Genomic DNA, 1,153,433 nt, shown 5'->3' with positions numbered 1-1,153,433 from the left:
TTGCCTGGAGATTACATTAGAGAGGAAGGACATGGGACAGGAGGGAAGGCAGGACATGGAGAGGAACAGGTGGAACAGAAACGCGGTTGCAAAGGGCTTTCTCTGATCCCACAGATTCCGAAGCTGGAGGGCCCTTCTAGGTCATCCCACCTTGGGCCAAGGCCTTGCTAGCCCCACACTGACCAGGCACTGGAGCTGGCTGACTCTAAGGTCCAGGTAGGACTGACATAGGTGGCTCTCCTCAGCAGAGGACCATTCCCAGAGAGGGGTTCACTGACAGCCTTCAGCCACCAAGTAGCAGTTCTGCAGCGGAGGGATGTGGGCAGCCATTCTGAGGGGTGGGGGCCTGGGCAGTGCACCCAGCAATCCCTGCAGAGACTACTCCAGTTGAGTCATAAACACTGTTGAGTTTTTGAACTATTTTGAAGGTAGAGCAAAAAACATTTGCTGATAAATTATATATTGATGTGAGAGGAAGAGGCTGCTCGAAAGACAGATATTTGGCCAAGCAGTTAGAGGATCAAGGAGCCTCTGACTGAGATGGAGAAGACCATGACAGTGCCTGAAGCTGTCAGGTGGAGTCTCCGCACTTGGATTTAAGATGTATTCCATAGGCAGCACCAAGTCGATGTCCAAGGACAGGCTGAACAGACAGGTGAATATCCAGGGTAGGTTTCAGATAAGTCCAACTGCAGGTATGAGTGTGGGGTGGGGGGAGATTGGAAGATGGACAGTATTCCTAAAACAAGACTGAACACCATCAAGGAAAGACCCGAGAGAAGAGGCCCAAGTCCTGGGAGTCCAGCTCAGAGGTGGGGAAATTCAGCACAGGTGAGAAAAGGCAGAGAATGCAGTACGCTGTCCACTCTGTCCCTTTGCCTTTCCAACTCTAATGTGATCTGCAAGGCTGTCCTCCTGTGTCCACCCCAGTCCTCCTTGCCCACAGCGCTTAGCCAATCCCTCCCACCTCTGCCTCCAACTGTCAACTAGGTGTGGGCAGCAACATCCCCCCCCCACCAGCCCCTTGGGTCTAGGAGAGCTAGCAGCTCCAGGCCAGTTTTTCTCTGGACACATCAATATCTCTACCCTATTACCCTTCTCTAAATTGCCCATTTCTTGCAATGTCTCTTTAAAAATTCCCTGCTCAGAATTTCATCTGTATCTGCCAAGACCCTGACTAATGTATGTGATGTCCTGGAAGAAAAGTTAAAAAATAAAATAAAATAAAAAGGAACAGTTGGAAATGGAACAAAATCAGTTATTTCAAGAGCTGCTTGCAGTTTAAGAAGTGGACTGAAAAATGACCATGGGATTTCACAGCATGGAAACTGGTAGAGTTTATCAAGAGCAATTTCCTTAGAGAGTGGTAGCAAATGGATGCTCAGGATGTGTCTAAGAAAGAAAAGGAAGAAAAGAATTGGAAAAAAATCAAGAGTAGGCCACTGTTTTAAGGAGTTTTGCTGTAACCAGGAATAAAAAGCAGAGCAGTTTGGGGCGGGGAGAGTGAACTCCACCAGGGCTTTCCAGGGGAGGAATATTAGCATGTTCCCAGGTGTACTGGGAATGATCTAGAACAGTGGGGAACAATGCAGTGAGCAGAGTGGTCAATCACCATGGCCATGTCCTTGACGAGGGGAGAGTGGGCGCCTCGCTGTGCAAGAAGCAGGGGCTGGCCCGGCTGCCTGAGAGCTGCTCAGAGGACGTCCCTGTTTCCCGCAGGAGGTGGAAGGCACAGGTGCAGGTGCTGCTAGCATGGAGGCTGGGAGGGAATACTGCGAGGGGTGGGGTCCCTGCTATTCTGCCCAGAAGGATCACCTGAGAGGGGGAGGGCAACTTCCTTGGGAGCTGGGGGGAGGCAGTGTGCAACTGATCAGGGAGCGGGAGCGCCAGGAGCCGGCGGGAGGTACGGCGGCCCTGGGACTACACCGAGGGAGGTCATCAGAGCCACCCCTCAATGTCAGGCCGCTGTTGCTGATCCGTCTGCTCTCTCCTGCCATATGTAGCCAGCTGGGTGGAAGTGCCGTGGAAATCACAAGGAAGATGCTTTCCTGCAGGCTCGGAGTTTTTCCAAGAGGTTGCTACAAAATGAGAAGGGACGAGGAGCCAGGAGGGTGTGCAGCGAGAGCCCTGGTGAGGCCCAGGGATCCGTGTGCTGAGGAGGGTGTGGACCACGGTGTCCCAGCGTGATGTTGAGTCCTAGAAGAGACCGTCTCAAACGTCATGGCATGTCATGGGTATCGAGCTCCAGCCAAGACTCAGTGAAGGACAGGAAAGAGATTTTATGCATCCTACTACCAACAGGGTCACCTCTGATGGGCGGGAGTGCAGTTCTCAGGGTGCAGAAGAGTCACTAGTTTTCTTTGCAAACTACCCGAGTGCAGGGAGCTTTGCTTGCCATTTCTAATTTGAGACACTTCAAAGAAGCAAAGGGAGGTATGTCATTGCTCCATTTCACAGAGGAGGAACCTCGAGCTTGACAAATGGCCTTGCATTGCCATGATGACTCTGCCAAGTGCAGCTCAGACTGCTCTAACAGAACACCACAGACGGGGCAGCAACAACAACAGGCAGTTCCGGAGACTTGAAGTCCAAGGTCAAGGTGCTGCGGATCTTCTTCCTGGTTAGGACTTCCTACCCTGCTTGTAGATGGCCACCTTCTTGTTATGTCCTCACCTGGCAGAGATTGTGCTCACTCTGTCTCTCTCCCCCCCCTCTTGTAAGGACATCAATCCTATCAGATTAAGACCCTTACAATTTAATTTCCCCTTAATCACCTCCTAAAATCCCTATCGCCAAATAGTCACATTGGGTGTTAGAGCTTCAGCATATGAATTTGTGGTGGGGCACAACTCAGTCTTCCAATTCCAAAATCCCTTGCTCTTACCATCTGGCCTCTGATAGATAAACTTAAAAAAAATATTTCTAGATGAAATCACAAACAAATTCACTGTTCATGCATTTTTATGCTGACCTCAAGGCACTTAGAGCGGTCCCTTTATGTGACAGAGGCTATATGTAGTATATTCAAACTCAAGCTTCATAAAAAATGACAGTAATAGACTGACAAGTTTGACTAGCAATGTCCCTGCTATGGTAAGTGAAACAACAACAACAAAAGTTTCAAATTGTTCCCCTCATGGAAGCAAGAAATGGAGTGATGCTCTCCAGGCCAGGGAGAGTGGAGTGTGGAGTTGTTGGATAGGCATGAAATTATGCTCACACAGATGAGGAAGTTCTGGAGATGTGCTCTGTCTGCAGTTGACAGTGCTGCATTGTACCTAAAACATAAGAGGGTCAATCACATATTAAGTGTTCTTGTCACAAAACAAAAAACCCACAAAGGGGCAAAAGGAGACTTTTGAAGGCAATGGATATGTCTGCTGCCTTGATTGTGGTGGTGACATTGTGGGTGTCATGATACACATTTTCTGTATTTCAATTATACCTCAATAAAGTGGTTTTTAAAAAGCAAGCTCAAAACACAGTGTGGAATAGTACCATTTGTTTTCAAAGGATATTGTGTTTTAGTTTGCTAGTGCTGCCATAACTAAGTCCCCATACTAGATGACTTATTCAACAGAGATTTATTCTATTACCACTCTGGAGGTTGGAAGTCTGAGACCAAAAACTCAGCAGGACTGGTTCCTCCTGAGGCCTCTCTCCTGCACTGCAGGTAATCTGTTCACCCTGTGTCTTCACATGGTCTTCACTCTGTGTATGTTTTTTCCAATGTCCTCTTCTTCTGAAGAGGACAGATCTGAATAGAGCTACCTCTAATGACTCATTTCACCTAAATGCCTCCTTAAAGAGCTATCTGAAAATATGTCACTCTCTAAAGCACTGGCGTTAGGACTGCAACATATGAATTCAAGGAGTCACAGTTCCAGCCATAAGAGTGTCCGTGAGTGTGAGCATTTTTGTGTGTAAAACATGCAGGTGTGTTTGTTGATATACAAAGTAGCATTGGGAAAAGTTCACAGACACAAAGAGCCTCTTGCTTGGGGGACTGGAATCTGAGATCAGGAAAACAGGGCATCTTCACTTTGGGCTCGACCTAGGTCTTCATTCTTGATTCATTTTACAATGAAAAACTATTGAAAGAATAAATTGTTTTCAAACAATAATAGGGCCATTTGGCACTTCATTATGTAAATAAGGCCATATGAACTCAGAACTTACCCACTCTAGTGCCAAGCCCAGAAGGCTGTGGTTGGGCTTACAGGTAGATCACAACAAGCAACAAACTCTGAGAGGGCCCCGACTTCCCATCTCTGGACCTCGTGCTTTGACCTGTAGAGCAGAGTGGGGCGTGTGTTGATGGGCAAGGCCTTCTCCAGTCTACATTCCATGGCCCATGCAAGTGGGATGAGGAAATGGGTAAAGAACGTTGGGTAGCCAGAGATGGGAGCTCTCCTCCTCAGGGCGATGCCTGCACTGCTGTGGGCATTTGAGAAATTCACTTTCCCTCTCTCGGGAATCATTAGGAAAGGAAGAAACGCGGGCTAGACCAGTGGTTCCTAACTAAACTCTGGATTTGCTGGCCAGGAGTAACTTCACAGGTGAATTACAGGGCAGCAGGAGGGATCTCTCTTTCCCTGCCCTTGCTTTCTCTTTTCTTAGTGAGAAGGCAAGTCTGGAGGGATAAAGGGAAGAGGGTAATGCTGGTATAGAAAGGATAGGGACATGGGGATGAGGAGGAGGGAGGAACAAAGGTGACTCAGGTGTGAAGAAGAGGGCATAAATCCCCAAGAACAATATGTGGCCATTTGTCTTCGGTGGTCCACCAGCTTGGTCTCAGACAGACGCAGTTCTCAATCTGGGCCTCTCTGCTTCCCTCTCCAGGCCTTGGGAAGTCACTCCACCTTCTGAGCCCCAAGTTCCATACATATAAAGTGGAAACACCAGTCCATGCTCTGTGGGTTTGCTGAGGGGATGAATGGAATCCAACAGGAGCCAGCATGGCACGGCACGGCACGGCACGGCACGGCACTGCACATTGCAGGGCCAGGGCCAGCAGCGAGCCTCTCACCAGGTGGTCCTGCAATGCTCATCTGCTTCACACCCACCTTCAGCCTCCTTCTGAGGGTGAGGCAGTGGCCCTGGTTGGACTTGAAAATGCAGAAGAAAGCTGGAAGAGGTTTTGGTTGCCAGGAGGCTGTAAACTCCAGGAAGAGCTTCATTCATTTTTTAGCAGCTTTTAACCCTAAAGTATTTTCCACACTTCGGCAATAAAACCAAATTCGAAACCAACATAAATCGTGTGAGGTGAGGGCTACTCTTCTGTTTCTTCTTTTCTTTTTTCAATGCAACTCTGGTAATTAAACACGGATCTTGAATAATGCAAACCTATAATTCATGCAAATTGATCCCTAATGAGATGGAAACAAGCCAGGTTTTAATTTGTCAAACTTGTGGGAGATACTATAATGAGTTGGAAAGAACAGATGCAAAAATGTGTCCTTTTTCACCTAAAATGAGCTAGACATTTCATTTCTGTGCTCAGTCTCATAAGCTTTTAATGCCTTCGATATGATTTTAAATCATAAGGAACTGATTCCACATCCCAGGTGCACTTAGCTACCTTCATGGGAATGTTACAGTTTTCCCAGATCTCCAGAGTTGACCTCACTTCCTAAGACATCTATGCCCTGGAAGAGAACTTGATCCATTAGTGGCATGGAACCAACAAATGCTCTACATGCAACCTTAACTGAAGCCTTGAGATTTTTTTTTTTTTTTTTTTTTTTTTTTTTTTTTTTTTTGTAAATGGCTGGTAATTGCTTCTAAATATGGGGGAAAGAGTAAGGCACTGACAGACTCCACTCTGGTGGTAATGCTAGACTCAAAGCCAACAGAAAGAAGCATTTCAAGCAGAAAAACCATGTAAGCAAAAATATGGACACGTTAATATGCATGACTTGTTTAGCACACAGTGACTAGGCAGAGACAGTTCTGCTCTCTTTATCTCTTTATCTGTATCTCACAGGTACACAGGAGATCAGACACCTCAAACTTCTCCAGGTGCCCTTCTTCAGCTGTTCACGTCTTCTCCACAGTAAATAGTGTCATCTACTCTGAACAAAATAAGGAAGAAACCAGTATGGCTGGAGTAGGCCAATTCATTTCTGAATTCGTCCAACCCATATTACCTTCCTATTGCTCAATCCATGTTGATCTTTGATACATTATGTACTGTAAAGCCATGTCAGTTGATAAGGATTTATGCATGTTAAGTTCTTCCTAAGGCCAGTCAGAGTAGAGGCAGACCTTAGACATACTGCAGATTTGGTTCCAGATCACTACAATCAAGTAAATATCACAATAAAACCAGTCACAAAAATGTTTGGTTCCCTGGTACATATAAAAGTTATGTTTATAATATACTGTAATCTGTTAAGTGTGCAACAGCCTATAACACAATCTATATGCCTTAATTTTAAAAAATATATTATTGATAAAAAATTCTAAAGATCATCTGAGCCATTGCACAAATGGTTGCTGCAAGCTTTCAAGATGTGAAGAGCACATGTGCAAAGCACAATCAAGTGAAGTGCAATGAAATGAGGAAGGCGTGTGGCAGTCCCTCCTTCTCAGTGGTTCTGCTTTCTGCAGTTTCAGTTATCCACAGTCAACCTTGGTCTGAAAATATTAAACGGAAAATTCTAGAAATAAACAATTCATAAATTTTAAATTGCACACCAGTATTATGACAAAATCTTGCACCAAGATGTGATTTTCCATTTATGCAGTATATCCACTCTGTATATGCCACCTGCCTGTTGGTCCCTCAGTAGCTATCTCAGTTACCAGACCAACTGTTACAAAGCTGGTGTGTTTGTGTTCAAGTTACCCTTATTTTACTTAATAATGGCCCCAAAGTGCAAGAGTAGTGATGCTGGCAAATATTTCTTATAAATAAAAACATCAAAGTAAAAGACATTTTGAGATAGAGAAAGACCATATACACATAACTTTTATTACAGTGTGTGGTCACAAATACTTTATTACTTATTGTTGCTAATATTGTACTCTGCCTAATTTATAAATTAAACTTTATCATAAGTATGTATGCATAGGAAAATACAGGAAATGTAGGGTTTGGTACTGTCCAAGACTTTAGGCATCCACTGGGGTCTTCGAACACATCCTTGAAACATGGATAAAGTGACACAGAGCCAGGCACAGAGTTTAGAGATATGCTGGTCATATATGGAGAAATCATCAGGGAATTCTCCTGGGGCACTCAAACTAGAGCAGGTAAGGAAAGATCTTAAAGACTTAACAGAGGTTTTCATTTCTTACAAGAAATGAAGCCTGTGTTCAATGGTACTTTTAGCATCAAAACTCAGGCAGATTTTTCCACAATTCAGGTTGTACATAAAATACTGTAGCCCCTAACCCTCTGAGGTTAATAGCCTGGGTCCAGCAAAGAGGTTATTTTAAGATTAAACCAAAGAAAAATGGCCTGAGATCTTCCAAAGCTTGAATCTATTTTTTTCCAATGACTTGACCACCGTTGACTATTAATAATCATCTAAGCTGAGAATAATTAAAATGTTGGGTCTATTCACCCCACCTCATCATTGGAAAAGGATAGATTCTAAAAATACTGGTATTCAGAGTAGGTAGAATAGACATGGAGTCCTTATTGCATGGATCCAGGGGCAGGGAGACCCCAGTTGAAAAGTGGACCATGCATTAACAATCACCCTCCAGTAGGTAAATTTACAAGTAGGCTGGGGGCAGGGTGTAGCTCAGTGGTAGAGCACTTGTCTTGTACGTGCGAGGCCCTGGGGTCAATCTCTAACACCCCCTTCCCACAAAATGCAAGTTAACAAGATGCCTAAATTTTAGAAGTATTGTTGATAAGGATGAAGGAGGTACTAGTAGACCTTCTTATCTGGTAAGAAGATGCAGCTTTGATGGTTCAGTAAAGGATATTTTGTTAACTTCAAGACACAGTCTGAATAAATGCCAGCAAATGTTCAAAGTGAAAGAGACACAGGAACCAGACTAATCTGTGCTTTATCAAAGGTATAAGCAGATGCTAAATAAAAGTGCTTAGAGGGAGATTTGCTTGCTTAGAGCTTTGCAGTGCGGTCATATACATATTTCAACAAAAGCTCAACCCACAAACACAGGCAAAGGCACATCGCTTACCAACAACCTGACTCTGTTCCTTCAAAGAACGTGAGGGCCAAAAGTCATTGCACTGATTCCCAAATCCCTTCCCCTGTGTAGACCATGAGGAACGTGATCCTAGTTCATCATGCAGTGACAACACTGAGAACATTTTTACAAAATTACAAAAAAACAAAATCAATGTTATGCAACTAAGAATAATGGCAGATGTCATAACTCCTCTGGGCCTCAGTTTATTCATTTGTGAAATGCAGATGATAACAGTGATGTTACCATATAGTTTTGTTTTAAGGACTAATAAAATGAATAAAGATAATTGTCTATTCCTAGATGTCTATAAACAGATAATTTATTACAAAAACTTGTGAGGCAGCTAGAACAGTACCTGGCACGTGATAAGTATGCACTAGTCAGCCTTATATCACTGTGTCCAAAATACCTGACAAGTGCAACCTAGGAGGAGGAAAAGTTTATTTGGGTTCATGGTTTCAGAGGTTCAGTCTGTGATTGGCTGACTCCATCACTCTGGGTCCAAGTGAGGCAGAACATCATGGCAGAAGGGTATGGTGGAGGGAAACTTCTCATCTCATGGCAGCCAGGAAGCAGAGAGAGGAGGCAGAACCAGAGGGACAAAATATAATCCCCAAGGGCAGGCCCCAGTGACCTACTTCTCTAGTCACACCCATCTGCCTACAGTTACCCCCGGTACAGCAGTGCTCCTGAATTATTAATCCATCAAATGGGTTAATCCACTGACTGGGTTACAGCTCTCATAATCTAATCACTTCACTTCGGAACATTCCCACATTGTCTATCACATGAGCTTGTTGGGGGACACCTCATACTTAAACCATAAAGAAGGGCTACACAAATTGTTAAATAAATAAAAATTCATTTAATCTTCAATTGTGTTCCCACTGACTTTCTGGGGTTTGTAATCTCTTCTGAAATGCTACTTTTAATAAATCAAACGAACTTTGCGTTGATTTGGATTGGATATTCTCATCTGACTGAATACAAAACTGGTGCCCAATTCAATGGTGGTTCTATACCCTCCCCATACTTTTTTTTTCAAGTCTCACTGAAATCTCCAATTTTGAAAAATACAGATTTGAGTCAAGTTCCCCATTTATCAGCAGAAAAGCTGATATCTGTGAACATCAGGCAAGTCCCCCTGCTCTCTCCATCCCAAGGTCTAGGCTCCTACCCACCATGTCCTTCCTGGCCAGCACGCTGCTTCCTGCTCACATCTTCCAACTACCCTGGCCTGGCTTTTCTTCCTCACCCATTCCAAGCTCATTACTGATTCAGAACCGACTTTGTTACTTTGGAGGAGAGTTAGACATTACCCATTTATCTTCCTGCCAGCACAGCCAATTTTTTAGGTTAAGTTTTCATAAGAAAATCTGTTTCAGTGTGAATGATTTTAATAGAATGTACATGGAATTAAAATTACAACAGCTATGAAACCATGAGACCTTGTCTGATCCACTCCTCCTGTGAGGCTCTGTGAGGTCCCTGCAGTTCATGGAGCTTGGGATCATCCCACCAGAGGAGCAACTGGTGAGAGTGGGGAATTGTGGGGGAGGCCAAAATTCATTTTTATAACCTCTGCAATTTTTAAAAGTCTTTAAAAATAAATAAGTGCTTACTTCAAACATTACATATTTTAACTTACATTAATTACACAGCAAATGTGAAGTACAAAATTAAAAACGTTAGCAAAGATTTCTTACTTCAAAAGGAAGTCACAGGAGTCATAAAAGCAGCATTTTACAACCAACAATATAATAAAAACAAGCCTCTTATTTTCTTTTTCCTCCCAAAATAATAACATGGCTAAATATAATCTGGATACCAATAGATGCATGCTAAAAAATGTCCCCAGATAACACATCCCAACTCAATTGAGCGCCTGTGCAGTCTATTGACTGTGCACTCTGACACTGGATGTATTATAGCCAGCCTGAGGTGGAAACAAGTCATTAATCTCTCCCAGCAAAGTAAAAATTGTTTCAGAGATTTTATTAAGTTTGGAATGGTGATACAATCTGAGCTATCTGTGATAACTCAAGTAAGTCTTAAACAAGAATTCTGGTGTTTTAGGTTGTGGGGGGATGAGTCAGTAAGGATATATTCTCAGCAATGTTTCCTGGAGCTACATCTCTATAAAGTACAAACTCTGGCATGTCCAAGAGTCCCTAAGTGGAACAAAGGTATCAATGGTCCTGGTCTCATTCCACAAGATGGAGCCAGTTGCAGATCTATAATCTGGATCTGCAGTCAAGAATCTGTTTCACTTGTATAATAGAAAAGCAATCCCATTTTTCTTATTTTTAGTGACTAACAGTGGATTATAATAATAGAATGATCTGCTTCATTTATCAGTCTAAAGGGGAGTTTGTTATGCACATCAGTAGCTTGTGTTTCCAAAGAAAAGTTATCAGGAATGTCACCAGTGGGAGAGTTGGTGGCAGGAATCCCACCATAGGTCAACACAGGCGTTCAGAGCACGCAACAGCACTAAGCTCTTGGTTGTGTTAGCAGGACATCAGACACAGGTAACCTCAGGACACAGCAGCCTGTAGCCTGCTCTCCCAAAATGCTCTGGCATTGTTCAAAAGACCAAGATTCTGGGGCTATTTATCACTTAGGGACTTGGATGACTTAGAAAATAAAGCAACTTCTTCTTTCTGCCAAAGCCCCACAATCACTGAGAAAATGGGCCTGGGGACTGCAGTGAAGACGTCTCCAGCACCAGCGCTAGGCCTAGGCCTTCCCGTGCCCTCCAGGCAGTCTGCTCTGCTCTGACTCTCTCCTCTGAAGTTCTACAGCAGGATATGTGCCCATACCACAGAATTGGACCTATACTTTAGCTGCTTTAGCGCTAACTAGAATACTTATTCCCTGGACAGTTAGGATCTGACCAACTACAAGAACACTGTGCCTTCAGGAGTCTTGGGAGGCTTTACCTATTGTGACCTTGGCATAACAGCACTGTCCACCAAGCTGTCTGCTCCCTGTGCTAAAGCCTCTGAGCCCTCACTTACGTCCTCCCTGCACCACGCACTGCCATGCCAAAGCCACCTCTGAGCAGATGGAAGCAGTCGCAGTGATGCCCCGCGCTACTCGCCCGAGAAGACATACCTGCACACCAGGTAAAGCACACGTTAGCCTGGCTCACCCAAACCCAGCCCTTCCCCAGTCCAGAAGCTAGGCGGGTGCAGGTCCAAAAGGCAATGGGTGTATGCAATTTTCATCATGGTGGAAAGACCCTGAGTTCGTGGAGTCAAGGTGAATTCTTTCTCAATGGAATCCCTCCAATCCTTACCGTCTGGCGTCAGTATGGCCTTGGAGTCAGAGACACTGTGTCCAGGTCCCAATTTGTCTCATTCTAGCTTCCTCTCCTTGAGCAGTCACTTTACTTTTTTCAACTTTGGTTTTCTCTTGATGCCACTCTTGAGGCTGTTTGTCCTCAGGCCCTCCTTCCCCTGCTCTTCTTCTGTGGCTGTTGTCCAAATGCAGTGTCTTTGAATCACATTTGGCACATGTGACTATTCACCAAAGAACACAAAATCAGGGGACAACCTCAATCAGGTAGACCAGATGACTCACGCTGTGATGCCATTCAGCATCTTTCCCCACTGTTGTACTTTCCCAGAGTGGCCCTGGTGGCAGAGATAGAGGTCATGCATGGGTTCAAAACCAGGGACATGGGCTTAGACAGGTTGCTACCCAAGTTATGGATCCACTTTGCTAATAATCCAAGCCACAGTGTGGATGATTTCCCAGAGAGAGCAACTAGTCACCTAGTAGCAGGCTGAACACATTGAACTCAGTTCATCATGGCAGACGCAGTGATTTGCCATCTTGGGAAAGCATGCATATTCTGGTCAGGATGTTCCTTTCCTGTACACCGTGCTTCTGCTGACCCTCTGCCTGTGGACTTGCACAAGTCTTCATTCATTCCCATAGTGTAGCATGTTAGGACTTAGAATTTCACTTTATCACCAAAGAATCCAAGAATGGGCTCATGCCCATTGTATTTCCTGGTATACCTAAACCCACAGCAGCTACATCCAGCTAGACAGGTACAATGTCTTACTAAAGCCTGAAAAATGGCACTAACTAGGATAAAACCTTACAAAGTTAGGACCCTGTATGGGATATATTTTTGAGCTAGTAAGCAAAATATAATGTTGTTTCTTCCAGAGCCACATACACAGATCCAGAAAATGAAGGATAAAAGCAGGAGAGCCCATCACTGTAACACCTAATAATCCCCTGCAAATTTGTGCTTCCTATCTCAAAACTTCGGGTGTTGATGAGTTAGAGCTTTTAGGTCCCAGGGGATGAACTATTTCATCATGGGACACAAAATTGGCCTCATTAAATCAGAAACTGAAATCACCACCTGGCTATGTTTGGCTCCTCAAGTCATAAAACACCAGGCAGAGACGGGATTTCCATTTCGACTAGGGTGATTGATTCAAACCCCATGGGGAAATGGCCAGCTGCTGCAGAACAGGGCAGGGAGGATGAGGGGGCATCCGGGGGTCAGGGGCACTCATGGTGGTGTGTGTGCTCCATAGTAAGTACCGTGAGAGCTTCTAGCAAGCCACCCAAAGTCAGGACCACCAAGGACTCAGACTTCAGGAATATGTGTCTGACCACACTGGTAGAAAGAAATGGTGTGTTTAAATATCAGTGTTGGTACTGTTAATACCATTTCCCCATCACAAGACCCTGGTTGAGGGTCTGGATCAGGATTAAAGTAACAGAAAATGATGGAAGAAGGAAGTAATACCTACCAGGGCCTCATCACCAGTACATATAATGGAACTGGAGAGCCATGCACGTCTGGGTGTGAACAACTGGCTTTTTTTTTTTTTATGGTAATGGAGACTTTATTGATTCTGAACAATGCATCTACTGTGTTTTTCAATGCTTACGCCCATGTTGTGTGACATTGTCACAACTCTGTCAATACCAGCATCAGCCTCATTTTATGGATGAGAACACTGAGGCACTGAGAGTGATTTGATCTAAGTCACAGAGCCAGGAAGGGTGGACCGGAGGCTCAGAACCCTGTGCTCTGGCTTCTGATGGCGTTCAGACCAATGCCCAAGCCACCGCACTGCCTGGCCTGCTCCTGCCCCAGCCTGGCCACCACACAGCCCCACATTCCCTCCCACCTCACTTCCTGCTCACGTTCCTCAGCCCACCTTCGTCCCCTGCAGCCCTGCTTTGTCTGCGTGCAGGTTCTCCGACACTTGCCTGTGCAGGAGATGTTCACCAAGACTCCCGGTGGGCAACACGTGGAGCTTCTTGACATCGCGTACCACCAAACCCTCTCTTCCTCCTCTTGCAAAGTTTTATTTATTTTATTTTATTTGTTCTAATTAGTTGTACATGACAGTGGAAGGCATTTATACATTTATACATATACACATAAGTGGAGTGTAAAAACTCATTTTTCTGATTGTGCATACTATAGGATCCCAAGGGTCATGCAGTCACACATGTACATGAGGTAAGAATGTCTGCTTCACTGTAGAGTATCCTTCCTCCCCCATACCCCTGCCCCTCCTTCACTTCCCTTTACCTAATATAAAGTAACTCTATTCTTCCCTATCCCCTCCCTTACTGTGAATTAACTTCCACATATCAGAGAAAACATTTGGCCTTTGGTTTTGGGCGACAAATGACTTCTTTTAATAATTCTGTGCCTCCGCTCCCCATGAAGAGCACTGTTGATGCTTCACCTCGTGATTTAGTTCATAGATGAAGAAAAGCTTTCAAAGGGGAGGACCACTTATCAGCTACAGATCCTTGATGTCTACATCATTAACCTGCGATATTTCCCATTTCCCATCAATGGGTAGGTGGCAGAATAACTTCGTTGACACTCTACGTCCTTGCCTTGCTAGGCAGACGCATACAAGTGTCTCGGGGGTTATAAATGGGTAGAAGTAAGAGAATGCCCGACATAATGGACTATGGCTGTCCTGGGTTTGAGTCCACTCACATCTGTTCCTTGCTTTCCCGTCTGGCTTTATCGCAGGGGCTGCCTGCAGGAGGCTGGCTTTGACCCGTGCTCACCCAGGGAGAAGTACTCATCAAGGTTACGGGACGGAATGCAAGGAGGACCATGTACTGCTCTTCCTGTGGCCAGGCAGTGTCTCCATGGCAGCTCCATACCTCACACAGCAACCCTACCTCTGGGGGCGTGGGGGTCTTTGGTGGTTCTCACTCTCATCAAGGAACACTGGCCCCCAGTCCAATAATAGTACCTCTTTGTTTTGTCTCTCCAGAACAATGAAGGTAGATTTCTAGTGTCACTAAATCTGGGCTGGCTGATCATACCTTATTGATTTACCAGCTTTTCTAATCACCTCTGTAAACCCTACGTTAAATTCTCTTTCTGAAATACTTGGGAAAAGGACCAGGGATGTAGCTCTTGTCTACCATGCACAGGCCCTGGTTTAATCCCAAGCACCACCCAAAGGGAAAGAAGTTTATTGAAATACTCGGAATGACATCTGCTTTTCAGGTTTTGTCCCAACTGATTCACTGCCTTTCTGAGTTGCTATAAAACACCATCATTAATATATGAATATACCTAATCCAAGGCCAGGCATCTAGACAGTGTCCACTAAATGGCAACTAAGATAGATCGCTTGTGATGAGGACCGGTCTGCACCCTCCTGAAACCTGGCTCTATCACTTACCACACAGTTGGCCATACTGAACAATCTCCTTAAAAGTTCTGGGCTTCATTTTCCAAATCTGCAAAATCAGGATAACAGTGACACCAACTAAAGGGGTGTCGCCTTAACTGGATCCATCCCAGGTCAAAATGGACCCAATAGACGTGAGTTCTGTTCACTAGCTATAATTTCTAAAAAGTCAGTTGATACAATTTCAGTGGAATAGGGAAAGAGAAATTAAAGTCTTTGAGGACCTGGTTTGTGCTGGCTGGAATCGCAGGATTCCAGAAACAAAACACTTCTTTTTCAAATTAGTTCAAGAGGTAAGACGCATCACCTTGCATAAACTGATGTTCTCAAGACTGCATTCTCCCATCCCGTGGAGAAGCACAGAAATGGTGGCAGTGGGTGTGTATATGTGCACCTGCACGTCTCCAGCGCCCAGCGTCAGCTGGGAGGTGCCTGTCAGACTGGTCCTCACTTGGCTCACCATCACTTTAGTGGACAGCTTAGAACTGAGTCAGGAGCTGGCAGACTGGGTGCATAGTTCTGGCCCTCAGGTGTTGAGAACAGGTTAAAAACACTCTGAATTTAATTGCCTTACCTATAAATAGGCAATATACCTGCTGACAGTTTGTCATATAGTGAAATGGAATTTTTGCTTATTATAAGGTATCTACGAATTATGAAAGGAATTTCAGGTGTTCACCAGTAAAAAGCAGAGGTGGAGGAACAGTCCAAAAAACTTGGGAAACACGGATCTAGCTCCCTCAATGTTCAGAATAATCCTGTAGCTTGGCTTCATTTTATTTAAACCCTCTGGATGAGGAAACAGATTCACAGAGGACTTCACTAACTTGTCCAAGACTGTCAGTAAGTTGCAGAGGCTGAATTTGAACCAGTGCTCAGGTTAGCAGCCATTTCAGCAGATGGGGTGGTGGGGCTAGACTGCTGTTGTCAGGGGCCTGCCTGGGACAGGAACATGGCCACAAGGAGCGAGAAGCACTGCAAAGGCAGCTCGGGTTGGGCAGGGAGTCAGGGAGGTGAAAAATTCCTGCTGGTGCCTCAAGTTCATTCGCAGTAGATTTTCAGGCTACAGGAGAGTTTTCAACAAAGCAACTCCTGAGTGAAATGCAATTTATTGAGAAAAATGGTAAAGGTCTGGAGTCTATACCAACACATGTGGGGTCAGTGAGTAGACCCACAGACACTTGCAGGTATGCACAAAGAAGACCACGTAAAGCAATGATAGGGTGTGACCGTCATGCGGGGAGGGTACCGAGGCAACCTAAGCTCTGATGTTGGAGATTCAGGCATTTGGGGAGCCAGGTCCCAAAATTGTTCAAGGAGAAATTGCAGCAGTGTAGGAATTACCATGCCCTCGGATGCAGGCGTCTTGGGGCGGGCTCATCCATCTCTGTGCACAGGTTCTTCATCTATAATCTGGGCACACTCCTGTTGTGTTTGTGCCAGATGTTTATGAGCACACAACAGGTGGAATCATAGTGGTGGATCCTTATATACATGGGCTTGCAAAATGTTTCCAAATACATCTTTCCAGTTGGATCTTAAATCAATTTGACATTATTAATAAAAACTGAAAATTTTACAATGAACCAGGCAGAATAGTAGAAAGCATTTTTATCTGCTTTTTCTCATTTAATCCTCAAAACACCATTTGACAGATGAGGAAACCAAGGCAAACCAGAGACTGACTAACTTGTCTAAGGCCTCCCACCTAATACCAGTAGGGCACAGATCCAGAATGAGCTTCCAGGAGGCCCTGATGGGTGGGGACAAGGCAGGTACAAAATTCCTAGCCCTTGATTAAAAGAGGGACTCTAAAGCTTGGGTGGCTGATGAGTGACTTTGAGAAGTGTTGAGTGTTTGCCAAAGCAGTTCCGTGATGCCAACACAGACTCCGTTGCCAGTGACCAACATCAGACTTGAGAGGCAAGGTTTCTTCTGCAGCACCTGGCCACCTTGCAGCCCTCCTGGAGCTACGTCTGCAGCTGGCTGCCTCGCCTGACAAGTGCCACGCTGGAGCCTCCTCAGCTCTGCCCACCCCACCCTGTACTGACCAAATGGCCTCTGCTTAGTCATTTGCATTTCAAGTGTAGGGTAGCCTACTTCTCTCTGAATATTTTATATTGGTCAGAGCAGGAAAGATGGCCGTTGTTTAATTTATACCCAAGTGTTCAGCCTGTAAGCCCTGATGGCTGTCTAAAGATGGAGCTGGCATTTGAACAGAGTCTAGGGATGGGCTCCTGAAGAACTGAGTCCAGCACTGTCCGTCTTATGGCACTGTTATGAGACTAGATCCAGATGAGTGTGCAGGTAGGTGGTGGGACCCACTGCCACAGTCCAGGGGGAGGGTGCAGCCGACCACTAGTAGGCCCTGCGTGCCTCTCAGCTCATCTGGACTCTCCCTGTCCTGGGCTGTCCCTGATCCAATGGAGTGAGCCATGCTTCCAAATGCAGGTAAAAAGAAAGCTGGGAGAACCTCTCCACTCCCTGCCGGAACCCCCTTTTCAGTACTGTTGCTTCTGTCCCTGCACAAGGTGTTCGGAAGCCACCCAGCCCAGGAGAAGTCCTCTTTCTCATTCACTCCATCCTGATGCTCTTGCATCTGGGTTAGCACAGGTGTCCGTGGTTCTTCTAGAAAGGACAACCCAGAAAGACCCCTGTGATGACAGCCTGGGCCACACCTTGCACCCCCAAGCCAATTAATACATTTTAACAAGCCAGCAAGGTCTTTGGGCCAGATGACCGGTAGGGGCAGGCTTCCTGCCACAGCCTTGTACCATTAGAAACCCACCCACCCACATAGGAGGGCTGAGGTGGGATGCTCCAACTGCAGAGGGAGTAGATACAGAGTCCAGGGCCGTGTTGCTGCTCTTGCTAATACTTTTCATTAAAAAGGCAATGGGGACAGCTGTGAGTTGAAACAGGATGCTGGTATAATTGACACTAGCCCGAATGGGTAGGGAAACAGGTCCTTCATCACCCAAGCTATGAACAACACAAGAACCACATTTGCCTCAACCACGTTTCCAAATAGCGTCAGCAAGATGCCTTGAATATAAATGCTTCTTTATGACGTATCTGCTGTCTTTGTTTCATAAAGGCCAACAGAACACCAAGAAGAGCATTTAAATCTGGGCTGAGAATGAGGTTGCCTTTGAGCCTCATGAATACACTAATGGGATCATAACTTTCCTAGCCTGGGAAGAGCCTGGGAAGGGGCGGGAGCTGACCCTGGCAATGGGTGACGGGGTGGCAAGTGGTCCATGGTGAGGAAGCCCAGGCTGAGAAAGAGGGAGGAGGCCTGGGAAGGGTTTTGCTGGGCCCCCAGGACACTCCCTAGGAAGTTTAAATTTGATTCCCAAGGGAACGCAGATTCCTGCAGGGGTGAGAGCAAATGGCTCCATTAGAATAGGATTCAAAGAAAATGCTAACAGCCTTTGTGCTTTTCATTAGGGGAAGAGGGAGCGAGGCAGCAAACAACTAGCGGGCCAGCAGAGCTCACTGCTCACTGCTGGGCTGTGCACCCTTGTTATCTGCCCCTTCTGAGGCAGATGGGCTGGAGCTCGTGAATAACAGACGAGGATGGAGACGAGAATGAGCACTTTCACAACGTGCTCAAATGAACATTTCATGACCGAGTGTCATTGGAGCCTGAGCGGAGGCCTCGGCTGGTTTCCCCGAGTGATGTCTAGCGCCAGTGGCAGTAGCAGTGTAGGGGAGGGAGATGGGCTCTCTAATGATGCTGCTGGCAGTGGGATCATGATGTCTGGGGGTCCCAGAGGGGAGACCTGAGGAAAAGCAGTCTCTGCCACAACAGTGCAGATCTGAAGACAAAGCGTGTCTCAACATCCCTGCTATACCTACTTCTGGCAAAAAATAATCCTAATTAATCGAAGGATCTTTGGGTCCCTTCAGTTAGAATCTGCATATTTGCACTCTCTTTCCCATTTCTGAGGGTCTAACAGCACACTCTCCTCAAAAAGGAAGAGTCCCGTAAGTAATGAAGGCCCCATTGAGCTCCGCAGCTTTCTCCCTGTGTGATAGCCAGTCTTGCGACTCTGGAAAGCAAACCACCAAGGTGTGACAGCTGACTCAGACCTAAGCCTGGGTCGAGAACTGAGACCTTGGAAATTCACACAGTAAACTTGAAATCCAACCAGTTGTCCTCAACATGGAAACCACGGTGCTGGTATTTGCTGAGCACTTCTGAGTGCGAGGTTCTGGGCTGATGATTCCCACTGCCAGCTCCCTGAGCTCTTAGGACCACCACCGAGGTAGATTCCCTCTCCCCACCTTAGCCCCCAAGGACACTAAGGTGAGAAGGTGTTGACCTGTTCACCAATAATGAGCAGCCAGCTCGGGGGGCGGGTGGTTTTGGTTCTTTCTCAACCCGGAAGGCCTTGCAGATATGTACCGTGTCCCAGGCCTAACAGAACTTTCACAATTTGTGGTGGTATTGTTTTCCTTTTTCAAGACAACACAAGGATGTTACTATTAATAGTCTCTCCTTGCAGCCAAAGTAATTGAGGCTCAGAGAGCCTAAAGTGACTCACTGAAAAGTCCTACAGTTTGAAAGTGGTTTGTCAGGGATTTGCAAGAAGGTCCCCTGACTCCAAGGCATATGGTCAGTCCGGCTCACAGCCCATCGTCTTCCTGCCCTGATGCTGCCTCTCCTCCTTCCTTACTACATCATCAAAACCACAACTGTCCTTGACCCCTCCCCAGCTTGTCTTCATTTCTGCACTTCGCCATCCTCCTCTCTGCTTCCACCTCCCTGACTTATGCAAAGCCCCCACCTCTACCAGTCCACTGGCCTTCCTCAGGAGCCTCTACTTGACCAGTGGCTCTCCAGCTTCAGCAGGAGTGAGGTGCCCAAGGGCTTTCCAGACACGGAGCCTGAGCCCCACCACTCACCAGTCGCAGACTCTGGCTCAGAAGATGCAAGAGCTGGAATATGGCTGGACCCCTCTGAAACACATGTTGAAACTTAAACCCATTGTGAGAGATCAGGAGGCGGGAACTTTGGGAGGCGAGTGGGGCTCTACCCTCATGAAAGAACGATCCCACTCATGCTATTCCTGAATTCTTGAGTTAATGGATTTTCTTAACCCCTTAGAGTGTGTCTGCACTAACAGCCAATTGGTTAAGTTACTTTTTGCTCCCTGTCTCTCACCATCTCATGCCCGTACCACCAGGGGAAAAAACTCACCACCTTTGCCCATCACAGATGCAGTTTCTCAACCTGGGCCTGGAAGTGTGAGCCTAAATAATTCCCTTTCTTTATGACTTATTCTGTCTGCGGCACCATGTTATTAGCCACCGAAAACAGACTATGGTGGGTCTGGATGAGACCCATAAATTCACATCTCTAACAAGTTCCCAGAAACGCCACTACTGCAGGCCCGTGACCCTCACTTGGAGAGTGGCCACCCTACACCACAGCCACCAAAACAATCACTTCTCTTCTGTATATATAAACTCTCCACAACTCCTCAGGGTAAAGGACAGACGGATGTCCAGCATTTTATCAACTTTAGTCCATAAGAGCCCAGGTAGAGTCATCGCAGATCCAAAATCTAACAGGAAAAAGAACCGAGAGCCACTCGTACTGATGGTGCTGGTGAATGTATATGGATCTTCCTTGGCCCAGAGAGAAACAAGAACCTGAGGAAAAAAGTGTTCAGATGACCGGGTCGGGGGGGCTGACCTTTGTTAAAGAATCTTTGCCAAATATGATTCTACTTTTTTGTTTGATCATTCACTTACTATTCTAAGCAATGGACCAGCATTAAGGCCAGATGCTCCCAGGAGATAATCAGTGACTTAAAACCCCTGCTGAGAAAACTATTGCCCGGGCTATAATTCATCAGTCAACATAGTCTATTAATAAAATTTTTAAAATCAGATGATCATCACACTAAATGCAGAGAAACATATGATAAAACTCAACATCATTTCATGACAAAAAGTCAGCTAACTAGGAATAAAAGAAAACTTCAGCCTAATGAAGTCCATCATGAAGAACCCACAGCTAATGTCACCCTTGGCCACATGACACTGTTTTGCCCCTCAGCAGGCATAGAGCGAGGAGGCCTGACAGCACCCCTTCCTTCAATGTTTTAATGCAGATTCCAGCCAGCATTCTTAGGCCAAAAATTACGTGAAAGTCATGGAAAGTAAAACTTAAAGTAAAATTTTGTATTTGCAGATGAAATGATCTTGGATCCAGAATATAAAGAAATCCACTAAAAAACTGTAAACTATAAAAACTAATGAACAAGTTCACCAATGTTGCAGACATAAGATCCACATACAAAATCAGTTCTATTTCTACACCTGCAACCAAGAACCCATTAAGAAAGCAATTTCATCTACAAGAGCACCAAAAGGCACAAAAGAATGACCCATTTAGCAGCAAAAGAGTGATGCTTGTACACTGACCATTACAAGATAGTATTGACAGAAATTAAAGAGCTAAATAAATGTAATGAAAATCCCATCTTCATGGATCAGCAGATTTAATTTTGCTAAATGACAATAATCCCCAACTTGTACAGAGTCTATGCGTTCCTTTTCAAATGCTCAGCTGGCTTTTTTGCACAAGTTGATAGGATGATTCTAAAATACTTTAAATAGTGCCAGGGGCCCCCAAATAGCCCAAATAAGATTGAACAGGAGCAAGGTTTGAGGTTTACACTTCCTGGTTTTAAGACGACTAGAGAGGTATAGCAATAGAGACAGTATATCACTGCCCAGAAGGGCAGACTTATAAATTGATGGCACAGAGTTGAAAGTAAAGAAATAAACCCTGACATTTATGGTAATTGATTTTGCCAAGGATGCCAGAATAATTCAATGGAGAAAATAGTATTGTCAACAAATAACACTAGGAAAACAGGATATTCACATACAAAATGGTGACGTGGGACCCCCCGCAAACACGCACACACTCATAGAAATCTAACTCAAAGTGGACCAGAGATCTAAATATAAAAACCAAACTATGCTTGTATAATTTTATCAAAATGGATTTTACTGTCATGTAAGACCTAAGAACCAATAAAACAAAATTTAAATTAAAAAAAAACATAAAACCTTTACAAGAAAAGAAACACATAAATCCTTCTGGCTTTAGATTAGGCAATGATTTCTTAAGTACAACACAAAAGAAAAACACCAAAAGAAAAATTAGGTAAACTGGGCTTCAATGGAATTGTTAAAAACATACTGAAATTCAATGATCAAAAAGTGAAAAGACAATCCACAGAATGAGAGAAAATGCTTGCATATCATGTATCTGATAAGGGACCTTTATCCAGAACATGTATTTTTTAAAAAAGAGAAAAAGCTTTTGTGATGATAAAAAGAGAAAAAAACATTTAATGGGGAAAGGATGTGGATAGACATTTCTCCAAAGAGGACAGGAAGAACCAATGGCCACATGAAGAGCTGTTCAACTTCATTAGTCATTAGAGACAAGCAAACAAAACCGTGGTATGATACCACTTCACACCCACTCAGAGAGCCATGACCAATTAAAGATAGACAATAGTAAGTGTTGTCAGGAACTGGGGACATTGCAACCCCCACACATTGTTGGTGGGAGCATGAGATAATGCCTCCATTCTGGAGAACAGTTTGTCAGAGCCTCAGGAAGTTCAACTGAATTCCCAATGACCCAGCAATCCCACTCCGAGGTATACACCCGAGAACAGTAAAAAGGTGTCCACATAAAAACTTCGTACATGAGTGTTCATGGCAACCTGTTCCTAACACAGTAGAAAGAATCCAAATGTCTATTGACAGAAACAGAATGTGGTGCTTCCTTCCAGTGGATCGTTACCCCATCATGAGGAGGATAAGGCAGCAATTCATCAGAGGAACCTTGAAGAGCAGATGCCGAGTCAGAGAAGCCCAACATAAAGTCATATATTGTATGATTGTATCTGTCTGAAACGTCCAGAATAAGCAACTCTACACAGACAGAAAGTTGATCCGGCCCAGCCTAGGACTGAGGCGGTGGGAGGGATGGAGGTGACTAATGGGACCAGGGGTTTCTTTTGACATGATAAAAATGTTCCAAATTAAATTACAGTGATAGTTATGCAACTCTATGAATATGAAATTTAAAAATATCAGTGTGCACATTTTAAGTGGGTAAAATACATGGTATGTGAATCATATTTTTTATAAAATGATCTTTTTAAAACCACACTAGGATACTCTTTGTGTTTTTTTTTTTTTGACACATAGTAATTGTACAAATTTATGGGTTACAGCATGATGTTTCCACACACGCATCCATTAGGTCATCAGCATATCTGCCGCCTCAGACATTTATCATTTCTTTGTGGTGAAGCTTTCAAAATCCTCTCTCCTGGCTGTTAAAACATACAGCACCTTATCACTAAGTGGAGTTGCCTACTCTTCAGGAGAACACCAGAAATCATTCCTCCTGTCTAACTGACTTTATACCTATTGCTCAAACTCTCGGGTCCCCACCTGCGCCCTGGCCCAGCCACCGCTAAGCACCCTGCTACAGTTCCTGTGAGAAAGCCTTTTCTAAAGCTTCCACGGGAGGGCGACCCCACGGCCTCCCGTCTCTGCACCTGGCTCGCTTCTCTCAGTGCCCGCCTTGGTCCCCCACCGTGCCACAGAGGACAGGACCTCAGCTTGTTCTGGCTGCACAACATTCCACGGTGCTTATGTACATTTCCTTCATCCACCCAGAGACACTCGGATGACCTCACAGTGTGGACACCGAGCCGTGCTGTGATGACCTCGGAGTGCAGGGGTCTCTGCAGCACCTTCCTTTCCTCTGGGCACGTAGTCTTGCCTGGATCCGGCAGAGGAGACAGTGCGCAGGAAGGCAGCGCTGATGAAATCACCGAGGAGGCAATACACAGCGATAAAGAAATGAAAAAGGAAATGAAAAACCTGGCGCGAGGCAGGCGAGATCAGGAACCTCCAACAGCTGCGTAATGAAAGTGCCAGAAGAAGGAGATAAGTGGGTGTCGACAAAGGAGATAATAGCGAAGAATGTTCCAGAAGTGAAGGGCTTTAAAAAAGGCACAGGTTCTCACTTCAGAAGATTCTCTGAGTTCTAGGCAATAGGCATAGATGTTGGAAGACTTTATAACACAAAGAAAGATGAGAAGGCCTAAAGACCTTCCAGAGAGAATAGATCACCTACAATGGAATCTGAGAGCAGATTTCTCATCAGCGAGGAAACAGTTGCAGATTAAATGAAATAACATCTTCCAAGGGCTAAAGGGAAATTACTGTCAACCCAAAATTCTAATCATAATAGGTCATAATTTATATGAGATGTAAAGTATGACTGAATGCGTAACTCTGAAGCCAGACCACATGCATATTTAACCCAGCTCTATCAGGTATGCGTCCTGAGCAGAGTTTACCTCCACATTCTGAGTGGTAACAAAGATGACCGCCCTGTGAAGAGTTATGAAAGTTAAATGAATTTGTGTGTGTGATGGTACTCAGTACACAAGAACATCATTTAAGGTTCAGTTACTAATTCAGGAAATGGAATTTAACAAGGAATACAGAAAACAACCTGGTTATAGTCAGATCCAAGACCGTTACTTAGTCATGTTTAGTATCAGACCAAAAAGAACCCAAAGAAAAAAATATTAAAAGAATAAAAGGATCAACCCAACAAAAGGATAAAAGGAAGTGGAAGGGGACCAAGGGACCAGGGTCCAGCAGGAGGGAGAAGAGGGAAAGGAGAAGCCCCAGGGAATGAAACGGACTGAGTTATCCAGTGTGCACGTATGAACAGGTCACAGGGAGCCCACTGCCATGCACAGTTTCAATGCACGAGGAAAGCACATCACACAAGACCTTGTCTATACCTTCGTGCACAAAATATGACCTCAAGGTATACAAATCAAAGAAAATGTTGATGGGTCCACTATTAAAATGGTATGTAGTGGTTTAGAACAGAAGTAATACAACCGAGCAAGTAAATAGACACACATTCTCCCTCCCACAAATCTGAGATATTTAGTGAATTGATAAGCAATTCACCATCTTTTGCCACACCATCATTAGAAACCAACATTAAAAGAATAAAACAAAAAACAAAAAAAGTGTACACTGAAATTACAGAAGAAAAAAAATTGTATATATATATAATTGTATATATATATAATTATATACATATATATACATATATGTATATACATATATATATGGGCTAAGTGTTTAACAATGCAGAAAAAAGTAGGGTAAATGAATGGAGCAAATAACAAACCTGTTGAAAATTCAGAATTCAGGGTTCACTAATATTTGATTCTTAGATCCCCTTCCTAGTTTCTTTCATTTGTAAAATATCACAATGTTTATTTTTGCCCATAAAATTGTGATTCTAATCCCATAAACAGTGTGTCTATGAGTGTTTATAATGCTTCTCAGACACTATAAATTCCAGAAGGAGATAGATTATTTATTTACTACCATATTTCCACTCCATATACTGGTGTCCGACATCAAGACTAAAAAATACTTATTGAATATTATAGTTGAGGGTGAGGATATAGCTCAGTTGGTAGAGTGCTTGCCTGTCAAGTGCAAGGCCCTGGGTTTAATCCCCAGCACAGTATTAAAAAAAAAGAAAAAAAGAAAGAAAGAATACACATGAATATTATAGTTGAATTTAAAGTAAAATGAGTTGAAAGTTAACCATGAGAGAATTTTTCAAAGCCAAGCAGAACTTCATTATAATCCTGGTTCTGAGACATTGTGGTTAAAATCTGGAAAAGTTCAACATCTCTCAGCAACAAGTTTCTATGATACAAAGTGGAAATGGCACTTGTAGGACTAGACAGATGTCATGTCAGATAAGAAATCACAATCACATACCCTGACTCCCCACCCACCCAGCTATACTCTGTTCCATGGTGCTAGACTGACCACAGACCACATTCCTCTTGGCCAGCAGGTTCCACATAAGCTGAGAGCAGAGGCAGCACAGTGGAGCTGCGAGGTGGAGGTGCGAGAAGGGGCTGGTTCCTTCCTGTGCACTCCCTGGTGCTGCCCACTGACCTCCTGTCCCTGTGAGCATCGCCCTGCAACACTACCTGGAACTGACTGTCCCTTCCCTCAGAGCTGCTGAATACAGCTTGCAGCTCTCAGAACCAGCTTTCTCAGGGCCCTCTGACACATGAGCACCACTGGGCAGGCCTACCTCCAGAAAGTTCCATGACCCATTCTAGCCTTTTCTCTTGTGTTCCCTGAGTCATGTTTAAGTCCTACCTCTGTGATACATAGAGCGCCTCTTGGTTAGTAAGTCAATTTTGCACCTAGTTAACAATTCTTTTTATTAAATTCTTTCTGTCAAATAACTGGTATGGTTTCTCTATCCCAATAGGCCCCATATTAATAATAATGAAAAAAAATGTAAAGCCCTTAACATGGTTATCTTCATTCTCGAAGCATGTTTGCACACAGTGTCACATAGGATCCTCAGAACAGTGCTGGGGAGAAATCCTACTGTTAGTTCTCCATTATACAGACGCAAATGATAAGATTTACAGAACTTGAATTTCTCAAGGTAACACTCTAATGAGTGACTGAGCTGGAAAAAAATCCAAGTTATTTTCAAGATGCTAACCCGAGCATTGTTAGATATCCTTATTCTAAAATGTATTGGTCACTGTTTTGTTTTAAAGATAATAATCTAAACTGTTACTCTTCATTGATTTACTTCAATAGAGTGCTAAATTGGATCAAAAAAATCTTTTTAGTCTTTTGAAATATTTTCCCTTAAAGTAATGCTCAAAACATCACCATGTGGTAAACTGCAAATATTTGATGTATAAGCAAACAACACAGGCTGTATTTCACTTGGTTAATTAACATTAGTCTTTGGAATCTGGAAAGCCTGGACTTGAATCTAACCCCCACTAGTGATTAGCCATGTGAACTTGTAAAAGATACTTGTGCTCTGTACTTATATTTCACATGTAAAATGGTCAATGCCTTGTTGGACTTTGTGCAGATTAAATGGTTTCTGGACAATTCTTAGTACATAAACTTTCTCAAAAGAAAATTGTATATCATAGGGTACAGAATTTGGTTCTATCCTTAAAGTGAAACAAAACACTGTCTTTGAAATTTTCACAAAATAAACTTGGATAAGGTCCACAGATCCCCAGATCCAAAGAATAAGTTCTTTTCCAACTTTTGCATCCCTAAAAGGGAAGTGGCACTCAATCCCTGGTTTTGATTTACATCTCTTGCACCTCAATGCTTCTGGGTCCTTTAGGGGCTGCCAGGAAGGTCAACAGAGGTAGCAGGAGACAAGAGACCAATGGAGGGATTCAAACCCCTCAGGAGGATTGTGGCTGCTGGTAAAGGGATCAATCCCTAGTCAAAACAGCATAAAAATAAGAACTTCATCAACACATAGAATATTAAATCCAGAGGCAAAACAGGCTTCATTCCTTAAAGCTTCCACAAGGACCAAGGTTGAACTTTTGTTGGGTCCTTTGGCTTTTGGTTTTGTTTTCTTTTCTTTGTTATTCTCAGCCTCGGTTTTACCATAACTCCAGGAGGAGGATTGCTTACAATCTTACAAGCTCCACTTATGACCCGGTAATACCTCCTGGAACCCAGTTCTCCACTAATATCAAAGACTACCTTCCAGGAGGCTCAGACTTCACCCGATCACTCTTCAACCATGCTTCTTCATGAGAAAAAATGTTTGTCCTCAAGGGGAATGGGGTCAGCTTTCCCTGAGGCCCACTGCTTCTCAGAAGAAGGACGCATCCTCAGGATAAAAGATGCAGGTTTCCATTAGAAAGGAAGAAGCATGACTTGAAAAAGAGATCTCATTGCAAATAAATATCAGGAGATCGCTGGCATCAATGATATCAAGAGTTCTTGGTTATTCCCGCTCCTACCGGTAGGGCTTTGTGCCCTCTAGCTCTTGTAACAAGTTATACCTGGGTAACTGCAAACCACAGAAATTTATTCTCTTACAGTTCTGGAGACTAGAATTAGAAATCAAGGTGTTGGCAGGGCCACATCATCTCTGAAGGCTCTCGGGAAGGTCCTGTTCCCTGCCTCCTCCAGCTTCTGACAGCCCCAAGTGTTCCTGGCTGAGGCTGCATCCCTCCAATCTCTGCCTTGTGGACCCCATTGTCTACACCTTTTCTCTATGTGTCAAATCTCCCTCTGCCTCATTCTAATGAGAAGGTTTGTCATTGAATATAGGGCCCACCCAGATAGTCTAGGAGGATCTTATCCCAAGAGCCTTCTCTTCAGTATATCTGCAAAGGCTCTTTTCCCAATCACCAAAACACTCCGAGGTTCTGGGGAGCAGTATGTGGATGTATCTCTTTGGGGGCTGTGGCTGGTGCACCCTTCTCTACCCTCTACCACCAGGCAGGGGGAAGGCAGGGTATTTCAAAGCCACAGTGAAAGCCTGGCACCCAGTAGACAAGTGATGAGTACGGGCTGAGTCTAAATCCACTTCCCCATCTTCGCAGCCTCCGCTGGCATTTCACTCACTTCCTATGCCATTACTTCTGGGGTTCTTGGCAAAAGACAGCACTCCCTTGGCCTGAACGAGAAGAATGTGAGCCAGGAGGACAAAGGGTGCGACTGTGGGGTGGAGAGTCAGAAGGGTGACCCAGATGGCAGGGTGAAGGGACAGGGTGACCCTCACAGCAGGAGCGGGAGTGGGGAGGTATCAGGACAAAGCGAAGTGCATAACACATGCAGAATTTCTGGCCACTCTGTCTCAGTGCCTTTCCTCCTCTTGGCGTGGGCTATAAATAACTTATATGCCTCCTGTCAAGCAACAGCCCCAGGAGTATGTAACTTCTTCCTCTTGAAAAATTCACAATTTCATAAAGGTACTCTTTACAGATCCTATATCCAAGCTTATTTTTCTTCTGAGCAAACACATCAATCTTCCCAATCCCTCATTTTTCAAATAATGAGCCAAAGCTGTTTTCTCATTACTGTGTTTTCTATTTTTCAAAGAAAGGTGATGTTGAAATTTCATACTCAAATTTCTTGCTCACAGAACTTCCCAGCTGGAATGAAGGGACCACAGGACTCTCGGGCCTGTTCCTGCATCTTACAGGAGGGAATCAGGCTGGGAGGCGTTCCTTTACTCGCCCGAGGTCAAAGTCAGCAGCTGAAAGGAAAGTAGGCACCACCTGAAGGAATGGCGGGAGCCAAGCCAGGTGAGAGGCAGGTCCTGGAAATGCAGGTGTCAGCATCCCTGAAAGGGGGAATGACAAGAGGGGACAAGTGTATCACCTCTGGGTCACCAGCTCCCGTCAAAACGTCTGTTTTGGCCCTTAAATTATCCCTAATACTCTTTATGCAATCTCATTTGCCAAGTAAAGGTTAGCCCCTTAAACTGTAAAAGGATCATTATTCATGTTCTGGAGCCTCTGAGCAAGTGAAGTGAATCTAAAGTATGAAATAATAAGATCCATAACTTTGCCATCGATTGTATTAAATGTACCATTCATCACAGTCCATTGACATGCAGTTACCCCCCTCAAACTAGTCCCTATTACACTCACCTTTTTAAGAATACGTTTGCTCATTGCTTTGGCAAAAACACCAAAAGTCAAAATGACATGATGAATGAAGAGGTCATTGGACAAAAAGACGACCTTGAACTATGCAGGTGAAATCACAAAACTGCATTCTCCCCAACCTCTGCTCACTTGTGGGCTCTGACAGATGTCCTGAAGCCCAGGGGAATGACAGGCTCTGGGACCTTCCAGGGAACAGTTCTCCAACCTTCTCATTCTGCCCAGAAGGAAAGACAGACCCAGGCAACCTAAGGGTCTCTCCCATGATTGCACATCAAGTGGGCACAAATGGAGGGCAGGGAGCTTGCTGTTGGATTTCTGTTGGTTTCCACAACGCCACCTTGTTAAACCAGCAACTGAAGTTGCATCTTTGCCTAAAATAAAGGTGTCACCCACAGCATCAGGCAAGTTTCAATCAGAACCAACAGGTGAGATGGATGTCTGTGTGGAGAGCTGGGAGCCAGAGACGGACAGATTGCAAGGGACTGGACTTGGCAATCGTGGTCTGGCCAAGCAAGTTCCAAGTCCATAGGAAGGTCACAGGAAGGAAAGATCGCTAGCAGTTGGAAACCACTAGGTGTGCTGTCCCGCCACAAAAGCATGTCTCTCCAGGAAAATCCTATGCCTTCTCTTAAGGAATTTAAACTGAGTCAGGTGGTCCCCTAATTTAAAGTCAGCTGACTATGAACTTGACATCTTCCAAATGATCAGTGGCATTTAGGTCAGTGTTTTCCTGAGTACCTGGTAACTGTCACTCAACCTAGCCAAGCTAACACACCGAGAAATTCTCGTGACAATCAGAGTGAATTTCCAGAGGGGGTGGAGTGGAAAGTCAGGAATGGAATGAGGTAATTGTTTGTAAGGAAGCACTTGAAGTCCCTGGCTTTCAAATTTTGTTGATGAAAGAGCCGTTCAGGACACACCACAGTGAGAAGTGTGTTCTCATACACAAGTGGCTATATTCAGTTTGTTGATCAGTACTAAGGTTTGGCATCTATTTCCAGGAGATGCAACCATCTCTAATTTTCCTTTCTCACAATGCCTTCCTCAGGTTTCAGTGTCAAGATCTTGCTGTTAAGAGACAGGATGGTGGTCAGAGACTGTAAGGAAACACAGGGACTTTTCAGGACTGGAAATGTTCTTCTCAATCTGTCTGTGGCTAACATGGGTGTGTTCAAATTGTGAAAATTCATTGGTCTGTATGCCAATGAAACATGCTTTTCCATATATAGGCATGACCCTCCACGTCCTTTAAGAAGCAGATACTAAAAGAAATTAAGCATGCAGAAGATTCATTGAGGGAAAAGTCTAAAGAAAACAGAGGGAGGGGGCTGAGTAGGTGTGGTGTGGAGGGACTTTCTGGTCTGACATTTATGAAGGGAGAGGGGAGGAAGAGGCCTCAGTGCAGCCCTGAGAACGTCTCATTCAGGCCAATGAGTGCCCAGAGCACAGACTCCTCCATGGCAGAGTCCACACTGGGCTAAAACACCCAGCTGATATCCTCGCTGTGCTCAACCATCAGCTGGAGCAGCTGGGAGCAAGCATGGGCCCAAGAATGACGGCTGATCCCAGAGGTGCAGAAGCTGGAGGCTGACACACCCTTCGAGGTAGGTTCTCTCTTGAAGGAGGACCTGAGCCCCATGCCCCGCACCCCAATCCTGGTTCACACATGAGAACACTGGCTTGGACAAGTTCAGCGCTTGCAGGGCCCCAGCTCGAGTCTCGAGTATGCAAACTCTTGCCCAGACCCTCTCCTCTCCATCACACTGTCCTGTTGATTCCTCCTCCTTGGGGTCTCTGAACCTGGGTCCTTTGTCGTGCTGTCAGGTCATGCTGAGGAGACAAGCCCCTTCCTTGAGCATTGTAGAGCTGCAGGACACTCAAGGGCACCACGTGTCGGTGAGAGTAAAGCTGTCCTGCATTATTGTTAGACAAGGTTTCTCAGAAATTGGTGAGAATCAGTATTCTGGGTGCTTTCTAAAGGATGAACTCTTCTAAGGGAATGGCTTCATCTTGGCAGTCTCCAAAGCAGAAATAACCCGTCCAGCTTAAGGAAGGGCCAAACAGCCACCCAAGGTATTCACAGAAAAATTTAAACCAGCCCATTGAGATAGCACAGCGGACCAGTCCCCAGAGGAAGGCAAGGCGCCATTCCCTGGAAAGTCTGGGGTAGGTTCTGGACCAGGCAAGGACTGCTGACCATCCTCATGCCCGGCAGGAGCAGACTTGAGAGCAAGAGCCACAGAGTCAGACCTCGGGGAAGCCTCTGGGCACAGGCAGGGGCCAGAGTCCCTGTCCCAAGTCTGCACCCTCCCTTCCTTCTTCTGCACCCGGAGATGGATCCACCCTGAGTCTGCTCCCCGCACCAGGTCCTAGCCCCACTGTAAGGAACCCCGCCAAACCCACGCAAACACTATGCAAATCTCTTCTCTTTGAGCTCCATAGGACATGCCATCTGAGGGGTTCACATGGAGGCTCCTGCCCTCTTGCTCCGTCCCTCTCCCTCCCTCCTCCAGCTCATCCTATCCTTCAACCACTGCCACTTTGGACCAGGTGTTGGTGGTGGTCACCCGGCATGAGTGAGTGTGAGCCTATGTGAGTGCATGTGTTTGAGGGTTTGTGGGGGTGGGAAGCATCCTGGGCTGTAAAATGGTGTTTATAGACTTCAATAAGGAGTTGAAAATTGATTTCCTTTACAACACGGCAAAGATGACTTTCTTGCCTTCTAGCACAGTAACCCACAACCCACTTCTTCAGTTTACTCCTGTGTGGCTCCTAGCTCCTCCTCAGTCTCTTGATCAGGGAGCAACTCAGGACTTCTACAGGTTCACTCTCTCCATGATTCTGCTGGGGTGATGGTGACCTCCAACATGGTTCTGATCACCATCTGTACACCTAAAGTCCCCAGGGTTATCTGGGGCATCAGAGCAGCATATCCATTTGATTCCCCCAACACACCTACTTGGACATCTGAAAGACATTTGCAATTTATCATGCAAAAGCCAAAGTCTGGCTCTTTCCCCAAGAAACCTGCTCCTCTTCTCTCCACCTCATTAACTGCACCATCCTCAACTCCCTTCTCTCTCATCTCATCCAAACTCACTAGCAAATCTAGTTGACTGAATCAGACCTACCCCTAACCCAGCCCCTCCACTGCTACCACCATATCCAAACCTCTAGGTTTTTGCAGTAAAATGTCAGCTTATCTCCCTTAAGGATCTATTCTCAAAACACCTAAGTGACTCTCTGCCTTTTGCAAGGTCCCCTGGAAGCAGAGAAGCTGATGGAGACTTTTGGTGCACATGATTTACTGCAGGAGTTCCCTTGGGGAAAATAATCAGGAAGGGTTTGAGGCAAGGAGAAAAAGATGAACAAGGAGGAGGGTCTTGGCTTGGTCAGCGGGAGGGGTGTGCGGAGTGGCTCTGAGGTTCAGATGGTGCATGAGTTCTCCGTCCTTGAGGGAGGTCCAACTTTTTGTAATCCCCATCAGTCATTAGCCATGACCAGTGGTGGTTCTAGTTGACTGGGGGCAGTTGTCTGGAGAAGGGGCAGCTTAGAGCCATCAAGAGTCAACACGCACAGAAGAGGGGCAAGCTTGGCAGGGTGCATCCTCCGACATACCACCCCGGCTGAGGGGAAGCCCCTGGGTCTGACGCTGACAGCTTCTAAAACAGTGGTTCTCAAAGCTCAGTGTGCATCAGAATCACCTGGAGGCTTAGCAAGGGAAAACAGGAACGCCCAGCTCAACTTGAATTTCAGATCAACAATGAATAATTTTTAATATGAATACTCAATATTGCATGAGCCACACTTATGCTAAAAATTTACTCATTGTTGATCTGAAATTCAAATTGAAATGAGGGTCTTATAATTTGTCTTTCCTCCAGAGGACTTGTTGAAACAGATTGCTACTGTTTCTGACTCATTAGGCCCAGGGTGGGTCCAGGAATGTGCCTCTCTTACAAGTTCCCTGGCTTAACTGGTTCAGGAACCACATACATATTGAAAACCACTGTTGTAGCTTTTTTTTTTTTTTTAATAATCATGTCAGATTGTATTGTTCAAAATTGTCCAGGGTCTTCTAAGTACCTTCCAGGACAATCCAAAGTCCTATTAAAGGCCTCTGGGCCTGGAGTCCCCTCATCTCATTCCCTCATCCCCTCCCTCCACACTGTCAAGAGAGAAAGGCTATATAGCCGTTTCTGGAACCAAGCACAAGTCAACCCAAGGAGCTTTGCACAAATGGTCCCCAGATTAAATTATTCTCCCTAAACAGACCGGGGTCAGCTCCTCAATCCTTCAGCCTTCACTCAATGCCACCTTTTCGCCGTCTTTTAAATTGCACCCCACGCACATCCCAAGCCCCATCAGTCTGCTGTTGTTTATCTCTACAGTCCTGTCTTCATCTGACAAGCAAGAAAACATATCATTTGCTTATTATCTACTTCCTCCTGAAATGTAAGCTCTGTGAACAGAGATTTGTGTTCATTACACTCGCTGCTACTCACAGCAGCGATATGGTCTTCCCATACACAGGAGGTGCTTGACAAATGTGTGAAATAGATGTTTAAAGACAAGGAGATGCCCTGATCTGAGACTGCCAGCCTGACATTCACTCATTCTTGATCACTGGCATGAAGCCATCCCATGAACAAGGCATAAAGAACCAACTGCAGAAAATCTCCTTTGTGCAAATGGGTGAGCCCAGGTCATCCAAGACAGGGGAAAGGCATTCGGACTGCAAAAAGTGCCATGGCAAAATTACTTAGGGCAGTTTGGACCATTCAGCAATTGCTGGTTTCTTGTGTTGCTAATGTTTAGGTGTTTAAAATCCAAAGTCAGGCCATGTGGGCAGGTAGAAGGTGAATCTGGTCCCCACAATCCTATCATCAGATTGTTCAACAAAGACTTGGAGCCCATTCCATTTTCCTCTGGCTTTATTGAAATGCAGAGGACAGATAAAAATCAAATACATTCTCCATGTACAATGTGATGTTTTGATATATGTCTATACTGCAAAATAGTCACATAGACCATCACAACAGGTTCTAACAAAATGCAGAATCATCCACGAGCCATCAGGCCCCAGTCACATACCCTATTTTAAGCTCACAGACACCTCTGCAGTCTGCCCGCAGGCACTCCAAAACTAAGGTGGAACTTTCACTCACAGGTGGATTAACGACATCCTCACAGTAGTACCCGCCCCACCTCCTCAGGACCAGAGAACTCTGGGGTGGAGGAACCTGACTGATGGATGGGTCTACACAATCTCTCACACCAGTCACCTGGCTCATTGTACTAAAAAGAAATCACATCCAACGTCCCTTAGGAACAGGTGATGCCATTCCAAGTGTTTAGTGGTCTCTTCTAGTTCAGCATCTCATTAAGTTATTTTGAATGTTAACTAAAGGTACTCAAACGTGTTTGCACATGTAAATTGCACAAAAAGGTAAAACATGTCCTTCTCTGTTAAGTTTGAAGTTCGTTGGCTAAAATCATCAGCCCATGTGCCAATCACCATGAAACTTTTCAAATGGAATGCAGTTCCAGAAGCTTTGACACGAAGTTGAACGGAAACAAAAACTGTATTACTTAATCAAGCTCACTGCATTTCAGTCCTGAGGACAAACAAAATGAAACAAACCCACACATTTTGCATAGTTAATCTAATTCTAAACTCTAGCCATTTACATTCTGTTTGCAGGATCAACTCTTGTTTATGCCTGCAGAATTCTAACACTAAAAATTTGACATTTAACTCCTCAACTGGCATATAATCATACTTCTAAAAAATAATCTCTGTGGAAACAATTGGTGAATTTTTTTCATAACAAATGCGCAAAGGTATTTGTTTAACAAATATCATAAAAACTTTAGCCTTCCTATCAAAAATTAAAATAATTTGAATTGCGGTAATAGGAAATGCTTGCTATCTAAACAAACTGAATTAGGGCCTATTTAAGGCTAAGAGGTTTAGAAAAACTGCCACAGAATGTTTTCCAGCTGCTGCCTGTCCCGACCAACTCCACCTACTGTGGGTCGGTCCAGGGCCATGAGCCCACTCTCACTGCCCTGTCCTTCTCTGCTGGGTGACCCACCTCCCAGTTCACCTGAACTTATGCAGAAGTTTTGGTACTAATGCCAGGACCTGTGGGCACAAATTGGTCACCCTATCTGAATCCTCAAGTCCCTCTTGCAGAATAACCTCCCAGCTGGCTAACCCTAATGCTCTAATGGCAAGGGTCTCTGGTGAGTATCTCCTCTGGAGTTAGCTGCTGAGCCTCCAAGAGTGGTGTGCAGCCCTCACCCTAATCCTGTTTGGCCACCAACACAGCTGCTGTCCCCCATCAACCCAGAAACCCCAACAGGATGCTCACAGAGGTAGACAGAAAGACACTACAGGCCCAGGTGCTTGTGGTTCCTGCTAACTGGGTGGGTGGGGAGGAAGAAGTATAAATAGGGAGCTACAGTCACACCTTCTCTCGGTCAACCTAGCCAGCGTGAGCCGCCCTGGGGGGTTCCAGGGAGAGTAGACCCTGCAGCCCTGAAGTGGGCCAGGCTCTGGTTGTTCTATCGGGCTGCTGTGGAGGATTGGGGGGTGGGTTGTCCCATGCTTGCTCTGAAGCTTTCAAGTTCTGCTCTCTTCCTCTGTCTTGTTCTTCCTGAAGGTTCTCAGCTCTTTGACTCTCAAAACCTGAGACTACAGCCAAAATAACTGCCAAAAAAACCCCTACTTGGTGCAACTCCTGAACAAATTGAGTTTTCCACTTTTCCCTGCACTGTCGGAGGCTCCCTCTCCCCAAGGAACTCTACTTGTCCTCCACAGCTTCCTTTCCCTCCCGTAAAGAGGCTTTAGAACATCTCGCCCTCAGTTCAGGGAACCGAGGTAAGGCTTCCGTTACTCTAACCAAAAAATCAGGTCAGGAAGGAGCTGGTGAGGGCCTTGACGCCTTGGCCTGGGGGAGGACGCTAGAACAGAGCCACCCGGCCAAGAGAAGCCATGTTTGGGGGTGTGGGCAGGTAGCTCCGAAGCTGGGAAGCAGAGGTGAGGGTTTGGGTAGAGGAGTCCTGCAGGAAGGCTGCTTAAAGACCGTGAGCCTCTGAGCTTCGGGAGGTCAAAGGCAAAGCGACCGGTGTTACGGAGCTCAACCTGAGACCCTAGAGCCCGCGGGACAGCGAGGCGAGCAGTTGCCACACTAGGGCCCCTGCAGCATTTTCTCCACGCTGTTTCACTGGACAGGCCTTGGGGATCCTCGGGAGCCATCTACCTTGGGTCGACCGGACACCCAGTCCAGTCATCCCAAGTCGGCCGTTTTAATCGCCTGACTTCTGCAACCTCAGCAAGACGTGTCCCTGACAAACTGAGATCTGCAAGGATCTGGCCAGAGTCTTTACCTGAAGTTTAAGACTCTGGTTCCTTCTCTGGCCAGTAAACAGGTGTCTTGTTTTTGTTTTAAACTTGTTCTAATTAGCTATACGTGACAATGCATTTATGCATTTTGATAAGTCACCTATAAGTGGAGTATAATTCCTCATTTTTCTGATTATACATATTGCAGGATCACATGGGTCAGTCACACACGTACATGATTTCACTCCATCCTCCTACCCCGCTACCCCACCCCCTCCCCTTTCTTCGCTCCCCTGTCTAAAGTAACTCCTCTTCCTAGTGCCTCTCCTGCTCTGAGTCTGGATCAAATGCTTCTGGCAGGAAGAGCTAAGGAGTGGTGGGCTATTTGGGGCTGTACCTGACCATAGCAGGTCTCCCAATTTGTGAAGCACAGCCAGTGCTGTGTGCCGTCACTACCTGGGTACCAGACTTGGCTGAGGACCTCCAGTAGTTCTGAAAGCTTAGTAAGCTCAGACTTCAAGGCTCGGCACAGGGCAGAATGCCAGGGCCTTCTGACCCAGCGGGGATTCAATGTTCCTTTCCAATCCTGGGTGCTACAGTGGTCTGCATTTTTGCCTCTGAGAGGTGACCCCCCAATGTCCTGGTGTTCCACGGAGACATTTCATTCTTCCATCTCATTCTTTTGTACATAGGTCAGTAGCACCCAATTCTACCTTTAGAGGAAAAAAATCAAGCTGGAACTTCAAGGCAATAACTAGTGACAGGAGGAAGAGCTTTAGTTCCACTTCTATTCAGTCTGCTGATTCATGGTCCCTGAGCTGAGTGAACTTGATTTGGCTTGGCTTTTCCTAGCCATATAACCTGGGCTTATTACCTGCATTGATGCTAAGTTGCCTTCATCTGAGAAACTGAGAGAGTCGATCATTCCTGAGGCTTTCTTGGTCTGCCTCAGCGTGCCTAATTTTAGGACACCAGCTGAATGACTCCTGTGGGTGCAGGAATGGGCGTCCAGCTGGAAACGAGATGCTAACGAGATTGCCAGAGACGGCCCTCCATGCTGCTGCAAACAGCCAGCAGGTGCAGCTTGCTTCAGATGCAGATGACGTCCCAGCTTCTTGTGAAGAACAGGGAAGAGCAGAGGGCTAGGAAAGGACTGAGTGCGCTTCCTGGAGAGCGAGCTACCACAGGGTGCAGCCTGCTATAACTGAAGTATCCCAAAGTTACCTTCTGGTGCAGAAAACAATGCAGTCCAACTCACGTGCTTAGAGGAAGCCACTAAAAAAACATCCCTGTTGGTTGCAGCCTGGCTTTCTGCTCTGACTTCTGCATCCTGTCACAGCTTCTGTCCTCTACACTGAAGGGCTTGTTAGTCTTTGCAATCAGTCGTTCCCAGACAACAGTCTGAGAACCTAGTCACTGGGAGACAGTTTCTAATCGTCAATGAAGCAACAATTTAAAGACTACGATGAAGCTTTGAGCCATCCCATTTTAGCTTGGCATTAGCATTGGCTTACACAGTGCTAGGTTGATGGTGTTCTTATTCACACATTAGTCCATAATCTTACATGGCTCTCGGCCACCCCACACCCACCACACTTAATACAGTCAAATGCTGTGTGAAGTGTTAATGCGGAGGCCATTTGTCAAGTGGTGGCATGTGCCTGGGAGGCTAACATCCCTGGTAAGATGCCATGTTTTGAAATGCATGGGGGTCTTGTGGGTGCTATCCTGCAAGAGGCTGGTGGGCTCCTCATTTGAATTGGGTGTGGCTAAGGCCCCAGAGAATGGATTTGCTACCCCTACAGGGAAATGAAGCTTGTAACAGCTAGTTCAGAAACCTGCGTGTACTGGCTCTGTCGTTTGTGACTGCCATTGGAAAATGAGTCGTGTGTGTGATCCTATTGAGGGGACTCCTAAGGTTTTAAGAATTAAGAGCAAAAAAAAATCTAAAACTTGAACATCAGGTCTTATCAGCTAAAAAGTACTTAGACTATCACAACTGTAGGCTCTGCAGAGTCTCATACTAAGGACCAGAGCTTGTGGGTTCCCATAGGGCAGGTAAAGGACAGGCCTGTTCTCCACCCTGACTTGTGTCCACAGTACTAAGGGTTGGCCCCTGCTTTCAAATTGGGAGTCTCATCTGATCTCAGGTGTTGGGACAATTCTAGGCCACACGTCTTAATGTCAGATGCCTCAAGTCCAGAACCCAAAAAAACCCTAAGTAGGCTGAATGAGTTGCACCAAGGTGGGCCCCTTGGAACTGGCTCCAATTTCCATGGCCTTGAATTTCTCTGGACCTCATTCAGGCCCATCTCCTTACCTTTCTCTCCACCAGTCCAGGTCATGCCTGGACTTGGTGCTTAAAAACATTGAAAGCCTAGGCTAAGACATTCATGGACCCTTCAGAATTGTGTTCCCTGTGATTGACAATCCTGGACTTGGATCGTGTCCAGCAACTTCATAGATACCAGTTGGAAAAGGCCTATATTGAATGCAAGTGGTAAGTTATTGATTCTTGAAACAGATATTGTACTAAATTTTGGCCCCATACTGTAAAGGAGTACTTAATGCAAAGTAGCAGTTGATCCTCAGACAGGTTGTAACTGCCCGCTTAGATGAGTCCTATAAGAAAGGAACCAATCCCAAAAAACCAAAGGACGAATGTTTTCCCTGATAAATGATTATATAATGGGGGCGGGGGGTGGCATGGAGGTGAGAGAAGAATGGAGGAACTTTAGATTACATAGAGGGAATTGAGAGGGAGGGGATATGAAATGGTGGAATGAGACATCATTACTCTATGGATGTGTATGATTACACGAATGGTATGAATCTACATACATGGTGCACAACCATAGAAACGAAATGTTACTCATTCGTGTACCATGAATCAAGATGTGGTCTAAAAATTAAAGTGCTGGTTCTAACCTACTTGGGGAAAAATTAATCTTCCCTAGAAGCTAACAATAAAATTCTCTAGTACCCCCCCCCCAAAAAAAAAACCCTCCAACGGGGATCCCAGCCTGTGGAGAAGCCCCCGGATAGGGGCATCCTTGCTCTTGACCTCTGCATTGGCAGCTAAGAGGGAAGCCAAATGCAGGGCACTGAACTTGGAGCTACAGGGTTCCTCCTTGCTGACCCTAAACTCCACTTGGCAAGCCACGGGAGTTTGGGGTACCTGTCCACCGACGTGTCATCAGATTCTGCTTCAGTCTGGCTCCTGTCTAACGAGGTTGAGGGGATCAATGGCAATGCTGCCGAGAGTGGGCTCACCCCCCACATCTGAGGGCCCCCAGTGGGGGCAGAATCTTTCCTATTTGACTAGGGGAAGACTGACTCCCAAATGAACCCAACTACATAGGACACTGGCGTGAAGCTGCAGGTTTGGGCCATACATTCCAGGCAGTGCCCACTTCTCATTCAGAACGAGAACCCTGAATCCTGGGTGCTGCCTCACTGGGCTAGACTGGATGCCAAGGTCACTAGACCTAAATGAGTGGCCCCTCTTCTAGCCATAGCACACAATCCTGATGTTAGGCAGGTGGTCTGGAAAATCAGGCCACAAGTGTTTGTGCCAGCTGTCTCTGAAGATGGGTACATCTAGCCAAGCTGTGTACAGGGTGACATGGTGACCTATCATCCAGCAGTGTTCCTGTGGCTGGATGGACACCTCATTTCCTTCATGGTGGGATGCCCAGGTGCTGCCCAAATGGGAGGTATCCTTGTGTGTGGACACAAGGGCTGGTCCACAGTACGGCAGGAGGCCCAGAACTCGGGTGGCACTTTCTCCCTTCCAGCATCAGCCTAGCAGACTTAGCCAATCTAGCATGGGATGGCTGACAGCAAGAACTCCAGAATTTCACTCATGTTCAAAAGCAAAGATGACTGTGACAGACCTAGTGATATGAACTTGTCTATCAAATTGGTGCTGTGATGCACCCAAGGGTAGGGGTCACTAAAGCACTGGCCCCTACTCCTGGCTTCTAGAGATGGACCTCTGGTCCTGGGGGCCTATTAAGTGGGATAGCTCATCTCTATCCTACTTGCCACTTACCGGTTGCCAAAAGACCTTGCCACCTCTTTACCTGTGTTTGAAGAACCATGTCTCTTGATCTTTCACTGAGCAGGAAGCATCCCTATGTCACCTGAGGTGGCACTTTGCCACTGAACTGCCTGGTGACGATCATTCATCTGGGAACCTTATACCCTCTTCAGAACTTATTTTCAAGGTATCGGAATGGATCACCTGCCTGGTAGACTTCTGGAGAAATGGTAGACTAGCTGTGGAAAATAAGACTTCTGTGAGCCTGGTGCCATCCCAAGGGTATGGTGCCCCTCTGGCAAGGGCTGCAGGTGAGACTTCTTTGAAAGGACAACATGATCCTTTAGTCCCCAGTTCTCCCAGGGTCCTGACTTCAGGAGTCTCTAAATGAGAGCTGTTCATTGGCACTAAAGTACACAACTTAAACAAAACCAGGCTGCCTGTCACTAGATGTTTAGGGGATAAATGTTCATAGCACTAATCTGCTTTTACTCCTGCAAACGAGTCAGGGTAGAGCCCAGTGCAAGAGCAACTTCCCAGGGAAGTGTTCTGACTGGCCTGTACTGTCTCCAGAGCTTAGTGCCACAGAGAAGTCCCGATAATGGGAGGCAAGGGTGAGGTCAAGATCATGAAGCAACTACTGAAAAGAAAGTGGGTCCACCGACTTTAATTCCTCCAGTGTGACTGGCAAAAACACAAGGCTTTCTATAAGGGACCACAGGTGGCTTTGGGGTTTTTAAGGGCAGGAGAAGATAACACTTCTGTTTATGTGAAATGCTATATAAATTGAAGATACCAAAGTGGTCGTACACCAGCCTGCCCTTCTCAGATCTCCCTCACGGGCTTCAAACACTGGCTCTGAATTCATCGACTCTAAGCCAAGAGAGTGGATGGCCATCTAGCTCTGGTGCTGTTTGGAAACTGTAAATATTCCTTTCCATTTGTTTACCAACATTCCATTGATCTTGTTGTCTCAGGTTAAAACTGTGATACCATGGCTAATAGCCAAATAAAGGATATGTTCCCTTCATCAATGGGGCATTGATGCCACAGCCATGGGTTCTGCGCAGATGCAATATCTGCCCCTATGGGGCAACTAATCCTCTGCCCCCTTCTCCACTACTGTCAAAGGTCAAAAGTCGAAGCCTAACCAAGGACCCTGGGAACAGGGGCAGCACCCTGAGGGGTCTGGTGAAGGCTTACCTCTGTAGAAACGAACGTAGGGGCAACTGAAAGGAATGGGTTCCAAGGTGTCTGCCTCTGAACCTCCACCCATGCCAGAGAGGGTGATGGGTCAAGAGTGCAGTGCACATACGAACTGCTGTAACTAGCATCAGATGAGCAAGTCTAGCCAGTGACTTAAAAAAAAAAAAATTTCCTTGATTCTAATGCATTCTTACATGCTGTGGGTACAGAGGCACTATAGAAATGTGAGGCTGAGTGAAAGCTGAGACTTTTGCAGGATTGGGAAAGGCCTATGTTGGTGTCTCTATGTACACACATGAGCCCCCATGATCACAAAACAGCTGCTGCTGGTGGCCAGAGGCTGTGCAACTGAATCTCCCACGATGGTCTTCCGGGCAGATCTTGGAGCCCCAGGAATTCCGACTCTGGAAGCAAGCCAAGCCCGAGTCGCATCCTTGAGAGTGAGGTCTGCAATTGAGTCTTACAGACTGATGTGGAAAGACCCTCAATCCCTGGAAATGGGGTAACAGCACTGAGGGGCAGACTCACCAAGTTGGTAGTGCTTAAATCCACCATTGAGTCTACTTGGCCTTTTTGTGACCTCATTAAGCGAGACTGGGAACATTTGAAGGGACACAATGGGGAAGATGTGGAGTTCTACCAGCAGCCCCCACATCCCCATTCACTGCCCCCAGATGTAGAATTGATACCAACAGACAGAGGGCTTGCATCTTAGCATGCAGGGCTCTGGCTACAGGCCGTGCCCTTGTCTGACCTAGCCATGCTGTAGGACGCAGTACTTGCTCCTGATGCCAACCTGTGCTTTACTTCGTAGGCATGCTCTGGTTAGCCCCTTCTGGCACTGCTCTGTTGCGTGTGTGCTGTGCAGTAAAAACCTAAGTTTCTAACTTTTGGTGTCACCCCAGTCATACAAAAGGATGTGCTTGTTACTGCTGTGACGGTTGCCAGTGTGTAGTAATGTTTGTTGACTTCAGGCCACCTTGTGGCTCTTAGCAGTGCTAGTGTCTAGGTCTAGAATGTCTCGAGATTTACTCCATTGTAAGTAGCCACTGGGTAGCCAAGACACGTGAGGTCGTGTCCATACATGCACAACGCCTTGCGGATCGACAACTTGCCATTCTGCCAGGTTGGTGGATTGGTCGTTATGGCGGCAAACTGGATGTGTTTACTAGGCTGCAGTGAGTGGAGGATGGGGATACCAGCCCAAGTTGAGTCTCTTCCTTTCTCTGGGCTCCTGTCTCACTGTGGGTTCAGATCAAAATGGCCCTTGCTCTCACTTGGATCTCAGAAATGACTTCTGGTTACGTAAAAACCGTGGTTGATGGGTCATGAGCTGCTTTCCTTCCAGCTTCTGCCTGGAGGTCATGTGCTCAGAGTAGCTTTGGTCAGCTTGATGCTAACAACCACCTGGGTTGGAGGCCTTGCTCCTTTGTTTTCCAGCATGCAGGTGCCTAAGAAAACTTGATCTTTCCTGAATTGATCTCTAACTTATTTGGATGGAAGAAAAGTTGCTGAGAATCCTAGAGCCACATAAGGGGACACTAACAGTTTCAGGAATTGTGTGGGACTTAGTTCTTACACTGCTGCTGCTGGTCTTGGCCATGCCACCTGTTTCCAGGTGAACTTTTTGCTAAAGGTAATGGCAGGACATCTGCCTGAGATGCCAGCCATGACTATAGAGGACAGAGATGGTTCCGTCATCTATTTCAACTTAAGTGAAATCCAGTGGTTTACTCCGAACACCTGGGGAACCTACTCCCTCACCTATCCTATACCTTGCCTACAAATGGAGGTTTTCATTTGGATACTTATACTCTGTGACAAGAAAATCCAAGAGCCTGCTCAGACAATATGGCTGTGGCTAAGTTCTCAAAATCTAAGCAGGAAGGTTCAAGGCAGCCAGTTCTTCCATGGGATCTCGCCATCATGAGGTTAAGTCACTGAAGAATCTCCAGGTTCTTGGTAGGATACATTTTTGTCCCAGATTAACACTGTTTATACAAAGCCTCTCAATAGACTGTAACTAAAATACCACCTTTTTTTTTTTTTTTTTTTTTTGTAATGTTGAGGAACACTGTCAACTCATAGCAAAAATAACCACGCATTCAGACTCTCTGGCTTCAAAAAAAGAGGCACTTTTGACTACTGTGGCACTTACCTATAATCCCAGCTACCTGAGGGGCCAAGGTAGGAGGATCACAACTTTAAGGCAAGCCTTAGCAACTTGGTAAGACCTTATCTCAATAATTTTTTTTAAAGGTGCTAGGGATGTAGCTCACAATGTTCCTGGGTTTAATCTCCAGCACTGTCCCCCCACAATCAAACCCTTACAAGTCTGTATATCTCAATAAAAAGCAAGCTGGTCCCAATTTGAAACCCCTAACCCTCATTCAAATCCTATGCAATAGCCCCTGAGTTCAAAGATCATTTAACCTTCATCTTTATCTTTATGTCCCCTGACCTCATCCATTCAATATTCTTGAATTTAAGACTGATCTTATAGATGTCTTAAGATCACTTAAGTATAGTTCAACTCTTTTGGTCTGAGTAGCTTTATGGTGAGAGTGGGTTATTGAAGTCATCCACTGCATTGGGGTCTATCTTCACCTTTTTATGTCCAGTAATGTTTTGAAAATTTGGGTGCTCTTGCCACTTAGAGAATATTTTTTCATGGTTTCCTTGATATGTAGGGACTTTGTTTTTCTAACCAGTTTCAGTATAAGTCCACCTGATCATTTATCAGTATAGCTACTCCTTCTTGCTTTCAGGTTTTATTTGCTTGGAAATATCACTTTCCATTCTTTCAGTCCCTCTTTCCAGGGGAGGTGTTTGTTTTGTTGTTTTTAAGCCAGCATGTTGTTGGGTCTTGTTTTTGTAACTAACCAGTTTTAATATCACTTACACTTGTTAATGTAGTTCCTATAATTTTTTTCCCTCTGGGTTTTTCTTTAAGTATTGCATGTTCATTTGTCTTCTAGACACTTGATAGCTAACTACATTGAAAGCATGGCTCATAGTTCTCATTTACCTCTCTACTAGTGAGATTTGTTCTTTCCTGTGTTCTTGTAATTGTGCTGATCTTTCTTCCCTCTTTGAGGATGGGATTCCTTTAAATATCTTGTGTATTCCTAGTGGTCATGAATCTTAGTTCATGCTGATCTTGAAAGATTATTTCTCCTTCTGAAGGATAATGCTGCTGGGTATAATACTCCTGGTGAGAACTTTTCTTTCAGGACTTGAAATATAGCATTCCATGCTCCCCTGACCTTTTAGAGTTTGTGAGAATCTTTAATCTGAGGTTTGACTTTAACCTGGCACTTCTGGGTGGTTTGTGGTTTTGCTTTTTTTTAAACTGGGGATTGAAGCTAGAGGTGCTTAACCACTGAACCACATCTCCAGCCAGTTTTCTTAAGTTATTTTGAGACAGTCTCACTAAGTTGAAGCTGTCTTTCAACTCATGATTCTCCTGCCTGACTCCCAAGCTGCCGGGATTACAGGTGTGCACCACACCTAGCATTCTCTTGCAACTTCTAATATTCATTCTTGGCAACTAAACTACAATATAATGGAGAGGTTCTTCTTTGGTCACGTATATTTGGGGTTCTAAATGACCCTTGAGCCTGGATGTTGATGTCTTTCCCAACATTTGGGAAATTTTCAGCTATTTCACGTAAGTCTTCTTATGCCCTCAGTGTGTAGCTCTTCATCTGTTAATAATTCAGATGCTTGATCTTTAAATGGTATGCTAGAGATCTTAAATGTTCATTGCTATATGAATGTACTATTTGGGTAGAGTTCTCAAGTTCTGATTTTTTTTTTTTTTTTCTTGATCTAGTCTGAAGCTTTTTAGCTGAGTTTATCTGACTTAGTAACTCAATCTATACAAAGCTATTTGGTTATTAGTCTCTAATGAACTCATTTTACATACTTTATTGTCTTAATTCAACTTTTTGTCATGTTTCATTGAGCTTTTCAGAAGTCATTTTTTCATAATCACTTGTCCAGCATTTTAACCACTTTGTCTTTGGGATCTCTTTCTAGAGTTATGAACTTCTAGGAGGTATATTGCCCTGTTTCAGTTCTCGTTTCTATGTTGATCTGTACATCTGTTGTGGATGCCTCTTCCATTTTCATGTGAGAGCATTCTTAGCAATCTTCTCTTGACTGTCTTGGGATTTTTTTTTTTTTTTTTTTTTTTTTTTTTTTTTTTTTTTTTTTTTTTTTTTTGAAGTGTTGAGTTTAATTCTAATTGGACTTTGTAGTATAGTTTCCCTGTGGGTTCTTTGGCTGTGACTAGTGGGTTTTGACACAATGTGTGCAATGACAGATTCCAAGGGACCTGCTTTCTCTATGGGCCTCACAAGAACTGGTCCTTCAGGTAGTTCAGGCAGGTGTGGTATAGACAGCAAAGACACAGGTACACACTATGTAAACCCTTCTGAAAATGGAAGCCTCAATTGGGTATTGGGGGCTTCAAAGGCTCCATAGCTACTGTCATTTGAATGCATGTTTGCTACTAGATGTTCCAGTCATGGTAATAGACCTGGAGCTTCCATCATCTGTTTAGATAAGGGTTCTTAGATACAGGTGTTCTGTGGGGAAGGGCAGGCACCAGAGTCACAGGTCACACTCTGTAGCACTTCCTTCCAGTTTTATCAGCAATATGTGATCTGATGGAGACTAGCAGTGACAGATGGGTTTCCTCATAGCTGTTGTGGGCACCATATCTGTTCTTTGCTGTTGCTATGGGAGTAATCGTCCAGGAGTCGAGCTGCCAATACCCCCTGGCTGTGCCTATTTGGTATCTGGGGGCTTTTACCTCCCCTATTCCTTGAGGGACATGTTTACCAAGGTTTAGGCAGGGCTGTGCTGTGGCTTGAAGTAAGGTGTGATCCTTCTCAGTGGGGCTGAGTGTACCTCCATGGCAGAGCACCTGCCCCACCTCATCAATGTGCTGGACTTCATAGCCAGTACTGCAAAGCAGGGAGAGGATCAAAATAACAAACGATGACACCATCAACAAATAAAAAGGGGGGAATAATCTAGAACAAAACTCAATTAATAGAAAAAGTAGAGGTGATAAAAGGGGGATAAAATTAGAGGAATGAAAACAGAAAATGGCAGCAATATTTGCCTCAACTGAGGCATAAAATTTTGGCCTCTGTCACTGCCTGTCTTCTAAGGCTGTGTCCCTTGAACAGCCACAGCTGAGGCTACTGACTACTCTTTTCCCCTCAATGACGGCTATCAGATTACAGTAGGAGTGACTTTGGGTGGAGTCCATGGAAATAGCTCTGGGCAGCTTTGCTTGCTGGACAGCTGGCTGAACATGGGGTTCCCTCTATAGAGTCCCTGGTACTACTTGGATTGTGGACTCTGGGAGCAGGGTAAACACAAACCATGTCATGTCAAGGAACTAGAGAATTGGAATTATCTGGCACATTTATGCTAAACACTCAAGACAGAGTCCACACTAGCTGTGGCATGACCCTTATGCCCCCACCATCAAACAAGCCATGACTCAATCTGAGCTGGTGGGTGACCCCCTGCATGGATCCTGTGCACCATCATACAGGAATACTCACTTCCCCAGACCGGCAACTGGCCTGGCAAACCAGACTCCAGAGGGCAGCGCCTTCCTTCTCCCAGAGCAGTAAGTTCAGAATAAACGCTTCTTGAGATGGCTCCTAGTTAGTGCCATGAGGATAGTCTGGGAAGGGCCCAGAACTCCCCCAGAGCCAGCGCTCTATGGAGATCCGTCTGTCCAGACGGTTTCTCCAGGGTAGGGCGACCCTCCCCACTCCCCACTCCCTCAGGGTGCACTCCCACCCTCTTTCACCATGCAGTCCCTGCCCACTGCACTGCAGCACTGTCCCCTGGTACCTCAAGGAGCAGCTCCATCAAAGTGCCTCTAGTTCTCTCAGAAGCAACCAAGTGCTGGGTGCCCCTGCTCTGCCATCCTGGGACATAGCCCACTTCCCTTGTATCCAGTCTCATCTGAAGAACTAAAAAGGTCTGTTGAAGCGCTGGTTCCTGGAATGCTCCCTGCGTGAGAATCGTTGAGAATCGGGTGTGACATGCTCAGATAGGGCACGGGCTGGAGCACAGCAGCACTGAAAGTTCAAGCAGGAATGGGGCCCTTGTGAGGAGGGGTAGAGGGGAGCTGAGACCCCAAGACTCGGCCTTCCTGAGGACTACTGTAACCCAGAGCTGAATGCAGACCTGTGGGTGAGCCGCAGGCGAGGTCTCACTTTCCGAAAGCTCTCGTGGGCTCAGTACAGAGGATGTGGCTGGCAGACTGAGAGGCTTGGACAGACACCAAGGCCGGGCCGAGTCTCCATGGGGGTAGGGTGGGGGTTGTCAACCCTCAGCACACCTTGAGGGAAGATCGACAGCCTGTGCTTGAGGGCGGGGACCTGTGGGGAAGTCGCAGGAGAAAGCCGGGAGCCAGGCCTACCTAGCGCATCTGGAGTGGGTGTTGAAGGTAAGTTGCTATTGACACGTCTTCAGCTCTACTTCAAACTACCCTCACTCTTCAGAGTGCCGACGGATTTTCACGTCGGTTACACCGAGGGAGATGGCAGCAGTGTTGGTCGTGAGACTAGTCAACTACACTGAACTGGGAAGGGGAAAGTGTTCCCAGTGAAGAACCCTTGTCCCGTGGCTGTCCCTTCAGTGAACAGATGGTTATCAGGGTAAGCAGCACAGAATGACAATGTCACAATAGGACAGGTCAAAACTGGAGACATTTTCTCTGGAGGTCAAAGTGGCTTCCATAGGCAGCCGGGAGATTGCCTCTAGGGGGATGGAGATGGGCATGCTCACAGGGTCAGCCTTCTCGAGGAATGAGGAGTCGCTCACAGGATCTCTAAGCAGGAAGCTGGACAGAAATAAGTTTAAAAGTTGTGAGGGGGAAATACTGGAGAAACTTGACGTCTCTCTTTAATCGCCATAATAAAGATCCAGGAAGAATAAGGCTTCTGTAATACTCATGGGCAGGTGAGAGGCAACAAGTTTGCCCCCCCAAATCGATGAGGACCCATGAGAGTTTGGGACTCCTGTCTTCCTTGAGCAGAGGTGCCTACCACAAAGGATCCTGAAACCTTCCAGGCCACGCCCAGCAGCTGTATCACGAGTGAATGAGAATCCAGGCAATCGGTGACAAAACTCGGGCATCTCCGCCTTATCCCTTTGTCCTACAGCATTCTTTCCTGAGCCTTTCCGGAGCTCTAGAGCATGAAGTTCATCCAGATACCTTCCCTTACTCAAGCTGCTCTTCCTCATGAGGAATGTCAGTGACCTTCTGTTACCTGTTCTTTAATCATTCCACCGGCCTGAACACTGGTTCCCCAGTTGACACTAGGTGCCAAGGATGAAAACCTAGAAAGGCGCATCTGCTCTGCAGAGTGCAGGTGTGAGCATCCCTGCTCCGATTGGTCCACAGTGTCATCCTCTCCTCGCCTCACAGCTGCATAGTCTAAGTCCTGTTGGTAACACCACCCTCCTCAACTTCAAAAAAAGGAAAAGAGCTGGCACAGTGGCACATGCCTGTAATCCCAGTGGCTCAAGAGGCTGAGGCACGAGGATCGTGAGTTCAAAGTCGGCCTTAGCACTTGACAAGACCCTGCCTGTAAATAAAACATCAAAAAAGCTGAGATGTGACTTAGTGGTCAAGAGCCCCCCTAGGTTCAATCCCTAATACACGTGTGTGTGTGTGTGTGTGTGTATGTGTGTGTAACTGATCAAAATAGCTTACAAGTGGGGTCAGATCAAACACCAAGGTTGTCCAGGGTTTTAATCTAAACAAAATATAAAATTAAACAAGCCACTTGGAGGATTGAGCTCAGTCAAACCTCATGAGTCTGGTCTGGGCCCTTCTCTGGACCAAGAGTGTTGCATTTGGCCTCTGTACCTCCTCTGGCCTTGAGGGTTTCATTGCAAACCTGACCATATCCTAACTTAAGTCTTCATTTCCTCCAAGAACATTTGCATTGATAGAAAAGTCAAAGGGATTTCTAAAACCTCATGCTGTCCTTAAGGGGCAAAAAGCAGAATAAAGACCTTGGTGTTCCTCAACAGGAAAGATCTTGTTCAACAATTTCTGTAAGTGTATATGTGCCAAAAAATCATTCTCAAGGGAACTAAGGAAAGGGAACAGTTGTTAGGGAGTACAGAATCAGACGGGTGGCACTGGCAAGCAGTGGGGATGCTGAGCCGCCTGAGAAGCAGCAGACAGCCAGCCAGGCCCCAAAGAATGAGATTCCACCATGAACCTGTCAATGGTGGATCTGATGTCAGATCAAGGTGTTGTCCATGGTTCTGAGGCACAAATGGCAGTAGGAAGTTGGGCAGATGTACCTGCTTGAGGGCTGGCAACAACAGAACAAATCAAGCTGGGGCCTATAGCATCTAGCTGGCCTGGGCTTTTCCCTTTAGAAGGAGTTAGACACTGGAGCACCAGCTTCCTGCAGCTTCCATGAGGGTGGGCCTCCCAGGGCCCCACCTGCTAGTGCAGAGATGTGTCTCTAAAAGCACAGGATGGATGCTCACTATGGGCATAGCTGAGGAGTATGAGGACTTGGTGATGCCGAGGGTACCGGCTTCTCTAAAACAACTGGCTGCTGGAAACTTCCCTCAGACCCATCTCATCAGACAGGAAGATTCCATTTGCCTTCTGGCATGTCTCCATCCTTTCCACACGCCTTTCCCATTGACCATAATCCCCAAGAAATAGTGACCTCAGTATATCAAAGATCTTCTCCAGCTGGCTGAGTACCTGATAAAGGTTGCTATAACTCAAGACAGGCATCTCTAGGATTCTTCCAGAATTTATCTCCCAACTCCCCAACTCGAACAGGGCTCCTATTGTCTCTGGCCTCAGACTGCTAAACTGACTCTCCGAGTTCCTCAGCTTCGGTGACTTGAACTTGCTGGTAATGGGTATTACTGACCCCATCGCATCCTCCTAAAGCAGAAGACCTGATGGCCTGGCAGCCTGTTCGACACCAGCTCTCCAGGAGATTCTGATGCTTGTTGAACACCTGGTCTGAATGACACTCAGTGACGTTTCCTGAGTCCCCTCTGGTCCCACTTCTCCATGCAGATCCTCACTCTGGAGTCCCTCCCAAGCCCCTGAGCTCAGAAAGCCCTGTTTCCTGTGTGGATCCTGATGCCTTGGTAACACCATGGGGCTTCGGTTGCATTTTTGGCAGTTGTTCACCATTTGGTCATTGATAATTTTAACCTCAGAAACTGAGATCCAAATTTGGAATTACCAGTAGAATTTCAGGTAGGTGTTTTCACCCAAGACTCACAGCACACATTACTTGGGTAATCCCTATTCTCTCCTTTCTATGGGTTGTGCCCAATGACCAAGTCACCCATAGGACTTCTAACCAAGTTTCCCTTCCAGACTTCAAATTTGATGCTACAAACCCACCCACCTGGGCCTTAAGCAGTGGGGCTCACTCAAACACATTAAGCAAGGTGGTAGAACAGCTGAGTGACCTCTCATTGGAACATGCAAAAGCATTGTCTTGGCCTTCCCCCAAGATTGTGGGATCAGAATCTGCCTCTGGGAATTTCCTGTGGATCCAACTGTCCTTACCACACTTACTGCCACTGAGACCAAATCCTTGTGGCATCGTAGCTTATATCATAGTCTAGATAGGAGGCAAAGCTTCTCTTGTCCTGTGTCCCACTCAATGGGAACTCCAAGAATGACCTGTTCATTGCATCTGAGCAGCAACCCCATGTGTCATATCATCCAGCACTCCAAAGGCCTACCAAGATGTTTTGGTCAGTTTTTCATTGCTCTGACAAACTGAGGAAAAATGTATTTGGGCTCAGTTTCCGAGGTTCAGTCCATGGTCTGTCAATTCCATCACTCTGGATCTGAGGTGAGGGAGAACATGATGGAAGGACCTGACAAAATCATTCCTCAGCTCATAGCAGCTGAAAAGCAGAGTGTGAGGTGACAGGGACAAAACCAACTCCAAGGCATGCTGACAGTGACCTACTTCCTCCAGCCACACTCCACCTGCCTACAATTACACCCAATGATTCATTCAAATGACTAATCCATCAAGTGAATTAATCCACTGATAAGGTTACAGCTCTCATCTAACCATTCAGCTCTGAACCTTGTTCCTTTGCCTAACATGAGCTTTTTAGGGGGACACCTCATCCAACTTCTACAACAAACAAGGTCTCTCTATTGGGTAGAGCAAAGGCAGCCACTTGCTCCTCCCTTGTCTGCCTCTTGGATAAGAGGGCCCAGATCTTTGTACCCAGCAGTGACTGAGGTACCTTCTCCCTAGAGAACCTGCATTGCATGTGCCTCAAGCACAGCCTGGTTCTTGGCCCTTCTAACCACTCTAAGTCTTTGTCCGTGTTGAGACCCAGGAGAACAAAGCCCTGACTAGAGAAGACAACATGCTTTCAATAATGGTGTATTCAGCTTCACACAGTCACAATGACCTGAGGTCACAGCTGCTCAAGAACCCAGGACCTCCAGCCCCACAGTCGGGAACTGCTTGGGGAAAGCACCTGCCCTGAGGTGTATCTGGGATGCTTCAGGGGCAGTGGGGAGGGCCTCCTTCCTACCCTCCAAGCCTCAAGGAGGTAGTTATTCAGCTTCACACTGCTCCATAAACCTACAGACTAGAAGCAGGTGCTAAGAAGACTAAGAGCTTGTCCTCAGGCCTCGATTGGTGACATGGGATGGCACGGCTCTGCCGATGTTCTGCCCAACATGACTGCTCCCAATGCACTGGTCCAGATTCACCTGAAAACTCATAAACTCCCCTGGAGGGACACTTCTCACTGGTCTAGAATATTTGGGGAGACCAGAACTGTATGTGGAAATGCTAGAACAGAATGGAACAGATCTGGGTTGTCCAAGTCCCTACCCACAACTGGAATGGGATTACCTCAGTAATCTAAATGTGGGTCTTGGCTACACAGACCCACTTGACTTTTTTATTAATATACTCTGGATTTGATCACTTCTACTGATCTGCAAATTCATGAGGTATTTCCATTCTGATTTTACTCATCCAGTGAGTTTAAACTTTTTCATATCCTTCAGTACTCAAATTTCCATTTGTTTCCTCCTCATCTCCTATTAGATTCTTTATCTGTTTCAAGGTGGTCTCATTGTCCAGTAGAGTATTTAACACTCCTTCCTGATGTTCATTCTGACATCTTTTCAGTGTTCAAGTCTGGTGTGTCCTTGTTCCAGCTGCAACATGCCTGACTTTTGGAATACCAAGTAGCTTTAGTCTATCCAGGACTAATTCCTCGATTCTCCATTTTTGGCATGTTCAACTCATTAATTCAGTGGAAACTTGACCCCTGACCTGTGGCAATGTCTCGTCCTGAATATAATCTTCCTGTGGTCCTCTCCTAGCCAATCCCATCATTTTCCAGATGACCAGGCTCTGCCCAATCTCTTCTGAGCTCCAAACTGCATGATGGGATGGGTCACTACTGCTAATGGAAGGCAGTTCTATTCTGCAGAAGAGAGGGGCAATCCCTCGTTACTGCAGGAGGACCGGAAGGGTCTCCATGAGCTCCACAGCTGCAGTGTCCACAGGAGGAACTTGCTTTAAAAGCAAAGTAGCTCCACAACAGTTGAATGACCCCTCCATGACTGCTGAGGGGTGACTTAGTTTGCTGTGTAGCTACAGTTGAACTTTCAAGGGGAGGCAGGGGTGATTGGTGTTGTGAAATGTTAGACACTCTGAACATAAGCAGTGTTTGTCTCTGCCGCTCACTTGGGATTAAGATTCCTGTGACAGTGAATGGAAAGACTGGACCACAGGGTCCAAATAGAAATGTTAGACCTTCTTCCTCTTCCCCAAGTTGACCCCCCCCCCACATCCTAATACACCCTGAACACATCTCTTAACTCTTTTCCAGGAGAGATGACTAGAAACCTAATCAGAAATAAGATCAGGAAGGTGAAGCAGTCCTTGGTCCAAGATGACCTGACAGTGATTTGGGGTGAAATTGTAGAAGACAGTTGTCACTTTGTGCTGAATCCTGGAGTCTTGCTTTCTGTATCTGAAACTGAGCCCATGTAGGCCAGTCCTGCTAGATATTTACTAAAAAGTCTTAAAATTGTAAGTGGGTGTCTGTTACATCTCAGGAGCATCTCAAAGACCTGAGCTATTCCCGAGAACATAATCATCAAAGGGGTCTCTAGGACTCCATAGGAGGGCAGAGTCCTGACTTTGATGCAGCTGGCCTCATCTTGGGCACACCCACCAACTCCACTTCCTCTGATGGTAGTGTGTCCTGTACACCTTCTAAGATGCACAAATCAAAATGCTCGGTTTTTTTCTCCTAGGAATTCAATTTCTCATTCTAAACTGCTGTGTGAAATGTTCTTCAGAACCTGTCTTGACAGACACCTTAAGGTCTGGCCTAAAGGATGACCACAACTTGTATGCACTAGAAGTTTCAAGCCAATGGGAACTTGGTTTCAGGACTGGGAGCTACACCAACCAAGATCAAGGGTACGACCAGGAAACTTAGAGGAACAAAACACAAAAAAAACCTAACTGCATCCAACCAACACAAACATATCGGACCCATCAATTTCAAAGCCCTTAAACTTCACTGGCCAATCAGGGAGACAGATTTGAACTTGCCTCCTATCACTATCGGTTAACCTTGAATAACATGTAAAAGCTGGTGCTGTGGCACTGGCGTCTGTGCACACAGGATAGCAAGCCCTTGGCTGGTATCACGTCTTTCAGAGTTCTAACTCAATCTTTCCTCCTTACCCAAATTTGTGCTCACTCATGGTGAGGAATGTCTGCTCACTGGATAAATGTATTCCATAAAATTAGTGACTTCTGACTCAATGTGGTAAACATGGCTGCAAGGATGAGTCTAGAAAAGTTGATTTTTCTCTGAAAGAGGAGCTTTGCCTCCAGGGGAGCCTGGCGTTCTTCCCTAGTGCACCTGCAGTAGAAACCTTGCTGGCCCAGGGCAGTCTGGAAGGACAATGGTTCTTGACTAAATTAGCCAAGTTGAACTGGCTGTGGGATCAGGGGAGCACCTCGTGGTTTTGAAGACAGTATACACGTGAAGTGGAGATGGGCATGGTCATGAGTTTCAAGCTAAAATCTTGTGGCAGGTGCCAAGATGCTTAAAGTTGGTGAGTTCCCCCACCCTTTGGAGACCAGGCCAGGGTGTCAGATCCTGAGCATAGTGAGAATGTGAGGGCACCCTGGTCAGCAAGAGCAGCAGATTAGAATAAGAACACTTCACAGAAAAGTAATGGCAGGTCTCCTCCCAATCACTTGGACTAGAGTGAGGTGCAAAACCTCAAAGGCACTGAAGGTCCAGGGGCCATTGCCCATGCCCTAATACACACAGTAAAGATAGTTGAAGTGCTAGCCTTCTGTCACTGCTAAAGGGACCTAAGTCCAGGCAGTCTCTTGACTGTCTCATGAGAACCCTGATCCCCATGTACCCTATGGGCAAAGATGATGCACAATTGGCTGAGAACTTGGGGGGCCCCATGTCCTTTAGGAAAACCAAGGCAGAACTTACCAGCTGTATTTAGAGCTGAAGGCAACTTGGGCCTCAGTAGGTGTCTTCAGGAAGAGGATGTGAAGTCCACAGACAGTACAGCCAGGACAGGTCACACTCAGCCTAGAAAACAATGCCTGCAGGAGAGGGGACCAAGACCCTGGCTCCAGGCCCACACCAGCTCAAGTCTGCTAGTGAGTCAGGCCCAGGAGGTGTCCATGTTGAAGAATCCCATCTCCTAAGCTGGAAGCCCACCCTGTGCTGAAAAGCAAGTCCTCACATGTCCTGGGTGGCAGCCCTGGGGCTCCTGGAAGCCTGATACGAACCGACTCCCCAAGGCCATCACTGGGCAGCAGGCGCCACGGGAGGGGTGCCTTACCTACTCAGCTGGGCTACTCAGCTGTCGTGGGCCCTGGGGCGACTTGCTGCCCCTATAGCCACACGGGGGAGGGGATTAACAGAACAGCATGGTACTCATCAAGCAGCCAAGTTAAAGCCACCAGTGTCACCCAGGGGTCATCTGCCCTCTTGAATTTACTCCCTTCATCTTGATGGTATGCCGAGCCATGATAACCCTTAGTAACATAAGAACATGCCCTGAGGGAGGAATGGGATGACCTAGATCAGAGTCTAACTCCAGGACTGCATGCCTGTGCATGCAGTGGCCAGGAGAACAGCCCTGCCAGCCAGGAGCTGGGGCCTGTGAGGAAAGACAGACCAACGCACATGCAGCTGAGGGCGCAAGTCAGGGCAGGGACAGCACAAGGCCTCACTTGGAGTAAGATGTGGGCGTGCTGCTGGGCTTGGAGGGCTGTGGCTTCTTCTCACTGGCTGTACATGGCAATCATGTGGTAGGGGAGACCGCATTCAGGAACATCATGTAGCCATCAAGGAGAAGGGGCTGGCTTAGCCTAGGCAGGCTCTAGCAGAGAGAGCTGATGGAATATTGGCATATTGTGAGGGAAGAGCTGACGAATTCTAGGTGCTCAACTAGGAAACCTGTGGGGAAAGAGTTGGAGAGAGCTGGGAGCTGGGCATGGCAAGGTTGAGATGCAGGAAAATCGAGAGCAGATAAGAACCAACTGCCACTGACAATATCGGACTCCCTCAAGCTCCAGTGTACTCCAAGGACAATGTAGAGAATATTGACGACAGTTAAAGGGAGAGACTGTCCATAAGAAAAATGGTTTGGGAATGGATCACCTGCCCTGAGCTGGAGAGAAGGGAAGTTGTGTTCCGAGGGATAGGTCATTACTACATAGGTAGACGTGAAATGCCAATGGCTCTGCTCCTACCATGGGCCTTGCTGGGGGCCCCAGAGAAAGTCACTGGGAATGAGTGTCACGGTAAGACTACATAAAGAACCTAGAGGTCATATGAAGGTCAAATGACGTTTTCAGGTAACTATGATTAACTTTTTCTGGGATAGAAAAGGTCCTTGGAAGTGGAGTCGGATAGAGGTCACATTCCTTGGCACTCTGGATAGGCATCAAAATGACAGACATGTGATTGGGAGTGCGGAAGTGGGGACAGAGGTGGTAACACAACGTGAGGGAGACACCAGGGGTCAGAATACATGTGCAGATGGTACTATAAAGGACAGAAAAGTGACTGACGTTGTGAAGTTTGGAAGAACACAATTTCTTTGAGTGGGCTTAGAAATGCTTCTCGCATCCTATAGTGCTAGGGATGTGGAAGAAACAGTGTGCTCTGAATCTGTGGGAAAAGTGCTACTATGGAGGGCATCCCGGTTTTGCACCAAGTCAAGGAAGCCTGAGGTCGTCCTTGGGCAGAGCTGTTCCTCGGGAATCCAGTAAGACTTCTATTAAGAAGTAACAGAACAGGCAGGAAGTTGCCACCACCTGGTGTCTTGGCCTCCTGCCTACTTTCCTGCTTGAGCATTTGAGAAAACATCCTCCAATCTTCACTGGTCTTTGCCTTCTTCATTTCAACCTTGCACGTCATTGGAGAAGTCAGAGGCTCCAGATCCATCCTTCTGGTCTATCTGGTGGGAACTGAAGCTGCCTGGACCCCAGAACCACAGCAAAGAGGCTCAACACATGTCATTGCACAGCAAGGCATCTGGGCCTAGGACAGGATGGAACACCAGACACCCCCTTCAGCTGAGGGACATTGATGGGGCCTCCCCAGGTGGCTGATTCCAGCACTACCTGTCCAGCAGCAAGATCTTCATATTCTCCTTGTGACCCAAGTCTAGCTTCCCAAGCCCCAGTGCCCAGCCACGAACGGGGCAGAAACTTTGCTCTCCATGCAGAGGGATCGGTTCAGACACTGTCAAGTAGGCAAGGTTCTAAGACTCCCATCCGCAGGGTCACGAAATTGACGTAACTTGAGGTCACACGTGCAGGGGTTGCCTTGCTTTTCCTTTAGCTCAATCTACCACAAATGTGAACTTGAATGAATTTGGGGTGCTGAGGGACAATCCAGAAGCCCCACACACATCATGAAAGAAGTATCAACATATTGAAATCCACATTTGGAAACCCCTGGTATCCATCGAAGTTCACATTGAGAACAAGCTGGACACTTGGAAATGAGAGGCACTTCATACACCCTGGTGATTGTCACCTGGACAGGTGACTAAGTACCACCTTTGGGGCCATGTATTGACCTGTCCTCAGCAACCTAAAATTGTGAGATCAGAGTTTGCCTCTTTTGAGTAGAGATCATGCATTTAAAAAGATGAAGATACTGTCAGGGTCCCCCTGACCCCCATGGGTCATAGGTAGGAGATGAAAATGAAACTCCATACAAAGAGCAGGCACCATGACCTCTAAAGTTCTGCTAGATCTTCACCTGTGCCTTCCAGTCCTGAATTTTACCATCTGCTAAGTAGTATCCTACAGAGGATGTAGTACAACTCCATAACTTAATTGGCTTATAGCCAGTTCATTACTGCACAGCCATGCTTAGTTTTCATCACTGATCAAAAGACCTGTAAAGGCATTTATTTGGCACTCATGGCTTCAGAGGTTTTGTTCACAGATGGCTGACTCCAGTCATTGTTCTGGACCCAAGGTGAGGCAGAACATCATGGTGGGTGTGACAAAAGAAAGCAGCCCAGGATGAGGCAACAAGGATGCAGAGCTCCGCTCACCAAGGACAAAATAGAAAATCTAAAGGCATGTCTCCACTGACCTATCTCCTCCAGCCTCACCCTACCCATCTACAGTTACTACCCAGTGGATCCATAAAAGAGGACTGATGCACTTATTAGGTTGAAACTCTCATAACCCAATCATTTCGCCTCTGAGCTTTCTTGTGTTGTCTTGCACATAAGCTTCTGGGGGTTATCTTGTATCCAGAGCATAAGAGTCACTGAGAATTCCCAGGCTTTTGATGATCATCTTTCAGCATTTATGGCTACCAATGACAACTTTTAAGTGGAGAATATTTGCTGGTAGAGGTGGGCATCGCCCTTCTCCAGAATCCTGTGGTGTGAACATCCAGCAAGGGTTTAGATGGCAACTGTATATCCACTGAGACAGCCCATGTGGTATGGCAGCTGATGGCATAGGCTGGACATGAAGCAAGGCCTTCCCCAGCTCTGTCCAACTTGGTAATGGTAATAGTTTGCTCGGCCCCTCTGAGCAGCACCCCTAATGTGTTGTATGCCTTCTAATTCTTAAGTCTACCAAGCAGTGTTTGTTTCTTACTGTTGGGCAGAGCAAGCATCACTTGCCCCTGGTTCTTGGGAGGCTGTTCTGAGGTCCAGACCCTGCTCAGCAGTGTTCTGGTGCACTCTCCTTCCTATTGAAACTTCACTGTGTGCTGCACACTGTTCTTAATCTTTGACTCCTGGAATCAGGTTCTTTGGGCTTCTTGGCATGGGCAATGCAGAGCTCTGGCTATAGATGACAACCTGAACCCAAAGATGTGTCTAGACCCACTGAGCCATGCTCTCACCTGAGGTCAGAGCTGTTCTCGCCACCCAGAATCCTGATGAGTAGGAGATTCTTATAAAAAGCACCTGCCCTGAGATGTGCTGGTGATCAGGGCTGCCTAGGGAGGGCCCTCCACCAGTTTCTCTCAGATGTACCTGTTCTGCCTCTCCACACTCCCTCGGGAGAGACAGTAATGGGCTTAAGAGATCATGTGCTTATTTCAGGACTTTTGAGGACTATAACACGGGATGCCACAGTTTCATGAAGCTCTACCCAACAAGACCAGTCCCCCTGAACTTGGGCCCTCTTGACACAGGCAGTTTTAGAAAAGCCTGAGGGAACATCTCCAGTCAAACCCCATAAATATTTTGGAGATCTATGTTTGGTGTAGAAATGGTAGTGAGAGCAGAACCTAGAAGCTCAAGGTTGATCCAAGTTCCTACCTATTATAAAGTGAGAGTATGTCAATTGTTTGTAGGTTCAGCTTGCAACAACCCACTTGGTTTTATTTTTGCAGATTTTCATTTCTTTTACTATCATTGGCTTGTCTGTCTCCATCCTGTTTGTCCAGACTGTCGGTTCTAAAATTTACATTATAAACCTCAGTTCTAGAACTGAGGTTTCCAGTTGGTTCCCATGAGGTCTCACATTTCTTTCAGATCTTGTTTCAAGTGTGTTCATAACTGTTCTTCAGAGTATTTTTAAAATCACTTTCTAATGATCCCAATATTATGTCTCGATGTTCACATTTCTTGATCTCCACATCTCTTGATTTCAAGTTGAAATGTCCCTTGGACCCTGGTATGAAATCATCCTAGACTATACCTTGGGCTTTTGATCCAAGATTCCCCTTCCTACTGAAATCTATTTTGGCAAATTCAGCCTGTTAAGCCGAGGAACTCTTGGTCCACCACCTGTCAAAGTATTATGCATTCAGGGTGTGAAGTCCCTCTGTAGCCCCATCCTGGCCCTTCACAAGTGTCTCCCAGATGCAGAGACCCTACCAGTCTCCTCAGCTGCAGTCTGCAGGGGGGCAGGAGGGATTGCCTGTGACCAGCAGGAGAGCAGTGTGGTGCAAGACGGCGTCCTTTCCACCAGCTGGAGGACGGGGCAGTCTTGCCTGCTGCTGGGGGTGAGAAAGCTCTTCATCAGCTCTGCTGCTGCCATGCTTATGGAGGTGGGAGGGGTTGGCCTTCCTCACTTAAGACGGGTGTGGAGACTGCCATCAGTGGCCTTTTCCAGGTTTTCCTGTGGCCATTCATGTCTGTTCTGTTGTCATTTCCCTGTGTCGAACCCCACCCAACTCACTGCCAAGGTCCCCACCACCATGTCCTCTTGTGTCCACCTTGCAGTGGCTTCTCATGGTGACTTCTGCAGAATAGACGGCTCTAGGCCACATTCAGTGGAGATGGCAGAGAACAGCCTGCAACCCAGGATGATGAAACCCGAGCTGTGACCTTCCAGAGCTGGCACTGCCCTTTCTGTTGGCTGCTATTGTATTTTGATGCTACCTAGTGACCCACTAAACAATCTCTGCTTCATCCTTTAAGTCACCATGGTCCTCTCTGGACACTGAAAGAGGAGCAACAAGACTGTCCTTGGATAGCAGCTGTGTTGTGCACTTGACCGATGCTATGTCGCCACCTCCCACTGAGGAAGAGATTCTGCCCCAGGGCTACGATGGTACAGAGAGGCGAGAGCCACAGGCTGCCTCGAACACCATGAGCCAGCTGCTGACTCAAGTCACCCATCAGGGCCACACAGGACTTTGGCTTGGGAACAGTGACAAACCAGGGGCCTCAGGAAGTGGGCTGTGCAGTGACACCAGGGGAAGGTGCCCCCTAGTGTCTATGGGAAGTTGGCAGTGGCTCATCCAGATAATGCCCTGGGCTGGCAGGAACCGAAACCAATTCTTGGAGGAGTTGAGCTTGAGCCCATGATCGGGAGGGCTGGCTGGCTAGAAGACCTTATCCATAGGAGTAGTGGGGGGGAACCTGAATAAGCCATTGCTGGCCTTCCCAGTGGAGCCCGATGCCAAGACAGCACTTGGTAGTGGGCATTAACCCCGGCCCTTGATCCCCCTCAACCCTGCAGACCAACTTTTACAGCTCTTCCTCGGATCACTTCAGAAGGGATATTTTGTTCCACAGATTCCATCTGGCACTTGAATTCTCCTGTCATTAATCCCAATCCCCAATTTTATAACAATTGAGACCACTGAGTTCATACTAACTCTAATGGCAAAACCCAGCCCATCAGACACATACTAGGGGCTATGTTTGCTATAATAGTTCTATTTAGAAATACTTATTTGCTTTGTAAGAGCTTAATTTGTTCAAAATCGTCCCATCTAAAAAACTGATTAATCCTCATACACCCCAGACAGTGCATGTCCAACTCAAGAACTAACTTATGTAGGCGCCAAGCTTACATTTGGGCTATTCCCTCCCCCAGCATACTGACTTACCCTGTGTGTTGGCATCATTGTTAGACCTCAAGATGGCCCAACACCTCCCCTCTGGACCATGCTTCCCTGAGGATGCACAAAATGAGGCAAGCCCGAGCTGCCGGTGAGTCCCAGACAGTAGCTCACTCGTGTGCAAGCTTAGATTCCCATAGGAGCGCTGGCATATGGAAAAGTCAGTGCTTTTCCTTACCCCAAAGGTCCCTCTTCATCTCTGGGGACCCAAAAATCTAGTTTAAATTGGTTTTTCTCAGCTAGGCAAAGAAACATGTGGGCTAGCACAAACGCTTCTAGCTGGAACTCCATAGGTAACAGCCAGTCAAGGGCAATGGTTAAGTAAGCTAAAGATCACTTGGTTCTCTACAACACTGTCTTTTTGTTTCCAATTTCCTCTATTCCCAAGTTGTGCCCCGAGTCTTAAAATCTGTAACTGTTAAGTGTGACTACAACTTACCTGATAAAAGGTGTGTACGATGAGCTAATGGCAGACCTGGATCTCCCATTGGAATAGGCACAAGGGTGAGGATGCCAGTGGCCTGACTTAGGCTGCCCTTGATCTAGGTGATGCGGGGAGGGCATCCAGACTGTTCTGGCCCTACAAGGCTTTACAGAGCCCACTAGATTCCATGCTCGGGTCATCTGTGCAGTGGCGAGATGGTGCAGCAGTGAGACTGCTCCATTGTCTGAACACAGAACAGATGCAAAAGGCATCTCCTCACTACCCAGAGTGGGTTTTGATTCTTGAATGTCATCTTCATACGTCACAGGCTGCGTTCTCTATAAGTAGACGTTGAGAAACAGTCTAATAAGGAGGAGTGCAGTAGGCTTAGAAACTGGGGGAAAAGGGAGGGAGGGAGAAAGTGGGATTGGGCAGTGGGAAATACTGAGGGTCACAGGTCCAAAGCCTTTGGTAAAAATGGCCAGATCCTCACACAGCCCCAACCATTAGCATGCAGTGGATGTTGGACTCCTGAGGAAGGTGTGACTTGGGAAAGTGACTCAAGGACAAGACAGCTGACGCCTGGAAGCGGCCTGTTAACGTCAGTTCCCCCAGCTGACCACAAGACCTTGGAGGAGATGGAGATGCACAGGAATGTTGGATGGTGGAGTTCGCCCAAGAGGAGAGGGATGCTAGCGTAGAATGGTTAGTAACATCAGCTGAGTTTGAGATGAATCTACCTCAGACCAAACAAATCTTAAGTTTCCATGTCACGTAGATCTGCTAATTCTTTCAAAATGCCACCATAAAGAGGCCTGGGCTGGATTGGGAAGTGTAGGTCAGCATGAGTTAGTACAATGTGCCAAGACCAAAGAAACTAGGGTAGCTGGTTGCAGAGGTGCACACCTCTAATCCCAGCTACTCGGGAGGCTAAGGCAGGATCCTGAGTTCAAGCCAACCTCAGCAATTTAATAAGACCCTAAGCAACTTATTGAGACCCTGTCTCAAACTAAAAATGGCTGGGGATGTAACTCGGTAATAAAGCATCCCTAGGTTCAATCCCTAATGCAAAAACATCATCAGGGTATAGGTCTTCTAATACATTCCCTCAGTGGAGAGTTGCCACACATTGGAATAATCTATTATATTAGGCTGGAGGATTGGTTAGTGAGTCCATTGGCAGAGAGCATTACCTAGGAGAAAGAGATGTTGGCTGACATGATTGGGGGGGGGGGGGAGTAGAATTTAAATTCTCAGTCCTGAGTCCTTCAGGTCCTGGTGAGTGGGAGACAGAAGGCAGTGAGCAAAGCCAACTAGGTTTCCATCTTGTGTAGAGATCGTGATCCATGGGACAAGGGAGTCAAGAAGCACTAGGAGTTAGACTGGCCTGAGCTTGCCCTGATTCCAACAGGACACTGAAGATCAAGGGTAGGTGATCTGAAACGGTTGGTTGGGGAATATAGAGCCAGTGTGAAGAGGACACATCTAGAATTCTGCTAATCATTGATTCACTATGCAGGCTTATATGAGCACCTGAAGCATATGGACCTACGATCAGCCAGCCACGTGGCATTATGTAGGAAGTACAGTGGGTTTTACTTTCTTTAGAGCAGCAGGTTCATAAAATGCTGTGATCTCTACCACCTCACAGCTAAAAAGTGGCCAGAGGGTAAGCCCATTTGTAGGAGACTTGGATAATTCACATCAGTCCAAACAGTGACCCCTTTGGGAATAAGGGCAACCTTAGCAAGGCTATAAATGCAAGAACTCTTTCATCCATCCTGCAGGAGAATTAAGATAAGGGTTCTCCCCATGGTGACATGGGAAGATCTGAGACCTGCATGTTTCCTGACTTGAGTTCCACATACTCAGAAGGGTGCCCATCACCCCCCTGAATTCTCAAAAGGAGTGTCCTGTCCACCTGTGTGGATTCTAACCAATGGACTAACTCGAGTGCCATCGGGACTAATGGCTTGAGGTACATGACAAGCTGTCTGCTCCAGTATCCCAGAAGCTGACTTCTTAAAACTTAGCTTCCCCTCATCACAAAGTTCCCAAGCTATAGACTCGGATGCAGTTCTCTATTCTCTTCAAAAAAAAAAAAAAAAAAAAAAAAAAACATGGACAGTAGACTTCCAGGGATATGCTTCTAATATACTTGCAGAAGTAGACAAAAGGACTTCTCTAGGAAAGGTCAAAAGAAATCTCACAATATGAGCTACCTGGATATCCATAAACTTTAAGTCATCTTTCAGAAGTCCCTCGCTAAGACATACAGGTGCAAAAAGTGGGCTTGTCCCAGTGCTAGGGTGCTGCTCCTAACCCTCCTGCTCGGCTTCACACAGTAGCCCTTCTACCTCGCCATGAGAAGATCATCTAGAGCTAAGCAAACTGTTCCATGGCTTGAAAGACTCAGGGTTTAAGCAATGGGGGTGGTAAATTGTATGCCAAAAGGCAGTCATGTTTGTGACTAAAGCTAAAAAGAACATGAGAAAACTTACAATCTCTATGCAAAATCTGTGTTTTCTACAGGGGTAACATTGAAATTAATAGAAAAGTAACACTTCATGTTGAACAAATTGTTTAGTTCTTTTTTCCTCTTAAAAGTAGCTCTTTTGCCCTTACAGTAGGAATAAGATACTAAAACTTTCTGTGCTCTTTTTTTTCTCCTTCTCCCTCTAATGCATTTCCTAAATAGAATTAAAGGGGAAAGGTTTTTTTAGAGATGCAAGAGGGGATAAATGGAAGAAATTTCAGGAGACAGAGTCAAATTCATGGATGTGACTCAAGAGGAGGAGCCTTTTCTTGAGCTGTACCTTTTCTGTGTTTATAACATGCCCAAGGGATGAAATTGGTACAAGTAAAATAGACTTGGCCCATACCGGGTGCTGTTCACCTTACTTCAAAAGTGACCAAGAGTCATTGATCAGAAAATACCACTTTTCTAATCAAATCACTCTTGCATTGATCTCAGATACATGACCTATGTGTTTCAGAATGACTAACCATAAATCGCTCAGGAAGACCATGAGGCTGAGGAAAGGAGACTGTTATTTGGAAGCTCAAAGAATGAGGTCCCCAGATTAATCTTGGAAAGGTATCTTTCTTGCTCAAAGTTCTAAATTGTCGGATCTCTAGGTAGCTGAGTGAGTCTTTACCTTGAGAGTCTGGTCAACACTTTGGACCCTGAGATGCTAGTAGAGGTGAATGCTGAGGATGAGATCCTCCAATTTGCTGAGTCTTTGATATAGGTACCCTATCGAGACACCCACTCTGCCAAAATGCTGCACGCGTCCAAATGGGCTCATACCTGAGAAACCGCACGGGATGATTACCGCGGTTGTTTCTGCACTTTCCTAATTGCAGTGACTACAGATGAATACCCCTGAAGCCAGGCAGGGGGTCTAGATCCAGGAAGAGTGCCTGGGCCACATGTGATGAACCAAGGCACTTGGCTCTTAGAGAAAAAAATTGCCTCTCAGTTTAGAGCTGTTGTATGTGAATTCGGGTCCAATGTTGCTAGGTTATTTGCTTTTTAAATAAAAGCCAAAATTTTTGAATTTCTAGATAAAATCTCTGGGTTTATTAAAAAAAACTGCAATTTTTATACAAAAGGGTGTATGTTGAGCAACTTCATTTATATGAAGTTCCAGAACATGCAGAACCAGTCTATAGTGGGTAGGGCATCCCAACAGTGGTCACCTATAAGGGAATAAAGTGGGTTTGCCACAGTCACTAGGCAAATTTCTGGGATAGTGGTGACTGTTGGTATGGAGGTCCAGATGACTGGGGGGTGTGGTTAAGAAACCCATCAAATGGTATGAGGTCTGAGCATTTCAGTGTAATTCTTTTTTTTTTTTTTTTTTTTTTTTTTTTTTTTTTTTTTTTTTTTTTTTTACCTCAAAGCTTTAACTAAAATACTTAGAGGCTAAAGAGTTAACATAACTCACTGTGAAATGTATCAAATTACTGGATAGAAATAAAACATGTAGAAACATTTTAATTATAGTAACTGGTATATTACTACACAATTGCCAATTTTTCCATATGTTAAATTTTTCATAATATTAAAGGGGAAAACAAACCAAAGCACAAAGTACCTGGAAGTCAAAGCTAATAGCTTAACACCTTATACTTCAGCATTTATTAACTTTATAGAAAAATGCTAAATTCCATGGTTCTTTTCCACCTGATTGTATAAAGTCATAAATCATTACCATGTTGCTGGAAATGAGGAACTGCAGTTTATGTAGAAATAAATTATAATCATCAATCACCATAGGCTCTATGGATAATACTGAAGTGAAAATACAAGTCATTTAATTGGTCAGTACTTCACCCCTGTCTTAATTCTTTTCAACAGACTCCATAGGCAGTTACTCTCAAAATCCACTTAACTCATGTGGAAACTTGGGCATAACTAATTTCACTCTTAAGTAAATGAAGAAACTGGAGTCTCAAACATCAGTTTTCAGGATTCATTTTACTGGGCAAGTCTGGAGCCAGGTGCAATCTGTCTTGACATGAGACTTTAATTTTAAAAACATTTTTCCCAGGAAAAACTAACTTATCACAACAATCTATGCAGATTCAAATAACTCCAAATTATTGTGAAAGAGTGTGAACATACAGGCTCATTATGGCCAGCATGTGGGAAGTCCCTGTAGGTTAATATTGACCACTTTTGTATAAATAGTTCATCAGATGTAATGATCATGTTAACTGGTAGCAAAGGGGAACTTGGTACAAAACAAATAGCTTAGTTATATGCAGATCGCCCTGGAATGCACACACAAGGCAGTTAAGTTAAACTCTCAATTGCCAAAAGGACAAAGCGAAGCAGCAAGTCGCCCTGCAGAAGGAAGCTGTGGGTGAGTGGCCTGGGGTGTGGCCAGGACATGCCCTGCAGGCACTGGGTACAAGGACCCAGGAAGCTCAGATGCTGAGGTGTCGGCTCTGCTGCTGTGGCTGCAGCTGACTCAGGTGCTCCTACCTATGTTCCTAAGCATAATAGGGCCCCTGGGTCTGTGGGCTTTTCTCTGCTGTTCCTGGTGTTAAGAGAAATCGGCCTCACGTGAGGTGTGGTTTTGCTTGAGCCCCTCTGGTGGGCTGTCCCTCCATCACTGAGGGATACCTCCACAGGGTCACAGCTAATGAAATAGGTAGGTCAGGACTATTCATGTCCAAGTCCATGTTCAGTGCTGAATAATCCTAGGGGTTTCTGAAATGCATACCCACACCATATGCCTGCTAAAGACTAGGGCCAGGAAATATGAGGTAAGAGCATTTCATTGGTTCTATGGCATATGGCAAGTCTGAATATCCAGACACTATTGAGAATAGGAAATGGGCTTCTGGGCAGAGTCGAGGGCCCACTGGTGAGACTGAGCCCAAAGCTCAGGGAGGTGAGATGAGGGTGCACCAACCCCTGGCCCAGACAGGAAAGGGAACAGCATAAAGGGCCAGTCTGGCTCACCCTGTGCCCATACCCACATCAGTTGGCTGCTTATGGTTGCAGAGAGCCAAGTCCCTTATGCTAAGAAAGCCAATACCATGTTCATAGGGCTCCCTACTGTCTAGGGTTCTTCCCAGGAGATTCCTTCCCGCACTGATGGGACAGACCCAAGGGTCCTAAATTCTTGGTCATCCAGCTGTGCATAGCAAGGTTAAGGCCAGCATCCCTTAAACTCTGCAGGCTTCCTGGAGCATAGCCCTGGTGCACACCTGCCCTGCTCTGAAGGCAGGATACTCTACAGCCTTGGGGCAAAGCCACGGGTTATCACCAAGCAGCTCACCCTTCTGCAGTGGCACTGAGTCCTGTGGCATGTGGCCACGGGACAACCAGGCAAGGGAATCGGAGAAGGTCTCTGCAAAAACCAGACAACCAATGGTGGCTGGAGGCCGGGCAGCATGCAGGGTACCATGCACACAGGCTGGTGTGCGAGGAAGCCTGCTCAGGGGGTCTGGGATTGAACTGAGACAAGGTCTTGGACACCTCACTTTCTTGGAATGCAAGACTTGATGCTCCAGAACAGACCCCATGGGATGATGCAAATTCACTGCCAGGTGGCACTAAATGCCTGGGGAAACCCATCCTGAGCCAGTGGAAGTGTCGGAGTTGCTGAGCAGACCACAGAGGGATGGAGGGGCTGGGGTTAGGTATGCTGCAACAGAACAGAAGATGAATGAAGGTGTGTTCCAGAGGCTGTGGGGAGGTCATGGCATTGCCCAGAAGTGCAGTGGCAGCTCGTGGGCAGGCCAATGCTAGAGATGCCCACAGAGTGGGGCTCGCTGACAGCCATGTCCTTGCCCCTACCCCAGCCACACAGCAGAGGTCGGGCCCAGCACCTCTTGCCTGATGGCAGGCAAGGTGCCCAGGTAGGCCATGACCTGCAAAGATGGGGAGATGATAGATCTGCTAAGCAGAATGGTTGGCCAACTTTGCCACATGCATGTGAGTAAAAGAAAGAATGAAGATGAGGAAGCTAGGTGCTGACCACAGCAGTCTTGATCTCTCTCCTAATCCCAGAACCCCAGAGGGTTTTTGGACCCAGAGCTCATTGACTGAAAAAGTGTGAGGCGCCCAGAGACTCTGCAACACCACCGTGTGGAGTCTCGGTCTGGTCAACATTCCCCGAGAGGCTTATAAGAAAGTAAGGGCAAAACACACCTATTTGAGGGAGTTTTTAAAGACAAACGTGAACTTCTCCCTCTCCACTATCCTTTTGCTCCCTAGTGAGTGGAAGCATGTAAGGGTCAGTTTAAGTGGTCACTTGGACAAGGTGAGCTCCCAGTGGATCCACTACCCCTGCAGACATACCCAGTGGTCACTTTTCTGGTCCCTTAATATGACTGAAGATGACACACTTGAGTAGCAGTGACCCTCACATTGGGCCTTTGGCCTGCGGGTGAGAGATGTCATTGTAGACAAGGTGGAGTAGGAGGTACTTGAACTGTCCCCTTCCCCAAGATAACACACCCCAAATGACACTGCACACAGAGGCGCTGTGAAGACTGCTCTTCAAGAGACTAAGGGTATGGAGGTGGGTGTCTCTACCACATCTCCAGTTTGCTCACCTGCCTTCCCTCAGATGGAAGGATCTGAACAACAGGACCACTATGAGCTCAGCAAGGTAGAAGACCTGCATCATTGCTGGGACAGCACCTGTGCACCCTTTACTTGTAAAATGTGTTACTTTGTACCCAAGAGTGGGGAGAGGGTGAGAATTATGTGCATTTACAGAAAGTGCAACAATGAGCATGGTTTTGTTACACAACTGTGTGTACCTCCCTGCTGTCCCCTCGTCTTGCAGACTGAATTGATCACCCTGCAGAGCTTCGTAGTAACCTAGCAGACCACCAGGGCCACACTGATCATGAGAGAGAGGGACTAGCCCATAGACAGCCTTGGTGGAACACTGCATCTTGGAGGGTGAGGAGAACTCTAGGAGGATACTAGAAACCTGCTTCCACAAAGATCTTAGAACTCAAGAGATTAAGGGCAGATGGCAGAAGAATGGATTGTAGCATCTTGCCCCTATGACCACATAAAAGCACAATGCCTGGCAGGTCTCTAAGATTCTAGAGCCCCTTCCCCAAGCACAGGAGTACTGTTCACCTGTATACTGAGTGATCCAAGACTTCCAGCTTTGGGTATGGTCAAGAGCAGGAAAGGGCTTTGCAGCAGGCAAAGGGCCCTGGCTCTTGGGCCATACAATCAAGCAGACCCTAAGGATTTAGTTGTCAATGGTGGAAAAGGGAAATCATGGAGTTGACGGTAGACCCCAGGGGGAATATCTCTGCAGGGTCCCTGAGACTCTAATGCAAGCCATGCAGTGAGTCCTCAGCTCTGCACATGGCAGCCCTGAGGAAGGGGGGTAATTATCACATGTGCAGCCGAAGCACCAGCACAGAGGCAGTACTGAAGACGGGTACCAGCCTCCTGGGCACAGAATTTACACCAAATTGGAGAGTTCTGCATGGCCTTGAACCTAAAAGGAAAAGCACTGAGTTTAGAAACCAAGGCATGGAAGCAGGCATGGTCCCTGTTGTTCCCAGGTGCTTATGGAGACTGCTTACCATCCCAAACTCTGGCCTCTACAGAATTGGAGGCCCTAATCCCTGGGCCACGGGTTGCCCAGGGAGAATATACCTTCCTCTCAGATATGGAGAGGAGCCCTGAAATGTGTCTGGCAGTCCCTGGCTCTCAGGGCTATTGTCCTTGAGGGAAGAGCCAAGGCAAACCCTTCCATGTCCACCACAGCCCGTCATTCATGCCCCATGGCCACGTCTCCGTGTGTGCTAAAGGGCTTCCTAACCTCTGGTGGGCTTTTTCTGGGGGAGACTTAGGAGTTGGAAGAATTAAATGACAGCTTGTTTGCCCCAGTTCTCTCACTGCCATGTTTTGGTTGGCTTTTTCCTTACTGTGACCAAAAGACCTAATAAGGACAATTTTGGAGGAGGAAAAATTTATCTGGAGCTCCCAGTTTCAGAGGTCTTGGTCTACAGACTGCCAACTCCATAGCTCTGAGCCCAAGGTGAAGCAGAACATCATGGTGGAAAGGTGTAGAAGAGGAAAACAACTCGGGACATGGGAGCAGAAAGCAGAGAACTTGGCTCACCAGGGGCAAAATACATACCACAAAAGTGTGTGGCCAACAAACTACTTCAACCATGCCCTACGTACCTACCTAATGGTTACCACCCACTTAATCCATATAAATGGATTCATGCACTGATGAGGTTCAGGCTCTTGTAGCCCAATCATTTCACCTCCTAAATTTCAATTGTTTCACATGAGCTTTTGGGGGACACCTCATCTAAACCATAACACATGATGTAATGAATTCATCACCTCTTAAAGCTCCTGACTCTTAACACTTATGTGAAGGATCATGTTTCCAACATGTAAACGCTGGAGAACATTCAAACCACAGCACCATCAGCTTATCCCCCAAACACCACTTGACAGATGGTAGTCTGCTGTGTATGCCTGTCCTGGACATCACATACAAGTGGAACCACACAGCACATGAGGCCTCTTGTCTTCATTCTCAGGTAGCATAATGCTGTCAAGTTCCATCCTGTGACATAGGCCAAACATGAAGGCCATGTCCCCCCCATGCCCCAACTTAAGCATCTGGATTCCATGGCGGCCTTAGAGTTTTTTTTGTGTCACATGACAGAAGCACCAAAGTCTTGCTGAGCTGGATTCTTTCTCACTCAGTTGGAAGCCAGTCTGTGACCTCAGCAGACTTCAGGTGTCCAAGGACAAAACGGCACCATGACAGAAACTTGATTTATTCAAGGCAATTAATGGCACTTAATCTTCCATTGCTAGTTGTGTCCAGAGATGGAGAGGCCACAGGCTTTTGGAGTTTCCAATCAAAGGTCTTTGTACCACAGGCTGAAGGAGTCCATCTGAGGTCACGAACAGTAGCAAGCATCCTCGGGGAGGTCCAGCCTCCACATCATGTGTGCTTAGGAGAGGTGCACTCAGTTCTTTCTCTGCCCTGCCCAACCTCCTGTGCTGTGTCTGATTTGAGCCGGGCAGGAAGGCGGCCTGGGGTCTCCAGCTGTGAAAAGCACTTGTCTTGCAATCAGCCACAAATGGTTTTGTGAGGCTAGGAGCAGCTCCCCTGACTCCAATCAAGGCTGGACCTAAGTTTCCTTTCAGAATGAAGAAATCATTGACCTGGAAGTTGGCAAGGAGACCATGGGGAAGAAGTGCCAGGCTGTACTGGCTGGCTGAGGCTGCAGTGTGTACTGGAGAGTTCGTACACAGCCAGTATAGAAGCCCAGGGATGCTGGTGCCCAGGGCAGAAGTCTACCCAAGGGGGTGGCTGCTGACTCCTGAACCAGTGGACGTCTGCACCAGTGTGCCTTTACACAGCCCTTGGCCACTTCCAGGACTTCTGCATGAGTTTTTATCCAAGTCAAACAGCACAGGGCATCCTGAATTGATCACCTGAGAACCTGAGAGGCAGGGCAGTTGGGCCCTCGAGATGAAGCAAACAGGCTGCCATCCAAGGAACAGTGTGGTTTAGCAAGGGCGGCCTCTCCAGAGGGGCAAGCCCTGAACTGACCTACTGTGCACGTTCCAGCAGAGCGCAGAGCTCTGTGACAGCTGCTCTGGAACACTCCTCGCAGATCTCTGGCCTGGAGCTGGGCTAGATGGGCAGCCTGGAGTGGGGGAAGGCTCTTAGTGCACACTTGACACTGGGCCTAGGTGACAGACCCCTTGTTCACACCAACCTGACCTCTTGTCATCAGGCTCATGTGCGCTCTGCGCGGGGGTAAGATGGGGAGGACATCCCAGGTGCTTTCGGTCTTGCTGAGGCTGGTTGCTTTTCCTATATGCCCTTGAATTTGGTGATGCTAATTATCTTCTATGATAGAAGCTGAAGGGGAAAATGACTTTAAAAGACTCAATAAAAGACCAGGGCATGGTTTTTTCAATCCCATCCCACCTGCTTTCAGTTCTGATGAATTCCTTTGTGCTAAGCAGGCATAGGAAAGGAGTGTATCCTTTATAATAGAAAATACTAAAGTGATAGCCATTTATGTAAAAATAGTGTCTTCTTGAAATGGATATGGAGAGTTTGATAGGGTATAAGAACTCTCATTTCAAATATATACTTCCTGTATAAAACACTAAAATGCTCCCCGTACTCTGACTAACCCTTTAGTGAACCCCCAGTGGAACATGGCAGATTGGAAGCACCATCTCCCAGCTACAGCAGATACATCTTGCTTCTCACCCCACTGTCTATACTCTGCTTCTCTTCCCGTCCCCAATGTCCACGGTGAGCTTGGAGTGGGGAGGTAGGATTTTCCTGTGGAGGAGTCACCTTGGTTCAAGCCAGTCCCTTCTAGGAGAAAGGGACAGAAGCCTGTGAAGATGCTGGCGGGGCAGGGCATGTCCTGGGAACACAGAAGAGCTTGTTTGAGGCTCTAGAAGTGAGGCAGTGGCCCCTTCTCTTCAGAATGCCACAAATCCAGTTCACTCCTTACAAACAACTAGATGCAGGTCAATGGTCCGGAGTGACGTGCCGGAGGTCTGACTCCGGCATTGCAGTGGTTTAACTAGGCTGAGCCACGGGGATAGCCAACTAACCCCAGTCCAGCTGTTATACACAGCACCTGCCTGGTTGGATCCCAGTCTAGTGATGCTCCAGAAACCTGAGGAACCCAGAACTCCAGACTGGTCCTCTCAGGCCTCTGTGGGGAGTGTTGGAGGAAGCAGCTTCTTGGTTGCTTGCAGAAGAATCTAGTTCAAGACCAGGGAAAGACTTAGGTTGTGCCTAAGAAATGAAAGTGAAGTTCTCTGCCTTGTTCCAGGTCGGGTACTGCAGACAGCTCTCACTGAGTCCCTTGGGCTGCAGTAGAGGATGCGTTACACCATAGCCTACTGATAGGTAGCAGGTTGTCCCCTGGAACAGACTGTAACTAGTGCAGCCTGAGGCCAGATCCAGAGGGTCGTGGAAGATATCCCATGTGTGCTCTGTTTAATTCAGACTATTTACATTTAACATAATTATCAGTAATATCACGTTGCATACTCTAATCCATAAACTAATTTCCAATCCTCTCCCTTTACTGCTCTTAATTAGGTTAACTTTCACTTTTCCTTATTTCCCCTCCAAGCATTAGATCTTCTGATAGTCGTGCTGGGGATTTATAACATCGACATCAAAGTCTAATATGAGAACTTCAGATGACTGGCAACATCCTACTCAGGCTTCCAGTGTCACTTCATGTATGCTATTTAACTCGTCCCTGTGTACTTGAGCCCCTAATGTTGCTTTAGTCAGTATCCACCTAGTTCCAGAAGCATGAGACTGCAGCGTTCAGAGCTGCTGCCTCTACCTTTCCTTGGGGAGCTGGTCTCCCCAGCCCCCTCCCTCCCTCGCCAAACTTCTTTCCCAGCCTCCGTGTTGCCCAACCTCGGGAGTCTACTAGCATGGTGGCTCTTTTCTGGTGAGACCCAGGAGGAGCCCACAGGAAGTCCTACCACAGGCACCTGCAGACCAAGAGCCCTTCTTCACTGTGTGTCCTTTGCTGTCCCTTTCTGAAAGGGAACTCAGCAGCCCCAGTTCAGAAAGGCAGGGTGAAGCTTGGATTACTGACTAAAAATCATAAAGCAGGGCAGAGGTGGCCCAAGCCAGGCCAAAGGCAGCCCGGGGGTTCCACGTGGTGGAAGCCAGGGCAAGGCAGGAGCTTCATTGGTGTGCAGGGAGTGTAGCAAAGTACTAGAGATGGAACCTGGTGCCCTCGCAGGAGAGCGGAAGCGACGCATTTCCTGACGTCCTCTACCTACTTCTTCACCCTTGTTAATTTCCATCCAACCTGGCAATTGTTAGGGACCGATGACCTTGTGGGGTTCTCTGTTCAACATAAGCTGTGTGATCCCTAAACTGGAAGAACACTGTTCAACTGGGGACTCTGCTGCTTCCCCTGCATAAGGAAGAAAGGAGCTATGTGGTGGTACCCGTGTCCTCTGCGTGTGACTTCATTCAATGACTCTTGGGGGTTTGGGGATGTTATCAGTGAAGGGGTATCGTCACCACTGGTTGATCAGCAGCCAGCTTTGGAAAGTGTCCATGTGTCCCTTGCTTGACTCAAATGAAACAACAGGGTGGCAGACATCGAGGGCAACTATAAGGGTGAGGATGCCTACCACAGGGCATGGCCTGCACTTCCCAGGGCCGGTTCTTCAGGCAGTAAACTAAAAGCAGTGAAGCCATCGCCACTGTAGCCCTTGTAGACATGCAACCACACTAGCATGGCCTGAGCCGAGAAGGGCAGGAACCACTGCAGGAACACAGGAGATGAGTAGCCTTGGCTGCCCCCAAGCAACTTGCCAGCGAGCTCCCTCAGTTCAGGAGGTAAGGACAGGACAACCATGGTGCTGTAAGAAAATGGAATAGCCATAGAGCATGAGCTTGCTCCTGTAACTCAGGTAAACACTGTGGATCTGTGAAGACTCAATTCGACGTCAACTAAATTCTGGTTAATCTTTTCCTTATCCGGGCAGAACCTCTTTCATAACTCCCAGTTTCCATGGCTTGTCACTGCCTACGTGGCAACATGAATCTATGACCCCAGACCACCATGGTTGGGAACATGGAGAGGAGGGAGTGAGGTGACAGGCTTCCATGAGGTTGACCAAAGCCAGCGTCCCCATTTCAGAACTGGGAGATGCACTTACTGCTCGGCTTCCTTGAAGCAATACAACTAGTTAGTTACCTGGGTAGAAGCAATGGAGTCCCAGGTCTGACTAGAAGGGAACACACTTACTTGTTGCTGGGATTCAGGGGAATGGAACTCAGTCCAGGTTTACCACAACCCCCGAGACTTCCTGCTGGGGTCCTAAGTGGCATGGTACTGAGCTTCCCATATCTGCACACCTGGGGGCTCCTGGGGTAATGGGACCTGCTCCCAGGCAGGATCTACTGGGAAGGGAGCGAGCTACCTTGAGAGATGGTCACGAGCTGGGCATCCATTGGCTGGGTCCCATGTTCCATATTGAAGAAATGGAGGAAGTCTAAAAAATGGCTGAGTCCAGGTCTTGGGGCTAGGTCAGGGTGGTTTTCCTTGGTTGCTCTTACAGAGCAGATGGTACAGCTGCCTGGAAAAGCCCTCACATGGAACAGAAATACCACACTCCAAGTCCTTTTCTGTGGCTTCATGCGAGGGCTTTTCCAGAGCCCATCCCAGGACGGCCACAGCCTAGTTCTTCTGGCTTCTCTCTCTAGCAAACACATTAGAACTGTCAGTCCACGAGGGTGAGGCTGAAGAGGATTTTTGCTGTTGAAAAGATGATTCTCAAACAGCACATGCTTCTCTACCAGCATAAACAATCTCACTCATGTTCTTCAAAAATCAAAAAAATAGGGCAAATGCTGTGACTCACAAGTTGCACAATCTTTAATTCTATGTTTTTGGCATTCTTCTGAAACAATGTTGACTAGATCAGTTTTGGTCTTGCCAAAATAAAATCTATAACCTGATCTCATCTTGAACTTCAGAAGTTTTATCCTCAAAATCTTGGGTCTGTGGCCATTTGCTCACAGGGCATATGTGCTTCTGGAAGTTCAAATTTGCTAATAACATCCACATTTTCCTATGGAATCAGAGTCCAGCATAGGTAGGACCTTGCAGGGTTAATGGGGTCAACTGACTACTAGAACTGGTATGTGGATGAGCATAGAACCAGTACCTCTCAGGGAGGGGTGCTCAGTCCCTGGCAGATTGTCACCAAGGTCCAAAGCACTAAACAGGCTCACTTACAGAATGCACTGGGAAGTGGAGGTGGCAGTGACACTGGTAGCAGGAATACCCAAGGTGGAATGAGAGTCTGTGTATACTCTTCAGTAGAGCTCAGGTGGCTGCCAGATGGAGTCTCACTGGAGACACTGGGACTTCCTGGTCTTTGCATCTAATGGAAAATGAGCCATCCCAGACGTGAACATTACCCCATGTTAAGGAACAGGTCTCCTGTGGAGACCAGCTTACACTGGGGCCATTCAGTCTGAAGGCTTAAGGACCCCAAGACTTCATATACTTAACATTGCATGTGTGGTGAGAAGGGTTGGCATTAGTCACTGTCTGTGCTAAATGTTCACAGCAAAGCAGGCATGGATCAAAATAAGGACTTTCCTACCAGCTAGAGATGGGACGAGTTAACGAGTCCAATAGCCACTTTGATACACTAATGGCTCAGTAAGGGGGTTGATCACATGGTAGATGCCCAGAGTGGGTGAATAGACTTGGAGAGTGTCTGAAAACCAGCACAAACATGGGCTGGGGATGTGGCACAGTAGTAGAGTGCTTGCCTAGCACGCACAGGGCCCTGGGTTCGATTTCTAGAACCACCAAAAAAGGCACAAATGTGATGCTGAAGGCTCCAGTCCCTCTGGTCCCTGCACGTCATGAGCTGAAGGTTTCAGCACTGTCTTCCTGCCGCTGGGCAGCCATGTGGTCATAAGCCACACTGCCACCTGCTTGTTTGAGGTCATGCTTTCTCCCAGGACATAAGGGGGCCTCTGCAAGCAGTACTTCACGGGCTAACAGACGACACAGGCTGAGTGGGGGAAGGTTCTTATTGACTGAATGCAAGTGCCTGCTACACTCCAGGCCCTGTTCCATGCACAGGGACACGTGTAGGAGAGACTAATGGAGGCTGTAGAAAAGCCGGAGCTCCTGGGTGGAGGGGGCCTCCGTCAACTGCACCCCTCTTCTCCTGACTTCAGGTCCCTTTCACCTCCCCTGTGTCAACTTAGAAAGCCCAATAATCAAGCTGTGGTTCAGACGAGCCTCTGCCTTCTTCCTTCTCCAAGTTTTCTTCCCTTAGAGCCGTGACCAGCACCATTCCCACCTCTTCCTGTCTGACCTGGGTAGGGACGATTTTCCTATCTGCCATGACACTTGGCTTTTGAGAGGAGTTGGGGGAAAAAAATATTCCTTAGGCAAATCGGTGCCAGGACCAAATCTTCAGTCATGGTTTCTGGGGTTTGTGGTGCTGGGGATCAAACCCAGGCCCTTGCACATGGTAGAAAGGTGTTCTTCCACCGAGCTACACCCCAGCCAGGCCTTAATGAAATTGTCCAATTCTCTTACTGGATTTCCCCAAAAGTAGACCCCAAGACGAGGGTTTACTTGAAATGCAGCCAGACTGTCAGAGTGAGAGATGCTATGAGGGCAGCCCGTGAGAGTTGTCCTAATGAGCCAGCCACCACACAAGTGAGAGGGTCCCTTCAGGGAGGCCTGAGGAATTTGTGTGAAACACTTGGAATGCCCCTTTGTTGGGAGAGCTGGGTTATGTACATACCCCTGACACGTACCACTGTCAACTGGTATGTGCCTCCGGGGTGGGGTGTTTGTTCCAAAGCACTTCAGCCCACTGTGCATGCAGACAAAGTGGTCTGTGGGCAGCCCTCCTAAGATGCAGGTGTCGCCCTGGGAAGTCAACCTGATAAATGGTCATAAGGAGACCCAAGGTGCATGGGTAGAGAGCTGACAATGTGTTCCACTGGGCTTGTGTATCAGGCCTTAGAGATGATTCACTTTTCCTTTGTCTATAATGTACAGTAGGCACCTGTTGGTGCAATATCAGCCTGAACATGAAGGTGGATTTTCTTTTGCATTGAAATAGTTTTTCAAAAATACTAACATCTATCCAAGTGCATTGGGTTGTCATTGTGTTAGATTCTTTTCATGAATCTCATACCTTTAAATATAACTCATCATCCAAGAACTTGATTCTTCTCTATAAGGCAAGGGCCTTGTGCTATCTTGAATCAAGCCCTTCATGGAATTCTCTTGATAGACTCAATCCATTCTTGGCTCTGTGGAACCCATAGGTAACATTTGGGTCTTAGAGATCACTGGCAGTGTCTTTGCTCAAAACAGGCAAGTCAAGGAGATAGTCATCCCCCCCACCCAACAAAACTGCACAGTGTCCCTCTCCCTGACCCCCTGACTCTTGTTACTGTTCAGGATCCTCCAGCTCTCGGGAAGCGGAACAATTTCAAGCTATGCTTTTGGATACTGAGTTTGCCACCCAGCACTGTCAGTGATGGCTGTGGGCTCTTTAGGTAGAGAGATACAGGACCCTTTGTAGTCCTACAGGAGATCTTGCCTAGCTGCCTCTTAGTAGTTATCCAAACAGTTGCTGAACACACAGCCTGTAAGAGAATGGAAGATGTCTTACAGTGGAAGAGTGTCAGATATTAAAGATTGGAAGATTTCCAAGCAAAGAATGTGGTATTGGTAGGAAACAAAATGTACAACCCCAGTTATACACTTGTAAAAGCTGGGTCCTTTGCTCACTAGAATCTGGTCAGCAGTTAAAATGTGGACGGTCACTGCAGGTGATGTGGTGGGGAACTCTATAGCTTCATCCTTCCACCAAGGCGACCAATATGCTGGTAAAAGCTAGCAGAAGGAATATTTGAACTCTAGAATGGAATGAAACTTATAACAGGACAACTTAATGTTGGAGTTTGATAAGAGCACTGTGGCATTTTTAACCTCTGTGCTTACTGCCTTCTCACTCCCCAACTTGACAGCAACCCACGTCCCTGAAAGAAGAACATGGACTTTATTCTCAAAGAACTGTGATTGTGTGTATCTACAGTGGACTTCAGCTCTAGGGCTCATCCTGGTCTTGCCTACTGCAGAGTTTACCTGATGAAGTGGGTGACATTTGTCAAAAGTACTTGAAGGCTAGAGTGAAACAGACATTATTAACTCATGTCCAAATGACTGCATGACCAACATGATCCTATAACATGCACAATCAGAAGATGAAAAATTATACTCCATTTTGTATGATTTATCAATGCATAAATGCACTGTCATGTATAACTAATTAAAACAAATAAAAAACTAAAGCACTAGAAAGCATGTTAGCCACAGGTATTTGGATAACGGGTAATGAATAACAGATAAGAAATAGATGTCTCAGTCTGAGGAGATATTTAATAGAATACAAGGCTTTGGAAAGCTCACAGGTATAGTGGAGTCCAGAATGACATACGCATGTCAAGGACAGGACTTGTGTTCAGAAAATACCTGAGAAGACCCTACACTTGGCCTCTGGATGATCTTTAGACCTGTGCAAGCAGGAGATGAAAGCTAAAGCAGCTGTAAATGGCTTAAGTGTAAACGGAACGCCCTAACGGAGCCAGTTGGCAAAAACTAAGGAGAAGCATTTCTTATTTTTTGGTCTTGGGCTTTTTGGCCAGAGGCATTTAAGGAAATCTCTAAGTCCCTAACAGAACTAAGGTATTTCAGTCAGTTTCTGCATTGCTGTGACCAAAACACTTAACAGCCTAGATGGGGAAAGTCCATTTGCAGCTCACAGTTCGAGGTCTCTACCCACGCCATTGCTCTGGACCCAAGTGGAGGCAGAACATCGGCCGAAGGGCATGGCAGAGTACGGCCGCTCTCGTGGTGGCATCAACAAGGGCGGAAGGAGCCACAGGAAGAGCCACACTTCCAGGGACACCTTCAGTGACCCACTTCCTCCAGTCACATCCCACCACCTGCAGTCACCACCAAGTCCATTCAAGCAATGAAGGACTAATTGGGTCGTAGCTTTCGCCATCCAATCATTTCACCCCAGAAAATTCCTGCATGCAACACAGGAGCTTCGGGGACACCTCATGTCCAAATCACAGCATTAAGGTAAAGGAATGGGGACTTCAGCAGCCACACATGACAGAAGAATGGTGGGCAGGAAGAATATTTGAAGAATATAACCAGAAAAATGAGAAACTATATTTCACTATATTTGATGTATCAAAAAGGCAGTCTGTTTAACCAATTAACCAAAAAATTAAAGGCCACAAATTCCCAAATTTGAAATATAGGAATCTACACATCCAAGAAGCCCAACAAATACAAAGTAGGATAAACTTGGATCTTTACCAGAGCATTATCAAATTGTCAAGACAAAGGATCCTGAAATCAAGAGAAGCACTTCATTTGATACAAGGGATCCACAAAAAATTAACCAATGTCTCATTGGACCATAAAAGCTAGAAGACAGCAAGACAAACTACCGCACACAACGTTTGCTCTTCACTTTAAGTGCTGTATGCCATTATGATCACACTGTCCAGGTCCATCCCCTCTCCAGGATACGAATCGTCCCTCTGTCCATACACACACTGTCCATGCCGCCCGCCCGTTCATCACCCCGGATCCAGGGGTTGTCGGGGGAAGACGCATGGTGTCACATCCCTGGTGTCTGGGGACGCTGGCGTGGTAACTGTCACGATGGCTGTCATTCACCTCACTTTCTCTCACAGGCTTTGTATTGCCCTACGTCACAAGGGTGAGTGTGAGATCCACATTGTCCTGAGAACGTGAAGGGCCACACTCACACACACTCCAGTACAGCATGTTGCAATCGTTGTTTCTTTAGGTTCTTGTTGGTGTCTCACCCTGCCCAACCTATAAATTAAATGTAGTCAGTACGTACAGAGACCCAGCACTACCCTGCGCCTGCCGTCTCTGTTCTGGGCGTCCACTAGGGGTCTTGCAAAGTCTCCCGTGTGGGTAATTGGGACTACTATATTTAGCAAAACTGTCCACCAAAAGTGAAGGAAAATGAAGACAGATCCATAAAAACAAAGGGACGTGGCTATATCACTGTAGTATTTTAAGTCCTTTTTGGGTATAAACCAAGTAAAATAAGTGAAACCACCCCAAAAAAAGACAATGTTTTCTCTGATAGGTGAATGCTAATTTACAATAAGGGGAGGGGGGAATAGGGAAGAATAGTTACTTTGTATTAGGTAGAGGGGAGTGAAGGGAGGGGAGGGGGTATGGGGGAAGGAATAGTAGAGTGAGACACATTATTACCTCATGTGCATATATGGCTGCATGACCAATGTGATCCTACAGTATCAGAAAAATGAGATTACACTGACTTATCAAAAGTATTTTGTCATGTACAACTAATCAGAACAAATAAAAAATTTTAAAGGAGTTCATCCATAGTAGACTTGCCCTATAAGAAATGCTAAACAGTCCTTCAGGCTTAGGTGAAAAACAGTAATTCAAATTCCTAAAACCATAGTTTCCTCGTGGGGTGAAGAAAGAATTCTGGAACCAGTTAATGGTCAAGGCCGTGTTACGACATTGAATGTACTAATGCATTGGATTTTGTACTCTAAATTGCTAAAATGATGTGTTCTGTGAATTTTGCCTCCATTGAAAAGTCTTTGAGACAGAATAAACTGGAGAAACCACTTAAGATTTTCCAAACTGAGCTATTGTATTCCCAAGGAATATCATAGGAGCAAACTTAAGGCCTTTGACTCGTACAATCCTTATTTGGAACAATAGAGGAATGTGTACAGTAAGATGTGTCCAGACACGTATCCAGATTGGGTTGCCCTTGTGAAGCTGGTTGACCAGGCGGAATTGGTTTCAACCCTCAACCTTGAGGAACCAATAGTAAACTCTGAATTGAACCATATCCTCAAATGGATGCCACCATGATCCAGGCTGAGACCACCACTGAAGTTTCTTGGATGTTAAAAGACACATCTGGTGCTATCTTATTCACATCCTTTCAAGTGATTAGTTTCATGATATAGAAGTGAAGGGTGATGAAGCTGTGTCCACTTTTTCTTCTGTTTGATAGTGTCTCAGGTCTAATTCCTAGACCCTTGATCCATTTTGATTTGAGTTTTGCACACCATGAGACGGGGGTTTAACTTCATTGGACTGCATATGTATTTCCAGTTTTGCCAGCACCATTTGTTGAACAGGCTATCTTTTCTCCATTGTATGTTTTTGGCTCCTTTTGTCTAATATGAGACAACTGTACTTACGTGGGTTTGTCTCTGTATATTCTGTATCATTGGTCTACCTGTCTATTTTGGTGCCAATACCATGCTGTTTTTGTTACTATTGCTCTATTGTAAAGTTTAAGGTCTGGTATTGATACCTCGTGCATCATTCTTCCTGGGATTGCTTTGGCTATACTGGGTATTTCGTTCTTCCAGGTGAAATTTCATGATTTCTTCCTCTATTTCTATGAGGAATGTCATTGGTAGTCTAACTGGAATTGCGTTAAATCTGTATAGTGCCTTTGGAAGTATGACCATTTTGACAATACTCATTTTGCCTATCCAAGAACATGGAAGATCTTTCCATCTTCTAGGGTCTTCGATTTCTTAAGACTCCCAAAATGCAAGAAATAAAACCAAAAATCAATAAATGGGGTGGATTCAAAATAAAAAGCTTTTTCTCAGCAAAGGAAAAAATCAATGTGAAAAGAGCCTACAGAGTGGGAGAAAATCTTTTCCACGTGCACTTCAGACAGAGCGCTAATCTCAAATTTTTATAAAGAACTTAAACTTTACACCAAAAATACAAAGAACCCAATCAATAAGTAGGCTAAGGAACTGGGCAGACACTTCACAGAAAATATGTGATCAACAAATATATGAAAGTGTTCATCTCTAGTAATTAGAAAAATGCAAATTAAAACCACCCTAAGATTTCATCTAACTCTACTTAGAATGGCTATTATCAAGAACACAAGCAATAAGTGTTGGCATGGGAGTGTGGGACGGGGAGGTACGCTCATACATTGCTGGTGGAGTTGCAAATTGGTGCAGCCACTCTGGAAAACACTATGGAGATTCCTCAAAATTTGGAATGGACCCATTTGACCCAGCTATCCCACTCCTCAGTTTATACCCGAAGGACTTAAAATTGGCATACTACAATAATGCAGTCACATCAATGTTCATAGTCATAGCTGCTCAATCCACAATAGCTAGATTGTGGAACCAAACTAGATGCCCTCCAACTGATGAGTGAATAAAGAAACTGGTGTATATACACAACGGAATATTACTCAGCCATAAAGAAGAAAATTATGGCATTCACTGATAAGTCGATGGAGAATATCATGCTAAGTGAAATAAGCAAAGCCCAAAAAACCAAAGGCCGAATGTTTTCTCTAAGTGAAATGATACATAACTGTGAGGTGGGCAAGAGAAGAATGGAGAACTTTGGTGTAGAGGAAAATGGGGCTGGAGAGGATTGGGGAAGGAAAGATAGTGAACTGAGACATCATTACCCTACTATGTACACGTATGATTACACAAATGGTATGAATCTACATTGTATACAACCATAGAAAAGTTGTACCCCATTTATGTACAATGAATCAAAATGCAGTCTGTAGAAATAAAGTGAAGGGTGAATATCCTTCCAACATATTACTTCTGTGTTGACTTTTCCTACCAAAGAAAGCATCCCTCCATGAAGATTACTTGACAATAATGTCCAACCCATGTCCACCAGTGATAGGTATGATGAACTCCAAGGCTCAGGAGCTTGCTTGGTTGGCAGTACTCAACATGTGGTATTGCCCACATTGCTGGGGGAGAAGGCTTGCACCTGGTCTGTCCCTTCCTGTCTGCTGTGCCTCTTTCACTGCTGGTCTTAATTTATCATTTCACTGTGGTAACAGTAGCCATGAGCATAAGCACTGCTAATTCAAGCCTTCCCAGGGAATTGCCCACCCAAGGAGGGGCTTGGGGCTCCCTGGACATACTAGAGCTGGCCTGGCCATGAATCACGGGATCCAGGTTCCAGTGCACTGATCAGTTAATCACTTGTCACTGGATTTGACTTCAAGTGAGGTGGGAATAGGGCACCTGGGAACAGTGGGAGATGGGAAGCCTGTGCCTGGGAGGGACATTCTGGTGCAGCAGGCACCACAGGTGCAGAGTGCTAGAGTCTCCCCTGGAGCCACGCACTCCCTTCCCTTCCCTTCCTCCCCTTCCTAATGCAGCCACCCACCCCTCAGCCACCCCGCTCCCTTGCTTTCTTCTGGAAGCATCTCCTTAAGCATTAGCATACACCTTCCTTTTATGCTTCTGGAAAAATTGACTTGGGACACTTTGTAGCCAAAAGTTGTCCTGGGGAGCAGAGTTCCAGAATAGGATGTTCTGAAGTGGCCCCCTGACAAGCCAGGTGACAAGGACCATTCATTGGCCACAGGTGGCATGTTGTAGCACGGGTGAAGCTCCGGCAGTTCTCAAGGTGTGGTCTCCAGACCAGCAGCAACCACATCTCTTAGAAACTCCACTGGAAAGGGGAATTCAGGGTCCCACCCAGACCTGCTGAATGGAACTCTGGAGCGTGGCCCAGTAAGGGATCGCCACGGGCCTTCTGGGTACCATAGGTGCAAGTTAGGCAGCAGACTGCACCCCGGTGAGCTTGGGTGGTGGGGAGGGGTCGGCTGGAGCAGCATCTCCAGCACGTGAGAGTGGCCGTGGCAACCGTAAGGACGAGTCAGCTGAGTGTGTCTGTGGCCTGGTAGCCACCGGTGTTCCCAAGGCTCCCTGTGAATGTGGAGGCCCACGGTAACCTTAGACCTGACTCTCCTACCAGCCCCGCACTTGCGGGGAGCCTGCTTATGATTCTACTCAGGCCAGGTTTATTGCCTCGAGATCAAGTTTGGGACTGCTGGCCACCTGGCTGTTTCCAGACCCAGGTCCCAGTAGGCCACCCGTGGTCCCCTGCTTCTCCACGTGGCTGCCACTTCTAAACAGTCTTGTTATCATTTCTACTTTGGGATCAAGGGAGATTTAAAGCATTTACTCCCCATACTATATTGAGTGTCTGGGATTTATTTTAAAAATTAAAACAGGATGGTAATTGGTCTCACAAGGGGTCTCAGTCCAATTATTTAAAAACTAGAAGTAGCTCAGAAGGGCCTTTTTCACACCAGCAGTCTGAAACTTCTGAATGGGTGTACATAATTGGTCACCAATTTATGTACTATATTTGCTTTCTTGGCAGTGTTAAACTTTCTTTCAACCTTGTACTCACTTCTATTTAGCACCAATTAAGTATATTGCAGTTTAATTTGGTTTACGCTAATAGAATCTCCAAACTGAAGAATCCAATTTAGTACAGTCCTTTGAACTCAGCTGCCCAAAATTGCATGAGACATACTTATGCTAAAAAATGACTTGTTTATCTCCAATTTAAATTCGACTGAGCCTCCTATGTTCTTATTTGCTAAATCTAAACTTACCTTTAGCTGATAAGGCAGTAAAAATGAGGATCTCTGCAGCCTTCACCCAGCGATCTCCCCAAACCCATTCTCCAGTCACTGGCCACCAATCACAAAGTCAGACAGATCAGGCCACTGGCATCAGAGGCTCTCCTGACAGGTCTGGCTCTGGATGACCTCCAGGCTCCAGCACAGGGGAGCCCTGGATGAGGTTTGCTCTAGGAATATCCTACACTTCTGGGTTGGCACTGGTCACAGGGAGGTTCTAATGGGTCATGGTGCCTGTCTAGGGCTCATGAACCTACAGAATTGAGGAAGGCAGTCCCCGGCCCAGGGCTGGTTTAAGTGTCCATGAGCCTCCCATGTGCCTTTGGGCCCTTGTGTCTAATCGGGTACTATGCCTCTTTTTTCCTGGGGGGTGTGGGGGGTCCGGCATTTGGCAACAGATGTCTCCACATCAGTTTCTCCGTTTCCACAAGAATTGGCCTGCTCTTGATGAACCCTGGCTTGTCTTCTAGAGACCTGACGTGGGCGGGGCCCAAGTTTCCTGCAGCTTTTCAGGTCTAATAGTAAGTTCTTGGTGAGGCTTCCGGAGAACTTCCACCTGACCCGCCCCTCCCAGCCCTGCACAGTTGCAAGGCTTCTGTGGAGTTAAGGAAAGGGAAACGGGAATGGAACGAGTCAGTGTTCAGGACCGTGGGTCTTGCTGAGGTCTGGCTGTTGGAGTAGGTTCCCCTACAGCTGTAAGCCCTTGGCTAATCTCCAGAGTCGGGAAAACTAACCTTGTAACGAGTCGGCCGGTGTCGACCGCACTCCCAAGATGGCCGTGCCTCCGGGGGAGTGCTTCCCATCGGTCTGCTGACCTGACATTCCCCTCATTTAAAAAAAAAAATGGCATTGGTGTTTGTTTCTTAGCCAATTATCTTCATATTACTCCATATATGAACAAGTCATGACTTTTTAAATGCAAACATTTTTCCACAGAAAATTCTGGTGTCATGAAAAAACTATTTTTTCAGTGTCCTCTGGAGAGAGGGGAGGGGAAGGGAAAAGACTAACTACTAATTCAATTAAATGACTGTAAAAAGATGTCAGGGGAAAAAACTTACTTGAATTCATGAACTTGGGATATGTACACTTACTATTCACAATATTTAGGTCTATAAAAATCAACATTCTGTTATAGCAGTATATAAGATGCATATTAATGTTTAGATGCTCCTAATAACAAACCAAATAATTATACATGCTTAGGTTTCCATAGAAAAATTTACAAAAACTCCTTTACAAGAACAGAGGGAACAAACCATTAGGGCAGATATCTTAATTTCACCTTAGGTGCACGTATTTAAATTTTTGCATAGTCTCACATAAACTAGACCTGCAATTCAATTTTGTTTTTAGCAATTTTATAGGTGTTACAGAGGTGAAATAAGTAATCACCATTAAATTACTGAAACCTATTAACACTTTGCTACAAAAAGAAATGTTTTCCCTAATGCAATTAGCAACCTCTGATTAGGAAATTATCAAAGTGAATTTTTAAAAATTTCCCACTTGCATTATACTACATATTTTAATCACTTTCTGATTATTCACATTTGTGGCACTTAATACTTTCGTAATTACTTTATTACAGGTTCTGAGGAGGTAAGGAACCAAACTACCAGCCCCACTACTGTCCTTTCTACTTGAGAAAAGAGCCTCCAATGAGAGTTTTAAGATTTACATTTTTACTTTGTTCTTTCCTTCTATACTGAGTCCAAAGCTTTCTCTTGGTCCCCAAGTCCTCAGTTATTCAAGTCTGATTGTTCTGTAGAAAAGTTCCTTTCCTTAAAAGAGAAATTAAATTAGGAATAAACACAATTATAAGCTTAAATCATGTACCTTTATGCTACTATTTCTTAAATAATTCAGTTTATTTTGCTCTAAGATACTGGGAAGCCATTGATCACTTTTTCTGAGCAAATAACAGAGGCACTAAGATTTATCAAACATTAAACTTGGCCAAGACACAAAAATAGATTCTAAAATAAGCATTTGACACATTTAGCAATGAATCTCATGTCTCCAATTACTGTAATTGATAAGGCATCTTTCTGAACAATTGCTTTCAAAACTCTGCAAATGCTGAGCACTAACTTTAAACCCCATTGTCTAATATATTTGAACAAAACAAAGTGTAGGATCAGGTCTTCAGTAAAAACTTTTTCCTGTTCAATTCCCTTGCCAAATTGAGTTTTCACCATTTCAGGACCTCTGCAAACTCGGTAACACACTCTGGTTTCTGTGCTGGCTCTTGTTTGCTTGGGGGAAGACGACCAGAATTCATTTTGCTCTCCCGCCTGGCACAGAAGTTCAGTGACGCCATCTGCCAGAGTCCCTTACCTCCCAGGTCCTAGACGTAATTTACATTTTGCTAATGAGAAATGCTCATGCGAAGCCTGGAAATGTGAAATTGAGGCAGAACCTTTCTTCCTCTCTGATGTACTTATTTGCTAAATGTGAACTTTGGTGTCCTCTGAGTTTTCTGTTATCCTTCCCCAGGCCTGTAGAAGAGCTGTGAAATTCTAGCAATTTCCTTAAGGACCTAAACTCTGGGTAGCAGCTGCCATCTTGTTCTCCATGGCAGTGAATCTAAAGTCAGAGTTTGTCCCACTTTTTGCTCTCTAGCCACTTGGTGATTTTGTAGGTATGTGATTCCCTGACTTAAATAATTACTGCTTGAAATTCCTACAATGATTTCCCCCTGCCAGCTGCCCCCAACCTAGGGCTTTGGTACCCTGAATTACATGGCATTTGATGGGGTATGGGAGCTGGCTATTTTTCACTTCACCTAAGAATTGAAAATGACGAGTTCAGATCTTTGCATTTTCAGTACAAGACATTGTTACAGAGCTGGAAAGCTTCTAAGATTTCCCTAAAAGAATTTCTCTGCCTATAGCTGTAGAGTCCATTTATTGTAAAGTCAAACCGAGATTTTGATCCTTCCAGTGATGAAATAATCGCAATTTAGCTTACTATCCATCTCAGGGCTCTGTGGAAGTTAGAACCCTCAAATTCAAATCGGGATACTATTCAAATCAAACTCCCATATCCTACCAAACTCCACCACTGTGTTAGTTTCCCCTTCTTGCCTGTCCAAAGACTCAGCCCCCTACTTAAAGATCCTGTACCAATTTCCCCTGAGGAAGTGGCCTTGCAAGTCTCCAAAAGCCTATCTCTACCAGCTAATAAGTTATGCCAGAACTTCCTCAGTAAAATGTGGAAGAATCCAAAGGCTTAGGAAGATGGGAATGTAGGGGTGTGAGTGTCCTGGGCATTTCTGCCCATCTCTCGCTCTTCCTGCCTCTGCTCCAGAGTGGCTGCAGCAGTGCAGAAGGGTGGTCTAATTCCGCCATGATCCACACTGATGCACCTGGCTTTCTGTCTCGGAACCTCTACTTGGCTGCCTGCAGGAGCCCACTTTCCAATTTGGGGCTCAAGTACAAACCTAGAACTGTAAGGCAGTTACCACCTGGCCATCGGGACAGCATATAGGATTATGCTCTTCCCCAACCATTTCACATGGTTCCTCCAGGGTTGTAGAAAGGGCTAGCACCAGTTTCCAGCAACAAGAACTTCAATGATTCATGACAACAGGTGCAGGTGCCACCCTTGTGTCTTCCAATTTTAGTGCACGCGATGACCAAGCAGTCTCTCTTCACCCACAGCTGTCTCCAACCAGTGGAGTTTGCTCTGTTTGCATGACCCACATTCCTGAAGCACCTGAGAATCTGCACCCTTGGAAGCCACTCTGGTCAGGAACTGAATCAATGCACAAACGCTCCGAATCCCTTGCCACTGGTGTGGGATGACCCTGAGCTGCAGGTTCTATGCTGGCTCCCAGAGTCCTCCAGTAGTAGTAATCCCTTGGGTAACTTGAGCTTAACTTGATGTATCCTTTACATGGAAGATAATCCCAGGAAACTGGTAAAGAAATGGAAAAGAGAAAGGAACAGTAGCAAAGTGCCCTGCAGATCCTTGCTCAGAAGCTGCCTCTAGAGCGACTATACCATGACAATGGACAGAAGTTACTTTCAGAATGGGAATCTAGAGCTGGGTCTCACTGGATTGCAGCAGAGACCTCATAACTGATGGCATGCTGGAGATCATATTACAAGGACATTTACCTGCAGAGTTTGGACGGGACACAGGTGGAAGATGGTGGATTGTCATAGGCAGCATCTTTAGCACAGGGGCACATGGCAATGTCTAAGACAGCTTTGGTAGTCACAACTGGGTAGTGACCAGGAATGTTGCTGGATATTCCATATTGTACAGGATAGTCCCCCACTAGGAAGATCAGCTGGCTCAATGGCACTTAGAACCCCAGGGACCTTTCCTAGCACAATCTTTAATCCTGTTCTGAGGTTTGCACTTTTTAAACACTAAAACACTTAACATTTTTCAAATTTGAATTTTAACTAGAAATTTTCAATCTATGTGCTGATCATACCTGACTTTAAAGAGTACTTACAAACCAGTTTAAGAAAAATAACACTTTAAAATCCTCAAGTAAAAAGCAAATGATCCTTGCAGGTCAGCACATGGTCAACAAATGTGTGGAAAAGTTCTTCATAATTGGTAATAGGTAGGAAAACCACTCTTGGTATGTCAAGCAGGGATTTAAAACGGGGAATTGGGCATTTATAAGGAACTTGGGAAGCTCTGGAAGGTTAAGGACGGCTCCTGCTAGCTCTAATTTTTCAGAATCTGAAAGTTGGACAGCACCACCCAGGCCAGGAATAGCAAGAAACTGTCATCGGTGGTCATCATGCAAATCAGCAGCAGGAAGGAGGTGGGTGACGGAGGGAAGAGGGCCCTGTCTGAGAACACTGTAGAATCGAGCCCAGCTGCCCTGCCAGCCTCTTGTAGGAGCAGCATGGCTTTTGCTCCCTATACACCCTCCAAACCCTGCCTGAGGGCTTCTGTGGGGTGGAGTCTGACCCCCATAGTACAACAAAGGGCCTCTGGAACTGTAGCTGCCAGGGACCAGTCCCTGGGAGGTAGAAGACCAATGTGGGGCATGACCTGCTGCCTTCGGCACTTTTCCTGCTCATGTCAAAACAAAAATGGCCTGCGTGACCATCATGGCCAGCATCTAAGATACTGATGACCACCTAATGCTGACCACCTGCTCACCCTTACGTCAGCATGATGTCCAGTTGAGCTGTGACCACTTAAAGGGCAGCTGATAAGCTTACTCTAACACAGCTCAAGGAACTTAAGGTCATAACCTCACAAACAGACAAATGTATACACTCTTCACCTTGCTCAATATAACAAAACTGCAGCTTAAATATCCATAGGATTTTGATTAATTAGTTAAAAATACAATTATCACATAGCCATTAAACAACACGTTTGTATTAATTGATACGTGACTTTTCTGTGTCTTCCATCCTTGGGATACAATGCAAAGTCCTCACAGGACTGGAATGACCCTCGCTTGCTTTGCCAATGTCATCTTATGGTCCTCTCCCTCTGACTAATATGCCTCTTCCCTGGGACCTTATTCACACTCGCTCTCTGCCTGGAATGTTCAGATGTATGTCATCTTGTTTAGACTTCTAAGTAAAAGGTCAGGTGAGTAAATGTATAAAGAAATGGGAAGCAGTGAGGAGGGTGGGCTAGGAGTGAAGTTCAGTGCCGGAACACTTGCCAGCACACGCTGGGCCCCCGATCAATCCCCAGCACCAAAGGAAGACATTTTCTCTATCTGTAGTTATATTTATGACTACAGAATCTTAGTAAATTACTTTGCAACTGGGACAGCTAATTTGAAGACCTAGAAATTAGACATGCAACTTTGTGACAAACTTAATATCTAGCAGAAGCAGATGCTTTTCTCAGTTTTTAAAAGACTAGTTCAAGAGGGAGAAAATCTGACTAACCCCGTTACATAGAAACTTTTTGGTGTCGCCAAGTTTACAAATGTCTCTCAACGTCTACCGCTAGGAGATTGTTTCATAAACCAGTTTGAGAATCATGAACATCTTTTACAGTTAAGTGTATCATCCACGTAGAAGGATGTTCGCGACCTATGTGGCATTTCACTTTTCTTCAGTCTTGTATCTGCGTGAAGGATGAATCCAGAATGTGAACTGGCACCTTTTGAAGCCCTCTGCCTCCCCAGTAGTCCCCCTTCCCCTTCCAGTAGTCCAAGAGAATAACACAGCTAGCCTAGTGACTGACTTCATTCTTAATAAATGTAAGTCAGACGTGGCAATACTAACACAACACATGGTTTCTTAAACAGTAGCAGGTACATGCCAAGACAAGGACAGTGGCTCCTATGGGAAGATAATCTGAGAACCCTAAGGTCCCAGTCCGAATGGACTCCTCTGGTGTTCACCACTGGGCAGAGTCAGTGGGCAGCTCGGGAGGGAGTTTGGGAGAGGAGGCACTCCCCACACTCGGAGCCCTTCCGTGATCGCAGAGGGAAGGGCCACTCGGCAGAGAAACTCTCCCTAGCCTACCTCCAGTTCTGAGGAATAAATCAAAACAGGACAGTTCTGCTCAGAAATGAGTGTCCTCCAGGGATTCAGCATCCAGGAGGGGAGATCCAGAACTTCATCAGTACAAGCTCAGTACAAGACAAATACCAAGACCACGCTAGAGAACTCTAAATGAGTCTGGGTTCTCTCTAGCTCTTGCTACCCTCATGAACCACGACCACACAGACACACAAACCCAGCTATAAACACTAGTTTGCCAAGTCAGACCTACGCTCCTCAGCCCAGTTGACCCCCAGACCCATGATGGAATCTGGACTGTCTTAAGTCACTGAGTTGGTAGTTTGTCAATGATGGGAACCTGGAACACTCGGCGGAACTGGGTTTTTTTTTCCTCTCAACAAGAATTCTCACAACCTATTTCCTGCCTTTTTATCTTTGGCTAGATTTTTCTGTGAGGACTTGAGATGAGACCTGTGTTCTGGTCTCCTGTGTCCCCTAGTAACTCCACTCCCTGGGACAGTGTTTGCTTTCCAGTTCAGAGTAACCCTCTTTTTGACCTTGTTAATGCTTTGAGCCTCCCTAGAACATCTGGGTCCTCAAAGATGAGGGCAAACCTAAAAGCAGAGTCCCTGCCAGCACTGGGCCTGCAACAAGGCCTGTTATAACCACCTGAGGTTCAAAATGGGGCTCCCCAAGAATACCCTGGCCCTGGAGACTTTGCTTTTATTAGATCGACCATTTCAGCAGGACTGGGGGAAAGGAAGAGTCACATGAGTGCAATTATTCATGCTCAGCACCTGGATTTTTTTTTTTTTTTTTTTTTTTTTTTTTTTGCAAATCTATGTACTGAGCATACTAGTTTCAACTATTTTGTCTCCATTGTGAGTTGGAACACTTATCAATATAAAATAGCCCTTCATCCCATTTCAGTGTCTGAAATCAATAAATCCATCCCAGCTTTGTTTGCATGGTCCTGAAATTTGTATGAAGACAGCTAAAAATAAATGGCTAAAGGACCAGGGTCTGAGTTTCTCATAGCCACAGAGCTGACTTCTTTCAATACAAGTTTCAGTGAATTTTCTTTAACCCAATCTGGGCGTTGGCCTTTTTTTTTTTTTCTTTTTTTTTTTTTTTTTTTTGAGGGGGGTGGCAAATCGGTTTAAATCATTGATACTTTATCTTCCCTAACTTGGGATTCTTTAACAATATAATGCAGTACTCTCAATTCTGACTGCTCATATGTGAAAGCGAGATGAACCCAGTTATGTATGGCCTTAGTTATTTCCCAGGGATTTTTACTTCAAAAAGAAAACGGAGGTCTAAAAACATGGAGATCATTTAAGCCAATTGTCACCATAACTGGGTTAACTACAACATTAAAAGCATGTTATTACATGGATCAAATTAGATGGGGGGGGGGTTGTATCCCAAACCCGCACATACACAGGTGAAATCTGAATAGTTTTAATACTTCATTTTTTACTCTATTGTTTAGAGAATACATGTGTTATGTTAAATGGCATAGGTACTGTTAAAGAACAGTAACCTGAAGTCTTAGTTATCTGGATCAGATTATCACAAATGTGTGAAAGTTTTTTTTGAGGGCATCTTGGTGTGTTTGGGATCCTACGACAATACAATAGGCTAAGTGGCTCAAGCAAGTTTCTCAGTTAAGACAAGAAGCCTAAGATAGGGTGACAAGATGGTCAGGTTCTGGTGAGGGCCCTTTCTGGGGTGCAGATGGATACCTTCTTGTGACCTTACATGGCAAAAAGAGGGCTCTGACCTTATGACCTCCGAAGGTCCCACTTCCTAACACCATCACATTGAGGATTAGGATCAACACATGAATTTGGGGGTGACCATCTATGGCAGAGGGATTTCCAAGGGAGCATCTAATAAGTGCCTGCCCTCTTCAATCCCCACTAGTCTCAGAACAGTTTATGAAGCACATGGTGTTCTAAAGTGTCAGTTTATCTCTGCCAAAGGCAAAGTGGGGGGAAAGCAACTTGCCAGCCTCATAAAATTAACCAAGCCACAAAATCAAGCAAACGCCCACCATGGGAGGGCAGGCCCACCCCTGAAGGAGCACAGAGCTCTTCCCTGGAGGACTGCTGTCCAAGAGGAGGAAAAATTTAGATTGTATTTGTGAATATAAATGGAAGACAACTGTAGCAGATGCTGTGGGCCAAGACACATCTCCCTGCCCCTCTTGTTGACAGAATCACTCCTAGGTGATGGAGCTTTGTGGCCCATGGCTCCCAGCTGAGTCCCTCTCTGGGCGTTAACCTTTCCTGCAGAGCTGACTCGCCCAAGTTCCAGGGTTATACACCCTCCCTTCCTAGTGGAAAAATAGGTCTGGCCCCCTTGCCTCAGCCCAACACAACTCTGAGGTGCTATCCATGTCCAGTGTCCCCTGTGGGACCCGTAGTTCAGCTTGGGCTGTCCAACCTGCCTGACTTGTTCCCTCAGCTGAGCTGCAATCGGTCTCCTTGGAATTGATTTCCCTGGAACCCAACCTGCAACATCAGTAGACAGTAGGCAAGTTGGTTTTAGTCCAAGAAATAATACAAAAATAATTTGGTATCCAGAATCCTAGTCTGTTGATACAAGGGATTACATGGTAAAGGAGCATTTAAAAAAATCATATAAATGACTACTCAATTGGCATTTCATGTTAGTAGTAATTCTTGAGTTAAGTTATATGCAAACTATAATTCAGTAGAAAGTATTATTTGTTCTGAGTTTTAATGAAAATGACCTTAATGTTCCAATGTAGATGTTTGCTATTCCACATTATAAAGTCAATCTGCCAAAAACTATTAGCATTTTCAGATATTAGCAAGCACAATGTGAAAAGTTGAACAAGTACCTGAAAAACTCATGCTGTAATTGCATACCTAATAAATCCAGAAAACCCTAAGTCTAAATTTTGTTAAAACATAATATTCAGGTGAAGAATCAGATGTATATTCAAAAATGGCTTTATTAACAAAAAGGCCTAAAATCATATTTGTAATTATGGTACATCATAATTACATGGTAGAACTCATTATGCCATATTTGTGCATACACACAATTAGATCAATCTTGTTCCCCACCTCCTGCCTTTTTTCCCCACCCTCCCTTCCCCGAACCACCTATTCTCCTGACTTCCTATTTTGATCAGTACGTTATGATCATGGGTAGAAGCAGGATTCACTGCGCTCCGCTCAGACATGGACATAGCCTGACTTGGGAGATTTCATTCCCCAGTGCATCCCTGCACCCTCCCCTCCTCCTGGCCATTCCCTTTCTCTGCTGTTTGTCTCCTTTCCATTATGATCCCATTCATAACAGTGACAAATCAATAGGGTTTCTAGAAATTTTCCAAGAATGGTCCAGGACCTGTATGTAAAATCTAATTGAAGGACCTAGAACAAATGACCAGACCCATTGTATCCCTAGATGGGAGAAAATATATAGTCTCCAAATAATAAATACTTGAAAGCAATATAATATAAACATGTGAACATTTCCAATCAGCATTCAAACAGATAATCAAATTTAAAACTTTATTTCAAAACTTTCAACCAAAAAAATCATTGAAGCTATTAAATGAACTGAGATTACAGGATATAAAATCAATGTACCAAATTCTACAAAGTTACAATTACATAGATGAATAAGTCTAGACACCTCATGTACAGCATGATGACTGTTGTTAACATTGTACACTGGAAATTTGCTAAGATGTCAAGTGCTCTTATAAAAAATGTTACCTTGTAAAGACAGTTTAAATTACTTGACTATAGGAATAATTTCACTGTGTATATATATGTCAAAATATGTTGAGCACTTTAAATATAATCAATAAGTTAAAACATCTAAAATTTATTTCTACATACTCAGTTTAATACTTTTAAATGTGCTCAATGAAAATTCGTTCCTGCAGAACCAACTTAAAAAGACAACCAATACCCTAAGGGAAAATATCTGCAAACCATTGACCAATAAAGGACTTGTAATTTAAACAAATGAATTTTTAGGTTGCCTTCTTATTGAGTCTAATTCAAAATGGGCAAAGGACTTGGACATTTCTGACACAGGTCCACATGATCAATAAGCACATGAAAAGAGGCACAAAGTCAATGGGGAAATGCAAATCATAATCACAATGAGGTAACACATTAAACCCACCAGAAAAAAACAGGAGGCAGATAACAAGGATATGGAGATTTTTGGAATCTCATACATTGCTGGTGAGAATGTAAAATGATCCAGCCACTCTGGAAAACGGTACTGAAGTTTTCCAAACCTTACTCAGCTACCTGTGACCCAGCAATTCTCCAAGTACCTACTTAGAAGAAATGAAAGCATAGGACTATACCAGTTTTACACAAGTGTTCATAGACATCTTATTCAGATGGCCCCCCAGGGGGAACAACCCAGATTTCTATCAACTGAGAGCAGACGAGTGAAGTGCAGCGAACACATACAGTGGAAGGGTTGGTGAACCAACTGGAAGGTGGCGGTGCTGACACATGCCCTATGCAGACTAGCCTAAGAAGCGGCATGCAAAATGACATTGGGCACGGGAACACCTGTGGTATGATCTCATTTGCACAAGACACCCAGAACCCGGCAAATCAATGGAGAGAGATGGGAGGTTGCCGCAGACTGGGAGTGGCTATTGGGTGTGGCGTGGTTTTTTTTTTTTTTTTTTTTTTAAGGGGCGATGGAAGTGTTCTTAAGTTAGATCATGGCGATTTTGTACAAGTCTATAAATCAAATTATACACTTAGAATAGTGTGGATAAGTTTCATTTTTAAAATCAAATGTCTTTAAATAGGTTACCATTATTTTGGTAAAATTTTGGCAAATGGAATTAGATCAGTGTATTATTAAAATGGTTATCAGTGTTTAAATATAATAAAAGCATATTTTTTTATTCTACTTGGGTGTGCTCTGCCCAAACCAATACAGGATCATTTTTATTTAATTTTATTGGTGGTTCTTAGTTACATGTGATGGCAGAATTCATTTTGATAAAATCATACAAGATGGAATCTTATTCTAATTAGGACCTCATCCTTGTGGGTGGGCATGATGGTGTTCACTTAATTTCATGTGTGTACATGGGAAAATTATGAGACTTACTCTACTGTCTTCCTATCCTCCTCTCTTCCTTCCATTCCCCTTTGTCCTACTAAACTTTCCTTTCCCTCCTTCATGTTATTGTGGCTTAGCTTCTACATCTATATGTTTAAGACTGTGGAAAATAAAGATCTGTATTTAAATCAAACCATCATTATGAAGTTGCATTTCAAAATTGATTAGAAGTTTGTCAACCTGAAGGTAGTTTCCAAGACCTTTAGGTAGTTTAAAACCTTGGACTGATAATTAATGGGCACTCCTTGGATGCCTAGATCATTCCTAAGTAAAATGAAATAATGAAACATGGATTAGTAAGCCTGTTCTTGTGTGTGTGTGTGTGTGTGTGTGTGTGTTTTTTGTTTTTTTTTTTTTTTAACATACTGCAGTAATGCTTTGCCTTGGGTCTAATAAAAACAAGTTCACTTTGCCTGAGGAGGAGTGGAACAAAAGTGGCTGTAGAAAGTTGTCGTGTTGCAAGTCTGCGTCAGCTTGTGTTGCAAGTCCGTCGGCTAGCGTGCAGGTACAGGACAGACTCTCCATGCCGTGGGCTATTGAGGAAGCGGGACTGAGTGCTTCTGCCCCTCCTAGGAAGAGGCGACTGTGCCCAGAGGTAGCAGTGTTCAGGGTTCTCTGAACTCCGTGACGTTCTCCAGAGTTCTCAAATGCATTTATTGAACATCCAAACTGAGATTCTTCATGAAATCTTCTGACCATGGGGTTCCAGGCCTGCCCGGTACAGTGTTAGCCTCCTGAGCACAACTGCATGGGACCAGGCCAAAGCCAAGGAGGCCAGCCTTCCCTGACAGGAGTAAGCTTTTCTTTGAGACTAATTTTCATCAGAAGTGAGGAGACGGTAGGGAAAAACTGTGGTTCCATTGAAAACTAGGAGCAAGTTCTGTAGCACATCTTAGTGTGTGACTTTGTGGGAGTGGGCATGGGTGGCCCCACCTAGGACACGCAGCCAGGGCACCCTGTCGGGGGCAGAAGGCTCACTGTCTGAGGGCTGACTTGACCACTGGCGAGCAGGGGAGGCTTGCTCAGTCACAGGGTCTGGCAGAAAGGACTGGAGAATGTGAGTGGCCTAGTGTGCCCAGCTCGGTCACGGTCGCTGCTCTCCCAGAAGGGCCCTTGCTGTGCACCCATCCCCCTGCTCTGTCGCGGTGGCGCCCACACTGCTCCAGGGTTCTCAGCATGCAGGGCGTCCCAGAACTATGCTTCCTTGTCCCTGCCAGGGCTGGCTGGCTGTTCCCAGCCGAGGTGGATAGCTTCAGGAAAAGGGGGCAACTTCAGCCTCCATTGTCCAGGTCCAGCGCCCTTCTCTTCCTCAAAGCAGAACTCGAGAGCTGGACCAGAAGGCGATTTGGGGGGAAGATATCCCAGGAAGCACAGTGAGCGAGTGGGAGAGGAGGAAAGGGAGCAGACCAGCAGAGCTGAGGGCTGCGTAAAGCTCTGGGTTACTGAAACTCGGGCCCACTACAGCCCTGCTGAGAAAATGGGTGCAATGTGACTTGGTGACACACAGGACTTGAGGGTCGGGCCTCTGCCCAGAAGCTCCCACCACACTCTGGTCAAGGTTGCTTCTCGGGCACTAACTCCCCTGTGTTTCAAGTGTTTCTTCACAGGGTCAAGCAGCCCAGCTGGCTCCAGATAAAGCGGACAGCCACCTCACTGGGACAGACCTGGGAAATGCACGTGGAGCTGTCCAGCAGCACTGTGCTGAAGTCAAGGACGTGGCAGCATTGTGTCTACAGCAGATGCCACCAAGCAACCACAGCACACATCACATCCCCACGACAGGGCCCTGCTGGCTCTCCAGGCCTCCCACTCCCACCTCACCCCCTCCCTCCAACACTGACTTGCTCCACACCAGTCCGGCTTCACTTTCTTCCCCACACAACTCTCCTGCCCAGGCAGCCTCACCTGGGCTCTTTGCAGCCTCTGTCCACACACATCTGTCCATCTGACCCTTGGCATTCTCTATAAAATGGAAGGAAGGTACACTTACTATTGTGAAAGTCCTGGATATTATGTTAATATATGGAGAGGTGGAGAAAAATGCCTGGCACACACTACATTTGGAAAATGGAAATAATTATAAGTATTCCTTGAGGCTCTTCTATCCCAGGCCCTGCCCTGTTTCTTTAGCAGGATTACAGGAAAAAAAAAAAACTTTTCTCGGATATTTTCATGATCCCTGTGAATACCATCTTGAACTTGGGCACTAGTCATCCGGGGGCCCATCTAGCAGCATAAAACTGGATAATCTACTGGCCAAGCCAGTGTACCCCCCTGCCTTTCCCCAGGTGGTAATGGGAGAAGAGATGAGTGGAGCTCTTTGAACTGGGGTGTATCCCCAGACCCCCTTCCAAGGAGAAACCTGCCATTTACTTCAGTAGCTTCCATTCATGGCCAGCATCCAGCTTTTGGTTCTTGTCTGATGCTGTGCTCTTCCTGGAAACTTGCAGCTGCAGGGCTACTGGGGCCTGGTCACTTCTGTCCAGCATGATTCCTGGGAGCCACCTTTGCCCTGAGGCTCCCATTGGATCCCTCCAGACTGTCAGAACTGCTCATGATCTGAAGGTTTCCTCTGTCCAAACCTACTTTCTCCCTGCTGTATGTAGCACACTATCTCTCAGGAAATAACTGGTACTAACTGCCTCATGGCCAGCTTCCAGGAGGCCTCCACCCAGTCACTGGTCAGTGCTGCCTGGAGAGCTTTGAGGAGATGGTGCTCCTGTGAGTCCTGGCCTTCCCGTTAAGGCTTGGAGCAGTTAGTCTTGCTTGGCTCCATGTCTCCTTCAGCTTGGTCCTCGCTGAACTGGGCTTGATTAGGTGCTGCACTTAGAAAGATTTCTTGATATGCTGACTTTATACCCATGGCCTTTGCACCCCAGTGGGACTTCAACACACAGATGGACAGTTACTGCTGTTTTCTCTTCATGGCACCTTTAAGACCCTCACTTGGCCCTTCCCAGGCTCCAACGGGTCACATCCTCCACCAGCATGAATTTGTAAGCAACACTGAGTTCTCTAGTGATCCCTTCACCTGGTCAAAGGGGAGTTTGAAATGAGATGCTCTGAGACCCGGAAGAGATGGGACAGACCAAGTCCTGCAACTGCTGCATGCAGGGAGAGAGTGAGGGAAGTGCATCCCAGGAGAATTTCACCTGGAGCACTATCATCTAAAGATACCACACAAACATGCGATTTCACCCTCCTGAACCTCTGCTGAAACTACAGAAGGGGGGACTCTCCTGAGTTTCCAAGTTCAGAAGAACAAGAGAATAGGGGGACAAACACATTTCAGCACCTGGAAAGAGGGGGGCTAGTAGTAGTCTCCCTGCAAACGTCAAATGCTAATGGGCAGTAAAGCCACATCTGCAGGTCACACCGCAGGGCCCTGAAAGACCCCACTGATGGCACCAGGAACTTCTGGGGTGTGGGTGGAAAGGGAGGGCTAAAGTCACCAGAGCCCTGGAAAACCCACCCTTGCTCCATGCCCTGGGGGCCTCTGTTCCCCATGGTAGGAGAAAGGACGTTGGCTCACCAAAGGGAACCAGAAGACCAGCCTATAGTCCCCAAGGGCAATGAGAGCAGAAGTCTCTGAAAATTTCAGGGCATCCAGGGGACGAACACACACACACACACACACACACGGAAGCACCCCAGCTCCTTCCCCTCGTAGTGCCCAGCCCTAATCCCTCAGAGCACGTGAGATTTGAGAAGACTCTGGGACTCTGACCAACACCAGGGGCTCCTCCAAAGGCCTTTCTAGACACCTTACACCAAAGTTCAGTCATAAGGCCCCACCCTGTGCTCAGAGACCAATTGGCCCTAGTTTCCCATGCTGCAGGTTGTATACAGACAACCAAAGGTCCCCAGAGATGAGGGGCATATCTACCATAAAAACTGAAGAAAATGGACCATCAGGAAAGAGAAAGATGGAAATAATTGAGACAAAGCAGGGAAAAAAAACATCAAAATAGTCTTTAATATCCCTAGAAACACTGGCTGTATCTGTGGCATAAAACAGGGTACTGGGTTTTAAAGGGGAAGTGTTAGCAAAAAAAAGAGCTTTTGGAATTTGAAAGCAAATGCAAACATGAAAAACTCAATAGGAATAGACTAAATAGAAGCTATAAAAATTTTTTAAGGCAATCCCAAGGAAGTAAGAACAAAAAGATGGATAATGGTATGATATGAAAATATTCAAAGGCCATCTCAGGAGAAGCAGCATCTGAATAATAAGAGTTCCAGAAAGGGGAATTAAAGAAGAAATCATTAATAAGCTTTTAAAATGCTTTCCCAGAAACAAAGGACATGACTTTTTAGACTGAAAGGGCCTAGCAAGCTCTCTGCATACCAATGCATACACCATGAAGTTACAAAACAATGGAAGTAGGTGGGCTTTATTTCTAAAGAAAACTCGCCTACGCAGGACTGGGGTGCAGAGTATCTTCAGGTTTCCCAACAGCAGTGTTAGAGAAAATCGTGATGCAATACCTTAAGTGGAAGGAAAGTTATTTCCAATTCAGAATTCTATTCCTATCTAAGATATCAAAAATGTTTAAACTACGCTTTTAAATTTTTGGACCTATGTTTATCACCCACGGTTATGGTTTAGATATGGGGTATCCCCCTAAAGCTCATGTGAGACAATGCAAGAAGGTTTAGAGGTGAAATGATTGGATTGTGAGAAAGTTAACAAATTAGTACATCAATTCCCTGGTTAGGATTAACTGAGTGGTAACCAAAGGCAGGTAGGGTATGATTGGAGAAGGTGGGCATAAGTGGGCCTGACTTTGGGGTATGTATTTTGTCCTTGGTGAGAACTCTCGCTGCTTCCTTGTGCCATGTTCCCAGCTGCTTTCTTCCGCCACACACTACTTTCATGATGTTCTTCATCTCGAGCCACTTTGCTGAAAGCTCCTGCAGAATATGCTCCCAACAAAGCCTATGGATACATAATGGGAGATGGATGAAAGAAAAGATGAAACGCATAAAGTTGAAACAAGCTGAAATGAGGTCCAACGTGACAGTTGTATACAAAGCAAGTAGTCAAGATTGGATAAGATGAATTGGGGCAAATATTTTGAGGACTATTTCCATTACTAGTAAGATCCAGAACTCATTTTGTCTGAAAGTATTAATCTATCCTCACAAATGGTTGGTTTTTTGCTGGGTTTAGAATTCAAAGTTATAAATGCTTCAAGATTATATAAGATACAGAGCATGTATAGTTTTAAATGTTATGGACACTATTATGCAAATATTTGCTGATTGTACTATCTGGCTTTCCAAATGGAAAGCCATATCTTTTAACTAATGACTGGCTAACCTAATACTTTTCATTCTTAAGCACCTTTGTCAACAGCTTCATATAAGCTTTTTGAAAGATACTCTTAGATGAATCTTGTCCACATTTTCAATCAAATATTAAGGTGCAATCAAATAACATATTTCTAACAAAAGCAAGGATGAGATTTGCTATTCAATTATGAGAACCTTAGTGGATTGATATCCATGAAGATAGTTGAATTCCTAAAGAGGTATGATGCCCAAAGTTTGTCCTTATGACTGCCTACAGACTGGGACAGCCTGCTTCCAGGTTTTTATGGTTACTGAAGGAGATCTGAAGAAACTACTCACTTTCTTCGACCTGGAGTCTGTCTGTAGCCTTCTTAGTTTAACTTTCTGTGCCTGTTTCTGCCCATGCTAATCGGGGATAACAATAGTACCACCTCAGAGTTGCATATCAAATAAGATGGTGTATGTGAAGTTGTCAGGCTGATCATTGTTGTTACAGAAATGTTCGATACGTCAGAGGTCGAGGTACGCAGAGCAAAAGAGGAAAACTCATTTTCCCTACCATGTCTATATGTGATATGTGCCCAAATGCCTCTTTATCTCTTCTAAGAAAAAATCATACTTGCTTATTCAACATTTATTGAGTGCCTGCTGTGTGCTAGGTGTTCTAGGGCTAAACACTGAAGACTAGCAATGACGATAGATAAGATTCTGCTGTAAGAGTGAGAAGAAGCAGACTTGTGAAAATTAGTAAGACCTTAACCAAATAATTAGACAAGTGCTATGAAAGAAAAGTTCAGGGCACAAGAGAAACAGGATTTACCAAGGTACCAAGGGATAGGAGGGGAAAGATCAAGGAACCCGCTCTGTGCCCTGAAGGTTGAGTAAGAATTGACCAGACCCTAGGAAGGGACATGCTGAGCAAACCAAAGAGCAAGGACTGGTCCCTGAGTCAGGAGAATGCTTGGTTCTAGAGAAGATGTAGAGTTAGAGGCCAGGGAGGTACCTGGGGCCCATCCTTACGGGTCCTGTGGCCCATGGCGAAGAATTCAGAGGTTGGCCTTCTTCTACCGGAAACCTACTCGTGGCTTTTAATTGGCTTAGGACAACAGCATCCTAGAAGTGGGTAGAGCTGTCACGGATCAGAGAAGGTAAAAACAGGAGTTGTCAATTTGCAAATGGAGGTTTAGGTTTAATTCAGAGCAGAGTGAGCATTGGCTCCCTGGGGAGACCAGCGCTTGACAACCATCTCAAATTCTCCCAGGACTCTGGTGTAGGCCGGGAAGGGTGGTTTGTCCACATGACATGGTTCCAACTGCTCTAGTTTACCAGGCGGGGAAGGGGCACAGGGTGGGCACTGGAGCTCCTACTCGGATGATTTTGCTGAGCCCCATTGCCCTTTCTCCAGGGGGACACCTGGAATGGCATTCAGCAGGTTACCTGTTGAGCCAGTGGGTTACCTAAGGGATGCTTAGGCAAAGGGCACCGCACATGAAGAGGTGGCTTTGTGCAGTTCAACTTCCTGCCTGGCACCACTAATTAAGCCCAAACTTGAACCCTTCCTTCCCTGTGAGCCTCAACAGGATGTGGCCTGTGAGCTGACGTTGTCACTACAGCAACTAAGCATTCCTAGGAAATGCAGGCCTTGTGGTGAGCAGCAGAGAGGAGCTTATCTCATGTATGTTAATGATTATTAAATACATAGCAATGGTGCTGTTACCTGGGTGTCATCTGCAAAGCAATTACAAGCAGCCAGGCCTTCAAAGGGTCTGGTGCAGGCAGGGACCTTTCTAGACTGCAGCTTCTTAAGGTGGAGGCCTGTCCAGTTGCCTCTTTCCCTCTGGGCCTCAGTCTCTGCAGGCTCAACCCATTCCACCACCTCTGTAGATCCTGGATAGAGCTCCTAGTGACTTGGATGCCCCTTGAGTGTCTCTCGAGGGTGGAATATCCTCCGTGGCAATGACAGTGTGACTCATCTCTAGGGTGATCATCTTCCTGGGACTGAAGGGATTCCCAGAATGTGAAGCATGCAAAGTTAAGACCAGGAAAGTCCCAGGCAAACCAAGGTGCCCTCACCAACCTCCTTTCTTCATTGTACATTCAAGGGTCCCTAACGCCACTGATGCTACAAAGGCTTGTGATTTCCTTGAGTGGCCCTACTCGGTCCCTGCCTCCATTATGTCAGGTCCCGTTATCACCCTAATGAGGTGATAGACTTATTAGGCAGGCCCCCACCTAATAAGTCTCTAGGCCTATTAGGTAAGTGGTCTATAGTAGGGAATAGACAGAATCCCCAAATGTGGACAGAGTTTAATGAAGGGACTACTAAAGAAAATGGCATTAAGGGAATCAGAGGAGGGGGGAATATTGAGACACCTCGGGTCTAGAGACTGAGGGAACCCTTTTCCACTTTGAGGCCCTGAGTTGTCAGACCAGAAAGAAATGGACCGTACCCCTCCATGGCAGAGCAGGAGGAGGCAAGGGTCAACCACACCCTGAGCATGCTCATTGTCCCATCTCCTACCAGTATCTTCTGTTGACAAACACTAGAAGCTAGAGGGAGATGGATGACTGGCTATGGTCACCTCTCCAGGCATGCAGGGCAGAGTGGGCCAGAAGGGATCTAGAGAGTGGCCAGCATACATGTCCATAAGCTTCCCCGGAACCAACCCTTGGGGCTTGAGTTCAAGAGCCACAGGGTCCAGTGGGGACTTCCTCCAAAGACAGGGCATCCCAGAGAATGTGGGCCTGGGGAATCCCACAGCCCAGGCCTGTCTCATGTGTAGCCTAGACCCTCCGTTTTTAGATGTCACAAGAATCGTGCCACCCACTGTGGGGACCTGAGTACTGAGCATGCAGACCAAGCATGCCAGGGTGTGTCACCCACCTGGAGAATGGGAAACGGCCCAGAGTGTCTTACCAGCTTGGATCTCATCCCAGCACCGATGGGTAAGTGCTAGCACAATACTGTCTTCTGCAAACGTCGCCTCCTGGGGCATGAACGACTGCCGGCCCTGGGGATCTTAGCCATAGGTCAGGGCATTTGACTCTGTTTCCTCATTGGTAAATGAGGATCAAATGGGACCTGCCTGAGGCCCCTTGTAAAGACAGGAGGGGATGAATGTGCCTAGGGTAGAGCAAACCCTCCACCAAGGCGGCTGCAGGCATTGCTGTCATGTGCTGCTGCTATTAAGCTTACGTGGAATAAGTACCATGCAAAAATTAACTCCCAAAACCACTAGCCCCACCTCACAGAGGAAAAATCTGTGGGTCGTCCTCCAGCATGTCAGCCTCACTAGGCTACAGACCCCAGCCACTCAGCCTCTCCAGATGTTGCCAGATACTCCAGGTGTGATTCGAGGCCACAGTCCACTTTGTCTGGAAGGGCATTCTGGTCTGCCCGTCCTGGGGGCCTGCCCTGATTCCCTCGGGAACAGCCAGGCCCCACAGTCGGTCTGACCAATGCCTCATGAGGACTTTCTTCCCATCTCTGTCCCACTGGCTCAGCTACGCTGCAGGATGTCTGCCTGATCCAGCATCGGAGCTTCTGAGAGGTTAAGGAATTGCCCTGGGCTTGCTCAGCAAGCAGTGGAGAGCTGGGTTTGGATGGGACCTACCTGACCCCAGCCCTCAAGTGTGGAAGGCCCCCCGTCCAGGGCTCACTGACAGGTGAGCACCGATTGCTTCCCCACCAACCCAGATGCTCCCATCGTGCCCAGTATCTCAACCTGTACTACAGCATGTGGACAATATTTGAAGCAGAGAACATGGTAGAAGACCGAAGCCCTCAGTTGTCAGACTCCTGGACGTCACCCCTGTCCTGCTTCCTGCTCAGTGTCCTTCAGGGAAAACACCTTACAACGTGTGTGTGTGTGTGTGTGTGTGTTTAACAAGATGTCACCCCCCCCCAACTATCTATTGCTGCGCTAGGGCGTTGCCATGGCAGCAGGAAGCCCAGCAAGTGAGCTCACTTACCTGAGGGTTCCGTGGGGACTCCACCATTCACAGGGCAGCTGTGTGAGCCAGTACCATCTGCTCTGAGCAGTGAATATCGGCCCTCCCTTTCTCACTCTTATTCAAACCCAGGTCCCAGCAGCCAGGATCCTGGTAGAGGGACCACAGAAGAAATGGAACACTAGAAGCCACTATGGCCCCATAGGTCTGAGCCAAGAGTGAGGGAGGTTGGGATTTGCAGGATAATCAGCACTGTTACCCTTGAAGAAGAGCTTCCGCAAGAAATGAGGGAGAAGTGCCACTGTGTCCTGTCACTTCCGCCCAGAGCCATGTTGGAGCCAACTGTCCAGCAGCTACATAGTTTTCCTGTTGTACAGAGGGCTAGAAATGGGGTTGACTCTGTGACCTGAGACTGTCTATGCAAATTTTGGCTCTCCACTGGCTAAGATGTGGGTACTTATGAATGAAGGGACTATTTTTACTAAAGTTCAAAAGAACATAAGGGAGCCATCAAGGTAGGAAAATGCCCAGAAGAACAGCAGAGCTCCATTATCTCTTTGGGTTGTTCAGAACCTGGAAACCAGAGGCTATGTGGACAGGCTACCTGCAGGGGCTGGGACCAGTCAAGGGAAGGGGGTAAGTATGCCCACACACCTTCCTGTAACCTCCTGCTCCCCATTGGCCAAAAATAGATGGAAGCCAAGCAGGTTCATGTCCATGGACACAGGGCACATTGGATAAACGTAGAGAGGGACTTGGAGAAATACAAGGAAAATCCCCGCCCCATAGTTTGACTCGGGCCTATAGAGTCCATATCACATTCAAGCCCACATTGACTTTAAAACTGATTTGCTTATACCATTAAATGATACATATCAGTCTCCAGGATGACTTAATGTGGGCCTGGAACACTCGCCCTAGCGAGGTGGGTTTAAAGGATGCCAAGGTCATCCATCTGTGGACTCAGTGTGGCATTGCCTGGGCAGCTCCCCTCTACCTGGCCTCCCCCAGACCAGAATCACATGAGTAACAAGCCCAAGAGTCTGGATCTCACCGGGCCCACAGAGGGGGCCTCGGAGGATGGAGCCCCCAGGGTGGGGCAGGGTTTTCCTCCCAGCAGGTGGGGCCTGGTAACCTCCGAGCAGCAGCTTCTCTTGTGTGAACCCGGCCTTCTGGGGAATTACTCTTGTAATACTGCCCAGTAAGTGAAGGCAGCTACTGAGAGATGTGCCGTATACCTGAGCTAAAGGCCCACTGAGCACCAGGTGCTGTTGAGACACACCTTCATGTTCTGCTAGTCCAGCCCTGAGCACTAGAGCCTTTGGGCAGCACCCACCATGGAAACTGCCTTCTGTGTTAGCGCCTGCTACCTGCCCCCTTCTACTCCTCCTTCCAGAAGAGTCCAGGCTTGAGCCCGTTTACAGATCCAGAATCCTTCCAGGGGGAGACCAGGTTCCCTTGAGGAAAGAGCCTGGCACACAACCAAACTGCACTGATTTTCCCAGGTGCTCTCCGAGGGAGCCATAGTCATTTACCCAGGTGACGGCACTGGGGAAAGAGGTGTGTATGGTCAGACTGTGGGGATCACAGATCTTGGCTCTGAGATGATATCGATTCCAGAACTCCCAGAGTGTCACTGGGGTCCTGCAGTTGGCAGGTGCCATGGAGGTCCGCAACCAATGGAGTTTTAGCTCAGGCCCATCACATGGGGTCCAGCGGGAGCCCGCGCCTCCTGTGGCTATTCCTCCAGTTCTGGAATGGATGATTGGAATAGATATACTTGACCGTGGGCAGAATCTGTACATTAGTGTAGACCTTGCCCCAGTCAGGGGATGGGGGGCTCCATTATCTAGACAAAGTCAATTATGGCACCCTGCCCCCTTAGCCACCACAGTGATGGCCCAGGGATGAACATGTGTCCCACACTGACCGAGTGGAGACTTTCCCCTCCTTTCCCAGCAGGAACTGGCAGGGAAGAGCACTCTACCTACACTAGCTGTGGTGTGGGCCCTCTTGGAAGACTGGCGGGGGGCATTTAAACAGCTTGCAAGGGCTGAGGGTTAGACCACATGCCTGGGATCTGTTCTTCTCGGGATGAATGAAGGGCTCCAGGACCCCACAGCCATGGGATTGCAGTGGAGCCAAGAGGTCCCCTGAAACACCAGCTTGTCACGCTCTTAAAAACAAGATCTGCTTTTTACCCAAAGATGGTGCCTTTCTGATGCAAACTTTGCTACTTCTGGTCGAGAGATAGTAAGGATCCAGAGAAGGAAGTGACCTGGATCCCCTCATTGATAGAGGGTTGTTGCCATGCCTAAAGTTGCCCCCACAGTTCTGTCATAAGGAGGGAACGTGGAGGTCACATTTGAGAGGCTGTTCAGGCAAAAGATTCTATAAAAAGGGGCCCAGGTTGAGGACAAGACTGGAGTGGGCAAGGCTTAACCTGAAGTCAGGCTATGCCAAAACCCCAGCTTAGTGGCCTGTCGGCATCTTCTCTCCTGTGGCATGTGTCCTCAGCTGCAAACTCTGCACCCCATCTCCCTTAGGACCTGGGCTTAGCAGCAACTATCCTGGAATTTGCCCATCTGTGCATGACAGAGTCTTGCACTAACACTCCAGCCAGGATATGACCCTTGTCACTTCCCTGAGATTAACTGGCTAGAACTAGCCACATGACTGCACACAGCCAGGGCACCAGGAAGCGCAACCTGCCCATGCGGGGAGGCAGAGAAGCAGCAGCAGCCTGCCACATGCATGTGGGAAGGGGTTGCGAGGAAGGCAAACTTGAGTGATCTTGAGGATAGGGGGTGGAGTCATCAATCAAAAGTCAGGAAACTCCAGAAGTTTCTCCAGGGTGGTAAATTCTGCAAGAAGTCCCTGGTGTGGTAGAGGAATGTCTGCGGGAGGGGGCCTGGAACAGTGTATCTGGTCTTTTTGCATGTGACTCTCACTGAGTGGTGTGTGGAGGTCAACTTGGGGCTGGCATTCCATGGAAAGCACTTGGCTTAGAGCCTGGCACTCTGACACAGGTAAACGAGCAGCGAATGTGGCCTCAACATTCTCCTGACCATCTGCAGGTGGTCAAAGTGCCCGAGGACGTGGGGACAGTAATGATGCAAGCAACCTGGAGAGGGGAGCTCCAAGAGTCATTAAGCACCATAAGAAGCTCCTGAGATGGCTCATACTGGAGCAGGGCACAGAGGCCCAGGGGAGAAGCAGATCCGTTGAAAACTAATCACCTGGGAGCTCTTCACTATGGACTTTTCATTTGTAGAAAGGGAGAGCAAGACCTATGTGACCTCAGGGCCTTGGCACATCACTGCTAGTGAGGAGTCAGGGCCTCTTTCTCACATTAGTTTCAGAGCATACAGTTGCTTCCCCTCTGGGCCCCCTTTGGGGACCTCAAAGTGAATGCTGTCTACCTGCTCGGGGTGCTCCTCTGGGTCATGTCAGACCATCACAAACATACCCCAAAACTCAGTGAAAAGCTAAACCTCCATGACTTTAAAATACAATACTCTGCCTGGGCTGCTATACCTGCAACAGCAGGGGGACCAGGGCTCACGTCGTTGCCATATCCAGGTGAGACTGGCGTCAGTGGATGTACGGAGGCAGGAAAGGGTCTGATTCTGGAACTGTGCCAACAGAGCCAATGGGGCTTCCCCAGGGGCTGGATCTGTAGTGAGGGAGAGTCGAGTGAGCAGTCCCGGAGTTCTCCCATCTGATCCGCTGGAAAGTCGGACCTGCCGCCTCCTGGGCAGAGTGCTGGGGGGCGAGGGAAGGCCACGCAGCCTGCTGGACAGCCAGTTGGATGTGGAAGAGCTGTCGGCTACGTGGGCTGGAGCCTTCGAGGAACGTGAGGATGGGGAAGGTGGAGGGGGCGGGCAGGAAGTGCCACGCCCCCTCCATCTCTGGGTCCAAGCTGCTGGGCCCAGCAAGGTTCCCGTGGGGCTTGTTACCACCCTCTGAGACTCGGAAGACAGCTTCAACTGCAAACTGTGGACAATATTTCTAAATCCTAACCCAGAGGCTGTGTGTGACCTCCTCACAACCCTAAAGCACGGGTCATGAAGACCCAAATCTGAGCGGCTCCTCCTGAGAGGCTGCAGGTGGCAGGGCAGCCACCTCCACTCCAGCCCGCACCTGTCCACCCCCAGCCTAAGAGAGCAGGGCCACAGTGCAACATGAAGGAGACGAGCCTTCACCCAGGTTGGTGACCTCCTGAACCCTCAGAGGACGCCCCAGAAGGGTGGCGGAAGCTGCCGCCTCTATCCTAGAACTGACGTTGGCTCTCCCGATAACTACGAGTCAGATACAGCAGCTAAGGGCTGAGTCCCTGGCCCCTGGCCCCTGGCCAGTAGCTCTCCATCTGGCCCTGTCACTCTGGTGCAGATGAGGCAGTACCTGGGGGCTGCGGGGATTTAATCAGGCACATATACAGAAGAGCTTAGAAAAGAGATGTGCACTTCGGTCTCCAGGCCAGATTTGGACCAGCCTGGTTTTGTATGGCCCACTGGTTAAGAATGGCTTTTACATTATTCAGTGGCTGGAGGGGATGCTTGAATAGTGCTTTTCTGACACATGAAAATTAGGGGAAATTTAGATTTTGTTTCCCATATGTGAAGTGCTGTGGGGACCCAGCCATGCCCATTCACCCTCAGTCTACGACTGTTTTCAAGGTGTTATACTGAGTCCAAAATGGGTACTGTCTGCTCCTGTACAGGAAAACCTTGCCAACTCCCAGCACAGAAGACCCAGCTCCTGAAACTTAGGGACAAGCTAAAATGATCTAATGTAAACCACAGCCTGAGTTCTTGCAAGGGGTCAGGCCCATCTGTCCCCAGGATGAGGCCTGGGGTAGGTGTCAGGGAAGCCACAAAGCTGAGCAGGTAGCTGGTGGGGCTGAAGGAGTCCCGTTAGTCTCAGGAAAGAGGCTGGCATTGTGCAGGCAGGGATTCCAAGTGGCCTGGGGCCGGGCCTGCCTTGGGTCAGAATCACCTGCTCATCTCGGCAATGGGGCAGACTGGAGAACTTGGGTCTCCTGAGGTACAGGCCCTAGGCCAGCACCTGAGTCCCTGTTGTGTAGGAAGTTTCTCAGCCCCACCCGAGGCCCCCTCGAGGGTGGGGCCTGGTGCCCTGTTTCCAGGCACCTCCGGGGAGGCAGCAAGCCCCTAACACGGGCTCCTGCAGGAGGGAAGAATGGACCTTGGATAGAGGCCCCTGAGCGCCTTTCACCTGCTTCAAGTTTCCTTTTCCTCCTCATACAGGTATTTGGTTTGTTGGTTTTTGTTTGTTTTTTTAAAAAGGGGCAACATAAGGGTTTTTGTTGTTTGGTTTGGGTGTTTGCTGATTTTTTTGTTTGTTTTTTTAACTAAACAGTCAGTCTCAGTTCAGTTGAAGTCAAACGCTCATTTTGATTTGGGTTCATTCCCTCCTTGAAATGATCCTCATCTACCCTCTGCTTCCTGCCTCCAAGTGAAGCTGCACAAAATGACTGAGCTGGGAGGCAGAATCCAAGGAGACTTCCACATTCACGTGTGGGCCAGTTCCTTCCTTTACCAGGGCTCTTCAGGGAAAGGTGTCCTGGCAGCCTATGCCACACAGAGGACAGGTAATGAATGTGACCAGCCATACAGATGCCCACCTGGCAGTCTGCTCACCTGGCAGTGTGCTCAGAACATGGCAGGAGAGACTGGGTCAAAGCAGCTCCTGTCCAACTTTTCTCTGAAGGAAAACCAAGATACAGTTGCAAATGTGCCAGAGATTTTAATGGAAAAATTAGAAAATAGTGCAATATTTTACACGACAGCAAATGACACTGTAAAAGATAGGCTGCGTAAAGCATTCATTGAAATAGAAAGATGCAATCTCTTGCACGAAAAGTCTGTCACCCAAGCAGGACGTCTACTAAGACGTGTAAACATTGATGTGGGGTTTTTTCTTTTTTCTTTTTTTTTTTTTTTTTTTTCAGGTAAGTAACAAAAATAAACACATCTGATGCTGACTTGACGGTCACCACGTTCCTTTAATGCACTCTAAGGCCGTTTGTGAAGACGCCTCTACTCGGGCTGCAGGCACAGGCGCAGACGTGATGGGCTCACACCACAGCAGGAGGCTTCTTCAACTCTGCTTCTCCGCTGTCTCCTGGAATCACTGGTTCTGCCGTGTGGTGGGTCCCACACAAGCCTGCGCCTCCACCTCCACCTCAAAGGGCGTGTCATCAACCAGTGGGAGGGCAGGTCCCTGCTGGGGGTCCCATGCTATCCCCCCAGAATGTGGGCCCACTGGTCCTTAGGGCAAGTGGACCCCCTTTCTTGTGGGACTGTCCTGCCTTCCATCACCCTCCCCCCGGGAACGTTCTGACAGGCCTCCGCTGGTGTCACCATCAGAACCAAATCCAGGTCCTCTTACCACAGTGCACAAAGATGTCCAGTGATGCAAAGACAAAAGCACAACACAAAAGCCCAGAGACCAGATATCCAGGGAATGCGCCCCCTCCCCACCCAGCACCTCCCACCTGGGGAGTGAAGCCCTGCGACTATAGGTCGACTAATCTGAAGATGAGTTTGACACCAATTGGAACTTAATTTCTACATCTAGGGTCACAAATGACCAGGGTTTTGTTTCCCCTTATGTCCTGAGGCACAGTATACACGTTTGGCTGGAGCTAAAGCTATACATCTAAGAAGGGTTATCGGCAATTTCTTGGCTTGCTGGGAATAGACTAGAAATTCTTCCTGTCCTACATTAAGTCATTGGTTTTGATCAGCTTATCTTTGTCACTTGTCTCCTACATGGGCTTAGTTGCAAACCTCAGTTTCTGGACATGAGGTCCTCGGGGCTCCCTGTGTAAGCCTGGTCGTGCCCAGTGTCGCCTAGCTCAACGTGGTCTATTTGGAGATTTCTGATGAGGCAAGAGTGGGCTGAAATGACCTCACATGGGCCTTTCCAGCCCAGAACCAGCTGTCACAATGCTATTTGTGGACTGAATAAACAGACATAATTAGCCCTTTTCAGGAGTATGTTCTTCTGAGGAGCCATCAAATGATAGAGAAATCGTGTTAATTGTGGGTCTGCTTCATGGGGTTCCCACTAATCACGTTTTTTTCTTTCATTAGATTTTTATTTTTCTACCCAACTTCTAAACTTCAGTTTGAGAAACGAGACAATTGTGGAGGCATGTCCTGACGGCAGTCCCCGCCCTCCTGGCCTGCGCTTGAGACCTCTCCCATCTTGGAAGCCTGTAGCCAGTGAGCTCTCAGCTGGGGCCAGGGCTTTGGCTGTCTTTCAGCACAGGGGCCCTCAGAGGCTGGCCTCAGACAGCCCATGTGCCTGTAGTCGCCATGCAACCAGGGTGACGCAGCAGCCAGTGCTGCACACGGGTAGGGGCCCAGCAGGCTGCCAGGTCCCAGCTGCCATCTCTCACCTGGCAGCTGTGTCCTCTTGGGTTAAGGAGATAAAACTCACTCCTCAGAGAAAGGCAGGTGTTGAATCTGGCAAATACCCCTGCCCACCATGGTCCGAGCCTCTGGCTCACGGAGAACTTAGTGGGGACGCTAAGATGGGGATCTGGCAAGCAGGGTCCAGAAGCTTGGCGAGACGTGGTTCTTCAGAGAGGAAGTCTATAGAACAACTCTACCTGGAAAACTGGTCGTCCCCAAGAGCTAGGAGTTGGCCCACACTTAGGAACCCAGACCTGTGCTGGAAGCACTTGACCCTGTCCCTCCTTCAATGACTCCCACCAAAATGCCAACAAAGTCTGTGGACAGGGACGCTGGTTTCCTTTCATCTTCAGCAGATGTCTCTGGGAGACACCTGCTTCCCTCTTGGTCATCCCAGCTTCCACAGAAAGGGACAAGGAGACACTTGCCAAGACCATGGGAGTCCATTACATATGAGGAAGGAACCCCATGTTCCCCCACCCATTGCCCTTCAGAGGCCAAAGCTATAGCTGAAGATCACAGAAACAAGCATAGCTCTCTAGATGCTGGAGGCCTCCAAAGAGACGGTTAGGACCCAAAGTAAATGGGAAGGTGTGAAGAACGAGTGCTTCCCCAGCAAGTCTCCCCACTGCTCCAGCAGCTCCTCCCTCCAAACCCACTCCCCTCCCATGGCCTCCCACCAGAGCACTCTACCCTGGGACTGTCACCACACCAAGGGGGTGGGTGACAGGAAGGCCTAGCCCACCTGAGCCATCCCACACAGTTTTGACAACACCTAGGCACCTCCTGGGGAGCTCCCCTCCCCACCTTCTGGAAGGTCAGTCCACCGACATCCGCAGAGCTGGGATTCCACCCCAGCCGCCTGCAGCAGCTCCACCCTTCCAGACCCGCCAGGCGGGGAGGAAGGCTCGGTGAGACGGGGCCTTCTCGCCAGGATGACAGGTTTGAGCGTCGCCGTCCTCTGAGTCGTTCATATCTGCCTCCCAGGAAGGGTGACCTGCCTGGGTCACACAGCGTGGACTGCAGAGGGGTCATGTGCAGGGGCCACTGCAGGCTTTCAGAAGGCCTGCACCCTGCAGCCACTCTACCGCAGCTCTACCCCGCAAGGGTCCCGCTGCCCGCCAGAGAGCACAGGCTACCAGTCCCTGTGTGCCCTCTGGGGTCCACTGGTGTGGAGAAGACAGCCTGGGACAAAGGTCTGCATGGTTAATACGATCAAAGGCTTAGCCCGCACATGGCTCCGGTGGTGGGTTTTGTCATGGTGCTTAACACAGAGCTGGGCTTTTGAAATGGGCAAAGGGTCTGGCAGGTTTAACAGATGCGCTTCTGGCTGGCTTGGAAGTTTCTCTCCAATCCTCTCCACAGCTTGAAGTCCCCATGTGATTTACCTGGAGGTGACACCCACTTTTCCCCACTTTTCCCCACTTTTCCCCACCCCACCCCCGCCCACTTTCCTTTGTGTCCTCTTCTTGTGGGAGGGCCCCGCCCCGCCCACTGGAGGACAGAACTCTGAACTTGCCCACTATTCCAAGCCTCAGCTGGTGGACCTGCAGAGTGGGGGTGTCTGACTGCCCGCTCCCGCCTCTGCCCCCACCCAGCAGGTAGAACAACTGCCCAGCGGGAACACGCCCTGCAGCAGGTGCGCGCGCTCTTTGCAGCGTAGGCCCCAGTAAAGCGGAGAGCCTGAGGTGAGGCCCCAGGCTGCGCCCAGGCACCTGTGGGTGAAGCGGAGAGAACGCTGGCACAGAACAGGTGCCTGGTAGGTGGGGGCCACCTCTAGTTCTCCCAGGTACCCTGTGCAGGAGGGGCTGTTTGTAACTCCAACTTCAAGGTGGGGAAGTTGAGGCCTGGAGGAGCAAAGCCCCCTGCCTGCGAGTGGCCGAGGTGGGTTTGAGGTATGTGAGGGCCAGGCCTGAGCAGCTTGCACGCCCCTGTGCTGCCCCTGGGGACAAGGAGAGGTGGGGTTTGCCCCTCCCCGGGCTCCAGAGCTGGAGTGGCAGTCCCACTGAGGCCTGGGGACCCATCCCACTCATTCCCGTGTTGCTCCACCTCCAGCAGAAGTACTGCCGCAAGCAAAGGGCATTGGCCAGACCCAGGTGGCGGGAACATCACCGGGGACGAGGTCCCCTCCCACAGGGGAAATGTCAGGCGTGTTCTATGCTCTGAAGGTATGCCGATCACCCCTGAGGCAGCACCCAGCGGTGGGCCACTGAGCAGCAGGAGGGGCGATGCCTGCTGGTCTCCACAGGGCTTTGGGTTGGTTTCCACTTGGGCAGTCAAGGCAGGTCTTGATCATGAGGATGTGTGACCAGTGGGACAAGATGTCAGATTATCTTTTTCCCCATGGTCATCCCCCTGTCTGGGAACCCACCCCACACTGGTCACTTCTAAGGCTGGGACTGGGAGGTTCACTTCCCAGTGTGTTCATCCATGGGGGGAACAGGGCCAGGGGAGCCCAGAGGAGGACATCACAAATTCCATCAGGGGGCAAAAGGGTCAGGAGGGACTTTGACAGGAGGACCTCTCCATCATCCAGAGGTCCCAAGTGGCAGAACCTGCATGGTCATATTTCCCTGATCAAAGGGAATGGTGGTAGACACAGCAGCTATGCTTTATCAGATCAGATCTAGGAGGGCTGTGCTCTAGAACTTGCCAGAGCAAACATCTCAAAGATCACAGGTGATAGCCCTTAATGACCAGGTGGAGCATGACAAATTCCACCTCAGTGATGGAAGGAAGGGCATGGCCAGCACTGCACCATGGAGGAGCCCGAGTAGCTTGCGGGGCCCTCACGACACGCATCGATGTGCTTTCTATTTACAGCTGGGCCACCCCACAGGTAGGGAAGGTGCTGACGCTCAGCCCACATGGAAGAGGTCCCCGGGAGAGGTCAGAAATCTGAAGCCTGCTTGGGCTTCGGCAGTGAGACCCAGCATCCGTGGACGCCTCTTGAAGCTGCAGTTAGTTCCCCTGACAGAGGAAAACAACATTTAATATGACTTATTTATTCACAATGAAAGCAGTAACCACAGAGGTCCCCAGAGAGACGACATCAAAAGCATAAATCATAGCTACACAACATCAACTGTTTTCTTGCCAACAGTCCCTCAACCTGAGGGAACAAGCAGACAAAAGCAGATCATAGGGCGTTCTACAAGACTACGGGCCTGGGCTCTTCAAAAACATCAAGAGAGACACAACTGCTGAGGGAGATGCCCTCAATTGGGGGGTGGGGGTTCTGGGACAATAAGACAAGCAAGTGTGGGGTGTGATCTTGGGTGGCGTCTGAGATTCACAAAAAGCGCTGCAGGATAATTTTGGGACACTTGGGGGATTTTGCATACAGGTTATACTAGATAATATTGTACGAGGCTAAATTTCTCAGGTGTGACGACATCACTACTATGTAGGAGAATGTGCTTGTTCATGGGAGATATACAATGTTTTCTTTGGCTGAACCACCTCACTGTTACAGACGTCGTGACGTTCTATCCTCCAAACATCTCTGAGTGAGAGTTGAGGGGAAGGTGGTAAAGTGCTGAGGTTAGTGGGTCCGGGTGAGAGGTATCGGGAGGCTCATGGTGCTCTTTCAACTTTTCTATAACTCAATTTTCAAAACAATCTTGGCAGGGAAATCATGGTCATAGACTTTCACTTGCCTGAAGCAGCAGGCTCTATCAGGTTGTGGTCAAGAAAGAACAACACGGATGAATTTATGCCCAGTTCTCTGGGAAACCCAGAATGCACTGGGCCTCAGTGCACATGACCACCACCACTGTCTGCCGTCCCTGTGTCCCTTCGTCTCCCCAGCTCTGTCTCCTGCCAAAGGAAAGGATCACCTGGCTTGCTTCCTGGGGACTCGACGTTCAATGTGCCCAGAGATCAGAATATCCAGGCCAAACGCCTTTGTGGGTCAAGTCCATTCTGTGCTAAGTGCTCATGGACCCCACCCATGCTGTCCCACCATTGCAGGAGGAAGCTTCAGGGACTCGGGGAGTGAAATGACTTCCAGCAGCCCAGTGAGGCAAGACAAGGGAACAGGCCCTGCCCTGCCACTCTTGCCTCCCCTAGGATACTCCAAGGGTCTCACGAAGACCATGATTCTGGAGGAACACACTTTAGAAGTGAGTTCCAAACTATGCTACTTTCAGAACTAAGCCACAACTTTCAGGTGCCACAGCCGGCCCACCAGGAGAATGGGCAGGTTCCAGCCTACACTTCGGATCTTGCACCAGACATTCTCTCCATCAGGTGCCTGTGCACTAACAACAGGTGTGCCAGGTGAATCCCTCTCCACCTTTCTGTGAACCTCCCCAGAAATCTCTTCCAGGTAGCAGTCTGCATCCATTTGCTTCCTCCCATGGAAGTATGAGGGACTGGTTGGGTGGGCAGCAAATGACCTCCTAAGATCATGCTTTCTGGGCAGAGGTTGCTGCCTTGCTTTCAAGACAGAGCAAAAAGAACAGATCTGGTCCCAGATGTGGGGCTAAGAGGGATCTCAAAACTCAGAGAGGTTGGTTCACTTCTATGTAAACAAGAGTCTAACAGGCTGCTGGTCAAGACAGCACCGTCCACCTGGGATGGGTGCTGTGAGGACCCAAACTGGATGCTTGCTAGAAAGCAGTGAGCCCAGGGCTCCAGGAAAATCCATCCAGTGTCCACCTTCCTCCTGTCTTTGATGGAGTAAAGATGGATATCTCTTAGTGGAAAAGAGTTCAAGTGAATCAGAAATCTCAAGTATATACAAGGCATGTAGATTTGTGGGGACCGGAAGGCAAGTTGGCCTCCTGTACCCCTGGTGGGAAGGCCTTTCCTTTTATGCATCCTAACAGAAGCTGATGCCCCTATCCCAACCCCCTGGGATGATTTCATCCCTCTTTCTGAACAGGCATGGTCAAGTGGAGGAAGGGGGGTGATAATCACTTGGCTGAAAGAAGTTGCCAAGTATATAAGGGAGGAAGAGAGGCCAGAGCCAGAGAAGTCCAGCAGCAAGGGATCTTTGGAGGGCTGTGCAGGACAGCAGCGTCAAAAGCATCCTGGACAACAGCAGAAAGAGTAATGAGACCTCAACTTGGCCGTGTGACCTCAGATAGTTGTTGGCCTTCATGGCCCTGGGTCTCCTCTGAAGAGGCAAGAGGTCAGTGAGGCGATGCAGACTGAGCTTCCTGTGCACACTGGCCACGTGGGGCTCTCAGCCGAGAAGGCCCACTCCCATCCTATCAAGAGAGAAGAGCTCTGGAGATCTCAACATCTCCCCACCCTTTCCCCGGGAGCACGTACTTGGTGCACCACGGTGGGGAAGAGACGGGCCACCTGAGAAAGAGAGCGACTTTGAAGGGGAGCAAGCCAAGCTCACCTGCATCCCCTGGCCACTCTGGAAGTCTAACCACGGAAGCGGGGACACAGTGCTCATCCCTCAGGGCTCACCTGGCCACAAACTGCAGAAGATGCAGAAGGGAAACGGAACCAAGACAGAGCAAACTTGCTCTCAGACCCTTCAGTCAGTGGTCATGACTTGAAGACAAAGGCTTCGTCCTACAACCCTGACCTCCAAAAAGGGAGTCAACTGTGAGAATACAGCGTGTGTCCTATGTCTCCCTGGGAAGAGGGGAACTCCCTGTCACTCAGAGCACCCAAGTAGGGCAGTCACTGCATGACCACTTTATGCAGATACTTTAGAGGGAAACCAGCTCTGAAGGGGGTGAGCTGACCTCCTTCTGACTCCACAGTGTGTGTCCCTGTGGAGAGACAGGGACAGGGTGCCTCACTGGAGGGCCGGTGTGGTGGAGTCAGTGTTGTGGACCCTCGTGGGGTCTGGTCTGAGGCAATGGCCTTGGTTCTGTCAAGGATCAGCTCTGATACTGAGCAGATCTCTCAACCTCCCTGTGCCACATAAAGATCAAAGACGATCACACATCCCCCATTCGAGGGCAAATCTTACAAAGGTTTTCAGGAGAACTCCTACATGTGTCCCAGGCAGCCTCCAAAGCAAAAAGTAGTCTGCAAATACACATTAGTGTGTTCACACCTCTGACCTCCTATAACCAACAATCCCTTCAGAGAGAAAATTCAAGAAGAGTTGTCTATTCTCTGGACAGACTTGAGCACCCTATGCAGGGCGTTCCACAAAACGAAATCTTAAAGATGAGCAAGCTGATAGAGGCCTTGAAGGTTCATAACTGTCAAGTTTGGCCAAGAGAGTCTGAGGTTCACAGACTCCTTCCGAAGGTCCTGTGTCCTAGGCGAGAGGGACATTTCAACACGGGATGTAGCATTAAGGTGTGCATGCGTAGCTTTTCAGAGGAGTCCAAGCGCTCCTGTTTCCGCCCAGTGGCCCACATGCTTGGGCCAGGTGGATTTGGGTTCGGTCTCCTTTAAGAAATCCTGTAGGCCAGTGTGTTCCTTCTGAGCAGTGCAGCGAAGCCCATTTCCATCCAAGAGCCAGGAATTTCCAGTGCACAAAAAAGGAGTTGGGAGGATGAGCAAATGGGTGACTTTTAGAAATGGCAGAGATGATGATGAGAGAAATTAAAGTCCCCTCAGTGAACGTAGAGGTCAAACTGTCCTTACTCCTGCCATCATAAGGGCCTACTGTGTGCCATATTCTCTAGCCTAACGTGTCCCCTAAGAGATTAGCATGCCTTCCCTTTGGGGTCACCCCTTATGGGGAGTGGGGAGGAATTTCTCCTCTGCCTAAACCAAAGTGTCCCCTGAGATTGACAAGTTCCCAGGCCAATATACAGCCTCTAAACTCTTCCTGAGACCAACTTGAACTTTCCCTATTTACAAATCAAATGCAGTTCCAGACAATCTTTCTTGAAATATATAGAGATATATCTTTTAAGCGAGGAATGCCCTGTCACCTTTTATTAGGAAAAGAAAGCACATCCACATACCAGCCCCATTCTCAAGCATTCCAAAACTCTACTTCCTATTCACGCAGGTCAGTGCTGCACAAAGTCATCGTCACGTCATCATCATCGAGAAGAGGGACATAATAAAATAGATACTCTGGGGTTCCAACAATTTCCCAGTTTCCCCTGACAATTCCAGCTGCACAGTAAATTGTTGGAACTGGAGATGATAAAACTAAAATTCTTTCATAGTGGTGGCTTTTGATTATTCCATTGCTACTTTTGTTGATAATGCATGCCAGTTTCACAAAGTGCATGCTTTTTAAATTTTTGAACTGGCAAGCTAAAATGATCCATGTCGTCTTGCCCACCCACCCCCTGAAAAAAAGTTGATATAACTTAGAACCTGTGGTCGGGGCACACCCCGGTCAAGGCTGCTCATGGAACATGCTGGATTTGGCAAGATGATAAAAACCTCTTGGGTTTCGTCTTTCCATTCTGTTTGGAAGCAGCCAAAAGCACGCTTCCAACAAAACATGAGGGAGGGGGGTGAAAATGAGCCTGACACTTCCCATCTGGTCACACGATCCACCGGCACATAGAGGCACACGCTCACACTGCACACAGACACAGCCACCCAGTCCTTGGGGAGGAAAAGAGACAGTTAGTGAGACGCCACTAGGGGCGGAGATCAAAGGCTCTCGGCTTGGTGAGCAACTTCAGACTGGGTATCCTCAGCTCTGTCTCCGTGCTCTTGGTCTCACACCTGTCCTAGAAAAGCCACCCCAGAGAAAGGGGGCAGGGCGGGAGAATATAAGGCATACTTTGCTGGGGGAGGAAGGAAGAAATCCATGCTTCATGCTCAGATGCGAGTTTCAGAGAAGGATGGGCCTTTTCTTCCCTTTGGACAGCTCTGCCTGGCTGGAAAGGTGGAGAAGAAATGAAACCAGGAAAGGAGGGAGGAGAGAAAGTAATGGTGATGACCGTAATCAGAACAAAAGATAATAAAAAATAAATAAGGAGGGAAAGGCGAGTCGGGCGATGGAACTTACATCCACATGACAATGACTCTTCCGTTCCTGCCCTCCCCACACTTAGACGGACTTCCGGCGGCGCATCAGCCTGTGGCTGTCGTTAAAGCTGTGCAACCCAGGCGAGACGGAGCTGATGGGGGACGGGAAGAGGCTGTTCTTCAGTGTGCTCGGCGAGATCTCCTCGATCTTGTACGAGATGGAGTGGAAGGAGTGGGGGGCGAGCTTGGCACTGAAGTTCGGCGCCTGGGGACGGTAGCAGGCGCAGGAGCACACGGACTGCAGGTCGCCGCCCTCACTCTTGCACCGCTGGCGGGTCTGGCGCGCCTCCTCCGAGATGTGGGCCACCGTGCTGGTTCGGTTTCCAGGGAGCGATTCCCCGTCTTCCGATTCCCGCCGCTCTTCGTCGCCGTTCATGGTCAGGAAGCGGAGGACCACCAGGTTGAGGAAGGCTCCGATGACCGTCAGCCCCACCAGGATGTACATGAAGCTGAAGGCCACGTAGAACGGCTTCCGCTGCAGGGCACCCTTGGTCTGCAGCGCCACGTAGTCCCCGAATCCGATGGTCGTCAAGGTGATGAAGCAGTAGTAGTAGGCGTGGAAGAAGCTCCACTCCTCGCACTGGGAGAAGGCGGCCGCCCCGATGCACAGCGTTCCCATGCAGGAGAAGAAGCCGACGGTCACCATGTTCTCCATGGACACCTCGGTGTTGCGCATGCCGCAGCACTTCTTGATGCGTTTCAGCAGGTAGCGCACGAAGGTGTTCATGCGCTCACCCAGGCTCTGGAACATGACCAGCGTCAGGGGGATGCCCAGCACGGCGTAGAACATGCAGAAGGCCTTGCCAGCGTCGGTGCCAGGTGCCGCGTGTCCGTAACCTGCAGGAGGGGTGGGAAGAGCAGAGTCAAGACAGGTCCTGTGCCGCGCGCCTGCGCTGGGGTCTGGTATACTCTATTTGGGAGGAGGCTGGCCCACATACTAAAGGGACGAGAGTAGAAGAACAAAAGAGAACCAGTTGTGTTTAAGTGACATAAGGGTTGCGTGGGGTGGAGTTGGAGGAATTTCAGTAGGGAGGGGCTTGGAGCATAGGTTAAGCATCCCCAATCCAAAAATCTGAAGTCCACAATGCTCGGCCATCCAAACCTTTGGGAACTAACACAATGCCACACGTAGAAAAACTGCACATGACAAAATTGTTTCACATGTAAAGTTACTTAAAATATTATATAAAATTAACTTCAGACTATGTGAATAAGAGGTACAGAAAACATGGACGAATTTCACGTCTAGACTGAGCTAACTCATTGTGTACATGCAACTGTCCCAACATCTGAGAAGGTTCCAAACCCCAGACACTTCTGGTTCCAAGCATTTTGGATAAGGGTATAACCCAGGACTGACAGGAGAATCCACCAGGGTATGTCACTGGTGATGTGATGCGGGACAGGTAGATGGGGCATTTCAAATATTCTTAGAGCAACACAGTTTTTAAAAAGGAATATCTACTACTAAGAAAACTGCACAAATACCAAAGCCAGGGGAGAAGTGAAGTATGCCCACCACAGGTGGATCCCCACGGAAAGGGAATATTCAAAGAACCACAGCCATGTGGCAGGCACTGCATCTGCCTTCAACATACACCCTAGCCTAACCTCCCAGTCACCCTAGAAAACAGTCCTAATGATCCCCACATTACTGGCAAGAAATCTGGGTTAGTGACTTCACAGTAGGGTAGGCTGGCTTCTTCAGAACTGGGATTTGAGCCCAGAGTTTTCAGCCTCCAAGAATGAGGTGAAGAGTAAGAATTATAATCAAGAGAGGTAATGGCAGAGTGGGGTACAATGCTGGGGGACGAGAACTTTCATCTCTCTTGTTCATTGCTGTAGCCCCCATGCCTAGATAATACCTAAAAGGTAAAATATTCCTCTGATGGAGGAAGGAGTAAATTTGCACCACTGTGTGAATGTGGCCTTGGTAGAAAATGTGGCCTCAAAGGCCCTACATGCAGGAGCTTCTGAAACTCCACTGGAACTTCACACCATTTCACTGATTCCCCACTGCAGCCATGTAAAGTCAAGCCTCTATTTTATTTGCTCCTATTCAACATGAAGATGATGGTTCTAGAAAGGTGAGGCTGCTGGCCGGGGACACATAGCCAACCAGTGGCAATGTCAGAGCCATGATATGGTCTGTCCAATATGGCAAAAGGAACCTCAGACCCAGTAGGTCGTAGCTCAAGTTCTGGGATGAATACTGCCCATAAGAAAACCTGGGTCAAGGACGGAGTTTGGACTCAGTCTGGAGGATAGACTGTCTTCCACCATCTCAAGAGCTGCCCTGTCAAGGAAGACTTTGCTTATGTTACCCTAGTCACATGATCATGGTCACTAAACCAGCTTCTTGATCGAGGGTCCAGAGAATTCCTCCAAACCCAGGTTTCTTCATCTGATAACAAGAATAGCAATGTTTCTAGGTGGGTTTGATGAGAACAGAGAGAAGCTATCCCAATACACCGTAGGGATCTACCAGACTCAATTTCTGTACCCACCAGTCTCCTCCCTTGACCCCCCTCTACTAAGTGACAAGGCCCCAGCACTCCATCTCTCCCTGGCCCAGGCCACACTCTTGATAGGACATCACATGCCTCCAGGAGGCCTTCACCGCCTCCTCTTTGGACCTCAATTCCATCACTCTAGCCATCACTGAGCTCTGACCCCTCAGAAACCCACAGCCTTACAAGAAAGGATACATGACATGACACAGAGTTGGAGCCAGGCCAGAGAATATAGTGGGAAACAGAAAAGCTGAAAGGTACAGCAATGGTGTCAGTAGAAACAGGCAATTTAGAGAATGGAGAGGAACAAAGATTGAAAAAAGCCTCGGGAACCTTAAAATAATATCAAAAGTTATCCCAGAAAGAAAGGGGAGACAAAATGAAACGGGGAAAAATTGAAGAAATAATGGGCAAAATTAACCAAATTTGGTGAAAAGACAAATTTATAGATTGAAGAAACTCCATGTACCCCAAGTAGAATAAAACAAAGAAATCACATCAAACTGCTGAGAACCAGAATGACCCACTTGAAAGCAGCTGAAGAGGAACAAGTCACATATACACAGGAACAACTTGCATACTGCTAACTTCTAACTGTGAACAATGGAGGCCAGCAAACAGTGGAATCACATCTTCAAAGGGCTAAGAGACTGTTAACTCAGAGTTCTATATCCAAAAAATAACCTTCAGGAATGAAAGCAAAACGAAGACTTTTTCAGATTTTAAAAAATGGGAGAATTCATTACCAGCAAATCTGCATGGCAGGATTACCAAAGGAAGTTGTTCTGCCCAGGCAGGGAGGATGCCAGATGGAAACTTAGGTCTTCAGGAAAGAATGAGGCACATCCTGGTAAACAAGTAGGTAAATATGAAACATGCAGGTGGGAATCCCACTATATTCCACATAGTCACCTGTGGAGCTGATACAAAAGCCAGATGGATGTTGGAAAATAACAGGAAGTTGTTGGAAACTTAAATGACAATGCTAAGAGTTCTGGATGTGATATATTTACTGAAAGAAATCAACACAGCATTTTCTGCGTCAAAAACTGCATACACCAAGTGCCAGGCCCCTCCATCTCCATTTCTGTCAGTAAAGATCAGAAGCAGTTTGCCTTTATGCAGTCTGGACAGCAGTACACCAGCACATCCTGTCTCAGGGCTACGCCTGTCCTGCTGTCATATTACAGAATGGAGGAACTTGATCATGTCCACACAGTTCACATTGCTGGTCCAGGTCCCTTACACTGATGGTATGCCTTAGACGCACACCAGAAAGCGCAGGAGACTAGAACACCAGCGTTCAGGGCCCTTCCACGTTAATAAATTCCACAGGAGCCCAGTGGTCTGGGAACAGGACAGCTTCCTCCAAAGTGAGAGATGAGCTGCAGAACTTGCAAGGCCTTCCAGGAAAATGAAGGGTGTGCAGGCGTGCTCGGCTTTCCCACCAGGTGCCCCCAGCTCCACCCTGCACTCCCCCCTGCTGTCTGAACTACGTCAAGTGTCCCCTTGCCAGCGGTTTCCAGTTGCTCCAGCCAATGGGCAGCCCCAGGAAGAGAACAAAGGAAAGGAGGTCAAGGCGGGCCCCGACCATCAGGTGCGTGCCCCGACCATCAGGTGCGTGCCCCAGCAGACTGACACCACAGAGCTCCCCACAGGTCCTGGTCGCGGCTCCCCAGGCGCCACACATCTCTGCTTTCCCGCAACCCTACCCTTAGTGAGGACAGGCCGAGGAGGAGGGAAATCAAACTCGTCATTCCTGCTGTGTCTGGGGCTTGCTGTAGGTCCTGCTGTGGCCGGCAGGTAGTGCTCCCCACTGGCTTCTACAGGGTTTCCCAGCAGTGTAGGAGCGCCTCCTGGCCTGGCTCCCACTCAAGCAGCATTTCCTTTAACCATGTGGTGCTTGTCCAGCCGGCTGTCCACACTGGACCAAGGTGGGCAGCAGTCAGTCTCGCTCCTGACACGTCAGTGCTCCTTCCTGGTCCTGGAAACTGGGCCCATCAATGCTCGGCTGTAAATGGCTGTTCCAGGCAAAGTTGGTTGGAGCATGGGCCCCAGAGGCGGGTGGACAGCAGGTGTTCCTGCCTGGCACCTTTCCCACCCTTTTTCCTTCTCCTTGGGAATGCCCCTGACCAGACCCACTTGCATGTGGCAAACCCACTCGTGTCTGCGCCCAGCTCAAGGAGCGCTTCCCAAATGCCCCCCATCTTCACCAGAAGCCTCAAGCCCTGCTCGGAATCTCCCCTGCAATGCAGGCCAGTGGAGTACGAGATCGACCTCCCATGTCAGGGACTGGCTGCCACCTCAGCGACTGGCTATCACCAGCCTGGTATCCCCCAGCCTACTCTGCGGTCATATTTATTGTAACCTCCCAGGGAACCTGATGTCAGGTGAAGGGTGGTAGTGGTAGTGGTCTCCTCAGGCCCTTGGGTGCCAGGGAACAGAATGCCTAGCACAATCAAACCCTGAATCATTGAGGATTTTGCTGGAACAAAGAGTTTTGTTCTTTCCTGATAGACTTGAAGCACCGGTGTCAGAGTGTGAGATCCGGAGCTGCTGCAGTCATTTCACCATCATAAGGATAACCTCTAATCACAGAGGAAATTGTCCCTGAGATCAAAGATAAGGAAGCTATTCTGCCTCTGTCTGAGCCCATCCAATAGTCACCCCTATTCACAGATGCTCCAGTCTATCTCCCAATAAATCTAGCTTCAGGCAATATTTTGTTCACAATTAATACTCAACCAGAAGTCCATGTCCTAATACCTTTGCCCGCCTACAAATAATTACAATGTTGCCAACAAAGCCCTTTGCATTTCACGCACCTCTGCAGTCTCATGTGGTTCCTCTTATAGCCCACGGATCTGAGGGGGCATATGGGTCCCGGAGGTGACCAGTCTGTGGCAGACGGTGGCCAGCTGGACAGCCAGATCCTGTAAAGGACCAGGGGCTCCCAAGGACTATGGGCTGGGATGGCCCAACTTCCTGAGTTGTAAAGAGAAGCTGGAAATATGGATTTTTAAAAATGTGGGATTGAATCAGCGTCTAACTAAACATTCTGAACGTAGACCAAATAAGGCGAGAGAGACCACGTTGGTCTAAAACGGCCCTTGCACGTGCTCCAGAAACGGAAGGAGGGAAGGACATGGTGGTGCCCGGGCGCCCTCCCCGCTAGCCCTCTCCCCTCCCCACTCGCCTCCCCCCACCCTTGATGTGAGAATCGCCCACGGGCCCATTCCACAGATGCAAAGAGAAAGGCAGCAAGAGAGCACTGCGGGCACAGGGCACAGAGGCGCCCCTGCCAGCCTGGGCCTGCTGCACAGACCGAGCCCCTTCCCAGGCTCAGCGGCCCCGTCTCACAAAGAACACCGAGGCTCTCCCGGTGACTGTCTCGTCTGTGGGGAGTCCCAAGACCCTCTGGGCAGTCTGGCTCCAGGCACCAAGCCCTTGGCTGTCCCCGAGCCCCGGAGGGCCTGGGCACGTGCATATTCAGCTTGGCAGTCTGTGTCTGGAAAGGAGAAGCTGGCAGATTTTGTGTTTTATTCAATGAAAAGGTAATTTCCTCATATGCTTTATTAATTTCCAAAAAGAACTTCAGTTCACTGTTAGTTCTCTTTCATTGCATGTTTTAAGGGAGAGAACAGACCTAAAATATTTTTAACACAAAAGCTGCAGAGCACACATTTCTGCCAAAAGCTAATGAGAAGCCTTGTCCTTTCCACTCTTCTGTCCCCAGAGAGACCTTGGCTGAGACCCTTGTAGGGAGAGCCTGACCCTTCCAGGAGGACCAGAAAGGCCAAGGGCAAGCCCAAGTGAGGCGGCGGTGGACCCGAGCGGAGCGACAGACGGCAGGGCGCAGGGTGGGTGCCTGTGCACCCCGCCCTGCCCCAAGCATCCGAGACTGGGAACATCCTGCCCCTCCCCTCCCCTCCCCTCCCCAGGAGTTTGCGGCTGGGGGAGGCGCAGAGGTTGCGCCCGGGCGGCGGGGTTGAAAGGCTGACGGTGCAGAGCTGAGGCGCACACAGGCTTCGGCCCCTTGGTCACCAGAGGTGCGAGCGCGCCCTCTGGCGGGCGCTTGGACAGCTGCAGAAACACCGCGCAGGGGCCCCAGCAGCCTCCAGCACCCACCTGAGACCACAACCAGGACCAAGGCGTCACAGGGAAGCGCTCTAATCTTCTCCACAGACGAGATGTGTCCGCGGTCAGTTTTCTCCCCCAAACTACCATCAGTCCATGAAATTTTGGGATAGACAAAACATAACAATAAGCACACGACCACCATTGATGAGGGTGCCACTCAACTCCAGGAACCAAGCTGAGATGTTTCGCGTTGGCTGACGCCCCTGCCCTGGGGAGAAGGGAAGTCTTTGGCAAGGTAAGCAGTACTCCTCTGGTGTGGCTGAGAAGACGCCCTTACCTTGGGCGAAGCACCGCATCTTTCCAGGTTCACTGATCTGGGCTCCAGACAGGTCCCTGCTTCCAGCTGGTCAAGGAGCTCCACAGAGGCCTGTGTCCTACGGCTCCCTCCCTCCCCGCCCAGCAAAGCTCTCCTTGGTTTCACCCATTCGCTCCTTCCCGCTCCACACCTCTCAAAACAAACAAACAAACAAACAAAAAAACCAAGAAATATGCATAGGAAAGATGATGTAATACTGGATTGACATTTTGAAAAGTCTCTGGTAGAGTAAGTAAATTTTAAACCAAGCTAGGGCCAAATACTCAATAGGTAATAATTGATATAGTTTCACAAAAAGTGAAAAGTGAAAAATTCTAAAAATCATACTATGTTTTGTTGGTTCTCCTAGGTTTTGATTCACCTGGAGCACACGGCAGGGGATTCGTACTAGAAAGATCTGTTGGATCAGAAGAGCCAGGGGCCTGAGTGCCGAGAGACCTCAGGCCTCAGAATCCCAGCCAGTCCAAAAGAGCCGTGTGCCCCACAGCATCACTGGTGGGTGGACCACGCCCGCCCCATCACGGGACACGGGGGTGGCGGGCCTGTGTCTGCTGCCCAGAGAGCAAATCAGACATGCCGCTTACAGACAAAGCTACAAAGAAAGCATGGTGAATAGGCAACACTCAAGTTCTCCAGTATTTGTCCTTCTACCTCTAAATATGGCACATGAGAATAATAGTTTTACAAAGAAGGTGACAACCATGAAGGCAGGCCATGGGCCTCTCCCTGGAACCTTCCAGTCTGATTGTGCCATTCAGTTTTTAAGATGCCCTGAATATGCTATAGCCAGCTCATCACAGGACTGCAATTTCTGTTCCCTCTGCTGTCTGCCCCGGGCCTTTGCACATGCTGTACACTGCTTGGAACAGGGCTTCCTCCTGCCGCCTCACACCTTGCCTGCCTTGTTCCTTGGGACTGCTCAGCAGGATGAACCCCCAGGGTGGAGTCAAGGAACTCCTACTACTGGGCTTGTGGCATCAAGTTCAAATGGCTCCAGGAACCTGGTAAGTGCTGGTTAAGGGAGGCAGGACTTGTTGGAGAAGTGAAAGGGTGGAAAGGACCCTGAGCCTGACGGAGGGGCGTGTGCCCATTTAAGGGTCAGCCAGCACTGGTTCCAGCCAGAGGGATCACGGCCTGTGAGGCCCTGCTTCTCCAGGGAGCGGGCTTCGCTCTGCTTCTGTGGCTCTGCTAAGTCTTTCCCAGCCTCTTGCAGGAGGGCATCGTGTTGGCACAGGGGTCTGCCCTCAGCCTGCACATTCAGAGTCGCAGGCCCCGAGGTCCCTCAGCCTCCCACCTCTCTGTGAAGGACGTGCCGCCGAGACGGCCCCTCCTCCCCAGGGCAGCAGGAGCACCTCATGGGCAGCTGGACTCCAGGGTGTGTCCGAGTCTCCAGGACCAAGCCCAGCAGTGGCAGGTAGCTGTTTGCCAAGCAGCTGGCCAGGTGAGGCTCTTGCCGCCATCCCCTGCCCAGGCCATCATGTCCTGGGTTGGAATAGAGGGGAGGGGTCTTTGGGTGAGGTCAATGGCTGAAGATGTCAGCTGCAGCCTGCCAGGCCCACCTGGCTCCTCACTGGGGACCCTCTTTGGGATGCACAGGACTTATGTTTTCAAAGTTTCTGGTCCCTAAGGAGTACTGCATGGGCACAAGCTGGGGCATCCCTTCCACCCAGTGCCCTGAAAGGCCAGGGTGAGCAGCCAGCCTGTGGGCAGTGAGGGCCAGGCCCTGCGAGCCTGTTCTATTCCCTGCCGTGTGTCCCCATGAACAGAACCTCAATAAAAATCGTTAAACGAATGGATAATGAACAACAAGAAAAAAACATTACGTGCATAACAAACATTAGCCAGGTGGTGTGGGCACTGTTCTCGAGCAAGGCCAGCTGTGTGGCCAGCAGAGGGCACACTGGTCACCAGGGTGCCGCTGGGCTGCGCACGAAAGCAGCCCCCAGCATCCCCAGCATCCCCAGCTCACAGGAGAGGCGGAGGCAGACGCTGCTGCTCTGGGCCTCTCACAGGCCAGGTTCCTGCTGCAGTTGGCACTGGAGAAGAGGAAGTCCTGTCCAGCCTCCAGGCTCCGGGGAGCAGGGGTGCACAGCACCCCTCCCACGGGAGATCTCACCCACTCACAGGAGGTGGCCCCAGCCCTTCAGTGAAAGCAGCAGCCCAGCTGCCGGAGGCCAAGGGAGGCCCTGGGGTGCCAGAGCAGCCTGGCACCCGTCTCATCCCTAGCTGGGTCTCGGGCCCTGCCTGTGCCACGAGAGCTGGGACAGAGCTGCCCCTGTGCAGGGATAAGCAGCCTAGCCACCTGCACGGCCACACACTTGGCCAGATGGACAGGCCCTGGCCAAGTCCTCAGCTTTGGGGAAAACAAGGACCAGCAGAGCTTCTGTGGTTGCACAGGTGACCACACAGGCTGGCCACAGGAACAGCTCCAGGGATGCTCGCTCTCAAGGGACAGGCCTGGAAAGAACACTGGGAGAAACGCTCCCTGGGTGAGAGCATCTCAGTGAGGCACCTGGGACAGCAGGCCCGGAGCAGGCCCTGGAGTCCACACTGCAGAGCCAGTCAAGACCCAGCGCCAGAGCCACACGTGAACCCAGAGTAGGTTGGGACAGCAGGCCCGGAGCAGGCCCTGGAGTCCACACTGCAGAGCCAGCCAAGACAGCGCCAGAGCCACACGTGAACCCAGGGTAGGTCTCAGAGCCCATTCTGAATCTGCTGGGGGGATGGGAAATTGGAGGGGTTTCCGGGGCGGCCATGCAGGTCCCCTAAGGCAAGTACCTATAGATTTAAGCTGCTGGGCACCAGACCCCAGGGAGGAAATCATGCCCAACCAGAGCATCGCCCTTGTTACCCTTTCCAAAAATGTCAAGGGTGACAGCTACTGGGGTGGCTGCTTCTGTATCTGTCACTGCCGATTCCCATCAACTGCCAATGTCAGACACCAGCAGCAAAGGGGCAGGCTGGCATCGCCAAGGGGAAGTGTGGCGTCACAATTACTCTGTAATAACAGTTAAAGAAGACCAGGGTACTGGTGGCACCTTCTCTGTGGCTCAGCTGTGTGACCTTGGGCAAGTCACTAACCTTGCAGAGATCAAGAGGCTGAAATGCAGGACAAGAAGTGGAAAATCCCTGCGATTAAATACTAATTAACGTATCTCCCAGTCACTTCCCTTTATTTTCTACTCTTTAGATTTTTCCATTTAGTAATTTGCTGATTGTAGGAATAACACTTGCTCACTGAAGAAAATCACAAAGTTAAAAATATATACATCAAGCAGGAAAAGCTGCTCGCCATCCACCACGCAGGAGGCAGCCCTGAGTATTTTGGTGTATTTAGGAAAAGGACTCAGGAAATGTGTCTTCCGGGGCTGAGAGCAGGCTGTATGTAAGCAGTTACACGCCTGCCTTTTTCGCTTCTGAGAAAACGCTTTCGCTCTTCTATTGCCAGTAAAGTTCTTCACGAACGTCATTTTCTTTCAACTTCAAGTACATACTCCATAATCTCCTCACCTCAGTAGGCCACGCAGGGAATCTGCTGGACTCCCATTTGTTTCCATTGCCAATAACCATTTGAGTTTTCACCGAAGGCACACTGTTTCTGGTCCTTGAGATTTTTGTCTCACATGCAAAGACCAGAAACCAATTAAGGGCTAGGATTGGGGCCGGGCACTATAAGAGATTTTAAAAATTGGGAGCCTCTCGTGTCTCCTTTCCTGAAAGCGTGGTCCGAGCACCGACGAGGTCTGTCTTCCCCTGGTGTGCTCTACTGCTAGAGACAATGGCTCCCATCTCCCACGAGAAGAAACGGGAGGTCAAGCAACATGCTGCTGCCACACAGCTAACAAGTGGCAATGCTGAGGACAGAATGAGCATGGAAATCTTGGCCTTGGCCACCTTCAGGCTGGTGTGCTGATGGGAAGGGCCAGAACAGGAACCACCGCACGCCAACGTGGGTCACTTCCTAAGCCTTTGCCTGGTAGGATCCAGACCTCTCTTCCTGGTGATGGCCCTCTCCTTTCAGGAGAGGTGACCCCACAGCCTCCTGCTGACCCAAGCCAGAGGCCAGGCCATGGGATGACATGTTCAGAGTGCTGAAAGTGAATTCATGTCAACAAAAGTTCTATATCCAACTAAACTAGAAAGACAGTTGAAGGAAATGGAGACATTCCCGATGAACAAAAAATAAAAGAATTCATTGCTCACAGACCTACCCTTACAGGAAATGAAAGGCCTCTATTCAGTACCTCAGATTCATCAGATAGAGTGCGGGAAAGGTAACCACACAGGTAAATTTAGGAAAGTATTGATGGGTTTTATTTGTAACCTCTCCTAATTTTAAAAGGTTACCACTTATAAAGAAACAATAAATCTGTGTTAAAGGGCCTACGCTGTATGAATATTTAATTCATAAGACAATAACAGTATAAAAGAAATAAAGCTATATCGGAGCAAAATTTTTATAAACGTCTGAAGTTAAGATGGTATCAACCCAAACTGATTTTTTCAAAATGAAGTTTCTCATTTTATAATCTCCAGGGCAACTGCTAAGAAAATAATTTGAATATAGCAAAAGAAACAACAAATCAGAAAGTCATGCTAGAAAATATCTACTTATCGCAAAGAAAACCAGTAATAGAGAAATCAGAATAAAAGAGACATAATACCTATATAATACAAATAGTAAACTGGCCAATTCAACTCCTGTGGGATCAACAAGAATGTTAAATGTAAATTAAATGCATTTTCTGATCAACCTCCAGAAATCGGTAGAGTGGAGATGCCACATGTATCAAGTTCTGTCAGCAGGCAGGTGGCCCAAACAACTCGGAGTCCAGCACACAGTTACGCTAAGACCTGGTTTTTCAAATGTACTGTACTGCACAGGGCCACTCCAAGGTCTTCTGACTCCAAGCCCCATTCTTCAGTTCAAGACACCTCAAGGTCTTTGTGTCCTTATTCTCCACAGAAGACGGAATCCTTGGCTTGTGATGAGCTTGCCTCCCAATAAACCAGCATAATAAAAAATATTGAAAGACAAGGATGCATTTAATTCACCTACCCTATTGAACAGCTCAGCTCAGCTCAGCTCAGCAGTGCGGTTTGCTGCAGGTCCCTCTGGTCCCGGCGCTGACTGGGAGCTGCAGCTGCTGCCATTGCCCAGCACCCAGAAGGCAGCAGCTGCGTATCTCCAGCACGGCAGGTCAAGTTCAAAATCCAGAGGAGTTCGAGACATTGCTTCCGCACCACGGTAACAAGGGACAGCATACAGGAGGCAGCCCCTAGCACGGGAGGCGTGAGTGTTTGCAGCGGGGGCTGCAGTGTGCAGAGGGGTCCTCCCCTGTCCCACCTCACACCAGAGTCCAGCCCTCTAGAATGAAGGGGTCCTCCAGCTGTTCAGGGTGGGGAGGCTGGCCCCTGGCTGGGAGTGGATACAACGGCCATTGGCTCTGCCTTCCAATTGGAGAAATGCCACCTTAAAGGCCTTCAGGAGAAGGGGTTGGTGATGATCACTTCACGTTTTATTGGTCCATAAGATGTCGGCTGCTGTTGGCCAGGGCACCAATTGGTAGGTGGCATCACCTGGGCACTCTGATGCCTGGGTGCCCAGACCACAGTGGCCGTCTGGGGTTCCCTAAGCCTGACCTTGCCACGCAGAGCAAGGGCAGGGCCCCAGCCTGGGCTCCCACACCAGCTCTACCCGCACCTTGCCTTGGAGTCAGAATTTAATATCTAGGACTGGGGGTGAAGAACTGCCCGGGCAGACACATGCACCATGACGGTGACGTGCTGCTGACACCAGGTGCTGTGCACAGGCCTCCTGCCCCCCACTCCCGGTCAGCACTCCTCGCATACTCCATGATAATGAGGTGAGAGGGTCAGAGCCTCGCCCCCGGGCCTAGCACTTTGCCTGGTGCGCACCAGCTGCTGATGTGCATTATGAGAATCAGGGAAGAGCCATTACAAAGCCACCAACCCTGTCGGCCACTCTTGTAAAAAGTATTTCATTATAAGATGTCACAAATGTATGGCCAGGAATGGAAAATGTTCACATATTTCACCTACATTTGGCTTCATCATAATAAAAAGAACCTGAAAAGTTGTATTTCTTTGTGCCATATTTGCTTTGAATCTAAGTGCAATCGAGGTCCCCCCTCCCCTATCCCCAGGACCTGGCGGGACTCGCCTTTGCCCCCTGTGTGCAGGTACCTGCTCCATCCATACTCAAAACCCGGATGGGAAGACATCACCCTGAAAATACAAGGCAGAGTGACCGGCTCAAGAAAAATCCATCTCCATGGCCTGCGCTGAGTGCTCCTCCCCACGAGGGCCCACTCTGCTCCCACGCAACGCCTGAAACCCCCTCCCTGCAGGAGGCACCAACCCAAGTCCTCAACCCCAGAGCCTCAGCAGAAGCGGGCAGAGCTAAGTCCCAGGGTCCTTTCTTTCACCTGGGGAGGAAATGAACAACAGCGCGTCTTGTCTACCATTCCATCGTGGGGCCTGTGACGGCAAACACGGACATGGAGCTCCCGGCATTGACTGGGAGAGATGATGGAGGGGAGGCCAAGAGAGAAAATGCCAAGAGGATGGTTGGTTGGAAACGGGTGGAGGGTGAATGGATGGGTGATGGAGGGTTGACAAATGGATAGGAGGGGATGGGTGAAAGGAGGATGGCGGGATGGAAAAATGGGTAGGTGGTGGATGGATGAATGGATGGATGGAAAGATGGATGGAGGATGGACAAATGGATAGAAATGGATGGGTGGAGGATGGGTGAAGGATAGACAAATGGATAGGAATTGATGGGTTGGATGTAAGGAGGATGGCTGGAGGATGGCTGGATGGTGGGATGGACAAATGGATAGTGATGGATGGGTGGAGAATGGAGGGATGGAGGGTGAAAGGTAAATGGATGATGGACAAGCAATGGATGGATACATGGTTAGCTAAAATATGTTCAGATGGACAAATGGGTGGGTGGGTGGGTGGGGGAAGGAAGAGCGGTAGATAAATGGGGGTGACAGTGGGAGTGTGGCGGGCTGGACTGGATGGGTGGGTGGACACATGGGCGCAGGGCAGAGCTGGAGACCACGTCTGGCGTGGCAGCAGCCGCATTCCCTCCCTCCTCCACTGCCTCCTCTTAGACACTGGAACAGACTGACGGTGACGGGGTCAGGCTGCAGACCCACGTGGCCTCTGGCTGTCAAGCGTCTGACAGTCCATCTCCTTCCCTGCCCATCCCTCACTTGGTGTCCAGGAGAGGAGAGCAGGGCTCTTCCACCTCTGGTAATCACGAGAAGCAAACAAAACAAAGCACTGCTTCCCGACTCGCTCCCAAAATAGCCTCTCACCGCCCAGGCGCGCCGGCCAGCTCTCCCCACTCAAACCTGATGAGGCAGATTTTCCGGGCCCGAGTCAGGGGTGGGGGAAGAAGGGGCATGGGGAGCTGTGAGAAAATGGTGAGGGCCTTGCCCCCTTGGGAGGGAGCAGCTTGCTGAGTGGTGCCAAGCCCTGCGCATGTGAGAACCCCATCCTGTGAGAACTACCCATTTCTCATAAAAGTAAACTGAGGCCCAGAGGGGCAGGCACTTCTGAAGACTGAATCAAGTAGATGTGTCCAACCTGAATAACTTGCTTTCCCATCCCGTGGGCTTCCCTTATCCAAGACTGCCTGCCAGAGGTGGAGAAAGAAGACAGGGCCCCCCACCCCTAGGGTAGTCAGGAAGGGTTTCCTGGGAGGGCAGGGCAGGGGTCACAGGAGGACACTTGCCTATAGCAAAGAGACGTGGGGCCATCCCCGGAGGGAGCCCTCTGGGCCCCAGTGTCCTCGTCTGCATAATAGGAACAAGAGCCTAGGAGGGAAGATGGTGGTCAAGTCACCTGACACTCAGGTGCCTGGGGCCCCTCTGTGCCACCCCTTCACCAGGAAGTGCACCTGAGTTTGACTGCGACCTGGCGCCGGAGGTCAGCTATGGTTTCCTGTCAGTACTCAAGAAGGTCCGATGTTGGGGCATTGTGGAATCTAGACCCAGCCACTGGAGCTGTAGTGTAGACAGGCCTTCCCACTCTCAGCCTCTCCTCCCCCTGAATGGGCCTGTCTCTAATAGTGCCTGCATACAGCAGGTGCTCAAGTAGCTGCTGACTGAATGGGAAGGCTCTGGCTCCATAGGTAGATCTAGGTCAGGAGAAATCGATGAACTGGCCCCTTTACCAACATCTGGTCTGATTGTTTTGTCCCACCATTTCAACCTCATGGCATGTGCCACCTTCGTGACAAGACCTGAGGCGGGTGCCAAGGCCCACGACCTTGCCCTGGACTGACAGGCCGAGCCTCACCCTGAGACAAGAGGGAGGGGAAGGGGAGAAAGCTAAGGCCGGGAGGAGCCGAGCACAGCTCGGCGGGCATGGGCAGTGCTGCAGAAACCGTCTTCTCCCTCAGGATAGCGGGGAGGAGACTGCAGGACGGGGACCCGGTTCATGCAGGACTGACCGTCACTGTGGATGATGCCAAGTCCCCAGGGAGAGTCCTGCCCTGGCCAGCCAGCCAGGGAGACCCTGCCCTCTGCCCAGCACTGTCTCCAGGACCACGCCGGCCCTCCCATCCTTGTGGGGCCCAGAGGCCACAGGGGAGGCAGACCTCAGACCCATAAGCACGCTCACATCGTGCTCCCGGGCAGCTCCAGGAACACCAAAGCCAACAGCAAGACCCGCCATCAGGCGGCCAGGGACCAGAGAACAAGGCTCCTCAGCAGCTCCCACCTGGGCCCTCTTTAGCTCCTGGGGGTGCCGAGGTGGCTTTCTAGTCCAGGCACGGGCCTCGCCTGCCTCCTCCCACCATCCAGGGGTAGGCACGGAGGACAGCGAGGGACCTGGGGCGGCCTCTGGGTTCTCACGTCTGGCCGTGGTGGCCAGGAAGCCCAGCCTCTGAAGGGGCCTCGTGAGGGCCCTGCCACCTGTTACACCTCGATGTTCTGGACAATGCCGCCTGGAGACAACAGTCCAAACTCTCGGGCCAGTCATTTCAGCAAACAGCAGAAGCAACAGCCACGCCAGACAGTACTAAAAATCAGCCACACGATGGTCTCAAAATAGACTCCAACACACAATTCCCATGGCAACGGCCCTAAGGGACGTCTCTAGGAAAACGGGGGGCAGGGGGCATGGGATGGGGCCAGCCCAGCCTCTCCAGGGATGCTCCTCACCATAGGCTGTCCCCCTATCCACAGGCACAGGGCAGACAGGGGCCCATGGGGGTCTTCAGTTCCCTTCCTTCCCAGAGAAAGGGCCAGTATGGGAGGAAGCTGGGGAGCCTGGCAGGCAGGCGCGACCACATCGCAGAGGGTGAGCAGACCGGGAGGGTCTGTGCCCCCTGGCACCTCCATAGGCAGCCCGTCCTATCCTTCCCGATGTGCTGAGCCAGGCCCAGTAGGGCAGGTGCAGTTTGGGGAGCGAGCAGGTAGGCCGGAAGGAATAAATCCACACAGGGGTCCCCCCAGCCAGCCAGCACGGCGGAGCCCGCCCGCGCAGACTGGAACCTGGAACCAGAGGCCAGCAGGCCTCCTCCATCCTGGAGTTGGGGTCCTCTCAGCTGCCAAAGGAGTGCCCAGCAGGAAGGGGCTCCAAACCTTGCCAAATGGAGACGAATCTGCTTTCTGGCTGCTTAGTTGCCAGGGTGGGGTGCTGAAGGCGCGGGGCACCTCTGAGAGGTGATGAAATTTTCTACAAAGACGGAGGCTTAGGCACACCTGGCATGCACGCATTCCATGGTCACCTGGACAGTCACGTCACACCTAGCAGCCCTAGCAATCTGACCTGGTGAACACCTTTAGCCCATTTGATAGATGGGAAAATGGGGTCCATCGGGAGAACTTCCAGGCTTCCCGGGGCGCATGGTTGACCAATGGCTGCTTGGACAGGAAAGCCGTTGGGATGGTGGTCTAAGCCTCTCTGCAGACTGTGGACCTGCTACCACAGAGGCTGTTGGCCTCGTTCCTCCTGCTGCAGCCAGGGGCGGGGGTCTCAGCGGTGCCCGTGGGTACCAGGCTCAGCCCCTCGCGTGAGAAAGCACTGGTCCCAGGGTCACTCACGCTGAGTGCACGCCACTCACTGCCCGGCTCCTCCAAGGACTCTGAGGTCCCCTCCAGCCAGACCCAGCTTCTCCAGCCTGAGGCACCCCCCACACCTCTGGGCTCCCTTGGAGTCCTTCCCTCACTAAGCCTCCTTAGGACGCCAAGGACACAGGGCCCCCCAAGCTTGTTTATAAGGACCTTTTAGGATATGTATGGAATGAAGGTTTGTGTCCCCCAAATACTTATGTTGAAGTCCCACTGCCTAATATGACAGTCATGGGAAAGGGGGTTTTGTGGGCAATTGGGCCTAAAGGAAGTCAGGAGGTTGGGGCCCCATGATGGGATCGGTGGCCTTATGAGAAGGAAACTCCTCTCCACCACATAAGGATGCCGCACCTCAGAAGAGGCCCTCACCAGCACCCAGCCAGGCTGCCACCCTGACCTTGGCCCTCCAACCTCCAGAACTGTGAGAAACCAACTTCTGCTATTTATAAACACCTGGTCTGTGGTGCTTTGTCATTGTGACCAGGTTAGGACCCATGAGAGTCCCAGGGTTGTAGCTCCCCCCGCCCCGGGCCTCTGCTTCCACAGCTGGGCTGTCCTCACGCCCCTGGCATGAAGACACAGCGCGTGGTTCCGGGAGTGGCAGAGGGGGAGCCCTCGTGAGCTGAGCGCCTGCCGTGTGCCAGGCACTGGGCCTTCCCAGGGCCCGTGGCTCCCACTCCCGCTGGTCTCTTCCTCTGCACCACCTGGTCCCACCCCACACCCACAGGGACTCAGGAGCGACGCCCAAGGCCAGGAGGAACTGGCAGCCTCCCTTCTGGTTGGCAACACCTCTGCCGAGAGCGGCCAAGTACAGGCTTCAGGCCCAGCCGTGGGCAGCAGCGGCAGGGGCACAGCAGGCTAAAGGGCCAGCACTGCAGCCTCAGGGTGGCAGAGGGGCAGGTGGACCTTGGCCCAACCCATCTCCCAGTGCACTGTCCCCAGGAACCAAAGCCAGAGCTACTGTCCTGGTCTGTGGGTGGCAGCTCCTGGGCCCAGAGGGTCCCGTACCCCACTAAAGCAGTCACGGGGCTAGGGGGCAGTCCTGGGACTGGAGCAGGGCAGAAGTCAGGGTCTCTCCCCAGAGAGAGGACCAGGGGAGGGTGCTGGCTGGCCTTCTAGGATGCCAGTCCCTCAGATCCAACACTCCTTCCCCACAGCCACCTGGGGCCCCAGGAAACTTCCACCTGCACTCACCTGGAGCCAGAGGCAGCCCGCCCTACCAGCCTTCCACCAGGTCCCGCAGCCCACTGTCCCTGCAGCCTGGGGACTCGGTGCACCTTGCACTATGTGACAGCTGACTTTGGGGAGGTTGGGGAGCACTGTGCCAGCCCCTCGCCTGGATTCTCCATTCCATGCCACCCAGCTCTCTGAGGCTGGTCCTCTTGCCATCTGCACTTCACAGAGAGGAAACCAGGGCAAAAGCGGGCAGGAGCCACCCGCTGTAAATGCTCAAGCCAGGATTGGAAGGCAGTTGGCCTAAATCCCTAATTCCAAAGCTAGGACACCTCTCTCCAACTCTGAGGTCTACAGGGCAAAATCCAAACCCCCAGCCACTGCTTTCACCATCTGAGCCGGTACTCTCCGCAGCCGCAGGCTGGCCCGCCCTCAGTCCCTCCTCCCACCACGAGTACTTCCGTAGCCTTCCTAGTTCAACATCCGTCTCTCAGCACGCACGTGGCCTTCACGTCTTTTATTCGCCTCTGAACCACAGCACCCAGCCCAGTGTGCAGCACAGAACAAACAGGCCAGCAATCGTGAGAGTGATTGACAGCACCCACTGCCCGTTCGTCACGTGCAGGTGCCGGCCAAGTGCTTCACCCTTGCCATCTCACTGAGTCTCATCCCATCTCTGGGGAGCGGACAATATTCCACCCACGTCACATGTGGAAGCACTGCTGGGAGAGGCGGGTGGAGCTGTCTGAGGGGCCCACACATCTCAGAAGTTTAAACTTGACCCTCTAGACGTCCAAGTGCCCCCAGGGCTGGGGCGCTGCTTTAGGAAGCTTGCCCCACGCAGAGGTGCTCAGCGGCTCCCTTTGCTCCAGGAACAAGGATCACGGAGGCTGTTGGGGCCAGCCTCCCTGGAATGCTGCAGAGGGTCCCTCCTACTCTGTGGCGTGGGCACCAGACTACCCATAGCAGATGCCCAGGCCCTCCAGATTTGCCCCACTCAGGAGAAGATGTAAGTGCAGGGACACTGCCATCGAGCTAACTGCCAGCTCATGCGGGCGACCACAGAGCCACGCTCAGAGCCCAGGAACAGGAGCCGCTGGGAATGTGGCCCAGCCCCACGTGGGAAAGAAGGGCTCCCTTCCCTCCCACATGGTTCACCTTCCTGGAAGCTCCAGTAGTACCATGGGAACTGGGCTGGGCCCCCAGATACCCTGGAATTTGGAGGAAAAAGAGTCGTGTTGGCAGGCCCCTGGGCTGAGCAGGGAGGCTGGGGTGCAGGGAGAGCCCCAGCCCCATAAAGCAGGGCAGCCTTCCAACTAGACCACCCACCACTTCTTGCAAACACCTGCTATTCAGATTCGTGGGCTGCTGTTTTTCAAGGATTTGCTTTTCTGAAAGACCTAGAGAATATTCTAGAACAGTTAAATATAACTCTCGTGAAAGCTGTCCCATTTACATGCCTATGTTCATTCAACAAACATTCTCCAAGGCCCTGCTTGGTGCCAGACACTGGTGGGTGGACGTATCAGCCATCATGAAGTGAAGTAGATGGTCCCTGCCCAGGGGTTCTGGGGGCAGGGGACAAAGATCAGCTTGGGAAAAGTGACACAGGATGACAGGTGCTGAACTTGTGGGAGCCCTGGGGCTGTGAGGAGACACGGGAGAGGCACCTAACACCCAGACAAGGGTGCACAAAGGAGGGATCTCTGCTGGTTAGGGATGCCTGCCCCATCTTGTGACTTGGTCTATATGGGAGAGCAATGACATGACGCAAGGGACCGAGTGGCAAATAAAGACATTGAACCTCAAGGGCCATGGTAAGCAATGCATGCACACCTAGGCCATGGGGAGCCATCATCTTCTGAGCAGGGAAGTGACCTGATCTGCTCTGATAGCAGGTGGCCAGCTTGATGCACATCAGCTCAACCTGAAGCCACCTTGGAAATGCAACTGGGAAAAGATCAGGGGCAACACTGTCTTAGTGCAGCATTGTATGATCCTGGTGGCCCTGCCAGCTCCCTGAGAACAGACAGATGTTCAGATCACCCCTAGAGAAAGCCAAAAATTAAAGAAGGCTCTTACATATGTCCAGAGAGGATCTAGATGGACAGAAAACAAAAACTGGGGAGAAGAAAAAAGGGGGGCATTTCTAATGGCCGGGACTCTTGGGGCTGAGGGGTGGAGAAATACATCCAGGGTGGCCTTCAAATGGCAACTCGCACCTGATAGGACAGGAAAGAATGGGGTAAGAGTGGCACTTAGCACCTGCCATGAGGGAGAGGGCTGGCCCAGGATGCTTCCAAGGATGCCAACCACATCCTGCCAGCAGGACAAGTAGAGAGAAGGCACCAGAAGCCAGGGAAGCAGCCAGAGAGGGTGCCACCAGTCTCCTTCCTGCCGCCCCTCCCCTCCAGCAGCAGGCCCCACTCCAGCACCACCCTTCCACTCATGACTTTGCAGAGGACCCTTGGAATATCCTGAGAAGTCAAATCAGCTGGTGGCCTCTGTCTTCAGAAGCAGGTCTGGGGTCCCAGTGCCAGCCACAGGACTGCATAGCTGACCTTATCTGTAGCTCATTTCACATGTGGGGAGACGGAAGCCCAGACAAGGAAGGCTGATGTGCCCAGGACTGATAGCCAACCCTAGTCGAGGGACCAGAGGGCTGTCCCATCATGGAAGGAGCAGAAGCAGAGTGCACAGGGCCACTGACTAGACCAGCAGGAGGTCCCCTGTCACAGGAGTCTGGACTCCATCTGCCCTAAGTCACTAGGCAGAGAGCAGACGGGAACACACCATCCCCATCTCCTAGTCATCTTCCAGTGGCTGCTCTAAGTACAGCCCCGTGACTCACCCTTGGCCATTGAGGTAGGGGCAGAGGTGCTGGTAGTGCTTCCAGGAAAGTTTGTCAGAAGGATAATCTCTGCCGGCATATCCTTCTGACCTTTCCCACCCCTTCCTCCTACCTGGAACAGAAATGTGATAAACACCAGCACTACTGATAGCAGCAGCTGTAGCACTGGTTTCCCTTTGTTCCTTCTCCTAGGAAGCTCCAGGAAAATCTGAACCTCCATCATGGTCACCAAAAAGGTTAGTATTCATGAATTACTCCCGAATTTCAGAATGGCTCTACACCTATATTTGTGCCTTTTGTTAAAAACCATGTAAAAATCTTCCCAGAAGAAAAAAAAAATACAAAAATAAGCTGAAAACAGGAACATTTATTTAACACAGCAATAATACTAGGGAAGAAAAGAAAACCCCATGACAAAAAGCACAAATCATATTAAAGAAGCTGTTTTATAGAGGTAAGCTTATCTCCACCAAGAAAAAATAATAAACATGAACCTTCATGCACCTAATCACATAGCTTCAAAATACATAAAGCTAAAATTGCCAGAAATATAAGGGGAAACTGATAAACCACACTAGCAAAGCACAGAAAGACACACTAACAGGTCTCCTGCAGAAATCAAGTAGGCTTAATAATAATAATAATCAGATTATAAAGCAAGGAACACAAGTTGAAATAACTGCAGCCAGGTAGCTGAAGTAGAAGAGTGAAGGGACCTAATGTCATGATTCTGGGAGTTGTAGTGAGCAGGACAGAGTACCTACTCCATTTAAGGCATGCAAATTGATTTAAGATACTATGTGTGCTAAGCCCAACATGTGTGCAGGGTGATTAAACCAGTAAATATTAGTTTTCAATTTGGAAAGGATTTGAATAACATAAACAAGTTTGATTTAGTAATTTGTGTAGAACTTTACTCACAACAAAAAAATAAATATTCTTTTCGAATAGCCATGGGACTCTACAAAATGTAATCATTTGGTTACAAAGAAAAAAATGTGATAAAATTTGAAATTATGCTTTTGAAATGTGCCTACAGATGATGAACACCCAATACCTGTTAATTGTTTAAAATTGTTTGAGATGCAATAATTACCCTAATTTTTCCAACAGACTTAATGTCTGGCTCCAATGCTTATGCTTCTAATTACTATGCTAATGTATGTGTGTGTGAGAGAGAGATTTTAAAACATATGCACTTCCAATAACTCTTAAAGAAAAATATATTTGAAAATTATTTACAAAAAAAATACAAATGAGAGATCTATAGGACATAGCCAAAGTGGCACACAGAGGAAAACATATAGCCTTTAGTACATATATTTTGAAAAGAAAAGGTAAAGCATGTAAAACAAGAATTTATAAATTGGGGCTGGGGAGATAGCTCAGTCGGTAGAGTGCTTGCCTTATAAGTATAAGGCCCTGGGTTCAATCCCCAGCACCCAAAAAAAAAAAAAAAAAGAAAGAATTTATAAATATAAAAACAAAAACCAAGATAATAACATTATAATAAAACCAAGAATTAGTTCTTTTTTTTTCATTTATTAGCATCATTTATTGAAGTAAGTTCTTATTTCTTTTTTTAATTTTTTTTTATTTTTACAGACTGCATTTTGATTCATTGTACACAAATGGGGCACAGCATTTCATTTCTATGGTGTGCACAATGTAGATTCATACCATTCGTGTAATCATACATGTACACAGGGTAATGATGTCTGTCTCATTCCACCATCTTTCATACCCCCTCCCTCTCATTTCCTTCTACATAATCTAAAGTTCCCCCATTCTTCTTTCACTCCCCACACCCCCAACCCCATTATATATCATTCTCCACTGGTTCTTTTAAAAGATCATTAAATTTTAGCAACTAATTTTACATGTTTTCAAGCTGTAAGAACCAAGGAAACACATGTGCAGGCCAGAACCTGTGAGAAAACCAAGTGTTTTGTCCTCTTCTGCACAGCAACCTGCTGTGGCTCTCACCTCCTGAAGGAGGGCTGAGGGGACAGGCCCGGACAAGATGCTCCCACTCCTGCTCTGCATTTTACTTGACTTGTCTTAAGTGTTTATGCAAATTTTCAAATAAATACATAGTGAAAAAAGTATAATTAACCCCCAGATAGGAACAATCTATCTTTGGCAATTAACAACTCAAGGTCGGACTTGTTTCACCTAAGACGTTGCTCACTTTCCTTGAAATTCAGATTATTTTAAAGCAAATTTCAGACATTGCATGTACAAATGCTTCAGTATCCCTTAAAGTCAAGAACTCATTTATTCTATACAGCCATCATAAAACAACCACACCAAAAACTTAGCCTCTTGTTTTAAAACTCTCTGGGTGATTTGTTACGCATTCCTAGCTAACAGATAACAGAATTCAGGAGAAGCAGTATATAACAAAAGAATTACAAGTATAGATCAAGATCAGGCTCCCTGGATACAAGTCCTCTCTGCTACGTGTTAACTGTGTGACCTGGGACAAGTTTCTTAATCTCTCCAACTTTCCATGTGCTCATCTATAAAATGGTGATACATAAAAATATTTATTTTTTAGAGTTGAGGATGAAATTAATTCCGATACTATCCATAAAAACCTAGAGACCATAGGCCAATGGTACAAAATAGAAGCCACAGAGACAAACCGACATAAATACAAGTATCTCATATTAGACACAGGTGCCAAAAACATTCACTGGAGAAGAGATAGCCTATTCAATAAGTAGTGCCAGGAAAATTGGAAATCCACATGGAACGAAATGAAATTAAACCCTGATCTCTCACCTTGCACAAAAGTCAACTCAGAGTGAATCAAAGACTTAAGCACTAGACCAGAGACCTTGCACCTAATAGAAGAAAAAGTAGGCCCAAATCTTCACCATGTCAATTTTGAATCTGACTTCCTCAAGGAGACTCCCAAAGCACAAGAAATAAAACAAAGAATCAATAAATGGAATGGATTCAAACTAAAAAGCTGCTTCTCGGCAATGGAAACAATTATGTGAAGAGAGAGCCTACAGAATGGGAGAAAATCTTTACCACACACACCTCAGAGCATTAATCTCTAGGATATATAAAGAACTCAAAAACCTTAACACCAAAAAAACAAATAACCCAGTCAATAAATGGGCAAAGGAACTGAACAGACACTTCACAGAAGAAGAAATACAATCAATCAACAAATATAAGAAAAAAATGTTCAACATCTTTAGCAATCAGAGAAATGCAAATCAAAACTACTCTAAGATTTCATCTCACTCCAATCAGAATGGCAATTATCAAGAATACAAACAGCAATAAAATGTTGGTGAGGATGTGTGGGGAAAGGCACACTCATACATTGCTGGTGGGACTGCAAATTGGTGCAACCACTGTGGAAAACAATATGGAGATTCCTCAAAAAACTTGGAATGGAACCACCGTCTGACCCAGCTATCCCACTTCTCAGTTTATACCCAAAGTACTTAAAATCAGCATATTACAGTGATGCAGCCACATCAATGTTTTATAGCAGCTCAATTCACAATAGCTACACTATGAAACCATCCAAGGTGCCCTTCAACAGATGAATGGATTTTTTTAAATGTGGTGTTAGGGAATGGAATGGAATAAAATATATGGTGTTAGGGAAAGGAATGGAATACTACTCAGCCTCAAAGAAGAATGAAATAATGGCATTTGCTGGTAAATTGATGGATCTGGAGAATATGCTAAGTGAAATAAGCCAATTCCAAAAAAACAAAAGTCGAATGTTTTCTCTGATATGCAGATGTTAATTCATGATGTTGGGGAGGGGGCTAGGGAAGAATAGAGTTATTTCAGATTAGGTAGAGGGGAGTGAGGGAGGGGTGGGGACATGGGGATAGGAAGGATGGTAGAGTGAATCAGACATTGTTATCCCATGTACATATATAACTATATGACCAGTGGGATTCTGCATCATGCATAACCAGAGGAATGAGAAACTATACTCCATTATATATGATGTGTCAAAGTGCATTCTACTGTCATGTATAACAATTAAATATTGTTTTAAAAAAAAGATGATTTAGAAATTTAAAAAAAAAATGAAAGACCCCTAGAGACCATAGACATGCCATGAACAGCAGCTCTCTCAAGCTAGAAAATAAGAGGCTACGTTTACTCTGGAGATCCCTCACCAGCAGGGCTAGCACAAACCAATGAGAGCCCTTTTGTCCCCTGTTGTAAAGCCAATGCCACGTCTGCCTTTCCCTCTAATTTAGTGAGGTCATGAGCTGCCCACCCCGGGGGTTCAGCAGGATGCCACCCTGAGAGAGCAGGGCTAATGACCTGTCAGTCCTCCTAAGTACCAGGGGATAACCACTGAGCTCTCCCTGTAGCCAGGACCACGGTCCCTGGCAGCTGAGTGTCTAGAATGTTGGCCAGGCTGTGGGTGTGACAGAGAGGACAGAAGACCCTGCCATGAGCCAGCACTGCCCACCTCAGTCCTGGAACACAATACGAGAGCTCCCTGCCTCTGCAGTCCTCTCTTCCACTGGCCCAGACAAGTGTGCAACTGTCACGCCATCGCTGCCCGACCCGCCCACCCTGCCATGACCAACCATGGCGCACACTGCTCCTGCCACCAAGGCCGCTTCTCGTACAGTCCTCCAGGACCACAGGCAGTGGGCAAACACTGCTGGTCCCACAACTGGACTGAGGTCCACCCGCTCCCCTGCCCCTTCCCAGCTCCACGGGGTCCCGGAGGTCGAGGGCTCAGGAGTCTACAGCTGCATCCACAGACCCCTTGGGCTCGCCAGGCTGAGTGAGCAAGGATTCACAACCCCACGTGGCTCAGGCCCAGCTGCCACTCAAAGGCCAAAGATTGCTAAGAAAACACTGAACTTTCAAACATCCCAAAGCTGCCAGGCTGCTGAAGCCTCAGAGAAGCCAGAAGCCCCCACCACACTGGTGCCATCAGCCACAGGCACAGCACAAAACCCGACTCGGCACTGGAGCCCTCTGATCTGGAAACCCCACCACCTGCAGGAAGCCCTGAGAGGCAGGGCCCGGCAGAATCTAGACTCACACCAAGATGCTCAAAGAAGCACTGCCTATAATTAGCAAAGGACGAAAGAAAAGCACTAAATCGCTATAAATAGACGACAGTACATTCATTCAGTGGCTTTGAAGTCATAAAAATCAATCTCCCTAAAGGCTGGAAATATGAGGTAATGTTTGATATGAACTTGAGTAGAAAAGAGGCCCTGAAGTGCTCTGCACATGGCGGAGATGCCGTGGGGACCCCCACATGTGCTCCACCATCCTCAGCAGAACACCCCAGGTTGCTCGGAAAAGCTGTACATCTCATTTCCCAGCCCCCCTTGTAGCATGGCCCAGGCTATTGAGATACGAGCAGAATCTACCAGGTGGGTTATCTGGGAAAGAGATTTGGAAAGAAGTAAACTCAGCTGACATATATCTGTGACTCTGGTTGTCCTCCTTCCTGACAGAAAGGACGCTGCAGGTGATCAGTAGCAGTCATTTTGGGACCATGAGGCACCAGTCTGAGGACGAGAGCCTAGATAAATGGCTAAGAGAAGAAGCAAAGATTCTGAAGGTCCGGAAGAGCTGCCCATTCACCTGCCTCAGGCCTCCACACTAGAAAGAAAACTGCTGTTCCCTCAGGTCACTGTTACGTGGCTACCCTGCTACAAGCAGCTGAACACAACCTGGATGTTTCCTTCTGATGAAATGGTCACAAGAGTGGACACACTTTGGGCCAAAGGAGCTCCTGTTCATGACCACAGGGCCACAGGTGAGGTACAGGGATCTCTCCCCACTTCATGAACATTCTCTGCCCTCACGTCCTACTCCCCTTTCCAGCATGGGAGAACTATTTTGTAACTGATACTGGCCTCCACTTCTTTGGCGTTTGGGTCCCTCTGGCCTGAACATTGTCCCCAACAGACATCAGACTCCTTTCCCTCATTGCCAGGTTTCTTCAGCACTTGGGTGCTGACAAAGAAGCCCTAATCTGCAGGAAATGGCGTCCACGCTGGGAGAGCCCTCACCTGAAGCACCAATTGGGAGGAGCGCATACCCAAGGCCCGGTAGCCTCCCTGGCCAGGCCTTTCCTAGGGCCCAGACAAACAGTCCACAGGAAGCCACACAGTCTGGCCCTGGCCTGCATCCGCAGCTGTCACTGCCCACAGCAACTGGGACAGAATGTGCACTGGGGCAGGGCGCTGCCTGTGCTCCAGGGCCTGGCGGGCCCTCGGCCGTGGCTGGAGCCGGGGCCCAGCACAGTGCCACTCAAATCTTCTGCCTGAGGCGTGGAAACCAAGTGTCCGTTCCCAGGCTCCCCTCAACATCACCCACCCGGATTCACACACCCGATGGTCACGCCCACCTGAGCAGGTGCCCCAGCTGGTAGGACCACCCCAGCTTGTGCCCCCTCCACGTCTTCAATCACATGGCCATGAGGACCTTCACAACATGAGCGCCTCATGCACGTATGCTCCTGGCCCTCTGATCCTGAGCGTCCATGGTGCAGTCAATCAACAAACGCCCCCGAGGCCTCCGTAGGTGCCAGCCGACAGGACCCTGAGACAATAGACGCAGTCACGGCCTCAAGTGGCTTCATGAGTGCATTCCAGGCACCCCTCATCTCCCACCCAGAGTGAGGGGACAGGCCAAGGACAGCTGCGGCACCTCGAGCACACTGTGCCAGGACACGCTGCAGGGGCCAGGCGCCCAGGCCAGAACCTCCACACCACCCGTGTCCTGGGGTGTGCAGAGACGTGGCGAGAGGCGGGCGATGGTGGCTGAGGGAGGCGAGGACTCGGGGCAGATGGCTGAGGTTTTGACCACAGGCCGTGTGCCCCTCAGCCCCAGGCCTCCCACTCCAGAATGGGGGCACTTCACATGTCCAGCAGGGCCTGTGACAGCCAAAGGCCACGTCACAGGTGGCATCTCTTCCTCCCAGGTGACTGATGGACTCTCACAGGCCTGGCACCTATGGTCACCTGAGGGACTGAGATCACAGCTCTAAGCCTAGGGAGTGAGAAGACAGGTCCCTGCCCTATCACCTCTCATGTAAAGCAACAGCGTCTCTCTGAAAGTCTGCAGCCTTGGAGACCGCCATGGCACTGCGGCCGGAGGGCAAAGCTAGTAGAGGTGGCAGCGCCGAGGTTGGAAGAGCCGTCGCTGGGCGTCGGTGCCTACCTCAAGGACAGCGAGGGCCGGCTGGGGGATCATCATGGGTGGCTTTTTCTTGAGTATTTTTTCCAGTCTCTTTGGAACCCGGGAAGTGAGGATTTTAATTTTGGGATTAGACGGTGCAGGAAAAACCACAATTTTGTACAGATTACAGGTTGGAGAAGTCGTTACTACTATTCCTACCATTGGCTTTAATTTAGAGACAGTGACATACAAAGACCTTAGATTCCAAATTTGGGATTTAGGAGGACAGACAGACATCAGGCCATGTGGGAGCGGTCACTATCCAAGCACAGATCTGTGTAGCAGACAGTTGTGTCCCAGACCAAATCTGCTTTTCTACATCAGAGCTCATTGCCATGTGGGAGGAAGAAGAGCTGAGAAGGCCATTTCAGGGGTGTTTGCAAACAAGCAAGACATGGAGCAGGCCTGGACTCCCTCAGAGAGGGCAAACCCGCTTGGGTTAGCCGCCTTGAAGGGCTGGAACTGGCAGATACTCAAAACATCAGCAACCAAGGCACGGGCTTTGATGAGGCAATGGAACGGTTAGTGGAAACACTGAAAAGCAGACGGAAATTCAATCACTTGGGCTCCTCCAAAATGAAGGCTGCATCTCACCCTCTTTTTGGAACCAGGCAGGGGTGCTTCGCATCACTAACTGCCAAAACTACACGAGGTTGGCAGAGGCAGAACTGACTGCAGAGTTCATGATAAATACGAAAAGTAAGTATTCAGTTGGAGGGGTAACTTGATTGAATCATCTGAATATTTGATGTAATGTAAAAATGATTTTTCCTTGCTTTCTTGAAGGTATACATTCTATTTGTATGGGATTCTTATTCAAATACAGTTATATTAAAGAAAGCATTCTCTTATTCAAATACAGTTATATTAAAGAATGCACTCTCTTGTTCAAATACAGTTCTATTAAAGAATACACTCTTCTTGGAGGAAAATCCACCTATCTTTGAATTAGTGGTTGCATCTTATTTGTGTAAACACTAACAAATATATTAATTCAGAGTTTTTCCTCCCTAAAATGAATTAATTCTTTCCAAAGATTAGACTCCAGAGAGTAGGCTAGGAGCACAGTATGTATAATATAATCTTCATTTGTTTAGCTGACCACTTTATATTAAACTGTTTCACTTAAAAGTTTTTGATTATAGGATGAATATTTTGGTGACGAACTTCACTGACTTATCAGTAATTGTCACTTTATAGCACTTTATAGTGGTTGAAAGAGCTTTATGTATACTGATGTAATCAGTCTACAAGGGATCCCTGTGATGTAGGTGGGGCAGACTATAATGTCTCAACTTCAAGAACATGGACCTGCGGTACTGATACACGGGCTTGCCCAAGCCACACACCAGTGAGGTGGGAAGAGGGCTCAAAGTAAGACTTTGGGTCAGAAGTTTGTTTCATAAATTGTGCTATATATTCCTTAAAATGTGAACACTGACAACATAGACAACCTCTTTAAAACTAAGCTAATTAGCTGCAGAACATTTAAAATAATGTCATAAATTTGTCTATACTCGTAAAAGTGATCAGTGACAGTAAAAACAATCCTAAATGGGTATATTTGATGGAATTCACAGCACAAAAAAGAAAACAATTCACATTAAAGGAAATTTTAAGAATTCATTAAAAAAAAAAGTCTGCAGCCTCATCCCGCACCCGCCTGCAGCCCAGGACCAGCAGCCAAGGCGCGTCCAGCCCAGCAAGCGTCCCGGGCACCTGCCGGGGAGCCAGTGACCCTGGGGGCCAAGGTGTCTAGCAGGCAGACAAAGGCCACCCTCTGGGCACAGACACATCAGTCCTGTGCCCCAAGGGGTAAAGGACTTGGGGAAGAGGAAGGCAGGGCAGGGGCCAGGACCAGGGTGGCGCTGCACTGGGGGTTCACGTGAGGGGCTGGAGCAGGGGGAGCCGGCAGCCAAGGGCTGTGAAGGTCACCACGGGGGCAGACTGGGGGGTGGTCAGGAAGCCATATTTCCCCAAAAGACCAAGTTGGAAAAATTTACCTCCTTGGCTGGACTCTGCAGCCCCCAAGCCCCACAGCCCGCTGCGCCATGATGGCATCCCTTCTCGGGGAGGGTGCTCGTCCCTCTCCAAGGAGCAGTTCTCAACCTCGGTGGCCTCAGGCCACCCCACACTGGACTGAGGCTAGGAGGCCTCTCACTTCCCCAGCCTCACACAGTGTGGTTGCTGGGTTTGGTGACCCCACTTCACACACAAGGAAGCAGAGGCTCAGTGCCTAAGATGGTCCCAAGATGGCCTCGATGTGAGCAGTCCGACATGGGCCAGTGGGATCCGGGGACCTTCCTGCCACCCTGCTCCTCTGTGCAAGTTCACAAGCCAGGCACAGGAATCTCTGAGGCTCTGCCTCTGAAGCAGGCGGCACCATGTCCTAGCCAGCCAATGGAAGGCCGAGGCTCCCCTCAGTTGTCCAAGGTGCAAGAGGGACCTGCCCCTGCTCTCCAGGCACCTCCAGCATCCACCTGGCCACACCATCACTGGGTCCCCACCCACCACCCCTCACCAGCCCACCTTGGCCCCATTGCCCCAGTCCCGCCCCAGGTACCTACCAGGACAGAAGAGGATGAGGCCCATCCAGGGAGGTCCATTCCAGTGGGCTAGCCCCACCTTCCAGCAGTCGTTCCTGGCCAGATCTGCCATTACTCAGGACCTGGCTGACCCCATGGCCCCAGGCAGGGGCATGGTGGGATTGAGGTCAGTCAACCCTCAGCTGGGGGACTCGTGAGCCTAGTGACTGACAAGCTGAGCCCTGCTCCCTGATGTTCCTACATTTCTCAGATCACCATCTACCTCCCTCTCTCCATCCACAGCACCTAATTCTGTTTTGTGCTCAGGTGTCAATGCCATGACGCTTCCTTTAGAGAGCTGCAGGCTTCCAGTGGGTGTGCTCAGCTTAAAAAGGAGAACTTTCTACAGGCAGAGGTCCCCAGAGTAGGAAGAGGCAGAAAGAGACCCTCAGGACAAATCCCTTGATGAAAGGCACACCAAATCCCCCTCCTTTGAGGTGGTAGGGAGGAGGACTCCCCAGCAGGAGAGGAAAAGACCCTGCCCTTTGTTGAGGGACACTTGAGGAGTGCCCAGGCCCTCCTTGGCCCGCCCAGCCCAGCCCAGCCGGGGCATTTGCCTTCTGATTCCCCATTGCTGAGGCCAGGTGTTCCATCTCTACGCCCAGCGTTTCCCTGGTCCTGTGGGAGGGCCGGCAGGAAACAGGGAATGCCCACTGCACTCTGCCTCGGAGGACAATGCCCTGCGGACACAGCCCGCCATCTTGGCTGCCTGAGCCACATGAGCAGACCTGCCAAACAGCTGCCAAGACCCCTCTGCTCTCCTGGTCCTGGACCCCATGTTCCAGTGTCTCTGTGGTCTCTGCTGGCTCCCCGACCAGAGGAGACTGGCAACACCCCCAGGAGACTCCCCACAGGGCCCAGCCCCCTTCCGCATGGCAGCTCAGAGCCCCGCACAGCAGCTTCCGCACTGGCCCGGGGGAGGTCCCCAGCTCCAGACGCCGGAGGCATTCAAGAAGCTGCGGGGTTCTGCGGTGCTGGTGACGCTTTGGGGTTTTATCTGAGAGTTGGTGACATGGGCGTGGCTATTTTATAAGGATTTATTGAATAACACACTTGTGTATGCTTTTTGTAAGAGTATGAAATAAAAATTTTTAAGTGATCAAAAATGACTGGACTTGGCTGACCATTTGACAAGAAGCAGTCAGGGACTGGAACAATTTGAAGATTCGCACGGTAAGACCACCAAGGCACCAAGACCTGCTGTCTCTGCCTGGGCACTGTGCACACTCACTACTGTGCCTCATGCCAGCACAGCACCCCAGCCATAACCAAAGGGCAGGGAGGCCACAGAGGAGGCGGGTGAAGGGGCAGGGGACCCAGGGCTAAGTCGACAACGGTGGATGGAGGAAGGAACGGGAGTGGTGAGGACCCGTGCTGCCCTGCCTGGGGGGAACAGGTGGCAGGCGCAGGATGAGGCCTCTGTGATACCGTGGCAGATGGAAGAATGGCGGGTCACAGAAGACGGGGTAAGCGAGGGCGCAGGGGTGTGAACAGTAGGTGCACAGAGGAATGAAGGAATGCATGACGGATGCTGGGCCAACCGGGTGACACGGGGGCTGGGAATGAACGACAGGTGGATAGAGGACTGAGTGATGCAATGGCAAGTGGGGCGATGAGTGACAGAGCAGTAGAACACTGGCTAGGGGAACAAAAGGTAGTGCACAGAGAACCGAGAGAGCCCCTGGTGGCTGGGAGGATGAGTGACACACGTGGATGAGAACAAGTGATAAGAGCGTGGAGACCTGGGTAACGGAACAGCAGATGTGTGCCCGTGACAGGTGACTAGCATACTGGGCCACTCGATGGCAGAGGGGCAAGGGACGCTTGGCTGCGAATGATCCAGTGGCACATCAGCAGGAGCATGGAGCACAGGACTCAAGGGGAATGGAGGGACATGCGACAGGGGCTTGGAGGCCTAAGGGTACAATGGCAGACGGGGGATGAACCCCAGGTTCAAGAAGGACTCAGTAAAACAATGGCCGAGGAGAATGAAGGAGAAGTGCAAGGAGGACCATGCAAGGTGGGAAATGGATGGGCGGTTCCTGAGAAGTGGGTGGTGCCATAGCAAGAGGGGAAAGGGCGAGGTGCGTGAGGAATGCAGTGACACTAGGCCAAAGGGGGAAGGAACGGCAGTTTAGAGGACTGAGTGACACAATGGCAGAGGGGAATGAGAGGCAGGTGCATGGAGAACAAAGACAATGGCAGATGGGGCATGAATGGTGAGTGTGTGGAGGGCCAAGTGACACGAGGGGGAACTGTGCGGGAACTGGGTGATGGCAATGGGGGGTGCGTGACATGTGTGGAGCACTGCGGGAGCCAACGGCAAAGGGGCAACAAGTGATAAGTGCAGGGATAACCAAGTGACGCAACGTGAAGGGGGAATGACTGACAGGTGCATGGAGCACAGTGTGACACGAGGGTTAGTGCGAGAACCATAGTCATTGCACAGAAGACGGAGTGACACCTGTGGAATGGAGAAAAGGATGGCAGTTGGGTCCTGATGGAACAGTGCAGTGGCAGTGGGGGAATGGACTGTGAGTGAATGGAGAACTACTTAACAAAATGGCGGATGGGGGCATGAACGACAGGTCCAGAGAGCTCAGGGGTACAATGGCAGATGGGGGAATGAATGACAGGTGCACTGAGTGATACCACAGCCAAGGGAGAAAAGAATGACAGGCATGTGGATGACCAAATGATACAGTGCAAGAGGAACAAATGACAGGGAGGCAGAGAACTAAGTGATGGAGGAAGAAGGACATGCTGTGGAAAACCGAGGGACACAGTGGCAGGCTGAAGAATGAATGACAGGTGTACCAAGAACCAGGTAGCACCGTGGTGGATGGAGGAATGAATGACAGGCACGGGGAGGACTGAGTGAAACAATGGGGATAAAGAGAAAAAGAAAAGGGTGAGGAAGACCGGAAGGATGGGAGATGAATGACAGGTAGCCAGAGGAATGAGTGAGACAACGGAGGGTGGAGGAATGAACCACAAGCGTGTAGAGAACCGAGTGCCACGAGGTCAGATGGGATGAATGACAGACTCCAAGGAAGAGTGATGAGATGTAAGACAGGAACGTGAAGAAGCAGGGCAAGGCAGGTGGGGAGTGAAGGACAGGCACATGGAGGACCCAGTGACATCGTGGCCACTAGAGGGATGAAAGACAGGTGCATGGAGGACTAAATGAGACAATGGCAGGTGGAGAACGAGTGACAGGTGAGTTAAGAACTAAGTGGCACGATGGCTGAGGGGGAGTGGATGCCAAGCATGTGAAGGACTCAGCAAAATGGTGGATGGGAAATGAGTGAGGGGTCCATGTAGGACAGAGTGACAATGTCTAGTGGAATGAATGATATGTCCATGGACGAATGAACGGTGTAAGAAGCAGCCGGGCAGGAGTGACAGGTTAACGGAGGCAGGAGGGAGTCAACGTCAGATGGGTGGATTAATGGCAGGTTTGTGTAGAAATGTGTGGCACAGTGTCAGACGGAGGAGTGAGAGATACTACGTAAGGTGGTGAATGGATGACAAGGGCGAGGCGTGGCGTCCGTCAGCACATGGGGATGAATGGCAGGTGCTCGCAGGACTGAAGGAGACGAGGCTGGGCGAGAGAATGGCCATGTCCGTGGAGGACTTGGTGATAAAATGGCGGGCAGGGCTGCGCTGAGCGATGCAACAACAGGTGGGGGTGAGTCACAGGCCAAGCGCTGGGCGAGGCCAGGTCAGGCGAGGCAAGGAATGCCTCCAAGAGGACTGACCGACACAGTGGCCACGGGGAATGACCGAGCGTGTGGTCATGGAGTGAGTGAGCACGTGGCCGGGCTGCATGAGTGAGTGCGAGGAGTCAGCATGGCCACCGTGGCTGGGCTCACCTGCTCTGCCCTCACTGGTCTCTCGGTAGGTGGGCCGGGATAGAGCAGATGAAGGCAGTGGGAATCTGGGACTTCTGGGTTTTGCCCAAGTCTCGTCTCTGCTTCAGAGCACTGGACAGGGTGTCTCTAGACACCTAGGGACTGATGTCTCTTTTAAGATACCCCACCTCTGCCCCACTCTCTGACTTCTCCGTGACATCTACAACAGGCTGTTTCCTGAAGAGCCTGGTGCCAAGTAGCCCTCTGTGGAGCTGGCTGGTCCAGGTTTAGGTCCAGGGAGCGTCTGGGAGAGAGGAACTAGCCACGGGCATCTCACACATTCTTTGCACAGCAGTTGCCGTACTGGACTTGAACCCAGAACCCCCACTCCTCCTGGGCCTGCCCATGGTGCACTGGGTGTCTGGGTCCTTCACTGGGGGCTAGAGGAGCAGGTGTCCTAAGCTGGGGGGTGACGGCCGGGGTGGAAAGCTGCCCAGGCCAGCCAGGCCCTGAGACAGCTCCCCACGTGGAGCGTGCGGCAGGGAGAGACTAAGCCAGGCCACACACCTTCATCCGCCTCAGCGCTCTCACTGCTAAAGCAGGTGCCCTGCCAGCCTGGGGATGTGTAAGTGTGAGGCTGCTCCGTGCTCTCTCTGTGCCACCCGGTTGGTCTGCTCCATCCTGCAGTCCTTCACGAGCTGCCCACCCTGTGCTGGGCGCTGTGCTGGGTCCTACAGGGCAGGTGGAAAGGAGAATGAATGGGATCAAGAGGCTGGAATTGAGGGAGGGGAGGAGGGCAAGGACAAGCTCAGGAGGGTGTGGGAAAGGCCAGGTCACGTCTGGAGGACAAGGATCTGTAAGGATTCAAAGGGCACACAAGGGGTGTGCTGTGTGTGCCCACAGAGCCTGCTGGCACAGGACAGGTTAAGGCAGTCCCTGGGCTTAGCTGTCCCCACACTTCAAGCAAATGTTTGGGTTCCCAGCTTTGCCTGTCAAGGCCAGGCCTTATCATGTCATCTAGACTGTCCCCCAGAGCCTCCAAAGCTGGTGGCACTTGTGAGGCAGGGCAGGTACTTGGCAAGTGTTAACCATGTTTCAGAAACTACACCCCCCAAAATGGGAAATGCCGTCCACTTCAGGAAGTCTGTGTGCCTTCTGCTTGAGACTAGAAAAGCGCCGTCTGGGAGCAGGTGCAGAGACCCTGCGCTTTCTCCGAGTGCCCCACTGGGGCGCGACCCTCGTCCTGACCAGTTGCCTCCATTCCAATGGTGATCCTCCCGGTTTAAGATGGACACAGAGAGCCAGAGGAAGTAGAGGCCCCTCGTCCAAACTGTAGCCACAAAGGAAAACCCCATGTCTCCCCCCCTCCCTCTGCCATGGCAGACCAGTTTTTCAATTGTCCTCCACAGCTCTGCAGATGAGATCGGATCTCTTCTTCTTCTGTAATGGTCCTGAAGGTGGTAGCAAGCTAGATCCCAGATATTAGATTGAAGAAAGAAATGTCAGGGCGATTCCACCTCTGTCATACCACGCGAGAGGCCAAATGTGGGGTGCAATTTTGGCTTAAAACGCCTATTGTGAGATAGTGACAAGATGGCACCCAGAATCCCTTAAACAAGCACCGAGACCTCAGCCTACGCAGAACAAATTCAGATAAAGCACGCACACCCCGCCCAGACCCTCCCAGCTCTCCTGAGCCCCACGCTGCCATCGACAGGCCTTGGGAGGGGGCGCTCAAACTGCCCTGCTAATCAGACAGGTCCGGCAAGGTAGAGATCAAGGTCTCCCGTGCAGAGGTCTAAGGCTTCGCAAGTTTTGAACTAAACAATAAAAGCCTTTCAGAGGAGCCACAAGTGGCACCGGCACAGACACAGTAATGGGGAGGCATGGAAACCAGAACCAGGTAAGGGATGCGACTGCTCCTGCCTTTGCCACGCTGGCTGGACTGGTGCTGTCCCCTGGTGATCACAATGGCAGGCTGCCGTGCCCAGGGCTCCCTGGAGATCCGGGGTGGGATTCAGTGCAATTTCCCTCCAAAGCCTTTCACTGAGGCGCAGCCACAGATTGAACGCAAAGTGGTAATTATATATGTTTTTAAAATGCACTTCACAGAGTGAGCTAATAACTGCATCTGAGAAGATGCGTTCACTGAAGACGCCCAGCACCAGGACGCAAAGTCGACGCACACTGGAGAAAACGCTCAAGGTTAGATCGAAAACAATGATGCCCATGAAGATTAACCCGACTCATTAACATCAGTGCCCAACAGGAGACAGCTCCTCGGAGGGCAGGGCATGAGGCTGGTTTTTGTTCTAGACCTAAGAGCACCTTAATTTGCATTTATATTAAAAAAAGAAGAAGAAGAAAACAAACAGAATTAACTGGAAAGGTGCTCTATTTTCTATAAACGTGAGCTCTTCTGCTAAACACTTCTTAGGCCAAAGAGCGTGAGGCTGGGTCAGCCACTGTCCAGGAACATGGATAGTACACCCACTCAGTGCCGCACTGCGCATGTGGGATCCCATAGGCCCCTCGGAGACTCCTGCCAGCACTCACTGTGCACTGCCCCTTTGACAGGTAGGGAAACTGAGGCTGGGAGTCAGGAAATGATGTCCCAGGAGTATAGCAGGATTCAGATTCCAAGCCAGGTCTGTGGGCTCCACGTGCAGTATCTTTCCACTAACACGCAGTTATGTCAGGGCACGCGTGTGAGAGAATGTGAGAGTATGAGTGTGTGTGTGCATGAGACAGTGCACAAATGTCTGTGTGTAAGAGAAAGTGTGAGTGCATGTGTGTGATTGTGCATGAGAAACTGAGACTGTATGTGAGAGCACAGGTGTGTGACACAGCGTATGAGTGAGTGTGTGTATAAGAGAAGAAGCATGTGCGTGTGTGTGTGCGTGTGCGTGTGTGTGTGCGTGTGCGTGTGTGTGTGTGTGCGCGTGTGTGTGTGTGTGTGTGCGTGTGCGTGTGTGTGTGTGTGTGTTCCAACCCTGCTTTTCAACCAGCTGAAAACCCAACAAGGAAGCAAGAAGGTCAGTCTGCCCCTCAGGAGCCCCTGGCTGCACTGGGTTGAGCCCACCGTCCCTGGATCGATGGCGGCCTCCACAACGCTGCGCCCCAACAGACCCCCCTCAGAGGTTCGCCATTAGAAGCACATGTCCAGAACTGCCCAAGGAAACCAACAATGGAAAGTACACCTTGATAAGAACTTCACAAGTCCCAACAATTTATTTTTAAAGAAAATTAGAAGCTTTCTGGGCTTGTTTTTAACTCCAACTCTTTCCTCGATGCTGTTGCTCATCTCCTGGGGGCAGCCAAACATTCTATGTGCTGGGCTCACTGCTGAGAGCCAGCATGCAAGCCATGTCACCTGTCTGGGTCTAGATCACAAAAAGACCTTCAGGAACCAGGGGCTCCCTCCTCCCCGCAAGGCCAGCACCACAGGCATATTTCTTGCTGTCCTGCTTGCCAGCAAACAGGCCCCTGTCCCCAGAACCAATGACTTGCACATCTGACAGCCACCTCCTCGGTTGAAAGACAGAAATGACGGTGATGACCAGCTGGCCCTCCCCAGTGCTAGAAACACCACAGGGAGGGAGGAACTTTTCACTATTTGGGTGCTGGCAGAGGGCTTGGGGCCAGCAGGGGCCAAGCTGATTACGTAGACGACAGAAGGACGATTTCCTCTCCAAACATTAAAACCTGCACCAATGAATTAAACATTTAAAACAAAATGTTTAAACTCTAAAAAATCTTTTCAACCAAGAAGGAAAGACAGGCCGTCCTGTGCTGGTGCTTCCTGTTGCATATGGTACAGAGAAATCCTCCCCACCCCCACAGTACATAGAGCTTTCCAGACCAAGAAAATATCAAGAGAAAATTAGAGGGGAGGTCCAGGGAGGGAAGAAGGCACAGGGGCTAAAGAGGACAGGAGGAAGGAGACCTCAGCCCAGGGCACAGGGGCAGAACGGACTGGAGGGACAACTAATACCCTAGAGAAGCAGCATGCCGTGTGACCCACAGAAAAGCCACACAGCCTGCTCAAATGCCCACAGGTCTCAAAGTGGAATGTCTGGAGGTCTCCCAACCCCCAGTCATTGGGATCCACCAGACAGCCTGCTGGGAAGTGTCCTGGGAGTGGGATGTACAGGCAACTCCAAGTGCACCTGCTGGACCCTCGTGGGGGGCAGTGCTGAATGTTCTCATTTCTGGGCAATATTCAGACTCGCCTTGCCCATAGTCACAACCTGGGGGGTGGGCAGGTGCTGTCCTGTCCTGGCCATCCAGCTCCATCCAAGAGCAGTTCACCTGCCACCATCCCCACCCCAAGTGCAGGAGTGCACTCTTCTCCCACCGGCCAGGCACGTCCAAGCTCAAAGAAAGTCAGGTTAGGGCGTGGAGTGGGGGCTGAAATCTGGCCCCAGAGAAGGCAAAAGGGAGGCCAGAGGCTAGCCAGGGTCAGTTTCTCCCACCCTCAGGAGCAGTCTCCTGCTACCTAAGTCCGCCTGGGCACTTAGAGTGCCAGCCCTCCCCAACTCCCCGAGAGGTAGTGAGTGTAAGTCTTGGAACCCCGAACGGCACAGCCCGCGTTGGGGCGGTGGGTGGGTGGGTGACTGCGATGGGATTATTCTTAGCGCTCCACTCTCCGAAAAAGTGGCGCCTCCGCCTTCGGGGCTCCAGCACACTCTCTCTGGGCTCACACGCCTGGCCCAGACATCGGCGCTGTGGAGAGCATCGGGTGGGGTCCCCGAGGAATGCGCGCAGAAGCGCACTAGAGAAGCGGGCTCCCCAGAGACCAGGGGGCGCTGCAGGAGGCCCCCAGGGAGGCTACGTGTACCCCCTATACCCCGCACCCAGCCCTGAGCCGTCCTTTCGGCGATTTCCTGGGACTCTTCTCGGGGAGCGGGGCGCCCAGCTGAGGCGCACCCAGCGCTTACCTATGGTGGTGATGACCGTGATGGCAAAGTAGAAAGAGCCGGCGAATTTCCACTGCACGCCGGCGCGGTGCGGCTCCGACTGCAGGATCACCAGCTCCAGCTGCCGGTAGTCCTCGCTGCTGATGTTGTACTTGCCCCTGATCCGGATCTCCTCGGCTTTGAGTTTCTCCTCCTCGCGCATCTCGTGGTCGGACTCGAGGGCGTCGAACACGGCGGCGCCCACCAGCAGGTAAGTAAAGGTGCAGGCGATGAGGGACAGAGTCCGCACGTTCTGTCTCTTCATGGCTGCCAGCAAGGCGCTGGTGCGGGGGGCATGTCCCGCAGGCTGGCAGCCGCGCGCGTCCCACTGCAGCGCCCCACGGCCGCCGCCTCCTCCGCCACCGCCGCTGCCACCTCCAAGTTGTAAGCGGTGGCAACAGCAGCAGCAGCAGCCGGGAGGCGGGGGGCCGGCAGCCGGTGGGGGGCCCCCTCCGCTGGGGCCGCCGCCACCGCGAGGTGGACGGCGGGCCAGGGGTGCCCCGGGCCCGGGCTCAGCCGAGAAGGCGGGCAGGCACAGGAGGCTGCTCGAGCGCCGGGGCCAGGCGTCCTGGAACCCCGACACCCTGCGCCAAGCCCGGCCAAAGCAACCCGCCCCATTGCGCTGGGCCATGATCGGTTGCCCAGTGGCGATCCTCACCGGCTGGGTTGCCCTGCGCACCCCGCCCCTAGCTCCCGCTGGAAGAGCAGGAGCCGGGGACAGGGTGGAGGGTGGCCGGGGGGAGGGGGATCTACGCTCCTCGGGATCCAGCTTGACGGTGGGGTCCAGCTTGACGGCGGCGCCCAGGGAGGGCGCCCGGCTAGACCTCTTACTCGTTTTACCCCTTTCTCACCCCCTTCCGGGGGCGGAAAAGTTTGCTAAGTGGTGGCGTCTCTAGAGTCCCCTGCTAGCGGATAGGGATGGAGCAGGTGCAACGGGTGAGGCAGCCCGATGCCCTAATGTCCGAACGCCCTGAGCCCACCTGGGCGCGCGGGGACACGGCTGGGTGTCCGCCGCGCGTTGGCCGATCTGCGAAGTTTGCTCTGCTCAGCCTTCAAGACGCAGGAGCGGGGCGCGGCCCCAGGACGGCAGGGTCCGCAGCGGAGCTACCTCGGGGACCGCCAAGGAACTGCGCGGCGGCAGCCGGCCAGTTAGCTTCTTCGGGGGCGGCGGGCGCGGCGGCAGCGGCGGCGGAGGCGGGAGGGATCCCGCGAGCCTGGAGGAACTGCGGGATGGAGGCGCGGGCGGGTGCGGACGCACCAGCCGCGCCGAGGTCTGAGCCCTCCGGCGTCTGGGCGTCCGGAGAGGCTGCCGCCGCGCTGGTCTGCCTGGGGCGCTGCGTGCGTGCGCGCTGGAGGGAGCGGAGTGTGTGTGTTGGTCTGTGAGTGCGCGTGTGTGTTTGCGCTTGACAGCCCCGCTCCGGCGGGAGGGCCGCGGGGGGGCGGGGGGCGGGGGCCAGGCTACGCCGAGGCCGGGCCTCCCTCCCTCCCTCCTGCAGCCTCCAGGGCGCGCCACCTCCCGCCTGGTCCCCAGCCAGCTGGCGAGGCGGAGTGGCAGCTCCCGCCGCAGACCGAGCGCTGCGCAGGGCGCACAGGGAGGGAGCCCAGGAGAGGCGACTAGAGCCGCCAGGGAGGGGGTGGGGGAGGGTTGAGGGCTGGGTGCCGCCAGAGTGGGGGTGGGGGGCGGAGCCACTAGCGGATTTTGGCGGGGGATGGGAGAACAAACGAGGCTGTTTGGGTCCTTCTAGCTCTGCTCCCCGGAGAGCGCACGCAGCAGTGGCAGGCAGAGTTTGAGGGACCCGGGGCTCGGGGAGGAAAAGGGGATTCAGCCCGAGAAGGCAGACTGGTGACTTCAGGGAGAGGAAAGAGCAGGTGGAGAGTGGGGAGCAGAAGGAAGGGGGCCATGGGCACCTAGGGGCGCGGCACAGGCGGTACCCCACCCCTCAGGCAAGCCACTTGGCGCAAGAGCCTGTCACTGGCCCGGGCCATAATCTCCTTAGAGTGGTGGGGCTCTGAGAGCCGCCTCAGCCCCTTGGAGTGGTGCTGCCCGGGTGGCCCAGCACCTACCAACCTGAACCGTTTGCCCGAAGCGCTGAAGATAGCACAGGCTGCCGCTCCTGGAGTAGGGACAGCAGAAAAGGACGTCGCACCCCCCACCCAGTGCCCTCCCTGTTGCTTTTCTGAGAAGCACTCCTGTGTACCCCAAGGTGGGGCGCGGGGTGCGACTGAAAGGCAACCCTGCCCCTCCCCCAGCCGCACCGCGCCGCAGCCCGCCTCTCAGGGCCAGCGCTGCAGCTGCCGAGCCGATGCACACAGGCTCGCTCAGGCCAGGGCACAGCTATTCCTTGCGTCCAGAAAGGAGGCTCAGCTTTTGCTCCTATCCACTTAGGCCTTCTCGGTTCCCTTGCGCTTATCTCCCTTTAGGTTATCCCCGGCTTTCCCACATGAATGCCCCCTAGACCGGGGGAGTTCCAAATCAGGAGGACCAAGCGACCGAGACCCACGGGCTCTCCTCATTTGGCCAGGCTCCCTCCCCTGACGCTAGCCAAGGAGGAGAAGGAGACCTCGGAGCAGGGTCCTTCACCTGCCCACTCCTGGTCTAGACGCCTGGCGGAGACTGGCATAGGCTGGGGAGTCAGACCCCACTCCCAAGCAACTCCCGGACTCCAGGAGAGCTCCAGGTTCCCTCCAGGTGGAACCCTCTGGCGGAGCTCAGGCTCCGGCCATGCAGGGACTCGGGTGAGGGGTCTGGGACCCTTCTGCATCAAAGAGGAACCCAGTAGGAAAGCTCTGCACACTACTTGAAGGGCTGGTGGGTGCCCATGGGGGAAGTGACATTGGTGCTGTGCGCTATGTCTGGGCAGTCTGACCTCTGCTGGGTCCGCGGGAACCCTCTGGCACGAGGTTGGGGAGCCCCACCCCAGCAGGCATTCTCCCCAGAATTCATTTTGGAAACCGAGGCCCCCGCCCTCAGCAAGTGAGCCTGGCTGCTGGGTGAGTCACCACAAGCGGGCGACAAGGATTCCCAGCAGCTGGTAATTAATTGAGCTGCGGCTCTGCCCACGATGGAACCCCAGTCAGGCCTCGCACAGCCCTGCAGTGGTGCCACCCTGAGTCACAGCCGTCGGGCCTTTGCAACGTCCCGAGCAGCCTGCCAGCTTTGGCGCCACCAGGGGGCGCTGGACTCCGACCCACAGGCCAGTCTAGCGTTGAGTCAACCGGGTTGCAGGGATAGTCCAGGCTGTCCCCACTGGCAAACGCTGAAGCGGGGGATGGGCTGGCACTCCGCGGACAGATTCCATGCTTTGGGGAGAGCCACTTTTACTCTGTTTTCGGAACTCCAATTTACACACAGCCTTTGAGGAAAACAGAAAAGGACTTCAGAGATAAATTACTCCAAACCCTTTGTTTTGCAGATGGGAAAACATCCAACAAGAAAGGATCACCTGCTCAGGATCACACGCGATTCTTCTCTCGTGCAGAAACAGTGCTTGGCACGCCTCCCTGGGTTTCTGTCCAACACTCCCTCAGAGACACCAGCAGCTTCCTTACCCCAACTTTACAGTGCCACAAATGGCCAGCCGATTTGCCCTCTTCTGTCCCCTTGGAACTATGGCTCTTGGGCTCAAAAGCAACATGCCCCAGGGTGCTGGGCCTCAGGGCAGGTTCTGGGGTGGAGGAGGAGGGTGTCCTTGCGGGGCCACCACACACGAACACCACTCTTTCCATACATGTTGGTTTGCAGCTGGACCCGAATGCTGCGTGAAGCGGAGCCCGGGTCTTGCCCATCTTCCCTGTGCACGCACACCTACCCCCAAGGCAGTTGCTCAGAGTGTGTGCGGCTGGCAGTTCAGAGAGGGCCAGGGTGTTGATAGCATCTCCCAGGATGTCCCATCTGTGTGGCTCTGGGAGCCCTAATGCCCTGCCTGGTTCAGGTACGGCCAGAGCCCAAGGCTGTCCAGAGCCACAGGAATGGCCAGGACTTGGCTCACATGTCCATCCCTGAGGGCAGTAAACTGATAAGTGTAATTCCTGGGCAACTTCTCTTGATTTTGGAGAAGCGTGGATAAGATGTGATGGCAGAGCTGTGAGGTGGAGGAAGAGCAGAAGAGCTTTGAGAACCCCATGCAGGCACCTGCTTGCAAGGCCCACCCCTGTGGGTGGGTAAATGCATTCTCTCTCTGGCTTAAGCCACTGTGAGTTGGTCCCAAGGCTGCCCAGGACCCCTGGGTCCATCAGCTGGCTCCACAGCCTGTTTGCAAGCCTGCAGTGGCCAGCCCCAGGCCCCCTTGGACCTCGATTTTTGTAGTAAAAACAAGATCATCTTATTAAACAATAAAGAACATCATGGTTTTATGGTCTGCTGCCTATGTCCTTGCTCATCTTACGCACCGTGGGTGTGTCAGCAGCCTCTCCAGAGTTTTACCCAGAGGTTAGTTTATCCTGGTCCTGCAGTAAGAGAGTGAGACTCCCAGGCCTGTGCTCCTTCCACATCACCATGTGAGTCTGGAAAGCATGCTGCTACCAACCAAAGGCAGTGCATCCAGAACTCCTGGCCAGGTGCCCCAGGCTGATGCCAGCAATAGCCAGGGTGCGTTCAGTTTTCTGGGAAGAAGCCAGAGCTGTCTGCTGCTCCAATCACATTCACACCTTTGAAAATAGCAGAGGGCGCAGAAGCATCATACCCATTTCACAGATGGGGAAGGTGAGGCACCAAGGTGTCTAGCAGTCCCAGGTCACAGGGAGAGTGGTACTGAGTCTGTGCATCCTTGGTGGATAGGTCTTCACTTTAAACCTCCAGTGGTGTTAGATTCCAGAGCAAGCCCTCTCAAAGCAGGCAGCTTGGCTCACCCTAGACTCTTTTTTGGGATGTGAACAGGTCTGTTCTGTTTGAGAACACTGGCTTCAACAGGGAAGAATTCAGGATTCTCTGAGCCTTCAAACTCTGTCTCCCAGACAGGAGTGCTAGAAGCACTATTTTCTAAACTCATGCAACTGTGGAATCTGCTTTGGGCACAAAGTCTGCAGCAACACTTGGACCTGGGATCACACCTTGGGAACCACTGGCCCAGCCCTGAGACTGGGGTCCCGGAAGGGGTGGTCTGGATTCCTCTTCTGGTTTTACACGGATGGGCCTGGTTTAGACCTCCCGGCTCCTCTGTGGTTTCCCCACCTGTGTCTGAACTGTCCCGGCTCTACCGCCTGCAGCCGGAACTGCCTCTTGAACAGGTTGACCCTGCACTTCTGTGCTGAAACCCCTCCAGGAGTCCCAGGTCAGTCCCAAGCCCTCAGTCTCTCATTCCCATCCGTAGACGTGGCCTCCCATCACCCCTCCCACCTCTTTGTCCTTCCAAAATCTGCTCTCCAGAAGCTTCCCTGGCCACCAGGCTGCGGGGTCAGGCCTGAGCCGGGCACATTCCAGCTGCAGCTCCAGGAGTCCTCACAGGAATTCCCTGAGACCACCACCATCACTCCCGCTGGCCAGAGCCAAAGCCAAGGCTCTCTGGAGCTGCCACTGTGCTGTGACCCTGGCCTGGGTTGGCAAGCAGCCGTGCTCTTCTTTAACAGAGAAAGGCGGCGGCAGCCCCGCCAGCATGGTGGCAAGAGGATGGAGAAGGGGGCAGGGGGCAGCGCAGCCCCTGTAGACAGTAGGTGCTCGAAATTTGTGTCATGGCTCTCTGATTAAATCCAAAGATACAAGGGTGCATCCCCAGGGATGAGTTCTGGTGATGTGCCTGCCAGAGGTGACAGGGGAGGAACACGGCTTAGAGCTTCTGAGACGTAAGAGGCAAAGGCAGTGGCGGAAGAGGAGACTACGGCTGGGACTGGCTGAGGCCTCAGGCACGCGGCCCTGGAGTTCTCAGAGCCCTCCCTGCCTGGGCTTGTGGGTGGCTGGCACAGGTAGCATGGGGACATGGACCCAAACTATCTGGGTCCCGCCCTCAGATGCCACGCCCTGGTGTGTCTTGCTGGACACTTCCAAGTGTCCGTGTGGGGTGAAGCCTTCAGCTGTGGTCCCATGAGCCGAGGCAGCTGTGTGACTCACCAGCTGTCACAGGAGCAGGGCACCTAGGGGGCAGAGCTGGGGTGTGGAGTGGGTCAGATCTGCTCCCTGACCTAGAGGACTTGCAAGAGTGGAGACATCGTTTTACTAGTGGCAAACAAGTCACTCTGGGACTCAAGGTCACCTAGCAAGTGAGGGAAGGGGCCAGCGGCAGTCAGGCCAGGGTCCCCCCTCTTGGAAGCCCCATGCTCCACACATAAGGGCGCCCTTGCTTCACTAGAGGAAATCTGATTAGTAGAATCCGGGTTTCGTATGCAGCTGGACCACTGCTCGTCACGTGATCCAGAAACAGCTGCACCGCATCCCCGTGGAGCGCAGGTGCCGCCAGGAGCCTCTGGGCAATCGGCAGGGGTCGACAGCTCTCAAGAGGGACTGCTGCTGGGCCGGACCCTGCGTCCATCTTGAAGGTCTCGTTAGCAGGCTGCAGAGGCAGGACCACACCCCTGGGGGCTGCGCCAGAAGCAGGCCAAGGAGATGGGAAGGCAGTCTGTGCTCCCACCTGTACGCTGCCGCCGAGAGCCAGAGTGGGCCTCCTGGGCAGCATGGAGAGTAAATCCTGTCCCCAGCTCATGCTCAGGGGCAGGGCCTGGCACAGAGCAGAGGCACTGGGCATTCGCCAGCTGTCTGAATGGAAGGGATGTGGGGACAATCAGGATACTGGTGACCAGAAAATGGTATTGGTGACCATTCTTCTGTCACCCCTGCCACCCTGTGCTGGGAATAATTAGACCTTCATGGTAAAGAGACACGTGATAGACCCAGGCCTTCTACCTTCTCAAAAGTGATGAAAACATACAGCAATTAAAAGAGAAATATTCTGCTCTTAAATAAACAAAAATAAGAAATGATTGAGAGCTCGCTGTGACCCTCGGGAAGGCGGCCCCACGCAGGCTCCCCCTTGAGTTTGAAGATGTGACAGGTTTGCCTCATGGAGCTGAGACCACAGGTAGTACCTCCTGTGAAATGTCCAGCAAGACTCGGCAGAGCTGGGTTTCCCCGGCCAGGACTCCCCGGGCGTAGCCTGCTCTCCAGAGCTTGCTCCGGCACGGCCGGTTCCCCATCACCCGACCGTCGGCTCGGCTAGATGGAGCCTGAAGCCACACAGCTTGCAGCACAAGTAGGCCTGGTTCCAACCCCTCTGTGACCCTGGGCAAGTGAAGAACCTTCTCTGTGAATAAAACAAGGGGGAAAGAGCTTGTCCCCATCCCTATGAAGGGAGACAAGGCTCAGACCTTCCTTGGCAGAGGCGCAGACTCCCAGTGGTGCTCAATCAATGCTGCTTCTCCTCCTGGGTACAGAGGGCATCCTGCCCTCCCCTCTTCACCAACTGCCCGCCATCCAGGGAGCAGAGCCAGCACCACATGCTCACGGTAGAGACGCTACTACGCAGCCGGCTCCCTCCTGGTGGGAGCTAACTTTAGCCCGCCACATGGAGCATTAGTTGTGCCTGTGCCGAGAGCTCACAGATCCCCGCGAAGGTGTTTGAATGTCTCTCCTTTTCAGAAGACTGGCTCTCGCCTCTGCCATTTTCACCTTTGTGTAGCAGAAGGTGTTTTTGCAAACACAGTCGAGGCGGCAGCAACTTCACAGCGTGACGCAGCGTCCCTGTACACCCCACTGCTATTTCAGGGACTCGCAGGTGTGTCCTCTGTATCATTACAGGTGCTGTCAACTCCCAGTGAAATGGAAGAGAGGGCCGAGCACTTCCAGAAGCCTCCCAGAGCCCCTCAGCCTCCGGTCCCCTGGCACCTCCTCCAGGGAGCCTTCCTGGGCTCCTAGGCTGGTCTGAGCCCTAGCATGACATGTTGCCATGGCAACAGCCTGCATCCTCAGCACAGTCACCACGGTGCCCTGCACTAGGCCTCTAGCTGCCCTGCGTGCGATCTGCGTCCCCAGCACCAGGCAGCGTTCTAGCACACAGTAGGGCTGGGAAACATTGCCCAATAGAATCAGCTCCCAGGAGCCTCTAGAAGTGCAGAGGTCACTCTCCACCCCCAGCACCATCTGCTAGCGACACAAAGTAGAGGGCAATGGCCGAGGCAGGTGGCGAAGGCCCACGGGATGGTGTGGGGCTGCAGGAGCAGCGGCCAGCTGAGAGCGGGGCTCCCGGGGGCTCCTCGGCTGTGGGTAGGCACACGTGGCAGCCCTGAGCTCTAGGCTCTAGGACCTGTCTGCCAGGTGGCAGAGACACACCAGGGGCTTAAGTCTTTCCCCACAGGCCTGGAGGCAGGGCGGCAATGAGGTCTCCTCCTCTTTCCACAGATGAAGACAAGCTTGGCCCAGAGAAGTCCAGGGATTTGCCCGAAGTCATGGAGCTAACCATAAGCATAACTGGGACCCTATCTACCTCCTGGGTCCCTGAGCCCAGCCTCCAGGTTGCCAAGGAGTCTAAGCAGCTCAACAATCTGGTTCCTACCTCCAGCTCCCATGAGGGGTATTGGAGACTCAACCAGCAGTACTGGTCCCTGAGTTCATGGAAAGGACATTTTAATGTTGGAGGTGGACGATAAGCCAGCTGGCCAGCAGGGAGAGCCAGGGTGTGCACGGGGGCGGTAAAACAGGCGGGTAAGGAGGAGCCTGCATGTGGTCTGGTGTGCGTGATGGGCGGGGAAGAGTCCCTGAGGGGAGCTTATGTGAAGTGAGATCTGACTGCCCTGAGCCCAGCTCCAGGAGGCAGTGACAGGCGCCGTGACTCTCGGGCTGGTTATGGTCATCAGAGCTGGGGTCATTGGTGCTTTAACTGTCACCCATTGCTCAGGGGTCTTTTCTCCTTTGGAATCAGAAATACTATCAGAGAGCTGGCAGGTCAGAGACCCTGACCTCCTGCACGGTGCCAGGGTCTACCCAGAGGGACCGGGGCCACAGGGAGTGATTTTGAGGAAGTCCTGCAGCTTCTTCTGACATTGACTGGCTCCTAGAGCTGGACCAGGCCTGCTGAACACGAGGCGATTCCCACAGCATAAGAAGGAGCCCCAGGTCCCTTCCTGTCCTCCACCTGATGCCTGAAATCTCTTTAATGGTATGAGGTTGAATCACTGACCCCCATTTTAAAAAAATTTGTTAGCCTTCTATTTGTCTCATGTTACAGAAAGGATACTTTTGCATAAAACCTGAAAAAGCAGAGGAAAGCATATACAGGAGAAGAAACCAGTAAAGAACCTCGCCCCAGGGAAGTCCGACCGCACCCTTGGAGCAGTGGGGGTTCAGGTTTGGAAAACACCAATTTTCACACCCTCAGTCAATCAGTGCTGATACAGAGCCCTCTCTTATGGGTCAAGTTCAAGGGAAGCGGGTGAGAGTGCAAGGGCATGGCCATTCAGGAGGGCTCAGGAGGGAAGGTCAGAGGACCCACAGAGGCTGAAGACTCCCATGCTGCCCAGCCAGCCCGGTCACTCAGACGGGCACATTCCGCACCTGGCACAAGTTGTCCTCCTGGATTGGAACACTGAGTTCTCACAGTGCATGCTGGGAAGGGACAGGCAGAGGAAGATGTGAAATACAGGAGAGCGGCGGGAGGGAGTCGGGTAGAAGACAGAGAGACGACGGGAGGGGTGACCCCGACAGGCTTCCCTGACTCTGGCTTAAGTGCCCCTTGGGATCGACACCCCAGAGTACCACCTCTCCCAGATAAATCCGAGGGACACCTGCATCGTCCTTCCTCAACAGAAATCTTCTGAGCATCACCTCAGCCGGTTCCTGGCCCAGGCACTGGAGACTGCAAAGGTGAGGTGGCAGGCATGGCGGTAACGTTGACCATCACGTGGCCATGGTCCACTGTCAGCAGTGGCGTCCACAGGCCAACCCCAAAGGCAGCCCCCACCGCCGGTGCAGCCCCTCCTTGGCCACACTGACCTGGGGCCAGCCCAGCGCAAGCCTCTCTCAGCCATGGCTTTGCCGTCTTCTCTGGCACCTTGGAAAACATGCAGGAGAATGATTCACAGCCAGGCTCTTGGGTTGGGGCTCATTTTGTCCTTCCTGCCCCCTTTCTTCTGTGTGGGGCATCTCTGTGTGGTGGCGTCTTGGTCTGGTGTCTCCCCCAAACTCTTGGCTCCCTCTTCATTTTCTCTCCCAGGCCTCCTCCCTAGCGAAGTTCCAGTTGCATCCAGAGACACTCAGCAATAGACCTGAGCTGATAGACACATGCAGCATCGAAGGGCCCCTGAACCAAACAGGAACAAGAGCACCCTGTGTCCTGTCAGGTCCTGGCCCAACGGCATGGGGACATTGTGCAACAGTAACACCTGATCTTTTAAAAACGAGTCATGAGTGGCTTAAGAGAGCAAAGATGTCTTGCCCACTTGAATCCACAGGTGGCTGTGCTCTGGAGGTCCCTCCCGGCCCCAGGCCAGGCTCCCCCAATGTGGACCGCACAGCCATCAACAGGGAAAATGGGTGTGACAAACCTGCGTCACCTCTGAGCTCAGCTCGAGGCCACAGCAGGTCCCTGGCCAGGCCCGGGAGTGCACTGGGACCTCACACCCAGCCGAGACCTGGGCCAAGCGCCCTGTCCTCAGACAAGCTCCCACTCCAACGTGGAGGGGAGAGCTGATCGTCCAAGTCACCACGTCCCACGTGAGGAAACGGCCGGCGACAAGACCAGCAGAGTCCAAGAACAAATGAGGCGGAAGAGGCCAGGAAATGAAAACAGATGAAAGGGCGGAGCCGAGAGCAGTGGACCCTGAATGTGAATAAATTAAATCAAAATGAATGAGGATAGGCCTGTCTCACGCTGTGACCCGACAGCTGAGTAAGGGCCTGACAGAGAAGGTCTGGCCTGCAGGGAGCAGTCTAATGAGAGTCTCTAGAAAAGTCCCCGCTCAGCAACCTCAGGAGCTGGGGCCAGGGAAGGATCCAGAGATCTTATCCTCTAGGGGGAGGGGAGAGGAATACAATAAAAGATTCTGGAAGTGTTACCGTTGAGGACCAAGGGGGAATAATTAGGGAGGAAATAGAACATCTCGTGTTGAAAAATAGCTGGTACCTTGTTTTTAACTAATGCAGAGGAACTTGTGTGGGTTAGGAAACAGGGGAGCGGAGGGGCCCTTGATGCAAAGGGGTGTGGCTGGGACTCGCAAATTCACAAAGGGAAGAAATGGAAGTAAAACAAGGAACCGAACCACAAGGATGAGGGACAGAGAAAGATCACGGCGGCTCCCCCAGTAAGCCACTAATCAGCAACAGAATATCACAGGGATTACGTCAGATACACCCATTAGATCAGTAAGGCCAACGGTCTGCATGGAAAGGACTTCTAAGAGGGACTCTCCAATTAAAAGACAGGCCCTGCCAGACTGTGTTTAACTAGGAAGACAAACAAAAGGCCAATGAGAAGCGGTTGTAGTGACACACTCAAAATGATATTTTAAGATATTTAAAATAAGTGGCTGGGATATAGTTATAAGAATAAATGAAAACAAGGGAGGACTGACAACTCTCTATATACAAAAGATCAAACATATTTAAATGTGATAAATTAGAACATTATACAATGAAGTCACATATAGTTCTTGTGGGAAAAAAAGAAGAGGAGCTAAATATGCAGAGAAAAATCTATTATGTCAAAAAGAGTTTGATAAAAATGAAATTCTATCCAAAGACCCCGGCACACCTCCATCAGACGGGGACAAGGGTCTGAGACAATTGAAGCAGCAGTCCACTGTCTTGCAGTCATTGACTGCATCCGAGTTTAAGCAAATCAGATTTTAAAAGTCATTTTAGGGGCAATTATGGAAATTTGAATATGGATGAAGTCTGAGGAGACCACGTACCGTTGCCTGAATTCTGTACGTGCAACAGTGGCACCGTCATGGTCGTGGGTGGGAGTGTGTTCTTGTCCAAGATGGAACCTGAAGCACGTCGGGGTGAAGCCCACGTCCAGTGGACAACAAGGACGGCCGGACAGACCGCTGAGGAACCTCGGTGGCGTGGCTGGGACTTGTGCTCCTTATGCCTGTCTCTTTGTCTTTCTGCACACGTGAAAATCTCAAAGCAAACAAAACTCCAAAGTAAGTGATCAGAATTGGAAAGAGCAAACAATAAATGGAAACGTTTATGTACCTTCCAATAGACAATACATTCTCGTCTGTCCAAAGACCACTGGGAAGAACCCACACAGAAGAAGAAGACACACAGAAAATTTGGGGAGAACAAAGTTCTGTTACGACCCGTTCTGGCCATCTTCCATATAAATAGCAATAAATAATAAAAGAGGAGCAGAAAAGCTCTTCACTCAAAAATTTAAATCACTCCAATGTGACCCTTGGATCGAAGACCAAATGAAAGGAGAAAGTACCTGCTATCTAGAAAACAAAGAGAAAGCTTTGTGTTAAAACACGAGGCGGAACAAAGTCAACACTGCCTAGAAACCCATGGCCTCCTCAGAAACGGGGAGGACAAAGTACAACCCCATTCCTGTCACCTGTCTCAAGAAACCAAAAAAGGCAAAAAGGAGGGAATCCATAGAAACAGCTGAACTGATGAAAGAGAAAATTGAAAAAAGTGGAAGAATAAGGAAATGCAAAAGCTAAGCTCATTCTTTAAAATGGCTAATAAAATAGAAAAAACCCTCATGAGCCCAATTATGGAGAATGGAGAAAGAGAGAGAGCAATTAGTCAAGACTAGGAATGAGAAGACAGACATAACCAACCACCGCAGAAGCAGGGAGATGAAAATCATTTGAGAGAGCAGCATATGCAACTCTGCAATAAAGAATGGAAGCCACGAGGAAATGGTGATTTCCTAGAAAAAGTAAATTACCAAAGTCAATCCAAGACAAAGTGGAAAGCTTCATAGACCAATTATCATAGAAGATACTAGAAGGCCATCAAAGATCTATCAGTGAGGGCAGCAGAATCAGATGGGCAGCAGCCTGTCTTATCTAACCTCTAAAGAACTAATCTTTTCAGTGCTATTCAGACTATTTTAAACCCTAGAGCAAGAAAGAAGAGAAATTCCCTGTTCATTCATGCATTTAGAATTACTTTTTAATACAAATAGTACAAAATAATGGGAACTCCAGACCAATAGAACTTATAAATATAGAAAAGATATTATAAATAAAATACCAGCAAATAGGGCCCAGCAATGTATCAAAAGAACAATGTATTACTCTATTTAGGTTTAGTCCTGTTGGTTGAGAACCCTCGGCCCTAGGGGTATTCGCTGGCATAGTGTCACCTCTCTCAAGGCAACTCTTGGCATGGTAGAAATAAGGACACCAGTGCATTGAGGGTCTCAAGGGACAGACAGCCAATGGAACTTAAAGTCTGTTAGGAAAAGCAAAAATTTTACATAGAAGTTGTACTAGATTTATTTCCAAAGAAGACTCTGAAAGATAATATTGTTTCAGCATCTCTTAAACATTCCACAAAGGCAATTCCCTTTCTGATTTGAAATCCATGAAGGGAAAGGCTAAGGGAACGTTTCTGTCTGAGTGCAATAGACCTCATGCCACTGAATTCTCTCAGCACCTGACAGGAAGCGTATACCAATGAGGTTTGGAAAGGAGCAGTGACCTAGAGCCTTCCAGTAGGTGGAGTCTGCATGGGAAGCCTGGGGCGCCTGGCTGCACCCCGAGCTTTCTAGGGCAGCCCTATCCCCCCACGGCATCCTGTTCATAGAGGAATCCCAGTCCGTCTGTCGGAAGCCAGGAGCCATGGTCTGAATGCTGAATTAGGTGTTAGAAGACCTGGCCTCCCTTTCTCCGTCTGCCACCAGATCCTTGGGCCCCGACGGTGGGACTTCTGCCCCTGCAGCGCTGGAGCTGCTAAGGAGGCCGCTCTGCGCCAAGCGGGCTGCGGGTCGCTGGCCGTGGTGCTGAAGGCGCTCCAGCGGCCTCACGGTTTCTGGAGGGACTGGCTTGGGCGGCTGCCAGGAGCCTACTGTGATTAGTCAGCAGGTTTGAACCGGCAGCTAAATTGTAAAGGTGGAAGGAAGAGAGGATTCTTTATTGGTGTGCTGAGTCAGTGCTAAAGAATCTTGCTCTTTTTTTAAACCAAAACCCATGTCTGTGTCAATTCTCATCACCTGAATTGAATATTTCAATTTTTGGACAGAGACACAGAATGAAGTCTCCAGGGTCCCGGTGAAGACATGCAGCACCCCTTAATTCCCAAATCCCCCGCTCTTCTTTGCCTCAGGAAATCAATGTCTGGAATTTTGTGCTCCTTGTGCGATTGTCTCTAGAGTCTGGGAGGGTTTTCTGGTGGTCGTGTTGTCTTTCAGCTGCGACGGTGTTCTTAACAGATGCCTTGGCTCAATGTGGGAATTCCTCAGAGCCACATCCGATGGCGTGTGTCTCGGTGCCCTATCTTGCTGCAGGTGCAGCTCCGTGCCTGCTCAGCCATACCTGTTTACTGGCCCCTCTCGATGTGGAATGTGGCTTCTGCCCCTTTTTGAAATGTCAGCATTTCTACTATAACATTCTGGAATACGCCTCACGTTTCACGAGACTGCAAGCTTCACAGGTCCACACCCAGCTGTGCAGTCAGTGGGTGAGAACACAGGGCCACTCTGGCCATGCTGGGAGTGTGCTGGGTGTCCGGTGCTCACCACGATCCATTCTCCCCTCCTCCCAGAGGGAGACGTGCCCACTTGCACCCACGGGGCCCTGTAATGTGCTCTGCCACATGGGGTGTGAACAGAAGCGATTTGCATCCTTCCCAGGTGGAATGATCTCACCACCATGCTTTAGGGTTTGAGTGTGGCTCTCAAAGCTGGAATTTTGGTCCCAGTGGGACAGTGTTGTAGTGATAGAAGTTACAAGAGGTGGGACCTGGTAGAAGGTGCTTAGGTTGTGAGAACACTGCTCTTACAAAATGAGTTCGTTCTCTTGAGAGAGGTTATTACAAACAGCAAGCCCAGCCCCTCCCTTGTCTCTGACCTCAAGTCTCACAATGTGCACCACCTCTTGCATGGGCTCCCACCATGATGCCATCTGCCATGTGTGATGTAACCAGAAGGGCTTCACCAGTGCCAACAGAAGCCAGAAACATGCTTTTGAACCTCCTGAATGATGAACTAAGTTAGTAGCCTTTTTTTCTTTATAAAATACAAGCCTCAGGTATTTTGTTATAGCAACAGAAAATACAGTACAACAGTGTCAGACCAACCTCATATTATTCCTAGTTTGCCATACAGTCCCTTTATGGTATATTTTAATTAACAAAAGTTCTTAATTTTTATACAAGTAAATTTATTATTGTTAATGGATTCTGGTTTTCATGTCTAATTTAGGATAAGTATTCTCTGTGCCAAGTTCATAAAGGCATATTAACCCCTTCTAAATATTTTTTACATTCTCTTTCACATTTTAAGTCTTTAGTTGGAATTGATTTTGTATGTGGTATATTGTGGGGTCCAATGTCCCTCTTTCCCAGTGGTCACTCACTTATTTTAGCAATACTATTTATGGAAAAGTTCATAATTTCCCCCGCAGTATTTTATACACTGAGTGTCCATTCTGGCTGTCTTGGTTTATCTGTGCCACACAGCGTTATAGCACATCCTGACTTGTTCTTTAAGAGTGTTTTGGCTGTTCTTGGACCTTTGCATCTCTATATGAGTCAACTTGCTGAGTTCCACCAAAAACTGTTGAGATTTTTATTGACATTACATTGAATCTATAGATCAGTTTAGCAAGAATTTACATCTTTATGCAAGTCTTCCAACCCATTTACATAGATCTTATTTAAAGTATTCCAATAAAATTTTTATAACTTTCCCCGTAAAGGGCTTGCCCATTAAAGAAAAGATTTATTCTTGCATTCAGTTGCTGTAACAAATTACCACAAACTCCATGGCTTAAAACAACATAGTCCTGGAAGTGTGACGCCCAAATGAGTCTCATGGGGCAAAAATGAAGGAGTTGGCAGGAGTGTGCTCTTTGTGGGAGTTTCAGAGGAGGATCTGCTGCCTGGTCTTTCCTGGCTTCTGGGATTTAAGGGACACTTTGGCTCATGACCTCTTCCTCCATCTTCTAAACCAAGACCAGTTCTCTGCTTCTCTTTTGCCTACCTATGTTATGGTTTGGATGTGAGGTGTCCCCAAAAGCTCACGTGTGAGACAGGACAGGAAGGTTCAGAGGAGAAAAGATTGGGTTGTGAGAGTCTTAACCCAAATAGTGAATTGATCCCTGATGAGATTAACTGAGTGGTAACTGAGGCAGGTGGGGTGTGGCTGGAGGAGGTGGGAATTGGGGCACGGCTATGGGGTATATATTTTGTATCGGGAGAGTGGAGACTCTCTCTCTCTCTGCTTCCTGATGATGTGAGCTGCTTCCCTCTGCCACACTCTTCCGCTAAGATGTCCAGCCTCACCTCGAGCCCCGCCAGAGGAACGAAGCCAGCTGTCTATGAATCGAGACCTCTCAAACTGTGAGCCCTCAAGTAAACCTTTCCTCCTCTACAATTGTTCTGGTTGGATCTTTTAGTCACAGCAGTGAAGAAAGCAGACTAAAACAGAAATTGGTACCAAGAAGTGGGGTCGTTGCTGTGACTAACCTGACCGTGTGTTTCGGAAGATTTTGGAACTTCGTGGAATTGGTGGGAGGAATGTTGAGACGGATAGCGCTGCCGTCTGGAAGTGCTTTCGACCGCAGAGATTAATGGCTGATTCTGCTGGGGGCTCAGAAGACCAGAATGGTGAGGGGACAGTGATCAGTGAACCCGGCTCAAGAGGGTTCAGAAAAGGAGGACTCTGTTGGAATGTGGAGTAGAGGCCATTCGTGTGAGGTCCTGGCTGAGAAGTTGTCTGGATTTTGCCCCTGTCCTGAGACTTTCTGCGGGGCTGATTTTAGAAGAGATGGACTTCTTCATCCCGCAGAAGAAATGTCGAGGCAGCTTAGCATTCAGGCAGTGGCTTGGATATTGCTGGTGGCTTTTAGCCAAATTCATTGTGATGATCAGGAGCAGAAAACAGAGCAGAAGGATTAGGAAAAAGTGAACTTGAAAGGCTGGAGTAAAACTAGGGCTAAGGAAGTCACAGCTGTTAAATACATTACTGCCACTACAGAAATGCTAAGGACTTTGAGAGACAACAGGAAAGATGGCTTGAGGGCAGCTCAGGAGCTGGCAAGACCACACCCATCTCAAGCCCAAGGGAACAAAGGTGAAAATTCTCTGGAGAAGAGACCAGTGGGGCACCCTTCTTGCACAAGGGGGCCTAGGAAGCTTTTTCAACATGCTCAGCCACCCAGACCCTCAGAGGCTGCAGCCAGGGTCCCCGGAGGCTTGGCTACTCTTCAAGGCCGTGGCAGACCTTGGCGTGACCCTCGTGCTGCTGGTTCTGCAGGAAAGCAGGATGCTGGATTTAGGGGGTCAGGGAGGCTACCCCCAAGGTTTCAGAGGAAGGCCTGGGAGGTCAGGCAAAGTGCAGCAGGGTCAGAGTGAGAAGTCAATGTGGTGATGTGAGGAGGAAGCTGAAGCCGCAGTGGAGACCCCAGATTAAGAAATGCCAGCAACATGGGACATCGACCTAGGAAAGCCGCAGGAGTGGAGTAGAGCAGAGACAAGCCAACAGGAAGGTCACTTGGGCTGCAACAAGGCCACAGGGGCAGAACGACATGAGCCCCTTGGAGAGAACATCGGGATGTCATGTGCCCCAGGTGCCGGCCATGGAGCTACAGGACCTGTTTCCCCAGCCGGATTTCAGTCTTGCTTCAGTCCCATCCCTTCTTTCTATGCTCCTATTTTTGTAAATGGAAATGTTTACTCAGCTCCTTTATATGTTGGATATTTGTGAATTGCTTTTAATTTTATGGGAGCTCACAATACGAGATTGCCTTGAGCCTCAGAGAAAACTTTGGACTTGAACTTTGAGCAATCTCAGAACTATTGAGACTATGGGAACTCTTGGAAATGACACAATGTATTGTGTCAGATGAGTGTGAGCTTTTGGTGGCCAGGGGCGGAATGTTATTGTTGGATGTGAGGTATCCCCCAAAACTCATGTGTGAGACAATGCAAAAAGGTTCAGAGGAGAAATGTTTGGGTTTTGACAGTCTTAATCCAATCAGTGATTTGATCCCCTGAGAGGAACTGAGTGGTAACGGAAATGGTAGGGTGTGACTGGAGGAGATGGAGATTGGGGCGTGCTTTGGGTATGTATGTATCTGTTGAGCGGAGTCCCTCTGCTTCCTATCATCACATGAGCTGCTTCCCTCTGCCACACTTTCCTCCATGATGTTCAGCCTCACCTCGAGCCCCGAGGAATGGAGCCGGCCGTCTATGGACTAAGACCTCTGAAACCGAGAGCCCTTAAATAAACTCTTCCTCCTCTACAGTTGTGCTGGTCAGGTCCTTTAGTCACAGCAGCAAAAAAGCTGGCTACAACAACCTCGCACCCCTTGGAGACCCGTGGTGCATCAGGCCTACATGGATCATCTGCCTGCCTTGAGCTCGTGTGATCAGCCCTCTTCATTTATCTGTACCCGTGGTTCTCTTTTTCCTGGTAATATTCACAGGTTCTGGAGAATAGGACGTAGACATCTCTGGGATGACATTTTCTGCCTAGAAGGCCCTTTTTATTTTTGTAGTTCTGGAAGAGCAACTTCTATTGTCTTATTTTTCAGAAGTTCGTTGCTGTAGTACAAAATGTTGTGGATTTTTGTAAACCAATTCCTTGCTAAACACTTACTGATTCAATAAACCTGAAGATTCCTTAGGACTTGTATGTGATCAATGACACAATGGACAGGTTTAATGACAGTTTGTTTCTTCCTCTCGGGACTCCCTGCCTTCCCTTGCTTCCTTTGCCTTCCTGGGTTCGATGCTGAGCCACGTGGAGGTCACCGGCATCCTGTTCCATTCCTGCTCTGGAGGAGCCTGCAGAGGGCCGGGGGCCTGTGCAGCGAGGCCTGCTGTGTGGGCTTGCAGCCACTCTCCTAGACCGTCTGCTCAGACGCTTGGGTTGGGGCCATGGGCTTTTGTCATTGCTGTAGACTTTATCAAAGTCTTTCACATTCATACAAATGATCCCATGGTTTTTTCTTTTTAAAGTTGTTAGTATAGTGAATACATTAATAATCTTTCTAACACAAAGCCAACCTTGCATTCTCTGAATAAAGACCATGTGACCTTTGTCACCTGCCACAGGATGCTTTCCAACCCTTAGAACAGTAGCTTCACGTTCACACCGACACACAGCAGCCTGAAACCTCCCTTCCCACGCTGTCTCTGCCAGGCTTTGGTAGTGAGTTTATACTAGCCTTGTAAAAAATATTCAAGCGTTTGCTCTTTTCCTACATTTAGAAATAATTTGTGTAATTATTAGAATTTTTTTTCCTTGAATGTTTGTTAGAACTCACTGTTAAAACCCACATGGACCTACAGTTTTCTCTTTGGAAAGAACTTAAGTACTGATTTGATTTCTTTAATGGTTTTAATATAATTTCATTTATTATCATAAATTTTTATTTGTATTATATTTTCTGGAAAATTTTTACTTCAAGTTTTCAAGTGTATTGGCATAACGTTCTTTCTAATTTCCTCTTATCATGTTTCTAATATCCTCCTAGCTCTGTCTGTAGTATCTGATGTCCCTCTTTATTTGTAATGTGGTTATTTGTGCCTTTTCTTTTTTCATTATTAATTTAGTCAGAGGTTTTTTTATTTTATCAGCTTTTTCAAGAAATAACCTATGACTTCACTATTATGTGTTTCTTTTCTATGTTATTAATTTATGATCTTATCTTTATTATAGCCTTCTATTTTCTTTAATCTCTACAACCAACAATTTCAGTTCTTGGGGACAGTGCTTAGCTCATTAACTTTCACGCTTCCCTCTTGATTATAAGCATTCAAACTTCATAATTCTCCCACTACATATTGATTTATCTGCATCACACAAGTTTTGATACATACTTAAATTGTTGTTCATTTTCTACATTTCTCATTTTCCCTGGTTATTTCTTCTTTCAACTGTGTTATCTAAAAGTTGCTTCTGAATGCCCAAATATTTGAGATATTTCTAATTATCTTCTTGTGATTGATTTCTAAAACATATGGGTTCAGAAAATGTGATCTTCATGGTCAGTCTTTGAACTGTACACTGAGTCATAAACCAAATCACAACGTATGTGCTTGACAAAAATACCTCTAGCTGTTAAGTAAAATATTGTATATATGTCTACTAAGTCAAACTTGTTTACTAAAATTTCAGATCTTCATCCTTCATATTTTTTCTAAACTTTCTTGGTCTTGGTCTTTCAATAGAGGGGGTTTGTCTATTTCTAGTTATAGTTCTGTCATGTTTTGCTTTATGTATTTGAGACTATATTATTGGTTGCATATGTATTTAGAGTTAAAACTTCTTAGTGAGTTTTCATTGTGATGTTATTGTCTTTATTTCTAGGTATAATTTACTATTTGTCTTGAAATTTCTTTTGATTAGGATTGGCTGATACTTCTTTTTAAAAATATTTTTTAGTTACAGAGGGACACAGTACCTCTATTTATTTTTATGTGGTGCTGAGGATTGAACCCAGGGCCTTACACATGTGAGGCAAGCACTGTGCCACTGATCTACAATCCCAGCCCCTGATACTTCTTTACTTACTGTTTTATATCAACTTTTTGTATCCTTATGTTTTAATGTTTAGTATAAACATTATAACCCTGATTTTATGGATTTTATCTAGTCTTTCACCTGGATATTTAGATGACTTTTATTTACTGGAAATAAGTGTACTAAATTTATTTCTACAACTTATTTTATAATCTTTCTAGCTATTATTTAACTACCAATGTCTCATTTTTTCTAATCTGTAATATGAGGATAATAATAGCATCTACTTTAAAGACTTTTTATGAATTCTTTTACATTTGAGAAAAAGAGCTGATACATGCAATTTGGAGAGGGCTTCTTTTTTATTGGCAATACTGGGGATTGAACCCAGGGTCCTGTGCATGATAGACACTCTACAACTGAGCTGCATCCCCGTTCTCCTTTTTTTTTTTTTTTTCATTTTTTAAATTTGTTCTAATTAGTTTTACATGACAGCAGAATGCATTTCAACTCATTGTACACAAATGGAACACAACCTTTCGTTTCTCTGGCTGTACACAATGCAGTCACACCATTCATGCAATCATACATGTACATATGCTAATAATGTCCATCTCATTTCACCATCTCCCCCCCCCCATCCCCTCGCTCCCCTCTGCCCAATCTAAAGTTCCTCCATTCTTCCATTGCTACCCCCCATTATGGATCAGCATTCACTTATCAGAGAAAACACTTGGCCTTTGGTTTTTTGGGATTGGCCTACTCCACTTATCTTGGTAGTCTCCAACTCCATCCATTTATCTGCAGATGCCATAATTTCATCTTTCTTTAAGCTGAGTAATATTCCATTATGTATATATACCACAGTTTCTTTATACATTTATCTATTGAAGAGCACTCATTCATTGCTGGTGGGACTGCAAATTGGTGCAGTCATTCTGGAAAGCAGTATGGAGATTCCTCAGAAAATGTGTTTTTCATTTTGAGACAAGTTCTCATTAAGTTACCCAGGCTAACCTCAAACTTGTGATCCTCCCGATTTAGCCTCCTGTGTAGATGGGATTATAGGTGTGCAACACCAGGCCGGAATGATATATGTATCTTATAAGGAAGGAATATAAGCTTTATAAGCATATTTAATAGTCACATAAATATATAATAAGACTGTATGTGTGTGTATATATACATATATAAGTATATGCATATATATGGTACATATGGATATATGTATATGTATATACATAAAAATATTAGAATAACACCTAATGCATAGTACTGTAAGCATTATTATTAACATCATTAATATCAGCAAGTCTGTGGCTTTATTTTTCTATCACTTTTATTTCTTCAGTTAATTTTCTTTCTCGTGCCTTCTTTTGGACTGATGAATGAGTTTGCCTTATTCCTATTTGGGGTTTGTTAATGGAGAAGCTGTTCATGTCATTTTTCATTTTCTTAATGGTCACCCTAGAAAGGGTACCTTCCATAACAAAAGCACCAAATCACAAGTCTGTTAATCATTCTCTTCTCCCTCTTCTGGAACCTTTGGGATTGACATCAAAGCATCTTATAACTTGATCCCAACAGTCCCTCACTGACTTCCAAGTGATCTTGCTGTACTTGCCCATTCTGTCCTGTTCTGATCCCACAGTTCAAGATCACTGCCATCTACACTGCGAGCATTTACTCAGATTTACTCACATACACCGCCTTACTTGTTCTTCCTGATTTGCATCTCTGACACTCCATCTGGTATCAATTTTATTCTGCTTCTAGGTCATTCTTTTGCAGTCCCTTTAATGAAGTTTTGGTGGTGAGGACTATTTTTTGGTTATGTGTATTACACCTACGAAAGCATTACTATCACTCAGTGCAGTCTCAACTATTATTCCATTGACTTTTGGACCCTATTCTTGCTAGTAAGAAGTCAGCTGTCAATCAAATCACCACTTCTTTGAAGGTCATTGTTTTTGTAGCTCCTTTTGAGGTCATTGCATTTCCTCTGGTCTTTTGAAACTGCATCACGAAGTGTCTATTGTGTGTTAATGTCATTTCCCAGTTCCTGTCTTCCTTTCCTCCGGGCACTCTGGTCAGAGACTGTGTATGGCTCCCCTCTCTGGATTTGCCTGCCTGCAGGCACAGGTCCTAGACTGTCTCTTACCTTCCTGTCTGCTCACTGATGCCCTGACTCATGGGCTTGGGGTTTCTTTTTTTCTTTTCTTTTTTTTTTTTTGGTACTTTGGATTGAACTCAGGAGCATGGGACTACTGAGTCACACCCCCAGCCTTATTTCATATTTTATTTAGAGACAGGGTCTCACTGAGTTGCTCAGTGCCTCGCTTTTGCTGAGGCTGCTTTGAACTTGTGATCCTCCTCCCTCAGCCTCCTGAGCCACTGGGATTACAGGCATGCACCACGGTGCCTGGTTGACATGTGAGTTTTCATCACTGATGTTTGTTTGTTTTATTTAGGTAACTCCAGCTCTTTGGTTGTGTTCTGTAGGAGGCAAGCCTGGGCCCTCGTCCCCATGTTGATAGCCTTTTTTGTTCTGTATTTATTTGTCTTAATCCCTTAAGATATTGTTCAGTGGCCCCAGGAGGCAGGTAATCATGTGTACCACAACCTTTTTCCTGCTAACAGAACCAGGGCTGGCTCTGAAGATGTCATAATGACAAGGGTTTTCTGAGCCATCAGGCTGAGAAGGCCCCTGTGATGCTTGAATCTTTTGAAATTCACCACCAGTCTGGGCTCTGCTGAGTATCTCCAGTGAGGAGCTCAGCCCTTCAATATGCAGACATGTGCCTATGTGAGCATTTGTTTGGAAAGTTCTGCTTTGTACCACTTCGTGTTTCCTGATGAATTAACAGAGCACACTAGCAGAGCACAGTAATGTCACATATGTTAAGGGTCCCCAGAGGAAGGTGGAGTCTCAGGCATGGCAGGACATGTAGTCGGAACTAAAAAGCAAAGGGTGGGAGAAGGAAGAAGTGCAGAATGGAGCTGCAGCCCACACCAGGACAGCGAGCAGAGCAGACTGAACATTTGTGTGACAGTCGCCGTGGAATAGCAGTTTTGTTTCTATTTATTCAGATAAAAAAAAATCAAGGCTTAATTTAGATAACCTGTCTTAGGTCACAGAGTTGACACGTGACTGAGCCAGAATTGAGCTCCTCAGACATCTTCTGTGGGATCCTTTCGGTTCCTAGTGAACTTCAGGTGACACACTGTGACAGCCAGGTGATTATGGGGTCACGGCTATGCCTGAAGGAAACAGGTCTCGGAGGGGCCCCACCAGCTCACTCAGCCTGTGAGTTGAAGTGGATGTGGCCTGCCCTGGCTTACTTCCTCTGCCCAGAGGGGAAGACTTCTGGACCTTTCCGTGGCCCAGGGATGTCCCAGAGAGGGGGTTTAACTGCTACAGAGTGAAGCGCACAGGCTGTAGCACCAGGAGGGCATTGAGCTGTCCCTGGGACACGTGTCTCAGGTCCTCTGTCTCAGTCACTGCCCATCAACACAGCCAGGATGATCCAGCACACAGGGGCCAGTACATAGCACCCCTTCCCCAACAGTTCCATGTCCTCACAACAAAGCTCCCACTGCCCAGGGCACACTGCAGGCCTCCTTTCCTGATCCCATGTCACCTCCTGCCCCAGGACAGAGGGGACGGAGGTTACCCTGGGCACAGGAAAGGGCCTGGGCCCTGCAGTCAGGACTGTGGGGAGGTTTGCACAGGACCCAGGTCTCCCCAACACCCGCCCTTCAAGAAGTCAGCGCTGCCTGCCTCTCGCGAATCTGCTTTCCTGGCGCTCTGTACTTGTTTGTTTGGAAACAATCACCCATGTGCGAGGCTGGCCAGGCCCCGGGTCCTGACACCTGGTACAAGTGGGTCTGCCTGGTAGCCCCGAGCTGCCTCTGGACGTGCTAAGAGACTGCAGGGCAGCTGGCTGGCCCCTGCAGTTCACCACCTTGCAATGCCCGACACCTGGACAACAGTAGAAGGCCACAGGTGGGCAGCCAGGAAGTCCATTCTTTGGGTCTTGGGGATCAGGAGGTCCAGGTCCTTGGGAAGCCCCTCAGCCCCACGGGCCTCCTGAGGCCCACACAACTCCGTCTGCTCCACAGAGGCCATAAGGTCCCTTCCAGACTCTGGTCAGGTGGCCTCAGGCAAGCCCCGCCCCCAGCGTTGCTAGAACGCCAGCATCCCGGGGATGCCCGTGGTCCAGTCTCCTGGGACCCATCTGCTCACGCAGGTGGCAGCTTGGCAGAGCACGGAGTTGCCTTGGCGGGAAGTGGCCTCAGCGACTGGAAGCACGCTTGTGGTACCTCTGCTCTTGCCACGGCCCGCGCTCAGCCGTCGGGGCTCCCTCTCCCTCAGGCCTTCCTGGGGAAGTCGGTGCCAGGCCCACGGTGGTAGCAGCTCCATGCCACCCTCTGTTGGCTGTTCCCCTCCCTGTGCCTCTGCCCTCCCTGAGCCTGGGTCTCTGCTGAGAAGCAAGCGAGGCCAGTGCCTGCACGCGGTGCTGCCTGCTCTGAGCGCCCTGGAGGCCAGTGCAGGGCGGCCGCTTCAGAAAGCAGGGCCAGCCAGCAGGGCTGGTGGGGTGGGCCTACAGCAGGGCCCACGGCTCCGCTGTAGCTCTGTGTGACGGGAAAAGCTGCCCCTGCCCCAACTCAAGACTCAGTGGGCAGGCGTGGCTGAACCTGGCCCCCTGTGGGTGACATTGGGTGGCCAATGGCTTGCAAAGCTGCTTTGAGAGCGGCCTGGCCCCTGAGGCCAGGTGCTGGGCAAGCTGGTGGTGGCCCTGGGTTGGACCTTGAGCGGCTGAGGGTAACAGCATCGCGAGGCGAGGCTTGTCTCCCGAGGCGATGCTGTGCAGGGGCAGGGAGGACCCCATTCGCCCCGGGAACAGGATCTGACCCTGCTCTTGCTTCCTTGGAGACTCTGTCTCCCGTCTGTAAAGGAGCGAAGCCCTGCCCGGGGCCGGCCTGTTGGAAGGTATTCAGGAGAGGCCACACCCAGTTCAGGGAGGGGCCCCATAACATCTGCCCAACAGCCCAGGGGACACCACGTGGCCCCTCATGATGGGCAAGAGAGAGCGCATCCTTGCCTATGATGCGGCTTCGTGGGTTCTCCAGTTGGGGCACTCGGGAGCACAACAGGGCCCTTGTCACTGCAGCACCCCTGGACTCCACGACAGTCCCGACATGTGTCAGCACCCCCGGGTGTCCAGGTGGCCTTTAGGGAACAGAGGGACCCCAGGTGCCTCAGATGCCGCCACTCTGGCCTCATCTGTAGCTCTGCACCCGCGGCCCCTTGCCCTCTCTGAGCCCACCTAGCAGGGGGCCCCTAATTCTGCTCAGGGAGGGATGGTCTCCAGAAACAGGCCCAAGGGTGCCCGGGCAGAGGTGGCACTGTGGACATGGGTCAGGAGGGAAGAGGAGGGAGAGCCCTCATGGCTCGGGAGCCGCGTGCAACCAGACCGGATTCCCTGGGTGCTGCTGCCGGGAGCCGATCTGCAGCACCTGTGTGGAAGGGGCGAGTGGCCCTCAGCAGGGACAGCAGAGGCCAAGACGGCCAGAGCCAGCAGGGCGAGGGCGGAGGACGGTGGTGTGGGGCTTGAGGCCGGGTTCTGAGAGGGCTCTGGGGCCAGGTCCAGAGAGCAGTGTGGGGTGATGATGGATCCCTAAGGCAGGCAGAGCGAGGCAGCCAACCCTGGTGGCCTGAGGCAGGGCCACTGGCCCGAGTCCTCACTGAGGCAGGGGCTGTGCTGGCTGGGGCCCTCCCGCGGCACCCCTTCCGCGGCAGGCACACGCAGCACTGTGCGGAAGCAGCGAGGCAGATGCTTTATTGGAGAACTCATCCCAGACAGAGCCCAGCCCAGCGGGAAGCACCCAGACCTCGCCCGGCACAGCCCGGGCTGCCCACGGAGGCCTCCAAGAAAAGTGGCCCTCAGGACATTCCTAGGGCCACGGAGGGCGGTGCCCCAAGCCCTCCAGGGTGCCCACCCTCAGGCCTGCCTTTTCTCCCCGGGCAGAGCTGGGAGCAGGGACGGGACTGAGCAGTGTGGGGCTGTGTCCCTGGGGCAGGCGCACTGGGACGGGGTCTCGTCAGCTACCGTGGGGTCCAGCACAGTGTGGGAAGTGGGCGAGGCTCCGCCCGGAGCTCCTGAGGAGATGGCAGACTCCCCAAGGGAGGGAGGGAGGACTGGGCGGCAGGGGCGAGGAGGAGGAGACGGCCGCTGTGGAGACCTCGGCACTGTGGTGGGGTGCCGGGCGGCCTCCTCTCCTGCCCCAGGGGCCAGGGCGAGCAGGGGACTCAGGCCTGCGCCTCCAGGGCGCGCACGTGGACGCTGGGCAGGCAGAACCAGGATGGCGGCAGCTCCTTGCTCTTGCTGTCCTCGTGGAACCGGATGTGGAGGAAGAAGTCCCCGGTGTAGAGGAAGAGCAGGGCCCCGAGGCAGGAGGACCGGCCCGAGGGCTGCACCTGTGGCAGGAGGCAGCGTCAGCCCACACCACACCAGAGCCCCTGAACCCTCCAGGTGAGGACACAAGGAAGGGGCAGGCCACCCATGCCTGGCTCCCTGGCCCTCTCCCAAGCTCTTTCCTGCCTCGGGCAGGTTGCTGTACCTTTCTGAGCCTCCGTTTTCACCCTTGAAAGAAAACACTGGTGTTTCACTCCCTGAACTGTTTGGGGGCCATGAGTCAGGAGTGCGGGCAGTGGTATTGGGGTGGCTGGTGCAGTGGGGTGCGGATGGGTGAGCAGGAGGCTGTGCTGAGGCCTGACAAGGCAGGTGTGGGAGACAAGAGCTTGGATCTGAGCTGACTCCAGTGCTTTGGGGCCTGGCGTGCAGTGGCTGCTGGTCAGGAGGCCACAGGCACCATGTGACAACCCGGAGGCCCTGCACCCAAGTGCAGGGGGCAGCACTGTCCTGGCCGGGCTCCTGGGCTCAGCAGGCTTCCTGTCTTGAAGGCCCTTGAGGTGGGCGGGACCATCGCCCTGGTCTCCCTGTTCCCAGTGTTGGGCAGGCACAGGGTCAGAAGGTGACAAGAGAAGCCCCGTGTCTGCCGATCCATGCTGACCCTGAAGCCCTCCCTCAGGGGCAGGGGGACAATGCTGCAGGAGGCCTGGGCTGCCCGACCCGAACCTGGACCCACCCTGTGCCCCACCACGTACCGCGTCGAGATAGAAGGTGCTGGAGCCCACAAAGGAGACGGTGTGGTGCAGCTCGTAGTTGTGCACGCCATTCTGGTGGTCCTGGAAGGGGACCACGGTGAGGGCGAAGGGCCCCACGCTGCGGGGGCTTCGGTTGGTCAGTCGCACCTCCAGGCGCACAGGATCGCCCACCTGGCAGGCCGCCACAGCCTGGCAGTCACAGGGCTGCCCATCCACCAGCACATCTGCAAGGGACACAGCAGTCAGAGGCCAGCTGCCACTCACCGGCTCCTTCCCTGCCCACCCCACCAAAGCTGCTGGCCCCTCCAGGCCAGGCTGCGTGCCAGACACACATGTGCCATTGGTCCCTGCTCCAAGCAGTCTGGCAGAGATGGGCGCGGGGGCCAGAGGTACGACCTGGATCCCCTGGGGGCCTGGGAGGGCCTCCTGGACATTCCTAATGCAGCCTGGGTGGAAAGGCTGACCTCCAGCTGTGGTCCCTGGGCTCCAGTGTTCCCTCCGGTTCAGCTGAGAGGCTCAGAAGGGGTGGAAGGGCCAGGAAGGTGGCAGGCAGGGTGGCTGGTAAGTGACTGGACCCCTCCAAACCCACAGTGCCTGAAGTCAGGGCGGGGGACGAGGTAGAAGACCACCGAGGGAATGGCTTGGCAGGGTCCCTGGAGGGGGACGTGGCATCCTCTGGGAAGAGCAATGCCCTCAGTCCCACCTCCTCCAAGGACCTGGGCTAGCAGAATGGCCTGGGGCAGGTGGGAGTGAGGACCATGGAGGCCAAGTTCTGAGAAAGAGCTCCCCTCCTGGAGATGGCGTGGGCCCCCTGCCTGTTCCCAAGTTGGTCCTTCAGGGCCGAGTGCTCCTTGGTGGGACCGGCAGGTGTGGAGGCTACCTAGGGGCCGTGCCATGCCTGGGCCCAGGAGCCCCAGGCTGTGGGGGAAGATGGCAGGCAAGCATGGGTGAAGGTACTACCAAAGCAAGGAGTGAGTGGCCGGCCAAGACCAGGTACAGGGCTTGCAGGGCCCTGAGCTGGTCCATGGTCAGTCCTCAGTCCTGTCCTCAAGCCTACCCAGGTGAACCCATCTTACCTACCCCCACAGTTGCTGGACCTTTTTCCCTCCCCCATCACAAGGCAGAGCCTCCAGGGCACCAGCTATGCTGGGAGGGGCTGCAGAATAACTCAGTAGCATCACTCATTCCAATGTTACTGTCCCTCACCCCCTGCAAGCACCTGTAGCCAGTGTGATAAGGAGGACAGAGATGAACAAGTCCCAGTGTTGAAAGTTCCCAATGAAAGAGATCAGGAAAGGTCAGCCAAGGATTGGGCCACGCTGAGACTGCAGTGATGGAGCAGGTCGGGTGCTCACTAGGGGACCAGGGGAAGGCCCTCACGCAGTGCGAGCACAGGGAATGACACCAGGAGGAAGAGGGCACTTTTTTCTCGTCCATTATACACATGTAAGGCTATGATTTGCCCTCAGAACTCTGCTTTTCCTGCCTCCTGCAGCCCTGAATGACAGACAGGACCACCAGGCTGGGATCTGCTTAGGGCTGAGCCCTTACCCACTGGTCTCCATAGCACACGGCAGCACTTCCAACAGTGTCTGGCACACACCAGGCAGCAAGAGGACAGGCTGTTCTCTCCACTAGCTGCTACGGGGTCTGTGGGGCTGAGACTCCTATCCAATGGAGCTTTGCCAACACTAACAGCTGAGATGAGATAATGACACTGAGTTCTAGAAATGCCCCTCTGGAGGGGCTCAGCTGTGTCATAAGCAACGCTCCCATCTTGCCACGTGTAAGTGTCTGAGGGACTTGAGCCTTGAGGACAGTGCTGATAGCACAGCAGATTCTATCCCGCCCTGGCTTCCCCCTCGGTGACACAGGGAGGTGCCCCTGAGTCCTCAGCCCCCTCCCTCCTCCACCTCTGCTCTCTAATGTTCCCCGAGTGTGAACCCAGCCAGGTGCGGTCGGAAGCTCTTCAGCAAGCAGTGCTGGCCCGGCCTTGGTGGCTGCTCCTGCTGAGGCTGCAGGGCGCGTGGGAATCAGGCACGCCAGCTGCCTCGCGTCTCTCTCTCTTCCACCCTCCTGCCCTGTGCCGTGGCCCCTGCCCAGTGAACCTTCCTAGCCCAGCACCACAGGGCCCCAGGAAGACAGGACAAAGCTGGCCTGGGAGCCAGCTTCCCTGCAGGTAACTGTCCCTAGGACACAGCTCTGGTGACTCTTTCCTTGTCCCTTCCTCTCTAGGAGAAGGAGGGACTTGAGACCTGAAGCCAGACCAGGGAAGTAGGTGTGAGCATGGGGCTGGACCCTGGCTGGGCCTCCACTTCAGCTGCAGAGCTGGCTCGCTACCCTGACTCCCAGTCTGGGTGGGGTGAGGGGCGAGGGTGAGGACCTGGCCAGGGCCCTGTGGGTGCTCCCGCGCAGCTCGGGTGAGCAGCTGCCCTGCGAGGAGGGCAATGCTGGGGAGGAGTCAGTGTGCGGCTCTTGCTCTGCCTGTCCCTGGTCTTGGGGACCAACTGTCCAGTTTGCATCCCAGGAACGGTGCAGGCACACCAGGACGTTTGGTCACACGCCCTCGTTCCTGGTCCTGCCCCCCGCTGCCCGATGCACGGGCTTCTGTGCTCCACGAGTGGGCGTTTCCTCCCGCTCTCAGCGGGGGCAGCTCCTGCCAAGCCCAGCTTGTCAGAGCCAGGCCAGGCGCACTGAACCTCCCAGGATGCTGCAGGGAAGCCAAGCTCCCCGTCAGGGACAGTGTAGCGGCTTGCTTTCTCCAGAGAGCACCTCGGTTCCTGAGTTCCAAAGGACGCCCTGCCTGTCTCCCTTGGGACCCACAAGATCCTGCTTAGGAAACATGGTGAAAATGAATCTCACGGGACAGACCAGTGGCCACCACGGTGACCGAGCCACCTGACAGGACATGGCTTCCCAGCACGGTGTCCTGCCGAGGCCCTAACACATCCAGGCTGTGGCTAACTCTCTTCTCTGACCTGGGACGGGAACCAGCTGGGCCCCAACCTTGCAGAAGGGCAAGTGGCCTCTTGTCCATAGGGTCCTGCTGAGCAAGGCTGCAGGAGCAGCTGAGCCCAAGAGGAGCTGGGCTGCAATGCCACCCGTGCCCACGGCAGGACCCTTGGTCTTAGAAGACAGGAGGGTCTGGAGGGTGGGCGGAGAGACTGCAGACAAGCCACCCGGCAGGGGCAGGTGGCCGCTGTGAAGCACGGGCTCTGCCCCGGGCCCTGCAGGGCTTGCTCCACTGTGCTATGAGAGAGGCCCAGGGGACAGAGTGGGTGACCTGGGGCACATGGTCAGGCCCCTTGGCCTTTGGTTGCTGTGGCAAGGTGAGTGCCTGTGGGCAGAGCAAGGCTGCACGCTGGTGCCTGTGGGGTGGGAGGAGGCGGGGAGGGGCTTCTCCCCAGGGGCCTCCAGGAGGGACTGTTCAGCCAACACCTTCTGGACTCGACCTCCAGGACCACCGGGCCGTCAGTGACTCCCTTGTCAGAGCAACGAGCAGCCCAGGCAGGTGGTGCCTGGGAGACCAGGGAGCCTGCCTGGCTGGCCCCTGGCGCTGGAGAGCCAGCACAGGCAGGCAGGGCCAGGCTCAGAGCCACAGGCAGGTATGGACCTGTCTTGGTGCAGACGGACGCAGCAGAAACCCCGAGCCTCGGTCTCCATGCTGAGAAACCCTGACACCTCCATCTGGGCGGTAACGGGCATCATCCCCTAACTTGGCGAAAGTGGAAGCCTCCACCTTCTCCTCAGACGCCTGCTCCCTGGTGCCCCCATCCAGTGGCTCCACCACCCATCTGAGGTCAGGCTGTCCTCTCCACCTGACACCCAGCCCCAGCCGGTGGGCATGCGCCACGGCCAGCGAGGCTGCGCCTTCTCTTCCCCTGCCCAGGCCAGTACTCTCTCTTCAGCTTCCCGCTGGGTCCAGCCGTGTCCACACCTTTCCGACCTGGCTCAGACCCTTCTTCCAGGTGGCAACCAGAGCCCTGGTGTAGCGATGCTGGTAGGTAACACCTCCACTTTGTTTGCTCTTTGCTGGCCCATGGCTTCGCTTTACACTCAGAAGGAGGAGGAACTTCGCTCAAATTCTAACCAGAGTCTGGTCTCCCCCTCCATCACGGGGGTTGGATCCACACACTGCCCTTGTTGTTCCTACAACACACCATCCTTGCCCCAGGGCCTTTGCACATGCTGCTCCCCACCTGCAGCTCCTTCCTGATGGTAGTCTTGGCCTTCTCCCTAGAGAGGCTGCCCTGATCATACTGCAAAGGGCCCTCATGCCGTGTCAGCCGCTCTTCCACACCACATTTTCTCACAGGCCTCGTCATCTTGTCTGAAGTTGTCTTGTTTATTTGATTGTTTAGTCATTAACTGTCTCTGCCTCTCTTCCAGAAAGCTCCAGGAAACTGGCCCTGGCTGTCCTGTTCACCATGGTGTCCAGTACCCAGACAGGACATGTGGCAGACACTGGTCTTATTTCTTATCTGTTGAAGGAATGAAACGGTGGCCCACGCATGAACCACAGGCCTTGGGGCTGGGTGCCTGTCCACGCCGCGCCCCTGTGAGCTCCCAGCTGGTCTGTAGCAGGAGGGGGCTGGACCCTACAGTGCACTCCAAACACAGGACCTGGGGACCAACTGCCATGCCCCACTCCAGCCCCGCCCCAGAAGGGGCACTCCTGGAGGAGACGATCCGTGCAGAGGCCTCATGTCGTGAGGACTCTCTGAGGAGCAGATCAGTATCTTTTCTCAAAGTATTAAATCAGGTCAAGGACCATCTTCTCCCTCTGAGCCTCTGGCCCCAGTCTCTCCTTCATATTTCGTACTGGCCAGAGTCACGGACTTAATTCTGTCTGGCCCAGAATTCCTCCTGCGGTGGCTGCCTGTGTGTGCCGCACACCGCAGGCTCTGCAGAACCTCAGGCTAAAAATAGGAGGCGCGAGGCCAGGGCTCCTGGGGCCACGCTGGCAGACATGGAGAAGGGACGCGGCTGTCCGCCTGAGCTCGGGCCAGAGTGGCTGCATGGGTCAGAGAGAATGCAGATGGGGCCCCCTGGCAGGGGGAGGCTGGGCTCTTACTATGGCCTACAGGATGCCCACCTGCCAGCCTGGCTGCCCCTGCCTCCCTGGGAGCACAGAGAGCAGGTGCAGCTTTAAGCTTCTTGCATAGAGCATGGGGGTGCAGAGGGGTGGCTGGGCTGCCACCTGGAAGCAGGCCCTGAGCCTGGGGATGAAGCCCCAGTAGCCCACAGAGGCCACCAGCACGCCACTCCTTTGCAGGACAGTGACCATCTGTCACATGGACACACAGAAGCGCACTGTGGGTGGGCACGGGGGTTATCCGCCTCGCACTGTCATGAACGCTGCTGTGAACTTCGATCACGTTCGTGTTTCTCTGTGTGCACCCGAGGGTGGACTTGCTGCGTAGGACGGCGGCTCTCTGACCCTCGGAGTGCCCGAGTCTCGCCAGGCAGCTGTGCGCTCTCAGCTTCACAGCAGCGCGGGGTCTGCCCTTTCGGTCCCGCCTTCTGAGTGGGGTAGGGGACCCTGCCTCGTGGTTTCCATTGGCATTTCATACACCACAGCCATCCTGCCTAGCTCTCACTGTCCCCCACCAGCACGGGGACAGCCCTGCACGCAGTCTTCGAAGACTCGCTCCCTGCAGGAGGACCTAGAATCCCGAGCCCAGGCCTCCACTCTTCGGGAGCTCCCTCCCCAGGAGCCTGGGCCCCTACCAGATCGGGACCGAGGCTGAGGCTCTTCCCTGGACCCTGGCAGAATGGTTTCCAGAGCAGAGAGCCAGGCAAATTAGGGGCCACCAGAGAGTCAGGACTCCAACTCTGGCAAGTCACACTGAGATCAAAGCCCTGGGCCAAACAGGGTGGACGAGGGAATGAGGGCCACAAGGCAGGGTAAGGTGGACCAGATCCCCAGGACCCGCAGGCCAACAGGTCAGGATCGGGCACTGCAGCATCTGTAGCTGTCCTTCCAGTCTGGTCTACGCAGCGTGGTGACTGTGAGGGCCAGGCCCTGGGCCAGAAGCGGCTGGACTCCGCTGGTAGCCAGGAGACGTCTGCAAGGCTCCCACGGCTGAACCGTGAAGGATCATCTTTGCTCCAGGGCTCCAAATCTAGCGTGGCTGATCTGCCTGCCTCAGCCCGTGACTCTGTTCACTGCCTCGGGAGACCAGCAGAAGCAAGGAATTCCAGGTAGACTTCGATGCAAACATTGGATTTGAGATAAAAAAGGCAGATGGGGAACGATGAGCAAGGCGCCCAGGTGCCCGGCTAGCTGGCGTTCAGAGCTGGATTTCCGAAGACACGCACACACGTTTTTCTAGTTGACGTGAATCTTGGGGCGGACCTAAGTTTGAGAGTGAAGTTTGACTCATGAAGACTTGGCTTTGGAATTGATCAAGGAGCTTCCTTTCTCTCTAGATGAAACAGAAGGAGTTCATGTGGGCAAATGGCATGCCTCCGTGTGGTGAGAGCTAACCCAAGGTCTTCACATCCCTCCCTTCTGCCAGGAGACCTCTGGGGGAAGCACTGGCAGATCTAGAATAAAATTCTGTAATTTCCAATTCTGGTAAAAACTGGTGATTTTTCTCATGGTAAATTTTCTCCTGTGATAGCACAGCTAGTTGCTAGGTGCTCAACCAACCAATCTGACAATGAGAGCCAAGCAACTTGCCTTTTCACACTGGCTTCTAGGAAGTTCAGAACCAAACAGGTATCAAGTGAGAGCGCCACCTTGGTCCCTGGGAGCTATATTTCAGTCCCCATGGCTGACTCGTGTGCATGTGCACACATACTCAGCCTCTCCTGGACACCCACTCCTCCACAGCCCAACCAACTGTGCCCAATACGGTTTCTCTCCACCCAGACATTTCACTTGACTGTGCTGAGAGTCTGGAGGAGCTGGAAGCACTGGTAACGCCTGGAGGCGGGCGGGACACGAGTGGTCTCCGCAGAGGCAGCGTGTCCTGAGGAGGTGGGAGTCAGGCCACGGCCCCGCCTGTGCACCCCACCTCTGACACCCTCACAGGAAGGGAGCCCCTGCCAGGTGCCCTGGAGCCCAAGGCAGCTCCAGTGTGGAGAGGAGACACGAGGGACGGGTCAGGGCTCCTCTGGTCCCCCAGACCCAGCATGTTGCTTGTCCTTCGGGACACGCAGCAACCCGAGCGGGGCAGCACACAGGGTCCTCGGCATGGCACGGCCAGGGCCTGGTGCCCGCTCGGCAGCCACCGGTCGCTGACCATTCAAGGACCACGGTGCCTCTGGCTCTGCCCGGGCGGGGCTGCCAGCGACCCACATGTGTGATTACCCTCCCGTCGAGAACGGCTCCCGAGGAGCTGCTGCCTCTCTCGGGTAAATAATTTACTTTTACAACTTTTCATTAAAGATTAAAGGGAATTAAATTAAAATTAAGGCAAATTGGAGCTGGAGAGGAGACCTGTGAAGTTCCCAGCCTGCGGAGGGAGGTGCCTGTCCCAGGCCCGGGCTGGGAGCCGACTCGGCAGGAGGGCTCTCCCACCCACAGGCCTCCAGGCCTGGGTTCCCGGGGCTGGGGACCGCGGCCTTGCCCCTGCCTCGAACGGTGGAATAGCCAGTGCACATGGCAAGTCTGTAGCCTCGGCTCAGAGTGCTCACAGTCAGGGCCAGGATTCCTGGTTGATGCCGGCAAGCAGCTGTGCAGTGGTTAGAGCTTCGGCACCGAGTTGGGGGCCAGGAAGCCCCTCTGGACCCAGAGCAGGGCTCCAACATCTTGAAAAAGGTAAGGGCATGCTGCGGGAAGGAGGCAAGCCAGCAGGGCTGAGCCCGGAGCCTGGCTAGAGGAGGAATGCCCGGCACACCGACGGCTTGGTCCCGGGGACCCTGGGTGCCCACACCCAGGAAGGCCAAGGGGGTTTTGAGCTAAGCCGGCCAAGCGCCAGAGGTCCTGGCCCACCTGGAGCAGCCCGGCCTTCATTGCAGGAGAGACAGCAAGTGTTGTGCCATCGATAGGCCCTGGTGAGTGGAGGGAGCTAGGCACAGGGACCACCCACGGCCAAGCCCTTGGGGCCAGGGGGGCTGGGTCTGCTTGGGGTCAGGATACTCGCCTGCTGAGGGTGCTTTTGCAGCCCCAGAAGCCCCAAGAGGCTCTGGTGTTTGCTGCAGGTGCTGAAGTTTCCTTCTGGGATGGAGTGCAATGAGACAGCTGACAGGAGAGGAAGCAAGAGCTTCTGGACAAAGGGATCAGGAGCCACAGGGCCTCATGGCTGCTGTGGCCTCCAGTCAGCACTTACCTCTCTGAGCTCAAAGTTGTAAACCCACGACCCAGGACGCAACAGGACTCAAGAGCCTCAGAGAGCAGCCCACCTGCTTGCACGGAGTCAAGTGCACCAGCCCGTCCCCTAAGGTCCTGCGTCCTGCCCCCGAAGCCTGCAGTCCCCTCAGCCCAGATCCCTCCTCAGCGTGGCATCTGCTGCTGCCTGTGCTGGGCTCTGTGGTCTCCACCACCAGCTCTGCCTCTCAATGGTCTGCTCACAAGTCCTCCCCGAGGGGCTGCCCAGGGTCCTCTCTGGAGAAGCCTCTAGCTGCTGAGGGTGCAGGTGCGTCCCAATGCATTCCATTTCCTCCCAGGCACAGACAGATTCAGCTCCTGCCTGCCTGGGAGTGACAAGATGGGTGGGGCCACGTGGGACCAGCCAGACTGGAGCCTCAGGATGGGCAGGCCCTAGAGCAGATGGACAGGGTGGCAAAGTGGTCAGAACTACAAGACGGACAGAGCCTGGTCCCTGCCTAGGCTCCAGAAAGTGCCTCCAGGGAATGTCACGAGGTAGGGTAACACAGGGCTGGAGGGTGGGTCCCTGCACTGGGGACTGTTACAGCACTCAGCAGTGAGAGCCACAGCCTCAGAACCCAGGTAACCACGCCTCCTGTCGGAAGGGCACTCGGGCCCCGCAGGGGCTGACACGCCCAGGCCTTGCTGGACAGGGCAGGCACTGGAATGGCCGGCAGCATGCACAGCGAACCTCAGCGGGCAGGGGCAACGGCCCTGTTAAGTCCTCCCCCAAGACTTCTCTCTTGGACAAACACTTCAGACAACTGAGATAAACCAGGAGAAGAGAGGAAGAAAGAAAAGTATGCTCTGGTTGGGCGCGTGGCTCGGACGCCCTCCTGAGAGCGGCAGGGAGCGCGGGACGGCTCTGTCCCAGCACCGCTTCCGCCTGCCCACTCTCACTCTCACCTCCTCTCGAGCCTGTCTAGATAGAGCCAGTGCTCCTGCCCGAGGAAGCTCCCTCCACTGCTCCTGCGAGGGGCTCTGTGATGAGCTGTCCTCACCACGCCACGGCCCCCAGCCTTGGACTGTCCCTTCTGCCCGTCCCATCACTCACGTGATACCAGGGCACAGGGGGCTGGTGAAATCACACCCTTTCTTTCCTGGAGGAGGCCGCTGAGGAGGGGTATGGTGGTCCCAGTGGGCCTGGGGGCCAGCTGCAGTGTAGGCTGCTGGTCACCTCCACCTGGAAGCCCATTGTGGCTATCCCTCAGTCTACCCTCCTGGGCCTGGCCAGGGTGAGCCATCAGCAGGGTAAGGGACAGCCAGCTCCCCAAGCCCAGCAGGGTCTGTGTGCCTGGGCCTCTGCTGGGACCTCATGCCGGGGACTGGCTGGCAGGAGCCTGCTCCGGACACCAGCTCCCCATGCTCCTGGGTGTCCCATGGGAGAATTGGCCACGGGGAAGGAGAGGGCAGAGAGGACACCGTGGCAGCTCCTCAGAGGCTCCTGCCTCTCCTCCCTGTGACCCTCCTCCCCAGCATGCTACACTCCCCTGCCCCTGACAGCACCCCTCGGAGCCCCCAGAAACACCCCTTGTGCCCTCCTGATGGCTCCCTTTGGCCTTTTCAAAACAGCTCCAGTGATACCTCCTCCAGGAAAATGTCCTGAACTACCGTCCACACCATAGCTGTCCCTGGATGGAATGACTCTCCTGGTAACAGTGAGTGCCCAAAGGTCAGGGCCTCAGGGGCCCATTCAATGAACTAGTGGACAAGTGAATAGGTGACCCCAGCCCTTGGGTGGCCTCATGTGTGGCCTCAGGTAAAGTACTAAACATCTCTGAGCCTCAGCTTCCCCATCTGTCTACCTATCCCAGGCCCCAGCCCAGCTCGGCCCTCTGCGTCCACGTGCTGAGTGCGGGCAGCAGGCTTGCTCACACAGGGCCTGGAGACCCCTCCCGCTCTGGCTGCTCTCACGTAGCATGGGCTGCACAAGCTCCACAGTGGGGACTGCCCAAGTGCCATGCGGAGCCCTAGAGCCCCAGAGCACCAAGCGAGCACTCAGGAAGGACATGGCATGAAGGCAGCTTCCAGGCTGGGCAGCTGGTGGGCAGGGTGGTGCTGCCGAGCAGACTCCTGGCCTAAGGCATGGACTGCCTCAGTTCTAAGGCCCCGGCCAGTGGTCACCCTGGGTCTGAGGCCCGAGGAGCAACCTCCCCAGCCAGGACTCCTGTGGCAGGGCTTGAGGGCCTGAAGGCTGTCGGAGTTCTCCCCGGGGGCTGGACGTGCACAGGACACCTGCTCTGAGGCTACAGTGGGCAGCTGAGAACCAGCCTGGTCACCAGGTCCCAGATGCAGACCCCGTGACCCGGCTCCTATCCATTATCCGCCCTTGCCCAGCGCCCGTCGCAGACCAGAGGTGCTTCCAGGCTGCTGCCACAGTGTTGGGCTGAAGGGAGGAGCACGGGTCAGGCAGCTCCCCTGCAGCATGAAAGGGTCTGTGCCCAGGCAGGCAGCCCTGAGCCAGAGAAGGACACGCTGTGCTGTGTTTGGATGTGAGGTGTCCCCAGAAGCTCACTGTGAGACAACGCAAGAAGGCAGAGGAGAAGACTGGGTTGTGAGAGTCTGAACCCAATCAGTGGACCAACTCCGGTGCAGATTAAGAGTGGTAGGGCCCCGGGCCCTGGCTCTGGGGTATACAGTTGTACCCTGCGAGCGGAGTCTCTCTCTCTGCTTCCTCATCATCATGTAGGCCGCTTCTCTCTGCCACACTCTTCTGCCATGATGTCCTGCCTCACCTAGGGCCCCGAGGAATGGAGACTGCAGTCTATGGACGGAGACTTCTGAACGCATGAGCCCTAAATAAACCTTTCCTCCTCTGGTAGTTCCGGCCGGGTTCCTTCATCACAGTGGTGGAAAAGCTGACTAAAACACGCTGGTTCCCAGCAATGGCTGCTGGCTTTTGCTCCTGGCTCAGGGCCCAGGTTTCCCTCCAAGAACTGTGGCGCTTCTCTGACAGAGCCGTCTAGCCTGTGAGGGCAGGACCAGGGCCCCAGGGTGTTGGAGGACGGGCTCCCCGTCCTGCACGTGACACTCCTGAGGTGGGTGCAGTCTGGGGAAGCACTTGAGAAGGTGGGGTGCCATAGAGCTGCCACTGAAGTGGGCACGTGACAGGCCTGGGCAGAGGCAGGCTACCGTTGCCGGCCGGTGGCATGGCTGCAGGTCGACTACCTCCCTCCGTCTGCCCTGGGTAAGAAGGGATGGGGGCATCTGCCTGGCAGGCGTGGAGTGCCCCTAGGCAAAGGCACAAAGGCACCACGGGCCGCCCACGCTCGGGTCAGCGCGGCTCTCCCAGGCCCTGCCGCTCTCTTCCTGAGCCCTCCTCCTCCTGCGGGCAGCGTGGCGGAGCGCCGCCTGCTCCCAGGGCTGCAGACAGCTGGCACAGGGGCGGAGGCATCCTCGCGGCCAGCAGTCTGTGAGGTCATCCTGGGGGACGGCTGCCCTGTTCTCCCTGCCAGTTGATCAATAACCATTTAAGATGAGCACAGTCCAGCCCAGGAGAAAGGTTATGGGCGGTCATGAAGTTGGCCCTCCCAGTCGCGCAACAGAAACCTCTGGCCCAGTTCTGTGGGTGTTAGTCTAGAAATGACAGTGGGTTTCTCGGCTGTGAAGGGGTAGGTGTCTGGAACACAGAATCAAATCTTTTCAGGGGTCTGGAGGCAACAGATTTCTGGGGGCCAAGCTGATGGCACCTGGACTGACGTTAACCTTGGCTCCTGGATAAACCTGACCCCTCCAGAAACCGGATCACCCACAAGCATCCCTGGTGCAGGCCTGAGGGTCATGCCTGCCTGGCTCACTCTCAGTTGCTTCTAGCACCGGCTCTGGAACACTAGCAGCCAGGTTCCACTGACTGAAGTTGTTGACCCCAGCTTTGTCGGACTCCCAGGTAGGGTGACCCATGCAGCTTCTTCTGCCTACCTAGCCATCTGGGGGCCCTGGAACAAAGATCTGGATACTACTTCTGCCTTCACTAACTCAAACCACACTAAACTGCATGTCATCCATCCACCCCCTCATTCCCCCATCTGCTATCCATTCCTTTATCCATCCACCATCCATCCTTCATGAACGCTTCTGTCCTCCATCTTCATACCTATCTAGTCCATGCAGCCACCCAACCACCATGCATCTATCCATCACCCAATCTTCTACCATCTTCCCAACACCTGCTCTTCTGTCTATCCATCCTCCATCTTTCTGTCCATCCATCCATCTATCATCCATTTATCCTCCATCCATCCATCATGTACAGTCACCCATCATCCATCCTCCTTCCTTCTCTTCATCCACCACTCACCTATCCATCCCTCCATTTCCTCCCTCCCTTCGTTTGCTTTCTATGAGATTTCCCAATTGCTTTCCCTGAAGGTCCTCATTCTGCTGACTTGTCCTATCCTTCCCTCAGAGTGGAAGAGCCTCCAATGCCCGCTTAACTCTCATCTATCTTTTGAGGGCTGGATCCACTAAGATCACTGGCAGAGCCTTCCCTGTGTCTAGATTTCTCTATGGTTTCTTTGCTAGGGACTTGATGGTTCCTTTCCTTGGTTGCCCAATAGGCCACATTAAGCCTTATGTATTCTACTGATCAGCTATCTGTCCTTCGGCGAGCCCCTCTTTTTATGAGTCCCAGAACCCTCCCCTGGACTAGGGGCTAAAGATGCCTGCACAGGTGAAAGGACATCAGTGTCCCAAGACCCAGTGTTGGCAGCATCTCCCTCTCTCCATGGACCGCATCACAGCTGTATGATGGCTACCTTCCTGCCTACTGTCTCCTCAGCTGGAACAAAACCATGTGGTCTGTATGTTCCAACCCTGTTTTTTGGCACAGAGGTTTCGAATAAATATTTGCTGAACTGAACCATCTTCATCTTGGCAAGTCTGAACCTTGAACTGAGCAGTGAGAGGAGACACTGTCTGGAGTATTCTGAGCTTGTTCTGGCGCTGCAGGCAAAGCTGGGTCCACATGGGAGCCACTGTCAACCAGGAGAGCTGAGGCCACCCTGGTCTGCTTCCATTTCGTGCCCTGCTCCTGACACCCTGGGCACCTTGGGCAGATGCCTGGTCCTTTTCTGGACCTTTGATTCCTACTCTGTAAAATGAGGCAGTCAAATGATGACCCCCACAGCCCTTTGCCTCTGGCCACCTGGTCTTGGCAGCCTCATTAACGGCAAACACCACCAAGAACTGGTGACTGGTGCCAGTCACGGACGCTCACGTCGCCTCAGTCGCAGTCCGTGTGGAAGCTGGGACTCCTCTGGGCATCTTTCAAGAGCAAGGGCCTTAGTGCCCAGGTGCTGGGGACTCTACCTAGAGAGCCTCCTCAGAGACTGCCTTGGTTTAGCACTGCTGCCTTGACCAAGGTCATAGGCCCTTCCTGGGCATTGTGGTTTGGACGTGAGGTGTTCCTCAAAAGTTCATGTGAGACAGCGCAAGAAGGTTTGCAGGAGAAAGGACTGGATTACAGGCTTAATCTAATCAGTGAGTAACCCCTGGTGGGATACTGAGTGGTAACTGGAGGCCGGGGCGGTGGCTGGAGGAGGAGGTTCACTGGGGTGTGGCCTTGGGGTACGTATTTGAATCTGCTGAGTGGAGTCTCTCTCTCTGCTTTCTGATCATGAGTGAGCTGCTGCCCTCTGGCACACTCTTTTGTCACGATGTCCTGCCTGACCTCGAGCCCTGAGGAATGGAGCCCGCCTTCGGACTGAGACCTCTGAAACCACGAGCTTCAAATAAACGTTTTCTCCTCTGCGATTGTTCTGCTCGGGTCCTTCAGTGGCAGTGTGGTAAAGCTGTCTAAAACACTGGGGCAGCCCCATCCAGTGACTGAGCCACACGCGGTACCCGGGCAGGCCCCCACACCCTGACAGGCGACACCAAGCAGCCAGCCCCCTCCACTCCAGCACCAGGCCTGCTTGACTTGTCCCTTCATCCATCTGTTCCGCCTTTCCTTCCTCAGTGACCACCAAGGGCTGCGTGCCAGTCTCTAGCCCAGGGTGTTACCCAAGAACCCTGAACTGTGACATAAGCTGAACAGCCCACCTCCTTCCACATGAAGATGGCCCTGCTGGGACAAAACCAATGCTCAGCGCTGGGTCCAGAGACTACAGCCTTGGCTCCTTCATTTGCTGAGCTGAGGGACACTTGGGTCTCCCCCTGCCATGGTCTGACTTCACAAGGCACAGAAGCCACGTGCATTCATGGACACCACAGGTGACGTTTGAGTTTCCACCTTCCAGGGTGCTGATGTGCAGTGTGATGTTCTTCTGTGGTGCTGGGCAGTGGCAGGAGCTGTGGCCTGACAGCCAGGCCACCAGGAGGGCAGTGACAGTGCAGTGTGCCCGCAAGGCCAGGTGAGGTGCTGGGCAGGTCCGTGCGCCTGGTGCATTTTTGACATACAGTGGCCTTGTGGGACACGGCCCCATCATGAGTCTCCCATCATGAGTGGAGAGCACATGGGGCTGTGATGAGGAAACGAGGAGGCCACTGAAGCTCTGTGGCACCCGGTGTCCTGGGAAGGACCAGCCAGGGCCATCTGCCTTGGCTTTCAGGGACCACAGGACAGGAGGTGGTGAGACGGCCCTCAGCTAGCCTCATGCACACCCTGAAGGCCACTGTGACTTGAGTAAGACCGAGGGAAAGAGGCCCGAGGAACCACGAGCTGCCTCCCTGTGTCCACCTGGCCTCCTGTGGTCAGCCCAGAGCCAGCACAGCACCTAGTGCATGCTCAGTGAAGCGCGGAGCTGGAACACACAGCAAACACCTGGAGGAGACAGGCAAGGCCCCGGCCACCAGACGCTGTGGGTGCTGACTCGTCTCACAGGAGGCCTGGGCTCAAGGTACACCAGACCTGGATATAGGGCACAGTGTGTCTGACGGCCACTCTGGCAATGCCCTACAGACTGGTCCAGAGAGAGGGCCCCTCAGACATCATCCACTGGCCAAACATCTTGTTCGTGGGTCTTGGGCTTTTAGGGCCCAGTAATCCTAAGCACAGAGAACTCGGGCAGCTTCTGACCTGCTACACTGCCCACAGCACTCGCGACTAGTAGATGGTCAGTACCTGCTGCTGGCTGCCCCTTCCTGTCCAACAGGGAAGTCCTGAGCCCAGAGAAAGGCTGCTTCCAGCTGAGCTCCACCAGCGAGAGCTGCTGCAGGAGCTGCGGCCCTGGTCTGAAGGCGCCCCGGGAGCGAAGCGCAGTCCTATAGGAGCGGCCTCCTCCTTTGTTTCAAACAGGGCCTGGGCCCTACGCAGCCTCCTTCTGAGCAGAGTGCGGCTAACCTCTCCCGCTCCCCCAGTGTCCACCCTCAGGGCTGAGAGTGGCCACTTAGGGGACACAGTGCCTGTGGAGGAGACGGAAAGGAGCCATGTGCCGTGAAGTGGCCTGGCTGGGAGTCGCTGTGTGGGGTGCTCTGCACTTTCTTGCTTGATGGCTGAAGATGAGGATGAAACCCCGACTGAGCTTGGCTCAGACCTGGTTCCGTCAACCTCCTGGCTCCTGCACTGGTTCTTGAGATCCAGGCAGGAGCTGGGTGACATCTGGCTGGAAGGCAGGCAGTGGCAGAGAGGACACGGCAGCCCCCCAGAGCCATGCTGAGGTCAGGCAGGCGCAGGGCCGCGAGCACCCGGAGGACATCAGGCACAGGCAAGGTGTGACTTGTTAGCTCGTCCTTAAGTCCTCAGAACAGTCACTGAGCAGCTGCGTACACAGACCTCTGGAGGAGGGTGCTGCACGAGGGCAGGACCTGGGTGTGGGAAGGCAGGGGCCAGAAACTGGAAGGGAGGATGGTGGGGAGAACATGCTGGTCAACACCTCCAGACAGTGACGGGAATGAGCCCCAGAGGTGGGACAGCCAGATTATGTCACCCACCAGTCAAGTGAGTGTGGAGATGGCTCCTAGCCACAGCTGGTGAGTCTTAGGGTTCCAATGCCAAGGCTGCTGCTGCTGCCCCCACTCAGAAGAGCCTACCCAGGTCTCTCTGGAGCCAGATGGAGGGCTTGGGCTCCCGGGATGAGCCTGGGTGCCATTACTGAGCAGGTGCCCATCCTCGTTCTGTTCTAACTCAGAAAGAACAGCACTGCTGCACTGCACATCCAGGGCACTCAGGAGCCAGGTCCCAAACTCATCCTTGTAGCGACCCTCGAAACAAAAGTCACCATGTCCTCATTTATGGGTGAGGAAACTGAGACTTGGAGAAGTTAACACCTTGCTCCGGCTGCACAGCAGGGGAGCGACTGGAGTTGGAGGTGAAGACGTGGAGACTGCCATTCACTGGGCTTCTATCCGGTTCATGGCACTGCACTGGGCTTTGGATGTCCATTGTCCCTGGGTCTTCAGCCATAGGCCATCTCCTTGAGGAAGGTGGGGGCTCAGGGAGGAAGCACCTTGGCCAGGCTGGCACAGCAGGTGCAGGAGTGGCCTGGTCTGGACCAGCCCACCACACTGGCAAAGCACGGACACAGAATAGTCTGCAAGCTGCAGCAGCACACGAGCGAATTCCAAGGCCCAGTACAATATGGGGAGGTGAACTTCCCTTCCTGACCTAGGGCTGCACCCTCTTCCTGCAGAGGAGCAAGGCATGAGGGAGCCTGGCGATTTTTCAGACAAGACTGAGATGGATGAGTGGCTGTTCTAAACAGAAAACAAAGAACATTCTGAAAGGCAGTCTCCCCTGGGAAATGCCAGCCGGAGCAGGCACTGGGGCCAGGCTCTCCAGGGAAGGATGCACGTTCAGCATCCAGCTGCCTTTCAAAGTTCCCAGGAGGCTGGTTACCAGCTCCTGCCTTCCTATCAGACCTTCCAGGTGTGGAAGCAAAAGACAGCTCCCATGCCTGAAATGGGGCACCATGCCTGCCAACAGCTGGCAACGTCACCGTCCCCAAGACAAACTCCTGAGCCAGGATCTGCCCAGTCATCCATCCCCTTGTCTCTGTGGGGCTAGGTGGGCTCAGATCTCAGCCCTGCCCATGTCTCTGGCCTTCATCTCAACCTTGAGTGTGGGCACGCATGGGCACATCCTGTGTGCTCTTGCGTAGTGCAAGTGGCTGGTGTGCACCATATACGTACATGCATGGGTAGCCATACCCTGTGTGGGTGCAGGTGTGCACATGTGCATAGTGTGCACACTGTGTAGCATGTGTATGTTCACGTGCAAGATGTATTTCCCATGGGTACTGCGGTGGCTTGTGACCCACGGGGAGACCAGGCAAATGAAAGAGGCCAGGCCAGGGCCACATGGGTTGGGGTAGGGGAAACCCAAAGAGAGCTTGCAGAGCAGGGAAGGAAAGGGGGTGGTGGCAACAAGCTCAGGACAGGCCAAGCCTGGCAAGGGGTGTAGGGGACTGGGCGTCTACCTCTTTGGGATCTGCGAAAGCAGAGCCAGGGGCTCCCCTCTAGCCCTGATCCCTGCAGGCTGTATGACGAAGCAGGGAGCACCCACCTGGCCAGTTCCCTGCTGGCTTCCTCACTGGTGGCCCTGAGCAGGCCTGTGTGAGCCTGCAGGGTTGAGCCAGCGTGATCATAAGCACAGGCTCGGCTAATCCGAGTGGGGCAGTCCTGATCCTGAGTCCCCACGTGGCCCTGATGCTGAAGCAGTGAGTACAGGTGAGACTCCTAGAGCTCAGTGTTTCCTCCATGTAGTGGAGAATCAGCTGTCTTTCGTGGGGTGCCTCTCCCTCAGGGCCAGGGTGTGGGCGTCTGGCGGGGGCTGCAGCAGTGGGGCCTGGTGCCTAGCTGGGAATGCCAGGAGAAGCGGTCTTGGCACAGTGGGAAATCCACCCCCCACCATAAGCCAGGTTGAACCTCATGCAAACGCAGGCAGATCGTACCAGTTCTCTGCCCACTGGCTTCTCATTAACTAAATTTTAAAATGAAAGACCAACCCAGCTGCATGTCTGATTCCAGTCAAGTGACTAAGGTGGAGCAGCTCCTGGTCACCATGTGCTGTTGACAGGCAAGGCACGTGTCGGGAGGCAGGGCCCTGCAGGGGTGTATGGAGGGGTGCCAGGAGGAAATGCTGGGGTGACTTTCAGCTCAGTGGGTGCGCTGCAAGGGATGAATGTGGGGACATGTGCGTCTTTGGGGAGGGGCAGACTGGGGTGGGCCTGGGACTTGGCAAGTACCCGGCATTCCCAGCATCCTCCTAGGCTGGCCAGTCCACCTCTTACCGTCAAACAAGCAGCAGCATGTACCTCTGGGCCAATGACTTTCTGCTTCCAGGAGAAAAATGGAGCTTTGGAAAGCAACTTGGCTGCATATTTTACAGGAGCCAGCAGGGGATCACTGATGGCATCCTGGCAGGGACCAAGCTTCCTGACGTGGCAAAGGCAGGGGACGGGGGAACAGGCCAGGCAGACCCACCCAGACATTCCTGGGGCACAGGAACTGCACCGGAGACCCACCTGCCCCACAAGGTCCATGCGGCTAAATACGTAAAAGCTGCCAATGGAGCTAACCATCCATGGTGTGACATTGCCTCTTCTAACTTGGCAAACCTACCTTTACACTGACCGAGAAGGGTGACTTCAAATTTAAGTCCTGCGGAGTTCTGGGCAGGTGAACCCAGGGAAGATGACCATGTGGGGGACTGAGGTTGGGAGCCCCTCTCTGCCTTGTACCGGAGCCCCCATCCTGACTCCAGGCCTGGGAACACAGGCCAGCAGCACACCCCCATGTTCCCCCTTCCCTCCCTTCCTGGCTTCTGTTGCTAGGTGGCCCCTATCAGGAAAGGCCCAGGGGATAGTCACTGCCCCATTCTGCTGTCATGCCACCATTGCAAGTCCAATGTCCACCCCACATTGCTCACTCCAAAGCCCCCTGTTGCCTACAGTGCACAGCTGCTTCCTCTGCTGGCTTCCCCAACCCCACCCTGCTTATGCCTCATACCAAGTTCAAAGTTCTCTGGCTGAGAGAGATGCAGGTGTTTTACATTGGGCCTGAGCAAAGTCATGCTTAGACCTATAGCTGTCCTTCTGCAACACAGTCCTGCCCTGGCAGGACACTTCTTCCTGGACCCCTGCTAGCCTTGTGGGCCACCAAGGCCCTGCACCACCCTGGTATTGTACCTTGAGTGAGGGCCTGCTACAGGCTAATCGGAGGGGAGGAAGGCCCAGCTTTGAACTAAGTCAGCTAAGAACACCTTGGAGACACCTCCACTGTGACACAGCAGCCACTAGACAGGTTTGCTTTAGAGAACCGAGAAGAATCATTCATAAAAAGTAAGTTAAGAAGTGGCCTGCAAATCAGAGTTCTTGAAAAGAGTTTGTTCCTGTAAGTAATTCAATTATCTGCACTGCCACCTTCTTCCTTGACAAGCACTTGATTAGGAAACTAGCCACAGCAAGCAGGGGACCTGGGCCTGTCAGTGGTGGGACCCCCAGACTCTCATTTCACCCCTGAGCCCAGCTCTGTAGCCCCTGGGTTCAGGAGATGGGAGGCAGCAGGCCTGGGTAGCACCTGATCACACACCAGGAGAGCCCAGGTGCTGGCCCAGCTGGCTGCCCCTGCACCCCCGTGGGGTCATCAGCTCCCAGTTTCCTGAAAGTGGTACATGGGCAGCTGAGCTGAGCAAGGAGGCCACTGTGGCTGGAGTGACACACAGGCAGAAAGATGCCATCACAGGCAGCAGGCGCGGTGTGGCTTGGGAGGGGCTTCCCCTGCAGGGCTGGCTTTTCGTCTGGGGAGAGGGAAGTCTGGGCTTTGAGTGGAGGAGGGTGGCGAGCTGCTGTGCTTTGAGGCTCTCTGGGGCTGCCCTGAGCAGAAGAGTCAGGCGGGTGAGGAGACGTGCCTGGAGGTGCCCACCCTCCAGGTGTCCCTGGATTCAATCAAGGTGATGCCAGCACTAATGTCGGCAGCGAGTAATTCAGAGACACAGCTGATGGCTAACGACCAGGGAATCCAGGAGTGCAACCGTCTGCTTTAGTCCCTTACTCCCCACGAGTTCTCAGGAAACCTGGACACGGGAGCAGAGATGGATCTAGTCCTAAGGGTGTGAGTCCTCACACACCTCACCTGCCAGGCTCCGGCCGCCATCGGTAATATAAGGGCTTGGAAATCTACCATATTGGGATTGGCCAGCCACAGATGGCTCCATGCCCCTGCATCCCACATGCCCTGTCCTCATAAGTCCCCTTCCTTGGCAGTAGGAGGACGTGAAGGCCTCCAGGCATGGAGGAGACTGGTCCGGGTGGACACCCTGGGCAGGAGCAGGGCAGGTGTGGGGGAGCTCCGGAGGCAGGGGAGGGCGCCGCGGTTTCGAGGTAGAAAGGTGGGAGTGTGCTACAGTGCGTGACTGCAGGTTAAGGAGGACAACAGACACGACAGGGCACTTCAACCAAGAGGAGCACACGCAGCCAGCCAGCCGACACGTGGCAAGAGTCCAGCCACACCAGTAACCAAAGAACGCAAACCAAGACTGCAGTGCCATCCCTTTTGGACTTAAGAGGCCGACATGGATTCTAAGGAAAATAAAGGGATTGCTGGCCAGAGTGAAGGAAATGGACGCTTTCATACGTGACAGATTAGAGACTAAAAGCTCCAATATTTATGGAGGGCAATCTCATAATAATTTACAAATAGCCTTGAAAATTCACAGACCCTTTGACTCAGCAGCTTTACTTCCAGAACATTACTGATAGGGACAGATTTAAGTGAAGACTCCAGAACCCGGAAACCATATTCCCAGCAAAGCGTAGGGGCTGAACTGAAGGAGTAAAGGCACATGGCTGCATCGAAGCCACGACTCTGTGTGCATCTGGGTTGAAGAGACCTGAACGCAGATTTTTAAGCAAAAGCATGGTGACACGCGTGACCTTCTAGTTATGTCCCAGGTTCATGAAATGCACAGGTAGAGAGCAAGCTAGACAGCGGCACACCTACATTAACAGGTTCCTCTGGACTCTGGGGGTTTCCGGGAAGAGCTGATCTGTTCTTTGTGTTCACCTACAACTGTTGTTTGTGCAACGAACAGAGTTACTTTCTTATATTGATTAATCAGTGGGGTTATCTGAATAGAAAGCTGATAGGTCACCTTTATGCTGGTCTTTGTACTGTTCCTGTTAAAGACTCACTATTGTATGCCACACCTAGTGTTATGGGCTGAACTGGGGGCCCCAAAATTTATACGCTGAAGCCCTGACCCCTGGTATCAGGAAGGGACTGTGCCTGGAGGCAGGGCTTGCAGAGGCGATCAGAGTAAAATGAGGCCCTGGCTGAGCCCCACCCTGCACGACTGGCAGCCACATGAGAGGAGGAGATGAGGACCAGAACACACACGCAGGGAAGACCACCCAAGCACGCAGGAACTCAGGCAGGGAAGAGCCGCAGGGGGAGCCAGTCCTGCCTGCACCTCAAACTTGGACCTCAGGCCCCAAATGGAGCGAGAACCAACGTCTGTTGTTTGAGCTGCCTGGTCGGTGGTGTTTGGTCCTGACAGCCGCGTCTGGGTACTTTACACAGAGGTGTGTGCAAACAGGGAACACAACAGAAACTAAAATCCAGACCAAAACTAAGACGAAGTAATAGGATAAATACCCAAAGGTTCAGAATTAAAGAGCAAAATGACACAGATCTTACATGGGGGAGGTGGGTGAGTGGCGGAACTGTTTTTGAGTATTCCCTCTATTTTAGGTAGAGCATGAATTATTTTATATTGGCATTTAAAAGTTCTTGAAATTGTGTTTTAAAAAAAAATTAGTAGTTGTAGATGGACAGCGTGCCTTTATTTTTTTTTATTTCTATGTGGTGCTAGGGATCAAACCCAGTGCCTCACACATGCTAGGTAAGTGTTCTGCCTCAGGTCCAGCCCAAAACTGTGTTTTGAAAATAGAAAAAATATAGAAAACAAGTACAGGTTGAATGCCCCCCAGGAGGTTGTATTGCCTGGGCACGGGAACTGCAGCAGGGGCCACAGTCACCCCTGGCCCCCTCAGCTCCATGGGCACTCAGGGACCATAGGACCATTTGTGACACGCATGAAGCAGAGTCCTCACGCTGGCAATCTCAGCCTGTCTGTGCAGATGGCCAGACACCAGGCCTGAGCAGAACTGCCCTCCAGCAGGGGTGTCCAGCAGACACAGGAGCCAGGCATGTGTGTACGGCCCTCCCCGCTTCCTGAAAGAGGGGGTGGGAGAACCTGTCCCCTGACAAAGATCAGGACAGCTGCCCAGGTTGGCTTAGCAGGAAGATGACAGTCAAGGTGACAGCCCCTTGGGTAGGAACCTAATCATGCTGCAGCCTGGCTGGAAGGGAGGCAAGGAGGCTGGCTGCCAAAATGTGGCTAATGCCACAGACGTGTCCTGCCAATCTTCCAGCCCCTTTACAGCCTGCTTATAAAATCACTTGGGATCCAAATGGTCCACGTGTGTACCTGCTCACACATCCACCTGCACACGCGCCAGGTGAACGCACCAGGAGCAGGTTTGTGCACATGGTCAGAGAGGCCTCCAGCAAGGAAAGGGAGAGGCCCCACTGAGTGCCCGCAGGGTGCTCTGAGCAGACCTCATTTCACCGCAGGGGCTCAGCGAGGGAGAGGACTGGCCCACTTTGCAGATGAGAAAACTGGTTCAGGGTCCAGTGACCTGCCCATGGGAGCCCACACAGCTAGAGGCCAGGGTGGCCCCTCAGTCCTTGCCTCAGAAGGTGACGGGGGCTGAGGGGCCAGGGCTGGCCACCCTCTCCTTCTGGGTGAGGAGGGGAGAAGCGGGCACACTGGTTCCTTTCTGAGGACCAGAACCACATGTTGGGAGGCAGGAGCTCAGACTGCCACGCAGCCTTTGCTCTTAGGAGCAGCAGGGTCTCCTTGGAGGGAAGGGCGACCATGGGCCGCAGCCAGGGAGGTCACGAGGGAGCTGTCGCCCGAACCCCACCGTTCCCACCATCTCCTCAGCCCCCATTTTAGCTCCACACTCCTGTGATCCTGCTGAGCTGAGCGACCCACCTTCTGCCAGGAGCTCCGGGTGTCTGTCCTGGGGCTTCCCCTTCTCCTGGTCAGACTCCCCGTGCCTGACCCCACTGCCCATGCCTGGCCTTCTCTCTTATCTTGCTGATGATACCCAAAGTCCCAGGGCCACAGGGGAGTCCAGGTACATCTCTGCAGAGCGGCTCCATGGAACAGGTGGGGCCACGGGCTTTCACTAGGTCTGTCCCATCTCCTCGCAGTGTGGCTTCTCTCCTAGGGGTCCACAGGTCTGGGCTTTACATCTAGGCCTCCTCTCAGTGACTTCCAGTCTGGCCTGATGAAGTCCTGGCTTCCTCAGCAGGAATGTGGTGGCACCCACAACCACAGGCAGGGCTGTGAGGGGTTAAGTGTCCCACACAAAGCCTGGCACACCAGAAGTCAGTTCCTGCCTCTCCTCAGGCTGGTGGCTTAAACAGGTCTTAACAAAATCCAAAATAAGAGTTACAGCGTATTTAGTGCACACTATGATCACTAAAATTAACCTAAGTGAAGAGAAAGTTCCCAAAGAACCTGATTACATCATGGAGTATGTCCTGAGTGCGAAAATCACTCCCAGGAGCAGCAGAGGCAGAAGAATGAACTTGCAAAGCCAGAAACCTGAACAGGAAGGTTGTTCCAGGGGGCAGCAGAGGAGGTGGCAGGGTGGGTCTTCCCCTGTGGACAGAACCAAGGTCACCAGGACAGCTAGGTCCCTAGACTGAGCTGTGTGACAGCAGCTTCCTCTCCCCACGGTCACCCCAGCTCCACGCCCACAGCTGTGCCATGGCCTGCACCTGCCTGCTCACTTGGCCAGCTGCAGACTGGGCCTCCGCCGCCCTTTGTGGGCCTCCTCATGTGGCCCCTTTGCCTAAACTAACCAACCACCCATCATGCACTGGTTCAACTGAGCCCTCCAAGTAGCTCTTCCTGGGGCCTGGCCCTCCTCTAGAAAGAAAGCCTGAATTTCTAGAAACAAGTAAGCTACAACGGCATGCGAGCACCTGGTTTACTAAGCTCAGTGGGGAAGGCAGAAAATGGTGTCCCCATAAGGTAGCCCGTGTTGGGCAGCAGCCAACCCTGTGAGGGAAAGGGGGCAGATGGGAGGAGTGTGTGCTGCTGGGGAGACACGGGGAGGCTGGCGGCTGCAGGGAGGCGTGAGCACGGGGGTGGAAAGCCGTCCAGGCTGGACAGTGAGGGAGGGTGAGCGGCGTGGGCAGCGGGAGACCCAGAGGACTGCCCTGAGCAAGACGGACAGTCAGCGCGCGTTCAACACACGACTGGCCACCTCGCTCATGGGTCTAGAGGTCACTCCCACCACCACGGGAGAAGACAGCATGGGCTGTGCGGCCACAGGCGTGGGGCCAGACGGCAGGCCCGGGGAGTAGCCTGGGGAAATGTGGGAACACAGACCTGGAAGGGGCATAGTAGGCTGGCCTTCGCTGGCCAACCTCAGGCTGTGTGCATGTGCACACAGGTGTGCCCACCGAGGCAGCCTTCCTTCCCACACAGCCTCGCCAGCACGCCCTCCAAGCGCACCGAAGCACACTCTGGCCAGCAGCCTCCTCCTGCCCATCAGCAGCCGCCCCAGGTTGTTTCCCAGGCCTGCTGGGGTCAGTAGTAGCACCTGGAAGGAGCGGCACCTCCTAACACTTGTCAAAGGGCCGAGGGCATCCTCCTTCCACCTCAAAGATGCCTCTGATCACTATGTGCTGACGTTTTATTGATGATAAGTCACAGAAGCTCAGGAAGGGAACAACATTTCTCAAATGGACAAGGGAGGGACAGAGCTGGGACATTAACTCTGCCAGCCCAACCCCAGCTCCTCTGCACATCCACTTCTGGGAGGCTGAGGTCAGCAGAGGACACACAGAACAACAGGCCTGCTTGCCCCGCCACTCATGGCAGTGCTTGGTAAAAAGCCAGTTGAAGATCTGTCCCCCGCGTGTCTGAGGACCACAGTGGCCCAGGAAGCTCCTTGAGACTGCTAAGAGGCAAGGGCGCATGGAGCCACACCTGGGGTCAGACTCCCAGGGGGGAGAGTCTCCCTGCACACACCCCTGCCCAGGTGGCCACAGGCCCTGCCCTCCTGTGCGGGGGTCTGGGAGGGGCTGGTTCCCAGGGCCCGGCAGGGCTCTCGGGCTCACTGCTCTAATAAAGGCAAATGGAGCTAGAGCTTTGCTCTCTGGGGACGAGGAACTGGGCAGTGATTATTCATTCTCTTTGTGTCTTCTGTTCCTGTAAACAGTTCCCCTTTTTATAAGCTGATAAATTTGCTTTTCCCAGAAACTCTTAGAAAAGGGCCTTGCGGGGGGCTGGGGATGCGGCTCAGTGGCGGACGCTTGCCTAGCATGTGTAAGGCACTGGGTTCGATCCTCAGCACCACATATAAATAAATGAACAGAATAAAAATCCATCCACATCTTAAAAAATTTTTAAAAAAAGCAAAGGGCCTTGGGCTGAGCTGGACACGAGTGTCACCTGGAGCTCGAAGTCAACAGTCACTCTTCCAGGGTGCGTGGAAGTCGAGGGCAGAGGCGACATCATGCAAGGAGGGTGCAGGCGGCCAGGAGCAAGCCTAGGGTCTCCCAAGGGACTCTCAGGGCCAGCTTGGTGTCACCGGTGCAGATACAGACTGGTGTTGCCACTGAGACCGGGCCGTGCCGGAGTGCTCTCACGTCCCTGGTATGTCAAGTGCCTCTTCCCCACTGCCCCACAGTGATGCCCACACTCTGGAGCTTCAGAGCCTACCTGACCCCAGGCAAGGTGCTGCGCTCTGTCCTCCACAGCCACCTTTACTCTCTGCCCAATGCCTGGGCCTCTACGTGCCCATACTGGAACACCTCCTCTCCTTTACCACCCCTGCGATTCTGTGGTGCCTTTAGGGCCACCAAAGGCATTTCAGCCCCTGACTCCTCCCTGCCAATAGTGCCAGACACATGTGGAGTGAGCCAGGTTGCCAAGATCCGCCTGTGGCTTCCTGCTCCCAAGCTACCTGTCCTTCTCACTGGCACGGCAGAGGCCATGAGTGTGTGTCAGCTGTTGCCTGTCACTTCCTTCCCAGGGACAAGAAGACAAGGAGAGGCAGCCCTGGCTGGGGCCACAAGCTCACCCATAGGGCCTGGGGACCCACATCTGGGTCTCCTCCCCCTGCACAGGAGGCCTGCTGCAGGTTCCTGGGTCTGGTGGCTCAGTGCACAGATGAACTCAGCATAGGAGCAAGCCAACAGGACCAGGCAGGGCAGCATCAGCTGCTGTGCGACACCTTCCCCCGTCAGAGCAAGGTGTGGCCCTCTGTGACCAGGGAGAGGGCATGCTGAACTGGAAGAAAGGTGTCATGAAGGTGAAGACAAGCACCGGTCACCTGCGGGTTGGCAAGGCTTACACAACAGGATGCACGGCAACTCTTCCAGGAAATCAGAGCTTTGTCACAAACCCACTGTCCCCGAGGAAGACAGCACCCAGGGCCTCCCTCTCAGTTGCACCTGGAACTGGCCTCCCCAGGGCCTCTGCCCGTTGGCTTGGCATCTACAGGTGCTGTCGCCTGCCTGTGTGCATGTGTGCAGGCTTGCCCACAGAAAGCACGCACATGCTGATGTCGGGAGCTTGGCATAGAACAGGCTCCTACACCAAAAACCACTACAAGTAAGGTTCCTCAGGGAACCGTAAGTGGTTTTGAGACAATAAAAACAGAAGTCCATGGTGCCACTGAAGTCACACTCAGTGCAGCGTGATCCCTCTTTCCTGACCCACAGAGCACTGCAGCGTGCTGTGCCTCCCACATCCAACCTGCCTGCCACCCCCAGATGCCCTGACCCTACGTGAGCCTCATCTTCCCCTAGGCCCAACGTGAAGTTCCAGTCACGCCAGCTGCTCCCACTCTGTTCACCAAAGTCCATCACCTTCTGCAGCATCTACCCTGATCTCCTTCTGAGACTCCCTGACTACCACCTTCTCTAGGGAGGGTTACCTTTCTATCTCATGGTCAAAGCTCAGCATGGCCTCTTTTCTCTGAACCTCCACTCCAGCATTTAGCAGGAAGTTCTCTGATGGCCATATATCTACCACTATAGTCCACAAGCTCTGTGGGGGCAGTGCAAGCAGCCTCTGGTGGGTGCTGGGTGCCTCGCAAATGTCGGATAGGTGAGTGATAGAGAGCTTTATTGCTCGCAGGTCCACCTGAGAAGGCTGTTAAGATGCATTGGGTCTGGTTTCCAATAAGGCCTAGAAGGAACAGGGTGCATCTGCTCTATCCTGGGTGACCGCACAGCTTCACAGAACCCAGGCAGACATTTCCTGAGTGAGGAAATGAATGAAAGAATGCTTTTCTCCTTGACAGCAAGGCTTTCCTAGATGAATTATCCAACCCGGCCATTAGACCTCTTATATATTAACATGCATTCAGTGAGACAAAATCACACCAGCACCTCCTGCCTGAGAGAGGCTTCTGCTCTCAGACAAGATGGAGCAGAGGGCCAGGTCCACCCTCCCCTGCTCTGGCCAACAGGCAGCCAAGAACAGTGGGAGACAGGATACAGACGAAGGGAGCCCTGCACACCAGCTCCCAGCCCTACGCTGCCTCGGCACAGGCAGGGCAGGCAGCCAGCGAAGCCCCTGGGGCAGCAGGCTGGAGAGAAGGCAGCTGCTGGGAGGGAGGCGGGAACTCGGGCCTGCAAGGTTCCCTTAGGCTCCTGGAAGACACGGGTGGTATCCAAGGCTGCGGGCAAGGAACAGCAGAGGGGATCGTAGAGCACAGGGCACAGTGTTCACACAGAGCTAGGAGCAGCCCTTGTTCCCACCACACACACACAGGGCATCCAGCAGCACACCCGGGGAGCCCTTGCCTCTGTGGGGAAGATCAGCCATGGACCAAACACTGCCTAAGACCCTTGGGAGCAAAACCCAAAACGATACGACTATTTCTTACTTTAAGTGATTTTATTTATTTATCTGTTTTTTGGCATCAGGGGCCCTTAACCACTAACTCATATCCCCATCCCTTTTTTATATTTTATGTAGAGACAGGGACTCACTAAGTAGATGAGGCTGGCTTTGAACTTGCGATCCTTCTGCCTCCGTCTCCTGAACTGCTGGGATTATAGGCATGCATCACTGCACCCGGCAGTGCAGTGATTATTTCTAAATGACTTAACAGTGTCTCAGAATCTCAAGGGTATTCATACCCCCAGTCAACAAGGTGAATTTAAAAAACTTATGTCTATGCAAAACCTTCACGTGGGTGTTTACAGCAGCTTATTGACAAACGTTAAAACTTTGAAGCGACTAGGGCGTCCTTATATTTGAATGAATAGACTAGTACATTTACATAATAAGTGTCACTCAGCAGCAACACAAGTGAGCTCAGAGGCTAAGGGAAGATATAAGGAAGCCTAACAATACAACCAAGGGCAGCAAACCCTTCCAAAAAGGTTGCACATGGCCAGACCCCAGCTGTATGACATTCTAGAAATAAAAAGCCTCGGGGTCGGGGAGAAAGGAGAGGGACAGGCAGATGCTGTAGTGGCAGACACAGGTCGTTAGTCATTTGCCCAAACCCACAGAGTATGCCTAAGTATGAACCCTTGAGCAAGCAACGGACACGGGTCCACTGCTGTTTCAGGCTGCGTGCTGAGGGTGACCGATGCTCCGCTCCAGGGTGGGATGTAGAGCACTTCAGGCTGCGGGGTGGTGGGCATACGGGGACTCTGCTTCAGGCTCAATTTTGTTGAGATCTTAAAAAATGGAGTTCATTAAAAATAATTGAATGATAAGGAAAAACTAATCCAAAACAAGGCAGAGAAAGAAGAAAATGGAGAAAAGAACAGTTAGGACAACAGAAAACAAATGGGAGACCAAGGGCTTGAGCCTGGGCACGTTAATAATGACTCTCACCACGAGACGGGACCATCAGGGTGAACAGGGTGAGCATTCACAAAACAGACTTCAAAGAAACAAGCGGACTAAAATCAAGAACATGGGAAAAGGAATACTGTGCTACACTCTAAGGTAAGGGAAGCTGAGGCTCGGTCAGCGCCAGAGCAACAGGTGCCATCAAGCTGTGAATGTCATTCTGCCACCGCAAAAGGTCCAACTAGGCAGCAGACACAAGAACCCCAAACGATGCCCTGAACAAGTTTCAGAACTCGTGAAGTCAAATCCAGAAGAGCTGCAGAGGAACCAAAGACCTGAGCGACACTCAAGTCACGTGACCTAAGGAGCTGTGAAGAATGTTCTCTCCAATGGCGGAAGGCACAGTGTTTCCAAGTGCACACTGAATATGCATCAGAATAGACCACATTCTTGACTCTAAGTTGAAAAGAATTCAAGTTATACAAAGTATGTGCTCTGACAATGAAATTAAATCAGGAATCAATAAGAAGCAGATAGATCACTGGAAAACATCCAAACACTTAGAAACTGGAAAACACACTTCCAAATAACTCTTAGGTCAAATAAGAAATTAAACTGGAAATTAGAAATTATTTTGAGTGAAAATAACAGAACAATATATCAATCTGTGAGATGTCACTAAAGCAATGCAAATGGGAGCTTCTAACACTAAACAAGCCAGGCATGGCGGCACATGCCTGTCATCCCAGTGACTTGGGAGACTGAGGCAGGAAGATCACAAGTTCAAGGCCAGCCTCAGCAACTCAGCGAGACCCTGAACAACTTAATGAGACCCTGTCTCAAAATAAAAAATTGAAAGGGTTGGGAATGTGGCCCAGTGCTTGAGTGCCCTGGGTTCAATCCCTGGTACCAAAAAAACAAAGCCAAAAAAAACAAACAAAATCCCACTAAACAACTATTAGAAGAAGAAATCTCAAATTTATGATTTCTGCTTCCACTTTAAGAAACTAGGAATAGAACAATTCAAATCCAAAGTAAAGGAGTGAAAGGAAATAATGAAGAGCAAAGTGGAAATCAATGAAACGGAAAACAGAAAATCCACAGAGAAAAATCAATGAAACCAAAAGCTGGTTCTTCAAGAAGCTCCAAAGAGCAACTAAGCCTCCAGTCAAACTGAGAAGCGGAGAGAGGAGAGACAGATCATCAGGTCAGGAGTGCAAGGACTTTGAAGCACCCACAGACTTCATGACTTTTAAAAGGGAAACAAGAGAATAAGATGGCAAACATCGTTCCTGAGGTTTCGGAGCTTAGATAAAACATGCAGGTTTCTTGAAAGACACACCACTGAAGCTCCCTAGAGAAGCAATGGACGACCACAGTGTTCCTGGAAACACGTACTGAAGAGACCAAGGACGTAGTCAGCAGCCTTCCCACAGAGAAATGCAAGGCCAAGATCATTCCAGAAGCAAATTCTACTGAACAGTTAGAAAGAGATGGTAACAGCTTTCATAGAGTCTTCAGAAAACCAAAGAAACACTTTCTAGCTTATCCTATGCGGCCAGCATCATTCTGATGCCAGAAATAGGCAGTTATGAGAAAACTATAAATATTCCCTGCAAATATAGGTGAAAAAATTCTAAGAAGTATTTTGAAACTGAATCTGATACAAACAAAAATAATAATATAGTATTGCCAACCAATGCTGACCCCAGGAATTCAAGGTTGGTTCAGCATGTAGAAATCAATTGATGTGAACTCACCATATTACAAATTAAAAAAGAGAAACCATATCGTCATCTCAAGGCAGAAAAAGTCTTGGACATAGTCTGATACTCATTCCTGACTGGAAACTGGAAAACAAAAACAATAACAACAACCACCAACCAACAAAACAATGAAACAAAAGCCTCAGCAAATCAGGAGCATTAGAGAATGGCCCTGGTTGGACTGGGGCGTCTCTGAGAGACTCGCACTTCCCCTGAGGTCAGGAATGGGACGAGACGCTGTGCTCTCGTGGAGAACGGCAGGCACTGGGGTGCCAGGCAGCGCAGGGAGGAAGGGGCAAGACACACAGGCCAGAGAGGCAAGCAGACCTTCACCTGCTCTGGGAAACCCACGGGTCTGTGCAAGTCACTGTGAAAATGATCACAAAGACACGGCAGGAGGGGTTGCGGGATGCCACATCGACACACAAAAGCCAGGAACAAGCTGTGGGAACTGAAGTTTCAAACACAATGTCATTTACAGGAGCCTAAGAACGAGAAGTGTGAGGGTTAGTCTGGCAGGGGATGCAAGACCCAGGCACGGAGGCCACGAGGCCCTGCCTGAGAGCCGGGGGCCCTGGTGGGGAGGCTGGGCCAAGACGCCAGGCCTGCCCAGTCTCATGGAGGCAACATCATCCCAATTAAAATCCCAGTGACAAACTGATGAGGAGATTCACACAGAAATAAAAAGACCTATAATAGCGAAAATGTCGCCCGACTTCATGAGTTTTCAGACGGACACAATAATTAAGATCATGTGGCTATTAAGTTCTAGACAGACAAACAGATCGATAAAACAGAAGAGTTCAGAAACAGACCCACAAATGGATTTTGACAAATCTGCAAAGGCAAGTCAGTTAAGAAAAAAAAAAAAAAAAAAAAAAAAGAGTCTTCAACAAATGGCTCTGGAACAATTGAACATACACACACTAAAATGAACTCCACCCACACTCTGTGCCACATGCACACAGTAACTCCCAGTGGATCAGAGGCCCAAATGGAAGGCCTAACACTACAGACTCCTGGAAGGGTGCAGGGGAGAATGACCTTGCGTCAGGCTCAGTCGCTTTAGACACGACGGGAAAGGAGCGCGGTCAGCTGGACTCCACTTCCGCTCTCCAGGCACCACCTGATGAAAGGGCAGGTGCAGCCTGGGAGGCCAGAGCTGCAGGCACAAAGGCGATGCAGGGCTTCACACACGGCATATAAAGCGTAGTAATACAGAAACCCCGCAAAGCAGTGGGCGAAAGACGAGAGACTCCACTAAACAAGGCGGTCAGCAGAGGGAGGGACTGGCACCACCATCAGTAGGGAAACCAAGACCACCGTGAGATGCCCCTCAGCCTACTAGACAGAGGTGAAGGGGACCGAGGGACGCAAGTGCTGGTGATGACCTGAGATGAAGTGTGCAGGGCCGGAACCACTCTGGAGGGAGTGAAGTTCTGTAGAGATGAACATACAGCAGACATGCGTCCCAGCGACTCACCAGCAGGCAGTTGCTCCCCGTGAATGACAAACAGTCATGATGTGTTGCTCGTAGGCCCGACCCAGGGTGTGCTGAACGCCTACTGAGAGAGCCAAGGAGGAACCGCGTGGTCATGCGTGCAGGGAAGTGCTGCCCGCAACAAGGAAGCACAAACCACGGCTCCCTGCAAGTAATACGGCAGAGGAGCCTGCAGCGCAGAAGCGGCCAGTTGAAAACGACGAGTCCATCGGCATGAGTGCATCTGTACAGAACTCCAGAAAGTGCCCACTAATCCACAGTGAGGCGAAACAGACCAGCGAGTGGTGGCGAGAGAGGTCGGGGCAGCAGAGATGCCAGAGGAGGCCGAAGCTCCTGCCCCGACTGCAGCCAGGGCTCCGGGGTGCGTGCATCTGTCATGACGCATCAAGCTACACGGTGAGCCGGGCTGAGTTGCTGTGTGTCAGTTAGACCACAGCAAAGCTGTTAGAAAAGAACCTGAACGCCAGCCAGCCGTGGCACCCCAAGGTTTACTTTCATTACTACCCACACCAGGGAGGCTGCGCCTTTCCGTGGCAGAGTGGCAAACTGACAGAATAAGTGACCGGCCACCAAGCACAGCCAGGCCTGGGGAAACGTTCAGCCGCTGCCTCCGTTTGAATTAGCGGAGGAAAGTGGTGTTCTGGGGCAGCTGGGCTGCTTTATGCCCACGGCCTGGGCAGAGAGGGCAAGGGAGGGCAGGTGCAAGCTGGACCTGCAACACGGCTTGTCTGCACTCTGCGGCAGCCACGGAGGGCGAGGACCACGGCCGGCCTGAGCAGAGTTCTTCCTGGGGCCGCATGGCAGAAGCAAAGCAGTGGAGCCAGATCCCAGGCTGCCCAGCTCTGCCTTCCTAACCTGCAAGGGGGACTTTCAAGGACCTCGAAGCTCACATGGAAGGAGACCAAGCTGGACAGTGAGACTTACATTTTTTCTAGATCTGTCAGGACAGCTCTTAAAAACCGGTGATTATTTCACTTTGACTTTCAGCTTCCTTCTCAGGTGAACCCTCCTGTTCCTCAGGTTCCCTGCCCTGGTGGTACTGCCTGCTAACCTGCACGCAGTAGTGCTGGCCAGGGACCACAGGTGTTCCTGGACCCCTAGGGAAGCTTCCTAAGGGACACGGTTCCAGGAGCCCTGACTCCATCCCCGCAGGCTCCGGGCTGTTAGCGTGGGGTGAGAATCTTCACTCGGCCTCTTCCCGGGACTGTCAGGAGCACGCTGGTTACGAAGCATGGCAGAGCTGCAGAAGGCGAGGTTGAGAGGAGGAGCCAGGAGCCCCGACCCGGGCACTGGCCCTCCCTGTGGTGTCCTCCATGCCACCAGCCAGCCACTCCTAGGGTGACCACAAGGCCACCTGTGCACCACAGAGGGCTGAGGACCTGAGGACCAGGAGCCAGGAGGCCCTGCCTGGCATCCACTTTCCCCTCTGAACTTGTTCCCGCTACTCCTGAGGCCACGGCCCTGTCTAAGAGGCCAGGGCAAAGGCCTGCACCTGGCCAGGCCCTGGCGGTGTTGGCCGGTGCCCTGCAGGCCCCGCGCCACAGGGCCTGCGTCGGGGTGGCTGAAGAGTGAGTGCTGGAGGAGGGAGGATGGTGGGCTGATTCTAAAATCTAACTTGCTTTCCTTTCCCACAGGGAAAAGGAGTGGGAGCAGGTTGCTAAAAATAGCCCGGCCTGTCAAAACGGTTAGCGATCAGGCAGGGCAACGGGCTGCCGGGAGGGGGCAGGCGCCGAGCCGCGCAGGGCTCCACGCAGGACCTTCCTGGGGCCTGTGTCCCTGGCATGGCCAGCAGCAGGCTGTCCACAGGCTTGCAGCCCGGCTGGCTGCTCAGGCAGACACCTCATGACAGCCATTGTCACTGTAGGACAGTGACAGCCACCCTGTCAGAGCTGCCTCTCTCCTGCAGGCTCTGCACAGCCACCAGGGGCAGAGTACTGTGCCTCGCCTTCGCCAGGAGGACTGTGGCTGAGAGGAAGGCCTCCAGGCGCCTGCTGCACGTGGCAGAACGGACCCAGGCCGCCAGTGGTGGCACTCGGTCACCTCCTGGGGCCCTGCGGCTCCACCCAGGTCCGCAGCCTGTGCAGGGCAGGGCCCTCCCACCACTGCCTTCCTCCCGGGCGAGGACCAGGACCTGCAGCCAGGGAGCACCGCATGCTGGAGGATACCCAGTCCTCGGGCCAAACCTCTCTGGACACAAGGTCGACTCACCAGGACCTAGGGTCACACGGGGCCCTCAGGCTCTCTGCCTTCCTGGGGAGGGTGGAGCAGGCTTCCAGGTGTCCGAGGGACAAAACCAGATACTGGGACCAGGCTGGCAGCACTCTGCTTGAACTCTCCAGGTCACACCAAGCAGGTGTGAAAGGAAGTCCGAATGGAGAGCACTTGTTTGAAAAAAGTCATTCTTTCTGAGAGATATTCTGTGCACTAAAATGTAAACAAATTATTGGGAACTGAGACAGTACAGCTAAAATCAGCACGCATGTTAATCTAAATATCATGAAGTTATACGGAATGTACCAGAAATACCCATCTGGAGCTCTTGATTGGGCAAGTGCATGGCTCCCTTAAGATTCATCCCTTGCCATCTCCTTTCCTGAAGGGGCTCAGACCAGCCGCCGAGAGCCCTGGCCTGGTGCAGGGTGACATCACACCTGCTGAGACACCACAGGCTGGGGGACAGGGTCAGATCCCAGGGCCTACACCGAGCGCCGGGTACCTTTGGAGAGCTGTGTGGCAGCCACGGGCAAGACAGCAGGACATGCGCACTCCCTTGTCTGCACAGCCATAGGTGGCCATAGGAGTGGACTCGGGCCTTCTTCTCGTGCTTGCTTAGCGTGGCCTCATTACTCCCATGCTACTTAACCATGCTTTGCAACAGGCAAGAGACACACCTCCTCCGGGGCTTCCTCTGCGTCTGGCACTCCAGGGCCCTTGGTAACTGTAACCTGGCTATACACCTGTGTGCTCCGGCACCTCATGCCCTTCTGGAGGCCAGAGACAGGGGGTTGTGAACGTGATGCTCTGTCTACTCCTGCTTCCCAGCAGAGCCAGCGCTGAGGTGGCACCCCCTGGAGCCTAGAGACCCAGACACCCATCCTGACTGTCCACCTGCTCCTGGTCGTTTGCCCCCGAGTCTCCTAGGTTAGGACAAAGGACAAGAACACCTGTGACTCTGGAAGCATATTCTGTCCCAAGGGAGGCCAGTGCAAGGAGGGCTGGAAGAACCAAGAGAAGCAATTATCGGGGGAGGTCAAAGCAGCAGCCGTCCAGAGTGGAGGCCTTTGCCCGCGCCTCACATCCACCTTATCAACCTGGCCTGGCTAGAACATTCGAAATCAGTAACAGGATCAGGAGGGCTCCCTGGCGGCTGGCCCCCCCAACCTGTGGCGAGGACGTTTGGAGTGGATCATCCTTCTCAGTAATGGGGTTATTTGGGGCCTGGCCGGGCTGGGGAACATTACGACGTGTCACTGCCCAACGGGAACAGCAGGTGTTTGTCGATGCATCTGTGGAAAATGCTTGAGGCAGAATCTCTACATCAGGACACACACAGGCAAGGACACCGGGAAATTGAATCTTATCACTAATTAATGGCTCTAATGCCTATGATTAGGCCTCAAAAACAGTCTATTTTCTGAAAGATAAGTTTAGCCCTGTTTGAACAGGAACTCAAGTGCTCTGCGCAGCTCCGCTAATCAGATTCAGAAGTTCTGAATTGACCGCCTAGATTTTCAAAACTGATCTGAGAATAAAGGCGATTAGGAGGGTGCTCTGCTCTCCGGAAGGGAGGCCATGATGGGGAATAAGCACGGGATTCCTCCCCACCCATCAGGCCCCATATTGACAGGGAGGAGGCTCCGGCGCCTCTGCTGTCCTGCCACTGTGTGTGGACCCTGGGCAGGGCATGCAAGGAGACTGGACAGCATCCCGGGCATCTGTGCACCCCGTGCCCACCCGTGACCCCTCCCCCACCTGCGAGCCCCCCCACCTAGAGAGAGGTGCCCAGGCTTTGTGGGACACAAGGTTCCAGTAGCTCCTGACTCAAGAAGCTGGCTCACGTCTGAGGCTGCTCTAAGACCCAATCAGACCCTCAGGTCATTAGCCACCTGCAGGGGAGTGAACACACTCTGGATGTGCCTGTCTCCTTGGCTGGACACTATCAAAAGATGGCAGTGTGTGTTCCATGTGGGTGCAGATGAGCGATGGTCTGCGCAAGGCTGAGCCCATGAGAGAGAAGCGGAGAGAAAGGCACCTGGGCGGGCATCTCCATCCTCCCCAGTATGGCAGGGCTTGTGTCCATTTTGAAATCAGACTGTCTGAGTTTGATCCCTACTTTCATCACTTGCTATGACAAGAGGGGCAGTCCCCCAGGGAGGTAGGGAGGGGAATTGAAAGGCAGGTGGGAAAAGAAAGACGGTGCCAGACTGCTCTGCTCCAAGGCTGCCCGCAGGTGTCTGGGTGGCTCCTCTGAGTGGGCCTGCCTGTCTCCCTCTCTTCCCCGCCTACCAGCCCCGCTTTGCTTTGCATCATGGCTTGGCACAATCAGACAGAGTCCACGTCCTGCTCACTCCTGTCCTGCCTCCTGCCCACAAGCTCCATGGAAGCAGACTGTGTGGCTCCTGCAGTGTTCCTAGCACCCAGAACCCTACCTAGCACCATAACCTCACTGTCCACTGACCAGGTACTTCCCTCCTCCCTCTGCCTCAGCTTCTGCCCACTGCAGCTAACCTGTAGCCCTTGCCCACAGAGGCCTCCAGGTTGCTGTCACAGACACTTGTACCAGTAAGAGAGGGTTTCATGGCCAAATGGTGTTCTTGGTTACACAGGGGGACAGGATTCTGTCACATGGCACTTCTTGGAGCCTTGAGCATGTGGTGGAGAGATGCTTCTCCACAGGGGTGATGCTGGACAGCATTCCAAACACAGGTGGGCACAGGGCTCACTAGGGGATGCACTTTGGGAAACCCAGGCATGAGCCCTGGCCAGACTCCGTGAGTTCCCCAGAGCAGGGCAACTCCCTGGCCCTCTCTGGCCACCTGCACCTCCCACAGCCCAGGGACAGCTCACCTGCTCCCCTTCACGGGCACTGCTGGTGCACCTGGCGTCCACCTGGGGACTCCTGGGCTGAGCCTGTGCCAGCCCCTGCTCCACCCAGAGGCTCTGGGGGCAGATGCTATCTAAAGACAACCAAGCTGGTGCCCCCTGCAGAAGTGGCCTCTCCTCCCAGGTGAGCAGCAGTGGTTTGCAGAGTGTTCTACACTAATGGCCTCGTGTGGTGGCAGAGGCTGTCCCCTCCATGAGTCACCTACACTAGGTTCCTGCCTGACCACATGCATCCAGCTCCTCCCCCAAATCCCAGGGGAGCCCAGGGAACTCAGAGCCCACGTCAAGCACCTGCTCCCGCCAGGCGTCTGCCATGCCCCAGCCTGCCTCAGCCTCTCACTGCCTGGGAAGAGAGACCTTACCAGGGTCTTTGGGGAGACATCAGGTGATAGGCAGGCACAAAAAAATGCCTTCTGGCACCAGGCCCAGCTCCTTCCACCCCAAGATCAGGGAGTTAAGCACCTGGCCTGTAGCGGGTGGGGCATGGGGTTCACGGGCCCTGGAGCAGTGCAGATCCTGCCCAGGACCCTATTTCCCCAGCCATCACAGTAGGATAAGGCACTCCAAGAAGCTGGGCAAGCAGACAGCCGTGCTGTGTGTGCTGTCAACTTGATGTTCTTCAGACACGGAGGCTCTAGGCTCTGAGTCAGGGCACACGATCCCCTAGGACCCCGCCATATCTAGCAGCCCCTACTTCAAACGCAGCTTTTCCCTGGAGCCAGATATGGCTTGATTGCCAGGCAACGCAGCCAACTGGGTCTGTGATTGAAGTCTGGCAGGGAGGGGTGGTGGGGTGGTGGGAGGAGGGACGCAGTCCCGAGGTGCACGGGCTGGCAGGTAGTTAAACAAAATCACAACCTAACCCCAAACCCAGCGTGTGCTGCCAAAGTGCCAGGAAACCACTGGAACTAGCCTAGTGCTCCCCGGGTCCAGTGAGACGAGAAGGAGAGGCGGGCCAGCCAACCTCGAGCCAGTCGCCACACTGAGGTCCACCCTCCCAGTGACACAGGGCGAACTGGGATCCCAGTGTGCAGACACTCAGGGTCCTTCCCTGGCGAGCAGTGCTGTGCGTGAGAACCCGGCATCCTCAGCAAGAGTGCTGAATGGGCTAGGTGGCGGCACTTCAGTGCTGTCAGAAATATGGCCTTAAAACTTGAGTATATTCACGCAGAACCCTGCCCTGCACTGACTGTGAGCCCTGGGCAGGCACTCATGATGCTGGGCTTGGGGTCTGTGTACTAGCAAAGGGAAGGGATGGACTCAGAGACATCTGGTGGGTTGCTGCTCCAGCCCTGGTTCTATGAAGCGTGCTCAGGAGTGGGGGCACTGTTGCCCACCCCCCCCCAGCTAGCAACCACTTATTGAACTCCCTCCCGCCTCTGGAGATTTGCCTATTCTGACATTTCCTGTCAATGGAATCGTGCATAGGTGACCGCCGGTGACCAGCTCCTTCCACTTAGTGTAATTGTAATGGTTAATTCAAATTGTCGCCTTGACTGGATTAAGAGATGCTGATTAAGAGATGGATTAAGAGGCCTCTGGGTGTGTCCATGAGGGCGTGTCTAGAAATGATTGGCATCTGGGATAGAGACTGAAGTGGAGCCCCTCCCTAAGCATGGGCGGCACTGCCCAATAGGATGGTGACTTGGACGGACAAAAGCTGGAAGAACTAGGAAGCAGGTGCAGATGCAGCTCGGCTCTTCCTGAATGAGTTCTTGACTGCTGCTACGATCATCTGAGGATATCGGACTCTCCCTTCTTCACTCTTCTAGACTCTGCCACCGATTCTCCAGGCAGTCTGCAGAAGCCTTGGTCTTGGACTAGGGTAGCACTGTTGGTCTTTCTTGTTCTGGGTCTTGGGTCTTGGACTGTGCAGCTGCTGGTTCTTCCGGCTCTCCAGTTGCAGACAGCCATTGTGGACTATCCAGCTTCTGGTCATGTGAGCCGATCTAATAAACCCCTTTGTATAATCATACTTCCTATTGATTCTGTTTCTCTAGAGAACCCTGACTAACACAGGAGTGCTTTCCAGGTCTTTCATGTCCATTTCTTTCCATGGCCAATAATGTTCCACCATGTGGATGAGACACACTTGTTCACCTGTTCTCCGGCTGAAGGACATTTGAACTGTGCCCATGCTGGGGCTACTATGAGCCATGCTGCTAGGAACGCTGGTGTCCAAGCTTCGTGTGAACGTGTTCTTCCGATCCTCCTGGATGCGCACCTGGAAGTAGGACTGCTGGCTTGAACCTGGGAAGGGCCGTGGCTGCACTGTTGTCTGTGGCAGCAGGACCCTCTTGTGTCCCCCCAGCAGCACACAAGGGCTCCAGAGCTCCCCACACACCAGCAGCATTTCCTGGTGTCTGTCTTTTGATTCCAGCCAACCTGGCTGGTGAAAGACAGTATCTCACTGTGGATTTGATTTCATTTCCCAAATCACTAGCAGATCACGTTGGGTATCTTTCCTTTGGCTGATTGATCATCTCAATCTCTTTTGGAAGAAATGTCTATTCAAGCCCTCTGCCCATTTTTAAATCGGGTTGTCTTTATTGTTGTTGTTGAGTTGTAAGAATTCTTCATATATTCTGGATACCAATCTCTTTCTTTTTTTTTTTTTTTGAGTTTGAATTTTTATTTACTATTATTATTTAGCTTTTAGTTTTTTACAGACTGCATTTTGATTCATTGTACACAAATGGGGTACATCATTTCGTTTCTATGGTTGTGCACAACGTAGATTCATACCATTTGTGTAATCATATGTTCAAAGGGTAATGATGTCTGTCTCATTCCACCATTTTTCATACCCCCTTCCCTTTCATTTTCTTCTGCATATTCTAAAGTTCCCCCATTCTTCTGTCATTCCCCAATCCCCACCCCCATTATATATCATTCTCTACTTATCAGGGAAAACATTCAGTTCACAATAGCTAGATTGTGGATCCAACCTAGATGCCCTTCAACAGATGATTGGATTAAGAAACTCTGGTATATATACACAATGGAATACTATTCAGCCATAAAGAAGAATAATATTATGGCATTTGCAAATAAATGGATGGAACTGGAGAATATCATGCTAAGTGAAATCCCAAAAAACCAAAGACCAAATGTTTTCCCTGAGAAGTGGATACCAATCTCTTATTACATGTATGATTTGCAAATAATTTCTCCCATTCCATAGGTTGTCTTTTCACTTTGATGGTTTCCTTAGAAACACAATGTTTTTGATTTTGTGAAGTCTAATTTATCTATTTTTCCCTTTTTCTTATACTTTTGTGTCCCACCTAGGAAGCCACTGCCAAATCTAAGGTCATGGAGATTAATCCCTGTGTTTTCTTTTAAGACTTTTATAGTTTTAGCTTTTAGATTTAGCTATTTAATTAACTCCATTATTCTGCATTTGTTCAAAGCCAGTTGTTCAAGCACCATTTGTTTTAAATACTATTCATTCTTTATTAAATTGTCTTGGCACTACTGTTGAAAATCAATTGACTATAAATTCAAGTGTTTATTACTGGACACTCTATTTTATTAAATAGATCTATGTGACTATCCTTATGCCAGTCTCATACTTCCTTGATTACTGAGGATCTGTGTAGTTACTTTTGAAACTGGGAAGTGTGAATTGTCCAACTTTGTTCTTCTTCAAGATTATTTTGGCTATTGTGGGTCCCTTGAATTTCCATACAAATTTTAGGATCAGCAACTTGTCACTTTCTACCAAGAAGCCAGCTGGGATTTTGACAGGGGTTGGGTTGAGTTTGTAGATCAATTTGGGGAGTACTGCCATCTTAACAAAATTAAGTCTTCAATCTTCCAATCCATGAGCACAGGATGTCTATTTAGGCTTTTACGATTTTCATTAATTTCTGTCTATAATGTTTTATAGTTTTCAGTTGCATGTCATGAACTTTCTATGTTAGATTTATTTCTAGGTATTTTATTCTTTTTGCTGCTATTATAAATGGAATTTTCTTCTTCATATCATTTTTGGATCTGCATTGCTAGTGTACAGAAACACAATTGATAGTACATACTAATCTCAAATGGCAACAGAGCCTTTTAAACAGAGCTGGGAGAAATACTCCCTCAGTGTCCCGAACAGGAGACTGTGGAGCTTCAGAAACTAGAGGGTCGCTGTGCACACCCAGGACCAGAACGCACGGCCTGAACAGCAACGGCTGCTCCTACTTGTTTGTTTCTTCCAAAGATGGGGAGAGGGGGAGGTTGGGGCAGTGACCCAGGGGGTGGCCATCTCAGGATGCATGCTGTGAAAGAGGTGGGCCCTGTGAGGGCCGCTGAACTGTGACTCCCTGGTGATGGTGTTGGCCGGTGCTCAGGGGTCACGTTCTGAACAACTCTGGGTACTGGCCATCGGCAGCATAGGAGGGGATCTGGGCAGGACTCCTGCATCAGCGTCCCAGGCACCGGTGGCTTGAAGTAATCAGCGTTTGCTCTTACCGTTCTGCAGGTCAGTAGACTGAAATCAGTACCACGGGGCCAAAGTCAAGGTGTTAGCAGGGAATTTTGACAAATAGACACGTTGCCTGCCTTCTACGTGCCAGCCACTATTTTAGACACTGGAGATGCAGTAGCAACAAAGTTAAAGTAGACCACATGCTGGGCTCAGATGGCCTAGTAGAGGTGACAGAGCAAAAATAAACACAGGCGAGTAAATACACCCACTGTGCAGATGGACAGATGTCTGTCCTGTGCTGCCATCACTTGTGGGCATGTATTTGGTCCTGGGCAAGATCACTGAGTGCCTCACCACTGCTGTGACTGGGCTCAGGGCCGCTGGGCCCAGCGTGGAAAGGGAAGCCTGAGGTCTGCTGCCTACCACCATAAGGGGAACGGGCCGATTATTGGGACAAGCTAGGATTTTTGGAACTCCGAATCCCAATGGAAATCATGTGTAATTTCACAAAAGTACCACAGGAGAGGGGACAGAATGGGCAAGGTTCTGGATCTTTCCATAGGAGCCACAGAAAACCCAATTGCGAAGCTGGCGAGCACAGTCAGGTGCCAAAAGAGGAGATGCATAAACCAGCAATCATGCTGCAAAGCGGTCAGGACGTGAGGCACAGGGACAGCAGGAGCACAGAGGCTCCACTGCAGGCTGGGCTGGGGTGGGTTTGTGGACTCCTGCTCCTGTGGCCCCTGTTAAGTGAACGAGGCAAAAGTGAAGACACTGAGCTGGAACAGGGAGCCGTGAAAGGGGGTGAAGTGGGCAGGGCCTCGGGTATGAGAGGGGGTGTGTGCGCCAGCCAGAAGGCTTGACCTTAGAGCTGGGTTGGAGCTGCTCAGCAGCACGCAGGCCCCGCCAGAAATCACAGTGAGGCTCAGCTGTGCGCTGCCTCCTCTTACTGCTGCCCTTCATCCCCACCTCCTGAGCGCCACTTGGCATGTGCAGAGCATGCAGACGCTCAGCACTCGCTCTGCCACATCATAGTTCCCCTCCAGTCCCAAACGGGACCTGGAGCATCTACCCGGGAGTCCCCAGGGCCTGTGCAAGTAGCTGTGGACCTCCAGTGGGGCTCCAGAGGCCCCTCCTCCCTGGGTGCTCAGGCGGGAGCCGCTCCAGGGCACTGAGCCCACTAGGAGCCGTCTGCCCAGCTCGGGTCAGCACAGGCGCTCTGGACACCCTCCCTGCGACAAGGGGGGCCCATGGGGCAGGATCTGCTCCGGCACAAATGCACTTGGAAGAGCATGCCCAGAGCTCGTCATGGGCAGCAGCTCAGTGCCACACAGGTGGGACCAGCTCTTTACGTGGGGGAGAGAAGGGTCTCCCAGGGACTTGAGACCCTGGTCTTGTGAGGGGCACTGGGGCAGGGAAGGAGAAAGATGGCCAGAGGAGGGGTCCTACCCTGGCTCCTGCCACCACCCAGGGGGACTTTGGACTCTGTTTCTCCATCTTTAAAACAGGATTGTGCTGACTGGCTCCCAGGACTGCTGTGAAGGTGAACCTCACGGCAATAACAAGCTTGGTTCTGTGAGACGCTCATGTTGGCCCAAGAGGACAAGGGGCAGCAGCCTCCGCTACAGGCGAGACAGTAGCCTGTTTATCTAGAGGACAAGGGGACATCCTCTATGCAGAACGTTGTTTGGAAACAGTGACTGTGGTTAACCCCGGGACTCAGAGTCGCTCTCCGACCAGCAAGTTGAAGCTTCAGGGCACAAGCATCTGCAGAGCATGGGATGCGGACTGCGCACCAAGGGTGCTGTGCCCACACAGGTGTGCGCATGTGCTCTGCATGTCTGGGTGTAAGTGTGCTTGTGTTCTTTGCATGCGAGTCTGTGTGTATGTGCTCATGTGCAGGGTGCCCACGTGTTGTGCATGTATGTGTGCACTGTATTCATGCTGTGTGTGTACGTGTGTTTGTGTGTGTGTGTTGCCAGGAGCTTTGGCAAGCTCTTCCCAAGCACAGGCCTCTTGGGAAGACATCTGGACATTTAGAACAGCTAGTCCCCTGCCTGCCCCTGACTCCTGCCCATGGAACTCCAGCCCTGCACTGCTGCCCAGGAGAGGTGGTGAAGGGTCCCATCTCTGCTGGTTCCCACAAAGCGCCAGGGGACACAGGCATGTCGCCCAGGACCCCATGCCTAGACAGTGCAAGACACGGACGCCTCGGACTCACAATCACTGTGCAGGACAGTGGAGCCAGGAGCCCAGCCTGGAGCAGCCCACCGTGTGACCTGTGCACACAAGGACCCAACCAGGCGAGGGCCGCGCCCAGAACAGTCAGCTGGGAACATGCACGTCAGAGATGGACAGATGTTGGTTCATCTCTTTCCCGACTTGCCAGCCAGAGGTCTGCCCAAGGACAGCGTGCTGCAAGCGCGGCCGGGGGCAGCCTGCTACTCAGGATGGACGTGGCCCCCAGCTTCTGTTTTCTGAGTCCACTGGTCCACTCTGCTGCCTCCCAGGAGGACCAGGCTACAGCTGGGGTTTTCGTTCAGTGACTTTGGCAGCCATTACAAATAAATGTCACGGAGCTTTCAGTGGAGCCTGCCACTGAAGCCGAGATGTGCCCGACGTACCCTCCGCAGCAGCCCCCGCCTCTGCAGCCCCCACCCCACGCGCTCCTGCCAGCACGGCGCAGCCGCGGCACTTGGTGCTCTCACTACAGGCCTCATGCCTGCTGCCTCATTCTCAGAGGACGCTCCATGCCCACGGTGCCCGTCTTCAGACCACGCCAGCGTCTCACAGAGCAGCTCACTCAGCCCATCTTCAGGGAAGGGTCCTCAAGTTGGGAGCAGGATGGAGCCCGAGGAAGACATCTCAGCTGGGGTGCTGGGGGTCAGACTGAAGCCCTTCCCTGCCTCCTCTGAGCATCTCCCCCACATGGAACCCTCTGGAGACTCCTTGGAGTCTTGGCCAAGGGGCCAGTGCCCCTGACTATTGGCCCAGGTGCAGAGCAGGTGCGTCCCAAGGCCTTGGTGGCCTCTGTGGGCTACGGATTGAGCCTGGTGGACAGCGGGGAGAGAGGGAGCAAGGGTGTGACTGAGCTGCCTTCTGCCCTGAAGTCCAAGTCTAGGCAGTTCATGCATCTGGAGGCCACCTCATCTAGCCTCCTCCGCAAACAGTACACTCCTCAAGGCCAGGGTTAGGCCCGTAGACCTGGCGGGCCTGCCCTTATCAGCTGTGCACTGGGACCTGTTTGTTCTGTTACTTGTTGAGAAAACACTTACTGAGCGTACAGTATGTGCCAGGCCCTGTGCTTGGCTCTTCCATTCTGTGAAACAGGGCCAGCCTTCTCTATTTTCAGGGCCAGTGAATTAATTATTTCCAAGTGGAATATACTTTGACAAAATGCAGAGTCCACGAAAGGAATTATAAAAGGAGTTCTTAGTAGGAGTGAAAAGGCTGGTAACTCTTGATGTGTGTTAAAAAGATCAACCACATACCCAGAGAATCTGGCCCCAGAGGACAGTTATTAAGTATGGACGCCACTGAGCACAGGACGGCTCAGGACATGCTTTAAAGCATCAGGAGGTCCACTCCAGACTGGTCTGCAGTCCAAGCCTGTAAGGATCTCAACGCATAAAAAGTGGCTAATGCTCACCTACAATCATGTCGTGTCCACACAATGACACCTGCAGAGGTAACCTTGTGCGTGAGTCCACCGCAAACAAAGCCCTGACTCCTTAGCACGGCATTCGAGGATTCTACATGCAGCTCTCTGTACGCTGTGAACCCAGAGCTTTCTGCCTGCAGTCCTGCTAGGTACCAGACTGACAGGACTTGACCCCTACCATCTGACAGGACTGCTTCTACTCCAGGCAACCAAGAGGAATCCAAGGCTCAGAGGGACTGGTTGCTCCCTACAGCCAGAGGGAGCAGTGAACTGTTGCCACTTTCTTTGTGGGGTCTCATGGTCTCTGCTCCTTCCTGCAGGAGGGTGGGCTGGATTTCCCTCCTATGTGGGTGCAGGTCAAACTGATTCAGTGGCTGGAGACAGAGGTTCCCTGCTTCTCTCCCATCACTGCCAGCCAAGGTGCAGATGCATGAACTTGACTACCTGGGGTCCAGAGGACATGACCAGGAGACCTGACACACACCAGTGCTGGGACCCAGCTGCTGACCTGGAGCTGCAGGCGAGAGCGCTCAGAGCCCCGAGCAGGTGAGCCACTCCAGGTGAGGCTCAGTGCCAAGTGGCCCTCTGCTGCTCATTCAGTGTGCACAGAGGCTGGTGATGAGCCTTAATGGAAAAGACATGGTATGGAACCTGCTGCAGAGCTTGGTGCGACTTGGTTCATGCAGACAGTGTGGCACCTGTGGGGACCGGAGGTAGCCCTGGGCTCTGGCTTTGCCTGTGATGGGCTGGACTTGGAAGATGGGGGATTTCCTGGTGCATACCAAGGGTCTCCCATAGTGGAGGCTAAAGCATCCCCATAGTTGGGTGTCAGGAGCCTGGTGGACACAAAAAGAAGATAAGAGGTAGGAAACTGACGGAGCCCACAGGTCACAGGGGGGCACAAGTGGGTTCTGCTTGAGTTCTAAAGATCATTCCTACACCTTGAGATGCACTTCATGGCCATGCAGCCCCACTGAGTGTGCACACTTAAGGTCTCAGAGTATTCAGGGCTGTGTGGCCGTCAGCACTGTTTAACTCTGGAACATTTCTACCTCTCCATCTCCTCCAGAAGAAACCCTGTTCCCACCATGGTCACCTCCAATCCTTTCCAACACTGCCAATCTGCTTTCTATCTCTATGGATTTACAACTCTAGATGTTTCACATCAGTGGAAATGGTATATTCTGCCTTTTCTGTTCAGCTTCCTTCACTTAGCAGAATATTCTTGAACATTCACCACATTTTAGCATATATCAGTAGTCCATTCCTGTTTATGATTGAGTGGTACTCCACTCTGCTGACCACCAACCCAGCAGGAGACACACAGGCCAGCTGTCTGCCATGCCTCCATTAACACAGAGCAATGACATGCTATGGTTTGGATGTGAGGTGTCCCCAAAAGCTCACGTGTGAGACAGGACAGGAAGGTTCAGAGGAGAAAAGATTGGGTTGTGAGAGTCTTAACCCAAATAGTGAATTGATCCCTGATGAGATTAACTGAGTGGTAACTGAGGCAGGTGGGGTGTGGCTGGAGGAGGTGGGAATTGGGGCACGGCTATGGGGTATATATTTTGTATCGGGAGAGTGGAGACTCTCTCTCTCTCTGCTTCCTGATGATGTGAGCTGCTTCCCTCTGCCACACTCTTCCGCTAAGATGTCCAGCCTCACCTCGAGCCCCGCCAGAGGAACGAAGCCAGCTGTCTATGAATCGAGACCTCTCAAACTGTGAGCCCTCAAGTAAACCTTTCCTCCTCTACAATTGTTCTGGTTGGATCTTTTAGTCACAGCAGTGAAGAAAGCAGACTAAAACAGAAATTGGTACCAAGAAGTGGGGTCGTTGCTGTGACTAACCTGACCGTGTGTTTCGGAAGATTTTGGAACTTCGTGGAATTGGTGGGAGGAATGTTGAGACGGATAGCGCTGCCGTCTGGAAGTGCTTTCGACCGCAGAGATTAATGGCTGATTCTGCTGGGGGCTCAGAAGACCAGAATGGTGAGGGGACAGTGATCAGTGAACCCGGCTCAAGAGGGTTCAGAAAAGGAGGACTCTGTTGGAATGTGGAGTAGAGGCCATTCGTGTGAGGTCCTGGCTGAGAAGTTGTCTGGATTTTGCCCCTGTCCTGAGACTTTCTGGGGGGCTGATTTTAGAAGAGATGGACTTCTTCATCCCGCAGAAGAAATGTGGAGGCAGCTTAGCATTCAGGCAGTGGCTTGGATATTGCTGGTGGCTTTTAGCCAAATTCATTGTGATGATCAGGAGCAGAAAACAGAGCAGAAGGATTGGGAAAAAGTGAACTTGAAAGGCTGGAGTAAAACTAGGGCTAAGGAAGTCACAGCTGTTAAAGAATTACTGCCACTACAGAAATGCTAAGGACTTTGAGACAATAGGAAAGATGGCTTGAGGGCAGCTCAGGAGCTGGCAAGACCGCACCCATCTCAAGCCCAAGGGAACAAAGGTGAAAATTCTCTGGAGAAGAGACCAGTGGGGCACCCTTCTTGCACAAGGGGGCCTAGGAAGCTTTTTCAACATGCTCAGCCACCCAGACCCTCAGAGGCTGCAGCCAGGGTCCCCGGAGGCTTGGCTACTCTTCAAGGCCGTGGCAGACCTTGGCGTGACCCTTGTGCTGCTGGTTCTGCAGGAAAGCAGGATGCTGGATTTAGGGGGTCAGGGAGGCTACCCCCAAGGTTTCAGAGGAAGGCCTGGGAGGTCAGGCAAAGTGCAGCAGGGTCAGAGTGAGAAGTCAATGTGGTGATGTGAGGAGGAAGCCGAAGCCGCAGTGGAGACCCCAGATTAAGAAATGCCAGCAACATGGGACATCGACCTAGGAAAGCCGCAGGAGTGGAGTAGAGCAGAGACAAGCCAACAGGAAGGTCACTTGGGCTGCAACAAGGCCACAGGGGCAGAACGACATGAGCCCCTTGGAGAGAACATCGGGATGTCATGTGCCCCAGGTGCCGGCCATGGAGCTACAGGACCTGTTTCCCCAGCCGGATTTCAGTCTTGCTTCAGTCCCATCCCTTCTTTCTATGCTCCTATTTTTGTAAATGGAAATGTTTACTCAGCTCCTTTATATGTTGGATATTTGTGAATTGCTTTTAATTTTATGGGAGCTCACAATACGAGATTGCCTTGAGCCTCAGAGAAAACTTTGGACTTGAACTTTGAGCAATCTCAGAACTGCTGAGACTGGGGATTTGTGGAAATGGACAAAATATATTTTGCATTGAGATGCAAAATATGAGTGTGAGTCAGATGAGTGTGAGTTTTGGGGGGACAGGAGCAGAATGTTATGGTTTGGAGGTGAGGTGTCCCCGAAAAGCTCATATGTGAGACAATACAGGAAGGTTCAGAGGAGAAATGACTGGGTTGTGAGAGTGTTAACTGAATCAGTGAATGAAGCCCTGATGGGATTAACTGAAGTGGCGGGCGGGGCTGGAGGAGGCGGAATCAGGGCGTGGCTGGAGAGTGCATCTGGAGAGTGGAGACTCTCTCTGCTTTCTGATGATACCAGCTGCTTCCCTCTGCCACACTCTTCTGCTATGATGTTCAGTCTCACCTCGAGCTCTGAGGAATGGAGCCAGCTGTCTATGGATTGAGACCTCTGAAACCGTGAGCCTCAAATAAATTTTTCCTCCTCCACGAGTGTTCTTGTCAGATCTTTTAGTCAGCAGCGAGGAAAGCTGCCTAGAACACATGCCTGACCATAAACCCCTGTATTCTCTCTCCACCTTGCACCCAGCAGGGGCTCCAACGGGACACACACCAGACATCCACTGACGGAATGCTTTATTCCCAAAACATCTGACCTGATGACCTGTCCAGAACAGTGAAACAAACTCCCAGCCCAGATAACTCACTCCATTTGTCCCCTTAGCACTTAACACAAGGAGGAGGAAAGAGCCACCTCTAACATGGCTCCCACCGGCAAAGGCGGACCTGGCTGTATGCCGCGAGTCGCATCCCTGCCATTCAGATGCAAGGACACAGTGGCTGGGAGGGAAGTGGCCTGCTGGACGCCTGCCCACAGGCTGACATGGCCAGGTGAGCAGGCTGGGCGCTGGAGAACTGTGGAAGTTACCAGGAGCAGCAGCGACTCCCTGGCCAGACGCAGGGCTGCTGTCAAATGGCCTAGTGTGGACCCACAGTCAGCGGCAACCTCCCTGAGGAGAGTCCTGGGCAGCCACCTTTGACCTCAGTCTCTGTCCCACTGTGGTGCAGGACACGGGCCTAAGGTTCCCAGATGGCAGCTGGGGTCCTCTGAACCCCAACCGGCTGACACCCACCCCGTGCCTCCTTTTCCCCAACGAAGTTCTAACTGGAGTCCCCAGATGACAAACAGCACCGTCCCAAAGGCACCAGGCACACTGTAACCACAGCCACCCCAACGCTCACACCACAGCAGCCACACAGGGCCAGTGAGGAGCCCGCTGCCAGCTGCCCAAGGCCTGTGAAGCCCGTTGAGAGCAGCACGTTACGGAGCAGCCGCCCTGTGCACGCAGGCAGGGAAGGCAGAAGGCACTGCCCGCAGCTTGGCACCGCTGTCTGACGAGGAATCGTGGGCAGATGGAGACACGCACGCCAGGAGAGGCGGCACAGGCAGACCCAGCCCACACAAACCCCTGTCCCTGCAGAAGCCACGAGGCAACGCTGGGGGGACACTGGAGACCCCAGGAGGAACAGTGAGGGGACACGAGGGATGAGGGGACCCCAGGAGCAACAGTGAGGGACACTGGACATGAGACCCCAGGAGCAACAGTGAGGGGACACAGGGCATGAGGAGACCCCAGGAGCAACCGTGAGGGACACTGGACATGAGACCCCAGGAGCAACAGTGAGGGGACACTGGAAATGAGACCCCAGGAGCAACAGTGAGGGGACACGAGGGATGAGGAGACCCCAGGAGCAACAGTGAGGGGACACTGGACATGAGACCCCAGGAGCAACAGTGAGGGGACACAGGGCACGAGGAGACCCCAGGAGCAACAGTGAGGGGATACGAGGGATGAGGAGACCCCAGGAGCAACAGTGAGGGGACACGAGGGATGAGGAGACCCCAGGAGCAAAGGTGAGGGGACACGAGGGATGAGGAGACCCCAGGAGCAACAGTGAGGGACACTGGACATGAGACCCCAGGAGCAACAGTGAGGGGACACAGGGCACGAGGAGACCCCAGGAGCAACAGTGAGGGGATACGAGGGATGAGGAGACCCCAGGAGCAACAGTGAGGGGACACTGGACCTGAAACCCCAGGAGCAACAGTGCGGGACACAGGACACGAGGAGACCCCAGGAGCAACAGTGAGGGGACACGAGGGATGAGGAGACCCCAGGAGCAACAGTGAGGGGACACAGGGCATGAGGAGACCCCAGGAGCAACAGTGAGGGGACACAGGGCATGAGGAGACCCCAGGAGCAACAGTGAGGGGACACAGGGCATGAGGAGACCCCAGGAGCAACAGTGAGGGGATACGAGGGATGAGGAGACCCCAGGAGCAACAGTGAGGGAACACTGGACATGAGACCCCAGGAGCAACAGTGAGGGGACACGAGGGATGAGGAGACCCCAGGAGCAACAGTGAGGGAACACTGGACATGAGACCCCAGGAGCAACAGTGAGGGGACACAGGGCATGAGGAGACCCCAGGAGCAACAGTGAGGGGACACGAGGGATGAGGAGACCCCAGGAGCAACAGTGAGGGAACACTGGACATGAGACCCCAGGAGCAACAGTGAGGGGACACGAGGGATGAGGAGACCCCAGGAGCAACAGTGAGGGAACACTGGACATGAGACCCCAGGAGCAACAGTGAGGGGACACGAGGGATGAGGAGACCCCAGGAGCAACAGTGAGGGACACTGGACATGAGACCCCAGGAGCAACAGTGAGGGGACACGGGGGATGAGGAGACCCCAGGAGCAACAGTGAGGGGACACGAGGGATGAGGAGACCCCAGGAGCAACAGTGAGGGAACACTGGACATGAGACCCCAGGAGCAACAGTGAGGGGACACGAGGGATGAGGAGACCCCAGGAGCAACAGTGAGGGACACTGGACATGAGACCCCAGGAGCAACAGTGAGGGGACACGAGGGATGAGGAGACCCCAGGAGCAACAGTGAGGGAACACTGGACATGAGACCCCAGGAGCAACAGTGAGGGGACACGAGGGATGAGGAGACCCCAGGAGCAACAGTGAGGGAACACTGGACATGAGACCCCAGGAGCAACAGTGAGGGGACACAGGGCATGAGGAGACCCCAGGAGCAACAGTGAGGGGACACGAGGGATGAGGAGACCCCAGGAGCAACAGTGAGGGAACACTGGACATGAGACCCCAGGAGCAACAGTGAGGGGACACAGGGCACGAGGAGACCCCAGGAGCAACAGTGAGGGACACTGGACATGAGACCCCAGGAGCAACAGTGAGGGGACACGGGGGATGAGGAGACCCCAGGAGCAACAGTGAGGGGACACAGGGCATGAGGAGACCCCAGGAGCAACAGTGAGGGGACACGAGGGATGAGGAGACCCCAGGAGCAACAGTGAGGGAACACTGGACATGAGACCCCAGGAGCAACAGTGAGGGGACACGAGGGATGAGGAGACCCCAGGAGCAACAGTGAGGGAACACTGGACATGAGACCCCAGGAGCAACAGTGAGGGGACACAGGGCATGAGGAGACCCCAGGAGCAACAGTGAGGGGACACGAGGGATGAGGAGACCCCAGGAGCAACAGTGAGGGAACACTGGACATGAGACCCCAGGAGCAACAGTGAGGGGACACGAGGGATGAGGAGACCCCAGGAGCAACAGTGAGGGACACTGGACATGAGACCCCAGGAGCAACAGTGAGGGGACACGGGGGATGAGGAGACCCCAGGAGCAACAGTGAGGGGACACAGGGCATGAGGAGACCCCAGGAGCAACAGTGAGGGGACACGAGGGATGAGGAGACCCCAGGAGCAACAGTGAGGGAACACTGGACATGAGACCCCAGGAGCAACAGTGAGGGGACACGAGGGATGAGGAGACCCCAGGAGCAACAGTGAGGGGACACGAGGGATGAGGAGACTCATGACAGGGGTTGACACGCAGGCTTGGAGCCTCCTGAAAAAGCGTGCAGACGGCATGGAGGAGGGCAACTGGTCCTGCGAGAAGCAAAGAGAACCAAGGAAAGGCGGCTTCCTTGGTTAGCAGAGCAGCGGCCTGCGGAGGTGACACCCAGGAGAGAGGCATGCCTGGGCCTGGCCAGTGGGTGAGCAGCGAGAACCGGAAGCCACCGAGAACAGCAAGGAGCACAGGGGCCAGGAACCAGACCGCGTGAGGACTGTGTGACCCGAGGTGCAGGGAGCTGACCAAGTCGGGGACACACAGTGAGTCTGCTGCCTGGTGTCAGCAGCTTGAAAGCAACCACTTAGGAGAACTCATGTCTCAGGAACCAGCAAGTGCTACCGACCGGCCTGCCTCCTCCAGAGGCCCGGTGCTAAATTCTTACCAGCAGGACAGTGGCCAGGGACTGACTGGGCCTCTGTCTGAGAGCAGTTTCTTTGCCTCTCCACAGACTTGGCTAGGGAACCTCCAGACTCAAGAGTCCATTGTGTGGAGACAAAGTCTAGATACCAGGTTTCAGAGGTGTGGCCCCTTCCCAGATGCAGCTCCCAGGATGCTGGCAGGACGGTCCAAGACCTACTCGGCCCACTCCGGAATCTTCTCTGGAACTAGTCCCAAGGGCAAGGATTGAGGGCCAGCAGAGGGGGAGGGGGCCCCAGCATGGACGGGTCCTACCACACGGGTGGCTGGCACAGCCTACACCCGCTCAGCACTCCCCAGCCCCCGCGCCTCCTGTCGGGGTCCAAGGCCAAGGGGCACAGTCACTTGCAGACAACCTTCAAGATGACAGAGACCAGGAGGAACAGCAGAGAAAGAGGAAAAGAGAAACAATGCAGGGAACAAAGACAGCTTCAAAGGGAGCTGTAATTAATACTCTCAGAGATAAGAGGAGATGGCTGTCCATTAAAAAAGAGCAAGATACTATAAAAAGTAACAATCAGAGAACAAGGATGAATTCTTGGAAATTAAAAATGAAAGAAAAATTTAATACGCGGACTGGAAATGAAATTATGAGCATTTCCCAGGAAGCAGAATAAAAATTCTGAGAGATGGAAAAGGAGAGAGAAAAGAAAATTAAAAGACTTGCCAAGGAAGTCTAATCGGCAGTCAATAGGCATTCTGGAAGAGAAAACAGGAGAGGGAAGAGGGAATTAGAAGAAACATCATGAAGGAAATGTCTCTTTTTTGTTCTGAAATAGCCCACTGAGCACATAGTCCAAATGAATTTCAAAAGAGGAACATGGGTACTCTACATGAAACTCCAGAACACTGGAGATAGAAGACGGGATGCCAAAGGTCCCCAAGGGAAGAAGGCAGGACACATATGAAAGGGGGAACCAGGAACTCACATGGCAGAAGACTTCTTCATGGGAATACGGAGCTCATTTTTTTAAGGCTATAAATTTGAAAGCTGGAAGATACAATTTTTAGAAACTGGGAGACAGAAGCAACACCTTCAAAATTCTAAGGGAAAAAGAATTCTAAATTGTAAATCTAGCCAAGATCAAGAAAGAATCAGGTATACATTTTTTCAGATGTGCACTACTTCACAAACATTTTTCTATGCATTCTTTCCTGGGAAAGTACTAGAGGATGTGCTCCAGCAAATTGAAAAAGTAATCCTATAAAGAGAAAAGAGAGAAGCAGGGCAAAGCAGAAGCAGGGGCAGAGGCTGGGGGTATGCGAGGATGACGGGAGGATGTATGGGGGCCACAGGCCTGGAGAACAGCAGGATGAGAGGCAGGCCCTGCAAAGCACCAGGTCCCAAGGACACCAGAAGAGAGGGCTCCTAGAACCAGAGAGGTACCCACAGCTCAGCCAGTGGGCGGGGTGGTCCTGAAAGGGATGCCCTGGCTCTACTGCAATTTCAAGAAAACTTTACTTAATGTTCAGAGAAAAACAAATAATAAGAAAAATAGGGCAATTATTAATTCTATAAAAAGCAAACAAGTGTGCAAAGGAAGTATGATCCCGATTCACACTTGACTCCCTTTGAAAAGTGACACCGTCAGAGAGAAAGGAACTTGCAGAGAGAAGGACTCTGCTGCTTTAACCAAGACTGAGGCAGAGGGAAGTCAGCGGATGACATCTAACCTCAAACGTCAGGTCAGGCCCGGGTGTGCCAGTGAGCATGGGCACTGGGAGATGTGCCTCAGGGCAGGGCTGAGCCCTGGGGTGGGGGTCAAGGACTGCCAGCCTCAGGTGTGCCCTGAGGGCAGAGTGGCTTTCAAGTTGTGTGACTGAGTTATCAGGACAGCAGCCATCGGAGGACGATGGTGGCGAGTGCTCTGTGCATTAGCACCCAGCACCTTCACCAGGGGCCCAGCGAGCTCGTGAGAGGGCAAAAGGGACCTGGGACCCGCCGCAGTGAGCTCTGCAGCTGTCTGGCCTGCCCCCTTGGGCCTCACCTCTCTCCTTTAACACAGTGCCCACCTGGGCGGGCATGAGGGCTGCCTGAGAAGCCAGGGCATGCCCGGCCCCGGCATCGCCTGCCGCTGTGCTTCTCCTGCTGGGTTGCAGGGCCCTTCTTCAGAAGGGCAGCTGATGCCAGTTCTTGGCAAAGCCTGTAGGAATACCAGGGTGAGACCTAGTGCTCTGCTGGGCCAGGCCCAGAGGTGAGGTGCCTTGGGGACCCCAGATTGCTGCCCCACTGGCTTCATGGTGGCCCAGGGGAGGAGGCCGGGGACCATGGTGAGGTCTGGAGGATGCCTCTGGGCCCAGCTGCTCAGGGCTGGTAGGGCCGCAGCAGCTGCTTAAGTCAGCACTGAGAACGCCCCTGGCTCTGGTCTCAAGGATGCAGCCTCTCTGTTGGGGAAGACAGACGCAGGAGACAAGGCCACAGAGCTGATGGTGCTGTGGAGCACAGTGGGAGGAGGCGACAGACCCAGCACACCAAGCTCACTCTGAGGGCTCTCCCGGCCTCGCTCAGCCCTGCGTCACATCCTCAGAGCCCCGACCTGTGGGCCAAAGGCCCAGGAAGAAGGGTCTTACTTCCCCAACATCTGCAGAAGCCCACCAGTTCCACCTAGTGTCCCCAGGCTCCCTGGGGCCAGTAACCAACTTTGCTGCCAAACAGGGAGGCTGTGGCCCCTGGGAGAGGCAGCCAGGACAGAGCAAGCCTGGGGTAATGCCTTTTCCATACCAGTGGGCTTCCCAGTAGACAGGAAGCCAAGAAGTGAAGCATGGTTTCCAGACAGCAGCCCACTCACAACCCCTCCAGCGCTCAGGAAGAGGGAAGGGTGACTTGGCTTGGAAAAGCAGGGTGCAGGCACAAACGGAGGCAGCAGGCCCCAAGCCCTGGAGGCTGGGCGCTGCGGGAAGGGAAGGGAGCCTGCTGCTCAGTGTCAGCAGGAGCCCGGCTTTCGTCCAGGGTTAGGTCCCACAGCGTTCCCTTCAGGGGCTGTGAAACTGTGGCTCAGAAAGGCTCGCAGCTAACAAGGAGCAGAGCTAGAACCCGGTTCCAGGTCTGATTCCAAGGCTCCCCTCCCCCTGCCTCAAATGCCACTGGCTGGTCTAGAAATCAGGAAAGGAGGACAGTTGATTTTCTAAAGAACTCCTGGAAAGAGCCAAAGCTTTCCCCTACAGCAGGAACAGCAAACTGTCACCAGCAGGTCCTCCTTCCCTGGGCTGCTCAAACCCAGACATGTGAACCCTGTGAGCACAGGGTGCTGTGGACACACAGCCTCGTCCCCACCTCTGCTAGTGACCACCCTTTCTCTTCTGTCTCCTTTTGCCCATTTAAGTACATGCTACCCTGTGTTATTTCCAAATCTGTACACACAGTGTATGTCCTCTCTTCAGTAAGGATGTGTGTGAGCCGCCACTGTTTCCTGAGCACCCGCAGGGTGCCACGCGCGGCCTGGTGCTTCAGGTACACCAGCTCAACCTCTGCAGTGACCCGTGTGAGTGGACACTGCGGCACCCAGTTTGGAATCAGATCAAGAACTGCTCAGAGAGGCTGGGTCACTCGCTCAGGGCACACTCCTGAGTAACAGGTTCAGGCTTACAATCTCAGCCTTTCACCAAACCAGGCAGCCACGGGGGACAGTTCTGGGCCTTTTCAAGAACAAGATCTGAGAACGCTACTTACAGCAGATATATCTCAGGAGTCTCTGAAAACTCACCGCAGGAGGATGGACAGGTGGGAACAATGGCCACAGTGTGTGTGGCACACGTCCAGGCTGCTTTGGGCCTGTAGAGGCCCTCAGCTTCCTCCCAAGAGCAGACGCAGTCTGCCTCCCGAGCCTCCTCCATGGGCTCGTAGGTCCTCGCTTCTCCTCTAGCCACCTCTTGTCTGTGGCTGCTAGCTGGCACGTGCGTGGCAGGGCACCAGGAAGGCACAGCCCGCCATCACTACGGCTTGGCCTTCTCTTTAGGTCTTTCCTTCGCAGGGGTCCAGATCATTTCAGCGCTTCCACTGCTGGAGGACGCGGGCTCCTCAGTGCTCCGGGAGACAGATGGTGGACAGCAGCTCAGGAAAGGTGTTTCAGGAATTACCCCAAGGCCTTGGGGAAAGCAGAGCCAGGACACAGGGTGACTTACATCCTTGGGCTAAAGATGAACCTCAATGCAGGATGACCAGCACCCCTGACCAAGTCTTATGAAGTCATTCCTAGATCCCCGGAATCAGCACACAAAGAGGATCACAAAACTGCACTGTCCGTTCATCAACAACTCTGTTTCCTAGATGTTATGTCTAAGCTGCTGCGATACCACGTGTTGAGCCAGCCACATGGATGTTCACACGCGCACTTCAGGTTTATTACCCTCATCTCTTGAAAGAGCACACAGGATCTCCAGGCTTGAGGCGATCCACCCTTGATTGGTAAGTGGCTGAGCCCAGGGTCTTCTGACTCTAAGTCTGTGTCCTGGGTAGCTTGGCTGCACTTCCTTGTCCTGGTGGCTGGCCCAGTGCAGTAACGACATGGAATAACCCCTGCCCCAGGGGTGGGGGCTTCAAGAGGAATGAGGATCTGTCAATTCAGTCAAAGTGTGTGGGAATGTGGCTTTTTGTGTCTTTGCCCAATTCCAGGCTATAAATGCCTCCCAGCAATGACTTTTAGCTCCAGGGTGATGCTGACTGGCTCCCAGTGCTCCTGAGGACGTGGGCTGGCCCAGGAGCTCGCGGCGGCAGTCTTGCTCTCTCAGGTGAACCTTAACAACGGGCTCAAGTGTCGACGCCTGAACCATGCCTTCCTTGATCTACTTAGACACCGTGTCCCTGTCCATCTTCTGTGACCCCTCAGCCCCTTGTACACATATCAGTCACAACACTTAATCTCTAGCACTTAACACTGTTCTGTGGGAGCCCCCCCTGGAGACGCAACGATATCATCAGCACACAGGCGTGGCACGTGGATGACAGTAACACTTCAGAGACAACTACAGATAAATTTGACTCAGCATAGAGCATAGGAGGCCAAAATTCTAAGTAAAATACTACTAAATCCAATTTGACTGCACAAAAAATAATTTACCATGGCCACATAGAGGTTAGTCCAAAAGAGGGTCACTTCAAGAAATCTACCAACATAAATCATTACAGCATTTAAAAGGGGAAAAACATGATTATGCTCATAAATGCCTAAAGTCACTTGATTTAAGAAAATCCAAGACTCCTGAAACAGAACTCATCTTGAAACAGCAGCAGCAAATTCTTTTCTTTTAAAGTTATAACTATTTTAGAAAACAGCAAATACTGTGCATAAAAACATCCTGTGTGCGCCTGTGTGTGTGTGTGCGCGTGCGTGTGTGTGTGTATATATATTTTGGGGGTGCTGCGTGAACTTGACCCAGAGCTTTGTGCATGCTACGCGAGCACCCTGCCACTGAGCACCTCCTATGCTCCTGACCATCAAGCTCTTGGTTTGACCCTCATGGCTCTAGAAACAAAAGTCTGTCCCGCCCATCCCACCACAGCACAGGCGTCCAGTCCCCCATTTTATATTTTTAAATAAAATACAAATGTTTAACTAGATCGAAATGGACATATAATTAAGAAAATTATAAAATTGTAAAAAAGGACAGTGAGACTTATCCCAAATTCCATGACAGAAAGGCATGGCACTGGCATAGAAAGGGACAAGTCTTTTCAGAGAACAGATGAGAGAATCTAGAAATAGCCACAGTCCTGCAGTCACCAGCTGCAAAGCAGTGTTTGGTCAGCCCTGACTGCATTGTGACGGGGTCCCCAGGGGGTGTCACAGCTGTAGGAGTCAATGCCATACACACATGCCTGGGTGATGCAGGTGGAAATGAACCTACTGGTTGCCCATCGTATGGACACGCAGCATGCCAATCATGCAATGCTTCACACTGGGTGGTGATTAACCGCTCCTGCTATGTGTGCTTGCTACACTCACTAGTCACAGGTGTCTTCTCCATGAAGCAAGGGTCACTCTACATTAGGCTGCTGTCATGCCAACAGCAGCCTCCTATGCTCCTGACTGTCAGGCTCATGGTTTGACTCTCGCGGCCCTAGAAGCAAGGCTGCCTCCCCATCTGCACACATGCAGCACAGGTGTGCAGCAGCCCACACCGTCGAGGTCCTTGTAAGCCCACTCTGAGATCGCCTAATGATGCTCTTCATCATTAAGCGACACATGACAGCCCGGGAAGAACTTATTACCAAGGTTGCATGCTAATTCACATGAAAAAAAGATGGTCTTTAGAATAAATTGGTTCCAGCATAACTGACTAAACATCTAATAAGACAAAATAAGGATTCATCTTATTCCATATGCACAAAAAAATTCCAGATAGATTAATTTTTTTGGGGGGTGCTGGGGATCGAACCCAGGGCCTTGTGCTTACAAGGCAAGCACTCCACCAACCGAGCTATCTCCCCAGCCCCAGATTAACGTTTTTAATAAAAGAAATTAGGAGAGCATGTGTGGATCAGTCGTGGGGAAGTGTTCCTAGGAATACACATGGATCGCAGAAAAATGGTCACGTTTCACATGGCAAAGCTTGTGAAAAGCAGGCAACGTGAACGATAGACCAGGAAAAGGTACCCACAGTGCAGACAGAGCAGGTGGCCAGTTCTTGCCCCAGGTCGCAATTTCCTCCCAATGAATAAGAAAAAGACACACAATTGGTAGGAGAAGAGCAAAATATGAGAACTGGGCCACAGGGAGAGGAATCCACACGACCGACAAGCAGGAGAGATGCCCACCCCAGGAGGAATCAGGAAAGGCAGATAAGGCAACAGCGATGTGCTCTGCCCTTCGGGTCGAATCTGAGAAGCTGGTGTGGAGTGCAGTGCCGGGTGGGGGTGATGGGCAGGTGGATGGCTCCACGCCACTACCGACGCAGCTGCAGCGCACCGAACGTCAGCACGTAGATCTACATGAATTAATAAAGCAGGGCCCCACTGCCGTACAGCAAATACAGCCTCTGTGCATGAGTGTACCTGCATACGCCTACGTGAGCCAGGAGCAACGTGCAGATGGCAGGGGCCGGGCCACCAGAACTGCGCTTCTCCTCAAAAGGATGGACAGGGAGATGGTGGGAGCTGAAGCCATTTTACACTGCTTGGTATTATCTAGCTAGTCAGGGTATGTAGGGGCTACATTTGTATTTAGCGGTGTAATGAGGGGTGGCTTCTAAGTGCTTTCTGGGCTGAACACCAGCACCGGTGGCCAGGCTAGTAAGTGGTGTGACCATTAACACTGCTTACAGGACCATGAGCTTGTCAGGGCTTCTTCAGAGAACCAGCAGATCCACGGCACCATTACAGCCTGGAAAGTAGGAATCAAAAAGGTAGCAGCTGCAGCTCTCCCTGCGGAGCTCCACAGAGAGCAAATGAATCACAGCGCCATATTTGGCTATTGGTTGGGTCCAAACTGTTCCTCACTCTGAGAATTCGTTAAGTGGCTGAGTACAAAGAAGAGATTTGAGAGTTCCTTCCCGGTACAACGGCCCTGGCTCCTGCCCTTGCAGTGGGATGGCTTTATTGGGGGGGGGGGGAGGTCTTGCCTTCATCTGCCTCCCCGCAGTTCTGTGGCCTTGAGGCTTCATGCAGATCAGCTGCCCCAAGTCAATCAAAGCCCCAGCACTGGTGAGGGCCCTTCCCAGCTTGCAGACGGCAGCTTCTCACTGTGTGCTCACTTGGTCTCACTTCAGCACACGTGCCACTCTCTGTGTCTCATCTTACAAGGACACTAACCCCACTGCATTGGGCCTGCCTCCTGACCTCAGTTAAGCCCTTGGAAGCCCCATCACCAAATATAACCACACTGGGAGTAGGGCTTCAACACATAATTTGGGGGACTACAAACTTGCAGTCGGCAGCAAACACTCAATGATTCAGGGCCTGGTCCAGAGGCATCCCAGGAGGCAGGTGCTCCCAAGAGGGAGGCATTCCAAGAGGGAGGAGCTCCAGGTACCCCAGGAAGGCAGATCCTTCCCGGTGAACAGTCTGCCAAGGAGCAAGTGTGCACGTGAGTGGGAGGGGTTCAAGAGAGAGCTGGGAAAGAGCAGGCATCCAGGCTGCTGACGAAGGGGCAGTGGGTCTGGAGGTAGGAGACCAGGAGGCCCCCAGCAGGGAAGGTGGGAGCCCTGGGGTGGAGCATTCACAAGCATTCAGGCCAGCTCCTAAGGTCTTGGAGTCTCACCAGCCGGAGCCCCAACTGATTTCACCAGCTGGAAGCTGTGATTTGGGGCAAGTCTCTTCATGCCTCCTTGTTTCTCTTCCTCAACCCTAAGAGACTTCCACAGGGTGATGGTGAGGATCAGAGGAGACGACACACCATAAGTACCTGTCAGCTGGGACACACTGGTGGGATGGAAGGGACCATGGCCGTGAAATGCTGGTCCAGGTTGCTGCAAAGGTCTCCCACGGCAATGGCATGGATGAGGAGGCAGTGACATCCCAGTGGGTGGGCACAGAGAGCCCTGGCATAGCTCACCAGCAGCCTCCTTGGGCATTTTCCAACCCAAGAGCTCTGGAGGGTGACATGCAGCTCAAGAGCGCTACTGCTGCTCCCCATGAGTTATACATGTAGCCGGGGCTGTCCCGGGGAATGGGCGACTCGGGGCCACACCTCACCAGCCAGTGTAGACGTCCCAGACCTCCCAAGGGCCTCGGAAAGGCACGGCCTGTAACCCTGGCCTGAGCAGTGTGTAAAGGGGCGCTCCGAGAGGTGCAGCCACAGGCCCAGGGGCTGGCTGCAGAGGGGACTCCCTCCTGCAGGTGGGACATAGGCTGGACTGGCCCAGCTGTGAGGGCAGGTTATGGGCCAAGGCTACAACATGGAGTGTGAGACAGATCACAGTTGGAGAGTCTCCAGAGTAAGCTCTAAAGGAAATCACCAAAAAGAGGTGGAGACACCATCAGATCAGGAGAACCAGGACTTCCCACCACTCCAGCTGGGACTGATGGACACAGGGACAACCTTCTTGTCTCCTTCCATACTCATGTTCCAGGAAAGGTCAAGCCCGTTTGTCACTGCCCTCAGTCTATGTGGAGATGGTGTTCTAGAGTGTGGCTCATCCATGTGACCTGCCACCATTGCTACTCAATGCCCTTATCAGACAGAATGCAAAGAGTGGCAGGTTTAGACATAGACTCTTTTTTGTGGTTTCTTCTGGTGCCAGGAGTTGAAGCCAGGGCTGCTTCAGTACCTGCTAATGCACTGAAGGTACTTTAGCCAGTACCTGCTAAACATGTCCTAAGTGCACATTCCACCTCTGAGCTGACCCCATCCAGGCAGGCTCTTGAGGGCAAAGAGGAGGGAAACGGGTCTTCCTGGTCACCTTGCCACTCCAGAAGCATCAAGATACTCTGTGTTTCTGGGGCCTTGTCTGGTGGATTCCAAGAGCACTATCTGCAAGCCTGGGGAGCGGAACCCCTGTGTCCATACTTGGTTTTCCTCTATCAAGGGACGTCCTTCATTGGAGAGGGCAACCCAACTTGGTTGGGTCCAAGTTTTACAGCATCATTCAAGCAAATTCCTCAAGTGCAGTTTCTAGGAGTGACCCACAGTGACCTCAGTCCCACAGATTTCCTCTGGACCTTGACCCCCTCCTTTGCCACCAAAGCCAATGACCCATCCCATCCATCCCCCAGTGTCCCCAGGGCCTTGCTGCTCTCCCCTCCACCTCTTTGCCCAAAGTGATTGCCACTCAGGAGAAGGAAGGGCAGGAAAGGGAGGGCTTGAAGGGAGCTCAGAAGTCAACCGTCTGCCCGTGCAGTCAGTATCTGGGCCATGATGTCACCCAGCCTGAGCCTAAAGGCCTCAGGTGAGGTTTCCAACTCCTGGAGTCACCTCTGCAGCCTCTGCAGGCTGACTGTCAGTCTCCTCAGTCCACCCCAGGTCCTTCCATTCACTAGGTGCATCTCTACTATGCGCAGTGTACAGAGGGCCACATTTTCCAACAAGAGCCTCCCAGGGACGTGGAGACAAAGATCCTGGACTTCTGGCTCTTCTGTCTTCCAGACCAGCAGATCACAAGGAGCCCAGGAAAAGTGACATAATCCCTGAAGACAAGAGAACAGTTCTGTGGCAAGATCTAAAAGAACCGGGACTCTGGGGCTGCTGGTAGTCCCAAGCATGCTCCTGGCCAGAGTGAGGCCCAGTCCCGTGTTGAAGACTAGCACTTGATACTTAAAAAAAAATGCACATTTGTTCGCTTAGTAGAAAAATAAAGAGCTGTCCAGGGAGGTGAGTGTCTTCTTTAAGATATCTGGTGGCTGCCCCACGGTCCTCCGCCTGAACGGTAACAGTATCTGATCTCAAGCCCACCCCTACAGAGGGCAGTGTCCAGAACCAGGTCCAGGTCAAAGCAACTTAGGATATGCAGGCTGAAGGAGCCAAAGGTGGCTCCTGCAAAGGTCACTGTTACAGACTAAGTACAGGTCAAATGCTATAGGAAGTTGCAGTTCCTACTGGTTTCAATAAACTTAGGGTAAGTCACTTGCTCTCACTGCTGATGCCCTTGGGTGCAAGGCAGAGGAAAGCCAGCCTGCAGAGGAGCCCCACGATCTCACTCCAGCTTCTGAAGATATTGTGTATAATATTGGGTATTGGCCTGTGCAAGATGGGTGTCCTGGGAGCAGGGTGGCATTCAGAGAGAGGCCAGGGGATGGCCATAGAGATATGACTGGCTTGCCCAGAGCACAGGCTATAAGCGCAAAGAATGGGACAGGCAGCTCTGCCTTTGAACATGCAGGAAGGACTGGTCACCCCCAGTTTGACCAATGAGTAAACTGGAATGGAATCTCCTCCACACTGCAGGGCAGCTCTTCCCAAGCATTCTCTTTTGTGGTCTATTTGGCATCTTTGATCCCCATGAACTAATCTAGGAAACCATATCACTCATGGCCCAAGGCCCATGGATGACTGTCATTCGAAGCTGATTGCTTAAATTTTGTTCCAAGTAGATCAAAGACCAAGTTCCTTTAAGAAAGGTGACTGTCGGATCAGGAGTGTTCCTTTGAAGGAGAAGGAAAAGCCTGGAGTTTCTGGACACAGGATGGGCCAATACAATCAGTATTCATTGATCGAGATGACCCAGGGTATCTGACATTGGCCTGTAACTTTTACCAAGGGCAAGACCTAACGGCCAATCTACACACCATTTTATTTCTGTGCAGTCATGGCCAGAGAGCAACTTGAAGGAACCCTGTCTGGATCTGTCTGACTCCAAAGCTGGTGTCCTGGACCAGGCCAGCAGTCTTCTGTCCTAGATCCTACCATCTGACCCTCAGCAGAGAGACAACAAACACCAATGAGCAATATGTACACAAGTGCATGCAAACCAGGGAGCACTCTGCTAAGGAAATGAACAACCAGTGTGGATAAAACCAGCCAATGGAGCCCAACGACAGATGCTCCTCAGTTTATGACGGGGTTCCACCCTGTCAACCCATCATGAGTTGAAAATGTCACAGGTCAAAAGTGCCTTTAAATCTCTACTTAAGGTTACATTTGGTCAACACATCCACTCCAGAGCCTTGGCTGTTTCCCACACAATCACTGCTGAACTGGGAGCTGTAAGTCACAGTAGCTGTCCAGCGTTAAGAGAGAGTGCCCTACTGTACATCACCAGCCAGGAAAGAACCAGAACGGAGATGTGAAGAATGGTTTCTACTGAAGGTGGATTACTTTTGCACTGTGGTGAAATTGAAAAGTCCCAAACTGATCACCAAAGGCCAGGGACAGCTGTATACCCTAACTGCAAGATGGCACTCAGAAAAGGAATTCTTCCCTCCCCTGCCTTCCTCTGCCTAAACTTCCAGCAGATGCACATGGAAGCTCCTCTCCCTTGCAGCTGTTTGTGGAGAGAATGCCTTTTCTGACCGTGATGTACCTGGATGTCCTAGGCTATGGTCTGAGTGCCTGACCACACGGACACCCTCACAAAGGCATCAAGCCCTTCTTCCCTTGCACAGTGATCCCATCACCACTTCGGCATGTGCCTGATTTTTGGAGCCATCTGTCTTGACATGTGAGGCAAGAGGAGGAAGAAGGGTGTGGGGAAACGGAAGCTTGCCTCAGAACATGGCCTCCGACATGCAGTCCCTTGTCTGGACTTGCAGGCCTGACACCCTTTCACCACCCCACCCCAAGGCTGCCAAGTGAAGCCCCAGGGGAGAGCCCAGTCCCCAGGTCTGTCTGCAAACACACGGGCCGCTATGTCTACAAGCATGCTGCACGGAAGGAGTGGCTTCTTTAACCTGCATACGGTTTCCACCAAGTCCTGCAGGGGGGCTGTGGGAGAGTCAGACACCTGCTCCTGCATTGTAGCAGGGACATCCCATCCTGCATCTATGCTTTGGGGGGTATAATTCTGAAAGCTGGGGTTAGGAATACTATATAGTGTACAACACTATAGCTCAGTGGAAGAGCATTTGCCTAGCATGCCCAAGGCCACTGTTCAATTGCCAGCAACACAAAAATATATTACTATCAAAATAATTCTGAATCCTATAACATAAAACCAAAACTGACATGTCATAAGGGGCAGGTAAGGAAGAAAGATCACAGAAGACTGGACTATTCCTTATTGTCTGCAGAGGTGTGGTAATACACATAGACAAAGTCCTGATGACTGCTGGCCACTGGGTACAGGGCTGGCCCTACTGATGTGCCCCCTCAGTCTCCCTGAGCCTTCCAAACCGGAGAGAGGAGACTCAGTGTGAGTTTCCCCACTTAACAAACCAGGAGAGGAGGCTAAGGGAGGTTATGTGTCTGGTTAAGGTGATTCCCATGAGTGATGGAGCTGTGACTGGGACTCAGCCGGATCTGAATCCAGAGACCACGTTCTTCCCATTCCTTTCTATCAGAGAACTTGCCTCTCCACTCAGGGGCATGGGGAGGGTGACGAGGAGGAAAATGAGGGGGAGGGGAGAGAATATGAATGATTATGAACACATATGCTCTGCTGGGCCAAGTTCAAGTTATCTAGAAATAGAATCACTCCTACAGAGAATCTCAAAGTAGAACAAGGCTCTGCAGCCTGCCAGCAGCGACTCAGCAAGGTGGCAGGAGGGGTCCGAAGGGCATGTGCGTACGCTCACAGGTCCACCCATGCCGAATCAATTTGCAGGGGTGCCAACAAAGTACCATAGACAGTTGTCTTCACAGAATTCTGTTCTGGAAGCTGAAAGTCCAAGATCATGTGTCAGCAGGGCTGGTTTCTCCTCAGGTCTCCTCCTGGGCTTGGAGATGGTGTCTTCTCCGTGTCCTCACAAGGCTTCCTATACATGTCTATGTCCAAATTTCCTCTTCTTAGAAGAAAAACAATCACATGGGACTATAGCCCACTCTAGTGACCTCCTTCTAACTTAATTACCTCTTTAAAGGCCTTATATCCAAACACAGGTATATTCTGGAAGTGGGGGGCATGCAGAATTTCAGTATGTGAATTGTGGGGGAGACACGATTCAGCCGGTAACACACAAGTGTACACACACACACACACACACACACACACATCTCCTGGGATATATACAGATTGTTGGAAGGAGACATACTAGATGAATGGCATGTGCTGGGGAGGGCCACTGTCAGCAGAGAGTACCACAGGCCTCTCTGGACCCCAGGACCATTCTGTGGAGACCAACACTGCTGGGGGCCATGAAGAGACAGTCCAACCTGTGACACCTGCTCCCCTCGCCACCTGGACCCTTCAGACTGGCAGCTGTGGGCAAAGGGCAGCCAGGATGGCCCCAGGGCGTGCTCCCATCATCCAGGTCTCCAGCAGAGTCGTGACCACAGGCTGGAGAGCCTGAGACGTCAGGGCCAACAACTAGGGATGAGTGGACAAGAATGGTCATGTGGCCAAGGGTGCTGACGGCCCATTTGTCCTGCATCCAGTCAAATGCCTGGGCTCACTTGGTGCTTGTAGCCTCTCTGAGTGGCGGGGCCCCTGCGCCATTTCAGAAAGAAGTCAAAGGCTGAGGGACAAGAGGAGCCCTGCCCTGCACGGTACAGCAGGTAGAGAGACAGGGATAGGGCTCATGGCCTGGGTCTCTGAAGTCCACATTGTAAACTAGCATTGCAGATTCCAAGGACACATCCAGGGTTCCACATCACACCTGGACTTCTGCTCATCTACAGTGTCGTGTGTGTCTGGCCACAACTGAGGAGGTCCTGCCTTGTGCAGGGACCGGGGAACAGAGGGGGGGACATGGAAGGGGGTTTCCCAGCCGCCAATGTTTTCTTGATAGTTGATCCTAACAGAGGCTGGGGGAAAAGAATCACAACTCACACGTGGGTGCGCGCACACACACACGTGCGAGTCACCTTATTTTACACAGCAACTAATCACCATGCTTTTTCTTGATTAGGAACTGGGGTGGACATGGGTCCTACCAAGTGTGCCCTGGGAACCCCCCGTCTGCAGGCACCGCCATGGTACCTTCCCCCACAGCAGCTCCCATCAGTCACCTGTGCATCCTCCATGGACCTCTAGGGGCCAGGCCTTACATGGAAGGGGCTTTACTTTTGGGGTTATTTGTAATGCCAACCAGGTAAGCTTGTGGCAAAAAAAATGTGTCACTTTTGTCCATTTGGAGAGGGGGAAACTGAGGCCCCCAGGTTTGGCTGTATGCTAGGGGGTCCTGGGCCTTCTGGGGGGAGCCTCCTAGCTAGTGTCTCCACTGTCCCAGTGACTGTGAGCAGTGTGCCGAACTGGTTACTGATCAGACATGTGTGTGACTCCACCGTTCCCTTTCTTCTGTGTGACGTGCCCATTAACCTCCTCTTTCCAAGTTCCTGCTTCCTTCTCCCAAGGTGCCCAAGGCTACTGCCCTTCCTTTCATGCTGGCCAGGGCATCCCTGCTAGGGACCAGCTCCAGGATGGAGACCCATTCTGGTCGCTGAGGGTGTTCAGTGGCCTGTGAGACCCACCAGTCTTATCACATTGAGCCTGAGACCATGTAAGCACATTTTCCAATCAAAGTGCAAAATAGCCACTTTCCTCCTCGACCTTCCTGAAGAGAGGACATCTACATGCTAGCAGCTGACCGGCATCCAGCATGGCGCCTGTTTTCATATCTGGAATGTGACAAGGCATGCACAACACAGACACAGTGCTCAGGACATCTGGGCAGGAACTGTCTGAGACGGGGACCCAGGTCCACACCTTGAACCCCCTGAGCTACACACAGGTGTGACATTCTGGGAAAGGTGAGTAGAGGAAACCAGAGCAACCCAGAGGTCTTCCCACTACTTCTCTTCAGCTGGAAGCTCTAGCTGGAAGAGAGGCCTGCGGGAGGCAGCCTTTGCCACCTGGTGGGACCAGCTTCTCCCTGTGGAAGCCAGGGTTCTAAGATGACCGCCAGTGACTGCACTTGGATAGTGCACCCCTGTGACTGTGCGGGGGCCCATGAGTGCAGCACTTGACTCCATGACTGGGGCTCATTTTCTGGCCAAAGGGAGGCTGTCGGGGTGCCTAACCTACCCAGGGTAGTACTTTGGCAGCTGGAAACTTCCTCCTGGTGACGTCAGAAGAGGAAGCCACAGTGTGAAGCACAGGGAGGACCCAACACACCATGGCAGGTTCAAGATGTTTCAGGGAATGGGGGTGGCCTCTTGTAGCTGACAGCAGCCCTAGTGAAGGCCAACAGGCAGCCACGGCCTCAGCCTCAGCCCCGGTTCCTGAGTTCTGCCCATGAGAACCAGGGCGAGAGTAGATTTCCCGTCTCCAGTGAGAGCTGGCCTGGCGCACACCTTGACTCCATCCTCGGGGGACCTGAGGAGCCAACCTTGGTCAAGTGTGAGTTTCCTTACTGTCTCCCTCAGGAAGAGAGTGCGTGACTGCCCTGGGGCATGTGGTGACAAGTTAGTCTACACACAGGGATGGCATGGTGCCTGGTAAATGCCAGTTTACTGTCCCGCACGACACTTATCCCTAGTACGGCTGGAGCAGTGGGGTAGTGACTGCCTTGTCAGCTGAGGCCCAGAAGGACTGGCTTGTCCAATGTCCACTAGGGAGTCAGTAGTGTGACCTGCGCCCAGGCCCAGCTGGACAGGCAACACAGTTCTCTGCTTGGTGTGGCCAGTTCCTGAAGCTGACGCCTTCTTAAATGTAACGACAGATGCTCCTGAGGGGAGCTGCAGCCGAGAGGGTGGGCATTGCCACTCTCACACCTGCTCCAAGCAGGGAAGTCACACGCTTGAAATGCAAGCCATTTGCCCAAGCAGCAGAGGTGGTCATGAGCCAGCTGCTGGGTTCCAGGCCCAGGGCATTGCCTACTCCCCCTGCAGATAGTGAGTCCCATCCCACAGGCTGCAGATCCCTGCTTCACGGTGACTCCCAGGGGCAGGGCAGCCTGGACCCTAAGATTAAGAGTCCAGGGATAAGGTGGGCTGCGATGTGACCACAGTTTTTGGGTATTCCTGCCAAGTGGGGCTTTGCTGCTAGTGAGTATGACCCTGAGCCAGTCACCTCTCCTCCCTATGCCTTGGACCAGAGCACTGATTTACCAACTGTGGTGCACGGCAGGGCTAGGCCCACTCCCAAACCTTCATCCACTGACTGTCCTTGCCTCTCTGCTCCCTTTGACCAGGCTAGAGCTGCTTTGAATCTATCTTCTATATTGGGTTGTGCAAACATTCCATTTGATTAATCAATTTCTAAAGGCACTGAGCAAAAGAACCCTGAATTTCTGCCATAGCCCTGGTGCCCCAGGGCCCTGCAGTGTGCACCCTCACCGCCACCTTCTCCTGCACCACTGTGAAGTACACACACACGCTGGCGTGCCCGCGTGCCTACCCGTCCACAGACAGGCACCTGTGCACCTTTCCAGCCACGCATCCTCAGATGCTATTCTTGTATCCACGAGCTATCTCACTGATAGCCCTGGGGACAGCAGTGGAGGCATCAAGGAAGGCGATCGGGTCCAGATGACGCAGAGGAGAGATGCTGCTGCCAAGTCGGCTTTCTTTAATTAAGGGGGAGATTGATAAGAGCTGTCAGAGCAAAATGAAGAGACTCTAAGCCTCACTGGTTTGCTGAGACATGAGAGGGAAAGCTGAAGATTAAAAAAACAAAACAGTTTCCCTGGAAAGCTCACAGAAGTAGCTGCAGAAAGGATGGGGCAGAGGCCAGTACCATGAACCGACCACGGTCTCAAGTCCACCTTGACGGGGGCCTGACCTTGGCAGTTGTTCATATGAGTTCTCCATATCTACCCATCCGTCCATCTATACATGGATAATGGTTCTCGCCAAGGAAAACCCGCTCAGGAGCAGGGAGGCCCCTCCCTGCAGGCTCCGCTCTGCCCCATCCCCGGTACTCCACGTGCTGGTCCAGCCCAGTCCTCCCCAAGCCCAGGTCCCACTGAAGGGGAGGAAGAGCTTTGCCCCAGCAAGCCTGACGAGCACCCATCAGGGCGCACCCAGGCCCGTGTGGACCTCCTGCTGCCCCCGAGTTCAGCGGGCGAGTCTCTGAAGCACTCTGGAAGCACAGGACATGGCCAGGCAGATGGGAGACTCACAGTTCATCTGGATGCCACCGAGGACTTAGGGAAACAGGCTTAGTTTCCCAAAGTCATCGGGAACATTCTACTGACCCTGTGAGCAGAGAACAAAGCTCTCAGGGATCGCAGCTCACATGTTATTCATTATGAGAAGAAACCAATGCTCTTTCAGGAGGTTTCAGATTGGAGATATTTTACTTTGTAAACTCAAGCACATTATCTTTTAAATAACTTTGCTGTTTGTTCTCATTGCTGCAAACCATTGAGCTATGAATGGCCCACTCTCCCACGGAAGTCAGAAGTGCTCAACATGGGTTGCTGCTTCTGTTTTTTTGTTTGTTTGCTTGCTTTTCTTATAAACAGCAAGGAGGACTAGGAGCTGACAGACCTGGGTCAAGCCCTGCTTGGCTGTGAGACCTTGAGCAAGAGACCAGGACCTAAGGCTCAGGTGAGGCCTGAATTCCACCGTCCCAGTGTTAGCAAGGGGTCAGAGAAGGCCAGATGACCTCTGAAGCTCAGGAGATAGCTGTGAGCAGGGGGCTGTGTGAGGCCAGGCTACAGTAGGGTCCACACGAGGCAGGGAAGTGAGCGGCAGGCAGGGTACCTGCTTGAAGCAGGCTCGCAAGTGAATACCCCTAGTGGACGTGCAGCTCCTGGGGCTCAGCTGCCCCAGGGCTCCTGGCCCCTGACCACCACTAGTTTTCTCAGGTTTCCTATCTTTCCAAGGACGTCTGCCCAGGGCAAAGCTGGCCACTGGAGAAGACCACCGGCTGGGACAGTTACCTCTACAACAGGAACTCTGGGCTGTGACTTGCTAAGAAGGATGTTCCTCCTGTCAACCACCTGAGCCTGGTGGCCCAGGGAAGGGCCTGTCCCTGGCTGTCTGTATCCTCCACACAATCACTGAGTGGCCTCATGGAGTCCTAGGGAATGGGTCTGGCCCCTGGAGAAGGTCCATCTCCAGAGCTGCAGTGTTAGCCAAGCACGTCCTCAGCAGGTCCGTGGGGCGGACCCCCACTTCCCTACACATACCTCATTCCTTGTCCCTCTAGTACCCAAACATTAGGAAGGCCCCTCAGCCCTTTTCTTCTCTGCCCCGTCTCACTGCCACTAAGATGCCACCCTGTCCTCTGCAGGGCCATCAGTGGCCCAGGCCCCAGCAGCTCTGGACTGGGGAGCACCGACTCCTCACAGCCCACCCACCTCCAGCCACACTGGCCTCCCCTGGGACACACTGCGTATTCCTCCCAAACCATATCTGGTTACAGCACCTAAAAGCCGTTGCTATTCCCCTGCCTCTGGACAGTCTAAGGGCCCAACGTTCCCGCAGGCTCACAGCCAGGACTCTTCTTCCTCTGTTGTGGATTCTTCTAGTCTTTAAACCTGGAGTCCCAGCAGATACCCCCCTGCTGCTGCACCAGGCAGCCACAGCTGCCTCTGCCTGCTTCCACCTGCGGTGCGTCACTGGAACCCTATGTATTTAACTGCTTTCTTCCTCGCTAGCTGTCAGCTGTGAGCACAGGACACACCACCAAGCTTACTGCTGTGCCCTGAATGCTCGCTGGGCCAACACACAGGGGCCAAGGCGAATGCACAAGTCGAGTGAGTGCTGTGAACCTTTGTGGCACGAGGGGCAGATCCCGGCACTGAGCAGGAGGGCGGAAGGATCCTTGCTGGTGTCGGCCTCCAGGAGCCCCTGGGCCATCCGCCAAGAGTCAGTCTACTTTCCTCTTGTGGGTCAGGCCTCCCTGGGGCAAGACTGTTGGCCGTGATGTTGGACAGTCAAGGTTCTTTGGGACCTCTGTCTGGGAGGGAGGTCAGCCTCCTGGAATATCCGCAACCCTGTCAAAGGCTTTTTATGATTGTCTCTGACTCCTGGTCCCTCTAAATGAGATTTGATGTCCAGCGTTCCTTGGGAACTTGGACGCGGGTGTTCTCCTCTGGCTCCTACCACAGGCAGGTCGAGAGTTCTTACCCGACTGGAGGCAGGATGCGCAGAATGTGCAGTGGGGCCCAGGCTCTGCCTGCCTGTGGTGAGGGGGGAAACCGACACGCGCAAGAGGAACATCCCCACGGCGTGGTATGGGCCACTTCTTCCTTTTCACAGGGAGGCCCTGTTGAGTAGGAACATCTATCCGATAATGCCAAGTATTATCTCAAGATGAGTCAGCCCTGGCCTTTTCTTCAAGGTGTTACCTTGGCCTAAAATGCTCTCTCCATCTGTAAATGTCTGGCTGACTAGCTTGTCTGAGACACGACTCAAGCCGGGTCTCAGACGCTCCTTCCTCTGTGTGTTTAGCAAACGCTGAGTACCTACCATGGGCCTGACCCTGCGCTTGGTGCTGGGGACATGGTCAGGATGCGAGGGTCACAGTCCTGCTGTCAGAGGCCACTCAAACAGGGCTTCCAGCCAGGACTGCACACAGTAGGCCAGTGCCCGGGCAGAGGGCTGGTGCAGCCACGGGGGAGAGTGGCTCTCGGCAAGGGAGAGTTGGAGAGACCCCCACGCGCAGCTGGCTCTTGGCAGGGGCTGGCAGGCTGTTGCCACGGCATAGTTAAGGGACAGTTTCAGGACAGTTCCTGGGGAGTCAGCAGACCCACAGTGGGTCCATGGGAAGTGACCTTGATGCTGCAGTGTACCCACCACCTGCCACCCTCCGCAGGGGCTGCTCCTGCCTCAGGCCTTCCCACTTGGTGCTACCTAGGGGCTCCTTCCCATCCTCAGGTCACAGCTGAAATGCTACTTCGTCCAGGAAACCTCCGTCTGGAGGAAAGTCTCCTCCAAGCTCGGGGAGTAACAGGGAAGGAAGGAGGGTCCAGGGGAGCACGAGTCCCCAAGCAACAGAAGAGCGGAGCAGCACCTTCCAGAGGCGGACAGCGCCAGCCTGCATGGGCCGGAGAGGAGGAAAGCCAACGTCCCCTCCCTTCCAGGGGCCGCTCCCAGGAGTTTTTATGTTGTCTCCAACAGAATCCATTTCCTGAGAGACTAGGAGTGTCAAAACCCTGGGGCTATTGACAATGACCTGGTCTCTGTAGGAGAGCCTGAGGTGGCTATTTTCTACAAAAACCATGGGAGGTGACACTTTAGTGGTCTGGCCAGCCCGGCCGGGTACCTAAAAGTGCGGGAAATGGCTCCCAGCCTCCATGCCCATCCGGAAGGTCCCAGGGAACAGGGACCTTGGGCTGGGAACCACGGAAGCTTGTGAGACCTGGCACCACTCTCTGCCCAGGGCTCAGCCAAGGACAGCACCAGATAAAGCTCTCGCTAGATAATTAACCGAGCGGATGTCAGTTATCATGTACCAGGTGTTTTAATGCCATGCAATGTCGTAGTTATGGCAACAGAGCAGCTCTGAATACTTAGTGACAGGCCAGCACTGCTCCCCAAGAAATTCAGGGTGTTCCAGGTGCCACCGAGGTGCTACTATCTGACTAGGACTCCCCAGGGGTCCTGCTGCTGCTATAGCCTGTTCCTGGAAGACTGGGCCCTGGTGGGGCCTTGGGACCCTCCTGCCTGCCCAGCCTTCTGCTGAAGGACTCCCCTGTCACTTTCTGCTTTTCTGGAAGAGGCTGCTTTTAATCCCTCCCCATCCAGAGACAACAGGGGGGCACCCACCACCTCCAGGCCCTGGAGTCCTCTGGGGTCACAGTGTCCCCAATAGAGCTGCAGGTGTTTCTGCAACTGCCAGAAAAGTCCAGAGACTCGTCTGGGACTTGGGGGAACACCAGTGTGGAAACATGGGACAGTCTTCAGTGGGACAATGGCGACCTTGGGTGAGCCCTTTGCCCTCTCCAAGCCTATGGTATGGAGGACACGCCTGGGCCCTCAGCAGCTCGTGACAGTGATGTCCTGGGAGGCTCAGTTTCACAGACGTCCCCCGGCCTCTGCACCTGACTCTCCAGGGCGAGTGCTTATGCCCTGCCTTCCGCCCACCGTCCTGGGGGAGCCTCGGCTGCCCAGGGCCAAGGAAATGCACGGCTGCTCACAGCCTGGGAGCCATGACCCAGGGCATCTCCAGACCTGGGCACCCTCTTCCCACCCTCACACTGGCCTGTGAGGAACAACGTGAGGGTCTTCGTCTTGCAGATGTGGTCACAGAGGACCAGCCAAGTCATAGGATTGCCCCTGGTGACACAGGTGACACATAGCTGAGCCCAGCCTGGGGTGTAAATTACCTGATTCATGAAGCCCAGGGTCCTAACCACCGTGTGGCCTCCACGTTTGCACACGGCTGGTCACTTAAAACAGCTGCACAGCTACATCGAGCACACCACAGAACGCATGAGACGCTGCAAAGCCCGAGCTCTGCTGGGTGTTGGGGCAGGGGGCACCAGGGTCAGTTCACTGGCCCTGCCTTCAAAGTCACGGGAAGGAGAACTTGGGCCACCATTACAAAAAGCCTATCAGGGCCATCGCCCCCCGTGAACATGTCACTGTGGGACCTGTTCTTGCCATGGCAAAAGGTCCTCAGTTGGGTACTGGCCTGAGGTGGGTGCTGAGGCGAGTACGGGGTCCCGCCACCTCTGGCTCTTGACCGCCCCTTACTTCACCGGCACACTCACTCACTCACCCACTTCTTCAACAAACACAGGGCACCTGCTGGGTGCCAGGGCACATGCTCACGTCCCTGCTCTCCCTTCCCCACTGGAAATCAGTGCTGAGTTCTCCCGAGGGATCTCTGGGAAATGTACTTTCAGACTGGCAAACACCAGGGCCTCTCCAAGGGACCCTGCCTTCCCAGCCCTTTCTCTCCCGGGACACGGCACACTGCCCACAGGGGAGGGCGGAGCAGAGGCTTCTTGCTCCTGAGCCTGGGCAGACCTCCTCAGCACACAGCTTTGCCAGGCTCACGGGCACACCAGTTCCCCGTGTTGCGAGCAGACTGGGGGTGGGTGGGGCAGTGACCTCCCAAACCTGTGTCCGTCCAGAACCTCAGGATGTGACCTTATTTGGAAACATGGTCTTTACACATACACAAGCAATTAAGGCTCCCTGGATGAACTCACCCTGGGCTGAAGGTGGCCCTATACTCAGTGAGTGATGCTTACAGGAGGAGGTGGCAGACACACAGAGGACAGGACGCATGGCAACAGGAGCAAAGAGCACAGGATGCAGCCACAAGCCAAGGGATTCCAAGGACTGCCAGCAGGAGCAGCCAGCAGGGAGAGCAGAGCGCACACCCACTGACGCCTGACCCAGGCTCCAGCGCCACACCCCTTGGCTCACGGCCCCTCCTGCCTGTCCTTCCCACATCACATGGCTCTCCTACTGCCAATTTCAAGGACACTTGTGGCAATGTTGGGCCTACCCAATCCAGGCTCAGCTCCGTGTGAAGGTCAGTGAACGAATGACCTGAATTCCATCCCTCCGCTATAGGAGGAGCATATCTGCAGGTCCTGTGGGTCAGGCTGTGGACGTGTCGGGGAGGTGCCGCTCCCCCTGGCCCTTGGGAGGAGCGTGGTCCTGCTGCTCTGGGTGGGCATGCCTCCTCGCTGAGCCAGTTTTCTGCCCCTGCCTCTCCCAGGATCCCTGCTTGCCTGGCAGAAGAGGCTCGCCCCATGGAGTGGCCAGCAGACAAAAGCTACGCTGATGGTCAGCACCTGCTGAGTACGGTCTGAGTCCTCCTTCTGCCTAATCCAACCCAGGTCCAGGGCAGGGCTGGCCAGATGGGGAGGGAGGTGTCCTGGGGGTTCCTGGAGCAGGCAGAACGCAAGCTGTTCACAGTGGGGAGGGGAAGGCCGCCCTCCCTCACTGGGCCGAGGAGACACAGTGGGCTTGCTGCATGAGCCCAGGAGAGGAGGCCACCATCCTCAGGGAAGCCAGCTGGGCTGCACTGCAGTTCAGGGTCATTTTGGACCATGGGAGAAGGGAGGCTAGGGATTTGGGGAGGGTATGTGAGTGAAGACCCAGGACAAGGGTGAACCTGTCACTCTGGAGAACTCAGCAGCCTGAGTATGGCTGACAGCAAGGGGCTTCAAGACGAGGAGGAGGAACCTGGCAGTAGCTAGCCCCTGAGGCTTGTGCTGGACACTGAAGTCTAGACTGGACTCTGGCCCCCAGACAGAGCTGAGCTGCCGCAGACTGTCCTGACATCCACTGGCCAGTCTGCAGCCTCTCCCGACAGCTACAGGGAGTTAAGCTCATTGCCTATTGAAATACTGCTGCTGCTTGGCCTCGGGGCTTTTCTCCTCCTCCTCGCTCCTTTTAAAGAGCAGCCTGGGCCTGGGGCATCCTACCTGCGGAAACTTGCTTTCTCATCTCCGCTGAAGTCCAGCTCTGTCCTAAGGAGTGACCCTCCAGTCAGTCCTCTCAAAGTGAATAGCAAGGGTTCCCAAAGAACAACCCCCTCCCCACTCTGGCCAAAGCAGTTCCCAGGTTCCCCACTGACACCTGGCTCCATGGCAGCCCTGACAAGTAAACCACCAGCAGGCACTCGCCACGTCTATGAACAGGATCAGCATCTTCCCTCCTCTTCTGGCCCAGGTCCATGACTGCAGCTTCCCCCTTGCAAGGGAGCCTGGGCTTCCGGGTGGGCAGGGGCAGACATGGGCTCAGCTCAGGCTCAGGGAGCTGACTCCCAGGATGGCAGTGGGGCCATGCTCCTGTACCCCAGGAGGGTCCTTCTGCACACTGCACAGAGCCATCGGTCACCTCCCCTGCTCTGCCCATCAGCAGTCTCCATAGCTCCCAGTCAACTGGCTACTCCCCAGCCACACACTTACTATCACTGAGGAGCACCACCCACACCAGACCTGGGTTCAAGTCTTGTCTAACAGACCTTCCTGTGGTCCCAGGAGGGAGCTCTGAGGATTTCCATTTCTCAGATGAGGAAGCTGAAGCCCAGGGAGGAGAAGCAACATGCCCGTGGCAGTGCTGGTTCACTGGGCTCCTGCCTGGTGCCTGCTTGTGTTGAACAGTGGGCGACAGTGGTCAGCAGCCTCACTTTCTACACAAACAGGCTGAAGCTTGGAGGTGTGATGCAGATCAGCAGAGGACACAGTCAGGCCTTGGGGTGGGTGGAGCCCCTTCCCAGGTACAAGGGGAGAATAAGGGCCCCAAAGACCCTGGTCCCCAGAACCTATGATGTGCATCCTTCCACGGCAAGGGGAGATGAAGGTGGCCAGTTGCTACCTGGGGACAGCACCCTATGTCTTGAATTATGCGGGAAACCTGAGGATCACCATGGTCCTCAAAAGTGAGAGGCAAGTGGTACCAGCACAACCATGGCCCGGGCAGCTTCTCCCGGCAGAGACCTCACCACCACCACGGTGGAGCGCAAGGACGAAGTCAGCACCTGAGAGGTGGCGTGGAGAGCCTGCTCGCTTCAAGGTGGAAAAGGCTGAGGAGGAGGGAGGCAGAGCACCTGCAGTCCTCCTGCTGAAGTGTGGCCCTGCTGCACCCCAGCCGTGGCTTGCTAAGGCTCGCTTGACCCCCACTTCCAGACCTGCGTGAGAATAAGCTCACGTGGCTTTGTTAGAATGGCCCCAGGTCCCCGTGGGCAACCCAGCGAGGACATGCTTCGCCCCGGCCCACCCCGATCACTAGTGGGCACAGACTCTTGCTTCACAGCACCTGGGCTTCCCAAGAGACCCACCCAGGCCACCCTGCCAAAAGCGCAGGGGGCCTCCTCACACGAAGGACGAACACAAGGACAGCGTGGATCTCAGACCCTGTCTGCTGCCACCAGCGCCAGCGCCTCTCACAGCCTCGCTCTCCCCATTTGTAAAAGGGTCTGTTATCGCATCTGGTTGTCGTGAGGGTTAGGTGAGATGGCACTGCAAGCCTCCCAGCAGAGCGCCCGGCACCAAGGAGGGACCCAGCCAGGCTGTCCCCTCCCCACATGGAATAATCAGGCTTTAAACATGTCATCGAATGAGATAGAAGGATGGGGCCTGCCATCCCATCCAGACGTTCCCTCATTGCTCTTCCTGTGAGAAATGGAGGGGCCATTAATTTTCTAGAAAGGCAAGTTGTGGAAAAAAAAAAAAAAAGAACCTCCTCCAAGGCGTGAGGAGCCAGTGCCGAGGAGCGGCCAGAGCAGGGGAGGACCGCACACAGCCGTGGCTGCTGGGACGCCGGCCGCTAACCCGCACACCACACCTCAGGTTAAGAAAGAGGAGGGAAGAGGCACCAAGCAGGAAAGGCTGCTCCCCCGCACCGCTCATCTGAGTGTGGCGGGAATCAGCTTCCCGGAGGACCGTCTGGGGAGAAGAAACCATTTTCCACTTTGCCAAAGGCAAGTCCCTCTCATGACCACACAAGCAAGGGCTCCCTCCTGCCTTGCCAGAGCCTCTAGCCTGGGCTGTGGAGACAGACACGCAGGTACCTTTGCCCAAGACCCTGCATGGCCACAGGGGCTGCCCGTCATGGTCAAAAGCTCAGCCGCGCTGCTCCCAGCCTGCTCTGCTGCCCGCACGTCTTGTCAGTTCCTCCCACACGTTCCAGCTTCCCTCTTACCCTGCCCAGCCAGACTAACCATGATTTCTTCTGTGCATCACTCAGTCAACATTTACTTTACTTGGTTAAAGTTTCCCTAGTTCCAGGGAGCTAAGAATGATGGAGTCTTTGCAGTAAGAAAATTCCAGCTTTTGCTCCTGGCTCAGTCCTGACTTGTTACGTGACTTGGGCACGTTGCTTCTATTTCTCTCTGAGCAGGGTAGGGCTTGGGGAGGAGTGATGGAGATCCCCAGGCTCAGGGGCTGGCTCAGGTAGACACTGAACAAATGTGTCTCTTGCTATGCTCCACACCTTTCCTGTCCCAGGCCTGTGTCAACTGACCTGGCGCTCCACAAAAATTGCAGAAGTTACATCAATCAAGTGACAGAGACTACTCGTGGCTTCCTGATGTCTACTTTCCCCTTCTATTTTGGAACCCAATATTTAGCTGGGCATAATAACGAAGCCCATACTTCCCAGCTGCCTTTGCAGTCCAGCGATACACTTTCACTACATTCTAGCCAATGGAACACAGCAGGAGGAGGTCTCTGCAAATTCCAGGAAGTCCCTTCAACAGGGGCAGCCATGCCCTCCCTCCCTGCTTCCTGCTGCAGCTGGGGAGGGCTGCAGAGGACGCGCCCCTGTTCCTGGCTCTGGGCATGTCACACCAACTGCAGTCTTTCATCCCCCAGATGTTTAGGTGACAAAGACATCTGACCCTCATTGAAGCTGCTACTATTTTGGAGTTTCTGCTACTTGTAGCCAAATTTAACCCTAACAGACAACCCATGATCTTTTGTAGTCACAGACAGGATCCTTATCCCAGGAAGTCTAAAGGTCTAGTGAGTGAGCCCAGGAAGTGGCAGGCGGGAGAGGAGAGGCTCTGATGCAGACACACTGAAGTCTGGGGCACCTGGGAAGGCTTCTCAGAGGAGGGGGTGACACGAGGTCCCTCAGAGGGCCTGTGAGAGGACAGAAAGAAAGGGAAAGGGTGTCACAGGCTGTGGCAGAGGCAAGTCATCAACAGAGAGGCCCCAGGGACCAGCTGTGGAGGCCTTGGACTTCATGGAGGGAACGAAGGAATGCCTCTGGAGGGGTGCTTGAGAAGACGCAGTCAGACCCGTGCTGCAGAGGCAGCTCTGGTGTGGAGTGGGAAGCGACAGGCTGTGCTCACCATCCTGGCAGGAAGCGATGATGGTCTGGGCTCAGGGCTCCCCACCAGAAGCCAACCATCAACCCTAAACTGAACAGGGCTCTGAGTGCAACCTCCCAGGAAACGGCAGCCCAGGAAAGCGGCGGCCAGGATAACAGCTCTGCTGTCAATGCCCAGCACCAGGCGCCAGCACTCACCGGGACTGTGCATCTTGCAAACGGCTGACGCTGGTAGGGCAAGGCGAGCACACCCTAAAGCAACTGGGTGCCGTGTGCAGTGAATGATGGATGTCTGCGAATGACTTCAGTGAATTCTCTCTCTCTCTCTCTCTCACACACACACACACAGACACATGCATTTTGGTGATCTCTGCAAAACAATATAATCACTTCACTAGCCCAAGTTAAGCCATGTCAGCAACCATGACTCCAGCCAGAGTCGGAAGGCCACCAAGGTGAGCCCGGGGCTGTACTGAGGAAGCACCTGCACAGTCACTATTGGTGTGGGGCCCGGCTGGTATCAGTGCTGCCACCTGGAAACCAGGATGAGCAGCTTGGGCCAGGAATCTGAACATCAGTGCCGTTTGTTCATTTGCTCCATACCAAACCAACAGCTTCTTTATCATCCAAACTGGTGATCCAAAGCCATTAGCCGGCAATGGAAGCTGCCTGTGCCAGTCAATCAGGCAATCACTCTCTCAATCGTTTATTCAATGATGACTTATTAGGAGATGGCTGTGAGCCAAGATCTGGGCATGTAGCTGCTGGGCACTGTGGGATCACAGGCAGAACAAAGCCCTGACAGCAGGGAGAAGACGAGCAAGGCCAGGAGGCAGCAGACCAGAGGACACTCGGGAACATGTGCACCTGCTTTCCAAATCCATGGGTAGGCCAGGAAAGCGGAACCTGGCCTAGAGCAAACAGAGAGAAAGCAAGCTGTCCTGCGCAGGGAAGCCCGCTCACATCCCCAGGACAAACACTGCTTATTTTTTGGGGGGCAGTACTGGGGATTGAACTCAGGAGTACTTGGCCACTGAGCCACATCCCAAGCACTGGTTTGGAGCCCGCCATCCTCCTGCCTCAGCAGTTGGAAATGTAGGCTTGTGCCACCATGCCCGGTTAAACGGTGGTTCTTGACACAAGCCCAGGAGCGGATACTAAAGCCAACAGGGCCAATCCTCACCCTGGAAGAGGGATCGAGTCCACTTGATTAGTGAAAATGAAGCTCACTTGCAGCACACGTGTGCTTCCGGAGCCAGCGTTCAGACTCCCCACCCAAACCAGGTGGCACCTGGAGACAACCCAGAACACGAACCCGTTCTGCCCCAGGCAGCCACTCCTGAGGCAGCTCGGTACAGCCAGAGCACATCAGATTCCCCCAAGGTCAAGAGCTGTGTGCCCCAGGCCAGCGCGCAGGCTCTGGATTCCAGGGGACCTGGCCTAGGGTCTGCAGGGTCACATACACAGGGCAGATGCTGAGGGGCCACTGCTTCTTCCCTTGGACAAGGTGCCTAGTCCCAGTGGCTTTCACTGATGGCTTTGGAGGGGCAAGGAAGCACAGTGGAAGAGAGGGAAGAATGTGGCAGGTGACAACTGGGCCCCCACAGCTGGGCCTCAGTGATGATGAACATCTATTATACAGCCAGCTGCATTCCCGCAGCACTGAGCATGGTTGCACACCGAGGGGCAGCTGTTTACCCCTTGCAAGCCTCCCAACCACCCTGTGGAGAAAACATCCACTGCCTCCTTAACAAGACAAAGCAGACTGTAGGGCACACGGAGGGGATGGTGCCTTCCCCACAGCTCACCTGGGGGGGGGGGGGCTTCAGCACTGAGGAGCGAACCAGGAGGGGTGCGGGGATACACGAACGTATGCGATCTTATAAACACACGTACATATACATGCACAATCCCTCTGCCTACATCTCAAGGGGGCTCATTTTCTATATATAGACATAAAACATATAGACACAGCTCTCCACAGATAAATATGCATGTGTGTATATTTCCCATCCCAGAAATAGAAACCTCTGTGTTAGATGAATGACGGCGTGTTTGAAGGAAGCCCAGGGCTGCGCTTCGTGGCCCACACGACACACTCTTTCCTGCCTTCCTTCCCTTCACAGCCTCCCTAGGCTCTGCCTTTGCCTCTCCAATTCCGGATGGTGCAACTTCACAAGCCGAAGCCCCACGCAGGTTCACTGTGTAGCCACAGAGCTACATACATCTGGGGTCAGTGGCTCAGCCCCAGGGGTCCTGTGGGCCTCCGAAGCCGAGTGGGAGCAAGCTGCAAGGCTTCTGCCTGGACGAGTCCTAACAGTGCACACAGGCAACTTCTGGACACACCAACCTGGGCCTTTCCAGCACCTGAGGGTCAGCACAAGTGCCCCCAGCCCCGGCGGCCCCTGCATGAGATGGCAGTGCCTGTGTCCTCTCTCCTCTTGGACCCTGGTCAATGCTCCTTCAGTCATTCCTCAGGCGAGGCCATTCCTGGACTACGTGCTTCCGGCACCCTCTGTCTAGGGTGCCTGGGAAGAGTCTCCTGGGCCTCCACAATGATCCCAGGGGCTGCAGCGGAAAGTGGGGAGAAGTGGAAATGGAGTCCCTAGGGCTGGACCATTAGGACACCCATAGAATGGCCACTATCACTGGCCTCGGGGCATTACCCCTGCTGTTGTGCCCAGCTCGGGAGTCAGCTGCCACCACTGCCCGTTGGGGACCAGTGTAGAGATGCCATGCAGCAGCCACTCCTCCTCCTCTTCCTCCAGTCCTGGATTTGATTACATTCCTCCCACGGCAGCCAGGGTCTCTAGGATACCCCTGCTGCGTTCTGTCCGCAACGCTGGGCACGCATCCTGGGTCTGGGTCACGGAAGCACACTCACGGGATAACGCTCCGAGCTCCAGCATTTCCCATGTGAGCAGGTCCCACATCAGGAGCTGGGCTCAATGTCCCGTGCCTTCTGGCTCAGTGATATCACAGTCCCTACGAGGCAGGTATTAATGGGCTCCTTTTACAGAGGGTCGAATGAGTTGGGACACGAGTGGCTTCCTGTTGGGACTCACACAAGTCATCTGACTCAAGGACCAGCTCTGCAGTACAGCTCTCAACACCAGTGCCCAGGACCCTCCTGTCTGGGAGAGACCCTACAGGCCTTTCTCTCCTTGCCTGCCTCCCAGGGCTTCCTACTACTCCTCAGTCACCAGGCCAACTCCCCAGTAAAACCCAAGACCCCTCCCAGTTCTCCCCAGGGCATTAGCCATTGTGAAAGCGTCTGGCATCTACCACTCGTCCTCTGCGGTGCCTTACAAAGGTAGCCACGGGGCTGAGGAGAGGTTGAGGGCTCAGGAAAAGGAACAGCCACTGGAATTTCCCACCATGGTGGCAATTATTTTATACACATGACCAGCAAAGCTCAGTTCTTGCAAAGTGGCCAGGCCTCATGCTGAGCAGCCACCAAAGCCAATGCTGGAGCCCAGGGCTCTTGACCCCCGAGTCCAGGAGAAGCTGCAGTGCCCCTCATGGGCAGGAGCTTCCACAGGCTCCGACCACTGCAGTCCCAGGTGGGTTACCTGTGACAGCATCTCTACCGCAAGCCACCGTCACTGTTGGTAAGAGTGACACTTGACATACCTGCTAACGCATCCAAAATGGATGGGACATACAATTCTCCATCCTCAGGAACCTAAGTCACACGAGAAGGGCTTTTTGCTCTGTCAATGAGCTGGGCAACCAGATTACCCACCCAGCCACAGGCGCACACACCTCTACACACCCACTAGCCATCCCGGTGTTCGCCCCTTTCACCCACCCAACAGCCATCTGTTCAGTTCTCGTCCACCCACCCAGCTATACACCTACCCATCCAACTGTCCTCCCCTCTAGCTAGGGACTCGTTTTCCGACTCACCTCACCAATGGTCACCTGCTGATGTCCTGTCCTGGGCCAGGAACTAGCCCAGATGTGGGAAAACCAAGAAAAATGGGATACTACCCCGACTCAAAAGAACTTTCTAAAAGAGGACATAAAAAGCAAACCACAGGTTTCCATCCACAGATTTTCACCTAAGAAACTTTCATGAGAATAAAAAACAGAGAAAACATCAGCTCAGCCTCCACCCAGCGGATGGTGCCAGGGGTCACTGCACTGGAGTCTGACCTGTGGGCAAGCAGAGGAACATGCCACAATGTGACACCGTCCCCAGGGAGGCGTGGACGAAGCCCTGCTTGAGCTGAGCCACTGTGCTGGGGCCAGGGAAAACTGCAGGACAGGTGTGTGACCCAACTCCACCCTCGGCAGGTACGGCCCATGATCGCCCCCCGCCCAGCTACACAGTGCTTCCAACAGCAACTGAGGGGCTCAGGCCCAAAGCCACTCAAAAATTGGACATGCTGACCTAAGATGCCACCAACTGCTCCTCCACCCTGACTTCAGGAGCCAGATGTGGGTGATCAACAAGGGGTGGTTTTCCCAGAAAATGCTGGGGGACAGGCACAGAGCGGCTCTGGCTCAGCTGCATGCCCCTGCTGGTTCTACAGGGGAAGCCCGGCAGAGGGACACATGGGATGGGGACACAGCCTGGGAAGCCTGGAGAGTGCTAGAAGCCTAATGGGATGATCGGGGAGCCCAAGAGTCAGGAAGGAAAGGACTTCCCAAGACTTGTAGAACTCTTTATGCTTAATGATCTATGATCTTTGGCGTATGTGGCAACTGTGCAGGATGGTTTCATTGCAAACTGAGCTGGCATCAGAAAGTGATCTCAAGTCACTGGACTGTAAAGGTGCAGCTGCTCAGAGGAGGGGAGCTGAGCTCTGAGCGGGAAGAGGGTGATGGAGAAAGGACGGAGGTTTGCTGAAGAGGCGGCGATGGGCCCTGCAGAGGTCTGGAGGGGCCATGGCGAGGAGAGCACTCTCTTCAGCTGGAAACAGGCCACCTCTGAGTTCTGAGCTCTGATCCTGCCCCCTCATGCTCCAGGCAGGCACTGCCCACCCCCCACTGGAGTGCCCAACATGCAGTGGACACCCCTCTCTCTGCCACTTATGAACTGCTTCTCGTGGGCACAGTTTCCAAATGCGTAAAGTGACAGTGCAGAGTCAGGCTGATGGCTCTGGCCCGGGGCTCCTGGAGGCACTAATGGTGTTAATGGTAACAACTTTCAGCATTCCATATGGTCAGTCGGAAATCAGACACCTATCCCCCGACAGGAAGCACGCCTGGAGACGTCGCCGCTGCTCCCTTTGGGCTGGAAGGGCCTCATGACCCTCCTCCATGAGGTCACACCAGTTACCAGGGGCTGCCCAGGAGCTCTGGCTAGCAGACATGTTTTTGATTAGAGCCATGAAAATGAGTTCATCATCCTCCATTGAACAGGTTGGGACATGATCTTTCAAATACAGGAGGACCCTGGGGAGACGGAACCATGAGTGAGACTCTGGATGGTGGGCAGAGGTAACGACTACCCAGCCTTCTGAGTGTTGGTTTGAGCCGCTGACCAGGCCAACAGTCCTTCTTGGTTCAAAATATTTTTGCATCTTCTTTCCTGTAATGGTTCTGAGTCTAGGCTTCCCGAGAAGTGTTCTGAAGTGACACCAAAGTCTGGCATTAAACCACCTCTGTCACTGTCAACTCAGGGAAGTGCTGCGCTCAGTTCCAGGAAGGCCCCTGGTCCACATGCCTTCCCTGTGGGCCCATGATCCCTTCATCTTACTCACCACAGGCCCCAATCAGCATCCGATGTATCTGTTGCTGTTGGTCCTGGTCACCAGCATGGCACCAAGCAGACATCATTAAGTACTCTCGGGTGAACGAACAGACAGACGAGGAGGCAGCAGATGCAGAGGGCTCCAGCACTGGCCTCCCCAAGGGTTGGTTAGTTCTCAGCTCCAGAAAACGGAGGAGGGGCAGTCACGGCTCTCACTCCCCGTCAGCACTGTCAGGACCCAGGACAGGGCAGGGCCTGCTGGAGGGGTACTGCACCATGTGCTTGCTCTAGGCCAGAGCAGGATCAGGCAGGTGTCCCAGAGGGCAGGACCTGAGGGCTGAGGTGGCGCAACGTGCCAGAGGTTGCATGGGGCTCTTGTTTTGACTTGGGTTTTATGATTCTTATGAGTAAATAAGCAACATTTTATACTACCTGTATGACATGTATGCAACTATTATCTACACACATTTACACCTGTAATTACATGTACACACAATTACATAACATGTACACATAAAGGTTAACTTGTTCTACTCCCGGGTCCAAGTGTCTCACTGCAAGAGTCTTTCAAACAGAAAGGAAACCAGCAAGGTCAATCCTCTCATCGAGCTTTGCCTTTGGGCCTTCTACAGTAGAAAAACCATCATTTTCCATCAGGAGATCAAACCCTAGGAGGGTTTTGAGGGCTTACTGTGCTCAGGAACCTCTGGAGGCCGTGCTGCCAACACTCTGCCTCTGCCAACTGTGGAAACTAGGTGCCAGCACAACCCAAGTGTCCTTATCTGTGGCCGAGGGCAGAGCAGGTGATGCCTGGAGCACACAGGGCACCCTTACTGAAGGGTGGCACTCAAACTGCCAGCTTCGGCCCTGGCTCCTCTCCTCCTAGCATCATGCTTGGCACATGAATGTCCTAGACCCCCTGGCAGTGATACTTCAGGTGGATCCAAGGAAATAGCAGTGACAGGTTCTCCAAAGAGCTCAGCAAAGTGGGTACTGAGCAGGTACCAAAGCTAGCACTGGATGCCCAGGGCCTGCCCAGGGCCTGCCCAGGGCCTGCCCAGGGAACACAGCCTGCTAACACTACGGAAAGTCACGCCAGCCCACTATGCCCTTGCCAGCTGAAAACAAGGGCCTCTGGATAGCCTTCCGGTTCCTTCGGTTGTGTGACTATCTTCATTTGCAGCTAGGACTAAACTTCTGAGTCAGGAGCATTAATTATTAAAACATTATTTGTTCATGTCTCAGAGCAGTGAGAGACTGCTTCCTCCACAAACATCCCTGGAAGACAACTGTCCTAGCCAGGCACAGGCCAAAGGACAAACACATAAATAAAAGAGGCCCAAGGATCCCAGATCTGCGGACATCAAGTCAGTGGGTGTGGGCAGGGAAAGTGAGCAGCTAGGTGCCTGCACGCATAGGGGACGAGGCCACAGCTCTTCTGGGACACCCAGGCAGCTCCACAGCCTGGCTCTGGGCCCTGGCTGGCAACCTGACCTTGCCAAGCTGCTCTGCTTCTCTGAACCTGAGTCAAGGCCTTTTGAGTGGCAGTGGCATCCCCAATGAGGCCCATCCATGTGGACCTCTGAGGACAGAAAGCAGAGAATCCCACGGTTCATCCTAAGAACCACACAGGGATAATTAAACATGCAAATCTGGAATGCCACTCTTGACCTTCCAAAGAAGGCTCCACCACAGGCAGGGGTCAGAGTCCTCAAGTTTGTGGTCTTCGCGTGAGTCTCAGGTGCCCCACCTATCACTGTCACCTTCTGTCTGGAAACGGCTGATAAAAAGCCAGGACAGGTGTGTGCCCAGGAGCTGCTCAGTGACATGCTCCCCTTCCTGGGAAGCCCCAGCTGGATCCAGACACCTCAGTGTCACCCTGGGACAGAAGCTACCTGGTGCACAGTTTAGAAAGTTCATAAGACTGGCAATTCCTTGGGGCAAGCTCTTATTCCAGCAGTGACGGCGTGCCCTCCCAAGAACCACAGAACCAGGAGGCAGTGGGCCTGGTACAAAGCACACACATTCCAAGTCTGGATGACTGTGTCCAAATGCTGGTTCTTGAAATGCTGCCTGTCTTGCCTTGAACAGGTGACCCAGCTCATGGGTCCCTGTCTGCTCAGTGAGGGGGATCATGCATGACCTCTGCTCCCTGGGAGACAATGTGTGCAAAGATCAAGGGCTTGGAACAGACTTGAGGGGTGCAGTTAGCTTCTTCACCTGGGCTCCTCTCCTTGCCCTCGCTCCAAACTCCAGCACAGGCCTCCCTCCTGCCATACCTTTGGCACCTCAGAATGGAGAAGAGGCCCTGGCAGGGAGTGGGGGCTGCAGACCAAGGACTGAGTTGAGATCTCTCAATTGGAAGGCAGCAATGGGCCAAATTTCTTTGCTACCTCTGCCTGGAAGCACCCCAGGACCGATGCCACTTCCTTCAGAGGCCAGTGTACTGAGGCCACCTCTGTTCCCCAGGAGAGAGGCCTTTAAGAAACCTTGGGACCAGGATGAGGGAGATGTGGCCTCAGGAAGTGAAGCCCAGCTCTGACAGGAGAGGACACGTGCTCTCCTGCCCTGGGCCCACCATGGCCCAGTTCACCTGGAACACAGGTGGATAGAGGTGCCACTGGCCTGTGGGTGGGCAAAACTGACTGCCCTTCTCTCCTCAAGAGCAACCGCAGTAACTCGTCTGAGTACTGGCCCCTGCTGCACAGCACACTCGCTTTCAGGTCCTGTCAAAACCCGGCACCTGGGGGCTGGGGATATAGCTCAGCTGGTAGAGTGCTTGCCTCGCATGCACAAGGCCATAGGTTCAAACCCCAGCACCCCAGCACCCAAAAAAAAAAACCTGGCACCTGACAGAAAGCAACTGGTGGGGGTGGGGCGGCAGTGGAAGGAGGGTATGGGCAGAATGAGGGGGACACACTCACTCACTCCCACCCTGCCCACTCCCCTGGATGGTCCCTTCACTGACACACAGGCTTTCCAATTAGATGTTCTCTAAACACCTGCCATGGGTCCCATATTGCTCAAGGGACCCAAAGTGACTGGCCCTGCACCTCTGCTCTCAGGAGGGCTCAGGTGTAAGAAACAGGGCAGTGAACTTTGACACTGGACAGCTGGGGGAAGCTGGCACCCAGTGGGGGGTAGGCTCCAATGGCTGGTGCCTGTCCTGTGTCTGGAAGGGGCTGGGAGGAGTCAGGCTCTGCAGGCACAAGGCAGGCAGGCCAGGAGTAGAGCGAGAGCCCTGGGCAAGGCCGTGGGAGAGGCCCACACCTGGGCACCACCTGTACGCACAGGGACTCCAGTGTGGAACAGCCACAGAGCAGCCCGTGACCCAGGACTGCCAATGTGGGGACAGCTACAGCGCTGGCCACCCTCCAACCCAGACCCTGCGTAGACCTCTCAGTCCCACCTGTGGTCTGGGCCTCTTTCCACAGTGTGAGCAGCACCGTGCTGGGGCCCCCTGCCATGCCACTTCCCCGTGAATTCTGCCACCCACTGCACAGATAGGGCCTGTTCTCCTGGGCACAGTGGGCACTTGGATTTTGTCCAGGCTCCTGCTCTCTGGGCACAGGCACAGGTCATGGCTCAGGAGGTGACGCTGAGGTGAAGAGAGCTGCCCATCCGAGCCCAGGTGTGCCAGAGCTGTCTTCCCTTCTGGCATCAAGTCCCTGTGTCCCTACTTGCAGCGGCAAGAACTGCTACTCACTGTGGCAGTGACCCCCAAGGACAGCAGCCACAAGCAGGCCTTCCATTCACTGCAAAGCTGGGCTTCTGAGGAATGAGGCCCAGGCCTCCAGGAGGGAAGGAGCGCTGTGCCTCCCTGCGCTGGCCGTGCCGGCTGCGGACACACCGCGACAGGGCGTGGAGCGGTTCCTCTAGGGTGCTCTGGTCTGGCCCTGGCCTTAGTGCATGACCCCCTTGCACACACACACCCACTGGGCCAGGCTCGCTCCCCTCAGGCCCCCACGCGTGCCCAGCTTGCTCTCCTCCTTGCACAGACCCTGCTGGGGTTGCTAGGCTCCCACCATCCGGGGCCTAGTGAGCTACTCCGCACATCTCTGGTCAAGGCCCACATCCTCTGGGCACTGTCCTGACCACCCTGAGTGACCCAATCTGCCTGCCACTCACTTTTACTGCCCCAGGTTCGGCTACACAGGGGCTCTATTGTCACCACGATCTTGTGGCCCCACATGACTACATGGAGAAAGGACAGCCCCTGGCTGTCCTGCCCCGTGTGTTGTCTGGCTCCCGGTGTCCGCAGGGCTGTCCGAAGCCCTGCCCGGCGCCCTCTCCCACCTCGTGCTCTCTCACACTGCCTTCAGTGTCTCAGACCAGCTCTCCCTCTCATGCCCCAGTTCCTGACTCAGAGCCAAAGACGGGCTGAAGGAGTGGCTCCCTCACCACACTCAGCCCAGATGCCTACTGATGACTACGGTCCCTCATGTGGAGGGCAGCCTCTCCTGGGGTCCTTGAGCACAGCCCCAGCTTTCTACTGGGGTGCCTCCAGGCCACCTGGTCAGTGCTGCATGAGGCCGGCCCCACCTGGGTCACCTGATAGCTGTCCTTTTCCAGTCTGCAAAAGACAACTGGGACAGCCAGGGGCTTGGGCAGCGCAGGCCCCAGTGGGCTGGCACAGCTGGCTCTCTGATGCCCACAGTTGCATTTCTGCACTGGGAAGAGAGGGCTTCTGGCCGCGCCCTGTACTTCCCTTCTGCCCATTCCAGACAAGAGCATAGCGGGAGTGCTGGGGGTCTGTGGCACCTACAAGCTGTGCTGCTGACAGGCTCTGAGCCTTGGCTCCTCCTGGGAAAAAGTGAAGGCTACGGCCCCTCTGCCATCCAGCCCTGGCTGCCACCTTACAACACCGCATGAAAGCAGCTCTGCTGGAGGCCTTTGGGTGGTCTGGGGATGAGTGGGCTGCAGGACCTGTCAACTCTGGGAAAGGGAGTACTGCCCTTTGTGTCCACAGATGGTGACCGCGAGATGCTGCAAGGAGTCCAGGATGTGGCTGGGCTCGGTGCCTCCCTTCTGTTAGAATGTGGCGGCCATAGGTGCTGGGGCTGATGAGGTCACATGTCTGCAACCTCTTCTCCATGGTCACACAAGGGGGGATTATGGTTCATTTGCCAGATCTAGAAATGGGTTCTGCCAGGCAAAGGTCACACAGCAAACATGGATGGCTTAGCTGAAAGGAGAGCCCAGGCCTCTGTTCTCCCTGGGCTGCTGCCAGAAGAGAGGGCAACCCTGCACTGTCCCTACTTCACCAGGACCCATTCATCCGCTCCCGACGTCAAGGGAGGTCCGGCGATGCGTTTCAAGCTCCAGGCTGGTCCTCCGATGAGCGAGGCCTTGCGGGGCAAAGGCTGCTCTGCTGTTTTTTCCTGTTAGACAACAGAGCAGCCGTCCAGTGACAAAGTACCAACCTTGGGCCTTGGGAGAAGGACGTTGTCAGCAGCCGCCTGGGAAAGGTCAGGGGCTGAGCCTTTGAAGTGCCTTGTCAGACTCAAGGTCTGGCTTCAAAGTGGCCCGGAGGCGGGTGCTCCTCAAGGACCACTTCCTTTGTTGGGTCCCCCACAGGAAGGGGCTCCTCTCCCCACGCCTCCCAGCCGCACCTACGCTGACCCACATTTGCTTCCAGATGTCTTTCCCTGCCAAAGAAATTAGCCATCTTAACTTCAAGCACCTCCACTAAGCACCTGCTCGAGGCTTCTTCAGCACACCCTGAGCATCCCGAGTCCGACACAGTGAAGGAACAGGAGGCTCAGTGAGCCAAAGCGGAGCCCTGTGTGGGGATCCTTGTCCACCCACCACAGGGCCAGGCCAGACGCTGCCCTCCGAGGCCTCCATTCCGACCCCCCAGTGGACTTCCTGATGGGTGCACACTCAGCATACATGGCCTCCTCCCTCCCCAGCATGTGAGGGCACAGGAACCTGAGGGCCGCCCCAGAGCCCGCTCCTCCGCTAGGAAGCCCTAGCTAAGGCAAGGGCCTCTGAGGCGAGTGCTTCTCTGTCTCAGAAGACTGTTCTACGAATCCCCACCAAAGCTCCTCTGGTTCCTCTTCCCCAAAGGAAAAGGCCACAGACCTGGCTACATTTGATGCAAAGTGGCACAGCCCCCAGGCGACCTTCTCAGGTCGTTTCTACTCCTGCTGAGTCTGGAGCCTGAGTCAGAGGTGAGGGACATTTCCTCCACTCGCTTGGCAGGATGGTGGGGAGGGTGCACAAGTAAGCCCACGCTCAGGGAAATGGCAGGGATTGATCCCCATACTCCCTCTGCACTGCCAGGAAGCTCCCCTACACCTGTAGGGATGCTGCTTCCTCTGTCAGGGGTGTTTCCCACACCAGATGAAATCCAGGCTGCAACAATATGACAGATCAGCTCTGGGTCCTGTGGCCTGCCACACTGCCAGGTTCTGGGTCCCTAAGATCGGCTGCTACTCCTGCTGCCCCAAGACTCCAGGGAGAACTCAGCACCTGGTGAGGGCTGGATGAGATGGAAAGTGAGGCCCCTTCACCTTTAAAAGGCTAAGACAGTGAACACAGAAAGGTGGGGAAGTCTACAGAGACCACCCTTACCCACCACTGCCCTCTTCCAGTCCTGTCTTCTGTCTGCAACTTCGAGTTTGAAGGCTGTAGCTAAAAATAGAAGTTCTTCTACACCAAGAAGTCCACAGCAGGCTGCAAAGGGAGCCCAGGGTGGGGGCTGCAGCAGATGTCACCCAGAAAACTGGCGGCTGCCAGCCAGCACCAGGACCATGCAGCATCAGGGTGTGGGGGCAGCATCACCCACCAGTGCAGCAGAAACACTGCTGACCCTGCTAAATCACCCCATTCTTCCAGGCACAGCTTCACAGGCCACCACAAAGTCCCCGCTCTCCTGCCACATGGAGGACACAGGGCCTGGGACTTTAGTTCCTGAAGGACGTGTCTTATTTCCCTATTTCCCTTGTGGGTTGGAGGGAAGAAAGGAGTCGGATATCTACCATCAGCTGACTACTAACTCTCAAGTCATCTCCTAGATCTCAGGTCAAAATATTCACTCAAGGTCACAAAGCTGGGACCAGAACCCAGCTGCCTCCAAGTCCACTATAAGGATGAGAGGTGGGGCCGGAGGTCATGGAGGAGCAGGGCACTGCTGGTTATCTCCCTAGGTTCCTGCCTGCGGCTCCTCCCTGTTCCCGTGGCACAGAGAGAACATCCTCAGGGTTCACCTGCACTCCCCCACGTGTGCACACCCCACCTTGAGTCCAGATCTTGGCCATGTCTTTACTCCCTTCCTGTGGAAGTCAAATCCCTCACAGGGACTGATGACCACTCAGTGAGATCACAGGGCACCAGGAGCTGTTGAGGAAAATGGCTCAGAAGGCTGAGCTTGATTTCCTGACAGGAAAACCTGGGGCCAGTGCCTCACCTTGCTAGATGTCCCAAGGTACTCACGTGCAAAACAACGATGGAAAGGGCCATCACCCAGCAGAGCTGTGCCAAGGCCCTCAGGCAGCCTGTGTGTGCTTGGAAAGCTGCAGAGCAGGCACATCTGGCAGCACCCCAAGGATGGAGGAAGTGGGCCTTCGTTCTCATGTGAAGCAGAGGGACACGAGAGGCAACCCCATACCTGTGCCCAGAGCACTTCCTCTCCCGACACTGAACATGAAGGAAGTTAAGAATGTACCGGCAGGACCAGCCAAGGGCACAGAGTGGGCAGAGTGGTGGACACACACCCAGGCATGTGGTGCCTGTGCCCACCTGGGCTTGAGCTGCTGACACCCAGCCCTGGGGCAGTATGGGAAGAGCTCCATGGAAGAGACAGAGCACCGGGGATTTGCAGGGTTGGGAAAGAGGGGAGGGAGACAAGGCTGGCTGGATGGGACTGCCTTTAGAGGGGAGGTGGCGCTCGCTCACACAGAGAGGTTTCCTCCTTGTGGCTCCCATAGTACCTCAGCAGATGGGAGGTGGACCCTGGGCACTTTGGAGAGCGTCCAGGAACTACATCCCACAGTTCTGCAGGGGGAGGGCCTCACTTCCCATCTCATCCAGCCCCTCCCAGGTGCTGAGTTCCCCATGAGGTCTGACCTTGGGGCAGCGAGAGCAGTGGCCCAGGGCCTGGACACAGGGCTATGTCCTGGATTTCACCTGAGGGCACAGGGAACATCCTTGGCAGAGGAAGCCGTGTCCTGACAGGTGTAGAGGTGCTTCTGGGCAGCACAGAGGGCAGACAGGGTGGGGCACAGGCCGGGTAAGGGGTCAGCGGCCTGACAGCAGCTCCATGGGACAGCTCAGGGAGTGCAGGCCTGGGCCTGGAACACAGCCCTCAGCTTCATCCTGGTGCAGGGGCTGGCACAGGGCCTGGGGTTGGTGAGGCTCCTTACTGTCAGAGAGATCTTTAGGGAGGAGCAAAGAACTGGGTGAGGCAGGCCATTCAGCAGAGACCTCTGAGCAGATGGCATGAGAGAGCAGGCCACTCCTGGGCCTCACGGAGGATGAAGAAGAGAAGCAGCAGTCCCCTGTCCATCAGCCAGCTACTGCCCACCCTGAGGCCAGGTAACGACTGCCTCTCAGGTGGAAGGCCTTCACGGGCACATCCTCAGCAGAAAGGCGTTCCCAGGCCCTGGTTAGGGACCACCCAACCTGGTTACTGAAGCTCCCAGGCAACTCCCAGCTCTGCAGTGGTCAGTGGGCTTGTCCCTGTCCCTGAGCGCTTCGCTGCCAGAAGCCCTTAGAACAGTGGGCCAGTGTGAGGCTCTTTTCTGTGCTGTCCTCCGTGAGACATCCAAGAAAAGCAGGAGGCTGTCCACTGCGCGTGAGCCCAGCCGAGCCACGTCCAGATGCCCCCCAGTGACTATGCCATCAACAGCTTATGCTTTCGCTCTCCACGTCCTCCACCAGGGGTTGCAAAGGCTGCAAAATCCAGACATATAAAATTTCCTGCAAGGTGGAAGCAGCAGGGGTTAATTTTTTTCTTATCTTATGAAGAAACAATGGAGAAAACTGGAGAAAGACTGAAATGTCTATCACTTATTTTTAGTATGTTGTGCATCTTCAATTCACTTTATTACTTAAGGGATGGAACAGGTTTAAGGACAATGTGACCTAGACTGCAGCCTCTGGTTGGCACCAGACAGGTTTTGATTCAAATGCTGGCTCTGTGACTTCCTGGCTGGGTGACAGCAGAGCCCTGGTTTCCATCTCTGAAATGAGAACAAAACACCTGCTCCATGGGTCTGCAGGGGACGAGGGAGGGGAGGTGATGTCTATGGAGCAGGTGGCAGGGTGCCCAGCAGCCAGGGTACCCTGCTGAGCTGTGAGTACCACTGCCCTCCCCAGGGTCATTTCCTGGTCCTGGAGGGGAAAATTTCAGCAAATGGAAAGGTCCTTGGACCTGGATCAGGGCTGCCCCCTCTGCTGGGGGCAAAGGTGCCAGTAGTTATCCGCCTGCACCGAAATCCCTTGCTCTTTGTGAACACCAGCAGGACCTGGGGTGCTGAGAATGAATCTCCAGGGCTGAGGGTGGTGGAGCAGCTCTGCAGAACGCAAGCCTGCATGCTCTGCTGTGCCCATGTGAAACGCTGGGACCAAAAAGCCCGCTGAGACCTGGACTTGATTTGCATCTGCACTAATTAGCACCAAGTCAAGCCAGCAGTCTAAATTCTCTTGATTTCACTGTGATCAGGCAGCAGCAGAGGGAAAATTGAAGGAGGCCCAGCAAGCAAAGCCATCATCACAATTAAGACTGTCCCCTTGAGGTCTGGTGGGAGAGCCCAAGACGCCTGCTCTGCAGAGCAGCGAAGTCTGCCCCAGGTGCTCCTGCCCATAGGAACAAAGTCTTTCTCCCCAGCAAGGGACTGTTGCGCTCATGCGCACACTGAGTGCCTGCTCAAGGCTACAGCTCACACCTCCTTCAACAGCACTTACTTTGTACCCCCTCTGCACTGAGTTCACGGAGCACAGGACATCGACACAGGTAGCAGGAGAAACAGGGAGAGTCCAGGAGGTGAGCCAGGAAGTGCAGTACATGGGGGAAGCATGGATTCTGAAATCACTGCTGCCGGGTTCCAGTCTTTGCCAAGCAGGCTGAATGACCATCTTGCATATGCTCTGAGTTTCCCTTCCCTAAAGCATGGGGGACCACTACCTGTGTCAGAAATTCGTCCTGAGAGCTGTCTTACTAATTCCTTCAACAAATATTTATTAAGTGCGCATTAAACCTTCCAGTGGCTATTCTAGGTTCTGAGAATACCATGGGGAACAAAATCTGTCCTCCACAGAACTTTTACTCTGGTGGGGGTAAAAAGGGGAAATAAGAACCAAATATGCACATAGTCATGCTGCTTAGTGACAGGGATATGTATGGAGAAACACCTGGGCTACATGGCACAGCCTACTGCTCCTAGGCTACAGATCTGCCAGAAATGTTGCTGCACCTAAGGCTCCGGCAACCGTGACACTTTGTGTATCTAGACATAGAAAAGATACAGTAAAAATACTAGGCAACAGAATTTTTTCAGCTGGATCTTTAAAAGAAGAAAATCTTTTTTTTTTTTTTTTTTTCAATATTGGGGATTGACCCCAGGGGTGTCCTCCACTGAGCTACATCCTCGATCCTTTTTGAGACAGGGTCACCCTATATTGCCCAGGTTGGTCTTGAACTTGTGATCCTCCTGCCTCAGCCTCCAGTGTCACTGGGATCAGAGGCGTGTGCCATGGCACCCGGTTCCTAATAATCTTATGGAACCACCATGATAAATGTGGTCCACTGATGACCGAATATCCAGGAGCTCACAACTGCATAATGAAATTTCAGAAAACAAGAATTGTGAAGAAAGCAAGGGATTTATTCCTCAGAAGGAGAGAGGGTGGGAGGGCAGACAAGAGATGCAGGACAGCTTAGAAGGGAAGAAGATGAAACAGAACCACGCAGAACAAACCCTGGAAAACACACATTGCCAAAGTCAAGATCGAAAGTACAAAAACAGAAGCGCTGAGCCCCCGGACCCAACGAGTGGTACGCGACATGCACAATAGTCCCAGGCACTCGCTAGGGAGAAGACCCAGGAAAGCCCCAGTGCTGCATCCAGGGAACGTTTCCTGAAGTGATTCTCTAAGGGTCCAAACCAAAGCCTGGGGGAAGGGACGCCAGCAAGCAAAACGGAGCAGGCGTGACAGCTGCAGACAAGTCGCACTGCGCGCCAGACAGAAAGGAGACAAGAGCACACTGAGGAACAACGCCACAGCAAACGGGCACTGTGGGCACCGGCACCCACACCAGAGAGGAGGCGCCGGACAGACCGGACCCCGTCAGGGGGAGCCATCGTGCTCCCCTTAGAGACCAGGGTAGATCAGGTAACAAGACACCAGCCTTTCCCGACATAATCAGCAAGGCACAGCCAACCATCCCACAGGACACACAACAGGAGCACGCCTGCTGTTCAGTGTCGACCCAGGAGTCACCCAAAACCTGCACAAAGACACCTTGGTAAATTCTGAGGGGCAGCTCACACTGATTATAAACTGGTTACAATGCCGCTATCTTAGAAAGTATAACAAAATCAGACAAACAAAACAAAAACACACAAAGTTTTTTAAAAACTATCCTTTAAACAATATTTTGGACAGAGATAAAACACAAACTAGACTTGCAGAATGTCTAAAAAATATCAGACATGAGACTATTAAATTCGAGAACATGGAGCAGAGTTAAAGCAGTGATCAGAGGAAAACTGACAGCCTTAAAGAATCATATTAATAAAAAGAAGTCACTTAAAAATCTTATAGTGCATCATTGTTTTACATAAGGTGGGGTTCATTTGGCGATTCATAAATGCATACGACACAATTTGTTTCTTTTCAATCTTCTGTACTTCTGTCTTCCCTCCTCTCTTATCCCCCTCCCCTACTCTACTGGTCTCTCAACTTACTTATCTGACCAAACTATGCTATATGCATATATAAAGATATCACAGTGCATTCCAATTTCATATAAAACTACCACGCACCAATTAAAAATAACAGGAAGCTTTAAATAATTTAAACACCTAATCCTACTGGTAAGCATAAAAAAAATCCAGGAAGCCCAAATAAAACAGAAATGAGAAATTAATAAAAACAGAAGAAACAATTTTTGAAATAGAAAAGAGAAGGGGGCAAAATTAGTAAAGAAAGTAGTCATCTTTTTGCCAGCTTGATCGAGAAAAAGGGAGGAAGCAAGATTTCCTGAAAACAGAGAACGGGGAAACGCAGCCAGGCGAGGGTAGAGTGGACGTGAGCTTCTCAGGCAAGCTGGACACAAATGAGCCCAGCAGACATGGCTCGACGGGTGGAGAGCTTCAGCCTGGAAAGCTGAACACTTCAGAGACCTGCCGCACGACCACGTGGACACGTCAACCCACTGAGCTGCACCCCCAGATGTGGCCAAGATGGCACGCTCAATGTCAGGCGGTTTGGAAAAACCTGAGTACGAAAGGCAAGGATGGAACACCGAGGAAACTCCAGGCCAGGGGTCAACCAGGGGAAAGTGTGCGCAGGTCAGTGGAGAGGAGTCCAAGACTGTCCTTGAACCTAAGAAAAGGGGCATTGCTCATGAGTGGAGATCATGGCGTGGGGACAGCTAAGATCTCTGGAAAATGAAAGGGTGGCCCCATGACTCACATTCTAATAAATTCCAGATAAATAAAAAGATTTCAATACTAAATAAATGAATACTAGGAACAGACATGGCAAAATTTAAAAAATAATTCAAGTAGGGAAGGTTTTTCTAAGTATGATATAAAAACCAGAAGATATTTTTAAAGAGATTGCTCAATCTGAAATAAATGTCTTACAGTGTGACTTACTTGTGTGAGGGATGACATATTTACAAGGAAACTAATTGCAACAATGTTTACGACAGCAGCAGATTAGAAACAACATGAGAGCCCATCAACCACGCAGGGTGAATAAATGGCCACACGTCTCATGCAGCAGCTGTAGAGAGTGGCAGCCTGATGGATTGAGATGGAGTGAGAGCCACTGACGTCCACCATCCATCACCAGGTGAAAACAGAACCTTGTGGCAGAGTGCTCTCACGCTCCTGAGGAAAGAAAGCGTCCCTGGACGGCATCTGGAGATAACCAGAGCTGCGGAGGCCTGCGTCAGGAAAGGCATTTCTCACCACGTACCCTCCCCTCCTACACCCCCTAAGCCTTGAAGTATGTTTGTGTACATTTTATCTCTGCAAGATATATAAAGCACACAGATACTTCATTCAGGGGCCTACCGAGGGTGCCTTGCAGGTGGGGAGGCGGTTCCTGGTGTTCGGGGTCTTTTCCTGGGGCAGGCATCTTGGGCATCTCAGGGCCTGACCTGGAAAGGTCTTCAATCTGCCACTTACTTGCTGGACATGGTAAAAGGGCCTTCCTAATTTTGGAGCTCCCCCTCTGAAGCACGGGTAGTGCCCCTACCTCCTGGGATATGAAGACTGGTAGGTTGGTTACATCCCAACAGGTCCCTGTCATGAAGGACACTCAACCCAGCTAGCTGTGCTGCTGGCTGGGGACAGTCTGGGCGCTGACATGTTTCCTGGCTTCGTGGCACTTGGAGCAGGCATAGAGCACACACTTCTTACCTGGTTCTCACCAGGATTGGTAACCTGGCACCTGCCACGCCATGGAGACTTCAGACCTCATTCCTCAACATTTTCTGCATACTTGAAAGTGCCACTCACACTGTCACTTTTCTTGGTGCTTGTGGGCTGCTGTGCTGGGCAAGTGCTCTGCCTTCATTCTCCTCTCCTACCACACACCTACCCGGTCCGGGAGCAGAAGGCACCAACATCACACAGGCTCAAACCTAAAGTGCCTGATCTCGGTCAGGCCCCACCCTCCACAGGGACAGTTACGCATCTCAAATGGAGAAGCCCTCACAGCACGCGGCACACAGCTGCAAGAAGGGGAGTAAGCTGAGGCGCACAGTGGCCCCCCTCTAGCACACAGGCACTCTGGTGGGTGGGTGAGTGGGTGGGCAGCAGGTAGAAGGTGGAGGGTGGGGTGTGGGGGATGGGCTTCAGGACTAGTGCTAAAGTAACTGCTGATTACTGGGGATCCCTGGAGAGGCCCAGAAGCCTCTCCCAACCTTCCCTTCCTCGTCATCTGAGAGGATGGTGACATTTGCTCATCTATCTTTTCCATCAGAGGCTGAAAGCAGCAAGTGGACATTTGCTGCCAGGCCAGCGGGGGCTGTCCCAGCTCCTTGGATGGACAGGGCCCCTCTTCTCAGGCTGCACTGCCTCCTCCTGTGTGCCACCCACCCCCAGCAGGTTGAGCAGGAGTTGCAGATGTGGGCCTGCCCTGGGCTACAGGCCAACTGTTCCTCACCTGCCTTTAGGCACCAGGCCCTTCTGGAGACCTGGAGGCTTGCAGGGCGCCTCCTCCACCTGCCCAAGAGCCCCAGGAGTCTCCCAGGGAGACAAATAGGGCTCAGGCAAAGGCAGCCCTGGGTGCTGAGGGAGGCGATGGGTGGTAAATGGGAACAGCAGAGGCTGCTGCCCGGCACAGGTCTGCGGAGGAAGGTCTGGGTGGAAGGTATTCCTATGGGGCCGTGAGCATTTAACTCCACTGGGCTTATGATCTGACCACTCTTGTCCTTTGGGCCTCTAGGGACCTGGGTCACAAAGACTTGGCCCTGCTCTAGGGTCAGAATCCCTGGTCTGACTCTTGCTCCCAGGAACAGACTCCAGCCATGCCACCCTCCACTGCTGTATTCAGGTGTGACCAGGACGAGGCTGGACCTGGCTCGCCCTGTGCCCATGCCTGGGGTAGGACAGGTTCTTCTCCTGCTGGCTGCTATGCTTCACAGCAAACCCAGAGCAGCTCCAGTGAAGCCATCCTCCCCTTGCCAGCACAAGCATGAATGGACACAACCACCTCGGTGGCTACACTGGCCACAGGCATGCAAAACCTCACAGGTCACGTGCACTGTGCTGCTGACCCTCAGGGAACAACAGGGCTGTCGGGAGGCAGGGACCAAGCACCTCTGCCTCAGGGTTTCAAAGAGGAAGATGAAGCCATTAATCACCAACAAGAGGGAACCACCTGAGTGTGTGTGGGCACATCAATGTGGAACTATTGAAGTCACGTGGAAGGATGGCATCCTTGCCTTGGGATCGAATCTGACCTTGACTGCACAGGAGGGAGGCCTCAGCCACCAAGTCTTTGGTCAGTGGATGGACACTGAACATCCATGAGGTGCTAAAGAGACTGAGAAAAAGACACTCAGCCCACAAACAGTGAAGGAGGCTTTGCCAGGGGCTGGGGAGGACGAAGGAGTGGACCACTGTGTTTGTAAAGGAAAACCATGAGAAATTCTCCTTGTCAGTCTGTACCCAAACATACCAAGGGGACAGAGTGGTCCCTTGGCCTCAGACCAGATGGTCACTGGCATGGTTGGACTACACGAAGTGGTGGTCAACCAGGCTGGTTAGCCCCTCAGACTCACTGAAACCACCCCAGGAGCCCAGTCAGTCCCTGGGCCTCAGAGTACTGACTAGCACTTGGAGCACTTGGGCCCAGGAGCAGATGTCTGGGGAGGTGGGCGCACTGGGTAAACACGGGAGGCAAGTCCAGCAGCAGGGAGGCACGTGTGCCACTGATCGTCCTTCCGGCTGGCTGGGCAAGGCTGGTCCTCACTCGCCCTGCTGCCAGGAGGCCTGAGACAAGACTGCCTGGAGCAGCCATTCTGCAGGGACCTCCCATTAGACACAGACCCAACCCTCACGACACGTCCCTCTTACACAGTGTGATGAAAGAACACATTTCAGGGGCAGGGACAGCAGGGACATGTCTCCCTGCAGGGCCCCAGGAGGCCTGCACTCAGAGGTGCCAGTGGAGCTTAGGCTGCCTGGACTACCAGGTCTAGGCTCCTGAAGGGAGCTGTCCAAACAAGGAAGTGCCACTAGGAGGGAAAGAGTGACGTCTGCATACGGGGCTCCACGGCTTCCAGGTGGTCTGCTCCAGGAGGCCCGCAAGAGTTTGCAGTGCTTGTAGGCACTGAGCCGCATCCCCAAGCACAGCACAGGCTCCTTCTGGTCAAGGTGGTGGGAGAGCTGGGCTCAAGGCCTGCCTCCCACCTCTGCTCTAGAACACCTGCACAAGGCCCAGGCATATGCACATGAGGATGTGAGCTGATGGTCTGGGGACCAACCCAGTCCCCAGCGCCCACCACAGTGGAAGTGCTCCTGGGTAGGGACTATGTTTAATCTGTTCTTGGGTCCCCAGCCCTGAGACAGTGCCTGGTGTAGAGCAGATGGGCAATAGATATTTATTCAACAAACAGATGGATCCATCAATCCAAGAACCAAATTGTCAACCCCAGGCAGCCCCCACCCTGGGTTACTTCCTAATAAAGCAAAGGCTATAGTAATGGAAATGTCCAAGACTCATGCAAATTCAGGCCCAAGGGTTCTCCCTGGGAAAGGCAGCAGAGCAACCTTGCCAAGTATCATGTGGCCACCCTGCTGCTTCCTGGATGGCCATGGTCCCCAGTCCCACAGTGCTGCTGCCACATCAGGCTGAGCCTGGAGCACAGGTGTGCTTGTTCAGTGGTTATTTGGAGACTGTGTACTAAAAATGCCCACTCTGTGATGTAGTGAGGACCTGATTGGTATTCACCAAATGTCTATGAATGGCAGCTCAAGCCATCACTGACGTATCTAAGAAGACATAAAGAGCTAGAAAGAGAAGAGTGTTATCAGTTGAAGACGGAAGTAGCAGGTGACACAGCAATGGGACATTCCAATCAGTGTGGCTTATCCCCATTAGTCACCATGACCCCGTATCTATAAAAACATCTGGAAGATGGTCCTCAGAACACAGAGGCAGGACGGTACACTGGCTTCTGCAAGGGGCACAGACAGGCCCAGACCTGCTTCCTCCTTGTCCCATTGGGAGGACAGGATGAACCATACACAAACATGCACCATTTCCAGAACATTCAAGGATGAGACAGGAGGCGTCTTGGGAGCTCCTGCCCGGTGTTTGCACTCAGAGTCCTGTGGTGAGCCTGGGCCTGCCTGTGGCTGGCTAGGCCCCAAGTCCTGCCTTGCTGTCATTCCTTGGCAGAAGCAGCACACTGGGTCCCGAGTTCCCACCCAGAAGTTTAGTTTCCTTCTTTCTACAACCACGATAAGAATTATGATTCCAGGGACCCCCACTGCCCAGGGCCCATCCGCAGCGTGACCGCTCTTTACTGAGGTGAGGAAGTATCTCACTCTTTCACCTCCAGCATTTACAAATGAGATGCAGAGAACCGGACCCCAACCCAAGTCATGACTCACCATGGGGAAGGAGGGTCTGGGGTGAAACCCAGCTGGGCTGGCCAGCAGCAGTACCAGGCCTGTCTGTGCCCTGCAGCTGCTGCCACCACCTCATGGTAAAAGCTGGCAGTTTCACTCTCAGCCGAGACCCTGCAATACCAGCAATTTCTGGGAATCCAAGCTGAGGTAGTGACCCCCAGAAACTAAATAAGGCCCTGTGTAGATGCCATGGTCTAACTTTTACAGTGGTAGACATTTTGAAACAATCTAAAAGTTCAACATCTGGACAAGTATTAAATTACCTTGTATCTATCTGATGAAACATAGTTCAGCCTTTAACTATGTGCATAAGATGTGTTTATAATATAGATAAAGTTTATGTTTTGTTAAGCATAAAAAAGGACATGGACGTATCCATGGTATGACCATTTCCACGAACAAAGTTACAATTGGAGGATCTCAAAATAACTCAGAAATGCAGGAAGATGAAATAGAGGTGGTTGGGAGAGGCAAGGGCTGGTTTTCCTCTGCTGAATTCTCCTGGCTTCCTCTCGCTTTTTGCTGTGAGAATCCATTACTTCCGTGAAGTGATCCAGTGGGAAGGTCCCAGGCAGGTGTGAGAGGACTGAAGCTGGACTGTGCTGTGCCAGCTGTGAGCACCAGGGCAGGCTGCCTTGGACCTGGCTCAGCCTTAGCTCCTCCCTCACAGGAGGGACACAAGAACACGCAGGGTCATTAGGGCTAAAAGTCACTGCCCACCCCTGGCCCCAGTCCAGCAGGTGCGACTGTTCTTGCAAAATGGCTACTTAAAAATAGCAACCTTTTTGAGTTGACCTCCTGAACTGCTCTAAGAGAAGGAATCAAGCTGCCTGGGCCAAAGCTGTAGACATTCCTAGGCTAACGACCAGACGCCAGGGAACAAGGGCCTAGCTGCGGTAGTGGCCTGTGCAGTGGGCCCTTGGGGAGCTGCAGCCCTAGTCCATCTTCTCAGGAGCCCCTGGAAGTCTGCTTAGGGGTACCCAAGTCAGGAGGTGTTGGGGTGCAGGGGCCAAGGGTGCCTCGTGACCCCAGATAGGGGATAGCCAACGCAGGCGACAGGGAAGGTGGGAGACGGCTGAATTGAGGCCAGGGGTGAAGACCCATATCAGTCGTATGCCACTGGTAGGCTGGAAGGTCCAATCAGGAGGAAGGAGGCAGACAAAACTCACCTCTGTCTCTCCCACCACCAGGTATCCAGCTTGCTGTGGCCTGAGCCTTCTAGCTGGCCTTCCCTGATGGTAAACACTAGCGAGTTTAGCCTGCTCCTTCCCTGGCCCCCAAGGTCAATGGAGCACTGTCCCTCCATGATGCCATCCTGATTCCTTCACCCCAAGTGATTCTTCCCTCCCCAGAGGGTCTGCGCAGTGAAAATGGGCTGGCCCTTCCGTGGCAGGTCCCCTAGGTGCCCACTGTGCTGCAGTGTGACTCCAGTGTTGGGCAGGCCTCCCTCCTAGGCTGTGAGTTCCCTGAGAATAAGGAGGGGAAAGGAACAAGGAGAAGACCTTGCTCAGTTGGTGGGCACTAGCTGTGTGGCGAGGAAGGGGTCATGCCCTTGCCCTGGCAGCATCGCAAGCTGTCAGCGCTCCACAGGGCACACCAGAGCTCAGGCCCAAGAAACGGCCGTGGCACCGGCCAGACCTGCGGAATGCGGCAGAGGCGAGTCCAGGAGCCAGGTCTGCGGGCCTTGAAGTCAGTCACCCTCCAGGACTGCCTGGCTCCTCTCTGCACCCAAGGGGCTGCACTGAGTCACAGGGGAGGGTGCCTGTTCCCCCTCTCTCTGGACACGCACAGACACAGAAACACACGAATTGAAAAGAGGCTCAAAGAGAAAGTTCTGCTAACAGATGGAGAATCCCCTCATGGTTGCCCTTGGGAAACAGCAGCAGCAACCTGGCCAAGACCCCTGCAGGTATTCACCATGTGCAGGACAGCAAGACACTATGGGGAGAGACGCCAAAGCCTGGTGGCCACAGCAAGACCTCTGCCTGCCTGGGGCTCGGGAGAGTAGGTCTATCCAGGCCACCCAAGCTCCATGGCCTGCAGGTCTCCAGGGCAAGCCAGCACTGACCCTGCCCTGCTGATGACAACTGGAGTTCTGTGCCAGCACCAGGAGGAGAAAGTCGCCTCAGAAACCAAGTTCCCACAGTGTCCACATCACAGTCAACAGACATGCATCTGACAAATAATCATGCCAATGTCTTAGAATGTTCACACCCTTGACCTACTAACTCTGTAACTAGAAGGCAGGTCTAGTCAGAAAATCAAACAAAAATTTGTGTAACAAACAAAAAGATGTTCATTGGAAATAGCCAAATATGACCCATGGAACCCGAAGTAGGGGACACTGCTCTGATCAAGGAGGCTGCTTCACACTGCAGAGGCCAGCCTGGGCCTTGGCAGGATGCCCCTGGAGACCAAAAGCACAAGACCGCATCACCTGCTGCAGGGACGCTACTGGCAAAGCCCACCAGGGCACTGCCTTCCAGGCGTCGTATTAGCTTTTGGAAGCTGTGTTTCCCAGGGTAAAGGCACTCAGACTCACATACGGTGCACACATGGAATGTGCCCACAACAGCAGCCAAACCTGTGCTGGGACTGCAGGCATGTGGCAGGGCCCCACTTATTACTGTGCAATTCTAAAGGGTGTCTCGGTACCCCCAAGGGACAGGGCGCAAGGAGCAACAACCAACCTCTACTACTGTCAACTGTCCTTCATTGACAGTCTTGCAGCCCTCTGGAGTGTAGGTGCTGGGCAGGGCTTCTCCCTGGTACGGTGGCTTTTCACGAGGTTCCAAGATGCCTGGGGCAGGAGTGGCCGGTCCTTCCTGCTCCCTCCCTCTTCTCTGACCTGTGCTTCCCCAGCACAGGAATCCCCCTACTTCCTTGCACCCACTGTACGCCACTCAGGAGAACACCGCCCCGCTTGATAGCAGCCTCTGCGGCCCTCACAGGTACCTCACAGAGGTTCTCTGGGTGGTATCTCCCCGGTCTCTGCTACCAGGCACCCTGGTGGCCACTCACACTAGCTTGCAGACCTTTACTGGGCACTGGCTGCCAACCTGAGACACGATAAGGAGGCCTCCTGCGTCCCACCTCCCTACCTTAAGTCATTCTGCTCTTTGCTTCCCCGGTTCTGCTCATGACCAGCCATTCCTTTGCTTCCCCATGAATGCCCTACCTGCTTGCCAAGTGGAACCTCCTCTGGCTAGAGGTTACAGAGGGCTGGTCACTGAGGCCTGTCATGTGTCTGACCCTCCCTGGCCAGAACCAAGTTGAAGCAGTTCACTGTGTCCCAGTAATTGGGAAACAGGACGTTTTGACCTGGACACATCTCTGGACAGCAGGAAGCCTGCGGGGGCCAAACTGTGACACCCTCTGCAGAAAGGCCACGCCTTGCTCCCACTCCAGTGGATCAGTAAGGAGAAAGGGATCTCATTCCCAGTGGCCATGAGGGCATGGCCCGCCCAGCTACCAGGGCTCTCCCTGTGAGGAGCTGGGCCTGCAGAGAAGTGGGGGAGGCAGACAGAACGGCAGGGGAGCTCCTCCTTCCCAGCTTCCTGAGATGATGGCGCACACACCGGCCTCAGAGGCAGTGCCCCCACACACCTGAGAACTCGCACAGTTGAGAGAAGGGGCCTGTTCACCGGAAGCGCCAGGCGGTGGGTACTCACCCCACTGCAGGGGAGCCAGCTGCAGGTGCTCCAGGACGAGTTGGCTCAGGAGACCCTCCACGCTCGCCTCACCACTGCGTGTCAGAGAAGGGTGCGTCTCGGTCAAGGAAAAGTCAACACCTGCTGAGGTCCTGGGACTGGAGAAAAGTTCTAGAAGATCGTAGTCAGACACCCCAGATGAGGACCCTCCTGCAGCTGATGCCCCCCTCTGCTCAGGTGGTGATCCACCCAACCACTGCAACGTCACTCTGAGGCAGGAAACCTGCAGAAAAACTTACCAGGTGCCCCTCTTCCCTCACCCCTAGATCCATTAAGTTAAGCAGCTGTTACGTGAGGAAGGGCAATCCACTGGGATGATCTTATTCCAACAACTACTCTTGCTGGGGAAAATAAAGAAAAGTGGGAGGCTGTTTTTCCTCAACGAAGCCCACATGCTGTGGTTGGCTGTTCAACACGGCCTGTGCCTTCCGACACGTCCTGGCTTCCTGCGGGCTTCACGTTTGCTGCCTCCTGCATCTTCAGGTAATTACATATATTATTACCAACCAGCTCACTGAAGCAACTTCACAACTGAGGAAATCGGCCTCTCAGCAAGTACCAGTGGGTGAGAAACTGGGCTGAACACAGACCACAGAAGTCTGCCAGGCGCTGACATTAAACACCAGTGTGGCTCAGAGGCGGGAATGTAGGCCTCTTTCCCTTTCCCATGCAAATTAAAGCCACCATTTGTAAGTTGCAACCAAGCAGGAAAAATTTAGTTCCTGACATTCTCTAGTGATTGGAAAAGGGGAGGAAAAAACCACATTCTTCTTCCTCTGGCAAGTTTATTCCATTCAGCAAACATTCAGTGCTTCTGAGGTGAGACAGGCCCAGCACCAGGGACTGAGGTATCAGGATGCAAACCCTGCAGCAAAGAGGCTAATCTTCATTGCTAAGATAGCAACAAAGAAACAGAAAATCAGATCTGCCAGACCTGGGACGATCACCACACACCAGGATGGCTGAGGCAGTGACATGCTGGCCTGAGCATGCTCAGGGACCTCTGCCTATCCCTGGACCCAACCAGCTATTCTGGCCTTCTCTCTACTCTTCCAAACTCCATGTGCTCCCTCCAACCCTCCACAGGCTCTGCTTTCCCTCCTCCCTTCACCTCCCTAGCCCCATCCATCACTTAAGTCTCAGCCTGGACACGGCTACCTCTGGGAACCTTCCTAAGCTGCCTCGGTTCAGAAGATGTCTGTGGCCCCAGCAACTCACACCACCATCCTAGGAGCTCAGGACAGAGCCTTGGTGCTGGAGAGTGAGCAGGTGGCAGCTAGCAGCCTAGGTAAGCAGTGCAGGGGCCGCGGCTTGTGCGCCAGGGCCCCGAGTCCTGAGACCGGCATGCTCGGCTCTTCTTTTCTCTCTGAATTCCAGGCTGCTTTGCACAGGCCCTTGTCTGCCCCAGCTCCAGACACCGTTTCCTTCCACACGAACCTGACGTCCATGGCATCCCCTCCTCCCTCCCCACCTCTGTGAGGACCTGAGAGCCCAACAGCCATTTCTGAGAGCTCTGGGATCAGCCGGTACTGCAGCCCTGAGAGGCACCTGCCCTGCAGGCCTCTGCTCTCTCCCAGCCCCGGAGCAGCTGCAAGTCTCAGCCCAGCTGGGAATCCTGAGGCCACCACTGCAGCTGACCTTAGGGCTTGGGTCTGGCTGCCAGCATCTGCAGCTTGGGATGACAGCACCAGCCGCCGGGGGTGTCGAGAGGAGTGTGCGGACGCGCAGGCGCCCCGTGGCTAGTGCTGCCCCTTCTACTCCCTGCCCTGGCCTCAGAGGTCCAGCTGCCCCGTGCTGCCGTGGTCTCCACTCTTTCACATGCAACTTCTCAGAGCTCCTTCCAAAGCCAACGCTCTCCTAGGAAGAATCCTCCATATACAGCCTTCTCCATCCCGTCACCGAGTGCCCGCCACGTGCTTCTAACTCTCTCATTTGGTCCCAGGGCAGTCCTGAGGGCTGGGACTCTATTAGTTCAACGAGAGCCAAGCAGGCCTTCAGGGATACTGAGCTAAGACTGCGACCCCGAGCACAAGGAGGGCACAGGCTGGTGGGGTCAGCCACCAACAACGAGGCCCCCAGCAGCCCCCTTCTGGGCATACAGTTGAGCCCGGGAGAGACCCAGACACCGTCCACCTGTCACGGCAGCACTGGGCCCAGAGCCCAAAGGTGAACCACCCACGGTCCAGCCACAGAGGTGGGGGTCAACCAGCGTGGGACCCCTGCCATCCAGCATTATTCCCCTCGTCAGAAGGGAAGCCTAGCATGGGATTCGACATGCAAGGGCCTTGGTGGCAGTCTAAGTGACACCAGCCAGTCATGAAAGAGCAAACGCCACGTGGTTCTGCTTGTATGAGGGGCTAGAGGGTCAAACTCACGGCAGCAGAAGGCTGGCTGTGCGGCCCAGGGAGCAGGGCTGCCGTGCTGCTGAGCCGTGCGCGTAAACACAGGCAGAGTGAAGCTTTTATTTTAGTTGTAGGTGGACACAATGTCTTTATTTCATCTATTTATGTGGTGCTGGGGATGGAACCCAGTGGCCCACACATGTGAGGCAAGCCTCTACCACTGAGCTACAGCCCCAGCCCCATAAAGTGAAATTTTCCCAAAAGATGCTGATGTAAAGAAGGGGACAGTGGCCTGTAATCCCAGTTGACTGTAATCCCAGGGGCTCAGGAGGCTGAGGCAGGAGGATCTCAAGTTCAAAGTCAGCCTCAGCAATGGTGAGGTGCTAAGCAACTCAGTGAGACCCTGTCTCTAAATAAAACACAAAGTAGGGTTGGGGATGTGGCTCAGGGGTCCAGTGCCCCTGAGATCAATCCCTGGCACCAAAAAAAAAAAAAAAAAAAAAAAAAAGATGCTGATGTGAGGAAAATGTCTGTACTTAGGAAAAGGAAGCTCGAGGGAGCAGTGGCCAGATGTGGAGGACTGGGAAACTGCCCGCGGAAGGGACACCTGAGCTGAAATGCTGGGGCCGGGTGAGCACTGTGGCAGAGGCCAGGCCTAGGAGGGTGTGGAAGTGGTACGAGCAGCAGAGGGGGTGTCCCTCTGTGGGTCGGAGACCTGGGGGCCTCAGTGGGAGCAGGCTGGCACGGCCCACACCTGACCCAGCGCACCCGCAGCCCCTCCCTCCTTCCAGCCTCCCCTTGAGGCAGCCTCCCCTAAGAAAGCACGCCCTGGTCTCATCAGCCTGTTACCAGCGGCTCCACTTCTCACCCACGGGGTAAGGGGTGTGGCCCTGCTCGGGGTGCTGTGCCAGAGGCCATCATGAGCACCCCAGCCCTTTCTGGAGCCCACCAGCTTCCTAAGTGAGCAGGCTGGCAGGCTGAGCAGGAAAGGTGCCCAGGCCTAGGAGGACACTCCAGGTCTCTTCTCTCAACCTAAGTCGGTGGAGGCAGAGGCCTATCTGCCCTGTAGACTGTGTGCTCCTAGAAACACCTGTCGCTCTCACAATGCAGCTCCTAGTTGAGGGCACTTGGGTCCTGGATGGGTTGTCTGTGATGGGCTCACTGGCTCCCAGGGGGAGAGCCGTGTGGGTCAGTGGTTAGTGTGACTACTTTCACAGCAGTGGGACCCAATTGGTCTAGTTGCCAGCTGCAGCCCACGGGTGACATCACCCATGTAAGCAGCCAGGTTCCTCAGCAAGTGGCCACCACTCCACTTTCTAGAAATCTAATCTCCTTAAGAGGAACTGCCCGGAATTAAGAACTTTCTACATGTATGAACAGGGCACAGCTCCGTGCTTAGTTTCCAGGGATGATGAGCAGATTCTTTTTCTTCTTTGACGTCTGCTGTACCTCATTGAATCAGTCTTCAAGGCAAGGAATGGGAAAAGATGTGAGCCTGCCCAGGAAAGAGGAAGAACCTTCCGGAGGAGGGAGGGGCAGGGCAGAGACGGGAGCAACCAGGGATGGCAGGTACCTGGCCAAGGGGTTCGTCCACCCAACTGTGGTCCTGCCGGGGGAAGTGGTGGGGTCCGAATGGGACCCCGGGACTGTGGGCTCTGCAGCCTACACTCACCTGAGCACTTGTGCACGGACTCGGGCCAGGCCTCACACTGGACACAGGGATCAGCACCAACTCCACGGCAGAGGCGCACAGTGAGACCCACACACACCAGCTCTGTGCTGAGGGTCTTTCTCAGTCACCTGCTGAGGATGCCCGAGGGACAGTGACAGGGAGTCACTGTTTTCCTCATTCTAGGAAGAATATTGAGAGCAGTTTGGACCAGGGAAGGCCAGGTTCTGATGGAGCCATCCATGAGGAGTGACTTTCTCTTTCATAAAAAGGACAAGAAGACCCCTCCCGTAGCTCACTACCAAATCCCTGCTGGCGATGCTGTGGTCTGTCCCAATCCTGGGCAGGGGGAGGTGGCAGCATGTGCATGGTGCTGGCAAAACAAGTTGAGAGCGCTGTTTTCCACTCAGGCACACGGCTCGGCTCCTGGCTCACACAGCACACGGTGCAGAATCCCTCCTCTGGACAGAGACCCATTCCCAAGCAAGAAAACCCTCACTGGGACTTCTAAGTCCCAGACTCAAAGTCACTTGATGGGGTCCCAGAGAGCAGGAACAAGGAGGGGCACCTCAGGGGACATTCCTGAAAGTGGGGCTCCATGGCAGGGCTCTATGTGCACCTGCAGGCAGGCAGCCATGGTGATGGGCTCCTGCCTCAAGATGTGGGAGCCAGGGGGCTCATGGCTCAGCCCCAGGCTACCTGCCGCAGCCCTCTCTTGCCCCCACATCCGAGCTGCTCCCCACAGCACAGCACCTCCAGCAAGGGAAACGCCGTGCTCAAGAACACACACCTACAGACCAGCTGGAACCCCAGGCTGAGGAGCATCCGGGCAAAGGTGGACACGGCACCTGCTTTCTCCGTCACCACAGGGAGGCCACGAGGTCATCCCAAACACGTAAGTGGAAAGCAAGGCACAGCCAGATACACCTTTTGTATAAAAACACTGGGGTGAAAAAGAAGGCTGCACTGGTGTTTACTTAGCGTGTCCAAAAGCAATTCTGAAAGTTTATGTCAGGACGAAGGAAAGTGGGCACTCTGAGAGGGTACAGGAATAGGCAGGTAGGCACATCTAGGTGTTGAAGAGTCTGAACTGTGAGCACCTTTTCACAACACAGAAACACTTGGGAAAAAGCCAACCATAGAGTTCCTCGACAGCGTCCAAAACAAATGCTGAGTGAGCTACAGGCCAGACCTGCGGATGCAGCTGAGCTCAAGGGGTCTCCGCCCACCCTGAAAGGGGAGGAGGATTTGGGGGCACATCATCCACATGCTTGGGTTTACAGTGCACACTCCTGGGTTTCTTTCTGCCTTCCTTCCTGATACTCTCCAGGGTTTATTGGCTCTTATGTGAAGTTAAGACACTACCTTCTGATTAGGAACTCGTGCTGGGCCCCAAGGTGATGTGCTGTGCCTGCAGCACAGAGTGGAGCCTACCAGACCGGCAGGAACACCGGGCTCACAGAAGATGAGCAGAGAGGCAAGGCAGCACATGGGTGATGACGAAGTTGCCAAATGGCACTGGGCTCTGGAAACCACCCCAAGAGCACATTTCTGTATTAATTTGCTTTCGGACCTGAGCCATAAAGTCACACAGCTGAGCTAATAAAGCTGATTACCTGCATCTGCAACCTCCTCCCTTACAGCCCTATAAGCCACCAAAACAGCCTCACATCTGAGCCTGTGCCTACAACTGGCCAAGCTGGCTGACCATCAGCCACTGTCACCACCCCTGACTCAGTGTCACTGTGGGGATGGTGGGGCTACTGCTTCTTAAACATGCAGATCATGGCAAGCGGGCAGGGGTGAGGAAGTGATGACGGGACCAGAGCAGACAGGCCTATTGCTACTGCAGAGAACACTGCCAAGAGCCTGCTGGGGAGAGGGGGTGAGCATCGCCATGAGTCTTGCCAGCGTAATACTAGTTCCACTTTAGGGCTTCAGGACGTGCTGGGTATGGGACAGGTACTGTGAAACCTCAGGCCTGTGGAGGCAACAGAAGGCTGTGAATGCCAGCAAGGGGGGCCCAGGCTTGAATGCAGCAGTGTGACCAGGAGCCCCTTGCTCTGTACATTGTGTTGATTTCTCACTGTAAAAATGGCCCCCACATGACAGTACAGACCCTGCTACACACAAGGCTGGGTCACACCAGATCCTGTAGTTAGCAAAGGCTCAGGCAGCAGCTGCCCAGCCTGCCCTATCCTGTTCTTTCCAGCACAGGGGGACACCCCAGTGGAAACTCTCCCTGGTGCTGAAGAGGCCCCCTTCCAGTCATCTGGGACATGCAGATTGCATTTCCTCTTCACCCTCAGGTCTTTGCCTTGTAGATTCTGCCTGTGCAGAGACAAGGACAGTGGTGGCAGCAGGACTATGGGATCAGCATGGCAAGTCTCCTAACCACACCCCCTGCAAAATGACTGACCATCCCTGGGGGGCCTGATGGAGAAATCTCAAGTCCCAACTCGCTCAGACCAGCTCACGCTCTCCGCTCCAGGTGAGTGGAACACCCTCACCCGAAGCACAGGTTCTGCTGGTGACATCCCCAGCTCACCGCTTTCCACCTTGGAGACGTGGCTGAGTGAGCTGGTATCCACTGTGGTTTGCTTGCCCTTCCTGCTGGTCACGGACCCTCCAAGGTGGTGAGCTGCAAGGCCCAGAGGCTGGGGCTGCCATCTCCAGCTCAACCAGTGAGGTCAGTGAGCAGCCCTGCCACCCCAACCACTAGCTGTCAGCTTTCCTGGGGAAATGGCTATTTTAAAAGGACGAAAACCACAAAGCAATAAGGAAAAGAGCTCCTCTAGAGGACTACTTCTGGTTCTAAGCCACAGACCCCAAAATGGTGTCTGAGTCACCAGCACTGTGTCTGGCATAGTGGAGGCTCAGTAAGCACCTGCTGCCCTTTACTGAGCACCCATCACATGCCTGTCACCTATAAATCAATCCACTTGCTCCTCAACAATTTGGGGAATGCTAAGGCTCCTGAAGACACACAGGCAGGAAGGGTGGACGTGAGGGTTCCAATTCAGGAACTCACTCAGGGCAGTGCTCCATTGTCCATCTAAGAAGTCACCTGGCCAGCAAATCAGCCTGAAGTCCTCAGTGCACCACAGTGGCAGGCCAGCGCCTTATCTCCAAGGAACCAGGGGAGCCGTGGGTTAGCCTTGGAACCCCTTGATGAAGGTAAGAATCTCTAGTGGGCCCGCTCTTCCTCCTGTGAGGTGCTCATAAAGCTTCCAGGGGTAGGACAAGAGGGTGTGGGGACAGACATCTTCAGTCACAGAGGCTTAAAGGGGATGGGCTTGTCCCCAACAGGTGTTAATGGCAGTGTTTAGTTCTGGAAATGAGAGGTGTGAGTAAGGAGGTCTTCTCTTGGAAAAGAGGAGTGGTGCTGCTACTTTCATGGGAAGGATAGTCCCAAATCTGGGCAGTGGTGAGCCTCAGCACAATGTCTGGCAGGCATTCCTCAGCTCGGGGCTCCTGCCTTGTCCTGCAGCAGTGTCAGCCACTCTTGCTTTCAGATTCATTGTCATGACCGATTCCAAACTGGACCATGATTAGCACCCTGATGCAAGAAGTGGACTATCCAAGTCACTGGATCAGGCCTGCAGGGCTGGTGGCAGTAAAAGTCAACTGAATGAATGAGGCAGAAGGCACTGTACAGGTAACCTTCATGTGGGCCAGTTTATCAGGTCACCTCCCACAAGTGAATGGCTACTGAGCACAGACCCTGCACATGGCACTGTGGGAAGACACACTTCCTTGGAGCGGAGGGCTCTGTGTGACAGCAGTGCACAGTGATGACACAGCACAGGAAACATATGTGCCACCACACACAGAGCAGAGGGGACACTGAGGCTGGCAGGAGTGGTATATGTCATGGGAAAGGCGATGGTGGACCACACCGCTCTCCCTCAGGTGTCACTCCTTATCCCGTCCCTGGGTTAAAGATCTAGCTAGACAAGGAAGAGACATACACTTCCAACAGAATCGAACTCGAGAACACCCTGCCAGGGCAGCCTGTGCACAGAGGCCTCCTCTACACCTCTCCACATGCTGACGGGCTTGGGGGCACCCTGGCCTTTTCCCTGTGAACCTTTCGGAGCAGGGATGAGTTTATGAGCCAGGTAACCTCGGCCCAGTGGGAACGTGTCCTGGCAGCATGCCTCACTGCAGCCACCTCCCTTCCAAGGCCTCGCCTCTGAGGTGCGGACAGGGAGAGGGCAGAGACAGGCCCGCAGAGCCCCGCGCACACCTGCAGAGGCGCCAAAGACAGGCAGTGCAGGCCCGTGATGCAGAGCCAAGCATGGCCTGGCCATGCCACCCCAACGGGAAGCAGGGCAGCCAGAGCCACCTCCTTGCAATGAGGCCCACTGCATGGCTCCGCAGCTCCACATCTTCAGGACAGAGCCAGCCTCCTAGCCTGGCCCAAATCCCCTGGCCACCTGTTTCTCCCTCCACTGTTCCCTTTACAGCCTGCACACCCTCCTGTGTGTGCTGACACGTGGGCCAGCCTCACAACTCCTGGGCCTCCTCCCAATAGCGCACCCTCTGCCGCCCGGAGCCCTTGCTCCTGCTCTCCCTCTGCCCGGAGCACCCCTGCGCCTGGCCTTCCTGAAGGATGCCCACCCACTCTCTAGAGTTCAGACACCACCTACCTGGGACATCCTCCCAGGTCCAACCCCAACCCACGGAGAAGCTAGCCTCCCTCCCTCTCTCCCTGGCTGCCCCACCACATCCTGCAGGGCACGCATCCTGTGCTTGCTGCACAGTGCTGAACTTGCACCATGTGCTCTTGACTGCTTGCCCAACGCATGCCACTGTTACCAGTGCCTGCCACCATGTGGGACTGATTTGAGACAGGGTCGCACTAAGTTGCTGGGGCTGGTCTTAAACTTGCAATCATCCTGTCTCGGTCTCCCAAATTGCTAGAATTAGAGGTGTGCATATTGCACCAAAAGAGACTATTCCACTTTTGAGGATCTAGATCTATTGTGCAAGCATTATATCCTATTCATTATTATTAGTCATTCATCATTATTTATTATTAATTATAAATTAATAATAAATATAATTATAATTATTATTTTATATATAATAATTATATATAAATATAATTATTATTGCCAGTATTTGTGCACAGCCTTTTTTTCTACACATTTTCATGCATGCCATCTCAGTTCATCTGGAGAACCACGAATGCTCTATTACCAAAACTTTGAAAAACACAGCCTGATACAAAGAAAATTCAGAAGGCAAGTAAACACCTCTCCTTTCTCACTGTCTGCTCAGTCATCAGTAGGAAATATTTGGTAACGTACCATAAGCACAGGACCATTTGAAACCACCTTGCAGATCCTGTCTATATTTATGTGGTTGAAGTTTACCACTATCTACTTTTATATTCTAGAGAAAAAATGTTTGGTCGACCAACTTGCCCTTGGGGAAGTGAAGGGATTTTTTAGGCTGAACCCATAGAACTGAGGTATGGTGGCCTCTCTCCTCCAAGGAGAAATAAGTGCCATGCTCAGAATGCCTGGGCATCATCGAGGGTCTACTGAACCAAAATGGAAACTCCATCACAAGAGAAGTGGACACAGGTTTTCCAGATGGCTGCAAGGTGAGCGGGGCTCTCTCTGGTGCCTAACTTGGGCACCCCTCCCCTAGAACAGGCTGCATCCCACATGCCAGTTCTGGAGTGAAGGACTACAGAGGCAGGGGCTACCCCAGTCCTACCCGAGCTCAAATAAATTAGCAAACTGTCATAAGTAGAAATCGCACTAATGGAAAGGCTGCTTTAAATGATTAATGAGCCTCTTTCTCGTGGCTTTGTTTTCCGACTTGCAGCACAAACTTTGGGACTGCTGAAGCTGCTGCTCTCTCTCAGTGAGCGTACTGTATCTGGCTGAGCCTCCTGACATCCGAGGCTCAATTGGACAGAGGTCACCATGCAGCAGGACACACCTCAGGAGAGGCCTGTGCTACTCCCAGCTGCAGCCGAGGCCCAGTTCCACCACCAGTTAGCTGGCTGACCTTGAGCAAATGAGGGGACCTCACTGGGCCTCAGTTTCCTCCTCAGTAGGATGTGCATTAAAAACTGACGTGGGGAGGTGATAAGTGCCAAGCCATATCATTCCATTTGTGTAGGTACAAGCAGGTAACAACAAAGCCCATCAATATGTATAACAATGATGCACCAATAAGAAATGTGGGAAAAAACTGCTTCAGAGAGTTACTGTAAAAATTAAGTGAATAACTCTAAGCAAACTGTTCAGATTAGTACCTGGCATCCAGTCTCTGCCATATGGGTGGTAGCTGTAAAGCATTGTAATTTTATGACTATTCTATGAGATACACATGCTCACAGTAATGATCATACCAAAATTACACAGAATTTGTTCACGCTTGGCACACACATGTCCAATCACACAAACACAATGCACATCAATTCACGCCTGCACTCGTGAACCCGAACCAGGTTGTACGTGAAATATCCTTCCCCATTCTCCTGAGCCAGCCAGATCTGAAATCTATACTGTGTGTCAACCCCGATTCCTTTCAAAGTAATTCTGAGGTGTGTGGACACTATGCTTGGATTTGGGGGAGACAGCAATCAACCCACGTCCATCCCACTTCACTACCCTGCCCACTGAAGGGCAAACAGCCAGGGCGATTTGATCCGAGTGCCAGTCAGGTATGTCGCTCCTCTGGCTGCAGAGCTTCCCTGTCATGAGATTAAAGGCCTCTGAAGCAAGTTATTACAAACCGCTCTAAAAGCCAGATTCCCTGAAGGCAGATACAAAATGCAACCCTGCGTTTTACTTAAGATGATCAAGGAATCAGCTGTACTGATGACAGGAGCTGTTTGTATTAAAATTCATTTAGACAAAGCTATTTCTCCAAGCAAGACTGTTAGGAAGCACAGTGTGCTGTTGAAGAGTCTTGTTTAGAGAGGTGGAACGCTTTCCCAGGAGATGCGGAGTGCTCCCTTAAGAAGCATCTCAGAGAAGAACCAGAAGCCGTTAGAGACGCTGAGGGGTCCCAAGGCGCCCAGCGTGAGCAGCTCCACCCGCCTGTCTTAAGAGGGAGGAGTGACCAGGGGACGACAACTTATCCTCAGTCTTGGAAACCCAGAACAAAGCTCAGGTGTGGCTGTATCCAACCATCCTGGTTGTGATCAACCAACTGCAGGACATGGTGCCTAAAATCCTTGAAGGGCTGTAAACTTCTGGCAAATGTCTCAGCCACTGGCGAGTCTCTCCAGTTTGTACAGGGTGGCTTGTCTGTGAGGCCAAGCAGCAACACCCTCAGCAACGCACAGCCAGGAGGCGACCCACTGTCTGCAGGGTGGCCGCTCTGGGGAGCAAGACCCCCACACTCAAGACGACAGCTGCACTGTTCCTCATCCTTCCACTTTCTAATCGAGGATGCTCACTTGGCCTCTGCCTCCTGGAAAGACTCCCTCTCTCCCAGTCTGGAACACTGGTTCCCAGGAATCTGAAGTCCAGTGTGCTGATGAGCTGCTTGAGCCTCTGCTTCACTCTAAAAGCAGCTACACTGGTTAAAAATGCTTCTCCAGGGGCTGGGGTTGTGGCTCAGTGGTAGAGCGCTTGCCTAGCATGTGTGGGTCACTGGGTTCGATTCTCAGCACCACATAAAAATAAATAAACAAATAAAGGTTAAAAAAAAAAAAAGAATGCTTTAAAAAATTTTTTTTAAAAAATGCTTCTCCAGACTAAATGGGGGAAATGGATGCTTATCAGAGCACCTGGCAGAGACCACCTGGATGGCCCAGGCCAAAGGCCTCTGTGAGGAGCAGCCAAAATGCCCCAGCTCTTCCTCCTTAAGCCTTCACAGGTGATACCCACAGGTCAGCAAGTCCCTTGCCAATCTCCAAAAGGCTCTTTGAAGGGACACTTGTAACACAGCAAGGAAACTGAGGAGGTGAGATGATAGCAAGCTTGCTCAATGCTGTTACGGCCACGGACAGTCTGTGCAGAGCCAGCTCTGGAGAAGGAGGCAGGTTTCAATTCAGACTAATTCTTCCGGCTGCAAACTCCTTTCACAGACTATCGCAGCACTCAGCTCAGGGCGACTGAGCTGGCTACCTCCTGCTGGCTGCACCCTGGAAATGACAACTTCTCATTTACATAGGTTTTAAAACCTATGTGCCAGAGATCACAGTCAGCGCTGGGGATGTCTATTGGGACAGGGTCCACAACTGCTCACTGTGGTGTCCCTCAGTGCTAGCCTAATGCCTGGCACACAAATGTCCCCAAGAAAGAGCTGAGGAGCGAATGGAATCCCACCTGACCTCCAGGCAGCATAATCTCAAAGGAGAGACAGACTCTGCACTTCTTAAGGACAAATGGGAAGGAAGCATCAAGAGAGAGGCCAGGGACTGTATGGCTCCCAAGAAGGGGACCTGGGAGGCCCATCTTGGAGGAGCCTCACCTGTGCCAAGTCACAGAGCAAAATGAGGGCTTCTATGGGAAATTGGGGAACTTCAGCTGCTGACACCTTCAGGGGTCAGGAGTCATGTCTGTGCCTCTCAGGCATGACCTCACCGAAGTAGTCAACAGCACAGTGACACAAGTCTGGAGTCCTGGCTCTCCTGCTAGCTACATGTCCCTATCATTTCGGATTTTCCAAAATCCCATTATTTTCTTAAAAGGTTTAGAGACTGCCTGCTTTGTAGGGGGAGGGTTAGTAAATTCCAGCACACTGCTTGGCGCCTGGTAGGGGAGCAAAGGAGCAACTGGGACTTAGAACTGGTCCTCACAGCAACCCTCTGAAGCAGCTGTCACCATCTTGGTTGAACAGACATGGACACAGTGCCCCTCTAACCACACCACCCCCCATGTCAGGATGCTATAAGCAGCAGGGCCAGCCTTACCACCAGGCTCCAGTCCCTACAGTGCTCTCCTAGAGTCAAATGAGGAAGAGTTGGATCACATGCTGAAGGTTACCATCCACCACTAACAGCTGACAGACAGCTGGCTTACAGTAGGATTTTCCAGGTTCAGTAAAGATTGTGTACCACAGCTGTTAGGGGTAAAGAGGGGATTAACAGGAGAGTTCCAAGGAGCTGAAAGTAAGGATGCGTTTCATCCAGAAAGCGCATGATGTCAAACAAGTCCAGCTCCCTGGAGCAGACGCTGCCTATGCCAGGTAGAGCCCTGCCCCCAGAAAGTTACACAAACAATACAACCAGGCCAGTTCTAAATGAGAGTGTTGGGCAAAAGGTTCCCTCCAAGTGGCCAGGCTACTTGGTGGCCTGGAGACAAGTACAGGCAAGGTAGAAAGACACAACAGGTTTTGAGTATGAGGAGTACTTTGTGAAAATTCTGACCCTGGGACAGAATGAGGGTCAAAGCAGAGAGACAGCAGAGGCCTCCTGTGTGTGGTGTGGCCACAGGACACAGTGGGGAGAGGGTGCCGCCCCTACAGCACAGCGAGAGCAGCCTCAGCTCTGAAGCTCATGCACGGCTCATGGCGCCCATGGCACGGGAGCGGTCAACAGCCCTACCTCGGGAGGACGACTGCCATGAAGTTACCCTGTCCCACAGGCACAGGGTCCTCATGACCCCTCCAGGCAGCCTAAGGAATGTAGCTGTGAGGCCCAGCAGACTCCAGCCTTGTGGAGTGACAGCCAGCTCCAAGGCTGTGATCCAGCATCCTCACTGCCATCTCTGTCCCAGGCTCCTGTGACAGAATCACTCGCCTCTTCCACAGAGCAGGTGGGCAGCTGGGGTTGGGGGGCAGGGGTGGCCAGGCGCTGGTCAGCACCAGCTGGGGTGTACTCAGGGGCAGGATGGGTCCTCGGAGGAAGACCCTTGGGCAGAGATACACACACATCTATAGCAAAGACCCCAATTTCCTGCAGAGCACATCTATCTGGCCTTACATGCTGCATATGGGCAATTGTTATAGCTATGGATAGGTGTCAAATCAGCTCAAAATTTTTTTTAGAGTCTAAATATTTAGAAAATATTATTAAAATGCACAATAAAATTATTAGCCAATTCAATCCTGGGTCTTTCCATCTGCTTGAATTCAGATTTATAATAGCAAAAGTCTGCTACTCAACCCATGCCAAATGTCATTTTCAGATGAGAGAGAGAGAGAGAGAGAGAGAGAGACAGAGAGACAGAGAGGATGTCCCTATTGTTAGTTCTCCTTAACCAAATTTGTCTACAGGGACAGTAGTTCATAAACGCACATCCAGGAAACTTGTGGGACAGGTGTGTGTGGCACATGTTAGGCATTTAATAAATATTTGTTTTAAGAATTATTAAGCAAACTCAGAACAGGATGGCCATCTCTTAAAGGAGATCAGGCAAAGACGTTTCCTGTGGTTTCTTGATGCTAGTTCTGAAGAGCATCAGAGTTCTGCTGGCTAACGTGATCCTGAGAGGCAGCAGACACCAGGCCAGGACCACAGGCCAGGGCAGTCTAAAGGGGTTTGGGAGCCAGCTCTTCCACTTCCTATGCATGAACCTGAGTCACATCCTGTCATCTCCAGGCAGGATGATGAGTCTGCCCTGAGCTGGGGAGACTAGGGTGCCTTGGACCCAGCACGGCACCCAGAAAGTGGTAGCTATGACACTGACCAGATGCAACTATGTGCCCAGCATGGAGGGGGCTAGTGAGGGGGTCACAATTACACCCATTCTGAGATTTCCTGCCTTTATCTGAGCCTCAGAGTGAGAGCCTTCGAGAGGGAATCCCTCCCTACAGTGCCCCTTCTCCCTCTGGTGCTGCTGTTCCATCAGGGCATCCTATCCTGCCCTGCCCTGCCCTGCCCTGCCCTGTGCAGCTCCATGCCTAAAGACCATGCCTAAAGATGAAGTTCTGAGATTGGGGGAGGGGCACGTCTTGACTAATGGAGGCCTCCACAGCAGGTGGACACGGATCCTCTCCCTCATCCCAGAAGGACTGAGAGGTTCCCTGCTCCAGAATCATGGCCAGCATGTGAACATATGCAAAAGGGGGTGAGCATGTCTCTGGCCCCACTGACTGACCAGCCCCATGGGAATCAGCAGAGCAGAGATGATGCACACCGGTGAACCCTGCCTCACCCGCCTGCTCGCCACCCTGCTCCTTTTCAGTCAGCATGAGGAGTGCACCTGGCTTTGTGCCAAGCTCAGCGGGGTGTCAGAGATAAGTCCCATCACCCCACCTGTCACTTCTCTCAGTACCAAACACCTGCACCCCCACAGGGACTGCTCTGGTCACCCAGGAAGCACCACATTCTGTCATTGGCGTCCAGTTCACAGAGCCTTGTGTCTACATCTAAAGTTAGTATTTTGTCATGAATGCTTGGAGACATCTACCAGACCTGAATGCACATTAGCTCAAATGCAGGAACTTGCCTCCGGTCTCAGAATCCATGGTTCATGGAAATGGAGGATAAAATACTTCCAGAATCCAGAGAGGCTCTCCAGAATGATCTGACTATCCCCAGAGCCACAGAGTCCATGCATGATGAAGATGATGGACAGACACTCACCCCAGTGCCTCTTTCTGGGAGACCCTCTCTCAGCATTCCCCACCTTGTCCCTCTGACAAACTTCTAGGCACCGATACAGCCCGCTCACACGTCGCGCACCCTGTGAACCTTCCTTGACTACCTCCCCCTGGCAGCTGCAGCTCAAGAACCCCAGCACCTGGCACAACGCTCTGTCCTGACTGCCCTTCTGCCTCCAGACGGGACAACTGCACCAGGGCCCTGTCTTTGAACTCCGCCCACTCAGTGCCTCACGAAACACATGACCTCCTTTCATAGGTGGTCTGCACAAACTGCCAAGCAACACGCAGACCCCGGGTCTCTCCAGAGCATTTGTTCATTCGGCTAAGCATCTACGATGAGCCAGGCATGGGCCAAAAGTTGGAATAGTCTCAGTTACTTTATGAAACACTCTTTCAAAGCACAGTCCTTCTGAAAACTCAACTCAGTCTTTTCAAAACTGCATCTTCATGCCTCACTAAGCTGTACAATCCGATTTCAGTTTCCCAGACAATCGTGTCCAAGTTTTTAGCTGTCAGTCTGTGAAAATGTTCGAGCCCAGCACTGATAGGTGGCCATTAGGACCTGTCACTAACATGAGTATCAACACTGGCAAGCGACATGTGATCCAAAGTCAAGAACACCACCAGTCCCAGGAAGACCTTTCCCCACTCAGAGTCAATACTTCATTAAGTGGGGCTTCTGAAGCATGAAGTGGTCAAGAAAATGCCAAACCCTGGGTCTGTGTCTCCTTCCAGGGCGTTGTGGAGCTACCTGGTTGAAGTCCGGTGGATGACCCTTCTTGGCTCCTCCTCAGGGCTCAGAAGCCCTCGACGCAGATGCACCCCAGCTCAAGGTGGACTGCTGTCATGGTTTAGATGAGGTGACCCCAAAGCTCCCATGTGAGACAGTGCAAGAAGGTTTGGAAGAAAATGACTGGGTTATAGACTTAACCTAATCAGTGGATCTATCCCTGATGGGATTAACTGAGTGATGACCAGAGGCAGGTGGGGTGTGGCTGGAGGAAGTGGTTCACTGCAGGCGTGGCTATGGGGTATGTTTTTTACATGGAGTGTGGAGTCTGTCTGTCGGCTTTCTGATCATCATGTGAGCCGCTTCCCTCTACCATCTCACGTGCATCTCTTCCATCATGATGTCCTACCTCACCTCAAGCCCTAAGGAATGGAGCTGGCCTTTTATGGACTAAGACCCCTGAAACTGTGAGCCCCTAAATAAACCTTTCCTCCTTTAAAGTTGTGCTGGCCCGGTCCTTTAGTCACAGCAAGGAAAAAGCTGACTGCAACAACCACCATGAAAAGGATATGATTCTCCAGCGGATGTCCAGTCTGCTGTTCACCTCCAGGCCTCGGGCTTCTTGCCTCTCCTCTTCTAGCTGCTTTGGATTTGCAAATTGCCCCTTCTCTCCTGGGGATTCCGGGACACTCTCAAAGTTGAACTTGTCCACTTGTATAGCCATTCTAAGAGAAGAAGGAGAACAGCAGAAAATTAATCAGTGGGGCGAGTTCCTCTGCTGACTGTTAGAGAATCAGCACATGCCAGCGTGAGACAGCATAATGGATCATTTTTGTTAGTAATTCATCACAGATTCCCTCTAAGAAAATGAAAGCATAGACTCCCAAGGTGGCCCTGCCTGCAGAGCTGGCTCAACACAGGAGCTGAAGACATGGCTGCAGGCTGAAAGCTCCCAGAAGACCCATGCTGCCCCAGAAGGAAGTCTGAGCTCTGTGCAGGAGTGAGGCAGAGAGGACCCAGAAGGCTGCCTATAGTGGGCTGGGGCACATCTTAAATTTCTCCCTGGACAATCACAGAGAATGCTGGCAACTACTTGACTGCAGGGAGCCCAGAAGCCCACTGGAAGTCCCCCTCCAACCCCACCTACTTCCTCCTCCAGCCAAGTGGACATGCAGCACCCAAGCCCACCACATTCACAGCCCTGCCTTCCCCTCAGTTTCCTGTACCTCAGACCCCACAGGCTCCCACTGGGTCCCTGCTCAAGCCCACACCCTCCACACAGAACCCCTTGCTGCTTGTCCAGTCCTCTTGACCTTCTGATGGTTCCAAAACACACCATTCTCCCTGCCTGGACCTTTGCACCTGCTGCCCTGCCCCTGGAATGTCCCCTGGAGCCTGGAGGAGGGAGCGCGAGCCCTCCCCAAGTCGCCCGCTGCAGCTGCAGCACTCCACTCACTGCTGGCGGAGCACGTGCCGGACTTAAAGGCCCTCTCCGGGTCTGCTGACTCCTTCCATTCTACTGGGTAGCTCCCTGAGGGCAGAGATCATCGTGGTCTCTTTTCAGCTCCCCAGCCCAGAACAGTGCCTGGCACACTGCTGAGGCTCAGTCAGTAATTAGCTGAGTAAATGAAGGAGTGGATTAAGAAGAGCCTCCCCGGTACCAAAAGTCAAGGTTTCTCTCTTCCTGCTCGCCACTCATCGGACCCTGCCTACATCTGGCTGCACCCTGGTGCCCAGCCTAGCACCTGGCCTGCGGGAAAAGGCAACCTGCATTCTGGATGCTCTATTGACTGTCCATAGCCTGTCCCTGCCCTGGATCATCATTTCACATAGGCAGGGGCTGACCCCCTGATGTCTGAAACCCCACCTCTTAGCACACAGGTAGGCAGACAAAAGGCACTCAATAAGTGTGCATCACATGGGAGGGAGAAGGGGGAGGGGAGAAGGGGTTTTCCACCTGTGAGGACCCCGAAGCTAGCAGAAGCCAGGCACTAAGCAACTCAGTGAGACCCTGTCTCTAAATAAAATACAAAACAGGGCTGGGTTTGTGGCTCAGTGGCCGAGTGCCCTGAGTTCAATCCCTGGTACAAAAACAAAAAAACCAAAAAAAAACCACAAACCTCAGGAAGCACCTGTCTTTCTTCCCCACCAGGCACCAATGTGTGCAGCATGACAGTGTCTAATTTTCTACCCAAAGCGCCTCTTATCTCTGCATCCCAAAGGTAGACTGAAGCAAACCAATGCTGTCTCCAAAGAGAAGGTCAGAGTACATCCCAAGTTTCACCAAACAGGCCAATCTAAGTCCACTGGCCAGACAACGCAAAAGTTGCGTGAGTGTCATATTACACCACCCGCCACCAACCTCAACCACACTGTAGCCAAGCGTACCCTGGAAGCTGAGGAGGGAAGAAAACAGAACTGAGGAGTCCCTCCTCAGTGCCAAGCCCTGTGCTGGGGTTCTGCACACGGATTCATCTCATGACCGCACACCAGCAGGGATGGCTGCAATTTGCAGCAGGTGCAGGGCTGAGGGGAAGCTTGTGGCAGGCGTGCGAGCGCCTGCCCAACACCCCCAGGGGCAGGTGCCACACACAGGCTGCCTCTAGACCTGACCCTGCTCCCATGCCTAGGCTGAGCACCCAAAATGAGAGGCTCTGTTGCTGGTGCTGTTTTCAGAGCTGGCACAGGACACGGGCCCTCTGCGGCCCGCCACTGCATGAGCAATGCACCACATCCCAAATTCACAACAGGCCTCCCAACAGGGCTTCCCAGGGAGCCCTGGGATGCAGAACAGAGGGAGCACCCTGAAGGCAGTGGCCCCTTTCCTGCAGCAATGAGAACAAGACACCAAGGAACCGAGCCAGCTGACCCCGGGCTCTCCAGCTTCCAATCCTGCAGCTGGGATTCCAGCTCCAATGGGTCACCTGTAAGGCAGAGGGTTACCCCCAAACCACAGAGGAGCACGTGCAGACCTCCCTAGCTCTGACCACCCTCCGCCATCCTGCCGTCAGGAATTGGGGGTGGCTCTGTGACTGCAGCCTAGAAACTGCAGTCCCTCCTGAAGAGGGACTCGCGACCTGAGGCAAGACGCTCCTGTGCTGTCCAGCAGCCTCAAGGCCAGCACTATCAAGGGAGAGCCAGCGACCAGGCTGCCCTGTAGGTGGCCCTGCTCTAAAGCCACACAGGACTGGTAGTGGCTCTGGTGAGGACTGAAAGCATTGTGTTTGGAGGCCCGTCACACTTGAGAATGCCAATGCTCCCTGGTGACGGCAAGCAATTTGAGGGACTTGTGTAGGGAGGTCACAGACAGAGAACCCAAGGACAGTGTGACAAAACCAGGTATGAAAAGCAGAAGGCCAAGTCCAGAGCCACAGAAGAGAGGGAGGGCCAGCAGCCACCTACTGCATCACCCCAGAGGGGAAGGAGCTGAGGTACAAAAGGCACCTAGCCCAGGGCTGCAGGTGCCAAGCACTGTGGAGCAGAGGAGGAGTGTGGTTTCGGAGATGACCGCAGGGGCTGGATTCCTAGCTCTGCACAGGTTGCACTTGGCCTTAGTCAAGACCTTCGGTTCCCTGAGCACCTCTGTGAATTGTGCGCCTGGACCTAGAGGGACGGCTGAAAGGACTGCAATGTCTTTATTCAGTGCCAGCTGCGGAGCTACCACAATAGTGCAAGGTGAAGACCCGCCTAGAGCCCAGGTGACTTTCTGACTGCACTTTCAGTTAGGGAGTGACAGAATCTTGATTCCTCACTGAAGCCACAGTCCTCCCCTCTTCCTCAAGAGCCTCTTGCAGGGAAGCCCACCTGCCTGCTCCTGCCACTGGTAACCTTGTACACATACATGTTTGTGGGCATCAAAACTCAGACTGGCATGGGGCAACATGCATCAGGGAATATTTGCACAATCTCACACTAGAGAGAGTCTGAAAGTAATTCTAAAACATGCTTCTGGCCAAGTGCAGCAAAGCCCCTGGAAATCATCAGCCTGTGAGACCACATGGAAGAGGAGGGTGGGCCACCGTGCTCATGGCCAGCAGCCAATCACCCGCCTCCTTTGGGCAAGGGTATCGAGGGTGACCTTTCAGGCAGCTCCTGCAGGGTGGCAGTGCTGGGTCTTTGCCCAGGCACCCACCCATCCTAACAGTTCTTTGGTTTTGTGGTTCCTGACAGTTATTTCTGTTTCTGGTAAAGAAGGAAGTCCTGCTGAGGGCTGGGGCTAGTCACCTCCTGTTAGTGGCTGCCCTGGGATAAGAATATGGCCTCTGGCTCCCTGTCCTCCCAGGAACCGGAGAAGACGTGCGAGAGGACATCAGAGCGGAGGCATCTTCCCAGTGAGTAGGCAGAGGGACTAGGAGGCCAGGCCTGTCAGTCACCTGCCGACTGGGGGAGCAGTGCTCTGGCAGGCCAGGAGCACGGGAACAGACAGCTCTCCCTGGTCTGGGCCTCTTCCATGTGCTCCTAACTCCTCTACACTCAACTTGACTTCGTAAGTAAGAAAGATTGCTTGCTAGGCCATGGGTCACCTCGGTGGGATAACACCCTTGGCACTTTGAGATGGTCCCTGTAGGTTCAATGAAGGGACTACACTTGAATCCAGTGGAGAACAGGACCAGGCCCTACACATCTCCGAGGAGGGAACTTCTGGATTTTGTAAAATGTACGATCAAATTCCAGTTCTTCTGGAGCCTCTTCCAAGTGCGTGTGTCTCTAGTCACCATGTCGCAGTTCTTCACAGGTGCACACACTGTGGATCGGTTCTCCTCTGTTGAGGTGAACAGACCCTATTTTGTAAGATCCCGTGTAGTGTAAGTGACAGGGTTCTGAGGATGTGAGCGCGTGCACTGCTCCTGGGCTCATGAGTGGTCAGACCCCCAACCCAGGTGTGGCCTGTGCAGCTGCAGGGCTGGTTTCCAAATCTGTCTAGGTCTAGCTGACCCTGTAGGCGAGCCAGGATAGGGAAGACCTCCTGACCCTGTGCTGAGAAAGCCCCATACACACATAGTATTGTCTATGCTTCGTTTGTGCCTCTGATCCCACTCTCACTTTAGAGGGGGGTGAACCAAGCATGTGAGCGTCGGAGGGTCCCAACGTAGTCTCTGGGGTACAGTGAGAGAGTGGGCAGGGGCTCGGACCCCACGGAGCACCTGAGCTCGGGCCCAGTTGGCCCTCCCTCCCGGCTCAATCCCACTCAACCTCAAGACCCAGCCAGTCTCGTCCTCCCCTGAGGTCCCCTGCCTGCCACCCATCCTGTAGACCCACTGGGGTGCTCTTGGGCAGCCCTCGCTGACCCTCACTACTAGTGTCTAGGCTTACTGGCCTAAGGTTGGGGACCACGTCCAGTTACTTAGGTCTCCGCAGCCCAGAGCTGGCTCCATACAACTGTTAAGAGAATGAGTGACATGGACAGGCAGCCCTTGAAATAACTCCCTTGAACACTGATACTCATGTACATTAAGTTTGGATGAATTTACTCTGTATTAGAGGGAAAAAGTGATGCTTCTACTGGCTGCAGAGAAGCTGGCCTGCAAGCATAAGGACAGCGGAGCTTCTCTGCAGCCCTGGCCAGCACTGCTCTGGGGAGAGCAAACCCTTACCTTGCACTTCTATAGAGGCACGTTTATTTTAGGACCTTCAAGCACTTCCTTTCCTCAGCACAGAAGGCAGTGCCTAATAAAATAAAAAGCACCCTCAATGCCACAGGCTGCCAGCTGCCCTCCCTCTGCAAACTGCAGACGGCACATGGAGGCCTGCCTTCTGCCATGGAGGAGGCAGGGGCATTTCTCACTGACTTCCCTTCACCTGCGCTCTCGAGAAAGCAGCTTTTCCATCCGCAGGGTCACTGGCCCGCCAAAGCATCTGATCACAAGAGCGGCACAAGCAGGGCCCATGTTCCCCATGGCCATGTGCAGCAGGAAGGGGTGGGTAGGAGTCCAGACCTGCCTGCCCCTAGGGGGAATCCCTGTCCAGGGCGAGCTCCCAGGTTGGCCTGCGGGGTGGGGTGTGGGGAGAGCTGTGTAGAGGGAGGACCAAGGCTCTGGGGCCTCACTGGCTGGACTCCAGTTCTCTTTAGGTATCAGGGGCAGTGGCCTAAGTGCCCCCAGGCCTCAGATATGTCACCTGCAAAAATTGACAGTCCACAGTGCAGGGTTGGTGAGGACCTGGGAGAACTCACTTGAATTCCTCGGCACATAACTGGGGCTTAAAAAATCATAGCTGATACTTTCTGGGCGAATGGAAATGTTCTGAAGTGGACTGTGGGACAGCCGTGCAACCCCATAAGACCCTGGGAGCCACTGAGTTGCACACTTCAAGTAGGTGAGTTGTATGGTATGTAAATCACGTTTCAATAAAGCTACTGTAAAAAATCAGGGCTATTACAGGAAGTTCCTCTAAAGATCAAACAGGAGAGCTTTTATAGAGATATTTCATGAGCTATAAAATGCTGAATAAATGCTGGTTGTTTTGTGTATTATTTTCATTCACTGCCCCGAGTTCACGAACAGCATTTCACTGAGGCTAATGTCATGGTGTCTCTCTTCTACTACATCCTCGCTCTGCTGGGTGAAAGCCATTTCCTTCATCCTGGTTCCCCTCATGCTACCAGAGTGCCAGACCAGAGAAGGCACTGGACGGCTGCTGGAGAGCACCTGCCCTGGTGTCATGCCCACTCACAGACTCTGGTCCCTCCTCAAGACTGGCCAAAGTCTCTTTGCTGGGCCTGGGCAGTCCTCCCAGCATTTCTCCATCCCTAAGGGTGGGGTTCTGGGTTTCCCCAGCACTGCTCACTGGCTATTCTGATGATGTTTGCACTGAGATTAAAAGATCTATTAAGGCCAGGCACGGTGGTGCATGCCTTTAATCCCAGCAGCTCGGGAGGCTGAGGCAGGAGGATCGCAAGTTCAAAGCCAGCCTCTGCCAAAGGGGGGTGTTAAGCAACTCAGTGAGACCCTGTCTCTAAATAAGATATTAAAAAGGGCTGAGGATGTGGCTCAGTGGTTAAGTGCCCCTGAGTTCAATCCCTGGTACAAAAATCAAGACAACACAAAACAAAAAACTATGAAGCTTTTTGCAGATTTTCTACTATTCTTTCAAAATTTGAAAGATCTGGGTCCTGCCTGGGTCTGCCTATAATTGCCTATGCCATTAGGCAAGTTGCCAGGTCCCTGCACCTCTGTCCTGGTCTTCACGGGGGGACATGCTTCCTGCAGAGAGACTACCCCTAAGTGGGGCACAGGGCAGGGCATAGAGCCCTACTCCTGCTACCTGATCACCACAGAGATGGACTGCTTTGCAGTTTCTTAGCCTTGGGTGACCCAGAGTGCCTGTGTGCTTCCTTGCCCTTCCCAAAGAGGCATGCTCAGGGCATAGAACTCTGGAAAAGCCAACACAAGCACTCAGGTGAGGCCAGCGGAGCCTGCAGGGCAGAGGAAGGCACCTTTCCTTGGGTGGAAAGCTGGCCCGCTACCAACCCTAGGCTCCTTCCACTCCTGTTAAGTTCTCAGAAACTGGATGAATTCACAGAGGGGGATCAAGGAACAAGGCTGATGGTGCAGAGTCTGCTTCTGTGTCCCTGTCCATGCCGTAGGTGTGGCCATATTGCATCTTGTCGTGTCTCTGAAGGTGTGGAGGTCATAGCCCTTCCAGGTGGGGGCCGGACGAAGGCCGCTCCCATCACCTTCAGGTGGCCTGGCCCTTTCAGAACAGGAGGACACTGGCTGCCCAGTCAAACAGGTCCATGGGGCCAACTCAGAGGTAGTGTCCTAGGCTCAGCAAGGTCTTACCTCCCACTACCAGCTGGTGCTTAAGGACAGGCCACCAGCAACCTTATGGCTCAAACAGCAATGCTGCCCAGCACCAGATCTGAGGGTAGGAACCTGGGACAAACCACACAAGCAGCTGGACAACATTCAGGCAGCAGCTGCCAAGCTGTGTAGGGACGTGAGGTGAATCTCCTTCCAGGAGTTGCAGAATTCCCGGGAGAGAAGGACCCAGAAAGCCAGACGGTCATCGGGTGCGTGGCAAGTTGTGATCAGTGCTCTGACACAGGAGGTGCAGATACTATTCAAGTATAAAAAGGAACCTTGGGCCCTGCCTGAGAAACTCCAGCCAGAGGTAGGGAGGGGCACTGCTGCCCGGGGGCCTGCAGGCAGGGGAAGCCAGAACTGGGGTGCTGGTGGACAAGGGCCTGCCCAGCACAGAGCAACAGGACCAGGACAGCTGTGTTAGAACACAGACCAGTTAGGATCTGGCCGAGTCTGCAAGGACGAGGGAGTGAGGGTGACAGAGGAGGCCAGTGGGGCCAGATGACGAGGACCGGCAGCCTCCATGAGGACTGTACGCCTTTATTCCTTGTTGGTCCAGGAGACAGCAAAGCAGATGGGCAGGTGGTCTGCACTGACCTGAGTGTCCAAGGCCAGTTTTTCAGAAGACAGGAAATCACAAATGGGAAGCCAGAGGTGAAGAGAAGGGAATAAACGACGGAGGGACAGGATTGGTACCTTACCTGTGCTAACAGGCTTATTTTCATTTCCCTCCTTCAAAGGGGCTTTATTTTCACAGAGCAGATGAAGAAACTGAGGCTCATACAATAATGTGATTGCCAGGAGTCAGGTCTCTGGACACATGGCACACCCTTCTGTGGAGCCTCCAGCAGAAATGACTGGGCAGCCACAAGTGTGGCCAGAGGCCTGCTGTGTGATAGGGCTGCATCCAAGGTGAGGTGTGGCCTCCCCCCTCCACTCCGGGTGACACCCAGAACACTGCCCAGAGGCCTTGGGCCAGGGTCCAGGTCTACGGTTCCAAAGGAAGAGCACAACCTTCCTCTGTGCCTCACACTGAAGCAGGCAGGGAGGGGACAGCCAGAATCACCCAGCTAACAGCAGGCCAGGTGGGGTCAGAGTGCACACCTGTCTTCCAGCTCGAGGCCCAGAGAGTCAAAGACACACAGAAGTCCAGATGTTCTGGCAGTTCTTTCCTGGATGTCTCACTAACGGAAAGAGGCCTAAGCAATCCATGCAGGTGTCATCCCTGCATTTAAGAAAGCCCATCGTGGCAGTTTCTCTCATCAAGCTAATCAGAAGACAAAGAACCAACAGAGTCAATTCCTCAGATTCCTTCTGCAACAGTTACAGATAGATCAGACTAGAAAACCAACTGGTCTGCAGCAAAGGCTCTGGCACACAGCCGATTTCCAAGGTAAATGGAAACAGTAAAGGGCTGAAGGACCACAGGGCTTCCATCACCCACCTCCATGGAAAAAGAATCCCTAAGCATCAAAATCCCCCATTAAGTGGAGCTGAACCTAGAAAAGATTACCATGGTGCATCAGTCTTTTTTTTAATTAATTTTTTAATTTGTTCTAATTATTTATACATGACAGTAGAATGCATTTTATGCATTTTGATATATCACACATAAATGGGGTGCAATTTGTCATTTTTATAACTGTACACTGGACCCTCCTCCAGGATGCCAGCCGGCTGCAGCCTAACTGGGTGCTGACTCTCCCAGAGGGCTGCTGGCGTGCAGGGCAGCAGAGGCAGGCCATGCACGTCACTCATGCTGCACCTGCATGCAGGCCCCGTGCAGCCCCAGGGAGAGCTGGCGTGCTGCACACTCCCCAAGGCCAGGTGCCCACACACCATTCACTTCACCTCCAACTGTCCCACGGTGGTAACCTATATTTGACAGAAGGGGAAACTGAGGCTTGGCCCTCCCCTAAGTTATGCCTGGCCACAGGAACTGCACCTCGTGGGTCACATGAGTTCTGACAAGGCAAACGTGGCCCTGTATCCATGGAGCAAAGGCTCTTTACAACCTACAGCTGTGCCTTGACAGCCTCCCAGGGATCTGGCAGAGGCCAATCGGTCCCCAGGGTGGAGCCCAACACGCCTAAGTTATTGAAGGTTTGCCTGCCACACCAGCTGTGACCCAGGGAAATGTCCTGGTCATCATGAGACCAGATGGTCACCTGTAAGGTGAACAAAACTCCTACCTAAACAGAGATGGTGTGGCTTAACTGAGACAATATATTCTTAATCAGAAAACCTTTTTGGAAATTCTGGTCGCTTTACTGCTATTATAATGCCAGCAGAGCTTCTCACTGGCCCCTCAATCTCATTATATCCAAACCAAAGACACTCTATCCAAGGCTGCTTCTCCTAGGAAATGCCCCTTCCATTGCCCCCTGCCCCACATAGCCAACTCAAGCACAGCTACCATGAACTGCTCCTTCTCCTCCACCTCCAGTCCTGGTCAGGTGCCAGGTGTGGTCACCTGCCTTGCAAAGGGACCACCTCTGTGGGTCTGCTCCCAATCTCCTGCCTCCTCCATAATGCCTGGTGCAGGCCTCCAGCCTCCCTTTCTGTGGGATATGGTAAGGGCGACATACCAGCCACTCCCAGCTTCTGCCTCCCTCTCGTCAGCCTCCTTGCCTGGCAGCTGTTAATCTCCTTTGGGCAGGTCATATGTGTGCATAGCTGGCCTGGTGAGGGTGACAGTGTGAGGAAAGGGGGTCCAGACTCCAAAGGGCAGGAGTGTGTGGAGGCAGGGAGCTGAGGGGCCTGCACAGAGACCAGCCTGCAGTGCGTGCAGAGGCCCATCTTCAAACCAAAACAGTCATCAGGAAAACAAAAATACCAAGTCCGGGAGTTCTCAGAGGGATTTACAAATTGGAAACTGCCTAATTATCATCTGCGTGTAAAATAACATTCTCATCACCATCAACAAATAGCACAGATACCAAATATATTTATAGGACATATATATGGAATAAAATGATACAGAATTAGAAAATAAAATTTTATTTCCAGAAAGTCAAAATTCACTCACAAAAGCACAGTTCATGGGCAGAATTAGAATGAAAAGTATCAATTCTCACACATGATGTCTTCCAGGGACCAGGCCCCGTCCTCAGCTGGGCTCAGGCCCACAGAAGCAGCAGCAGGCTGGACCAGGCACTCACAGTCACCACGCCCACTCGCCCCAGGAGGTCCCGTGGGGCACGCACCATTACTCCCATTTTTACCAATTTGGAAACTGAGTCTCCTACAGAATTCCCAGCTACTGGGGAGGACAGCAGGTGGGCAGGGTCACGCCTCCCAGGGCGGCAGCACTACGCTGTGGCAAGAGGGGGACTAGGCAGTGCTGAGGCCTTGAGGTAGTGCTGAGAGAGCGGCTCAGCAGTACGGTGCTAGTCATGCCAGGGTCCAGGCAGGGAGCCATGTGACCACCTCCGCCTGGACGGAGAAGGAGGAGCTGGCTCCAGCACTGGCTTAACCGAGGGTGGGTGGAGGGGTCGGACCAGAGAGCAGAAAGAAGTGGGCAGGGTGGGCCTGAACCAGGGGCAGGGATGCCGAGAAGCAGGGTCCTCCATGTGTGGGCCTCCACTCCAGGGTGCTGACCAGTCCTGGTGACTACCGACAGGCTGCTCTGGGGAAGCTCCTGAGTGACAGCAATGCCAGCCTCACTGATGCACGTGGACGCCTTCTTTGCAGCTGCATAAGCCCCGCCAGGGCTGGACTTAACGCTTGGATCTGCACATCAGACTACAGGACCTCATAACACGGACCACTCACGAGCCCGGCCTCACGCTGCACAAAGAACGTGCAAACTCAACAATGAGAACTCAACCCAACTTTTTTAAAAAAGTGGGCAAACATCAGTGTTAATAGCAACTCACTTCACAATAGCTGAGCTATGGAACCAAACTTGGTGCCCCTCAACAGATGAATGAATTAAAAAAAATTGGTATCTATACAGAACAGAACATTAAGTCATAAAGAAACATGAAACTATGGCATTTGTTGGTAAATGGATGGAACTGGAGACTATCATGCTAAGTGAAATAAGCCAATCACAGAAAACCAAAGACCAAAGTGCTCTCTGATAGGCAGATGATAACTCACAAAAAGGGGGTGGGGAGAACAGAAGTGTCTTGGATTAGATGAAGAGAAATAAAGGGAAGGGAAGGGAAGGGGGATGGGAATAGGAAAGACAGTGGAATGAACTGCACATTACTTTCTTTTTTTTTTTTGCAGTGCTGGGGATTGAACCCAGGGCCTTGTGTTTGTGAGGCAGGCACTCTACCAACTGAGCTATATCCCCAGCCCTACACATCACTTTCTTATGTCCATAAATGAATATATGACCAGCCTAACTCCACATCATGTACAACCACAAGAATGGGAATTTATACTGCATGTATGTATGATATATCAAAATACATTCTATGTCATGTATAACTAAAAAGAATACAAATTTTAAAAATCTGGATAATACAGAAAGGAATATAGAAGAAAATAAAAGCACACAAATTTCAGTACTTGCAAAAAAAAAAGCAAAACATTTAAAAAGATGTGTCACAGAAGGCAGCAAGCGAGTGGTTGTAAGGACATGAGAAGATGCTGGCGTCAGCATTCACCAGGGCAGTGTACATGTAGAAATGCCATTGGGAAGCGCCCCCGTCCTCAGCGCTGGCAAGCCAGGGATAGGGCTGCTGCAGGAGTGACCTCCTCGTGCTGTCCGCAGACCTGGCACAGAGACAGCAACACCCACAAGGGGATGCCAAGGGAGCCAGAACCTGTGCACATGAGCTGAACACGGGCATGGTCACCACAGTAGTCACCACAGCAGCCACCAAGGTAGAAGAGCTGAGCGTCCACCAATGGGGAGGGACACACACAACAGCACATCCTTAGAATCAAACACACATCGGCTGCAAACCCAAGTCATTGCTATGCGCCGACAATGTGGGCAACCACCAGAATCACTGTGCTGAGTGACAGAGACAAGCCTGATAACACACCAAAGGGCCCTTCCCATAAAGTTTCAGATCGCACAAACTAACCTGCAGTGGCAGACGGCAGGGCAGCAGTTGCCTGGGGATAAGTCGCAAAGGGGCACAAAGAACATTTCTGGGGTGAAAGAAGCGTTTGTATGTGCAGTGTGCTGGAGATTTCTTGGGTTCCTATATACATCGAGTGATCAAATGGTGCTCTTTAAAAATGTGCCATTTACTATAACTCAATCATCCTATAGAGTTGCGTCAAAAGATACACACAGGTAAACTGTAAGCCAAGAATCAGAAGCCTGGGTCTGAATCCTAGGTCTGGCCAGAGACTGAATTCCCTGATTTCAGTTTCTTTGTGTGTGAAGCAGAAATGCCTGTGGTGCGCACCCCCTCCGGGACTGCAGCAGGAGTGAGCGGGCTCATGGCTGAAGACCCGTGTCCTCCTGGCTTGGAGGCCCTCCTGGTTCTGCACCTACCACGCTGTGCTGCCCTCCCGCTGGAGTTCCTCCCTCCCAGATCCAGACTGTCTGTAAGGCTGCTGATGGAGCCTTGTGGGCTTCCCGCTCCCTTTTGTTGTTGGTTTTCTTCTCCAGGAGACCAGAGTAGCCTGCAGACTGCAACACACTTTTTGGAGGTTCCCACGACTCCTGGCTGCCGCATGCCGACAGTGCTTAAATACTGCTCCCGGAGACAGCACGCAGAAGCCTGTGGCGTCTCCACAGCACGCGCTCCACGTTCCAACAGCAAGTCCATTTTGTGGGAAATTTGTGAATATCAAGTGCCTAATGAAATTGGGAACTATCATTAGTTCTGTTTGTTTAAAATTTAAAAAGCGATCCTTAAGAATGCGTTAACGGTCCTCACACCTTAAGTGTTCTATAACTTCTTGCTGCCTTCCCTGGCAGTCATCCAGGTGGCACCCGTGTGGGTCACTTGTCAGGCATAGGTCTCTAAGTTTTGCACAGTCCCGCCCTGTAAAGGTGAGCCACAGGTGAGCGCCTTAATGTTTGGTGTCACCATAATGAAACGTCTTGGAAAAGCTTTAGGAATCCACTGTTCAGGGCCAATTCAGACGTGGGGAGAAAAGTTTGCCCTGTCCTGAGCCTCAGCAGTTACTGCTGGTCCTTGGCCTTGGTGTTCTCTCCCGGCAGAGTCATGCTGCTGGCCTCTTCTTCCTAATCCGAAGGGCTCCACTATCTTCCAGAATGATAACAATAGGCCTCTTCTGAAACAGCTTCTGCAAGTGCCCTGCAACTCTGAACACCATGGTGCCATCCACCCCAGGTGCAGGTGTGTGAAGGGGGACTCTGAGGTGGCCCTGGCTGGAGACTCTCACTAAGCAGTGCTGCAGGGCATCTTCAATGGTGATCACACAGAACAGTCACGCAAGGCCCAGGCAGAGCAGGCCGAGTCCAGCCGGGCCCCAGGACTGTCCTCACTCCCCTCCCAGTTTGGCCCACTCTTTGCGTGCCACTCTTCAGTCTCTTCTGGGGTCCAGAAAAAGTGACCACTACTTTGCTGGTTCCAGGTTCTCTGATCCTGGAAGCAGTACCTGACACATGGAAAGCCATCAAAATAAGCATTTGCTGCAGTGAGTAGGTTGCTGTCTCTGGTGTGCATCAGCAAGTCAAAGAAGGTATGGAAAGCCAAGTACAGACGGAGATGTGATGGACAGTCATAACTCTGCTTTTCTCATTCCTGGGACCTCCAGGATATCTTAGATGTGACAGATCAGAGGACAGTGCTTATGAAGGGCTACACCCCTTGGTGGGTGCACACACCCTTACCGCTCCCTCCCGACTCCTAGGAAGGGACAGACATGTGAAGGGGGCCCTGGAGGTACAGCTGACCTGTTGTCAAAATGGAATGTGAAGGACAGGCGAGAAGCACTAAAGGCAGGGTAGGAAGGAGGGATGGCTGGTCCAGGATCACATGGGAAGGCAGGGGAGTGGAGGACTGAATCAAAGCCTTGCAAATGCATGTCTGCTTTGCATTTGCAGCAGGTAAGCAAGGGAGGCCAGCCTTCAAGGAAAAGGACTGCTATTTACACCCTCTTCTCCCAGTCCATACATTAAAAGGACAAAAAGGTGCCTGTGACAGATGAGTACCAGAGGCACTCTCAACTTTCTAACCTTCCCACACAATACAGACTCTTGCGTGGTCCTACAGGAGGGACATTATTATGCAGAGTGTCTATTCTCAAGCAACCCTAGTGACTGGCTCTTGCGCTGGGGGCCCTGGAGACCCAGGCTTGCTCCATCACTTTCTGATAGAAAAGACAGTGAGGCTCAGCAGGAGGGGGTGTTTGTGAATGTAGCCCCCAAAGGTTACCTGACAACAATACCTTAACAAGATGTTATCTGATGGCAAAGGTCATCCTGACAGCCACATCACAGTGCTCACTGCAGCAGAGGCGGCATGAGCTCACCAAGCCCTCAGCACACAGCCCACGTCCTCTGCTGGGACCAGTGCTTGGGCACCAGGGCCAGTCCATTCATCCTGAGCACCAAACAAGCCCAAGCCCTGGCCCTCGTTCTCCCCCCTTCTCCAGGCTGCCCCAAATCCAGATGAGGCCAACTATCTCTACTTCTCAGGGCTCTGAGGTCACTGGGAGTTCACTTGACCTTATGAGGCTGTTCTCTGCTCTGGAAAAAGGAAATAACTAATAGACCACTACTGTTTACTGAAAGCCAGTCCAAGGTGCCTACAATCCTCAGGACCTGGGCACTGGGCACAAGGACTCCAGTTCCGGAGCGGAAAGGGGAGGGTTAGGGCAGAACTTGACGAGAGCTTCCTGGCAGTACACTAAGAAGTGCCCCTTGGAAGGCAGGCTGGTTTCCAGAGGCTGGCACACCTGAGGAGAGCGAGCTGCCCGTGATACCCCATCCGCAGCATGAGAGTTACGCTGAAAGGGACCTTCACACCACCTAGTCCAGTCCCCTCTTTGCACAGATTAAACAAACCCAAGTCACAAGTTTGCACAAAACTCTGGCCCTCAGTCTCCCAGGCTGCAGTCCAGACACAGCTCCTCTCTCTAGGAGTGCGTGGTCCCATCTGCAAACTCTCCGTGCGGTCTCGGCGGGGGATGCAGAGGGCCACATGTGGATCCCTTCGTTTGTCCCCCCATCTTGATAAGACAGAGGCCCTGAACATCGTGTTGTATCATCTTCATTAGGGATCACAAGTTTCACGTGCAGAGGAGGGAGGGAGACATGAATACAACAACGGGAAATTGAGCCCACTTCACCCTGAGAATACGACTCTGATTTATTGCTCTACAGCTGCTGACGATGACCTGTCAGAGAAGCCGTGTTGAAAATAAAGGACAAAAATCACCCAGAGTTGTTTTGCTGCATATCCAAATTAGAAAATGCCACTTTCTAGATGATTAATGCTTCAATTTTTTCCCTCATTCACAGAGAATCTGTCAAGCATTACTGCAGTACCTGAGAGCAACAATACAATTCAAAATGAAAGGCCGGCCCCTGAAGTCTGGAGGCACAGCGAGCTCGGCAGGGCTGCCGCGCTTGGCCCCACGTGCCTCGCAAGGAAGGCAGCTCCCAGCTGGCATGCGGGGCGCCCGGGACTTTCACACCTCCAGGCCCCACTCAGCTTTGCCACACGGGAGGAGGATGTCCTGCCTCACGGGCGTCAGGCTCCCACAAGGCTCTGCTCGCCAGGCCCAAGCAGAGCGCCACGCGCCACCTGGGACTCTGGCGTGGTCTGCCCCGTCTTCCCTCGGACAAGGGCAAGGCGAAGCTGGCCAAGCTGACTTCTGGGACTGGAGGGCTTGCAGGGCAGGGTTCCGACCTCAGCCAAGCCCTCGTGAGTGGTGTGCGACGTGAGGAGACGTCAAACTCTGCTTCAACTCCCTGGCACCTGGCGTGCCCAGTGGAAGACCAAGCAGAGCTTCCTCCTGGGGTGCCCTGCCTTCCTCTACAGCACAGGGGCTCGCTCCTCAGGAGCAGGGTAGCCGGGCATCCAGGACCACCCCTCAGTCCCACAGTCCTCTTTGGTATCATCCTGCATGACGGTCCTCCAAGACAGCTTTTTCTCCTCTGCTGCCCGACACATCCCTTGAGGACATGGCTCCAGGAACGGTGCCCTCAAGACCTGCCAGAGCCCGTGTTGGCTCGTTCCATCTGAAACAGAAATTCCAAAACCAAGATTTCTCCTAACACTTAAGAAACATGGCCCGTTTAGAACAGGAATCTGGGTCGAACTGCAAAAGTCCATGTGAAGTGGTGCCCCGAAGTCCCGGTGCCCAGAGGAGGGCGTTCTGCGGAGGAATTCCTCCCTCCTGTATCCTCGAAGCACACAGCTTGAGGAGAGCTGAGCAGCCAGCTGCAGACCTTGGAAGCCAGGTCAGAGGAGGGCCCTGCTGAGCCACAGGGGACAAGTGGGGGGAGAGGGCCAGAGCCATGCCCCCTGCACGTGACCCCTCCCACCTACCTCGGCCAGGCAGGACACTTTCCTGGCTCTGCCAGGTACACACACCGTGGCGGGTCTTGCCTCCCTGAGGACCAGATAGGACATACCTCAAACATGAGCCCTTCGCTTCTGCTAACTGATCATTCCCTCATCCTTGATCTCACTGGTCCCTGGATTGGTTTCTGCTCTTCCTGCATTAAGTTTTGGGACCAGTTTGTACATATTTGAGATAAAATCAAAGTTCAATATCAATGATAGACTGATACCAATTCCAGATCCACCTCACATAGCTACGAGAGCCCAGATAAACTACCTGACCTATCTGAACTCCTATTTCTTCATCTACATGACAGTGATGAGGAGGTCGATGCTGCCAGGCCTGAGTGTCGTGAAGATGAGCAATAACACAAAGAAGGCACCTGCCGCAGTGTGGCTGCAAAGTGGCGTCATCTGGGATGTACCCATTGACTGTAACAGCATCGGGTCCACGCTTCCATCCTCAGCAGACCGAAAGTCACAGAAACTGACCCAGCTGAATTCACTTCCAAAAACACTTAAAAGCAAGCAGACCAAGACTCGCCACTGCCTCCCCTCATCACCCAACAAAACCCCTGTGCTGAGGGTCACCACTTTAGGTGGCTGCACTGACCATACAAGCTCTTGTTATGTTGTGGGGAAAAGACAGGGAGCAGAAGAGTGAACCCCAAACAGTCCCTAATTTGCACCACGAAGCATGCTAGGCACAAGCAGCAACCTGGCTGTGCGTGTGGGCAGGCAGGCTATTATCTCTAAGTGGTGGGATTAAGTGTAATTTAGAAATTATGTTCCATACACTTTTCCTTATCTTCTAAAATGAACATATGTTACTTCTGTATGGGGTTAACTGATGTTATCTCAGGGAAAGAAATCCTGCTCCTGGGAGCTGGGTAGAAGCAGCCAGGGCCACAGGGGTGGGGACGAGGACAGGGCTGGGCTAGCAGGGCCTGCAGCAGTCTCAGCAAACAGGGGCTCAGTGTGAGCAAACACACACCGCAGAGCAGGGCACACGAGCAGCAGCAGGGGCGGCGGGGGGAACAGGACTGAAACAGGCAGCTCTGGAGAAGCTCCCAGCAGATGGGCAAGGCCAGACTGAAAGAACCAGGCAGGCCTGGCGTGCAGGGGCCATGTTAACACAAATGTCACGTAGCATTACCGCTGCCACCACGGTTTCTAATCGAGTTAGGCACGGGTGATGAAGCTTTCTCTGACCAGCACTTGACAAGGACATTGCTGCTCAGCTGCCACAGTGGCCCCACACTTGCTTCAATGCTTGATGGGGCTCAGAAAAGCAGACAAGGCAAAAAATATGTCACTAAGACACTCAGTGAAGATACACCTCCTAAGCTGTTTTGCATCTTTGGGGATTTGAAAACAGAGAAGTCAACCTTGCGGGAGAGGGATTCAACTAGAAAAACCATCCAGGAGTGTGACTTAACACTGAAAATGCCACAGTCATTCAGATGCGAATGGGAAGAAGTCCTTAACAACAGGAAATTGGCAATTAGGGACAAGAAAGAGATGTCTGAATTGAAACAGTGAAGCGGTAACTTCTCTCATGCCATGTGACTGGCACGTCTTTGTGGAACCAAAGCTGCAACTGCCTGCCAGTCCAGTGGTGCCTGTGCCAAAATCTGATGAGAAACCAAACAGCAAGCTGGTGGTTGACAATGTCCACCTGAATGTGAATGCCCTGAGTATGCAATCCCTTGGGACCAAGAGTCATTCCACATCACTTTTTAAAGGCCAAAGAGGAGGTCAGAGGATTGAATAAAGTGTGGCGTCCTCAGATCCATCACCCCTCCTTCTCTACCCGCAAGGAAGGCCAGTGTCCTCAGCTTCCTTGCAAGGCACTGGGCGACAAAGACAAAGCAAGCATGGTTCTGCATCCAAAGAACTGGCCAGATGATACGGCTTGCAAGTGAGGTGTCCCCAGAAGCTCACATGAGAGAATGCAGGAAGGTTCAGAGGAGAAAGGACTGGGTTGTGACAGCCTTAACCCAGTCAGTGAATTGATCAGCTGATGGGATGAACTGAGGGGTAACTGGAGTCAGGTGGGGTGCGGCTGGAGGAGGTGGGCATTGGGGGTGTGGCTTTGGGGTATGCATTTTTATCTGGCAAGTGGAATCTCTCTCTCTCTCTACTTTCTGATCATCATGACAGCCACTTCCCTCCACCACACTCTTCCGCCTCACCTTGAACCCCAAGGAATGGCACCTGCTGTCTATGGACTAAGACTTCTGAAACCATGAGCCCTCAGATAAACTTTTCCTTCCCTAAAGCTGTTCTGGTTGAATCTTTCAGTGAAAAAGCTGACTAAAACAGCAGACATCCTGAGAGAGACAGTCAGACAGGCAGGCAGGCAGGTGACTCCTCTGTACTTTGGTAAGGGCTCCATTTGGGGGACATGGCATGGAGTCAGAGACCAGACAAAAGCCCGGAAAGAGGCCATGGAAGGCCCTAGAAGAGGTTAACGCCTTGGCTGGCCCCAGAGCCAGAAGAGGTGAGAGAGCCTACAAGCCAAGGGTTGCACTGCGAGTGGGTAGCACACAGTTGGAACTGTGCACAGTAGGGACTGTGCATGGCAGAACAAAACCTGCAGAGGAGGCCAGGCAAGAGGGTTCAGGCAAGGGGCCAAGTCACAGACTTCCTCCAAACCAGGGCGCCTCTCAAGTTCTGGGTCTGCAGGCACAAGGACATAAGCACCTCAGGAAAACGTGCACTAGGCAGTCCCCTCCCCAAATCACCCCACCCCTGGGGGTCTCTGTGCCCACTGTGGTCCTGGTGGGCAAGAACTAGCAAATTCCAACTGGCCAGAAGAACCTGACCAGATCTGATAACAGCTTCAGCTGGCACCACCCCATGTACTCAAACCCTAAATCCTAGAACTGGAAGGAAATGTCCACGTTTGGGGTGGCAACAGCAGTTGTCACTGTGAGAAGGCAGAGCAGGGCTCAGCCTCTCCTGCAGCAGCAGGTAGAGCTGGGGCAGGGGTGAGCGACAGGAGACCCCAGCAGCCACCGAGACAGCAGGTCTGCAGAGAAGATCTGCAGAGAAGTAGAAACCAGCTTGAATCTGAAAGTTCTGCACTTTTCAAGTGACAGCTCAATTTGTTTTGTTTTATTACACGAGGCAGGCTGAACACATCTGCGAGCTGGGCTGGGCCCACTGGTTGGGCGTTCAGAACTCTGATGGCTACCTGGTTGACACACCCTGCCCACCCACCGAGTGCCCGCACCCTCAGGCACAGGGAGCTCAGGGACAGCTGGGAAGTCGCTCTTGCCTGAACGCTGGGTTACTCGGGTTTGTCTTCATCTATCTCCTGTCATCTCTGCAGATACTGACACAAATTATTGGACAGAGAAATAGGGAGGAAATCAAATGCTAAAGTTTATTTTAATTGCAAAGTTTTGCTATGTTCTATTCCAACCAATATTATCATCTTCATCATCTTCATTTTAAATTTCATACTGTGAAAGCCTCACAGTACCAGATGGAAGGAAATGAAACACCATAATGAGATGGGAGAAGATTTAAAAATGAAAAAGTGAATGAATCAGAAGCCCAGCTAGAGCGTACCTGCTCCCGTGCAGAGAGGGAGCGCGGGACTGCAGGAGTCACGGGCGGCTGTCCACCCAGCACGGCTGCACAGGCAGAGGACTGCAGGTGCCGGCAGGGACCTGGGGAGGGGCACAGCCCGCTCAGGCCAGTGGCAGCTCCACCGTCACCCAGAGAATCTGCTCCAAGCGACCCTGGCTACATTAGCCAAGGCAAGGAAGCAAGCACCTTGGCAGACCCCTACCCCCACCCAGCCTCAAAGCTTAGAAAGCCTCTGACACCTCACAGCACCATGGGCATGGGGTGACCTGAGAAGGCCTAGGCTCAACGTGCTCCCTCGGAGGATGCAGCCTGCTGTGGCAGAGGGGCTGAGTCAGGTGAAGGGGAATCAGGGAACGGGCTGGGACAGCACCTCCCAGGACTGTCCTATCCCAGAGGTGACCAGCACAGGACCTGTCCGGTGCCTTCTGTAGGCCCAAACCCTTGGTATGGTGAGTGGGAAAGGCCGTCTGGGCCTCAGTCATGGGTGCTGTGGCAGTGCAGCAGGGAGTAGGCTGGGACAGAGCCTGGGGAGGACGTCAGCTTGTCCTTGAGGGGGTGGGTCTTCCTCTTCCCTCACCCCTTTGGAGGAGGCTGCCAATGAGAAGGGAGATGCATCCTACACCCACCACAGCCAGGAACCAGGATGGGGAGACCTGGAGGGTGAAGAGGGAGGCTACCAGAGCAGGGCTGGACCATCCAGGAGGGCCAGTGTCCAACAGGCCAGGAGGATGCCAAGATGCCCGGCCCCTGGAAGCAAAGGTTGCAGGGTAGAAGTGACAATGGGTGCCCAAGTGGCCAGCTTAGAGGAGGGTAGTCCAGGAGCTGGGCAGGAGGATGGTCAGCAACCAGATCCGATCTAGCCCAGGCAGAGGGAAAGAGGAGTCTCTTGGCAGTGCCACCACAGCAAAAGAAAAGGCCCTTTCCATGCCCAGAAAGAGCTGCGACAAGCAGCGCGGTGGGACTGAGGTAGCCAGTGGCCCCAGTGACTGTCAGAGCAGGTCTCGGGGGCAGGCGGCCAAGCCAAAGGCAGACTGGGTGACCGAGGAGTCACACGCCAGCCACCTCTGGCCCAAGGTACCTCGGGGGTGGCCTCTGTAGAGCTCCACCAAGTCTTCCCAAGGCAGGGGGAGAAGGGGGCAGGCAGATGGGAAGGTCACAAAGGAAACGACCTGGGCAGTGTGCAGGAGAGCAGGATGCTCGAGAGCTGGAGAACCCGCCCTGGAGTCAGAAGAGCCTGGCTTGAGCTGCTCCCAGCGCCACTGAACTTTTCCAGCCTCTCCTTACACAGACGTGACGGGGACTGCAGAGCTGGCCTGGCTGATTTCTCAACACCCGGCTGCCGCAGCAGTGGAGGACGCTCTGCCGACCAGGCAGGGTGGTATCGGGGTGGCGCTGCACCTTCTCCCCGGGCCCCAGCAGGGGTGCTGCCTACTTGGCTAGCTCTTGGGTGTTCCCTCATGAAGGCCGACGGAGGGACGCATGGACAATAGCTTCCATTTATAGCATCACTGAACCTTGACCAGGAAGCGTCCTATTTGGATCAGGAATTTGGTCATTTTATTTCAGAAAATAATGAGAATTTTGAAAGCTTCTCAGAGGAGGTTACAGGCTAGAAACAGAATTCTCTATAATATTTCAGAAGGATAATTGGTCCCATAATTTCCTACTGATGTTGTAACAAGAGTTCCATAGTCAGGTAAAATTGGAAAACACAAACTCTTTAAAAGTAGGAAAGTTCTAAGATGTCTGAGTTCCAGTTGCTGCTGCAAATAAAAACTATAGATTCTGGACAAAGTCCATTTAAATAAACAACTAGAGGGTGAAGAAAAACTGGCATGTTGTAGAGGAGAGGAAACACTCAGAAGAATAGAAAAAAAAAAAAAAAAAAAAAGGAATGAGCTATACTTCACGATTTTGCCTTGAGGCCAGGCCAAGTCAGCACTACATGGAGAACCTGCAACCCGCCGTGGCCCAAAATCCAGAAGCAGCATTTGCAGCAACCACAGAGAGGGGTGTGGGAAAGGGGAGCAGGAGGACGTACACAGCCTCTGCCCCAATCCTAGAATGAGTCCTGAACCAGGTATGCGTGGAGCAGTCCGTGACATCCAGCTAAGTATAAAAGGAAGAAACGGAGATTCGAGGTGGCCAAGAAGAGTTTTTGATTAGAGTCCAACAAAGATAAATACCTGCTAAGTAGTAATTTAAATTATAAAGACAACTCTCTTCAAATGAATGTAACAGAATCCAGAAAATCCAAAACAAAACATTACAATGTTCAGGATGCAATAAAATTTAACCGATAGCAAGAGGATGGATACTACTGAAATACAAAAGGTAGTTAGAAACTATTTTGAAAATTTATACTCAAATAAAATAGAAAAACTTTGAAGACATTGACAAATTTCTAGAGACATATGATCTACCCAAACTGATGCAGGAGGACATACACAATTTGAACAGATCAATTTCAGGCAATGAACTAGAAGACTCCGTCATAAGCCTGGGGGAAGGAATGGCAGTAGAGCGAAACAGACATTACTACTCATCTATGTGTATGAATGAATGACCAATGTGATCCTGCAATATGTACAATCAGAAACACGAGAGACTACACCCCATTTACATATAATCTATCAAAATGTATAAATGCATCCTACTGTCATATATGACTAATTAGAACAAATAAAATTTTAAAATAAAAAGTCTACCAACCAAGAAAAGTCCAAGACCAGATATATTCTCAGCTGAGTTCAACCAAACATTCAAAGAAGAATTAACACCAATACTCCTCATGTTATTCCATGAAATAGAAAAGGAGGGAATTCTTCCAAATTCATTCTATGAGGCTAGTATCACCCTGACACCAAAACCAGACAAAGACACTTCAAGGAAAGAAAACTTCAGACCAATATCCCTCGTGAACATAGATGCAAAAATTATCAATAAAATTCTGGCAAATCGCATACAAAAACATATTAAAAAGATAGCGCACCATGATCAAGTGGGGTTCATCCCTGGGAAGCAAGTTTGGTTCAGCATATGGAAATCAATAAATATAATACATCACATCAATAAACTTAAAGACAAGAATCAAGATCATCTCAACAGATGCAGAGAAAGCATTTGACAAAATATAGCACTCCTTCAGTTCAAAATACTAGAAAAACTAGGGATAGTAGGAACATACTTCTACATTGTAAAAGCTATCTATGCTAATCTCATGACCAACATTATTCTAAATGGAGAAAAATTGAAAGCATTCCCTTTAAAAATTGGAACAAGACAGGAATGCCCTCTTTCGTCACTTCTATTCAACATAGTCCTGGAAACTCTAGCCAGAGCAATTAGACAGACAAAAGAAATTAAAGGGATATGAATACAAAAAGAAGAACTCAAATTATCACTATTTGCTGATGACATGATTCTATATTTAGAAGATCCAAAATATTCCACCCGAAAACTTCTAGAACTCATAAATGAATTCAGCAAAGTAGCAGGATATAAAATCAATACCCATAAATAAATGCATTTCTATACATTTATTTCAATCTAACAAAAGAGGTGAAAGACCTCTACAATGAAAACTACAGAACACTAAAAAAAGAAATTGAAGAAGACCTTAGAAGATGGAAAGATCTCTCTTGTTCTTCGATAGGCAGAATTAATATTGTCAAAATGGCCATACTATCAAAAGTGTTATACAGACTCAATGCAATTCCTATTAAAATCCCAATGACATGATTCATACAAATAGAAAAATTAATCATGAAACTCACTTGGAAAAATAAGAGACCCAGAATAGCCAAGGCAATCCTTAGCAAGAAGAATGAAGGAAGAGGCAGACATTAAACTATACTACAGAGCAATAGTAACAAAAACGGCATGGTATTGGCACCAAATAGACATATAAACCAATAGCACAAAACAGAAGACACAGAGACAAACCCACATAAATAGGGTTATCTCATAATAGCCAAAGGTGCCAAAAACATACATTGGAGAAAAGATAGCCTATTCAACAAAAGGTGCTGGAAAAATTGGAAATCGGATGTAACTAAATGAAATAAAATCCCTATCTCTCACCCTGCACAAAAATCAACTCAAAGTGGATCAAAGACTTAGGCACTAGAACAGAGAACCTATGCCTACTAGAAGAAAAAGTAGGCCCAAATCTTCAACATGTCGGCTTTCTACCTGACTTCCTTATCAAGACTCCTAAAGCACCAAGAAGTAAAATTAAGAATCAATAAGTGGGATGGATTTAAACTAAAAATATTCCAGGAATATTTAGTTAATGTGAAGCTAGTTTACTCAATAATTTCAAAGTCTATAATTCCCTTTGAAAAGCTGACACTGAAGTCAGGTAGGCTTGATTTTCTAGGTTTCATCTTTGAATTCTTTTATCTTACATTTTTTTTGGGGGGCAGGGGATACTGGGGATTGAACTCAGGGACAACTCCAGCACTGAGCCACATCTGCAGCCCTATTTTGTATTTTATTTAGAGACAGGGGCTCACCGAGTTGCTTAGCACCTTGCTTTTGCTGAGGCTGGCTTTGAACTTGAAATCCTCCTGTTTCAGCCTCCTGAGCTGCTGGAATTATAGGCGCATGCCACCATGCCCAGATACATTCTTTACTATGAGGTATATGTTCTAAATCTTTGGACCATCAACAGAATAGAAATAACATGCGAGAGGCCATCCCTCTCTCAGAAATTGCCCTTTAATAAAGGGACCACTCCTGAATTTAAAGCTACTAATCAATATAGTAGTCCTGTGTTTATTCTCAATATAGGACTTATAATAAATTGAAAGGAAAATTACTTATACCTTTATATCTCTTTCCCTTCCTAGGATGAAGAATTACAGATTTTAAATGTGGAAGAAAATATGATACATATTTAATTTAGTTCATAACAAATACCCCTATTCCTCTTGTTTTAAATATTCCAAGGAGATTGGAAAGACATCTCCAAACATCCTTAGAAAACTTATTAACAAGAGCAGGTTCTACTTTGATTAACCAATCATCCAGAAATAACAGTGGCTTAAACAAAAGAGAAGCTGATTTCTCTCTCTCATGTGTATGAAGCTTGGAGTCAGGCTTCCAGAAGTATTTGATAGCTTCCCATGGTAGCTTCTGAAGTTTAGAATGAAAATAATTACCTACCAAAGCACTTAGTAAATTTTCATCTATCTGACTTTGGCCCAACCAGTTCTTCAAAATCTCATTTCTGAAGGTTTACATATCCTGGAACACTACTGAAATTCTCACAGTGAAGGAGGCGTGAAGTGGAACAAAAAGTGAACTTAGCTTCTCCTTAATACATTTTGCATACCTAGAATATATTTTAAAAAGTTAACCAAACTATAAAGAAGCAAGACTACGGCCCCTTCTTAAGAAAAAGGCAATCAATAAATCTATATTAATCTTGAGATGATACAGATGTTGCAATTAGCAGACAGTTTTTTTACGTTATTAATACTATACTTAAGAACATTAGGAAAAAGATTCTGGCAAAGAATGAAGGAATATAAAAAGCTCAGAAAAGATAAGAATTATTAAAAATAAGTAGAAAAGTTAAGATTGAGAAATAGAACATTTTTAATTTAAAAAAGCAGTGGATGTGCTTAACAGGAGAATGAAACAGAGAATAGTGTAAGGCAAATCAAAATAAGTAATCTCAAGAAGAGAGGTAAAGAATGTTTAAAAACCACAGGACTTCCATGACCTGTGTTATAAAACAAAAAGTCCTAACATATCTGTCCTAAGAGTCCCAAAAAGGAAAGGAAAAATGGGGATGAAGAAATACACACATTTAAACAAGTAAAGGCAAAAGCTTCCCAAATCTGGTGAAAGTAATATGGACTCACACACCTCAGCAAAGCCCAAGTAGGACAAACGCAAAGACATCTACACCTAAGCACCACACGGACAAACTGCTAAAGAACAAGGATAAAAAGAAAATCTTAGAACCGGGCTGAGAAAAATGATATACAGTATATAGACAAGCACAAGATGTACCAAATCAAATAAGTACTAATGAATTCCCTTCCTAGAGAAGGGAAACCAGAGCAGAGTGCTGAATGGACTCCTGTTCAGCTGAAAGAAAAGCAGTCAACTGGAATTTTATATCCAGCAAAAATATCCTTCAGGAATCAAGGCAAAATAAAAACATTTTACATTAAAGAAAACTAAGAGAAATTGTCACTGAAAGACCTACTCTGTCACAAACTCTAAAAAAATTTCTTCAGGCTAAAGAGAAAAAAATCAGATGGAAAGCTGGGTATTCAGATAAAAGTGAAGACAATCAGAAACAAATAACTAGACAAATGTCAAATATCTTGTCTCACTCTCTTCTGAACACACAGGACATCCTAGAGCACAGGCTGCAACACTGTCTTGTGTGGTTCATGATGTATTAATATGCACGACAACTAGCAGGAAGAAGCTGCAGTAAAGCTGTGCAGTTAGACAGGCTCTCTCTTGTGTGTGCAATGGAACAATTTTAACTCAAATATTAACTTAATACTTAAAAATTAAAGTTGTATATTGTAATTTCTATGGCAATCACTAAAAACATGTAAAATGGTATAGGCAAAAATTAGATAAATTTATATGTGAATATATAATTCCTGTATAAATGCATATGTGCATATATAACATTGCATTATTTCATATAACTAAATAATTCAGAAGATGGCAGAAAAAGGAGGACAAATGAACAAAAATAGTGAAGACATATGGGAAGGAACTACTAAATATTAATAAACTCAACATGCAACTGAAAGACAAATATAGTTAAATAGATGAAAAGGCAAAATCCAAGTATATGTTATCTACATGTGATGCAACTTAAATATTAATACCATGGTAGGTTTCAAGTGACTGGCGAAGTCATCCTTTACAAATAGCATGGTCATACTACCATACTGGAGTGATTACATTAACATCACAGACAGGTTTCAAGACAAAGTGTCACCAAAGATAAGAGAGAAAAGTCCATAATGCAAACAGCACGGATTTACCAGCAGGGCATAATCTTTGTGCACATTCAGGGACGCAAGAAAGGACTTCAATGTCCACAGAGCAAAAGTGACCACAATTAAAGGGAGTCATGGACAATGCCACATCATAGCTGGAGATCTCTGGATCCCTCTCTTGGCTATTGACAGAACAATTAGACGGGGGTGGGGGGAGAGCCACCAGTAAAGACATGCAGTGACCAGGACCACCAGCACCTGCCCTCAGAACACACATTCTTTCCGAGGGCAGGAGGGGCATTCACCAGCAAGGGCCAGATGTTGGGCCATAAAACAATCTGATTTCAAATGACTGGAATCATACCAAGCAGGTGTTAAACTTCAGTTAATGATGTGCACGCTGAGGTTTTAGAGAAAGAGATTCTGATGCTTAGAATTTCCCTGAAAATACATGAATAAAATATGATGGCTATATAAACGGACATGTGATGAAGCAAGTGCAGCAAATATATCAATGGCACAATTTAACTTTACTGTATCTTTAAAAATTTTAATAACTTTACCATATCTTTAAAACTTTTAATAAGAGCTGGGAATGGGGCACACACCTGTAATCCCAGCAGCTCCAGAGGCTGAGGCAGGGGGATCACAAGTTCAAAACCAGCCTCAGCAACTTAGTGAAACCGTCTCTAAATAAAAAAATGAAAATGGCTGTGGATGTGGCTCAGTGATTAAGTGCTGCTGGGTTCGATGCCCAGTACATGCACCCCCCTAATTTTTTTAATAAAAAAAAAATTACTCTTAGTCATTTTGTTAAGTGGAAGAATGCGGAGTCCTTAAAACACTACTGAACATGAAAATCTCCACAAATGGGAAATGGCTGCCCTGTATTATTTTTGAAAATATGGCCCCCTTCCCACCTTCTTCTTCTTCTTCTTCCTCTTCTTCCTCCTCCTCCTCCTCCTCCTCCTCCTCCTCTTCTTCTTCTTCTTCTTTTTCTTTTTGATACTAGGGATTGAATCCAGGGGTGCTTAACCACCAAGCCACATTCTTGGCCCTTTTTTTTAAATTTTGAGACAGGATCTTGCTGAGTTGCCTCGGGCCTTGCTAAGCTGCTAAGGCTGGCTGGGGGTCCCCCTGCCTCAGCCTCCTGAGCTGCTGGGATTACAGGTGTGCACCAGTGCACCCAGCCTCTCTGCCCTGTTCTAAGAAGGTCTCGAGGAAAGAGAAGCTCAAAGGCTAACAAGCTGAATGGGACAGGTTGGCCAAGCCTTGGGTCAGGCAGACCTGGCCTTCATTCTTGTGTCATCAATTCCTCCCTGGACAGCCCCTTCCTGTCCACAGGTCTTAGTCTCATCATCTGTAAAACGGGGCTTCTAACTGCATACCCTTGAAGGCCTACATGGTAATTAAATGGGGCCAGGTGTGTCAGCACTGACCGCAACAGCTGGTGTATAATAGGTGCTTGGCAATTATGAGTGACCTCTCTTCAGTTTGAGCTGGCAGTGACGGCTTGGGGCATTGCTTCCTACTCTGTCTCTAGTGGGGCTATTTGGAATGAGTGAGGATGGCAGGGAGTAGGAAAAGCTGCCATGCAGCAGGGCCCTAGGGTGTCACAAAGGCCAGATGATGAAGGTGGCCATAAGGGTGTTAATAACTGCATGGAGAGGAGGGGTTGCATGTCCTGCATGAGTTGGCACTCAGACTTCAGGGTCTGTAAGATTCCCCTGGCAAGCCAAATAACCAGTGCTGCAGTAGGACAGGCGGCACCGTCAGTGAGATCCCTACATGACAGGGACAAAGAAATGCACGTTGCGCCTTGGCTGCTGTGACCATCCTAAGGCTGCAGGTATTTGTAAAGCGTCGTGCACTGACCCCTGGCCACGAGGCAGCCTTACCAGGGCGGGCTTGCTGGTGCTGAGGGAGGCCTGAGAGAAGAAGGACCACAGCTGCTGAGCCTCGGGACAGAAAGGAAGCTGGAAAAACAAACGAACAGGGACCAGGAGGGACAAAACCAGAGTTTTGCTCTGTACACCAAAATCTCTCAGATTTGACTTGAATAAAGTTTTATTTTGTCCTTCCTGTAAAGCAGAATCAGGCTCTGCTTCTTCCCCCAAAGTCCCTTATAATCAAAGCACGGTGTGGGCACCTCTGGAAGGAAGAGCGCAGGCTCTTGAGACCAGGGGACCTGGATCCACCTCTGGTCCCACCCGCAGGAACCACAGAACCCTGAGGAAGCTGTTAGCGCTGAGCCTGGGTCTCGTGATCTGTGGAGAGGACAATGACAACAGCAAAGGGCTTTGAGGACCACTGCACTCTCACTGCGCAGCCCCAATGCCAGGTGCTGCTCCAGATGTGGGAAGCAGAGGAAGCACAGGGGAACCCAGCTTGGCTGAGTGTGCAGGCAGGCAGCGCGAGCCTGTGTGAGCATCAGGGAGGCGGCGTGAGACACCAGACCCAGGGTGGCCCAACGCCATGCTCCCCCTTCTTCATGCCTTTAGGAGCTCCTCCCTGCCCCGTTCTGGGGCGGCCGTGCAGCTGTGAGCAGGCCTGGCTCCCGGGGCAGCCCCTGCACCGGTCCTGCCGTCAGGGAACTCATCAGCCAGGCCTCAACAAGACGATCACACACAGGCCACAGAGAATGATGGAGAGAAGGCACCAGAAAGCACATGAAGAACAAGAAAACCGGGCTTGGTTACCGAGACCAACAGAGCAAAAAGATAAGGGAAAATCACAAATAACTCTCTGCCCGTGGATTTTAAAACCTCAGATAAAATTGACAAATTCCCAAGGGAAAAATTACATAACTCACCAAAGTTGATTTGAGAACAAATTTTAAGTTCAACCTAGCATTACCATACAACCCAACAATTTAATTTCTGGGACTATGCCCACAAGAAATGAAAACATCACACACAAACGTGTGGTAAACATTCACAGCAGCCCTGCTCAGAACAGACAAGAGGGGAAGCCAGCTGACTGTCCATCCGCCAACAAACTGGTGAATAAAATGTGCTACAATCATGCAATGGAATATACCTCAGTGACAAAACAGAAAGAAGAAATGATGAAAAATGATTGTAATGTGGATGAAACTCGAAACACAATTCAAAGTGGAAGAAGCCAGTCGCACAGGGCCAGGCCTCATGATTCCACTCTGCCAAGGGTCCTGAGCAGTCAGATCTACAGAGGATAAAAGTAGATCAATAATTGTGCAAGGCAGGGTAGGTGAGTAGAAAGGTTCTTTCTTTTTCTTTTGGAGGGGAGGAGACAATGTCCTAAAATTAATGTGGCAATGGCTATGCAATTTTGTGAATGCATCAAAAACCACCAAACGGTACACTGTGAATGGACTCATGGTACTACATGCTAATTATGTCTCAATGAAGCTATTACTTAAAAAGAAAGGAAATTGCTATTGATCCTGTCCATCCAACACAAGTAACTGTCCCTCCTCAGAAGACATCTGAGCATGTCAACCACAGCCTGCAGAATGAGGCCCATAAAATCACTTGGAAGACAGAGGCATTCCCTGAGATAGCAAATCCAGCAGGGCAGCTACAGGGCACCTGAAGTCCTTACAGCCAAGGGGTGCCAGAAGGATCGGGATTCTGAGTCCAGGGTCAGTTCTGTCTGTCCTCCACTATGTCACGACAGTGAGTGTTATCACCGTAAGGCAATCACCGTAAGGATAAAAATGACAGACTGAAAATACTTTGCACTCTGTAAAGTAAATGACAATGTTAGTCTCTTTAGGATCAGCATACTTAGTGGGACCTGAGTCTGTCAGCAGTTGAAATCAACACCTTGATCCCTGTCAATTGATTCTTCTGATTCCCCAAGTTCAGGAGGAGGTAACTGAAGGTCAGAGTGGTTGGGAAGCACACCCAGAGTGCAGCTGCTAAGCTCACAGGAGTGAACTAGAACTCCACAGTCCTCTACCACTGCTAGAGAGACCAGCATTCTGAAGCAGGTGCCCAAGTGGCCCCGGCGGTGCTTCCAACAGGAGCGCTCACCTTGCTGCTGAGAGGCATAAACCGAGGTCGTACTGACGAGGCCCCACTGGCAATCGACCTTCCAAGTACTGGTGACAACAGAGACAAACACACTGGTGTAGACCAAGACCCTCCCTAAGTATCATTATTTCTTGACACAGAAAGCAGCAGTCTAGGACTGATACGCGTGCATGAATAAACTTGGTTTCTGCAGTTCCATTGGCTATCGGAGCAGGGAAACAAATGTGTCTGGGTTGTGTCCCAACCCACAAGTGCACCCAAGGCTCCTACAGCTTTTCTGTAAGCACCAAAATATATTGGCATGTGCCACAGGCTCTACGGCTGGGAGGGAGAGGGCAGGGTCCCTGCTTTGTAGTCAAAACAAGTGAAGCAAAGAGGTTAAATGAGTCCACTAAGAACTCAGCCCCGTCTGGCAGTGTGCCTCCCTCTGTTCACATGCCAGGGTCAGCTTGGATCTGGGTGGCACGTTCCTGCCTGGGGCCCAGGGCCCGTTACGTCACCTTTCTGAGCTCAACTTCTTCATCTCAAGGACTGGGAGAACTCTTCTCAGTCCTCAGAGAATAGGGTCAGAAGGGAAGTGGGGAGCATGCGTAAGCTCTCCCAGCGGAGCAGGCACTCGCCTCTGCTCAGCCTCCGCAGCTCGGCCCGTCCCTCAGAAGCTGATCAAACCCTGTGCCCGACAGGTGGAGGACAAGCCAGATGGGTTGAAGATAACCATTTGTCACCATAGCATCCAATACAGTGAACCATCTGCCAAGAGGGTTGAAGACTTAGAAGAAAACAAGGCGGCTCCGGTGGTGGCTGATGCCACTGCCACCATGATGGCCCTCCTCGCCTTGCCCCGTCCTCCGTCCCTGGTGGCTTACCAAGTGCTTGGGCCTCCTCTCATTTCTACCACTGGACGGACATTTCTGGCGGGCAGCAGGTACTGGGCCTACGCTGTCTGCTTAGGTCCTACTGCCCATTTGCAGGCAGGCACTGAGGTCCTGGGAGCTGACTCCCTCGAGGCTGGCTCCACGCTCGCCACCCGAGTCGCACCTGTGGCTTTGAGAGGGCGGGAGAGGAGCTCACAGAGGTGGTCCACAGCCCAGAGCGTCGGTGCCGAAGGTCCGGTCACTCTGCACGCGACACCTGTGGCCCAGTGCGAGTGAGCACATGCCACTGCCACCACTGCGCTGGGCACAGCCAGGGAGGGGTGATCTGCCACCAAACTGCCAAGTGCAACCACTCGCTCGCCAGGCTTGCCGATTCCAGGGAAGAACAGACTAAATGAACTGTCTCTCAGACCTACGCGCTGAGGAAACACTGCCTTCTCCCGACTCCAGAACTCACGCCGTTGCTACGCGGTCTTGAAGTGGCTGTTTCTTCCCTTGCATTCTGTGGCTGAAGAGTGAGCTTCATTAGGAGCAAGCAGGTGCCAGCCACTGCGTAAGGCGCTTTGTGTCCAACTGCTGTCTTCAGTGTGATAATCCCAGGAAGCTGTTCTTTTTCTCATTACTGAGGAAGAATCAGGCTCAGAGGCTCTAAGTGACTTGCCTAAATCAAATGGTTAAGTAGGCGACGCAGTCCTGGTGTGAGCCTGGCCTGCACGCCCGCGGGTCCAGCACTCATTCTGTGGACTCCTGAGGAGGAGCAGAGCAGAGTGCGTGGGCCACACCACCGGAACCCACCGTGGGAGCCCCGGCCCCATAGAGACGGCAGCAGTTAACAGAGCCAGAGGGAACAAGCACCAAGGAAAGGGGACAGCAAACAGGAAGAAGTCTCTGAAAGGAAGATTCTGGGGCACCAAGAAATGTGGGGAGCCCAAGAAATGGCAAGACAAGGTGGGACATCGGAGGGTGGGCTGGGGCCCGGCAGTGAACTGGCAGGTGCTGAGGACTTCCTCACACAGCACGCTGGCTAAGTGCCTCTGGTTCCCTGTCACAGAGGATGTCATGGCAGCCCTAACAAGCACATCCTATTACTGGCCCACCATACAGATGAGGAAGCCAAGGATTCGGAGGTCAGATGACTTTCCAAGGTCCCACACCTAGAAGTGGCAGAGCTGGACCTGAACCCAAGCACAGGTTGAACCTGACCATGGAGCTCACACCCAGGATGAGCCCATACTGCCTGCCACATCATGGCAAGCAGGAGAGGAGGCAGAGGGAGCACTGGGACAGCTGCCACCTGACCCTCGCACTACCGGAACCGGCTCCGAAGGGACTGCGAACCTGTGTGCAAAGCCTGACACTATGAACCCACAGAAGCAAACACAACAGAAAACATCCACAACCTGGGGTAAGCAAAGCCTTCTTAGAAATGACACCAGAGGTGTGACTGAAAAAAGCACAAACCAACAACCTGAGTTCATCAAAAGCAAACCTGGGCTCCAGGAATGACTCCTGAGAAGGTACACCAGAGTGGAAATAAACGCTTGAAACCACACACCAACGGTGACTCGTGTCTAGAACACGTAAAGATCTCAGAACAACAGCAACGAAACAACCCAACTTAAAAATAAAGCATGCAAGCCCACACCTCACCAAACAAAATTTACAGATGGACAATAAGTCTATGAAAAGGTGCTCAGCAGCCATCAGGAAAATCCAAATGAAAGCTGTACTGACACACAACTGCGCCCGCGAGGAGGGCTGAGGCAAGGAGCCGGCCCACGGCAGTGCTGGGGACAGCGCAGAGGCTGTCCACGCACTCAACAACACGGACTGGCCTCCAACTGTCAGGCCGGCAGAAGCCGCCTGCAGACCACCTTGGAAAGCCAGCTGATCTGCAGGGCAGGCTGGGAGTCCCCGGGGTGGGCCAGGGTGGGAGGGATGAGGGGTTGGGGGACCTCCAGCGGCAGACGCGTCCGTCACCTCACCGGTGCGAGCCAGCCTTCCCTGGGTGTACCCGTATGCCCAAGCTTAAGTCGCACCTTCATACCTGCGCTCATTACTGTGCGCCAGTTACACCTGACAAAGCGGTCATGGACTGAGTGTCCTGTGGGCGGCCACTACTCCCTCCCTGGAGCTCAGTGTGACAGTGTAAGGAGACAGGGTCACTGAGAGGGAGCTGGGGTACAGGTTGTGGGAGGGCCTCCCAGATGGGGTCAGCGTCCTTATAAGAGAGAGGACCTCATCCTTCCTCTGCATGCCACACTGCACAAAGGTGTGTGAGGACAAGGCCAGAGGCAGCCATCTGCAAGAGGGCAGAGCCCTCGACTGGCACCAACACCAGGGACGGCCTCCTCGGGCTGTCCACTCCAGGGGTGGGAAGTAAGCCTCCGCTGTTTCCTAAGCAGATCAAGCCAGTGCTAAGATAGCAGGGGCACGTCTGATCACTGGGTGGGGAGAGCCGGCTGGCAGCAGTGACAGCACACACCTCGTGAGCCCGTGTTCCTCAGGCCACTCTAGGCTGAGGGTTCAGGTGCTAAACTGGGGGTTTCTGCAGAGGCAGTGGGGGAAAACGGGCGGCCTGCACTAGAGTAGGTGAGGGCTGCTCCCCAAGAGGGCCTTCTCCCCATGGCCACAAGATCAGAGGGGAAAGCACAGCCTCTGAATCATCAACCGGTAAGCAGGATGGAACTCTGGAAATCACTCAAGGCTGTCCTTTCATGCCCAGGTAACCTTGACAAAAGGCACAGGGTTGAGACACCACAGTGACCGTGACATCCTCAGAGGGAACCAGACTGCTGTGCCTGCACACAGCGCTCGTCCAGAGGCCAGCTCATGGTGGCACTGCATAGGGCCAGCCCTTGCTGTGCTGACTCTCCAACAGCCTGCTGGGACTCTCCGGCCAGGCACACGTCCTCTGCCTCCTCCTCCTGGAGACAGCACCTTGCCTCTGGGCCAGCTTGGAGCGCATGAGTTTGGGTTGGTGAGGCTCGGCACTGCTTCTGATTAGTCCAGGAGCTCTGCCTGGGGTTTCAGGAGCCAGAGAGAGAGGAGGAGAGCCCGGGAACGCTGAGGGGCGTTCTGGAGCATACCACTAAGTTTGAGAGAGGTGGAATCAGAAGGCTGCTCGCTCAGAGATGGGAAACTCACATGCCACGAGGCATATGTGCTCTGAAAGCAGCTTATCCTGTGACATTCCTAAGTCAAAAGATTTTCCTCACAGAAGCTAAAAATAGCTGACACCATTCTGATTAGACCCATCAGTAACCTGTGTCCACAGAACCCTGCATCAGAAACCTGGGCCAGCCCAGGCTGCAAGAGTTGCCATGGAAACAGCACAGCTTGGAAGGTGCCACAAGCAAGGACACACGGCATCCACCTGTGCAGCCACTCAGGACTGTGGCCGTGGGAGCAGACTGCCGGGCGGGGGCGGGGCGGGGGCCTCGGGCGTTTTTTCCAAAAGCCAGTCTCCAGTGGACAGCATGCACCTTCAGCACTCCAACGGGAGTCTGGCTGGCTGTCTTTCTTTTCTTTTTTCTTTTTCTTCTTTTTTAATAAATGAAAACACACAGCATGTTCTGGAGAGACCAAGAACTCTAGAGTCAGACAGAGGTGGGGTCGTCAGGGGACCTACTGCATGGTGACTGTGTGTCTCGGCTTCCTTAGGATGACCAAGCTCGTCCCGTAGGAGTGTCCTGGGACAGAGCCATGTGCCTCTGGCATCCAACACAGGTGACTGAACAGGGCTGTGGCCTCACTCTCTCCAGTGACACACACTCACGCTGAAGGTGGCGCTCCCCAGCAGGAAGGGCGCGGCACCAAGCCCATCTCAGAGAAGAGTCACGGTCACCCAGGGGCCAGCCTGCTTACTCTCTGGGAGAAGCATGGTGTGCAGCACAAGCCACTTTGTTCCCTGGGGCTGAAGTGGGCCAGCCAGGCCCACCAGGCCCTGCAGAGGGCCATCTCCCGTCCTTCCCCTAAAAGAGACCCTGGGTTCCAATCAAACTCACCTGTTTCCTGTTCCCCACATAGCAGTCTAGCTATTGCCCTACCCTATCCACAGCCCCGCCAGGAGAGCTCCAAGAACTGGAAGACCCCGGTGGCCAGTGGGGGCTGGTCAGCCAGGGATGAACACTCAATCTGAGCCACCAGGCGCTGACATCCTCTTTGCAAAATGTGAACGCACAGACCCAAGTCGACTGGTGGTGGGGACCTGAGCCAGGACTCTGCAGCCAGAGCTCTAGAGGGGAAGCAAGAGAAGCTGCTGGTGGGAGGAAGCCTGGCGGGGTCAGAGTGAGGGAAGATGCTGCCGCAGGCCCTCTGCACACCCATCTCAGACCGTCTCCTGACGGGACACTGCTTCCTGAGCTGGCATGAGTGCTGGCTCCTGCCACCAAGTTTTCTCATTTTTTTAACCCAGTGCTTTTCTTCATTTGTCCCCCTTTTTCTCAGCGTGGTGGGACCCACTGTCTCACAACTCCAGGCACACAGGTTGCATGAGGCTCACACCTGCAGCTCTCCTCTGAGACCGCAGTCTCGGCCAGGGCCTCCGTCCAGGTGTCACCTTCCCTATGCCGTGGAGCAGCACGCACACGCACTGTTCCATCTCCTCCCGCAGACGGGAGGCTCAGCAGGGCAAGGCTGCTCGCACAGCCTGGAGCGGCTCTTCAGTAAGTCACCTGGGGCGGAGAGAGGCTGCTGCTCTCCTACAGAGGCGCTGCTCCTCCCAGGACAGACCCGTTTCTGAGTCCTGCACAGCTGAGGTGAGGGCCAGTTGCTTGGGGTCTCCAGATAGAGGCTCCACCTTCACCCACAGACACCTCACAAGTAGGAAGAGGTGCTAGTAAGTTCCCTGGATGTGCAAGGGAGAGTCCTGTCCCTTCTGGGGTGACAAAGGGAGCTTGGCAGACACCATGAGATGACACAAGCACAGCTCTGTCCTGGGACCCTGTGCCTGACCCACCTGCGTGCCCAGCTGTGTGGAGGTCAGAGCACTGTGTTCTGTGTCACACACATGGGAGTGCCCCGGCTTGGTCACTTTCTGGGTTAAGAACAAACTTTTAAGCACAATTATCCCCATGTAGCCCAAGAACTGTCTGGAGAGTCTGATGAGGTGTTCTGTGACACTCCTGGTCTAAGGACTCCAACTTGCATGAGGGCTTAAGTACCACTTCCATCCGAGGCCTGCTGAGTGCCTACCATGATGTGCCAGGTACTCACTGGAAGCATCAACACCTATAAATCCATGGTTTTCCAGATGAGCCTACAAAGCAGGTTGTTATCCCCATTTACAGTCAGTAAAACTGATGTCAAAAGAGGGAATGAGTCCCACAGCTGTTAAGAAGTGAAGTCAATCCTTGACCTACTGCTGTCCAGTCCATAGGCCATGGGTAGTATCCCCTTCCCATTTCCCATGCAGAAGAACTATACCACAGGAGATGCGGCAGGAGAAGGAAGGACCAGAGGCCACTGGCCAGAACCACAGAAAGAATCCTGTTAATGGACTGAGCTATAATTACAGGTGCTGCCCCAGCTAGGAGAGCCACTTGGTTTAATAAGCCAGAACTAAACAGGGAGGGAAACTGCTGGACAGGTCCTGTGGTGGCTCCTTACAGAGCGGGAAAGATCAAAGCAACCAAATCAAGGGCCCTTCTGGAACTGACACCAGGTAGATGGAGAACTTCAGAGGGTCCATGAGGCCACACAAGGCCGAGGAGTCCCATCAGAGCCTCGATTTAGGTCACAAGACACCAAGAGCAGGGGCATGTGTGGAGGAAGGGGTGATGGAGGGAAGCGGGTCATGAGGATGGTGCCCTTCTGGAGGGCACTCGAGAGGCCTCTGCACAAGAGGTCACATGGGACCAGGGGCAATCATCTTTCAGACGTGCACAGCAAGGTGCCGGGTCCCCTGTCTTCCTCTACACCAATGGCAAGCCATCCCCAGGTTTGGTGCTCACCACACCCGTGACTGGCACACTGTGGACTCTCCAGCTCCACAAGTGCGGCCACTAGACTGCAACTGTGTCCCTTGTCAACACATCTCCTGCCACACAGACCTCACCAGCGGAAAAGGCCCTCCAACACCACAAATGCCGGGAAGACTCCCATCATGGCAAATGTACCCCACTGAGGCCACCCAAGGATTCAGCGTGTCTTCTGGGCCCCGTCCCCCATAGGGGCCTCCACTACAGGTTGAGACACTGTCCCTGCAAGGGCTCAGTAAGGACAAAAAGAAGGTTCTTTAGGGCTTCACCCCAACTTTCAGACCTGCCTTCCGGGTGCAAGTGTTCCCAGCACCAGGAGCTATAAAACACACAGACAAATGCCAACAAAACGCTGGCTTCCCCCAGCCCTCCTGAGCTGGAGACTGGAGGAAACACAAGCGCAGCGGGCGAGGGCCTGTTAGGTCCCGCTCGGCCCGCCACTCTCCTGTCTCAGTGGAAGAGGAGACGTGTTGAAACAGGAAGAGGAGAGCGGCATCGCGAGGCCCGCAGACGGGTCTGTGCCCAGCATTCGGGCTGGGCAAGGTAGGCAGGCTCTGAGCGGGAAGCTTGCTCTCTAGGTATGCGTCACAGCCTAAAACGCCACCTGCTAACTGAACTGTAGTTGTAATACCAACATAATAAAATCGACAGTCATGCCATAAACAGGAGATGCCTAGGCAAAGACACAGAGGTATAAAACCCAGGTTAAACAGCTTTCATTCATCCATTCACTCAATACTTTTTGAGGACCAGAAGTGAGCTTGGCGGGTCCTGGAGCACAAAGATCGAAGCAATGCAATCCCTACTCCAAGAAGTCAGGGCCAGCACCAGGGACAAACAGCAGAAGCAGGTGACAAAAGAGAAAGGGTCAAGGACCAAACAAAAAATGACACAGGGTGATGGAGGCTGAGGAGACCCACTGTGAGGCACAGGCCCGCATGAGGCCCCGGGGAGTGACAAGAGGACGAGACACAGGGAGAAGACTGCAGGACACACACAGGCAGCCATCTGCTCTCGGGATGGGGACGGGCTGCACGAGGGAGGCAGGACACAGGAACGAGGGGCCCCAGAAGGTGGGCGGGACACGGAACCAAGGGGCCCTTCCTTGCATTCTAACCATGTCCCCTGTGTCTCCTGGAGAGACAGTGAGTTTTCAGGAGTACCCTAGATCTTCTGCCCTGGACCTGGAAAAGCTCCTGGCATGACCTTGACACATCTGAAGAACGGATGGGAGGTGGGAAGGGCAGATCGAGCACCAAGGCCGTGCGATGGGGTTTAGACCGTATTCCACAGTCCACGTGGAGAACAGCAGGCTATCTCTGTGACGGTCCTGAAACGGGAGGACAGACTGGATAGGGAGCCTGCAGGGTGGCAGGTGGCAGGGGCCTGAAGTTGAGTGTGTAGTGGTAGAGCTGGAAACAGAAGTGCCCTACTGGCTGGTGAACAGGGAGTCAGGGTGCCATCCCAGAGGCAGGGTGAGGGAGAACAGCTGAGGAGAGCCACTTGCAGAGTAGGCATTGACCAGAGGGACCATGGCAATCCTTCCTCATGTCCAGGGCTGAGGAACATGGAGCCGGCTCATAACAACATTGGCTCGCTCTAGGGTGCCAGAGAAGGCTTCAGGCCTGTAGCTGAGAAGCCCTAGTGAGAAAGAACTGCAGAGCTGGTGCCAGGAAATAAGCCAGGGTACCACCCCGATGACCAGCGTGAGGGTGGTGGCCCTATGAGAATTATCTCCCTTTAAGGAAAGAGACCCAAAAGCTACTTTCACACAGGTCTGATTCATTCCAGGACTCAAAACAGGCTGTGTGGAAATCCTCGACCTCCAAGCGCCCCCAGAGCAGAGGTGCATGCCCAATGGCTCCTCAGGGCAGCCCTGGCCTCCTGGGGGCTCTGGAAGGTGCTGGGGTCGGGGATGGGAGTAGAGATGCAAAGGGAAAGTGTCAAGTTCAACTCTGTCCCAGACACACAAAATAACAAAAGGAGAAAGAAGGAATATGGTGTTGCTCGAAATCCAGACAGCGATCCAAACACATGATAAAGGGTTTCCTTCTACAACTTGTGTGTGCAACAAGTGCTGCAAGCACGTTACAAAAACCACAAACACAGAAGGAAAATTCCACCCCAATCCTCCCCACGACACACTGCTGCACTTCCTCACCCACAGGCACACCCAAGGGTGCCACTAATGCCCGAGCACTGTGCATCTTGTTCTGAACATGCCCCATCCGCCTTTCCCACGTAGCAAGTGGCAGGCATCTGTGTACCCACATGCTGTCCCCAGGTAAGCTGCCGAGGGTGTGAGGCCTGGCTCTCCTCCTGGGAATCCAGCTGCAGCTCTCCCGATTTCCATGGGAGTGGCCTCAATGCCACCATCATGGGGTTGGACAGAACGAACACACGGGAACACACCAACCTCCAAGGAAGGGCCCAAAAGCTTCTGCAAAAACGTGACCAGCACACCTCCATCAGGAAGGGTCAGCAGCAGCTCAGCGTGTCCTGGACCAGCTGAGGTCCAGGCTCCTAGGTCCCCTGCTTGGTGTGGCTGCCTCTGTCTATGAGGACGTTCCCTTTACTTGCATTTGGGGACTTGTCTCTTGTCTGTGCTGGTTAGCATCACTATTCTCATTGTGACAACTGAGACTACCACCACCATTTCATGGTGGCTGTGTAACAGTCAATCACAGAAATGCACTCATTTACCGCTCAGGCCCTACTGTCGGACATCATGGGTGCTTCCATTGTTTTGGTATTGTAAGTAACAGAAAGAGGCATCCTTGTGTTCAGACTCGATCTGTACAGAATTAACAGGACATGACTTTCTATGTTCATATAGGAATATACAACCAGTGGAATCCCACATCATGTACAACCACAGGAACGGGAAGTGATACTCCATGTATGTATAATATGTCAAAATACACTCTACTGTCATGTATGTTCTAAAAAGAACAATTTAAAATTTTTTCAAAAGACTTGGTCTGCAGTTCAGATTTTCCTTGATACGCACTACTGTTACGGGTGAATGGGTCAGTGATGAATTACTAAAAGTGGGCAAATGATGAAGGTCGACCATCGGGGGAGGACAAAGGTACTCTTTGCATGTGCCAAGCATGGGTCTTAGCACACAGCAGGGGATGGCACCGTGAGGACCCGTGCAGGAGGTCTCAAGATGAGCCTGCAACCTCTGGGAAGTTCAACGTTAGAACCTATTTTCCACATGCTTCACCCAAGAGCTACAGGGAACCAAACCACACTGCACCGTGCTTCACGTGCAGGCTGAGCACAGTGACAGTGTGATTACAGCGGGGGCCCAGCTTTGCTTGGGATGCCAGTAGACATAGGCTAGAGTGGACAGCAGCTGCCAGATCCTGGGCAAAGAGCCTGACTTCCATAAGCTTTTGTGTTCATGCTTGTAAAGCAGGGCGCCACCCCTCCCGCCGTTGGGAGTGCCACTGTGAGGCGGAAGGCTTACTGAGAAGAGCCCAGTAAGTGCCAGCATGACAAGAGCATGGGCTGGGCATGTTCCCTAGCACACCCCAGCCCAGGCTGAGAGCAGGCCGCCCAGGGGCTTCCCACATGTCCATGTTAGGGTCCTCAAGCTACCTACTGAATAGAGCTCTCAGAGACAGAAAATCTGAATCAAATACAGAAGCAGAGGTAGCAGGAGGAACGTGTTTGGCATCTGGAGACGGAGCCTTAAGGCTCTGGACTCAGGAAACAGGTTTGAAGGCCCCTGCAGCTCAGACACAGGGCAATTATGTTAACCCAGGTACCACTCATACTTCACAGCCCAGCATGGCTGCAAAGCACCTGTACCTCCCCTTCCTCCTCTCCCCTAAGAGGTGGGAGAGGAATGAGAAACTGAGGCAAAGAGAGAACAAGAGCCCAGGAAGACAGCAGGACTCAGAGAGCCCTCACCCAGCATCCCTCCTGGTCACTGGCCGCCAGAATGCACATGCATTTAGTGGCTGTTAGTTCTCTGCTGCTGCTGTAAAAAATAAAGACAAGCTTAGCAGCTAAAAACAATAAATGGATCCTCTTTTGTCCTGCTGGCTGTCCCGATGAGCAGCAGGGCCATGCTTTCCCCAAGGTTCTCGGAGGAGTTGCTCTCCTGCCTCTGCAGCTTCCAGGTCTACCTGCCCCCCTGGGCTCAGGGCCCAGCCTCCCTCCAACCTGTCTCAGCGTGTCCATCTCCTTCTCTCACCCAACCCTACGCTTCTCTCTCACCCTACAGGCCCTGGTAACCACGTGGGCCCACCTGAGTGGACTTTCATGTAAGCACATCTGCTGGGTCCCTTTGGCTAGTGAGAAGTTCCACGTGCACAGCAGGGACCGTCCTGCCTCCTGCACTCGCTGACATCTGGTGCTGCGGGTGTAGAGAACAAAGGGCCCCATCTGTGGGGAGAGACACCTGCAGACATGCGACAAGGCACAGGGACACAGCAAGAGAGGGACTGAGAGGAGCTGCAGAACACAGGTGCCTGGGTCAGGAGGGAGCCTGGCACGATCCAGGAGGACAAAGGCCACTCTCCAGACCCACAGGCAGGAGGCAGGGAGCTGTCTGCTTCCAACTCTGCCAGTGAGCCCCCTCAGAGGGCCCTGCCGTGGCCCCCACTGGGAACCAGTGGAAGACCAGGTAGCCATGGCCTTGCAAGGCAGAAAGTCAACCTCCAGCCTGGGCTCTTGCAGCAGCGGGTCATGGGGTCTTGAGAAGGTCACTCTGCCCCCTCTCAGGGCCTGCGTTTTGTGAAACCAGGGGGTGTGGGCTCGGGGTGCTCAGAGACCTATTCCAACTTCGAGATTCCAACATTTAATGGATTTCAGAGGCATTTTTCAGAATACTCATTACAAATGTTCAGAGATACACCTCCCAAATGATGAGGTTGTTGAAGAAAGCACCGAGAAATGAAACGGGGTAAAACACACAAAGATTACGTAATTTCAAGCACTCAGTGAATTTAAGGAAACAGATTTTGATGGAGGCTGTTTTTTTTTTTAATATTTTAAATTTATTTTTATTGTAAACAAATGGGATACATGTTGTTTCTGTTTGTACATGGAGTAACAGCATACCATTTGCATAATCATACATTTACATAGGGTAATAATGTTTGATTCATTCTGTTATTTTTTCCTTCCCCCCCACCCCTCCAACCCCTCTTTCCCTCTACACAGTCCCTCCTTCCTCCATTCTTGCCCCCCTCCCACCCCGCATTATGTGTCATCATCTGCTTATCAGCGAGATCATTCGTCCTTTTCCGAGATTGGCTTATCTCACTTAGCATAATATTCTCCAATTTCATCCATTTGCCTGCAAATGCCATAATTTTATTATTCTTTATAGCTGAGTAATATTCCATTGTATGCATATACCACAGTTTCTTTATCCATTCATCAGTTGAAGGACATCTAGGTTGGTTCCACAGTCTGGCTATTGTGAATTGAGCAGCTATGAACATTGATGTGGCTGTATGTCTGTAGTATGCTGATTTTAAGTCCTTTGGGTATAGGCCAAGGAGTGGAATAGCTGGGTCAAATGGTGGTTCCATTCCAAGTTTTCTAAGGAATCTCCACACTGCTTTCCAGAGTGCCTGCACTAATTTGCAGCCCCACCAGCAATGTATGAGTGTACCTTTTTCTCCACATCCTCTCCAACACCTGTTGTTGCTTGTATTCTTGATAATCGCCATTCTAATTGGGGTGAGATGGAATCTTAGAGTAGTTTTGATTTGCATTTCTCTTACTACTAAAGATGGTGAACATTTTTTCACATATTTGTTGATTGTTTGTAGATCTTCTGTAAAGTGTCTATTCATATCCTTAGCCCATTTGTTGACTGGGTTATTTGTATTCTTGGTGTAGAGTTTTTTGAGTTCTTTATATATTCTAGAAATTAGTGCTCTATCTGAAGTGCGAGTGACAAAGATATTCTCCCACTCTGTAGGCTCTCTCTTTGCATTGCTGATAGTTTCCTTTGCTGAGAGAAAGCTATTTAGTTTGAATCTATCCCAGTTATTGATTCTTGCTTTTATTTCTTGTGCTATGGGAGTCCTGTTAAGGAAGTCTGATCCTAAGCCAACGAGTTGAAGATTTGGACCTACTTTTTCTTCTGTAAGATGCAGGGTCTCTGGTCTGATTTCAAGGTCCTTGATCCATTGTGAGTTGATTTTTGTGCAGGGTGAGAGATAGGGGTTTAGTTTCATTCTGTTGCATATGGATTTCCAGTTTTCCCAGCACCATTTGTTGAAGAGACTATCTTTTCTCCATTATATATTTTTGGACCCTTTGTCTAGTATAAGAAAATTGTATTTATTTGGGTTTGTGTCCATGTCCTCTATTCTGTACCGTTGATCTACCTGTCTATTTTGGTGCCAATACCATGCCATTTTTGTTACTATTGCTTTGTAGTATAGTTGAAGTTCTGGTATTGCGATACCCCCTGTTTCATTCTTCCTGCTAAGAATTGCTTTAGCTATTCTGGGTTTCTTATTCTTCCAGATGAATTTCACGATTGCTTGCTCTATTTCTGTAAGATACATCATTGGGGATTTCAATTGGAATTGCATTGAATCTGTATAGCACTTTTGATAGTATGGCCAGTTTGACAATATTAATTCTGCCTATCCAAGAACATGGGAGATCTTTCCATTTCTAAGGTCTTCCTCAATTTCTTTCTTCAATGCTTTGTAGTTTTCATTTTAGAGATCTTTTACCTCTTTGGTTAGATTGATTCCCAAGTATTTTATTTTTTTGAGGCTATTGCAAATGAAGTTGTTTTCCTCATTTCCCTTTCAGCTATTTCATTGCTTGCGTATAAAAATGCTTTAGATTTATGCGTGTTGATTTTATAGCCTGCTATTTTGCTGAATTCATTGATGATGTCTAAAAGTTTTCTGGAGGAGTTTTTTTGATCCTTTAAATACAGAATCATGTCATCAGCAAATAGTGACAGCTTAAGTTCCTCTTTTCCTATTCATATCCCTTTAATTTCTTTGGTCTGCCTAATTGCTCTGGCTAGAGTTTCGAGGACAATGTTGAATAGAAGTGGTGAAAGAGGACATCCCTGTCTTGTTCCCATTTTTAAAGGGAATGGTTTTAGTTTTTCTCCATTAAGAATGATGTTGGGGCAAAGACACATCAAGGAAAGAAAATTTTAGACCAATATCCTTGATGAATATAGATGCAAAGATCCTTAACAAAACATTGGCAAACCTTATCCAAAAACATATTAAGAAAATTGTGCACCATGATCAAGTGGGTTTCATTCCTGGAATGCAAGGATGGTTTAACATCCATAAATCAATAAACGTAATCTATCATGTCAATAGACTTAAGGATAAGAATCATAGGTTATTTCAATTGTTGCAGAAAAAGTGTTCGACAAAATACAACACCCCTTCATGCTCAAAAGAATAGAAAAAACAGGGATAGTAGGAACATACCTGAACATTGTAAAGGCTATTTATGCTAAGCCCATGGCCAACATCATTCCTTTTCATAGCCCTTTAATTTCTTTGGTCTGCCTAATTGCTCTGGCTAGAGTTTCGAGGACAAAGTTCAATAGAAGTGGTGAAAGAGGACATTCCTGTCTTGTTCCCGTTTTTAAAGGGAATGATTTCAGTTTTTCTCCATTAAGAATGATGTTAAACCATCCTTGCATTCCAGGGATGAACCCCACTTGATCGTGGTGCACGATTTTCTTAATATGTTTTTGGATACAGTTTGCCAATATTTTGTTAAGGATCTCTGCATCTATATTCATCAAGGATATTGGTCTAAAATTTTCTTTCCTTGATGTGTCTTTTCCTGGTTTGGGTATTAGGTTGATATTAGCTTCATACAATGAGTTTGGTAGGGTACCCTCCTTTTCTATTTCCTGGAATACTTTGAGAAGTATTGGAATGAGATCTTCTTTGAAGGTCTTGTAGAACTCGGCTGAGAATCCATCTGGTCCTGGTCTTTTCTTGGATGGTAGGTTTTTAATGGCTTCTTCTGTTTCATTGCTTGATATTGATCTGTTTAAATTGTATATGTCCTCCTGGTTCAGTTTGGGAGGAGCATATGTCTCTAGAAATTTGTCAATGTCTTTGGTAGTTTCTATTTTGTTGGAATACAGATTTTCAAAGTAGCTTCTCATTATGTTAGGTATCTCAGTGGTGTCTGTCGTGATATTTCCTTTTTCATCACAAATTTTAGTAATTTGAATTTTCTCTCTCCTTCTTTTTGTTAGTGTGGCTAAGGGTTTTTCTATTTTGTTTGATTTTTCAAAGAACCAACTTCTTGTTTTGTCAATTTTTTGAATTGTTTCTTTTGTTTCAATTTCATTGATTTCAGCTCTGATTTTAATTATTTCCTGTCTTCTACTTTTGCTACTACTTTTGCTGTTATTCTGTTTTTCTCTTTCTAGGGCTTTCAGCTGTAATGTTAGGTCGTGTAGTTGTTGACTTTTCATTCTTTTCTGGAATGCGCTCCATGCAATGAATTTTCCTCTTAGTACCGCTTTCATAGTGTCCCAGAGATTTTGATACGTTGTGTCATCGTTCTCATTGACCTCTAAGAATTTTTTTTATCTCCTCCCTGATGTTTTCTGTTATCCATGTTTCATTCAATATCATATTATTTAGTCTCCAGGTGTTGGAGTAATTTCTGATTTCTACTCTCAGCCCATTATGATCTGATAGAACACAAGGCAGTATCTCTATTTTTTTGCATTTCCTAAGGGCTGCTTTGTGGCATAACATATGGTCTATTTTCGAGAAGTTTCCACGTGCTGCTGAGAAGAAAGTGAATCCGCTCGTTGATGGATGGAATTTTCTATATATGTCTATTAAGTCTAGGTTATTGATTGTGTTATTGAGTTCTATGGTTTCTTTGGTCGGTTTTAGTTTGGAAGATCTATCTAGTGGTGACAGCGGTGCATTAAAGTCACCCAGAATTATTGTGTTGTGGTCTATGTGATTCCTGAAATTGAGAAGGATTTGTTTGATGAACAGGGATGCACCATTGTTTGGGGCATAAATATTTACTATCGTTATGTCTTCCTGATTTATGATTCCCTTCTGACTAACTTTGGCTTGAAGTCCACTTTATCTGATATAAGGATGGAAACCCCTGCTTTTTTACTGAGTCCGTGTGCGTGGTAGGTTTTTTCCCATCCTTTCACGTTTAGTCTGTGGATGTCTTTTTCTGTGAGATGAGTCTCTTGCAGGCAGTATATTGTTGGGTCTTTCTTTTTAATCCATTCTGCTAGTCTATGTCTTTTGATTGATGAGTTTAGGCCATTAACGTTCAGGGTTATTATTGAGCTATGATTTGTATTCCCAGTCATTTGGCTTATTTTTGGTTTTTAAGTTGGCTTGGTTTCTTCTTTGAGTGGTTTTTCTCTAAGGTAGTTTCTCCCTTTGCTGATATACATTGTTGTTTGAGGCTGGATTTTTAATTCCCTAGATACTAAGTGTTTCTACTAAGGACCTCTGACCAGAGTGCTATCCATTCAAAACTGAGAGTCGCTCCGGCGAAGGTGCAGCAGGAAAGCTACCCACGAAACACCAGAGCAGCAGCTGTGCACTTCATGGCCATGCTTGCGCGGTGAACACAGATGGGAAGAGTGGCTGGCCGTGGCCTCTAGGCCGGTCAGTTCTGCTAAGGCGGGCAAGACCCTCTGTGGACTTCTCTGTGGACTTACCTGTGTTGGTCCTCCCTTCCAGGGGTCTCTGTGGGACAGCACTGGCCACATTCCCTCCAACCCCTGCTAACTATAAAGCAAGAAAGCACTTGCTGAGCTGTGGCCCCTTGGCCCCAAGCGTAGGCATGTAGAAACGACTATTGACAGAAACTGACTCCCTAGAACATTCTTGTGGATCCTGGAATGTGCCCTTGGCTCTTGGGAAGCTAGGCTTTGCTCTGCTCTCTCAGGTACTGACCCTCCCCACGTTCGGCCTCTGAAAAGTCGCCTTCTTCATCTTAACCCCCAAGTACCACAGTGGCTCCCGGGCTCCCCACTGCCTCCCTGGGTCCCTCTGCCTGAACCTGGGGCTGCATGCTCTTCCCAGGGGGCTCAGCAGGCACCTTTGTACACAAGCTTCAGAACTGTGGCTAACAAGTGGTCCTCAGGATCCATTTAGCAGAAAATGACGCATTCACGAATTTTTAACAGTCAGGAAATTCATTGAGAAAAAAAACAAAGCTCCAAGGCAAAGCCTTCACCTCGTGGTCTTCTGGAGCCTGTGACTGGCGTGGTCCACCAGTCTCATCAGCCGTGACTTTGGCTCCTTGCCCCTGAGGCCTCCTGATGCAAGCAGCAGGCACAAACAGGGCAAGGCTCTTGACACCAGCAAGGAATCACAAGAGGGGAAGCTGCTGCACACCACGCAGAGCGGGAGCCAAGCGGGCCAAGCGCTGCCTCAGAGCGAGCTCGCAAGGGTGGCTGATGTCCTTCCACCCAATTACCAGCGAAGAGCAGCAAAAGAAGCACGGCGAACTGACATCTCAGAGCACGCTGCCGCCTACGTTACGATGCCTTCCAGTGCAACGCCGAAGTCCTGTCTGCAGTAAGAGGCCCCTCTCAGCTCTCAGGGCACCTTCTAGCAGCAGGCTTCTGTGCAGCCACAGGGACAGCTCTGCCCGTTCTGAGGGGCACCTGTCAGCTGCCACAGAGGAGGCAAGGACCCAAAGACAGTGGGAGAAGTTCCCTGGCTTGACGGCATCCTTCCTAGAGGGCAAAGGGACACCCGCCAGGGCCAGGTCATGTCACACACCTGAGCAGGAAACCGAATGGTCTGTACCCCAGCGCCTGCTCACCTGCTCCTGGGGCGCCCTGCAGTGGGAACACAGCGCACCTCTGGGCCCTGCCTGCTCCTCTGACTGACAGGGACGGAGCTCCCATCGATGGCTGGTCTCCTCCCAATTCACCTCGTGAGCCCTGTCCTGGGCTGCCGCAGAGCACACCGTCTCCTACTGCAGTGGGACCCATGGCCCGGGGGGCTCTTAGAGAATACCCTGCTGGGCAGTTTTGTTCATAACTTGGTTCTTTGTTTGTGAAATAGGTATAAATCCACCTGTTCTTCCAGGCTGCAGGGAACACAAGGTCCAGTAGATGCTGGGTGCCCATAAATGTTCTGGTCCCCTGTCACAAAGACTTCTTTTTTAAAAATTTGCTCTGTTTAGGTATGTTCATACATGACATGTACACACATGGATCTGACTTATTCTGAGGAGGACCCGCTCCTGTGGTGGTGCAGGACGTGGAGTCACGGGCGTGCGCTCAGAGGAGCACAGGAGCGGAGGCCCGACTGCTCCTGACCCCTGACCCCTGACCCCCACCCGTGCCCCGGCCCCGCGTCCTCTTCATCCAGTCCGAAGGACTGCTCTTCTCCCCTGCCCCACCTCTTGTGCGCTAGCGCCCGCAGGCAGGGAGGACGCCGGGCTTTGGCTCTGTGGGACTGGCACAGCCTCCTTGAGTGCAGACACCAGGCTGTTTTTCGGGAGCAGCCACAGCAGGTTGAGTCCACTGGGTGCTCCACAAGCCCCACTGAAGCCTCCGTGTCGCGTCCACCGCCAGCAGGCACGCGTGTGGTCACAGGCCACTGAAGGCATCAGGCTACTGTGGGTGGCCTTGCTAGCACCCCACCTGGCATGGTGTTCGCCAGGTCAGTCTTCTGGATGAAAACAGGAGCACGGAAAACAGCCACGTGAGCAGTGTGACACGCCACCACAGGACAAGGACAAGCACGTGTCCTTTAAGGAGGGCAAAAAATTAAACATGACGAGGTGTGGTGGTCAGGGCAGACTGTGTTACTGCCCATGGCATGCAGTGCCCCTCCCACAGGGCCACCTGCCTGTCCCCCTCTGATTTCAGCCTGCCTGTGACTTGTTCTGACTTGAATGACGTGCCTGGAAGTGACCCAGGCCACTCTGGGCAGCGTGCTTGTAGCCCACAGTCCTTCCTTGCCCTTCCTCCTGCCTGGGAACCTGCACTCTCACAGAGGACGTGGGCCAGGAGTGAACGCAGCAAAGCAAGGCCAACCACAAGGGACACACGGCCTGACTGAGAGACAGACGCTATTCTTGCTGTGAGCCACTGAGGTCTGGGCCACGTGTCCTGCAGAAAGGCCTGTCCTCAACTGATGTGGAGCACCGCACTGGGCACCAGTGGAGGCACGAGGACAGGGTCCCTACCAAAGGTGCTCCCCGTGGACAGACACCTAAACCACGATGACACTATGGCACGAGCGGCTCAGGCCCAGGGTGACCAGCCAGGGGAGCCATGATCACGGTGCAGTGGGGACCCTGAAGGAGTCCAAAGGCACGAGGAGGTGAGGCAGCCCAGGCGTGGACCCTGAAGGAGTCCAAAGGCACGAGGAGTGAGGCAGCCCAGGCGTGGACCCTGAAGGAGTCCAAAGGCACGAGGAGTGAGGCAGCCCAGGCGTGGACCCTGAAGGAGTCCAAAGGCACGAGGAGGTGAGGCAGCCCAGGCGTGGACCCTGAAGGAGTCCAAAGGCACGAGGAGTGAGGCAGCCCAGGCGTGGACCCTGAAGGAGTCCAAAGGCACGAGGAGTGAGGCAGCCCAGGCGTGGACCCTGAAGGAGTCCAAAGGCACGAGGAGTGAGGCAGCCCAGGCGTGGACCCTGAAGGAGTCCAAAGGCACGAGGAGGTGAGGCAGCCCAGGCGTGGACCCTGAAGGAGTCCAAAGGCACGAGGAGTGAGGCAGCCCAGGCGTGGACCCTGAAGGAGTCCAAAGGCACGAGGAGTGAGGCAGCCCAGGCGTGGACAGCGCACTCCAGCAAGGACAGCGAGCCTGGTGCCCCTCCAGCACCGCACGCTGCATCACACTGGCGTGTCCTGGCCTTTTCCTCCTCCGGAACAATCACTGGAAGGCGTAGATGAAAGCAGCAGAACACTGCTTTTGGCTTCTCAGAATGCACAGGGATGCTTGCGTGTGCCCTTAGTTAATGTAAAACTAGAAACCCCAGCGTTTGTCCTGGGCCTGCCTGTCCTGCCATGGTCCGCAACCTGGTCTCCAACCAGTCCTGAAAATGAGCTGCCACCATTGAGGCCAATGTGTCTTCCCAGGGTGGCAAACCCAGTCTGCCTCTCATCTTCCTGGATCTCGGGGAATGGTAAGATGACCCTGAACTCAGGGAGAGGATGAGGCCAAAGGGGACGAGAGTACTTGGCAGGACCTTGGGCCAGACCAACCTGGACTCGAGGTGTTAGTGGACTGCTCTGTACTCACAGGGTAGCCCATTGCCTAAGATGGACGGTAACTGCTCCCTGTAAGCCTCTCTTAAATGTCTTCCCTTTGCTCTGCTTTAGAGAGGAGCACACACACCAGCCTCCCCAAGGAAAGAGAAGCAAGTTCTCCTAAGAACCCCTCACTGAATACTAGATCGGCAGCATGCCAGGAACGAAACAGCCCGTCACCCCATGGGCCCCTATCGGCCCAGCAAAGCAGACGAGTAGCACCCTGACACACAGACACTGGTGCTCAGAGAGGCTGCAGGCCCAACACGGACTACATAACAAGCACAGCGAGCAAGAGGATTCCGACTGGCCTCCAATGTCAGCTACAACTGCGCTTCAGACAGACCCCAGGAGCCAGAGCAACCATATTACAGGGAGAGGCGAAGACAGTCACCATCTTACGTGTGTCTGCAGGCAGCCACGTCTGTGCACATGTCTATACATGTTCTGTGGGTGTCTGACACGGCCACTCCCAAGCTGCAAAGTCAGCAGAGACGATGAACAAGAGGGTGCCTCGCGACAGCGTCACACACTGCTCCGCACACCAGAAGAGACAGGATGTGTGCAGCTACACACCTTCCAGCCCCAGGTACTGGCTGCTCGCCTAGGCACCCGGGACCCAGGCGTACCTGTGCAGCACTTTCCCTCCCGTCAGACTCCACGGGCTCAACACCACTGCCCTTTAACACCTGCACTTCTGGAGCCCAGTGCAGGGCTCAGTTCCTACCAAGAACTTAGCTCACAGTGGGGACCAACAGGTGAGCCAGCATGGCAGCTCCCCACAGTAGGCATCTTGGTAGGTACCTAGCAGGCATCCTGACAGACTGGCAGGGCCAGCTGGGCACCTCGCTCAAGCCCATCAGCCTGTTTCCCCGGATGGTCAGCAGGAGTGGTGTGATGAGGGCCTGGAAGTCCCTCTCAGAGGCATCTGAAGGGCATGACAGGCGAGCGCACGGAGGAAGGTGCGAGCGGACGGCCCAGGCAGAAGCAGGGCACCCTCCTCCAGGGCCAGCGGGCACCACGCATCAAGCTCTGGAGCCAAAAACAGTTCCGCACTGCCATGGCTGGGTGTCCTGTGTCTACGCTGGGCAGGTTCCCGAAGCTAAGAGGTCTTCCGAGTTAACGCGGCTTCTCAAAGACTTCCCAAACTAACCCTGATTAAATGGCTCCATTATGTCAGCGCCACTGCACTTCGGTTTTGCCGCCAACAGTTCCGGCAGGCAAGCACTTTGCTCTCTGCCACCACCTCCTTATCAGGGTTCCTAGCCAGTTCTCGGCACTGAAGTATCTCTTTCATTATGTGAAAAACGTTGTGGAAGCCACAGTCCAAGAAGAGATGCAGCAGTTTTTCTGGGCCATAAATGACCTGCTGACAAACGAAAGCAGGCGTTCCAGGACACGTTTTCCCAGAGAGGCGAGACCTCAGCCTGGCCCTGCCCCACAGAACCTGCAGGTCCCCATCCAGACAGCAGCCAGGCTGCCCCCAAGGGAGACACAGCGACCTGTCTCAGCCTCCCTGGCGCCTTCTCCAAGACACAGTGGGACCTGAGCTCCATTCCTGGGCCAAGGGGCAAGGTGCCAGGGTGGAGGGAAGAGCCTCCTCCCGGAGGAGACAGAGGCCCGAGGGGAAAGGGCAGAACCTCAAAAGCCACCGCAGGACTCTGCTGCTGGAAGCTGCGTGGCTGCAGCCTCTCTGCACTTCAGGGTCACTTCCCTGACAGTGGACCCTTGACTCCAGTGCCATTCACAGCCCTGCTGCCATGTCGACGGACAGGACCTGAGAAGGCCTGGGAACGAGGGACCCCATTCCCTAAGGAGGGAGCCAAAGCCAGTTCCTGTCTGGTGGGATGGGAGTCCCGCTCCGTGGGCCCTGGGCCTGCCTCACCCTTATCAAACCTACCCCAAGCCAGGCTCTGCACAAAGAGCTGCACCTTATTCTCAGCTGGACCATCAGCTCATGCACACAAGGCAAGAAACATAACTCTAAAGAGTGCCGACTGCTGGAAGCAGAATGAAGGTACCAGACGTCAAGCGTTGTGTGTGAAAAACCCACCCTCATGGTACCCACGCCACACCACGCACCACCACCAAAAGCTTGGGGGAGAGGTAAGGAGATGTAGGACTGGGGACAGATACTCCATCTCTGTTTATACCTGGTGGCACAGCTCTGAGGAGGGGTTGCCTGGAGGTGGTTCCGTGTGGGCCATATCACGATTGCTCTTCCCGACCTTCCCCCAGGAACAAAGACCCAGAGGACACAGAGCCACACTGGGAGGGTGCCCCCAGGACCATTAGACACCAGTTGCCCTCCGTGAGCCAGTAAATGCACCTCAAGGTGGACAGGTACAAAGTGCTGGGCAGGCCACTCAGACAAGGACACTCTTCCCTTCAAGTTGAGCGGGCTATGGGAGGGGGCTTCAGGCCACAAGCAACTGATGCAAGACATGACCTGTGCCACCATATGCCATGGCCCTGGCACAGCTCAGCTCAAAATGACTCAAGCCACCAATGCCATGGTCAGGTGTTTCCTATCTGAACCTCAACCAAACCTCCGCATTCGAGGCTGGACCCCTGGGGCAACAGAGAGAGCAGCAAATCCATACCCCAAAGAATTTCTGCAAAACAAAATACAGGATGAAGAATAAAGTTAACTTTTTCCCACTGACAAAATGCCTCCCTGATATGGTAAGATGGGAGGAGGTGAAAGTTCAGCTTCTCTGTGGCTGGAGTTCAGACCCAGCCTTGGCCAAGGACTCCCACCGTCCAGGAGGCTGCACACAGGCACAGCAGTGCCTCTTCCTCACGCAGGCCCAGCAGGCCCCAGCAGGAGGGAAGGGAAAGACATGAGTCCAACAAGAGAAGAGAATGAAAGAGCACAGGTTTCCGCCTTAAGAAGAAGTGTGCCTCAGTTATCTGTCACATGCGTGCAAGAGCAGACACTCAGACACTCATTATGCCTCACTGTGTGAGCAGATGGACGCAGCTAGGCTCACCTCTGGGGCTCCCTCTCAGGGGAGTCTGAGCTCATGGCCCCATCTCATCAGCTGAGCAGCCGACCTGCTGGACAGAGGCCACTGGCCAGCTTCCCCAGATAGTCCAGGCTTGGTCCACTGTCCCCGCATTGCTACCTCAGTCATCACTGTCTCCAAGCCATTCCCAAAAGTATCCAGGGTCAGGAGCTGTAGTCAGGAGGGCTGCATGGCTGTGTGTGACCAAGTCAGTGTACCTAGGAGGCTTAACCCAGATGAGGTGACCAATGTCAAAATCAAAGAAATGCAACACTAACTTTAAAAAAAGAGGGGATATCAATGTGAAAAAGACCACAAAGAAAGTTCCATGAAGCTGGAAAAGGAACAAAGTAGTCTCCCCACTTCCAGAGTGCTAACCCTGATAAGAGAAGGCCAGGATGAAACCACAGGGCTCTCTTCACAGCTCAGCCCAGCTCAGACTCACGCAACAACGCGCAAGAGAAATGGGGGCATTTTAACAGGGATGAGTTACAGGCAATACCTGACCCAAAAGAGAAGCTGTGCCTTGGAGTCAGGATCTCAAGGACTCAGATGTAGAGTCTCCCAGGAAGGACAGAAATTCTGATGTGTCTCTAGAGACAGTGCTACTGCCGGTTGGGGTCCGTACCTGAAGAACCACAGCTCCAACAGGAAGACCAAGGCAAAGTCGCTCTCTCAGTGCCCCTCCACAACCCTCATGGAGAACACCAGGGAGGCTGCTCCTGTCCCCTGCACCTAGGGTCTCTCGGAATTGGCCTTTGAGGCCCCCACCTGCACTATGGCACAAACAACCACGCCTGTCCACAAGGTCACCTCTTCTGTCCCAGCTTTACTCTGCACAAACTCCTGTCCACCCAACCCCATCCTCCCCTCTGCTCTGAGGTCCACAGCAGGTGCTCTCTCCAAACAAATCTTCAGAGTGACCCAACCACTTGTGGTCCACAAAGGCCTCCGTGCAGAGAGCAGTCCTTCCCACCAGCCCTGGAGCAGTCGGGCATGCACGAGGCACCTCAGCGTCTGCCTCACACCATACGCAAGATAACTCGCTCAAGGAGGGTTAAAGAAACAATGGAAGACCCAACACTGCAAGACCTGCTGATGCCTTTGCCTAGGAGGTGAGTCTCTGGGAAACCATATTGTTGGGTCTTGTTTTTTAATCCAATCCACAGGTCTATGTCTTTTGATTGATGAGTTTAGTCCACTAACATTCAAGGTAATTACTGAAATATGATTTGTATTCCTGGTCATTTTGGTTTATTTCTGGTTTTTAATTTGATTTAGTTTCTCCTTTGATCAACTATTCCTTTAGTGTAGTTCCTCCCTTTACTGGTTTTCACATTTTTTTTTTCATTGCTGGTGGGACTGCAAATTAGTGCAACCTTTATGGAAGGCAGTGTGGAGAGTCCTCAGAAAACTTGGAATGGACCCACCATTTGGCCCAGTTATCCCACTCCTCAGTTTATACCCAAAGGACTTAAAATCAGCATACTACAGTGATGCAGCCACATCAATGTTCATAGCAGCGCAGTTCACAACAGCTAAACTATGGAACCAACCTATGGATGAGTGGATAAAGAAATGTGATATATATATATATATATATATATATATATATATATATATATCATATATGTATGTATATCACATACATACACAAAGGAACATTATTCAACTTTAAAGAAGAATGAAATTATGGCATTTGCTGGTAAATGGATGTAGTTAGAAAATATCACACTAAGTGAAATAAGCCAGACCCAAAAAATCAAAGTTCAAATGTTTTCTCTGATACACGGATGTTAATTCAAAATAAGGGGGGGTGGCACTAAGGAAGAATAGAGTTACTTGAGATTAGGTAAAGGGGAGTGAAGGAAGGGGAGGGGGTATGGAGGTAGGAAGAATGGTAGAGTGAAACAGACATTATTACCTCATATACATATATGACTGCATGACTGATGTGATCCTACAATATGTGTAATCAAAAAATGAAAGATTACACTCCATTTACGTATGATCTATCACAATGCACTTTACTGTCATGTACAACTAATTAGAACAAATAAAATTAAAATTAAAAAAACTGTAAGACCTGTAGTACAGGAGGAAACAGGTCTAACCTTGGAATATGCAAAATTTTCCTTGCCATGATACCAAAAGCACAATTTATAAGAGACAAAACTACTAGATTGGACTTCAACATTTAAAACTTCTGCTCACCATGAGGAAAATAAAAGGATGATTCATAGGCTGGAAAAAACATCCCTGTATCACAAATCTGAAAAGGGTTTGTATCATAATACAGAAAGAACCCTCTGAATGCAATAACAAGATGGCCACCAGACTGCTCAAAAGAGCCCTAGACTCAGACACCTCTGCAGATGAGACCTCTGAGTGGCTCACAAGCTCCTGAAAAGGTGTGATTGTGGGTCACTAGGGAAGTGCAAATCAGAGCCATAGAGGCACACCGGCACCTCCAGGATGACTAAGACTTGCAGCTCACATAGCAGCTGGTCCAAATGGGCAGGAGAATCCACCGCCACCTGCGTCCTTCACTTCCTGCTGTGGCTCTGGCCTTGGAATCATTTACATGTGGGCACTGACAACCGCTCAGCTGGTCTTCTCCACAGGAGCAGCGTAGGACAGCGGGGCAGGAGACAAAGGCACCCAGGACAAACTGCTCCGGGTGCCCCTGAGCTGGTGGGACTCAAAACTAACTACATGACTGGTTACTCAGCACCTCCCTGAGCTCCAAGGGGATGGTAACCCCTGTCCAGAAACATAGACACACAGTTACAAGCTCAAGTTGCTATTAGAGAAAACAGCATAACGCGACAAATGCACACAGAGGACGTTCAAGCAAGTTTGGGTCAGAAAGTCCCAGACAACCCGACTGGGCTCACCCTCCCCTGCTCCCAAAGACACACTCCTGGGGAGCCCCCAGATGGAGTCACTCGTACCCTGGCATCTCAGAGTAACTGGTCCTCGGCTCCAGGACTACGTCAGAGCTCTCCAGGTTCTGCTAGACCTCTGAGAGCCTGCGAGTGCCAATTGCTAGCACTGCCCATGTCCCTCCCTGGCAGCCATAGGCAGTGATGACGCTGATGGTACAGAGCCGATGGCATCCTGTCTTCCTCTGTCATCTCCAGACCCCAGACAGGACAGCACCTTTGTGTTTTGTTTTGAAGAAGAGCTGGGGATACTTAATGTCCACTGAGCCCCTGGGGATGGAAAGGCACATGTGGACTCCAAGCAAGGTGTCTGGGTGCAAGGCCAGAGCAGGGAAGAGCAGCGGGTGCAAAGCAATTGGACCCTCCAACAGGCAGAGGCACGCACAGAGCAGCTCTGGGGACACACCGCTGGGCAGACCAAGCACCTAGATCCCACTGCTCACTTGACAAGGAATAAAGAAGCAGCCTTCACCCCTTCCTCCCTTCCTCCACCATTCTCCCCTTCCCCCTTCATCCCTCCCACCATTCTCCCCTTTCCCTGCCCGTCCTCCCTCCCCTTCACCCCTTCCTCCACTCCACTGATCTTTCTATCAAGGAAGTCCCTCCCCTCTTGCATTTTTCCCCACTTTATTTTGGTCTAGCTTCTGCATATCAGAGAAATGCACAGCTTCTGCATTTGACCTCTGACTTTCTAGTTCTGGCTTTATTTCACTTGGTACCATGGTCCCTAGTTTCATCCACTTCCTGGCAAATGCCATAATTTCATTCTTCTTTATGGCTGAGTAGTGGTTCATGTACATATACCACATTTTCTTTATCCAATTATCTGTTGACAGGCACCTAGGCTGGTTCCACAGCTTAGCTATTATGAATTATGCTACTATAAACAATGATGTGGCTGCATCCCAATACTATGCTAATTTTAGATCTTTTGGATATATGTTATGGCTTAGATATGTGGTGTCCCCCAAAAGCTCGTGTGTGAGACAATGCAAGAAAGTTTAGAGGTGAAGTGATCTGTTATGAGGGCCTTAACCTAATCAGTGCATTAATTCCCTGGTAGGGATTACCTGGGTGGTGGCTGTAGACAGGTGGGTGTGGCTGGAGGAGAAGGGTCCCTGGGGTTATGACTTTGGGATAAATGTTTTGTCCTCCTTGAGAGAAGCATCAATTCATGCCCCCCTCCCTGCTCCCTCCTCTCCCACCTCCTTCTTGGAGCAGTACTACCAGCTGCTGTCCTCCTCTGCCCCTTTCCACCATGATGTTCTGCCTCACCTCTGGTCCAGAGAAAGGGAGTCGGCTATCTACAGACCAAGACCTCTGAAACCATGAGAACCCAAATATGCTTTTCCTTGTCTAAATTTGTTCTTGCTAGGGCTTTTGGTCCAGAAATGAAAAAGCTGACTAAAACATATACCAAGGAATGGCACAGATGGTGGCTGTGTTCTGTTTTTTGAGGAATCTCTGTACTGCTCTCCAGAGTGGCAGCACTAATTTGCATTCTACCAACAGCCTGTAAGTGTACCTTTTCCCTACAACATCATCAATATTTATTTACCTGTATTCGTGATAATTGCCAATCTGACTGGAATGAGATGAAATAATGTAGTTCTGATCTGCATTTCCCTGATTGCTAGAGATGTTGAACATTTTGTCATATATTTATTGTCCTTTTGTATTTCTTCTTTTGAGAAATGTCTGTTTAGTTCTTTTGCTCACTTATTAATTGGTTTTTTTTTTCTGCTGTTAAATTTTTTGGGTTCTTTATATATTCTGGATATTAACCTGTTATCCAAGGAGCAGGTAGAAGAGATTTTCTCCCATTCTGCAGCCTCTCTCTTTACTCTCTGAATCATTTCTTTTGCTGTGTAGAGGTTTATTAATTTGATGCCATCCAAATTATTGATTCTTGATTTTATTTCATGCAAATCTTGTTAAGGAAGTCAGTTCCTGTGCCAATATATTGGAGAGTTGAATCAACATTTCCTTGTAGCAGTTGCAGAATTTCTGGTCAGATTCCAAGGTCTTTGATCCACTCTGAGTTGACCTTTTGTGAGAGATAAAGATCAAGTTCCATTTTTCTAGATAAGGACACCCTGTTTTCCCAGCACCATTTGTTTAAAAGGCTGTTTGTCTTCCAATGTATGTTTTTTGGGCATTTCATCAAGTATCAGATGATTGCATCTATGTGGGTTTGTCTCTGTGTCTTCTACACTGTTCTGTTGGTCTTTACGTCTGTTTTAGTATCAATACTATTGTTTTTATTACTATAGCTCTGCAGTGTAATTTGAGACCAGGTATTGTGATATGTCCAGTATTGTTCTTTTTGCTCAGGACCAATTTGGCTATTCTGGGTCTCTTCTTTGAAATGAATTTTAGGACTGTTTTTTCTAGTTCTGTGAAGAATGTCATTGGTATTTTGATGGGGATTGCATTTAATCTGTGTGATGCTTTTGGTGGTATAGTCATTTTGACCATATTGATACATGAACACGGAGGTCTTTCCATCTTCTAAGGTCTTCTTTGGTGGTATAGTCATTTTGACCATATTGATACATGAACACGGAGGTCTTTCCATCTTCTAAGGTCTTCTTTGGTGGTATGGTCATTTTGACCATGTTAATACATGAACACGGAGGTCTTTCCATCTTCTAGGGTCTTCTTTGATTTCTGTCTTTAGGGTTCTGTAGTTTTCATCACAGAGGTCTTTCACCTTCTTCATTATATTAATTCCCAAGGGTTTTTTTTTTTTAGGTTATTGTAAATAGAAGAGTTTTCATTTCTTTTTCAGTAGGTTCATTTTTGGGATATAGGAAAGTGACTGATTGATGTATTTGATCTCCTATCCTCTGCTGTTTCATTAACTTTGTTTATCAATTCTAGAAGTCATCACTTGAGTCTTCTAAACATTAGATCATGTCATCAGCAAGCAAAGATAATTTGACTTTTTTTTTTTTTCCCCTATTTGTATCCCTTTAATTTCCTTCTCTTGTCTTATTGCTCTGGCTAGAGTTTCAAGGGCTATAATGAATAGGAGTGGTGACAGTGGACATCCTTGACTCATTCCTGACTTTAGAGGAAACACTTTCAGATTTTCTCCATCAGTATGTTGGCCTTGGATTTGTCATATATATTGCCTTTACACAGTTGATGTAAGTTTCTTCTCTCTCTAGTTTCTCTAGTGTTTTAAACACAAATGGCTGCTGAACTTTGTCAAATGCTTTTTGTGCATCTATTGAGATAATCATGTGGTTCTTGTTCTTAACTCTATTTATGAGGTAAATTACATTTATGGATTTGCACATGTTGAACCAACCTTACATCACTGGGGTTAAGTTCACTTGATTATGGTATATGATGTTCTTGATATGTTTTTTAATGTAGTTTGCTAATGTTTTATTAAGAACTTTACATCTGTGTTCATCAGGATATTGGATGGTAGTTTTCTTTCCTTGATGTGTCTTTGTCTGGTTTTGGTATCAGGGTGATACTGGCTTTGTAGAATGAACCTGACAATGTTCCCTTCTTTTTCATTTCATGGAATAATTTGAAGTTTTGGTATTAGTTCATCTTTAAAGGTCTGGTAGAACTCAGCTAAGAATCCTCTGGTTCTGGATTTTTCTTTTTTGGAAAGCTTTTAATAGCTGCTTCAATTTCGTTACTTGATATTGATCTATTTAATTTTTCTATATCTTCATGGCTCAAATTGGGTAGGTCATGTGTCTCTAAGAATTTGTTAATATCTTTGATATTTTCTAGCTTTTTGGAGTGTAAATTTTCAAAATAGTTTCTAATGATCCTCTTTCTGGATTTCAATGGTGTCTGTGATGATATGTTCTTTTTAATCTCTAATTTTGTTAATTTGGGTCCTCTCTCTTTCTTTTGGTAAGTTTGGTTAAGGGTTGATCAATTGATCTTATCTTTTCAAAAAAAAAAAAAACCATATCTTTGTTTCATTGATCCCTTCTATTTTTTAATTCTCAATTTCTCAGACTGGCTCTGATTTTAATTATTTCCCTTCTTCTTCTTTTACTAGGATCTTGAGTTGTAATGGTAAATTATTTATTTGGTATCTATTTGTTTAATGTAGGAACTACGTGCTATAAACTTTCTTCTTAGAACTGCCTTCATAATGTCCCAGAAATTTTAATGTTATATCATTATTCTTATTTGTGTCACTTATTTGTTTCTAAGAATTTTTTATTACTCCCCTGATTTCTTCTGCTACCCAATTGTCATTCAAAAGAGTATTATTTAATTTTCAAGTGTTAGAATGTTCTTCAAGTGTTAGAATGTTTTCTGTTTTTTATCTTATCATTGATGTATAATTTCCTTCAATTATAATCTGATAGGATGCAAGAAATTATCTCTATTTTTTTGTATTTTATAAGATTTGCTTTGTGTCCTAAAATATGAACTTCTTTAGAGAGTGTTCCATGTACTACTAAGAAAGTGAATTCCATTGTAAATGAATGAAATAGTCTATAGATATCTGCAAGCTTCATTTGACTAATATTTTTTAGTTCTGAAGAGTCTTTATTTAGCTTATGCCTGGATAACTTATCCCAGTGGTGAGAGAGGTATGTTAAAGTCACCCACTATTATTGTATTGTGGTCTATTTGATTATTTATATTCAGAAGGGTTTGTTTTAGATAATAGAAGCACCATTGTTTGAAGCATAAATATTTATAATCATTACATCTTGTTTAGTGATGACTCCCTTAACCAGTATGAAGTGACCTTCTTTGTCTCTTCTGATTAATTTGGACATAAAATCTTTTTTGTCTGATACCACAGTAGTTATTTATCCCTCCTTGCTTTGGATTTCCAAGTGCATGGTATATCATTTCCTATCTTTCACCTTTAGTCTGTGGATGTCTTTGTAAGGTAAGTCTCTTGTAAACAACATGTGGTTGGGTATTTTTTTAATCCAATCTGACAAACTATATCTTTTTGATTGAAGGGTTAAGACCATTTACATTCAATGTTATTATAGAGAAATGATTTTTTACTTCCTGCCATTTTGATTTATATCTAATGTTTAATTCAGACTTGATTCTCCTTTTATTTATTATTCTTCTAGCACAATTCATTCCTACTCTGCATTTTCATTTTCATTTTTCCTACATTAAATATTGCACTGACTGAGTATCTTAATGATTATGAATTCTTTTAGGTTCTGCTTATCATGGAAGGTTTTTATTTCATCTTCCATTCAGAAGGATAATACTGCTGGATATAGTAATCTTAGTTTGTACCCATTTTCTTTTAGGGCTTGGTATATATTATTTCAAGCCCTCCTGGATTTTAGGGTTTGGGCTGAGAAATCAGCTGAAATCCAGTCTGGTTTATCTCTAAATGTGATCTGCTGTTTTTCTCTTGTGGCTTTTGAACTTCTATCCTTATTCTATATATCAGACATTTTCACTGTAAGATCTCATTTGATCTTGCCTTTTGAAGTTCATTATGCATCTCATATTTGGATTTCCATTTCATTTCTAAGGTTTGGAAATTTTTCTATTTATTATTTCATTGAAAAGATTGTGCATTTGTTTGTTTGTATTTCAGAGCCTTCATCTACACCTATGATTATTAAATTTTGTCTCTTGATGATATCCCACATTTCTTGAATATTCTTGTCATGGTCTCTTAACATCTTTTCTTTTTTGACAATTTTATTTTCAGGATTATATTTCAAGGTCTGAAAAAAATCTATCTTCAAAGTGATCTGTTGGTGATGTTTTTCATTGAATTTCTAATTTGATTTACTGAGTCTTTCATTTCCAGGATTTCTGTGTGGTTCTTCTTCAGAATATCTATTTCTGTATTGAAATGATCTTTCAGTTCCTGTATTTTCTAATTTCATTCCTTACATCTTCTTTTAGCTCACTGAACATTTTAACTATGAATTTTCTAAATTCCTTCTCTTATATTTCCTCCACTGTGGTCTCAATGGAGTCAGTGATTAAAGTGTTGTGGGCTGTTTGGGGTAGTCCCTTGCTTTTTCATACTGCTTGTATGTCTACCCACCTATTGGGATGGTCATCTCTACAGAAAGGACACATACACCCTTGACTGCACACCCTTCACACAGGCCCTGGCATGCTCTGATCATGCATGATACACCAGGCATGCTGCTAGGTATGCAGGAAGGATGAATTTTACTATTTAAGAACAGTCGTCAGGCATGGACTGTTATCCCTATTTTATGCAAAAGTCCTTGGGACCTCAACAAGGCTGGATGACTCACCCCAGACAGTGAAACAGTTCAAAGTTGAGCCAGGCTGGGACTCACAAGCTCCAGGCCTGTACCTACTGGCCTCTTTCATGGCAATGGGCAGTTGAGGGTCTATACACAGGGCGAGCCATACACCAGCATGGGCCCTCCTGCTAGCGCCACGCTAAGGAAAGACTCCAGACATGGCCCCATAGGGGAAGTCACCAAGAACAATACAGAGAAAAACCCAGAAGGAAAAGCTAGGATTTATAAGGAACCAAAAGAAGCAAGGCATATGCAGACCCAATCAAGCTGCTTATTTTTCTGAACTCACAACAAGCAAAGAATTTCTCCTGTCATCTGAGTCAGCAAACTGCTGCATCTTCCAAGGCACTTGCCAGTTGCTTCTCTGGGCTAAACTCTGGCATTCCTGCTCTCTGCCTATTGATCATTAGGAGGCTCCCATTGTCCCAAGAACAACTGGGTTTCTATCAGGAAAACTTCACAAGCTGTTCTGGACAGGGGACTAGAATCCACAGCTCCACCAGCCCTTGCAGGGCTTGCTAAGCAAACCTGAGCCTCGGTTGAAGGGGAAAGAACACATAAGGTGCTTTCTTCCTGCTTCTAGAAGTTAAGTCTCCAAAGGAATCTTCTAATTTTCTTTCAGATTGAACAACTAGGTACACAAAAAAAATATTTATCATCTGTAACTCAAAAAGACTACAGAAGGGAACACCCAGGCTGAAAGGTTGAGAATGCTAAAACATTATAGGTAACAATAAATAACAACTAGTGTTACGGTTTGCATATGAGATGCCCCACCCCCAACCAAAATAAAAAGCTCACGTGTTAATGCAGGTACATTTGGAGCTGAAGAATTTGGCTAGGAGAGTGTAATGTAGTCAGTGGATTAATTCATTTGATGGATTAATAATTTGACTGGACTAGGCAGTAACTATTCAGGTAGGGTGTGGCTGAAGAAGGCAGGTCACTGGGGGTATGCACTTGGAGATTACATTCTGGCCCTGGCTCTTTGTTCTGCTTCCTGGTCACAGTAAACAGTGCTCCTTTACCACGCCCATCCGCCATGGGCCCAGAGCAATAGAACTGGCTGGCTACAAACTGAACCTCTGAAACCATGAGCCAAAATAAATTTCCTCTTCTAAACTGTTCTTCTCACGTACTTTGGTCACAACCACAATAAGATAACTGACACAACTAGCAATGAAACTAGGCTCCACAGATTAGGTATCACTTTGATGATCCACAGTGCTCCTTGGAATATCTGAAGGAACCAAATGAGAAACAGAGTTAAGGACGGCTTGGGGAAGAGCCAGATATATGCATTCTGTGCTACTCTGCTTGGATGAGCAGGAACAGGAATTTGCGACACCACACAACCCCTGGGAGTCAGAGCTGCACAGAAAGTACAGCCTTGACAAACTCAAGAAGTTTCAGGGCCCCAAGCTGTGGGCTGCCCATGGGCCCCTCCTGGGTCCTTCTGCACCAAAGCTGCTCTGTGGTCCATGTGGGTGCACTGACAAAACAAACCGCAGGGTGAATGCATCCAGATCCTCCCAGTCACAAACCCTTCCATGTGTGGACACTTCAGCACAGGTTCCCTGCAAAAGAACATAGTTCTTCTACAGCAAGGGGGGACAAAACAAACACAGTCTCTTGAAGCATGTAATGAGATAACATCTATTACCATAAATTAAAAATAGATTTATGCATTAGTGAGGGTTATTGTGAAATTTAATTTTAATGGTTTGATAATTAAGCAAAAAACAACAATTATCATATCTTAATTTTCTGGTCTATTTGGAGCTGGAGGCACCATGTTTTCTTAAATTTTGTGTCATTCTTACTCAGGAAAGCCTTCTACTATCTCTTGTCACCTTTTTTAAAAATGTTATTTGTTCTTATTAGTTGTATATGACAGTAGAATGCTTTTGTACATTTTGATAGAGCATACATAAATGGAAGGTAGGTGAGAAGGGATGCCAGTTCTGGGGACACAGCCAAGCCACTGTGGATGACTCTTGTGAAGGGCTATGCAGCTGCAGTCTTGCAACCACGGCCCAGTTCCAATCAACTGCATGACTGTGGCCAGCTCTGACTAGGGAAAACAGGCACAAAGCCCATCCTTGAAGATCAGCTGCGAGGATGAATAAAGTGAAGCAAAGAACAGTGGCACCTCGAACAACACGCTCCTAGGAGGAAAAGGAAAGGTCCCACAGCCTGCAGGTATAGGGATATTTCTATCCACATCCTGACCAATGGTGGGGAGCCCAGGAAATGTATTCACCACAGAACAAGCAGCACTACCCTGTCAGACAAAAATAAAGCTAACCCATAATCCTCAGTCACAGACCGATGCTGAGAAGGTCCTGAGACTGGCAGCTTAGAGACAAGCTTCCACTCCCAAGGACCTGCAGAGAAGAGAGTCAGAAGGTGGAAAGTACTGAAATGTCATCTTTAAATGAGAAGAGCAGAAAGATCTCTCTAAGGAACACAGGGGTGCGGGTGGTGTTCCTACCGAGGGAAAACGGCCCTTCCACCACTCCCTGCCCATGCGCTCCTGTGTGGAAACTCTGACCCCCGCTGATGGCATTAAGAGGGGGAGCCATTGGGAGGTGACTGGGTCCTGAGCATGGCCCCATGAACTAGATTAGTGCCCTTACCCTCCTCTTCCTCACCTGAGGGCAGTGACGAGTTCTCTCTACGAAGCAGGAGTGGCCAGAGCAGACAGTCAGCTGGGACCTCAGCACTGACTCTGGCCTCCAGGGCCACGGGGAGCAAACTTCTCAGTCAGTGGTATGGTTCCAGCAGCCCCAGGGGGCCAGACAGAAACCTGATGCCAAGAGAGTGGGGCTGCTGTGACAAAGACGTCCGCTGCTGGAGCAGCTGTGGCTGGGTGCAGGCTCTGAGGTGCATACTCTCGAGGACAGCCGACTCTGCCCAGCATCTGAAAGAGTGGGGGGCTGGAGAGCCTGTCAGTCTCAGAGGACATCTAGCTGATGCTGACGGGACACGGATGGCCATGGCCACCCTGAGGAGCTCTCCGACAGCAGTGTAGATGGTGCTGCATACAGAAGCAGAAAGGTCACCTAGTTGTGGAGCAGCAAGACCATGGCCAGCGTGTGCTCATGCACCAGTGCTTTCTGGGAGGTAGAGCTTGTGAGCAATGCAACTGAATACGCAGCACAGGAAAACATCCACGCAAGTGCTGAAGGTGTGGCTTGGTTTCTCTCAAACTTTTACAGTAAGGTGGGAGCGAAGGATAGATAGAAAGACACAAAAGCAGAACTTAAATCTGCAATCTTCTCAGTCTATCCACAGTGAAAGTAAGAACGCAGAGGATGTGGCCAGGTGACCACGTGCTGAGAAGGTTGGTCACTCAGTCACCTCAACAGAAGCCAGGACTTGCCATCCCAAAGGACGAATGACCCCAAGGGCACTTCAGAAGTCATAACAGGAGCCTGGCACAGGCGCGAGCCCTGCTGGAGCATGGACTGTGGAACCACCAGTGTGCCAAGATGGTTCCTGCTCATAAGAGCACAGGCACAGACCTGCCCCAGGGGTGGGTCCTGAGAACAAATCCCTGCCTCACGGAGCTGCAGGGTGCTGCCCCACTGGGTCTGGAAGGAGGACCCCACCTTAGTAGGTCTGAAATGAGGGTCCCATTCAGTGGATCTGAAACACAGAACATCAAGCCAAAAGGACTATTCTCAAGACTTTGGGTTGGTTGCTCTAATGGGGTTCTGGACTTGCTTGGGATCACAACAGTTTTTTACTCATCCTTTTAGGAATGGGAACATTTGCCCCATGCCTGTCCCAAATTGAGACCAAAGAACGTGAAGCCCTCCATGCAGACTGAGCATGCACCTGACAATAGACCAGAAGTGATTTCCTGTGTCCCAGGTCTCAGTGCTGGGTGTCCCCAGCAGGGGCTCACAGCAGAGTCCCCATGGGTTAGTGGGCAGCCTCAGCAGTGGGGACTCCATGGACAGTGCCCCAGATGACATCCCAGGCAGACCTAGCATCAGCCTATCGTTTACCCATCACTCTCCACCCCACTGGGAACAGCAAGGTGCCCTCCTGGGTCAACGAGGCATGGGCACCCTCCTGGACTAGACCCTCCACTCCTCGCACTGTGTTGCCCCCAGCTGGGAGGGGTCCTTATCCATTCATCTTGGCCCCGCTGGAGCCCGACACAGGGCTCACCACATAGCAAGTCCCCCAACTATCAATATTTATTGAATGAATATTTTATGAATGAATAAAACAACATGTGAGTTGTGAGCTTTCGGAAATGAGAAGTACAGCAAAATGCTTAATAAAGCAGCAGCCCGAAGCACAGAACCAAATCGCAATTATTTGCAACTGGGGTTGCTAATATTATTCAGCCATCCTCATTGCCAAGAATGAGTCAAGCTTACACCACTGAACATGCCTGGCAATTCATACTTTTTAAAAGCGTTTCATGTTGGTGTCATAAGAAGACTAGATTTATGTTCTCTGGGATCTTAGGCTACAGCAAAACCTCTAGATAAAGAGGACAGGTGCAGATGGTTCCCTCACGGTTAAGCAGCAGACCAGTGGATGGCAGCCGCTCCGTCAGAAGGTTCTGTCCAGCACCTAGGATTCTGCAGCACATTCACCAGCAGAGCATAGGAGCCCACGCAGGCACACACAGGGCAGCAAGCCTGCTGGGGGCAGGGAGAGCAAGGGGATACCACGCATGCGCTCAGCTCCTCTCAAAGGAGGGTCAGGAATGCCCCCCAGCCACTGAACTCCAACTTCCAATTATGTCCCACGGGGCTGCAGGGCCTTGCTTTACTTTCCTATGTCATTAACGATCATATTAAATATCAATATCCTGGAAGCCACCTTATTGTGAGTGCATTAGCATAGAAATGAGTAAGGTGCCATATTTACACAGTGAAATATTAGCAGCAGTCAAATGAAAGAACCGGATTTTTTACTCCAAAGTATAATGCTTATTTTGATTTTCAAAAGGATATATATGATAGGGACCCACTTATGCCATTAAAAAAACACTCAAAATACCATTTGCTTCTGGATACGTATACATACAGTAGAAGAAGCAGAACATGAGCCAACACCCGTCACCTGCATGGCAGAGCTGCCCCAGGACAGGCGAGATGGTACCAGGTAGGCAGGAGGGGCTTCAGCTGTTATTCTTTTGCTTGTTTTGCCAACATTTTCTTATTTAAAATATGCCCAATGTGAAGCTGAAGGATGCCACAGTGAGACCTTGCACACCCACTGGGCCAGACTTGCTTCTGTGCGTACTTGTCCCTCCATCCGCCTCTCTAGCTGGCATCCAATGAATGTGTTCTGTGTTTCAACCACCATTGTAGGATTGTGCCAGGCCCAGCCCCCAGCCTGTGGACCATCCGCCACAGCTCAGTATTGTTGGCAGTTTTTCTTTTGCTATAAATTGCGTACAGGGAAATGTACAAATCTCAGGGGAACAAGTGCTGAGTATGCAAACCCTGCAGAGCCACCCCACCTCACCATTTCCAGGAAACCACCTTCTGTCCTTTCAGGTCAGAGCCCTTCCAGCCTCTGGAGGCTGTGCACGTCCGACCCTTCCCACCACAGACTGGCCCTGGCCCCTTCACCACCCATGATGCTCCCAAGGTTCTTGTTTGGGGGACTACGCCATTCTTAGGACAATGCCACCAGTTACCTATTCATTCTGTAAGGGACATGGCGCTCCTTCTAGTTTTTGGTTTAGAGACACTCTTGCATCGCTCTTTTGGTGACCATATGTCTAATTTTTCTTGAGTAAATAACTAGGCTGGACCATCTGGGCAAAGCGTCAAGGTGTTGGCTTGATACGAGGGAGCGCACTGCTTCTCACAGGCTGCGCTGGCCTGCCTTCCTGACAACAGGGGTGAGCCTTCCGGTCGCTTCACGTCCTCCCCAACACCACTCTCACCACTCTGATGAGGATACAGTGGACCTAGTTGTGTTCTTTATCTGCATTTCCCTGCTGACTAATCATGTTAACATGCCAGGTAATTTTTGCAAACATTTTCTTTCCTTATAATAAGACAGGGGTGTACGGAGAGAAAGAGAGAAAGAAATCTGGCGCAAATAGAGCAGAACACGTGTGCTTCTATCACTTATTTTTTGTATGTTTGAAATACTTAGCCATTAAAACTTATCTCCAGGTGTACAACCCTAACTCCCAGGTTGGGCTTACAGGCACAGCTCCATGTGGGGAAAGGCCACGAGAGGGACACACCCTGGGCCTGGCTTGCTCCCAACCTCCCGTGGGACACTCACCGCTGGCACTCGCCGGCATGCAGGATGAGCTCCTCGTTGCTCCTGGCGCTGACGGTCAGCTCATGCTCGGTGGAGTTGAAGACATCCAGAAGAAGGTGGCACTGCCGGGTACTGTGTTTAAAGACAAAAGAAGGTTCAGAACCCCACAGCCCCTGAGGAGCGACCACCTCTCCTCTCGGAGCTCATACCACGAGGTGAAGACATGCAGAAGTGCGAGGTAGCAAACGCCCCTGGGCAGAGAGGACCACTGATGTCCGTTCTGCAGAGTTGAACTCACTCATTCCAAAGTGAGTTGGGCATCAGATCCTCCTTCATTCTGGGGACATGTATGGGAACGCAGCCATGCCCATGGCATACCAAGTGACCGTGGAAGGCAAATGGATGGATACACAGGAGGAGGACTGGAGCAGCTGACTCCAAAGTCAGACCACCCAAGCCCGTGGTGCACAGCACCAGTTAACGAAGGCTGTGTCGTGAGAGGCGCCGCTCAGCCCCCAGGGACCACGGCAGGTGCTGTGCCCTGGAGCACCAAGAACCTGACCACAACTGTTTGTACACCCCACCAGGAGCTCCTCCCGGGGTTCCGCTTACCCCGCAGAGCCAGGGCAGACACTGTAGGCTAACGTGCCAGCCCTTTGAAAGCTCTACTCCCTGCGCTGCTGCGGAGAGGGAAAGCTACTTCTCAGGTCCCCATGGCTGCTCACAGCAGGAAGCAGTCCATGTGGCCAAGTTCTGGCAGGAGACACAGCTCCCGGGGCCTGGGCCTTGAAAGAAGGCTGTGCCCTTCAGCCTCCCTCATCCCCTACTCCCCAGAAGTAAGCCGGATGCCTCGAAGCCAGCAGTCATTCAGAGACAAGGACACCACTCCAGGCTGCAGTGGGTGGGGTGGGTCTGAGGGGCCTGCGGCCCACGCTGTCCTGAGCAGCTGCAGCAGCTCCATGCTGCCTCCTCCCTCTGGACTCATTAGGGACATGGCTGAAGTATTTCTGAAAAGCCAACAGTGCATGCTTCGTTTGTGTCGGTCACTATTTGTTAGGTTCCCATTACGGCTGAATGCTTGCCTAAAACTAACACAGTACTCCAAACATCAAGCATCACCCCCAGCACGGGACAGGTAACTGGTAAACACTCATGGATCTAAACAGCATGTAGGACCAGGACCAGAAAAGAGGGCACAGAGCAGGGGCCCATCCTTCTTGGAGAAGGAGGGTGAGATGTTTCCATGAGGGGAGGGAAAGGCTTGGAGAAAGACCTGTGGTCTGGGTCACAGGACTCTGAATTCTCACATGTATCCCCCAGGTGGGAAGCGAGGCCTTGCTGCTTGCTGGGAAAGCCAAGCCCAAGGAAAGGGGAGGAGGACAGACCCTGCCATGTGCCCAGCATCCCGACTCACCTGGGAGTTGGTCACTGCCACATGCTCCCCTGAGGAAGGGAGGCCCAGAAGAGGACAGAGCACTGGGGTGGTAGCCAAAGCCCCACCTTCACAGCAGCTGAGGACCTGGCTTCCAGGTCACACCTGTGCTTGCTCTCTCTGGAGAGGGAAACCGAGGTGCAGAGGGGTACACTGGCACATCCGGGGCCACACTCACACACACAGGCACCCAGGACTGGCGTGTGACCTCTCAAGGGGCGAGGCAGAGGACCAGCATCTCGTTTCTGGCACAGACAGCAACGCACACCTTCTGGTGACAGGTTCACAGTGGATGATCCCAGGGTCAGGGTTTGGCACTTGGAAAATACTCCTGCGCTCCGAAAGCTGCCTACGAGGGCTCTCGCTCAGAGCTCCCGGGAAAGTGAGCTCCCTGAAGCAAGGTCCATTCTGCCTGTGTCATGACTTCACGGAACTTACCAGCAACATCTCTCCCCAGAAATGGGAACTCGGAAAACATTCACCAGAGGGGAAGCTCAGGTGATCCTGAGGCCTGGAACAGAAGACGCTGGTACTGAGCACCCTCCCCGCAGGGCAGCACTCCGGGAAGCACAGGAGCGGGCAGCCTTGGCACACAGCGCGGTTTTGTCCTGGCTGTTCCTGACTCACTGTCTGCATGTGGGGGCGTCTGGATCCTCTATTCCCTCTAATTGTTGACATGATGATGTATGGGTGGGCCTTTGTTTTCTCGCTGTTACTCATGAGTTAATTCCCTTCCCCAGACTGTGGGAGCATTTGTACCCACAGTAATATCATTTAGTCTGGGGATCTTTCCCCGGCGCTTTGGGTGATTTTCTCCCAGGCTTATGCTCCATTTGAGCACATAGTACTTTAACTCTTGTTTGCTTTGTTTTGTTTTTCTGGATCCATCTTTCTAAAGAATAGGAAAGTCCAAGGAGACTTCCTGGAAGAACTCAGATCAGGGCAAGTCACTGAAGGACAAATATGTCGGCTAGCTTTGGAGAGAGGGGAGCAAAGACCCAGCTGCACGGAAGAGCACCTCCTTTGGGAGTCTGAGGTGCAGCTGGGCAAGGGGGCTCAGGCTGCCAGGCAGAACACACTCTGGTGGGAAGCGGTGTATGTGGAAAAGCCTGCGCATTATTATCTCTGCCCAGAATTGAAAATGTTATTAATTAACTCCCCTGACCTATGTTCTAAGCAGAGACAAGCAAGTGAACAGGGACTTGGGACCTCAGCTTCATATGAAGTATACGGGGGTAGGGGTGTGTGAAAATTCTAACTTTTCTTTGTAAAATTAGGAAAATGGTTTTAAAAGATTGCTGAACAAAGGGTTAAGACACACAAAATCAAAACATTTCTATACATTAACTGAAAACATCACAAGGTAAAATTTTTTAAGAAAAAAAATTTGCAATAGCCATTCAGTCCATAATACACATCCAAATAATAAGAGTGACAGAGTAAAAGCAAGGTGCATATGGAGAGCACCTGAAGTTCCGTGGAGCAACAGTAAAGACAGATAAGCACAGAGATGGCATGATGCTCAGTATGAGAAAAATACTTCTAAAGCAGTTGCTATTTTCCAATTTCACAGATTCAATGCAACTCAATAAAGATGCCCCAACAAAGGCTTGTTCTTGGCACAGCTTGACGTACTTTTCACAGTGTTACACTGAAGGGCTGAGAACAAGAAAATGGTGCCAAGGACGGCTCTTGGAAGGCTCTGGTCAAGAGGAGTCAGGAAGGACCAATGGGAAGACAGAGGTCCCGGGCAGTGGCAGGTACACACGTGGCCTCAAAAAAGAGCCCAAAGGAGCCAAGTGAGCCCAGGGGATGGAAGGGTGATAAAAATGAGCATTCGACAGTGCACAGGACAAGAGGCCACTCAAGACAGAAAGGACCCGCAACCTCCTGCCATAGGCAAACAGATCCCAAGGAGACCCAAAGTAAGAGCAGAGGGTTAAAATTCTAGGTGAACAGCCTATGGTCTTGGAACAGAGAAAGATTTCTCAAATGACTCACAAGATATACGGAATGTAAGAGACTAAAATGTTTGGTTGCATTAAAATGAAGAACTTTGGTATAACAGAAAACATTAAAAATCAAAGCGAAACTAAGCCACTTTGGAAAAGGTATTTGCACTACCTTAAACTAACAAAGGATTAGAATCCTGGATTTATAGAAAATTCCTATAAATCAATAACAAATGACAGTAGCAAATGAAGCACTAGCCAGGAATTCACCATTGAAACTGGAGGAAATCCAATGGTCAATAAACAGTGAACAGTGAAGGCTCAATCCAGCTGGTGGCCAGGGAAGCGGAAATGAGCCTCAGACACCTTCTCCCGCTCGCCCTAGTGGAACAGTCAAGATGTATCCCCGCACCAAGCGCTGGCAAGATCCACGACAGCAGAAGATGTGGGATTCTCATGCACTACCAGGAGGGTCGTAACTGGCATGACTTCTTCAGAGAGTACTGGGAACACCCAGGACAGCTGCCCACCAACACTGTGACCTGACGTTTAACTTCTAGGCATGTACATCTTGGGGCAACTCAGGGTGTAGCAGGGCACTTCCAGAAACATTCACTACAATGCCGTTTAGCAAAGCAAAGGACTGCATCTGAGGAGGTGCTCGTGAGCTGGAAGGTGGGCAGCCTAGAACAGCCACAGGCCTGAACCTGAGCAGAGGGAAAACGAACCTAGAGCAGCTGCCCTACCAGGGATAAAGCCATTTTGATGACACTGGGCAAAGACATGGAGAAGATACCAGTGGACGCACATGTCAAATTCTGAAATATTTTTTTAAATACTCAACATTGTTTATAAACATCAAATTCAGGATGAAAGCCATTCCTGCTGAGTGAAGAAAAAAAAGTGGTTTAGGACAAGAATACAGAGCATTCAGGGTACACTCTTCTGTCCTTAAATTTAAAAACAGAAGTAAATACATATAGCAAAATATCAAAATTTGACAAATCTACATGGTGAATGAACTCCTGTCCTGTGAGCAGTCTTTGTTTCTTACAGCAAAAATGCTTTATAAAAAGTGTTTCTTAAGTCGCTTAGTCTGGTGTCTTAGCCTGGGTCCCACACAGAAAGTGGAGCCTGAGAAAAGCCAGTGCTCAGGGAAGAGGGTCCAGGGGAAGGTGGGAGTGAGCAGAGTGGTGGGCGGTAACAGCAGCACGGGGTGCCGTCCTGGGGCAATCCCACAGGTCCCGGAAGAACCGCGCACCTGAGTCACGGAAGACGGGATAACTCCTCCACCAACTCTCGACGTCACTGGCTAAGCTCTCCCCTAGGGGCCAGCTCTCACACTTCATGCATGCTGTGCAGAGCAGATGCCCCTGGTCATCCACGCTGCAGCATTCAGAACATTCCAGAAAGCGAGAGTCCCTTGGCACTGCAGAGGCAACGTGCTCCCAGGTAGCACTTGCATAAACCTGGTTGCTGTGGCAACAGGTGGTGTAAAAGTAGGCCAGGGCGTGCAGCGGGCCCCAAGACTCATCTGATATGGAGAGCTGGTAAACCTGAGAGTCTCCTGAAAGGAGGAATTTAAGAATGATTTCACATCCAACGTCCCAGGCCTTCCTGAAGAAGAAACACTTGCAACTTAGGTGACAAGCAAGCAATCCTGGGAAGATCTTAGAGGAGAGCATTCCAGAGAGCATGGAAATAGGTGCAGAAATCTTGAGGTGCAGTGTAATCATGCAACAGAACAAGAGAAGAGGAGAGCAGCATGAGATTCACGGCAGAAGGGTCCTAGGGCAATCTTGGTTTTATTCTAAGCAAGATGGGAAGATATTTTGAGAATTCTTTTTTTTTTTTTTTTTTTTTTTTTTTTTGTGTGGTGCTGGGGATTTGAACCCAGGGCCTTGTGCTTATGAGGCAAGCACTCTACCAACTGAGCTATATCCCCAGCTCTATTTTGAGACTTCTAAGTGAACGAGTGACATGACTTAGTTTCTGTGAAAAAACAATGTGCTCCAATCCAGAAAAAGAGGAGCACGCACAAGCCACCCCACTTTCCTACCGAGGGCAACTGACTCCTGCCCAAGAATCAAAGCCAGATGGACAGTGCTGGACATGCAAAGAGTAAAGCACAGAAGGTGGATCAGAGCAGAGGCCAGAAGCAAGTTCTGAACTGGGAGAATTCTACCTCCCCCAGGGCCCCCGAGATGGGGGCGGCATGCAGAGCCACAGGAGACCCCCTTCCCGGTGCAGCCAGGGGACAGTGCGTGCGACAGAGCAGGCGTGGCATTCCTGGCTTTCCCCTCTGCTCCTCTCGGCCCAGCCCTCGGCAGCTCAGTGAGGTGGATACAGTGCTAGGCGGCCAGCAGGACTGCCCAGAGTCATGCCCCTCCCTGACCCAGGAGCTGGGTTCTCGAGCCACAGCACCAGATCCCCTCCCTTTGCTCTTCCTCCAACTGTCCCACATGAGACACACCAAAGGGGAAAAGCAGACCCTGGCTCTAGAGCAGCCCATGGAGGAGGCAAGCCCTGGGAGTGCTGGGGAGGCAGAGAAGACTGGAGAGCAGTCTGCCCAGGCGAGGCGCGCATGGCTCACAGGGGAGCACAGCACAGGGCATCAGACTGATGACTGAGCTCCAGGGAGAACAGGGTGGCCCACAGGCGGGCTAGTTCAGAGGGCAGCACGGTGCTGTGCAGCTGGACCTGCAGCACAGCCCATGCTGGGCCTTATGTTGTGCCAAGAAGCGAAATCCCTGTGGACCAACAAACACACACACACACACACAATCCCATTCTTCTCAGGATTCAAACAAAACCCCAAAGTCTCACAACATTAGGTTCAAGTATTCAGAATATCATCAAAAATAACTTGGCACAAAAAAATATCAACTTCCAAGGAGGAAGAAAATGAATAGACAAGAATCTCAAGATGACTGTCTCACAGAGAGACTCTAAATAGTCCAAGAAGTTCCACATGGAACAAATGGAAAGAGAAAGCTCGGCAGAGAGGGGAAAATGCACAAAGAAGCAGCAGAGAGAGGCTTGGAAAAGGAGGAACTGGATTGAAAACCTCAAGAGATGGTGAACCATCTTAATAACCAAGGGGAGAGTGGCAGGGGCCACCTGATCTGACTGGCATCAGAGGATGCCACACACATGGCGGACTCAAGGGTCTGGCCACGTGTGCTACCGCGTTCCAGGCCGAGGTGGGCACTCTAACTACTAAAAAGAAGAGAAATCAAGGGAAGTGGGTTTAGGAACCAGAAAGGAAATAAATTAGTATGTTTGAAGGCAGATTAATAAATTGTCCAGTTGAAACAATAGGGAGAAAATGTTTGGAAAAAATAGTTCTATAGGACAAAAAGAGCCTCTGAAAACCGTGTCACAGGAAATTCAGAAACAAAGAGGAAAAACAGCTTGCAGCTTTTGAAGAAACCATGGCTAAACACCCCCCGCCCTGGGCGAGAGACATAAACGGATGCAGGACGCTCAGCAGACCCCAGACAGGAGGAACGCAGAAAGATCCTCGCCCAGGAACATCACAACCAAACCGCAGAGGGCAAAAGGAGCAACCTGAAGCTTCCTCTTCAGACCCACGAGGGCAGAGGAAGCGAACGCTGTCCAAGTGCTGAGAGTCAGGAGCCGTCAACTCCCGAGGCCGCACGCAGACGTGCTGGTGTGAAGAACTGTGCAAGCTCCTCAGCAGAGTGGCCCCCCAGAGAGAAGCACCAAGAAAGTTCTGCAGGCGAAAGGGCCGCCAACTCCACAAGGAAGCCTGCAGGTGGGGAAAGCAGCCACTCTTGACAAGAAGCATGAGGCATGACAACTCCTATGACACTGGACAGCAAACCCACAGCGGGGAGGACCAACCAGTGGCTGCCACTGTTTTGGGTGGGTGCAGGGTCTGGTCAGGGCAGTGTGATGGTTTATTTTGTTGTTGCTTTTCTTCCCTCAGTACCAAGAATTTTGAGATAGAGCCTCGCTAAGTTGCCCAAGCTGGCCTCAAACTTGTGGTCCTCCTGCCTTAGCCTCCCCAGGTGCTGGGATTACAGGTGTGTGTCACAGGCTATGATTACATTCTTAATGAAACTGTTCATCCTGATTGTAGTAAATACATGAATATGTTTATATTAGAAGTCACAAAAATATAAGCCAAATAAGTCTGTTTTACTTGCATGTTAGTCAATGTTTTTAAAACAATGCAATTAAAAATATACATCACTATGAGTATGAAGGTCTACAGGGCCTAAAATTTATTCCAAACATGAATTAGTTGCCCAGCAGAGGTCATGTCATATGCAGGTTGTTTAGTTTCTCTGAATCTGTTTCCACAGTAAGAATTTGCCATGAAATTATTAGCAGGCTCCACCGGAAAGGTGACAGTGCTCTGTAAAACTGGAGCTGAGTGACACACTCACGAGGTGCAGAGACCACCACGTGCCTGGCTGCTGTCGGCGGAGCAGTAGAACCTGCCACTAAGCAAACCACGTTTGTCAGCTAAAAGTGGGTCTGAGAAGCTCACCCCCAGGTCTGAGCCTGCGTGAGAGTCATGTGGTGGTGCAGAAAAGTCCGTGGGGCTTCCCTTCCTCCAAGCCTGGCTGCTCTTTGTGAGGCCTTGTGGTCAATCTCAGAAAAGAGGTGAAGTGGGTGGCACAGAACTAGAGCAGGCAGCAACAGCCACGTGCACTGTGGGTCTCATTTGTGTGGTCTTTTAAGTTCTATATGCCTGCCTGCTTCCTTTACTGCCTTCTTTCTAGAAAGAACAGTGGCTGCATGAAGCTAGAGAGCTTTCTCCAAGGCCTAGGACAGCCATGGAGCCTAAGTCTTTCTGAAGTCCAGAAAAAAGCAGAATACAGAATTGGAACGCTTTCTGGTGGTACAGTCTCCACTTATCCTCTGTCACGCTGAATCACAGAGCTCCAGAGTTCCACGGAAGACTGAACAACTGCCATCTACTTGATGGGGTTACTATGATACTGTGCACAGTTGCCCCAGAAAGACTTGAAAAATCAGTGTCTCTGCAGTGACACCAGGGACCAGGATGTACGGTGGAGCTGGGCTTCACCTGCATGCTGAACCCAAAGAGTCAGAAGAAGCTCAGATCTCAGCGGAGAAAGGAGCACACAGAAAGCAGGTAGTCTGGGTAATGGTCAGGGAAGGTTCCAGAAAGGAAGTGACACTGCACTCACAGGCTTGAGAGCAGGGGGAAGGTCTTCTAGAGGGGCAAATGGCACACACAATGGCCTCTGGCTACGTTTCTAACAGCCAAGAGGTGGGACTCACCTGTATGTCCACAACCAGCGCTATATTGATACAACGTAGTATTGTTCAGCAAGCTAAAATGACACTGATACTTCACTGTGGGTGACTCTGGGAAACACTGCGCTCAGTAAAAGAATCTGGCCCAATGCTACTTGCTTTCATTTACATGAAATGTTTAGAATAAACTAATTATAGAAAAGGAAAGAGACAGATGCAGGAGGGCAGGAGGAGGAACAGGGAGCAGCTGCTCGTGGGGACAGGGTCCTTCGGAGGTGATGAAAACTGCTGGAAGGGGGCGTGGTGGGGCAGAGTGCTCTGTGCACGTGCTGCGACAGGCAGCTGCGCCACCATGGGTGAACTGCACGGCAGGCGGCTGTAGAAGAAAGGGAGCATCTGAGAACCAAGCACAGGGAGCCAGGCGGCCAGGACTGCTGGACACCACATGAACACCCATGGCCCTCTCTCCACCTACCAGCCCGTGGCCCACGGTGGTCCCGACAGTCATGCAGAGGAGGCTGCTGCACTGCACAAGGTGTGCTGGTGAGGACCACTGGCTGGAGAAGAGGGTTGTGAAGCCCACACGCTAACAGGGGTACAAGAATGGTTCTGAAATTGTGCTCCAGGCCTGGGAGCCATGTTCCTCTGTCACCACTCAGTTACAGCACCTCAAAACACGGTAGTGCACTGAAAAACAAGGTTGAAGAGGTGACATGCAGTGCCCAATGCCTGCATTCCCCGGGACTCTGGAGGCTGAGGCAGGAGGGTCACAAGTGTGAGGACAGCCTGGGAAACTCGGCAAGACCCTGTCTCAAAATAAAAAATAAAAAGAAATGGGGAAGTGGCTTAGTAGTAGAGTGTCCTGGGTTCAGTCCCCAATAACAAAAATTTAAAAATCAGATGGCATATAATGATAAGCATGTCCAATTTGGCTTTTCATCTCCAGGAATAAAGAAAATCCACATCCACCAATGATTATTTGAAGAAAAGTAATTGCAAATAACAACTTGAAATCATGTTTCTTGTATCATTATTTGGGAATTAAACTTTACAATGATTAAATGAACCAGCTGAATTTGAAAAATGCCAAATGCAAAAAATCTGAACAAAAGGTCAAAAATAAACACCGGCCAACTGTTACACAAAACAATCCAGCTTTGAACATTTATTCAACCCCCAAGCCAAAAGCAACATGCTCTCTTGTAACTGGTGTTTACAAATCAGGCTCTTAAATATATTAACAAATAGCTGATATTTGTTAAATAGGAAAAACTTTGAATGTTTTTAGATAATATTTAATGCTGTTTTTAAATGAACACCAATATCTAACACTTAGTAATCTGCCAATCTAAAATAAAGTGTGGGTCACTTAAAATGACAGATGTTAATAACCTGGCAGTATGCACCAGGAAGAGTGCAGATCCTCTTGAGATACACCTGGGAGCAGAGATAGAGAAGACTGAGGCTTTCCTCAGCAGGAGGTACACTTGGGAGGCCACCACTGGTTCACAGCTGGAGCTGGGGAGTGCTAGTCACAGAGCCAGCCTCAATCTGACGGAGGGTCTCCCTGCTCCTGCGTGCCATGCTGGGCCCCGGGTCCCGTCCTATATACACCTACGATACGTTCACCAATGGAAAGGTGATAAAAGCCATACTCATTCTCTCGGGAGACATGAGCCAACAGGGAGGGACAGGGTCAAGCAAGTGCATTCCACTGTGAAAACCCCTTCCAGGCCCAGGATCTATGGACTGATGGAACTGCAGGGGCAGTTTTGGGGTAGGGTGCTGAGTGCGGCCTGCAAAACCAGAGCCCCACAGCTTCTCCAGCCTCCTTTACTCACTAAAGCAGGCCTCAGTACAGATGTCCTCCTACTCTGTTGTGCGTACCTCAATGGCCCACCATGACGGGGGACCAAGGGAAGGAGGGCAGAGCAGGGATCATGGCAAGGGCCTGCCCCCGGCAACACGGCCCCTTTCTTCTCCCCAGCCACCAAGGTGAAATACACTAGCTCGGCTCCCTCTGCAACTTCCAATGAAGAGGGGAGAGGGGCCATCACCTGCCCTACAGTACGCGTTCTGAGACTTTCTGAGACGTTGATGAAACACTGACGACCACATCTCAATAATAAAATCTCCAAAGAGTGGGTCCAGCTGGCTTTCCACACCCTCGCATGAGGGAGAGCAGCAGGAGCAGTCTCCCATGTTGGCTACCAGTCCCCTTATGGCCACCACACCTCATCTACATCAGATATCTTATTACAGACACACAGCATTCAAAAACAATATTGGAAGGTTCGTCATATTTAAAGATATCACCAAGAAGTCTTTATTTGGCACTTAAAATATTTGCCTTCTAAATATCCAACCACAGAGCTGAATGCTACGTCCCAGGAGGGAAGGTGAGGTGCAAGGTACTCAGGATGTCTCTCCATATCTTTTCTTGCAACTCCCTGCATATTTAGGATTATTACAAAATAAACTTTAAAAAATGACATGCACAGAACCAAAACAAGAGAATCAAAACTATTTCTATTTTCAGGCATCTAAGGACAGGAGGAAGGAAGCCCTGTAACTCCTTCCAGGTTTTAGAAGCACACTGGAATTAGAATGGGTTTTTCCCCACAGAAATATGCTTATCATGAAGAAAAGGGGGAAGCCTGAAATCCTCACTACTTCAGTGGAGCATCCACACTCGGCTGGCCACAGACAGTCTAACATCACCTGTACATGCCAACACGGTGCCCCTGGAATGAGAACTTTCTGACTCTGGCAACACATTGCAAGGTACCCGGACACTGGTCGAGATCATCACACACATAAAAAGCACAAGGCATAAAGATCAGGGAGTACCACATCTGTGACCAAAACAAGGTAAATGGAAAAAGAACAGTGGAAGGTATTTTACACTCATTTATGCCTTGAACTTGCTAAATCATCAATGATTCTAAAGCCTGCTTCTGCTCCCGTTTTCCCCCTCGGTGCATGGCACCTGCACGGCCCCAGTCTCTCAGGACACAAGCCCTGGGCTGTCAAACCTGCGTAAGAGCCACCCTTCATCTATGTACTGTCCTTCAAAGTACATCCAGAACCTGGTCAGTGATGTCACCTCTACCTGCTGTCACCCAGGATTATCACAGCAACCACCCAAGTGGCACTTGCTTCTGCCCTCAATCCACAGTGTCGCTATTTGTTTCCACAGTCCTTGCCACCTGGCACCTATGTGTTTGTTGTCCGTGCCCCTGGCACCCATACCATCCTGCATGCTGGCGCTCAGGCCCTCTCTCCCTGCTGAAACGTGAACTCCCTAGGCATGAACATGGCTTTATCCATTGCTGTGTGTGCAGCACCCAGGACAGTGCCTGACACAGAATGTAATAAAAAAGCATTTGTTCCAAGGAGGTGAGGGAGGGAGGAAGGGAGGAAGGAAGACCATGCCGACAAGACCACAGGGAAACAGACACGCAGGGAAACCTACGTCACATACTGGAAATCTCTTTTAGGTAATTAAAAAATACACATTAAATCTAGAAATTACTCATAACTTTCATCTGCATTCATGATTTACTTTTACTATGAGTAATGAATTGAAATTTACTTTTTAATAGTAAATTTACATAGTACTTCACATTTTACAGTGTTTTCTGGATTTTTATGATTTAAAAATTTGTTCTTAATCTCACACCATATACAAACGTAAACATGTGTGAATAAACATAAAAATGTGAAATTATAAGTATATTAGCAGAAAGTCGAGGAGAGCATTTATGTAATCTGAGTTGGGAAAAGTTTTCCAAAATGATATATGAAACTCAGAAGCCACTAAGAACAAAATGATAATTTTACACATAAAAATGAAAAAAGAATCAATAAAAAGGTCCAAATGATATTACATTAAGACACAAACTCTGTATCAAAATGTAAATGACAAATTAGGATAAGATTAAAATATATAGCACACAAGAACTCCTGACAATCAATGAAAAAGATCAATAAAAAATTTTAAATAGGATCAGATTACATACAAGGAACACACAGAAGCAAGCAAGTCTTCAACACACACATGGAAAGGCATTTACCTACTCAAAATTAAGGACATCAAAATCAAACAGAAGGGAGACCTTCTACATCCAACAAGCTACAAGCAATGAAAAAGAATTTGATGATATCTGTGATACAGAGAAACTAGCCTTCTCACACACTTTCAGGAGTACAAACTGGAGCAAAATTCCATAGTATATAGTAAAAGTAAAAATTCTTCGAATTTTTATTACAAAAACATATCCACACATGCTCAGAGTTACAAGAAAGCTCAATGCAAAATTATTTGAAATCATAAAAAAATAAAATAAAAAACAGACAGGCAGTGGCACACACCTATAATCTCAGTGGCTTGGGAGGCTGAGACAGGAAGACTGCAAGTTTCAAGACCAGCCTCAGCAACTTAGTGAGACCCTAAACAACGTGGAGAGACCCTGACTCAAAATAAAACAAAAAAAAGGGTGGGTGGGGATGTGGCTCTGTGGTTAGGCACCACTGGGTTCAATCCTGAGTACCAAAATAAATTAAAAAAAATACAAATATCTCCAAATAAGAAGGCATTAAACCTCATGGTACATCTATACATAGAAGATCTAGGAAGAGCAGGCAATTTGAAAACAAGGAGACCTATATGTCCTTACATGAAAAGACGATCAACATAAATTGTTTTTCTTATTTTACAAAATATGAAGATTCAATTTTTATTTCAAAAGAGTAACAAAGAGCATACAGAGGAGTAAGTAACTTGAAGAAATCCGTATCCAGCTGTCAACAGCTCCTGCCAGCTGCCACGGTCACAGACGCCGCTGGCCACAGCGTACTTCTTGCACAAAGCACAAATGTTGTGTAACAAGTTTGAATGACTTTAGCCTTCAGAAAAAAAGAAGTTGGGGAGAAGTATACTGCTTATATACAATCTTTCCACTATTCTAGACCCGTCAAGCAAGGCTCAGAGCAATCAGAGACCATCCAGGGCAGAACTAGACCCTGTCCCGACGAGGCACCGTCTGAATCAACGTGCCCTGTCATCGGGTTGTTTGCTATGTCCCTAACACATGCCAGCGATCCTGGGGATTCCACTTAAAGAGAGGAAAGGGCAGGGTGCGGCCTGCAACCCAGGGCAGAGACTGTGAACAGGAGGAAGGCCAGTGGGACCGCACGGCGGCCAATGGCCCAGGGCCTGGCTCTGCTGCACACACTTGGTGTGCCGTGTCCCAGTTCAACCCTCACGACAATCCACGAGGGCCTCATCTTACAGAGCCCAGGCGTGCTCCGCGTGGCAGAGCAGGGACTCTAGCACCCGTCAGTCCGCCTCCAACTCCCACCTTCTTCAGCCCTCCGCCGCACGTCTCTGCAGGAAGGGGGCAGGCAGCCCAGAGAGGGTCACGCGCAGTTCAGTGTCTACCACAACTCGAAGGAGTCCTGTGCTGGCGTTGCCAGGCTCCAGGCATCACGAGAGGGTGGGGGGAAGGCCAGCCAAGCAGCTGAGTACCTGCAAGGTGAGTGACAGCGAGTCCCCAGGGCCAGCTGTGCAAAGCTGGGCTCACAGGACCGGCTCATCCCCTGGTGCTCAGAGCACGGCACATGGCAGAGAGCACACGAGAGAAAAGACCACTCTGGCACATGTTACCCACTGTCTGTGCTGCTTTTGACACCGTGTGTGACATTTTCAAACACCCAGTTTTATGTCACGCAAGATCCATGTTACCTCCATTTCAAGATGAAAAAAGAATGGTGCAGAGAAACACCACTGCCTGCTTGAGACCACAGAGCACAGCAGCCGTGGGATCCAACCTGAGGTCACGTACAGGTGTGTATGGTTCTGAATCCTGGGGCTCACGGAAGTTCTAAATTCTTGTTAAACTTACAACCAACTTGATAAATGAATGCAACAATCTGAAAAGTATCTACCAGGCTCTTAACTCTCCCTTAACCTGGTCTTTTTGGCACATCTGTGAGCACAAGCTCCCCTCAGAGCTGAGCTGTCCCTACCCTGTGGTGGAATGGAGTTTTTCTAAATGACACAGAGCGATTACTCTGGGGCCTTGAGAGTATGATTCCTGCTGCTAATGCGACAGCCCTCACACCCTGCTCCTCCTCCAAGGGGTGCATCTTCCACATACTCAGCATAGAAATGTCTACGATTGGATCATTTATTCTAACAGGCTAGAAAGAAATTGCTCCTCAGGAGAGAGGGAAGTTCGGCATTCAGACAGGGACAGTGTGGCCTTATCCATTTCAGTCTACTCCCTAAGAACATTACCAGGCAGCTCTGTGTAATGTGAATCTCAGAGGTAATTGATCTTCTAAATAAAAGTCAACTGAGAATATGTACACCCCAGAGGGAGAATGCTATAAAAAAGAGAGAGAGAATTCCATCTCACATCTATATTGTGCTGCGGTGTTTAGAAAAAAAACAGGCTCTACGGTTTCATTTGATTCTGTCATCACCCTGATGAGGACAGCAGAGCCATGATGATCCCTGTGAGGAGGGCCAGGACAGGGAAGCTCGAGGATATAGACAGTCTCCAACAGGGCCACAAAGTCTGCCACGAAGGTTACAGAGCACCAAGGAATCAGCACCCAGGGCTGGGATGCCCAGCTCAGGCAAAAGCGGTTGACAACTCTGGGTGTTAAGAAGGCTGCAGATGAGGCCCATCCCGCCACCAGGCACGGTGCACACAGTCCAGCCACTGCCCCGGCCTGCAGCAATGCCACCCTGAGGGCTCTCTGGAGGGCTGAACTCCACAGACCTAGGCACTCCCTGGAGGACAGCAGGCTCGAACAAAGAGGATTTCTCCTCTCCCTTTCTCTTCTACAAAACTACCATTTAAAAACAAAGAGTAAGCAAAACTGCAGAAATTGTCAATAATAATGAGAGGGACAGACACACAGACCATTCCAGGAACAACTAATCCACATCCATTTGTACTTCTGTTTCATAACAGAATATAAAATTTTCTTTGTGCCAGCAGTAGGGAGCTCCTCTGACACACACATAGCTCCTGTTGCATAAAGTCAGCTTGAATCTCCACGAGGCTCAACCTGACAGGTATGTGCTCCTCTACCTGCCCATGCTGCAGTGGCCTTGAAGCCGGGGCATCTAGAAGGCAGCAGAGGCCTTGTGGGCCCCACTGTAATGCAAATGTGCTGAAACAGGCCATCTCTGGGGATGCGTTCGACTCTAACTGGACATGGTGCTCACAGAAAATCTTGACCTGGGAGCAAATGAACTCAGAGTGAGTTCACAACACCATGGTGGACCATGCAACAGACAGCAAACGCTGAGTGCCAAACTGCTGCCATCCAGGTACACAATTCACACGGGTCTCAGAAACACACAACTGCAGTCTGTCTCCAGGTTCTGCAGAGTTCAAGACCGAGAGAGGAAATCAAAATCGAAAGGTGCTTCCCCTCCTCCAGGACTTGGCAAGGAATCCTAGTCATCTGTGGAATTAACACCCTATTTCGCTTTTTTTTTTTAATTTATTTTTATTGTAAGCAAATGGGATACGTGTTGTTTCTGGTTGTACATGGAGTAACTGCATACCATTTGCGTAATCATACATTTATATAGGGTAAGGATGTTTGATTCATTCTGTTACTTTTTCCTTCCCTCCCACCCCACTTTTCCTTCTATACAGTCCCTCCTTCCTCCGTTATTGCTCCCTCCCACCCCCACTTATGTGTCATCATCCGCTTATCAGCGAGATCATTCGTCCTTTTCTTTTTTGAGATTGGCTGATCTCACTTAACATGATATTCTCCAATTTCATCCACTTGCCTGCAAATGCCATAAATTTATCATTCTTTATGGCTGAGTAATATTCCATTATATATATATATATATATATATATATATATATATACATATATATATATATATACACCACAGTTTCTTTATCCATTCATCAGTTGAAGGACATCTAGGTTGGTTCTACAATCTGGCTATTGTGAATTGAGCAGCTATGAACATTGATGTGGCTGTATCTCTGTAGTATGCTGATTTTAAGTCCTTTGGGTATAGGCCAAGGAGTGGAATAGCTGGGTCAAATAGTGGGTCCATTCCAAGTTTTCTAAGGAATCTCCACACTGCTTTCCAGAATGCCTGCACTAATTTGCAGCCCCACCAGCAATGTATGAGTGTACCTTTTTCCCCACATCCTCGCCAACACCTATTGTTGCTTGTGTTCTTGATAATCGCCATTCTAATTGGGGTGAGATGTATCTTAGGGTAGTTTTGATTTGCATTTCTCTTATTACTAAAGATGGTGAACATTTTTTCACATGTTTGTTGATTGTTTGTAGATCTTCTTCTGTGAAGTGTCTGTTCACATCCTTAGCCCATTTGTTGACTGGGTTATTTGTATTGTTGGTGTAGAGTTTTTTGAGTTCTTTATATATTCTAGAAAATAGTGCTCTATCTGAAGTTTGAGTGGCAAAGATATTCTCCCACTCTGTAAGCTCTCTCTTCGCATTGTTGATAGTTTCCTTTGCCAAGAGAAAGTTATTTAGTTTGAATCTATCCCAGTTATTGATTCTTGCTTTTATTTTTTATGCTACGGGAGTCCTGTTAAGGAAGTCTGATCCTAAGCCAACGAGTTGAAGATTTGGACCTACTTTTTCTTCTGTAAGATGCAGGGTCTCTGGTCTGATTTCAAGGTCCTTGATCCATTGTGAGTTGATTTTTGTGCAGGGTGAGAGATGGGGGTTTAGTTTCATTCTGTTGCATATGGATTTCCAGTTTTCCCAGCACCATTTGTTGAAGAGGCTATCTTTTCTCCATTGCATATTTTTTGGCACCTTTGTCTAGTATAAGAAAATTGTATTTATCTGGGTTTGTGTCTGTGTCCTCCATTCCATACCATTGGTCTACCTGTCTATTTTGGTGCCAATACCATGCTGTTTTTGTTACTATTGCTTTGTATTATAGTTGAAGTTCTGGTATTGCAATACCCCCTGTTTCATTCTTCCTGCTAAGGATTGCTTTAGCTATTCTGGGTTTCTTTTTATTCCAGGTGAATTTCATGATTGCTTGCTCTATTTCTGTAAGGTACATCATTGGGATTTTAATTGGAATTGCATTGAATCTTTATAGCACTTTTGGTAGTATGGCCATTTTGACAATATTAATTCTGCCTATCCAAGAACATGGGAGATCTTTCCATCTTCTAAGGTCTTCCTCAATTTCTTTCTTCAATGTTTTGTAGTTTTCATTGTAGAGATCTTTTACCTCTTTGGTTAGATTGATTCCCAAGTATTTTATTTATTTTTTTTTTGAGGCTATTGCAAATGAAGTTGTTTTCCTCATTTCCCTTTCAGATGTTTCGTCGCTTGCGTATAAAAATGCTTTAGATTTATGCGTGTTGATTTTATAGCCTGCTAATTTGCTGAATTCATTGATAAGTTCTAGAAGTTTTCTGGAGGAGGTTTTTGGATCCTCTAAATATAGAATCATGTCATCAGCAAATAGTGACAGCTTAAGTTCCTCTTTTCCTATTCATATCCCTTTAATTTCTTTGGTCTGCCTAATTGCTGTGACTAGAGTTTTGAGGACAATGTTGAATAGAAGTGGTGAAAGAGGACATCCTTGTCTGGTTCCCATTTTTAAAGGGAATGGTTTCAGTTTTTCTCCATTAAGAATGATGTTGGCCAAGGGCGTAGCATAAATAGCCTTTACAATGTTCAGGTATGTTCCTACTATCCCTATTTTTTCTAGTGTTTTGAGCATGAAGGGGTATTGTATTTTGTCGAACACTTTTTCTGCATCAATTGAAATAACCATATGATTCTTATCCTTAAGTCTGTTGACATGATGGATTATGTTTATTGATTTACGGATGTTAAACCATCCTTGCATTCCAGGGATGAACCCCACTTGATCGTGGTGCACGATTTTCTTAATATGTTTTTGGATACAGTTTGCCAATATTTTGTTAAGGATCTTTGCATCTATATTCATCAAGGATATTGGTCTAAAATTTTCTTTACTTGATGTGTCTTTTCCTGGTTTGGGTATGAGGGTGATATTAATTTCATAGAATGAATTCGGTAGGGTACCCTCCTTTTCTATTTCCTGGAATACTTTGAGAAGTATTGGTGTGATTTCTTCTTTGAAGGTCTTATAGAACTCGGCTGAGAATCCTTCTGGTCCTGGGCTTTTCTTGGATGGTAGGCTTTTAATGGCTTCTTCTATTTCATTGCTTGATATTGATCTGTTGAAATTGTGTATGTCCTCCTGGTTCAGTTTGGGAGGAGCATATGTCTCTAGAAATTTGTCAATGTCTTCGGTAGTTTCTATTTTGTTGAAATACAGATTTTCAAAGTAGCTTCTCATTATGTTCTGTATCTCAGTGGTGTCTGTCGTGACATTTCCTTTTGCATCCTGTATTTTAGTAATTTGAGTCTTCTCTCTCCTTCTCTTTGTTAGTGTGGCTAAGGGTTTGTCTATTTTGTTTACTTTTTCAAAGAACCAACTTCTTGTTTTGTCAATTTTTTGAATAGTTTCTTTTGTTTCAATTTCATTGATTTCAGCTCTGATTTTAATTATTTCCTGTCTTCTACTACTTTTGCTATTATTCTGTTCTTCTTTTTCTAGGGCTTTGAGCTATAATGTTAGCTCATTTAGTTGTTGACTTTGCATTCTTTTCTGGAATGCGCTCCATGCAATGAATTTTCCTCTTAGTACCGCTTTCATAGTGTCCCAGAGATTTTGATACGTTGTGTCATCGTTCTCATTGACCTCTTAAGAATTTTTTATCTTCTCCCTGATGTTTTCTGTTATCCATGTTTCATGCAATAGCATATTATTTAGTCTCCAGGTGTTGGAGTAATTTCTGATTTCTACTCTCAGTCCATTATGATCTGATAGAACACAAGGCAGTATTTCTATTTTTTTGCATTTCCTAAGGGCTGTTTTGTGGCATAACATATGGTCTATTTTTGAGAAGGTTCCATGTGCTGCTGAGAAGAAAGTGAATCCGCTCGTTGATGGATGGAATTTTCTATATATGTCTATTAAGTCTAGGTTATTGATTGTGTTATTGAGTTCTATGGTTTCTTTGGTTGGTTTTTGTTTGGAAGATCTATCTAGTGGTGACAGTGGTGCATTAAAGTCACCCAGAATTATTGTGTTGTGGTCTATGTGATTCCTGAAATTGAGAAGGATTTGTTTGATGTACAGGGATGCACCATTGTTTGGTGCAGAAATATTTACTATCATTATGTCTTCCTGATTTATGGTTCCCTTAAGCAGTATGAAACGTCCTTCTTTATCCCTGCTGACTAACTTTGGCTTGAAGTACACTTTATCTGATATAAGGATGGAAACCCCCGCTTTTTTACTGAGTCCATGTGCGTGGTAGGTTTTTTCCCATCCTTTCACCTTTAGTCTGTGGATGTCTTTTTCTATGCGATGAGTCTCTTGCAGGCAACATATTGTTGGGTCTTTCTTTTTAATCCATTCTGCCAGTCTATGTCTTTTGATTGATGAATTTAGGCCATTAACTTTCAGGGTTATTACTGAGCTATGATTTGTATTCCCAGTCATTTGGCTTATTTTTGGTTTTTAAGTTGGCTTGGTTTCTCCTTTGAGTGGTTTTTCTCTAAGGTAGTTCCTCCCTTTGCTGAGCTCCATTGTTGTTTTTCAATTCTTCCTCATGGTATATTTTGTTGAGAACATTCTGTAGCGCAGGCTTTCTATTTGTAAAATCTTTTAACTTTTGTTTATCATGGAAGGATTTTATTTCATCTTCAAATCTGAAGGTTAGTTTTGCTGGGTATAGGATTCTTGGTTGGCAACCATGTTCTTTCAGAGCTTGAAATATGTTGTTCCAGGCCCTTCTAGCTTTTAGAGTCTGGGTTGAGAAGTCAGCTGCTATGCGTATTGGTCTCCCCCTATATGTAATCTGATGCTTTTCTCTCGCAGCCTTCAAAATCCTATCTTTATTTTGAATGTTAGGCATTTTCATTATAATGTGCCTTGGTGTGGATCTGTTGTGCTTTTGTGCATTTGGTGTTCTGTAAGCCTCTTGTATTTGGTTTTCCATTTCATTCTTCAGGTTTGGGAAATTTTCCGCATTATTTCATTGAATAGGTTTTTCATTCCTTTGGTTTGTATCTCTGTGCCTTCCTCAATCCCAATAATTCTTAAATTTGGTCTTTTCATGATGTCCCATAGTTCTTGGAGTTTCTGTTCATGATTTCTTACCATCTTCTCTGTTTGGGCAACTTTATTTTCAAGATTAAATATTTTGTCCTCATTGTCTGAGGTTCTGTTTTCCAAGTTTTCTAGTCTTTGGGTGATGCTTTCCATTGAGTTTTTTATTTGGTTTATTGTTTCCTTCATTTCAAGGATTTCCTTTTTTTTTTTTTTTTTTTTTTTTTTTTTTAGAATCTCTATCTCTTTGTTGAAATGATCTTTTGCTTCCTGCACTTGCTCTTTCAGCTATTGGTATTATCATTCATTGCCTGCATTTGCTCTCTTATCTCATCCTTCGCTTCATGAATCATCTTAATCATGTATAATCTGAAGTCCTTTTCTGACATTTCTTCCTACACACTGTCATTGGATTCTATTAATATAGAATCTAGATTTGTCTGGATCATTTTCTTCCCTTGTTTTTTCATGTTATTCACATATCTTTCCCTCTAGCAGTGCAGATCTGGGGTATTGCAGATTTCCCCCTATAGGCTTATAGCGGCCCTATAGGTTTCCAAAACCTTTTCTTTAAGGGGAGATCAATATTAGCCATGCCCAATTCAGACACTATGCAATCCTAGACCAAATAGCCCCTATGAGGACAATAACAATATTGTCATAATAAACAGAATGAGTTCAAATATTATCTTCAGTAAAACAAACAGATTTGCAATAAGGTCTGCAGTTTCTAATGGAGGACAAAGAGGATGCAAAGGGATGTAGAATGTGGCTGTTAATGGGATAAGAAAAGAATATACAGAAGTTCTAGAAAATAGAAAGGGTGAGAGTGTAATCGGATGTTACCAATTGGATGTTAGCATGCAAAAAAGGGAGAAAGAGACTCTGAGGGAACAGGTAAACAAAAAGAAAAGAGAGCAAGAAAAGTAAAGAAATAAAAACTTAAAATTATTCAATAAGGAGAAAAAAGAAAATCTACAGTATAATAGTCATACAGTAACGAAACCTCCCAGTCTTCAGTAGCCTGATGCATGAGAGGTACCTGACAGTGAGCTTCAAGTCTCTAGCAGGCGTCTCAGGATGGGATTTGCCCCACCTAAAGATCGGAGTTCTGGCTCCCAGGATTATCCAAGATGGCCACTCTGGCTTCGAAACGTGTTGGCAAATGGGAGCTGCAGCTCAAGGTGTGGCCGTGGTCAACAGGAAGTCCTGGAGGCGGGACGCGGTTGGTCAGGCAGGGGTCCTGGAGGTCGGGTGTGTTTGGTGTGATTGTGGGATCCTGGAGGCCGGGTGCAATCAGTCGGTCTGGGGTCCTGGTGATAGGGCGCAGTCAGATGGTCTGGGGGTCCTGGCGGCAGGGAGCAGTCAGTCGATGTGAGGGCCCCAGAGGCAGGGAGTGATTGGTCAGGTTGAGGGATCCTGGAGACGGGGCTCAGTCAGTCTGGCCAGGGGTCCTATGGGGCCTGGCTGTTGTCTCAAAATGGAGGCAGCCACGTGTAATCAAACAGTGAACTTCCAGGCAACAGCAGGGAGCTGGCGCTCCACTGGCGGTCGGCGATCAGTTTGCTGACTATTGTTGGATGATCGGGAGGCGAACCTTGTGCATTGGGTGATGGATCCCTATTTCACTTTTTATGATGTCTTTCCATACCTCTCCAGAAAAACTTAGGTGCTATCCTCAATGGTGTACTTAGTTTTACATAGAAGCATCACACACTTTCCATTAAGGAATGATTGACCAACAAGGAATCTGAAGTATATGGATAGATGGCTTCCTGTACTTGTTCCCAACCCTGGAAAGCATCCCCAACCAAGACAGACAGCATGCCATCATGTCAGAAAGACACTCTTCCTTCTAGGGAGGCTGAGTGTCCTGGTCTGCCCAGACTGAGGGCCTTTCCAGGGGGAGGGAATGTAGAGCTGAAGTCAGGGAAATCCCAGGCAAACGGGATAGCTGGTACCCGACCGAGTCCCTCCCCCGTCCCACCCATCCTGACCACATTCAGCTTGGTTCAGGTGACTTTTTATCAAAGAAAAGGGTTCCCTGTTTTAGAAACGTGAATAGTGAAGTCTCGCCTTTTCCTCTGGCTGGAGTCCTTTGAAGAGCATCGTGATTCTGGTTTATACTGTGAGCTGAGCTTCGTTTCTATGCAGGCAACAAAAGTTGCTCACTCTTAAGTGGGATTCTGCTGTGCAGCTGCACCACTGCTGGGCTAGTCTTACCCCTGTGCGGGGGCTACGTGGTCTGGTTTCCACTTTGGAGTTATTAAGAATAAAATTGTTACAAAATTCTCACAGGAATCTTTTTGTGGATATAAATTTTAATTTCCCATGAAGTAGACATCTGGAAATGAAGTGGCTGGATCATCGGGCGGTTGTTTGAGAGTGTGGGAAGTAGCTGAGCGGCTCCTGAAGCACCTGCCTGGATGCACGGTGAGGTCTGCTGTCTCCCGTTCTCAGCGACAGTCTGCGTCGTTGGTCCTCCAGGTCTGGCCACCCTGGGGAGGACTGAATTGCATCCCATGGTGATTTTAATTTGTTTCCCTGATGTGGATCACTTTTCAGGGGTCTGTGTGCCACAGGAGAAATATCTACTCCAATATCGTAGCACATTTTACTGTATAATCTGCCTTACATGAAGAGAAGGTTTTAACTTTGGTTACGTTCATCTTTTGTTGACCCTTTATTTTATGGTTTGATGTTTCTGACCCCAACTAAGGCACTCAAGATACTCTGCTAGGCTTTCTTTGAGGAGAAAGAGACTTCGATTTTCCCCATGAAATTGTTTGTGCATCTGGCTAAAATCAACTGTTGACAATCTACTATTGCCCACTGATCTCTTTGTCTGTCTGCACCAATAACACTGATTACAATAACTTTCCATTAAGTTTTAAAATCAGATAGCACAAGTCCTCCAAAGTTGTTCCTTTATGTCAAGTGATCTGTTTATTCAAGGTCTGTTCTATTTTAAAAAGTCTACTGGAAAATACACTGAGCTTTTGATTGGGATTACAGTGAATTTATAATCAATGGTGAGAAGACTGACATTGTAATAATAATTGACTCTCCAGTTATTCAGGTCATTAATTTCTCTTAATCATGTTTTATCATTATCTACTAGAGATCATATTTTTAGAAATTTACCCTTAAGTGTTTTATGTTTTTGACTCTATTAAACACATTGCTTTCAAAATTTTATTTTCAAAATGTTCGTTGTTAGATTATAGAAATATAATTAATTCTTAAATTTTGAATGGTTTTTGTTAAATTTTTTGTCAAATGATGTTTATTTAGCAACTGTATAATATGATTTCCCCTTCATTATGCTTATGTAACAAATTTTAATGATTGGTTTTTCAATGACTAAAAGTCCTTATGTTTCTGGATGAAGTCTGAACAGCTCATGCTGAGTCTTACACACTACTGAAGATTGTTTGATTAGTACTGTTTTCATATTTTACAAGTGTACATACGTGAGGCTACTGGTTTGAAGTTTCCCTTCTCGTGACATTTTAGTTTTTCCCCATTCACTATGATATTGAATTTGAATTTGTCATATATAGCCTTTATAAAGTTAAGGCAGATTCTATCTCTAGTTTCTTTAGTGTTTTTATCATCAATGGGTCCTGAATTTTGTCAAAAGCTTTCACTGCATATATTAAAATAACTGTGATATTTTTTCTTTAATTCTATTTATGTGGTAAATTATGTTTATTAACCCTCACATGTTGATTAATAAGGTTATTAAGTATTATCATAAAATAATATTATTCCATCCCTGAGACAAAACCACAAGGGTTATGATATACAATCATAATAAGTTGTTGTATATGATTTACTAAAATTTTATTAAGGACTTTTGCATCTAAGTTCATCAGGTATGTTGGTCTGTAGTTTTCTTTCATGATGTGTCCCTATCTGGTTTTGGTATGAGAGTGATACTGGCTTCATAGAATGAATTTGGAACTGTTTCGTTCCTTCCTATTTCAAGGAATAATTTGAGAAGCATTGGCTTTAGTTGTTCTTTAAGATCTGGTAGAACTCAGCTGAGAATCCATTTGATCCCAGGATTTTCTTTGAGGGAAGACTTTTTATTACTACTGACATCTCACTGCTAGTTATTGGTCTGTTTAGGTTTTCTATATCCTTTTGATTTGATCTTCGCATGTCATAGGCAGTTTTCCAGTTTACTAGAGTATAAGTTTTCAAAACAGAACTTAATGATCCTCTGAATTTCTCTGATGTCTGTGGTAATTTCTTTTTCATCTCTAATTTTATTAATTTGAGTCTTCTATTTCTTTGGGTTAGTTTCGCAAAGGGCTTATTAGCCTTGTCTTTTCAAAGAAATAACTCTTTGTTTCATGGATCCTTTGTATTTTTTCAAAATTCTCAATTTCATTGATTTCAGCTCTGATCTTCATTATTTCCTTCTTTCTACTGGCTTTAGGAGTTGGCTTGTTCTTGTTTTTCAAGGGCCTTGAGATGCACCATTGGGTTCTTTATTTGGGATCTTTTGGATTTTCCCACATAGGCACTCGTAGTTATAAACTTCCCTCTTGGAACTACCTTCATAGTGTCCCAGAGGCTCTGGTATATTGTATCACTATCCTCATTTAAGTCTAAGAATTTTTTAATTTCTCACCTGGATTTCTTCTATTACCCATTCATCATTCAAAAGTGTTTGTCTTGTTCATTCTGCATGTATCTATATAATTTCTGCAGGGTTTTTTTTTTTTTTCTTTGGTGTTGATTTCTAATTTCATTTCATTATAATAAGATAAGATAAAAATTATTATTTTTGTATTTGTTAAAAGTTACTTTGTGGGCTAAAATATGGCCTATTTGGGAGAAGGTTCCCTAAGCAGCTGAAAAAAAAAGTATACTTGGCTATTGCTGGATTAAATATTCTATATGTCTCTAAAGTACATTTGACTTATAATATTTTTTAGATCCAAAGCATCTTTACTGAGTTTATGTCTGGATGACCTATCCTTTGGTGATACAGGTGTGTTGGAATCACCTGGTATTATTGTACTATGGTCTGCCTGTCCTTAATAGTGCCTCTTTTATGCAATTAGGTGCAACAACATTTGGGTACTAAATATTTATTATCATCATTTCCTCTTGTTTGATTGTTCCCTTCATCGGTAGGAAGCGACCTTTGTCTCTTCTCATTAATGTTGACTTGATGTCTGCTTTGTTAGATATGAGAGTAAGTACTCCTGCTTGTTTTTGGGTTCTACTGACATGGCATATCAAGTTCTATCCTTTCACTATCAGTTTATAACTGTCTGTTTGTAAGATGAGTCTCTTACAAACAACAGGTGGTTGAGACTTGCTTTTTAATTCATTTTGCCAACCTATGCCATTTAACTAGAGAGTTGAAACCATTAACATTCAATATTATTACAAAGAGATGTTTAGTTCTTTTCATTCTGATTTATTTCTAATATTTAATTTGGTCCTGTTTCTCATATGCTTTACTTATTCTTCAAATGAGATTTGCCCATTTATGAATTCTGGGGTTTATTTATTACTTCTGTGTGTAGTATATCTTTAAGTATTTTATGTAGTACCGATTGTCATTAATTCTTTTAGTTTCTGCTTATCTAGGAAAACTTTTATTTCTGCATCAATTCTGAAGGACAGTTTTCCTGGATATACAAGCTTGGTTCACAGTTATTTTCTTTCTGAACTTGGAACACATCATTCCAAGCCCTCTTGGATTTCAGTGTTTGTGCTAAGAAATCAGAAGTAATTATGATTGGGTTGCCTCTAAATGTGATCTGACATTTTTCTCTTGAAGCTTTTAAAATTCTATTCTTGTTCTGTATGTTAGGGATTTTAATTGTAATGTGTTGTAGAAAGGTTATGTTTTGATGATGTCTGTATAGGGTTCTGAATGGTTTCTGTTTCTGGATGTTAACCTCATTCTCAAGGCTTGGAAAACTGTTTTATCATCTCCCTGAAGAGGTTATTCATGCCATTAGCCTGCATCTCACAACCCTCCTCCGGTTCCAGGGGTTCTTAAATTTGTGTTGTCCCTGAGTTCTCAGATAGTCTGGTCATGGTTATTTCTTCTCTCTTCCTTAATACTGTCTGAATGTTCAAGGCTGGCCACTTTTTCTTTCATCTCTGAGATTCTGTCTGCAGAATGGTCTACTTTACCCAAGACTTTCAACTGATCATTTTATTGTATTTGGTGTGTCTTCCATTTCCAAGATTTGTTTGGTCCTTTTACAGTATCTCAATGTTCTTATTGAATTTCTCATTCATATCCTCTATTGCCTTCCTTAATTCACTGAATTATTTTTTTGTGTTCACTTGTAATTCATTGATCATTTTTATATTCAGTCTTTTGAATTCGTTGATATTTTATCCACTTCAATATATTTATGGTCCATTACTGTTGAATTATAAACTTTAGAAAGTTCATGTTACCTTATTTTTAAAATATGTTTCTATTATAAATATATAATATTTTTTAATTATATATATTAAATATATTTTTTTAATTATTTTATTTATATTTTATGCATCTGTTGGTATAAACTTCTCTTTTGCTGTATGTTTGGACCTTTTTTTAGGACATAGCCTTCTCTTGCCACAGTGTTCCAGAGTTAAGTAATATTGAGGTCCCTCTGAGGCATTGTATCCACAATCTTTCTGTAATTTCTCTGTGGTTTTGCTGTAGAAGTGGATGTCCAGGAGTGTTATTAGAGGGCCAACCCCTGGTCATTCCTACTTGGGGCCTACTTCTTAGTTTGGGGTTTCTGTTCTTCTAGTCTTTGTATTAAAGTATAGCTGAAGTCTGAGTGTGATTAATTTGGGTATGAAGCAAGGTTCACTGTCCTTTGGTTGGTTTTAGTTCAGTGATAGAGTCTACTCTGTGAACTAGTAGTTCCCTGTAGATTCCCACCACCTTATAAGTAAGAGGGAAACAAATCATAGCAGCAACTGAAGCAAACAAAATACAGCATTAAAACAAATACCCAGTGCCTATTAGGACATCCCAACACTAGTTACCACAAAACAGGAATGGTGGGGTCAGCAATTGACCACAGGAAAACAATAAATAGCCCTGACCTCAATCTGACATTCAACAGTATGTGTCAAGTATGTCATCCATAGTACTAATAACTGCAACAAAATGAACGGTAGAGAAGTTACATAAGCCAAATAGTCAAAAAGATAGTAAAAATATGGTTTATTAAGAGAAAAGAAAATGTGATAGGAAGGTAGCAAAAAGTTCAGAATGTTCACAATGTGAACAGAAAAAAAATGCAGAAAAGATGTAGAAAGTAGTGGTTATAAAAAAGAAAAATAGAGAAAGCAAATCACAGAGAAAGAGGAGAATTTATCTGTTAGTGGGAGAACAGAGGAAGAGAAACAATAAAAATAAATATACGAAACAAAAATAAACCAAAAATTATAACACTTAAAAGATAAGGAAAAATAGCTATCATAAAACTGCTAAAAATGAGAAAAAAAGGAATGTGTGTGTGTGTGTACATTTCCATGACAAGCACACACACACAAAAGATTCTTCTTTTTGTTTTAATTAGTCACACCTGACAGTAGAATGCACCTTGATACATCACATATAATGGAGTATAACTTCTCAGTCTTCTGTTATACATGATGTACCATTCCACCAGTCATACAGTTATACATATATACATCGGTTCTTAATGAAAAACAAGAACTATCTCTGTTGAGGTGGTCAGTCAGCAAGAATGGATGGTCACTGCATATGCCCAGTTATCCTTCCTTCAGTTTCTTCTTGGCTATGTATTTATATAGAGAGAATGAATGCCCCAGTGAGCACGCCCATGTGTGCCACGTCTGGGTTTGCAAACCTCCTTTCTTGTTACACGTGGCTCACAGAGCTGCCAGCTAGAATGGCCTAAAACTGAACCTGGTTGAAAGAGCTCTACTTTGTCACCAGTATGAGGAAGGACAGAATGGCAAGTATGATCAATTGAGGTTTTGCCCAGACAAACAGGAAGGATGCACTCCCAGGATGAAGCTAAGAGTTCTATGAGAGGAGTTCTGGCCCTGGGACTTAGGTCTAATCAGGCTTTAGGGACTTGGTTGGGTGGTATCTGTTCTGGAGAGATTAGATCAACATAACCCTAGAGCCAGGCAGATGCTGATCTCTGCTGGGAGCCCAGCTATCTGGAGCCTCCCAAGAATTCTACTTATGAGGCAGGAAAAATAACCCTCCACATGCTCTACTGCCCTCAAATACAGCCTTCCCAGGCTGAGTTCAAGTGTATTCACATTCGCCTGTTCAGTTTCCCGACCCTTTTCTGCTGGTCATGTGAGTCACCAGATTCAAAGGGAAAGCAAGTTGCACTCCCCTCCATTTCTCTGACTTGAATCCCCCTGGGTACAATCTCCTCTGGCTGTTTCACTCACCTTCTGATAAGCACATCCTAAGCCACGTGGTAGGCGCTTACCAGGGCAGTATGGAAATGTGTGCCGTGACCTCCTGTCCTCCTGCAGCAGCAAGCAGCTTGTGGCCTCCTTAACAGGCATCCTGCCTCAGCTCCCTGCTTGCCAGCTGAGAAATACAGAGCACTCTGAAAACAGCCATTTGCTATACAGACTCTAGATCAGGTAAGTTCAAACTGCTTTTCTGATCTACAGCCTTTTCTATGCCAAATTTGCTCTTTGTGGCTTTTCCTTTTGTGTTATCCCTCCCTCTGCAGTTAACCAGCACTATTGGAGCTCATAACCAGCTGGGCTCCAATGTGTTTTTTCCTGTTCTCTCTTCAACGCACCTGGATTTCTGAGTCTAAAAGACTCTGACTGTCCAATATTGAATTTCAGTGAATTCCCACTTTCACCCACCTTGTTGAGAAGCAGTTTTCCAGGGCTTGAATCCTGAGCCATGGAGCAACTTGAAATGCAGCCTAGTCTTTACTGTCCACAGTCCTAATTGACATTCTGGTCTTTCAACATCCTACCAGAATCACCCATTAAGCTCTACTTACACCAGTATAAAGCTTTTCCAGCTTGCATCTCTAAACATCTCAAAATTCCTCCCACAAAATCTAAAAAAACCCCAAAATTTCATAACCACAGGATCGGGTTAAACACAACAATGAACCTACACCCTGTACCAATTTCTGTTTTAGGCAGTTTTTTTTTTTTTTTTTTTTTTTTTAAGCTGTGACCAAAAGACCTGACAAGAACAATTTTGAGGAGGAAACATTTATTTGGGGCTCATGGTTTTAGAGTTCTCAGTCTATAGACAATCAGCTCTATTCCTTGGGGACCAAGGTGAAGGAGAACATCATAGCAGAAGTGTGTGGCTGAGGAAGCAGTTGGAAACATAGCAACAGGAAGCAGAGAGCTTCCCTTACCACGGACAAAATATAAACCTCACAGGCATGCCCCAAATGACCCATCTCCTCTAGTCACACCCCACCTGCCTACTGCTAACACTCAGTTGATCCTTATGAAAGGATTAATGCACTGATTAGGTTAAGGATCTTATAACACCATCATTTCACATCTTTTGAGAGACACTTCATATCTAAACCATAACACTGGCTTTATACATTATTTTTTCACAATTTCATTGATACCCACACTTTATTTTTGTTGTTTTCTCTGAGTACATTGAGCTCTTCTTTAATACAGGAGCTATATTACTGATTTTAAACCATTCACCTTTTCTAATAAAAGAGTTTGCTAGTCTATGACTATTAGGTGAAATTGGTTAACAGAAATAACTAAGTTGCTATAGTTATCTTGGGTTTTGGTGGGTTTTTTTTTGTTGTTGTTTCTTTATATTTGTCTACTTGTTCTATCAAACATTGAGAGGAAAAAAATGCTGAAACATCCATCTATAATGTGCAGTTATGTATTTCTCCCCTCAGTATGTCTGTTCTATTTTGAAATTATGTTTTTAAATACATTTGCACTCAGGGCTGCTTTCATTACAAATTGTCTTATCTGCCTCTTTTTATATTGAAAGTGTACTTGTTTAATGTTAATATACCCACACCAACTTTCTAAATATTATTGTTTTGTTTTGGATATTTTCTTTTTATTTTTGATACTGGGGATTGAATGCAGGGGTCCTTTACCACTGAGCTACATCCCCAGCCCTTTTTATTTTTTTTTTATTTTTGAGACAGGGTATTTCTAAGTTGCTTAGGGCCTCACTAAGTTGCTGCAGTTGGCCTTGAATTTGCAATCCTCCTGCTTCAGTCTCCCAAGTTGCTGGGAATACAGGCATGCACCGCCATGCCAAACCAGCAGAGCTGCATGATGGTTTTCTGCTATCTTTTAACTTTTGCACTACATGCATTTAATGTCATTTTCTTGTAAAAAGCGTATCATTGGCATTTTACTTACTCATAGAGTCTGAAATCTCTACTTCTAAATTCAATGTTTACTCTATTCACATTTACTGCAGTTCTTGAGATGCAGGAGTAAGTCTACCACATTGCTTTTGTTTCCTACTTGACTAAATGTTCCTTGTTCCATTCTTGATGCCTCTTCCTCTTTGGTTGAATCAAACATTCCTACTTGTTCCAAGATTGTTCCATCTTGTCTCTTGTATCCTCTTGTCCACACCATGGATGACTGCTCTGCAGAGTGCCGTGTGCCTGGTACCACTGCACTCTAACTTCATACAGCATCCTGGTTCCTTGCATAAAACATGAGACCTTCTATCAACCACCAATTCTTGGACTGAGGTCATGGCTCAGTGGTGGAGTGCTTGCTTAGCATGTGTGAGGCACTGGGCTCCATCCTCAGCACCACATATAAATAAATGAATAAAATAAAGGTCTATCAACATCTAAAAAAAATTTTTAAAATAACACCCATTCTTTGTACCACATTTTTGTCACATATTTTATCTTGCATATGCTATACACTACAGACTTAAATGTTATCATTTATTCTCTACACAGTCAATAGTCTTTAAAAGAAATTAAGAATGAGGGGAACAAACCCTTTATATTTATTCACTTATTTACTGTTTCTTGGGTTCGTCCCTCCTTGATGTAGATTCAAATTTCCTTTTGGTGCAAATTCTGCCTGATGTGCACCGTGTTCCCCCTACCTCCTGCCCCAGAGAGTGGCTCATACAGTTCCTGACACATTGGAGGTGGTGGCTTAAAGTGTAAGTGAAAATATTCCCAGGACGGTCTGGCAAATGCTTCACTGGAAGTACCAGGCAGGTACACAGAACCACCAAGAGAACAGCCCCCTCTGCCTAATCATGCTCATAAAAATTCTATAAGAACAGTAACATACATCTCAAGGGCAAACAGATATTTTCCAAAAGGTTAAATCCAAGAACAGTAGTTTTAGGAAAGGAGTGATTTTAGAAAAAGATGTCAGGAGTCGACACCTTGGGCAGTGCTGGTAAGGAGCAAAGCAGCTCCTGCAGGGAGCCTGGCCACCGGGGGAGAGTAGGGGTGTAAAACCTGTGCACGTCTCAGAGGACTCTGGTTCCACACCGCACAAGTACTGTGCAAGGGCAGTCACAGGGGACATTCGTACGTAAGGGACCCTGCAGAAAGAAGACTGTGGGCATGGGATGGAAGGGGACGCTTCCCAAAGCAGCAAACACAGTGGAGCATAAAGGAGGAACACAGAGGCATCTGGAGATGTTGGAGAGGTCGACCCAGGGGATTTGGTGACAAACTAGATTTAGGGATGCCAGAGGAGTAGAAGTCAAACCTCAATCCCAAGAGCAGGGGACAGAAACACACGAGCCAGAAGAACAGAGCAAGGGCCATGGACCTGAGATGACGGGCCTTTCCGGATCACTTCAGAGCCCACCAGGAGGCAGAGTTTCCCCTCCCCTTAAACTGCTTTGGAACTGCAGGGCCATGATGTGGAAGCCAGATATCAATAGGGAGAAAGGAGTTCAGGAACAACCTGTGCCACTTCTGAGGATTATTTATGTGGGAAACGGCAGCAGGAGATGAGGGGGCGGGAAAGAAAGGCACAGCAGGCTTGTGCTGGAGCAGACCTGATGCACAGAGGCCCGGCACACCTAACCTCGCTGGCATGGTCCTGGCCAAGTCCTCCGAGAGGCGAGCACGCGCAGGCTCTACACAGAGGCGAAGGGAAGCAAGCCTGGCAGTGAAGAGAACCACTCCAGGCGCTGAAAGCGCTAGATGGTGAAATGCGAAGCTACAAGGCCCAGCTACACCACTGATTCTTGCTGGAGGCTTTCTCCAACGGCCGGGAAGAAAACGTCTGTCCCGTACACCAAAATCACACTTATTATTTGGGGTTTTATCACCTTAAATGAGCTTTAGTGTCAACATTAACATGGACAGGACACACTTCTATTTTACATGAAGGGCCTGGGGAGAGGGTGGGAGCACTGCCCATGAGGCTTTGCCCCAAATGCCTGCCTTGGGTTTTAGGACCGAGAGGCAAACATCCGTCACCACTGCTGCTGGGCTACTGAGAACAAAAACGACTGCCCAACCCACCCCTCCGCAAGGCAGGGGAGCCGGAGGACCTGCTGGAGCTCAGCGTGACGGGCACCTGCGCCCCAGAGGTTGTCCGGGCGGCAGCACTCTGAGTTGCAAGAGCCTCCGGTTGCTGGGCTCCACCCAGGCCTCCCAGGTCCCACTACCTCCACTGCAGCACCAAAGTTTGGGATGAGAAATTGTCACTCCCCCACCAAGAGAGGGACATCCCCAGCACCTCTTGCACTTCTAGCCTTGAAACAGACAAAGCAACCACTCCTTTCCCCTGAAGGAAGATCGGGACTGGAGAAGGCAGTCACAGAGGGAGTCGCTGAGCAAGACGGCTTCCCTGGGCAGGAACGACCTGATGCTGCAATGCTGGGAGCTGCCTGCAGTGCTGCACAGCTGGGACGCTGAAAGCATTCAGTTTACTGGGCACCAGAAGCCAGAGAGAGAAATTCTGGGCTCACCCAGGGGTCCCCAAGACATGTAGCTTTCTCTCAAGACCCTGTTAATATAGAGGTGACCCGGGTCAGAGAAGTTAATTAAGCACCCTGGCCCAACAGTGCCCAAATGATGGGCAGTCAGACTGAAATGAATCGGCGCCTGGTATTCCAAAGGCAGCACTCTCAGACTCAGGGGCAATGGCTACCTGGTTGCTGGGAGCGTACTGACTCTGGTGAAAAACACGGATGGCTCGACCTCCACGTGCAGCCCCAGGGAGAGGCTCCGGTAGTACCCTTCCGCATGGCCTGGGCCTCCCGAGTACTTGAAATTCAGGACGGCTTCCAGAGTCTGAAAAGATAAAACCAATAACAAGTTAGTGCTCCCAAGTTGGCCAAGTTTCTTGCCAGGAGGCTTCACTTGCTGCAAAGAATCTAAAGAGCACCCCAGCAGGGGAAGGCATTCACACTGGACAGTTCCCACCCTGGCTGCGGCCAAGCACCCAGCACTGTCTTTCCTGTTACCCCCATCTACACAATCCTCAGCCTGGATATGCCACCAGGCAGATTCCAGAACTTACTCTGTAGTGCCATGCAGCACTTCAGAGAGGAAAACACACTGTGGTGAGCATCACCTAAATGCACAGACCAAGCAGGATGGGGAAGGGCGAGCCTCCATCATGGAGGTAGAGTGCCAGCCGGGCCCCCGGGCTCCCAGTGAGTGACAGGCACCAACAGACCCCACACACACACATCCTGAGCCCACCCAAGATGAAGTCGGGGCAATGCCGTTGGGAGTAACACAGTGTTGCACCCTCCCATCAGCAGCAGAGCACTGCACAGAGGAGTCAGTGCTCCCCAAGGGGGCGAGAAGGGTCGGCTCAGAGGTAGTGGAGTACCAAAGGCTGGGTGGGGCCTCCCATGACAGCGAGGATCCCTCCCCAGGCGTGCCATATACCGGAAGGCAGTTCCCACTCCTCCTAGGCTCTTCTCCATGAATCTTCCCTGGGTACTCACACCAGGGTTGGTGGGAGGGCAGGAAAGTAGACACAGCGTCTGCTGGTGGTTCAGGCAGGTAGGAGGCGGTCAGATACTGTCATCTGGCCCCCACCTGGTTCTTCTCTCCTGTGCTGAAGGAAGGGCAGCACTGGCCAAAGGCAGACCAGCTCAGCAAACACCATTCTCCTAGGGTAAGGCCGGAGAGGGCCAGATCCAGGACACCACACCAGCAGCACTGGAGACAGCAAGCCTCCGGGACAGGGCAGGGGCGGGACACAACTCAGGTGCAGCACCGCCACTGCATGGGCAGGGACAGGCGACTGCAGTGCAAGGGACGGGATACTGAGAAAGCCCACTGTTGAGACTGGGGAGGGGCCGGGGAGCAGGAAGCTCCCCTGCCCCTGCCTGCAGCCTAGAAGCCCCTGGAGGGAAGCAGAGGCCTAGTGGGTCCAACATGGCGCTGTGTGTAGGGAGGAGGGCAGGCAGAGGCTCGGGGACATCGTGGGAAAGGCGGGAGTACCACGCCGGCACAAAGCAACACTAGAGGACTCTGCAGCCTGCGAGGCACCAGAGTAGGCAGAGCAAGGGAAGCCCGCAACCAGCCAGTCCTGACTGGAAGGGTGACGTCCTGAAAGAGGCGCACAGACTGCGGCCCAGGGGCCAAGTCTAGTCACGGTCTGCTTCTGGATGTCTGGCAGCTAAGAATAGTCTTACATCTTTTAAAGCTGGTAAAACAAAACAGAACAAAACAAAAATAAGAACAAAGAAGGCTAGGTATCAGAGACACTATGAGCTGGAAGGCCTGCCCCTCTTCATAAGCAATTTTCAGATAAAACTCCTGGAGAGAACAGAGGTGAGTCTTCATGACCTGAACTAGGCAACGGTTTCCTGTCTATGATGTCAGATGCGCAAGCAACGGGTCCAAGCTGAGAGGACAGGGCCTCCGGATCTGAGGAGCTGCAGCAGAAAGAGCAGGCCAGCCACAGGAATGGTGGCCAGGGGTCTGAGAGAGCCGCTGCACCTCCGGCACTTCATGGGTCACTGATAACCCTGATGGAAGGTTCCAGAAGTGGAATGAGGCCAGAAGTCAGGCACATGTGTGAGCTCGAGTTACAAAGGTGCTGGTGGTCCTGGATGGGGTCCAGCCTGGGGCCCCAGATGGGGTCTCCCATCTTGTGCTGCAGCGCAGGAGTCCACCCGCTCCTGGCTGCCCGGGTGGCTTGGAGCGGTTTCCTGGCACCTCCGCCTCTTCCCTGAGCTGCAACCTCCCTGGAAGGTTTGCTCATGCCGCAGTCGCTGCTCCCGGTGACCCCTGCTCTGTACGAGGACACAGTGCAGCAGCAGGCGCTTCAGAACGAAGGCAGCACACATGTGTGCGTGGCGGGTAGGTGGTACGCCAGGCAGGGACTGCAGCAGCTGCTGCAGGGGAGGAGGGGCCGGGGAAGCTGGCTGGCCACCCGGCACTGACCTCTCCAGCCCCAGCTTCCCGACTGTTGAGGGGACAGTCACTGATACAGATCTCTCCAGGCTCCAGTGAGGACTCAACGAGAACGCACTGGCAGACGAGGAGTCACCATGAGGTACACTCCCTTGTTCCTCACATCCTGACCATCTGGGGCCATGGCAACATGGCTCAGAAGAGGGAGAAGTGAGTTTTAGTGCCCTTTCTCTAACTTTTAAACATTTTTATCATGGGAAAATACACCTAACAAAGTGGCCATTCTGAGTACAGGCCACTGTTGTGAGCCATCACCGCCACCCACCTCCAGCCGATCCTCACCTCCCCAGATCCAACCTGGGGACCCATCTTACACTGAGCCCCCACACACCGTCCCCTGGCCACGTTCCTACGGTCTGTCTCTGGGTTTGGCTGTTGTACCACCTTACGCAGTGGCCTCATAGAACGTGTGCTCTTGTGGCTGGCTTATTTCACTTGGCGGAACGTCCTCCAAGGTCCTGTGCATCGCGGTTTGCGCCAACTTCCCCCAGGTTAAGGCTGCGTAACATTCTGACAGGGACAAACCCCATCCTCTCACCCGCTCAGCAGACCCTGGAGCTCCTCCTGCCTCGGGGCTCTCGTGAGTGACGCGCCGTGAACAGGGTGTGCCAATGCCAAGACCCTGTTTCCAGTTCTCCTGGGCACACAGAGCGGCCTTCTGGGAACACGTGGTCATTCTACACCCGATTTCCTGAGCAGCCGCCACATGGCCGTCCGCGGCAGCCACACCATCCCCCACTCCAGTCCTCACGCCCTCGCCAAGGCAGCCTCGGCAGATGAGTCCTTCAGGGGCTGTGAGGGCCACTTCTCTGTGGCTCTGTGGCCATTCCCCTAACGACTGGCGGTGCGGAGCACCCCTTCATGCTCTCTTTGGCCTTTGTGCCTCAATGAAGAAACGTCTGTTCAGGTCCTCAGGCCTGTTGTCCAAGTTTATCACTTCAGCTCACCTCCTGCCCCCTGAGGCCTCCACACCTGTGTTCACAGTGTCCTTCAGACCTGCGCCCAGAACTGCCTTTGCTGACCCTCCTCCCCTAAGGTCCAGGTGAGAGCAGTCCTTCTCCCTGCCCACCATGTGCTCAGTGAGACAGGCACTGTTTCAATAATCAAGGATCATATTTTGGCCTCACTAAAACCCCAATTATTTTCCCATGGCCCTGGGCCCAAAGCATGGCCCTAACTCCAGCTGCTGTCTTCTTGTGAATGTGTCCTAGACCTTTGAAACCACACTTGCCATTGTCAGAAGGTGCGACTGCCACACACACCCGGATGCCTTCCTGTGAAGACTCAGGGGCAGCCGGTTCCCCTCTGGTTGATCGGTTCTTTCCTCCACCTTTTCACACCCTTCCAGGTGCCTCCTCAGCACCAGCGTCAACGAAGAGAATGGAGAAGAGTCGGCTCCTGATCTCAGGAAGCTCAGGAGAGCCGAGGGCAAGAACACTTGCAGAAACCAGCTCAAGCATGCACAAGGAACCCCTCACCCGCCTGTGTGCAGACCAGGACCAGAATCTGCGAGGTGACAGGACAGGCTGTTTTTTTGCTTCAGGAGATGAACAGTCACCTCCAGAGAACACTGTGGGAGAAGTCACCTGGGCAGGGAGCAAGCAGAGACAAGCCGTTGCTGAGTACCACCTGGTGAAGAAGGCGCAGTCTGTGTTCCTGCTTCTGGGGACTTGCTGCCCCTTCCCAGAGAACCAAGGAAAAGAACGGCTCCGGGGCACCTGCTTTATGAAGTCAGAAAGACGAGCCTCGCAAGATGCAGCCTCACTGCCTTCCTCCTGCAAGTCAAGGAAAAGCAGCAAAGGTCTCCTGGCCCAGAAAGCTGGAAGGCGTGAGAAGACGGTGCAGCGGGCTACGGCGGTGAGACAGGATGCCCGGGCTCTGCGGAGCGGCCGGAAGCAAAGCCCTGCTCCGACGTGAGACTCTCCCTCTCCAGAGTACTTTCACTCCGTGCCTTGAGAGAGGGCTGTCACGAACATCAGTCGGACCAGGACTGAAAACAGGATGTTCAGCCGAGGCACCCTGCAACTGGTTTTCCATGCTGAAATGGAAGGTCGTTCGACGGCTGCCTATCCTTCAGCACCTCTCAGTGCCAGGCGGCACAAGGTGACTTGCCTGCTGACTACCACATCCCAACAAGCCCTAGGAAGGGTATGCACAGCCACCTGTCCAGAGGTGGCACATCCAGGGCTTGACAACAGCCGTGCCCCTGCCACAGAGGCCCAGAAGAGCAGGCGCTCGGCCGCACCACCACCCGCCGCCCCCCAGGAGCTCACGTCTGGTGAAAGAAACAAACCCAGGCAGCTCTACAGAGCCAGCGGGCCCGCTGCGTCACAGGTAAGTGCTGGGAGGGCACGGGAGGAAGGAGCACACGCCTGGTGGGCAGGCGGTAGGCAGGAGGAACAAACCCGGAAGGAGGGCAGGACGGGGTAAGGCTGAAGCCGAAAACAGGTTAAAACCTACTTCCTGAAAACACCATTAAGGTAATGATCCTGTCAGGCTGATCAGGAAGCCAACGACATCAGGAATGACAGAGCAGCAGGACAGACCCCACGACAGAAGGCCAGGAGGGAGCCCTGCCAGCAGTTCCACGCCAACAGACCCACAGCTCAGGCTCGGGACACATACTCCCAAAGGGCTCCAGGAGGAATGGAAGACTCACACAGCCTCACCCCGACCAAGACGCCTGGTTCGCAGTGAGAAGCGCCCTCCCGAGGGGGACCTCACACTCAGATCCCGCTGGATCCCATCGAACACGTGTCACAAAGAACGCCGGTTTTATATGCACATCTTCAGAAAATAAACGGAGAAAACTGCCCCCTTATTTTTATCAGCTCCAAATATCAAAATCAGATGAAGTTTATAAGAAAAGTTTTCATGAGGACTATATCTCTCAAGAATAAAAATTTATGAATCCTTAACTGAATATTAGTGAGAAAAGCTCAGTAGTATGTAAAATGGATCACACATTGTGGCCAGTTCTTATCACAGCATGGCAAGGTTAGCTTAATCTTGAAACATCAATCTATGTCACTCACTATAATAAAGATTATTAATAGAGAAAAAAGGCATACGACCAATAGCTTCAGAAAAAGCAGTTGACAATATTCAAATTCCATTTATGAGTTTTTAAAAGTGCTCAGCAACCTAGGCATAGCAAGTACACCCCTCAATCACTGAATGCATCCATGAGAAACTCACAGTAAAAACCATACTTAATGGCTGGTAACAGGCAGCTTTGCAACTAAAAATCCAGAATAAGGCAAATACATAGCTATCACTTCTATCAACATTGCATTTGAGATCCTAGTGAATTGAACATGTCAAGAAATTAAGGAGAGGCTGGGGCTGGGGCTCAGTGGTATAGCATTTACCTGGTACACATGAGGCACTGGGTTCATTTCCCAGCACCACATAAAACTAAATAAACAAAGGTATTGTGTCCATCTGCAAATAAAAATATTCCTAAAAAAGAAATTAAACGTATGCATGTTGAAAAAGCAGCAACAATACTGTTCAAAGACAATGTGATCATGTCAAAAAAAATTCTAAGAAACTAGTAGAACTCTTGGAAATAGCTGGGAAAAATAGGTAGCAATTCCTTGTGAACTTAAACCTATAATTAACACATGACCACTTAGCAACGTGACTCCTACCAAGAAAAATAAGAACAGATATCCACACATGCAGAAGTACGTGTATGTAAATGTCCACAGAAACTTTATGCATGATAATCCCAAACCAGAAGCAACCCCAAAGTCCAGGAAGAGATAGGTGACTAGATGAACAAACTAGTATATCCATAATATAGATTACTACTCTGCCACAAAACAGTCCAAATCACTGACACACATAGGAGTGTGGAAAAATCTCCAGGTCATTCTGAGCGAGAAGCCAGACCCCAACGAATCTACACTGCATGTTAGTCAGTTGTGAGAAAGGTCAGTCTTCAGTGACAAGAGAATATCAGAGCTGCTCGTGGCTACAAAGGAGTCATCAGGGTCACTTAGGGGTGACTCGAAATCCCACACCTCGATGGAGGCAGTGGTCACATGGCACATAGATTTGCCGAAATCCATCAGACTACAGCTCATTTTAAGAATGCAAATTACACTCAGTAGAGTTGATTTTGGTTATGCTCATAGTCATCTGTAGACGTCAAAACAACCCCCCCCCCCACGGTCACAATGTGAGCTACAGTGACAGGACTGCCCACTGGTGAGGACAAACGTGGAGCCTGGAGGGGCTTCAGGCGTGGGCTCAGGAGCTGCAGGTTCTGCAGCCAACGTGAGTGGACTATGACTGACTGGAGTGAAGACTGTAGGTAACCTGCAGAAGTCACACCACCCTCCAGCTCCGGATGTCCTCACGGGAATCCGAGTGTTCTGCCAGACCCTGCCTACGATTTTGATCAGTTCTTATGTGCACTGTTATTGCTCACCCTGTTATTAATCTAATGTTCTATGATTTCTAATATAACTATGGCTATTGCCAGAGAAACACAATCACACGTCCCTTGCCAATTTAAAAGTATAAGCAGATCTCTAATTTTTAAACACCCTAAGTGAACCTGTCACCACAAATTTCCTTCTGCTCTATTTCTGAGAGGACATAAAATTAATAGTGGTGATGTGGTCCACTTAGCACGTCAAACATGCAAAACCAGCAGCTGGGGCTCATCCCCGCAAGAGACCAGCCCAACAGTTTACTTAAGGTCAGTGAAATGTACACATGAAAGCCACACCACTACTTTCCAGTTAATCAACACTTTGGGCCAAAGTCTTTCTTCAGTGTTAAAGATGCCAAGTAGCGACAAATTAAATGGCACATCCAAGATGATGCAGGAACAGGTTTGGGCAATATCAGTCATCAAAACAGCTCCAACTCAGGAGGTCCCTGGGCCCTGGTGGCTGAGAAGGGCTAGGCCTTGCAGTTCAGAAGAGGTGTAAGTGGAGGAGGTGGGAAGGGGGCTTGGGTGCCAAGGACAGGAGCAGACCCGAACCCAGAGGGCCAGTCTTCACATGGAGCACTGCCTGGGCAGCAGACAGGTCAGAGCCCAGACACCACAGACCTCAGCAGAGCAAGGGGCCGTCATGCCTGCCACACTTGTTCTCAGGCCAGTGTCCTCTCTGACAAGGCTTTGCAGGGTCTCCAAGGAAGGTCCTCCCTCTCTCTATCTGCTACATGGGCATCCTGCCCCAGTTCTCACGACACCCGTCACACCTGAGATCATGTACTCACATCATCTAAGCCTAAGGCGTGAAAATAGCATTGGCCGGCATGGCTCACTGCCATTGCCCTCCGGTCCTCACTGTCCCCCACGCCATCACATGCAGTAAGTACTTTCATTGTTTTTGGCAGTGTACCCACCCAGTGTTTATTTATGCAGGTACAAGAAAATACAAATATAAATATCTTCCTTCCCAATCATCATTCCCCAATGGTCACTTTACCAAAAAATAATCTACAATACACGTGTGTGGGCACCATGCTGTGCAACACTCACTTCCCGTATGCTGGAGGGTTCTGCTAATCGGTGCACGGGGGCACTCTTTGCAGAATGTCCTTTGTAGAGTGCCTGTGGACAAGGTGGTGTTCCACAGTGCGACGTGCAGTAGACTCAACAGTCCCCTACACAGTGGCTTTCTGGACGTTTGCACTATTTTGCTACTATTATATATATACAAGATACTTTCTATATACATTGATATTTCTGAAAGGTATGTTTTCCAAACAGGCATTCTGGGTCAAAACATACATGTATTTGCAATTATTTTAACAGACACTACCAAAATGTCCTTTATTCAAAGCGGAACCATTTCAGACGACAGCAATGTCTGAGGACACTCAGACATTCTCAAAACCTTGAGAGTATGTGCATACCACCAAAGTACATGTTTATCACAGCACAGCTCACAACAGCCACATTGTGGAATCGCCTGGGTCCATCCACAGAGGAATGGGTTTTTTAGAAATGGTGTACATACACAATAGAGCTTCATTCATCCATAAAGAATAATGAAACAATGTCATCTGCAGGAATCTGGGTGGTTTGGGGAATATAATGTCAAGTGAAGTAAGCCAGACTCAGAAAGACATGCTTTTTCTCATATGCAGAAGACTGTGGGGTAAGGGGGACTACCATGGGAGATGGGAGACTGAAAAGGTAGGGGAAGGTGACAGGGGAGGGATTAAGGGAAGGCCTGAGAAGTGAGATTGGTCAAATAATGTTACACACATGTAACAATACACTACCATGAAACTCACAGTCCTCAATAATCAATATGCACCAGTAAAAAACCTTGAAAGTGGGATATGCTGCCCAACACTTGATTTTTTGACAGTCTGACAGATTTTTTAGATCTCAGCTCATTTATTTCACATTTCTTTCATTATTACAAAAGAATATGTTTTCATATGTACAGGCCATTTCCATGATTTTTTGTGACTTGCATATTCATACCCTTGACCTTCATTTACTGACCAGCCGGTTTCTCTCTTCCAGATTCCTGGGAGGGATTACATATTAAGGGGATTACACATTGCACAAAATCACATCTGAAGATAAAGACAATTACACTACTTCATTTCTCACACCTAGGCCTTTTAAAAGCTGTCTAAGACTGGCAAATAAATGGATGAGAATAAGGTTCTAAAAATAAACCACACTGACACATATAGTTGTTTTTTGACCAAGAGCAAGGTAAGGTCATGACCAAATCAGCCTTTTCAACAAATGACTGGGGGACAACCAGACAGTTATGGTGGCAAATAAAGCTGGGTCTCTACCACACACACTCAAGCTATTCTGAGGTGCGTTCTACCTATAAGCCCACAGTGGGACACCTGAACCCTAGAACGGAGCTCAGGAGATAGCTTGACAACCTCAGATAGGCAGAGAGCTTCCACAGGACCCGAAGGGCACAGCACACTAGGAGAAATAATGGAATTCCATGAAAAATGACTGAAGATTTACATCCAGGGAAACATCTGAAAAGTTGGAATACAAAATTTGTCCTTTCCAGACAGGTGCAGAGGCACAGACCTGTGATCTCAGTGACTCAGAGGCCAAGGCAGAAGGGTCACAGGCTTCAGGATAGTCTGGGCAACTTAGCAAAACCCTGTCTCAAAATAAAAAATAAAAAGGGCTGTGGGTGTAGCTCAGTGGTTCAGAAGCCCCAGTTCAAGGCCCAGTACCACAGGATAAAAACCATTTCACCCAGGTCTTGCAATTTACTGATGTGCAACTCCTCCTAATGTTCCCGTTCTGTGCCTTCAGCATCTACAGCGTGCCTCTTCTTCTCCTTGCTGAATATGTCCAATGGGGTGGCGGCTTTATCACTGCTCTGTAACAGTCAGCTCTGGGCTTTGCCCATTTTCTCAACCATCTGAAGCCACACAGGACATGGCAGAGAGCGAGTACTCTGCAGACGCTGCTGCAGGGTAGTGGCTGGAACTGGCTGGGATCAACGTCTGTTACACAGGTACCTTACTAATACACGCAGCTCCCCCACCCCTCTGCCTCTGTGCCTGGCTTTACAGAGCTCCCCATCTGTCCACACTGCTACCACACGGCAAACCTCCTCAGTCATTAGGTTTCTGCAGACCGCTTGTACCAGCAGCTCAGGTTCCACGGGTGCCAGGCTGCAGTCCTAGTGACACCAGGGCACAGGGTGCCTTCCCACAGTGCCTAGCTGCTCATACTGCAGCACAAGGCTTAGACCCAGGAGAATGTGCACTGCGGGCAGATCGGTTGGACCTAAGCCAGACAGGAGCTTGCATTGGCACGCCTGGCGCTACAGTCAGAGCGCCAAGGATTTTTATCTTATAACAAGTTACACCTAAAAACGTCATTTTCAAAGACTTAGGAAAAAGAAGAATCTGACTCAAAGTTCAAAGCCAGGTCTGTCTGACCCCAAAGATCCTGCTCTTCCTGCAATCATGTTGTATCCTGAAAATCCCAGGGAGTGGGGCAGAATGGGACCATGAGTAGAAGCCACCGTGGACACCTTAAAGGACACTGACAGACGGAAGGGTGCAGAGGAGGAGGCTAGAGACAGCGGCCTGGGGAGGGGAACACCAAGTCCAGCTGAAGAAGTGGCACTCTGTCCAGGGCTGACAGTGGATGCTGCAGACAGCTGGGGGTCAAGGTATCAGAGCTGACCGGGAGGCTGTGCACTGAGAGGGACGGGAAGCAGGGCGGCCTGTGTGGGCAGGTCCCGCTGCAGGGACTGACGAACGAGCTGCAAGCACTGAAGTGAGGGAGAGGCAGGCATGTGGGCACGGCGTGAGGGACTCAGGGCTTTGACACGAGAATGTGAAATCTGAAGTTCCCAAGGACTGCAGTGCAGACAGGAGGGGAAACACGGGTGGCAGAGATGGAGCCCAGGTCAGGACGGCTATCAGGTGCAGGGGACAGATGCAGTCTGTGGGTACGGAGGGCAGGAGCCAGACTGGGCCCTACAGCTGACCCCAGGGCCTTTCCAAATATGACACACTGCAATGTGTTCAACAACACACAGTGACACAGCTGTTTATCTCAAGCTCTTCTGTCCTCTTGCCGTGGGCCATTCGGCAATTCGGCATGTGAGGTAATGCCTGTGTCTCGCTTCACATCTTAAGAAGCAGAGTGAACAGCCAGCAGCAAGGCTCCGCAAGCAAACTGCCACTCAGACCCCACTGTCACTTCCCACGTGCCCCTGGGTGAGGGGTTGGATCTGCATGCAGCCCCCTTCTCTTCTGGGCTATCAGGAAGATACAGCCAGCTAGTACTAGAAAGATCTGTAGAGGAAAGCCCAGCATTTGGAAGGAGCTGTGAGCACCAGTTAGTGTTGTTAAAACTAAGTCAGTATTCGACACTGAGAAAGAAAGAAAGTTACTTGGCACAAGTGAATCCCAGAATAGAGAACAAGGAGACAAATCTGATCTGTCCCTTACTCAAAACTATCACCAATCCAAGCTACAGTCAAGACCCACACATGGCTGCCTAGCCCTCCCAGACATACTCCCGTGCCTACTATCTTGGACCTTCAGAGGTCTGCACGCATGTTCGGTGCTCCTACTGTGTGCGTCCTGAGAGCACAGCTACTGAAGGCTATGCTGTTCCCACCCCAACCCTGGAAGAACGTCCTCACCCGCCAACCCAACCAGTCAGCTCCCTGCTCTACCCAAGATACTGACCTGGCCTCTCTGGTGCCCCCTCCACACAGCTAAGAGTCTGTCTCTCTGTCCTCTGTCACCATTACATCCCATACATGTCTCTTCCTACCAGAGGAGACTTTCGTCATCAGACAGCAAGGCAAGTAAGAGCCATGTCACACAGGGCTGTGAGGACAAATGGGAACACGGCTCACCACGAGTCTGGTACAGACCAGGGCAGTCCAGTGCTGGCCTGCCACATCTCTGTTCACTCTGCCAACAGTACTCCGTGGGCAGGGGACACGAGTCCCTCCAGCACCTAGTGTGGTGTCCGACACTCCTACAAGCCAGACCCTCAGCTGGGCTGCAGGCCAGAAGGATGGGTAGGACCAGGTGCCCCCAGAAAAGACAGTGCTGGCATCGTGGGACACCAGCAGGTTATGTTTGCACGGCACAACCATGAAGAGGACACGTGCAGGACACCTCCAGGGAACAACCCCATCAGCACAGGGTGTGTGGATGGATGGACGCGTGGCCTTGGTGCATTCAGAAGGAGCCCGTCCTTATCCAGCAATACCCATGTGCAGGCACGGCGGGGGTCACAGTAGGATCAAAGCAAACCCACTATGAAAGGAAAGAGGGAGCGGCAGAGCAGTCCTGGAGGGGCAAGGTGCATCAAGAACCACTCTCCTGCTGTCAGACCCACGTGCCCAGACAGCTCCCACCTCAGGGCAGGAAAGGGTCGCTCAACCTCGGAGCACAAGCACCTGCACTCCCTCCACAGACCAAGTCACTGCTTCAGAATGGCCCACCTCCCAGCTGGATCGTGGCCTACCAACGGGCTACCAAGAACTGCCTCCTGAGAACTGGTGCCTGCACTTTCGGGGAGCTCAGCACACATCTGTGGGAGGAACAGGGGCATGGGCACACACCCGTCCTGAAACTCCAGCCCAGTGAGGAACGATCGCCAGGATCCCATCCAGAGATACATCTGTGGAAAGGAGACTATCTCTGGTCTCACCAGTCATCATGTCCCCAGGGCTGGCACACCTGCATTAAGTCTCTAATAGCATTCTGGCCCTGGAGTCTGGAAGCATGAGTGTCTGCTGGTCTAATAGGTGCAGGGCCATGTGGCCTCCTAACCAGGGTGGAAAACATGGAGATCATTTACTTAAATGGTTGAGATGCAATTATGGCTTCACCTGAGAGATGTACGAGATCAGCAGGGCTTAATTCGCAGAGAAGGTCAGGATGTTTGAGTAAGAAGTGAGTTCTTACCTGGGGGAGCTGTGAGTGTATCAGATAAAGAGTGGGAAGATTTCCCTGAATTATGCTATTTTAAAAAACATAATAAAATATATTAATTATTACCCACTTTTTATAGGTAAGAAAATTATGATCCAATGTGCCCAGGAGTTGAGTAGCTAGTGTTCCAGACACATCCACAAGCAAGCCTGTGTTCACCCACTAGCCACAGAATGCCCTGGAAGTGAGGAACTGGGGTCAGGGCATCTGGAAAAATGAAGGTTCAGTGCAGGAGCACTCCGCTCCCCTCTGCTCAGCCACACCCCCACAGCCACGGCACAGGTCAGAGCACTTGGATCGGACCTGCTCACCAGAGCTGCCTCTGACTCTGGACAGTAACCTCGTGGCCATCGATGAGGCTCACTTTCACTTTTTGTTGATTTCTTCACTGAACAACTACAAGGTCTGCAGGTTCCAATTTGACTCTATGGCAACACTCAAGGGACCAACAAGGATGCAAAGGAACTTCGTGATCAACAGAAACCCATGTCCACCTCCCAGGAGCAAGAACCCACCAACATCAAGTGGGGTGCTGGAAAGGTTGAATATGCTGTGGGATCTACAGCTGCCTGGAGGATTCTGAGACGCCCCCAAAGGGTGGAGCCACGGGAGTCACCGTCTCTTCCCGCTCCCCTGCTGACAACCCATGTACATAAAGAGGAGGAAGCCCCAAAGCATGAGAACACCTCCAAGACTGAAGGCAACACCAGTCCACATCAACTGTTGACCACCCACCCCACCAGCCAAGAACGCCCACAACAATTACCACCTGGTGCGGAACGACGACCACAGTGCACACCAACAATGCTTCTCAGAAATCGGAAGGTGGAGCTCTGACAAAGTGCAGCGTGAGGGCCCAGAACACCACCCTCACACCCACTGACACGCCACGGTCAGCGGTCAAGGGTGAGGTCATGCCTGACCTCGACGAGCACACTGACAAGGCCTTCTGTCTGTGTCATCGCCCCTAAGTATCTACCAGGGATGTGACCCACTGTCTGGAGGAGGAGAGTTGTGATGGCACCTGGAAGGGGTAAAACGGGAGCTGCAGGACTCTCCGGAAGTGTGCTGGGCCACAAGGAGACAGCTCTCCGGGAACCATGATGAACGTACCCACTCAAAGGTGGGACCTAGGCTGGGGCTGGCCTTTCCTTCTGTTGCTGCCAAGGCAATTTCTAGGAAGTCTTTGTCTATAAGTGCATCCTGCAAGGAAGACCAGCCCCAGCGACAACAGCAGAGGAAAACAAGCCCTCAGTCACTGAGTCTCCCTGACCCAGTTCCACCCCAAACACACTATGAATTCCTGTCTCCCATGGTGTCCATCCCTGGACCTTGAAGAAGGGAGGTCAGAAGAGCTGGGATAACCAATACCCTCAGCACAGTAAGCCCAGCAGGGGAAACACGCACACACAAAGAAGAGTCTGAATAACCCTGTGGAACAACGAGCTGTCTAGGAGCACAGGTGGTCAACATCCCCACCTGTCAGGGTCACTCTGCCAGCAAGCTGGACTGAGGACCCCTCCCAGGCTCCTCGTATCAAGGAGTAAACAAATTTAGCAACAAAAAGTTAGAAATAAACAGAGGACTTATTTTTCAACTGAGGAACCCAAGTTCAGAGAAGAAGAGAGGATGGCCCTGGATCCAGGACCAAGCCATGAGTCCACATTGGGCCCCTCCTGACCCACCAGACCCTGGGAGGTGGCAGAAGGAGCCCTTGGGTGGTCACACAACCTGAGAGGTCCTCAGCATGGCAATGAGATCTATTCCAGCTTCTTGTCAGGGGAACACAACAAAAGCAGACCAAGAAAACATCACAGAGCAAGCTGCACAGAGAGACTGGGAGGATGACTGGGCAGACAGAGGTGTGCGTCCCTTACAAAAGGAAGAAAAGACGAACAACAGATAGATATTTGAGGACAATGGGAGAAATGTGAATATAAAATGAATATCAGACAACATTACACCAATCTCAAAGTTCACGGGCAAGGTAGCTGTAGTTTAGAAAAATGTCATTGTTCTTAGAAGGCATGTGAAGACGCAGGTCAGCAGAAGACCAGGTCTGCGACTTTCACACGGGCCCCCCGAAGAGTGTGTGTGTGTATGTGGGAAAGAAAACATGCATACACAGAGAGAGGCTCGGGTAGGGAGAGAACTGGCATAATCACTGCATTATTCTTTTAACTTTGTGTTTGAAATAACTTGAAATAAAACATTGGGAGAAATTATCAACAAATTAAGTGCACTGGGATCTGTGACTTTAAAAAATGATCAAAAACATGTAAAGTGTGTACAGCAGCAACTTTGTTGAGCACATGCAGACTCCAAGGACAGTTCCAGCTGCTGCTTCTAAAAAGATTCCTAATCCTCCCAAGAAAGACCTGCTTTTTCAATTGGTATAACTGGGGCTCAGCCAGCAGTAAAAAACAACCCCAGGACAGAGTCTAAGAATCTTAGCTGCCTCCTGCCCTTCCTTCTCCTCTGCACCCCTCAGGAACAGCAACTCTGTGAAGCCAGAATGGACCAGGTCAGGAACTTTATCCAGGCCAGAGGAGGGCCCACAGGGTCACAGTGTGGGGCTGCAAAGCCTCCTGCCTCATGGGTCCCAGCCTGCTCCTGATTTAATTTCCTCCTGTTGATCTTTTCAGTTATTCAGTGACTCGTCCTGCCTGTGGCCTTTGCTGCTTGCTCACTCCAGCGAGCTTCCTTGTTTGAGTGCTGCGCAGCAAGGGCACCTCTGCTGCTCTGGCTGGCCCTGGGTAAACAGCTACTCCCCCAGAGCCTCTGTTCCCTTATCTCTGCAGTGGAATCAATCTAATAACTGCTCCACACAACTGTCTTTTGACTGGTGCAGTGGGCCAGAGCTGGATCCCATCCATCCTGTCTCCTCCCCACACATGGGCTGTGCCCAAGCCCAGGATGAAAACTGACCAGAAGAGATTAGTAAGTGCTGGTCCAAGCTCTCTGCTGGGCTCCTGTCTGCAAAAACAAAGGCTGAGTCCAACACCAAGAATTTCTTCTTCTCTTCTAGGAACTGCTCTCCCATGTTTAGGAACTTCCAGGATACCCAACGCAGGCAGTAGAACAAGAGTAAGGGAAGGACCCCTTGCAATGAGCACCTTGATGCGTGGAGCTGTTTTGTGCGGCCCTTGTAGGGTTAAGACCTTCCCACAGAGAAGAACACATTAGCTCGCTCCACAAGTGAGGGAAATGAGGCTTAACAAGGGCTAAGGGAACCAGTTCTCCACCCTTCATATGCATTCGAAAGATGTCACACACTCTCCAGTCCATCCTGAGGTCCAGGGGTCATCACTGTGCCCTCCAGCAGCATATTCACAGCACATCCCTCAAAGGGAAGCCCTACCCTTGAGCTGACAACAGAATCCCCCGGGGAGCCTGGTTAACAGATTGCCAGACTCCAGTGTTCCCAGCTTACAGGTTGTGTGGGGCCTGAGAGTTCACATTTCCAGGAGGTCAGGTTACCTGGGCTGCTGGTCCAAGGACCCCACTTTGAGAACCAGTGTGCTGAGGATGAAGGGACAGGACAACTTTCCTGACAGGGAGGATGGGGAGCAGGATGGGCCCTGTGGGTTCCGCCCCCTCCCGCTCTCCAGCAGCCCTGCCCCAGGCTGTCATCTCTGCCCTGCTGGTGACTACATGGAAGCACTCAGCGCCCCAGCAAGGTAGGTAAACATGCCACACCTGCATGCACCTCGCAGTTGTTCTAAACTGATAACGCACAAGAAAGGTGTTAGTGAGGCACCCACAAGCCCTGCCACTCACACTGGAGGGTCCCCATCCATGGCCAAGCCAAGTGCCACACCCTTGACCCCGCTTCTCAACAGGCCAGTGGAGTACCGCCTGCCACCACTGCGGGCAGAGCAAACTCAACTTCAGTGACCCCGAAACAGCACTGTACTGAGGCTCTGACTCACCGTCATCACCCTTGGGTGCTGCCCTCCAAGTCTTGTAGGGCCAACAGCAAACTGGCTGGGATCTGTGGCTTACCAGTTAACTCTGCAGCCTGCCGGTAGCAGAATCCAACCACAACCACCCGCTCCCCACCAGCCATGGTGCACTGTAAAACAGGCCTCCTGGCCCATCCAAGGCCAGGCCACTCCAGAGCTCCTCCAGGGCAGGACGTAGCACAGAGCCCGGCATGCTGCCCAATGGACAGAGTTGATAAAACACTCACGGAATAAACAAACAAATGAGAGAAACAGCTTCGGCATTCATATTCAGGGCTTTCAGAGGATTACAGCTTCTAGCTTCTGGGAGCACAAGTCCCTATTATAAATGGAAGTTTTATAGTCCTGCAGATGCTATTTTTTTTTAATGCACAGCTGCAAAAGAAAATTATCCCCTGTGTGCTAAATATGCTTTTCTAATTACACTCACCTAAGACACAGTCACTCCAAAGAGTAAGAATAACTAAATAATATAACTTACAAAGGAACAATATTCTTTGTCAGCTGAAAACATGAAGCCAGAGGTAAGCTAGGATTAGGGAAGAGTCAATAAACCACCACAGGAATCATCAGTACTAAAACAAGATGCAGAACAAGGGCTTGGAGCTGTACCCCCAAAACAGGGCCAAGTTGTGACCAAGGCACATGCCTTCCTGTTTCACTTGAGTCCCTGCCCATGGTCATCCTATCTCCATCACAGGTGGACAGAAAAAGGAGGAGGAGACAAAGAGTCCAGAGACCCAGTGTAGGCAGCACCCTGGACCTCTCCAGCTTTGAGAGCGGGCGAGCTTACCCACCCCCAGGGGTGGTAAACCCTGAATGAGAGAGGACTGAAGGCTTAGCACACCCTGCCAGCTCTGTTGGTGCCACCTGGAGAACACCTGGCCTCCAAGCAAGTTACAGAGGCCACACAGGAATTCTGAGGACAGGCAACCAACATGCCCAACTTCGAGCATGTTCCTCAACTCATTCTTCCACCAAAGGGCTGTTCTGAGTCAATACTCTCCTATGTAAGAAAGATAAAAAGCATTTGCTACCAAGCCCACCCTTGAACTCCTACTGTAGTGCTGTCTGTTTTCCACAAATCAGTTGTCCTTCTCAAAAGAAGGGGAGAATTTTAACAAGAAAAATGAATCTGGGGGTTCCTTTACACACAATCTGAGCAGGATCTAGCCTGGAAAAGGGGACTCACGTGATGTCTCCTCCACAGGACAGGATAGAAGCCATGAAAGCAATCCTTGATTGCTATTTCCCAATCTTCAATTGTGGTTAAAACACAATGCCATACACAGACCTTCTGTGACCACTCTATGCAAGGAATCAAGGGGAATGCTGAACACCAATCACAGTGTCCTGAACAGCACAAGTGACCACTCTATGCAAGGGATCAAGGGGAATGCTGAACACCAATCACAGTGTCCTAAACAGCACAAGTCATAGGGACCACCAGATGTGAGCGAGAGAAAGAAACCGGTTAAGAGCTCACACAAGGGACGAGCTGAAGGGGCATTTAGAAACTTTAAAAGCCAGAGCCATAAAGCAAAGGACAATTCTATTATCCCCACATGGCCTAGCAGATGGGCAGAGCAGCTGCTCAGGACCAGAGCACTGGAACTTGGGTCCTGCGAGTTCTGTATCCTCTGTTGCTCATATTCCACATGGATGTACCTAAACCTCCACCCACCATCAGAGGCCATAAAGGTTACCAGGGCCCCTGATTCTCCCTTGGGCATCTTAGTGGTCCATCTTCCTCTCCTGACATAGGTAAGGAGGCACAGAATGCTCCAAATGACAAGCCCCCATCAATACCTTCTGCTTAGACCTGGAAAAACAGACTGGCCAGGTCCCACCCATACAACCACATAGTAAAATGTAGTCGATGTAGCTTTTTCTTGTTGCCTTCAAACACATAAAACAAATATCAAACATAAAGCAAATTCTTGAGAAAGGGGATGTTTTGTTCTCCAGAGATTTATATTTAATGGCCTATGAAGGACATTTATAAAGATGCCTAGTTAGGATGACTGCTTCCACATGTAACAGAGATAGCCTTTAGGTCCTGGCACACTTCTGGTAAACACGTGCAGCAAGCAGCTAATGGGAAGAGCATATGTCTAAACTCGTGATTGGTGATGCAGTATGCAGGAATGGAAATGTGTTTCCAAACCAAATGCATCCGCCATGTTTCTTTCCACGCAAATCAGGGTAACTACCAGAAAAAAGAGGCAGAAAAGGGGGAGAACTGGGCATTCCCGACTTGCACTTTCTCTCTAGAACCCCAAGTTGCAACTCAGCAGTGAAGGAAGGTGGCTGGGCCAATGCTGGCAAAGCAACCAACAGTTGCAAGAGACCACACGCAGGACACGGAGCGTGGCAAGGAGCGTACAGACCTCTGCATTCCAACTCAAAGGCTAAAAGTGCTGATTTGGAATTAACACAACCAATAAGGAACAGGCAGAACTGTCTCGTCACAGCATTCTTCAAACACACGCACAGGGTAACCCTTTCTATTCACTTGAAGGAAACAGGGAAAGCCTTCCCTTGAAACATGAGGAGATCCCAAGGTCAAGTCTGGGACATCAAAGCAACAATTAAATGATAGCAATGGACTCTGGCCCGTAGAGTGAAGCAAACATCCACAACTCCTAACTGATATTAGTAAGAAAAGTAAAAACTGCTGAGCTCTGCAAGGGTCATTCCCAATACTGAGACCCAAGTGAGGCAGAAGAGAAGCAGGGTGCTTACCTAGTCCCAAGGCCCCTCCCATGTCGCCTGCAAAAAGAAACCCAGTAACTTCTCAGTGCAAAAGGACACCAAATGCCACTTGGTGACAAAGGTGACCATCGCCAGGAACAAGGCATGAGAAGAAGGCACATATCACTCCCATGGGAAGAAACCCTAGAAGGGCATGCGTCACTCTGGGTTCTTCCAGCCCGAACTCCACAGTAAGGAAACAGCACACAATCCTAAATTGAGGGGCATTCTAAAAACTACCCAGCTAGCACTTTCCAAAATGTCCAGATCATGAAACAAAGAACTGAGGAGTTGTCCCAGTACAGAGCCAGAGGATACCTGACAACAAATGCACAGTGTCCTTACTAAGTCCCAAGCCAGCAAGTGGACAACAGTTAAGACAACTGATGAGACTTGAGTAACGTCAGTCATTAGTTACAGGAAGTGCATCAGTGTTAACCTCCTGATCTTAATGCTTTTGCAGTGGTTATTTAAGATTAACATTTGGAGAAATTTGGTGATAGGTATGCGGAAATTGTCTGAACTAATTCTGCAGGGTTTTTTTTTTTTAATTAAATCTGAAATTCTTGCAAAATACAAAGTTAAAAAATTAATATCAAGCAAGAAATAATTGTAGGAGCAGTTAATGTTTCTGGAGCACTTGTTATTCCCACTGTATATAGATTAGGAAACAAAAGACAGAGGTTAAGACCACTTAGCTGCAAAGACACACTAAAACTAAAAGTGAAAAGATGGACAAATACATTTTATGAAAATGGAAGCCAAAAAAGAGCAGGGGTAGCTATACTTATACCAGACAAAATAGACATTAAATCTGAAATTGCCATGAAACTAATAAGTTCATTATATAATGATAAAAGCGTCAATTTAACTATAAGAGGTGACATCAGAACACCTAAATATATAAAGCAAACATTGGCAACAATGGAAGGAGAAATAGCAATAAAATAACAGTCCCACTTTCAATATTGGCTAACACCCAAACCGAAAACTAATCATCAGTGGACTTGAACAATGCTACAGACCAAATGGGCATAAATTCTACCCAATAGCAACAGAACTTACATTTTTCTCTAGTGCATACAGAACATTCTCTAGGAGAGACCACACATTAGGTCATAAACATGTCATAGCAAAATAGAAGGATGAAATCATAAGGGTCTTTTCCAATTTGGTAGAATGGAACTAGAAATCAATAGAAGGAAAAGAGAAAATTATACACGAATAACACACTCCTGAACAACTAATGGGTCAAAGAAGAAATTAAAAAATACCTTGAGACAAACAACAAAACCATGGCATTCTAAAAACATGGGATGCAGTAAAAGCAGTACTAAGAGGGAAGTTCATAGCAGTAAACACCCACCAGAGAAAAAGAAGACCTCAAACAATCTACCTTTAGGAACTAGTAAAATAACAACAAAGTAATCCCAATGGTAGCAGAAGGGAGGAAATAATAAAGATTGGAACAGAAATTTTAAAAATGTAGAATAGAAAAACACATGAAAAATAACCAAACAAAGAATTGGACTTTTGAAAAGATAAACAAAACTGACCTACCTTTAGACAGACTAAATTTTAAAAAAAGGAAAGATGGCTCAATAATTAATATCAGAAATAAAAGAGGGGATACTGTAATCAAGGACACAGAAATAAAAACATTAAGAGACTACTATGAACAATGATACACCAATGGGTGGACTGTCTAGAAGAAATAGACAAATTCCTAGAAACTAGACTTCATCAGGAAGAAATGGAAAATCTGAACAGAACTACAACTAGTAAGGAACTGAATTTGTAATAAAAAATTTCCCAATCAAGGAAATTCCAGGGTTAGACAGTTATTCTGGTGAATTCTATCAAACATGCAAAGAAGAATTAATGTCAACCATCTGAACTCTTTCAAAAAATTGAAGAGGAGTGAATTCTTCCAAACGAATTTTATGAGGCCAACATTGACACCAAAACCAAACAAAGATACTACACAAAAGGAAAACTACAATTTAATATCCAGATGAACAGAGATGCAAAATCCTCAAGAAAATACTAACAACCAAACTCAAGACCACATTATAAGAATCACACACCACAACCAAGTGGGATTTACTCGTAGGAGGAGAGGACAATTCAACCCAGGAAGTCAATAAATGTGCTGGAACACATTTAATCCCATAATCATCTCAACTGCTGCAGAAAAACACTCAGCAAAACTTAACACCCTTTCATAATATAAAACTCTAAACAGCATAATAAAGTTCATATGTGAAAAACCCACAGCTAATATCATATCCCATGGCAAAAGAAAAAAAACAAGAAAATTTTTCCTATTAGATTAGGAATGAGGCAAGACCAGGCAAGGATTTCCATTCTAGCCACTTTTATTCAACACAAAACTAGAAATCCTAGCCAGAACAATTAGACCAAAAAAAAAAAAAAAAAAAAAGGCATCCAAATTAGAAGAAAATAAGTAAAATTATCTGTTTGCAGATGACATGATCTCACACATGGAGAACACTAAAGACTTTCAGTGGGGTGGAGAGAATTGCTAGAACAAATAAATTAATTCAGTAAAATTGCAGGATACAGAATCAACACATAAAAATCAGTTGCATTTCTAAACACTAAGAACTGTCAGAAAAAGAAATTTAAAAAGCAATCCCATTTAAAATAACATTTTTAAAAACTTAGAAATAAACATAACCAAGGAAATAAAAGACTTGTACTCTAAAGAATACAAAACATTGATGAAATTAATTAAAAATACAAATAAGCGGAAAGACATCCCGTGTTCATGCAATGGTAAAATTAATAGTATTAAAATATTCATGTTAACCAAAGTGATCTATTGATTCAATGCAATCCCCATCTAAATAATGATAGTTTTCTACAGAAAAATAAAAACAATCCTAAAATTCACAGAATAGTTCAAATAATTTTGAAAAAAAGAACAAAGTTTAGGCATCATACTTTCTGATTTCAAAATGCATTGCAAAGCTACAATAATAAAACAGCATGATTCTAGTTTGAAGTCAGATGTATACCAACAGAATAGAGGACAGGGTCCAGGGACAGGGCATGCAGTGCTGTGGCATGTGTGAAGTCCTGGGCTTGATCCCTGCACCACCACCACCACCACAGCAACAAAAACCCAAGAGAAGAGCACCTGCCGAAACCAGAGGGCTTATAAATGAATCCACACACTCAACTGATGTTCCACAAAGTGCCACGCGTACACAGGGAGGAGGGACAGACTCTTCAACAAATGGTGCTGGAAAACGATACACACACATGCCAGGGACTGGAATTAGACACTCTGAGGCCACACACAAAAATCAGCTCCACATGCACTCAGGATTTAAATGTGAGTCCAGAAGGAAACATAGGGTAAAGATTTTGTGATACTGGACTGAAATGATTTCTTAACTGTGGCCCCCAAAGCCAAGACAATAAAAGCAAACATAGACCAATGGGACCAATATGGTACACAGCAGAAAAAACACAGTGAATAGAGTACCTGAGAAAGGGAGAAGGTAGTGCCCACCTATCTAATATGGGATTAAAATCCAAAATATATGAGGAATTCCTACAACTAACAAAATAAATAGATAATACGTACAAAATAGAGTAATACATAACCAACTAAAAATGGGCAAAAGAGGTAAATGGACACAGTTCTCCCAAGAAGACAAGCCAAAGAATGTATGAGGCAACACTCAAGTCCACTCAGCATCAGGGAATGCAAATCAAAACCTCACTGACATATGTTAGCTCACACCTGTTAAGATGATTATTTTCAAAAATATAAAAATAACAAGTACTCCTGAAGTTAAAGAAATTAAAACCCTTAAACACTATAGGTGAGAATGTAAAATGGAACAGCCACTATAGCAAATAAGATGGAGAGTCCTCAAAAATTAAAAATAGAACTTCTATATGATCCAGCAATCCCACTTGTGGGTATTTATCCAAAAGAACTGAAATCAGGGTCCTGAAGAGATACTTACACTTCCATGTTCATTCACAATGGCAGAGACAGAGGAGCAACCTAAACGTCCATGGGCAATGAACAGCCCAGCAAAATACAGTACACAAAGGAGTATCAGTCAGACTTCTAGAAATAGGAGGTCCTACCACATGTTCACCTGGGTGGACCTGAGGCCATCATGCCAAGGGAAGTAAGGCAAGCACAGGGAAACACAAGTCCTGTGTGCTTCTGCCCAGGTGAGGGATTTAACACAGTGAGCTTTAGGAGGAACAAGCTCAGGGTGGCACCCAGGGTCCGGGGAAGGAGGAAATGGGGAACCGCTATTTAACAAGCATATGTTCTGGTTACACAAGATGCTGTCCAGCAGGCATCATACGGTGGACAGTACTGTATCACACACCTGAACATCTGTAAAGGGGCAGCTCTCTGCTGAGTGCAGGAAATGGCCAGTGGAGGCTTGCTGCATCAAGTGAGCTGTGGCCTGGCCAGGGAGAGGTGGGGCCAGCCAGCCAGCCTCCTCCCAGCCACCCGCCCTGGGCTGCCTCAGGCTCCGGAGGACGGAGGGGCCACAGCACCTGGGGGTGTTGTTTTTCTAAGCACAGTGCATACAGGAAGTTCTCACAAAAGTGGCAGCTCACTAGCCGTGTCTACTGATTTCTAGGATACTGTTCCATTTGGTTTTAGAAGATTCCTGTGTCAGACCGTAATGAGTTGAGATCGAAATCAGTCAGCAACAAAGGAAAATTAATTTCCTTTCTCAGAGTCACTTCTCAGAATCTTTAATATACAAGGTACCAGGGGTGCAGGCAGGAGCACGGGAACTGTGTGTCACCTCGACACCAAGTTCCAAAACGCCCTCCTTGTAAACGTCCACAGGGCCTAGTGCCGACTGAACCGCCTACCCATGAGAACCAGCTAGTGGTGGAACTCCCCGCAAGGTCCCCCAGGCTGACTCCTCTCCTCTACCAGAACGCAGCCCTCACCTTTGAAGCCCTGTCCCCCTGGCTGCCTCTGTGAAACTCCCCTCCAAGCATTCGCTCTCAAGTCACCTCCAGCTGGGCTTGCAGTCCCCAAGAACACAGAGGTGGAAACACAGGGCCTGGGCCAGGGACTCTCACCACAGAGCACAAACCTGAGATGGCAGAGCCTGGCAGCAGTGCCTCCATCATGGCAGCTTTGGGGACTCTCAACACAAAGGCCACGTTCCAGACCAGCCGAACCAAACGCTGGGGACAGTCCCCAGGCAGTGGTGGTTTTTAACCAACCAAGGGCCCTCTTGGAGACACGCAGAGGACCAGGCACCAGGTCAGCCAGGGCCAAGAGGCTTGCAAGGAGGAAGGTGTGGAAGAAAGACTTTTTAGGCGGGTGGCACACGCTGGGAAAAGGAAACAGACACAGATCGCCCTGTTCAGGGAGCTGCGTGCAGCCTGCTGTGTGCTCTGGCCAAAGCAGAGCAGTCGAGGAAGGAGGAGTACTGGAGGCCAGAGAGGCAGGTAGCAAGGGGCCCTGAGGCCACGGTTCTCAAGACCCCCCTGCCCGCTTCACAGCCCACCACCTCCCTCCAGGCAGCAGCAGTCTCCTCCCATCTTACAGGGGGGCTGCCTGTTCTGGAATTCCCAGGGTGAGACGATACAGGATAGGCTCCATGTTGGGCGCCTCTCACCCGCCAAGCCTGGGGTGGGCTTGCTGCCCTGCATGGGAGCTGCCCGCGCAGCTTCTGAGAGCCAGCCCTGTCTCCAAGGTGGCCACGCCCCCTCGGGCAGCCACCAGCAGCTGCACCGCCCCGCTTCGCAGTGCTGCACAGGAGGGTCCAGTCATGGTGTGTCATGGATTTCTCTGAAAGTCTGTGATACGAGCACCTTCTTTCACCCCACTGGCCATCCACTTACTTTCTTTTGTGAAATGTTCATTCAGACTTCTGTATGGTTTTAGTCGGGCTGTCTTCTTGTTAGTGAGCTATGAATCTCTCTGCACGTTCTAGATACAAGTTCAGCCACACTTTCAGCTCTACATGTTCTTTCCTTCCATTCCTCCAAGTCCCTGAGCACAGTCACCCCAGCAGTGACTGCCTGGAGGTCTGTGCATGCCGAAACCATCATCCCTACCACTCCAGGGTCTGCTAACTGCCCAGCCTCTCTCACAGGAAGATTCCTATTTTCCTATTGCTTTTGTGAGTTTTAGGTTGTTGCGTCTCAGTTTTGCTGCCTTCCTTTGGAAAGTCTGAGTCCCCTCTCACTTGGCAGCTCAGTTACCTGCAGTCCAGCTCATCTCTTTTGATGCTCTTTCTGACTCTCTGAAGGTAAGTCTGGAGCGAGGCAGCTGGCGAGGAAGGCCGACTCCTCCACAGTCCCTCCCTCTGAAGCCTGGGCATTCCATGAGGTCTCTCCACCGGCTGCTCAGGCAGAAAGTTCCCAGTCCTGGCTGACCCCTGTGTATTCAGCTGACACTGACCTGGTGGCACTCTGCCTTTAGGGCTTCTACCCACAGATGTGTCCCTTAGGATAGAGCCCTGGGCTCACAGTGACCCCAGCAAGCACTCTGCAGTGCTTAGGTCCTCCCCTGGCCTCTGCACCCCAATCTCAGCACTGCAGCCTTCCCTACCACTGGCCTCCATCTTCTCAGCTCAGCTAAACCGCTGCCTTTGCTCAGTTGCTTCTCCCCACCCAGACAGAGGACAGAGCTGGGAGCACCTTCTTCAGCAGGGAGCCCGCAGCCACAGGGTTCACGGGCCTCTTCTCTCGGATCACAGGGCCATGCTGGGCAGAGAGGTGGGGTGTTACTTGGGGTGTGGAGGAGGAGGTTAGTTTGTGGGGAGATCTGGTTTATCTGCACACCCTCACTGGCAGCAGGAGCTCAGCTGGCAGCAGTGGCGCCATCATGGCAGCTTTGGGGACTCTCAACACAAAGGCCACGTTCCAGACCAGCTGAACCAAACACTGGGGACGTCCCCAGGCAGCAGTGGTGTTTCACCTTGCAGGTGATTTCAGTACTTAGCCAGCTGGAGAAACAGGACCTCGAGAGGGGTCCAAGTCAGAGGCCAGCACGTTTCAGTCATGCCACAGCGCTTGAAAGGCGAGAAAGATGCCCCTCCGATCCTCCTTCAGGCTGGCATGGGCCCAGGCTTTTTTTTTTTTTTTTTTTTAATATCCTAAGATCATTCAAATTTTTTGTGAAGACAGAACTCAGGAACAAGTCCACAGGTGCTGGGGATCCACCCGGAGCCTGCAGACCTGTTGAGGCTGGCACTGGGCCCTGTGCTACAGCCAGGGATGCTGAGCACGTGCAGACACTCTCCCAGCCTGAGGACCAGCAGCCACTGTGGAGAGGTCGCCGTTCCCAAGGCTGCCTGGCTGCCTGCTGCGCCCTTCCCTGCAGCTTCTGAGGCCACATCTGTAGGCTGGTGTTCTCAGTCGAGAAGCATTTACTGAAGAGCCAATGTGCGGGGAGCTGGGGGCATGGATGCGATGAGAAACCGTCTCCGCCCACAAGGATCCACGGGCAGGGGTCAGAGTGCACCAGGCACTCTGACAGAGGCCTGGCAGCTCCCCTGGCACGACACAGAGGCACCTGAGCCAGATCAGAAGACAGGGCATGTGAGCTGGGATCTGAAGGGCTGGGAGGCAGCAGGCGACAGACAGATAGACAAGCACCGTGGGGACACTGAGTCCAGGTTCTGAGCACAACAGACACAAATACCAATGAATGGAACGGGAACCTAGAGGAAGGGAACCAGGGTGAGAACAGGGAGAAGCCAGGCCCCCTGTGCCAGCTGGCTCTGGAGCTCTCCAGCCATGCCACGCATAGCACCCCAGTCGATGAGCACTCAGGGATCACTTTCTCTAGCAAGCCTTGCCCCGGGCGCTAGAGGGCAGGCCCACTCCTTCACCTTAGCTGGGAGCCCACGTCCCAGGCATCTAAACGTCTACCAGTTGTCAGTTGAGTTCAGCGGACAGCCCAATACCCAGGCACACGCGGGCACACATGTTCACATGCCCAAGTCACTTGGCAGCCACCCTTCTGACCTCACTCCCTGGGAGCCTGAGCGGTGCTCAGATCTTTGGTGGAGTAGGATGGAGTGGGCTGGGCAATGACTATCTGGTCCCTAGATAAACCAGAGCCACTGTTGGGGACTTGTGCCCACCACCCCCTGCCTCAAGGGTTTCCAAATGCTACACACTACTATGCCAGATCAGTCCTTGGCATGATCTCGGGCTGGGACGAGCCCCTCGTGCCATCGGGCTCCTGTTTCCCCTGGGCACTTCCTGGTGCTCTCCCCAGTTCCTGAGGCTCAGCGTCCCTCCTGCTGACTCCAATGCTGCCCCTCCCTGCCTCACCCTCTGGCCTCAGGTGCTGGCTACTGCCCGAGGCTCAGCTCTGACAACCTTCCCCTGCACTCCCTCTCAGCACCCGCCTGCCCTGCTCGGGCTATGTGGCACTTGGTCCCAGGCCAGCCCTCACTCTCCTGTGCATGTGCCTGCGTCCCACTGGGAGACGAGCTCCCTGGAGCACAGCCTCACCTCACTCACTGCTCCCCCACCCCACCCGCCGCGTACACATGGCGCCTGGCGCAGCGTTCTTTCACTCTGAGGTCACACTTTACCCCCCCACCACACCCCCTAAACCAAAAGTGCAGGGTGGCCCTGCCTCTGAGAAACAGCCATGGCTCGACACCTCTACTGATGCCACAGCCCCTCCTCTCCTCCTCTGAAGGCCAGCCAAGGTGGCTGTCTCTAAGTGACACCTTTGCTGGCCGATGGACTCCTCCCCAGTGGAACCAGCATGTTCCAGCTGGTCATTTGTCTAGTGTGGCTTTTGTGACTCTATGCATCAAAACAGCACACCTTTCCATAGTGACATTCAGGTCATTAATTTTCCCAACTCAACTCTTACACTTGGCAGGAATAACAAATCCCTGTGCCAATCACACACTGACCCACAAGACCCCTTCCTGAAAAATTCCAACAATGGCACTCTGTTCACATTACAAGGGGCGATGTGGACAGGCTGACTTTCTTCTACTCTCTTATTTTACAAAGTGACAATCATTGATAGGCACTAGAATTCAAGGTAACACGAGGAGGAGATTGCAATGCTGAGGATAAAGGAAGAAAGAACACAGAAGAAACAAGACGTGGAAGGGGCCAGAGGCATTTTAAAACTGGTGAGACACAAAGCAATGGCAGGTTGACAGTCCGTGTCCTGCCCCTCTGGCAGCACAGGCCCCAACGTGCAGCCCCGGCTCTCCCCGGTGCTTCCCTGTGCTCAGAGAGAGCTGACAAATGCAGGAGACAGTGACACACACCCTAGAGGCCTGAACGCTGGAGGCCTGAGACACAGAACACTGAGCAGAGACAAGTAGCCTTTAGATTCTTACCCTGGTCCAGCACTTCTGGCAGCAGTCTGAGGTCCCAGCCCTGGGATCCACTCAAGGTGTTTCTCCGCGACTGGCTCAGACACCAGGTTAAAGAAAGGGGGTGGAGCCCTGGGGCTGGAATGCTGTCTCTCCCAGAAGAGGCCCCTTCTGCTGCAGGGCCACAGAGACCTTGGCCCATGAGCCCCTGAACAACAGGGGCAGCTGCCATCAGCTCCCCTATCTGTGGAGCCGATGACCCCAGAGACAGGGTGGAGACTGGAGCAGCAGCAAGGCATCGTCCCCATGTTGCTGACGCACTTCCATCAACATTCCTGGCCTGTCCATGTGCCTGACTTTTTCAGGATCATCTCCCCTTCCCACTGAGGGAGCCCGTGTGAAACCAAGGTGCTGATCCACTTAGGTGTGCAGTTGACGAGTGGCCTGGGAAGCCAGACTCCTGAGGACAGCCGTGGAGGATGCGGGGATTTCTCCCGGGGCCAGCACAGTGAATGGCCCTTGAAACAGTGAACTGAACTAATTTAGTTGGTAAGGGTTAGCAAGACCAATGGGTTCCAGAAGGCAGGCAAAAGGCAGACCCCAAGAAAATTGCTTCCAGATTGTTTTATTAGATTTACCCTAAATTACAGTCTAAATAGGTCAAGGAAAGGAAAATTAATCAGTAAGTAATTATGTGCAGGATGCAATTCTTAACTACCAAAGCTTTACTTAACACCTACTATGTGCAGAGCGTACATAAAATGAACACCTCAGAAACAGGCATTGTGCGGTTGTTTTTTAAGCCTAAAAGAGAAGCAGAGATCAAAGCTACCTGGAGTCAACACAAGGAATGTAGTTCACAGGCTCAGCATCTGTGTTCAGCCAACCCCAGTTCAAAAATATCTGGGGAAGAAGTCACGTCTGCACTGAACACTTGCAGACTCTTCTTGCCATTACTCCCAAACCCACACAGCATGATTCTTTGCATAGTGCTCATGTGGCTCAGGCAAGACAAGTGACCTGGAGGTTATGTGAAGTGTGTGGCGTGTGGGTCAGCTGCAGCAAGGCACTGGGCACAAGGACTGGGGCACCCATGGACTTGGTGCCCACCGTGGGTCCTACAACCCACCCGCAGACACTGAGGGATGGCTGCACATGACCTAAGGGTCAGTGACCAGGAGTGTGGTGACTCCAGCACAAAGCCTGCTCCTGGAGGGGACACTGCAGTCTTTCTGTGAGTGCCTGCAGGTAAGCCATCAGGGAATAAAAGGCATTGGCATATGGAGCCAAGCCACCTAGTGATGGTGCCCACTTCCTGGCTTCAGGTGCACAGGGAAGCTCATCCAGGACAGGACATAAGCTTTTCTTCCCTGGAAACCTGTGAGTCATAGGGTGTCAGTCAGTCAGTCAGACAGAGAACAAGCAGCAGCCCAGGAAAGACCTCTTCCCTTCCCTTCTAGTGGACATCTCAGTGTCCAGTGCTCGCACTTGGCTCTTGACAGCAGACTGCTCTTCTGCCTTCGCTCGCTCCCACAGGAATGGCTGCCCACGTCCAAGCTTGCTCTTAGGCACGTGGAGGCAAAGGGAAGGACCAGGTGGAAGCCTGAGGACCTCTTCCCCTGCTCTTCCTATTGCAGATGAAAATTCAGAGGGGAGGGCAACCTGAACAAGGCCCTGGGGCAAGAAAACGGACACTAGTGTGAGAAAGCAGGAGAGGGCTCCTTTCCTCCCGGAGAGGTGCTACCAGCCCAGCCCAGCCGGCCCACGCGGGGAAAGGGTAGAATTTGTGGAAAAAGGCAGACACAAATAGAGGCCAGAATCCTGAGGAAGCTTGATCTCCAGCCCCAAAGCTCTGGGATTACGCAGGAGAAACCAAGGGGTCAGCTCTCCACCACGAGGCGGAGCGGGGCCCGCGCCTTGATGTCCCAGGTGACTTCTGTGTGCACGTATGGAGTTTCCTCACTGGGCAAGTGAGACAGACAGGTGTTTGTTTACACACATGCTTCTTCATTGAGCTGCGGTGCTGCTTCTGAACCTCACACTCACCTATAGTGTGTGTGAGTGTGTGAGCATGTGAGTGTGTGAGCGTGTGTGTGAGAGTCATGTGTGGAAACCATCCACCCCATTGTGTCCTGGCTCCTCACCAGCAAGGACTTGCTGGATGGGCCTTTGTGTCCCAAGTGCTGAACGTGGCACACAGAGTTGCCTGAGGAAGCAGGAAAGACCTCGTGGGGAAATGACACGTGAGCCATTTCAGAAAGAACGGGTGGCTTCATGGATGGGGACAGACGAGAGGGGGCAAGGCTGCTCTCTGCAGTTGTGGGCAGCCCTGAGATGAAGGGTGACAAATGCAACCTAAAGGAGACCAGCCCGACTCCCAGTGGGACCATAAGAGATGCCGCCGTCACCACCTCAGGGCAAAAGACCCGAGCAGGCAGACCAGAAAACCTGCATATCTGGCAAGGCTTCCACTCAGAAATTTGGCATAATTTTGAATTAAAGAAGTTTCACTTTCAAATGCACTTGCATCATTCATATTCCTCATTCAAAGGAACTATTCAAACTCTGTCACCCTCCTGAGGGAATCTGGCCACGGGGCACAGTGAGAATGGGTGACCACCTATATGATGAAATTCTTAAATCAAAACAGCTTAATTAGTGCATTTGCATTTTGCAGGCAGCAATCAAAGCCTAATTAGTTTACCACAAACAGCACACTCTGGCCACTTGTTCAACCCTCATTCATGACGATGCTTCATTTGGCACAACAATATAGCTTTGCCTAATAAATCAAATCACTGAGTCTTAATGACCTGAATTATGCATGAACCGTTTGGTGTCAATGCAAGTTTGATTATTTAATGTGTGCTACTATATTGAGTAATTCACCCTTGCATTTCCCTTGCATCCACAATATATCAGGGACAAAAAAAAAATTAGAAGGAAAACAAGCTTCTCAAATGATGTTGGGAAGATCACAGATTCTGCACGAGGCACCTCGCTGTGCACAGCCCCAGCCTGGACAGAGGTGTCCACCAGGCCTGGCTGCAAGGGGTCCTGACACCCTCCTGGAGCCACTGGCTCTGCAGCTGCTAAGGAAGAAGGGTGCAACAGCAGAACGCAGCACCTGTGGAGCAGGAGCTGACTGCTCTGCCCCGCCCCACGCCCAGCGGCAGCCTCTGTGCTGGTCCAGGTGCCCAGTAAGGGCAGGTCGGCTCCCTGGGGCTCACAGAACCCTAGCAGATTAAGACACAAGGCCTCAGCCTACTTCTCTACAAGGCAATCATTGGGGAGTGGGGGGAAGTGGCAGATTCAGCAAAGCACCCGTCAGGGCATGCTCAGTGGGAGCCAGGCCTGTGAGCAGGAGGTCTATGAGCAGGTGTAGACAGAGTGAACTGAGACAGCTTCCAGGTCTGTGCCTCCTGATGTGGTCTGACATGACCTGCTAGAGGCATGGTCCCCAGGGTGGTACAACCCTTAGGAGGTGGAGCCCAGAAGAAGGTGACTAGCTCTCCCCCCTCCCTCACTCCAAGACACACACACACACACACACACACACACACTGCATTAATGCTGGGATGGAAGTGTGGCTTGGGCCTCACAGAAGTGAATGATGTAGAGTAAATTAGTCCTCTGAAGAGAGAGCTGCTACAAAGCAAGGCTGCCCTGTGTGCTTGCCCCTCTGCATATGGCTGGTGTGTTTGTTTGCCCCTCTGCATATGGCTGGTTCCTATCCTGTTTCTCTGCCATGTTGTGAGGAAGCCAGGGGCCCACATCAGGTTGCTGGACCTTCTAGGCACCAAAATAACTGTCAAATCAACCTCTTTATTAAGTGAAGGTGTTATGCTACAGCAACACAAAATGGACTAGGCAGCTTCTAATCACCCCATGATATACTATCACCTAGCAAGCTGACAAGTGTTCTCTGTTGACTGGCATTTAAGCTGCTCTCCATTTGCTACTACAAATAAAATCTGAAAAGCCATCTCCATACATACTTTTTTCCTTCTACTTTTGAATTGCTTTAACATAGGCAGATGTGATGGCAGTGCAGATGCTACGTGATCACGTGCAGCTCCTCAGGGGCTAGACTACCTTGCACCGGCAACAGAAACACGGGTGATCAGTCCCAACGCACCACGGTGAGGCTGGATATGATGACACGGCACACGTGTGCACACGATACACACATACATTTGCAGGACACAGGTCACACGGTGGTGGCTCAAAGTTTTGTGAACTTTTTTTTGCATGAACAACATCTGATTAACAATTACCATGAGGAGAAATGTTTAAATAAGCCAGACTGTCCACTGCGGCCCCTCCGCATCCTCCCACCTCATCTCCCACAGATCAAGCCACCTCTGGGTCACACCAGCTTACAGGAGCCCAGCCCACAGCACAGCCCTCTCCCACCACCTTCCAGGACGGCGCCCTCCTCCAAGACCGCCCGTGACAGTGAGCTGGAGGTGTGCTGGGGGGTTCTGAGAGCAGCAAGGCTGACCCACCCGCCTGTGCCAGCTGCCTGAGATCTCCTGCTCACCCCCACCCTGCCTCTCCAGCTACCAATGCCCGACACCCTCCAGCCCCAGTCCAGAAGGGTCCTCTGACGTCTTCTCCTGTATCATGTTTCACTCCCTCAAGTCAAGGTGGAAAACAGAATCAACACACTCTAAATTGCACACACCACTGCTCTGCAAGATGCTTCACATAAGCTGCTTACAGAGGACAGACCATGATGGGCCCGGCGCTCTTCTCTGCAGCCAGCGGTGATGTTGGGAAAGATCAAAATAAGCAATTTGGTTCACTGTTCTCTCAAGACGTGTGTCTCCATGCTTGTCTCTGGCCTCAACGCAGAGGCCAGGGCATGGCCCAAAGAAGGAACTCTGAACAGCACCTGGCTGGCACTCACTCTGCCTCCCCCAGGGACCTCAGCAGCCCGGCATTCTCTACACATGACATATCCTCAAAACAAGCCTGGGAACTAACTCAAATTGAAGAGTCCTTAACAAGGAAAGGATGCTGTCAGTGGAAGAAAAAGCTTTCAAATGCTTTGACCCATTTCTGCCTTATCTGAAATTTGAGTTTTTATCCATCCCCTATGAATGCCACAGGTTTCTATTATCAGAGCCAACAGCCACCTGAAAGCCGCATGTGTTTAAGACCTGGGCCCAGCAGCAATTTTTTCCCCTAAGAATTTAAAGGCAAAAAGAATCTGAAACATCACATTGGACAGCAATGTATCTTCTAAGGAGGGAAATGTGCTAAATGAGACTCTACCAGAGCTCAGCCCTGACCAGCGAATGACCCAGAGCATCAGCAGGAAGGGCATCCCCCCTTTCCAAACAGTGAAGACAGGTCAAGGAGGACAGCATGGGCACATCTGCATATTGTCATCCATTTTAACAACCTAATTAACATTAAGATGGTGAGAGACACACAAAGGAAAGGAGATTAAGAAATTAAGGATTATAAACTGCTAACCTAGAAAACACTACTCTGAATAGCCCAGTCCAGGACAAACTGCTAATAATTTCATATTTTTTCCAGTCTGGTGGTGTTCACATTAATTTTTCTGCTAGAAATAAAGATTTTGCAAAAGACTGTTAAATATATTCTTTTCTCTTTTGTTAAACAACAACAACAACAAAAATCAAACTGGACTGATTCAGCTCAAGACCACAAGATTTCCTCCACATTTCATCCAGGACCACGCCCAGCCCACTGCTAGGGAAGTGCGGGTGAAGTCGCATCTTCACACACGGCTGAGGCCTGACACCATTCCTCTGGAAAAGCAGTGTGACCACAAGTGTCAGTCCACTGACCAGAGAAGGCTACCTCTGGAGCACTCCTGGAAGAGGAGCTGGAACTCAGACAAAGCCTCTCCCCAGAGTCAAGCAGTGCTCACCAAACAGTGTTTACAACACCAGCAGCAAAGCGGGCAGCGCCTGCACGTCTGTTACAAAGAATATTGTCTGGAATGTTCTGTAAATGTACAGCCTTTAAAATCACAGTGACGACGGCTGCTGGATGGAACAGGGAGAGGAGTGACAAAGCAGGACACAGGTGCGCTGAGGGCTCCGGGACCTGGAAAGAGAAGGACCCGGAGTCGGGGCGGCCCCCAGCGTGGCCACACTCACGCTCACCGCCAGCCAGGGCAAACCCCCTCGGGTCTCCTGTTCCTCTACGTGCAAGACAGGAAATGTCCACCAAGGGACATTCTAGCTTAGAAAAAGAGTAAAAACACGAGACTGAGGAGCCAGGCAGAAGAACCACGCCGACTGTCTTCCTCCAAGAGCTGTGCACCTTTAACATCTTCCCTGGCGAACACGGTACATTGCCATAGCAGAAGGGAACCCTCAACAAACCCAGAATTATCCACTAAATACCGAAGCAGGTAGGGTTACAGAAAGGACATTAGTGCCCTCACCTCCACTTCACTCTCCCTGAGATGGACCCCGCTGTTCTGACCCACACCCAGTGGCCACCTTGGCAGCAAACATGCTGAGCAGGACACTCTTCTGAAGAGATCTGGTGGCAGCCTGCAACCTGATGCCCAAGCTCACCACGTGACACACAGAGCCTTCCTGATCCAGCCCCAACACGCCTTTCCACAGGGCCAAGGCGAAGACCAGAATGAAGCACCTCGTCAGGGCTACGTGGGCCTCGGTCCCCTGCCTGAGAGCTGCTGAGAACAGGGTTGCTGCCTCACTCACGGCAGGACTGGGACCCCCAGGCTCCCATCAGTGAGTGGCACTGGGAACACCTTGCCTGCCCTTGGTCACAGGCCATCTCTGTTGTGGATGCTGGGTCTGGGGCCCAAGCCCTATGGGAGAAAGTCACCAATGACCTTCTTCCCGTGGAGAAGTGCCAGGCACAGGACCAAGCACTCGCCTAGCATCTTCTCTTTCTTCCCTAACAAAGCCTCCTCGGATCAGATGTATCATTACTGTCCAACTACAGAGAGGAAACGGGTGCCTGGTGAGCTGCGGAAACCTGCCCGAGATGATGGGGCTGGGGGTAGGGCAGGGGGATGGCAGGGCCTGGCCCTCTGCGGGTGAACACGGGCTCGGGTACAGAGAGCACAGGCACAGAGGGACACGGCCTCAGCACCTCTACAAGGCAACAGCACTGGCTGCTTCATGCTTTAGCTTCCCCTACTTGATTCTGTTTGCAGAATGTGGTGGCTAAAGGAAAGAAAGAAAAGGGCTTGGAAACCACTAGACTGAAAAATACAAATTTCAACCTCTTCTATATTTACAATCCTGATTAAATATCTCTTCAAATACAAAATGATCTTTCTTTTCCATGCAGAGTAAAAGGAGAATCACCTCTCTTAAATGGAAATACCTGGAAGCATCTTGGGCCAGCCCAACCTGGCACTGTGGGAACCGGGCTCACCCATCAGTCGTGGCAGGGAGCACAGGGCTGCCCATTGCAGCAGGTGCCCATCCTACAGTTTCAGAGTGAGCGCTTCTCTCTTGTTCCACCTGCCCCTCAGACAGGAAAGGCCAAGCCACTGGTCATGAGGTCTCAGAGGTTGCCCCACCAGAGAGCAGCTAAGGCCAGGCCAGACACTGTGCTCCCACAGGAAGGCTGCCTCCGTCAATGCGCTACCTTCCATCCCTCCAATTCACTGTTAAAAACAAATATTTCTTCTGCAACGTGCTGGTAGAACTCTCTGCAAGGGCTGCTCCAATCTGACTGGTTCTCCCCTTGCCTCCACTCCTTGGAATCACTGGGGCTTCCTGTGAGGGCAAGACACAGACAGAAATAAAAAGGGAAGCCACCAGTGTGCACACATGCCTTTAAGAGGACTTCTGTGCTTTCCCACTGACTCCCCACCTGAAGCAGGAGACAGGCTAGCAGTTGCCAGACCTCTGCCTCCTCCTGAAGACCAGACAGGTGTAGCCAGCCATGCTGAGACGGCGAGCCACCCGACTCAGGCTGCAATGAAGAAAGCACAAGAGCAGCCCAGAGTGTGAAGAGGAAGAAGCAGGGAAAGTGGAGAAACAGCCAAGACAGGAGAATGGGAGGAAGGTGGAGGGAAAGAGAAGTGACCAAGGACACACCATCAGCTGAGACTGGCCCCACACGGTCGTCCTGGACAAGGGATGAGACAAGGAAAGCGGCATTCCCAAGACTTCCAGGGCAGCCCCAACACACCTGAGCCCTGCCCCTCAGCTCAGGGCACTTGCATCCAGCCCCTCCATCAGCCACTCCCGCCCCTTGGAAGCTCTGCACAGCGCATACCAAAGGTCGCCACTGCTGGCCTAAGCACAGCGCCCTGTCTTCATCCTACCCGCCCCTCCAGCCGCCTCCTGATCCTCTGCTACCTTGCAGGGCACTCTTCCCAAGCCAGCTGCTCCTGCTGGCTCCCCTTCTCACCACCAGGACCCCATTAATCTCCAAGCCAGTTCCATCCCCTACTCCTTGATGAGCCTCCCAAAGAAAGCCAAGGGGCCTGTTCCTGGCCTTGTCTTCCTTGACACTCAGAGGCTGTGGTGGCTTCCTGGCCCCATGGTCTGAGACTCATTCTGCTCCTGTGTGTCTGCCACTCCTCCCAGCTCTGGGGGGCTCCATCCCAGGCAGCACCCTGCAGAAGTCAGGTGCCTAGGTGCGATGCTCTCTACTGACCTCTTCTCCACCCACAGTGGCCATCCTAGGGCCTCCAGCACACTCATGGCATGCCCTGGCTCCCCATGGCTTCCCACTACTACCCTGAGTCATGGCTTCCAGTTCCTCAAAGGCCCCGTGCTCAGTGCCCACAGGGCCTTTGCACCAGCTGTCATCTCTGCTTGGAAGACCTCTACTTGCCCTCCTTATCTGAACCAGCCCCTCATCTTGCTGTACCACCTGCTGTTTCTTCCAGGAGCACAGTTGCTCTATGGTTTTACTGATTTGTTCACATTCATCCCGGATGCTCTTTTCAATAGAACTCAGTCTGTGAAGGCAGATGTGTCTGTCCTGGAAACCTGTCTGACACATACGGTTGTCCGGGGCGTATTAACTGAGTGATCCCACAGCAGTTTGCTGGCTGACCAGTGCTGTAAGAAATATGGAAATACAACACCTGACAGGCGGCCATCCTCAGCAGAAAATCCTGACCATCAGATCCCACTAGCCCAGGGAGGAGGGAGGACAGAGAATGGAGAAGCTCTGGCCAAGGGCAAATGGTGAGCATGGTCTCCACCTGGGTCACTGGAGGACAAAGCACCCTTTGAAAGTACGATCTCAGCGTGGAAGGTGGAGGCCGCAGCGTTTAACAAGGAAGAAATGCTGAGTCGAGGAAGAGGAGAGGAGAGACGGAAGGATGGCACACATCTCGTCTTTCCAGCAAGAACTCAGTCAATGACTTGGGAAGCCAAAACACAGTGTTCGCGAATGCAGGAGCAATATTCAACTTCCTGAGGTCGATCATGATCTTTCCTCTTCAGCGTAAAGAGACCTTTAAGGGAATGATTTGTCATCACAAAGAAATATACCACGTTCAGCAACTTCTTAGATTTTTACCTGCATTCCCTTTCCTCTGTTATGCTACAGAAACATGGAATTTAGAAGTTTTGTTAAAAAGAGCACACACGGATGGTGCTGCTGCGGGGAAGGCCCCCAGGCTCTGTCTGAGGTCCTGCCAAGCTGGGAACCCTTGCTCTCAGAAGGGAACTCTGGGATGACTTCTTCTGTACACCTTCCTCTTGTGCTTGTACTTTTCCAAGATATTTGAATGACACAGTAATTATACATGTATATGAGGTACAATGTGTGTTTTGATTCATGTATAAATTGGGCAATGATCAAATAAGGGTAATTAGGGGCTGGGGTGATAGCTCAGTGGTGAGGCACTTTGTTTGATCCTCAGCACCACACAAAATAAATAAAAAAATAAAGATATTGTGTTCATCTACAACTAAAAAAATAATAATAAAGGGTTTTACTTTTTTGGGATTGGCTTATTTCACTTAGCATGATATTCTCCAGCTTCAACCATTTACTGGCAAACGCCACTACTTCATTCTTCTTTAAGGCTGAGTGATATTCCATCATATATACATAACACATTGTTTGTATCCATTATTTATTGAAGGGCACCTAGGTCAATTCCATAGTTTAGCTATTGTGAATTGAGCTACTATAAACATTGGTTATGGTTGCATCACTGTAATATGCTGATGTTAAGCCCTTTGGGTATAAACCAAGAAGTGGGATAGCTGGATCAAATGAGGGTTCAGTTACAAGTTTTCTGAGAAATCTCTATACCACTTTCCAGAGTCGTTACAGCAGTTTGCAGTCCCACCAGCAATGTATGAGTGTACCTTTTTCCCCACATCCTCGCCAACATTTATTATTGCTTATATTCCTAATAATTGCCATTATGACTGGGGTGAGATGAAATCTTAGAATAATTGATTTGCATTTCTCTAATTGCTAAAGATGTTGAACATTTTTTCATACATTTGTTGATTGTTATTTCTTCTTCTGTGAAGTGTCTGTTCAGTTCCTTAGCCCATTTTTTGATTGGGTTATTTGTTTTGTTGGTGTTAATTTTTTTTTATTTCTTTATTTATCCTACAGATAGTGCTCTATCTGAGGTGCATGTGGTAAAGACTTTCTCCCATTCTGTAGGCTCACTCTTCCCAGAATTGATTGTTTCAAATGTGTTCTCTGATATGTGGATGCTAATCCACAATGGGTGGGGAGCTAGGGAAGAATAGAGTTACTTTAGATTAGGCAGAAGAGAGTGAAGGGAGGGGAGGGGTCTGGGAATAGAAATGATAGTGGAATGAATCAGACATTATTACCCTGTGTACATACATAACTACAACGGGTGGGATTCTACATCATGTATAACCAGAAGAATGAGAAATTATACTCCATTATATATGATGTATCAAAATGCATTCTACTGTCAGGCATAACTAATTAGAACAAATTTAAAAATTAAAAAAGAAGAAGAAAGGGTTCCAGGCAGTGACACACACCTGTCATCCCACGGGCTCAGGAAGCTGAGGCAGGAGGTTCACAAGTTCAAGGCCAGCCTAAGCAACTTAGTGAGTCTCTAAGCAACTTAGCAACACCTAGTCTCAAAATAAGAAGAAGGTGGGGGAAGGGTGCCAGGGACGCGGCTCAGTGGTTAAGCACCCCTGGGTTCAACACCTGGCACTTCTACTACTACTACTACTAACAATGATAATAATAATGGTAATTAACCTACCTACCACCTAATTGATCGTCACTTCTTATTGGTACTGGAAATCCTCTCGTTTCCATTCGAGACACAATGTATCACCGATAGCTACAGCCCTCCCACTGCTCCATGCAACACCAGAACTTATTTTTCCAGTGTAACTGCTGATGGCGCCTCCCAGCCTGCTCCCTGCTCTCGGCCTCTGAGATGGACTTTGTAGATTCTGCACATGAATGAGCTCATACAGTGTTGATCTTTTGTGCCTGACATTTCCCTTAACATTAACACTACAGGTTTGTCCAGTTGTCACCAATGACAAGATTTCCCACTCTTCATATCCACACAGTATTCCACTGCACATACATGGACTGTATTTCTTTACCCATTCACCAAGGGACGTTCAAGTCAACGCACACCGTGGCAGCCGTGAACAGGGCGAGTGTCTAGTTAACATGCGGATTTCATTTCCTTTGCACGCACACAAAGCACCGGGAGAGTGGATCCTACCGTGGTTCTAGTTGAAGTTTTCTGAGCACGCCCTGTGGTGTTTTCTGTAATGACTGTGCTAATTCAGAACCCACCACCGTGCATGAGCTCCCGGCTTTCTTGGCACCTTGGCCAGCACCTATTGTGTCTTGTGTTTTCTACCCAGATCAGTGCAATGAAGGAGGTGGCATCTCACTGGTTTGGACAAGCAATGCTCAGCACAGAGGGAAACGAGGCCACCTGCTCCTCCTCATTACTAGAGCACGTGCTCCCTGGCAAAGCTCTCCTTCCCCTTCTCTCCGAGGAAGCTCCTCCCCACCCACACCCACTTCAAAAGCTGCTTGTTCCCCTCGGGTCAGCACTACCCCTCCCCCTCGCACCCACCTCCCCACTTTACAAATCAGAAACACACTGGTCAGCACCCTTCAGATGCTGTAAGGGCCATGGGGTGCACCCTACACCAGGCAGCAGGCACCCTGGAATCAGACCCAGAAAGTCTCAGTGAAAGATACAAGCAGTCCTGCTATGCAGAATGCAGAGTCTCTACGAGACCTCCCAGGAATCCGGGTCAGCCTCCACCAACCAAGGTGGATACTACCTTCACAAACAGAAAAGCCCTTCCCTGGGAGAGGGCCATGGCTCTGCCCCAGGGCCTGCTGCCCACCTCCCTGCAGGAAGGCTGAGCTCCTCACAGATCCCCCAGTTCAGCAGCAGGGCTGGCACACGACAGGCAACCCACAGTGAGCAGAGTCGTCCAGGAGACCTTCGGCATCCACACTTAGAAGGCTGGAGTAGGCATGTCCCGTGCCACAGTGACATGGTGGTGACTGCCAGTCTCCTCTCCACTGTCATGCGAGCAGAGTGACCAGTTTTGAAGTCTGGCTGCGGCCTCTGCATGCAGGCTCTGCCCCACAACTCCGAAACTCCACCCCACCACATGCAGACCTAGGCGCCCGTGCCCCCCAGATGTTCCAGATGCATCCCTCCCACCAGCACTCCCAGGAGGGGCTCCTGCCATCACTACACCTGCTAGAACCATGGCCAGGGGAATTCAAGTCCTGGCACTTGGAGCCAACTCCCCTCTGAGGACAAGTTTCATTTTTTTTACCTGACACTAAACAGCTGTCACTTTAAGAAAAAGGATCCTCATGATCTTATCTCCACTGATTGCGTCACCAGGTGACTCATTTCCAGTTTCCCTGGGAGACCAGGGGATTGGAGATAATCCAAATAATCCCATATTTACCAGACACCTGGGCCATGCCAGTCGCTTGCACACCTCGGCCCTGACCCTGGACCATGCCCTCCCGTCAGCATGCCTACCCCCTCCAGAACATGAACAAGGCCACAGGACCCTTGGCCCTGGGTGGCGCTCCTCAGACTCCCAGCTCTGGCCTTGGGGTCACTCAGCAGTTTGCACCTGGCTTCCCACACAGCCACTCTGGGGCAGAAGTGGGGGTACACAAAACCCCTTTTGTGCAGCACTAAATGACCGGCTTCTGGGGGACACATCGGGTTTGTGTGACTGCCCTAGAAGCACAGGTGGTCTTGGTGCTTGGAGAAGAAGCATGGGACCTGGAAAGACTGAAGGTAGCCTGACCAGGCCAAAGGAAAAACACAGAGCAAGAGAGGAAGGAGCCACAGACACATGCTCTCAGGGTTCACGCCCCCTTCTTCACCAGGAGGACATGTGGGTGAGGTGAGTGCTGGAGGGGACCTGGGCCCAGGCAGCCTGCTCCTCCACTAGCTGGGCCATGATCCGCCACAGGCCCCCTCCAGACCTCACCCCACAGCACCCCATGCTATCTGCCTCCTTGTCAACCTGTCATACCATGATGGCCTCAGATGACCGTCCACCCCAGGGCCAGCACTATGCCTGGGGTATAAATACCCCACAAATATGTGCAGGGAGTGGCAGGTAGGACAGGGGGTGGGGCCAACGGAGCAGGGGTCTCTGCCTCCTGCCCAAAGCTCCGCTCCGGGTGGGCGCTCAGAGTAAGGGCCCTTTTCAGATCCCTCTACTGGTGGCCTCTACTTCTGGGACACCAACACATTGCTACTAAGGGTGACTCCTGCAGAAACGAGGAGATTCTCTTTGAGAGACGATGGAAAATCTCATTATAAAGTCACAGGGAGAGTTAATATGTGAAGAAATAATGAACTGTGGAGATCTAGATGAGAGCGGAGGTGAAAGGCTGCAGCAAGCCCACAAGCTCAGGAGTGCACAAGCCTCTGCAGGCAGCTCACAGCTGGATCTGCCCAGCGCCCATGGTGATCAAGTTACACAAACAGTGGGGAAGTCAAAGCGTCCAGACCCAGGACTTCCCACCCAGCAGGTTCCTTCCAACTGGCAGCCACTCCCACTGCCTGGGGCCAGGGCCAAGCCCAGCGTGGCTTTCAGGCCTTCCCCAGCTGCCCATCAGGCTCTGCAGACCACCTCTTGCCAGCCCCAGGTGCTACCCCACCTCCACCACAGAAGCTGGAGCAGCCCAGCAGGGCCTCTGCTGTCTCCCTAGTCTAGAGGGCCCCGCTGCTCCAGCTAGCCAGCGCCACTCCACCAGGGTCCAGGCATTCATCAACACCAACAGGAGCCTCATCAACTGGGCACATTCTCCACTAGTAAACAGCATATTCCAACCCTTCTTCCATATTTGGAGTCTATATTCCATTACAAGTGAGAAAAGTGACAGCAGATCTGAACGACCTGCCTGAGGGCACGTGGCTAACAAGTCCAAGAATCAAACCACAGCCTGCCCATCCCACCCCCACACCTCCTTTCCTGCACCCCACCCCACCAGGCACTGCTGCCCACCTCCGGGGAAGAAGGGATGAGGAGGCCACTCGACCGCCTCTGCTGGGACATGGTGAGTAGCCAATGCACTTCTACGCTTCCCACGTTTCTGTCTTTTTATTTGTTTTACACACACACACACACACACACACACACACACACACACACAGTGAGAGGGTTAAGAAAATGGGATTTAGTCAGAAAGCCTCAGCTCTTCCACCAAGTAGTTATGAGTCCCTAGCCCTTCTGATTTTCTACTCCATCCAGTGAAGGTAACATTGGCTCACGATGATTATGAAACCAGGCTAGACAGCACGTGAAGAGTCCTCAGCACACTGCTGCACAAGCATCCGCTCCAGCCCCTCCTGCCTTGTCAGGGTCCATCTGGAGAGTCCATGCCACCAGCCTGGGACAAGGACTTGCCCTCTAGGTTCTTTTCCAGCACCCTCAGCACTTTTCAATGGGTTCTGTCTCCCACGTGCCCCAGAGGTGGGTGCTGCACAGCTGAAGCTTTGCCTAAGTCCCCTCCAGTCTTGGGGAGATGGACTATGCTCGGTCAACAGGTTCAAAGGCCAACAGCTAGAAACAAGGCTGCAGGGAAACAACTCAACTGAGCAGAACCTAGAGGTCAAACGTGAGCTCTCACCGCACAGTCAGAAGCTCAGTCCTCTAGGGACAAGGTGCTCACCCCAAGGTCACCGGCCAATAACTCACAGGGCTAGAATTAGAATCCCAAATGCAGATACACATCTAACTTCCCTGACCCTTAGCTACCCTGTGTCCTTTCCTCTCAGAACTTCACCTGGAGTTCACGTTGCTGCATAAATCACAGTTTGGGGACATCCCAGGTCCCCAGGATGAGTTTCACATGGAACTTCTTGGTGTGGCTTCCATTCCCCCTAAGAGCTAAGGTGCTCAGCTTGGTTCTGACCATGGGGTGTGCTTACCTAACACTCTCTTTGGATCATCTGTGTCTGGGGAATGGCTTTGCCTGCACCTGCCACTCTGCCTAGACCTCTATGACTTGTGCTTGGGAGACCAGGGTGGTCACCAAAGAACAGTGAGGTGTGTAGCCTCCAAGTTGACTGTCTAAAGGAGCCTCTCCAGGGAGCTCGTCATGGGCTCTAGGCCTCCAGGCAGGACCTAAGGAGCCTCCCTGCTCTGTGTGCACCATCAGGGGCAACAGCCACCAAAATAACTTTGTCACACTCACAGGAATATGTGTAGACTTTTATTTACTGAAGGTGCAATGTACCAGGCACTTGAAATATATCCATCAACAAAACCCAGAGCCCACCCACAAGAAGCCTACCTTCAAACAAGGGGAGGAAGACAGTAGGTGACAGACTTCTAATGACACAGAACGGACAGTACTCTGAAGGAAGAGGAGAGCAGGGGAGGAGCTGAGGGGCTGCTGGGAGAGAGGAGGGGGCCTTGGCACACACCTCCCTTTACCGTCAAGGCTGCCATTCAGCAGGGACCTGAAGGAGGTGATGTCAGCCTTGTGGGCAGCTGAGAGAACAGCACCTGGGAAAAAGGAAACAGCTCTGCAAGGACAATACGGCTGAAATGGGCCTACATGTCCCCAACCTGTTCGGCGGAGACGGGCTGAGTGCCAGGGGGTGTAATGAGCAGGGAAGAGGTGAGGGGCAGGTCAGGAGCAATTTTTCAGGCCATGGGAAGGACTGTGGGTTTTACTCGGAGTAACTAGGGAGCCTCTGAGGAGAAGGGACACCTCTCACGTAGGCCTGAACAGTACTGCTCTGGTCGAGTACTGAAAACAGAAGAGACTGCAGGGAGAGAAGTCAGGAAATCACTGCAAAGGTGACACAACCAGTGTAACAAATGAGGAGAGGCTGAACTGGGGGTGTGTAAGAGAAAAAGGGTCACTAGAGGGTGAGACGTGAAGCTTAAAGACAGGAGTTAGGCGTGACTCTAAGGCATCTGGCCTGAACAACGGGAAGGACGCAGCTGCCACGCAGTTGTGGAGAACTCTGTGCAGGGTAGGTCTGGAGTAAAGTCCCAGCCACACTGTAAATGCATTCCAAGCAGGACATCAGGAGAGGGACTTCACCCAGGACAGCAAGTAGGGGCCACAGGCCTCTGGAGTTCAAACGCACTGATGTCTCACGTGAAGAAACCCAGGAGATGAGGTCCACAGCTCCACCTGCATCTCCCGTTATGGCTCATAGCCCTGGCCAATGACAAGGAGCCCCAGGTTGCTCTGGAGATGCCATGCTCAGGACCACACGGGTCCTTGGGGCACGACCAGAGTTGTACACAGATCCCATGTATGCGTTAGCAATGACCGTTTTCAGGGTCAGTATGCCTACCCAGCAGGTCCTTGGACAGCTGTGACACAGATCACAGACTTAGAACCCCACCCAGGTCTTGAGTTCTTGGAAATGCAGCATCCAGCATAGAGTCCACAGGGTGAGAACACCAGCTGGGCTATCTGAACAGCTCTGTTGTGCCACATCCCCTGGGGAAGTCTGCCCAGGCACTTGGTGTATAGCCACAGCCAACCCCAGAGTGAAGACCCTGGCTAGGTCATCATCATGCAGCTCTGTTGTGTCAATGTCCTTATGTTAGGACCTTCACCCAGGTCCTCAGTGGGCAGCTGCAGCCACCCATATGATAACACCAAAGTCCACTGTGCCAGCCTCCTCAAGGTAAGAATGTCAGCCTAGGTCCTATCCACCATAGTCCACAAGGTAAAGTCGCTTGCCCAGGCCAGTCCTCGATGCACAGCCAAAGCAACACCACCATCCCTAGAGTACAGATGCCCAACTAGATTCTCAGCAGGGTGCAACTCTGTACCAAACTCCACGTGTAAGGAATCCTTGGTGAGTGGCAGAGGCCATCAGCATGATAGGACACCCAGCTGTACAGTGTGAGCCTCCACCACACCATCATCCCCAGGTAAGGACATCCTCGCAGGTCCTTGGCACATGTCATCTGCAGGATAGACACCTGGCTGGGTTGTCAGTCTGCAGCTCCTGTGTACCACCATCCCCAGGGTAAGGATATCCTCTAGGTCCTCAGTGGGCAGCCACACCAGAGCAAAGACACTCAGCTGTGTCATCAGTGTGTGGCTCCATGGTGTTACCATCTACAGGGTAAAAAATACCCAGCTAATTTTGGAGGTGTGCTGATCCAGCTGTGATGCGATCTGCGGGGTTAGAGAGCCCCTTCAGGCCCCTACAGCAGGTCTTTGATGCCTAAGTCGCCACACTGTGACTATCCGGAGAGTAAGGAAGCTCCACTGGGCCACCATCTGCAGGACAAGAACATCCACCCAGCTCCTAGCCAGGCTACAGTCTACAGGGTAAAAATGCTCACCCAGATCCTGGGTGTGCAAGTGCAGTTGTGATGCATTCTTCAGGGACAGAAAGCCCCCCCAGATCCACAGTGTGCAACCTCCACAAGGCAGCTAGCCACAGGGTAAGATGCCCCATTGGATTATCAGTGCACAGTCCACTGTGCTGCCATCCCCAGGATAAAGACACATGCCTGAGTCCTCAATATGCAGCCACAATAATGTGGCTTCCCACAGGGTAAGGCACTCATAATCTGCAATGTTAGAAAGTCCAGGACTTTAGTGCACAGCCACATCACAGGGCTGGTGGTAAAGAAAAGATACTCCAGAGAGCCACCATCCCAAGGTAAGGACTCTGTCCAGGCACTCAATAAGCAGCCACAAGAATGAAGAGTACTCCAGGGAAAAGACAATTCCATCGTGTCACTGGCTGTAGGTAAAGATATCCACTCAGTTCCCAGTTGTCACAACACAGTCTGCAGAGTCGAAATGCTGGCCCAGGTCCTGCATATGCCATGCAGGTGTGATGCAGCCCGCAGGGTCAGAAGGCCATCCAGGCCCTTTTGTGCACAGCCACCACAATGCAGCTGTCCACCAGGTAAGGATGACCTGCTGTGCCAGTGTCAGCACAATAAGGACAGGCAAACAGCTCCCGGCCATGCCTCAGTCTGCGGAGTAAAACTGCCCACCCAGGTTCTGGGTGGGCATATGCAGCCCACAGGATTAGAACACTTGCCCAGGCCCTTAGAGTTCTCCATTGCAACACATAGATCCACAGGACAAGGAAGCTCCACTGTACCACCATCTCCAAGGTAAGGACACACATCCTAGTCCTTACTATGTAGCAGCAAAAATGTGACTACCAGTAAGGGTACCCAAGGTACCCTGGGTTATCATATCCCCTGTAATGCCATCCTCAGGTAAGGACATCTGCCTCCGTCCTGGATGTGAGACGCAGCTGGGCATCAGTGAAGAGAGCAATGCTGCTGTGGTGAGTTATCACCACGCAGCCTCACTGTGCCACCGTCGCCAGAGTAAGGACATCTCAGTGCGTGATTGAATGGGCAAATTCCTTCAGCATGCAACCGTTTGCAGGATGACAATGTTTATATGCCCAGCTCCTAGCCTTGATGCAATCCACAGGGTAAAAATGCCCTCCCATGTCCTGGATATGCAGATGCATCTGTAACACAGGAAGCAGAGTTGTAAAGTCTGCCCATATCCTCAGTGCGTAGCTGCACCAAAGCCACTGTGGAGAGGGGATAGCCCTCCGCCCAGATCCATGGTGCCCTGCCGCAAAACTTGTGATTGCTGAGTAAGAAAGCTCTGCTGTGTTATCAGAGTGCAGCTCCGCTGTGTAATTGTCCTCAGGGTAGGGACATCCATCTAGGTCCTCGGTGCGTGGTTGCAGCAGTATAGATCCAGTGCACCACCATCTGCGGGGTAAAAATGCCCTCCCAAGTCCTGGGTGTGGGGGTGCAGCCATGACACAGGCTGTAGGGTTGGAAGAGCCGCCCGGATTCTCAGTGCGCAGCCAAGGCCAGGTGACTGCGCAGAGGATAACTATGCTCATGCTCCACTGGGTTACTCCTGTGCGGCCCCTCCGGGCCACTTTCCTCATGGTAGGGATATCCGCCCAGATTCTTAGTGCACAGTGGTAGTGGTTCAAGAATCCCATGCGCCATCGTCCGCAGGATAAGGATGTCTGCCCAGCTCCTAGACTTACCGCAAACCGTGGGGTTAAAATGTCAGCCCAGGTACTGGGTGTACCAATGAAGCTTCGACACAATCTGCAAGGTTGGAAGGGCCCACATAGATACTTGATGCGCAGCCGCAACAATGCGGCTGCTTGGAGGGGAAGGACGTCCGCCTAGATCCTTGGTATGCCGCTGCACAGGACAGTAATCACAGAATAAAGACGATGCGCTCGGTTATCAACACACAGCCCTGCTGCGCCACTGTCTGCAGCACAAGGTCATCGGCCCAGGTCCTCGGTGCGCGGTAGCAGTGGTTCATTAATCCAGCGCACCTCGGTCCACAGGGTAAGAACATCCGCCCAGCTCCTTGCCTTGCCGCAATCTGCAGGGTAGAAACGTCAGCCCAGGTCCGGAGTGTGTGGATATAGCTTTAACACAGAGGGGTTGGAAGCCCCGCTCACATCCTCAGTGCGCAACCACACCAATGTGGCTCTTGGGAGGATAAGGATGTCTGCCCAGATTCTCTGTACGCTACCACACCGGCAGTAATCACAGAATAAGGACAATGCACTGGATTATCAGCGTGCAGCCTGGCTGTGCCACTATCCACAAGACAGGGTCGTCCGCCCAGATCCTCGGTGCGCTGTAGCAGCGGTTCATAAATCCAGTGCATCTGGGTCCGCAGGCTAAGAATATCCGCCCCGCTACTAACCTTGCCGCAGTCTGCAGGGTGAAAACGTCAGCCCAGGTCCGGAATGCGTGGATATAGTGGTGACGCAGACCGCGGGGTTGTAAGTCCCGCCCAGATCCTCAGTGCGCAGCCGCGCCAACGCAGCTCTCCGGAGGATAAGGACGTCTGCCCAGTTTCTCTGTATACCACCGCACACGACCGTAATCACAGAATAAGGATGATGCATTGGATTATCAATGTGCATCCCAGCTGTGCCACTATCCCCAGGACAGGGTCGTCCACCCAAATCCTCGGTGCACGATAGCAGTGGTTCATAAATCCAGCGCACCACCTTCCGCAGGTGCAAGGACATGCACCCAGCTCCTAGTCTTGCCGCAGTCTGCAGAGTAAAAACAATAGCCCAGGTCCGGAGCGTGCAGATAAAGCTGTGACGCAGTCTGCGGGGTTGGAAGACCCGCCCAGATCCTCAGTGCGCAGCCGCGCCAACGCAGCTCTCCGGAGGATAAGGACGTCTGCCCAGTTTCTCTGTATACCACCGCACACGACCGTAATCACAGAATAAGGACGATGCATTGGATTATCAATGTGCATCCCAGCTGTGCCACTATCCCCAGGACAGGGTCGTCCACCCAAATCCTCGGTGCACGATAGCAGTGGTTCATAAATCCAGCGCACCACCTTCCGCAGGTGCAAGGACATGCACCCAGCTCCTAGTCTTGCCGCAGTCTGCAGGGTAAAAACAATAGCCCAGGTCCGGAGTGTGCAGATAAAGCTGTGACGCAGTCTGCGGGGTTGGAAGACCCGCCCAGATCCTCAGTGCGCAGCCGCGCCAACGCAGCTCTCCGGAGGATAAGGACGTCTGCCCAGTTTCTCTGTATACCACCGCACACGACCGTAATCACAGAATAAGGACGATGCATTGGATTATCAATGTGCATCCCAGCTGTGCCACTATCCCCAGGACAGGGTCGTCCACCCAAATCCTCGGTGCAAGATAGCAGTGGTTCATAAATCCAGCGCACCACCTTCCGCAGGTGCAAGGACATGCACCCAGCTCCTAGTCTTGCCGCAGTCTGCAGGGTAAAAACAATAGCCCTGGTCCGGAGTGTGCAGATAAAGCTGTGACGCAATCTGCGGGGTTGGAAGACCCGCCCAGATCCTCAATGCGCAGCCGCGCCAATGCGGCTCTCCAGACGAGAAGGATGTCTGTCCTGTTTCTCTGTATGCCACCGCATAGGACAGTAATCACAGAATAAGGACGATGCATTGGATTATCAATGTGCATCCCAGCTATGCCACTATCCTCTGGACAGGGACGTCCGCCCGGGTTCTCGATACACGGTAGCAGTAGTTCATGAATCTAGTGCGCCACCTTCCGCAGGATAAGGACATCCACCCAGCTCCTCACCTTGCCGCAGTCTGCAGGGTAAAAATGTCCTCCCAGGTCCTGGGTGTGCAGATGCAGCTGTGACGCAGTTTCCAGGACTGGAAGGCAAATCCAGATCCTCAGTGCACTTTCTAGAGGGTAAGGATATCCATCCAGGTCCTCGGTATGCAGCAGCAGAAGGCAGTAGTCCACGGAGTAAGGATGTTTCGCTGGATTATCAGGGAAAGGCTCCTTAATGGTACAATTCCCAGGGTAAGGACGTCTGCCCAGGTCCTCCGTGTGTAGCCGCAAATGGCAATGGTTCACTAGGTAAAAAACCTCTGCCGGGTTTTCGGTGTGAAACCCTGGCGTGCCACTGTTCTCAGGGTAGGGACATTCTCCCAGGTCTTCGACGTGTGGTTGCAGCAGTACACGGATCCAATGCGCCACCATCCACAGAATAAGGACATCCGCCCAGCTTCTAGTCTTGCCGCAGTCTGGCTAGACCCTCCTAGGTCCTGGGTGTGCAGATGAAGCTGTGACGCAGTCTGCAGTACTGGAAGCCCCGCCCAGTGCCTTAGTGCGCAGCCGCGGCAATGCGGCTGTCCGGAGATTAAGGATATCCGCCCAGATCCTCTGAACGCTGCCGCCGTAATCACAGAATAAAGATGATGCGCTGGATTATCAGTTTGTAGTCCGACTGTGCCACCATCCTCAGGACAAGGACATTCACTCAGGTCTTTGGTGCGCTGTAGCAGCAGTTCATGATTCTAGTGCGCCATCTTCCGCAGAAAAGGATGTCTGCCCAGGTCCTAGCTTTGCCGCAGTCTGCAGGGTAAAAACGTCAACCAGGGTCCTAGGTGTGCAGGTGCAGCCGTGAAGCAGTCACCAGGGTTTAGGTCCTCAGTGCAGAGCCACAGCAGTGAGGCTATTTGGAGGGGAAGGACGTCCGCCTAGATCCTTGGTATGCCGTTGCACAGGACAGTAATCACGGAATAAAGACAATGCGCTAAGTTATCAGCATGCAGCCCTGCTGTGTCACTGTTTGCAGCACAGGGACATCGGCCCAGGTCCTCGGTGCGCGGTAGCAATGGTTCATGAATCCAGTGCACCTCGATCCACAGGATAAGAACATCCGCCCAGCTCCTTGCCTTGCCGCAGACTGCAGGATAAAAACGTCAGCCCAGATCTTGGGTGTGCAGACAAAGCAGTGACGCAGTGGGCGGGGCTTCTAACCCCGCCCAAATCCTCAGTGCGCAGCCGCACCAATGCAGCTTTCCTGAGGATAAGGATGTCTGCCCAGATTCTCTGTACGTTACCACACAGGCAGTAATCAGAATAAGGACAATGCGCAGGATTACAAGTGTGCGGTCCGGCTGTGCCACTATCCTCAAGACAGGGATATCCGCCCAGGTCCTTGGTACGCGGTAGCAGTGGTTCATGAATCTAATGCACCACCTTCCGCAGGATAAGGACGTCCGCCCAGCTCCAAGCCTTACCGCAGTTTGCAGGGCGAAAATACCCACCCAAGTCCTAAGTGTGCCAATATAGCCGTGACGTAGTCTGTAGGGCTGGAAGTCCAGTGCAGACACTCCGTGCACAGCCGCGGCAATCAGACTGTCCGGAGGATAAGGATGTTGCTCAGGTCCTCAGCATACCACAGCACAGGGCAGAGGATGTTGCGCTGTATTATCAGCGTATAGTCTTGCTGTGCCACTATCCTCAGGACAGGGACATCCACTCAGGTTCTCGGTGCATGGTAGCAGCGGTTCATGAATCTAGTGCGCCACCTTCCGAAGGATAGAGATGTCCACCCCATTCCTAACCTTGCCGCATCCTGCTCGGTAAAAATGCCCTCCCAGGGTGTGCGGGTGCACTGTGACGCAGTCTCCAGGATTGGAAGGCACACCCAGATCCTCGGAGTGGTAATGCGGCTGCCTGGAAGGTAAGGATGTCCACTCGGGCACGCGACGTGTGGCTGCATGGGGTGATGGATCCCAGGATAAGGATGCTCCTCTGTGGCACGATTTCCGGGTTCTGCATGTCCACCCAGGTTCTTGGTGTGTGGCTGCACAGGGCGGTGGTCCACAGCGTAAGACTACTTCACTGGATTATCAGCAAACGGATTTGCTGTACCACCCTCCCCAGAGTAAAGATGTCCGCCCAGGTCCGCCCAGGTCCGCCCAGGTCCGCCCAGGTCCTGGTGGTGCAGCCATGGCAGTGCAACTCTGCGGGGTAAGGGGCCTGGCCAGGTCCACTGAGGCAAGCCTGAGGGTTGCCGCGCTAGGCCCCACCCATAAGCCCGCCCTTCCAGGGTGCCGGCAGGGCCTCCAGGATGGCAGGTGCCCGAGCTCTGGAAGGGGACAGCACTGTGGACTAGGAACGTTTGTCTGCGGCTTTAATCTCGCGCGTGGGTGAGAAGCCTGGCAGGTGACGGGTGTTCCTTGACCGCGACCGCCAGGAATGGGTCTTAACTCCAGAACACGCGCACCCTTTCCCAGAGCCGTAAGCGGGACCGCACACTAAAATGCTGCGTCTTTGGTTGCAGCACTTTCCAGTTTTATTAACTGCCAGGACTAGCAACAGGGTCTCTGAGCGCTCCCTGGAGGGCAGTTTGTGCTTCACTAATTTCTAACCAAAAGATGGAATTTAAAAAAAAAAAAAAAAAAAAAAAAAATCCCACCTGCTTGTTTTTGCACAGGGAGGGCTTTCTGAACCATTTAAAATTTCTTGTTGGTCCTTATTCTTCCAGCAACAGGCCAAGAAGTGGGACAACTCAACTCTAAAGTGAGACTATTTATTTTATTTTCCTCTATTTTATTTATCGTGGTGCTGGAACACAGAGCCTTGTGCATGCCAGGCAAGCACTCTACCACTAAGTCCCAAAGAGTGTTTTAAAATTATCATAAACACATACCTGAAAATTCTAGTTTCTATGAGTTTGAGTGGGTTTGTTGGGTTTTTGTTTTTGCTTTTGTTTTACTTTTTGTTAAATCTTGTATGAAGAAAGACTTGGAAACCAGGAAAATTGCTAATTCTGTGACATTCTGCTTTATCAGTATTGTAATGTGGAATATCTGACCCCAGTCAGATCTCAAATTGACTCATGCACGTTCACATTTGTCCAACAGTACTTTGCTCTTGTTTCTGTGGGGTTTATATGCTAATATGCTGGTGTGCATCCCCCTAGTTAGCAGACTTCGATTCATAACAGAATCCAGTTAACAATAGTGACTGGCAAAACTCAGTGTGCTTTGTAAGACAACCAATGTGTTTGACGTTGTTGCTAATGATTACTAATATAATTCAACATTTTTTCTCTCAAAATTTACAACACTGTGTTAATTTTTGAGAAACAACATGTATCCCATTTGTTTACAATAAAAAAAATTTTTATCTAACATGTTTTCCTGACTTCCAGGTGGAAATGAGAGAGATATAATAGACCCATGTAAATTTCGCTGAAAATCCTAGCCTGGGGCTTCAGGGAAATTAAAAATCTTATACATGTCTTAGTTTAGTATCTGCACTGGCACATAGCAAAATAGCCAAATAAATACTCATACAATAAGTAAAATAAAAAACACCCAAGTGCATACACATACACACACACCAGATGTGCATGAGGAGAGTACCGCGTGCCACCTGCTCCCCAACACCCTCAGGTTGGCTGCCAGACACACAGGCTCTTGGTTTGGTGTGTTTTTTTCCCTGCCGCTTCACAACTCCATCTCCATTTCTGTTGTCCAGTTGGGGTGGGTTGAAGGGAAAATCAGAGGCACTGGAGACAGCAGGATCCAGGCTGCCAGGTTGGCAGGGTGGGGAGGACTCAGGACACTGAGGGCTGCACCTTGTGTCTGCACTGCCTTGCTGCGTGACTCTGGGTGAAGTCCTCTCAACTCTGTGCCCTGACTTTGCCCACCTGTAGAGCCAGGGCACCGGGCAGTGCAATCTCCAGCTCCGTATCCACAGGGCTCCCGTTTCAATTACAGACAACGTTTCTTAAGAGCTGGAACAGCATCTAACGCACCAGGACCACGCACAGTCCCCACACGGTGCAGAAAGATGAGGAAACGAAGGAGAGCTGCCAATCCAGAGTCCCGCTGAAGGACTGTGCTCCACCTCCCGTGGGAGGGAGGGCAGGCTGCGAGCTGGCAGCACAGGTGGGAGCTCGCCCTTAGCTCCCTGCCTAGCTACACCATCTCTCCTGCTGGGCCCCAACAAAAATCGTCTAGGAGGCTTCGGTTCTACAGAAGCATTCTGAATGTAGTGTTACTGGGTAGTTCACCTCCCTGGACTTCAGTCTCCTCATCCATAAACCAAGACCAACAACAGACTCCTCCTCAGAGAACTGGGAGGACGGAATGGAAGGACACCTGCAAAGAGACGATTCCACCCCTACCACAGGGGACGTTTGGCAAACCTGAACAACTGCAGGTTGTCATGGCTGAGGGGTGATGCTACTGGCATCTAGTGGGCAGCAGTCACGGGTACTGCTAAACATCCTATGCCGCCCCCCAACAAAGAATCATCCAGAACAAAGAATATCAAGGGGCTGGGGACATACGGTAGGCTGCTTGCCTAGCATGCTTCAGGGCCTGGGTTCCATCCCCAGCACCACAAAAACAAACATCTCCAGTGCTGCTGTTGAGAAACTCGGCTGGGAAGTAGGAGAGTAGCACCCAGAGTTCGGTAAGCGGCAAAAAGTGTTAGTGGTGTGTACTGTCAACAACGCGTCCGAGCCACAAAGTTCTGTCGTGGTGGCTGCTGTGGCTTCTTCACAGATGAGGGTCCAGGAGTCATGGTTGCTGGGAAGTAACGGCCAAGTTTTGAGCCTGGGTAGCGTCCCTCAGAGCCTTGTGCCTCTACCACTTTGCCTCCTCGCTAGGGAGAGGCAGTGCACACCAACTGCTGTGTCTCCAGCTACACCAAATGCCTGGTTAGAATATACAAATGAAGGTATCCAAGCAAGTAGTTTATCGACATGCATCTCTAGATTCAGCCATGGCACCATCCCCTTGCTTCACGCGTTTACTCATTCACTCAACACGTACGTGCTGAGCACTTATCCTGCGAACCCAGCACTGTGCAGTACACGATGCTAAGGGAGCAGAGATCAGCAAGTCACCCAGGAGAACTGTGACCCAAGCACAGCAGGATGATGCAGGAGCTGCAGGGCACACCAGGGCATGGGCTGCAACCCAAGGCTATGGGCAGAGGGAAGACCTCTGCACCTGCCCAAGTAGGCTGCAGCTTGAAGAATGAGGCACTCCTAGGCAGATAAGGAGAGGACACTCCAGGAGAGAGGAAAATGAAGCCAGGAGACCACTGGGAATGCACATGACTAAAGACGCTGAGCCTCGAGTCACCCATGGACTAGTGCAGTCGGCAACCAGAGGCACAGCCACAATCGTTTATAAGAACAGCAGATAAGCTGAGGAACGGAGGGAAGGGAGGAGGCAAGAATCTCCATGGGAAAAGACAAAAGAGGCCACGCTATTCCCGTTTTCTGCCTTGGTGACAAAGACTGGCTCTAAGGCAGGCAGATGACAGCTCTGGCTTCAGGGATCTGTGTTTCAGGTGCTATGAAAACCACATGCCGTGGAGGGTGCTGTGCCTGCCACCCAGGCACCAGGGCAGCCAGTTGTCCCTGCTAGCAGAGCAAGGATCGGCACAGACGTGGCCACTGAAACCTCCCTGTCTGGATTGGAACACTTCCCAGAGTTGCTCAAGAGCACTGAAGCCTCACTTCCTCTTTCTAGTTCCATTAGGAACAGTGCTAAATGGCCATACTTAGTGAACTCAAGCTCCCTGGGCCAAGTCGGCCCCAGCTTGCCCCTGCCAATAATCTGTGCCACGCCAGGACGGGGCTCCAACTCAGCAGCAACAGACTGCATCACAGAGCCTCCGAGTGCCCCAAGTGTCAGTCGGCAGCTCCGTGATGAGGGGAAGTAGTGCCGCCTGGCCACCTCCACACCCCTGTGAGGATGAGTCAAGTGAAGCACAAGACATGGTCCCCACGCAGCCTTTCCTTTCCTTTCCTCAAGGGGCACCAGCTCCTGCTTCCTTGCTGCCACTGAGTAGCACCTCATTATCATTAGCGGCACCACCCACAGGCTCCTCTCTGGGGACAAGGCGGTGTGCTCCAACAGTGCCTGCCACAGAACAGTCACCACAAACATATGGTAAATTGACAAACAAACTGGTGATTTATTCTAACAGCCAGTTCTTCCACAGACCTCAGCTAACACCACCGACTGTCTCCCTGGGGTTACTGATCCCCTTGGGGATCAGCCCTCGTTTGAGGTGTAGTGCCTTCCTTCTCCAGAACCATCTGGCCTCCCTGACCCTGCAGAAGGAAAAGCATGTCCATACTCCAGAGACACGAGCCTGGGTAGGTACACTCCTAACACAGTCTTTTCATGCCTGCCTCCCACTGCATATCCAGGTCACCCTCCTGCAGCAAGGCCACCTCCCTCTTCCCACTGGGAGACACCTCTTCTCCTTCCACACTTTGCTTCAGCAGGGCCTCCACTGGAGACCAGCTTTCTCCATGCCTTCCTGTCCCTCAGTCACATCTCAGTGACACAGCTCACCATGTGCGGGCCCCAGGAAGGAGACAGACTGCACATGGTCTCAGCTGTCCACCCATGAGGGTCTATCCTCAGTGACAGTACCAGCCTAGCAGCTCAGGATTGGCCACTCCGTCACTTGCACCCAATGTGGCAGGAGGGGAGCCTCTGGCCTGTCCTTGGGGAAGAGCGGTGGAAGGGCGAAGCCTATCCCAAGAGTTCAATCGCCAAGTTGAATGTAGGTTTTGTAATGATGACATTTTTCTAAAAAAAGGTCTGATGCTCACATCAAAAAGAAACAGAATGACAAAGTGCTGGCTGGTGAGTCACGCGGGGCTCAGCTCAACCTTCAGAACAAAGCAAGGGGAGCACTGCTGCGCAGGAGCCCCCTGCCTCCTGCAGCTCCTAACCCAAGGCCACTGTGCCATCAGAGCCAAGGCCCCATCCCCTGAAATGAACTCCAGGCTTGCACGTCTGGCCACACAGGGGTGCACAGAGAGAAAGAAAAACAGAAAAGCTGCTGATGAGCAGGTGCTGGGAAACTGAGCTTGACTCAAGATCGGCATTTCCCAACTGTTAAGTCACGTTAAGCTGGACAGGTTTATGCAGCAGCTGCCCCTGCAGAGGGCAGGGCAGACTGGGCTGAGTTTCCCCATGCAGCCTAGGCGATGAACGGAGGCCAAGACTGTCGGGGCTCTTGGGTGGACCCCTCCAAGCAGCTGTGAGTACAGAGAACCAGAGAGTGAGAGCAAGTTGTGCTCTGAAGAAGTGGAAGGGTAGGAAGGAGAGCTGGGCTGAGACTCAGAGAACCAGAGGGTGAGAGCAAGTTGTGCTCTGATGAAGTGGAAGGGTAGGAAGGAGAGCTGGGCTGAGACTCAGAGAACCAGAGGGTGAGAGCAAGTTGTGCTCTGACGAAGTGGAAGGGTAGGAGGGGAGAGCTGGGCTGAGACTCAGTGTGTCATGAATAAAGAGCGGGCACCACCCCCCCATGAGCATTGCTATGGAGTAAGATGCTCTCCATAAGGATTTCAACATGCCCAGCTGCACGGAGGTGCTCAGACAGGTAGACCCTGGTCCTCCCTGTGAGTGGTGCTCAGCGCCGCCTCCCTGGCATCCATCAGAATGCCTGGTGCACAGTACGCCAATTTGTCTCCTGAATACTCTGCCCAAAACAGGAGCCTCATCCCAGGGCCACAGGCCAGGTAGGGTACCGAGCTCCAGGAGTTACAGAAAAGCGTCTGTGGGCATGGCCCATGGCTTTCATGAGCGATTCAGAGGAGGCCTTGGGCCACCAGACAGGAAGGACTACTGCACTACCAGGCATATTCTGTTCCGGCCCCGAAGCAGCCTTCAATCTTTGGTCCCTCCTCTGAAATCTTAAAGCCGTCACTCTCTGTAGTAGCTGCACTAAGTATGGAATCTCAGGCCCGCAGGAAAGCAGAAGTGCAAGTCCTCTGAAGCTCCCTTCCTGCTTTTTTTTACCCAATACTCGATTCAGCCCACAGGACAGACCAGGCGCAGCTCCCTGAGCAGAGAACAGCACTGCATGTACAAGGAAACAGCCCTGCCCTCAGGGGAACACAACAAAGACCTGGAGAAAAGCTGGGGACATGAAGGAGGATGATGGCCTGTGGCTCCAAGGGAACTGAAAGTCTTTGGAGCAACCAACAGGTCTGCAATGGGAGGTCTTGTTAGACAGGGAAGGGGACTCAGTTTAGGAGCTGCTTCTCAGGAGAAGCGGCCCCTGAAAGTTGAAGAGGAAAAGCGTCTAGGTGGCACCTAAGCATGGTGCTCACGGGTAAGAGAAGGGGAAGTGCTTCCATTGGCCTGACCACTCGAGGACCAGGAGAAGAGAGGAGGCTGCCAGGTAAGAGGAGAAATGTCCTGAGGGTGATGGGGAAGCCTGAAACTGCAAGACCAGCAACGCACAGCTCTCTGCCTGGAGCTGCCGAGCACGCAGCAAGCCTTCGGGGGGAAGAGCAGGACTTGAGTCCGGAGGGTCCCTGCCCACAGTCTAGGTGGGAAGGGCAAGCACGAGCATTCGGCTTTCAGAATGTGCAGGAGAAGCAGACGCGTGCTCCAGAAGCACACCCGGCACGTCCGTGTACAGACGTGTGTACTGTTACCAACTGTGTATAAAAGGAAGCATCCTCTCAGTGACATCTGAACTTCAAACCACCGATTCATACATCTGTGAAGGACGAATGGGGAAGGAGGGTTAAGAATTCAATCCGTGAATCTACATCGTGCATGACCATAGAAATGAAAAGATGTGCCCCATTTGTGTACAATGAATCAAAATGCAGTCTGTAAAAATTTAAAAATAATAATACATAAAAATTTAAGAAATTAAAAAAAAAAAAAAAGAATTTAATCCAGTCCAGCCGGCACTGTGGCACACGCCTGTAGTCCCAGCAGCTCGGGAGGCTGAGGCAGGAGGATCACGAGTTCAAAGTCAACCTCAGCAAAAGTGAGGCGCTAAGCAACTCAGTGAGACCCTGTCTCTAAATTAAAAATAAATAAACAAATAAAAACTAGGACTGGGTATGTGGCTCAGCCGTCAAGTGCCCCTGAGTTTAATCTCTGGTACCCAAATTCAGTTCAATCCTGTTTCCAAATGAGGAAACTGAGTCCTAGATAAGATAAATAGCAACTCCAAAGTTATCACTATGCAGCTTCATGTGTGGAAAACCAGAGTTAAAGCCAGTACTTTGCAAACCAGCCCTGAGCCCTCAGCTGCTCCAGGCCCAGCCCTCTGTTGTTCACCTCTAACAGAGGCCCTGAGGACCCTCTCAGGGTGGACCGCTGAGGCCTTTCATTGTCTCCACCCTCACCAGTGACACTGCCACTCCTGACAGTGCCCAGCACAGACCCGGCACAGTCCTGGAGCCTGCGCATCTTCTTGACCTTCCAGCATCTTCCGTGATGTCTCGCTTGCATGGCGCCCTCTCCCCAGAACACACCTTCTCCCTGCCACCCTGAGCCTGCTCCAGTGCCCGGTGCTTGCTGAGGTGTGGAAGCGGAAGGTGACGGAAGGGATGACGTCTGCTCCACCACAGTTCTAGCCTATGCCCGTCCCGGGCAGCACCCTCCTGTGGCTTCAGTGTGCTCTGTCCTCTGCTTTCTCCTGGTGTCTGAGCAGTGCCTGGCACACAGGAGACCCATGGCAAACATGCAAGGAATTTACTGGCACAATGCTGCCCAGGACCTGGGACGGCCACCATCTGGCTTCTAGCAGAGCTGCCCAGCAGTCGCATGCTCTGTGTCGGGGGTCTGTGAACTCTTGCTTGACAAAACCCCTGAGAACTGGAAGCACATTCAGCACAACTGTACCGAGAACAGCTCTTCTCTTCTCTTCCTTATTTCAAGAAGCCCTGTTACTTAGTGAAAAACAGTGCCACTTATATGGATTTCCAAAAATCAAAATGTGATTTGTAACTACCCCAAATACCGTATTTGTCCTTTCCAATTCTGAAGCAAATGTGAGTCCTAACGTCCTCCAGGTACATGTTTGAGCTTTATAAGACACAAAGAAAGTGGCACCGCATGGCCAAGAAAGGGGAGGACAGCAGAAGCCTTTCCACGTGTGTGGGCTCAGTCCAGAGACAGCCAGGGCAGAGCCTCACTGGGGAGAGCCAAGAGCCAGGTCAGGGCACATAAGGTGGACAGGCACTGATGATGACTCCAGAACCATGACAGTGGCCCTGAGGTGGTCACAAGGAGGCCACCACTCATCAAGATAGGTGGTGATCACATGGGACAAGACTGGGTCAAGTCCACGCCCACCAGAGCCACCACTCAAACTGCTAAAGAGAAAACAGGCCCTCAGGGTTAGACTCAGATGAGAAAAGACAACACGAGTTCGATCCAAACCATGCCTGTGTGCACCGAGGGTAGTGTGTACAGCCAAAGGAATCTGAGAATCCCCACGAAAACTGCGGGGTGCCGGACAAGTCACTAAGCCTCTCAGATCATCCACGTCCTCTTCTCCCAACCCAGAACCTCTCCCACCTGACAGCATCAAAACAGGTGACACACACAGCTGTGTGCTCCACTCAGGGACATAGGTATGCTTCCTCGCCTGAGAAACACGGGCAGGGTCCTCCAAGGCCTGGCAGCCTGGGCCTGAAGCCTTGTGAAACTTCGTCCCACGCAACTCCTTCACGTGGAACACGCTCGGTGTGTTCCTCCCATCCACTTCTGCCATGCACCACATTCCAAGATGAGGGCCCAGTGACAACAGCTCCCAGCCTTTGGGAAGATTCCCTTTAATTCAGTGATCCCCAGTCACCCCTCTGATCTTGAAGCTTGCCTCTGTTCTAACCTTGGGCCTAGCATGGTCACCTCGAGGCTCAGACTCAGGCCCCCCGTCCAGACCAGTCTGCACCCAGCACGGTGGGCCCTGGCCCCATGAGCACTCCGCCCTCACCTGAGCGTGGCTGCCCCTGGAGCGTGAGATGGGAAGGGGCAGCAGCACGGAGAACAGCCCCCAGAGCAGGGCCAGTGCTCTGGAACAGCAGCCTGTGCCCAACAGGAGATGACACACCCTGACCCTGTGTCCTCAATGCTAAGTCTGGCCACACACACTTATCTCCTCACGAGACAGGGATTTGTCCAAGTTCCAGTGTGTGGATGAGGGAGCCGAGGAACTTTCTTCAAAACTCAGGCCAAGTAGAAATGGAAAGAAACTGACAATAGTACTTGTGATTCCCTGGTAAGAAAAGGCAAAATACTTTGTCCCAAAAAAGTGAGCAATATGATAGATTAATATACATAAAACAGTGGGGAGATAAACTCCTTAAAATACTGATGACTTCCAAGTGATTCTGAAAAGAAACAAGTGTCCCCTGTGCCTGCTGCCAGAGCCCATCAGAGGGACACTTTAATAAGTGACTCCTGCAGGCAGCTCCGCACTGGCATCAGAGCAGGACTGGACTCTGCAGTGTTTGTCATAAAACAGTCACAGCGCTCCATAGAAAAGAGCATTCTAGGCACCTTCTCCTTTATCAACTCGGCTGTTTGCACACCCAGAGAAGTAAGGAGAAAGCCAAGGTGTCAACAGGAAGCGGTGGCTCACTCTGCCTCCAGGCACAAGACAGAAGTGGAGAATTCCAGGGTTGGTGGTAGCCTTCCGCCTACCCAGCAGCAAGCTGGACACTGCCCCAGTCGTTCTTAGTCCTCGACAGCTCTGAGCTCTCAGGCACCATAGGGCAGAGCTACCGCAAAGCTGCAGTCATCCCCAAGCCTCAAGACCCCTGCTGGAAAGATGGTCTCATTTACACGTGAATAGATCCTGCTCAGAGGCCCATTTTAGCAGGTGGCCTCGCAGATCATGAGCTACAGCTCAAACCAAGCCTCTCACCTGTGGACCCGTGGCTCTTCCTACAAGAGCATGTTGTACATTGAAGGTCTGCTTCATTTTTTTAAATCCCTCTTTTCTTGACATCAAAAATAAATTAAAAAATCAACTGGTAAAATTTCCTTTATGTGTTTATTACTTACTAGTCACTCCTTCGGTTATCCAAAATTCACTGAGCATCCATATGTCAGAGGTTATTTTAGGGGTTGGGCCCTATCTAGGGTTATTTGGGGAGCCGAGAGGTATGTAAGAAAAGGTAAAGGGGCACAGCAGAAGAGAGACAGACCCCACCCAAAAGGAGTTTCATTTATGAAGAACAGACAAAGTGCCATCCTGGGCCGTGTGTGCGGTGTGGCTGCTCAGAGACAGACCCAGGGAAGGGTGCTCCCAGTGGGAGGGATGTGGAGGGGGCCTCTGAAGAGAGGTGGGGCTGCGATGGGTGTGTTCGGGGGGTACCATCAGAAAGGACCACAGGAGCCAAGCATGACCACAGGAGGCAGGAAGCTCATCACCAGGGTCCCCTGGGGTCCCCTGGGCTGGAGCGCACAGATGTGCCAGCCCCAGCTCACCTGCATGGAGTTTTAAATGACACAGGTGCTACCCACCACTTACTGCAGCAGGAGGGGCTGAGGAAAGAGACAGCCCTCTCCCAGGCCTCACCTTTCCACCAGCGCAGGAGCCGCTGCCTGAAAGGGGCGCCCTGGTCACCTGCTCAGAGGGAGGCCCTGCGGGACAGTGGAGGAGGGGAGCAGGAAGTACATCGGCAGGGAGCTCCCAGGAGAGGCAAATCCAACGCCACAGAGTCCGCACGCCCACTAGACTACAGAACCAAGCCAGATTCCTACTGCCACCCTTCCTGGTGACGCAGGTGACAGTCACACTCTGACTGGTTTCTGCTGAGAGCCCTGACAATGGAGTAAGGTCGTGCATCAGGCAAGTCTGTGCTGAGTGCCCACCTGCCTAAGAACACGTTAATACGGATGAGAAGATTAAAAACTAAACACCTCCCGCCATAAGATTCTCCTACAGTGATTGCTGACACTGCAAGAGACGAGGTACTTAGGGTCACGCAGCCAAGATCTGTTATCATAATGTCATTAATTTGACTGTTCTCACAAAAATCTGAGCTAAGCTTGACCAAAAAGATGACATTAACACAGCCATTCTTGGCACCTCACGGTGAGATCTTTAATCCCGGCACAGGCTGCAAGGTAATGGGACCATCCATCACTACCGCAGTCACTGTGCGATTGCTCTCAGGCCCTGGGCCATTACATCCAAGACTCGAAGACAAAGCGGAGGAAGAGGTGAAGCGCCATGATTAGAGGAGCAAGGGCAGACTCTGGGGAGGGGGGACAGTCCTGCAGAGCCTGGCGGAAACAGGACAAGCTTCTGGATGAGAAAGGAAGTGAACAAGTGAAGAGACAAGATGAGGGGCTGCTGATGGGCAATGTCAGTCCACGGACACGGCAGCTGCAGAACGTGATGTCCATTCGACGGGAGTCACCAAGAGTCCAACCACCCCCGAGAGCTGGATTTGTGCTAGACTAAGGGGAGGAGGAGACTTAGAGGGCAGTCCTGATGAGAGGAAGCCTCTGAGTGCACATCACAAATCCCACACAGGGTGCTAAACGCAGGAGTAAGGACGGGGAGGGCCAGGGCACAGGGGGCGCAGCAGTCCCGTGGAGAGGGAGCCCGAATCAGGACTGGCCATGAGCTTTCTCTCCCGGGCAGCAGTGTGCCCCTTCTGCCCTCTCAGCACCAGTAGTGTGGCCCCTGGAGGGGCAGTGAGGAGTGTGCAGTGCGCAGAGCAGGGGCATTCCTGGGGGAAGGAAGGAGGGCAGAGCTGGCGGTGCCAAGCTGGGGCCTGAAACACACACGGGCATGGAAGGGGCAAGGGGAGAAAGGCCATGTCAAGCTGAGGGGCAGAGGCGCCAAGCCAGGAGCTGCCCTAAGCACAGGCTGGGAACCAGGTCTCCCTGCGGGGCGAGGCGGGGCAGAGTGGTCTCTGCAGGTGGAGGATGTGTCTTTCAGTTCTGAAGGTGGTAGGACTGATGAGAAGACCCACAGCAGGCCTGAGGTCTACCCTCGTTTTATGAAGAGCATGCTGCAGCTGCAGAAAAGACGGGAGGGTTCATCCCTCACCTGTGGGGACAAACCCTGGGCAACTTAGAGGCCGGAAGCTCAGCTGAACGCAGCAATAAACTTGAGGGGCCATTATAAAATAGAGCCACATATATCTCTGGAGCACTAAAATGAATTCATAACACCATGTTTTCAGAAGACAATAAGTGCCTGCTTCCCCATGAGTGTGGGTTCCCCAGCCAGTGCCCAGCCTGGCCTGTGCCAGGAAGAGGCTGTGGACTCCAGCCAAGTACACAGGCTCCCAGGACACTGCCTGGAAGTGGGGAGAGTCCAGGGGGCTGAGCAGACAGGACTCCAGCTTCTCCACCTCCAGCCACATTCAAGCAACTGATGGCCAGAGGCTCCATAGGAACAGAAGGGGACTCTCTCCAGCCCAAGCTGACCCCTCGCTGTGCTATTGTGGGAAGGGGAGGGTGGCAAGTCTGAGCGGAACCTGCCTTCTTTGGGTCTTTTTCACACACTGAGATTTTTTCATAGGTAAAATAGAAATAGTGTATTCTGTAGAGAGTAAGGATAAAAATGATCTGATGTACATAATATGCCAGGCACATAGTAGGCCTATGTTAGTTCACTTTGTGATGCTACAAAAAAAAAAAATCCCTAAAACTAGGCCATCTATACGAAACAGAAAAGCACTGTCTCACAGTTGTGTCTGTGGGAAGTCAAAGGTCAAGGTCAGCAAGTTAGGGCCCGGCCTCCCTGTCCCGGGGCGGGGGGGCCTCACACACTCTGCCCTCCAGATGGAAGGGGATACCTCATGTGGCAGGAAGGCCAGGCTGCGTGGCGCCCAAGGCCCAAGACCTCTTACAGTTACACCGCCTGCTTACTTCATTGTACTGCTGACACTAAGACGATTTCAAAACGAGTGGGAGGGACAAATGTGTGAGCCACAGCAAGGGCCTGAGGGCAGCCCTATCAGTGCCTCCATGGAGGTGACAGACCTGCAGTCGTGCATGAGCTCCCAGGGCTGCTGCCCCTCAGGGAGGCAGAGAGGCTGGCGCCCTTCTCTCCAAGTGCGTCTGGAAGGCAGACTCTGCTTCAGCACTGCGTCTCTGCTGAGGCACGGAGTCCAGTTTGGAGCCGCAGAGACCAACAGTGCGCCTGTTCTGACCCTGTGACAGACCCCACAAGCTACCTACTGTCAGTGGTGACTCCAAGCCACATCTCCACCAGCCTACAGCTCACAAGCCCACACAAACACGTCTCCCATAAAACTTCAGGGAAACCTGCGACGTGATCCCATTCACAAAGCAGGACCGGAGACCTGCTCAAAGAGAAGCACTCACCATGCCGCCGCCCCCACCCCGGCGGCCCCGGGACCACAGAAGAACCCCAGCTGGGAACGGCGGTCAGAGGGGAAGTCCAGGCCTGCCCTACACGCAGCTGCAGCGCAGGATGTCCACCAGGCTCTGAAGGGCGGCCACAGACGCGCACACACTGCGCCCTCACGATCCCACCACTACCTGCCGCCATAGGTGACTAGCATGTGGGCTGAAAGAACACATGCCCATCGTTGCAGCTGCTGTGGCCTGCAAGGCATCCAGGGAGTCCAGCTGAGCAGCTGTGTCATAACAGATGCACTCAGCAGCCTACCCAGTCCAGTGTCCCCTTCTTTAGAACCTGTCCTCTACACCAGGAAAGGCCACTGGCAGCCATGTGTGTCACTAATGGGCTCACTGTGTGTCAGGCCACACTGGCTCACTGTGACAGGACCAAGGAAGAACACGAAACAGAAACCGGGCCGAGGAGGCTCCTCCTGGAAGCCTGGAGCCGGCACGTCCAGTGGTCAGGGCTGCTATTTCCCCTGGAGTGATGTGAGCTGGGCCCGGGACAGTCACTGCTGGGGGCCAGGGTTTGAAGGAGAGGGGAGCTGGTGACCAGAAAAAGACAGAGGGACAAGAAACCCAGAGTGCAAGAGCTCACTAGAGCTGAGAGCCCGGCAGGCGGCTCCAAGGACTTTCCAGTCCACAGTCCCACCCACAGCCAGGCACTGCCACAAGATGCACACGCAAGGGTCTCCCCACTATATCCCCTCTTTTACTTAAGAAAGACTTGGAACCCAGGAACACAGTCTTGTGGGGGGGCCAGAGTGGCCCAGAAGGAGGTGCTGGTAGAGTGGACTGTGGCAGGGACTCTTGAGAGGCCCAGGATGTTCCAGGGAGCCCAACTGAGGGAAGTGGTGAAAGAAGGAGTGAAAGAAATTTTGCAAATATAGTCAAGAGTCTTGAGACCCCCTTCCAAATGCAGCCTAATGTCCTGCCACGCCACGTGAAGTGTAAGAGTCTCCAGGAGGCCTGGTGGGCACAGTTGTGGCATGGCATGAACACAAGGGAGAGGGGAACCAGGGAGGCCAGGGAAGAAAGCAGACCAGCCAGGTGGCCCCAGGCAGGGTCGTCCTGTAGCCACAGGCACCTGGGCTACAGGGTCCTCCTCTGAAATGAGTTCAAGAAACTCAACTATTTTACCACAGCCTAAGAAAACTGGGCTGAGGATGATGGATTGCTGAGCAAAAGAACCCACAGTGTGATGAAGCAAAACGGGCCTGTGGAGCGGCTCCTGTCAGCCACCTCTGCACCCACAGCAGCAGCACCAGGGAGAGCCAGCAGTGTCCGGCCACAGCCCAGCCTCACACTAGGCCCTCCAGCTGCAATGCTCTTCCTCCCTCTGCACAATCCCACTGTCCCCTCAGGGCCAGCATCCACGTAATTCAAAAGAATCCAGTCCCTGCAGGCTCCTTCGCCTCAGTGACATCATTTCATCATGACATGCACACATCCCAGGAGACGGCACTACTCCTGTCCTAGGGTGAGAAAATCAAGCCTAAGAGGAGGCCAGGGTACCACTCCTGGGTAGGGTGACTGAGAGAGAAGGCAGGGAACCGTTGGCGAGCCCTGAACACAGACCCTGCAGACAACACCATGGGGCCTGCCCAATATCACCCCGCTACTAAAGCTTGCCAAGTTCCTATAAGCCAGAAAGGACCACTTCCCTCAGTTGGGCTCCCTGGAACATCCCGGGCCTCTCAAGAGTCCCTGCCACAGTCCACTCTACCAGCACCTCCTTCTGGGCCACTCTGGCTCCCCCACAAGACTGCGTTCCTGGGTTCCAAGTCTTACTCAGGCTCTTGGATGCCAGTTTCATAAAACTAATGGTTAGTAAATGTTCAAGAAGTAAATGAAGGGCTGGGGAGATAGCTCAGTTGGTAAAAAGTGCTTGCCTTACAAGCACAGGGCCCTGAGTTCGATCCCCAGCACCGCAAAAAAAAAAGAAGTAAATGAAGGCAAGTTGGATGTACAGCACTGCTCAGGATTTATGTCCCAGTTGACCCCAGGTTTTAGTACGGGCCTTTCAGCACTGGTCTAGGCACGATGGCAGGTCCCAAAAAAGGAAGTGACACATAGCCCCGGATTTTGAATTAGATAATATCCAGTACACATCCACAAAACAGAAATTAAGGCAACTTTGGATTCCAAATGAAATCTCTTCAACTCAAAGTATGGTGTAATTTCATTTCCTTATTTACCAGAAAAACAAGCACAGTCAGACCTAAGCTAAAAATGATGAATGAAGAGGGTACTCTGCCAGTTCCTTTCTTCAGCAACTGGAAAAAAAGAGATCATTAGCATTTCCCTAATTTGCAAGCTTCTGAGTGAATTAATACAATATAGTGCGCCTCTCCCAGAAAGGAATTTTAAATAGACCTTGCTTTTAAGATTTTCAGTTCCACACAGCCTCACTGCAGTGTCCTAACCCACCCACCCACATCCACCCATCCATCCAATCAAGACGTACGGAGAACAAAATCAAATTACTCTGCAGGACGTTGAGATCTGTGATGGGGTCCACCAGGCACTGTGCAGTAAAAAAGTCAAGGAAGGGAGAGCTGTCCCGAGGCTGTCAGAGAAGCCTGCAGCGAGCTGTGGGTCACACCTGGGAGAAGTGGGGGTTCGCCAGGCCACAGGTGTGTGGGCAAGTCAAGGAGCAGGGGCAAAGGCACATGTCAGGGAGGAACACAGTGTGCACCAAGGCACAGGTCTGGGCTTGGCACGAGAGAAGGATAGTGGCAGGAGGGGACTGGAGAAGGAGGACCAGAGAGCACCCAGGTGTGGTGTAGCCAAGGTGATGGGATTCCATCCACGGGGAAGAACGGTCGGATTGTCATGAGAAGGGAAGTGACAGGAAGAGAGGACAAATGGCGGGGTCTGACCCAGGCAGGAGGCTGGAGCAGAAGTGCCCCGGGGAGAAGTGGCGGGCTTGGGCAGGAGCTGCCACCCCAGCACCAGACAGGGCAGAGGGATTCAAGAGACACAAGTTGGGCTCTCCTGCCAGTGTCAGAGCCTCAGACACTGCGAGTCCTCGCTGAGGGCAAAGCTGCAGGCTGGCAGCTCTCTGACGGAGGATCAGGGCCTGACGTGTCGCCCTCACTTACAGGAGAACCCTCTGCAAGGCCCTGGCTCCTTGTGGCAGGCACAGTAGTGATAAGTAAGACACAGTCCAAGGTGGTTCCCGAGGTTCCTCCCTCTGTCCTTCAACTCCCCTTGGCTGTGGGTGACTTGTTTCTAACCAGTAAGCTGTGACAGAGGTGACAGGATGCACATGATTGCACAAGTGACCCTCAAGAAGCGCACTGAGCTAGTCCTGAGCAGGGCTGAGGTCAGGAACGCCGAGCTCCACGGCAGGCAGGGCACAGTGCTCTCCGGGGTGCGTACACGCTGGATGGCTGCCCAGGGCATCCCTGGAGAGGTCTTCCTGAGCCCTCTGAGTGCTCATTTCACGCTGTGAGCATGACTCGTCCACACATCTCCCCGATGCCAACCAGAACCTCAAAGCTGGTGCCTGCACAACTGAATTTCCTGTTTTCCCCTTGAACCTGGCCCTTTCCAGACTTTCCCATCTCAGGAAACAGTCCCGCCATCCACCCTGATGCTGGTCACCGTCTATGGTGCCACAGCAAGTCTGGCTATGTGTCCTGAAATGTGTGTTGAAACCACAACAAAAAGAAAAGAAGAAGAAGAAGACAGACAGACAGACAGACAAAGAAAAGGCCCACTGCCACGATGCCACCCCCACCCCGCCTGAACTCCGGCTGCCCGGCTGCCTCACCACCCGCCTGCCTCCTCCATCCACTCTCTACACTCCAGCCAAAACAGCTATTTTCTTAAGTGAAATTGCAAATTTCACTCCTGCTTAAAACCTTCCCTGGCATCCACTGTCTCTGCATCCACTGCAGACCCTGACCCAGGGAGACCCTGAGCAAGCTGGTCCTGAAATCAGGACGGCCACATCCGCCCCGCCACCCTCGGTGCCAGGTGCCTCGGGGGCCTGACACCGGTCTCCTCTGCTGCCGACGATACCCCGTCCGTTTTGCGTGGTCAGGCTCTCTCCTCAGCTCTGCTCCAGCTCCCCTCCTCTCCCTGCCACTCCTTCCTCACTCACACCCTCATCAAAACTTAGCATTAATCACAGATCCATTTGCTACTTATTTATTTTTTGTCTTCCCAACAAGACTATAGGTCCCAAGCAGAAGGATGGTTGAGGTCCATTTGCTGCCTACTGTATGCCAGGGCTAGCACAGGGCCCAGCCACGCCCGCCTGGAAGGGGTCTCTGGGTGACGGAAGGCTCTGGCTCCGTGAGCAGGACAGGCAGGCTGCGCCAGGGAAGACCAGGCTGTGCTGAGGCAGCCGCAGCCCCCAGACCTCCCTCCTCCCCCAGAGAGGCCCTGGTGCCATCCACCTCCACCGGGCCCGGCGGACACAGCTGGCCCTGTCCAGGGTGTTACCAGTTTCAGGACAGAGGAGAAGAGAGATGGCCATGCTCACAACGGCTCCTTCAGCTTCACTCAGAAGTCTGCACATACCCTGAATTAGATTCCTATGGCCACTGTGACAAACGGCCACAAACTTGGGGCTTAAACACGTTATCTCACGGTTCTGGAGTCAAAAGTGCTGGGATCAGTGTGTTCCCTCCAGGTGTCTGAGGAGAATCTGCCCCTGGCCTGCTCAGCGCTGGGAGGTCACTGCGCTCCTGGTTGGCCTGCTTGGCCTTGCTGCCCTCCTGCTCCCACTGTCCCCTGCCCACAGTGATCTGAGCTCCCGCCCGGCTCCAGCAGCCCTGATTATCACAGTGGGCCTACCTGGATATGCCGGGACCATCTCCCCACCTTCTTAACTTAATCGCAGTGACAAAGCCCTTTTTGTACGGTCACGTGATCACAGGGTCCCAGGACCTGCACCTCTCTGGGGAGTGGGCTCGGAGATGCTCCCCTCTTGTCACATGGCCAAAGCAGTTCACCACTGACTCCTGGCACCAACAGGAGAGGGAGCCCAGGCCCTCACAGGGAGGAGGACCCCGGCCCCTTGGCAGAGTATGATGCCAGAGCATGGGGTGCAACCCCCACAGGTGTCTGCCACAGGAGGGTGGCAGACACTTGGTGACAATAATATCATGTCATGGCAGGCTGATCGCTTGGAGAAGAGTCCCGTCCGGGCTCTGGGGCGGTGGTGTCATGTTTCCCAGCTAGGGAAGAAGGCCTTCAGGGTCCTCAGGCTCCACTCTCACTCTTCTAGAGGGAAAGCCCTGTCCTCCCAGGCACACTCAATAAAGGTGTTGGGCCTCGCTGCACCCCAGCGGGGTGGCCTCGGGGAGGTCCTGCCTGCTGTTTTCCACACCTTAGGAAGAGCCGACAATGTGTTCATCACTTCTTCAAAGGGTCCAGGAGGGAGAGTGGAGTGTGCTGGACGATGACAGGGACTAGCAGTAGGCTGACCAGGGGACCACGGGTCGGGCTCTGAGAAAGATTCCTCTGGAAGCTGCGGGCAGCACAGAAAGTGGCGCTCAGGAGACCCGTGACTGCCCTGGGAGCTCCAGTAGGAAGAGGGCAGCGTGGGGCAGGGAGGCGTGCAGAAAGCACTGCGACTGCAGCCAGCTCTCACCTCGCACACAGAAAGAGGGTGTTGTCTGGGAGAGGGGTGGCGCAGAGGGGACGGGCAGCCGCAGCTTGTTAGGTGTGCTCCTGCCGGCTCCCCCTCTACAGCTGAAGCGAGGGTTGTGAGAGTAGGAAGAAATGTCCAGGGGACTCAGGTTCAGCAGAAGGTGGGGAGGCAAGGAGAGAGACAGGAGCAACGCTCTGTTTTTCTCTGGCTCCCAGGTGGGGTCCAAGTGAAGGAGGAGAACCAGGCCTAGAGAGGAGGGAGGTGGGGTCTGTTGGAGCAGCCACACTATGGGACAGCGGGTGGCCGCCAGACCTAGCGAAACTCACAGGTCCACTTCAGAGCTGGACTCCTCAGGCACCAGGCTCCAAACAAGTGAATTAACCAGCTAACCCCATCTCCACCCTCGTCCAGGGTCCTCTTGAGGAACATCAGCAAAGGGGAATTCAAAGACCCCATCCTGACACTCATAAGAATGTAGTAGTTTATAATGTATAAACGCTCTGAGATCGGGTCCAATTCAGTCTGCGGTTGAATACAAGAAGCACAATGATCCTAAAATTAAATGACATCATCTGTCAAAACAGCAGCTTTCTAATTTGAATCACAGCACTGTGGAATTCTAGATGAAAAGGAAACATTTGATTAGGACAGCGTGTTTAGCCAGCGCTTACACAGGGAGGAGCAGCAGCTTTGCCAGGTCGGCTTCCCCAGGGTCACCCCAGATCCTGGTGGCAGGGCCGTGGAGGGCAGCCTGGCAAGCCTGCAGCGTGTGTGTGGCCTTGAGGCCCAGACACGTGCTGTGACCCTCGCATTAGGGTGACTCCACCCGTCACTGGGTGTGCATTCATGACTTCACAGCCCAATGCCAGAGAGAGACAGGCCTCCTACCGGCAGAGAACCGGGCCACTGCTGTGTGCACGGGCACTGAGTGTGGCACCCACCTCCAAGTAGAGGCGCTGTTGCCATCTCTTTAAGATGGATCCAAGGAAGAGGAGGATCTAGGCAGAAGCTCGGTGAGACCCATGCCAGGTCTGGGTCGCTCACCACCAACAGGCTGGGGCTCAGTACATATCTATGTGTTGACTGAACAGATGGACAAATAAGTAAACAAGAATTATGGACACCTAACAGCCAAGTGTGTCCCTGTGTGAAGAAACCCAAGAAATAAAGTTCAGTTTGGTCTGGGTGAGTCAGATACTGACAGGAACAGCTGCACCGGGACCACACGCCACCCCACTCCCAACACCTGAGAGCACAGGCCACGACGTGTGCCTGACCACACCCCTGGAAGTCTGACTGGCATCTAACACACAGTAAGTGCTCAATAAACACTCCATGAACAACAACGACAACCGAAAAAGCAACTGAAATGTCTCCGGCCTCCTTAATTGAAAGTAGTGTTTACTGTAAAGCCACAGATTCTGTTGGAGATCGCACACTCACTGCAGAAGTCACTTCACTTTTTCAATAAACACTTAAAGGAAAAATGCTCTTGGCTGTGAAGGTCCTTCCACCAAGGAAGTATCTACCAGACCCAGAGGTGCTGCTATGCATAAACCAGTAAGCCCCAAAATTTGATAATTAATAAAGTCTGAGTTCACAAATCTTTGTTGTTCCACCAGGTTCCTGCCAAGAAATGAGGCCCCGGTGACATATGAACTAAGATGCTCTTACTCGGATTAACCTAAAGTCATAAATTCTGAAGCCTGAATTCACCTTTATTATGAAAGTTTAAGTAATATTTTGACTTTTGGGGATGAGTTATAAGCCAACAGATGAAGATAGCATCTACTTGACTCACCAAAGTGATTCATAGAGAAGAGCTAAATTGGCTTTTCAGAAAAAAAGGCAGGGCAGACAATGAAATATACAGAAGTGAGGGTTGACAATTGGTTTAATATGTTTCTGTCGACGACAAAGGCAGGACTCTTCAGTCCTGCGTGCCTCAGTCCAGACAGTGCTGGACCATGGTGCCTGCGCCCGGCGAGCCTCCCTCACACTGCAGGAGGATATCTGCTGCTGCGAGTGTCGTGGAAACACATGCAGCTCCTGCAGGTGCAGGCTATTCACGGGAGGTGGGCCCCTGCCACTGGAGCTGCATGCAGGTGAACCAGGGCTGTGCAGCCTGAAGAACAAGATGGGGACAAAGGCTAGGGTATAGATCATTCCCATTTCTTCCTGAGAGTCTGGGTGAGGCAAATTCACTTTCTTTGCGAGAAGTAAAAAGGAACTAGCGCTAATTGAATACCAACTATGCTCCTTGTGCTGTAGAGCCTCAGAACAGTCCTGTGAGGCAGGGATTAACAGTGCTACACTTTACACAAGAGAAAATTGAGGCTCAAGAAGCATGTGAATTGCCCAAGGGGTCAATGTGATTTAGCTGGTAAATGGCAGAGCTTAGATTTGGAGCCAGGCCTGCTCAGCTGCAAAGCCACTGCTCTCTCCACCTATCCGCTCTCCCTCCACTGAGTCCTTCCAATAATGAGTCAGTGCGTCCTAGGAAAAGGTCGGCACACAGGGGACGCTAAAGCTGATTCCTTTCGAAAGGAGGCAACTCCACAGTTGTTTGAGCTCCCATCAAGAAGACTCCTTTTCTGAAGATCTTTGTTGCTCTGCCAAGGACGTTGATTTTCATGGGAATTTTTAGTTAGCACAAGGCAAAGTCCTTCTTTCTGAGCCTCAAGTCACCTCTAAAGCACATGCTGATTCCATACCAGATCTGCTTCTTTAACAACAAGCCGGGGTCCCAGCCCCTTCTTGAACAACTCAGTGCTGAAGTCACCAGGTGAGGCAGCGAGGCACCACCTGGAGAGAGGTCGAGGTACCAAGCTCGAGCAAGGCGACACTGGCAGCACTGCCCGAGGAAGAGCTCCTGGCACTCGGAGCGCAGAGAGGACGAGGAAGGTGCCCACGTGTGGCTCTTAGCCTACAGGACCCAGGGCTCCCAGCGAGGGGCAGTCTGCCACAGCAGCAGCAGTGGGAAGGGGGCCTCCCCTGGTGGAGGTCAAACAGGCATGGGCCATGAACCAGGGCGGGGGACCCAAGGGTGAGCCTGGGCAGACGGGGGTGCCCACGCAGAGCCTGGGCAGACAGGGGTGCCCACAGGGAGCCTGGTGTGCACGATGGTGAGATTCACCACGGCATACCCACACGTGCACTAGGAGGGGAGGTCAGAGTCACTCCACTTCCCCTGCCCTGTCCTACCTGGTGACACAGTGAAGAACCCACAGGCACTGGGGCACTGGGTCAACAGCGTGCTCTGCTCCCAGCTGACTCAGGAGGTGGGGTAGAGGAGGTCCTCTGTGTGATATCTGCCCCTTCTGGGTATGAGTACTCCAGTTGTCTTAAATTGCTAAGCATAAATAATGTTCATCATGAAAATTCAGAAAATTAAAATGATTCATTACTGCATCACCGAAGTAACTGACATCGACTCCGTGTGCCACCTTCCAGTTCTTTTCTATGGATTTTTTTGGGGGGTACCAAGGAGAGACCCCCTTTTCTACTGACTTTTAATAAACTGAAATTACACCATAAAATATTTTATAATGTACTTTCGAACTCTCTCAATGACCACTTATTGTTCTGTTGTAAATGTGCTCGGTGATTCAACTACCTAGTCCCCTACCATCTCACACTCAAACACTGCTGCCCATTCTTTCTTTTCATGAACAACACTGTGATACTCCTCCCTGCACACCCATCTTTGGGCACCCGGGCTCTTCCCTCAGGGTGTGCTAAGAGGTGTGGAATCCAGGGTGGCAGAGGGAGCACTTCACGAGGTCCCGGTCCTGGACACGGAGGACCGCCAGACTTCCCTGCAGAACACACTGAGCGCAACCACGTATGTGGCGCTGGGCATCTCGGCTTTAAGACAGACACTTCAGATCTCATACCACCACCCTCCACCCTGCGCTAGGGACACACAGGCTTTCTCAAAGATACAGCTCGTGTGACCTCTGCATCCACCCAGCGAGGACGGAGCGACTACTCTGAACCTCTTAACCCCTCATGGAGAGAACCAAGCTCAGGCTTCGGGGGCATAACCCAGGCCTCATGCTCCCAAGGGCAGAACACGAAATGACAGGCCCTCCTCTCAGAGGCCTGGCCGCCCAGGAACAGAGCACCCGCTTCTCATCCCACAGAGCAAACCCCCCCCCCCAGGCCTTTCCTTCCCAGGGAACCTCAGAGAGCAGAGTCCCAGGGCTCAGTCACCCTGGCACGACCCCCCAGGTGGTCCCCTCCATGCACGACCTCTGGCCCCATACACAGTAATATCTCACTGCCTCCACATTCAGCCCAAAGTCCACCCGAGCCACACAGGCTGGTCCCAAGCCACCCTCAGCCTCCCCACCTTCCGGAGGGGACTGCCATGCCTGTGCCTCCCTGGATGATGAAGCCATGAACTTCAGAGCTGCCTCTGTCCAAGCTGCTCATCCCCTCCCCGCCCACCTCTGCTGGCATCGCCCGCTCCACACTGGAGAGCCCCTCATCACTCGCCCACTCTCAGTCCCGCGCCCAGGGTCCAGCACACTGTCCCGAGGTCCATGCCCCAGAGCATGGGAGCTGGTGCCTCTGAACCGCACCCCAATCATTCTCAGAAGAGGGAAAGGCCATGTAAAAGGACTGGAACCACATAAGACTCCTTTCTAATCTTGAGACCCAAAGATCTTTTTCTTTGCCAGAGATGTTTTTCAACAGAATAACTTTCTCTCGTATTATTTTATTATGACCCAAACTTCAGTCTCAGCAGCTTACATCATCTTCCCTGTTTATGCTGTGAGTCACTGAGAAATGAGATTAGGGCCTCACTGTGGCCACTGCAGCGTCGCTTCATCAAGCCCACCACTGCAGAGGCTGACCCGAGGACAGGACAGACAGCAGTCCCTGCACACTGGGCACCCTGCTGTCAGGACGACCCCTGCACGCCTGGAGGTGCGGGTGCCCAAGAGGGCTGGGAGAGACCTCAGCCCTGAGACCCTGGTCCAGTGAGCAAGACAGACGGGTCACAAGACGTCCACAGGATGCTGATGGCCAGGGAGGAAAGCAAAGAGCCTGGGGGTGAGGGAGTCAGAATAAACTTCCAAGAGGCAGCCTATCACCAGAAGGGAAGGAAGCACTGCGGAGGGCAGGGCGGGGACCTCGGATGGCCGCAGCCTGAGCTTAGTCTGAGAGGCAGGGGTGGGAGACGGGGCATCCAAGGAACCTGAGCAGAACCAGTCATCAAAACCCAACTCTGACAAGCCCAGAACCAGGCAGCTTCAACCAAACACTTGAAGGAAAACTAAGGCCAATCCTCCTCATAACTCTCCAAAAAACTTAAAAGGGGGAAGACTTCCTAACTCATTCTATGAGGCCAACATCACCCTGATGTCAAAGTCAGACAAAAAAAGCACAAGGAAGGAAAGCTACAGACCAATATTCCTGATGAATATAGATGCAAAAATTCTCAACCAAATACTAGGAAGCCAAATCAAATGGTGTACTAAAAGGATCATATACCATAACCAAGTGGAATTTATTTCTGGGCTGTAAGGATTATTCAACATTTTAAAAAAATCAGTGTGATACATCAGATTAATACAATCAAGGGGAAAACTCACACAATCACCTTAATGCAGAAAAAGCATTTGAAAAAATTCAACACTCTTCCATAAAAAAAAAAAAACACTCATTGAAATAGAAATGTAAGGCAACATCCTGAACATGATAAAATCTATGAAAAACCCAAACTGTATCCAATAAAGACTGAAAGCTTTTCCCCTAAGATCAGAAATTAGCATGCCTGCTTTCTTCATTATTATTCAACACTGTACTTGATGTTCTGTCCAAAGCAATTAGACAAGAAAAAGGCATCCAAATTGGAAAGGAAGAAGTGAAAATATCTATATTCATGGATGACATGATTCTATATATAGAAAGTCCTGAAGAATACATAAGAAAGCTAATTTAAAAATTCAGTCAAGTTGCAATGTACACAAAAAATCAGTTGTATTTCAATACACTAGCAATAAACAATCTGAAAATAAAACTAAGAAAGCAATTCCATTTAAAATAGCATATGAAAGAGTAAAATACCTAAAATTAAGTTTAGCCAAAAAGATAAATGACTTGTACACTAAAAATTATAAAACATTGCTAACAAAATAAAAGAAGATCTAAATAAATGGAAAGACATCCCATGTTCATGGATTCAATTAATTAGTGCTAAGATGGTAATACCACCCAAAACAAAATAAAGATCCAAACCCAATCCCCATCAAAATTTTAACAGCATGTTTTTTTCAGAAGTGGAATAGCTGATCTTCAGCTAAATTGCAAAGGGGCCCCCAAATAGCAAATAAAATATTGAAAAATAAGAGCAAAGCTGGAGGACTCACATACTCAATTAAAAAAAAAAAAAAAAAAACAAACTTCAGTATCATTACACAAGAGAAACACAGATCAGAGCACAGTGAGATACTATTTCCCACCACAAGGACAGCAATAATCAGAAAGACAAAGTAGTAAGTGTTGGTGAGGATATGGAAATACCAGTACCTCTGTGCATCCCGTGTGGGAACATAAAGTAACATGACCAATGTGGAAAAACTCGGTGAGTCCTCAAAGAGCTAACTGTAGAATTATGATGCCTAACAAATCCCCTCCCAAATATATACCCCCAAAATAAAACACAGGTACTCAAGCAGACAGTTGTGTGCCAGTGTCCATGCAGCTTCACTCACAGTTGATGAAAGACAGAAGTGACCCAAATGTTCATCAATAGATGAATGGATGAATTATTCTGCTGTAGATACACAATGGAATATTACTCAGCCAGAAAAACAGAATGAAATTCTGACCATGCTATAACAGAGATACCTTAAATATATTATGCCAGGTGAAATAATCCAGACACAAAAGGACTGGTAGTATATGGATGCACATATAAAAAACGTCTAAAATAGACAGATTCATAGAGACAGAAAGGAGAGTGAAGGATGCCATGAGCTGAGAGGGTGGAGGGACAGACAGCTGTTGCTTAATGGGTATGGTTTCTGTTGGAGACATGGAAAGCCTTTGAACAGAGTGGCAGGTAACTGTACAACATTCTGGATGTAATTAATGCCATTGAGTCGCACATGTGAACATGTTAAAATGCTTTCTAAGGAGAGAAAGCAAGAACTCTGAGCAGCTGCTGCACGTGGAGCAGAACCTGGGGTCATGAGCACGTCCGGCTACAGGGCTGGAAGAAGGCTGGCTCTTGGCCCACGGGCAAGTGGGTTAAGAAAAAGAGCGACAGTCAGCTCTGCTTCAGAAGCTACGTCATGACAATAAAACACAAGTGACAAAGCACTGAACTGCTGACTGCTCATGGAAGGTGGAACGGCACAGGAGCTCTCGGGGTGCGGGCGTGGGCGGAAGGAGGACGAGGCTGCACCTCGCCTGTCCTGCAACGGCCTCGGGTGAGCTGGGGTCCAGTGAGCAGGGGAGGGGGCTGCTGGGAAGACCTGCACCTGGCAGACCAAGAGACAATGCGCGGACCCGAGCGACCAGAGGCCTCAAGCTTCACCACCCCAGAGGACCATGGGAGGGTGGCAGGTCGGGCACTTGCCCTGTGCCCATGGTCACAGGTCCTCACTGAGCATGGACAGGCAGCGACTGCTCAGCACCTGCAGGCGAGGGTCACGTGACCCTTTGGGAAGTAGAGGAACAAGTCACCAACGCCAGTTCTGTGCCTGAGAGTCTGAGCATGGAGGCCAGGCCTTGTAAGAGCAGTGGCTGTGAAGGGTGGAGGTGGGCAGCCAGGACGCAGGGAAGAAGTGCCGGGCGTGTGTGGCTCGCCAATGCCGTGCTGGGGCACGTGTCAGGAAAGCCACTGTCAAGCAGACGTCTCCATGCGCTCACACACCTGGAGCCTGGGGCGGCCACTCTGCGAGCCTCCTGGTGCAACCTGGGACACGGCGGCCATGAGGAGAGGTCGCCCTCGTGGCCCAGCACGCGGTGCCACAGTCGCGTTATCTACGTGCAAGGAGCACACTCTCCAGTGACATCAGAAGCAAGCAGACAGGCCCGGAAGGTCATTTACCAACAGGCGGCATGCACCCAACGTGGGGCTGGCGCGGGGTGGTGTGCTCGCACCAGCACCACCCAGACGCACGGGCTTGCACCTGTCCACCGCCAGGAGACCTGGGAACTGACAGGACCACCACTGTACACACCAGAATCCAGCAGTGACTGTGCTTGAGTCGGGCCACTGGGCGGGACTGACAGGAGCACTGTGCAGAGGACACACAGTCACACGGCCAGCGAGCAGCAGAGGGAGCCTTGCCACGCGCAGAGGCCCGGGCTCGCCCGGCACACTGAGCACACTGTGAGCACGCTGCCGGGACGGTCTGCGCAGAGGGACGGGGCCAGCCATGAGCACCCCACAGGCCGGCAAGGGCCTGATTCCAGCCCCAGCAGAATGGGCTTCCCAAGAGGTTAAACCTGAGCTCTACAGAGGGAGGAAGGACGCGCCCAGCCCCTCAGAAACCGTCCACCAGAGCCAGGAGTGCAGACTCAGGTAGAAGAAGGAAAACAGAGGTCTCAGGAAGAGGCAGGGAGGAAGGGGTGCAGTACCCCTGCTGCAGGAGGTGACAAAGCAGTATGGAGTCACTAGTAGCTATGCACAGAGCCATGCCGTGCACTGAGTGGCTCCCAAGAGCCCTCTCTTTCTTGGGGTCCACTGGGTGGTCATCTTCCTCACTAGACTGTGAGTGACTCCAGAGCAGAGACCACAGGCTCCAGTGACCACCTTGGCCCTGCACCTGACCCTCAGTTTGCTTCGCCTCAGTAGTTAATCCCTCCTCCAGTGAGTCATCTCAGGCGCAGAGGTGGAGGGCCTTGCCTGGCTCCCTCCGGAGTGAGAGCATGAGCATGTCCTGGGCACAGTCACCCAGCTGCTCAGCTGCTGTGGGGCCGCCAACACCAGCCCCACAGGCCTGCTGGCAGGGCTGCATCCTCAGGGGCCTCTCGGGAGCGATGCCTACCTCAGGGCTCACTGGCAACCCCGTGATGAAGATGCTGGCATCTCCCTCTCATACGGTATGTAAGAAACATCCATACCACATGTATGGTGATCACACCCATTTTGTCCAAGACAGTCACCAGGTTAGCATTAAATCTAGGTATGTCTGCTTTGTAACCAATTATACTTTGTCAATAAAATAAATTACAAAACTATCTAGTATGTCTCACTCTGAAAACGGTGGTTGCAAGTATATCATGGTATTGCTGAGTCCCCACAAGATACCAGCAAATACACGGCAACATTATTATTGAATCACTAAAGCGAGGATCATACTGGAAGGCGATGCCCAGGGAGAACACACCAGCACCAGCCTGTGTGTCCAGCACACGGCGTCTCTGCGGCCTGGGCCTGCTTCCCTCTCTAGACCGGTGTCCTTGCCAGTTTGCTTTCCTCGGCAGGACCATCTCCTCCGCGCCTGTGGGGGCTCATGGTAGTTTCGGCTCAGGCCTGACTGAAGCTGCCCGCCTCCTGGTGAGGCCGCCCGCTGGGGAAGGCAGCGCGGAACAGCATGGACAAGCAGAGACAAAGCGACGGGAAGGTGTGTGTGGCATCCTGCCTTAGAGAGCAAGCGGCAGCTGAGTTGGTCCACAAGTTTTCTTTCTAAATAAACGAATGAATGAAGAGGAGGAGGATCTGGCGGCAGATAGGTGGCAGCATGATCAGCTGATCCAGGCCGGGGTGTGGCCGGTGACCTGGGGCAGCGGGGAAGGTGCAGGGCCCAGTGCAGACAGCAGTGTTCTGTCAGGAGCAGGGCCGAGACAATGGGCCTTGGCCTCCCAGAATTGAAAGCAAGCCCAGCAAGGTGTTCAGGAATGCAGAGGGTCCAGCGCAGAAGTCCACGGGGCGACACTGAGAAAGAACTTTAGAAGCAGAGTTAAAGGATCCACACATACCCTGGTCCAAAAGGTGCAGGCTGAGGTCACGCAGTGGCAGCCTGGGCCTCCCACTCCCGTTTACCATTGGCAAGGCAAGGGCACAGGGCAGTGCCAGCTGGGCAGGGGTCTCTTGTGACCTGACCCAAGCCTCCCACTACCCTGCTCAGCAGCGCCATCTTTGTTTTCCAGAAAGCTCTGAGTCTTCAGCATCACACAGTCCATGTGGCTCAGTACCCAAGATTTCAACAGAAGGCTTTCTAATGACAAAGCCTGTGTGCCATTTTCCCTCTCCAAAGGACATCACTAGTCACCTGTCTGCCCAGTGAAGGCACTAACCAGACCATGAGCACCTTGAAAGCAGGTCATGGCTTGCCGTGCATCCCTAGGACCCAGTGTCCTAGCAGAGGAAGGAGCAGGGGGGGATGACCTCTCAACAAGGGTAGCACTGTCCTCTGGTCTCCTCCTGACTGTGTGGCAGAAGCCACTACTGTCTCAGTTTCACCAAAGAGGAAATGGAGTGGGTGGTGCTGAGTGGACCTGTATGTGTGAGAGAGAGGACAGAAGAAACCACAGTCGCCACCCTCGGGGCTCCTTTGGCGTGCGCTGAGGACTAGCAAAAGTTGAGTCCACCGTTTTCCTCTTTGAAGTCCACATGCCAGAGTGGCCCTTCCACCCGGGGCTCTTGGTGCCCACAGCTGCTTCAGCACCACATCAATCCAAACCACACCTCACAGAAGGCTCGCCTGGAGGAGGGGAAGGAGCTGACCAGAAAGCGTCCAGACCTCAACCGCAGGCTGACAGTGCCATCATCCCACAGCCCGGCGGCATTTCTAAATGGCATCTTTGTTCAACAAGCACACGCTGGCCGAATGCAGACTGTGCCTGAAGCCTCACCTGGTGCCACTTGCTGGCTGGTTTGATGACCTTGACACTCCACAACTGATGCCTAACAATCCAGGCAACCCTTGACAGGAAGCAGAACTACATGTCACCCCTCCCTTTTACAAATAAAACATCTGAGAAAACAAGGTGGCATTCTTCAATTTTCTGGAATGTTCTCTAGAGATTTGTAATCCATAGTGAGCATCTAATCTGCAGCAGTCCACCTGCATGCTTGATGATAAGGAAGATCAGATAATATTGGATTTATTAAGAAATATGCTGAATTTTTTCTTGTGGCATGAAAAACAATATTGAAATGTCTGATTCATCTAATTTATTTACCAATCAACCAGACAAGTGGAGCTCAGGGCAGGATGTTTCAAAGTTGATACCCAAAGGAAAGCCCAGAACTGCCTCCATTTCATGGAAATTAGAATTTGGGGGGATGTTTTAGGTGTGGCTGATGAGAATCCCGGCATTGTTATGTTCCAAAGGTTCAATTTCCTAACAGAGTAAGAATGATGTCTGCCGTGATCACTTCTCAGATGCAGATGGGACTGGAGAGGCCGCGCCAGCGCTGCAAACCACGACGTCCTCGCCTTCCCACAGGCACGCGTGCCTGGCCCAGCCCTCGCTCAGACAAGCTTTCCCCCCAGGCCTTCCCAGTGGGCTGTGGTTCCCAGAGGCAGCTCTGCCCTTGGCCTTCTCTCCAAATACGTGCCTGACAAGGCCCTGGACGCTGGGCTCTGCCTTCCCCTCACACAACCCAATTTAGAAGATGCTACAAGTCACCATCGATATTGCTGGGTGAGCATCAGTTTTTAGAAGCAGAGAACCTCCTGGGCTTGATGAGCATCTAGCTACAGACTGTGGTCTACCAGGTGAGAAAAGAGAACTTTGATGGGGTGCTGGGTCACAGGGGCTCCAAAGAAACACATCCTGAACCTGGGCAGCAGATACCCAAATAATCGATGAGTTATATCTTTCTGGCATTTTTTTTTCTTTTTGCAGTGCTGGAGATTGAACCCAGGTCCTTATGCATGATAGGCAAGATTCTACCACTGAGCTACATCCATGGCTGCAAACAATTCTTAATAAATTATTTCAAAACCCCTCTCCATCAAGTCATTAATCTTTTCTTAGTTCATCATTCTACGCTTACTGAAACCTATCACAAGAAAAGACCCCCCTCTAGGAATGGAAGCACACAATTAAGATCAGGCCCTACCCGTAGAGGAACACACAACCTGGTGCAGTGGGGAGGGGCAGGGAGGAAGACAGGGCTCTCCATGATCATGACCACACCCCCTGGGGGCCTTACCACACGGTCACTTATGTGCAGAGACAGGGGGCCGTGAGGGGCCAAGCAGGTGGGGTTGGAGAAAAGACAACCAGAGGAGGACCTGGAGTGGTCCTATGCCCCTGGACAGCAGCCCCTGGATCTGGGGCATTATTCTCCTTCCTCTTCACCTTGCACGTGTGGCAACAGTGGCCACTGTGCTGGACTTGGAGTTCGGATGCCCTGTCCACAGCAGCAGCCCCGTTTCTGACCTCCAACCTCCCCTTCTGAATGATACAAGACATTTCACATTTAGCCTGTTAGGCAGACGGCTCCTTCCAGATGCATGCCTTCCAATTAAAAGAGGCTCCAGAGAGTGAGAAGAGTTCCCTTCCCCACCAGGTATGTCTGAGACCACACACTTAATACCCAGCCTCCCCGGGGTGCCTGGCATTGCACCTGGCACAGAACAAGGGCATGAAAACATCTCCCGTATTCACCCATCAATGGGTGAAGGACAGTTCCATTCAAGAAACCGTCCAAGAAGGAAAAAGGCTGTGCACTTCAGATTCTGCCAGAAACACCCCACAGCACCCTCCTTGGCGCCCCTGCCTCACCACCCCAGCCACACTGCTGCCTGCATAAGACAGAGGTCGGGTCAAGTTGACTCTTCTCAGAAGCCTTCCAGGGCTCCTCAGCAGACAGCAGCTCCGTGGGCTGGGCGGGGCCTCCCAGGGTCAAGCCAAGGTGTCTTCCCAGGCACTGCCAGCACACCCCTCCTGTGAGGTCTGGGTCCTGGCCACGGCTCCAGAGGGCTGTGTGGCCAGAGCTTCCCACAGCCACCGGCTTTCCTGCTTTCTACCAACATCCTTAATCCTTAAGGGTCAGTGCAAATGAACACTTTTTACATTGCCATAAAACATTTCTGCTGTCTTTTTCTAATACTTATTTGTTCTTCATGCTAAAAAATTTGGTTAATTCCTCTGCCAACTATAAGCTGCTTGTGGGTAGGAAAACGAAAGACGTCTCTAACACCACATGCCTCATGGTGGGGGGTTTGCTGAAAGCATGGGGAATTTGGAAGTCTGCTTATTGAACTACCTCTCAGTTCTGTTTGTTTTGAACCCCCCGACCCATGAGTCCTTCCAGATAAACCAGGACTGACCTGTGCATTCAGGGATGAGGAGTGCAGAGCCTGGTGCATTAATGAACAAGCATTAAGAGGAACTAAGATTCTTTAAATCTCAAAGTTACTAACTTAGAGAAATCAGAGTGATGAAGCAGGAACAATGTATTTTAAGGGACTTCTTCTTTTTCACGCATTTGTCTATGTTCAAATTCAAATGATTTTAGCACTGTTGTACTGTTGTGCTGGACAGTAGCTACAAAGCTACCTGTAACTGTTAAATTTTTTAAGGGCAAGGGGGGGAATCTCTACAAATATTAATCACTAGTGCTGCCCATTCATTTACAGAGTTTATTCATTACTTAAGCATAAAATACACTTGATTTTTATTTCCATTTCAGAGTACACTCATGCCTTCAAAGGCTGCTGAGCACCCTGGGGGGAACAAAGCATCCCACGGATAGACTCTTTCAAAGCAAAAGGGTTAATGGTAACCATGGCAACTGCCTCCAAGAATAGCATCATCTGCAGCAGCATTCATGCTGGGACCTCGACAGAATGGTTATAAATATACCTATTAGCAGCCTGAGCTGAATCTTTAAACAGCACTGTCGGGAGGAAGGGTGCCTAAAAATAGCTCAGCGCATTCTCGTTTGAAGCCTGTCCTCAGAAATACCGCATCTTGTGCACACACTCACACAGGCACACACACACGCACAGGAAGGGTTTTCATTTTCTTTTTTCCTAGTGCCAAGGATCGAATGTTGAAGGTGCACAACAGACAATGTGACATCTTATGACCTTCCTCTTTCACTGCAATATTCCAGAAAGTATCTCCCAAAACACAATGGTCTACCATCAGCTGGCGGCAGCAGGGGCAGGCAGTGGCCTCAGTGTTGGTGTGTCAGGGTGGCCCTGCAGGCTCCACACGCCGTGAGCACCAGAAAGGCTGTTCTGCAGTGGCCCCACAGAAGCAGCACAGGCTGGACTGAGCAGCAGCCCCACCTTAGCCGGGTTCTCCGCAGCCCTTCCCAGCAACCTCTCTGCCTTCCTCCCACACCTTACCCACACGCCCCCTCAGGACAGGTTCTTGTCTACATATGCCAGGGGGCAGGCAGCCAGACAGTGCAGCCCTGGACTTTGGCTTAACCACATTATTATTTTACTAGCACAGATAATTAACCTCTCCAACCTGCATTCTAGACACCAGGGCTGGTTAACAGGTGTGCTGGCCACAGGGTTGTGCTTGCTGGGGACACTGCCCCATCCTTCCATGTTCCTTCATCACGGTTAGCACACGTGCAGAAACATGCCTAGCACACAATCCACACGTGCCTGAGATTTCACACACTGCTCAGAGTGGCCTTCATAGAATTTTGTGATAGGGGAACGGGGTCAACTGTTGGGCCTTTTCCCTTGGGGCCGTGCTCGCCTGCCCGAAGACAGTCTTCCAGTCTCACCGGCCTCCTGATGCTGACCTCCCGAGCGCACCAATCCTCTTCATGTGTGTGACCACATGTCCCAGCACCACTTATAAAAACGTTCTCATTTGCTCCCCAATTCAGACCATCCCCTGCACGCCACTCTGTGTGCTCCGACTATTGCTTTGGAGTGCTCTTCACAAGGGTCTCGGCTTTCTAAGGTGCCTTAGAGTGTCAATGACATACAAAGGGGAATGTTGTAAACTGCATTTTCTAGCTGTTTTTTATTGATATAGTGGAATGCTATTAATTTTTGTCTTGAATCAAGAAAAACTCTCTCACTAGTTCTCACAGTTTGTTCATACCTTCTCTTTAACATTCTAGAAAGAAAATGCTCTCACCTATAAATAAGGTCAGTTCTGCTCACCTTATTCTAATCCACGTGTCCCCTGTCTTTGCCTTTCCTTATTGCCTCAGCGGGCACCGGGACCACTTCAGGCAGAAGCAGTGATGGCAGATATCCTTGGCTTGCTCAGGATTTCAAAGGTCAGGTATCAAAAGGCTCACTGCAAGAATGACGCTTCCTAGAGGTCTTTGACAGACACTCTTTATTAAGCAAGCCATGCTCCCTTGCAGCCTTAGTCTACAAAGAGCTGCTATGATTATGAATAAATGAGTTTTAGTAAATCATTCTGTAGCTATCTAAATTAGTACACTTCCCCTTCAGTCAGGCTGTCTGATGCAGAAGCGCCTGCATTTCTGAGGTGAGCCCTACTTGGTCACAGCACAGTATTCATTTTATTACCTGCAGATTTTGACTTCCTAACATTTTATTTAGATTTATTTGCATGTGCTAAACTCCTAGCACCAATGAAACTTGTGAGCTAGGAACTCGTTAACTGCTCCATGTTTGAGTTTATTTCTATTTCATCCTATTTTTTAACCATCAAGGTACCTGAGGTATTTTGGCTTTCTCCTGTTAGGGTTCTTCTTTGCCTGGCAGGACAAAACAAAGCTCAGCCCTACTGGGCGATCTTGGCTGGAATGCAACACCAGCCCCCGTCTGTGATTCCATCCTCACTGTCTGTCCTTGTCTCTGACCTTCCCCACACTCTGCTTATTACCTTACATGAGACCCTGTATACCCAAGGCTTGCTCCATCAGATAACAAATCACTGAGTGTGTGATACACAAGTTGAATTTTCAAAAACCAAGATTCTTCAAGGATGAAGAGTTTGGTGATGCTATATATTTAAAGAGTTCATGAGGATATATTTAGTAAATTCTCTGCTGGCTACTCACTTCTGCTTGCTGTGGAGATGCATCACACTGAGTCTGCAGAGGCAGCTATGTGGGCCGCAGAGGCAGCTATGTGGGCCACGGAGGCATGTAGGCCAGTGGTCGCAGCAGATGCCTGTCAGTCCCCTTGTGCAGAGCAGGATCCAAGTGGGGTCTGGTGAGGAACTGACTCCCACACTCCAAGCTGAGGAACATGTGCCAGTCAGCAGGTCCCTTGTATGCATGCATGTGGGGGAGGGGGTGGGCAGGGACAGGTGCGTGGCACATTTTTTAACTCAACTTATATTCGAGTCAGTATAAGTACCTCCATTTTAAAAAGCAAGTCTCTGGAAACTAACTCAATTTTTAAAGATTTTTTTAACTATCATATGTGGTAATGAATTTTTTTAAATTCTCCTGTTAGTCTCGCCCTAATGCTGTGGCTCCTGCCTGCCTCTCTCCTGTTACTATATCTCTTTATAATGAGTGAAAACTCACAAGTTTCTTAGGTTTCCCACACACAAGCCTTGGGAACCACGTGCACTGTCATTTCTGAACTCTGTACCTTGGGCAAGTGACTTCATATCTACGAGTCTGTTTTCTTGGAGGAAACAGTGGGGTTAACTAAGTGCACTTACTTTGTAGTATGAGTTTGATGACTAACGTGACTGAGCACTGAAAGGAGCGACTACACAGTGCTCAATAAAGGCATACTTTCTTCCATTCCTGCCCAAATCATCATTCCTTCTTCCTTTCTCCCTCCGTTGCCCCTCTCATTTCTTTGTCCTGCACTTGCTCTACCCCGCAGTGCTCAGTGCTCGGTACCCACTTGGTGCTCTTGCATACTCAGCTCCAACCCCTATGACGCCCTCTACAGTGTGGCTTCTGCAGGACTCCTGGCACAGAAAGGTGCCTCTGCAGAGAGCACCTCCAGGTCTGCATCCCATCTACCTCTTGTTTAATATACATTTAAAGGGGTCACTTTATTGAGAAGAGCGCATCTGCTCTTAGCACACAGCAGAACTTCATATCTTCATATCTCATAAACGTCTAGATTTCTCAGACGATGCCGCGTTCTAGGTATGACGGACAGTCACAGGAGACGCCGAGCTACGCTGGCTGGTGTCGCACAGATAAGTTGTCTGTGTCAGATAAGAAACCCTATTTCAATTCCTTTGTCATAAAGTAGTCATAACATTTATTTATAAATTGATAGCTTCAGGACAAGAAGATGAGAAATCAAAGATTAAATCAGAACTTACTAACATTATTAAGTTGCTTTTATCTTAAGTGTGAACATTACTCCAACCTAAAGGAACATAATAACAATGACAGGCAGACACAGCTTAATGACCAACACCACCTCATATTTACAAAAGCATTTTCATATGTTTTATTTGACTTGATTCTCAGAATAAGTCACTGAGAATTAGTTACAGAAGAGCGCACTGAAGGCCAGGCGGGGGCCACAGCAAAGTGACACGACATTGTTTTAGGAGAAGCGCCTGGACTCAGTGCCCAGCTGTGCCCACAGCATGCAGGCCCTGGCAGAGGGCACAAGCTCCACCCCACTGCACGCGGAGTGCTGGCTCAGGTCCCGGGAGCTCTGCCCTCACAGGCGCCCTCGGTGGTCACACCCACAGGCAATGCCAGCACAGGCGTGTGTGCAGGGAGCAGGGAAAGCCACCAGCTGCTGCAGAAGCCAGGTGTGCTCTGCAGCTTTTCTACGCATACAGCGACGAGTCCCCCTCACTGCCGTTCCTGGGCACCGTCCACAGGCATGAACCGCACTTCCCCTAACAAGCACACCCACATCCTGGACCCCAGTGAACTCTTTTCTGCGCCAGGTTTTCTGCTGTCAAAGAGAAAACCCCACTGCCATTGGCAGACTTGCTGTCTGAAGAGAAGGTGGTGGCTGCCCACTGGTCCTCCCATTCTTACACCCTGGAGTCACTTCAGTGTGCCGTGAAGAGCCCACAGCAAAGCTGGGACCCTCAGATCCCTGACAACATGTTCAAGAACCCCACCACCCCCAAAGGAAGCCTCCTGTACCCCTGGTTCCAAGTCCCCAAGGGGGGCCCCAAAGGGCTTTCCCATCAGGTGCTTTCCCCACTACCCTGCTGCAGTCTGGAGAGCAGACCAGGCCAGCTGCATCGCACTGACCCCAGGACAGAAGACCACCCCTGGAGGCGAGTGGCATGATGAAGCACGCGGATTAGTGATCCCCACGTGGATACTCGGTTTTCTATCTGCTGTCACAATTGTTCCTGCTTTATTGGGATTGCAAATGGTTAATCTACAGACACTATTTACAGCCCTGTTTTATTGATCAGATTTCCTGAAGGAGCTAACCCGTTTGGGGACGATTTTCTTCACAAGTCTGCTGTATCTCAAGTAGAAAAAGAGCACAGGTAAGTGTTACATTTCCAATCTGTGATGCAACGGGCTGAGTCAGTACGTCTCGAGGCGCTGGGATGACACAGAAGATACCTCTGGTGACAGGACCAGTGTTGGGACGACACTAGTGAGCCCCTCTGGTCCTGCCACTGCTCCCGCCTGCCCACGCACAGCGATCGACAGGACCTGACCTACCCCCTGGTCAGCCTGACCCTAGAAGGCAAGTCCATCCTAAATGGGCCCAGAAGTTCAGAAGGCACTGCAGGTTCCCTGGACCCTCGCACAGGAATAAAACATCCCCAGGATTAAAGACAGGCTTTCCAATCCTCATCTGTGACATGGGGTCAAGTATCTGCCATGCAAGGGCGCAATGTTGATTAGAATGCATATAAATCACCTTCCACGCTACGCTATTTGACAAGTATGTATTGTGTCTGCTCATCTCCTCTGCCTTTCTGTTCAGCTTAGCCCAGCATATGAAGTACAGAAACAGTATAAGATGACTCCATTAACACTCATGCATGCATACGTTTATGGATGTGTATGCCACTCTTAAAATCCAGTTAGATGAAGGGGGAAGCAGCAGAGCTACTGGGCTAGAGCTAGACACTGCAGGCTGCTGTCCAGTAACTGGGCACAGGGAGCCAGCAGGCAGCCATCTCTCCTGGGAAATGCGTCATATGATGGTGGTGGTGGTGCAGTGGTCATGATGGTGAACGTCCATGAGGGCTCGGCATGTGCCCAGCACCCTTGCCAAGTCCTCTGCTCATGTTATCTCATACAGTCTGCATAGCAACTGCACTCTTGTGTATCATTATCTCCAATTTACAGATGAGGAACCCAAAGCCCAAGAGTTCAAGGGGTGAATACCAGCTGGACTGCAGAAGTCACCTGAGGAGACACTGAAAGCAGCAGGTAAGAGCAGGAGGCAAGGAGGAGGAGTAAAGACCAGGCAGGTGACCACCAAGGACCAGGGGGAGAAGAGAGACCCAGGTAGGGCTAGGGTTCTGGGACCCAGAGCAAGGGGAGAGGAAGGTCTCAACAGACCCCAGGGTCACAACGGGCTCTGCCCTTTAGAGTTGGCCCTTGGCACTGTGTCTCCCAGTGACTTAAATAAGGACAAATAAGTTTGTTTTAGCTCTGTGGCCACCACGGATCTGTAGGGAAATCTAGAGTCTCCTCTGAAGTACAGCAGAGCAGACAAGCCCAGATGACCTTTCCCAGCAACTCACCTCATTTAGGTTCAAAAAACTCAACAGGGATGAGGAGGACAGAGTGACAGCCGATGAAGGACACAGCAAGGGAGGTACCTGGCCCCCTTTCTGCTCGGGGGCAGGAGTGTGACTCCTTTAAGGAGTCCGTGATGTCAGTCCAGAGCTGACTTGGCCTCCCAGGCCTTCCCGTCCCTGGTGAATCCCACACTGCTGACAATCTCTCCTGCAGAACCCTGCCTTCCTCTCTGCATTGGTTTGCCGGGGCTGCCACAAATAAAGACCACACACTCCGAGGCTAGAACAAAAACAGAGCTGTCTCACGAGCTGGAAGCTAGAGGTCTGAGAGCAGGGCGTGGCAGGGCTAGTTCCTTTGGAGGCCCCTCCTTGGCTTAGACATGGTGGCTTTGTGCTGGGGAAGGGGCGTTCCCCCTGTGGGCGTGCCTACCTCCCATCTCCCCTGTGCAAGAGGCAGCCAGACACACTGGAGAACTCACGGTAACTGGGCTGCTTCCGGGGAAGACTGCCTCGGAGCAGGAGTGCGGGGGGAGGTTCAACATCTGGACATTCAACCCTAATTCTCTCTTAGTTGCCACGACCTGGAGGCCGTACTGCTTCCTCCCCGGGCTGCCCGCTGAGCAGCACTGCTGTCCCTTGGCCTGCTCTGCACGGCCAGAGCTCCTGCAGGCTCTCTGGCACGGAGGAGGCAGCGCTCCACAGGGAAAGGCCGTGGACTCGGGGCCAGGAGAACTGGTCGGGGTCGTCACCCTGCTTCCCGTGGGCTGGTCACTTCTCATTTCCTCACCCTCAATGCAACTTACAGGCTTCTGGTATGTGAATTAGTTAATTCATGATAAAAAGATTACAGCAAAGCCTCAGACAGCACTGTGTCACAGACATCCCAACTACGTATCAGGTTAGCTACGGTTAGATAAGGGCGTTCTCCCAGGAAGCCATGCGGAAAAACATGGATTTTAGGGTCAGCTGCTGAATCTGCACCCAGAAGGCAGATGGGCTTTTGACAGGGAGGGCTGCCACCCCACCAATACTAAGCCCTCCAAGCCCTGGACATGTTATGCCTTTCCATCCACCTCGGTCTTCTTGACCTTCTTCTTGGTCAGCACACAAGTTTTGTACTTATTTTGGTTAATTTATTCCTAATTATTATTTTTGATAACATCAAAACTATTTTCTTAACTTGGTTCCCTGGCTGTTATCAGTGTTCAGAAATCTCTGATTTCTGTATGGACATCTGGAATCCTGGAATCCTGCAGACTCATTCATTAGTTCAAACAGTGTTTTAGTGAACTACATAGATTTTTCTACATACAAGTTCATGACATCTGCAAAGGGAAGTAGTTTTGCTGCTGCTTTTCCAACTGGGTGCTTTGCACTTCATTTCCTGGCTCAATTGCCTTAACTACAACTTTTTGTATAATGCCAAACAGAAATAGACATCCTGTCTAATTCCTTATCTTAGGAGGAAAGCTTCGGGTCTTTTGCCAAAAAGCACGATGCTAGCTGTGGGGTTTTCGGGGTTTTCTCAGATGCCCTTTATCCCTTTGGGGAAGCTCATCTTACCCTGATAAGGTTTGGTGTTTGTTGTTTCCTGTCTTGTGATAAAGGGATTCTTGGTCTCTTGTCTGCAGATCCATGCTTCCCACAGCCACCAAGGTGATTGACTAAAATGCAGAGCTGAGCACATGGCAGCCACTTCCTCAGACAGGGACACTGTCGGTGCCTGGCCCCTCCTCTCATCTCCACCCTCGCTTATCACCGTTCCGCTTTGCTCTTTGCCTTCTGGCAACAAACTGACTTGAGCTTCCTGGCACTACGCGTGCTCGCTTGCTCGGCTATTTTACTCTTCCCGTCCCTTTGTTCTGGAGTGCTATTCCCATGACCACCCACTTGCCCCCACAGTTCTGTTAAGACTTTGTATGACTTGGAACCTCCACACAGTCCAGGTGAGCTTCGCTCCTGCTCTGCACCAACGCCCGCACACCACGACTGCCATCTCACATTCTACCGCTACGTTTATGCCCGACGTCCCACACAGGCAACAATCCAGCAAAGGCACTGTCCCTGCTCCGCTGACCTTACTCCACGACACTCGACACAGGCTTGGCATGCCCCGTGGCATGGCAGAATGGATGGTGAATGGCTCATCTGATCCGTCCTTCACTTCGGAGCAGGGATTTTCCTAAAGTGCTAATTTGCTATAATATTCAATTACTAAAAACCCTTTAGGTGCTACTGATACCCTTTAGGACAAAGACCAGATTTCTTAACAAGCACACAAGATGCGCCACAGCCCACCTGGCCCCATGTCTCTCCATTAGCCACCCCACACCTTGCAAATCACACAACTCCCCTCACTCTGAAGCTTCCCCTGTTTGCTCACATCACACCCTCTGCCTTTCCCACTCTACCTGGAGGCCACAGGACCATCTCCCCAAGGGCCCACCCACACTTGGCCTCTGACCTGAGCTCTGTTCACATGGCCGTCTCCTCCGCTTGGTGTTCCAGAGGCACCCCACGTTCCCAGGTTGAAGCCAGACTCAGTGAACCTCCACCCTGCTGCAGCCGACAAGACTGCCTTGTCTTTCCTCTGAGCCCCAGGCCCGTCACCCGACTGTCCTCCACATGCCCAAGCAGTAGCCTGGGGACACCCCTGGCCCATCTCCTCTCCACATCCTCCATCACCAAGTGCCACCCCTTGCTGATCCCACTTCTAAGGTAGCACAACAGCTTTTCCTGCTCTGGTAGGGCGGCTCCTTGCCACGCCTCCACCTCCACCCGGCCTCCCCCATGGCAAAATCAGATCCTTCAGCTGGCTCCTTCTGGTCACCCCCACGGTCCTCCAGATGCTCCCGCGGCTTTGGTAACAGACACCACCATGGCCTCCGAGGCTGTGTGTGCAGATCTCCTGCCCCAGCCTCCTGGCTGGTGGCACTGCCCTGGCCCTGCACCTCCTCAGAAAAGCCTGGGCTGATACCATGGTCTGGACAGGCCTATGGCCTCACAGAACCACGTCCCTTCTCCTCCAGCTTCCATCTCAGCCTGAAGTAAACCCTCACTGGTTGGGTCACAACACCCACAGCCTATAAACCCCATGGGAAGGTACGTGGCATGCATCGTTCCCGACTGCCCAGCACCAGCAGGCACAGAGGAGGCACTCAAGTGTGTGCTAGGTGCAACCTGGGCTCACTGACCCTCTCAGAGAGAAATGACCCCCAGCTGCTGCCAAGCCTCTGTCACTGCCTCTCCCCCGTGAGCTCGTGTGCACAGAGGCTCTTTCCTGCAAGCTGCACTCAGCAGCCCTCAGTGAACGTCTCGCAGTGAAGCTCACTTGTGGAAGGGCATATTCTGAGGGCCACCAGGTAAAAAAGCAAAACTCTCCATCAGCAAATGGAGGGGCCACAGATCCTCTGGCCTGGGGCTGTGAGGAGATAAGCCCCGCCCCCACCACCCCATGCAGACTTGGTCCGGCTGCAGCAGGGTCTCAGAACAAGGCACAGCAGTTGCAGATGGGTAACCAGGCAGAACCTGCGCTGCCATCACTGGATGTGACCAAGACCTTGGAGGCCAAAGCCACTGCCCACAGGCTGTGGAAGGAACCCCTGCATCTGGCAGAGTTGACTAGGAGCGAGAAAAACAGGCAGAAAGAGGCCCTAGATGGCCACCTGGCACTGCAGGCGACTGTGCAGATTGCTTCCAGACCTTGGCGTCTGAGAAGTCACTTGAATAAATTAGAAGGACAGTCTCATTTGTCTTAATGCATGACCCTTTGGCCAAAACAGATAAATTTCTTTGGGTCTATTGACGTGTGTCCCCACTACACCACCCGGCTGTCAATCAATGCCCAAAAAAGGCAGGAGAGCCAAATCAATTGAGTGTATAATTTGGCCCTTGTAACAGCTGCCGAATTGATTGGTGATGCCAAATGGGAAAGGGGTTATGCTCTACTGAGAAGAAATGACACCTCACAGCTTTGGAGACACTTGCAAACCTCTAAAACTGCCCATCTGAGTGCAGTCCTGATGTTCAAGGTTATAACTGCTTGGGTGGCCATGGTAGTCATTACCCTACCATGGCCCACAAGGAGCACATGGAGTGGAGAGGTTTGGAATCAGGGGCCAGGGCCACAACCACATCAACTGTGTGATTGAGGACAACCTTCTTTACCTCTCTGAGCCTCAGCACACTCATTGCTAAATGAAAAGTATAAAATTCAACCCAGACAAGATCGCTGGGAGAATACGGGGATAGGGTCTGATATACAGGAAGCCCTGGACATGTGTTCCACATGTGTGGGCCATGTATCTCAAGATCTCTCTGATCACAAGGACAAACACAGACACCTGGCAGCAATGATCCGGGCCCCAGGAGACCCAAGCAGTGAGCCTAACTCGAGCTCACTAGCTGTAACTTCAGGGCAATCCTTCACCACCTTCGAGCCTCAACACTTGCACTGCAAGGCACAGGCATGGCAGGCCTGCCCCAGGGCACTGGGGAGGCCAGGGAGGAGGAATGGAGGTCAAAGGGCTGCATGGAGCCGCTGTTATCGCTGTAAGCAAAAATGCTATCTGACTACTTTTTAATGACTAATGTGCTTTCCTTCCCCTATCAACAAGACCACGACCATGGGATTCCTGAGGGGGACCAGGCAGCAGCCTGCACGGCAAGCCCCGCCTGCCCCTCCAGCCCTCTCCAGTGGCAGAGTGCAGCTCCAGAGGAGGAAAGCGAGCTGTTTTCAAGTTAGGAGTACGAAGGAGAGTGCACTGCCACTGAGGCACTGGGGGACCGTCACAGGGCCTCAGGAAGGGAAGTTCAACCAAGAAAACACACACACTGAAAGCAAAGAAAAAGACAATTCTAATGCAAAACAGAGAGGGCTTCAAAAACCAGGTCCCAGAGGAACAGTCCAACCCACGGTGCGGTGGCCAAGGAAGAGCAGCCCTCTTCCATTCAGTCTTCTCCTCCTCTCGGGGGACAGGTGGCAGGGCACCGGGAGCTGTCACAGAGGAGGGTGAAGTGATCCCGCCGAGGCTGGGAGCTGCCAGCAGACTCTGGTGCTCTGCAGCACTGCGCGAGGGCCAGGGACTGACTGGACAGCCCAGCTCCTGGCAAGCGCAGCTCTCAGACACCAACTCACGCCGGATCATAAATGTTCTTTCCCACCAAACTCAGTCATCTTTCTTTTTTAAAAAGGAGGGGGTTCTTTTTTTAAGACTTATGCATTTCCACTGTCAAAACATTAGGAAATAGTGAGAAGTAAAAAGAAGAAAGAGTGCCTAGAATCCCACAGCCCGGAAATTACCCTGGTTAACGTCTCATGCACGCTCCTCTAGATCCAAAGACCCGTTCAGAGATGCTTTGTAAGAATGGGACCAGACCCCGCGTTCTGTTTTATGACCTGCCTCTACTCAGTCAGAGATCTCCCTCCACGTGAACTGATGTCCTTCTAGACCCATATGTCAAAGGGATACATCATCATTTATTTAATTAAGTCCCTATTACTGGACATTTATGTTGCTTCTAATGATTCTGGTATTATCAAAAATGCTATGTCAAAGGACCTAGCACACACATCTTTGTGAACTAGTCCAATTTTTTCTTAATGTAAACTAATTATGGGATTGTTGGATCAAAAGATTCAGATCCCATCCTGGACAAAGCCCCCAAAGACATCCACATCCTAAACCCCAGAACCTGTGGACATGTGACCTTATGTACAAAAGGGACTCTGCAGGTGTGACCAGGTGAAGGATTCCAAGAGTGCCAGGGGAGCTCCGAGCATCCTTTGTCCTCAGAGGGCAAAGGGAGGCAGGGAAGTCAGAGGAGGCGAAGATGCAATGTGCGTGCAGGCTGTGTTCACAAAGAAAGGGGCCAGGAGCCAGGACATGCAGGGCCTGTAGCAGCCAGGAAAGCGAGGGACCTGGCTCGCCCTCGGCTTTTGCCCCATGACATGTCCGACCTCTGTAACCATGAGCTAATAAATGTGTGTTGTTTTAGCCACTGAGTTTACAGTATTTGTTATAGCCACAAAAGGAAACAGGCACTTTTTTTGGTACATTTAAATGTTTATTTTAAAAACATAATGTCCCTTCTCAGGTAGACTGTACTCGACAACTCAGCCAACACTCCCACTCTGCTCCCCGCAGCTGTTCACTCCTCCCTCTGGAGCCAGGCGGATGCCGCTGCTCAGGACGGGGGGGCACACTGTCTTGGGGGAAGGCTGGGGATGACCCTTTCCCTAAGCACCCATGTGCCAAGCGCTGCCTGGGTTGGCCCATCCTCTCCTAGATTATCAACTGGGGCTTTTTGTTATAGTTTTCCAGCCTAACAAACTCCACGTGCTCACTCGACAGCCCTGAGGGGCACCTGCCATCCTGCAGGCACGCAGCGTGAGCAGAACAGCCCTGCCTCCTTGTCAGGGGCCCAGCCAGGAGGCAGAGCAGCTGCCTACTCCCTCCACCACACAGCCCCCACTACGCGCCTCTTTAGTCCCCTAACACCTGAGGCCTAAAACACCACGCAGGTGGACTTAGGCCCCAAATGCCTGAGCTGCCTTCACTCCACTGGCAGCCACCCTGCTGCAACGTGGGCTCCGCACAGGCAGGACCTCACCGTCCCCACCTGAGGATGGTGCCCGGCATGGCTGGCCTCAATAAGCAGCTGTGAACTACTGTCCAGGACCCACCTGGCCTCCCCAGACCCCACTGCTCTCCAGCAACATGGAAACTGCCGGCAGCACCCCTGCAAAGCTGAGCTTCCACCTGCCTCCGAGGCTTGGCCACAAGAACAGCACATGCGTTCTAAACAAAACAGCACCCGCAGGTACTGCCAGAACCCCACACTCTCCCATGCCACGCAGCTATGGTAAGGAGGGAAGTAAAGGGGCGGGGGAGACAACAAGCCCAGTGATGGCACTCTCTGAACAGCCTCTGAGGCCCACAGACACCCTGCAGCCGACATTTCAGGAGGAAGGGCAGCCCTGCGTGGCGGAACGCAGGAACTGCAATGGCAATGTCACGGGCGGCCGCATCCCTTCATCCTCCTCCAGCCAGAGAAGACAGCAAGTCATTTGCTGGCCCCTGTTCTAGAAGTTCTGCCCTGTTCAGTGATGGACAAGGTGGACAGAGGCAAGGAGGTCAGCTGTCCTGAGCAAGAGGAGAAACATCACTGCAGACGGACAGGGAGCACGCGCCACCCAGCACTGAGCGCTAGGGCTGCGTTCTGTACTGTGCCCCGTGCGCACAGTGGCTGCTGCCATCCCTGATTGACAGATGAGGAAGCTGAGGCACAGAGGCAGCGATAAGCTGTGTGGGCAGCACCTGCCCTCGAGTGCAAGGGAACCCCCGTGCTTCATGGAAAGCAAGAGCGCGAGCCCCCAACTCTGCCCTCTCCGGAGAACAGGGTGAATCTGGCTGTGGCGTGTGCGGGGCACTGGCTGTACTCCCTCTCCTCACGCGGCACCCAAGGGAAGTCTCATCCCAGTCTGACGGAGGTGGATGCTGTGGCTCAAAGAGATCACGTGGCTTGCCCCGATGGCACAGTGCGCAAGCGGCAGACAAGACGGGCTCCCCGGCCTGCTGTTCCAAATGTAACCGCCCATTCAACTGCAGCATACGGCCACAAAAGAGACGAGAGACAGGTGGCATCTCAGCCTGGGCAGTGTGGGCCTCAGCAAGGCAGAGGGAGGGAGGGGAGGGAGGGGCCGAGAGGGAGGGGCAGGCAGGCACAGCCAGGGGCCACGGCAGTCCACAGGAGCCACGGGACAGAAACGCCCACAGAGGAAGCCTGGCTCCCCACAGTGCTGCCCCTGGAGCCTGCAGGTGAAGACGCTGCTCACACCGCCCTGGACAGAGGGGTGGTGCCCACTCTGCCAGATGCCAGCTCGGCTGCGCAACGCCCTCCGTCGGCCTGGAGCTGATGGCCTGTCGCTCTGTGAGTGCAAAGGGCACTGTGCAGTGCCCAGAGAGCCCAGGTGAAACTGAGAGTGACGGAAACACACGGCTTCCTGTTTGAGAAGAATTCAAATGAAGGCCACAGAGACCACCACTGCCTGCCATCTGCCTCCCTGTCCCCACCCCACCTCTGCACAGGCCTGACTCAATCTCTTGTCAAGGACTCAGGTGCATTTGACCCCTCAGGTCCCCAGACACCTGTCATGCCACCCTGGACTCCTCCATGCATGGTGCCCAAGCCCTCCCGGCTCACCAGGGAAGCTGCACTGTCCTGGCTGCCCTCCCAGGAGCTGGGGCTCCCGCAGACTGCCCATATCACTGCAGCAGCCCACCACCACTGCAGTGTTAGCAAGGAGGAGAGCACACACAGGAGCCCTGGGACGGCGGGAAGAGCACCACAACAGGCCTGTACAGGCATCAGACCTGCCACTGTGCTGCCGCCAGGATTCGGCCCCACCCCCACACACACCATTTTACAACCCAATCGGCATCTGCGAACATCCTAGCCAGCCACTGGTCCTCCTGTCAGCCTGTGGACATTCCCGGCAGTCAGCGATCCAGATTGTTAGCCCACAAATTTCCTAGTCAATCACTGGTTCCTTGTTATTAGCCCGCGAAATTCCACCACCGAAGAACAGCTCCACCGCCATTCTTTCTTTTCCTCTCCCTCTCTCCCTCCCTCCCTCCCTCTCTCCCTCCCTCCCTCTCTCCCCCTCACTCTCCCTCCCTCCCTCTCTTCCCCTCACTCTCCCTCTCCTCCTCTCCCTCTCTCCTTCCCTCCCTCCCTCTCTCTCTCCCTCTCTCTCTCTCCCCCTCCCTCTCCCTCCCTCTCTCCCCCTCCCTCTCCCTCCCTCCCTCTCCCTCTCTCTCTCCCCCCCTCCTTCTCTCTCTCTCCTTCCCCCTCCCTCTCACTCTCTCTCTCCCTCTCTCCCTGCCTCTCTCTCCCTCCCTCTCTCTCCCCCATCTCTCTCTTCTCTCTCTCCCCCTCCCTCCCTCTCTCCCTCTCTCTCTCCCCCCTCCTTCTCTCTCTCTCTCCTTCCCCCTCCCTCTCACTCTCTCCCTCTCTCCCTGCCTCTCTCTCCCTCCTTCTCTCCCCCTCTCTCCCCCATCTCTCTCCTCTCTCTCTCCCCCCTCCCTCCCTCTCCTCCTCCTCTCTCTCTCTCCCTCTCTCTCCCCCCTCCCTCTCTCTCTCCCCCTCCCTCCCCGTCCCTCTCTCCCCCCTCCCGCCTCCTCCCTCTCTCTTCCCCTCCCTTTCTCTCCCTCTCTCCCCCTCCCTTTCTCTCCCTCTCTCCCCCTCCCTTTCTCTCTCTCTCTCTCCCTCCCTCTCCTCCTCACTCTCTCTCTCTCTCTCCCTCCCTCCCTCCCTCTCCCCCTCCCTCCCTCTCTCTCTCTCTCTCTCTCTCTCTCTCTCTCCCCCTCATCCCTCCTTCCCTCTCCTCCTCATTCTCTCTCATTTTCTCTCTCTCATTTTCTCTCTCTCTCACCCTGCAGGCAGACACTCTGCCTATCTGCTTAATAAAATCTCTTGCTTGAGTTCCTGGCTCTGGAGTGGTTTCTGGGTGCTTCCACTGGACTGCACTCTTAGGAACGGCTACCGTAGTAAAGTTTGTGCCATGTATACTTTTAAAAAGTGCTTTTAAAAGCAAGGTGTGTTCTCTCTCCATCCTGAGGACTATGCCTTCCTGCACCTCAGCCACAGCCATGGAAATCTGGAAGGTGTGCCCACAGCCCATCACTATGAGGCTGTGGCCCTCGGCCTTGTCACAGGCCAGGGACGCACAGCCACACTAGCTTGGCCTACCTCACCGTGACTTGTGCTTCTAACTTGAGTGGTGACCCCTCAGGAGAGGGACCATCCTCACCCCATGCCTGCTGCCTTGCCCAGAGCTGCGCCAGGAGCATCCACCATCGGAGAGCAGAGCAGAGGTCACATGTGAACATCTCTGGGCACTACTGCCATTTACCACCAGGGAGACTCAAACCCACGTGTGATGCACCCCAGTGCTGAGCTGACCCACAAATGGGTGAATGAAGTGCTGAGTGAGCACTGGCAGAAACAGGCAGCAGGCCCAGACAGACACAGACGCCATGCCGTGAGTCTCAAGTGGAAGCTGACCTCCGGGGCAGCAGCCGAGTGCCAAAACCAGGCCCATCTGACAACCTTGTAGACTACATCGAGATTTCCTATTAGTTACTAGACCTCTGCTTCAATAAATTGCCTTTCAGAGAAAAGCTGGGGGGCGGGGAGCATGAAGAATATAATTACCAGTTCAGATCTCGAAGAATGAATACGGTCAGCGTAAAAGCCTATTAACTCCAGGTCCTCAAAGAGAGTGGTGAAGAGAGAACGGACTTAGAATTCATGTAATTTTCAAAAAGAAGGCTTAGGATTAATTAACAAATGAAGATAGTTTTGAGAAACTAAAAATACCTCACCTAATAAAAGAGCTGCTAACTTAAATCCTACGGTTTTATATATCTTTTTTCAAAGTCCATAGCAGCCACCTGGGGGAGATCACCTGCCATGCACATCTTCTCAGGAAACATGGTTCCAGGCAAGAGGGACACTAACCTGACAACAAGTGCCACACTTGGCACTTGGTCATGTCATGCTAGTGATTCCCCAGCACCATCCAGATTCTGCCCACACACTCCACAGAAATTTCCAGTACCTGACAAGGCCAGCAGCTTCCGCCCTGCCCAGTCAGCTGATGTCTTATGCACCTTTCCCATCGGGTCAGCTGCTGAAAGCCTTTGACTTCTCTGACCTACCCTCCTTCCACTTCAGTCTCTTCCACAGGCTCTTTAATTGCCGACACTAGACACTGAGGTTTCAGGACTCCAGCAACAGCCCCATCTCCTGAGTGAGCACCACCAGTATGTGGCTGTCTCTTCCCCTTATCTGTGGCTAGCTGCCATGTCTCCATCTCTGGCTGACTTCCCAGGAAAACCAGCCACTGCCGTCCGGGGACTCGGCATGCCCGAGTGGAGCTCACATGCACCCACCACACCCAACTCTGCCCAGAGCCACCCAGCTCAGAACCAAAATCTATCCCACCACAGCTTACTGATCCTGAGGTCTGTCAACCCTAGTCATCCTCTCCTACTGCTTTGAGTTGCAGTGACCAAAAGAACTAATGAGAACAACTTAGAGGAGGAAAAGTTTCCTTAGAGAAGGAAAAGTTTATTTGGGGCTCATGGTTTCAGAGATCTCAGTCCATCAATGACCGATTCTGTAGCTCTGGACCCAAGATGAGGCTAAATATCACGGCAGAAGGGTGTGGTGGAGGAAAACAGCTCAGGACATGGAAACCAGGAAGCAGAGAGAGAGTTCTGCTCATCAAGAACAAAATATAAACCCCAAAGGCACAGCCCCAGTGAGTTACTCTTCCAGCCACACCCTACCTGCCTACAGTTAATCCACTGATTAGGTTACACCTCTCATCATCTAATCATTTCACCTCCAAAGATCCTTGCATTGTCTCACGCATGAGCTTTTAGGGGTACCTCATATCTAATCCGTAACATCTATCCATTCCCAACACTGGGTTCAAGCCCACTTCACCTCCAAGCACCATCATCAGCAGCCACCTGTCTCTGCTCTCAAGTCTGCCTTGAGCAGGCTGCTGGGACGCTCAGGTCTTAGTAGGTCCCTAATGTGCAACACTTGGCCAGGAGATTAAAGGCGCCCAGCACCTGGCCCTACTGGTGGTAATGAGGTGACACCTGAAGCATTAAGTGCCACACCTACTGCGCCCTAGGAACTGTGACAGTGCTGCAGTGGTAAACCCACTCGTCTCAACACCCACTCGAGGAAATGCATCCTACCACCATGCTCATTTGGCAGAGGAGGAACCTGAAGTCCACAGAGTTGAAGTAACTTTACTGAGATTACGTGTGTGTTGGTAGCGGAGCCACATCTGAAGCTAAAGCCAGAGCCCACACTACCAGCCACTTTCTCCTGGAACCTCGCCCACTGCTTCAGTATTGTCATGCACTTGCCCCCAAAACACACGACCTGGTGAGAACAAGTCTCTTCCTCTTTCCACACCTCTCTAAGCTCTAGCTGCTTCTGTGCTCTGATGCCAGGACCCGCCTCCCCAATTCCTGGAGCATTAGCTCATCCTCCCAGGGTGCCCCAGCTGCCACGCCAACCACCAACTCCTTTAGAAACCCTGCTGCCATGAGCCACAGTCCCCTCCACCAGCACCTGCCTAGGAGCAGCTGGTGCAGATGGAAACCTTGGAGGAGACACCAATCATGATGCCAACAGGAAGACAGACGGCCCAAATCAACTGCTGGGAGGGCCTGGGCTCAGCAGGCCTGGCAGCGCCTCTCCAGGGGTTCGGTGCAGATCAACAATGATTGCCATCACCCAGACCTGAATTCAGAACAAGACTTTCTATTAAAACACAATCTTCCTCCGGACCAATCTGCTGGTCTAGCAACTGTGACACCAATTTAAAAGTCTTTCCTCCTGTTTCTCTACAGCAATGAGCTCCTCCAGAGCCAAGTCCCCGGTCATGGCACAGAGTCAGGCCTCGTCATTTAGTGAAAGGACATGCCTGCTGTGCACAAGCCCTGAGCCTGAGCTTGCTGTGCTTCCCCAAGTCCCTCCTCACTGAGAAGGGGCTCACCTTGCCTCCATGACACACAGAAGGAAAGCAATCGCCTAAACCTCCCAACCAGAACAACTGCCAGTCAGTCTCCCTCAACCACAGCACCTCTGAAGACAAAGAACAGGTAGCTGAGTCAACCCCACACAAATGTTCACTGTCAGCTGCCTTGATTTTCCCAACACGGACAAACGTACATAAGCAAGAGGCCCTGGTCTCAATCCCTAGCCCCAAACACAACCTTACACTGAGATTGAGAAGATCAGGCTGTGCAGAATCAATATCACATAGAGAGGCAATTATAAAGCAAGCAGCTAAGTCTCCTGGGAACTAACAATGGCCCTGACAATTAGGTGAAGGGTCAGGGGTCATGCTATAGATTTTTATAAGAGGATGTCAAAAACAAGGATGAAGTGGTTCAGGGACAGGCACGTGAAAGGGGAATGACAGTGTGCACACATTCCATATACCAAAAACACCACGTTGAGGATGATGCACACATTTTCCAACAATCCTCAGCACAGCCCAAGATGGGTGTCCTCACACCATCCCACAGGAGTGGAAACTGAGGCTCTGAGAACTGATAGAGACCACTAGGTGGAAAACAGCTGCAACAGGCCTCCAACCCAAGTCTGGATAAGACAGCTTCCAGTCTGGACATGTTGAGTTCATAGGGCCACGAAGACATCTGCATGGGCATACCTGGAAAGTAAGGGGTGCTGAGGAAAAGGGCTCAGGTAGGAAGGCAAAGCAGAAGATGAGCACACTCTGGAAGCACGAAAGCACACCCTCCTTGCTGACTGCAGATCAGGAGCCGCCCAGGAGCACACTCAGGACTTCCACAAAGAAACAACTGCCACCATCTGAGACCACTCCATCTCCTCCACGGTTCACTGAAGGGAAGCTTTCCCACTCACAGGGAGCTCTGGTTGGGGTACTAGAGACCCTGGCACCCAGGAAACCCTCGCAGCAAACAAAAGGAGAGACTGGGCTTTGCAGAAATCCATGCAGCAGAGACATGAAGTGAGACGAGGCTATAAAGAGACCAAGCCATCATCTGCACTCCCAAAACCACACGCCTTCCCTGCACAGGCAGCTGGCTCCATGAAGAGACACAGCAACAACAGGGTGGGTAGAAAGGCATCCAGGTGCATAATTAGGTGGCATCCTAATCATCCGTCACCACACATAGCAGCCTTTCAAAATCATCAGGGTTATGTTCCATTTTCTTCAACTTCTTTATTGAAGGTGAAGTTGATGTAACATAAAATTAACTACTTTAATGTGAACAATTCAGTGACACTGAGTGCATTCACAATGATGTGCAACCCCACCTCTACCCAGTTCCAAAATACTTTCAACACATCATGGCCATGAGCAGCTGCTCCCCAGTCCCACCAGGTCCTGCAGGCCACCACTCTGTGGTGCCTCCATGGCCTTCCCAATTCTGAACACTGCACAGAAGCCAAATGGCCACTTTCACTTCCGTCGCCTTCACCCAACACGGTCTCCAGGCTCCTCTGTATTGCAGTGCCTGTCAGTACTTCCCTCCCTTTTATGGCTAAATAACACCACTGTGGCTGCTCCACAATTTGTTCAGCCATTAATCTGCTGGTAAGAGTCTGGGCTGTTCCTACCTTGTGGTAGTAGGTGTGCTGTGTGACACACGAGCATGTGTACCTGCTTGAATGCCAGGTTGGAGGTGTCTCAGCCGGTGCCCAGGAGCGGAACTTCTCGAGGAGCAGGGTCCTCCACAGCACCGAACCATCCGCATGCCCCACGGCTGCCCCACAGCTGCCCCGACACTCGCTCTTCTCCAGGGTTTCCATCACAGTCATTCTGCTCTATGGGAACTGGCACCTCAGCAGGGTTTTGATTTACAGTCAATAACTTATTCATTTCTAATATAATCAATGTTCATCGTAAAAAAAAAAAAAAAAAAAACTAATAGTAATTTTTATTTTTTTAAAAATAGGTGAATTTTCCCCAGGTCCCTTAGGAAGTATGTGCTGTGCTGACCTCCTTTCACCATTGGTCCACCCGCCCATCTCCCCAGGGGACAGTGTGCCCCTTGAAGACAGCTGGTGTTGGATCTGCGATTAGTCATTCATTCACTGAGGATTTATGAAAAGCTGCTCTATCCCAGGTGCTGGCCCAAGCTCTGCAGGTACAGGAGCAGACAAAGCCTATCCTGCTCCCAAGCACATGCAGCCTCGTGAAGGAGACTCCCAGCGGGCTGCTCAGGATGAAACAGGGCTAGGGCCTGGCAGGAACGTTCATGCCGCGGGAAAGGCTGGGTCTGAAGAGGGCCTACAACCCTGGACACCAGCCTCGGGCAGCACCTCCTCTCCTGGCCTTCAATCCATTCGTCCCTGCCTTACAGAGAACCAGACATGGGTGGAAGTGCCACACAAGGAGACAGCCATCCTGCCTCATTCCAGCTCTGCTCCTCCACTGCTCCCCTCAACCACTGCCCACGGCTAACCCCGCCTCCCACCTCCTGGCACCGAGCTGGTGGGAGGTGGGTGAGGCCAGTACCAGGTCACCCTGTCAGTGGAGCCACAAGAACAACAGCCAAGAGCACACATTCTGGAAACGCGCTGGAACAAAGCCACGGAGGACATGAACCGCACACGTGGAAACAGCAGTGGCTCCCTGGTCTGTTTCTGTAACTGCTTCCAAGCCTTAAGGACAATCATACAGGAAGTTTCTTGCATGGAAGTAATAAAACCACTGAACAAACTTCCTCTTACGGCTGCTTTATCCAACAGAAGCCCTATTAGGAAACTCGGTGTTTGAGGTTTCTGGCAGTGGTGACAGGGCTGGTGGGGATGCAGAGCTGCTGAGTGACTGTGCCCTGCATCACACCTCCCAAGAGGTACCACCTTCATGTCTATGAAGAGCAAAGCCAGGCATGCTGCACAACCACCACACGATCGAGCACAGGAGATTAATCCCACCTGTTCTCCAGGGCAGACACTACGTCTGCAGAGGAAATTCCTTTTGCAAGGCTGGTCCACTAAAAAGCAAGCAGCACTCCCCAGGGGGGCAGGCAGCTGGTGTGTCTCATCAGACACCTCACTCCAGGTTGGCTGCCACTCAGAAACATTCGGGGCATCTGAGACATGCCAGGGCTTGCAGGAGAAAGGTGGAAAATAGACTTTACCTTTCAGAAACTCAAAATCCAATTAGAGAAACACATGGACGTCAAACTCTGATGTACGACGGAATGAGTTAAGCACTAGGGAGAAACCAACAAGAATCAGAAAGAGCCCACAGAACAGCAGGCTTTGAAGCAATGCTTGGAGGAAAGCTGGAGCACCTGGGCTCTCTGCAGCCCACGCACCCCTCTTGTGACAACAACATTCCCATTTCCCTTGGAGGATCATGGCTCCAGCACCTCACTCTCCTGCTCCAAGTGGGAATCGCCACTGCAGCCTCCAATCAATCAGCCAGTGGCTGTGTAGTGGAGGGCAGCCCCGAGGATGTCCAGTCTAAGAGGAAGAACACTTTCTCCTTGTCATCTCACATCTAGGAGAATCGGGGACTGACATCACCAGTCAGCCATGCTTCCGCTGCATGGAACCCAAGAATGCCACGAACGAGGGAAGAGAAGAGCTAAAACAAACCTGCCCAAATTTCCACTGAGTGAGCCGAGATCACAGAGAGCTGGGGCTTCTGCCATTAGTGATGTGAAGAAGCCTGCTGAGAAATACCAAACTTCAGTAAGTCCCAGGGCCAAGGACAACAGTCCTTAGCAGAAACACCACTCTGAGTGCTGAGCCTCTGAGGCCCGGGATGGGTGGTGTGTGCCAGTAGTGACAGTCACAGCTCCTCCCTGCTGCACAGGAACAGAGGGGCAGACAAAGCAAGCGGGCAGACCCCAGGTTCCCCACACAGCAGTGGCCAGAGAAGAGACTACGGACTCCCAGATGGAGAGAAGAGAAGGGCGGTCCCCAGACCAGCCTGCCCCAGGGACAGAGTCACGAGGGCTCACGCCTGCAGTCTCAGGCCTCATCACTGCTGAGGAGGAGAACGTCTGAGCCCCACTAGAACCTTCTTTCTTGCACAGCTCCCTGGAATCTCAGGTGAGGAAAGGGAGTGAATAGCAGGCCACCACTTGGACATTCCTGGGTCTCTAGATAGATAATGGAAATCTCAACCCTAACATTCTTATGAAAAAGTTCTAGAGATACAAAATTGTTTCACTAACTATAGAGAAACTGATGACTATAAATAAAGGTGAGGAAAATACCCTTGAAAAAGGGAAGACAAATGATGAGTAATGCTGCAACAGCGTCCATCCGCTCGCCTGGCCCCAGGGACATGGAAAGTCAGCAGACGTCCAGTGGGAAATGAACCTAGGAAGCTGAAGGCTAATTTCCCAGGAAGGACACATCTTAGAATCTTTACTTACAAGTCACTGAGGGTCTCTGTGATTATCTATGCTTACAGCTGTGTTCTGTTAAATCTTACAAGAGTTATTAATAGCAAGAATTATAAATAGTGAGGTATAAAAGTCACGGCTAGAGTCATGTAAGAACTCAGCCTTCTGCCGCAGAGCTTCTTGGGGACTCTGGGGTTTCCAACTCAGCATGGCCAGGCAGTATATCTGAGCAGGACAGGGATCCCTACAGAATCATAGGAGGGACAAAACAGGAGAACCTAAAACCCACGTTCCTGAGATCCCTGTACTGTATTCCAGAGTCACTTTTATACTTTTTAGCACATTAAAAATGAGATCCTGGGGAGGCACATGGCCACACCAAACCAGGACACTCTGTAGAAACTACTGGGGGTGAGACAAAGGTCCAGGTCTCTGCTTTCAGGAGCACTGGTATAGCAAGAAAGACAAAGACAAAAGCAATACCATGGTTGATGCTATGTGAACAAGGCTCTGAACCTGGCCCTGGAGAAGGCTGAAGGAGGACCTGAAGGACAGACGAGCAACACAGAAGGATTCAGGGCCATGACCGCTGCCACTCAGGCACACGGACGCTATAACGGGCACATCGAGAAGGAGCTGGTTCTTTGTGCAGTAATGCAAGAGCAAGTTCAGCCATGCCACTGAGCTGGGCCTGAAGGCACAAGGACCTCTGAAACACACAAGGCAGGCAGAGCTATCTGAGTGGGACAGCAGAAGAGTCCCCCAAGGAAGACGAGACTGAAGCCAGAACTGCATATGATCATGCCAGTTTGGACTATTTCTGAACAATGAAGGAGGATCAAGAAGGAAGAGCCTGAATTTGAGCTTGAGAGATGTAATAATAACAAGAGCAGCTGACACCTACTGAGCACTTAGAGACGCTTCCATGCACTGTGCTGAACACCTTACATGGATTCAGAAAGGGTCTAGCATACAGCGAGCACACAATTAGCTATTATGACCATCATAAATGATCCTCCTAATAAGCCTCTGAGATGAGCACTATCACTCCCAGCTTCACTGATTCCCACTTTTTGTAGAAGATGAGACTCAGTGAGATTAAGATTATGTTGGCCAAGGTCAACAGCTAAGTGGTTGGGTCTGATAGACTCTCTGCAGAAACTGTCTCTGATCACCACCCCTGCTAGCAACATGGCAAAGAGTGCACAGGAGGGAAAGAAACCAAGGCTGAGGGACAGTCAAAAGCCTGCATAAGAGTCGAAGCCAGCGATCACAAGGCTCTCAAGGTATGTGACAGTAGCCATGGAGACAGATGCTGAAATCAAAGCCACCTTGATAGGCAACAATAACGTCACTGTTCTCTGCAGTCTGTGTTTTGACTCAATTGATATTGACATAGGAACAAGTCATCACCCAATACAACATCTGATAAATAGTTTACAACTGTAAGAAAGGACAGAGGAAAGAGGACACAGTGTAGCAGGGAAATCCCGCACCAGTCCCTTGGTTGAAGGACAGGTTCTGCTTTGCCCCTGGAAACGTATGGAATTGCCTCCAGGCAGGGTGCTGATGTGGTCTGCGGCACGCCCCCCAGGGACCTGCCTGCAGCCCACTGCTCTAAGACATCCACATGGCAGGATGTCAGTTTAGCGGTCCCCTCACTGAAAACACACACCAGGAAGAGTTCTCTGAATGAGGTGGAAGAACATTAGCAAGAGCAAGAGATGTCCAGGAGTCCCAAGGACCACATACCGATCCTGGCTCTTCCTGCTCACTGGGGGGTGAATTGTGAGGGACTGGAAGTAGTTCTGGCCCTGTCCGCATCTGTGCAGCAGGACTGCTGTACACCTTAAATAAGATGGCCACCCGGGTGCCTGGCCCAGCAGACACACAACAGGAGTGTGGGCAACAAGTTAGTATTTAGGAGCTGGGAGCCAGGGAGGGCAAGAAGAGAAGTAGGAGAGAAAGGTCTCTTTAAGAAGTTTTTAACTGAGATGTGACTCCTAAATGCCACAGAATCCACCATTAGAGTGGTGTCCAAATCGGTGGCCTTTGGTATAGTCACAGAACCGCGCAGTCACCACCACTATTGAATTTCAGAAAGTTTCTTCCATTCCAAAGAGAACCGGGCCCCCACCAGCTGAGGCTCCTGGCCCCTCCAGCCCCGAGCACTGCCAGTCGGCCTCTGCCTCTGTGGTGCCACCTACTCTGGAGACTGAACGGCAGCATGGCACACGTGACCTTGTGCCTGCTCCTTCCTCTCCACATGCTGCCCTCCAGGATTCGTGCTGTGGGGTCAGCGCTCCATCCTTTCACGGGCTAGAGACATGCTGCACAATGCTCCGTTTATAGTTCATCACCCGACGGCCACGTGAGGTGTTGGCACTACCAGGAACAACACTGCTGTGGACATTCGTGGACAAGTTCTTGAGTGACCATGTTTTCAGCTCTCTGGAGTATCAGTCAGAGTGCAACTGCTGGGTCAGATGATAGCTCCATGCTTAATTTTTTGAAAAAATACCAAACTGTTTTCTGACAGTTTTTTGTTTTATTTGGTGTTTTACTGTAACCCAAAGTCTAAGTTCTTTTTTTAAACCTCTTTAGGAGTTAATAGAAAATAAAATTGTAGTGGTTCTGGGACAGCCTGGTTTCAATCATTAAATCCACTCAATATAATGGAACTACCAACAGACAGCCACTTACCACATTTCTATGGGAAACAGAACACACAGTTCACAGGAAAAACAACCAAGAAAAGGATGCCAAAGAAAATTCATCCATTAGTTCTCAAAATAACTGGTTTTTGAATTATGAACTTTCATCATGCTAAGAGTTGTGAGAGATTCATTTCTTCTTTAAGGGAAAGGGAACAAGCAGAAACTGGCATCCAAGCTGCCACAAGAATTCTCAGGCTCCTGTCCTGTAGTTAGTTTATTATGCAAGTAAGCAGCAACAATGCTGCTCAATGTAAGCTTGGGCCAGGTTCTGAAGACAGGTGGCTCCAGGGTATTTCCCACTTTAAATCATTATCCCCAAACAAAAAGTGCTGTCAAGTCCATTAGAAAACTCAAGGCCCATGTCATCAGAGTAAACGCCACCTGCTGACAAGACCAATTCAAGAAACAACGGGTAACTGAGTCTTCAGAACAGGAAGCACAGCTCGGCCTCCCTGAGAGAAAGAGCAGAAGTCAGCGCCTTCCGGGGGCTTCCGTCCTGGCACTGGCAAGCAGCAGAATGGCCTCGAGCAAGTGTTTAAACCATCCCACTCCATGATGGCGTGTGGCCATGCTACTGCAACTCACTGTGCGCTACCGCAACACACATCTATGAAGGAAAAGCTTCAAGCACCTGCCTGGACACACAGCAGGCAATCAATAAACTGGTTGTTATGCAGCAAGGATCCGTGCCAAACCCTGAGCTGTGCTCTCAGGACACTCACGTGAAAGACAGACCATGCTCTTAAGAAGCTGCGAGTCTGCCATGGGAGGCAGGGAAGGAAGCAATCACAACTCAGGGGCACTGAGTGTCCTGGTAAGGGAGAGCACAGCATGCCCCTGGGCAAGCAGCAGGGGGACCACGAGGAAAGGCAGTGGAGGGAGACCTTGCTGAAGGCAAAAAGTTGCTTTAGTCAACGTCACTGAGGAAGAAATGAACATGCACTAAAATGCTCCCACTCTGTCTCCAGAACAACCTTGGGTAACTAGCGCCCTGGTGAACCCATGAGCACAGCTAGCATGCAGGGTATCTCCACAGCCCCGAAGATTCCCTCATGGCTCCTCCTGTCCGTGCCAGAGTCTGCCCCACCTGAAGCCCCAGCAAAATGATCCACGCCTTGGCCTTGCAGTTGGGCTCTACGCATTCCAAGTGCCTTAGGAATGCGATCTACAGGATGTGTTTTGTCTGGCTTCTGCAGCAGAGCATGTCTTTGCAAGCCACCTATTGCTGAGCATCATCAGCAGGGCTTCGTTTCTTCCTGGTACCAAGTGGCACTGCACCATACAGTTCCCACATCCATTCACCTGTTCACAGACACTCACCGCTTCCAGGCCGGGCTCTAGGAACAAAGCTGCTGCGGGCCTCTGTTGCATCTGCGTGGTGTGAACCTACCCTTTCATTTCTCTATGGCAAATGACCAGGAAAGGAACTGAGGGCCCTAAGCTAAGTAACAGTTGAATTTCATGAGGAATGGCTGCACGGTCCTCCAAAGTAGTTGTGCTATCTCACACCCTCATGAACGACACAGGATACGCCAGTTCCTCCATAGCCTGGCCAACCCCCGGAATGACCACTCTTGAACCACAGTCATCCTGACAGGCTGCACACGGGCATCTCACCATGGCTTTAGGTGCTACTGACACATGATGCTCAGCATCTGTCACGTGCATATTCACCATTCTCATCTTTGGTGGACTAACTATTCAAAGCTTTTACCTATTTTTAAAATTGGGTTCTTTGCCTTATTGTTGGTTGTAAGAGTTTTTGGTATATTATAGATGCAGGTCCTTTCACTGACATGTTTTGCAAATACTTACTCCAAGACTAACGATGGCTTCTCCATGTCCTTAAAAGTAACTGTGAAGAGACGTTTAAATGTGGATGAAGTCTAATTTATTATTTCATTCTGTTTCTAGTGCTTTTGTGTCTTAGGAAACCTTTGCCTGCCCAAGGCTGAGAGCATTTTCCTTGGTGCTACCTTCAGGAATGTCAGTTTTGTTTCTTATGTTTAGGGACCTATCCAATCCCTTCTAACTTTTATGTATGTGCAGCATGCGAATCAAAGTTAATTTTCACATACTGGTCATCGGTTCTTCTGGCATCACAAGCGACAGCCTCAGTACTCCTCCTGTGCTTCACCTTGGCACAGCCGACTGCTCGCGGATGGGTGTCCTGCAGGACTCCTGAGTTTGTCCCCGCTCATCCCTGCGCTCAGCCTTATGCCAATACCACACCACTTAACTTCTGTGGCTCTGTTGTCTAGGGATCTTAGATCCTATGTACTTCAAAACAAATTTTAGAAAAAAGCAGTCAGCTTCTTTCACAGAAATAAGTCTGCTGGGATTTGTATTAGAATGGCATTCGATCTAAAGCTGAACTCAGAAGGAATTGCCAACTTAATATGAAGTGCCACACCACTACCCTGTGTACCTTCTGATATGTTTCTATTTATTTGGGTCTTTATTTCCTTAAGACGATCTCTCGTCATTTTCAAAGTACGATTCTTGCATATCTGTTCTAACATGTATCCCCAAGTATATGATTTTTTGTGTGTGTTTTGTAAATGATATGGTATTCTTAATTCAATTTTTCAAGTGTCCATTGATAACATACAGAAATAAGAGTTTTTTTATATTGGTCTTGTATCTGCTAAATAAATAATTATTCTAGCAGACTTTTTGTGAATTCCTTAATATTTTCTAAGTAAATGGTATTCTTTCAGTGAATAAAGAGAGTTTTGTTTCTTCCTTTCTAATTTGGGCACTTTATTTCTTTTTTGCTCTTTATGGCACTAACTAGACTTTTTAGTACAATATTAAATAGAAGTAGAATGAAAACCCTGCCTTCTTACCAACTTTGGGAGGAAAGCATTTGCCATGAACTATAAAATTAAGTACAGATTTTTCTGTCAATGCCCATGGGAGCAGAGCAGGTGGCCTTCTATTTCTAGTTTGTTGAGTGTTTTTGTATCATAAATGTGTTATATTTTGTCAAGGACTTTTATCATATCTAGTGATACCATGGTTTTTATTATCCTACATTCTGTTAATATAGAGAATTAGAGTAACTTGATTTTGAGAGTTTAATGAATCTTCTGCTCTTAGAATAAAGCCCATGGATCATGATGAAACACCCATGTGGTATATCACTGTGTTCTTTTGATTCTTTTAATAAGTGTAGCACTGCATTCCATTTGCTGCTTCTTAAGGATTCTTGCTTCTGTGCTCATGACAGATTCTGATTAATAGTTTTCTTGTAATGTCTGTCTGGTTTCACTGTCAGGATAATGCTAGCCTCATAAACTGGAAGTGTTCTCTCCTTGATTTTTGGACAGAGTTTTATAAAAATTGGTATTTCTTCCCATAATATGATAAAATCTGCTGAAAAAAATCTGCTGGCATTTTATTTGGGGGAATATTTTTAAACAATGAACTGTTTTATTTTAATAAAGGGCTATTTAGATATTATATATCAGTTGAGTACCTTTTAGCAATGTGTCCTTTCATGAAGGGTTTTCTTTTTATTTAACTTATCAAATTGACTATATGAAGTCCATTAAAATTCTTTATTATCCTTTTAATGTCTCTAGACAAGACTGGTGTGCCTCTTCATTTCTGATATTAATACTTCATGTTTTCTCTTATCTGGATCAGTCTGGCTAGAGGTTTATGCCTTTTATTGATCTCAAAGAACAAGCTCTTGGTTTCATTGGTTTTTTCTCTGTTGTCTGCTATTAATTTCATGAATTTATGGCTTTTCCTCCTTCTTTATGTTTACCTTGGCTTTAATTTCTCCTTCCTTTTTGGTTTTTTAAGGTAGAACACAGTTCATTAATTTCAAAGTCTTTTCCTTCCCTAAGTAAGTATCTGATGCTACAAATTTCCCTTTGGGGAATGCTTTAGCTACTTCAAGAGGTTATGACATGCTGCATTTTTATTTTTATTCAATCCACAATGTTTTCAAATTACCCTTTTGATTTCTTTTTGTAGCCCATGAGTGATTTAGAAGTATGTTACTTCATTTCCAAATATTTGGGGCTTAGCAAGATATCTTATTGTTATGGGTTTTTAATTTAATTCTGTTACAGTAACAAAAGATACTCTAAATGATTTAAATATTTTTTAGTTTATTGGAAATGGACTTATGGTCCTGTATATGGTCTATCTTACTAAATGTCCAATATATATTTGAAAGGAATGAATAGTATTTTGCTGTTAGGTGTCTGTGTCAACTAGATCAAGTTGGTTGTATGAAGTCTTCTATATCTTTACTGATATTCTATTTCATCTATCAGTTGCCAAGAAAGGAGCAGTAAAATCTCTGATTGAAATTATGAATCTGTCCCTTGTTCATTTCTATATTGTCAATTCTTTGCCTCATATATTTTGCATATACATTTAAGAAATGTTACATCTTCGTGAAGAATTTACTTTTTCTCTATTATGAAATGTTACTGTTTACCAGCTTGGTAATGTTCCTGTTGTACTTCATCTTACATTAACACATTCCCCCTTTCTTAGGAAAGGTTCCACATCACATCTTTTCCAATCCTTTTACACTTCACCTGAATTTTTATATTTAAAATGCATCTGGTATAAGCAGTATACAGTTGGGTCTTGATTTTATTTTCAGTTCAATGTGATTGTGTCTACTAATAAACTGAAGTGTCTAGACCACTCACACTCCACCAGATGTAGACAGGGTTGGTTTAATACCAATACCTGGCCATCTGTGCCACCTCTTTTTGCTTTCTTTTTTCCCCTCTTCTCCCACCTTACTTTGTGATTAAATATTTTTTAGGATTCTAGTTTACCTTCACTACTTACTTAGTGATACAGTGCTTTGAACTCAAGTTTATAATTGTTCTGTGATTATAATATGCTTCTTGAGCTTATCAGTTGCTCATCAAATAATAATGTACATAGTATGACTAGAGTACAAGAACTTAGCCACCAAATAATTTCATTTCTCTTCTCTCCCTATGTTTGTCATATTTTTTATTTTATATGTTTTTCAAATATATTTTCCTTAAAGTATAATCAATTTTCTTTTAAGGAAACTTTAAAATTCCAAAGAAAAAAAAGTACATTACATTCGTTATTCTTATCCTTACTCACATTTCTACCATATTCAACACATCTCAAGATCTGAGGCATGCTTTCTGCCGCCTGAGGACCTACTTAAAGCCTCTTATGGGGCAAGTCTGCTGCAGACGAATCTCTCAGTGTTTGTTTGTCTGTACTTTACCTTTTTTTAAAGGATACTTTTGCTAGTTATAGAATCCTAGGCTTACAGCTGTTTCCTTTCTTTCTTTTCTGGTGCTGGGGGTAGAACCCAGGACTTTGCCACTGAGCTACATCCCCAACCCTTTTTATTTTTTATTTTAAGATAGGATCTTGCTAAGTTGCTGAGGCTGGCCTTGAACTTGTGATCCTCCTCAGCAAAGAGGTGCTGCCTCCTGAGCCTCGGGAACCTGCCTAACAGGCATGCACCACCACACCAGCCGGCTGTTTTCTTCTGCCAAGTGAAAAGTGGCACTCCGTTGTTTTCCGACTGCACTTCTCTTGACAAGATGTCCACAACCACTATCTTTGCTCCCACGTAATATGTACCTTTTTTCTCGACTGCTGTAAAGATCTTCCTTAACACAGCAGGTTTTCAGCAATTTGATCACAATCCCTGATTGGGGATTTGTTAAGCTTTTTGGATCTGAGGATTTATCATTCTAATTAAATGTGAAACCCCAAAACTTGATGTACTTGCTCAATTTAACACCTCAGGAACTCCTTAGGCTAATTCTCAGTTATTATCTCTTTGAATATTTTCCTCTTTAATATTTTTTGTGCTTTCTATTCCTGGAACTCCTACTAGAAACACTGGAGTCTCTTATTCTATCCTCTGAACCACTCTTGCATGGCCTCTCCTTGTCCAGCTGAAACCCATCAAGGGAGGTTCCTATGACCTAGCTACCAATTTACACATTCTCTCTGTCTTCAATTCATCTAGGCCACTCTTCAACTCACCTACTATTTTGAATTATTTCTGCCTCAACAGCTAGGTGTATATATATATATATATATTTTTCCTTCTTAACTTTAGGATGTCCATGCAGCTTTTCTCCAAATCAGCCTGCTGCTGCTTCACACTTGTGGTCTAACTTCCTCCAGTACTATCATGACCGCTTCACACAGGATTACTTAAGAATGTCAAGATGCTTCCATCTGCTGCACCTGTGGATTCCCCATCATGACAATCTGCTCTCCTGGCAGTCTGTAGTGAATCACGGAACCCCATCCTCTGCACAAATTCTTTCACGTGGAGTGTCCATGTGTCTGTGGCCGGGAAGTGTCTCTGCAGAGCAGTTTCTACCTGGCATGGCTACTCGCAGGTTTCAGGGAAGACCACAGATGTTTCCTAGCCAATCCCTAATCTGGGGCACAGACTTTCCTTCCAGTTTCTGCAAAGTCCTTCATGATTCAGTGCCAGAGGCCTGCAGCCAGCTCCCTCTTCCACGTGGACATCAGAAGCCCACGTGAGTTGTGAAGTCCACCACGAGGAGGCACTTTGGCTTCAGGTTCCATTCATCATTGCAACTTTGAACTTCCTCTTTGTTTCAGGTACCTAGAAATCTTGCTCTCCAGATCTCTAATGCATACATATATCAAAAATTCTTTAAATTATGGTCTCTGGGTTAAAACCTATCTTTCCCCAAGAACTTGCTCCATTAATTTATTTTCTACATATTTCAAGTAAATAAAAAGAAATTTGGTGTAGGAATGCTTTCTTCCAGAAATAACTGCCCACTACCTTAAATTCAGTTTCAGATATCCCTGAGAACGGCTGCTTCCCCCAGGCTGCTGCTCCACAGACAGGAAACAACTTCTCTATTGATGCGCTAATTCCTGACTGCACAGCTCTACCTTTGTGCTCACTTTAGAATGATTTCGAGCACATTGATCCACTGAAAAGGGTCATTTTGTTAAGTGCACTCTCGGCCTCCTGTTCACAGCCTTTCCATTTCATTCTCCAATAAAGAATATTAGGAGCTGGCAGAACAAATCCTTGTACCATTTGACTATTAAATCCTAAGAGCTTACTTAAGAAATTTCAAATTCTAAAAATACAACTTGTTGGCAATCAAGTCCTCCTTGACCCGGCCTTGACCTTCTCTCTCAGCTGCATACATGTCGGGCACACCAGCCTGCGTCATGCCCCTTCAGACCACGGCTCAGCCCAAGCTGCCCAGCAGCACCCTAGCACGCAGGAAGCTGTGTCTGTGTCACTACAGAGAGCCTAAAGCTTCCATCAGTATCACCTCACTCATTTCTCACATAAAACTGATGTAGGAAAAGAAATGATACTGAATTGATCATAATTCTCCCCAGTTGTAGTTTTTATCTATTCTTGAATCAAAAAGCATGTGCTGAGCCTACTAGGTTCCAGGTACTGTTGGGCACCAGAAGAAAATGAACAGTAAGGAACCCATCGCTGCTAGAGGCGCCCACAGCCAGCTGGGAAAGGGGAGGGCTGCTGGAAGCCCTGCACACAGACACAGCGCTGCCCTCCTCATCTCCCCAGAGCCTCAGCAGTTTACTGAACACGTGGGGTCAGAGGGAAAAGGACCTGTAGGTAGACAAAGAGCGAGAGAGGGAGGGACAGAGACCAGACCATCAAGTCCAAGGGCATATCCAAGGACCAACTCAGGAAAGAGATGAATAATATTAAAAACTAAGTACAGAACCTCATCTCTATCCCTTCTCACTGGACACAGCAGCTCTGAGAGTTCGAGTCTGAATAGAAAAGGGCTCAAAATAACCAGCTGGAAAACAGCCACAGGCTTTGACAGTAAGAAGCAGACTGGCAGACTGACTGCGTGGGCCCAGCCTCCCCAACCCCGTGAAGGCCTGGCCTTCTTCCTGACCAGCCCGAGGGAACTGGCGAGCGACAAGCAGAGCAAGCAGGCGCGCCTCTGGGGCCTTGGGGACGTCCTCAGACTGCTCGCAGGGGCACTTTCCCTGAGCTACACCCCCAGACCTTTTTCTTCATTATTTTGAGTCAGGGTATCACTAAAGCTGCTGAGGTTGGCCTCGAACTTGCAATCCTCCTACATCAGCCTCCAGAGACATTGGGATTATAGGCTTGTGCCACCATGCCCAGCCAACAATAACCCCTGTTAAATGTATATGTACTACCTTAATCTACTCAAAATAGGGCACACGGTTCTTTTCCACTTTGAAAGTGTTACACCGTTCTTTCAAAAGCAATATTTATGGGAAAGGACTGGAAGAAAACTCACCCAAAGTTGATGCTGTTGTCTAATTATGGAGGCTGTGCTCATTTTGTAAAACATTTATATATTTAAAAATAATTAAAATTAGTTACCTCTTAAGTACTACTTTTATTATGAAATAAAATGCATATACATAAAATTACCCAAAATATAAAGGTAAGCTCCACAAATTATCACAAAGGGAAAAACTAAATCCGGCACTCAGCTCCAGAGAGAAGATGGCCCACTCCGGGGTCTGATCCTGCCCGTGTTGGGTCACCGAGCTTGTAGATTTGCACAGCAGCGATGACTGAACATGACAGAACTGCTCATCCTCAGACTTGCCCCGCAGAAGATGGCTCACCCACACCATAGTTTGTCTTCCACACAGGGTAAGAGCTATTGGCCCACCATATTCTCAAATTCGGACCCCCCATTCAGGTACAGGATTTGCATGTGTTACAGTCAGAGGCCTCGACCCGCGCTGAGCACCAGGCCCTGTGGAGGACGTGGGGTCATCCGACAGCACTGGGTGATGGTGCTCCTCATGAGTGTACAGCAGGACAAGATGCCCTCCTGCTCCCAGGTGCATATGCACACTTAGTTGCAAACCCAAGTCATAGGTACAGTGAGGGCAGAGCCCCGGGCCCCGGGAAGTCATGGATTGGAGAGAGGCAGAGAGGCAGGAGAGGCTCAAGTGCTACCCCATGCCAGGGTGCCAGGGACTGAAAAACCACAGAGTTCGATCTCCCTCTCCCTTAACAGCCCAGGCTTGAGCAATCGGGGTGAACAAACAGCTCAGGAGGGGATGACCCAGCTTGCTGCTGTGCCTAACCCTCAGAGAGCAGACAGGTCACAGCCTTGGGTACTACCAGGCAGAGGGTGGAGACAAAGCGTCCTACTCACAGTCCTGCACCATGGATGCTGCATGTCCACAGTCGGCCACACAGCCTCCCCCCCAGGAGGTGGCAGGATGGCATAGGGAAGTGCTGTGGCAGCCACACTGAGGAACCTGGCATGCTCCGAAATGATGTGAGACTGGGAAGAAAAGTGACCCCAAAAATCCTATTCTAGGATACTGCTCAAGCAGCTATACAGCAGATGATTCATGTATAGTTGACTATAGATGCACGGATTTATTTCTGGGCTCTCTGTTCTGGTCTACGTCTATGTGTTTGCCTGCTTTTATGCCAGATGCCATGCTGGTTTGATTACTACAGTTTTGTAGCATATTTTGAAGTCAGGTAATGTGATGCCTCCAACCTTGTTCTTTTTCCTTAAGATTGGTTTGGCTATTTGGAGTCTTTTGTGGTTCCATTTGTGTTTTGGGATAGTTTTATCTGCTTCTGTAAAGTATACCATTGACATTTCAATGGGTATTTCATTGAATCTGTAGATCATTTGGGGTAAAGTATGGTTATTTTAACATTAATTCTCCCCATCCATGAACATGGGATATCTTTCCACTTACAGGTTTCTTCTTCAATTTCTTTCATTAATAATATGTACTTTTCAGCATAAAGATCTACCCCCTTGATTAAATTTATTCTTAGGTATTTTTCTTTTTGTAGCTATTATAAATGAGATTTTTTTAAATTTCTTTTTCATATTGTTTGCTATTAGTGTATAAGAATGCTCCTGATTTTTATATGCTGATTCTGTATCCTGCAATATTGTTGAATTGGTTAGTTCTAACAGTTTTTTGTGGAATCTCAAGGGTTCTCTCTATATGAGATCAAATTATCTGCAGAGACAATTTAACTTTGTCCTTTCCAATATGGATGACTTCTTTCTTTCTCTTGCATATACTCTGGGTAGTGATTCCAGCACTGTGTTGAATATAAGTGGCAAAAGCAATCATCCTTGTCTTGTTCCAGGTCTCAGAGGAAAAAGTTTCCAACTTTAGGTGTGGGTTTGACACATATGCCTTTACTGTGTTGAGTTGCATGCCTAAAATGCCTGATTTGTTGAGAGAGTCCTTATCATGAAGAGACACTGAATGCACAATAAAGAAAGGTTGGTCTCTTCAAGAAATGGAACTGGAAAAACTGGACAACCACAGGCAGAAGAATGAAATTCCTCATGTCTCACCATGTATAGATATCAACTTCAAACCGACTAAGACTTAAAGTTAAGTCCCAAAACTATGAAACCTCTAGAAGAAAACACAAACTCCATGAAACTGGGCTGGGCAGTGATTTTTTTGGATATGACCCCAAAAGCACAGATAATGACAGCAAAAACAACAAATGGGATGGCATCAAACTACAAAGCTTCTGACCAAAAAAAAAAAAAAAAAAAAGCAATCAACAGACAACCTGCAGGACAGGAGAGAATATCTACAAAACAGACATCAGATCAGAGGCTAATATCCAAACAATAAGGAACTCAACTACTCAACAACAAGAAAACACCACTTTATAAAATGCACAGAAGATTTAAATGGGCATTTCTCCAAAGAACACATACAAATAGAAAAGATATATGACAAAATGCTCAGAAACATTCATCATCACAGAAATACAAATTAAAATCACAATAAAATGTCACCTCACACCTGTGTGATTGGCTATTATCAAAAGAAAAAAAAAAGAAAACAAGTGTTGGTGAGGATGTGGAAAAAAAGGAACCCTGTACACTGTTGGTGTACTGTGAATCTGCACGACCACTGTGGAGCACAGAATGAAGTTTCCTCAAAAAAAAAAAAAGAACTGCCTTAGGATCTAGCAGTCCCACTACCAGTACATATGCAAAGGAACTGAGATCAGTGTTTGGAAGGTGCTTCTGAACTCCCAAGTTCACTGCAGCAGTACTCACAAGAGCCAGGGCACAGACAACTTCAGTACTCCTCGCTAAGTGCCAATCCAGATGAACTGATTTCTAAAATGCAATACATAGTAGCTCAGTGGTACTGTGCTTGCCCAACCTGCACGAAGACCAGGGATCAATCCCCATCACCACTAAAAAAAAAAAAAAAAAAAAAAAAGGTATACATAGAAAATGGAATGGAGGGCTGGGGAGATAGCTCAGTTTGGTAGAGCTTGCAAGCACAAGGCCCTGGGTTCAATCCCTAGCACTGTAAAAAAAAAAAAAAAGAAGAAGAAGAAGAAAGAGAGAAAGAAGAAAAAAAGAAAGAAATAAAATGGAATGGCATCATTCAGCCACAAAAAAATGAAATCTTGTAAAATGAAATCTTGTTGTCTTGTGACAACATGGATGGACCCAGAGTATGCCATGTTAAGTAAAATAGGTCAGACATGTAAGGACAACTACCACGAGATCTCACTTACATGTGAACCAAGTCAAACTCACAGAAGCCGAGAGCAGAGTGGTCACCAGAGGCTGAGGGAGCGGGAGACACAGAGTTATAGATCACCAGGAGGAATAAGGTCCAGTATCATGGCACAGCATGGTGATGACAGCAATGTCATGCACTTCAAAATAGCTAGAAAAGAAGATTCTGAATAATCTTAGCACAAAGAAATTACAAATGTTTAAGGTGATGAATATGTTAATTTGATCATTATACATCTGTACATGTATTAAAACATCACACTACCTCATAAATATGCATAATTATGATGTCAATTAAAAATAAAACCCTAAGAAGTTATTAAGTGGCTGTAGTACTTCCATTTACCATTAGTGTTTATAAGTGATATTGTTTAGAGTATAAGCAATTACCCTTTTCTTCTTGATTGTATACTTCATTAATAATGTAGTTTCTGTGTCCCTGCATTATTCTTCACTAAAGTGGGTACAAAAAAGGAATCCTAAAAATCATCAGATCTTGACAACAGGAGTGAGAATTTATGGGTGTAAAATATTTGTCTTAAAGTGTTAAATCATCAGATCTTAATAATTACTTTTAATACTAAAAATTAAACCCAGCATTTCAAAATATCCCTTTGTTTATGGAATCAAGCAAATCAATAAAATTATCACTAAAAGCCAATTGAAAAGAAAGAAACACCAGTGACACACGTTGCACTATGATTGTGCCAGCAGGTGCATCACATGTCACACCAGCTGGCCTGTACTCTCCTGGGGGACAGTCCACTGAGAAGCTGTCACTGCAGCAGGCCCAAGGGCCCCAATCATTCAAACTCAGTCCAGGACCACGCTTCCTGATGCAATGGTCACTGAAAAAAATCCAACTCTCACTCAAGCCCCCTGCAGAGATCTTAAGAGTAGCTACCACATAACCCTAGGTCCCTTGCCTATGTCCCAATTTTCCTTCAAGGCATGAGGTCCCTGGAGGGACAGGAGACCCTGTCTCCCACTCCTGCCCACCCATCCTTGAGCAAGGCATCAGGAGCCTAAGCACTCTGCTCCTGATGACACCCTGGTTGCTTTGGCTCATCTCATTGATTATAGTTTGGATATGAGATGTCCCCCAAAAGCTCCTGTATCAACACAGGAAGGTTCAGAGGTGAAATGACTGCAACTGCGAGAGCAGTAACTGAACCGGCCCCTCCTGGTTTGCAGTGGGGCAGGGCATAGCCAGAGGAGGCAGGTGACTGGAGTTAGGCCCAGAAGAGTGCCCCTTCCTGCAGCCCCTCTCCACCTCTCCTTCCTACTTCCTGGCTGCCAAGGGCTGAGCAGCTTTCCCTTTGCCACATCCCTCCCCCATGATGCACTGTTTGGTCCCCGAGCAGTGGACTCAGCCCCCCATACGCTAAACCTCTGAAAACATGAGCCCAAATAAACTTTTCCTCTTCTGTGTTGCTCCTGTCAGGTATTTTGGTCACAGTGAAGAAAAGCCCACTAAAACACCATTTATTCCCAATTTCTTCCCCAAAAAGTTTCAGAAGCAGCCAAGAAAATAGGGTCCATCTCAAAGACTGAAGGAGAAGGAGAACTAACTTGCCCAGGAGACAGGAAGGCAATGTCACCCCATGCACGAATGAACCTCAGGAGCGCAGACGGAGAGGGAGGGGCTGCTGCGAAGGCTGGGAGCAGCAGGAAGCAGCAGGGCGGAGGAGGAAGGGCAGGAAGAGAGAAAAGGGGAGAAAACCTTGGGCACACCTAGGACAACATTTGGGGACTAAGCTTTGGAACCAATAATACGGTTTTCCCTGATGTCAATGTAAGAGTCCTCCAGGCAAAAACAAGCACGCACACATCCACCGCTTCATTTTGATGCCCTTAAAAGCCTGTGAGGAAAGCACTGTGGGTTCTGCGAGAAGATACCTGAGGCCCAGAGCAGCACAGTGACTTTCCAGAAACAGAATAAGGGAATGGAACCTGGGTGGAGCCCAGGGGGCTTTCTGCTATTTGCACTGTTCACAGCCTTGCTATTGGGAGTGTCTGCCTTGCTATCAAGACCTATCCACACGAAACCCAGTGATGTGGGGTTTAATTTCCTCTCTCTACCAGATATGTATTGACATTCAGGCCACAATCCAACCCTTAGGGATATTTCATTTAATGAGTTTTATGTTGCTTTTTAAAATAGCCCTGTCTCTTCAAGAGCACAGAATATAAAACAAGAGAGCACAGAACAAAAACAAAAAAAAAAAATCAAGATTTGTCAGGGGAGCCTGCATAGGCTAAAGACAGAGCAGAGCAGGAGGTCCTCAGGGCCTTTCCTGGAAGCTTCCAGGGTACCTGCATGAACTGGTTGTCACCTCTATTGCATCGGGAAGCAAAGGGACACCTGCTTTCTCCAGGATGCTGGGCGTGGGGTGAGGAGGAGGCTTAGTGCCTTGCTGGCCAGTCTCCAGAGCTCAGCTCAAGCAGCACCTGCTTTAGGCAACATGAATCTGCATCCCTCCTTGGGTGTTCAAAGCATCCTGCATCCTGGGGTACCTGTGGTCTCGATGGACTCCTAGAGTCTGCCTCCTCTCTGGGTTGCAAGGGCTGAGTGGTTGGGACACTTGCATCCTCTTACAGTCTCAGGAGTTGGACCAAAGTCAAGAACATTCATTAATCAGCACATATTTGAACAATTCAGTGTTCCAGACACTGTGTATGGACAGGAGGATGGGACAGTGAGAGGACAGGAAGACCGGTGACAACAGCACAGCAAGCAAAATGTGATGAGAGACCAGGCGAGGGTGATGGAAGACTTCCGGGAGGAGATGCCAGCCAAGAGAGTGCAGGAGCCCAAGCTCAGCTGAGCATCAGCATTATGTGCAACTGGTCACCAGGTCCTGTCAGAATGCAGGTGCCCAGTTAGAATGCAGTCTGTGGCAGGGGCTGCTGGTCCATGCCACCAGCACCCTCCCAGGACCCACCCACGCCCTTAGCTGGTGCTGCTAAAGCAGTGGCTGCTCAAGCAGTCCAGCCTCCCAGGCCCTGGGGCCACTTGCTTCCTCTGAGCTGAGGAGTAAATATTGGAGACTAGAATGTCATTTGTACAGTGGACTTAATTCACAGTTTTTTAATATAGTAATAGCATACTTCAGGGGGAAGGTTTATTAGTATCAGGGCCTTGTTTACTCTTATAGATTAAAATTCTTTTAAAAATTTTTTTTAGTTGTTGATGGATCTTTATTCATTTATATATTTACATGTGTTGCTGAGAATCAAACCCAGTGCCTCACACATGCTAGGCAAGCGCTCCACCACTGAGCCCCAGTCCCAGCCCTAGGTTAAGTTTCTTAAGAGAAGGGTTCCTACATTCTACTGCCTGGGTAAACACTGCTAACCTCCTCATCTGGTTTGGTATTGAAGAAAATAGGTCCTGGAATTTCCCAAGGATGCCTTAGTTGGTTTTTAAAAAACACTCAGTTGAAATTTGACAAATTTTACTTTAAACTTTTCCAGAAAACAGATGAGCCCCTTCCCATTCGTTCTACAGAGTCTACCATGTGTACTACACAGAAAGCACGGTTCCCCAGAGCAGATCTAATTTCCAACATCATAGCTCACTGTCACTTCTATGTGTTTGTCAGAGGACAGCTCTTGATACTTAATTCAAACTAAGCCACACTTCAACTGCATCATTCTGCTGCTGGGGACATTCTTACGCAATGACTCCCACCCACCCACTCAGTTGATGTCATCATCCTAGAGCTGATCAAAAGGGAAGAAAAAGGACAGCAGCGAGGGATGGGGTGGCGCTTAGGGACAGGAAGATGGCCATGCCTGGTGCCGGCTTGCATGCAGAGCTCGGCGTTCGGGGCAGGGAGCAGGGGTGCACCGACTGTCTGAAAACAAGCAGAGCGGTGGTAGATGGCAGGGCGCTAAGGAGAAGGTGGAAGTTTGCTAAGGAGAACCATGGGGGAGACTGGGGGTCAGACAGGTCCGAGTCTGCACCACAATGGTGTCACTGACTGGCTGTACTAACTGTACAAAACATCTGCCCAAGCCTCAGTTTCCCCCTTCCAAATGGAGACATCAACACATTATAGATATAAGATGAAAAGAGCTCATTTTCTGCATTAAAAGCAGTGAAACTCTAAGAGATGAACAAGCATGCCAAAAGGACACAGAGTCATCTTAAGAAAGCTCCTTCTGGGCAAAGTGTGACAATCTGAGCAACGAGAATAATGGCTTTAAGTGGATTAAAACATTGGATCAACCCATCAGTCCATGATGGTACTCGGAAAAAAATGGGGGATGGGGACACTGTCATCACACTATGTGAAGAAATTTTGAAATTAGAAAGTAAAAGTGAAAAGAGGAAACATTTGTTTCTGTTTTTCTGGTAGGCAATGTATTACAGGCACCCAAATAGTCCCAGCAATAGAGCTAAAAAAGTCCTCATTCGTAAGAGAAGTCCACCTTACAAAGACAGAAGAAATAATAGAGAACATCATCTTACAAAACTATGACATTTTGGAACCAGGGACAGATTGACAATGATTTAAAGCCATTACAGGCACAGGTGATGCACTAGGTTACTATCAAAAGACCAACACCCAGAATGTTTTCTCGTGCAAGAGAATGGGCTGGGCTTAGAGCCTCCTTGTCCTACTAATGGTGGACAGTCAGACATAGGGCATCTTTGATGAAATATAACTTGAAGTTCCAACCTCACCTGTGCAGTATTCTAGGCAAAAACATCTCATCTGAATCCATAAAGCTTTAACATAAAACTTCCAGTGTAAGGGACAGAGGAACAAATCAAAGAACACTGCAATGAAACACAAATTCAGAAGGAAAGAAAACCCAGAGGAGAACTGGCCTGACCTCTTGTAGAAGTCAATGCAAAAACAAAAACAAAAAAAAAAAAAAAAAGCACCAGCATCTAAACCACCTTGAGTGACATAGCAACTCCAGGCAAGGAGAGGTCCTGACTGCACCTGGGCTAGACTAAGTAGGTAGGTATAGCTTGGGGACCAAAGGGGACATTTAATATCATTTGCATATTAGAGGCAATAAAAACATTACTGAAACAGAACATGGAATATCACTAATTGAACTAAGTGAGTTAAAAAACAGTATTTACAGTTTTCTAATTTTGATTTAGGAGAAAAACACAGGTATGAACGCATGCATGCCCATTGCAAGATCCAGCATGACGCGCCCCCATTTCACAGTACTAGCTCCAGCAGAGGGAAGCAAAATCTCCCCGCTTTTTGTTTCAAGCATTTCAACGACACTGCAGAAGGAGTCTCTGTCAGCACCACTTCTGCAAAGGGAAATGTCTGCAGGTGGTCTGTGTGAAATGACCGTGCCCTGGCAGCTTCACAGGGCTGCTCGGCAAGGTGGCAACAGTGGCCCTGTGGCACCATGCCTGGCAGTGGGAAGCTGGGCCTGGGACTGTAGCTGATGGACGGTCATTACTAGTGAGCTGGCTGGGCACCAGCGATGGGAAAGGACATCACGTGAGGCCACAACATGAGCTTCAAGGACACAAACACAAAGAAAACCCCGGAGACCTCACTGTACACCACGTAGGAGGCCGAGGGGACACCGGGAAAAGAACAGTGTCCAGGGCTTCAAATCTGGTGAAAAGAGAAAAGATGAATGAGAGCAGTGAGAAAAAGACCACTGGATTTCATTAAGACAGGTTCACAGATGATCCCAGAGAACATGACCTCACAGACGCTGAGGATCTGAGCCAGATGCTAGAAGTTTTCACTGAAGGGAAACGGAGTGAATAAAGATAACAGGAAGAGTTTACTCAAGGAATTCAGAAATCATCCAAAGAAATGTCAGTTTAAAAACAAATAAAAAAGAAGGAAGTTTGTATAGGAATCCCCAACCTAGATGCAGAGAGATCATATAAAGTAGTAACTAATGAAGTCTTCATTACTGTAACTCAAATGTCAAAATTACTCTACCTCAAAATTCTTGGTGTCACCAGGGGTTAAAAAAGATATCACTAGCATTCGGAAGACATAGAGAGTATCAAAAACATGGATAAGTCATTTGACAACTCACAAGCTATCAAAGGGAAGCAGTTCAAACCGCGCAATACAGAACCACGTCCTGAAGGTTACAGTAAATGTGTTCACTTATTTTAGTTTTAGGAACCCAAAACCACAAGATCTACAAAGGTCAAAAACATACCTTACTAACATCATCAGTTATAAAAAGATCGTTATGTAAATCTCATTAATACAGAATTAATGTTGTCTAAACGCTGTGAGGAAATGGTAAGATTAAAAACTTGAGCAGAAATTCTCAAAGAGCGCTATTTGCAAATAAGAGACTTTAAGTCATGAATGCACCACATGAACTATTTTAAGAATCAAAGGAATGTGAATAGAAAAATGAGAGTGAAAAAGAGCCCCAGTCCAGGGTCCCTGTTCAACTCCGTTCAACTGCCAGCCCGATGGGCGATGGGCGATGGGCGGCTGGGGCAGGGCAGGGCTGGGCAACACGGCAAGGACTCAGGGGCTCCTGCTCGCTTTCCCCTGCACTCTCCATCAGAGGTGCCGGAATCACCACCGTCCAGGCCACGCCTTGCATTCAGTCTTGGCATTCCACGTGCTCAGTGCTGATCCTCACCCCAAAGTAGTACTGTGTCACCCAGGGGACACCAGCCAAGTGCAGCCACTCTCCTCCCACACACCTGTCTTCTTGCAGACCCTGATCATCCCCCTGCTGACTGTCTCAAATCCTTCACACCTTCTGTCAGATTCATTCCTAAGTATTTCCTATGCTTTGAGGCTGGATAATACATCATGACCAGGTAAGGGTTATCTCAAGAATGCAAAGCTGGTTTGACAGGCTATAACCAATCCTTGAAAGTCATCATGTTAACAAACTAAAATGGAAAGTCCATATGCTCATCTCAAAACACACAAAGCTTTGAGAAAATCTAACACCCATTCCTGGTTAAAAAAAAAAAAATCTTAGCAAACTAGAAATATAAAGTAATTATTTTCTAAAGTTATGGAATTGCTTTCAAAGTCAGTCAGTCTTTTCTACAGTATCTAACTCCTTTTATGCATCTAGTCCTTTAACTGCTTCCTTATTTCTCTCTTTAATTTTTCTTCAGAGACTGCTATTTATAAAGCCAATGATTTTCTATATCCTAGGATATCTTTTGTCTAATCCGAGATGGACATCAGGTAATTCTGTTTTGTGTCTTCCTTGACGGAGCAAGGAAGAAAACCCAGGATATTGGAGTTGGGGTTGACAAAGCTGGTAAACGTGGGCTCGGGGAAGGCCATACGGTCACTGCCCCCGGCAGTCTCAGGATGGCTCCACAGCCATGTTACCTGGGCTGGGGCCTTCAAGGGGCACTCAGGAGTCTTCGCTTGTGGTCTCTCCTCACCTCTCTCACCTCTTCTGTCATTGTCATACTTCGGCACAATTCCTCTGAATGCCTATAAGCAGCCCATCCCCTGGCATTGGCTCTTGCTGCTCCTTGCAAGGCCTGCCTCCCACCAGTCTGCTGAGGGTAGAGGCCCCTCCTTTCCAAGACAACTTTCATCCTTTTGGTAGCCTGGACATCTGGCTTGTGCCTGGCATTCTGCTGGGCATGGGGAAAGATGAGAGAACGATATTTTCTGCCTTCATGGAGCCTGAGGTTTAGTGGGTCAACGTCTCCATCATTTGACAGTGAGGTGCCAGGAAGTAGGCACACCAGAGCGAGAACACAGGGCCTGTGTCTGCTCAGCCCCAGGAAACCTGGCAAGCTACTCTGGTGGGTTCTGTGCAGCTTGCCCCACTGCAGGAACTCCCCTGGATGTACCAAGGGTCCCCTCCAGTTCACATATGCCTTGAAGTAATTCATCTGCCGTGGCAACACTGGCAAAAAGCAAGGGTCACTCCAGGTCTGCTGAATGCCACACATAGGGTTTTTCCATAGTGATATTTCTGGAGGCGGGAGATAGAATCATTTTGTTTGATGTGGTCGCTAAACTGCTTTGGATTTTGTAGGTACTAATAATGTCACCTAAATGTCCTTACTCAGAGCAAACATATTTGTTTTCTGTCAGTCATTCTGAATAGCAGACCTAACTCAATTTTCCTATTTGGCAAGAATGCAATAAAAGTACACAATTTCTTCTACCGTCTGGTTTTCCCCCCACAGTCTGCAGATCAATCATGCTGGATGCAGAGGCAGAAGTTGGTTTGTAATGACAGTTCACAAGACCTATCTGCACTAGGAAAGTGCCTCAGAATCCCTGGATCCTGCAAATGAACCACCATGCACTTCTCAGCAACAGGGATGCACTCAAAAGCCGTGAGGGTTCCTGAGAACCCTGATGCTGTGCTGACATGGCTCCAGCCTGGGAAATTCCTGGATGGGGCAGGGCTGACATGTTCAAGCATTCTCTATATGGGCGTTTCTAGGCTTGCCCCAAAATAAGCACTTCAGTGCCTAGATGTAACTTTTTGTTGTTCTGTTGTGTTGTTGTTTTTTTGTGGTACTGGGAATTGAACCCAAAGCCTTGCCCATGCTAGGCAAGCTCTGTACCACTGAGGTACATCACCAGCCTCCCCAGATTCAATTTTAATTGTATCACAGATGTCTAAAAAAATACCTTCTCAGGAACCCAGGTATTTTCAAATCTGCCATTGGGGTACCTAGAAAGAGCTTACCAGGTGCCTGTCTCTGTGAGGAACATCAGAAAGGTCCAGAAGCCTTCTTAAGGATGCTACAGTCCAGTCTTACAGAAGATCAAAATGAGGTGCACAATGTTTGTTCTCCTAAGCAGTGGCCCTTGGGGTGAGCTCCCCACATTAGTATCACTGTCGCCTGGGAACCTGCTAGAGATGTAGCTCTCAGGCCCTGCTGGACCTACAAGACTGTGGGGACAGGCACAATGAGCTGGCTTACAGGCCTCCCAGGAGATTCTAATGCTGGCTACCCTTTGCAGCTCTGCCCACGGCAATGTAGGATGAGCTATCGCATGTGATACCTGCTCTTCTCACTGGAAGAGAAGAGGCAAGTCTTAGGAGCCTTCCACTTTCCTTCTGATTCAGTCATTCAACATTTACTGAGAGTCCTGAGAGAGAGAGAGAGAGAGAGAGAGAGAGAGAGAGAGAGAGAGAGTCCCTGTGCAACATGCTGGCAATGCAGAGACTAGGAGACCTCATCCTTAGCCTTGATCAACTCACAATCTATGGGGAAAACCAGCAATTTTGGCAGTTGATGCTATCACTCAAATAATGCGCTGACCTCAGGACAGCAGTGTCACACAGACTGGAAAGGGGCTACCTCCTCTCACAGAGGGTCTGCACTGAGGCTTGTGGTGACCCTTTCCCTGAAACAGCAAGTGGCACTCGCTCCTATTTCCTCTTGGTTTGTCCATCTTGCACTTGACACACCCTGATACTCTTTGCTGTCGGTCTCTCTTCTGCCAGAATGTGGCTCTGAGACCCTGTTCACTGTTATGGCCCCAGCATCCAGAACAGGCATGAAACAGTTGCCTACTAGATATCCGTGGAAGGGATGAGCTGAATGAAATGCTGCAGGAGGCTTGGATGAACACGCTGATCACAAAAGGCACAAGCCTGGGACATCACAGAACCTCAAGGAGCGTTCCTTTGGCCTAGCGCGCCTCAAATGTCAATGTTACATTAGAATTCCGCAGGCAGCAGGTTCTCTCCACATCTCTGACTTCTAAATTTCTTATTAAGTTTTGAAATTGTTGAGCAGATTAAAGGATTCCTTTGAAGCTTTTATGCTTAAACTTTGCAGGAAGAAATCCCCTGTCTCTATAACTATCACTGGGACAGATTAGAAATAATTTGGAACCGAATTGGATTTGCCATTTTGTAAGCTTTTCTTATCTACCAGAGCTAATAGCAGACACTTAACTCCTTACAATAGCCCAGGAGGAGCTGTATTATCTGCTTTTCACAGAATGGAAACTGAGGTCAGATAGGCCAGAAAGCTTATACACAACCTCTCTATAAATATGGTTTGAATCAATAGAGATTGTTTGGTATCCCATAATGTTTAGAAACTTAGAAATTATGTGTAAAGAGACAGCATGGTATTGTGGAAACAGTGCAAGCTTCACATTCAGACACAGCTGGTTTGGGTCTTAGCTCAGTGACTGCTTGACCTTGGGCATGTCAGTCCACCTCTCTGGCGGCTCAGTGGCTTCCACGTGAGTGACGTGCGGCTGCCGTCACCAGGGAAGAAACCTGCGAAGGCTGCTTAAGGGGCTGAATTTCCCGTGGGACACCAGAGCCTCCTGCACCATACTTCTCTCTGCCCTCGGCACCTCAAGGATGTGCCATCCCTGAGTGTGCCAGCAGCCTGGAGGATGGCACAAGATACGAACTGGATAGCCAGGCGCCTGTTCTACCTCTGCCACTTGATTCCAGGGCTGGTTCTTGCCCATCACGCCTGGGCCACCACGTGCCTCTGGAAAACAGAGTGCTCACCGTGGCCCCTGCCTCACGGGTCTGTGGTGAGGACGCAAAGCTGCAGGCAGAGAACCAGCTACAGCCCCCCGAGGCCTCCCCCAGCAGCACCCCAGCCCCCTGCTTGTGTGTGCTACTTCCTGATGCACCTCTGCCCTCCCTGGGGGGAATCTCCTCCTCACACCCAGGCCCCTGGGCTACGACCAGAGACTGGCACAGCGATGCACAGCAGCAACCTGCCTTCACTGCAGGCCCTCAGTGCAGGAGGTACTGATTCCACTTCCAACACCATGGGCTGCTCCCTCCTTGCTTCAGACAGTGGCTCCCCACGCCGTGCTGCCCTGCCAGAGCAGCCCTACAGTGCAGTTCCTGGTGACCGACCCAGGCATCTCAATCAAGCTCCTTCATCAGGTGTCCCATCATCCAGTGCCGCCTGACACTCTGGCATGAGGACTGTAAACAGCAGTCCCAAAGGCTGGTCAGAAGAACACGCTCACTTGAACCCCAGCAGCAGCTCCAAGTCCTGAAGTGACCCCACTGCTCACTCTCCAGGGAGGGCGCTGGCAGCCTGCAGTCTCTGCCAGTCCCAGGCACCTCAACTTTGTACAGATAGTCACCCTGTTCCCGTGCACTTATAAACCAACAACTGGATGGCCCCACCAGAGGAGAGTGAGCATCCAGGCAGAACGATCGTGCCAGCGATGCCTTTTCCAACGCTGAGCAGAAAGGCAGGAAACGGCCCACTCACCACTGTCCTCCTTCCTTCCACCAAATCCCCATCGCAAAGAAACAATGTTTTGCAGCACCAAACGCAAGGGCCAAGCTACCCCAGACCACTTTCCAAAGCATTCCACAAGAGGGAAAACCTGAGAGACCACTTCCAACCACACACTGCCCTTCCTCTTGGAAAAGCACTCCAAAGGCAGCCTTGGGAAAGGCTTTGCAGGCACCAGGCCGGCGGCCTGTCCCGTGGGCAGACTCACCTTCAGGTGGCTGGGGTCCCCCGCCTTGCTGCCCTCAGGGGCATTCGAGGGTCTGTTCTCCATTCGGGGACGGACGACCTGTCGGAAAGGACTGGATAGGGGGAAGCCGCTCACACTGCTTCCATCTAGGAAACAAGAACAAATGTTGTAAGTCACACCTGAGCTCAAGCAATGGTTTTTGTTTTTTGTTTTTTAATGTAGGGTTTTTGAGTTTGGGGTTTTCTCAAAAATGCTAGCAGGAAGAGCACTCCGGGCTCTGTCCTTACTATTCTATCCTGTATGACTTGTAATGTGGAAATCTTCCACAAGCAAAATTCACACCTACTATCCCTACCATACCAAGAAGACCACTCCTGTCCAAGCCAGTTGCCTGCCACCTGTCCCACGGGCCCCACAGCCACACTAGCCTCAACAGGAGCTGCTCCCTCAGGCTGAAAGGCTCCTCCCCTCACTCTGCAGGGTCGTTCCACCTCACCACTTGACCTTCACCTAAATGCCACCTCTCAGTCCAGTGACAAGGGGCCACTCCTCTTTGCCGCTAGACCCTTTCTAGCCCTCAAGAGAAGCATTCACAGCCTTCTAATCTGCTTCTGTTAACTCGCCTCTGAGTTCGTTCCGTATCTCACACCCCACCCAGCTCCAGCTGGCGGTATCCAGGAATGGCTCACGGCCAGCACCTTGGGCTAAGCCACTGTCACTTCCCTCCCAGCTGCTCCCCCATGTCACCCTTGCTCCTTGACCATCTACTCTCCACAAGTAAGCAGGCAGAGCTGGCCCACCAAAGCCCTCTCGCAGCGCCCATGTTACTCACCAACTGCAAGGCCTTCCGGGCGGTGGCAAGGCCCTCAACCCGACTGACTGAGGAGAGGAACCGGCTGCACTGCTGAGTGATCTGACTAGAGTCTTACTATCTTCAAGAACATAAAGAGCTCATTTCCTAATACATTACTTTCAAGTAGCCAGAGCTGCGTGACAGTTACCTGTCGGGGAGGGCACCTGAGGATGCTGTGCGGGCTGAACTCTGGGGCACCAAGGCCCCGAGGACGGGCAACCGAGGCGGCGGTGCGGGAGGGAGCACTAACACCAATGCTGACGCCGAGAAGCAGGCGAACAGCAGAGACGAGAGCGCGAATGGTGGAAAGAGATGTAAGATGACAACTCTCGTCTGCTTGGTGCTTCATAAACTTGTCCCCATCTAAGTTCACAACGGCAGTAAATGACCTGAGGCACAGCACCATACATGAACAGATACTCAGTAAATTTGGATGGACAGACGGACAGGCAGGTAGAAGGATGGACGACGGCTGGCTGGCTGGCTGGGGTTAGACGGGTGGATGGGAAGATGGGTGTCACATCTGAAACTCACCCTCAATACCTCTGAGTCCAAGTCTCATAGCTTTTCACACAACACGTTGTTGAGGAAGAAAATCGAAATGGCTGCTTGTCTTAAACAAACCCACCTAAGTAACTTCTTATTAGCAAAGTAAATTTTCTTATGATAAGATGAAGAGCATTTACATTTAACTAATACAGAACAGATATTTCCAAATTCCCACTCAGACTCAAGACCTTATGCCTAAATGTCTTTGAAAAACTTATAACTAACCAAGCATAACAGAAATGGTTCATGATCTAAAAAAAAAAAAAATTTAAACATCATTTGCTAAGTTATATTCCCATGAGTAATTCAATTTTCAGGATGTCAAACAATATTCATCTGAAGTAAGGAAAATTAAATAACTCTGTTTAGAGCTTTCAAATCTTCTAATGCTAAATTATGTTTAACTAATTAAAAATAGTGTATTTGAAAAGTTTATTATACATTATATTCAAAATAGTATGCAGGAATCAAATGTTGAGTACCCATAAAGAAAATTACAAATCGATCTGTTTCCTCCAGAAGTTCCCATGGAAGATACAAATGAAGACTGAGTAAGCACATGGGAGTAAGTTCTGCACTTCCAAACGAAACACAGCTGCCAAACAGGCCTTTACTCAAGCATCAAGCGTGAGTGACAGTGGCCCATTTGATGTCCCACAGCAGCTCGAGTTTCAGGCGATCACACTCCTGAAAACGACCCTGGGCACAGAGGCCGACTGGAAAATACGGGCAAAGTAGTTTTGATATCTGTTCAAGCAGAGGAGCGCTCACGAGGCAATGGAGAATCACAGGGCTTAAAGTCTAGCCAAAGAAGGAGAAATACCAAGACATGAGTTTGGGAGGAACTTCCCTCTACATTTGCCTGTGAATTCCAGAAGAGTTGACCAAGAACCTGAGGATCTGAGCACAGGTTCCAACATATTCATGGGGACTGTGTGAATTTAAAAAAATAAAAATGGCATTCATGGAGAATGAAGGATAGAAAGTGAATGATCCAGAAGTTCCAGCTGGGATCCCAAAGAGCAACACACTAAGAGCAGACCAGAGACAAAGGAGCTCTCACAGGTGCTGGAGCCCAGCTTCGAAAGCCACCAGCCCCTGCGACGGGACTTAACAACTCCAATGCCAAAATGCATTCCTTGTCACTCCTGTTCTGCCCACATTTTGTACTTTTGTGACAACCATCTTTGCTCACCTAACATGCCCAAATCTTCATCTCAGTCCAGGTGCCAGCCCGCCCTCGGTGCCTCTCTACTGCCCTAACTGAAGCAAGGCCTCCTCCCTCTGAGCTCCAGCACCTCTGTCCTGAGATCCACAGCTGCTGCTCACCACCCTGCACACAGGCAGGCTGAGCACAGGGAGCCAACTCACAGGACTCCATTGGCAATGCGAAAGCATCTCTGAAATACAGATCGGCAGCACCCGGCAACTGGAAGGGTCTGGAACAGGCGTTTTGCAAAAAAGTTAGATTTATGTGTGAAAATGCCTCCTTTTGGTCACAGACCTTGAAATCTCAAAGAAACTGATATCTGTCGTCTTCAAGCCCAGAAAAACACTAAGAAAGCCATCCTGTCTTTCTCATAGACCAGAGTTCTGCTCTCTGATCCAGCTGAAGATGGAAGAACGAGAGGCATGTGCGCTGTGAATTGGGCAGTGTGTCCCGCTCAGGTGCAGGCTCACGGGAGAGCCACTGGAGGGGGGCAGGACAGCTGCAAGAGTGATGGCTCAGAAAGGACGTGGGCACAGGAACAACTTGCTGGGAACGCCACGGCGGAGCCTTGCCAGTCGGGGCAGGGCTGACATCTCTTGGCCGCTTTTCCTGCCAACCCAGGCCATCCCGAACAGCACAGAGAACGGGCTGGGTGGACAGTTAATGGGAAGGCAGAACCAACAAAGGTACAAGCAGATGAAGGCAGCCTTGAGGAAGGACCAAAGCATTTGTGGGTTTATGGGGACAGAGGATACGGGTGGATGGTGAGCAGTCAGTGGAGCAGCGAGAATAAAGTGAGCTTTTGGAGAGAATTTCAAAGTCACCAGTACAATGCTCAATCTTCCTACTAAAAACATCTCTTAGGCAATTCAAAAATACAATTTTGAATGCTGAAATAACTGTTTTCTCTTGAATTCAGCCACATCACATCCATGACGACGAAAGGGAAGATGACAGCTGAAGGCAGGAACGTGCGTTGGAAAGAAAATGCAGGATCACAATAAAAACAGCCACACTGGAAGGGGTGACCAGGGTGACAGCTAACTGTGTGTCAACCTGTGGACTAAGAAGAGTTAAGAACTGGCAAACCCTCTCTTTCTGGGTGTGTCTGTGAGGGAGTCTCTGCAGACTGGCCCGTGTGTGACTTGAGCAGGGAAGACCCACCCCCGGCGTGGGCTGGGCAGCCACCACCCAATCATCTGGGGGCCTGAGGAAAACAAAAGAGGCCGAGAAAAGGCAATTTCATGCTCTCTCCCAAAGCTGGGGCACTCTTCCTCCTGCCCTTGGAGTTCACCCCTGAGCTCTCTGGCCTTGGGACTCCAGGACTTGAACCAGTGAACCTTTGTGCTCACAAGCTTCTTCCCTGGACTGCAGTGACATCATCGACCTCCCGTGTCCTCAGGTCTTTGGACTTGGACTGAGTCACGCTCCTGCTTCCTGTGCTTCCAGCCTGCAGGCAGCTGCTGCGGGACTTCTCAGCCTCTGGAAATGCCCTCCAGTTCCTCCAGCTACACGGGCAGCGGACGCCCTTGGCTCGGCTCTCACTCCTCGCTCCCTGCGAGGCACACAGCCTCTTATCAACACCAAAGAAGCGACAGCGGAGGCTTTGAAAAGATGGGAGACCTTCTCACATTACAGACCATCGGAGGCATGGCCAAAACCAGAACTGCCGGCCCTCAGGTCTGTCATGACGCAGCACAACCACCCTAGCACGGCGCACCTGAAGGGCTCCCAGCCGGGAGCTGTGGTCACAACTGTACAGGCAACATCCCATCAGGCCTGCTCAGAACCCCACAATGGCTTGGAGCCCATCTCCAGGTCTATTCAGAGATCAGAACCTACTCAGGGTTGTGTCCATTTTTGCAAACTTCCAAAAGAGCACCAATGAATAAGCAAGAGTATATCTTTTTCTCTTTTGTGACAAGCATTTAAAAGAGAATAAAATATGTTTACAAAGGCAAAAGGAAGCGACAATCTCTCAGAGGGAGTCTGTTGAGCATGCGGCTCCAGGTAGAATGTATTTCAAAGATGCTTTCTCATTTATTCATAAACTCCATGGGTGCCCAAAAAAGCCCACTTGGCTATCATGAAATATCCTCAAGAGAACCACAACAACAGAAGAAGTTGGCTAGGAAAATTAGCCTACACTCATCCTGAACTTCCATAGAAAAAGCAGCAAGCTCACTCATTCAGAAACTCTGGAATATGCTTAGGAAAGAAAAAATAATTCCTACAGAAACAGGAGCCCTTAATGAACAGTCCCCATTCCCAGGGGGAGCCTCACCCCGAGACTCCCCTCCTCTCCCTGTGATGGGTGCATGCTGTCATGGGACCAGACTGGCGTCTTCTGCCCCCGCTGCTGTGCATGGAGGCCAACTACCCACCACCTCAACAGATGCAATGTTTTGGGGTCCTAGCTAGCTCTAAACTTAAATCATGGTGATGACTACACATCTCTTTGAATACACACACACACACACACAAGCCTATGGGAGTGAATTCTAGCTCAAGGAAGACATTTTGAAACTAAAAGGACAGTATGAGTTCCTTAGGATACAAACACATTCCAAATCAGGGGGAAAGTAGGGAAAAGGGAAATACATCCAAATGAACAACATCAGACCAACAGCTAATTTCCCAAGACAACGGAAGCCATGAGATGGCACAAATTCATCTTCCAGGTATTTAAGAAAATTGAACTGCTAAACTAGACTCCCATGCACAGTGGGACTTCTGTCTAAGAATGATGAAAACTAGAGACGCTTCAGACAAATACCGAGAAAACTTAACACCACAATTCCTTCACTAGGAAGCTCTAAGTGAAACACTTGGAGAACATAAAAAATAGTTTCAGAAGGAAGATCAGATAGGCAAAAAAGAAAAGGTCAACACAGAAAATGTCACGTACACGTGTCTAAACATGGGGCTCGGCCCACACATTCCCAAGGCCACCAGCATCTGTGACATACCCAACAACATCACATGGGCAGGAAAAAGGAAAAGTTCTGTAAAGGCGTAGCCCTAAAATCTGACAGCAGACCCCCTCCTGGGGTCCCCAATAATGGGAGAACACAAAGGTAAGATTATCCACCTCCTCATGGTGATCTCATGGGGAGGCCAGCCTGTCCCCTCCAAGGGGAAATGTGCAGCCAGGTCCTCTCAGAATAGACAAGACGTGCTCCAGGAGCCCATGTCCAATGACGATGGTACTTGAAGCCTGCTGACCACAATAGTCACTTCTGATGAGCAGCAACCCTCTGAGTGCCTGGCTGCAAGGAAACCAACCACAAAGCACTTTCGCTCAACAGCCTGTCCGCCTAAGGACAGTACTGCAAATTCCTCCCCTTCACAGATGACTAAGACAAAAACCTGACTCAGTGAGAACTGAGCAAGCGCTCAGCTGGACTCAGCCAGAGAGGACAGCTGCAGCACAGGCTCAGAACCCGCAATGTGTATTCAAACAAAAGCACTGCTCTTTCTTCTGCAGAAACCCTCAAGGGACATGGTGGAATCAGGGTGCACCTGACCAAGAAGGGCAGCTCAAACTAACCCAGGCACTTACAAAAGTTGCCTTTTGCTGGTATTTTACTAAACCAGGTGTGTTGGGGACAGGAATTCCATGCTTGAAGAGACAGAGATACAGAGACAGACTTCTCAGAAGAGAAGGGGCCCCAGAGCTGGAAGTCCAGTGGGGGAGTTTGGGCCTGTTCTTTTAGGGTCTCTGCGATTTCCTCCTCTCCTTATCTCCTCCCTGTCCCCCAGCTCCTCACTGTTATTGATTGGTACCCCCTTGGCCCCCACATCTGTTTTGGTTTTTCTATTGGATCCCTCACTTCGGAGCACAAGTACAGAAGTGTGGTCAGATCAGGTCCCCTGCCTGTGTGCACAAGTGCTTTGGTCAAGCAGGAAGTCGACCTCATCAGAAGGCCCTCTCCATGCTCCTGCTCGACCTCCTCACTTGCCAACCTGCCCTGGAAGCCTATGCCCTCCTACATCTCCCTCACAAGGATCCCAGCAGCAGTAACACATTCCTCGCATGTTTCTGCTCTGGGTTTCCTTTCTCTCATATCTTGTTTACATGTGTCACTCCATTCCTACTGGAAGAGAAACACAAACGAATGAGCATCAATTCTCAAAAATTAATTCAAGATGGCTCATCGGCCTAACTGCATCAACTCTCCAAAGAAAGCCACAGAAATAGCTCAATTAGCATATGTTATTTTAGGATAAGAAACAGGGAAACAAAACCAGAGAACTGTCAGTTGGAGATTAAAGTCCACTGCTTCTTTGATATGATAATAAAGGGGCACAGAGATGTCCCAAGCCTTACAGTAATGCATGCTTGCTCTCCTTGTAGAAACCAAAAATTTGAAGGACAAGCTAAATGTTCTCTGCGTTCTGCACAGCAGTCCTAAGCACTGCATGTCCATAAGTCAGGGAAAGTCATTACTTCTTCATTAAACAGTCAGCCAAGAGGATGTGGGGGATAGCTGCACTCATACATTGCTGGTAGGTCTGAAAATCAGTGCAACCCCTCTGGAAAGCAGTAAGGAAATTCCTCGAAAGAACCATAGGCCCCAGCTGTCCCAGTCTTTCATTTATCTAAAAGATCTAAAATCTTTTAGGTACTATAGGATGCAGCCACAATATTTATAGCGGCACAATTTGCAATAGCCAGTCTACAGCGCAGATGCCCTTGGATGGATGCATGGATCAAGAAAATGTATATCTACACAATGGAGTTCTCCTAGGCCCACAAGAAGAGAATGATGGCATTTGCCAGTAAATGTATGGCACCAGAGAACATCATGCCGAGTGAAATAAGACAGGCCCAGAAAATAAAGGATCAAATGTTTTCTCTCATATGTGGAAGTTCAAACCAAAGAAGGCAGGGGTGGAGGTGTCTGGATATCACAAGGATAAAGCAAAGACCGGTGGAGCAGAAGAGCTAGGAGGAGGAAGAAGGAAGGAAAAGGGGAGGAAATAAGAAACCAATTGAACAAAATCTTGTTACATGCATACATAAATGTACCAAAGAGAAGTTCACTTTTATATATATTTAGAAAGTACTATTCAAAAATAAATAAATAAAGGAACCAAGGGAGGATCAGTAGAGTCGAGGAGGAGGATGGAGGGGGCAAGAAGGGGAGGAAAGGGGCGGGGAATGGGAAGTGAAACCAAATTCCATGCATATATGATTTTGTCAAAATGAATCCAAATACTGTGTATAATTATAATGCTCTAATAAAAAAAATTGTTGCACTCTTTTAAAAAATAAACATTCAGCCAAGTCTCAAAGCTGACTGTTCAAGTGAACCACTGATTTTAAAAATTATCAAAGGAAAAACTCAGCTAATCATCACAAGAAAACTTCTTCCCCACATAGTAAGCAGTTTTGATACCTATGGCCTAAGCCTTTCAGGAACTAAGCTCAGGAGTCAAGGTCCCTCCCTCACATACATACATACACACACACACACACACACACACACACACACACACACACAGAGTTTTCAGAAAACCGTTTAGGTTCCTGGGATTTGTTTTGCTCTCTGCTGCAGGGTTCTTACAGTGCCTTAAGAGCTACTACGCCCGCCCACCCTGTCTCCTTTTGAGTCCTGCCCCTTCTGTACTGCTCACCCCACCTGCTCACGTGGAAAAGCCTCGGTCCTTCAAACTGGGCCAAGCCCTGTGCCTTGCTCCATGTCGCATACCCTGCACAGCTAGTACTGGGTGTTCCCTTGTGCAGGGCACGTGACTGCACTGGGTGTTTTCTCACCCTCGAGACTTGAGCTTCTGATACAGGAACCACCAGAGAAAAGCACTAAAACTCGGAGAAATTAAAATCAAATAAAATTAATGGTCGATCTATTAGAAGCACGATGCACATCTCAAGTGCCAAAGTCTCACGTGGCAGCCACATTCTGGACAACACAGCAGTCAAGGGGGCTCTGTGGGAGGGCATTGCGCAGGCAGGATGCTGGGCCTGGGGACCAGTGACTTGCTGTGCTCCTCAGCACAGGGAACAAAACAGGTGACAACAGATACATCACAGACGTGAAAGAGTGACAGGGAAAACCTGAATGCCAAACCACACCCTGCTTTCCAAACCCCCCAAAGGGGAGGAAATCATGCTAAATCCCGTACCAGACTGGAAGAGAACACTAATAATCGCTAAACTTAAAACTGCAAGACATGGGCCGGGGCACTTGCCTAGCAGGTCCAAGGCCCTGTGTACCTCCAGCACTGCAAACGAACTAAACAAAAATTATAGGATGCCACTCCATGTATTCTATAACATCCGCTCCCTGATCAACAGTACTGTGAGTACCTAACACGCACCATACAACACTGTGGGAACAATGTGGACATTCTGCACACAAAAACTAACTGAAGATGTCTCAGGCCTGATTGTAAAACTGAAACAGGAAAATGTAAGATAATGTTTCCATGACCTTCATGTATGGTAAAGGTTTCCTAAACAAAAATTACCAATAACTAGAAGGAAAAGAATGATAAGTTAAGAAATTCTGTTCATGAAAAGATAACATTAAGAGGGTAAAAAGCCTAGCTCTAGGTTAGAAGAAGATATCTGTAATATTCATAACTGAAAATAGACTAATATGCAAAATACATTAATTACTCCTACAAATTAACTACAAGAAAGTAACAAAAATGAGGAAATTGTTTTAGCAGATGCTGCATAAAAATTTAGAACTGAATAATAAAAAAGCCTGTGAAAGGAGCACAACGCCATGCACCCTGGCAAGAGAGCCAAAGCCCCGCAGGACACCACCGCACATGGCCCGGAGGAAAGCGACAGGGGACGGGCGCACCGGCAGTGAGGAAGGGTCAGCGGGACAGCCGCATGCACTGCGAGAGGGGCTGGGGCCAAGCTTGGGCAGAGCACCTGCTGAGGAGGCAAGGCTCTGGGGAGAGGGCTCCAGGAGGGCGGCAGAGCCACCCTGAACCTGGCTCGGCTCTAAATATTGTATGAATCGTTTATAACACAGCAAAAACAAGATATCCAGGAACACATCCAGTAAAGTACTGTAGAACTTTTATAGAGACAATTAGAAAACATTACTGAAAGACAAGTAAGAGATATACAATATTCACAGAAAGAAAGACGATCATGAAAATGCCATCGCCCCCAAACTGAACTATCGATTCCACGCGGTCCAAGCAATATTCTAATACACAACTTTGGCAAACTGATTCTAAAATTCTTAAGGAAGATCAAAGGGTACAGAACATCCAGAAAGTAGCACAGTGATCATGTAGTCAGGAGACATGCCCTGCCAGATTTCAGAGCTCATCATCACAGGGAGTGGGGACTAAATGGGCCCTGGCCCCACTGGCAGAAGTCCAGAATCTGGAACAACTGACCTGGGATGCAGAGAATGAGTAAGAGTCTACATCAAAGCTTCCCAAACTGTGCTGCACACTAGAATCCTTTGAAGTACCAAAGGCAAATTAAATCACAACGTCTATGCCAGGAGCCAGGTCAGCATTGTGAAGATCCTAGGCGATTCCAGTATGTAGAAAGGTTAGAGAGCCTTCAGCTACACGTGCAGTAAACAAGAGAGTGTGGTGAAGAAGAGACGCGAGTGACGCAGTACTTCTGGAAGATACGCTAAAGGGGGGAGGGGCGGGGGCAGCAAGACCAAATGGCGGCAAGGGAAAGAGACTCCACCCTGAGGGCAGAGGAGAACCACAGCAAGTCCTACCAGAGAGGGGCATGATCAGATTCTGCTTCATAACTGTGACTGTGGCAAGAGCGTGGAAGACAGTGGCAGGAGCAAAGTGGGCGATCAGTCGAACAATGCCAGCAGGGAAGCTGAGCGAGAGGATTCCAGAGTGGGTGCAGCGGGGAGGTGTGGGGAGATGGGCTGGATGCCTTGGAAGCAACTCTGACCTGCTCGGTGCTCTGCACCAGGAGCTGGCAGGAAGCCCACCCGCAGTGCCCTGGCACCATCCTTCCCTCTCTGGATACAAGACCCCTGAGTCCTCTCCCCAGCACCCCCTGATCATCTCAGGACAGGTCACCACCAGCTTGGCTGGAAAAGGTAACAGTAAGTACAGCAAGATCATGGTCCAAAGGACTTCTGCCTGGCTGACTGCAGAGGTCACCTGTTGCTGGCAAATGACAAGACCAGGATCTCCACGCCACCCTGGCAGTATACGAGGTTATTCTGCAACCCAAATGTAAATCAAAAGACTGAGTCAACCTTCCCAGCTGTGGGGCAAATGGTGACTAGGAGATAAGTGTACCTCACAGGTCACTAACAGTGTCTGGGGCGGGAATCCAGCTTGGGGTATATGAGGCTCTGTGTCTATGGAAGGCCAATGCTCAGAGATGTGCCCCAAGAGCAGCTGGGCAGCAGGAGCAGGCTGACCTTTCCCTGAGCTGAGTCGTGTGCTGTGAAATTACTGTCTGAGTCAGAAGGCTGGTAGGTGGCCCAGGCTAAAGATAACGACAGGCAGGCTGTCCAGTGCTGCACTGGCTTCCTCCTTCACACAAGCAGACAGCCCTGCACACGAACACACACTGTACAAGGTATGGCAAACAGCCCACTGGATGCAAACCTGATGGCAGATCTGAGTCAAAGTGTAAGGTATTAACTCAATTTCAGCTGGAGGATGGAGAGAGTGCACAGAAGCATGTTCCCACTCTCACAATGAAAGTGCACTAAATAAACTGGAAATTAGCTTTCCCTGACTGCTCAGGGGGAAGAAGTCATAGGAAAGACCAGACTGAACTATGAAGAGGTGTCTGGAGGAGAAGCAGGCCCCGTCACCGCCTCCGTGAGCAGCTCGGCACCAGCCTTCAGCGATCTACCACTCGAGCCCAGGATGGCTGCCAGAGAGTGAAGGCCACATGAAGACCCGGAGCAGGCAGGCAACCTTCGTCCCCAACAGGCCTCTCTGCAAGGAGCTCGTGGGCAGATAAGGGAGGGCCCTGAGAAAGCTACCACCTAGCACTGGCTGGGGAGGCGTGGTGGCCTCTGCTGGCTCTTGTGGACACAAAGCCAGGCAATGACCAAGAGCAGCAGGGAAGCAGGAGGGTCGAACGGAAACCCAGTGTCGGGGGAGCCTCGATGCGCCTTCCCCAGGTCTCCTGTGGGGCAGAGGTCACTGAAACTAGGCGGCAAACAAAAATCTTCAGAGACAGCCAGAAAGAAGGTTCAGAGGACCTGGGATGGAGGGCCCAGGAATCCCGGCCCCCAGTGGAAAGGAAGCGGAAGATGCTGCAGATGATTTCGACAGAGCTGCCAGGGAAAGAAGAGATGCAGCAGGAAGGACGCACCCAGCAGAGGCAGCAGGACCGCCAGCGCACGAGCACAGGGCTGGCGCCAGAGCGCGCGGCGGGCCGAGGCCAGGCCCGGGGCAGCACCGCGCAGCCTCGCTCCTGCCGCAGGGCAGGTGGCTGCAGAGCTTGCAGGGGCTGTCTGAGCAGCAACCAGACATGATGAGCACTCGGAAACAGTCCTTCTGTCCCTCCACTCCCTGGCCTCCAGATAAAAACCCTAGTCTCAAAAAAATCCCTAGCCTCCCTCTTAAAACACATATGTTTGTGAAAAACTCAGGCATCTAGGAACCGCAAAGAAAAGAAGAAATATTATGGCATTAAGATTCCAGTCACGTTGGTCTCTGGCTTCTGGATAATTCAGAATGAGTCACTGTTCTTTAAAAAATAAGACTGGAATTCCAAAACTTGGTATTTAATTTCAAGGGGGGCAGCAGACTAGGACAAAGACACTGAACAGGTGCCCCAGTTTCAGAGGACATGGTCAGGGGCAAGGGTGGTTATCAAGGTGAAGACAGCACTCAAGACAGCAACTCCTCAAGCTGACTCAGTTCTTGGTCACAGTAACAAACAGAAGCTTCTGTGGGCATTAAATCCTGAAGAAACAATATGGAATGAAATGCCAGATGCAAATGTTCCTTGCACTGGCCCCAGTTCTGGACCAACCCTAACCCTAACCCTACGCCGGCTGGACCTTCAGCAGGTGGTCTGTCCTCTGACAAACACGCGGCAGCAGGCAGGAGACCCACATTCTCCACCAGAGCGAACAGGTTCCAGTAGGAGCCCCCGGACTGTTCACTCTGCTTCTAACTTCAGGGCTGCAAGCCCAGCGGTGCCCTGCAGCAGCGGTGCGCAGGGAGGCGGGAAGCTGGACCTGGGGCCAGGCCTAACCCTGGGGAACATGCAGGGAACTCTGTGACCCACCCGACTTCTGCACTGCCACCTGTTATGCCCACATGAACCTCAGAGGACCCTCACAACCCAGCCCGCCCACCTGCTTCAGTCTCCATCAAACCCACCTACTCTTAAAATTAAAAATTTTTTTAAAAAGCCCTTTCTGCTGTCGCTCTCTGCCCCCACCCCCAGACTTCCCAACAAAACCCGGAATGCCTCTGGGGCATCAGACCTCCACAGCCGGCCTGACCCTTACCCACTACCCAGAGCCTCCGGGCTGCCAGACTCTTCTTTGCTTAAGGCTGCCCACTGCCTCCAATCTGGCTGGTGGCAGGGACATCATCTTCAGTCAGGCCCCAGGTTCAAGGACCCTCATCCAGCCAGCAACACCCACCGTCAAAGCATGCCCCTCCTTCTCTCAACGTAGGGTCCAGAACACAGCCAGGCCCGGTGCCTGTCAACCCTCCTCCAGGGAGTGTGTACTGGGCATCTCTGGGTCAGGCCCCCACTAAGTAACTACAAAGGGAGGCAGTGTGGAGAAGGTGGAGTGGTAATCCAAGGTGCCACAGTGACACACACAAAAGAGCCACCTTTGCCAGCAGGGACCACTAGGGAAAAGACCTGCAAAAGCTTAAAAGAGGAGGTGACAGGCTGCTGAGTGCAGTGAACAAGCCTGTGATCCCAGCTACTTGGGAGGCTGAGGCAGGAGGATAGCAAGTTGGAGGCCAGACTGGGCAACACAGAGAGACTGTCTCTAAATGAAAAATGAAAAGGGCCAGGGGTGTAACTCAGTGGGAGAGTGCTCCCAAGTTCAATTCCCAATACCAGATAAATCAATAAGTAACCAAGAGGCAGCTGAAGATGTGCTTGGCAGGCAGAGGCCAGATGGTGTTCCAAGGCAGGAGGCTTTGCAGGTGTGGCAGAGCACTGAACAAACAGGAGTGTTCCAGAACAGCTGCAGTGTGGTCTGCAAGGGCCCAGCATGGGGGAGCCGAACAGAGGCACGGCAGGGCAGGGAGTCAGGGACCAGCCTATGCAGGGCTGGATTTTGAGGAGAACCTCAAAATCAACAGATACAACAGAAGGTGGATTTGAGAGGCAAGGCTGTGCCAGGAGGAGAGCTGCTAGGCTCCAGGGAAGGCTGGAGTAAAGGTGTTGGAAGTACGTTCCACAGCCATGGGGAGAACCCCAGGCTGGAGGAGAGGGGCCAGACATCTTCCAGGACGGCTGACGGAAATGCAAACGCTCTCCTGAAGGAGGGGCGGTTGAGGAGGGACCCCCCCCCCCCCGCAAGGGGCAAGCGCGAGCCTAGGAGCAGGAGAGCCGGGGTAGGCTGGTGGACGCCCATGGGCGCACACCGGTGCCTGGCAGTTACCCGCCCTTCTCAAGGCACAATGGTGGCAAACAATCCCAAGCCCAGGGCTCACGCCCTCCCCATCCAAGGGTGCCAGGTGCCCCTGGGTACCAGGTCACAGCCCCAGAGAGCTCTAACAGGCAGGGCAGACAAGGCTGTGGGGCTGTTACTCCCTGAGGGAAGGAAGCAGTGGGGACATTACGACCCGCTGGTGTGCGGGCTGCTGGCACTGCGCACGCAGCCTCAGCGTCCCTTCTCCTTCCTAGGATTCGGCCTCCTGCTCTGTAAAGCAAACTGATGACACAGGATGACATCTCCAGTCTGCCCAGGCCTGTGAGGCTTGAGGATCACACTCCTTTCACACTGACACTGAAACGCCACCTGTCATCATCGAGCCAACAGAAAGGGTCTGCGGGAAGGCTGACATTTCTCTTATGAAACCGAGAGCCAAAAAGTACAGAGAAAAGGAAAATCAAATTAAATGATGAATTAACTGGAAAGGACACCAGAGCAGGCCACGCTCCCATCCACCGTCAGGGGACAACAGACCCTGAAGGCGCCCTCACCCAGAGCACCAACCCCAGGAGATCAAAACTCTGCTGCACCCACCCCCATGGAAGCTCCCTGCGCACAGACACCACCCTCGGACGCAGACGGTCGCACTGCGGCCTGGCTGGGTCTTCCAGACGATGCCGTGATGAAAAATTTCTCTGGTAAAAATAACTTTTCAATTTGATCAGATGAGAAAGCGTCTGTGAGGCAAAAGCCAAGATGTGGCTGACTTTTCTTTCAGAAACATCTTATGGTAAAACCTAAAACTGCACATGATAAATGGGTCGCTTAATGACTTCTTAAGAAGCAAACAGCCCGGAAACCACCGCGTGGGTCAAGAGAGGAGTTCACCAGCCACCCAGAGGCTCCTATGCCTCATCCCAGCCTCGTCTCCTGCCTCCCCAGAGCCAGGCCTGCCTCCCCGCAGCCACTGCCTGGCTTCACTCCTGTCCTCCAAGCGGAGCCCGACGCTGCCCTGCAGCTGCACCTGTTCATTTTCAAACAGGTTGTTTACGTTTCTTTTAAACTACAGGCACCCCTCTCACTCCCTTTTGGGGGGGTGTGAAGCATGTATAATGCAGGGTTGACACTGACCGGTCTGAGGAGAACAGCTCAGCAGCACTTGGCGAGGTTGTGCCCCGTCCCCACCCCACCTCCAGAACCTTCTTCCTCCTCCCCACTTACAACTTAGGGTTTGACTGCAAGTTTCCAGAATCTGCACTGCAGCTGCACCCTGATGGTGTAGGTTAGCAAGTGTTCCTGTCCCCTGGTCCTGCAGGCCGTGTCAGAGCTAGAGCACAGGCCAGCCTCAGGTGTGGCCTGGGGGCTCAGGAGGAACATAATGTGCAGTGCCTCTTAGCTCTTGTGGGTGCTCACTGCCTCAAGCCATCATCCAGTAGAGATGGCAAAACGATGCTTTTGTGCTTCTATCACCCTTCTTCACTTGTTAGCTGGACAACTTCTATTAGGAGCAAACCCTCATCAACTCTTAGACTGTGCAGTGTACAGATTGCATGGAAAAGTAGAATAAATGCTCGTTACTCATCACTTTCAAAATAACAAATTGGTTCTCCAGCATATTGCAAAGATAAACAACTCTTTTTAGTGGTACCAGGAACTCAAGGGTTGAAACGCAGTTATTCCTCCTATTGACACTTAAACTGCCAGTGGTGGCCTCTTCAGACAGGGTCCTTCTGACATCTCCTCAGCACTCTCCTGCTACTCCCCTGCTGCGGGTCGCACAGCTGTTCCAACACCACCACCTCACTGCTCTACCTCCTGCTCCAAACCTGGAGTTTGCCCATCCCGCAAGAGGACTGGTTCCTCAGAGTGGAAAGAATGCTTCACCACTGTGCTGTGCTGCACCATTTCCAGCTCTGGTGAAAGACAGGACTCAGGGACAGGTGACTGAATGACTGACAGACTGACTGATTCTTAAACAGCTCGTGATTGCTTGCTGGCATTTTTAATTGAAACTCTAGAATACATGGTCTTACACCCGTTACCTCCTGTCTTCCACATAAGAAGCCTAGTCCACCCATGAAAGGATTAGCTCATGACCGGATGACTCATTTACTGTATTCCGCATATATGCTGACGACATCTCCCCCAAAACCACCACGGATGATGGCCTCTTGCTCCCTTCCAATCTAGTCCTGTGTGAGGCGCCATAGGAGCAGATGGCGCAGACACTGCACTGTCCCTCTGGTGTCACTGGGAGCCAGCCACACAGCCACTGTGTGTTGGACGCTCACCACAGTCCTTAGGACCTCTCTCTAGCTGTTCTGGTAGTCCTCCCCAGGGGATCCTCGAGAAGGTGCCCCCTAGAGCATGATCTTTGTGTCCTGCACATTGGTAGACATTCGCCTGGGTCCCTGAAACCTTGAAGCACATACGGCTGAGCCTCAGGGTCTCAGGCTCACATCTTCATCACACGAGCACCTCACACGCACGTGGTTCTGGGGCTTAAAGTCACTTGCTGTTTTGGTCTGAAGGTCCGAAAGAAAGATGTGTTTTCCAACTCTAACAATTTTATTAGAAGATGTCTTGGTCATTCTGGGTCAGAGTTCTCATGTACACAATGTGCCACACAATAGTTTCAAGGTTGTTTTTTACTTTTTTAACGTCAGGAAGTTTCCTTGAATCACAGACTTCAGCATGTTGGGGTTCCCTTGTTTCTGCTCCCACAGCTGCAGCACGCCCCCCTGGCCCGCACTCCTGGGGTGCTGCTGTGCTACTGTGCTCGCCGTGAATTCACGGTCACTTCCTGCGGTTGGACCTGGGTCCTCTCCCACAGACTGTCTTCACAGGAAGCCCGTCGATGTGAGCTCCAAGGAGAGGACACAGCCTGGCTGTGTCTGCACTCTGCCTGATCCGCACACGGCCCAGCACCACGCTCCTCCTGGACTGCAGCTGTGTCTTCCTTTGCTCTGCTCTCCAAAGTCTACTCCTGGCAGCTGCCCATGGTGGTCCTCCTTCTAGAATTCCTTTTACTCAGCTGTCCCTGGAATGTGCAAGATGCCCCCAGCCTCTCGGCTGCTACTCTCGACTGTGCTGAACCGGCTGGTGAGAACTCACTGGCTGTCTGGGGGTCCCTCGGACTGTCACAGTGACTTACCCCATGTCCTCTGTGTGCTGCTGAGGCCATGCAGCTGCCCAGGCTTCACATGCATTTGCTTATATTTTGAGGACCATGGCGATACCCTGGTATCTGGCTTAGTTGTACACTCTGCCTAAAAGGGAATTTGATTTTCCCATCTGAGTTGCTCAGTCTGATTACTTACTGGGTAATTCAAAGATAGCCAAGGCCTATAATGGTTTATCACCATCTCCCAAAATTTCTAGTCTTAACCATAAAATTCCAAGAAATCAAGGTTTCTGGGTATTGTATTATAAGAAAAAATACACGCTCCCCCAGGTGACAGGTTGATTTGTCTTACCCTAGAGGAAGACAGATGCTGCCCAAGAATTGGAAGATCCGGGAAAACACTTGCTTGCTGAGCATTCACTTAGAAATCAAAACATGATAAATCAAAGCAGCACTCTACAAAGGCATCTTTCCTCCTTTTTTATTTTGAAAATATCAAACCTACAAAAAAGTTACAAGAATAGAAATGGACATCCACATGTCCTTCACCTAAAAGCCATGAAGTTTTAATAACTTGACACATTTACTTTAGTTCTCTCTACATTCACATTCTCAGTGCCCCCAACCATATCAAAGACAGTGCAGGCTTAATTAGCTTTCATACTTGAGTACTTCTGCATGAATTTCCCAAGAATAAAAATATTCTGCTATAATTGCAATTTCCGTGATAAAATAACATATTCTAATATGTAGCACATATTCAATTTCCCCAATGGTCCCAAACATGTCTTCAGCTTTTTAATCCAGGATATTATTAAGGACCATGTAGAGCATCTTATGGTCATATTTCTTCAATCTCCTTTGGTTACAACAGTCCTCCCACTTGTTTTTACAAAATGGGAACTGTAACAATAACACTTATTGTTGGGAAGATTAAATAAAAAGAATACAAATAAAGTGGTCAGCCCATCTTTATTCACACTGCCTAACAATGCGCAACAGACCTCTTCCCGTCTGTCCGTAGCACACACTGAAGTCAGCATCCTAGTTTTATGTGACAGCAGTAAATTTAAGAAGTGACATCTAATTTTAGAAACCATACTTAATATGAGTTCATGCCTGAAAAATTGGGTCCTTTTCAATACTTCTGAGACTGCCAGACTAAGAGCCACAGGGAGTCATCTCCCAGCTCCGGGAGGCCACAGTGAGCCCTGCCACCGAGTACCCAGACTGAACTGCAAGTCATGATGCACCGTCCAGGGAGCACTCTCTCAGAGTCCCTGCATCCACCTTTTTCTTCTGTAAAACTTGCCCATTAGGATTCTCTGTTTACACAGCACATTGTTCTGCAAGCTATGTAAACAACTGGCCAAAGCTTCTGCTAAACACGAGTGATAAAGAGGACCTCCAATGACCATGCTATTTCACATGTGGGCTATTGTGTAACTGACCAGGAATTTGGCCTGCCTTCCATCTCAAGCCATCTGATAACCATGATTCTGGTTCTGATTTGGTTTTATCTTAAAATTTAGAAGAAGGTATTCCCTGACTACAAATCCCAAATTGCAACCTCACTCTCAACTTAGAGAGCCAAGAGAAGTACAGGAACATAACCAAACAGGGCAGCATTGGGAATGTAAATTCAAATAGCCACCACCACACAAATAGCTAAGGTTTCCATCCTAACGCCTTCTAGACCCTTCCTAGAGAATAACACGACAAAAATGGTGTGAATCTACATCATGGACAACCATAGAAATGAAAAGTTGTACCCCATTTGTGTACAATGAATCAAAATGCAGTCTGTAAAAATAAAAAATAATTAATTAATTAGTTTTTAAAAAGAGAGAGAAGAGCATGACACAGGCCAAGAGTGGAGGCTGAGTCCCCAGTGCCTCACTGCTCCCATGCCGGAGGTCCCAGCCAGAAGTCTACCTCCCAAGAGCACCTGGGATGATACCCAAGCATCTGTGGGACAGGTATCTGGACAGTTCCCAGGCCTGGGCCCATCTATGCTGCCACACTCCCTTCTTGGGACAGAGAAGTCAGGACCCAGGCAACCCTCTGTCCGCTGACAGGGAACTGCAGTTTGCCGGTGGGGGCTAGGGCTGCTTCACTGAGAGCTTGAAGTCCTGATATGATGTTAAACCACGTGACTTTTTCAGTTTCTAACATATTCCAACACTAAACTTTTTCCCTACATTTACTAATAATGTGAAAATAATGTTTTATTAAGAATTAGCATTTTACAATGATCCCATGATGGTCTTAAACCCTGTGGAGTGTACGGAGGGTGACTTCTATGAGGGGGAATACAGACTCCATCTTGTGTTGAAGTCCTGGCCCGGCTGTGGTGGTGTCAGGAGGTGGGCCATCAGGAACAAGGTAGGACAAAGTCCTGAGGGGCACCTCCTGAGGAGCTCCTTCGCCTGGAAGAAGAGGGAGGGGGGACAGCAGCGCTCCCAGACTGCACTGCACCAGGACACAGCAAGAAGGCGGCCATCTGCAGGCCAGGGGAGAGCCCTGGCCATTAACCAGACCTGCCAGCACCCTGACCATGGACTTCCCAGGTCCACACACGTGAGCTGGCAGGGTCCCACTCAGTCCAATAAGCTGTGGTGGCCTGTTGCGGGAGCACAAGCTGCCTAAGACAGAGTAACTGGCTGGACCTTAACACAGCCATGCCGTCAAACACTGCACAGGAAGCAGAGACCTGCCCCAGCTCCCCTAAGAGACCTTTTGGGGGGAAATTCTCACAAGAATGAACAGGAATGGAACAATATGGAACTGCCCCCCACTAAGGGAAGAAGCAGGGAAAGAGGCCTTGCTTGTGACCTGCTCTGCAAACACGGAACCCTTGGCGCCCACAAGGTCTAGAGTGGGACACAGGACTGAAGACAAGTCAGGACCCTTGTCCCCACTCTAAAGTCAGGAGAAGACGACGGTCAGGACCCTTGTCCCTACTCTAAAGTCAGGAGAAGACGACGGTCAGGACCCTTGTCCCTACTCTAAAGTCAGGAGACAGGCAGGAAAAGAACCAGCGAGACGCTTCCAGGAGTGCTGAGAGTAAGCAGGTGAGGAACAGGGACGCCGTGGGGGACTTCAGCAGAGGGTCAGGGTGGCAAGTTTAGACTGAGGCTGTGGAACAAGGTGCAGGCCATGCAGGGCTGTGCAGCAGAGACTCGGTGAGGGAAGGGCAGGTGCCAAGGCCGCAGAAGAAATAGAAGGGGTGCACTCCTGAGACAGGGCTGCCCCAAAGCTGGAGACTCCCCAGAGAGGGAAAGAGGATGGAAGGGATTTCCTGCCACAGGAAAACGAAACCCATAACTGGTCTTAGGGTGTCTTTCATTCACTGTGACAGCATTGTTTCTGAGCATGCAGGAATGCTGGGAAAGGAGAATCCCAGACAGACGGACAGACAGACATCCAGTGTCTGGGCCACTGTACCTGCTACCCTTAGGGCTGTGGGGCTCACTCTCTTCACTTCACCCTGGAAGCTTCCTGGTCCAGACCCCAGGCAACATCATCAACCTACAGGACCTTTCCGGAAAAAGCAAGCTTCATCTAAGTCACACCCATGAGTCTAGGTGTTCCAAGTGCTCATTCACAGAGCTGAAACTTGCAAATCCTCATCATGTTCCAGGTGGCGTGCAAATCTGCACGATGACCCAAGAAATGGGGTTATCACCATTTTTTAAATTAGGAGATTAAGGCACAGAGAAGTTAAGCCACCCAAAGTCACATACTCAATAAGCTCTAGAGACAGAATCCACTGACTGTTTCCACGACAGTCACATTACAGACTCAAACTGAAACTCAAATGCTTAAGTCCCACCCTCAACAGCTTTATCTGGAGACAGGGCCTGTGGTAATGGGGCCCTGACAAGAAGAGAAAGGGACACCAGAGAAACGACATCACTGCCCTCCATGAGAGGTAACAGCCAGAGGTAACAGCAGGTGCATGAGAGCACCTGCCAGTCAGGAAGAGGACCCTCACCAGAAACCCACCACGCTGCTCCCCGATCTCAGACCTCTGGACCCACCCTAACATCACGACAAATACAAATGCTCACTTCCCCCGACTCCATATCCTTGCAGAAATCAGCAGACTCAGAGGAAGCACTTGATCATTGCTGTTAATTGGAAGTGTACAAGATCACAGCAGTTAACTAGAAAAAATGCAGCAATTCCTACATTCCACTAATTTAGGCTGACCTCCTGGCAAATGAGCACAAAACTGTAAAGAGTGAGAATTAAGAAATCATTTAGCTAAAATGTACTTTTATTACTTTAGGCATATGCAGTAACTCACTCTGCTAACGAAGTGCCCAGAAGTCTCAGTAACTTAAGCAAGCAACTGGGCAGCAAATTACAAGACAGCACAGTGTGCCTCGAGCAGGGGATGGGGCGCTGCACCGGAGAAGGATGTGCCAACTGAACCTGGGAAGCACTCACCGTCACTGAGGTCCTGGAGGAGATTCTCCTGGCAGGAAAAGTCCAGCTTCGCCTTGATGCTGATGGTGAAAGTGGCCACCTTCCCGGGCTGCAGCGGGAACTGGGCCAGGGTTTCTTCCAGCTTCCAGCTCAAGAAGTCGCCATATAGCTTTTCTACAAAAACAACAATGGTAAAGATGAAGCACCCGAGGCAATGGGCTTAACAATCCCCCTAGAAAATGCTGACCTGTTCTTAAAAGTGATGAGAAATGAAAAGCATTAAGAGACAACATATCAAAGAAAACTCCAGAATTAACAAGAGTTGCAAGGCAGTCACCCCTGTTGTGTGCAGGGCTCAGAGCACAGGAAGAGGCAGTCAGCTCGGATCTTCAGGCTGTCCCCTCTATTCCAATGAGCAGCTGCTTCTCGCCCACAAAGGAACCATGGTCTCTGTTTCCATGAACTAGAGTTAAGCTAAATTTCTACGTGAGATTTCCTATAACATGACCCTTTAAAGAGGAACAGACCCAAGTGTAGTGGAGGAAGTGTCCTCAAATGGTGGAGCCTTTGGACAAAAGAGAGGACCCAGCCACAAGTGGAGACCTGAGGGTGGCAGCCAGGGACACATGGAGGAGAGCGCCCCACTGCTCCCCACAAGTCGGCCTGTCTTTGAAGAGCTCCGTCAGCGCAGGATGAGCAGGCCTCGAGGTGGCTGCCCCTCTGACACTAACTGCAGCGCCATGGAGAACGAGGGCTCCCTGGGGCTGAGGGCTCTCCACGTGCAGGGTGGTTACCACCCCCGCCATGGGCTGCTTGCAGTCCAGATGCAGCCTCTGTAGACCAAGGTAAGATGGTGTGGCAGCATGGAAGCAAAACCTCCTGGGGTGGGGAGGGGTGGACAGGGCCACCTTGTCCCCTCCCAGGCAGCCTCTCCTTCCCTAGCCAGAGAAGACCTAAAATCAAGGCCTGGTCCATGTGCTACATTCTACCTAGCAGAACAGGGAGGGACCTGGGGGCCTCGAACGGCCTCCAACAGCCTCACACAAGCTCCCTCCGGGCTCTTCCCACAGATAAGGTCCTGGCCAAACAGCCCTCCTATTCAGGGGTCCACATGCAATCCTGCTGGTTCCCAAGTAGCAGGCCCCAGTTCCCAGCCAGTCTCAGAAAGACCAAGGTGAGCCCATGGTCTCACTGAACAGTCTGCTCCGCTGCCTCAGGTAGCTGCCGCTCTCTCCAGAGTGAGGCCCTGCCTCTTCCCTGGCCATGAGTATGTGTGACGAATACACCGTCATCGATCTCATCTGCAGCATGTCGGGGGTTTGCATTTCCTCACCCAGGGGAGAACGGATGGCCAGCAGGCCCGTCCCTCTCCGGTGGCCCCTGCAGTCGTGGAGTGGGAGCAGCTAACAGCTGTTCCCAATTCCCTGTACTGTTTCCTGAGAGACCAAGAGACCAAGGAATGTCACAAGCCAGGTAAAGTTCTAGAATTCTACACATGATTCAAAGTCGTCACATTCACTGCCTGCATGAAGGCACTTCATGGTAGAGTTAAAACACAAAGTCCTGGTCTTAACTGGGCATAGTGACACTTGTCTATAATACCAGCAACTCAGGAGGCTGAGGCAGGAGGAACGGGAGTCCAAGGCCAGTCTGGGAAATTGAGAGAGACCCTGTCTCAAAATATAAAAGTTTTTTAAAGGGGCTGGAAATGTAGCTCAGTGAATAGAAAACCCCTGAGTTAAATCCCCAGTACCAAAAAAGAAAAAGAAAAAAGTTCTGGTCTTAGGACCCTGAAACTAAACTCCCAGGACTTCAGTAGAAGACAGTGCAGAGGTCTATGTGAAGGAAGGACCAGAGAGGTCTGCTCTAAAGGCAAGAACAGAAGGCAAACCACGCTGCAGTCTGCCCCGTCTGTCAGGCAGGAGGTGAGCTCCATCAGGGCATCCTCCAGAGCTGGCCACGCTGGGGTGCAGCTCAGCTAGTAGCCATGGCCTTCCTCCTGGTCTCCTGGAAGAGGGGCTTGAGCCAACAGGAGCAGACCCAGGGATGGAGTCCCTGAAAGGTGCTTAGAAACCACACCACACTCGCTTGTTTACTTAGCCATTCGCTAAATACCTTGAACATGCCAGACACTTTCCACGTATGCCCTCGCTTATTCGCCCCATTAACCACTGAAATTGTCACTAGTGACCTGCTAGAAGCCAGGTGGTGGACACTTGTGACTGAAGTCACCTGCTGAGTAAGCAGAAGACCTGGCACCTGACAGGTGCTCAATGAATATTAGTAGCACCAACTCGGCCCCCTTAACAAGGTCTCCAGATGTCATGTAAACTGGTATCATGACCATTTCAGCACTATCTGGAAGGGTGGACACTGGGAGGAAACAGCAGCACTGCTGAGAGGGCTGGTTCCTGGGGAGCAAAACTGCAATGACAGCAATAGCTCAATCGCCCTAGGTTGGATGGTTTCAAGAAGCTGTGGTGTCAAAGGAGATTCTCATGGGAATCTAGGCACAGACACGGAAATAGAGAACTAGAGGAGAGTAACCAGGTCTCAGTGAGGCAAGAGAGGAATGGGCCAACAAAAAGAACCGAAGAGAGAAGAAAGTGCATTGCATCCAAGATCAGCCACTGAAATTACAGGATAAAAATTCAAACGCTTCAGCAAAACTCTGGGGAGAAATGGTAAATGGTAGAGAACGCTGATTCCTGGGTCTTTAGCTGGGTGGCTGAATTATCGACTGGAAACATGCCCTGGCACACAACACAAGGCTCTTGGCTGCTCCCCAGGATGTGGGGATGCTTCCTAATGTGCTCTGTCCCTGGGAAGCTAAGCCATGCACTCACAGGAAGAGCAGAGACCTGTGTCCATTTGGAAAAGATTCCACAGCCATCTTCCAGGTGAGAAGAGGAAAAGGCAATTGTCTGACCTAAAATCATGCAGCCACAGGGCTGCGTTTCTTCCTGCCTCCCAGAGAGTACGGAGGACACCTGGGTGCTTTGCTGCAGGGATGACTGGTTTCCTTCCTTCTGCTCCCTAAGATACCTGCCCCACTGTCCTTTCAGGGCCAGTTCTCTCCCCTCTCCTGGGACTCTTCTGCCAGTGCCCAGTACAGCCCCATCAGGCTCCTCTGGTCACCACACTCCACACGCACTCAAGAAGCTGGCTTGCTGCAGGCCCTCCAAACTTCTGGCCTACCCTCCCCCAAAATGCAAATCCCCAATACTGGCTTCTCCTGCAGATAAACCAGCTCTACCACTCCCTGGGGTCTCAGCTTCTCCTGTACTCCCCAAGTGGGAGAAGACCAGCCCCCACTGGGCGGGGGTGCTGGGCGGGCTGGAGGGTGAAAGCCTGCGGTGTACTCAGGATAGCACGTGGTACCAGGGAACCTCAGGGCAGTGCTTGTTATCACTCAGCTTGGTCAAGGACATCCCCGGGATGGGACGCAACTGCCCAGGCCTGCTGCCTCCAGCCCCAACTAGTACTCGGTTGTGCGAGCACCAACTCCACACCCAGCCCGTCAGAAGCTCACGGTCCAGGGGAAAGGAGGCAGCTGAGTGTCAGCCACAGGGCAGGGTTGGGGTCAGAACTTACACTGTCCCTTTGCTCCACCCCACACCTCCACACACACATGGTAGTCAAAGATATGAACCAACAGACTAGGGTCCAGGGAGGTCAAGGACCTTTCCAAAGGGCACAAAGTCAGGACATCCCGAGCCAGGACCTGAATTCTGTGCCTGCCCCTGTCCACATTCACCTCGCTTTGTCCTTGGCTTCTCTCAGCGGCAGCTCCCAGGTCCACCTGTGCTTCTCTCAGTTCACCTCTCCCCTGCCTTCCACTGCCCTCAGTGGCCAGCAGCCATCCTAAGAACACCAGGTCAGTGCCACCTTGGTCCGACATAAGGCCTCGTGCAACACGGAGTCAAGCGCTGGACAAGGTCCAGCTGCCGTGCCAGGGAGCTGCCAGTGGAGGGGGCAGTGCCAGGCTTTCTCAAGGCCGACACGCAAGCATCTCCATGACAGCCAGTGCTGGTGGGCCCTGGCAAGCCACACAGCTCCTCGGGCCCACACCTGTGCCCCGTCACATCCCACTGCCAGACCTGTCTTTCCCCACCCGCTCTGCCGGCTGTATTCCTGCCAGCCTTCTCCCGCCCAGGTCCCAGGATCTGCCTCCGATTCATGGCATCCTGCCCTGTACTCTCAGGTGGGGCCTCCTGCCAGCACGGAGCCAGCACTCTGAAAGAGGGGCTCTCCCTGGACCACTCCTGTCACTGGTCCTTCTGCAGGTGAGTACTTGGAGCACCTGTGCCTGGCACACTCTGCACCAGGCACAGGAACACCTGCCAGGCCGGCAGGCCAGCTCCCTCCTGCAGGGAGTTCCTGCTCCGCCTCCTGGTCCCGGCGCAGAAGCTCCTTTCCTGTGGAGCTGTTCCTTCCCACACACCCATGAGAACGTCGCCCCGTGTCCAGGGCAAACCAAGCAGGGCTGAACCTTGCCTTCGGTTTTATCATCCCAAGGCGGGGTGCTGTGCTGCTTAGTCACACCTTGGCTCTGGCTAGGTACTCCTGGGTACTCTGCTGTGTGCCCCCACTGTACTCACCTGGAGCATGGGCTGTCATGCAGGATCAGCATGTTCATAATACCACGCTCTTACAATACAGCTGGGCTCAGGATAAACACTCAACCCATGTTGGTGATCCCTCCTGCTCCTGGAAACCCAATCTCCTCTTCCTACCGGGTGACCCTCAGGCCCCTGCACCAGAGCTGTGTGAGGTGGAGGAACTCCCGAAGCGCACCGAACACTGCACCTGGCTTTCGGTGAGCGTGCACTAGTGACAGCTGCCCGTGCATTCCCCACTTGAGGGCGAACAGAGCCCGGCCCCACCAGGCACTCGGTGTGTGCAGCACAGAGCCCAGAACCACATGACCCTTCGTCTTAGATTTACATATGACTAGAACAGATGGGAGAAAGCAGGAGACCAAAGGGAATGCCATAAAAGTTCAATGCACAAAAACATCAACACAAAACTAAAGAAGAAAACACACCTATATTACTAACGTTGCTGTCACTGATCATAGACTCTTGAGGAGCTTCAAATTGTTTAGTATTTTCTGAATTTTCCACAATGAGGCTATAGTAGCCTTTTACAAACAAATGCACAAACTCATATGCACACACACACTGATATAAAGCCATGAGATTAGTTCAGGCTTGAGTCTGTTCCTCCCGCTACCCCACCAACCCTCCAATTTATTGCAGAGCATAGACTAGAGAACCTGGCAAGGAGAGTTACATGCAAGACTGCTCATGCTGAGGACCACAGCCACCCACGACAGTGAGTTGGGCTCAGATGCTTCTGAGGTGCCTTAGATCAGGGTCAGGCAATAATGTGAGCTGACAACAAGAAAAACAATCTTTTGGGGCATAAGTGCACCATCTGAGTCTCAAGACTCAACCCTGCCAGCCAAGGAAACTTCTCTGAGGCAGTGGATTCACTTTGCGGCAGCCCTGCTACTGGCAGGTGGTCAAAAGCCTTAAAGGAGTCTGACCAGGCCAAGGAAAAGCAAGACCAGACCCCTTTCCACTTCCCGCATGGCCTTGGCCCAGCAGGGCCCTCTGGGGGAAGGCAGGAAGACAGGCCCAGCGAACCAAGGTAAAAACTGCAATAATACTGCTGAAGTGCCGTCTTCCAACACACACGAGAGCTACGACATCCTCAAGTCACGGGAGAGACAACCAAGCTAGAGTGCAAGCAGCTCATCCCAAGCCGTCAGTCAGTAGGCATCAGAGCAGGGACTGGCCAAGATGGCTCTCTCCAGGACTGTCCATCTCTCTTCACTCCTCTGCCCGAGACCACTGCTCCGGCCCGCACTATAACCATTTTCAGGAATACCTTATGAGGGAGATATAACGAAACACCCTGAAAGGAGAAGGCAGGCAGGAAGGTAGGAGGGCCCAGACAAGCCTAGAGGAGACAGCCAGGACTGCCGTCCACCTGCAGTCTGCACGGGTGCAACCGCACCTGCTCCATCACCCCAGAAGCCCCAGTGGTAAGTGGAGACAGTAGCAGAGTCACTGTGAAGTTGGAATGGGACACCACATGGGCTCAGCACAGCCACAGCACATGAACACTGCATGGGGAGGGCCCATGGAAGTCTCTAGAAACTACAGAGCACAGCGATGCTAGCCTTCCCTGGTCCACTGTCACAATTACTCTCATCCAGTGAATAGCCACTGCTCTGCCACCAACATCCTCACAGCAGGCACTATGCTGGCTTCTGGAGATAGAGGGACAAAGCCAGAGGCTGAAAGGGGTTTCTGACTGCAGGAGGAGACAGCATAGGAGAAACCCCAAACCTAGACCAGATGAGAGATGAGGTCCCCTCAATCTAGAAACCTCTCAGGAATTTATACCTCCAACTGCACAGAGAATAGGTTCAATAATTGCTGAATTAATTGCCTAGAACTATAATAAGACTCACTGTCCGGGGGCCCCAGATCTGTAGCTAAAGAACAAATTCTCTCAGCCATCAGTGTAGCCAACCAGAAATTTATAACTAGCTGGAGGGACGAAATTCAAAAACCATAATTACAGCACTACTCTTACCTCTCTGGACGGCTTCTTGTTTCATAAGAGGGTTTCACCTGAGAGTCTGTCAAAATGAACTCCAGGAAGCCCCCCAGGTTCCCCACAGCCCCAACTGCAGGATGCCCAAGGACAAGGAAGTCAGGAGGAAAGGGGCCACCAGAGGGGAGTGAACTTGAAGAAACACCACCCCCGAGACGTCAGCTGGGCCGCAGGGGCACTGCCAACCATAGCCCCGGGAAGGGACCGGGAGAGGCAAGTACTGCCAGGCCGGGCGTGACCCCGTGCGCCTGCCTGCCAGCCGGCCACGCTGGGCTCTGTGCTGCACTGTCCCTCTGCGTGGCCCCCCTAGTGTACCCACCCGGAAGTGGGGACAGCCGGGATTCAACAACCCCACACTACTGCCTCCTTCATGTTCACTCGTTGGATCCTAAAAACAAACCCAAGAAATAATGCTGAATTCCAATTTTAAGAAGTGTACTTTTGCTCATTTTACTCGTTTGTGTACCATGTGCTGTGACTTGGATCTGCGACGTCCCTCGTGTGTGGAAGCCGTGGCCCACTGCAGCAAGGCACAGAGGGGGGCTCTGACCGCATCAGCCATTCATCCACTCGAGGGACTGACCATCCTAATGGGCCACTGGGAGGCGTAGGCCGGTGGCGCAGGACTGGAGGAAGCAGTCACCAAGGGCAGGTCCGTGGACACTTCTGCTGTCCCCAGTCCCTCCCCATGCTCACTCTGCTCTGGGCCACCATGAGCTGAGCAGCTTCTCTCTACCATACCCTTCTGCCTCATTTCTGCCTGAGCCAGCCATGGACTGAAACCTCTGAAGCCATGAGCTTAAATGACTCTCCTTCCTCCAGGCTGTTCTTGTCAGGAATTGTGGTCACCCCAACAAAACACTGGCTGACACAATATGACACACCAACGACCCAAACAGCTGGGAAGTTCCCGAACTGTGGACCAAAGCTCCCACCTTCTCCCATGCTCCACATCTGGCTCACTTCCCGCCACCCATGTTCCAAAGCATGGAACACACCAAGTCTCCCAGCACTAACAGGCCTGTCGACTGGTCCACCTCTTGTGAACTTCTCCAGCATGACCTGGAGCTGTGTAAGTGCTGGGCTGCACAGAAGTGCGCGGCAATCCCACATGAATGCAAGCCTCAGGTGGAGCGGTTTTTAGTCATTCGAGAATTCTAACATCTCCCCAGGAGGCACACCTGCAAGTCCATTCACTGTGGTCAGTCACACGGAGCAGAAATAACACAGGATGTGCAATCAGAGCTCAGCTCAATCCAGCAAGCACATCTGACTCCCACACTAAACCGTGAAACCCTTGGGACAGCGTTCGTGCATCATTCGTGTGCTGGCACAGTGGCTGCATATAAATGTGATATGAATGTATGATTGTTGAAGAGTACAAAGCCAAGTGAGGTGAGCGCTATTGTACGAGGGCGTGAGCCGGTCATGCAGCAGGAGCGGCATAATCGACTCTACTGGAAGGCATCAGAGAGGCCTTCAGGAGGCGCATAAGGACCGGCTGTGGAGGAGGGCAGAACTGGAGATGGGGCTGGGGGAGCAGAGTTCTGAGCACACAGAAGAGTGTTCACAGGCTGTGGAAGCACTATGTGTACCCCACAAGTGTGGGGGTCCCCTGTGCCCTGCACAATATCCAGCACAGGGGAAGTGCTCAGGACAGGCCTGCCAAAGGACGAGCAAGGGGATGGGCAGTTGGCAGTCAAACAACAAACAGATGGACAAGCAAGGGGCTGGTGGTGGCAAAGGTGAACTGAGAGTGCAACTCCTGCACAGCCTGTGTCCTGTCCCTCTGCTTTTGCAGGACAACACTCTGAGCCCCATGAGGACATGATTGCTGTGGCCCTGCTCCCCATAACACAGTATCTGAAACAACGGGTACTAGAGAGTGGTTGTGAACAAAGACATAAACCAACAATGAGCCTGGTACAGTGCCACAAACCTGTACTCCCAAATACTCGGGAGGCTGGGACAGGAGGATCACAAGTTCAGGGCAACTTAGCAGGACTCTGCCTCAAAATAAAAATAAAAAGGGCTGGGATGTACCTCAATGGCAAAGCACTGACCTAGCCATGTGGGAAGCCCTGTGTTCCATCCCCAGTATTGAAAACAAACAACTAAATAAATAAACAACAGTGGTGGCAGCATCAACAAAAAACAACAGCTCACAGGAAGAGCTCTGATCACTGAGTCCTTATTCATGCCGGGGACTGACTGACTGCTTCATGTGCATCACCACAACCCGAAGGGGCAGAGAGCGTCTCCGCCACAGGAAGAGGCCGCCACAGGAAGAGGTGAACACAGAAGAGAAACAGATAGCGTGGTCCACGTCACTGACTGCCACCTGCCAGAACCAGGACTCAAACCCAGGCGGGTCTCGCTCTGAAGACTGTGCTGTTGGCTGGAATTACTCTTCCAACCCTGGGGCTTCCTACCAGTCCACCACCCCACTGGCCCAATGCCAGCTGCAAGAGCTTGCTTGTGGCTCCAGTTCTACCTCTTCCCAGTCCCAATTGCAAGTGGGACTTGGCAACAGAAGCTGCAGGAAGGACTGGAGAAACTGAGTCCTTTCTCCTGCCTCCTCAGGATGCCCCGCTCCCCAACAACATCAAGTAGAAACTATTTTTCTACAACATTCATTCTTAAAACTTTGCCCTGTGGTGCTACAATGTTAAAAGCAATGATTATATAAAAAGAGCATGACTCAGAAACAATCCAGGCCAAAGAGTCAAGACCTCGGCAGGGAAGGTGACGCCCACTGGTGCCACAGCCAGCTCCTTGTTGGGCCCCTGCCCATGCTTCCCAGTGTCAACGGGGCCCAGGAGTCAGCCCCTCCCTCCCATAGAGCTGCGTGGTGCCAGCTTGTGCTCCCTCCCTCCCTTCTGGTAACAGGGGGTCAGCTGACTCTGCTATGGGGTTTCCAGCTTGGGTTTATGAGTTTTAATGCAAAGTGCCCTCGTCTATCTGGAGAACGGTTCAGTTTCATCATTTGTCATGGTTTGAACATGAGGTGTCCCCCAAAAACTCCTGTTAATGTAGGAATGTTCAGAGGTGAAATGTTTAGATTATGAGAGCTTTAACCTAATCAGCGGATTAATCCATTTAATGGATTGCTAATTTAAAAGGACTAATAACTGGGTGTAACTGTAGACAGGTAGGGTGCTGGAGGAAGTAGGTCACTTGGGCATGCCCTTGGGGATTACGTCTTGTCCCTTGACTCCTCCTCCTGTCTCTCTGCCTCCTGGCTACCAGGAGCTGGGCTGCTTTCCTCCACCACAACTTTCTGCCATGATGTTGCTCTTTGCTTTGAACCCAGATCCATGGAGGAGGCCTGCCACAGTCAGACTCTGAAACCGTGAGATTAAAATACTTCTCCCCACTAAGTTGTTCCTGTCAGGTGTTTTGGTCACAGCGATGAGAAGCTAACACACCATTCCAGAAAGTCTGAGAACAAAGCAGAAAAAGCTAAAATGATTTCTAAAACATCTTAGTGAAAAGAGAGAGCTTAAGTAGGGAAATTTAGACAAAGACCCACTCATCTTCCTCAGGTGGGCCATGCATTTGCTTATTTAAAGTAAGCCTTAACAATTCTGATATTCTAGTTCCCCAGGTCCCAGAGGGACAGGAAAGCAAAATCATGAGCTCATTTCCCCATATGCTTGGAGAGCAACCAAGTGACCACTCCTCAGCCACTACGTGTCAAGCAGTGTTAGGTCCTCTAGAGATGTTGATGCTGGTTCTGGAACCACTGTACGGGAGAGGGCTGGGTCCTGGCCTGGTGAGCATCCAGAGAAGAGCACTAAGTCATCAGCAGTTGGCTAACGTACTCAAGACTAGTCACACAGCTAACTGGCAACAGGCAACCTGTACCAATGGTACCAGCAGTAACCAAGAAAAGGGAAGAGCCACATACACCCAAAGAGCACGGTGGGCTGGGCCAGCAACTGCAAGCACCAACTGCAGAGCAGGAAACTAGAAAACCACCCGCCCACAACACCACGCCGAGGACCAGCAACTGCACAGGCCTGAGTTCCCACGGCAGGGTCCTGCTCTTTCCAAGCACTCAGCACACTTGGAAAGATGTCTAGCGGTGTGGTTTATTTTTGTATTAAGTTCTGAGGCTTAAGTGTGACACATTCAAATAACAGGCAAATCCACGCATGGGGAACAGCTCATTCCCCTCTGAGGCCAGAGTCCAAGTATTTGCATCTAGAAATGGCACGAGGACAGCCACAGTGCCACATGGGCTCTCCTGCAGCTACGCAACACAGGAGCAGAACAGCCCAGTTACCAGACTGAAGGCGGTTCGATGCCTCACAAGCAGGCCTTTCTGTTCCTGTCCCTTTCCCTCTTTGTGTGTGGCGTGGGATATCTAAAGGAACTTTGCCAACCCAGCAGCACAACAGGCAGTTGGGACTAGCGAAAAAAAGCGTATGTCACTGTTTCTCCGGTAAAATTCAGTGTCTAGATAATGGTCACTATCTTAATGCTGTAGTTCGGGTTAGTGCCACCAAGGGAAACTGGCCGTTTCACTCTGAGAACAGTAAGGAAAGTGTCACTACTACCGACTTCCAACACACAAGAAGTCATTAACCCTTGCTAATTGCAGGAATGCTGGACTTGGACATTTGTGAGAGAATTAAGCAATAAGGAGAACCCTGCCCCAAACAAAGCACTTGCGGACTTTTAATCATAGCAACATGGAGTCATCAGTTTTTGTTAAAAAAGTAAAAGCTAGAAGGATGCAGAAACCCAGGGACGCACGAGTGCACTTCTGGGCACGCCTGGGTAGGGAGCTGAACTCGGACTCACACTCACACAGCCTGGGCCGTGTGAGGGAAAGTGATACGTTCTCCTTGATTGGGAATTCATTACAACAGAATCTATAATTGTTTAAACAAGGAAGCATTACATCTTTCACAATCTATAGGCTTGCTTCCAAGGGGTACATAATTAGCATGATTACATTACGTGGCTAGATAATCTCTGTCTTGGAATCCGGCAGATCATAAGTACTCATCTCTGGGGCAGAACTTGTGAACAGGGACAAGCTTGCCAGGGACGTGCTTCTGGGTTCAGGGATGTCCGGGAGCTTTCCACCGTCTGAAGGAGTGCCTCACCCGATGACAGCCCCATGCAGGGGGTGCCAGGGCTCCTGCTCACTGGGCTCCCGTGTCACCAGCACTGTCCTCGGTTACTAGGCAGAGAGGCCACAGCAGTGAGACAGAAGGACACACGCCACACACACCAGAAGACCTCTTGAGGTGGTTCTGTGTGCTTCACGGTGAAGTGCCGCGCACATGGCACATGAAGAGCCCAGAGAGGAAAGGCTGCTGTTACCACTGAGATGTAAAGCGACACTTACCGCACACAGAGAAAAGAGCAGGGGAGCCCAGGGAAGGGAGCATTTAATTCCATGTGGGGAAATGTCACCGAGTAGACATTTAAGAGACCACTAAAGAAGAGAAACACAAAGGGCTTCAGATGAGATGCTGCTGCAACAGAAATGGGTGCTGCTAAGCATCCGCCACCGGGACCCGCCTTCCCCACCCTGCCGCACACACCACCGCTCAGGTTTCTGCTGCAGACAATTTTCTCACCCCCTCAGAGGGCAGGTCGTGCATTCTGCTGACGGCCTTCCGGGACTACAGCACACCAGCCACAGGAATTAGTCCCTTTGTATATTTTGGAAGCAGATGGTTTGTTTCCATTAATTTAATTTCACATGTAAATGTACTGTAGCTTGGGACAATAATAAAAAAGAATGATAGCTTTAATTTTTCGCTTGTAACTGCGTTGCTCTGAAAATGGCTATACCCTGCTATATTACATGTCTGTCTTCCTCCCTCAACATGAAAAGTGAGGAACCAGAGCTGAGAACCAGGAAGCCTTGGCTCTCGCCCTGGTTCCTTGTGAACCTGAGACAGGTCCTTGACCCCTTCTGCTTTTACTCTCCCTGTCCATCAAGTGAAGGCAGTAACACTCGCCCACTTCATGCCAGGATCAACCAGATGCCAGCACAGAAAAGCAAGACAACCAAAAACAGATCAGACGTGTGCAAGGCATGATGGGAAATCCAGTCTGTGGGCAGAGAGGTAACTGTATCCACAGTGTCCACAGTTCCCTAGGAACTCTGGTTGCCATGAGCATTCCCAACTTCCTGCCTCGTTCTTAGTAAGTATTTACTAGGGATGACCAGGTACAAGAAAAAGAGTGGCTGCCTCCCGGGATGAGCACAAGGAACTTTCTGGTGCATTGGAGATCTTGTACGGGGTGGGCTAAACAGGTACACATATTAGTCAAGACTCATCACATGGCCCATTTCACTGCACGCGCACGTTACAAAAACAAACTGAATTCCAGTCAGATGCACACTACAGTATTTAAGAATAAAAAGTACGGAAGCCTGCAACTTACATTAAGCAGTATTTTAAAAATAAGACGATCAATGAATGACTAGTAGGCTGGACAGACCTGTGAGGAAGCAAGTGTTCATGGCAGAGCCTGGACGGCAGGGGCCAGGTTTACTATGAAATCCTGTCAACTCTTCTGTGTTTGAGTACTTGGTAACCAGAGTGGGAAGGAGGAAAGGCAGACGCACGAACAAGCTCCAGAAGAGTTGAGAGGCACACAGAGCAAACGTGCCAGGGTACCCTGGGAAGGCAGGGCTGAGAAGATGCTGGGCAGAGGCAGCCTGGAGCACGCAGGAGCAGCTAGGGCTCCCCAGCAAAGAGGACAGCCTGCAGAGAGCACGCGGCACAGCTGGAGGAGCAGGGCATCGCCTCAGAAAGTTGTGGGGCTCACCCACTGCTGTCCTCCACTGGACCAACACGCGAGACGGCCGTCTCCGACCAGCCTCATTCTGTAAGCATGGAAATGGCTTTCCATCAACAATCCCTCAGTACTGGGCACCTCCCATGGGCCAGGCCCTGGGAATAAAGAACACTGAGTCACAGTCGCTGAAGAAAGGGACCAGGACACAAGCAGTCGCCAGGTACAGTGGTGACACGGCTATTGTGGTGGTGATTTAGGGCACTCTGAGCAAGAAAGAAGGACCCAAGGAGCACGGCTAACACCAACGGACAAATTCATCGACACTGAGGAAGCAAAAGGGGCAGCAGCGGAAGTTGGCAGGCTGACTTCTAGGCAGAGTAAAAGTGGCTTGGCCTAAGGCCCAGGTCAGGAAGTAGAGATCAGCCCCTAAGGACCAATGCCAGTGGAGTACAGGGGACGGGCTGAGATGAAGATAAAGCACCGTAGGTGAGGCCTGGTCACACAGGACTTCAGCACCAGGGACAACAGGGAGCCCATCAAGGGCTCCCAAGGGTCTCGAGAGACAGGTAGAACCATGCTTCAGAAAGACAAGCAGCTCATAAGGAATGATGATCACACAATCTACAATTTAGGATTATTTGAGAGACGGAAAACACTTTTCAGTTGCTAAACTGTAAAAGCAAGACAAATTTATAGCAAATGTGAAAGAATTTCACCATATAGTTTGTAATTTTCTGTATTCAATGTTAGCTTGCTTGGTCAAACATCAACCAAATCCTATAACAATTAACTTAAATTCCAAATACCACATGAAGGTATCCTGCATTAGAGAGAGATTTTTCTGTCTACTGCATTTATTTGGTTCCCAAAATGGAGGTGAGGGGTGGAATAGTATCATCAAATTTCCCAGACTAAGATCCACTTTAAGCCAACAGAGCTGGTCATTCAAAACGTGTCTTCTGCCAAGAAGCAACACAGCCCTTCCTCCCATACCTACCCTTGGTGGTGAGAATTTTCGAGGTGACTTCCAGTTTCTCCAGTGGCTCCATTCCAATATTTTCCAATGTAATGACAAGTTGCTGTGTCTCTCCATTGTACAGCTGGACGGACACATTTGTAGATACCTCATCACCAGAAGAAGGCTGCAGTGAATGTGCAGATCTGAAGTAAGAGCAATAACAAAGGTAAGTCTGAGGAGGAAGGGGAGGGAAGAGCCGCCCCTGCTCAGACCGGCCACATCGGGAGGAGGGTCTGCACGCTGACGCACTCCAGAAACCTGGCTTCACTCCGGGACCTCAGCCCAGCTCTCAGGGACAGGGCAAGGTGCCACGCATTAGGGTTTCCCACACACAGACCAGCCTGGGCTTTGGTGTTGCAAACCTGGTCACCCTCACTCAGCCCTCACTGCTCATGGGTGTGTGAAGGACAAAAAAACTCAATCACTGCATTGTGGAAGACACAAATTAAACAATGAATTAATCCAAGCAAACCACAAGGGTGTTGCTCATGCTCAAAAGTGCCTTGGGGAAATCATGGACTTAAGAGGGAAACTTCTAAAAACAATTCCTACTGGAACTAGAGCCAGGGAGATAGAAGTGTACAGAACCAATCTGGTCTCCCAAGTGCAAGCCATGAGCCACACCCACAAAGACCAAGGTAACAGAGGGCAGCAACTGTGGGGCTCTGTCCTCCTGCCACTCAGGTGAGGCCCTGCACATGGGACAAGCCCCAGCAGCCAGCCCTGCATGCAAGAACAGCCCAGTCTCTGCAGCCTCCCTGAGGCTCCTGCACCAACACCCTGGTGCACCCAGGCCTGCAGTCTGTGAGCTCTGCACAAGTTCCAGTGAACTCCACTGGATCCACACTACTCACTAGACCAGTCTCTCCTTCCCAGGCCACAGGCAGCAAACAGACTTCTGCCTAGGAGGTCACTGGGACCGCAGGAAACAGAGATAGAACAAAGAACAGCTGGAGACAGGGAGAAGTGCACATGGTAGGGAGGTGAGAAAGCTTACACAGGTTCAATCCCTAAATTCAATCCCTCACAACACACACACGCACACAAGTACACACAATTCTAGAGAACTCTGGCTATCAAGGAAAGGGGGAGCTACAGGACGTCATGGAGAAGGGTGGGCACTTCTGGAGCCTGAGGATTTGCCTAGCACCCCACCCCCCTCCTTCCTTTTCTGAAGGATTTCCACCCAGGGCCACAATTGGCCTAGGGTACATAAGCCAACTCTGTGCTCAGTCAAAGCCAAGATGAGCGATGAAATGATCAAGTAGACCCAGGCACGCCACACTACCCCACCAGCATCCAGCAGCTCCAATGACCAGCTTTCTGACTCTGCCCTGGTCAGTGCACAGTCTCACGTCAAGCCCAAGTGCAGTTTCCTGTACTACAGGAGAGCTTCATGTCCATGCTGTGTGGAGCAGGGAACAGGACATAATGTTCCAGACAGCAAAGATCTCACACATCTGCTACCAGAGAAAAGAAACCATGCTTAAAACATGGTGCGGAAGGGATGAATTTTTTTTTTTTTTTAAATGGGGAGGACCTCACAAAAAATAGAGGGAAGTAAAAGAAGGGGATTGAAAGAGAGGGAGGGAGGAAAGGAGGGCATGGGAAAGTGTTCACGTACGAATATACCAAATTAGTCATATATATATAATGCACTAATTAAAATGGCAATAACAATAATAGGAGGGAGCCAAGCAGAGTGGAGCAAGAGATGGGGGAGCGTGGGGGGAGGGAAAGGGAAGGAGACTGATCCAACCATGGTGCAAGCACACAGGAATACAACACAACGAATCCACCATTATGTGTAAATGTAACACACATTTACACACAGTAAAAAATAAATGTTTAAAGAATTTAAAACTTTTTAAAAAATGTAACAAAGGAGGTGTGGTCAGCAGTTGTGCGCTTCCTGGGGCCTGGGTTCCAAACTGATGCTAAGCTCCCAGAAAGCAAGAGCATGAGGCATTTGGATAAACTCTTCTGAGTCAGGAAGTTAATTCTGCCAAGGAAGGAAAACTGACCCACATCCTTCTTTCCATTCTTTAACATGCAGGCCTCCTCAGGCAAGAGCTGCCAGTGGAGAAGGTATGAGGGCGTAAGAAAGCCCTGCTGGGACTCGCTGCTGGCATCTCGGACAGCAGTTTGCCAATACCCTCAGGCAGGTGGGAAGGAAGCAAGGGCAGGGTGGGGGCACACCCAGAATCCCAGCGACTCAGGAGGCTGAGGCAGGAGGATCACGTGCCTCTACTTCAAAATAAAATAAAAAAGACTGTTTATAGAGCTTGGTGGCAAAGCACCCCTGGGCTCAATCCCCAATATTTAAAAAATAATAATAAAAAAAAAAGACGGACAGATGCAGAGCAGGAAGGAGGGATTGAGGAGAGCAGAGCAGAGGAGCTGTGAGCTACAGGGCCTGGCCCTGACGATCTTAAGCAGGCACAGGATAGGGGCTGAGATGGCAGGTCAGGCCCCCAGGGAGGGCTGCCCAGGTCAGGCCAGGGGCAGGTGCAGCATCCTGAGGGGAGGAGAGGCACTCCAGGACAGGAATGGAGGTTTGCCCGGGCGAGCCTGGGAAGGAAGGGTGAGGTCTAAGCAGAGGAAGCCCCTTTTTAGGGATAAGGCCCTAACATGTCTGGGTGGCCAAGCAGCCCTGGAGCTGCCAGGGGCCACTGGGGATGGAGGTCAAGCTGAGACCACAGATAACACATTTTTGCCACCCCACCACTGGTACCACCCCAAGTAGCAGGCCACCTGCCTGTCTCACCTTCTCAAAATACCAGTGCTTGAGACTCCAGTTCAGGCTTAGGCCTCCCCGCCTGGAAGGCCACGCTGCTCCACTGCCAGGGGCTGTTACCTAAGGGGCTTCCCTGACAGCTCCCTGGAGACAGTCTGCCGCCCTGTTTGGCAGGGCCTCTGCTCTCTGCCTCTACAGACCCAAGGCCTCTGGACACGTGAGTGACACTACCTTGTTCTCCCCCTCTACATTCAATTCTGCTTCACTGTGGTCTGCATCTGTGTGTTGACTCGCTGGTCCCTCTTCCTTGCTGCATTACTTTACCAACTTCCGCAAATCCTCGGGCCTGCACACCGTCCTGGCATGGGCCCTCCTGGGGCCCCAGGGGAGACTTGAGCTCTGGTCCACTGGGGATCACTGCGGGAGCAGCAGGCACTCCTGGCTCCAGTAGTTCTGACCCTCCCTCCAGACTGAGCTCACACAGGGGACAGGCACTGGTCAAGGGGAGTTCTAAATGCCAGTCCTATCCCACAAGGCCAAAAGCACCCACAGGTGTCAATAAATGTGAGTGGATGTGTTGTGCCTGTCTCAGGTGTTTTTATTTTAGAATATTATCAACTCATCTAAGGTGGAAAATCACCTTAGTAAAATACATACATTCTTAAAAACAAGAAACAGCACTTTTAACTCCAAATTGGAGTTAAACGCCCTCTGCTAACTCCTGGTCTCTCTCCAAGGACCAGGAGCTCAGGTGAGGATGCACCCCCAGAGCCCCAGGCCTCCTCACTGGGAGGCAGCCGATACCTGTGCGTGTATGTGCCCAACCACAGGACCACAGAAACGGGGCAGGTGGGCACATGGTATCTTTGAGAACTATCCTAAAGGCAAGAGGAAAATGAGGGAGATGGAGTGGCAGCTAGCACACCCATTTTCTTTGCATCTCAAGAGCTGGCAAGATGGTCTCTGAGCAGGGCGCTCACAGTTCCTTTTCCTGAAATCCTCTCCCTTCCTGGTAATAGCCCTCCACCTGGGAGCCTTTTCACCTTACGCTGCCCACCCTTCAGCTGGGTTGTGTGGGGGGCTGGCAATGTGAGCAGGCTACACTGTCACCTTGAATCTCAGCAAAAGCCCAGGAGCTCAGCCAGGAGTCCTTCCCGACCAGGTGTCTGCCACCTGCCACAGTAGCAGGAAGAGTAATGGGTCAGGTCCGCCAGGAGTCTGCAGGGTCCTCTGCTGGAGTGACAGGGTTTGAGGCAGTCCTGCCCTCGAGAACAAGGACAAGGCTACCCTCCCAAGGCTGCCAAGACCTCGACTGAGACCAGGTGTCTACAACACACTGAAGCCAAAGCAAAATGATCTGTGTAAACCACTTCACTGAGGCGTGACGTACCGGCCATGATGTCCCCCTCTTTTAGGTAGACACTTGTGCTCAGTAAGCTTACCAACTGAAACCCAGTTTGAGAACGTCGCCATCACCTCAGAAGAGACGCCCTGGTGCACCTGCAGGCCCCCGCTCCCCCCACTGCCTGCAGCCCCTACCCAGCCGACTCCTCTCTGCATCTGCCACTTTCCCATGGCATGTCTCCGAGGTGCGTGTGTGCTCCAACATTATCGAGAGCCGGCTTGTTGTTATTGCTGAATGATATTTCATTGTACAGATGTGGCACGTTTTGTTTAGCAAATGATAGACGTATGGGTCCTTCCTTCTCTTTTGACCTTTGTGAGTAATGCCACTACAAATGTCCATGCATGAATTTTTGTGTCAAGGTGTTGTGACCTTCTTGCAATTGCTGGGTCACAGGTAAGTTTGTGCTCAACTTCTCAGGAGAGCTCCCAAGTGTCTCTGAAAGGGACATGCCACTTTACGCTCCCTCAGCGGGTCAGCTCCTCCCCCCTGCCTCCCTGATCCCAGCCACCCTGCAACTGGGATTTCAGATGACGCCAGCTCCACAGAGACTAATGATCCGAGCCCCCGTCCAGGTTGCTTTGAGCTGCTCGGATATTTTCTGTGTAAAATAGCTATTTGACTCTTTTGCCAACTTTTTAATTAGGTTGTTTGTTTTCTTATTACTGAGTTTTAAAAGCTCTTTATGTGAATACAAGCTCTTTATCAGATATATGATGTGCAAATATTTTCTCCCAGACTGTGAGTTTTCATTTTCTTGATGGTGTCTTTGGAAGTACAAAGGTTTTTAATCTTGATGAAGCCCAATTTGTCAACATTTTATTTTATGGAGCCTACTTCTGGCATCATATCAAAGAATCTTTGCCCAACGCAAGGTCATAAACATTCTCTCTCCTGTTTTCTTCTAAAAGTTTTGGACCTTTCGCCTCTTCCTGTCAGGTCTGTGCTCCATTCGAGTTACTGTCTGGTCCCTGCAGAGTCCCCCCTGGAGGAGCGCTTCTGGCACAGGGGCTCATCAGAGTTGTAGCAACAGCAAACTGCGATTGCTGGGTGCTTCTCGTTCTCTGCCATTGACAGAGCTCTGTGGGCAAGGGACAGAACTACAAGCTCACTGTCACAGCCCTAGCACCTAGCACAGCACCTGGCAGAGCAAAGGGCCAGTGAACATGTCAACAGCCTTTAAAAGCATGTCATAAAACTCCAGGATACCTTCTATTAAGACGACCAAAAGAATGCTCATTGTTCATAATAGCAAAAGTTTAAAATATCACAAATTCCAATAGCAAGGAAATAAAAGGTTATGCAACTTTACCTATCTTTGTGAGGTACCTAATCAATTTTAAAATTGCATATTTTTTAAAATTTATGAAAATGTTTTTATGTTATGTAGCTGCACAAAAAGTTTTCTATAATACTATATATGATGTATGATTTCAAGTATTCAAATATGTATTTTTAAAAAGTGTGGACAAAACACCACAAAGAAAGAGTACAAAGCATTTATAGTCAGTGATTCTGGGACTCCTGAGACTTCTTTCCCTCTCTACAAACAAATAAGAACAAAATCATTTTTTGAAAGAATAATTCTTAAATGACTTAAAACATTGTTCTTCTAAAAAGTTACATTTCCAAAGGCTAACTTCACATTTGGTTCTCATCCTGTAAGAAAGATTTCAACTTAGTTCTGATTCACGTTCAGCAAAGCAAATTACCTACTGGCATCTTAAAGAAAACCTCAGTCACATTCTGGTCAAAGAATTTCAGACTAACTAATATACTCCTTAGATATTTTTTAAAATGTATAACTAAAAAATATCCGTAAGAGCCAAGTCTTATCAACACTTAGACACCACTCGTGGAAACGCTACCTGGGCAGAGAAGTGCTGATCTGTAGTCTCGGCAAGGCTGGAATAACTTCAACAGTGGAGCCGCTGGTTTTGATTCCCGGGAGGTTATCCAGCAGACAGTCACTGAAGACACCGAAGACAGTGGTACGGTAACCTGGAACGCAGGGCAGAACTCACACCTCCTGGCAAGGCCCACAGCCCACCCAGAGCTGCAGTGAGGACAACGCAGGCGCCCAGCCCTGAGGCCTGGTCTGCCACTGCCCCTCCACCTGGGACCCTCGATGCAGCTGATAATGGCACCTGTGTCCTATTTCACTGCTGACCAGGTCCAAATGCAGGGCAGATGTAAAGGTCCCTGCAAACTAGAAATCTCCAGAACCTAATCAGTATCTCATTCCTTTACTAATTTGCTTTTCAGATTTCTCCATCTCCAAAATGAGAATGATAGTTAATATGCCTTTGCAGGGCATAATGTGACTTAATGAGTATCTGAAAAATGCTTCAAAACCTTCTGTTGAGGATGAAAGTTCAAGAGCCAATTACTGCTATTATAGCTGTTATGTGATACGGCAAATCTGCCATATATACAAGTACTATCACTTAAGATAAGCAAATTTCCCAAGCCACCCCCCCCGCAAAAAAAAAAAAAAAAATGTTGGTTAGATAAGCCCTCAAATTTGTTTAAGCAAACCTTTAAAATGGCCTTTGAAATTTTGAGGCCGCTATCAAAAACAACTTCACTATGCAACAAGATTAAACAGCACCCAGAGCCCAATGCCCAGGGCAACACCTTCCCTGCACACCGTGCTGGGATGCACAGATCTCCAAAGGGAGAAGCCAACTACTTGCTCAGAAGCAAACCAGGCCAGCCCTGCCAGAATCAGCCCTCCCCAGCAGCTTCAGGTTCTCTCCCCACTCACGGGACACCCAGCCGCCATGCTCTCTGGGCTCGCCCCTCTCTGTGGTGAGTTCTTAAAGGCTTCTTTCACTGGCAAACAGTTTCCTACCCAGAAACCCCCATGCCACCAATGCCCCCACACTCTTCTCTCTGCAGAACTTGATATGGTATGGTTTTGTCTGCTAAGCAACCATTATTTTACAATTCCTAATTACAGGCTTTTCCCTTTTCTTACCTATTGCTTAAAACAACTGCCTTATAAACCCCAAGTCTAATGACAAATACGTGCTAGTGGCCCATGAGGATGTCAGATAACACAGCCAGCCCTTCCGGCCAAGTCTGAGGGACAGAAGTGCACACAAGTTGACACCAAGGATGGACACCGGGAGGGGTCATCCGGGGGCCCCACCCTCACCGTTACAGACACGGGGGTCACCTGGAGGCCGCGGGCTCACTGGTACACATCAGCCCTGGCTCTCCTTCTCTACACAGCTTTCCAGGCTGAATTGTCCCCACCGGCTCCTGCACTCCTGCCACAGCACCCTTGCCCCTTTCAAGGCAGCAGGCAGCACCCTTCAGGGTGACTCCCAAGGTCCCCTGGGGCTGCCCTCTATCAACCTTCCAGCCCCGTCACCACCACCCCTGCCCTGACCTCCTGGTCACCCGGGCTCCCTGAGTGAGACCCTGTCTGCCCTACCACCAGTCTCTAGACCAGCTGTTCTCTCTGCCCAAGACCCCCTCTCTGCACCCTGCTTACCAGCCCCTGCCTCTCCACTGCCCACTCCCGTTCATTTGGGTAATTCCCAGTCACTTGCTCTGACAGGCCTCTGCCGACCTCCCCACGCCCAGTCCTACCTCCACGTGCTGGGCTCCATCCTGATGCCTCCGCAACACACGCAGCCTGTGACTACTGCTGCCCTGGCCTCCCTTGCCCGGCAGACCGCACCTTCCCCCTGGTGTGAGGGGCTCCACACCAGACACTAGGGTGCTGCTGGGTGAGACAGGCATGGCCACCAAAAAAGGCCAGCAAATAAGGCCTGGCATGGCAGGGCACGGGCACCCCACAGAAGGCCTGGGCTGCAGCCTGCAAGACAGACCTGGTAGCAAGCAGGCCCGTGGGCAGGAACAGCAGGCCCAACGCACCGGGGGAAGCCCTGCAAGGGGGTGGTGATCTGCAGGAAAGGAAGTGGCTGGGCTCACCTATTCAGGAGACAGGCAGTCCAGGGCACGGCAGAGGTGGGGCACTGGGGACAACTCCCAAGAAGCTTGCGAGGGCAACTGGCTATGGTGACACCGTCACTGGGATGGGGCCTCAGGGGAAGGTGCCACTTTGGGGAGGAGAGGCAGTGGTTCTGGTTTGACACATGGTATGTGAAGAGACCAAGACGCAAGAGCCTGAGAGGCAGCAGAAAACCCAAAGGAGGCAGGGACACAGCTCAGCGGTGGAGCACTTGCCTAGCGTGCACCATGGCAACAACCAAATCCAGAGAGTGTGGGTCACCAAAGCCCGAGCAGAGCTCTTCCTGTAGGAAGGGTGGCCTCTGAGAGTCAGGTTAGAAAAAAAAAAAAACTGAAAAGTAGGCCCTGGATTCAGTCAGAGAAAACTAAAAACCACCAGTGGCTGGGGGACAGGAGTTTTGGTGAAGTGGCCTGGGCTAGATCTGGGATGCAGGAAGTGACGAACCACTGGGAGGGGAGAAGTGGATCCAAGATGCACGCACAACTCCAAGGGCAAACAAGGAGGCCACAGCAAGGAGACGTCACAGCCTCCCGAGCGCAGTGGGAGAAGCTGAGCACGTGTCTGGAGACCCCCAGAGGACCACCGAAGGCAAAGTGGTGCGGGTGGGGAGGGACAGGATGACCTGCCAGCAGGAGCACAGCCACCACACCACTACACACTCGACCCCAGCTCTTCCCAGGTCTCATCCACAGAAACGCCGTCTCATCCTTATCTTCTCACGGTGAGGACTAGAGGACAGGTGATCAGTTCTAGGCCTCAACAAAGTGATGCGAAAGCTCAGCAGCACTCGGCAAGCAGAACCAGAGAGGAAGTCTCCTTACCATTCACAGTAATCGTTCCAGTTGTCTGCGGGACCCCAACGAGTGTCACTGGGTACAGACCAGATTCTGCAGGAAGGGAAAGTGCAGCAGGCAGAGACTCGAACTCCACTCCACTGGTGAGGAGCCCCTAAAAGCAAAGGAGGCGCATCATGAGCAGGCCCAGCCCAAGCCCATCGTGGATGATCAGGTCTGAAGGAACCTTGAGGCACATGCTTCTACAAGTACACCCAGGACTGTCAGGAATTCATAAAAACCCAGAAGCTTCAGAGATGGTGTGTACAAACATAAATGTAAGAGTATGTGTGTGGGTGTGTGTGTATGTGTGTGCGCACGCACAGAGGAGAATGGGCAGATACAAATGTAAGTATAAAGTGTGTGCAGAGGTGAGTATGCAAATAAAAGTGTGTATGCACAGAAGTGAGTGTGTGGATACAAATGTAAGTATAGGGAGTGTGTGTGCATGCAAGCAGAGGTACGTGTGTACAAATGCAAGCATATGTGTGTATGCACACTTTTCCAACTCGTTCACAGACAGCACCCAGAAGCAAGGACACTCTGACACAGAGTGCACCTAGTGCCTGGATTTTGACCAGAGCTGTGAAATGATTCAGGGGTGGACAGTGTTGGCGGGGGTAGAAGCAGAAAAAACAATTAGATTGTCCCTGGCAGAATATTTTAGCATTTCTTTTATGTCTTTATTTTATTTTATTAGTACCAGGGATTTTTTTTTTTTTTAACCCAGGGCCACTTAACCACGGAGTCACATCCTCAGCCCACTTCATTTTTTTATTTTGAGACAGGGTCTCGCCAAGTTGCTTAGAGCCTCACAAAGTTCCTGAGGCTGGCTTGCGATCCTCCTGCCTCCAGTACCTGAGCCCCTGGGATTACAGGCATACCCCACTGCGCCTGGCTTCTCTTATTTCCTTTGCAAACCGCTAAAGCAGTATGGCCAACTATTAATAATTGTTCATGTGGATGATGGACAGATGTGTGTTATGACCCCCTGTAATGTTTCATATGGTTGAAATATTTCACAATTCAGGTTCTGAAATTTTGGCCATGATTTGTGGGAAATCTCCAAATGGATCTTTTTACTTTATTTTATTCTTTATTATTTCTAAATGTTCATAATAAACACATATTACTTTTAAGCCAGATAAAAATGAAAGACACTTTTTTTTTTTAAATGTGTGAGAAAGAGTATCAGGGCTGCCACTTTAACCATCGGGGGAAATTCTGTAAACACTGACATTTCCTGACCAGACCAGAAGCAGGACACACTGCAGAGGCCTGTCCCAGCCAAGAGGTGGGGAAGGGAAGGCCCAGAGCCAGGCTGGAGCTGCTGGGGGTCTCTCAGCACTTGGGCAGGTTTGGGAAACTCAGGCAGGAAGCATGACTACCAAAGAGTCTCGTCTCCAGGAAGCCCCAACTCTACACCAGGCACGCCCCTCCACGTCCAGGCCTCCCAGCCTACGCCTGGCAGGGACGCAGCTCAGCACTGCATGGAGAGCTGCGGCCTACCCTGTGCCAGGTGGGACCGCTCCTCAGTGGCCACACAGCCCTTTCACGTCAGCACCAGACAGCAGCACCACAGGCAGCACAGCAAAGGTTGAGGTCAAACCCGAGTGGGAGGGGCGGGAGGGGCTCCTCCCGGGGCAGGGGCTGAGCATTTCCAGGGACACCCACCTGCAAGCGAGCCTCTGAGAGCCTGCACTGGGCTCAGGAACATGTCGGGATGGCAAACTGAGACCCACACAGCAGCAGTATAACAGCCCACTCTCCTGCCTCCTGCTCATTCTGCCCTGGGCCCTGATCATCCAGTCACCCTGCAGCCATGGAAAGCTGCTGCTGTTATCGAGCAGGCAGAACGCAGACATCGGAATCTGTGCCGGCCTCAGGTAACTTCAAATCATATCCCATTGGCTAAGCTCAGTTGGTGTGCAAATCAGAGCTCTGTTTATGGATTCAAATGTTCACTGAGTACCAAGCATAAAGAAAGACACAAAAATGACAAAATGTGGTCTTCACTCACAATAAGCTCATAATCTCTGGCAAAATGGAAAAAAAAAGTCACAGGATGTATATGTCAAATATTAAGTAAAAATGTATTTCAGGGGCTGGGATTGTGGCTCAGTAGTAGAGCACTTGATTAGCACATCTGATGCACTGGGTTCAATCCTCAGCAAGACATAAAAATAAATAAACAAAATAAAGTTACAAAAAATATACTTTAAAAAATGTATCTTAATGATAGATTGGTGTTTTTAGCCCAAAAGGCCAAATGTTTGGCAGAGCATACCATGTTCTCAACGCGGAGCTCGAACGGCATTGGGTTGTACACCATCAGCTGAACCTCACACACGTCTCCTTGAACCCACTGGAAATCTACAGAGCACAAAAGAATCCACAGGTTAGTCAGCACCTCTGTGCTTTCTTCAGGTGTCAGGTACCCTCTGGCAACGCACTCGTCCAGTAAGATCCCCTTGGACCTCATTATCACCTCAAGAGGAACAATCCAAAGCTGGTTTTGACACCAGCCCTCTGAATCACTGTAAAGTCCACCATCACTGCCACTCTGATGCACCATGGAGGACGTTTCCCAGGGCATTCAGCAGGTGGCACTGAGACAGTGCCAACCTCCACAGGGAAGGACTTCATGGAGCCAAGCTCCATCCCGAGGGCGCCACCCTTGGCACTGGGTCACAAGCTACTACACACATGGCACTGGTCCAGAGGCTGGCAATGCCGGCAGATGGCAGCAGGGTCAAGGGCACAAAGCATGATTTCCCTGTGCCCCTGAGACCAAGAGAGAAGAGTGTGGTTTCTCCTTCTTTTAACTCCAGGCCACTGCAGTTCAGAGGCAGAACTGTGAAACGACCCTGGCCCCAAAGCTCAGCATACATGCCCGGTGCAAACCCTCCCTGGAGCGCAGACATCGCATGAGGTGATGTCGCGTAACAGTAGTGAAGGGGTTGTGCAGGTGCAACTAAGGTCCCTACCAGTTGCCTCTGAGTTAGCCAAAAGGGCTTCCCAGACAGGTTGATCCAACTGGCTGTGTCTCCAGTGGGGTTGAGACCCCTCCTGCAAGGGTATACGTAGGGGTGGCCTCTAGAAGCAGAGAGCAGTCCCTGTTGACAGCTAGTCACGCAACCTTGAAGCACTGAAGGAAGACCAACCTGGGGAACCTTCAAAACAGACCACTCCCCAGTGGAGCCTTCAGATGAGGATCCGGTGACGAGATTCAGCAAGGACCAACTGAAACTCCTGACCCATGTGGTGAGAAAGATGCTGGAAATATTTTGAGCCACTAGGTAAATTGCAGAAATTTGTCACAAAGCTATGGAAAACCAGTAGAGTGCCCATCCCCACTTCCATTGCCCCTCCACCTGAGGCACCACATCAGGGGACCAGAGGGAACTCAAGATCAAGGGGCATGCTGGCAGGTGTCAGGTGGAAGGCATGTCCAAGCAGGCTACCTCCTTACTCTTGACATGGGTGTCAAGGCCACAGCAGTACAAGGCAGGCGCTCACAAGCCAAATGGGTTAGGTAGTTTGCCTAGGAAGCCTGCCCCTGGCAAGTGCAGCCAACAGGGATTCAGCCCAGGACTCTGACATCAAAGGGGTATCTAGACCTGGCACAGGCAGCTCAAGGCCATGCAGGGCTCTTTCTAGAGCAGGTGCAAGACTTGTTGACCAGAATTCTCCAACCTTCATGGAGATTTCACATCATATTTCCAAGCTATAGCTTTTGTCCCACTTTGTACCAGACACCCTGCACAGAGATTAAGACCAGCTCTCCCACGTCTGTGACAACTAACCAGGCCTGGCATCTTGCAATTGCATAGACCAATGACAAGGCCGCCAGGTGAGTTAGTGCACAAACACTGGCAGAGCTGTGCACTGGCTGAGCGTGAGCCCTGGACAGCACAGTCAATGACCACACTCTACTGGGTCATTAGAACACCTGTTATTCTCATTCTACAAAATGGAAAACCCCTGCCCACTTGATAAATGGGAGCTGCAATTCAAACTCAAGTCCTCCTGGCTCTGAAACCCAAGCGCTTCCCCTACGCTGCCCCCTCAATGGCTGCAGACCCTTTCTCCTTCACCACACCTGCCTGACCACCCTGAACAAGCCCAGGATCCTCTGTGAAGCCACTGCAGGGCTCACCTTCCATCCTCACACACATGAGCACCCAGAACACAGCATGGCCCCTACCGCCCCTCACAGTGCCCCTGACCTGCAGGCGTCTGTAGGGCCCTGACGGTTCCTCACCACAGGTGAGAAAGTCACTGCTTTTTAAAATAAGTCACTATGCCTGTGCTAAGGAATCATTTTCTCTGCAGTCAAAAAACATCATTTTTTAAATCATGCTCTGGGATACTGGAAGGAATGATTTACATTTATGTGGTAAGTTATTTTTGTTTGGAAGAAGGTGGTCCAGCCCACCCTGTGTCAAAGCACATGCCGTTCCTCAATACTCTGTCATAGAAAGATCAGGAAGGCACAGGAGTTGGTAACTACTAAAGACCCTCCGTACCAGCCCTCCTTACTCCATGCTGGCATGCCAGGACCAGCAGCAGCCAGCAGTTCTAGTGCTGACAAGCTCTGTCCACCACACCACAAGGACCCACCTGGCAGGAGAGCTCCCGATCACGACCGCAAATGATGTGCACCATGGCTGAACCTTCTGTTAGAGCTCAGAAAAACACCCTTACATCAGCCATGAAGTCACCTCCACCAAGGTGAGCAAGTGCCATCACCCCTGTGAGGAGCCGCATCACATTGGAACAACTCCCTGGGCATCAAGTCACGGATGGAGACGGCACTCTGCCACCTACTAGCTCTCCCGCCCAGGGCAGGTAATTTGTATCCAGTCTAAATTTTCCCGCTGGTGAACAGGGAGGAGAGCAACACTTGCAGCATCAGTTCCAAACAGCTATGAGAATCTGTGGGCAAAGTGCTCCAGCCTCTCCCCACACACAGAAGTATTTTCCTAATAAGAAGCCTCGACAATTTCCTAGAATTGAAGGGAAAACATAACGAGGCTGGGCTGGCTTCAGGAACAGGCAATCCATGCAGCAGCAACAGCAGCCCCATGTTTGGAGGCCCCATATTTGCTACATGCTTGGCGCTTGCTGTATACAAATTCCTGATACTTTTTTAATAAAGGGCCCTGTGTTTTCATTTGCACTGAACCCCTAAAGGTACACTGGGAGGGAGTCTGACCCCTGCACTATTCTAAATCACCTCCCAAGTTTTTCTCTAAACAAAAGGAGTGAGACTTTCCTTAAGAGTTCTTTAGGGAAAAAAGCATATTGAGAACCAAGAAAGCAGGTAGAGACTCCAGGAAGGCCAGGAGAAGAGTCCATCAGCCCCTAACATCCGTCCAGGTCCACCCTGGAGACAGGAGTCAGGATGCAGCTGCCACTGTCACAAGGCCAGAGAGATGCCCAACTAGCGCAGGGCCCCAGTCCTCTGTCCCTAAGGAGGTGGCATGAGAAGCTCCCCTAGGAGGCCATGCAGTGGCACCCCACCCTCTCTCCTCTTCCTGGGGTGCACACCAGACAGGGTCTGGGGTTCACCACCTACCCACAACCCTGCACATCTGGCTCTTCAGCTTCCTTTCACCCCCAAATGGTCTCTGGAGCAGAGAAGCAGAGTAGGGGAAAAGGCTGGCGCGGTCTTGCAAAACCAAGAACTAGCAATGGAATTTCTAGAACTCATGCATGCATACACAGGACGCACACCCAGGGGTAGGTGCCAACACTCAGGGGCCACATCTTCAGAAACAATTCCTACATCCACAGTCCCAATTCCTAGAACTAAAGGGAAAAAAATAACGAGACTGGATTGGTTTCAGGGACATGCGATCCCACGCTGGTGCCAGCTGCGCTCTCCAAGGCACCGCCCCTCACGTCTCCCTTCACTTTCTTCTCACCTCAACAGGGAAAGTGGGCACAGGCAGAGCCAAGCAGCGGGAAGCCCAGGGCACTCCCCCCACAGTGGCCCAAAGTCTGTGGGGGCCCTGCTCCCAGGGACTGGCACTTGCTGCTCACTCGAGTTCAGCAGTAGGTAACCAGGTGCTGGCAGAGGGCTACCAGGGCCACAACTCCCAAGAACTCCCTTCACACTGTCTCCCCCTTCAGCATCCTGTTCTGGGTCCCGCCTGCATGAACTGAATGGGAGAAGCTATCCAGGCAGGGACTGTGTGACACAGCTCCTCATCCCAAAAGCCCTTCCTGAGTCCAAAGTGCCTCTGGCCTTTACCTACCAACCATCACAGCTTAGCCACACCTGCACCCACCTTGGCCTCTAGCAGGGAAAAATTGCCCAACACAAAGCCTGCTCATAAAAAAAGCAGAATAGGGGAGATCCAAGATGGCGGACTAGAGGGAGGCTGAGTTCCTTGTCAGCCTGTAACTCCAGTTTCAAGCAGAGGATATTTGTTTCTTGGTTCACCTCCCAATCATCTGACAGCAGTCAGCAAACTGATCGCCGACCGCCAGTGGAGCACCAGCTACCTGCTGTTGCCTGGAAGTTCACTGTCAACAGTACCCGCAGGTTTGATTACACGTGGCCGCGGCCATTTTGAGACAAAAGCCAGACCCCGTAGGACTCCTGGCCGGACTGACTGAGCCCCATCTCCAGGATCCCTCAGCCCAACTGACCACTCCCTGCCTCTGGGGCCCTCACATCGACTGACTGCTCCCTGCCGCCAGGACCCCCAGACCAACTGACTGCGCCCTATCACCAGGACCCCAGACCGACTGATTGCAACCAGGCTCCGGGATCCCACAACCACACCAAACACACCCGACCTCCAGGACCCCTGCCTGACCAACCGCATCCCGTCTCTAGGCCCTCCTGCTGACCACAGCCACACCCTGAGCTGCAGCTCCCCATTTGCCAACACATTTGGAAGCCAGAGTGGTCATCTTGGATAATCCTGGAAGCCAGAGCTCCGATATTTGGGTGGGGCAAATTCCATCCTGAGATGCCTGCTGGAGGCTTGAAGCTCATTGTCAGGTACCTCTCAGGTATCAGGCTACTGAAGACTGGGAGGTTTTATTACTATATGATTGTTATACTGTAGATTTTTTTTTTCTCTTATGGAAAAAATTTAAGTTTTTATTTCTTTACATTTCTTGCTCTCTTTTCCTTTTGTTTACCTGTTCCCTCAGAGTCTCTTTCTCCCTTTTTTGCATGCTAACATGCAATTTCTTTTGATTATACTCTCACCCTATTATCTAGAACTTCTGTATATTCTTTTCTTATCCCATTAACAGCTACATTCTACATCCCTCTGTATCCTCTTTGTCCTCCATTAGAAACTGCAGACCTTATTGCAAATCTGTTTGTTTTACTGAAGATAATATTTGAAATCATTCTGTTTATTATGACAATTTTGATATTGTCCTCATAGAGGCTAATTGGTCTAGGATTGCATAGTGTCTGAATTGGGCACTGCTAATATTGATCTCCCCTTAAAGAAAGGGTTTTGGAAACCTATAGGGCCACTATAAGCCTATAGGGGGAAATCTGCAATACCCCAGATCTGCACTGCTAGAGGGGAAGATACGTGAACAACATGAAAAAACAAGGGAAGAAAATGATCCAAACAAATCTAGATTCTATATTAATAGAATCCAATGACAGTATGTTAGAAGAAATGTCAGAAAAGGACTTCAGATTATACATGATTAAGATGATTCACAAAGCAAAGGATGAGATAAGAGAGCAAATGCAGGCAATAAATGATAATAAGCTGAAAGAGCAACTGCAGGAAGAAAAAGATCATTTCAACAAAGAGATTCTCAAAAAAAAAAACAAATGGAAATCTTTGAAATGAAGGAAACAATAAACCAAATAAAAAACTCAATGGAAAGCATCACCAAAAGACGAGACCACTTGGAAGACATAACCTCAGACAATGAAGACAAAATAGTGAATCTTGAAAATAAAGTTGCCCAGAGAAGTTGGTAAGAAATCATGAACACAATCTCCAAGAACTATGGGACATCAAGAAAAGATCAAATTTAAGAATTATTGGGATTGAGGAAGGCACGGAGATACAAACCAAAGGAATGAATAACCTATTCAATGAAATAATATCAGAAAATTTCCCAAACCTGAAGAATGAAATGGAAAACCAAATACAAGAGGCTTACAGAACACCAAATGCACAAAAGCACAACAGATCCACACCAAGGCACATTATAATGAAAATGCCTAACATTCAAAATAAAGATAGGATTTTGAAGGCTGTGAGAGAAAAGCATCAGATTACATATAGGGGGAGACCAATACAGATAGCAGCAGACTTCTCAACCCAGACTCTAAAAGCTAGAAGGGACTGGAACAACATATTTCAAGCTCTGAAAGAACATGGTTGCCAACCAAGAATCCTATACCCAGCAAAACTAACCTTCAGATTTGAAGATGAAATAAAATCCTTTCATGATAAACAAAAGTTAAAAGAATTTACAAATAGAAAGCCTGCACTACAGAATGTTCTCAACAAAATATTCCATGAGGAGGAAATGAAAAACAACAATGGAGGTCAGCAAAGGAAGGAACTACCTTAGAGAAAAACCACTCAAAGGAGAAACCGAGACAAATTAAAAACCAAAAATAAGCCAAATGACTGGGAATACAAATCATATCTCAATAATAACCCTGAACGTTAATGGCCTAAACTCCTCAATCAAAAGACATAGACTGGCAGAATGGATTAAAAAGAAAGACCCAACAATATGTTGCCTGCAAGAGATTCATCTCATAGAAATACACATCCACAGTTTAAAGGTGAAAGGATGGGAAAAAACCTACCACGCACATGGACTCAGTAAAAAAGCGGGGGTTTCCATCCTTATATCAGATAAAGTGGACTTCAAGCCAAAGTTAGTCAGTCAGAAGGGATAAAGAAGGACATTTCATACTGCTTAAGGGAACCATAAATCAGGAAGACATAACGATAGTAAATATTTATGCCCCAAACAATGGTGCATCCCTGTACATCAAACAAATCCTTCTCAATTTCAGGAATCACATAGACCACAACACAATAATTCTGGGTGACCTTAACACACCACTGTCACCACTAGATAGATCTTCCAAACAAAAACCAACCAAAGAAACCATAGAACTCAATAACACAATCAATAACCTAGACTTAATAGACATATATAGAATATTCCATCCATCAATGAGCGGATTCACTTTCTTCTCAGCAGCACATGGAACCTTCTCGAAAATAGACCACATGTTATGCCACAAAACAGCCCTTAGGAAATGCAAAAAAATAGAAATACTGCCTTGTGTTCTATCAGATCATAATGGACTGAGAATAAAAATCAGAAATTACTCCAACACCTGGAGACTAAATAATATGCTATTGAATGAAACATGGATAACAGAAAACATCAGGGAGAAGATAAAAAATTCTTAAGAGGTCAATGAGAACGATGATACAACGTATCAAAATCTCTGGGACACTATGAAAGCGGTACTAAGAGGAAAATTCATTTCATGTAGCGCATTCCAGGAAAGAATGCAAAGTCAACAACTAAATGACCTAACATTACAGCTCAAAGCCCTAGAAAAAGAAGAACAGAATAATAGCAAAAGTAGTAGAAGACAGGAAATAATTAAAATCAGAGCTGAAATCAATGAAATTGAAACAAAAGAAACTATTCAAAAAATTGACAAAACAAGAAGTTGGTTCTTTGAAAAAGTAAACAAAATAGACAAACCCTTAGCCACACTAACAAAGAGAAGGAGAGAGAAGACTCAAATTACTAAAATACAGGATGCAAAAGGAAATATCACAACAGACACCACTGAGATACAGAACATAATGAGAAGCTACTTTGAAAATCTGTATTCCAACAAAATAGAAACTACCGAAGACATTGACAAATTTCTAGAGACATATGCTCCTCCCAAACTGAACCAGGAGGACATACACAATTTAAACAGATCAATATCAAGCAATGAAATAGAAGAAGCCATTAAAAATCTACCATCCAAGAAAAGCCCAGGACCAGACGGATTCTCAGCCAAGTTCTACAAGACCTTCAAAGAAGAACTCATTCCAATACTTCTCAAAGTATTCCAGGAAATAGAAAAGGAGGGTACCCTACCAAACTCATTCTATGAAGTTAATATCATCCTCATACCCAAACCAGGAAAAGACACATCAAAAAAAGAAAATTTTAGACCAATATCCTTGATGAATACAGATGCAAAGATCCTTAACAAAATTTTGGCAAACCGTATCCAAAAACATATTAAAAAAATCGTGCACCACGATCAAGTGGGGTTCATCCCTGGAATGCAAGGATGGTTTAACATTCGTAACTCAATAAACATAATCCATCATGTCAACAGACTTAAGGACAAGAATCATATGGTTATTTCAATTGATGCAGAAAAAGCGTTGACAAAATACAACATCCCTTCATGCTCAAAACACTAGAAAAAAGAGGGATACCTGAACATTGTAAAGGCTATTTATGCTAAACCCATGGCCAACATCACTCGTAATGGAGAAAAACTGAAACCATTCCCTTTAAAAATGGGAACAAGACAGGGATGTCCTCTTTCACCACTTCTATTCAACATTGTCCTCGAAACTAGAAAGAGCAATTAGGCAGACCAAAGAAATTAAAGGGATATGAATAGGAAAAGAGGAACTTAAGCTGTCACTATTTGCTGATGACATGATTCTATATTTAGAGGATCCAAAAACCTCCTCCAGAAAACTTCTAGACCTCATCAATGAAATCAGCAAAATAGCAGTCTATAAAATCAACATGCATAAACCTAAAGCATTTTTATACACAAACAACAAAACAGCTGAAAGGGAAATGAGGAAAACAACTCCACTTGCAATAGCCTCAAAAAAAATAAAATACTTGGGAATCAATCTAACCAAAGAGGTAAAAGATCGCTACAATGAAAACTTCAAAACATTGAAGAAAGAGATTGAGGAAGACCTTAGAAGATGGAAAGATCTCCCATGTTCTTGGATAGGCAGAATTAATATTGTCAAAATGGTCATACTACCAAAGTGCTATACAGACTCAATGCAATTCCAATTAAAATCCCAATGATGTACCTTACAGAAATAGAGCAAGCAATCATGAAATTCATCTGGAAGAAAAAGAAACCCAGAATAGTTAAAGCAATCCTTAGCAGGGAGAATGAAACAGGGGGTATCGCAATACCAGAACTTCAACTATACTACAAAGCAATAGTAACAAAAACAGCATGGTATTGGTACCAAAGTAGACAGGTAGACCAATGGTATGGAATGGAGGACACAGACACAAACCCAAATAAATACAATTTTCTTATACTAGACAAAGGGTCCAAAAATATGCAATGGAGAAAAGATAGCCTTTTCAACAAACGGTGCTGGGAAAACTGGAAATCCATATGCAACAGAATGAAACTAAACCCCTATCTCTCACCCTGCACAAAACTCAACTCACAATGGATCAAGGACCTTGAAATCAGACCAGAGACACTGCATCTTATAGAAGAAAAAGTAGATCCAAATCTTCAACATGTTGGCTTAGGATCAGACTTCCTTAACAGGACTCCCGTAGCACAAGAAATAAAAGCAAGAATCAATAACTGGGATAGATTCAAACTAAATAGCTTTCTCTCAGCAAAGGAAACTATCAGCAATGTGAAGAGAGAGCCTACAGAGTGGGAGAATATCTTTGCCACTCATACTTCAGATAGAGCACTAATTTCCAGAATATATAAAGAACTCAAAAAACTCTACACGAAGACTAAAAATAACCCAGTCAACAAATGGGCTAAGGATATGAACAGACGCTTCAAGCAAGAAGATCTACAAGCAATCAACAAGCATATGAAAAAATGTTCACCATCTTTAGTAATAAGAGAAATGCAAATCAAAACTACCCTAAGATTCCATCTCACCCCAATTAGAATGGCGATTATTAAGAATACAAGCAACAATAGGTGTTGGCGAGGATGTGGGGGAAAAGGTACACTCATACATTGCTGGTGGGGTTGCAAATTAGTGCAGGCACTCTGGAAAGCAGTGTGGAGATTCCTTAGAAAACTTGGAATGGACCCACCATTTGACCCAGCTGTCCCTCTCCTCGGTCTATACCCAAAGGACTTAAAATCAGCATACTACAGAGATACAGCCACATCAATGTTCATAGTTGCTCAATTCACAATAGCCAGACTGTGGAACCAACCTAGATGTCCTTCAATTGAATGGATAAAGAAACTGTGGTATATGCATACAATGGAATATTACTCAGCTATAAAGAATAATAAAATTATGGCATTTGCAGGCAAATGGATGAAATTGGAGAATATCATGCTGAGATAAGTCAATCTCAAAAAACCAAAGGACAAATGATCTCGCTGATAAGTGGATGATGATACATAATGGGGGGTGGGAGGGGGGCAAGAATGGAGGAAGGAGGGACTGTATAGAGGGAAAAGAGGGGTGGGAGGGGTGGGGGGAAGGGAAAAATAACAGAATGAATCAAACATCATTACCCTATGTAAATGTATGAATATGCAAATGGTATGCTGTTACTCCATGTACAACCAGAAATAACATGTATCCCATTTGTTTACAATGAAAATAAATTTAAAAAAAAAAAAGGCAGAATATCTGCTACAATCCTTAAGTGCTGCCATGGTTTGAACAAGGTGGCAGGGGTCCACGGGTGCAAGGGTGGAAACTTGATCTACACTGTGAAGCATTAAGAGAATGGAAACTGAGTTCACTGCTGGCATTTCAAGGCTGAGCCTTCAGGAGGTGACTAGGGTCAAAGAAGGTCAGGAAGGTGGCCCCATGGTTATATCCTGGTGGTTGTCAGAGGGACAGAGTCCAGAAAAGATGCACATCATGTGCTCCTGTCTCTCTGTGATGCCCTGAGTCTTTCTGGTTTCTAGTACTTCCACAAAATCACCTTTCAAAAACTAGATTTTCAAATATCAGTATGGGCACACAGATGAGCCATCCTTAAAGCAGGCATGAACGTGCACACACGGGTGACCAGGCCCAACATACATGCATGCACACAGGTGAGCACACGGAGAAGCCAGCCCTAAAACACACCTACTCACACACGTGCGCACTCAGCCTGGTGATGCAGTCTGAAATCCTGTCCTAAAATTCCAGAACAGTCACTGAGAACCGGGAGCGGGGTGCAGCGGGAAGGCGGGGACAAAGGTCCTACCTATCTTCTTGCTCCGCTCCTCTCCACGGTTGTGTGCGATGATGGGTGAATAGATGAAGGGGCTCTTGGTCGACACACTCTGGCCCAGCAAGCTTTTCATCTTCTGGGGCCGGAGGCTGGCAGGAAGGCTCAGCAGCTTCACGCGCCTATCATTTCAAACAGAACACAAACGCATCAACTGCCTGGGTGGCGTGGCTTTAGGACAGACCTTCCCAAATACCACATGAGAGAAAACCAAGGCGCACTGAGGGAAGAGAGGGCACTCACGCCCAGCAGGACAGGCGGCCAAACGCTGCTGAGGGCTGTACCACCGCCTCTGTGCCTGGGCCCAAGCGGGGTTTGCAGTAAGAAGGGCCAGGCCGAAACCCCACCACCCTGTCGGCCAGCTGCACGCCTCTGGACCCGGCCTTGCCTTCTCCAAGACGCAAGTTCCTGTCCATAAGATGCAGATGGGACCAGTGCCTTGCGCGTGGAACTGGGGTGAGGACCTGGCACAGGGGGCTGCTCAGCAGAGGTGGCTCTTCTCTCAATGTCTCCCTCTCCTGACGGCCTGCCCAGAACACATGGGAGCAAGAGCCTGGTCCACACACTAACCGCACCCCTGCTTTGTCCATGTGAGTGACTGCTCGTGCCAGCACAGGGGCACGTGTCCAAACCCAAGCCTCCAGCATCCACGGAGGCCCTTCCAATCCAAGGAGCCTGAGCACACCAGGGCCTGTTCTCAGGCACTGTCATCAGCACCATCTCAATTAACGTCACGACCACCGTCACAGCTTCAGTGCTCTGATGCTTGTCTCCACACTACCAGTGAGGAAACTGACCCTGTGACTGGAATTGATGAGGACGGGAGGCAGTGCATGTAAACCTCCTTGGCCACCATAAGGCTAGATGGTATTAAGATCTGGAATATTCCTAGGCCTGAGAACGAAAGGACGAGGGGCAGACATGGGGGCACTGAAAGGTCTGTGGGGACACTGGCTGGCTAGCTGTGTGGACATGCTCTCCCACCCTGCCTCCCAGTCTCTTTGCAGGAAGGTGCGGTCACCTGTGTAGCTCTGGCTATGGGCCTGGATACAGCACTTCAAAGCAATGTGCCAGCCTCAGCTCTCTCCTACCACGTGTCAGCCCTGGAGCCTAGGTGTTATGACGGTGACCAAGATGGCATGGCCTGGGTCACTGAGCAAGTCCATAAGGTCAACTGCCCAGACAACAGCCCAACTCGCACAAAGTCTGTGTGAGTGGACAGTTCTGTGCAGTCAGTCAGTGAGGCTTCGGGGTTGGCTTTCCTGCCTTGGCACAGCCCAGTCTCTGGCTAACAGACACCACGTGACAGAGTCCAGAGAGCACCACCGCTCTCAGCTGGGAGGTCCTGGGGCAACAGGGTGCTCCACCACTGGGCTACACTCCCAGCCCTTTTTATTTTTTATTTTGAAACAGGGTCTCACTAAGTTGCCCAGACTAGCCCTGAACTCACAACCTTCCTCCTCAGCCTCCAGAATTGCTGGGATGACAGGCGTGTGCCACCCTGATCAGCTCTCAGCCATTTTTGAATAAGTGCCTATACTGCTTCCCCAAATGGTAAAATTAACCTGAAAAGTTTAAGTTTAAATGCACCCGAGCAACTCAAAGCTCACTCTGGCTGCCAGGTTGGATCTTTATTAATTTAAATGCCTTCATTAACTCCAGATCCCTTTTCTGGGTTGAAGGAAATCAATGTTCATCAAAAAAACAATTGATGAGTCCCCAGCCCTTCTCATTTCCACTCGCAAATTAAAGACTCCTTGGTTAACTGAAAATGAAACTTAAATTCAATTCCAATTTCTTCTTTAATAATCCACAGCATAGGAGGAAAAAAAGACTATGAGATGGCAGATGAACTTTTCCATAAAAAGAAGCAATAAACATACATAAATGTTTTCTGAAAGATCCACAACAAAACACTCTGTGACCTGATATTCCTCTGTTGGCTTTTATGTACACACTTCCTCTTTCTGTGGAAACTTCTATGAGGAATAAACTAAGACCTCTTACTACTTTGTCTGCCAGCTCCTAAAACTATGGAAAGCAGTGCCTGGCACTAGGCCTGGCAGCTTCTTGGTGGCTGAGGTCATACTTGACCACTGCTGAGCCCAGAAGGGTCAGCTGAGGCCAGGCCCACTTCGGGCAATCAAGGCACGTTTGATTAGTGAATTTAGGAGTAGAATTAAATAGGGCTGTATTTTGGCTCATTTTTCTTATTAATCTGTATCATGATTACATAAAAACACTTTGGGGTGAGCCTAGTTCATGCTCCCAGGCCTTGGAGAACAGGTGAGATTTTCCTATCACTTGCTAAGATGGTTTTACTGTCAAAAACTAAGGAAGACCTCAACCAAAAAGAAAATGGCTCCAAACACCTATTCTAAAAAAAATCACAGATCTGAGACATCTCCGACAGTAAATTAGCTTATATCTAATAATTTCAGACATGTTTAACCAACTTTTTCTGTAATGCAACAGGAGCTGGAGCCCTCAAACACTCTCCCTGCACCTACAGGAATGGCTTGCAAAGCCTGTCTTGATTTTTCAAATTAAACTGGTGAAGCCCACACTCCTGGACACTGGACTTGGAGGCATTTCCTAACGTATTCACATAGCCCGAGACTTGTTTCTAAGGAAAACCTTGCCCCGCGTAGTTTCCACTGCCTCCCCTCAGCAGCCCACGCTCCGGGCCCACTGTGCACCGGCACCGACTGGCACCGGCACACCTGCCCTCCTCTGAACTCTGCTGCCCACCTCCCGCCACCTCGCTCGCAGGCAGCCTCGTTCCTGAAGAAAGGCCCACTGTGGCCTGGGCATGGACTGCTCTGCAAGTCCCACCATGTGGCTGAGCAAGCCAGACAACAGAGGACACACCCCCACCCTCTGGGGGAACTGCACAACCCCAGCGTGAGTGGTCCACATCCGCTCAGGAGGGACAGAGGGCTGCATGACCAACCAGGCTGCTTCTTGCTGATGATGATAGCGAAATCACACCTTTTCCCATTTCTGCCATCAAAGATAATATGAACTTCCAAAAATGAGGAAAGTTACATTTCAGCATTCCTTGTGAGAGGATGGAACTAAATTCAGTTGATTTAATTTAACATGTTTAGAGAAAGGAATGACTGGAAGGCAAGAGTGGAGAGACTGTGAAGCGAAGGACAACTCCCTGGGCTCCAGGGCACCCGAGCCTGTGGAGAGGCTGCAGCTCAGGAGCACCTGGCCCAGCGCTTGCTGCGATCGCATGGGAAGGTGGAAGGAGGTACCCTCGACTGCAGCCTGGGCAGAGGAGACGGGGGCTCCAAGAAGTGCCCAGGACTAACTTCACACAGGATCTGGACACAAGACTGCTGGACCCACCTGTGTTTCCTCACATTACAGAAAGGCACAAACAGGAGGTGGCTGCCGCACTTCTCCCTGAGACTTAAAGAAGCATGCAGTGTCCCTCACAAGTCACCACAGGGAAATGGACAAGAGCAACAGGGCAGCCTCCTCACGGAGAGCCACGGCAGCCCTGTGGAGGAAAAGGGCCTTGCTCTGACAGGAGGAGAGTGTGCAGTCCAGGGACCATGGGACAAGACATCACACGCACTCCAATTCTTCCTATTTCCAAATGGCAAAAACTCGGGAGAACGGCACAAAAATAAACCTGGAAAATACATGAAAGTAACATTATATCTGGCTAAAAATTAATCTGGAATGAAAACAAACCTATTTGTTGATAAAAAACAGGAACATGTAACCGGTCCTCTGGGTCAGAAGAGCCCAGGTCCAGGGACGATGAGGGGTGGCCTATAGCCAGGGTCATGCCTGGCTCCCAGGGACTTCCTCAGGGCTTCCCCAGGAAGGCAGCTGCCACTCAGTGCCATGTCTCCATGGTCCACACCACGGTGCGGAGGCCAAAGCCTGGGCTTCCTGTTCAGGGCGGCACAGTAGGGAGGGGACTTGGGCATGTCACACTCAGTCCTTGCTGCTCTGCTCCCCTCCTCCTGGGCCCCAGTTCCTGGGCTTCGCTTTAGAAAACCACACGGGCCCACCACCCCCACCCCGGCAGCTTGCTGTTAGACTTAGACCTGAGTCCACGACCCCATGAGAGGCAGTGAGGGGCCAGGGACACAGCCTCCTTCACAGGTGTCTCCAAAGGCTACCTCTCTCTTTTCCTGGACCCTGTGGGAAGAGGACGTGACATCTGGAGCTGCTGCTGCCACTCTGATGCCTCCTGGGGCTGAAAACTAATGTCCCCCACAGCACAGCACAGCCACGGGAGGGAAACCAGGTTCCCCAGGCTGCGTGAGTGCCCGCCCCAGCCTGCCTCTGTTCCCCTGGGCTTTTGGGTATACATGCCCTAAATCCTCTCTGCCTACATAGTCTAGGCAGGTTTTCTAACCATTGCTACAAAAGAACTCGAATGGATACGTCCCTCTGCTCACTGAGCACGCTCAGAGGCCAGAGCCAGGCCAAACAAAGAGCTCTTCCGAGTGCTCTTAAAGAAAGACGGGTGCCCACAGAGACGTGTGCTCACGTTCCACGGCTGCTGGCCAGAAGGACACAGCAGACGCTGCAGCAGATACTGTGGGCGGGCTAGGCAAACGCCAGTCCTGACCCTCTTCCTTGGCTGCCTGTGCTGCAGTCCAGAAGAGCTGTGTGCAGGCAGCCTCACCTTCCCTCATGACCAGAGGCCACAAGGCACACTTCTAGGTGGGGAGACTGGGGCAGAAACCCACAGTGAATCTGTCAGGAACACTCTGTCCTGTTATCAAAGGAGAGCCCTCCCTGAACCTCCCCTCCTTCCTCCTGCTTGGGTGCACGTGTGTTACCTAGAGCAGCTGCAGTCACCTGTAATCGTGCGGTAAAGGCAGAATCATAGAGAGGCACCGTTCTCAGATTCTTCATAAATAAGAAAAATAACCTCCTCCTGGACTCGTAGCCAGGCTGTTTAATGCTCTTCACAGCTGAAGTGACACCTAACTTACACAGAAGGTAGTCATTGCTACCTGGGCACCTTCAAAAAAGCCTCAAAGAGGACGTAACCCTTGAGCTAATCTCATACGACAGAAAGCACCCCCAGGCAGACAGAGAAGAGGCCGTGCTTCGGGCAGATGAGGCCTGAGCCCATCACACATCTGAGCTACCCATGGGTCTCTACAAGGGGCAGGGGACAGCCGGACCAAGCAAACAAGGGGCTCACAATCAAGGCCAGACAGGGTGGCCCCGAGGCCCGGCCAGGCACTGAAAGCAGGGAAGGGCGGTGCACAGGCTGCAGCCACACGTGTGGCTTTCCTATCTTCCCTAAAAGCTCCCGCCACAGATGGGGCAGCAGCGCTCCCCTGGGCGGAAAGGTCTGTCCCCAGGACTCTGGCACCACGGCTCAAGCACTGGTTCTTCCCAGACTTTCACGGGTCCTGGCATAAACGATGCTCTCTTAACCCATCACCGGGACAATCCAGGCTGACTTGTCCAGCTAACGGTCTCTGAAACCATAAAGGACAGGCTACACAGACAGCGGGCAGTGCATAAGATCAGCTTGGAGAAAACAGTCTGTGACCACATCAGGTGGCAGAAGAGCACAAGGACACCAGCAGACCCAGCTGCTGGCAGGAAAGCTCTCCGAAGGGCTGGGAAGACCTTGGAAGCCAAGGAGGGGCCTACAGCAGACTTACCCAGTGGTATCTGCCTAAATGTAACTATTACTCTCTGCCCAGTTTGCTCTATCTCATGTTTGTAAACAGCTCAGGGATGAAAATATTAACATGACAGTATTTTTAGGCACAGCAGTGTTTGAAATGTGGGTATAAAAGAGTCCCCAGATGGGGGCTGGGGTTGTGGCTCAGTGGTAGAGCACTTGCCTACCAGTTGTGAGGCTCTGGGTTCAATTCTCAGCAGTGCATATAAATAAATAAAATAAAGGTCCATCAACAACTAAAAATATATAGAGAAACAAAGGTTGACTGGGCGCTCATGTGTGCCACGTACCATGCTCCACACTGCGTGCCCATCACTCAGCTGAAACGAAGCCAAGCAGCCCTGCAAGAGACCTTACACCCATCTTAAAACAAGGGAGAGGAGGCTGCTGGAGAACAGACCCAGCTGTGCGGCTGCCTCAGCAACCAGCGGTCTCTGGGCCTCTGCAGGGGAGGAAGCTCTAGTCTTCCTTGGTTCCAAAGCCCTACCAGTACCAATCTTCCCCAGTTTCACTGACAAGAGGCCTGAGTGCTCAGACATCCAGATCTAGCATCAGAAGCCCAGAAAGTTCTAGGAAGTTCGGAATGTCCAATTATGCAATGCTTTCTGAATTGAAAAAAATATCTAAGTCATGATGCAGATAAAAAATTATTAAGAAAGGTTTTTCCAGTTTATTTTTAAAAAATGAATCATGACCTTAATCCCAAATCAAACATATTCCACTCTAAGTCTTGCTCATAGGAAAGCCCAGAAGGGACCCTTTCCTTTCCTGTCCACATCAGGGAGGAGGAAGCAGCACGTCACAGAATGGGGCTTCCTGCCCGGGTCTGCACGCACGCACGGCTCTCTGACACCCAGCCGGCACCCGAGCGCAGTGTGGCACGGCCCAGGCTTCCCGGGTTTCAGTTCTTGATGGAGAGGAGCGGGGATAAGGAAACTGAAGCCCAGAAAGATCAGGGGCTCTTGTCACCCAGGCAGCAGGCCTGTGAGTTGGCCCAGGTCTCCCCACTGCAGCGCAAGGCCACGGGACCCAGGGAAGAGCAGCAAGCAGCACTTCCAAGGGGGCTGGTGCCTTCTGCTGTGGAACCCTGTGCTACAGCACTCCATTCTGCCGTTTCTAGAATCTCACTACCCTCTGAGAGACAGTGGCACAGAAAGGGGGCCACAGGAAGGAGACCCCAGGATGGGGACCCAAGGACAGCTCACTGTGGCAGCCACTTACTGAGGGTGAGCAGTGCTGAACTTTATACCACAGCAGCAGGACAGGGCCCAGAAACCTGGCAGATGGAACCTGAAGTTGGCAAAGGCACCAGAGCTACCCACTGCCATCAGCAGGACACAGGCCAAGAAAAGAGATGCCTGGAAGCAGGAGAGGGACAGGACAGGCCAGTTTCCATCACAGTTCAGTGGTCGCAGTGCAGCCAGGGACACAGGAGACCCATTTGCAGGCAGTTCAGCCATCTGACAGGCGTGGGACCACAGTAGTCACATGATGCCACTGGATTTTCTCACGTACGACACCCACTCTTCCAAAGACTGCTGGCACGGTTCACAGGCTGACAAGCCAGATTCGCAGCCGGCAAACACGGAGCTCCCCTTGATCTCCACACACGACCAGACCAGGGCAGGAGTGGGCACGAGGTGCACCCTGCTGTCTGGGCACAGGGCCGGCTCACCTGACAATGGGCAGCTTGGTGAAGGGCACCGGAGGCAGCATGAGGCCATCGGGGAGAGTGATGGGCTCCATGGTCCCAGGGCACTTGGATGTGTAGCTCTCCAGGCTTTGAGTCACATCTTTTTTCTCTGAAGATAAAATATAAACAAAATAAAAGTTCATTAGACAAAAGCAAAACTGGGGGTTTTTGTTTCTTTTATTTGTTGCAATCAACACCAGTCCAGTGAGTCCAATCTTACAGCAGAAATAAGGGTCAGTGACTACCAGAGATGAGAACTAAGCAGACCCTTTATCTGACTTACATGAATAATCTTGAGCGGCTGCTCCCTGCAGGCCTCAAGCTGCCATCCAGGAGAACAAGTCCTTACCCAACTCCAGGAAAGCCAGGCAGGCCCGCAGAATCAGTACATCTCAGCAACTGCTAGGACCAAGCACAATGCCAGGACCTGTCCCCAAAGAGTACCCAGTCTATTTAGATGACAGGTAACTTGAGCAAATAATCACAGATTGACACTTTTATGTAAACATAGAGCTTCGTGAGGTAAGACTGCTCTCTTCCCCAACCCCATCCCTTCCACTAGAAGGAAGAAGAGCAGATACAGCCAGTGACAACAACACGTGCTCACTGTCCAGGCAGGCTCTGGACACAGCTCAGACCCTGCAACATCTCCAGCACTGTGAGGTCGAGAGCCCCCACATGCTCAGGAGATGACTTGGGACAGCAGCAGGCAGTACTATTCCCACATCACAGAGGAAAAACCTGAGACCAAGCAAAGAGTGCAGCTTGTCCAAGACCATGAACTCAGCCCCAAGTCTGTAGTCTTCTTACTGCAGCATCTTAAGAATTAAGAAAAGGCCAAGTGCAATGGCACACGCCCGTAACCCCAGTGACCCGGAAGGCAGGAGGATCACAAGTTGGAGGCCAGCCTGGGCAACTTAGAGAGACCCTGTCTCAACAATAAAATGAAAAGGGTTAGAGATGTGACTCGGGGTAGAGCACTACTGGTACAACAAAAAGAACCAAAACCAAGAAAAGCAAAGACGGCGGGGAGATGGGTGTGTGCCTGGTTCATGCCTGCTGCCGCTGTGGAAGGAAGGCAGGAGCTAGACAGAACATCAGCAGAGGGTACAATCAGAGCAGTGACGTGGGCCCAGGATGGGTGGAGGTGGCCTTCCCTGCCCCGCCCGCTGGAGGGGAGGCACTAGCCCTTCTGCGTCTCAGCCCTTAGAAGGAAGCACCCAGGGCCAACCGGACACTGCATCAAGGAACAGCGGCCTGCAGACAAGGGTGCTGGATGAACCGAAATGATGACCACTGTGGCACTATCACAGGCTGCAAGGGACAGGCTGGACAGCAGGCAGAGAGAAGGCCAAGGGCTGCACAGAGAGCCCAAGCTCTCTTCGGGCTGGGAACCACAGCGAGGGCTAAGGCGGGAACTCCCTGGATCCCTAACCCTGACCCTAATCACAGAGACTGGCTTTCAGCCACAGAGATTTTCTGTCCAGGCGGCTTTCTCCAGGAAGCAGGAGGCAGGAAAGTAGACAGAACTACTTCTGAATACAACACAGCAATGCTCATCCGCAACATGAAAAAAATCTTTAAATAATCAAATCATTTTCAATTTATAGACGATAAATCTCCCCAAGGGCTCCAGCTGATGCTATGCAAATTACCTAATTTGCCTAGTGATGGGCAGAGCACTTGTGGTTCAGGTGTCTTATTAGGCTAAATTAGGCCAGCTCCAAGTACACTCTCAGTAAACGCACTACAACGAAGAAGGAAATAATCCACGGACGAAGACTAATGCTTCCCAAGAAGTCAGCCCCACACAGGGGCTGAGTGAGCTGCAAAGACCTTGCTGGAGAGCAGAGCCCACGGCGAGCGGCTGGCTGAGGCATGGCCTGCAGGTCCGCCAGCAGGGACCCCTTGTGCTGCGGCTACCTCTGCCTGCCTCCTAGAGAGGATCCCGTGGGGGCCCACAGTCACTCCTTCTCCTTGGTCACAGCCGGGCGCACCTCTCCAACTGCCTGGGGACACCCTGCCAAGCACATTTTTGCTTTACCCACTGTGTGCTCAGAGTGCATCCCCAAATTCACATATTAGGAGCTGCATGCCCCATGGGACAGTGTCAGGGGTGGGGCCTCGGGGGAGCATTTAAGTCACGCGGGCTTTGCCCGCAGGAACAGACCTGTGCCATTTGAAAGGGTCTGCTAGGGAAGTTTGACCCTTCTGCCTCCTGCCAGGTGAGGACGGAGCGTTGGAGGCACCACCAGATGCCAGCGCCTTGACCTTGGACTGGCAGCCTCCAGGACTGTGGGAACTTCGCTGTGTGCAATGCTCAGTCTGTGGTGCTCTGCTGCGGCAGCATGACCAGGATGCCCACCATCAACAGACGCTAACCTGCCGGGTAGAGGAGGGACAGTCACCTGCCTCGGGAGCCAAGGAGATCGGGGACAACTTTCAATGACGTCTCCGCTTTCCTGGCTGTCACTGCCCTTACTGTCAGAGGCCCGCCCAATCCCCAGTGCTGGAAAAGCATCCAGAGGCCAGGACTGCCTTTCCAGGCTGCGCGGGGCCCGGGAACAGGTGCTTCTCAGCTTCCTCTTTCCACACGACCAGGGGTCTCCGTGGCGATGTCTGTGAGGCATCTGGAGTGGGGTGCTGGTGTGACCACAGCAGCGCCCACCTGCCGTCACGCTCCTCTGGCCTGGTTCCTGCTGGACTCCAGTTGCAGCCAGACACCACTGCCCAGATCAGCTGCCCCACGGATGACTCGAGGTGGCCCTCTATGCAGCTCGTTTCTCTGCACTCGTAACTCTGGGTTTGTCCTGAAGGAAGAATGCTTCCCGCATCAACCGTTTGTTTATCCTAACACACACGACACCCACAGGAGGCTACAAGCGGTGGCGTCCCTGCTGTGGTCCGGGTGGAGAACAATGCCTGTGCAGCCAGGGACGGCCAGTGGGGTGCCTTACTCAGTCCCCCCACCAGCAGACGATCCCCGCACAGCTGGCTGTGGCCACGTTTCTCTCTGGTGTGTTAGGGTTGTACATACTGATGGGGTTTGTCGCCATGTCTGTACACGAACACAATGTAACAAGGTACTCTGGTCACTCTCCTGCCCCAGCGTCCCCGCCCTCCCTGCCTCAGACCCCTAAACCGCCCCTCCACTGATCTCCCTCGGATTTTCCTGAGATCCCCACCTTTCCACCCCTCTTTTCCTTTTGCCTCTCCAGTCTCCACTTGTAAGGGAAAACAAGGCCTTTGACCTTCTGAGTTTGACTTATTTCACTTAACATGACTGTCTCAACTTCCATCCAGGTTTCTCCACGTGACACAATTCATGTTTCTTCATGGCTGGATAAAGTTCCTTTGTGCATACGTACCACACATTCCTCATCCGTTCACTGAAGGACGTGAGGGCTGGTTCCACAATGTGGCTGCTGCGAACTGTGCTGCTATAACCGTGGGCACGCACCTATCACTGTGGTAGGACAACTTGAATTCTTCAAGGGAAACCAAGGGGTAAGCAGCTGGGTCGTACAGTAGCTCCGGGCCTACTTTCTGAGGAACCTCCACACTGATTCCCATAGTGGTTGACTAATTCGCAGTCCCACCAACCGTGCAGGGTGTTCCTCTTCCGCCACATCCTCTTGGGCATTTATTATGGTTGGTTTTTGATGACTGCCATTCTGACTGGTATGAGATAAAATCTCAGGGTAGTTTTGATTGGCATTTCCCTAACTGCTAATGATGTTGAACATTTTTTCATCTGTTTGTTGGCCATCTGTATTTCTTCTTTTGAGAAGTGTCTGTTCAATTCATTTTCACATTTATTACTTGTGTTACATTCTTTTCTTGTAATTTGTAGTTCTAGATGGACACAATACTTTTTATTTTATTTATTTATGTGGTGCTGAGGATTGAAGCCAGTGCCCCACACATGCAAGCAAACACTCCGCCATGAACCATGACCCAGCCCGTTATTCTTTTTTTGCTTTGTTTTGTAAGTACCTTTTTAAAAAATTTCTCTTACTATCAACACCACCATTGATCTATTTTTTTTATAAATAACATTTTTAAATGTTTTTCCCATCCCCACCGCCCCACCCTTCCCCTCACTTCCCCCTGCATTATCCAAAGTTCCTTCATTCTTCACTACCTACCTCCCACTATAAATCAGCATCCACTTATCAGAGAAAATATTAAGCTTATGGTTTTTTGGGCTTGGCTTATTTCACATAGCATGATATTCTCCAGTTCCATCCATTTACCTGCAAATGCCATAATTTCATTCTTCTTTAAGGCTGGGTAATATTCCATTGTGTATATACATCACATTTTCTTTATCCATTCATCTGTTGAAGGGCACCTAGATTGGTTCCATAGTTCAGCTATTGTGAATTGAGCTGCTATAAACATTGATGTGGCTGCCTCATTATAGTATGCTGATTTTAAGTCCTTTGGGTATAAACCAAGGAGTGGAATAGCTGGGTCACATGGTGGGTCCATTCCAAGTTTTCTGAGGAATTTCCACACTGTTTTCCAGAGTGGTTGCATCAATCTGCAGTCCCACCAGCAATGTTTGAGAGTGTACCTTTTCCCCACATCCTCACCAACACTTACTATTGCTTGCATTCTTGATAACTGTCAATCTGACTGGAGTGAGATGAAATCTTAGTTTTGATTTGCATTTCTCTAATTGCAAGAGATGATGAACATTTTTTCATGTTTGTTGATCAACTATATTTCTTCTTCTGTGACATCTGTTCAGTTCCTTAGCCCAGTTATGGATTGGGTTATTTGGTTTTTCGGTGTTGAGTTTTTTGAGTCCTTTACAGATCCTGGAGATTAGTGCTGTATCTGAGGTGTGTGTGGTAAAGATTTTTTCCCAATCTGTAAATCTCTCTTCACGTTACTGATTGTTTCCTTTGCTGAGAAGAAGCTTTTTAGTTTGAATACATCCCATTATTGATTCTTAATTTTACTTCTTGTACCTTAGGAGTCTTATTAAGAAGTCAGGTCCTAAGCCAACGTGATGGAGACTTGGGTCTACTTTTTCTTCTATTAGGTGCAGGGTTCTCTGTTCTAGTGTCTAAGTCTTTGATCCACTCTGAGCTGATTTGTGCAGGGTGAGAGATAGAGGTTTAATTTCATTTTGTTGCATATGGATTTCCAGTTTTCCCAGCACCATTTGTTGAAGAGGTTATCTTTTCTCCAGTGAATGTTTTTGGTGCCTTTGTCTAGTGTGAGATAACTGTATTTATGTGGGTTTGTCTCTGTGTCTTCTATTTTGTACCATTGGTCTATATGTCTATTTTGGTGCCAATACCATGCTGTTTTGTTACTACTGCTCTGTAGTATAGTTTAAGTTCTGGTAGTGTGATGCCTCCTGCTTCGCCCTTCTTGCTAAGTATTGCCTTGGCTATTCTGGGCCTCTTAAATTTCATGATTGCTTTTTCTAGTTCCATGAAGAATATCATTGGGATTTTAACAGGAATTGCTTTGAATCAGTATAACTCTCTTGGTAGTATGGCCATTTTGACAATATTAATTCTGCCTATCCAAGAACAAGGGAGATCTTTCCATCTTCTAAGGTCTTCTTAAATTTCTTTCTTTAGTGTTCTGTAGTTTTCATTGTAGAGATCTTTCACTTCTTTTTGTTACATTGATTCCTGAGTTTTTGTTTTTGTTTTTTTGAGGCTATCGTAAATGGGGTAGCTTTCCTAATTTCTCTTGCAGTGGATTCATCGTTTATATATAGGACTACATTTGATTGATGAGTATTGATTTTATATCCTGCTACTTTGCTGAATTCATTTATCAGTTCTAGAAGTTTTCTGGTGGAATTTTTTGGATTTTCTAAATATAGAATAATGTCATCTGCAAATAGTGATAGCTTAAGTTCTTCTTTTCCTATTTATATCCCTTTAATTTCTTTCAACTGTCTGATTTCTCTGGCTAGAGTTTTAAGGAATATGTTAAGAATAAGTGGTGAGAGTCCCTGTCTTATTTCAGTTTTTAGAGGGAATGCTTTCAGTTTTTCTCCATTTAGAATGATGTTGGCTTTGGGCTTAGCATAGATAGCTTTTACAATGTTGAGGTATGTTCTTACTATATTCCTAGTTTTTCTAATGTCTTGAACATGAAGAGGTGCTGTATTTTGTCAAATGCTTTTTCTGTGTCTACTGAGATAATCATATGATTTTTGTCTTTAAGTCTACTGATGTGATGAATTACGTTTGTTGATTTTCATGTGCTGAACAGACCTTGCATCCCAGGGATGAACACCACTTGATCATGGTGCACTATCTTTTTAATATGTTTTTGTATGCAATTTGCCAGAATTTTATTGAGAATTTTTGCATCTATGTTCATGAGGGATATTGTTCTGAAGTTTTCTTTCCTTGATGTGTCTTTGTCTGAGTCTTGGTATCAGGGTTATACTAGCCTCATAGAATGACTTTGGAAGGGTTCCCTCCTTTTCTATTTCATGGAATAATTTGAGGAGTATTGGTGATAATTCTTCTTTGAAAGTCTGGTAGAACTTGGCTGAGAATCTGTCTGGTCCTGGGCTTTTCTTCATTGGTAGGCTTTTGATTGTGTCTTCTATTTCATTGCTTGAAACTGACCTATTTATACTGTGTGTATCCTCCTGCTTCACTTTGGGTAGATCATATGTCTCTAGAAATTTGTCAATGTCTTAGAGATTTTCTATTTTATTGGAGTATAAATTTTCAAAATAGTTTCTAATTATCTTCTGTATTTCAGAGGCATCCATTTTGATATTCCCTTTTTCATCATGAATTTTAGTCATTTGAGTTTTCTCTTTCTCTTTGTTACTCTGGCTAAGGGTTTATAGATTTTATTTATTTTTTAAAAGAACCAACTTGTTGCTTTGTCAATTTTTTCAATTGTTTCTTTTATTTCAATTTCATTGATATCAGCTCTGATTTTAATTATTTCCTGTCTTCTGCTGCTTTTGGCGCTGATTTGTTCTTTTTCTAGGGTTTTGAGATAAATATATTTGTTGCCTTTTTATTCTTTTAATGTATTAGCTCAATGCAATGAACTCTCCTCTTAGCACTGCCTTCATAGCCTCCCAGAGATTTTGATATGTTGTTATTGGTGTTCTCATTTACCTCTAAGTATTTTTTATTTTCTAATTTCTTCTTTTATCCATTCATCACTGAATAGCATGCTTTTTAGTCTCCAATCGTTGGAGCAGCTTTTATTTTTTTTTTTTATTGTTGATTTCTAGTTTCATTCATCTTATAGAAAGCAGGGTAGTATTTCATTTTTTTGTATTTGCTGAGAGTTGCTTTGTGGAATAACATATGGTCTATTTTAGAAAAGGATCCATGTGCGGCTGAGAAGAAAGCATATTCGCTTGTTGATGGATTAAATACTCTATGTCCATTAAGTCTAAATCATTGATTGTATCCATTAAGTCTAAATCATTGATTGTATCATTTAATTCTATAGTTTGTTTAGTTTTTGTTTGGAAGATCTATCCAGTGATGAGAGAAGTGTGCTAAAGTTACCCAGTATTATTGTGTTGTGGTCTATTTGATTCTTTAAATTGAGAAGGGTTTATATATGTAGATGCTCCATTTTGGGGAGCATATATATTTACAATTGTTATATCTTGTTGGTGTATGATTCCCTTAAGCAGTATAAAATGTCCTTCTTTGTCCCTTCTAACTTTGGTTTGAAGTTCACTTTGTCTGATATAAGGATGGAAACCCCTGCTTGTATGTGCAGTCCCTGTGAGTGATATGTTTTTTTCCCAACCTCTCACCTTCAGTCTGTGAATATCTTTTCCTAGGAGGTGAGTCTCTTGAAGAAACCATATTGTTGAGGGTTTTTTTTTTGTTTTTGGGGTTTTTTTTGTTTTGTTTTTTTTTTAATTCAATCTTCCACTCCCTGTCTTTTGATTGATGAGTTTAGGTCATTAACCTTCAGGGTTATTATTGAGATGTGATTTGTATTCTTGGTCATTTTGGTTTATTTCTGGTTTTTAACTTGACTTGGTTTCTCCTTTGATGGACCTTTCCTTTAGTATAGTTCCTCCCTTTGCTGGTTTTCACTGTTTTGTTTTGTTTTTTTTCCATTTCCCCTTCATGAAATATTTTGCTGAGAAAGTTCTGTAGTGCAGGCTTTCTAGTTGTGAATTCTTTTAACTTTTGTTTATCATGGAAGGTTTTTATTTCATCTTCAAATCTAAAGCTTAGTTTTGCTGGATATAAATTCTCAGTTGGCATCCATTTTCTTTCAGGGCTTAATATATGTTATTCAAGGGCCTCCTGGTTTTAAGGGTCTGGGTTGAGAAATCAACTGAAATCCAAATTGGTTTCCCCCTATATGTAATTTGATTTTTTTCTCTCACGGCCTTTAAAATTCTATCCTTATTCTGTATGTTAGTCATTTTCATTATAATGTGTCTTGCTGTGGGTGTGCTGTAATTTTGTACATTTGGGGTCCTGTAAGCCTCTTGTAGTTGATTTTCCATTTCACTCTTTAGATTTGGGAAGTTTTCTGACTTTATGTCATTGAAAAGATTGTGCATTCCTTTGGTTGGTATCTCCATGTCTTTGTCTATTCCAATAAATCTTAAATTTGGTCTTTTCATGTTATCTCATATTTCTTGGAAGTTCTGTTCATGGTTTCTTACCATCTTCTCTGTGCAGTCAACTTTATTTTCAAGAGTATGTATTTTGTCTTCATTGTCTGAGATTCTGTCTTCCTAGTGGTCTAGTCTGTTGGTGATGCTGTCCGTTGAATTTTTAATTTGGTTGTTTCCTTATTTCAAGGATTTCTGCTTGATTCCTTTTTATAGTCTCTGCCTCTTTATTGAAGTGATCTTTCAGTTTCTGTATTTTCTCTCTGATACCATCTTTGATTTCAAGCATCAATCTATGTATTTTCTAAACTCCTGCTCTGACATTTCTTCCACTCTGTTGTCTATGCATTATATTGTTGGAACAACTTGGTCTATTTGAGGCACCTTGTTCTCTTGTTTTTTCATGTTGTTTGTGTGTCTTCTTATCTATCAGTACTGATCTGAGGCAATACGGATTCTACCCTGTAGTCTTATAATGTCCCTGAAGGCTTCCAGTACCTCACCTTTAAGGGGGAGACCAATATTAACAGCACCCAATGCAAACAATATACCACCTTAAACTAAGTGACTTCTACTCAGGAGTTTATACAGTTTTGTTGCAATAAACAGAAATGAAGTGATCAATTATTGTCTGCAATATAAGCAGTAAGTTTGCTAAAAGGATTTACCATTTCAAATGATGGACAGTGAGGAAACAGAAGTAGTGTAAGATGTGATGTTTATGAGGGAGAAAAGATAGAGGTAAAATTTTATAGTAAGAGTGAGGGAGGAATTAATAGAGGTTGACTGTTAATATAAGAGAAGTGAGAAAGGGAAACCAGGGAGACAGATAGGTAAGAGAAAAAACATACAGATTTTTTTTTAAGTAAAAATATAAGAATACACAACAAACTGTAATATACTATTCAGACATCCCATTCCTCAATAAATTGATGCATGAAAAAAATTTGAATTCAAAGACAGTAAAGGGGGCTGGGGTTGTGGCTCAGCGGCAGAGTGCTTGCCTAGCATGTGTGAGGCAATGGGTTCGATCCTTTTATGATCCACATAAAAACAAATAAAATAAAGGTCCATTGACAACTAAAAAAATATTTTTAAAAAAGACGGTAAAAATGTGAGAGATAAGGTAAAAAAAAAAAAGTTTCAATGGAAAATCGAATGATTGCTTCCATTGATTTTCAAAATTTTTTCTCCACTTCCCTTCTTCACTGATAGGTGGGGTTGTCTGAAGTTTGATGTTAGCTCCATTCCAGTGGGTGCCAGACTGGTTGGGTGGGTGAGCTGATAGCAAGGTGCCCTCACTCTCTCGTACAGTCTTCCCACCCAATGTAGCTGGTCCCCTCTGTCTCTGCACACTTCAGGGCTCACTGAGCTGCAGAGAGTCCTGTCTTCTCCAGTTTCTTCAACCTGTGCGCCCCCAATGGAACTGCCCCTCATCTCTGTCTTTCCACAGGCTTGCCAGACCCAGACTGGCCCACACAAACCCATTTGCAATCTGATGGACCTGGGCTTCAGCTTCCACATTCCCGTTAATGCCCTTTCAACTTGCAGAGAGGCCACCAGGGACATGCTCACACAAAGGAGCAACCCTATAGAGGGGCAGCCAGATGCAGCCACCACCACATCGAGCACAAAGAGTTTAGGTGCAACCAGACCTGCAGGTACCCCAATATATCTCCAGGACCTGGCCTGTGTCCCCAGACCAAGGTGGTCATGCCCCAAAATGGCAGAGGCGGCAGCAGCAAACCTGCAGGCCCTGGCTGGTGTCCCAAGACGGTGGCATGTAACCAAACCCATGGGTAGTGTGGCAATAAACTTCCAGGCAACAGCAGGCAGCAGGAGGTCTGATGGCGGTCTATAGGTGGTCTGCAAGCTAACAGAGAATAACCTGCGGGTGGATTTTGGGCTGTGGGCAATGGGTAGGTGAAAGACAGGCAATGGGCAGGCAAGAGGCCGGCAAACCAGCAAATGGCAGATGACAGGCAGCAGTCAGCTAGCGATCTGCACTTAAAAGGTGGGCGATGTTCTGGCAGAGGGTGGGTGATCGCAGTGGACGAATGGGAGTAGACTGCAGGGGATCGATGGGCAGTGATGACTGCCCAGCAGAGAAACAGTATTTCCTCTGCTTGAATCCCGAGTCATGGAACGACAAGGAGTGCAGCGCCCTCTGTTTCACCATCTTGCACCTCTTCCCCATTACATTCTTTTTGATGTTCAAAGTGTACCTCTTTCAACAGTGGAAGTCCCTTCAGGTTGGCTCCTGGGTCCTGTGGATAAGGCCTCAATGCACTCTGATCCTCTCCTTCATTCCAGCCACAGACCCAGGATCAAATCACTTCTCCGAGAAGCCTTCATTCCCTCCGGTGGGAAAGGGTTCAGAGACCAGAACCTGGAAGCCAGGGTGCTGAGTTACTGGATTCCCACTGTGTTTCTAGGCCTTAAAGTGCTGACATAGGGCTGGGTTGTGGCTCAGTGGTAGCATGCTCATCTAGCACGCGTGAGGCCCTGGGTTCAGTCTTCAGCACCACATAAAAATAAAATAAAGGTATTGCATCTACCTACAACTAAAAAATTCAAAAATTTTAAAAAGTGCTAACATAACAAGTGATTTTTTTAAATATTTTTTCAGTTATTTTTATGTGGTGCTGAGGATCAAACCCAGTGCCTCACACGTGCAAGGCTCTACCACTGAGCTTCAGCCCCAGCCCAAGAAGTGATTTTTACTTTAATTTTTTTTAAAGTTTGACAACTAACCATGAAGGGTTTTGTACTGAAAGCTCCTTAAAGGGAAGAGTGCCTTTCATTACTGACATTCTCTGGGCACCTTCTATGTGCCAAATACTATACAAAGTTTTCCAGGCACTAAAATCCTTACAGCAAGGTATCCTGGTATATAACAGGATCTCAGTATTTTCTGATTCAAAATACCCTCTCACAAAATTCCTGCCAGGGGAGAGGGAAAGGCATTATTATTCCCTTGAAAGACAATAAAAATTATTCTTAGAAATTTGATTACAGAATGACATTGAACACTACCAAATAATTAGTAATTTGAAACATAATATTAACATCATGATTATATAAGAAATGTTCAATTTTCAACAAGGCATACTAAAGTATGAAGATGTAAAATGACATTCTTTAAAATAATCCAGCAAAGAAAAAAACAAGAAGTGAAGTAAACATATGCAAAGTTCAAGGAACAGTGAACCGGAGCAGCTGGCGTGCAGGGAATTATTTTGCTATCCTTCGCACCTTTATGTTTCAAACCGCCTCCTGCACATATTGTTTTACAGGCCTGAGGAAGTGAGATGCTCTTCTCAAGGGCACAAAGAGGAAGGGATTTGACTGGGTCCTCCTATCCCAACAAACGAGGCCTGACCACGGGGCCCAGTGCCACCATCACACCAGTGGAAGAGCCAGGCTCTGGGGCTGCTGATATCTGTCAACACTCCAAACCAGAGTGAAACCTGTGATAAAGCTTGACATTCTCAAGCATATGACCCAGTCAGTGGGAGGTAATGGCTCCTTAATTCATTTCACCAAAAATCAATAAACCTCATTTCATTTTGATCAGGATGCCTAACGATGCTTTCATTCAAATTAGAGCATCTAATGTCTTTGAGAGCTATTTATTTCCATGCCAGAGATGAAAGAATCCACACAAACGAAGACCATCTCTAATGAAAAATAGTTGTCACCTCATTAAACTCTTCTTCATGGAGGCAGAAAATGTGGTCCGCTGACTTCTGCCTGTAAACAATCTGCAAGTCATCCGGCATCTCAGGAGCTGGCGCTGCCATGAAAGCCACCGCATCGTGACTGCAGTTTACTCTTGTTCCTTCTAAGTAATCATCTGAGACAACCATGTTTGCATTAAGTCAGTTAGGGTGTCCCAGACAGGTAGAGAGGAGAAAACAGAGAAAGAAGTACATCTTTGTTCTAAATCTGAGAGCAAAGAAAAACTAAGGACAAAGAAGAGTGAAGTATGCAGAGGAAAAAGTCCAGATGCGGTTTGATGCAATCTGAAATTATAGTTTCAGAATTAATTCTGGTAAGTTTCACTTATAGAAATGGAAAACAGGGTTAATGTCTGAATTTCTTTTATAAGAACACTATTATCGGGTGTGGTGGCACACACCTGTAATCCCAGCAGCTTGGGAGGCTGAGGCAGGAGGATCCTGAGTTCAAAGCCAGCCTCAGTAACTTAGTGAGACCCTAAGCAACTCAGCAAGACCCTGTCTCTAAACAAAATACAAAAAAGGTGGGGCTAGGGCTCAGAGGTTAAGTGCTCCTGAGGTTCAATCCCCAGGGCCAAAAAAAAAAAAAACGACTGATCTTCGAATATCCTGTGTTGGTGGTGTGTGAGAAGAGGGAACCCTGGTATTTCACAGAAGGGAATGTTGGTAAAGCGTTATGCAAAATAGGGTGGCGTCCCAGAGAAATGAGAATACATCCCGTCCAGTCTCCCCTCCTCCAGGCACACACCCCAGGAGATGAGCTCACCCCCTTATAAGGACACCTGCCTCCATGTTCCCTCTGCTGGCCACGGTTCTCACAGGCGACCTGCATGTCAGCTGACAGGGCAAACGGGAAGGAGTTCAGCGGGCGTGAGGGGCACATGAGGTGCTCGAAACGAGCACACTTTAGCTGTTCCTGCCACAGGAAGTCACTGTGACACAGGTACATAAACCTACTTCGCCACAGCGACCACTCCACCATCTACAGGTGTCCACAGCATCGCAAGCAAGCCTCCAATACCCACAATGAATTCTATTTTAAAAATAAACAGATGAAGGAACAGAAAGTTTCACAATTATTCTGAAGTTAGAGGTTTTAACACCTTCATTAAAATAATTAAAAGAATGAGTAGAAAAAAATCAGTAAAGACAGAGAAGATTCAGCACACTACCAAACGTCCCCTCCTGACTGACGTTTATGGAACACTACACCGTCTCCTGAAGAGTTCAGATCCTCTTCAAGCACTCATGGGAAACCCACCAACACAGACAGAGCACATGTCCTGCCAGAAATGGATCTCAATAGCTACGAGGCTGAGATCCCACAGACTAAGTCCCCCAGCAACAACGACACTGAAACAGAAATCACACAGCGGCTGATCCACCGCACTCGCGACACCTGGAAGTTAAGCAACACACATGCGTCCAAATTAAAATGAGTGGAACTGCGGAAGCACCTCCAAATGGCAGTGGAAGACACACATGGAGATCTGTAACCTGCACCTGAAGCTTAGAGGAAGTGCCAGTGTCTCTGTTAGGAAAACAGGAAGGGCCAAAAGCGACTGCTCATCTCCATTGTAAAAGCTAGGAAAAAACATGAAATTGTACCCAAGGAAACAACCAATGAAACAGAAATCAATGAAGAAAATCAAGACCCAAAGTTGATTCTTAGAAAACAATTAATAACACTGAGACAAGTCAAGAGAGAAACACAAACATGCATGTCAGGGACGAAGGGCGGAGGGGACAAGGGAGTGCCACCAATGCCCATAGCCGGCACCCTGTTAAAGGATGTGACAGACACACTCCTGGGGGAAGCAACACAAGAAGCAGCGACTGCGGCCCTGTGTCTGTCAAACCCCACCAGGGAAGCCCCCTGCCAGGTGGCTTGGCCAGAGCGCCCCACCCAACACTGAGGAGAGAACGGTGCCCCCCCGCAGTCTCTTTCAGAGAAGAGAGGAGGGAAGACCTCCCCATTTGTGACCCTGTGCCCACGGCCCAATGGGGACCCTGCACACCTGAGTCTCACTGAACCAGTCAAACATCAGCACTAGGGACTCACAAGGAAGGCCCAGGAGCCAGCCCAAGCCCCCAGTGGCCACCCAGAGCACTGCAGCTGGAGCAAGCTCAAGCCTCAGACCACAGTCCAACCCAGAGCCACCAGGAAAGCCCGGGAGACAGGGAATCCACATCCCAGGCTCAGAGCTAAGAAGGCGTTCACACAGCCACTGGCCGAGACACCATGTGTGCCTGGGTGGCAAGATCCTGGAGACCCAGAGGTGCCAGAATGATCCGGGCACCACATCCAGGTCAAGAAGCACTCATGAGCCCCGACAGCGGTGGAGCTGAAGAGGAGACAAGAAGACGCCAGCAGGATAGGCTGGGAGCAGGGAGGAGAGCCCAGGCCCAGGCAGAGGCGCAGAGGTCGGGAGAGCTGAGCACAACCCTGGTCTAGGTGGGCCACGTCCAAAGCACAAAGGGGCCACCATCACACAGGAGCCACCTAAATGCCAGGGAAAGCGGTGACGGGGAGCACAGACCCCAGGAAAGCACCTTGGGAAAAACACAGGCAGAGAGAAAGGGGAGCGCCAGTGGATGCTTTTGGAAAGAATCCTGGCAGTCCGTGATGGGACTCCGGCAGAGGACAAGCTTTCCTGGAAAGGGGCGATGGTGTGGACACCACGGAGCGACAGTCAGGACTCCTCTGGGAGTCCAGTCATCCTTGGTGGTCCTCCAAAGGAACTTGACAAGCCGCAGGCATGCAGGCGCAGAAGTGGAGACCTGGGCGGGCGGTGGGAAAGTGGCAGCCAGCGCCCTCGGTGGTGAGTGGCATTCAAAGCACACACAGCAGGGCCACAACTGCAGGCCAACTGGGCAGTTCCGTTAGCCCCACTGCAGGGATGAGAAAAGGGGGAGCTGAGATTTTAAAAGGCCTCTCCAAGGTCACCCTGTGGGTGGGCGAGGCTGGGCTCTCCCAGACTCGTCTAATCTAATAATCTTTCCACCACTCACAGTGTCACTGGGCCCACTTTACAGAGGGGCAACTTGAGGCTTGTGACTTTCAAAATGTTATCAAAGTAACACGTGCTTAAATCATTGCCAAAATCAGAGCTCTGAGCTCAGACTTCTTGCTTTTTCCATCTTGTCTCACTGCCAATGCAGACTGCCCACATGTAAGGAAAACACAGATGTCCCAAAATGGCCAATCCGCACGTGCACCACAGTGACACCTCACGGGGAAAGCAACGAATCTCCTCCCAGGTGGCGTAACGGTCCACCTACAAGGGACGCAAGAGTCACCTGCCATCATCAGTGACAAGGCAGACCAGGACACGTCTAAGACCTGCCACAAAACAGGAAAACAAGCCTCTCCAACGCAGAACAACGCAGAGAGCCACAGGAGTCACCTCCCAGACACACCCCGCGCCTCCGTTCTCACACACTTCACAGTGACAAGCAATCACTCAGGAGTACCATGAGAGTTGGTATTTCCCTGTGTTCCATTCAAGCTTATAAAAGTATTCTCCCAAAACGAAAAGCAATGATGTTAAGCCATCAACTCACTCCATAATTACCCATTTAATGTACTACCTAGAAGAATTTTAGACATCTCTAAAGGTCTTAGTATGATGTCTAAAAGAGAAAACCACCTAAGAATAAAGATTAGACAGCCGGGTCATACAGTGGTTCCATTCCTAGTCTCTGGAGGAACCTCCATGCTGATCTCCAACGTGGCTGTACCAACAGCGTATGTGTACACCTTTTCCTCACTCTGTGGACTTCATCCAGAAGAACGAAAATCAGCATACTACAGTGAAACATGCACACCAATGTTCACAGAAGCACAATTCACAAGGGCCAAGTTGTGGAACCAGCCCTGGTGCCCATCGACAGATGAATGAATAAAGAAAAAGTGGTATGTGGCCACAATGGGGTTTTACTTAGCCATAAGAAAGACTGGAATTCCGTCGCTTGCTGGTAAATGGATGAACTAGAGAAAATCACACGGAGTGAAATGAGCCAGACTCAGAAAGGCAAGAGGTGAATGCTTTCTCTCATACGTGGACGCCAGGGAGGGGAAAAAGGAATAAAGGAACCTCATATAATCCAAGGGAGACCAGAGGATGTAGGAAGGGGACTGAGGGCCTGGGGAAGCACTGGGGAGAGAAACCTACCAGTTCATGCCACGTCCACAAATGCACCACAATAAAACCCACTGCTTTCCATAGTTATAATGCACCAACTTTAAAACTAATACTACTGGAAAGGAGACCAGTAGAGCAGAGGGGATCAGGGGGAGGAAGGAGGGGAGGAGAGGGCAGGCAGTGGGACAGAGAATAATCAATCATGTTACATGCACATGAGACATGGCCTGGTGAATCCCTCTAGTCCTTACAGTCATAAATCAAAACAGAACAAAGACTTAGTAAATAATTAGAAAGGATGCATACATTCTCTGGGTCTGGTGGCACATGCCTATGATCCCAGTTACTCAGGAGGCCGAGGCAGGAGGATCACAAGATTGAGGCCAACCTGGGCAACTTAGTGAGGACCTGTCTCAAAATAAAATTTAAAAAGATCTGGGGGTAAAGCTAAGGGGTACAGCACTTGCCTAGTATGCACAAGGCCCCGTAGAATCCCAGGCACCACAAAGGGAGAGAGAGAGAATCTGGAAGTCAACATGAAGTGGTGGTTAGGGAAACTGGGGTCATCAAGAATGGCATTTATAAAAAGTCTTCAGCAAGACAGAAAATGTCTGCTATGCCTTGGAAATTCAAGGTGCAGAATTACAATAACTAAGTAAATTCAATCTTAAAAAATCAATCCATTTTTTTAAACAATAGAAAATAATACAAGAGAAATACACTAAGATGTTAGTACCTAAGTGAAATTATGCAGAATTTTTCCATCTGCTGATGCTTCCCAAGATTTCTATATGGAACATGCATTATTTGTGTAATAGAATTATTTTAAAATGCATAAAACTGAACTTTCAGAAAGTTCATACAGAAAGCCAGGCTCGGATGCCCTGCGATGAGCAGTCTGCAGGAGGCCCCATCCCCAGGCGCGCTTCACGCCACTCCCTGGCTGTGCAGAAATGCTCTAGTCTGCCCCACCCTGTGCTCTTATGACCTCATTCACAAACCCCTTGCCGACTGCTGTCTGGAGCATCTCCTGCTTTCTTCCAGGGGCTCGAGGGTGTGGGGCTTCGCGGGGAAGCGCATGACCGGCGCGTGATGACCCCGAGTGGCCAGGGCTGAGGTCTGGCCTCGCCCAGTTTTCCCAGCACCCTGTATTGAAGAGAGTGCCTCCGCCCAGATGTGCGTTCTTGGTGCCTTGTGGACACTCGCACGGCTCGTGAGGGAGGATCTGTGTGTAGGTGCTGCGTGCGTGAAGAACGCGGGCTGGAAAGGCTGGTGGGGGAGGCGCCTTCGAGCTCCTGTCACCTCCGGGGGAAGGGCTAAGGGCAGCAGTGCACAGCCATTCCAGTGCCAACAGGCGTCTGGCAGGCTGAGGAGCAGCTGCTGCGTCAGCAGCGGGCGTCCTGCGCGGGCGTGTGTGCGCCAGGCACCGTCCCAAGACCGCACACACGCTCTAAGTGATCCCAGAGCCACCCGTGTGGCGCTGCTCTGCGCATCCTGCAGACGAAGAAGCCCAAGTGCAGAGCTCTGCTCTGCATCAGGGCCCACACCGCTCTGCTCCTCACGTGCTCAGCCACCTCCCTTTCTTCTAAAGCCCCCTCCTTCACCCAACAGTCACTTGACAGACAGATGTTGCATATCCATTCACCTTGTATGAGGAAGCCACTCAACAGCGGGTCCTCGAGCACGAGGGGCGCGCACCCCACGTGACATGTGCTGAGAGAACAAAAATGCCCAATATACATGACACGTACATTATGCAGATGGAGAGAGTATGAACCAGGCTTGTCACACAGGCTGCATCTGATCATGAACAGCTTTGAGATGGAGCTGAGACTACTAGAGAGAAGAGAGAGTCACTGAAGGTTCCTGAGGAACAGAATGTCACTAAGCTTCTGTGCTAAAAATGATGATTCTGGCTTTGGTGTGAAAAACAGATTGCAAGGAGAAAAGTCAGGAAACATCATGGCTTCCTGATATTAAGAGTCTACTGCAATGATCCGAGCAACAGAGGCTGACAGTCTGAACTAGAGCTACGACCATAAGCTTCCAAGACTAGGAAAATGTTATCACCCTTATCTCAAACAGGAAACATGGGAGGAAAAGACGATAAATTCAACTGAGGATACAGTGTTGTCCCATGAGAAGACAAGCCCAGTCTTCATTTGGAAACTGAAGCAATAAAAGTCTAAACTATATAAAATCATAAGCAAATTTTTGTTACAAATATATTTTTTAATAGACCAAGCTTCACTCTTAAATTCCCACCTTAAACCTTCAAAGAATTTTTTTTAATTAAGCCTTCATTGACCCTCTTTGTAATTTCTGGTTTATAGTAGACTTTTCTTCATAATAAATCTTGTCTTTGACAATATGTACTGATTTCATAATTTTTCTCTTCCAGCTTCTTGACTTTCTTCCCCAGGTGAAGTGTGAGTAAAACGCACTTCTGTCACACCCCTGAAGTAGTAGGCGCTCGGCATTCGAGGCGCGAGGCCTCCCTGATTTCATGGTGTGATGGTCACAAGGTGCAGTGTGGCCCGACCCTGCTCAGCGAATCCCTCCACTGTTTCCAGAGGCGGCTGCAGGGGAACCTGCCTCTGGCTCCTGCCTCCTCTGCAGCTTGCGGGAGAGCTGGTGTGGAGCCAGGAGACGTGGAAAGACAAACCAAACCAAGGACCCCTGGGAACACCAAGGAAGCGCATCACTTCTTTCATTTCCTGCCCTCCCCCGGCCCAGAAACACAGAGAGACCGAGGTCCACCTCAGCAAGATGGAGGCCCACGCAGCACAGCCTCACCAGGCCAAGTCCCTGTCCACCGTGACACTGATGAATGGCAAACTTTTAATGCATTTTCTTTGGGCTGAGTAGCAAAGTAATGAGCTGGCGGCGAAATGAAGGAGTAGCTGAATAAATTAAATCTGACATTTTCTATCTCATCCAATTTTTGTCTTTCAAACAAATAACAACAGCATCTAAGTTGATAGATAACCTCCTCAGTAGAGGGACCAGCTCGAGGTGTGGCACCTGATGCCCACGGAGGCAGCCCTTGGTGGTTCCACTCTCGCCCATGAGTACCGAGACCCCGGGTTCACTGGGCCTGCCAGAGGTGAGGAGGGCCAGGAAGGGCAGGGTGGCAGCCGCAAAGCCCTTCCTCCAGGCACTGCCAAGAGGGCTCAGCTCCCCTCCCAACAGCTCCCGGCACACAGGCTCGTGCGCGTGTCCCGTGACTCAGTCGCTACACGTGAGGACGCTGCAACAGGAGGTCAGCCGAGACAGACCCACTGGGAGTCAGAGGGCAGTCGGCTCGAGCACGCGTCACTGACGCACGAGCAAGAGGCTGAGGAGACAAGACGGCACACAGACAGCAGCAGCTCAGGCTGGACAGCTGGTCACCCTGGAGAGCTCGGCCCACCTCCCGCCCTTCACGCACCCTCCCCCTCCCGCCACAGGGGGCGCAGGCGTAGGCTGTCAGGGACTGAGCGCAAGCACCCTCCTGTGTAGGAGCTGTGAGTGCTGCTATGAGCTTTGTGACCAAAACCCAAGTATCAGGGCGGAGGGAGCGGGAGACGAGAGAGAGGCACCTGACAGCGGAGCTCCTGCGGGTCCACAGCGCAGCAGAGGCGGGGGCTCTGCTCCCTCTGCTGCCAGCTCCAAGGCCCCAGCATCCCCAGGCTCACCTGTGGCCTCGCCACCTCCAGGAGCTCGGTGCCCCGCCACGTGAGCACCGCAGCCCTGTGACCGCAGAGCGGCTGGGGTGAGGCCGACGTACACCGCATCTCTGACCTCCTGTGTCGCTGTGGCCACAGCAGCAGCACCTTCTCACGCTGCAGAGCCTCCGCTTTCGCAGGGTTGGGACTATCCGTGCATAGTCTTCAGATTCAGGAGAGACTCTCCCCCAAGGTGCACCAAACGTGGCTGCAACGTTAGAAGAGCCCTTGAACGGCCGGGGACACAGGTCAGTGGTGGGGTGCAGGCCCAGCGTGCACAAGGCCCTGGGTCCACAGCGAAGGAGCGGGAGCACGCCCTTGGATGCCTCCAGAGAACCTCATCTTCAGGATGACCGTCAGAGGAAGGACAGCTTGCTGAAGAGGAAGCACTGGCCAGCCAGGCGCAGCCTCTAGCCAGCCTCCTGCAGAGGCCGACATCCTACACACCATGGGCCCTCGGGACTGCTGACAAAGGCCAAAGCCAGCACAGGGTTCTGGCATCCTACAGCCTATGGCAGATATTCTGGAAAGGCCTGGAGAACAGGCTTGCCCCATGGACTGAGAGGCTCTTCCCCTTAAGTGGCCATTGTGTTCTCTGAGCAGTCAAAGAGGACCAACTCTGAACATCCTAAAGAGGGGCTCTGCATTTTACTTCGCCAGGTAATATGTCATAACTTCCCCTCAAGTAGATTCCAGCTGCTTAGAAATGGCTTAAGAGATACTGTTAGTTTGACTTGACTCAAACGCTTCCTTTTTTTTTTATTTATTTTTTTTTTTTTAGTTGTCAATGGGTCTTTATTTATATGCAGTGCTGAGAATCAAACCCAGAGCCGCTCACCTGCCAGGCAAGCATTCTACCACTGAGCCACCACCGCATCCCCCAGTCCCTTTCTTATTCAACTGGAACTAGAGAGCATCATGCCGGGCACTCAAAAGTCAAGCAGTAGATGTTCTCTCACAGGCAGACGCTAGAGAGAAGAAAGTAAACAGAGACCTCGTGAAGTAGAGGGGGTCAGCAAGTACAGGAAAGGGACGGGGCAGGAGACAGGAGGAGGGGAGGTGGGGGAAGGAAACCGCCCACCTCACACCATGTGTGTGCACGAACACGCCACGATGAAGCCCTACTATGCACAACCAAAATGCACCAACAACAAATAAGATGGTGTCCAATAAAGACTGAGCTGACGCCTTCTTTCTCTCCCAGGTCACTGAAGTGGGGCACCAGCAGGATCTGATGACTGCCTGGGACAACTATGGGTGTTCTGTCCGCATGCCACACGTACAAGCAAAGCCAACAAATAAGGACCGGTGGCCACAAGAGACACATGCCACAGACCGTAGGACACACACCACGTACTTCCCACTGCTCAGCAGCCGCCGCTGTGGCTGCCCTGGGTGAGAGCCCCTGTGGTGCCCACTGGGCTTTGTGATTTTGAACTCCTTGCAGGAAAGTGACAGAAAATGCTAACAGATTCAAGATTCTACATCAGATCTGAGGTCTGAAACCTAAAGAGCTACTCGGTAAAGGAATGGGCGTTCACGAGTGGCCTTGAGTCACTTCCTGCATTCCCACTGGCAGGACCACGCCAGGCCCCGAGCAAGGCCAAGTCACAGTCCACAGAGCCAGCGCCACATCTGCCAGACGCTCCCGCTTTCAGAACCAGCACCTGCCCAGGACCACCCTCCCACTCCACTCTGGCCTGGATCTCACCACGCCTCTGCTTACCTCACTCTGACACGGGCCTGACATGCCTGCAGATCTGTCATTTAAGTCAGACATAGCAACGAATAAGCACCTGCAACTCACCACTGAGAAAAACACTGTTGTAAAGAAAATGAAGATGAGTCAGACATAGCCAAAAAATAAAGGCCGCCCCCACCCGACCCCGCTCCTGCCTGACGGGGTAAATCCTGCCTGGAAGGGTCTTCTGGCTCCCTTAGTGGTTCCTCCACCGCTCCAAGTCTCAGTGACACCACTAAGAGCTAGCTATGCAGGACCTCCAGCAAGAGGACCTTTGGAACCGTCAGGGGCAGTTTCCTGTCAAGCAAGGAAAGTGAGCGAGGATACGAACACATCCTAGGCACCTGTTTCTCAGCACCAGGCTGCAGATGATTCATGCCAGGTCCCATAATCCCCAGCGGACCAGACACTTGCCTTAATTTTACATTTGAAAATCAGGCTTAGTATAGTCAATAAATTGTCAAAGGTCACATTTAACAAGTAGATGAGTCAGGATGCAAAGCCAGCTCTGCCTGATTCTGAAGACCACAGCCCATACTTTCCTCTGCCAAAGTCAAGCATCCCTAACCCTTTTCTACACTCTCTGCACTTTGTCCCACAATGGACATGAACCCTCATCAAGACAGGAGGCTGGAGGATTCCTGGCTTAAGTGTGATGGCAAAACCAGACCTGAAATGAAATCACAGAAACGTCATGGTAAGAGGCCGGTGCCGGGGAAGGGCCCTCCCCTCTCTCAGACTTTCTCCAGGAAGCCTCATTAACCATGGGTCCCCACCTCCAGGATGGTCAGTCACAGCCCTAGGCGTTGGCTGCTCCCTCTTGAAATGTCACAGATGCCTGTGAAAAGAGCCCTTTCCTCCCACCTGCTCTGTGAGCAGCTTTACCTCAGAGACCCTGCACAAGGCCTTCAGCAGTAGGTTAGGAAAGTTTTCAAAAGAGGGAAAAGCCCCAATGGTAGGATGGGTCTAAGATGGCGCCAAATAGCCTACAAATGTTGAGAGACACTGGATCAGGCTCCGGATTTGGAGTGTCCTTCTCCTCTGGGCCCACCGGTGAGAAATGAATTTTGGCGACCTCCTCCTCTCCGAGTGCCGCTTGCTGCTTCTCTACCCTCTGCTTCCCGCAACATAGGAATAGCACGTAGACACTTCCGGAATTCTAGACGTGAGGAGCAAACCAAGAACAAGGACAGGAGTTCCTGAGAACACCGCACAGGCAGGCTCTTCACGCTGACTGACTCTGATCCTCACAAGTGCACAGCAAGAAGATGTTTCTCTCTGCACCACAGAAAAACAAGGCAACTCCATCTAACCAGCACTTACTGAACCCCTAAGCCAGACTCTGTGCTGGGTTTGCATCTAGAAAAACCAAGAGCTGCCCAGGTTTCACACAGCAGCTCAGATGTGGAAGCCGGAAACCAACAAGCACTGATCAGCACCCAGCACACCGTGGGGAAACGCTCCAGCGAGAAGGGAGTGACGTGGCACCCGAAGGTGTCCAGGGAGTTGGGCTGGGAGGTGGGGCGGGGACACACAGGAGCCACTGGAGGTGGATGGCACAGACTGAGAACAGGGCACAGCATGCTAAGGCACCGAGCGTGGCTTCTGTCGGCAAAGGGAAGCGCTGATGCTATTTGTGCAGTAAGAAGCTACAGGTACCTGCTTTAGAGATCACTGGGCCACCCAGAGGAGGGCAGGCAGGATAGGGAGGGCTTGGGAAGCAAGGAGATGGCTTTGGAGGCGCTACCATGTTCCAGACTGAATGGCAGGCAGGGCCCAGGCCACACGGTGACAGGGCCAGTCAGCAAGGCAACAGGACTGTGCTCACCCACTGAAAGCAGGCCAGTGGAGCCACTCCATCCTAGAGGCCAGACTCTGAGGAGGTTGCAGAAGGCCCTTCTGAGGCCACCCGGACACTCATGTTTAGTCCACCCACAACTCAACGAATTAGTATTTTCCCTTAACTAGTAAATCCTCGCATACACTTGGGACTTTGCCACACTGATGGCTTTTTCACCTTGCTGTTACATTTGTGGTTTCTCCAGCAACACACATCTTATTAGAAGGTTCCCATTATGCACTACACAGCATTTATCTCTTCAACACACAAGTAACAGGAAGTCCAAAGCTCCCCTTCCTTTCCCTAGGTTTTATTCAACTGCTTCTGCCTATTTCTGAGCAAACAAAAAAAATCATATAAACTGTAATAGAAACAAGTTATGCTCTGTCCTGAAGAACTCCCAGCAGGGCTCTGACAGAGCAGTTCATACGTAGACCTGCCTTCTCCCCACCCAGGTGAAAAATGAAATAGAGCGAATTCAAACTTCCCAAGAAGCCATGTACACAATCCAGGGGGAACCTCAAGGGGGAAAACACTGGAAATGGAAAATAGGAAGGAAAAAAAGTGTTGCCTTAGTGATATAAAAACCACACTCTTCATCTGTGGCCAGAGTCACGGTGGAGCTCTGTGTGCTTTGCTGAACAAAGTCAGTGCCAACACCTAAATGCCAAGTGTTTGTTGGTCTGGTGGCAGGAACTAAGCACAGAGGGCCTTCGACACACTCCGTGTTCCCATCTGACAGTCCACAGTACAGGAAACTTCCAGTTATTATGGTCACGTTATTTTACCCTAACCAATACCAAAACCTAGGAAAAGAGATTTTGCATTCTAATTTCCAATATTACTTTACAATTTCCTTAAATTCAAAAACATTCCTTAGTGAGACCCTGTCTCAAAAATGAAAAATAAAAAAGGGTTGGGGACTTGGCTCAGGGATGAAGCACCCTTGAGTTCAATAGGAAGGAATGAAGGAAGGAGGAAGGGAGGGAGGAATGAAGGAAGGAAGGAGGGAGGGAGGGAGGGAGGAAGGAAATATATTTAAATACCTGGAATTAAGAGGTGATGGACAAGCACAGGGATTCACACAGGAGCTAAGGCAAGTGCAGCTGGGTGGAGACCAGGCTGTGTCCCTGCTCAGCTTGGTCCTCCGGGTAAAGCGAGCCTGCTGGGATGGCAGCCCCCGTGCTTTCCAGTAGAAACACTCACTAACTCTGGCCCAGCTGGGGCACAGCTCACAACCCTGGGAGATCAGGAAAGGAGACAGAAATCCCCCTGTGGGTGGCCAGGGCAGTGACTGTGACCTCCTAACCAGTTAAATAACAACCAAGGGGACAGGAGAGACTGGTCTTCAGAAATAGGGAAGCCTAGGGAGGCTTTCGTGTCATGACTGCTTACCACGCCCACTCGCCATCCTCGCTGCACACCTGCCGGCCACCTGCACCAGCGTCCTCATGAAGGGTACTCCTGGCCCTGGGTGTGGACACTGACTCCACAGGCCTAGAGGGCGGGCCTGGGACTGGCACTGTAATCTCTCAGGTTTTTCTTTAGAAATGCGATTACTGTCCCTGAGGACCAGGTCTTTTTTGAACAAAATAACAAAATCCACACCCAGCTAAGGGCACCTGGAGGAGAGGAGGAAGCCGGGGAAGGAGCGAAGGCTGCCCCACTCCCCAGGCGTGACCCGAGGAGAGGCAACAACATGCACGGCTGTGCATGACCCTCACCTGCACCCTGCTGTGGTCTGAATGTGTGCTGAAGCCTACCGCCCCGTGTGGCCTCAGGAGAGCCCGGGGTGAGCCCAGCCTTCCTGAATGGGGCTGGTGCCCAGAGGGGCTTGTCTGCCCCACTGCAGACCGGGGGAGGCTGGCCGCTGTGAGGGGCGCCCTGAGAGGGACACGCACAGAGGGTCGAAGAGGCTGGGCTAGCTAAGGAAACAAAAGCAGGAAGTGATGATCCACGCCCCAAAACTACACCCAGAGAGAAAAGCAGGACGGCAGTAACTGTCAACCTCCAGAAAACCCACCACCCCTCCGCCCTGAGGCTCCCTGCCAGGCAATTCAGGGATGAACGGGGAGGCAGACGACCTCGGCTTCTCTGCACAACCATTTCTCAGTCCAAAGCCACCCAAGTCGGTCTCTCCGCTCACCCCCAACTTCACGCCCTCTGTCTAGAGCACCTCCTCCCTTTCCTGAGAAGAGGAAGGCAAGTGGCACCTTCCAAGCCCCAAGCCTCCCTTGCCTCTGCCTCTAGGACCAGGCCTCCTCCTTCTGCTCCCACAGGGCCTGGCCTTGCCCTGCCTGCCTGGCCTCTCAGGTTGGCCACGCTTCCTCCCCAGCACAGACCTCCAGTGAGCTGTGGACCGTGTACTCCGCCCACAAACACCAGGGGCACCGCCAGGGTTGCCCCACGGCTCCTGCAGACTCTGGCCGACAGCACCCCGCCCTCCCTCAGCCTGCAGCACAGTCGGACGGGCCCAAGGTCGCCTCCCGTCCTGAGGGATCCAGTGCAGCACTCGACCTGGGAGACATGGAGGGTACACAAGAGAGCTTCCCGCCCGTGCACTCTGTGTCTGGAAGACGCGGAGAACCCACACTCCCGCCAAGCCCAGAGGGCGGACGAGAACACTCCCGACACAAACCCCAGCCACTTCAAATGGAAATAAAAGGAACAGACAACTTCACGTTTTTGTCTTTTTTTTTTTTTTTTTTTTTTTTTTTTTTACTTGTAAGAAGAGAGTTTTATTGAGAGGATTTGTTTTCTAAGAAACAGGGTGATTATGGTGGAAATTATAGTTCTTTTTAATTCTTTCAGAAAATAAAAATATATACTAGTCAGGTTAGAATGTTTTTGTTGACTCTAATACCTCATAGTTTTATAATCTAATCTCAATGATATTTTTCTTCTATAACATGCAATTAATAGTTTTGTTATGTTTATTAAATTATTTTAAATATATTTTATATAGTTTATAATCATGATTTTTAAGCTAGTACATTCTTTTTTGGGGGGCGGGGGGTACCGGGGATTGAACTCAGGGGCACTCAACTACTGAGCCACATCCCCAGTCCTATTTTGTATTTTATTTAGAGTCAGGGTCTCACTGAGTTGCTTAGCACCTCACTTTTGCTGAGGCTGGTTTTGAGTGATCCTCCTGCCTCAGCCTCCCAAGCTATTACAGGTGTGTACCACCACACTCAGCTTAGGCTAGTATAATCTTTAAAAAAATTTTTTATGTTATTTGTTCTAATTAGTTGTACATGAGAGTAGAATGCATTTATACATTTTGATAGATCATACATAAATGGAGTGTAAACTCTCATTTTTCCGATTATACATACTGTAGGATCACATGGTCATGCAGTCATACATGTACATGAGGCAATAGTGTCTGTTTCACTCTACTATTCTTCCTTCCCCCATTCCCCTTCCCCTCCCTTCATTCACCTCTACCTAATATAAAGTAACTCTATTCTTTCCTATCCCCCACCCCGTTATTGTGAATTAGCTTCCGCATATCAGAGAATACATTTAGTCTTTGGTTTTTCAGGTTTGGCTTATTTCACTTATCATGATATTCTCTAACTCCATTCATTTACCAGCAAATGCCAGAATTTCATTCTTCTTTAAAGCTGAGTAATATTCCATCACGTGTGTGTGTGTATATATATGTGTGTGTGTGTGTGTATATATATATATATATATATATATATATATATATATATATATATATGAGAGAGATATATATATCTCACAGTTTCTTTATCCATTCATCTGTTGAAGGGCATCTAGGTTGATTCCATAGTTTAGCTATTGTGAACTGAGCTGCTATAAACATTGATGTGGCTGCGTCAATGTAGTATGCTGATTTTAAGTCATTTGGGTATAAACCGAGAAGTGGGATAGCTGGGTCACATAGTGGGTCCATTCCAAGTTTTCTGAGGAATCTCCACACTGCTTTCCAGAGTGGTTGCACCAATCTACAGTCCCACCAACAACGTATGAGTGTGTCTTTTTCCCCAGATCCTCACCAACATTTGTTGTTGCTTGCATTCTTGATAATTGCCATTCTGATTGTCGTGAGATGAAATCTTAGAGTAATTGCTAGAGATGTTGAACATTTTTTCATATATTTATTGAACGTTTTCTTCTCTTCACAGCATAATTCATGGTCACTCAGAAAGCATCACATGATGTCAGATCAATGTTCTGACATCACACAGGGAAGTAGGGCAAAATTATCTTTCCGATTATTCCAGTATAACCCATCCAAAGCTATTAGTATGGACTTTCCAGGAAGAAAACAAAAAGTTGCACCAGGTGCTAATAAGTAAAATATCAAATATGCTAGACAAGAAAAAAAAAGAAGCGCATTTTATCAATGGTGATTTATCTTCCACTTCCTGAAAATGGACTTGAGATTCACACCAGAAATTAAAACCATCAGCACCGTGTGCACTTAGCCTAGCTGCAACAACAGTTCCAGGGCCCTCCTGTGGAGCTGCGTCAGCGTCAGCGCAGCGTGTGCTCTGGAGGCAGAAGGGGCTGGGCATCTCTGTTGGGGGCTTGGTCACAAGCGCATCACCCAAGGCTGTGCTCCTCTGGCCCCTACCAGCTCCTCTGCTTCAGTGCTGCTCCTGGCCAGGTGCATGTTTGGTGCAGAAGCAAAGGCACCAGCCTTCCCCAGGACCACCATGGCAGAGGTCAGAGGTGCTGGGAACAAGGCAGGGCTTCCAGCCATCCCTGCAGGGTCCAGCTTAGCCTGGTGGGGCCCAACCACCTGCCCACCTTCAGCCTTCAAGACCAAGCAGCAGACACCAAAATAAGCGCTGCAGAGAGCCTAGTCGCCAGCCCCGCGAGTGGCATCCACGTGTGCAGATGTATTTACTATGCTCTGACAAAGACCAAACTCTAGACAGGCTCCTGTAGGCCCTGCTCAACAAGGCCTCTTCCATGGGCCCTGCCTCAGTGCGCCTCGCCCAGTTTTGGCAAGAATGCTGTGAACTCACTGGGCGCAGTGGCACATGCCTGTCATCCCGGCAGCTCGGGAGGCTGAGGCAAGAGGATCGCGAGTTCAAAGCCAGCCTCTTAAAAGCAAGGTGCTAAGCAACTCAGGGAGACCCTGTCTCTAAATAAGATATGGAATAGGGCTGGGGATGTGGCTCTGTGACCAAGTGGCCCTGAGTTCAATCCCCAGTACCCCCAAAAGAAGCAAAAAAAAAAAAAAAAAAAAAAAAGCAAAGAAAAGAATGCTGTGAGCTCACCGTGGTCATATCTCCCAGCCTTGCTGTCCCCACCAGGCCAGTTAGCAAGAGTCCCTCTCACATGCTGACCCCTCACTCTGCCTGGGACTACGAAGCCTCCCTTGTGCTGCATTTAGAGGGCAGCCTTCCTCGCCTGAGTGTCACACACCTCCTTCTGAACGGAGGGGTATCTCCTAAACCCTGATACGGCCTCGTCACCATGGGCAAGCTGGTACTTCTTTTCCCTCAACAGAGTTCTCTGTGCATCAGAGGCTATCTTTCTTCAGATACAAACACTCACCGCTGCCCTCCAGGCAGAGGCCCTAAGCTAGCAAGAACCATGGGCCATGCAGCTGCCAAGAAGCACTGGCTCTCTTGGCAGCTGACCTACATGCTGGTCAGGACGTGCTCGGCAGTGGGTCCTCCTCTGTTAGCCGCAGGGAGGCCGAGGGTCCTGCCACTCACGGTGGGAGTCGCACCGGTCACAGGACCTGGAGGATCCATCTCTGGTTTTCCGTGGCCACCTGAGCACAGGACGAGGGCTGGGGCCAGAGGTGTGGGTAGTCTTAGGCCCACGGCCAGGACTGCATCCGCCCGTGAGTGTTCATTCCCACTTTACAGAGGCTTGTCCCCAGTGGGCGCTGTCACGAAGTCAGGAGCAGAGCCCAGGTATGGACGCTGACCACAGTGACTCTCCCACTTGACACACCCTCTGGAGACCACCTCTCCCCTCGCTTCTGTCCCCTCCGCACGCCTGGTGAGTCTGCTCATCCTTTGAGGCCCCCCTGGAGCACCGAGCGCCTGCCGAGGCTCCAGCAGCCCCACAGGCAGGAGCCGGGGCGGGTCAGTCACCTCATCCTTACAAATGTGACATGGTCATCCCAGGAGAATGCGACTTAAATACACCTTCCAACACATCTCCCAGCACCCCGTTCCAGTCACACACCACCCCAGGTCCCCAGGCAGCATTTCCTGTGTGGTCCCTGGTCCTTACCACACTCACTCAGTCTCCCATAGTTACTGAGCACCTTCACTGTTTCAGGGGCCATGAATATAATGTGACAAAGCAGTCATGGCTCTCCTCGAAAACACATTCTGGTTGGGGAGGTCAGACATCCAAGAATTAAATCACGGTACGTTTACTGGGAAGCAGAAGACCACAGAAAAAAAGGCTGGAAGCTGGTTCTGAATGGACTAAATTCAAGTTGCCACCCAGGTATAAAACTGGAGAGGACGGGGGGCAGTTTTGTTCCTGACCCTGAAGCCAGGGTGGGAGTTCTGAGGGGGAGATATATGCATGTGACTCACACTGGATGCTGTCCCCAGGGGAAAGCGCAACAGAGCCCAGGAGCCAGGACCAAGTCCTAAGGACACACAGCACTTGGAGCTCAGGTGGACAGGGTCCAGAGGGATTCAAAGGAACACAAGGCTACTTGGTGCTGGAAAGCTTGGAGCAGGAGCAGGGCTCCGGCCAGCCACAGGACAGGACTGCACCTCCAGGACCCATCAGCAGAAGCACATCTTCTACCTAGAGGCAGCGTCAGACCCCAGGCTGAGGGCTTGTCCCCAAGACTGCCCCACTTCAGATGCCAACTGCAGGTGGGAGGTTGCTGCCCACACTCGGCCCAGCCGACTACACATCAGGAGCTCCTCGGTCCCCACTGATGTGCAGAGCAGCTCCCAGAACTCAGGGAGAAGCTTCAATTGCGTTTACCCATTTATCCTGAACGACAGCGCAAAGGCTCCTGATGAGCACCGGATGAAGAGATGCAGAGGCAAGAGGCATGGAGGGGCTCAGGGTGCGGGGCCAGCGCACATGGCCTCCTACACGCCACCCCCAGGCACCTCTATGTACTTAGCCCTCAGGAGGCTCCTGCACCCTGTTCTTCTGGGGTTTGTGGGTGTTTTATTAGGTGGGCGTTACCGATGGAATCACTGGCCACTGATGACCAGTGCTTTGTTAAGGTCCTCTCCCCTCCTGGACACAGATGCAGCTGATAGTCCTGCCTCCATCTTTCTGGTGACCTGTCCCCATCCTGAGACTACTGAGGGGCCCTGCCACCAGACACCTGGAAAGCAGACCAAAGACAATTATCCCAGAGATTCCGAGGGTTCTAGGAGCCCAGGGCCAGAAACCATGGCAGAAAGCAGATAGGACACTTCTTACCACAACATCACAGGGACACTGCCCCTCCTTAAAACGGTTTCACCAAGTACTCTTCACATGCCAGAGAAGCACACAACTCGGCAGCTTTTAGTAAGCGTAGAGTCAGGCTGCCATTGCCACAGCCAAGGTGCACGCCATTCCAGGCCAAAAAAATCATCTGCTGGTTTCGTGTCCATGCCCACCGCCACCTCCAGCCCCAGCAACCACCACTTGTTTCCCGGGCCATCTGGGCATTTCTCATGAAGAGCCATGCACGACACAGCCTCCGCTCCTGGCTGCTTCTGGTGAGCAGCGCTGAGGAGCACGGGGGCGTACCCCGCGGCCTGTCCCCGCCCCGGCTGACCGGCACACTGCTGCACTGACACAATCCCTCCGCCGTCAGCAGCTCCAGCACAGCCGGCAGGCCCTCGCCAGGGCCATCCTGGATAACCACCACGAAGACGCACGCACACTCTCAGTGGGACTGCGCGCGTGTGTTCCGGGAGACCTAAGAAGCACTCACTGTTCCTGGGTCGATGTGACACAGTGAAACTCTTTAAGAAATAGCCAAACCTTGTTCAAAACAACCGCACCTTCTCAGAGCCCCGGGGAGATGAACGGTGCTCTCCGGGGCTTGGTGTCTCCTTCCAAGGCAGGCATTCCAGCCGGTGGGGAGTGTTTCCAGCATGCAGTCCCCAGATGACCAATATGCTGAATGTATTTTCAGGTGCCGACCAGCCGTCACATGATCTCTCTGGTGAAACGTCCATTCACATCCTTTCTCCATCTTTCTAGTCAGGTTGTCTTCTTATTGATGAGCTGTAAGAGTTCTTCACATATTCTGCATGCAAGTCTTCATCAGACATTTGATTTACAAATACCTTCTCCCAGTCTGTGGCTTATATTTTCACTTTCTTAATGGAGTCTTTCAAAGACAAAAGTTTTGATTTGGATGACGATCAACTGACCAACTTTCACTGTCACGGTTGTGTTTTTGGAGTCCTAGAACGATGCCTAACCTACAGTCACACAGATTTTCTTCTATACTTCCTTCCAAAAGTTTTACAATGTGAGCTCTTACATTGAGGTCTGCAACCATTCTTAGTTGATTTCCTATGTGGTGTAGGTACGGGTCTAATTCACCTTTCTGCATGCAGAATGACTAGTAGGAGCTGCTTGTGGGTCTTTTCATATGGAGTTGGAAAACTTGTGTCTAAAAACTAATAGAATCTCACCATCTCACTGTTAAACCCATTTTCAAAGAATATACATAAAATCTCCAGTTGCCAATGGAGGTACCAGGAATCAACAATTAATATCACCTCTTTCCATTCCTTCAAATGTCTGCATGTCCACCCAATTCTAAGTGCCCTGTTACATGCTGTTTAAATTGTTTATGCCATTAGTGAGCAGTTCCTGAACAATACTCCTGGCCAGAGACTAGGCTGTAGGGATGCGATGAAGATAGGCACAATCCTGCTGCAGAAGCGGGGGCAAAGGCCCACAGGCAATTGTGACAGAAGGAGACACAGGAGAGGAAGGGTGCCAACACAGCACAGGAGCCCCACACTCCCAACCCAGAGATGTGCAGGCGGAGGGATGAGCAGCAGGAGACAGGCAGGAACAGGAAGGAGTCAGGCTCTGTGGCTTACAACTCCAGGAGGAAGCTCCTAGGGAAATGGCAAGGAAGGGGTGGTCAGGAAGAGAGCCAGGAACAGGCTGGCCCAGGGGGGACTGGGTGCTGAAGCAGGGAGCGGAATGGAGAAGCTGAGAGCGGCTGACGGCCACCACTCCCCGCGCCCCAGCTCTGGGGGGCTAGAGATGGTGATGCTCTCACGCAGCAGCCTCAACTTCAGTGAGCTACAGTTTGCGGAGACGCCCGCACACCCAGACCCACACTGCAGGGACAGGCGAACATGGTGGGCGGGCGGCCCAGGTGCTCTAGACGGTCCTAGGAGAAGGTGGGGAGCCTGACCCCATCAGGAGTGTTGAGTTGGTCTGAGTCTCTGCAACAGGCCCTACCACAGGGTCCTTGTCCTCTGGAGCTGACCCGCTCCTAGGAGATCTAATGATAAACAGAGGAGCAAGTAAATGGCTGACCATGAGGAAGCGGAGAGGCACTCTACCCGGAGTGGCCTGAGGACCGCCAGGTCACATCTGGGGCCACCGGGGGGCGCGCCACCACTTGCAGTGCCTGAAAACTCAGTCTTGCAGGCAGCAGTGAAAGGAGGCTGCTGGTTCAGACGCCGAGCAACCCAGGGCACTGAAGTGGTGGACGGCCCAGGCCTCAGCGTGGGCGCCACTCCCAGCTTCTGCTCTCACGGGACACGGGGGAGCCTTGCTCCCTGGCCTCATGCCTCTCCTCCGAACCTGTGGGGGAAGGAGAGCCCTTCCTCCCCGGGGCTCAAACCCAGCCCCTCACTCAGCCTCGCCCTCCCTGACTGGCCCAGCTTCGGAGACCGTTTATCAAGAGAGGGATCTTGGGACGGCCATAAAGGATGGGTCCATTGCTCCAAAACTGCCCACCTGGGAGGAAAGCCAGCCCACATTTGAAAAAGGCAAGGCAGAGGGTGGGCACTGAGGAAGCAGCCGAGAAACCCCCGCACGGTGGGGGCATGAGAAGGGCAGGCCAGTGGGGGAAGGATGGTGTGGGCCGGGAGAGGGCAGTACCGAGAGGGAGGCGCTGCGCAGCCCCCAAGAGGCTGCCAGTGCAGCCAGGCCCAGCGAGCCCCACGCCACCCTGTGAGTTCGCGCACGTCATCTGGAGCTAACCCTCCCTCAGGTAAACATACCTCTCAGGGTTCCAGCAACAGCTTCGAATTTCAGACCATGCCAAGGAGATCTATCCTACAATGTCTAAAACAGATGGTCCCGATAGAGCAGCTTCAGCCTGGGTCAACGGCAGTGCTATGGGGAGCCGTCCTGACCCACAAGCCCGCCATCCAGGTCTGGTGCGGCACAGACACCTCTACGTTCAGCTGCATCTGTGCCCCAGGTGGGTCAGCAGCTGCATTTTGTCCTGCAGAACTTGGTCACCTTGGGCAAAATAGTTAATCAGCATCACAGAGCATTCGGCCCTCACCTGGCATCACGGCCAGGACGCTACCCCCACCCAACCCAACCCACCCACATCTAGTGAAAATCACATGCGGCAAGAGATAGGGAGGCACCGGAAGACCTGAAAAGAGCTTCACATGAGAGCTATGACTGGTAAACAGACACAAAGAAAAGGGGTCCAACCCGACGTCACCAAGAACACAGTAAGGCCACATTCTGTACACACGGAGTCAGCCACGCTGCTGCCAGAGGCAATGGGCAGACGGGGCTCAGCGGCAACAGGAATGCCCCTGGCTGCCCAGAAGCCCCCAGAGAACCCTCCCTGCTGAGGAGTTGGGACCTGAAACGCAGCAGCAGCACAGTATCAAACACAGTAGCAAAACCACCCAAAGCACAGAGCACAGGAAAGGCGCTGATGTTCACACACAACAAGGAGGGTGCCACTGTGCACCGCCAGCGTGGACAGGGCCGCTTGCAGTGTGGGTGTTTAAAACCAGCTGAAGGGACAGGGACACAGGTCTGCGAATGCAGAGAGGCAAGTGTATGTTTTAATATGGCATTTAAGGGCCTGGGACTGAGAGGGAGCAAAGTGACAAGAAGACCAGGGACCAAGCCCCAAAGCCAGTGCCCCACACACAGAAATCAGTGGAAGAGGACTCGGCAGGGAGGCCAGGCAGGAGCCACCGTGGTGTGATGGCAGCTGAGGAAAGGAAGGAAGACCATGGAGGACGTGCTGGGGAAGGAGAAGAGCTGGAGGAGAGGAAAGGACTTGCTTTGGAAACTGGTCGCTGTGGCATGTACACAGGGGCCTGAGACAGACCTGGGACGGGAGGGAAGCAGACACATCCTCCAGCATGTGCGAATTTAAAAGGGGGCACGCACACGGCACTCTGCAGAGGAGGTTTTCTGTCCAGTGTGGCAGGAGGCCGTGGTGGTTTTGTGCATCTGCACACACAGAACAGCCCGGTGCACCTGGGGAGGAGCGGGCAGCAGAAGAGTGCTGTGCCAGTCTGCTTCCTGCCTGGTGCCACCCTCCAGGCAGTGTGCTAACCGGACACGTGAGTCCCACAGTTCCATTCCAGCAGTGTCCCGTCAAGTACAGGCCCATGCGGAACGTGGGGGTGGTGCGAGGAGGTAAAGAAAGCTGAAGAAGGTGACCAGCTGAACCCACTCCCGGGTGGCTGTCTCGGGCCACTGCGGGCACAGACCACAAAGCCATCTCTGCAGTGACAAGGCCACGATCCTGCTCAGTCTCAGCACGTGGCGTCGGGTCACTGGCACTTACTGAGAAGAAGTGAGCTCCACCTGAGCAACAGTCTCAGTCTGGCCAGCGGTCCTTGGCAGAACTGCCCTCTCAAATGGCAGCATGGCCACCACACGCAGGTGTGCCCTGAAGAGGCAGACTTAGAAGGATGGGTGGCAGCTGCTGAGGACAGGTGGGTAGCACTGCCCCCAGCAGTTTTCATCACGAGTGAAAACAGCCAATAAATTTGGCTCAGAAAATGCCTTTTCCTGAAGCAGCACACTGCCTGCTTTCCAAAGGGCTGCAGGGCGTCCTCCCCTCCTGCGCACGGCACGCGTCTCTGCCGTGTCCACCACGGTCAAGATCAGCACCCAGGCCAAGGGGCCCCAGGCAAGCCCCATCAGCCCCTCATCTAACCTCCGAAATGGTCGCCACCATGCAACTGCAATAGTCAAGGAGCACTAGGGTAATTATCCAAGGGCAGGTGCCCGGGCAGGCTGCCAAGGGAGAGTCGGCATGGCACGGAAGGCTGCTCACAGCCTCAGGGGGGAAGGACGGGCTACAGTCCAGGCACGGAAGGAACCTCCCTGCAGGTGGAGCAGTCGCTGGCTCCAGGCACGTAACGCAGCCATAAATACCGGGGCAGGGGGACAGGGAAGGGGACTGAGAGAGAGACAGCAGGCTGGACATCAGGGAAGCCAGGGGACAGGACAGGCGACTGAGACACAGCAGGCTGGAGAGGAGGCAGGCAAGGTGTGGAGAAGCCTGCAAGCCTCAGCGAGGAGCCAGGTGAAGCCAGGAACGGCCCTACCTGAGGGCAGGATACCATCTGACAGTGTGAAGGAAACTCTGAGGGCTGAAGGGGAGGCTCCTGCTGAAGAAAGGGCACCCAACCGGAGCAAAACGGGGGCCCCAGGACAGGCCCCAGGCTTCAGCAGGCATCCTGAATGCAGAGAGGACAGCACGGAAGACTCACTGCCAGGGCTGGGGCTTCTCGCTGAGCTTGAGAAAAGAGAGGCAGGGCCTGCAGGGAGCACCACGGACTCTGCTGGCTGCCAACCCAAGGGCCATCCCCAGCCGGCACACGCATGGCAAAGCAGGAGACGTGCCCGACTTCTCTGGCTTGGCAGGATGTGCTCAAGGACCATCCGTGTCACAACGAGCATCAGCGCTCGGCGTGTGGAGATGCAGGAACAAACCCGTGAGTCTATGAATGTGCACTAGGTGGTTGGCTCACCACTGGTGTGTGCGCTGTTTTTCAACAAGTGAGAAAACCACTTGAGTGAGCTCTTCAGTCTCCCACAGGCTCGGGTCACAACTCTGCTCCGGAGGCTCCAGAGGCTTCACCTGCCACCCGCTGTCAGACACCGACAGGTGCCGGGGCACAGAGAAGCCGGGGAACGAGGGTGTGCAAAACATGCTGTAAGTCACTGGGCCATTATTTCATTTCTCCTCCCACTAATGTGTCCAGACACCTGGTGGAATCCCCAGCCGAGGAGGACAGGGGCTGAGCAGCCCCGACCCTGACATCGTGCCTGTGTCTGCCCACCCCTGCAGACAGCTTGGGGAGGAGGCCAGCAAAGCTCAAGTTCCCTGGGCCCTCGAGTACCACAGGAAACCCAGTGAGGGGCACGCTACGGGCGCAGGCCTCTGTGCCACTGCACTGAGCCATGCCCCAGCACTGCCTCTGAGCCGCAGGTTCGTGGCAAGGCAGTGGGCAGACCCGTGGAGGCAGAAATGGCACATGCCAAATCAGCAGCTGCCTGATCACTGCCCAGAGACGACTTCCCAGGTGCCGCCCTGCCCTTCCCTGGACCCTCCTTTCTTCTGGCTCCCACTCAGCATGCCATCATTAAGGCTTAGGAACTCAAATCCTAAGTCAGCCATATTGGGCAACAGTACACGTCTACTCGCCCTCTGGGATCATCCTGCTGTTCCCTTTCTCTTGGGGTCCTTTTATAGTACCTGGCTCGAAAGAACCACCACACTCTGACTGAAGAGCCACTTCCAAGTCCCAGGAGAGCCTCGCCACCTCAAGACACCCACAAGCACCTGCAGGGTGTCACCTCCACCCTTCATACGACACTGCAGGCAGACAAACCTGGGCTGGGGGAGTTTCACTTCCCAGAGTTCCCTGCAAAAGGAAGCCAGCAGACTTCCTCCACGTCCCCATAAGGGCAGCCCAAGCAGACACATGGAATTCCACCTGCACCCAAGAGCAGAAGCACGGAGGCACCAAGGGACCGTCCCAAGGACAGAGTTCTCTGAAATAAGGCAGGCCCTCCACGGACGGGTGGGGCTCTGAGGGCAGCAGAGCCCTGGCAACAAGAGGGGAGCACTGCCATCACAAGGGGACACCTGCAGGGACAGTGCAGCGTGCGGGGAGGCTGCGGGGGGAGCACCACTGTGCCTGGAGCACCGCCAGGAACGTAGCAGCCGGAGCAGCAAGGGGCACAGGGAGGCCAGAGAGGGTGTGGCCGTAGTCACTGAAACCCGAGGCCCCCACAAAGGGAGCGGGGTTCAAGAGACCCTTGCCTCACGGGCAGGCCAGGATGGCATGCACAGCCATGAGGTTAAGAGGATGACAGCTCCGTAAATCCACTACCGCAATGCCGGGGAGGCCCTGCACCTGCACAGGTGGGCAGGAAATCTGCACCAACATGGCCCTGTACCAGTGAAACCTACGGCAGCTGCACTTCCAAAGAAAATGCCATGAGTCCTCGAGTCCAAACTTCTTCCTGGCAAAAAGGACCAAAGCCCTGGGAGCTCAGAGCCTGGTAGCGTGAAGAGCGGCCTCCTGACCTGTCTGGAACATCAGAGGCACACACACAGGGAGGGACAGGCGAGGAGCCCCTGGGGGCTGCCTCCACTGCCAGCAGCCAGCAGGGGCACGTCTTTGGCCTCTCCTCTACGCTGCTCTCCATTCCAGCTCCCTTTCAGTGCAGGCATGTTTAGAAATGTTGATTATCCAGCCTGCAAGAGGTGCCCCGAGCTCTTCAGGGGAAAGGCCCAAGCACCCACCATTAGAATAAATCAAAATCCCATCATTAAAAATAACACCGCACACAGGAGTTTCCACATCCCACTGGAGACCCAGGAGGGCTCTAGCTCCTGACCTGAGGGCCGCTAATCAGAGGTGAGGGGCGGGGAGGCCCTCCCAGTCCTCCCGCCCTCTGTCCTCCTTCAGAGACTCCAATTAACCAGCGACATCACTCTGAGCCTCTCAGCAGACAGTATTTTGTCCAACAATGTCAAACGCCCAGGTTCTCCTCTCCCTAACCAACACGCCTTTCAATCTCTAGTTGGTAAGACCTCCAGCAAGCTTCGTGAGACTATCAGCATTTTATGGGCAAACAAATCTTTCTGTCACCTAAACACGTACAGCCAGGACCCCATCCTTCACTCCAGAGTCAAGGAAGGAGCCCACAGGAATAAAGACCACACACGCACACTGGTTCCATTCTCTGTGTCCTCGCTGGGAGTTAGCCACCCACCAAAAGAAAACCCCAGAAAGAGGGACACTGCTGTCCTGGTGACGGCCCTTCCCAGAGCTGCCTGGTGTGACCCTCAAAGAGCCTCCAGGCCTCCATCCAGGTCCAAATGCAGACAAAGCGTCTCCCCACACTAACTCTGGGAACACACAAAAAGAAAGAGCCTACGTGCTTCAAACTCGAGGCTTTGATTTTATGCTCCAGCACTTCCAGTAGATCTCAAAGGAAAAGAGAAAAAAGAAAGAAAAAGAAAAAAAGCTATTTTCAGGGTTCCATTGAGACACACATCAAGAAGAGATGGCAGCATACAGCACGGTGACCCCAGGACTCTGGCCACAGGTGCAATACTGCCCTGACCACCTGAGGGAGACAAGGAGTCTGCCCAGACCCTGACCCTCTGAGTTGACTGTATTTCAACCGGCCTTATTGAGACCGTAGGCAACTACAGACATGCTATTTCGACTTCATTCTGTTCAAATATTTCACATGCATAGACAGACCAGTAAAGCCTTCAACATGACCTATTATAAGACGCCTGGTTACCCACACACATGGCCCTTTTTGAAAGATCACAGAATAGGTTTAGAGACAAATCAGCAGGATGAGGAAACAAGAGGAGGAAATCATCACAATTCTGGGGCCCCGGCAGAATTCACACACGTGCTCACTGGAGGTTTCCTCTGAGTCCCAGCAAATACACACCTCCACTCACAGGCACAGGCCTTCTGTGGACAGCCGGTGACTGCCATCCATGGAGGGAAGCTGGTGAGCACCCCGGCAGGCTTGCCTACTCTGCTTTTCCTGTGGCCTCCCACGCGCCGGTGGACCATGAGCGTGGGAGGTGATGCTGCCAAGCTAAGCCAGGACAAAGGGCCATGTGTCTGGAGTGCAGAAGGTCAGGTTTATAGGGGACACACAGCATGGAGCGCATGGCTCCACTGAAGGACCCCACTCCACACCTGGCCACTTAACAACACCACACACTGCCCAGGTCCCGTGACCGCAGACCCCAATCCTTGAGAAACACCACATCCACAGAAACAGATGCTTCTGGAGCAGACGCAGGCCCTGGGCAGCACGCAGACCTAGCCACGTGAGAACAGCAAGAGAACGAAGAAGACCTTTCCTGGCCTGCCCGAAGTCAGGCCAGGAGGGGTCCTCACCAGGGTGAAGGCCCCAACGAGGAAGGAAGGCGTGTGCTGCTGAGGAGAGAGGCTCACGGGCCGCAGGGCGGGCCCGTGGTGTCAGCAGCACAGGAAGGACGCGGGGTACATGAGACCATACACATCTCAAAGTGACAAGGGGACAGTACCAAGAGAGAGCAGAGCCTCAGCCAAGGGAGAGGGCCAGGTCTTCAGGTCAGAGAGGGCAGGGAGTCCTGTGCTGCCTCTTCGGGTTGCTGGGTCTCAGGTGGGGTCATGAAATCAGGAGCAGGGAGAGCGAAGAGGCGACGATGCAAGCAGGGCCCCACCGCCCACGAGCAGCCACGCCTCTCAGCAGGAGCCGGGATCCAGACCCTATAGAGTCCCGAGAGCCAGATGCTCCCGGAGGCAGTGTCCATGTGTCCTTGCTGCTGGGCAGCTGGACCTGCCAGAATAGGGAAGCCAAGTGGTAACTCAAACGCAACACCGAGGGAAATGGAAATCGACCAGGCAGGCACACAGGAGTTGAGCTGTTGTCCGGAAAGCCACCGTCCCAGCAGTGAATCCCCCAGGTCACCAGAAGTCCTAAATAGAAAACAACAGCTACCCCACACCACGAGGGAGGCGCATGGTCACGGTAAGTGGTAAGCACTTTAAGAACGCTGGAGACGGAGGGGGACAGGTGGAGGAAGGAGAGGTCATTCAGGGTAGAAAAGGCCATGGAAGTCACTGCAGCAGATGGTCATCTTCAGATGAGGCCAGAGTCCAGCAGGGCCGAGACGAGGGCTCCACAACTGAGGGTCACAGCAGAAGGAGCACGTGGTGCTGCCCAGACAGCACTTCAGGCGGGAGGGACGTGGACTAATGTGCCTGGCCACTTCAACCCGCAACCGGGATTCTCAACCCCTCTGCTAAATGTGCTGTGGTTTCATGAAATGGCTACGACTGAAACCCCCCTCACACTTCAAGAAAGCGAGGCTGAGGAGGCAGGAGCCTCCCCTTCTGTGCAGGGCACCTGCACGTGGATTTCGGCACATCCTTTCTGAGGGCAATGCCACACAGTGCCCAAAGTGGGCCCTGTCTGCAGGGACTGGCACATCCAGGCCCCACAACTGCCCTGGCAGACACGCTCCCTGAGGCCCCCGAGGCTGGAGAAGACGGCTTCAATTCCAGGACAGGGACACTCAGGGGGAAGCAGTGGGCGGGGAGACAGGAAAATGGACAAGGGTGCACAGAGCTTGGCAAAGCCTGGGCAGGCCTCTCAAGCTCCCGAAACAGCAGTGAACACACAGCACTGCAGTGGACAATGGCACTGCTCAGTTACAACTCAGGGCGAGGAAGGGGGTGTCCAGCGGGAGAGCAGCGCCCCTCCAGAAGCCGGCCTCCCAGGTCACAGCCCCCCAGGGAGCTGCGTGCACACGTGCCCAGGAAGGGCATGAAGACACAGACCCTCAAAGATCTTGCTGTGGGACCATCACAGCGGCAGAGGTCCGTGGGTCAGCTGAAGCCACCCCTTAGCTGCTGAAGAGGATGACACCCACCTACAACCAACAGCTGGCCAGTGAGGGAGCAAGAGGCCTGGGTCAGCAGTGCAGGCCACCCCAGCCCTCAGCTCTCAACAGGCACCTGAGCAAGACCGGCCTCCCTTCCTCTCCACCTCAGAGGGTGCTGGTCCCAGGAGTCCTTCCTCATAAGCTCCCTGCACACGACCTCACAGCAGAAGACACTTCCCTGAAAATCCAGCCGGCAGCCTACGGGGACACGGAGGAGTCGGGGAGGCAGATGGGGAAGTCACTGGGATCCTCCTCTGACGCTGACTTTGAAGCACCTAGGGGCACCGGGGAGACATGCCACCGTCGCAAAATGAACAGATCACAACTGAACCCCAAAGCGCAGACGGCCCAGGAGCAGAGTGGGAAGAGGGACGGGAGGAGGCCCGCCGTGGAGTGTGGGCAAAGACCCACTCATCCCACGAGAGCAGCACGGGCAACCTCATGTTTGCTGGAAACAAGGACAGAAGGTCCCCTGGAAGGAGCAGCATCCAGAGGCACATGGACTAGGCCTCTGGCTGTTCTACTTCCCATCAAGGGAGGCCACAGGGGCCACAGGGTGAAACTCCCCGAGCATCCTTGGGAGCTGAGCCCTCCAGTACACAGGTGCCACACTTCAGCACTCACACTTGACACAAGGCGGGTGGCAGAAGGGAGTCCAAACAGGAGGAGAGGAGGTGGCAGAGGGCAGAGGGAAGGAGGCAGAGCGCAGAGCCCTGAGAGGTGTGGGAGCGAGGCGGAGCACTGGGGTCCTGGGCAGGGCAGGAGGACAGACCAAGGGCAGGGGCGGCTGGAGCCCACCCAGCAGCACCACACCACTAACCCAAACCCAGCGTCCAGGAGCTCCCTTCATGCGGCCACACCTGCTGCCTGGAAAAGAATCAGTCCACGCTGGCTCACCCTGGTCCGACAGGAAGTCCAGCATGGTCTGCAGGAGGAAGGACAGGTGCCTCACGGACAGCGCAGGGTTCCCCATCCTCCGGGAGGCATAGACCAGCTCGTGAAGCAGGCGCATCTGGACGGCAGCCCAGCCTCTGTGCGTGCCTGCAGCAAAGACCAAAGCATCGTCAAGGAAACTCGCGAATCTGTGAAGCCGGGCGGAAGGTGGCAAGACCCCAACTCTCCGATCAGAGGGTCACCGCACATACTCCCCCATGCCCACCGATTCTGGAGAAGAACCCTAAAGGGGCCCATTTTCCACACATGAAAATGTCTTATATTCTCTCCACACAAAGACACAATTTCAAAAGTATCTCTGAGATAATTCTAATAAACTTAGAATAAAACACTTCTCAATGGCATTGAGTTACAAACATATTTTCTCCAAAAAAAATCATATTTTATTCATTCATCTTATGTGGTGCTGAGGATCGAACCCAGTGCCTCTACTTGTGAGAGGCAAGCACTCTACCACTGAGCCATGATCCCAACCAAAAAAATGATATTTTGATGGGCTTTCATTATCAATAACCAAGGATATTAAGTTGAAAAGCTAGTATTTCTCTGAAGTGTAAGAAAAATACAGTAAAGTGGAGAAACTGGACAAAGAGGCTGTCAAGGAGCTTTTATGACTGCTCCCTTCCAAATCAGCTCAGCGAGCTTCAAACTGCAGCAAGAAATGCGGGCGCATGGCCAGCAGTGCAGCTCCTCGAGCCCAGCATCTGAGAGCCATTTACTCCATTTCTCTTTGCGAACCTAAGTATCCACCCCCCAAAACACTTCATGGAGAAGATAAGGTAACAGGAGTCTGCACCGTGCCCGGGGCTCAGGGGTGTGGGGATATGATTTTGGACCCAAGCCTCAGTCACAGCAGGGCTGATCTGAAGGCATCCCTGCCTCAAGGCTGCGTCCGCCTGCTGGGATCCATTCCCCACTGGACGCTTGACGGTAGCCCCCGTGGGCCTCCACTGCAGCAGTCTCCCTTGGGCAGGTGGGCAGAGCCACTTACAGACTGCAGCATGCCCTCTGCACCAGAAGATGCTGATTTTGAAACATCTGGATGGAGACCAGGAAATCTGTGTTCTTAAGTCCCTCACCCTGACCCTGACAATCAACCAGATGAGTGGCAAATCACTGCTCCCACTGATCTAAAACTTAGGCCATGAAAAACACACGCAGGTGCATTCGAGCTCAGACAAAGCCAGCATTCATTGACCATCTGCAGCAGCTCACAACAGCAGGTCAGTTAACAGGTGTCTACCGAGAGCCTAATACAAGGCAGGCATGGCAAGAGAGTGGGAGGGGACACAGGACCGGGAAAGGGAGCACGCTGGTGGATGCCAGGTGGACACAAGAACAACAGCAGCAGGTAAGTGTGTAACATCAGCTGGGGTAGGTGGCAAGGAGGGGACATCCGAGGTGCGGCCTCCATAAGAAGGTGGCAACATGAAGCTGTAAGCACACAGCACAGCAGATTCCAAGGGCAGTGAGTCACCTGAAGAGCTCCAGCAGCAACCCACCAGCTCTTAATAAACACCCGCTGGTCAGCATGGCGTCATGGGGCCGGGAACACACAGCAGCACACAAGGCGCTCTCTGACTCCAGCTGTGCCCAGGTGGACGCCAACTGAGCGTGCTTCACCAAGAATGAACCCTGCACCTCCCCGGCTCCACCAGGGTATGGCTGGGTAGGACCCTGCCCAGGATCGGAGCCCCTGCATTTGAACGGCGGCGGCACACTGCCCGAGCAGGCTGAGGTGGACCAGGCACTCCCTCAGGGCTCTGCATGGGCCAGTTCGACCATAGGAGGAGGCTCCTTCTCATGCCCTGACCTCTGGGCCTCACCTGCAACATTTCAGACTCCTCCCAAAGGGTTCCTCCACTCACGGCCCCTCCTGGCCTCTTCTCCTTACCCTGCCCTACACGGCTGGCCACCTGCTACGGCACAAGCCTTGGCCCAATGCAGGCGAACTGTGGACCATGCATTTGTCTCCTCGGTGGGCCTTCCTCAGCTTAGGAGCCAGCGGTGAGTCTCACCCAGGCACAGATACAAGAGGCCTCTACAGGAAGCCCAGGCACAGCTGGCGCTCAGCAAGCACAGGGTCAAGATGGAAACCTGGGGCTGGCGTTGTGGCTCAGTAATAGAGCACTTGCTTAGCATGTATGAGGTACTGGGTTCGATTCTCAGCACCACATATAAATAAATGAATTAAAGATCCAACAACAACTAAAAATATATTAAAAAAAAAAAAAAAAAGATGGAACCCTGAGGCAAGAAAGGCCTGCACACTCAAGGATTTGAGGCTGAAACATGTTGCTAGGATTAACTAGAAATACTCCGACAGAAAGTGAATAAGGAGAAGTTAGGATACAGATGCAGCCCAGCGCTAAGATCCTGACACAAGTCTAACCTGCTGGGGGCCCACAGCACTGCTGTCTGCTCTGGGAATGTTTGCAGCGCCTCATGATGATGCATGTGCTGAACTCTGACGACCTGACTGGACACACACCCCCTCGGCACGTCCCAGAGTACAGACGTCTTCCAGAAGCCTCTGGATAAGATGGTAGCACTGGGAACAGAAGGAAGGGAGTGAGGCACGTCCTGTAGTGCCCACTATCAAAAGCTGGGGCCATCGCACACCAAGAGTTGAAATTTTAAAAAGAATTAGGCAATCAGTGTCGTGACTAACCTAGCCATGCCTCAAAAAGACCCAATTCCAGCCAATTTCAACACCAAGATTCTCTCACAAGGAACGGGTAAATATCACGGTGCTGATCTTTTGAAAGCAGATGATCATGCAGTTCCTACCACAGGTGATTGTAAGTAAGACCAAGTGTGAATTTTCTCAGCAGTAGATAGTGTGCAAGTGGTAATCTCTTGTGGCTCGAAGAGCTCCTCTGACAAAGCATAGGATTCTTTTTTCTCAAGACAGATTGGCAGCATGTGACGGACTCAGTGACAAAGTTCTCTCACAATCGAAAGTCCACCAGTTTGGGGTTTACTGCATGCGTGGATGGCGGTCACTTAGCAGATCCACTTTGCTGCAGCAGCCTCTTTCAGAGGAGCTCCTGGCGGAATCCAACCTCACATGGGAAAAGGCTGAGCAGGAGGCACTGCCCAACCTTCAGGGGTGGGGCCCTGGAGACGGGATGCCACAGCCCCAGGAAGCGCTCGACTAGAGAGACAGGCGCTGCTACAGGACAGGGAACGCCAACAGGTCGCCTGTTCCTCCCCGGCGCGGGGTTCTGGTGGAGCTCCAGGGCACCACTGGAGACAGGGTTTAAAGTGGTTTTTATTTTTAATTAAAAATACAGCCAGCTGACATTTACCATTTTTCCTTTATTTGATCTCACTCCCTCACCCGCCTTCCCTGATCTCTCATGAAATGATGGCAAATGTCCCCTCCTGAAATGAGTCCAAGTAAAATGTTCCAAATCACTTGGAAGCATGCTTGCTTGTCTTGTTTTTCAAAAGAAACATGCTTCATTCACAGGACCTACCAATGAAGAGCAAGAAACACTGCCTCGGTGAGTGGCCACAGACGCCGCGGCTGCTCCTGGCCTGACCTGCAGGACAGGCACCCACCCCACATACCAGGGCCACAGTGCACAGAGGGCCCAGCAGGGGCGTGGAGTGATCACCCCACGCGTCCCTAAATCACACGTAAAACGGTGTGAGCACCCTGCGGGAACACCACAGCATTCAGGGAGAAGCGAAAGGAGTGCGTTAGGCAGAAGGGCCGCAGGGGGCCTCTCTCAAGAAACAAGGAAGAAGTCGGACAGGAGCGTAGGGAGGAGACCCCTGAAAGAGAGAAGAGCTGCTGGAAGACTGAAGACTGGCTCGTTTTCAGACGTGACAGAAACTGCTCTCAGTAGGGAAAGGAAAATGAAGACAACTCGGGAGCAACCTTCATGAAGCGCAGGTGGCCTGCTCCACCCTGAAGCTAGCCTGGGTACATCAAAGAATACCAAAAAAGTAACAGAGAGCAATTCCACTTCACGTCCCTGAAGTGCCTCAGAAGGGTGCCACATGGGGATGGAACCCTCCTAAGATACCCTTCCCTGCCAGGCACAGTGGCACACCCGCAATCCCAGCAGTCAGCAGGCTGAGGCGGGAGGACCACAAGCTGGAGGACAGCCTCAGCAACCTAGGGAGGCCCTCACAATCCAGCAAGGCCCTGAGCAACAGCAGGGATGTGGCTCAATGGTTAAACACCCCTGGGTTCAATCCCCAGCATCAAAAAAAAAAGTATACTTCCCCGTCTCCCTTTAAAGTGGCAGTGCGACTACCCTGAAGTTCTCTCCCCTCTCCCAAATACCACCCCAGTCCCATCAGGTTCCTCAGGAACGCAGCAAAGCTGAGTTTCAACTCTCCCTCCTCGCTCTTCTCTTCCACCTGTAACTCTTAGCCTTCTGAATGTAAACCCTACATGGTTCCAGGGCTTGTCCAGTGATTTCTGCCCTGAACTCCAATCAACACCACCAGGAGCCAGGGAGGGGGCCCCACCAGCGACACCTGCTTCTGCTTGGGTGGGCACCAGAAGAAGATGCACCCTGACTTGGTGTGTTTTCTTCTGCCTCTTCACACTGGCCTTGGAAGCTCTGGAAAGAGCACTTGGCTGGTCCTAAACCTGCAGAGCACTGTCCTAAGTTCCTTGTGAGCACTGCTGACCCGACCCTGTAATGACCTCCCTCCAGCTCAATAAGCTTCCCCACTTCACAGACTCAGGACACCTGGTGACTTGGGCATGGTCACACAGCAGGGGGCCACTGTTCCAACCTCAGGGACAGCACTTCACCTTACCAAGCCTCCTTCTCCTGGTGCAGCACGTGGGACTCACAGGTTCCGCTCCCTGAGCAGTGAGAAACGTACAACACCGCTCACTGAGAGGCCTCGGCTGTCGAAGTGGGACAGACACCCCACGGCCTCGCGAGGTGTGTGGGGCAATAGGCCCGCCCAGCCCTGAGCCAGGCAGTGCCCAGCAGTGAGGCCCAGGGCTCTTGCACGGGCCAGACAGCAGGCAGCAGCTCCGCCTGGCACGGCAGCTCCCCGGTACATCACTGCATGTACCAGGAAATTGCCATGAGAATGTGAACAATCACCTTTTGTGAACAACCGTTTCTGTAATGTCCAATAAGGGCAATTTTTTTAATAAATAAAAATATCCCCAACTTCAAGACTGACTACATAGCTAGAACAATCAAGGCCAAGTGGTTTTGGTGTGAGAACAGACAAAAAGATCCACAGAACAGAACAGAGAACTTAGAAATAGACCCACAAAGCACCATCAGCAAGTCTTTGACAAAGGCACAAAGGTGACACAGACCAGGGCCGTCCCTCCTGACGGATGGGCCGCAGCAGCAGGACATCCGGCAGCTCGGCCACAATCTGGACACAGACCTCGAACTCTGCACAAATACCAGGAACGCACAGGTGCACAACTGTAAACCCTAGGTGCCAACACAGAAGTGGGGGTGACTCTTGGTATACAATGACTTTCACACTCACCAAAGCCACCGTCCATGAAAGAGAGAACCAGTACCCAGATGTCATTAAAACTGAAGACCTCTGCTCTGTGAACAACACAACCAAGGGAACGAGAGGACAAGATGCAGACTGGCAGAAAACATCTGCGGAAGACGTCGGATGGAGGCGGTCACTCGAACCACACCACGCACTCCCGAAATGAACAAAACAACCTGATTTTAAAATGGGCAAATGATCTGAACAGACACTTCACCCAAGAAGATATTCAGGTGGCAAATAAGCACATGGAAAAAGCTTAACATCACATGTCCTTAAAGCACTGTAAATTAAAACAGCAACAGGCACCCTCAACACTGTCAGCAGGGCCAGACTCCCAAGCACTGACATCACCGGGCCCCAGGCAGCGTGTGGAGCCCGGGGAACGCTACTCCATGGCTGGCGGGGAAGCAGAACGGCACAGCCACGTGCAAGAGTCCGGTGGGTTCCTGCCAAACTGAATGTACCTTCACCATGTGAAGGAGCAACAGTTCTCCTGACATCTACCCCTAGGAGTTGAAAACTTACACCCCACAAAACTTACACGTGAATACTATGGATGCTTTATTCAGAATTTCCAAGGCTTGCAAGAAATCAAGATGTGAACCAAGATTCTTTAGCCTACTGTATAAACAATGGTGGTATCTCCAAGGCTACAAAGAAACGAGGTAATAATCCATGAAAAAGACATGAAAGAAGCTTCACTGCATGTTACCCAGTGAAGGAAGCCAATCCAAGAAGGCTTCGCACCCTTCAAGTGCAACCGTGGCCTTCTGGGACACTACGGAGGCTCGAGTAAAAGGGTAACAGTGTCCAGGGGGCAGAGAAAGAGGGGACAAGTAGACAAAGCACAGAGGCCTTCAGGGCAGGGACACGCTCTGTGTGATTCTGTGATGGTGGACATGTGTCATTACGCATTTGTCCAAATCCACAGACCAGCCCAGAGTGAGTCCTGATGCAGACTGGGCTCCGGGCAGTGGGCTGTAGCAAGTGCTCTCCCTGGTGGTGATGCTGGCAGGGGGCAGCTGTGCCTCTGTCAGTGGGGACTAGGGGACTCTATATTGTACACTCAATTTTGCTGTGAACCTAAAACTGTTCTAAAAAATAAATGTTTTAAATAACAGAATCACGGAGGGGAAAGCGTGATGATGGGAAGAATATGAAAAAAACAAATTCTTAAGTGACCTGTTTTTAAAAAGAAAGACAGGCAGGTGCTGGTCATGTGGACACACGGCAGTGCTGTCTTTTGGCAGAGAATGTGCGCTCCCAGACGTGGGCTCACACACTATTGCTGGCAGCACACCTCTCCTGCTGGGGGCCCTCTCTGGCCAATTAACGTGCTGCCTGGACACAGGACCGCACGGGAGGCAAGCCTACCAACACTCCATCTCCCAGGTCCCAGCCAGGCGCCACCCACCAGCAGCAAGCCCGGTTTACCTCGTTTCTCCTCTGGAGAGTAGAAAGCTGCTTACGATTGGGCTGCCGAAGCAGCTGCGCGGAGGCAGGCGCTCGGGAATGCGCACCCTAGGCCAGTCCCCAGGATGCGAGGCACTGGGTGGGTACAAGAGCATGAGCCAGACCAGTGAGGACAGGAGCGCACACTCCCTGAGGGCCATGTCATCGCTTCACCCGCCCACAGGCCTGGTCCCCGCGGCGCTTCCTGTAAAGCATGCTGGTCACAGGAGAAGGGATGACCTTATTTGGATCCCAAATTCCTCACCCTGCTCAGTCTAACCTTGGCTCCCACTCTTCATCACACCCTCCCTCTTTTCTAACTGACCTCTGTCCCCACCCCCCACGGGCAGCCAGTCCCAGGGCCTCACTCCTGGAACCCCTTCCTCTCTCCATTACCAATGGGGTTGAGCAGAAACAACACTAAGCAAGAGCCCACCCCACCCGCAAAGAGGCCAGGATGAGCCAGGTCTTCTCAGAGTCATGCGGAACCCCCACAGCACCGGCCAGGCCTCTCCACCAATGAAACAAAGAAAGAAGTGGCAGGGGAAGACATGCACTCCTCTTCAGGTGTGCGGGGAGCTGGGCTCCCAGGTCAGCCCCGTGGCAGCTGCCCAGGAGGTTCCCCAGCTCTGGGGTCAGAGCCCGCAGGAGAAGCACAGGAGCACCAGCATCCATTCTTACCACTCAGTCCGTCAGAAAGTGCCAGTCACAGAATCTCAGTTCCCATCCCATCTCTCTGGGGACACCACGGGGGAAAAAGGAGATTGGGTGACCAGGAAGGTGGAGGAACCTGTCCTGATATCCATCTGGGTAAGATGGCAAACCCCAAAAGGGAAGAGAGAGGCACCAAGGGGATGCAGGCACAGCTGAGCACCTGGCAGGGCTCAGGACACAGGTGTCCCTCCGCCACACATGGCATGGCACCAGGACAAACAAGACCAAGAAATCTCTGCTGAATACAAGGGCTGTTAGAAAGGATCCCACATCCTCCTCTTGGCCTCTCCACTCGAAACCATCACCAACGGCTGAGACAGAAGCAAGGGACAGGATCCAGACCAACGTGAACCCACCCAAACGAGTCACGTTCACTCACACCCAATGTGGACAAATGTCAAACTCCAAGTTTAATTAGGGTGAACAAGCGGTGACAGGGGAACAGGACAGTGGGGACCTGGCCAGCTCATGGAGAGGGCCCAACCCAGGAAGGAGCACAGGCAGGCTACATGCAGAGGGGCAGACCAGTGACACTCTGCCCCACCAACCCTGGCCCTGTGGCTCCAGAGAGGGAAGACAAGAACCCAGGGCTGCCTCCCCCAAGGGGCTTCCAACCCCTCCTACGACACACCTGCCTGTGGCAGAGCCTGGCTGCCGGACCCAGCTAAGGGCTCAGCACAGCCCCAGGTCAGGTGTCCTCCTGCAATAAAAGTGAGGGGCTGAGGAAATGGCCGCTGTACCTGCTTCCTCCCCGCTTCCCTGCCTAGACAGCAATCTTCCAGCTACAATACTAAGTCTCCCTCTCTCATTCAAACTCACTGCCTCCTTATCAAGGATTTTAGAAAAATTGTTTGAAAAAAAAAAAAAACCACTTCAGGCATCACTGTGTTCTCAGTCAGGGGTTTGGTAAATCGGTCAGCAGGCCACATCTGCCCACCACTTCTTCTAGCTGGTGTACACATCAGCCACGGCTGCCTTCAGAGCACAGTGGCAAAAAGGAGAGAGGACAAGGCCCCAAAGCCTAAAGCACCCACAACGTGGCCCTCTGCAGAACAAGTGTACAGAACTCTGTTCTGATTAGTCTGCATTCATCCTGAAAGTCTGAGCTGAGATGCTTTATTGGAGTAAACCACGCTCGGGGAAGATGGTCAGCACGGTGAAGCATCTGAGGAGGGGACGACGAGGACTGCCACAGCAACTGGAGATACGCAGACAGAAAGGCTCTGGAAGGACCTGCGAGCTCTCGCAAACCCGAGGGGATGGTATGTGAGCCTCCTCATCTTCCCTAGAGGGCAGGGACTGTCTACTCCACCATCACCTCGAAGGCTCATCCAACACGCCACACGGCACAGGACCCAAGCACCACGAATCCTGTTACATCCACGTTCAGAAAAGGGCATGTCCAGTGACATCCCCGCGAGGGAAACCAAGGAGGAACATGGCTGCTAACTCAATCTGGGGGGAAGCCATATAATCCATGTCACCCCAAAGCAGAGCTGGATTCATCACTAAGACCATGAGCTCCCCCTCCAGCAAGGGCCTACCTGGCGTATAAAAAAGGATGCTGGGGAATCCTGGTGGGACAAGAGCCACAAGGTCATTCACTCCTCCCTACCTGGCAGCCCCTCCCTCCACAAAATGGATTTGAACTGGGGAAAAAAGCTGCATGCCACTGCCTAGACCCTACAAGTCAGCTCTGCCCAGTGTGGGCTCTACACTTCTGTACACTTGATACTAGATTCATAGTTTTATTTTTAACATGTGTCACCATGCACTAATATTACAGAATAAGAATTTGCCACCAAATAAAAGAAATTTAAAAAAAGAAAAACAATTTAAAGAACAAAAAGAATTCACCACCAAACATAAGCACATGTACTATAGTTCTGGTTCACTGACTTTTGTTAACTGAATATCCTAAGTGAAATCTATGAGGTACTGCAAGTGCTGTGTCAATGTGCTCAAGGGTGATTTCTGACCCCCACTGTAAAGACTGCAGCGTGAACCCCAAAGCAGAGCTCTTCATTCTAATGGAATCCTATTTGTAAGAACCCCATGCAGGGCAGGGTTCTGGCCCCCCTGGAGCCACCAGCACCAGTGACAAAGTTCACCAGATGGAACAGGTGCTTACTTGCACAAGGTCAACAGAAATGAAACAATATTTCCATCCCAGTACCAGGACATCGGTACCTTTGCTGAAGTCCTTTGGGTCCAGTGACAGACTGTAGCCGGGCAGCGTCTCCAGGAGGAGCTTGTAGCAGGCCCTCCAGCCGGGCTCCGCAATGCTCGGGGCCACGCACTGCATGGCCGCCACGCGCTTGAAGAAGGCCGACTTGCGGTGGAAACCGATCAGCTCGTAGAGCTCGGAGAGGATGCTGTAGCGCTGGATCTTTTCTTCTTCAGAGAGCTGGAGCACAGGAAGCAACAAAATGCTCTTCAGACGTGCTTGCCAATGAACAAGGAAACGCACTAAAACAGACTTTTACCCAACAAGGGCCAGAAGAGCCATCAGGAGAGGGAGCGCATGGCCACCAGCAGGGACACAGCAACACTGAGAGACGATATGAGGGCCACTGTGGACGCCACGGAGCCCTCCACCAGCCCACAGCTCCAAATGCCTCCTCACCTTCTGGGGAGAAGGCCCAGACTCTGGCACAAAGGTGTCTGCTACACATGACATAAAATAACCTCACCCAAAAAAAAAGGAAGGAAGGAAGGAGGGAAGGAAGCAAGGAAAAGAGGAGAGAAGCAACAGTCCAGCAGAATCTGGGCAAGAGCTACCATCAAAGACAGTACTTGGTAGAAGCCAGAGTACACACAGCCAGGGCCGGGGGAGCTCAGCGGTGCAGGGCTTAACAAGCACGCGCCAGGCTCTGCGTTCCCTCACCAGCAGCACAAAGACAAATAAAAAACGGAAAAAATGAAGACAACTGTGCTGTTTTTTAAGAAGAATATACTAAAAATAACAATTACACATTTAGTAGAAAATGAATCGTTACTTAGACTTAAGACTTCACGGCTCAAACCAAGTTTCTTTCACAGAGATGTAACTGGATTCTCCCAACAACTCTGAGGTGTAGTAATAATGACCTCTGCTGCTAAGCACCTACTGTGTACCGGCATATCTAGCATACCTCCTTTAATCAAGACAGCAACCCATGAGCTACAGAACTCCAGCTTGTGGACGAGGCACTGGAAGTTCAGAGCATCATCAATAACCTGTGCAAAGTCACCCAACCAAGGAGCGTCAGAGACAAGATCTGACAGTGAGCCAGGCCCTGCTCACTGCCCGGCCCTTGCCTGGCTGCAACGCAGCTGTCCTGAGAGACGAAGGCAGCTGGAGGCCCCTGCTACACAAGGAAGCTGACCTGAGGAGCTGGCTCCCTCTTGTCCCAGCCTTGATGGTGACTCTACTCCCAGACATGTCTGTGAGGGCATGGAAACATCTGAACACCGGGCCAACTTGCACCCTGACCCTTCCCGCCCACTCCCTCCTCCAAAGCTCCTGGGCACTCCCCAGCCTGCACGCTCTTACCTCTCATCCAGGGCCTGCCCGCCACCTCCTCTGCCTTCCTTAATCCACCCCACACACCGGGCAGAACTAGCACTCCTCACCCCAGCTCAGAGGCACCTCCCTGTAAAGACTGTGCTGAAACCTGGATGCCGTGATTGGAATGGGAGGACTTTGTGGGGTGACTAGGTCACCAGAGGGGAGCAGAGGCTTCACACACAGGACAAGGGTGCTTGAGAAAGAGACTCCCGTGACCCTCCCCACCCCCACCCCCATGAGGACACAGTACCTACAGACCAAGCACGGGCCTCATCAGACACCCAATCTGCCCGTGCCTTGGTCTTGGACCTCCAGCCTGCAGAACTGGGAGAAATAAATTTGCCATTCATTAGCTGCCCAGTCCATGGTATTTTGCTGCAGCGGCCTGAAAGGACCAAGACAACCCCATTTAAAAGGAACCCCTCAGAACCACCAAACGCAGCCCAGAGGCCCACAGGCACACTGCTTCCACGTCGGCCCCACCTGCCCTGCATCTCCGGCTGCGGCCCACCTACAGCCAATGGACCCCCTTCTGCTCACCCTTCCACCCTCGGTCAGCACATCCCTCGTGAATGCCCGCCCCATGCCAGACAGGAGGATGGCTAGGGACAGAGTGAGCACAGCAAAGACCCCTCCTCTGGGGCCTCCAGGGGTAAGAAGCTGGACCCTGCTGAGCGTCAGTGGGAAGAAGACAGCAGACCAGCAAGCAAAGAAACGAGATGGCAGCTGCACCCGGACGATGCGGGGAGGCAGGCGCCTCCAGACGGACCCCAGGGCTCCGCCAGGTGGAGAGGCTCCGGCACCAGCCCCTGGCCCCTCCGCCCACCCACCGTCGCCCACACCCACCTCTCCCTCAACTCTCACGCCCCACGCTGCCCACGTCCAGGAGCCCGCCTCATGCCCCCACAAGCCGCTGCTTCCTCCCACACATTCCCAGAACCCAGACTCCATGTCACTGCTCTCCCCCACCCATGTGCAGGCTGAGACCCCACCCCAGCACAGAAGACCCCAGCACCACTTCACACTCAGCCATGGTGCCCACCCACATGCCACGGAGTTGCACGTGCTCACCAACAGTTGATGTTATCAGTCTCTTAATTTCAGCCATTCTGCTGGCTTTAATTTGCATTTCCCTGATAACTACAATGTTGAACATCTTTCCATATGATTGCTGGCCCCTTGCACACCTTCCTTTGTGAAGTGCTTGTTCGAATCTCCTGTCCGCTCTCGAAACTAGGTCGTTTGTCTTGTTCCTGAGCTGTAGCAGTTCTCTGTGTGTTCTGAGCGCGGTCTTCAGTCACATATGGTTGGCAAATATTTCCTCCCAGCCTGTTGCCAGTTTATTTTCTTAAGGGGCCCTCCTGACAAGTAGACACTTCACTGTGACACGGCTCAGTTATCACTTGTTTCTCTCAGGTCATTGCTTCCTGTGCCCTAAGAAACCTTTGCCCAAAGCCACAAAGATACTGTTTTCTTCCAGAAGCTTTGTGCTCGGGCCTGTGGTTCCGCTTCCTGTGAACGTATAGCACAGGTGGGGGCGGTTCCTGTGACGGCACCATGACAGAGGATGGAGGAGGTCCATAAAGGAAGGACGGAGCACGAGGTGCCCCCAGCACAACCCTGGACACTCCCAGAGCTTCATCTGCACCCAAACCTGCCCAACAGGACAGGGGTGGAGAGGGCGAGCTCAGCTGTGGCCTCACTGAGACCCATGAAAACAAGGTGGCAGCCAAGACAGGGTCCAGGCCTTGGCCGCCACCCACCAGAGCAGCGTGGGTGCTTCCATGGAGCTCCTTAAATGAAGGGCTGTGATACTCTGACTGGTATGCAGGCTTCTCCTTTTCATCTGAATGCAATACAGCAGCAGAGAATGAAAGAACATTTCAGTACAAACGGAATCAAAATCACATCAAGCCCTCAGAGAGAGCCCTGGCAGGAAACCTTGGGCATGACAGTCTCCCAGCACCAGGTATGGACAGAGCAGGAAGTTTCTCCTAGTGGAGCCCTGTGAGCCCAGGACAGGGCTGTGCACGGTGGGCATGCAGGGACCAGCACACAGCTCCAGGGGAACCCGAAACGGTCCCAGGCAAGATGCCAGGCCAAGATCCGCAGGAAAGACTTTGCACTTGTTGGTTCTGGATATACATGACAGCAGGGTGTATTCTGACATATTATACATACACGGGGCGCAGCCCACTACAATTCTGATCCGATTCCTGTGGTTGAACATGATGTGGAGAGACACTGGTTGCGTACTCATATGTGAGCATAGGAGAGTGATGTCCAATTCATTCTACCCTCTTTCCTATTCCTATCCCTCTTCCCTTCCCTTCCTTCCCCTTTAATCCAGTGAACTTCTACACTTCCCCTCCCTACTCTCCCTTGTTACAGTTAGCATCCACACATCAGAGAGAACATTCCACCTTTGGTTTTTTTGGACTGGCTTATTTCACTTAGCATGATATTCTCCAGTTCCATCTACTTACCAGCAAATGCCATAATTTTATTCTTCTTTAGAGCTGAGTAATATTCCATTATGTACATATACCACATTTTCTTTATCTATTCATCTGTTGAAGTACACCTAGGTTGATTCCATAGCTTGGCTATTGTCAATTGAGCTGCTATAAACATTGATGTGGCTGAGTCACTGTAGGATGCTGATTTTAAGTCCTCTGAGTATAAACAAAGAAGTGGGATAGCTGGGTCAAATGGTGTTTCCACTCCAAGTTTTCTAAAGAATCTCCATACTGCTTTCTTAGGAAATTTTTAAATGCAATCGAACTCCCAAACTCATTTCTAACCTGCTGCTCTCTATCCCTGGGAGCATAATCAGCACATCTCTGTTCTAAGTTTTCAAAAGCCATGTAGACAGGATGCCTGAGTTCTGCACCCAGATGCTAAGACAAAGTTCCAACACAGGTGGCTCGAGGATGCCAAGAAGGGAGGCTTGACCCACAAGACAGGCTGCCGGGGTCCCACCGTAACTGGCCATTCCACTTCCAGCTGCAAAGTCAGTTTAGACCCACTCTGTTCCACTAGTGAGGAGGCGGCAACACTGGGAAAACTCAGGCCACAGGACTAGTGCACTGGCTCTCTAGCAGGATGACAGAGAGGACATGATGGAATCAGAAAGGCCCGAGCCCCATCCCGTGTCTTCCACTCTATGTATCAGCAAAAGCAGGTAATGGATAATCAAGTATAAATGTGATTGTTGGAAAGACCAAATAAAATAATGTGGATATTGAGGAAAGGCCTAAAACCCTTAGTGGGGGTTCAGGAAACGGGAAATATCCTTGTTGGTTAAGACCTTTGGAATCACAGGTTGTGACCACATTAGCCAACCAGGACACTCAAGAAAATGCTCAGTGCCCACCAGCCTCAGAAGCACAGGAAACACAGAGACCAGAAGAGCAAGACAGTGGTGGAGGCTCCGACAGGCTGGGGATGGCATCAAGTGCTGACTGTGGACACGGAGGGAGACGGCGAAGGCCAGATTCTACCCGGCACAGGAAGCACGTTGCTTCTCTCCCTGATTACATTCAGCCATGATTACACAGAAAGAAATATATACCTCAAATTTTCATCATATCTGCAAAAAAAAGTTGGTAAGAATGGAACTTCCCTTCCTGCCTCCCAAGCAGGGAAGCAAGGCAAGTACCAAGGAACCTTCTTTAAGAAGCATCCGCCTAAAGTAATGAGATCCATTTCAGTCTTAATCATTCAAAGGGAAAAAAGAACTAAGAGCTGGTCCTTTGACAGTCACAAGGCAGAAAAGAAGATAAACAAGCCAATAAGCATCACTCTGCACGGGATCACTGGCAAGATGGATGGCCCAAGGACCCGCGCTCCATGCTCTTGGGCAGGAACCTACCAGCGCCCACACTCAGTGCCTCAGCAAGTGTTGAAGAGGGATGGAATCCTACAGTCAGTACCCATGGTAAGCACACCACCCAAAAGTAGCCAGGGCAAGATGGAAGCTCGAATCCCAGTTGCCCCAGCTCCCTATGATTCATTCCTGGATAACCTGAAAAACCAACTTCTCTGGCTTCAAGCATGGCCTCCTTTCACATCTGGGCTTAGGAAGCAAGTCTGTATGAACTGATAACTGCACACAAACTCGATCACAGGTTTTCTCCACACTGTTTCCATATGAGGAGGACTGAGTCTCTTTAAGTCCACCCTCCATAAAACCTACTCCCTCACAAGACAACTCATGGAGCCTGAAATTGGCCACCTGAATGGGACTATACACAGCTAGAATGTCCTGCCTGCCTCTTGGCAGCTACTGCCCCTACTGGCACAGGGCACGGGAGACCTGCTGGAGGCCTGACTCCTGGCACACCCTCAGTCAGCAGATGAGACATAACCAAGCGCTCTCCCTTCCAGAGCTTCAAGTGAGGCCCTGAGAGAGAGGCAGTGGGGAGCAGCGTGGGGCCTCTGTGGCCTTTTTTAAGCTGACTGCTTCCTGGCTCACCCAGAGCACCCTTCCCATCCCACATCCCCTGCCAGCCTGTGCTCCTGCTCATGCCAAGATAGTGCAACTCATTTCCGTTGGGATTCTTCCGCCTCCCAACAGGGTCAAGAGTCCCTCTTTCTTGCTCCAGGGAGGGCATTCTTCTGTTAAGCATGCATCCTTGGGGGTCTCAAGTTTAGGTATGCGTCTGCCACTCAACTCCGAGTGTGTGCAGGTCGAAAATTGAGGCCCCGTCCCTCCCAAAGGGCTGGAGTGGCCATTCTATGGTTTCTGGGGCTCACTCTCAGAATTCTTGCTTTTTGGTTGTTTTGGGCCTCTGAACACTTCCCCTTTCTTTCTTAACAATTAGCTCTGCATTTTGAAAGAGAAAAAAAAAATTATCTCTTAATCAGCATTTTTAAGGTACTGTGCTGAGAGTTTTTGGATCACCATATTACCAAAAACAGAACCATGAGCTATTTTCCACACTTAGGTATGATTTGGAGTTTTTCTTTTCTTTCTTTTAACTACTGACAAACAAAATTTTTAATTTAAAAAAAATCCCTGTCTGCAGATGCCAAGCTGGCACCTGGGTTTTACCAGGCAGGCTGGACTCTGGGCTGTTTCACTCTCGCTCCTCAGGCAGAGGTGCCCCTCCACTGGCCTACCTGGGGCCAGAGGAAAGGTGAGCCTGGAGTGCGGGCTGGCCTCCTTCCCTCTTCAGTGCACCTTCTCCTAGCTCTGCTACACTCAAGTGCAGCTCTGCCCCTTGCCTGGGGTCCTGGCTCTTGTGAAGGTGTTCCAGAGAGTACAGAGCTGCTGGGTTAGTGTTTCTGCAGGTGGACAAGTGCTGGAAGTGCTGGATTCTGTCATCTTGCTAACAACCCTCCTCCCTTCAGAAAATCAGTATCAGCCACAAATCACATTGTATTTTGAAAGTGAAACAAACATAGGAAAATGCTAAGATAAATCCTTTGTCCCAGATATTGTTTGTCTTATAAAAGATTCAATATTGGAATGAAATTCGCAAAAACATTTTTAAAAAGTAAGGCCACAACTAGAATAGAACGGGCATATAAAATCCAGAAAGGGGGGAAGCAAGAAGACAACAATCTACAAATTTAATAAAGTCCATATCCTGGGATGAATCAGCAATTCCTAGAACGCTGAGTATGACAATAAGATACCTCTCTTATTAGGAAATGGTCAAAGTAAAATACAATCAATTAAAACAAAAAACTAACATTTTTAAGTTGTAGCAAGTTATAAAAGGCTACCAAATAAATGTGTCTCCTTCCTGGGAGAAAAGTAAGATCCGATGGCTCTTTACGGTAGATACCCTTGTTCATGGAACTAGAAGACAATATTGTTAAGATGGCAAAACTCTCCAAATTGATCTACAGAGTCAACGAGATCCCTGTCAAAACCCCAGCTGGGTTGAGAGAACTGCTAAACTGACCCTAAATTTCATATGGAAGTACAAAGGATCCTAAAATAGCCAAAGCAGTCTTGAAAAAGGAGAACGATATTGGAGAAGACTTACTTCCCAACTTCAAAACTTACTACAAAGCTACAATAACCAAGGCAATACAGAATTAGCATAAGTACAGATATACAGATCAATGGAACAGAACTAAGAGCCCAGAAAAAAAATTACACTTATGCTCAACTAATTTTCCACAAGCATGCCAAGACCACCCATGGAGAACAGTCTTTTCAACAAATGGTGTTGGGACAACTGAATACCCATATGCAAAATAATGAAGCTAGCTGGTCATGGTGTAATCCCAGGGGCTTGAAAGACTGAGACAGCAGGATGGCAAGTTCAAGACCAGCCTAAGCAATTTAGTGAGGTCCTAAGCAATTAGGCGAGACCATGTCTCAAAATAAAAAGCAAAAAGGCCAGGGATGTAGCTCAGTGGCAAAGCACCCCTGGGTTAAATCTCCAATATCAAAAAGAAGTTAACTTGAGTTATACGGGCCAGCAATTACACTCCCAAGTATATCCCCAGGAGGACTGAAAATGTGTTTTGTATGTGAATGTTCATAGCAGTATTATTCATAATACCCAAAAGGTAGGAAGAACCCAGTGTCCATTAATTGATGAATGGATGGCCAGAACATGGCATAGCCACACAGTAAATCACCTGGCCATAAAAGAGAATGGAGTACTTGTGTGAACTACGACACAAACGCACCCGGAAACATCACGCTAAGTAAGTCAGACACAAAACACAGACGCTGTTCTCGGCGGGCAGACCAGCACTCGCTGCACTGCCCCTGCAACCTTCCCGAAGCCCTCAAGTCTTTCCAAATAAAATACAGTAATAAGTATGAAATAAAAATGATTCCTCCCAGGAGGATCCTCAGGGGTAAATGCAGAAATGGTGGAGAGCTCTCCTTGCACATCCACCCGCAGTCCCCGCTGTCACTGCTGCTCAGAGGAGCGGGGCCAGTGCCCTACCGAGCAGCAGATAAATCATGCGTCAGTGCTGACTCCACTTCATGCATCCAACAGACATCAGCAAATGCCTGGCGTCTGACAAGCATTGTGCTTGGCACAGTGATTATAAAGACAAATAAGACGCGGTCCCCATTCTAGAATCTGCGTGCATTTCTGAACTTTCCTATTAATGTATTGCTTTAATACTCAGATCAGCTTTAAACTCCTAAGGTAAATAGCTCAGAATTCCTAAAAGCAGCAAGTGTCTGTGATATACTGTTTATGCATTTATTTACATTCTGCCTCATTCTATAAAAGGATCTAAAATCAATTGTTAAACATACACAATTTAGCAAAGAGATAAAAATTAGGGTGAGAAGGAAATGAGGATTATAGTGAAATAAAACCAGGGTTTAATCACAAAAATGCTTTGCCACAAAGCAGGTGTAATTATTAAAAGAATATGCAGATTAGGACCTAAGGTTGCTAACAGCTAAAGAAAAACACATTGAGCTACAGCATCCACAATGCCCGTGAGCTAGGCATCTACCAGCTGCCTGCACATGCCCAGGTGGGGGTTTCTGAGGCACCACTGCCATCCCCGCGCCACTTTCCAACAACTGCAGCACTTCTGGCTTCCTGATACCAGCTCTCTGTTGCACCACTGGACTGGGCTGCAGATGCAGACCTGAGCTGCAGGGGAAGGGCTGGGTGCTAGGGTCCCATCGCTTTGCAGGCAGCTCCTCATACAGAGGGCAGCCAGGCACCACAGGCCACGCACGGACTGCTCATTTCTCTGCAGCTCTGACATCTCACTGAGAGTGAGCCGTTTCTACGCCTGTTTCCCATGAGACTCCCACTCCTAAAGACAAGGTGACACCATATCCCTGATGCTTGTTCAACCAGAAAGTTCTCAGTGCCTTCTCCAGTAAGGAACTTGCCTTTCCTCCCTCCCCACCCAAGGGTTTCTTCGTAAGAACAGGAATCCCCCTGAGCAGCCTCAGGAAGCCAGGCACTGTGTGAGACCTGTCATAGCCTCACCTAAGCTGCTTTCTACACTTCCCTTCTTTCTGAAAGGAGCTTTCCTAGACCTCCACCCCTCTGATTCTGAGCTTAAACGGACACAAAGTTCTGGGGTTACAGTCACTATGGACGCATCTACCAGGTTCTTGCAGGTTTCCTTAGCAACGGCTTCACTAAGGAACAGCATCAAAACTGTAGAGCTGTGCTCACATCTGAGCAGAGCAGCCTGCATCAGACTTGAATGACTCTGAAGACAAAATCAACCGAAGACCAAGAGGCTGCAGGTCTTGGTCAACAGTGTCACAAACCAAAAAGTTCTCAAATGGCTCAAATCATCCCCAAGCACCAGGTCTGTAGACAGCCAGAGCACCTACCCACAGCTGGTAAGGTCAGAGTTTTCTTAGCTTTCCAAACAATTCCTTAGTATTAATTAATTTCAGTCACTTGGGATGTTCAGGGAAAGCTACATAATGCAGTACAAAGAGCTTGAAATTTTTTTTTCTTTTCCTTTTCTTTTTTTTTTTTTTTTTTTCCTTTTTGGTATCAGAGATGAACCCAAAGGCACTTAACCACTGAGCCATGTCCTTTTCATTCGGAGACACTGTCTTGCTAAGTTGCTCAGGGTCTCTCTAGGTTGCTGAGGCTGGCTTTGAACTTGCAGTCCTCCTGTCTCAGCCGCCCAAGTCACTGAGATTTCAGGTGTGCACCAGCACCCAGTGGCACTTGGGTTTTACAAACATGGCAAACTAGATTTAAACACCAATGGTGGAATTCATAAGATATCCTGGGTACCTGTCCTTGATTTTGCTGTCTCTGAAGTTGGGTAAAACAAACTACCTAGCAAAGTTGTCCAGTATCTGTAAAGCACTGGCCAGGTTACCCAGTGAGTAGCGAGTACTGTCAGTGAGCTTACTAGTAGTAAGTATTGCCAGGAATCCCAGTTTACCTAGTCTGAGCAGAGGCTTTGCCTTTTGTCTTATTTTCGTGGTAACAAAACTTATTTTCCTAGGGTTAAAACCACTAGAAAAGCCCCAACTAGAAAATGCCCCAGATCTGCGCAGCAGAATTATTTACTTCAGTGCTCATCTGCTCAGTACCTGTTTCCCCCTCTAGACCTCAAGCTCCACTGGTGTAGCACCAGCTGCTCTCTCACTTGCTGAATAGTCAAGGGTAGGCAGCACCACGGTGCCTCAAGTCGACCTGCTATGCACCAGCAGGTGAGAGAAAAAGCAGGTGTGCTCACCTCTCATGCAGTCCAACCCTGGATGAGCCTCGGCACCTCTGGGTGGCCCAAGGTTCCCCCTCTCCAACAGGGATGACTGCCCTTGAGACACAGAATTTAAAAGATTAAATAGCCACATGCAAGCCTCGTGAAGCATCTGCAGTGGGTCCTCAGCCTGCCTGAAGTGCCTTTCCTCCTTTGGTACCCACCAGGGAAGCAGATGTGCCTACCTGGCACTGGCACTCAAAATGTGCCCAGCAGGGCCTCTTGACCTAGGCAGGTGTCACTGTACCACTTGAAACTGGCGAGTCTAGGAGAAATTATTATTATCGGTCCCATTTTATAGGTTTGGAAACAGGCCAAGAGAGGTTACATAATGACTTCAGGTCTCACAATGACAAAACAGCGGTTTAAACCTCAATCTTGGGAGGCTGAAACCTGAGCTCCTTCTCGATCATCTCTACTTCTTCCCCATCTGCCTATAAAATCCTCATGTCCAAGGCAGATTTGTGCACAGCCAGTTATTAAATTAAATGTTTGCTGCCGTTTGTCAGTCTTAGATAATTATCATAAACCACTCACCTAAACAACTAAAGAGAAAAACGGGCCAATCCACGACCCAGCACACAAAGCAGAGGTACCCAGCCCTGACTTCTGTGAAGACACTTCTGACATACTCAATCCAAAGGCGGCATTCACCCATTCTGAGGCTCCTGCAGGGTCTCCTAGGGCAGGAGGAAACTGCAATAACCATACCGCAGCTCCTTTCAAAATGTCCACATTTGACAATCGTTCCCCAGGAACAGACACAACTCATCCATGCTACAAAGGAACACACTGGACCAAGAACCAGAGGCTTGTTCTATTTCAGAAAAACTACCGGCCCTTCCCTCCACTGCGATCATAAATCCCCACCAGAGCTCGTCATCTTGCTGCCTGTTCGCCTGGCAAACAGATACAGAGATGAGTCAACTGAAGCACAGAGCTGCCGGGGAGGATGCGGACGGCCGGGCGCCCACGCTGGCACCGCGCCACATAGCAGGGAGCGAAGGTGGCCCTTCCAGCAAAGCTTTGGTGACCTCTAGTGCTCTGCAGGAGACTGAGCAACACGGAAGGCAGCCAATGCCCACACGTTAAGTGAAAACACGATATTTTGTAAAATATGTGTATTTATCTGCCCACCTGCAAAAACAGTTTCACAGCAAACCCAAAGTTTCCAGATTAATTTGTAAAGGCACCTGCGGTGGCTGCAGGCACAGGCGTGGGCGTCTTCAGAGGCAGACACATGCTGGAGCGTCTGAGTCCCAGGCCCGGAGCCCCCTCCCCTGTTGAAGGGCTGCCACTCCACAGCTTCGACCATGGGGTCTGCTTCAAGTCGACAGGTGGCGCCTGCAGCCCTCAACCTGCTAGCACTTGAATACCACAGTCCCTCCACAGGGCAGGCACGGAAGAGTGCTGAAGTGATCCTCCCGCTCATGTGTGCGCTGGCCGCATGTCGCTTCACAGATGGGGAGCTGAGGGTTAGGACGCTGAGTGGCTCTGCTCAAGGTGACGCAGCCACCAGGAGGTGAAGGTGGGTTTGAGTCCTGGCCTGAGTGACTGCCCCTGCAGCCAGCGCACTCCCCAGCATCCTCTCGCTTCACTGGTGAGACCCAGCACACCTCATCTTTAAGCATGGCCCTCACCAGGAGCTCACCCACCCTCACTGCCCCTCCCTGCCTCCCTGCCTCCCATACAGTCATTCCAGCCTCCAAAGTTCTTCCAGTGCTGTGTTAATGCCTAGCTGTGCATTTACGCCCTGTGGTCAGCCCCCTTCCCTCTCCTGAGCGCATATCTGCAGGAAAGCCGGGCTGAGCCCCATGCCTCAGATCTGCATCTGCACACACCTCACCAGGAGTGTGTGTGCCCTGCACAGGCCATCGTGACCACCAGTCTCAGGGCAAGGACTACACCCTCGTCATACCTGCAAATCTGTGGCCTGGCACACTGCTAACCCTGCATAAGCCACCCAAGAATGGAGCTAACTTCCCGATAAAATCCAGCACTGCTGGGGACTGACAGCCTCACCCTGGGCAGCCTCCCCTTGGAGGCACCAGGACTGTGCTTCTCCTGCCCACATTTACTGAAGACTTCAAGGCAAGCCGAAGACAGCAGCCTCTCCAGCCTAATGATCCTGAGCAGCGCAGACTCCGACCTCCTCCAGGGCCCTGGGTCCACCCAGTGCTCACTCTCTTAGGCAAAAGGTTGTTTATCGGTCTGTTCTTGGTTCGTCAGCTCTCTTCTGTTCTGGTCTCTCCCTCTGGTGTGGAGCTGACAGTTGCCACTTCATACGCACTTTCCACAGCCTCACTCTCAGTGTCTAATCTGGGAAATGGGCTGGGATGAGGGGCCTGAGGTGCAGCAGATGTGCTTTACAGAGGAAATTACAGCACAGAGAAGCTGGTATCATGCCAAGGGGGCAAAGCCCACCCCAGCAGTCCATGTCTGGAGTCCACATGCTTAACTATTATGTCCAAATATTTCTCTGTTCATAGACTCTGGTTATAAAGGATCAAGTCATGGACAGGAAGAATACTCACCAACCCTAAGATGGTGGTCAACTCTTATTTTGTTTCTATTTAAGCTATTTACTTTCTATTGAAATACAGTAATCTCTACAGTCAGCATGGCAAAGCACCAACATGTTGAATTAGATGAGCGCCTTGTTATTATATGTTCAGGTGGAAAACGACCGTACAGTCTCTCTCCTCCCCTCACCCTCTGCCCTCTGTCTCACCTAAGCCCCAGGCTCACCTACCTGTCTTGCACCATCGGCCCTCACATGCCTTGTAAGTTTGCCCTTCTCAGAGCCCAACCCGACCGCCACATGCAGACACCAGGTGTTCCCGTGACCCTCTCAGGATCATCATTAACCCTTCCCAAGTGCTGCCCTTTGAAGCCGTGGTTCCCCTTGGCTTTCCTCGTAAGAGCCACTCAGACCAGCTAGCTATCTAAAATCCTCCTCGGACCCTCAGTTTGGGGATCTGGCATTATCAATCTGCAATTCCCCTGTTTTATTGACTTTTTGTTAAAACTTATGCAGATTCAGACTTAACTAACATTTGTGGAGTGTCCATTGGGTATAAGGAACTACACAAAGTACCACCACGAACTTCGTGTCTTATAAACCTGACACCTGGGGTGGTGACAAATGGCAAGCACCTCCCAAGTGACAAAGTCAAGGCACAGAGCTGGTAGAGGCCAAGTTGCTTCTCCAATCAGAAAAACCTGAGGGACAGAAAGTTCTGACTTTTTAAAGTAAAATACCATAAAAGGAAGAAGTGAAATCTACCAATAACTACATTGCTGGCTATCCAGCTAAAGCCCCAGAGTTCCTTCCAAGCCACAGAGCTCCCTGGCACAGAGACGGCGGGGTCAGGAGAGCACCTGCATGAGCACTGTACAGTCCCAGGGGCAGAAGCAGGCTCACCTGTCGGAGATTGATATACACCGCGTTCTGCAGAAATTCCGAAGCCTCCATGCTCCTCTTCTGAATTGCCAGGACACGCACAGCTTTGACACATGCTTCCAATTCAATCACTCCAGCATTCTTATACTGTAGGGTATAAAAGAGGCACCTCGGTCAGAAAAGAGGTTTCTGCCACGTTACAGCTTAGCGCATCCCAGGCACATGGCTTTTGTGACCAGCCCCCCACTGCACACCAAGGGAGGAGAACATGGTCCTTAGAAAGCATATCCCATGTGGGTGCAAGAGGGGTTAAGGGGACTGAGTGAACATACAGTTGCCCACGTAAAGACATCTGCATTCATTGAAATAAAACAACCACATTAACTTAATATTTTATGAAATTTCCAAATACAGGTTGAGGGTGCCTTATCCAGCAGTGCTTCAGACTCTGGGGTTCTTAGAGGGGACCCTTTTGCTTGGACTTGACTAGTGCACTTTCTGAGCATCAGTGCTAGTTAGCCCAGTTGGAGTGATTTTCAATTGATGTAATTGGGGGAAATTTTCTTAAAATTGAAGAGAAGTTTGTAGAGGTGAGGCCATGTGGACTAGCACTTAGGAGGACCTGAGGTGGGCAGGGATAACACACTAGTATTCTTTTAGCAGAGGCACTAACACGGAAATCGAAGCACTCGGTCAACTGCGGACCCAAGTGGGCCTGGCCAGGTGGGACTGTTCACAAAAACGCAGCCTGCCTGCTTGCCAAGCTCAAAAAGCCACCAGGGAACCCGTCGTCGTCTCACTGAAATCACGTGCGAGGTGGGACACTGCTCTGTAACTATGGAGCAGAAAGGCCAAGACGTCACGCCTCTCCCCGTCTCCGTGCCCGTGACCCACACAGACCTGTGACATAATTATCAGGGATGATCAGGAAAACGGACTACATAAACTTACCCAAAGACCAAGACTGAAGTCAGAGATCTACCAACTGTATACACCACCTAACAGTGCAACAAAGAATTAACGGAGGAATTTGATTCTATTGAATTAAAAAGAATGTTTTTCCCTCAAAAATCTTAAACCATTTCTATTTAAGTGAGAAAAATGTCAACTTGATGTTTTTTCCACATATTTTTGGTCAAATTTACATATTTTAAATCATATCACAAAGAAATACATAACAACAAATCCTATCATTACGTACAACTATAATGTACCAATAAAAAATGTGGAAATGCTAGGCGCAGTGCTCACGCCTGGTAGTCCCAACAGCTAAGGAGGCTGAGGCAGGAGGATCGCAAGTTCAAAGCCAGCCTCAGCAACTTAGCAAGGTCCTAAGCAACTTAGCAAGACCCTGTCTCAAAATAAAAAATAAAAAGGGCTGAGGACATGGTTCAGTGGTAAAGAATCCTGGTTCAACCCCAAGTGTCAACACCAGTGTGGACAGTTACTGGAGCCCTACTGCATACCCAGATGTACACACAGATGTTATCCCTGAGTGTGAGCTCTGAGAGGCAGGCGTGCCCAGGCGCAACCCACCCACCGAGCTCCCAGCACAGAGCCACACGGCTAACATCTCAGACTAAGTGAGGGAGCTGTCTCACTCAGTTCCAAACAAAGCCCCTAAACAAATATGACCCCTATTCATTAATAAATTAATAAAGAAAATGAGGCCCCAAAAGTAAAGCTTCTTGCCCACAGTCACGAAGCAAGTGACTGGTGAGGCGGGATCTGAGCTCAGACCACCAGGTAGCTCAGCACCACACACTGCCACCCTACTGCTCAGGTCTGACCTCAGCTGGCCCCACACACACGCGGGCCCGGGGGGCAACCTCCAGCAAAAAGGGGCTTCTGTGCCCTGCTTCTCGGGATCTGTTTTCTCCCAAAGCCAGCAGGAGAGCCCTGTGGAGCATGCGTGGGCCCAGAACCCCTTGCTGACTAGAGACTGTCTACAGGGAGAAAGCATCCGTGGAGAGGTCACGAGGACAGTGACGATGGGGAGCACTAATGACTCTGCCAGACACCAGGACCCAAGTGAGCAGGGTGTCCACCCATCCTCACCAAACCACAGCCTTGTTACCTGTGTGCACACAATGACCCATGCTTCTCATCCGAATTATGCCCCTGTGTGACTGACCGGGACGCGTGGCCTCTCTGAGCCTCAGGGTCCCTACAACTATAGAAAGGCAGAAGGCTACATGTGGTCTGCAGTTCCTTCCATCAAAAAGTACAGTGACCCAGCATCTCAGCAGAACATCTCCATCTCAGCTCCCCCTCTAGAGGAGAACTTCCTGGGTCGAAAATGAGGCACCCAGAGGAAGTCACTCGTGAGGCCAGGAGAGGGTCTGCTCAGAAGACCCCATCGTCAGCCCGTGAATGAGAACCGCAGGGAGTACTGCTCACTCATCAAGCGGGACGAAGCACAGCAGGCGTGCCTGCATGTCTGTGCACGATCACGTGCAGAGTCCCTGTGTGCACACGTGTTCCCTGACAATGGACCAGCCTAAAGGCAACCTCGTCTTGGGGGCTGACAGCATGGGAAGTCACAGGCCCTTCCTGTGGCGGTGAAAGAGGAAAGAAAAGAAGAAAGAGCAAAGTGAAGCAGAGGAACAAAGAACGAGCCAGAGAAGGCAGGGGCAGTGGAGCCCTTCCTCTACCGGCATCCCACCCCAGGAGGAACTGGCTTTCCTGAGCCTTGCAGAACACGGACCTAAGGAACAGCAGACAATAGCCAGTGGCCACTGAGTGATGCTAACCTGCCTGTCACTGTGCAGCACTTCATACACATGAAATCGTTTACCCTCATTAAGTATTCTATGCAGCAGTCCTTCACGTCCCCACTCCAAAGAACAGAAAACGGAGCTCACAGAGGTCACAAGACCACACTGAAACGGGACAGCCAGGGAATGGCAGAGGGGCGGCCTCTCAGTCCTGTCTGACTCCCAGGTCTGCTCTGGCACACCCAGGACAGCCCTGACGGCCTTCCCATACGGATGGGCCTTAAGCCTTCCTGCCTCAGGGCTCCAGGGGCCACTGAGGCTCAGGCCTGGCTGACGAAGTGACATCTGCCTGACATGCCCACAGGTTGGATATGACAGCAGGAGAAGTGGTCTCTGCGCACGCCCCATGGGCTCTCTCCAGGCCAAGGCGGCCACTGCACCACCACAGTGCATACACTCCACACGGTTCCTCCAGCAGCCCACTTATCACCGTCGTGATACACTTGGGAAACAACTGTTAAAAATAGACAAGAAAGGGCTATTCTAAATGCTATGTGTAGGGCTGGGGAGATAGCTCAGCTGGTAGATGCTTGCCTCTAAAGCACAAGGCCCTGGGTTCAATCCCCAATACCACGAATAAATAAATAAATAAATAAATGCTATGTGTACAATGAACACTGACAAATCAATGCTGATTTATCACCTTTAAAGAGACAGAAAACATAGTGGCAAAAAAATTCTCATTCACAAAATAAACAAAAACACACACATAACTAGGAATAAACATCAAAGCAGTGCTCCCAAACAACATGAAGAAAGCTACAACACACGGTGGTACGGTGGCACATGCCTGTGATCCCTGCACGCAGGAGGCTGAGGCAGGAGCGTCTCAAGCTCAAAGCCAGCTTGGGCAACTGAGCGAGACCCTGTCTCAAAATAAAAAATAAAAAGGGCTGCAGATGTGGCTCAGTGGTAAAACACCCCTGGGTTCAATCACTAGAGGGGAAAAATCCTACAATACTACACAGAAAGACCTAAAATAAGGTGTCCTGACACAAGGATGTTGACAAATTGCACAGAGGAAAACAGCACGTGAAGATGAACGTTCTCCAGGATAAGCAGAAGCACCACACACGCCATCAACATGTCAGGCTGATTCTACGTTGAACAAAGTCTTAGTTTAAGAAACCCTAGGGCCAAAGGAAACTGAAAGATAAACAACGACAAAAAACAAAGAACTTCAGAGTTCTTCGGGAGTAATAAATTCATCATATTAGCCAAGAAAATTGGGGAAGGGAGGAAAGAACATTTAACGGGTGGGCCAGGGCTTAGCCAGCTGGCAGAAGACCCCTCGCAAGCGCACCTGGCCCCAGGTGTGGTCCCCAGTACTGCCAGGCAAAGAGAGAGGACAGGGAGGGCAGAAGGAAAAGGGCCCGTCCTCCTGGATAGGGAACGAACAACAGAGGGACGTTCATGGTGCTACAGAAGGAAAGCACGTCCATGGGAAGAGATGACGAGCTCAACATAGAGTACATTTAAGTACTGAGTATAAGTGAGATTTCAAATCAAGGCAGAAAAACACGATTCAGTAAACTCTGGTTGGGATGATTAGATAAACACCTGGAAAAAATAAGTTATATTCTTATGCCATAATGCAGACAAAATAAATTATAGATGATATCGGTATTTTAAAATATCAGTAATAGCCAACACAGATACACTCTGCATAGATCAGCTTCTCCTAACCACAACTCTGTGATGAGTTCTACTGTCAAGCCCATTGTAGACTGAAGAAAATAGTTTTATCCTACTGTCAAGAAAGAATTTCAAGCAAATAAGCAAACATAAAAACCATAAAGAAAGCAATCACTATATTACAAATATGTTTTTGACCACAACCAAAAAGAAAAAACCTTTTTAAATAAAATTTAAACACAAATAATATTAAGAAAAAGATTTGCAGGCTGGGGTGTAGCTCAGGGGCAGAGTGCACGCCTAGAATACAAAGGCCCCTGGGTTCACCCTAGCACCACAAAAATAAAATTTAAAAAAAATATCTGCAATGTCTATGATAGACAAGAAAATAATATAACACACAAAGAACTTTTGCAAAGCAATAAGAAAAGCACCCTAACTTAGATATGTACAAAGTACACAAAAGGATAATTCATAAAAGAAAATCAAACAGCTAACAAATGACAAATGTCCAGTATCTTACGGGTAATCAAATACAAACTAAAATAATGAAAAATTACCTCTGCCTGTATATTGGCAAATATTTTAAAAGGATAACAGCTAGTGTTTTGGGGTGGGGGGAGTTGAAACTGTAGGCGACCTTTTTGAAAAACAACATAGGAATACACAACCCTAAAATTTTTTATGTTCTTTGACTCAAGTCTACTTCTAAGAATGATCTCCTTTTAAAAAATCCAAAAAATTGTATCTACAGAGCTATTTATCAGAACACTGTTCACAACAGAGGAAAGAAAAATCGAAGCCAAGTGATATCCAGGAATGAGCCTGCTCAAGTCCACAGTTCTTTTCATCCTCTACTAAAAAGGGGATTTGGAAAGCTACTTGAAAATGACCTATGAGAAATCTTAATGTCACTCCAGTGATTAAATGTCTAGAAATCTAACATAAAGGAGTATTCACACAAGAACACAAGAATTTATGTACACGAATGTTTGAAAAACCTGAATAAAGAAAGCATGGCCCTTGCTGCAGCTGGACCAGGCAGAGTGCAGTACAGCAGACTCAGAACCACGGGTCCAGTGCTGGCTCTCACGTGAAAGACGGGGAGCTCATGAAAACAGAAGCAAGACCAACAGGACAGAGGAAGGGGATGGAGCGGAGGGAGGAGGGGAGGCCGGAGGAGCACTGGGGACTGATGGCCAAACTGCCGTGTCCAGGTCCAGATACCCCACGGTGAATGCTGCTTTTTTGTGTGATCCTAATACACTAGTTAACAACCATAGGAACAGAGGGGAGGTCAGGAGCGCAGAGCAAGCTGCTGGGGGTGCAGGGGCTGAGGCTGATCACCACATCACGTGCACGCACGACACCGCACGAAGAATCCCAGTCACGTGTGATCGAATGCACCACAGAAATAAGAAGGCCCAGAAAAGCACGCTCCTGGCGGTGGGAAGTGAGGACCCCAACACCCACCCACAGGAGGACAACCTCGCAGCACGGGCGGCTGAGAGCCGCTAAGAGTGAGCATCTCCTTTCTCCAGGCACTGTCTGTGACAGCCCTGCACCAAGCAGCTTGGGGACAGACAACCACATGCACATGGGGATCTCCCCACCATGCTCCCAAGAGCCCAGCAGTCCGAGGAGGAGGACATGAGCTGTGAAGTGCTGGCAGTGGACAAAGCAAGCTGCAGAATGACAGACGGCCGGTCCCACGTCTGCAAGCAACACGACCACACCTCGCAGGCGTAGGAGTCCTGAAAGGTGCACCACCACCTCGCCACCTCAGGAGGAGGGCAGCGGGCAGGAGCCTTCCGTCTTCCACACAGCCCAAGTGGCCCCTTTCAGTGTGTCAGTAAGCAGGCTGAGAGTTTAAAACTTTCTCAGGGCAGGGTGTGTCGCCCAGTGACAGAGCCCGTGCAAGGCCTGGCTTCAGTCCCTAGCACCACAAAAAAAGGAAAAAATTAAGTCCAAAGTACAAGAATGTTGCACTGTTGAAAACAGAAAGCTAGAGAAGTCACTGAAAGTCGCACCATGGAAGACTGAACAGCCCAGAAAAGCACAGCTCATGCCGAAGGAAAACCACGGTTCCACACAGCAAACGGACAGCGAGCTGGCCACCTTTGCAATATGCACAGTACACACTGACAAAGGCACCTAGAAAGCAGGTGTGGAGCGTTCATAGTGAGTATCTGAGTACCGAGGCGACCTCAGCCTCCTCCCCTTCCACCGAATGTCTTTCATCAAACACATACTGTGTTCAAACAAAAACCATTCTTGGACACACAGCATCACAGGCACACACAAAACAAGCGGGAGACCGCAGCACCACACAACGGGAGCTTCTGACTGAAACAACATGACATGCAAGACACAGAGTAGAGAGGTACCTTGCTGTAGTAGGAAATGGCTTCCTTGTACTTGTCGATGATGTCCTCGGGGCTAAGGCAGTTCTTGGCACGTCCGATTTCAGCGCTGGTGTCGGGGTTTATGCCGTTGGTCGTGAGGGCACCTGCAAATGCAGGAAACGAAAAATGATCTTCTGCTTTTCAAGTGTCGTTTCTTCATTAAAGAGAAGCAGGAATAAGATAAGACCAAGACATGCCCTACTGAACTCTGAATAATGGAACAGCGGTTAAAGTCTTCACAGATCACATTCTCCCCTACAAGAGTCTTACCATCAAAGCACTCGATTAAATGCTAATTAACTCGGTAAGCTTTCCTCCTGGTTGGAACTGTGTATTAAAGAATATGAAACATATAACATAAAAGTGACATGTTTACAAAGGCATCTTAGCCGTTCTGAGACAGGTGCAGTCGGCATGCAGTCTCTCTCAGCCTGGAGCTCTTCTGGCTAGCAAGGGTCCATGCTGCATCTTCAAAGGAGATAAACCATGGGAAACATTTACTGAACTGCCTGCTATTAAACAAAATCACCTATGACTACCACCCTCCTTTCCATGCCTGTCATTTCTATTTCTGCCCAAATCCAGTCACTAACAGAACCCCTACTCCCCAGCTATCACACCCCCACAGGGAAGAGCTCTGGAGAACTCCAGAGGGTAAAAAGGATGGAATATCCTTTGGTTTCCCAGAACAGTCCTAAGGCTGAGCAGCAGGGAGAGTGGGGCTTCTCCCAAGACCCTCGTTCCGCGCCCCAGGCTGGGACGAGCCCACTGCTGTCTACAGCCAGGGCATGCACCGCGCGCTCCCAGGAGGCGCTTTCAGGCCCTTGTTTTCCAACCTGGAGCCAACTTCCTTACCTGTCTTCACTCTCTAACTCTGTAAGCTGCCTCAAACGTGTTTTGGAACAAGACAGAAGAGGAATGAACGATAGGTAAGTGGAAGGACGGAGGTGTGACGTCCCAATACACAGGCAGAAAAACTACAAACCAGAAACAAAGAAAACGCCATGTGCAAGATTCCTCCTCAGTAAGAGGAGAAAGAACCCTCACCAAAACCCCGCACAGAGGCAGGGGCTTGCACTTCTGTGTCCTATAGATTCTGTGAAAATCACAGCAAGAAATGAGAGCAAAGAACTATAAATGCTAACAGGAAAGGGCATCTTAGATAAAAACACCTGAAATATAGCCTCTTCAAAGAACACGCTCAGATCAGCAAGAGCCAGTGACCCGGCCTGTGTGCCCGCAGAACTGAGGTGTCCCTTTGGAGCAAAGTTCACACAGGGTGGTCATCATACTACCACAAAGCAGCACCCAGTGTTCCTGCTAGGAGCCTCCCAGGACAAGCCTGGGGCTTATGCACTGCTATGCATGTTCCCTTGGCTTATAATATATTTGATTCTGGCACAAATTAACATTTAATAAATGACGGGGAAAATCACCTTTACATTATTGTCATTCTTTTTTCCCCTAGAGAGAGGAAAGGAGAGCCATGGGGGTTAGAGGGAAGCAGGCTGTTTGCTTCTCATATGGGACCTCATCTCCTCTGTCACGTGGCACAGGATGAGAGCACCAGAGAGGAGGTACCCAGATGCTCCTCCGCCTTTGGATAAAGGACGTCAGCCCTGAGACTCCGTGAGCAACTTAACTCCAACCCCCAGGCTGGAGCAGACAGCAAGGGCAGTGTCGTCTGTGGGAAGGCAGGCAGAGCAGAGCACTAGGGAGCGCTTACTGGGCCAGACTGACTTAATTCCACTCAATAAAAGAATAACAAGCTCTAAATATACTAGAGCTCAATAGACTTGCTTTTCCTGATAGCCACAGTTCTGACAGCCCCCCCAGGAACATTCCTGTGGGCCAGGGAAACAGTGCCATCAGGACCAACAGCCCTGCCCTGCTGCAGGAAAACCAGCGCCACGGCAGAGAAGCAGAGTGGAAAGGCAGGGAGGTGGAGACGCCAGCACACAGCTCCTCGGGGACGCGCCCTGCAATCCCGCGATCACTGGCAGGCAGCTGCAAGCTCCACTTCACACAAGAAGGAACTCAGAAATACAGATAAAACAACGCAGGAGAAAGCGGGAGTAAAGCAGAGATGAAGGATGCTAGGGAGAAAGGCAAAGCCATACAGAGAGGAACTGAGACAAGTCCTCAGGTGGCAATAATTCCTGCAGCGGCTACCATGCCAGTGTCAGTGAGGCTTCAAAACGGTGCCGCCCAGCTGTCACTGGCAGCAAGACAGAGATTCCATGAGCCTGGAAGGTAAGCTGGACCAGCACACGACAAAGCCTGCAGTGTCAAGGCACAACCCCGAGGGAACAAAACTAAGAGGGACCTTCTCACTCTGGTTCTGGGAACCTAGATGGCCACCTGTGGACAGGAAAATGAGACCCTCACCTCCACCAAACACCAGAACAAACTGCAAATGGGTCCGGGATCTATAGGTAAACAGAAAGCCTGAATAGGCTCAAAATCCATCACAAATTCCTTCAGAACCTAGGTAGAGTGAAAGACCATTGTGACTCAAACCAAATGCAGCAAAAAAAAAACAAACTATATATTCAACTTATTAATCATACAGCAAAACACGACACCTGAGAAAATATCCACAACACACACCACAAAGTGCATATCTCTGAAACATGAAGAGTTCATGAAAGTTGAGAGAAAAATCCAGTTACAAATTCAATGGACTATAAAAAGTGAAAATAAAGTGGCTGTAAGGACCAGAGTGGAGCACACCTGTGATCCACCTGCTAAAGAGGCCGAGCAAGAGGATGGCGGGTCCAAAGCCAGCCTGGACAACTCAGTGAGACCCTGTCTTAAAATAAAATAAAAAGGGATGAGAGTGTGCTTAGGGGTAGAGTGACTGCCTAGCATAGTATGGGCGAGGCCCTGGGTTCAATCCCCAAACTGAAAAAAAAAAAAAAAAGAGTTTAAAAAGAAAGAGAAAGGAAGATCTTGAGCCAGTAACTTAAGAAACTTGAAAAAGAAGACAACTAAATTCAAAGCAAGCAAAAGAAATAAATGAAATAGAAAAATCAACCAAACTAAAAAGTTGTTTTTTAAGGCGATCAATAAAATTGACAAACGGACAAAAAAAAAAAAAAAAAGTGATTTTAGTGTAATCACTAAAATCAGGGTGAGAGAGTAGATGCTAGTACCAGCCTCACAGAGCTGGACGGGAAGACCCAGGAATGCTGGAAACAGCTGCCAAGTCAGTATGTGTACTCTAGATGAGATGGCAAAGTCTTGGAAAGACATAAACTACCAAATCCAACTGAAGAGAAAGAAAATCGGCATGAACACACTGGCAAAGATATTGAATCAATAATCAAAAAATTTCCCAGAAAGAAAAACCTGGTACAGACAGTTTCAATGCTGAATTCTACCAAACACTTAAGGACAGATTAATATCAATTCTTCACACAATTCCAAAAAATCTAAGAGGAGTTCTAACCAACTCATTCTATGGCACCAACACTGCCCCAATACCAAAACCAGAAAAAAGCACCAAAGCAACAGAAAACTACAGACCAATTATCTCTCACAAATATAGATGTAAAATTCCTCAACAAAATACTAAGACCAAATCCAGCAAGATATAAAAGGATTATGCAACACGATCAAGTGAGACTGATTTCAGAAATGTAAGGCTGGCTTAGCATCTAAAAATTAATTAAAGCAACACGGATGGGAGCAGAATACACACATGATCATCCCAGGAGATAGGGAAAAAGCACTGACAAATGCAATACCCTCCGTGACAAAACACTCTGCACACAGGAACAGCGAGCGTCCTTGGTCTGAGAAAGGCTTCTGTGAACACCCACAGCTCATCGCACGTGATGGAGAAAGACCCAGTGTTCCCCCATCAGACCAGGCCTAAGAGAAGGCCTCCAAATGGGAAAGAAGAAGCAGACCACTTCTACCTTCAGGTGACATGTTCTTCCATAGAGAAAACCCTCAAGGACCCACTAAAAAATCACCAGAGCTAACGAATGAGTCCAGTAAGGTTTCAGGATATGAGATCAACATACAAAGACTAACCGTACCCACATATGCGCACAATGACCCATCTGAAAATGAAAGTAAGACAAGATTCCACTCACAACAACACCAAAAAGATGAGACCTCTTACATAAACCTGGCTGGGTGCACTGGCACACCTGTCACTAACAGCAGCTCACGCAGTTGAGGCAGGAGGATCTCAAGTTCAAGGCCAGCCTCGGCAACGGAGTTTGACCCTCAGCAATGCAGTGAGACCTCATTTCAAAATACAAAGTAAAATGCACTGAGGATGTGGCTCAGTGGTAAAGTGCCCTGGGTTTGATCCTCAGTACCAAAAAACAAAAATAAATCTAAAAACAAAAAAAAAGCATGGAGCTGGGGTTGTGGCTCAGTGGTAGAGCACTTGCCTGGCATGTGTGAGGCACTGGGTTCGATTCTCAGCACCACATATAAATTAATGAATTAATTAAAGGTTCACTGACAATTAAAAAATATTAAAAAAAAAAAAAGCATGACGTGATACTCCAAAAACTCCAAACATTGCTAAAAAAATTAAATTTAGGGTTGAGGATATTGCTCAGTGGTAAGGCATTCAACTAGCATGCACAAGTCCCAAGGGTGACCCCCCAGTGCCTCACAACAAGGATGATGATAAAGATAAATGAGCGGAAAGCCATCCAGTGCCCACGGTTTGGAAGATGAAATACACTTAAGAGGGCAACACTCCCAAACTGACCCACAGATTCAATGTAATCCCTACCAAAATCCCAGCTTAAGTCTTTGTAGAAACTGACTCTCTGATCCTACAATTCAGATGAACATTCGAGGGACCCAGAATAATCAAAAACATCTCAAAAGAAAAGAAGAAATTTGAAGGGCTTCACCTCCCAAATCTAAAATTTACTATGTCTTATCTAGGGGTTGGGGGGGAGTAACCTTACAATGTACCTACCTTATCCTTATTTTCTAAATTCTCTACAATGAACAAGTCTATACAATAAGGGAGAAAATAATTTTTTTAAACATGCACATCTACTCTCTAAAAAAAAAGATTTTAACCATAAAGAGTAAACAAATAACCAGTGGAATAAAACTTACAAACAAGAGTGCATTTAAGTTTTTTATATGTTAAAAACTTAAAAGCACAAGGACAAGAAGTTCCTTGGGAAGCATGTATGTAACACATTATAACAAATTCATTTTCAAAAATTCTAACTGAATAATGAAAACCAAAGAAATATAGGTAATATCCCATTTGACAGCCAACTTCAAATAAATGGACAAAAAAGGCCTAGAAGCCCTATAACTCTTAACACTAACACAATATAATGTAGAAGACAGGACAAACTCGGTCGAAAACATTGGAGCTGGGAGTGATGTTTAAAATAGAAATCTAAAGTTAGAAGCTTGTTGAAAAGCTAAAAAATGCTCAGAAAAACACAGAACATGTATATATGAAGTCTGCCCTCATGTCCCATATAAATGCAAACTTAATTTTTGTTTACTCAAGGGTACTAATTACTTTAATCAAAGCAGAATATTTTAATTAAGACAAGCAACCAGTAGTGCACATCTCTCGTCAAATCTAAGTAACGACTCCCTTTGCTGTGTGACCATACCGTGCCTCAGACAGTCCTGCCACGCTGAAAACGCCTTTCGGGGATTTGTGTCGCTCCTCGATCCTACCAGACCGCAGGTGTCTCTGTGTTAGCGAGACCTACTGTTCCCCTTGTGAAACACGCAACACCGCAGGGCCTGCTGTCAAGACTTGGCTGCCAGGCGTGGGCTCCGGAACAGTGCCATCTGAGGAAGCTGCCGGGCCCGGAGCACTGCCTTCACTCTGGGCTCTGCCGGTCACACAGCTAGAAAGGGACTCCCAGCTACGGCAAAAACGACCCTTACACCTCAACAACAAAAAGCAGACTGCCCGATTTAAGAAATGGATAAGAAACCCAAATGGACATCTTTCCAAAGGGAATACACCAATAACCAATAAGCACATGAAGGCTGCTCATCAGCTTCAAGGGAAAGGCAAACCAAAGCCACTTCACACCTACCAGGACAGCCCTGGCTAACAAACGCCATCGAGGACAGAGGGAGAGAAACTCCCACACTTTCCTGTGGGAATGAAAGTGGTGCAGCAGAAAAAGTGGTCTCGCAGAAAGTTCAACATCGAGTGACACACGACCCAGAACTTAAAACACAGGTCCAGAGTGCTCGTAGGACCCACAGGGAGGAACGCCAGCGTCGACTGAGGGAAGGGTGAGCAGAAGCAGACCCGTCACAGAGCAGCGCAGCACTCAGCAGGAAGAAGCCACAGCGCTGACACAGCTGTGACAAGGCCCGGGCCACGCCTGTTGTCCCACCACTCGGGGGCCACGCAGGAGGGTCACAGATTCAAGGCCAGTGAGCAACTTAGCAAGACCCCACTCAAAATACAAAAACTAACAAGGGCTGGGGTGTAGTTCAGAGGGAGAGCGCCTCTGGGTGCAGCCCCCAGCACACACACACGAGGTGGTCACAAAAGACCACATGTCCTATGCTGTCATTCATGTGAAATGTGCAGATCAGGCAGATCACAGAAGAGAGGAAGAAAGTCAATTACTAGACACCTGGAGCTGGGGGCAGTAACGGGGTGCACCTGTAAGCGGGTGCAAGGGCTGCTTGCTGGGGTGAAGCAAATGTCCTAAAAGTGGCTGTGCTTGTGGGCACACAGTTCTGAGTCCACAAAAACCACAAAACCTTTGCTTTCAACGGGACAGCACTGAAATGCAGCTGAGCACAGTGCTCTCTCAAACACGCTGCCGGTTTTCACAAGAAGAGGAAACAGCCCTCACCACGGCAAGGGGAGAGCAAGCGAGAGCCAGTGAGTGGCAGGGCTGTCCCTGGGTGGAGGACACGCTGAATGTGCAGCATTCAGGACTGAGACAGCAACGAGAAGAGATGCGCCCACTTAAGTGCAGACCAAGGACCCAGAAGGACAGAGGAGACTCGTCGCCCTAAAGTGGGCAGTGGAGCACACACCCCAAACCATCCAACTCTTCTTCAGGCTTTGCAAACAGTCGTGGGGAAACAAATACTATCTCTTTTTAAAACTCAAAATTAAGTAAAAGTTGTGGGGGGGGCAAAGGGAGAAGAGAGGTACTTTGGATTAGACAGGGGAGTGAAGGGAGGGGAGCGGGCTGGGGGTAGGAATGATAGTAGAGTGAGTCAGACACTATCACCCTATGTACACATGGGATTTATGCAAACTGTGGAACTCTACATCATGTACGACCAGAATGAGTCGTATTCCTTTTATGCACAACATGTCAAAATGCATTCTACTGTCATGTATAACTAATTAGAATTTAAAATTAAAATTAATAAAAAAAATTGGGATGTTTTGCAATGGCTGCACTCGGGTGGGTTTTCTGCAGGGCTGAACAATTCCATCACCGCTGAGGGGACATTAGCTCTTCAGATTCAGCGCTGGACACAGTGGCACACTCCTCTAATCCCAGCAAGTCAGGAGGTTGAGGCAAGAGGATCACTAGTTCAAGGCCAGTGTGGCTCAGAATAAAAACTAAAGAGGACTGGGGACAGAGGCAGAGCACAACTTGGGTTCAATTTTAAAAAAGACCAAGGAGCAGCCAGAGGGCAGGTGCTGTGCGGTGCAGCAGCAGAGGACGTGGGCGGTGTGGGGATGAGCAGGAACGCAGGCCCCCTGGTGGCACGGTAGGCAGTCAGGCCCACTGCTCTTCTGGGGAAGGCCCACAGCCAGGGCCCAGTTTCTTTCCTGGCAGCCCTCCCCTCGGGGCAGGACCTGGAGTCCCTGAATAACAAGGCTGCTGATCGCCATCACCCTACTCCCAGCACCCCAAACTTGATCTCACCTCTACACAATCTTATTTTGAGAACTCTTCAGAAATTTATAAAATACTCTATCTCAACTGATTTTTTTTAATTGGAAGAAAAATCTGACTTTTAGAAGTAGCTCCAAACCACTTAAACAGGCAATGCAGTGACACAGGGCGATTCAGCGCCTCCCGTGAGCTCAGCTCCTCCCGTGAGGCCAGTCCAGGCTCAACAAACGTCTGCATCCAGGTCAGCTGAGCCCCTGGGTGTGGGCACAGTCACTCAGCTGGAGTTGAGGCCCTGCCTACAGGCCCCTGAGTGTCCTGAAAGCAAAGTCACTTTGCTGTCCTTCCTCTGCACTTTCCACAAACCCTGTGAAGTCCTGTTGCCACCAGCCTAGAGAAAGGAGGGGACACAAATATTAAAACAGAGCCTCCAAACCTAAGGCAACTGCATTTCAGAATGCAGACACACGGGGGACAAGAGCAGATGCTCCCCCCCTCGCCCCGCCAAGGAAGTGACTCTGCCTGGTTGGTTGTTCTTCACAGGAGGCAGGAAAACACCAGCACCTCGTGAAATGATCAAGCTCTGTAATAGGACAGATGTTTGCTGTGTTAATCATGGACGGGATTAAGAGGGGAAAGAAAAACCCACCTGTATAAAAAAAAAAAAATGCAAAATTTCTTTCCCTGTTAAGAACACATGTGCAAATGCAGTAGGGAATTTGAAGTCATTTGAAAGGAACACAGCCACAGAATCGGAGTGAAGTCATTATTATCAATGAATTCAGAATTGACAGGACAGGCATGCGCAGTGCATTCAGAAAATTAAGGCACACTTCTCAAACCATTCACTTAACCATGCTAGGGCAAGAATTTTCTTCAACAGACAACACAAAGCAACAGGGTGCCCCATCAGACAAGGACCAAATAATAATCAGGTTTTTAACAGTTCTGATTTAAAGTTTCTTAAATCAGAATGTTCCCAAGATCACAATCCAGAAATTTTAACGATTCATTCACACCACCATGAAACAAGCACTTAAAAAAAATAAATAACCAAAAGAACTAAGTACATAGATGATGTACCTGGATCAATGAGAACCTCCTGTGCCCCTGGAAGAGAGAACAGATTAGGGTCTTTTATTTGGAAAACAAAACTACTTTTAAAGATAACTACTAAAACACATTTCATAATTCACAGTGTTGAAAAATCTGGACACTTGAAGGTGATCAGAAGAGCAACTCAGAGTCAGTGCTACCAGTACGGGGCCTTTGTGCTGCAGAGAAAGAAAGAAAAGCCACTCTTACCATCTCCTCAACAGGCAGCTAAGTGCCTCCACATTCTGTGCCCCCACCTTGCAAACTCCTGCTCCAACTCTTTTCAAACGAGTATGAGAGTTTCTTATTTCCAGAATTAAGCCTAGTGAGAAGGGAATATTGTTTGTGCAAGTGTCGGTCAGCACCCTGGAACAAGGGATGTGGGGCACTGTACTGACACCCACTCCTGCACTATGAGGCGCACCGTGAATGTGGCTTCGTCAGCAAGAGGTAGCATTTCCATTCTCTGCCTTCACACTCTTTAGTCTCATCCCTCAACGGCTTGGCGCAGAAGCGGGAGTGCCGCAGTGGGGCCAGGACACACTCCCTACAGACACACGGCCCCAGCCCAGGCCTGGCTGCCACCCAGGACCTCCAGCTGCCCTCAGCAATGCCCTCCTCAGAGGCCTGCTCACTTCTTCACTGGGTCTTTATTCATAAAACCATTTCCTCCTAGTTCAGTCCCTTAGTAACTGTCTGACACCAGGAAATGAGTGCTCCAACACAGAAACTAGTAGCCAGCGAGCCGAGGTCGTCCAGGAGGACCCTGCTGCTGAACGCGGTGCACTCTCTCCTCTTCTCTCCACTGTGCAGACACCAGCAGCCCTGCACAGCTGAGAGGGTTCACTGGACGCACCTGGCTTGGTGCAGCACCTGCGCTCAGACCCACTCAGCTGAACCTGGGAAATGAGGCGCTGCCCGTGGTGCCAAAGGAGTCCCACTAGTGAACACACAACAGGCTGCGAGACCCAGGGGGCTCCGCGTTCTCATCAGCTTTAAGGGGCTGCAGACATGGTGTCTCTCATGAAGCTGCAGCCAGCTGGTTTCTAATATCAGAAGGAAAGTTCAACATCACCACTCTCTCACACAACACCTAAAATGCTGAGATGACAGACAAAATGAGATATAACTGGAATGCTTCTTTCAGGTATCCAGAAATAATGGACGTCGTGCTATTCCGAAGCATTAAATAAAGAATCAAATTAAAGCAACCTTGTTTGAATCTTCTTTACAAACAAGAAAATTAGGCCTTTAAAAAAACAGGTGCAACAGCTCCACCTACGGCTAAAAAGCCACCCACGCTGCTGAAAAGGATGCTGCAAAGTAAACTGCCTGCATACCAAGAAGCAATGAGGGGGTTTTAAAATAGGATGCTCAGAGACCATAACTAAAAGCTTACTTAGCACACAGTGAATTCAGCTTCAGGGAAGGGATGGTATTAGTAATTAATCTAAAAAGTTTCACACCCCTGCATGGAGACAAATCAGAGAGGCTCACAGAAACTAAACTGACCAGGAAGGGATCCTGGGCACCCAGTGCAGCTTCCTGGACCTCCCCCAGCTATCTGCCTATCCAGCAGTCAGACGCCAGGCTTCCTCCTAGGCTCTGTATTTTGCTCTATACCAAAACCCAACCATTCCCCAACCCTGCCACCATGAAGCCATCACTGACTTTGGAGCAGTAGACAATGTCGGTGCCTTGCATGGTGCCTCCCAAAGGGCTGCCACCGAGAGGCAAAAGCGCTCATGCCCCTCAGGGACACGCCTTCCCTCCCCCAAACAGGAAAGCTGAAGGTGTCAAGCCAGCACTTTCATCTGGGCCCCTGGGCAACAGCGAACAGAAAGAGTCAAGCTTTTCTTCAATCGCAAAAGAGACAAACTCCTTCCCTGAAAACAGCTCAATATCAATTTTCCTAAACTTCATAGCTATGGTCCACTTTTGAATGACAAGTTTCTAGTAATTTAAAGGTTTGCAGTGGCTGCTTATGTGGCAATATGAATTTTGAGTTATAAAAATGTATATTTTATACAGATAATTCTAAATTCTTCAGCCTGCAATAATTTAGCTATGCCCTATCTTACCAGGATGACACTGATTTCACCAAAACTTCATGACCCATAATACTTTACATCACATCCATACATACCACAAGCATGCACGTATCCAACATGCAGTGGAAATAAACCCTCGACTGCGTTTTTCACAGATGATCCTCTACCCAGTCTGTCACTGTGACGGTTACTCTGTATGGCCACTGGGTGCTCTCAGCGGGTTCTACTGTCACAGTCACAAGAGGTGAGCAACCGCATCCCTCCCGCAAACGAGGAAACAGAATCAGGCCACAAAACTACATTCAACATCAAGAAAGAATACAGAGGTCTACACTCTCAAAACTCACTAGCTTGAGTGACTTGATCTTTTCTTCAGACTAAAGACTTCACCAAACCAACTCAGTCTTTACGGCTTTTTTGCTTAACAGCATCACTAGAAAAACGGAGAGTGACTGAGCAACAGCTGAATTTTCAAGCCACTTTTTTTTCTGCGCTGGAATCATTTTTAATGTGTTGTTTTTAGTGCTTAAAAAGTTAAGAAAGTAAAAAGATATTGACTTTGAAGTGGTTAGCTGTGAATAAGACGTTCGTAGAGACACGACTTTAGCCTTGGCCACTCTGGCTCCTATTTCCAGTGACTCCTCTTCTTGCAAGGCCACAGAAGCCTCTCACTCGCAGCGTTTCGGCCAGGGCCGCTGTGGCAGCAACTGGGAAGGCCCATTGTGTGATGGAGCAGCTGGGTCACAGCCCAACACTGATGCTCCCCTGCTGGCTAAGCCACCTGGCCTCAGTGCCTCGCCAGAGAAGCACTGGCACCCATCCTCTGACACCCACTGGGCACAGCCGCTGGCTTGGGGTACTGAATGACTCCTCGCTAGTCTGACCACATCCCTCCCCGTGGTGCTGTGAGAGGCCCACCCTCACATCTGCTGAGCAAAGGCCCTACCACCAGCCAGGCCAGCACTGTTTGACAACTCTGAGAATGATGGCTACAGTTACTGAGTTCAAACGAAATGAAAAGTAGAGACGACCATAAAAAAGAAACATGAGTCTACCATAAGCATTTTCTTAGGGATTAATTATAGACTATCCTATCCATTTTTAGATAAACTGTATCATCTGTTAATCTCAGACTTACAGTTTCATATATGAGTATCCAGAATAAACCATTAGTGGACCCAAACTCTGATACCACAAAAGTAAAGTTTTAAAAAAAGAATTAAGACAAAAGAAGAATTAAAACAAAACAAGGCAGGAGTTACAGAACTGTTTTAGGCTAAGATAACTCAATTTTCAGAAGGGGGAAAAGTGCCCCTTTCTCAGAGGAAATGTGCCTGACAACTACACGATCCTGGTCTGAGACGTTGGAAGTTTTCAACAGTACCCTTGAACTCAGATCACTACTTGGCAACAGTAGTGATACTAATAACAGCTGTTAACATCATCAAATGCTGGGTCCTAATTTACACGTGCACCTCATTCCACCTTCTCAGCAACCCTGTGGGTAGAACTATTATCATCTTCCCTGTTTTACAGATAAGGCGACTAGGGCACAAGGAGACTACACAACTTGTTCCCGTTCACACTGGCAGCAGCCGGCCTCTGTGCCCCTGCTGCTCCACTGCTGAAGAGGGACCTGAGCTATGCATCCCCCGAGATGCAGGAAGGGTGTCAGCTTAAACGATCAGCTGGTCTAGCCCTCCTCTCAGGTGGCAGAAGCCAGAATCTCCCAGCGGGGTGAAGCAGCTACAGACCCACTGTTCCCGACACTGACACAGACGTGAGGCCACTATCTGCTCATGAGGTCCAGCCTGTGGACAGGTCTGGCTGTCACACTGCCTCCAAGGAGGTGGATCACTTCCAGGCTCCTGGGTAGGTGTCCCTGCTGTCCCGTGGGCATCAATGGAGAGCCCTCCCCAAAAGCAGTCTTCAATAGTACAAGTTCCCAAGACCTTCACGCTACGATGAGAGCTGAATAAAGACATTTTTCTATGCGGACAGAGCAGTTTTTCAGCTTCTTTAAAACTTCTTTGCCTACATTCAGCCAGGGGGAAATGCAACTCTGCCCTGAAAGGCTTCTAGTCTCACCAACCACATCAGCAGAACAGTCCACACACTGTCACCTCTTCCAGCCACAATTTAAAGAAAAGAAAAGAAAACCCTGGGAAAGTGACTCCCTAGGGCACAGAAGGGCTTCCTTACAGAGACACGGGGACCCTGCCCTTGTGTTTCTGCAGGAAGGTGACGTCAGCAACTGGGAACTGACTGGGGAGAAACAGTAACACTTAGAAGGCTGTCACAGGGACAGCAGTCACAACCACAAGGCACAATGCCAGAGCCTTACAAGGCAGACCAAAGCACAGGAGGCGTGAGAGGAGGTGCTCCTCTCTCCAGCCTCTACTCCCACACCCTCCCAGCCCGCTTCGCTCTGCTCTCGGCTAGTGAGAGGTACCCGGAGGTCTCTCTGAAGAACCATCAGTGCCCTCTAGAACTGCCGGACCTCATCTAAAAGCTGCACGGGGCTACCAGGACCCGCACGGCTGTGTGGCAGCACCCAGTGCCCAGAAGCATCTAGGGTCTCTGCTAATGGATGGACACCTCCAGGCCAACCCTCTACACACACTGACCACCATCTTTTCTGTCAGGGGGAAAAAATGCAGGCTGACTCTGGGGGATACCCAAAAACCTCATGAGTCAAAAACCACCTAGCAATTTGGTTTCTGCATTTTTCACCACACTTGGGGACTTTGCAACATGATGACTACATCCCATACCATGAAGGCCAGTTTACTTGTTAAGGGTTAAAGTTCAAGTTCACTTGGACTTGTAGGGTTGCTCCTCCAAAGAAGTGTTTTCTCTGGTCATTGATGACAACAAACATGAGCAAATCAAAATGAACTCCTTAAAGAGAACTTCACTAACCAGAAAATCCAAAAACAGCCCAAGCCCTACATTAGCAGTTAAAACTGACCTCTGGGACCAGCCTCATCCAATAATAGAAATGGGGGAAAGGGTTCAATGCAGATCCTCAAGGTTATTCCACCATGGAATTCCATGCCAGAGTTCCAGAAATCAACCCAACACTATGATCAACTGCATTCAGTAAGAAGAATAAGCACTAGAGAAAATCAGAAGAAAGTGTCTCGTGTGCAAGAGTTCTGATTCAAAAGGTCTCACACTTTACATAAGCACTGATCAGCCCTAACTCAGAGGAAAAAGAGATAAACTCCTCCTGCTTTCTTTTAAGACTGCAAGTCAGAGACAGGAAGAAAGAGCAGAGTTTACCTGGTCGATGTCTGTTGGCCGCTTCAGGAAGTGAGCTGCCCTGGAGCCTCCGAGCCCCAGCCTTGCCGCCGGTCCCTCCAGGATAGTGGTAGATGACAGAAGCTGAACACAGTCCTTCCAGAGCAGCTGGATGTTAAAGAAAAAAAAGTGGGGGATAAACAGTCAAGTCAGTGGCCCAAGAGTAGTTCAATTTATAGTAGCTAAAAATGATTTAAACAGCTGGATTATTTGAAAATGTCAGTTTTTCCTCAAAACAAAAATGAAATCTGAACATCAATGGTTATGCGACACACAGAAACCGGCCACCCGGCTTTCACAGGCCTCGTCAAGGCTGGCAACACACAAAGCCCACCAGGCTCCAGGGGCCACAGCGTGGGCGTGCAGGTGAAAGGTGCACCTGTCCACTCCTGCAGCCCCAGGACCAGCACAGCAAGGCCTGGTGGATCCTAGACCTGCAGATACAGGAAGCCTGGCGTTCCCTGCACTGAACACACCCTCTCCAACACATGCCCACTCCTCCAGGACTCTTCCCAGGAGCCAGGCTCAGGGGCGTCCGTCCTCTGGCCAGCAGGAATTCCCTCGTGGTCTCAAGTCACACTATAGGTTCCAGAGTCCAGCTCCCAAGTTCACCCTCGTCATCTTTATTCATTTATTCAGAGGTGCTTAAACTTCTGGTCTTGAAATTCCTTGACACTCTTAAAAATTACTAAGGACCACAAACACTTTTGTGTGCATGTGTGTGTGTGTATGCGTGTGTGTGGTGCTAGGGATGGAACCCAGGGCCTTGTGCATGCAAGGCAAGCACTCTACCAACTGAGCTATGTCCCCAGCCCCTTTTCCTTTTTAATGTGATTTATGCCTATAGGGATTTGCCATATTACAAAATAAAACTGAGACGAGATTTAAATATTTAGGTATTAATTTCTTTTTAAATGATAATAAGCGGGGCTGGGGACATAGCTCAGTTGGTAGAGTGCTTGCCTTATAAGTATAAGGCCCTGGGTTCAATCACCAGTACTGTAAAATAATAATAATAATAATAATAATAAGCTAATCGCATGTTGTTTAAATGAAAAATATGTGTTCTCCCAAATACAAATAACATACTGGAAAAATAGCGTCGTCTTACATTTTTTAATCCCCCTAATGCCCGATTCACTACGAGACAGCGGGGTTCTCCAGCCTGCTTCTGCCTGCAGTCTGTAGCAACGCAGGTGCTGCACAGCCTCTGGAAATCGCCGCCACAGCCTTGGAGCAACCAAGGGGAAGGACGCAAGGGCCTATGTGTGCTTCCTCAGGAGCCGCTTCAAGCGTGCACTTCAGTGTGTTTAGCACACCCCCAGCTGTGCTACCTCACCACCTGCCGCCAGGGCATGTGAGCACCCAGAAAGCAGCCGGCCAGTAGCCACCACTCCCCTCCCCAGGCCTTCGCAGCGTGGGTCTACCTTCCACGTCTGTTCTGGCCTTGGCACAGTGTTCTCAAGGCCCACCCATGTAAGAGATTTTAGTATTTTACTCTTTCCTGGGGTTTTTTGGCGGGGAGAGGGCAGGGAGGTACTGGGCAGGGAGGTACTGGGGATTGATCCCGGGGCACTTAACATCCCCAGCACCAGCACTTTTTATTTTTTATTTTGAGGCAGGGTCTTGCTCAAGTGGCCTAGGGTCTCGCTAAGTTGCTGAGGCTGGCCTTGAACTTGCAATCCTCCTGCCTCAGCCCCCTGAGTTGTGGAAGTACATGAGTACACCACCCCCGGCTATTTCACTAATTTTTATGGCTGAATAATATTCCACCTTATGGACATTCCACATCTGTGCACCCACTCATTATCTGATGTATGGAGGTTCTGGTCAGAGAGTGCAGGAGGTGAGGTGTGGGCAATGGCATCCTAAGCAGAGGGCAAGGGCAATAAGAGTCAAAACAAGGGCCTCTGAGCATTCTGGCCAGGCCACCTTACCCCCCAGCCACAGGAAGTCATTCACTGAACGCAGCAGCTCCACCGACATGTGGTAGTGCACCAGGGCGTCCTGCAGCATCCCAGCCTGCAGGCACAGATCCCCCACGTGTTTCCGCATTCGTCCTTGGCACCGCTTCTTGTAATGTCTGCAAAACAAAGTGCAGAGAGACACGTCACTCTCACTGCCTGCTGCACCCGGGCACACTACCCACTCCCTCACTGCTAGACACTGCTAGGGAGGCAGCCTCAGGTTCTGGCACTGGAAGCCAGCGACCATCAATGCCAGTTATATGAGCCGGAGGGCTCCCGACTTCACAAAAGCGCTGCCAAGTGACCCTTTAAAGGCAAAGGTGTGCAGGACTCCAACTATGGATTTCACCTGGACAATACTGCAGCAGGACATTTCTTTTCATCTTTCCCAATTGCAGCATTAGCACAAGAAAGTTTGTGTTTCAGCTTTTTAAAAAATCAATTATGTTGCACTTTAACGTTAACTCTATTACTATTTTATGAAGAGAGAAATGCTGCATATTATTAGCCAACCATTTGGCTTTAGCAAACAGGACCTTTATCTTCACAATTTCAGAGCAAGCTTTAATAAAGCCTTCAGGGCAGGGCCCGGGATGCATGCTTCAGCTCTTTAAATATTGGCAAGGACATGCTGTTAAATAATGCAAAGGCTTCAAACTCCATATCAACTCAGAAGCCAAAGCAACCATACCCAAACCTTTATCATATGAAAATAGTCCTAATCTTCTGAATATCAAGTTCCTTAAGGTATGATTTTTTTTAAAAGAACAGCATATGATTACACAAATGGTGTGAATCTACATCGTGTACAACCATAGAAATGAAAACTTGTACCCCATTTGTGTGCAGTCTGTAAAAATAAATAAATAAAATTTAAAAGAAGTAGTAGAAGAAGAAGAAAAAGAAGAACAGCTATTACGTGTTCCTTTGGAGGAAGCAATCGCATCCAAAATGAGCCTGCAGGATTCCAGAGGACAGCCGCTCCTACTTGATGAGTGGGACCCACAGCGTCAGGGTGAGGCCACCCCATCAGACCTACTGCCTGTGTGGGAAGCCGTCCTTATTTAGCAGAATCAGACTAGCTTGAGCCATGGGATGCAGAGGCCTGCCAGGAAGCATGTGGTGCTGTGTGGGAGTGGTTCCCTGTCTCCTTCTGGAACTTTCCCCCTAAGAGAATGGCTTCCCTAACTCCACCCTATCCCCGCAGTCCCGGCCCCCTACCTGTATGTTATTAAATAAAGGAGAGTGGTCAAGTTGTTGTTGAAGAGGTCAGACCTGTCACGCCCCCTCTCATTTTAAAAGAGTACTGGCTCTTGTGTGTGTGTTGACTAGATAAGTTTTTGGGTAATAGACAGAAAAACCGCCAGCATCCTCCTCCAGCAGTTGAGCCTTTCCTCCTCCGTGCGGGACGTGGCAGAGAGGATTCCCACAGTCCTGAACTTAACAGGCGCTGGCTAGCCTGAAGTTTATCTCGTCTATGCCAAATGCTTGACCCAAGACCTGACCTGAAGAGAAAGGGGAGAAGTCGCCCACTCTGCTCGCGTTCACTCCGCCCACGAGTGCTCCCTGAGAAACACGGCATTCCCGCCGTGCCTCCACCCCCACCAGACTGGGCCACCTCAACAGCCTCCCGCTGGTCTCTGGTCGCCCAAGCAGGGCCCCTCCTGAGCTTCTGCACGCCAGAGTGGCAAAGCCCAGAGCTGCAGTGTCACTCTCCTGCTTCAAGCCTTTGAAGGACCCCCAGTTCTAGGAAAACGGGGCTCACAGAAGCTGCATCCCAGGCTCCTCCCACGGTTCATGGGGTCCACATCGAGGCCCACGCGCCAAGGGTGTCCGACCAAGGCTCACACCATATCCAAGGAGGCCTTCCCTCCGCACATGGGAAGGTGTCCTTGCCGGGCCCCTAGAGCATTTCATCCTGAATGGACTGCCCATGCTGGTAAGCTTCCAGGAGGCAAGGAGGTTCTACATGGCCCTCTGCCTGACACTCCTGATAAATGAAGGTACGGCCCAGGGGCAAAGCAGCTCACGCCCATCCCAACACCCGCTTTCCCCAGCAGTGTGAGCAGAGCAAGACCCCTCGCTGCCTCCCTCTGCTGTCCACTCTCCTAAATATGGGCTCCTCCAAAGTCCTCTTTTTCTGGCCCCACGAGCCTCCTCTCACCCTGAGCCCAGGACAGGGGCTGCTGGGAGCTTTTCAGTCCAGCACACTGTCCCCAGTCCAAGTCCCAGTCCCAGTTCCAGGCTCCAGGCTGCAGACCTCTACCCACGCTGCCCTTCCCCCTGGACAACTCCTAGTCTGTCTTCGGAACCTAACACAGAGCCTCCTCCTCCAGGAAGTCTTCCCTGGTAGCATGCTCCAGCTCTTGGCTGGGCTTCCTTCAGCAAGTTATACATCGATACGTGAACCTAACAAAAGTGTACATCAGGGCTGGGGTACTTGCCTAGCATGCACGAGGCCCTGGGTTCCATCCCCAGCACCACCACCAAAAAAAAAAAGTGCACGTCTGCTATAGTGAAATACAGCTGGAAATTCTTCACAGGTAAGAGGCACAGCGCTGGGTGGTGGTTCAGCAGTGGAGGCTCGCCTAGCACATGTGAGGCACTGGGTTCCATCCTCAGCACCACATAAAACAAAAAAATAAAGGTCTGTGTCCATCTACAACTAAAAATATATACATAAAATAATTATTAAAAATTTGTTTTGAGGGCTCGATTGTAGCTCAGTGGTACAGCACTTGCCTTCCACGTGTGAGGAACTGGGTTCAATTCTCAGCACCACTGAGAATTTATTATTTATTTATTAAATAAATAAAAATTCACTGTCAACTAAAAAATATTTTGGAAAAAAACGTGTGTTGAAACATAAGACCTACAAAAAAAGTCATCTAAATAATCTGAGTTTTTCATACTAAGGTCATATGATTCAATGAAATCATATAAAGTATTTTTATTATAAAAAAATTAAAGTAATGTTAATACCTTGGGAGGAGTCTACAATCCCATACAAATATAATGCTACCCCAGATTTACATATACTAAAAATAACTACCCTCAAGAGTTCTATATGTCCCAAAATTGGATCAATTCAAGACTAAAAGTAATTCTGTTATAATCCTCTGAACAGCGGAGTAAGAGAGAGATAACAGAATTAAGACAATTCAGTTTCTAATTAGCTATGATAATAGATAAACAACTAAAAGATTGTAAGTCGATTGTAGTAAAATTCAGAATATAGGCTTTCTCACTAAACTCCAAGCTTTTTCCAAATGATATGGATCTTTTCTTCTTTGAAAGTGATGTGAGTTTTTTTAATCCCTCTAGAAGTTTTGAATTCTCATATACATTACATGACCATTCACTATGCTAATGGAAATGGAGAAAAGCCCGCAAGAAACGGGCCGGGCCAGGGCCGGGGCTGGGGCTGGGGCTGGGGCTGGGGCTGGGGCTGGGGCTGGGGCTCTGCGGTGGGCGCTTGCCTCGCGTGTGTGAGCACTGGGTTCCATCCTTAGCACCGCATAAAAATAAATAAAATAAAGGTACTGTGTCCACCTACAACTGAAAATATCTTTAAAAAAAGAAACAGTATGTTAAAATTAAAAACAGCGAGCTAAATAAGTTTTTTATATAAAGTTAAAAAAAAAAAGAAGGGGGCTGGGGACATAGCTCAGCGTGGTAAGTGTCTGCCTAGCAGTGCACAAGGCCCTGGGTTCAATCCCGGCACCACAGAGAACAAAAATGAAAAAGTATAGCATGAAGCTGCAGTAGAAATAAATTTAACATTAACACAAGATTCAAATATTAAAAATACAATTTAGTTGGTTGCAAATTTTAAAATAGTAGTGAACTTCAGAGCTGTGAGCGACAGAACGCAGCCTCAGAAAAATAAGCACGCTCTCCACAGTTCAAAGGGCCGTCCGTCTTCATGTTCTTTGGCCATCCCAGAGGCACAGGTGGTAACGGCCACCGGCCCACCGGAACTGGAGTGGTGGGAGGGCAGCGAGCTGAGTCAGAGGCCGGCCACCCCGTGGGCGCTGGTCTGCACGCCCCTGGCTCCGGCACAGTGAAGGGAGGGGCTGCCCCAGGGGTGCCCAGCACACAGGGCCCACCCCACAGCGGGGCTCAGCGGCACTTCCCTTCCACAGACGACACTGAGGAGCGTCCAGCTGGAGGGGCTGGGCTGCTCAGCAGTGGGGCTTCCTAGCACACAGGGGGCCTGGGTTTCATCCCCAGCACAGCCAAAGAACCTGAGGAAAATACAACTAAAGGTACAGATGGCACTATTTTCATGACTTAATCAGATTTTTTTTAAATGCTTAATATATTTGTGGGGTTTTGGTACTATTTATATGGCTCATGAAAAATGAGCGCTTAGTGTCCCAATACAAAAACCAATTTACATGCAAAAAAAAACGTATAAGTTCATAACGAAAGAAGCTGCACAACAGTTTGCAATTAAAATCCAAAGGGACTCTGAGGAAGGCGATCTCTTTTGGGGGAAGGTGTTCCATAGATTTAAAGTCTTCCCATAATTAACCAGCAGCTGCCTCTCATGATTTCTCACTGGGACGTTTTGCAGGGGGGAGCCTTTCCATTACAGACATCACGTAAATGCAATCAAGAGAACACCTCGCCAGGTGCCCAGGTGGCACGGTCGAAGCTCCAGACAACCATACCCATAAGCCCTGAACAGAAGTTAAGATGCAGTGCTTCACACTCAATTTCAGGAGATCTACTGGCATTTACTGATACTGCATGTTGCCTGATGAAGAACCAGAGACAGACCAGTAGTGCCGACTGACTCGTCTGAACCTCTCCAGGCTGACAACACCAGACACTCCGCACGGAGGAGCTGCTGAAGGAAGGAGGGCTGAAGAGACCTCGCTGGAAGTGCACATGCGGGGCTGGGCGGGGCTCAGCAGGAGAGCCCAGGCCCAGAGTGTGCAGGGCTCTGGGCTCCGTGCCCAGCACTGCCAGAAAAAAGGAGAGAATAAGGTGCAGCCGTGTCTGCTCTCACTCTGCACAGGCGCATTCTCTGCAGCCGTGTTCGCGCAGCAGCGTCAAGGGAAACACAGCTCTCTGGCTGTGAAACACCAGCGGCGCCCAACCACCCGAGAGGTCTGGGCCTCTCGATGGACGCCAGCTCTGACTTAAGAGAGGTTCTTCTGAGAGATTTCCTGGAAGGTTCCAACTGTCCGGTGACATGTGTAACGGGGAAAAGGCCTTAGCAGAGAGCACAAGCCTTTGAAGTCGGACAGGCCTGAGCTGTATCATTCAGCTGTGTGACACTGGACTGGTTACTGAACCTCTCTGAGAGTGCCACTTCTGCAAAATGGGCCTGCCACCACCCACCTCAGAACACAGGTGACATGAAGGAAGCCTGCAGGGAGGGAGGCCTGGTGGTGCCTGCGTCCGGTGGCTCCTCCGCCCCGCCTTCTCAGCTGGTACTCTCTCCTCCAGGAATGCGGTCTGATGTGCTCACGTGTTTGGCTGTGTACCCACGCAGCACGCTGCCTTACACTTGGAAGGCTCAAACGAGAACTGCCTGCCCCACAGAGAACGTCCGCGTTCCAGGGGGCTTGCTTCTTTAAGTCTGTAACAGGAAGACTCTTCCAGAACTGGCCCACAGCCCTCAGCCCTTGTCACCGCTCTCCCTGGACCCCACCTGGTCTGCCACCTGTTGGGCTGGGACCCCCTGCTCAGCCTGGAGCCCTTGACTGTCCCCTCCCCACTACCACCAGCCCCCTTGCATGGGCACTCCGGTGTCTGAGCCAGAATGGCATCTGGCCACACGGGGCCTTGACTTCTTCAGAGCCGCCTGCCACTCGTCCCTAAGGACCAAGCCTAGAAAACACACACCACCCCCGTCTGGGCCCTCCTCCAGCCTCCTGGTCTAACCCCAGGCCTCCCCCCGCCTCAGTCTGCAGTCTCCCCAGATCGTCCACATCCATGCGTCTAAGTGCAGGCCGGAGAGCAATGACTCTCCCTAGCCCGAGTCCCAGACTCAAATCCAACTCCTCTGCGATGTCAGCCCCGAGCTCAGACCGCCACTTGAGACGGGCACCTGCCAGTCTTCCCCTCACCATCAATGGCCCACTCCACACCCAGAGTTGAAATCCTGTCTCTAAAGTACCCCTGAGCTTGGTTCCCAGGACCTAGCACAGCACCCAGCAAGCACCCACTAAATGTGTGCTGAGTCTCACTGGAGGGTCCTCACTAATGAGGGGGTCTCTCCTGCCTGTTCCACTTAGGACAGACACTTGTCCCTGACACAGGAGGCCCAGGACAGGGATTCACGAGTCCAGACAGTTCCCGGGTGATGGCCTTAACGACCTGCCTGCCAGAGGTGGGCAGGCGAGGCGGGCAGAGCCCCGGCTTCAGCGAGACAGGACGGCCCGCAGTCCAGAGGACCTGTCCTGCACTTCCCATTCGTCGCTCTTTGGTGCCCCGCCTGAATGTAAGCGTCTTTCTGGAAGTCCAGCCTGTCTCGGTCACTGGAGCCACAGCGTTAAAGAACACACCCGGGCAGCAACAGTGTGCAGAAGTGACACTTTGCCCACAGCGTGCTGGGACCCTGTCCTCGGGGCTGACCGCGGCCGCTGGAGGTGCCAGGTCAAATGAGTGACGTGCCAGCAGTGGTGGACATGGGTCTTCCTGTCTGGGGATGGGGGAAGGCTGTTGCGAGGACTGTGATGGCAGCGGGGACCCCCACTCACCCCCACCCCCAGTCCGAACGTGGAGGCAGAGAGGAGCTGGTGGCCAGGGCCAGAGGTCCCAGGAGCCAGCTGTGGGAGAGGGCTATCCTTCCCACACTCAGCAAGCTCGCCCCAGCCCTCCCAAGGGGGCGAGGGGCTGGGTCAGTCTGGGTCACCTCTGCCCCTGCTGGGGGAGGTGCCCAGGCGAAGGAGGAGGGGAGGCAGGCTGGAGGTGAACGAGGAGGTGGGGGCGGACGGCCCCCCAGCAGCGCCAGCGCCCGCCCGCCTGGCACGCACTCCAGAGCCGGCTGCCATCATGCACGTCACGTCGCCAGCCACGGCCCCCAGCGCAAGCCTGAGCGCCCGCTCCCAAGCCCAGGCTCAAGTCAGGCGCTGCGGCCCGCGGCTCCCCAGCTAACCTGCCCTGAGATCAAGTGGCACCTCGCTTTCTCAAAAGAAACAAAAAGGCTGATAAAGCCTCATCTGTCACCAAACATGGAAGACCAAACAAGTCCTCCCCAGCAAGTACTTCAACAAGTATCAGACACCGATGGCCACATGCCAACAAAGCTGCAATTAAAACAATCAAAATCAAGGCTATCCAGCTAACACGCGGATGGAGGCAGCAGGTAAGTATATGGGAAAGCAAGAACAGCGCGAGAAGCCAGGCGCAGGGCAGCCGGCCAAGCAGCGCACACAGCCTACCTTTTCAGACCCAACAACACACTCACAGGGCGGTATGAGAGAAAAGAAAGGAAAGGAAAGAAAGAGGAACAAGCAACATTAGAAACGTACAAGAACAACTCTGAGAGCTACAACTCTACACATACGAATGATCGTGGCTCCGCAGGCAGGGCAGGCGGGGGCCTGGGGCAACACACACCCACACCCAGGGCACCTGGACGTACATCCGGCCACAGAACGCGTGTCCGTGCAGGAGGTGCAGGGAAGGGGAGAGCCAGCTCTGCTCCTGCGCCGGCCCACAGCCTGAGAACGTGGGAGCTGAGGGGTACAGGCCACCAGACCCAGGACACCAGCCACCAGGAGAGTGGATCTGCCCAGATGGCTGGCCTCACAAGCTACCCAAGTGCAGAGGTGACCGGTGTTCGCAATCGTGAGAATGGGGACACCAGGAGAGCCCTTTATCCTCATCCTCAAGCCAAGAGCACACGTGCAGCTGAGGAAATGAAACTCCCACAGACCCACAAAGCACCACACGATGCGACAGGCCCACTCTGTGCTTCCAACTCCTAGGCCAGACTGGCCAGCTGTTTTGGGTTCTGTGACGTCTCCTCAGACTTACCACCAACCAGTAAGCTGCCATGTGGCCACAGAGCAGTTCCAGAAGCACCCGAGGATCTGCTCTGGGGCAGACCCCGGGCCATGCGATCCTCAGATTACCATTCCAATCCCACAGTGAGGAAGCGACTCGAGTGACCAGGTGCCTCTGAGGCCACAGGCCAGGGGTCACAGCACTCTGCACTCCCCCCAGCAAGAGGGGCTCCCTCATGCAGAGGCTGCTGCTAAACTTGAATACACCTCTACCACGGGGCAGCAGCACTGCAGGATGGAGAAAGGGCAGCGGGCAAAGGGAAGAGGAGACCTGGCCTGCTTCCTGCACCAGGGACGGTGTGAGACTGACTCCCCACTCTATCTAGCACGCCTTGGCACACAAGGAGTGCAGCACACTCCCGCTGGCCTGAGGCAGCTCTTCAGAGGCTCCCTGGCTGTGTTTCTGTGTCGCTGTGGCTGTTAGGTGAGAACCTAGGACCTAGTTCTTGCCTCACCAGAATCAGCATCTCATGTAGGAATGAAAGTGATGAGTCTCAATGAAATTTTTCAGGGCTGACAATATAGCTCAATGGTAGAGCACCCACCTTGTATGTGCAAGGCCCTGGGTTCAAAAAAAAAAAAAAAACAGTTTCAAACCATGCTACCAGGCAGTGCTATCCGACAGAAACAAAACACAGGCCACAGAGGTAAATTTAAGTTTCTAGTTGCCACATTCTTAATAAGTAAAAGCAAAGAGCTGAAATAGATATAAATAATACCTCATTTAACCTGACATATGAAGTCCAGGCAAAAAGATATCAGTGAGCTACTCTATGTCCTTTCCTCAGCAGTGAGTCCCACAACCAGGCGTGCATGTTCTGCACAGCGCACCTGGACAACACTGGCCCCCTTGCTGCACTCAACACACGTGGCTGTGGCTGCTGCACTGGTCAGCAGCTGCAGGAGTCTCACCAGGTCCCCAAGGGGACCAAGTATACACACTGACCCTGGGGACTCCCCTTACTCTAAGGCCACCCTGTTTTTCAAAGTCATTGGCCTTAAAAAACAACAGACGACACCTCTGTCCCCACTGCAATAGAACTCCACCATCAGCACCCCCTGTGCAGAAGGAAGCAACCCAAGCTCTCGGGGCTCGGGCCCCAGGGTCAGCAGTTCCCCAGGTCTACTTACCTACTGTCCGTGTCCAGCCCCACAAAGTCCTTCTTCTCAAAGGGGACACAGAGGAGAGGGATCTTGTCCCCAGACTTGTCTGTGGCCCTGTCCAGGCGCTTGGACTCGAGCACGATGAAGAGCGACTCGATGAAGTCCTCGATGCGCTTCTCCACGGAGCTGCAGTCCTCGTAGCTGGGGTAGAAGGCCACGTCCGGCCGCTGCTGCTCCGCCACGTCCCCCTGCAGCCCGAAGACGAAGAGCCGGGAGTCGTACAGTGTGGAGCCGTAGATCTCCTTCTGCACGTGGAACTTCTCGAAGGTCTGCGGCCAGTCCTTGGCCGAGAAGCAGTCGGTGATGGTGATGAGGCCCACGACCTTGCGGTGCGTCTGGAAGTCACCCCACTCATTGTTCTCGGGCGGGTAGTGGTGCCGGTACCGGATGAAGAGCGCGCGCTGCGAGTCCCGCATGCTGAGCTGGCTCACGGCGCAGATCCTCCTGTAGATGCTGAAGAAATTCTCCTCGGAGACGACGCCCACAGGCTGCACCACCACCAGCAGGGTCTGGTGGTCCTCAGCACACTGCATGTAGTCGGGGACGCTCATCCTGAAGGCCCTGTCCAAAGAGAGGAAGCTAGACTCTGAGGAGCAGTGGTGGCTCAGCGTGGCTCAGGGAGGCCAAGCAGCCTGTGCTGCTATCCCATCAGTAGTGGGGACAGCAACCTCAACACCAGCACCAGGTCTACCCCGTGGGGCTTGTGGTTCTACACCGGACATCACTGTGTGACGTAAGTGACCCATGCAATGTCACTGAGGCTTACTTTTCTCTTTGGTGAGAAACCACAGTTGAAACTAACCATGTGCAAAATCTCATCATTCACCTTCCCAATGTTCATGAGCACAGAAAAGACAGGCTGCCAGATGTGCTCATGGACAGGAAGCAAACATCGTAAAGAAGTTAACTCTCCCAACTGGACAGAGTCAATGCAATTCTGATTAGAATTCCTACCAGGTTTTGTGTGTGTGTGTGTGTGTGTGTGTGTGTGTGTGTGATAGTGGGGATTAAACCTGGAGGTGCCCACCACTGAGCTACACCCAGCATTCCTTTTTTTTTCTTTACCATACTGGGGATTGTTCTGCCAACAAGCTACCATCCTGGTCCCTGTTATTTTTTTTATTTTGAGACAGGATCTCACTTAACTGCTCAGTCAGTCCTTGAACTTGCAGTCCTTCTGCCTCAGTCCCCCAAGGAGCTAGAATTACAGGTGTGCACCACTGCACCTGACCCCTACCAGATTTTTGATGAAATATAACAAACCGATTTATGGTCAGGAATAGTTACAAAACCCCTGAGGTACCACCAGGAAGGGGCATTTATAGACCAGGTAGAACTGCTAATGGAGTAACAGGCTGTCTTTGCAGCATGATAAAAATGTTCTAATGCTGACTGTGGTGTTGGCTGTGCAGCTTGGTCTGCATATGATCCAGGCCACTAGCTCATATTCTTAGGTTGGTGACCTGGATGATATCTCAATAGAGATAAAAAGCCACCGTTAGCACAGCATTCTCACGGAGATAATTAGCCTGGCGAAAAGCATTCAAGCTCAGAACCAGATCCACACACACGAGGAGATGTGAAAGGCAACAAGCTACCACTGAGCCACGGCAGGAGATGGACTCCTGGACGGACAGCCCGAAGGCAAGCCCGGCACCAGAGCATGCGGAAGGAAGACGCGTGTCCCGGAACACAGGCCTCTCCACACCTGGAGCAGGTCCACCGCGACGGCAGTCAGGCCACTTGGCACCCACCAGCTTGACAAGAAAACGGAGGCCTATGCCCGTCACCCCAGCAACTGGGGAGGCTGAGAGGAGCACTGCAAGCTCAAGGCAAGCCTCAGCAGCTCGTGTGACCCTGTCTCAGTGCTAAAAAGGAGGGGGGGCGTGTCTCAGAGGTAGACGGTCCCAGGGTTCAACCCCTAGAACCAAAAGATAAATAGTCTTTATTGTTATAAAACATACATAAATCCTACCATTGTTCAGCACACAGTTCTGCAGCATGAAGTGCAGTCACACTGCTGGGCAGGCCTCACACCCAGCTCCAGAACTCTGCATCTGAAACTCTGTGCCCACCGAACACCAACTCCCCTGCCCACGGCTCCTGCGCACTGCCACGTACTCCGTCTCTAGGACTCTGACTCAGCAGGTACCTCACATAAGTGAATCACGCAGTTTGTCCTCTGGTGACTGGCTTACTTCACCCATGTCGCAGCATGTGCAGGATCCCCTCCCCTTTTCAAGCTAAATAATATCCCATTGTGTGTAAATAGCGTGTTTGGTTCATTCATCCACTGATGGACGCGTGGGCTGCTCCTACTTTTGGCTGCCGTGAATACTGCTGCTATGACACAGCTATACAGACAAAAATATGTAAGTATGAAAAGCAGCAAGCGTTCGCAAAGCTGTGGACGAAGGCCACTCTCCCATTCAACAGATGGGAGCACAGAGAGTACGTCCACTGTGGAAATTACAAAGGTGGCACGCGCACGCCCTGGGCCTGGCCACTCCTCCTATGGAAACTCTGGCACACAGATGGCAAGGAGACATAAACAGAGTTCACAGAAGCCAGATTCAGAGATGACGTGAATGCCTACCAACACAGGAAGGGATAAATACACTGCAATAGTGACAGCAAATGACCCACAGCTATACTGCAGGAATCCGGATGGACCTCAAAAATACAATGGGCAAGAGAAGTGAAACGCATTGCAGACTAATACAAACAGAACAATTCCATTTGCATCACATTCACACACAGGGAACAGCAGCGGTGGGGTGCAGCTCAGGGGCAGAGCACTTGCCTACCATGCACGAGGCCCTGGGTTGGATCCCCCACACAGAAAAAGAAAAAAAAGAGGCAACACTGAACAATATTTTGTTGAAGAATATTTACAAACACATTAAAACAACAAAAAATAAAGAAATGTGGGCAGCGGCACTGCGGGAGTGGAAGGGTGGGATGGTGAGGAGCGCAGTCCTGCGCAGCAGGTACGGCTTGAATGGTCATCCTCCAAACTACACAAGCATTTCATATTTGATGTGTACTTCAAAATTTGTAAAGAATCCAAAATATGTATTTCAAATATTATATATTGAATGTTCAAACATTATACATTTGATGTTATATTTTTCAAAAATTGTTGAGTTATGAAAAGGAAGAAAGTCAACCTTCCAAGTGCTTACAGTCTAGCACGTGACAGGCTGCCGTGTGCGGGACCACAGTCCTCCTCCACCCAGGGACTCTGCTGCTCCTCCAAGGCTCCTCTCCAGGAGAAAGCGAAGACTCAGAAGTCACGTGTGCTGTAGATGCCGTTCTGCCTGAAGACGGGGACAGTGGCCTTGGACACAGGTCTGAGAAGGGGAGTGTTCTATTCCTCTCCTCTGAAGAAAAATGAGAAAAACAAGAATGTGTGTGCTCGTCATAAACCTGCAGCAAACCTACTAAGTGCCTGGTAAACATTCACCATGACCATCATTTCTTCTTAGGGTAACTTCCTTCTTTGTTAAAAACATTCTTAGCAGCACACAGCAGGGTGCACCTGTGGCCCTAGCACTTGGGAGGCTGAGGGGGGTCAGGGGGCTCGCTTGAGCCAGGAGTTCAAGACCAGCATGGGCAACATAGCAAGACCATCTCACTCAAAAAAAAAAAAAAAAAAAAAAAAAAAAAGTCACGTGTATGAAACGCAGATGCAAGCAGAGGTGGCTATATGTCTCTCAACTATCCTGTCTGGGCAAAATCGAAGACATGCAACCCAGTGACCCTCCAGGCTTTGGGATTTCACCTACAAAGTCTCAACAACTAGGTCCTCCTCAGGGTCACTGAGAAGCACAGGAGGAGCCACACCCATGCCCTGGCACACCACCCAGCAAAAGTTGTCCCTGAAGCTTCTCAGGACCAGAGCAAATTCCTCATAAACTTCTGCCCTAGATTCAAACCATGCCTCTAACCCAGGAAAAAACGGCTCTTAGGGGCGCTGGCAAAGGAAGCATACTGAGACTGCACCGCTTTCACACTCAGACTCCCCAAGCCCCTGAGGCAGGTGCAAGCCACATCAGTCTCACAGAGGAGGCCCAGGCTCAGCAGCCGCTCTGGTCCTGCTCCGCACCAGCACTTGGAGCCTGCGCTTCCCTACTGCCTCCTTCCAGGGAATCTAATGGAACATAGCCTGGCGCAAGGTGGTCAGCATGTCGGAGACAAAGCTGGCACACATGTAAAAACATCAAAAATGTATTTGTTCAGCATGGTAGCTTCTCCAAGAGTGAAACAGGGCAACCAGAAAAGCAACATTCTATTCCCAGGTATATACCCAAGAGATCTGAAAATACCTGCCCATGTCAAAAATGTTCATAGCAGCAGTACTCAAATTTGCCAAAATGTGGAACAAGTCAAATGTGCACTGTGCCAAACAGACCCACAAAAGATGGTCTATCCATGCCATGGAATGTTTTTCAGCCACAAAAAAAGTACCAAGAACTGATACATGCTATAACCTGGCCTTGACAGCATCATTTGTGCCCAAAGTAAGAAGCCAGACACAAATGACACGCGTCACACTAATGTGAAGTGCCCAGAACATGCAAGGACACAGAAATCAGTGGCTGCAGGGCCATGGGGAGCAGGGGGAACAGAGACTGCAAATAGGGGTGGAGCTTCTTTCTGGGGTGATGGAAAACATTCTGGAATGGCAGTGGTCCCACGGCAGAGGATACACTGAAACTCTCCGGACAGTACACTTAAACAAGCAGGTTTGCTGCTAGGTCAAGGACTTGCCAATAAAGCTGTTATTTTTTAAACATTTCTTGAGTATGGACTGCATGCCTGTGATCCCAGATCCTCAGGAGGCTAAGGCAGAAGGATCACAACTTCTAGCAACTGAGCCAGACCATGTCTCAAAATGAAACTTTTTAAAACCAGCTGGGGATGTAGCTTACTAGTAAAGTGTTTGCCTGGCATGCCTGAGGCCCTGGGACCAATCCTCAGCATCAGGGGGAAAATAAATTTCTTGACGATTATTTTTCCTTCTCAACTACTAGTCTGTTGTGTAATTTTAAAAACAAAACAAAATCTTGACAGATCTGGAAGACTGCAACATTCCTAGGTCTTTGACATCATGAGGCCCAGGAAGTAGAAATCAGTGCTTTTAGAAATGAACAGTCACGGGTTTAAATGCGGGGGGATGCCTCAGTCACAGCCTCAAACCTTCAGCTCATTTTGAAATAAACTGAGCCTGGCTTTCAGCAGTGCAATTTCCCTCTCCACAAAAACATGTGAAGACAACACACACTGCATCCTAACACCAGAAAACTTATAGTTGAAAGGCATTTATGGGTGGGTGCGGTGGCGCACGCTTGTAATTCCAGCTACTCTGGAGGCCGAGGCAGGAGGATGGCAAGTTCGAGGTCAGTCTCAACAACTTAGGAGACCCCGTCTCAAAGTGAGTGTTGCTCAATGGTGGAGCGCCCCTGGGTTAAATACCCAGCATCACCAAAACGTCGTCGGGAAGGTAAGCGGGCGCGGGCGGAGGGGTGACAGGCCAGCGCGGGGTGACACTTTCCTGCCCCACGGCTGCACCGGGACAAGCGGGAGTTGCAGGGAAGGGTTCGAGGCGCTCCTCCCGCAGCAAAGAGCAGGAGGGCGGCGGGTCCCGGGCGAGGGGCGTGTCGCCGCCCGCGCCGGGGCGCCAGCCGAGGGCACCCGGCGAAGGTGGACCCCGGGCCGACCAGGCGGGCTCAGGCCCGGTCCAGCGGCAGGTGCGGCCCGGGTCCCAGGCAGGTGCGGCCGGGTCTGCCGCGGGCGTGGACACGGCCCGGGGCAGGTGTGCGCAGGACGACAGGCGTCGGGGCGGCGAGCCGGGCCGACCGCCCCCAGGCGGGGAAGCGACCCGGGCAGGGGGAGACCCGGCCGGCAGGCGCGGGCTGCAAGCCCCTCCGCGGGACCCGGCGGCTGCACGGCCGCCACACGCGCCTCCCCCGGCCGGCCGGACTCCCTGGCCGGAGCCCCCCGCTTCGCACTTACGCAGCCGGCGGCCCCGGGCCGGAGCAGGAGCCAACGGCCTGGCGGGCTGCGGGCCGAGCTGCCTCTGCGGCCGCTCCCCCGGCTCAGGGCTGGAGCTTCCGACTGGGGCCGAGCGGCGCCGCTCCTGCGCGTGCGCGGACGCCCGTCCTGCCGGCGCTCCAGCCCGGGTTTTCAGAGAGACGCGGGGAAGCGCGTGAGGCAGGAGGAGCTGGACAGGATGGAGGGAGGGTGGGACCCGAAGGAGCTGAAGGCGGGGGATGGTGGGAAGAGGTGGAGGGGGGAGGAGGGAGGGACCTGGAGGAGCTGAAGGCGGGGGATGGTGGGAAGAGGTGGAGGGAGGGAGGAGGTGGAGGGACGGACCAAGAGCATCTGGAAGGAGGGAGGAGGGAGGGACCAGGAGGAGCTGGAGAGAGGGAGGAGCTGGAGGGACGGACCAAGAGGAGCTGGAGGGAAGGAGAGGGAAAGGACCAGGAGGAAGAAAGGAAGAGATGAGGGAGAGGAGCAGAAATGAAGAGCAAGGTTTTTGCTCCTAGGGCCGCACACCCCCCCCCCAGAAGGACCTGTCCTGTCTCCCAGCCATCTAATCCATCAGGGCTAGTAGTAGAGACCCCTGCACGCCTGGGTTCTGGAGGCTGAGGCAGGAGGTTCTCTAGTTCAAGGGCGGGCTCAGCAAAAGCAAGGCGCTAAGCAACTCAGTGAGACTGTCTCTAAGTAAAATACAAAATAGGGCTGCGGATGTGGCTTAGTGGCCGAGTGCCAATCCCTGGTACTCAAAAAAAATTTTTAAACTCTAGTGACAGGGGGCAAATGGATGCTATAGGTGGAAACATGAGGTTAAGGGAATAATTCTATAAAATGGGCCCGCTGTGTTGACCCCCACGTTTTAACTTTTAAAAAGCAATTTACCTGCAGCCTTGCCTGTCTGAAGTTCACAAGATATGTTACACTCCTCAGCAAGCAACCTGTTATCTGCAGGAGAAATGCAGGCCCCAAAATGCAGATAAGAGCACAAGTTATTCTGAAGGGACACACACACACACACACACACACACACACACACACACACACACACGTCGTGACCCTTACACAGACCAGATCCCAGAACTCAGGGAGATAAGGATCATCCCCCAACCATAAAACATTTAAGGACAGGTTCCAGTTCAAACTGGTCCACTGGGGCAAAGTCTGGGGCAAAGAGACCTAGAGTTGTCATGGTAGTGGAGACTTGGAAGTCTAAAGTCATCCTGCTATCAGTCAAAAGTCAAGAGGTGGGCCTGGTCAGGACGCTCAAGAAACTTCTCGGGGACCGCCCCCCCCAGTAAAACTGCAGAGCAAGAGAGGTGTGCCACCCCATCTCTGAGAGGACCCACTCTCTCCCTTGGGCGTGTCTCTCTGTCCCTTTTCGTACCCCTTCTAATAAACTCATGGCTGCTACTCTCAGCAACATGTCTTGAAATCTTTCTTGCATGACTAAGAATCAGGGTTTGCAGGGGGACTTCATGCTGCCTCAGTTTCCCAGAAGGCCTCAGTGCACCACTATCCTTCGCTCTTTTTGCAGGTAGAGAGACTGAGGCCTGAGTGTGTGGGATTGCCTCCAGGGCATGCTTTATCTGCAGGGTGGCAGGGCCAGGCAGAGATAGCCTGAGCCTGGAGCCTGCACGTCCCAACTGGAGGACCCCAGCAATCAAACCACGGAGGGTGCCGGAGCACTCTATCAGCTCCAGGACCACAGCACCCAGCTTGCCAAGCAGGGACGGGAGCCACTTAAGGACGTAAACTGCTCTGGGTTTAGGACAAAGGAAAGAGGAGTCATACAGGTAGCTTAGAATATGCACAGCACAGAAGGAATTTTTTTTCCTTGCAGTACAGAGGATTGGACCCAGGGCCTCCTGTGTGCTAGACAAGCATCACTCTCCCACTGAGCTACATCCCCAGCCTCAGAAGGAATTCGTAATAGGTGGCATCTCCAGGGAAGACAGAAAACAGAGGGAGTCTCTTCCCTTTGTGTATTTTTAATGTTCTGTTTGAATATTTTACCATATGCATGCATTTCTTTTTCAATTAAAAATATTTAAAAAATAAAACAGTAATGGAAGCCAAGACTGGTTCTCTCAGCAAACACAGCAGCAACAGAAAAATGGTCAGAGCCAACCCTTCTGCTTTAAGCTAGCAAGCATTTATTGACCCTCTGCTGTGTGACCAAGACTGTTTTACGTCTTATTTTATTATTCATACTTTTATAAAATAATAATATGCTATCCCTCATCCCTGTCCAGGGCCAGGGAAAACCAGTTGAGTTTTTATTGAATTATAAGGAGTAGGAATGATGAATAAACAAAACACATCTTCAGGGCAAAGCAGGTAGAGGGGATTTCTAGCATGCCAGGGGGCCGGGAAGCCTTTTCAACAGAGGCGGAGGGGGAGGACTGAGGAAGAGTGCCCACTAGACAACACAAAAAGCTGGTGGGGGGCAGGGGAGGGCCTCCTCGGTGCTAGGAGCACCTGTGGTTAACAGTTACAGCGCACAGAAGAGAGACAGCTTAAAAAGCACCAGTAATGGAGGTCTGTGTGACAGCAGGCAGGCTCCATGCTCACTAAGGGACTTCACAGATCCACAAAAAGTAGCTATTCTGAGCACTGAGGTTCAGAAAGGACACACCATTTGGCTGGAGTCACACACAAGTGGCTGGTGCTATTTGGGGATGCTAATGCAGGGCTGTCTGACTGACTCCACAACCTGTACTCTTTCCATAGTTCTTTTCTAATTCTCTATAAATGGATAAGACAAGCAACTGGGAAAGCTGGCAAACTGAAACATTGTTTATTTTTGTTCAGCATTTCCCTATTTATAATACCCATTTTATTATTTCACTGTCCCAGCCAATCTGCAGGGGAGGAAGGAACCATCATTCTGAAACTTTATTAATGAGAAAATAGATGCTCATCAGGTGTGAGAGGTTGCACAGCCCCAAGACTGCCAAGTGGGGGTGTCCAAATCAGGCCCAGGGCTGTCTCTGGGACTTGGTTCTGCTTCTATACCAGCTTTAACATCTCCCAAGCATCTGAGAATGGATACTGGGATTCAAAGAGCACACAAAGACTGCCCTGGTTAGACACGCAAAGTTGGAAGGAACCTCTAAAATAATATGAGCCACCTCATACCCATACCAAATCCCCTCTACAAAAATCCTACAGAGTCTGGGTGTGGTGGTGCACACCTGTAATCCCAGGGGCTTGGGAAGCTGAGACAAGAGGATCATGAGTTCAAAGCCAGCCTCGGCAATTTAGCAAGGCACTAAGCAACTTAGACTATCTCTGAATAATACAAAAAGGGCTGGGGATGTGGTTTAGTGGGTTCCATCGCTGGTACCAAAAGAGAGAGATTGATTGGTGGAAGGCTCTTTTCATCTTCTTTATTGGTACTGGGGATTGAACCCAAGGGCACCTAACCCCTGAGCTACATCCTTCCCCTTTTTATATTTTATTTAGAGACAGGGTCTTGCTGAGTTCCTTAGGGCCTCACTGAATTGCTGAGGCTGGCTTTGAACTCACAATCCTCCTGTCTCAGTCTCCCAAGTCGCTAGGATCACAGGTGTGAGCCCGTGTCCAGCTTGGTAGAAGGCTGTGACGCCATGTCTTTTTCTATTGTCTGGGGTCACTGTAACAAATGACCATAGACTGGTGGCTTAAACAAGTGTTGATTGCTCAGGGTCCAGAGGTCAGAAGTCTGAAATCAGGAAGCCAGCAGGGTCCTTTCCAGGGAGGGTCCTTGCTGTGGTCTGAGTGCCTCCCAAGACTCCAAATGCTAATATTCAGTCCCACTGTGAGGAAATGAGGAGGATGGAAACCTAATCTGACCTTGGCATTTAGAGACGGAGGTCTTAGGAGGTGATTAGGGTTAGGTAGTAACCTGTATGGAGCTCCTATGATTACATCCTGGTGGCTTTATAAGAGAGGTCAGACACATATCCAAGCGCTGTCTCTGCCCTGTGCTGCCTCAATTTCTGCCTGCAAGAAGGTATCCCCAGATCATGAGCCAAAATAAGCCTCTTTTCTTCACAATTTATTCAGTCTTTGATACTGTATTATTAGAAGCAGAAAACAGACTGATACAGCCCTCTTCTGAGCTGCAGCCTGCTGACTTCTTGTATCCTCACAGCAGATAGGGAGCTGGCTAGTTCTCTAGTCCCTTCTTAGGACACTAATCCTATTGGTGAGGGCAAAGTCCTCATGACCTAATTACCTACCAAAGGCCCCACTAATACTATCACACGCAGAATTAGATTTCAACATGTGAATTCAGGGGGTACACATTCAGTTCATAACAAGGTCTATATAAATTCTCCAGTAAACAGAGCCAGAATCTGCTTCCTTGAAACATTCAATCAAGGGGTCTCAAAGCATAGGACCTATGCCCAACTAGGCTTGGTGGGGTTGATTATTACCAGAGCCTTGAGTTAGAAGGGTAAGTTGGTGGCTCTTCTCCAGCCCTCCCTAGCTATAAACGTCAATGTTTTTCACATACTGATTGAGGGTACCACTCCATCAACTGTTATCAGGACTAAATAAAATAATGGAAAGCAATTTTAGACAGCGTGAGACAAATTCTGTTACATGTTTACAGGGCTTTGGGATAAGGAGACCATATGTCTCAATTTGTCTGGGACAGTCCACGGTAATGGCTGTTGTCCTGGCTGTTTCCTGGTTGGTTGCTGTGATCATCCCACCTCAGGCAAAAGCCAACATTTCTGCAGGTTTTGACCCCCCCCCCCAATACTGTAAAGGTCCCTTAAGCTTTCCGTGTTGTACAGCTCTCTTAATATGAGCAGACCAGCACTAGGATGCTTGTCCACAGTGCCACGTCTCATCTGGTTTTTCTAGCTCACAGACCAAGGAGGAAAAAAATCACTTCACTTAACCACACTTATTTAGGACCACTAAATACCAGTCGCTTCATTAGACCTTCACATCTCCTCCCTCAAAACAACAGGACAATGGCAGATACCACTTAGGGACCTCCTACCTGACAGGTAATGTGCAATGTGATGTCATAAATATCTCACATATTCCTCACTCTGACCCTACAGTGCAGGTTGTTCCAGTTTAAAGAGCAGTTAACACCCTCCCTCCCCACTTCTTGAGTGTGTAATAATAGAGAAAGGAGAGCGAAATCAGTCCAAGGAAATTACAATCACAGTGACACCCCGATTCAACCCCAACTTGAGTGCCAAGCTCATCTGAAACCTCACAATCCCTCTGCAAGGCAGCGGCATCATTCTTTCTGAGACTAATGCCAAGCGGCCAGCCGGTCTCTCCACGGAAGGTCCCCTTCTTCTGCAGAAACGTGACACTGGACTTGAGAGGAGGGGAGACCGCCCTGTCGGCCAGAACACAGGCTCCGCGAGGACTGGGGCAGAGTGCGACACCGCGCACCCGCGAACCCCCAGCGCCTAGTACGAGCTCGTACAGCTGTGCCCAGCCAACAAACCACTGGCGCCTTCCACCCAGGAACCAGCGAGCCCGGAACGCGAGCCTCCGGGTCGCCGCCGGCCAATCCACAGCTCCGCCCGCCGCCCGCCTGCGGCCACGCCCCCGCCCGCCCTCGGGCGCCCTCCAGCTGCACGCAAATCCCGGAGTGCGGATCCCGGGCTCCGCGGCGGCAGTGCGCATGCCTTCGGGCCGGCCGCAGCCAGGCACCGCTTTCCCGCGGCGCCGCGGGGGCACATTTGAAAGCGATTGGTCGGGAGGGCGGGAGCCAAGCCCCGCCTTCTGCCCGCGACGGCCCAGCGCCTATCGGAGCACTCAAGCCTTGTTTGGGCCGGCCCTCCCCCTGCACGGTCTCCACCCGCCCAGCCCCTCAGCCTCAACCAGGCCCAGAGTAGAGCGAGACGACCGGAAGTGACGTGAAGCCCGAGCGGAAAGAGGCGGGCCGGCGCCGTCGCCTTGGAAATCGAGCTCTCGGGCTGCGTCCCGCGTGCGTCCAGTGTGCGTCACGGCTTCTGGCGGCGCCTGCTTTTGTGCGCCTAGTGCGTTCGGAAAGAAGAGCCCGCCGGGAGACCTGCGGGGCGTCGGGGATGCGAACGCGGGGCCTCGACCTCGAGTCGCCCCTCCGGGCCGCGGGCGGTGGGAGGCCTCCAGGAGTCAAGCCCTGGGCGCTTCAGAGAAAGGGAGCGCTTTGAACAAATGTGCCCTCAGGAGCAGCTCCCCCGCCCCATATTTAAAAACGTGTTCTTTTCGAATATACAGGACAATAGAGTGTATATGACATATACACACACGGTCAGGGGCAGCTCTTGGGTCTGATCCCAGGGTGCTCTGCCCTACCCAGTCCTCTTTATTTTTCATCTTGAGACAGGATCTTACCAATTTGCTGAGGCTGGCCTCAACCTTGCCATCCTCCTGCCTCAGCCTCCCCAGTCTTTGGGGCCACAGGCATGTGACAGCTTTTTTGGAGTTATCTTTTTAACTGTGCTTTCAAACCAGAAGGTTGGCATGAATTGTAACTCCCATACACCCCTTAAGCATATTCGCCATTTTTTGAGTGTTTTGCTTCGTTAGTTAATCATTGTATTTCTCTCACACATTAGCAGTGCATTTTTAATTGGTAAAAGCATAACACGTGAGGAACTGTCAAAAGTTATAATTTAATGTTCTAACCCAGCTAATGCTTAAGTATTCTCACCAATATCTGGTGACTGCTTGTAGAGCCAGAGAGGTTGCAGAAATAAGTTATGCTCTATCCCACTTAATACAATTGTGTTTTACATTTCAAAATTTAAGGTTTTTTTAAAAATCCTAACAAAGATTACATTTGAAGAACTGCAATTCCGTGTGTGAACACCAGATGGCATAAGAAACTCAAAGCTGTTCTAGAAAGGCAAGCATTCACATTTGGGCTGAATTAGGATCAAATTGCTTTTGAAAACAAGGATTTTGTCACTTTGTAAGGGAGTTCTATGAGAATTCAGAGCAGACCAGAAATGAGAGGTTGAGAGAGATTCATCCAAATTGTCAGTGGTTTAATCTTGGGTAATTTAAGAATTCAAGTTATTACATTATATTCTATTATGTTGTTTTATGTTACATATACAGTAATATGTAATAATCTAGTTGGAAATATGTTTTGTATATATGTCAAGTATCATAATTCAAGTGACATTCTATCCTCTTCAGTTAACGGGCTTGAAGCAACATTTGAGGCCACCTCTCTGTGGTCTGCTAACCAGTACACAGGGCTTATCTGAATGGTCCAGGACAGAGCAAGTGGAGGGTTTTTGTTGTTTATCCCCTGTGCCCTTCCTTTCCTTTTCTTCTGAAGCAGGTCATGAGGATTCTCATGGGACTGAAAAGGGTGCCAACAGGACAGATCTAGATGGTGCCCGCCTGACGGCAGGCCTGGAGCAGCCCACCTCCTGGGCTGAGCGTGTGAGCAGTGTGGCTCAGCCATAAGGAAGCAGCAGGCAGAAAGGGCCTTTGGGAGCACACTGGCCTGGGAGCTCTCCACGTGTCAAGTCCGAAAGCCCAGCCTGGGTGAGACAAACGAGACAGGACAATTGGATGTTGTGTGTGGTTCCACACTGGCTCATACAAATTAGAACAAGTGGTGCAACTTAATGGGGCTGAGGATCCCATGGCAGTAACACATCAATGCTGATGCCCTAGTTTTGATGGCTGTGTGGAGACTATGCAGGAGAATGTTTCTTGTTGGTAGCAAATGCACACTGAACTCTTCAGGGGTGGTGGAGCCTCAGCTCAGCCACTTACTAGAAAATGATTCAGGAAAATAAGTTACTTCTGCCGGGCACAGTGGCACACATTTGTAATCCCAGCAGCTCCGGAGGCCAAGGCAGGAGGATCCCAAGTTCAAAGCCAGCCCCAGCAACTTAGGCCCTAAACAACTCAGTGAGACCTTGTCTCTAAATAAAATATAAAAAAGGACTGGGGATGTGGGGATAATTCCTGGTACCAAAAAATGAAAAAATAAAATGTTACTTGTATCTGTACTTGCAACTTAAGTTAGAAATTGCTTTAAAAATTATTTTAAAAAGAATTCTGGGACTGGGGAGATAGCTCAGTTGGTAGAGTGCTTGTCTCACAAGCACAGGGCCCTGGGTTCAATCCCCAACACCGCCAAAAAAGAAAAGAAAAGAATTCCAAGCCACATGCGTGGCATACACCTGTGCTCCCAGCTACAGGAGGCTGAGATAGGAGGATCATGGGTTGGAGGCCAGCCTGACTCACACAGCAAGACCTTACCTCAAACAAAAAAGAAAGAATTCCAGAGAAAGTTCAAGCAGTTCAAAACACCACGATTTCCGGGCTGACTCTGACAGACTGGCTGAGAACACTGGAGGGGTGGCAGAGTCGCATGTTTTTAAAAGCAGTGTTAGGTGTGGAAAGGAGCTGCTCCTGGGGTGAGGCGGAAGATCACTCAGGTCGCAGCGAGCGCTCTCGCCTCCACAGCTGGATTCATTTGTTCCTTGTTAAGTCAGCCTCTGCTGATCTGAGCTCTGCTTTCCATTTCCGCCATTGCATGGGAGGCCTCCCCTCTCCTGCTAAACAAGTGCTACTGCTGTGGGAAGCAGATGGTGGAGAAGCAGCAAGCAGGCTCCGCGCTCGGAGAGGAGGAGGGCCCCAACTTTACCGTGCACCAGCGGGCCCAGGGGAAGGCAACCTCCAAATTCCAACTCCCATCCACAGTTTCTCACAACATTTATAGGCTATCTAGTGTCAGGAATTTTCTAGTCTAGCGATTACAGTTGTGCACGGGAAGCATGTTTACAGAGCGTGATCAGGAGAAGAACTGGCTCCTCTTACACGGCCAGCCGGCCTTCAATAAACCTCCACCTAGCCTTGGGCCCCAGCCTCCACAGGTGCGTTTACACTTCAAAGGGGAGCAGTCAGACTCGCAGGGGAAGGCAGGGACCTGGGGTCAGTCAGGCTTTCTGGAGAGACTGAGAGAGGGCGGGGAGGGGAGCTGACCCTTCCACAGGTACTGGTTTACCATGGCATTTTTATAACTTCACTAAACAACCAGGTTTGGTTTTGCCATCACACGACTTTAAACAAGCGAACTAAGGGCCTCTTTGAAAGTGCAGGGTGTGCGCTACTCCGCGAGCGCTGGGACCTGTGGCTGCTGTTGCGCGTGTGTCAGAGGAAGGGGGCTCTGGAGCCTCAGCACAATCCAGGGCCACACTTCATGATGTTAGTCCTCTTTGTGCGACTCAGACAGGTTAGCCAGGTGTGGTGGCCACTCCTGATACACCAACAACTCCAGAGGCTGAGGTAGAAGGATCACAAGTTCAAGGCCAGCCTGGGCAACTTGGCAAGACCTTGACTCAAAATAAAAAGGGCTGGGAATGTAGCTGGGTGCAGAGCACTTGCCTAGCATGTGTGAGGATAGGGGTTTAATTCCCAGTACTGGAAAAAAAAATGGAGATGAGTAGGACACAGTGGCACATTCCTGTCATCCCTGCGACTCAGGAGGCTGAAGCAGGAGGGCGCTCAAGCTCAGGGGTTTAGGCAACTCTGAGACCCTGAATCAAAAAAAGAAAGAAAAAGTAGTTGTGACTTCTTTCACCCACACAGTAAGTGCACAGTAAAGCCCGTGCATTATCTATGCGTCCATCTTAAAGTTATATACCCGTGTGATTTTGAAAAGAGAAAAGCAACTATAAAATGATTGGGGCTCAGCATGGTAGAGCACGCCTGTGATCAAAGCTACTCATGAGGCTGAGGCAGGAGGATTATAGGTTCAAGCCTGCCTTGGCAACTTAGTGAGACCTTGTCTCAAAGTAAAAAAGGGCTGGGAATGTAGCTCAGTGGGAGAGGGCCCTTGGATTCAATCCCCAGTACTGCAAAGAAAAAAAAAAATGGACTGGGGCAGGTGGGGGGAGGCACAGCTCAGCGGGAGAACTTGCCTAGCCAGCACAAGGCCACAGGCTTGACCCCAGACCCCCAAAACAAAACCTTAAGTTGTTAGTCTTCAGGGAATTGCTTACTGAAAGAGTCTGTCCTTCCAAGCCCACTTCTCAATGAGGCCTTGACTCTGGCTTCCATCCTTGACCGCCTGATGTCGCCCAGTTTTAGCAAGAGTTCTGCTCAACCTAGTGAGGATACCCTGCCCTTGGCATTCGATCACCCTGGCCTGCCTTCTGTGGAAATTCTGTTACATCAGTTCGGCAAGAATCCCATTTAGTGGTTTTCCACCCACAGACTCCCTCATCCTGTTGTGGCTACGAATCCTCAGCTGTCTTCACTGTGTGTGGAAATGAGTCTGATCCCTCTCCCCTGTGCCAGTCTCAGCGCCTGTTGCCAGAGTCCTAAATAAAGTCTTCTAGCTGCTTTACAAAGTATCAGAGTAAGTCAGGCGCAGTGGTGCAGGCCTGTAATCCCAACAATTTAGGAGGATCAAGACAGGAGGATCATGAGTTGAAGGCCAGCCTCAGTAACTTAGAAAGACCTTGTCTCAAAATAAAAAATAAAAAGGACTGGGGATATAATATAGAGGTAAAGTACCCTTGGGTTCAATTCCCAGTACTAAAAAAGAAAAGAAGTAACAGAATAATTCTCTCACTGGCAATATGAAGACCACAACTAGAGAGCCCTACACACTTATTTGATTACTAAAATTGAAAAGACTAACCATGCCAGTCTTTGACAAGGATATGGAGAAATTGGAGCTTTCATACGTTGCCAAGGAATTCAAAAAAATTCAAACACTTTGGCATAAAGTTTGGCGATTTCCATCTCACACACACACATATTTACCACTTAACCCTGGTACTACCAAAAGACGAACACGTGTCCATAAATGTTCACAGCAGTTTAATTCATAATTACCACAAACAGAAAAAAAAATCCATCAACAGAAGAATGACAGCCAGGTGTGTTGGGGCACCCCTGTAATCCCAGCAACTCAGGAGGCTGAGGCAGGAGGATCACAAGTTCAAAGCCAGCCTTAGGAAAAAAACATACAGCAAGAAAAAGGAACAGATTCCTGATATCCTGATATGTGTTGTCATGTGCTGAATTCCGTAGATGTGCTGGTAAAAGGAATCTGACATAGAAGAGGTCATGACCATCCATATGACCCACAGGAAAGGACAACTCTGACCTAGGTGACAGGGAGATCAAGTGTCACCCTGGGCCCAGTTTGGAGTTGACTGGGAAAAGATGTAGGGACTTTTGGGGGGTGATGGGAATGTCTATACCTCGATCTTCACGCTGGTTACACAGGTCTACGTGTTTGTCAAATTATTAAATGGGTGTGTTTTATTAAATATAATAAAGCATTCAAGGGTTGAGAGTACAACCTGGTTGTAGAGCACTTGCCTAACACATGTAAGGACTTGGGCTCCATTCCTAGCCCTGCGAAATAATAATAATAATAATAATAATAATAATATAATGTGCTCAATAAAATTCATAATGTATAAAATGAGTGTGTCAGTCTTAAGGTCTTAATTGTTAATTTGTTGAGACTGTGTCTCGATAAGCTTCCTCGGCCAGCCTCAGCCTCCTGAGCGGCTGGGACTACAGGTCATGCCACTGGCCCTATTGTGTCCACACCCTGCTTGTGCCAGGGCAGTGGGAAAATATCCAGGGACAGTTGCAGGGAGCAGGCCTTATTGAGAGGCATTCGCAGGGCGGGTCTGAGGCCAACAGGCGGGACAGACGGCCCCTGCTCACTGTGCTTTGCCAAGCAACACCTCCTCTCCTTCACTTGTCCAGTGGCGACCAGCTAGACAAGGGACACACATTCTTTCCACAGTGGCCTCACAGAGACAGGGGTTTCCTGCTCATGCCCAGAGGCAGTGACCCTCAGGGCCAGTTGCTTAGCTCGGGCGACTGGCCTCCCGGGAGCAGCTGTCCTGGTGTGCATGCAGAGACCACTGTCCACACGCAGTGGCTTGCCCTGGTTCCCAGGGTGCACGAGAGCCAGTGTGCTGAAAGACAATGTATCTGGATTCCAGCTCGGACTTGCCGTCATTGTTCCCTTAACTTGGCCAGGTTTGGGGGACAAAAAGGGGGATTTCAGGGACATGGTGTTTTACAGTCCCCCCTTTCTTTAAGGATGATATAGCACCTGGCTTGTTAATTTAATACCTGTTGGAATTTGTGACATATGCATGTTATTTGGGTCAACGGTGTGCCAACAGTAACTTTGATAAGAAGTCAGTGAAGAAAAAGAGTGTTCTGATTCCTGCAGCCTCTGGGCTTACGGGCCAGGCACGGTTGCCACACCTGGAATCCCAGTGACTCGGTGGGCTGTGGCAGGAGGGTCACGAGTTCAATGCCAGCCTCAGCAACGTAGTGAGACCCTGACTCAAAAAGTTTTTCAAAAACATAATTTTAAAAAGAGCCTATAGTCTTAGGAAGTTTAAATTTTTAAACTTCCTTTTTGTGCAGTGGTAGGGATCAAACCCAGGGTGCCACATAGGCTAGGCAATCCCTCTACCACTGAGCTACATCCCCAGTCCTTTTCTTTATTTCGAGACAGGGTCTTAGTTGCTTAGGCTGGCCTTAAACTTTTGATCCTCCTTCCTCAACCTCCCAAGTGCCATTTTTAAATATTCAATTGATGTAAATATTCATATTGATGGGAGCTATAAAAAAGGGTTTCAGCAAGGGATAAAACTTGGAGGAAGAAGTGGAAAGGAAATACAACTCCAAGGTTGAAGAGGAGCTGCCAAGTATGTTTTCAGTGGGCTCCCACCTCGTGTGTTTACGTTCTGTTCCGCTGGAAACATCAAAAAGTAACATTTTATGTTAAAAGTTCCATATTTATTAATGCTGGAACTTACATCATTTGCAGCTTCTTAAGAAAACATTTAAGTGTCAATAATAATGTACTTGGTCATACAGGTCAAGTATGTCAATTTTGAGAAATCTTCAGAAGGTCTTAAGGTCACTGGTGTAATATGGACAACTTTTCAAGGACCAGACTTATATGAATAAATAAAATCGCAAATTATGCCTATTTGTAAATTCAAATTTTTGTGACCTATTAGAAAGGCCCAAATCCAAACCACCGACACCGCCAGCCACTGGGCAGGGCGTCCGGCAATGCAAACACGCAGTCACGCGCACTGGGCTTGCAGAACGGGACAGCAGCTTTGGAAGCCAGCTCAGCAGTTTCTTACACAATTAAACATACCCTTCCTGCATGATCCAATGATCGTGCTCCTCGGTATTTACCCAAGAGTTGAAATCATGTCCACACAAAAATCTGCAGACAGATGTCCATAGCAGCTTTAGTCGTAATTGTCAAAACCTGGAAGCAACAAGAAGCCCCCCTGTAGGTGAGTGGATAAATAAAATGTGAGCTATCAAGTCGTGAGAAGACATGCGGGAAACTTAATGTGTATTGCTAAGTGAAAGAAGCCAATCTCAAATGTACTCACTACATCATTCCAACTACATGGCTTTCTGGAGAGGGCAGTAAGAAGATTGGTGGTGGCCTGCAGGGACGGGGCAGGGCGAGGGGGGGCGCCTGACCGTACACGCGTGTCAAGCCTATGGAATGCACGCTGTGGCAAACCCTGCTGGAAACCATGGACTTGAGGTGACCTGGTGAGACAGACAGTGCAGAGCCTCAGTCAGTGAGCACACCCCTTGGGAACACGGCGTTGATGGCAGGGGTGGGGAGCCAGCTGTGTGGAACTCGGTGCCTCCTGCTGGGTTTGCTATGCACTGTTGAAATCACCCAATGAAAGCAAAGTCTATTAAAACAAATCAATGTCATAAAACTGCCAGAATAAAATACAGTTCTCCTGTGTTACCTTAGCGCTAGAAAGGTCTTTGTAAAAGTGACCCAAGCTGGTCACCAGAAGAAGAAACTGGGAAGCTCAGCAACATGAAATATACAAACAGTGGCAAGAGAAAGTATTCCTGAGAAACATGACACAACAGTTGGGAGCTGCTGTGAAAAGTTCCGATAAGCGGGGCATGACGGCGCACCCAAAGTCCCTGCCAGTCTGAAGACTGCAGCTGGAGGCTGGCGGCCTCCAGCCAGGAGTCCAAGACTAGCCTGAGCAACTTAGCAAACCCCATGACATAAGGAAGAGAGAAGAAAAAAATATTCAGCAAGAAGTGTGGGAGCGACAAATAACTGATATCGGGCAAAGTGCTGGTAGCCACTGGACTCGCTGCTGATACACAGGCATCCACTGGGCCGCCTCCTCTATCTCCAAAATTCAGACATGGCCCGAAGCCCCGCAAAACACATCCAACAACAGAGTTGCATCCCGAGGTGTACGCAGCCCTGCAACGCGATAATAAGCTGATTGAACAACTTTAAAACTGGACAAATGCAAATAAAAACCTCAGAGGATTACATACAAATGGCCAATGAGCATATGAAAAAATTGCTCAACATCTTTAGTCATCAGAAAAATGCATATTCAAGCCACGATATCAGAGGCTGGAGGTGCAGCTTGCATGTACAGGCCTTAGGTTTGATTCTCCAACACCAAAAGGAAATATATATCATACCACTACAAGGCCACCAGAATAGCTCAAATTAAAAGGCTAACACCTCCAGATATTAGGGAGAGACTGGAGTTCTCATATGTCACTGGTGGAACACTCAATTATCCTTTGATCCATCAATTTCACATCTGGGTATTTGTCCAAGATAATTTTTTTTTTTACTTTTTTTTATTGTAAACAAATGGGATACATCTTGTTTCTCTGTACATGAAGTAGAGGCATACCATTTGTGTAATCATACATTTACATAGAGTAATAGTTTTTGACTCATTCTGCTATTTTTTCCCTTCCCCTCCACCCCTCCCACCCCTCTTTTCCCTCTGTAGAGTCCCTCCTTCCTCCATTCTTGCCCCCTCCCACCTCCCATTATGTATCATCATCCGCTTATCAGTGAGATCATTCGTCCTTTGGTTTTTTGAGATTGGCTTATCTCACTTAGCATGATATTCTCCAATTTCATCCATTTGCCTGCAAATGCTATAATTTTATTATACTTTATGGCTGAGTAATATTCCATTGTGTATATATATATATATATATATATATATATCACATCACAGTTTCTTTATTCATTCGTCAATTGAAGGGCATCTAGGTTGGTTCCACAATCTGGATATTGTGAATTGAGCAGCTATGAACATTGATGTGGCTGTATCTCTGTAGTATGCTGATTTTAAGTCCTTTGGGTATAGGCCGAGGAGTGGGATAGCTGGGTCAAATAGTGGGTCCATTCCAAGTTTTCTAAGGAATCTCCATGCAGAGACATGTTTGGGTAGCCCTAGGATGGCAGCTGTTGGGCCAAGAGGTGGCGCATAATTAGTGTTAACACGGTGTGATCTACTTTTGCCTGATTAGTTAATGTCTCCTCTGCGTTAGTGGTCAACAGATGCTCCTCATTCTTAATTGGTACCGTGGCACATGCTCCAACCGTGCTACTTAATCCTAAGCTGATTGGCTGCCTTAGGTATATAAGACACACACCTATAGGAAGCACTTCTGATAGATCGCAGAACGCAGGTTGCAGATCACAGAACTTGGGTCTAAGCCACACCTCTAGATCGCAGGACAGAGAACTAAGAACACACCTCTAGGTCGCAGGTTGCAGGATCGCAGAACGCAGGACTAAGCAGACAACTCTAGGTCGCAGATCGCAGGTCGCAGGTTGTAGGACATAGGCTGCATGCGGCACGCCGCACCTCCAAGAAGTCACCCACCTTTAAGAAGCAGTTGATAAACGTAGCCTCTCTGAAATTGTAGCATTCTCTAAAATTAAGCAAAGTCTCTTTTCCTCTAAGCAAAGTCTCTCTTCCTCCAAGCAAAGTCTTTCTTCCTCTTAAGCTTCTCTTCCTTTAAAACTAAAAGTAAGCAAAGCCTCTCTTCCTCTATAAACTAGCGAACAAGCAAGTAGGCAAGAAAGCCCGGATAAAGATAATAGAAGTAGTTCAGTTCCAGTCCAGCTCCTATAAATTACTGCAAGATTGTTGCTGTGGGTGGCAACATCTCCACACTGCTTCCCAGAGTGGCTGCACTAATTTGCAGCCCCACCAGCAACGTATGAGTGTACCTTTTTCCCCACATCCTCTTCAACACCTATTGTTGCTTGTATTCTTGATAATTGCCATTCTAATTGAGGTGAGATGGAATCTTAGGGTAGTTTTGATTTGCATTTCTCTTATTACTAGAGATGGTGAACATTTTTTCATGTATCTGTTGATTGCTTGTAGATCTTCTTCTGTGAAGTGTCTGTTCATTTCCTTAGCCCATTTGTTGATTGGGTTATTTGTATTCTTGGTGTAGAGTTTTTTGAGTTCTTTATATATTCTGGAAATTAGTGCTCTATCTGAAGTATGAGTGGCAAAGATTTTCTCCCACTCTGTAGGCTCTCTCTTCACATTGCTGATAGTTTCCTTTGCTGAGAGAAGGCTTTTTAGTTTGAATCTATCCCAGTTATTGATTCTTGCTTTTATTTCTTGTGCTATGGGAGTCCTGTTAAGGAAGTCTGATCCTAAGCCAACATGTTGAAGACTTGGAACCTACTTTTTCTTCTATAAGATGAAGGGTCTCTGGTCTGATTCCGAGGTCCTTGATCCATTGTGAGTTGAGTTTTGTGCAGGGTGAGAGATAGGGGTTTAGTTTCATTCTGTTGCATATGGATTTCCATTTTTCCCAGCACCATTTGTTGAAGAGGCTATCTTTTCTCCATTGCATATTTATGGTACCTTTGTCTAGTATGAGAAAATTGTATTTATTTGGGTTTGTGTCCAATCCTCTATTCTGTACCATTGATCTACCTGTCTATTTTGGTACCAATACCTGTCCAAGATAAATTTAAATGTATGTTCACAAAAAGATTTGCACAAAAATGATTACGGCAACTTTATTTAAAACTGCCAAAAACTGGACAAAACTCAAGTTACCAATCGATGGAAAAATTGATAAACTGTTCTATATTCATGAAATGCAATACTTCTTAGCAACAAAAATCAACTACTGATATATGCAATACGTATGGACCTCACCAATGTCATGTTGAGCCAAAGAAACAGGATACCAGAGTCCTTGCTATCTGGTGCCATTTACATAAAGTACGAGAACAGACAAAACTAATGTGAGGTAAAAACAGAACAATGCCCAACCCAGACTGGACCTGCTGACCTCCCACTGCATTCATGTGCCATTTCAGCCGGCCTCCTCAAAGACCCAGCACCTTGTGGGCAGGCATCTCTCGCGCACGTGGAGGCAGGTTTGGTTGTCCACTCGGCACACACTCCTCCACAGCTTCAGCGCTGAGCTCAGAACCTCTGACCTCCAGAACTGCTTTGCTTACTGTTGTTCTCTTTTTCTTCTAGTACTGGGGATGAACCCGGGGCCTCAAGCATGCCAGGCTTTAGCTCAACCACTGCGCTACATCCACAGCCGTTTTTATTTTGAGAGAGGGTCTTCCTAAGTTGCCCAGTCTGCCCTCCAACTTGTGATCCTCCTGCATCAGCCTCCCAAGTCACCGGGATTACAGGTGTGCACACTGCACCTGGCTCTGACCTGTAGAACTTTAACATAATAAACTTGTTCAGTTTAAGCAACTGAGTTTGCAGCGATTTGTTACAGCAGCCATAGGAAACTGATACAACCTTTACTTTACATATGGAGTATCTGAGGTTTAGTGTGGGGTCCCCCGGTGAGTGAAGGAAGAGCCAGGACTGAAGCAGAGGCTGGCCAAGCCTGAAGTGCACATCCTTTCCCTGATGTGTCGTGGTGCCAAGGCTAGTGCAGAGCTCAGAAAGTGTTCCAGCAGTCGCCTGGACCAGACCCAGACCTGCTTTGAGGTCTGCGGCTTCGTGGGAAGCAATATTCCTGGGGAGTCTTTCTCTCCTGGCAGCAGCTCCCATGCCAGGCTGCTGGCATGCCATTGCTGAACCAGGGCATACATTGCTCAATCTCCGACTGCCAGGTTTGCACAGCAGGGCCAGAGCACAGGGCCAAATCCCTTGTAGAAGGCTGACTCCAGCACTACCCAGCATCCAGGCTGACACAGTCACCAGGCCCAGCAGTCTGTGGGGCTTTTGCTCCATGATCAGAAACTGGATGCCAGCCCCTGAGATCTCGCCTCAGTGCCATGCTTCCAATCAAAGTGGGTGATGTCAGCAGGGACAATGTGTACTTGGAAGGCATCTCCTTTTAGAGGATGTGTCTTAGCCAGAGTCAGGAAAAAGTGGGTCAGCACTTGGCTTTTTTTCAAAGGCAAGCACACTTGTACCCGGAGCTTGGTTTGGGCCTGCAGCCGAGTGAGCCTGGCCTCCTCAGGGCCCCACCTTCCCACCCATGTTCAAGACAGACGTCGTCTTGAAATGATCGCACATGGTCTCAGGAGAACCGGGCTGGGAGCCCAGTCCTGGCAGAGAGACTCCAGGACGAGAAGAGGATGGAGTCTGCCCCAGTGGAAAGAGGTCGGAGCAGTGTGCTGATCTTCTATCGCGTTGTCACAGATTCCTGCCATTTCAGAAGCTAAGACGACACGAGCTGACCGTCTCAGAGTTCTGCCGCGTGGACGTCTGGGGGCTCTGGCAAATCTGTTTTCCTTCCCACTCGCACTGTGGGCAGAGTTCAGTTCCTTGTGGTTGTAGGACTGCGGCCCCGTTTCCTTTTGGGTGTCAGTGGGGCCGTTCCGGCTCTGAGAGGCAGACTTGCTCCCTCCTTCAAAGCCAGCACTCCTGTGAGGCCCTTGCACGCTTGGAGGCGCCTCTGCCTCTGCCCTTGCCTCTCTGTGGCAGCTTCCTCGCCTTCCTCTTCCTTTTTTGAGAATTCATGGGAGTCCATTGGGCCTGCCTGGATAATTCAGGATAGTTCTCCCTGTCAGGATCCGTAACCACACCTGCAAAGCCCCTTTGACCACGTTGGGAAGCATTTCCATAGGTCCTACAGTTAATGAACGGTGAGGGCTGGGGTTCAAAACTGACTCATCTGAAGTCTGGACCTGGCCAGTGTGCAGGACTAGGCCCCGCCCCGTCGTCACCCCTGTCCCAATCCAAGCTTCACTCTGTCCCTCTGTCTGGAACCTCTCTGCCTGCCTGAGTGCCTGGGTCTCACTACCTGTTATGGTTTAGGTATGAGGTGTTCCCCGAAAGCTCATGTGTGAGACAATACAAGAAGGTTTAGAGGTATATGATGGGGTTATGACCTAACTAGTGCATGAAACCCCTGATAGGGACTACCTGGATGGTGACTGTAGGCAGGTGGGGTATGGCTGGAGGAGATGGCTCCCTGGTGGTGTGCCTTTGGGTTTTATATTCTGTCCTTGTTGAGCAAGGTTTCTCTCTGCTTCCTGGTGCCATGTCCTGAGCCTCTTTCCTCCACCGTACCCTTCCACCATGGTGTTCTGCCACACCTTGGGTCCAGGGCAATGGAGTTGGCTGTCTGTGGACTGAGCCCTCTGAACCTGTGAGCCCCAAATAAACTTGTTCTCCTCTAAGTTGTTCTCCTCAGGTTTCTTGGTCACAGAGGTGAAAAGCTGACTAAAACACTGCCTCTCACTTGGCCTGTGTCACCACTTGCCCTGCCTCCACCCCAGCCTCCATGGCACCATGGTAGTGGGAATGTCCTGATTTGGTACCACCCTGTTTCTTCCATCAGCCTGGAAGTTCCCTGGGGACAAGCAAGTGCTGACCTTCTCTACAGCCCCAACAAGACCTGGAATAGGAACATACCCCGGAGTAAAATCACCATGGAACCGACTGCTTTGTCTACCTGTGTTCTGGCCACACAACACCTGGTATCCAGGTGTTGGCGCAAGTCTTAGTGCCAAGTCAGGAGCCAAACCAGGTCCATAGAGCAGGGCTCACAATGGACAAGCGCAGGATTCAAGCCTGTTGATGCCACCTGAGCAGGCTCTGCCACTTATTAGCTACAGACTCTTATCTTCTTTGGACCTTAGTTGGCTGAACTATTAGGTGGAGCTAATAACAATCAGAAGGGTTAAATGAGTTATGTTGTCACTTGGTGCACGATGACCACTATCTAATGTCAGCTGTCACTTGTTATTAGAGCGGGGTCAGAGAGAACTGTGCTTGAGTGCCAGCTGGCCCACCTGTAGCTGTGTGGCTTCACCTTTCTGAACCATTTTTCTTCACCTATGGAGACAGTAGAGCTCACCTTGGGGTGCAACTGTGCAGATGAGAAGCGTGTGGGCCTGAGAGGAGCTCCACAGGGGACTGGCACCTGCTCACGACTCCTGCTCCCCACGACCTATAGCAGCTGATTCCGTCTCATCACAGGCACTCGACTGAGGTCAATCTCACCTCCTTGATCAACTTGATGAGCCATTTCTGGGGACCTACTGAGTGCTGGGGCCAATATCAAGCTTCGTAATGAAGCCCTAATGGGTGTGATGGGTCAGGCATTGGGCTTTCCTCTAGGAAGGGGGTGGAGGACATCTGGTCAACCCCAATGCCCCAGACCCAGGGTTGCAGGGAGCACCTAAAAGAGACTCATGGAGGGACAGAAAGGACAATCAAGAGGCAGACTTGCTCCAAGGTCGAGGGTGTGGCTGCGGCAGGAGCAGCAGGGAGGGCACAGCAAGAGCAGAGCATGGGGAGTGTGCCACCTCCTCCGAGTCACTGAGCGAGACTCCATCTGGGGGCAGAAGCATCCCCTAGAGGCTCAGCACACTGGGGAGGAATGATCTTGGCTCTAAGGACCAGAAAACCCCATGCCACTGGCTGGTCAGCAATAACTTGGCCTGCAGCACAGGAAGTCAGTGGGGAGGCAGCCTGAGCACCATCCCAGCTCACACAGTGGCCCCGAGGCCTATCGAGGGCTCATCAGTGCCAGCCAGAGCCCAGGCACCTCCCTTTCTGAGCCTGGCTGCTACGTGTCCACTGTGTCTTGTGGCTGCAGCAGCCAGGCTTCATTTCCATAGATAACAAACCCAGAGGTGGGAGAAAGGGGCTGCCCCTACCTTACGCTTCTTTTCCTTTTTACTGAGATGTAATTCATGTAACATAAAACCGAGCACTTTAAAGTGTACCGTTCAGTGGTTTCCAACATATTCACCATTTTGCCCATGGTAGGTGACCACTACCACCATCTAGTTCTCTCTGGAGAGAATTGGATCCCTTGTCCTTGGCAGCATCCACAGGCTGCCCTGTTCCATGGCTGGCTGCCCCTCCACCACCTTCAGAGCCTGCTGAGTCTTCTCACACTACGGAGTCACCGCTCCCTCCATCTCCACACCTTTGCCGCCTCTACTACTTTTAAGGACCCTGTGGCTGAACTGGGCCCACCTGGATAATGCAGGTCAACCTCCCGCTTTCACATCAGTTGACCAGCACAGTGTTAATTCTCCTTTGCTGTATGACTTAACATAGTCTCAGGTCCCCAGGGTTGGGATGGGGCATCTTTGGGGCCACGTCTCAGTCAACCACAGGCCCTAGAAGGGATGCGACTCCAGGTTATCCAGGTGATCACCCACACTGCAATGCAGAGGGACCACAGTCTGCTAAGTCTGGTCCAGGTGAATTTAGACTGGTGGGTTGTTTTTGGTTTTTTTTGTTGTTGTTGTTTTTTGTTTTTGCCCCTGAAATAAATCTACTTTATCGATGTCTTCAATATAGATCCAGAACAGAACATTCAAAAAAATGTGTTTCCATGGAAAACTCACAGCTCAGCCAGAGCCCTGTGTTTTGTCTCCATGATAAGAGATTTCTCCTTGAAAGGCATAGGGCTGATGTCATAAGGTGAGAGGAGATGGTTTACAAAATAAGCCTGAGTTGATCAGCCTGATGCACTTGGAGAAGGAGAAGAATGTTCTCTGGAATTGTGGCCATGGAATTTCCCACTTCATTATTGACTGAATTTTTTTCATTTACTTCCAAGGCTTATCTTTCTGAATTCTACTTAAAATAAACAAACTCTAGAGGAACTTTAATGTCATTCTCCTGGGGGCACCTAGTCTTAATTAAATGAACATTTCTTTTTTTGTGTGTGTGTGTGCTAGGGATTGATCAAGATCTCCGGCTTGTGTCTGCCACTGAGCTACGCTCCCAGCCAAGTGAAAACTCTTGTTCCCAGAACACTGACTGAGCACCTACTAGCCAGGCACTGGAGAAACAAACAAGCAAGAAATGGTCCCTGCCTTCTAAAACTCAGTGGCCCTCTATTTGTTAGATGTAGTGGAGAAGATGGAAACAGAGAGCTCCTGAATCTCCTCCGACTGAGAAAAAAACCTTCCTTATGCTGAGGACAGATGCCAAGAAGGCCAACACTGACATAAGCGCAGCCTGGCTAATCGAGGCCTGTATCACAGCTGTTGTTTCTATGGATCACGACCTCTTCTGGAGGCCTGGCAGAGGAACAAGCTCGCTGCTTCTCCCCAGTTGACAGGCTGCATAAAATTCATTTTTCCTTTGTGCATTAGTTGCCTATTTCTTAGGAGGGCAGGTGGCCACCCCAGCAGCCAGGATCCAGGCAGGTCCCTGGCTTGCTGCCAGTAATGACGGTGACCTGGACAGGAGGAGACTGCCTTCTGTGGTGAAGCACTCCGGAGGAACGGAACTGACGAGGAACAACCCTGCAGACCCTCTTTCCTTCCCCTTGACCAGTGCTGACTGCCCTCTGCTGCTTTGGATAAAATGGAAAAAGGAATTCTAAGAAAAAGGTGGGCCCGAAGCCTGGTCACCCCGTCTCACGGGCAGTGACACAGACCCTCATCCCTTCTTCCCTGTCCTCTGGGGCTATTTAGCCAATTGCGTGTTTTTCTGAAACAATCTGGAATTCTTTCTAGAACTGTTTAACAGGAAAACGTGGCCTCGTCTCTGTCGGGGGTCATTTTTTCGATGGTGTCAGCGTGTTTGGAAGACGCTAAGAAGTGTGGAGAAGTGGGGTGTTGCTTTGGGAGATCTCTGCTGAAAACATGTAAAGCGCGATTCCATCCTGGAGCTCCTGCGAGTTTGACAGCGTGGCCTGTCAGAGTGCACTCAGATTTGGTGCCGCTGCTTTATATGCTTAGTAGCTTGACAGCTGGCTGAGCGGGGATGACAATTTGATGGCCACAGGGACAGAGATTTAGCTACATTTTCCCAACCATGAGTCATCCAATGAACCTCTGTCCAAAAAATGAATGAAACTTACTCACAACCACTTTATGTTGAGTCCATGTCCCTTCCCCAGTAAATTCACTTTTTTGATTATGTATGTATAAATTATAAATTTTCATTTTGTCTGATTAAAACTTTTGATTTTCTCTGAGTTTTTTTTCTCTGATAAGAAAAACTGGTTACTCAAGCTTTGTAGGTCTGAATCTTTGCGATATAAATTTTCTACCTGGCCTCAACTGAGTGTTTTACATTTGGAAACACAAATTTAGGGTTTAAGGACCACTTAGGACTTAGCAGTCTGAATTTTTTTTTTTTTTTTTTTTTTTTGTACTGGAGATTTAACCTGGGGGTGGCCCTACCACTGAGCTACATCCCCAACCCATTTTACTTCTTATTTTGTGACAGGGTCTCCCTAAACTGCCCAGTCCAGCCTCTAGCTTGAGATCCTCCTGCCTCAGCCAACCAAGTTGCTGGGATTACAGGTGTGCACCACCACGCCTCACCAAGTCTGGGTTTTAAAACTGGCAAATGATAAATCTAAGACTTGGGATACGTATTAAATATTGTTTATTGTTCATATTAAATATTGTTTACATGGTATCAAACTGACTTATAGATAATATAAGATAATGTTTAAATTAGATAATGTTTAAATTAGTCCAATGTCTTTTGATTCATGTAACTTTAGTAAATCTAGGACAAACAAGTTATTTTGAACTTGTTAATAATGTGTCTTTAATATTTGATAACATTTTTTTCTGGCCTGTGAACCAACTGAAGTATTTGTCTCTATACATTTAAGAAATAATTTTCATAATGCATCAATAAAAATGTGGAAAAATATAATGTTCAATGTCTTTTATGTTCAGAATTTTCAGGGTTTTTACAAAAAATAAAATGTTAACTCTTCTTTCTATGGGTAATCTAAAAATAGCTATTAAAATAAGTAATTAGATACATACATAGGGCAGGTGTTTACAAACATTCAGAATCCTTTGTTTTTCTACAAAAGCCAATTAATAAAGGGCATTCCCAATAGAAATAATGGTAACCAAATGTGTTTGTGTGTGTGACCTAATGCCCAGGGTCTATAATAAAACATGGAAGCACTTATCTGTATTCTTGTTGTTGTTGTTGTTGTTTTGGTACCAGGGATTGAACTGAGGGGCACTTGACCACTGAGCCGCCTCCCCAGCCCTATTTTGTATTTTATTTAGAGACAGGGTCTCACTGAGTTGCTTAGTGCCTTGCTTTTGCTGAGACTGGCTTCGAACTCACGATCCTCCTGCCTCAGCCTCCTGAGTCACTGCGATTACAGGCGTGCATCACTGCACCTGGCCCCACAACCTTTTTCATTTTTTTTTCTTTTTTCTTTTGAGACAGGCTGTCTTTAAAATACTCAGGCTGGATTTGAACTCACGATCCTCCTGTCTCAGCCTCCCAGAAAACCTTGGATTACAGGCATGTACCACCACACCTAGCTAGGTATCCTTCCTTCCCTCCCTTCTTCCTTCCTTCCTTTCTCATACTGGGAATTGAACCAAGCTAAGCTACCACTGAGCTAAGTCCCATACTTTTTTTTTTTTAAGCAATCAAAAAGTAGGTTTATTGCAAAAGCAACAGAAATACAGAGATAGACTTCCTGGACAGAAGGGGCCCCAGAGCTGGGAAACCACCCCATTTCTTTTTTATTTTTTGTTTTGAGATAGGCTCTCCCTAAGGTGGCCAAGATTTTGCGATCCTCCTGCCTCAGCCTCCTGAGTGGCTGGGATTACAAGTGTGCGCCACCATACTGGGCTGGGGTTTTATTTTTTGAATCAGCAAGGTGCTTCATGGTTTCTTAAAATCTCTCTCAAAGACGTTAAATGGATCTTGTGCTATGTCTGAGGTGAAAAGTCTAGTAATACTTAAATTCTAAAGAAATAGAGTAACTTTTTAAAATGCATTTATAGGTACAAATCCGACAATCTGGCATTAACTGATCTGCTCTTAGGAAAGTTTGTAAAATACTGACTTAAAGAACAAAGATTTTATGCTTTCTATTGATTTTATTAGTTTTGTTATTGCTTAACAGAGAAACTAAGTCCTACAAGAGTTAGGGTTTATTCAAATCTTTATTCGTTCCAAAGTTTCTCTTTGGTTTATCACCCTGGTTAAATAAACTATTCTTACAATAATGAGATGTTTTATTGATTCTAATACTTTAAAAGTTTTTGAAATCTGGTAGTCCTGATATAATGCTACAAATCATTGTTGTCTTAGCATATTTTAAAGGGAACTAAATTGTTTTGCTAAATTGCAAAACTCTCTATAATAAAAACACCTTATCACCGGGAGTTGTGGTGCATGCTTGTAATTCCAGTGACTCGGGTGCCTGAGGCAGGAAGATTGCAAGTTTGAGCCTAGTCTCAGCAATTTAGTAAGGCACTGTCTCAAAAGTAATAAAAAGAAGAAGGCTGGGATGTAGAGCACCCCTGGGTTCAATGCCCAGCACCACAAAAGGAAAAAAAAAAAAAAAAAAAAAGACACCACATAGTAATAATATCTTATGTATTGTTTGCAGTCACTTTAGATAACACTTTAGATGCCACAAGCTGTGTTTCTACAATTAATAAGGGACAGTCTAGCTTTCTATGTCCTCCAACTCAAGACAACTCTAAGGTTAAAGATTTCAACATAAGATATGTGTAAGACAGGTTATTTTAAGAGTTTTTCCACTTGTACTGTTTGCATTATGACAGTTTACAAACATGTTTAAGTATGTATATGTATGTTCTGAATTAGTAAAATACCCTTATGTCTTGTAACCTGTATTCAAAATTTTTACATTCTGTAAAATGTACCTTCATTCTAAAGATGTCATAAACAGTGATGCTAGGCTTTATATTCAGATGGTAATTAACCTTGATTTGCATAAGAAGTACTCTAAGTAGCAGGCACTCTTTGTTATGTATTTACTTTGTTGCAGTGCTGGGGAATCTACCCCGTCTCTGACATAACAGGAGAGCGCTCCACTGCTGAGCCACACGCCCGTTGCCACAGCACTACAGCAAATCTGACAGGACCACTTTTACAGACAAGCTGATTTCCTTTGATTAGATAAAATGACAGAACTAAAGACATGATGCTCATTGGTTCAAATCTACTATACAGAATGGATTTCCTTTATTTTTTTCTTTCCTTTTAGGAGCACGGCACATCACTTTTACAAATATTTTCATGCATTTGGATTTCCAGAAAAGACATTAGATGCAGGGGCTTTTTATACCCTAAGAAATGAGAGGGCCTGGTGACCAGCTTACAGGAAGCTGCCTTTGGACTGACCAAAGCATAATGGAGTTTCTGGAACCAGGTGCCACGTCAAACTTGAAAATGTGCCAGTTTTCGAAAACACAGGAGACTCACAACACCTGTTACAGAAGGTGCCCCATTTACCAGAGCCAGCATACAAGTGTCCTATGTGTTAGTTCCTTGAGAAGAACTTGAAATCATTCTAGAAAAAGTCAGTTAGACCTTTAAAGTAAGTTTTTGATTAAATGTTCTTTTCATCTAGATTTGAGAAGGAAGTATGGAAACATAAAATAATGGAAGAGGAGGTCATTAAGGTCTGTTGAGCCTATGTGGGGTCACACACCTGTGATGCCACAACTCAAGAGGTTGAGGCAGGACCATAGCAAGTTTCAGGCCAGACTTGGCAACTTAGCGAGAACAGTCTCAAAATGAGTCTCCAGGCTGTGTTTTCCATATGGTGTGCTTTGCCCTTAGTAAACATTTTGTATTTGTTCTTGCCATTAAAATTCTTCACAGTAAACTTCTAGATAAACTTGCCTGAAAACTAATCTTTCTAATACCTTCCGTTGCTTAATATTGGCTGAAGAGGGGTCTTCCGACAGTTCCCATCCAATGTGGGGCCAATGAAATCAAAGAATGGGACAAGTCTGCCTTGACACAGGACCACCATGCTTGGCAGATAATCAGCAATGTCCCAGGATGTCTCTCTGAGACGGGGGTTTCATGGATACCTGTGTCCAACCACCAGAATGAACAGCGTAAGTTTCAGAGAGTGCTTATGCACAGCAGCACTAAGATCCTTCTGAGGTGGGACCAGTAGGTATTCAGACATTGCCTCCTCAAGAAACAAGCACCTGGTTTCCTCCTTGGTGGGCTCAACATACCACCCAGTGAACTGCCCTACAGGTGACACGAGCCCCAGTTCCCTCAAGACAGAGGGATGAATCAACAGGGAAGTTGAAACAGAGAGCTCCTGAACCTCCTTACGCTGACAATAAAAACTCCCTGATGCTCAGGACAGATCCGAAAAGGCCAATGCCAAAGTCCTCCAGCCAAGCACAGCCTCCCCAAGTCTACAAGTGTGCATCACCGGACTCTGATTTCCATAAATGGCAACTACTCCTGCAGGACCAGGGGATCAAGCTGCATAAAACTACTTTTTCCTTTTTACATCATCTGCCTATTTCTTATGTGGGCAGGCAGCGGGATGCAGGCAAGTTCCTGGCTTGGCTCCAATAACCAAATGTGCCTGAAATTCCATCAATATGCTACTAGATTTTCAGGACATTTTTTCCTCCCTGAGACATGGACAGAATTTATACTGTTTATCTCCCTTCGGAATAAAAACCTCCAGGTACCCTCCTTGGGTGCAGCTTTGAAGACCATTTTCAGAAAACATGGGCTAGGACACCAAACAGAATCTACATACACACAGTACAGGGTTGAGAATTAATTGACTACAGAGCGTTGACACTGTAGCCATGTTTTTATCTTAAAACGAATTGCAAGATCTGAAAAAAGGGGAAACAAGAAAAATATTCCAGAATTGGACTAGTATAATACAACCGCTGCTGGCAATTAAATGCATTTCCTCCTACTTGTCTAAGAAATGATGAGCAAACTACAGAGAATAAGAAAAACACTTCGATGATAAGCAAAAGGCAGGATGCCAAGTTGGAAAGTGTTATCTGCACACAGAAAAGACTTGGGAGGGAATTTACAAATGTGAGAGTCATGAAAGTGGGGTGGGATAGAAACATTTTAATTCATTTCTAAAATTTTTTGTAACGACACAGTGGCTGCAGTTCAGCTATGAGAAGGGATGAAGCCATACCGGGGGTGGGGGTCGAGTTAAGTAGGATGAAGTTTGTGAACTGGAAGGATGCAGAAAAGATGGGGAGACTCACTCAGGCTGGGACTGGAGTTGGCCGAGACCCGAGTTTCAATTTTCTCTGCTGCTTCTCCACCACGTGCCTCTGGGCAAGCTGTGCAGCCTCTTGCACTTTAGTATCACCATCTCTAGCTTGCCGTGACAGCTGCAGAGAGGGGACACCCCTTGGCCTGTTGGGGATGCAGGAGTCTCATTTGACAAGTGTGTGACTGGAGTTCGCAAAAGTGAAGGAGCCTGTCCAAGGAAACCACAGGCCGCAGCCGGCACAGCGGCATCGCCAGAAGCTCTGCAGCAGGAGGCAGGAGCAGGGCCCATCGCACCAAGGGCCCGTCCTGGCTGCGTGGGACTGTGGGATGGTGTTTGGCAACCTTCTCCCCACAAGGGAAACTGGGCTCGTTTTTGCTTTATAAGAGAATCGGTTTTCATGACTTGTGGTCGTTGTTAAAATTGCTACAAACACTGAATTAAAGATAGTGAACAGCTGCCCCTGGGAGACACAGGGCTAGGATACGGCAAGCCTCGAGCCTCTGGTGACAACATTCCCGTCAACTGCTCATTTGATGTGTGCTTCTGTTTAAAGACACCTTATTTAAAATGTGTTGTTGACATTGGCTGGGGTTCTGGCTCAGTGGTGGAGCGCTTGCCTAGCACGTGTGAGGCACTGGGTTCCATCCTCAGCACCACATAAAAATACATAAATAAAAGTCCATTGACAACTAAGAAAAAGTCAGAAAAATGTGTTGTTGACATAATTAACATTGAACTCACAGCCAGCATGAAGCTCATCCAAGCTTTTCTCCATAAGGAACGGCACAGCCTTCTGACGCCCAGGAAACCTGGACAGTGTTTTAGCACTATCTTGGGGCCCCTCATAAACACCAAAATCTCCAACAAAGAGCACAAAAGTTCAAAAGTGTGGCACTAAAGAAACTGCAAGAAGGACACTTGTTTCTGGTATGAGAGTTGAAACAGAAGGCAGAGGGTGGCCTCGCATCACCTCAGCTGGAATGTGCGCATCTAGTGATGCAAAGTCTCACTGTCCTATTCATGTACAGGTCCGGAAATGACCTCAAAACACCATGAGCACTGATTTGGCGATACAAAGAAACTTTAGCAGGTAGGTGCTAACATTTGCAAATAAGTAATCTAAGGACAAAGATTGATTGTATACTGTTGCCAATGTAAAAACAGAGTATTCTGATTAAAATAAGAATAAGTCAGGTATGGTGGCGCACACCTGTAATCCTAGCGACTCAGGAGGCTGGGGCAGGAGGATCGAGAGTTCAAAGCCAGCCTGAGCAACTTAGTAAGGCCCTAAGCAACTTTGCGAGACTCTGTCTCAAAATAAAATATAAAAAGGGCTGAAGATATGACTAGTGGTTAAGCACCCCTGGGTTCAACCCCCAGTACCAAAAAAAAAAAAAAAAGTTAAAAAAACCCCAAAAACCTAAAGAGTAGAAAAACAATAGGCAGATGGGCTGGGGGTATAGCTCAGTGGTACAGCATCTGCTTAGCATGCAGGCCACCCTGGGTCTAATCCCCAAATGTGCACCAACATGCACATACTTAAAAAGACCAATGGTGCCAATGATTCAGACTCAACCATTGTTAAAGTTGCTCAATTTCTCATGAAGTTCTGATATTTTACCCTATTCACAATTCATCTACCACAATTTTAAGGATGCAGGCAGAAGACTCCAAACTCCTGACTCAGAGACTTGATTACTCAAGCAGCAACTCATGAGCTACAGAGTCATGTGAACTGCCCTTACACGTGGAAGTAGCCCAGGTTCATGCTACAAACTCAGTAGGTTTGCATCATAGATGAGGAATCCTGAACTTAGAAAATCCCAAACTTTCATAATGAGATGTAAGCAAAGTTGACTTTTGCATCTCTGTTACCCCATTCAGTAGGCAACCTGCCCTCCGCTCCAGATGGAGATACTAACTCTAATTTCAAGGCTGTCTGTTGCAAGATTGTCTGGAGCAGAGACTGTTTGTGCCTTTGCTTGCAAGGTGTGTAGAAATTTAAGACCTGCGTAGAATTATCTCCTAAAAGCCTTTCCAGATTTTCTCTAGCCCGAGTTTCCAGTTAATACTATTGTAATCATATGCCTACTTTTCCATTTAACCAAACTACTTTCCACGCTGCTGAAAGTTATGTGTAAACATCATTTGTAAAGTCTTAAAGTTTTATTCCTCTCATCCAAGCACTAACCAGGCCCATCCCTGCTGAGCTTCCAAGATCAGAAAAGATCAGGCACCTTCAGGGTGCTATGACATAGACATGGTTTTATTTCTCACATTAATAATCCCATTGATACACAAATGGTCTGCCTCTACTTCATGTACAAACAGAAAAACAAGATGTATCCTATTTGTTTACAATAAAAATGAATTTAAAAAAAAAACCCATTGTACCTTCCACTCAACAAAATGATTCCAGCTAGACTAATAACACTGCTATGAACATCTTTGTGTAAAATGCTTTTTACAAATTTCAGATTATTTTCTTAGACACATTTCCAAAGGCACAGTCAGGATCAAAGGCTGGGTCCCCCATTTTATTTTATTTGTTAAGACCTTAGCTACATACTGCTAATAGCTTTCTAGTTAGTACAATGTGCACAGCCCAGCAGGGCATGAATGAGCCCTTGCCCAGAGAGCCACAATCATTAGGGGATTACTGCTTTGTTTCTGATCTGCAGGAGCTGGCACAAGGGTGAGCACATCGAGCGGACGTGCCAGCCAAGGTGGACGCCTTTTCAAGCATTCTATGAGGCACCCTGCACTGGGATTGAAGCTTCGTGCAGGTCCTGCAGGAAGAGAGAGAAAAGCAGATGGCCTCTCCCTGTTTGTGAGGGGCAGTAGTGCCTTCTCCGCTTCTGATCACTTTTCGTGAATGTGCTTTGCTAGTTGTAGTTATTTGAACTTTTGTTGCTTGACATTAAGGCAAAGGAGTCCCAAGAAGCTTGCTCACCTGAAAAATTGAATAAGCTCTTAAAACACAAGGATCTCCCTATGGGGCTAAACATCTCATCATGTAAGAAATATAAACTCGATTGGGTAAATCCTAAGCAAATGGATCTGTACCTGAGACACATGTGGCTCTGCGACCTACCTCTCTGTCACTGGGGGCGGTGACTCCTTCCCAGCCTGTTGTTCCTTCCCAGGTGAGAAAGGATTGAGGTGATTTGTTAGTGTTGGGGTGGCAGTATCAATTATCATTCAAGCCAGGACACTCTGGAAAATGAAAGGCCCTTTGTTAATTATGCTGGTTCAAAGGGTCCTTCCTGGCAAATAAGCCTGTGCACAGACACTCCACTATCTATCCAAAAAGTGAGATTTGTGAATGAATGTGTGGACAGCGTCTGCACCAGGCGCTGGAGGTGCCTCTTCACATTGTTGGCTGAGTTAAAAAAGTTGGCTTGATGCGCATGCACCAGCAAACCTGACAAATATTATCTGCTTGACTAAGCTTTAGGCAGGCTCTCTGCACCTGCCTGTGAAATCCAGAGCTACACCATCCCTGCTATGTCAGTTCAGCAAGACTCCCCACCCACACCTTGCAAATATCTGATCACCCTCAACACCTGATCATGTTCCTCCTCCCCCATCACTTAAAGGTCACCACGGCCTGCCTTGAGCCCGTTAAACCAGAATCCTCCTTACCCTCAGGTGTCCCCTTAGCCATCTTCAACCACTCACCTTACTTGCTCCCTGACAATGAATTCCCACTGGCCCTCCTGGACTTGGATTCAATCTCCCTCCTCTGCTACAAACCCCTGTGGCAGTGGCCTCTGTACCTACCTCCATGATCCTTACTACTGAACAGTGTTTAACAAACCCTACGTGGGAAATAATGAAACTGAGCACAGAGATAAGCAACAGCAACAGAAGAGCCTTCCAGGAGGTCAGTGGTGTGGTCAGCAGGCCGGGCTGGCAGGGCCTGAAGAGCCTGAGCTGGAGTCGCTGAAGGCACATTCCTTCCACCTGAGCTGAGCTCAGTTCCCCAGCTGGTTTGGGAGGGTCCACAGGGAGGCTGATCAGTGTGGAGGCCTCTGCCCAGGGTCAGCTCTTACAAAACACGACCTTTGGTTCTCCATGGATCCCACTGCTGTGGACAGAACCTGGGCCTAAGAGGGGCAGCACAGAGTGGGGGCTGGCCAGGCTCCTGCCCAGCTCCCAGGAACGTCAGCATTGGGTTGCTCTTCGTTTCCAGCTGGCCATTCACAGGCCCAGGGCACAAGCCCCAGGTGAGAAACTCAACGGTTTTTTTTTTTTTTTTTTATAGTGATTACTGTTTATTAAGACATCTTATAAAAGCTAATAAAAATCAGTGTAATTTAAAGACAGAGATGGCAACTTCTTTCATATCATTACCCACCTCCCCAATTCTAGAACGCAACAGTTTTGACTGTAGTAGTGGCCATATCACCAGAAAAATAACGGTGTTAGTGACACAAGGAGACTTTTAGCAGGCCCTGCGCGGAGAGGAGTCTGGCCATATGGGCAGCACATGGATGCCCTGGGGGACTAATTCCCGAAAACCAACTCCAAGCCTAATTGCTGATATGAAGAATTAAAGAGTTTTATGGTTTGTGAATCGAGAGCTAAATTCTGTAAGCCTGAGGTGGGGACTATGGTTCAATTCCTACTTTAAAGCTGGGTTCAGGGCTGGGGTGTAGTTCAGTGGCAGAGCACTTGCCTAGCATGCATAGGCCTCAGGTTCATCCCTAGCACTGGGGAGAGGGAGGAGCTGGATTCCTGAACCCCTCCCCTCCTCCCCTGTCCACCTCCACTTCAGTAACCAGAGCCCCCGTCATTCACTCTGTGGTAGGCTCTCTCTAGCCAGGACTAACTCAGACCATGGGGCAGCAGGATGCGTGTGGCCATGGGCAGGACCTGACTTCACACCCCACCTCCACACAAGCTGTTCCTTCTTCCAGAAGCACCCTTCCCTCTCTCACTGATCCTGCTTCTCCTTCAAGGTCCAGCTCATCAAGAAGGGTCTGGAGGGATGCACATCAGAGATCTGTGCAGGCAGGATGTGGAGAAAGCAGAGGTTCTTCTTTCTGTCTGTCTGCTTTCTTCTCATTTTTTCCATACTGTACTCAAGGGGCAGGCTGTCTGCACCTGCCTGTGAAATCCAGAGCTACACAATCCCTGCTAAGTCAGTTCAGCAAGACTCCCCACTCCCACATTCTTTTGGCATTCTTTGGTAATAAGAAAAAAGATTGTGAGGGTGCTGAAGGCACTCAGACCTGGGTCAGATTCTTCTCTATCCAGGAACTCTGCCCTCCCTCAAGCTGTCTGGCCCCATGGAGCTCCTGCATTAGCAAAGGCCATTCCAGTGGCAGCCCTGTCCCTGCCCTTGCCAACCAAGGCCAGCTTAGGCTTCTTTCCTAGTTGGGAAGCTGGCTCCAACCTCAGGCTCCCTCTGTGAGGCTGCAGAGTCCAGCATGTTTTCTTGGAGACACTTGCCACAGGTGGTGACTCCACATGCATTCTTGTCATTACCTGCATCACATCTCTCACTCCCTGGCTCCATGAAAGCAGGGATCGTGCCTTTTCTTTTGCATAAACCTCACCGGGATATGATTCCATACAGTAGAAGACACCCCTTTTTAATATACAATTTATTGAGTTTTGACAAATGCATACGCTCCTGTAACCACCACCACATTAAGACACAGAGCATTTCCAGCATGCCCTCAGTAGTCAGGGCCAGTCCCCACTGGCTGGCTACTGCAACCTGTTTTCCATCACTGTGCATTTGTTTAGCTGACCTAGCATCTCGCACAATGGAGTCATGCAGTGTGAGTGTCTCTGGGTCTGGCTTCGTTTCCTCTGCATAACGCTTCCAAGGTCCACTAGATTTCTGCGGGCCATTTCTCTTCTGCAGAGCGTCATTGATGCAGTGAGTGGGCATGGCACAGGTGTTAACAGCCCATCCGCTCCTGGGCATGCAGGTGCTCCTGTTCCTGGCCATTGTGAAGAAAGCTAATGTATTGGGGACACTCTTCTGCATGGATGTAAGTATTTGTTTCTTTGGGTGAATATGGGGAGTTGCTGGGTAACACAGTAGGAGGATGTTACCATGCCAACTGTTCCCCAGGGGGCCTATATCACATAACTTTGCACCAGCAGTGGGAATCGCAGTTACAGACATTCTCTCTAGCCAGGCACCAGTGGACCTCTTCTTGCAGAGTGCATATTTCAGCAACTGGCCCAGGGCTGCCTTCCAAGGGTGCCCACTCCATCAGTATGGAATGCAGGGGTGAATGCACTTGGCTATTGTCATTTTCAAATTAGTGCTTATTCTACCTTCACATCTGTTTTGTTTTTTTAGCTTTTGTTATTTAATTTTACTATTATTGTTTTTTGGTACCAGGGCTCGAACCCAGGGGCACTTAACCACTCAGTCACATCCTCAGTCCTTATTGCTTCTTATTGAGACAGGATCTCACTAAATTGCTGAGGCTGGCTTTGAACTCCCAATCCTCTTTTCTCAGCTTCCTGAGTCACTGGCATTACAGGCATGTACCACTGCACCTGGCAGCTTTGGTTATTTAAAATAATTATGCAAATAATACAGGGCAAGGGCATAGAAATCAGAACATAAATGCAAAAATATTTTTTAAATGATCCCTTAATCTCTCAAATTCAAACTCCAAACTGGGCTCAGGGAAACAAAGATGAATAGACACATTCTCTGTCTTTGAGGGCTCTACAGGGTGCTGGGGCTCCAACTGCACAGACACAGCCCACAGTGACCAGGCAGGGTGAGAAGTGGCAGTCCTAGGGCCTGCTAGGGGAGGCAAGTCTTCAGCAGGAAGAGAGGCACGAAAGAAGGGGTAGGACCTTGGCATGGAGATGGGTGGGTCAGAAGTAGGCTAAGTCAGGTGGATGGGGGTCCCCAAAGCCAGTGGGAATGACAGTGTTAATAAACTAGTCTCCTGCCTACTCAAATGCCGGTGCCTTCCTGCAGCAGCAGAACCTCAGCCCAGGACCAGAGGAGCCTGGCTCCTGGCTTCCTTCTGATTTTCATGCCTGGGTACCATGGCGATCACAGCAAGCCTGCTCCCCAGAACTTAGGCTGCCTTCGCTGACTCCACTCCTCCTTTCCCCTGTGAGCGATACCAGGGTCCTGGTTGTGGGACTGCCCTTTCTCCAGCTATTCTCCTTCCCTGCTCACCCTACCAGCCATGTGGTTCTAAATGCAACCTGTCTGGTGATGAGGCCCAATTTCTAACCCAGCCAACATCTCTCCCTGGAGCCAAAAGCTGCGGTGTCCACAGCACATATGAACTTTCCACTTGGCTATTTCATGGCCACCTTGGACTCTGGTGTCCTCAATGCAATTCTGAATACCCATCCCCAGACATTTTCATTCTTCTGTCTTCTCCATCCCAGCAATGGACACTGCTGTTTGTCCCAACTCCAAACTGAGGAGTCATTCCTTCCTTCCCTCCTCACCCATACCTAGTCCATCACTAAGTCCTACTGATTTCACCACCTGACACCTGCTAACTCTGTCCAGGCTCCTCTGTCTCGTGCTACCTCTCTTTCAGAAGCACCATTCATTCCTGCCCATGCTGCTCCTAACTGGTCTCCTGCTTCCACACCCACCACACCCCAAGTTAAAAGTGCATGTCAATCGGTTTTTTTTTTTTTTTTTTTTTGCAGAAATAGAAAAACCACCTTAAAATTTGTATGAAACCTCAGGGGATTCTGAATAGCCAAAAGAATCTTGGAAAAGAAAACAAAGCTGGAGGTCTCACAGAACCTGACCACACAAAAGGGGATTCAAGATGGCTGCTGGTCTGGGGAAGGCTCAGGATTCAAGCAACAGGAATGCTGATCCTCAGAGGCCTACTAACCAGCAGATAACTACGTAGAAGCTCAGCCTGAGGCCTTTCTTCAAGAAGAACTGAAGATGAAGCGTTCCTTCTTTGAGTATCATGGTAGTCATGCCCATGTGTGCCTTTACTTCATTTCAACTACAGGACATTTTCTGAAGTCTTTTGATCTCCTGACAGTGGAGAGCACTGACAATAAGGTGAACATTATATCACTGATTGTAGATACAATTTCTAAAAATGACTTACAGAAGCTTAAGATTAAACTGATGAATTAACTGATTAGCAATGACATCCACATATATCAGTTCCCAACAGATGATGAAGCTACAGTAGAAGCAAATTCTTTGACTAATGGATTGCTACCTTTTGCTGTGGTGGAGCATATGGGGGAGATAAAAACTGGAAAAAGCATGGTCACAGGCCATCATTACCATTTGGAAATTTTGCAGATGGAAAATTAAAATCACTGTGACTTTGTGAAGCCCTGGGATATGCTTCTTTGTACCAAATGGAAGACCTGAAGGAACGAACCCACTCTTGTTACTCTGAATGTTATAGGTGCTGCAAACTTCAGGAAATGGGTTTTACAGACATGGGACCAACCAGCTAGTTAGTTTTCAAGAGATGTATGAGACCAAAAGACAAGAGTTTTATGATCAATGTCAGAGGAAAGAAGATTGGAACACAGGTTTAAGCAGAGAAAAAAGGAGAAAGAAACAACACTTAAAGAGGCTGAAAAAGAATTAAAGGACAAGTTTGAGAACCTTAAAGGATTTCGACAAGAAGAGATAACAAAGCCTGAAGGAGAGAGAAGACAACTGGAAGGAGAAATCATAGATTTTCTAGAACGAAGGTTGCCCTGCAGACTCAGATGTGCACCAACAGGAAAAGGGTGAAGAGAGCAAGGAGTCGTCTCTCTCACCACCGCAGCTGTGGTAGAGTTCTGTCACTTTTCATCCCCTCTACCTGACTCTTTTCATAGCACTTAACTCTGATTATGGTTCTAACTTTAAATTTTGTTTACTTAATGTACATCTTCTCAAATAGAATGTGAAATCCTTAGGAGGAGAAGCCTTTTCCATGTGTTAGATGCTGCAGCACAGATGAGCAGGAGTATTACTCAGCACAAAGTTTACAAAATGAAAGAAAGTCCGTGTGTGGAGCACCATACAAGGAGGACGACGTTCTTTTACCACAGCCAGGGCTGTGACTCCAGTAGTGACTTTTAAAATTTATATCTCAATGGAAACTTGGGCTTTGTTGTGAAATACTAAGTGTAAAATATAAAAAGGTCACAATGAAACCCATTTCCTTATCAAATTCTACTAATAATTCCTTGATGTTAGTACTGTAATACAGTATTGACTTTTGATCAGAATTCCTGTGCTTGATGTCAGACTCTGTAAAACTAGCATTAGAAAAAAAGGTTCAAAACAGACAGAGTACAATGCGCAACCATGAGTACCATTTGAGTGATGTTATGCTTTATATAGTCTCACTGTAAGTTGAGTTCAATGTTATCAAAATTATGGAAAAAAAGTCAGGTGCGGTGGCACATGCCTGTAATTCCAGTGGCTTGGGAGGCTGAAGCAGGAGGATTGTGAGTTTGAAGCCAGCCTCAGCAACTTGGTGAAGCCCTAAGTAACTCAGTGAAACCTGGTCTCTAAATAAAATATAAAAAAGGACTGGGGATGTGACTCAGTGGTTAAGTGCCCCTGAGTTCAATTCCTGGTACCAAAAAAAAAAAAAAAAAGAAAAGAAAATAAGATTCTTTTTTCTTTTTTGAAAACTTCCTTCTAGCCTTATATACTATATACTATATTTCCTGAATTTAAAATTTTTTTCATCAGTTTATATATTTGAGTGTGGTTGACTTTCATAATAACTCAGTCTATTACAATGCGAGTTTGAAGTCTTGGCCTCTGTTTACTCCAGCTATATTTGAATTGGCACAACAGACCTTCTCATATTCCTAAGAATAATATTTGTTGAAATTTTATTGCTACATTCATTTAAAGTACAGCATTTTAGGATATCACATAACATTGTAGTGTAGCCTCAAAATACTTTCAAAAACATAATCCTTGATTATACCTTTACTTCATAGCAAAGTTTTCTTTTTTTTCTGTGAGGAAAAGAATGAAGGCAAATCCACAATTAGCTTCATGCATGTGTTGTTACATCATATTACAAGTGTTCCCCTTTCGGGAAAGAAAGAAGCCTGCTATATAACCTTTCCATGGAAACTCTAAGGACCAGATCTTTCTTTTGCTCACTTACCTATTCATTCCTAGGCTGAGAATGATTCCTGCCCCACAGTGGATATTATTACTTGAATAAATGAATACAGTCATAGGACATTAGTTACATTGTATGCATAAACAATTTAATTTTGGTAAGTGAATTTCAGAAGATAGAATAGCTTATTAATGCTTTTCAACATGCTTGTGTGTTGTATTGTTGACTTTTGTATTCTCATTCTTTCATCTATATCAAATGTTATTAAAATCAGAATCACCAATGTTATGCCATATATAACAACAATAAAATGAACCTTGTAAAAAAAACTGACTAAAAAGCTACAGTAATCAAAACAGTGTGGTACTAGCATAAACAAAGACAAAGAGGTGAATGCAATAGAATAGACAGCCCAGGAATAAGCCCTTACATATATGACCAAATGACTTTTTGGAGGGCACAGGGGATTAAACCCAGGGGCATACTACCTCTGAGCTACATTCCCAGCCTTTTTTTTTTTTTTTTTTTTTTTAATTTTGAGACAGCAACTTGCTATTGTGAGGCTGGCCTTGAAATTGTGATCCTCCTGTTTCAGTCTCCCAAGGAGTCCCAAGGTACTGGTATGATCGCCCACCGCCCGCGGGGACAATCACAACGCATACGCTCTTCTTCATCACAGGAACCAAAAGAGCTTTATTCCACAAGTCTCAGACTTATATTGAGAACATCAGCCTATCAAAGAGTAGACTACCAGGAAAGTCAGCCTATCAAGGAACAGTCTCCAGGCAGATACCAGGATCGCCTCGTGTACAACAGCCAACCAGAGTTACTTCCTAAAACTTGTTTACGAGTGCAGCTATGTTTGGCAAGCTGCCAGGTGCCATCTTAGAGATCAGGCCATGGTGCGGCTCTGGGGCCCTCAGAGCCCGCCTCTGACATCTCCCCCTTATTCTTTAAATAAAGAAAAGATGACTTGGGACCATGCCTGTCTTAGGTTGTCCATGGCAAATTACATCCTTACCCGTCATTGGAATTCTGACCTCCAGGTGTCAGAACCCTGTCTTAGGTTGGTATGCATTTCCACGGATCTTACCCGTCTTTGACTACTGGTCCAGCATGCTTAGCCATACTTGGGAGGGATGTGCCTGTCTCAATGGCTGTCAAAGTCTGCACTATAGCCCGTTGATGACATTGGGCATCTTGGCGAGCTCTGATTTGGCTGCGTATAACATAGGCTATCCCTAAGCAGATAATAATCAGAACAGCTACTGTTCCAGCCCACTGTTTTGTCAATCCCAGGGCTTTAGATAACAAAGAGAACATCTTGGATACCAATGCAACTTGAACCCTGGTAGCATTGACTCTGAGTATTTCAGCTCGTAGCTGACTGGTTAAATTATCAAACGTAGATGACCAATTGCCAGTAAGGTAGACAGAGAGATTTTTAGATAACATAGCCGCAGAGCTAAGGTTATTATAAACAATAGGAGTGACACACACTGCTCTTAAAGGATAAACACATCCCAGTCCCTAAAGTTCTTGCAAGATATCCACTTGTTCTTGTAGTAAGTCCACTCTGATTTATAAGAGATTTACAAGATTTGCTATTAGATGTTGGTTTAGGGTCTCTTTAGTCTGTAAGGCTGCAGCTGTATTCTCGGCCAAGTGATTGTTGTTGTTGTCTGTATGGTTGTGTCAATGCTGCTGCTGCAGAGGCTGCAATGGCAGTGATCACAGCCGCTGTGATGCCAAAATCTCTTCTGTTTCTTGATAATAGCACTGGCAGTTCTGTATCTGTAACAGAGACTGGGACTGGTAGGAAGGTAGGAATACGCATTAAGACTGCCAGCGGGAACCTAGAAGCATTCCAACATTGAGAGAGATAGCATAAATCTGAAGTACAATTGAGAGAAGAGGTTGTTTCGTTAGTTCAGAAACATAAAAGGGGGAAACACACAAACTGGGGTAGGTGGAAAGGTACATAATTGAACTGTTCCTCCTAAGAGACTGAAAAGAGGTTGTAAGTTAGTTCAAGGGGGGAAAGGCTACGAGCATCATGGTCATCAAGAGTATGTTCAGCATCTTCATTTTGTTGGTCTGAGTTACTTGTTGGTAGCATTGGCACTGGTCGAGTTAGTCGCTCAGGAACCCAGAGAGGCAATGTTTTGTCCTGTGGAAACACACAAACTGAGCCGCGGCTCCAGTAAAGCACCGGGTCCGGGCCGTTCCATTGTCCTGTAAGATCATCTTTCCATTTTACCATCACTCTATCATGTTGTTTATGATTGCCATGTCTCTCAGAGGCAGAGCGACCCTCATTATCCAGAGTTAAAAAATTTAAAGAGGCAAAGAGAAAGTTTATCTTTAGGGGACCTGAAGGTCTCCCCTATTCCCCCTTTTTGTTTATAAAGAGTCCTTGTGGGTTATAAGGTATACCTGTGGTTAGAGTTATTTCAAATTTAGTGAGAAATTGGTTCTTACCAAATTTAGTTTTTAAAGAAAAGCTTAGACTCTATAACGTGGTACAATACTCTAACAGTTGCTTAACCATAATTGTATAAACCCCTATTTTTAAGACTAATTGTTCTAAAGAATAAAACTTAATAGACACAAAGTTAAGAGTAAATTAGTGTTTCTAAGAAATCCTTGTTATTTTACCATGTCATTTTATCATATAGATTAAACTTTGGTTTATATTAAAACATTAGTATTTCACCTTAGGAAAAACCTTAAATAGCTTTAAATGTTTCACATACATACAACCAACTTAGTTACATGCAAACTTGTTGAAACTTGCCCTTTACTTACATAGACTTTCTTAGCACTTACTTAGACCCTCATTTATTTCATCACACAAGCACTTTCTTACCCAGAAACATTTCCTTTTCCCTTTTATTAAATATATTTCCATACCCAGAACCTTTTATTTTCTCTTTCCTATTTGTTGACCCCTTTTTGTTCACATTCTGAAACAACTCTTATGAAATTTCTGAATTTAGATAAATTACTCTATTTTAACAAGATTAAATATTTTGTTATTTATAGTACTCTAATTGAAACACAGTTGAAACTTTTAGAACCCTTTGTGTATAGAATTGTACCTGTTAGGACATAACTCTTAGTAACCTTGTTTTTAGTTTAGTGATGACACAAAATTTTCTGTACAAACACATTTGAGTAATCCCATGCATGTCAATTCTAATTCACTTATTTTCTTAAAAAAAAAAAACCAAGATATTAGACAAGTGTCCTGAACAGTATTTGCCAGCTTTTTCTTGTTGGAGGAAAGTCCTAGAAAAATTGATGTTAGACATTTTATAAACATCAACATTATATTAGTTTGACCACCTAGAGACTTGCAAGTTATTTTCAAGACATTTTACTTCTATTCGTTTACCCAATTTAAATCGAACCTTTTTAAATCACGTGAATTAAAAGTATCTGGATCCATTTTTAAATTTTAATTTTAGGAGTGCTCAGTTTTGATACAGACAAAACATGACATCAGACAGCACAACATACACATAACACAAAATCAAAGGCCTTGAAACTTTATAGGTGAATCTCCATTGCAATGTAAGAGATGTTCAAAAACTCTAGTTGAGTAAAAAAAATAGAACTGATCAAAAAAGTCATGAGCTCAAAAAAAATGTAGAATTCAAAAAAAACAAGAGTCCTGGAAAAATGAAGCGGCTGTTAAGTACTTTAGTAAAACACCGTAAAATTTACTTTTGCTGGAATTCAGGTAAGACTTTTAGCTTTTTTTTTTTTTTTTGGGGTTTGAGACAGGTCTCCTACTGAGCCTTCAGGCTTTCTCTATTTACATTTCAATGTAAGCCTTGACTGAGATTTGGATCTGAAAGGGGATAAGATGTTCCAGCAGAAACTTGATGCCTAGGGCATTTTAACCCTTAATCCTGGTTAGTAATCAATTCAGGTTTGGATGCAGAAAATTGTGAAACAATTATCTCCCAATATTTGTGGGGACTGGGGCTACTATATCATACTCCTTACTAGGACATGCCACTGATGGTTGGGCTGGTTTGTTTACTATGTGGCAAGTTTCTGGAAGGAGATGCAACGGGAGGAGCCGGCGGTTCTTTAGGTGGCGGCTCTTTGGGGAGAAACTTGGAGCCCCCTTTGGGAGGTCCTGGAGAGAAGCAGGCCTTAAGGGCGGATAACGTAGGGCAGACTCCTAATGGGGGACCCTCCCCTAAACTGATTTCCCTCTTCCTAACAAGTTGTTCCTCACACCCAGTTTCATTTTCCTTGTCTGTCTCTGATCTTATTGATGCCCTTTCTGATGCTTTAGACCTTTCCTCTTTTATTTCCTCCAAAACCTCTTCCCCTTGTTTTATGGCCTCTCTGCATTTGGTTCGGGCTGTTTTAGTTTCAAGAGGAATTCCATTGGCCCAGAGCAAATCCTTTAAGGGACCTTCCATGTGCATTCGTGACATTTCAGTGCCCATATTTCTCTATTAAACTAACAATGCAAAGCACTTTAACTAGCAAAACAAAAGCGAAAGCACTTACAAACACTCAATCTCCGACGCTTATCCCGCGAACTTTAACTCCGTCACTTTTCCCACGAACTTTAACTCGTCGCTTTTCCCACGAACTTTAACTTGTGGCTTTTCCCGTAAGGGTTGTTGCATACAAACTTTTGATATTTCAGACCCCATCTTGTACAATGTAAGCTGCGTTCCGCGTGCTTATCTAGTCCTTGAACCGCCTTTCACTTAGTTCACTGTTTTTGGACCGCTTTCCGCTTAGTCCACTGTTTTACGTTCCTTTTTGGACCACTTTCCTCTTAGTCCACTGTTTTACTTTCCTTTTTGGACCGCTTTCCTCTTAGTCTGGATAGTCGTGTACCGCGAACGTTAAGGCTGCCTTTCACTTATTTTTGACCTTTTTATAACCAGTTTAACTTGTTAAAATTTTAGAATATCTTACCTTGTTTTCTTACTTATCCTTGTAAAGTTTTCATTCCCGGGTTTCGGCACCACTTATGATCGCCCACCGCCCGCGGGGACAATCACAACGCGTACGCTCTTCTTCATCACAGGAACCAAAAGAGCTTTATTCCACAAATCTCAGACTTATATTGAGAACATCAGCCTATCAGAGAGTAGACTACCAGGAAAGTCAGCCTATCAAGGAACAGTCTCCAGGCAGATACCAGGATCGCCTCATGTACAACAGCCAACCAGAGTTACTTCCTAAAACTTGTTTACGAGTGCAGCTATGTTTGGCAAGCTGCCAGGCACCATCTTAGAGATCAGGCCACGGTGTGGCTCTGGGGCCCTCAGAGCCCGCCCCTGACATACTGGGACTATAAGTGTGTGCTGCCCTGGCTCAAATTATTATTATTTTTTTTTGCAGTGCTGGGGATCGAACCCAGGACCTTGTGCATGCAAGGCAAGCACTCTACCGACTGAGCTATCTCCCCAGCCCCTAAGGGTACCAGGGCCACTCAATGGGGAAAGGACAGTCTTTTCAGTTTGAGAAAACTGGATATCCACATGCAAAAGAATGAAGCTGAACTCTTGCCTTAAACCATATGCAAATATTAGGTCAAAATGGATGGAAGAGCTAAGTGTGAGTCCTAATATTTTAAAAACTCTTAGAAGAAAACATGGGGTAGGGCTGAGGTGGCTCAGTGGCAGAGCACTTGCCTAGCATGTGTGAGGCAATGGGTTTGATTCTCAGCACCACATACAAAAAAAGGTCCAACTAAAAACATATATTTTTTAAAAAACTGAAAAAAAAAATGTAGGGCTGAAGCTTCACAACACTGTCATCAGAAATGTTTTTTGGACATGACACCAAAGGCACAGGCAAAGGAAAACCAGACAGAGTGACTTGATGAGGACATTTTAAAACTTGAATATGAAAGAAACTGTGCACAAAGTAAGAAGGCAACTGCAGATGGGAGGGAACACCTGCCAACCGCGAGAAATAGGCTGCAAGCAGGCAGTTTAAGAGACATTTGTACTTCTACATTCACAGCAGCCCTACACAGTAGCCTTGAGGTGACTGATGGGGAAATGGGCGGCAGGACATGGTCTGTGCACACAGGGGGAGGCCACACAGCCTCCAGCCTCGGGAGATTCTGACCATGCTGCGGCACAAGATCCTGAGGACACGCGCCGAGTGAAAGAAGCCAGGCACAGGACGAACTCTGCGTGACCTCAACTGCCACCAGCTGCCAAGAGGTGTGGAATTCACAGGGACACAAAATAGAGGTGTGGCAGCGGCTGGGGAGGAGATGCATGGTGGCAATCTTGGATGACGGTGTGAACGCACTCAGTGTCTCTGAACTATACACTTCAGAGGTTCAAACGGGGTCATATCTCAGAGGCGGAGCGCCTGCCCAGTAAACTCAAGGTCAAGGGTTCAATCCCTGGTATCACCCCCAACCCAACATTCAAAAATAGCTAAAATGGTAAATTTTATGTTCTATGTAGTTTATCATATTAAATTTTTTTTTGGTATCAACCCCAGGGCCTCATGCACGCAAGTTAAGTACACTACCCCTGAGAGGGGCTTGCTAAATTGCCTATGCTGGCCTCAGTTGTGATCCTCCTGCCTCAACCTCGAGGAGCTGTGTACAATAGTGTACATGTTAAGAACCCTGTCAACACTTGCTGCTCTCCTGCAGCTGTCCCACTAAGCCACCCTGGTCCCAAGGTTCTGTGGAGTCTGGCTCCCACTGACCTCTCCCCTGGGCCCACACTGCTGCTTCCCCACTCCTCCTAGCTGCCAGGTGCCCCCAACCAACATGAAGACCTGCAGTGGTCTCAAGTGCCTGCCTGTTGGCAGTCATCATGACAGAGGGCTCTACTACTCCTCATTATCTCTGTATTTAGGCCATTAATTTGATAGCCTGGCATAATTTTATTTTTACAATTTATATAATCATATTCTATGAGTTAAATAAGCATTATTATTAAATATTTATAAGCACTTCCAGCCAAGAAATGCATAGTAAGCTGTGGGTTCAGCTCTTGAAGTCTTCCTTCCTCTGTCCATTCCGTGCATTCCAATCTCCCTAGTCATTCCTTAAGTCCTGTGTCTGGGGCTTTAACAGGCAAGAGTTCACAGAAGCACCTCGACAATGCTAGGGAGCAGATGCTAAGCCCATCCTTTCCCACACCTCAATTTGAATTTATAAGTGAAATCTCTGAAGTTTTAAATGCCGGCAACTTTAGCAAGTAATCAGCTATTGCTTTGACATCCCTGCCTTAACCCTGCTGCACACCTCTCTCAATAGGGACCAGATATCCTTTGATGGCCAGCTCAAGGGATAAATCTTGACTGGTATAAGCCAGCTCCAGGGGAATCTCATTCCCTTTGGCCAGTGACTGGAATCAGGGTGAGCTGATGACCCGATTCTTACAAATAAGGTGTGTAAAACTACTAAGAGAAATTGTCCCTTCCTCAGGAAAAAGACAAAACTTTGAGGTCCAATGAGGAAAGTCTTTTGCTATTGCCTTTTCCTCTCGCTCCTAATGTATTCACAAAGTCTGGAAGAGCAGCAGTCATTTTGGAACCATGAGGCTTAAAACCAACATGCCAAAAACACAAAGCAAAAGGATGAAAAGGCCCAGAGTCTTTGCTGATATCCTTGTTGCAGCAATTCCTGATTTGGCTTCTATAGCTCCAGAAGTGGCCACAGCCACTCAGTATGTAAGCATGACAGAACAAGCACTGGCATGGCACCCGAGAGGGGCTGGAAAGGCTGACGCTCCTAAACAGGGTCTTGCCACTTCTTCAAAGAGCTCTTGTGAAGGTGTCCTGTTGCAAGACTCCTTGTCTTTTAAGTCTTCAAACTTGTTCTTTCCAAGTTCCTGGACCTTTAACGGACTGTTAGCTCTTGTCCCTGAGTTGAAACTGTACCCTAGCTTCCCTTCCACCTCACCTGGGGGGATTTCCTTCCACCTCCACTTCAGGCATGCTCTGGAGGAGTTAGGTCATAGCACGTCCCTTGCCAGCATATTTACGAAACAGCCTGTTAACCAGGTCTGCATTTTTCTTCCTCACTTTACTGCCCAGAGAGAATCCCTAGCAGGTCCAGAGTTTTAAGGGGATGGAATGGGAAGAGGTGCTGTAGAGTCTGAGCCACACGCTTGTGGAACTTTGTGCTCCTGGGACCTGCTCAATCAAGGCTGATTTTCCCATTGATGATGGGGTATGGTGTGTGGCTCAGTGGTTCAGATCATGCTGAGTTCTGCTCAATGCTCAGTTCAGTCTCATATTCTGGCATTTGGCTTCTGCCAATGCCCAGCGGCAACCATGAAGTTGTTGGTCAAACAGAGCATACTTCTTGCAGAAGAGGCCATATCTTTGCTCAAAACCCCTCGGAACTTATGGTGTGACTCTCAAATTGGGACATGTATGGTCACCCTGAACATCACAGGAACTGGTGTTATCTGGTAAACAGGTAAGAACAGCACACTCAGATGTGGTCTACATTGTCTCCAGATGTCAAAGAAAACCACCATGCAGGACACTCAAGTCCAGATCTCGCTCCACATTAGCTGGGCAAACTGTACCATCCCTATCTGCTAGAGCTAGTACTGAATCTAGAACCTTAGGTAGGTCTACTATCTTAAGAGATTCAGCCTGATCCAATATTGTGCTCCAGACTGACTCCATTTGAACCCACTTCCCATACACTCCCCAGGTTCCTTCTGGTAACAAAGGGTCACAGTTTTTTCAGTGAGTGAACTATTTACCACAATACCCTCTGCAGGTGTCTCCCACAGGCATTGTGGGATGTGGCAAAAGGACAGGAGCTGGGAGGAGGCAGCCTTGAGGAGACAGCATGCCCTAGCCAGGTGGACTCCAGGGAGGTCAGTAAGAGGACCTCCCGCAAGGAAAGGCTCCTGCTTCAGATGGTGGGAGGCAGTCACCACTTCTCAAGACAAAGTGGCTCACAGGGACTGGGGTTAAAGGTTCTCAGACTTACTGTATCCTCCCAACACTCCTTAGTCTCATGCTTAGGACCCTATCCTTCCCAGTCAATAGCCTGACTTCACATAAAACTGTGAATTTCTGCTGTAAATATGGATCAGGCAGGATCAAAGGCCAGCATGACCTACAGCCTTATCAGCTCAAAGGCTAAGATAATATAAGAGAATCTCCTTGGGTCCTCAGGGAAACTGGTTCTCTAAGTTTGATCTGACATCTTAAATCCTGAGTTTTAACTTTCTGAAATCTCTCTGCTGCAATCAGAAGTCAGCCCATCCCACAAGTCTGTGGTCACCATTCCCACTGTGATGATCACCGCCTCAGTCTTGCCTTCAACAGACATACCATCCAATGACTGGCAATCATTTAAATAACTATTTTTCCAGGGCTCACTCTAGTGAGACCATCCCCAGCCTCCTGTGTGTGTGTGTGTGTGTGTGCGTGCATGTGCATGCATACATGTACCCATGCAAGCTTTTAGGATCACTCCAGGAATTAAGCACACACATTCAGCATTCAGCCAGAAAGGCAGAAACCTCTCCATGTATTTCAAATAGGGATTTAAAGCCAAGAAATGTTTCCAAGGATGCTGGAAGAGCTGGAAAGGCTGTAGGGAGGACAGGAAAGTGTGGGGCACCCAAGGGAGAAGATGCTACCTGGAGGTCAGAAATGGGTACTGCCCCTGGCCTGGAACTTAGTAGCCTACAAAGCTCAAGCTGGTGGCATTCACTGTAACCCCCTGCAGTCAGTACCTGTGCCAGTGCCCTCACCAGCAGATAAAACAGTGCTCCCTCCTTCCTCCCCTCCCATAGCCTCTTGGAAACCAGCAGGCAGGGGATTTCCAGAGTGTCTCCCAGAGTGTCATCAGGTCCCTTCTAGCACAAATGAGAATGGTGCAGAGGCATCAGAGAACAACATACCTCTCTGGGAGGTGGAGAGACAGGAGCTAGCAGAACGCAGAGCTATCAACAGATGACCAACTCGTGTGACTCTCCAGTGCAGGGATGTTGCCAAGCATTGCAGTCCACTTCTATCCTCTTAGGTTTGAAGTTCATTTCTTTCTTTTAAATGTTGGCTTGGTCCCTTCTTGTCCATCTTTGCTCCTCTCTCTGGTTCCCAAATGATTAATGCCTGTGAATATTACCTGTCACCTCTAAACCTGAACTTCTCATCCCTCTACTTGAGTTCTTTTAGTTATCTTGTCTCCAGACACTTTCTTCCTGTTTTCTTTCCTCATCTTAATCCATCCTACCCTCAAACACACGAAAAAAACAAGTCATACAAAAAATAACCAAGGAACAACACATTTAGAAACTTAAAAATAAGTCAGCATGTTTGCTTATTTCTTGTGTGAAGCAAAGGGCCTTACTGTGTATCTTGTTATCTGTTGAGCAGTTCTCTATGTCTTTTGTGAAGGTCCAGGGCTTCCCCACTTAGAGGAAAGAAGCTCCTCTGCCAAGAGCTGAACCCTGAGGTGGAAACCCAGAAAGCTGGCTATGTGTGGGGTACAGTGTCATTCAGTCATTACCACTTAGGCTTCTAAAATGGATCTGCTCCCTTTCTTCACACCTCTTGGTGGTTTCCACTGCTCTCAGAATGAAAGCCAAGCTCACCCAGCTGCCTGAGCTGACCCACCTGCCTTGCTCACATCTCTCATGCTTTCTTCCTCACTCAATGAGCTCCCTTGACACTGGCCTGTTCCTCAAATTGCCAAGGCATCTTTCTCCTGGGGTGTTCTCCAGGCTGTCTCGTTCAGAAAACTCATTTTTTCCTAGCTTTTTGCATGGCTGGCTCCTTTTGTTTTCCTTGTAGTGCTTACCACTGGATGTGGGGATCCTCTCTGACACTTCCTGTGTGGAGGAGAGAAGGGTTAACTGCTGGAGGAGGATGTTGGCGTTTTTTCTATTACCCAAAACACTTATCTACTCAACACACACACAAGAGCCAATACTCTTTTAAAAGGAGAGGGGACTTGATGGGTCTGGCCTCTTACAACAACTCACCAAACTCTCCTTTATTTATAATATACAGGTAAAGGAGGCCAGGACTGGGAGGCGCTTCTGTGATGGACAGGATAAGGGTGGAGTTAGGGAAGCCATTCTCTTAGGGGGAAAATTCCAGGAGACAGGGAACCACTCCCACACAGCACCACATGCTTCTGATTCTGCTAAATAAGGATGGCTTCCCACAACTGGAGATGTTTTTACTTTTAAGTGTGCCTCAGGACTGAAAGGAAGTGCCATGAGAGCAGGGACCATGACTGTCTTACTCGCTGGCTATATACTTTTGCCTAACATTGATTGACATGTATCCATGGGTTCTACATTCATTGCTTCAATCAACCTTGTACAGAAAATATTCAGAAAAATAGAGAAAAAATTTTTTGTCATTAGTCCCCAAAGAAGACAGCATAACAAGCGCTCACAGAAGATGTGTTATGCAGTATTGTTAAGTACTCTAGAGATGATTAAAATACTGTGTAAGGGAGGATGCGCACAGATCTTTTCTATGAGGGACTTGAGCATCTGCAGACCCAAGTATTTTTTTGGGGGAGTGTTGGAACCAACTCCCCCGAAGATACTGAGGGATAACTGTATTGTGTGCTTACTTATCTGGGCCAGAACTTGAGGTCACAATGGCAAAGAAGGCACTAAAACTTGATATGCTTCAGGCCAAACCACTGACAAATTTGCTCCGCCCATGGGTTCCTGAGTAAATGGACCCACCATTCTTTCACTCATTCCACATCACGTCCGCAAGTGTTGTGGCTGTTCTTAATATCAGATCTCGATTCCTACCACTTCTGATGATCCTTCCACCTTACTCTTCCAAGGGCCTCCCCAAACAGAATTCTACCGTGTCCGGGTGCGACCTGATCTGGCGCCGCTACCTCCTGCCCTTTTTTTTAGCCGGGTCCGCCACAGACACACTGGCTCCTGATCTCTTGCCTGCGTGGTAGTAATGCTCTTCTACTGGTCTTCTGCTTCCACCCTATGCTCCCACCGGTTCACAATCAGTGACCAGAGGGATCTTTTTAAAACTTGAGACACGGCTCATCGTTTCTTCTTCCACCACCACCTGTTGTTTTTGGAATACACTCCACGCGGACGCAGCTCCCAGCTCCCCACAGTGGTCTCTCCTTGACCTTTCCTAGGAGGCTAATCCCGGCGGACCTCAGGGCCTCTGCGCCTGTTTCCCGGGACAGCTCCTCGGTGTCCTACATGACTTCGTCTTCCCTTAGGTGCTGCCTACCAGACAGCAAGTGCACGTGCACATGCGCCGTCTTCCCTGTACCACGTGGCCAGTAGGCGACGCCTCCCGCAGGCACCTCAGCCCCTGTGCACAGCAGGCGCTAGGCACCCCGGCGCACGGGACGGCGCGGCAGCTCTGCGCAGGCGCGGCGCGCGGGGCATCATGGGCCGCCCGCTCCGACTACAACTCCCAGAGACTACAACTTCCAGGGGGCAGCGGGGTGCTGGCCCGCGCAGGCCGCCGAGTTGCGCGGCAGCGGAAAGATGGCGGACGTGGCCGTGGGCAAGGACAAGTGCGGGGAGCAGCGGCTCGTGTCGCTGCCTCTGTCCCGCATCCGGGTCATCATGAAGAGCTCCCCCGAGGTGTCCAGCATCAACCAGGAGGCGCTGGTGCTCACGGCCAAGGCCACGGTGAGGCGGCCCGCGCGCCGGGAGGAGTGGAATGAGGGGCGGGCGTGGGCGCCCTGAACCGCCCGCCCCGCCGGGCCCCGCGGCACTTCCGGGTCTCCTGCGGCCTTAGTCTCTCGCGCCCCGCTTCCGGCCCTCGCCAGCGCGCGCTCCAGCGCCTGAGCCGTCCCGCCATCCTCTGCGTGCCCTCGCCCCGCCCCTGGCCGCTCCCGTCGTCCCCCGCGCTCCTGCTCGCACCGCCCCCTTCGGTTCCCGTCGTGCCATGCGCTCCCGCGCCCTCCGCGCCTTTCCCACTGTCCACACTTTCCTCATTTCACGGTGCTGAGCCCGACGCGCGGGCGGGCGCGGGTGTCCACCGTTCCCTCGCCGAACCGCAAAGACTTGGGTCCCTTTTTCCCCTGCCCGCCTGCTTGGCGGCGCGGGACCGAGATGTGTGCGGCTCACCCTGCCCCTCCTGTTTGGATGAGCGCCGACCACAGCCTTCCTGGGCCGAGACTGGGCCGTGTTTAAGTCGCAGTTAATCGCTCCAACTTCCTCTAGCTAGTTCCCAGCCCTGCTAGTTCAGTGCATGGTTTCTGACGGTGAAGGTGGGCCGCGGCCAAGGGAAGCGGGAGGTCAGGAATTTTTCCGTGTCTTGCCAGAGCCATGCGTTTTTAGAGCTCAGCAAAATAGTCGTCCCTTTGTGTTCTTGTGATGGATCTCAAGACCAGATACCGGAGTCCTGGGTGCTCGGCTCCCTGTAGGAAGTGGTGTAGTATTCACATAAAATGGAATCACTTCCTTCTGTATACTCTGAATCACGTGTAAATCAGGGCAACTGCGATTGCATGTTCCGGTGAGATCTTGGGACTTTCATGTCTTCCTCTGCAGTTTCCTTGTCAGTAATAAGGAACTAAGTTATACAGGCACCTCTTTAATTCCTTTCTAACTGGACTGATGGATTAGTCTGACCTTTGAGGAAAAAAGTCTCAAGTTTAGGTTGTTGTTTTAGGATGGTTTGAGAATTGTGGGTCAGTTCCCAGCATACAAGAGGTGTTTGAGCAACACAGGTTATGTCCATTTTTAGCTTCAGGTATTTGATTCCGTAGGGTGAACCATCTTTGAACAAGGGATTCAAATAGAAGATTAAAAATATGTTCCTAATGTACAACTGTAAGAATGGGATCCTAATTAGAATGTTATAGTACGTGTATGTATAATGTCAAAATACATTCATATATATATGTGAGTGTATATATATATAATATATATATATCAACAAAGGCATGGTGGCACTCAACTATAATCTCAGTACTCCCAAATCTGAGGCAGGAGAATGGCAAATTCAAACCAGCCTGGGCAATTCAGTGAGACACCTTCCCAAAATAAAAAGGGCTGGGGGTGTAGCTCAGTGGAGAACTTTGCCCAGCAGGTGCACAGCCCAGGGTTCAATCCCCAGTAGTGGTGGGGGAAAGAAAAGCCTGCCTTCCTAAGACAGATAAATATTTTTTGGCTATTTTAGGAAATGAACCCAGGACTTACTGCATGCTAGACAAGCACTGTACCCTGCGTAGAGTTTTCGAGTGGTCTTTTGCTACCTATTTTTACTGTAGAGATTGGTTATTAAACATTTATGATTGTTTTCAATCATTTGTAAGTATTATTCATAAGTTACACATCTATGCTAGACTCTGGAACTGCCTGCCTCCCTTCTAACTTCGACATACCTTGCTTTCTGACTTCATGTTTCTCCTTTCTCCTGTAAAGTGATTTCCTGTAATTTCAAGGAAACAAGATAATAGGAAGTCCTAATGTAATTTTAAACTTAATGTAAACTTATAAACTTAATGTACTTTTAGCCGGGCACAGTGACATGGCTGTAATCCCAGCAGCTTGGGAGGCTGAGGTAGGAAGTTCGTGAGTTCAAAGCCAGCCTCAGCAAAAGCAAAGTGCTAAGCAACTCAGACCCCGCCTCTCAGTAAAATACAAAATACGGCTGGGGATGTGGCTCGATGGTTGAGTGCCCAAGTTCACTACCCCTGTACCCCAAAACTACAATAAAAATAAACAAATTTAATGTAATTTTTAAAAATTAGTCCTATGGTTTTCAAAGCCCACCTTTCAAATGACTTTCATTTTCTTTTAGGAGCTCTTTGTTCAGTACCTAGCCACCTATTCCTACAGACATGGCAGTGGAAGAGAAAAGAAAGCCCTGACTTACAGTGATTTAGCCAATACTGCAGCGGAATCGGACACTTTCCAGTTTCTCGCAGGTACTTAGTCTTTGAAACATTTTGGTTAAAGGATCCCTAATAATTAAAATTTTTAACCCTGGTTCTTCTTGCAGTGAATTAGATCCCTTGGTGCTCTCTTCAGGTGCCACAGTTCACCATGACCTGGCACAGGGAGATATTTCTAGTCCTTTATGTTTGAAGACTAGAAATTTTGTTATGAAATTTGTAGCCCACCTAGAACAGTAATAAAGTCAATAAATGGGGAACATGGTTTGCTGGGTAGATCCCAAACCCCTGCCACTGAAGGGAACTCAGAGTGGGTCTACTTGACCCACAGAACAGAAACTAGTGCTTGCTTCTATGAAACAGGGCCCCAGCTAAAAGGAGCTTGAGTTTGCCCTTGGTCCATTTCAGGTAGGTTGGCAGGGTTGCTCATAACACCAGAATACAGAAGCATATGGTTTGCTGCTGGTGGAGTGGGGACAGGCCTAGAGCATCAGTTAGACAATGCTGGCTTCCCTGGTAGTTTCAGCTTGTTTTGGAACCTGTTCTAGAGGTCAAAATAGGAACCAGTTTGTTTGGTTTCAGTTTGTACTGTTATATTTATAGTTTATCATAACCAGTTGCTGATGTCAGCTTTATGTTTTTAAGATATATTACCAAAGAAGATCTTAGCTAGTAAGTACCTGAAAATGCTTAAAGAGAAGAAGGAAGCGGATGAGGATGGGGATGATGGGAGTGACGATGATGAAGCAGAGTCCTAAACCAAGGAAGAACGCGTCTAGAAATCGCCTGGCAGGACCTTCCTGAGAGCCCTGTTGCTCTGAAGCAATCACGTCACCATGTGGCCTTGGTCTCCTTTTCCAGAAACTTCCAGTACAGCATATTCCTTCATGGCTAAGACTGAGCATCTCCTGCATCTACACCATAAAGAGCCGAAGGGAAAGTAGTGCCACTGCAGTTTGACGGGTTACCCTGCAGCTGACACCTTTGAACTTGCAGATAGATTCTGACAAGCTTCTGGATAAGCTATGGATTTATATGTGATTTATATTCTGAAATTTGTTCTTAAAAGAACTGTGTTTAGTTTCAGCTAAATACGTAGTTTAATAGGTCATATGTTGCCTTTCAGTTTATGTATTTTTTAAAAATTTGACTATTTGTTCAAATTTTATTTTTTTATTGTAAAGAAATATACTTTTTCTTTTCTATTAAAGATCTGTACATATTTTTACAGTCACATGCTTTGTGGAACTAGTTTTAGGATCCTTTTGTTCTAATCTTTTGCTTACTACCTGAGAGTTTTGTAAAACATAAAATCAAGCATTTCTTTTGGGGGCTTTATCTTAGCCATGGCTATGTACTTGGCATATACCAAGACCTGGTATTGATCCCCAGCACCAAAAAACAAAAGCCCAATTTTATTCCTAAAGGAAAGCTCCCAGATTATCAAATGAAATGCAGAAATACTGCCTTTGCCTACATCTGGTAAAATCACCCTTTTTAGTTTCAAGTCTGTGAATTTTGACAAATGTATGATTTGGGGGGGTGTTCGTTTGCTGTGTTCTGTTTAAGACAGAGTCTCATGTTGCCCAGGCTGGCCTCAAATTCGGCCTCCCTAGTAGCTACAACTATGGACACCTACCACTGTGCCAGCCACAAATGCAGATTTGTAGCCGATTGATTCACAGGACAGTTCTGCAACCCAAAGGTTACCCTATGCTGCCTATAGTTGGTCTATCCCCAACCCTCTGGCAATAGCTGACATTTTTCTGTTTCTCTTGTTTTTTTAAAAAATACTTTAAAGTATTTAAAAATTCACTTCTGGTGAGTTTTGAGTTTTAAACTGATGTAACCATGTAACCATCACAGTTAAGACACAATAATTCTGTCACCCTCTGGACAATACTCTCCTGGTCATTTCCACCACTTTACCCTGGCAACCTCTGAGTTGTTTTCAGTTGTAGTAGCATGAGCCAGCAAACTTTCTGGAAAGAGCTGAATACAAATATTTTAAGCTTTCTGGTCTATGTAATCTCTAGCAACTGCTCAGCTCTGCCATTGTAGTAGGAAAACAGCCATAGATGAGTAAAAGGTAAAAGAATGAGCATGGAGGTATTTATGGGCCCTGGAAATTTGAATTTTCTATAACTTTCATGGGTCATGAAATATTGATTTTCTTTAACCAGGTTAAAAAAAATGTAGGCTGGGCGTGGTGGTGCATGCCTGTAGTCCCTGTGGCTCAAGAGGCTGAGGCAGGAGGATCATGAGTTCAAAGCCAGCCTCAGCAACTTAGTGAGGCCCTAAGGAACTCAGTGAGACACTGTCTCTAAATAAAATACAAAAAGGTCTGGGGATGTGGCTCAGTGGTTAAGTGCCCCTGGATTCACTCTCCAGTAGCAGAAAAAAAAAAAAAAAAAAAAAAAGTAAATACTTAACTCACATACTGTATAAAAATGGGACTGAATTTGGCCCACAAACCAGTTTGTTGACTCATAATTAGAATCAAGGCATGAAGCATGAGTTTGGCATTTTTGTATTTAGGAGCATCTGAGATTCATCAGTGGTTGCAAATATTAGCTGTCCATTCCTTTTTTATTGCTGAGTAGGATTCTACTGTATGGTTAGACCAGTTAATCCATTCTCCAGGTACATGGATAATACTCCACTTAGATTATTTCCAGTTTTGGCGGCTATGAATGAATCCCTATGGGCATTTGTGAACAGCTTTTATATGAACAGAGGATTTAATTTCAGGAGTGCAAGTGTATACTAAGCAGTAAGAAATGCCACACTTCTGTGAAGTGGCTGTACCATTTTTTTGTTCCCACCAGCAGTTGGTGAGTTCTAGTTGTTTTCATCCTCTGCAAAACTTAGTATCAGTTTTTGTTGAGTTTTGTATATCCTGAATACAAATCCTTTGCCAGAAGTGTGATTTGTAAACACTGTCTTTTAGCCTGTGGCTTGGCTTGCTATGTCAGTCCAGTTGATTAGTTTTAGTCTTTTATGATCAGAACATCCTTTTCTTGTCCAATCTAAAAACTCATTGCTAGACCCAGTCAAGGAAGGCCTCCTATGTCAGCCTCTGAAGCACTATGCATGGCTCTGAGCCTGTGCCTAGTAGTTTGAGCACTCCCCAGGAAAAACACTAACTGGTTTCCCTGTGTGACCAGCTGAAACATACTTAACCACAAGCACGCCAGACCCACTTGCTTAGGAAGCACCACGTGCTGGATGGTTATTAACAGCTTCCTAACTGGTTTCCTCACCATCTCTACGGCCTCCCTCCTCCTATCAAAGCAATTTAATGAAGATTAATATCCTTTTTTCATAAGTGGTGGAATGGAATTGAAATCCCAGACTAGACTTTTCATTGGACTCTGCAGCTTAAAAAGTAACATTTTCACACTGGGGAAGATTCTCATTTTAACATTCAAGCCCATGAGCCTGCTCTCATACTCTATTCTAATACTTTCCTCTGTTGACTCATTTCCTGCTGATACGGGCTTTTCCTATATAGAACAAAAATGTCCTCATTTCAAGGAGCTGCTGTTCTTCGGAATCCATTCCTAATTCACTCAACACTAACCATCATGCATTGCTTTCACATTTAGGTCTCTCCAGTCAGATTGTGACTGCTTCTGGATGTTCAATAAATGACAGTGAACAGGTTTTAGCAGGCCAGGCTGTAGTAAGTACATTGTAGATCTCTTACTAGTTTGAGTATTCTTTGGATTTTGATGAGCATGTTCCAGGGCCAGTGGGCACAAAGGTATTTTGTGATTTTCTTCTTTTGGGTGGTACTAGGGATACTCTACCACTGGGCTATGTCCCTAGACCTTTTTATTTTGAGACAGGATCTGACTAAGTTGTCCAGGCTGGACTCCAACTTGTGATCCTCCTGCCACAACCTCCTGAGTCGCTCGGATTACAGATGTGCACCACCATGCCCAGATACAGTTTTGTAGTAGTGGTACAGGGTTCTAGATACATTAAGAAATCACTACATCTTAATTTGTTTAGAAAAAAAAAAATACGGGAGCAAGAGACCAGAATGTTAAGAGTAATTACCTCAACAATGGATTGTGGCAGCTCAAATGACAAAACATGGCCTGCTTTAGCCACGCGTACGTTCTAGGGATTTTCAGCTGTTGGCTTTCTTGATCCCACCCTCCTTTCCTTTCCCAGCACCCCCTATTCTTTCAGTACAGATGGCAGAAGTCAAAAAACAGCCCAGAGAGCGAGCACCGGGAGTTTCAGAGCAGAGGGAGGTGAACTTGCCAGGGAGAGGGAGTGAAGGGGCTGACCAGGCCGTGAGCAAGGACATGGCCAGCTTGGGCTCCCACGGAATAAGGAGCTCAGTGTTGCTCGTGACAGCTCCACCGACCGGCCTTCCACGTGGTCCTTTCTCCCTGGCTGCTGGCCTCGGAACACCGAGGTCCTGCACGCCACATTGACTCTCAGTGCCGTCCCCTGCTTCCCCAAGACTCGGGTCCTCAGGCGATGCCTGGCTCGGAACCGCCCCAATGTGCTGTGGAAGAGGGCTCTGGACTTCATTCCTGGAGGCCTGTGTCCACCTGGAAACTGGACTTGAACCCGTGTGTGACAGTGTCCAAAGGCAGTTTTTTGAGTAACTGGAGACCTTTGTTAGAGGCAGCTGTAAATACGAGGAATTTTATTTTGTTTTTTTGTTTTTTGTTTTTTTTTTTTGCTGACATACTATGAGGCAAAACAAAATCGACACCATACAAAATAACTTTATAAAATATCATTCACATCATATTTTATCAGATTTACAGCATTCTGTGCATGTTAGGGGTTATGTAAGGAGGTGAAAAAACACTATGCCAAACTTTTAATATTAGTTTATATACACACAGTAAGAAACAAAACAAGTAACTGTTAGGTTTTCCATGAATTTATTGCAAAAATAGTGCAAACTAATTAACCTAGTAAGCTGTAAAAACAAACTTGAAAGGACCCAGCTCAGCTTAACACAGTAGGCGCTCAGTGTCTCAGCATTTAGCTCCCTTCACCAGCTGGTCTTGTCCATCCAGACCACCCCCACCATCGCTCGGGGTGAGTGCTGAGGAATGAAGAAGGGCACAGGCTGGCTCTTCAGAGGCCAGGCTGACCAGCTGCTGCCGTCAGCAGCACTGTGGGTCACACGCTTGCCCAGTGGCAACTCTGTGAGGTCTGTGTTGAAAAACTAAAATGCCATGGTTTTCAACTTTGAGCTCAGAAATAAGGTGTCCAACTGCTGATGACATGGAGAAGGGAATTGAGAGCAGCGTGAACAGAAAGGATCCGCAACATCTCTGTCTGCTACATGTAGCACCCTTTCCTCAGGTGTCTGGGCAACCTCTGAATCAGACATTGCAGTGCATCAAAAAGGATACTATACCTCAGCAAGAGTAACTCTGAATTTTCTTTGAACAGTCTATTGGGGTCCAGAAAGCATATATCTAAACAAAATAACCAAAGCAAGACAAAATGCTACATGTAAAAGCTAAAGAAACAAAATGCAGCATATGCAGGTTCTTTTTCTTGAGGTACCTATATAGATTTTAATCACCACCCCCCAGAGTACTCTTGTCAGGGGAAAACGAAATGCTTCCTGGCGAGCCAATTGTAGGGCATTTATTATTACCGAGAAAGTGCAACAACGCTGATCTTTATATGCAGCATACTAAAGGATGATTAACTCTTTATAAAATATAGCTTATGTATCAACCTGATGGAAGTTAAAAAATTAAAAACATTTAAACTAGAATTATTATTATTATTATTTTTTTTTTACGATCCTACAGCAAAAAGCCTCCCAAATCAACTTTCAAAGTTTTGCCACTAAGGAATGTTGGTTCTCTTGTAAAATTCAGAGATCTCCTTAAAATAGTAAAACTATATACTACAGGAAAGATCCCTAACTTTTATTTCTTATTGGTATAAAATCAAATTCTTAAGACTCCAAAATATTGTGTTACCTCCAAAGAATTAAGTTAAAAAAGATTGCCATAGTAGGAAAAGTCTAGAATTGTAAACCGCCAAATATAAAAGTGTGGAAAGTCACCAATCTCCTATCTGATTTTCTTACCCGTCAGGAAGCCGTCCTAAGCTGTGGAAACCCGCCTCTAGACAGCCACGAGCCCACCCCTCCTCTGCTCCTGGTCATCAGCACCGGCACTGGTTGGGCCAGGAGAGATGGACCAGCAGAGCCCATCTGCCATCTGCTGCTCATGAAGAAGCTCTGGTAGAGTACGCCAGAGGAGGGGGGCATGAATGGCTACAACAGCAATGAAGAAAGTACTTAAGGATTTTTTTTTTTTGGCCGCCCCTTCATTGGCACAGAAAATGGAAGTGATAGTTACAAATATATGCATAGAAGAGTTTGGAATTTGTAAAATGGTAAGTTTGCTTTTAGACATAATTTTTTCCTTTCCACAAGAGGGTAGTTGGGGTTCTGATATACTGCAGCAGTTGGCTGGGAATCTATCAAATTCCATGGCCACTTGGGCTCTTCTCCCCCTCTGCAATGTAAAATGCTTAATTCTACACTGATTTTTTTCAAATGCATTAGGGTTCAACATAAAAGGCACAAAATAAATAAAAATATTATTAAATAAACGGAAACTATGATTTCAAGTTTCATGTGGAGTTAACATCTCACTGTTTGGTTACTTTTTCCAATTTAATTTGACAGACTTAGTAATAGCACCCAACTGTTTAACTGAGGTAGATCCACATTGTAAAGAAAGCTGGGTCCCCTCCATTTTATCTCTAAATTGAATCATGCTTTTACAAAACATAAATTCATTTCCGTCGTATGCAGAAGCAATGACAGGTGGCACTGTCTGCAGGAAGCTTACAACATGCGCAGGTTTGCAAGTAAGACCCACACCCAAATCGTGCTCTCCAGTAGCATGACTAAATCTCAGACTGGAGGGGAAATAAATCAAACATTTTAAGCAACCCTGAAAAAGTCTCTAGACTTTCAAACAGGTCTTCTGACTGACTGACTGCCACAGACATGCACAATGGTCCATTTTCATCAAGCAAGGGCAAGAGCCAAGCCAGACCGGGGGTGGGGGCGGGGGGTAATTACTGGATGCTTCCCTTTTTAACTTAGAAAAAAATTGTTTACTTATGATCTAATGTCTTGATTGGAACAGTTTAAACTCACTCTACTATTTTGCATACTCTGAAACTTACAAATTTAGTATCTGATTAAGGCTTAATTTAAAGTGGCATTACCACCTAGCATCACGCAAGCACTGGACATCCTGACACACAGAATGGCATCAAAACCAAAGATAATGACATGAAGCCTCAGATTGGATTTAGCAGGTACTATAATTTTATAATTAATTATACAATCCATGTAGCAAATTAAGAATCATACAGAGAGGCCAACGTATATAAATAACGGTTTTGTACAGGAACTGTCAATTTACAAACAGCACTGCATGGTCTCCACGTCGCAAGCACGAGACATTTTCACACAGATCCGCGTGCAGGTACCACCAAGTCCAGGGACAACACATGGAGTGCCACCTGAAATGAGGCCCTTTAGCTGCTCAACTTCTTAGAAAACAGTAAACTTCAAATGGTCATAATACATTTTGATTCAAAATGTCTTCTAAAATGTCTTATTATGGGGTAAAATTAAGAAGGGGCAAGATCCATCATGGGACTTTTGAATTCATTTTTGGTTCTTTTTCAATTATTTTATAAAAATAAAATAAAACTAGAAAAATTGATAAAATAAGGGTTAAAACCCCTCAATACATATTAGGCAAGTAATCTTGAAGTGTACCGGAGGTAAGAAAAGTCTGGATTTAGATACTACATTCTCTTCTTGTATTTAATGAGCCATTAGCCACTTTGCTACACAGAAACTTACAATTATTCTCTTAAAACTTTTTAAAAAATAAAAAACTCACTTGCCTCTACAGTTATAAAACATGAATTCATACCTTTAACAACTATATTAAAATCCACTATCAAACTTAGGACTTGAATTTCAATTTAATGCTAATTAAACTACATACTTTAGGATCTTAGTCACGTGTGTCTATTTGGCTTTGAAGAGGAACCAAAGCTGTTAATGAATCATCCCTCTGCAGCCAGTGACTCTGCCAAGGGAAAGGCCTTTTCCATATATTTTAAAAATAAACACAATGGAGTATTTCTCCAATTAAAACCAACAAGATCATCCCTTGACAGGGAGGGTGGTTTCCAATCAGACCACTGACCAAGAAGCTGCTCAATACCTGGCTTGGAAAAGCTAGAGATGAAACTGCATGTGAAAGCAGAGTCCTGTGTGCACAGCTCGTGACACCAGGCCAAGTAAATGGTGTCCCCGCAAGTCACGAAACAGCCAACAACAAGGTAAGAACAGAAGGACCGAAGAGCACCTTACATCTGAGGACTTCACACACGTTCACAACACGATTCCCACTCCTTTTTTTTTTTAAACGATCTACGTCCATTACAACGGATATTCTTGCTGAGTCACTAAGGGAACAAGACCATCAGGCTTTGCTGATGGTCATGGTCAAGGCCTGACTAAGAGGTGGTCTTGCATCAGTCTCCTGAAACCCCAGCAGAGGTGTGCTCCTCAGAGGGTAGCAGATGCGAGGGAGGGATGGTGCCTGGACCACCTGTGGGCCACATGCAGCGAAGCCAGCCCGCATCAGTTTGCAGGCAGGAGCGGAGGGTGGCAGGGAGTGGCAGCTGACTTGTAGGATGACTCGGGCTTGCTTCCACTTAAAACCCTGCCCAGCGCCGTTCTAAAACGACACTGAGGACCAGATTTCAAAGGCACAGAGTCTGGGACTGAGTCTCCAGACTCAGGTGGAGACCGGAGGAAGACCTGGGGCTACCCGCCTCTCAGGGTGGGGGCCTGCCCCACCCCACCCTTGAGACTGTTCTCACAATCTCCAGGGTGCCCAGGGGCCTCGGTCCTGTGCGCACAGCTGGCTCTGCCAGGCAGTCTGCATCACAGCCCTGCCCGCCACCGGTGAGTGGCGCAGGTATTCTTGGGATCAACTCACTAGTTTTAAGGACCTTGAAATTACAGAAAGAACAGAATGGGAAATCAATATTTGGTGTTTTAGCTTTAACTCCGAACTATCTAAATCCAAGGAGGTTTTAAATAGGGGATAATTCAGCCTCCTTCCACACATCCTCCCCGCCAAAGGGAGAGGGACAATGGGAGGACCTACCCTCAGTCACACCACCAAGGGCTCCAGAGACCCAACATGTCTGAATTTCTCACCACAACCAAGAAGAAAAGTGCCAGCAAAAGCACCCAGTGATCTTCAGTGCCTTCCTTCTGAATAAGCTTTCCCACACACCCCGAGCCGGAGAAATCACCTCTGCCTACTAGAGACGGTGCAGGGGCAAGGCAGATCCGAGGGCAGTGGGGGCCTGGTGCTGCACGGTTTTCTCAAATGCCCAGCACCGGACTCTGGCTGAAAACCCAAGGCCAACAAGGAGTCAAGCAGCCAAGGAGGCAAGTCAGGGACATCACAGGCACCCGACCTTCCTGGGGTAGAGAACAATGTGATGGCAGAATTCAAACATTCTTAGACTGTGAAGAAGGGCACTTGGCTCTTTCAGAATCAAAGCACGCCACATGGCATGAACCCCATCCCAACCCAAACCACAGTGTTACAGGCAACTTCTCCAGGGAACGGTATATCAGACGGCTAGGGCCAAAGCCACAGGGAGCACAGAGCCACCTCCACACACCATACGCCTACACTGGTGAACTGTCACCTGTCCCTTAAGAATTCCAAAGCCAAATAATTGGGGGAGGGGTCTGGAGTGACTGCCAAGCTCCAAGACCAGAGGAACATGAGAAACCTACAGAAAGACGGGAGGCGGGCCGGGGGGATGCTGGCAGATCCACGGTGCAGGGTGTGGGGATGACGCTTCTGACAGCCAAGTGGATGATCACGTGTGGGCTGGTCAGCGGCACTGGCTCTCCCAGGCCAGACTTCCTGCAAGGTATGACCCCCAGGGTGGCTGGCAGGACCTTCCACTCAAGCTATGGTCTTCAAATGACCCAGGGTTGTAACAGATCATTTTGCTTTTAACCTTTAGTTCCTTTTTAAATAGGGAGTGACAGTAACTCAGATCAAAATCAAAGGTCAATCATGCCTGCCCTCTTTTGAAACCCTGCAACTATCTCAAAGGTGTCTCTTACGTGAGAGTCGGTGTTAAAGCACCTTCGTGATTTTAGAGAGTGGGTAGAAAGGGAGAGGAAAGCAGAGAAAGCCGTAGTTAACCCATTTAGAAGCAAGCAGAACACAAGTGCCTCTTGCATTCAACAGGAAAGCCCAGGCAGGCAGAGCGAGGCGCTCCCAGCTCCACACTCGCGCCCTGCGGAGGCGCTCCCGACCGCCTGGCGGAAGGCACTCTGACTGCGCAGGGAGCCCCTCCTTTCCTTTGCGCCTGGCCTCCCAGAGCGCTCGACCCTCACAGCTGGACAGCACTGAGTTGTCCCTGGTCCACTGCCACAGCAGAGGAGGGGCTGCCCTGGTCACAGTATGGCACACACTTTTTCAAGCCAGAACTGAACAGAGAGATGTTCCAAATTCAGTTTATTCAGGCAACATTTTGGCTATTTTCAGTGTGGACAGCTACGCTTAAGAGCAAATAAGAATCTTGAGATTTCAGAGGTAGCTTTTTATCTGTATCTGTTTGTTTTAACTAAAAGGTATTCAGAAACCACCTTCTGTTAGTGACTTGGCTAAGTCAATACATTCACTTGAGACAATAAAATGGCAGGACATAACCACAGAAGCAAAGTTGGGGCAACGTGATGGCACTGATCTCACACACACACACACACACACACACACACACACACGACCCGTATGGGTTTAAAAGCTTCTTTCTGTATCTGATACTGGGTAGCCTGACCACAAACAGAGTTAAACATGGCAGCTGGAACACATCCCTTGGATCCAGCAGAACACAAGGTATATGAGCAAACACTGGGCTTCAGTTCTCTCTGGCATTTATGGGTGCAGCCACAAATGACAGTCTGACATGACAGTGACCTTGTGACTTTAAACTGACAGCTGGCCAAAGAGATGTAAGACAGGCCCCCAAGGTCTGTTAACATGGGCCACGCAGACGCTTCTGCCCAAAGGCTGGATGGAACTACAAGAAGCATTCTCGGGAGCCATGGCAAATGCAAGGAATTGGACAGACCAAGAGGTTTCCCAAAGGTGTACAGTCAGTCCTGTAAGTTTGACTCTGCAGACATCAGAAGAGCAGATGGAAACTTCCTGTCAGAGACACAAGCAAAGGAGGGTCGTCTGTCCTTCACGAAGGGTCAAGACACGAGGCTGAGGAGCAGGAAGCGGGCCGAGGCGAGCCTGCACTACGCTCAGGCGCAACGCTGAAGCGCAAGGCAGCAGCACGGAAGCCAAGCAGCTCCTGTCTTCTCATCATTTTCGCCACAGTGAGTCTATTTACAGTCGTTTCAAACAATTACAGGATGCAAAGGTGACACGATAAAAAGAAGTTGTCAAAAAATCAGTGCAATTACTTTGAGCTGAAAAATTTTCCTTACAAAAGCATCAACATGCATGTAACAGGGACACCCCCGTGACAGAGTCACACGTGCACCGTGTTCACATGGAAACACGTCACAGCAGTGAGACTGCTGGCACAGCAGCTGGAGAGGGGATGGGGCTTGAAGTATAAATAAAACATGTGCATTCTGCAGGTGAGGCATGTGAACGCTGGCGAGTGTCTGTCTCTACTTATACATTCCTTTTCTCATGAGCACAAGAGATGAGTCAGAGAGGTCACAGGAGAGCTTCTTATGGCTTGTCGGGGCCACCAGGATTGTCCACTGTCTGATTAGGTCAACATCTAAAGCGCCTAACGGAACGTCCATAGGTGCAGGAAAATGCCCGTGAGAGATCCTTGTAACTGTCTGCCAGATGAGATGCACTGAAAGACCCACCCGGTTCCCGAGGCCCTGGCAACAAGCTGAGTGCTACCAGGACCCTGGGCAGCCAGGAGAGGCCACCAGCCCCCAGAGGCCCCTGACCCTCTGGTGTCCCACTGCATGATGCATGGCTGGTCTGCCCTTGACATATTGTATCAAATATATAATTTGACTGAAAAACTGCCTTGTAAAAATAAAAATTTAAACCACCCGGCAGATCAATGTGAAAGCACACAGCTGCGTATATTAAAAAAACAATTCATCCAGAAAAACTACATTTGTGGCTTTCAAAAATAAAATCATCCAGCAAACTTGAAGGTAAACATTAGGTCATTTATAAAAATTGGGGAAAATCATTTCTACCATATCATCAGGTACCATGCACTGGAATACCCACATTGGCCAAATCAAACCAGAGCAGAAAGGAAAAAAATAAATAGCAACATTTGCATTTAACAACAATAAAAACAACATACAACAATAAAATTCCCCCAAATCCTGAATCCCACTGCAGGGACTGAACCTAAATGATCATTCTAATGAGCACTCAATAAAGGGGTAAACAGGAACAGCACTGTTCAGGCCACTGTACACAAGCCGAGCTCACTCCCTGCTGGCAGCCACACCCACCAGGGGGTGGGTGGGGGCAGGAAGATGGCCTGGAGCCTCTGAGTCTGGGCCAGGATACTGCCTGGCCAAAGCAGCCTGATCTGGAGAAGACCAAGCAGACCCTAGAATGGATGTCAGAAAGTTTACACGCAGACTTCTCCAGACAGGAAACCCAGGCCAAGAGCAAGCAACCCCTTTCTAAAAATCACCGACACACCCAGTCTTACAAAATTTTTCCGAGCTAGGAAGCTGAGCTCACAACACCCAGGTGACAGGATGGGGTCTTTGCTGATGTTACAGGGGTTCTCCTTTAAATTCTCCCCTGGGCCTGGCATCGCTTAGTTATCACAGAAAGGAGCTGCTGAGTCTAAGGGACAGTGGTAAATGGGAGTTCACTAATGATTTTAAGAAATGAGTATTTTGAAGTACACTAGGAAGAGTCCCAGTAAGAATCATTATTAATTGGTAGGCCTCTTTTAAAGAGATGAGAGAAATCCCAGTTTTTCTTTTAGATGAATCCAGATTTCCACATTGTCATCTTCACATTCAGTTTGCTTAAAGCAAGGCACACCTTACTTAACAGTGGGGTGGGGACAAAGCCAGTGAGTGGCCAGCCCTCAAATGTGAACATGAGCACAGGAGCCCGGGGAGGAAGCAGCCATCCGGGAGCCCGAGCAGTGGCGGCACCTCCTGGTCTCCATGAGCGAGCGGGGTTGGCGCACTACTGCACTCGAGGCTCTGCACTGTCTCAAAATGTATGCTGATAATGGGGTTATCAAACAATTATTTACCTGAGAAATTGTGACTACAGCCATTTAAGTTCTGAATCATCAGACATGTACAAAGGGATGCAGCTGACAAATGGGGACATTTGGTCTGTTAATGTTTTTAGTATTAAAAGTTTTACAAAACAAGCACAGGGCTATAAAAAAGTACCCTTCTTCAAAGAAAACTTATCCTTCAAAGTGATCAAAACTAAACTAGAAACAAAACAAAACAAAACCAGGTCTGATTTCCGGCCAGCCTGCACTCTCCTCGCACCTCCTGGCTTGGCTGAGCAGGAGCTCCCTGCAGGTGCCTGGGCGCCTCAGAATGCCTCCCCAGCTCCTCTAGAGCTGCAAGTGACAGCTTAGAATGCAGATGTCCCGCTGCTCCCCAGAACTGGATCCAGGAGGTCTGTAGCTGGCTCGGTACCTGCATTTGAATAAGACCCACCATTCCCTGACACTGAGATCCTGTCACAGGGGTAGAGAAACGCCTTGGGTAACGTGGTTCCAGATGGCTCTAAGAATGGCTGAAACTAAATTTCAGATTCTAAAAATTCACTAGCCAAGAGTCCCTCTTCAGCTTCAGTGTGCCCGGTGAGCTCAGCTCAGTGTATTTGTGTCCTTCGGGAAGCAGGAAAAAGTGCCATTTGCCAATAAGACAACAGGCAGCTGTAGTGCTTCTTAGAGCGGAGGCTGCTGTCACTTAAAACAGTAAAAGAAAGATACAGCAAGAAAAGACTAATGTCATTAGTAAGAGACCCACATGCACACACAGACACACCCCCCACTGAGTACACATCTTCACAGACCACAGCCACCGGTCACTGCCGCCAGCCCAGGCCCAGGGTCAGGATGCTCTGCCAGGGGCTCACCAACACTCCCAACACCCTGGAGAGAAGGGCGGGGGCAGACAGGTGCCTACTCCAGCACGAGGCACCACCTTTGGGACCCTCACTCCACCGCAGTGCCAGAGGTAACGTCACATAGGGATGGGGAAGGGACATCAGCAGGGAGGAAACCTGCAGGGCACAAAGCAGCACAGGGGAGGCTCGCCCCCTTCCTTAAGGTCCACACGGAGCACGGGTATGAGTCTCAGTTGCGCACGAGGACAACAGGCCCATTCAGCACAAACAGCCATGTCTGCTGTCACCTTCAAAGCCGTCTGTGGTGTCGCTCTTAGTGCAATGGTTTCTAGATTGGCAAACCCACATCTGGGGACCTGGATGCAAATCCCAACAGAGCGCTCTGTGCCCTCTGCTGGCCTCGCCACGGGCGACCCCCCCAGGGCAGGTTCCACTGCCCCGACTGCAGCCAGGAGAGCTACTGGCAGCAGCTTTCTGTCTCAGTGCATAGATCCTATGAAACTCGCCTACCAAGACTGCACGCCGGGAGAAGTGCACTCTGACAGGTGAACGTGTTTCCCAGCGATGGAAGAATAAATAGACTCCGTTTGTGCTTCATCGGCTGAGCAGCACACTGGGGAGGAGGCAGAGGGAGTGGCGAGTGACTGGTGGACACGCAGTCCCTTCCCGAGGTACAGGCCACACAGTCCACACTGGGGGCAGATGGCTGTCACATGGAGTCAGTTGCATATTCCTGTACTTAAGCACTAAGAGCCACAAGAGGTGGCCTGTCTCTAGGCTCTAACACTCCTGATACGCAAAACAGGTCACAAGAAGCACCCCGTAGTCAACAAAAGGAAAACAGCATCTACCTATCACATTAATACTGCAAACCAGATATATATATTCTTCTCTTACATTAAAGACATAACAGTGAAAAAGGATTGTACTGTATTTATCACCACAGACCCGTATTCTTTAGAAACTTTGGAAAATAAACATCACAGTCCTATAGGACAAATCTTATGATTAGACTGTCGGTATATTGTCTTTCTTCTCTTTTTAAATAAATTGTTATTAAAATGGCACTTGTCTGCCAATCTCTCTGGACATGTCACTGCTGTAAACACATGTGGCCCTTCTTCTGCCACTGCTCCTCAGCTCACACTGTGAGAGGCAGGCAGTGGCAGAGTGAGACACACCTGTGGACTCTGCGCATGGTCAACTGCCCTTGGGGCCGGAGCTCGTGCAGCCAGGCCACAGGCACACCACGCCACTTGGAAATCAACTTCAGTGACAACATCAGAATGTTCAAGGCTTTAAAACCACAATGTTTTGTGTTGCTTTCACTCTCAGAGAACATTCACAGCTAGTTTGAGCCCATCAATTTCATAGAGAATTATGTGTTAAAAACAAGTAAATTGAATGACCAAATAAATTAAAAAATGTTTTAAAGCCCTGAGTTCATAGACTGGTTTTAGGAGATTTTTAGGAAACACGGGACTCTATTTTAATAAGCAGCTTATAGATTTTGGCAAACCATATTTCCTACGACAGTGGGGTCTCATACAGGTCTGCAGTTCAAAATCCAAGTTTGAAATCTGGGACGGAAGGCAATCTGGAAAATGGAGAATCTGGTAAAATCAATGACGTCTCATGTTCGATGCTGGCTGTCACGGAAGGGCTGGGCGTCTGTTGGTCTGAGTGTAGCTGGTCTCATGTGAATCCAACTTGGTACACAATCGCTAAACACTAGAACACGTCAAGCAAAGTACATGGTGCGCAGCGTGTCCTGATGGACCTGGACGGCCTTGGCCAGGGCTTGATGGTCTCGCCCATTGCTCTGCCCAGAGGTATGGCTTCCCTCAGCACTGCAGGGACAGACACAGGGAAGGAGAGAGAACACAGCCGTTACTAGACAGACACCTGGGGAGGGGGGCAGCGTGCATAGTGCATGAGTGGCTGCAAGGCTGCCACGTTCAGGGACCTGTGTGCCTGGTGGGCACAGGCAGTGGCAGGAGTCCCTATCAGAAGCAGTCCCTGCCCCAACAGGCACGAGACTCACCTATCGTGTTCTTTGTCCACCAGGTGGTACCTGGCCCGGAAGGCCACCAGGTGAGCATAATAGGCTGGCGCCGGGATAGACACAGAGCGTGTGCAGCGCACGTATGTGTGACACAGCTGGTAGGTGAGAATCTGCAGCTCGTCGGAAGAGAAACGATTGTCATCCCAGAGGACGTGGTAGTGGGAAGGCCTGCTTGTCCCCTGGAAGCAGATCAGAGGATGAGATAAGCCAGATGCATTGCGAGATCTCTCCACAGAACACTGCAACCATGCTCGAAGACAGAGACCATCCCAGGACTGTCCAGGGACACGGGGTGTGCCTGGGACACGGGGTAGCAACACTGGCTCCCTGGGCTCCCTGCAAACAGCCTCCACATCTCACCAGAAGTCTCCTCATTAGAAAGTTCCTGAGCAGAAAAGCCAAAGAGGCCTGAAAGTGAGGGTTCCCTTACCAGGAGGGAAACTAGAAGGAGGGGCAGGCAGCAGAGGAATGGCTCAGAAACAACGTGCCTTTACAGAGCAAGCTGCCCAGAGGGGCTGTGGGGGACCATAGGGGGCAGGCGATCTGCACCAGGAACTCGCAGAAAAACCTTTATGCTCTCTACCTTTATTATGTTTTTTTTTTTTTTTTTTTCTTCCTTTCCTTGTGAACAACGCTTCAAATGTGTAAAAATACCCTTAGTTCTCAGGTCTACCCAAATGGCCATGGCCCTAGGCTGCAGTCCTCAATGGACATGGTGGCACTTTGGTGGCCACATGCATGTGTGGTACCCTTGGCCAGATACAGGTCTCCTCCCTGAAGGAGCCTGATGGGGTCACAAGGAGATGGCAACTGCATCTCCTGGTGCTGACACTCACCTCGAGCCTGCCCAGCAGCAAGCCTGCGTGGAGGGGACTGCAAGGCTGGCCGGCCAGGGCTGCCTCTCCAGGCACCCCTACTGAAGCAGCTTCCTGGTGGCCTAGTGAACACTCAGGTCTCATTTTCTAGCTCACTAAGCTCCAGCCACAATACACCCTTTGTCCCCCTCAAGTACCCTGGCACTCACTGCTCCTTCTGTCTGGACCTCACCTCATCCACACTGGAACTTAACTGGGGAGGCCCTGGTGGCCACTCCACATGGTCTAACCCAGCACCTCAGTGGTTCTTTCCTTCCAAGTATCTGACATGGCCACAGTCTCCTGGGTCCCAGATTAGCCACCCATCTCTCCTAGTCAGAGTATGAGCTGCAGGTCAGGGGCGGGCAGATCCCTGTCTGTGGATGACATTGTAGCCGATGCCTCAGACTACGCCAATGGGGCCCTCCATTCTCACCTGGATGCCGGCGTGACTACACAGGTAGAAGTCAAACTCGGTTGGATGGGTGATTTTCGTGTCCACAGTTGTGCCTGCTGGAATGTTCCCACTCTTCCCAACCTGTAGCAACATAAGAGCCTCATCAGACATGGCAGGGTCAGCAGGATACAGTCAGCAAGCAAGCAAGATAGTCCACACCACGCTTTCTGGCCAAAGCTGCCCCAACAAGCAAGTTTTCAAATCGCTTAATGCATGTGCTTAGAGCACAGTGTAAAATCTAAGAGGTACTGACGACTGGACTTGCTGTCTTGGCTGGCTTTTTGCCCTCACGCCTTACACAGATGCACAGGATAAAAGCAGTCTTCACTGAAGCATGGCTCTAAGCGGCTCTAGCACTGCTGGTGACACTCTGACCTGGGGTCCAGGGGTACTGCCAGCAACACACTGAAGCAACATGCTTCTACAACCAAGCCGGGCAAGGACCCTCTGCAGGCCAGTGCCCAGCAGGTCCACACAGCATCAAGGCAGCGAAGCAAAGCCCTGAGAGCTGGCAGGGGCTCCCACAAGTGGCTGGCTCCTGGCCACCACCTGCAAGAGAGCAGTGCAGCTTCGTGAAATGCTGTGGAGAAGCTGTAATAAATACAGTTGCTCAATAATCTAACTTGAAGTTTGTAATTGTGGATTAGTTGGCCAAGATCCCACTATTACAAAACCCCTCAGTGCACATTCCTTTCTCATTCACAAAGCCACCTATGTATATGTTATTTTTAGTTATAAAATATTTCAGATATATATACAAAAAAGAAAATCTCCAGTGTGCTCCCTTGGTAGCTTTAGACTCATTATTTCACTTTTTGCTAGTGTTTAAAAAAAAAAAAAACAAACCTTCAGTTTATACATATATATATAAAATGTCAAAATACATATCTCATATATACATATACACACATATATATACATATCTATATATATATATATATATTTTTTTTTAAGTTGTATTGGACACAATTCCTTTATTTTTACGTGGTGCTGAGGACTGAATCCAGGGTCTCATACGTGCTGGGCAAGTGCTCTTCCACTGAGCTACAACCCCAGCCCCCAGCCCCTAAACCTTCCTTTTTTTTTTTGTGGTGCTGGGGATTGAACCCAGGGCCTTGTGCTTGCGAGGCAGGCATTCTACCAACTGAGCTATATCTCCAGCCCCCAATTTTTTTTAAGAATATTTTTATTAGTTGTTGATGGACTTTTATTTTATTTACTTATACATATATATGCGGTGCTGAGAATCAAATCCAGTGCCTCATACATGCTAGGCAAGCGCTCTACCACTGAGCCATAACCCCAGTCCCTCCAATTTTTAAAGAAAAAAAAAATCTGGGCTGTGATTCTAGCTAGTCAGGAGGATGAATCAGAAGGATTGCAAGTGCAAAGTTAGCCTTAGTAATTTAGTGAGACTAAGGACTGGGGAATGTAGCTTAGTGATAAAGTGCCCCTGGGTTCAATGCATGGTACCCCTCCCCCCAAAAAAATTATGTTAGGCTTGGGTCTCTCATTCCCAAGATAAAATGCAAATATTCAAAGATTCCAAACGAGTCCCAAATCTGGAATACTTTGGGTCCTCAAGCACTGTGGATAAGGGATGCTCGCTGTACACTTTTATATCTGTTTTATCCATTCAAGGCTACATCAGCAGTGTATTTCACTGTTTTTGCAGATTTGAAAACTCTATGTATGCATTACAAATACATATGCTACTTGCTTTTTTACTTAATACAACAGTTGAGAAGTATCTACTTGGTATGATATGTTGATTTTCCTCTGCAGCACAGAATGCTAATATATAACGCAGCACAATCTTTCTTCCTGTTCAATGGGTAGGTAAGTTTACTACTACTTTTGCCATCACAAGAAATATGTCTCCCTGCACTCAGGCATGTGACTTTCTCCAGGACAGACACCCAGATCATGCTGCAAGGTAGCTGTGGCTTGTGTTCCCTCAACCACGCGAGAGCTTTCATCATGACAACCCCCCACTCCACATCAGGGGCTGGGCCATGTGCTTAGTGTGAATCAACACAGTTAAACCTCTCAACATCCTCGCCTAGTGGAGAGCGATCCCAGCAGGCAAAGGGAAGCACAGTCAAGCAGCCAGTGTGTGCGAGGGCTAGAATGGAGCCCAGGCCACCTCACTCAGACCCTGTACCCTTCACCCCACCATAGTACCCAAGTTAGAAAACCAACCTCGGAATGTAAGCTGATTCTCCCTCATTCTTAATCTCTGAAATGGTACAAGTATTTTCCTTGAAGGTACAAACCTTACCTGAGAAACTCTGGTCTACACTTATAAACATGCCAAGTAACTTTTGGCCTCTGTGTGTTCCACCACACTTAAGATGACATGTTACTGAAGGTCTGGAGGATGTGTCTGCGAAGCTCCCTGGGCCCAGGACCTTCTAAGAACAACTGTATGACCCCTTTATGATCTATGCTGGTACAAGGTCCTCTTCCATTCCTTGTGGAGTCACGCTTGGTCTATCTTCAAGGAGGCAGGTTTTGATTTTAATCTCCTCTCTTGCTTCTTCATTTCTACTTATTTTCCATTCTGGGAAGGGGAAGAGGGTGTAGGTGTTTCCAGGAATAGCTGTCTTCGAAGCCTCCTTGCTTCCTGGCAACGGAGACCTGGGGACTGAGAAGAGGAAGGCGCCCAGCCCCAGGGTGCTGCAGCTCTCCCTTGGCTCCGGAATACTGAGGTCCCTTCTTTCTGTCCTGTCTTTATTCTCACTCATGGTCACTGTTCTTGTTTTACACCGAATGCATCTAAGTCTATAGGCTGTGCTGTTCTAGCTGCACTGCACAGGTTTGCTAGGAAACTTCTGGTTTTTGTTCATTTCCAAGGGCTCTGCAATTTTCATCCTCATTATATGTTTAATGCATTAGCTACTCAGCAGTAAATTGAAAGTTTCAAGTGTTCTTAAACTTCAATCCTACTGATTTAAAATTTAATTGTATAATGATCAAAACATAAGGCTTATTATACAAGATGTGAGGTATGGAAATGCGAGAAACTTCTGTGTCCCGGTAGAAAGTCAACTTCTGCAACCCTTTTGTGTGTCCCAGTCGCTGCAGACAGGGTTCTATCGAGTTACTGCATCAGATCATTCTTTTCACTCTTTCAGTTGTCAGTTCTCATTCATTTTTTGCCCATTCAACTTCTGATGAAATTCTGTCAGTTTTTGCTCCACTTTCTTTCACCTTTATATAATTTTAGGTCAGAGTACTGGGTACATTTAAGATCATAGTTGCTTTTGTTTTAATTTTTTTTTAGTTGTAGATGGACACAATATTTTTATTTCATTTATTTATTTATTTTTATTTGGTGCTGAGGATCAAACCCAGGGCCTCACACATGCCAGGCAAGTGCTCCACCACTGAGCCACAGCCGCAGCCCCAGGTGCTTTATCTTGATAGTGAATTATTTCGTTCACAAGACAAAATATCCCTTTCCTCGCTGTAGCACTTACCTTCTGCCTCTTCCATTTACACAACAACACTGCCTCCTTGCACTGGTGTGGCAGTAGGGCCACCAAGGCTGAGCTCAGTTACTCCCCTTCAGCACCGAGTGCATCTAAACGGCCACGGTCTCGCCCTGCTGCCACCAGTGCGAGGGCGATGGTTCTCGGTCTGGGTCCTGCCCTCCTGGGCACTCTTTCTTGGGCAGCTGCAGGACCATGAGTCCTGTTAGGCGTGCGGAAGACGCTCTCAGCTATTACAGACCTATGAAGGAGCTCCTCAGAACCACCCTGCACACTTCCCACACCCCCTCGAAGGCCCCAGCTGCCTCCATCCTACCACACTCTACGGCTGCCCAGTCCACAGCTGTGTGTCCAACGGGTTCTTAGAATCATCTCTTTTGGTATTTCATGAGATAAATGACATTTTGTGACTAGACCTTTCCCAGATCTGCGAGATTCACGAGATAAAACCGCTCCCAAGGCAAGGAGAGCCATCCAGGACACTTGAGGCAGGTGCCAGGAGGCTCTGCAGAGCGGGAGCCGAGTGTGGCTCAGGTCCAGGCTAACAGGAGGGCCCGGGACCCTAACGACCCTGTGTCCCTAGGACATGCCGTGGAGCTCACCCGCTCGTTCTTGTCAGTGCAGAAGAGCCGCGTGTGGTGTCTCTTTTGCACCACGATGAACGTGATCCCCGGCTGATAGTCCTTTTCCAGCTTAATGCAGGCCTCACGGATGGCCAGCAGTTCATGGTGAAGGACCTGAGGGGAGAGCAAGAAAGGCAGGCTTCGGGGTCATTCTAGGCCTCATACAACTGGAAGTAAACACCTTAACAATATGTACCACTTAAACGCAAAGGGTTAGGCCTTCCAGCTCTGCTAGTATGTGCCTGGACACAGAACTTCCTGTCTGGCTTCACGTTTCCATTTATACAGTGGAGCTAGGGACACCCAGGTTTCACGGCTAACCAGTTTTAAGTTAGAAAATGCATGAAAATGACGAGCCCAGCACCTAGAATATTCTCAGGTACATTCCTCAGGGGCTGAGGCACTGTAGAAGACTTACAAGCACTAACCAATTCAGTCATTCATTAAGCTGCTGTTTCTTTTTTTTTTATATAGATCTAATGTAAAAAACACTGGCTTAGGAGTCAGACCTGAATTTGAATCTGAGCTCTGCCACCAAAGAGTCATGTGGAAAACTACACACTTGACCGCAAACCTACCTGTAAAACATGTTCACACTACCTGAGTCCCGATGTGAAGACTGGGAGTGACGGGCAAAGCCTAAGTACCAGGCACTTTGAATTTTCGTTATTGTTTTGAGAGAGGGTCTTGCTGTATTGCCCAGGCTGTCCTTGAACTCCGAGGTTCAAGCTGTCTTCCTGCCTCTGCCTTCCAAGTAGCTGGGATGACAGTTACATGACTCTGTGCCTGGCTACACTATAGATCTTAAGCAAGACACAACCAAAATACTCTGTCACAACGTCTCAAGAACATACCTTAAGTTCTGGGTGCAGAAAACTCAGTTGTGGGATTCTGTAAGACAGAGTGCTCAGAGTGCTAAGAGTCTAGAAAGGCAGGTCCCTTCTCTAACAGGGAATGAGACTGTGATATGGGGGAAAAGGGCCAAGAGCTTAAGGGAGGGAGAAGAGTCCCCCTGGGGGAGCCCAGGTTTGTCAAGAGGCCGTGGGCTGGCAGCACAGTGGGACCCTGGGCTGTGAGGGCACAGAGGGAGCTGCCAGTCCAGGTGCTACAGCAGTTCAGAAAGGCCACTCGGTCAAGAAGCTGAGTCTATTCTTCTCCAGGGGATCCTGGATTTTAGGAGCACGAGCCACTGTTTCTACAGGGACCAGGAAGGCTAATGTTTGCACCTTGCCACATGGTATCAGTCTGTGACCAAGGAGGGCAGGTTCCTGTGCACCTGGAGCCTCTAAAAATGCACAAGGATGATCCTCCAGGTGTGGCCCCCACTGCTATCGCTTCTTAACAAAGCACTTGCTTTGGGAGTGAAGAAACAGACGTAGAACTACCCCAAGCTGATGGGGAGAATCTCAGGGTCAGGATGGAGTTCTACTGCCACTGGCAGGGCACCTTGACCCCTGACTGCCACAGGTACAAAAATCAGGAGAATAAAGCCATTTCCACGCCCTCACTCACCCTTGTAAGTGAGGCCGCTCTTACCCTTCCGGACCCACACTAGGCCCACCCATCTCTGTGCACTACTGTACCAGGGTCTGCTCACCCTGCCACTGCGGTACCCCCTCCAGCCTGTCCCTCACACACAGACAGGAGGGTTCCCAGACACAAGGCCCCTGTCTTGCAAAGACCTTGCTCCCCTGACACCTCTTCAAAGCCTGTGACAGCACAGGCCATGTGCTATGCTGCTGAAACACTACCAGCCAGGTATGACCCTCACTTCCATGACTCCAGTGACCAAGCTCACACCCACACCTCCTCCTCTTCCTCCACCCTGCCTCTGCATCACAGGCCTGAGCAGGGCCAGGGTCTACACAATCCCGTGTCCTGCAGACTCCACCCTGTTCACCCTTCCACACTTCGACCACATCAACCTTGGGCAGAGAGCCGCTGCCATCAGTCTGCATTAGCGTACTGCGGAATAATCTCAGACACCTGATGAGGATAGAAAGAGGCTCAAAGGGTGGACACCCAACCTGCTGGAACTGGCCTTCGGAGACGCCGTCGCGGTAGAAGATGATGCGGGTGGGCTTGAAGCGTGTGGACTTGTAGAACTGGATGAGCAGCTCACGCACCATGGCGGCCAGGTCCTGAATGATCTCTTGCCGGTGCTGCTGCACACGCACAGTGGCGCAGTAGCGGTTGGGGTGTGCATCCATGCTGCCCACGACCTGTGGGAACACGCACTGAGCATTTCGCAAGGCTCTCCGAGGCTCCCTCTTTCATGTGTGTGTGGGAAAAGGCCTGCAGGTAGGCAGAAGGGCCTCCAGTTGGATGTCCCAACACAGCAAAATGGTAGTGGTGTCCTTGCTTCCTCTGAAGGTTTGGTAACTCTTTTCTGAAGAACTCTCTACATTATCAACACACAGCAACCCAGATTTTGATTCTCAGGAAGGGTGAAACCTCCCAAAGGCCAGAGCTGGGTGAGCCAAAGTATGCAGATGCTCGCCAGAAGCAAGCGAACAGGTGAGCTACGAGGGTATGGCTCTCTGGTCAGGGCACCAAGGAACGCCAGGGTCAGTGGAGCTCAGCCCTGTGGGACAAGGACCAGGCATTCCCAGGCCCTGCTCACCTCTGACTGGGAGGCAAGCTCCTTATACTGGAAGGACTGAGGGAAAGCCTGTGCCCAGGGAAAGCAGGCTCCAGGAAGCCATGCTTCTCAGGAAACCCACACAGGACAGTGTTCCCGGAGCCATCCCCAGACTTCTCGCCTATGTCCTGCCTTGGGCCAAGATTTTCCTCTCAAACAAGTGAAAACAGACGGACCCTGTAATGTTAAGTTGATATAAACAGAAATAAATTAACATAAACAGAAATCTGTTTCTATTTATTGAGAATTTGGGGGGTTGGGATGAACACAGATTTCTGTTCCTAAAAACTTGAAAAAAACCCTCTGAAATCCAGAGACAATATTCAACATTATGCTTCATTTGTCCAGAAAAACAAACGCTAATAGGGACAGGTGAGGCAGGAAGATGGCACGTGCCCAGAGCTGGAGCCCAGAGAGCCAGCTGGGGCGCAGAGCCCAGCTCGGGAAGCCCTAGGGGCCTTCTCTCTGAACTCAGCTTCCTCTTCCACAAACCTGAGCACAAGTCAGCCGCCTCGAGCAGAGCTGCTAAGCGACTGCTCTCTGTCCGAAGGAGGAAGGAGCTAAAACGCACTCAGCAAAGCAAGAAACGCCGCTCACACGGGAAGTGCCAGGACCGTGGTTACCGGGCCAGGCAGCAGGACCCGCCTTGCTTATGTGACACTGATTTCCCAAGGTGTGCCCCACACACGTGCACACAGTGAACACGGCAGCTCCCTTCCTCCCAGGGCTCATCTGGCTTCCCCGTGCCCTGACAGATGCTCCTGCACCAGATTCCCTCCAGATTCATGGGATGACGTCCGCGTGTCCTCAGCACCTGTCATGAGCCAGGCACTGTGGTGGGGCTTAACTACATCGCCTCACAACACTCTTTAGAGGTCCACAGTAGTTTCCTCATTCTACACAAGTGAAAGCTCATGAATATTAAGCTTAATTGGCCCAAAGGAACGGCAGAGAACAGGGAGAGGCTGCAGGTGTGCTTCCATGTTCCTTGCAGGGCGGGAGCAGGGCACCCAAATTTACGGCCCTCAAACTCCCATTCCTGCCAGCAGCCCAGCACTGCTTTGAACCACTTCTGCCAAGGAAGCCAGGGCACTGTGGCAGGCTCAAGAACTCAAGGTGGCACCATAGGAGTGAAACCCAGTGGCTCCAGACAATGACCAAATGATGCTTTTTCCCACTGCTACGAGGCTTTTCAGTAAAGATGGCTCTCAAGTGACACCCTTTGCTCTCTGCACTCCAAAGCTTAAAACCTCACTATCAGGAAGGCATGTTTGGTTCCATCTTTTTTAAAATAGAAGGCCAGGATGGGGAGATAGCTCAGTTGGCAGAGTGCTTGCCTTGCAAGCACAAGGCCCTGGGTTCAATCCCCAGCACTGCAAAAAAATAAATAAATAAATAAATAAAATAAAATAAAATAAAATAAAAAAATAAATAAAAGGCCACTATAACAGTGATCCCAGGTCCTCCTGAGAATAATTGGCACTGCTAAGCAGCAAGGTTGAGGCCCAACTGAAGAGAATGGAAGGCCAGATGGGCAGCCAGTCCACATGTGTCCGTGCACAGTGCTAGTGCACATGACTCAGGGCTTCTTAGAGCCTGTTCCATGCCACCCTCAGTGTCCCCTTCAATCACCTATTTGCCATGAGGCCCTGAGCTCACTGAGCAGTTGGGCAAACCTCCATGTACTTTGGCCGTATGACTACAGAGATCACAGGTGCCTTGGTGGTCTCTGCAGGGTCCTTGAGCACCAGGCCATCAAGAAAGGACTCAGAAGAAAGCACTGACACTCACTGCAGCAATTGAAGGCTTCTTCCCGTCCCCTGCAGGTGGGTGAGTGACATCTGCTCCCAGAAAGATCACGGGCTGCTGGAACACTGGAGGCCTGCAGAGGGAAGTGGCATTGGAGGCCAAGGCTCCGGACATGGCCCAAATCTCTGATGATGTTAGTTACCACCACTGCTGCCTGGTTATACTTTTGAACAGAATTTTTACCTTTAAAGGTAACACAGAAACCTCACAGATAAATAACATGAGGGCCTCAGAGTAACCCTGAGGGAGTGGACCATGGATGGAATGTACCCCACCTGGCCTCACCATGCCCTGCTAAGCCAGAAGGCAGGAGCAGTGGGAAGTCCTGCTGCAGGTCTTGGCATGCTGTTGCTGTCAGGGTGCTCAGAGTGCATAGCAGCCTGTGACACCCTCATTCACGTGTGCAAATCACCTGCAACAACAAAAATCACACCTATGCCCAGCCACCTCCCCTGCCTTGCAGTCAAGCTCCCTGAATCTGCTAAACCCGTTACTGCCTCCCAGATTCCTAATCAACTTCACACTCCATGACAACCAGGTTCCTCTTTGCAAGGTCTCCAGGGACCTCCACCTCAGCTGGCCCAATGGACCCACACGCTGAATAGTACTGGAAGAATCCTATGCCTAGAAATGTACTAAGACCTCATTAAGTCATCTCATGACCCAGGACACACTTTCCCAAGCATCCAGAGACCTGGCAACCTTCCTCCCTGGCCTGGCCTCACCTTCTGTCTCCACTGTTGCTCCCCATGACTTTTAACACTGGACTTCCCAGCACTCAGTTCCTGTTACTCTCACCCTTGAGAGACCTCATCCAACTTCCTGGCTTTGACTACCACCCAGGATTCCAGAATTTCACTGCCTCTGGACATTAGATGTCTCCTTCCCACATTGACACATCATATGCATACAGGTGCTCTCCAGAGGCCTGAGCAGTAAGCCCGGGGCCTTCAGTTAGGAGCATGAACTTGACCTCTCTGGAACAAGGCCAAAGGCTGTGGAGTCATCCTTGCTTCTTCCCTTTGTTTAAAGCCCAAATCCACTCTGCCTGCAAGCCCCAGAGGGCTCTATCTTCAAAACAACCCACAGCCTGGGTGCTCCCTCTCCGTCTCTGCCTCCAGCCTGGCCCAGGCCCGCAGCACCCTCCACGCAGAGCCACAGGCGGCCTTCCAGAACACAAGTCAGGTGTGATGCAGCAGCTGTAGCCTAAGGACCCACCACACTTGTGGCTTTCAGCAAAACAACCTCCACCACGCCGATGGCTCCTGCTGCAGGGTCCTGGAGGCCACACCCTCGGCCAGATGCTCTTCTCCCAGGAACCTACTTGCTTGACACCCTGCCGGGAGGGCCCTCTCCCCTCACAAAACCCCATGTCCTCAGGCTCCCGAGCGCAGCCCCTGCCCCTGGCACGCCAGGCGAACGTCCTCATGGGCCATCTCCCCTCCATTAAAGGTAACAGCTGAGGTCCCAGTGCTCACTCTACGGCCCAAACCCCTCACACACGACAGGCACTCAAAACTACAGAGCCTGTTGGCTAATGGAACTACTCTTGGTGTGTCCTCACTTGTTCCCCTGAATGCGTGAGAGTGGAATTACTGCTTGCTGCAGAGCCAGGATCCACGTTCAGGCAGAGTCCAGGTTCATTCTGCATCACCACACCTCCTCTCCCCAGCTAGGAGGGCAACGCAGCCGTTCTTAAAGCGTGTCCCCTAGCCACCAGCATCAGCAGTGTGTGAATGCCGTCAGAAGAGTGAGTTCTTGGGCCCAAATCCTGAACTGCTGAGTCAGACACTGTGGTTAACCAGATCTGCAGGGGAGTCTCATGCTGGCACTCTGGTGTGGCCCCAGCATCGGGTGCTGGAGATGTGGTCCCCAGTGTAAGGATATTGAGAGGCAGGGCCTAGCAGATGATGATCAGGTCACTGGGACATCATCCTGGGAAAGGACTAATGCCCATCTTGCTGGGGTGAGTTAGTTACTGTGGGAGTCATTACAAAGCTTCCTCTCTCACCATGTGACCCCTCTCCTTCATGCACATGAGCATTCCCACCACGATGCCATTCACCATGAGACCTCACCAGAAGCCAGGGCTGGCAGCTTACTCTTGGACCTCTACTGTGCCTTTAAATAAACCTCTTTTCTTTGTGAACTTCCCAGCATCAGGTATTTCTTTATAACAACAGAAAATGAAAGGAGACACTAGGATAACTCCAGAGCAGGCTAGATCTGCACACAGGTGGTGCCTTCTCATCTCTTTTACACCAAGACAGTTTGGTTCACTGAATTATCTGGCTGTCTTCACCATTTTTGTTATTTCTATGTTAAGACAAGTGCCTGTGTCTTTAATGATAAGACCTCAATATTTGTTGCCAGGAAGACTGCTCCTTTTGCCTGTGCTGGAGGCCCTGGTTTCTGAGGAGTGGCACATGTGTACTTGGCTCTGCCCTCCAGTACCCAGGGCAGCAAGCCAGCTCCAGGGGGCTCTTGAGGAAGGCACAGCTGCTCACCCCTGCCCCCATCCCAGAGACATGCTGGCAGCTAGTGCTCAGTCAAATTTCCCGGACTGGCCTGGGATTTACCAACAGTGGTTCCTACGTGGCACTTTTCTGTCCAAAGTGCTCCGATCCTAGCATCAAGTATCATCCTTTCTCAGCCTCTTGCAGGGGGCACAGGAACATCCTGCTCCAGGTCCTGCAGGTGAACCGGGCATCCCTGTCCTGGTCAATCCAAGTGTGCCCTGCTCAGTCTCAGCCACACAACTCCTGGCAGGTCACCGGGAAGAGCACCCACTCTGGCCCTGCACTTGCCCCCTACAGATGCCCCTGGTCCCAGAGAGACTGTGTGTAGTCAGGGCCCTTGTCCCCAGCACTGTCAGCACTGCCCTCGCCCAGGCGCCTCTGCACACCTGCACACTGCCCCGCCCCACTGAAAACCATCCATGCACCCAGCACATGGGCAGAAGGGCTGGCTCACCTGCCCTGGGGCAGCAGGATGTTGTTGACGCCCCCCAGCTTGACATTGATCTTCAAGCAGAGGTTGGACAGGGTCTGTGGTGTGGTTCTCTGCACATTTTTCATCTGCACGCACTGTGTGGCCATCCCCAGCACCGTGTCACCCACACGCTTGACTTCAGCTGCAGGACACAAAGGTGCAACGTCACAGATTCTGCCAACGTCCCTTCCTTTGCTGGCATTAGGGCAGCAGCTGTCTGCAGCTTTCCTGCCCCCCAGCCCCCACCTGAACTGCACTGGCACAGAGTCCAACTGCTGTGGTTTCTCTAGACATTTTTTGACTGAGTGACTGCAGTTACCTACGTGAGAGGAACTCTGGCAGGTGGAAGGGCTGAGCTTCTGGCTGAGTGCTCTTCAGCACTGCTGTGCACCTGCGTCAGGCTCACCCTCAGCAGGATGGGACGCCGCGCAGGCACATCTCACCCCACCAGTCTGTAACCAAGAGCGCTTAAGTGACTTATCCAGGGCCACAGGCAGAAGATGTGGCTCTGCTGAGCAGGGTGACATCTTCTACCACAGAACAGGTTTGAGTGGTCAGGTATAAAAACACTCACGCCCTGGGAACCCTTGGCAAACGCAGCTGGCATCAGAGAGCCCTGGCCCTGGAGGCCCTCCACACGCAGCTGCGGGCTGGACTGGAAGCTCTCCTGGACCAGCTTGGGGAGAGTGGCTCCCAGGCAGTAGTGATAGCACCTCGACACCCACCACTCACTTGTTACTTCTTGTTTGGAAGTTGAACTTGGAGGGGAGAAGCAGGCTTTCACTTGTCTGTAACTGGCCTCTGACTAGAAGGTAAACCTGCGGGTGACACCCACCAAGCCCCCACGCTTCCTGGGCCCTTCTGGGCTCCGCCCTGCTGCCAGTGGCTCTCCCCGGCTATCCACGTTGTGCTCTCACCCTGGCCCCCGACACAGAGCTGTGTCTGATTTCTCTGTATTCTCCAACGGCTGGGGCAGCACCACAGGGCTTGGGCTACCATGGTTGGAAGACTGTGCGACTGTCCTTTGGCATAAAAGACTCTGAGGAACTTCTAGAGAATTCTGAGGTGGGTTTAGAGATAACAAAGTGAGGCTGTGGTGGGTGTAGGAGCTGCTGGTAGCGTCGTGGGAGATACTGCAGAGCTAAGGAACCCTGTTTCCGCTCCTCGGCCAGCACTCATGTGGCATGGTGCACACACCTACTCTCTGGCCAAATTCTAGGCTGTCCGGGGTGCTGGCTCCTCAGTACTGTGGCCTCGGATGAAGCAATGAGGCTGACCCTGGACACTGGAGTGCAGTGACCAGGAGCTACCTCTTCCTCTTCAGACTCATGGACAGGCCTGAAGTAAATGCTCCAGTGTGGCAGAACACGAGGGCGCCCAGGCTACCAATAAACTCCTACAAAGGCCACCATGGCCCCTGAAGCCAGCAGTCACCAGACACTCACCATACACAGGGGTCTTGCCAGGCAGAATGACCACCACCAGCTGCAGACCAGCGTAGGTATTCTTCAGGTGCCGGAACATGGGCTCCACACTGTCCGCTCCTTGGGCATACTTGCAGAAGCACGGCTGGCCCTGGATAGGCATTCCAGCATCTCTTGAGATCTTTCTGAGTTGCTCTGTGAAGGACCTGAAAGAAGGTCCACTTTGTTAAAATGCACAGCTAGTGGCAAAGAAGTTATATCAACCACAGGTCCTAAATAAAGAGCAAAAGGTTCATGAAGCCAAAGTACATTCATGGTCAGAATTAAGTTTCTTAAAGTCCTAGACAATGCCAGAATTCAAAGCAGCATCTACCAAAACATCAACCTGTGAAAAAGCTGGATATGTAAACATCCAGGCTACTAGAAAGGGACTACAGTGGCCAGGCCAGGATCAAACAGCAGACTTCCACCTGTGCTCAAGCTGTCTCCCTGGTTGAGGTTCCCAAGGTGCAGAGGTGTCGTCCTTTCATGCCAAACAGTTGCGGTTCCCCTGCGGGCCAGGGCCGTCCCTGCGTCAGGTGAGAACTTGGTCTCCCCACAAGAACGCCAGGCGCGTTCGACCCACGCACTGTCGTCCTGGCTCCTGGGGGAGCAGCCTGGACTTGTGACACAACTATAATAGGAAAGAAATCAACCCAAGGCAGAGCACCACCCGCAGTAAGGGCAACTGGCATGAAGCTCAGCGGGGGAGGAGAGGAATCCACTGCTTCCATGTTGAGCTTAGGAGGAACCCCGTGTCGCCTTCTACAATCAGGCAGAGGACGCTGCTCCAGCACAGCTGGTCGGCATCCACTTCCCCGCGTCTTGCCTCTGCATTCTTATCTACACGTGCCCATGCGTGCCTCAGCATCACGGAGCTCCAAGCGAATGACAGAGGACAGGACGGAGAATCAGGGACAGGCTGGAGAGCTGCCTGACGTCCAGGCTCTCCCGTCTCCAGAGCCTTCTCTCTAATTCCAGCCCATCCTCCCAGCAGCGCAGCCTCCAGGGGATGATGGCCCTTCACCCCTGGGTGGCTACTCTGAGCATCACTGCTTTTCAGAAGGCCCCTGGCTGGGCTGGTCAAGTTATCAGCTATACTCATGCGCTCTGCAGCCCCCCTACTGCCCCATAGACAGGGGGAAGCAAATGTTTCATCTACCTTTTGAACTCCAGCGCAAAAGCACGAGCTATGAAACTATCCTGATACCAGGTCAGGACAGGTCCCTACCAGAACCCCTCTGCTGAGTGGTCCTGTGCACCATGCAGGGTCACAAACGCCGCTCCCCCTCCTTGTTTAGATGGCTCTCCTTGAGCAGGAGATGCTCCCAAGGCTTGCCACCTCCTTGTTTTACCATCCGCCACTGTCTCTGTTCTCTCAATTTATAGAAATATCAAACTTTTTTTTTTTTAATTTAATTCATGAATTCAATTTCATTTGTTTCTACATTTATTTACTGACTTAGTTACTTATTTGAGACAGGTGCTTGCTAGGTTGCCCAAGCTGATCTTGATCTCCTGGGCTGCCTCCTCAGCAGCTGGGACTATGGGTGCCATCACTACAACAGGCATGGTCCTGAGCCACACCCCAACCCCGTTTTAAATCTGTTTTGTTTTGAGGCAGGGTCTTGCTAAGTTGCCGAAACTGGCCGGAACTTGCAGTGCTCCTGCCTGCCTCTTCCACACTGCTGGGGTCACAGGGCGTGCCACGCGCCCGGCTCTGTCTGCACTCATAGATTCGTTTCCCAGGTACCTTGTTTGTAATCTGTGCTACCTGCTCATGCTCATGCCCATGCTCATAGTGGTCCTGTGGGCAAGATGCACACCAAGCGGGCCAGAGATCCTGGTCTGGCTGCCCCAGAAAGCATTCTCTGATAGAGAAAGGCTGACAACCCGACATCAGGATCCCAGCAGACGTGCTGCCACTTGAACAGAGCCAGTCTTCCAAGTAGTTATTCAGCTCCTCATGTCCCCATACCCAGCAGGATCACTGCCAGGCACATCTGGTTTTCAAGCAGGCTTACTTAAGATGAACTTCCGTGCACTGGCGCTGGGGTGCAAAGCAGGCAATGGCCCACACCTTGATCTCGATGCCCGTGTGGAATTGCTTGTTCCTCATGTCCCAGACACCCTGGACAGGGGTGGCAATCGCTTTGTTCTGCAAGTGTCAAGAAGAGTATAGGAAGAAACAATGGTGAACACATTCCTCTGACCTTGGACTGTGTTGGACCTCTCACCAAAATGATCTGAGAACAAAAACTTAACCTGTGAGTGGCCTCCTGTCTCTCACAGGACCAGTGTCATAGACAATCTGCACATATTTGCAGAATGGGTGGGCAGGGGATGGTGGAGCTTGCGGGGGAGCTGGATGAAGAGGAGATGGATAGGTGGTGAGCAGAGGACAGATGGAAGGGGTGCGTGGAAGTTAGGTTGGGAGACCGGGAAGGCCCAAAACTCCAACCCAGACTCATAGGAAGCCTGGTGGGACACAAGTGTCATGTGAGAGTACAGCAAGGCTTCCTGCTGTATAAATGCTGCCCCTTATGTTACCTCCTCTGCTATCAATGAAGCTGCCAGAAAAGGCAAGGAGGTCTAAGTCCTTCTCCCCAGCACTGTGGCTAGTGCACGGGCACTCAAGGACTGAGCCCATAGCTGCTTCTACTTTGCCACTGCTTACAGTTGTGCCTGAAATGGAAGCTACTCCCACTTACAAAGAGAAACACGAAGCCATGCATCTGTGTAAATCTTGCCATCTTTCTACCAAAAACCACCAGCCCTGATACCACCACCTAAGGAATCTCTGAACTGCCTCCATGTGATCCTCCAGGAAGGGCCATGTGTAGGAGGGGACTATCATCCCAGGCCTGTGGGCACCATGTCAGGACAGCTGTGCCTGGATGCTGTCACATGGGTTGCTCTCAAGATTTTCTATACAAGAGCCACCCCCACCCCCACCCCCACAAGAGGTGTTCACAGAAAGTGATGGTTAGAACGATCCACGTGGTTCAACCTCAACTGAGACTTAGGGCTGGGTGGCTCTTTGTGGTGCAGCTTCCTGTGCACTGTGGAATGTTGGTCTCTGCTCACTGGGTGCCAGCCGTTCCTCTAGCCCTGAGTTGCAACAATGATTCCAGAAACTGCCAGATGTCCCCATGGGGGTGAAACAGCCCCTGGCTGGGAGTCCCTGCTACATGCCCTGTTTATGAAGGACACTTAACTTCCTATGCTAACAGTGGACAACAAGTGAGGGAGGTGATCAAGAAAGTGTCCTCCAGTTAGAAAGCTTCAGATCTGAAGAAACATGCTCATTTAGCTACTTTTTTTTTTTTTTTTTTGCGGTGCTGGGGATTGAACCCAGGACCTGTGCTTGCAAGGCAAGCACTCTACCAACTGAGCTATCTCCCCAGCCCAAGCATGCTCATTTAGAAACACCATGAGCTCCTCTCATCCAGTCAGTTCTAAGATTTTTGCAGGCTGGTTACAAGAGCTAATTTGCTTTCTAGGACGTCCATCTTCACTAAAAGACAGAACACCAGTGAAGTGGATGGGAGCATGGAGCAGGTGGAACACTGGGCTTGAAGTCCTCATTCCACCACCTGGCCCTGGGATTGCTCCGGAGCCACTGGGACCTCCTTCTCCTGGGCTGGGGAGGGGGCCAGGTGCTATGTACAGTGTCCAGGCTCACAGCAGGAGGCCTGTTCAGAAGTCCCTCTAGGATGGGGAGCAACCTGCAGCCCATGGTCAGCAGTGGAATACCACACAACAGTCACCAAGAATAAGACTCCCAAGAATCAGACAGCATGGATGACCTGTGAGACCTCTGTGAGCTCTGAAGGTAAACAGGACAGTGACAACAGGCAGGGTACAGTGTGCTTGATATGCTACTATTTAAACAAAAAGGCATGAAAAAAATATATAATAATCCCTGGGTGGTTTTACAAAAGAGAAGGATGACATGTTTTTCCTGGGAGGGCTACTCTGCATTCGCACCCTAACATTGCAGAAAAGAAAAAAGAAAAAAAGCAGCAGCAGCAAAACAAAACCCTGTTATGGGTCTTAAAGACTGAAGTTTAAAGTTGTGGTAGGTAAAAAGGAAACAAAGACAGGTAGAGTCCTCCCCCAGGATTGGCTGCCAGGGAGATGGTACCTCGGGATGCTCAGGCCCAAAGGTCCAGGCATGGCCCCCAGGGCCTTCACCCAGGACCTGCCCACAGAATGCTCCATATTCTGCATCCCAGAGGAAATAAGGATACTCTTCTCATGAGGCCTACTAGGCTCAGTGGGCAGGACACCTTGGGTCACATAGTGACAAAAATATCAGGTAAAACTGGCAAAATCCAAGTGCTGCTGGGCATGGTGGCCAGGCCTGTAAGCCTTGCAACTTGAAAGGCTAAGGCAAGGGGACCACAAGTTCAAGGCCAACCTGGGCAACTTTGAGCCTGTCTCAAAATAAAGTTAAAAAGAAAAGGGCTACAGGTGTGGTCAGTAGTAGATCACCTGCCTGGCATATAAAAGGCCCAGGCTTCAATCCCCAGTACCAGGAAAATAAATAAATAAAGCAAAAAAACCTAAGTGCCATGCTTGCTACCAAATACCCAAGAATCTAAAACTAAACATCAGGTGCACAGAAGAAGCCTCTAGAGAGGAGCTCAGTACTGGGAGAGCACCGATCATGTGAAGAATGACGGTTTCAAAATTCTGATGGACAAAAATGGGGTTTTGAAAGCATTCTGGATCATCTGCAGTCTTTCACAAGGCACCAGGGAGGTCAGGTCTTCTCAAGTCTTTACTCCTCATGGGGCGGTCAAAGGAGGCTCAGAGCCTGCTGCCCACAGTGCCAGGCACTCACGCCCTCTCCACTCCACACCTACCCTGCCCCCATAGAGGATGGAGGGCGGCTGCAGGACCCGCCCAGTCACGTCTGTCATTTCGTCTTTCACCATGATTCCAAATTCACGGACGTACGGGTCTGTGTTGAAACTTGCACTTCGCATCTGGAAAAGGGAAAAAAGAGAAAGCCTAGAGTCACGAAGGGCCTCCGTTCCTTCTAGCAGCCAAGTCTATCTAAAGCACAGGAGGTCTCCTAGCCTTGATGTCCCACGCCAGGACCAACCCCCAGGACACATGCTCACCAATTTGCTGATCTCTTCTTGCCTATCGGGTGCCGACCTGGCAGTCGCTCTGATCATGGTTGAGGTCTGATTGTCTGTTAATTTTTTTATACATCTCTGTCCTGCTACTATGTTACAGACCTACAAAGAAGATGTGGAAAGGGGTCAACAACTGTGCCATGTGCAGCCAGGAAGCAAATGGGAGTCTCAGTGGTGGAGCCCAAGCACCAGCACCAGAACAGTAGTGCTGCACTGTGAACCCCTTCTGGTTCATAGCAGAATCTGCTCTAAGGAAACCCAGCATGACACAAATGTGTGGGCCATGGTATTGACTCCAGCCTGCCAGGCACGTAAGGCATGTAGGGCCCGGCTCCACTTGAAGAGTTCTGGGGCTATCTCCAAACATCAGTGCTATCAACGTAAAAGGTGTGCACGTGAAACTGGCTGCCCAAGAAAAGGTCTGGGATCTGGAGAAGCCAAGGCCCCGAGCAACCCAAAGACTGACATGCAAGGATGAGTTAACATGGCTTGCTGCCGTGTGGATCTTTTCCCAAGGAAAGCAGTTTTCAAGTGGCCTTATGGCTAGACGGGAAGTGAACACCCAGCACAAGCACCAAGCACTGACTGTCCTGCTGGGCACAGGCCCCAGACCTCATTTAGCCCGCACACCAATCCCACCAGAGCTGCTAGTCCCATTCTAATAAGGGGAAACCAAGGCTCAGCAGTATCCACCAACTTGCCCAAGGTGCTGTAGCACCAGGTGATGACCAGGTTGGGACCTTGGTGTTCTTGAGGCTGCCAGGCCTGGCCCACCCATTTTCTCCTCCAAGCCACTTGCCTCCAAGGGAAGGTAGGTGTGTTTCTGTTCCTGTCCGACTTGTAAACATGGGAGGTGGGGGTAGCGCAGAACCAGCTTGTGCCTGTCCTTGAAGTACTGGGCTACTGTGCATTCCACCGTCTGCCCACTCTCCTGCTGCAGTGGGAACCTGAGGGCAAAGAGGTGGCTCAGACAAGAACCTCCTGGGATGCTTGGAGCAGGCACTGGAGCCTGCACATGCCCACCCAGAGCTGTGTTTTGTGCTTGCTTTGCTGGGTGATCTGAGGGAAGCAAATGTCCAAGGATCTCTGGGAGTGGAAGCCAGGCCCTGTACTCTGGTTGACCTGAACTATCCCTGAGCCCACCATTCTCACTGTCTCTCCACCTGTGGAAAATAAAGAATGCCCTCCCCTACATAGAAGTAATGGTCATGAGTTAACCTTATGTCCACAGTAAAGAAAGAATTCGGGATAAATGAAGACAAGCTCAGAAACCAAGGCCTCTTTGTGCTTCTCAAAAGACCATGGTGACTCTGAAAGTTACTCCTGTGTCTAGGCCCCAAATGCCCAGGAGGAACTGAGGCCTCACAGGACAGGACGAGGACAGAACAAGCCCGCTGTTCACTGCCCTGTGCATGCTGAGGGGTGCTAGGGAGCAGGGTGGGAAAGCCAGCTGATGTCCCACACACTTGGGGAGGGTGGCCCCATCTGAAGACAAGGCCACACGGCTCAGCCTTTCCGTGCAGACTCCTCTGCTCCATCCAGTCCGCCCAGGCAATCTGCACTCTCTCCCCAGAGGGAGAAGGCATCAGGCCAGACCCGGCTGACCTACTACACCACAAGGGCCTGGGCAGCTCAGAACCCCCAGTGCTGTACAAGAGGTCAGAGATTTCCCATACAGGACTACAAGGTAAGACTGGGCTCAGCAGACCCCAAATAGGCCACAGGGTCCAAACCTATCACTCCCCTCGACCCCCTCCAAACGAGCCCATATTCAGCCTGCAACAGCTCTGCATTCTTGTAGCCAGCAATGGACAGCATGGATGTGAACACTGAAGTATGAAGTCAAAGTGACAAGACAGCAGAAGATAGACACACCAGGCAGTTAGATGGGGCCAGTCTAGGCCTGGTGGCCCTGGGGGTCAGGACCATGTCCACAGCTGCCAACTCTTCCCAGCACCACTCACAGTGCTAAAACAATGACCAAGGAACTTTTGCTGTGAAAGCAGGAAAGATGACAAGGGTCCGTCTCCCACTACCCCACACAGGTGGAACTTCAGCATTTGGGTTTATTTTATCAGATAAGTTTGGGATCTACTCAGTCAAATAAGGTAGGGTATTGTCATGTAAAAAGTGGAATGAATGACCCTGCCCAGGATGGGCCAGAGTTTGAAGGGACAGCCATCTTACGTTTGGTGACTGGCAGGCCGCCTGGTTACGTTGCAGACACGGTACTTCCTCTTCATCTGCCCGCAGTGCGTTATCTCCACCTTTAGACCTGGGGGACACAGCACGGCAGTCAGCATCCAGCATCTGCAGGCTGAGTTCCACTTTAGGAGCCACTGTGCCTACAGAGCCAGCCGTGGGGGTTCCAAATCTGCTGCAGGGCTCCCAGGGAGGGTGTCACAGGCTACCACAGGACACTGAGATGGAGTCCACTTCCCTACAGGGAAATGTGGCCAAAATTTGAGGTCTTTGGTCAAAGCTGTAAGGCAGAGCACCCCAGCCCTGGGGAGCACATGCACGGCACATGGAACGCAGGCGCCTGTGCTCCCCTTGGGGTCATCAGCGCCGAGGGCCCTCTGCTGGCAGGTGCAGCCAATGCTGCTATCGATGGGCAGAGGCAAACCCTGGACCACGCCTCCTAGAGCGAGCGGTCAGAAGGCCAAGGATGAGCAAGCACCCTGCAGTCTTCAGAGGACAAGCCGGTGTCACCACACTGCCACTCTGAGGCTGTTTCTAGTCCTCACATCTGCAACTTGGACACCACTGACCCAACCCACAGGGAGAGGCACTGAACTAGAAATGGCCACTCTGACTTTGGGGAATGGGTTTCAACCATCTCTGCTACCTTCTCCTGCCACCTCCACCTCCCTCCACGTGCAAAGAACAAGAACTCAGAGGCCCGGGAGGCCCGGGAGGGGTTGCCCAGCCCTGTAACCGGGTAGTGGTGGGGGCACTCATTACCTTTAATTTCTTTGGTAAACTTTACCCTTTGGGAATCTGTCAGAGGTTTTTGTTGTTCTTCAATACTTTTAAAATCCAAAACTTCACAAACGAACTCGATCACTGGCTGCGCCTTGTAAAATGCTGTCGCCGATACTGTGGGCGGGAAAGGAAAGGCAAAGGCTCATCTGCGCCCTTGCAGGTGGGCCCTGGCAACCAGAGGCTTTTGCAGGCCAGCCCTCCACCCACCTAAGAGGGGCAGAACCAAGCTCAAGGGGTTCAACAATGAGGGGTTGGCTGAGTCTAGGTGGAGTCACTGCTGATAAAATTGGTTCTTAAAACATAAAGCCTAATAATCATGACAGCCTGGGATATTCTGGTACCTTCTGACAAACACTGCTGAGAAGTTGTTCAATCAATGTGCTTCTGCGCAGAACAGCATCTCAGGCCTTTCTAGAGCTTTTCACAATATACTAACTTTCAGTTTGAGAATTCCTGTCCTCAGGGAGGGGCAGCCACGCCCAAACCGGCACATGAGACCTGCCAAGGGAGGTCAGACATGGCTGGCCCCTGACTGTTCTCAGGCCTTGCAGTAACTTGTGAGCCTGAGGCACCAGGGTAGGAAGTCAGGCGTGCAGTGCCAAGCCTGCACCTGGCAACCTCAGCAGCACCAAGGGCCATGGTAGAGGCAGTTCCTTGGGCCTCTGAGAACCACTCCTGACCACAGACTGCACAGGTGCCACAGGCTGTTTTTGGAGCCTGCCAGCAGAATCCTTCCAAGTTCATGGCTCTTCCACGTGGTCCCCAATCCACCCACAGTAAAGGCCCAGGGCTTTGCTTACCGTCTATATTCAGCATCATTTTCCAAAGAGAAGGTCGGACCGACTGATGGAAGCCAAACCACACTTCTCGGCCTCCACCAAGAGGATTGGAGCAGCCCTCTGAGGCAGTGAAAAAGGAGCGACCCACGGGGGTGTACCTGTAACCAAGAGGGGCCTCGCCTGGTTACAGCACAGCCAGGAAGGGGCAGGCTGACTCCGTGTCTGCCCTTCTTCCACACCAGTCAGCCAGGCAAACACACTCTGACATTGCTTTTTCTTTGTAAGCTTGCTTTTACTACGCTGCACTCCACCCTGTGTTCATAACTGACTGAGGGACACTCTATAGGCAACAGCCCTTGGGGACCCGTGGCATTGCGGCAGGGACAGCATGAGATGTTTAACATATTACACAGGATGGAGACCCAGGGGACCTTTCTCCTCAGTGCTGGTGTCAGCTGGGCCAGAGACCCATGGTGGTCTCAGCTCAAGGATGCGTGACTGGTACTCAGAGGGTGTTCCCTTTGTGAGTCTCTTCAAAGACAAAGGCACCTTGGGGAAAAGCTCTGGCTGTGGCTCAGAGCCTCCAGGCACAGGCAGAGGCCTGGCTTTGCCTGGTATTTCCAATCCTGTCTTCTGCCCACTTCTGCTTACTGCTCATCACAGAGTAAGAGTTATGCAAGTCACTTCTAGAACAGGGCTGTGTCAGGTACATGGGGCGGGCAGGTAGACATGAGTGTTTTCAAAGTGCCAACAACTACCAGCTCCAGGTCATGGGGCGATGTGGCTTTGAGCTGTATGGCTACTGTGGATGTCACTGAGATGCACAACCCAGCACTTATTCCCTGTTCTGCTCAGCTGTTCACCGAGTGCCTCCCATGCATCGGGCACCTAGAGACAGCAGGTGGCACTGAGCTCACTGCCCTTGGAGCTTGAGTTTATGTGCAGGGGATAGTAAGGTCAGCACAGAAAGATCCACACACCTCCTGCCTGGAGTGCTGGCCTAAACCAGGGTTACCTAGAAACATTCTCTAGGGCAACCTCACCTATGGGCTGCCTGGCGTGTGCCACCACACCTGACCCTGAAAGAGGATGCACAGTTTAACAGACACCGTCACATGCGGATCACTCTTAAGATCACAGAGGTGGTCCTTTTCATTTTCCACCAGAGATATGTTAATTCTGCCACTATTCCTATTACTTTCCCCAAATGAAAAAGGCCATTTACTCCTGCTATAAAAATAATGTAAACCATCCAAAGGAATTCAGAAACAAAATCATGACAGTAATTCCTGCCACTCGATTAAAAATACAGTCGACATTTCGGCAACCCTCCTTCTGGATATTTCTGCACCCTTCCACCTTGCACCCATCCACAGTTCCAAGCAGGATGCTGAGAGAAGTGTTATCAGTCCAGTGGCAGATTATATGCCAAGGCCCATCAAGAGTGACAGCTGGTCCTAGGTGTGGTTGCCTCCACAGACCACTCAGCAGCGAAGGCATGACTTCAAAGCCCATCTCTCCAGACACGAAGGAGCCTCCACTGGCGCCTTGGTTCAGAGTGTGCTCCACCCTGGAGGTACTCAAAATGGAGCTGTTTCAGATCAGGTCTCTGCTTTTCACAGGGCCTGCATATAGGTCCTACTGTGTGCCGAATGTGTGGGGGTACTGATGTGCAGACGCAGATCTGGATGTGAAGAGCTGGTCTGGCTCCTCTAAGTTGTCCCAGGAAGTTAGTACAACTCTCTGCAAATGAGGAGTCACTGAAATGTTCACCTACTCTCATTCCCAGCAACAATAAGTGCTCCTCTTTTACCTTTTTGTGGTAAAAACTAATCCCAAAGAATGAAACAAGAAGTCTGAGGGCTTGAGTTGGGCACGGCAGTACATGTCTGTAATCTCAGTGACTTGGGAGGCTGAGGCAGGATGATCACAAGTTTGAGGCCAGCCAAGACAATTTAGTGAGGCCCTATTTCAATAAAAAGGTCAGAGGATATGGCTCAATGATACGAGTGCCCTGCATTCAATCCCCAGACCAAAGAAAGAAAAAGTAAGTCTGAAGCCTTCTACGATGTTACCCAGAGTCATGAGAAGTTGTGGAGAAGGTTTCTCTGGGATAGACCCGAGTCAAGTAACATACTGTGAGTATTCTTCAATTGCAAGTTCCAGGGACAAGAACAGGGAACACTGAATGTTCCCCTAGGGGGTTCTGTGACAATCCACCATGAGGGGTCACAGATGACCTTTTTGTGCTTGGCTGAAAATGCTGGTGACTCCTTTTCACGCAGGACGCTTTCCGCGTCAGCACTGCCTACTGCCTTCACAGAATGCCCACATGAGCCTCAGGACACTGCGCACTCCCAGCACACCTGAGGTGCGAAGCAGACGCTTCTAGCCCTTGGTCCCCGCTGGCACCCTTACCTCATGGATGGCAAATGCCTCATGACCACATCCAGGGCCTGGATCGTCTCGAAAGGGACACTGGGCAGACGCCCCGAGAGTGCGTCATGTAGGGCCTGCAGGCTCACGCAGGACACCCACTTGATGGACACCTTGAAAATCCGGTCCTTGCCTTCTCCCGGCAGCGTGACCTCTAGCTCCACCTGCAAAGGGCCAGAAACAGAGTCACTCCCTCCTGAGAAGTCACTCAGAACAGCTGGCAGCTCGCAGATTGCCACGAGCCATTTATCTACCTATCCTCTGGCCACATGTGACCACTGAGCACGTCAAATGTGATCAAGACACTGAATTTCTAGCTGTGTTGATGTTCAGTGAAAGCCTGTCCACACAGTAGTGTGGCCATGCCCACAGGAAGAACAATGGTCCACAGCATGCACATGGGCTGCTGCTTAGTAAGCAGTGAGCCACTCTACCCTCAGGGCCTCCAGATCACACCTCAGGCACCCACCTTGCTCCACAAGAGGAGACCTGCTTCACTTGCTCGCTTGGCCCCAAAACTTAGAACCCACAGCCTGACTGCCACCAGGCCATCGAGGTGTCCTGACTGTAGCACACACAGACCCTTCAAGGGATGACTACAGCGGCTTCCCTCTGCTGATGACACCTCTCGGTGTTTCTACATCAGTCATCTGAACGGTCACTGACTATTTACATTTTATCCTTAAATGCCCAGAAATCCCAGCAAGGGAGAATTGGCTCACCATTTTTTATAACACTCAGACTTAATGAACAGGCCAAGGCCACGGCAATGTGCAAGGGCAGGGATGGGATGGGGACCAGGCTGGGTTGCACATGATGTGTGGGCTACGAGGACCTCAGTGCAGGCCTGGAGCTGGCCTCCTTGGGCCACACGACCCAGATGCATGGACACAGCCCAGCACCCACCTCACGCCCATACTTGCTGCCCCATGTACGTGTAACATCCTCTCCAACTCAGATACCCCGCACAACTCTGATCGGCCTTTGAATCCTGGTCTGGGCATTCACTCACTCACGGACCAACCACACTCTGCTTGGATGCTCAACAGCCTCCTCCACACAGCCTTCCTGTCCCACCTGCCACTCCTTGCTTGGGCCTCCCAAGGGCAAAGATCAAATGCACTGCTGCCACCCTGCAGGCCAAGTCCCAGGCCCACATATACTTTAGATTCAGGCCTGGGCCTCACACCTGACCATGCCTGAAGTTCCACTGCAGCTGAGACTCCAAACTGTAAAGTGCCAAGGTCCTTCTGTTGAGGAGAGCTGTGAAAAGGTGCTCTTCAAACCAGTGGCCTTCAAACTCTCACGCTGGGAAGACAAAGAACAACCAAGGGTACTGTACCCTGACTCCCTCCAGATTCCAAAACTGAACCAAGCAAAATCAACCCCCATGAGAGGGGGCACGTGCACTAGGGTAAGGGTGGACCAACCCAAGTCACTGGTCAGGGAGGGTGCATCAGGGGGCCTGGGGACTTGGGGTGGGTATATGGGTTTATTTCTACTCTGGATAAAAGTTGCAGTCAGTCATCTGATGTAGCTCTGATAACGTGGTAGGTGTCTTCCCCTGTTAACAGCCACAGCCTCAAGATCCAGAGCAGCCGAGAGAGGTTTGCCGGCCACAGGGCAGAAAGCCGAAGAGATGTCCCCATTGGTGGCGTCATGGTGGGACCATGCTGCCACGCTGGCCTGGCAGAGACCTGGTTCCTACCACAGAGGCTGACAGGCAGCACAGCGCACGTGGGAGTGGAAACCAGCCTGCGGGCCTCCCAACGGCACTCGGGCCTTGGCGGCAGGGACTCAGCCTGCACAGCCCTACCCGACGGCACTCCATGAGTCCCAGGCACACTCGGAAAAGCGGGACCCATCAGATGCTTGGAACCAACGCTGAGGAGACCCTACACTTCCAAGGTCTGGTTAAGGCTTCATCTGTTTTCGTGGACCTGGGGGTGAGCCTAGGGGTGCTCTACCCCCGGCCCTTCTCATTTTTTAATTTGAAAACAGTCTTGTTAAGCTGCTGAGGAAGACCTTGAACTTGCAATCCTCTTGCCTTGGTCTTGAGTCGCAGAGTCGCTGGCGTGTGCCACTGTACCCAGCTGTACTTACATTCTTAAATGTGTTCTAGCCCAGCCTCCTTTTGGCCACACACAAAGAGCTGCCGTGCCCACCCCGGGCTTGGTGACACCCTCTGCCAATCACAGTCTCTCGACAGACCTGAGGTAATTTAGGGGAGAGAATGGCAGACTCATCCCCTCCCAGGCAGAGTGACCCAGCAGCGTCTGGAGAGCAGGCCTCATTTGCGTCTGGGCTGCTGGTTGTACCCCGTGGCATGATCTGTGCCCCATTAACACAGCATCCCAAGGGCCCCAACTGAACTATGGTCCTGTGGCCCCAAGTTCTGATCACAGCAGGTGGCTCCATTAGGCCCCTCTGTACATGAGGAATAAGCAGCAGGCATTGCAGGAGGCTGTCTGTGCTGTAGGGACACTATGACTGCCACTTCTGAGCACCAGTCCAGGGCCTGGGGAAGCAACCTCCCCAGCAGACCCCAACACTGAACCCCACACCCTGTTATGAAATCATTAGGTGTGGGAACAGTAATGGGGAGAAACCTGCTTTAGTGTCACTATACAACTAAGAAACAAAGAACTGGAATACGACACTTTGAAGAACACAAAGAAATCGTGTGTGCACCGGGGGGCAGCAAACTCAGAGTAGCAGCTGCACATCTCCAGACTTCCTCAAACAGCTCAGTGGTCAGGCACTAAGCCCTGGAGGTGCCCTGGAGAGAAGGGGTGCTCTGGCATGGCCAGACCCTCCTGGACCCAAGGAGGGTGTCACACCCACTGCACCAGCCAGGCTGGGCTGGAACCACAGTTGCAGGTCACATCCTGAACTGTGACGAGGGAGGGCTTCTGTGACTGCACAGCAACCGACTGTCTTGAAAGGCAGACCACTGCCCCTTCAAATGCCTGGGATGAAAACTAGTCCCAGCCAGTGCATCTGGCAGGGTACACTGGGACCCCTGCATGATGCATACAAGTTTCTGAGTCTGTCTCTTACTTTGGAAAGTGAGGGTGCAGGCCTGGGTGGTCAGGGATCTCTTGACCAAAATACCTGCCTTCCTTCCACACAGGGGTTGGAAGAAAGGCAGGGAGGTGAAGGCCCAAGTGGGAGATCAAGGAGAGGTCTGGGAAGAGCCACCTCAAACAGTGACGTGACTGGCCACCATGCAAAGCCTGGGCAAGAGCCACCAGAGTCCCCACCAAGCCTCTGGCAGGCATGGGTTAAGGGACAGCTGGCGATTCTTACTACAGGTGGTAAAAAGATAAAACAAAAGAGGAGCCCCAAAGATGCCTCTGCTCCATGCCACACAGCAGCACGAGTACAGGAAAGGGGCAGTCCTCAGCTCCCACGGAGCTTCCACCTCCATGTCCCTCACGTGTGGCAGAACCTTGCGAACAAGTGGGAAAGGTGTAGTTAGAAGAGGAGACCATGCCCACTGGACTAAGCTGCACCCGGGGTCTCCAGGAGGCACCGAGTCCCTGAGGTGTCAGCTGGGTGTGTGAAGGCCACTGCAGGCACTGGCACCCCCAGTGATGCTCTGGACTGGGCCAGGATGACAGAGCAGTAACAGCAACCAAGTATCTGTCAAGTGTTCTCACGTCCTGGCAACGGGATGGAGTGCTTCAAACACCTGCTATGCAGAGCGAGGCGCAGGGATTAGGTGCAGCCTCTGGGGCTGGCTGGACACGTGAAGCCCCAGAGCCACTAGCATCTCAGGAAGACCCACCCCTCCTGTCTGTGCCTTCTGGTACGACCTGACCTCTAGTGCTGCTGAGGGGACAGAGTCTTGCCAGCAGAGGCTGCGCTTGGGTCCTGCCACCCAGAGGGGCAAATCTACTCTGGGATCGACTTTCACAATGATACGTTTTGAATTCGAGCAACAAGACTCCCCCGCACCTTCTTAAGGAAAGTTCTCATCATGCCCTCCTGGAGTCTATAAATAGGTACAAACAAAACTGAATCATCCCCTTATGCTTTCCTTTCTTATATAAACAAAACAAATGCAAATTAAACACAAAACTTTAAGACCGATGACTCACATCACAGCATCTTGAATTGCTGAGCTCACACTCAGCCCAGGTGCAGTCAGTCCTGGATTCCTCCACTTGGAACATGTCATGCCCCGCCCTGGGCTGGCAACGACATGCCACGTACCACTGGTGACTCTGGGGATCACCATGAGACCAGAGCCCTTTGGACAGAGTCATGTTACGGCACCTGGGCCTTCAGCCATCATGACATGCTGCCCCCTTCAGCACACAGCACTGGGAGCAGAGGGCCTGCCAGAGATGCAGACAGGCTGGGAGCCGCCCAGGAGCTCACGCGCTTTAAGGTCACCATTAAGATGCAAGAGCACAAACACCTCCAGCTCTGTAGAGGAACAGCGATTTCAGACCCCAAGTCTTCCCTTCCTCAGGGACTCAGGGCTTAAGGACTGGTGGTGTGTGGCATTCCCAGAAGGAATTAGCTGGCACTTTCCCACAGTTGTTAAGTGGCTGGTTTTTCTTGTGTTTGTTAAAGTATGCATAAGGGTTCCTTTGGAGCTGGTCTCTGCTCCTCTACTTACAAGCACCCACCGTCACCCTAGAAAAGACATTTGGTAAAAGCTGATGCCCAGAAATGACAACTTCCAGGGAGAGATTTTATTACTTTTAAAACAAAGCCACAGTAAGGATGAAGGTCACGAGAAAAGGCGGCATTTTACTGTCACAACCTGTCTGGGTTGACAGATGCCCTCTTCTGATTCCCATCCATCGCTGGCTACAGCAGAAAGTGCACTTCATTTTGCCGCCAGTGACGCACACAATCCTGTGTGAGCACACTTCCTCAGTGGTGAAAGGGACAGGCCCAGGTGATAGGGACACGCAGCTAGGCACACTCATGACACGATACACTCCAGCCAAGCACGCTTGTCCATAAGCCTTGCCTGATGCTGGTCTGAGACACACGTTTGGGTGCACACACGCCGTGCAGAATTGCACACTCTATTTAACCCTGGTCACTGCACACGGCACCACAAGGGGGTCTTTCAAGGAGCCTGGGACACAGCACACAGGCAATCAGTGCCTTTCTCCTGGTGAAACAATGCCGTATGTGGTAAGAAGGATTAACCTCAAGTCCATCGGAATTGCACTCTATCCCACTTGACCCAATTTGTGGCCTTACCTTATCTCTCCCAATTGGAAGGGGCATGGCTGTGTAAAGATTCTTCCTTCCATCAAACACTGGTTTCCGATCCCCAAAGATCTGTGTTTTAAAGTGCTGGACCATATGTTCCACTATTTCCCTGAAACGAAGAATTCAAGTCAGTGTCAACAGAAATCAAGGAAAGAGCACTGTAAGATGGCACTTTTCTGACACTGATTTTTAACAGGCCTCCTAAGACCTGAGCTTCCTTTAGTAGCGTGAGTAACCATCAACTTAGGACCTGAAGTGGGTTAATGTTAGTTCAATCTGATCATGCAAGCCCACGTACTTCAGACCATAGGTACTTCTGGAACCTCCAGAATTCCCAAGCCCCCTAAAGAGTGGCACTGATGGATTCTCATCCCAGAGTTGTAGATCAGACACGGGTGCCTCTGCCATGACTGTGCGGGTCTTGCACAGTGTATACACAGCATCCCTGTTGGGTCCAGCTGTGGGTCTCGTGTGACTGGCTTGGCCTTTGGTGCTCCTGGGATCACCAGGACCAATGTACCCTGTGTCACTACCAGAATCACGGCCTTAAAGTTGACTTGAAGCCCAGAGCAGCCTGTCCCAGCTGGCCCGCCAAAATCCAGCCCACCTTCAGAGGCAGCAACTGAGGTCTCAGCACGGTGCGTTCCTCTGTTGTCACCTCAACACAAACCTGATGAACACAACCATATTGTCCTGCTGCTCTGCATGCAGCGGGCCTGAGGCCTCTCTGTATGCCCTTTGCCCCCAGCACACATGTGCAGACCACACTGCAAACGCCAGGGGGCTTGACTGCCTATGGTTCAGAGGCTTAGAATGTAGCCCCCGACCTTCCAGGCTCCAGCTCCTGGAAGTCTTTGCTCGGCACATATCTCCTGGTATCTCAGGGGCTTCGGGGGCAGGTCACTTCACCTCATTAGCTACCTGTCTCTCACACAGGCTGCCTAATGAAGTACTGACATAAAGCCTTGGCCCTCACTTCCCCCAGGCAGATGAGGAGGCTCAGGACCAAACCACACAACAGAAACACACCATGCCAAGGGCCAAATTGCTTATCTAGAAGCAGTAGAACAGAGAACAGGGCACTTCTCAATAAATAATACTGGGGCAACTGGCACCCAGTATTCAAAGAAAGTACTTGAGCCCACACCGCGAGGAGCCTCCCCATGTTAACACTCCCTCTCCTGAGCTGGACTCATCCTGGGGGCTGGTCTGGGGCAGGAGTCAGAGCCCAGCACTGGGCAAGGCACCAGGCACACAGAGGGCAGGCACATCCTAGCCAGACGCTGCCCCAGCAGGACACATAACACCCCTGCCATGGTGACTGCAGACAGCACTGCACTGTCCAGACCTGTGCTGCCAAGAGAGCATCCCTCAGACTCACATGCCACCCGCAAGCCTCAGCAATCCGCTTTTGTGCAAGAGAAGGCACTACTGTTCTGGGTAAAGTCCAAGAGAAACCGGTCACCTAACCTGCTGCCCAATCCTGAATAGCATCTTGTCCTACATGAGCACCCAGCCCTGCAACCCTTCCAGGAATTCCCTCTTCCTTCTTCTAAGATGGTGGCAAGGGTATAACTCTGCGCTTGCTTGGCATGTGTGAGTCCCCAGTGTTCCATCTAAATGAAAACAAAATATAAATGTAGATGAATGAAATTAAATGGTGGTAAAATAACAGGTAACAGAGTTCACCATTTCTGCCGCCGCACGGCACCATGTGAAGCACACAGGGCATGGCGCACATTATCAGTGGTGTGCCACCGCCGGGTCGTTTGTCCACAGACTTTCTCCCTTCCCACCCAAAGTTCCATACCTGTAAGGCACTAACTCCCTGCCCTGTCCCCAGGACACCTGGGAGGACAATCGGGATGCTATTCCCCAAGTCCCTGGATCCAATCTTCCTTGACATCGAGGGGACCTCTGGAAGGCCAGGGGCTGCACTGCACCAGCACGGCTCCCCAGAGAAACCCCTCCCCCAACACAGTCGCAGGCTGTGTCCGGCCTCACTCAGAAGGCCAAGTGCAAGAGGCCACCTGTCCATCTTCTCTGGGCCCCCTGGGCACCCAGCATCTAACAGGGCAGCCCTGGGCTACAGCAGTGAGAACAGTGACCCAGGCCTGCTAGCGTCACTCTCCCCAAGTACCTGGAGCAGAACCACTGGCTCCAGCTCGTGAGAAGCTAGGCAGCAGACGCCATCATCTCCACCTCACATGCGGGGACATCAAGGCACAGAACAGGGAACGCAACATGACAGGGTCTAGGCGAGGCCTCTCTGGGGTCCCTGCTCCTGATCCCCACATGGAGCTGCCGCACAGTAAGCGGAACGTGTTTCCAAGTTGGGAGAAGCTAGTAGGCTCCCCATCAGCTCCTGTTCTTTCTGCCACCATTGTAGAAGATATTACCTCAGTCATTCTTCCATTAACCCCTAATCACATAGGCTTTGAGTTTGTGCATTCACAGTGCTCGAAACATCTCCTGACCAAACCCCTCAGAAGCACCCTTGCTGGTTTACAAACGCAGGGTATATAAAAATAAATGGGCTATCATTTTTTATATAGATGGTATCTGATACCTGGTTTTGAAGCTTGCTGTCTTCCTACTAAGTATCTTAGAGATCTTTCCTTCTCACCTGCATCGTGCCATGACAGTACTGACAAACTGTTCACTGCATTACCCAGAGGGCCCACTTGGCTGGTGTTGAAGGCTGCCCAGAGTTCCACCTTACGTTCACTGGATACTGCTATTCATTCAAACTTTCCCTCCTGACTGACATTTAGGTGATGGTGGTGGTGGTGTGTTTTTTTTGTTTTTGTTTTTGTTTTTTGGGTCATTGTAATATTAAGAATCATCTTCCTTCATCCTGTACATACATGTCAGCTTGAGATGAAAATCTTGAAAGGAGAATCAGCAGCCACAGGATATACAACATTTTATTTTACTGTGCACACCCAACTGCCTTCTGATGTCTAGCTCAATCTGCACTCCCACAGGTGGCTGGCGGGCAGTCCCCCAGCTCAAGTGGGAGGCTGCAGATGCCACCTCTATGCTGCCAGCTCCTTTCCCCGGCCTGAACCAGAGCTGGAGAAGAGCTGGGAAAAAGGGTGGGCTGCAGTGAAGCCTGGCAGTGATGATAACTGTCGTCTTAAACCCCACAGGGCTGCCTGGGCCATGCGTGCAGCCTGGCCATCTCTTAGGGCAGGCACTTCAGAATCTTCGGGCATGTGGATGCATACAGGGGGTGCAGGACAGCCAAGGAGACCTCCATGGGTGACCACCATCTGCTTTCTGCCACGCCAGTCTTTAAAAAGGAAGCCTCTGGGCGCCTAATGGAGACTCAAGACCCCACGGCCACCACGCCAAGCGCAGGAAACAAGCAGTCTTTTCTAGCCTCATTCTAGTTCTGAGACTGCATCCTAGGTCACAGAAGTCCCCACCCCCAAAAACTGAAAAGAAACCAAGAAGTCACAAAGGGTGAGCCAAGAAAAGATCTAGAAAAACCCTCAGTAAAGAAAGCTGTTTAGGTGTGGTGGCGGGCACCTGTAATCCCAGCAACCTGAGAGGTCGAGTCGGGAAGATCACAAGTTCGAGGCCAGCCTCAACAACTCAGTGAGACCCCATCTCAAAATAAGCAAGGCCTAGCGGTATAGCTCAGTGGTAGAGTGCCCCTGGGTTCAATCCTCATAGTGGAAGGAAGGGAGGGAGGAAAGAAAGGAAAGAAAGGGAGAAAAGGGAGAGAAGGAAGGAAGGAAGGAAGGAAGGAAGGAAAGAAGAAAGGAGTTTAACCAGTTGTGCCTGTAGTTTCTGAACCCAGAGTACTCTACCACCTGAGTTATACCCTCTCATTAAATTGCTGAGGCTGGCCTCAAACTTGCAATCCTCCTGTCTCAGCCACCCAGTGCTGGGATTCCAGGTGCGAGGTGCTAGACCCAGCTAGAAACGCTTTTTAGTAAGGGTGTCTTTAATGAACCTCATGCTCTCAACATGTCCCGGGCACACTGAAGGAAACCATTAGCTAGTTTCACAGGTAAAGGAACAGAGTTCTCAGTCACCCATCTTCTTACACGAGCTGTGATCAGAACCAAGCACTGCAGCAAAGACTGCTTACCCACAAGGCACCAGCACACACTGCAGAGCCCAGCAGAGACCAAGATCTCTGCCTCACACAATGTAAAGGTCAGACTTCCTGCCCTAAGCAGCTGCGACAGAACAGAGGCACTGAGAAGCAGGCAGCTGGGGCTGCGGTGACAGAGGGAGGCAGGCACTCAGGGCAGGCCCCACACTGTCCTTGTGCCCTGCTCTGAAGCAGTCCCATCACCACCCACGGTTAGGAGCCCGGAGTTCTGCCTGGCCAAGGCGACACACAGTGGCGTCCAGAACCACACAAGACAGGAATTGCTAGGACAGTGCATCAGAACAGATAGCAACTGGACTCACAGAGCCCGTGTCACCTAACACGCACAGTGCAGGGCCGGGTGGGTCTCAGCGGTGGGGCGCCTGCCTGGCAAGTGTGAGGCAGCACCGAAAAGAAATAAAGAAAATAATAAATAAAAATTAAATAATTATTTCTTTAAAAAAACTCACTGTGGGTGTGATTAAGCCAGAAAGGTGAGGAGTATTCTAAGGTAAAGCCTGTCAACAGGAACAGACCTTGAGATGACACATCTTGTAACCAGCAGACAAGGGCTACTACTACAAACAAGCTATTAGGATAAACACATTCAAGGTCATCAAAAAAAAAGACAGAAATAATGAGTAAAAGGATGAGGAATTATCATTAGAGAATGTGAACTATGAGAAAGAATCAAATGCAAATTCTAGACCTAAAAAGTAGAATTCCTAATGAAAAGTTCACTAGATAGTTACAATAGCAGATCAAATACCACAGAAGGAGGGCAAAGTGATCTTGAAGAAAAGGCAACAAAAAATTATCCCAAATGAAAAAGGGAGAGGGAATTTTGGTTTCATTGGCCTGGAGCAAGCATCAAATGGGCAAACATGCATGTGACTGACAACTCCACGGAGGAGAAAGTGAGGCAGGAAGAGGGTTCGAAGACATTCAGGCCAGCGATTTCCCCCACCTCTTGAAGGACAGCATCACACAGATCAAAACAATGAACGCAGAGAAGGAGGAATACCAAGAAAACTGCACGTAAGCACATCAAAGTCAAACACTGGAAAAGCAAACTTTTAAACTTTAAAGAAAAAAGAAATTACACACCAGGAACCATGATGCAAATGTAGACTGACGTTTCATCAGAAACAGTGGAGTCAGAAGGACAAAATAAGGGCTAAGGATGTGGCTCAGTGTCAGAGCACTTGCCTACCATGAGCAAGGTCCTGGGGTTGATCCCCAGTACTGAAAATAAAAAAGAGAAAGAAAAAAAAAAAAAAGATTTTTTTTTTTTAAGTGGTGGGGAGAAAAACTATCAATCAGTTTTATACCTCAAGCTGGACAAGTAGCTTACACAGAGCATGCACAAGGCCCTGGGTTCAATCCTTGGCCCCTGGGCTGCAGGGATGGGAAGAAGTCTACATTCAGCAAAAATATCCTTCCAAAGTGAGGATGAAACAAAAACACTGGAGCATTTTTTAAAATGCGGGGCCGGGGACATGGCTCAGTGGTAGAGCGCCAGGCCAGCATGCAGGGGGCTCTGGGCCCCGTCCCCAGCAATAAGGCAGTCTTGCCTGCAAAACAGTGAAGGCGGAAGGACATTCTGGGGCTAGAGGAAACAGAGCCTCAAGAGGACACCTGTCCACAGAAAGGAACAAAGAACACTCCATGCAGTCAATGTGGGGAGAGAAGTTTTTCTTTTTTCTTTTTTTTAAATATATTTTTTAGTTTTAGGTGGACATAATACCTTCATTTTATTTTTATGTGGTGCTGAGAATCGAACCCAGGGCCTCACACATGCTAGGTGAGCGCTCTACCACTGAGCCACAACCCCAGCCCCTAGAGAGAACAGCTTTCCTTAATTGTTCACATATAACAACACTGTACTGGGGCTGGAGTTACAACTCAGTGGTAGAGTGCTGGGTTCAATTCTCAGCACCACATATAAATAAATAAAATAAAGATATCATGTTCATCTACAACTAAAAATATTTAAGAAAGGAAAAGAAAGATTAACCAATGCCCCCAGAGTTTCAAAGACTCAGATCTTACCAGAATATGTGCTCTGACCATAAAGGAATGAAATCATAAATCAACATCAACAGGATATTTAAAAATTCCCTAGATACTTAGAAATGGAACAGAACACTTCCACAAGCCCACGGGTTCAAAAAACCACAAGAAAAATGAGAAAATATTTAACTTAATGAAAATTAAAATCAAAATTTACTGGGTTACAGCTGAGACCAAGTTAAGTGGGAAACTTACTACCTTAAATGTTTAAAATTGATAATCTAAACCTAAAGTGAGTAGAAGGGATAAAATAATAAAGATCAAAGCAGGGCTGGGGAGATAGCTCAGTTGGTAGAGTGCTTGCCTGTCAAGCACAAAGCCCTGGGTTTGATCCCCAGCACTGAAAAAAAAAAAGATCAAAGCAGAAAAATGAGAAAAAAAAAAAGTTGATTCTGGGAACAGATGAATGAACTGTAAACCCTTAGTAAGGCCAGTGGAGGAAAAAGAAAAAGACAGGAGTTCAAACCATCAGGACTGAAGTGGGCTTTCACCACAGGTCAGCGACATTGGGGGAATACCCCGAACAGCTTTCTGACAATGACTCAACAACACAGAGGGGGTGGAAAGAATCCTGAAGGCAAACCACCCAAACTGACGTAAAATGAAAACACAAAAAAGCCAAACAGACTGGCATCTGATAGAGCAATTATCTGGCAAAAACATTTCCTATAAAGACAACTTCAGAGCGAATAGTTTCAACAATAAATCCAGTCAAGCGTTTAAGAAAAAGCGACACAGATGATCTTTCATTCTGTTCTTTCAGTACACTGGGAACACCTGATAGCTTACTCAATGACACCTCATAACCCTAGCATCAGCACATGGCGAGGTCGCTGGCGACATGGCTCAGTGATAGAGCACTTGCCTTCCATGCCTGAGGCCCCGGGTTCAACCCCAGCACTGAAAGAAACAAAACAAAACAGAACAAAACCCACAAGAAAATTACACACCAACGCCCCTTCAGACACAGACATAAAAATTCACACCAAAACACTAACAAATTCAATCTAGCACTACACAGAAATAATATGCATTAATTTAACAGAAAAAAAAAAAAGGGGGAAAGAAAAGCATGATCATCTCAGTAGATGCAGAAAAGGTGACTCCAACTTACCACTGAGGACAATTCTCAGCAAACTAGACCAATAAATCCCTCAGCCTGGCAAGAGTCTGAGAGTCTAGAGGAAGATGCCACAGTGAGGCCCGCATCCTACAGACCACAATGAGACAGTATGCTCACCCTTCGACCACTGTGCTCGACTTTCCACTGGGTGTCCCACCCGCATGAAGGCAAGTAAGGAAATAAGACACATTACAAACTGGGAGGAAGCAAAACATCTTTATTAAAAAATAATGAAAAAGTTTTTGACATTTCTATTGAGATACTGTTCACAGAAGCACAAAATCCACCATTAAAAGTGAATTCAGGCAGGTGCATTGGCACACACCTATAAGCCCAGCAACTGGGGAGGCTGAGACAAGAGATCGCAAGTTCAAGAACAGCCTCAGCAACTTAAGGAGACCCTGTCCCAAAATCAAAATCACTGGGGATGGTTCAGTGGTACAGTGCCCCTGGATTCAATCCCCAGTACAAGAAAAAAAGAAAGAAACATGCATAATTCAATGGCTTAGTATATCCCGAGTTTTGCGACCATCACCGCAATCTAGATTTAAAGTATTTTCACCACCCCCATGAAGAAACTCCAAACTCATCAGCAGTCACTCCCCTGCTCCTGGAGGAAATTTTTAAATACTATACACAATAGCAAAGAACACATCAAGTCTTAGAGTTAACATGATCGGAGTTTAAAAATTCCAAGGGGCTTCTAGTAGAATTTGATCAGTTATTTCTATTTATTATTCTGTCTGTTTGGAAAAGCAAAAGACCAAGAACAGGCAAAACAACTGTGAAGAACAGGAGGTCTTGGGTCTCTCTGAGCCATGTCTCCCCAGGACACCTCAGGGAACAAGAGGATGAGTGACTGTGGACAGCAGGACAGAAGCTCACACACACCCACACACGGACCGTCAGCTGATTTCCCTTTCAGATGGGAAAAAATATTTCCAGCAGACTTGCATCTAGACTCTACTAAAATCTACAAACGAATAAAAAGACAACCCAATAAAAATAGAAAAAAAGACTTCGACAGACACCTACTAGAAGCAATATTTAATCAATACTTAATATGTGAACATAAGAATTCTCGCATATGAAAAGGTGCTCCGCTCCCAGTACGACCACCAGGAGAAGCCACTGCAGTCCTCCCAGAAGACTGGCTGCATCCGGAGCACAAGGGCGTGCAGCAGGCGAGACCCTCTCACACTGCTGGTGCAATCACTTTGGACTGTGCTGGGGGAGGTTCACAGGCAGAGAAACCTACACCTGCCTTGCACCTGGCCATTCCTCTCCCAGGTATTTATCTAAGAAAAATGAAAATGTGCACAAAAAGAAAAAGACTTGAGCAAGTGTTCTCAGCAGCTCTATTTATACTGGTCAAAGCTTAGACGGCCCATGCGTCTAAAAGAACGGTGAAAAATAAATAAATTTTGAGTACACAATGAAGTATTTTGTTTTCAAAGTATTTCAAAATAAGAATCAGCTACAGTATACAAAACGATACAGGTGGATCTCCAAAACTAATCCTGGAAAGGGTGGTGTGGAGGCACTCCTCAAAACTCAGAGCTCTACATTTATAGGGTCTGTATTTCATTGTGCTAAAATTGTCAACACTAAAACATTTCTCAAAAACAAATGCAATACAAACTTTTAGGAAAAAAGTTGGAAGGATGCACTGAGAATGAGAGTTGGTTAGTTTAAAACCCTGAGTGTGGAGCTGGGGATACAGCTCAGTTGGTCGAGTGCTTGTCTTGCATGCACAAGGTCCTGGGTTCAATACCCAGCACCACCAAACAACACTGAGTGTGTCTGCACAAAGCTCCCACATCAACCAGCGAAAACGATAAAGAATGGAATGGAATACCTGTTAACTCTCCTTGGGCATTTCTCTGGCTTGATATCCAATTCGTAGTGATAGATGTCAATTTTGGGGATGTCCATTTCAAAGAAGTTGGCCTGGAGTTTGATTGTTCTCCCCGAGGTCCCAAAGTCAGGTCGAGGTGGAGGCTTGAAGGCATATCCTTGGATGGGCGGTGGCGGGGGCCCAGGAGGCGCAAGCACTGGAAAACAGTGGGAGAGCTCCTGTCATCAAGGGCAGCGGACTCACTCCAGGTGCGGCGCACACCCTGCCCTTCCTGCTTCCCGGGGACCCAGCTGTCATCCCTTTTGATGCGTCCTCTACCTTCTCCACGGCCACTCCTCCACTTTTGCTCACACGTTCGTTCCTGCGGGGAAATCTGAGGTTCGCCACCCAGCTGGATGTTCTGAGGCTTGGCCCTTGTCCCTGTACAGAACCTCCTCATCCCAGGGACCCCTAACTGCCAGGCTGGAGGAGTCTGCAGTGTCCCCACTTCTGATGGCTTGGAGGCAACTGATGCTGTGCCATGCCACTCTTTTCCAAATGTTCTGTCCAGATCCTCAAAATGGATTTGCTCTGCTTGGCCCTCTGGGTTCTCACTGGAGGCTCACTGAAGTTCAGACTCTGCGTCCACAGGCACACTTCCTGCCCCAGCCTCCCATCGGAGTGGCCAGGGAACTGTGCAGCGTGCCTCACCTGCCCTGCCTTCCCCTGCTGCCTCCTCTCCTTCTAGCCCCTCACCCCTGCTCAGCTTGGGGCTCCATGTGTCCTGCAGGGGTCCACACAGAAGCCTCCCAGCAGGAGGCAGGAGTCTCCATTTCCCCTGCATCCACCTTCCCAGCTGTAGGCTGGAGTTACTGATTACTTTTGGTTCAAATGCTTCAATGGCTCCCCAACACCCAGGCCACACATTTAGGTACCTACCAGTCCTCGCAATCTGGCCTGCCTCAGTCTAACATTCTGCACTCAGCCAAGAGAGCCGGCCTTCTGCTTCAGACTCCGCCCTGGGGCTCCGCCTGGTGGTCCTGAGGCCCTGCTCAGGCATCATTAGCCAGGACCCCACCCTCCCCGCATCTCAACCTGAGCCTACTCCCATTCCCACTCTAAGCCCTGCAGTCATCTTGTTTGTTGTCTGTTGCCCCCAGGGTCTGGGAGGGCACAACAGGAGCCCAGGACCACTTGATCAACCCTTGCATGGCTATTTCAGAGAGGTACAGGAATGTTCCCAAAATCACAAAGGAAGATGTGCACGCCACTCTGAGTCAGAGGCCAGCCTTCCTGACACCGAGGCTCGGCTCGTGCACACATCTGCCACAGGGCCTGAGAGCACTTGCTATGCGGGCCCACCCGCTGGCGTCTGTCACTCTGGGCAGCCCCAGGTTATCACACCTGGAGTACTTGGAAAGACAGGCTGCATCAAGCACTGGCAAGCTAGAGGAGGCCAAAGGGCAAGGTTCAACTGCGATGAAGGGGTCCCCTTCATCAGGGGTCGAGGCGGAGCCCCACTCTCACTGCTCTTCAGACGCCAGTCTACTCAGAAACACTGGAGACGAGCAGGGGAAGGAAACGCCACCAGCTCACATCTCCAGGCCCGCATATCAGTAAGGCTCACACTGCCAATCCAGGAAAACGCAAGCCCTTGTCCAACCAGGACTACGCTCTTTTCCAGTTACACCCTCTCCTAAAAAGAACTCACTGTACTTAAGTGTTTACTTATAGTCACTGGAAGCAAGTATTTCATTAACAAGCGCAAGTGTGATCTGTGCTTACTGTTCTTCTGCCCTAGAAAAACTCAGTTCTTGCACTGCTTGTGTTTTGCTTTCTAAGGACAAACTAACATGCTCAGGGGTTACTAAGGTCACCGAGTTGTCTCCACAGGTTCCGACTTCAGGGAGGACACTTGTGCAGAGGCAGAACACTCGGTGCCCAGCAGCACACCTGCTGTGCCCCTTCCCTGCTGGGGGCCCAGGAACAACTAACTGCTCTCAAGCAGTTTCCTGTTGTTTTGAGTGCAAGTCACCCCAATGGAGGAAGCTTTTCCCTTTTTTCTTTTTTTCCTTTTTTCTTTTTTTGGCAGTAGTGGGGATAGAATCAGGGTCTTACATGCTGGGCAAGTGCTCTCCCACTGGACTACAACCCCAGTCCAGCCTTTTCACTTTTACTAGAAATATTTTCCACGGCAGACTCTTATGTTACGAGGAATGAAATCACTGTCCACGTGGCTCTGCAAACCAGGAGGTGCCGAACAAAGAGAATACCAACGGACAAATGCTCCAGTTCTCAGGTGTCTCCACCCATCCAACCAAAAAGTAGAAGCAAAGTTACATGAGTGTCCCAGGAAACGCCCACACACAGAGACGCCGATTCTGACCCTGCAGTCCATTTCAGGGCCAGTGCACTCTCCAGGTGGAAAGAACGAGCAGTGCTTGTTGGCAGGCATGATTTACAGAATGCTCATGGACATTCCTGACTAGAGCCTCTCCAGCACAGAGAAGGGGGACACCACTGAGAGGGGACACTCGAGGCCATGACGCAGGAGCGCAGAGACAGCTCCAGCCAGGCTCCTCTTGGCCGGCCACCACAGCTGACGGACTGGTACTTAAGCCCGGCCAGCAGCATAGACTCGGAGCAGGTCCTTTCTCGGGTGGACCCTGCTCCGAAGGAGCATCTCTAAGGCCCCATTCCTTTCACATTTACTGTGGGAAACAAGGAAAACTGCCCACCAGCCTGTGTCACCAACCCAAATGAATAAAAGCAATGAGAAAATACAAAAGCAATATATTTATAAAATGAACAATTTCACAAGATAGTTGTTCCTTGCTCCTGGGAATCATGAAAATACCGACAACTTCACTGGAAGACACATGGAATAGAAAATACCAAGTTAAAGCCATGAAAGTTTTCCAAGCAGAGGGAGTGGGCCTGCACTTCCTCCCTGGGGAAGGAAATTCCCCCTGAATAACAGGAACCCTTTGCAGGGCCTCGAGCCCTGGGAGAGCGCCTGGGCTATTTTTATCACTCACTGGGAGTCCCAAAGATAAGTGGAGGATCAGACCAAAGCACTGGAGAGAGGGTGGCAGAGGGACGCAGGGCACACACCCATGGAGAGGAAGCAGGCGCAGAGGGCAGGGCCGCTCCTGTGTGCTGCAGGCTCTGGGCCTGATGGGCAGAGATGTGCCAAGATGGAAAGCACACGCTCCAGGAGGCCGGGAGAGAAGCAGGGCACCAGGGCAGCCAGATGCGCTACACATCAGCTCTAATTTCACCGAAAGACAAGTTTTCTATTGAACAAATGGGAGCCCAAGTAATAGGCTGGGGTGGGGCATCTATGGAGATGCCTGGCTCCTGCTCTCTGCTCCACTCCTCCTGGCCTCATTCTAGCTGCAGCCATGCTGCCTGCCCACACAGGCCCAAGGGACTGTGCCTCGTCCCCAGGGTCCTAGACACCTCCAGGTCCCCAGCAGGCACTTCCTCCAGGCCACAGGTAGCACACCAGTGCTTTTCGTCTGGCAGTGGGTCACACAGCCTTGTTTTAAATACTTTCCACCTGTTTCTGTCTTGTTTCTGGAGTCGATGTGAAAAGAAGGAACATCCTGCTTTTTTGTCCAGGATTCCCTGGATGATAACAGTGGGAAGGGACCCCGGCGGCTCCAGGAAGGGGTAATGTCTGTCGTTGCTCTGCACATTAATGACATACCCCTTGGCTAGGGATTCCCTGTTGAGCATGTCCCCTAGCAGTGAGACTCCTGAGGCCCAGAACCCAGCAGTGTCAGGGACAGAGTGGGTATAAGTGTTTGCTGACTTGCAGGTCACTCAGCACAGCAGTGGTAAGATCCTGTTTTTAGAGAGAAGCAGCGTGTAACTGACTTACTGTGTGAGCAGCTGGGTCACCACCAAGTCTCGATGTGGATAGCAGATGCCAAGAGGTGCGCCTGTGAATGAGGCTTCTGAAGGACCAGATAGCCCTCCCTAAGTGCCCAGGGCTTACAAATGTTCACACTAAATAATATAAATACTCCGCTGAGGCCCCTTGAGGCAGCCTCCTCATCGTGGAAGAACCAGAGTAGTCAGAGGACGCCCTTTTGCCACACTGAGCTACCTGCCCTGCTGCCCTTCCACCCAGCAATGCAAACCCAACCCTCCTGACACACCTTTACTCCTCCAGGATAGACTCTAGCCTCTGGCTTGCAGCTTCTGGACTTCCAGATCAATTGCCCTATGAGTCTGGCCCTGGCCCATGCACCAACCCAGGCTCAGAGCCCCATCCTATCCCAGAAGGACCCTTGCACACGTTGCTTTGTGGGTGTTCCCAGCCCTGGAATACACTGAGTTCAAGGCTGAGCCCAGCAGCAATAGGACCCTGCTCCCTGCTTCTCTGCCTCCCTCAACCCCAGAACCAACACTCCTGTGCCACACCATGATTCTGAGGGGGGTGAGTAGTGGTTGTGGTTTTGACATCCTGTGCTCCCTGGGAAACCACAGACTCCCTGGCCATCTTTCCCTTGGGACAAGCCTACATACAAAGGTTGGTAGGCAAGTCCCTGGCACCAGAGTCCTCACCAGGAAAGCTTCTCGGGCCATCATCGTCCCAGCACTGGTCCTGACCACTGTATGCTGGTGGCAAGTCACCTGGTACCCAAGAGTTGGAATTTTCACCCCTGGAACTCAAGGTTGCAAACTGTTCTCCTATTCACTAGGAATGTGTACAGTAAGCCACTGCAAGGCCAGCAGTACTTGCCAACCCAACAGAAGACACAGCTGTCCCCACATCACACAACAGTCATTAACAAGGCCACAAAGTGCACTTCAAATCACCTGCTTTGGGTCCTTGTAATCAAATGTGATGAAGAACTCATGTGATACTTTGTCACATTTTATTCGGTGTTTTGATGGCCAAATCTCAGTACAATTGGCTTCGTCTGCCATCCTATGTTTTGTTTTGTCCTTGAAAATCATTATTTGGAAAGGATTCCTCATGAGCGTCACCAGGCTGACCTAACCTTTGAGAACCACCTCTCCTGGGGCACAGTGGCCTCTCTAACCAGAGAAGATGGTGCCTCAGCTTGAGGACATCACCCAAGCCTGCCCTGGGGCAAGCTGGGCAGGGCCTGCTATTCCTCTGCCACAGTCCCTGGGCATGTCACCTGCCAGGGTTCTGAGGAGCAGCTCCGGGACAGGCTCCACGCACTGCAGTCCAGCAGGGGCCCTGCTGTCTCCATGGCTGCACTGATGTGCTCCGAGCTCACAATGTACCAGCTGCCATGACAACCATGCTCTCTTGCGCACGTCTGTCTTACCACACAGGCTGCCTGGGTGTGGGTGGGGCTCAGTGCTGGTAATCAGAAAGCAGTCATCCTGACCAACCTCACAGCCATGCCTCAATGCTGCCTGGAGAGCCAGCAAGCCGGTGGCCTGGGGACCTGACACTCATGCTCCAGGGCAGTGGCTCTGCTGGCACCCCTGCCAAGAGCAACAAGCAGCCACTGGCAAGTAAGAGGGTCTACCATGGAAAGCACTCTGAAGGGCATGCAAGCAGAGGAGTGTGTCTGCCAGAGATTGCATCTCTGCTATTTTCTACAGGCCCCAACACAAGAACTTCAAAAAACAGCTGCTCAACCCATTAAGTTGGGCATACGGACCTCAAACCTACAGGGCAGAAGACATCCACCCCAACCTCATCCCACTCCAGAGTTAGGCTTTCACTATACTCAATGGTGTAATGAGCACCAGCACAGGGCCCAGGACCATGTCCTTGACCACAGCCAATGCCTGAAAAATCCCAGAACTGAGCTGGAAGTCACCTTAGAAACCAAAGGGGCAGAGAATCATTCATCCTTCTCTGTCCCACCTGGAGACACGAGGCCAAGGAGACAGTCTAGGGGGCTTGGTCTGGGGAAGGGGAAATGAAAAGGGAACAGCAAGAGACAGCACCCAGACTTCCCAGCAGGGCTGGCAACTGTCTGAAGCTCCCATCGTCACCATGCCTGCAGCCCACGTTCTTTCCACGACATCTTAGCATGAGTTATGTGGCCTTCGCAAAAAGATTCGCATCACTGCTCGCTCTTGGGTGACTCATGAAAATCTAACCCACACAGAGCTGTCCGATAAACCATGAGTTGAGAAGCCCAGGGTCCAAGGTCTCCCACAATGTACCTGCTGCTGCTGCCTGAACTTGCGCCACGGTCTGCAGCAGGGCTGGCATGGGGTGCTTGGCTCTCCTCCAGGAGGCAGGCCCAGCAACCCCCAGAGGGGGCAAGAAAACTGCCAAGTTCCAGGTCGCTCTCCTAAGGCCTCCAGGCGAGTATCACTGCCCCAGGTCGCACCTCCCCATCTTCCTCCTAGAACTGCTGTTGCCACACTGGCAGCCTCCAGGAATCAAGAAGGTCAATTAAAGTGGAAAATGGTTCAGCTAGGGAGCACTTCTGTGCTACAACCTGGGCCAAGTCAGGCGTAGACACCACCTTCTTTATGCCTCTTCTTTATACCTGTAGGGGAATCACAGGCTGCAGGATTACAGCCTCATCAGGGTCTCCTGGCCAGTCAGTGGCCAAGAGAATTGCCACCTATCACTGGTTCCAGAAAAGGAAGGATCCTGATGGTTCACAGGAGCACTGACTGGAGAGAAGGTACCACCAAACACTTGCCCTCCTGAGAGACAGAGGACACGTGGCTGGCAATCACCTGCTGCCTGCATGGCAAGTCCCACTCTTGGCCATCAAATGAACTGGACTGCATTCAACACAACCACAGCATCCTTCTTGGAGAAATGAACAGTGCATTTAAAATAGGTGCTGAGAATGTAGCCAGAACAAGGTGCAATGGCCAAGCCTCTACTCCCAGTTACTCAGGAGGCTGAGGCCGGAGGATGTTAAGTTCAAGGCCAGCCTCAGAAACTTACAGAGACCCTATCTCAAAATAAATAAATAAACAAAATGCAGCTGGGAACAGCTGCTTAGTCAGCTGGAGAATAAGCACAACTGCACTCCATCCACGGAACTGCAAAGCACCACGGGACCATTGCCTAGCCAAGAGCAAAGAAGAAACATGCAACTGCAGAGCACCACAGGACCACCGCCTAGCCAAGAGCAAAGAAGAAACACGGAACTGCAGAGCACCACAGGACCACCGCCTAGCCAAGAGCAAAGAAGAAACACGCAACTGCAGAGCACCACAGGACCACCGCCTAGCCAAGAGCAAAAAAGAAACATGCAACTGCAGAGCACCACAGGACCACCGCCTAGCCAAGAGCAAAGAAGAAACATGCAACTGCAGGGCCCCATGGGACCACCGCCTAGCCAAGAGCAAAGAAGAAACATGCAACTGCAGAGCACCACGGGACCACCGCCTAGCCAAGAGCAAAGAAGAAACATGCAACTGCAGGGCCCCATGGGACCACCGCCTAGTCAACTGCACAAGAAACACAACCAAACTCAGCCTGCATCCCAGGGCCACGAGTTTCAGGATGGTCAATGCCAAAGCACAGAACACTCACTCTCAGGTCCCACTCAAACATCATGGCCAAGCAGAGCCTGGATAGGAACTGCATCTGCAGTCAGGCACCTCCCTGCCCCAGTTTCAACTCCAAAACCTTGGCAAACTCAATCCAGAGTGAGCTCCTAAGTTTTCCAGGTATACAAGGAAATAAGAAAAGTAAAATGTGACCCGAGTGGGAAGGAAAGGAACCCTTGCCCGTCAGAGATCCCAGCTCTCGGGGCTGGGGTGATAGCTCAGCCGGAAGTCCCTGGGTTCGATCCCCAGCACTGCAAAAAAAAGAGAGAGAGAGAGAGATCCCAGCTCCCAGACCTAGAGGACCCTGCAGAAACAGGACTGAAAGGAGGCACACAAACATTCCAGGTGGAAAAGGGTGGTGGTCCCAGCCTTTCTAGCCACCCTGTGGGAGGCTGCTCCTCATGCCAGGACATGCATGGGAAGTGTGCACCGATCAACACTAGGTAGAAATTATGTGATCAGTTCACTTTAGAAGGAAGAATACCTGTCCTCAAGTGTGGCTGGCGCCACTAGGGTGTGTGAATGAGAGAGTAGATCGCCCGGGGAGCACAGGTTCATGGAATGTCACAGGGACTGCTTTACCAGGCCTGCTCTACTCAGGAAAGCACGCATCCTAATGGCTCATAAGAACAGAGACCAGAGCACAGGAGCCATCAAACTAGTGCTCTCCTGTGAGACCCAGGACAAGGCTGACAATGGCTGCCCATCAGCCAATGGTCCCTTGTTCCTGGAAACAGACCCCTACTGTGGCCTCAGGGCCTCATGGGCTCCAGCTGAATAAATGATTCTTTCCCCTCTCCTGTAGGTATTGGGGCAGAAGACACATCCAGCTGCTGTAAGAAGGAACTTCACCATCAATTCTCCTGACCCACAGGGAGACTAGGCCAGCACTGCCAGCTCAGGAATGAGTAGGGAAGGGGTGGAGGGCCTGCAGGGAGCCCTGAGCTGGGCACCCCAGGACTGGAGGACACCGTGCAGGAAGGCCAGAGCACTGCTCTCTGAGAAGTGCCGTCTCGGCAGGTAGGAGAGCACAGTCCTGGAAGTCAGTTCAGTTCTGCTGTCCCCATGTAAAACCCTCAGGGCATCTCCAGTCCATCAGAGCCAGGGGGCGCACCAGTGAGGGGCCCTGGTAGACAGCTGAACAGGGAGGTCACTGGTACAAGGGCACATGCAGGTGCCAGCAAGGGTGGCGGAGAGCACACCCCAGGGAAGATGGCCCTGGGAGCAGAGCCTGATGCCGTTTAGCATGTGAGGCCGGCACAAGTGGAGAGCTTCCCGCCTCTACACCAGTGCTACTACCATTACTCACACAGCTCTTTTAGTTTAATGAGTAATCTTCTAAAAATATTTTGACCTTATTTTAGTGAGCAATATGGCGTGCATAAGAAAAGCAATGACACAGAGTTTAAGATCAACTGTAAACACACGTCCCACTATCCTGTGGGCAGGGCTTACTTCACTCTCACTGCAAAGGGAACCCACTCCAACAGCAACGGGCTTCCATGATTCAGCCTGAAACTCCAACACTCATTCTTTGAGGAATGATCCCCAAAGCCAACCATGTCCTGTAAAAGACAACCTGTTCGTCTTGGGAATTTTTAAAATACCTTCATTTTATTTAATTTTACAAGGTGCTGAGGATGGAACCCAGTGCCTCACACGCGCCAGGGGAGCACTTGGCCACCAAGTCCGAGTCCGAGTCCCAGCCCCAGCCCCAACATCCTGTGGATTTGAATAAAGGTCCCTCACAGGTCAAAGGCAACCCCTCTGACCCACCACCTGTGTTCAAGCAACACAGACCCTGGCAATGGACACAAGGGGAACAGGAGGCAGACGCAGCTCCCGCAGGAGTGCCCTGTCAGAGCAGCTCTCCAAGGGTGTTCACTGCAAAGTCATGAGCCCCCACCATGGAACTGTCCCTCCACCTTTTACACACAGTGCACATCTACTGCATGCCAGGCACCAGGCTTTGGCACACACTCACGGGTCCTCAAGCCCCGCTCTCAGACTTGACAGTCTTCACATCACAGGTGAGGAGTCGGGGCTCCTCAGGGCCACTTACGGCACCAGCACCTGGCAGCAGACGGCAAGGTAAGGACTCCAATTTCCAACCCACCAGGTACCCACTAGCCCACTGACTCTACACCTCCTTTACAAGAGCCCAGCTTTAATGTCAGGGAAGAATTCTTTCTCCCAAAACCCTAACCCTCCTTGGTTCACCCAAACGCACAAGAATCTGACCTGCCTCCCTTGGGTTCCTTTGTCTGTTAAGCAGCTAGGAAAATGCCAAAAACTATGTGTGCTCTTTTAATGTAATCAATTCATCCTAGACACTAAGAACATTTGTCAATACCTACATCTCCCTTTTAATTTTAATTTTGCCTAAGAATTTAAGAAGCAAGCACCACTACTGTGCCATACAATATGCAAATACCATCCCACAGATTACCTGGTGAAGTCAGCACAGCAGAGGAGCCTTTATAGAGGGGGAAACCAAGCCTGTATGGAGGAGCCAGTCCCTAGGCAAAGCGGGCAGACCATCATGGGCCAGGCTGCCCAGCCTTCAGGAGCAGATGTGTGTGCATTGACCAAAGGTGCTCAGCAACAAGCGTGCCTGAGACCCACCGGAGGAGCCAGCACAGCACAGGTTGATCATCCAGGCCAAGGCTGGCAGAGCCAGGAACCACCGGGGGAAGTTCCAGCAGGCAGGGGTAGAACCAAGGCCCACTGCAGGGGCAGCATGGGAACTACCTGCTGAGCATCTGAGGGGAAAGTAAGGCGGAGCTCCCTCTCACATCCTGTGAAACAAATTCCAATTGGGAGCAAAACTGAGCAGTGAATATTTTTAAGCAAAACAAAAACATCCCCAAGTATTTTATAATTCAATGATTTTTAAATAATTTTTGGCAGGAGACACCTTCTCAAAAGCAAAAAAAAAAAAAAAACCAGAGGCCCCAAAAGGCAAGCTTGACTAACTACTACTTTTTTTTTTTTTTTTTGGAAGTGCTAGGGATGGAACCCAGGGCTTCACATATACTAAGCAAGTGCTCTACCACTGAATCACATCCAGTCCAACTACCTACCATTTTTTATCTTTGTTTTACCTAATTTTTGGTGCTAGAAATTGAACCCAGGACCCTGAGTATGCTAAGCAAGCACTGTACCACTGAGCTGCATTCTCAGCCCTACACAAGATTTTTTTTTTTTTAAAAAGACTCTAATTGCAAGACAAAACCAGAAAATTTATGGCATCATAAATTTGCAAACCTAAAAGTATAAACTTAAACATTCCGTTCATATAAATTAACAAGAAAATCTTAGAATCCAATAGGAAATGCACAAAGGATGAACACCAGAGGCTGAGAAACATAAACTATAACTAGCCTTTAACGGAAAATACGAATGAAACACTGCATTTGCCTCCCCTGCAAGGTCCAACTCACTGCTTCTCCTCCAGAAACTCCCCTCCAGCCTAGGTGAGGCTCAGGCAGCATCTGCGGCCGACACCCAGAGCAGAGCAACGCACCCATCATGGGGCAGCGCCTGTGCAGCTGGTTTATCACACAGAGGCCCACACAGGCAAGTGGGAGAGTTCCGAGATGGTGCGGCCATCCCACTTGTCCTGTGTCGACACACACATGCTCTGGGTGCAGGAATGAGGAAAATAATGGGCAGATTTATAATCAGTGACTATTCCTCAGTAACCAAGTTACAACTGGACTCCGACCTCTTTACTGAGTTTCTGTACTTTTAAAGTAAGCATATGCATCTATCACTAGAAAAATAACAGGGACAAACCAAGTGACTTCTGGAAGGAGGCCAATGCACACTTGACATGTCAATCTTTTCCTGACATTTTCTGAGGTGATGTGCATGCAAAGTCACTGCTGCCCCACTTCAAATTCCGAGGTGGGCCTGTCTCCCCACTGTGCACCTCACAAACGACAAAGTAGGGTTACAGGCAAAGCTCCTGCCCAGGTCACACGTTTGCTGGAAGGCAGAAGGTATAGCAGCAGGCTATGGGGTAGGCGCCCAGCACAAAGGTGGAGCACCATCATCTGCTGGAGATGCAGACTACATGCCACCCTGCGGTCAAACAGTTCTGTCCTGGAAAATTCCCCTGGTGCCACCAGCCCCTGGGGAGATGCCCAGGGACCCCAGCCAGCCAGGGCAGGATGAAAACAGCATTCTTGCATGGAAGCACACCCTGTTCTCCTACAGGACAGCTGGTGATCTGTCATTTAGAAGAAGACAAAAGCCACAATTTGGGTTTATATCACAAAGAGAACTCACACTGCAAATGTACAAAAGAAACACGCCTCGGCAGATCCGTTTCTGTTCATTTAAAGCTCTACCTGACACTGCTGGGCAGGGACCTGCTCTTCCAATGGACACAGGCAGGGAGGTTCCTTCTCCTGCCCACACTTAAAGGTCGAGCCACTTTCTGAGGTGTTGAAAATACACCTCATTTACATATACCCTTTGCAGTGGGCACTGGGAGGAGTCCATCTCCAGACCTGACCACCTGCCTGGCACCAATGCAAACTTTGGGTAGTGTGGTGCCTGCACTCAGGAATCCCATGCTGTGAACTTTCATCTATGCCTTTCTTACCTGCAAGTGCACAAGTATGAAAGAGATGTTGAAAGGTGAGTTTCTCGCCGAGTGGCAGGCAGCCCACCAAAGCTGGCTGCCACTGCTTTCTCTAGTTGCTTTGCTGAAACAGTCACATCCAACAGCAACCAGGTTGGGCCAGGGCCTTGGCTGCCACAGAGCAGGGCCCTCCTGCCCCGAAGCCCACATGCTGGTGAAGGACTGTGGTGAATGAGCATTATGCTGTCCTTGACAACTCTGTGTGAGTCTTAGCTCTTGGCCTTAGCTCTGCAAGTCTTAGCTCTGGCCTGTCTTGAAAAGAATGTCTATTTTTGCCAGTGAAGCAGCAAAACCCATGAGCATCTCCCACTTATCTGCACATCACACAACCCCTGTGCACTCTGCACAAGGTACTGTGTGTCACCTGCCACCCAGGAGAACTGGGAAATGACCCTGCTACCCAGGACCTCACAGCTCAAGATGTGACTGTGCTCTCTGGGTACCCCGTCCAGCACTGAGCTCATCATTCCATATGACCTAACACAGAGGGAGAAAGGGAAGGGATGAGAGCTGGCCAAATGGAGGGGCAGGAGCTTCACACAGTTGCCCAGAGCCACTGGCAGCAGCATTATAGGTGGGAAGTGGATATCCACGAGAACACCCACAACCTCTAGGGGAAGAGGCTCCAGTCACAGAAGAATAACATCCTGGGCTGTTTGGGTTCTCTCTTTTTTTAAAAAATTCATTCTTAATTATAGATGGACACAATACCTTTGTTTTACTCATTTATTTTGTGTGGTGGTGAGGATGGAACCCAGGGCCTCAAGCGTGCCAGGCAAGTGCTCACCGCTGAGCCACAGCCCAGCCGTGGTTTGGGTTCTGTTAGCACCTTGAGCAAAAGCATCAGGACTTGACAGGACCCCCAGTCTGGTTCCACCACGTGAAGCCTGATCTTCCGGAGCAGCTTCTGCTCATCATTGCCCAACCTTGGAAGAGACCTTTGTATTTTACCAGTACGATACCCAGCCCTTCCTCAATCCTTGGCAGGCCAAACACTGAGGCCCTCTAGGAGCACCCGAGGTCCCCGCACTGAGGAGCCGCAGCACAGATCAATGGCTGCTACCCCGTGCTGCTCAGCACTGCGGAGCTCCCCAGGAAATACTGCCCTCACCACTCTGGGACGCTGCCCTTTGCCTGTTTCCTGGGCCTCAGATCCTCCAGAGAAGCAGACACGCCTTCACTGAGGAAGAGACTGACTCAGAGGGTGTCACTGCAGGGCGGATGTCACCTTGCCTCGAAACCCTGACATCCCCTGGCAGATGATCTTTAGATGTGGCCACCAGCAGCAGTGGCTCCCAGCACCCAGCCCTCCCATGGCTCCCTGCCTCTGCTCTGCTCAGTGAGGCAAACTCGACCACCTGCCCTTCCTCCAAGTTCACCTTTCCCTTTTTTGCCCCTGCAGTGCTAGAAAATGAGTACCTCTCCCTTCTTGATGTTTCTGCCCTCCTGCATCAGAACCCATTCTATCTCCTGTGCCAGTGGTTTGCAGGTGGCTCCTGAGCGCTGTGCAGAAAGGCAGGGCTCCCAGCACCATGCTAACACCTGGCAGGTGGGCACGCTCGGTGAGTGCTCACTGTAGTGCAGCTGTCACTCAGCACCTGTGACCATGTCCTACAATGTGCAAGGAGCACTGTGTTCATTTTCTTAACTAGCATGAAGAATTTTATGAAGTGTCCTCCACTGTCTCCACCTTAGACAAGATGGGGTGAGATAATCCAAGAAACGATCAGTCACAAACCCAGTCTGGTGGGCTCTGAGGGCATCCCAGTGTCAACAAGGAACAAGGTCTGCCCAAGAGCAGTCAGGACTGGAGGAGGTGGTGGGGGCAAAGCAGCCTTCCTGAAGGTCCTTAGCTACCAGCCCGTCACAGGCTGGGCTTTGAATCTGCATTCTCTGTAGGTCCAGAAAGCCCGGAGAAATTGAAAACACACACACACACACACACACATACACACACACACACACATACACACACACACACAAAGTGCCCCAGGAAGCTTGCAGCTGCTTCTCTAAACCAGGTGGCGAGCATGCGTACATTCTTCGTATGATTTGCATCTGTTCACCTGTCTGAAAAATCAAGAGCCTCTCATGACTTAAAAGACAAAAATAAACAGACATACAAGAGCCCCTAGAAGCTCAGGAGAGGGGGCTGCTTCTCTGGCCTGAGAAGGCCTGCAGCAACATCACTCCCACTGGGAAGTGTAAGATTCGAGCTCACAGACAATGAGGTCCACAGGCCTCGGAGAGCACAACAGGCAGAGCAGCAAGCAGGCAGCAAGGCTGGCGGCACACCACACCAGCACACCCAGATGGTGCTGGGCGCTGCAAACACAGGAGAACCAGGGCTCTCTGTCAGAGTCCAGCGCAGCCAGCCTGCTGGGCTCTCGTCCCTGCATCTGAGCAACACCAACCTTAAAAGATGCCATCTGCAAACAACAAAGACCAAAGGTACAAAAGAGAGACAAGCACAAGACCTACTTCAAAGAGAAATCTGTCCATCCACACTGGCGGGGGGCCTGTGCTATGGGGCCACATGTGACCGCACGTTTTCCACTCAGGACCCTGCAGCACTGTGACAGGTCAGCATTGTGGAGGCTCAAGGACCCGAAAGTGCTCGCGAGCTCAGAGGAAAATCAAATCAGACTGTAAAGGTACCACATCCAGTCCTGTTACCAACACTGCCTAACAGGTAAGGCCATTCCCAGGAACACGTAGGCTTACCCTAAGGCTGCGCACCAGGCAGCTGGGCGGCTGGCCTTTTATCTTGTCCAGCATTCACACCGCCCAAGCATTTTGCCTGCTGTGCAGGGAACTCTGACTGCCCCGAGGGAGGACCAGCCTGGCTCCCATACCAAGACATTAGTCCCCTCTCCATCTGGTCTTTCCCAGAGCATACAAACGCTGCAACCCAAACGAGACAAAGACAGGCAAAGATCCCAAAAGGGTGAGAAAAAAGACTGATCAAACACACGGCCAACTGTAACACCAGCCACGCCTGCCCAGAATACAGAAATAAAGTTGTCAAGGTGCAAAGAGAAAATAATTCTAGGCGTGTACTTAAAACACTCTCAGTGAAGAATGAAGACAAAGGAGTTCTCGGACGAATGCCAGGCTAGTGGTCCACATGAGGAACGCCCCTCTGCAGCCCCCCAACCAGCCATCAGCTGGTTCCATCCTTTCATTACCTTCCATTCCGTCCCATCTCCCAGTCACACCTAGCAAATGACCCCGCTCTTGCAAAGTCAGCAACCATGGTCCAACCTCAGCCCCCGGGGCCATGGGCGTCATGGAGATTGCATGAACCCGCTGCCCCTTGCCAGACATTTGCATCCCTGGCTTCTACTGCCACCTCACTGCTGCCCCCACTTCCATCCTCTCAGTTTGGAACACATGGAACTGGGTCCCAACAGTCAGCTGGGCACAAAACTACACCCTAGGGACCTCACCCAGCCATGGGGCAGGGCTTCTGACCCCTGCTGTCCCCACACCTGAGCCTGCTGTGGCCCACTGCTCCTGAGAGCCCCCTGAGCTCGCCAGCTCCAGTCCTCCCCTCCAGCCAAGCAGAGCGTCCTGGCTTCTCTGGACCTGTGACTGGAGCCCCAGGCCCTGCACGTTCTCGTGTCCATCTGGAAGCCGAGGCTCTGTCCCTCTCACCACAGCACGCTGCCCCGACACTGAAACACCCCAGCATGCCCGTCTGAGACACAGAAGTCCGTGTCCACCTTCCAAATAGCCTTAACTGGATCCATGTGTAGCCATTTCAGCTATAGCCCTTCCCTTTGCCCACCCCAATTTTAAAATTAGCCAATCACGTAGACTGTGGCCCTGCGCTTCTCCAGTCAGGGATACAAACAGGCGGACCATCCACCCAGGCGCCCTGCTAGCCACGTTCCGGCAGCAGACCTTCTGGCAGGAGCAAAAGTGTGCCTTGCCCACCCACTTCCGAACACTCGTCTGATTCCTTGTGGCACCTCGGTGTTTCTAGCATCTGGAAATGCCTTGATTTACCCTCTCTTCCGTGACAGTGCCACTGTAGGCTGTCATTTTCTCCTACCTGGACCGTTCCACAATACCTGAGAGTCCCCTTCCATTTCTGAAGCAGCCAGGGACTGGTCAGGTGATTGGGTCTTCCTCTGCTCAAGGCTACCAATGGCCTCCATATCCACAGGCAAAGGCCCATGCAGGCCTCTTCGTCTCCAACTCTTCTTCTCCTGGCTGCATGCCCCAGGGCCTTTGATCGTTCACCCCTGCAGGTCTTTGCTGGACTGTCACCTTCTTAGAGACCACTACTGATGGCTTATGAGAATGGCACTTGCCCTCAACCAACCCTCACTCTTCTCTACACACCTGCTACCAGGCTTGTCACGCTATCTGTCCTCCCTGCAACAGGTAAACCAAGAAGGTTGGCATTCCCTGCTCTCTTCCCTGGTGCTCCTCCAGCACTCAGATTCTTAAAGTGTGTAGTGTAGTGGTTTTGCCACGTTGGCAGTACTGTGCAGCCCATCATGCTAATTCCAGAGCTTCTTCGTCACCCCAGAGGAACCACATGCCTTCTGATATCACCCCATTCCTCTGTCCACCCTCTGCTCTCGATCTGCCTGCTTGGGACACTTCGGTAAAGACATCACGGAACAGGTGGCCTCTGCACCTGGCTTCTTGCACTCAGCCAGACGTTACTGAGGCTCATCCCCCTGTGGTGGCTGGTCTCACCTACACTGGTTTTCCCAGGCTTCAGGAGGAGCTGGCACCTGGAACATCACGCAGGGTCAGGGATGGCACTGCTGGCTGCTCCCCGTGCCACCCTGGACCCTTCCACAGACTCGGGCGCATCCAGGTGGCTTCCTCTGGCCAACAACCGCTCCATAACCACAGGGGCTTATCAAAGTGCTGGCCTGCTTCTGCTCGTTCTCTGGGGATGAGCCACCAGTTCCACTGATGGAACCTGGATGAAAGACCTGGTGGCCAGAGACCAGCGGTGGTAGCTGAGCTGCTCAACTGGCCACTCCCAGATGGGGCGCAGCAGGGAAAGGGTACCCAGAAGTACACGTTAAGTTCAGCAGAGGGGGTGATGTGTGCTCTGCACCAGGAAGAGTGGCCCGCAACGCAGCCTCCAGCCGCAGTTCACCCCACGTGAAGTCATCAGGCGAACAGCTAGGAGTGCTGGACGGCCCAGCCTGCTCAGCATACAAATACTCAAACTGAAAATAAAAATACATTGAGTCAACCAGGGAAATCTGTGCCCCAAGTGTACATTTGGTGACACTGAGAAGTGGCCATTTGTTGCGGTCATGGTGCTGTGATTCAGTGCTTTATTTGATTCTGTCTCTCTCTCAGACACACACTCAAGTCTTTATGGATCAAATATGGGGATTTGCCTCAAAATCCCCAGGTAAAGAAGTGAGATTAGAAACCTCTCACAGCTGGCAGCAAGCAGAGTGGGCTCTCCTGCTTGTGTGACATCTGTGGGCATGTCTTCAAGCTTCAAAGAAATACAACTGCTTTCTTGGGAGACTGAGGCAGGAGGATCACAAATTGGAGACCTCATCTCAAGATAAAAAGAGCTGAATGTAGCTCAGTGGTAGAGCACCCAAGTATAAGCTCGATCCGCAGCACCAAAATGCAATCATCGCCACATAACAGCACCCGAGGGAACAACAGATGGGGTGGAATGTAGCTTCCCAGCCAGGGGGCCCCTGAGCCAGCACTCACTGAGGGTTGCAGGCTGGGGGCTGGGCAGTGGGCGAGGCCTCCCTGCGGGGATGCACAGGGACACCTCCACCAGGCACCTGTCTGGACTGTGCGCACAGCTGGGGAGCACAGAATCATGTGGGCAGGGCCTGCAGTTTCATCAGGGCTGGCAGGTTTCCCGTCCAGGACCTCTGGCAAGGAGCCTGGCACACAGGTATGGGCCTAGATTTAGTTCCAATCATTTTCCTCCTGACCATAAACTTGAACAAGAAAAGCAGTGGAAAAGAGCTGCTCCTCTTAAAGAGAGGAGGAAAAGCCAAAAACCTGCTCAAAGGCTTCAAAATGAGCCCAGAAGCAGACAGAGATAGGAGGGTCAGAAGGTCCTGTGCAATAAAATCCCAGCACAAGAAGTCCTTGGAGGAACCATTGTCTAACTCCTGTGAAATGAAGCAGTGACAAGGCAACTTCATTAATTTCCCCTGTGCTGACCATTCTAAGCCTTCGTGCCTTGAAGTGCAGTAAGCATGACCAACATTACCAACAATCACACAGAATAAGCCGTTTTTCATCATGGTCGCAGCAACACATTTACAACTCAGAAAGGTTTACTAAAAATAAGGCAAGTTTTTCCATGATTACACACAGAGAGGAGGCGCCAGCCTGACCTCCAACCCTAGATCACCTGAAGGACTTCAGCCCCTGGGCGGCCAATGCCGATGGGCCCAAGCCCACCCACCGCAGTGTGGTGGGAGAGGGAGTTCCCACCCACTGCCAGGGCAAACTAGGACCAACTGTGACACATGCTTCCTGTCACAATGTGAAAGAACAGTCAAACCAGTCAATGTATCCCAATAAGGTTACACCCACTTAAAATTCTGGCACAGCAAGTTAATTCTATAATTATAAAAAATTAGAAAACAACCCAGATGTCTACTGAAGAATGACATAACAAAGGTAGTACTTCTTCCTGCAGTGAACATCACCCTTTCACAAGGGGGTGAAGCACTTACACACGCTGTGCCGCAGAGGAACCTGAAGACCTGTGCACAGGCAGGGCTGCAGTTCAGTGCTAGAGTGCCTGCCTCGCACACAAAAGGCCCTGGTTCAATCCCCAGCACCGTCAAAAAAAGAAAAAGGAAGCATTGGGCAACAGAAGCCTGCCACAAACCGCCATGTGCCACACAGTCCACATGCAAGCAAAGCCCATAACAGGGAGGCCCACTGAGGCAGGCACAGACCCAGCAGGAGCCCCTCGTCACCCTCTGGAGAAGCTGGAGAGTCACAATCTGGCAGATGTCCCGACTTTCCTGGGGATCAAAGGGGCTTGGGGAATGACTGCTGAGGGGCACAGGGTTTCCCTCTGGGACAATGGAACACCACAATGTGGGCCAGGCGCGGAGGCTGCCCAACACTGGACAGACCCAGTGCCAATGGACACCTGGCAGCGGGAGGTTTGTTCTGTGTGCTCTGCACACACGTTTACAATGCACTCCATGACTGTCCTCAGCACTGAGCTCCTCCTGAGCCCCCGCCACAGCCTTATGGAGAACTTACGCAGGAGGTGTGCCTGGTAGCAACAGAGCTCAGACCCCCTAGCCCAGGGCTTGGCGCGCTCTCTCCTGAGGAGGTGCAGCTGTGGTTTCTCAGGTATAGGTGACGCCCCTCAAGAGGTGACACCACAGGAGGTGACCCGCCCTTCAGTGTTGCAACCAGCGGATCCCAGGCTGGACAGCGGATCCCAGGCTGGACAGCGCGGCTCGCTCCCCGGGGCTCCTAGGAAGACCTCCCCGGGCTCTGGCACACTTGCCAGGCACACCTTCATTCCCGAAGTGTCACTGCTGAACAATACCTCTACCTCTCTTACTGGTGCTACTAAGGTCCCTAAGCTGCCCTCAGGCTGGGCAGGAGGCGAGTCAGCGGTAGATGTGGGCAGACACCTCTGGCTTCTCAAAAGCCCACAGGGAAGTGGAGGGCTGCAGCAAGGTCATGGGTCAGTGGTCCAAAGCATGTCACCTGTGAACCTCACCTGCAGTGCCCCTAGCCAAGAGAAACTACCAGGTCCTGGACTCAACTGTGCAGACCAAGCTTCTGAGCTTTGTGACCCCTGAAAGCCAAGGTAGGCAGATGAAGGCAGCAGAGGAGAAGCATCTGCCAGATAATAATTCTCCAGCTGCTCCAAAGCATGACGAGGTCACCTGCTAGGTCACCGAACAATGTTCAGTCAACCCTGGCACCTAGCCCCCCACCTAGCCCTGACCCAGGATCTGGCCAGCCCATCTCGGCAGGTCCTGCTGGGTGCAGGATGCCAGTCCCACGGACTCCCAGCTCCCCTGTCCCCTCAGCTTGCAGCAGGCAGCCCTCGCCAGTCCCCGCCACCTCAGTCCCAGTAGGGCAGGGACCTCTGCCTCCCCAGATCCTAATATTCTCAGGACCTTACCACCGAGTGCTGAGTGGTCAAATGTCTGGTGGCAACAAAGGAGAAGGAGCAAGGTGGCAGAGCCCAGGGCTCCAGCCCTCACCAGGCCACCACAAAGCAAGACTCAGTCAGACCCTGCAGCAAGTCAAACAGGTAAGGAGAGGAAAAGGAAATGCCAGGCGACAAGCCAACTGCCAACTGCCATCCAGCTGTAGAGAAAGGGCACAGGTTCCTAACCACCTGGCGAGGACCCAGCAGGGCACAGGAAGCGGCAGCTTCCACCAGTGGCAAAAGGGGCAAGGCCACACAGCCAAGAAGCCACATGGCACATGCTCTGTGTGGTGTGTGGTGGCCATGGGGACTTGGGGTGTCCCCATGCCCGGCTCTGGGGGTTGGGGTGTTTTCTGTAAAGTGTCAACAACCTCTCAGGTCCTCCAGGGAGGAGGTGGTCACAGAAGCTTGGCCCAGTGGTCCCTCCCACCAGCACCACTGCCCTCCCAGCCCAGGCCCCAGCCACACCAGGCCTGTGGCTCCCACAGGGCCTTTCCATTCCACACAGTCCCAAGCTGTGGCTCCCCTGCCCGGAACTCTCCACTCCACAGGCCTCTCCAGCCACTGTCCTGCATGCTCCGCACCAAAGGTGGTGCTCTTTACCCGTCCCAGGATGAGCTCCCGTGGGCAGGCACAGTCTGCTTGCGTCTCTGCTCTCTCTGCAATACCTGGAAGATGACCCAGCACAGAGTAGGGGCTTGATACAGTGAGGAAGGGCGAAAGGAACAGACATGCAGCAGAAACAAACTGCAAAGACAGGACATGAGAAGCAGAGAGGACCATGCAAGAGGGTAGGGCATCACCCTAACAAAACTCCACCAGAAAACTTCTAGACCTCGTCAATGAATTCAGCAAAATAGGATACAAAATCAACACACATAAATCTAGAGCTTTTATACATAAGTGATGAACCATCTGAAAGGGAAATGAGGAAAACAACTCCATTCATAATAGCCTCAAAAATAAAAAAAATAAAATACTCAGGAATCAATCTAACCAAAGAAATGAAAGATCTCTACAATGAAAACTACAGAACATTGAAGAAAGAAATTGAGGAAGACCTTAGAAGATAGAAAGATCTCCCATGTTCTTGGATAGGCAGAATTAATATTATCAGAATGGCCATACTACCAAAGGTGCTATACAGATTTAACACAATTCCAATTAAAATCCCTATGACATTTCTCATAGAAACAGAAAAGGCAATTATAAAATTCATCTGGAAGAACAAAAGACCCAGAATAGCCAAAGCAATCCTGGGCAGGAAGAGTGATGCAGGAGGTATCACAATACCAGACCTTAAACTCTACTATAGAGCAACAGTAACAAAAATGGCATGGTATTGGCACCAAAATAGGTAGACCAATGGTACAGGATAGAAGACACGGAGACAAATCCACATAAGTACGGTGACCTCATACTAGACAAAGGTGCCAAAAACTTAAAATGGAGAAGAGATAGCCTGTTCAACAAATGGTGCTGGGAAAACTGGAAATCCATATGCAGTAAAGTGAAATTAAACCCCTCTCACCCTGTACAAGACTCAACTCAAAATGGATCAAGGATCTAGGAATTGGACCTGAGACCCTTCACCAAATACAAGAAAAAGTAGGCCCAAATCTCCATCCCATTGGCTTAGGACCAGACTTCCTTAAAAAGACCCCCAGAGTGCAATATATAAAAGCAAAAATCAATAAATGGGATAGATTCAAACTAAAAAGTTATTTCTCAGCACAGGAAATAATCAACAATGTAAAAAGAGAGCCTACAGAGTGGGAGAAAATCTTGTCCACACACACCTCAGACAGAGCACTCATCTCCAAAATTTATAAAGGACTTAAAGAACTTTACACCAAAAATACAAAGAACCCAATCAATAAATGGGCTAAGGAACTGGGCAGACACTTCACAGAAGAAGATAAACAGGTGATCAACACATATATGAAAAAGTGCTCATCATCCCTAGTAATTAGAGATATGCAAATTAAAACCACCCTAAGATTTCATCTAACTCCAATGAGAATGGCTATTATCAAGAACACAAACAAATAGTAAGTATTGGCGTGGATGTGGGGAAAAAGGCACACTCATACATTGCTGGTGGAATTGCAAATTGGTGCAGCCACTCTGGAAAGCAGTATGGAGATTCCTCAGAAAGCTTGGAATGGACCCACCATTTGACCCAGCTATCCCACTCCTTGGTTTATACACAAAGGACTTAAAAATCAGCATACTACAGTGATGCAGCCACATCAATGTTCATAGCAGCTCAATTCACAGTAGCTAGATTGTGGAACCAACCAAGATGCCCTTCAATTGACAAATGGATGAAGAAACTGTGGTATATACACGAATGGAATATTACTCAGTCATAAAGAATAAAATTATGGCATTTGCTGGTAAATGGATGAAGTTGGAAAATATCATACTAAGTGAAATAGGCCAAGCCCATAAAACCAAAGGCCGAATATTTTCTCTGATAAGTGCATGACAATATATAACAAGGGGGAGTGTTGGGGGGAAGAGAAGAAAGAAGGAACTTTGGATGGTGTAGAGGAAAATAGGGTGGGAGGGGGTTGGGGACAGAAAATAGAATGAAACAGACAGTATTACCCTTGTATATGTATAGATTACATGAATGGTGTGAATCTACATTGTGTACTACCATAGAAATGAAAAATTGTAACTCATTTGTGTACAATGAATCAAAATGTGTATGTAAAAATAACAAAGATTTTTAAAAAATAATAAAATTTAAAAAAAAAGAAGTCAGCTCTCCAGGCTAGTAGTGTGCTCCGTAGTGCAGGGTCCTTTGATCTTATTCTACTGTCTCTGCACATGGTTTGAGCTGCTTGTGCTCCAGCCATCTCATCTGTATTCTAGTCAACAAGAAGGAAGAAAAAAGTCTTGCTCCTCTCCTTTGAATAAAATTTCAGAAAGTCACATGAGACACTTAAGATTGCAGGATCCAGAACTTCATCTCACAGACACAATAAGCTAAAAATGATACTGGGAGATGCCATTTTTGGAGTATGGGGGCTATGGGGGGGAAATGATGTCTTATCCTTGTGGACTTGTGCTCAACTAAAATCTGGGAGTTCACATCATTAAGGGAGAGGGAAGATAGGTTTGTGGGACAGTTTAAAAAAAAAAAAAAGGAGTGTTCTGTTGAGGTCCCTGGGCTGGGACTGTGGTCAGACCACACATGGCAGGTCCTGACTCCCAGTGTCAAGGGCTACCACCCAGAGGGCTGCCTGTAATGAGGGACCATGGGCCTCCTTCACTGCAGCAGGTCAGAGCCTAATGGCACCAACACATGCAAAACCATCCTGAAAATAGTCACCAAGCAGCAACACTTCCCCGAGCCACATCCAGGCCTCCTGGAGGCTTCTGCAGAGTCCTGGGAGGGAGGGGACGCTGTATTTATGCATACGGTGAGGACCAGGCAGGGAAGACTGTCTCCACGAAGAGAAACAGAAAGACGTAAGGAATCAGCTCCCGGTGAAAGCCCACCTGGAGGAGCGCGCGGCTGGATGCCCGGGGAGGCCCTCTGCACCAAGACCTCCAAGACACCCCAGCACACGCAGGGCCCCACGGCTGCAGGGCCCGTCTCTAAACAACCTCGAATGAAGTCCTCTCACCCGCGGGCGGTTCTGCAGCGCAAAGCGGAGTCCGGATGTTTCTAATCCATCCGTGCGCAGCCCAAGGGCTCACAGGTCAGGGGCAGGGGCCACGGCAGAGGGCCAGAGCAGGCAGAGCGGCCGGTGCCCGGGCACGGCGCCCACCGCCAGGTCCGCTTATCCTAAAACGCAGCGCATGGAGCAGAGAGCACCGCCTCAGGACCCTTAAGCCTCCAGCCCATTCTCCACCCCGTGGGGAGGAGACGCGCCCCCAGGCCTGGGGCAGCCCAGGAAGGGCCGAGGGCGGGGCAAGAGCCAATCCCCTCCACACGGAGGAAGACCAGGCGCGGGCGGTACGAGCAGCTCACAGAGAAGGAGTTGCCCTCCTAAGAAACCGCAGCGCACGTGTGCCAATTATGGAACTCAAGCTGCGACACGCAAATCCGAAGGGACAACCGAGGTCCACACTTCTGCTTGCCACCGCAGCGGAGGCTTCCTGGCCTCAGCCCCGGGATGAGGGGACCGCGGCCACGGCGGGAGTGTGGTCCTGTGTGAGCAGCGGCGTCCGTTCCCAAGACGGACGTGCAGCGTGACGGACTCCTGGGGTGCAGGCGCCAGGCGCGGCTGCGGGCTCCCCTCCAGGGTGGGAGGAGACGGTGCAGATGCCCCCAGACACGCGCATGCGAAGAGAGCGAGGTGGGGTGCACCCCAACCTGACCACAACCCGCGCACGCGTCCAGCACACGGCCCACGCTCACTGCACCGAGGCCGATAGTGCGCCCAGGTTTTGACTGCTGCGGGTCATCAGGCCAGGTGTGCGGTTTTCTGCCTGTGGCGTGTGTCAGCGCTCACTTTCAGATTTGGGGGCGTTTTGGATTTCCAAATTAGGGACAGTCAACTTGTGGAGTTCTGGCACAGAAGCAGAAAACACCCAAACGCTCAGGCAAGAGAATCTTAAGTTTTAGGTTAGCCTGGGAAACTTAGCAAGACCCTGTCCCAAATGAGAGTTATTTAAAATGGGGTACTTCAGTGGACCAGCATTTGCCTAGCTAGATGCTGAGGTCCTGGGTCCAGTCCCCACAGCACATAAATAAATCAACCATTACAGGAAAATAATCCTCCCTTCCAGCTACATAGCTGTGTAAGGGCAGGGCTGTTTCCAGTCCTATTACATATGTCCCAGAATGGACACCAAGCCAATCGCTGTCTTCTAGGAAACCAAGCCATAAGGAGCCTTACAAAAATGTTAAACGGGGCTGGGGCTGGGGCTGGGGCTGGGGCTGGGGCTGGGGCTCAGTGGTGGAGCGCTTGTCCAGCACACGTGAGGCACTGGGTTGGATCCTCAGCACCCATAAAAATAAACAAATAAAGATATTGTGTCCATCTACAACTTTAAAAAAACTGAAAAGTTAAACATCACTCTTCTCACTGTATTATTTTTAGACAAAAATCTTTCATAAAAATGTTTATATTAATATACATTTGGTTTGTTATTGTCATTTCATTACGTTAAGTGCTTTTAAACTCCTCAGCTTTAATTTGTAATACAGTAAATACTGATAGATACATAACCCCATAAACAGAAGGTCTCTGGGGTCCTCAATAACTGAAGAATACAAAGGGTTGACCCCAAAGGCTCAAGAACTGCCATCTGGCCTTATGATTCGGCCGTGTAGTCACCAGAGCACTTTCTGAAAGCACAAGGGTTCCTCAGGCATGGTGCCACTGGCAACCTCGAAGACACACTGGAGTGCAACCAGGACATCTACGGAAACATCCACGTGCCCAGGTGGTGGGGGCTGGCGGGTCTTAAGGGTCCAAGATAACCAAGTCCTCCAGCCACTCTCTGGAGGCTCATCCACCAGAAACATCAGCCAGGCCAGAAGGCACTTCCTCCTCACAGTGGGCGCAGAGTGGGGAGACATTCCAAGGGTGAATGGGCACCCTAGGAAACAACCCCAGGGCACGGGGAAAGACACACCTCCTGATCAGCAACCAGATCCTCCACAATGCCTTGGATGTGTAAAGCTAGCTCACTAATGTCTTTTAACCCAGGTGTTTTTTCTAGTATCAATAGCCCAGAATGGGAGGGAGGTGGGCACACGTTCTGCAAATACTGAACTTCAGAATCCCTAATTTAGTGACCAGGACACACTTCCTGTATTTTCATGGAAGTCTGGCAAATCATCATGTTACCTCTGAGTTTATCCAGTTACTTCAGTTTAAACAACTATTTATCAAGCGCTTAACTCAAAAGACAGCAAACATCATTCACTTCAAAATACATAAAACCACACCAGGGAAAAGAGCTGAGCAAACAGGTGTGCCTCTGCCCTCTGAGTGAGCAAACAGCTGTGCAGCTGCGGCAGAGTCTGGGCTAAAGGCCCACGCGGCCCTCCCCAGCCTGACCTGGGAGCCCCTGGGCCACGGCGGGGAGCCCAGGGCTGAGACACAGCTGCTCTCCTTTTCCACCTTTTATTTTTTTAGTTTAGCCTTAAGGAGAAGTCTGGGCTCGGGGTGCAGCTCAGTGGCAGCCGCTGGTCTAGCGTCCTAAACCCGGGGTGCTGCTACTGAATGCCATCCGCTCCAGTTCCAGCTCCTGGGGCAGGGTCTCAAGCACACAGCAAGCACAAGACCAGCCTGATGCAACGGGAGGGCAGGCCAGGAAGCTCACCTGAAGCCCAGTCCAAGCTGCCCCGCAGCACAGAAGGGAGGCATCTGCTAGCAGCCATGGCTCACAGCCACTGCACCAGGAGCACCCCTTTGCTCTGATGTGGAAAGGGGGCAGTGGGAGAGAGCCAGGCACTGGTTCTGAAAAGGCCCTTACCCTAGCACCCAGTGGGTGTCATCAGCCTTCAGAGAAGCAGGTGACAATGACCTCAGGCACTGGCCTCAGGTGGCGGAGTCTGGGGCCCTGCAGCCTCAGTGGAACACAGCACACCACAGGGCAGCATGAATCCATGGTCAAAACAACAAAAGCAAGAGTAAAACTCAAGTCAGGGGGCTGGGGTCGTGGCTCAGAGGTGGAGCGCTTGGCAAGCACCTGTGAGGCACTGGGTTCGATTCTCAGCACCACATAAAAGTAAGTAAATAAAACAAAAGCATCCTAAGATAATCCATTCAGCTGACTGTTCGTTCTTTAATGAAAACACTAAAAAAAAATCCAAACGCACTAAATTCTAAGTCAATCCTTTCCTTTTCCTTTACCAAGTTTGCTCTACTTCAAAGAATCCCCATACAGTTCTGTAGGCCTGTTCTGACCCCCCCCAGTCACGTCTCGTCCTAGGCCTAACACATGGACTAGGACCCAAACATGTGGACAGCGGTCAAGACACTGGAACCTCAGGCACTGCCCAGGCCAGAATCCAGCCTCGGCACTTACGGTTGCCACCTGCATCTGCACCTCAGCTTGGGGAATAAATCTTAACATGAGATTCAATCCTGTTCAGAGTTTTTTGTTGTTGTTTTTTGATATCAGGGATTGAACCCAGGGCTGCCTAACCACTAAGCCACCTCCCCGGCCTTTTTTTTATAGTTTATTTTGAGACAGGATCTCCCTGAGTTGCCTAGGGCCTCACTAAGTTTCTCAGACTGGCTTTCAACTTGTAGTCCTCCTGCCTCAGCCTCCGGAGCCGCTGGGATTACAGGCATGTGCAACCACGCTCGGCTCAGAGTTGTCTTTTAAAAAAAGATGACTCTCCTGCGTGTCCATCTCTGGCCTTGCTAGAGGCAGAGATGCTCTCCTGGGCACCAGAGACACCTAGCCCCAGAGTGTGGCTTGAATTACATGCTCTACTGAGTTACAGCACTAATGTGTCTGCTCTTTCTCTTCTGCAGCTTTGTTTAGAAGACAACTTTAATGAATGCTGGGACCAAATGCTGGTAAAGTCACCTAGAAGAACAAGAGATAACTGCCCCCATTCAAGGAAGGACATTCTATGAGACACATGCTGACATCACTCATCCACGTCAACCTGCATCCATCTGCAGTCCTGATGGCCTTCCTCAGACATGGGGGAACGCACTGAAGCACGGTGGGTTCTGTGTGACAGTTCACATGAGTCAAGCACAGCTCCTACACCCCACCGTCCAAGCCCAGGAGACCCCCCAGGGAGCCCCACTCCACCTCACCAGCACCCCTGCCCCACCTGGGCAACACGGCACAATCTGCAGATCCCAGCAGGAGCAGCCCCTCGAGGAGCTGTGGCATCCCTTCCACCCAACAGGCACTTCCCGTGTCCCCAGGGACCTTCACACATCTGATCATTTCCCTTCACATCGAGTTATCATGACATCAACTACAGCTTATATATAATTTACATAAACTACTAAACATCAAGCACCACATAAAATGCGATGCAGTATATTAAGCTGATAGTCCTGGTACACAATTTTGTACTAACATTAAATTTTCAGATTACTAATTTTATAGTACAATAATTAACAATAACAATAGGAAATATTATCATACTTTTACAGAGGTAGACAAAGGCCCAAAGAGCTGAAGCGATGAGCAAGGCCAAGGAAGGAGTCCAGGAACCGATGGCCCATCATCGCCCAGGGCTCACCCCTCTCCACTAGGCCCCGGTGCTCAGAAGTCCACACAGCATGGTGCTTCTGTACCTGACCCCGAGGAAATGTCACAGCATGAAGAAACTGTGGCAAAGCACCCACATCCACGCCCCTCCACCTAGCACAGACACTCTGCCCTCAGCTTCTGCTGTGCTAGATGCTGGGGACACAGCCAGGATATGGTCAAGCTCTTCGGCAGTGAGACAGGACACCAGACCATTCCCCACACTATCAGAGACTAAGGAGCACACTGCAGGAAAAAGGGGGCCCTAGGAATATAAGGTGGTACACAGGAGCGCCCGCTGTATACCAGCTACTCACCTGTGGTTACGCCACCACACCAAACAAGAGATGGGGAGTTCCTGGGCACCAAGAGCTGGGTCCACAGCTGCCCCCCACACAGCCCCACCCCATGGGTACCCACCATCTGATCTGAGTACAGTCATCAGCTTTTTACTTCAGAAAGTGTTGGAAACCTGGTTCCACCAGGACAAGTAAGCAGCACTCGGGAATGCTCAAGATACTAGGTGAAAAGAAAGGGAACAGCAGGGTGTGGCACACACCTGTGGTCCCAGCAGCTTGGGAGGCTGAGGCAAGAGGCTCCCAAGGTCAAGGCCAACCTCAGCAACTTAGCAATACCTAAACAACTCAGCAAGACCCTGCCTCAACATAAAAAGGGCTGGGGATGTGGCTCAGTGGTTAAGCACCCTGGGTTAAATCCCCAGTACTCCCCCTCCCCCCAAAAAGAAAAGAAACTGAAAAACAAGCTACTCTACCTCTATACACACAGGAAAAGGTCTTCAAGTGAACACGTGGGTCCAACAGCCATTTCTGGCAGGTGACACACTAAACACGATTTTGTTTCTTCTTATTCACCGTCCTCTAAATTCTCTGGGAGGAGTGCATATTCCTCTTTATTAAAGAGAATAACTTAAAAAAAGAAAACCAAATCAAAGCAAAACTGGCTGTGCTCGCAGCGCACACCCAGCAAACGGACACAGAGTGTGCTGGGGAAGCCGGGGAGGCCGGGCCTCCTTTCCAGATAAGACTATCTGGGACCTCACCCTGTCACGCAGAGACACACCACACAGGCAGTGCCTCCACACGCAGGCAGCGCCACCCCTGCCCCAGGGCCACCTTTCAGGGCTCAGGCACATACTTGCAGCAACTCCACAGGCCACTCTGACCTACAGGGACAACCCCCAAAACGCCTCTCCAGCGGGACAGAAGCCAGACTCGGGGCTCCTCAAGCTGCTTCAGATTCTCACTGCAACTCGAGAGGCAGCCTCGCTCCCCACTCCATCCTACTACTATCCTCACATGCTGCCCTGAGTTTCACGTGCAGTGGAAGACACAGGGAAGGACCCACGATGGAACAAGGAGAATGTCCTGTGGCACACGTGCGATCCAGAATGCACCCCCCAGAGGAAAGCTGTCAGAGGAAAGTGGCACTGAGGATGGGCCGCAGGGCGCCCTGGGCCATGCAAGCACCCCAGGGAGCACACTGGGCAGCGTGCCTGACCATATCTCTGGGCAACCCACACACCAGTGATCTGGAAGTAGATTTGCTTCTCACAGGGACGCTGGTCAGCAATCTTGGAAGTCCTGTGTGTGGACACTGTGTTTGGACAAGTAGGCAAACATGCTGCGGGTGAGGAGGGCCGGGCATTTCTCAAAAAGAAGTTACAAACAAGGACCAGGAAGGCCATTGTGATTCAAACCAGAAATATCCACGTGAACTGGGGTTTTTTAACATTAATGCAGAAGGATAAGTACAGAAGTGTGTGTGCACATCTGCTCATATAAACAGAGGACCTCCTGCCACCGCAGCAGCCGAGCACGCCAGTGCCCAGATCTCCAATAAAAGGAACGAGAGCTCGCTGATGACACGGACTGCGAAGGATAAGCCCACAGAGCCTGGAGCGTCTCACAGTGAAAAGGGAGATGCACAAATGTCACAAACGTGAGGGGCAGCCACGCCCACACAGGGGCACACCAGCAAGAACACTCAGGTCAAGGCTGCCAAGAGACATACAGGCGAGCAGCTGTGGTTAACCACACAGCGGCGTGTTGGAAAGGGCCCACAAACAGAAGGTGGTCAGACAAACGCAAGCGCACGTCCAGCTGCAGGCCTGGGCACAGCACTTCCAGAGGTGGAGGTCCCAAGGTGGGCAGGATGAGGACACTGGGGGCTAGGGGCTGATCAGGGAACTCAGGTGACTCTGGCCACCTTCTTAATCCCAAAGTCATTTCAAGTGGTTCAGTGAAGAGTCGGGGCTGCGGGCAGTGCAGGTACGGCCTGTGCGCGGCGCAGGTTTAGTCTCCAGCACCAAGAAAGGTAATGGGTTAAGTGACACGCTGCGAGCTGGGGCTACAGCTCGATGGTAGAGCACTTGCCTCTCACATGCAAGCCATCACATAAAAATAAAGATATTGAGTCCATCTACAAGTAAAACATATTTTAAAAATGATGACGTGCTGCATGGAATCACAGAGGTGGGGCTGAGAAGGCTGCACTGACCCCACAGCTGTGAGGGTCACCTGGTGGGTCTCAGAGTTTCCCCTCCATTTTTGTGTATATTTTAACTTTTCCACAACAAAGACTTTAAAACATTTTTTCAAAGTTGACCAACAACATAAACCCGGTCTCTGATCAATGAGTCCCACCATCCAAGGCAACACCACAGAAGCCTGGGGACAGAACGCCCACCCACCGTTCAGTGCAAGGCACCTCTCCTGCCTGGCTCCCGCCCACCACTGGAGGGGGCCTTGGAAAGGCCCTGGCACACTGTGTGTCTGTCATTTCAGAGCTGCTGGCCATCCCCAGCCACCCTCTGGCCCTCGAAGTCCCTCACTTAGCAGAAGACTGTGCCCTTCACCCCATGAGCTGTGAGAGACACCTGGACTGCCTGTGGATGTGAGAGTGACTGCCTGATCCACAGCTATACTCGAACGTGGGGGAGCACATGGGGGGCAGCAGCCAGTCTGTACTTCCCAGCCCCAGGCGTGATGCCTAGGACACAGCTGGCACTCCATTCCATGCTTATCAAAGAATGAGCTTCTTTGACATTAGACCCCAGGATTGAATCTGGATTCTTTTTTTAATTTTTTTGCCTGTTAATAATACTAACTTTACTGTGTTCATCTGGTTGTCCAATTTCCAAATACTACACTCTGGCATCAAGAAATCAATGTACCTTATGTGTTTTAGGTTGGTCTAGGAAAAAAAGAAAAAAAAAAAAGCATAGACCTAACATTTTCCCAGTTTGGTGACTAATAAAATCTGCCACGAATGGTTTACTACTTATAAAGTTCACTTTTCAAAGCCGTGAGATGCCAACGACAAGTGCTGGCAAGGATATGGAGAAACCGAAACCTTCCTGTGTTACATGGAAACATGAACTAGCACAGGCATATGGAAAACAGCTCAGCCATTCCTCACAAAGTTACACAAAGTAGAGTCCCCACACAGCCCAGCAATTCCACTCCCAGGTGTACACCTGCACAACACAAAAACTCATACGCAAATGCCAAAGGTAGAAATAACACAAATGGATGATCAACTGTGGTATATCCATACAATGGAATATTACTTGGCAATAAAAAAAAAAAAATGAAGTTCAGAGCTGGGTATGGTGTTGTGTACCTGCAGTCCCAGCTACATGGGAGACTAAGGCCGAAGGATCGCTTGAGCCTAGGAGTTTAACACTAGCCTGGGCAATGTGGCAAGATCCCATCTTAAAAAAAGAAGAGAGGCTGGGGGCTGGGGAGATAGCTCAGTTGGTAGAGTGCTTTCTTTGCAAGCACAAGGGCACAAGGCCCTGGGTTCGATCCCCAGTACCCCCCCCCAAAAAAAAAAAAAAAAAAAAAAAAGGAGAGGCTGGTGTGGTAGTACACAACTATAATCCCAGCAACTCAAGAGACTAGGACAGGAGGATCACAAATTTGAGGCTCTAAGCAACATAGTACAATCCTTTCTTTTTTGGGGTGCTGGGGATGGAACCCAGGGCCTTGTGCTTACAAGGCAAGCACTCTACCGACTAAGCTATCTCCCCAGCCCCAAAACTTTTTTTTTTTTTTTTCCCCAGTGCTGGGGATTGAACCCAGGGCTTTGTGCTTGCAAGGCAAGCACTCTACCAACTGAGCTATCTTCCCAGCCCGATCCTTTCTCAAAATAAAACAAAAAAGGTTAGGGATGTGGCTCATTGGTAAAGAAAAAGAAGGGGAGGAGAAAGAAATCTAGTTCTGATACATACTGAAATGCGCACCCTGAAAATTCATTTACTATCTAACTGCTATTCAAGATCTTAGGAATAGGTAGATCCATACAGTCAGAGCAAACTGCAGATTTCCAGAGGCTGGGAGTGAGGGGTCAAAATGGGGCTCAATGGGTACCATTAAACCTCTTAAAAATGGTTAAATTTATGCTGCATGAATTTCACACCGTTTTTTAAAATACTTCCTCCCTCTGAAACATGGGTCATTTCTCTTTTCCCTCTGCTAACAACGCAGACCCACTTGGATGAGACAACACAAGCACATCCATAGAAGCCGAGACTTCTGCTGGGTTAGACTCCGAGTCCAGGTGGGGAAGGCCCTGGCTACAGCTAGAAATGACTTGCCCCGTGGGGACCAGCGGGAGATGGGCTGTGTCTGGAGGCCAGGGCTAAGCTGACAACTGTCTATAGTAGGCTTGGGAGCGACGTGGAGGCCACTCTGGAGATTCTTGACCCTTGCCATCCTATAAGATTAACTAAAAACACTTTATTCGGATTGTTAAAAAATAAAATAGAAACCACACTTTAAATAAATGGTCACTGCAGTGTGGTCCCATGGGAAAGCTCAGGAAGGCTGGGTTTTACAAACCACAACTTAAACTTCATTCCTGAGTGGGTCTGCAGGGAGGGCAGAGCCGTGGACACAGGGCACCACCCTCCCCACCCTGCTGGTGGCAGATACTGATAGCCTGACGTGGCGCCTGTCCAGGAAGCGGCCGCCTCTGCTGGCGCTCCAGGCAGCCAGGATCTCACCAGCAAGAGGATGCCAGGGAATGAAACGCTGATCCCTCCAGCCAACCCGATTCTGTGTTCTGCTCCTAAAGAGACAGGCGCACACACACAACTGCTGCCTTTCAAGATTCTCGGCATTTTTTCTATTTACTTCACAGCATTTATTTTTGCAAAGAATTTCCCTTCGAGACACCCATTTTCTTCCTTCGTTCACCTCCGAGCTTTCAGTAGAGGGCAGGCAGTTCACCAGACTCAGATAATGGGAAAACAGAACTCTCGCCAGGGGACTGCGTATCCTGGGAAACCGCGAATCCCTGATCAGTCGCCCGTCATATCCGGGGACCGTGTGGCCCAGAGGAGCCCCGGCACGTGTTACCACGGCTGATCCTTACAAGAAGGCAGGCACCACCATTGCCCCTGCCTTAGACAGAGCGTGGAAAGGCTCCGGCTCTCAGGCTCCATGGCCCCCACAAATGGCCTTCAGCCTCCTGCCAGTCTCCTGAGGGCACGGCTCTGGACCACCAAGGAAGCAGTCAGGCCACTGTGGCTGCCGGGGTGGCGTGCCGACCCAGCTATGCCTGGAGCTGACGTGCTCCACAGAGGTGGGGTGGAAGGAGCCGCCTCGCTGCTCTTGAGGTCTCAGGACCTGACCTGCCTGTCCACCCCTTCCACTTCCCTCCATGCCGCTCAACACTGGCCATCCTCAGTGGGATGAACAGATGCTGCCTCCTGCCCCACACAGCCAGGACCGAGGAGAGCCCATGTCACCAGAAACTAGGCACGGCAGGGGAGGGCCACACAAGGGAAGGTGCCCGCACGATTCTCAAAGGCATTAGCAAGTTTTAATGCACAGATTTAACTTTTTTCCTTAATATTTTTTTAGTTGTCAATGGGCCTTTATTTTTTCTCCCAAATGATCAAAAAGTCTATTACAGGAAATTAGTACCATCCTCAGCTGAGAAATTAAAAACAAGCCAAGAAATAACATCCCATGGTCTCTGTGGATTAGGCTGAAGTGTTCCTCCCACAGCCCCAATTTTATTTATTTACATGTGGTGCTGGGGATGGAACCCAGTGCCTCACATATGCCAAGCAAGCGCTCTACCACTGAGCCACAGCCCCAGTCCCAGATTTAACTTTTAAATCAACTTTTAAATCAACTTTTAAACTTTTTACTCAATTTTTTAAACAAAGAAGACACCACATCAGATCCTGGGAAGCAGACCGTGGTGATCCTCGGGCAGCAAGGGAGGGGTCATGGCAGGCGGAGGAGGCAGACAGAGACCACCATGAGGTAGACACACAACCCGAACAGTGGTCTCTTCTCCTGGACTTCTCAGAATCACCTTAAAACTTGGCATGTCTGAAAAAGCTCACCCCAGGTGCTTCTCCCCACTCTCAGCTGGCCATGAGGTTGGTTTCTGTGCCTCCCCACCCTGCCACACTGCCCCTGCTTGGCCAGCTACAGCCTGCACCACCTGCTCAACAACCTGGGGGTGCCCACCACCCACAGAACCAAGAAGCCCCTCCCTCAGCAGCAGCTCAGCCCTTCTCGCTCACAGCAGTGGTCTGCCTTCACATCACACACCAGCTTTCCTCCTGCCCTCAAAATACCCCCACACCTCAACAGTCGACCAGGGAAAGCTATTTGAAGAAGTAGAATTTAAAAATATGCATGCCAGGGCTGGAGATATAGCTCAGTTGGAGAGTGCTTGCCGCGCATGCACGGACCCTGGGTTCAATCCCTAGCACCACCAAAAAAAAAAAAAAAAAAAAAAAGAATACGTGCATGCCACAGCTCTGGTGAAGTACTGGAGCCCAGCGACGGAAAGCAGCCGCGGGAGATGCGAGACAACCAGGAGCCCTGCCTGCCAGTGAGGAAGCTGCTGAGGCAAACAGGAAAGCAGCCCACAGCTCACTCCTGGGTTGCAGCGGCACACATAGGCCAGGGACAGGGTGCACCATGCCAGGGGTGCAGTCAGCCAGATTGGGAAATGTGACAGCACAATCCAGCCAGGTCCTCCACAAGTAAACAGCAAGGTGTGGGAGAACCAGGAGAAAGCTCTGGTCCCTGCATCCTGATTCCAGTCACTGTGGGATCCCCACAACACAAGAAACCTGGGCAGCTGAACTCTGCATGTCCCCAGTGAGGTCAGCCCTCAGGGGCCTGTGCACAGGGAGGGAGGCAGAACCACATCACAGAACATCTTCTGGAACGTCTGTAAGCAGAGTGAAGGCAGCCTCAGCACACAGCGCACTCCTGTGACCCCAGCAACTCAGGAAGCTGAAGCACGAGGATCCCAAGCTAGAGGCTGGCCTGAGCAGCTTAGCAAGACCCTGTCTCAAAAAATCAAAAGGGCTGGGATGTAGCCCAGTGGTGAAGCACCCCAGGTTCCATCTCCAGCACCAAAAAGATAAAATAGCAGCAAGAGGAGCCACATGGACATTGGAGGGCGGGGAGCGTGCACACATGCTCTTCCAGGTCCTGAGCAGGCCTGGTAGGCCAGTCCCAGCACGGTGACCTCTCTGATGCCTCCTGCAGGCAGGTCTCCCTGCTTTCACCCCACCCCTTAGTCTACTCTCACCGCAGCAGTACAGTCAGCTGGTGCCCAACCCTGCCAGGCCCCTCCTGGGAGCCTCCCATCCAAGTCGAGCCACACCTGGGCCCTACCTCGCTGCAGCTGCGCACTGTGTGCTTGGCCTCCCTTACTCCTCCACCTCCAGTCCTTGCTCTTGGCTCCAGGGACCCCCTCCCAACACACAGGCTTTCTCCTGCAGTAGGCGCCAGACACACCTGCTACTTCCTTGAGCGTGGCGAGTTTGGAGTGTCGGTCCCCAGCACACGGTGCCAAGGCCTCTTCTCCATTGCTCCTTTTAAGCTGGCATCCACCCTGCCTTTCAAGTCCCTTGCAGATGGGGTCTTCCAACCAGCATTCCCACCTTCTATCTGGGCAGCCATCCTAGTTCCTACATTCCACTGCCAGGTGCTGGTTTGGCCAGCTGCATCCAGAGGGTCCTCAAATGTCCCAGAGCACTTCAAGAGAACACACTGCGCTCCTCAGGGCAGTCAGCAGAACAGGGACCTCTCCCACTGGGTGTGCTCCGGACCGGACCTCCCCCAAAGCCCTGGATGCCTGTCTCAGGTGCGGAGAAACTCCCAAGGCTAATGCGATCACACTCAAATCAAGTCACCCATTTTAACATTCAGCGAGCAGCAGCACCTGGAGGGGGAACGAGGTCAGCCAGCGGCTGATCTAGACCCACTGCAGGGAAACCACACAGTGCACTGCCCTTCAGCCCCGCCCAGCTGTGACAGTGCTGTGATCTGGGAACATGACATGGCACTCTTTCAGCAGTGCTCCCCACCCTCTGTGTAGGCAAGGCTGGTCCACAGCTCCAGCCAGCATCCAACTGCAGGAGCGCCACAGCCCTGAGGTCCACCAGGCAGGCCTTGGGGCCCGGGCATTGGTGCCATGCTCTCACATCGGAGTCACACCTCACAAAGCAGCACAGGCACAACAGGCTCTCAGCAAATGCTGCCCAGCTGAGATCTGGTCTCCACTCCTCCCTCCTTCAAAGACAAGACCCAGAGGTCAGCAGTGGAGCACAGCCGTGGGCAGGAGCCCTGCTTTCCTTCTGTTGCACCTGCAGGGTAAACAGCAAGAGGGGGCAGGAGAAGCAGTACAGACTAGCAGCACTTCCTCCTGGCCACGAGCTGTGAGCAACTACAGTGGGCCTGCATCAGCCCCACCTGATCAAAATTCCCCCACATGCTCTTCACGCTCCCAGAGGAGACTGGAGACCCAAGAGGTGAAGAGAGGCACCTGGCTTGCCAGGGAGCCGGCTCACTGTGTCGTGCTGAGGGCAGGCTCAGGGCCCTTGACACCTGGCTTTCTTCAAGTGCACCTCCTTGTCCCTGGCTCCTCCTCTGCTCCCCAACTCTTTCCTTCCATCACTCTGTTAAATGACGCAACCACCTGCTAGATCAAAGTCTGGGAACACTGTCGTCACTGGCAGCCTGGCACGGCTTCCTCATTCACAGCTCTCCCATCTACGTGGCCGCACGTGTGGGGACACTGCTCAGGTGAGAACTGTGTCAAGGACTCCCAGCACATCAAGTGCCACAGGAAGGGAGCAGCAGTCACTGTAACTGAGACTCAGAGGCAGCCACAGTGCCCAGAGAGCACCCTACACTCACCAACACCAGCCCCCTCCCTGTCCTGAATGAGCTCAGGCAAAGCAAGGCTGACCCCAAGGCTTGAGCATCTATCTGAGCTCCAGTTGCAGGGCCCTCCTGCTATCAAAGTCCAGGAAGGAGGGCTGGGGATATAGCTCAGTTGGTAGAGTGCTTGCCTTGCAAGCACAAGGCCCTGGGTTCAAATCCCCAGCACCATGGGGGAAAAAAAAAAAAAAGAGTATATTTCTTGGGCTGGGGAGACAGCTCAGTTGGTAGAATGCTTGCCTTGCAAGTACAAGGCCTGGGTTCGATCCCCAGCACCACCACCCCCCAAAAAAAAGTCCAGGAAGGAACCCCAGCAGGACACCCCAGTGGGTCCTCAGCCATCAGAACAAGCACACTGGGTTAAAGCTCCTCCAACAGATGGTCATCAGGTTGTGAGATAAAATTCCAATGGCTGTATTATCTTACTTTAGGAGTAAACCTGACAAAACATCTCCAATGATGGACTATGACCCGTGAACCTTGGCTTTTTTGAACTTTTTATGTGTAACTGCCAAAAGTTTCTAGTTGTCGGCTTCGCCACACAAAGTATACCCTACAGTTCAGAGTGGAAGCACCAAGATAGCTTGAGAGCCACAAAAACACTGCCACTGCGTCATGCTGCAGAAGAACACTCAGGAGAGGGTGTCACTCGCAGCAAGGGACCCCGTCAGGAGCCACCCAGGCTTCCGAGCCTGACTGTCTAAACCTTGCTAGAATTCTGTTTGTTTGGGGCTACAGGGTCTTAAAAACAGATGCGGCCAGTCCCTGCTGCACTTGCTCAACCCCAGCGACAACTCCCAGGAGGTCTCCTCAGGTTTGCTCATGGTACAGGAGCCACACATCACAGCACACACAGTACCCAAGCCCAATCGTCAGACTTTTAAGCTTTTTCTGAAAAGGAGCACAGATCAACTGACAACTTTCAGTCCACCAGAGTCCTCTCTGGGATACCCAACTTGCACCTCTAGAATTGTGTCCTCTGGGATATGATCCTGCTCTCAGGCTGTGCCCGCGTGTCCTATGGACCTGGCTCTGACCCATTTCCTACCTCCTTTGCCCATCCCCACTTCCAGCACCAGAGGGCCCCAAGCTCCACCTAAGAGCAATCATCTGGGACAGGCAAAGCCCACTCCCTGGGCCTTCAGGAGCCTCTGGAGCCCCTGCCCAGGGCTGGTGTGCCTGACTGAGGCCAGCTGGGGGCCCCCAGGTGCAGTCTCACTGACCCTGGAGCCCTACCCGCCCACCACCACATCTCCCACCCCCAGCCTCTGCCCACACCACTCAGCCCCGCACCCCACTCCCCAAGCCTGTGGATCCTTGGGTATTCACATGCTAACCATGTCACCGCCCACAGCATCACAGCACACTAGTTGCTCCTCCAAGTATCCCCAGAGATGACATTATGAGATGAAGGTGCCCCCAGGCCCAAGGTCATGTGTGGGCTGTGTCCTCCAGGCAGCGGCCTGTGCTGGGTTCTCCAGAGAACTGCAGAAAGTCCCTGGTAAGGCAGGGTGACAGTCACCCCTGAGTGATGAGCCAGCCTGTCACCTGTCTCACCCTTCCAGCCCTCAGGAAGGTGCACTATCACCTGCATCTTCCAGGTAAGGAAGGGGGTCTTTTGGAGAGACTTGTCCAGGCCATGGAGCTAGCTAGGTGGAGGCCAGAGGCCACACATGGGCCCCTTACCTAGGTGGTTGGCTTCGTGCACACAAGACTCCAGCCTGAGTAAGCAGCCTCAGCTGGCCCCTCCCACAGAGCAGCAGAGTATCGCTCCAAGCGCTTACCCTCGCTCAGGGACCCGGTGGAGAGCCAGGTGCACGACTCCTGTCCCTTCCTCCCCTCAGAGCCCCCACCCCGCAAGCCCTCTCAGGTTGCGAGTACCCATCTTTAACTTCTCCTCCCCACTTCCACCCTTCATCTGCCCCCCAGGGGTGCCACACACCCCTACCCCCGCAATGCCACTAGAATGGCCTTTCTAGAACAAGTCTGACCAGCTGACCCGCCATGTGCCTGGGAGGCCCAGGAGCCTCTCCCAGTCTGAGTGGCCCTTCCCTGCATGCCCGCACAGGCTATGGGGCATCTTTGCGTGTTCCCAAGGCTCCAGACACCCCTCCTGCCACCACTCTCTCAGAGTAGGAGGGTCTCATGCCACTGTCTCCCAGGAGAGCATGCTCAGCTGTCCAGGGTTCATGACAAAAATTCCCTGAGTCCAATCCCTCCCACCCTTTTTTTTTTGGTGTGTGTGGTCCTAGGGATTGAACCCAGGGCTTCACACATGCTAGGCAAGTGCCCTGCCATTGAGATACATCCCCAGCCCTTTTTTTTTTTTTTTTTGAGACAGGGACTTACTAAGTTGCCCAGGCTGGCCTTGAACTTGTGATCCTCCTATCTCAGACTCCAGAGTAGTCTGATGTACAGGTATGTGCCACCAAGACAGGTCCCTATTCTTTTTTTTATTTTATTTTTTTTTAAATTTTTAGTTGTAGATGGACACAATACCTTTATTTATTTATTTACTTATTTATTTATTTATGGTGCTGGGGATTGAATCCAGGGCCATGTGCTTGCAAGGCAAGCACTCTACCAACTGAGCTATCTCCCCAAGCCCCAATACCTTTTATTTATTCATTTTTTTATGCAGTGCTGAGGATCAAACCCTGTGCCTCACACATGCTAGGCAAGTGCTCTACCATAGAGCCCCAGCCCCAGCCCCAAGGCCCCAGTTCTTTGGACAACTAGTGCTGCCCAGCTATCAAACCCCATTTCCTCCCCGCAAAACCCACCTCCAGAGCACCACAACCTCACCTGCTCTGACCTCCTGCTTCCTGGACAGCAAGTGCTCCCATCCTGAGCTGCCTGTCCTTCCCAGGGACGCATCTGTGTCAGTGAGTCCCCCAGAGTCAGGAAAGTCAGGGATCTGGGGCCAGCAGCCATGGAGGCACTGGTACCTTTGTGTGCATGTGGCGGGAAGGTGCCGCTCTTTGCACCTCGACATCCCACTCAGTGTTAAGGCAGCACAGTGCTTCTCAGACACACCCAACTCTGGAACCCAAGGTCTATATGGACACACAGAACTTCTGCAGGCAGCGCAGCATGGTGGCAGGGAGCTGAGCACTGCCCGCTGGATTTGACCCCAGCTCTGGCCATTCCTGCTGGGCCTTGAGCGGCCTTCTCTCTCAAATCTTAGGTGACAGCCACCCCACCAGAATGGTCTCATGATGATGAGGAAATGTGCAGCTCTCCTTGGCCTTTGGCCCTGGGGGTAGATGGAAAGAGAATGAGCCATCCTGGTCAGACTCCCAGCCATTACAGGGGACGAACTGCCCACACTGCATAAGTGAAGGACAGGGCTGGAGCTGGTGACCAGATTCCAATCCGGTGCTTGGAGGAGAGAGGCTGGAAGTGGGACTCCAGTTCCTCCTCCTAGCACACAGCAGAGTCACCTGCACACCCTGGACCCCGGTGAAGCCCCGGGAAGCGCAGGAGCACGGAGGAGTGGGGGTCAAAGGTGCAGGCCCCCCACCTCTGAGCTGTGCCAGCCTCAGTCAGGGACCAGGACCCAAATCTGCCCATGGTCCCCGCATGTGCCTGCGGTCCCAGGGAACAATTAGGAGTGCCCATTGTACTTACACAAGTCCCCAGGTTAGAGGGCAAGCTGCGGTCATGGTACAGCTCTACTGAAAGATCAACCAGAAGGGCACGGTTACTTGGTCACAAAGACTAAGGGACCAGAGAACAAACAGTGATTTCAGGTTCTTAAACTTTTGGGGGGAAAAGGTGGAGAAAGAAATTAGAAGAGAGTAGCTCGATGACATTTCATCACACCAAGAGCTTGATTTTAAGTGGCAGAGTGAAAAGGACATGCCACAGCCATGGCACCGCTGGGACTCAGCCAGCATGGGTGTGGGCTGGCGACACTCAATGAGAAGATAGGGAGTCAGGTGGGATGAAGCTGCCAAGAGCAGGGGACAGTGGGGAAAGATAAGGGGCACAGTTGGGGGGGCTGGACCCCACCTCATGCTACAGAGGTAGCCTCAGCCCCCAAAGTGGGAGAGGGGAGATCCATCTTCTCTGAATGATTTCAAGTCCACAAGTGTCATTTCTATTTTCTTCTATTGAGTGCCACATGAGGAGGACTCCGCTGCACCTGTGATGAAAGGCAGCATGACCTGTCCGCAAAGACACTTGAGGAGAGTGTACTGGAGTGACGACCACAGCACTGTCCCCATTCAGCCTCAAAGGAGCAGGGAAACTAAGAATTGTGAATGCAGGGTTCTTTGTAGAACCGAGTAAATAAAATTGGGTTGGGCACAGAAGTGCCCTTAATCGCAGCAGCTCAGGAGGCGAGGCAGGAGGATGGCAAGTTGGAGGCCAGCCTCAGCAACTTAGGGAGGCCCTAAGCAAGACCCTGTCTCAAAATAAAAACCAAAAAGGGCTAGGGATGTGGCTTGGTGGCAAATTGCCCCTGGGTTCAACTGAAAGAAAGAAAAAAGGAAGGAAAGAGGAGGAGGAAGGAGATGGCTATTCTGAAGAAAAGATACTTCTAAGAACTTAAATGTTTGTAACAAGTTAAAAGAAAGGACAAGGGGGGGGCTAGTTTTCAAGGACTCAGTAAAATGCCTTAGAAGACAGAAACCCATTTATGCATAACTTTTATTAAAATCCAGGATATAAAACAATCAACTGTAAGCATGTCCCTGAGAGAATGAGAAGTAACAGCCAACTTGTGTGACAATGGCACGCGTCATGTCTAGGACTGCCCTGGCCTCCATGTGCCATGGACACGTGGAAAGAAGTGCAGGACTCAAACCTGCTGTAAAGACATTCGCAAAGCGGCTGGGTCGGGGCCCAGTGGTGGAGTGCTTGCCTAGCACGTGGGGAGGCCCTGGGTTTGATCCTCAGCACCAATAAAATAAATAAAATGAAGGTATTGTGTTTATGTGCAAATTAAAAAAAAAAAATAGTCCACAAAGAAAAAAAAAAAAGCCAGGGGAGCCAGCAAAGGTACAAACTGTGGCAACCACTGAAGCCTGTGAGAAAGAAACGGGCAAGTTTTGTACTAGTCACTCCACTGTTATGTTCTTCAAATTATTTCACAATAGTATCTCTTTTTAACAAATCAAGTGTTGCATTTCAAAGTTCACAGTAACAATTCATAAAATAAAAACACATTTTATCAGACTGGCACACTACAGTAGAATGTTGCTTAACTCATAAATAACCCTTGTTAAAACATCCAATATAGCCTCCAGCAGGGGCCCTGCCTATAATGCCAGGCACTGGGGAGGTTGAGGCAGGAGGACTAAAAATTTGATGCCAGCCTCAGCAACTCAGCAAGAGACTGTCTCAAAAAGGGATGGGGGTGTCACTCGATGGTAGAGCACCCTGGGTACTCCTCCAAAGTGGGGGTGAGGGCAGGTGTAAAACAAAACAATATATCAATGCACAAATCACAACTTGAAAAAATACCGCTACTTCTGAAAACAGCAGTTTTTAGGAGTTGAAGCTCTTGCAGACAGGCGGAAGGGAGACTGCCCTGTATAGAGCCATACTGCCATGCCTTCGGGTCCAGGGCAGCATTGCTGTGACACAGGCAGAAGCACTGCCCTGGGAAACGGGTACCATCACTGGGAGAGCTCCTCATATCCATGCTGGGACAACTGGACAACTCAGAGTTCGGGAGAAATGGGGTTTGGAAAAAATTAAGTGGCACCAGAAAGCACCAATAAAAGCCATCTTGACTTCCTGTTTAGACAAGATCCTGTTTAGACAACTCTCACTAGGACTCAGGTATCACAGAGGTTACTTTGTAGCAAACCCAAAAGGGTATAACATTAAGTAGGCAAAACCCTCAGATTGTTTCCCTTGGAGGAAACAATCTTTAGATACCACTTAAGGTCTCTAAATGGGGGACACAGTGGGTAGCATTCTGGTGGCACATGCGTGTATTCCCAGTCACTGAGGCAGGAGGATCACAAGTTTCTGGTCAGCTGGGCAACCTACAAGTTCCTATCTCAAAATTAAAAATTAAAAAACAGGGGCTGGTATGTAGCTCAGTGACAGAGCACTTGCCTAACAGGCACAGGCCTCCAACTTCCATCCCCAGTACTGGGAGCCAGGGGAGCCCACAAATAATCGATTCATCTATTAAGTTTCAGGGTCAGTGCAGAATCAACCTATTCTCTTTTCAATGGTTTGGAAAAATGAAAAAACGGTAACATTCCTAACTGACAACCAACCAAATATCAGTTTCACATATGCAACTTTTTTTTTTTTTTTTTTTTTTTTTTTGTAAAAGATGTAATATAAATCTACTGTGAACTCCATTTTTAAAATTAATTTACTGGGCTGGGGATATAGCTCAGTTGGTAGAGTGCTTACCTCACAAGCACAAGGCCCTGCGTTCAATTCCCAGCACCACAAAAAAAAATAAAAATAAAAATAAAAAATAAAAATGAATTTACTAAGTAGCGTAGTAGGTGTATTACAACTAGAACTATCTAAGTTTTCTACAATTCAGATCCAATTAAGATTCTAAATTACGAAACAAAATATTAGAAGGAGTCTCACTGAAGAGATTCTATTCCAAAAATTCCTTTTAAACAAAATTAAAAGCCTTAGTGTGTTAAAAAAAAAATGAACTGCATAATTATAGCACATTTGTACACCTGGAACTTGGGCTCAATCCTGTCCTGCCATTAGCTAGGAATTATCCTGCAGACATTTATTTTCCCCATCAAAGCTGGCTAACAGGAGTCCCCACAAGGCCACCAGGCAGAGGCCCACAGCACAAAAGCCATCTTCAAGCAGTGTGCCACAGATAAGTCAACAGCCTGGTGCAGGTACACATAGCAAGCCTCAATGCCTCTTCCTGAAGTTCTCATGAGTACGCAGCGTGGGCTGATCTAGTCTAGACCTAAGAGGTGTATTTCTTACTGTGGGTCAAGGTCAAAAGGGACTGAGAGCCACTTTCTCTAAGGAGGGTTCAGAAAATCAGCTCAGGAGTGGAGCCAGGCAGATTGTTCTAATGCTCCTGGCTCCATGACCTTGGCAGAGTTCTTAACCTCTCTGAGCCTCTGCTGCCTGCCTTCAAAATGAAGGCGCTCCACAAAGTTCAACAAGCTGAATGGATCAACACATAAAACACAGAATCCAAGCCTGACCTTCCTCAAGGTTCCTCACATTTTCTGGGCCTTCAACTTTAAAGCTGATAATCTGAAAAATGTACAGCTCCATGGCTAACATCTGCGGGGTTCCTTTGCAACTCTGCTCTAGAAGATTCTCACATTACACGGCAGGGCTGCCCAGTCCACTTCACAGTTAGGGGGCTGACTGCCAGGGTCTCCAGAGGCCAACATTTGCAATTAGGACTGTGGCACCTTCTAGGTGCAGGGTTAAACATTCTTCAATCAAACTGCTGAGGGCCCTTGAGGGTTTAAAAGTTGGTCAGAGAGTCTTGAAGCAGCTAAGTGACATCAAGGAAAAAAAAAAAAAAAAAACCCAAGGCACTCAGAATTCACAAGGCACAGAGCTAATTGTGTACAGACACAGCAGTGGGGCCACCATTAAGGGAACCGAGTGGATCGGGCAGGCTTCTAGACCCACAATTTGGAGAAGGTCTGGAGAGGCCCGGGATGTGAACCACCTAGCACTGGACCAGGTACACAGGCGGGGACTTGTGGGGCAGGCGGCAGGCTGGAGCGTGGCGGACAAAGGGGAGCAGGGAATGCCCAGTCCAAGTGCCGGGAAATTTAGGAGCCACGTGCCTGGCGGGAGCAGGCAAAAAAGCCCTAGAACACTTCACCGTTTTCTTGGCCCTGCAAGTAAACGGCCCTTCCACTCCGCATTGAAACCGAAAAAGAAAAAAAAATGTGTTATTGGTTTAAGTTTTTTGGAACTTTTCCAAGCAGAGCGAGGCTGAGTAGTAAGAAGGGGTGCTAAAAGAAACCAACGCGTCTCCCCACCTCTCCTAGTAAATCGTACAAGGCAATTAGCACTTGAATAAGACGGCGTGTCTGGCATGAAAATGAGCGGCGCTGGGGCGCGGGGCGCGGGGCCGCTCCATCCCTCAGCCTGCGGTCCAACTACCACCAACTGGGCGAAATCCAGCATTTCCAGACTTTCCCTCGGAGAAGGGGCCTACGAAGTGCGGGCCCGAGAGGAAAACGGAAGCAGCGCTCCAGGCTCGCCGCGCGCGGGCGCAGCCGCCCCGCGCCCCCCGCCCGCGCCCCCGCCCCCCGGCGCCCCGCGCGGGGCCCGCGACCCTCAGACCGGGCGCGGCGCGGGCCGGGCGCCGCCTGGGCCTAGGCGCGCGGCGGCCGGGGACCAGGCCCGAGCGCCGGGCGCAGGCCGCGCGAGGCCCTGTCCGCCCGCGGAGAGCAGGCCGGGCGCGGGGCGGCGGCGAAGGACCCCGGCCCGCCGCCCGCCGCCCGCCGCCCGCCGCCGCCGCCGCCCGCCGCCCGCCGCGCGAGCACTCACCGGGGCCGGCTCCCGAGTACATGGTGGCGCCGCCGAGGCTCCGGGGCCGAGGGCCGGCCGCCGCGCCACGGGCCCCGACGCCGCGAGCCGCGAGGGAGCCGCCGGCCGCACGATCCGCCCCGGCGCGGCCGCGTCGCCAAACAGGTTTACCCGACGCGGCCGGCGGCGGGCGGAGGCGGCGGGCGGGGGAGGGGCGGGGGCGGGGCGGCGGGCGGGGCCGGCGGGCCGGGGCGGGGCCTGCGGGCGGGGCGGGGCCTGCGGGCGGGGCGGGGCCGGGCACCCGGGCGGCCTGACGCGCCGCGGAGCTGGGGGCGGCGGGGGGCGGCCGGGAGTGGGGGGGGCGGCGGGGCCCCGCCGGGCGCTCCCGGCGCGCGCGGGGCGCCGGGCAGGACCGGCCCCGCCGGGGCGAGCTCTGCACCCGGCGCGAGGGGGCCGCGTCCTGCCAGCGCACGCCCGCCCCAGCCTCGCGGCCTGGCTCTTTAAGTTATTAACCGAATGCGAAGCTTCTCCCGACCCGGAGCGTGAACTTGAGCGCATCTCGGCCCTAGCACACGACTACACTGCCACCTCCCGGCGCGTCCCAAGTACCCAGATAATCCGCGTAAAGCACTCAAAAAGTACAGTCAGTCTTCGGAAATTTTCACAGTTGTCAAGGATCAGATCAAAGACTCCCTCTCCAGCGATCAGAGCACCCAACACACTGTGCTCGGCCGGCCTCATGGGTCCCGTCATGCTGCTTTGTGCATTTTGTACCTTCCCCACTCGCTGGAGTCCTTTTTCCTCCTACCCAAATGGTCCTGGTCCTTCACTTGCCCCTGAGTCCAGCAGAAGCCAGACAGTGGTTGCCCGCCTTCTCCCCTAATCTGTGATCATAAAACAGAAGGTGAAATACAGTCCAGAGTGGCTCATCCTCTCTGAACATCTCTGCCAACTCCTTCCCTTGTCCTGTAAGCAGGTATTATCTGCTTATGAGGTGCAATGCCCAGTGCTGAGGGTCCAGGTCAAAGGATAAACAGGCGTCCCTCTTGCCAAGAGTTCAAGTAGGTTTGTTAGTTACTTCAAGTCCTCAAGGAGGGCCTCAAGTGAGTGCAGGAAAACCAGCACTCCCCTCCAGATAGACTCGGAGGAGAGCGAATGGACACAGTGGTTGATACTAATGAGTCATCATGGCTGTAGGTGGTGGCACATGCCTACCTACAGTCCCACTGCACAGGAGGCTGAGGCGGGAGGATCTCTTGAACCCAAGAGATGGAGACCAGCCTGGGCACCACAGGGAGACCCCACCTCAAACAAACAACAGCATCATGGTAAATGGGTTTCTGTGCACCAGGAATCTTGGATAGGGATGCAGTGCTACTCATCACAGCCAGGACTGGACCCCGCTGAGGCTCCTGGGTACTCACTAGCAGCACATTGAGAAAATCAAGCCTAGCTAGAATGGAATCCAGCTGTTAGGGAACCCAACCACTGCAGGCAAGTACAGCAACACAGATGAATCTCAGCAAACAGGCTGCAGGCCTTCTGCGTGACTCCATTCATAAAGTTCTAAGCCTTATAAGTTAAACTACATTGGTTAATATATTGTCAAGTAGAAAAAGTTGACAGAAAAACAAGGCGGATACCGGTGAGCATAAGAGTGATGGGCAGAGCAGGTATGAGCAGGGCCCTGGGGACTCTGGAGGTGCCAGCATGTTCCTGCCAGCAGTACTTCCTGCTGTTCATTCTGCAGCCATCCCTTTAACACATTTTTGTGTACTTTCTTAAAAAATATTTTTTGTTGTTGTAGAGGACACAATGCCTTTTTCTTTCTTTATTTATTTAGTGCTGAGGATGGAACCCAGGGCCCCACATGTGCTAGGCCAAGCGCTCTACCACTCAGCCCCAGCCCCAGCCCCAGTATTTTTATGTACTTCAACATTGACATTTTTACAGTACCTTCTGTACCTTTGCTATATTTCTCAACAAAGAACATTGAAACTGATCGTAAAGGTTATCACTGTCCCATTTATGAACCACACCATCGCATAAATTCCCAACTCTCACACACCCACCACTCACCTCTCTCCTTCACACACCCACAAAACTGGCTTCTGCCCTAAATCGCTGGAAGCCTAACTGCTCCTGGGACCTCAAAAAAGGAGGAGTCGGAACTTAACAGAAACTTAATGGGATACTTTGTTGCGAGGCTTCCCTCCTGGAGGGCAGCAAGATACTGTCTCCTCAAGCTGTCCTTGTGTTGCTTCACTGCAAAGAGCTGACACTTGGAGCCCCCTGCTGGCAAAGCATTGCCATTACAGCCTCCCTGTTGGCGTCCAGAGCCTGAGGGCAAAAGCAGTGGCTGGATCCAGTCCTGCCTCTCAGCGCTGGGTCAGAGGGTGCTCCTTGGCCTGGCCTCTTTAGGTGCCTTCCGTCCTCTGGTCAGCTGATCCTCTCTCAGATGTCAACTCCTTCCTGCAGCCCCAGTTCCACCCTCTGAAGAGCTTTAGGCCCATGGCTTCAGTCAAGTGCATGCCCCTCTTCCCACCCGCTCTCACCAGCTGGGCCTACAGATTCACCATCCACCAGAGAGCCAGGAGCTCCCTCCCTCTGTCTTCTTTCTCCTGCAGTCAGTGACCATCTCCTCCTGGGACGACCTCCTCTCTGCTTGCAGCAAGAACCCTTCCCCACCCTGCTGTCCTGCTCGCCAGCTCTCCCGACAGCCTGCAGGGCCAGCTCCTCCTGCTGCACCGTGTGCTCTGTATTTGGGGTCTTGGTGCTGTGTTAAGGCGGTGGGCTCCAATCCCAGGCAGGGAAGCTCAGGTGAGCTGGGTTGCTCTGCAGCTGGGCAGCTAGGTGCATCCAGCAAAGAGGAAGGAAAGACCAGGGGAAGCACAAAGCAAGTCTGCAAGAAGGGTCCGGCAAAGCCCCTGACTCTGGGGGCCCGTAGACCCCCAGACTAACTGTGGGCACTGGAATGAATCCTCATTCCTAAAGATGTTCTGCACGTGATTAAAGAGGGTCTAGGACACCAATAAATTGAGAAGCACTGGTCAAACAACACTGCTTTGTTGAGTGCAGGCCTCCTCCGAGCCTTTAGCAAAGTATGAGGAATCATACTTCTACAAAGAGAAAGGAAGGAAACAGAGATGGCATCTTTTCTGTTGCTGTAACTGAAAACCACAGGTTGAATAATTTATAAAAGAATAGAGCTTTGGCCAGATGTGGTGCGCATATCTGTGATCCTGGCAATTTGGGAGACTGAGGCAGGCGGACCACAAGTTCAAAGACAGCCTCAGCAACTTAATGAGGCCCTAAGCAACTTAGCAAGACCCTTTTTCAAAATAAAAAATAAAAAAGACTGGGGATGTGGTTCAGTGGCTAAGTGCCCCTGGGTACCAAAAAAAAAAGAGAGAGAGAGAGAGGTTTGTTTAGCTTCTGGTTCTGGAGCGTGGCTCAGCATCTGCTCAGCATCCGGTGACCCTTCTTGCTGCGTTGTGGCATGGTACAGGCATCACATGACCACATAGTGCAGGTTTGCTAGCTTGGTCTCTTCATCTTCTCATAAAGCCACCGATGCCTTCAGGAAGCTCCACACTCATGACCTCATCACCTCCAAACACTATTAACACGCGACTCTGGGGGTTATGTGTCAGTAGGCGTTTCTGAGGGAACAAACCTCAGGCGCTAGGCCATAGTAGAAAGTGTGCAACCTGTCCCCAGTCCATTCAGCCACAGAGTCCTTTCGTCCTTAAGGGATACCTTAAGGGGCCAGGGAGTAAACCTGGGCAACAGAGCTTGGGTTCTTGAGACCCACTTTCCCATTCTAAGATTCTCCCCTGGGGCACTGTACCACTGAGCCACACCATCACCCCATGTATTTATTTATTCATCTGTTTATTTTGAGACAGGGTCTCGCTGAGTTGCCCAAGCCAGTCTTGAACTTGCTATCCTCTTGCTTCAGCCTCTTGAATCTCTGGGATTATACAGATATGTACTACCACACTGGCCACACTTCAAGATTCTTTGAATAAAAAGTATTTTTTTTTTTCTGAAATAAAAATTCAATAATTGAGGGCCTGGGTGTAGCTCAGTGATTAAAACACTTGCCTATTGCCTAGCATGTGCAAGGCCCTGAGTTCAATCCCCAGTACCACATTAAAAAAAAAAACAAAACTGTGTTATGGTTGAGATATGAGGTGCCCCCCAACAGCTCAGGTATGAGACAATGCAAGAAAGTTCAGAGGTGAAATGGTTGGGTTATGAAAGGATAACCTGATCCGTCATCAGTCCCCTGACAGGGGTTAACTGGGTGGTGACTGCAGGCAGGTGGCTGTGGCGGAGGAGACTTTTCCTTGGGAGTGTGCTTTGGGACATATATTTTGTCCCAGGTGGGAGAGCTCTGCCTGCTGATTGCCATGTCCTGAGTGGCCTTCCTCTGTCACATCCTGCTGCCCTGATGTTCTGTCTCCACCTTCAACACAGAACGGAGTCAGTCATTTATGGACCAACACCTCTGAACCACGGGCCTCAGACAAACTTTTCCTCCCCTGCATTGTTCTTGTTGGGTCTTTTGGTCCCAGTTGTGAACAAGCTGACAAAAACAAACTGGTTGCGATTCTAAAAATATTTCCCTCACAGTAGGAACAAAACATACATCTAAGCAATACCTACACGCTGAAGGCAACCGAGCCGGAGACCACTTAGCATAAACACATGCCTGTCTCTTGTGCACGCCCTCAGGGCTACCTCTGCCCAGCTCCAGGGGCACCGTGGCACCTCTGGGCTTGAGAGGGGCCGTACACACAGAGCAGCAGTGCCTCGAACACAGACCCAGGGGCGCTGCCTGCTCTAGGCCCTCTAAATAGGGAAGAGCACAAGATGTAACTAACATGGACTCTGGAAAAGTAATTCACTGTGATTGGTGGTTTAAAAATCAGACAAAAAAAGACTTGGATTTTACAAAAAATAGAGAAAATCTTTGAGTTGTAGGATAAGACAGTTTTTAGACTTGATTGCAAAGCACAATCCATAAAGAAAACTTGACACATTGGACTTCATCAAAATAAAAGCCTTTAGTCTCTTGCTTTCTCTCTCCTCCTCGCTCTTCCACTCTCTCTAGCTCGTGCCCTTTCTCTTTTCCTCTCATTTTGTCTCTTACCCTGCAGGGAGATACTCTGTTTGCTTAATAAACTCCCTTATGTGAAAATAATAAATAAATAAATAAAAATAAAATAAAATAAAAGCCTTTAGCCAGGCACTGTGGCCACACCTGTGACTCACCACTCTGGAGGCTGGGGCAGGAGGGTCTCAAGTTCCTGGCCAGCTGCAGCAACTTAGTGAGACCCTGTCTCAAAATTTTTAAAAAGAGAGAAAAGAGAAAAAAAGAAAACTTCTCTGTGAAGGATGAAAAGACAAGCCACAGAGTGGGAGAAAATATTGCAAACCTATTCAGAAAATCCATGGTACCCAGAACACGGAAAGAACTACCAAGCCCCAACAGTCAAAAAGCAAGCAACTGCTGGGCGCGTAGGTGCACACCTGTGATCCCAATGGCTCGGGAGGCTGAGCCAGGAGGACCCAAGTTCCAGACCAGCCTCAGTAGCTGAGCAAGACTTTCAGCAGCTTAGTGAGACCTGGTCTCAAAATAAAAAACAAAAAGGGTCGGGGATATAGGTTCAATCCCCAGGACACAACAAGAGCAGAAACCAGCTGGACATGCGGCCCCCATAGCCCAGCAGCGGCACTCCTCTGCCTTATTCCCCAAGCTACCAGTCATTTAGTCTAGGCACAAATCTTCACATGAGTGTGTTCAGCAGCTTTCTTTGTAGCAGCCTAAAACTGGACGTAACTGGGCGTCCTTCAATAGGTGAAGGTTCATGCGTACTGTAGCACATCCGTGACATGGAGCAAGACTCAGAAAAGGAAGAACAAACTCCTGAAATGCACAGCCACCTGCAGGAAGCTTAAGGGAACTATGCGGGGTGGAAAACAATCCCAAAAGGTCACATGCAGCCGATTCCACTTGTGTAACATTCTTGAAATGACAGAGTTTACAGGAATGCAGAGAAGAGATCAGTGTTTCCAGGGGTGAGGCAGCTGGGGGAGGGGAGGCAGGAGTGCATGGCCATAAAGGGACCTGTGAGGGACCCTTGAGGAGAGGGGGTGGGCACCTCTGGAGTGGGGATGTCACCGCCCTGGTCGTGCTATTGTCCTGTGCTTTTGCAGATGTCAGCACTGGGGAGCTGAGTAAAGCATCTCCCCTCCTCCCTTCCTTCTTCCTTCCCTCCGGTCCTCTCTTCTTCTTTCCTTCCTTCCTTTTTGGTTCTGGGATTGAACCAGGGGCGCTCTGCTGCTGAGCTACCTCCAGTCCTCGTAAGGTTTTATTTTTTATTTTTAATTGTCACTGGACCTTTATTTTATTTATTTATATGCGGTGCTGAGAATCAAACTCAGTGTCTCACACATGTTAGGCAAGTGGTCGCATGCACTGAGCCACAACCTAGCCCCAACTTTTTAAATTTTAAGTCAGTTCTTGCCAAGTTGCCCAGGCTGCCCTTGAAATTGGGATCCTCCTGCATCAGCTTCTGGAGCAGAGTCGCTGGGCTCACGGGGGTGGCCACCACACCTGGCAGAATGAGAGCAGTCCTCGTCAGGAGCAGGGTGAACTCGGGGGCCCTCGACCACGGAGCCACCTCCCCAGCCTTTTTTGTGTTTCATTACAGACAGGATCTCACTGAGTTGCTTATTGCCTCGCTTTTGCTGAGGCTGGCTTTGAACTTGCGATCGTCCCTGCCTGACCTCCTGAGCTGTTGGGATTACAGGCGTGTGCGAAGTAATTGTTATTTCTTAGCCCTGCACGTGAATCTGTGATCATCTCAAAATAAATTTCATCTTGGAGTATCTCACACTGAGAATATAGTGCAAACTTCTTAAGACAAAAGAAGAGTACTGTGAAGAAAAATTTGAGTTCATTAAGAACTTTATTCATCAAAAGGAAGTGCAACCCCATATTAAGGAAAATTTGAGTTCTGAACTGAGTCCGTGGACGGGTGGCGGGCATTGCTGTTTCAATGCATGTGTGCCCTCAATTCCTATGCTGAGGACTGATTCCCACAGTGTTAGGATGTGGGGGCTTGGGAGGTGGTGAGGACAAGGCAGGGCCTTGGTCAGTCAGCGGGGCTGGTGCCCTGCTAAGAGAGACCCAGGGACCCAGTAGGCAATGATACAGCCCCAGGCACCATCTGTGACCGGGAGGCAACCTGTCAGGCCCTGAATCTGCCCTTCCTTGATCTTGGGCTTCCAGCCTCCAGAACTGTGAAAATCCGTTTTGATGTTCTGGTTTTGGCGGTGCTAGAACTCCAAGTAAGGACCTCGCATGTATGGGGCAAAGTCCTTGTTCTGAGCTACCTGCTCAGCCCTGATTTTGTTTTCTCCTCTTCCTTCCCTCTGTCCCTCCTTCCCTCCCGCTCCCCCTTATTTTTCTGAGATGGGGTTCTTGCTGTGCTTTCCAGGCTGGCCTCAAAGTCCTGCGTGCAAGCAATCCTTGCACCTCAGCCTCCTGAGTGCCCAGGACTAGAGGGGCACCCCCCACCCTGGCAGCCCTGATTTCTCTTGTTTGTAAGCCACTCAAGTCTATGATGTTTCGTTTCAGCCCAAACATACCAAGGCCTCTTATTGGGCCCTTACACCTAGAAGGGAAGAATCTTGCTCTGTTTCCTGAAAAAGCAGACCAAGAATGGTTCCCTGACAGGAGTAACCTGACAGCCTGTAGGATCATTGGCCCCGTTAGGAGACGCTGGCACGGTGTGCTTCTGCTGGCCCACGTGCCTGCTCTAGGCCCTGCACGAATTCCACATTCACCCGCACCCTACAGATGGGAAACTGAGGCTGGGAGTCCACACAGCAGGCTTCGAACCCAGTAGGCTGGTCTGAAGTGTGGCACCAGCCACCTCCCAAGAGGCACAGTGGGACCATCACACCAAGGGACCCTGAGGTTGGTCTCTGGTGCCTTCTGACCATAAGAGTCATTGAAAGCAGGTGGCATCAGCAGTCTTCAAACAATCTTGTTCATAAAACCCTACAATCTGAAAAATTCCACCCCGACACATTAAGTTGCCACCTAAATTACAGAAGCTTAAGTAGTTACAAAGAATGCAACTTCTGGCATATTGTAAATATTGACACTTAAAAGCAAAACTGTCATATCACTTTAAAGAATGTAACCAGATGGGATATAAATACCACATCGATCTGATGTCCCTCATAGCCCTTTCAAAATAGCACAGGCTGCAGACATGAGACATCCTGTGCTCCTGGAACCCACACTGCATTTTAATTCTTCTGTAGGTATTTATCCTCAGGTGATATTTTATGTTTAAAAGTCTTGTTGCTTCCCTCTACATACTTCCTCTGCAGTAGAACTGGATGTAGGGTCTGGGACATGGCTGGGCTGCAGAGGGCTCCAAGGTTCTGGCTTCCATCTCCAGCATGGGGGGAGTATCTGTAAATGGAAATCTCAAAATTGTTTGATTTCCTGCAAAGCTCCAACTGTTAGAGAAAAATCCTTTCCAGACCTGGTGTTGCACACCTGTAATCCCAGAGACTGGGGGGCTGAGGCAGGAGCACTCAAGTTTGAGGTCAGCCTGGGCAACTTACCCAGACCCTGATGTGGGTCCGTGGTAGAGGGCCTCTGGGTTCAATCCCAGTACCGGGAAAGAACGTCTTGTTTATTATCAGCAGTACACAGCTGACGCAGACACGTCAGCTTCTGGATAACCATGATTCATCCTGAAAAGTAGAATGTGGTTGGACACGCGTCGCTCTCTTCCTTTGCTGCCCCGGCCACGCTAGGCAGATGCTCTATGGCTGAGCCCCACCCCAGCCCTGCAAGCACATCTCTTAAAGAACCGCCTTCTCCCATGAGTCGCCGCTGGGCGTCGTCGGGGTCCTTCATCATTCTGTCCCCATTTTCGATTTGCAGCGTCAACTCTGGAGAGGTCTGTGCCCTCAAGGTCCGATGGGCGCAGAGGAGGGTCTGTCACCGAGATGCAGGGCTTCTCTGAATTCCCTCAAGCCTCTACGCCAGCGCTCCCGAGTGCTGCCCTCTCACCAGGTGGTCCCAGCCGGGCTGATGACGCGAGGGCTGCGATTCCTGGTCTAAGCCCTGCACCCTCCCTGGTCCCGCGCAGTCTGCACGAAAGGCGTGGCTGCTGGGCTGCGGTCCAGGCCCGCCCGCCTCTCCCTGGAACCCACGCGTCTGCCCTCGGAGCCTTCCGATTTGGTCCTCCCTGCAGCTCCTGCGCCACCTTGGCCCCCGAGTGGACGCGGAGCCAGTGCAGCCGGGGCGGCGCCTCCCGCAAGCCCCGCGGCTTCGGCTGACCGCCAGCGGGTGCTGGGTGCGGGCGCAGCGTCACCGGAAGTGCTGGAGGTTTCAAACGCCGCCCGAGGCACTTTTTTTTTTTTTTTTTTTTTTTTGGGTTTCGGGAATTGGGGAATTGTACCCAGGGGCGTTTAAACCACGAAGACCTTTTTATTTTTGTATTTAGAGACAGGGTCTCTCTGCGTTGCTCAGGACCTCCCCACGCTGCTGAGGCTGGCTCTGAACTCGCGATCCTCCTGCCTCGGCCTCTGTAGCCTCTGGGAGGACAGGTGTGCCCGCCGCGCCCCGTCCCAAGGTGCTTTTGGTATATATTTAGTTGTAGATGGACGCGATACCTTTATCTTATTTATTTGTATGCGGTGCTGAGGACGCAACCCAGTGCCGCACACGTGCGAGGCAAGCGCCCACCACTGAGCCCCAGCCCCAGCCCAGCCCACCAAGGTGCTTTTAAACATGGAAATTTAGAGTCAACTGGAGAGAGAGAGAGAGAGAGAGAGAGGAGAGAGAGAGAGAGAGAGAGAGAGAGAGAGAGAGAGAGAACTCTAACGTATAAGTAAAAAATATAGTCTCTATATGCATGTATATATAAAGTTTAAAGAATGACTCTTGAAAAGTGTGTTTTAGGATTTATTTTCCACCTCATTTGCAAGAAAAGGCAATATGGTCTGTTTCTTCGACATGCGCAACCTTTGCTTTCCCAAGCATGCTCCCGTGACCTGGAGCAGGGTGGACCTGGGTGGGTGTGCAGATTCCTCCGCGGGTTTCAGAGTCCACCCACCCCGAAGGGCTGCCGTGTACCCATAACTCCAGAGAGCCTGGTGTGCGAAGCACGCCGACGCCGTTCCTCGCAGGCATTCTCTAAAGACCTGTGATTCTGCCTGTTAAGATCATCACAACAAGCAGAATTCACTTCGCAGGCGCTGGAGTTAGTTGTTCAGTGGTAGAGGCTTGCCTCCCATGTGTGAGGTACTGGGTTTGAGCCTCATCACCACATAAAAATAAATAAAATAAAGGTGCTGTGTCCATCTTTCTAAAAAGAAAGAATTCACACTGCAAAGAAAAAAATGGAAATTGACAAATTGGATCTTTTTTTTAAATTTATTTTTATTGTAAACAAATGGGATACTTGTTTCTGTTTGTACATGGAGTACCGGCATACCATTTGTGTAATCATACATTCACATAGGGTAATGGTGTTTGATTCATTCTGTTATTTTCTCCTTCCCCCCACCCCTCCCACCCCTCTTTTCCCTCTATACAGTCCCTCCTTCCTCCATTCTTGCCCCCCTCCCACCCCCCATTATGTGTCATCATCCGCTTATTAGCGAGATCATTCCTGCTTTGGTTTTTGAGATTGGCTTATCTCACTTAGCATGATATTTTCCAATTTCAACCATTTGCCTGCAAATGCCATAATTTTATCATTCTTTATAGCTGAATAACATTCCATTGTGTGTATATATATCACAGTTAATTTATCCATTCATCAATTGAAGGACATCTAGGTTGGTTCCACAATCTGGATATTGTGAATTGAGCAGCTATGAACATTGATGTGGCTGTATCTCTGTAGTATGCTGATTTAAGTCCCTTTGGGTATAGGCCAAGGAGTGGGATAGCTGGGTCAAATGGTGGGTCCATTCCAAGTTTTCTAAGGAATCTCCACACTGCTTTACAGAGTGGCTGCACTAATTTGCAACCCCACCAACAATGTATGAGTGTACCTTTTTCCCCCACATCCTCACCAACTCCTATTGTTGCTTGTGTTCTTGATAATCGCCATTCTAATTGGGGTGAGATGGAATCTTAGGATAGTTTTGATTTGCATTTCTCTTATTACTACAGATGGTGAACATTTTTTCATATATCTGTTGATTGCTTGTAGATCTTCTGTGAAGTGTCTGTTCATTTCCTTAGCCCATTAGTTGATTGGGTTATTTGTATTCTTGGTATAGAGTTTTTGAGTTCTTTATATATTCTGGAAATTAGTGCTCTATCTGAAGTATGAGTGGCAAAGATTTTCTCCCACTCTGTAGGCTCTCTCTTCACATTGCTGATAGTTTCCTTTGCTGAGAGAAAGTTTTTTAGTTTGATCTATCCCAGTTATTGATTCTTGCTTTTATTTCTTGTGCTATGGGAGTCTTGTTAAGGAAGCCTGATCCTAAGCCAACAAGGTGAGATTTGGACCTACTTTTTCTTCTATAAGATGCAGGGTCTCTGGTCTGATTCCGAGGTCCATGGTCCATTTTGAGTTGAGTTTTGTGCAGGGTGAGAGATAGGGGTTTAGTTTCATTCTGTTGCATATGGATTTCCAGTTTTCCCAGCACCATTTGTTGAAGAGGCTATCTTTTCTCCATTGCATATTTTTGGCACCTTTGTCTAGTATGAGAAAATTGTATTTATTTGGGTTTGTGTCCATGTCCTCTATTCTGTACCATTGATCTACCTGTCTATTTTGGTACCAATACCATGCCGTTTTGTTACTATTGCTTTGTAGTATAGTTGAAGTTCTGATATTGCAATACCGCCTGTTTCATTCTTCCTGCTAAGGATTGCTTTAGCTATTCTGGGTTTCTTATTTTCCAGATGAAATCATGATTGCTCTATTTCTGTAAGGTATGTCATTGGTTTTTTAATTGGAATTACATTGAATCTGTATAGCACTTTTGGTAGTATGGCCATTTTGACAATATTAATTTACCTATCCAAGAACATGGGAGATCTTTCCATCTTCTAATGTCGTCCTTAATTTCTTTCTTCAATGTTTTGTAGTTTTCATTGTAGAGATCTTTTACCTCTTTGGTTAGATTGATTCCCAAGTATTTTATTTTTTGAGGCTGTTGCAAATGGAGTTGTTTTCCTATTTCCCTTTCAGATGTTTCATCCCTGTGTATAAAAATGCTTTAGATTTATGTGTGTTGATTTATAGCCTGCTATTTTGCTGAATTCATTAATGAGGTCTAGACGTTTTCTGGAGGAAGTTTTTGGATCCTCTAAATATAGAATCATGTCATCAGCAAATAGTGACAGCTTAAGTTCCTCTTTTCTTATTCATATCTCTTTAATTTCTTTAGTCTGCCTAATTGCTCTGGCTAGAGTTTCGAGGACAATGTTGAATAGAAGTGGTGAAAGAGGACATCTCTGTCTTGTTCCTGTTTTTAAAGGGCATGGTTTCAGTTTTTCTCCATTAAGAATGATGTTGGCCATGGGCTTAGCATAAATAGACTTTACAATGTTCAGGTATGTTCCTACTATCCCTAATTTTTCTAGTGTTTGAGCATGAAGGGGTGTTGTATTTTGTCAAGTGCTTTTTCTGCATCAATTGAAATAACCATATGATTCTTACCCTTAAGTCTATTGACATGATGGATTACATTTAAATTGGTTCTTTTTTTAAAAAATCTTATTATTTTTTTTTTTTTTTTTGCAGTGGTGGAGATAAAATCTAGGGCTTTCTGCATGCTAAGTAAGCTGTACCACAGAGCCTCACCCCCTGCCCTGAAACCAACAGATTATCCCAAAATGTATATATATAACTTCAAATGAATTAGAAAAGCCATAAATAAAATATCTGAAAAAGAGCAAAACTGGATACCTTGCACTAGTCAATTTCAGGACCAACTCTTCAATTTCACAACTGATTACAAAGCTACAGTAATCAGGCTGGTGTGGTATAGACATAAGGACAGACCAAGAGACCAGCAAGCCTGGAAATACATCCACAGACAGGTTGCTTCATCTTCAACCAAGCTGCCAAGGCAATCCAGTAGAGGAAGGAAGATATTTTCAATAAAAGGTGCTGTACAATCTACATTGTATACAATCATAGAAATGAAATGTTGTACCCCATTTGTGTACAACAAATCAAAATGTCTGTAAAAATAAAAAAATTAATTAAAATAAATAAATGGTGCTGTACAAATTGAATATTCATATGGAAAATAACATTCCTCAACATCCATCTCCTGTTCTTCACACAAATTAAGATAAATCACAAAACTAAACATGAAATTGACTCTGGAAAGCTTTTAGAATAAAATATGGTGAATATTTTACAAGCTTGGGATAGGCAAAGGTATCTTAGAAAAGATGCCAAAAAGCACTAAGAAGTATTTTAAAAAGTATAAATTGAACTTTCTCAAAATTAAGAACTATTGCTCTACAAAAGATAGTTTTAGGAAATAAGAAGGTGGCAAGTCACACAGAGAGAGTACTTGTGATACTGATGGCCGGCAAGGACTTGTATCCAGCATATATAAAATATCATTACAAATCAACAACCCAAAATAAATACTCAGCTTTTTATATATATATTTTTTATTTTACTTATTTTATATGGTGCTGAAGATCAAACCCAATGCCTCATGCGTGTAAGGCAAGCGCTCTACCATTGAGCCACAACCCCAGCCCCTCAACTTTTTTTTTTTTTTTTTTTTTTGGGTGCTGGGGATCGAACCCAGGGCCTTGTGCTTACAAAGCAAGCACTCTGCCAACCGAGCTATCTCCCCAGCCCTTCAACTTTTTAAAATATGCAAAAGACTGTTAAGGGGCACAACTTAAGAACAGACTGATCACCACGGAGCAGTTCAAATTTGAGAGTCTTTATTAGCCAGTCAGCTGACTGTCTCACACAACGCCCAACATGGCCATTGGGAGAACAGCTGCCAAAGGCAAAACCACAGGAACCATTGAGGCACATGCAGGTCAGAAAGGCCTTGTTGAGACAGATATTTTGGTGACATGAGAGAATAGTTTTGAGTCATTTTTGTTACACATCAGGGCCATAGTCAGGGATGCGAGAAGGTCCCACTGTGCTGTCCACAGACGCAGCTTCAGGAGGCTGGAAGGAAAACAGTACAAGCAAGCACACATGGAGCCAGGTCAGAACAAAATGGCGTTCCTTTGGTTCTTTTCCACTTCATGGCATTTCACAAAAGAAAATAGACGAATGGCCACTAAGCATGTGTGAAGGCACTCAATGTCATTAGTTATCAGGAAAATGCAAATTAAAGCCACAAGGAATCACCACTTCAAAACCACTAGAATGACAGATAAGAAAGAAACCAACAAAACTAGCTGGAAAGGGCAAGTGAGGTAAAATTCTGCATTGCTGACTAGCAAACATGCTGCTTGCCCTCTGGTAAACTCTGTTCAAACTCGGCTTTGAACAAAAGCAAGTGTACATCCATGCTGTGACCCAGCAGTCCACTCCAGGGCCTTGCCCAACAGAAAGGAAAAGGTACAAGCCCCAGACCTATGCTCAATTTTTTTTTTGGGGGGGGGTACTGGGGATTGAACCTGAGTAGTGGGGGCTTTTACCACTGAACCACATCCCCAGCCCTTTTTATTTGAGACAGGGTCTCAATAAATTGCCCAGGCTGGCCTGTGATCTCCTGCTCAGTCTCCCCAGCAGCTGGATTGACAGGCATGCATCACCACACCCTGCTGTATTAATTCTTTAAATACATTTCTGTCAAACCCTTAGAATTGTAGATTTAGCTTATTAGCTTATGGGAAGATTTGGCACGCAATCTGCTTTGCTGAGCCTGACCTCTTGTTACCCAGACTGATTCCCTTCAGGAGGTGAACGCATCTTCCAACCCACCTCAGTGTGCTCAGACACGTTTCCAGGAACAGCGTAGTATCCACTGAGAAAGAAATTAAGGGACAATATAAGACAGATTACTAAAAGCAGTCAAGCTTTCAATGATAAAAACAAAATTCATGTATCTATTTTATCATGTATTACAGGAACAAGAAACCAATCAATGCACTCTTTGACATAGTTCACAACAATGCAACAACACACATGGAATGAAGCCAGGAGTGGGACGGAAGTTCCTGTGGTCACTTGGTAAATGTGTGTGCATGTGTGTGCTAGCTGTGGGTTTGGCTTTGGGGATTTCTTAAATGAGCAGCAAGTATAAAAATCAGAGAAGCCTTCATTCATTTTATTAAACACCAGGATCAGATTTTCTTAAGATCCTCATGAAGGAGCAAGGCAGACACTGCTCTGGAAACACTCCCTGATGGCTCCCCTGTCAGGGTTACTTTTTGCTGTTAGGGGCAGAGAACACCAAGCATTTGACAGGATAAGAGGACTGACCCAAAGTGGAACCTTTTAAAAGTGAGTTAATAAAGTGACTTTATTAAAGTCAGTTCTTTCCTACTTCATTTCTTCATGCCATCCATATTCAAGAGATTGGGCCTGACTTTCATGTGGGTTTTAGCACATGGCTCTTGAAACATGTGCAGGTTCCAGAAAACACTCCAGTTCCATTTCAGACTTAGTGTCATTGAGCCAAGGTGCTCTCTCCTCACCAGAGGCATGACAACCTGTGGGAAGGGGAGAAGTAGAGTGGGGCGGGAGGAGGGAGAGGACGGGGGGCGGGGCTTAAATGCTCCAGTCAGCTGCTCTGAGCCTTCAGTTTCCCAGGCATGTCTTGGCTTTGCCTGCAGGTCTCCTCCAGGCTGCTGCTCTCCCATCCTATTGCGTTGGGGGTGGGAGGGATGGGTCCAGACCACTCCATCCCTGTTTTTGTCAGAGCACCCCTACAAAGCAGGGAGCCCAGAGTTCAGACACCAATAGTGTGGCCTGGTGGAAATGTCTTCCTGACCAGGGTGCAGGCAGGTTCTCCTTCCCACAGGGAGGATCCTGTACAGAAATGGACCCTCTGGGCCAGGTATGATGATGCATGCTTGTAATCCCAGTGACTCAGGAGGGAGAGGGTCGCAAGCTCCAGCACAGCCGTGGCAATTTAGTGAGCCCCGCCTCAAATAAAAAAAGAACTGGAGGTGGGTGCGGTGGCCCATACCTATAATCCTGGCGGACCTGGAGGCTGAGGCAGGAGGATCATGAGTCCAAAGTCAGCGTCAGCAAAAGTGAGGCAATAAGCAATTCACTGAGATCCTGTCTGTAAATAAAACACAAAAAAGGGCTGGGGATGTGGCTCAGTGGTAAAGCGCTCCTGGGTTTAATCCCCAGTTTAAAAAAATTTTTTTAAAAAGTAGCTCCTCTGGACATGGCCCTTCAGAGTTCTCCCAGTTCCCTAGTGAGTTTCGGGGTGTTCCTGGGGCAGCCCTGCCCAGCTCAGTCACTCCCCCATAGCCGGGGACACAGGTTGAGTGTGGTCCCTAAGTGAGGGGAGCAGGACCACACTGGACAGATGCAGGTTTTGACTCTGGTTTTGTGGGAACGTCTGTAAAACGAGGTGTGGAAAGGGCACCGGGGCTGGAGCTGCGTCGGGACGGCAGGCCCAGTTGTGAAGTTTAACAGTGACTCTCCCAGCTTCGCCCAGACTGCAACCCACCAGGACTGGTCAGGTGGCTCCCTGAGACCCTGTCCAGGGAGGGAGCCAGGGTGACTTGCCTCGGTCACCACATTTGCTTTCCTTTCCCCACTTTTAAGTCTTTTTTCTCTCTTTTCTTTCTTCTCTTTTTGAGATGAGGTCAGGCTACGTAGCCCAGGCTGGTCTTGAACTCCTAGGCTCAAGTGATCCTCCTGCCTCAGCCTCCAGAGTAGCTGGGACCACTGGGGCACCACCACACGCAGCCGCTTTTAGTACTGGTGGTAAATACACCAATGTAAAATTAACCCTCCCAGTGACCTGGGACAGGGACGACATTGTGCAGATGCTACCTCTAGCCAGGTCCCGACTGGAGGCAGCTACTCTCCATTACCTCCTCCCAAGCCCTGACAAGCCCCACAGCACTTCCCGACCCTAGGGCCTGCAGCACGTTCTGGAAATGGTCACGTCACATACACTTGTGTCTGGCTCCATTCCCTCAGCATGTTGACCCCACATCATTCGAGGTTCTCCAGAGAAATGGAGTCAACAGGAGTCGGCAGTTAACTAGTCAGCTGAGAAGGGGCTCATTAGGGGAAGAGGCACACACAATTATGGGGGCCAAGAAGGTCCATCACCTGCAGGATGCAAGTCAGAGAACCAGGGAAACCAGAGGTGCAGCTCAGTCCAAGTGTGAAGGCTGGAGACCCAGAGGAGCCACTGGGGAACTCTCAGTCTGAGGTCAAAGGTCAGAGTACCTGGGTTTCTATGTCCAGGGGAGAAGATGTGTCCTGGTTCCCAGAGGAACAGGAAAAAAAATTCACTTTTTCTCAGCCTTTTGGGCTCCTCTCTAGATTGGCCTGGTCCTGTCTGATTCCATAGCCAGACAGGAAGTGAGCAATGCACTTTGGAAACAAGTTCAGGGGTAGAGGACACACCTGTTTGGGGTGTGTCCTGGTCCCATCCTCAGGGAACACGGCTGTGGCCAGCCAGGACCAGGGTGGTGGAGAGGTAGCAGTGGCAGGAAGACAGGGCCTCTGGCCCAGGAGAAGGGAGGCACTCCCTGGACACTGAACTTGGAAAGGAGATTCTGGAGGCTTCCTCACTGTCCAGCCTTCCTGGTCACTAAGCAGCTTGAAGAAAATGGAAAGTCACAAACCAAAATTTCACATCTAACTTTTCTACATGTTTTTTGGCCTTTATAATGGGTTGTTTGATGCTAGGAAATGAATTAGGACTGAGTGTAGAGGAGAGACCAGCAGAAATTTCACCTTACTGGTGAAATTAGGGTCTTACCAACATCAGAAGTATCACAAATCCTGAATAAGGTTTTAAAATGTCTTATATGTTTTTTTAAGAATATTTTTTAGTTGTAGATGGACACAATGCCTTTATTTATTTATTTTTATGTTGTACTGAGGATGGAGCCCTGGGCCTCACACCTAGGGGGGCATTTTTCTTTTTTTTTTTGTACCAGAGATTGAACCCAGAGGTGTTTTACCACTGAGACACAGTCCCAATCCTTTGTAAACATTTTATTTAGACAGGTTCTCACTAAATTGCTGAGGGCCTCGCTAATTGCTGAGGCTGGCTTTGAACTTGCAGTCCTCCTGTCTCAGCCTCCCCAGCCACTGGGATTACAGGTTTGTGCCACCGTGCCCAGCCTGTTTTAAACACTACAGCTTAGCCCATACTGCCACATAGGCTCTGCTGGGTAAGTACATGTGTGCATGTGTGATTATGCAGCCCATGTCAGACACATGGAGGTCGTGTGTCAGAGGAGGATGCAGTGAGGGCCGCCTGCCCAGGGAGTGGACAGCCCCTTGCACTTCCATATTTATGTCCAGAAATCAGGATTTCCTCTCGTCAGGGTGATGTGTGCTCCCCAGGCTCCAGGCTGTTATATTCCATGCTAATCTCATATGCAGTCCTTTGTGCCAGGCCTTGTGGGGCCCTGAGCCCCCTGTGGTAAGGAGCCACACTCTCTGGACCTCCTCTGGGGAAGCTGGCATCGGCGTGACCAGTGGGTGTTCAGGTGGATGAGCCAACAGGGACGTGTCTTCCTTCCAGGCACCTCGCTACCTACAGAGGCTCCTCCACATGCCCTTCTCCAGGAACAAAGGGCAGCACCTGCTCCCAGGCTGCAGGAATGTGGCAAGAGGGGGCCCCTGACCCGCTACCCACCCTGTCCCATGCAAGTCAAGGTGTCACCAAGATGCTGTGAGTATGGACACCCAACGGGAGATGGGCAGTCAACATCAAGCCACAAGAATGCTGTGAGGAGCAGGTGTCCTAATCCTCCCGCCTCAGGATCCTGGGCCCTGGGGTGACAGGCATGTGCCATGGCCACCTGTGGAGTTTTCCTCTTCCTACAAGGACACCATCTGGACTAGGACTCAGCACTGTCCAGCATGGCCTTACCTTACCATGATGACATCCAGAGACCCTATTTCCAAGTAAGGCCACATCCATAGGTTCGGAGTGCACTTGAGGCTTGGGGGATGGGGGGGTCACTGTGCCACCCAGTGCAGAAGTAAAGGGGCCTGATGTGGGCGAAGTCTTCAAAGCACAGGGGAATCCAAACAGAAATCAGCAACAGCAGGGTAACAACAAAGTCTCCAGTGCTTGAGGATTAAGTGATGAGTATGTTTCCAAATAATCCATAGCTGGAAAAGGAAGTCTCAAGGGAAACAAAGCATTGAACTGAATGAAAATACAACATAACAAAGTGAAATTCTGGATGTAGTTAAAGCAATGCCGAGAAGGAAATTCGTAGCACTACATACAAACATACATTAGAAAAGCAGGAAGTCTTCAGTTATCAGTTCCTTTCTCAAGAACACAGGGTTATCTTGGTGTGGTGGTACAGCCTATCCACTCTGGAGGCTGAGGCAGGAGGATCACCAGTTCCAGGCCAGTCTCAGCAACTTAGCAAGGCCCTAAGCAACTCCATGAGACCCTGCTGAAATAAAAATAAAAAGGACTGGGAATGCGGCTTAGTGGTATGATGCTTTCCTTGCACATGTGAGACCCTGGGCTCAATCCCCAGCACCACCAAAAAAGGGTCTCTCAAAAATAAAAAGGATTAGGGGTGTAACTCAGTGGTAAGGTGCCCCTGTGTTCAGCCCCCAGTATTAAAAAAATACATAGGTACCACCACTACCAAGAGGGGCTCATTCCAGGGATGCAGCATGTGAAACTCAATCAGTGTAATCCTGCATATTAACAGTATAAAGAAAATTCACATGAATAGATGCAGAAAATGTGTTTGACAAAACCTAACACCAATTCATGAGAAAAACTCTCAGAAAAACAGCAAAACATTTAGGGGAAACTGGGCCAAGGGTATGCAAGATCTCTCCCCTTTCCTTTTCATTCCTTCTCCCTCCTTCCCTTTCCAGCGAAGATCAAACCCAGGATGCTAAGCAGGGCTCTTCCACTGAGCTACACCCCAGTCCCTTTGATTTTGAGACAGGGTTTCCCAAGTCACCCAGGCAGGCCTTGAACTTGCATTTCTGCATCAGCATCCTGAGTAGCTGGGATCACAGGTGTGTGCCATTGCACCGACCAGATTTTAAAAGATTGGATCTTGGTGGTTGGTAAAGACATCCAGGGCGGGGCTCCTCTCCGGGGGGAGACTGTGGGAGGGGGACCCAGGACTTTCAGGGTGCTGGTTCTGAGTCTGTCAGTTATGATAGGGTACTTCTTTGTGGAGGAATTCAGTGAGCTCTGCTTACATGAATTTTCCTCTGTTTATCCTTCAACAATGTAAAATAAAGAGCACCGAGGAGAGTGGTGGGTGGCTGGCTCCCAAGACCGAGCCATCTGGGTAGCAGGCAGGCAGACAGAACCATAAAGGGGAGCAATTTGAGGACCTTCCGGCTCACCTGGACTTTTCTCTGGGTCTCCATCCTGAACTCTCCATTTTGTTTTACAGTGGAAGTTACCTCATGCCCAATGGGTCTTCAAGCCACTGAGGCCTCCCTAGTGGGCCTCCACATGGTGCTGCCAGCTTTGCTCACCTGTGGGGGCCGCACTGCACCTTGGTCCTCCAGCCCTGGCACTGACACCTGTCTCTCCACCTGTTCTCAAACCAACGCCTTTCTCTGGAGTACAGGAAGGTGTGAGGCTTACCTGCCATCTTTTGCCCAAGAGGAAAAGCAGGATTTCCCAAATAGTGGATCACAGGGCAAAGGGTGTCTTGACTGTGGGCAAGCCTTGCTCTGAGGCCTCTGGGGGGAGAGCGGGGCAGTTCTGGTCTCCTCCCTGGGTGCGCGTGGCGTCTGCAAAGCTCTGGTTATCACAGCTGTGGGAGCTGGCTGCTGCTGCACACCCCACAAGCACAGATGGCTCAGCAGCCCCTCACCTCTGCACTGGGTTGTTCTTATTTCATAATCACTGTCCTCATAACCATCTTTCTTTCTTTCTTTGTGGTGCCGGGTTTTGAATCATCACCAGGTAAACCATTGCAAAGTGCTGAGAACTTGTGCATCACTAGGCAAGTTCTCTACCACTGAGCCACCCCCTCCCCATATCACCTCTTAAAATGGAGGAAAATGACTCAAGAGATCCAAGACTGCCAGAAAATAAAGATTGACTCAGAATATGACAGCTATTGATGCTTTCTTCAGATGAAGAAAATGCCATATATCCACAAATGGAACTGACTGTGCATCTATAAATACGTGTTCATCTGAGAACATTGCCTCAGAATCCTCCCCTGGGGCCCCTGTTCCTAAGCCTTCTCCTTCCCATAGTCCTGGAGCTGTGGGGCCCAGTTCTATTTGCTCTGTGGTTCAGAGATTATGGCAAGATCAGGGAGGGCCTGGGAGACTAAAGTCAGCAATTCCCTTAACTTGGGCCCTGTGCCCAAATGGCTTCCTCGAGTCTGGATAGCTGGTTCTTACACGCGGCCTGCAGAGGGAACCCTTCCATGCAGAAGCACCTTGAAGTCAGCATTCTGTAAGTGCGACAGGACTGAGGGTCAGCTGATGTGGGGTAGTCACCCAGGGGACAGTCTTCCAGATGCTCAGGAGACACAGGGACAAAGAAGCCAGCATTAGCTAGTGAGAGCTTTCTTGCATACTACTGTATCTGACAACGCCTCGCCTCTGAACAATTCTGGTTTTTTTGGTACTGGGGATTGAACACTGGGGCACTTGACTACTGAGTCGCCTCCTCAGCCCTATTTTGTATTTTAGAGACAGGATCTCACTGAGTTGCTTAGTGCCTTGCTTTTGCTGAGGCTGGCTTTGAACTCTTGATCCTCTTGCCTCAGCCTCCTGAGTGGCTGGGATTATAGGCTTGAGGCATTGTGCCTGGCTTCTCTGAAAAATTCTAAGTCACCTGAAGAAAAAGAATCAAAAGAAAGCACACTGCAACGAGAACCTTACGGCAACACCTTTTTAATAGGTCAAAGTAACTGTACAGTTCATTATATTCTTCCTGAGAATAATTCATATCCCCCGACAAACTAAAGGGAGGGTGTGTTCTTCAGAATGATCTAAGAGGACGATGGTGCAATAGCTGGACATCTAGAGAACCAAACCCCTGTGTCCCGCTTAGTTCTCCATGGGGAAAACAGACATGATGAGGGTCAGCCAGCGCCTGTGGCTATAGGGGTCAACATGGCTTTAATCTTTCCTTATAAATCATATAAAAATGGAAAACGGTAGTTCTGGACTCCTTGCTGCAGTCTGGAGGTGCTCTGGTACAAAGCGTTTCTGCCTCCAAGAGAAATCACAATACTACCAACAACGGGCACCTTATCCTGGCGAGAAGACGCAGCTCTTGGCTCCAGCGCAGTGCTTCCATGTTCATGTGACGTGAAAGGCGGGAGACAGAAGGGTGTATGTAGGTTTTTCTGAAATGACTCAAGTCTTCAAAATATAGCTTTTATATTCTTTCTTTGTAAATGGGATTAGCATATTGCAACAGAAGGGTGTTCTAGCAAAACCCCAGTCTGGATAGTAACGCTATGGCAAGAAAGGAATCCTCGGCCTCTGGGATTCTTTATCACATTCTCACATTCTCTCCTTCCCATACTTGGTGGAGGCGGGTCAGGAGTGAACGCAGCCCCCAGGCCATTCCCACTGGAACACCCCAACAGGAACTCCGACTGCTCTTCACATTCCTGCCTTAACTGCATTTTGACCCAGGGCCTTGCCGAGTTGCTGAGGCTGGCCTCGAATCTGCAGACTTCTTGCCTGGGTCTCCCGAGCTATTGGGATTGCAGGTGTGCACCACTGCACCCGACCTCATGTTCTTAAAAGTTTCTTAATGTATAATTTTCATTCTTGAAAAATGCCACATTTTGGACCCCAGACTTTTCTGAACGTCATGATTTAAAAAAAAAAAAAAAAAAAAAAGACAAAAATTAACCCAAGTCAAGATGTGGTTAAACTTATGTGAGAGGTTTTCACCCAGCTGCCGCTGGGCTGGAGCTGCTGTGCTGGCTGGCGCCAGAGGACACGGCTACTCTGGTTGCTGGTGGAAGGCTGGTGAGCAGCTTCCAGGGGAGGCTCAGTGTGGCCTCACCTGTCCCAGCAGCTTCAGTCGTGCCTGGTCGATGGCGTCCAGCAGGTTCTTGGCATCTACCGCGAGGGCGTGGGCAGCAGTCAGCATCTGCTTCTTGTACTCCTGCTGCAAGCTGGTCATGGCACACTGCTGGGCCAGTCGCATCTTGCTGATGAGCTCTCCCAGGTCGGAGTTGAGCAGCTTCTGTGCCATCTCGATCTGGAAGGACAGGAGACAGGTCAGGAGGAGGGCGCCTGAGCAACCTTTCTGGAACGTTCTTGTCCTTTCTGCAGGGCTGGGGATGGGACATAGGGCCTGTGCACGCTGGGCACGCACTCTCCCTGAGGCCCACCCTGCCCCTTCTCCACACCATTTCACAAGCCTTTCTTTCGTTGCCACCATGAAAAAAACCTTTCCCTCAGATAAATCCTCCTTAGAAGCAGCAGGGTAAAAACCCATTCTCTCCCGGGGACCGTGGTCAGCGTTGCGTGCCTGTGAGGTGAGCTTGCCCAGGAGTCCTGCTTCCACCCACAGCCCTGCTGTCACTGCAACTTCTCTCCCGTCTGGACTCCCACCTCACTTTCCTTTGTTTCAAAGTGAATCACAGAACCTGACAGAAGATCCACATTCTCTCACATCGCCATGGGCAGCTGAGATAAAAAGTGACCTGCTGAAGGCCAAGGTCACACAGCTAGCCTGTTTCCCACCCGGGACAAAAGCTTGGGTCTGGACTCCTGGTATCTCTCCAGACTGTTCTTGGTGTCAGAAGGCCTGGCTCTCACCAAGGCAGGGGACTTGTTCACGGCCCTCACAGGGTCACAGGTTGTGTGTGTGTGGTCTCCCGAGCTCCCATTCATCCAGTCAGGGGTGACAGTCATCATCTGCTCTTGTGGCCTGTCTCCAGCACTTAACATGCACGAGGTATTTTGTGCTGTGGACATGAGACATGAGACCAGGGCAGGAGAAGCAGGCACGGGGCCACCTGTGACCCCCAGGAACAGGAACACAACAGAGCCACACAGTGAGAAGGGGTAACCTGCTGACTCAGAGTCGCCCCAGGAGATCCTGGGTTTGGCCTGTATGGTGGGTAGGCTGGCTTCAGCTGCAGGACCTCGCAGGCCATGCCGAGTTGACCCTGTCCTGCTGAGCTTCGCAGTGGGTAGGCAGATCAGATTTTTGGGACAGGAACAACATAATCTAGAGGTCTGCCTCAGGAAGATGGCTCTGGTGGCAGAGCAGGGAGATGAGGCTGTGGCAGTCTCGAGAGGTGGCAGTGGTCTGTGAGGATGAGGGCCCACCCAGGACTCATCAGCGTGTCTGCATCCCAGGCAGAGGGCCTGAGGGGGCAGGGTGGCCAGTGTGTGGGGGCCCTGGCTAGGGAAGCAAGCAGGGCCAAGCAGACCGCTCCTCCAGCACCGCCAGACGGCTGGCGACCTGAGCACAGGCGAGGGTGCTCCACACGCGTGGGAGTGTCAGGTATTTGGATCTAAGGAAGCGGGGCAGGCTGCCAAGACAAGGGTATTCTTCAACAAAGTGGTGCACCATGGGGGACAACCACACTCAGTGCAGCAGAGCAATAGCCAGGGGAGGGGCCTGGCAGAAGCCAGTGGGAGGGCTCTGGTCCGGGGCGGGGCCTCCGGGAGGAGAGCAGGACCCTGCCCCTGAAGCCCCTGCACTCCCCAGAGGATCGCCCCAGAGCTGGGCTGAGCCGGGCTGTCGGGAGGAGAGCTGAGCAGGGCACGGCTGCTCCTGAGGAGGCATGGTGGGCAGCAGGGAGGGCAGTGGGCGGGAAGCAGGCCCACAGAAAGGTTCCTCTTAAAGAGTAACTTGACAACGAGTGCAGGAGGGACCAGTACGCAAGAGTCGGGAGGCGACCTCAGCTGCGGCGGTCTGCAGAAAGTCCCTTCCTAGACCCCTGTACCTGCCTACGGACACCAACTCTTCTGCTCTCTGGCAAATTTGTTGCTGATCGTGGAAAACCACACAGAGCCCCAGAGAAGCAGGTGAACCAGTGAGCACCTGCTTTCTATGGAAGAGCAGCTCTGTGGAGACCACTCAGAGGCACTATGTGGTCTGTCCACTGAGCGCAGAACCAACGGTAGCTGTGTCCAGCTGCCCCTCAGAAGGCAAGGTGCCGCCCCCCAGAATGACACTGTGCCTCGGACGTGACACCCTGAGGAGGACTCCACTCCGCTGAGGACTTCTGTCTGCTCCCGCCACGACACCAACTTGACCTCCTCCTGCCTCCCCAACTCGCCAGCTGGCGACGACGGGCGCAGGCTGTGCCTGGCGACCCTGGCTGGAACATCAAGCAAGGCTCAGCTACTCTGAAGAGTGCTCGCCACGCCAGGAGCACGCTGATGCACTGCAGGGGCTGCCTTCACCTCTCCAGAACGAGGCGGAACCAAAAGGCGGTGGGAGCAAGGATTGTTGCTGGGAGACAGTATTTGGGGCGAACTTTGGCTCCCCAAAAACTTCAGACACTGGCTGGGGATGTAGCTCAGTTGGTAGAGCGCCTGCCTAGCATGAACAAGGCCCTGGGTTCCATCCCCAGCACCACCAAAAAAAAAAAAAAAAAAAAATTCAGACACTATTAATTTAAAAGTTATCTTACATCACTGCTTTAAAGGGAAAGCCAGCACCACTTGCATATGCCAATGTTCAGAAGGAGCATTCAAAGGAAATGGCAATGCCCTGCCTCGTGATCTCTGCGTCCCACTCTGGAGCAGTTCAGCACTGCCAGCAGTTTCCCTGAGTGCTCATGGCCAGAGCAGGTGCTGACCCTGGCAGGGGACAGAGCAAGCAGAAAGGCCATCACCTGCAGAGGAGCCACAGCCAGTCTCTGCTGGTCCTGATATGGGACCATCAGCCACAGCTGTCCCTGTGCATGGCCCTGCACATGACCCTCCCAGTGCTGTGCCTACCTCTCGGTGCGTGCTGGCGGGGAGGACAGGAATAGTCTCGTCCACAGTGGCCAACAGTGTCCGCAGGGCCAAGCCAACTTCCTAACAGACAAGAACCACAATCAGGGTTAGAGCACACAGGAGTTTCATGTTGGCACTGATAATTTCACTGTGCACATGTATACATACACACACACACGGAGTTTCTACCAATTTTAAGAAAAAATTCTGCACTTCTTTTTCGTAGTGCTGACCCCACCTTGTACATTACGAGGCTCCTTTTTCCTGGGAAGATGCAGCTCTCTGTCCTTCACTGATTACACCAGAGCAGTTGCTCAGGTAAGAAGCATCACACATATGTTAGGAACCAGCCATGGCCTGTTCTCACCTGGAGCTCGGAGGACAGTAATGGTGCCTACCCAGGTGCACACCCCCGTCCTCCTGTGTGTGCTTGGAATCTAGTCCTGAGGTCCTTTTGAATCCTGTGCTCCACCTATTCTTTACAATCCACGTGAGTCGTAAAGAGGAGGGCTGACTTCGTGGAACATCGTCATTTTAAATCTCAATTTTTTTTTCTTTCAGTATGGGGAATTGAACGCAGGGGTACACTACCACTGAGCTATATCCCTAGTCCTCTTTTATTTTGAGACAAGTTCTCTCTAAGTTTCCCAGGCTGACCTTGAACTCTTGTGATCCTCCTGCCTCAGCCTCAAGAGTCTCTGGTTTTTGTTTTTGTTTTTTGTTTTGGGTGCTGAGGATTGAACCCAGGGCCTTGTGCTTACAAGGCAAGCACTCTACCAACTAAGCTATCTCCCCAGCCCCTCAAGAGTCTCTGGGATCACAGGCATGTGCCAGCGCTCAGCTAAATTTCAAATTATCAGTATTGTTCTTATGAGGATCCAAGATGTATGACTAAGATGCCAAATTATGCATGTAATATCAATAAAATCAGTAAGAAAATGGCATTTGTACTTGGGTTAGCATGCAAAAGGGGTGGAGGCATCTGGCCAAAGCAGTCAGGCTTTACCTAGAGGGACACGCTCTGGGAGGGCATCACTGGGAACTGTCACCATGTGACCACCACCGAATCTGCCTACACAACTAGGATGGCTGCGGTGTCACTCGGGTATATAGCCCCAGGGACCACTGCTCTAAGTGGCTGGTTGCTGAATGGAGCATCCTGCACACTACCTGGCTGATGTGGCTAAGACAGGAGCTGCTGTGAAGTCGACATGCACAGTCCTGACATGTCTGAAATCCTGAGCGCTCTTGTCGACTGCTGAGTCATTTTTTCAAACTTGGCTATGGATTCATCATGTTTTCCCAAAAGAACTTTGGCCATGTCAGTCACAGGAGCACAATTTAAACCAGAATGATCAAGAAATATCACAGGTTTTAAGCAGCTTTTCTACTTTGGTGGTTTATAAGAAGCTGTGAGAAAGGCTGCTAATAGGTACACTGAAAGAGTGGGTTTGATCCCACAAATCAACAACAAAAAACCTAATCAGAGCACAGGCAAAGGACCTGAATAGACATTTCTTCAAAGCCATCACATGACAAAACAGAACCGCCCGCGCTGTTGAGAGTCCTTGTGAACGGCAGGGAGAAGTCAGCGGTGTAGCTGCGGGAGAGGAGGGAAGCGCCGTGGCAGGACCCGCAAGGATCACAACAGGCCACTGTGCCCCAGCACTCCCGCTTCCGACTGCACGCAGGGCTGAGGGCAGGGCCTTGAGGAGCTCTCTGTCCCTCACGTGCCCAGCAGTACTATTCACGAGGGCCACAAGACAGAAGCATCCAAGCATTCACTGGGGGACAGACAGACGAACCAAAGCTGGTACAGACACACAGGGGGATGACGCTCAGCCTTGAAGATGAAAGAGACTCGAACACATGCTACCACAGGGAGGAGCCCCGGGGACATCTTTCCCAGTTACAGAGGCCTGTCACTGCAGGACAAATCCATGTGACATGTGATGGACTCTGAACAGCCAGATTCAAAGTCAGAAAGCAGGAGACTTGTGGGGCCTGAGCAGGAGGGGAATGAGGAGTCAGAGCTTAACTGATGCAATTTCAGTTTTGCAAAGAGAAAGTGCTGCAGCTGAACTTGGTGAAGGTTCTCAGCAGCATGAAGGTACTTACTGCCACAGACTTTAATACAGGGAAGAAGATAAATTTAAGGTTTTTTACCAGTGCCTTCTAGTTACACATATATTACAGTTATATGTAATAGCAGGGTTCATTTTGACATATTCATCAGTGTGCTCCATTTCAGTCCCCAAGGATGGTAATTTTTTTTTTTTTTTTTGGTACTGGGGATTGAACCCAGGGGCACTTAACCACTGAGCCCCATCCTGCCCTTTTTATATTTTATTTAGAAGGTATTGCTAAGTTGCTGAGGTTGACTTTGAATGTGCAATTCTCTGGCCTCAGCTTTCTAAGCTGCTGGAATTATAGGCATGTGCCACCATGCCTGGCTCCGAAGATGGTAAATTTACCACCATGAATAAAAAGTATGTACAAGTACTCAAGCTAAGTTCGATAGCACTCTGAACTGCAGGACACTTCTGAGCACCTGGGTGCCACCATGAAGGTCTGTGGGAGCAATGCTGAACCTCCTGGGCAGCCTTGTTTGAACAGCTTCTGTTATTATCTCCCAGGATCCTATTCCACTGAGCACAATTTAGAAAACAGTCCACAGGTCTGATATTTTTGTCTCCTCCTTCTCCTTTTATTTTTAAAATTCAATGAACACACACACCCACCCCTTAGTTTGAGACAAGCAACACAGATAAATTCCCCTTGTACTCTTCTATCTCTTCATTAGAGGGATGATCACTGACCCCGTGCGTGGCTCAGACCCTTTGGGATCTTCCTCCATAAACGCCTCCTGCTGACAGTGCCCTCCTGCAGCTGTTTTAACTAGACTGCACTTGTGAAGATGGTGTCCCTTCAGACACTGTCACCCTAAACTTAATGACATGAGAAAACAGAAGAGCAGGGTTTCACACTGACGGTGGCTCTCTTGTGTCCTCGCCATGTGGTGCCTCCACACTCTCCTAACTGCCAGGTCTGACTGGGACGTCAGAGTCAACCCGCAGCTGCCCTGCAACCTTTGCACACTGGGCCGTGCTCACCTTCACCATAGGGACGTACTCCTCAGGTGGGGCTGGCTGGATTTTACTGGACATCTCGATGACAGCTTTCACCAGGCCTGTCACGTTCTCGTACACCTTGTCATTGGACCGGTCCAGGTTGGCAGTGGGAGGGGGGCTGATTTCCTGGGGTTGAAGCTGATAATAAAGAAGCAGATCATTCCTCGGCTCTCCAGCAGAGGGTGCAACACCACCACGGCTAAATTAAAGGGGATCGAAGCAGATCTCAGAAGACAATGGATTTTCTTGTTCATATGGGATACAGTTCAGTTTGAGACAGTAAAGTGATTCACCCAAGTGACAAATAGATTTTGCAATGATTTTTTCTAACTTTGAGCTCAGTTAAAGGAAATGAGATGGAATGACACACTACACTAAAACCCCCAGATTCTTTCAGTGTCCCCACACCCCAAGATCATTCACCGCAAGAGAAACAACCCAGATATTTTACATCTGAGGGTTCAGATCCCACAGAAAGCCCCTTGCTATGACCCGACACCGAGCACTTCCACTGCTCTGAGTCCGCATTAAGAAAGAAGTCTGTGGCTCAGCTTAGCTGCCTTCAAACCACCCGACGACACCGTTTCGTTTTCCTCATGACTCACGTGGGAGTCTTCTCCAGTAGACACTACCTACCTGCAGGACACTCCTGAAATCCCAGTGATGGGGGATGAGGGTGGGGAAGCGGCTTCCCACAGCTCTGCACTGCCTGCTGGGTGGACTTGGGCCTCTGAGCCTCAGCTCCTCCCTTGGTGGACCAATGAAGGGCAGGTAAAGCCCCCAATGTACGCATGCCCATCCAGGGGCACGGAAGACACTAAATGTTACCCAGACAACCTGGGCACTAGAGGCAGAATGATGTGGAACCTCTACAAAATCTTTGGCAGTACTTAAAAATTTAAATTTTTAAGGGGCTGGGGTGTAGCTCAGTGGCAGAGTTCTTGCCTAGCAAGCACAAAGCCAGCTATGCAATCCCCAGCACCACCAGAGCATTTAGGGTTATACTAGGTACAAGAAAGACACTGTGTGTGTAGGTGTGCGCGCGTGTGTGTGTTTAGACTAAATTGCCACTGTGACAGTCATTCAATTGTGATCTGCTGGGGCTCAGTCTAAGACCATAAGTGCCCATTTCTGAACTCTTGGGTACCTTGCCCAAGGAGACTGGAACAGACTAATTCTGTTCTTGTTTGGGTATAGGATAAAAAAGGGCAAGAATAGCTCATCTACCACAAGGGTGTCCACATTTTGGTTTTCAGCAACATCAGTGCCATTTCTGGCATCTGCCAGTCGGGCGAGTTGAAGAACCAAGCAAAAGTGCCCCCTGCCCCTTGCACCAGGCTTTCTACTTGGTAGTTCAGGGTCACATGCAGGGAGCTGGGTGTGACAGAGCAAACTGGACAGACACACAGACACAAAGTGCTTACCCTCCATGGCTATTGTCCAACAGAGGTGAGGAAAAGTTAGAGGAATTTATCAGAGAAAAGGAAAAAAAGAAAAACAACATTAATCAGGCAGCAGATACCCCCCAAACACAGGAGTAGAACGCAAGATACCAGATGTGGCTGCACCCCGCTCCTGCTCGCTGCCACCAGGAGCCACCTTGTCTTTGGGGGCTCAATGCGCATGGGTGACTTAGAGCCCTGTCATGCACCTCGCTCGTTCCCATGAGATAAATGAGCAGGACAGTGTGCAAAGCCTGGGAGTGACAAGTGGCAGCCGTGCAGGGATCAGCAGAATGGGGCCTCTTTATGAGAGGAGGGGGCGCTTCATCACCGGAAACTGCCTCTGACTTCCCAGGGACTCGGGAGAAAGTGTCCAACCTTCGGTTCCCACGCCTGTCCCTGTGTCTCTGGAATCTGCGCTGGCATCTACTACGCTGCCCTAAGAAAGATTTCTGGCTTGTGGGTGTGCTTAAAGACCTCAGGAGTTCATTTTAAAAACCAAAGTATTAAAAAAACCCTTCTTTTGACCTAGCTATTATTATTTTTTGGCTTTTAATTTTTTTATTTGTTCTAATTAGTTATACGTGACAGTAGAATGCACTTTGATACATTATATATAAATGGAGTATGACTTCTCATTCTTCTGGTTGTACATGATGTAGAATTCCACCAGATATAGTTATATATGTACACAGGGTAAAGTGTCTGATTCATACTTCTGTCCTTCCTACCCCCAACCCCCTCCCCTCCCTTCACTTCCCTTTAGCTAATCTGAAGTAACTGTATTCTTCCCTAGTGCCCCACCACTGTGAATTAGAATCTGCATATCAGAGAATACATTTGGTCAAATGCCATAATTTCATTCTTTAAGGTTGAGTAATACTCCACTGTGTGTGTGTGTGTGTGTGTGTGTGGTGTGGTGTGTATACATATATACACCACATTTTTAAAAATCCATCTGTTGAAGGGGCACCTCTGTTGGTTCCATACCAATTATGATTATTATTTTTTGTTATTGGGGATTGAACCCAGGGGTGCTTTACCACCGAGCCACATCCCCAGCCCCTTTTATATTTTATTTAGAGACAGGCTCTTGCTAAGTTGCTGAGGCTGGCTTTGAACTTGTGACCCTTCTGCCTCAGCCTCCCAAGTTGCTGGGATTCCAGGCATGTATCACTGTGCCCAGCTTGAACCAATTCTTTTTTTTTTTTTGGGTGCTGGGGATCGAACCCAGGGTCTTGTGCTTACAAGGCAAGCACTCTACCAACTGAGTTATCTCCCCAGTCCCTTGAACCAATTCTTATGAGCAAGCAGGTTCTACTACTTTGAGCAAAACCACTCCCGGCTGTCCTCTGCCTGAACAGGAAGTGAATGGGAAAAGTGAGCATCCTCTTCTGCTTTTAGAACTATCTCCAAGGAAATGCGTCCGCAGCACCTGAGTGTAGAGCTCCATTCCTCCCCAGTACTTCCTGTGCACCGGGGAGAGGAAATCTGGAACTCATCACTCCACAGAAATGGCTGGCTGCATTTTATTTTCTGCAGTGAGTCTGAATGCAGCTTTCTGTTCATCTTCGCAGGATGGCCTGTGCGGACTCCATCACACAGGAAGGCATGTGGCTTCTTCAGGAGGGTGCCAAGGGAGCATTCCACCAGGAAGTAGGACGCTGCTGCAGCTCTAGGGGTGGAGGGAAGCCTGTTTAAGGCTTCTCTTCCCCTGCACGTCACCCTTTGCCCACTCTTGTCACAGGAGGGCACTGTCACGGCACTTCTGGGGACCAGGCATGGTGACACTCTAGAAGCCAAAGTGTAGTTTGGAGAAACATTGTTCTTGGTTTCCTCTTTTCTGGAGCTTGACAACTTGGAGACTCGGTATCTGGCAGTTAATGAGAATCAACTGCCCCCCACGACATGGCTCAGGGTGATGCCTGAAGGCTCAGAGCACTAGGGAGGCTCCACGGAGAGCTGCTGGGGTGGGGCTCCGGATCTAACCCAGCACGGACGAACCCCAAAAAAGCAAGACTGCCAAGGAAACTGGGGACTGTTTCTGGTGAAATGTTACTTGGATGATTATTTTAGTTAGACCTAGGTAATGGCAAACATTTCTATATCAAAACAATCTTATTCTTTTGAGCTACACTTAGTACAGATAAGATAATAAAGAGATGGGCAGGGACGCCCCATTAATCACTTTAAGATCTTAACGTACTTCAAGCATATTGTTTCTATCAAGAGTTTGTTCCCTGCGTTATTCCAACTATGGGACACGAAGGTGTGTCGGGTTCTAGGGGTTCCTCATCTGCTTCTAAGGCTGGTTTTTCATTATAACACACATCATTGTGCAAGTCTCATCTTGTGGCTTATGAAAATAAGCTCACTAACTTGATTTTTTACCATTCTTTTTTTCAAATTTTTACTTAAGAAATCTGTGTTAGGAAGGGCTGTGTCTTTCACTGCTTCTGAGAATATCCACATGTCCCTGACAGCATTGGGAAGCTGCAGGGTCCCAGAGCTGATGACTGGCCAGTAGGTGCTCTGGGCACTCACCTGCTTCAGGGCAGCATGGGCCCAACTGTGCTTGCTGGACACCTTGAGGGAGGAGGCTAGACCCACCAGCACCAGACCACTCACTCTCTGGTGAGGATGCATGCTATCTTCCGGGATTTGGGATGAGAACGCATACACCTGACCAGGGGTCAGCTAGAGCCGCTTAACAGGTGGCACCTTGGAGCAAAATGCACAGGTGTGCAGTCCATGGATACACAGCAGCACTCTGGCCCAGCCACCAAAGCTGCATGACTGTGAGCATGCCACTTCACCTGTGTGCAGCTGACGTGAGGGCTTACACGGACAAGGTCTGTGCAACACTTGGCTGGGGGAAGGATCGCCACACACGGTAGTGAGTGGTGCAGCAAGGCTCACTCAGCCCAGGTCCGCATGCATCAGATCTGAGACGCCATCTACTCTGAGATGCACTATATATTTATGCAACACTAAGTTGGGAAAAATTCTGCCCATTAAACCAACACCCTGCCCCAATTCTAGAGATATTAAATTGTAAAAATAATGTGCATCTGTTCAAGACATGGGGCATGCTTTGAGAAGTGGTTTGTAACCTCTTGTGGACAGTGAAGAGCTTCCACTCCTTTAAGTGGCCAGGCTAGAGGAGCCCACCCTGTCCCGTGAGGAAAGCTACCCCAGCTCACAGGCCTGCCAGGGGGCCCAAAAGAGCCAGATGCATGCCAGGAGCAGAGACTACACAGCCCCAACCAAGGGCAAGACGGCAGCTGTTCCTGGGCCAGACCTGCCCTTGGCTTGAGGGCTCTACCTGTCCTCTTACAGAACAGTTTTGAGTCTCCGTGGACAGTACGCTTTCCATAAAGCCACAGTCATAAGCCTGGAGGCAAAGTGGGCCCACAGATCCTCACTTACCCTTAGCATCCTAGCTTAATTAATTTACAAAGCCAGGAGCAATCTCAACATCTTATTTCCACAGACACATTGTGCCTTATGGGAGGAAAATGTTGGCACAAAGTCAGGATGTGACCAAGTCCCTAAAATCAATCAAAGAGAAAACTGGGAAAGAATCTGGGTAACACTTCTATGGCTCTCAGGGAACTTGGAACCAGCTGAGTTCTGGCCCCTATAGTCCCCTCTGCCCTGTCCCCACCCACTTTATGACATAGACGTCATCTTCCAAGGTCCAAGGGACCTCACCAACACTGAGAACAGAGTATGCCCACAGCTGATGCCCACCTTGACGCCCTCGTTGTAGCTGTCCCCAGGGCTGCTGAGGCTGGCGAGGCTGCCCAGGTGGCCAGGGGCTCCGGGGCGTGGAGGTTTCTTTGGTGGAGCTGCAGGATCTGGCAAAGGAGAAGGATTCCCTTTATGAAGGTCAATGAAGAGAAAGTAAATGCCCCCCACTGGCACCATCGCAGCAGGTGCCAGACTCCTGTCCTAAAGGTGTGCGGTCTGTGACAGCATTAGATTCTGCTTTTCACCACTCCAGCATGGCTGAGTGTGGTCAGCATCAAACCTGCTGTGATCTGTTGGGGGAGGGCTTAAGGTCTCGAGGACACCCCCAGCTGTGACACTATGTCCACTTCTGACCTGCTGTCAACTTACACAGCATTTAAAAAAATTTCTTCGGTACTGGGGATTGAACCCATGGGTACTTAACCACTGAGCCACATCCCCAGCACTTTTTATTTTTTAAATTGAGCCAGGGTCTCCTACAGTTGCTGAGGGTCTTCTTAAGTTGCTGGACTGTCCTTGAACTTGTAATCCTCCTGCCTCAGTCTCCCAAGCAGCTGGATTACAAGTGTGTGCCATTGCACCCAGCTACACAAGCTTCTGACACACAACTCATCTCTTCACTGACCTGGTTTGCCCACAGGCTGATAGATGTGTTGGTTTCCGGTCTGTGGGAAAGGAAAGTTGAAGTCAGTGCGCTGGTGAGCACAGGGAAGGACCGTCCACCCTCCTCCACCAGATGCCGGGGCATTGGGATGAACAAGACAGCTGCCTGCAGAGCTCAGTGGTGTGGTAAGTGGGTGTGTGGGGAAGGCTGTAACAAAAGCAACCTCGGGCACTCTGGGACCACAAACCCAGCACCCATACAGATTCAGCACGTCGCTACGTGGATGCTCTGGTTTACCATTGAAGGTCTAAACTCCCAGCCCTCCCAGTATGTGTCATTGCTAATCCTATGCTCAGGATCCTCCCAACCACGCTGATCACAGGAGGCGTGCAGTCAACAAGAAAGACACTAGGGGCTTGGTAGCACTGGGGAGTCTAGAAGTTCCATGGGCTCATGCTGTCAATGTCCCTAAAGCTCTGGGTACATCGGAACTGGTATAACCTCCAGATGTTCCAGGCCAAGGCAGGGAAGCAAGGACTAGGTAAAGGGAGGCCTCCACTGGAAACCAGTCCTTTTCCAGGCCTTCAAGCTTGACACTACATTTGAGTATTTTCATTTTTTTGGTACCAGAAACTGAACCCAGGGGTGCCTAATCACTGAGACACATACGCAGTCATTTTCATATTTTTCATATTTTATTTTGAGGCAAGGTCTTTCTAAGTTGCCGGGGCTTGCCTCAAACTTACAATCCTCTTGCCTCAGCCTCCTGAGCTGCTGGGATTACAGGTGTGCACCCAGTCTAAAGTAATGAGTTTTAAAACTAAAATGGAAAAAAAATCCAAACAAACCATATATAACTTTGGAAAAGACTTTTCTTGCTCATTTAAAATAATGATATAGGTACATAATTGAATGCGCCTTGTTTTCTACTGACAAGAGCTACTTCTTTAAAATACCAGGACAATGAAACAGTACACATAATTAACACAGCTCCTTTTCCCAGAATCACAGTTGTTTTCAACCTGCCATTTATCACCCAGATTTACCCTGTTTTAATTAACTGAGTATTTACATTTACTTTTTTTTTTTTTTTTTTTTAAGACAGCGTCTTGCTATGTTACGTTGAAGGTTGGCCTTGAACTAGCGGGCTCAAGAGATCCTTCTGCCTTGGCCTTCCCAGGGAATGGGACTTCAGTTGCTGTGACACTGCCCAGCACGTGCTCTACTGCTGAGCTGCATCCCTAGTACCCACCCTGTTTCCAACCTCGTAGACCCTCAGAGTCTGGCTGGGGGAGGAGTCCTCAGCACTGAGCTGGCACGTGGTGCTTTCTACTGTACACACCATGTTCATGCCACTCATCTCTTCAGCTAGGAGTTATAAGCCCTGCTTTCTGGGTACAAATCAGAGCTTTGCCCTTGTGGAGTTGCTACGGTTTGGATGTGAGATGTCACGTGTGAGACAATGTAAGAAGGTTTAGAGGAGAAGATTGGGTTGTGAGAGTCTTAACCCAATCAGTCAATTAATCCTGATGGGGATTAACAGTGGTAAGAGGTGGGGTGTGGCTGGAGGTGGGAACTGGGCATGGCTGTGGGGTATGCATTTGTATCTGGGCAGTGCAATCTCTCTCTGCTTCCTGACCTCATGTGAGTTGCTTCCCTCTGCCACACTCTTCTTCCATGATGTTCAACCTCACCTTGAGCCCTGAGGAATGGAGCCAGCCTTCTAAGGACTAAGACCTCTGAAACTGTGAGCCCTCGAGTAAACCCTCTGCTACAATTGTTCTGGTTGGTCCTTTAGTCACAGTGGCAAAAAAAAAAAAAAAAAAAAAAAAAAAAACTGACTAAAATAGAAATCGACAGAGAGGTGGGGAGAGACAGTTGTGCCCACTCAAGGCAGCACAGGGCCAGTGGAAGGGGAGTCCTGTGCTCAGGCCTCTGGAGACGGCTGCAATGGCTGAGCATGTCCTGGTGGGAGCCAAGCCATGTGTGAGGAGGGAGGATGGGGAGAGTGCCTGGGGAGCAGCGAGGCACCAGGTAGCTAGAGAAGCCTGAGCTGGCCATGGTGGGTATTGTGGTGGTGAAACCCACACACTTCCATCAAACTTTTGGGTTGATATCAGGCAACAACCAAGTTCAATTACCTAGAAAACTCGATTCTCAGAACATTCCGGAACCATCTAACAAATGCAACTGTGCGCAGCCCAGCAGGTTACACTCTGGAGGGGCAGGCACAGGAAGGGAAGCCCATGCTCTGCATGTCCACCGGCCACGTGTCACGGGCCTGCTGGGCCTCGGTGTACCTCTCTCTGAAGCTAGCGATGTGCCCAGCCCTGTGCTGCTGTCCCAAACTGAGCATGCTGTTGACTCATATGCCATCTTTTTTTATTTTTCATTTTATTTTAATTTGTTCTAATTAGTTATACATGACATCAGAATGTATTTTGACACATTGTACACAAAAGGAGAACAACTTCTCCTTCCTCTGCTCATATGACATTTGAAAGGTCCTGATGGGTCTTTGTCATGCACACGGAAGGGTCAATTTTCCACCAGCTGGTCATTATTAACTACTGTGCACTAGTATACTAGTTACGTGCACTAGTTACACATTAACATCTATTAGCTAGTGCATACCTGTTTACAACCTATGCTGCTTTCTAACCAAAGGGCTCTCTCTTAGACTGCTGCACATTTGCAAAAATGTTGAAGCTAGTGTTCCAAGACATGGGTCAAAACTAAATGTTGTCTTTAGAGAAGGACCAATGGGTTATGGGGAAGTCAGACAAGCCTGCTGAGCCAGGCAACCATGTGGGAGGGTACTGCCTGGGTCTGGCACTGCAAGGAGGGCTCTAAGGCAGCCAAGTCCACTGGTCTGTGGAATGTGAATGACAATAGGGCCTGGCAGTGAGGAGATCACAGTGAGTGTCTTGTGGAATCCACTGTGCAGTACTAAGCACCAAGCACTCTTAGTACTGTGTAGGTCTGCCATGCAGAAAACCATGATGTTGTAGGTGAGCCTGTCATGTGTTATCTGATTGACAGTTCTTGTGGATATAAAGCACTTCTGAGTAATTCTCCTATCAAGGTCTCATTCATTTGTTCTACATATTTTCTGAGTATCTTCTACGTACCACATCCTGGAACACAAAGAATTTTTCTTTTCTAACTAATTTCCTATTAGTGATACTCTCACCAGCGCATCCCTTCACGAGTCAGGAAAAACTGCTTGCTGTACGTCAGTCTCTTCAGTCTAGGAAAGGAGCTTGGTAGTGATGTGACCTTGCTCATAAACTGAGGAATGTCAGACTCAGGCTACCTGCAGAGCCTGAGCAGGCACATTGGTGGGAAATGCCAAAGCCTTAGCCTTGTGAGCTGGCAATGGCAATGTTGGCATCAGAGCTCAGGTACTGAGGAGGCTATGGCAGAGGTGAGGGTGATTCCGTACCATGTGTCCTGGGTCCTGGGAACCCAGGGCTGTGATTCAGATGGTGTTGCACCTACTCAGAGAGGTTTATCAGGGAGAAGCCCAGACAACCCTCAGCACCCTATTATTCCAAAACTGGATGTCATTTTATGTGCACAGAAAAACACTCAGGCCAGGTACCATGGCACATGCAAGTTCAAGGCTGGCCTGGGCAACTTAGCCAGACTCTGTCTCAACAAACAAACAAAAACCAAGATAAAAAAAAAGGGCTGGGGATGTGGCTCAGTGGTAAAGTGCCCCTGGGTTCAGTCCTTAGTACCACAAAAGGAGGAAAAAAAGTTTAGAAGATTTAAAGTAAGTGTTGACAGTGGTCTGGAAGTCAACTCGGGTTTCTTTCTACCCAGAAGCTCACAAGGGCTGGAAGAGCACCTGCTGGGGCAGATGTGTTTGAGGAAATGTGTACTCATTTACTAGACACCTGGAGGCGAAATCTAAGGATTCAAGTTACTTCCCTCTGGACACTAGGAAATACTTCTAGGCAGCTTTAAATATATTTGAATTAATCCTAAATTAGTTCTCTAAAGAGAGTTTCAGGCATTTCTTCCCTAACACCTACAAGGAAAAAAAAACATGTTTAAACAAGTTGTATGTGACTATGACAACTTTGATGACCAGCAACAGGAGCATGACAAGTCACAGTTGACCACTGTGTGTGGCGACAGTACATGTGCACATACTGCTTTAGGTCACGGGGCTCTGGCTCACTACTAACAGCCTGAGTCCGTAATGGGCCAAAAACTTCTGTATCTACATGAGAATCCTGTACAGAGAATATTTTAATAATCCTAGTGAAATGTTCACTTTATTTGAACTGATTGTAGAGCTGATTATTCTGTCCGACATCATGGGTATCAGTAAGGTGGATGTCCACACCATGGGCCCCAGCCCCGACAACGCGGGCAGTGCTTACCGGACCCTGAAGACTCCCCTCCTCCCTGTCGATACTGCCTCGAGAGAGCCTCACATCAGGTTTCTAAAGAGATAAAAATGAAAACAAGTCCATTTTAAATTTGAAAACCAGTGGCAGATCCTGATCAAATTCCTTCCCCCCACCCCAGAACCAGGGATTGAACCCAGGGGTGCTCTACCACCAAGTCACATCCCTGATCTGTTTTATTTTTTATTTTGAGACAATGTCTTGCTAAGTTGCTAAGGCTGGCCTTAAACTTGTGATCCTCCTGCCTCAGCCTCCTGAGCCATTGGAATTACAAGTGTGTGCCACCAGGCCTGGCCAAAATTCCTTCTTTTATAACACAACTGTCCTCTGATGCAGCCAACCTCTCTCACAGAGTGGATTCCCCAGTCAGTCTTCCTCTCCCATTGTGGGCCTTCTCCAGTGCTTCCAAGTCCTAAGTGATCCTTGCAGCCTGCACCAATCAAACCCGTAGCCACTGTGGTTGAAAGTGAATTTTCCAGGACGGGGCTCCACCTTGTCCTCTGCCCACTTCACTACTATTCTGGGTGTGAGAGAGTGCAGGACGTGGGTGAATATAGAGAGGACTCTGGATAGATGAGCGTTGTTCAGGATCCTCAGAGTTGTCCTGTGGCAGACAGGAAGCTTGTATGTTACCCCTGAACCTGGGGGGGGGCCACACCTACACTCATTTATGGAACAACTTTCTAATAAGCAGAGGCACTCCACTGGAAACAGGATGGACAGCCCTGAGAGTGAGCCAAGAGGGCAGAAGGACATGTGACTCGTTGTGCCCCAGACCCAGGCCTCAGAGTGCACACTCCCACTGCTGCTGGAAGCAACTCCCAAACTGTAAAAATTACCTTCCTCTTGTTGAAAAATATGCATCTAAAAATCACAGCTAAATGTAGGTGGGAAATGACTCAAGTTCTCAATGAGGGTTAAGAAAGCAGACTTCTACAAAGCATGATACAACTGTGTCCATAATGAAACCAGAAAAGGTCTGAATAAATAATTCTGAACTCCAAAGAGTGTAACTTACATAAAACTCTACAGGTGAAACGCCCTTCTGTGCTTACATGTGCTATAGTAAGTTCTTACAGCAGATGTCATGGATCTATGCATCCAGTGCTGCTCACGGGCGGAGCACAGTGGACCATCTCAGAAGACATAGCAGCTGTGGCTGGATGGGAAACACACTTGAGACAATTCAGAGGTAGGCAGACCCTAGCCTGGAGGGCAGACTCCCCTGCAGGAGTAACCCTACGAATAGACACAGAACAAGGAAGCGGGACAAGAGCCACATTAATCCAAACAGTCACCCCAGCTGGTGAGCCAGTGGCAGTGGGGGCTGCAGGAACAGAGGCAGTGTTATGCAACCCTTGGGTCCCAACCCTAAGACACAGCGGGAAAGCGACTCCCAGCGCAGGGGCTCTCACCACAGAACAGCATTCAACGTGAACCGCCAGGTCAGGAGGCTGCTCAGGGAGGGCTGAGGAACTACTGAGGCCCAAGTAACTGCAGAGGCACGCCAACATATTGCCTGCCACGAGGAACTGCTTTGGAAAGGCATATGTGGACAGTGGGGGACACCAATGAATGACCAGATCAGCCAGCAGTGCTGTGCCCCCATGAACTTGCTCATGTTCATGGACTGTGGCTGCACAGCAAGATGGCCTTATGTTTACCTGCTATTTGCTTCCAAGTGGTTCAGAAAAGAAAAATGCATGAATATGCAGAGCAAAGTGGTTGAGTTAATACTGGAGAGTTTGGGTAAAGGGAGCATTAGAATTCATTCTATTCTTGTGGTTTTTTTCCCTACGTGTGAAATTATGTCCTTCTCTCTATCCGTTCACTTGGGAGGCTGGCTGAGGGCACCCGATGGAGTACTCTGGGCACAGGAGAGTGACTTACTGGCTCTCTGACTATGCAGGACACTTGAGATGGCATGATTAATAAATAGCAAAGAGGCTTACATGGCCAAGACTGCCAAGTTCAAGTACATGGCTCTCACACCTGCTTGTTGCTGGTGCTGCTTCGACTCACGATGGACAGCAGAAGGCAGCAAGGTATGTGCAGAGGAGAAGAGGCCTGTTCCCTGGACACCTGAGCCATTCTCTAGGGAAAGGAGTTCACTCACTGGGGAGGGCCTGGGAGGGCCTGGGAGGGCCCAGTCCCCACAACCCGATACTCTGCTCGGCCTCTCCCAACACTTATGTACTGAGAATTCCGGGTTCAACATGTGAACTTCCAGGGGACACACTGGAACCCTAGTGGTGGGGGAGTCAGGCTTGACTGTTACAGAAGCAAGTTAGAAACACGTTACTTCCCATAGAAGAATTAAAATACTGTAAAGAACCAAAGGGAAAGATAAAATCCACAATCTCCCCTGGAAGAAGTTATCATGACTTAACATGTTACAAGGATGGAACCACATCATGTGGTTTGTAGCCTTCGTGTGGAAACCTGCTCGGGGGCAAGTTGAGGAGCTAGACAGTCATTCCCCACCCTTGACACATGGCCTATGAAACAAAGTGGCAGCTTAGGGCTTGGGCTCTGGCTCAGGGCGGGGTTCAAATCAGTTCCTGACAAGCAGGGTATCCTGGGCCCATGTCTTTTCCTTCTACAAATAAAGATCTTTGACTAAGTCCCCGATTATTTTCTGGGACAGATTTCTAGGAAAGGAGTTACTTCATCAATGGTCTGGAGACTTGGGAGTCTGTGTGAGCTTCCACATGGCTCGTGCTGTCCTACATTCACCCATTCTGTCTGCATAGAAGGCTTCTTATCTGATGCCACACCAGGTGGCAGCCTGTCAAAACTCCGCCCACTGACAGGCAGAAGACTGTCAGTTGGTAAACTCTGCCCCGCCTGCCCTGACCTAAGTCACTGGCCACTTCTGTCTTCCTGTTGGATGCAGGTGTGGGAAAGCATCCTGGGTCTTTCTCCTTGAGTTGACTGTCCATGCCTCTTTGAACATGGGCCAAACCTCTCCAATGCTGCTGCTGCTGCTGCTGCTGCTGAGGGTGTGTTGGCCAAGGGTGAGGCTTCTGAAGCCTGCAAAAGCACACTTGGTTGCTTGGGGCAACACAGCTTTTAAATAGTGGAGGTGGGAGTCAATCAAGCAAACAAAACATGTCTAATTTATTCTTTTACTTAAAGTCCTCTTGTGCTCCATGGAAAAAAAACCCCCGTTCAAGCTCCTTCCTTGTACTCAGGCTATCTGCTTGGAAGATGCCATGTGGCAGGTTCAGAGTGACGCAGGCAAAGACAGCCAATCAAAGAGCAGATGCTATGCTTGTTTCTGTGCCTGAGTGAAGTCCTCTCTCACCCACTTAAGGGCAGTTCTAAGGATGTACAAGGATACAATGAAACAATCTACATTTAAAATTGTACACAAATAGATCATATCAATAAAGAATGTTTGGGATGACCTGACCATGTTCTCTAGCAGATATACATCCTTTTTTTTTTTTTTTTTTTTTTTTTTTGGTGGTGCTGGGGATCGAACCCAGGGCCTTGTGCTTGCAAGGCAAGCACTCTACCAGCTGAGCTATCTCCCCAGCCCCCAGATATACATCCTTTAAAAACATTTAAAACAAAGTGCACAGCTCAATACATGTTTATGTATGTGCAGAGCATACCACCTGGATCAAGACACCAAACAGGGAGCAAGCAGTGTCCCACACACCCTGCCCCAGGCTTATTACAGGGACCACACCTCTCTTCCAGCCCGAGATCTCTCCTGCCTGTCTCTTTTTTGGTGGATTGAACTTGAAGCCTTGTGGGGGGGCAGTCTGCCCTTCCTTATGCTGCACAGGGTCCCATGGTATGAACATTCACCCATTCTGCTCTCCATGGGTGAGGAGGTCATTCCCTGGTTCCTGGCCACCACAGATACAAGCCACTAGGAGAATTCTTGAATATCTAGACACGTGTGCTCAATCCTCTTGGGCATGCATGGGAAGGGCGACTGCTGGCCACAGGCAGGAGGCATGTTCCCAGCAGGGGCAAGCCGTGTTCCAGCTGCTTTGAGTCTGCACAGATACAGACTCCACTCTCATGTTGCCGTCACTCTAGAAAGTGACAAACTTTAGACCTTTGGTTCAAAGTCCTTTCTCCTTTGACTACACTCTGCAGCCTTCAACCCAGGAAGCTTGCAGGAGGGTAGTGGCCAGCGGGAGGCTGTCCTCCGAGAGTGGCTGTCTGCTGCTGCCCTTTAGCTCCTGTCTTGGCACTCCTTCTTATGGCTCTGCTGTGTGAAGCAAAGTAGCTCCACTACTGATTTCCTTTCTCAGAACACAAAGCAGCCTTTATGTAGACACAACTTTCTCATTTTAAAGTTAAAATCCTTTTTTAGCACAGTGTCACATTAGAAAATCACTGTGCACAGAGTAATAAAAAGAAGCCAATTTGCTGTTTTCAAACAGGTCTTGGTAGGAAAGAAAGGTCTCTCAACAGACTGAGGCCCACTTGCTGCCAGCACCTGTCAAAGCGGCCAGTTTGCAGGAGAGCTCTTGACAGGGGACTCTCAGACACAGCCCTGTCCTTTCTGAGCTGGGGGCAGGAGGGAGGTGGCCCAGGACACAGCATCTGTCATCTGGAGGCCACGGGCAGGAGTTGTGGGGCTGCCGCCACAGAGCTCAGGGCACCACGCTGACAGAGGGCTGTGAGGAAGGCGTCAGTGAATGAGGGACGCAGCTGACTGAAAGTGGAGTATGCCCTGAAACAGAAGGCATTCGGCGGGCTCTTCTTCTTTCTTTTTATTTTTTGGTACCAGGGACAAATCCAGTGGTGCTTAAAAAGTGGCCACATCCTCAGTCCTTTTTATATTTTGTTTTACTTTTTGGTACTGGGGATTGAACTCAGGGTTCCTTAACCACTAAGCCGCATTCCCAACTCCTCCCCCGCCCTTTTTTGTATCTTATTTAGAGACAGTTCTTACTGAATTACTGAAGGCCTTGCTAATTTGCTGAGGCTGGCTTTGAACTTGAGATCCTCCTGCCTCAGCCTCCTGAGCCTCTGGGATTACAGATGTATGCCACTGCACCTGGCTCAACAGACTTCTATTCTGATCCAGTAGAAAAAGTGTAGGCACTTCTACTGACAAAGTAAGTTAACTTCTCAAATAACAGAACTGATCCCCTGCAAGGTTGGACCAGGGGCTGTACCTGCTGTGACCACTCCACAGTGAGAAACAGACAGTGGACATCTGCGAACACTTGAGAACATTGTGAACAGTGACTTTTGGATGGTCAGAGTTCATAATAAAGAAGTTGAGTTGTATTTTGTATGTGTTTTTAAAATGTCATTTTTCTGAAATTGGCTTTTATTTCTTAAGAGTGTGGACTGGAAACTTGAGAGGTCTCACACTGGAAAGTCCCACAGCCTTAGGCAGCCACACTTAGGATGCCTGCTCAGACTCAGCATCCCTGGAGAAACACACGGTACTCTGACGGTCTAAAGCCCCAATGCTGAGAAACTAATTCACGTTTCTTTATCATAACACACACCTCCAACAAAGGGGAGCACAGGGATGCCTGCAATGTCCTTCTGCAGAATCTCAGAGTGAGTAATGCTGTAGCTGGGGCAGTGGCTCACAAGTGAGATCCCAGCAACCTGGAGGCTGAGGCAAGTATGAGACAAGCCTTACCGACCTGGTAAGCTCCTGTGTCAAGGAGGAAAGGGGCAGGGGCTGGGGATGTGGCTCAGTGGTAAAGGCCTCGGGTCCTAACCTTAGTACTGCCAAATGGAAGGAAGGAAAAAAAAAGCGGGGCTGAAATCTCTCACACGGTCCATCACACCAGTCTTTGTGGGGAGCTGCGGAAGGCTTTGGGGACTGGCCAGGGACTCTGCCCTACAGGGTGCAAGCTCTAAGTTCTGGAGGAGTCTCATCAGTGCAGCTATCACGGCCACTGTGGAGAGGCAGAGCTCTCTGACAACGTCACAGGACATCTGAGGCCTCTGCTACTATGTGATGCCACAGGTGGCCCACGTTGCACTCTCTTAAGTGCTATCTGCACTTGAGAGGTGATTTGCTCAAAATCAAGCAGAAAGGGGTGGGTGCCAGGACCTGAGACTCAGCCAGGGGTCCTGGGAAGGGCCCGAGAGTGGAGGAGCACGCGGTAGGTTGTTCCTACATCAGACTCTGAGGTGGCCCAGACATGGAGTCCAGGCCTCGGTCGTAAGTCTATGACAGCAAGCCCTTCGTGGACAGGTACAGAGGGAACCTGGGCAGGCCTAAGCCAGGCTGTGCGGTGGAAACCCCCCGGCACGCAGAGACTGATGGGGCACCAGGCAACAAGTGAGACCAGCAGTTCCATTCCTCCGAGGCAGCTTCCCTCTACATGAAACCGTGACCACCCTCGACACTCTGGTGACACCAAAGTTGAGATCTCTGGGCTGGGGTCCTCTTCCTCTTGACCTCCTACACAGTCTGGTCTCTTTTCGCTCTGGAGCCCTGAAGTCTGTCCTCTCTATCTCAGGATTCAGCTCAGGCTCTCCATCATTATCTGAATGGTAGCCTGACCTCCTAATGGGTCTGCATGTCCAATCTTGCCCTCTGACCCCCACCAGCTGGGCACAGTGGTGATTTTCAAACACCAAGAGCACCCAAGTGTGACCTTAGGACCACAAGCCTTGGAATCAAATAGGTGCCAGGCCCCTGCCCCTCCAGCCCCAGTGCTGCCCCACCACCAGGCCTGGGAACAAAGTCCACAAGTCCCAGTGCTCTGAATGTACCTCAGAATTAGTTCTAGTCATCAATAAAATAATGACAATACCAAGTCCGGAGAGTTCTTGTGACACTTGTTTTTCATCAAGCTTTGAGATGCCTAGGACGTGAGACCTGTGAGGGCACACGCTGTGTCTGCTATGACTAAGCTGTATGATGCCAACAGCCTGGAGGAGAAGAGAAGGTCTCAGATGCTGGTCCATGGTTGGCAGGCTCCATGGCTCTAGGTCTGAGATGAGGCAGAGCATCATGGAGGAAGGATGGGGGAGGAGCAGGAGGAAGGTGGGGCAAGGAAACAAGATAGAGTCCCCAAGGTCACGCCCCAGGGACCTGCTTCCTCACTCATGTCCCACCCACCTCAGTTCCCACCACCTCCCAGCTGTCTATTCAAAGTTTTAATCCATCAAATGGGTTAATCCACTGACAAGGTCAAAGCCCTCATGATCCAGTGATTTCCTCAAAGGTCACCTATGGACACTGCCCACTGGCGACTAAGACTCCAACACATGAGCCCTTGTGGTCACTCCAGATCCAAACCATAATCTGCACACTCTCCTCAAATACTGACGGAGTCTTAACACTGCCAAGCAGTACACAGGGCCAAGAGGGAGCCCTGAACATGCTGCTGGTCTTCATGATGCAACACCCCAGCGGAGGAGATGGGTGAATAAGCATGTGAGATGTCACCACGCCACCCTGGGGAGCACAAGGGAGATAGTGAGCAGCACCTGCCATGCTAACCTCAAGCAGCTTTCATCTCTGCCAAGGAAGAGGGACAGGGACATGGGAGTGAGACACATGGAGGACACTCTATTAGGATACACTTGCCCAAGTATGTGCAAGCTTGGTGTCCAGTGAGAAGGGTCAGGGTTTCTTTTCTTTTGTGGTCCTGGGGATCGAACCCAGGAATGCTCTGCCACTGAGTTACATCCCCCGGCCCTTTTTATTTTTTTCGGAAAGGGCCTCTCTAAATTGCCCAGGTTGGTCTAGAACTCGAAATCCTCCTGCCTCAGCCTCCTGAGTCTGAAGGGTGCACCACTGTGCCCAACTCAAATTTTAAAAGGGCAAAATATCAGAGTAAATGCTTCACAAGAACAGCAAGTTAAATATTTTTAAATCTTTTAAATATCTTTAAAATATTTTTCTTGTGGCTCCAAGAATGTTTTTCTTTGAGGTGCTGGGGATGAACCAGGGCCTCATGTGTGCTAGTGAGCCTCTGCCACTGAGCTGTGCCCACCCTGGGGCTGGGATAGCTAAGTACCTCTACTCCTCAGGTGGTTGTCTAAACAAAGAGTCATCCAGCCCCAAGTACCAGCAGTGCCCAGACCAAGGAAGCTGGTGTGGGTAAAGGTGACCTGAGATAGGTACTTGTGATGAAAAAAGTCAACTCCAGGGCCCAGGGAGGACGGAGACCAGCGTTCAGGCAGATACAGCAGTACTAAGAGGCACAGGGTGATGGCATTCATTCCCTGTCACCTGACAGCTTAGGTATGCTAGGCACGGACTCAACAGGAAAGAAGAGACCTGCCCCAGGGGTCTTCAGTTTGGCAGGGAAAAAGAAAAATCCACCCAACACTGGGCCATAAGCATCAAGAAAAGTACTTGTGTAGAAAACTGCCTCAGTGCAACCACAGCCTCTACACCTAGCATGGGCAGGCCACCTGAAGGTCAGCCTGCAGAGATAGGCTGCAGACCAAAGGGAGAGGCTGAAGTGCAGGTCCCTCAGTGAAGAAGCCTCCAGAGCAGGGTGGGGCTCAGTGGCATGGTTTTGTCCAGCATGCATAGGCTCTGCAAACGACAACGAAACCAAAAAAGCCTGGCCCCTAACACCCAGCTAGGTTGCAAGTGGCTCAATCTCTGCTCACTGAGGCCTGAGCCCTCTGCAGCCTCAGTCTCCCTCACTGAGCCCGCCCCCCATCTGGATGGATGGCCCTCGGGGTACCATTTTGCCTCCCAGAGAAGACTGTGTGGAGACAAAGCTGGAGGTCACAACCTAGGAGGGGCACTTCTGTAATCCTGTTCAACACCTTCCGGGGCACAGCACAGAACAGAGTGGTGAGACAGGAACAGCAGATCCCGGGCCCTGAGGACACTCTGGTTGGTGATATTTGTTATTTTTTTTCTGTATTCAACCCATTTTATGGATTCTCTTTCACAAGCTCACTGGTTCCTCATAACCTATATCTGACCCATTCTGTTTTCTAGTGATTTTTTTTCTGGTGGCGGGGGGCAGTGCTAGGATGGAACCCAGGGCCCTCCTACAGGCTAGGCAAGGGTTCTACCAGTGAGCCACCTGTCTTGTTTTCCAGTGATCTAAGCAGAATTGACTGTTCTTCCACAGCACAGCAGAAGTGCATCACAGTCTATGGAGACACACCTGGAGAGGGCCCAGTTGGACTGCGGATGAGGTGGGTACCAAGAAGTGCTTCCAGAAGGAAATGAGAGTCAGTCAGCAGGTAAAGCAGGGAGATGTACTCTACCCAAAGGGCAGGCAAGGTAGGCTGCCTGGAGGACCATCGAGGAGGCCTGCCAGAAGCAGAGCCCAGAACTGCTGGCCTCAGAAGGAAGAACAGGAGGCTGGCCCACAGGGCTGGCCTAGCAGGCCCTCACCCTGGCAGTCACTGGATCTTAACAGAAGGATGGGGCAATCACGTTTTAGAACTACTGCTGTACTGCTGTATGAAACACAGCTTGGAAGGGACAATGCTTCAGAGAAAACTTCATTTCAGTTCATTTATTCTTATTTCTTTGCAGTGCTGAGGATTGAACCCAGGGCTTCCCATGTGCCAGGGAAACGCTCTGCCGTACAACTCCACCCACTCTTGTTCAGAGCCAGGCTTTACTGATTTGTTCCCCCCAGACCTACTCTCCATTCAGAGGCTCTGACAGCTGGTTCCCCAGCTTGCTACCCACTGAGGACACCCCGTCTGCCAGGTGCGCTGCTCCAGCAGGCCCCGTTGGCCCCCTCAGGTGGAAGCACTCCCCTCCAGATTCTTTTCAGACCACCACCAGATCGCAAGGTCTGTGAGTGAGGGGAACTGGGGTCTTCAGGAACCCCACTGAGCAGGGCTGGTCTGGGGCGAAGTGAGGGTGATGGACTCAGATGGCAGGAAGGTGGACAGCAGAGGAGAGGCTCAGGAGGGACTCAGGAATCCGAGCCAAGGATGTGACAGGGAATGCGAGGCGAGGTACAGAAAGGACAACACCTCCGTTCCTAAGTGACACGGGAACACGACAGGGGAATGGAGTTTGGTGGAGGTGCTCCAGGTGCAGCCAGGGACCTGTTGTCTGATGCCCACATCCGAGACAGGACAGGGAGCACTCAGCTCATTCCACGGAACAAGTAAGGTTTGCATCCTGAAAACAGCAATGACCACGGAAAATCATCCTCACTTATCAACATCACCAAGAAGTTCCAAATGAAGCACAGCACACCCTGAAGGAATTGCCTCCTAGACCCAGACAGGGATCTGTCTCCTCAATGCAGGACAAGCACTACCCCAAGGAAAGGCATGCACGACTTGACTGGTGAGATCTTCCAGAGAAATGTAGTATGTTTAAAACACAGAGACAAGATTGTACTCCATGAAGAATTATCACAGAACTATCTTCAGAAATAAAAGCAGGCAGAGACAAAAATGCAGGTAAAAACCCCCAAAGATAAAGCAGGCAACACGTGCTTTAGGAGGCGGATATCAAGATATAAAGGAGGTAACAAGTACTACAAATGAAGAAGAGCAGATTTAAAAAAGCAACTCCAATGGGCATCCAAGGAAATCAATAAAAGCCTTCTTGAGATACATTATTAGAAAGTAACAGGATATTCCCTAAGAATCAACAGCCTTTGCACAGAAAACACACAGCTAAAAACATCAGTGACAACGTGGAGCCATTATGGCTGAAGCACTTACAGCAGGCTGTAAAAGCTACTTGGGAGAAGGCACAGAAGCTGAGCTAGAGCAGACTCTGATGCCTGCTTCTGGAGAGGACGAGGGGCACGCCAAGAGCACAGCCGGCCGTGTGGGCTGTCACGTGGATCTGCAGCAGAATGCCTGGGGATGTGTCGCCCATGTTACAGAGGGCTTGTGCACACACAGAAAGTCACCTGAACGGCTGGATACATTCTAGGCAGAGGAAGGGTCACCTAGGCCTCTGTCGGAACGCCTCAAACTGGCTAAGTGTGGCAGTGCACACCTGTGATGCCAGTGGCTCAGGAGGCTAAGGCAGGAGGACTGCAAGTTTGAGGCAACCCAGCAAGATCCTGTCTCAAAATAAAGTTATGAAAGGAAGTTCCAAAAGAATCTTTGTGTCTAGAAGCACAGAGGTTTCTCTACTCCAGCACTTCCTCTTGGTCCCCATGGGACTTCTGAAGATGGCTATCTACAAGGGTTGCCTGAAGAAAGACATTTATCATTCCCAAGTCCAGCTGCATCTGGGGGAGGTCTGAGAAACAGTGCTGCAGAGGAATGCTGGGAAAGCAAATCCAGGGTACCTGCAGCACTGCAGGCTGGCACCCAGGTGAGGTTCTTTTGTGCGAACAGTGAGGAAGTGAAAGGTCATAGGAATGCTGAGCCATAGAGCATCAGGAAATCTTGGAGACAGACCTAATAAGCAATTGAGAAGCAAATGACCCACTGCTGCACGTTTCAGGGCCCAGAAATGAAGTGAACTGCCTTGGGTGATATGAAAACGTGCAGTTACATGCAGTACAGCAGACACTAATGGGACTTCAGAGTGGAAGAGACTGCTCTGAAACGCGGTTACCAGAAACCTCTCCTCTTTCTCCAGCCAGCGCTGGTCTTCTTCCATTTCCTGCTGCTGTCGGATCAGCCGCTCTTCCATCAGGTGGGCAGGCAATGCCTGCCCCATTCCCCGCAGGTCCAGTGCTGCTGAGTCCTGGCAGGAGAGAGGGAAACAGCGTGACCGGTCTCAAGGCTGCTCGCGAGCTCCCACTTTCACACCAGTTCGGCGAAGCAGTGGGGGTGGTGGAAACAGGGACTCCCACGCTCCATCACTCCCTGGAGGCTGAGGCTCACTGTGTGTAAAGATTCCCGCAGGACTCCCAGCTCTGAGTCACTTCTCTTCAGAGAAGTCTCTCTATCTCTGTCGCTTTGGCAATAAGCCTACTTCTTCCTTGCTTGTGGGGTTCTGTTCTGAAGAAACCAACTGAGAATGTGTGCAGAGAAGGCATCACTGCTTACAGTCAAAAAGCAGGCACAGTCTGGATGTGGACAGCAGCACTAAACAGGTCACACACACGTTATGGAGTATTACATGGCTGCTAAACACGATTACTCCCAGGAAAGGGACATGGATAACAGACAGCTGTGGACCTTCTGACTCAAATGAATGAGTAAACTGAGTTACCAGGGAAACTGAGTAAAAATGAATGCGGCCCAAAGAGCTGGTCCTGTCCGCCTGCCTTTCCTCTGGTCTTGTCCATGTGCTAATAATCCCACTCAAGGCGGGCTCTGTCTCTGACTGCAGCACTCCCCTTGGGTGTTTCTTTATTTTATTTTATATTTTTGTGGTGCTGAGGATTGAACCCAGGGCTTCACACATGCTAGCCAAGTGTGTTACCACTGAGCCACAACCTCAACCATGGGTATTTCTCTTAAAGAAAAAATCCTCTCAAAACCTGAAAACATTTGATCAGCTAGGGAGTCTTGATCAGACTTACAAACACGAGGTGCCATACACCTCACTTCCTGAGTTGAGAACACAACTTACCTCCACATTGGGCTGCCACATGGGTATCTCCTGGGGCCTGTGATTCCATGATTCTGACTGGTCCACGAGAGACGGTGGGCCGGGGTAGATGCTGCCAGCCATGGTTGTGAGTCCGTGTGGGCCAGGGTAACCAGAGACCTGTGAGCAGGAGAGGAGGAAGGAAGGTTTCCACCACCTAGCTTCTGTGTGGCTTTGCTTCACAGGGGAAGCAAACTGGAGCACAGCAAAGGCCATCCTAGGTAGAATGGTGTCCCCTCCTAGGACGTCCAAGTCCCAATCCCTCGCACATGACAACAGCTCCCTAAAGTGGCAAGCTGCAACCCTAGACCAAGGACTCTGGTGGCGACTGCCCTGAACTGAGTGGCTCAACGTGACCACAATGGTCCCCAAGTGCAGAGGGAGTGGAAGCTGAAGAATGGTCAGAGCCAACCTGCTGGCTCTGCACTTGTGTCACAGAGACCAAGAGCCAAGGAACACAGGTGACTTTGACAGAACCTGGAGAGCAAGGAAAGGGATGCTCAACAAGAGCCCCAAGAAAGGCAGTTTGGCTCCATTAGACAGCTAAGGAAAATACACACTAGGAAATGAGAAGTTATTCACTCTGGAATTTTACATTTATAGAAATGCTCAGATCAGACTCTCTGCATGTAAAAGCCACAGGAAGTCACAAAAACAGCTGTGCCACACTCGGTTCCAGAAGCCCCACCCTGCCTTGTACAGGAGCCACAAGGAACTTGTTCTCCAGTGAAGGGGGTGCTGATGGTGGCAGGGCTGTGCCTTCTCACAGTGGGACTGAGGCAGAGAGAAGCCAGCCAGTGGGGCATGGAGCACCCAGGCATGAGGAAAGTTGGGGGGTCTTTCCAAACGGGCTCCCTCTGGATGGAGAGGCTGAGCGTACAGATGGAGGATCTACTTACATAGAGCATTTGCTGCTGTGCTATGGCCAGGGTTGCCAGTTAAGTTTTTAATGAGATAAAGCAGAGCCAAATCCGAATGTTCAAACATCAACAAGCCATGTGCATTTATTAGGTCTCTAGACATCAGTTACACCAAATCCCACATGGACAATATTAATCAGTAAATCTTTGAGGAGGACATAGAGAGAGCTCTTGGTTTATCCAAATAAAAATGTCTCAGAAAATCCTAGAGAGTACAAAATGCTGCATTGCTTTGGGTGAAAAGTGACACGTACTGCCAGAGAACTTTCAGGAATTTTCAGGACAAGAAGATTTGAATGATTTAAAGCCATTTTCTCCCTGCCCGGCCTCAGGATTTAGAGAATACTTTATTAGTTTCTGTAATCAAACCCATGTAGGGGCTGGGGTTGTGGCTCAGTGGTGGAGCACTTGCCTAGCAAGTGTGAGGCATTGGGTTCAATCCTCAGCACCACATAAAAATAAATGAATAAAATAAAGGTCTATCAATATCTTAAAAAAAAAAAAACTCATGTAGATAAAACCTTACATATTTAATACTGTGTGTTACCCCTGTATGAATGGAAAAAAATTAAGTTTAAAGTTTCTAGACCAATATGCCTGTTAATTTCTGTACAATGCCAACTCAATGCAGTAAACTGGGATACTTTTTCCAAAGTAAACAGCACAGCTAAAGTTTCCAAAAATTCAAATTATATATATATATATATATATATATATATATATATATATATATGTTTCTACACTCAAGTTCTTTCTTTAGTGTTCTATAGTTTTCACTGTAGAGGTCTATCACCTCTTGCTAGATTGATTCCCAAATATTTTATTTTTTTTGAGGTTATTGTGAATGGGATAGTTTTCCTAATTTCTCTTTCAGTTGATTCATCACTGATGCATAGGAATGCAATTGATTTATATGTGTTAATTTTTTGATATATTTATATTTTAGTTGTAGTTAGATACAATACCTTTATTTTATTTATTTATTTCTATGTGGTACTGAAGGTCAAACCCAGATGCTAGGTGACTGCTCTACTGCTGAGCCACAACCCCAGCCATATAAGTTTTAATTTAAAGTCATTTTCTAAACAACACTGGCCATGTGGAAGGACCAGTGGACACCTGAGGTTAAAAGAGCAAAACCAGGAAATGTACTACAGTTGGTCTCACCGACAGGACAGGAAATGGGCTTGGGGAGGCGATTGAGCATCTGTTCAGTGAAAAGTCTTATTTTGCTCACTGTTTACAAGCTGCCTAGGTGCCCAGCAAGTCACAGGAGTCAGAAGAGTGGCTGCTCTTGGGGCAGGTGAGACACTCTGCGAAGGCCCCAAAGGGCCTCCTGGGCCTGTACTGGGAGGTGGTATGGGACACAAGGGTGCTGGCTTTGGTCAAAACCCAGGCCTGTGTACTTCACAGCAGGTAAATTAGGCCTCAACAAAAGCTATTACACATCCCTTGAAAACCAAGACAGAGGCTACCTATGCTTTAGGCCCTCTGCTAAGGTGCTCCTTTCTCACCCGTGTGTGGTGTTGACTGGCAAGTCCAGTGTCCTTTCCACACTGTCTACATGGCACCTAATCTGGTTTGTGACTGTCATTTTAAATTTTATTTTTGCCTTCTGGAAAAACTGCTGTTCAGTATTCCCTCTGCATATCGTGCGTCTACTGAATCCAACTTGTGCCTTGCAAGAGCAGGCAGGAGAGAACGGCATAAGACCTGCAGGGGCACATGCCTGCCTTGTTAAGACTGTGGACATGTACACCCTGCATGGTGTCCAGGAAACAGTCACATAGGCAATGACCACTTTCCTAGATTTCTGCTCACCAAAATGAGTAACAAATACAAAATAGAAATATAGAGCCATGTACCTCCCCACCACCAAAGTGTGGAAGAGCCAAGTAACACACTTTACTGCAATGAAGGTACCTGATAATGATTGCTCTGCACCATGTGTTGTGGGCTGGGGTAAAATCCTTCGCTGGAGCGTGGACTGGGGTAACCAGGTCTGCTGGGCTGTGAACAAATCAACAGAGTATCATACAGATGAACACTGGTAGATCTAAGTGTTGCAGAAATAACAGGGAAATATTTCTCTAACAAACAGCTTGGTTAAAAGCAACAATTAAAGATGCTAAGATATTTCAATGAGGAAAGAAGACATTAGTGTGTGAAAAAGGCTGCTCATTCCTTGCATCTCACACAAAAATTAACTGAAGATGGACCACAACCTAAAAGCAAGAGTAAAAGTTCTAAGATTCTTAGAAAGGGACACAGGGGCAAATCTTTGTGACCTTGGGTTAGTTTCGTAGCTACAACACCAAAGATACCTGACAAAGGGCAAGAGAATGTGAAGTGGACAACATCAAAAACACAAACTGTGGGTTGCAAATAACACCATCCAGTGTGAGAAGACAATTCAAAGGACACAAGAAAATGCTTGCCAATACTTTATCTAAGAAACCGTATTTGGAGTATAGAGACTCCAAGCAGGTCGGTAGTGAAATGGCAACAAGACCATGAAGGAGTGGTGGGGAATGAGCACCCCCAGAGAGCACAGGAGGCGCTCAGCTCCTGGGACACAGCAGATCAGCTTGGAACCACAGTGAGCTACTGCTTACAACTGCTGCGATGGTTTGGTGAAACAGACAGAAAATTCTTAAAAAGACAGGATGTGGAAAAACGAAAACCCTTTAGCACTGCTGCTGGGAACACAGACCAGAGCAGCTGCTGTGAAGGACAGTCCAGGGATGGCTCCAGCAGCCCCAGAGCTGGGAGTGCACAGCAGAGAAACGCAGCCCTCATCTGGCCAACATAGTCAGGTGTTCCCCAGGGCGCCAGCAGCAGCCAGAGGGAGCATGGCCGCTCCAGGAGAGGAGAACACCGGTGTCACGCCCAGGGAGTGCACGGGGCCCTGCACGCTGACAGACCACGACACAGAGAAGCTGCTTTCAAGAAGCCACAGTGATTCCGCTTGCCAGGTGCCCACAGTAGGACTGTGAGGGCAGGCGCAGGAACGGGAGGTGTGCCTCGAGGAGACAGTCGCTCTGTGGCTCCTGGTAGAGATGGCGCACTGCTCTGAGCACACGAAAAGATACGTGCACCTCTTGGGGGTAGGTTGGTCATGAATTCTGTTCCTGTGAAGTTACTACACTGTCACCAGTGCAGGACGCTGGCATCTTGGGCATGCCCTCCGCCATCCGCCTTTGGGTACTCTCCGCTGTGCCTGCCTGATCCCCCGACTGGCCTCGGCTTCCTCACCGTCAGCTCTACAGCCCCTACGAGCACTCAGTTTTCACTCCAGTTTCTGAGATAAATGACTTCAAGCTCATGGCAAAAGGATAATTAAGTTTGAAACAGGAGGAGAAAAGAGGGGAAGTCCATAAAGTTGTACACGATGCGAGGGATTCAACCAGGTGGGAACCCACTGGTCTCAGATGAGGTAAGAGCAGAGTTGAGAGGACATGGACTGGTGTCCAGCAAGGAGGGCACCGTGTCTTCTGGCATGGGTGCTGGGCAGACCCAGGCTTTGTGTGCACTGTGCCCAAGACCTGGAATGTCCCCACTTCCTCCTGCAGGACACTTCCTATCCCAGGTGTCTTCGGCAAAGGGCTCCTGGTCCTGCCAGACTGGGGGAACACAGTTCCTCGCTCCCCTGACTCAGGGGCAGGGCCAGCATTTCTGTGCTTGCTCCAGTCTGCCAAAAGCCACTGAATTCCTGAGGGCACAAAGCTTCCTTTATCCTCAGCCTGTCCACTCCACACGTAACTGATCGTGAGCATGAACTCCCCAAGACTCTGCAACAGCAAAGGGCCCGAGGGGCATCCAGGATTCCCTCCACTCTTGCCAGACCTGCAGCTTACAGAGCACGTTCCTTGGGTTAAGGGGTTGTGTGCAGATTTACCTCTTTAAAGGCTTAATTTGAAAAAGTGGTTGTGGTGATTTAAAAGAGGTTTCAGAAGGGAGAGTGGGACTATGTCTGTACCCTCAGGCTTCCACGGAAAGAGCTGTTTAGAGGAATGTGCCAACACACAAGCAGTACAGTGATGGCTGCATGGAGAGACTTCCTGGATCCCGTGCGGAAGGACACAGAGCCAAGAGCTGGGGCAACAGACAGAGCTTCCCAGGGCAGCACCAGGGCTTAAATGCTGGAAATGGCATGTAAGTAACAGGAGCAGAAATACGAACAGTGCCGTTTACTTAGTGCATCCTGCACATACCCACTGAAGGGCTTGATGTACAAGCTGACAACTCTGACAGTGATGAGCCATACCGTCACCCCCCTTTAATGTAGACTCAGAGAAGTCAGGTGATTTGAATAAAGTCACACAGCTGCTAATGGCAGAATTCCAAAATCTGCTGTGCCATCATGCTTCTGTAGAAGTATACTTCCAACTCAAAAAAAAAAAAAAAGGAATATATCAAAGAAATAAAAATGGTAAAACCTCAAAAAACATCTCAGTGACTCAAAATATAGGAGGCTTAAAAAATAGTTGGTGAATGATAAAACCTATAAGGCTCCACTTCAAAATGACAATGGGTAAGATGGTGCAGAGGGTACAGGACAAGTGAAGAAGTGGCACAAAGGAAGCCCAGAGTCCAGTGCTGTGGGGAGAACCAAGGCCCAGGGGAAGGCGGCACCTGGCAGACTCCTGCTGTTGTCACAGAGGTCGCCGAGCACTGCGACCCACAGGGTCACTGCACCTACCCTCCAAGAACACTGGGGTTTTCACCGGGGGAACACGTGGCAGAGGAGATTCTTGCCCACCCTTCCTGTGTGAGGAGGAGGAGGGAGGAAGACAGGGCAGCCTAGACCAGTGTGCGGGGCACTGTGAGGTGCTCCAGATGGCTGCATGACTGGCATGAGGGTGGAGGCTGGGCAGGAGGTTTCCAGCAACCAGAGGCTTCTGTGTCCTACAGACCCCATGTCACTCAACTTCACATAGATAACAGAGCACCCGGAGCCCAGAGCATCGTAGCGGTTCTGCGTCACTTGTTAACACAGGTGACACTGCGTGGCTTGTCGGGCAGTTCATCTCCAGCACTGCAGCCATGGGGAGAGAGCTGGCCTCCTAGTGTGTGCCACTGGGAGGAGGGGACTGAGGATGGCCAGCCCTCCGGCATGCCAGCAGGATGTGACCAAGGCTGCCGCCCGGCTGTGAGCTTAGCCATGAGGTACAGTCCAGCTCTTAATTCTGAGTCTTGAACGGGAGAAAAACATTTCTGTTTAAAAAGCTAATGAAGCCATACTGAGTATTTCCTTTAGCCCCGCCCCCTTTTTTGTGCAGTGATGGGGATGAACCCAGAACGAGGCAAGCGTTCTGCCACTCAGCTGTACCCACAGCCCCATGTTTTATTAGTATACAAAACTTATCTACAAACTCTTAGATCCTGTTTAAAGTCAGAAGTCTAAGTGGAATGTATCCTGAGTTATCATAGCTGGAATTAGAAAAAACCACAAGGATCTACAGAATTCCCATTTTGTGGGGCAGAGTAAATTACAATACTGGCCTACCAGTAGGTCAATAACAGACCCACTTTAGCAATGACAACAACTGTGACCATAAACACAGAATCTGACCCTAAAGGTGAACTGTGGGAGGAAAGTACTGCACAAGATACTCGACTCTGCCTGGCAGGAAGGGGAGCCCAGCCTGTAGCCCACGATCACCCCACACCTGCACTGATGTCTCAACTCTGGCTGACAGGATCAGGTGGTGGGCTACCCTGCTGGCCACTGCTGCAAATAAGCGTACCTCGAAGAACCTCTGCCTACAGACAGGAGCCTCAGATATACATTCCAAAGACATTTCAAAGAAAGAGAAAGCGGAGGGAGAGAGGGAAGGATGTTTAAAAAGATCAGTGCAACAGTTCTACATGCTAAATCAGGAAAAGCCAAGCCAGTTCCTCCCATGAACCTAATTAGAAAATCAAATATAAATGATAAACGAACAGACTGGGATATAGAAAGATGCTTAGAGGCTGGTGCGTGGCTCAGTGGTGGAGTGCTTGCCTGGCACATGGGAGGCATGACAGAGGGAGAGAGGGGGACAAAGAGAGGGAGGGAAGAAAGAAATACTTAGATGAAAAAAGTTCTTCAGTTCTGAGTTCTAGGGCAGTGTGGCACCACATGGCACTTGTCACAGAACACTGAGTTATCTACACTTCAGTGTGCCAAGAGGAGCACTGTAGGATGAATCATCTCATGGCACATCCCACAGGCTGGAGGAGGAAAGTGCGGTGTGGCGCAGGGAGGGAACTGGGCAGACCGCAGACTGTGAACCAGACAGGGTTCTCCCACCTCCCAGCACTGGACCCTGTGCACTGCTACAGGATTAAAACGCAGGCCAACTTGGGGAGACCAGCAAGAGGGGCCCAAGGAGTCTTGAACGGGAGAAAAACATTTCTGTTTAAAAAGCTAATGAAGCCATTAGGAGTCTTGGTCTTGTTAAACCAGGAACCACAGAGGACCTCTCCCTGCAGTGGGGGCTTCTCCTCTGCAGAAGGGCAGGGCGGAGGCCCCTTCACCTCTCCCTTCTGCAGGACTGTTCTCATCACCCATGTTTACCTTCCATGTGGTGACAGGTTTACCGTTCCATGGCTCAATAAGAAAATGAGTTTTCAGACATCATGTTGAAAAACTGGTTCAATATTTATGAATACTTAGTCATATTTTTAGCTAATCAACTATCAAAGAACAAGTATCTAGTAACTCAAGAAAGTCTGTTATCTTTTTGCTTTCCAGAAAAAGGTCTGATGGGCTCATTCACAGCAAGTATGCCATGGTGTGAAAATCCATCCCCCAGAGCAAAAGGTGCAGACAGATCTGTTCATCCATCAAAGCGTCAGTGGCCATGGGGGAAGGCTACGGCTGCCTCCTGGGTGGGAGAGGGCAGCACGAAGGTGCCCCTGGCAGGCCTCACAAGGAAGGAAAGCAAGAGCCACGAGCTCCCACCCAGACACCCCAGTCACAGGCAGAAAATGGGCAGTGTTCTCAGCGAATCAAGAAAAAGCAAAGGGCATGTGGTTAGGTGGGACTGGACTCATTTTAAAATAAAGTAAAACGTGAATCATCTGTGGCCCAGTTTGATAATTTAGTTTGGTATTTTATTTCATTGGGGAGACCCCCTGATAGGCAACGAAAGAAAAGCCTCCCAAGTCCAGCTTCCCTTCACAGTGGAGGAGGGAGTGCAGAGTGAAGGGAACAGAGCCAGCCTCCTCCTGAAATGCAAATTATGGAAAGGAGTGCAGGAGGGTGACCTGCAGAGGGACAGAGGGAGCATGGGTTGCAACCATCCTCCTTTCACCTCACAGGAAGCAGCTATTGCACAGACTCCAGAAGGCACTTAAAGAGTCACCCCAAGTTGGGGTGGGGCCAGTGGCTACCTTGGGTGGTGCTTCGTCAGACCCTCCAGAGTCCCAAGACACGGTGGCCTGTCTTCTGGACTCCATCCTCATCCGTTCTTCCTGCTGAGCCTTCTCCTCCTCCAGGATCGTGCTAGAAAGAGAACACACTGTGTCAGGGGGCGAGAGCCAGAGCAGCACCCGTCAGGGCCCACCCTGCCCATCCAGGAACACAGCTGGCTCCCAGTGGAGGACAACCATAAAGAAAAGGGAGGGCTGTGGCTGTGGCTCAGTGGTGAGCGCTTGCCTGGCATGTGTGCGGCACTGGGTTCAGTCCTCGGCACCACATAAAAATAAATGAATAAATAAAACAAAGGTATTGTGTCCATCTACAATTAAAAATACATATATTTTAACCAAAAAAAAGTTAAAAAAAAAAAAAAGAAAGAAAGAAAGGGGAACAGCAGAGTGGGTTTGTAATCCTGTGCACCAGAATGCTAGAGCAGCCAAGGTTCCCATGGGCACAGGGAAGAGGGGCTGGCAAGAGTGAAGGACTGGCTACGGGGAAGCCTCTAGACGCCGAAGTTCACCCTGGGCAGATCGGAGCCACCCGAGCAATCCCAAGCAGCCCTCTGTCAATCTACACATCTGAGGCAGACTCTGTGGGGACCCAGACTCCCACGGCATGTGAACTCACCAGCGTGTTACATGACCAACTGGCAAGTGGGCCAACAATACCTTCAGTTGCTCAGTACAGTATTTCCACTAATTCTCGGCTTTAAAAGTACTTTATCTGAGCAGGAAAACAAGGAAGATGGGAACAGCACCGAGAGTACTTTGAATACTGTCTGCCCTGAGCTGGAAGCGCTACACTTACCCCGGCTGCGCAGAGGCTGAGGTCCCACGCGATTGCCGAGGCTTCTCAGGCAGAGGGGGCAGGGGGCGGCTGAGCTAGCTTCCTAGGCTACACGCACCCCCAGGCTCAGTGGGCCCAGTGGGTCTCTGAAACCCTCGTTCTAAGCATAAGCAGCAGATAGTGCTTTCCTATGTGCCTGCAGCTCCAAGTTCTAATAATGCAGCTCATTCAAAGTTTCTGGCCCCTGGCAGGCAGAATGCAGTAAATAACCACCCAGAATTACTCAGGAAAGAGTGACATCAGCGGCAGAGACTCTTTCTAATCTGGGAACTTGCTCAACTGTTCATAAAGACATTCCTGCTGAGCTGGAGGTTGGAGCCTGCTGGCTCTCACTCAGGCACCTTCCCAATCAGGAAGACAGACAAGATTCATTTCCTAGCTGTCCTGAGTCAGAAAACCATCACTGCAGACCTCAAAGACATCTTTCCCCACAAGGAAAGGAAAGGAAATGTTTTCCTCAAAGGAAGGATCGTGTTACCACTTTAAAGAAAAGCTTTCGAGGCTGAAGAGTCCCCCTCTCCTGGAAGCCTCTGGCTTCCTTCCCACTCTCTTAGACTGTGGCTGAGCAAACCTCGGCCAAGCCACCTCCGCAGTGCCTGAGAATCCCTCAGCAGCCTCCTGAGACAGGCGCTCTGGGCACCCAGCCCAGTGTGAGTTCCAGGTGAGCCCGGGCAGCATTTGGGGAGGGAGCCCAGGGCACTGCCTTGTGCTGCAATTGGTAGAGGGCTCACCTCAGGCTGGGAGGGGTGCAGGACCCCTGGGCACCATGTTTGAGCTGCTCTGGTTCAGGGTAAAGGGAGACTCAGAAGCTGGAAAGAGGACAGCAGTGCCCAGACAGAGAGGGAGGGTGGCACCAGCACAGCACCACCACAGGCTCTGGGGAAGCCAGGGGGAGAATTTCCAGCAAGCTACCAGGGCAAACCCTGGTAGCACCAGGGCAAACCCATCGGAGCACACAAGCATTATGACTGACACTTGGCAATGCACTTTGTCCACCCTGTGTGGAAATAAACACCTTTATGTTTAATTTTCTTTACTTCTTTATGACCCTAGAGCCCTGAGTTATACTTTGAGACCATGCCAGCCACATAGTTGACACTTAAGCATTTGCCAGATGAACAAAGGATTCAGAGTGTGTGGGTAAGACACATACATTGCTATGACTCAGCAGAGAAGCGACTTGGCTGAGGTTCAGTCCATCAGTGGTGACAGCTGAGGTGAGCAGTCAGGTACAAGGAAGGAGCTGGAGGTCTGAGTCAGAATGTTGTCAGGTTCAAGTTCTGCCACAGACATGCTGTGACCAGACAACCTGATCCCTCCATACCTCACCCACAACATGGGGTGCCTTCCTGACCCCTAACTACTGACCTTGAGGGTTACTATAAAGATTAAAATGAAATTCAGACAATCTCTGTAAAGTGCACCAAAATTCAAGAATTTTTTAAAATAAAAAGAACTATGCCAAATTCCCCTTTGAATAACATCCCCCAGTGGCTAAAAGTTACCATTCCCACAGGGGCTGCAAGTATTTCAAATGATTCAAGATGCAATTAAGAGTTTGAGGTACGAAAAGAGCAACTACCCAAACAATCTCCTACTGAAGTGTTTACAATGCAATTTCCATGAACCTGATAGAACAGTTACTAAAACCAGTGCCTCCGACTAGCCAAGCACACTGCCCCATCAGAACAGGTGAGACTTAGGTATGAGCTAAAACAGCTCCACAGCAGAAACCTGGCAGAGGCCTCTTAACTTCCCAGGTCACAGAATACAGGTGCACCCCTCCAAGGCTGCTGGGGAGGATGGAGACAGGTACCTGAGGTATCATTACTCTTCCACAGTGATGTGGGTGCTTTCTTTGCATCCCTCTTCCTCCATGCCCAGGAAGTCCCTGGGGCCATCACCATCTCCAGGAAAGCCTTTCTCTCCTCTTCTTGGTCATGCCCTACTTGTATTTCAGGTGTCCTCCACAACCTTTTCCCTAAGCTTCCAGTTCCCTTCAGGATGCCTGCACATGGTCAGAACTGGCACAGAGCCTGAATCATAAAAAGCATGAAGGGCTGGGAGATAGCTCAGTTGGTAGAGTAAGCTTGCCTTGCAAGCACAAAGCCATGGGTTCAATCCCCAGCACCGCAAAAAAAAAAAAAAAAAAAAAAACATAATAAGCATGAAAAAGTGACAGGGGTGGCTGAGTGAAGCCCACAAGCAGAGCAGGTCCGCTGTTGGGTGAGGAGGAGCACACTGGGAGCCTCCAGAACAGGCCAGTGGCAGGACAGGCCAGGCCTGCACACAGGCTGCTTTCTTTGAGATGGCCCCTGGGGACAGAGTCCTGTCTGAGACCACAGCATAGTCCCAATGGGCCCTAAAGAGAAGCACGTATCCTGTTGGCAGTTCTCGGGTGCCCTGTTCTTCATCACCTGACCCTTAAAACAAACAACAGAACCTGAATCCTAACATTTTATTACTTGAAAACACTGAACAGTCCTTGAAAACATCAAGGGAAAAAAATCAACACAAAATAATTTTTCAAAGTACTTTCTTTTATTTCTTCAAATAATTAAAACACAGGCAAGCGATAAGACTAAACAGGGCATATTGCTAGGCAATGGAAAAACTCCACTTTAAATAGGTCCCATTGTGCCATTTTATGTCACATGGGTTGTTCTGATCTTGTGGCTGTGTCCCAACCACCTGCATCCAGGGATGTGAAGTCCCTTGCCATAAAGAGACCTCCTGAAGCTCCACCTGGCAAAGCCCCCACTAATAGACCCTTCCCTTCTCCCCAACCTGCTGAATTCATCTATGAATCTCCCCTGAGCCTTAATCACTGCTGCCTTGGTGCAGGATTCAGGCTAAGCTTCCTGTGACTGTCAGACAGGGCTGCATTCCTCTTCTCAGCTGCACAGCATGTGCACACCACAGATACTCTAAAATTTCTTTTCTTTTAAAATATATTTTTAGTTGTAGATGCATACAATACCTTTATCTTATTTATTTTTATGTGGTGCTGAGGATGGACTCCAGTGCCTCACATGTGCTAGGCAAGCGCTCCACCACTGAGTAACCACCCCAGCCCCCAAAATTTCTTTAGCTGAGCACACTAGTGCTGTGTGCTTCAGAAGACGTGAGGACAACTGGGGAGGGAGTTCCTGCAATCTCAGTACTTCATGCTCACACCAGAAACAGCGCATCAACTGCTCCTGAGAAACCATCATCTGTTGCTCAGAGTAGCCAAGAATATAAATCATTCACAAAATATCTGTTTTTATAATGGAAGGCTAGTCCATAGTTGGAGGAGGAGGAGGGCACAAGAAGACACGCCGAGCTGCTCTCCTGCATCTGCTAAGGAAACCAGGGCAGTGCTAGAATGTTCACAGGGTCATGGAGGTCAAGTTGAAGCATATTTTCCCAAACTCCCAATATATTTAGTAGCAATTCATTCCACTTGGAAGCTTTTAGCTGCTGAATGTGAACTGGCAGTGAGCCCTTGTGGTTTTTCCTAGAATGGTGGTTTCTAAGTCTCAAGCTTGCAAAGAGGTAGAACAATAAGAGCTGAGATTTGTCTCTTCACAAATGAGTGATAATTATGTGCATTTATCCACAGATCCCAGCTAGGAAGAGACTCCTGAAGAGGGTAAAGGAGAATTTTGAATTCATTTTCAGTTTCCTCATTTTAAAAGAAAGAGTTGCCTAAGTAACCAAGTCAAAGGACATAAAAACTTGGGAGAGTTGCTGATTTTCATCCAGCTGCAATACCCCTTGTGAAACTGGGTCTCAAGCACCCTGAGGGGGCACAGGAGGGTCGTACTCATTCTTCTGGAGCACCAATGTGAGTTCACTTGTAAGGTATTTTGATGGTGAACAAGAACACATTTTATTAAAGTCCCTCATTTCCAGCACTCAGTCAAGATACATAAACAACTCTCCAGCAAGGACAGGTCTCAGGAATGGAAAAGGCCCATCAATGCTGAGTGGCTGATGTTCAGGTTGTCTTAGCGGTTCCAAAGAAAAGGGGCTGCACCCCTGGTGGGCCCTGTAGCAACAGAGCTCTCCCCTGGTCCACAAGTGAGAAGAAGGCTGGCAAATGAAGGAACCATGCACTGGAGAAGACCTGGAGAAACTCTGAAGGAAATGCTGGTTGGTTCACTACTTGGAGCTGCCCTCGAGCCACGAGGAAAGAAAGAAATGTTTATCTGTTCCCTTTTTGTAGCCTGTGTCTTGAGATTGACTGTGATGTGAACTCTTCTCTTTGAAACCACAAAACATTTATTTATTTTTTTTAATATAAGAAACATTTGCTGCTTTATTTCATATGAAGGGAAGAACTTTTATTTTTTAAAGACTGGACTTTGACCACCTAAACAAAGCGATGATATCATGAAATTTGCTTTGGACATAAAATCAGTCTGGGTTTATATAGTGCAATAAATTTGAAGGAAAAAAGTGGGAAGGAATGGCTTGCTCTGGCAAGTTCATGAGAATGCCAGTTTTGAAACACGATCTCTTGTAATTACTCAGTGCTGCCTCATCACGAAGGAATGGAGCTGACCTTCTGTGAGATCCCTGGCGTCTGTGCGGAAGACAAGCCTGCAGGCTTGAGCAGGGCTGGGAGGCTCAGCCGGGTGGGCTGAGCTAGGGACTCACTGCCACCCTGTGCCCCAGCTTTGCCTCCCTGGGAACAGGCACAGGCACTGGACATCACCCTCGTTAACACGCTGAGCTCACACTTCTCCCTTCACCCACCACGCATCTCAGCATGCAGGATGTGAGCACTGCTGTATGGCTGGTGTGTTAGTCATCTCAAAATTATGTTTTAAGAACATTTGTTTTGTTTTGTTTTGTTTTTTGGGGAGTACTGGGGATCGAACCCAGAGCCTTGTGCTCACAAGGCAAGCACTCTACCAACTGAGCTATCTCTCCAGCCCCAAAATTATGTTTTAAAAAGCAGCTTCTTCTAAAATCTTACTGCACAATGATAAGCTCTTTCTGTTCCTGACATGTTTGATAGCTCTTCTTTGACCAGTCCTATTGTGGATTGGAAATATAAACTCTGAATATAAGCAATAACTCCCTGATGGCTCAGGAGAGCAGCCAACAGCAGCAAGATCCTGGAGGGCAATGGCCAGAGGAGGAGTGTCACCAGGCAGGTCCTCAAACGTTTGGGAAAGTGCTCTGCGACCGCGCTGCACCCCAGTCTGGATTCCTACTTTTCAATAAGCCACTAGCCAGCAGGCAGATCCCAGTATTATTAGCTTGATGAGCCAGAGAACTGAGTCTGGAGCAACCATGGCTGACGGAAATGAAGGGGAAGTCCAAGAAAGGAGAGAGCCAGAGAGGGAACACCTTGGTTCTGAAGCAGGTTCTGTCCATATCTCTGGCTGACACACAGGGCCAACTCCAAGCAGCCCAGCAAGTCTAAATAAAAGAAGTGGGCAGAGATGTGACCAGCTGCCTACCACAGATGGAGTTTGCAATCTGAGATCAGTGAAGTTAGTTGCCTGTTAAAACCATGTGAACTCTCATGAGAGGAATAATTATATCAGGGGTTTCTGCAACTTAATAGTCACAATGTCCAGGACATGATCTAAAATTCTTTGATATACAAATCAACATGAAAATGTGACCTGCCCTCAAGAAGAAAGAAGTTTGACTCCAAAGAGGACTCGGATACTAGAATTAGTAGGCAGTAGCTTTCAAAGAAGTGACTATATTCAAGGACAAAAAAAAAAAAAAAAAGTTTTTTCATAATAAATGATGGGAAATAATAGCAGGGAAAGAAAATACAAAATAAAAGTCTATAATTGAAAAATATATCTGAGAAAAAAATTCCATAGATGGTATGATAAGAGAGATGACAGAAGAGTTAGAGATCTTGGAGATAAGTCAATAAAAATGATCCAGTCTGAAAGACAGAGAAGGGTTGAAGGACGGGGAGAAAGGGGAAGAGGAGGAGTGTCCGGATCACAAGTTCAAAGCCAGCCTCATCAACTTAGCAAGACCCTGCCTCAAAATAAGATAAAATAAAAAGGGCTGGGGATGTGGTTCAGAGGTTAAGTGCCCTTGGTTTCAATTCCCAGAACCAAAAAATAAAGGTGTGTGGGTGGGTTCATGTATGCAAAGGAGAAGAGAGGGAAAGAAAATGAAATAAAAAAATAATTGAAGTGGAAAATCTTTTCCACACGCACTTCAGATAGAGCACGTATCTCCAAAATTTATAAAGAACTTACAAAACTTTACAACAAAAATACAAAGAACCCAATCAATAAATGGGCCAAGGAACTGAACAGACACTTTACAGAATAAGACACACAGGCAATTAATAAATATATGAAAAAGTGTTTAACATCTCTAGTAATTAGAGAAATGCAAATTAAAGATTAGATTTCATCTAATCTTAGATTTCATCTAACTCCAATTAGAATGGCTTTTATCAAGAACACAAACAATAATAGATGTTGGCGTGGATGTGGGGAAAAAGGCACACTCATACATTGCTGGTGGAGTTGCAAATTGGTGCAGTCACTCTGGAAAGCAGTATGGAGAATCCTAAGAAAACTTGGAATGGACCCACCTTTTGACTCAGTTATCCTACTCCTCGGTTTATACCCAAAGGACCTAAAATCGGCAAACTACAGTAACACAGTCACATCAATGTTTACAGCAGCTCAGTTCACAACAGCTAGATTGTGGAATCAACCTAGATGCCCTTCAACAAATGAATGGATAAAGAAACTCTGGTATATATACACAATGGAATACTATTCAGCCATAAAGAAGAATAATATTATGGCATTTGAAAATAAATGAATAGAATTGGAGAATATCATGCTAAGTGAAATAAGCCAAGCCCAAAAAAACCAAAGGTTGAATGTTTTCCCTGATAAGTGGAGGATGATATATAATGGGGTTGGGGGTGGGGAATGAGAGAATAATGGGGGAACTTTAGAATATGTAGAAGAAATGAGAGGGGGGTATGAAAAATGGTGGAATGAGACAGACATCATTACCCTATGTACATGTATGATTACACAAATGGTATGAATCTACATTGTGTACAACCATAGATATGAAATCATGTACCCCATTTGTGTACAATGAATCAAAATGCAGTCTGTAAAAAATTAAAGGCTAAAAAAAAAAAGTAGTAGTAATGGTCAAAGTTCCTCCATATTTGGCAAAAGATGTAAGTATACAGCTTCCAGAGGGTCAGAAAACCCCAAGCATGATGAGTACAGAGAAAACCACACCTGGCACACGCTGTGTGAACTAGGGAACACCACAGACTGAAGGTAATGAAGGCCACGCAACCACGCACACAATACCAGCACTGGTGCCCCTCAGGTTCCTTCTGAGGAGGGACAGGGCCGAAGGCAGGACACCTTCACAGGCTGAAAGAGGAAACACACACACACAACAAACCTGACTCTGGCAACTTAGTGAAAATCAAGTTCAGCTCACTTATGGGTAAAGCAGGACTAATGGAATTCACCACCACCAGATCTGTACAGGGAATGCTCAAGTCTCTCAGGCTGATGGAAAGCCAAAGGCACGAGACCTTCCTGCAGAGTGGAGCACTGCATGGGTGAATGCAGAGGACACTTCTTACACTCTAACACATATGCAAGACAGACACTGCAGTCCTACTGTGTGGGGCTAACAGTGTGCGTGAATGTGTTACACACCTGGCCACAGAGCACAGCAGGCTGAGGTGTGGTGAATGCGGGTTTCCATCAAATGCAGCGAGAGACTCTAAGGAGAATGTGAAAGGTCACAGATGGATGCTGAAATGCCCAAGGTGGCACGAGAAGCCTAAGGCAAAGGTACTGCTGTAAATGTAAGCCAGAGAGTGGGGCAGAAGAGGGCCACTGGCATTGAAGGCCAAATCCTCTTGGCCAAAAGCAAAGACTCTGACCACGGAGGACCTGGGCTTCTCCCTGTCTCTGGCTGACACGGACCCAGTGGCCCTGCGGTTTGCTCCAACTCTCCATCCAGTTTCCTCTCTGGCCCCTTTTATAAGCTGGAGCAGAGAAGGCAACACTTGGGGCCCCAGGCACTTCTTTCCAGAGAGACAGAGAGGGACATTCATGCCTGCCACTTCCTCCTTTATATTTCTAGAGACACTACCTCTGTAGACAAAATCCATGGGAATTTAGAAAAACCGTGGGGAGAAGGAAAATAGGAACAGTAACAGAACAGATGGAAGAGGTCACAGCAGCTACGGGGCGATCTTGAGGACTTCACCACGGGCACCGAGACAGTGGTCTTTGTCACAATAGGGCAAAGGATCAGAGCACAGGGAAGAAGGTGGCCCTGGAGGGTAAAGGAGGGTCAGCCACTTGGACTGTGCCTTTGCAAGCTGCGTAATCCAGGGCAAGTCGTGTGACTTTCAAAGACACACTGGCTGGACACAAAACCAACTGGAGATGCAGTCATCACTGCCGCACCTGGAAAGCCCCATTGAGTCTGGTGAGAACCAATGACAGGAAACGGTAAAGACAAAATTTTTAGTGGAAACACTTTTAAGTTTATATTAAATTCCAATTCACTCCTACTTCTTATTACTGGGAGCTGGGGATGCTGTGAACATCTTAAGAAATACAGGGATAACCAGAATATGACTGCCCTTTAGATAACATCCAGGCCCCGGAGAGCGAGAAGGAAAGCATGGTGTGACGATAGGAAGGTGTTCAGATGCCCCTCTGGAAGGAATCCTGGAAGCAAAGACAGAAGCACTTTGAAAGACAGAGAAGAAGCACAAGCAATCTCACGTCATCGGTCAAACCCGAGCTTCTAGCTTAAGTTTGTGCTGGAGGACAAGTGCCAGGAAGTTGGGACTCCTGTGTAAGAACTGCGTGCAGACCGGCACCCCAGAAGCCCTCTGTGAAGTGCCACAGTGCGCGTGGCACTGCCTGTCTGGAGGGCAGCGGTGGCTCCTCCTACTCAACGGGGCTGTCCACACTCCCACCTGCACCAACCAGACCCTGCAAAGGAGCTGCTGCCGTCATTCTCGTTTTGGAAATGTGGGGTCCCCAGGGAGACTCAGTGGGGCCAGGACTTGCACTCAAATCTGGTGCCAAAGCCCATAATTTACAGTTCTCTTGCTGCTTATCTTGAGTTGAAATCCAAACAACCAGATTATTCTAAAGACACTTAACTAACCAATAACTCTGGATCTTCAGGAAAGCTTTGTTATACAACCTGCCCCTAGGTGGGCTAACAGGGTATGTGCCTACCTTGGGGCTATGTGTAATTATAGGCATTTGGATGAACTATTTCATTTAATCCTGAAAACTACCTTGGACAGTATTTATGATCTTCCTCTCCCAGGGAGGCTAAGTAACTTGCCCAGGGTCACAGAGCCTTGTAAGCATTCTTTGAAAAATCCCCCTGCCCCCATTTACTCTAAAGGTGTTGCTAGCTTGAACTGGCAGCCTCACAAATCAACTGAAAGTTTTTGTTCCTGAGGTGCCTTCTAATTCACTGGGGTATGATACTGAGACACGATATGAAAAAAAAGTAAAAAATTTGTGCCTGTAGCTACTGAATATAATTTTAGTCCTGATCAAACAATCTGTCACAGTGTTCTATAACATGTGACATGTTTACAAAACATGGTAATACAAAGTTAAAGCAAGCTCCCAGCAGCCCCAAGCTGGAGCTGAGTCCACACACTGCCTGAGTTTACAGTAGACTCAGGACAATCCCCACTGAGAGGCTTGATTTCATGCCTGCTCCCTGCTCCCTGCAGGACCCCTAGGCCACATCAGTGAAGTGTGGCACACTCAGGATGAGCCAGCGGGACAAACCCTTTGACAAGTCGTACTTGGAAACTGTCACCAAGAAGGCCCTGGGGTGGAGGTCTTGGTGCTGCTGCTGCACCTTTTGATACTCAAACAATGCAGAAAGTCCTGGATTTTTCTTTCTTGTGTTTGTTTTTTAATTCAATATTAACAACTTGATGACCAGTCCACCAGATCATATGGCAATGTCTTCTCTGTTTTAAAAAAAATTTACTGGTATTGGGAATTTAACCCGGGGGCACTTGACCACTGAGTCACATGCCTGTCCTTTTTATTTTTTATTCTGAGATATGGTGTCACTAAGTTTCTGAGGTTGGCTTTCAACTGGTGATCTTCTGCCTCATTGTCTTGAGTCATGGGGATTCCAGGCAGGGGCTGCAGCACCAGCTAGGGCAACGTTTTCAATGAATCCTAGCCACCTAACTGAGGGTGTGGGGCAGCACAGCTTGAGTGGTGGACTGGGTGGACTAGATGGATCGCAGTCTATGCCCCGGGCTCAGAACCTCGTCACATGACCTGGGTCTCCTCATCTGCAAAGTGAAGGTAAGGGTGTACCTACATCCCCAGGGGCAGTGGTGAAAGCTCATGGTGCAGTGCCTGGCCACACAAAGGGTTCAGTGACAGTCCCTTTCTAAGCTGTGACCAGTAATGTAGAGGAGACACCATCAACTCAGCAAGTGCGTTCTAAAGAGTTCAGTGATGGAGACTAGCTCAAGATGTGGCTGTCTCCTAAGGCTGTGCTTTGGAGATGAGTGTCCTTACAACATAAGCTTCAGGGGACCCTTACCTCCTCTTTGTATGTGAAAATGCCTTACTTAGAAATAAGTAATAATTCCCAAAAGATAAGCTTAACAAACCAAAACTGAAAACAGCTACAATTGGAGCAAGTGGAAGTTGTGCACTCTCTGCTGGGTGCACGAGTATCCACTTGGAAACCGAAGGCACACACAGCCTCAGGTGCACGGACACACTCCTGGCCGTGAGGCCCACCTGTGTGCTCACGAGGCCTTGCTGCTGCACTTCTGGACCAGGAGTCTTTCTTATTTCCAGTACTGGGGACTGGACCCAGGGGTGCTTTCTAGCCACATCCCCAGTTCTTGTTTTATTTTGAGACAGGGTCTTGCGAGGTTGCCCAGGCTGGCCTCCAACTTGTGATCCTCCTGCCTCCTCCTCCTGGGTTGCTGGGACTACAGGTGTGGCCCCTGCCTGTTGAAGCAATATTCTCAACAGCTCCAAACTGGAAAGCATCCAAATCTCCACCACTGTGGAATGGAGAAATCGACTCTGGTGTGGGCACAAATGAGGCCACACAGTCATGACAGTGAGGTGCAGCTACCTAGTGACAGGGATGACCTCACCAGCTAAGTGCTGAGGAAAGTGAATCACACAGAAGCAGTGTATACGGCTGAGACCTCCCACATGAAGGTCAGAGCAGGCTGCCCTGGGAGGGTGGAGAGTGACTAGGAAGGGCCACTGCAGTGCACTCACAGACAAGACTGTGGGGTTCTTGTTTCCCATAGGTCACAGTATGTCCAGCCCCTGAGAGTACACTGAGTGCTCACTCAGTACTCCCCTCAGTGCTAGTGTGCTTCTCACACCTCAACCAGAAGCAAAGGAGGAGAGAAAAGTTAGGGCACAAAACCTTAAATTAACGATTCTGTTCATTCACAGTTAACTAAAGAGAATTTAAGAAATTTAACATGAACTTAAAACACTTTCCCTGAACTGAGATGGAATCATGTAGCTCTTTTTTGTAGAGGCACAGATGCCTTTGTCAGGGAGAGCGCTGTCTCGGAAGTCCCGGTTTTGAACAGAAGCTCCAGAAGTTCTTTCTTATGGGTCTCCTGCACCAGAATCTGACCGCGAATTAACTGATCTCAAGCGGGGATCGAATGACTTTCCATTAGAAAAGTTCTAGTTTACCCTTACAATCTGTCAACCAGAAAATACAAAAATGCCAGAATTTATGTTATGAGAAATTTTTACTGTCGTTTACTTAAAATGCTCCTATTGTTGGATTTTTTTATACTTGATAATGAGCCACCTATAGCTTGATCTCCTCCTCCATGAATTCACTCCTGAGACACGGAAAGAGGTTGTGAGGATAGGTTCCTGGGGTCACAGAGATCGACTCAGGAAAGTCTGAGTAATTTTCCTACGATGTCACCTAACAAACTTGGTCCTGAAAGTCACTTTCCTCAAGTCACACACTCAGAACAGATGCACAGTCCAGTCTAGTACGAGTGGAGGCCACAGTGAAGCAGGTCTGCTCAAAGCAGGGTGGGAAACACACCTGACTGGTCTGGTTGAGTAAGGATTACCCATCACTTGCTGTTTCTCTGTGAAAACCCTGACTGTAATAAAAATTCTTAAAACAACATAATAGCACCTATTTAATAACGTGAATGCCCAAGCAAGTGATTACATCAAAAAGTTAAATTTCATCACCTATTTGGTAGCCATATTACAGATACTCAAAATGCCAGGTCCAATTCCATCTCTGCTGAAAGCAGAGCGCCCTGGGACACACGAAGGCTCCGTTACCTGTACTCAGTGTGCACAGGCCCGCCAGTGCTCCTGGCAGGAGGTGCGGCAAACCGAGGCGAGTGTGACGATCCCTGTCCTCAAGGAGCCCCAGTCTAGTAGGGAGGAGACATACTAGACTGTGAGCTCCTCGAGGGCAGGAAAAGTGCTCCGGTCATCTGGCCCAGTGACCAGTGCCAGGCTCGGCAGCCCTTGTGGAACAGAGCTGAACAGGGAAGCAGCCCTCTGTGGCAGCTCGGCAAGTGCAGGGGCACAGGGCTCTGGAGACCCAGGGTGCAGGCTGTGTGACTGAGAGGCCCAGAAGAGCCAGCGTGGGACAGCGGCCAAGAGACAGGGAGGGCCACGCAGGTGGAGGGGGCATGCCAGGCCCAGTGGGGGCATCTGCCAGGCTGTTTGGAAGGGATGTGGGGATGCCTTCTAGCCATCCTGGAAGGGTGCCCAAGTGTGACCTGCAGGTTTCCTTTTGGACATGAGAGGTGCCAGTGGCCCATGGGAGTCATTCTGAGCAGGGTAGGTCCCTTTCCGTGGTGACGTGCCAGGAATTCCAGGCCAGCTATGCCAGCTAGACAGGAGAGAAGCAGGGAGAAGAGCTGGCTCAGAGGGAAGGCAAGAGATTTGCTTCTTGGGTAAGACAATGCTCAGTTGGCAATTTACAATGTAGATTGGGACCTGTGAGAAAAGAAGGTCAAAGCTAAAAAGTGGAGAGGCCCAGTCCACAAATGGCCAGACTGTCAGCAGGAGTACTGAGGGACATGGGTGGCTGAGAACAGAGACTCAGCCAACGCCCCTGGGAAGGGTAGGGTCAGCAGGTCAGTTAGTGGGGAGACTCCATGCAGGTGGGGTGATGGGACCTGCACAGGAAGGGGAAATGTCAAGCACAGGATCTGTCAAGTTCTGGGGAAAGATCAAGGAGGAACAAAAAGTCTGAGCAAAACATGAAATAAAGCAAATTCAAACCCCAGCTATAATAGTGACAGAAGACACAGTGAAGTAATATGAGAACTGATTAAGACTGAATAGTGTTTGCTTGAAGAAGACTGAAGAGATAAGAGTGCTGCTGTTCAGATACCACTGGGTGGCCTCACAGGCGAAATGCAGGGACAGTAAGTGAGTCTGGCCTGACTTTCTCTTTCCTCAGGAAGATGGTCTCTGGGGCAAGATTGGGCCTGGTCACCATGAACCCATACAACCTCGCTCAGAGCACAAGGGCACCCAGCGAACACCTGCTGATGGTAAGACGTTTCACACTACTTCCAGCGGGGCCGACCCTCCCAAGATGCTCTCCTGCAAGGAGCCTGCCCCCAGTGGCTGAGCCATCTGAAGGCTGGAGAGGCTTCAGGAGGACTTGGGTACCAGCCAAGAAGCATGGGTCAGGTGAAGCTGCAGGGTCCTGTGGACCCTGATATTTGGAGATTAAACGACAACACAATTCTGTCTTTATCAAAGTAGGCCCTAATGTAGGCTCTAATTTGATCCAATTCAATAAACACACATAGTGCCTGGTCCTACTCTCCGTATTGGCTGAAAAATGAGTGACGTGGCAATGCTCATCAGCAGCTGAGTCAAGCTGGGCACACAGACATGGAAACAAGGCCTTCTCCAGGTCAGACAGCAGGTAGACCATGCAGATGCTTCTCTGAGGGACTCAGTGCACACCTGGTTCCTATGTACTGCCAGGGCTCTGGAAGCCACTGGAGGCCTAGGGCCTGACAGCACCTGGCACCAAGTGGGAACCACACAAAGGCACTGACCCAGCAATGGTGGCAGACCAGAGGCTACCTCTCTGGGGTCAGGCTACTTGGGAAGTATCCTTGATTCTGAAGACTGAGTAGGAGTCTGCTGGTGGCAAGGTGGGAGAACAGGGTGTGGGAGGAGGCAGTAAGCTCCTGCACAAGTACAGGGAGGTGAAGGGCTGAGTGGAGGAGGCCACAGTGACATCAGGACTGCAGCAACCATGGGTTGCCTCAGCCAGGCCAAGTCAGGAGAGATCTGACCCAAACTGGAACTTCATTAAGATTTTAAGACATCATTTACTAAAGGTTCTAGCGAGGTAGAAAGAAATGCCAATTAAACTTAAAAGTAACTGAGTTTGCAGAAGAAACAGTCCAGCCTTAGATGTCCTGATAAAATGACCTTAGAATGCTATGACTGCAAAGGAGGAGAAGCAGCAAGATCTGCCCCCGCCCAGGCCCTCTCCGCCCCACTCCTACCTGAGCTGCGCTTTAAGTTCAGTAAACCTGGGCCGCCTGCTGGGGTCATAGGCCCAGCATTTCGTCATAAGGCTGTAGAGGGTAGGAGGACAATTTGGAGGCATTGGTAATCTTTCCCCATTTTCAATTCGACCGATCACATCATTGTTCTTCACTCCTTGAAAAGGCTTCACACCATGCATCAGTATCTCCCACATACATACACCTGTGAAGTGGGAATGAAAACAGCCAGTGAGCTTGGCAGGAAGGGCCACCCCATGTCTGGGAATGGCTTTGCAGCAGGCACCGGAGGGCCAGCCGTGAGATCTGGGGCAACACATCAGACAGAGCAGCATTCATTACCGCCAACATACAGAGAGAGCAGAGATAACCATTTGACAGGGTGTGAATAATGGAGTGTTGAATTATTACAGAGAAAATCATAAAATCATCATTCTTCTCAGAGGTCTATTTCTTTGAAAATGTTGCACTAGAAGGTGACCCACCAGTTCAGTCACACTCCATGGCTCCCTGAACCAGTTCAGAAGAAGCTGAACGACCAACTTCAGCCTAGCATCATTACAACTGCAGCTGCTGACCTGGGGCCTGAAAAAGAAACTCCTCAGGCACAAGTCCGAGGCTTTCAGAGGACTCAGCTTTCTTGCCGAGGTGCATGATGGCCGTGCTATCTGGGTAACCCTCCTGCCTTCCCTGGGCCTGGTCGAGGCTTCATACAGACCAGGCCACACCTCAGTCATGACTGCACTCTGCCCTTGGAAGGCCAGGCTTTCCTACTACCTGCTCAGTAATACTTTGAAATGAACGAACAATCAGGTCAGCTCAGCACTGAGGACAGGGACTGCAATGTGACCGAAGGTGGCATGTGGCTGGCAGAGGGTCACCTTCTGTAGTACCCTGTGGTGGCCACCTGTGCTCTGGCTGCCCAGGATGCAGCTGCCTCCATAGGCCACAGCATGCCTCCACTGGCATGGGCCCTGTTCAGACCACCTCCTCCCAGCAGGCTCAAGATGCACTTCTAGGAAGCTCTCCTGTCCCCTGGGCCTAGGGACTGCTGTCTCAAGTCTAATTCTACTCTGAAATGCACACTGTAGGAACAACGCCCCAAGCAGGAGACCTGGGATACACAGAAGGAAACTACCATGCTGGTGTGAGCCAGATGCTCAAACTGAGTCACAAATTGGCAACTACTAATAATTTCAGAGTCTCTGATGAAAAAATGATGTCTTGGTGCCACTATTCTTAGCAGAAATTATAATCCCATTATCAGTAACAGTGAGTCACCATTTCTTGAGAACTTAGTACATCCCTGGCACCTTTCTTTGAAAATTATACATATCATCGATTGTCATAATGCCCTTACCTTTCTTCAAATCCTGTTTTATTAAATCAAATCTGAGATGCCATTAATTATGTGACAAAAAAGGGAGAAATGTTTCCAGGGTGATTATGATATGACCCTTTCTTCCTGCTTAGGATCTTTACTTTATTCCTACCAAAAGAGCCCTTTCAAACTCACTAGGACATGAAAGCGACAATGTGAACAAAACACGACGTTTGTGAGCAGGTCAGCACAACAGCACAGACGCCCTGGGGTGACGTGACCTCCAGATGGGCCCTGCTCTGGGAAGGGCCTGAAGTGACCACAGGCAAGGGGGAATCTGGAGCACGACCTTCCTTGGGGGGATCCTGCGTCTGGGTTCCACAGCCACTCTTCCCTTTCCTACCTGCGAGCTCCTAGATAGCAATCAGGGCACCAGAAGGTTCCTGAAAATCAACTGCAAGTAGCCAGGAGAAGGTGCATGAACTTAACTGGCACTCTTTAAGCAGCTCCTGATCTCGTGGGACACTTGCACACAGGACTGCCACCCGGTCAGCACGTGAGGGTGAAAGACAAGGGGTTCCAGGGAGGGGCGTGATGCAGGACAGGTGGGCGGCAGGGCCACCCACGGAAGGGCGAGTCACGTCAGTCAGGATGAACCGTTCAGCCACATGGTGCAGGTTCAGGGGCCCACGTTTATACCAGCTGGGAGGATGACCGAGTAGCATGGGAGAGACAGGCCAGACACAGAAGCAGCAGCTGGGAGGCCGGATTAGGCCTCAGGTCCCAGGTCCAGAGGCCAGCAGACCCTCAAGGAAGGAGACCAAGAAAAGACAGACCTCAGGCAGTGGGGCATTGCAAGGCCCAGGACACTGAGTGTTGAGCCTGTCACATCAGAGAACAATGAGACGGCCACGGAGAGACAAGGAAGGAAGGAGACAGACAGACTGCTCTCCCCGCAGAAGAGACCACAGTGGGAACACAGAACAGTGATGGTGGGCGCACCAACAGAAGGCAGAACACCAAGAGCCGTGAGCTGCTCCTGCCCCTCGACCACCGCCCCACACCGCCAGGGAAGATGCTTAGCTCAGAAGGCCAGGCAACCCACGTGCTCTGAAGAGACAATACTAGGCCTGCTTTGCAAAGTATAAGCTGTAATCGTGAAAAACATAAAACTTCAAGAAATACTCACCAAACATCCACACGTCACTAGCTGAGGTAAAACGTCGAAAATTGATTGACTCTGGAGCCATCCATTTAATAGGCAATTTTCCTTTGGAAGCTAGAAGATTAATTTTAGAAAATAAAATTTCCCTGTTATCTGCTTGAGAACTTAGCAGAGTTGAGATTTTCAGTATGAAAACATAAAGCTTCAAATATTTCACCTAACCCCTTACACTTTCTATGCCTCTGGGAGAGCAACTTTCTGCTTCCTCGATGCCTTGAGTGGTAAACAGGGGTGGGGACACAAACCCTGGTGCCCTTCCCTCTGTGGTGAAGCAGGGGCAGAAAGGAGAGTAAGTGGCTCAGCTTGTCACGCAGGGCTTCGCTGGTCACCATGACACACCCACACCTGTAGGACCGGTGGGTCCTGCTACTTGACTCTCATGGGCCACGGAACATGGGGCCAGTGCTCCACACACATGTGGACGTCTCAAACAGCTCACAACCCGAAACCCTATGACTACCAGGGAGTCTTAGGAGGCCTGCTGGAGGCTGCCCCACTCACAGGTGGCAGAGCTGCTGGCCAGGCGCCCTGCACACCCAGACCTCCGGCTGGAGAGGAGGGAGCCTGCTACAGTGCCTGCAGGGGAGACTCGAAATGTTTGCTGCTGCATGCAGTCTTCAAATGACTACAAAAGCACCTTGTGCACTAGTTTTATGGGTTACAAATTGTAGCAAATAAGTGAATGCACAAATATGGACTCCACACAGAAAGAATGGACTGCATTTTCCATCAGCATGTGAAGAGCGAGGGGCAATGGAGCTGAAGGCAACTTCTTCAGGACAGCCCAAGTCAACCCTCACGAGGGGACGGGAAGCTTCCCTCCTGCGGCCAAGGCACACCATCCAGGACCAACACTCTTTTCAGCTGATGGGCTTCCCATGGAGTCAAAGGAGCCAGACTACATGGTGGGAACAGGCACCTCAAATGTGGCCCCAGGTGGGCAGAGGCAGGTCTGAGCGGGGAAGGCTGGGAAGGGTGGACGGTGGCCAAAACAGGAACAGACGACAAGGGCCTGTGCAGGGCCCAAAGGGCCCTCAGAACTCTGAGGAAAAGCAGTAGTTTGAAGAAGCCCTAACCTTTAGGGTTCTTTCTCCAAAGTCCAAAAAGTCTATACTTGTTGATCATTCTGAGGTGATAATATCTGTGTGAATTTACCAACTGCCCATTTTAAATGGTGTTAACGGATGTGAAATCTTGGTATTTGTTATATTAACTGAGTTCTTTATTGGAATTATAGGACTTGGACTAGTTAAGATTTGAGCTGAATATAAGATATATTTCAAAATATGAAAAACTGACTTAGTTTTTTAAAAGTTAAATGATTAAATAACAAAAAAACTTTTCTCTCTCGTATCAAGGATCACAGGGTAGCAGTTGCAGGCACAGCACACAGAAAGGGCATAGAAGAGCACAGTCAGGAGGGGCCGGCCTGCTGCCCAAGAACCTGGGCCCTACCATGCTGGGCGAGCACGCCAACACGGCGCGATACCCCAATGGGACTGAAATTTTAGGCCAATACAAATAAATATGCAGGAACACAAGCACACGTTAGTGTTCACTTCTCTGGATCAGTGTGCAGGGTGCTGCATGGTGGTGGCAGTTTTAGTTCACTGAGAGTCTGCTAACTCCAGCGTGGCTCTGCTGTTCTGCATCCCCACAAGGAACTTGTGCTTGACTGAGCTACTCTGAATTGCTGCTGGCAGTATTTTTATTTTAATGATTCTGATGGGTGTGTGGTGTTCCCTCATGCTGGTCTTAGTCTGCATCTCCCTGATGGTGAAGGGTGCTGAACAACCTTGTGGCTCACTTGCCACCAACACGTTCTCTTCAGTGAATGCCTTCTTTTGCTTATCTTCTGAGTGCATTATCTGTTTACTTCACTGTTAAGAAGTTATTCCTGTATGTGGCTGGTAAATACCTCTCTTACCCTATACTTTGTCTTCTCATTCTCTTGACAATGCAGAACAAAAATTACAAATTGTAATGTGGTCTAATTTATCAACTTTTCCTTCCTTTTGATAACAAGTTCAAGGATTCTCTGGCTCTACAGTCTAAAGATTTATGTTTTTCTTCTACAGGTTCTATGGTTTTATGTTCCATAAGCCCATGATCCATTTTGGATCACTCTGGGTGAGGACATCCCCTTCCCTAACACCTTTGTGGACAAGGCCATCCCTCCTCCACCAAATCCATCTTACACTTAAGGAAAGCACACTGGAAAACATCTTTTAAAAGAAATATCAATAGATATCAATATCAAAAGATCTGGAGTTTATTTTTAGTTATTGCTTCAGTTTCTTACCTTTGTAGTAAGTACTATCTTCCATGTACCGGGATAATCCAAAGTCTCCTAATTTTACACAATCATTTGAGGATACCAGGACATTCCGAGCAGCAATGTCCCTGACAAGGAAGAATTTGGGACAATAAATTATAATACAATTAAAAAAACAAACCCATAAACTCATCTATAATATATAAACATATTCTCACAGGTACACTTTGAAAGACAGCTTAGAAACTATGCAAATAGATATGTTATAAGCTAAAGAACATGATTTTACTTCTCATGTATTCCTTTTGGTAGATATTTACTCATGAATATGTTGATAGTTAAATGATGGAAAAACATATTCTAAATGATGAAAATGCTTATTAACTTCTCATAAAATTGTATCATCAGCTGCATTAACTGATAGACATGCACAGTGAGGGTTTCTAACTTCACCAGTACTAAAGAGATCTTGATAAATAACGTAAAAGACTTGTGAGTGATTTTGTGGATACAGCTTGTTTCAAAGCTGGACAACAAAACAGTAACTAACACAACACTTGGCAAACAGGTCTTAAGGACTTTCACTTGGTATTCAAACTGGAGCCACAGATTATAAACGGAAATTCACAGAAGGCCAACAGATGTTGCTGGTAATGCTGTGGTGTCCTGGGGTTATCTGTTTTGGGGACCCTTTCTACATGTCCACTGCTCTAGTGTCAAGTATACACTCTTTACTATATTTGTGGAAGGGATAAATGAACTAAAGGGATCCAGGAAAAACCTTTAATCTTGTATTGCCAAGTCAGGCACTTTCCTCTGCAGAACATGACTTGACAGGACTGTGCAACAGATTTGAGAGGTACAAAAGGTAGTGTGGGAAGGGGAGCATGTTTCCTCCCTATGTCTGGCCTGTAGCCCCACCCACTCAAGGTACTTGGTGGCTTCAAGATCATGTCTCACCTGTGTACAAATCTTTTGCTCTCCAGATATGCCAGTGCGGTACTGAGCTGATAGGCATACAGGATCAGAGATGCCAGATCCAAGCTGTATTTCCTTACTTGCAAAAATGACCTCAGCTTTGGGAATAATAGCCAAGATAAAAAAAAAAAAAAGAGAAAGAGACAGAAAATATAAACTCAACAGCATAAAAGTACACACATCCCAAACACATTTTAATACTATGAGATACCTTCACTTTTCCCCTTATTCAAAAAAAGTAATGAATGAAACATTTTAACTAATAAATTGTAGTTAATCATTATTTCAATCCTATTGTAAAATTAGAAACATTATGCCTATATACAAATCTCTAAAACATTATAGAAAGAGATGCTTCAGGAGAATGATTAGAATCACAGAATAAAGTACTGCTAATAATAATAGGGACCCCAAAGATGTAGCTAGTTTTCAAATGAACCTAACACACACACAGGCTATTCACCTCCACTGCAAAACTCAGTGTGGCTCAGGGCGGGTATGCCATGCAGCTGGGAAGATAGGATGAGAGAACGGAAGAAGGAAACCCCCCCATGGTTTGGAGACAGAAGGGTGCAGTGGTCAGGTGTTGGGTGCTCACCCCAGGGGCTCAATAGTCTCGAGACTAGACTGACACAGTAATTTAGCTACATGCTAACATGGGAAAGAAAGGCACATGGTTTTATTAACACCCTAGAAAACTGGCAAATAAAAGACAAATAGTTAGCATTAGGCTCTTAAGCCAGAAAATCCAGCAAACTCTCCAAAAGCAAAAGCAGAAAAAAGTCAGGGGAAAAAAAAATCTACATAAACACTTCATTTGTCTTGGAATTGTAGGCAGAGGAAGATGGTAGGCTGAGCTGACAGAAGCAGCACTCCCAGCTGGCCAGGCTCAGCAGCTGGGGTGGGCACGAGAGCTGTCTCCAGCAAGTTTCCAGGTGCTCCGCCTGATTAAGGTTTCTGTAATCTGGAGAACGGCAAAGAGGGCCGCTGACACTCTTGTTACTCACAGTTTTCAAAGAAACTGTGACTAATGGCAGTTGGTCTAAAAGACACTGCAAAGTGAATTCTCAACCAAAATTGTTCAGATTTACCTAAATTCAGCATTAATTTATCTGAACTCTGTTAACAATGTTTCTTCCATTCTCGAATCACTGGGCTAGTTCTTTAGGTAATGGCACCAGAAAAAGAATCCCTTGCTTGTGTGTTATTACCAGTCCTGATAAAATATCTGGATGCAACAGGTGCCGGTATTGTGATGGATTATCTGGGAATTTAGGGACAAAGTTTCTTTTTTCTTGAGACAGAGTCCCCCTACATTGCCAAGGCTGACCTGGAACTCCTGGACTCAATCGATCGGCCCGCCACAGCCTCCTGAGCAGCTGGGACTATGTCACGTGCCACTGCACCTGGCTCAGTGATGAAGATGTCTACACGTACATCCTCTGGATGGAAACCATGTATGATTCTGTAGGAGAACTCTCCTGAAAATCTATGCTGCAATCTCTGAACTCCACTTTCAGAAGCAAAGGACGTCATGCCCAAACTGCTGGCTGACTGTGACACAGCACACTAGTGAGTGGCCAGCCCAGGCAGGCACAGAGCTCACAGTACCTCTCCCAGCGTGCACAGCTCCATGATTATCCACACGGGGTTTTCTGTGATGACACCAATCAACTTCACGATGTGAGGATGGTCAAACTGACGCATTGTTACTAAGGAAAAAAGTTTTCCACAGTTATACTTTTGCAAACCTTCATTTTTCTCGAAGACCAGTGCAATGAAGGTAAACACTGATGGTGTGGGAACCCAGAGCTCAATGCCACAGGGTGCTCCTGCTCCTAAGTGAGCATGCACTGGCACACGGCTCTCTGCATGCTTATCTGTGGCACAAGACAACCACTGCAGCAAACTCATGCCAGCGGAGAACAGAAGGTGGATAAATGGTTAAGAAAACACATTCTTTTCCTCTAGGACAAAGCTGCTGTAGGTCTACTTTCCAGGTTTTCCTCTGGACATCTGATGAAGTGGGATCATGCTCTTTACTTAACTGGTCAACATGCTCTGTGGTGAAAGCCACCCAACTGGTGCACTGGGAGGGGAACGAGGGGGAGCGGGAAGTCACTGCAAGGAGTGTCCTTGAGTGTTGGACACTGGCTGGCCATGCTCCCTGCAATGCCTGAAGCCATGTCTGTGGGGATTACTAATTTGGACGCAAGGGTTCCTGCATCCAGCACCGGGGCCCTGTCCCCTTGCATGTGACTGGCTGCTCTCGTGGCCCTTCGGCAAGTACGTCATTGGGGATGGGCAGGTCTTTGGGACAATGCCTGATGTGGCCTTGCTGCCCTGCTCTAGTTCTGGTCCTGTGAGGCTCTACTGCAGCCCCTAAGGTTTGCCCACCGGCCTGGGCCAAGACGATCACCAAGGCTGCATACACACAAGGCACACTGACTCTGGGTATGTGCTTGTTCATGATTTCTAGAAGTCACTTGCACTGTGTGCTAGGACTAACAAGACATAGATGGTCTTCACAGAACTACAGGACGGCAAAACAACTCAAAGTGACTTCAAAGTAACCGAGTCCTGTGGCAATAAAAACACTTGGATTTCACGGACTATTAAACTGAAAATAAAATAAGCCCAAGATATTGTGATGTCAAGCAATGACATTATGATAATAGCAGCAGTGATTTTCTTTTAACATTACCAATTTGTTATGAAAAAACTGGTGTTTGAATGTTGTCAGAAATAATTGTGAAAGACTAAAATGGGACCCCAAATACTAGCACCCAGCTCATTCATGTATCTCACTACTCCTAAGTTGTAGGAACTGATAATAATGTGTAAAACTCTTGTCCATAAAAACACAACTCAGTTCTGTGAGGGAAATAAAATAAAATCTGCACATATTTTAAAAATCACCTCAGAATTGCATATTCTTTATAGATGCAGGGCTTTTGGAATTCTCTTAAACCAGCTGTAACATCCTGCAGGTTACCTACTGACTTCATCGCCTTCTGTTCCACTTTCTGTCTTCAGTTAGGGAAACGCTATGACCACGTCCAAGGAACAGCCTCTGCAAAACCTGCAGGCTGCGCTCCAGACCAGCAAGCTGGATGTCTCCCAGGTCTTTTTCTCAAGTTGTCATCCTGAGTGGCATAGGCATGGGGCCACAGTGACACATGGCCCAGAGCCAGGCATGCTTGGAGGTGGGTCCCAGGCGCTCATGGACCCTGTGGGTCCTGCTGATGCACCTCGAGTTTCTCACCAAGTTGCCTCACCTTCATGTGACATGACTCGGATCCCTAATGTTCTGTGGGACACACCCCCAACCACCAACATTTCAAGAATAAGTCCTGGTAGCTTTGGTTTTGTTTGACATATAAACGCCCAGTACAAAATTCAAAGCATATCCTTAAAATTACTCTTGTCAGACTCAGGTTACCGTGTGGGTACTCTGTCATCTTTGGATGAACATTTAAGCACCCAGTGTATTTACATTTATTTTCAGTTTAGTGTTGGCATTTACTATCACTTTTGGTTTTATGCAATCTTCACATATAATCATCAAGACTTTTGTGTCTCCTCTAACGTAATTACTAAAATATCAACTGCACAGGGCTGAGGGCACAGGAGTGTCCTGTACCAAAGCATAAGGGGGAAGTGTCTCTTCTGCCCTGATGTGTGAACACCAATCTCACTGGGGAAACTCTGCAGGTGTGTACCTGTTCAAATCCAGCTATCTACTTGCAAGGCAAAATGGTTGAGTACAGTTATCTCATAGAAGTCAAAACATATTTTTTCTTACTTCTGTGGAGACAGTTTAGAGTTCACAGACAGAAAGTCAAATGAAGTTCCATAGAAATTTTCTAGAGACTTACAGGCTTCTTGAAGGAATTTCTCTCTGACGCTGTCCGAAGTACAGTTTTTACATGTTTTAATTGCAACCGCCAAAGCTGGATTCTCCTGTGTTAGGGAAATCACAGAATCACGCACATGCAGAAAAGTTCTCTATCAACAGGAAAATTCATGAAAAGCTGTTTGTTTTGCAACTATATGGATTCTGGACCAGACAGAATTGGCATCACAGAATCTTGAAGAATGAGAGAAATCCTTAAATAAAAATACTCTGTGTAGAATCCTCTGAGCAAAATGGACACAGGCGAGGCTGCAGACACTCACTCAGAGTGTGTGGTGTGTCACCTGGTAGAGGTTGTTCTAGGTACACAGGAGGTGCCTGTCCCTGCTCTTGTCCAGTTTACCTCCCAGGGAAGAACTGTCAGTAAACAGAGCCAGTCGACTGCCAGAGGGGAGATGAGGACATGGAGGTGGGCTGGTGGCTGTGTAGGAGGAGGCCTCCAGGAGAAGGGAGGAGAGCGAAGGTCGGAAGGAGACAAGGCACACACCACAGAGGGCAGGAGGTTACGCCGGGCCAAGGCGGGGTGCATGTAGCCAACTCAAGGGAGCCATGTGGGCGTGAGGCTGGAGCTGGCCTGAGAGTGGAGGGCCCTGACTGGAGGGCTTCTAGGCCAACAGAGAGATGTGGCTTTCACACTGAATGAAATGGGAAGCGAGGATAGGGTGTGTGCTGCTGAGGAATGGATGCTGGGAGGCAAACTCAGGCAAGGGAAACCCACAGGTGGCTGTCACAGTGAGTCATAAGGTGGCAGGTGAGGGGAGGACAGATGATGGTGGCCTGAGCAACTGTGGCCACACTGGAGGAACAGAGAGGGCTGGGTTTCTGGAGAGGGTCTGAAGGCAGGATAAAGCTGGCCCCTGTGGACCGGGTAACGCAGAGGGAAGCTCTTATTTTTGGCCAGAGAAATGGGCAAGTCAGAAGGGGAAGACCACAAGTTCAGCTTTGGCCTTGATGAGCTTGACACATTGGTGACACACCAAGGGAGGTGCAATGGGGCTTAGATGGAAGCCTGGGTGGGCACAGGGATATGGAAGTAGCCAGTCCCTAGGCCTGCAGTCATCAGGGGGACACAGGTCTAAGCTCTCCAGAAATGAACATGTGCTGGGCTGGTGGTGCACGCTTGTAATCCCAGAGACTCGGGAGGCCGAGGCAGGAGGAGTGTGACTTCAAGGCCAGCCTCACCAACTGCTTATGGCAGACAGCCAGGAGCTATGGTGATTCTTCTGTCCCTGTGCCTGCCTGGTACTCTAATAAAGGAGCAGACCTCACCACTCCTACCTTCACTGGGGGTAGGTAGGACCCCGCTGCCTCACTCCACTGGGAGCTCTCCAGTGCCACCACCAGCACTCCTGGAGAGTAGCCGTTGCCACCTCACTGCTGCCCACTCTCCACACAGCAGGGACACGTTTGAAAACAGCCACTGGATCATCTCACGAAGCCCCACCCTCTCCCTTGGGCCCTAGGCCCACTTCCACCAGCACCTCCTGCCCAGCCTCATCTGCATGCTCCTACACTCTCCTGTTGCAATACAGAAACATCTGCGACACAATGGGAGCCCTGTATTTTTCTGGGGCCAGGATTCATTCAACAAGTATTTAGTAAACACTACACTGAGAATATTTAAAAATTTTTCTTACTATTTTTGCAGCTAAAATGGACTTATTTTTAAAGCATGACTGATTTAAAGTCCACCATTAACTGTGTGACCCTGGCAAGACACTGAGCTCTGGGAACTGTACAATGCTCTTATCAGGAACTATAGGGATGGGAGGAAGCCAGAGGTCACCTGGCTTAGTAACTGGAATTTTCTTGCCTCACAGGCATTACATCCGGGTCTAAGTTAAGATCCAATGCTCTTCTACCACATTCTGCTTCAAAAAGCAGAGTTAGGAGAATAAGAAAGAAAGATGAATATGGACAGAGTTTTAAAAAAAAAAAAAAGAAAAAAAAGAAACTGGAAAAGAGTAAACAGAAAAAATAAGTAAGTTCTATAATTTGATATAAGCACAAAGTAAAGGCTTCCAAAGTCGAACTTTAAAAAAGTGAACTTCTGTTTATCTACATGGTGGCAATTATCCATTGTCCCTGATTAACCACCCCCCAAAACAAAAAAACAACAGTCTATAAACTTTGGTTATGAAAGTACCATTCCCTGCTGTGTGTGTAGAGGGTTTAACAAATGGGCAGACGCGGAAGGAAGGGCAACAGCACAGCAGGGCGATAAGCTTCCAGAAAGACAATGTGAACCTCCAGAGGACTTGGGGCTCCTGAAGGCAAAGAGGCAGTTTACACTTGACAGTCAAAATCAGCACATATTTTGGGGGGGTCATAAGACTTACTGGACTCATGTATACGCCTTGATGTACATCTCCAAACTGGCCTTCTCCAATACAGCGTCCCAGTTCTATCCTTTCTCTTTGAATCTCATAGTCCCTGGCTGCAAAACACGACCGTGTCAATACACACTGAGGCACAACACTAAATGTAGACACAACATTCGGCACATAGTTTCATTATGAGCAGAAACTTCATCTGTGGCACATGGATACACAGAGGTGCTTTCAACTGAGTGGAAGTCTCTTAAACAAAACTTTAAAAGGAACTTTTGTTCAGTTACGACATTGGATGAATATAAAAATGAATTATAAAAATGATTTTTTTTTTTTTACAGTAGGAGTCTTTTGAGTATCTGATTTATTTGATATCTGTTTGGTAGTTCTCCAAATAATTGCTCTAAGTATTAAAGTGTATGCTTCATTAATAAGAGCTATTAGTTTGGGTATTAATGTAGGAAGCCTAAAGACAATTATTTAAAGCAATTATTTTGCAAATAACTAAAGTTTATAAATATGGAGGCAATATAAAACTGTTACAACTTTATGCTTTGAAAGTTTAAGAGCTTTCCACTTCATTATAACCCTATCTCTAGATTATCATGGAGCTAAGAGAGTTTAAAGAGGCAGTTTCTAAAAACCAATTTCAAAATTAGATGATATGGAATCAAGGCTGAACATACCAGCATAAACTTGTGCCTTAAATATGAATTATACAAGATCAGTGTCTTGGCAGGCTACTGAGGCACACAGAAAGAAAATACCCTCTAGGAATAGAATAGATTGAATTCCTATTCAATTATTCACTTGGTACTTTGATTTATTTCCCATAAGAAATTTATCCCCATAACCAGGGCTGTATATATTCCATTAGTGTAATCACCAACAGAACAAATCAATAGCCAAATGTCTTAAAACATTCCCCTGGGTGATCAAATTGTATAAATCAATTGTATATACACATTGAGCCAACATTTTAGATAGTTGTTTTCCTCTTTAAAATCAATGTAGCTAGTAATTCTATTGATTTAACAGAATGAGTAAACCAATGATAAATAGTTTAAAATAAGTTAACTGAAAACTGAAACATCCCGCATCACTCCATGGTTGCAATTGCAAGCAAATGCAGTTATTTCAAAGGAATCCTGTTACCTTCATCTATTCCATAGCTTTCTGTATTGCAATTAAGAGAGAAAAAAATTGAAGACCTTGCTTAGAAATAACTAATAGCAATTAGGTTAACAACAAAAACTTGGAGAGTATATTTCAATAATATTTACTTTATTATTTTAAACTCAAATATGAATTAAAAAGAGAACTAAATATGAGTAAAAACTAAATATCCTTAATTTAATTTGATGTTTTTAACATGTCTTTAAATCCCTATCTCATAGATTCCTATCTTTTAATTCATTTTTTGTGAGGTTTGGGTAAAAGGTAGCCATGTTAGAAATTTACTTTTCAACTATGAATACTAAGTAAATAAATTATATATGTATGCATATATATAAATGGATTCTCTGTAGGAATGTACAAATGTCTAAATGCCAATCAAAAAACTAACCTTAAACTTAAAACATTTTTTTCAAATTGCCACTGGCCGTTAAAAAGTATACATTAATTTGCAGCTCTTGCCTTGGTTTTAATTACTTTGATAAAAATGATCCCCCACCCCCTGTATTGGGGATTGAACCCAGATGTGCTCCACCATTGTGCTATATCTCAACTCCCCACACTTTTTGAAGACAGGGTCTTGGTAAATTGTGGAGGTCGGCCTCGAACTTGTGACCCTCCTGCTTCAGCCTCCAGGGTGACTGGGATTAAAGATGTGAGCCACCATGCCCATTGTGATTGGTGACTTTTGAAAGGTCAGTGTGGCCTGCCCAGGAATATACCTGACTTAGAGGCCTAGTTGTTTCTCTTTAATTTGGTAATGTTTCTTTCTTGTATAATCAAAACTCAAATGAGAATACTTTAAAAAACATTTACAAAACAGAATAAAAAACCTAAAACACTTAGTTCTATTGATATTAGGACATCTGAATGTCAGGTAAAGCTGCTGAGGTTGCTTTAAAAGGTGGGATTAAAATTTTTTTCCTTGTTTTTTACAAAAACAAAATTTTTAGGACTTATCCAGTTCCAGAGTTAGGGACGATACACTCCAGAGCAAGAGCTGGGGGGCGGGGGGAGGGGTCCAGATTCTCCTCCGTCAGCAGCTGCATAGCTGTAGAGGAAGAGCACCTTGCCACTTCCAGGTAGCTGGAGTCCCTCCCACGGAGGGCCTGGACGAAGGCTGGAAGCTGCTGGTACTGCTCAGTCAACCACAGGAAGGAATGATTTCAAGGGGAAGTGCAATTCTTTGAATGTGTATGTGTGTACTAAATGTTTAAGAATACTAATTTTCTACAGACAGACAGTGCTCTAATAAAGGTTGTTATGTTATCACAGAGTTAGAAAACAAGACTACAAAAATTCTCTATCTAAACTACAATAATTATTTGCTTTAGGCTTCTGATCTTATAGGGGTGCATATATAGAATTCTGAAGGTTGAAAAGAACATTTCTGTTAAGCACAAAATAAAGTTCTCAAAGGACAATAAGTACCTAAAACCTATAACTGTGAGGCACTGTCTGTCCAGCCCAGCAAGCACACAGAGAGAAGAGCACTTACTTGAGGGCATGGTGTAAGTATCTTCTTCATCGATTATCTCTGCGTAATCGTCTGTCTCTGTGAAAAAGGAAAACAGATATGTTGGCAGAGCTTAAGTACTTGACCTCTTGGCTTTTGATACAATTTAAAAAGGCAAAACAATCTGTCTATACCCTCTACCATGCTGAAATATTCTTAAAATACTCAAATTTTGCTCACAAATGAGTCATTTATGGAAATAAAAGTGACATCACTGTCACTGTTATAATACAGATTTGTTTCTCAGAGAGCAAACAGGATAACACAGAAAGCCCTTGTTAAAAAAAGACATGAGATACTGCCTGATTCAAATTACCCAACCTGTGCTCACTGCTGAGCTTTCCCAACACCAACAGCACTCTGTCCAAACACACAAGTCTACACTCCTCCTCCTGGAAAAGGAGAACTCTTCACTGCTCCCAGAGGGCCACGAAACTCTCTTGCAGAGACCTGAGGGCTGGCTGTGGGGCCCGAGAAGCCAGCACCACCTGCTTGCCTCTGCTGCCCTCAATGCTTCACTCAGCTGGTGCCTGTAACTGCAGGAATTCAGTTCTCAATGGGTATCACCATTAAAAACAACTGCAAAAATTCTGGCTGGCAGAATATAATGCTAATAAATCAATTCTCTTTTACACATTTATGTAAACTATTCTGGAGAGGTGAACATTATGTATTATTCTTATGTTAATTAAGTAATGCAATTTCTAGGATTATAGAAAAAAAATTTTAATCTACCCCACACCTTAGTCTTTCATTTCTATATTTCTACCAACACTTTTTTCTTCTTTTTTGGCAGTGCTGGGTTGGAACCAGGGCTCACATGCGAGGCCAAGCCTCTACCAGTGTGCTACCCCCCAGCCCTGTGATTATTTTTATTTTAAGACAGGGACTTGCTAAATTGCCTAGGCCGACCTTGGATTGCCTCAGCCTCCCAAGCTGCTGGGATGACAGGCATGTACTACCATGTCTCGCTATCTTTTCTCCTCCTTCTCCTGTTCTCAAGAGAATATGAAGAACAGTAAACTGGCAACCTGTAGGCCTGCAGTCTGCTTCTGTGTAAGATGGTTTATCAAAAGACCTTGTGGAAAGGACCTGGAGCTTTAGAGGGAGCTGCTCAGGTACCTACAACAACGATACTAAGAGGGGACAAGTTGACTCCCAGAGCTGAGAGGATGGAAGCAACACATGCCCAGATGGGCACCCACTCAACACTTCCTCTTCTTATTCTGTAATTCAGCAGGCCGGCTCAACTTCCTGACACTACCCTCAGAATGAGCGCCACCAAGGCTGCCTTTCCACAAACAGCAGCCCCAGCTCCCTCCCTGTTTCCTTTCATGAAGGCTGGCACGTGTCTCTGGCTGACCCTGGTGGGGCATGTATGGGCAGAGCTGCTCGGACTTCTTGCCTCTGCTGTCCTCCCCATGACCCTGACCTCCACAGTCTACTAAAGGCTCTTCGACAACCCTGCCCTCACTCTCAGTCTGACTCAGCAGATGCTGCAGACTCCACAGGAGCCTGTGAAGAAGAGCAATGGCCACACCCACCTGAGGCTTACCACCTGCTAAAGCTCATTTTGGCTCACAGCCAATTCTGGTTTCAGCCCAAGTGCCACCTATTCAGAGACCTCTCCCCAAGCTAATTTGCCCTATCCCCACGTTGCTGGTCATGTTCTTGACTCACTGTCCTCTTGCCCCGCCCCCCCGCCCCACTCCCCTGTTACTGATCTTGTATACCTCTTGGAAACAGAGTGCCCTGGAGCACAGCCCTTGTGCATCTTGTTTACCTCTCTGTCCTCAGCATGGAGAACAGTGAGTGGCACAGAGCAGGTGCTCAGGAGATACAGCTTCTCAAGAAGATGAGTGCACCAACAGACTGAGTGGTGGCAGATCCCAGAACAAGGGACAGGCACAGCGCGCACATGGACGTGGGGGAGTCACTTCCTGGTTATGCGTCAGGTGTGCCCTCCTGTGCAGCGAGAGCATGGTGTCTGCACCGGGTTGTTATGAGGACTGTGGGAGGCGGTGAGCACATAGCCCTGCACCCACAGACTGCTGAGAGGGGGCTGCTCTCTCGCGGCTGTCTTGTTCCTGTGTGCTGATCCTTCCAGCCAGTCTTACTGTGGCTGAAATACCTCTGAGGACTGTCTCACAACTTCAGGCAGAGGTGCCAGCCCCTGAAATAACTGGAATATTTTGAAGAGTGATGAGACTTCTACAGGAAACCCCTAGGGAACTCATTGGCCCTCTGGGAATTAGCTACAATACTTGGGGCAGATGTGTGCTCTACAACACCAAGTGCAGAGTGTGTGCACCACGTGAACCGCATGGGTCAGTTCTTAAGGAGCTGAGTGAGCACCAACAGGCACATGGGTCTGCGAAGCTTTGCAGTGGCAGTTCTTGGCATATTTCTCTTAAGAATTACTAATATTGTGATATTGATTGGGTTATATTTTTTTCCCCTGGCTTTTAGGATCATGGGATACTGTGACAGTCACTGAGGTGAGAACTTTCTCTCTTTTTGCCATGCTCATGGCCTTAGGCCTGCTGGGCAAGTGCCCTATCACTGGGCATCCCCAAGTCAGAGGAATTTTTATACTTACAGGCCCTGATAAACTGGAGCCCCACCTGAGATTGCTTCCTCCACCCCCAAATGATAGCATCACAGAAGGTCAATGCAGGACAAAGGAAACGGTCAAGGATTGGCTAGACCACACTCTACCCTCCCGATGGGGACTGTGAGCTTAGGTAGGTGACAGAGTCTACATGGTGCACCCCTCAGCGACTGCACTCGGGGGCACTGTTGTCTCACTCCCTGTTGCCCAGCAGGAGGCTGAGGCATGCAGGTGGGCAGCTTTCCCTGGACCCCACTCAGTGGCTATCCTTGGCCTGGCGCTGCAGCAGAGCCTGCTCTACAGTGCTGCATGGGCCTGTACCACCTTTCAACCAGACCACAATGTCCTCTAAACATAATTTTCCCTTCCACAGGGCTGAGTGCTACTCACAGGAAGGCTCATAGAGACCTGTGAACCTGGAAGGCAGTTTCAAGATGCCTGGCCCAGGAGTTAAAGGCTTAACTAGAAACATTAAAAGCTGGGTGTGGTGGCACACGCCTGAACTGCCAGCACTTGGGAGGTTGAGGCAGGAGGGCTGCTTGAGTGCAGGGGTTCAAGGTCAGCCTGGGCAAACTAGGGAGACCCTGACTCAGAAAAAGATGAATAGATAAATAAATAGAAACATTTTAAAGGGGAGACTCCTAAATTTTAGGTAACATTATAATTTGAATAACATGGTCTCAAAATATGTGGTAAAATTAAAGATTTGTTAAAAGAACACACACTGACAGCTCAGAAAACGGAGAAAATCACTTAGTCATCATTTCAAAGTAATGTTAAAAAGAGACATAAAGTAACTACTGAATGTCAGTATGCACGAAGACATTAACCGTTCATGCTCTGTCACTTAAAAGGCCTGATGCCTCTGGAGCTGATATCAACAGGTCGGTTTGGTGTTTGGGAGGGATGCATCCATAGAGAAAGCATACTATTGCCTGGTTTATAAACAAAAGGAAAGACATAAGTCTTTGAGCTCAGAAAGTTCCCAGGTACTGAAAACCAGGGGAGTTTTTCAGTCATGAGGCAGATAGTGGGACCTATCTGCACACCTTTTCCTGTCTCCTAGTGGCAGCAATTCTGACAATGTGCTCCCTTGCCTGGCTTCCTCATTGCTCCCAGAAGCATGGGGCTCAGCAAGAGGAGCAGGAAGTCAGGCTGCATCACTCTCCAGCACTGATGTCTTCACAGAGCCCAGGCTATGGGCAATTCGCAAGGATTAACTAATGTCGGTCTTTTATCCAGCCACATAACTCAGATGTGCCAGTTGCACTACAGGCATGTGAAGCAGTAGGAAATTCTTTTCTAGAAGCTGAGGTGAGTCCAGTTTTGCTCTGCAGTACTATCTAGCTACATGACCTATGCTAGGGACTGGTGTTCTTTTTCTACAAGGCCAGGAGGGAAGTGTACAAGACTGTGGAGGTCACACACTCTGGGGGCAGCACTCAGTTCTGTCATCTGCACTGCAGGCAGCAAGCAGTAAGGACACCATGTAAGCACAGGCATGGGGCTGGGTTCCAAGCGAAGTTGACTTACAGGTGCTGAAATTGGAATTCCACATAATGGTGTTATTTCAAATACTAGCTTTCTTTTGGTATTTTCCATGCAACCATTTAAAAATGTGAAAACACTGCTAGTTCAAGAGGAAGTACAAGAACAGATGGGTCGTGAGGGCTTAGTTTGTGGACCCCCCCAACCAAGACCAACTGAGCCAACCCTTAAGACATGGCTATTCACTTGTAAGATGGGTTAAGTATAGTTGTCCTGGCTAATTCACAGTACGGGGACATTCCAGTGTGGGGAAAATATATGAAAATGTTTGCATTCTGTTAATCTGTAGTAACAAGACTTTTTCTGAAGATGTTTAAATCCATATGCTTCACAGTAATCCTTACAACCACCCCGGGAGTACTTTTCCAGGTGGAGATGCAGGGTATGAGCAATCTGCTGGAGGTCACTTAAGTCAGCTGGTAACAGGATGAAGCAGGGGACAAGGGTTACACTGGAGCCCAGACCTGGCTACTCCTCTCTGATCTTCAGGTTCTTGAGCTGCAAACAGGGCCACCCAGTGATTATTCCTGACTGCTGTGAGCAGGGATCATGTAGGTAAGGTGCTTGTGTGCACAAAGCTCTCAACGACCCAAACCACTGACTTATTACTACTAGGGATCTATCTAGAAAGGAAGCTCAAATCTTCTGGCTTCAAATCCTATGAAAAACATGTGCATTCCTAGAATCATGCGTGTTTAGACCTTTCCCTAAGGTTGCACTGCTCATTCTATGCAGGTGCTCCACACCGCCAATCTATCACAGGAGGAGTAGAGGTGAAATCTTCAGCAAGTGCATTCTTTCACTTAGTCATGAGGAAAATATACTGTCCACTTTGCTTTAGCTTATAAAATCTCACTCCTTTGGTGTGAGGGACTATAAAGTTCCAAGCAGGCAGCACAGACTGAGAAACATAAGACACTAAATGTGCTTTTAAATTTCCTAGCTTTTACGTGCTATCGACTGAGAAAAACAAAAACAAAAAAAACCATCATCATTAATGCTGGTAATTCCTCTAATTGTTTGTTTGCAAGATTCTAAAATCACTTTCATTCTTTTCTTTCTACTACCTCATTTCTGATCTAAGAGTTATTAATATATACACCTATACTTGCTGTAAATACAGACTATGTGGATCTCTATCACTGTTTTCAAGTGTGACTAATTTTGCTGAAATACCACATTGACAATTTTCTAGAATGCTAAAGTTTTAGTTCAAGACATCTAGAAAACTCACTATGAACATATGACTCAGATTTCCTGCTGTGACATGACAAGTAAGAGCTAGGTTCACCCTCCGTGCACACCCTGAGCCCTTCTCAGCAGCTCTTGTTCTTGTACCACCCACATCTGCTTCTGTCGTATCTAAACCACATTTTGCCTTTCATTAAACACTGCACTGTACTTATTTCCATAGATAATCATCATAGCAGCAACACAAATGTGAAAATAGATTTTACCGTCCCCACTAATTTCATCTGCAGATCCAGGAGGCATGCAAAGAAATGGGGAGCAGGGAACAGAGGGCAGGAGAGACAGGAGGGGAGAGAAGAGAGGGAGACACTATTAAAATGACAAGTCCATCAAATCTTGAGAAAAGTAACAAAATCACCCCCCAGTCTAATTCAATAGGTAGAAGACTGTAGTCACATGTTACTTGGACTGAAGGATACTATGCCAAATTTTAAGCGATCAACATGTTATACCAAGTTACACGGCAAAACTGTAGAGTTTTAAATTAGTTTCTACCACACTAAGTGAAATTAATTTGATAGCCTCTCACAATTAAATGTTAAAAGTGCTTCTACCTCCCTCAGGTAGAATGTGTGTCCTCTTAGATAAAAATGAAGACAAACCAGTCATCACACATATGTTAAAGGGCAAGGGGGACCCGCCTGGAGCAAGCCTATTGCAGTGTGCAGTGCTCCGAGCTCTGTCAACAAGTTAAGGCTCCCCTTTAAATTTGTATGAAACAACAAATTTTATTCCAAACATTCTGGAGAAATTATTGTTTCAACAATTGTAAGAAAATCATTGCTTTCCTAGAAAACCCTCCAAACAGCATAGCTGCCCCTTCTCTGCAGCATCCCTGAGCACAGGCAGCAGACACGGCGACTCTGAGCAGCTCCTCCTCATTCAGGTGCATGCTGTGTTAGGAAACCCCAAACGCAAGGAACTAGTCAGGCCCACCCTGTGGGAAAACACGCAGAACGCAAACGGTGGGAAAGCTACTTTTACCCTGTCATGCATTTGAAAACAGCACACAGGCAAACAAAAGTCTACTACTCAAGAGAGCAGCCCCAAGAATGTGAGACACCAAACCTCCCCCAGGTATCACCTCTGGACAGTGGACACCACACACACACACACACACTGACATTCAGTAAAGCTATGAGCTGCTGAGGACAGTCTCTAAGCATCGGTTAGAGTTAGCTTCGTGGGTGCTGTGGTTAGCAGGGAACCCTAGCAACAGAGTGCAGTACCGGCAGGAGAAGGTTCATGGGAACAGAAGACCAAAGGGAGAAAGCGCCTAGCTTTCTTAACTTTATGTTGGCAGTGACTGACTCCTTTATAAAGAGGCAGAGGAGGAAAGAGAAAAACAGAAACAAATTATTTCAATACAAAAGATAACCTGTTACATTTAAAGGCATGTCTATAAAAACGAGACACAAATTTGCAAATGTTCTTATTTCACTACTGGCATACCTTATTTAGTACTGTGACTGACCTGCAGCTTTTAAATGCCAATATTTTAAGATATAATTTTCTGTCTTAGCAAAGGTTAGCACTAGACACAGAAGAAGATATAATGAAACGATCCAGATCTGCAGACAGCCACTGAAAGTACAGATATGCTTACAAACAACAAAAAACAGCTAGTAATTCAAGAATCAAGAGCATTCAATATTCTTGTGAAAATTTAACATTCAACAATAAAGAAAAAAATTGTAGAAAACTACTAGATTCTGATTTTGTAAAAGAGTTTTATGAGCAATTTACTCCACATCATCAGCGGAGACAGACTCTCAGATCTGGAGAAGCTGGCCTGCGCTGGCGAGGAGGGTGCCTGCGTGCACACCTCACCTCAGTTACTCACTCACTGCCATACCAAAACTCACTGAGGCGTCCCACTGATTTCAGTGGAGAGGACGCAGAGAGGCAGCGATGAGAGGACGACAGCAACAGTGGACAGACTGATGAAGTCCACGCGAGGGATGAGCTTTAAGACTCAGAAGGAGCCACTGCCCGACCCAGGCGGCACGCAGACACACGCTTGCCACTTCAAGCATGGGCCCTGCAAAAGGCAGGCCAGGACCATGTGGCCATCAAGATGATCAAGATGATCAAGCGATGACCTCACTGGCAGTACCAACATATAAGCAGCAGAAACGAAAAGAACTAAGGAGAACACTGATATTTTAAAAATGATGTGTTTTGATTCCAATGATACAATCTCACTGCTTGGTTTGAAAAGTCACCTTCTTCACACACCAAAGTCCTGGACCTGCATGTGACGGCCCAGGAACGTCACTCTCCCTGGAATACTGGTGAAGAAGATGGCCTGATCTGACAACTGGACGCTCAAGGGTCGGGTGGGGAGGATTAGGAGGCAAGAGCTACGTGGGACACCCTGGGGTGAAAGAGGAATTGGCACCGTGGACGAGGGCATCCCGTCAGTATTAAATGTGCTGGTTTGGTTAATTCTACTCTGTGTAAGATGAGGCCTGTGATCCTAAGACACACACAATGAGCTACAATATCAACAGTGCACTGGAGTAAACTATCTACGGGAGACTTCAATTTCACTATTCCTACAAGCGTTCTCTAAGAATAAAATCATGAAAAATAAAAATAAGGGGAACACATGCTGTTTCAGAGAAGAGTCTAGATTCAATCGTTGGCACCACCACTCATTTCCCGACTTTGGGAATGTGACTCTGCTTTCATTTCTCAGTTTTCTTACCGGTTTAACCAGGAGGTATCAAGCTACCTCAGGTAAGGAGCTGAAGGGCAACTTTCTGCTACTATTAAGTGAGCAGAAGGAGCTGGACAAGGCAGACATGGTCAGTGTGTGTGCCTGGATCCCAGGGCAGGGCCTGGTCACTGAGCAGTGAGGACACACATGTGGGGGTCCTGGAGTTGAATGTGGGTACTCCAGGAATAAGCTAGAAAAACAGGAGGGCAAGGTCTGAGGGTTTTCTTAAAATGAAACTGCAGCTGGGTGCAGTGGTACACACCTGTGATCCCAGCTACTAGGGAGCCTAAGGCAGGGTAATCACAAGTTCAAGGACAGTCTGGGCAACTTAGCAAAACCCTGTTCCAAAAATAAAAATAAAAAGGGTTGCGGATGTGGCTCAGTTGCAGAACAGGGTCCAATCCCCAGCACCGCCCCCAACCACTGGCACTGCAGTGGGGTTGCAGGTAAGACCCAAGTATGAGCGCTGTGGGAAGGGGAGGACAGGCCCCTGGACAGACTGCCAACAGGGAACACAGAGCATTCTGTGGCAGGCTGGGTGCTCAGAACACAGGTGGGACTTTGATACTCAGGACTCAAGGCTAGCATTTGTGAAGGAGCAACAATGAGAAGCAAGAGGCTCCCTTCACCTCCTGTCCCAGGACTGCAAGGCTCCGTGGAGGAAGCAGTCATTGTCAACAGGGTGCCCAGCATGGTGGCACACACCTGCCACATGTGAAGGGGGCACTTTGTACAAGAGGAAGGTGACAGACAGGTTCAGAGCAGAAGCTGTGGGTTAAGAGGAGTGGCAGAAGGCTCAAGTGAGGTGTTGGGGGCTAAGAGAGAGCAGAGGAAGGTAGCAGGGATGTTCAGGGTTGTCTGGGTGACACAGGAACCTGAGGCTTCTGCAGGGATAATGGCAAGAGTCCAGGTGGGGGTCACTGTTGACCTTTTGGGCTTTGTCTGCATAAAGTGAGGTAAAGTTCCTTCTGGCCGCTCCTCTCAGGAGCATCTGGTGCTGGGGATGCTGAGCTCTGCAGTCTGATAGACAGGCTTCCCAGCAAGTCAGCCCACCTACGGTGGCCATGGGGACTCTGCACCACCGTGTGGAAAATCCATTCATTTATAATGATATTTCAAAAAGACCACCCTAAAGGACAAAAACTACATCTGGCTAGTGAGATAAAACTTCTTATTTTAAAAACTGGGAATTAAAGAAAAAGAAAGGGCTGTTTTTTCCTGTTTCTCCAGTAGTACACATTCCCCAGGATAAGTGTGTCCAAAAGTATTCCCGCAGAAGGAAGGAGTGACAGTCTGCACCCTGCCCACTGTGGTCCCTGATGAAAGCCAGGCATGGATGTCAACAGCTGCTAAAACAAAAAAGCGGGAACGTTGTAAGTGATGGACAAGAGGCTGGTGGGACCTAATACACTGATCAATCACCAAGAAAGAAAACAGCTCCACATCACTGATGAGCCACTGTCTTTCCTTCATCCTTTTTCTTGCTTGCTGTACTGGGAATTAAACCCAGGGCTGCACACATGCTAGGTAAGTGCTCTACCACTGCACTACATCCCAGTCCATTTATTTTTTATTTTGAGACAGGGTCTAAGTTGACAAGGCTGACCTCGAACTTGTGACTCTCCTGCCTCAGCTGGGATTACAGGCCTGCATCACCGCGTTTAGCAGCTGTGAAGCAGTCTTGCTGGAGTATATATATCACTGGCTCTCTAGATCCTAACAACTAGTTTACAGGGACCAAAGGAGCCAGAGATGAACAGTTAAACAAAATGGTGTCACAGAGACGTAAACGTGGAGTGTAGGGAATGCAGGGTGAGCGCCAGCATTTCTTCAAGGCTAAACGCCATTACAAAGGACAGGGAGGCCCAGATGCCAGACGTGGAGAGGCAGTGAGCATGTTCCACAGGCATCACTTGCTGGACTTGTTTGTACAAGGCAAAGTGTGAAGATGGGGCAGTAAGGGAGATTTGAATGCTGGCTGGATATTTGGTAATGTTTTTAAAGGGTCTAATTTGTAACAAACATAGATTTTCTTAAAAAAACCAGTGGGGATTATGTGTCTGTGTAATTTGCTGGAGGCAGAAATGAAATAGGCCTGGCCAAGAGTCACAGACTCCGAGTGATGAGCACGTGCAAAATCACGAGACGATTCTATGTTCTCTTCTACATGTGTTGGACATTTTTCATGATGAAAAATTAGGGACATGAATCAAAGGTGTAACACATAGTGGACACTTTAATAATTTCTGCTCGCTGCTATTTGTTATGACTCAAGCAGCTTCGATTTTAGTCCACAATTGCTCTAGAGTCACTATAGGCTACACAAACTGGGCCCTGAGGTCTAACTCTACAATTATATTTTAAAGTCTCTAGTATTCCTTTAAAGTTTTTCTCTGCAAAGAAAAAAATAATGGGGCCGTTTGATGTTGGCAATATTTTTTTACATTTAGCAAGATGATTCTTGGGCTTCTTGCCTATTAGTTATATATCTTTAAAAAGATCATTAAGGTTTATTAATGATTGTGTTGAGCAGTTGAGCCTGAAGATTAAGGCGTACACCCAAACACTGCCAACCGTGAAGCACACACTATCAGAAAGACAGAAGCACAATTCTGTTCAAAATACACTCATGAGGCCTGGGGTTGTGGCTCAGCACAGTAGAGCACTTGCCTTAGCACATGTGAGGCACTGGGTTCGAATCTCATCACCACATAAAAAATAAAATAAAGGTAATGTGTACATCTACAACTACAAATATTTTTAAAAAATTCACGAAGCATTTCATTCTTCTGATGTGGAGGTGTTGGGGAGAAGACATGAATAACTATTCTGGAAAAACTGTTCCTAGGATGGAGGCAAGAGATCTGTGGGGGTGGGTCTGTGAAATCAAAAGTCCTCCCTGCTCAGCTGTTGCTCCCCGCCTCTCCAGGACTGCCCACAGCCAATGTACCTGGCACTGGGGCTCTCGCAGGGCACATTTCACGGCCAATGGTGTTATCTCAGTGCCTGTGTGATATCTGAGATCCTCAACTCCCAGGAAACCAAAGGAGAATGAGGTAACTGAGTGGCACCCTTGAATCTGAGGAGTGGCAGGCAGAATTCTGGTGATGCCAAGGGGGGCGAGGGAGGGCTTTGAGGAAGAGGGCAGCAGGGTGGCCTCCTTGGTCACTCACATCCTTACCCAAGCACAAGGTCAAAGTGTCTCTGTGAAGCCAGACTGCAAGCTTCCCAATGGCTTAGCATCTCTTCTGATACCAGGCTGATCACAAAACACGAAAGATTGCTATGAAATCAGAATAATATCCAGGACTCCAGGTACTAGAAACACGTCAGTCATGTGTGAAATCTACCACTTTGTGCACAAAAAAAATTATCGGCAGTATTTTGATTATGTCATAAAGCATGTAATTTACAAAATGAACGTCTTACCTAGTAGGTAAGAATACTCTAAAATTTAAGCAACATTTGCTTGTTTGTTTTCCCATTCAAATTCTGAAAAGCCAGCATTTAAATCAAGCATTCAGCAGATGCGACTACCTTGGGAAACACAGTATTATAAAAATTGTAGTCAGAGTGTAAAACCAGATATAAGTAGCTCTTTCAAACTTAAATACAGAACAGACTTTTGAATTTTAGCAGAAGAGTCAGTACTCTATTATTTCAGTTTAGGGGAGAGAAAACTATCATGGAATACCCACATGAAAGTATTACTCTGTTCCACACACATCAAGATTTTGGAACAAACCAATGGGATCTAATGAAAAGACAATGAGCCTCTGAGTCCAGGATCTGGGCTCCTATCATGAGCAGCACTAAGCCGGGTTGAGTGCTTAAGCTCCCAGAGTGGCAGTTTTCTCACCTGTGGAGTGGAATGTCGCAGGCTGTCCTGAGGCTCCACCTGGGCATGAACGGAAAGTTCCTACCAAGCATAGTGACTGCTGGGTTCCAATCACACTTCAGCACTACTTGTGTTTACACAGTATGTAAGGCCTGCTGTTAAATGTTTTAATATTTCAGGATAATTTTTGGTTACTAATTTGAAATACCTAAAGAAAATTATGTATATGGTTAAAAACCAAGCCAAAAATAGGTTACGATTTTTCTTAAGTTTGCAATACTGAAAATAGCCCTAGTGGCACATTTGTACTTTAGCACAAAAGGGCTGGTTGAGACAATCCAACTAAATATTCTTACTGTCAGTGAAAAAGGTCACTATGCTCGTCTCCATGACGAGACACAAAAGAGAAAAACTGCCATCTGTAGTCCTCTTGTGTACCATCCAAACATTAAACAAGAGTCACGGCCAGGATGCAAAGGCATCACAAAGTCAGCTCTGAGCACTGATTTGGAAACATCTGTATTCCCAGGCACTTTTCTCCTCCTTCCACTCTGTTCCAGCAGCACTACCAAGAAGGGCACGCTTCCCTCTCTGAGCATATGCAGATCCCACACAGCAGACTGACGGCTGGCCTCTCAGATGCACCCTAAGTTCTACCAGAGCTCTACAGTGGTTATGTATTTCTTAAACACTAAATACTTGGTCTTAAAAGTCCTTTAGGCCCTCAGAATAGTATGCCTAGGGAAACATTATTCTGTTAGGTATTTCTGAAAACCTCTGTTAATCTCATTTTCATAGAGAAGCTGCCCAAATTTCAAAGTTAAGACCCTCCAGGAAGAGGCTGCACTGTCTGCTAGGTTGGCTGCTAAGCAGTGGGGAATGGGGATCTAGAGGAACCTCCACTCTGAAAGAGTGCTGGGGGCCAGAGGAGGTAGCATCTGGTAGGAAAGCAGACCATCTCTGCAGCTGGCCTGCACACAAAACAGGTTTGCTTGAGGCAGATGCCCCAGGGTCCAGCAGTGTGTCAGCACCACAGTCCATATTGGAGGGACGTATCCAGGCAGAGAAATAACCTGGGACAGGGTCTGTTAATAGTACTGGTTTTCCAGGTGTCAGTTTAACAAAGATATTTCAAGAAATGCTGAATTATTGCTCTAAGTGAGTGCGATGCACAGGTGGTTGGATGCTGCGTGACTCTTTGTGGCCAACAGAAATGTACCAAGCTTGTTAGTCTAATTTTGCCTACATGAGCAGCAGCAGGTGGAATGACTACAATTGACAGGACACTCAACCAACAATCCTATCACTAACCGCAGTGGCCATTCCTCTCTGTTGGATTGGTAGTCACCCAGGACCACCTTGTGTCAAAGGACTCTCAGCTCTGGAGAGACTGCTGTGACGCTGAGAAGAGCAAGGCTGTGGTCCCCACAGCCCACAACTCAGGTACAGAAGGGGAAGGTGGCCTGTGGGCAGGGGACGGCCTTCAAGAGCTGAGCCAGAGAGCTTGTGCTTCATCTGATGGGTGCTAAATCATCACTGTAAGTTTCTGACCCAAGTGATGTGTACTTAAAATTAACATGGTAGCAAAAGAAGTAACAGAGATGAAGGTGTAACCTTGCTAAGGTACACCTAGGAACAAATTATAAAGGCAGAATCGGAAGAAATTAAGATAGGCACTGAAGCTGGAGAGTCAAGTTTGAGCACTGATTATACCTTCTGCTAGCTATGTAATCTTGAGTAAATTACTTAACCTCTGTGTGCCTCAGTCTTCTTCACCTGCATACCAAGAACGACCTCATCAGGCCATTGTGAGGACTACAAGAGTAGATGAAGAAGAACACAGAACACACAGAACATGAGCCAGAGCCGGGACAAGACCTGTCCTGCAAGCACCCCGCACAGGTCAGCTTTCTGCTCTGTGTCTGAATTAGGATAAAAACTGGGAGTGTGTACAGAAGGGGTGGCTGGGAATGCAAATGCAGAGGAGTGATGATGACCAGCTGCTAAAAGAAACAGAGGTTCAGCCTGAAGAATGGAGGTTGCTGGTGAAGAGATCAGTCAAACTGAAGGACAAGAAGCTTCTGTGCAACCTACTTGATCACCCAAGACAGATGCAGAATCATGCTCATTAGCCCAACAGGAGCTCAGCTTGCTCTCAGGCAGGGGTGACCATGGATAGTGTGTGTGGCAAGCACAGAGCTGGGGCATTCAGCAGACCCTGGGCCTCACCGTAGAAGCTGCTCTTCAGACTCGGAGGCAGTGCAGGCCTCGCCTACTCTACAGAACACCCTTGGATGCCCTGGGCCCTTTGTGCCTCTGGACTGTGCTTAGGGGACATGGTGGCCTCCCTCTCTACCAGACTGTCAACTGTGAGGCTGAGTGTTGCTGGGTGACCCTCAGCTACTGCCTGAGTCTTGCATTAGGCTTGTGGAGAGATGAATGTGTACTGGAGAACTGGGTGGGCAGCACTGAGAAGGCCTCTGCCATAGGCCGAGGGTCTGTGCCTGGAGCAGGGATGCAAGACACACCCTGCAGAGGGCATGTGCTGTGCTCCTGTGCAAGAAAGACAGGAAGTTACATTTTAACGTTGGGCACTATGAGAGAATACAGTATCAACTAGGCAAAAGAACGAAACCAAATTTCAGGAAAAACTAACTCATAGCAAATTAAACAGGAATTGAGTCCCTGTTATACCGGAGACTAATAATAATTTTCTCAGGAAGCTACTATTTTAGAAATAGAACATACACATTCCTATTTTTGTCTAAGAACAGATGAAACACACAGGTATGCAGATCCAACTCTGGTACATGTGCCTGTATGAACAGCCAAGTTGGGTCCTGGGAAGGCGCTATCTCCAGCCTCTCTATCTTCCATATTTTCAGATGGAAAAAAAAAGGCACATGTATTTTAAAAACATACAAGAAAGGCACACCACACTCATCACACCAGCATATAGTTAAGATAACGCTTATGCCAGCATCTTAACTATATGTAAAAGAACCATATCCAAACACCATTGTGTGTTCATCGAGAAAGACAAAAACCATTTGAAAATGTTTCACGTTTCTTGAAATTCAAAAGACAATAAATGTACGAAATATATATATGGCTTTAAATTGTGAACTGCAAAGATAAATTACAATGGCAATATCAAAAGTAATAATTTCACTCCAAATATAATTAACATGAAAAACTGAAAAACCACCCAGAATTTATACAGCACAGAGAGTGATCTGGTATTTCACAATTCTCATCTAAAACAACAAAACCTCTAAGCCGCATTTACAACTACTTAATGATGGTAAAACCATGCGAGTCCCTCTTCTAAGCTAGTCCAGCAGGAGCCTTCACAGTGGAAGTGGAGGGAGGTCGGGGATGCCCCTCGCCTGGCAGGTGCTACAGAGGCCTCTCCCTCGGGCCCTTACCTGACACAGAGACCGCATGTGTCCGCACGCCTTGCTTCTCACTGTTGGCCAACCTGCAACAGATGGGAAAGATGAGCGCTGTCTTCCCGCTCCAGGCCCCAACCAGCAGGGAATGGCTTTGGGTTAGAAGGACCCCACTTCACAGGGAGATTAGATTTCAGAAAGGTGTTTCATTTTTAGTTTTTAAACTGGATTCTAGTACTTGGGGTACTACCTGGGGAGACTGCTTTTCTTTTTATGCTTTAAAGATAAAACAGAGAACTGGTCTGGGGCTCAGTTGCAGAATGCTTTCCTTGTGCAAAACCCTTGGTGCATCCCCAGAATCACAAAATAAAGAAATAAATTCATTAAAAAAGAGTTATCTAAAGAAATGATTAACTTCTTTGGGAAAGTTACTCATGATGGTGGTTTAAAACCAGCACTATCATGGAAAGTGGTGTGTGTGGATTATACAGAATTTTGCATTTAAGTGCTAGACCATAAGGACTGCTGAAAAGTTAGGAGAAAAAAGCCACACAACTGGCTCTCTAGGACATAACTTGGGAACTAGGGTGTGGCTCAGTGACAGAGGCTTGCCTGCCATGCATGAGCCTCTGGCTTCCATCCCCAGTTCTGTGGGGATAAAAAGGATTTTTGTTTTTTTTGAGACACTGTAACGTGATTGGTTCATCTTAAATTTACACCATGTAAAAATGTCAGGAAGTAGACTGATACATATTGCCATTTACAGACTGCAAAAGGGTGATATTCTGCAACTATTTGAAATCTTGTATCTTTATTATAAAAATTGAAGTTCTTTGCTAAGGAGTCACCATTTCTCTCCTATTACAGCTGCATGACTGCAGCTTTTGCATTTTTTTTTAACACCACAATTTTTATTTCAACATGGCCATTTTTGTGAAGGTAAGGAGTCTGCTCTCAAAATAATGGTCCCTTTAGGGCTCTCTTATACAGAAATTGCCACCATGGCTGATATTTAAAGTATCTTTAGTGCTACAAGACTCACAAAGTAGACATAACTCCTATGCTTACTCAAGTGTATGCTCAACTGAAAGCAAAAGCATTAACGACAGCTACTTCCTCTAAGAAGACATGTAGGTATTGGGCATGAACACTAGGTACCAAGATAAACTGGTGACAGTGAAACAACTGTCCTTTGATCCTTTGGGGGATCAAACTCATTTTTTAAAAAGTGCTATTAGTGCACAGTGTTATAATTATGCTGCCATGTCACAAAGGAAGCCTGCCCAGGCGGGTGAGGCACACAAGTGCTCAGGCCCTCCCAGAGCCACAGTCGAGGGCACTGTATGTGGTACTGAAGGAGTTCACCACCTGGCCAGCAGACAACGCTTCCAAGGTGTCTCCTCTGCCGCCCTTCACAGTACCACAAGCTGTTCACACCTACAGCCACATTCACAGCAGTGCTTGCTGAAGGGGGCACACAGCCCAGTGTTTAGGCTAAGCAAGACAGGAAGCACTCCTCAGGTTCTACATAAAGGTGACCATATTAAAGTGTCAAACGGCAATCACTGACAGTGGCTTGAGTGAATGAATATCTCCTTCATTCACTGTGTTGGAAGGGTCCAGTGGAAAGGGGGGAAAACACCTAATGATATTCCAAAGGACAGAGTGGGAGAAATGAAAACCACTTAAGATCCACATGGCACCAGACTGTCATTTTATACAGTGGTCTTTCTTCAAGTGCAACTACTATGTTACCTCCCAATTTCTCTCCAAGGGTTGAATGGTCCCTAATATCATCCAAGCCATTCACTTGCCACTTGTGTTTAATACCTGTATATTACTTGTTTTGTTTTGACTTGACACTGGGGATTGAACCCAGGGGCAATTTACCAGTGAGCCATGTCCCTAGTCCTTTTCATTTTTTTACGTTGAGACAGGGTCTTGCTAAGTTGCTGAGGCTGGCCTTGAACTGGTGATCCTCCTGGCTCAGCCTCCTGAATGGAGGCTGGGATTACAGGTGTACACCACCATGCTCGGATGTATATTTCCTTTGAACAGCATCTTTAGAGCTAGCATAAATGATATTGCTTTTCAAAGTGTGCACGTTCAGGAGCCCAGAATATACACACTCGGTCTTCACTCTTCCACTCTTCTGTTTTGTATGTGGTATCCTACAAAATATGTCAGCAATCATTTAGGGACAGCAACCTCACAGAAGATGTGTGGAGGTCCTCTCCAGTACCACCATCACCCAACAAAACTACAATTATTTGTCTTTTGTCATTCCTAAACAGAAGAGAACTGCTGCTTTTTCTGATTTCCACTTGTATAGATTCCCTTGCTTTTGTTATCATTACAGACTGGTGATTTCATTATTCCCTGTAACTCCAGCTGCCCTCGTGCCTATGGCAGCTACTCTGAACTGTACCCCTGGGCCTCGCAGGATCCTCACCTGTGTGGACACTGCTCCCTCGTCTGTGGCCAGCATCCTGCCACCTCTCAGTAGTGGTGGTAAATGTCCTGCCACTCTGGGATTTGTGCAAACTCCACTCTTCAGAATTCTGCTTCATTTATTGTTTATCTAATATCTATTTCCACTTCTACTGCCTTCTTCATTCACTTTCATATCTGTTTATGACCCCATGTTTTAGACCTCAAAGTCATTCCTTAACTTTCCACAAGGAAAAGGAATGAAGACACACAAGCAAGCATTCCTTCCCGGCCTGGGTGGGGACCCTCTTCATCTGTCAACCATGCAGACGCTGTGAAGCGCTCTTCCTCAAAGCCAGAGGAGAGCCACTTCCCCCACCCCCAACAGCTATGGTGCACCCCAGGTGTAGATCCTGGTCAAGGTCAGGCCTGCAATTCCACAGGACCCTGGTGTTCAGAGAGCCGACGGCCAGTGCACGGTGTGGGTAAGAAATAAGCTCTACAGGGAAATTTACAGGCAAGTGCTACCAGGATGCCCTCTGGCTTGAGGCCCAGTTTTCCAGAGGAAGTGATGCAGCAACAGACCTGAAAGATGAGCAGGGCTTCAGCAAGGGGTAGGGGCAGAGTGTGTCATGCTGGGTAAGAATGCTGTCAAAGACTTTATGGAAAAGAATGGACATTTGCTTTAGCAACTGAAAAAGTCCAACAGACCTGAAGAATGCAGTGAGGCTGGTGAAAACTATGGCTGGAAGAGTCGGCAGGAAATGGGGCAGGTTCTGTAAGACAGGACACTGGGAAGTGTGATGGGCTGACAGATCTGTCTCCATGAGAATGTTTTAGGCCAGACTCTAAGGGAAATGACTAAACAGACTCCATTTTGCTCTGAGACTCCATGTTACGTAGGAAATAAGCTTCTCCCATGGGAACACCCCACCTCTGTACCCATCATCAGTTACTTAGTGTGACATGTTCAACAATACAGAGTGATAATTCCTATGTAAAGAAACATTGCTCTCTTTTGATCCCTATTGCTCCTAAACAATGTACCATGTGAATGGTGATTGTGTGGATGTTAGTAACCATTATTTAGTTTGTTCCTAGGTAGGGTCGTTTTGACCCACTTCCCCCTCTGTCGATGATCTCATGATGTTAATGTGTAATTTCGAATCATAGCAACAGACACTTATGACCCTATGGTCGGGGTTGTTCTCCCAGCAGCCATTCTTTGGGGCAGTCAGACAGTCAGCTGCCGGCTTAATAAAGACTCTCAAATTTGGACTTCTCAGTGATGATCGGTCTGTTCTTAAGTTGCGCCCCGTAACAGGAAGTTGTCTAAAGAGTGACAGCAAGCCAGGTAAGAGCTTAAATTAGGGCTGTGCCTGGCACTACAGGGTAGAGGAGGACAGAATGGTGGGCAGACTGGGCAGGAAGGTCTGCAGGAGGTGTGTGACATGAGCGGACAGAGGGGCCTGAGACTGCCCTGCCTGCGTGGGTGGCCTTGGCTGGGGTCCGGGAAGATGGCCCTAGGGACTTCCCACTGTCTTGAGAGGGCAGGCTGCTGTGCCTGAACTTCTTGCGTCAACAAGGCAGTCTACATTGGGCTCTGGCTTTCCTCGTGGGAATCTGGCTTGTGGTACATGGCACGCCACCAGCCTCTGTAAAAACCCGGGGCGCTGAGCTGACAGGCAGTATGCTGGGGGAGTGCGTCCTGCATGCCCCTGGAGAGACCACTGGAAGCCTGCTCCCTGGCTTCTTTGGACTTTCCCCCTTTGCTGTGTGACCACAGGCTAAGCTCTGTTTGCTGCTGGACCTGGGTGGTCCTAGTGTCCCCCATAGGGTCCACTGCAGAAGACAGGGAAAACAATTGCAACACCAGGGGCAGTGGGTCTGATACACCTCGAAGAGCAAATGGAGGGAGTTAAGAGAAGGGCTGTGTGGAAGCAGCCCAGGACACCCAGGCACCTCCTAGGCTCTACTGCTCCTTCACCTGCATGAGAACAGCTGGAACCCAGCTCTCACGTCCGGGCCCCAGTTCCTAGCACGCTGGCTGCAAGTACAGAGCTAATACATGGGTTCTTTTGGCATTACTATTTGATTTCTATAATTTTAAAGACCAACACACCTATTATGAAACTTGTAACATTAATAAGCAAGAGTATTAGCATAAATTATTGATGTTTAATTTCCCTACTTATAAAATAGCAGAACTCTTCTCAGGTTCTTGTAAGGTGTGCGATAAGGCCATGAAGTGGGTATTTGACAATGGCCCATCTTGCATTATCATCATGATATTCTTTAGCTCCTTAATTAAACTTTTCCCTTAACCTGAATTCCTGTTGGAAGTGGAAATGGATCTGGGTCACGATGGGAGGATGTGGGATCTTTCAGGTGGTGGGTGATGTGGCACAGCAAATTCCTTTAGACTCCCCCAACACTGAACATGGCGCACACAGCAGCACTTACTTGGGTATTGATGGCAAAGCTCGTTCACCTTCTGGGGAAAAAAAGGAAAGAGAGGCGTGAGGTTGCTTTCATTCCTTTTTGTAGATTATGCATAGACATCAGGGAATAAGGGCTTGCCTCCTGGGATTTAGCAGACCCTTTAAACAAGTCAGCACACTGTGTCTTAGCTGTCCAAATACCTATCACAAACAGACTGTTACGTGCATACTGTTTAAAAGGCTTGCTGAATCATAATAAAAAACTAAGATGATACTTCAATAAAAGATTTCTAAAATCAAAATCAAACTTCCTTGCCAAAGGACTTTCAAACATTCTACATTTTAACAAAAACATTCACCAGTAACAGCACCAAAACCTGTGTAAGCAGCTTGGTGAAACACCAGGTGAGTGTAACTGCCAGAGGAGTTACTGCATCCCAGAAGCAGAGGCACAGGGAGGACCCTATTGGCTAAAGAGTGTGCCAAGCAGCTACGAGCAGGGGCGCTCAGGGCGGGGCCCCTCTGTGCAGAGCAGGGCAGCTCTTTGGGGTGCAGTGACTGGCTCACACTGGGCCTCCTGTGAGTCCTTTCTGGTTTTTGCACCTTCAAATTCAACTTTATTTTTCTCAGTCCAGTTGATCACCATTTGATACACTATATACTTTCTTATCTATTTTGTCTTAACAGTTTATTCATGCTACTCATGTTTCCATGAACCTTCTAGGCATGCAGGGCCTTGTGTGTTCTGTCTGCAGTAGGTGCTAATGAACTCATGAGGACAGGGTCCCTTCTCCAGTCTCACTTTCTACTACTCCCAGATCTTGTCCCTGGCACTTAGTGCCACCCTGACTGCGATAGGCCCGATTTCATGGGTGCTCTCCTTCCAGTGGGAACTTCTTCCTCATTCCTTACCAGTCCTCTGAGGCTCAATCCCAGCACCGTTTTCTGTAGACCTGCGTCTGCTATAGGCAGAGCACTCCACACAGCAGAGATCTGTGGACTACTTGCCCTGCCCTGTGGCACCCAATACCTGCAGGGCACCTGGCACTGAGGTAGCTCTCAGGCCATTGCTTGAGGAAGGAGGACATAGTTACCCTGGGGCCCCCAAGTGACTGCCTCTTTCAGGGACCCTGTGAGATCTGTATAACAGGGCATGCACATGCACACGCACACGCCCACAGCAGAGCTGCAGCACCTCAGTGCCAGCAGCCTTGACTGCTGAGCTGGATGGCCAGTTGGCATGCTGCAAAGACTGTGTGTCAGAGTGGGGAAGCCCACAATGAGCTCACTACCCCTGGGCATGACCACACTCGATACCGTCACTCAGCAAGACGGCCTTTCCAGTGACATGGGTGTGATGTTTAGATTCAGCTTTTAGATATTTTTGTGCTCTGTGAAACTTCTACTTCCTCTGAGAGAAAAATCAATCATTCTGTTTATGAATAATACAGATTCCAAAGTAGCTGGGCATGGGCAGAAGTTAGCTGTGACAAGGTAAAGGGCAACTGGAGAGTCCTGAGAGTGAACCTGAAGAAGTGAGAAGGCAGCAGACACCATCTTCAGAGCGTCAGGAAACCACACACTTATTAACTGGAGTGCTCAGTCTGCGAGTTAGGTTTCACCATGCCTTTAAATGAGTCAACACAGCGTCTCACGTCTGTCAGGATAGATCTTATTCCTCTGAATACATGCTTTTAAGAATCTTTGCATCGCCTTCCATTTTGTTTGAGTTGCATGACTTTTCATTTCAATTTCTGAATCAAAGATTTTCTCTACCGGTCTTTTTGCATTTAATATAGATTCACTGTAAGAAATCTAAATTGTGGGACTGGGGATATAGCTCAGTTGGTAGAGTGCTTGCCTTGCAAGCACAAGGCCCTGGGTTCAATCCCCAGTACCGAAAAAAAAAAAAAAAAAAAAAAAAAGAAATCTAAACTGTGAAGTATACCCAGTAAAGAAGGAGGGGAAGCCAATGGCTGGCTCCCCAGGAGCACTGTCCACCTCCCGCGCCTTCCTGATGCTGCAGGCACTTAGGACACCAGCCCTGCATGGACACAGAGGCACACGCCTGCACCAGGTGCTGCAGTCCCACATCAAGCCCATCGGCCGTCATCAAGGGTGCAGCACTGCTGTCTGCATACTGATCCCTGCTCTGCTTCTGGCTTCTGCTGTCTGGGACAGCACGAGGGATCGTCCTGTGGCAGTGCTGCCAGGGGACCGCAGCCAGTGTGCCTATGGCCTGTTGGCAATACTGCACTAACTGGCACCAAGTAGGTAGCAGCATGCTCCCAATGCCTGGTGCAGTGGCTGATAGCTGCTGTTTTTAAAAATAACCTAATAAATGCAAAATGACATATGTCCCTGTTTGGGTCCATGTTTATAGGACATCTGCATGCTCATTCTTCTACAAGGTGCTGTTTCTATGTTGGGCTTTTATTCAATGAGCTAGAAGAACACATGAAAAATAAAGTTGTGATTCTTTATGTGTCATAAACATTTTTCGCCCCATGTTACAGTTTTAAAATGTCCCTCTCTTACGAAAAGGAGTATTTTAGTTGTATAGCAACACCTACCCACTTCTCTTCCACCTTCTGGGTTTTGAGCTGCAAGCAGGAGCTCACCCTCTATGGCAGAGTGCAGCACTGGCTGCGGTTCTGCGGGAAATCTCAGAGAGCAAGGTTAAAGCACACAATTCTTTCCTCCAAGGGGAATTTTACTAAATCACAAAACTGTGAACTTTCTTGCAGGTAAGGATAGGTCAGCTAATGCCCCAGTCAGGTCAAGGCCATATACTGATGCTGGTGGAGCCTGGTCAGGACGTTTTGGTCCAGTTTGTGACTTTTATTATGTTTTCTGTCAATAAACATCACCTTTAAGAGCACTTTATAAATCCAAAATAACAAAGGTAGATCAACACACACATAGTGCACGTGGGCGACACAGAGCTGACCAGCCAATTCCTACCGCTACGCTGTTAGGCACCTGTGCCTGCACATGCTGCCGCTATGCAGTAGCTTATAATCTAGAGACAGACCAGCATGCATCATTTTTAAAGCAATTTTTTTTGGTTGTTGATGGACCTTTATTTTATTCATTTATTTAAATGGGGTGCTGAGAATTGATCCCAGTGCCTCACACATGCTAGGCAAGCACTCTACCACTGAGCCACAACCCCAGCCCCAAGCATATGTCATTTTTATTGAAAGCCTATTGCCAGGAAAACAGTGTAACAGATTTGAGAAATACACTTCATGTTATTTGAATTTTTCTTGTATTTTAAAACTTCAAATGTATTTTAACTGATAAATAAAAACCTGTACACCATAGGTACCCAGGATGCCTCAGTACACATATGGCCAGCATCGTGTTCAGATCAGGGCAGACCCAAGCCACCTCCTGACCAATTCATCATCCTTTATGGAGAGACATTCAAGACCCTCCTCCTGGCTCTGTGAAAGATGCCATGTCAGAGTTTCTGTTCCTTATCAGACCGTCTCCTCTCACCTTTGCCCCTACCCAGCCTTTCCATCATTCTGGGGGAACAAATCTCAATTAAAAAAATGCACATGTTTTTGCACATACATTTCTGACTACTATCCTTTAAAAAGGGTTGACTTCAATATTAAATCAAGTAGGCAATAAATATGGTTTTGCCTCAGGGACTTATTCAATTGTTAAGTAAAAGGCTGGGCTACAGCTCAGTGATTGAGTGTCTGCCTAGCAGGCCAACACCCTGGGTTTGGTCTTTGGCACCACAAAAATCACAGTCATGTAATATATAAATATGCTAGGATTCAGAATAAGATACATTCACCCTAAAAGACACTGTAGAACTGGCAGCAGCCAACAAGCAGCTCTTCATGCAGAGTATTTTCCTTCATTTTCTTCCCTGTGAATGAAACTCTAAGGGTACCTCATCTCATGTTCCACAGCACAGCGTTCCTCCCTTTAAGACCAAGAGTGAATTAGCTGTGCAGTGGGCATGGGGATATCCTGACCCCTTAAATGTGGGATGGATCAGTGCCTACTGTTTGAATGTTGTTATTAGGTATTAAATATATTTACAAAACAGTGATAAAAAACATTTTAGGGTGAAATTATGAAATTATTTACTAAAAAGGAGACAGAGGATACACTATATCCAACATTTGTTCCAAAGCACTTTCTGAAGGAATTAGCTCAAGACATTTAAATACTTGCAAGGTATAGTGGCCTACTTAAAGCACAAAGTGAAAAATCAAATACGTATGGCTGCAGAGGTTTTAACTGAAGGGAGCTTCGAACATTTCTGAAAGCAATTTTATTACTACCTTTTAGATGAAGGAAACTTCAATAAACACACACATTGTAGAAAAGCACACAGACAGTCTTCCCTGGCGTGCTCTTCATGGGAAGAGCCTCTGTGAGGTGCACCATATCTGGCCTCATGCGCTTGGGGGTCTGTCAGTGCAGTGTGGCTGTGGCCTCAGCTCTTGCTCCAGAGCACAACCATGTCCCCACCTTCTAAACGTGACACCCATTGGAAACACATGCCCACTGCATTCCCACTGTGCCCAGGGTGCTCTGTGGTCAGAGCTGTCCTGCAGGGCAGGGGGGGGCTCTCTGGACTCCATCCCAGGAGTGAGTCTTTGTCATTCATTTCGCTTGTGTGACCCTCCCCTCTGGTTGCTATTTAACTCAATCCAGTTTGCTGGACACAACACATATAGCCTTGGGATTCTTTCTGACCATCCTGGTCACTAGATGAGTGCTGGAAGGGTCTAGGCCATCAAGGCAAACTCTGCAGAGTGCTGCAAGCCACTTTAAGCTACCATTTGGGGTCCACCCAACAACCCTACAAGGTGGCATCTTCCCTTTTTTACAGAAGAGGTCTCAAAGTCAAGGCTAATCTACTACGTCAAGACCCAGCACGACAGAAGAATGTGACTGAGCTTCTGTGCAAGCCTGCCCTCCCCCCCAGGAAGTCACCAGCCTCCCCACACCATGAAGGCAGGTCTGCCACTCTGCTCTGTGGAGTCAGGCACTGACAGATGCCAGTGCAGGGGACTCATGACACGACCCACTGGCTGACACAACTCCAGAGCCCAGGCTTCCCTGAATCATGCTACGCTAGTGTCCCGCCGGGAATATTTTCACTTGATCATTTATGAACTCCAGATTCTCTGGAACATGTTTTGCTTTGTTTGCAAAACTCCTGTGGCACTTCTGAAAGGACAGACACCTTTCTAGGTTATTTATTCCTTCTAATCTTTGATTTCACATCATGATTTAGAATTTATTTTATTCAACTATTCTAACCTTTTCAAGTATCTTAGAAAAAGCAAGAAATAAACTTTATTTAACATGAGTTAAAAACAGAATAAAAATCTCGAAATTTTACTTAAAGTACTAGCAGTAACTCAGAAAACGCTCTAAGTGGGCTGTGCCAACAGGGGTCTGCGAGTGCAGGCCACGCTGTCTTTACCTCCACTTGGTTCAGCACCACAGCACACACCACAGAAGCAAGCACCTTATCCATCCATCAGGTCTTGACATTACAGCGTGACGGAACAAGGGGAAGGCTGCCAGGGGAGCACCTCTACCTGCTCAGGAGAAAAGAGGGGCTAGGACAGAAGCAGAGCCTCACCTCTCTGAGGTCTGATGATGAAGGACTGCGTGGCTCCACTCACCAGCCGGCAGTACCCGTCTATCAGGTCCGCCATGTTCTCCGCGATGCTCAGGGATGGGGCTGTCACTGTCAGAGGCTGAACAGGGGAAAAACCAAGAAAGAGACGCTATTGTTCTTCCAGCAACCAGAGAGACAGCTGCACTGACATCAGACCTCCACAACATGGGCCAGGGAGCGCACGCAGAACGAGCTTGTCACCAGACTGGAGTGCAACAGGTAGCTGCTGTTTAAGGACACCAGTCCTCAGACGTGTGACAAGAGACCGCTCCAGGGGAAAAGAGGACGACCACGTCAGCTGAAGCTCACAAAAGGTGGGAAATATGTTTTTATTTAGAGTGTCTGGCTCCCCTAGCACACATTTAGATAATCAGAGAGCTGAAGTAAAACTTCTTTTAGAAGTGAGACTAATGTGATATCAAATTTTTATTACTGTCCATCACAGTTTTTCTAGCGTTAAAGAAAATTAGTAAAATTCCACAGTTTTTAGCCTAGCGAGCTCTGCCCAAACATTAAGAAATCACTCTTTTCAAATGTTCTATTTGATATATTTCCTAAGACCTATCTTTAAGTGTTCTCCAGGTTCACTTTCAAATCCAAGAATGTCCTAATTTAGTGAGTATTCATGTCTCCTCCCACATGAAGAGCTACCCAATGCCATTACTCTAAACACTACTGGGGGATAACGACAGGGGACAGCTTGAAAACAATGCTGGAGTGCGTCACAGAGACTTCAAAATTGCACTTTGCAACAAGTTTTCCATATTACATGGGAGTATTTGTTAATCCTGAGAATCAAACTTCTGGAGCCCTAGGTGTCCACTTGATGGTCCACAGGAGTGTACTCAGCCCATCTGTCAGAGAGGGCCATGCTACATGGTACTCATCAGAAGACCACGTCTGGTGACATTTCTTGCTTTTGACGCACTGTGGCATGGTGATTAAGAGTAAGGGCTGTGGGTTCACCTGCTGCAGGGAGAACTCCATCCCTGCCAAAACTAAGACTGTGGCCAGGCTGTGCCTCAGCTTCCTCATCTATGGGGTCCACCAAAACGAAGGTGCTACTTGGCTTGGTGGTGACACCATGACAAGCCTCCCTAGCATAAGCCACTGCTGCTACTATTCTGTCACTACAACACAGACTCCCAGAGCAGACACAGGTATGATTCCAGAACTTGAGTTCCTTGATGCTCTGTGGTCATCTTTAATCACCTTCACAACAGTGTTCCTGACTGACTTTTAAGAGTGATCTCCTGTCCTATCCTTGGGGACATTTAACTATGATTTAGAATGTAACCCTTACAAAAATGAGAAAGTTGTGATTCTAATGAGCTGTGAAAACTTCATCCTTATCCTAAAACACATAATTTCTAAGCTGGCACGACGCCTTGCCTTCCCTTCCGCGAGTGCGAGGTCCCTACCTCTGGGGCGCCTGCGATTTTGAGCTGCAGCATTCCTTTTCGGTCTTTGTCTTCACTGTTGGAATACTGAATGGTCTGCACTTGGTTGAAGTCGGCCAGATGTGTAGGCTTTGGGAAGGAAAGGAGAAAAGACTCACTTCATCAATTCTGTTGGATATTCTGTCAAGTTCTTGTGGCTCCTTCCTCTGAAGCCCTCCCCAGTCTGGAGCCTGGGGGAGCCTGCACAGCAGTGGGGCAGTCATGGAGCTGTCTCCTGCACTTCATATTCCGGGTATGTGTTCTTTGTGTTGTCCTGAGGGTGCTCAGACAAATGAACTGGTGAGGAAAAGCACAGCTCCCACAAAGGAGAGAAGGAAGCAGGAGCAGCCCCTGCTTCGACCCACTGGTCAGCCTGGGAGGGGTACCTGCAAACTGGCTGGAACGAGGCTCTGAGGCACAAGAAGCTCTGTGGTTTGCTGGAGCAGGGAGAGCATGGACAGGCAAGAGGCTCCAGGAGAGAGTGTTATCCAAAAGCCCCATCCTGCACTGACTGACTGAACTCCAGGACAGCCAGAAGGGACTATGGTTCAGGTTTTCTTCTTGGAAAGATAAGACATACACAAGTATCACCTGAACTCCTAGCACTTCACGACCATGGTCCTTGTGCATGAGGATTCCTACCTCTTTTCCTAAATGACTGGCCTGGTATGGCTGGTTCCACACCCAAGGTATCATAGAGGGTACCGTGGAATTGAGCAGGAGCTGCTTTTCAGAAAGGGGCTCACATGGGTGCCCTGCCCAGCAAAGCATATTCCTAGTCTGTTTTCAGGGATGCAGGATCCATGTAGACCACCACTCCCCAGCCCACCATCTCACACTGTACTTAGAAACCTGCAACCGTTTCCTTACTGGCTCCCTCACCCATGCTTATCCCCTACCTGAAAGTCAGGGGGACATTTCGAAAATATAAAAATCAGAGACCTGTGTGGTGGTGTGCACCTGTGATCCCAGCTACTTGGGGGCAGAAACAGGAGGATCACAAGTTCAAGGCCAGCCTCAGCAATTAAGACTCTGTCTCCAAATAAAAACTAAAAAGAGTTGGAGAATGTAGTTTGTCCCCTGGGTCTAGCATGGGCAAAGCTCTGGGTTCAATCCACAGCACCACAAAAATATAAACATTAAAAAATAAATGATTAAAAATGTGAATCAGATCATATTTCCCTACTTTAAAAGCTACAATGCAAATGTCATATCCCATACCTCTTACAGGATAATATGACTTCCATGATCAGACACTCTATGTGACCTGACCCCTCCCTGTCTTTCTGATCTAATTTCTCGCCATGATCTTGTCCACTGAGCTCTACTCCAGACTCACTGGGGTAAAACAGGGGGTGAGTGGTGGACCAATGGATAAGGAATGTGAATGATGACCAGGGCTGCCAGAGGTCATGGAATGTGGCTTTCCCACATCCTGCAGTGTAAGGCCGTACGCACTGTACCGAGCTGCCCAGGAATGCACCTCATGTGTGTTCCAGGGATGGTACACTGTGCCATACTTGGAATTTTACTAAGAGGGGTCCCTGTTGCGGAAAGGGCATTGCCAGGGTCAGGACTCTAGCTACAGTGCGCCTGTGTCAGTCTGCATTTGCAACCAATGCATGTGCACATGTGACAGGAGATCTGAGGCTCCTCCAAAGATCAGTAAGCTGGTGTGGCACATGAGTCAAATAGTCTATCAGTGAGTTTCGAGTGCTGCCATCTCAAAAATTAAAAAAAAAAAAAAAAAAAAAAAAAATTCAGAAGCACAGTAAGACATTCAGGGTATGGAAATGACACACTGGAATGCTTTTCATTGCTGTTTCTCCACCTCCCTCTGACATTCTCCCTCAGGGCTCTTCCCCACCACCCTCCTGCTGTACTTCTATGGATTACTTCTGGTCATCCTCTCTGAGATTCAGAGCAGGTGCACCTCACTATAATGCTGTCCAAAGTATTTCACACATCCAGGCAAGTGCTTTACTGAACTATAAGGACCTAGGATAAATCCCCAGCAGGACACACACACAGAGATCAAAACTCAACACTCTCCAAGTGAACTGAACAGCCCTGTTCAAGTCTCACTAAGATACATAAGACCTATCTAATCCATTTCCTTCCCAGACTACAGATCTCTGAAGAGTCTCAACAGGGGTCTAGGCCTTCTCTTGTCTTTGTCCCTTGAGCAAGAAGCACCACTTGAGGGTGAGGCCTGATGCAGGGTGCTGCCTCTACAGAGCACCCCACCTCCTTACTCTGACTCCTCTCTGTCTATGGTCATTTGAGTGGCGTCATAGGAGCAGACTTACATTGCAGCCCTTGTCTGTTAGGTAACTGATCCCTTCTTCCGGGCCGATTGCCAGTTCCACTGAAATAATCCAGCTTGACTTTTGAAGGTCAAACAGGTGAGGACAGAGGGATGGGAAGAAAAAGAAAGATTTTAGATCAAGAGCCATAGATATATTAAAGTACGGTGGTGGCTGGCTTGGTTTGCAATTGACCTATCTAAAAAAAAAAAAAAAAGAGAAAATATAACTTCACTGCTCCTGGGCCTCCTGAGCCTAGAGAGGGACACAGTGTGCCCCTTCCAGCAGGCCAGAAGCCAGGATTTTCTTTGGCAAGATGATCTGAATAGGCAAAGCAAGCCTTGGAGAACAGTTAATTGACAAATCACAGGCTGGAATAAAGAGACCTAATTAATGAACACAGTCATGCTACTAAAGACAACTTCATTCTCACATTGACATATTTTCTTTTTGCATTTACCCCACTATAAAATGAAAAATTAGTATACTCATTTAAAAAAAAAGATTAGTTCTTTCAATCCCAAATTTAGATACAGATGGAGAAGAAATACCACAAGAAATCAAATTGGCCTCTTTCTCCATGTTCCCATACTTACCCCAAGGGCACACTTGAAGCATTCTTTATCAAATCTGTACACTGGAGAGAGGATCTCAAAGAATTTCAGAATACTTTCTTCTCTGTTAAGGTTGGCAAATTGTCTAAATGTTTGTTGGATCAGTTTTCTTAAAGTTTTGGCCTGCATGATAAAATAACAAAAGAGTTTTTTAGAGTCAGCAATGTGTGAAGACCGCAGCAATAGTAGGATTTCTTCATTACGCCCATCTTACTATGAAATCATACCTACAATAACTGTTTGTCAGAGCATTATTTTTGAAATAATTGTGGTAGAATACACATTACAAAATTTGCCATCTTACCATTTCTAAGCGTACAGTTCAGTGGTATACAGCTTTATTTCTTGAACAAGTTAAGGCAATAATTTGCATATCAGAGCAAGTGGTACAAAGTCAGGCATTGAGCGCACACCACAGATGCATGTGGCCTAGACATGGCAAGGGTGAGCACATTCAGGTGCCACCTGTTCCAGTGTTAGTAAGGGAAATCATTAAGCCTTTGTGAATGGTATCACAAATCATCAACTTAAAAGCCCCAACCTTTGATCCAGAAGGTAAAATTAGGATGTGAGGGTGATCTAGCGGCTGAGTAGATGTTCCCTTCCTCCCTCTCTGCTCCATGTGTGTGCCTCCCAAAGTTGCATGCTGGTCGAAGAGGATGACCTTCCCCAAGACCTTCCCCAACAGAGAAGGACCGCTCTTGGGTCAAGGGCAGACGAGTAGCTGAGTTCCCTGACATTACAACTGAAGACAGATGCAAAGATTCTACAACAAGGAGACTAGGGCAGGGCCATTTACAGGGACACGTGGACTGGCTACATGACATATCCACCTACCCAACTGACATTCTTCGTGGCCCAGAAACTGCTTTGTGGAATTAACTTAATGACATTAAAACCCACACCATATGGTTATGCAACAGAAATGACAAAGCTATATGCATGAACAGAACACATGCCCAGAAGACAGAGCACAGGGGAGGCTCCCATGGACGCAGGGCTGCCGGGCATGCAAAATGGCAAACAACCGTGATTTTTACCCTGAATGGGATATCAGTGACCTCCAGTCCTCTTTTGCTCACTTGTGATTTCTGTTCCTACACATGAACATCTGACTAGCAGAGTTAGTGCTTCCCAGGAAGAAGTCCCAGTCCAAGGTGTGAGAGGCAGCTGCAGAGGCCAGCAGGTAATGACCATGTGGTGAGGGTGAGAGGGTGAGGGCTAAAGGCCGAGGTAGGCATGGTATGAAGCCAGCTATCACCTGCTGTGATGCCTAGTCCTCAAGAGCTTGGAGCAGCGGTGACCTTATCTCACCTAGGTTTTAACAGGGAAACTTGGGCTGCTGTGATGTAAATAGCAGAAAAGGAGCAAGAGAGACCGAATAGGAGGCTGACCAAATAATCCAGGTGGGAAGTGACTGCACAAGTACAGAAGCAGAAAAGGGGTGAGTCTTGATCAGATGCTGGTAAGTAAGAGCTGGCATTGACCTGGCATGGCAAAAACCATGGGAGGAACAGGTTGGCAGGAGAAGGGTGTCAAGAACAGTAGGAAAATAGAAAGATTCCAGATGGAGCTGTGTAGCAGGTCACTGGGGAGGTCCTAGATACGTCAGCATAGAAGGAAGCAAGCTAGGAGACTGGAAGGCAGAGCTGGGGGAGATGGACTCCGTGACCTGCTAATCTCAGTGGGTTGGGGTAATGGTGGGGGCTGCAGCTACAGGTAGCAGCCTATCTGGAGGGTCTGGGTGGTCACCATGGGAGTCATTTGGGACACAGCAGACAAAGAGCTGGGAGGACAGAAGCCTGGTCAGAGAGAGTTACACGTGATGAGGGGCTGCAGCCAGTGAGACGAGAAAGACCAGAGTGGGAGGCTGAGGCAGGGCAGGGCCAAGTTTCCTGAAGGACAAAGCATCCTTAAGTGGAGTGAGGTGCTCGAGGGTTACCAAAGGTAAGTGACTTGTGTTTTAAGAGGTGGCTCTGCTCCTGCATACAGAGGGAGAGACAGGTCCACCATCTATGGCTGTGTGGGTGACTTAGAAGAGGGCACCCTGGCGGTGACTTGCCTCTTGCCTGCAGCAGGTCACAGCCAGCTTTCTCATTACAAATCAACACATAGTATCCTAGGAGCTGCAGAATGTAAACAGACTCTAAGAGCAGTCTCCTTCCACTCCAGAAAAAAGGAAATTCTATTTGGTACTTGGCATTTGGAATACACGGAAGAACCAGAATAGAAACCTTGTTTCCAGTAACCCAGTGCAGCTGGAGAATGCTTCTAACCTGCAGTCAAGGCCACAGGGACACTAACTGCTCTGTGTGCATAGTGCTGGCAGACAATGACTAACACATTTAGAGTGGTGCACTGGCCTGTGAGGTTGTGACTCTGTCTTCACAATGACCCCTGCAAGATGGGTACTACTGTTCATAGATTAGCAAATGGAGACTCAGGAGGGTTAGGTCGGGAGGCAGGATCAGAAGCTCCCCTCACCAGCCCACAAGCAGCACAGGCAAGGCTATTCTAAGATGCTCTCCAATCTGCATTGTGAAGAAATGACCCCCGGGGTTCTGTGGCTTCCCTCATTCTGAATGTGGTTTAAACAGTACTCTGCTAAGATCCGTGTGGATGAGAAGCCTCTACGATGGTTGCTTGCAGCTGAAACTCAAGCTGTGTGCATCAGCCTGGGAAGCACATGGCTCTGCACAGTGACTGGATTCTGGCGCCTGATCCTCTCACAGAGCTCATTGACACTGCCCTTCCTGCAGGAGAGCAGGCGGAGAGGGCAGTCCCCTCAGGTCAGCACCATCCCAGAGCTGCGGCCAACGTACAGATGGGAAGAAAATCTACATCAGCAAGCAGAAAACGAGTCCTGCAAAGGCCGTGGGTGCCAGGCCACTCTTTCTTGACATGGGGGCCACCACAGAATAGCCTCATGGAGGCTTCCACCAAGGTTTCAGAGGAAGGCCTGGAGGCCAGGCAAGGTGCCCCAGGGTTGCAGTCCTATGGGCAGCCCCTAAGAGGGTGACGCACGGAGATATGAGGAGGAAGCCAAAGCTGCAGGAAGTAAGCAGAAACAAGCCAAGAGAGAGGCAGTGTGGGCTGCAACCAACAAGGCCATAGGGGTGGAGCTACACAAGCCCCTTGGAGAACAGCACAATGATCAGTGGCAGGCCCCAGACACTGACTGTGGAGCTTCAAAAGTTGTGTGCCTGGTTGGATTGGATTTCAGTCTTGCTTAGGTCTCATCCCATCCCTTCTTTTTTGTATTGGGAATAAATCCAGGTGTGCTTAACCAATGAGCCACATCCCCATCCCCCACCCTTTAAAAAAATTCATTTAGAGTCAGGGTCTTGCTGAGTTACTTAGGGCCTCCCTAAGTTGCTGAGGCTGGTTTTGAACTCGTGATCCTCCTGCCTCTGCCTCCCAAGCTACTGGGATTACAGATGTGTGCCACATGCTCAGCTCCATCCTTTCTTTCTATGCCCCATTTCTCCCTTGTGGAATGAAAATGTTTATTCTGCATCAGTACACACTGGGTATAAGTAACTTACTTTTGATTTTTACAGGGGCTCATGCTGAGAATTTGCCTTGAATCTCAGGAGACTTTGGATTTGGACTTTTGAGCAATGCTAAAAACTTTTGTTGAGACTATGGGGACTCTTGGAAATGGACTAAATGTATTTTGAATTGTGGGGTGGGCATGAGATTCTGGGGATCAGGAGTCGAACACTATGGTTTAATATGAGGTGTCCCCCCAAAGATCATGTGTAAGACAATGCAACAAAGGTGCATTGGAATGGTTGGGTTATGAATGGTATCAGTGCCTTAATGTACTAATATGGTCTAACTGGGTGGTAACTGTAGACATGTACCTACTGGAGGAGGAAGGTCACCAGGGACATGTCTATGAAGTTAATAATTTGTCCCTGGTGAGTGGAGCTGACTATCCTCTGTCATGATGTTCTGCCTCACCTCCGGCCCAGAGCAACAGAGCTGGCTGTCAATGGACTGAGACCTCTGAACCCATGAACCCCAAATAAACTACCTCCTCTCAAATTGTTCTTGTCAGGTCTTTTGGTCACAGTGACGAAAAGACTCAAAGATGTCTAATTTCCCACCAATTGCTTGTTTATCAACAATTGGCAGTCATACCATATACTTACATCTGATCACCTGCTTAATGCTTTTAAAAATTCATTATCTAGGGTTGGGGTTGTGGTGCAGTGGTAGAGTGCTTGCCTGGCATGTGTGAGGCACTAGGTTCCATTCTCAGCACCACATATAAATAAATATAATACAGGTCAACTAAAATTTTTTTAAAAAATTTATTATCTAAAATACATCTGTGAAGTAGTAGGGGCAGAAGCTGAGGAAGCACAATTTCCCGTTAAGCTTCAGACTCAGTTTCTTGGCCATCTTATAGTTCCACATGGATTTCCAGAAGTTTAAACCCTCACATGCCACTCAGCATGAGCACTGAGAGCCCTCCCTGACTCGACCTGATGCTCACTATGTTGCCTTGGGTCCCACTCCACAAGGCCAGGCGACTCACTCCCTCACTTTAACTCCTGACCTCCACTGCCTTGAGGTACAGTGCCTGGTGACCAAGTGGCTGGACCTTGTGAGTCCTACCCAGTCCTCTTTGACTTCAACAGCCCACCTCTTGACCAAGAGCACTACAGTGCACCTAAGCACCTGAGGCAGAAATCTGAGCCTGTCTGTTTTTCCTTCTCCCTTCTCCTGCATCAGATCGACAGCTGAGCTCTATTAGATTTCATGCTTGTAACACCCTTCAAATGCAGTCCTGTATCTCTCTATATGTCCACTTTAAATCCAGTCCTCATTATGACTCTGCAACTCTTTCTCCTGATGACCAAGAAACAAATCTAGTTGTGTGCTGTTCTATGACAAGGACGAGGGCCATCAGCCTGACTGTGCCCAGGTGAGTCAATTTGGTTTGGTCCTCTTCTGCCCAACAAAACTCCCTTAGAAACAGAATGTAGCCAGATGTGGAAGTGCACACCTATCATCCCAACTACTTGGGAGGCTGAGGAAGGAGGGTCACAAGTTTGAGGGCAGCCTGGGCAACTAAGTAAGACCATACGACAAAGTAAAATTTTAAAAGAAAAGAGACAGAATGTGTATGGTGGTAAAAAACTAAGCTGCTCACCCTGATAATTTAACTTGCTGGAAAATTTCTGAGTGGGGAATGTGTTTGAAAATAACAACTACATGGGGTTAGAATTCAGAGCTTCAATTTCATTGTGTTCCTCTCACCCAGTTGCACAGGGTGGAAAGGTCAGTTTTCTGTAGGCTGCTGGGCCTGGCTCATGGCACTCGTACACATCAGAAAGCTAAAAGCAGACGTTACGGTGACAGACAACCTCAGTCAGTTCGGCAGCTGGAGTGGGAGTACGAGTATCTGGAGCTGGCTTCCTACAGACACAGAGCCCTCTCTCCCTTCCAACTAAGATGTGGGTCCTGCCCAGAAGTGCACCAAGCTTTCTATGGTCCGAACCAAAAGGTGATCACAAAGAGGACTGGGATTCCAAGCCCACAGTGTCCAGCACTGAACTAGAATGAGAAAGTCTTTGCAATCTGAAAGGAGTTCCAAGATTAGTCTTCATAAGGGAGGTAGCTTAGAAAACACTGGTTCTTTCCTAATTTCTCAGTAAGGAAAAATTAGGCACGCCCTCACCTCTACCACCTCACCACTGCCATCCCTCCCACCCAGGCACCACACACGCTCACACATCTCACCCTCAGCCTGCTCGCTGGGCAGCCTCTGGGTCTCCTCATTGCTCATGACTCCGATGAGGAATGATTGGAGTTTGCACTGTCCCTTGTCATGGGTTGGATTTACTAGTATTGCTGGTACAGTGGTTTTAAAGATGTGTTTCTCCCTATAACAGAATCCAACTTCCCAGGATCTCTTGGTGTTGACTCACACATTTGTAGAACTAGCTGGGAGCAAGGCTGTCCTGCAGTGCATTTCAGGATCCAGCACTGCTGTGTGTCTGCCCAGGATTAGGAAGCAAGGCCCTCAGCTACACACATACTTCAGTTTTAAAGCAATTCACATGTGGAGAGAGAATGACTAAGAATGTGATGCTTCTTCAAAATAAAGCAGAATGAGTAGGTTGAACCATCAGAAATTACAACTATTCAGTCATGCTAAAATAGCAAATATTTTCATATTCATTAACTTAATGATTTTCAGCTGTTGCTAGCAATAATGGGTTCCTAAGTCTCTCAAATGGAAAAGTAATAATGTGAGGTTAAAGAAAATGTGCTATAAAAGAATAATGGGCTTAGAACATATTATTAAGGAATAAGTTACCTACAGAGGTTCGGGACAATCAGCAGTGTATGACGAGCACTTTCCATCCTGTTTAGAGGGCCTAGACCCACAGCAAGCTCCTGAAGCTGGGGCCCCACACACTCTCCTTGCCCCAACTCAGGTCCTGGCACACTGAAAATGCCAGGAACTCCCTGCCAGAGGACTGTACAAATCCATGTGTTCTTGCTCATCATAGAATGAAGGTGATGGCTATTTTCTTTAAGAGTAAAATTAAACCATTTTACCTTGTTACTTGGGAACCCAACAAACCTGTTATTACTGATCTCTTAATATTGCTAATTCTAAATTAAATTATTACTGAATTATGACCTGCTACCTACAGCAGCAATGTCAGGCCCATGGCAGAGTTGCCAAGGCAACAGTGTTCCCTGTGTGCCTGCCACAGTGCAAGTGTGCACAGCCCTACAGCCAAGACACCGTCACCCACGGGCACGCCCTCACCTCTAACACCTCACCACTGCCATCCCTCCCACCCAGGCACCACACACGCTCACACATCTCACCCTCAGCCTGCTTGCTGGGCAGCCTCTGGGTCTCCTCATTGCTCATGACTCCAATGAGGAATGATGGGAGTTTGCACTGTCCCTGGACATGGGTTGGATTTACTAGTATTGCTGGTACAGTGGTTTTAAAGATGTGTTTCTCCCTATACTAAATTTCAATCATCTTTCTCATTTGTTTTACACGTCCATCCTAGCTCATTCAAGGTCCACCAAGTACAGTAAGGCAATTCTTCAACAGTTCCATGTGAAGGTTAACTGCAAATAAGCCTCTAGAAATTCAAATGTAAGGGGAAAGGGCAGGTAAAACAAAATGGTTTTTGGACAAACAAATGTATTGACACAGCTTGATAAAGGGAAAACAACTGTAAATTGGCCCGGCCACTCCCTGAAACTCCTCCAGAAGAAATAAGGCAGGCATCAGTATCTTATCAGATGAAGCTTCAGGGGCATTTTTGAAGAAGGGGCTGTCTGAATGCCACCTGATTTGTGCTGTAGTTGTCATACAACACATAGGAGCGGCTTTACCTTAGTACCATATTCCACACAAGTTGATAGCAAACAAAGCGACACTGCAACAACTTATGCAGAAGGTGAAGAAATCTTGGTCTGACTTAACCCTTTTAAGAAGCCGAGCACATGTTATTTGACTTCTAAAGTTAGGTCAACTCTTTTTATTTAAAAGGGCATCATCTCAGAAACCAGTGTCAAGAACTTCATTTGTGAGCTCCTCCATGGGTCTGATGATTCTATGGCTGACAGCAGCTAAAGACAAACTCTGCTTGCATTACACCAGCAGCAATGGCGCTTCTGAAAAGCACAAGGCTCTGTGCTTCCCACAGTCTCCTCAAGTCCCTCCGCCATCCCTCCTGCCATATAGGCCTTGGTCACGGCACATCTCATTGGTCTGCACCACTCCTGTGCCTTTCTGCCTCTGGTTAACGGACTTTCCATCTGTTTTTCAGGATGCTGTTGGAGTTATATTCTAAAATCAAAAAGAGATTATGTTTCTCCCTCCTGCAAAATCTGCAACAAGTGCTCAACCTTCCAGTGCCCACTGAGCAATGGTCCACGGCAAGGCAGATGGGCTCTGCTCAGCCTAAACCCTGTCCCGGCTGAGCTCCACTCTGCACTGTCAAGTGCAGCTCAAGATGGCAGAAAAAAACACCAGGGAGTCAGTCAGGCAAGGGAAGGCAAACGGTGGATGCCAAGAGTGCCTGGAAGGATCTGTAGGTGGGTGGGTCTCTTTCGTGGTGTGGTGGCAGAACAGCAGGCAAACCCAGAGCAGTAAACTTGCCTAGCTTTCAATTCCACCATCTTTCTTAATCCGAATTTCAGGGCTTTCTCCAGCATCTTCTCTACTTTTCCTTTTTCATGCTGCTAAGTTTTTCATTCTTCCATTTAAGCAGGATTTGCACACTATTACTACATGCCAGGTACTAACCGAGCCCCACAGGGAGCATGGGAAACGCACAGATGCTCTCTTGGCCTCATGGATCTTACAGCAGAGTGCAGGCAGGCAGACAAATGCAAACAAGTTAAGAGCGATGGGGTCACACATGGAGAGTAAGATGAACAATTAAAATGCACAGCAAGGTCCTAAGACCACGAGGAGTGAATTTCTTCCTCTACTTTGGTGAGGGAGACTGGGAGAGAACCCTGGAGCTGAGTTGGTTAAGTCAGGCAGAGGGCAGAGCCAGGTCTCCCTAAACTCCAGGGCATCCGCCTCCCTCCTTCTGTGCTCACTTGAGCACTGCGACCTGTATCCACAGCTCAGGGCCTCTTGTAGGCTAAGCAAGCCCTGGCACTGAGCTACAGCCCTAGCCAAGGATGTTTTAATCTAGAATAATTTCAAATGACAGCAGGCATGCTTCCTGTGACAACAGTTTCTGAACATATGGATCAGAGGAGACCTGCCATAATTCTGAGGCCAGCAAGGGCCCCCACTGACGAGCCCCTGTTGCCCCCAACGTGTTCAACAGCCAGCAGCACACTATACCACCGGTGGCAGGGTGAAGCCCTGACACCTGGTCCTTCCCGATCAACATCTCCATCCTCCTTGTACCCGAGCAGTGGCTGCCCAGGGCCCCTCTTGCACTCAGGCCCCTCCCAGCCTCCTCAGACCTCGCCCCAGACACTCCAGTCAGCAGTCTCCCATCCTTCCAGCTCCCGCAGTGTGGCCAGCCCCCATGGCTAACCCACCCAGGGGGCACAAACTCCCTTGTCCTCTCGTTTCCCTGGGTGCCCTAGAAATTGCCACAAACCTCTCCACTTCACTAAAGCTCTTTGTCTCCTGACTGCCAAATATGCACACTGGCCCGTGGGTGGCTCGAGGGTGGGAACAGTCTCCGTGCCTGTACCCTCCACCTCTGCCATCCTAACTGTGTGGGCTGTGACAGAGCCTCATCCTTAGCTTGCTTTAGTGTTTCACCATCGATGAGGAACGTGAATGAGAATACCAAGGTGAGTTGAAGGACTGGAGAAAGAGCCTGGGAGGTTCAGGCACCTGCTTCTGTCGCTCTTGCATACACAGATGCTGGGCTTGACCGCTGCCTACTGCAGACCTGACTCTGGTGCGCCCGTCCTCCCCGTGGGCTCCCCAGGAGCTGTGTGAGAAAGGGAGAGTGCTGTTGCTCCAGACTCTGGTCCCTACACCTCACTCCAATGGCCCTGAGTGCTGGGACCCAGGTCTGGCAGGCTTTCCCCACAGACTGCACTCAATTAGTTGTGTTTGCACCCCAACCCCTTGAGAGCCAGCAGAGAGCAGAACAGCCGCCAGGACCCTGTGTCTCCCAGACATGCAGCTGGGATGGAGCCCAGCAGGAATCGTGGTGGGCATGAGGTGCTGCTGCTCCTCTTGGCTAGACACGCTGGCTGCCCACTCAGGCTCAGCTCCTCATTCCCAGACTTCACACATACCACCCATGATCTTCACACAGAGGCTACGTGCTAAAAACTGGTTTCCTTCACATTACAGATATGGAAATGAAATACAGAGAGTAATGGACCAGAGTCACAGGCAATTCCCATAGAAGCAGGGCTCTCACCAGGGCAGCTGGCTTGGAGGCCGTTTCTTGAAACTTTAGTTTTCTGAACTCTTATGCTACATGCTCTCACGACGCATGTCATGGGATGCAGAGCAACACCTTTTTAGTAAAGAATTAGAGCAGTAGCGGTCACTGTTTATGAGTTGCGAAGTGACATGTACTGAAGGCATGGTCACACTGACCCTGTATTTCCTTCATTATGTATGTAAGAAACTATGTCCCAAAGAATGAGGCTCCCAAACGGTGAGCCCATCTGAGGCGGAGTTTGTCTGGAGTCAAACTCAGTGTGCTCCCAGTGCACCAGGGCGTTTGGACCTGTGCTGCAGATCGAGTGGGAAGCAGCACAGGGCAGTCCCATCCCTGGTCCTACCGTGCACGCAGATGCACACGGACGCACACAGATGCCTCTGCGTGCCCCCCGCCATTCTTTCACAGGGTTCCTTTCCTCTGTACACTCAATTGCCTGAGATGTCAGAGGCCCAGGTAGCAGAGGCATTGTACCTAGCTTTCTAGTTGTGTACTTAGCTGAGTGTCACTTACAATCATGGTTTTGTGGCAGAAAGCTGACCTATAAAAATCTCCTTGCCATTGACAGAACTACAATTAACTGCCAGATTTTTACATCACAGCTTTTTACACGTAAGGGAGAAAACTACACCACTTCATCTTCCCAAAAGCAATTGATCATTGGGGAAAAGGTATTGGCATTATTTGATTATGATAAAGGAGACTCTAATTACCTTGACAGAATCCAGTAAACTCTTAGGAAAAAATCGCTTTAAACCAACATCTTTTCTGAAATATAAAAAGAAGCATATTAACAAATAACACCACCAAAGCAATTAACATAATGACACACTTGCAGAACATAAGAGCACTTCACATTGTTTATCCTCCCACGCCTTATGCAGAAGGAAATGGGTAAGACAAGTTTCCAAGTCACCAGTGCTCGCAGGGGGGTGGTTTTCTTGCTGCGTGCAGACAACAGGAACACAACTGCTCTAAGTAGAAATCTTTGTGTGGCTCACCCTTACTGTTGAAAAACCCTCTAAAATATCGCTTCTTTGCAAATTTTGAGTACAAAGAAACCAAAACTGGTCTTCTTCAGACATTGCTATGTTTCTGCTTATAAACATCAATTCCAACTGGGTAATACTGTATTTTTAAAGAAAGGATATAATTTGGAAAGTTAAAAAAAACACCCCTGGATTTATTCTAAAAGTTGACTGTTTTTAAAAATAATCTTTTTGATTAAAGAACTCATTCACCTTATCATGATTTATCATCTCAGTTTCACATAAGGAAAAAAAATAGAAGTCAAACAATTTGTCCTAGTCAAAAAGCTGAAAAGTGTGGAAATGTCAGAAATTTTCTTTAAGTCAAGCTATAACACTAAATTTTTCATTATTATTGACAGCAAAGAAAATAGCTGGGAAGAACAGCCGGGTCTCACTTTTCTGCCTCTTTGGGAGCTGTTTCCCAGAGTTGTGACCACTAGATGGCACCTGAGTGCTACTGAGAGGAACCAAGGCCCCCAGACATTGGACTCCAGTGGGGAATACGAAGGACCAAGGGAAAGTGAAGCACAGGTACACAGACACGATGTACTGGACGGGAAGGATCAGAACTAGGACCCCTCCTTCCAGACTCCATGCCAGTGGATCTGTGAACACACACAGGCATCAAGTCGGAGTTAGCACACAGGGCTCAAACACCTTCACCCGTCTTCCACCCCAACGCAAGGCAGCACCTGACCAGTGGACTCCTTGCTAAAGCCAATGCTGGCCTCAGTCCTTGGTCTGCTTGTAGTTATCATGATGTTCTCTACATCCTACACATCTCCTCAGCTCTGTGACAAGCCAGCCATTTTCTGATTTTACCTATCAGTCAATTCACTTGACTACTCCTGGTTTTCTGTTTCTCTCCAATTCTTCTATTTGTAACTTTTTTCTTACTGTTTTGGAATGGTTACTAATTTGGTACTGGATGCAAAGAAGAAACATGCCCAGCCAAGTGGCAACCTCCTTGCATTCCAAGGAGCCTGTGCCGATCATTGCTGGGAAGCAAAGACTGTCAGCAGAGCACAGGAAGAGAGACAAGCACTCCCAGAACCTTCTTCCCATCTTCCTTACAGGGAGCTATTCCACAATAAAAGCATGTATTTCCAAACTGGAGCATTCTGGATGTGGACCTGGTTCTGCCACGGGAGGGGTCTGGCTATAACTTTGTAGTCGATTTAAGTAAGTATGTGTTTCCTTTTCTCCTAAGACATCCTAACAGTCCTTCAGGTCAGGAAAGCTTTTGGTGCCCATGCCTGAAGCCTGCTGTTCAGTGCAGAGGGAGATGTGACCTGTGAAGTCTTGTAGGGCACAAGTGGCAGGGCAGAAGGATGGGGGCTCTGGCAGTGCCCAGGAGTCAGCAGCACAGTGCGGCTGGCAGAGCATGTGCAGAGGCACAGGGCGACGGCAGAGTGAGTGCTGACATCCTTCCCCGCGCAGAGGGCCCTGTGGAGCTGGGTGGGGCAGGGGCCTTCCTACTGCTGGCCACAGTCTCTGGGGAGGTCTGTGTGCGAGGCTGCCGACACCTGTTAGCCCCAGCGGTTGCACTTCTAAGCTCTCAGAGCCAGGTGGAGAGAAAGAAATCCCATGCTGGGTTCTGTTACAGACGGAGAATCAAAGACAGACCGAGAAGGTTGCATGTTTGAAGAAAAGTAAAAGGCAGACCATTTTTTTCTGTGAAAATGGCTTGTTCTTATGCTACTTCTAGGTCAAAGGGAGGAGACCCACATTAAAAAGAAAAGCTCAAGGTCAATGTGAGGCATCTATGCAGTTTCTTCCCAACAACTTTTAAATAATGGATTTACACAAGTATGCCAGAACTCTTTCAGATGTCTGGCAGGTGAGAAAATAAAACAAGGCCAAAGGACACACAGATATGAGCCTCAGCCACCACACACAGTGCAGCCCGCTGCAGGCTCTATGCAGGGCTCGTGGAGAAGCACCAGGGCTGCTGGGTGCTTCTGGAGGCCTACTATAGAGACTACATCTTAATCTATCTCAGGAGGCCAGGCAGGGACACACAGGCTGTCCCACTTTAATACAAGGCACCTCTCCGAGCTGTGTGGCCCTGGGCCACAGACCATCTGCACTGGTTTCACCTGTGTGGCATACGTCTTCGGGGCCAAACTGCACAACTATCCTATGTGTGACTGAGATAAGATGCAACTTATACTCATAAACAAAACTACTGGCCTCTTACTAATCTTCACTGCATTATTAATTATCAAAGAGTATATCCTAAATGCACTTAAACTACTTTGATAAGAAATTAGCTCAGAGGAAGCTTTCAGAATTCCATCGCACCCCGATTCCCAAACCTGAGCATCAGTTACTAGGGTCTCACGTCAGTCCAGAGGGACCTATGAAGCCACACATAAATAGCAGGTCGTTAACATGAAGTGAGAACTGTGCTGTCCAGCAGTGCAGCACCTGGCTGTGTCCAGCCTTTTATACCTCCATTTGTTAGAATCAAATCTAGACTCGTGTTCCCAGTCACTGTTTCTCAAGTGCTTGGCAGCCCTGTGTGGCTACTGGCTACCAAACTGGACAGGGCAGACACAGGATCTTCGCATCACCATCCAAACAGACTGGCAGGGTTGGTCCAGGTGATGACTCCAAGACTTCGGGCAAGCGGCCTCTGTGAACAGTGCTGGGGGCCTGAGGGCGCCTGGGCAAGGGCTGGGGATGAGATGAATGGACAGGCTCTCAGACTCAGAAGGACAGCGGGCGCAGAGTGTGGCACGGCGGGGTGGGGAGGACCCTGCGGCAGGCCAGAAGGGACTGGCGTGGGCCCCGCAGCAGGGGGCATCCAAGCTCCCCTCCCTGCCTTCTCCTGCAGGGGTGAGGGTTCCGGGGTCTGCTCTCTAGGACCTTGACAATCTGTACCTGAGCCACAGGACAGCTGTGCTCATGTGCTTCTCAGTGCACATGTCCAGTGGGCAGTGCCATCAGGCCCTGGCAGGGAGTAGCCACTGTGGAGCTCTCCTCTCTCCAGGAGAGCGCGGCATGAACGAGTGGCAACAGAACACAAGTTCAACCAGACAGCGCAGCTCCTGAGGTGCGGGTGTCTGGGACCTTCAGTGATTCTCATGACCACTTTAAGCCAGAACACGGCCTCCCTTTTCATTTTTACTTTCTGCAGTCCTGGGGATGGGAACAAGGAAACAAGGGCTTCAGGCAGGCTAGGTAAGTGCTCTACCGCCGAGTTCCTTCCAGCCCCAGAGCTCTCCTGATTGACTTGACTCTGCCCTTGGAGGGAAATAACCAGACCACTGCTGACTGATGGGGGCTGCTTCTCTTTCCCTCGGAGCTCTGAGATTCCCATGGCCACTCGGTGGTTCTGGCAAGCAGCACACACTTGTGCCCTGAGTGGAGTGCCACACAAGCCCCCTCGCCTGCCCCTGGCTGTTCAAAACAGACCACGCAGGAAGACAGCTCAGTGTGCGCCACACTCTGCCCTCAGAGCCCAGTCAGTCGAGGACACTCGAGGGTGCACAGGGGCTGTGGAGTCACCTGCAGCCTAGCCCTTGTCCTGCACATGCGTTCACGTCCACAGACGGAGCATGCCAGGCCCCAGAGGCCTCATCTGGAATGGGCATCCTATGCGTATGAACAGGAAATAGGCATGCGATGTGGGGGACTGGGGACTGAGCCGGCAGCGCTCCACCACTCAGCTACACCCTGGCCATTTTCCTTTTTGAGACCAGGGTCTCACTAAGTTGCCCAGGTTGCCTTAACACTTGCAATCCTTCTGCATCCGCCTCCCCAGTGGGTGGGATTACAGGTGTGTCACTGTGACTGGCCCTGTGAGTTATTCTTCAATGTCAAGGACAACTCTGTTTTCTCTTTCAGTAGCATTTCTTAGAAGACTCCGGTCTCATCTGGTGACCTTAATACATTCTGGACATGACTCCTCAAATATTTAAAGCCCTGGCAAAAAAAAAAAAAAAAAAAACAACAACCAAAACTAACTTCAAAATACAACTTAAATGTGTATTCTCATATATCCCTATCTTCTCTCCAAAACTCTCAGAATTTTGAATCTTTAATTTAAAAATAGTACGGAAGTCCTTTAACTTCAAAATTATACATTACACCTCTTACAAACTGGTGAAGTGTTAAAATTCTCTACCTGCAATACGGAGTCCCACCTCTCTCTTCATGACATTCTCCCCTCCATCCTGGCTAACGAAAAGAACTCTGTTGGCCACGCACAATGCTGCACTCCCCAGCTCCTCACATGGCCAGGTGAGATCAAGGTCTCTCCAAGGGAAAGCACTATGTACACATTTGTGTCCTGAAACGGGAGAGAAAGAGAAGGTCCATCTCTGCCCACTGCATAGGGTGGAATACCGATGTGATGGGTAGCATCCAGCAGCCTCCCCAGGTCACGAGGAGGCACTAGACTGTGAAATGGCAAGGGAAAAGGAATCTGGAGCCCAATGGCTGAGGAACACTGGCTGTCTAGGATTTGCTTTAATGAGAGACAAACAAGATGCCTCAGGGAAGTCACTTCCAACTCCTGCCAACTCTGTCAGCATCCCCTTCTTTCCATATGATTCTAGGCATAAAGAAAGCACTGAATTACCACTGACAAGAAAGACAATAGAAAAAAAAAAAGAAAACAAATCACAAAAATAATTAACCTTAAATAAATTAATGCTATTTATTTTTCCACAATGACGGGGACTGAGCTCAGGTTGTGCAGGCATTCTGCTGAGCCAGAGCCCAGTCCCTTACACGTGCATGCCAGGCAAGCGAGCTACCACTGAGCTACGCCCCAGCACTTTCCTCAGCTAATTCTAAGTCTATTCATTCTAGAAATTTCTTATGGAATGCCTGATAAATGTCAGATCCTCCATCAAGTGTGGGGAAAACAGATAAAACCCCTCCACCAATGCAGCTCACATTCTACGAAGGAACAAAGATAATCATACAAACACACAAAGACTCTACGTGGGAAAATGATCCTATTTCTGGAGAAAGGTGAACCAATCAATCGGGAGGAGAAAAGCGAAGCTAACTGGTTCACGATGGCCACTCACACTGGCGCTCTGGTCTGGAGGACAGCCATGTTAAGCCTCCTCCACCCTGACTCCAGGTGGGAAGGCACTGCAGCATCTGGTCTGCTGGCACTGCAGTGGTGCAGGAGAGGATGGAGCAGCCTGGCTTCCTGGCTGCTGCCTTTGTCCCTGGCCTCCTGCTCTCAGAAGATGTAGATGAAGACTCCTCTGTGCTATGCTTGCTTCCTGGTGGTACAGGGTGCCAGAGCTGAGCCTAGGGCCTCTCTGCCATGTTACTGTTCCTTCACCTACAAAAGAGGCACCTTGGTTCCACCAGGCTTGGAAGGACAGAGAAAGAATGATGAATTTGAATTTCTTTACAGAAAAAATACAGAAGGTTCTAGAAGGTATGTGTCCCATCGTCTGAAGAGAGGCCTCATATCTAAACACTCTCAACTAGCTATTTTGAAATGTGGTGAAGTTGAAGGGGCCATCTGCACCAGGTTGTGCATCACCAAGCTTACCTTTAAAATTTCTAGTCAATTATATCAACTACTTAAAAGACTTTTTATAATGGGCAAGGAGAAAGAGAATCCTGAAGATGATAAGGAACAAGCAATATTATATACTCATGTATAATTCTATACTAAAAAACCCACAAATTCCTAAATGGCTCCAAGTTACTAGCAAACACCAGACAGAGAAAGTGCTGCTGACCCTGCCCTTGGGCATGAGAGCAGAGTGTCCTCAGTCCTCCTGCAGGCTAGTCACACAGCAACACCATGCCCAGAGCATTGCCAGGCTCCCAGCACCTGAGCAGGTGGGTGGGAGGCAGAACCTGGCAGTGCAAAGTATCAAGAAAATACAACCACTGAGCTAGAACTGAGACCATGTGGGAAATACACAAATTCACAAAATGACAGAGCCAGAAAGCCGTGTGATGACACACGCCTGGAATGCCAGGGACTCAGAGGCTGAGGCAGGAAGACTGCACGTTTAAGGCCAGTCTGGCCGCTTCACTGAGCGCAGCTCAATAGTACAGTCCTCCTGGGTTCAATCCCCAGGACCGAAAACAGACAGAAGTAGAATTTTACCACCAAAAACTAAATATTAACAAACTTAAAAAATGTACTTTAAGAAAGAGGAAGACTGTGTGAAAAATATGAGGTGGTCACAGGCATAGGCATGTGCTGCGGGGAGCTTCGGGCAGGCATCGAGCTGGGCATGGAGCAGGGCTGCAGCAGGGCCACTCCTGGCTTTCACTCAAAGCCACCAGTGGAGAGAAACAAAGCCTGGAGCCTCGCCCGACCAGTCCAGGGCCACCAGGGGATTAAGTGAGGGTCGGGTGCACAGCCAATTCAGACGCTGCTGGTGCCCCGCGGTTACTGCCAAACAGCACACCCAGCTGTGCACAGAAAACAGGACGGACAGACAGCTCCGCGCAGAGCTGTGCACTAGAGACCACGGGACGGAGCCAAAGCCCCTCCACGGTGCAGACGAGAGCATAGGTGAAAGCCAGACAGACAAGGCGTGATGGCAAGAGACTGCTGGAAGGAAATAAAGAAATCAGAAGGCAAACGTGAAAAACTGCATGCACACTGCCACTAAGAGAAAGGGAAGGAAACGAGAAATGCCAACTTAAGAGGCACCAATAATTAAACAAGATCACAGACACATTTTCCAGAAGAACACATGAATCCACAGAAGCAGCAGCAAGCCATGTCCTGATGCGGTCCACGAAAGGAAATCTAGGCCCAAGACACGAGTAAAACTAGAGAAACCCAAAATAAGGAAAGAACTTAAAAGAAAGCAACCAGGAAGAGATGCCAAAAGAACTCTCTGCAGTTGTAACAGAATGTTGTCTTTACAACACTGAGAAAATACAATACTTTGGATGTTACATGTGAAGTAAAAGTACACCAAAAGGTAGCCTGAGGCACACAAAGAACATTTAAGAAATAAAATGACAGCCAGGCACAAAGGGGCTCAACTGCAATACCAGCAACAGGGGAGGCTGGGGCAGGAGGCTCCCAAGCTCAAGGTCAGTCTCTGCAACTCAGTGAGACCCTGTCTCAAAACTAAAATGTTAGGTAATAATACAGGGTTGGGTATGTAGCTCAGTGGTAGAGTGCCCTGGGTTCAACCCCCAGTAGCCCCCACACAATATAAATAAATAAAATGACAAACTATGGGGACAGTAATAATGACATCTTATGTTTGGAGTTTAAGAAAAGATTGAATTAACAGAAAAACTGGCATGTAAGCTGGAGGGACTTAAGGTGCTCCAAGGTCTTCGCATCTCTTCAGAGAAGGTCATATCTTTTAAAAATCTAGATGTGTCTAGCTAGTATAGAAGGTGAAGTATAAGGGCAACTAATGAAAGGGTATAAAGAGTTCATAAATTCCCAACCTATCAGAGAAGAAAACCTGGAAGAAGAAAACAAACTAGGGCAAGCGCGTGTGCGCACACACACACACACACACACAGAATCTATTTCTAGGACACCTGCAGCCAAGAACAAGTACAGAACATTAATCTTAACAGACAAAGAAATGCATTAGGCCTATCAGTTAGAGGGAAGATTTGGCAAACTGAGTTTAGAGAATCCCATTCTACAGTATTTACAACGAAGACATCTAAAAAGTCTAAGGAAACAGAAAAGTTGAAAGTGAGAAATGGAAAATATAACCCAAGCAACAGCATTCTGAAGAGGGCAAACAGGCCTCTGGACCAAACACAGACACCATGTCAGTCGGCACAGGGTCACTGAGCTGCACAAGGGTCAGTCACCAAGAAGACAGGAACACTGAACCAACGAGAGCAGAGCCTGACAGACCTGCAGAGCAAGCTGGTTGCCACATTCCCCCTGACCTGGCCTTTCAAGAGGCGAACATCAAGACACTCCCAGGCCGACTCACGCCAACATCTGTGAAGACAATCACACAGCGAGCACAGTGGCATCAGCGGTAGAGCAGGGGGCAGGCTGCATGCTCACCGCACAGGCCTCACCTGCTTTGTGAACCTTTGAAACTCGCGATTCATGCACCAACAGAGCTCACAAGTCGAAAAAGGCGCTTCTCAGACCGAGGTTAAGATTTAACAAAAAATATTTTTTTTAAATCCACACATTTGGCTGGGTGTGATGGTGCATGCCTATAATTCCAGCAGTTTGGGAGGCTGAGGCAGGAGGATTTTGAGTTCAAAGCCAGGCTCAGCAACTTAGCAAGGCTCTAAGCAACTCAGTGAGACCCTGTTTCTAAATAAAGTACAAAATAGGGCTGGGGATGTGGCTCAGTGGTCGAGTGCCCTGAGTTCAATCCCTGTTCAAAACAAACAAACAAACAAAACCATACAGATGCTAAAAATATAGGTAACATTACAACTGTATGCCAACATATGTGGTAGCTTACATAACATGGCCTATATTAGCAAAGAATCCACGTGCTGCTGAGAAGAAAATGTATTCGGTCATTGATGGATGAAATACTCCATGTATGTCTGTTAAGTCTAAATTACCAATTTTCTTTTTTAGTTCTATAGCTTCTTTATTTAGTTTTTGTTTGGAGGATCTATCCAGTGGTGACAGAGGCATGTTAAAGTTACCCAGTAGTATTGTGTTGTGGTCTATTTGATTCTTGAAATTGAGAAGTTTTGTTTGATGTACATAGATGCTCCAATGTTTGGGGGCATATTCACAACTATTATGTCTTATTGATGTATGATTCCCTTAAGCATTATGAAATGTCCTTCTTTATCCCTTCTGACTAACTTTGAAGTCCACTTTATCTGATATGAGGACAGAAACCTCTGCTTTGTTTACATAAACCATGAGTGATATGTTTTTTCCCATCCTTTCACCTTCAGTTTGTGGATGTCTTTGCCTATGAGGCGAGTCTCCTGGAGACAGCATATTATTGGGTCTTGTTTTTTAATTAATCCAATCTGCTAGTCTGTGTCTTTTGATTGATGAGTTTAGGCCATTAATGTTCAAGGTTATTACTGACATGATTTTTATTCCTGGTCATTTGGGTTTATTTCCTTCAATTTGCATTAGTTTCTCCTTTGACTGACTATTCCTTAGTGTACTTCCTCCCTTTGCTAGTTCACACTTTTTTTTAATTTCCTTTCATGTTTATGGAATATTTTGTTGAGAATGTTTTGTAGTAGGCTATCTAGTTGCAAGTTCTTTTAACTTTTGTTTATCATGGAAGGTTTTTATATCATCTTCAAATCTGAAGCTTTATTTTGTGGGATACAGGATTCTTGGTTGGCATCCATTTTCTTTCAGAGCTTGGTAAATGGTATTCCAGGACCTCCTAGCTTTGAAAGTCTGGGTTGAGAAATCAGCTGAGATCCGAATTAGTTTCCTCCTATATATAATCTGATATTTTTTATCTCACAGCCTTTAAAATTCTATCCTTATTCTGTATGTTAGGTATTTTTATAATAATGTGCCTTGGCGTGGGTCTGTAATTTTGTATATTTGGGGTCCTGTAAGCCTCTTGTATTTGATTTTCCATTTCATTCTTTAGGTCTGGGAGATTTTCTGATATTATTTCATTGAAAAGATTGTACATTCCTTTGTTCTGTATCTCCTTACCTCCTTCTATCCCAAAACATCTTAAGTTTGGTCTTTTCATGTTATCTCATAGTTCTTAGAAGTCCTGTTCATGGTTTCTTAACATCTTTTCTCCATGGCCAACTCTATTTTCAAGATTATATATTTTGTCTTCATTGCCTGAAGTTCTATCTGCCAAGTGGTCTGCTGGTGTTACTTTATGTTGAATTTTTAAGTTGATTTACTTTTTCCTTCATTTCAAGGATTTCTGTTTTTTTTTTTTTTTCCCAGAGTCTCTGACTCGTTATTGAAGTGGTCCTTCACTTCCTGTATTTTCTCTCTGATTTCATTGCTCGTACCACCCTTTACTTCACAGATCAGTTTAACTATGTACATTCTAAACTCCTTCTCTGATATTTTTTTCCACTGTGGTGTTGATGGATTTTATAATGGGAGTATCTCGGTTTATTTGGGGTGTTTGTTCCCTTGCCTTTCCATGTTGTTTGTGTGGCTACCCATCTAACAGTATGAGTCTGAGGCAGTAGAATATCTACCCTGTGGACTTGCAGTGTCCCTGAAGGTTTTCAGTACTTCACTGTTTACGGAGAAGCAAATAATAACAATGACCAATGCAAACAATATATAGCATTAAACCAAATAGTTCCTACTATGATGTCTACAATGTTAATTATCACAATAAACAGATATAATATGATCAGTTATTGCCTACAATAAAAACAGCAAGTTTGCAGAAGAGTTTATAATTGCAAGTGGTGGACAGGGAGAGAACAGAAGTAGCATAGGATGTGATGATTAGGAGGGAGCAGGGGAGAAGACCGAAGTACAAGATTAAAGGAAGAGTGAAAGGGAGAACAATAGAGATTGGTTGTTAGCAGAAGAGAACAAAGAATCAAGGGAAACAGGTACAAAAAAAGAATATATAAAGTAAAACCAAACATCCTAGTTTACAAAAAAACTAATCCACGAAAAATAATTGGCTTCAAAAGAGCCAGAAATGAGAGGGAAAAAAACAAAACAAAAAACACATGAGTATGTAGAAATGTCAAAGTACCCTTCAGGTCACAATTAAACAGAGAAAAAGAATTTTTAAAACAATGATCTTGATGAAAAGTTAAAAGAATTCTTCCAGTTGGGGTTCAAAATATTCTCAGCGTCTCTCTTCAGCAGTTTTGGGTGGAGTCATCTGGAGCCTGATGCTCCGCCCTCAGATTGCTGGGATGCGAGAGCTGATCCGGTAGGCAGAGTTCCTGAGGCAGGGTTTAGGCTTAGGCGGGCTCCTGGCTCTTCGCTGAATGCCAACTGGTCTGGAGATTTTGAATCAGTGCACCTCCGGCACCCAGAACTTGCCGGTCCACACTGGAAGACTGTACCCCAGGGATCTCCCCTGGGTCCCACTCGTGTGGTGAGGGACCCAATTCTTCGTCTCCTACATCACCTTTGATCCCGGTTTAGGGTTCAGTCTCCAAACAATCTCTCCAGCCCCGTCCTTCCGAGTTCCGGCTCAGATGTGTCTCTTCCAGTGGATTCTGCAAGCTGTCGGATTTTGGGGGAGTGGTAGAGCTGGGTGGGTTTCCATGACCAGTTGTCCCCTGTGTAAACCTCTCTCCACGTCTGGTTTTCTTCTGGTCACTTAAGCACACTGTGCCGTGCAGTGTGTGTTTACTGGGCTCATATTTTGGGCCAAACTCGAGTTTGCCAGGAATTGGCCCCTTCAGCTGCTGGCCCCTGTGCAGCGGTTGCAAAATGGTTCCTTCCTTAGTCCTCTGCACACCTCCTGGAGAGGTGGCGTCTTCTTTCCCTGCTCACTGATATTGTGTGGCGCTTCTTTCAGGTTTGCCCAGCAATGTCCTTGCTTTCTAAATGCTTCACGCTCAGACATGCCTTGGGGTCTCTCAACAATGCAAGTTTCTTAAATTCCCTTATCCCTCCACTATGTTCATGGAGGGGCCGCTCTGGTTGGTGCTCTGGCCCAGTTGGGGCAGTGGCTGTGCTGCTGAGGATTTCTTCCTCATTTTATTATATCCAACCTCCTAAGTCCTTGATCTGCTTTGACTGTCCAGTTTTAAATTCCAGTAAGTACCACGCTCCCATCTACCTTGCTGAGAAGCTGCCTATCTGCTTTCTTGGTTTTCCTTGCTACTTGTATTCTTGATAATTGCCGTTCTGACTGGAGTGAGATGGAATCTCAGTGTGTTTTAATTTGCATTTCTCTAACTGCTAGAGATGTTGAACACTTTGTCATATATTTGTTGAATAATCATATTTCTTCTTCTGTGAAGTCTGTTCAGTTCCTTTGCCCATTTATTGATTAATTGGGTTATTTGTTTTTCTGGTGTTAAGTTTTTTGAGTTCTTTATACACCCTGGAGATTGATTCTCTGAGGTGCAGGTGGTAAAGACTTTCTCCTATTCTGTAGACTCTCTTCATGTTCTTTTTAAAAATATTTTATTTAGAGACAGAGTCTCGCTGAGTTGCTTAGGGCCTTGTTAAATTGCTAAGGCTGGCTTTGAACTTGAGATCCTCCTGCCTTGGCCTCCTAAACCACTGGGATTACAGGTGTGCACAACTGCACCTGGCTCTCTTCATGTTCTTGCTTGTTTCCTTTCCTGTGAAGAAGCTTTTGTTTGATTCCATCCCATCTATTGATTCTTGGTTTTACTTCTTGCACTTTAGGAGTCTTGTCCCGCCAGATTTAAAATTTGAGATAAACATTTCAGAGTAGTTCTACATTTCCTGAGTTGCAGAGATGATAGCTCACCTGCTCATACTCGGGTGCTCTGCTGTCAACATCTTGTATCACTCTGTACACTGGTCACATTTGACCTGTGGACACTTCTCCAGATGTCCCTTCTCCGAGCCAGCTTCCTATGTGAGCAGCACGCTGCACCCAACATCAGGTCTCTGTTGCAGGCTCCACCTGGCACTGCCAGCCTCTCAGGCTTGCCTTTTTCCAGATGACCTGCATTGGCAGTTCTGAAGAGTGAGGGTTAGGTATTGTATAAAATGACCCTCAACTGGGTTTTGAGAGTTATTCTCATGATAGACTGGGGTAAGACTTAAGAGGAGGACCACAGTGGTGGACTGCTACCTCAACACATCGCGTCACAGTGGCACCCTGTCAATGAGACTTGTCACTACTGGTGTTGACCTGAACACTCTGGCTGAGGGCCTGCCGGTTCCTCCAGGCGGCATCAGTTGTTCCTCCCACCGGCCGCTCCGCTCCCTCTCACCTGGTACTCTCTGAAGCAAGCCCAAGCCTTGGGGGTAGGCTTATGCTCCACCACCTCTGGGAGGGATATCTACAAAAAGTACTGGGCATTCTGGAGAGCAGACAGCACTTCACATTGTGTATTCAGCCTCTGCCTTCGCGTGGACCCGTTGTATTTACTGTGCACGCTGGCTCACTGTCAAAGGCTGTACATTTAATTTCTCGCTTGAATTCTTCCCACTTTTGTCACTGGGAGTACCTCAGTTGGCTCCCATGACCCTGGGATACAGCTCACCTTGCTGCTTCCTTCTTGCCAGTGCTGAGAGCCTCTAAGCTCATGCCTAGAGCAAGGCACACTGGAGAACAGTGTGAGAAACCACCTCTGGTGCTGCTGGGGTTAGTGACCTCATGGCAGATGCAGTGAGCCCACGTTTCCCTTTCCTCTTCCCCTAAAACACACGAGTGCTCCCTCAGAACTGAGAGTGAGCACGCCCAGGCATTTCTTTGCGACTCCACTACTGGTGCTCAGGACAGGAAACCACGGACAACAGCCCTTCCCTCTGTGACTGCTGCTCCATCCCTACTCGGAGACTCCTTGCTCCTCACATGGAAAGATTCAAGAGTCTTGATTTTTTGTTTCCTTTTCAACCTTCTTTAATATAATTCCAGTTTTGTGAGTATAGAATTCTAAATCACAAATCTCTTGAGGTGACTGTCCTGCTTCTTATGGCTCAAGGATTCAGCAAGGCTCCAGGGCCAAGTGCAAGTGCTTGTTGACGAGTGTTAATGACCTGACAGACACAATCTTTCTCTCCCTCAGACGTCCAGGGATCCTCCACCCTCAGGCATGCTGAGTTGCCTCCTGGGACTGCAGCCCATAGGCACCTCTTCTGCCCATCACACACACAGCCTGAGTTGCTCCCTCGGCTGCCAGGCCAGCCTATGCCATTCTGCAGTGGGACCACTCAGACCTTGAGGTCTGACCCTGACACCTCAGCTTCTAGCACGCTGTTCTATGATCTTGCTGACTTGTCTTGAGACCTCTCATCTAGCAATGAACTTACCCAGGGTGATAATTTTTTATTATTGAGTTCTCAATCTCTAGCACTTTATTACCACGGACTCAAAAGGTGCTCAATGATGGCTGTCAAGTGAATTCATGAACAAGTAAACAGATAACTAAGCAAACCACTAAGGTGATAAAAATCACTCCTATTTTTCCTGAATGTCCTTTTGAAATGAGACAAAAATAGTTTTCATTAAAGTCTTCAATGATTCCTTGGATTCTGGCAATCTGTACTTTAAGCATTAAGGAAAGTCTTTCAAGTTGAAGAATGTGACAACTTTTGAAAAAAAGATCCAAACCACAGTGAATGACAGGTTTAATATTTTAATGTCATCAATGGTATCATTATTACCTCACCAGCTGCTGAAGGATAGGAAAAATTCCATTTAGGTGTAACAAATTAGAGCAAATAAAATAAATTAGAAAATAAAAAAAAAATAACTGTGACTAGTAAGATACCCAGTTGATCTCAACAGTTCTTCACTTATGTCAAACAATTTATTTTGCATGTATCTCATCTGTTAAGAGGCACAGCACAGGTGCGATCTCTTCACACACGCACACACCATCACGAGTACTTGCTGAGTACTGACTGTGCAGCACTGTGACAGTGAGGTGCTGAGCTCCAAGGCCCCTGGCGCATTAGGTTGCAGCTGTCACTAGACGGCCTGTCAGGGCCATGTGCACACACGTGCCACCATGGGTCCAGAGGATGCTTAGTGAGTACCCAAAACAACTGTTTTATCTATTATTACCCATCATTACTTCTACTTTTACCTGCTTTGTAACAGTTTTCAAAAACTATTTACTTTTACTTTTATTTTTAAATGATAATACCTCCCTTGCAAAATCCTAATCTCAAAACAGGGATGTTAAACTCACAGCGAAAGAGCAGATGGGCACGCCCAGAAGGTCCAGATGAAATCCAAAGCCAAGTGAAGTCTTTACTACAGCAGAGGAGACATGGAGAGCCTTCACTGTTTTTACCGGCATCTCTCAAATGCCAGAAGAATTTCAGTAATGAGAGTAGGAAGTGTGTTGGCAAAATGTCGCACTACTGTAAATGTTTTATCTTTATAAAGATAAAACAAATATCAATTAGTTTCTGCTGAATTATCAAAAAGATGAAGTGCAGAACTCCACGGCTGCCAGGGTATAAGCTCAGTTCAGCTGGTGAGTATGTGAAACCATCTGAGTCTAACGTAGGAATCAATTTCATTATCAAAGAAACCTTTAGGTATTTTAAATTTTCTGATGCATGAGCAACAAGTAACCCCTGTAACTCCATTTGTGAAGAAAGAAAGAAAAAAAAAAAAGAAATCCTTAAATAAACTTATACAGAGGACATGAGCAATAGTACACAGGCAATTCTAGAATTCCATGTAGATCAGAAGCGACGCGCCCTCCCCATGATTAAATCTACACAAGTGTATTAATGCTTCCAGGCCATCGCATTATTAGCATGACATCTACCAACAAATTTAAATGTTTCCTAACAAAATTAATGACATCAAGAATTTTTTAAAAACTTGTCCTTTTCCAGATATACATTTTAGAAACATGGTATTTGAGTTAATTAATTTTAAGATCAGAAGTGATTCAGTTCTGAATACTTAGGGGTCTAGTTAGGGGTGAAATACTTACTCTAACACTTCATAGTTAGACTTCTTTTCCAGTGCGTTGCCACGCATCTCCCAGTATGATCGCCTAAAATCAAAGACATAAATTGATATGTGTATGTACAGAATGCTTACGTTGTTAAAGGATAGCAACAGGGGTCACCTAAATAATAAGCAAGTAATTTGGAATCTTCTCATACTTCGTTTAATATTTTACTGAAAATCTTGTGAAGAAAATACTTGGTAATTAAAAAAAAAAATAATGAAAACCACTGATGAATGAAGACTTCAATGTACAGTTACCACCTACCGTATTTCTAGACAACCCAACTTCAAAGCAATTTCCTGGTCCACTTGGTCTGCTATCTCTAGCATGTAGTCACTCTTCACCTGCAAGGAGAAGAAGCGGGGCTGTTTAGAGAAGACCTACTCCACCCAGGCACTCCACAGCATCTGCCAAGTGCCTGTCAACAACTGTACCAGATTCTGGATATAAAATGAGTGACACCAAGAACAACTGAAGAAATAAGTCTCCTGCTAAAAGAAGCTCACGATCATGTATGCTGGCTTACATGGGATTTAGAAACAAGTCACGCACCTGGACCATCAGAATAATCAGTTCCCTTGCACCCTTCCCACAGGGTCAGAAGCAAAACCAAGCAGGATGAGACCTGTTTTCATGAAAACCTGCAGCAGATGCATTTTCTAAGCTATGACTACACTTCTGCAGCATTTTGGGGACCTTAGTGCAAAAGTCAAGAAAATTTACATACTTATCGGGGCAACTGAGGTGTTTCCACTTAACCATTGATTGTATGCAACTGATCTGCAAAGTGAGGACATGCTTCAAGTCTAACATAAAGCAGGGTCTATAAGAATGCCAGAGATGCCTCCCAGCAACGAATATGCTCCATAAAAATGCTGATGAACTGGCCTCAAAGCCTGTGAGCAGCTGTACGCACAAAGGCTTCTTTAGAGATGAGACATGAACATACTCCTGACAGATGAGCACTGAGGGCAACATGGGCAATGACACCGAGGATGGGTGTGTGGTTCCAAGTCTTCCTCGCAGGGCATGTGGACCACCCCTTCACAGGGCAACTGGACAATCCCCTCCCAGAGCATCAGGGCCTCCCTCCCAGGGCATCCAGACCACCAAACACTTCACCCCACTACACCACCAACTGCACCAACACAAAACTCTGTGGGAATGTGCCTTATCTCCTGCATGACATCTTTCACAATACCTTTGATTTCTGACTCTTGGTCCTTGAAGCCTAATTTATTTACTCTCTGGCACTTTACAGAAAATAGTATATTGACTGCTGCCCTGAAAAAACCTCCAGACCCCGAGCTCTTCACTGCCAGCTCTGAGCCTCCTGGCACTCTGGCTCTGTGACTTCCACCCTGCTCGCTGGCCTCCACTTCACACCAATCTCGGTCTGTCTTATGAGGTTGTCATCACCACCTTCCCTGTCTCCCCTTTACCTATTTTAATTGCTTGGTAAAACTAACCTACATTGAACCCAACAACTCCTACATACTTGCAGCTGAGCAGCTGGAGAACACAGTACCACCTCACCTTAAGCTCTTGATGCCAACCTCAGCAGGCCTGCTGATGCCAACTAGGCGTTCAACAGTGCTCACTGTGGCGCTCTCCCACAAGCCAGTTTCACTTTCCTGAGTCACTGTGCACATCTCCCTCTCACAGATTTCTTTCTCTTGGGGCAGGAAAGCTGTCCTGTCCCTAGTGCAAGAAACCCATGCTCTCAATGCCTTTGCTTCATAGCCTGCCCAGGCCCCAGGACCTGGGTGGTCAATAAACATTGATTACATGAATAAGCGAGCAAATGCATGAACAGATAAACAGCCAACACACTGGGGAGTGGGTATTTCTGTGTGTGGATATTTTATAGATGAGACTGACAAGTAAAAAGAATTTCTATTCCCTGTACAGCAGACACTTAAGACTGACAACTGGAACTGAATTACTCAACCCAGTAGGTGAAGTAGAATCACTTATACTTCCATCAGCTTGCTCTTCTGTACCACAAACAGATCCAAATGTAAAAGCTCACCAGAGCAGCTTTCTCACTGAATACAAAAACAGGGAGGCACAGAGGCAGGTGTTTGCAAAAGGTGAAGCCCCAGAGCTAACTGGTGGCTCTGTTGTCTGGTACAGATTCCATGAAAGCCGCAGACCCTTGATGACATGCTGAGGAAAACACAAAACTGTCTGAAAGGTCAGTCACTGCAATTTCTAAACACTATTCACAGGTGAGAAAATATGATCCAGACTTGTATTTCATTCCTCAAAACTCAATTCAAGAGTTGCAAAAAGGGTCAATGATAATTTAACAATCTCCAAAGAATCTCCTATGAACATGACTTCAGGTCTGGGGGTGTTTTTCCTACAGCTCCAGTTTACTACTCTTGACCATCAGGGCTGCTGACCCTGGCCTGGAACACCCTGTGCTTTGAAATGATTCGCATGTTCTGCAAAGGGCTTTGACCACAGATGGCACACAGGCACGTCAGGCCTCATGGCCTTGTACCTCTCTGGGGGAAGGAGAGGAAACACCTGCTGGCTGCCTCCCATGCACCTCTAGACTGTGTTCTGAAGCCCCTGAGAGGGCCACATACCGAAGTGGTGCCTCCCTACTCAGGGTTGCTTACACTTATGTCCATTTCCCTTGTGAAACATGTCTCGACTACATCTTCTACTAATCCCAGATGAATTCATTGTTTCCATTTGCAAGATAAATGACACTTATCAGGCATTTCGGCCCACATGCACACGCAGTTGCATGCTACCTGATGACATCTCAGTCAGTGGCTTGATGCACGCGTGACAGTGGAGGGCTGGCGCTGTCTTAGTTCTTCCAGTGCATTCTGGGGTGTCGGCACAATAAAATCACCTGAAGACACACTTCTCAGAATGTACCCCTACTGTTCCATGATGTGGGACTGCACCCCATTGTGAAGCAGGCGGTCGTGGGCACGAGCGTATGCTCAGAAGCACAAGGACCTCCTTAAGCCAACTTATATACAGGGCATGATCATCACTGCCATCTTACGGCCTCAGAGAAACCCTAAAGAAAAGGACCAAGATGCTGGCAAAGAAGCACATACTACTTAGGGAGACCTTCCAGGGGCCAGGTCTGGAGCTCACCATTTTACCCTCATCATTTCTGATCTTCACAACTCTTCAGGGTTTGTTTTATTAGCACTGTTTATATATAAAGATCACAAAACTTAATTTACACTGGGTCACATAAGCAAGTGCCAAAGACAGAATTCAAACACCAACCTGACTGGTCCCTAAAACACAGGTTTCCATGTGCCTGCCCCCATGGCTGTCACAGGGCAGACCCACGTGACCGGAGCAGTGGTGGCCACACCTTGTTGACCCAACGCTCCACTGAGTCAAAGGCCAGCTCCACAGCCTCTCCTGGGTCTCACTGCTCTCGCTGTGTTCTCTCTTCAGCTGGGATTCCGACAGCTCATCAATTCCAGGTCCAGCAAGCGTACAGGCCTTTCAGAAGAAGAGGACTTCTACCACAGCGAGGCCTTAGAAGTCCCGAGGTGGACGGAAAACACTGCCAGGGAGCAGGCGTTAACCAGAACACAACCTCTGCTGCCTTCCCATTCTGTCTTTTATGTACAAGGATGATCAAGAAATATGGGTTGGATGATATAATATAACCCAGTTCACCTGAGCCTCCATTGATCACAAGAGCTTCTCTGAATCGTGGAGATGCACAGGCATGGAAAGAGGGAAGCGCACACTCTTAAATCTACCAAAGAAATTCTGAAAATCTGCCTCCTAGTAAGACAGAGCTGCACCTAATTTTTTTTACTGGTGCATGATTACACATACTGGTGGGATTTGTTATGCCAACCCTGTACATGTACACAACAGAGCCTGAACAACCCTGTTTCCAGTACCTTCTCTTTCCTTCCCCGCCTGCTTCCAGGTCTCCTGGGCATATATACAATTTTATCTTCTGTCTGGAAAAGGGCAGCTGACCATTCTCACTTCAGCTAAAAATGTCAGGTTTTAAACTCAAATTTCACACTTAGAGTTGCAATTTCTTTTTTGTTTTCATACTAGGATTGAACGCCCTGGGATGCTTTACCACTGAGTCAGAGCCCTAGTCCTTTTTATTTCAAGATAAGATCTCACTAAGTTGCTTGGGGCCTCATTAAGTTGCTGAGGCTGGCCTCAAAGTTACGATCCTCCTGCCTCAGCCTCCCAAGTTGTGATTATGGGCGTATGCCACCACACTGGGTTACAATTTTCAAAATATGCTTTAACTGTAGGTTCAAGGCCAAAACAGTATAAAAGAAGTCTATTTTTGCTATTAAATAATCTGAGTGAAATCTTACACAAATAATAAACTGGAAAAAACAGACTAATCAACAGCTGGCACCTCATATATTTCCACACTATAGCTAAGTTGTGGTTCTAGACTTGGTGTCGTCTTCAACTTCCTATTGGAACTCTTTTGTTAAATAAACCATTGATTGTTTAGTATTTTTTTTACAAATAACAGGTGAATATATTCATGTTAAATATGTTTATAGGAGTGAACAATGAGGACTTTGTGTCAGATCCAGGCGTCCCACTGGCTGAGAGGTCAACAGTGTCAAATGATCTCCACATGACTTCAGCATCATCAAAGCAAATTCAACCAATGTGGCAAGCTCTTGAATAACCAAGGACACAGACCTGGAAATTAATGGCCACTGTCATTTGCAAAAGGGTAGCAATCAAAAACAACTTTAACCAGTGAGAGCCAAGCAGAGAAAGAGAAATACAATGTTACACAGTGAAGGGAAAGTCTGATTTTTGAGGTACATATACTTTTCTTGTTCCTAAGAGTGGTAAGTTCTGTCATCAAAACGTATTTTTCAGACTCCTGACCTACAATAAATAGTGTCACAAGATTCCAGTTTATTTTTAGAATGTGATTAATCTCTTTCAGGATATTAAAAATGGGTCAATTTGAGGATTTCTTACCCTGGTAGTCACATTTAGGACAGCTTTTACTGTAAACTCGTGCACATAATATCGTCTGACTAGAATCGAACACTCCAACGTGAATACATCCACTGGCACCTTGCTTCCTGTGTGATCCATACAAAGTGGGCATGAATGAGATTCCAATAGGGAATGACAACATTAAGATTGTTTCCTGTACTCTATTTCCCCACTTGGAACAGGAAGGGAGTAGGACCTAAACATGATGCTTTTATTTCTACCTTATAAGAGCCATCATCAGAATCACCAGACCCCTCAAACAGACACTCAGCAGAGCTCCTGTCCTGTGCTGTGATACCTGACCTCTCTCAACATTCTCAACGATCCCCCACCTCATTAGGAAGTAGAACAATAACTAGATCAGTTATGAAAAAAACAGACCAGTCAAAGATTGGAAGGAAACACCAGAGAAGCATAAAACACAGCCAAGGCCCAGGACACATTAAAAAGTCACCAGCTCGGGGCAGAGGTGTGGATGGAGTGACCACTGAATGAATGGTTCAGTTTCATGTTACAAACGACAGACACATCAGGCAGGTGGACGGCCGCACGCTACAAACGTGCTGGTGACCATGAACTGTATGCTTGCAAATAGTTATGATGGCCAGTTACACGTTACATGCGTTTCAGCACAGTAAGAAAAAACGGGGAGGGAATAAGTACTACAGCTTAAGACAGAATGAGCAAAAAGGTTCAAGGAGACTTTCACAAGAAGACATACAACATCCAACAGATACTCAACCATCAGCAAGCAGCACTCAGGAAAGTGAGTAAGAACCATGTTTGATCCGACTGCACGTCTGCTAGACAGATTACCGGGGACCCGAACACCCAAAGCTGGGGACAGGTGGAGCGACCAGGACTCTCACACATTATTGGAAGGAACACAAAATATCACTGTCATTTTAGCAAAGAGATGGCACTTTTGTATAAAATGACACACACTACTGTAAGATCCAGCAATTCAACTCCAAAAGAAATGATGTTGACAAAAATGTCTGTAATGCCATGTTTATGGTCTTTTTACTAATAGTAGAAGAAAAAAAAAGGAACAGGTCAGATGTCCACGTGACATAAGAGATGCAAGACTGCAGACACACCTTACATTCATATAACAGAATACTAACAAGCAGACTGAACTCTCAAAACATCACACTAAGAAACAAAGTTGTTTTAGTCAGCTTTTTTGCTGCTGTGACTAGAAGACCTAATAAAAACACCTTTAGAGGTCTCAGTCCACGAAAAGCTGGCTCTGTTTCTCAGGGCTCGAGGAGAAGCAGGACATCATGGTGGAAGAGTGTGGAAGTGCAGCAGAGGGAAACAGCTCACATGATGATCAGAGAGCAGTGATTCCACTTGCCAGATACAATATATGCCCAAAGGAATGTGCCCAATGCCCACCTCCTCCAGCCACACTCTGCTTTCAGTTTCCACTCAGTTAATTCCATCAGGGGATTAATTCACTGATTGGGTTAAGGTCTCCAACCCAACCATTTCTCCTCTAACCCTTCTTGCACTGTCTCACACATGAGCTTCTGAGGGACACCTCACATCCAAAGCAGAAGCCTTGCATAAAAGAATACACACTATGTAGAGTATGTTTATAAGAAACTCTAAAACAGGTAAAACTAAGCTGCCGTGGGGAAACTGGGGTGGTGGTTGCCCTGTGGGGCTGGGAGGGAACTGGCTGCAAGCATTCTCTGGATGAGGCTCAGGCTCCATATCCTGAATGTGCTTGTCAAGATTCAATACGAGTATTCTTAACATTTATGCATTTAGTACAAGTATTCTTAACATCTGTGCATTTAATTGTGTAGTGCATAAATTTTATACCAAAACAAAAACTATAAGCAAACAGCAAACTGTAGTTAATGATATGCATGTTGAAGTATACTGGTATCTGAAATGTATACCAAAACACATCAAAATTCCGATGGATGAATGGCCACATATAGGAATGTAAGGATGAAATAACTATGTGATAACATATATAAAGTAGCTTGTGACAAAGATGAATTGGCTGTGTGTGCAATGACTGAATAGCAGAATCTAGGTAGAAGGTACACTGGTCACTGACAAATTCTTTCAATGTGGCTGTACATTTGAAAGTTTCATAATAAAATGGAGAAAAAACAAAAACAAAAACAAAAACAAACAAAAAAAAAAAACTCTGAGGTACAGAGAAATGAAGCTATTCCCTCCAGTAAAAGTGACCCGGTGGGTGAGGGCTCCAACCCCACAAAGCCTGCCAACACCCCTGACCTCCAGAAGCTGAGCTGAGTGTGAGGATGCACTCTGAGCCAGACCTGACCTGCCAGCCTTTGAACAAAGCCTGCTCCAGCTTCTGAAAGCTGCACTGTGAAGCCGACTGGCCCCAAGGCACTTCACACAATGTGCAACTGTCCAGCCTCTCAGGCCAGTGTCCTTGAGCCGCCCAAACCCAACCACACAGGAATGTCCACAGAAGGCCAGGGGGAAAAGCAGGTGAGCCTGGAAACCGTTCAGTGGCCTAGGATCAGCCGTGCAGTGAGAGGTCCACCAGTTCCCAGCACCAGACTCAGGAGGGCTGAAGCAGACAACTGCTCCCGCAGGACTGGTGTCACGGGGGCAAAGGAAAATGGTGGAGGGGAGCAAGTTGCAGGGGTGTGTGCCACCACTGGCTGTGCCCGAGCCCTGCTCCTCGACACAGCCTCCAAAGCTGCTCCGAGGACCTTCGGGAGCACCTTTCAAACAGAACTGAAGCTGCCTTTGCACTGATTTTTCTTTGGTCCTACAAGTGCCCTGTGGGTAAGTAAAAGCAGGTGGAGCTTGGCACTCTGCCTTCATCTCTATCTGTCCTCAGACTCCTGCTCAGCTCTGCCTGTGGGCATGCTCACCATTTGAGGAGTGTTCACCTAAAGGCTGGTAACACATGGTTATTAGCTATAAACTCACCTAACTTAGCTTGTCCCCTTCAAGACTCAGGATGCCAAAATAAAAATAACTAAGAAACTTTTGGGATCTGCAGGAACAATTCCTATTCAAGGCCGCTGGGGCAGCCCCCAAGAGGCTTCAGGTACTGCCCTTACCCCTGCTAGGTCACCCAGGATGACAGCCCCTGGAGCAGGGGCACTACCCCACAGGATCCCAGATGCCCCTCTAGCATTGCAAGCGGGACAGATAATACCCCAGCAGCAAATGGAGATTGCCCCTCAAGGGACAAGGACTGGTCCAGAGCCACCTGCAGAACCAGATCTGAGACCACAGCCCAACAAACACTGCTGGACCCCCTGCGCCAATGCTCTCTTTAGCCAAACCTACAGCTCACCTAGTACCCTGAAGTCAGGGCTGAAACACCTGATCGATTGGCCCTACTGATGAACGTTCCTTTGTTTCCCCATTACTTTTTCCACTTGGTTTTTGGGGTGAGAGGTCAGCCTGGGCTTATTGGGACCCCCAGAGTCCAGGTCTTTGGCCCAGAACTCCAGTAACAGACTCTAGTAACATTTCCTTTTCTCCCGAATCCCCAGTCCAGGACCCCAAGATTCCCACATGTGGAAACAAACAGAACTCAGGAGGAAGCAAGACCCTGTGAGTACCAGCCAGCCCAAGCCACCACCAACAGGTGGCACAGTCAGAGGCTGGAATTCAGACTGGAGTAGAGATAGCAGTGACCAAGTGGACGGTAGTAAAAAACACAAGGCAGACAAGCTGGCAAATGAGGGCCATGAAACAGGTCAGGCAGGTTTCTTTAAAACAGGAATAAAAGGTTAAAATAAATAAATAAAATCTCTAATACACTACACATAAAATTATTGACAACTGGGAAGTGCTGGTGACCTGATGGATTTATTAGAATTACCCATCTGAGACAGACTAGGAGTTGAAAACATGAAAAAGACGTACAGACTGAGAAGGTCTAACCTAGATCTGATATGGAATCACAGAGGAGTGATGGAGAGCTGAAGGCAACGTCTACACAAACTACTACACCCCTGGGCTGCAGGCAGACATGAGCCCATGAGGTCAGCAGCATAGCAGGGAGCTGGTGTGTGATGCAACTGCACATCAAGACAAAAAAGACCCCAAAGGCATCCAGGAGAAGACAGAGCACCTACAGGAACACAGGGTGAAGGTCAACTCCTGGACAGCAACAGTAAAAGGCAGGAGCAGGACGCCTGGCCCACAACAGCCAGCCCAGCAACTCAGAGGATCGCATGTTGGAGGTGAGCCTCAGCAACTTGGCAAGACCCTGCCTCAAAACAAAAAATAAAAAGGACTGGGGTGTAGCTCCATGGTACAGTGCCCCTGAGTCCAATCCCCAGTGCCAAAAAAGAAAAGAAAAGAAAAAAAAAAAAAAAAGGGAACAGAAAATACCACCCAAATGCAGAGAGAAGACAAGCACCCACCCTGGTGTATGCCCAGCAGCAGCCTCTTCCAGGCAGGAAAAAGAATGCTGGAGACAGAGGGGCTGACAACACAATCAATCTCCTTTAGTTAATGGATATTTGTTAATAACATGTGCTGAAAAGAGAGGAAAAACACTTCCTACAGGAGCAAAACTGGAACCTTGAAAAAACCAAACACAGGACTAAAGAGGAAACAGATCTAAGCATGAAGTGAACCAGCACAAATTAGCCACAGTGTCTAACTGAAATGCAAGATCATTTTTGAAATGAACTGAAAGGGAGACATCTTTAAAGCCCTGGATGATCATGCTCATTTTTACCAATGAGGTGGACCAAACTGCTCACTGAAAGCAATTAGAAGGTGGAGACCCTTATAAAGTGATGAATTCATCTCACGATTCAGAGGCGATTTCCATACACAAGTTCGTACACAATAGTTCAGCTATACTCTCCAAGACTATAAACAGCTTAGGGGCCAATTATTTATTTATTTATTTATCTATCTATTTATTTATTTATTTGTGGTGCTGGGGATCAAACCCAGGGCCTAGTGCTTGCCTTGCAAGCACTCTACCAACTGAGCTATCTCCCCAGTTAAATTTGAATCCAAGTTGAGTACCATCAGGAAGAGAAACACGGATCACCTGTAATGGTTCTAGAAAGGGATAGCACATACCTGGAGAGTCTGCATGGAGACCTTCCCATGAGAAATCAGATATGTAATTACTTGCCAAACCAGCAATGAAAAATTATAGTACTTACAAAACCTTCTTGCCAGATCAGGGTAAAAACCAAAGGCTAAACTTCCCCACACAGTGGCCTCGCTAAACCACAGCCTCTGCAGTGGCACCAGAGAGCCTGCAGGCGGGTGTGTGGTGCTCCCATGCCTCTTGTCCCCGTGAAATGCCCTTAAGGATCTGTGTGCATACACATGTGTAAACCTTGCTGTCCTTCAGAATAAACCCCCAGCAGTAAAGTGATTAGATCACACGACGCTGCCGAGGTGCAGCCACTGTTCACTCAAAAACGTGGCGATGTCAGCAGGGCTGCCAGACAAAGTTGAGGACCTGACGCTCTTCAGGCCCTTGACACCTGCTGGTCCATTTGTTCTGACAAGCCCTAGGATTTGGCTCCCTCCTCCTTCACCTCCTGCCTGCTGCACGAGAGCCTGGGCACCAGCAGCAGCCCTGGCTATCGACATGCACAGGCGTGACCACAACTGTGTTGTTTCTTCTAAAATGAACCTACTTGAAAAATTCACCAAAGCAGATGCAAAGCAAATAATTTAAGTGGTGTTTCAGAATATGTTCTGGACTTTCTAAAAATGTGCCATAGGACTTAACAAATATTTTAAACTAACAAACGGGACGAGGCCAAGAAGCAGCACTGTAGGAATAATGGCAGCAGCAGGGCCAGCAGGGCCCTGGAGGGGACACTGCCCAGGAGGGCCTTGAGCACTGAGTCTTGCAGCCTGGCTCCGTCCACAGAACATACTCAGGTAATCACTGGGCAACTGAATGGCAGACCATTTTCTTGTTTCAGAAACGATGATCCTGTGGCAGGTAGCATGTATCTCCATGACAGCAGATGAGGCAGCAAGCAGGGATAACTCAGAGAAGGGCCCAGGTCGTAGAGCTGCGGATCACAGCACATGATTCCCTGAAGAACAGCGATGTGACACTTCACTTCCTCTGGGTTCTCAGAGACCCACCTGACTCTACTGACTACAAGGTAAGTCCTTATAGTAAAAGAAAATCTGGATCCACTGGTGTGTGCAGTGCAAGCCTCCAGTCACAGATCCAGGAGCAAGGTCTTCCAGAAAGGAAAGACCAGGACAGCTGAGTAACAGCATGAAGGAGCAGAGGCTGCAGACCTGCAAGCGAGCCTCACGATTACTGAAGGAGTGGCTGCAAGCTGTGGAGAAAGCAAACAAGCCAATACTGAGACAGACCCTCCACAGGGAGAAAAACACAAAGTAACTGGCTGAGCATCTCTAATTTGAAACCTGAAACACAAATTACTTGAAAATTCCAAGTTTTCTGAGCACCGACGTAGTGCCACAGTAGAAAATTCTACCCCACAGGACCTTGCGTCATGTGTGAAATTATTTTAAACACTATATAAAATTACCCTCAGACTCTAGGCATGAGGTATATGTGAAACAAAAGATTTCACATACACACTTGGGTTCATTACCCAAGATATCTCATTATTTATAAAATAATTCAAAATCAGTGTCACTCTGGCCAGAACACTTCTGGTCAGAAGACAGATGTACAACTGCATGAACGTGCCAGTTAGTTACACTCTTGTTATATGCCTTACCAAAAGATGCACTTCGTCAGCTAACAGCTGCAGTCACACACCAGCGCCAGTCTGTGAACAGGAAACCACTTCTGCAAACTGCATAGACCCTGACAGCCTCAGACGGAAGCCCAGACTGCCTTCTCCCTCCTCCAACTTGCCAGACCTAACCCTCTCACATTCAGGTCTTGGGTGCTGTGAACTTTCAATTACTCACCTAACACCTTATATTCCTAGATGATTTCCACCTCACAGACAAGGAAGCAGCTCCCGCCACACCCATAAGAGCTGGAAACTTTCTTACCTCCTGCTCTCTCAGTGTGAACCTTATAAGCAAGAACAGTTATTGTTATCTCACACTGAGGACAAAACCAATTTGCCTTCTTACCCCTCTTCTGCAGCTAATCCACCACCGCTCTTTCCTGCACTGGGTACTAGACGTACCAGTAAGATTTTCTTCCCCATTTTCATGTTCCATGTTAGTTCAGTCTCTGGACCCCATCAAATCCACCCACTACCAAGTTGTTTATTACCAGACCCTTCTACTCCATACATCCTGATCTCTTACTGGAATGGCTGAACAGCCTCCAAAGTCTTTTATAAATTCAATCCATCCCTGATGCTGCCATCCAGTCAAGCTGGTCTCATTTAAGAATTTTAAAATTCTGACCAAGGCATTCACTTATTAAAGTCTTTAAAGGACTCCTAATAATCTAGAGGAGAAAATGTAAACTCCTCTCTCATTGGTTTCTTGTCAAACCACGTTAGCCCCTACTCAAGTGCACCACATCTTCTCTCCCCAATCCTTATTCCTACAAGAGAGCACCTAGATACAGGTAGACACTCCTCAGAGCATGACTTCAAACCTTTGCTGGGCTAGTAGACTCTTCTAGCAGGGTCCTCCTGACTGCTCGTGCTTACTAACAGCACAGGAGCCAACACAAGGCAACTGTCTCCAAGAAATGTCCGCAAGACAGAGGAAGCACAGGGGTAAACTACCATTTCTGCCTTGCTAGCCTGGGGCAGATGTTTGCTGAAGATGTTCAAGACAAAGACGTGACCAAGTGCTCTCAGGGGCAAAATGGTACCCGCCAGCAGCCTTCGGGGTACCCTTCCACAACACTCACAAGCAACACACATGTGGTGTCATGTCATGCCACACATGTGAACAACAACCCCTTAGCATGAAAGAGTCAGGTTTTACTTTATTGTGCAAACTATTATCCAGATTGAATGGATGAAGTTCACTCTGATGAGGACTTTTGCATGAGACAGATTTGCTGATACATTAGAAATTTTCCTAGAATGAAAGAGAGTGATATGGTTATAGAGTTACTATCTATGAATAAAACAAGTACCATTTGTCCCAGGATACAGATGTTCACAGAGAATCAAAAACTCAATATTTCATGGTTAAAAGAGTTTTACTGCCATACAGTGGTAAGTTTATATTCTCTGAAATGTTGGGTTTAATCTAACCCTAAAAAAATATATATGCAATAAACAACTCAAAGAAACAAAAAAGTATATATTGGAGTACTCCATTATACCTGTTGGTAGAAGAAATTCAGAGTTGGCTTGTCTTCAGTGAACTGGTTCAGAAATCCTTTTGGCAAATAACGAATCCTCAATTCATATCTAAAAAACAATTTGTAAAACATAATAATTAGAAATAATTAATTTTCTCAATTCATTTCTATGATTCCAATATTACTGTACATATGGCATGGCCAACTACTTTGAAGTATGATTTTAAAAATAAGATAAACTATAATCAATCTTTAAATGGAACTCTTCAGCAAAAATCAAATGTGGCTCTCTGACTATACTATAGCTCAGTGTCCTGCAAGGACAGAGAACACACCAAATCTCCACCAAGGCCCAGGGAGCACCGTCCTCACCCTCCAGCAAGAGCCATCTACCGCAGGGACCAGCTTTCTGTCTGCGTCTGGTGCCAGCTGCACAATGGGCTCACCAGGGTCTGACCTGGTCACAAGCACAGTGCACTGTAGGCCATGCAATTAGCACCACAGCAGGGCCGACGGTCCCAGGACCCGCTCCAACTTTTTTGGCTATAAGGAAAAAAATCTTAAGTCTTTTTTCTTCTGTTAAGCATAAAAACTCACTTGCTCAAGAAAACACGTTCTAAGAGTGGTCAGAACACACTGGCCCTCCCAGAACCTACTTGGCGAGCTTCTCCTCCGAGTCTGTGGCCGGAGGGGCTCTCCCGTGTCTGGTGAAGGCGTGCACATTCCTGCAGTGGGAATCCCAGAGGACGGGCACTGGGCCGTAGGAGGCGAGCAGGAAGCTGGCAGGCGGACCTGCAGAGTGCTGTGCCCGCCGCGCTTGGCCCTCTCCACACCCGCCCTATCTGGTCTCCACCTTCCTACTCATTCGCAAAGGCGCAATGTAACTGAACATGGCAGTTTGGTGGCTACATCTGTGGTGACTACCCCACATACTGACCGGACACCCTGGCTGCCTCCTCTCACACCTAGGGTGTTGGCCCTCCTCGTGTGCTCTTCCCCACTTCCCACCACCCCCAGGTGCAGGCTCTGCGTGTCTACGTGAGGCCTTGGTGGACAGCGAATGCCCTCTCCTGCCCTCCTAATAGTGTCTGTTTGAGATGAAAAGTCAATTCACACACACCAGTTATGTCTCATTAAAACACAGAGTCACCAAACAATTAGGTCCTGTTTCACTTTTACTCCAAGAAAGAGTTCAACAACTTAGGGCAGCCCTTAGAGGACACGGGTCTCATCTGTGCCAGACGCAGGCTGACCAGCACACAGCTGCCTGCCACACACCTCTTCTCTTCATCAGTGCCATGATCAGGGAGCAGATTCATTCTGCAGGCCAGGAGATGATACCGAGTACGAGTAAGTGGTCAGCTCTGAGCTTGTATGTTTAAGACTCAGAGAGGCCAAAGGAGGCTTCCAGCACGAACATTATGCCCATTTTAAAGATAAGCAAACAGTCCAAGACAGGCTCCCCGCCAGCACCCTGATGCCGATGGAGATCAATACCTATGGAATGCTTGGTACATGACACAAGTTTCAATGAGAATTTTTCACAGATGATTTCATTTCATGAGAAGCTGAAGGAAGATGGCCTCTTGAGCAAGCCTGCCAGCACTGAACTCCAGTCCCATCTCACTATGTCAGCCTTCACCTCTCAGTCTCAGCTTCCTCGTAGGAAGTCAGAGAAATAAGGCCTGCAAACATGAGACGTGCAGGATGTCCCGGGCACAGCAGAGGTCTTGAGGCTCTGCCCATTAGTCCTCACGCGCACCAAGCACATGTGAGGCCCAGCAGAACGAGGCAGGTCCTGGCTCTCATAAAGCTTGTAAGATCTAGGTGAAATGGTACCAAATATCATAGGGACAAATAAACAGCCAAGGGGAACGACAAAGGATAAAGTTCCCTCGACAAAAAGCAATCAGAGAAGAGAATTTCGACACCAGTTCCAAGTGAAGGAAGTAAGGAAGTAAGTCACACACCTGTAGAGAGAAGGGTCTAAACCCAAGGCCACGGGGTGGGAAGACCCATGCCTTGTAAGCCAGCGCAGCTAGCGGATGGAGGGAGGGCACAAGCAGCAGTGAGGCAGTTGGGCACACGGGCCCTGCAGACAGGACCCTGCATCTCCGTGGAAAGAGTGCCACGGCAGAGTGGTGACACCACAGGACAGACAGTCTCTGGGCGAAGCTGCACCATGCAGAAAGGGCAGCAGGGCTCTGGGGGAAGTACGGCACCAGGAGGCAACTGCAAGGCTCCGAGGAACAATGGCCAGGGTGATACTTACTCTGCCCCACAGAGGGGAAAGAGCTGAAGGGGTCATGTTCCCAAGGCGCCCCATCTGCTAGCAGACGAGGGAAGCCTCTCCAGGAGAGCAAGCACCACGTCCACAGCAACCCAAGACCAGGCGTAGGCCAAGGCCCCAGGTCCCTGCTCCATCGCGCTGAGTCAAGCAGACTTCATAAGAGCTCCACTGAAACTCAGTTCAGGGCGGCCTAATTTACTCCATCCCATTACCTCTCCTTCATCGCTCCACTGGGACACCCGACGCCACCTTCCGCTGCTCCATGAGAGCCATAAGAGCCTCAGGCTCCTCATCCTCCACACTCTGTGGCTGTTCCAGTTGTCTGGTGCATCCTGACATATGGTGCAGTGAACACAACATGCCCCTACAAACCATCCTGTCATTCGTAATCCAAGCCACATACTCCCATCAGTGCCACTGTCATCTGGCTTCCTCAGGTTGACCACCAACTAACAGTATGACAATGCCCACAAACCAGCCAAGGACTGGTGGGAGCACAGGACAAGCCAGAGAAGCTAAACTGGACACTGACGGGGACCAGCAGCTGGACTGCCTGTGAAATGAAGCACAACCAGAAATGCACAGATAGCCCTCAACATCAGCATGTGGACAGGGCATTCCATGACAGCCTTTAGTCAAGAGCAACTGTGAAGGGAAGAGATGAAACACTCCACCAAGGGGAAGTCGGAGCAGCCATCTGTGCAAGACTGTGCCACCAAGGAGGGCTATGATCAGTGGGAGAGGGCAGCAGAGCTGGGCGTCTGCAGGTCAGCACATCTCCCCACACGGTCCATGAGAATAGCTGTGGGCAAAAGGGACCACACAGGAACAGCCTGCTGCCACCACTTTACCCCGACGGTCCAAGGTAGGCCTCCCACAACCTGAGTCACTGTCATTACAGACAAGAAGTATTTTGCCAAAAATGCATAACCTTCACATAATCATGAAAAACAAAACAAAACAAAACAAAACAAAAAACAGACAAACCCAAACTGAGGAACACAACAAATAACCAGTCGGTTTTCTCAAGTGTCAAAGCCAGGAACAGCACAGGCAGACTGAGGACTGGTGGGGTAGAAGAAGACCCAGGCCCTGAGAGGGGTCAGCAACTGGACTGGTTAAACAGTCACAGACCCAGCGAAACTCATTCTAAAGCACCTTTACCCAGTCAACTAACAATGTAGCTCAGTGAACAGGCACACTAGGCCCACTTAGTAGGGCAGTGCTTCCTCCAGCTCAACCAAGCAGGAATTGACTCTGAAGAATGTGCTTCCAGATCCTCAACAGTCAGAAAGAGCTGAGCTCACCATGGTCCTGCAGCTGGCGACACCACCCGTGACCCCCGGAGCTGGCTTCTGGCTTCAAGCTTCCCAAGCCTCATTGGCCACCAACAGCATGTTTGCTCAGGGAGGCTGGGAATCACTGGCACAGTTCTCCTAAGAGCCCCAGGCACAACTCAGAGAAGGAAGCTCATGATCTCAGGCAGGGACAATACATACGCAGAACATTTCCAGTTGAAAAGCAGAAACTGATTATGTTTGAAGTCGAATGCCCAGGACAGGCCCACAGTTCAGAGGCAGAAGTCTGTCCAGGACATGCAAGGTCCTGGGTTTGATCCCCTGTACCAAAGCAGATTAAAAAGGGGGTGGTTATGTCTGGAGACAGAAACAGAGAATGGGCACATCTCTAACTAAATGGGCGACGTCTCACCAACCCAAAGGTGGCACTGACAAGAGACACAAGCAAAGGACAGAGGAAGATCGACCATGGTCAGGAACCTTCACACTCTTGGCAGGACAGCCTTAAACTCCCAACCAAGGCAGGACCTCTCAGAAAATATTAGCTCATAAAAAATGTGACTGAATACACGAATGTCATTTTTCAAGCAGATAAAATACAAACAATGTCATCGTCACAAGGCACAACATTAAGCTTGAATGTTATTGGACAGCACCACCACTGTACAATAACAGAACATGCAGTCCTTCTAAAACTGATAAAAACACCAATGAGACAGGAAGGCACAAAGAATCATCAACAAAGTTAAAAAAAAAATTGTCATAAAAATGCTAGTTTTCCTATAATGCAAGAAAACAATAACCAATAACCTTTTCTTTTTTTAATCTACACTAACTTCAACTAATATTTGGCTACTGGTTGAATCCAAGGGTCTGGACCGTCACACTGGTTTTGCTCTTGGTTTACTTCACAGTTATGCTATCAACACAGTAACTCATTCAATTTCCATTCACGTGTTTGCTGTTTTACACGAGGCACAGTAGAACCAGGAGCAGAGAGTGAATAGGTCCAAGTTCCCAAGGGAGGCCCATCGCACCCTGGCCCTGGAGTAGGAGGCCCCAGCCAGGCTGGAAAGGTACAGGAGCACTCTGCAGAACCACCCAACAAGGCCAGCAGGACAGGCGGGGCTGGAGACAGGACATGAAAAGCAGGACAAGACGAGGTGGCAGAGGAGAGATGAAGGTGGCCATGGTGAAGGAGGGCGAAGCTATTCTCCACTCCACAAAGCTGGCACAGAATCAGCTCCCACAATCCCAGTCTGGGTATTCATGAAAACAGTTCTGTAAGTCAATACTGCTTGGTTGACCGCTGAATACAAGGTCCTGGGCCAACACACTGCTCACTGCTGGTTGCTTTTATAATTGCATTATGAACATGTGAATTTCTTATACATAAATTAATGTCCATATTTTAATATAAAATATGTATTAAAGAGTCAAGTAGGGATTGGAACTTCAAAGGAACAGACCTCACTAAATTGGGGAAGGACAGCAACAGCAGGAGACAGGGTTGCAGGGAATCAGAACCCTGGTGTGATGAGAAGCTCCTGGCAGCTGCTAGGAAGCAATGACCCCCATGATTAACTGCATGGCTAGGTGAGGATCCCCAGCACACTCCCTCAGAACCAGGGTGTCCCACTGAGCGTTCCTGCTTCCTGCCCCACCTTTCAGGACTCCCCTGGGGGACGGCAGTGACTTGCTTATTGACTTTCCCATGTCCATCCAGTTGAATGTGTGAAACTAATGCCAAAGCCAGGTAGAGGGAGGCCTTTGGGAGAGCAGGGGGTACACAGGCTCACCAGGGTACCAGGATGGGCACTGAAACAGGAGGAGATCAGAACAGACATCTGGGAAGCCAGGTGAAGAGCACACACCATGTTTTTGATGAAATGATGCCTTTAAAAGTATTTCTAGAAGCATTTTCTATATACATTAACAGTGCAGCAGATACCTTCTTTCACTGGTTACTATCTGTGCTATATTTTGTTTACTGTGAGAGCTCTTCAAATTGTACACCAGGCCTTTCTGTTACTTTTGTTCCAAGAGCCAATGTGTGCTGAGAGCTAACCAATATTTTTCCTTCTTGCATCTAAAATCCTCCTTTGAAGACCATTTTTCTTTCTCCTGTGCAAATGTCAGGTTCCCTCTGCTGGTGAGCCCTGTGGTCACCAGCTTCTTTGCTCTCATGAGCCCCCTTGAAGTACCCCTGGCTGCTCTGAACCCGTCTGGGCTGGCTGGCTGGTACTGCCACCAGGACCTGCCTACCCATGGGGTCCAGACCCTGCCTTTGCTAGGGGTTTCATGTCAACCCTTCACTTGAGGGCTCCTGTCTCACTGATTCTAGAATGTTTGCAGCCATCATCTCACGGGTGTTCTCCTCTTCCCCATTCTTTCACTTTCTAGAGTGTCTACTTGAGGCAGGTTGACTTATTTTTCTTGATGTTACACAAATCTGCTTTCACATTTTTCATGTGTTCCCACACAATGTTATCAGCAATTTCTCAGCTCCACTCTCTTGGTGACATATTTTCAGCTACATCCAACCTACTGTTTTATCAACAGCAATTCTTATTCAACTTTACTTGAAATAAGGTAAAATAAATTGGTTTAAAGAGTAACAAAAAAAGCTTGCAGATTTAGGTTCACTGAATATATTATCACACATTAGGAATATCATTAAAACTTGCCATGTCACTGACAGGGCTGGGGTTGTGGCTCAGTGGTGGAGTGCTTGCCTAGCAAGTATGAGGCACTGGGTTTGATCCTTAGCACCATATAGAAATAAATAAATAAAATAAAGGTATCATATCCACCTAGAACTAAAAAAAAAAAAAAAAAAATCCAGAACTGCCACTGACATGTCTGTTATCAATGAGGGTAACGGAAGCATGTTAATCAAAGTGCCCAGGCATCTGACCTGACTGGCAGCTAGCCTCAGCTGGTTCATACTTAATCACTTAACGGATTATGCGGCTGTAAGTCAAACCTTCCCTAGCCACTGATGCAAGCTGGCAACACCATATGCTCCAGGAGAATTGTTAGCTTGTTCCCATTACATGACACATTTGAAAACCAGGCTGTGATTCTGATACACTCTGTACCTGGGACAAAACTGCACTGCACTTCAGATACCACCTGTTTTCACCAAATGTGCTTTCCTTCTCTCTCAAAATACTGATTTAGACCCTTGGACTGAACATGACTGACCACTGTGTACGCCGTACACTTGACTTCCACATCAGTACCTACAAACACTAGCCCTTGGAAGAGGCCCCTTTTACCAATTATGCTTCTCTCTAAATCACTTTCTTTTCAATTCATTAATAAATTAATTTTGATACGGGGGACCGAATCCACAGGTGTTCACCCACTAAGTCATATCCCCAGCACCTTTAATTTTTTATTTTGAGACAAGGTCTCACACTACATTGCTTAGAGCTTTGCTAAGTTGCTGATGCCGCCCTGGACTTGTCATTCTCCTGCCCTGGCCTCCTGAGTCACAGGAGTGATCACAGGTGTGTACCACCATGCCTGGCTCAGACTTATTACTTTAGATGCACAGTTTTCAGTTAACATCTTTTCTTGGGAGTAAAAAATTCATTAGGGGAGAAACAGAAAAAGAATAATTATAGGAACTTCTTTGAATTCACCTTAAAATAATTTCATTTTAATTTAATATTTCAGGAAAAGTCACCAAGAGACCACATCCTAATCATGTTCCTGTGGACGTTAAAAACATACCCATGCTTCTCAGGGGAGCTGCAGCCAAGAATAAGATGACGAGGAGTTTGCTAATGGGCACATCAAGCCCTGCGATGCAAACAGAGGCCATGGATCAGAACGTAAAGAGCTGGGGCTTGAGTTCTATTTAGAGCAGAGGTAGATACAAGCAGCCCTGAGAAGAAAGAACCCTGGCAAAAGCCCGCCTGTGTGCCAGGTGGACCTAGCCTCTAAAGCGGCTCTGGCTAGCAATTAACAAACCTGTTTTCTTCACACGGGCGCTACAGTGATGAGCAATGAGAAAATTAAGCACATGCCCATGCTGTGTGCATGTTTCGGACACATGAAATAAACCCAAACGGGGTGTGCGTCTTACTTCCACTCCTCTGGCGGGTGGGCAAGTTCATATTTCTCCCTCACGCTGGAGACGCCCATGTCCACGTGGAGCCAGTGAACCTCCTCCGACCGCAGGTGGCTGAGGCGGAACCCGTAGCAAGCCACGTGCTTCACTCTGTGGCTGTCCACTATCTTCTGGATGATGCCCTGGAACACACCCCACAGAAATAGCTGTTAAGAAACAAGAAGAGCAGGCATGGTGGCACACGCCTGTAGTCCCAGTGGCTCAGGAGACTGAGGTAGAAGGAGCATGCTTTCAAAGCCAGCCTCAGCACATAGTGAGGCACTAAGCAACTCAGTGAGACCCTGTGTCTAAATTAAGTACAAAAAGGGCTGGGGATGTGGCTCAGTGGTCAAGTGCCCCTGAATTCAATCCCTGGTAGCAAAGAGAGAGAGAGAGAGAAAGAGAGATAGAGAGAGAGAAGCAGCAGCAAAAAGACTGCACTGGGTGGTGGCCACAACTGTACCCCAGCAGCTCAGGAGGCTGTGGCAGGAGGACCGCAAGTTCAAAGACAGTCTGGGTAACTTAACAAGGACCCTGTCTCAGATGAAAAAAAAAGGGCAGGGGATGTGGCTCAGCAGTGGAACACTCCTGGTTTAGATCCCCAGAATCAAAAAAAGAGAAAAGAAATGAAAAGATTGTTTTTATTAATTGCTAGAAATCTTTGGTAAAAGATTAGCAAGTTAAATAATTTACTTAATTTTACAAAGGAATCTGTTTCCAAAAAGAATTTTTATAAACAAGGAAGTTTTAGAAAAACAAACAGTAAGATGCTCTTCCAATTCTTTCCTGATGAACATGGCATAGTAACTTAAACACTTCTGCAGTGCCACTGTCACAGGATCCCCAGCTGTCGAGGTTCAGTTTCCACTTCCAAGGGGAAGTCACACACCCTGAACCAAGGACAGTCTCAAGACCAGGCTACAACATCAATATCATGTTTTCTAAAAATATACATTCAGGAACATACAAATAAGCCCATGTTTCTGGTGATATTCAAGAGACATGAACAGTTCTCTGGGGCCTCATCAGTCTACTATCCACTCTGTACAGAGCATGCAGCAGTCTATCATGCCCAAATCCAACGCTTCCAACACTCCTGCCCCTGAGACTGGAGGAGGAGGGTATGTGGACATCACTGAAAGGGTATCTACAAACAGGCAGCAGGTGTGAGGACTCATGTGGGAAGAAGCTGGAACCCCCTGCCACCCTTTCTGGGAGGGGAAGGGAAAGCAGGATCCAGGATCACCCTTCTCAGGCTCTCCAGTGATTGAGAAAAGCTTTTTTTGGTACCAGGGATTGAACCCAGGATCACTTAAGCACTTAAGCACTGAACTACACCCCCAGACTTTTTTTTTTTTTTTTTTTTTTTTTAATTTTGAGATAGGGCCTTGCTAAGTTGCTGAAGCTGGCCTTGAACTTGAGATCCTCCTGTCTCACTCTCCTGAGCCTGGGATACAGGCTCATGCCACCATACATGGCATGATAAAAGCTCTTTTAAGCAATGCTAATTTTATAACAAACATGTCCATGAAAGAAAATCATCACTAGTTATTAAACATTAGCAATTAATTGAAGTTACTATGACTTATAATGTAAGACATGTTTTATAAATTCCCACAGTTACTATTTCTTCATTATGGCCTCAGGCTGTTGATAATACAATACAGGATGTTCCCAGCCTCTCCATTAAAGCAAACAAACATGACACAAACCAAACTCACAAGCTACAAGAGGCACAGTGTAAGCACTGGGGGCATGTGTGCTACACGCTGCCTGAAGTCTGAGGTGGTGGAGCTCCTTGAGTGCCAAGGCAGCCAGCTGAGCTCCTGTTCAGATGGCCAACCACACTCAGCAACAGAGGTGGGGCAGGCAAGCTGCCAGAGCATCACAAAGGACCAGGCTCCAGCAGTCTCTCATCCTAGGGCATGGGGTCTGCAGTCAGGAGCCCTCCACCTGGATCTGAGGGAGGCATAAAGTGTCCTTTCTGGCTTTTTGAGGCAAAGCCTGGAATTCTGACAGGGCTAGTGTAGATGACAGTCAAGGCTGTACAGGTCGGGGATCACTGGGAGCTGAAATCAGCCCGGTTACTGACTTCAGATCCTACACTCTGGGTGGGGTTGGCCTGGACAAAGGAGTACTACTTTAGGACTTTCTCCAAGCAGAGCTGTGCAGCTTCTCCTCGCCAGGACACACGTCCCTGGCCTGCAAGCAAGGGGACTGATGGCACTCTGGAATCCCTACAAAAGTGGCTTTGTCCCCCTGTTCCTGTCAGCTCAGCAGCCAGGGCAGTGACACTAGTCACCTGATGCTTACGGTGTGTCACAACAGCACTGTGGCTCAGCAGCCGGACAGTGACACTAGTCACCCTTTGCACAGCATGCCAAATGACCTCCTTCCATCTCATTGTCACTGTGATTCAAGAGTTAGCTCTCGTTGTTAGAGGGGTAACCACAGCCTGTCTCTCCAATTTGCCTCAGTTCAAGTGGTGTGTATGTACACCCAGCAGTCTACTATAAGGGCACTAATCACTTCATAATACTAGTGTCGGCCACCACTCACACCCTAGGGGAAATCCCACTTCTCTGGGTGCTCTTGCAAATGATCCCACAAAAAGGCCCCCTCCTTCCTTTCCTGTGAGCTCACGCAGCTTACTGGAGTCCACCTGCAGCAAACCAGTGTCCATGGAGAGGCTGAGCTAGAGCAGCCCTGTGTCATCACAGGTTTGCAGCCCTGGTGCGTGATGCGGGGGCAGACTGGGCCCAACCCTGGACCCACTGTCTGATGAGACCCAGGGGACTGCAGTCTCCATGATGAAGCACCCCAAGACCATACAGGTCACACTTTTCACTCTTCGCTAAGCAATCGAAAGAAATAACCAAGCAGGGAGTTCCCTGCTTTGTGCTGTGCTTTTCCACTTGTGTCCACACTGTGTGCCACCCTCTCCTCATTCTCTGGTTCCCTCAGAGTCGCTGGGCTGTGGCAAACATGAAACATGGGGTTCTTAAGTATGTGGAGCTGACGTACATACTCAGCAGCTTACGGATGTCACCTTGAGCACCAAGTGTTTCCTTGGGAATAACTCAGCAAGTAACTGAGAAGCCAGGGTTAGTGAGGGAGACACTCAACAGACACCACTGGCTGCATTTCCACAGCCCACCCTCATTTGGATATACAGTACACACTTCTGGTGTGCAGACATTATAAAACCAACTGTCCCCAGGCAGTGAGAAGACATGGTTTATAACATACTATTAAAGTTAGCTTAACAAAACTTTAAATTCTCATTCTACTGTGCATGACAAACTAGTCTTGGGAAATAAAAAGTAATACTTGACTACTCTAAAGCCTCCACTTCATCTGTCCCAGGTTTTAAAAATACCTGATTTTCTGGATTATATTCTTACAGTTGATATTTTGGTTGAAGAATTCTTTTTTAAAGTTGAAAGTAAAAGAAGCCTGCATCTGCATTCCTCCTGCACTTCCCCATCAATGGGTAGTGTTTCTGCTTATGTGGGTGAGGAAAGGGCAGGGATGGAAACAACACTGTGACCACAGTGGGCACATGTGGAAACAGACAAGGTGCCTCGAGAGCAGCTGCTGCAGAAACATCTCAGGGCGACAAGCGGCTGGCACCAGGACAGCACTGACGGCCTGTGACACCGGCTGCTAGCCTGCCTGCCACACTGCTGACAACAGAACCACAGGACACACACCAGGCTTTCGCTGGGTTCTTCCCAATGAGACGAGGCTACAATGCGTCGTGTCCTCCTGATTCTGCCTGGTTCCATCTGGCCCCTCATCTTTTAGGTCGCACTGTGGAACAAAACAACCTCTACTGCTGTCAGAAGCACATCATGGGACATTTTCCTCCAGCTCATGTGCCTACTGCATGTGTCATACGAGTAACTCAAGCCCAGGTGAGGCACCATCTTCACCGGCAGAGGGTCTGAGTCTAGCAGGAGCACTGACAGTGAACTCTGCAGGTGAGTGACAGCTGACCTGGGGGGTTAGGGTTAGGGGAGCTAACCCTAGGGTTAGGGTCAAGAAGAGCTCATTACTATGAGAGAGACGCTGAAGCCACATAGTGCCATTCTGCTGTCCTACAACTGACTTACGGTGTGCAGCATTTTTTTCCTCTATGCGCTCCTCCTGAGGATATGCTTCAAAAAGTGAAAACATCCCTATCTTCTCTGATCACACCCTGTACTGCCAGGGCTTGTCACTGAGTCATCCAACCAGTCCAGAGTTTCAAGTCCTGTTCCTGATCCCCTGATGGACAAGTCTACACACAAAGCCCTCCACCAAAAGGATGCACTTCTACTGCCCATGTCAATAATTGCCACATTCTCAGTGTGTATGCAGTGCAGGGTTTTGTCTTCAGGATCTGGAAAGCACTAGTCTGAAGTGGGTCTCTCTGGAGCTCTGGCCTTGCTACCTGCAGGTTCTCAGGGCCACCTGCTTGCCTTGGTTCACAGTTCCTTTCTCCATCTGAAAGCCAGCAACATGGCATCTGACCATTCGTGGTCCCTCTGACCACAGACAGGTAAAGTCGCTCACTTGGGACCTCCCTGTTCCTAGACCACACCTGTGATGTTCTTTTGGCCATGTGGGAGAACATGCACAGGTTCCGGGGCTTAGAACGTACAAGTCCTAGTGGCCACGCTTCTGCCACTACAATCCCTCTCTGAGGATCTGGTGATAATGAATCCCTCTTCTTCTACTTGGCCTCCTAGTCTCCTTAATACAGTTTTGCTAATTTTGTTCTTAAAGCTTTTCTTTCTAGCTTTCTCCTTAGATGATCCTCTCCATCCTGGAGACCTCTGGAAACCTTTCTGGCATCCAAATTACTTGGATCCACAACAATTGGTGTTTAAGTTCTTGAATGTATGTCCACCTGGCTCCTCTATCACAGAGAACACCTCTGGGAAGCAACCTGGGACCACACCTATAGTAAATGCTACAGATGCTGGACACTTTGGGGAAGGTCGTCCGGGTCCCTTCCAAGGCTGCACTTGGACAATGGCCCTGAGGTTCCTCCCCTATGGTTGGTTACACTCTATTTTTTGGCATGGGACAATTCTGCTCACAGAACATGTAACTCCCACAACTCAGAAAATCCCTAATTGCTTGTGCATTTTCCTATTCTAATCAGAAAGCTGATTTTAAACTGGTTGCAACGTTACTTTCAACTGTGACTCCTCCCATTAGAAGCCTGGTCATGTGAACAATCAGTAGTAATCCAACCACACACCTTTTAGCAAACTACATAGACTCGATATGTATTTTCAATTACAGGTCCAAATAATTACCAACCATTCCCTAGCGGCTCATTAAGAGTCCTAAAACTGTGAGTGCAATATACATTTAGAAAAGCTCAGTGTGCAGGATAACACAATTTTAAGGTGCTTTGATGTAGCAAGAAAACTGCCCAACAACAAACTAGGATCTTTTCTCCCTCAGGCTTCTAAGTTGTAACAGGCAAAACTCTGGCATCAACATAAGATGAAGATCAAATATGGCTCCAATGCCCCACAGTGGGGGAAGTGGGAGAGCTCAGAATCACACTGCAAGGTCTTCCAGGGAGAGTTTGAAGGTTAACGTGTCCCACTCACTGGCAAGTCACCTTGAGCATATGGGAAAGAAGAAGCCCTTTTTGTTCAGCAAGACCAAAGAGAGGCTTCCCTGACCTTCCAAAGTCTTTTGAAGAAATGAGACCTGGGACAGCGCCCTGAGTAGGCAGGATGGAGGCTGTGATCTCAGGTCAGAGCCATAGAATGCCTGGACACAGACCCACTTCCATACGCGTCAGCTGAGGCAGGAGCAGAAGTCACCACCAAACTCTGAGCTAAATGTGCAATCAGCAGTATCTTTAAAGCTGACAAAATGTTCATTTTAGGTCTCAATATGTCTAGTCTACTCTTCTTCTGCTAGATGACAAATCAACCACAACATGTCTAACTGGGGTCACTGCCTGGGTAAAAAAGGACAGAAACATTTTCAAAAACAAAGAACATTGTCCGAGAACTCAGTTGTGATGTGATTTTCAGGCTTAACACAATGCTCACCCAGACTCGGTTCCTGGTCAAAGAACAAGCTGTGACAGGCCTTAGTATTTCTTTCTTAAAGCAAGGAGGGATGGTTTGACAGCAACACCAGCAAAGCCAGGCCTGGCTGTGGAAAGGCAGGATCACTACCACCCACAGGGCATCTTGAGTGCCTGCCAGCCTGCTGCACCCACTTTGGTCTGGTTTCTGTTAGAAGTACTACATTTCGCCCAGTACACATCACGTGGTTGTTCAGGAAGGGTCTGCAGGCACTGCCATGGGTGTAGGGATGGCACTGAGTCCAAAGGCCCCTGCTGTCACAGAGGCACTGTCAGGTGGGAGAAAGCAGGGGTCAGACAGGCAAGCCAATCAGAACAAAGGCATCTTCAGTAAGAAGGTGGGGCAAGGGAACTCTCTCAGGTAGGAGGACACAGAATGAGGTGGAGGCAGGAAACAGGTGCAAGGGCGAAGAGAAGCTAGATCCTGCAGGTCTTCTGGGTCATGGAAGGAACCTAGCCTTTCCTGACAGAAACGAGGTGTTGCTGAGGGGAAGGGCTGAGCCAACTACTGATTAGCCAGGAATCAGCAAAAGAAAGGGTGAGACAGAAGTCTCAGGTACCACAAGGGAGGGCTGGTGAGACTCCTGCAGGGCAGAAATGCCAACTCTAAATGAGAGATTCCTATGCATGAGCGACACGTGGCTGTCACTTCAGCAGGACTGTCCTGGCTGCTGGGCTGTGAATGGTATGGAATCAGGCAGTGGCAATGTACCTGAGAAATGGGGTGGCTAAGAGAAAGATGTGGCCCCGGAGGCCTGATGGAAGAAGCCAAGAGAAAGTGATGTGGAACAGTCAGCTCATGTTCTCAAATAGGGCATGAAAACAGGAATAACACAATTCCAAGAACCTAAGTGACGAAAAGATGCAGAAACCCCTGCCTGCCTGCAGCAGTAGATGGTTCTTTTGGAGCAAGAACCACGAAGACAGAGAAGTGAGGAAGGGTGGGGAAGAGGGCAAGTGGAGCAGGGTGAGACAGTTGCCTGGAGCAACAGGACTGCAGAGCACAGTCGCCCTTCACAGGTTCAGTTCCAGACCACCACAGTAAAGCAATAAAGCAAGCATCACGAAAGGCAAGTGGCTCCATGTCATTGGACTCCCTGTGCCTATGGAATTTATGCTCACAAGACACTGTGGTCTATCAAGTGTACAAGAGCATGATACCTAAAAAACAACATACATACCTTAATTTAAAAATCGTTCATTGCTACAAAGTACATACAATGCTCTGGGCCTTCAGTGAGTCCCAATCTTTCAGCTGGTGGCAAGTCGTGCCTCAATGTCAATGGCTGCTACTACTTGGGGTGGAGGCTGTGGCAATTTGTTAAAATAAAGACAAAGTTTGCCATAGTAATGGACGCTTCTTTTCAAAAGATTTCTCTGTACCATGCAATGCTGTTTGATAGCATTTTATCCACAAGAGAATGTCTTTCCAAATCAGAGTTAATCCTCTTAAAGTCTGCCACTGCTTTATTGACTGAGTTGACTTAATTCTTAAATCCTTAATATCATAAATCCTAAACCATATTCGTAACAACTTCACCAGTAGATTCCACCTCAAGAAACCACTTTCGGTGTCCGTCCATAAAAAGCAACTCCTCATTCATCAGAGTTTCACTGTGAGGGCAGCCATTCTGTCACTCTAATTCTGTCACTCCTAATTTCAGTTCCCTTGCTGTTTCCAACACATCTGCAGTTATTTCTCCACTGAAGTCCTGAATCCCTCAAAGTCATCCATGGGAGTTGAAATCCACTTCTTCTAATCCCCTAGTAATGTGAATAGTTTCAATTTCTCCTATGAATCATAAATGTTCTTGAATAATGGCATTTAGAATGCTTAATTCCTTCTGGCAGGTTTTCCAATGTACTTCGCTGAAATCCATCAGAGGACTCTCTATGGCAGAACAAAATGAATTTCTTAACCAATCAGACTTGAAAGTTGAAATTACTCCTTGATCCCTGGTGCAGAATGGATGCCGCATTAGTAGGCATGGCAACATGAATCTTGCGCATCTCCATCTGGGCTCTTAGATGACCAGGAGCAATGTCAGTGAGCAGTGGTATTGTAACCAATCTCTTTTTTAGTAACAGGTCTCGAAGGTGGTCTTCAGATACTCAGTAAACCAAGCCCTAAGCAGACGTGCTGCCATCCAGGCTTTGGCAGAGTAGGTGTAGAGAAGTCCTGAAGGGCCCTCGGTCTGGGGGGCCTGTGAGCACTGACTTCAGCCTGCTGCCTTGCCCCTGACCAAACTGCTGTGCAGCTCTGAAGCTGGCGCTGACTTCTGCTCTCCAGCTGTGGAGGTCCAGGTGCATCTTCTGACAGAGGTTGCTGCGTCTGCACGGGGAGCACACCACGCAGCGCGGCCGCCCCACTGACTCCTGGGCTGGGTCTCCTGGTGACGAGCTGCAGCTCCAGCACCTGCTGCTTCCCCCTGCACTTCTGTGGAGCCGCCCTCTGCCGCCTCCGGGCTTTCTTCTGCAGCTTCTCGTCTCTCTCAGCCTTCACAGAACTGAAGAGAGGGCCTTGCCCTGGGTAGGATTGGCTTGTGGGATGCCCTGGTGGTTGGATGCCCTGGCGAGACCACGAAGCTGCCTCACTCAGCACTAAGGTGTCTCACTTTCTTGTCATTCATGCGCTCATTTGGAGCAGTGCTTCCTGCCAGAACCTCTCCTGTGCACGCACACTTGGTGACAGCTTGGCACAAAAGCCTACTTTGGTTTGTGCTGGCTATTGACATGCTTCCTTGTAATGCTTGATCAGTGTTAGATTCTAAGTGAGAGACCTGCAGCACTCTCTTTCACTTGAACAGAGAGCACTGTGGGTCGTTACCTGGCACTGTGTCTTCAGGGAACAGGGAAGCTGAAGGAGGCAGAGAGACAGGAGAGGCCAGTGGTGGAACAGGGAGCACACACACATACTTATCAATTAAGTCTGCTGCCTTACATGGCCATGTACACAGAGCCTCTAGTGATTATGGCAGTGACATCAAAGACCACAAGTGACCATAACTTCCTTAACAATAATGGAAAAACTCTGAAATACTGAAAGAACTGACAAGATGTGACAGAGACATGAAGTGAGCCCATACTCCTGGGAAAATGGTGCCACAGACTTACTCAATGCAGCGCAGATACGAACCTCAATTTGTTTAAAGGAAAAGAAAACAGTGCCTGCAACATGTGCTAAGTGCAGCACACTCCAGGAGAGAGGCCAGCACAGCGGGGCAGCTGGGCAACACCAAGGCTGCGGCCCAGACAAACCCGAGCTCCCTGGGCAGGGACAGGCGTCCTAGCCTGGGGAGGCGCGGGGAACTCTGGAGGAGAAGGCAGACCACACACAGGCAGGGCTTGCAGGTGGGTCTCCCCTCAGCCTCCTGCTGCAGTGGCTCACTCCTCTGTTCCATCCATGACACTCTGACTTCTCAAAGACACCTGTGCACTAACTTTCTACATCACTGCTTTTCTGCAGGAACCTTCATTCTGCATTTTCCTGATTAATAATTATTTGGTATCATCTTCTGGAGAGCAAGTCACTGTCCTGAACCCTTTGAAGATAACATTCAATGTTTTCCTGGAATGGATGGCATTTCTTCTCCTAGGTAGGGAGGGAGTCTTTCTTGAGAGACTGGAATTTTCTCTATATTTTTATATTCTGAAATATCATTATAATGTTTCTGGATGACTGATGTGTGTGTTTTTACTAGGTATTGAACCCAGGGTGCTATACGACTCAGCAGCATCCCAGCCCCTTTTATTTTGAGACTGGGTCTTGCTAAGTTTCCCACACTGGTCTTGAATTTGTGATTCTCCTGCCTCAGCCTCCTGAGCTGCTGAAATCACCAGTGTGTGCCACCTCACCAAGCTGAATGACTAATCTTAACACTGTACAGGCTTGGTTCATCTTGCTGTCTGAAGTGATCCCATGCTTATCTCCAGAGCAGTCTAGAGCATGGGACCGATACCTGGCCAAAGCCATGACTAAGATTCCTGAGTTGCTCAGGAGAGAACACAGCAGGCTGGCAGCACTGCTCAGTAACTGACTAGATTCATGACTTGCACCTGATGTTGGTGGTGCCTGGGCGGTTACACGGGTGCAGGTTGGTCCTGCAGGTTGAAGTACCTATGTAACCAGCTCACAGGCCATACTACCAAGAGGCCAGAGGCTTCCTTGTGCTGAGGTGCTGCACATAGAGCCAGCATGGCCTTCAATCTGAAAGAAGGCACGTGCCAGGCCCAGAAGGCTGTGCCTGCTCTCACCAATCCCTAAAAGGAGTCACTGTGAACTGACACTTCACCTATAAATTGTGGAGTCTTATGAATCCTTTCACCAACCAACCCTTTAAACCAATTACTTAGTACATATATGTAAAAGGCATAAATTTTATTAATTGAAACACAAGAAATAAAACCTCTCTAATGAAATTTTCTAAGAATCCAGGTATTTTCCTGGGAAAACAAGTCTTTAATCTCTTCAGGTTTTGGTTCTCTGATGCAAACAGTCATTCTGATAATTACTTTCTATACAACACAACTGCCTGGGAGAAATACAATGCAAGCCAAATAAGTGATACTAAAAATTTCTAGTAAAGATGGAAGAAGAGTAAAAAGAAACAAGTGAATTCAATTCTTACAGTTCAATTAACCAAATATATACCAAAAGTAGTATCATTTCAACATGCAACCATAAGAAATTGTTAATGAAAGCTGGGCACAGTGGTGCACACCTGTAATCCCAGCGATTTAGGAGGCAAGGGAATTGCAAGTTCAAGGTCAGCTTCAAAAACTGAGTGAGGACTGTCTCAAAATAAAAAATAAAAATGGTTGAGGATGTAGTTCAGTGGTAGAGTGCCCCCAGATTCAATCCCAGGTGGGAGGAAGGGAGGAAGGGAGTAGGGGAGGGACGATTTGTCAGCGAGATATTTTACACCGAATCCCTGAAATGTAGAGTATATTTTTATTCTTTCAGCTCATGTCAATTCATACTAGCCAAATTTACCTTCTCAAAAACCAACAAGACTAATATGATGGGCAGTGTAGCTATAATCACTGATCTGTTTAGTAAGTTTGAGCAGCAATAAGCTATATTGTTTCAGAAAATGCTGGTCTGGCTTCCCCTTTGCTGCTATGAAATGGTCTCTTTCTTCTAAGAGGCAACACTGACATCTTAATGTATCCCCCTTTCTGTTCTAGAGTCATCAGGTCCTCGGATGTTTCCTGTTTTTCCACTTTCCTCTTTCCTGGCAACATGCTATTCTCTGATCCATGTCAGCTCTGTCCCAAACATTTTATTTGGAAGAAAGGTGTCATGGCCATGTCCTTCAGTGCCATTTTGTTCAGGATGTCCAAATCCACCCAATAACTTACTTAGTGTTAAAACATGGAAGTGGGTTGTAACAAATACCCAATCTTCCATTGCCCTTTTGCAGATTTCATGCTACCCCAGGAAAGGGCTGTGAATACAATGCCAATCATGATTTTTCTGCCTCAAGTTAAAAATCAATAGACAAGGGTGATTAAATTTCAGACATATCAATTTCTGTGAAATAAAATAATCTGCTTCTGGCCACATCGATTTCTTCATGTTAACCTTCATGAAAGTTCGATACCTGTGTTAACATGCCCAACACATCTCTACCTGGTCTGAAGGCCACATGTCTGCCGTGACCACAGGCCTGCTCCGGGACTGTAAGCCTCTTGGGTGTAGAAAGTCTGATGATAAAACCATGGCACAGCTATTATAGGGTCTTTGAAGGTGAATTTTCTGATAAAGTTGCAAGCATTTGCTGCACGCACCTTGTCTACACCTTAAAGGTTCTCCTTCTGTCCAAATGCTCAGAAGCCACCAAGGCTGATGCAGTAGTTTAGCCCTTCATCCTCTGTGTGAGATACAGACCAGAACACTCCCTAGGAGCCTTCCATAAAGATATAGCTATGAGGTTTCTTTCAGAATGAAATACCTGGTTAACAATACAGGACATTCCTTGCAGGCCTTTCTACTAAGTAAATGTGTTTCAAGGTTATATTTAAACCACAGAAGCAAGAAAAAAAGCAAGAAGCCAGGTACAGTGGTGCATACCTGTAATCCCAGTGGCTTGGGATGCTAAGACAGGAGGATAGCAAATTGGAGGCTAGCCTAAGCAACTTAGCAATGCCCTTAGCAACTCAGCAAGACCCTGACTCAAAATAAAAATAAAAAAGACTGGAGATGTGGCTCTGTGGTTAAGTGCCCTTGGGTTCCACCTCCATTACAAAAAACAAACAAAAAAGATTTAAAAAAAAAAGCAAAAATAAAAGGTCTATAAGCTTCATATAAAGAAGTCTGTAAAAAGAGACCATCATGTTCAATCTGAACGTGAGTAGATACTAACGTATTTTTCCATCCTAAATCAGTCTCCTTTTAAAACCATTTGAGGGCTACAGTTGTACCTCAGTGGAAGAGCGCCTGCCTAGCATGTGTGAGGACCTGGGTTCAATTCTCAGCACCACGTATAAAAAAAATAAAATTCATTAATAACTAAAAATATTTTTTAAAAAATAACCATTTGAACAGTCTATTAATACTGCAATTGTACAGGGCAACAGAAAATTATATGTTATTTTAGTCTTAAATTGAAATTCTACCAATCCCATATTTTTTCTTAAAATAGTAGAGGCATTTAGGTTAAAAAGTAACAAGTTCACTAATTTAGAAAGAAAACAGGACCTATGTGAGCTTCCTGGTTAGCACATACCCCTGTGCTCTGAAGAGGAACACACCAGTGCAAGGCATCAGTGAACAGGGGTTTATTCAACGCCCCGTCAGAGTAAACTGTTTCCTAAAGTCAGGGGGTTACCCACTGGCACCTCACTTTCAGACATGTGCCGTCAGCTGGTGCCTGGCCTTTCTTTCCACAAGCGTCCACAGCTGGCTCTCCTCCCAACCCAGTGTTCACTCCCTCTGTAGGTGTTATGCCTTCAGGCTTCCCCACACCTGAGGCAAGCTCCAGGGAAGCACTCTACACCTGCTGAAGACCAGGGGTCTCCCCTACAGACCTAAAGCTCTAAAGCCAAGGACATTAAAGGGATCTGTCTATGGGCTGGATGTGGAATGGTTCCCAAAGGTCCATGTGTTAAAAGGCTGGTCCAGGGTGGTGCTACTAGGAGGTACTGTGGACCTTCAGGAAGAGGGGACTACAGGGAAGGCCTTAGGTCAATATGGGTATGCCCTTGAAGGGAACTGTGTGTCCCCATCTCTTCCTGTTGCTCTCCCTGCATCCTGGCTCATAAGTGAGTGCTTTGTTCTCCTACAGACTCCTGCCATGTCACACTGCCACACCAGAGACCCAAAGCAATAGGGCCAACTTCAGACTAGAACCACCAAAACAAACTTTTACTCTGTGTAAGTTGCCTGCTTCAGAAGTTTCATTACAGTGCTGGAGTGATACAGATCCTTTCTATCTCCAGGACCTAGCACTATGTTTGGTATATGTCAAGTATTCAACTGTTTCTAAAGAGCTAATCCTATCTGGAGTTATGCAAACACTACCAAAGTAACACTTTGTAGAACATCATTTTCTTATTTTGCAAGTAGCAGGGTCTATTCTAATTGCTTTGTTTTTTTTTGTGTCCTTTAAAGAACTAAAAATAAAAAATGGGGTTGGGGTGAACAAATCAATACCATTATATGAATAAAATATGATTCAGCTAATATTTTCCTAAGAAAATTTATAATTAAAACTATAGTCAGTCACATATTAAGCAAATAAAGCTTACAAGGAAAGACATTTCTGGAACTTGGGAAGTACCTGATAAATAAAAACTCGTTCATCTTGTTTTGTACATATCCTTAAACTTAACCTACATTGCATTTAGAATGATGCCTGGAAAACATACTTACCCTGACATCAGTAGCATCTCCATGCCTGATAATACTGGCCCAGGTGGCTGGCTCACTATTGCTTTCAAAATAATGAAAGACCTTCAATACTCGCTCCATGGCACCAGGGGAACGTTCCATGCCAGGACCTAGGTGGGTCTTAGCACTTGAGTGTGGTGTGTGATTCAAGTTGGGGTCAAGGTAAGCAGCTGCCATTATTTTGCTGGATGCTAGGTATCTGTCATATTCTGTTAAGAGAAAAAAATTTTTTCAAATTATTGAAATCATATTGTAAAATCAAACCACAATATGAAGCACTGGTATTTAAAGTATCAACACCGCCTTTATGCCATGTACAAACAGAGAAACAACATGTATCCCATTTGTTTACAATACAAAATAAATAAATAAATAAAAATAAAGTATCAACACCATTCTTTATTCTCTCTCCATGATGTATCATGCAGAAGAAACTTGAGGAGAACAGGGACTTAACCTGCCCAAATAATCACTGTGTCTCCATGCCCAAGGCAGGACCTGACTGACATCAATATAACACAAACTTGTTGAGAATTCATCAGAAGTGCAGGACTCCTGTTTAAGCCATGTAGAAAATTCACTGTGCCATCTATGGGCAATGTAACTTAACATCTCTTCCCTTTCACTTCTACAGTCTTGAATTTTGTGGGAAAATCTCACAACAAAAGCCAGATTTGTTAATTTGCTGCCCACTTTTGAGAACTTTCCCCTAAGAAAAAAGTTCTTTCTTCATACAAAAACTCAATGAGTAGACTCTAGTCATACTAAGCACTGGCAACTAAAAGTCCTAGAATCAAAACAAGGCCCTCTGGCTTAGTGAAGTCAGGTTAAGACTCAGACACAGAACAACTGAAAACAAAAACAAAACAGCATAAGTGACTGCATTATTTCAATAACTCACAATGAGATTAGACTGAAAATATGGATTTAAAAAAAGATGATGTTTTTGGGCTTGAGACAGAGATAATCTGTGGCAGCCAGGACAACAGAGTGACAGAGATGGAGCCACAATCTGATTCCTGACAACTGCCTCTTCCCACAGGCAGTTCAGGGTTTGAGAACCAGAAGGATCCAGGAAAGGCAGCTACTGGGAAAGAAGTCAGCAGGGCCTTGGGCAGCAAGGGGCTGGCATGCTAGAGAACTCGGCCTTTGCCTGCGCTGCCACTAGAGACATTCTGCTACAGCAGCTCCTGCTAAGACACCTACTTACAACCTGACGCCACCTATGTATGAGGACATTCACTGCAGGATGGCCCAGGAGAGTAAGTAAATGAACTATGGCACATTCCCATAAGGAAACACCATGAATCTGCAGGGAAGAAGCAAGGGAGGAGACAGGAAGATCCCTATAAGTAATTAAATATGATTTCCAAGATACATACTAAGTTCAAAATCCAAAGCATAAGGAGAATTACAGTGTACCTTTTGTATAAAACAAAAAGGGCACTTCTGCACACACCTGGGTACACCCTTCCAACTGCTAGCACCACAGAGAAGGGACGAACAGCATGGCTAGCAAACGAGGCCTGATTCTGAAACTGACACTGCCCAACAGGAGAACATGTAGCCTTCACAAGTGCACATCAAGTCTATGCTAAGACCGCCCATGTGCTGGGTCAAAGAGCAAGATGCAGTAAGTATCAAAGGACTAACACCATCAGAGTGTGTGCTGTGCCTTAGCAGTAAGCCAGACTATAGGTGCAGGACAGCGAAGAATTCAAGTAACCCGTTACTCAAAGGGGAACTCAAGTATTCTGAATTTAAAGACAGAGTGAAATTAAATATCAACCACGGGTATAGACACAGCTGTGCTTAGGTGAAAATCCATAGTTAAATGCATATATTTGAGTTGGGGTTTTTTGTTTGTTTGGTTGGGTTTTTTTTTGGAACTGGGGATTGAACTCAGGGGCACTCAATCCCACTGAGTCACATCCCCAGCCCTAGTTTGTATTTTATTTAGAGACAGGGTCTCACTGAGATGCTTAGCGCCTCTCTTTTGCTGACGCTGGCTTTGAACTTGGGATCCTCCTGCCTCAGCCTCCTGAGCTGCTGGGATTACAAATGTGTGCCACCACGCCTGGCTAAATACATACATTAGAAAACACTGAAAATAATTCCTGAAGTCTGCATATCCTATAATATATAAGAAACAAAAAATCAAGTTATTTCTTTTGTAAGAATAAAATTGATATGCCTCTAGTAAGGCACATCAAGATAAGACTAGCACTATCAAGAATGAAAAAAAATAATGAGGAGGCAAATAAGAAGATAGCTGGGAAATAATTAATAAAATTGAGAATAAAAATTGATATGCAGAGTCAATGCAATCTGGCAACTTCAATATTTACAGTAGGACAATTCATAGTCACCACGGAACAACTCCAGAGGCCCTTCAACAGATGAAAAAAATCGAGAAAATGTAGGTATATACAATGAAGTTCTACTCAGCCATGAAGAAGAATGAAATCATGGCATTTGCTAGTAAATCAATGCAAATGGAGAAAGTTGTGCTAAGTGAAATAAGACAGGCCTAGAAAATAAAGGGTCAAATGTTTTCTCTCATATGTGGAAGCTGGAGCAAAATAAGGGAAAGAAGGTTGGGGTGGGGGTGTCAATATCACAAAGATAAAGGGAAGATCAGTGGAGCAGGAGGCAGCGACAGAGAGGGAGGAAGAAGGATGGGAAAGGGGAGGAAATGCAGAACGAATTTAACAAAATCCCATTATGTGCATATACAAATATACCACAGGAAATCTTCCCTTCATGTATATGTAGAAAGTATCAATCAAATAAATAAATGAGCAAAAAGATGAGTCGAGGAAGGAAATGGGGTAGGGAGAGGAATCGGAAAGGGGTGGAACAGGAAATGAAATAAAATTCCATACACTTATGATTTTGTCAAAATGAACTGTACTGGGGCTGGGGCTGTGGCTCAGTGGCAGAGCACTTGCCTAGCATGTGTGAGGCACTGGGTTCAATTCTCAGCACCACATATAAATAAATGAATAAAATAAAGGTCTATCAACATCTAAAAAATATTTTTAAAAAATGAACTGTACTACTCAAATTTTAAAAAAGAAAATTAGATAAGACATTTGACTATTAATATATTTTAATATTCTTAATAAGAGACTATCAATAACTTCATGCCAATAAGCTTTAAAATTTTAGATGGAAGGCACAATCCTTGCAAAATACAACTCAGGAAAACTGAGAAAATAAACATAAAATTTAGTAGCATACTACTAAAAAACCCATCCATAATTAAAAGTTCTTCCCAGATAGGAAAATTTGCATTCTTCCAATAAATAAATGGAAAAATTATGCTAACCTTACAGAAAAATTCAACAAATATGGAATATTTCCAAACTAGTTTGATGAGACCATTGGTATCAAAACCTGACAAGGACAGTACAAAAAAGGATATCAGTTGGTATGTCCTAAAATGAAACATTTTAACAAACTATTAGCAAATGTAATCCAGCGATATTTAAAAAGAGTACATCATGAACAAAATGAGTTTATTTCAGGAATGCAAGGGTGGTTATGCATTCAAAAGCAAACTGCAATTCATCAGTTTCAGAAAGGGGAACAGTCACAGTTATCCTGAGTACAGGCAGGAAAAGCACTTGATACAATTTACCAACCACTCTTCATAAAGGCTCTTAGTAAACTAAAAATAGGAATGAGTTCCCTTAACCTTGTGAAGAGTATCTCCAAGAAATTTATTAAAAACCAGTGGGGTACAGGGGAGGAAGGACAGTAGAGTGAAACAGTGCATATATGACTGCATGACTAATGTGATCTGCAATATGCATAATCAGAGAAATGAGAGATTATATTCTATGTATGATCTATCAAAATGTATAAATGCTTTCTATTGTCATGTACAACTAATCAGAACAAGTAAAATCAAAAAACTTTTTTTTTTAAAGTCAGTGGGAAAAACTTCCCCTTCCTAGACTAAAAAATAAGACAAGGATGCTCATGATAACCACTTCTAAGAAACCTTGCCTTGGAAGTCATTGCCAAGTACCACAGGTAGAGAAAAAGAACACAAGGTGAAGAGGAAAAAATAAAGTTATCGTTATTCACAGACCACATGGTTACCTATGAAGAAAATCTAAAATAATCTACAAATAAACTTCTGGAACGAACAGACAAGGCTGCTAGACCATCAAGGAAACCACTTGTGATCACACTGACTTCCTCTTTTGGCAGTAATTTGGCACTGAGCTTCAGGCCTTAGGGATGTATTCAGATGTGTCATATTTTTGGTCTAACCTCCCCCTGACTTGCTCAATATTATTTGTACTGCTCTTCTGTTGCTAGTGTATCAGTTCCTCTGACCACAATTTTTGGGGGTGGGGATATGGTCTCACTGTGTTGCCCAGACTGGTCTTGAGCTCCGGGGTTCAAGCATACTCCAGTCTCAAGCCTCCGGAGTAGCTGGGTGGACAGACATGTGCCTGACTTCTCTGGACATTTCTTTTTTTCCTTCTTTTGGGTGGCTCTTGGTATTGAATCCAGGGGTGCTCTACCATTGAGCTACATCCCCAGCCCTTTTTGAGACAGGGTCTGGCTAAGTTGCCCAGACAAGCTTCAAACTTGTGAATCTCCTGCCTCAGTTTATGGTTTGGATGTGAGGTGTCCCCCAAAAGTTCATGTGTGAGATAATGCAAGAAAGTTTGGAGGAGAAATAATTGGGTTCTAGCCTTAACCTAATCAGTGAATTAATCCCTGATGGGATTAACTGAGGGTTAACTGGAGGCAGGTGAGGCGTGGCTGGAATAAGTGATTCACTGGGGGCGTGGCTATGGGGTATATATATTGTATCTGGAGAATGCAGTCCCTGTCCCCTCTCCTCTCTCTCCCCCTTCTCCCCTCCTCTCCCTTATCCCTCTCCCTCCCTCTGTCTCTGCTTTCTGCTCATCCTGTGAGCTGTTTCCCTCTGCTGTTCTTCCGCTATGATGTTCCACCTCACCTTGAGCCCTGAGGAATGGAGCCTGTTGTTTATGGATTGAGACCCCCCGAAACCAGGAGCTGCTAAATAAACTTTTCCTCCCCTAAAATTGTTCTGGTCAGGTCTTTTAGTCCCAGCAGTGAAAAGCTGACTAAAACAGAAATTGGTACCCAGAAGTGGGGTCATTGCTATGGCTAACCTGATCATGTGGTTCAGAAGCTTTTTGGAATTGGTGGGAGGAATGTTTAGATGTTTAGCAGTGCAAGCTGGAAATGCTTTAGGTTGCTGAAAGCGGAGCTTAATGGCGGATTCTGGTGGGAGCTCAGAAGACCAGAATGCCAATAGCACTCTGGATAGTGAAGACAGGGCTCAAGAGGGTTTAGAGGAAAAGGAGGACACTACTGGTAACTGGACTAGAGGCCACTCATCTTATGCCCTGGCTGAGAAGAAGTCTGGATTTTGCCCCTGTCCTGAAACTTTCTGTGAGGCTGATTTTAGAAGAGATGGACTTCTTCATCCGGCAGAAGAAATGTCTAGGCAGCATAGCATTCAGGCAGTGGCTTGGATATTGCTGATGGTTTTTAGTCAAGTTTATTGTGATATTCAGGAGCAGAAATATTTGAAAAACTTAAATTTGAAAGTCTGGAAGGGCTAAGGAAGTTGCAATTGTTAAAGACATTACTGCCACTACAGAAATGCTAAGGACTTTGTCCAGAGACAATTAGAAAGATGGCTTGAGAGCACCTCAGGAGCTGGCAAGACCACACCCATCTGAAACTCAAGGGAGTGAAAGTGAAAATTCTTTTGAGAAGAGACCAACGGGGCACCCTTCTAGCACAAGGGAGCCTAGGAAGTTTTTTCAAAATGCTCAGTTACCCAGGCACTCTGAGGCTGCTGCAGCCAGGGTCCCTGGAGGCTTGGCTACTCTTCAAGGCCATGGCAGACCTTGGCGTGAACCTCGTGCTGCTGGTTCTGCAGGAAAGCAGGATGCTGGATTTAGGGGGTCAGGGAGGCTACCACCAAGGTTTCAGAGGAAGGCCTGGGAGGTCAGGCAAAGTGCAGCAGGGTCAGAGTGAGAAGTCAATGTGGTGATGTGAGGAGGAAGCTGAAGCCGCAGTGGAGACCCCGAGATTAAGAAATGCCAGATGGGACATCGACCTAGGAAAGCCGCGGGAGTAGAGCAGAGACAAGCCAACAGGAAGGTCACTTGGGCTGCAAACAAGGCCATAGGGGCAGAGCTACAGGACTTGTTTGCCCGGCTGGATTTCGGTCTTGCTTTCATCTTATTCCTTCTTTCTATGCCTCTAATTTTGTGAATGGAAATGTTTACTCTGTACCATTATATATTGGATACTTAATTCCTTTAATTTTACAGAAGCTCCCAATAGGAGATTGTCTTGCACCTCAGAGAAGACTTTGGACTTGAACTTGAGCAATCTCGGAACTGCTGGGACCATGGGAACTCCTGGAAAAGGACTAAATGCATTTTGCTTCGTCAGATGAGTGTGGGCTTTGCGGGGCCAGGGGCAGAATGTTATGGTTTGAATGTGATGTCCCCCAAAACCCATGTGTGAGACAATGCAAGAAGGCTCGAAGGAAAAATGACTGGGTTACAGCTTTAACCTAATCAGTGATTTATTCCCTGATAGGATTAACTCAGTGGTAACTGGGGGCAGGTGGGTGTGGCTGGAGGAAGTGGTTCATTGGGGGCATTGGGGGTGTGGCTATGGGGTATATATTTTGTATCTGGACAGTGGAGTCTCTCTGCTTTCTGATCATCCTATGAGCTGTTTCCTGCTGCCACACACTTCCGCCATGATGTTCTGCCTTACCTTGAGCCCTGAGGAATGGAGCCTGTGTTGTCTATGGATTGAGACTTCTGAAACTATGAGCCCCTAAATAAACCTTTTCCTCCTAAAATTGTTCTGGTTGGATCTTTTAGTCACAGAAGTGAAAAAAAGCTGACTAAAACACTCAGCTCTCAAATAGTTTTTTGAACTTTGAGATGCAATATTTTAATTTTACTTATCTATTTTATTTATCTAATTTATCTATTTATATGTACTATTTTACTATGTCTTAGAGCCTCATCCCCACCACTCCCCGCCCCTTTTAAATTTCTCATCGAGACATGTTCTCGCTCAATTGATGAGGCTAGCTTTGAACTTGGGATCCTCCTGCCTCAGTCTCCTGAGCCAGGACTATAGCCACCAAAACCTTTTTAAAAGATAAGCCTGTTACAATGTTATCAGAGTGTAGCAGTTCTCCATGACAGAATATGACTCTGTTTTACAGTTGAATGCTTTATTTGATTGTCAAAATCCTATTTGGACCATGCATTCTCAAATGGACACTTCTGTCACCAAGCCTTCCGCACCTCCCTCCAGGTAGTTCTGGGCTTAATTCTTTTAACCACTCCACTCCCAGGCCCCCTAGGTGGCACTCAAGTCTCTTTGTGTGTCCTTCTGCCGACCTAGAGGACCAAGACTCTGACCTGGGGTGCTTGGTAGGGTGTGTTCCAGGAATGGCCAGTCATGAAAGGAGAAGTCCTGAGCTGCCTTCTCTACACTGCCTGGTCTCTCTCCACCCTTGATGGCGTCTTCGTCTCACTCATGTGGTGCTGCCTTTGTTCTGACCCACAGCTAGAACTGCAGACCCAGGGCTGCTGCTCTCCGAGTGTGAAGACTGTGAAGAAGGATGGGGCTCACCCACACACAGAGGTGCTCCCACAGGGGTCCCTGCTATCACCGCAGCCCACCTGCATCTGTGCCCACTCTCTAACAGCTTCTCAAGATGTTTCCGTCAGAGGTATCTCCTACTTTTGCACACTACCGAATATTGTTCTCAAATGGAAAGACTTTAAAACCCAAAACTGTTTTTACATGGTTTAGACAGGTAAAACTATTAGTGTGTGATAAAGGACCAGTTTTTTCTTCATTTCAAACATGCCACAGACCAATACTTTTGTAAAATATGATGAAAAGGAATTTCTAGAAAGATGAGGTTAAAAACACACACATAAAAACCAAGCACAAAATTTCTAGTACTAGGATTAGTAAACATAAAACTGCTGTGAAACTAGGGAAAGGTATCAAGATGCTCAGTTAGTTCCCACCCTCACTTTGTCCCAGATGGTTTACAGCTCCAGCAACACACTGGTCTGCAGACCAACCCTGGCTCGGGCACCACCAGCTCTGACTTCACATCCAGGCTGCCTGGTTATGCCACAGTGCCAGAGCTCACCCGCTTCCTGAGTGGCTAAGCAGATGGTTATCAGCGAGCTGCTGAGCTGTCCACACCTCTAGGTTGACCCTTTAGTTAAAAGGAAACACCACAGGGTGCTTGAAAGAGGGAGGACAGCTCAGTCAAGCCATGAGGTAGACTTCAAGGCTCAGTCCACGTTTGGCTCCGAATGCCAAGGACAGCACTTCAGAAGGGAGAAGAGCACCAGGACCCTAGCCAGCACCTGCTCCACAGGTCCCTCCTCCCTGCACTGCTGACTCCAGGTTGGGGTATGCCCAGCTACCCCAACCCTTTGGCAGAACCTGAGCTGCCTGCTGAAAGCAGCGAAGGGAAGGGAGTGTGCAGGAAGAAAGGCAGCTGGGGTCAGAACACAGGAGAATGAGGAAAGGTGTGCAAATGGACACAGCTGAGCAAAATAACACACAGCAATAACTTATCTAATTAAGTGTAGGCCACAAATGAATCTTAAAGCGTTCTTAAGATTCTGGGTAATATTCCCACAGTGAATACTTAACCAGATTGATATAAAATTTGTCCTCCCTAATAAACCCAAAGCATGGGTTTAATTTTCTCATAAAAAGTTTAACCTGAATGCCCTAAATTCCTTGTACTGATTTTATTTGCCAAAAGCTGACGCTGAATTACTTAAATGCTTCCTGTCACAATATCAATGTGTGACAGTTTCTATTTTCCAAGTTCCCTTCTTCCACTGACTCTGATACTCTCCCTACCAAGGGGAGAGCCCTGCATTCCTTTGTACCGAGTCTGGCTAGGCTTCTGACTTTAGCTAAGGGACTTCCTAGCCTGCTCCTAAACAGTGATACCAAAATAAAAAACACAAGCAGGTGATCTTGGTTTTCTTGGAACCCAGTCACCATGCTCTAAGGAAATTCGAGCATCCTAAGAAGAACTGAGGCCCACAATTCACGCCTGGGTTGCATTCCACTGAGGTCGGCATCAACCTACCAGCCATGGAGAGTGCCATCTTGACCAAGGACCTCTGGGTCTTGGTGGGTCTCCAGATAACAACATGTGGAGGGAGACCAGCTGTCCCTCTTGAGCCTGAGACTGAGCCCTGTCCAGACTACATACCTGAAAAAAAAATAAAGTAAGTAGTTCTTGTCACTGTAAGCCACGTGGTGTTGGGAAGACTTGTTACACAGCAACAACAACTGGTACTGCATGTATCTGAAGTAGTGCTCACTGTGCACAGCAGTGTAGAGTCTCACAAGGACTCAGCACAAGTATGTGAACAGAACCGCCCTCGCCCCACCTTGCCTGTGAGCTGAGATGTGGACTGCACATCTTTTTCATGCCTCAGCCAACTGCTGGGCTCCTATTTAAGTGTGGATCAGACTCCAATACCTCCATCACCTGCTGGTGTCCTGCCATGAAGTGTCTCTGAGAGGTCCTCTTACACAACTTGCTCTGTCATATCCCTTGGGAACCACTCTACCCTTTCTGTCATGTGGCTTTCTTTAGCCATGTCTAGAGGTTCACCTTAAAGTTCCTCTGGCTGCTTACCTAGAGGTTCTAAAAAGCAAACTCAATGTTCCCACATAGCCATTCAACTAAAATCCTGCAGCTATTTGCACACTGTAGTAAAAGGTCCTGCCACACTGCACACTTATTACTCTTACTGCCAGGATGCAAATTTCACCATTTGCATGCTTCCGCCACATTTCTTCCAAAACCAAGAAACTGCATGATCATAGTCTCCAGCACTAATGGCTTATTCAAAGCTAACCGACAGGCTGTAAGGGTTGCAATATCACTGTCCACTAGCTGAAACTAAAAAAGGTTGTGTTTGCTAGTTCATAACACAACTTCACACAAACCTAGGTCCAGTCCTTTTTCATTAAATTATCATCTTCGAATCTTCTAACCACACCCAATTTCACTTACTGTGTTATTGCTTTTTATTTCCATTCTACATTTCATTTTTGTTGGACAGCTCCCTCTTTGGATTACCCATTTTTATAAAATGTCACATGGCTGTCCATATCCAAGTGAAATAGATGAATAACTAATGTGAAAAAAGTGATGCAGCGGTCCATGTGCATAGTTACTCATATGGCCATCTGTAGACTGAGTCTGTACTCCATGTAACAGGAATTTTAACCACTCTTTTAACAAACCCATAGTAATTAAAATTTGTGCATCGTAAATCTTGTTAAAAGTAGGGTAACCTGTGTAACAATGTTCTGTCCTCACAAAAAAGATTTTTGGAAATATTAGGTAATATGACAAGTTGCATAGTTCTATACTTACTTTAAATATCAATATAAAAATTTTAATGTCATGATAATGTTCAACAATTATCTTTAATATCAGATTTTAATTAACTTCTAAAATCTCTCATTAACATTGGAACCTCAAAAGTAATTGGTGGGGGGGATGGTTCCCTCATGGTGTCAATGCAGAAATGACTACAGAAAGAATTGCTGGCTTTGCAAAATGACCCACCCCCTGGGATGGTTTTAAATGAAGAGTGTTCAAAATTCAATTATGTAAGAAGACCACCAGGTAACAAAATGGTGGTATCATGATGATACTTGTTGATGCTGCCGTTATCCTCCTACCAGAAGATAGTCCTACTGAGAAAATGAGCACTTTGAACTTTAACCTTTGACTGGAAGTGACCTATAAGTAACGAAGACATCTTTCTTTTACTGCATTTTAACTCGTGTGTATTCTGGGCGCATGTTAATCACTGGGTCAGTCCGTGCAACTGACATGCTTTTATTAGTCATACAGGTGTCAGGAAATGTTAAATTTAATTCCCACTGGCTCAGTTTGCTGCCAATATTCTGCTGCCCACACACAATTTTACAACTCAGATTGTCAGTCTGCAAACATCCTAGCCAGCCATTGGTCCGCTCGTCAGCCTGCAAACATTCTCGGCAGTCACTGGTTCAGATTGTCATCGTGTGAACATTCTCGTCAGTCAATGGTCCGTTATTATTAGCCTGCGAAATTGGACTACTTAAGAACAGCTCCATCACCATTCTCTCTCTGTCCCTCGCTCTCGCTCTTGCATGTTCTCTCTCTCTCTTACCCTGCGGGCGAAAAAATCTCACGCGTGAGTTCCTGCATCTATTGTGTTTTTCCTGGGTACTTTGAATTCCATTTTTTATTTTTACCTTTTTAAGCTTTTGGAAAAGTTCCAAAAGTTCAAGTATTGTGCAATAACAATGACGTCCCTGGTGGTTTTGGAACATTCATTGCTGGCAATGGACGTTGTAACAGGAAAAGTTTTCATTAACTCCTGATGCTCAATGATTAATGTGTGATAGGGCCTATGAAATAAACTTTTATCAGTTATAGTGGGATTACAAAAGAAGTGAGGGATCCAACATTACTTTGAAAGTCACCCCAACTCTATGTATATGGATTCTATGCACTGTGATCCTAAGGTAAAGATGCATGACTTAACATGCATCTTTAAAGGACTGTAATGAAAGATCACTGCGTATTTATTTGTTTATATCTGCTGTCAAATTGTTCTGACAGGGAAGGTTTTCAAGCAACATTGGCAGAGAGGTGCAACATGTTATCCTTATGGTGAAAGTAAATTCATTTGTTGTATATAGTTCTTCAACCTCTGAAGTAAAGGCATGAGTAATATAGGGTGTGAGTGGCTTAATCAAGGCTTTATTTTGGAAGTAAGAAAAATGGCAGTGATGATGCTGCAGTATATCATTCGGATTTGTTATTTGTACATTAAAGATTTTTTCCAAGTAGATTACACTCTGTTGTTTCCTGCTAGCCATCAGCACGAGCCCTTCTGTGTAAACACTGTTTCATTTATTTATGTTTGGAAGTCCGTGAACATTTTTATTTGCAGTTTTGTTGCTTCTGTTACATTTTAAGTCATGTTTGAATGTTATAGTACTTTAATCGGAACTTTCTGTCAAGTTTTTCTTGTAAAATTTCTTCACCTGTAAGTATCATCGTGTTCTTCAATCCTGTACCCTAAAATAAGAATTAAAATAAGAAATATATTTTTGACAGAGGCTTAATGTTTTAACAAGAGTGTGGACATTTTTATTTTAAAATTTAGGCAAAAGTACATAATCAAATGGCATGTTTGCTTATTTGTCTCATACAACCATATAGATTTCCTGGAGAATTTTGTTTTGTTTTCTTGTTGTTGAAAAGACTTTGCTTACAGCTAAATAAAGCTTTCCTATTAAAAAAAAAAAAAAAAAAAAAAAAAAAAACTTTTGAAAGTTTCCACATTCCATGTAAGTTAATATACTACAACTAGGTTCTCTTTTTTAAAAGTGATTAATGTATTTTATAAATTACCTTTTCACATATGCAAAATCAGTTTCTATTACAATGTTATTTTGACTAATGCCTATTACACTGTTTTTGAAATACCTGGTGTTGAATTTATTAATCAATTTGGGCTTTAAAATAAAAGCCAGTTGGCTGAAAGGTCTGAAATATGTACCCCAGGAAAACCATTCAATCAATAATTGGTAAATAATATTTTAAAAATTGTGTGGTAGATGGCATTTTGTAGCTTTATATATGTTATTAATTAAGGGCATATAATTTTACATTTCAAAAGTATAATTGCTGAAATCAGGGATGGGTAGACTTCAAAAATCTGTCTGCTGTAGAAACAACTTGAAAAAAGTTTTAAAACATGGCCAGTCACCAAATTGTGGAGACTGTTTATACTACTTGTTAGCAACTACAACTTTAAAAAATCATAAACATTTTTATTCTGTTTAATTAACTAGATATATATAAGTTCTCACAGTGATCACTATCAATTTTATCAGTTACCCTGTTTAACCTAGATTAAAAAAAAATCGAATTATGTTTAGTTTTTAATGTCTTTTAACATAAAAGTTGTAGCTATAAATTATGTATTTTTGTATTTTACATAAGTGTTCTAAACTACTGATTAACTTGATTTTCTTTCTGGGGAGCTACCAGGAAATCTTTTTCCATAGTGCTGATCTTCTTATTAAAATCCTTTTATAAAGAAATGAACTGTGACATTTACTCACCAAAGGAATCAATATGCTAGGTCAAAGATTAATAATGCTACATTATATATTAGTAGGTCTTATATAGCCTCAGTTGAGTTTTTTAACAGAGTTTTAAAATACCTCTCCATATAGATATCATAAAATAAAGTAAATGAAGCAAAGGAAAGTCAAAGAAAACCAAATGATTTTGGTACATTTTAAGTCTTAAAGAGAAGAAAATAAGATGAAATATTCTAAAATATAGAGCACCAATCATTCAGAATTCATAACCAGGTTAATAATTGTACTCCCTTGAATTTTGGGGCCACTGAAAATTCCTTTGCACTTAGATTTAACTATTTTATATGTCAGTTACATTATTAAAAGTCATAAGACATTTATCTGAGTCACTGCTTTTTCAAGGGCAAGTAATGGTTTTGCAATAAGAAAAATTTTTTTCTCTGTAAAGTGTTGTTTAAAGACAATGGGAATACCTAAAAATGTGCATAAGACTATGCTAAAACCCTCTTCCCTCCATGGGGTTTTAGGCCTGCAGAATTACACTTTCATACTTAAAAAAAAATTGTATTCTTTACTTCCTTATTTATTTACTTAAGGTCATTCTTGTTTGCCTAATTTTTATTAAGGCAGTGATACATTCAGTTCCTTTTTATGCATACTTAGATCATGAACTTGGTACCCTTTCAAAAAAATTTGGTCAAGTAGGAATTAATGCCATAGTTTTACAAAGAAAGATTGTTTTCAATTTTTTAAGGGAAATTTTTAAAAATAAATTTTGTGGCTGGGAAGAATTAATATTCACTTCTAAAGAAGTTGTAATATGTAATTCTTCCTTTAAGCCTATAGAGAAATTAGCATTTTTATCCCAGAAAAGTGTGGAAAATAGCTTTTATATAGTCAAAAGTTCAACTGGAAAAAGATCTTAATCTTTCTTCTTTTGGTTAGGTACATATATTTGTTATAAAGTAACTAGAGTAGTTTATTACGTCTTTCCTTCTGAATTTTAAATATATGCAAATACATACGTACATATACATATGTATGTACATATATATCTATATATGTCATTAGAAATTTGCAGTAGGTAATTCCTTTACATTGTAAAACAGGTATCTAGTGACTGCTTAATTGTTCCCAGATTGCAACAAAAACGAATTGACAAATAATGGAAATGAATAGTGACATGAAAATGGTATGTAACTACATATTGTTTCTGGTAATCAAGTCTTATTTAAAAAAAAAAAAAGCCTATTATTTGAGAAATTAGATATTTAAAATCTGTTAAAACTTCTTCCTAAAACTAGAAGAAGAGGTACTGCATGTTCAAAATTTTTTTTAATAAAGAATTTGGTGTCACTAGTTAAAAAAAGTAATTGGTGAAGCCAGGAGTGGTGGCAAATGCTTGTAATCCCAGCAAGTCCAGAGGTGGAGGCAAGAGGATTGCATATTGAAGACCTGCCTCGCAATTTAGCAAGACACTGTGTCAAAATACAGAATAAAAAGGACTGAGGATGTAGCTCAGTGGAAAAGTGCTCCTGGTACTAAATTCCCAGTACCTCCCCACAAAAAAGTAACTGGTGAATAATTTGGGGGGATTTTTAAAAAATCTTAACAAAATCAGGATGACAAAAAACCAAATTCAAATGTCCTGAATTACTCATAGCCCTGCTGATATTCCTACCTATTTAAATATATTTGTTCTTTATAAAATCCAATAAAAGCCAGGCCCTGGTGGCGCATGGCTGTAATCCCAGCAGCTTGAGAGGCTGAAGCAGGAGGATCTCAAGTTCAACAAAAGTGAGGTGCTAAGAGCCAGCCTCAACAAAAGTGAGGTGCTAAGGAACTCAGTGAGACCCAGTTGCTAAATAAAATACAAAACAGGGCTAGGGATGTGACTCAGTGATCTGGTGCCCCTGAGTTCAATCCCCAGTACCCCCCCTCCCCAAAAATTCCAATAAAGTACTGAAAAAATATATTTAAAAATAAAGTATCTTTATCTACATGTATATATTTAAACCCAGTCACACAAACAGCTTACATTACTAAGTAAGCAAAGATTATGAATGATAACAAAAACAATTGTTAAAAAGACTTGATACACCTCAACTAGCTTTGGCAGTCCACTGATGGACCATGAAGTCCTGTGATCTATTCCCTTATCTTATAAAAGGAGGAAACCTAGGAATAATTAGAAATAATTGCTTTTATATATCTAATTAACTCGGCTTCTAAAACAAGTGTTGAAGAGATCTCCCTTGGGATCCAGATGTAGGACTGATCCTTTATTAATAAAGTAATTCAGTAACTCCCCACATTAGACATTTCTAAGACTACAAACTCTTCTCAATTTTTAGACTTGAAAAAGACCAAAAAAACAAAACAAAACAAAAAAACCAAAAACATTAGAATCATGAAGGCCCTCTGTGCCTTACTCCCAATAGCTGCGTTACAGAGACCCCCTGCACACTCAGAGCCCTCCATAGGGCTTGGAGCTGACATCTAAACCCATCTACCCCCAGTCCTTGGGGGCTGTTGAGCTTCAGCACACGGAGAAAACAGACAGACACCCTTAATTAACAATTGGAAAGGAGAGGGCAGGAGAGATAGCTCAGTGGTTGGGCACTTGCCTAGCATACAAGAGGCCCTGGGCTCCATCCCCAGCACCAAAATGAAAACAAAGAGGAAAGAAAGCATGATTGCCCAGAGACCAGTCACTTGGGCCTGAAGCCCAGGGAGAAGCACCGACCAGGGGCACTACACAGCGGCACATCCTCCAGCTCCTTATTTCTGCCATTAGCTCATCCAATGGAGTCAGGGGACTAACAGCCAGTTTCCTACCGAAGACTCGGGTGTCAGATATCCCAGAGCATGTTCCCTTCACCTTGTTGGCTTGGGCTACTAGACTGAAATGGCACCCAGTTCCTTTGCCCTCCTCTTCCCTGACAATCTGCCAAACTCCAGGACCCTGGGATTATACCAGGGAATCCAAACTGTGCTGGACCACAAAGCCAAGTCTTGCTTTCCCTTTTACACTCAATACACGAACATCATTCACCACAACATGCTCGGACTAAGCTTAGGCCCCAATAATTAGCCAAAAATAGGTATTTCCAAGAGCCTCAAAGACACTCAGGGGATCTGAGATGTAAGATAAACACTGTAGCCAACACTTTCTCTCATGCAGCTCCACAGACACCAGTGCACGGTCCATTCAAATTCACTCTGGATACTGGCATTCCCCATTCAGATCCATTAAGTGCACATTGTTAAAAATCAGATCTCATATGCAATATATCTGTGTCTTCTCAATACATAACCACGAGATTATTCTTTGTGTGATCAGATGACCTTCCCCTGCATAGTAAATCAAAATGAACTCTCACTATTTGCCCTTCATTTTTAAGAGCTCACTACGTGGAAATGTGCTGGAAAGGTGTAAAGAACTGGTATTACAGCAGTGTTCCGCTCTGGCTAGGAGGTCCTGGTCAAGAATCAGGACTCCACACCTTCCCAGGTCATTCAGATAAATGCCAGCTGAGGAGAAGCATGGATGGCAGTGTGACTGGGAGGTGCCTGGGCAGTGCAAAGGCTGGTGGGGTACACCTGTACAACCATGCTGCCAGTACTCACTGCACTCCTCCCTACAGGTGGGGGAGTACAGTGGGCCTCCACATCCCAGGGCTTGGCACTTACAGACTCAACCAACTGCAGAAGGAAACATCCAAGGGAAAAATTCAGTGTCTGTCCTAGACGTGTATAGACCTTAACTTTGTGTCAGTGTCCCAAACAAGACACCACTGACACTGTCATGGAAATCCGTAAGCCACGGTCACATGTGGCTTATGCATAAAGAGTATACCCTGTCCTCGAGGGATCTGAGCACCCCAGGTGGTATTCAAGGGGCCAAATGTCACTATACCTGGCCTATACAAGCTGAAGGACAGTGTCCCTAGTCACCCTCTGAGGCTCACCCCACGTGGTCTCCCCTAGGCAGCTCCCCTTCTTCTACCCCCGTGCACTCCACGCTACCAGTCTGCATCTACACTTGACTTCCTCCATCCACATCGGCTGGCTGTGTCACACCTCCAAATCCCGCTCCCACAACGTGGCCACCTTAAGCCCATTTTCTATACTGAAGGAAGTCTGAAAACTGACCCTAGGTGTCCACTACATGTAGAAACAGGTGAAAGGAAGAAGAAATTAAGAAGTCACAGACAGCAGCTTAGGAGATGAACCAAGAGACTGCGGAGAAACCAACCCAGGAGTGCTTCCAGGAGAGAGTAATGGTCAGAGCATCCCTGGTCTAAACATGTGGTGATAGGAGGTCCTGGTGATAGAGACTGCAGATTCCATGAAGTCACACCAGGAAGGAGTCTGCTGAGAGGGCTTGAGAGAGAACAACTAGTGCAGGTGGACCAGGGGTGCTCCTAGGGCTTGGCTGAGAAGAGAAGCCCTAGGAGCCCACCTACAGAGGCATACAGCTCACTACTGGCCCCCTGGCTGGCACTGGATGGCCATACAGGCACACAGTATGAAAACCAGACTGGGTGGTTGTACAGATGCTCACCAAAATGGCTCATTAAAATACTACTTTACACAAAGACACAATACACCCAACCTCTCTTAAAGAAGACAAAAGGGAGGCAGGTATTGCAGTGCTAAACACATGCGCGCAAGCGCGCGCGCGTGCACACAGCCTTTTACTGAATATTGAGAATATATTAGGTACCTGAGATTTGTAAAATACATTATCTCATTTAATCTTGTCCTCAGGAGCAAACCTTAACCCTATTTTATAGTAAAGGAAGACAGAGACTCAAAAATGCGGAAGGAACACAGTCTGAACTGACCACAGTACAAACAAGTGGAAACCTGCATCCTACACAGATGCTACTTTCAGGCCCTGGACCACAAGCAGCCAGTGACTACCCCAGAAACAGGGGAGCAGGCAGAGGGAAACCAACCATGCCCAGGCTCCTGGCAGGAGGAAATCTGGGCTACAGGGTAGACAGGGCAACCCTGAGAGCTGGGTGACTGAAGACAGGGAGGGCAGGACAACCCTAATCTGCTGGGAGTTCCACAACTATCCAGGGAGCTCCTGTGGGCATCTGGGATTTGAGTTCACCAATTCCTTAAATTAGTCTCGTCTAGTGGTCCAACAAGTAACTTCTAAGTATTTAACAGCCATTGTTCACCATCTTAACATCTTAGTGTCTCTCTCTCTTCCTGTGTATGTATAGGTGTGTGTGTGTGTGTGTGTACACACACATACATAGCACTTGAAAGAACTCAGATGTTTTAATTTCAAGAAACATTTCCATCATCCTCTCATCTGTTTCTAAGGATTTAAACCTCTGTTGCTAAGCAGATGCGTTACCTCATTAATTATTCAAATGTAAGACTCTACTGTGTGGGGTCCCTGGGAATGCAGCAATCAGCAGGATGGACGGGTCCCTTGCCTCACAGGAGTGCACTTCCCTGAGGGACTGCAGAGTATGCCAGAGGTGGCAGGCACTGAAGAGAGAAAGCAGAGTGGGTGGTCTGCATGTGAGGGCAGATGAGGCTCCCTTTTAAACAGGGTGGTCAAAGAACACATATTAGGGCTTCTGTGAGTCACTGTCCCCACCAGGACCCAAGTCACTAAGAACAGTGCTGCCTGATGCAATGTGGGGACAAGAAGCATCAATTGGGGCATGCAGCCCAACTCCCTAAGATCATATCTGAAGAAACAACCTATTCAAGTGAAAGAGGAAAAGGCTGGGGAATTACCAGTCTCCTCCCAGAGCCAGCAGCCAGACAAGGGACAGAGCAGAGGTGAAGAAGTGTTAATGTCCACTGCACTGTATAGGTGTGTGAGGGCACTTGTGCCCATAAGTCCTACACAGCAGTCAGGAGCAAAGGCCCACCTGCAGAGAACCAGAATGCACCGCAGGCTTCCCACAGCAGAGGAGGGACCCAGGGCCAAGCACTCCTTCTCACTGAGCTATTTTTTTAAGGAAAGTGGATTCAAAGTGACCTGTAAGTGCAGATGGTTTCTGATGGGCCTTTCACTCCATGCCCGTAGGCAGTCAGGAAGAGGCTCGCACCCTCATCACCTGCCTGCCGTGCTGCCCTGCCCCCATCAGGGGTCTCTGCCACTTGTCCCACCTGGAGCCCTCTTCCTCCAGACGGCCCAGGCCAGTGCCTCATTTCCTTCAGGTCTTCTATGAGTGACACTCACAATGCAGTCTGCCAGACAGCCTCCAGAAGACTGCCATGGGGCAAGAGCCTCACTGTGACTCTCGGCACCTACCACTCCTTCTTGATAGCTTACTGTTCTTATCATTCGCTGTGCTCCTCACTGGAAGACAAACTTCACCAGGGAGTAGGAGCTCTCACTCACTGGCATCTGCCAAGTTCTGACAGCAGTCTTGGTATACACAAAGTGCTCTCTGAACACTTGTGGAATGAATGGCATCCAAAGAGAAGTATCTGAGAGTAATTGAAACTCATGCAAAAATTACACAAAGCAGACAATTCCATCGTGAGCTACGGTTTCTCCATTTGGATGTGTATAGCATAATGATGAAGTCAGACTTCCGCTGTTCAGAACCTAACTCTGCCTTTATGAACTACGCAATCACTGCCAAGTCTCTCAACCTCTCAGCGTCGCAACAGTCTGATCTGCAAAACTGGAACACTGAGGAATTCCTGCTTCAGGGGCTTCATGTGATGCTCAGAGCATGTAGCATCTGCAAGGTTTCAGTTGATAGGAGGATGGGTAACACAGACCAGGGAGTGGATGTAACCAGCAGGGACACAAGTTGAAGAACTCAAGAAGTGTGCTGGAGGTAGAATCCAGGATGAAAATATGTGCTCATGGAAGAAGGGCCAAGGAGATGATCTGGATGGGCAGCGTGAACTGAGTGGATGGGTTTCCACTGTTTACCAGACAGAGATTCAGGCAGCAACAGAGAGGCTGCTCTCTGCAAGGTATCAGATGCTTATGAGTAACCAACGTGGGTACCAAGAGGCAGTTGACTGCTAGAGAAGATAAATGGGCTTACAGTAAGCAGGGCTATCTGATTGGATGGACAGATGCATGGACAGACAGATGGACTGGCAGATGAACTTTAAAATTCTAATACAGAGCAAGCATGACTTTAAACAGAGGGATCAGAAGAAATCAACATTTCCAATAACATCGCTGACTTCTCTGACCACTTCCCCACCTTTCACATTGTACATACTGACAAACTGAAACTGGCCCAAGCTGGCTCCCTGCCACAACAGCCCTGCTACCTTACACTGTGGACATTCACCTTTAATCTAGCACTCTGAATTAAAACTGTCTTTGTGCCTAGGAAACCACAATATGGTTACACACATTACAAAATCTTTTTTTAATTACTTATAATCTTCTTGGGTGAGATCTTTACACCAAATTGAACAGTACAGTGAACTGTTTTGTTTCAAAAAGACCCCAGAGTCCTTTAAGGACATCTTAAAGGTTTTGTTTCAAAGTATGAAAATATAGGTCTGTTCTACTATTTTTATCTTGTCCTGGTAAGAATTTTATGTGTTCTTAAATTGGGACACTGCTATGTTTTTTGAGGTTAATGTAACTGATAAGTCAAATGTGTGGTTTGGAATGTCTTCTGCAGATAGAGATTTGCATGTTCATTGGATGTGAGCTCTTTACCCTGCCTTTATCTTCACATCCTAACTCTCACACTTGAAATAACTAATTCAGTCAATTCCTGTACACCAACATCTTTGTCCTTATCATGAAGCTGAAAATCACCCAGCATGAAAACAGGTCTGCCGCCTTCCTGTCTGTGCAAGGGAGTAAGCAGAGCAGGCAGAGGGGGAGCACAAAGAAAGCTGGGCCTGGGGGTGCAGGCCAGCACCTCCACCTGAACCAGCCCGTCTAAGGACCTGGGTTGCTCCAGCACTAAGATGAAGCCAATTCTGGTCTTTGGCACATCCCCTACCTCACTCCTGCCCAGGGGAGAAGCCCAGGCCCACCTTCTGTCACAAATGCTTGCTTCGGTTAGGAACAGCTGTGTTCCTTTCTGACTACCTGAAAACACCCTCAGAAACCCAGTAGCTCTAATCATTTACTCTGCAGTGAACCAAAACACTACCATCTCTCTCTTGCTGAAGTTCGTAACACCCCACAGCAACTGTGCTTGTCCATCTTGGACCCAGCCTAGGCTTTGAGGGACATGGAAGAACCTCACTGCTCCTCATCAGAGCTGCCATATAGGGAAGGTGGAACTCTGCCCACCAGTCCCCAGCAAGTCTGTGAAAAGATGGAAACTGTCAGCAAGTTTAGAATTCTCCATCTGTGACCACTCACTACTGGTTGTGTTCAGCTATATCATATGGCTCTAAAGTCAAGAAACTACAATTGTAAAAAGACTCCATGCCAAGATGCCCTTTAAAATTTGAATTTCCAGCAGGTGTGGTGGTAGAAGCCTGTAATCCCATTGGCTCCGGAGGCTGAGGCAAGAGAATTGCAAGTTCAAAGTCAGCCTCAGTAACTCAGTGAGACCCTGGCTCAAAATAAATAATAATAAAAAGGACCAAAGATGTGGCTCAGTGGTAAAGTGCTCCTGCATTCAATCCCCAGTGCCAAAAAAATAAAGAAAACTTGAGTTTCCATTAAGTCAGCAAGATCTCTTCTGAGCATTGTCATGTAATGAAGTGGCAAACGCCTGAGCACACACTAGAAGAGTCCTAGCACCACACGTGCTGTGTGCAAGAACCAAAGGAAGAACTAACAGATGCGACTATAGTCTGCTGTCAACATGCCCACATCCTAGTGGACTGGAAATTTCAACATAGAACCCAAAGCCAGTCAGCCTGCACTCTGCTTACACGAGTGCAGCTTTCTGCCTTGAGGTGCCTCCTGAAAATCCTTCCTCGGGGACCAACGCAACACTTAAATATATTTAAGTTACAACGGACTTATTAAATTCTTCATTAAGGACTTTGCTTAGATACTTTAAGGTAAATTCATTTGGCTTCAGCATGCACTAATTACATGGCATTTTTAACTTTTAAATATGTTTCCCAAATACTGTCCTGAATGTTACAATGAAAATGCCAACTTTGATACCTACACTATTATGTGAATAAAAACCCTAACAACATTAGAGTGGAAAACTGTTTATTCACAGTTTCTGGGCCTTGGTGATATGCTCAACTTAAAATAATACAGACCTTTAAATTAAATACACAAATCTTTACAGTGCTTTATAGTGATAAAGGAAAGCAACATTTTAAATAAGAAAAGCCACATTATTCCTTTTCCTACGGTCTTTATAAAGTTAAAATTGGTCTTTTTATTCTTTAAAAACTATCATATCACAGAGCAAATAGGGATGTGCTAAGCAGAATGAACCTTTCAAGAGGCACAGGACAGAACAAGAAAAGACAACCTAGCTCACTAAATGCACCTCCCTGTATTTACCAGAGAAAGTTACTTAACTAGGTTGTGTGATTCTTGTAAACCCAGGCTGCATCAATATCTATTTTTGCGCAAATTTAATAGTAAACCTATTTGAAATAAATTCTGAAAAGCTCTTATCTACCTTTTTAGTGCAAAAACATGAATTTAAATAGAACATAAGCCAAACAGATTTGTAAGTTATTTATACCTTTAGCCCAACACATTGGAAATGGACTACAGCCGCTTTTCTCCATACAGATGGCACCTGCTGGTTTCAGGGCCTCCTGGCCTGCCAGTTGCAACAACATGCACCCAATCCTATCGAGATAAGCCCGGTGTCTGCAGAGTCTCAGTTCACTGCTTCGATAACACTTGCTTCGATCCAGAGCGAGACTAAGCTCTCCCTGTGGCTCAGACCTTTCTTCAGAGACTGAAGCAAAATCTGGGAGGTGCTCCTTCTGTAATGTTTTCCAGCAACTTGAATGGTGCCTCTCAGTTACTGAATCTTCTCATGTTTTCGAAATCTGAAGCACAGACCATCCTGGCCAGATGAAGCTACCAAACAGAAGGAAACCAGCTAGTTACTGGACCCTGTGGGTCTGTGTTCCTAGATTCATTCAGAGAGGCAGGGAGGGCAGGAGGGAGGAAAGAAGGACAGTAGCCAGCACCTTATGAATATGCTAATCTCGCCCTTCTGCTCAATGCATCAGGCAGACTTCTGTGTACAAAGCTGACAGCCGACTCTAAAACTGAGTGAGCTGCAAATCTAGCCTGACCCAGATCGAGTCTGTAGATGGCTCCTAAACCATTTTTGTTTTCAAAGTCATGCCTTTGGCACTTTACCAATCTAATTCTGACCTTGCAGTCAAAATAATCATTCTGATGAAATAAGAGTAATTTGGTGGGGAAAAGTCCTGATCAACATTAAAAACTAATTTCCAAGAAAAAAGTCCACAGGACCCCAAAAATATTTGAGGCAGAATACATTTCGTGATTGATACTTTCACAATAAGCCCATAGATATATAAACTATCTAGAAAATATAAAGACAAGAATTCAAGACATCCAAGATATACAGGTTTTTGTTTTAACTTGAAAGATAAGTGAGTAATACACTCAGAGCAAAGAAAAAGATACCCCAACAGTCTGCACCAGCAAAGTTACTTACTTTTTCTATTCAAACTGACAAGAGAGTCAAGGTCAGGACAAAAATCGAGCTATCTGAACACATTCTACCCGTCTCCCGTGCCTGGGCGCTCAGCACAGGGATGCCTTGCCACTTGGTACAATTCTTTTTTCCTGATATGTGGGTCATTTTGTTGGGTGCACAATCTCATAAACGAACTGTGACTCAAGTACTTCACTTTGCAAATGGTCACAGCTTTGTTTATGAGTTCACCAACTGCTGAAAGCAAAAACCGGACAAAGCCCGAGAGAACAAGAGGCCTGTTTGTACCCCGTCGCCCTGGACAGTCTGCTTCAGTTCTTGCTACCCGTGATGATGGCCTTGTCTCCAGGCTCTGCTTCGGCCTCCTGTGACCTTTCCTGAGCCCCACTGAAAAAACATCACTCCCCAGTGTGAACTCTGACTCCGGGCAGCACTGGGAAGAAAGTGGCTCCTGAAAAGCACAAGTAAACAGGCTAGAAAAACAAGGAAAAGGCAAACAGCACTCAGAACCCCTGGGAACACCACAGTGCCAGCCAGTGCCAAGGGGAGGGCTGCGGCTATGGCAGCAAGCAAGCACACCCTCACCTCAGCCCAGAGGGAGCCTGGGCTTCGCCCCAGCCACCCACTGACAACTGCAGCAATCTCCTAAGCAGAAGGCGAGCGCCTCTCTACACTAGACCCTTCACTAGCCGCACCCATATTCTACGTTCCAGCCCTGCTGCACTTGCCACCTCTCAAGATCAGTAGGACTGCATCCCACTGTCAATGGTGACGGTGAGAAGGGGCCAGGGCCTTTACACTACCAACCCACCCGACACACCCCACCCACCACCTGGGCAGAAAAGCAGGTGGGGGCCACTGGGCGAAGGCACTGGCAGTGACATGGAAATGAAGACGAAGTTGAGAGGGAATGTGGAGAAAGAGGGCCTGAGCCTTCCTCTGCCACACCTCACACTACTTTATGATCTAGTCCAGCAGACACGTGTCCTCACCTCCGACTGTGCAAGAGCCAGGGGTGTGGATGTTGTGGGAAGCAGATGGTGGAGAAGCAGCACACAACTGCCACACTTGGGTACTCCCACTAAAATCTCAGTAGGGCAAGAATGGAAACAGGGTGAAATGAGTTAAAGTCCAGAGGCTGGTGGGGGCTGTGGGCACCACGCCAAACCTCCTCAAGCTGTGGACCACTTTGTCCAATCCACCTCAAATGAGAAGGTCCCTGGATAAGAACTAGTAATAAAAAAGTTGCATGTAACTGCCACCAAAAGCAGTGCATAAAATACAATGCTGGCCGTCACATTCTCCATACAGCTATGCCAAGCAGCGCTCCTTGGAAAGGCCAGGTGCAGTTGAGTACGCTGATGTCAGCCAGCAGGGAGCGGAAGAGAGACTGCTCATGATGCTCCCAGCTCTTCTCCTCCTGCCCTCCCAGGCCAGCAGCAGCCAGGAGTCAGAGACCTAAATGACTTCAACACCCCATGATGCAGAGACTCCAATTAGCAACTGATAATTACAACACACACTGACTTCCCAATGCTCGGTATCTAAACCAAGTTTACCTACTTCCACTGAGATCACTAATTATGATTTCTGCCATTATTCCTATTTCCACCATAAAAACAAATGATTTTTAGAAAAATTTTAGCCTAGCAACAAAAACCATAGCTTGATAAAGTAAAATGAAACATTAGTTGTAATATAGGATGATCGCCTTCTGAAAAGACAAGTCTCAAAATACAACCAAGTTCCCAGAGGGGGTAGTACCAGGGCTGGTCACTTCCTGGCGAAGGTTCCTGGCAACTGCTGTACCTCCCTTCCCTCACATGAGGACCTCTGGGGAAGGCCCTGGATTTGTGCCTGGAAGACACAAAGGAACCCCAGTTCTACCTGTGGGTCAAAGAAAGAATCACTTGGCTGCCTGGCTCTCAGTTTCTGTATCTGTGAACCAGGACAATGACAACACTGAGGCCCACCAAGCACAGACCACAGGCCAGCCGTGAGAGCACAAAGGCGGCGCCGAGGAATGAGAGCAGAATGGGGCGATGCCCAGCCCACTCTGGGCACTTTGAAAACACTGGCACATCCAGTCTTTATTTACAAGCAATCCTGGGAAGCAGAAACCCAAGCAAGGAGAGGCTAGGTACTCCAAGACCACGTGGTCACACAGCATTCAGGCAGATGGAAAGCGAGCCCACGCAGTCTGGTTCCAGTCTGCTCTTCACCAGTTTGCTACAGCATTTCAGGCCTATTTTCTTTTCAATATTTTTTGGTTGTAAATTGACACAATACCTGTATATTATTTATTTGTTTTTTTTAATGTGGTAGTGAGGATTGAACCCTGGGCCTCACACGTGCTAATCAAGTGTTCTATCAGTGAGTCACAACCCCAGCCCTCAGGCCTATTTTCTCAACACCTCCAACAACACAGGCAACTCTCAGAACTTGGATAGCATACCTAATATCACAAATAACCAGTCAGTGGGGAGTTGGGATGCACACCAAGTTCTTAGCACAGGCAAAGCACCCTGAAATGACCACCTGAGGGAACGACAAAAAAGCACCACCTACCTGAGGGAGCGACAGGTGTCCAGAGAAACTTGCCCAGTTCGGCCTGCAAAGTATACATGAACTACAGTGAGAATCAGAGGGACAAAGACAGGAAGTAAAGAAAGAGAGACAATGAGCCAGCCCAGCTCTCTAGACCCCAAGGCTTGCACAGGACCCTCCAGTATGCCTGACCCTGCCTCAGAACAATGCAGAGGAAAGTCGCCAGAGTGCACGCTAGACTTGGGGCACGCACCAAAATCACCAGGAAGTGAACACACCACCCAGTCAAGCAATGCTGAACATAAGAGCCGGGAACGTGCAGCTCTTCCCCAAACAACCTGCTCTAATATTCCTGTCCGCTGGGTCATACAATAGTTATCTAAAAAGGATAGACTCTCAAGGACCTCAAGATGAATGGCACAAAAACGATTTCCTTTCATATTCTAAAAAGAACAACAACAAAAAACACCTCTAAACTTATTATTAATCCTGTAAAATTAAGGTACTTCCAGACTCTAATTAGTGATCATTTCTTATTTCTGTTTTGCCATATAGAATATCACAGCTCAATTCCCAACCGAGAAACTGTTGGGAAATTAATTGCTATCAAATTAAAAAAAAAAGCTCCTGAAATGTGTGAGGTGCAGCATTAGTTTCCAGTAACACTGCAGAGTCGTGCCCACACGGGACAGGCCAGAGCTCAGCGAACTTCCAGTCCACCCAGGGGCTATTCCCAGAGGGGCCTGCCCACGCTGACCAAGGGTAATTCAGACACCAAGGGCTACCAGGTCTGGAAGTGCGCTCTGTACGTCCCGTTCCCACGTGGGCTGAGTTGTCCTGCTCTGTAAGCCCTGCTGAGCACAACTGGACTGCTCGCCTCACTGCAACTATGCTGTTCCACCTAGGGAACCAAGGAGCCAAAGCTGGACGTGGAGTTGAACGCAGCCCGTGTGCTGAAGGCAGTCCCTCCATGCCCAACACTCCTCAGCTGCAGAGTGAAAACTCAACACTATCCTCCAGATGTCCCTCATTACAGCTGAAGAGGCAGGATCTTGCTACCATCGAACTCCATGCTCTGTTTTCAAGAAATGTTAGCACGGGTCTGCAGGTATAGCTCAGCTGGTAGAGTGCTCGCCTCACAAGCACAAGAGAATCCCCAGTACCGCAAAAAAAAAAAAAAAAAAAAAAAAAGAAAGAAACGTTAGCAACTCCAGCGAGGGTACATACCCCATCCCAGGTACAGAAGAACAGCTCCTTCTTCCAGCAGCTGTACACTGGCTGGCTCTCCTTGTCATATTCCATCCTGTTTTTGGTTTTGTCATGCTGGTAGAATACCAGCAGATACTATTCCACCTTACCAGGAAAATTATGGAGACACTTGTAAAATTTTTATCATTAATCCAGGCACCATGGCACACACCACTGTGTAATACCAGGGATTCAGGAGGCTAAAGCAGGAGGATCACAAGTTTGAGACCAGCCTCAGCAATTTAGTGAGGCCCTAAGCAACTTAGCACGTCCTATGGTCAAAAGGAAAATGGTGCAGCTGTCACAGAGAACAATGTGGAGCTTCCTCGAAAAGTAAAACTAGAACTACTATTTGACCCAGCAAGCTCACTTGTGGAAACACACCCAAAAGAACTGAAAGTGGGCTCTGGAAGAGGCATTTGCACACTCACATTCACGAGAGCCAAAGCAGGAAGCAACGAAGTGTCCACTGGCAGACGAACACACAATGCAATGTGCACATACAGCAGAGTGCTCTTCAGCCTTTAAAGAAAGGTACCTCTGGCACAGGTGCACCTCAGTGACACGCTGCCCAGCAAAACGGACACTCATGAAAGGACACACACCCATGGCTTCCCCAAACGAGGCACCTGAGAGTCAGATTCACTGGGACAGCAACAAGAGTGGTCACCAGGGGCTGGAGCAAGGAGAAGCAGAAGCATTTCAACCTTCCACGACTCCCGTCAAAGGATGGGAACATCGGGTTTCCAAGATGCAAAAGCTCTGGAAATTTGTTTGCAGAAATGTGAGGCACTTAATATCGGTTAGCCAAACAGGTAAAATCTGGTAGAATTCAGGTTTGTATTTTTTTTGCTTATTATTAATCACGATTTAAAAAACTTCATAAAATGTTAAAACCATTTTAAGAGTAAATTTTAGGGGCTGGGGCTGTAACTCAGTGGTAGAGTGCTTGCCTCAAAGGTGGGAGACACTGGGTTCCATCCTCAGCACCACATAAAAATAAAGATATTGTATCCATCAACAGCTAAAAAATATTTTTAAAAGGGTAAATTTTATATAATTTACAACAAGCCTACAAATATGATGCAATGCCACCTTCCTAGCTGAAGGATCAGGAACCAGACGAAGAGCAGGGGCAAGGAAAAGATAACAGCCCTCCCCGTCAAAGCCCTCGGGGCCTGTCCAGCACTGCCCAGAAGACCCTGTGTGTGTGACTGCAGACATTTAATCCTCCCATGTGCAGCGGCCACAGTGAGTCCAGCGAGCAGGAGGCTGAGGCAGAAGGTAAGTTCAAGGCCAACCTTAGCAACCAAAACAATGTGTGTGGAGGGAGAAGGCTGGGGATGTGGCTCGGTGGCTGGGCACCCCTGGGTTCTCTCCAAAAGCAGCAGCAGCACCAGAAGAGGAGGAGGAAAGTAGCCGAGTGGGACAGAGTAGTGAGTCGCAAGAAGGGTCTTTGGTGCCAGTGGAGTGAATGGACAAGGAGGGGAACCCAGCACACACAGGGCTGCATCTGATGCCAGGACAGCAGAAATAACACAAAAAGATAATTAATTAGTCCCCAATAAACTGAGGCAGCTACTTATGCCATCATTTCCAAGAACAAGAAAACAGGTTTAGAAAAATAGGGAGCTGGGGCTGGGGTCATGGCTCAGTGGTGGAGTGCTTGCCTAGCACGTGTGAGGCACTGGGTTCAATCCTCAGCACCACATAAAAATAAACGAAATAAAGGTTTTGTGTCCATCTACAACTAAAAAATGTTTTTAAAAAGGGAGTTTGTGATACAATCAGAATTTGTGAAGCTGAGACAGTCATGCAATGCCAAAGAAGAATCATTTCATCCTTCCACTGCTCCGCACATAAAAAGCAGGTTCGTCTACAACTCCCTGAATCCCAGACTCAGCTACACAAGACCTTGGCAGTCTTTGTTTAAGTCTGTGGATTGGTTTTCTCCTCAGCTAAGTTAAAAACTGCACCTACCTTCCACAGTTGATAGAATAAAATGGCTATCCACACAAGGGGCTGGGAGAGCCCCTGGCACCTGCCGATGGCGCCAGTTCTTTCTTGGGCATGGCTGACTGCATCCATTATGCTTGCGCCACGAGCCAGGCAACTAGGGACCCCCAAAAATGCAGCCCACCAGAAGACAAGCTCATAAATAAGAGCACCCCTGGTCCTAGCACCAGGCAGAGTGATCTAGGACATCTCCGACCAATCACCTTTAAGCTGAGCACGGTGGGTCAGGGTGTCAATGTTTCATAGGTTTGTTTGTAATGCTGAGAAACTGGGAGTAGCTTGTGTGATCAACAGGATGGGAATGAATAAACAAAACTGAGAATATCAAAGCAAGTTGACTCCATACGCATTAAAGAGGTGTTTCCTAAAATGTTTTCATTGCCTGTGGAAAATGCTCATTAATGAAAAAAGCAACATATAATAACAAGGTAGTGCCGTGTCCTAAAATACACGACTTCTTCAGACAAATCTTTAAGTGACTGAAAAAGAGGTATTGAAAGGTGTTGCATGTGATGTGTTGGTGCAAAGCAAAAGAAAACGCCTATGCTTCCATGCACATGCAGGAAACACCTCTGAGAGGGCACAAGGGCAACCAGGACTGTGATCCATCTGGGGAGAACCTGATGGGAGGAGAACAGAGGAGCCCAAGAGTGGGAGTCAGGGCACACCACTGAATTCTGTACCACACGGCTACAGTTTCTGTTCAGAATAATAGATGAACACAAAACACAATTCTTAAAGGGAACACTAAGTAGAGGGCCCCTCTTTACAAATGAAACCATACCTCTGTAAATAATACATGGGTCAAAAAACCCAGAGAAATCAGGAAATGTTAAAAACAATATAACTTAAAAAAACAAACAAACCCAAAATCTTGTGTTCATGTCAAAGAGGAGCTAAGAGGAACCAAAACTTTAAGTGCTTATATAATAAAAGAGAAAATCAATTGTCTATTTTTACCTTAAAAAGTCAGACACATATGGGCAAATTAAGCCCACAGTAATCATAGTAAAGGAACAATCAGGAACAGGGCTGTGCATTAGAGCTCGAGCAGAAGGAAAAATGAGTAATACTGGTTCTGCCTTTATGTAAAACGCTGGTATCTTGTTCATCATGAGTCATTTGTTTTTCACTTTTAAAAACATTAAACTATTATTTCCTGATTAAATGCTTTTGGTGATTCCCCAGATTCTGTGTCCAAGACAAGCACCTCTCCCTGCCCAGCCCTGTCCATTCCACATTCCTCTCCCCAGGGCCTCCTGGACCCAAGGAAACCCATACCCGGGACATGTCACGAAGGGGTTTGTGAAACTCAAGTCATTTCTGTCCAATGTACACAAAACATAATCATTCAATGTTAAAGGTTCCATTGTGAGAACAATAAAGAAACTTAACATTTCTTTGTTCAAGGACCAGACTTTGGTAACTAAAATTACTGAAGTCTTATCAACTTGAACTGAAACTATTAAAATGCATTTTTACAAAGGACCAGTGAACTCCTGGATTCAAATATGTGTGGGCTGACAAGCTGTAAAAGTTTTTTAGCAAAACTGATATTCGATTACGCATATTTGAATTTCACGTGACAAGGCAGAACTGTCGTGTCCATCCACTTCCATCCTGCCCCAGGGCCCTGATTACAAGCAGCAGCAACTCAGAGGCACCGCCAGGCTGTACCTCGCTGGGGCAGGATCACTGGCAGAGGGGGTGTTCGCAAGCCCTCCTTCCTCCCACTTTTAACCAGGAACTTGTGTGACGCAGAAACAGATTTGAGATTTCCGAATGCAAGACAGATCAACAGCTGCAGCAGAACTGACTTCCTCAGGAAAAACGAGTGACTGAAATGCAAAAGCCATAAGAGTGCGCAGGTTGACGGGGCCAGGGCAGGAACTCGAGAGGCCCAAATGCAGAAGTCATGGGAGCGCGCAGGCTGACGGGCCAGGGCAAGAACTCTGAGAGGCCCAAATGCAAAAGTCATGGGAGAGCCCTGGCTGACGGGCCAGGGCAGGAACTCGAGAGGCCCGCCCTTCTGCAGGCACTTTTATCTTCGTATTTACTTGCCGATTCCAGGGAACAAGAAGAATGCTGAGAATATGGTCATAGGACAGAAAAACAAGGCGCAGCTTCGGCAGACGACAGCCTACGAGCAACTGCAGCACACATATCTCCAAATACTACTCAGAAATAAAAAGGAATGAAGTACCACACATGCTGTGGCCCATGATGCCGGCCACAGAAGACCACACGCCGTATGATTCCTTTTATAGGAAAGGCCCAGAACGCGAATCTCTAATGAGACAGGGAGCAGATCAGTGGTTCCCTTGGGTGGGGCCAGAGTGACAAAAGCCTAGCTGCCCTTCATCAGTGGGCCTGGAGCTTCCTTCTGGGTGATTAGAGGGTTCCATAAATGACAGAGGTGAATGTACACTTTAAACAGATGCCATGTGCTGTATGTGAATAACATTTCCATTTTGTTGTTGTTGTTTTAATTTTTTTTTTAATTTTTAGTTGTAGATGGACACAATGCCTTTATTTTATTTATTTATCTCCATGTGGTGCTGAGGATCGAACCCAGGGCCTCACACGTGCTAGGCAAGCGCTCTACCACTAACCCACAACTCCAGCCCTACATTTCAGTTTTAAAACACTAAATCTGGACTGGGCTGTGTTCCAGCAAGATCCAGGCCCTGGGTTCCATCCCCAGCACTGCAAAAAAGCAAAACCTTGATAAACAAAGAACTGGAGATTTTTTTTTAACAATCTTATAAAGATTCATGTTCCAGACAAAGGGAAGAAAGGGAAGTTAATTAATAGGAAATGAATTAGAACTAAAGGACAAAAATAAATACATTTGTAACAAATAAAAGTCACCTGTAGGTATGTGGAATCAAGTTTCTAGAAGGCTCAAGACCTCACAGCAGCCCCTAACAGCCTAAGAGATGTGGAACCACATCTGGAAAATACACCTCCCTAATCATGTAGTTAAACAGCTTCCAAATTTAAACACAGCAGTCATCATGCCTGGATTTTATTGTCTCTGCTACAATACTGGTGAAATTTCTGACCATCTCTTACAGATTTATTCCTTCTTTCTGTACATGAAGTTCACGTCTAAAAACAACTCTCACCAGCAAGATGTTTTCCTTTCTACTGGTTTTTGATAATTACTTCTGGGCCACCAAAACTGACAAGGTCTTCCTTGGGCAAAACATTTACCTTTTCTTAGCAACAAATAACTATTCCTCCCCAAGTCACAGTGCTGGGCTGGGGTACAGATCAGTGGTAGCATGCACAAGGCCCTGGGTTCACTCCCCAGCACCTCAGGAAAATTAAAATTTATAGGGATATACAAAGTCATACTGCTGAATGTGGCTGACATTTAAAACAAGTTACTGTGAAGCTGGAAACCTGTCTTTCCAGGAGTTAAGACTACTTCATTCCAACTCACACTGTGACCGTCAACAAACTGGCCTCATCTCCTAAGGAACATCTGTAGGAGAGCACACCTTACATTCAAGGAACTTTATTTTTCTAAGAGTAAGAAACTGTCCTGTAAAGCTGGACAGTTGTGTGAGAGCCTTTGCAAGAGTTCCTGCCCGATGCCTGTCAGAGGACAGGATGCTGCGCCATTCCCACATGACTCCACACCCAGCATCCAACCTGCCAAGGCGCGTCAGTCCCCGGACCTCAGGAGACGAAGAGGAAAAGGAACAAAAGAGTCCTCTCCAAGACAGGGTGGGAGAGGGAGAGAGGTACAGGGAGGAGAAAGTGGAAGAGAACACATGAGCATCTGTGACCCCAATCCTAGAAGTCCACGTGGCATAAAGTGACATTCTTTAATTCTAGCAAGTCTGAGGTAAGTTTCTGGCATCTGCAAACCCAAACTGCTTGACTAACAGAATTCATAAACTTAAGTCCTACTAATTATTGACATTCCCAATCATCTAAAAGCTGTCCTAAAAGAACTATTGTTCTTCTCATTCAGTTAAGAATTAGTAAGTGGGCACCAACTACAGGCCAAGCACTGCTCTAGATATCCCGAATACATTCGCGTGTGTGCAAAAAGAGGGACACAGATGTAAGCGGTGCTGGTGGGCGTTTAACAACTGCTCTGTGGGGCGAGGAAAGAAGCCTGACATGTGGCATTTGCTGGTCTTCATGGCATGTCTCCTGTGCACACATGCATGTTTCTGTTGCATGTGGACCTGAGAACAGAACTACCAGATCACACTTTATATTTAATCTTAGTAAGCACTGCCAAACTACTGTGCAAAGCAGGTATACAAACGGATACTCCCATCACTGGGTGTGAAGTTCCTGTGTTCCCCAACATCAAAAGCAACAGTGAGGCCAATGTGCCCAGTAAAAGGCTGGCCTGACTCAGAGGAGACTCTGGACTGACTCTAAAACACAGGAACTAGACTGCATATCCCAGAGTGTGGCAACACCCGAAGAGGGAAGAACTGTAAAGGAACCTTAAAATGTCTTTAATCATTATATAGGAAAAAACCAAGGTGAAGCAAAGAAGACTTGTTCAAAGGTATTTATTTAGAGGTCTAGCAGTTATGATGATATTGTTATTCTGAAACTACAAACAGTTTTATATCTATAAAAAAGCAACTGCATGTGTGCATATTAAGATCCAAGATTTTAAGAAAAATAAAATACACAAGTAAAAGCAGGAAGTAAAAATACACAATCTTATGTGAATTGGAAATACCAGAATAAAACTCATGTTTTATTTTTCTTTCTAAAAAGACCCAGAAACAGCAACATCCCAGTATGAAACACCCCAGTATCTAGATGAGTCTGCAAACACCAACTCCCACTGAAAGGAATCAAGGCTCCCAGGAGAAGCAGACCCACCAAGGGTCTTGCCCCAAGCAGCTACTGCCAGGTGGCTATGAAAGGTGACTTTCCATCGATACCCCTCCTCACGCTCCAGCCCTATTCTTCTGTGCAAGGGAGGTTCACCCCCCTTCATTTGTTGATCTGCTTCTTATCACATGACCAGTAATGGCATCCTCATGGATCCTTATGTTAGTTGGTGGCTTGTCATCTGTGGCTGTCATTTTTTTTTTTTTTTTTTAATTTGGCTGCTAGACTTCTTTCTGATTTGGTACAAGGAGGTCCCCTGAGATCATCTCCTGGGTCCTCTGACATGTCTCTTGTATCATCCAAGCATCTTCCTCCTCTTGGGCACTTCTCGTCATCTCCCTGTCCCGTGCTAAGATGAGTGATTCTCCAGGTGGTCCCGTGCCTTTTGGTGAGAAACAGAGCTTAGAGGCCACAGTCTGGGCACTGGGAGTGTCAGCACTTCTAGGCCACTTCTGCGTGAAGGTGAAGGTGCTTGTGCTTGTGCCCTGGACTCAGGATGCGGAATCTTCCTGCACTCTTCTGAGGTGGCTCTGACCAGCTTCACTGGCTTCCGTGGCTGCATGCTTTAGCATGGCTCCCTGGGAGGTGCCAGTGCCCCTCTGTGCTTTGATGAGAGTAGGTTTGGATAGAATTCATCGATTCTGGGTTTATCTTGGGTGCTCCTACTTCCAAGCAGCCCTATCCCAAATTTCTTTCATACCTCCTACCACCAGACCTGGATCTGGTGGGGGCAGCACCAAGTCACAGCAGCAGAGACTGTACTGCATGGGAATTGCTGATCTGCAGTGGTCACGCTCTCCTCCTGTGGGCCCTGCCTATGGTGTCCAAGTCTCTGTGCAGGTGCGGTCAGTCAGGGACTGGGGCGGTTCAGACCAGGTTTGGCCCTCAGCCTTCACTGCCCTTCTTGTTGCCGCACATTCCCCTTAGAACAGCAGTGCTTTGTTCTGAGAACCACAGCTCACCTTCTAGTGCCTCGCCTGCAGCCCTGCCACCAGAGCCACGTGAGCGACAGACCCGGCAGGAGCGGGCAAGGGTTCTCAGGTCCTGCCTGCCTTCCTCGCTGCGGTGCCCTCAGCTTTCTACATGATTCTGGCCAGCTTCAGTAAGCATGTCCAGGAGGAACTGCCCCAGCTCTTCCATCAGGAAGGCCACCCTCCCTCCTGCCCATTTTCTTCCCCTCTTGTCTAGTTTAATCTGTTTGTATTCTGCATTTGTGATAATTTTCAGACACATGGCAAAGTTACAAGAATCTACTATCCTCAACATGTGCACTGCCCAGGTTGTGCTCACATGTCCCTATTTTGTCACCATCCACTCGTCCCTTTGCCCAACACAAACCTTTCTTTTAAGGGTGTGTGAAGGTGTTGGGTCACTTCGCCCTGACTTTGTGTGGACGCACTGTCCCCAGAATTCACGTCTGTCTGCAGGCTTTCCTTCCCTAGTGCATGCTCCCTGAGCTGACAAGTGCCTCTGTCCTGGTACCCGCAGGTGAAGAGCCGCTCAGCTCCCCAGGAGGCTCTTGCACTCCCTCAATCTCCCCAGAGAGGGTGACTTTCCTCCTACTGCAGGTCAGAATGACCTGGTGTGAGAGACTGCAGGAGGTGTCCTCCCTGCAAGGCTCCTAAGGCCTGTCCACGTCATGTCATGTAACCGGCTCTTTTCTGCTGGCCTGAGTTTCACTGAGTCTGTTATATCTCCTTTGTCCATTCTTTTACTCATAAACACCTTATGAGTCCAACAAATTCCCAGGGGACAATGCTGGTCCAGGACCACCCCTCAACCACTGCCTAAAGTCATCAACATGAATGCACAACTGATCACAGAACAACACTGTCACCCTGCTCCCGCTTCCTGCCACAGTATCACTTCTATGACACTCCTCAACTCACCCTTAGAACATCATGCAAACCCAAACTGAGGGGCAGTCTGCAAAACAACAAGTCCATAGCTTTCAAAACTATCAATGCACAAAAAGGAATGAGAAATATATCCAGACTGAAAAGACTGTCGAGAGCCGACTGAACGCCACGTGACTCTGGAGAGGACCCTGCAATAAGAAGGAGGACTGATGTAAGGGACAATAATAGGGCAACTGCCAAAATAAGAACAAGGACCACATGCCAGACAGCAGCACATGTCAATGCTAGATCCTGTAAATTTGATAATTACGTTGCTACTTTAGTATTGTAAAGATACCCTTCTCCCAGTAAACACTGAATATTCTGGGGAAGAGGGCATAGTGCCTGCAACTCAATGGCATAAGGGTCAGTGGAAACAAAGGCATGGGAATATACATCTGCATACGTGCATGTATAAGGAGAGGGGAGGAAGAGCAAGGCCTTGTGTGAACACGCACACTCTGAGGACAGCTAGTGGGTCTCAGTGAAGGACGTGGGCTCATCAGCATGTGCGCTCGACGTTCAAATTCCTGAATCTTTTTCACAAACAAAAGCTTTTCAAAACAAAGACTTTTAAAGAGGCAGAGGCAACAAACTGGAAAGGATGCTGGAAAGGCTCTCAGAGAAGGCCAGCCAAAGTCCTGAGAGGGTAAGGCAGAGGACATAGGGGTGAATATAGAAGTCTTCATCTGAGGATGCTCAGTCATTCCGAGATGCTAAAGCAGTTCAGTATCTTTTAATACATTTTAGGGCCTGTTAAATATCTTTTTTAAAAGATATGGGAAAATAAACATGGTTAATAAATTTATACTCAAGTTCTATTTTTGTGCTAGTGTGCACTTACAATAACTTTCCAATGAAACCATGTAACCTCCTAGAAGATACTTTAAATGCACTTAAGCTCCACAGGTAAGGCAACGGGAATGAGCACAGTGTAAACTGGCCATTCCGCTCACGATGGAGCCCAAGACCGCTGTGTGTGACTGCCACCTGGAGGAAGCAAGTGGGAATGGCACCAATTCTGGAGCCTGCAAGGGAACCAAGAGATTTCCAGAGAAAGAATGCGAACTGAGACAGTGAAAAACTTAAAGCAGATCAACCACCATCTTCAACACCACCTGCGAGAAGCCTGTCAGCAGACACTACACAGGACGTGGCCAGGCGGAGGCGGTGGCCAGCAGGTATGGACGCGAGGGTAAAGCACCGCCTACGGGAGAGTAGGACACTTGACACAGAAGGGCAGGCGCTGAGAAGCAAACCTGCTGGGGCTGCCTGCCACACACCTCACTGCAGTACTAACTGACCAGAGCACAGCAGAAACGATGCCCTTCTCATCTCCACAGTCAAACAGTCGATTTTCAAATGAAAATGAGAACAAGCATGCGCACACACTTCCTACTTGAATTCCCCTCTGGGGGGAAGGGGATGCTAAACAGCCGTTCCACAACACTTCAAAATGTGCCACAAAGTAGTAAGAAGCAACTATCCTGCACACTTTCCAGAAACTCAAGTTATGATCATGAAGCTTTAGTGTCACAAATTTTCATTGTTTACTGTGTATATTTTTATCTCTATCAGTTTAAATACAATTGTACCCTATACTTATAGCTGATAACTAAAACACAGAGCTGAAGAATGCATAATTAAACTTGTCTCATGTGTATCAGAGACAGCAAGTTTTTTATTAAGTTGTAAAGCTGGTAAAACTTCCCCAGAGCTAGAACAGGGAAGAATCTAAAACAATTTAACTTGTAAAAACATTTATGTGTGCTAATTATATAACCTCTGTGAAATAAAATTTAATTACACAAAGCATAATGCCTTTAGGCCACAAATAAATCAGATCACAAAAATCAACTGAACAGTCCAAATTAAAAGCTTTCAGAGTTTGCATCCACGCTGAGATGTGGGCCACACATATTCCACGACAGTTAATATGAGAAAAACAAACTTTACTCCAACTGCAGAGAAGAACTGGGCACAAATGACTGTGTTTCCACTTACGTAAGTCTTCTTTTTAAAGCCTGGCCTCGTGAGGTAGAGTTGGCTCTGTGAGCTTGGACAGTGCTCAGTACAGAGGCAGACCTCCTTGCCCCAGGAAGAGCCCTGGCGCCCTGCACCAGAAGCACCATGCTACACAAGCAGCAACAAGGTGGTGCAGCCCAAGCTGCTCTGGAGTCACCCAGCCTGCTGCCCAAGTCAGCAGTGAATTCCTTCCTGCTGACAAACAGGACCCCACTGTACAGAAGGACCAAAAGTTGTTGATCCATTTACCAGCTGAGGTGTCTCAATTGCTTCTGGTGATAACAAAGAAAGCCGCTGATGACTACCTGGGGAGGCCTCTTGGGTCATGCAAGTGTGTGTCCAACCACATAAAAACACTGCCGAGCCGCTTCCAGAGTGAACTCCTGCTGGCCAGTACAGGAGCTGCAGCTGCTGCACAAGCTTGTGCTCTGGCACTTCCACCGTCTGCTTGTTTTAAGGCCACCAGCCCCACGGGTTCCGATGGCATCTCGCTGTGGTGTGGTCTGCATTTCCTAATGACTGTGGATGCTGAATATCCTTCTATGGGCACACTGTCGTCCATACAAAATGGATGAAGTGCCTGTTCAAAGCTTTTGGCCATCTTTAATTGAAATTTTTATTAAGACATATGCTTTTTAATACAGTTTATCAAAGAAACACTGAAAAGTTTGTGTGATTTATTAAGCCACTTAGAATTCATGAAAAATGGACAAAAATCTAAAATGCCTCCTTGCTACTCCCACTCATAATAGCCTGTCCATCCCCTAAAGAAAACTATGATGTGCAAAAACAAGCAGAAAGAAAAGCTCACCTGTCCTCTCATCAGTTCTGAATATAAGAAAGCTAGGGAAAGGTCCCTGACTACTGCTAGGGAAGACAAACCTTCTCACTCTCACAAGTGTCTGATGGGAACCCACCCTTCCCTCAGTGTGAGCCAGGGACCAAGTGGCAGAGCGCTGTGTATGGAGCTTTACAGAAGCATGGGCGAGGTGTGCGGCCAGCTCAGCAGGTGGCGCTATCCTCCTGCCAGTGAAGCACCTGACCCCATGGTGCACTGGCTGAGTACCAGGGCTAAGCTCCAAGTGAAGAACTGGAGAACTTGATACCATCGCAGGAACCCTACACAAAATTCTCAACATCTCCAGGCCCAGTTTATCTTTAAAATGGGAGCAGCAGTCACCCCTTACTGAGCTACTATAAGAATCACATAGGATTCAGATCCACACACACCTGACAGCTGTTCTATGACTATCATTCTTCACCTATAACTCCTGCATCTCAATTGCAAGCAAGACTGGAAAGACGGCCTTCCAGAGCCATCCTGCTTCTGAACCGCAGGAGCCCTCTGATGAAAGCATTTCCAGTGGAGACTGGGAGCTGAACCTCTGGCACACACTCTTCCAGAAGCACACCACCGTTCCCACAGAAACAGATCGCACTGCTCACTTTCCTGAGTTTAAGTTTCTCAGGAAATGAAATGTTGTGAGCCCATGCTCCTGCCCACCCAGGTGGCACAACAGCAGCCAGCAAAGTGCAGGTCAAAGAGAGACGGGCTCAATCCCCAGCACCACACAAAAGAGACAGAGGTGTGCAAGAGCCGAGATCCAAACACTCCACTTCCCAGTCCCAGCTTGTGCCAGCTGCTCACTCTGCAGAAAGCAGCTTGGTCCTCCAGACACGCGTTTTCTTGCCTACAGAGTGGCAATAGCACCGCCTACCTAGTGCAACTGGAATGAGTAAGCGCCCAACTGGTGGGTACGTGATGGTGGCGGTCACATCCTTAGGCCCAGCGCAACCCAAATGCAACCTGCCTACCTTCCCTCTTCAGAGCAGGAGCCACCAAGTCGAGCCACAGCACCAGCAGGCTTCTCCCCAAGCTCCTGAACTGCTCTGAACACCACCAAATGACCTCCACTGTGCTAAATCCCAAGGTCGAATGGCAACTTCAGCCTGACCTTTCTGTTACATGAAGAATTCAGCACACCCTTCCTCATGAAGTATTTCCATTTCCTCCTTTTCGAGATCAGATTTACTCTCATGATAATGGGGAAAAAAATACCACCAAATAATATTTGCTAACAATTTTGAGTGCTGAACACATTATACAAACCTCACAGTATCTTCATAACAATCCCATAAGGAAGATCCTGTAACAGTCCCTTTTGTCAGGGGAGGAAACTAGGTTTAGGTACATTAAACAACTTGATTAAGGTTGAAGTGTTAGTATACAAGACCCCTCACCCTTGGCCCCTTATCCATAATTTTATTTTCTGCAGTTTTAGTTATAGGCAACGTGGCCCAAAATTATTAAATGGAAAATTCCAGAAACAATTCCTAAATTTCAAATTGCATGCTATTCTGAGTAATATGATAAAATTTGCCTTATCCCACCTAGGACATGAACCATCCCTCTGTACAGTGTATCCATGCTATATAAGCTACCCACCCCTTAGTCAGCAGAACAAATGCAGCAGCATGCAGTATTTGTGTTCATGTAACACTTATTTCCTTAATAATGGCCCCAAATCACCAACGCAGTGACTCTGGCCATCTGGATATGCCAAAGAGAAGTTGTAAAGCACTTCGTATAAAGCGAAAAGCTGAGGGCTGGTGATGTAGCTCGGTAACACGCTTGTGTAGGCCCTGGATTCAATTCCCAGTATCATTACCACCACCACTCAGAAAAATGAAAAGTTAAAAAAAAAAAAAAAAAAAGTGAGAAGTTGAAAATACAAAAAGATGTTTTAAAAAGAGAGAAAGACCACAATCACATAACCTTTACTACAGCATATAACAATTAATTGTTTATTATTAGCTATTATTTGTTAATCTCTTACCATGCCTAATTTATAAATTAAATGTTATCAAAGAAATATGCATAGGGAAAAACGCGGTATGTATGTGGTCAGATTCTATGGCAGTCTCAGGCATCCTGTAGATAAGCGAGAACCACTGGAAATCAACAGCTGAGCCAACATCTAAACCCAGAGTCCATGAGAATAAGAGAGAGACCAGTAGGAGGTCACACTGAAGTCAGGCAGAATCTCAATTCCAGCATTGCTAGTTATAACCCCAGCAAGCTTTACCCTCTATTTGTCTATGCAAGCCTTAATCAGAAGGTTACTGCAGGGACTCCGTCAGTCATTATAACTTGGTATCTGTAATACCCAGAGTATGCAAGTGTTATTAAAGTCAGCTAGTATCATTACATGGCCTGCCTATCCAGAAAAGCAACCCGCACACAGCTTCCACTCTCAGTGGCACTGAAGGACTCAGGCCTCTTCCCTCACCTGTCCTCCAAAATCAACTGTTTTGTTTGCTGCTACTACGTGTCACAGAGATCCTAGGACAGGTGAAGGAAAGCAGACAAAACGACCAAGACACAGGTGTAGAAGAATCACACTCACAGCTCAGAAGGCAGCAAAGGTCTTCGAAGACGTCCAAAGATGATCTGGAAACACCACTAGTGCCTCCTTTCTCCTTCCATGGCAGTCCAGGGCAAGCTGAAGAGACAAGACGCACACATGTGACCCCCTTCCTTCATGCGTTTTCAAAGCACTACTGCATCCACCGCCTTAGTCAGCCTCTGTGCGCACACCATGCCAACTGTGCTAGACCCTGAATGAAGAATGAAAATATTACCAGGGGCTGGGGTTGGGGCTCAGTAGTAGAGGGTTTGCCTAGCATGAGCGAGGCACTGGGTTTGATCCTCAGTACCACATAAAAATAAATGAATAAAGGTATCATGTCAATCCTCAACTAAAATATACACACACACACACACACACACACACACACGTATATATATTTAAAAAAGAAAAAAAGTGACACTCAAGTGACAACTATTACTCAAGTGTCATCAAAGGCCCTTGATATAAAGGTGCCCATGTGCAAGAGGGTTAAGTGATGGATACCATCCACTAGTTAATAATGAACAAATGAAATAAAAAATGCAATATATATGTAATATTATAACATAATTATATAAAATATATGTTTTACCACAGTCCATGTCTCCAAGTCTATACTTTAGTTACAGAAAACAAAGTCGGGCATGGTGGCAAATGCCTGTAATCCCAGCAGCTCAGGAAGATGAGGCAGGAGGATCTCAAGTTCAAAGCCAGCCTCAGCAATGGCAAGGCACTAAGCAATTAAGGGAAACCCTGTCTCTAAATAAAATACATACTAGGGCTGAGAATGTGGCTCAGTCGAGTGACCCCAAGTTTAATTCCTGGTACCAAAAAACCCACAAATAAAATAGCAAAAAACTATTAAAACATCAACAAGAGCAAACCAATCTGCCATAAAGCTGGCTAATAAGTTCAGGGTAAGATGGGAAACAGAAGGCACGTGTCTATTTCACCCCCTCCCACTAACGTTACGCTGAAGAGATATTTTTTAAAAACTAAAAACCAAACACACAGGCCAAGGAGAACTGAAAGGAGAAAAAAAACTCAACATTGGTGTAACCCGCAAGAGAAGTCTCTAATGCAGACAGAAACAAAAACAAATGAGGAAGAAAAAACTCTGGAAGAGAAACAACAAATACTGGGGCACAGCGACTGACTGGACAGGCCAAGATGACCAGACTGGAGGCCGGCAGCACCACCCACCCCCTCCAGAGCAGGAGGTGCAGAAACCCAGAGTCCAATGCAGTACAGGCCACAGACCAGGGGAGAAGGTGAAGTCCCAGGAGTAGGCACAGTGAGCAGTCCATGCCTTGCCCCACCCTGCCAGACTGGAGGTCACTCTAGAAAGGAGCACTTCTGGGCTGAGCAGACCTGGCCAACGGGACTAACCGGTAGATCCCGTTAGTCATTCAGATCTTTATCCTGCAACAAAGAGGCAGTCAGGGTCTTCTTGGGGGATCTGATCAGGCGAGGAGGAAAGATAACATCACAACATGGGATTCCCCAACACATGGCCTATCCAGAATGTCCTAATACAAAACTCAAAGCTGAAAGAGCCCACCATGTGTTTAAAGCTTCCAAAGAATTTCTTGATTCATGGCAAGGAAATTCTCCTAGGCATGTGAGAAGAGCCTCTGATGCAGGAGCCAGAGACCAACAAGGGGGCGAGCAGGGGCGCCAACATGGAGGAAAAAGGAACCAGAGGTAGAAGTCACTGTCATCACAAAACAGAAGGCAAAAGCAGCTCTCAGAAGTTAAAGTACCTGTACCCAAAATAAAAACTAACAGGGCCAGGCTTGGTGGTGCATGCCTGTAATCCCAGCAGCTCAGGAGGCTGAGGCAGGAGGAGTGCATATTCAAAGCCAGCCTCAGAACTCAGCAAGGTCCTAAGTAACTCAGTGAGGCCCTGTCTCTAAATAATATGTTTTTTAAAAGGGCTGGGATGTGGGTCAGTGGTTAGGGGCCCCTGGGTTCACTCCCCAGTACAAAAACAAACCTAATAGGGGTTTCATCCAATTGAAGTCATGGTCCTGAAAGTAGAACAGAAAGAAAGGAGGAAAGAAAGAACAGAAAACAAAAAGGTGGTAGAGCAAGAGGACAAGAAACCCGAGCACTGGTCACGGGGAGACCAATTCTGGGACTGAGAGGCTAACACCGAGAGGCCGCAGAGCTGAAGAGCAGCTGCTGCCAGAGAGCAGGGCGCCCCACGGGGGCAACAGGAGGTGAAGCACCCACACGCACACCACCTGACAACTGTAAGCCCTCCAGGCTCCCGAGAGGAGCGAGGAGCAAGTGACACAGGGAGGGTACAACATCAGAGCAGCTTCAGACCTGAAACTCAGCAGCACTGCAGCCTCCCCCAAGTCACGCAAGAACGAAGCTAACACAGAATTCCACAGCCAGTGACCACCATCCAGCATTCAGTCCAATCTCGAGAGTCCCACTTCGTGAGTACCCTGCCTCAGAAAGCCACTGGAGAAAGTCCTGCATCAAAATGTGAGCAAACAGAAACACAAAGCCCCCTGAAATACAGAAAGTATGTGTTCCCACACAGCGGCAGTAAGGAAGCCCCAGGACAGCCAGAGCCAGGAATGCCGTGTGCCCGGAGAAAGGCGTGAAGACGCAGCAGCAGGCTGGAGAGTGCTGTGGCTGCCCTCACTGTGCCCGAGGACACTGCACACAGCAATGGCCCTCTGCTGGGATACCCACCAAAATAAAGACTCCAGTCAAGAAAGATGAAGACAGAGATGCCGTGATACCAAATCCAACCCTGAAGGAATGCCAGCGGATGACAGCCACAGTCCAGGGCTGAGGGAGCAGTGCTTGGAAGACACACTCCAGAAACTGTCTCCCAGACACGAGAAGTGGGGACACAGGAGCCCATGTGACTGGCCGTGTGGCGCATCATCAAACGCTGCTGGTTCCACGGAGAAATAAGAAAAGAAGGAAGGTCACTGGGGAGGGGACTAACTTACAAAACAAAGCAAGAACAAGCTGCACCAGCCCGAGACTCCAGAGGGAACATGTGCCTGAGCCTACGGGTACGACCAGCAGTCACAGCGTGCTGGGTGGAAGGCAGGGGAGCCAGGGGAACCACCACAGGCATCCAGCAGAAGCCACAGGACCCTCAGATGAACCAAAACAGAGCAACTGCTCAACTACACTTCCACACTCCCTGCAAGAATCTCCACAATAACATAAGATAAACAAAAAGTGAAAGAATCTGTCACCAACAAAGAAACTGAAAGAATTTCTAAACAGTACCCTACAAGTAAAAGACAAATGATCCCAGACAGAGCCTTCAGCAGGGAGAAGAGTATGTGGTAAGCCTGGGTGGGTGGCACTGTGAAGGGGCAGTGACAGGCCTATCCCACATCACAACACTGTGGACAAGGAGATGACCTTTGTGCATCCTCCAGAGCACACACTGACAGAGGGAAGGCTCTTGGCTACCCAGCATACAGAGGGCAGAAGGGCCACAATACCACAAACAAGAGGACAGGGAAGGAGGGGAGCCACAGCAAAGTGCAGACAGTGAACGCGCGTTACACAGAGGCCTCAGGACAAGACCCAAACAGATCAGAATCAGCAATAAGTGCAACTAAAACAGATGAAAGGAAAATATCTAGACTGCATTAAAAATTCAAACCCAACTAAATCTACTAAAGAAACACAGCTAAAGGTAAGACTACAAAAAGGAAACAAAAACGATAGGAAAAGATATACCCTGAAATTTCAAAAGAAAACTGGCATTACTATTAATATCCAACAAAGCAGATTTAACAAAAAGCATTTTAAAGACAAAGATTATTTGTTCATGATAAAGGTGTGGTTCAACAAGAAAATAGTTCCTAATTTCTACTATATAAACAACATAGCCTGAGAAAGGAAACGAAAAAAAAAAAAAAAAAAAAAAAAACCAGGAGAGAAGGAACAAGCCCTGCGTCAGTGGAGTGCACCATGGTCCCTCTGAGCACTGCTCCACCTACTCACCAGCTCCTGACAGCAGGCTGCCTCCTTCTCACTGAGTGACATGTGACGACGGAACCACAAGTGGCCAATGTCTTCTCCCATGCACCTTTTTTTGCCACTAAGGTCTTCTGACAATTACAAAGTTCTAACTTTAATGCAGTACATTCATCAATGTTTCTTTTATGCTTATTGTGTCCAGATAAATAGATATTATTCATGGTCATCCTCTAAAACTGTGTGGTCCAAGGTGGCAGCCAGTGGCCACGTGCAAGGGAGCACCTTCTCGTCAGCACTGAGAAGCAGTGTCAATAGAGACAGACCACCATCAGAAAAGGTGCACCAATCATCTTTATATTGGTTGCATGTTAGAATGTATTTAGGCCATTACTAGAGAAAATAAAGTATTCATTTCACTTGTTTCTTTGTACATTTTAAACTTGGCTTCTAAAATATTTTAAATCACATGTAGTTCACATATTTTACTGAAGATCACCATTATACCAGCCTTTCTGTTTAGCCCTTTGCATTCCATCTATAAATATGCTTGCAATTGGCTTTTGCTTAATGTGCACAACACATTACTGCATTTTCCCCATACGGACACCAAATGTCCAGCACCATTTATTGAAGAGCTGTCTCTGCTCCATTGCTCTGTAGTGTCCACTTTGTCACAGAGCCACTGTCACAAAAAAATGTACACAGGGAGACTCCATCCACATAAAATATAACACTAAGCCAAGCGTCATCCTAATGTAGAGAGATACAAAACGGGGAGAAAATGAAAGAAAACCAGAAATGGCTGTCACAGAAGTCAGGACGACAGTGCCTCAGGAAGCAGAATACGCAGCTGCAGTCATCACGCCTATGCTGCGCCTGCACCGTGGGTTCTAGAAAAGATAGGAGAATGTTCACTGAGGAAGAAAAATGCCCAGAAAGAGCTCCCAAAAGTCTGCGAGTGGTCATGTCTGGAAGACAGAACTCACTGGTGGCTGGCGTGTGGTGTTTTTCTTAAATGTCCTACAGTTAACGTGCACTGTTGCTGCATTTAAAGAGGAAAGCCTGGCATGGTAGCCATACACCTGGAATTCCCGATTGCAAGTCCCAGGCCTACTGGACAACTTAACAAGACCCTGTCTCAAAGTTTTAAAAAATAAAAGACTGGGGATGCAGTATTAGTGATGAAGTGCCCTTCGCTTCAATCCCCATTACTACAAACACAAGACGAAACAAAAACAAGGGAACACCTATGGCTTTGAAAAGTCACTTCAATAAACTTCTCATTCTCATGCTTCTGGACTTTCTACAGGGCAGCAGTCCCACAGTGAAGACCTAAAAGTGTTGTGTAGCAGCATGCAGGAAAGCCAAAAGCAAGGGCGATCCAGGGTGCGAGCAGGCACAAGTGCACACTCACTCGGACAGAATACTCTGGTCTTTAAGAACTCAAATTGAGGCAGGTTAAACAACTGGCAACACCGTTACAGCATCGACATCTGGGGGCAATTTCTGCCTTTATCCCAGCCATTGTGGGAATTTATCTCCCATGGTGGTCCTACAAATTTCCTGACCTTCTGCAGCTTCCTGCCCAACTAAGCTTCCTTTCCCTGTCCGGTGAGAGCTCTTTCCTTTGCACCAAGTACTTCCACATAGTCTCTCACCCTCTTTGGCTGCAGGTATTGCTGGTCTCTTGAGGACTATACCTCTTGTTGAACTGTGCACTGGACTCTGCTACCCGAGGTTCCTACAAGCTAGAGGTATTCTACAAGGGCCAAAGGCATTTACTTCAGGTTCTTTGTTGCAGTAACTTTCCCTCCACAGCACAAAAGCAGGCAGGGATGACATGTACGTGAACAACTCAGTTTGGCTCCCTTCCCACAAAAAGGTACTTATGAAGCAGATGTGGCCCCCAAGCTGCAGTCCACTGACCCCTGCTTTAGACCACTGATGCCAGTGTGCACAAAGCACAGGTCCTCCTTCTTCCAATACATGATCTGTACACTCCTCCTGCTCCAAACGCAGACGTGACAAGAGTCCACAGTCCACAACAGCAGCATTTCCTCCCAAATAGCTCTGTGCTGGGGTTCTGTGCTAAGATTCTCAGGAGCACTGGTCCTCAAAACACCTCTCAAGGAATTAGTCCTGCCACAGCAGGTAGGCAGTTCAGCTTAAAAGGGTTATCTGACTTTTTTAGTCATATTAGTAAATCAGCCAAGGTAAGAATTAAATTCAGGTATGACTAACCCCCCCAAAAAAACATCAAAAACATGCCTTCAGAAACAACCAGTCGCCCAGTCTAAGGTCCTGTCCTCAGCTTTGGCACCACCCTGACTGCTTATCTCCAAGACTTCTCCAGAAATTCCAGCATTCACCCTTCTGCTCCAGTCTATTGCCATGGACTTAGCTCTCAAGTTATTCTGCTGCAACAAACTCCTTTTTTATGGTGCCCTTCCCTTTTAAGAACTACAAAGTTCAATGGTCCATTTTCAGAATACAGAATTTAGCCTTAACTGGGATGTAAGATCCAATTGTAGGCATTTTAACTATTGCTCTTCCCTTTGTCCACCACAATTTTAAAATTAGATAATTGTGTAGAGTGCAACCCCAAGTGCCTCCTGTCAGGTCAAGCTGCAGCACATTAGAGATACAAGCAGGTGCTGGCCCACTCAGGCTTGCCAGTAAGGTAGCTCACTCTTCTGGCAGAAGCAAAGTTTGCCTTGTTGACCCACTTCCGAGCTCATGTTTGACTTCTTGCAACGTCTCGGTACTTCTAACAATTTTGGAACCCAACGTGGGACCCCGTGTGTCACCTAGGGGTATGGGGACTCCCTCCTTAGAGAAGACATGTCCTGCTGCCTTGTTGCAGTGGCCTTGGGATTGGGGTGGAAACTGTGATCCCTGAGGCTGACAGCATACCTAAAATCAAGTGTGTCAGCAACATAAGAAAATGGCCCAAGCAAGTACCACGGCAACCAGGTAACACCATGCACAGACCACTGCAGGAAAATCTATTCTTGAGCTCAAGAGAGAAGTACTTCCTTGGTCATAGAGACATCTTAGAGGTTGTGACTGAGACTCTATTCACAAACACGAAGCCTGAAGAAAAGGATGGAAAGGATCTCTTCCATTGAGTTTCAATATGACTTGTGCAAGAAAAAGTCCCCAAAGGAGACTCTGGGTACAACTGAAAGTGGGGAACTCACGTAAGCTGATGGCACTGTGATAATGATAAGGGATATACAGGTCAGGCTCAACACCATCCTGTGCTCCAACCCCCTGAATTCAACCTGAGAGGGAAAAGATTAAGGTATGTTTTGTTTGTTTGTTCTGGTATATGCCAGATTGTCCATCCCTCCCCTAGGATAAAATTTGTGTAAATTCCAGGTACAGATAACATTCTCACCCAAAGAGCCACAAATTCATTTGCAAGGGCTTCCCAGGAAAAGGAAACAAAGTGTGCTCTGCTGGAGGTCTACTCAAAGTGACTAAGACCATTTGGGCCAAAGGGACCCTGAGAAAGGTGATCAATGTTATCTACACCAAGATTTTGTTTATGGAAGAACTAACTTGTCCCAGGAAGGGGGGAAAAATACACACACACACACACACACACACACAATATAAAGGCACACACATGCACACACACACACACACACACAATATAAAGGCACACACATGCACACACACACACACCTTTCAGAGAAAGAGGCATTATTGGGATCCATTCTCTTTTTTTTTTTTGTACCAGGCATTGAACCCAGGAGCACTTAACCACTGAGCCACACCCCACAGTCCTTTTTGTGTTTTATTTAAAGATAGCTTTATAGGCACCACGGTGGAGCTAAATCTATTTTTGAAAGAAAATTAATAAGAGGCTGGTTTTTAAAAGGTGGATATTGTAAAACATGAAAGCATTTGACACTTATTCCACAAAAAGAAAAGTTAGGAACTCTCTCAGTTTTGTTTGATTCATGTTTCCAATGTAATGTTATCTTATATTATCTATCAAAAGCACCACCTTACCTAAGATAAGGCTCTTCCTCTCACCCTACTCCACGTTAGGATGGCTCCAAAGTAGACTAGACTTAACCTCATTTAAAGTTATGCTCAAAGGATAGATTTATGTTGTAAAGATTATAATCTCAAACAGGGGATAGAAAACTCAACTAAATAAAGGTTTATGATTATAAAACTCGTGTTTCTTGGCTCATAGTTATTATACAAACTGAATTTTTTTGCTCTTGTTAATTTCATTTTGTATTTTCCTTTTAAAAACGTATAACTGTTGCCTGTTGGTATTTTGCAGTCACTGCTTCTAATGGAACAACATGAGGTAGTTTGAGACAGTAAGCCATCACCTATAGGGCAGACAGGACATAAAGCTGACTTCCGGGACTGATACTGATCCTTAAAAAAAGGGGTTACTATAAAAATCATAGATATTAAAGTGTAACCTATTACCCCCACATTAAGACTGGTGAAACTGGCCTGCTGGATGTTTAAAACGAAAACCTAGAGACCAAAGTCAAGGAAGTAAAAGGACTAAGGAAAAGCACAGTCAATATTTTGGCCCTTGCTCTCTTATGTCAGCCAAAACTCCAAGAGCAACAGGACTTCTCTAAGGGTCCAGTAACTCTGGTAAGTCAACCAACCTCCCAATCAGGGGGGCCAAGAGGACCCTAAAAAGCTGGAAGAAAACCAGTACACTTTCTGCAAAGAGGAGGGTCACTGGAGAGAGAAATGTCCCTGATGCTCCCAAGGGAAGCCACATGTGGTCGGCAAGACCCTGTCCCATCCAGGTAGAGGAAAAGCAGAAGGTGCCAAGATGTTCTCTCAAGTTCCCAAGAGTGATCCCTGATGAATCTCAGCTAACTCTAACTACATGGAAAAAGGTCAGTTTTGACCAATTTGGTCTTAAACACCTGGCAAGAGAGTTTAACCAAAACAGCTGTATATGGACATTTAAAAGATAAGACAATGGTTCTTTTATTTGAGATATACATTTGTGTCAGTTCTCCTGAAAGTAAATAAAACTGGGAGGTTATAAAGGAAGGGTTTGTATACAGGAGTGCCTAATAAATATCACAAAAAGGTCTGTCAGAGTCACAAGTTTGTTCTGAGTCAATTCAAAGGGCACAAGAACAAAAATGAAAATGAAACCAAAAGGTGTAAAAAGAAAAAGAGGGGACTTGTGAGAAATAGAGTCTGGTGGTCAATTCTCAGAATTCAGCATTTATCCTTAAATAGAATGTAAAATGGAATTGTAGCCATCTTACCTACAAGCCCTTCCTTTTGCCTGCCCCAATTTTAAAATTAGCTAATTGCATAAATTATAACTCCAGCTCCTCGACCCTAGCGGCAAGCGGCAGCACCATTAGGGATCAATGCGGACAGACTGCCCACCCAGGCACTTGCCAGCAGGGTCCAGTAGCACACTCTTCTGACAGAAGCAAAGTGTGTCTTGCTGAAACCCTTCGGAGCACAGGTCTGATTTCCTGCAGCACCTCAGTATTTCTAACACCCCTCAATTCATTTTCTCACTAGTCCCAGAGTAAACTTTCCTAAAGTGAATCACACCAACTGCATAAATCTTCAACAGTTCCCAGTACTTGAGGACACTAGGAAAGTATCCCCAGCTGTGTCCCTGTTCTGCATACACAGATCTGGGACACAAAGTGTACCCTCCCCTGCTTTCTTCACCCCCTCCTTCCCCAACTGGAATATGCTCGGGGAAGAGGAGGGAGAGAAGAATGGCGACAACCCCCCCCCCAAACCTCAGGAGCCCTACCTCATTTCCTGTCCCTCCTCACCCACTTCCTGTGGCCAGGACACACTGGCTGCTTGTCCTTCAACACGTGCTGTCACTGCTGCTCACTGCCAAGCCTTCGTGGTGCCACTCCTGCCTGAAGGCCTCCCCTCCTCCACCCGCACTCCTAATCGCCCCTCAGAGCTCAGCTGGAGTGGGGAGCCTTAGCAACCCCACTCCCACACGAGGCTGAGGCTGCGTAGAGGTGCCAGCTGGGGCATGTGCTCCTTCCACTCCTCGATGCCAAACCCCCTCACTCCCCACGTGTGCAAAGGGCCGTTTCTCATCTAGCTGCCACTTTTCAACACAGAACATGCTTGCTGCGGTCTGTATGCAAAGGTGAGGTGTTTGTGCTTGTCTGCAATGCTGTGGTGCCGAGTTTCAACTCTTCCGCATCCGCTGTCACTCTTGGGAACTAGAATTCAAAGGCCTGGGTCTCTACTTCCAAGAAAACAAATACTTATTACCCTATTCCTTTCTCTCCAAAACATGACAAGTTCAAAGGTTCTTCAGAGAATTCTATGGTCCAGTCATCACTTGTGATTGCAGCCAAGTAGCAGCAACAGGGACGCACTTTTCAACAATTGTTTCCTTAAAACAGGCTTTTGTTCTTTAAGATATTTCCTTCCCCCTCCCAATATTTCCCTAACATATCCCCACCTTTTACATCCCTCTATCAAGGTATTCTAGATTCTAAAGAAAGACCTCCGCATTGCCTCTCCCTTCTCAGGTCAAAAGGTATCATGCTTACCACAGAAAATGCAGATGCCGACCTCAGAGGCAGGCTGTCTTGATGTGACATGACGAGGAGACAAGAGCAGTGGAGGTCAAGCATAATGTCCTGGAAGAGGGCCAAACCTGTACAACCCCTGCCTTGCGTGTCCCTCTCTTCCTTCTCCTAGAGGCTTGCCATGCCCAAAGGGACCCCACCCCCCACCCACGGAGCTTGAGACATGAAGGTCTCCTCTACCTCCATCCAAATCAGCCCTCAATGAAACCTGTTTTCCTGCCACCTGCCTCCTGAGCTTCAGAGGAGCACAAGAAGTGGGAAAGTCTTTGCACCCGGTCTCACCAAGACCAGAGGGTGCATTTTTGGCATTATATGTTTTATGTAACAGTGTACATTAGGAAATCTGACTTCAAGTATTTTAGAAAACATGTTATTAGTTTTGAAGAAAATCCAAATTCCATAATACAAACGCTGTTGACCAAGCCCAGTCTAACTCTCCAGTCTCATCTCTCACTATTGTCTCCTGTGAATGCTACAGTTAGTCTGGCTGTGAGGTGTCCCTGCAAAGCTCCTGGGTTGATGCAGGAATATTCAGAGGTGAAATGGTTGGACTGTGAGTGCTGCAGCCTAATCAGTCCATCTGGTTTGAATGGATTGCCCAGGTGGGAACTTAGAGACAGGTGGGAAACAGCAGGAGGAAGTGGGTCACTGGGGCAGCCTGGAAGGGTGAGCCTTTCCTAGGACCCCTTCTCTCCACTTCCTGGTGTGAGAAACACACTCACCTGTCCAAGTCCAAAGAATAAACGAAGAGACACAAGGTACAGCGAACGAGGTTTTACTTTAACGACGGACTTGCAAGACCAGGTGCCTGGTGGTCAGGGACCCACAGACTGGGTATAACCAGTGTTTTATAAGACCCCTCCCCTGGTTCCTCATGGGTTGAATACTGTGGGGTGCACGATCTTTCTGAACATCACCTACATTTTGCTATTTCCTATTGGGTTATTTAAAGAAATACACCTTTAGTTGTGCCCACCTCCACTTGTTCTCTTGTGGTGGCAAAGTCTCCTTGGACTGAGTGCCTTTTGGCATGTACAGTTTACTTCTGTTGGTCAGATCAGGCCCCCTCCTTCAACCTCCTGTTTGTCAAGGGGCTGTGATTTTTTACACTCTGGTGTTATCTGCTTGTAAGTTTTCATTCTGCTCTCCCCTATAGCTGCCTTTCTTACATCCCAAGTCATTTTACATTTAAGGCTAAATACTGTATTCTGAAAATGGAGCACCAGACTTTCTATTTCTCTCACGGATCCAAGAAGGGGAGCTGCTTTCCTCTGCCATACCCTTTGGCCATGATGTTCTGACTTAACTTGGGCCCAGAACAATGGACTTGGCAGAGCTTGGACTACACCTCTAAAATCATGAGCCAAAATAAACTTTTCCTCCTCTATGCTGTTCTTGCAATAGCAACAGAAAGCTGACACAGAAATTGGTACCAAGAGTGGGGTCGCTGCTGTGATTAACCTAACCAGATGGTTCAGAAGCCTTTGAAGCTGGTACACAGGAGGAATGCAGAAAAGTCTGGAGATGCAAGCAGGAGAAGCCTTTAAATGCTGTAAGCAGAGCTTAATGGGTGATCTGGTGGAAGCTCAGAGGACCAAAATTCAGACTAGACTGTGTTCATGACGATACAGAGGGAAACCAATATTCTACTGGGAATTGGTCTAGAGGCCATTCATGTTACATTCTGGCAGAGACTTCTCTGCATTTCGCCCATGTCCTAAGACTTTATGTGCAGTCTGATTTAAAAGTGATGGACTAACTCGGAAAGTGGGGAACTTTGCAAAGGAGGTTGCGCGACACACCGCTTGGTTTTGAAGCGATTTGCCAGGGCTCCAGCAGCTGCCAGAGAAAGAGTGGGGCGGCGAGTTGTTTGGATCCAGCAACCGCCTGAGCAACGGGGAGGGGGCTGTCCAGAGGAGGTGGAGGTGCGCAGTGAGTGGCTTGGTCTCCAAGCGCCCACACAGAGCACCGGGTGGCTGCCTGGAGGAAGAGACGAGCGACGGGTCACTGGGGCTTGGAGCATATGTACGAGGCTCCAAGTGACTGGTCAGAGGGCGGGTCGCATAGCCAGGCGATTAGGTGCATAGCACGGTCCGGTCCAGGGACCTAGGCACCTTTTCTTGAATGAACTACACAGAGACAAGCTGAGGGGCAAAGTGAAGGTTCCAGGACTGCGGGCAGCTTCTCTAAGAAGGGACAACCTAAGGGGACTCGTCTATGAAGGGTGAGGCTCCCAGGCCCAGGAGGTAGGTCTGGGCCCCTGGGAAGGCTGCCCTGCCCAGGCAGCAAGACACACCTCCCCCCGCTGGAACAGTGAGCTCGGAAAGTGGGGAACCTTGCAGAGGAGGCCGAGCAGCACACCGCTTGTTTTGGTTTTTTGGAGCAATCTGCCAGGGCTCCGGGGGCTGCCAGAGAAAGAGTTGGGCGGCGAGCTATTTGGATTCAGCAACTGCCTGAGCAACGGGGAGGGGGCTGTCCTGAGGAGGTGGAGGTGCGCAGTGAGTGGCTTGGTCTCCAAGTGCCCACACAGAACACCGGGTGGCTGCCTGGAGGAAGACACGAGTGACGGGTCACTGGGGCTTGGAGCATATGTACGAGGCTCCAAGTGACTGCTCAGAGGAGGGGTCGCATAGCCAGGCGATTAGGTGCAAAGCACGGTCCGAGCCGGGGATCTAAGCACCTTTTCTTGAAAGAGCTACACAGAGACCAGCTGAGGGGTGGAGCAAAGGTTCCAGGACTGCGGGCAGCTTCTCTGAGGAGGGGCCACCTAAGGAGACTCGTCTGCGAAGGGCAGGGCTCCCAAGCCCAGGAGGTAGGTCCAGGCCCCTGGAAACGTTGCCTGGGAAGGCTGCCCTGCCCAGGCGGTAGGTGTGGACTGAGGGGAACCTCTAGGAGGGGAACGGACTAGCGAGACCTCCCCACAGGGTGGGTCTTCCCCGCCGAGTGAGGTTTTCCCACAAAGACGGTAAAACCAGATACACAGGCCCAAACAGGCATTGCCTCAGCCCGCAGTCTAGTTCCCCTTTGGATGACCATTGGTCAACAAGTAGAGGCACCTCTGCCCTCTAGCAGGGAATATACCCCACCTGAAGACCACCACCCCTAGAGAGGCAGCTACCTAGGGGAACACCGAAGTATCAACTTCCTTCCTCTAAGACTTCAGGCTACTGAAGGATAAGAGGGGATACACTAGCAATCTTCAGGGACATTATAAGTCAATAGAGGAAATCTGCAACATCTCTGCAGTCCACTGACACCTGAACGACATGAGAAAACAAGGGAAGAAAATGCCTCAAACAAATCTGGATGTTATATCAATAAAATCCAATGACAGCATGGCAGAAGAAATGTCAGAAAGGGAGTTCAGAATGTACATAATCAACATGATAAGGGAAGCAAACGATGAAATGAAAGAGCAAATGCAGGCATTGAATGAACGCACCAATAGACAGTTAAAAGAGCAAATACAGGAAGCAAAAGACCATTTCAATAAAGAGTTAGAGATATTGAAAAAAAACCAAACAGAAATCCTTGAAATGAAGGAAACAATAAACCAAATTAAGAACTCCATAGAAAGCACAACCAATAGGATAGAACACCTGGAAGACAGAACCTCAGATATTGAAGACAAAATATTTAACCTCGAAAACAAAGTCGAACAAACAGAGAAGATGGTAAGAAACCATGAACAGAAGTTCCAAGAACTATGGGATATCATGAAAAGGCCAAATTTGAGAATTATTGGGATTGAGGAAGGCTTAGAGAAACAAACCAAAGGAATGAACAACCTATTCAATGAGATAATTTCAGAAAATTTCCCAAATCTGAAGAATGAAATGGAAAATCAAGTTCAAGAGGCTTATAGGACTCCAAATACACAAAATTACAACAGACCCACACCAAGGCACATTATAATGAAAATACCTAACATACAAAATAAAGACAGAATCTTAAAGGCTGTGAGAGAAAAGAACCAAATTACATTCAGGGGGAAACCAATTCGGATATCAGCAGATTTTTCAATCCAGACCTTAAAAGCTAGAAGGGCCTGGAATAACATTTTTCAAGCCCTAAAAGAAAATGGATGCCAACCAAGAATCTTATACCCAGCAAAACTTACCTTCAGATTTGACGGCGAAATAAAATCCTTCCATGATAAACAAAAGCTAAAAGAATATACAAAAAGAAAGCCAGCATTACAGAACATTCTCAGCAAAATATTCCATGAAGAAGATATGAAAAACAAAGAAGCAAATCAGCAAAGGGAGGAGATATCCTAAAGGAACTCTCAAATAAAGAGGAACCAAGTCGTGTCAAAAATAAGCTAATAAATGAATAAATGAGTCAAATGACCGGGAATACAAATCATATCTCAATAATAACCCTGAATATTAATGGCCTGAATTCATCAATCAAAAGACATAGACTGGCAGATTGGATAAAAAAGAAAGATCCAACAATATGTTGCCTGCAAGAGACTCATCTCTTAGAAAGAGATACCCAAAGACTAAAGGTGAAGGATGGGAAAAAACTTACCATGCACATGGACCCAGCAAAAAAGCTGGGGTATCCATCCTCATTTCAGATAAAGTGGACTTCAAGCCAAAGTTAATAAGAAGGGATAAAGAAGGACATTTCATAATGCTTAAGGGAACCATAAATCAGCAAGACATAACAATCATAAATATCTATGCCCCAAACAGTGGCTCACCCATGTATGTCAAACAAATCCTTCTCAATCTCAGAAACCAAATAGACCACAATACAATAATACTAGGTGATTTTAACACACCTCTCTCACCACTGGACAGATCTTCCAAACAAAAATTGAACAAAGAAACCATAGATCTCAATAACACAATCAATAATTTAGACTTAACAGACATTTATAGAATATACCATCCAACGAAGAGTGAATACACTTTCTTCTCAGCAGCACATGGATCCTTCTCTAAAATAGACCATATATTATGCCACAAAGCTAATGTTAGCAAATACAAGAAGATAGAGACACTTCCTTGTATTTTATCAGACCATAATGGATTGAAACTAGAAATAAATGAAAGAGTAAAAAACAGAAATTACTCCAACACCTAGAGATTAAACAATATGCTATTATATGAGGAATGGATAACAGAAGATATTAGGAAGGAAATTAAAAAATTCTTAGAGGTAAACGAGAACAAAGAAACATCGTATCAAAATCTTTGGGACACTATGAAAGCGTTACTTAGAGGAAGATTTATTTCATGGAGCACATTTAATAAAAGAAGTAAAACTCAAAAAATAAACGACCTAACACTACAGCTCAAAGCCCTAGAAAAAGAAGAACAGACCAACACCAAAAGTAGTAGAAGACAGGAAATAGTTAAACTCAGAGCTGAAATCAACGAAATTGAAACGAAAGAAACAATACAAAAAATTGACAAAATAAATAGTTGGTTCTTCGAAAAAATAAACAAAATTGATAAACCTTTAGCCACACTAACAAAGAGAAGACGAGAGAAAACCCAAATTACCAAAATTCGGAATGAACAAGGAAATATCACAACAGACATGATTGAAATACAAAACATAATTAGAAGCTATTTTGAAAATCTATATTCCAACAAAATAGAAAATTTCGAAGATATCAACAAGTTTCTAGAGACCTATGAATTGCCTAAACTAAATGAGGAGGACATATACAATTTAAATAGACCAATTTCAAGTAATGAAATAGAAGAAGTCATCAAAAGCCTACCAACAAAGAAAAGTCCAGGACCTGATGGTTTCTCAGCCGAGTTCTACAAAACCTTTAAAGAAGAGCTCATTCCAATACTTTTCAAAGTATTCCATGAAATAGAAGAGGAGGGAACCCTCCCAAACTCATTCTACGAAGCCAATATCACCCTGATACCTAAACCAGACAGAGACACATCGAGGAAAGAAAATTTCAGACCAATATCCTTAATGAACATCCACGCAAAAATTCTCAACAAAATTTTAGCAAATCGCATACAAAAACATATTAAAAAGATAGTGCATCATGATCAAGTGGGTTTCATCCCAGGGATGCAAGGCTGGTTCAACATCAGGAAATCAATAAATGTAATTCACCATATCAACAGACTTAAAGTCAAGAATCACATGATTATTTCAATAGATGCAGAAAAAGCATTTGATAAAATACAGCACCCCTTCATGCTCAAAACACTAGAAAAAATAGGGATAGTGGGAACGTTCCTTAACATTGTAAAGGCCATCTATGCTAAGCCCATGGCTAATATTATTCTTAATGGTGAAAAACTGAAAGCATTCCCCCTAAAATCTGGAACAAGGCAGGGATGCCCTCTCTCACCACTCCTATTCAATATCGTCCTTGAAACTCTAGCCAGAGCAATTAGACAGACCAAAGAAATTAAAGGGATACGAATTGGAAAAGAAGAACTCAAACTATCCCTATTTGCTGATGATATGATTATATACTTAGAGGAACCAGGAAATTCCACCAGAAAACTCTTAGAACTCATAAGTGAATTCAGTAAAGTAGCAGGATACAAGATCAATGCTCATAAATCCTATGCATTTTTATACATAAGTGATGAATCTTCAGAAAGAGAAGTTAGGAAAACTACTCCATTCACAATAGCCTCGAAAAAAATAAAGTATTTGGGAATCAATCTCACAAAAGAGGTGAAAGACCTTTACAATGAGAACTACAGAACACTAAAGAAAGAAATTAAAGAAAACCTTAGAAGATGGAAAGATCTCCCATGTTCCTGGATAGGCAGAATTAATATTGTCAAAATGGCCATACTACCAAAAGTGCTATACAGATTCAATGCAATTTCAATTAAAATCCCAACGATGTACCTTACAGAAGTAGAACAAGCAATCATGAAATTCGTCTGGAAGAATAAGAAACCCAGAATTGCTAAAGCAATCCTTCGCAGGAAAAATGAAGCAGGGGGTATTGCAATACCTGAACTTCACCTGTACTACAAAGCAATAGTAACAAAAACGGCATGGTATTGGTACCAAAATAGACAGGTAGATCAATGGTACAGAATAGAGGACACGGACACAAACCTAAATAAATATAATTTCCTCATACTAGACAAAGGGGCCAAAAATATGCAATGGAGAAAAGATAGCCTCTTCAATAAATGGTGCTGGGAAAATTGGAAATCCATATGCAACAAAATGAAAATAAACCCATATCTCTCACCGTGCACAAAACTAAACTCAAAATGGATTAAGGACCTCGGAATCAGACCAGAGACCCTGCATCTTATAGAAGAAAAAGTAGGTCCAGAGCTTCAACATGTCGGCTTAGGACCAGACTTTCTCAACAGGACTCTCATAGCACAAGAAATAAAAGCAAGAATCAACAACTGGGATAGATTCAAACTAAAAAGCTTTCTCTCAGCAAAGGAAACTATCAGCAATGTGAAGAAAGAGCCTACAGAGTGGGAGAAAATCTTTGCCAATCATACTTCAGATAGAGCACTAATCTCCAGAATCTATAAAGAACTCAAAAAACTCAACACCAAGACTACAAATAACCCAATCAACAAATGGTCTAAGGAAATGAACAGACACTTCACAGAAGAAGACCTACAAACAATCAACAAACATATGGAAAAATGTTCAACATCTCTAGTAATAAAAGAAATGCAAATCAAAACCACCCTAAGATTCCATCTCACCCCAATCAGAATGGCGATTATCAAGAACACAAGCAACAACAGTGTTGGCGAGGATGTGGGGAAAAAGGTACACTCATACATTGCTAGTGGAGTTGCAAATTAGTGCAACCACTCTGGAAGGAAGTATGGAGATTCCTTAGAAAACTTGGAATGGAACTACCATTTGACCCAGCTATCCCACTCCTTGGCCTATACCCAAAGGACTTAAAATCAGCATACTACAGAGATACAGCCACATCAATGTTCATTGCTGCTCAATTCACCATAGCCAGATTGTGGAACCAACTTAGATGCCCTTCAGTTGATGAATGGATAAAGAAACTGTGGCATATATATACAATGGAATATTACTCAGCCATAAAGAATGATAAAATTATGGCATCTGCAAGCAAATGGACGAAATTGGAGAATATCATGCTAAGTGAGATAAGCCAATCTCAAAAAACCAAAGGAAGAATGATCTCGCTGATAAGTGGATGATGATACATAATGGGGCGTGGGAGGGGTTAGTTTTAGGGTTAGAGTGAGGGTTAGGGAGGGGGGCAAGAATGGGGGAAGGAAGGACTGTATAGAGGGAAAAGAGGGATGGGAGGGGTGGGGGGAAGGGGAAAAAATAACAGAATGAATCAACCAACATCACCTTATGTAAACGTATGATTACACAAATGGTATGCCTTTACTCTATGTACAGAGAAAGAACATGTATCCCATTTGTTCACAATAAAAAAAAAAAAGAAAAGAAAAAAAAAAAAAGTGATGGACTAATTTTATCTATAGAGGAAATTCTAGGCACTAAGTCAATGGCAGAATCTTCCCAGTAGCTTTTAGTCAATTTTACTGCGAGAATCAGGAGAAGAAAGCGGAGCTGAAGGATTTTAACTACTTGCAGTTTAACCAGAAAAGAGCTTGTAAAACCAGAGCCAAGAAAGGAGTGGTTATTAAAGAGCTAACAGTCACTAAAAAGAAGCTAACTACTTTTCCCCAAGACAATAAGAAAGATGGCTTAAGAGCATCTCAGGAATTTGCAAGACCATACTCATTACAGGTTCAAGGATGTAGAAAGGAAAATTCCTTTAAGAAAAGATTGTGGGGCCTAGAAGATTTTTTCTCCATGCTCATCTGCCCAGCCATCAGAGGTCAATGCAGCTGTGATCCCAGGGGCCTAGCTAACCACAAGCTGGCAGCTGACCTTGGCATCATACACCTGGTGCTGGTTCTACAGGGATGCAGGATGCTGGACTTCAGGGAGCATACAGGCTTCCACCAGGTTTCAAAGGAAAGACCTGGAGACCAGGCAAAGTGTCGCAGGACTGGAATCCCCAAGGGCTATCCCTGAGCGGGAATGTGCAAAGCTGTGGCAATGAAGCGGAGGCTGGAAAGGCAACCCCAGGAATTAAGAGATGCCAATAATATGAAATATATGCTGAGAAAAGCTGTTGGTTGCAAAGACTAAAACGGAGGCCCTGTGCGCTGCAACTGCCTGGGCCAAAGGGGCAGGGTTTCCCATGTCCTTTGGAGAGCATGTCTCACAGTCCAGTGTCCTAGATGCTATACGTGGAGTTATGGCACCTGTTTACCCTGCTGGATTTCAGTCGTTTCCCTTCAGTGTTTTCAGTTCTAACCCTTTTTCCTAGGCCCCTAATCCTCCCTCTTGCAATAGGAATGTTTGCCTTGAGCATCAAAAGAGGTGTGGACTTGGACTTGTGGGCAAGAACCAAACAGTTAAGACTGAGGACTCCTGAAAATGGACTAAATATATTTGCATTGTGAGATGGACATAAGATTTGGGGGGACCGTGTGAGAAACAGGAAGCCCAGTGGTCCATCTTCAGAATACAGTATTCAGCCTTCAGTGCAAAACTGCTTGGAATGTAAGAAAGACAGCAGCGGGGAGGCGGAGTGGCAAGTCACAAGCGGCTGAGCCAACTGCGACAGATGCACAGACAAGAGGGGAGGGGAGGCCTGACCAACAGAGACAGACCTCACACTTGCCAAAGGCACTCAGTCCAAGGAGACCTTCCTGCCACAAGAGAACAAGGGGAGGTGGAGACAACTAAAGGTGTATTTCTTTAAATAACCCAAAAGGAGACAGTAAGACCTAGGTGACACTGGGTGACAATCTTGTGCCCCACAGTATTTGGCCCATGAGAAACCAACCATGGGAGAGGGAGCTTGCACTCTAGAGAAAAGTTGTCACTGCTCTGGGTGTGCCTACTCACCCAGACACCAGATCTTACGAGACCCTCACTAAAAGCCTTGCTTTTGCTGTACCTCAAAAGCTTTAGTCCAATCTTTGGGTTTGGGCAGATGAGCCTGTTTCTCACAGTTGGGACAGAATCTTATGGTTTGATATGAGGTGTCTCCCAAAAGCTCCTATGTTAATGCAGGAATACTCAGTGAAGCATTATGGAAAATAATATTCCTGCAACATAGCCCCTGAAGAAAAATGGAGAGAGGGAGGAGGGGAAACTAGTCACGGAACAATGGGCCCTGGGGGAAAGGGGTGGATACTGAATGCTGGGTCCTAAACCATGACCTTCCCCCATGGCTAATTAATCCTAAATGGAGGCACAGCAAATACCAATGGGCAAGATTTGAGTACTCATCCCTCAGGATCTGTACTCTTATCTCCCCAGACAACAATGAGTTGTCAAACTTTTTACAACCACCCTCCTAAATTAAAATTCAAACCTGTTTAGCCCCTGATGGTCAAAACTGCACATACATGGCTTTCAATGATTACATCATTGTACCCTATAAAACAAAAATCCTGTCTGTATCTGAGGGCCATTTTCCCATCCCCATGGCGCCTGAGTCCGTGAAGGAATAAAGGCTTCTCTGAGTCCGCTGAGGTCTGCTTCACGTCCTTTTGTGCTTACACTCAGAGGTGAAATGACTGGACGGTGACAGTTGTAACCTGGTCAGTCCGTCCCAGTTTAAGCAGACTAACTGGATGGTGACTGGGCAGGTGGGACGTGGCTGCAGGAGGCAGGTCGTGCCCTGGAAGGGCTCATCTTCCCTGTGGCCCCTCCTCCCTCCCCGCCACCTCTCCATCTCTTGTCTCCTGGCTGCCATGAATGCAGCAATTTCCTCTGCCACAACTTTTAGCCACAATGCTCTGGCTCACCTTGGGCCCAGAGCAATGGACTTGGTCAGTCACAGACAAAACCTTCAAAAATAAACTGTTCCTGGGCCTGGGGTTGTGTCTCAGTGGTAGAGCACTGGCCTGGCATGTGTGAGGCACTGGGTTCAATTCTCAGCACTGCATAAAAATAAAATAAAGGTCCATCGACAAATGAAAATAAATAAATACACATATATAAACTAAATAAATGAATGAATTGTTCCTCCTCCAAGTTGTTTTTTTGGGGGATATTTTGGTCACAGCAACGAAAGACTACCACACCTATCCTGCAGTGAAACTAAACTGCTTTCTGCTTACAAGTGACTTGCACGCTCTCTCAAATCTCCATGCCATCTGCTGCTACCTCCGCCCCACCATCCTCAACAGCTGAGCGGGATGCACGAGTGGGGGGAGCTGCCTTCCCCCGCACTCCACAGCACGTCTTCACTCATAGATATTACCGTGTGACTGACACCAGCCGTGCTGCACTAGACACTGGATAGAGAGGGGTGAACAAGAGACACAGTTCTGCCTCAGAGGAATCGAGTGGTGCAGCTTAGTACTTAACACACTTCTTAGAATGAACATTAGCTCTCCTCTGTCAAATCTCTTCCTTCAACTGAATTGCAAAGTTCTGGGGACAATGACAGCCTCTGCCAGTTCTCCAACCACAGGACCTCCAGGCCAGGTAAATAACAGTATTAAAGAAAACCAACGTGAAGGTAAAACAGTCATGGTAGGCTGTAGTCAGAAACTCACTCTTTGCAGGCTCCCTGCCTCTTGCCTCCTTCAGGAGTGTCAAGCTGAAAGCCTCACTCGCTGAACCAGCCCGAGTGTCCTGGAGCTGGCGTTCTTCTCCTCACCCAAGGCAGAAGCACCCCGTCCCCACTATCCCCACTCTAGTTCAAGCAGTATGTGCCGTGCTCAAAACAGGGCCCACACCACACAGTGATCAGTAAACACCTTCCTGGAGTATGAATGACTTCATGAATGGGTAAGTGGATATACTGGCTTTGAGTAGCTCACATTTTGAAAACTGCTCTTTGCTCTATTTTATAATTTTAAGGAGAAATTAAGCAAATAACAATACTGGAGCCTGGCAACACCAAGCTGCTGCCTGCCTGCTGCTTCCGCTTGTGGCAGGATGTGTTGTCCTAGCTCTCCCTTACTCATGGAGAACACAAACCAATGTATTCTGAGTATGAAAATGATAAATACACATGAACTTCGTCAAACAGGGCCCAAAGTAGATATTCCACAAACTATAAAATCAAAATGTTTAAATTCTTTTGCTCCAGATGGATTTAAAAAAATTAAACTTGGCTTATTATACAATGAAATATATTCTCAACCTCCAAAAATATTTGCAAGATGGCTATGCCCTACCCTTTTTGCATGAATGGGTGTATTTTAAGATAGGTATAAATGGATGCCTGGGCTAAAGCTTAGGATGGTTTTCCCTTTCTAATCTGCAAAGTAAAATTTTCTACCAGTCACAGTAAATCTGGGTTTCATTATCACACAGAGTATTTCCTTTCTCCCCTGCTTACAATGTTCTCATTGAACAGCCTCTGTCATCCACCTCTCACTAACTACAAAAACAACCCTAATAATCAGAAAAGTAACGCTTCACAAATGTGCTATGTGTAGCTCCTTAATCCTCACAGCCCTAACTGGTCACTATTATTATTTTTTTCATTTTACACTGAAGGAAATTAAGTCTTTTAAAAAGTTAAAGAATTCTCCAGGGTCATGGGGCAAACAAAGGAGAGATCAGATATTCAAACACTGGCTTGAAGGCACTTTTGAGAATCGCACTGCTATTCTGCTTCTCAGATTAACCAGGAAAGAGGACTATTAAAGTAACAGTCATGAGCTGGATTTTCCAAAGCACGGGACAGGAGGCTATTCCCAGAGTTGAGTGGCAGTCAACAAAATACACTAACCAATCTTGAGATACCTGGCTGGAATTAAGTAGGTTGAGCCCCTGAGAAGAAAACATGTCTGACGCTAACTGTGTAAACAGACACAAACTCAGTATTTCTTTATCAACAACAGTCTAATAGTCTAAGTCATCACTGAAGCTCTCTGCTGTCCAAAACACAACACCTCCAAAGGGGTTCCCTTCTTCTTGGCTTAGTCCCTTCCACTCCTACACCCAGACAGGCCACAACCTGTGTTCAAAAGAACACAGGGTAGAGGTAACTTTCTGGAAAAACCGGAAGTATATTTGGAATGTGAATATGACCACAAAAATCACTGGGACAAACAAAAGCTTCTTTATGCTTCAAATAATTTTCTAGCCAAAAGCATTACCATATAAGATCATGGAAGGGGTCAAGGTGGGGACAGTCTCGTACAGTTTGCCATCCAAATGGTCCACTGTATGGCTTGGATGTGAGGTATCTCCAAAGCTCCCGTGTGAGACGGTGCAGGAGCACGCAGAGGTGAAAGGGTTGGTCATGAGAGCCTCAGCCCAGTCAGTGCAGTAATCCTCCAGTGGGACTGCCGGGGAGTAACTGAAGGCAGGTGGGGTATGGTGGAGGTGGGTCACTGGGGGCGTGACTTAAGGGTTTATAACTGGCATCTGGCAAGTGGCGTCTCTCTGCTTCCTGGTGTGATATACTGAGCCTCTTCCCTCTGCCACATTCTTCAACCTTGATGTTCTGCCACACCTGGAGCCTGAGTCGACTGTCTACGGACAGAGGCCTCTGACTGTGAGCCCTAACTCTTCCTCCTAAAATTGTCCGTGTCAGGTCTTTTGGTCATGGCAGTGAAAAAGCTGACTAAAGGAGCCACTGACCAAATGAATACACTAACAGAAAAGAAGCTGAGAAGTTAATGAATTCTGAAAAACAAACTTTTGACAATAACAACAGTGATCTGCCCACTTTGTATACAGAGCAAATGATGAACATAAAGTTCTTTCCACTTCTTAGATCAATATGAATCAGGAATGAAGATTAAGAACTATACTTGCCAAACACCAGGCTGCTTCTGCCCTAAGAATTAAAGTTTTTAATCATTTGTACAACTAGTTGTATACTAACAACTAACTGATACCACATTTATAAAAGTTATGCTAACCTCTACTTGGCAGATGAGGGGACAAAACAGATTCAGAGAGGTTAAGTAACTTGAGGAACATCGCACAGCATGCAGGGATCAGACCTGACACTCACAGCAGAATCTATCCAGAGCCTGCACTCTTCACCACTGCTCTCTTCTGTGGCAAGTAATACCCCACAACTCCACAGCGGCAAAGGCATTCTGATGTCAAAGGAATATTACTCTACTGAAATTAATTAACAAGCACAAACACTTCAAGACAAGGTGAACCTTCAGCTATACTCAGAAGTAATGGTATCATGCATCATATTTGACAACAAGTTATGTTGTGTCCCTGAGAAAGTTCTAGGGGAAAAGAAATCAAAAGAAGGAGATCTAACCAGGCATAATGGCACATGCCTATAATACCAGTGACTCAAGAGGCTGAGGCAGGAGGATGGCAAGTTTGAGGCCAGCCTCAGCAACTATGCAAGACCCTGTCTCAAAATAAAAAATGAAAAAAAAGCTGGGGATATAGCTCAGTGGTAGAACACCCCTGGGTTCAATTCCTAGTACCACCACACACACACACACACACACACACACAAAACGTTCAAATTCAGGAACGTGGAGAAGCATCTCCTGTAGCAACTAGGGGAAGTAACTCATGAAGTGACACAGGTCATCTGGGTGTTGTGGTCCTGCTGAAAGTGCCCAGCACCTGAGTACAGAAGCAGTCTGCCCAATAGACAGTTCTAGGTCAGGGTGAGGAGGCCCAAGCACACGCCCTCCTCTCCCCTGGAAGTAATAAGAAAGTCCAGGCAGAACAGCTGCGGCATCTGCTTACTGCAAAGTGAACAGCGCAGGCTGGAGCTCACACCACCACCAGGCGGCAGTTCTGACCAGAACCACATTATCTAGTATAACGGCAGACCACCTGGGTGCCAGGGCAGAACTAGGAACACCTGTGCCCCCCCGAAAAAAGCCTGCCCACAAACGCTACATCCAGTATCACAAACTCCCTACCCAACAGCTGGCACTCCCACCAACACTTCTCTACAGGGTGACCAGGGGCCTCCCACATCCACACCCTATGGTCAGTCCCCGAAGGCCACTAGATCTGGCAGCACCACTGACAGACTTTGACTTCACCTCCCTCCTGGCTCTCTTGCCCTCTAGTTCTCTAGGATGCTCCTCCTTTGCTCTCAAACGTGTTGACCCAGGGGTCCTTGCTCTGGCTTTCAGCCCTTACCTGTGCCCGCAGGGAGGCCTCTCTTCCCACTCCCTCCTCCTGACCCAGCTTGCCCGCTGCTGTCCAATGCATCATCACTGCTGCCACCTGTCTCCTGTTCACCTGAGAGAGGCCAGAGCCGTGTCCCAGGAGCTCCGGCCTGTGACAGTCAGGGTCACGGTTAACAAACAGAGGCACCCCTGCACGACCCAGAGGAAAGCGATCTCTGTTCTCCAGAGAGCTGCAGGCACAGCACCTCCGTCGCAGGTCAGTGTTCAGGAGAAACAACAGGTTCTGACAACGGAAACCTAGGGCAGCTTCTGCTGAGAGTGTCCAGCAGCCTGAGCCCAGGGACCACTGCCCCAGCTGCCTCCACAGAGACCTCCTGGGAAGACTCACCACCCAGCCCTCCCGGACCCAACTTTCCAGGCTTCCCTCCCAATACTTTCCCGACTAGTCTAGATTTTTTTCCTGACCACACCCTAATGGATACACTGTAGAAATCAGCTTCCAGATCATCCAAGATACAGCACAAGGCTCAGCATGATATCTCCCCAAACCTTCTTTATGCCACCCCAGTAAGGTGACTGTCCTTCCAGGAGGTGCTCATGCCAGAAAACCTGCCACCTTGACCCCTCTCTTCCTCCCACACCCCCTACCCAATCCTGTCAGCAGATAATCGCTTTTCCTGCAAGACCTGCCTATCACCTGTCCACCTGGCCCCAGACGCATCACAACCACCCTGACTCAAGACTCTCCCATACCCAGTGAACACAATGGCCACCTGACCAGTCCCACTGTCTACCTTTGCTGCCCTGGAGCCTGTGGGAACCAGGAGACAGAAGCAAGGCCAAACCAGATGCTGTTGCTTGCATGCACATCCTACATGCTGACAATCCCTCAAACCATGCAGGACTGCAGTCACCAGAGAAACATGTCAACAAAGAATGAACCTGTTTAAGACCATCGGCTTTTCAGTAAGAACAGTTGCTCAGAGTTGAGGACACAGGGAACTGCATCAGCTGTCAGTTAAAACAATGAGATACTTCCCAATGGCTTTTCTTGGCTGCTCATGAGTTGACAGTCAAGGAACAGGCTGTGAACAGCAGCACAGGTAAGGGCGTTTCCAACCCAGGTGAGAAAGCACTGACTTAGTACAAACTGCAGTGAAGCCTGCTGGCCTCTAAGTGCTGACAGTGGAAATATTCCCGAGCAAGAAAAGGACCAGCTAGACAGACTCGCAAGGACAAACACATGGGGCAAGGCCATGGCTGGCTGGTAGGCCCCACGTGGACAGCGCTTCAGCCCAACAAGGGTTACAAAGGGGGCAGGGTCCTCAACCTTGAGCTTGATTAGCACCTGTGGACTTAGTCATCACCAGTTCTTTGAATTTTTATTGGAAACAGCAGCTGGCTGTCTTCACTTTGTCCCATTACACAGCAGTTGAAGTTTTGGGTAGGTTTAACAGGACTTTTACCAGAGCCCACTGAAGCTTTCTGTAGACTGCCCCTCTGTATCACTAGGGTCACACACAGAACAGCTCTGGGAGCCCCCTTTCGCCTCAGACTTAATGATGCTTCTCCAGGAATTCAAACTACTTAACACAGTACAGGAACTGACCCACAGCAGTCACCTACATGACAGCTGACGCCACAACAAGCTTCTTCACACACCTCGCATGCTGGCAAAAGCAAAGAGATTTCCATCCCCGTGCAAATCTGCAGAGGTATTTTCTGAGCTCAAACTACAGCTCCAAGGGTTGGGATGCAGTTCAGTGGTAGAGTGCTTGCCTCCCATGTGCCTGGCCCTGGGCTCATCCCTGCCACTCCAAAAAAAAAAAAAAAAAAAAAAAAAAGAAACTGTCCCAGCAGGATTTTCCGAACCTCAATGCAAGTACAAAGTAAACTGACATATTCAAGATCCAGTTAACTGCAGTTGAGAAGCCTCCACCTAACCAGCAACAGGAAATGACCCATCTGCAACATGATAACATGCTTCAAGGTAGGTACCAAGAAAAATACAACAGAACTCTACAAAGACCTTCCAAGCGCTGAACGAGCTCAATTAAAAGAGCTGCCTGCTCTCAGTATGAAGATGAAAGGAAAAACATACACTTTCCTTGCAGTCCAGCATCATGAGACAAACATCTGTGACTCTGGTGACAACGAATATTAACTCTGAACTCCAATTAGAAAAATGGTACCCACCTTCTCCAAGAATTCCATTCTTCTCACAGTAGACCTACACTACAAAAAATTATACTCAATTGCTATTATGATGTCTGGAATTCTCTCAGTGGAAATTTGCAGAGAACTGTTTTGTTATGTAAGTACTGGCATAATATCCTTGTTTTGCCTATTAATCTACAAAATGTAAAATATTTACCCTTTGCCCCTTTACAGAACAGGTCACCTATCCCAGGCTAAGTCAACAAAACCTCCTAGTCTTCTGCACACAGGCAGAGACAAGACACATTTAGCCTGTCTTTAATTTTCTCAGTTGCCATTTTACACTTATTCCTGATAACTTACTTTTACCTTATTGATTTTAGCACTTCATTACAACCTGTCAAAATATTTTAAAATTCTAATTCTAAAAGTGAGCTATCTCCCAGCATGACTCCTGTTCTTATTCAAATCCCTGATAGAATCGTTAGACAGGACAGGTGTCAAATGTGACACACTTCTGAAGACATTCTCACTTGTCTATTAGAATTCTAACTTTCTGAGACAGTGTGCCACTGTGCTGCCCAAGCTGGTCTGGATCTCGTGGGCTAGAGTGATCTCCTGCCTCAGCCTCCCTGTGGCTGGGGACTACAGGAGCATACCACCACACACTGCTTGAGTTTTTAGTTCTGTGATAGATGACACAGCGTGAGGTTGTGACCCATTACTTACTCCCTAGGAATGACAAAAAATAATCTGCTGTTCTAGGACTCATGCAGTGAAGGATTAACTTTGCCCAAAGAAAGATTTGGCCTTTTGTCCAACTCCTAGGAGGAAACAACCAAACCTCTGGGGTCTCCTGCCTGACCCTGGAGGAGCTTGAGGTCAAGGTCAGCTGTGCCTGCATGACAGTCCTGATGAAACCCTCACTCCAAGTCTCTGGTGGGCTTTCCAAGCTGGCAATGCGCCAAGAGACCTGCCACACACGAACACTGTGGATCAAGCACTGCCACAGAGCTGCACTGAGAAAGCTCAGAGGGAAGTTCCCAGTCCGTCTCTCCTGGGCTCTGACCTTTGCACTTTCCCTTCACAGAATTAGTCTGCATCCTTTCACTGTAAAGAAACAGTAACCTCCAGTCTTCTGTTGCAGTAGTGTTGCACACCTCCCAGTCATTGTAATTCACAACAAAGTTCCACTGACACCACAGCAGGGCCTCTCCAAACATGGGAATGCTACTTTAGAATGCAGGGACTGGACACCACACTCAGGGGAGAAGCCTCCAGTATTCGCATTTTCAATACTCTCCACAAGAGCCTTGCGGACACACCTTCCAGAACCACTGCAGGACCTGAACACTCCAAGGGCAGAACCCCACCCAGCACCAGAGCCCTCACAGACCCTGTGAACCTAACATGTGGGACAGAACATGCATTATTTCAGTATTTTAAAACATGGAATACATGTCTTTCCTTGTTGATTCTCAAACCTTCAAGATCATGTGGAGTAAGTAAGTGAGTGGAGACAAGGTAGGAAGAGCTGATTTCAGCAGTTACGCCCACTTATTACACCTGTTTGTCAGCGGCTTCCATCATTTCAATGTCCTCTCTGCCACGTACAGGAGAGGTGCACTGCAAAAGCGCACTGCAAAAGCGCACTGCAAAAGTGTCACACCCTCTCACTGACTGAAAGGCTCACAATGCGCTGAGTCAAGACATCCCCCAGCTCACCACCACAAGATCACTTCCCTCTCTGGGTTACTTCCTCCTCTCTCCAGTAAAAGCGCTAGACCCTAAGTTTAGATCCACCCACAAAATTCTAGACTATTTATAGCAAATAGCAGAAAGGAGGCAAAACCCCCAGAAAAGTCTTAATGCAGAATGGAAATCAAAGACATCACCTCCCTGGGGCTAGGGATATAGCTCAGTTGGTAGAGTGCTTGTCTCACATGCACAAGGCCCTGGGTTCAATCCCCAGAACCACACACACAAAAAAGACATCACCTCCTTACCAACCACAGATGACCATGAGCTGCCAAAACAAAGACAACTCTGCTATACCTGTCCATCTGATTCAAGTCAATTCCTCAGGATGCAACTGAGACTTTCCCAAACAGAAAGCAAAATGCCACCTACACTTTCCCATCACCCTAAGCAAAGGGACTCCAAACCCTGTGCCTACACTGGAGCTACAACCACCCAAGCCCACAACCTGAGTTTAAAATCTGAAGTCATCCAGGTTTTCACTTCTGACTCGAGCAACCTCACTCAATGCCGCCATTCTTACATCTTACACCATGAAGACACGCCAAGGCAATCAGAGTCCCAAACACCTGGCTGGCCTTGTATGTACCAATACTGGCCTTGTATGTACCAATACTGAGTTTTATCTTCCAAGGGGAGAGAGGCCAAGGCAAGGCACTGTAACTGCTCTCTTACAGTCCAACTTAGGAACAGTGCATGTCTGCATTTTACTGGCCACCTTCACATTTAAAGTGAAATTTCTGTGATGTGGCTGGCTGGCTTTCCTCCATCACAAACTCACACCTGCAGGACCCAACAAGGAGTGCCAGCCCTCTTCCCTGACCTCCCTTCTGAAGATTTGGCAAGAATCTAGAATTCTTGCCCCAGAGAAAACCAACTCACACTCACACTCAGTTCTCCTTACAACTGCAGGGCTCAAACCCAGAAGAGAGTGTTCTCTCCTCAAAGCAAGTGTTTTATCACTAGTATATTCCACCCACAGAGTAAAAGAACTAAAAATCCTCAAACTGAAAATTACCCTGGAGTCTTCTGGGCCCTTCCACGTCATTTACGTCATCAAAACCTATAGATTAACCCGAAATAGCCTTCGAATCAACCCCTTCTTTCCATTTCCTCTACTGTCACCTTAATTAAGGCCTTCTTCATTTATTTACACAACATAATTACAAAATTACAAGAACACAGGGACTGCTGGATCAGACCTCTGGACTCTGCCCTTTCACCCACTAGCGGATGAGAGAGGGTGAGCTGTTTCTCCCAGGATGAACCCTTCCTTCCTCTCTGATTCTCCCAGGCATCTGGACACCTTCCTCACTGTACCTGGATTCTAGTCCTCCCACCAACAGGCCCATCCCTGCCATTCCAGGACACAAAGTGTGTTTCAGAATCAAAAGCACAGGACAGGTGATCCTAACTAGTATCACCTTCATTTCCTCTACCCAGCCCAACCTGAACTCCAGGTGTAACTGAAACATCAGCTGCACACCAGGGGCCTCTGGCACCTCCTGCCTTTGCCCTGGAGTGGTGGACCCTTCCTCCCTACCCCGCTTCACCAGAGGCACAATCCAGCTACTCCGCAGCCAGGTTCTAAACCTGCAAAGACTACAGGTTCACTGGCCATTAGCAGAGACAACCTGCGCCCACCAAGCTGCACATCACTGGCAACCTGTGTGGAGGTTTTCAGAGCATGTGCTGGGACATAGCCACACAGCAGACCACTGAGCTGTGTCGGCCTCACTTGCCCTCGAGTCTGCACCTTCAGGTCTTAAAACTGTACCACACACCAGAGAGCATCCAGTAAATGCCAATCAAAGAAAATAACTGAATGAGCCAGCTCAAGAACAACTTGGTGAAAACACAGGGCAAAGGACCAGGCGTTTCGCACAACAGACCCAGATCTTGAAGACACCAGCACATGTCAACATTCCACTTCACACAAGGTACACGAAACTGCAAAGGCTGACATCAGAAGCACCACACTGCATGGATACAGTCAGGGAGAAGCACAGAAGTCAAGCATCTGCGGAAGCCACGGGACTGAAGGAGAGAACCAATCTTTAAACCAAGCCTTGTTTCTTAGATAAAATGTTTTTCATTTAAACAGACCTGCATGCTACACACACTATACCACCAGGGTGTCTCCCATCAGCAAGGTGGCTTCCTGAGACTGCAGGGAGGGTGAGATTTCATTTCTGACCCCTCACTTAATTTTGATAATCTGAGCTAATGCGAACTCCTGGAGGGATGAAACAGAAACCCAAAATACCACTAAACAGGCCTTGGAATAATCACAAAATAAACATTTCCTTTCTTTGCCCTTTTTTTGTCAGTCAGTCCTAGAGACAGCAGCGCAAAACTAAACGGCTTAATTAGTAAATGCCACTGAAAGGAGGGCAGCTGCAGTCGCAGCATGACCACAGCGTGTCCACCAGCTGACAAGTCGCCTGCAAGGCAGGCACTGTCTACAAGCTCCAGTATGGGTGGAATGGGGTCCAAACACTGGTGACGATGGACACTGAGCCTCACCCCAGTCAGGAGACAACCACGCAAGTGTCTGCAGGGCAGAAGACAAGAAACTCTACTAAATTTTTAAAAAAGCAACAACTAAGAATCTATCAGTTTTGTCTTCTTTCCATAAACCAGGCATTAAACTATGCAAAGCTGGAGCGTAAATACTTTTAAGTCTCTGAGTTAGGACCAAGATTGTGGTCAAATGCAAACACAATACATATCTATTTAAGAGAACATTAATGTCAAAGGGCTGCTACCATACAGGGCACTGTTTTCTGGTGGGTTGTTTTGTTTTGTTTTCCTTTGTTGAGGTACAAGGGATTGAACCCACTGAGCTACTTCCACAGTCCGTTTTATTTTGAGACAGGGTCTCACTAAGTTGCCAAATCTGGCCAAGAATTTGTGACCCTCCTGCTTCAGTTGGGATTACAGGACTGCACCACCACACCTGGTCAAAACACATTTTCTGACTACAATTCAATTTTAGAAATAAGTCCCAAGATACACTGAAAAAAATCCATATGGAATTTGTCAAACATGTTAAAATAAACCAGAATCATTAAAGGAACCCTAAGAGAAATTACAAAATACATCTAACTACTGAACATATTTATTGAGTGAAATAAACACTTCGTGAATCAAGTATCAAAAATATTTCACTTCAGAACCTAGACCTTTGTTACCTGAAACAAAAACTGGGCAACCTGCTATCAGGTCCCTCTTGTCCTATAAGAGTCCTATTTCTGTACTTCACACTTGAATAAACCATACTCCTTTCACTCTTGCCAATAAAAGACAAAAAGAAAAAAAAATATATCTCTAATCTTAAAGGAAGAATGACGTCAACAATACTAAAAGAACTTAGGTCCAATGCACCAAAGGTTAAAAAACACACACAAAGCAGAACAAAACGTTACAAGACATAATGATAAAGGATTATAATCTACAGAGAAAAGTTACCCAAAAAAGAAAGAAAATTAGGCCAAAGACTTAAGAGATCTTTCACAGAAGAAAAATATATTAAAAGAGGCCCATCTTCAGTAATACTAAGGGAAATTCACACTTAAGTCATAAGCGATTAGGACACACCCACCAGAATAGCAAGGCTGAAAGCCTAAGATGGACCCCTGGCCCCGACAGCAAGAGCCAGGAGCTGCTGCGCTGGCAGGCCACTAACTGGTGCAGCTACCCAGAAGGCAGCTCGGGGCTCAGCAGGCTAAAGGCTGGCTGGCCCCATAACCCAGCAATCACACCCTAAAGAGAGGCCTGGGACATCCACCCCATGGCAGAGCAGCTCTACCAGCAAGTTGGTACCAACCAGATGCCCATCAGTCACAGACCAGAGAACACAGTGGTGAAGCCTCAGGGCGCCTGTGCGAGGGGAGGAAGAGCAACCAGAGCCAGTTACACACAACTCAGAGATGACAGGCAGAAGTCACTCAACACCACTGCTCTAAACATGAGAGTACAGTGGTGAACAGACACAACACAAAGAAGCTAAAAATAAGAAAATATGGGTGACATCAGAGAGAAGAAAGCTTGAGGGAGGAGTTGAGGGGTGGCGGGAAGACACGGGTACAAGGGTCAGCTGGGCCTCATAAGCTCAGTTCTCTGGAATGAAGATGGGCACACTGCCACCCGAGGGAAAAGGGGGTGACACAGATCACACAGGCCTTTGAAGGTAACAGGGATGCTCCAGGTTAGGATGGGCAGGAGGTGCAGGGGTTGCCCTGTTATTGCCTGCTAGTCCAGAGCAGCAAGCTCATTTTTGTTACAATTCATGGACTCAGAATGGTGTTTAGATTTTATGTGGTCAAAGGAGTAATCAGAATGTTTCATGGCATGTGAAAACTGTATGAAATTCAAATCTGTCTACAAATGAAGTTTTATTCTATATAACCAGCTCATTCTTTACCTACTGTTCCAAATTTCTTCTGCACTGCAACAACAGAAGTTAAGCACCTGTAACAAGAGGCCACGTGTGACCTGCAAGATCCCCAGATTATGCATATACACATTAAAGTTTGAAGAGGCTTGACAGAGTGCCTGTGCACCTTACTTTGTAAATGCACTTCAATTATCCTGTACAGTTCAACTGAGCCTTTCTGCCTTCTACTTGCTGTGATCCCAAACCTGTAGCAGACCAGTGCAGCAACCCCTGCCAGTGCAGCCCTGAAGAGGGGCCGGCCTTTCCCCTGCACCCATCCCCATCCTTTATCATGCCCTCCCCCCTCCCCTCCTGCAGAACATAAGCCACAGTCCAACCTCCTGACTCGCTGAACCTTCCTCCAGAATGAGAAAGGATGAGGAGGAGGATGAAGCGTTAGCCACCAGCAATGTCCCCAAGTTCCTTGAAATGTGCTCAGGAGTTGTCGGCCTACACAAAGGATAAGGACAGTGAAAACCACTTCAGGCAGACCCTCTGTTCCTGACAGTTGCGGACATAATCTGTGACCTAGAAAGGGGTTCCAACACATCCCTACCAACACCCTCTGCTACACACAAGGAGTACTGAATGAACAAATGGGGGTTCCAACCTTTAGGCTTTCCTTACATCTGTGGGTTCGGCTACCTCTCCATACTAAAAACCAAGCTGAAAATGCAGCAGACCACCAACACCTCAGCTGTGTTCATCCCTTCTTCCCCTCCTTCCAGTAATTCCTATGGCCCCTCCAGGCAGGCGGAATGGCTGTCCTGCAGCCCACAGGACAGCATTAGGGCAGGAATGTCAGGACAGTCCTGGGTCTGTCCTGGGAAGCAGATCAACACCTAACAAAGGTTTTCACTAGATCTCGCGCTTAATCTCACAGGTATCTGTAAATTAAAATACCAACACCTAAGGGTCTGCTACTCGCATACCACAGCTGAACACTCACACCTGAGTCATCTGAGAACCCACAATGTGCCTTAGTGATAGGGTCACAATAACCCATTAAAGCACAACTGTCTGTCCAGCGGCGTGAGCTGTGGATTCCAGGAAGAGCAAATCCATGGCTCTCAAATGCAGACCCAGGTACCAGGGTAATCCTTGCACAGGCTTCCTCATCTAGCCACTGGAACACCCTGTGATGACAAATACACTCTACTTCCATATTGTTCAACATGGGCACCTGGCCACAGGTGGCCAATGAGCAGGTGAAATGCAAGAGTGACTGTGGAACGAACTCTTAATTTAATTTTAATTAATCTCAATTTAAACAGCCATGTGTACTAATAGCTACCATATCAGATATCAGGTCCAGTTCAACTCTAGACTGTGCAGTAGAGTGAAAAAGAACAAAATTTTTCTTGGTTTCTTAACTTCAGGCTGTTATCTGGTCTAACCCTCCTCCTAGAAAAGACTTTCAAAGATGGATAGAACATTTTAAAAGTCTTAAAAGCAATGAGAAATTGAGGAGGAAATACCAGTCTGAAGTTAAAGGAAAGCCAGTAACATGCACAGAAATCATCTTTGCCCTGAAGGAATCTTCCAATGCTGAAGATTTTCAACTTTAATTTTTATAAAAGTACAGGGAACAGGGACAGGACCCAAAAGCAGGGTCCTCCAAAGTACATACAGTTATCCCTCAGTATCCACAGGGGATTGGCTTCAGGACCCCCACAGATACTAACATCTTCAGGTGCTCAGGTAGCTTATATGAGATAACTCAGCGTGTCCACAGGACCAACCGTATCTTTCCTTACACTTTAAATCAAACCTATATTTCTGATTATACCAAATGCATGGAAATGCCATATAACTATTAAACTGCAGTGTTTAGAGAATAATGACTAGGAAATAAGTCTGTATGTACTGAGTACAGCTTTTTTTTTTTTTTTTTTTTTCATAATATTACTGATCCTGGTTGGTCCAACTGACAGATACAGAACAGAACCCACAGACAGGGTGGACCATCTGCAACCTTGTGACGCAGGGTCCCCAAAGATTACACATCCCAGCATGAGTGACCTCTGGACAGCTGCTGAAGGTCTGAGTGGTCCAAACCACCTCTAGGCTCGAACTTGTTTAAGGTGACCCTAGACTGAAGTAAAAACCAAGGTCTCCTGGAGGAAGTGACATTCATTCCAGGCCTTAGAAGAGCCCTGCAAATCATATGTCTCCATAGCTTATATCATGAACAAAATTAATTCAAAATAAATCAAGGACCTAACAGTGAAATATCTAAAACTTGGAGGGGAAGTGAAAAGGGTTAAAAAAGGAGGAAACCTTTGTGGGCTAGGGTTAGGCAATTCTGAAATATGATGCCAAAAAAATCCACATGAAAATACCCATAAATGGACATAATCAAGATTCATAACTTCTGAGGCTGTGGTTGTGGCTCAGTGGTAGAACACTTGCCTAGAATGTGAGGCAAGGGTTCGATTATCAGCACCACATACAAATAAGTGAATAAAATAAAGGTCGTTCAACATCTAAAAAATATATATATATTTTAAAAAAAAGATTTATAACTTCTGCTCTTCAACACATTGTTAAGAGAATGAAAAAAGCCACAGCCTGACAGAAAAGTAGAGTGTATACCTGATACAGGACTTGTATTCCAAATACAAGAAGGACCCTCAAGTCAACAAGGGGAAAGAACCAACTTTAAGTGGGCAAAAGAAAAAAAGTGGGCAAAAGTGGGCAAAAGATTTGAATACTTCATCAAGGAAGACAGAAGGATGGCAAATAAGCATATGAAAAAGATACCTAACATTATTAGTCATGTGGAAAATGCAAATTAAAACCACAACGAAATTCATCTATTAAAATGGCTAAAACCCAGTCAGGGAAGTGTAAATCAAAAACTTCACTGAGATTTCATCTCACTCCAGCTAGAATGGCAGTCAGCAAGAATACAAATATACTGTGGTGGGATTGTAAATTAGCACAACTATGGAAACTTCAGTATGAAGGGTCCTCAAAAGACTAGGAATGCACCGGGCATGGTGGCCACCATGCCTGTAATCCCAGTGACTGGGAAGGCTGGGGCAGGAGGACCTCGAGTTCAAAGCCAGCCTCAGTAATGGAGAGGCACTAAGCAACTCAGTGAGATCCTGTCTCTAAATAAAATACAAAATAGGGCTGGGGAGGTGGTCCAGGGGCCAAGTGACCCAGTACACACCCTGCCAAAAAAAAAAAAAAAAAAAGACTAGAAATGGAACCACCATATGACCCAGTTCCTTGGTATTAAAAAAGTCAAATCAGCATACTGCAGCAGTATACATACACCAGCATTCACAGCAGAACAACTCACAGTAGCCAAGCCAATGAAACCAGCCCAGGGTCCATCAAAAGATGAATGAATAATGTAAATGTGGTTCAAATACAAAATGGAGTTTCATTTAGCCAGAAAAAATGAAATTATGTCATTTGTAGTAAAATGGATGGAAATGGAAAGTATCATGTTGAGTGAAATAAGCCAAACTCAGAAAGTCATGGGTCTGTTGTCTCCCACAGCTGAAAGAGGGGAGACCAGTGAGTAGAGGAAGGGAACCTGGGAGGGAAAGAGGAGGCGCCAGGAAATAAAACTGGCCAAATTATGTCAGGTGCATGTATAAATATATTTCAATGAATCCCACTACTAGGTATAATTATAATGCACCAATAAAAACTTTCTTAAGAGAAAAAGAAAATGACTAAAACCAAGTGTTGTCCCAGTAATGTGGAGCAACCAGAGCTCTTACACAATGCTGGCAGGACTATGAACTGGTACAACCACTCTAGAAATTCTGGAATAGTCTTAAAAAGTTAAACATACACTAGGCCATTTTAGCCCTAGGTCCAATCACTCCCAAGAGAAAGAAAACCTGTGTCTACATTAAGACTTGTACAGAAATATCCAGACTTGTTTAAGTCAAAACTAGAAGCAATCCTTCACAAATAGACCCATAATTTCAGTACAATCTCAAACATCTGGAAGAAGAATTTTTTTTTTTTTGAAACTGACAAGTAATTCTAAAACATATATGGATCTGCAAAGGGTCAAGAATAGCCAAGGGACCCTTAAGTAAGACTGATAAAGCATTTAGGCAGCTCAGTACCAGCAGAATTGAATGAAGAGTCTAGAAACAGATGCTCAGATATAAGGACGCTTTGATTTACAAGAGCGTGGCACCAGAGGATTAGGGAAATTGATGCTCTTTTAAATAAATGGAGTGGGCCAACTGGATGTTCACAACTAAAAAAATGAGACTGGATCCCTTCTTTGTACTATATACCAAAACCAATTTCAAGCAAATTATAAAGTTAAAGGTGAAAGAAATATAAAAATTTTGAAGAGGAACTAGGTATGACCTCAGGACAGGGACAGACACAAAAGCACCAACTTGAAGGAGAAGACTGATAAAGTGGACCATGTTAAACCTACCTCCTGATGAACTTCTGTTCATCAAAAAAACACCAAGGAAAGTCAGAGAAACCACATGCCTCAAAGCAAGAAGAGAGGGGCAAAATACATACCCATCACGGGATTTATATTATTGACTATAAGGAATCTACAAATTGATGAAGAAGCAGATCTAATTTAAAAAAAAAAAAAAAAAAAAGAAAAAAAAACCACCCAGGTGTCCTTCATGAAATAGGGAACCCAAATGGCCAGCAAATGCATAAGATGTGTAACCTCACTTCAGGAAAAGGCTATTCATAGCCACCAGGCCTAACACTTCAGAAACCACCACAGATGGGGACAGATCCCAAGAGCAGAGGAGAGGCACCCTGCTAAAGTGACCACAGAAGAATGACCAGGGCAGGAGCCCACAGTAGCTACACAGAATCAGTGAGCCTGCTCCACACACTCTGCTCCATGCACTCCCAGAAGTGCACTGGGCAGGGGACACCGTCCATAACCGTGAAGCACTGTGACTTTCACTCCACTCCACCTCTTGAGAGGAAGCAATGGTTCCAGGCGGCTCTTCCTGTCCCTCATTTCTATAGCTGAGTCTGAGTGGATGGAGAAGGGAGAGGGTGAGCAGGGAAACATCCGGCTCATTGTTTTGAGAGTACATGACATTTGATTTCATCTGTTTTTCTGTTTCTTCTCTGCCTTTTAACAACTTTCACACACTCAACCACTCCATACAGCAAAGACCCCCAACAGGTATTACTTCTGACACACCACCCGGGGGTGCTCCAACACAGAACTCTATTTCCAGTTTTTTGTTTTTTTCCCCCTTCTATTCTTTTTCTTTCTTTTTTTTAAGGTAGGGTTTTGCTAAATTGCCCAAGCTGGCCTCAAACTTTTGATCCTCCTTTCTCAACCTCCAAAGTCACTAGGATTACAGGTGTGTACCGTGGCACCTGGGCAGTGCAGGATCTTTTTGAAACTCTTTCCAGAGATCCCATTTATCTATATTCTTCAAATATCTACACACTGATAACCCAAAGAATCCGAGCAAGAGCCTCTTCATTCATTAAACAAATTATTTATTGACTACATACAACAGCAATGTGAGGAAGGTGAAGGGGACTCCGAGATATCTCAACGACAACACAGAACCCTTCTTGTTGAACTTACGACATTCCATTTGTCAACAAATGAACCCGATTTTCTACAAAGCATAACAGATATAAGACATATCACCATTTCATCTTTGTAGATTAACTTTTATTTAGTTTTTTTCTTTAAAAAAGGACAAGGCAAAAGACGTATTAAATTTAGATGTGAATTCAATGTTAGGCATAAAATCAATTTACACAATACTTCTTCATTAGTCTTCCCAAGACTTCGCCATTACCCTGACTCTAGTTTATGCTAGTCGATTTTTCAGCACCAAAACAAAACTGCCATAATCCATCATGTCAACAGACTTAAGGATAAGAATCATATGGTTATTTCAGTTGATGCAGAAAAAGCGTTCGACAAAATACAACACCCCTTCATGCTCAAAACACTAGAAAAATAGGGATAGTAGGAACATACCTGAACATTGTAAAGGCTATTTATGCTAAGCCCATGGCCAACATCATTCTTAATGGAGAAAAACTGAAACCATTCCCTTTAAAAACAGGAACAAGACAGGGATGTCCTCTTTCACCACTTCTAGTCAACACTATCCTCGAAACTCTAGCCAGAGCAATTAGGCAGACCAAAGAAATTAAAGGGATATGAATAGGAAAAGAGGAACTTAAGCTGTCACTATTTGCTGATGACATGACTCTATATTTAGAGGATCCAAAAAACCTCCTTCAGAAAACTTCTAGACCTCATCAATGAATTCAGCAAAATAGCAGGCTATAAAATCAACACGCATACATCTAAAGCATTTTTATACGTGAGCGACGAAACATCTGAAAGGGAAATGAGGAAAACAACTCCATTTGCAATAGCCTCAAAAAAAAAAAAAAAAAAAAATACTTGGGAATCAAACTAACCAAAGAGGTAAAAGATCTCTACAATGAAAACTACAAAACATTGAAGAAAGAAATTGAGGAAGACCTTAGAAGATGGAAAGATCTCCCATGTTCTTGGTTAGGCAGAATTAATATTGTCAAAATGGCCATGCTACCAAAAGTGCTATACAGATTCAATGCAATTCCAATTAAAATCCCAATGACATACCTTACAGAAATAGAGCAAGCAATTGTGAAATTCATCTGGAAGAATAAGAAACCCAGAATAGCTAAAGCAATCCTTAGCAGGAAGAATGAAACAGGGGGTATCGCAATACCAGAACTTCAACTATACTACAAAGCCATAGTAACAAAAACGGCATGGTATTGGCACCAAAATAGACAGGTAGATCAAAGGTACAGAATAGAGGACACAGACACAAACCCAAATAAATACAATTTTCTCATACTAGACAAAGGTGCCAAAAACATGCAATGGAGAAAAGACAGCCTGTTCAACAAATGGTACTGGGAAAACTGGAAATCCATATGCAACAGAATGAAACTAAACCCTTATCTCTCACCCTGCACAAAAATCAACTCACAATGGATCAAGGACCTTGAAATCAGACCAGAGACCCTGCATCTTATACAAGAAAAATCTTCAACTTGTTGGGTTAGGTTCAGACTTCCTTAACAGGACTCCCATAGCACAAGAAATAAAAGCAAGAATCAATAACTGGGATAGATTCAAACTAAATAGCTTTCTCTCAGCAAAGGAAACTATCAGCAATGTGAAGAGAGAGCCTACAGAGTGGGAGAATATCTTTGCCACTCATACTTCAGATAGAGCACTAATTTCCAGAATATATACAGAACTCAACTCTACACCAAGAATACAAATAACCCAATCAACAAATGGACTAAAGGATATGAACAGATGCTTCACAGAAGATCTATAGGCAATCAACAAACATATGAAAAAATGTTCAACATCTTTAGTAATAAGAGAAATGCAAATCAAAACTACACTAAGATTCCATCTCACCCCAATTAGAATGGCGATTATCAAGAATATAAGCAACAATAGGTGTTGAAGAGGATGTGGGGGAAAAGGTACACTCATACATTGTTGGTGGGGCTACAAATTAGTGCAGCCACTCTGGAAAGCAGTGTGGAGATTCCTTAGAAAACTTGGAATGGACCCACCATTTGACCCAGCTATCCCACTCCTCGGCCTATACCCAAAGGACTTAAAATCAGCAAACTCCAGAGATACAGCCACATCAATGTTCATAGCTGCTCAATTCACAATAGCCAGACTGTGGAACCAACCTAGATGTCCTTCAACTGATGAATGGATAAAGAAACTGTGATATATATATATATATATATATATATATATATATATATATATACACACACACACACACACACACACACAATGGAATATTACTCAGCTATAAAGAATAAAAAAATTATGGCATTTGCAGGCAAATGGATGAAATTGGAGAATATCAAGCTAAGTGAGATAAGCCAATCTCAAAAATCCAAAAGACGAATGATCTCACTGATAAGCGGATGATGACACATAATGGGGGATGGGAGGGGGCAAGAATGGAGGAAGGAGGGGCTGTATAGAGAGAAAAGAGGGGTGGGAGGGGTGGGGGGAAGGAAATAATAACAGAATGAATCAAACATCATTACCCTATGTAAATGTATGATTATGCAAATGGTATGCTGTTACTCCATGCACAAACAGAAACAACATGTATCCCATTTGTTTACAATAAAAAAAAACAAAAAAACAAAAAAACTGCCAGGGAACATAACTTGTGCCTTAAGCACCAGCATGTACACCCTTTCCTGATGTTTACCAAGAGCCACACTTTGATGAACCACACCAACTGCTATTTCAACACACAGCTGTTCATTTAAATCCCAAACCAAGACTCAAAAGAACTGACGCATTTTGCCTCATTGTCTCAAATGTATTACACCTGTAAAATCTCAAATTAAGCAAGTCAGGGGGACTGATGCATGTTTATAATCCCAGCTACTTGAGGCGCTGAGGTAAGAGATTGCAAGTTATAGACCTGGACAACTCAGCAAGACCCTGTTTCAAAACAAAAAATAAAAAGGGCTAGGGCATAGTGTAAAGTGGTAAAGTGTCCCTGGGTTACTCTCCAGTACCTAAAACAAATAAATAAATTGAGCAATACACAACTTATGGTAACTTTGAAATTATTATGTTCAAAGAATTTAAAACTTGGGACTTAATGAGTTAAGTGGTTTCAGCATTAAAACATTCAAAATTGTTAAATAAAAGTAGTTGTGAGGTCTTCCCAAAACTTACTTAAGATTCCTGTAGTGGAATTTTTTAATGTGCACAGCGGAGAATTATAGAAGTGTTATTGCTCAATAATCCAGTGAAATCCAGATGCTTATGATAAAAGGAACATTCTGAGATGTCCTAAACTTAATTATAAACTTCACCAGAGGGTGAAGGGAAGAAGAAATAAGGGAAGTTCATCAGTTAACAGTTGCAGGTGGAACCAACAAAAAGACTCCTTGTTTTGAGATGGGAATGTTGCTATATTACCCAGGCTGACTTGGAACTCCTGTCTCAGGCTCCCAAGTAGCTGGGAGTATAGATGTGTGCCACCATGCTCAGCTTCAAAAAGACTCATACATTCCTGAATGTATGTTGAAACCTTGACTTACATTCCTGTATGGTCAACCACCAGGCCCACCTACCCTATTCATTCATAACTTTGTTAAACTCAACTAATCCAGAGCAACAGTCACTTCCCCTTATGGACTACCCTTCTATTCCAAAGCTTTCCTTGCTTATCTGTTCAGGGTAAACAATTTATACTTTCTTTACACAAACTTTATTAGAATAACCTCAGCTCTAGGTCTGGCAGTCACTTTCGAACTGCTACCTAGCTATGCTGCTAGCATTTCTGGAATTTTGTCTGGTCCCTTTTAAAAAAAGTTGGCAAGCATTTGCAATGGCTCAATAAACCCCTTTATTTCAGAGTTTCCTTAGCCCCAAAAATTTTGGTTTAACATTTAGATACCCTTCTTCATAGGGGAGAAGGAGAGATGGAGAGTGTGACTTTTTTTTTTTTTTTCCCCAGGTCCTAGGGATTGAACCCAGAGGCACTCTATCACTGAACTACATCCCCAACCCTTTTTACTTTTATTTCATTTCTTAAAGACAGGATCTCACTAAGGTGCCCAGGTTGGCCTTGAACTTATGATCCTTTTCCCCCATTCTCCTGAGTCACTGGGATTATAACCACTGTACCTGGCTGAGTGTGATCATTTCATTTTTAGGAGAACAAATTGGACCTATAGACAGAAATTATCTTGTGAAATGATTCTCCTCAGATATGAATGAATCCAAGGGATAGATGTATAAGAAAGTCATCCAAGCATGATTACCTTCTTGGTATTTCTTTCTTGATAGATAATGAGACTTCAGGGAGGAGACAAAAGCCAGTTGTGTTCCCTTTTGTGGTTCTGATCTTAATGTGGGCAAAAGGATTCCAGAGAGCCCTTCCCAACCCTTGGAGCAGAAAAACAAGATAAGGTTAGAGGACCTTGATTCTGAGGTAACTTCTAAGGCCGCTCAGTATGTCTTAGAATTGTGTTAGTCAGTTTTTGTTACTATGACAAAATACTTGAGAAGTTCCATTTTTAAAAAGGTAAGTTTTATTCAGTTCCCGTTTTAGGAGTTTCAATCCATGTTCACTTGGCCCTCTCACTCTGGGCCTGTGGCAAGATGGAACATCATATGAGGGGGAGCAAAGCTACTGAAAGGAGCAGACTTGGATGTCTAACGAATAAATGATAAAGCCCTTAGTGGATGGCAAAAAAAAAAAAAAAAAAAAAAAAAAAGATGTGTCACAAGAGTGCTGCATCAAGGAGATAAAACACCATCTGGACCAGAACTAGAAACAAGCCAAGAAAAAGGGTATATAACTCCCCTCTCAGACAGCTCCTCGGCTCAGCCCAGATCTCCTGAGAATCCACGTCAGCCAGGTTCGCAGCCCCATCGACCATCCATCCGCTGAGACAGCCGAGACTCCGCTACTCTGACGGCTTCACGATCAGCGGAGACAGGCCCGTCCTCGATTCCCAGACCATCGGCCGGAGAGAGTGCCGCAGCAGCAGTCCTCTGCTCTCCGGCTAAGATAACGTCGCATTGGGGTCGTCGGAACCGACAAGGCAGAGAGGACTTTGGACTATTTGATTGAGGTGTGTTTATTTGCCATTCGATTTGATTGATGTGTGATATTAGAGAGATTAAGGTTTGTGTTATCCCGAGTGTATCAAATAAAGTCAATTTGTTTGGAACCAAAAAAAAATTCCTATAGTGAGAGTAAACTCATAAGCAAAATCTAAGTGGTCAGGAAGGGACCACAAACATCTCCAAAGCACCCAAAGTACAAATCCCAACAGCGTGTTAGCCCCACCCCCAGAGACTGAGTGGGGTCAGAGGTAGGGCCTCAGACATTCCTAACAAGTCTCCAGGTGAAGGTGATGCTGTCCCATCACTGCTGAGAACCACTGAGATCCCAGGGTGCCTTCTGGAGTGTGTACAAGTGTCCTCTGCACAGTACAGCAAGACGGTGGAGGAACTCACTGAGGAAGAGCAAAATGAAAGCTCTCAGGATGCCCTTGTTCCCAGATGTTTACTTTCCTGCCCTGCATAAGGGTATTCTCAACTCTTACTATCAAAATGTCCTATCTGAACTGCAGCAAGGCAGAAAAAGACTTTCTGAGGAAGGTCAAGAATGAGCTGACAGTGTATAACTGGCATTAGGAAGCGAGCTACTCTCTCCCATGGCTTCAGGGCATACTGTTAAACCCCCATAAAGCATCCAGAATCCAGCTGATTAGTAAAAGACAGAATGGAGCTTTTCGACCAGTAACTGCAGATCTTGCCAATTTTGAGCAAGTCTGTCTTCAGAACCTGGGATAAGCCCCAATGAATACAAGATAAATTTCTACAAGATCAATTTCCAGAAAAAAAGAAAACTGCAAAACTGCAAAGGGGCAGAGCAATATATTTTTTCCCTGACCCAAGTTTGATGATTATAGTTATAAAGCGGACAAAGGTGAAAATGCAGATAATCCAAGTTCTTCCCTGGTATCAAGTCCTACTCAGCTTTTAAATGAGGTTTTTAACCAAGGTGAACAAAACAGTAGATAGCAGAGTAACAAAATTAACAGTTCTCCAATAAATCACAGACCTGGATTTATTCATTCAACAAGCACTGTCAGACACTGAAGATGCAACAGCTGTCAGTTCTGCCTTCATGGGATACACACAATCCACTAAGAACATTCACAAATGTCAAATTCTTAAGCTCTTCCAGCATGTGCTTTGTTCAAGAGAAACAGATGAAATAAGCACCTGCATTCAGAGCAGAACTCAAACCATGTGACAGAGGGAACCTGAACACAGAACATGAAGGCAGAAAGGGAACCCCAGACACAGACAACCAGGAGCACGACTTCTGAGGTTCCTGAGGCTTGATTTTGGTCCAGTGGCCCCAAATAACGAAGTGCTGCGTCGACTCTTAAAAGCAGGATGGGATATTCTAGATTAGCGTGAATGAGTATCTTCATTTCAGAAACTCTTAGAGGAGCAATGTATTAAGACTATAAATACTCAGGCTTTCTACAAAGGGCTCACACCTGTGAGGAGAATCAACTGTGTCTCCTTGCTTCCCACAAAATCCTGTTCCCTCATAAACACAGACCCCAGAAGAACCACCAAATCCACCCTAGAGACACAGGCTACTAAAGCATGTCTTTTGGCAAACAAGTATCATCAATCACTAATCCACACTTTATTTATTTGCCTTTAACTAATTCTAGTTGGTCTAAAACGTTTACCTATGCTATGCTAGATGTTCAAGTCATCCAGTGTCAGATTCCAACCGGAACCCTAATCATCTGGACTTCCAGACACAGCGACGTGCAGTAGCATCCTATCTACTGCTACTGAGGAAGACCACATTAAGATGCTGTTCTCCAGTCCTACCAGCCCCAGGGCAGCCAGAGCTTGCCCACTGGGCACCTGGGGCCTGGGTAGGGTGGCCTGGACAACCCACTCTAACTTGACTACAGTGCTTCCTGTGTACAGGATGGCAACAGCACCTGTAACCCTACAGTTCCCAAGGGGAACAGACAAGGTTGACACTGGGACACATGTGGCACTTCCAGAGCCTTTCTCAGGTTTCACTGATCTACACAAAGGCAGTAACTACCAAAACTTGACAAAACCACACAGGAGCCCCATAATGATGCTCTTCCCCTACCACTGGATCATATTCTAACTATAGCTTCAGTCCTCTTACTGTGTCTAAAAATGTAGTTTACAGTAAGGTTTAAATACCGTTTTAACCCAAGTTGGTAAGGAAACACCTTCATGTTCTTAAAGTGGTGAACTTTCGGTGATGCTGCTGGTGTTTTTCTCTTAAGCTTCAAGCTGCTCAAGATGGGAATAAGGACACTAGTATGGCAGAAACCTGTGTTCCCATTTTTGTCCATAAACCACTTCATTAGTGCCTACACAGGTCAGAATATAACTAAGCACACTGGCTAAAATTCCCATTTAAACTGAAAAGCTTATCTAGATACACTTATCTGGGTTTTATTTCCACAGAACTCAAAAAAACAAAAAAACATTGCTATAGACTGTACACGTCATAATCAGAAACACATTTAAAGAATTCTCAATAAAATCTGGCACAATTCCTAAGAATTAGTACCACAAACTGGAGACATAAATTTTACTTCTCTAGCACTAGGATGCCTTCTGACAGTCATGAAATGAAATAAACTTTTGCAAAAATGATGGCAGAGATAAAAAGCAAAAAGGGGCTAAAATAATCCACTACAAAATACAATTAAGAGAGAAGACAAAAAATAACTTCCTGGTGTATTTGGTGACATCAGTGGGCCGCGTAGTTCACCCGAGGCAGCCCTGTCACCACTTCCTATTCCAGCCTCAGCAATGGTAAGCACCTCACCATCCAGATGTTTGGATACATTCAGAAACTGCCTGATTGAAATAAAATCAGTTGTTTTGCCTATATTTAAAATTTCTTACATTTCTTCCATTTTGAATAATTTATACAAGTATCAGTAATTTTTTAAATTTTTTAATCAGCAAAAAAAAAAATTGTTTTCAATTCACAAAAATTAAAATGGCACTTTTTCTTCTTTTTTTTTTTATCCCCCATGCACACAAGGAGGATTGAACCCAGGGGAACTTCATCACTGAGCCACATTCCCAGTCCTTTTTTATTTCTCGCTAAGTTGCTAAGGCTGGCTTTGAACCTGTCATCCTCCTGCTTCAGCCTCCTGAGCCACTGGGAATATAGGCATGTACCACCATGCCTAGCCACAATTGTAATTTTGTTGACATATAAAGCAAGAAATAATCTAGGTGAAAATTTGTCAAAACTGAAAATGCTAAACTTCATAACTGAAAGATGAACATATAGCATTAACACTTTTGATGGCATCTTTTGTAACTCAACACAATTTTTTTTTTTTTTTTGGTGGTGCTGGGGATGGAACCCAGGGCCTTGGGCTTACAAGGCAAGCACTCTACCGACTGAGCTATCTCCCCAGCTCCACTCAACACAATTTTAATTATTTTCTCAAAATTAAGACACTATAGTGAGCTGGGGTTGTGGTTTAGCACTTGCCTCACAGGTATGAGGCACTGGGTTTGATCCTAGCACCACATATAAATAAATTAAAGGTATTGTGTCCATCAACAACCAAAAATATTTTTTAAAAACATTAAGGGGTGGGGTTATGGCTCAGGGGTAGAGGGCTTGCCTAGCACGTGTGGTACTGGGTTCAATTCTCAGTATCACACATAAATAAAAGAATAAAATAAGGGTCCATCAATAACTAAAAAACATGTAAAAATAATTTTTAATTAAGACACTCAAAATATAGAGGGAAAGTTTTCATAAAATATCTAGAGGGGTCTGGGGAGATAGCTCAGTTGGTAGAGTGCTTGCCTCGCAAGCACAAGGCCCTGGGTTCGATCCCCAGCACCACAAAAATAAATAAATTAATTAAATTAAATTAAATTAAATATCTAGAGATGTAAACAAAGATTCCACCTTTCTAACTCAAATCATATCCAAGAAAGGACAGTAATTTTCAGGAAAAAAAATTGTTATAAAATAGTGTAATACACAGTTCCTTATGCAGCATAATTTTTATTTTTATTTATTTTTTTTGGGGGGTGCTGGGGATCGAACCCAGGGCCTTGTGCTTGCAAGGCAAGCACTCTACCGACTGAGCTATCTCCCCAGCCCCCAGCATAATTTTTAAAAGAAGCTAGTTTTTTTTTTTTCTTTTATGGACACAATACCTTTATTTATTTTTATGTGGTGCTGAGAATTGAACCCAGTGCCTCACACATGCTGGGCAAGTGCTATCACTGAGTCACACCCTAGCACAAAAAGCTAGCTTTAACAACACGATTTTCTTAGACAATTTCTTTAACTTCCCAGTAAGGATAGTTACCTGACCAGCTCAAGAGCATAGTCATGAGGACCATTGCTGAGTTATGTAACTCCCAGCAACAGGCATGGAGCTCTGTGGAAACCACAGGATCCTGCTGCCTCCTAAACCCGCTCAGGTCATGGGTTGCCAACCTCAAGAGGCTGTTGAAGCCCCATCAACTCTAGGAGCTTGGCCCCAGTGTCCTTTGCCCCAAACTGTAAGAACAGTCGTGAATTATCCTGAGGACCTGCTTTTGATGCTTTGCTTATGCGACTGTTGGCTCCTTTCAAACCACCACCTTTGCCTGTATTCATTACTAACCTGGATTATTTGACAGTGAAATGAAAAATTCTTTAGAAGAAAATACTGTAATATTGATCATGATATTCTGGTTCTGCGGCACTTAGTAAACTAAGTATTCAACAGAGGTTCAGCTTGTTTTTCCCGGCGAGGACAACCACTAATACACATTTACATTCATGAAGATATGGGATACAAACGTCCTTAAAAAGTTTCCTCTGGGCTCAGGACGCAGCTCAGTGGTAGAGTGCTGGCCTAGCATGTGCAAGGTTGGGTTCATACCCAGAAAAAGTTTCCTGTTTAGTTACTGCAGGGATTTTTTAATTACCTCAAGACAACCAGATGACTATATTATCTATAATGTATCACAACAAAAATAAGTTGCATGCTACTTTGTATCTTGTAATCACTTCATCCACAAACTTTGTTTCACTCTTCAGAGGTCTTCCCAGATGCATCACTGACTGACTGTTTGGTAGCCTCTTGAAATGAGTATTTTCACTACTCGTTTCACAAATAAATTCGAGGGAGGCTCTTGTATTCCATTTCAAACAGTAATGGCCTATTTTCGGAGCCAAGAAAATATTCACAGTCTAAGTAAAAATCCTCAAGAACCCCAAACTCCTACACCGCATTGTGCTTGGAGCGTATTTAACCAGCTCCCGCAACTACAGTATCGCATTATCCTGAACACCCAGCTGCAGGCTAACTATGCAAGAATGGGACCGTTGAAACGGCTCTCGGAGGGAAAACACCGACTTCACCCTCGGCGCATTTTCCTACAAAAGCCCGCGGCCGAGCGAACGGAACGCACGCCCGCTCTGAGGAAGGGGCGCCGCACGGGCGGCCGCGAGGAGCCGCAGGGGCCCCGGCGGCCGCGGAGCGGGGCGGAGGCGAGCAGGAAACTTGGCCGGCACAAAGCCGCGGGCCGGCTGGCGAAGGACGCCGGCGCGGGGCTTGCCCGTCCTCCTCCCCGCCGCCCCTTTTGTTTTCCAGGTTTCGGTCCGCTCCGGCGGAGGCCCGCCCGACCTCCGCGCCGCCCCGGTCGCCCGCGCCCGCCCCGCGCCGGGCCTCCCCGCGCCCGCGGCCCCATCCCGCCGAGCGCCCCGCCGGCCCCCGCGCCCGGCCTCCCCACGTCCCGGCCGCTCCGGCCTCCGCGCCCGCAGGCCAGCCCCGCCGCCCCGCGCCCGGCCTCCCCGCGTCCCTCGCCTCCTCCCCTCCGAGGGCGGCCGGCGGGCCGGGGGCGCGGGAGGAGCCACCCGCACCGCGGGTCGGGCTGCGCTCCGCCCCGCGCCCCTGCGCCGCCGCCCCGGCGACCACCGAGGCCCGCCCGCGCCCCGCACTCACCGGCCGCGGCGAGCGCGAGGCTGAGCGCAGGCGGCGGCGGGGCGGCGCCGGCGACGGCGGCCGCGCTCCCTCCCACGCGCACGCCCGGCGCACGGCGGTCCGGCCGGCGGCGGGCTCGCGCCCTCGGGCCGTGCTGAGTCGGCGCGGGCCCGCGCGTGCGCCGTGCCTGCCGAGCCCGCCGCGCATCTCGCCCGCGCATGCGCGCCGCGGCCCGCGCATGCCCAGACGGCGCCACGCCCGGGTCTCGAGTGGCCGGGGTTGCGCGGGCGTGGCGCCGCCGGGGAAAGCCCTGTCGGGGGCGGTGGCTCAAAAGAATTTCAGGAGGCCCTCGGGTCGCGATCCCTTAAGCGGTCACTCCCTAGCCGCCCCGCCCTGCCCAGGGGCTCGTGGACCCTTTTTGCAGATACAGAAACTGAGGCTTGGAGATTGTTTTAATGGCATGCTAGCTAAATGCTAGCATGATCTTGGAGGGAAGGTCTAACCGGGGTTAGGAAGCGGAGCCGGAAGGATTTATCCAGATGAGCGCCCTCGGGAACTGACCCAGGCCACTTACACCTCTTCTTTCATCTGCTCGCCTGGGTCTTGAAACTGGAGGCTTCACCGGGCATTGCAAGGAGAGAGGATCCTGACCTAGGAGTCGCCAGGGCAGGCCTTCTGAGATGAGAGCAGTTTGGGAGAGGAGTTGCGACTGGAAAAGAATGAGGGGTGTAGGGTTGGGGGGACCACAGACGGTGAGGTTGGAATGATAGAACATGCAGGTGGTGAGGGGACCAAGTTCTACTTAGGGGACTGAAGCTTACTCTTTAGGCGGCAGGGAGCCTCTGACTGGCTTTAAGCAGGAAGTGATAACTGATTTGTGTTCTTTAAAAAAATTACTGTGGCATCCTTGCGGTAGGAAATGAAACCAGAAGCAGGGCAACTTTCATTTTTATGGTGTCAGTTTGATTCTTACCACAAGTCAGTGGGCAGGACAGGCAGATAGTCCATCAGAAAGGTAAGCCCTCAGAAGCACCATCACGTCCTCAGGAGCAGTAGTTTTACTCAGGAGGACAGATATAATAAAATGCTTTTGTTTAACAAAATTTTGCCACATTTAACTGTTTCTGTTGTTCTTTAATGAAATGTATGAAGCTTGGGGTTTTGTTCGTTGTAAAGGATAGTGTCTCTCCGAGGCAGCCTCAGGGCCTTGGCACTTGCTTTGGGCTCTGGGTTGGGGGGGGGGGACCATCAGTGGCCATTGATGTCCACTGACCACTCTATATGTAATAAGAACCACTCAGCCAGGTGCTGTGCACCCATGCCTGTAATCCCAGCTACTCTGGAAGCTGAAGCAGGAGGATCCTAAATTCAAGGTCAACCTTCACTACTTAGAACCTTTCTCAAAATGGAAAAATAAAAAGGGCTGGGGCTGCAGCTCAGAGGCGGTGCCTCCCCAGCAGGAGGGCTGTGTATGGCCACTGTAGGTGCCATCCTCTCGCACTCCCCCAGCCCTGCTCTGCTGTTGTTCTCCAAGGGTGCTGTTGTCCACCCAGCCCAACACTGTGTTCTTGTTTACATCTCAGTTGTCTGCCCCTCCACTAGCATGTTAGGTTCATTAGAGCAGGGGCTTTGTGTCACTAGTGGGTCCCTGGCACATAATGAATATTTGTTGAGTGAGTGAATGAAGCTTTGGGTGATGCCAAGTGAGAAGTTATTATTAAAGGAGTGTGGGTGGTGGGGGAGGGGAGTGAAGGCACAGCAGGGATGGGGGAGGGTTTCTCTCAGTGGGGTAGATCAAGAAGGGCCACCCATTCTTTGGCACATCTGGACAGATCTTGTAACTTGCTTTGACCAATAGAACATAGCACACAAGCAGAACGCAGGCAGCTTAGGCCTGCCCAAGCTAACCCGTGAGTAAGGCCATGTGGAAGAGAACCGAGGAGCCCAGCCAGCAAGCCAGGCCTGTGAGTGAGGAGGCTGCAGCGGGCCTCCTGGCCCCAGCCAAGCGGTCAGCCGACC

At 49.1% G+C, this 1,153,433-nt stretch overlaps 5 protein-coding genes, 1 long non-coding RNA gene and 3 pseudogenes across 31 annotated transcripts; 3 read left to right on the top strand and 6 right to left on the bottom strand.

Moving 5' to 3' along the window:
- Nucleotides 1-115,731: 115,731 nt before the first annotated feature.
- On the bottom strand, nt 115,732-163,329 carry Kcnk9 (potassium two pore domain channel subfamily K member 9). 3 transcript variants are annotated; one of them, XM_047524893.1, is made up of 3 exons: nt 161,938-163,329; nt 122,222-123,078; nt 115,732-117,285 (listed from the first exon to the last, which is right to left on the bottom strand). In XM_047524893.1, exons 1-2 carry the CDS (start codon nt 162,584-162,586, stop codon nt 122,264-122,266), a joined length of 1,464 nt encoding a protein of 487 aa, XP_047380849.1. In that variant the 5' UTR covers nt 162,587-163,329; the 3' UTR covers nt 115,732-117,285; nt 122,222-122,263. The 3 variants fall into 3 exon arrangements, with proteins under 3 accessions (XP_047380849.1, XP_047380858.1, XP_047380840.1); XM_047524902.1 differs by having other exon boundaries at nt 115,796-122,090; XM_047524884.1 differs by having other exon boundaries at nt 115,796-123,078.
- Nucleotides 150,575-151,230, top strand: LOC124987559 (ADP-ribosylation factor-like protein 1; annotated as a pseudogene).
- Nucleotides 163,330-188,201: 24,872 nt separating the features above from the next.
- Trappc9 (trafficking protein particle complex subunit 9) lies at nt 188,202-721,328 on the bottom strand. 5 transcript variants are annotated; one of them, XM_047546065.1, is made up of 24 exons: nt 721,191-721,328; nt 718,358-718,555; nt 715,140-715,733; nt 705,952-706,097; nt 703,997-704,122; nt 698,649-698,675; nt 689,704-689,825; nt 682,926-683,051; nt 668,953-669,169; nt 659,032-659,175; nt 616,467-616,593; nt 609,088-609,233; nt 598,142-598,227; nt 595,843-595,969; nt 592,905-593,037; nt 586,874-587,037; nt 572,497-572,649; nt 550,754-550,878; nt 417,239-417,381; nt 383,317-383,427; nt 313,439-313,592; nt 296,562-296,652; nt 189,691-189,914; nt 188,202-189,000 (listed from the first exon to the last, which is right to left on the bottom strand). In XM_047546065.1, the coding sequence occupies exons 3-24, from the start codon at nt 715,721-715,723 to the stop codon at nt 188,833-188,835; spliced, it is 3,444 nt and encodes a 1,147-aa protein (XP_047402021.1). In that variant the 5' UTR covers nt 715,724-715,733; nt 718,358-718,555; nt 721,191-721,328; the 3' UTR covers nt 188,202-188,832. The 5 variants fall into 5 exon arrangements, with proteins under 5 accessions (XP_047402021.1, XP_047402045.1, XP_047402028.1 ...); XM_047546089.1 differs by lacking the exon at nt 659,032-659,175; XM_047546072.1 differs by lacking the exon at nt 718,358-718,555 and having other exon boundaries at nt 721,191-721,306.
- Nucleotides 721,329-755,383: 34,055 nt separating this feature from the next.
- LOC124959934 (septin-14-like) lies at nt 755,384-758,288 on the top strand (annotated as a pseudogene).
- A 6,587-nt stretch (nt 758,289-764,875) lies between these two features.
- On the bottom strand, nt 764,876-772,349 carry LOC124964045 (uncharacterized). 2 transcript variants are annotated; one of them, XR_007104888.1, is made up of 3 exons: nt 771,138-772,349; nt 769,450-770,379; nt 764,876-767,988 (listed from the first exon to the last, which is right to left on the bottom strand). It is a non-coding gene; the product is annotated as an uncharacterized LOC124964045 (long non-coding RNA). The 2 variants fall into 2 exon arrangements; XR_007104889.1 differs by having other exon boundaries at nt 771,328-772,349.
- On the top strand, nt 771,972-775,641 carry Chrac1 (chromatin accessibility complex subunit 1). Its single transcript, XM_047523973.1, has 3 exons — nt 771,972-772,191; nt 774,314-774,440; nt 775,053-775,641. Exons 1-3 carry the CDS (start codon nt 772,045-772,047, stop codon nt 775,163-775,165), a joined length of 387 nt encoding a protein of 128 aa, XP_047379929.1. The 5' UTR covers nt 771,972-772,044; the 3' UTR covers nt 775,166-775,641.
- Nucleotides 775,642-779,059: 3,418 nt separating this feature from the next.
- Ago2 (argonaute RISC catalytic component 2) lies at nt 779,060-877,119 on the bottom strand. Its single transcript, XM_047540087.1, has 19 exons — nt 876,975-877,119; nt 830,762-830,957; nt 821,588-821,708; nt 816,341-816,522; nt 813,944-814,080; nt 813,123-813,257; nt 812,346-812,433; nt 810,958-811,105; nt 810,141-810,260; nt 809,880-810,002; nt 807,033-807,166; nt 804,991-805,175; nt 803,528-803,687; nt 800,537-800,627; nt 798,132-798,326; nt 796,084-796,218; nt 791,967-792,068; nt 790,656-790,855; nt 779,060-790,461 (listed from the first exon to the last, which is right to left on the bottom strand). Exons 1-19 carry the CDS (start codon nt 876,994-876,996, stop codon nt 790,353-790,355), a joined length of 2,583 nt encoding a protein of 860 aa, XP_047396043.1. The 5' UTR covers nt 876,997-877,119; the 3' UTR covers nt 779,060-790,352.
- Nucleotides 877,120-899,014: 21,895 nt separating this feature from the next.
- Ptk2 (protein tyrosine kinase 2) lies at nt 899,015-1,151,503 on the bottom strand. 19 transcript variants are annotated; one of them, XM_047525598.1, is made up of 38 exons: nt 1,151,436-1,151,498; nt 1,100,830-1,100,925; nt 1,085,379-1,085,421; nt 1,081,851-1,082,197; nt 1,058,974-1,059,200; nt 1,044,974-1,045,140; nt 1,037,311-1,037,398; nt 1,024,335-1,024,414; nt 1,024,050-1,024,112; nt 1,008,231-1,008,285; nt 997,571-997,711; nt 996,978-997,055; nt 994,651-994,758; nt 993,191-993,308; nt 987,587-987,617; nt 982,730-982,782; nt 973,971-974,054; nt 972,948-972,965; nt 967,314-967,370; nt 965,795-965,815; nt 964,649-964,746; nt 962,272-962,356; nt 960,005-960,105; nt 958,376-958,491; nt 957,443-957,543; nt 955,105-955,194; nt 952,595-952,799; nt 937,167-937,278; nt 931,710-931,796; nt 928,849-928,986; nt 927,883-928,014; nt 916,383-916,445; nt 912,010-912,049; nt 911,385-911,491; nt 907,614-907,622; nt 906,172-906,327; nt 903,059-903,139; nt 899,015-900,353 (listed from the first exon to the last, which is right to left on the bottom strand). In XM_047525598.1, the coding sequence occupies exons 4-38, from the start codon at nt 1,081,948-1,081,950 to the stop codon at nt 900,141-900,143; spliced, it is 3,423 nt and encodes a 1,140-aa protein (XP_047381554.1). In that variant the 5' UTR covers nt 1,081,951-1,082,197; nt 1,085,379-1,085,421; nt 1,100,830-1,100,925; nt 1,151,436-1,151,498; the 3' UTR covers nt 899,015-900,140. The 19 variants fall into 19 exon arrangements, with proteins under 19 accessions (XP_047381554.1, XP_047381564.1, XP_047381574.1 ...); XM_047525608.1 differs by lacking the exon at nt 907,614-907,622 and having other exon boundaries at nt 1,151,436-1,151,499; XM_047525618.1 differs by lacking the exon at nt 972,948-972,965.
- Nucleotides 984,291-985,047, bottom strand: LOC124987518 (cofilin-2-like; annotated as a pseudogene).
- Nucleotides 1,151,504-1,153,433: the final 1,930 nt, after the last annotated feature.

Source organism: Sciurus carolinensis, chromosome 1 (genome assembly GCF_902686445.1).
Source record: "Sciurus carolinensis chromosome 1, mSciCar1.2, whole genome shotgun sequence".
NCBI classification, from domain to species: domain Eukaryota; kingdom Metazoa; phylum Chordata; class Mammalia; order Rodentia; family Sciuridae; genus Sciurus; species Sciurus carolinensis.
Note: the sequence above shows the minus strand (reverse complement) of the source record. Positions and strands in the feature narration are given on the sequence as shown.

Bases quoted from the DNA above. Each gene is read 5' to 3' on its own strand.
- Kcnk9 (XM_047524893.1), bottom strand. From the start codon at position 162,586: ATGGCCCAGCGCAATGGGGCGGGTTGCTTTGGCCGGGCTTGGCGCAGG. The intron at 123,079-161,937 runs GTAAGCGCTGGG...CCCCTCCTGCAG, and splicing joins CACGGTCATCACCACCATAG to GTTACGGACACGCGGCACCT.
- Trappc9 (XM_047546065.1), bottom strand. From the start codon at position 715,723: ATGAGCGTCCCCGACTACATGCAGTGTGCTGAGGACCACCAGACCCTG. The intron at 706,098-715,139 runs GTAAGTAGACCT...TTTGTTTTGCAG, and splicing joins GGGCTGGACACGGACAGTAG to ACATTACAAGAAGCGGTGCC. The intron at 616,594-659,031 runs GTGAGCCAGCGT...TTTTATCTTCAG, and splicing joins GGACTTCCTGTCGGACCAGG to AGAAAAAAGATGTGACTCAA.
- Chrac1 (XM_047523973.1), top strand. From the start codon at position 772,045: ATGGCGGACGTGGCCGTGGGCAAGGACAAGTGCGGGGAGCAGCGGCTC. The intron at 772,192-774,313 runs GTGAGGCGGCCC...ATTTTCTTTTAG, and splicing joins TGCTCACGGCCAAGGCCACG to GAGCTCTTTGTTCAGTACCT. The intron at 774,441-775,052 runs GTACTTAGTCTT...TATGTTTTTAAG, and splicing joins CACTTTCCAGTTTCTCGCAG to ATATATTACCAAAGAAGATC.
- Ago2 (XM_047540087.1), bottom strand. From the start codon at position 876,996: ATGTACTCGGGAGCCGGCCCCG. The intron at 830,958-876,974 runs GTGAGTGCTCGC...ACTGTTTTCCAG, and splicing joins GTACTCGGGAGCCGGCCCCG to TGCTTGCGCCTCCTGGGCCC. The intron at 810,261-810,957 runs GCAAGTGGCTTG...TCTTCTTTGTAG, and splicing joins ACACCTACCTTCCCTTGGAG to GTCTGTAACATAGTAGCAGG.
- Ptk2 (XM_047525598.1), bottom strand. From the start codon at position 1,081,950: ATGTTGTTGCAACTGGCAGGCCAGGAGGCCCTGAAACCAGCAGGTGCC. The intron at 952,800-955,104 runs GTGAGTATTTCT...CCCACTTCACAG, and splicing joins TAGTGACGTGTGGATGTTTG to GTGTATGTATGTGGGAGATA. The intron at 912,050-916,382 runs GTAAGCACTGCC...CCTTTCCCACAG, and splicing joins AGGGGAGTCTTCAGGGTCCG to ACCGGAAACCAACACATCTA.